Source organism: Ciconia boyciana, chromosome 4 (assembly GCF_034638445.1).
Source record: "Ciconia boyciana chromosome 4, ASM3463844v1, whole genome shotgun sequence".
NCBI classification, from domain to species: Eukaryota; Metazoa; Chordata; class Aves; order Ciconiiformes; family Ciconiidae; genus Ciconia; species Ciconia boyciana.
In genome coordinates this window covers 53,667,115-54,695,924 of record NC_132937.1, presented here as the reverse complement: position 1 = coordinate 54,695,924, position 1,028,810 = coordinate 53,667,115, and the positions used below count along the sequence as shown (strand labels likewise).

The 1,028,810-nt window shown below is 39.8% G+C and overlaps 8 protein-coding genes, 1 long non-coding RNA gene and 1 other non-coding gene across 22 annotated transcripts; 7 read left to right on the top strand and 3 right to left on the bottom strand.

The window, feature by feature from the left end:
* The first annotated feature begins 136,485 nt into the window (after window positions 1-136,485).
* SLC24A2 (solute carrier family 24 member 2) lies at window positions 136,486-253,729 on the top strand. 3 transcript variants are annotated; one of them, XM_072860230.1, is made up of 11 exons: window positions 136,486-136,614; window positions 138,522-139,599; window positions 194,606-194,644; window positions 195,723-195,831; window positions 212,946-212,996; window positions 219,138-219,233; window positions 220,927-221,015; window positions 236,966-237,094; window positions 243,770-243,859; window positions 244,306-244,472; window positions 246,559-253,729. In XM_072860230.1, the coding sequence occupies exons 2-11, from the start codon at window positions 138,664-138,666 to the stop codon at window positions 246,806-246,808; spliced, it is 1,956 nt and encodes a 651-aa protein (XP_072716331.1). In that variant the 5' UTR covers window positions 136,486-136,614; window positions 138,522-138,663; the 3' UTR covers window positions 246,809-253,729. The 3 variants fall into 3 exon arrangements, with proteins under 3 accessions (XP_072716331.1, XP_072716332.1, XP_072716333.1); XM_072860231.1 differs by lacking the exon at window positions 194,606-194,644; XM_072860232.1 differs by lacking the exon at window positions 212,946-212,996.
* Window positions 253,730-273,677: 19,948 nt separating this feature from the next.
* On the bottom strand, window positions 273,678-296,714 carry ACER2 (alkaline ceramidase 2). 4 transcript variants are annotated; one of them, XM_072858901.1, is made up of 7 exons: window positions 295,555-295,942; window positions 294,180-294,236; window positions 288,956-289,070; window positions 287,911-288,052; window positions 284,600-284,737; window positions 277,715-277,852; window positions 273,678-276,999 (listed from the first exon to the last, which is right to left on the bottom strand). In XM_072858901.1, the coding sequence occupies exons 1-7, from the start codon at window positions 295,660-295,662 to the stop codon at window positions 276,813-276,815; spliced, it is 885 nt and encodes a 294-aa protein (XP_072715002.1). In that variant the 5' UTR covers window positions 295,663-295,942; the 3' UTR covers window positions 273,678-276,812. The 4 variants fall into 4 exon arrangements, with proteins under 4 accessions (XP_072715002.1, XP_072715004.1, XP_072715006.1 ...); XM_072858903.1 differs by lacking the exon at window positions 295,555-295,942 and adding an exon at window positions 294,575-294,743; XM_072858905.1 differs by lacking the exons at window positions 294,180-294,236; window positions 295,555-295,942 and adding an exon at window positions 296,262-296,714.
* A 147-nt stretch (window positions 296,715-296,861) lies between these two features.
* RPS6 (ribosomal protein S6) lies at window positions 296,862-301,909 on the top strand. Its single transcript, XM_072858906.1, has 6 exons — window positions 296,862-297,018; window positions 297,840-297,971; window positions 298,896-299,106; window positions 299,478-299,624; window positions 300,825-300,982; window positions 301,767-301,909. Exons 1-6 carry the CDS (start codon window positions 297,013-297,015, stop codon window positions 301,860-301,862), a joined length of 750 nt encoding a protein of 249 aa, XP_072715007.1. The 5' UTR covers window positions 296,862-297,012; the 3' UTR covers window positions 301,863-301,909.
* A 4,289-nt stretch (window positions 301,910-306,198) lies between these two features.
* DENND4C (DENN domain containing 4C) lies at window positions 306,199-395,929 on the bottom strand. 8 transcript variants are annotated; one of them, XM_072858894.1, is made up of 34 exons: window positions 384,638-384,753; window positions 374,065-374,205; window positions 361,124-361,451; window positions 354,235-354,487; window positions 353,164-353,233; window positions 351,730-351,899; window positions 349,930-350,171; window positions 349,011-349,077; window positions 348,276-348,334; window positions 346,736-346,880; window positions 346,202-346,377; window positions 342,882-342,982; window positions 341,172-341,390; window positions 340,021-340,166; window positions 338,780-338,815; window positions 338,407-338,537; window positions 337,427-337,559; window positions 336,739-336,945; window positions 335,925-336,053; window positions 335,016-335,160; window positions 334,537-334,683; window positions 332,201-332,326; window positions 331,258-331,398; window positions 328,810-329,955; window positions 326,995-327,171; window positions 325,236-325,345; window positions 320,500-320,675; window positions 319,273-319,455; window positions 317,526-317,715; window positions 316,380-316,625; window positions 314,904-315,021; window positions 313,080-313,233; window positions 311,913-311,977; window positions 306,199-311,222 (listed from the first exon to the last, which is right to left on the bottom strand). In XM_072858894.1, exons 3-34 carry the CDS (start codon window positions 361,432-361,434, stop codon window positions 311,086-311,088), a joined length of 5,856 nt encoding a protein of 1,951 aa, XP_072714995.1. In that variant the 5' UTR covers window positions 361,435-361,451; window positions 374,065-374,205; window positions 384,638-384,753; the 3' UTR covers window positions 306,199-311,085. The 8 variants fall into 8 exon arrangements, with proteins under 8 accessions (XP_072714995.1, XP_072714997.1, XP_072714996.1 ...); XM_072858896.1 differs by lacking the exon at window positions 384,638-384,753 and adding an exon at window positions 384,113-384,199; XM_072858895.1 differs by lacking the exon at window positions 384,638-384,753 and adding an exon at window positions 377,647-377,677.
* Window positions 395,930-418,741: 22,812 nt separating this feature from the next.
* On the top strand, window positions 418,742-420,426 carry LOC140650506 (uncharacterized). Its single transcript, XR_012042022.1, has 3 exons — window positions 418,742-418,790; window positions 418,903-419,019; window positions 420,348-420,426. It is a non-coding gene; the product is annotated as an uncharacterized lncRNA (long non-coding RNA).
* Window positions 420,427-421,021: 595 nt separating this feature from the next.
* Window positions 421,022-434,991, top strand: PLIN2 (perilipin 2). The gene is made up of 9 exons (XM_072858879.1): window positions 421,022-421,122; window positions 423,389-423,445; window positions 423,527-423,722; window positions 424,385-424,467; window positions 424,969-425,254; window positions 425,574-425,758; window positions 426,505-426,636; window positions 427,310-427,600; window positions 434,007-434,991. The coding sequence occupies exons 2-9, from the start codon at window positions 423,416-423,418 to the stop codon at window positions 434,139-434,141; spliced, it is 1,338 nt and encodes a 445-aa protein (XP_072714980.1). The 5' UTR covers window positions 421,022-421,122; window positions 423,389-423,415; the 3' UTR covers window positions 434,142-434,991.
* Window positions 434,992-435,807: 816 nt separating this feature from the next.
* On the top strand, window positions 435,808-460,848 carry HAUS6 (HAUS augmin like complex subunit 6). Its single transcript, XM_072859374.1, has 17 exons — window positions 435,808-436,026; window positions 436,572-436,667; window positions 437,413-437,491; window positions 438,473-438,605; window positions 439,182-439,329; window positions 442,704-442,769; window positions 442,893-442,944; window positions 443,146-443,328; window positions 443,974-444,158; window positions 444,764-444,893; window positions 445,487-445,583; window positions 447,406-447,496; window positions 448,869-448,932; window positions 449,605-449,790; window positions 450,680-450,815; window positions 451,198-452,217; window positions 453,129-460,848. Exons 1-17 carry the CDS (start codon window positions 435,932-435,934, stop codon window positions 453,179-453,181), a joined length of 2,814 nt encoding a protein of 937 aa, XP_072715475.1. The 5' UTR covers window positions 435,808-435,931; the 3' UTR covers window positions 453,182-460,848.
* On the top strand, window positions 448,616-448,745 carry LOC140651524 (small Cajal body-specific RNA 8). The gene has a single exon (XR_012042419.1).
* A 22,150-nt stretch (window positions 460,849-482,998) lies between the features above and the next one.
* On the top strand, window positions 482,999-491,650 carry SAXO1 (stabilizer of axonemal microtubules 1). The gene is made up of 3 exons (XM_072859375.1): window positions 482,999-483,088; window positions 486,238-486,440; window positions 490,698-491,650. The coding sequence occupies exons 1-3, from the start codon at window positions 483,051-483,053 to the stop codon at window positions 491,648-491,650; spliced, it is 1,194 nt and encodes a 397-aa protein (XP_072715476.1). The 5' UTR covers window positions 482,999-483,050.
* Window positions 491,651-502,544: 10,894 nt separating this feature from the next.
* ADAMTSL1 (ADAMTS like 1) lies at window positions 502,545-970,979 on the bottom strand. Its single transcript, XM_072860932.1, is given in 31 exon segments — window positions 502,545-502,651; window positions 504,248-504,468; window positions 505,748-505,857; window positions 508,987-509,194; window positions 511,908-512,088; window positions 513,144-513,344; window positions 529,603-529,737; window positions 531,591-531,770; window positions 538,932-539,060; window positions 542,646-542,773; window positions 550,977-552,117; window positions 553,429-553,582; window positions 556,099-556,278; window positions 562,749-562,959; window positions 579,317-579,446; window positions 584,348-584,649; window positions 595,983-596,067; window positions 600,064-600,211; window positions 601,482-601,686; window positions 605,697-605,747; window positions 616,634-616,772; window positions 617,392-617,503; window positions 629,378-629,535; window positions 632,318-632,392; window positions 638,173-638,299; window positions 656,088-656,324; window positions 667,117-667,162; window positions 682,442-682,569; window positions 851,358-851,477; window positions 970,301-970,417; window positions 970,419-970,979. Coding segments are annotated over 31 exon segments (6,027 nt in total).
* Window positions 970,980-1,028,810: the final 57,831 nt, after the last annotated feature.

Sequence of the window (1,028,810 nt, the reverse complement as noted above, 5' to 3'; positions counted from 1 at the left end):
TATTGTATCAACACAGTGAGATATGGAGAATCAGGATGTTTGAAGTTAATGGCACAAAACACATTAATCTACCTATAGGCAGTTTGAATAGTGTGAGTAATTCTATGCCAGCAAGTGTCTTATGTTCCTGTGTTACTCCCTTTAGAGCAAGTGAGAGTTCACGGTCTTAGGTTTCCTAAAAAGGAATTAGATACCTAGAAGCCTGCAGTTTGTTTATGTTTCTCTTCAAACTAATGGAACGATGTGGTTGCATTCAATTAAACCTTTTCTTCCAGCCTTTGCAATCTTCGAAACAGCTTTGTGCTTTTTGATCTCCGTGTAGCTGCATTTATGCTAATTAGATTCAGCCCTGCACTGGGACGCTGGTGTCTAAATGCTAAAATAAGCAAAACAACCACTTGAATGTTGCCAGTTGCTGCTGCCCCCATGGCAATCCTGAAAGCAAGATAGTGCCACAGTTTTTTTGTGTATATATATGTGTAAACATCCATTATCTTTTGCTTGGTTACACGCTAATTTTCACCACAACCCCCTAAAAATAACGTGAGGTGAAAGAGTCTCCTATTTCTTGCTTAGAGGGGACTAAGAGGTTTAATATGTGAGACCACGGGGAGCATATAATTATTATACTACTGTTTATTTTAACTGCTTATGGTACTGAAATCGCTGTCAGGCTGAGGTGTTTATAGTCCAATGTCTTGTTTCTCACAGGAGGCACTGAAAATCCTTGAGAGGAAGGTAAAGAAAACTGCACAGCTGACAAATAAGGATTAACTAGTTTTTATGGGAAGTCTGTTGACCCCAGACTTTGGGACATAGTCTTTTTTTTTTTACTCTCTAGCCAAGGTGGTTGTTCTCCTCAACCATTAGCAATGCACAGGAATGGCTTGTTGACTAATTTGGGGAGTGGAGAATAAGACTAAAAGGAGGAAAAGAAGAGAAAGTGGGTCTGTCTTTATTTTCCTGTTGTAGTTATTGAACAAGATGGAGCGAGTAAAATGAACAGGGAAAACTTTCCACCTACTTGATTTCTGTTTTCCTTTATTGAAAGAGCTCTGTAAAGAGCAATGAAATATGCGATGCACACTAATGAAAAGTGGCTGTCACAGACCACTCTCGTGTCCAGAAGCTCGTGGGCCCCCATCTCTGCTGAAGGACTGGCTGATCAGTTTGCATGGGTCAGGCCCTCACTCCTGTAAAACCAAATGTCAAAGTTCTCAAGTTCTTGGCAATGTTCCCCATTAGATGCACCTGCACTGGATTGCTAGTTGTGTTCAGCATCTAGCTTCACATCTATTTATTTTTTCTGTTTTTAAAAGCAAAGGAATCTCTCTTGCTATGGATCATAATGCAAATAATTGGGTAAAATAGACATCTGCATGGTGAATAACATTGCTCAGATTTTAAATCCCCCTTGACATTCTCAGCTACCTCATATTTAATGGAAATGGAGGAAAAGATCGTGGACATCTGGACAGATGTCTAGACATGGCACAGACATCTGGACATTTCTTTTTTCCCAAAGAAATGTAGAGTTGATTTGCCTTTTCAAAACTTCACTTTTTTTTTTTTGTAGTAAAACTCCTTGAGGAGTGTGTTCACCTTGTTTGATTTATGAATATTTTACATGTCTAGTTTAGGAGGTTGGGAGGAGATGGGGATCCTGAAGATAAAACATTAACCAAAGTCTGACTTCTAAAGATTTTGGTTTTTTTTAAAAAAACATTCAAGGAGTTATTGACACGAAGATATGGGAATTGTGTGTCCTGAGTTTTAAATCCCACGTATTCAGAAGCAGTTCTTGTTTCAGAGCTAAAAGCAAATGTTTCTAGTGTTAGTGGCTAAGATCTAAAGAGATGCTTCATGGGTGGCTTAGGAGTCACGAGTTAGCTATGGATACGGAGGTTGCAGGACATCAGGGGAGAAGATGTTTCAAGGGGAACTCAACTTCCTTTTGTCAGTGGGAGTTTACACTACTAAATGAATATTAGGAACATTTATGGATCTGGCCACCTGCAACTGGCAATGCAGAAGAGCACTGGTCAATCATCCAAACAAAAGCTTAACTGGAGGCTGCAGCAGCCAATGCAATAGTGGATTTGCCCTGCAGAAAGCCTCTCTCATGTCTAAGGTAAGCTATGAGTTAGAGTCGAAGTCTTTCCTGGGGCATTTCCTTAATTCCTCTGGGAGTTCCCCACACTCAACCAGCCCTCACAGCCTCCCCATGGCCACAGGCAGAGGTGTCATACTTCAGCAGCTCTCTGCTTTCCTGAGCAGGGTCCCAGAAACGCCACCTTTCCACAGATGATTCCCGTCCCCCAGCAAGGTCTCAGATGTTACTCGTGCAGGAAGAGAGGCAGAGTATTTACACAGAAGGCATGATCATTTAGGCCCTTTTTCCCTAGGGCTGGTAAAAAGGCACAATGTAGGCTTGCATCAGACCCTGACAATGCACAGGTTTCTTAGCTAGTTTCTAGTTTACTCTGCTGTTTCATCAAATAACACATTTCATGTCAACTGACTTGTATGCTGCAGACACGCTGGTGAAACTTGCTCAAGATCTATGTAATACTTTTAAAAAATGCATTATTTATGTAGGTTATTTTACTAGCACTTTTTAATAGTGTCACCAAGAATTTTGGAAGTAGCATAAAAAAAAGAAAAGTTGCTTCATGACATTTTTGCTATAAGCAGAAGGGTACTGTAATCTGATGTGGCATGTTTTATGTTCCTCTACTTCCAGAAAGGCTGTGATACTCAACTGGGGCCACAGGGAAGTGATGCATCTTTCAGATACCAAGAGGAAAATGGTTACATGGTACATCACTTCTACAGTTTGTCATACTATGTGATGACAGCATTGCATGTAGAAACAAGAGCTAACCACGTTAGGTGGGTGTTTTTGCATTGATACATATATAATCGAAGACTAACAAATTAATCCATGGAACTCTGTTATAGCCACGTAATGAAATTTAGCTGAGACCATCATGGATCATCATCATGCCTTGTGAAATCACTGCACACTGAGGAGCATGCGATACAGTTAGACAATTGCTTGGCAATCATCACCACCAGCCCACAACAAAAATTCAAAAGCCTGTGAAAAACCCACCTAGAAACACCACAGAAAATGATCACCAAAGCAGCATGGAATTTTATGATTAATAAAACTCCTGTGAATAGTTTTGGTGGTTCTACTATAACTGTGGGCCTCAAAGCATTTGGTCATAAGCTCAGTGAAACTAATTACAGCATTTTCATGGCTTTCCATGTCTTTTGGATAGAGTACAAAGTACTGCTCAGCCCAAGGGATAGGTTTCATTACCTCAGTTTTAAACAGGTGCAAGCAACTGTGTAAGGTGTAATATTGTGTTAGAGCTAGATCTTCCAATGTTATTCATGAACTTAGAGAACATTTGACTTTGGTTGCTGTAGTAAATTTTCAGCATATCTGAAAATCAAGCTCTCATAGCCAATGTGTCTGTAAAAATAGCAGACTGAAGATTGTGTAGACAGGAAGCAGTGACAACAAAGAACAAAGCCAGGGACTTATGCCCCGTGGAGTATCTCCACCAGATCGGAGTGTGAAGAGTGTCTACTGTAAGCAGCTCTCTCAATACTTGGCTCATGAACTCACTGCCTTCTGATAAATCCATTCCCTGATAGACTTTTTCTATTTGCAAATAAATAAACCCATAAATATTTGTTGAAATGTAGGAACAGTCTGAATGGTTTATAATTTCATGCTATGAGACAGAATGTAATAAATCAAGGTTAGTAGGCACTAGCATGTGACTGTAGATGCTTTAAAGATAGTCTTGAAAGAGTGTTCACCTTGTCACCTAACACGTCTTTGGGGTTATTATTCATTGAGCTACTACCTTACGGTAAGCATGAAGTATGGATTCAGCAGGCCAAGTGGATATTATAATCGAACAATAATCAAAATGTAGATCAAAATTTGGAAGTGAGAGACAGTATTCTCCCAACCTCTTTTTTTTTCTGGTATCATAAAACCCGTTCTTTAAAGTTTGATTGCTTTTCTAAAGGAATAAATAGAAATGAACATTGTTTCTGTTGTGTTCTTATCCTAAGTATCTTGCAGACATTGCACCACAAGCTCTGGTTTAAAAAATACACCTTAAGCCACACTTCTTCAGTCTTTGCTCTGCAATGCAAAGATGATAAGGATGCCCTGGCCTTAAAACTTTTAAGGCCTGTGTAACATAATTTTCTTTTATTCAAGGGTGTTAAAAAGTGTTTGGACAGAGTCTTTCTGTCATCATTAAAGATTTCTATTTTTTGTGTGTTCCCGATGTAGTAAGCTACTTTCCAAATGACTTTCCAGATGATTGTTTGTGGTTGTAGTACAGATAGACACATTTCACAAGTTTAAAGTGATTCTTCTTTCTTCAACATGGCAACACCTTGTGGTGTCTAGAAATGACTCTCAGTATTTCAGTTAGTGCCCTCTCCTCAGTAGAGGTCTTGGATGCTAGCTGAATGGTTTGTCAGTCCATTTGTAGAACCAGAAGGAGTTACTAAATCACTGAGTCTGATCCCCGGGTGAACAGGGGATGAAAATTTTATCCAGTTAATCCTGAACTGAATCTAACAGAGAACCACATCTGCTGGCAAAGCACAGAGCTATCTTTCAACTTCTTGATTTGTGTTGATCTGTTTTAGAAGGTGAAAATGAAAAGCAAGAACATGCAATGTGCTCTACAAAATATGGATAAAGTGTGGTGAAATGATATGACCTTATAAATGCTTTCCTACTTTATATAAATACAGCCTGTTTTAAAAATAAGCACAAGCTTATTAATGAAACAAGTACTAGTGCTAAACTTGGGGATTTTCAGAAAGGCCTTTGATCATTTTTAAATCCTTGTTAATTTAGATCTTGGGGTTTTTTTCTGAAATCTTATCTCTTTTAAAGGTGACTTGTGAAATTACGTCATTGCCATTTGCTTCCTGCTTAGGTGCAGACTCTGTTGGCTGAAAGTGTTTCTATAAATGAGTGCACTGCATGTTATTTTCTTTAATGCGAGTGCAGTGCTTTCTTTGGCACAGCTACAAGACAGCAGTAACCTGCAAAATACCTTTTACTGCTTGAATTTCTGTCCATACATGTTTAATAGGATTAGTAGTATATGGTGCTGCTGCCACTGAAAGAATGCATCAGATACCATCCAATGACATGTGGAAATGGCCAGGCATGATGAGGCACCGTACCTTTACTTATCTCTGAACATCTTTTCCTACAAAAATAATCTACAAACTTATGCTTTTCCAGATGGCAATTCAGAATGGGTCTCTCTAGACATACTGGAAAAGTCCATACTTCCATCCAGCATGCACCGTCTCCACTCTGTGACATTTTTGACCCTTATGGATGCTGGATACCCTCTCTTCCTGGCAGAAGGCCCTGCAAGACTTCCCTCGGTCATCTTCTGCTGCTCACCCAGCCCACATGCATCCTGCAAATCAAACCCTTTACCTCTAATACCCTAGACAGTACAATCCAGCAATAAATTGGACATCCTCTTTCGCATGTGGAAAGTATAACCATCATGCAGCAATAACCCCTAGAACGGGCTATGCCAAATAACTGTAGTTTAACTACAGGCCACAAGCAAGTGCTGTTTTATTTACTTCTTGGTTTCTCATCATATACAGTCTGTGTAAACATATTCTTGCAGTTGCTGAGATGTGCAGTGAAACCTAGTCTTGGACATCTGTAATAATTGAAGGCTGCGTTTGGATCTTTCTGTCAAGTACCAGTGTCGGATAATCTATGTTCTGCCTATACAATTTCCTATCGTACTTCAAGGGGAAATGATATGCTATGCTTTTCTGTGATGCTGTGCACTGTTCAGCTGCTGAAATCCTGTATCCCAGACTTGGTCACGTTCAAATTCTGGATGAAATGACTCAAAACTCCTAAGCCAAAGCATACACACTAACGTGGCTGATACCCAGACAACAGCACATGAGTGCAATTCGTACTAGCATTTACTCAGATGTCTCCTGTGCCTTGGGAAAGGGGAGAAATTGGTGAGGCATTCTGAAACAGCTAGACCAGACTGAACAAATTGCCTACCAACTGGCACAGTGTAAGAGTCAGAGCACGACACGGGTAGGTTTAGCATGACTTGGTCATGGGCTGCATCAAACCTTGTGAGGCTGCTTGCTACCACTCTGTCTGTCAGCTACACACAGAGTTCTGGTTTTCATACTGGATATGCCAGTTCTGATTTTTCTTCAGCCTACAGCTTCCACAGGATGACTTCTGGGATCTCAACAGAACTGCGGTGAAGAAAATATTAGATTAAAAAACTACTGTGTGGGCCTACCGTGTTCAAATTGGGATTCAATAAGTAGCAATGTTTTTAGAATATCTTTTGAATATAATTGTTGTTTTAAGAAGCTGAGATTTTTCAATTAAAAATTTTAATCTAGGGGTAGTCTGTTAAAAGTAAAGACATTACAGTTCAGAGCACATCAGTATTATCCTTATTAAAAAAAGAGAAAGTATCATCTTTGTTTTCCAGTTACTGTTTGAAAAACTGATGATTATTATTATTACTTCTTAAAATAAGATTAAAAATTCAAAAGGTCAGACTTCAACCTTGTGATCTCTGGAATACTCCTCAGGACTCATGGTGGAAGGTCCTGACTGTTTGTTTTCATTTGATGAGCTTTTTCCTATAATACAAGTCTGTCTTAAAAAGTAGTCGTATGATTAAAGATGACATCATTTTTCCATAACGCACTTCCTGTAACTCCTGTGATAACAGGAGATGCAGAAATTCAGCAATTTATAAAAAGACATTGTATTAATTTTATCTACCCAGCTATCAGCATTACACTTAATAACATTCATGACCTATTGCATAATAAGCATGATGAACTGAATAAATGTTTTTAAAGAGCTGACAGCAGTCCATTGAAAACAGTCTGGGAACACTATCTGCTTTGCTGCAATGCTGCAATCTAATAATTTCTGACTTCCAGAACAGTTTTCCTCTCCACACTATGCCCTGGTTGTATTTCAAGTGGATGAAGCATGCAAGTCAGTCAAATCTTTGGGTCTATAAAAGTGAGAAGGGCTGTAAACTCAGCTCAGCTGTACAAGCAAACCTGCTGTCTGGCATCAATTCCACCTGGTGTAAGTAGGAAATCTGAAACAACTGCAGCCCTCATGGTAAAATATTCATGCAGAGGGGGCAATCGAATTCCCAGATTCTTTATTTAAACTGAAAACATTTTCATAGTGTTAACCAGCAGTGTTTTGCTTTTGAAAAAGGGATCCCCGATAACATGCTCATCTTCACACTGTAATCTAATAATTGTAAAGAATCTTACAGATCACATCTGTTAATTTAGCTGAAGAATTTTCTTTTGCTTTGTTGCCAGTGTTTTTGCTGTCCCAGCCTCCCGGTGTGGGGGGAGATGTCTTGACCTTGATATTGTGTTCTATCTCCTTAATCTATGGAAGAGCTTTGGTAAACCTCAGTAGAAAAGGTTATGACAGCCTTGAGAACATAGGTCTTCATTTTTTTCATGGAATGGTAAGCTGCTCTTGCTTGTCCCATCCTCTGGACTAGTGCTGAAGCACATATACATTTGTGCAGACCGTTTTACAAATGCAGGTGCATTTTGGGCTAAACTTTTGCTATGATCAGAATAAACTGAAGCGTAAGATATGTTCTAAGCTCTCTCTTCAAAATAACTGACAGGAAGCTTTATTTAAGTAACTGAAACAGCTGTGTGCCTCAGCAGCAGATGGGTATGCTTGGGATGTTACATAGCTGAAATCTCGTTTAATGTGCTTAGCTTAAAAGCGAGCCCATCAAAGTGTTGACACTAGTTTTAAATACTTAAATGTTGCATGTCAGAGTTTAGTCTCATACTATGTCACTGTCAAAAGTTACAAGAAAAAAAATGATCTCTGCCTTTTATTTCTGTGTGGAGCTGCCCTGAGCTGAAAATGCAACAGGGTTGGAAAGCCTAGGTTGGTTGTCATAACCCAAGCTTCTGCTGTATCAGAGGATGAAAGACAATGCATTATATTACCTTTTTCTTCACTGCAGAGGGCAGGGACAAATAGGCAGTTCCTCAAAAATATGGCAATAACAATGTGGAATGTTTTATTTTTTGTTGTTATGCCAAAGCCAATACAAACTATGTAGTAACAATAAATAAAAAATCCATGTAGAAACAGGGTACTGTTTCTTCTTTCAGGGTGAATTTAGAGCTTCTCTCACAGGCATGACTGAAATGCTTTCATCACCCATAGTTCAGTGAAGAATTAGTATCTCTAAATTTTTACTGATTAAGCAAGAGAACACAAAGAAAGAAAGTGGACTATCTCAACTCACCTCAATTCTTTCATCTCTTCCATGAGATCCTACTGACATAATCTAGCTTAAAATTTCCAGTTTAAACAGCTGGAAATCCCTTTGCTCCAGTATCTTGATTTCTATGTATTTTCCCAACTGGAAAAGGAGGATGACTGTTTTTAATCCACGTGTGATGCTTCTCTTCAGCCGCATCCTGGCAGGAACAGGCATGCTGAGAGAGATTTGTCTTGAGGAGCCATTAAACTGGCTACTGTTTTTTGAAATCATGTTGAAAAATATACTGGAAGAGATTACAGACCTATTTTAGTGCTGGTGTACCTGAACCCATAGAAACAATCCTCTCAGCCTAGTCTTTTGTGTTTGTCTCAAAAGTAGAGCTATATCATGCAAGTTCCGTGTAGTGGGGAAAACACATGGGCACTTTTCATGACCAAAGGGCAGAATCATCCCATGTCCCTGGCAGCTGGAGGTGACAGTGCCACAGTCATGTAGATGAGTCAGGCTCAGAAAGCAACAGCAGGTGAACACAGGGGCCTGTGCATGATACGTGCATATCTGTGATAGAAATAATGTAATTGTACTAGCTATCAGAGCTTTAGCGATTTTCTTTTTGTTTCATCATTGACAAAAAAAGGTTTTTTTGTCCGTTGGGGAAAAAAACAACCAAACAAACATCAAACTGCAGACCAGAAGAGCTATTCCAATAACAACAAAAAAGATTTTTGCTTCTGTGAGTTTTCTGTTACAAATTTTGAGAAAACTTACCACTGACTAACCACTGGAGGACATCTCTGCCACTACCTTGAGAGGCTGATCGTAACATGTACAGAAGGACAGAATAGTTGAGGCTGGAAGGGATCTCTCAAGATCATCTAGACCACCCCGCCCTGCTCAGAGCAGGTTTAACCACAGCAGATTGCTTGGGTCATTGTCCAGTCAGGTTTTGAGAATCTCCAAGGATGGAGACTTCACAACGTCACTGGGCAGCCTGGTCCAGTGCATGACCAACCTCGCCACAACAAAGTGTTTTCTGGTGTTTAGGTTGAATTTCCTGAAATCCAGTTCGTGCCCATTGCCCTTTGCCCTTTCGCTGAGAAGATTCTGTCTCTGTCTTCTTTACATCCTTTCATCAGATATTTATGCACATGAATAAGGTCCCCTCCAGCTTCCTCTCCCCCAGACTGAACAGTCACAGCACTCTCAGCCTCTCCTCGTATGAGATGCTCTGGTCCCTTAATCTTCTTCATGGCCTTCACTGGACTTGCTCCATTATGTCCATGTCTCACTTGTACTGGGGAGCCCAGAACTGGACCCAGCACCCAGATGTGTCTCACCAGTGCTGAGCAGCGGGGAAGGATCACCTCCCTCCACTTGCTCCACCTTTCTAATGCAGCACAGGAGACTGTTGGCCTTCTTTGCTGCAAGGGCACATTGCTGACTCGTGGTCAGATGTTGTCCACATAGACCCTCCAGGACCTTCTCTGAAGAGCTTCCTTCCAGCCAGTCAGCACCCAGCATATGCTGGTGCATGGGCTAATTCCTCTCCAGAGGCAGGGCTTGGCATTTTCTTGTGTCAAAATTAATGAGATTTCAGTCAGACCATTTCTCCAGCCTGTCCATGTCCCTCTGGATGGCTGAACCACCCAACTGGTCTAGCAACCACTGCTGCCAATTTTGTGTTATCTGCAAACGTGCTGAAGATGCCCTCTGTCCCATTGTTCAGGACATTCATGAAGATATTAAATAGTATTGGCCCCAGTATCCACCCCTCGGGCACATTGCTGGTGACTGGCCTGCAGCTGGACTTTGTGCCGCTGACCAAAACTCTTTACACCTGGCAGTTCAGCCAGTTTTCAGTACACTTCACTGTCCATTTATGTGACCTGAACTTCAATAGCTTGTCTACATGGTTGTTACAGGAGACTGTCAAAAGCTTTACTAAAGTCAACAGTAAACAAGATGTACTGATCTCCCTCATCCACTGAGCCAGTCACCTTGTAGAAGGCTATCAGTTTGGTTAAGCATGACTTTGCCTTCATAATGTTGGTCCTTACTGCATTACAGAGGAACATCTTCAAACCTTTGGAGGACCCGTATCTTGAAGTTAGTTATTATCTGTGAAAGTGGACTGGCAACCAACTCTCCTGAGTACAGAAAATGGCAAATTTAAAATTATTTGCTCCGGGTCATGTGAAAGGTCAGTGGCAGAAAAGGAACCAGGATGCAGGTTTCATGATGTCATGGTTTAGCTTCAGTCTGCAACTAAACACCACACAGCCACTTGCTCACCCTCTCTACCCCAGATGAGATGGGGGAGAGAATCTGAAGAGCACAAGTAAGAAAACTTGTGGGCTGAGACAAGAACAGTTTAATAATTGAAATAATAACAATAACAATAATAATAGTAATGAAAAGGAAAACAACAACGAGAGAGAGAGAGAAGAACAAAACCCAGGGGAAACCAAAAAAACCCCAAGATATGCAACCGCTCACCACCTGCCGACCAAGGCCCAGCCCATCCCCGAGCAGCGATCACTGCCCCCTGGGCAACTCCCCCCAGTTTCTATACTGAGCATGATGCCATATGGTATGGAATAGCCCTTGGCCACTTTGGGTCAGCTGTCCTGGCTGTGCCCCCTCCCAGCTTCTTGTGCACCTGGCAGAGCATGGGAAGCTGAAAAGTCCTTGACTGGTGTAAGCACTGCTTAGAAACAACTAAAACATCAGCGTGTTATCAACATTATTCTCATACTAAATCCAAAACACAGCGCTGTACAAGCTACTAAAAAGAAAATTAACTCTATCCCAGCTGAAACCAGGAGACATGACCAAGACTTTTTCAGTGCCATCTTTAGTGCTTCCTAAAACCAAGAAATGAATGAGAGTCACCATATTAAAGAAAAAAAACCCCAATAAACCCTGGAAACATTGATCTCAAGGTTTTTGCCTTTAAAATAGTTATAGAGGTTTGTTATTCATCTCTTCTTTTTAATTGCCTCAAACAGAGAAAATCATCATCCTTGTAAGCATCCCTTTGCTGTGTGTCTGTCTGTCTTTTTACATTCTATTGTCATGAGGTACCAATTTGGTATCAGGTCACTGAATGCTTGAAAGGTGATAATTTTGAGCCTTTGGCAATATATGGGATCCTTTCTGTTCATCTGCAGCCACTTGGGTTCTACCTCACAGCAGACTACTGCAGGTGCATGTGGCAAAGGCAGTGAGTCTGCATTGCGCCAGTCTCACACACAGCATTCTAGCAATAACTGTGATAGTTGTGTGTCTCTTGTGGGCCATATGCAGTCTGATTGCTGTATTCTTAATGCTACAGCAGTTGCAATGAGAGCATTAAAATAGTGCTGAGGGGAAGAAAAGGCATGGGCTGTGGAGAAAAATTGCAGCAGTTCAACAGGAGTGTGCCTCTCTCCAACTAGGAGAAGTGTCCTATGTTCTTGTTTGTTCATTGCTTAATTTTTTCATAGGAAGAGAAGACAAAACCCTTATCCATCATACCTGGTTCCACATTAGAATCAGCAACGGAAGTCTTGCACAACAGTAGGAGAGGGAAACAAAACCTTAGCAAGATCCTTCAGAACAGGCGAGTAGGGCAGTTGAAAGGAAAAGCATTGTGGGTGTTCAGGCTGACTAATAAGGCATTGTTGTATCATTCATATATTCCGATTTGAAAGTAGTGGATGACTACAGAAAATATGGAAGTAGGTAAATGCCACCTGTGCATTAACAAATATAATGGAAACACATTGTGAAGCGTGTAGGAGTCATGATTTAAAAAGGCATTTTCCAAGCTTTCTCAAACAGCAGCATCTGAGATAATGTTACTGGGAAATCAGAGACATGTCTTAGGTAACAAAGTTTACAAAACCCTTTGTAACTAGTGTGGTTAACACTGGTCTCTCTAAATCTATTTATGATTTTAATGAGTCACTCAGCTGTGTTAAGCCAATGGAGTTAGTTGGGGTCAACTGAGCAGAATTCAACACACATGATCTTTGCAATGACAGAGCTCAGAAGAGACGATTAGCTTGGTGCTTCTCTTTACAGAGCCTGGGGGGAAGTGAAAGGTCTACAAATCACCAACATAATGTGTGTGCACATTTAGAGACAGTGCTGTGGGCAGAGTCCTGGAATATAATGCCAAAAAAACAGGGGAAAAAAATGGTTGTGTCAACATTTCAGTTGTGGATGACTGCGATGTTGCCAACTAAGAAAAGGAGCAGAAATCTTAACAAAAGAAAAAAGTGTTCATAGAAGGAAGATATTCTTACCATCACTGTGAGCTGTTGAATAGCTGAGTGCAAGCATGCTTTTCACGGCATTTTGTCTAGAAAATAAAAGGTAGATTGCTTGTGACTTCTCTCCACCTTTAGCAGAGTAATACTCTGCATTTGCTCTTCAGCAATACTAACTATTCAAAGCAGCCTTTGTGTTTCCATTGTTGTTTTTCAGCACAGCACAGTGAGTGCTGAAGGAAGACATGCTGCGGCTGCCGACAGAACAGGTAGCCAGCAGTTCTGCTCCATCACTGGGAGGTCTGAGTATGGATCAAAAAGAAAAACACCCAAGACAACAACCCAAAATGTGTAGGCCTTGTCACCCTCAGTGTGCAGTAAGCTTTGATTCTAGGGAGCCTGGGGGAAGCACTGGCAAATGCTGTGACTTGAGGCATAGCGGGCTTGGAGCTGGTTCAGACATTGTGGACTCCCTGCTCCCTGGCGGGATGTGTGTACCACTGCTTTCTGTTGTTGTAGGTGAGAATGTAAAAGTGATTGCTCCCACCTATGGAAAACCACACTGAACAGCACCGCCAGACAGTCTCCTTCCTCCCTGTGATGTGACAGTACTTTATTCAATGCAGTTCATTGCACTGATGTCTGCGCAAGCTGAATGTTGGCTTTTCTGATCTTTCTGATCCTGAAAGACAGAAGGGAGCTGATAACACCTCACATTTCCTCTTCACTCTTTCCCTTGCTTCCATCACACACACAGAGTGAGTGTTGCCTATAAAGCCTACCACAAAGCCATGAAAAACTAGCAGTGGCATGCAGGCTGTGTTGGCTGCAATGTGTCATTGCTGCAGCTATCTGACATTGTAAAGAAGTGGGGGCAGAGACCAGTAGGCCAGGACACTGCAATAGGACCTTCTCCCCAGGGTACCTGAGGCAGGGAACCAATCCCCACTACCTTCACTGCACACTGCAGCTTGAAATCAGCTGCAATGCTAAAACTGAACTTGGAGCCCTGAACTCTTACTGTGGTTTGGTTCTGCTATCAGTGGAGCACAGGCTTAACTGATAGCAGGAGGTGCCAGCTGAAAATGGAGTTTGCCAGAGGCTTTCTCAAATTCAAGAGAAGAAGGAGTCCCAAGAGTTTAGGAGATCCTTACAAATGACTTGGCTGGCATGGCTGGGTTTCAGCAGAGTCACAATCAGAGACTAATAGTAACCTCTGCTGTAGGGTTCTGTATCTTGCCCTGGACAGCATCTGGTGCAAACTGTGCTTGCAGTCATCTTCAGACATACCATATATATACATACAATTCATGGTAACAAATTCTGACCTGGCAGAATCGCATCGACTTTAAAAAGTCACAGTATATCATAAAATGTAATTAAGCCATCTACTTTTGAGCCCAATTAGTCCCACAAAACTTTCTTTAATAAGTTAAAATGCACAGTAACTTCTTCTCCCTTTTAGTAGCCAGAACAACCTTTTGCACACCCATAGACCATAATATTTTCTTCTGGTGTGTTGTGGGGTTGCTGAGGGTTGAAGAACAACAGGTGCCAATTGCTACCACAACGGTACACCAGAGGCAATATTTTACCAACCGAGACTCCCTGATTCCTATCCATAAACCGATTCATCGACTGGAGAGCCAAGGAGTGATCACTGAGACTCGTTCACCTTTTAACAGTCCCACGTGGCCAGTGCGAAAGTCTAATGGAGAGTGGAGACTGACAGTAGACTATCGTGGCCTGAATGAAGTCACACCACCGCTGAGTGCTGCCATGCTGGACATGCGAGAACTTCAATATGAACTGGAGTCAAAGGCAGCCAAATGGTATGCTACAATTCATATTGCTAATGCATTTGTCTCAATCCCTTTGGCAGCAGAGTGCAGGCCACAGTTTGCTTTCACTTGGAGGGGCGTCCAGTACACCTGGAATGGACTGTCCCAGGGCTGGAACCACAGCCCTACCACTTGCCGTGGGCTGATCCAGACAGCACTGGAACAGGGTGAAGCTCCAGAACACCTGCAATACATTGATGACATCATCGTGTGGGGCAATACAGCAGAAGTTTTTGAGAAAGGGAAGAAAATAGTCCAAATCCCTCTGAAAGCCAGTTTTGCCATAAAACAAAGTAAGGTCAAGGGACCTGCACAGGAGATCCAGTTTTTAGGAATAAAATGGCAAGATGGGCATCGTCTGATCCCAGTGGATGTGATTAACAAAATAACAGCCATGTCTCCACCAGCTGGCAAAAAGGAAACACAAGCTTTCTTAGGTGTTGTGGGTTTTTGGAGAATGCATATTCCAAATTACAGTCTAATCGTAAGCCCTCTCTACCAAGTGACCTGGAAGAAGAACGATTTCAAATGAGCAACAACAAGCCTTTGAACAAATTAAACAGGAGACAGTTCATGCTGTAGCCCTTGGGCCAGTCCGGGCAGGGCAAGATGTAAAGAATGTGCTCTACACCGCAGCTGGGGAGAATGGCCCTACCTGGAGCCTCTGGCAGAAAGCACCAGGGGAGACTCAAGGTTGACCCTTAGGCTTTTGGAGTTGGGCATACAGAGGATCTGAGGCCCGCTATGCTCTAACTGAAAAAGACATATTGGCAGCATATGAAGGGGTTTGAGCTGCTTTGGAAGTGGTTGGTACTGAAGCACAGCTCCTCCTGGCACCCCGGCTGCCGGTGCTGGGCTGGATGTTCAAAGAGAAGGTCCCCTCTACACATCATGCAACCGATGCTACGTGGAGTAAGTGGGTCGCACTGATCACACAACGGGCTCAGACAGGAAACCCCAATGGCCCAGGAATCTTGGAAGTAATTATGGACTCGCCAGAAGGCAAAGATTTCAGAATATCGCCAGAGGAGGAGGTGAAGCGTGCTGAGGAGGCCCCAGTGTACAATAAATTGCCAGAAAATGAGAAGCAATACGCCCTGTTCACTGATGGGTCCTGTCATATTGTAGGAAAGCACTGGAGGTGGAAAGCTGCTGTATGGAGTCCTAGATGACAAGTTGTAGAAACTGCTGAAGAAGGTGAATCGAGTCAGTTTGCAGAGGTGGAAACCATCCAGCTGGCTTTAGATATTGCTTAATGAGAAGAGTGGCCAGTGCTCTATCTCTATACTGATTCATGGATGGTGGCAAACGCCCTGTGGGGGTGGTTACAGCAATGGAAGCAGAACAACTGGCAGCGCAGAAGCAAACCCATCTGGGCTGCTGAGTTATGGCAAGATATTGCTGCTCGGGTAGAGAACCTGGTTGTAAAAGTACGTCACGTAGATGCTCACGTACCCAAGAGTCAGGCCGCTGAAGAACATCAAAACAACCAGCAGGTGGATCAGGCTGCTAAGACTGGAATGTCTTAGGTGGATCTGGACTGGTAACATAAGGGTGAATTATTTATAGCTTGGTGGGCCCATGATACCTCAGGCCATCAAGGAAGAGATGCAACATATAGATGGGCTTGCAATCAAGGGGTGGACTTGACCATGGACACTATTGCACAGGTTATCCATGAATGTGACACATGCGCTGCAATCAAACAAGCCAAGCGGTTAAAGCCTCTGTGGTATGGAGGGCGATGGCTGAAATACAAATATGGGGAGGCCTGGCAGATCGATTATATCACACTCCCACAAACCCGCCAAGGCAAGCGCCATGTGCTCACAATGGTGGAAGCAACCACTGGATGGCTGGAAACATATCCCATGCCCCATGCCACCACCCGGAACACTATCCTGGGCCTTGAAAAGCAAGTCCTATGGCGACATGGCACCCCAGAAAGAATTGAGTCAGACAACGGGACTCATTTTTGAAACAACGTCATAGACACCTGGGCCAAAGAGCATGGCATTGAGTGCATATATCACATAAAAAACATGCTGGGGAAGACAGTCTGGGTTACTCCAGCGTCAGGCAAAGGCAAGCCTAGTCGTGGGATTGCTTTTGCTCAAGGACCTGGGTGCACTTGGTGGATAATGGCCAAAGGATGGGGAAGTGCGATGTGTATCTCAAAGAGATTTGATTTTGGGTGAGAATAGCCAATGAACTGAATGGTATGATGTTAATTGCTATATAGTACTGTATGTCATCACTACTATGGTTGCTACATGCCATCTTAACGGTATTTCAGTAATAATGACCCAGATTAATGAAGAATGAACTTTGATGAGACCAAGCAAAGCGCAGCAGTGATGGAACCAGAAGTGGCTTCAGCATGCAACAATCCAACTCCACACACCATCTCTCCTGCCCTGAAGGACTGTTATGACAGATGGAGCCCAAAGTCATGGACTAAATGAACTCAATGGACATTTTAGAGGGATGACCCATAGACTTAGGGAATGATATCTGTGTGTATACACCAAAAGACACAAAAAGTCGTGGTGATTAATTGGAATGTATTAGAAAGGGTAGAACCTGGGCATGACGTAAATGGTATAGAATAAGGGGTGGATACATTGGGTGCCAAAAAAGACTGTTGTGGTTTAGCCCCAGTCAGCAATTAAGCACCACACAGCTGCTCGCTCACCCTCCCCACCCCGGTGGGATGAGGGAGGGAATCGGAACAGCAAAAGTAAGAAAACTTGTGGGTTGAGATAAGAACAGTTTAATAATTGGAACAAAAAAATAATAATAAATTGTAATGAGAAGGAAAACAACAAGAGAGCGAGAGAGGAACAAAACCCAGGGAAAAAAAAAAAACCAAACAGTGATACAACGGCTCACCTCCCGCCAACTGATGCCCAGCCAGTCCCTGAGCAGCAATCACTGTCCCCCAGCCAACTCCCCCAGTTTCTATACTGAGCATGACGCCATATGGTATGGAATAGCCCTTTGGCCAGTTTGGGTCAGCTGTCCTGGCTGTGCCCCCTCCCAGCTTCTTGTGCACCTGGCAGAGCATGGGAAACTAAAAAGTCCTTGACCAGTGTAAACACCACTTATCAACAACTAAAACATCAGTGTATTATCAATATTATTCTCATACTAAATCCAAAACACAGCACTATACCAACTACTAGGAAGAAAATTAACTCTATCCCAGCCGAAACCAGGACATGGTGTGTACAATCACATCCTGCAAAAGAAATTCCATTATTCAGGAGAGTTCTCTTTTCTTGGCTTTTGGGGTCTAAGACTTGAAATAATTTTTTTAAATTAGTTGATCATAAGGAAAGGAATAAGTCTGTGCTGCATTCTTCCACTGTGAACTGTCAGTGTGCTCAGCACAGGAAGACAGGATCTTTTCAATGTCTGTATCTTTTGTTGGTCTGTATGTGTATAGGAACTGATTTGTTCCCCATTAATTTAAACCGAGTTATTTCTTATCTGTAAAGGCCTGCAGAGAACTGAATGCCTGGTTTGAGTGGTGGTGGGAAGGGAGGCAAAGCTGCACTAGCACCTGGAAACCTCTAGGTGAATAAGAAGTATGTGACACAGGCATACCCGATGACTGATGCACATATAGTGGGAAACTCCAGAGAGTGACCCAGGGCATGAGGGCAATTTGCAGCTCATTTCCATATGAATTCTTAAAACTGTTGTGCCTACCTATTATATGGGTACAGTCAGTTGTTACAGGCAAATGCTGGGCATGGCTGACTATTGTGCCTACTTCTTATCCTCCTGTGGGTAGTGCAGTTCAAACCGAAGGTTTTTTTGTGTGCTCTCACTCAGGTACTCTGTGCATGCAGTTTCAGCCAGACACTAAAATTGCTGCTTATATAAACATCTGTGCTCGTATGAGCACCCACATTACTCTTGAACTGAAAAACAGTCCCACCAAAGAAGGGAAGGGATGGTAATGACCTTTTGCAATGCAGATAGGATTACTAGTGGTTGAAATGTTGCCTTCCCACAGGGATATAGGGAACAATGCTGAACAGGGACCTATGGATACATCCAAGTTTCCTTTTCGGCTCTGAGTGTAGCCACAGCTCAGTGGGGTGGTCATCACCATATTTATATGGTTCTAAAGGCAACAAATGTTTACCTTTTGCATTGTTTGATAGCTGGAAATAAATAGCAGATGTATTGCATGGTAATGAAGGTGAAAGATGTTTGCAACATTCAGCTGTGTGCCTCCTGAACATTTTTGCCATCTTTCATTCTTCCTTCCTCAGGAGTGATTTCATGCTCAGTGAGCAGAGTGTGGGCATACGCCTGTGTACCCATGATATTCCTTACCTAGATTTCCCAGACAGCTGGGTCTTGAACCTAGTGAGATGACTCTCAGTTTTCATCCTGAGACAAACCATTAATTTCACCCTGACTGTGAAAGGAAAGTGGCTGTCTTCTGTGCTGCCTTAAATCCTCATTAGCTTCCCAAGTGGAAAAGGGAATATATGTGTGTTTCCAAGCTGTTTAATTAACTATAGCCATTGCATCTAATGGGTCTAGTGCTCTTTTTAAATCAAAAATAAAAATGGAGGTCAGAAGAGTGTAACTGATGGTGCGTGGAAATGAGACACTAAAGGAGCCAGAAGAAAGATGGAAGTGGCCTCATTCTGGGCTGTTCCTGGTCTGAAACCCAGCTGTAGGTAGCTCCTGAAGCATCTGCCTGGCAGGTACACATGGCCTCCTTGTTGTCAAGCAATAAGAAAAACCTGAGTGACACAAACACACAGATATTCATGTCGATTGGTTTTTCTGTTTGTTTTTTCTCTTCTTCACCAAGCTGTTTAGTGTGAGATCCTTATTACAGGGTGTGATGCGGTTCAACTGCCTTAAAAGCTGGTCTGGATTTCAGAGACCAGCATGCCTGGACTGAGGGCAGCTTATGCTCTAATACAGGCGCTGCCTCTTGGGCCATCTCTCACATAATTTTTACCTCTATTGCCGCCCTCCTCTCCCAGTCACAGTTTTATAATGTCCTCACGGCAACTACAGTAGCTATACATTTGATAAAAGATTATTCCTGTAAAGTCTTTTCAGTTGTGTTAGTGCTGAAGCAGGAAAATCCAGGACAGTCAGCATCAGGTGGACAGGCAAGTGTCTGCAAACCACAGTGAGTCCCATTCTGTGGATGGGAGAAACTCATGACTGATAGAAGGCTCTTTTTCCTGTGAATTTGCTGTTCCTGCCTGGGGACCTAGCTGTGACTGTGAAATGCAGCTGTTCTCCAGGTGTATACATGGGAAATATCTAGTCCTACAATGTGTGTGAGCAGCATCCAAGGTTTCAAGCAAGAAATTAAGATCTGCATACTGTGTTTTGCAACATGTTTCAGACCTGGCCAAAGCCTGCCCATTAAGCTTCTCTGGAATGATGAACCTTCTCTTTTATTCTTCTTTTTGCTTTTTAAACTCTCCAGGGTGTAAGGGTAGAGAGGTCAAGTCATTGCTTACCTGACTTTTTTTTTTGTGTGTGTGTTTTTCTGCTGAGAATTCTACATTTAACCATGTTAGGTTTCATCAATCATCTCTACAAAGTACGGACATAAATTGTGCATTCATTTTTCTCTTCCCTGTAGGAGCCAGTTTGAAATCCATTGGGCAATGTAGGAAACAAGACAGCAGTCATTGATTTTGGTGAAGTCTTCAGCAAAAATGCCATTTTACTTTTGAAGTTTATGTCTCTCTCAGATGTTGGACTTGCAGTTAGTTTCACATAAGAATAGCTGACTGACTGCATGATGATTATTAGTACCACAAAACTTCTGAGGGATTCCTGTGGGCTGTAGGAGAGGCACACCGAACCAGTGTGTTATTGTGGTGTGCGTTCTTTGGCGTGCTGCCACTGTCAGGGTGCCTATCCAGAATAGTGCAGGGCAGGACACTGGCTGCTGGTTTGGGTCTGAGGAAGGCTGGTGTTCAACACCAGTTTTGCTATGGACTCAGTGCGACCAGCTTTGTGCAAGTGGTTGAATCTTTGCTTGGTGTGGTGCTCTCTCTCCTGGTGAGGGATTGGAGAATGGCTGGGAGACTGAGAAAGATGAATCTTTTATAGTTTGTCAGCTTTTACTACCCATTTAATAATGTAGCTCAATAAACAAAAGTGACCTGTAAAATATGACACTATGTTTACAAATAATTGTTGAGGGCAACAGTAAAGAAACTTTGTTCATAATAAAGAGAGATGCCATAATTTACCTAAGATGGCCTAAGATAGCCGTTGCCTATCTCAGTTTTTTGAAATCAGCAGGATTTACGGAAAAAATATTACTTACTTATTTGAAAAGTCTTTCTGTAAAGATGTGTAAGAGCTTGACAATGTTTTGTATAGAATATTTTCTAATACAGCGCTCTGTTCTTTGCTCTCTCTAAGAAAAACCACAGACAATACAAATACACTTGGTAACTGCTGTTCACACATAAAAACCAGAACATTTTTTTGAGGTGATACTGTTCAAAAACAATAGATGCCGAACTAAATTCTGATACACTAAATATTATGTGATTTTTAACCTCCTGACATGTAATTCTCTGCACAAGGCATTAGGAATATTAAAAACCTCAATTTGAGAACTATTTGACTAAGCTCTGTTTGTGTGTGATTTTGCATACCCGCACAATCACTTATTTGAGTGGAGCATTTTATATAACTGTCTGGGAGGCTGAATCACGATTAGTTCGGAAAGCTCTGTCTGTGGATAATAGGTATACTCAGATACATGTTTTAACATGCTAGTTTCTAGTTGGCTTATTATCCTGAGGAACTGCCTCCCTAGAGCTGCGGCATCCCTCTGAGGGTTTTGAGTCTTAAAGGAAAAAAGCTACAGAAGAAATCTGCAGCCTAGTCTCACTGGATTAACTTAAGCTATCTTGTGTCACCGGCACGGCCGATGAAATGGAGTCTTTCACAGCCTGGGACACCAGCGGGACATCCTGTTTCAGTTTAGAAATTACCCCTGTGGCCCCCCCTCTCCCCACTAATAAAACAAAGGAACCCAAGGAATAATCTCTGCCTGAAGAGGCTGCTCAGGCACTGATTGTCACCCTGGCACCCAGCCAAGCCCAGCGTGACACAGAAACGGGCCCAGGAGGGGAGCGACGGGAAAGCAGTCAAAGAGCACCGAAAAGGGAAGTCATTAAACTACCACCACCAACAAAACTCTCATTTGTTCAGTTTTCCTTTCTTGTTCTCCCCCCGCTTTTTCTTTTCCTTTTTCTTTTACTTTTTTAAAATAATGGATTCAATACAAAACTTTCCTCCAGGCTGTAATGAAAGTCCAAATCCGCTTATTTCTATCGCCCCAGTGCTGCTGCTGTTGCTCTTTTGCTTTGGCCACATTTTTAATGAACTTTTGCATAACTTGACTTTCTTATTTAAAAAATAATAATAAATAATGACTAGACTGTGAGTTTCTCGCAGAATGAAAGGAAAGGTTTTGTGAGCAGCATGAGTCTTGTAAGTGCCTTTGTGATGATACCCTTACGGTTGCAGAATGGTTTATTTGTTCTCTTTTGGAATATAATGGAGAAAGGGGAGAATGAAATTTTTTACCATTCGAGGGTTGGATTCCTGCTGGGGGAACTGATGTCAATACACAGAAGAAACTGAAGTTAGGTTGATTTATTCTAGCTGAGAGTCTGTTCTTTAATTATTATTTTTTTAATTCATAAGAATGTAAATATTTTGGAGAAAGTAATGTTGAGCTGTAAATAAGTAGAGTGTGGGTACACTGGGAAATTGGAAGGGATACTATTATAATTAAGATTTCACCTCGTAAGATTAAGAAAGGGCTAGAAGATGTTAAAACCTGCACTCAACAGAGCTCTGTCTTTTCAGACAACAAAGAAAAAAATGACCAAAAAACCAGTAGTTTGTGTGGTGTGACTCAAAAAAAAAAAAAAAAAGTAAAAAACCACCCAGTCTTCTTAGCAAAATAAGTGACTTGCATATATATTTTAACAATAACCAGACCACATGATAGTAATGGCTAGACAGTGGGACCCTAATAAGCAAAACTAATGAAGCAAGTAATGAATGTTTTGGCAGATGATGTGATGGAGAGGGATGTTAGATAATGTTTACTTTTCCTAAATACTGTTTTTAATTAGCATCAGGATGCTTCCTCTGTAGCCATTTGGAGTGCAGCTTTGGGATGGCCTCTTTGATACAACACAGCACTTCGGGTGGGTTCACTTGTCACCACATGACATTGTGGAGGAAAGATGCAACTTGAGACATTTCCTAACATATGGCCCAAAAGGAAAAGCTTTCAGGGGAGGGGAAGAAACTGGGGGTGTAACTGATCAAAAGTATTGTAGTGGATCTAAAAATACCCTCTGAGAGCAGGCTTTCGCCTGGCTGGCACAAGCCACATTGTTTATGACAATCTGGTGAGTCTTCTGAACAGATGAGGAACAGCCATTCGGTGCAGCAAAACCTTGGGCTTTTTGAGAGTGGCTGTATTCTGTATGCAGTGCCTGAAGGGTGGGGAGAGGGGAGGAGGAGAGCAGGGGGGCTTTCCACATGAAGGGAAAACTATAGCTACCAACTGCAGGTGTGTACCTGAAGGGCCTCCTATGATCATAGGTTTTTGTGATTCGTGCTTTACTGTAGATGAGATTTTATACAGAAAGTGGAACTTTGCAACCTAAATGTGAACTTGCCTCTGCAGAGAATCCTTGTTTTTAATGCATTGGCTTGCTGGGTTCAAAAAACTTTATCTTAAGGTAAGGACCAATGCCAGGTTGAGCCATTTGAAAGAGAAAAGTATAGTTGATTGCAGTGCCCTTTTATTGAATTATTATCTTTGCACATGCAGAGAAATTTCTCACATGTGCTTCAGATCAGCTCTTTGGGCTTCTTGTTCCCTTCTTCCCACTCGCAGCCCTTCATATAACAATTTAGTAATAAATGCTCTCCTAACTAAATCTCTCAAAATGCATCTTATGCAAATTCATTAGCTGAATGTGTATGTTATGCATGAAAATGTATTGGGGTAAATGTATTGTGGACACCCAGCTTGCCACGCACACCCTTTTTTTTCCCCTATCCACTCTCATTTATCCACCTGCTGGTGTGCTATACACCTGTGGCTTTTTGTCAGCAAGTGGGGTCACTGTGTGAGTGACTGCAGTGGGGGCTTTAAAGAGCTCCCCTTGTTACCTTCACTGCAAACTTTCAAACTGGTCTCCTGCTGCTTGTAGCTATTTTGTGTATTTTTAATTGTTTCTGACATTTTGTGTATTTTTAATTGTTTCTGGATGTTTAACATGCTTAGTCATCAAAATAAGGGAGAATTAAGGCTATTGCCATTTAAAAAGAATATGTGTACAAGTCATATGGACATCAGTTCATGTGAGGAAACAGAGATTTGGTTTTTTGCAGACAGGTGTTCTTACAGACACATGCTTTCCAAAACGTTACGGTCCTATAGAACCTATTGACTTGAGCTGTAGCTGGAGAGCAGTGCTGCAAAAGTCTGGTCCACAACTGGCTTTTAAGGAGGCATGTAAGTCTCCTAGAAGAGGTACGAGCACAGGGCTTGCAACTGGGCACCCAAAAATCACCTTCAGGTTCAGTTTCGCAGTTGAGTGCAGCATTCCTTAACACATATATCTCCAAAAGGATTTGCAGGCCTGGATTTCAGATCCTTGTAAATAAATTTCTGGTTATAAAATCGGTGCATTTACAGGGATCACCTAGTAACACATACCACCAGGAATGGTGTGCCCTCAGACGCTGCTGGCATTTAGCCTTGTCTCCCAAGTGGAATCCTTTTGTGTCTTCATCAGTTTTATTTTTTACCACCCCTTTGGCAGAAAGCTCAGCCAGACTCTGTTCAGCTGTTGCACAAAGCAAGCAGTTCCTTTTGGAAAAAGCTGGGTTTGGTGGGCAAGGGTTAACCTGTGGCCAGGGGAGGTGGAGGTTACAACACTCAGAGCCTATAAGCGATGGCGTTGCAGCACACATCATTGTGCTCACGTATGATTCGATATTTACAGAGCCTGTCACCTCAAAATACAGTCCAGTTCCTTTGTGTTGCCTCAGCAGATCTGCCTCTGAGGATCGACAGCAGAGAGAGCTGACTGTAGGCAGTTACCTCTAGATACAATGACATAAGGTGTTTCCTACAGCAACTTTCTAAGCTTCAGTACTGTGAATATGGAAAGATGTAGCATGGAGTGTCTCCAGAATAGGCCATACAGCATGTGTGCTTAAAACTGATGGTGTCTAATCAGTCAAACACCATCGACTCTTGCACGTGTTGGTTAAGGTGGCTGGATGCAGCCCTCCTTGCAAAACCTCCATAGTTGCCATCAGCATCTGTTGACACCATACCACTGGTGGCCACTCCTGTCTACTTCGACTTCTCCCGTCTTCAGGACTTTGGGACAAGGCTAGGTGCAGAGGCCACCATAGATTAGTGTAGCTTCAGCTAAGCAAGCATATGGGGCTGCAGATAGTCAAGCAAATGAAAGGAGGCAATCCACAGTGTAGTCTGGAGTCAGCACGACAACTTTAGTGTCCTTGTAGAGCAACAAGTGAGAATGGAGAGGAGATTGAGGAACGAGGCATGTTTTTCTCCCAGTTATTTTTAGGCTAAGCCAGTAGACTCCTAACGCCTGTACTTTCTTCTGATCAGACCAGTACTCCCTATACGTGGCCTCCTTCTTTTCCCCACAACAATGAACAATGACATGCCTATCTGGTGGGCAACTCGCATGTGCAGATGAGAATTTTTAAGTCCAGTGTTCTTGACGTTGATCAAGCACTGGTAAGAGAACTGAAATTCTCTTTCTTAAAAAATGTCAGCCAGATTCATAATGAAACTTTTCTGGAAGAAATGAAAGAGAGAAGGCTAAAGGGCTAAGGACATGTCTGCAGTATGTAGACATGTGCTCAATGTCCTAAACACAGACAGGGCTTTATAGACCCAGACTCTCCTCTTAAAGCTATTCCACAAACTTCTACCCAAAAACCTGTCTTGGACTGGGAGAGTCTTCAACAGGAAAGTTTTTACAAACCAAGGCATGTCCACAAAATATTGCCATTTCTGAGGCCTGATATTTTTCCATATGAAACAACCTTGCTTGGTTTGTTCTGTTTTGTCATACCTTTCCGAATCACTCTTTGTTAGCTCTTAACCGTCAGAAGGACCTGAAAACATCCCAATTCTAACATCAGCAGCCCAAATGCTCTTGTGAGGCAGCTTAGAAAGACTGAAGCAGGAGATGAAACATTAGCTGGAGCAACATGAAATAAATGGAAGGGGCAGTGGTAGAGACAGGGGAAGGAGGGGGAAATAGCTCCCCAGCCTTTCCATCCGGTAGGAAACAGAAGACTGCTGAGTGCATGTTTGCTCTTCCCCTTGCTGCAGCTGCTTTTTCCTTGGCTTGCCGTGTTTCCTCACTCCCTAACCTTGCTCAGACTGCCTTTCTGTGAGTCAGAGGAATTTTCCCTCCATCTCCACTGCTCTCCAGGGCCATCTTTTGACTCTTTTTCAGGTCCTTTTTATCCTGCTCTTCTTGTGCCCCCTTGAGCCAGCACTGAAAGGACCAATGATAGGAGGAGCTCCCAGACAGGAGAAGGAGGGGAAGGGGAAGGAAGACAGGTTGTCTTGGTTGTGGCATCTCTGTTGGCTTTTCAGAAGATGGAGGTAAGGTGAGGCAATATGAATAAGGAAAATACATGTGAGAGCCTCCTGTTGTGCCTTTAAAAAAATTCCTTCTAGTGTACCTGCTTGAGGATTTATGATTTTTTTTTTTTAAAAAGCTATTTACCGTATCTATATTTAAAAGAAAATGTTAGGGGAGAAAGCTCAGCCCAGGTTTCTGGAGCCTAACAGACCCAAAGATCCACACTGCAGGTTGCCCAGAACACTTCAGGACATAGTTTACATGTCCCAGCAAAGTGTTGACTGAATAAGTGACTACAAGGACTCTTCAGGGGCAATATCTCTACTTGCACTATGTAAAAGCAAGGCTTGTGTCTTCCTAATGCATCTCAGCAACCCTAAGTCTCCTTCATGCAAGACTGACTGCTGCCATTCTGCCTGGGCAATGAGAAGTGCCAATAACAGCTACCTTAAACAAAAGTTCTCATCACTGTGAGTTAGATCTGCTTCCTTTTTTTTTTTTTCCTTCATGTCCTGTGTGGGGAGAAAACCTGTGCTTTCTTTGCTCTTTTTGCCTGTTTGCTGTAAGTTCTCACTTTAATGCTAAATTTTTATTGCTTCTGTTTGTTCTTCAAAGAAAAGCAACTTCTGGCATCATTATTTGTTGCAGATGCTTTTAGTTGTCAAGCTTTTCTATTCAAAAGAGTTGCCTTATTCTTCTAAGCTGACAAAGCAATGCAGCATTGGGAAACCCTGCTCCAAAAGAAATTGCTGGAAATAGTACCTTTCTCATTTTGTGCGATGCTTTTGGTCTGCACCTACCACTAGAGAAGAGTAGCCACAGACAAGTGAAAATGTTCTGTTCAAGGCCTCCTGCCAGGCCGATGGTAGAGCATCAACAATACCACAAGAGCTTTCTGAGTACCAGACCAGCCCTGTCCCCATGAATTCATGCTGCTTCAAGGTATTTTACAACTCGTCTTTTATCTAAGGACCTGTAAAGTCAGGGCACAACTAAAGTGAGACCCGATTTAACTCTAAAACTCATTACATTGCATGGAACAGTGACCTTCCTGGGAGATGTCTGAGGAGATCAGAATAGCACGCTAATATATGACTTAAATAATTATTATGTGCTAGACTAGGGTGCCTAAGTACATATTTCCCTATTGTCCAAGCAAATAACATCTTCATGTATGTGCCTAGATGTTTCCAGAAGTCTTCCAAGGTCATGCCTCTGTGCTTAAAAATCTGGTCCCCACTAACTGATTCTGACTCAGGTCTGTGATTGCCTTACACAGAGAGCTGTTATCTTGTCCTGTATCTAGTCATCCCTAATGGATACAACCAGAAGGTTATTGATGGCTGAATTGTACTTACTGCTCTCACATTGATGACAGTTCTTTTATTTGGTTTAGATATATTTTACCTACACAATATAATTAATTTGACTTCTAATTATCTTTCTGCTGCCATGAATTATTGTTTATTAGTTATCAAGAGGACAAATGCCAGTATTCACTACAAAGAGCCATGACTAACCTGGTGGGAAGACCCTGGACTGCTACACCCATAATAATCTGTAACTTCACTTCTTTAGTTAGAGTGCCCAAAGGGACACTGGGTGTCCTCACAATAACAGGCTTTGTGTCATCAGATGGACCATAAAAAAATGTGTACAAAGCCTTTCCCTTTCTAAGAGAATGAATGAGCTATTGAATTTATAGTAGCAACTTATAATCCAGGTATTTTTAATAAAAAGGCAGAGCATTTTACTGAGCAGCCTTATGCAGGCAATGTGTGACAGACAGCACCTTGGGCATCAGGGTCACCAGATGACCATGCATCTTAGGGGCATGCATGAAGCACTGAGGCTGTAATGCTGTGGCCAGCTGGAAGGAGGAACGCACAGGAAAGGGTGACTGCTGGGGTGAAAGATGCAGGGAACACTGTTTCCTCATGGCCTCTGGAGAAAGGAGGCAATGGTGGCATTTCCAAGCATCTGGCCTGACAGCAGCCCAGGTTCACGGGCATCAAGAGGCATGGTATAGTGGGCTGCAGTAATGAATCCAAACTTCAGGAAAGGGCAGGCTGAGGTGACCAGAACCAGTTGTGAGAGATGCTTGGGAACCCCAGTGGTGGCGAAACAAGCAGGCTGTCTTTGGGGAGGAGGCAAAAGGACTTCTACTGAGTCCTTGACTTTTGCAGAAAGACCACCAAGGGGGAAGCCAATTAGTGGTGAAAATGATTTATTGTGTGATCCCCTCACAGTTCCAGATAAATAGCACTCGTGTGTTGGAATCTAGCAAATGGATAATGTATGTCCTCCTTGTGCCAGCTGAAATCTGGAGCAACTGTAACTTTCCAGCAACTCTTTCTTTCCCTCCCTGAGTATTGGGCAATGAGGTGACAATCAGGAGTTGCAATCTATTTATTTTCTTGTAGTTTCTTACCATACTTTGCCTAAAGAAGCAGGTACTCCAGTTCTACATGGCATCATGTACCCATCAGGCAGCTCTAGCCCAAATGTATGTCCTCTACATTTGCTGGATTTTTCTTTTATTATGGTTACATTTACCCATATTCGCTTTTGGCCTCAGATATTCAGCAGTAGAAAGGAGCTTTCTTCTCAGCAGTTTCTTACTCTGGAAAATATTTGGCACTGTTCAGGATACTTCTCGGCTCACCTCCATAACAAGCTCATTTGCTTCTAGAAGGGAAGAGGCATATGGGAGTCTCATTCTAGTGTACACTGGCTTTGGACTAATAGACTAAACCTCTTGAACAATTTGTCAGATAATCCATCAGCTATTGCTGTGAGCTACCTCTAGCATTAGCCTTGCTATAGAGGAATAAAAGCTGAAGGAGACTAAATAAATGTTCTTCACAGTTTTTCACTACTTCATCGTCATCTTAATAGTAACAGTGGTTGGTCTTTCAAAGAGCAAACATTGGTCAGGTACGCATTTGGCAGATCTTTATAAACCAGCTGAACTGATTCCAAGACAGAATTTCTTCTAGCTTTGACCTTTTGTATTTGGTTTTCTGCCCAGACATCTGCAAGCAGCGAAGCTCTCCAATCATTATAGACATGCTCAGGACCTGCCCAGACACTGGTGCCTTCCACATTACAGTATACCTGCATGCTACAGTGCAGGAGCACAGTTGTTTGAAAGCTTGAATGCGAAGCACAACATCACTATCAAACGTAGTCACTTGCAATGAGAAGCTGGAGCCTGGCTATATTTTGCTATCAACCAAGCAGCTGAAAAAAGATTTACTAACAGAACCATGCCCACCACATGACCGGGGAGGTGCGCATAGCATTGGAAGTGACTTAGGCTGTAGTTTGATGATAGAGAGGTGTGATATTAACATAAAGATTTCCTTTCCTTTACTGGTGACTGCCCCCTCAGCTCTACCAGTGCAATGGGACACCTGCCCTGGATTTGAAGTTAAGAAATCTTTTGGTTAAGGTTTTATTTCAAGCCATCCCTTCCCTGATCTAGCTCACAATAGTGAGACTGGAGTTATCTGCAAGTGCATCACTGAGAGGATGCTGCTAGGGCAGGAGGAAGTGCAGGGGAGAGCAGCAACCAAGAGCACCACTGCATCACTGCTGCAAAGCTCATGCTACTGTAGCGGGCCTGTGGTATATCCGTGCAAGCTGCACGGTTCAGCATGGGCTTGCAAACAGCAGGAGCCAATGTGCAAATCATTTGAGCAATGCTACATCTCTGCTGATGAACCAGGTCAAGAAACGGCAAACAAGTTCAGGAATATCCCTTCAGTCTTCCACGTGAACCCATCTTGGCTGGACACATGCTGCTGCAGGACCACCTTTCCTGGCCTGGTGCATAAGGCAAGCAGCTGGACTCACCACCAACACAGCCCGTTCTGCTGAATTCATCTGCGTAACACACTTCGTGTGAGTACGCTGTGTGAGATCAAGATCCGTTTTGTTCAGACTGGAATGTGTGTTGTATGGCCTGCAAGTCCAATCTCAAGAAAGATCTTTAAATATGTGAAACAAACTGCCTGCAAATAGGCTGCATTTCAAAACTCTGTGTAAGTACGTGTGACTTATTGAAACATCTTCACATAACAATTACAATGGGGAAACCATTGTCTTATAGATGACACTTCAAAACAGGGAGAGACTGAATGAATATTGTTATGCATTAGTCACTTTGGTTTACTGCAGATACATACAATGGTTAGAAATAGAAGAGGCTGTGGCATGGCACACACAGAGCAGTATCTTGAAATAACTCTTGAAATAACACTTTAGCTTTGATGCTGTCAATATGAAACTTAACTCCAACTCATCTCCAGAAATATTGGGCAATGCATGACCTTGTTTATCCAAGCCATGCAACATACTTCTAATAAGTACTGTGGACAGCAAAGATAATTTAATCACAATTTACAGATATATAAACATTCTTCATGGCTTTAATCAAAGAAAATGGGGATGACTTATAGGGATACTTCCACGTGCCCTGTGTGTCAGCTTCATGTGTTAGCATATCAGTGACCTTTTTGGAGCCTTACCTAATGGTAGACAGAGACCACCTGAAATTCAGAGCAAGCAAACACTTCCCTGCCCTCTCGTGCTGCACTGAGTCAGTGCACAGCATTTTGCTTGCTTGTTTGCGGGGGTGTCGCGGTTTAACCCCAGGCGGCAACTAAGCCCCACGCAGCCGCTCGCTCACTCCCCCCCAGTGGGATGGGGGAGAGAATCGGAAGAGTAAAAGTGAGAAAACTCGTGGGCTGAGGGAAATAGAAGATATAATATAATAGGGAAAGCAAAAGCTGTGCATGCAAGCAAAGCAAAGCAAGGAATTCATTCACTCCTTCCCATGAGCAGGCAGGTGTTCAGCCATCTCCAGGAAAGCAGGGCTCCATCACGCGTAACGGTTACTTGGGAAGACAAACGCCATCACTCTGAACGTCCCCCGCTTCCTTCTGCTTCCCCAGCTTTATATACTGAGCATGATGCCATATGGTATGGGATATCCCTTTGGTCAGGTGGGGTCAGCTGTCCTAGCCGTGTCCCCTCCCAGCTTCTTGTGCACCCCCAGCCTCCTCGCTGGTGGGGTGGGGTGAGAGGCAGAAAAGGCCTTGACTCTGTGTCAGCACTGCTCAGCAGCAACTAAAACATCCCTGTGTTATCAACACTGTTTCCAGCACAAACCCAAAACATAGCCCCATGCTAACTACTGTGAAGAAAATTAACTCCATCCCAGCCAAAACCAGCACAGGGGGAAACCCTGACCTAATCACAAAGCACTAATCTTCAGAGTGTTGTGTTCTCACTGCAGCCTGGGCCCTGCCGCGAGATCCCTGCAGAGGCTGAATCTGAAACATTCCTACTTGGCAGCATCTTTGGGAGAGAATGTCATGAATATTGCCAAAGAAGTCTCTTTTCAAACATAACCTTGGGGGTATAGAAAGATACCCCCAAAGTATCTATATAGATATATAGATAGATATAGAGATAGATTTCAAAAATACCCTTGGGGGTATAGATGGATATAGAAGATAGAGGGGGCCCATGAATTCTGGAGAAGCATGCTAGCTTTAGAGATGCTACTAGATATATAAAAGATATAATGAGAGATTTTGAGCATGCAACATGGCCCATAATGCCTACTGAACTGGGCAACAAATACTGTTTTAAAACAGTTCTTCTTCTCAGTCAGGTCTGAAAAGCTCTATCACAGTAGGAACATTGGGAACTCATTAGTGCTAGCTATTTTCAGTGTTTTAATATCTGATAAATAAAAGGGTTCAACAAGAAATTTTATTGAGTGTCTTGTGATTCCTAGAATTTAAAAAAATAAAGCCAGTTGCAGAAAAAAGTCTGTTCTCACTTGAGCCCTTAATGCTTTTAATGATGCTGGAATAAGGAAAATTAGTTTTAAAACGATTGTAGAGCTAGTGAAACAAATTTTTTCATGAGCAGAAATACTTATCACTGAGCTGCTGAATGAGAAGTTCTGAAACACTATCAAGGACTTGAATAACACTTGTGACAATTTAGGGACTGTTCCTTCCTAGTTTAAACAAATTAAAAGCTAAATGCTTTTCTCTGAGTGAGCAAAGTCTGGCCTGTAAAGCAAGCCACTACTTTTAGATAAAGTGTGAAATGAGGAAATCATTATCTTTAATGCAAAAATATGTGGCTTATGTGTGCGAAGCTAGAAGGAAGCACCATATTTCCAGCAAAGTATTACACCTGTGGTGCTTTTTAGGAGTTCTGGATTCATGGTTTAGTGAAATCACTCTATGATAAAAGCAGAGGGAGGACGGAGGAGTCTTCTGGCCTCTGGGCAGCTGGACAACTACAGATGCTCTGCATCATCCATTTGAAGAAAAGATATACACAACCATTGCAAACACTATCTTCATCTGCCTTTTTCACGACATGACTTGAAGAAAATCTCTCTGCCACTATTGCTTTTCTTTAAAGCACGGAGAACTGAGCCAAAATCAGGCCTGAAACTAGACCTTAAACAGTGGAGGCTGAGGCAAAGTGGAAGGAGGACCACCACCATCTCTAGCTTGAGTTTGTGAACAAAGGCATGGCTGCCCCCTCCACTGTATTAGGTCTCATTTTGGCCCATAATAAATATTAGCTTGAGCCCTAAAGTATGAGTTTTAATATCCCTTCCAAAATACTTTCCACTGATTATAACTCTGGGTGTTGTTAGTATTTATTTATAAAAGTCCACTCTTTTTTTAAAGGCTAAATTAGATTCTTCTAGATGATTTCAAAACAAAATTCACAGTGATCATCTTAGAAGCAATTTCTTTTTAATTTTTTGTAACTTTTTAGCAAAATCCCCTAGATGGCCTTGACATGGGAGCAATAGCTAGTATTCCTGAAAACCTTTCTACTGTCTCCAGCAAGTTAAGTTTGAATCCAAATTATGGACTGCAGATAATACAAAACTGTAACAGCAAATCAGAGGGAACACAATTCTCGATAACACTGTAATGCAGACAGACTTCTAGGGCACATTTTGTTTTTGCTCTCAAGTCATAGCTTACTTTTTTGTTGGTTGGCTTTTCTGAGTTCCTGAGTGTTTCAGAGTTCTGCAGGGCTTTTTGGTTTCCTGTTGGTGGATACCATAGTGTGAAAAGTACAGAATAGTTTGAAAAGTACAAAACATTTAAGAAGAGTGTGATTTGTAGTTGGTTTTTGTCATTGTGGCTTTCTCCCTCCCTTTGCTCTGCCACCATGTTAGTGGTATGCTATTGTCAGGCATGTCCCCTAACATGTCGCCTAACATGTCCCCTAACATGTTCATCTCTCCCCTATTTGTATCTGCAATAACCTGGCAAAGCTGACAATTTGCTTTTCTTTCTTTTTCTTTCTTTCTTTCTTTTCTTTCTTTCTTTCTTTTCTTTCTTTCTTTCTTTCTTTCTTTCTCTTTCTTTCTTTCTTTCTTTCTTTCTTTCTTTCTTTCTTTCTTTCTTTCTTTCTTTCTTTCTTTCTTTTTCTTTTTCTTTCTTCCTTCCTTCCTTCCTTTCTTTCTTTCTTTTCTTTCCTTCTTTCTTTCTCTTTTCTCTTTTCTCTTTTCTCTTTTCTCTTTTCCTTTCTCTTTTCTTTTCTTTTCTTTCTTTTCTTTTCTTTTCTTTTCTTTTCTTTTCTTTTCTTTTCTTTTCTTTTCTTTTCTTTTCTTTTCTTTTCTTTTCTTTTCTTTTCTTTTCTTTTCTTTCCTTTCCTTTCCTTTCCTTTCCTTTCCTTTCCTTTCCTTTCCTTTCCTTTCCTTTCCTTTCCTTTCCTTTCCTTTCCTTTCCTTTCCTTTCCTTTCCTTTCCTTTCCTTTCCTTTCCTTTCCTTTCCTTTCCTTTCCTTTCCTTTCCTTTCCTTTCCTTTCCTTTCCTTTCCTTTCCTTTCCTTTCCTTTCCTTTCCTTTCCTTTCCTTTTTTTATTTTCTTTTTTTATTTTCTGCGTTCCTTCTAGCCCCAACTTTCCAACCACACAAGCTCACAAAATCAGTCTCTATCCCTACAGTAAATTAATTCTCCCTGCCAGTAAACTCCCATACAGAATTCTGGGTGGCAGGTTCTGGCCAGGGTTGCATACAAATTAGCTTGTGGAAAATGGCATCAAGTTAGGTAAAGAACAAAAGCAAACTGACTTCAAAGGGAACAAACCAAGTGGAATCTAGTTACTATACACCAGGGGTTTAACAGAGCCCATGTTAACAAAAAAAAGAAACCACCTACAAAACAAGCAGTAATCAGACCCTCTTTTCTTTCTTTCTGTGATACATAAGAATTGCTTTTAGAACAAATCACGATCAAAAAGTAGCTCTTTGATATGTATTTGGGTTGCAACCACTGCTAACAGCACTTTGTTCTTCCTGGTATTCCACAGCAATTCACTGCGACTCCCTGACTCACCATGTCTGGACCAGCTTACAGACACAGAGAGGGAGAGAGTCTCAGCTGGCAAATCTGAATTGGCTGGCTATAAATGAAGTCTGGCTAGCTTCCCAAAGATTAGACGCCTGGACGTGCTTCCTCTTGCTGGTTTTTTTTTTTTCTTTTCCCCTTTCTAGTCAGTCACTGATGTGTATATATCCAGCAAAGACAGAGTGAACTTGCAAACTGTCTAGCATGTTCTCATGCTTTTTCTCCTTATTTCTTTTTTTCCTTTCTTTTGGGAGGGTGCAAAGGAATTTCAAAAAAGAGGGGAGGTTAACAAGACTTTTAAAAAGTCTATTTTTTGCCCTCTTTTGCTCATCAGCTCAGCAGATTACAATAAGAAAAATCTTATTAAAACCATGTTTGCTCTGCTTTATGAGATGCCATGTATTAAAATGCCATTGCACTTTAATTAGGTCTGTCCACTTGTGGGTTTTCTTATAATTTATGAGATTTTCCCTTTTGAAAGCAAAATTATTTTACAGACCGGGATTCAGAGGCAGCCATTACTTGTGCTTGGGTCTTGCTGGCTATCTTTAACTAGAGAGGCCATGCACAACAAGTCTTAAACCTATGTCAGACAACAGGAAAGCCCCTACTTTTGCATACTGAAAGTTCCAGGAGGGAAGTAAGAGGAGATGGAGAAACAAAAGGGGATAGAAAGACAACTTATATCCTAAATATGGAAAGGAGTGAGTTTACAGTGTATACCTTAGCTCTGAAAAAGGCAACCATCCAGCAAGTTTGGACTTGAGCGCCTGAGCTATATCATAGTCACTTCATCTTATTTTACTTTTAGGCACTCTCCTGTGTGCAGGGTATGAAGCTAAATTGCTAATATGTTAGTCACAGCTTTTATAAGGTCATTTTAGGGGAACTTTTTTCCTCTCTCCCTCACTCCTTACTCCCCCCACAAAACCCATTAAAATAGTTGATTGTTCCTGACTTGTCAGGTGAAAAAGAAAGGAGTTGCATTGCTCCTGGAGATGAAAGTTGCTCGGTTGTTTGATGTGGGGCTCTGGGAGGGGTACCCCACTGTCTGCATGAGGTGCAAATACAGAACACTGTTCCCAAGTCAGGTTTAATATCCATTTTGTGCCCTGCATGCAGCAAATGACAGTTTTTTAGACTCCTGCTTGTAACATGGTGATGTAAGAGAGCATATGTGCACTGCAAAAATCCTCTTATATAAGTATGTAACCACAGGAATATCAAATAATTCCCTCTTTGTCCATAGACTGCCTTTTTCAGCTATCCCAGATGAGTCTGCTAGACCTGGCTTTGGGATACTTGTTAAAGAGTACAGAGTAAGCAGGGAGAAAAGATTAAAGGAAGAATACAATCTGTGTGAAACAGTGGCCCTGACTCTAAAGAAGCAGATGATCTAAGGGAAGGAAGAGCCTTCCCTTTAAACAAGAGACTCCGCATGCAATGCAAATGATCCCATATGCAGCTGCCACTGGCAGGCAGCCACCCGCCTACAGAAGAATAAAGTCAAAGCAACAATTCCCCTGAACCCTGAAGCTCAGTGACTTCAAACAAGAGAAAAAGAAAAAGTGACATTATTTTTTCCAGTGAACTCTTTCCATCTCTAAACTGTATTGATGACCTCATCAGCTACAGCTGTCAACTTGAAGCTTAGCTTCTTTCTGTCCAGTGGACAACATCTGGCACTATCTGAGTATTTGTACCTAGGATGGAAAACGTGGAGCGTGCTGCCTCAAAAATATGTAATGGGGGCCTTAAAAACAAACCTCAGCTTTCGCTCAGCAAGCGCATGCAAATCCATTAACTTAGTGGGAACTACATACAGAGGGGGACATTGACATAGATAATTTAGGAACTATTGTCTCATTAGGCAAATTTTACTGACAATCAGCTGTGACCATCTCAGCTTTAAGTACTTGTATGATCCCTACACACAGCCACAGTGATAAGCAGTCTCTCAATTACTAAGGTAAGCTTGCCATCTCTACTGGACTCATCTATCCTCTGAAGAAGGCTGAGGGTAAGTGCATTTAGATATTTTCATGCCACTGCTATCTTGTGCTCCTCGGAAGTGTGATCCTTGCCTTCCTTTGGAGGCAGATTTTCAAATCCAACAATGTTCTCCAGTTTGCCTTGTCTCTTACTCAGACAGGAAGATGCAGATGCTTGGAATGAGCTGGGACCATAGTACCTCTGGTGCTGGTAACATGGTAGGCTTCAGGGGACCTTCTCCCTACCATATACCAATCTACATTCAAATGTGTCATATTAGTCTTTATGAGTCCCCAGCGAATCTCTTCATTGTATGAAGTCATCATTGGGTTTCCACTTAGTTCCATGTGGCTGCTAAAGTATGAAAGTTGGCAGCTGCTGTCACTTAGATTGCTTTTCACTGAGTAGCACCTTAAAGTGTCCGTACAGGCTAAAGTCTTGGTGCTAAGTACTTTGCAAATGCATGGAAAGAGTGGTGCCTCCCCAGAAAACTTGCAGTGCAAGGCCCTCAAACAGCAAAACACATGTTTTGCTGTGCACTCACACACATGTGTGTCCGTGGTGGGGAGGAGGCCACTTGAGTGAGGATTAAGACCACAGTTTAAAGTCAACTGCAAGCTTCAGTGCATTGCTAAATCAAAGCTTACTGGGAGGCAAGGAAAAGGAACAAGACAGGGAAAGTGAGAAGCTATGTTGTGAATTTAAAAGCTGCTTGTGTGCTGTTTCTTGCTAATGTGCAGCTATAAAGCGCAATTCATGAGAGCTACCTGCTAGGTGCTTAGTTTTTATAGTATATGAGAATAGATTTAGTGGCAGAATTTGAGGAATGGAGAGTGGTAGAGATATGGACAGTTCAGGAAAAGTGCTCCCTGTGAGAGCAGCTGACAAGCTCACAGTTGTGACTGCTGCAAAGTGGAGGAGTAGAAATTGACTCCTGAAAATACAGAAGTGGATAAAAAAGGCACACAGAGAGCTGTGGAAGAAGCTTAGAAATGAAAAACACTCCTGTTTTTGTCTCTCCATCTGTTTTGGGAAATGTGCTGCCATCTTCCAGAGAAGTTGAGCCTTTGGAAGACTCTTTGCAAATGAGCTTTTAAACACTATCACATTAGTTAGTGTTTTTAGCTGTGAATGCTACACTATTTCCCTGCACCTGTCTTTTCAAACATCTGGATTTCATGCATTTCAGATGAATGAAGAATTAGCATTAAAAATAAGTGAGATGATAAACAATAGTGCAAAGTGAAGGGAGGACACCTGATAACTTTGTGGCTTCTTAATCTCAAAAATCTGTCAATTTAAGTGGAGAAAGGGACTTTCAATTGGTGAGGATGGGATTTGTTTGAAATGGTGAAAGCAGAATGGCTGAAAATGGTCACATCAAGTTTCGCTCATAGAAGAAGTTCTTCTCTATCATTTGTCCTGTATTGTGGAACATCTGTTATACCACTGAAAAAAGCAGAAACAGGAATAGATAAAACCACAACCCCAAAATCTCTAATAGTTATTCCTACTTACAAAGAATGAAGCTGAAATGTGAGTGCAGATCATCTCAGAGCTCCTGGGTTGCATTTTTGCTGACAGCCCTGCATTTGGACATCAACAAATTTCAGTGGGTATGGTTAGAAGCGCTTTCTATTGTCTATGAGACTATTTCACTGCTCTCCACAAACAGACCCAATGCATTGAGGCTGGGGGGTGAAGGGAATTCATGAATGCAGCTGAAGGCAGAATTTGGCCCAAAGGCCAAAAATTTAAGTCTGGAACCCATTTCTCTTAATCTTGTCCATTTTTAGATATTACAACTACAAGAAGAAAAGTAGGTGCCTCATATAAAGAAAAATTCAATGCCGATAACACCATTATCTGTTTGTGAACTTATTTATAAATTATGTATCTGGCCTTAAATTTTGCAAGATTTTAGTCTAGATGACAAATAGCTATGGTATAATGTTTCAGCTGAATTCAGCAGAACAGAACTAATCCTAGAAGTGTCTAAATTATAAGAAGTTCTGTAGAAAATTTTCCAATTTTTTCTTAGATTTCTAGGATTTTCTAGACATCCTAGAAGCAGGGGTAAGGTCACAGTTGCTACTCATGCAAACATGTTAAGTATGTCTTCTGTGCCATAGCTAAAACACTCCACTGATCTTTTTTTTAAGCAATGTAAGAGCTACTTAGCTTTGAAGTTGTTCAGTACAGGTATATGTTCTTGCCATTCTATGTAAATCCTGCCTGCCTAAATTAAATCTAAATAAGGTATCTGTATATGTTTGCAGTGTCAGAAAGTCATACACAAACACACATAATCACTGAGTATGATCTGCTTTTTATATACAAATGCAAGTTCCGTGCTTTTACTGTTATATATATGGTACACCTTGGGAAAGTGTGCAGTGATATTGTGAAATTTAGAATAATGACACTTACCATTTGCTCTCACAGCTTTGCCAAAAAACTCTCATAGCTTTGTCAAAGAGGAAATTTTAATTTTTCCATTAAATCTATGGCCAAGAGCTCAGCTTAAGTGTTTTTCAGGTGAAAATTACTAGCTTCCACTAGAATTGTGTGCTTATCATAGAGATTTGTGTTTAAAACATACAAATAAGCAGACATGCTAATATGTTTATCAAGAATGATGGGAATTGTTTTTGTCCAAATCTTCATACTTGCCTACAGTGCCTCAGTTGAAATGTCATCCTGCCCCTGCTATGCCTTTCTACTCATAGCATTGCCACAAAGCACCTGCTTTCTGGTGTGTCCGTAGATTTCCAGCTACGATTTTAGGTTCAATATTGGAAGTATATACCATAGGAGCTGTGTTTTCTAGAGGAACAGATGAGATTCAAAGACTATCTGCAGATGTGTGCCTCATTACAAATTGAGACAGCTGTGAGCAAGTTATGATCTGAGGTGAGAGGGGAAATGCGAAACCCAGATCTTTTTTTTTCCTTAGATGGGAAAGGATGTAGAGTTTGTTTTATCTTCTAAGAATGAACAGAAAGTTCAGATGTGAACAACAGCATTTCTTCCTTAGTGAATTTTTTACTGTAATCTGTGGGAAATTTGGCTGTATTTTATCCCAGCCTGATAGAGAAAATACAGTGTTAATCAACTACATGGGAAATGTCCCTCAAATTCCCTGCCAAGAAGAAAGCATTCTGCAAAAAGGAGCTAGAAATATGTATATGTAACTGCATATTACCAGGTAGTGATATAGCATAGTCTAGTTTCAAGCACCAGGCTTTTGAATTTCAAGAATGCTTTAGGAAGAAAGGGAACTATTCATTGAAATGTGAAAATAATTTTAATGATGCTGATTTGGTCAAAAGACATAAGTACTACTCTTTCCACAATGTGTGTCATGCCTCAGTGCTGTCTTGATGTAGACAATATCTTGACACAAAAGTTCTATAAATATTATTTTCTGTCATGTGAATTTATGAGCCAAGTTCATAGCTTTAGGGCTGACTTGTGCACTAGATTGTGCTATAGTCTTCCTTGAAATGTGCTTTTGGTTCACAGCAAAACAAACCAAGAGTCTAGTAGGCAATGTAATGGAGTGTAATCTCATAAAAATTCCCTAAATCACAAGAGAGCAAATAGCTTTTTCTTTCTGAAAACATCTTTGAGTTCCTGCCTGGATATTATTTATTGCCATATTTATTTGGTTTTATTTATTCTTCTGTTTATCAGGAAACGTCAATTCAGTTTTTCTTCATCCTTCCACAAGCTGATCAGTTGTTGTGTGCTACCAGTTAATTGCTTTTCTTCCTTCAGTGGAGATGCTCAGCAGATTGGGGAGACAGAGGATGGTAGCACACTGCATTTGGACACTGCAGTCTACACTGCCCCTCTGGACCAGCAACGTCAATTACATACACTGCTAGAAGACGATTTGTGTGATCATTCTTCTGGAGCAGTAAAACTATATTTTAACCCTTCTCTCTCTAGCTGTATGACCTGGTCATAACAATTGTAGAACTTGCAAGGCACACAAGTTCAATCTGGGTACATACTTAAGTGCTGTAACCAAGCTATAAAAACAAGGTGAAGTAAACTATTTATGAGCACCATGTGGTGACCAAAGCTCTTTCTGCTTCTCTGCGTGTGACCTCTGAATGGTAGCATGACGATGACGAAAGTTGTTGGCCAGTGTCATGCACCAAAGGAGAAAGGAATGGATTTTTATTTTTTCTTTTATTCTTTCTAGATTAAATGCCTACTATCCCACACTGTGGCAGTCACTCTGTGATTCAACAGAAGTTGCTCTAGGAGTTCTTCCTAATCTTGCTTCTCCTGCATGTTATCATGTTCATGCACATGAGCAGGAGGAGTTGGAAGCTATTGTACATCAGGAAAACTATGACATGGTTGCCATCATGGAAACATGGTGGGATGACTCACACAACTGGAGTGTGGCGATGGATGGCTATAAACTCTTCAGGAGGGACAGGGGAGGCAGGAGAGGTGGTGGGGTAGCCCTATACGTTAGGGAGTGTCTGGATAGTTTAGAGCTCGATGATGGCGACGATAGGGTGGAGTGTCTATGGGTAAGAATCAGGGGGAAGGCCAACAAGGCAGATATTTTGGTGGGAGTCTGTTACAGACCACCCAACCAGGATGAGGAGACTGATGAACTATTCTATAAGCAGCTGGGAGAAGCCTCATGATCGCTAGCCCTTGTTCTTGTGGGGGACTTCAACCTACCAGATGTCTGCTGGAAATACAATTCAGCAGAGAAGAAACAGTCTAGGAGGTTCCTGGAGTGCATGGCAGATAGCTTCCTGACACAGCTGGTGAGTGAGCCAACTAGGGAAGGTGCCCCGCCGGACTTCTTGTTCACGAACAGAGAAGGACTTGTGAGCCATGTGATGGTTGGAGGCCGTCTTGGGCAGAGTGATCACGAAATGATAGAGTTTTTGATACGTGGAGAAGCGGCGAGGGGGGTCAGCAAAACTGCCACCTTAGAATTCTGGAGGGCAGACTTTGGCCTGTTTAGGAGACTGGTCGAGAGAGTCCCCTGAGAGGCAGCCCTAAAGGCCAAAGGAGTCCAGGAAGGCTGGACATTCTTCAAGGAGGAAGTCCTAAAGGCACAAGAGTCCTAAAGGCACCTGGCTGTCCCCAGGTGCCAAAAGACAAGCCAGCGGGGAAGAAGACCGGCCTGGCTGAATAGAGAACTCTGGCTCGAACTCAGGAAAAAGAGGAGAGTCTATAGCCTCTGGAAGAAGGGGCAGGCAACTCAGGAGGACTACAAAGGTGTAGCAAGGCTGTGCAGGGAGAAAATTAGAAGGGCCAAAGCTGAGCTAGAGCTCAATCTGGCTGCTGCCGTAAAAGACAACAAAAAATACTTCTTCAAATACATGAGCAGCAAAAGGAGAGCTAAGGAGAATCTCCAGCCCCTAGTAGATGGGGGAGGGAACACAGTGACCAAGGATGAGGAAAAGGCTGAGGTACTTAATGCCTTCTTTGCCTCAGTCTTTAATAGCAGGGCCAATTGTTCTCTGGGTACCCAGACCCCTGAGTCGGAAGTTAGGGACAGGGACCAGAATGGAGCCCCCATAATCCAGAGGGAAATGGTTAGTGACCTGCTACACCACTTAGACACACACAAGTCTATGAGGCCTGATGAGATCCACCCAAGAGTACTGAAGGAACTGGCAGAAGTGCTCACCAAGCCCCTTTCCATCATTTACCAGCAGTCCTGGCTAACTGGGGAGGTCCCTGCTGACTGGAGATTAGCTAATGTGACACCCATCTTCAAGAAGGGCCGGAAGGAGGACCCGGGGAACTACAGGCCTGTCAGTCTGACCTCGGTACCAGGGAAGCTGATGGAGCAGATTATCCTGAGTGCCATCACATGGCATGTAGAGAATAACCAAGGGATCAAGGCCAGCCAGCATGGATTCAGGAAAGGCAGGTCCTACTTGATCAACCTGATCTCCTTCTACGACAAGGTGACCCGCCTAATGGAGGAGGGGAAGGCTGTGGATGTTGTCTATCTGGACTTCAGTAAAGCCTTTGACACGGTTTCCCACAGCATTCTCCTGGAGAAACTGGCTGCTCATGGCTTGGACGGGTGTACTCTTCACTGGGTAAAGAACTGGCTGGGTGGCCGGGCCCAAAGAGTGGTGCTGAATGGAGTTTACTCCACTTGGCGGCCGGTCACAAGTGGTGTTCCCCAGGGCTCTGTGTTGGGGCCAGTCCTGTTTAATATCTTTATCAATGATCTGGATGAAGGGATCGAGTGCACCCTCAGTCAGTTTACAGATGATACCAAGTTGTGCGGGAGTGTTGATGTGCTTGAGGGGAGGAAGGATCTGCAGAGGGACCTGGACAGGCTGGATCAATGGGCCGAGGCCAATTGTATGAGGTTCAACAAGGCCAAGTGCAAGGTCCTGCACTTGGGTCACAGCAACCCCATGCAATGCTACAGGCTTGGGGAAGAGTGGCTGGAAAGCTGCCCAGCAGAAAAGGACCTGGGGGTGTTGGTTGACAGCCGGCTGAATATGAGCCAGCAGTGTGCCCAGGTGGCCAAGAAAGCCAATGGCATCCTGGCTTGTGTCAAAAATAGTGTGGCCAGCAGGACTAGGGGAGTGATCGTGCCCCTGTACTCGGCACTGGTGAGGCCGCACCTCAAATACTGTGTTCAGTTTTGGGCCCCTCACTACCAGAGAGACATTGAGGGGCTGGAGTGTGTCCAGAGAAGGGCAACAAAGCTGGTGAAGGGTCTGGAGCACAAGTCTGATGAGGAGCAGCTGAGGGAGCTGGGGTTGTTTAGCCTGGAGAAAAGGAGGCTGAGGGGAGACCTTATCGCTCTCTACAACTGCCTGAAAGGAGGTTGTAGTGAGGTGGGGGTCGGTCTCTTCTCCCAAGTAACAAGTGACAGGACGAGAGGAAATGGCCTCAAGTTGCGCCAGGGGAGGTTTAGACTGGATATTAGGAAATTTGACTTCACTGAAAGGGTTATCAAGCATTGGAACAGGCTGCCCAGGGAAGTGGTTGAGTGACTGTCCCTGGAGGTATTTAAAAGACGTTTGGATGAGGTACTTAGGGACATGGTGTAGTGGTGGTCTTGGCAGTGTTAGGTTTATGGTTGGACTTGATGATCTTAAAGGTCTTTTCCAACCTATACGATTCTGTGATTCTGAGTGAGACTGACTCTAAGAAAGGTGGGGTCTGATTCTGATCTCCCCTAGTGTAAAGTGGAGTAATCGCACTCAAAAAACCCTGGAGTTAAAGCAGTGCAAGATGATGTGCCCACAGTGATGACTAGTGACACATAAGTTAATTTCATTCCCTGCATGAGATCTGATGCTGGATATACTGTGGTTTAGCGCAGCTGTGAGCCATCAGAAGATCTCACGGGAAGTTGTGTGGCTGTGAAATGAATTAACCTGTATCACTGCTGCACAGCAGGGCCTGTGATTAAGCTGTAATTCCTCCCAAATAGTTTCATAGTTCTCCTTTTGCAACCATCACTAATTCTAAACCGTAGCTCTTCTGACCTTAACCCTCTCCAGACCCATAGAGACTCCACTGGGTAGGACTGCCCATTTTGATAGTATTTTAAAGAACCCGACACTTTCTCCTTTTCCTGTTTAGGGTAAAACTGAGTTTTAAGAGCACAGGATTGCATCGAAAACTGAGAGGTTTTTAGGAGTTCGTCACTTGTATCAAAAGCTGAATTCTGCAGCAGCTTTACTTGGGAAGCTAAAAGAGGGTTTAGCTTTGGGTGCAAAAGAGCCTATCTAGTATTCAAACTCTTTAGGACTGTGGTCAAGGTCATTGTTAGCTATCCAGAGGAAGTACCATGCTATGCTAAATGTAAAGCCTTTAAAAGCTTTCCTTTTGATGAGGTCTTTCAAAATGGCTAACTCAAGCAATCCATAAGATTCATAATGTCAAATGGATTTCATGGTAGGGATAGATCTAACATTGCTTTTTAAGGCTTCCCCATAAACTAACACTAATGAAAAATTCTGAAGTTCTCATGGGAGGGCACTGACTGTTGTATTTTTAACTTTTTTTTTTTTCATTGAAAGCACTATTTTTTCAAACATTTCTGCCCTAGGATTTTTTTTTTCCCCTGGATTGCTATGACTGATTAGGCTTGTGGCCAAGATCCAGAAGCCTGAAACTGTTGATTTACTTCATTACAATAGATGACGTCTTCATTGTTGGTATGGGAGTTTTGGCCTTCACAGAATAACCAGGGTCTGAGAGAACAAAGATTGTCTTGAAAAGCATAAGCAATTCCCAAATAACAACATATTTTAAAAAAGAAATTAACCTTAAAGTTTAGAATAAGTGGTCTGTGCATTGCAAAATCTAGTTTAAGAACTTGAAGGATGAAATACTCAGGTTTTCCCTGTCTCATCATACCTCTCAAGTATTCTTGAATCTTTAAAGGTTGATAAATAGCTATAATTTTTGTAATCCACACATTTTCTTTCCTATTCTCTCTGAGTCCTCCTTCTCATTTATTTAGGTAACTAAAGGTCAGAAATTTCAGAAAAAGGCAGAAGAAATAAGCCTGATATGCCAGATGGAGGTACTTGTCTTCTAAAACTAGGCCCACAGTGTAATTACTGATAACTTGAAAAGTGTGGCTAAGCAGAACTTTTCTTCTTTCTAATGATTATATTTTTGATTTTTTTGTCCAGCAAATCCATATGAAACTGTACGTCACAATATTACCTCAGTGCTAGGCTGCTCAGAATTCTGCATGTAGGTGGACACATCAAAATTACTGCAGGTTCCAGTGATGACTCTGCATTTCGTCTTAAAATATGTGGAGGCAAGCACCCCTATTTGCTGCTTTTAATGAAAGAATAGATCTCTGAGACTTTTTCTACTTCTCTGTCTGTGCAATAGAAATTTTTCTGAGTGCTCAAAGGTTTTGTTCATGTCCTGCAGTATTCAGTTGGAAAGGGTAAAATATGTAAGTGGGTAGGAAGGCTGCAGTGCCAGCAGTGTCAGCATGCCAAGCCTACATTCAGCTGAATGCTGGCTGGTTTCACAAATAGCTTGCGATGGGACATGTCTGCTCTGACAACATCTCTGCTGTGTGCAAGCACAGTTACATCACTGTTATCACCAGGAAAGCTCCCTTTTTTTCTTCATGAGGAGGTCAAATGCTCATTAGGGTCTGATTATTTATGTTGATTGTCATCTAGGAGATCATTGAGTAGCTTCACACATTTGAACAGGTAGCAATTTATGCTTCTTTCTTTCTGTTGGTAAAGTAGGCATACAAAGCAGTCTGAATGCAAGTGTTAGTGTTCTCTGTAGCAGGTCTGAAGACAGCAGTATGCTTTCTGAAGTGGTGGATTACCAATATTTCCACAGCCTGGTTCACTGCAAATGATGCCAAAATTCAAACACCTGCTGCTCTCAAGCTGCTGTTTTTCACTGCAATAATCCAGACTACAGGATTAAATCCAGACTCAGTGAGAGGTTGTTTGTCACATGATTCCCAAAAGACAAGAACAGTTGCCTTGGTAAGGTAAGCATAGACATTTTTCAGTGGCATGAGTCTTGAGATCTATGTGTTCTTGAAACACTTTCTGATTTTACCTTCAAGTATCACTTCGCAAATCAACTGTTGTTCATGCACAGTGAAAGAGATGGTTTATTGCTCTACTAGGAATGAGAAGTCTTCCTTCAATGCCATGAGTCTTCAGACTTTCACAGGACGGTGGGCCATTTAACTAACCCTCAGAAACAAAGACAATCTGTCCCAGGGCAAGCCACACAGATAAATTTGCACTGGGAAATCTGTGAGACTAAGTACTAAAAAGTTACAGCTGGTGATTGTTTGTCTCTTTAAACTCTTTCCAGGTGCTGGGAGTCCAACAGGTGATGCTGGGAGCCTTGCGATGAGCTCACTGAAAAGAGAATGTGGTTAACTCTGATCTCTCCCTAGCACCTAGAAAAATCATGCTGTTCAAAGTAAGGTGAAGCCTGGCCCAGCTTCAGTAAATCACTGGATGCCAAGGACACAGGAATGAACAAATGAGGAAAAAGGAGAATTTATATTGTACGAACAATAATTAGCTAGGCTAAGCAGAGAAGTTTCTCCACAGTAAATATTGTTCATGTCTCACCTCTGTGTTCACTGGTTACCAAACTGTCCTCAATAATTTGCTGAAATTTTTGCCTCGGTATTTGCAATAAGAAAAGTCTTTTCAATGATATGAACACATATGTGGATTATTTAAACGTATTTGACATATTTTCAAGTTTTCAGTGAAGTGGAAAATTTCAGCTGGATATAAAAAAGTTTTGACTATTTTAGAGTCCAAACAAAACATTCAGACAGTGGGCAGAAGAAAAGAAAGGCATTCTTTAGCCTGTTTGGCAATAAGAAGCAAAAGTCTGCAGATGTCTCAGTGCAATGGAGAGACTAGAGAGGAAAACAGAAAGAGCTTTGGTACTCAGGGGTCGCAGGAAGCAGCTGAGACATCAGAGAAGTGTACAGAAACACAGTCCATGAAAACACCTGATGATGATAGGAGCTGAAAAAATTTAGATGCTTTTATAAAAATTACTGAACGTGTACAGGGGTACCTATATTTTGTTACAACACTATCTTGAAGTTTTACTCTGTAGCCCTATTCCAGATACCGTGCTGGAGAGAAAGGCAGTAGGATTCTTCCCTCTACCAAAAATAATCAGGAAAAAACTACTTGCTTTTCCATGAGAGAGAAGATTATATGGAGACAAACATTTCCAGGTTGCCAGCTAAGTCAATTTTATCCTGTGAATGAAATTCCTGTAAAGAGAATAGTGTCATCTCACAACTTACCTCTTGCACACTGGGTCTACCACACGTAAATCCAGCAGGGAGCATGTGTTGTGGATCTCTTTGTGGGGATTTAATATGGCAATGGTCACTGGGCAGGACCTCAAATTCAGAGTAAATTTTCTACAGGGTGCTTTGAGTTGTTCTGGAACCTGTTTTCAGAAGGCATTTGGGCTAAATTCTCTGGCCCCTTTATCTGTGTAAATAGAGTTAGGATTATTATATAGTCTCAGCTTTATCAAGCCGTATCAATAACACTTGCCTATTGTTTTTCCTGCAATTGCTTTTTGGTCTCAAATGGAAGAATTGACTTCCCCAAAGAACAAATTGTCTCTTCAAGACAGGGTGCTTTTCAGGCGCCTGTGCTTGGACTTGTGTAAGCACCAAAATTTGACTTCTGCTACCTGCCTGGGGTCTTTATGTGGAGGCAGTAAGACCAGTTCACACTGAGTTTCCTCAAACATTTCTACTGGCATAACTCAAGTGTGGTAACAGAAGGATCAGGTTAGTAGACAAGGAGGGGAAGGCAATGAAAGGGTGAGGGAGAAAACTTTTGTTCAATTTGCCATGAAAAGAAATGAACCTGAAACAGAGAATATAGGATCTGGGGAATCCTAATCCTATGCTCCATGCTTTTGACTGAATAATTTATCTGTTGAGCTCTTTCCCTTCTTTTTGTTTTCATGACATAAACTGTCAAACGGTGGTTTTAATGCAACTAATGCACCTACACTTAACATGTCTATTTGTACTCAGCTAGCAGCAGAGATTGTGGGGATTTCCTTTTTTTGCAAACTACAAATTAATAGCGTTTTGGTATTTCTGCTTTCTTTGCATCAAGTTTGTGGTGTTTTCATCAAACTATTTACTGACTGTAACAATAAAAATGCTATTGAAGTGTTTCCTGAAATGTGCAGCCATGTCTTCAGCCTAATTGAAATTTAATTTTCAATATGAAAATGTTTGATAACTTTCTTTAGAAGTGGAAAGTTTTCTATGTTCTGAAAGTGGAATCCAGGAAATGTAAGGGAAAAGTTTATCCCTTAGAAAATTATCCCTTTAGATAATTTCTTATTCTCCAGATTTCTTATTTGTCAGATTCTGTATGCAGCTGACACATTTGCTGACGTTTCTAACAATCACTAAGACTTACGTAGCCCCAGTGAGGGATGGGATATATTTGTAAATTGTGTTAGGCTAAAGAGAGCAGCAGTGGCCATTGTTGTTTTAATCCACGGTCATTTAAACCTGCTGAGTTCTGGCTTTTGTAATAAATACCCCTCCTGAGCATAACTGCAAATTACAGAAGTCTGGATTTCTTCTGTTTCCCACTTTTTGAATTTACTGTAGTTGGCTGGTAAATGAAAAGTCTGTTCTCCATGTTCTGGAGGTCCGGCAGAAATAGTCTTCTGTGACCCTTCTCTAATTCTTTTGTGTTTCTTTTACAGACAGATTTTAGAAACTGGATTATTATCTTTTTGTGTGTATGCTGGAAAGCTGCCAAAGCAAATAGGTGCAGGTGCAGTGTGATTGCATCACCAGGCCCCAGATGTCTATGTACCTGATTTGAAGGTGGAGTCAGACAATTAAATCACCATGTCACCTTAACTGTGTCCAGATATATCAGGGGATACCCTTGCTGGGTCAGGGGAGGGAATACCCATTACAGAGAATGGTTCTGTCATGGTTTAACCCTGACTGGCAGCTGAGTCCCACACAGCCGCTTGCTCCCTCCCCCCCAGTGAGATGAGAAACAGAATCAGAAGAGTAAAAGTGAAAAAACTCATGGGTTGAGATAAAGACAGTTAACACATAAAGCAAAAGCTGCGTATGCAAGCACAGCAAAACAAGGAATTCATTCACTACTTCCCATCGGCAGGCAGGTGTTCAGCCATCTCCAGGAAAGCAAAAAATCAACAAACCAAATGAAATGATTCCTGGTGCAAACACAAAAGTAGATCTATTTCTTGTCTGCACCATTAGTTTCATTGGGATTTGTAAGATACCTCAGATGGCTATTTCAGAGCAGCCATTCTCATAACATGAAACCATAACAAATACCCAAAATTATTACATGTGGGGAATAAATTACATTGTGTTTCTCACAAACACCCACTAAAGCAACAATAATTTATTGGTCAGGCAGACACACTGAATCTTACTAGAGGCAGCTAACTTAGCTCTTTGTTAGTGTGCTGCCTGTATTTGTTATGAATTTGTATTTCTGGCTAATGTGTGGGGTTTTTGTTTTTATAGGTGTGTGCATATATACACGTGTTTGCTAGAGAGGTCCATAGTAATATTCCATGACTAAAATGGAAAATGTTAATAGTCTGACTCGAATGACTCTGTACAGCCTGTGCTGTATCAGCAAAACCCTTGCGTGTTAGGGCTTTCAGTCTAAATACCATAGCAGGGTGAGGAAAGCTACCATATCCTTTCCGGGAAATCAGCACGACGGGGTGCCTGTCAGAAGTGCCCATACACGAACGCCGCAGCCTGGGGGACACAGAGGTGGAATTAGAGCTCTGTCTGCATCTGCAGGTTTATGGTCTCTCTGGGGTCACAGAGATGTGGTGGGGTAGTCCACATGACGGAGCACTGCCATGGGTGAATACAGGCTTTTTAGAGGGACAAGTCAGGAAGGAGAGGAGTCTGTGTGAGCCCTTTCTGCGAGAGAGCAGTGGGAATGGATGGAGCTCTGCCTTGGCATGGGCGATGAGCCAGCTCGTGGGTCAGGATTAGTGAGCACACCAACGTATGAGCTACGTTGTAGTGGGCATCTGCTGCAGGTTGCCTGACCAGGAAGTGTAAGCAGATCAGGCCTTCTCAGACACCTGCAAGAAGCCTCACATTCACAGGTCCTGGTCCTCAGAGAAGACTTCAGCCACTCTGGTAACTGCTGGAGGGACAACCCAACAGGGCACAAGCAATCCAGGCAGTCTCTGGAGTGCGTTGACGACAACTTCCTGACAGATGATCAAGGAGCGATGAAGGGAGGTCCTTTGCCTGGCAGCTGACCTTCTCCCTGTGTGCCCTTCCACCTCAACAACACACTGGTTATCATTGCCATTCTGCCTGGTGTACTGGCTCTTGCTAGGGACATCAGTGTCCAAATATTGGATTTTACCTGAAAACACACTTCTCAGTGTGGTGACTCTAAGTGCCACAGCTACAACATGCACAAAATAATTTCCTTACAGTCTTTCCTTTGCGGCCACTCATATTTTCTTCCTGTCCCACACCCTTTTACCCAGAGCAGGTGGTATTTTGTCTCATCACTTGAGGGGCCATCTTAGGATACTGACTTTCTAAGTAGCTGGAGTTCTCAACTGCCCATGATGAGTACCCTGCTGAGGTGATGACTGGTGTCATCTCAGGTCTGTCAGGAGTGGAGTGAGATCTTACTTCTTTTCTTCCAGAAGGTAGCAGGATAGAGACAGAATCACAGAATCACAGAATCGTATAGGTTGGAAAAGACCTTTAAGATCATCAAGTCCAACCATAAATTTAACACTGCCAAGACCACCACTACACCATGTCCCTAAGTACCTCATCCAAACGTCTTTTAAATTCTTCCAGAGATGGCAACTCAACCACTTCCCTGGGCAGCATGTTCCAATGTTGATAACCCTTTCACTGAAGTCAAATTTCCTAATATCCAGTCTAAACCTCCCCTGGTGCAACTTGAGGCCATTTCCTCTCATCCTGTCCCTTGTTACCTGGGAGAAGAGACCGACCCCCACCTCACTACAACCTCCTTTCAGGCAGTTGTAGAGAGCGATAAGGTCTCCCCTCAGCCTCCTTTTCTCCAGGCTAAACAACCCCAGCTCCCTCAGACGCTCCTCATCAGACTTGTTCTCCAGACCCTTCACCAGCTTCGTTGCCCTTCTCTGGACACACTCCAGCACCTCAATGTCTCTCTTGTAGTGAGGGGCCCAAAACTGAACACAGTATTTGAGGTGCGGCCTCACCAGTGCCGGGACGTAGTTGTGCAATAAGCCATTGCAATTTCTCTTCATCAGGCTTCATTATGCTTCCTCTGTAGTACAAGAGATTCAAAAATGCTTTAGTCAAAAGCCGAGAAGCATCCCTTTTCAATTCAAATCCATTTCTCATAACCATGTGTATATTTTCCAATTACCTGTGCACTTAAATTCACCTCTGTTTAATTTCCATGTAGTAGCTTCCACAGATGTTACTAGAAATCAATTTCTACTGGACTTAGTATTAGCTCACAAGACTCTCCAATAGGAGTCTCTGCATGGAAAGTAGATTTCTGTCTTACACTGCTTATAGAAATAAAGCTACAATGGATTATTCTCATTTCCTTTATAATGCTCTGCTGTGTATTATATGAAACAGATACAATATATGCAGAAACATTGGTTTTTTCTTTATTAAAAATTCTAGATTTCCATCTGAGCAGTGTATTTACACGCTGTTCTCCAGTCAGTCTCTACTGCTTAGCTGAGTTTAAAGGCTGGGTGTCTATCTCGTATTGTAAGCTGAATAATACTTCAGGTTTGCAAAATAAGGGTTCTCCCCTGTGCCTCGTTAAAATGAGGATACTGAATTAAAATGCTCAGTAAAGACATCACCTGGCTTTGCTAGTATGCTTCATATAATTCCTGTCGGGCCCTGTGAGTGGAAGTGGAAACTACACCCTCTAAGGTCTCCAACCTGCCAATACACACTGCTGTTCGTGGCACCATCCTGCTATATTATCTACATTATCTTTGGAGAAAGAATTCTGCCTATTGTATTTAAAAAGGAAAACAAAAAAACCCATCAAAATTGAAACTTAGGAAGGTTTTTAAGTATGCCAGGTAAGCACTGTAGGAAGAAAGATGTGCAGAGGAACAAGGTTTCAGGCTATGCTGATATTCACAGCACGGGAGGCTCTGTTCTGCCTGTCTCTGCTCAAGCAAACAGATTGCCTTATTTGTCTTGTTTTGACACTTCGTTATTTAGGATTTCTGTTCCGCATAATGTAAGACATAAAAATATTACTGAAAGTTTTAGTTCCCTGGGGAGCTGGATGCGTTCATTCTATGAAGCTGTTCGGAGGAAGGAGCTTTGGCAGCGTGTCTGTTGTGTTCAGTGTTTGATGAAAGGTGTCTTTAGAAGACAAACAAAAAAATGCCCTCATCCCCTCTGTTTGGGCTCTGTCCTGTGATGAGGTGGACTGATACAGATGGCTGTACTGAAGCATCGGCCAGGCTTGGAAAAGGCCCACGGGGGGTCTGCATTATTCCAGTATGTTTTATGGAAGGATGGATTCAGGTTGCTTGTGCCATAAGTCAGCACCACATTCAAAGCTTTGAGAGGCTGCTGGCTAGCTACCTGGAGGGCTTTGCTCAGGGATCTCAGCTATTCAGAGGGAGTTAATTATCTCCCTCATCTCCCTTCAGCACAGGCAAAAGTAGTAATAATGAACTTGAGTACAGTAACACAGAGGATTTCTTTCCTCAGCACTTTCCAAGTGCCTGCATTTCACTTGGTAGATAATGTGTGGGGCTGGCTGTGATTTCCAAGCCTGTGTTCAGGCATCATTTTAAACTTGCTTCCCTTTTTGATACCATGATTAGTTTTGGCCAATGTACGCTAGACTGGGGACAACAATAAAATTAATTTATTTAATATTTCTTAAATTAAGCTGGTGACAGATCCCTTGCTCAGACCAAAAGCATGTTGGAGTCTCCAGGGTGGTCACACTTCTAGCCTCCTGAACATCAGAGGCGTTTTAACTGCAAGGCCAGTCTCTTCTTGTCTCCCTTGGCTTCAGTTCTGCGTGAGATCCTGCAAGCCATCCCCCGAGATGCGCAGCATGGCCCGCAGGAGCAGAGCTAGCCTCGGGCATGCATGAGACTCCACCTCGGGGACTCCCAGTCTCCAGTGGGCAAAAGACCAGAACAGCAGCAGGCAAAATTGCCTCTTCTGGGCCTGGATTTTTACTGCCCTCTCTGAGGAGTACTGGTATGTAACCTTCAGTCAAATGCAACCAGTTGAACGAGCAGTTATTTCTGGAAAGCTCAAACTAATAGCTTCTCCCTAAAAAACCCCAGACTGAAATAAACCAAGCTGCCTTCAGGAGAGTCTAATGGTGAGAGCCGAGTCCCTGGACTGGGAGTCCTGAGCCTGCTGCGGGAAGGCTGTTGCAGGACAAAGCACCTGGGCACTACCTGCCCCTGCTGATGTGGGTGGACAGCCACGCGGGACGCAGCCGCTCCCCAGCAGCACAATGGGCCCCGGCGGGCATGGGCATGGTGGTGCACAGTGTGGCACCGCCTGCCCTCTGCATGTCCCAGCCCTCCGAGGGGACCGAGCATAGGGAGCCAGTGTGCTTTGGTGGGCTCCCAGCCTCTGCCCCGGGAGGTCTGGGCGGCAGGGAGCAGTGCGGAGACACAGGGAAGAGTGTTTTTCTTTAGAAGACCCCTGTGAGCCCATTTGTCGCTTCCATGCCTGGATAAAAAGTTTTCTGTCGCTGGGGTGGGGAAGGGTCTCACTGGCTTCAGAAACAGAAAATTTTCCATTCAGTGAAACGCTACACTTGTATTATTGCTTGGGTTTGCTTCATTTATTTGCTTTGGAACATTTTTCAGCTGGGACAGTTAATGAATATGAAAGAGATTGTATCTGTGTTGATTCAACTGGTCTCTTTTATAAAGTGCTCAAGTCAGCTTTAGTAGCTGAAAATGCAGCTGTTTCTCTTCAAATACAGATGGTATCATAGCTGATAAGTCAAATTAAGCCTGAACAAGCAACCCTAGACTACATTTCAGCTAGTTTAAGAATCAGTTTTAGAGATTTATAATACCACAGTGGGTACTGTTCTGTATTATCTCAATGTGCAATGATTTACACATTTACCAACTACTTACCGTTAATAACATAGACACAGAAAATCCCAGTCAGTGAAGTACAAAGTATGCTACTGAACAGAGTTCCCAGCAATGCCATGGGGCCTCTGCACAGAAAGGAAAGAAACTCTGAATAAACTGGTTATGCATGTCTATAACTCTGTGTACTGGCATTCATCCAGTGTGGTTGCTTTGACATTTTTTCTTTCTTTTAAAAATTTTTTTTAATATAATAGGTTTCTTGTATGGAGTCATTAGTATGAGGACAAGCATAGATAAACAGAATTTGCGTGTGTTTAATATGGGCAATGTCTCAGTTACTTCCATTCTACTGTTCACATCAGGAACATTACCATGTGAGCTTACCTGCTTTTCTAGCCTTGTCAGACTATTTTATTGCTTATGAGCACAAGAAAACTGTGTGTTTGATGCATTGATAAGCTGAAATTTAGGGAGTCTCAAGCTTTATTCATGATAAGTAGATGGCTATACAATGAGACACGTTTCTACAGGTAGTATGGTTAAGCTGCAAAAACCGTATGTTGCCTCAAGTCAAGGACTCTCCACGAATCTAAACCTGTCATTCTTTTTTTTCCCTGCCACTTTTGGTATGTTTTGCTGTCTGCCACATGTCTGGCCCTCACCACTGAAGTGTTTGTGAACATCATACACCTTAACTGGTCTGGAGTTGCCAGCTTCACTCCCAGCCCACACTTTTTCAAAGTCAGTTTCTCTCTCTCCTGTCTCAACACACCTCCTTGAACAGTAGCATTAGGGAGAGGAAGTGAATGCTTTCAAACTACATTTCTCTGTTTTCATGCTCATGAGAGGAAATACCTAACTTGGACAGGTCACAGAACACCTAAAAAAAAGGTGGTGGGGTTTGTGGTTTGCGTGCTGATAGCAGTCAGAAGCTTTGGCTTCCAAAAAGCTGGCAGCATGCAGTACACCCACAGCTTTGGTTTGAGTTGGAGGCTTGCGGCTGTGCTGGGGAGGCAGAGGTGGTGCCTGGGGTCACAGCTTGGTGCCTGGAGGCCTGCCTTCGCCTTCCAGCTCTGCCCCAGACCTCAGCCCTCTCCTTCCCCTTCATAAAACAACAATAACATCTCTCTGTCCATCAGCCTGTATTTACCTGGGTTGTGGGTCCTTTGGGGATTCATTATGTGTAAGCAGCATCTATTTTGGTCAATCCAAGGCCAGTAACTAACTTGAGCAGTGACAACCTAGAAGAAGCAGAGCAAAGCCTGAATGTGACAGAAATCTTACACAAGTCCATTCACTGCCCCAGCTGCTGCTGTAGCAGAAGCAGCCGCTCCTGTTCCCCGCTGTGAGAAAGACTGACTTACTGGGAGAGCTGCCTCAGGACGACCACCAGACATGCACAAACTCTCCATCACAGGGGAAACCCATCTGGGAATTTCGGAGCTCAATTCTTTGCATGACAAAGAGTTTGGAGAAAGAAAATAACTGCTATTCCCCTTGTTCTCTCCTTCCCTCCCACAAGTGAGCCTCAACATTTTTTGAAACTATTTAAAGAATTATTACCCTTGAATGAGGGGGAGGGGGAAGGGCTTTATTTTTTTATTGGTCACATTAATTGCATATTTTTATCTATTACTTGGTAGACTGGATGGCTATAACTTTCGAATTAGGTTTTTAGTACAAGTGCACTCTTTCATTTTCATAGTTTCCTTTCCAAATACTTTCTACAACTAATAAAAATTGCATCTATGACATAAATGTGTTCCCTATTATGCCATTATGCAGTTATTTACCGCAATCCTGTGAGACATAATCCATCAAAGATTTTAAGGGTTCTAAACTCAATTCCACAAGGACACAAAAGGAGAAGACCCCCCTGCCCATCCACCACCCCAACAATTTACAACACATAGGTGAGATGGAGAATGTTCACAGAGGACATCTGTGTACCCCACAGTGGAGCAGAGCACAGCAGGGCTTGAAGGGAGCTGGTGCAGCCACGTACTGCAGACGTGCTTGCCTGGGTCCTAACAGCATGAGAAGTGAATTAATGTGGGGTTTTGCCTGGGCTCGTTAGGCCTACCACTGATCAGCTCAGGTGCAACAGCACCTTGATAAGTTTATATGCTTTCTGTTTCTGGGGCTAGATAGTGTCTGTTCAACACCGTGTATTAGCAGTACATGGGAAGTCATTGCTGAAGGCAGATAGAGGCACAAGTAAAGATTTCTCATTTTTTGTCTGACAAAGGAGCTACACTGAAGTAAAATCTGATTATTATACCAGAGGCAGACAAGATAGACTGAGCTGTTAAACCTGCGTTTTATGCGACTTTTTAGCATACAGTTTCCTGAGCAGGTTGCACAAATATCTGAGAAAACAGTTGTAAGGATTTTCACCAGTGCTGTTCAGTACTTTTAAATCTACTGATTTGTATTAGTCTTACATTGTCTCTTCTTCCCCCAACACTGCCTATTCCAAAAGGTGTCATGACACTTGCTTTACAGACTCCTCTCCGACCCCAAGACCGCCCCTTGTGCAAAGAGGTTTTCAGCAGCTGGTGAAGTCCCCTGAACATGGAAGGAGTTGCAGGACACAGTGTGTAAGCCTAGCCATTAGCTAGGGCACCTTTCTTTCTCTCCAGGAGTCTGTTTGTGCTGTAGTCTTTCCCCTGGAAAATTTATGGTAATGTTACTTAACCACAGACCTAGTGGCCTGGGAATACTTAATAGGAGAGGTGGGAGCTCAATAGCAGTGATGCAACTCTTGGGCATGATCAGTTGCTTCTCCTTTAATGAGGATTCCAGAGAAATAAAATACTTTATCAATATGCAGAGATAGGCCAGTTTTACAAGGGATGTGTTCAACAAAGGCTGAACGCTAATATAAATAGCCCTAACCAGGGTCTTTTCTGGAACAAAATTGACCCTGCCATATACATTGTCATAAAGAGCTGGCTTTTTCAGGCCCCTTCTTCCTCATATCACTATTTTAGCTGGGGATATAGCTCCAGAGAATACTCCTGTTGTGATAATGTATTTCTAAACATAACAGTCTTTCACCCTGCAAATAACTGTAAAACCTAATAGCATGCTGTTCACAAACCAAACAACTGCATTGATTTACATAAAGGAATAAGGAATAAATGACACACTAGGGGCATGCAAATACCTTATATCATGCAAGACAGTCCACTGAGGGATTTCAACCCAGCATGGCACAGACATGGCAATTGTATCTAGCTTGTCCCTTTGCATTTTAATTCCTCTCTCATTTCTTCATCAATTGTAATGAGGAAAATAAAATGGAAGAAGTTGGTGGCTTGAGCTAGAGACAAAAGTATACTTGTCACACTAAGCTGTAACTAATTGCCTATTAAATACAAGCCATGTCTGGTCATGGTTATGAAACTGCTGTAGGCTTCTTTACAACAGGTTCTTGACATTATGGCTTATGCTAACTTAATGGCCTGCGAAGATCTGTAGTATCCATTCCTAAACGGTTCCAAACCATTCTAAGCCATTCCTGAATGGTTTGCTATATCTTCTGAAATTCAGTTTGAATTTCTTTCCACTGTTGTTTAATCCAAGCCCACAACGTTCCCCCTCTCGTCCTATACTTTTAACAACACTTTAGAAAATAACTGATCATTACCTTGATGCATTTATTTTATTATATACATGTGATTTCAGGATAACTTTTTAAATTGTCCATCAACAGAAATAGGCCTGCAGTGTTCCTTTGTCCTAGAGCAAGCTTGGGCTGTTCATTACCACTGAACATTAACAATCTTATTTATATGTTTTGTTTAAACTGTCAAGTCATAGAGAAATAAATGAGTTGGGCTGTTTCTTTACAAGCTGCTGTTCAGCAAAGCATGCAAGGCTTTTAGAGATCCTGTACTGCAAGTTCTAGTATGTGTGCTCTTTGTTCAAGCCCCACATTGAAAACTTGGTTAACTTACAATGAAAGGTGCTCGAGTACAGATCGGAGCAGTTGCTGTTAAAAAAAATTAAGTAACACGTGAGTGATTACAATGGCTTCTTTATCCGCTTACATTGACAGTCCTGAACTTCGCATCATGTGTGCCTTCCTCTGTAAATCTACGCCCTCTTACAGCCCACATACCTTTCTAATTGCCAGGACGAGAGCAATGAAGAGGATGGCCTCTTGGCATGTGAGATCAAGTAGATATCAAAGTGATGAGGTGAATTTTTATTAATTTTATGTAGCAGGGAAGAAGGAACAAAACCAGTTTTATTTCCAGACCTGGTGCCTGATTTTAAAAAGAAATCCTCTTACTCAGAGGTATGTTAATGTCACCTAGCTCTGTCTTAAAACCCCTATTTTTTGTAGATCTACCTAGTATATACCTAGTATAGTCCTTTTTCTTTCTCATACTTGCTGTTAGTTGTGGAAGGTGAATATTTTGATGAGATTAACCTCCTTTTTTTCCTTAGTAAACAGAAAGCTACAGAAACACGAATTTTTTCTTTTTTATAGAATTAATTAACTATTCCCTAACAATCACACAAAACCACATCAGAACAAACAAATGTAAGTATGCACACTGAAAATCCTTTCCAAACCTTTCTTCACTCAATTAAATTTGTAAACATTATTTTCTATTAGTCATACTCAAGCTCTGAATCAAACTTTTGAGCACTGAAGAAGGAAGAAAATGCTCCTTTTTATAGCAGTGTGCAAGGAAGTGAAGGAGGTGGGGAATAAGATGGGGAAAGTATAGCAGGAATATGAAATTAGAGACCTGAGAAAAGAAGAAATCAAATGAAAAACAATCTGCTCTTAATTTGTGTCAATTGGCAAGTAACAACCATGAAAGCTATTTTGGGGATGGATAGTCCCTCTATAACTCAAGTAACTGGAATCAATCCAGCACGCTTTTCCTTATCCTAAATTCTAAAAACATGTTGTACCTTGCGGGCAGAAGCACCGAGAAAGATTATTTTTCTCCCTTAGCTTTTTTCTCCTCCATTAAGGCCAAATTTAATTAGAAGAAAGACAACTTAAAAAAATGAAATCTGCCTTGTAGCTGTCCTTGCGAATAGGAGAAAAATGTGGTTGGTGGGACACAAAATTCCAAAATATTGGGTCTGATTCTGCTGGTGTGGCATGAACAGATGAAATCAGTGTCCTGACTGTAATAATGAGCATGGGTAGCCATACTATTATGACTGGCCTTTCCTGAATAAAGCCAATCTGTTTCATAAGTAAAGACAGACCTAGGCATTAGCCTAGATCAGTCAAAGTCTGTTCCCACTCACTGAATGAAACTGGGACAGTTTTATTCTTTAAATGCAAGAGAAAATTGTGCATTACTCTTTCAACTTAAAGAATCTTTTCAACTGAAGTATCCAACAGATCCTTAGTATAAAATGCTGTTTCATATTATCAGGTAAATCTTTGAGTTCAGGTGTGAAATGGAAAGTAATGCTTAATGAAAATCATTTAAAGAGAGTTGGTTATCATTTGGATGTGTGTTTTGGTGCAGTATAACCCAGCTTTGCTTGATGTCATTTCACTGAAAAGAAACAGTACAAGCAGCACCTCACGTACGTACCTGCTACAATATTAAAATGTAAAGAACATCAAATTTGAAATAAAATGAAATTGATAAATATAATTGGATTACACTTCAACATTTTCTGGCTATCAAAACAAAACCAAGATTAACGTGATATGAATACTTTATGGCACCCTTGAGTCCAGACAGTTTTAATAATGTCATTAAATTTCACAAACATTACTTAACTAGCTAAAAACCACTTTTACAAAATCTCATCTCTCAGTTTCTTCCTTTGCCCAACTAGCATAGTCAGCCTTTTCACATATTGGCAAGCAATAATAAATTTTTTATTAATTTCAGGTTGCTGAATGAGCATTTGTCACTTTATGTGTTAGTGACTGACAACATCAGACCTTAAAACAGTTATGACCTTAGCAAAATATCATGCTAACTGCATGTCATCAATGGCAAACTGTGCTTTGCTTAGTTGTAACAGCATCAGACAGGACTGCCTAGCCATCATAAAAGCCCGGTGGCTTGGGATCTGCTCTAGAGATGGGCATCTTGATACAGAGGATTCCCTGTGTTTCATGGTTTTTGCAATGTATATGGCTGTTACAGGCTGATGCTGGAAGCAATAATGACCCCTGCAACCTTAAAAAACAAACCCACAGGGCTGAAGAAGTAATGTCTGAGTAAAGGACAGTTGGTGTCAAAACCTGAAACTGGTTCCTTAGCCACAGTATGTTAACTGCCGTCCACTACAGGCTCAGCTACTGGGGTTCTCTTGATTGTGTCAAATGTGGGAAAAATGTCTTACTGCTCACTCCTGTGCATTACTGTCTCTTCTAGATCACCTCTTGGAAATACTTCGGATTCTCTGTATTGACATGACACTCAGCAAAAATAGCGGAGTCTGTCCAACAAGAAGCAGGCATTTCAAAGGAGTAGGTGCTTGTATTAACAGTCTGTTTACAGTTTCTTGTGAGAGCGCAATGGCCTCTCTTTTATTACACGCAATTTGGAAAAAACCCACTTCACTACTTGTGAGAAAGTGCAATGCAAGGTTTTTTTTTGGGGGAAATAACACTTGTATTTCAGTAACTACGAAAAATGAAACTTCTCTGCAGAAAGCCTTATGTCAGGACTCATTTGATCTGATACATGAAGAATACCATAATGCAATATTAATATTATATTACAAAGCACAGACAAACTGTAATATTTACTTGAGGGGAAAACGTACATTTCCTTTTTCAGGAAAACTTACTCAGAATTTTACAAGAGAGCAGACCCCCTCGCCCTGCCAAATGCACATTTTTATCTTGTATACACATACATGGTGACTATTTGCCTGACCAGCTAAGTTGGGATCTATCAAACCTTGGTTGACATCAAAGAAGCTGAATCTATTACTTGTCAGCGGGCATGTGTGTCAGAGTTGTTAGGTTGCCTCTTGCCTTACCGCAGTCTCTTCAAACGGCAGTACTGGTGGTCTGCATCAGAACTGCTGGTCACTGCACACAAGCAAATCGACAAGCTCCAGGCTTGCATTAATGCCAATATCTGCTGTGTGCTTAAAGGTTCAGAATAATTTTGATGTCATAACAGCTGGGGACCTCAGCTGAAGGCAGTGCTTTTGCAACAACAGCTTAGTCACATGAGCTTCCTTAAACTCACAAGCAATGGTTTTAATGAGCGTGGGTCGAGAAATACCTTGTCTTTTCTCCTGGGTAAAGGGGAAGGGAGAGTAACTTCTGTAGCGCAGCTGATACCTCAGTGTTATGAACTTGATTATCAGAGTTCGTGAAATCTGCTGTGTGCATCTGTTCATCTTCACTGACGCATTTAGTTCTTTAGAAAGCCCTTGTTTTCTTTTCTGCTCCCTATTATCCAGTGTGAGCCCCTGCGAAGGTAAACAGCATATGGTGGCACCAAGCCAGGCATCTTCCACTGTACACACATGTGCGCGTGTCAGATATACAGACGCACACAACACCCTTCACTGGCAACCACAGTTGCAGTGTTTCCTTTGTGATTTTGACAAAATAGCTTGCAAAGTCAGAGTGATTTCCAGCATGGATTTCAGAGGACAATTCACATCACTGCAGTTATGAGTGAATTCCTTCGGATACGGCTTTGTTTTTTGCTCAGTGTTGCTCTGGGCTGCAAGTGGGATGAGGAAGTATCAGTGCCTTACAGTAACTGTTGCTTCATGGCTGAAATTAACAATAATGCTACTAGCAATATGATTTTTGCTATAGCAACAGTAGACTACCTATTTTGCAAAGCACTTTGAGAGCTGACAGTGGCTATCTGGAATTACCAGGAGAAAAAATCAGTGCAGAAAGATGGCCTACAGCTGTCCTCTCTACTGCTTCAACTCAGACATTTCTTTCTAATCTAGAAAAGTTTGTGATATACTATTTCACAGGCATAAACATGAGCCCATGTGAATTGGTGATAATCAGCAAGTGCTGCTGGGCCAGGGAAGACAAGCAAGGCTTAAAAATGAAGTCTCCAACTGCCCCTGATCTGCCAGGGCTGCTGCTGTCTTGTAACCAGAGCCTCTGATGCCCTTGTAGCCTTGAGCTGAGACTGAGGGAATCCCGACTCTGATATCCTGTCTGAGCCCTGCTTGCTTGGTGTCCCCCTGGGTTTTCAGACTCCCAAACCAGTAAAGACCAGTAAAGGACAGCAGTTGTTCTGTTATTTCAATCCAAAATCTAATCCGATCTCACGACACTTCTGTCATTTTGTGCCACTTTCTCATGAGAGAAACTCAGCTTGGGTCAAATGTGGTACCTTGTCTTTCCATACATCTTGTCCTCATCTGCAACAAAGATCAAATTTTATTGTTTTGCCCACTTTTAAAACCTTGACTATCTGCTGATCCTGAACTCAGAATCTCAACTTTATTCATTGCCAAGACTTGGCAAAACATTTTTCTCTTTTGCTTTGATTTTTGCAGGTCTCTCTGCTTTTAGAGTCTTTTAATTTTTCTGCTTTTAATCAGGTTTGTGTGATCAAAATGATGTTCTGCCTGCTGGCCTGGATTTCTTTCCTAGGTCTGGTCTTCTGCAGAGCTGACAGGAGATAAAAAAGCTTAAATGATGTGTTGTTCATGGAAATTAAAGGAAATAGCATCAGGTTTTCCTGCATACAAAAAGCAACCTTCTGCTTTTTTCCCCCAAATGGTCTTTTAAAGGCAATTTCTTTGTTTTCCTTTAATCTAAAATAAGTTCCCACAAACCAGTTTAATATCTTTTTTTGTAGCTGACTGCATTAACCCAATTTCACAAAATGACAGCAGTCCTAGCTGCTGAACAGATTCTTTAGTACACAGAAACATAAAAGCCACATGTGTTTCAAACAGGTAAACATTTTGGAGGACATACCAACATAAGGGGCAATATAAACCACCCTCCCCTCCCTCTAATTAATTCAGATATAAACCATTAATGATTTTGTAAACCTGGGCCAAACTACATAACCTTTGTTCAGTAAAAACAAAGGTGATTTTAGTGGGAGAAGTGATTGAGTTTGAACTGCAAGATCTGGGGTGGAAGAGGACTTCCATAAGTTAGGAAGAATAGTTGTGGACTGCTCTCATGGTGGGCTGGCCAGCGAAAACATAGTCGATGGGACTGCTACAGTGAATTATATGTCTTTTCACAAACTCTCACTGGCTAGAATTATATGCGGGTAAGTTACAAGACACAGGAAGAGGAGACTTAGTTAGATCTCTTCAATCTGGTAGACAATTAAAATTAATGTAATATAGTAAGCCTAAAGCTGTCCAAATTAGACTTACCTCTTAATGAGTTGATCAAATACATGGTTAAGATGGAAAACAGAGCTTCCAGTAGTATCACGGACTGATGTGCTGCCAATATTTCAACAGTATTGGCTCTCATCTGTGCTGGCAGGATTTAACATGTTTCCTGTGGACAAGCGGGGAATGTCTTAACTTGTTTCCCTTTTGAAACAAAGGTGGTCTCGTAGGGACAGGGAAGGAGGCTTTGCCACTTAGCAAACAAACTTCTAGGAAGGAAGTCTGATGAGCAATGTTTGTCCTTTGCTCCTGAAAACTAGTGGTGGCTAGACCTGCACAGCTTGAAATGAGTAAGGGAGAGTGACCATGGCTGGGGAGCAGAGACGAGGGGACTAGCACTCAGAATTTGGGACTTCTGTTGCAGTTCGGGAAGTTCTGTCAATTAGCAAATCTTTGGTTTGAGTGTGAGTTTCTGTGAGTCACTGGGCCAGACTCCATTCAGTGAGCTGGCAATGGCTGGTGCAGTGCCGTGGGTATGACCTGGGGTGCTGGGAATGCCACTGCTATTGCCTCCTGTGGAGAAGAGGCCTTTCTGCCCACAGATGGCCTCTTCACCTCTCCACCTCTTACAGTGCAGGCTCAGCTGTAAGGGCTGCTGTTTCGCAAGCTCGTTGCCCTCACCCGGGTGTCAATAGGCAGGGATATCATAGTGCAGTCCCATGCAGGAATGAGGTGCATTCGCCTCTGGTGAATGCTCAGGTGACTGAGCATTCGCCTTCTGCGCTCCAACCCTTGTACTGGGTGAAGTCCACTGTGTTCATGTGAGACAGAAGAAAATTGTTTGTTACTCCTGGCTAGCTGGCTGAAAATGTTCCTGTTTATTCTTCTTAGGAAAAATCTTACCAGACTTTGCCTCAAGAACCAGGCAGATGATGAGTTAAAGATATCTGTATCTGGGACGCTTTGTACTTCTCATCCTCAGAAGTCAGCATACTTTAAAATCAGACTGTCTCAGCAAGGTATCTGTCATTAGACAGCCTGGTAAGGAAACATTTGTGTTTCAAGTTTCCCATCTATTACCACTGCTGAGGTCAAGTTCTACCTTTATGTCCTTGTACTCTCAAGAAATATATGTGGTGAAATCTTTCCTCACACTCACACTGGCATTTTGATGGTGCTCACTTTTGGTGCTGACACTCTTGTTAGCAATAAATTCTCTTGTGGAGCATAAATAATACATTTCTTAAAGGGAGATCTGAAACACTTCAACAGCAAGTGATAATTCTTATATTAGCTGGCAGCTTTTGAGAAAAATGATGTGTACTTCCAGCACCTTCATCAGTTTTGGGGACAGTGGGAGGATATTTGTTCTTGTAACTGAAGCACTGTATTATTTGGAGATGTGGGTTCAAAAGACTTTCTCTGTGACCTTGAATAGCCATTTGCCTTCTCTGTTCCTCGCTTCCATTCTGTAAATGGGTTGCAGACTGTATTCTCAACAATGTGTTATGGTTTTTCTAAAAAGCTACTTTTTTTAAAGCACAAACATTTACACCTATCATTTACAATCAAACGCTCAACAGAAAGAGTTTCAAGATGCTGGTCTTACTGGTTCTTTCTGATGAGAGAAAAAGAGGCAGAGGGACCTGAATCAAACACTTGATTTTCTATCTGAACATGCAGCTTTCTTTACCACTGCATTTCACAAAAGCTTTTGAAAAGTTTTACTTTGTGCCAATTAAGAAAAATAGCTTTTGAAACTTGGCGACTTACAAAGAACAAAATTGTCATCCTCTAAACCATTCTTATTATGGTATTTTTTCCCACTTAATCTGTGTTGATAATCTGGAATGGGAGCTCTTCTCCCTAAAACAGTCCCTGCCTTTTACTGTAGTCCAGATTCCGATAGTCAGCATGACCATTTCCGCTCCTCTTCCAGTAATCCCATTTCCTTCAACTTTCTCCTTACTTTTGGAGTCAGATTGTTTAACATGACTGAAAATGTTTGGAAATATGTATGGTGCGTATGGAGCATGTCAGTCTGAGGATAGTATTATAATAAAACTCATAAAATTTTAACAGTGTTTGAACAGAATTTGTTTTTAAACCTGATTGCTTTTCTTTGAAGCTGTAACTATATTTTTATACTGGTTTTAAAATTAATTTTATTTGTGTTCCAGCCTGCATTGTTATTTGCCAACACTTCTTCCTCTCTTTGTGTATGTTTACAAAACACACAGTCATTATGTTAGGTCATCTTTAATGCTTCCCTTTAAACTCCAGGAAAAATGAGGCAAAAATTAAAAACACATTTCTGAAAAAAAAACCAAAACCAACAACTGACTATTTTGAGAGCAGTATTTCTAGAGATTCAACATCTGTAAAGAATGCAAAGGAAAAGGAAGCAATAGAAGCCACATATGGTTTATGTTTGGAATTTGAAGAAAAGATGGTGTTGTGAGATAGATAGTGCCCTTTCCTTCTGATTTTTTATTAGAAAGCTATAAGAGAAAAACTGCTAGGAGTTTTCAGGTAAGAGACTGTGCAGGGTAGACGGACATTCTCTACATCCTCTTTGCTTGAAGTGGTACAGGTGGATATCTACATGAGGATGCAGAAACAGCGTAAGTGAAATAGCTCCTTTCTCTTATAGCCTGTTCACTTATCTGAAAAGGACTTTGAAATATAGGAGAAGCTACGAGTTGCAGAAACTGATTTGGATAGTAAGGGCTTTTTTCTCTGAAGTTTCTTGTGGGAAAAAAAAGAAGTAGAATTTGTCCACCTTGACCATCCAGATTGGAATGTATTTTCAGAACTACATGTTTCATTTTATTTTTAGAAATTGTTTTCCAAAGGTGGTTACTGAAATAATGTCTCTGAAATTTATCCATGTCTCTGTTCTGCAGATAAACAATAAAAGGGCACACATACACACAGAGATTTGTTTTAGAAAAAGACCTGGGGTGTTCTTGTTTCTCTGATGACTGGTGAAGTAATTTCTCTGAAGGGTCCTATTTGTCTGTGTTTCTGGAATATCCAGTGCACGTTCTGTGTGTGCCATGGTGCTTTTAGATCACACAAAAATTCTTTCTGTTTCTTCTTAATGGTAATGAATGACAATGCTTACACCATGTGCATGAAAACACTACTACCAGTTTAGATTCAGGGGTGCTGAAGGCCTGAAAGATTTAAATTGCTTAAAAACAGAGCCAGGGCTGAAAAATGGTCAAGCAGCTCCTCCGGATGATGGACTTGTCCTATACTTTAAAGGGGCCATGCAAAAATGCAAGCAGGGCTTGAGATCCACCTAGAAACATACATACATACATAACAGCAAAATCTCTTGAAATATCAGGGTGGGCTGTCAACTGGTATAAAGCTTATGTGCTAGCTCACAATCTGGCCAACTGCGTTTTTATGTTTGTGTGTGGTCAGGATGCGCTTTGAAATTATATATGCCACTAATTGATTGCAGTTGGAGGTGCTTTGCTCAGCACCTTTAAAAGTCAGATCACTTTTTTTCATGCCTAAACATAACCTTGAATGGCTGAGGCACCTGGGTTTTCACAAACTTTCCCAATTGTTTAAAATCATAAATAAGAGCTCAGACCATGTATATACTTCTGCCAGTGAAGATGGTGCTTTATACAGCATAACCCCTACCAAGAACCCTCATGATCTGATTTTGTTGAACACACACTACGGGTGACAATATTAGTGATGCATTCCTGACCAAATTGTCCTATTAACACATAAGTTTCAGTGGGAAAATGATTGCATTTCCAGCCTCAATTTTTGGACAAAAATTACTGTATAATGTTACTTGGTTAGAACCGTACTTCAAATCTAGTTTATTGCACTGTTAATGGGTATTTGAAGTATGGTGCTCTCCACTTGTGAAATTCTTGCACGGTGCAGTCTAGACATGTGAAATTCCTATCCTCTGTAACGCAGGCTTAGAAGAGCAGCTTTGCTGTTGGAGTGTAGCTTAAGGAAGTGTCAGGCTTTTCTGCTGAGGCCTTTTACTAATAATGGATTATAATACTGTGATTAAATCCATTTGCTTAGAAATAGCAAAATGATTCTCAGTTGCCAGTGAGGCAGCCTGCACTGGGAAGTGCTACCACTGTATTCACGGTTCCATATGAAGGGAGGGACCATAAAAGTAATAACACAAAGATGAGCTACTGTTTGGAACAAACTCAGATCTGTTACCAGGGGGGCTGAGAGAGAGAGATTTGTTTCCCATGTGCCTCACCCAGTCTATCTGTGGCCTATGCACTGGAAGAAACCTTGTTCAAAAAATTCCTGATGTACAGTGCAGAAGACGGGCTCAGAGAAGTGAGGCTGGAAATTCCCGAAGGATGTTTGCTGGCTCTCAATCTGGGAGCCAGCTGGCAGCTATAAAATTTCAGTGGAAGTGAATAATAAATAAATACAAACAAAATAAAAATAAACATAGATAAATAGGATAGTAAGTCCATGCTCTCCTTCAGCCTACTTGCATAGGCTGTTCATGATGTTGTGTAGTGAGCAACACATTTCAAACAGGGTGTGCAGGCTGTAAGTGCCCCAAGGAGCTTGCATTCAAAGGAGGGATGTGGAGACAGAATGGGAGAAGATGAATGCTAGCAGTAACAGGCAGCCACGACATATATTTGTGAGTTCAGCTGACTTCCAGGCTGTGTAGGCAGATGAGTTTGGTGGCAAATCTTGGGGATGAGAAGGAAAGACCTTCTGCTTTGTCTCAGGAACAGCATATCAGACTTAGAGGGTGAGTTGAGATAGACAGGAAGGTGATTGTGTGAGAAGGTGATGGAGAAGCAGGCAGTGCTGAGCACCATGCCCCACACCAGGGACCGGCACAAGCCTGCCTCAGCTGAATGTGGCTCTGAGGCTTACACAGCCTCCTCCTCTGCTCTTGCCCTTTCCCTCTCTTGGGGACGTAGGGGTGGAAAGAAGGGCTGATGGCCAGAGCGCTGCTGCTGGGCAGAAATTGCTTTTCCTCCCCATTCTGCCAAAAGATCATGATATCAGAGTTCAGAGAAAACCTCCACTGAAAGGGTAGCAGACATAGCACATCTCCCCCTTAACCAAAGGGAGCCATGTGGATGCAGCTCTCACTTAAAGATCTCAGGGCATAAGCGCGAGCCTCATGAGTGCTCAGCATGCACGCCCAGCACATCTGCTGGCAGTGTCCGGGGGATGCCAACAACTGCTGAAACCTGGTCTCATGTCCTCTCCACTGGCTGGTGAATAGAACAAAACCACACTGTAAAAATCCTCTGTGGTGCAAGGGGGAATTGCTATGGTCGAACCTGAGGTCCTCCAGCGTGGGACTTGGCAGTGCCATTTATACAGATTTGGGAGCCAATACACCATGAGAGTTGCTTTTATATAACCCTGACATTTTAATAAAGCTGAGGTTTTGCTTCCCATTGTAACACCATTTCTGCCAGAGGGGTGATTGGATGCATTTGCTCAGTATCAAGAAAATCAGATTGGAGATTCATTGTAACAGGGTTAACAGGTAGCTGAGAAAGAAAGTAAAATAATTCTGCATCATAGCAAATATTTGAATAGTGTCACTCTCCTTAAGGACTACAACCACCCATTACCATGTGTGAACAAAAACCTTCCCAGTCAAAGGGGACATAATGATAGTCTGAGCTACTCAATGTTCAGTTCTCCATAGAGTCCAAATTAGTGAGCACCAATTTATTTGATGCCTTCGTGCACAGCAAGATGCTCCTAAATGAAAAATTACTAAAGGAACAATCAGAAGCTTCATCTTTTGCAGAAGATTACTCTTCTTTCTTCACAAGTCTCTGCAAGTATGAGTTTAATAATAATTTGAATGGGTACCATGCTATCATAAAGCCATCAACATATTCCCAAATTACACTTAAAATGATTCCTAGACACTGGGAGACTTGAATTAATTACAATTTTGCTGTTAATGCATCTATAATCCTACATTAGAGAAGGAATAATTTCAAGAGCAGCCTAGAGCAAAGTCTTCTGGTAAGAAACAGTAAGTTTTCACTCTGTTCTTGCTGCTGTCATTTCCCAGAAGGGTTGTGATTTATGCTTTATGTCTCCTGACTGAAATTCTTATCTGTAAGTAGATTGACAGTAACTATGTGGTGGCAGCCTCTGGCTTACTCCCTCTATAGAGTCCTCTTCTGCTTATGAGTCATTAGCTACAGTTCTGAATGGTCATACTGTGTTTTCTGCGCCTGGCTAGGTTGTTGCTGAGAGTTCTACATGAAGGAATTGGTACGTACAGTCTTAATGGTGCCATTGGTTGAAAGCTGTGAAATCAGGAAGAAACTGCTTCTTAGGACATTTTTCCCCTGTACTCAAATAACTTAGCCAAAGTTTCACTAACATTAGCAAGCCTGATCTGACTTCAGACTTTCCTTTAGGCTCTACATACTAATGGTGACTCCCACCCTTTACACTGCCAGAACAGATAAAAAATGTGCAAGATGACCAGGGGGATAAAATGAAAAGAGATTTGACTGTTGATCCCAGCCTCTTTCTGCCATCACCACAACCCTTCTTCCTTTCTTTCTTCTTTCCTTCCCCATCTCTACGTACCAGGAACACTTGAGAAGCGACAGAGGTCAAACATTTGTATTCCAATTAGGAGCTGCATGCGAGGTCTCCGGAGGAAAGACTCTAAATCACCTGAACATCTAACAAATCCTTTGGCATGCCAGCAGTTAGTTCAAAGGCAAAGCCATCCAGCTCTGAGTAGCTATCCATTAAAGGGTTTGATGTTGTAGATGGATGAATATGTGAAAGGAAAATATCTCCGACACCCATCCCCTTTCTTGGGTTATGCTTCTTGATGAAGAGTGAAGTGCAAGGCAACAGAAGGATATGCACTGAAACCTGAATTATGTTGTCAGTGGTGCTTTCAATGCTGACAGAAAGAAGCCTGCAGCCTCTCACCTGAAATGTGTTCCTGGCTCCAGCACTCAGCTGCAGCTCCAGAGAAACCTCGCTGAGAAAATGAGCGGTGTAAATGCAAATGAACACCGGCAGCAAGGTGAGCAAGCCTAATGCATTCAGTTCTGGTCAGTCTGACTCTTTTCTCGTCGCAACTACTGAGTGTGACTTTCTTTCCTGTTCAGAGCGTTCTCCATACAGGAATTTCCTGGCTGATGGTCCTTCCAAGCAGTTGTGTCCTTTACAACTGCTTTTACATGCAATGCTGCCAAGAGAGATTGCAAAGCAATTGGTGCATTCTCAGCCCATATGACAGACAGTTGTTCACTGAGTGGATTTGCCATAGAATCTCTCTGATACTAAGCAACAGCCATTCACAGCTCATACATAATGAACTAGTTAGTTGCTGTAACGCTGATTAGGATGTGACAGGAACAGCGTGCTTAAAAAACCAACAGTGCTTGAAAAAGCTACTTTAGGGATTCATTCTTCTTCCTTTGAGAGATGGGTGGAAAATAAGTATTAGTCTTGGGGGAGAGCTCAGATCAAGCTCTGTTTGTAAGGCACACATCAAACATGTAGGAGCGGACTGCAGCTATGTATAATGACAGTCAGAAGGATAATTTCAGCCCTAACAGGCCCAGCTTTGCTTGTTTTTCTATAAGCAATGTGGATTGTGTAGCACCAGAGGCATCAGTGCAAGCTAGCAATATAAAGAACCACTCATAGTCTATAGCTGACTTGCATTGTCTTTGCTAAAGTTCATGCTGGTGTTCCTAGACCTCTTAACCAGACTAAAGTGAATCTGTGTGTTTCTATTCCTGCTGCAATCATACCTTTGATTGCGAAGCAGTCTTAATGACATGTCTCTAGGGACTTGGAGAGCCAGCCAGGAAAATATACATTTTGTTTTCAGCTCTGTCATGGGTTTATGTTGTGACTCGGGGCATACCACTAAATGTCTCTGTCTTTACTTCTGTGATTACGGGAATACTAAAACTACTTTCCTGATTCTTTGGAGTGCTGTAAGGTAAATGCTTGTGAGATTTGCTTGAGGGTGCATATAAATAAAATATAAACCAAAAGTTTGAGGGTGCATATAAATAAAATACAAATTATGTGCCAGTATGATCGTATGGAAATGCGGATTCCAAACAAAATTCCCTTTGAGAGTAAGTACCAAAGGAACAATGACGTGCTTGTAGTCAGTCCAAGCACTACTGAGGGAAGTTGATAGCTGAATAAAAGTGACATTGGTTATGACTATGCATTCAGAATCATTTTCCTAAGTGGAAGGATCATGTTGTATCTTATTATCAAGATAGGCACCCTGAGCAACCTCCATGTGCCAAAGAACTTATCTGTAGTTGGTATTCTTCCTCAGCTATATTGGTCAGTCCAATCAAAGATGCTACCTTTTGTCTGTAAACCATACCTCGCTATGCCAGAATATGTTATTTTAGCAGAAAGTCAAAAAGGCCTCCAGTGATCTTTTTGGTGTTAGAGTGCTTGGAAGAATCAAGGGAATTTTATACGCAAGAATATTGCATAGAACCTTTTTACAAGACAAACTTTGTGGGTGGTGGGGATGTGTTTTATTAGAATTAATAACTTCCATGGTTATTAGGCAAAAAAATAGGCAGCTTTGGAGCCACAATCTGAAGGAAGATTTTGAGGTCCACAAGCTGGAGAAGGACTTTTTTCAGTGATACCAGTTAGCCTAACAAAATACTTACCTACAAACCTGGTTTTGCATGTTTCTTTAGATCATTACAGCTACAGCACAGCTATCACTGAGGTTTATTCTTATTACTGATTAAACCATAGGCATTGAGTTAGTCAGTGTTAATTGTCACGACTGTCTTGGTTTTGTGTGCTGTAGTGACCAATTGAGGTAGGTGCAACAGGTAACCACCTACTGTAAGACGGAAGCTTGTTAATAATGCTATACCGCTCTACGTTCAATAGCATTTTGAGGCTTTCCTTAAGAAAATACTGAACTGGAATATCTCACCTGCCCTGACCTGGACTGCTGGATATACTACTTAAAGCATGAGTCACTTGAAACATAATGCCACAGACCGCTGAGGGAGCAGCAATCCTTCAGTGGAATGGATTCTTTCAGGACAAAGTAACTGGAGAAGGGTCTAAATGGCTGCACTGTCTTTTGAACACAAGCCTGTCCTTTCAGGGTGGAAAGCGCTTCCCTTTGCAGGGGCAAGCTTAAACAAAAGCGAGTGACTTGCACACCCAGTCCATCATCCAAGCTGACTTCAGTTAAGTCCTTAACACCATATAGCTGAATGTATTGCAAAGCCAGCAAGTCAAAGGTCACAAAAACCAAGCACAGGAGGTTGTAAACCAATTTCAGCTCAGGCGTGATCACCTCAAGTGCTGTCATTATCTGACACCAGAAGATTCTTTTATGAAAGTAGTAACAAGATGTACATATTTATTTTTTTCCATTGAAAGAGTAGGGTAAAACCTAAAGACTCTACATGAAAGATCGTACAATATAATAATTAAATTATATGCCTGTGTATGTTTCTGTGATGTTTTATGGCACTTCTGTGATTTCTTATCTGCCTATCTCATTAATACTTTGTCTAAGTTAGCATTCCCACCTAGCTATTAATTTTATATTGCAGTTTTTAAGCAGCTGACACCAGTTCCCCTGGAAGAAAGCAAGACAGGTGTAGGAGCTGGACACTGTGCCAGTCTGCCTATGGATACAGATAAATAAAAATGTATATTATTTTGCAGGATGATGTATGCTTTTTCATTTATATAAAATAAAACTCTTCTGAGGGTGGTGAAAAGTCTCTGGGTTTAGAGCCTTCTGAAGAGGTTATTTCTACTAGCAGCTGTGGAGCAGAGAAAGCACCCTTTAAAGGCACATTGTGAGTGTTTTTCCAGAACATTATCAAGAAGAATGTTATGTCTTAGTACAGCATCAGCACGCAACTGTGCTTGTGAGGTACAGCATGTAATACTGAAATGTTGCTGTCATCTGATCTCCAAAATAAGTAATTACATTTGAGAGATGTCTTTGTCTGTCAAGTGTGTTTTATCTGGATATCGCTACTGTGCTGAATATTTCCACGTTGCTATCCATGTGCCTATGAAATAATGTAATTCTAGCTGCAGTGAATAAACAGAAAGGTTTGTATTAGTTGGGCTCCACACAGAAATTTTCTCCTTCCCCACTAAAACTCATAGCTCCTTTTTCACTGTTCTATCCATCTGGAGCTTTTTTGCAATCATATTGGTCTCTTTCAGTATTATTGTGTGGGATGCTGAGCCAAAGTTAATTTAATTAGATAATTTTCAAAAATACTCAAAACTTATTTTGCGTGATTGCTTAGTTAGGGACTGGTTGCCAACAGAAAAGAAGCAAAATCATTCTACTGTTTCAGGCATGTAAATATGATCTCTTTATTCGTAGTATATTCAGATGAACCAAGCAAGACAAGGCAGCTCAAAATTGCACCAGTGTAACCTTATATTCCTCAAGAGAAAGAACAAAATTTGCATCCTATTTGTCCCTTTGTTCTTATATGCTGTGTTTGGATCCAAAAACCCTTCTGCTTTATATCTCCAAGAAACTTGCTCATCAAAGAACAAAATCAAATGTCTACTCTACAGATGCAGGCATAGAAGTGATTTATGGTTCTTAAATTTCTGAAAGTGATTTAGAAGGGAAAACTCTGTCCAAACCTACCATAAAGCTGCTCCGTGGAACTAGCTTAACTTAGAAATCCTTCAGTTTAGCAGTATCCACACAGGTAAACTGGAATGAAATGCTAACATTTCAGTGGCCTGAAAGTCTGCCTCTTGGGGAATGTCATCAGCAATTGTCCCATTCAGATAACAATCTTATCCCTTCCAGTGTTCTTTCTATGTACTTGCCAGGTATCTTAACATGCCTTTGTAGTTACATTACATGCTGACATTACAGACTTGTCACTCTTTATCCTGTTTTTGTTCTGGTCATATGTTCCTTAATGAATTTTGTTCATGTCATTCTTAAAGTCACATCTGGACATTGTGAATTCTTAGTCAGATTTTTGTCAATGTCTTTTAACCCCATTGAAATTATCTGACATGTTATTAGAATCTTGTCTTGCAAATGCTTATTTGCTTGGACAGATATAAAAAAGGGGATGTGCATGCAAAACTTGGAATGCCAGATTCCTCAGCTAGCTAAGGAAAAAACAGTATCTCTTATGTTATGAGGCATCATGTGAGCACCCCTGTTGACTTCAGAAGTACACCTTTAAGTGAACATAAGCTACCCACATGAATGTTGTGGGCCTGGGTCTTCAATATGGGGATGGCATTTGTAAATAATTTCTGCAAGTCTCCCAATGCTATCTTGAATTAACTACCGTGATGATGTTTTGAAGAAAGTACAGTCTCTGTGCCCAGTGCTGCTTCTTTCTTAAGTATTTATTTGGTGAGATCTCCTCTCTTCAGGGCCAAATCCAGGTCTGAGGTATGCAGAAAAATGTTTGTGCCCCTTCAGTTACTGCGCATCTAAGATTTACATTTCTTCTCTGTTGCATCCTGTATCACTCAGGTATAGGCTGATATCCTGCATTCTGACATCTTATACTAACCAGAGATGTACTTCCCTGAAACTTAGGCTGTATTGTTATACTGGACTCAGCTTTGTTGGAATAAATCCAACAGGCTTTCTTGTTCTATAGTTAAGGTTTATTTCTGAATTTAATACATCCCTCTTTTTTCCTTTTGCTTTGTTGTCCTGTGGTATGCGTTTCTGTAAGGTGTGTTTGTGTGTTCTTGACAGAGCACAAAGACTTTTATGAATTTTATTTACCCCTTTGTGGGGTTAGAACCTCTGACACTCTCAAAAATATTTGTTCAAAAGCCAAGAGCTAACTGTTTTTGAAATATCACTAGAGGCACCAATGATACCTCTTTCTCTGAGAAGAAAGGAAAATATACATAGGTTGACAGAATTCCCTCAAACTGCTTTTCGAAAGTGTAGGATTGTAGAGTGAAGAATAGTTGGAAGGTCAAGTGTCACAGCAAGTCTGTCAGCTGTTTAGCAGTTGAATACTTCAGAAGAAATATGCATGCACTTTATACAAACATCTTGATTTGCCTTTTTCCTTCTTTTATGTACTCTTTCCTTCTTGTCTTGCAAAACTCTTTATTCACTCCCTAGAAAAAGCCTTTCTTATAAAGATGAACTGGAAAGCAGGTAATCTTTCTTAGAGCTGTCAGCACCTGCAGCTCTGAAAACAGAGTTGAGAGATTCAAGCAGAATAGCAATGGAAACTACTGGAAGCCTAGAAACAATCTAATCTTAAATTATCTTGTTTCTTTAAAACTTGGTTGAGCAAAGTTGAAAACATCTTTTTTTTCTTTTTTCTTTTTTTTCCTCAGGACACCACAGTATTTCCAACTGTGATTCATACTTTATTTCTCACTGTACACAGGTTTATTTATTTCCATTTTCTTCAAGGATACATGCTCCATGTTTCTTCCTCCCTCACCTTCACCTGCAGTTCCACCCAGCTGGGAATAGCAGCCGGAGAGACACTGCAGCCTCCCTTACCCACTCGCTTACTAGCACCATCAACAAGAGTCTCAAAAGGCAAAGCAGTCATTGTTTTCAAGGCTACCTGTGCTAAGGCATTGTTTTTCCTTCTTCTCCTGGTCTCCTGGGGGTAATGTGTTAATTTGCAGAAGGATTTCTGCCCTGTGTATATTTATCAACCAACTTACAGCAGATAGCCAAGATGAGCTGTCACAAACGTGTTGTGTTACTGTGATGTGAGGGAGGAGGGGGCTGGATATCACAGTGTGCATCCGGACAGAGACACTGTCTCTGTCTCTGCCTCTCCCAGGTGTTGAGGAGGTGCTCCAATGTGTCATAAATATCACACAGGTCAGGTGAGAGCAGAGTGCTGAACACAGGCAGAATTTTGCGTACATTTATGGTTTGGTTGGATGAATCCATCCCAAATCTGGTTAGAGCTTTAGATGCTCTTATTTTTGGTCATGGCTCTCCTGGTACCTTTGAGATGCAGTGTGATCTTACCGTGATGACAGCTCACTGTGGCTTTTACTTAGAGGCTGAGCTACACAGGCCTGGTGGGCTTCCTGTGGCCTTTAAAGCAATGAAAAAAGGTATTTCCATCGTTTCTTTGGAAAGACTTACCTGATGTCCTCAATGGTTTTGCAGTATGGGGATGTTTTTTGTATTGCTCTCTTTGCAGGAAGAATCTTCTTAGGGAAGAATCCCCAAGGAGTCCTGAAGCTGGATGAACTCAGGGACAAACTGGCCTCAAAATATGACATAGGTAAGATAGGTGATGAAACACACCCTGATGGAAAAGTAAATCACTGAGACATATTATTGAGGGATTTAGTTGCATTTGCATTGGTTTTCTAGTCTTCAGTATGCATTGCACATGAAACAAATGGAACAGGCCAGAAAGCAAAGGTGCCCAAACTGACTGTGGCACTACAGTTTGTCATACAGCCTGTTTTAACAGATTTTTTTTTTCTACAGTGCTCCTATGTATGAATCTCTTGGTGTTTTAAAAGAGTGAAAACTGTTACCTGTCGAAGTTTTCTATAACCATTTCCTTGGAAGGGTCACAGTCCATTTTAGGAAATTGTGTTGAATGGATACGCTTTATATTAGGGACAAGAAGCATCCTAGTGAAGTCTACGTGAATGCACATTTACGTACATGCAAGCTCATACCACCACACATGAACAAACAATTCTGGGCATATCCATACCACACATGTTGGGACACCCTGCATATGCTTTCAAGACCTGACAGGACTGTGTTTGTTGGAACAGCACAAAACCATCCTGCTGTAGCACACAGGATACCAGTTGCCCAAGTACTCATACTGACAGAGTACTATGCTAGATGGGTCTTCTCTGCAAGCTCATATCAGCTTCAGAGGCTGCTCTTTCAAGACCATAGCAATGTATCTTCTGTGTCTGAGAAGAGCTTGTAATTAAGACTTCTCTTAGTGCATTCAATAGTATGCCCTGGTTCTTCCACGTGGTATTTCCCGCTATTTAAAGTGAGCCCAGGGATACGAGTATGTATTTAATACTGATATTGAGAAGACATGCATGGCTAAAAACATTTGAACTTTAAGCTAAACCTTTCTGTGGCAAGACTAGGCTATCTCACATATTTCTAAAAGATCTGTTTTTTTCACTGCTAGGCAGAAAAAACACTCTTTCAGCCTCTTGTTATTTTACTGGTAAAACAGCTGAAACTCTCTGTATGTGACTATTCTCTTGCTGACTTTGGAGGATTCCAGGAATAACAGTGCTGAAGTCAGAAAAGCTACAACTACAGTGTAAAATCAAGTCTTTTTTCTCTTCATTTCTGTAACACCTGCCACAGTACTGTTCCAGCCTTGGCATACTGTAATTAGGTATAGTTATTACTAAATATAAAAAGTACCAAGAACAGCACTTCACATCTCCCAGACTCATGCATTTAATTAGATTTATAGAAGAAAGAAAATACAGCTCCTCAAGCTCTTGCTATGTTGCTTGCCTTCCAACATACTGTTGAAGGCAAACATACTGTTTGGGCCAAACATACTGTTGAAACAACAAAGACGAATTCTTAAGTTTCAACATTTTGATAAAACTTGGTAGAATTCCATTGCAGGAAAGAAATCGTGTACTATCATGTGTGTTTGTTAAGTCAAAAGAAAAAAATTAAATGTTGATAAGCTTTAAAACTGTAGTCCAGTTCCGACTTTGTGACTCTTTTCCATTCACTTTGGCTGCATGGATATATGATGGTTTATACACCATCGTCTGGCTCCTGTGGGTCTGCTTTATGGCTTCGAGGACAGTAATTGATTGCTAATATTGTGGGTTGGAGAAAAAAGGGCGAAGGATTGCAGGCTACTTTACAGCTTTAAACAGAAATAGAGAATTCACTGACAACCTTCAAAACTGTCTCCAAATATGCACTGCATGCTTGCTACATTCCTAAGTGATGACGGTAAAAGGAAGAGGAGGGGAAGAACATTTATTAATTCTTTGGAACTGTATCATTCCTTTTTTTTAAATCCAGCTTTACATAATAACAGTGAGTGAGGGGCGAAGGACAGCACACAGAGCAACACTTTTCTTTTTTGCATGTCTGGACTCAGTGTCTGAACTACACACAAATGGGCTCAAAGAGCTTGGAAGAAGGCTATGTTGTACAACTGGGAATGTTGTTTTTCAGTTCGATTGTTGTGTTATTCTCAGCCAGTGTACACCGGATGGAAAATGCCCACATCTGTGCATGCCAACTTGATCTCCAAGTGTAGTTGGTGAGGTTTGTACTGCACACCCTATATATCCTCAGAAACTGCTTAAAACTGAGTACAGGTTTCAGGTGCAGTTATTTTATAGAGTGGTTTAACTTCAATTACTTCAGCACTAATGTCTATTTTTTACAGGTATGTAGGAAAGCAGAGCTGGTGCTCTCTTCTCTAACTCTTCATCTCTGCTCTCCTATGTAGGGGGGGAACAACACCCTTAGTAATCTCAAATGGATGTTTTAAGGCACAACTCGTACTTGCACCTTGCTCTAGGGTATTCTCTGGAGTTGTGATCAAGTGCCCTTTAAAACTAGCATTAATGTCCTTATCACTTGAGAACCAAGCAGGAAAAAGACAGCAAGAATCGAAAGGACTAATTTTCTGGTGTCCAGCCACAGACAAGGTGAGTGCAGCAAGAACTCTCCTTCTGGTTTTTAGCTGAGCAGTCTTTTGTTTTCATTGTCTAACATGCAAAGTATATAGCCCAATCCACCATTTTATATGAAAAAATCAGTCCATTAAAGGATGCTGAATGTGAGGAGATTAAAAGAAAAAAAAAGATTTTTTCAGGAAAAACAATCACTCAAAAAGCAATTTTATAACTCAAAACCACTGTTTAAGTTTCCTCTCTTGCCTTCACTCATGGTGTTTGTACATTGTGTGTCTTGGAAGCAACTGAGCCTGTGCCTACCTGCAAAACACCCGTGAGGAGGTCGACCTCGGCTTAGGTTTGGGTGAGCTGCAGTCCCACGGCCAAGTGCAGGAAGGCCAGTTCCCACCTCTTGGAATGGCATTGGCAAGCCTGGGGGGAAATGGGCACATCTTCTTCCTCCTCCAGTCTCGCCTAATCAGCAAACCATCTATCTTTGGGTTTTCCTTTAAGCATTCCCCATTATTCTGAAGAGCAATCTAATAAATTCCACTCTTCATTTTTGGTTTAGGTTTTGGGGGTTTTTTTGAGCTAATGCTTGGGTTGAAAATTTGCAATAACATAGGTTGAGAAATTGCAAAGGGAACTCTGTAAAGCTAAACAGCTATTTTACCCTCAGTTTTTCATTAAACAAACACTTCTGTCAATATTCAGCAACTGGATATCACTTCTATAGGTACTAAAATACGAATAAAAAAATTTCTGGTTTGCTTTATCTTCTCTCACACACAATTCTTCTAGATTTCAGTGGTTTTAATTGTTTATTTAAGACATAGTTTTTTTTTTCCTCTTGAAACTGAAACTGGGGTTTATTTCCTACTGATCCTGGAGGAAAGAAGGAAGGATTGCTTACATGTTCATTTGCTTCATTCTATACACAAATCAGGTTTCACTTCAGAGATGCAAGCTCACTGTATGTCTCTTTCTACTCTTGCTGTTTAAGAGGTGCGAAAATAATGGCAAACTTTCTCCCACAGTAAGAAATGAAAAACAATCCATGTCCTTAAACTTCTGTCCAGCACCCAGCAGTTAATGCAGTCCAAAGGCTACAATTATTCACCGAATTTTAATTGAGCCACATTGTTCTCACATCAAGTTTTTCTGTTTCTATTTACCTTCCTTTCTGTAAAGCCAGGTTTTCTATCGTGTTCTGCCAGTCAAGCGGTGCAAAGTGTTTGGAAAACAGCCAGTCATGATCTGGCGAGCTTTTATCCTAATCCCACTACCTGTACTTGGCCCCAGTGCAGGAGCAAGTTGTGGTACCATAGCCAGAGACAGCAACCTCCTCTCACCACACAGGGGCAATTACCAGTTGTGTGCAGCCATGCAATGTGCCAGGTAATGCAAAACGGCATGCAGGTGGCATAGGGGCTAGAATTTCCCAGCTGAAGCACAGAGTAAAATGCAGTAAAACTATGTTTAATGAAGCATGTGCTTTGTGGGTAGAGAGATGGCTCTTAACGTGTGACAGAAAATCAGGTTGTGCAGGGAACCTTTCAAGGAATTAGGAAATGTTTGCATTTTCCTAACTTTGTTCATTCCTTCTTTTAATTGGTATTCTGAGTTTATTGGGTGAAAATTCATATATGTGAATCTTTCCCACGTAGAGGATGTTCTTAAAGGAAGCCCCTTCAGAAGAGCCATATTGGGATTCCTTGTTGATTTGCTATTCCAGCTTTCCTGGGGTCCCCAGCAACCTACAGAGTTAATCGGAAAACTAGAACCTGCAACCCTGTTTTCTTTCTTGCCAGGTGTTTGGTTTCGGTAATATCAGAAGTCCTGCCAACCTCTCCTCAGACGTAGTCCACAAGGGGGGCTGCTGAGGGCCTGGGAGCACAGGAAACTCTGCTCTTGAAAGAAGACTGACAACTTGATTTCTAGCACCAGACAATGAACAAATAGCTGCAATGGAAATAGCCAGAAGATTTTCATACAGATTCTTGTCTATTACCACATATCTTTGGTAATGGCAGTGCTATCTTTTCCTGAGAGTGAAACACAATACGCTAACAGCTTTGTTCAGGCTCAAGACCATAGACTTCCTTTGTGTGTCTTGAGCAGCTGTTTCAAAGTGTTTTAAACCACAGGGCTGCTTCCAGACCTCAGTGTTTTTCTGGTTTCCAATACACTTTTTTCAAATTCTTATTTGGAAACTGTTTAATATACTTCTGCGAACAGCTCACCATGACCTTAGACCAGTGTTTTAGTGGAAATGTCGAACAGGAAAGGATTGTACTCTGTGCATCGCTGAATTGAAATGCTTTTGGTAAATAAAATAAATACCACAGAAACAAATTATTTGCATCACTGTCCCACTTATCCTTTGTAGGAAAGACAGACTGGATCACAGCTTGTTCTGTGTAACTGTGATAGTGGCAGCTGATTAACTTATTAAAATTAGTATGAATATTGCTGATTTACATGGGTGTGAAAACATCACTGATCACTGATGATGACTCACATGAACACATCACTGTGTGTTCCATGAGTTGCTCTAAAGTCTGTCCCCAGGGTATCCAGGACAATGACGAAATTTGAATGTGATGATGTGTTTTAACAAACAGCTTTTTAATGACTTTGTCCAAGAAAGCCAAGTGTCTAGCACCTGGGTGACCAGTATATTGCAGGAAGGCAGTGTCTTTAGAGACTCTCCACACTACTTCATGCTTTTTAAGAATATAGAAGAGTTCAGACTTGGTGGTTGTTCTCCTCCTGCAGGTAGTTAAAATCAAGAGCTCAATATCAGTTTTTCTTTGCAGATGCCTGAATTCATTAGTGAAGAGTGAAATACAAGAAGGCGTGGCATTTCAACTCTTACTGTTAACAGGGCCTGTGTTCCCAAGTCATTAGAAGTGAATCCTATTGGCACGTGCCCTGATCTGCTGAAAGAAAAGTGTCTACCTTATGTGTTGGAGCAGTCTGAGGTGTATTTTAGGTGGGAATGTTTAAAAACTGGCAGTAAAAGCAAGCAGGGCTAATTGCACAGTGAGGTTTGCCAAGGTTGCAGGGAAACTCCCAGCGCATGTTACAGCAAATACCATCAAGACAATTAATCAATGACTAGATCGCAAGCACAAATCGGGTAACATTGTGTTATGTTAGTAATGCCATTTGCTGGAAATAAAGTAGCCTGTCTGTTTGCTGCTCTTTGTTCCTGTGTAGAACACCTACACTGATTGTGGGAAACAGGAGGCAAACTTACACTATAAAGAAACAGAGGGCATTCACCACTGGTATGTTCATGTGCGATCCCTGCCATTCTTATTTCACTTTTTCAGCTTCTGCCTCTGTGCTTTCTGCTCCCCTTCCACTGTCTCCAGTGACTTAAAGAAATATACGTAGCCTTTGTCCTCCACACAGCTCTGTACGAAGTGCAAGTATGACATGTAACTGCTTTTCTGATAAAAAGAACAGAGTGTGAAAGCAGTTTAGGGAGGTAAATCAAAAAACTTGAAACAATCTCCATCCCTGACGGCTCTCTCAGAACGTGTGAGTTCAGCTTTGCAATCATTGGCAGGGATTGCAGCCCTGTGTAGAACAAAGTCCCTGAATTCTTTGCCCAGCTGAGTATGGGCAAGTCACTTGGTTTACCTTAGCCCGAGTTTCTCTCTCTGTAAAACTAACTCATGCAGTGGATGGGCAACACAATGAATCCTTTGGTCACTGTGACTGAGGGACAGTAGCTTCAAGTATAGAATCATAAAATCATAGAATCATTAAGGTTGGAAAAGACCTCTAGGATCATCTAGTCCAACTGTCAACCCAACACCTCCATGTCTACTAAATGATGAAGTAATGAATCATTCCTCCAGTGTTTACCTTAACCACTATGATAAATCAATGCAAATAGAAGCAGAAAAGCAATAAAAAAAAGTTAATTAAAAAAATGAAGACCAAGCAGATGTGCACTATCAAATAACCCTTGGTAATCCTGTCACTTGAATTATATTACCTTCAGGTCTTCTTCAATTTGTCATACTAGTTCTCTGTTGATGTCTTCCCTATGCCTCATTTGAATCTAACTGTAAAACGCGTCTGTCTCTCTTGTTTATCTGTGTACCATCATCTCTGGTGCTTCATGAAGAATAGTGTTGTTCAGCATTGTTTGTAGTTATATTATTTCCACTGATTAATGTTTTACTTTGCTTACAGATTAAACTAACTGTTTTGTCTTGTAGTTTCTGGGTTTGGAAGTCTGTACTATGTGTAATCCCTCTAATGTAAAGTGAACCAGAATAGCCTCATTCTATCTTTCCTAAGTGACAGACACAATGACTGAAGAGTAACCAGGTAATTATCATTTGAAATAACAAAAGCTGCTAATTTTTATCCTTTGTGATACTTACCACCAGGCCCCCTGACTTTCATTGTACCCCTTCTGTTCCCATAGAGACATACTCTAGAGTGGTAACAGAATTCTAAGAAAGGGAAAAGGGGGAAAAAGATAAAACCAGACAAAATTATGCTTAATGTCTTTATCTGTGCTATCCAATGATGCTGTATTTGACTTTTTTTCTGCAGCACCACCAAAGTTATCAAATGGATCGATTTCCGAGCCCCTAATCTCTGCCTTACATTGGTGTGACTTCTCAGAGTTTGAGAATCACGTACACTGTGGCATTTGGACTTGCATCAAGTATGAATGCCAGTCAATTGACTTTGTTCCATCTGATGGATATTTCCCCTGCTTAAGAGTATAAGATGAGTGTTTTCTCTTCAGTGAGAAGCTGCTTTCATCCAATTTTTGTTGTGGTCACTGTTGTAACATCTCCTATAATACTGTTTTCTCTTAGTGTTTTCTGTAAAGAACCTCCTTACTTGCAACCTATGATAGCTCAGACAGGCATTGAAGTCAATCCTGGTTTTGATGCAGTCAAGAGGGAACACAGAAGTTCTATTGACATCGCCAGATCTGTGATTGTACTGGAGCTGTTTACCACTGATTTCACTCAGAGGAAGACCTTGCCAAGGATCTCCAGCATATACTTTGCAGGTGTTTCTGGGGATGCCTAGAATTTCTGTTAAGTTGTTCTTGGCAGAAATTAAGGTGACTGGGAAACCAGCTTTTCAAGAAGAAAATTAAACTGAGTGTTTTTAAAAATAAATTGACAAATTAAGTGTGTCAGTCCCAAAAGAAATAGCTTGTATTGACCTCTTTGGAGACTGCTAGACAAGATCCAGAGCTGTGTCTGAGCAATACAAAGCATGGCTCAGCAACAGACCTCCCAAGGCAGCTCCCCCAGTTTTTGACAACAGGATTGCTTGTTCGTGGACAGCTGTACCATTCCAGGGCCAGACAGCTCTATTCACTTTGGACAGAGATAGCCACTCCAGTATGTGCTTTGGTGTAGCACATATTGAACACTACAGGTCTGATCACAAGCCAGCTGGAAATTGATGGAAAACCTCCCATTGATTTCCAGGGCTTTTGAACAAGTCATAGCAGGCAAGGGGGGAAAATGAACCTACTATACCTGCAGCTCTACCTCATTTCATCAGGAAGGGCAGGATTGTATTGGAGAGTGGAGTTTGTCTCTGACAGATAGCATCAACGCTGCAGCAATGTTTATTTTTCTATGTCAGTATAAATCTTATTGCTCCATTTAGAGAATGAAGTGGGCACTGCTTGATGACTGATTCAAAACCTACAGTTTTCCATCGCTTTTACATTGCATGGAGGACAGGGGCAAGCACATTTTATTACATCTCCCCATAGGCCCTGCTTAAAACAAGCAGTTGATTTAAGCTTTATCTTGAAGTCTTTCTCCAGGGCTTACAGACATGAAATAACTCATCTTTGTGGGACATTCTGTCTTGAGAAAAAACATTCAGTGCTCTTGTTCAATGGTGACAAATTGCCACTGAGTTTGATTAAAACCAAATGTCTTTTCACTGTAGTCAATGGACCAGCTGCATCTGTCTAAGTGTGAGAGAGTTCCTGGCTGTTATTAGACTGTTACAGTATTCCTGTATGTGTATAAGACAGTAGCAGAGACAAAACAGAGCATAAAATGTCTTCTGTTGCTTTTTCTGTGCTTGTGAAAGAGGCTGGTATCTGCGTAACGTCTGTGCTGATAGCACAATTTAATCCTTGAAAAAGGAGGGCTTTTTTCCACCCTCACTGATAAGGTATAATTAGCTTGTGTTACTCACTGCAGCAAGATATCACTAAAAGTAGGCACTTTAGTAGGATCCCAGAAGGATTAAAGGTTTCAGTGGATAATGAGAAAGTCTCTCATTTCAGAAGATAGGAAATGCATGCATGTATATATGTGTTAAGAGGGAGAGAGAAATTCCCCTGCTTTCATTGATAAATTTTAGAGAAAATGTTACCCATGAACAGGCTATGCTCCAAAGTGATTTCTGTCTGCCTCCAGGATAGCCGCTGCCACCTGTAATAAAAAATAGCGTATAAGAGAGTGAACATATGGTGTAGTCCTCTGTATTATGTCTAACACGAGAAATAAGAAAAAACTGTGGTCCTAATAAAATATGTCCAGAAAAAAGTGCTGTAAATACTTTATTATTTAGCACTATAACTATGCTAATTGTGGGCTAAATTAAACAGACTTAGCTTGCAGTTGACTCAGATAAGCTTCTTACAGAAAATCACAAAGCAGATATGACAACTGAGATAGAATCACAGCTCAATCAAACGAAGTCTCTAGAGAGAAGATACAATTACAGGAGATTCCTTTGCATACAGTATGAGGGTAAGTGACATGCAGTTCCACAGGCTGATACAGCTGAAGAAGAAACTGAGGCAGAGGAGACTGAAGAAGGAGAGGAATGTGAAATGGAAAAGAGGTGAGAATGGTGCAGGTGTCAGCATGACAAGAATAGCTTATAATGAGTGCGTGCGTGGAGGCAGAGAACAAGAGGATGTGTGATGATCCAAGCAAGGGTGAGCTTGAGAGCTGGATCATTCCTGACTGTTAAACACTGAGCCTCAGGTCAAAGTTATGAAGATTCATTTCCATCACCACTTCTTTCCCTTCACACCCCCCGTAATTGTATTGTTGGGCCACCTCTGCCATTGCCATACCTGAGTGCCAGACAGAAGGCTGTACTCATACAGACTGCTCACTCATTTTTATTGCTTCTGAAAAAATAGCTGTTGGCAGCACAGATTTTCTCCCTCCTCTTTCTTCCTTTTTAAATCACGGCCTTTAGGTAGAGGTATAGTTCTGCAAAAATGTGGAAATAGCCATATTCTCTCTACATGGTCTGTTTTAGCTCAGTTTTATTCACTTCTGTTTATCATTCTGGAGTTCAGAGGCTCCAGCTGGGAGTGGCTTATCTCTGACTCCTGTGAGCTTTACTCAGTCTGTGGAGCTATACATGACTAATGTCTTCAGGATCAAACCTTTGAAGGAGAAACCCCTTTGCCTCAGATGGCATAAACAAGACAAGACAAGCATGCCAAAAGCATGCTTCGAGATTTTTATTTCCTCTTATCAAGTATGGGACATAAAGATATCCTGGCACCAGTCTTGGGACATCAGGCCTGTACCATGGAGATGTCTGCCAGTGTAATTGGATCGACAAAGTCTGTTAGGGACAGCAGCATACTGATAGATCCTCTGCTCATCAACGTGGGACAAAGCTTTGCTCCTATTCTAAAAAGTCTCAGGAAAGCATCTCGTAAGTGATCTCTACCAGCCAGGATAAAGTTTCTGCAGGAATTCATGCTCATCCTTTCTTAGTTTGGAAGCTTTTATGGAGCAGACGTGTCAGTCAATATTACTGCTCATTTAACATTGCATGTAGGATGCAATGACAGCTAAGAACCTTCCTGTTAGGAGGAATTGCCCAGACATACAAATCTATTTAGACCACATCCTTCTCATATACAACCACCAGTTGATTTAGCCTTTTGTAGCTTGCTGCCAGTAAAATGAAATATGTAGTTTACCTTGACTTTTCTTCTCTGAAGTATTTATTATAAAGTATTAGTGTTGTGGTTTAACCCAGCAGGCAGCTAAACACCACACAGCTGTTCGCTCACTCCCCCACCCCGCAGTGGGATGGGGGAGAGAATTGGGAAGGGGGGGAGTAAGACTCGTGGGCTGAGATGAAGACAGTTTAATGGGACAGAAAAGGAAGGGAAAATAACAACAACAACAATAATAATAATAACAGCAGCAATAAAAATAATAATAACAATAATAGTAGGATATAGAAAATAAGTGATGCACAATGCAATTACTCACCACCCGCTGACCGATGCCCAGCCAGTTCCCAAGCAGCATCCCCCCGGCCAACTCCCTCCAGTTTACATACTGAGTATGATGCCATATGGTATGGAATAGCCCTTTGGCCAGTTTGGGTCAGCTGTCCTGGCTGTGCCCCCTCCCAGCTTCTTGTGCATCTCCAGCCTTCTCAGTCAGCAGAGCATGAGAAGCTGAAAAGTCCTTGGCTTAGTGTACGCACTACTTAGCAATAACTAAAACATCAGTGTGTTATCAACATTATTCTCACACTAAATCCAAAACACAGCACTATATCAGCTACCAGGAAGAAAATTAACTCTATCCCAGCTGAAACCAGGACAATTAGACACTGTGAGTCACTCTGTGTATATCAAATTATCACTACACAGCTCCCAGAGCTAACATAATTCTCTGGGCTGCCCTAAAAAGACATACCAATTGCCTAAGAATGTAATTACTACTGAATTCTCTTGCCTGTGCTTTTAATGTATAAAAAAATCATCCCTAAGAAGACCACAGACAACCAGTCAACAGATCAAAGATCGATCATGGCATTTCACATGAAAATCACAAACTGATATGGGCTGATTTTCAGGTTACAGATACCCCCATATTAGAGTGCTTCCTAAAAGCTCTGGGTCTGTAATGATCAGTGATACGTACCTAAGGGTGGCTGAACATCTAAAGATGGTGAGGGTGGCTTGCTTTGGGACAAGGGGTGGGGCATTTTATTGTTATTTATTTCTCTTTTTACCTTCAGCTGTTGTGAAGGACTACCTTTAACCACACCGGGCTCCCTGTTGCAGTTAATTGAATCCCTCTGTTGCTGGTGGTAGGTTACATGGCTAGCTATATGTTACAAATGTAATTTCTGAGGTCATGGAAGAGCAGTGCCATTACTGTTAAACAAAAATGGTAGTCAATCACTATTTAAAAGCAAATGTTTTCAGCTTGCCACCAACAAAGATCAAGAACATGCAATATGAATTCACAGTCAGAAAGTAACTGGAAAAGATCTGGGGGGCTTGGGGAGCTTTTCCTTCTGCCTGAAAATTAAGAGTGGAAATGAGGAAATAAGTGTAAATTATCTTTTAAATAAAGCACAAATGTTTTTAATCCTGTGTTCATAATATAGGCTGTATAATCTGATTTATAACAACTGGTCTTGCATGATATATCTGGCTATGTAATTTTCAAGACACCAGGAAAGATGGTGCATGATCAGATAGTTTAAAAATAACCTAATCTGTGCCATTTTTGGGCTACCAGCTAAGCAGATCAGTGGAATATTGTCCCCACAAGGCCCCAGCTAGGTAGGATATCACGTACTGTGAACATCAACCGAAAAGCTGGACAGAGATGGAGTGTAAAAATGCCACGTGTTAGCCTGCACCCATTGAGTCCGATGGGATTTTTGCCCTAAGTTCAAGGGAAACAGAACCTGCCACTCAGTATAAGGTTAACATCTATCTCTTCAGCGCCTTTGAGAGTTAAGACAAGCACTGAGAGCAATTAGAAAACATAATTTCATTTTATATTCGTATCAGCTTCCCCGATGATTATCTGCTGCCTTGGAAACCGGATGTGTATTTCACAGCTGCATGGAAATGTAGGCCTTTGCTAAACATTGTTTCAATGGGAAATTTGGGATGCAGAGGTTTAAACTTAGACCAGAAAACCGAGGCAACTTGACTGACTGGGAAACTATTTCTGGTCCCGGCGGCTTTACTGACATTAACTGTTTTCACATGGCTTTCCTCAAGTGCAAGTCTGTCAGTAACTGTGACCTGGAGGTGGCGAACAAAAGTGATGTCCCAGCTAACTGTATACTCTGAGTTCCCTAAGAGCAGAGAAGGATGGTCAAGTGACTAGGGCATTGGTGAGGGCTCTACACCTGCTTTCTGCTTGGTCAAAACCTTACATTCAGAAAATGTCACCAGAGCTCAGCTCTGGATTTCAGTGGGACTTACAGGTCCACTTCCTCGGATCTGAGCACTAGTCTCTCCAGTTCCCTTGCATAACACAGGTTAGTGTGGAGTTTTGCTGTGACTCTGTTTAAGCAATTAACTTCAAGAGAGATTTCTGGATGTACAGGTGAGGTACCAATGGCTGGATTCAGAGAACTCTGGAAAAAGTGCTTAAGTCCTAGTAGCAGAGAACATGGCCTCTTACCTTCAAATATACCCATAATGATTTTGTTTCAGTACAGGCACAGCAGAAAAGTACTAATAGGAGAAAATGTTTCTGCTGTGTTTCACAATTTAGCCCAGGCAGTGTCTCAGCTCCTTTTCCTTCAAAATATAGAAAATTTCAGTCTTTATTAAAATACCCAAATTTCATCTTTGAATGAGCCTGTGGGTAACCAAATGCCTTGATTTGCTCAGCCAAGTGCCTATTTAACTATCTTTGGATGTCTCAGTAACACGCAAATACATTTGGCCAGAGAATCACATAAAATGGGTTGTTTCATTCCCATTTCCCCCATATTTTACAACAGAACCTTACTGGCATTAAAAAGATCATCCTGAGCCCTGCAAAAAGTTGTTCTCAGGAACATTCATGGTAGCTAATACCATTACATCCTTTTTTAAACCACTCTTTCCCCCATCCCAGCTACCAATCTTGAGTAAAATGTGGCCCAGACCCAGGTCCATGCCTAGTATAATCTGGAGTTTGGAGTGCAGGGAAGCTGGGATTTTATTTTTGCCTGCAATGACAATCAGAGCTTTCTGAAAATGAGGATTAGAAAAGATGGTCAAAATTTTGAAACCTTGCCAGAGTTCAGGGGCTGAAGGGTCACTCCAGGAATTCAGCTTAGGCTCATCTTTAGAGAAAACTCAAGGCCTTTTAAGTATCATCAAAGTCTTCTTCAATCCATCCCTTACTCCTCATTCACTAAATGAGCGATTAAAAGCCCATTACCAATTGCTGTGGGGGACTGAACAAGAACTGAAGGGGAACTTAAAATTCAAATGAAAACAAAGTGTCATTGGATTGTGGAGAAAGCACCAAGAGCTCAACATGGCCAAGAGTTATGGGGAGAAAGAGAGGCGCTCCAGCTCCACCATGGAGCCTGCTGAGGAGGGGTACTGGCTTTTTTGTGCTGCTAATTGACTCTCCTCTGCAATTGTTGCAGCAACGTTTCCAAATTTGTACAAGCTGGCCCCTCCGTCAGAAAACAGAAGCCTTAACTAGCAGTTGCCTCTGCTTCTGCTGCACCCAGGCAGAGGCCTTTTCTCTGGTCCTGCTGACGCAGCGCTTGTAGAAGGCAGTTATCTTGTTTGAGTGTTTTTTTCCACTATGCAGCTTAAAGGTCTGCAAATTTTTTTAGAACTTTTCGGATGAGATCACTAAATTTGGAAGGGGCATGTTTGATATCTGAGGATGAAGAAGCTGAAATAGGGTTGACTGATATGTACGTACAGTTGACGTGTACGCATGATATGCACCTAACATCTGCTGTGTGCAGAAGTTGGAGGAGCACTTGTGGTCCCATTCAAAAAGGGTGACACACTAAAGAAAAAACAGATGTGCTTGGATTTCAAGGGAGTTTGCCAGACCAGAAAAACTGCCAAATGCCTTTGTTAAGGACCATACTAAATCACATTGAGGCATAGTAATGTTTTGTGGTATGTATTAGAACAACAGATATCTCACTGAGTGCAGGAAATCCCTTAAGTCTTTTCTGCACATAGAGCAACACTATCTGATTGTCACTCTCTGCGTACTAACATCGTGTTAGCAATAAAAAAGAGCCTAGACTGATACAATGTATCTGAAAAAGGAAAAGGCTTAATTGTTGCACTGTAAGTCATCATTTTTCTAGTATAACTAAATTCTTAGTAGGTATCGTCTGGGCACAACTATGCTAATCAAAGCAACTTGTTCTGTAAATGCTGGAATTAATGAATGCTGATTTTCAATGGATTGATATCCTACCACCCTACACCACGCTCGCCATGGTAAGTTTAGTCCCTTTGCAGGTTTCCTTTGACCTCACAGGTCCTGCTTCTCCCACTACGGCCAGTTCCTTTGCCTGTGTCCTCTGCTTTGAATGCTGAGTAAGTGCACTGACAGGCTGGGCCAGTGTGACAGCACTGCAGCCTTCCCCCCCTCGGTAGAGGCATTTAGTAGATTCTTTCTCATTTTACCAGCTGCTGATCTTCATGGTATTTGTAAATACTTCATATTCCTGAGCCTAGTAATGCTCTATCACGTTGGCTAATGGACTCATAAGAAGGAGAAAGCATAACCGTACATACCTCATTTTCTAAGGAAATTGGGTTGAAAAACCATACTTCACAGCAACAAAATGTTGAATTGTAGGCCAAGCCTTTGGAAGATTTCTTGGTACTACACTCTAATTTCTCATCAAGTACTTTTGGTGCATTCCATTTTTCCTAAACACTCACCATTATGTTGCCTGTTTTAATTTGGAACAGGGTGCTGTAAAAATGCTCCATTCCTGAAACAAAGGAACACATGTTGCCCTTTTTGTTTTTCCACCATTCTGATTTGGGGTTTTTCACACCTCCCCACCCCCACAGTAAATAAAATAAATACTGACAGGTAGCTAATGAGAATAAATTATTGTTTGGCACTACATATAAAGTGAAAATCTGCTTGTAATTAAAAGCACAGCATAAAACCTTTCAATATGATACTAGAAAAAACAATCTTATCTCTACTTGTGTAGTATCATTTCATATTCCTGTAACTGCAGCCCTCAGGTGCAGTTATTTAGTAATTCTCCTCCACAAGTGATCAAAGAATTTCACATAGTACAAAATATTATCCTTTTGTCCAGTGGTGGGAAGAAGTCACTAGAAGTTATGGAAAATTAACTACACTTTCAGAACTAACAACACTTCAGTTTTGATATTGCTGCAAAATATCTGTTTTTGAGCTTGATTCTTCCTTCCTTTCACTTTTCTCAACTTCAAGAGCATAAATTAAATGCAGATACCTATTTGTTTATGTAGTACTAAAGTTATCAAGTCAGAATGAGTGACAAAATAATGCAGGTGGACTTCCTACTAGTCTATGTCTGGTTTTAAAAGAAATATCTGTAAGATAGAGTTGTGCACAATCAAGCAAGTTAGTACTTCATAGTATATAGTACCTGTATTTCCTCTGCGGCAAGTTTATACCAAAACATTTCTTTTGTTTCTACATTTTGCGCAAGGGCAGAAAGGGGGAATTAATTTTGCTGTTATTGGCATGAATTAAAATATCCTAGAAGGCTTTAATCACTTTTCTCTTTCTCAGACCTTGTCTTGAGCATGTCAGCTTTCTTTCTTCATCTCCTCTCATATCACTTCCTATTCACATGTGATCTTCCCTCCCTTGTCTAGTCCTCAGTCAAGCATAACATGGCCAGCTGGTTTTATCCGTGCTGCAAACAATGGTACCAGGCTCTGCTAAATAATATTCTGCCAATGCCAGCCATGGTTCCCTGTGTCCTTAGTTGGTTTCAAGTTGTGGCCCACCTTTCTTCCCATATTTAAATACTGTGTTTATTGGGGATTAAAATCTGTGAATGAGTGTGGATGGGGGCGGTGGGGGGAGGAGGTCACTCTGGCTCCAAAGGGAATCAACATTGTCTCTTTGAAAGCGTCCATGTCTGCTTCCCAGACTGACCATCTGGGACACTGTGTGGCACTAAATCAGCTACAAAGACAAAAAGGGAAACGGAAAAGTAGTTAAATTAGAAAAAGGAAAACTTCTCCAGGAGCTGATGTCCAATGAACGTCATCAAAGAGAGAAAGTGGTGTGTATAGGTTTCAGGATAGTGAAAAAGGAGGACACTAACAGAACTCCACTCCCATCAGTAAACAAATATTCCCTGTAATGGTGAATGCACCTCTTCTTTCCTTTCTAATTACTGCTCTGTTTTAAAGCACTTCCCAATGGCCATGATGTCAAGAAGAAGAAATATGCCTACAAACACAGGAAGTAGTGGAAGTACACTGGGTTCAATACCTCTTCTTGAACTGCTGGCAAACCCTAACACTTGGGATGTGTTGGATAGTCATTTAAGAACATCAGGATTTTCTAGTCTGGTGTTTATCATGGCTGTGAGTGTAATGGCAGACTCACAGGATGAGTTGGCTGAGACACTCAGGTTTCAATCCATGTGGAATTCTGGGTTCTGCATTTGGAAACCATCTGGATGATATATTTGCTTCTTCAAGTGCCAATAAAATCCTTCCATTTACAGCACTAATCCAAGAGGATATTCAACAGCAGCTTCTGAAGTTAAACACTTTATATCTGCAGGAACTAACTGGTTTACTCCTATGAGTTTCAAAGGAATGTTGCTGAGGAGCTGTCTAATCCACTGAAGATGCAATATAATATGTCTTCAGTCATTAGGGAAGATTCAGAGAGTACAGCGGAAAAAAGCCAATGTCGCACCAGTATATATAATAGTTTTTAGGGTCTTGCATAAAATGATGAAAAACCTTAGACAGGACTCTGTCGGTAATTAATTTCCATTTTGTTCAATTACTGAAAGCAATAAAATGATTCCATGGAAAGTAGGTATTGTCTGGCAAACTTGAAAGTTTGGATGAGACTGCATTCTTGGTTGCAAAAGTAAGCTTGCTGTAGTGCATACACAAGATCATGTCATCTTACATGAGATTTATCAAAATAGAAGAACTATGACAAATGAATGTAGTATATGATATAGATTTTAAAAAATATCTATTGATAAATTTCAAAAATTAATTGCAAATGTTTTGTCATTTGTCATCCTTCTCATGGAAGAAAATGCAAAAAGTGTCACTTCTAAATCTTGAAGATCACACCAACATAAAGTTTGCTCTCATTAAGCCAATTCCCTGCAACTGCGGTTTCTTACTCCTTTCTTTTGTGTAAATTTATCAAGCTTCAGATGTAGATTAGTTAGGCTTTTGGTCTCCACAGCTCTAATGGGAAGACTGTTCCCGGAGGCTTGTTACTCTGATTATTAGGACTATTGTAATTCCCAGATGACATGCGGGAAATGACTGGCTCATAGCATTTTTTTCGCATGAGCTGAAGTTATCCCCTAGAAATAACTCTTCTGCTTTCCCTTGATTATATATAGACCAGCTATATCCCTCTCAGCCCTGCTCTGATATTCTTCCCTAGGTCTGTCAGAGCCCTCTTCTCTGAACCTTTTCCAGTGTGAGTTCCCCTCAGCAGACCCAGATTGCATATGAAATTCTAGATAAGGTTTTATCAATGCTTACCACTGTAAACTATGTCTCATGAACAACATATGCTGCAACACAACAAACACACCAAGGAGCAAGTTATTTTGTTATCGAAGTAAGGAGTGAATGCCAGCGGACTAAGGGATTGTTGGCATGCAATGAAGCAATGCAGCGTGGAGGCTCAGAGCAAAGACAGAGCCTCTGAATGCAGGAGCAGGAGGAGAGGCTACTCTGGTGAGAGCAGGAAGTGGCAGCATCTGGTGTAGCTCTTTTTTGGAATACTTCAAGGGTAGAGTTACGTTGACTAAACCAGGTGTGGGCTCAGGGGCTGCAAATTGTCAATTTCCTTGTAGATATTTGCCTTTGCTTAGGACTACACTGGTCATCTTGGATATAAGTAAGTTTGTAAAGCATGCTGTATAGTAGAAGCCTTTGCATTCCCCTTCTTTGCCCCCACCTTTTCCCTCCCACTCTCTTCCACTGAGTTTTGTATCAACAGAGGTGATGTCTGCCTCATGGCAGGGAGGCATATTGGTGGTAGTAGTAACAACAGTACTGCCTAGGTCTGGGTTTCATCCACTCAGTATTGATGGAAAATCCTGCCCTGGCTATACCATCTATGCTTAACATTAAAATCTGCCCCTCTCTCCATCTCTCTTCCAGCTTTCACAGTACCCTTCTGTATTTTTCACCCTGCCTGCTCTGTTTCATCCTAACTTTTCTTCCCTCTCTCTATCCCTTTTTACTGCAATTCATCCCAAGCAGAGGAACTCAGAAACATTTGAACCTAAGTCCATCTTTCCAATGCCTGATTTGTAAGAGGCTTTTCAAAATTAGACAAAGCAAACTCGTCTATCTTCAAGTACAATTACCAGCCGGAATAATCAGACCCATTTTCATAAACTATTGGCATCAGCAATGTGCCTGCAGGGTTTGAAAGAGAAGAGTTCTCCTCACAAATTATTAGGTAAACAGCAAAGCAAGCTCACAGGCTTTTTGTGTCAGGCTGAGAGTACAGTCTTGTTGCAGAGCATAGAGTGGAGAAGAAATGGCCTGGGGGGAAAGAGGGCCATCTCCGAGTAGAGGAACTCAGAGAAGAGACAGCTTGCTTCCTCCCCAGCTCCATCAACGTGTATCCCACCAGCACTTCCCAGGTGTGGAGGGCAGGCCAGATCACGTCAGGTAAGCCGGCTGGCTGGCAAGCTGCCCCACAGACAAATGCTTTACCTGCACACCTGGATATCAGCAAAGTGCTGACCTATAGCAAAATAAAATTATTATGAGTTTGTGCATTAAGGGATAGACTATACAATTTTTGAGGCTCTTGTTCCACTTTCAGCATCCTTTTTTCTGACATTACTGTCATGTCAATGTGGTGATCAATGCTCCTTGCTAGATTTTGTCAGAAAGGTAATCTTGGTAAAAACACAAAGAACCTTAGAATTTTGGGTCCTGTAGCTAACATTTCTAATGTCTGATTATCTCGGAAAATTCAGAGTTGAATGTCTCATTGAGTGAAAAACTTTCCCAACAGATGAATGACAGCTATATCTGTCCTTGCTGTTTTAAAAGTCTTGTTTCAGGTTGTGCTTATTTTGGTTTCCCAAATGACTTTTCATCATTTTAGCATGTTGCCCCTGCTGACTTCTTCCAATCGAGGACAGGAAACTTCATCCTCACTCCTTGAAAATGCTGAAAATAACTTGAATTGTTACATCCCTTTTTAAAAAAATCTAAATCTCATCTGTTTGCTGATGGCAAGCTTCCTCAGAAATTTCATTTTGAACAAGAATCTTTGCTGACAAAGAAGAAATGATGCAATATACTTCAAAACCAATTACAACTTTGGCCAGTGTTTTTCCTTTTGGCAACGTTATTAAGGAAACCAAAAAGGATACAAGGATACAAGGTACAAGGATAGGTGTTCTCCTTATGAACATGCAACTTTCCTGCATAGAACATGAATACAAATGCCTTGCTGAATCAGGCTAGAGAAACTCAATGCTCGTTTATTTCTGAGTATTTCATAGCCCTTACCTGTTTATCTTGCCTTTTAAATATCTACGTGAATGCTGGACTTGTCCTGTTATGAAACTGCAGATGGAGGAACCTGACATGAGAGCGCCCTGGAACAGAAAAGGTCCAGTTAACAAAAGCTATTGGATTTTTAAGAAAAACAAAATGAACTCACCAAGGGGCATCTCTGTTCCTCAAGGTTAACAGCAAAAAACACTGCTACTTATTGGGCTTGGAAGCACTTCAGAGGTGTAAAACATACAGGTTCATGAGTTTTGTTTTTCATGAGGTGGTCAAGCATCCCAGTTAATGCCAGATGGTCCAGGCTCATTGAAACAGAGCTATAACCAAAATGGCAAGACTTTAAAGGGATGCTGTCCATAGCAAGAAACTGATGCATAGCTGTCTATGTCTTACAGGGTTAGGCTTCCCCCAAGCACCAGGGCAGTCATGCCAGCCTCCAAAGCTCTTATCTCTCTCCTGCTTCTTTCCCCTATGCTTACCTTCCCTTTCCGATGGCAGGAATGCCCCAGCCTTTCTTTCTGGGACCAACAAATGTCAGTATTTCCTACACTGCTAAGAAGCCTGGAGTGGCCTGATTTCTTAAGTGGCCTGATTTTCTACTACCCAAAGGTAGTATTTCTGTTAGTTTTAAAGAGGAGGTAGTATCTTTGGTTTTTTCAGACAACCCTATAAATGTCCTCTTCACTTTCTATTTGGCTTCTATTAGTCAAGCTGAACACTGTAAAGCTCACACTGTACCTCCCTCAGCAACGCTAACTTGAATTCAAGTAGGAAAACTTTGTGTTTCACTAATACAGCTCAGCTATCATGGACAGCTCAGTCAGGGCTGGAATTTTTTTTTTTTAAACCTACAAATCTATTTGAAAACTCCCAGTCTGAGAAATACTGAAGTCTCTCCATCCCAATGTTGAACAATAGTGGCTGGTGAGGTGCCACATCTCATTATATCACTGTCTGTGAGGCACTTCAGTTGTGTGAGGATCTGGACTTTTACATGTTCTCGCCACCATTCTTCCATTTTCCTGGGTTTTCAGGAAATTGTTTCAGGAATTGTTCATCCTTAGAATCTATCCATGGCTGTTTTAATTTGTTTTTATTACAGGGAAGGGAGCAATTCTAACATGACCTTTTACAGTTTTACAGTGAGGGTATTAGACACCTCATAGAAAGGATTCTGCTAATACTTGGCCACCGAACCATCTGTAATGACATAGGATTTTAGGAAGAAACTGGTGACTGCCTAATTCAATATTATTTAAACTGTGCTCATTAAAATAGTTTCCATGTTTAATAATTGCAATACTAGTTGTCAAATCTCACAAATTTTACAGCTCTGGTTTCGGGGAATTATACTATAAAAATAAAAAACCCACAACAAATTGTGATGGGGTATTGTGATGAACTGTGCTTGAGAAGGAAATTGCAAGCTAAGGAGATTGGCAATAGTGCCATGCATCTTTTTATTTCTAGGTTTGAATCCACTCCAGAAAAGTTGCTGTGTTTTGACGCCTATAAAATTCCCTACACAAAAGCTGTTTGATCTCAGTCCCATTCCCAGCCAAAAAATATGTTTGTCACAAAAAAACACTACAAGTCTTACTAATTGGTGCCTTTGTTGCGAGTTCAGGAGAATGAACAGACTCGGAATGGACTAAGATGTTCTCCCCAGACCAGCACTGAAGTGAATTAAGACTGTGGAAACAAAGCCACTATTTCTGTGTGTATTTGATGCATAGGTGAAGTGAAACTCTGGGCCTATAAATTCAGTAGCTTTTATAGACACACTGAAAGTACATACAAATGGGAAGAAAATGTGATTTTCATTTTATGCCATTGCAGAGGCCCAATCTGCATTCTTTGTTCGGAAATAAGTCTTAGTACCATCAATATGAGTAATGAGGAAAGAAAGAATTCCAAGGAGCTCCGAGTTTGTAAAATTATTTTAAACGCATCTATCTCAGTAGATTTCCTTGCACATGATTTGTTATATATTCCCATACTATATCATTTGGCTTGATCATCTAAGGCAACTTGTATGTATCAGCCAATTACTAAAGAAAGGTTTGGGATAGATCACTGGTTAAGCCTCTGAGCAGGGACTCAAGAAAGCTCAGGCTGACTGCAGCATGACAAACATCCTGTGGTATGCTGGACAACACAGTTATGGTAGGATTAATGTTGCCTATTTTATGTGTTTGAAAGTGAAATGTCTGGTCTGAGTGAGCTCTGTTGGCTTGATTTTCAATGGAGGGAGAGTGAGAAGCAGCTTCAGAGGGGAGTTACTTCTACAGTACAAATGCTTCCTATCACTAGGATGAATTGCCATCTGAAAATGCTGGTGTCACTTTCACTCAAGCAGGACAACCCTAATTTTTGAACAGTTGATGTGATGTGCATCCTACCTTTAGTTCCACTCCCACATGAGAGTAAGACCTTTAGTTGGCTCCCAGGTGAGAATAAGAGTACATTGGTCACACGTGTGCTAAGAAGCATACCAAATACATAAATATGAGCCATATAGCTATGGCAGGCTGAGAATGATCATCTGAGTGCAAAACGGCTGGGCAAAGTGATGTATACATGCACAATATAAAACACTGCCCAGTAACTATTCATGGGATGTAGTTGGACCTATTACTGTTGAGATCGCAGCTCCCATTGTAGTGCATGCAAGTGCTTCCTCAGAACTGGACCCTAAACCACAGACTTTATGGTCCATGTCACTGCTTTTCTGCAGAGAGAGAGATCAGCCTCCATACTGCCTAGTATCCCTTCATGCACTAAATTCACAAAAGAATACCTTCCATGGAATAAATAGAACCCTCTAAAAAATAAATAAATAAAGTAAATGAGTAAGTAAGTTTAGGGGCCCAGATCCCTGTGTCACCACACATAATCCCATAGTTGCACTGTGGGAGTTTTGGGGGCTCTAGGTATTGAGGTAACGGGCAGTCCAGCAGCTGTCTGACATCCACATTGTATGTGACTGAATGCAGCAGCAGCGATACAGGATAAACTTGCTGCATTTCTTTTCCTGAACCTCTAGAAAGCGGAGCAAGTATCACTGGTTTGCAAGGGAAGCCTTAGTGATTGCCAGGGCAGCGGGTTTCATTTAAGCAGATGAAGTACCGTCCTCTGCTGGTAAAAGGAGGCAATATTTGTTTGGCTTTTTACGCAACACAATACGATGAAGAGCCTGGAAACAGTGGGAACCTTGTCTCCCCCATTTCTGATTCTATATATGCATAATCTCATGGTGAGATCACAAAGGAGAGTAGCTTTGCATAGCTAATTTTTGAAAGAAAATGCAAGCCACAATGCTTTGGGGGACAAAAGAGAAGTCCGAATGCAAGGATACCGGAGAATGTAATGGTTTCCACAGTTTTAATTCGCTTCAGTGCTGGTCTGGGGAGAACATCTAAGTCTACTCAGGGTCTGTTCAGTCTCCAGAAACTAGCCACAAAGGCACCAATTAATGAGACTTGTAGTGGGTTTTTTTCGTGACAAACATATTTGTCCACTGGGAATGGAACTGAGATCAGTGATATAGTTATCTCTGTGCAGCACGCCATTGCTAGTTTGTTTTGCATGTGTGCTTGCCTTGTTTAAAGTCAGAGTGGTACATGGGTTTTTGAGATATCTAACACCTACTGTCTTAATACAGAAGGGCTGGTACTGGGCTTTGCTTTGTTACCATGCCACACCAAGCCAAACCATTGTGGAAATCAGCTGGGCAAGTAGGGATCTGGAATATAGCCCTGCTAGTGCATCCTGGTGCACAGCTGGGTGAGGTACTGCTTTTTGCTGTTTTCTGTCCAAAATCATGAATCAGTCTCTCAGGCCCCCATGTTCTGTTTATATTTGCTCACCTGTTAAGTTACCCTGGCTGGAGTTTCTCATCTGTTAAAAATTCAGCAAGAGACAAGTGTTTGCTCGGGCTTACTTTGGCAGAAAATATCCCAACTGTGTTAGACTTCATGTGTTTATCAACAAAATAGCTGTCACATGTAAGTGCATGGTTGTATAGTGTGCATGCAGTCATCACAGTGAAGTATTTGGAAGTGTAGCCTCATGGGCTTTTTCTAGCAGAGAATACAAAATACTGTGTCAAAAACAAAGCTATGGCATTGTTTAACAGTATTTCTAATAACCATGCTTGCAGTATTCAGAGCCAGCACTATTGTATTTCAGCCCCCAACTTCAGGAGATAATTTATCAAAGACAGATGATGGAGCATTCAGACCTTGTGATGCAGCATGAGGTGCCTGTACAAGCATTGTGCACGTCAGTTCAGGACTATGCAGAGCTATGGGATTTTTATGGTGACCCTTACGTTTGCAGCCATGAATCCTGATGTTGGTATTGTTCAGGCTGAAAAAAATCCATCACTGGTGCCATCTTGTAGCATATGAATCTTCACTAGTTGTGGAAAAATGCCCATGCTTTTTAGAGTTCTTGGGCCACAGTCACAGGTAGATAGAGACAGACTTTGACACTGTTGACTGCCTTTCACCTTGCTTCCAGGCTTGCATTGGAAATTATACTTAGTTGTTTCTATCCCTGAATTTGAAACACTGATTTGAAATTAATGTTATGCTGAGTTAAAGAGAAACAAACAAACAAAAAAGCCATGTGGGACACTGTGTATGCTACAGTAGATCAATAAACTGCATTCTGTGTGGTTATGCACCTTACTGTCATGTTTCCCAGAGAGTGGGTGAACTGTTCACTTCTTGATGATTTTTCCAGTGCGCAAAAGTTATTTCCTAAAAACATGTCCCAGATACCAAGCCTCAGATCTTGACATAATTGTGCTGTGTTCTGGAAAACTGCATTTTTCAGTTTGTTGTGCAGCATCATTTGAAAGATGTATGTTGAAGCAAAAAGCCCTTTTTACATTTAATTATTCAATGTCTGGGTTATTCGTGTAGGTTGAGAAATAATTTAGAGTTGAGGAGGTGTGACAAAATGGTTTTTTACAAGTAGGCTGGATGGATCACCAGAAGTTGTTAATGGGGTTAATTTAGATTCATTCTAGAATTTAGGTTAATTTTATAGTTTAGATTTATTTTAGATTAGCAAATAGATTCTATGTAAGGGATCCACAAGCTAAAATGACTCACTAACACTGCAGATTCTCCTTACTTAAGCTCCTACTCTCTTTACAGAGGCATAATCCTTTAGATGAGAAATTTCATGAACAGGTGATAGGATCCTGGAAGAACTTAACATTCATGAAGCTTGGACATTACAAATTACCCAGTCACACTATGTTAGCAAACCTGTTCTAAAATTGCTTAAGGCCACCTTGGCACTCTACGAGGGTCCAAGACAGGAGAGAACAAATTTAATTCCATAGAGCTCAGATCCATCTTGTCCAGCCCTGGATATCTGCTTTCTAGTATGTCACCCCATACTCACTTCATAGACTTGAGAGAAACAGATGCCATTAAGGCATCATTTATCACCTATCAGAATAGTTAATGCAAAATAAGAAATAATAAAATAATACATTGTCTGCAAGAGTGCTTCTTTTCATCTACCTTTCTGTCTACCTTTTCAAATCAGGCAGCCTGAACTGTTTCAAGTGGAGATGTGTGCCATGCATGTTTGGTTGGGTCCATCCTACCTAGGGAAACTAGGTTACTATTACCTACAAGTTGAAGGTAACAGAAGAAAAGTGTAAACATCTTGAAGACAGAGAACTAAGAATCCTCCCTATAATTGAAATGCACGCAGATATTTCAGCTCTTCAAAGAGCAATGTAATGGATCATTCTTATTTTCTGACAACTCACTCTCACAGAAATACTGCTGTGCCTCACTCTCTGTATTTTTATTTTTGAAGAAAAAGTTTCCTTCCTTCTTTCCTTTTACAAAAGAAAAAATATTGTCACCTATTCAGAGAAATTGGAAGCAAAATTGTTCTGACCTTGCTTTGCAATTTGCTGTCCCTCCTGCTTGCTTCTGACAAATGCATACCCTACTGAACAAAATGTTTCTCTGGTGGTGTTCTGATTCTTCAACTCAAAGAAAAGTAGCTGGGGGAAAGGGCATTCAGCTGTATGCTCCCTTTCTCCAAAACACGGTTCTTTTTTATTGATGTCAAATTCACATCTGTAAATTATATTGCAAAAGCTCAGGGGAAACTGAATCAAGATATGCTGTGTCATTCTGTCTGTATTTTCTCTCTCATACACGTATTTGTGTCTAGGACATTTATCATTCTAAAATAGTTTATTTGTAAGATGTAACAAATGTGAAGATCCATATGTCTGTTCCTCACACTACTGTTCATTCTGACCCTGATTCTCTACTCCTTGTTTTTCCTCTTGGTTCTAACCCTCTACTGACATCCAAAACACATAGTGGTCTACCAACAGAAAATGATCCTCTGGGTTATTTACTCTAGCTAGATGTATAAGTAGTATGTAAATCAACCATTACTTCCCAGGGCGGGAAAAAGAGGCCTTCTCTTGGTCTGTGTCCCTACTTTTCTCTCCATTTAAAATGAGAAAGTTGGATAAGGTAGCAAATACTTTCAGTATTGACATAGCTTCCTTCCATCAGTGCTCCAAAAGTAGGCTCAAAGTTGTACTGGGAGCCAGTGGTATCCAAATAGTCTCACCCTGTGCCCTGTGCACACCCACAGAGCCAGGGGAAAAAAACCCCAAACATCGACCACTTCCAAATAGTCCTCATTTTTCCCAACAAAAAGTCTGCAAGAGCTATCTTAACCTACAGCAGATGAGTACCATGTGCATACACACTTTCCTTTTGCTTGGAAACTCCTCACCTGTGTCTCCCAGCAAGGTCCTGGAAACTACAGATCTTTTAAAGCGTGTCCCAAATTTTCCATCTGTCATTCTGTTGTTTGCCCTTTCTCACTCTTCATTCCCTCACTCTTGCTGCTTCTCTGCAGCCCATGCTTTACCTTGTCAGAGAGCAATCCCAAATATTTTAAAATGTTATGAGGCTGATCAGGAAGCAAGAAGCATTGGCTCTTGTATGTCTTGAGAAATGAACAAAAGAAACAAAGAAAAAATGACAAGTCAATAGATTTAACAAATATAAAATGGCTTGTACGCTCCCTTGTAGGAACATGTTCCTGTTATTGCTGAAGATGATGGAAACTTTACACTTATCAGCTCCCTAAAAAACCACAGAAAGTACAGATCAATGCAGTGCATTTTCTTGTAATGCTAAGCCTGGATCCTAGAAAAGATACTGAACAGGTCCCAAGATTTGTTGGATGCTTCTTTGACTGTTATTGATTATAAAGGATCTTTTTCATAAGACTGCAGGACTGGCTTATGAGCTCGTATTGACTTAAATGTTTTTTAAGGAGATCACAGGTATCACAGGAAAATAAAAAATTTCAAAATATGAGGCAATGTCTGGTGGGATTAAATTGTCTGGGAATCTGAAAACCTGAGTTCAATTTTCTATTCTGTGTATTGCTTAAGTTAGTTTTTGCAAGATCTAGTAGTTCTCTCTCGGACTCAGTTTCACTGTGAAAAATGGCAACAAAACTACTCTGGTGGCTAGTGCTTCAGGATATATGGATGAAAAGTGGATTGGGCATGTTCCAAAGCACAGCAAAGTATAAAAGAGGCTCTATATCTCCTTGCATGCAAAACATTTCTGTTTTCATTGCACTGCTTCATTGTATATATTCTTACATTTACATATAAAAATAAATTTTAAATATACAGTATTATTCCATATATAGGAAAAAGAGAGGGATATTTTATTCCTTGTATATCCAGCTGAGTTAGTTAAGATGTTTCATGGCCTGCCTTACTGTATTGCTATAGAAGAGAGTCCCAAAGAGTTTTCTGACAGGAATAGCTTTTATGAAACATAGAGAATAACCTAAGCTGCATTCATAGCTCATAAAATAGTACTTCTATTCCTAAGCAGAGTGAGAATACGCGTACTTCTTTGGGCCTGTGCCAACTTTGATTTGGAAGCAGAAAGTGAGAAACATCTGGAAAGGAGGGATGGTGGGAGTTTTCATCACTGTGTCAGTGACAAACCGCCGCTTCTGAAGATGTTGCATCAAAATAAGTGGTGACAAAAGAGGAAGAGGGGCAGAGGAAGAGGCTGAAAGAAAGCTTTAGCTTTTGCCTTGGTGCATCAGTTGTGTCCTAAGCATTAATTTCAAGTGCCCTTTTATGTGTCCCTGCAGTAAAATAAAACCTGGGTGGGCAAAATTCTTCCCCCATTGAGGAGACTGTATAGCCTCTTCAGGTTTTTATGGGACTTAATATTCTGTTCCCCTTTACAGAGTGGCATTTTATCTTTCCTCCTGCACAGGCAGAACATATCCAATCTCTAAATCTTCCTCCCTCACCTTTGAAAATTTATAGGGGCTTTCAGGCGGGCTTGCCTGAATGCCATTGACCTCTGTGGCCTATGTTATTGACCAGAAAACAGAATCTTCTGGCCACATAATATATGCCTCTTTGTATCCCTGAAAGAGAAGGAAACGACTCTTAGAATGACCAGGATCACAATAAAACCTGGAGCTAGTTTCCCAGTTTCCCTTGCATTGCTGGGCTTTGCAAGAAGTTAACATAAGGGATCAACATGCTTATAAAGGAGAGCTTTGAACTCCCTGATTAGATGGTCATTACTTTCCTGATGATCTGCTTCAATAATAACACTGGCAGTGTAGGCTACTTGCCTATTACAACAGTGAACAGTGCTCTTGAAGAATAAGCCATATCATAAAACTATTGTAGGCAGTAGTAATGTGCAGATCACCAAAAAAGTCCTTTGCAAGGTAAGATCTGCTATGGAGGTTTTCTAAAACAAGTTTGAAATAGATGGAGTCCTACATGCGCTACTACCTTTTCAGAACCACCAGCTAAAATGTTACCTGAAGGCTTCCATCTTCCCTTTCCCAAGCCTGATGTACATCTTTCAGAGCTGTCATCACCTGGTGTCTTCAAGAAGGAGCAGCTCTCGGTCAGTTTCAGCTTTCGTTCAGGAAATCAGTACCACTGAGAACAACTGATAACATAGATAGGCATAGTGAAATACACGTTGGGTGTTCTAAGCAATTGGCATGAAAGGATGGAGATAAATTAACCATGAATAGACTATTCATAAGTTATTTGGGAAAAATGTCTTTTAAGAATTTATTTGCTAGCATAACAGAAATCTGATTAGATCATGACTGCCTTGATGCCAAAGCAAAATTTGAAAGAGTGAGAAAAATCATTCAAAAGTATACAAAGGCAAAAAAAGATTATTGTACCACTGAAATCATGCAAAGGTTTGTACTGTCACATCAAATTATAAAGGATGAAGGCAAGAATCGTTTAGAGTGGAGCTGCTGAATCATTATTATCATGGCAATAGTTTTCAAGCAATGTGAAATATACATATTTCTATATCTTATTAACATGTAGTATGTATTTGTGGCCAAAGATATGTGTACATGTATTTCTGTACCTGTGTGTATGTATATGAATGTCTGTTTCCATTTTCATTTAAATCCAAAATCTCTCTTAAATCTCTGGTTTTAAAACATCTTAAAACTGGTGGGAGAGAGTCAGATCCTGTCTTTCAGTATCGTCAGGGATGTCGGTGCGTAAGTATAGATAGAGGAAGCTTAATTCTCTCTCTTCCTTTATGTATAAAACACAGGCATGCACAGAATGAAAACTGATACATGAGAAAGTGGTGAAATCACAATTTAAAAAACCCTATTTTTATTTAAAAAACACGAATTTTTAACTACTGCCAACATCCAGTTGACAGCAGAATGTGAAATTTTGAAGAAAATGTAGCAGATTTTTGTTCTTTTTTAAAATTTCAAAGTTGAAAGCATTATTAGTAATCGTACCAGGAATAAAGATCTGGTGTTTTGGGCCCAGTTGTGTGAACAGTGAGATGTTCAGGAACTGACAGTGGTAGGCACAATGGGTGCAATGTGCTATATCTCCTTTTGTTACTTCCATGTAAGAGATGAACTCTTAGTTTCGGGTTCATGGCTGTAATGGCATCAAGGGATTGTGCAGCTGCCTGCAACTTTTCTCCTGTCCTTTTCCTCTTCCCTGGAGAAGCCATTGCTCATTAGAGATTTTAACAGCCCTCTCTCCAGCCACTGTGGCCGCTCCCTACTGCTGGATCACACACCTCCTGTGAAAGCCCATTTTATGTACGTTTGTGTTAGCCTTGACACTTTCCCTGCAGACATCTGAAGAGAGTTATCTGAAGGTGCTCTGGCAGACGGGGTCTGGTGGCCTTATGACACTCGGATGGCTCACAACAGGAAGATATTCGCAAGTGCTTGTAAGGTAACAGGAGCTTTTTACCCTTCCTCTGGCAGAGATAAGGGGAGAGCCACACAGTGCCTAGCATGTGATCCAAGTCAAGCACAGCCTGAAGTGAATAACAAGCGTGGTGCTTAACTCGATTACAGCTGCTCTAATCAGCAGAACCGTTAACCTTTGCACTTTAGTCTAGCCTGGTCTGCATACCTCTGGGCAGTGCAGATCTGCTTTATGAGGCTTTCCAAAAGCGGCACGTTGTAATCAGAGTGCCTGCATCCCCCAGGCTGCGTGGGAGGAGATAGCACAGCTGTATTAATGGCAGCGGGCCTCAGCACCCAGCTATTCTGGCGACAGGCGTGTTTGAGGCAGATACCTCTGCCTTGCTCAGTTCTCACGCAGCAAACGTAGCACTGGAGCGTCTTAGCTGGCATTAACAGCTCAGCTTCTTATCCTGCCTCCTCCTTTCGTCCAGAATAGCCTGCTCTGGTGTCGACTGTCTTGCAGAGCCAGTAACAGCAACGTGGGACTCCTGTGTCACTTCTTATGTCTCCACTGTGCTACACAGTGCTTCCTGGTAGGGTGCACTGAAAAACATGAATAACACACATAACGTGCCTTTTGTCTTTAGTACGTTTCTTCTGTGCTATCAAGATCAAGGTTGATAAACTTCCTGCGCTGGGAGAGGAACTCAGTAAAAACCTACATAACCCCAGAGCAGTCAGTGGTACTGAGCAACCAGGGTTCACCGGCCCTACAGTAATCACTACCTGTGTGTGCTACGTGTTAGCTTCAGTCTCGGTGAAACAACAGTGTTAACAAATCTGTAGGGGTGAGTCCTTGGTTTACAGTGGAGTTCACTTCTTAACCCCCAGCTAGCCACTCTGAAAGTTCAGCCTGCCATTCACAGACCCCTGGAGATTTTGTTTGTGTCTTAGACAAGCAGAATCACATTTCAGGAGCCCCTTGAAGCCAAAGATGAGAACATTTATTATACAAAAAGTCCTAGGGGAAGACAGCACGGAGAAGGGAGGAGAGTTTTGAAATGCTTATAATGAACTTTCTTTAATGTCTTATTCTGGTTTATCTTTTGCCAGGTGCTGAGTGAAAAGCTCCAAACTAAATTACCTTTTAAATCTGTCAGGACGTACATTTGTTTGGCTGTGGACTCTCAGACAACATAAATGCTCCTTCCCCCTCCTTCCTCCTCCCCCCTCAAATGTGCCGAGTCTTCTCTAAACACTGGATAAGAGATGGAGCAGGAAAGTCACATAACACAATTGCACAGATACCTGCGCTCCTTTTGACATTCCTTTTATCCAGAGCCTGAGAAATAAGTCTCTTAACACCGTTCATTGTGAATCAAAAAAAGTGAAGTATACGCCTTGTCTCTACCGATAGTACCTTTACACAGAGTGGTCCATTTCAGTATAAGATGTTGCATTCTTTGAAAATCACTGTTCAACACAGAGAGTTACTGAGTTAAGCATGCAAGTGATACTACCCTAAATACATTTAGCTTATTTATCAATTGGATTAAATACATTTACATAGGTAATGGAATGAGGGCCAGAGTTCTCACACTCTCCAGGCTTGACTGCCTATGTGTATTTTATTGTTGTATGAGCATTAAATGGTTTTTACTTTATTAAGTCTCCCACCTTTCCATGTGACTAAGATAAATGCATTTTAGAGTTAGGAAGTCTGATCCTGGACATAAGAGATTAACTTACATTTTCAGAAGAGATCACTTTCAACTCCCTAATTTTTCCCTGCACCCACAGAGCTTGCAAAACAAATCTTTCTTTCCCAGGGCAGCAGCCAATGTTACAAATGCTACAAACACTGGCAGAAGTACCACCTTCTGGTTCTCCCCACACAGTGTGTGCCTTCTGTTCTCTGCTTCTGCTCCCTTGGCCACCCTAGAGCTCACAGCTCTTTGGCAGCATGGTCTCCTTCAAATAAACTTATTTCATTCAAGGGAATTCAGTGAAAAGACTGTGAGCCAAAGATACACAGGAATATCACTTTTCCATTCATATCTCTGTTCTTTTTTATACTGTATTTGTTTGGCAAAGAAAGACACCGTCCCACTCCTCTACCCCTATTTTTTTTATTTTAAATTACATTGACTTTTTTGCAAGATGAGAATACAGAGAATTTATTATCCTCTTTGTAAAATTGCTGGTAGTTGAAATTATGACCCTGGATATTAGATGTGAGCTAGTCTTGACCTTGCACATGATATTAAGGTCGTTTTATTGTCTAACTCATCTCTCCAATCCACTTCTACGAAATAGTTTTTTCTGGAAGGTACCATGTTTCTTGTCTGATGCAGTTTTGATCTGTTGCCTAGTTTTTATCTGTTTTCCCAGTGATGTTAGGTGCCCATTTTCTTCCACACTGCCTCAAATCCCATAGTTAGGAGAGTCATGTCTGCTCCTTCAAGCCTTTAATGCCTTACTTCAGACACATCCCCTTATTAACTCTCTGAGCTCAAGTATTTCCTTTCTGAGTGGCAGCTCTTGGTGGGATGTTTTGCATAATCCTGCAGGGAATAGTTCAATAGGACTTAAGAGAGGAAGCTAGTATTTTCTAGTATCAAATGTTTCTCAAGGGGGAGGAGAGGAGGGACAGTCTTGCTACTTGGACGTTTTTTAACAGCCTTCCTTAAAGTCCCCAGCTTTGCATGTACAACTGTAGGAATGAGGTCCTTCCCTTGCACTTGGCAACAGGGCAGGGATGGCACATTGCTTCCAAAAGGCTCAATTATGTTGTACAGCACTTATGAGTTGACAATATTAAGCAGGTTCCTGAAGCCAAAAGTAAGATGTATAAGGTGGCTCTCTTGAGTTATAGTCCAAGGGAATTACTTTTTTCCCTACATGGCAGAGGTCTACTTTTTCAGAACAGAGTATTGCTGTTTTAGCTGATGTTTCTTTCATTAAATAAAAGGAAGAAAATTAGTGAATGTAAGTGAAACTACCCCAGTAGTTTCAACTTTCAAAGTGTGATCTTGCTAGGTGCTTTGGTACTTGCCAAGAAGACAAAGAACCATCTTTGGAAACAGCTGACACTTACAGGGAAACGCTTTCAGTCTGTGCACAGAAAAACTTATCTCAGAACCATGGTGTCCCATTTAAAGCCAAAAATATGCCATGACAAGAAAGAAGCTTTGGACTCAGCTGTATAACAAATAAGTAACTCCTGTGTGCTTCACTGTTTGTAATCATCTTCTGTTGGATGTAGTAGGCCTGTGTCTATAAAGTAGCTTTATAGGTGTGCTAACCTGCTGCACCTGAAATGGTGCCACAATGCAGGCTTGAAACATAAAGACAGCACCCCAGAAAATAGTTTTCTTGTGTGTTTTATCTTCATATTTCAGCATAGAAACAATTGTAAAAAGCCTACCTGTATGCTATGTTTCTCTTACACTTATTTATGAATTGGAGGCTTTAAGCCACTTTTGTACCTTCCACATTTTAACTTCCCTTAGGTTGTGGTTTAATATCTGGAGTATTGGATTGCCCCCCACATGCCTCTTTTTTTGTTCTTAGCCCAGCACACTCCTCCGTAAAGGAATGGATTCCATTTGTTCCATGCAGTTCATTCATTCAGTCACAATCCTCATGAAATTTCTGGTCTGGTCCCACATGTCAGAAAAGGGTACAGGAGAGCTAGGAAAAGTAAAACAAAGTGTAGTAAGGTATATGTGTGTACCTAGGTATGATGGTTTCCACATGTGGAAAACTCTTTGCTTAGGTGCTTCACTCCATAAAGGGAAGGAAAACGGGAGTATAAAAGAAATCTATAACATCATCTGTGGCTGGAGAAGGAGCGTATTTAATGTCTCTTCTAATACCACAGCAGAGGAAGCATCACATGAAAACAGGAACTAAGGGCTTCAGAGCGAACAGGATACAATCAAACTGGAACCCCTTGACTCAGACAGCAATGGACATGAAGAGCGTACTCATGGCGGGGAAGAGAAGCTAAAGTACAGAGGGCTACAAAATGCCAACGCACCCCATCAAGTTCAGAGATCAGTAAGCCCCAAATCTGTGGAGTATGAGTGAGAATCCGGAAAAGTAGCAGTACATGCTTGCTTTGTTATAGTCCTCCTGAAGCATCTGCTATTGGTTACACTTGGAAACAGAATCACTAAACCGGATAGACCTTTGATCTGACGTGACATGACCATTCTTATTTTCCTTATGGTCCCCATATGCTGCTAGAACATCTGGCCAGTTGGATATCTGTTATCTTCATCTTAAGAAGCCAGGAGGAATCTGGCTAATACATCGGTTTTGTTACTGGGGCTACCAGGCTTTACGTACAGACCAGTGCAATGCCTTTGGTGCAGCCTACTGCATCTCTTGCTTTCAGAGTAGAGGTGTTTCAGTGAAAGGGCAGTGTTTTGTGCAGACTTAGGATTGTGGGAGCTGTGTGCAGGATGGCCCAAGCTCATCACTGATTTTCACTGTTTACTAGGGCAAGTGAGCAGCCACTTAGCTGTTGTGAGTGCCTTAACCACCAGAGAAGGATTGCAACCACTGAGAAAATACAGTCCTGTGTTTGCATTCAGTACACATGGCTTCCAGGTGGGACTGTTGCAGTAGCTTCCCATTTTTACAGCTTAGCCCAAGAAGAGGCTAGAGAATGAACAACTGGTAACAGAATTCAGTACTGAATAACTGAAAATTTCATAAATCTATCTCCAGGCCAATACACTGTATGCAGTTCCAAAGGCCAGTTATATTTCTACGAATAAGTGCATTAAAAAAAAAAAAACCAACCAAAACTTGCATCATCAGCTACTGCACATCAAAAAGGTATACGGGAAACTCACTTTTAAATATGGGCCCCATTGTTCTCTGAGTGCAAGTGTGTATGCCCCGTTAATATTAAGGGGAGCTATGCATGCCCCCGGCGGGATGAATACCCCCCCGGGTCCGTGGGAGGTGGGTCTGGGGAGGCACATCTGGCGGGCTGCGATTCGGGGCTTTCCCCCTGCTCCCCACTGGGTGGTGGTAAAAGGCTGCGGATTCCGCCGGTACCGCTGCCTGCGAGGCACAGCTGCCTCTCTACAGAAAGTAGCTCGCCAGGAGAAAACCTTTCAGGCTGTTTTAAATCCTAAAGGGTGGGTACATCTTTCCAGCCTGTAGTAACACCCTTAATCTGCTTATCTCCCTGGTGACTGAAGAACCTCGATGTCTACAATAGCTGTCTGCGCCGTACCCAGACAAACCCCTGTGGTGGACTCTTTTCAGACTTGTTGCAGCCTTCTTCAACGAAGTGAAGCTAGGAAATTGCCAGCACAGAAGGGATTTCCAGCTTGGCATGGCCTTCATCCCCGTGATCTACCCCAAAGCAGCCATGTGGTGGGTGCGCTGGCCCTTCATGTGGGAAGAAACGGCCCTTTGGTCATGCCAAGGGCTATACGTGCTGCCATCCTGCCTTCAAAGGAGACAGACACATCCGGGCAGTCTGTACACATGCAGAAATGGTGCAGCATTTGGAATGCTGCCTGGCAGAGGAGTCTACTGTCTCCTATCTCTATAGTTAAAGGATTAGATGAAGTATAGTGTGGGCTACATAATAACAAATTATTCAAATGCACAGTTTTAGTCTAACTCTTTATAGCTTTCAGGCCTGAAGATGGAGATGTGAACATAAGTTTCTCTAAAGTTTGAGAAGGTTAGATGGATAATTACCTAGATCTAGCTCAGACCGTGCAAAGATTATTTAACCTGTACTTCTCTTGACACAATGGGAATTTCTTGGCAATATTAACCAAAACCTTAAGCTTTAAAGATGTGTAAAACATAATTTTACTTTCTCCTTCCTCACCTGTTTCCCAAATTTTCATCACCCTGGATTCTGCAGATCTCCCTGGGAAGGTAAGCTTTCATACTATGACAAGAGATGGGTTGTTCAGTAGGAACTGGAGTATGAATACCATGCTTGTAATAAGTGCACACATCCTTGTACAAATGCACCAAGCCAAAAAAGCACACCAACAGCAATACTGCCTCTCTCTCTGAAAGTTACCATTTGTCCAAAGAAATAATGTTAGAAGCATGCAACATGTAAATGTATAGAGCCAGCAAGAAAGCACAGCAAATGTGCAGTCAAGATTTATGTTACAGCTATATTTTCTTATGAGACGCAAAGTACTTTTACTAAAGTTTCTGGGGAATGGACTATGGATTTTGTGCCTGAAATGTTACCATTTTAGCTGTAGACTTTCACAAGGCCCCAGTTTATTCCCTCTCCCAAGATGCAGGGTAGCTAAATGCTGATGGCAATTTTTGTTAGCAGCCTGGTTTGTTTCCTGGCTCGTAGCTGATAATTTGTTTGACAAAGAAGCACTTTTAAATGACATTTATGAGTTCAGTTGAGCCCAGAGGCCAGATTTGTGCTGCCTTTACCCAACGTAACTTGGTACTGTAAGTTAACTAATGTGCATGTTTTCTAACAGCTACATCAGTGCAAGACTGGCCATCACCTTGAGTGAGAGTACAAGGTCAAAGCTGAACCCTGCAACAGCTAAGTATCAGAAGAGGGAAGAAGAACATCAGAAGGAAAAATATCTAAGTGTCAGGACACACTGCAGGTCCCTGTGAGGTGGACCAGATGTTAAAGATTAAGCTTGTAAAGAAGAAGCTGGTCCTAGACCAAGAGCACTCTCTTCCCCATATGCTCAGATTGTTATTTATATCCCTGGGATAAAACGGCTTGTCCCTGTGTGGTAACTGACACTTCCAGATCAATAGCACAGACTGAATCATTGCCATCTGAAAGCAGTAGGGCCTGTGCTGTTGGAGAGGACAGGCCACGTCCTTGTTAACACCTCAGGAAGTGCAATCCCATCTGGCACTGTTTAGCTAAAGCATTACAGGAAAGAAACTGCCTTCTGGAGTTTGTCCTTTTGAAACAAGACTGAGGAAATACTGAGGAGAATTTTGTCTAGTATTCTCAATTTTATCCTCTCGTTGGATAAGGAGAAACTTTCCTTCTGGTAGGCTGTTGAAGGACTAGGGCATATCCTGTGCTTCAGCCTGAAAAAGATGAGTGGGGACACTGTGACAGAGCCTGCATCATTGTGGGTAATGTGAAAGGCAGGTATCTACTTCTCTTCTGTCAAAAGAAGCTGTGAAACAGGAGGCATAAAACTGAAACCTCACTTAGCAGTTTTTTCACCTGGCTCATGAATAAAGCTGTGGCGCTCACAGCCACAGGATGTTTTTTAATGAGCTTAAGGGGAGACTGCACCACCTCATGGAAGACAAACCTAGTCAGGTCCTTAAATGGGAAGGAACAAAAAACCACCTCTGCTTAAGTCCTTGAGCATGCAAACGTTGCCGTCTGGGACAACGTACTGGGGAAATGCTGCTGTGAGCTGACTCTTTCTTGGGCAGCCCCCTTCAGCTTCTGGGCTCAATGAACCTCTGATCTTTCATGCTGCGGTGGTTGTTTTCTTCCTGTGTCATGAGGGAATTCACTCTGGACCATCTTTGGAGACTTCTCAGTTGCCTCTCTGGCAAATTCGTGTGATTATTATTCTTAATATCCTGTGAACAACTTCCTTGCATTTATTGCCATTGGTGAAATGCAGGAGAACTTTGTAAGGTTTCTGAAGCTTAGAAGTGTAGCACAAGACTGAGATAAAATAGATGATGCTTCATCAGGCAAACCTAAGGTGCTGAATAAGATATAGAAGGTGGAGTGCTTGTAGCATTCATAATAATTTAAAAGCTTAGATGCAGTGTGTGCCACCTGCAATCATGTCTTTGCAGTATTACTTATTAACAATGATTATAAAAAAGTAACTGGCAAAATTTAAAGCATCGCATTATCTACTAGTGGAAGAGAACTAGGTCTTCTGAGTTCAGTTGCTTAGCACTGCAAAATGCTTTTCCTGCCAGTACTCTATTGGCAAACTTAGAAAAGGCACAGGCTGTAAACATCAACCTTCCACCTGCAAATATTTTACCCACTTGTATTTCTACAAGGAGTTTGTGAGTCAGCTGGGGAGAAAATCTACTAAAAAGTCTCTGCATTTTTCTGCATTTCTTTAACCTCAAGATTTTGGAAGGCTTTTGTGTATTTTGGATTGCTTCCTTGAAATCATGCACAGTGGTCACATTGCCAAAGGTCACCCCCCTGCACTGCATCTGTTCTACCTATTTCCTGCAAGATGCAAGGCTGCCTTACAAATATGTTGTATATGTATGTGCTGTTAGCTGTAGAGGCTTCAAGAGAGTTGAGCTGGTCTGACATTATTCTTTAGATGGCACTGGCACGAGTTTGTTCTGCACGGAATATATAGGTCCTACAGGAGTTAGAACTTCAGTGTAATCTGTCATGCGCTCCAACGCCTCGCAATTTCGCTTTCAGTAACTGACTCATCTACTGATTAAATGTTCTCCTGCAACTTTGCATGTCAGAGAGTGGAGCTTCATTTTCTCATGTCCCTGTGTTCAGAGGAGAGTGGCTGAAATGCCAGTCCAGGCCTCGTCAAGAAAGTAGGATGCTCTTTCACACACAGGATACACATCAGGCTAGCCCCAGAGTCTTCTTGATCTTCATGGCCTTTTGCATCCTGCATCTTGCACCATGTTTGTGCTGCTAGGGGTGTTTTGCTCTGTTATTTCCACTGAGCCAGTCCATAGCAGGTTGGAGGAAAAGACTGGTGCCAAGGAGACAAAAAATGATGTAAGTTACTTATTGGTTCCCCAGATGAGATGTGGTGTAAGTATTACCACTGGAGCACTGATCAGCTGGAATCAGCCTCTTGTGACAATGCCTGTGCTATTGTCAGCCTGTACAGAGGTACTACAGAAACGAGGCAAATCATATAGCAGCCTCTGTTCCCTGAGAATAAAAATGAGCATGGTTTCAACCTGATTCACCTTCATACACACTGAGTCAAAAGAGGATGTATGGATAGGGCCATCATCAATTGATTAATTAGTTTACTTTTTAATCAAGACCTGAGTAAACAGATTATGGTGTGTGTTGAAGGCTGAGCACTTTCATCAGAAATGTTCCACACAAAGAACTGCCTGACATGAAGGAGATAAGTTCCAGGCTGCTGTACTAATCACCTCCCAGGACTCACTGATGCACTTAAGAGTCCCAACTTCCTCCATTACCTCAGCTGTGAGAATGCAAGATGCCACTCGAGTGAGAAAGCAAGCAGTTAAATATACAGCTGTGGCATGAAATAATTGCTTCTCCAGTTCTCTTCTGCATATTCCCAGAGGGTATTCCAAGAAAGTAGATCAACCCCATTTTTAGCTCAGTCTTAAATTATTGAACATACTATATACCAGGCCATTAACCAACAGAAAAAGTGGTTAAGAAAAAGACTTGCACGTATAAAAGAACAGGATATTTTTTAGAAAAAGGAGGAAATATTTTCTCTTTTTTTGTGTGTGTGTAAGACAGTTATATTGGTATTTTAAAAATAAAAGCTTTTTAATCTTATGAGGATTCAGTTCTGAGTATGGGAAGAATCATTAATGGGATGGCAAATGCCATGAAAGTCAATTTCCTTTTTATAAGCTCTCTATCCTAAGAGGCTCTTCTAGAATGTAATGTTAATTCATGCAGTGCCTGCAAATGCTAACAACTCTAATGACTCTCACGCTAGAGGTACGCCTGCACTGCAGATCCAAGGCGTGACTGCTGTTTGCAGAAGTATCTGTCTCACTTGGAAAGCAGTAAAGCTACAGCAGAGCAAGATGCATTCCGTAAGTACCCAGGAGCTGAAACGTGTGGTACCGTAACTCTGCTGCTAGAGGTCTGCAAAACATTAGTAAATGTACATCTATACAAACTGCAAAAACATCTCTGCATACACTCTCACCAGTATTAGTGAACTAGCGATCTTAAGTCATACTGGGCTAAGAGAAGGGAAAACAGACCAAAACCTGTGCCCAGGAGTGTGCTAGCTATTCCATAGCACAGCATGGCCCAGCTGGCACAGGTGTATCCATGGTGCCACAGTAACTACAGCCTGGCATTTGCTCTGTCCTCCCTCCTGCCCCCTCTGCCTGCTCCATGATTCCCTGAAGGGCCCCAGCAGCTCCAAGGAGAATGGCAGGAAGTGGTGGGGCACAGGGAGAGGTACCTTCACTAGAGGGTAAACAGCAAAGATTGAAACACCAAGAATTAGGCTGCTTTAGAAGCAATCCAAACGCATGCAGTGGACATCTTTCCAAGTGGCTAACATTCAGCTAATGCCTGTAAAAAAAGCAATGAAACAGTGGAGTAAGACCTTAAAAAGCATAGCTACTTCACACCCCTGCTCGCTGTGCCGATCTGAAACCAGGTGAAGGTGGCTGGCAGCTCAAAATCCAGCCTGACCACCAAGACAATCAACCCACAGTAAATTCCACACCACTTGCAAAAATGCCATGTCACGTCAGTGCTGAGCTATGTGTATGAGAGGATGAATGAATAATACAGGGCTTTTTGAATGCATCTGTGCCATCAGTGAGGAGGAGTTACATAAAGCTCCTCTTCCTGATGAAGGGGAAAGTGTTTGTCTTTCTTCAGCACAGTTCACCCAAGGACAGGCTCCACACAGGAGAGCACTGACAGGCTCCCTTGTAAAAGACACTGAAAATAAGGTGACAGTTTTCTCTGCAATTCTCAAAAATTTTTCAGAAGGGTCAAATACTAGATCCTATGTTAAGCTTGAGTAAAACCACTTTTAGGCAAAGGATCTCAACAGGCATCGGAAAGCCTTCAAAAGCATTGTGGTTGCAGGTCTCCTGCAGGTTATGCAGTCATTGCTCCCTTTTGCAAAGAAGAGAGCCTAAAAAATAGACATAGGTACTTACAGATGCCCACTCCCGTAATTACATTCCCATTTCCACTCTGGTATCTTACGACCTTCTCTGGCATGCAGGAGTGGTGAGCTACAGCTCCTATATTAAGCACTCTTCAGGAGAACCATTTCTGTACTGCTGCCCACAGAGCTTCCTGCATTCACAAATGAAACAAAATCCGTCTGATGGCTTGCAGACACAGGAGGGTAAGCACACAAAAGCACCTTCAGTGCAAGAAGTGTTTCAGTGACTCCTTCACAGTGTACACTTCACAGGGCAGTTGCTGATACCTCATGGCTAGTAGTGGGGACAGACATTTTTTCCAGTTGCTTTAAGAAGCTATGAACAGATGGACAGAGAACTGGGAGTCCTCTCCTGAGACTTCTGCTTAGTATTTGGAGAAGAGGGGGAAGATGCCATTCCCAGAGATGCCAGTGGGAACAGGTTTATCTCGGAGTAAAGAAGAGTAGCTAAAGAAATTCCTATTCACACAGTGAACTGCAATAACTACATGCTATTTATTAGCATAGAACCCACAGTAAACCGTGCTAGCCCAGTGGAAGACTTTTTTTTTCCTCACTTCTGCAGTGGACAATTACCATAACTCAGCTACTTGTGGTGGCTTGATTTAGAAAATCACTTTGTATTTTCAGAAGCTAATCTGCAGTAAAAAAGTACTTTCTTCTTATATATGTGTGTGTGTGTGTACACTTTTTGTGATAGCTGTGTGACAAGAGACAACATGATCCAAAAATGTTCCAGGTACTAATTAGAAGGTTCCTACACAAAACCTCTGTTACTGCCACTGCTGTTTTCTGAATCCAGATCTTTGTTGTGACCCCTTTCTGTAGCTGAATGCTTGGTTAAACCTGTAACTCTTCTACTGTTTTCTGAATCAAGCTGTCAAGAAACCAGATTTCAGTGTTTATTTCCAGTGCTATTTAAAAATAAGAGATTCACTAGAGACGTCTCTGCTGCCTGTGTCTTGTTGCAGATGGACTCCAGCCAGTGATCAGAAGCCGATGGAGCAGCAGCACATGTGGACTGTAAAGCAGTCTATTCATATTTCATAACTGGGAAGATGCAGCTTTCTTCCTATGTGTTTGTAGCTTAGAAAGAAAGAGACAACAACAACAATAATAGTAACAGAAGTATCCTAGCATGGACCAGAGTCCTATTAAAAAAAAAAAAAAAGTGAAAATTTACCTCTGGCTCAGGCTTCTGTTTCTGTCTTGAATTCCTTGTTTCTTTTTGATATTTGTCTTTTTTGTCTATTTGTCTAAATATCTTTTTGATATTTGACATTTGATTATTAACTTGACAATCATTATCACAACAGTATCAAAACCCAACAAGAACCTAACTTCACAGAGAGCAATAAGAATCCAACCACTAGTAGTAGCTTTACTGGTTGTTTTTCATAATTCTGAAAAACTCTGGAGGGAAGAGAAACATCTCTCTGTGATGCTCCTTTTCCTCCTCATCTTTACCCTGCAGTCATTGACCGAGAGGATCCTAATCTGCAGAGCCTCCCGGCCCATTGCACTGCTGATAGAGATACAGTCAGCAGAGCCGTTCCCAACCGTAACAGAGCTAACACTGGCAGAGCAAGGGGCTTGTGCTGCGCACCCCCCGAGAGCAGGTGCCCCCCGAGGTAGGTACAAGGCCAAGTACCAAAGGCACTGGTCAGCGTGAAAAACACAGCTGTCAATGATGAAATACCATTCTGAAGAGGGCATCTGGAATAACAAGAAACCCATTGTAAGCTTTGAGCTTCTGAAAGGCTCAGAGAAGAACCAGAAGATTTGGATCATAATCGTAAGCTGTAGCTTATACCCCACCACTCCAGAGCAGACATGCTGAGGCTGGGACAGCTGCTAGCAGTTAAGCAGGAGATCACTGACATAAAATTGCAAGGCAGTGTGGCTACAGTCGGTTGAATAAGAGGTCAGACAGGTACGTGAGCAGGCAAGTAGATGAGCTGAAAAAATACTATCTATCTTGGGTGAGTGTCTTCAGAGATAGGAGGGTGAGAAAATTGTTTTAACGTACTAGGCTGATGGGACAAATGGGAAACCGTATTCCGGTTCACAGATATCCAAGTTACTTTTTTTTCCAATCAGTTTAGTCGCCCTTCTCTGTCTGTCTCTGCGTTGCTTTTTTGGTAGCAATACATCTCTCAAAGCTGTAATCACTGTAAACATTGGCTAATAGATTTGCATGTCCATGTGCAGAGACATCCTCAGTAAAACAAGTGAAAGGGACTCTAATGAAATCAGCAGCGCTGAAGGACTTGAAGACAGAGTAGGCCTGGCATTTTCTTATGCCTAAGCTTCTAGGAAAGCGCTCAAGACCTTACTGAAAAGATAAACACATGGAAAAGTCTTTAAGAGTAACACAGAACTTTAAAGGAGAAGGAGAAGGAGAAGGAGAAGGAGAAGGAGAAGGAGAAGGAGAAGGAGAAGGAAAAGGAAAAGGAAAAGGAAAAGGAAAAGGAAAAGGAAAAGGAAAAGGAAAAGGAAAAGGAGGGAAAGGAATCTGCCAGACAAGGAAGTTATGCCTGTGCAGTTAGGAATAAAATTAGGATTGCTAATATTCAACATAAATTTGAACTTTTAAAGGAAATTAAAGTTTGTAGTCACTAGTGCTACATGCAAAAAGAAAATAACAACAAAAAAGAGTTGGGACAATTCTCTGCAAGGCTGAAGTAAAGATTAAGGTGAATCTACATATGTTCCAAAATAAAATTAGTATTTTGACTTGATTTTTTTAATAAAGATGATGATGTTGAACATGGAAACAGAGAATGTGAATAAGAATATGGAAAGGGAAATTATAGCCCAAGTAGCAAGATTAGGGCTAAATACAGAGTATTTAATAAAAACTTTTTGAAGGTACTCACTATTTATTTACAAAATAAGCTTTTTGAGGTTGGTACCATGCAACTAGAAAATAGTACCAATAGTTCCTGTATTTAAAGAAAGGAAAATGCAGAACCAGCCACTAGGCTGTGGTTATATGATGATTAAGGTCACATTTACACAATAGCAGTTCATTTGGCAGAGGAAAGCTGAGCTGGACCAGAGGGAATGCATGATTCCTCTTTCTGTTGAATTAGCCAGCATATATGATACTGTGTTTATGTCAACTTTACACTGTCTGTAGGAAGACAGATAATACTTGATCTAGAATAAAATCTGCTGAGCTCCCTCCAAAAAAAAAGCTTAGAACAGTTTTGAACTGGTGGAGAGGTTTAAGACTAATTCAGTGCTTTGCTTTACACAGATAAGGTTTTGAACCAGTCCTTTGAAACTGGATTTACAGTAACATGACCACTGCCTAACATAACCTTAATATCACATAAGTTTTCAGAGCAAATTTTGAACAAGAGAACAGTTAAAAACTTGGATGCAAATGGGACAAAACAAAGACCAGTTGTACAAACTGTAAATGAAAGGAAAACATGGTAACTTTGTTTAACAGAGTACCTGAAGTTTCCTCTTTTCCAGACACGTAAAATCTCATAGAGCTCCTATGAGTAGACTTTTTCTGAAGCCTTTAATATACTGCCACATGCAAAATTAGGGGATATAGCAGGGTATTGGGCTATGTAACCTTGGGGATTATCCCCAGTCATAGGTAGCAGGTTTTGCAGCAGTGAAGATATAAATGATAACCAGACGGTGAGTGGCTGCTTCGGAGTATTTCTGCTGAACATCATGCTCAGTCTAGTGATTTTTAAAAAAGTGTCATCCCTTATGCAGTTTGTGTCTTTTACTGATCGTATTGTAAAGCTTTCACAAACTCTAAACACTTAGTCCCCTGTAGCTCCCACCTAGAGGTTTTTTTCCTCATCCTTTCTTAATACCTACAGAAAGTAAATTTTCTTCCTTAATGAGCAGCAAAATACTTGATAGAGAGAGGGGAGCTTACTGTAAACTGTATGCACTTCAGGACAATTTAGCAGTGCAGTGATTGCTGTACTTTTCTCTCTTGCTTTGTAGTACAAGGAAGTTTTACTTTGTTCCGGTATTGCTACCCACAATGCATCATTAGAAGCCCTGGTTGGTGGCAATTTATGTACACCTGATTACTTAGTAAGTCTGATCTCTGTGAGGTCAAGGCTAATCTGTTCTAAAATCCAGACCTTCTGCTTTTGTTTAATATAGCCCACTGAGATTAAAATGGGATTAGAGCTCATCTGATCGGGAGAATAACCTCTGCAGATGAACTCTTCTACTGTTCTTTGGCAAAAATCGCTAGGTGGAAATGGTGTCTTGCAGTGGCCCTGTGTCATATACATCAATATACATAAGGCATTTGTTGATTTTTTTTTTGTCCCTGTGACAGTTTTGAAACTAGACTTTGAGTATATTATTTCCTGGAGCTAGATCTGAATTGTTACTCTATATATGAAATACATGAATACGGATATCAGAATGGGTGGGGTTTTTCTCATTCATCTCCACGTATTTTCAATTTACTACAGCAATAAAACTAAAGCAAATTTTAATAACTGGAAACTGTCAAGCTGTACATTTAATTGAGTGTTTAAAATTTCACCTGTTTTATTACCAAAATTTCTTTTAAAGTGTTTTCTCTTCTTTAAACACGTGTGAGTGCTAATTGTGCAGAACTAAGATGTTTGCAATTCATCTTGGTTCAACATCTACATTATAGATATCACAGAAACAAGCATATCTACATGATCCAAAGGATATGCCTCAAACGTGATTTGTGATGAAGCCAAGCATAAGGATTACCAAAAACCAAATTAAACTGATAGTTTTTTTCCTAGTATTTTCAGTAAAGCCATTCTTCTGCAGTATTTTCAATCTCGACATAGTATTTTTATGTTAAAGTATAAGATTGTGATGTGAGCCTAAAAGTGAAAGTAAAAAGAGCAAATTTTTTGGTCAATGTGTTCTCATTATCCAGATTCCATTAAATGCAAAAATAATATAACTGTCAATGATGAGGATGATATAAAATATCACTGGTGGCACGCAGTGAAAAGCTCTACAGGGAGAGAGTTCTGAAAGTGCTGGTTTTGCACAGAGAGGCTGCTTGGCTGCTGTCCTGGATTTCACCCTGCTCTAGGTGAGGTCATGCTGTGGCTAAAGTAATTAACAAGGTCAATCTCACCAGTTCAGTATAAACCTGGAATAACTCTACTGAAGTGTAAAACTAGAACAACTGAGAAGAAAACCTGGGGTTTTGTCCTGGGTTGCAGTACTGCCCATGCTAGCAATGATACCAGGCTATGCTGCAAGTAGATTTCAGGACTTCTCAGCTTTGGGATGATCCTTGGGCATTTCACTCCACTGATGCAGGGGGTTATCTCTTGGGTGATGTTACTTCCTAGCAGCGGTCTGAGAATCATTCAACAACCAAGGTTAGATGCTTACCTTCTCTAGCAGTTAAGGTTTGTCTTTGGTCCCGTTTGGGTATCGGAGTGAAGGAAAACCCTCTTAAAAGACAAAAATGCACATTAAAGTGTTGATTGAGTTCTTAAAAATTTTTCAGTGGAAGCAACAGAAAGTACTTTTAGTGATACATGTAATTAGATTTTCTTAACCATATGGGATGAGCTCCCATAAGCTTTTTACTTGAAGAGACAATGTATCCATTGAAAGTATCAAATATCTCACTAAATGGGAATGTGTGAAGATATCAGTATCAGTCCATAAAATGTAAGATTTTTAATTTTATCAGCAAGTTTATCATTTATAATCTTAGAGTATACAACTGTATGAATACATGAAGATAAAAACCAGCATTATTGCAGTCATCAGCACATTATAATAATTTCCCATCTCTCTCTGAGAAGTTACCTTGCATTCCCACCTTATCAGAAAGCATGGTTAATTAATTTTTTTCAGGCTATAGTGCATGCAACGTTTTCCTTGAAGATTGTTTGTGTCACTTTAACTATTGAGAAATTTTGGCATGTAAATAATGTAGACATTTATTTTTCACTGGTTTTGAAAGGTCATAAGAACCTGCAAAGTTACTTTATTCACCATGTCATTATGGAAAAGATTTTCTACTACTCAGAAATATCACTTACTCCATTAGATTGAATCATACAACTACTGTGGTTAGTGTGATAATGGAAAGTATAGTTACTGAACAACAAACATTTTGATGTCTTGGTGCCCAGCTATGCTTATTTTGTAAAACATGATTTGTAGGCTACATAGCTAACATATTCCAATTTCTGCCTCACTGCAATTTAATATAATAATATGTTATTTTGAGTCCTAAGTTGCTTAGCAGAATGATTGTTTCTTGATTTATCTTAATGTCTGAAAACGGAGCTGTAACTTGTCAAGGTAATTTTTGTCGCTAAACTTTCATATTATCCAATTCATGCCACAGCTCTCATGGAATTCTTGACAAATATTCTTTCTGGTTTTCCCTTTAAATGCATATGACTCTGCAAATGGTAGGAAAATCCAGACTCACTTTCTTCCTGTTGTCTGTGATTCTTATGTAGGCATAAGCTTGCTTTCTTAATCATGAAGCCGGAAGAACACATGAGCATTGGACCTGCATAGGCATGTAGGAGAAATACTTTTTAAAAGGGCCAAAGCAGTAATCACCTTTACAATCAGGAGCTGAAGATGCATTCTGTGTTGAACATTGCCTCTGAAATTGTTTCCTAAATGTCACATCCCTTTCTTGATTCCTTCCTGTATGCTATATAATGCAATGCTGTTTTGTTGGTTAGGAGGAAAAAATAAACTTCCTGCTTTTCTAAGTTAGCAAATACAGTCTTGTTTTCTTTTCATACTCACAGAAAGAAACCTCTATTCTGCAACAGCAAGAGTTGACACACAGCTGATGTTGCACAACTACTACTGAAGTGAAAGGTCTCATCCAACAACTCTGTTTTCAACAAAAATGTTAAAATTTGTCCTGTGTGTCATAGGTACAGGCCAAGCCAACGCCAAAAATGTTTACATTGAATATTGTCCTGTTTTCAGCTGAGATAGAGTTAATTTTCTTTATAGTGGCTGGTATGGGGCTATGTTTTGGATTTGTGCTGAAAACAGTGTTGATAATACAGAGATGTTTTAGTTGTTGCTGTACCAGTCAAGGACTTTTCAGCTTCCCATGCTCTGCCAGGTGCAGAAGCTGGGAGGGGGCACAGCCAGGATAGTTGCTCCAAACTGACCACAGGGGTATTCCATACCATGTGATGTCATGCTCAGTATATAAAGCTGGGGAAGAAGAAAGGGGGGGATGTTCGGAGTGATGGCGTTTATTTTCCCAAGTAACCATTACGCATGAGGGAGCCCTGCTTTCCTGGAGATGGCTGAACACCTGCCTGCCCATGGGAAGCAGTGAATGAATTCCTTGCTTTGCTTTGCTTGTGTGCGCGGCTTTTGCTTTACCTATTAAACTGTTTTTATCTCAACCCTCAAGTTTTCTCACTTTTACTCTTCTGATTCTCTCCCCCATCCCACCGGGGGGAGTGAGCGAGCGGCTGGGTGGGGCTTAGTTGCTAGCTGGGGTTAAACCACGACAAATATCAAGAAAAATTTGGCCCCTTTACAGAACTTGGGTTTTGTTGACTGGGAATTGCATTAGTATTCTAACATCTCAGAGACTGCTTTCCTAGAAAGTAGATCACAGACCACTATGTGATTGTTTATCAAAGTCTTTCTTGCCAGATACTATACAACTGATGATGTCTGATGGTGGGATGTTGTATAATAGTCATCAGTTTAGGTAATTGCCACAGAAGATAGATTTTGTAATTGACAGACCCCTGAAACTAATTCAACAGGTTGGTGGAAAATGATATAAAAATAATAAAGCATCCAGCTAAAATGGCATTTGATGTCAGACTTTGAAGATAGTTAGTACTGTTAAATGGTAAGATAGCATCACTAAATCATGGTTTGCCACTACAGAGGTTTTTGGTGACAACAATTTGAAAATGGGAATGTGTTGTTAAACTGAGGGCTGGGATCTGATGACTCACAGAATTATGGAAAAAAGAGCAAAGCCGCACCCAAGAAAAAAAAAACTATTTGGAGTTACAGGAGCTGTCACATGTTCATATATTTATGATGGAAATTAATGGTTGGAAACCATAGGAATGTCACACAGACGGACCAAAAGAATAGCTGATACCTTTGCTTTCAGAAGGAAGAGGGAGAAGAGACATGAAGAGATATGCTATAGCATGTGGGAGAGCCCAAATTCAGCAACACCCACATCAACGTAGCCCAGGATATTACCTGCTACAGGAAAAAACAAAATTACCTCCTCCTGAAAGTCCCAGCAACTGAATGAGATACTTAGAGATCAAATGAAAAGGGTTAAAAAGCTTAATTAGTTGACTAACTATATGTATTTGACAGTGCATGTTATAAAATGTTTAAGTAGTAATATGCTTTGGAAAAAACAGGTATGATATTGGGAGCTGAAGCTTTAAGAAAATTAGGAAATCTCATGGAGGTCTGCTGTGGTGGTTGAACTGTTGCTTAGAAAAGCACGCATTCTTCCAGAGCTTTGGGACCTGCAAAAATTTGCGATCACTGATGTTTGAAAACATGCAGCCCCCCTCCGGGACTTCACAGCAGCAGGACGGGCAGTGAGAGCTGGGTTCCTCTGCATATGGTGGCCTCCAACATGCCGTGCAGCACCCATGGGCCAGGCAGCTCCTCCACACCTGTGAGGAGCAACCGCGGAGCAGGGCTCCTCTCCGCCTCATGCCTCCCCTCTGCCACGCACGCATCTGCGGGCTCCACCAAGCCACGGCCGCTCAGCCTCCCGTGTAGCATGCCTACATGAAGAAGAGTGTAACATGTCTGCACATTTAATGTTGATTTTTAAAATGTATTAATCAGCAGTTGTGACGGATGCACTCGACCTCTTAACCAAACTAGCAGTATTTTGGTACAGGCTCCAAAGGAGGCAAAGACCTGAGCCGTGGCCGGGCCAAGAACTCCTCTGGTTCCGATCTGTTCTCTGAGAACCCACTAAGGAGCAGTGACACAGTGAGCATCGATGCATATGAGCTTGGAACACCGATCATGCGATTGACACATGAATAGCGGGTGGCTTTTCCAAGACTCATTTATCAAGGAACAAAAAGTTGTGGGTACAAAGAGCCTCATGCATATCTTCCCTATCGCATCTAATTTGACTACAAGCCAACCACTTTATCTATAAATATGACAGCCAAAGTGAGCCTTTTTTGAGCTCTTCCCTGCTAGGTAGCGTGGCTGCATGGTGGTGATCTCCCTTTGAGCTGGGATGCCTCTCAAGTTGCTCCTCAAGGCAGAGAGACCTTTTACCAGCAACAGATCTTTGGTAAACGACTGATATTGCACATAACCTTGTAGTATGGTAACTTCGATTTTGTCTTGGTAACTTTGATTGCATGCTGAATTGATAAATTTTGCATATATAATCCCTTAGACATAAACTGTTGTCCAAGTCTGAGACTAAGATTGGACCTAGCCGCACCTAAGCTCCATCAGGAGTTTAGAAAGCAAGGGGGTCTATTCTGAATCTCATGATTCAACAGGAGGGTCCTCTGTACTCTTTTGTATCCCTGGTCTCTCTGCAAATCATTTTAAACTGAGAGTAACCCAATTTTCCTGTGTATGTTTCTTCCATGCAGTAATTAATAGAGTGAAGCTTGCCATTGAACTTTGTTAAGTCACACTTTTATAAATAATATTAAAACCACTCTGCCAATACCTTTGACGGTGATTTTTTAAGCGTTCTAAATCACTCATTTGCAACAGCAGTTTAACAAAATTACTGACAGAACATGTCTGATGTGAAAACAAATCCAATAAATAATTACACTTTCAGTTTCTATAGCCAGCAAAGTCCTTTATTTTGAAAGTAGCATCACAAGCAGCCAACCTCTCCCTCTCACTCCCCCAAAATAAAACATCAAGCTGGGATAAAACTGAGTTACAACTAGGTTGGCAGGATTTCAGACACCACACAAAACCTTGGCAATTCAGGTAAATCCCATAAATGATTCATCCAATTTGAACTCTTGGACTAACTAGGCCACAGATTAAATAAAACAAAACATATCTCCTGGACCCTCTAGGAGGTGGCAGAAATCACTCATGGAGGGAACAATTTTGCCAAAGTAGATCTGGCTTTTATGTTTTGCAAGCAAGCCCACACAAGCCACTTCAGTGGAGCTGGCTCTGTCCTGAAGGCACCTAAAACTCAAATGCTTTGTTTACTGTATAAACTCCTACACTGACCCAAGTGACTTTCAATCCTGCATGTGTCCAGCACCAGCTTACTTCCCACAGCTAGCATTCCTCCCCAAAATGTCCCTTTAGTAAGGTACAGCCTTTGCCAAATGATGTTTCTGCCAGTCCCAAACCTTTTTGCATTGGTGTACCTGTATATTGTACATTGGTACAATACAACAAACAGCCTGTATGCAGAGAATAAGGTTTGGAGAAGTAAATTCCATGCAAACCATGGAGCATCAATGCTCATGCTAGCAAAGGCCATGCACATCTCTTATCCACGTGTTGGGAAGTTACAAGTAATGACAGACCCAGTGCTTTATGCCTGAACTCCAGTGTTGAACTGCTTGACCCTGCAAGTTCTTGCTGTACATGAGTGAATGAGGATAACCGCTTAAAGGACAAAAGGAAGGAATTTGTCCAAAAAAGTAGATTCGCAATTCGCCCTTCTTTTGCCAAGAGGGATTTCCAGTCTTTCACTTGAGCTTAGACGTGCAAAATCTCAGCACACAGCCACCCTTTTCCCCAAATCATGCAAAACTGCCACTTAACATAATATTCTGTTCATTCACTGTTCTTCCAAGATGGTTTGACAGTAAACTAATTGCTGAAAAAAAATCACACTGTCATAGGCTGGCCTGCTTGATATTTGCTCAGTAGATGCATAACCATCAGCAACACTGTTCTTAAATAGTTGTGTATCACCATGCTGATTTCCAGGCCTGTTCTTCCTAAAGAGATGCTAAAACTGTGCGCATTATGAAAGGTAAGAAAACTTCAAGAAAGAGGTGCAGCTTTCACCTCAAAACATCCTGTGGTAGATCTGAACAAGTTCTTTCAGATTTTAGGTTGTTCTTTTCTTGCACTATGCCAGCAAGGTGACTAGAACCATCTTCAGGCCAGCAACAGGTTGGCAATCATTTGCTATGTGTGTTCAGGGAAAGCAGACAAGTTGTATGGACCCTCATTACCTGGGCCCTGCTGGAGGGACCCCCCAGTAGGTGGAGAGTACCACAAAGCACCACTTCCCTTTCCTGCCTGCCTGTTGCCCTACAGGCACAGTCTGAAGAGGCAGACTTCTTTCTCCGTGTGCAAGGGAAGAGATACTCTTAACTCTGAGCATCTGTGGCTCAAACTCTTTATAGAGCCCACATTAAGAAAAGCTTCTGTTTCAAACTTGAACCAGAGCTTCTGTGCGAAAAGTTGACTGTTGGTTTTGTGAAGAGTATCACCTTTCTCTTACTTTGTTGAAAGTTTGCCCTTGTAGCATCAGCTGCAGTATCACTACTGTCAAAAACCTGTAGCGGCACTCTCCTTTCTCCCACTGTGGTGTAGTCCTGGCCTGAACCTTACTTCCAGTGATTGCATTAATTAGTCCCACTTTCATCTCCTCAGAGTTTTTACAAGTTTAGCTAACATGATGGACCAAGGTTATTATAGTCCAGTATCAAGCTTAAAACTGTTCACTCACCTGAAGAAACATTCCATAGTCAATGTCATACCTGTTGATGATTGACGTCATACCTGTTTCTTACAAACTGGACTTCCACTTGCAGAAATGATCATGGATGTATGTGATAAAGATTTCGTATGCCACAAAAATGTCCTTAGTTTTCTTTCTCTTGCTAGTGCTCAAAAATAGAAATCTTGAGCACCAAGTTTAAAAAGGAACCAACCCGTATTTTATACCATACTTATAATGCTTGGTTTAATTTTAACTGTGTGTGTACATGGTAAATCTTCTCTGACCTGGGGCATGGTGCATACCATTTACTATTAGATATGAATACATCATAAAAGGGCTACTCTTTTCCAGCCATTACAGAAATCAGTGAAGATCTTTACTCATTCTTGACATTAAAATAGAGCTAAATGGAATATAATTTGTCACACACTAAGTATTTTAAAACATTATTTATATTTATATGTAATTTCATCTTTCTTAAACACAGATAAAGAGATAAAGCAAGCTGTCACAAGTCAGTAATAGTCAATGAAACAGTCCAAATTGGTCTGAAAGTAATGGAAAAACAAGTTTGAGCAGCACCTTCCCAGCCTTTTTGGCATCAAATATTGATCACTGGAGATTGCATTCGAGGTGGCACTGGCCGTTTGGTATTTGGAGGGAGACTTTCAGATTCTGCAGGAACTGATGCTGGTGATCCAGCTGGAGACAGCTGCAAAAGACAACATCTTTCAGTTCTGACATAGAGCAGAGGTTCTCAGAATTAAGGATCACATATCTGGAAAAGACCCAGATCAAGTACTTGCATCTGTCTTCTTAAATTGTTCTTAATGTAATGAACATGTTACAGTGGCCTTTAGAATGTCTAATGGGCAATGCATTTGAGCTTTTGGAATATTTAAGCCACCTTCCAAATTATGTCTCATTTGTTTATTCCGATCCTAGCCTGCGCATTAAACTGCATCATAATCAAGATGGATTTTAAAAAAATCAACAACCTCGCATGGTTAATTCCAGATCCCATTGTTGTATTTTCTCTTAAATCTCAACTGTAGAAATAATTCTTTGCTGCTTCTCTTGAACTGTTATGTTGGTCTGTTTCGTTTGTCTGATTCTTGAAAAAGCTACAGATTTTTCTATAGTACAGAAAAATACAAAATCTTTTTGCTGTACTTTTTCTGTAGTACAGAAAAAAGTACAGCAAAAAGATCGTTGCACTTCATCTGTGATCAGAATTATCCTACATAATACAAGTTTGTAAGCTTGTGAAATTTGGCTAGGTTTTGGGACGAACTTCTGTAAAAAGCTCTTAATGAATGCAGGTAGATTACACATACTTGAATTATTTAGTTTGTGATAGAGAGTCTTCTATTTAAAAAAAAACTGGTATCTTGTCTTCTGAAAGCTTCTCAAAACATCCATTTATTTTGGTTCCAACTTTCCTTTTATGTTCTGATTCCAGATTCTCTTATTAGTTTGAGAGGTCTGGGTTTTTTCAGTTGATGGGACTAACTTTGTAGTGCTGCTTTAAACCACTCTTTTGATCTTACTCTAAAATTCAATATAGCATGACTCAGTGCTGTGACCACTACCAAATACAAAGCCCAATACGTCAGCTATTCTTTGAAAGATTTTTGTTTCTATTGCAACCACTGAAAATTTTGAAACTTTGCTGATAGATGTGGTCTCTGGTCTATTGACCTGGGCGTGTTTTAGTTCATGGTATAAGCACTTTCCATGCACATGTGCAGGACTCTCTAACTGAGCAATGCTAATTGGTACTATGCACACAAGGACCTAGCAATGTAAAAGGGAAATAATCCCATGAGTTCCTTTCCTTTCATTGGAAATGGCAAGGGGTTAGCATTGACCTCAGTCCTAAAATGTTTTTGTCATCTTTTTCTCTTTCATTCTGCCTTCTCTGCACTCCAGGTCTGTGCATTGTTAGTTAATCAGCAGATTGTAATGCTTATTTCATAAATTCTCACCATTTCACATCTCACTATTTGAGGACAATTTTTACCTTATATTTATTTCCCTGAAACATTTCATGAGGGTGGAGGAGATTACTTGAAAACTAGATTATTGCAGAGATGAAGACTAATAGCTTGTAATTCATCAAGTGCAAGGAATACGAGAAGGCTGAACATAAGGATAGAGAAAAGGAAGAAAAAGGTAATTACTTTGTGATGGTATGGCAACGAAGAAAATTTAATTTGTGAGAGGAGTATGGTCAGTGGCAGACATTTCCCTCCAGCTCTGCCTGGACAATGGTTTAGTCAGAAATAAATTGTGTAAGAAATCCAAGTTGTAGCTAACATCAAGTCTGACCTCTACCCCTGAGGCACTCCTAAGTGTTGCAAGTCACAGGGAACAGAGGGTTTCAAGCTGAGGCTCCAAGCAACGGGATACGTGAAACTGGTGGGAAATTGGCAAGGACACTGGAGCTCATCCACCAAACCAACAATTGTTCCTAAGGCTGCTGACTTGCCAGCTTGCAGGTGTTCTTATAAATGAGGCTGGTAGGCCACAGATTATAGTGAAATAAGCACTCCCGTTGACTTCAGGGAAGCTCACTGGGGTTACATTACAGCACTTAGATACAAGGAGCTTCAGAGCAGCAAATTATCACATCTGAAAGAGAAAGTCATCTGAAAGAAAAAGTCATGTTGCTCCATCCTGCTGTTTTTTGAAAAGTGCAATTACCCTGTAAGTAAAAATAACCATCTGGATATAATATACCCAGATTTTTAAGTGGATTTCAATAATGATATCCCATACAGTATTTTTTTCTGTCATATCACTAGATGTTAGACTGTGGTGGTTTTGCTGTGATATGGACCTCTCAAGCCTAGATAAAGAGGAGGAAGGTTTGTACTTTCCTTGAAGGAGACTGGCATGCTATGATGACAACATTTACAATTGCCATATATCTCATTAGTATTTTAAACATTACATTAGAAAAACATGTTACTTAGCGTTCCACAAAAATGGCCAAAAGAGCTTTTGTCTTTTAAAGGTATATTCAATTTATATTTTCCTATCACTGTGTTCACTAGCAGAAACTGGAATCAAAAAAGCAGTTAGCTTTAGCCTCCTTAATAAAGGTGTTTACAGTGCTCATTGTAACTATGCAGAACACAGGTAAAGCACCCAGATTTCTCATCTTATATATTAAAAACAAAAAAGCCTCAAAAACTCTCAAAGCTTTTCAAATCAATCATTTGTTACAAAATGTAAATTTGCATTACAACTGATCATGACATATAGTAATGGTATCAAGACTGTTTCAAAAGGCATGTGTTAGCAAGTAGAATTTAACCCACTGCAAGTGAAACAGAAACATCAGATGATCTTTGAGGCTTATTAGTAAGCCAATGCTTACAGTTGAAGGTAAAGCACATCTTTTGCATCTTTTACAGCTAAAGCCCTATGTCTGGTCAGATCTTGGCGTGACAGCAAATTTGCAGTAGTTACACAGTAATACTGGTCTACATGCCATTTTACCTTACAATTTTGACTCTAGTGAGGACTCTGTGCCATTGTGTATATGTTCACCTTTTATTTCCCAATATATGGAGTGAAGATAAGAAATGTTCCTAACTTCAGGCGCTTGTAAGATTTACTCGTCACTGAGAATTTATAGTTTCTGAATATTAAGTTTTAATAGCCTCTTTAATGCGGGCTGCTGGAAACTTGTTATTGCAGTTAATTTAAAGAAGCCTGTTTAATTTTGCTCAATATATTCCTCAAGAATGTATTAGTCAGGTAATATAAACAGTTTCTGCCCCTCAGGCACTGTGATTTATATGCAATGTGTTTACTTATTACTACGAACAAGTAAATGATGTAACATACTTTAATGATAAAGACTTTATCAGTGTTTTAATTTAACTCCATGTTGTCATCTTTTTCACCCTCTTTCACTTGTTATGTATTGCAAAGTGTTGAAATAATTTTGATATTTCAAATGTCACCTGTTCCCAGATGCAATTAGCATTTAAAAGCTTAACATCAATTTTCATTCAAATATGCCGCCTCTGTAGTCATGGTAACCTCCTTGTCAGCTTTATCTTCCAGCTTTAGAAGGTACTGCTGTGGTACTTAGAGATGTTGTCATTCAGGATTTTTCATTTGGCTCCCTCCTCCTTCCTGCTCCTGCACAAAAGACACTTCTGTGCTTGCTTTTACCAAGTCTACGGTTTACAACAGCAAGAGAAGAGCCAAAATGGAAATACTATTAAAAAAATAAAGTTCTACTTCATGGAGCTTCCTGGAAATAGGAAGTGGTGAAGAAGAATGGCTTATGATTTCAGAGGGCTCATCACACATGGTGCAGTAAACTACATATAAGCTATTAAAAACTACATATTCAGCATATGTAAAAATGAAAGCCTAGTCATATATACAAATGTGTAGATGAAGAATCCAAGTACTTAGCAGATGTCTCTTCTCTCCTCACTTAAGAAGAGAAACATTGAACCAGATGTAAGCCAAAGACTGTTTCATTCAAATAATCTAATTATTCTGTATTTAACCAGGATATGCTCTGATGTTTAATTTTGTGAGGAAAAAAGTAATTTATTTTACTGTTAGTTATCCTCCTTATACTAATTTAACCATGCTTTTTTGTTTCTGTTATCATTATCATGCAGCATTTACGTGAGAACAGGTTGGCTTATTCAAAATGCTTAAGTTATTGGTAGAGATACCCATCTGTGAGCCACATCATTCTTCTTACAGATTTTATTGTCCTTGGCTTACAATACATGTTTATTGTTGGGAGAAAAATCGTTACAAGTACAGAAAAACAGATGGATATTACAATTCAGATACATGGACTTTTGGTTAGCAGCTAATGTAATTATAGGGGATATTATAACATAATTATAGGGGCTTTTCTACATATTCTCCCTGTGGTCATTCGTAAAACTCACCTGCTTACACTTTTATTTCAGAAATTGATAGAAGTTGGGGTACTACACACATATCCTAGCCTGCCTCTGGCCATCTGCAAAGCTGTGAAAACATCTTTTAAGTATCTTTTTCAAGTGGCCACTTCTCACAGACTGCAAGCCAACAATACAGCAGCCACAAGAAATCATACAAGCATGCTTACCCTTAATCCCTGTCATCAATGCATAGCAGGCACAGGCTGGATATTTGAGATGTAGCCACTTCATCTGTGTCTTGCATACGTGGATACAGACAGCAAATCTACATTTTAACTAATTCTTACCTATGTGGTGGCTCTAGGATGGTTAAAACAATTGCCACATGTCTCTCTGCATCATCCTGAGCCTGAACAATGCAAGTCTGGATAATCCACAGGCATCCTCTATCAGCTGCCAGCCACTACTGAGAACCTCCCAATGTGTAATGTGAAATAAATGTAAACCACCTGTGCAAACTCTGACTTTGAAGGGCACTTTGTATGTGTCAGTCAGCCATGGCTCTCACTGGAAATTGTTGAAATTCTGGAAATATCTTCTGAACCTTTTGCATCTCTTGAATGTCCACATAGTCTCTAAGATGCCTATTGTGTTTTGATGCATCTGGTTTTGCCATCTCCTATCCTTTTAGGAGATCTTAGGGGTTTCCAATCAATGCCAAGGCAACCCAAGCAGCCCAGGTGCTGCAAACTGCCAGTGTGGAGATGCAAATAGACTATGCACCCCAGGCCTACCTAGACAATCCTTATTTTTCATGTGATATCCTAACAATAACTTTGAAGATAGTTACAATGCCCATGTTTTATCATTTAATAAAAACTCTTACATTTTTGTATTCTTCATGAAGCACCATGAGTAACAGTTATTTTCCGTTTGCCACGTGATGAAATCAGAGTTCAAAATGAAGAAGGTCGAAGTTGTAAAAATCAAAGTTACTCTTTAGCCCAAAGAGACTGGGAGTTCACCATTTACAGTAAGCTTTTTCAGAATGTGAAAAGGATACCACTGAAAGCAGGGTAGTGCTAGTGAGCTGTTCACTGAACTCTTCCCAGTTCTCAGCCACTGTCACATCCACCCCACCTGAATCTCCCTGCTCTCTCTGGGGCTCGGCATTTTTCAAGGATTTCCACATGGAGGTCTTTCCCAGCTGCCCTGACCCAGTGAGGGTCTTCCTGGGGTGCTGGCCCGCCTGCACTAGATTACTTCAGGTTTATCCACAGATTGCTACATGGGTTTTCCGAACAATGGCATGGAGTAAGCGTGCAAGTGGTATTTCAAACGAGCAGCACCTGTATACTCTAGTGGATCTACAGGATGCAGCACCAGGAATTAGCTATGACAGAGCTGCATTGTAACAGTTCCATTGTATTTGAATCTTGAAGCAGTTACTTATCGAAGCACAATTTATTGGGGAAATACCTATGTTGGAAGATGGAGACCAAAATAGAAAGGGACAGTTCAGATTACGAACTTCCCCTGTTTTCTAGGGTGTTCAGTGCATCTTTATTGTTCTCTGTGAGAACTCTGAACTGCAGTTGGAAGAAATTTCTGTGCATGAGTAAATCAATGACGAATAGTAACTTTATAGTGGAGATGTTACCTTTCTTAAAATCAAACCCCCAATGCAACGTCCTTTTCTTTCGTTTCCCGATTTCCCTTCAGAAAACATTTGGAAAAACCTCTCCTTTTTAAAAGTACCCCGCTCCTCGAGGCTCTTTGTCTTTGCCTGAAGCGCTGGATTTTACCTCAGTTAATCTGCACCAGCTAACCCAAGACAAAGGGGAGGAAAAAAAAAAACAAAAACACGCTCGCCACCGGCTTCGCCACTAACCGAACTACCCCTGCGAGGGCGGAGGGGGGTGCTGCCCTGCGCAGTGACACCCCCCCAGCCCCGGGCGGGGGCGGGCTGCCGCCTGCGCCGCCTGCGCCGCCCGCCCCGCCTGCGCGGGGCGGCGCGGGGCGGCGCGGGGCGGTGCGGGGCGGTGCGCATCCCGCGGCCGCCGCCCGCCGCAGACGGCGCGGCGAGGGGCCGTGGCGGTGGCCGCCCATGCCCACGCCCGTGCCCGTTCCCTGCCCCTGCCGTGCGTCCGCGGGCCGGCGCGCAGCGCAGCGCGGCGCAGCGCGGCGCAGTGCGGCGCAGCGCACCTCCGGGTGAGCGTCGCCGGTTTGCGCGGGCGGGGGTTGGGCTGCGGCGGTGCAGGGTCTCCCCTCCCCAGATGCCCGCCCCCGTGGGTGGTACCCGGCTGCTGAGGGGTGCCCGGTGCCCCGAGCCAGCCGGTCAGTGCCTCCGCGGCTTTCCGCCCTTGGGGCTGGGACGCGCTGCGGGGCTGGACCCGCTCCCCCTTCGGAGAGGAAGAAAGTTTGTGCGGCGCGGAGGGGTGCGGAGCAGAGCGGTGCGAACTCGGGCGGAGTTAGGCGAGGCTCGGCGGCATCTCCGCGGGGGGACGGGGAAGATGGGGCTGCGCTCCGCGGCGGGCGGGCAGGGGAGGCGGTGTCGCCGTCGGGAGCGGTCTGGCTGGGCGCTGCTGTGCGAGTTTCGGAGCAGCGGGCAGCCCGGGCGCTTTCCCCGTTTCCCCTTCGCGTGATTTATCACGGCCCATCCGCCGTAAATTGCGCGCAGCAGCGGTAGTGCGGTTCCGATATCTTTCCTGCTTAATGTTTTTATGGCAGTCCGGTGAGCAGTAACTCTAAGGTGGAAAATAAAATATCTCCGCTGCGGTGCTGTGTCTTGCAGATGGAGTATGTCTCTGTGACATCTTCTTAGTATGGAAGCTGTTCACAAAAATCGGGAGAAACTGCACGTGACTTAATAACTTTTATGTAACTAACTGCATGTAATAGTTGTAATTCTGTCTTTGAGGGTACAAAATCAATATTCTGCTGATTAACAGATTGTTCAGTATTCAGCTATTACGACAAATGACTTGAATAACTGGTGTAACAAAGTAGTTTTTGCCTGTAATAGTAAGGACTAATAATCCATTTTATTTAGAAAGTATTTTATATTTTGTGTCACGTAAAATGCAACTTACTATGCGTAATGCACATGTAACTGATTTCTACATCATGTATATTCTTCAAATTCAGTAACCAAAGCACCTGTTCTTACATAGTGTTTTTTTCCTGTTTTAAAAGTGCTGTTGGTCTAATATGCTCAGCTCTGGCATACACGAATAGTTCTCACATAGTTTAATTTCTCACCAGTTCATTTGTTTCAGGATCAACTCTTGTGTAAATTTAAACTATTTTCTTCAGGATCTGCAAGAGGAGCACTTTTAAAAGATACTTACCATATAGGTATTCTTAGTAACTTCCTACATTTGTAGCTGAATGTGTGACATAAACCAAAGCAAAACCAGAGGTGAATGAAAATTTTGTCTTAGCTAGTCCAAGCTAGTGTCCTAGGTCTGATCAGAAGCAAGCTGAGTTCTCTGTGTAAACTTGAGTCGATTTTGCAAGGGGAGTTAAAGAAACTGTGGATGTGTTAGATCTTCATTTCGGTCCTGTTCCAGCGGCATAGTGTTTTACCTACATATCAATGACTGTTGCTCTATGCACGCATAACATTGCAATTAATACCGCCTCAGCTGCCTAAAGGTCTGATAAGATGTTTGTTAGCACTTTGATTGCTTTTTCATACGTTATTGCCCCTGCATTTGGGATTTGGATGTTACGTGATCATGGTGGAAAGTAATTACAGAAGGTAATAATCTTTGGTGTATCCATTAAAATAGTAGTTTCTTAATTTTTATGCAACACTTGGGGACAGTTTTTACCTTCCAGTAGGATTTTTTTGTTAGCAACTGAGGAGAGCAGTGGTTCAGAGGCATATGAGAGGCATAAAATGATCTGAGTATTGATAGACTGTTATCCCCAGGGTTACTGCTGAAACAAACATATTGTTGCTGTGTCTGATGGGATGTGACAGGGTTTTATGTTACAGTTGGTAATATTCTGCTTTAATTTCTAAATTTAACCCAGTCTGTAAAATGCTTTTTAGAAGCTTCTAATCACATGCTGTTTCACTAATATTAATAATACCTGTTTGTCCTTTTAAGACGAATGAAGAAAATACTTCTGATGAAGAGTAAAAGTACTTGATTCCGGGAAAACTCTTAAAGCACTTCTGACTTCAAAGCTGGAGAAAAGTATGAAGGAACAATCCATCTGACTCCCTCAGCGTCTCACGCAGAACACAAAATGGCTCTTCAGAAGAAAACTGTTGCTGGTGTCTTGGAGGAGTGGTGTTTGGAGGAACCGCTGTTCCCTAGCAGACAGCACCAGAATGTTAGGAAAAAACTGAGACCAATACGAATTATAGGGCTTCTTGTAAGTGTAGTGGCCATTAGTACTTTCTCTCTTTCAATTAGTGCCTTTTTCAAGATGGAACCACATAGCATGGCATTGGCCAGCAGCCTAGATAGCCAAAAGCTGGTGCATGGGCACCAAAGAACTCTGTTGGATTTCATGGAACAGAATGAAAATGGCACTCCAGACCCACACACTTCTATGAAATACGAAGCTGAGCACGACAATGCAACACGTGATCATGCTGAGGGAGAGTACCCCAAGGACCTTTTCTCTCTTGAGGAGAGAAGAAAGGGAGCAGTGATCCTCCATGTAATTGGAATGATTTACATGTTTATAGCCTTAGCCATAGTCTGCGATGAGTTCTTTGTTCCTTCTCTGACTGTCATCACTGAAAAACTGACCATATCTGATGATGTGGCAGGGGCAACCTTCATGGCTGCTGGTGGGTCAGCCCCAGAACTCTTCACTTCTTTAATAGGAGTGTTTATATCCCACAGCAATGTCGGCATTGGTACAATAGTGGGATCTGCCGTGTTCAATATCCTGTTTGTTATTGGAATGTGTGCTTTATTTTCTAGAGAGATCTTGAACCTTACTTGGTGGCCACTCTTTCGAGATGTGTCCTTCTACATCGTTGACTTGATCTTACTAATCATCTTTTTTCTGGATAACTTGATCAAGTGGTGGGAAAGCTTAACACTCCTGACAGCTTATTTTTGCTATGTGACTTTCATGAAGTTCAATGTTCAAGTAGAAGAATGGGTGAAGAAATTTTTAAACAGGAACAAGGTTGAGAAGGTAACAACAGCAGATGCTGAAGGAAAGGTTGGTCAATTTTTAATTAGCATATATATATAATGTCCTTTTAAGTGCTGAGCCCTTCTATATCATAAGGATTCTAATATAGTACAGTAAGCAATATAAAAAAGTTGAATGTTTTGCTAAAAGGTCTTTTTGTTTAATCAGTCTAATAGGATTGAAAATATAAAACATCTAGTAAATCAATAGCTTTTAACTCCAGAATGATCCTAGTCACACAGAAAGGAAGAAAAAATGCCAGCAAAAAGACATAAACATTTACTCAGCATTTTGGCACATTGATGAGGTCTGAGATATAGCTACTATTTTTTCCCGAAGCTTTTGGATTAAGCAGTAACAATATCTGGGGAGGATCTTGTGACAAAATTTGGCTTTTTAAAGACTTCTAATGCACTTTCTTCCTCAAAAAAGCAAATCACTTAGAACAGTATACAAAGGTATTTTTATACATGTTTTTCATCTACTGATGCTTATATACAGTATTAACTTCCAGTTGTAATTAGCGGCAGTTACACAAAAAAAATCTCTGGGAAAACAGTGACCACAATGGCAAAAGGCAGAGGTCCTCTGTTTAAGCAGGATGGTTTCCCATTCACGGTATTTGCAACTAAGCAAACTAATTTTTGGCCTAATACCTGGGCACACATAGAGAAGGGAATTTATGCACAGGGGGCTCAGTGGGTCTTCAGGAATTATTATCATCTTTTAAACAGCTCTCTTCTTAAAGCAAGCTATATTTAAGGGACTTGGGAAGCTGAACCCATAAATACTTATGTATGTAGCAGTACGTTAATTGGATGTTTAATACTGAAATTGAAATGTCTGGTTTTATATGACAACAGGGTTATTAATCAGATAAGGTTTTATTATCCAGTAATTATTCAGAGTATCAGGGAACTGTTCACTGTTTTGTTTCTTTCGTTTAACAGCCCTGTATGTGTGGTTCAGAAGAGACACAATCCACTCATACAAGTGTACAGGCATGTAAACAGGAGGATGGAGAGTTGGAGCACATGTAACTATAGAGAGGGGCTACCTGCCTGTGACTCACAGAAAACTGGTGATTCTGCCTATATGCCTAACTTTGAAGGGAGAGACTGATATTTTAGCAGTATGAACAGGTCCTGTCAGTTTTAGGACAAGCCATTAAAAAGTCCACCAAAAATAAAACCAGAAAATTATAAATTTTTTAATTTTGTAACCAAGTTTAACACCTATACACTTACTTGTAATTTTATATTTTCCTTTTTGTTCCATTCCTTTTCCAAAATCAGCATGGTCTCCTTCATCTTTCTCAGAATGCATAATAGGGTTTTTATACATAAATGAAAAGAAGGGTCAAGACCAACAAAGTATTTGCCCTAATGAATGAAGGGCTACTTTAGCTACCTATAGTCAGTTTCTAAATAATGTAATATTTCACAGTGCATTGCAAATACCTTGACAGTTTGTGCTAAATGTGTGTAATGATACAAAGAGACTATCGTATATGAAGCAACCGTTTAATGCACTTTCATCTGTCCGTATACTGGATTTGGAGGAGAATTGAATCTATAACTGGTCTTAAACAATAGTCAACATGGAAAGCAACTGCCTTGGGTTGGGTTGTCCAGGCTATAGGGTGGGGTAGCGTAGCTACATACCATGGTAAGCGCTCAATTATTTTCAGCTGGATAGAAAAATAAATCATTTGCGAGCCATATTGCACTTATAAATGCTTAGAGTACTCTAGGTGGACTTGCTTTTAAAAAGATACCTTTAGGAGCACTCATTTATTGTTTGATATATTAATTTTTCTTAGAGTTTATTCATATTATAGGTGCACAGAATTCAGATAGGGATGAAAAAAAGTCAGAAAATAGGCTACTGTTCCTAAAAACACAAGCTTTGCATCATATGTTTCATGAAGATATTTTTCACGAATTAACTTGAAGTTAATTAAAATGATAAAATAATGTATTTGTAAATCATTGAGGGGTAGAGGGGGATGAAAGAGATGCTCTAATTTGTTGCAGTTTAGCTAATATGTATTTTCTGCTTCCTGGGGAAAATAGCTTCTGAAGGTATCAGACCATGTATTTCTTCTATGAGCCATGCTGTAAAGACAGATTTTTAAAATATTCAGCTAATACTTTGAAATTACAACTCATTATGAATTATTTTACTATTCAGTTGAACAGCATTTAGCAGGATGAATGAACTGATTTTCTGATAGCAAGGATGTCACAGATTATGTTCTTTGGAAAGAATCTCACTGAAGTTATGTGTTCATTTATTTACTGTTATTAGATAATTGGTTTTGCTGCTTTTTAAATTAAAAAAAGAAAAAGAAAAAAGGAAAGACTATGACATGTATCCCCAAGCCTGATAGAAGTGCCTAGGTTTTCAGCTTGAAAGTTACTGCCTAAAGCAAAGGATAAAATGTTTTTGTAGTCTGAGATCTGGTGCCTAGTAGTGAATGCAATGGACATGGGTGCTTATTTCCTAACCAGTGGGGATTATAAGTATTGCAGAAGTGATAGTCTTGGCTTTTGGAGGCAAAGGATGCTTCATTTCTACAGCATTAGCTGTTAGCCTAGATTGCTTGCAGTCATCAAGAGTGCATGCAAAGAGTCAATGCAAATTAAAATTGTATATAATCAAATTAGTATATCAAAGGCAGAATTTGCTATCTCAGTTGTTTCTAATGGAAGCTTTTTCACTTCCCCCCCCCTCCCCTCCCCTCCCCAGCAGGGCAGAGAATTGCTAGGCAGCTTTCTGGAATTGGTGGGTTAGAGTGTCTTGAAAGAACTTTATTTCAGGAGTGTATAGAAAATTCTCCTCTTTCCTCTAACCAGTACTCCTTCTGCCTATCTGTTGTTGATTCTGCTGTTGCCAAACTGGCAAGTGCTCTGCTAAAAAAACGTACCTGCTGTATTTATCTTTAAGACTTTGTGTTGTAATCTGAAAGCAGCTCAACAAAGTTGAGAGGTCTAAATAAGGCATGATAAAGCTGGATAGTTGAAGGGTTAGGTGGCTTATTAGCAAACAAGTATCAAAGACTAAAAATCTGATCAAATGAAAAACGTCTTGAGATACTAAAATGTATTTTAATGTTAATTTCAGTACTTGTATTATCAGTTGTCTTGAATGGTTGAAGAAAGTTTTACATTCTCAAGAAGGACAGTATTTCCCATGAGAAAAAGGTCTTAGATATAAAATGATTTTTCTGCTTAGCTGCCATTTGCTCTAGAGGTATTCATTGGGTTGCTAGAATACATATGTATAGATGTCTTTTAGGTTCCTTTCTCTCTTCCCTGTTTTTAAGAAGTAAAGCACATTTTTGTGCTAGAAAACTGTGAATATTCAAAATTAACTACTTTTTCTGATCTCATTGTCTTTAATGTGCCAGTTACTTGTACAAATATGAATGCAGACAGAGTACTCGATATGAATTTCATTGTGCTCACTATTTTCCTTCACAAGCTTTCAAACCAATACAACAACAAATAAATGTGTTCTTAAACGGTACAGTTGAGAAAATCTGGTAACTTGAATTTTAGCAACAATTTGGTGACACTGATGAGAACAGACTACAAGCTTTTTACATTTAGAGTTCATGGGTGCATTGCCAAAGTCCTGTTTGAACTGTGGATAGTCTCATGCCCCATCTCACCTTCAAGGAAGCCTGATGGCAGTCTGATACTGATGAACTCCAGAGATCACTGTGATGAGGATGGAAGAAAGGAGGAAAGATGAAAAAGCAAGACAGTGTGAAAAGACAGAATAAAAACCAGATGGCTAAGTCCTACAATGTAGGGTGGCATATGACATACACAGACCAAGGTGGGTTCCTGCCAAGTGACACTGAGCCCTGTGGGCTGCCCTGAATGGGCCCTACAGTAGGTAGTATGATCCCACCACGAGATACCTCCAAAAGTCCCTTCCAGCCTAACTTATTCTGGGGCATGATTTTTAGGCTTTAGGTAGTTATCCTGCAAAGAACAGATGATTTGTAGGACTGGTGAAGAAACTTCAATATTAATTCTACATCTTCCTCAGGTGAATGACGATGTTTAAAAACAGAACCTTGAAATTTAGTATAACGGACAGGAAGAGGCAAATGCAGAAAGCTGATATACAAAGTTCTTAAAAATAAGAATTTTTTGACCTTCTGCTAAGGTTTCAGTCTTTTCTTCATAGTCGGTACTGGTGAAGACATGTTTAATATATTAGATGATGGTGAAACATCATGTGAAATTACATTTCAGTTTTTAAGTACTTTTTTTTCTTTAATGTAGCATGGAGATCATTGCAGAAATAGTTGAATCCGATCGCTCAGTAAATAACTCAAAACAGTTCTGTTTGGCAACTAGGAGAACAGAATGTGGGTGGCACAAGGATATTGTGCAATGACATCTGTTTCACTGACAGTACCATTTTAGATAAATAGCTTATGGTATATACAAGACAGTTACAGTTTTTCTACATTTACAGAGAACTGCATTTGGAAAATGAGCTATTTTTACCAACAAGACATACTTTGACATTATTTTATTGCCAATTTTGTTGTCTTAAGAAACTTGAATAGCTTGTGTGTGGTATTTTAAGATCTATACTGATCTCAAGTGTTGCCACATTGTATTTAATGGCAGTATTTGCATTCTAAAGGAAAGGTTGTGAACAGTATTTTTGGGTACTTCTCTACTTGGTGGCTGTATTAACACCACATACACACAGTCACTGTTATAATGTATGATCTAATATGTGTTTAAGTAAAACCACAAATTACCTGCATCTGTACAGGAAAAACTGGAATCTGCAAAAGGTCTGAGCCTGTAGTTGGTTTGAACTCCTGAACAGTTCTTTTTCAGGGCTTCTTCATGTTGAATCCACACACCCAGTAACTGTAACTCTATCTATAGAATAGCCTTTTTTCTCTTGCCACCAACAAAAGACATTTTAAAGCGGTGTTTCATAGTTCAAAGGGAGATTGGAGTCTTATTCTACAGACATTTCACAGTTGGTCTACTTGTGCAAGCATGTGTGTGACTATAGAGCTATGAGTATCTGGGTCTTGCATGCCACTGTATGCAAGATGGTTGCATTGTTTTAGGTATGTGTTTGGAATATGAGCATCATTACTGTCCTTGTACCATGTTTTGTTTTGATAAAAGCCCAGTTTTGTGTTACATTTTATACGCTTCTGTTATCTCAAACTTTCAAGTTACTTCTGTGTTAACTTAATGTTACTCCAGTAGCAGTAACTGTTAGTTAATTTGCCTTGAGTATTTAGCGTTGTTGATTCAATTTAGGGCTATTACTGACATACCCAAAGGCTGATACTTTATGTATGCAACCATTAGTACAGTGAAATGGATACTATTCTCAGTTTATTTTAGTGCCTCTCAGTAATTTATTGACTACAAAGCAATGATTATAGTGGTTTTCACCACTGGAGTCTCTTGGTTTTGTATATATGTGCCCTGGTAATGAGCAGAAAGTGACAGCATAGAACTTGAACGCTCTTAAATCATGGCCATCCACTACGAATCATTAGGCAACCCTTGCTAATTGTGCTGGGAAAAGGAAGGCTAAGACTCTGCCACCTTTAATTAACAGCAAGGAGACAACATATCCGTCAATATATTTAAAAATAAAAAGCACAAGTAATTAAAAAGAAGTCAGATGATACTTCTTAGAGGCTGCACAAAACCAGCTGTGTTGGCAAATATTCACCATGCTGTATTTCAGAAGAACTCCAGACATGATTAAATTCATTGTGCTAGAAGCTGTACATAGAGGAATATGCAGTCTCAAAGGTTGGAGACTTTATAAATGTTTTTCCTTCTGTCATCTCGGTCTTGGGCACTTTGGTCCAGATCCTCAACAGGATGTGGGATTTACAGGAGACTGTAGATGGAATTTCAATCCCCAGATCAGTATATCAGACCTCAAAATATCTGCCTCCTTGGGGGTACTCTGAAGGAGCTTCACTTTTAAATAGAGGAGATCTTTAAATGCCATAGTTTTGCTTCCAGGCTTGCTCAAGAAATGCCAGACCCAGCTGGAGGGGCATGGTACTGCTTTTCCATCTAACCCACATTCCTCTACTTTTTTTCCCAAGCTAGTTCTCCAAATTTACCTCCCAGACTAATATTTAACAAAATCCAGTGGCTTTTACAAGCTTTTCAGATTCTGGTGGTGAGAGTGCTCAACTTCTATGCAATTATATACAGATCTCCCACATTCACTGCTCACTTTATGTGGTGCCCCACTCATCATGTAAAAGTTTTGGGTGGCAAGGCACAGCCGACGCCCCTACTTTTACTGTGCTTGTTTTAAAAGGCTATAGTGAGCCCTCCGCACCATGTTTTTAAAGGGTAGGTGTAGGTACCTATCTTTTTTAAAGTGTGGGATGTGGGTGGTGGAAGCTGACCTATGTCAGTGCTTGTTGCAGCGTTGAGGGTGCCACAGTATAGTGGTGTTCTGGGCACTGCTGACTTTAGGGTGGCCTTTCTGAGTGGTGACACTCCCTAGGCAGACAGCACTACACCACCAAGGCCACATGCCAAAAAATTAGGTTTGATGAAGTGCTTCTGCCCTGTTAATGATCTGGGGTTTTGTTGGTTTTATTAGCAGGAGTCATTTTTCCACTGCTAACTGTAGAGGTAAGAAAACAGCCCCTTTTGGGTTCTTTCTCCTTCTGAAATTGTTTCCAAGAAGGAGAATTGTTTCCAATTGTTTCCAGGCATTTTGCTTTTTTAACTGTAGAAAAAGTTTATAACCAGTTTGAATTTGTTACTGCATAATGGATAGTACGTTCATACTGAAGAAAGTCCTATAACAAAAGTGATGTAGAAGTGGAAAATTAATGGTCAGGACAGTTCTTAAAAATAAGGCACGTGCCCATGCTTCTCTGGTGTTTGTTGAAAGCAGCCAGGCTTTTTAACCATAGAAATTAGAGACCTTCTGTGCAGAAAGCTTTTGAAAGGACTAAACCTAAAGTGGGCAGTCTGGGTTCCTATTCTCTGTCGCTTGTGGTTGGACATTTGTATATTTTACAAAGAAGGTGTAAGGCAATGTGCAATTTGGACATTTACTAACATTTTACTTCTTAGGTACAGAGAACAAACATACAAAACCAGTGAGTGCTTTCTGGTAAACAGCAATCAATACAGTTCCAGTATTTCAAAATTAAATCGGCTTCCCTTGATCCTTTCAACCAAAATTTAAAATCTCATTTTAGTCAGCAAGGCAAAGAAATATGTAGACAAAGGAAGTATGAAAGTTTACACTTTAAAAGATCTGTGTGGGATGAATGAGTATTAAAAGTGTTTTATACACAAAGTATAGAACAGATGGAAGGAGGTGTTAGAGATGAGTATAAGTAAGCAGCTGTAATACCTATAACGATTAAGACATCTCTTATCTATTTAGCAACCTTTTTTGCTATTTATAAAATAAACTTTAATGTAAAGAATAAGATTTCTTAATTTCTCCCCAGTCATCTACAGTGTTTTGCCTATCTGCAAACTATGACTAGTATGGTGTTACTAATTCTGTAGCATAAAAAATGGTGTTTCCTTCACCTTAACCTAGATTAGCCATATTCCATTGTATTTCAGCCAGCTCTTATTTAAATACCACTTTTTTTTATTTAACTTAATGGCTGGTTCCATTAATCTGTGCAGCAGTAAGTGTGCTATTGGCACAAACTAGAGATTCACATTCTTTCTTGGCACTGTCAGCTTTTTTTAGAACCTAAAATGACAAGATAGAGCAAAATCAGATAATTGTAATGGATTTATTATGCACAGATCAGTTGTTATGCATCATAAAGTGAGATACAGGTGGTTTAGAAGAAGAAAGGTGACTGGTTTTGTGATTTTAATCCAAAACCCCTCATTAAGTACTTCTCTTGAAAATCACTATCTTCCTTTATCAGTACAAAGCAAATACCTTAGCTGTGCATTTCAAAATTCTGGAAACTTGGGCTGTCAATGAGAACTCCTTCTTACAGAATGCTCTTGGCTCTGTATTGTTCTGTTTTAAGACAGACACAAATGTTTTAACTATTACTAATTTTCATACCAAAGTACCGAGATGATAATCCAGACTTCATCACACTAGGTGCTTAGATGACTGTATGAAATCACAGTTCCTCCCCTCAGTAGCTCATGGTAGAAAAAGATAAATGCCTTTCAGAGTACCTGGTAAGAAGAATATGATTAATCATGTATATAATTTTATGTACATTGATATATGCTTACCCTTCTATATAGTTAGCATACCATCAGTCTTTTCCTCATCATCTGAGCTGTCACTGAGTTGCTGATCATTTATTACACATAGATGTCCAGGAGGTAATTTCAAGAAATAGTTTATTTCTCTATATGATCTAGCAATAGATCTTTACAAGTATCAGTCGGTGATGCATCTAGTAGGAGAAGGCAGCATCTTTTGTATAATACGACCTAAGTCAAAATAGTAGTGTTGTTGCTCTATTTTGCTTTTTGGGAAAACAGGCAGATCAGATAATTTGGGTTTAGTTTGGTTTTGTTGTAAATTTGTGTGTCTGAAATTCTTGCAATTGTATTGTTAAGCGCAGGTCACTGTCGCAGGCAAACGGAAAATCCTGTTAGAGCAGCCTTAGGGCATACTTTTGGCAAACAAATTACATCTGACAGAAAATATATTGTAGTACATTATCACGTTTCATTATTTTGCAGGCAATACCTGTAACTTTGAGGAAATACAGTTGCTATTTGCTGTCATTGGTGGTTTGTTGGCTTATGTTTTTTCATTTCCTCTTTCCTATCTGAAAAGAGGAAATGGAAAAAAAAAAGCAGTCTTGGAAAAACAGCCATTGCCTTGCCGGCAGTAGAATTGAGTCTCATGGCTTGGGAGGGCAATGAGACCTTTAAGTGTTGATCGTGTCCTTGTTTCTACAGCAGGTGGAGGGTTCAGAGCTCACACTGCCTCCAAAGCAGCTTTATCTAGCGGTATAACTGCTGCTCTGCCTTTGTCAACAGTGGCTCACTTTGGGTAATTTTACTGTTCCTGTAAGATACAATTTCATCAGAGCAGTTCAAAGAATAGTTACTGCTCAGTTACTGTGTTTTGCACTATTCCATTACTATTCCACTCTCCTCCATATCATTGAAGTTGTATTCAGTTACATGAATAGCCATAAATAGCAATGATCTTGGATGACTTCTTTTAAGGTGAGTGTGTGAGCATAGGCTTAACGGTGTGTGTGCAATGATATTAACACCGCTATGAAGTGCTGCACTTAAGGGATGAATAGACTGGTGCAAAATAATTTCTTGTTCGAGGAAGAATAAAGATAGCAGGGAATTTGTACTGCATACTACACTGACAAATTAATCATAAATTTTCCTCAGGAATTAATCCTGCTTTATCACCTCTTAACTGCTTACTGCTGGGAGTCTAGTCTAAAGTCAGTGGTAATACCAGTGACATTTATTGCATAACCAGCTAGTGTAAACTTTTCACCCTCTCACATTGCTGTAAAACAGCTCTAGCGGATGTAGAGCACTAAGGAAAAGGCACGTGCGCTGTCACAGCCTGTGTTTGGTGACCTTCAGGGCATCGTTTGAGATCTGTCCAGTTATGTAGGCTTTTGCCCAAGGGAGAAGGTTGAAGTTCGCAGGTTTTGTAACACTAGAGGATGAGCACTTCTTTTGGGATTAATCAGATGTTAATTTTGTTGTTTAATTTGTGGTGCAAGCTTTTATCAAATTACTAAGTAAATCCCTTTTATTGCTACCAGGCACAATCACCAAGTTATCATTTAGGTAAAATTTATGGCAATCATATGTTTGAGTGGAAAAAAAACAGATTTTTGAACTCCAGAAATTGCTTTGTCCAGGAGTAGTTAGAAATAGTTCATATTATTAAGTTACTTACACATTTTTAAAGCAGTCATCTGAAGTAATTTGAAAGCATCATGCTGTCTAGCAGCTATTTTTTGTTCCTGTATAATTTTATTGCTATTTAAATATTCCTGGTTTTCTGCTTTATTCTTAATATTCTTTGTATTTATTTGCTATACTTTGTTTTAATTTAGAATGTTTCTGGGTGGAGGCATATCCTGTTTGAAGGCTTCATCTTGGTTGGATTTTTAAATGTTGCAGTGATATAAATAATTATGAAATACTCTGCAAAGTTTGGACAAGGAAGTGGTTATTACTTCCTCTCTATATTGAAAACCATGAAAAACAGTTAAGTTCCCCAGTTCAGAATGGATTTCTGACCTATATGTATCTTCGAAGCAGGCACAGCAATGCTAGTTTCTCTCCAGAAGTCACAGACAGAATACCTGGGGCTCCTCTCACTCAAAACCAACAGCAAAATTCCTCTAAGATTTAGTCAGAGAATGATCATGGACTAAATTTTGGAGGAATATTGCTGTTGGTTTTTGTGTTCAGTTTCTGAGATAAAATCACTACTTGCTACCACTCAGAATCCTACTCTACATATTATAATGAAGTGATTTTGTAAACTTTTAGTTGTTTTGTTCTCAGTCTGTACTGGAACCATTTACCACTTGTGTATGTGAGTATAGGCACACTTATGTATATGCATGCACACATAATCATGAGTCTGAAAGGTGCCATGTAGGCCATATAAAAGGTCAATGAGATACAGTGCAGATACACAGGATGGTAATTTGCATGCTTCCTACATCATTTCACCCGTCTTCTGCCTAGTAACCCATTTCCGTAAGACTTACTCAAATATTTAAAATTTCTGAGCAGCACATTTCTCATAGGTTTTTTCAGATTAGCTGTTCAGAGAAATATGTCTGTGTTTTCTCCTTAAATTTGGACTCCTTCCAAGCAACAAATCACTCCTGCGTGAGGCCAAGGACATGACGTACTGAGCTATTGGCATATTTTATTATACCTTAATATGTCATATTAGTAATTGCTGCTATCCTGTGCATCTACAGGGATAGAAACAGGAGGTCTGCATCACTGGAGAGGGATGATTTCTTGCTTTCCAGTGAGGTAATCAGGACTTGATTCTACATGGGAATGGCCCAGGGCACTATTCTTTACTATATGACATTTCATGCAGAGAAAAGGCCATTTCTTATTCAGAGGAAAGGCCAACAGCTGGAATTACCGTAACTAAAATTTGTTACATAAGCAAAAAACCGTGCACTAAGTTGGGATGGGAGTAAACTATTACTTTCTTCACTTAACATATCTACCTGGAAAGCATAAGTCTTCTTAAGCAGAGGAATAGAGAAGTCGCCAGACCCATTTCCTAATTATTTGCAAACATATTAGCACATACATTTGCAAATATATTAGTAATTATTTGCAAATATCAATATTGAAAATCAGTATTTTAAAATATATTAGTATTGAAATGACTTACTGAATTATTTGGATAACTTCCTTTGTTTGCTTGCAAGCAATTCTGTAAGGGTGTTTAGGATGTAATACATAGTATATATATTTAGCATCCAAAAACCTTGCAACCTCTTCTTTCATATTAAGGGCCATGGGAAATAAATGTTGATTTATAATCTCACACGAGGACATCCATAAAGAAATACAGAGTCTCATCTTAAAATAACAGCAATAGGCTCAGTAACAGGCATGGACTGAATTGCAAACTCATGCCTTCGTTTTGGATTTAAAGGTCGAGATGTGGTTCTCTTTCATTTAATCTTCTTAGAAACCCGTGGCTTTCAAGCCTTGTAGAACGTTGTACAGTGTGCTGTAGGAAGGTTTATTTCGGCTTGCTTTATTGGATTACTGTGTGCAAGAAAAACAATGGTCAGCATATTGATGGCAAAATGGTGTTGAGGCGAGGCAGAACATGTGGCATCTGAGAGAAAGGTGGTAGAAACAGCAGTGGTGAGGCTTGGTGGAAACTGACAAACAACGTATGAGACTCTCATTTAGTGGCATGCTATTTCTGAAGCATCTTGGTAAGCATAATCTTGTTAGCAGCCATTTTTGCCAGTTTTAAATGTTAGTAGATTCCCTGCTTAAGAATTCTTCCCATCATTAACATTGTTGTCCCTCCTTAAAAATATTAGGAGAAATATTAGGGGGAAAAAGTGAAAATGAACTTGAACAAACTTGTTGGTGTAGATTTTTATAATTCCAATAATTTATTTTTTTTTTGTAAGGGAAAGGGCTACACTGAATATAAGATAGGTTTGAAGATGATGGCAAGTTTTGCTGTTGATTTTGATGAAAGTGAAATTAAGCCCAAAAGTCAGGACATTGAGAATTATGATCTTGCTGCTTCTCTGGTCGCTCTGTGCCACTGTATAATTCCAAGCCTCTGAGCTGCTCTCCTTCCATATTAAATCACCCCTAGCAAACAAACAAAGCAATTTCTTTGGACTCAGAGCAAACAAAACAGGCTTTATCATCTTTCTGTGCCCTTGGACTTAAACTGGAAAAGGGCACTCAGTGTTTCACAGCCTGATCTGTCCTGTCATGTGGGTAGTTTTTGTATTAGTGATAAATCTCAAAGCAATTATTATATGGTGGGCCCATAATAGTCTTTTCTCAGACACCTCATCCCCAGAGACCACTGCTGCCTTCATTGTTTTTAGGGGTCCATCTCTTTAAGGAGAATATTGGGTATGTGTAAAGTCAGTTAATTACTTTCTGAAATGTAGGAAAAGCTAGTGCTCTACAATTAGTTAATTAGTACACATACAGGCACATTTTTGTGAGTGATACAGTGGAAGAGAAGTCGTCTCTATAAATAACCTGGTCTTCCTTTGGAAAAATAGTATGCAAAAATAAAAAGGCAGACTAACTAATTTTCAGGTTTAGTTGATCTGCATTCAAAATTGCCAATGAGAAGCTCAAGACTTAGGCAATTGCAGAATCCAACTCTTGGCCCCAGATTCATCTGGCCTAGCTGTGCTGCCTGACCTATGAATATAGTCTCCTCAGGTTACTTCTGTGATCAGAACAGAGAAATGGGCATTTTTAAAGTGTGACTTGGATCTTTATTATAAGGATTAATCCTCTCCTGACCTGAAATTGGGCAAAATTAATCTGGGCCATCACCTACAGCAATAGGTTGGTAAAATCTGAAAAGCCATCTCCTAAGCTTTTATTGCAATAGCCTGAATACATATCATAATGTTGCCTTTTCTAACACCTGGAATTGCATCAGGTTGTGGTGAGGTGACAACCTGATGTCATTTTGCACAGCATCACCTTTGAGATAGGCGTGATTCAAAATTACTGTTTTTCTCTGCCACTAAGCAAAATGAAATGTTTATTTAGGTGTTAATCAAGTCTGTGAACATTTCATTTGCTCCCTTGGTATTCAGGTCAGTATGTAGATATCACATGTGGTTCCAAAGAGGTGCATGTGGCAAATAAGCTATTAAGTGAGTCTTACTGTTATTTATAGAAAAGTCACTGGCACTGCAGCCACAGAGATTGTTAACATATATGATTCATAGCAGATTTTTCTGGATTATCTTTTTGATAAGATGAGGTATAATTTTAACTTTCAGAGAATTACAGTATTGGTTAACTAATTAACCCAGTCTTTAATTAATTAATTAAATTTTCATTAGCCTTCAATGTGGATGACTGAACATTTACAATGAATGAATTAAATTGTATATGGCTCCTAAAATAATGATAAAACCCTTGTTAGGATTCTCCAACTCCAGCTTCTAAAGGAAAAATGAGTGGTTAATTATGAAAATTCAGATTACATTGTTCTTGCTCCATCTGCTTTTCACTGCCTTTGGAAGTTTGTTCTTCACAATTAAATGCTAATTGTTGTTTTCAAATATTTTACAATAGAGTGAGGGAATAGAGCCTGCCATGAGGAAGCATATGTACACACAGTCCCTTAACAAAAGGAAATCAGGTTGCAGCCGTGGCTCATTCAAACTTGTTTGGGCAAGTAATTTCTCTCACTCTGTCTCAGATCCCCTCAGACTTGTGAAATTGTATGGCTTGCCTTACTCATTTGTGGAAAAAAAACCTGGGTGTCCTTGGATGTCACCCCATTAAAATAATCAGTGCTACAACGTCTGTGTGTAGCAAGAAGACAGTGGCATTTCACTCATGAAATATAGAGCGTTGTCTGCTCGTTCCTGTTGCAGTGTGTTCTAACCACCACCCTTTTTGACATCATCAATGAACTGTCAAAGTAGCGATTATTGCGTCATCTTATGTCAATATAAGGATAAAAGAGTAAGGCATAAGGATAGGAAATTGGTAATGACAAACAGGTATTTTTTAAAAGGCAAAATTCCTGCCATTATGTTAAGTATTTGATGCCATACCTCATTTTTAGGCATGTGTTATTTTATATTAACCACAGATTTTGAACCATACATACCATGGAAAACCTGAAATGCTGTGGAAAACCTGAAATTTACTGTCTTCCCTTTGCTGGGCACCCCTCTGAGACATGAGTACATTCTTCCTAAGTGTAGTGGATGGGGTGCGGAGGACTGGCCGATGCCAAGCCTCAGCCAGTGCTCCCTGGCCTCTTCTAGGGCCAACACTGGTTGCAATTTGTTCACCAAGCCTCTTGCAGCAAAGGGAGAATAAGGAAAACCAGCAGGTTTGGGGCAAGGGGCCGTGACCTACCTGTTTTCGTGATATCTTGACATTTCTATTCTGATGTGCCAGGTTTGCCAGATGCTGTCAGGGGCTGAGATTGTTGCGTCACTGTGGCCAGAAGTGTGGGCCAAGAAACCCTTTCTGGCAGCCTCTGAAATACCACATAGCAAAGTGCTTCCTGATGCCAAGAGCAGGAGAAGAATCTGTTCTTTCAGCTCCAAACATCAGCCAGGGATTGCGCATTGCAGAGAGCTGACTAGGTGCATGGGGCTGGCTTTCTGTTTGCAGTAGATGGATATCACCATTGTTGGTTTTAATGGGTTTTGGATAGATTCTGAGTGCTAGAAGAACTTTATATAATTGGAGCATACTCTGTGCAGAAAGCAATGACCATTAAGATGCTGCTTGGCAGCAAACATTGTGGAAAAGAGAAGCAGGATCTTCTAACTCTTGATGACATCTTGTACCTTGCTGACTTTTTCTGTTGAAAGGGAGCTATATTGTCCAATATTAACCCCCCTAGCAAGGAGAACTTTGCTGGAAATCTAGCTTTTCTAGGCTTGAGATATTACTATAGGATGTGTGCTACGCTGCTCATGTAAGAAGCTTACTTAAGTTCATGAAGCTACATGGGATGAATGTAAAGCTCAGTGTTGAGCAGAACTGCTCATTTCTGTGAGCAGAAATATATACAGAATGTATCTGTGTTTATGAATTTTACTTTTGGTAAAATGCAGCACCATTTCCTGTGAAAAAAATTTGCTGCCTTTTTTCAGTCTACTTCCAAAATATGGTGCTACTATAGACAAAGTTGTATGTCCGCTGGGTGAATTTATTCCTTGTAAAACACATAAAAGCTTAAAAAAGCAATATAGGAGAAATATTTTTCATGTAATTGAACTGTGTGTGGTGACTGCTGGAAGTGCTCCCCTGGGCCTGTGGTGGCAGTTCAGTTGGTTTTGGTTAGTTCCACTTGGGTATTTTTTGTCCAAGCCAGCATGAACCCTCCAAACTGGAATTTAGGGGAAAAAGTTTAATTGAGATCAGAAGGTAAGATTAGATGCAATACTGAAAAGTTAGGCTCCTTATCAGCAGAAACAGTTGTGTTTCTGAGTTCCAATCTTTTCCTTCAGCGAGGTTGCTAGCATCTCCAACGCAGCATGTATGCCAATGATACATTTGTCATGAAGTAAAATTCTTTTATTAATGCTGCTATCATGTAAATCCCAGGCAAGATATAGGAGCAGTGGCTGTGTTTTGTCAGAGGCAGATCCAGTCAACCATGTGTGGTTCAGGTCTTTTTGTGATAGTTGGCCATTTCCATCACATACTTAAAAGTTCATGGCCTAATTTTTTTCACTGTTTTACCAATTACATGTTTGTTGGAGTATAAGATATAGTTCACCAAAAAATTTATATAATGGGATTTGTGGAAAGCAAAATAATAATTTACTGAGACTATTTCTTTGTCCTATGAGTCAGGAAAAATCTGATATGCAGCTTATATAAGGTTTCAACAAAACCATATCAGAACAAAGCTAAAAGAGTCCTACAACCTTTAAGCACTAGCAAGTATAAATTACTATTCTAAATTACTCTTCTAGCACGCTATGGAATTAATCATGACTCATATATCAGTGGATCACAAATTAGTAGCCACAGAAATGAGCAATGGTTTGCTATTATAAAATATACATATCAAGAGTTGCTCAGGCCATTTGTAAGTGTCATGTCAATTAAGAGTCTTGAGGTTAATATTTCTGCTCCTGTTGTTAAAAGAAGAGCTGAGGACAATCAAGAGAGAGGTTCAAATGTCAGCTTTCCCTGTCATATATGCAGTGTTTTGCTGATAGGTGTGCAGATGCATTTTAATTGGGTCCAAGATGCAGCTTGGATATGCTGGCTCTCTGTCAGTATAATTGAGAAAAGTACATATTTACAGTATGCCTAGGGCATTTAATCTCTCTATAATGGCAGCAGAGGGTTTCTGCTTACCAAAGAGGAGAAATCAGCATAGCCAAATGTGTGTGCATTCCTGCTGTGATGTGTTCCCATTACAGATACATGCTAGTCCTTGAGCAGAGAGAGAGATAAATAACAGAAGAGCGGTCCCTTCCCTTTTTTTATGTCTGTATTTAAATCTGTGAAAGAGCATGTGGTTCTCAGAGGACAGCTCCTCTGGAAGAATTTAAGGTTGCAGAGATTAAAACAGAGATGCTACTCATCACACTTGCCCCAAATAAATGTAGTGCTACAGTAACGGTACTACCAGTTCTTCCACAATTAAAAACTTTTCGTGTGTATTAAGAGACTGAAATCAGAAAGGCAATGTGTAATAGTGCCATCTGGTGACCTTCTTTTGGATCGTGGAGTGAAAATATGTGATTCAACATAAGACATTTCACTGAGAAACACAAATTATTTCGATTCAAACTCCCTCAAAGTTCAGAGTTACCAAGAGAGGATATTGTTTCAGCCCATTAGAGATAGCTGAGGCTACGCTGTTTCAGCATGGGTACGAAATGCTGGAGGGTGTTTGTTTCTCTAGTGATACTGACATTGAAAAAATAGCACAATTTTTACATATCCTGATAGGCGTATGCAGCTTCTCACTTCAGCTAAGAACTGTGGTACCCAGACAGTTTGATGATGAAATCAGATTATTATTAAAACACTGTTTCTGCAGCAAGTGGGATGACACCTCCTGTAACAGGCCAGCCTCACTGTTGTTGATTAGAGCTGTTTCATCATGGCATTTGTCGTAGGGCTTGATCTCCTCTGGGAGCAGCAGATTCTCTGCACTGCTGCAAGCCACAGCATGCAGTCACTTGCTTGATCCTTAGCTAATGGTGCTTAAGATCCTGTTCAACTTCTCAGGTAAAAGAGCAACAATAAAATATAAATACAGGCTCCTAGCTTGTCAGGTGAATGGCTTGGAAATCTTGTCTTTGTGTCCCAGCTGGGCCTACTCAGAGGAAAGACAAGAAACCTCATAATGCATCTTGCTCAACAGCAGTTGAGATAATGAAGGATCATGTTAAATATTCTTTTTCTAAATATGTTTCCCATTTTGTCCACCTTCTTGGGTTTTTTTGGGGGGGAAAGGAGATACGGTTGTTTTGGTTTGAGACGTAAGTAATAGAAAACTAGTGCATGTACGCTGTAGTTATAATAAAATATGGTATCACATTTCCTTCCCAGTAATTATAGTCACTTGTAATAAGAAACACCCTTCGCCTGACTATGCAGATAGTTAGTTATCCAGACCTTGGGCAAGAAGGTAATAAATGCTGGCACAGATCAGTCATTGTGTGCATCACGTACAACAAATAAGTTGACGTAAAGGCCCAGATGTATGTGGGATGATTTTCGGTAAGTTATCAAAGTTGCAGATAAAAACATAAATACACAAATAAATAAGTACTTCTAACAGGCAGACTATAGTCACAAATAGTATGATTTTAGTTTCTGGCAGCAGTAAAAAGAAATACTGGAAGGCACACACCGCAAAAGTATGTTGCACTTCAGGACCTTAAATTCTGGAAGTCAGATGCCTGTGTTATATTTTGTGAGCTTGAAAGACAAGACTATCATAATTTCAGTTTTTAGCTTTTTTTTTATTGAAGGAACTTGATTGTATATATTGCTCCTCTGAGCACAGAGAACGTAAGCAAGCTTATTGAAATAAACAGCTTTCATTAAAGTACCTCTAATGAAGCTCTGCATTTAGAATCGCGCTAGGGCTGAGGCTGACGCTACCACTGGAGATTGTCCAGTCCCACCCTACCTCAGGCACACCTAGTTTGCACACGTTGCTCAGGGCCGTACCTAGTTGGATTTGGATATCTCCAAGGAGGGAGACTCCACACTGCCCCTGGGAAACCACTGTCTGACCACCCTCACAGTAAAAAAATATTTTCTTCCAAAGGTTAAGAAGAAATTTCTTGTATTTTGGTCTGTCCCATTGCTTCCTGTCCTTTCCCCGGGCACCACTGAGAAGGGTCTGACCCCTTTACACCCTCCTGTCAGGTATTTATGCACATACGTCAGCTCTCCCTGAGCCTTTTCTCCTCCAGACTGACCAGCCCCAGCTCTCTCAGCCTCTCCTCCTATGGCATGCTCTGGTCTGCATACTACCCTGAATACCTGGAATGGTAAATGGGCAATTATTTTTCTTTCTTATGGGCAAATTGAGGAATTCAGCCTCTTTTCTGAGACTCTTGGTATTTTAGGTTGTTATTTTCATATCTGATTATTAATTTTCTGTGGGTTGTCTGAGATTGCCATTAAAGTTATACAGACCCCCCTCACATTTGTTTCATGCATGAAATGAAAAGGAAGCAAGAAATTAAATTAAGCTGAGCCACAAATACAGTCCCTGCATCAAGTTAGCTAATTGTGCATCAGGCAAAATTCTTGTTAGTAACCTCAGGGTCCAGTTTTCAGCCACTTTGCAATAAGAATGGGCAATGTGTATTTGTATGCTGTGTATTATGTGTTACAGATACTTTTGTCCCAGATCAAGGTTTTAGATTTTGCAGATTAAATTATTTCTGATGTATTTCAGTTTAAATAACTGTTCAGAAAGGGAAACCTTGCTCTGCGCAGCACTAGGTTTGAGGGAATGATATGGAGAGTTGATTTAACATTGGTCTCCTGGAGTCCCTGCTGCCTATTTAAGATACCTTAGTGAAAACACACGAAAAAATGGGCACATGGAGAGGAGATAAAAGAATTCATTAACGGATGTCCATGAAGAGCATGATGTAAACCAAAGGAGAACAACCTGTCCTTCTGGTGCAGGTGGAATGAGAACGAGTGGGGAATGGGACACTTTTCTTATGGGGCTACAGAGTAAGAGATATGCCACTTTTTAATAGCACGAACCCGTTCTTACAGACAAGTTTGGCTGTCTTGCACAGGACAGCCCCATGGCTTCCTCTTGCTAGAGAAACTGAGTAGTGCAGAGCTGCCAGAAAAGATTCAGTCCAGGAGAACAAAAAGCAAGGTGTCCTAAAGCACCACTAATGCCAAGTTCTGGAGAGTTGGTGTACATTATAGAAATCCTTTAATCTCTCTGATTTCTGTTGGTGCATGAGCCTGGTGTGAAGTACCCTTGAGATTATGAAGAAACAAGGTTAACGGAGACAATACCTACTTTTATGTTATGTGTGATTATATCTAAACCAGGCAACCTAGTGTCAACTTTTCTGAAATTTTGCGTTCTTAATTGTAGACTCAGTTTTTACAGACTATTGACACAAGGGGAAAGTTTTTGAGAAGTTTTGGTAGCCATTCTTAGCAGGGCAGGTGCACTGTCCATCACAGTAGGAGCTTTGTGATCTGCCAGCAGAAACAGGCAGCTATATTCAGTCACCTGTCTTCTGGTAAGAACTTGGTTTTTGCAGTAGACACATGTAGTTTTGGCATATTGTTTTTGTTGTTCCTTGATTACTATGAAGCCTCTTGTGTGCAAGATAAAAGTAAAGCACATAAGATTTGTGTGTAAGTATAAACGTAAATAAATGAATTATTCCAGAAAGACATGAGGAAATACAGTTTTAATGATAATAAAATACAAACCATGTGAAAAATATTTACACCCAATACAAACAGTTAGTATTTTGCTTGTACCTGGCCAGCTATGGGAGAAAACAGATGAAACGATGTGACTGCATTCCAGGAATTACTTTAAGCAATTGTTTTTACCACTCTAAAGTCATATAGAGAAACACACCAATCTCTGCTGAACTTTTGTTCAGGCACAACATAAAGAAGATCAAAATGAGTTGTTTGATTGCTTTAGATTGCTATTATGAGCTGGCAACACTAACTTGTCGCAGTGGAAGCCAAATGCCTTCTCTGTGAGCAATCTCTGAAGTATTAACTAGGACTAACTGAATGGATCTGTTTACCATAGGAGTGACAGCTCATCGAGAACTTGGACTTCCAAGCAACTCTCAACAGCATTAAAATTCAGTTGTCTCCCCCATTTTTTGCCGAAATTACTAGTAACACAGCCTGTTTCTGAGCAACTGATATTTTTTTTTCTCATGAAATGAAAATAATTTATCACCTTTATTTTACCAGCTGCTTTTTTCTCAACACATTTATCCTGTGTACCTCACAATTTTTTGACATTTTTCCTCTTAGAATGAAAAAAACCCCCACCCTTATATTTGCTTACAGTTACAGCAGGATTTTCAATTTGGAGGGCAATAAAAATGCATGGAAGGTCACATCTGCTTGCTTGCATTTACAGCAAGGTGAGATTTGTCTGGCATAAGACTCCTCCAGTGGGTATTGTGATCTGATTCTCTTTATAGCCCACGAAGAGAAGTAGTATCCATCTACAGTGGATACCTAAGACAAAAATTCCTGCATTGCTCCCAAGAAATGCGTTTTTTCTCTATTATGTGCAGGGGGACACTATAGAACTCAATGAGCAGTAGACTGCTATATTTAGACAGATGCACCCCATCTCAGTCACCTGAAGAAACTTTTTTTTAAAATTCTCTACTCACTGTAAGGAATGAGGTTTCAGTCAACTTTAGGGCTAATTTCAGAGCATATTTGCTAGGAAAACATTTCTATTTAATTTTTTTTTGTTAGATTTGGTGGCTAAACCAAAAGAATCAATTAATTAAACAGTGTTAGCATCAGCTGCTTTCCTTCCAATTACTGGACCATGTCTGACAGTCTGTAAACGTGAAGATCTTTTTAAAAGAGACAAATAGCTGAGCAGGTATGAGAGACATGAGGTGAGGTGCAGTGGGGTGCTGCAACCCACCTTTTTGAGGTCCGCTTTGTTCACTACTCCAGCAAGACTCTTCACATACAGCAGCACAAACAGTCCTCAGAAGAGTGACCCAGGTTACTAATATGGGATTGATCTCAGTCTGGGACCCGTTAGCTAGCAACTGTGATAGGTAGGTAGGACATGGTTTTCCGCCTAATGTGTGGCAGGTTTTAGGAGGGCGTTGCCATGAAGCTTTAAATCAGACTGAATTTCAGCTATTGCAAGAAGCTGTTGAATACCTTCGGTATCCAAATCAGAGTCACAAGGATTTCAATTGCCACTCTCTTCGTTCCCCAGCAGAAAGCACATCACCACATCAGGAGGAGTAGAAAGTATTAAAACTATTGAATTGGAAAGAGTGACTGCCAAATGCACTGTGAATGATCAAGAGGGGGGAGAGCTGGTGGCATTGTAGCATTGCCATTTTCTATGCACCAATGATAGAAAAAAATGTCCTAAATCTTTATAAAAATAGAACTAGTTTACTGAAGAGTTAAACAAAATGAATGGCAGCTGTCAAGCAAAAGGGTTAATTGCAGTTTTTAATGAGTTGCTTAGGAATAGGCAGGAACAGGCAGTGGCTGCTGTGGGCTTGACTGAAATAGACACACACAACAGTTTACTTATTTCAGGTTTTTCTACTCATAGCTTTATGCCCATGTGCTAAACATAGAAGTATTTATAATAAATCCTCTTAAGATACACCAACGCTTAAACTTCCGTAGGAATCGCAGCACACTCTCTCACCGCTAGGACGTGGTGCAGAGGGCAGTGAAAGCTGTGGTTTGCTAATGTCTGTCGCACCAATATTCAGTGCACTGTAGTGGTTTCAGTTATCTGCAGGAGCTGCTGTGGCATTGCCGTGTTCTTTGCATTCAATAGTCAAGGGGCAATTTTAAAGCAGTTGTCTATTTCAAATGTGGTAAGATTTAAATTTTTCTTGCACGGAGATTTATCTGTGTAGGAGTCCTCACTGAATCCCAATTAACTAGGCACTCTGCATAAATTATGGTGGGACTAAGTAGGGCTGTGCAGGGTTGTTATTCAACAAGAGCAGCAGAAACATATCTGTTCTACCACATACTGTCATAATATGGACTGTGACGCAAGAGCACTTTGCGACTAGGCATACTTCCTGCTTGTAAGACCAATCCCTTCTACTCTGGTGGTTTGTACAGCCAAATGCAGGTTGCTTCATGCTGATAGGCAGTGTAAAGTCATTCAGTTAAACTTGCTGTAAACAGGCTTCTTGCTGTAGAAGCTTGTCTAAAAGCAGTGTGCATCTGAGGACACTTTGGCATTTTGTCTTTGTGTCTCACTATAAGATAAAGGCAATGGATGATGGTAATGGTGAGCTAAGACTATGTGATACTTGACTGAAAATGTTGGGGGAAAATGCATTCTTGGACAAGACCTAAATATTGCTGGGTCATGTGCTTATTTCTTCTTTCATTGACGTACTCAAAATATCTGGGAAGAAGGTTCTTATAAATCTAGCTGGCTATTTGATGGTTCTCTGGGTAGAAGATAATCTTTCTGTCCTCACAGGCGGAGAGTGGTCTTTCATCCTGTATACAGAATAGTGATAAGAAAACAGAGACATTCAAAGCAATACTACAAAACCTTCCATTTGTGACCCTGTCGCAGTCGCTCCTAGACTTTAATCTTTTTAGGTTCTTATAGGAGGCTATTAAGACTTGGGTATGATAGCTCAGGCATAGAATGAAGAGAAATATAACAGTGAAGACAACTTTATTTTAAAGGTCCTTAGGGAATCCTCCTCTCTTGGTACAAGAAAACAGTTTTCCATGGAGAAGGTATTTGAATCCTGAAATCGAGTGAACAAACAGCCAGGGCATGGAGCCCATGCACTTCCTCAGAGTCACATTCTCTAGTAAACAAGATGATAAATGAAGCAGGACTTCCTTTGCATATTAACAAAACAAAAGATTTCCTGGGATGCCAATTAATGTGTGAGAGTACGAATGGTTAATATTTGCAGAAGTTGTTCTGAAAAGCAGGTCACTAAGGCTGTGTGTTTAGAGAGGCAAGGTTAGACAAGGGAGCTGGAACCTCTGAGCTCATGTGAACAGTCTGTGCAAATTGCTGTGGGAACAAACCAAACAAATTATATTGTATGCATCCTTCGGAGCAAGGAAGAAATGGAGTAAGCCTATTTCTGAGTCAAAGGTACTTTTTTGATCAATAAGTTTTACTGAGTGGTGTGTAGTTCTTCCACAGTGCCAATGCTCAAAGTCTGTGGACACAGCCCAGTCCCAGATGTTTTAATCAGTCATCAGACCTTACATCATCTTATTCTGTGCAAAAATTTGTGAAACAATGGTGAATAATGGGCAATTAATTTTAAGGAAGCTAGCCACCAAGGATAATGCTTCTTCTGTCATATTAAAAGCTTAGAAAGCCTAGTAATTACTTCAAGTGAGTATCTATGTGACAGCTAGAAATTCAGAGCTGAATTGTTTTACTCACCAGGAGGTATCCACATATCTATCAGGTACCTGCTGGTTAATAAAACAGTTCAGCACTGTGAAGGGAGAGAAAATCGCATTTCACAGAATGCTCAATTCCAAGCAGGTCAGTGGGTCCTGGTAATTCAAAGCAAAGCTGTCTTTTAACAGACATGCCTGTGTCTTTCTGTAGAAACACCATTTCTTCCAGCCATCCTGCAGGAAGCAGAAATATTTGATTTAGTATCATTTTACTCTTTTCCTACTTTAAGCACTGCTCTTCACCTTACACAGACTTAGCATTTGGCAGCACTGTTATGTAAACTGTGTTATACCCCATTTTGTTGAGGGGAGCTTGGTTACACAGCTTGCAGCCACAGTTCCTGGTATGTGAACAAGGACAGCCTTGTGTCAGTTTAGCTTGGGATGGAATTGTTGCCACCGTGAGGAGTGGTTACCTGGTTTTTAAATGAAAGTCTATATTTAGCAGCACTGTTAATTGGCAAGGGTGATTCTTTGACAAAGTCAACCAACTGTTGAGTAACTACCGACTCTCTCAATAGAAACAATTAAGTTTTTAATTATTACCTTGCTGCATTACAATATCTGTCATCGCATTTGGGTACTGTGCCGATTTTAGCCATCAGATAAGCCAACAACAGCACTATGATTCCTTTATATTCATGAGTTGATTTTTCTGAAAACTTTAGTATCATTCGGTCGTTCTGAGGTGTCTTAATGTCTGTTGTTAGGAGAGTTATTTAGGTAGAAATAGCTGCATCCCATCAAATGGGGATTAGGTGCATACGTGTATAATTTTGATGATTTTGAAGATGTTTGCTAATCTTGGAAGGACCTAACACCAGTGTTCCTGAACTGTGGATCTGCACACGTGTGTAACTCTTCTCTATGGTAGCGTTCGATAGCTGAGCAGCTAGCTTGTACATCCATCAGCCTAGACATGGTGTGGAAACTCAGCCATCCCCTGACATAGTGCCTGAGGCGTCTCCTTATGGAAGACTTTTATGGGTCTGCCAACACACACACAAGGACTGGGCTTCTCACAAAATGAAGTAACTCAGAGGTTTTCGAGATCTGACTGGACACAGCCTGAGCACGTAGGACTGAATTCAGTGTTGCGTTTGGTTCGAGCACGGGCTTGACCTAGAGACCTCGCTAGGCCCCTTCCAGCCAAAATGACTCTATAACACCCTTGAAATTCAGTGTCCGCAACAAGCAAGTTGGAGATCTAACTTCACTTTAGCCTGTGGGAGATCAATGCTGTCGCCTGCCTCCCAGGAGAGTATTTTAACCATCAGGCTGTAGGCTTAAACCGTTGCGGCCACACTTCTGCTTCTTTGGGGGAAGGTCTGCCATTGATTTGCCAACCCAGGGATGAAGCATGAGGCAGTGTGGCTCTGGGCTTGCGGCCGGGAGCCTCTAGCATGACAGATGTCTTGGGCATTTCTGTGAAGAATATTTCAGAGACTTTTGAATTCTTCATTTTCATGGACCTGGATTGCTCTGTTTCTGGGCAAGGGGGAGGCAGAGGAGGGGGAGAACCAGTGAGGTGAATGCAAGATCAAGGGGCTATGCACGTATTTTTCCTGGGGACCTCAACAGCAGCGGCAGTGCTGGTTGTATGGTGCCTGTAAGCTCTAAAGTGGCTTGCCGTACCACAGTGTGGGCACTTCTCCACTGAAATGTGGGCAGCAGGAATAGAAGTGGCCTTTCAGCAGGCAGGAGCAACGTCTGCCCAGCTATCTCAGAGCAATTTCTGACATTCAGGAGCCAGCTATGAGCTGGGGCACATAAGCAAAAAGGTGCACCTTTCTGCCTCCTTGGTGTGAGGTACCAAAGCCTTCCTCTGTCTGTGTCCCCAGCCTCACCATGTCCTGCTGTCTGTCTCAGGAGGTTCCCTGCTCAGGGTCCTGGGCTGAGCAGAACCCCATTTTGAGGCACTCGTTTCATGCACTGAATGGGAAGCCTATGGGCCTCACTTAGGAATTCGGTTCAAGGTTCACGTACTTAAAATCTGTTCACTGGCCTGAAGACTTTTCTTGGAGCTGTCCCTAAGTCTATGTAGTCTCTGCTATGTTTTTGCTCAGCATATATTGGAATACAGCTCCCTTGCTATGCAGGGTCCTGCTAAGCAAGAAGTACTGACATGATGGTAAGGGAAGGTGTAGAAACAGGTTACTGAGGGTGACAGTACTTTCGGTAACTGATAAGCCTGCAGAGGAAGAGCCAAGTGAACAGAATTTTTTCGATTCCGTATTGATTTCAAATAGGATGGTTAAAGCAGGCTTCAAATAGCTCACAATGGCATTTTCTGCTATACAGCTGCTGGCAAATTAGTTCTGTGCAGGATAGTTTAATACTCCTGTTCCAAGAAATGAACAAGATGACATGTTTAATTCCAGAAGTTCTTCGCTCACTTGTGGGCTATGTTTTTAACTGAGGATTTTCCAAATTCCAAAAAGAATTAGCAGTACATGTATTTATGAGTAATTTCTGTATGTCCAAAGTATAAACAGAATTATTTGTAAGATGGGAAAAAAAGCTATGCTTGCATTGGATTTATTGTTGTAATTTATCTAATTTTATGATGTTTATTTTATTTCCTTGGTCTTTAATTTGTCACTTGTAATTAATGATCTCAAAATTGCAGTGAAAAGTTTTCAATTATCTAATGTTACTGTGTGCATACTCACTTTTTATCTACAGAATATTGTAGGTGTTAAGTAAATTTATTCAAGGTAAAATCATTTTGCCATAATAAGACACAGAATGCTTCATGTGATTTTCCAATTTCTATTCATTGTCTGCAGTAGATTTATGCAAGTAATGAATTTGGTCCTGCTATTGAAACACTTGCCATAAAATATTCTTCTATTAATAAGATTACAATCTATTATATTAGACAATAGGCTGCAACAATACAGCTGATTAGGGTTTGACTTCTTTTATAGACAACATTCTTAATTAAATATTTTAATATCATTATGGAAAATGGATTCTAAATGAGTCAGCTGCTCAAATTGTGTAAGCTGTTTAATTTTTGAAGATGAATTTATTATTTTTTAAAATTAAGTGTTCTTTCGGACCTGTTTACCAAGGGGATTAGTTTAAAAAGAATTAAAATTGATAAGATGACTTAAAAATGACAATACAGCAAACCTACAATAATCCACATAGTGCTAATCCACACAAAAATTGGCAGTCTCCCGTCTTCTCAGGAAAGATTTAACAGCAGGTTGCTGTAGCCAGGAATTCTAAGCCATTATTTTTTACAATGTCTGTTGCATACAGTTAGTGCATTCTGAGATGTTATCATAAATAAATAACATTCTGCTGCAATTGTGAAGTGAGCAAAGTACATTTTGAAGTGCTTTATTCCTCTGACTGCATGCTTTTAACCTACACATTAGTACTATCAAACAAATAATTCTCTGCAGCTGCAGAGGTCCACTCTGCTTTGCAGAGGCAAACGAAGTGGTACCGTCCCATAGGGACAGGATTGCCCAGGAGCGTGTAGCCCCTTGTGCCAGTGCTCTCCATGGCACCCCAGTGCACCTGGTGGACATAGTGAGCTGCCATTCACGACAGAGCTCCCCATTAACAGCTCTGCTGATGCACTGGTTCACTTTTTCTTCTAGAAATGTAAAATGCCATTTTTGCCAACAACTGAAATAATTTTTGAGTATCCACATGAAAGGATCCCTCCCCTTTCTGCTCACTTTGCATTATCTTTTTAGCACCCAGGCATTCATGCTGAGGATTACTTGAAGCCTTAGGCTTTGCAGCAAAATACTGATGCCATTCATGTTATGACCACAGGAGTGGAAATTAATTCCTGTGTGACTAAGCTGGGTCTGTGCAGTGGCACGTAGTGCTTGGAAATGATCATATTTTAACTCAATTCATGCTTTCTTACATTCTGATTCATCAATATGCAACAGTTTTCATTAGTGCATTTTATATCCCTTTTGTGAAATAACACTAATGAACAATTTGTTCCAGTGATGCAACATTCTAGTGGTTTCTGTGGAATAACAATATTAGGAGGTCACTGCAGATGGGATTGAGTCAGCAAAATGTCTCTTTGCCTGATCCCATGGAAGGTCCTGGAGGAAGGGAGCAGAGTAACCGTGATCAGAAGGCCATTGCACAATGGCTAACGTAGTTGTACCTGAAGCCTCTTGTAAAAGTCATGACATATGAAATCAGGATCTCTTTCTGCAGTCCTTGAAAAAGAATAATAGACATTCTAAACCATTATTTTTTTAAAGAAATGTTCATGGGCCATGATTTCTGCCTTGGGGATTTAATTCCTTCCTTCCCCTTGCTCTAGAGACAGGACTATTCACTGCTACAAGCTATTCTAGCTTTTTTCCCATCTCTATAATAGCTTTGATATGTGTTTTTTTTGGCATTTTGAAAGATGAAAGTGAAGGTCACAGTTCAGTTTTCTTGAAGTCCGTGTCTCTGGCTTAGCCAAAAATTTACTTAAGTTATCATACCACCATGTCACATTATCACATTGCAATGCTATTGCTGGAGAAAGAATCTAAAGGCAGAAGTAGTGAAAGAAGTAAATTGGCTATGCTTTTTTCCCAAGATTATATGTGTAAATTTTAAGCACAGATTTAGCTGCTATTCTTGCTTAAAGTAATTTTCAGTCAAAGATTAAAAAGTAATGAATTATACACTGAAATAACTCCACAGGAATGCTATGAACAAATGAGTAGATTCCATCATCAAAAAAGCTTTTTCACTAGCAAGTAACCTCCTTCTTCAAAAAACAAACCAAAAAAAAAAAAAAGAAAAGCGGTAGACACTGCTACACAGTGAAGCCTTGCAACAGCTAATCTCTGAGCTGCAGGGGTTGAACTTTTGCTCCCTCTGGAGGTGGGGAGGAGGAAGAGAAAAAAAAAGGAAAATTTTAGTCTTAGTTGAAGTTTTTCATGATAAAACTTCACCCTTAATTTTTTTGTCTGAGAGATAAGACCTAAGAGAACGGCCTCTGAAGAAGTGGACTGGGGAAAACGGGAGAGAAGAACATTTGGCCAGTGGAGGAGGGAATATTCTCTTCTGCAATTTAATATCACAAGTGCAGTTCTTCCCAAGCTACAGCTGCTTGAACTTTCATAGATGCCACTTCTAAAGGTTTAAACTTCTGCCTTATCAGAAGTTTGAGGGAAAATTGAGTCAGTTTTTTTTGGGAGATAGGTTTCTAAGTCAGTTTCCTGGCCTGTCTACATCTTAAATCATGAGCACCCTTGGATTAGACTGCATAAATGGCTGTGGAGAAGTTTAAGATATTTGCTACGCAAGGCAAAATGCCAGGGTACAATGGGCTTAAGGTGTCTTCAGCCACCCAGACTCCTTAAGGAACCCGAGCTATGTTTGAAGGTTAAAATGTCATCTGGTTTTCACAGCTTGATGCTTGCCAGACCCTGGTGCTATGACTCAGAATGGTGCATTGAATGCTCGCTTTGAAATAGAAAATCCAGGTTGGGGGGGGTGGTGGAGGGTTTTTTTAATGAAGGGGAAATTACAGAAATGATGACATCTCTATCTTCTAGTACTGTTTTAAGGTGCATTTTCTCAGTGTCACTCTAACTTAAATCTAAGCACCTTATGTTTAGTTAAGCATAAGGAGGTCCTTGCATACTTTAGCATTACTAGTTTTGAAGGATATTTTAAAAAATTAGATAAAATTAACTCATTAGAACTAAATGGGGTTTTATGGGTGGGGTTTTTTGGCTTTGCTGTCTCTTTTCAAAACCATGGACAGCAGTGTGCACACATGCGTGTGTGCACATGCATGTGTGTTAGGCCAAGGGAGGAGTAAGGGGTTGCTGTGTGAGACTTCCAGCTCTTAGAAGGGTTACTTAAATATTGTCGTGCTAATACGGGTATTCAAGGCAGTGTCTTCTCCTGTTCTTTTAGTAAAATGTTTTATATTTTATTTGCATTTGACGGTCATTATTTCATATCATATCACTGTTGTAATTTTGCATCCAAATTAATATCTGCATTCTTATTAACTATTACAGGAACTAAATTCCTTTATAAAATCCAAATTAAATAGTCTGGCTTTAAAGGGAAGCATTAGAGTAATATTTATTCGGACTTCCTGTCATATAATTTTTAGTTCTCCCATGTGGGATTATGACACCAAGTGTGCTAAATGGGTTTATTATGTGAACACAATAATTCAGTACTATGTTGTCAAAGTATAATTTTTTAAGTAAATATCAGATTTATTTTTTAATTTTTCATGTTATTTTGTAATATTTTATTAATATGGCTAAGTATTTTAAAGGCCATAGGTTCTGATAAATTAAATATACTATTACATTTACATACTAGACTTTGTCAACCACGTGATTTCCAAGGGAATTAATGCTGTTGCATTTGCCCTTAATTTTAAGTGCTATTATAGCAAAGTAAAGATGGCCTTTTACAATTGCTAGGATGGGAGGATTTAAAAGGCAGTGATGTAAGTGTAGTCCCCTGCTGAGTCCTTGTAGTTAGTTGCTATCTTCTGTGGCTTAAGCACAAAATATCCCATCTAGATACTAGCAGAATGAACAAGAATTTTATATAGCCATGAAACAGCATATAAGCTTGCATTAACTCTGATTGTCACTTCACGTGCGGTTCCAGTTCACTTGTAGTAGTTCTGACTATAGTCAAAACCTGCTTCAGGGCAGAGGTGTTTGTTTCAAAATTTTCATTTAGTGTACACAGAGAAAGCAGTTATATGAACCTTCTTGCTCTTCCATCCTGAAAATAAGCAGATTTCTCAAAGTGACACATACACATCACTGAGGTACAAAAATTTGCTCACTTTATATAGTTGGCATTTATTTTTGTAGAAGACTCTAAAGCTTTCCAAAGTATCCTTTCTGCCCAGAGTTCCTTCCTGGGAAACCATTTAACCCAGTTTGTCAATTTTCTCTTCCCCAATTCCACGTTCTAAGTGGGGAACAGAGATGATGAGATCCCGTCCTACCATGACTGCAGAAGTTTATCAACAACTGTTGAAGTGATGAATCACCAGTGAATCATGTTGGCTAGAAGGCAGTTCAGAAAAATAGGAGGTTTTGCTTATTAAAATAAAATGCCTAAATAAAGAAAAAACAAATCCTGCTTCATTCTAAAGTGGAGTATTTTCAAGGGTGGGGGGTGTATGTGTGCGTGTTGAATTTGCTACTATGAATATCAGCAGTTTCCATTCTATAATGAAGGAGAATTTGGTTACTTGCACATAATCACCAAATACATGAAATGCTTTTTTGATAAATCCTAATAAAAATTAGAATATCCTCCCAGATTTTCATCAGGATATGCTGCAAGTACTCATTGCAAAACCTGATAACATAGCACTGGGATGGACTTCCATGTCCTGTTGCTTGCCATCAGAGGTAATTATGGTATGCTATCCTTTGTATACACTTGTCAAAGCCCCAAGAAAAAGGCAGGTAGAAGTGCTGGTACTCAGAATTTCACCATTCCCACATATGGAAACCCTTCTCATTTCTAGACTAATTGTTTCCATGGCCGGTTTATATCCTTTTGTTCTGTCCTCGTTTCACTGATAAATTTTTAAAATGCCTGTGTGTCCCCACACTGCCATTTTTCCTATATGGAGGAATCAAGCTCTGAGGTCTCCTCTTGTCTCCTGTTCAGCTGTGTGTCCTTCCCAGCACCTGTCCTAGTCAGAACCCCTATTTCCTCTTGGCATATGACTAGAGCTGTTCACCATCTTGCAGTTGAGCCTTTTTCAGTGCCTTTTTGAAGGGCTGCCAATCTCTATTGGAAATACTTTTCTTGACACGTCCTAGCATTTAGCTTTTCCACAGTGAAAACATGTACATGGCTCATCAAGATCCTGTGACAGAATATGACCTTTCTCCTTTTCTGTCATTTCTTACTGATGAGCTCCTGCTGATAGAAGAAACTATGGAACAGTTATGTTATTACGTACTGAACTCTGATTCTCTAGGTTTTGACAAGTTCCACATAATGGAAGTAACAGAATGTCTTTATAAAACACCTTTCTGTGTATGGACATAATTGTAGAGACCTATGCAAAATATGCAAGCTATTCCTTACTTAGCAATGTAATTTTGGTGATTTTCACTGTTCAGTTATGGTAGGTGGCTTCTGAAAGCAGATGGATATCCTTGTTTTAACTGCAAGCTGGTGAAAGCAATTGAAGATCATCCATGGACGAAAAACTCATTAGAAGTCATGCTAAAGAATTCCATTATAATTTTGTTAAATTTGAACAATTTTTTAATAAGAATACTGAGTTTGTAGATTTGATTAGCCATCATGTTTGGCTTCATCAGTTCATCAGGGAGTAGAAATGCTTAGGAAGTGAGATAGGGACAATATACCTTGATTTGCAGCTTTCTGCCCCAGTAAGTGTCTAAGGGCAGATGGCATGCACAGAATGGTAGATTTTTTTTCCCCATTGTCTTCTCATAGGCTGTTGTTGCTGATGCGTATTTCTTAACCAACATGTACTTTTTGTAAGGTTGTAAATTAGGTCCTACGAAATGCTTTGAAAGCTTTACAAATGGTAAAAAAAAAAGCTGAACTCATCTGTTAACTCATTCGCTCCCTTTTTCATTAGGTCACAAAACAATTCAAGGGAAAAATACTAATGCCTGAGGATGTCTCTTTTAAGGCAACATTCAGTTGCTTTCTTTGACTTTTTCATGTCTGATGGGGAACATCTGCACTGTTTTCATCAAACAAGAACAGACTGCAGTCAGTATTGTCAGCCTGGCTGCCTTATCTGCACAGTAAGAGCCATATTATGACACACGCAGAGAAGGACGTGGACTGATTTCCAATGCCTCGTTAGTATAAAGAACTTTTCAGTCAAATGACTGATACTGCCAAACACAGTATTCAAGCCTCAACATTCTTCATGAAGTCCAACAAATCACGAGATGATAAAAGACAGGTGAAAAAAGCTGAAAACCAGCTTGCCTTACAGAATGCAGAAAATATGTACTCAAACAAAACAAACTAAAACAAAAATATACAACCCTCCATTCCCTTGCAATTGATGCAATGGAAGATGTTGCATCAATTAAAATTTCACCAAGTGGAATCGAGGAGAAGAACAGTGAATGGGAAGGCTATATAAAAATGACAAGAAAATGACCCTTTTGAACAAATCTTTCTCTGTGTGTTTGATAGAAAAAAGAAAATTCATGGAGTGTGTACATTAAGGCTTCATTTTTCCTTGCACTGTATTTTGAGCCTCCTTGAGCTGAAATCAGTAAATAAAGCCAAGAACCACTCGAACAATTGGAAGATGCACTATGCATGCATCTGTAAGTATAGCCATTTTCTGCAGAGCAAGAAACAGCTGTGGCGATGCACATGCATATTAGTCATTGAACAATAAACATAAATGCTGATACAGCAACATCAGATCTAGGAGAATGATTTAACTAAAGCAAGAACAGAACAGATCTTGAACTGAGATTGATAGAACCTGCTATTTTAACAGTCTAGCCTCATGTGTACAGCAACTAAGAAAATTTAAGCTATCCATGCCAAGGTTAATGCAATGTCAACATCCCTCACTCATATCTCATAATGCCTGCAACTTCTGTGAAAAGATAGGACCATGGAAGAACTGCTTATGTGTTGCTAATGCTATTGTTCTAATGACTAGAGGTACCTTAAAGCAGTGCATTTTTAGAACTCTGATGATGTCACACAGTTTCAATGATCACCACAGTGAAAACTGCGGGAGCGGAGTTAAACCAGGATATTTACTGTGGCTTCATTTCCCTGATTATCATTAACTGCATAAGCAACAAAGACCAAGACTTCTAAAGGAATTGATATGTGACTTCTACTAAATCTGAGATTTACAAAACTTCAAAAATGCTACATTGGCCCTCTTAGTCTGTTGAATGTCAGAACTCCTTCTTGTAGTTTGTCAGCAAGATTTAATTTGGAATTTATTCTTGTTTCATTCCGAGACTTCAGAAGCAGCACCAGTAAGTGCACACCCAAAGGACAGGATCCTGCTCTTCTGCAGGATTCTCAAAAGGCTACAGAGCAATATCAGTTTAGAGGTGTGTCCCTGTTGCAATCAGTAGATATTTTACCGGTGATTCCAGAGAAAACAAGTTCATGTCTTCATTTTGATTGGAAGGGCTTGCTCATTTCTTGATAGATTTTGCCATTATCCAAATAACAGTGTTCTGGCCAGGGATGGAATAAGAAAGTGTAGGAGCTAAGGACTCTCATGTAAACAGCATAAAGTGCCTGGCCTGGGTGACTGACAAAGCCTTGCTCACACAAGCACCCGTCTAGATCAGCGGAACAAAATACACCAGGGAAGAGTTTTCAGGTGGCCCTGATCCAGCTCATCAGCAGGCTTCCCTTTTGCTCTGCTGAGAAGATTCCTGCCTCCTAGAGAATTAACTGGGAATTCCCAGCAGCAGCAGAACCCTAGAAAATATGAAAGGAAGATTTTACCCATTTATTTCACCACTCTGCTGATGATTCTGCTTACATTGATTTGGTCCCTGCTTATAACAGGTTAACATGTTGGTACATGCTTATTGCTAGGCAGGCTTTCAGTACAGTGTTGAAAGGATGTTTTGTAAATTTCATAAAATCAAAAGTATTTATGTTATGTAGGATTTAGGGTTAGACTAAGATGTGCTTTGAATCTCGTTTGAATTTATATATGCATTTTAACAATAAAAAGCATTCTGAGCATCAGCCAGAAAGAGTAGCTCTTCAAATGTTTGTTTTCATCACCGACCAAAAACATTGCCCAAGATGCATGGGATTTAACTAGAAGCAGATGGAAACGGGAGTATCAATTGACAAGGGAATAGTGAAGGTACTGGATGATTGAACCAAATATTTAGCTCATTCATTGTATTTTCCATGTGTGACTGGCAAAGCACTTCACAAAAAGTCCGAATTATTATCTTAATTTTGCAGATGGGGAAACAAACAGCAATACAGTACATCAAAGGGAGAACCAAGAATACTTCTTAATCTTTTGACTGTTTGGTGTGAGTTAAGTAGTGCTTATTTGTAGGAATTTAAAACTCTGTAGTTTGTCCTAAATGTACAGCGATGGTGCAGCCCTCTCTAGAAGGGAGATCAACATGGAAAAAATAAATTTATGTCTTGGCAGGTTGCTTTTGCTATTTTCATATTTTCTGGCTAATCAAAAAGCCACAGTATTCACTGAGGACCTACTTCACAAAGGTTCTTAATCCCATTTTAGTGGGATCAAAGATACACTTTATCAGATTTTCAATTTCAGAATAGACCCTGCAGTTTTCAGCATCTGGAGAAATGCAGGCATTCTGCATGGCTGCAGAGCCTGCACAGGGGGAAAGGAATATGCCAGTTACAGGCAGAAAGTGGATTTGTTCTTAGCTTCAACTCACATTACCAGTATTACCTCAATCCTTATGTTTTACTGTCTTTTGCTAGATACGCTACAAGAAGCACTTGTAAGCATCTCTGTACTCTTTCCTCCTCCACCTTTGCTAGGAATGCCAAGGTCATCCAAGTCTTACCTGTCTTAATAAACAATAAAGCTCTCAATAAAGTGGAGATCCTTCTACTTTAGGTCACCATTATCCTTGAAAACATTTTTAAACCTGCCATTTATTGGCAAATAAAGAAGAGTTTAGATCAGCTCCTGCCTCACAGGAATATAAACATTGCTACACATTGTAATGCTCCTCATTGGATCAATAATGTTTTTCCTTTTGTATTTTAAATAATTAAATAAACTCATATACAAATTCTACATAGGTGTCTGCTTAGCTACTTCGAAACTGAAACATGGGAGCTTTCAGTAGCTTGTAGGACCATTTCCTGCCCCCAGCCTTGTAAGAGAAGTTCTGTCCCTGCCTTTGGTCACTGAGGTTCGGAAGTGATAGAATATATGGGATTCAGCAGCACTAGTTGGTGCCGTGTGGGTCTGTACCATCATTTAAACCAATAATTCATCAGCAGTATAAAAAAATGCAGTTCCATTTTCTGTCTGGAAACAGGAAAACTGGACTTAAATCTAGCTCAAGAGTCCTTCTTTGTTAGGACTCACATTTCTTTCTAGCTCTTCATTACAGTGCATAACTGAGACCGCTTACCTGTCCAAAATGGAGCAAATGCTAAAACTTTCAAAGATTGTGTCAGATCCTCTAGAGCTATTTGTATCCTATAAAGCACTGGTATGAAGTGCTACTTGCTGTACTCCTTGCAGCCTCCTTAGGGCTTTGTCTGGGCACTCCCCTAGGTGATAAATCCAGGACTCAGCCTTCACTTGGAAACAGCTCTGACTGAAATATATAGATTGGCACAGAAGTAACCCCTCTTTAAAGAAAATGTTAATAAGATATAGTGTACTGAGCCAGATTCTGTAACTATCACATGGGAAATCTGGAGCTGCTTTGCTGAGGTGAATGGAGTTCCTCTGGTGCCCAGTTTTCTGCTATCTAAGTAAACTTGGGAATTAACATTGTGTAAATAAAAATGTGGACATATTGAGCGGAAGAGACCTTTCTTATTATGGAGCTAGGATTAGACTCCCTTATCTTCCAGCAGCGCGGAAATCTAGATCCATAAGGCTGTAAGAAATTGATATGCTCACACTTAGTGTGGGAATAGCTTTTCCTCTTAAAAAAGTATGTGAAAGAGTTCTGAGGCTTTTAAGAGAAAAATGCTGGAGTACCCAGAGAGCTACATTAGTGCAAGCAAGAAGTGTCCAGGGATGAATGAAGTGCTTGTTCTTATAGAAGAAATGGAAGCAAGGACTTGTTCCCTCTCTCTTGCCAGGGAAAGTTATGTCCCAGCTCTGTCCCAACAGCTCACAGGGAGGAAGGAGATGCCACAAATTTGTCTGATCAAGTGCCAGATCCTGCTTATCCTTTCCATTTGCATAGGGGACAGCACAGCTGATCTAAGCTGACTATAAAGCACCTCTGGGAAGAGTGATTTGGATGGCCTAATGATCTTATATCTAAATGCGACTTATGCCCGCTACTAATTTTATTCCATTTGAAGCAAAGATATTTATGCAAAATTACTTAGAACTTATTTATCTAACTTGTCGGACACGGCAAATTCCAGATACAGATGGAAGTGAAATTTCATCAGTGTTTCTGTGGATCCTTCAAGGGACTGTAGGGACAGCTTGCAGTCTTCCCCACTAACCCTGCTCTTCCCCTTCGGTGCTTATCATCTGTGTGGGAGAAGCAGCAGGTCAGCATTTGCCCCATATCCCAGGGTAATCCACAGGGGACTGCCCTTGTTCTCACTTCAGTGGATTATAGTCAACTGCAGTACAAGTGCTTAAGCAAAATTTCTAATATGTTAGTCTAATCTGCTGATTAGTATATGCATTCATCGTATTAAGATGTAGGACAGGAGACAACCATGAGAAGTCCCCAGGAATGATGGGACTCCTGCCTTTGGTCGTGAGTAGCTGTACCAGGGTTGCTATGAGAAGCAGTACACAGCAAGGAAAGAACCTCTCTAATCACAGCGCGGAAGCGTTGGGCCTCCATTGAGATTTGGCTTAGCCTTTCTGGGATTGATATAAAAAGTCTTTTAATAATAAAGCATTGGAAGGAGCAGCTGCTGTTACGTGTTATCCAGAAAAAGGTTCTGGATGAGGAATACTGTAAAAAACATGTAGAGTACTTCATGAGCCACTTGACAGATGTGCGAAATGCAGGTGGAACTCAGCAGGCATGCGGCAATGTACTACAACAGTGTGTGGCAATGTAAATCAAAATGAAGAAAAATACTATGCTGTTCAATAAATATTTAGTATAGACCAAATAGCCCCTATCACCCAGTTTTCCTGAGTGGTTTCTTGGCCTCTCCCTGTCTCAAATTATTGTGTTGTTTTACAGTGAACTGTAGCTGCCTTTCAGCCAGAGATATTTCGGTGGAAAATAAAGTGATTTTCTTTGACGGACAGAGAGAACTACAGACATTAAAATCAGCAGAAGTTTGGTTTTAACACTTCAGGAGCAGGCCTAGTGTTTTTCAGTCTACTTTTTGAAAAATGCTTTGTAAAATAAATACACAATCATTACAGTTATTTACATGAGGCTTAGAATAAATGAAATGACTGAAATTTCAATGTTATAATCTTTCCTCCTGCAAGCCATCTGAGTGAACAAAGCAAAGGCTTGGTGTTGGGATAAGGGTACTTTATTTTAACTTACACTGTAAAAATATTTTTATTAATTTTGTGTTATTGAGACAAAACCCAGAGTACCTGTGTCTGAATATAGTGGAAGAAAAGGGTAAAAATCATCTAATTGCACCCTTAACAAGTACTTAGAATATTTTCTCTAGAAATCCAAGCTCACCATGCCCACTCATTCTGAATAGTGCTCAGTCATTCCAATTGTGAGCAATATTTGGTGAGAGTAAAAATTATAAACATGATGAAGGGAATATTTCTATGTCCTCTCAATTCATCCTCCAAATAAACTTTCTGAACCACCAGTTTTTGTCATCCAAGACTTTCTTACACATATGTTCATTTGACATGGTGTGTGGTAATCAAATATCACCTGGCATGAAAAAAGTAAAGGGGAAAAATAATAAAATCAGCATTACTTAAGAAGATCAGCTGTGGCCTGTTGTTGGACTCAGGCAGAAGATGTCTTCACTGCAGGTTCTGTTTATTGCTGCAGTGCCTGTGTCTAATATAGTAGTTACATTTTACCATGGAAACAGACTCATCTTTTTATTTCCTATCTTAATCAGTATTGTTTGGTTGGCTTATCTGTAAAGCCTTTCTAGTCTTTATTTTTGGATTATAATTGTACATAGTCTTGGAAGTAAAACTTTTCCAGGGCTGGAAAAGGAAAGAAAGTTAAAATTAAAGAAAATTTAAAGAAATAGTTTGCCAAAATGGGGACTTTGCAATTAAGTGAGAAACAGTACATTATCTTATTGAATGGCTTCAGTTTAACCACATTTACTTGAAAGACAAAATAATGGCATTTCTGTGACTCTGAAATAGTCAAGTTTTGGAGATGAGAAATACCAAACATTTCTGCAACTAGTATTGGATGAATTGGTGAATGCTGTTGCAGAGTGTGATTAATGCATTACCATTTTTCCTGTCATTTGATTATGATTATTTCATGATGCAGGTATGAAATCTCACGTCTGAGAATACAATTTCACAATTATAAAACCAAGACTGTAAACCACTTTCATTCTGAAGGATGAAAGCTTGTTTTACAACATAAATTAAATAGATTGCTGCTGAGGGTAGCAAATGTGCACCTATTTGCTTATGGCAGAAAAGCTAGGATCATTGCTTGTGATGTTAGCACATGGCACTCAATAAAAAAATTTAAGAAATATACTGTAAGCTAGCTATAGTGGTCTGTCTGGCCCTACTTGATGTACCAAAAGAATATAAAGTCTAAGGACCATACGACTTCACTGAGTTAAAAACAAAATAGTTAGGATGCAAAATGGCAACCTCCAAAGAACATTAGCTAAAAAGTTCCATTTAATTTAAGTTTTTTAGGTCATGAACTTGTGTGTTATGATCAGCACAGACATTTGTCTTTAAGCAGATTCTGAATTAAAGAGAAAAGAATGAAAAAGAAATAAATGCTTGTGGAGACCATCCAGCCAATAGTGTGGAGCAGTAGTGACAAGCAGTAAGTGGAGCGGAGATGGCCATGGGAGTAGTGTGGCTGACAGATTTTACAGCAGGTGAAACAGTGCAAACATGTAAAAATATAAATAGGCTGGAGGAACCAGTGTGTTTTATCCTTTGTCTTAAGGAATGAAAAATCCTTTTAACAGAGAAGACGTTTTCAAATATTGAAAGCATAACACTTACATAAGATGTTGTAAAAGTGGGAGAAGTTTCTGCGATTTATATTCTTTTATAACAGAAGCTGAAACATAGAAAATTGTCTTATGGAGAATGATTTCTTCAGCCTTCTTTGTATCACTAAGAGCTTCATGCTGAGCATTTAGATTGGAGACAGATCAAAATGCAGATGCTTTATTTGGTTACCTTAATAGCTTAATAGGCTTTATGGATTATTACTCTCACAAGCCTTTTTGAGCTTATAAAATCCTAATGTATTTGCTCTTAGAAATTATGAGCTCAGTCCCAAAAACTCTTACTTGTATGAGCCCCTTGGTGACTTGCCTGATTAAATGCCATTGATCTTTAAGGGTCTGCACAATCACCATCCTGTGCTTGCAAAAATACTGTAGAAGACGGGAAAATGCAAGAAATTCCCAAGGTGAACCAATTACTCTACAAAACAATCATGTTCCACTCCACTTGGTCTCTTCCCAAGGATTTTTGCCCCATTTGCATTCATGCTGTAGCTAACCAAAAAGCAAATGGATTGTGTGTGGTAGATGTTAATTGAAACCATATTTATTTAAGAACTGTGGGTTTGGGTGACATTGACAATAAAGAGGAGTTCTCACCTAGAGCAGGCACAGCACAGGAGTTAGTTCTCCTGTAGGACTGTCAGGCTACAAAGTCTGTTCGACTGCATTTGAATCCAGAAAACCAGCCCCTCACAAGCAGGCATGAATCTACTCGAAGATAAATCTCCCCTAGTTTGCCATGGTTTTCCCAGGGATTAAGTTACTATTCCCTAATTCTCCCACTGTTCCCTAAACTGCCAGGTGCCTGTCCCTTTGGGTATCACAAGGTTTTCTAGCCTTTGTTTTGCCTTGTGATGTTGATCTTTTCATATTAGACCAAGTCTCCTTGACCACTAAGCTGACATTAAGTCTGTCTTTATACTGTCATCCATGGTCCAAAATTGATGCTGATGGGAGTTTTGCCATATAACTACATTTCTGGCTGGAGCTACTATAGCTATAGCCCTGAAAACATCTGTGGAGTTACTTGAAAAGGTGTAATGAGGAGTTACTTATGAAAACTATACACAACCTGATGATTCCTCAGTGTCCAGGGTGCTCTAGTTGATGGGCTGCATGGTTTGTTTCTTTTTTAATACTGACAACTGTCTGTCATTTGGATATTTCTATAGGCTTTTCCTCCAGATGTTTCTTGCCTTCAGTGGTGTAGTTCGGGGAAGAGATAATGACCAACTATCGCTGCAAGCTTTTCTGGCTCAAGTAGCATAAATGTGTACATTTGGAGTGAACAGACAGGAGTCATAATTGCATCTCTCCATGACACTTACTCAAAACTGAGCCTGTTTCATCTGCAGCAGATGAATTCACTGTAACCAGTGGTTTTTTGAATAGTTCTGTCGATCTCTTGTGAAGAAGTGAGATTTGCACTGCATGGCATTTTCCACTCTGGCATTAAAAGTTCTGTCAGATATTTCTGACCACAGCAAAGGTCATATGTAACTTTTAGTCCTGAGGTCATTGACAAACCTTACAGAAAAACTGGAAGTTTTAAAGAAAAATGCAAGACAAGATAGTGAATATGTTAGTGGTGTAGACCTTATCAAAAGAAAAAAAAAAAGAGAAAGCAAGACTGATTCAGAAAGTGTTGAGGAAAAAACCCCACACTAAAATGGTCCTTCCTCTGAGAATATCGGTCTGAAGACCAGACTGGAACAAGACTAAGAATCCTGAATCAAACCTTTTCTGCAGGAGATTCTGAAACATTGTTCCTTAAGTGTGTGGAATGGGATTATTTCTATTTAACATCCTAAAATTGTAATTATCTTTAAAGGGCTTTAAAAAGGAATAGGAAAAGTTCATTTTTTGTTCATTTGCAAGAGTGATTCACCTACTACTTAAAGCTGAAGTTTCACTATGGAGAACGTAAGAAATGGCAGCTATCAAGAAGCTGATACCTTCTACCCATTATTTTTAAAGGAACCATTGATCTTGGTGCAGTTATTGCTGAAAATTTTTGCTGATGCCTTGGGGAGGATAAATAGAAAAATATGGGATATAATGTATAAGAAGAAGGTTTGCTTCTAACTGTGTGCTAGACTAGCTCTTGCACGTGACCACACCACCACTCTCAGCCTTTTAATGCAGAAATGAAGCTTGCTTGCTTTAACTTGTTTAATCCTAGTAAGTGGCTTATGTCAATCTACGTTTACAAGGTTGTCTTCACAAGGATAAAGCAGCAAAAATATCATCTTATAAACGAAACTGAGATTCATCTTCATGGTTTAGTTTCCTCCTGAAATCAGAAGAATTTATAGGTATTAGACACTATGCATTAGCTTGCATAAGTGATAAATTAGGCAAATTTAGAGGAGATAAATGACCTAGCAGATGAAATACTTTTTGTCATCAGCAAAAAGCAACTCATAGAATTTAGATCACAGAGCCAGATTTCTCGTCAACTAATGAAAGAAAGGAGCAAATGAATTAAGAAAAATTTAATGTATTTTTTCTAAAGAAGTCAGGCACACACACATCACAATAAACTGAGGTCCTAAATGACAGAAGACAAAGCGCAGAGATGATTCTAATTCTCTTTTCTGTATAGGAGTTCACATTATGAGAGATAAAATGCCTGAAATAATTAAACAAAATAGTGCTCCAGTTCCCAGTAGGAGGAATTACATGAAAATTGATGATGAAAGATTTGCTGCAAAGGCTTTAAATCACGCTGTTTCAATTCAATAGCAAGCAGGGTATTATTATAGGCAATTCATAGTGCACTGATGACAGTGAAGAAATTTGTCTTTCTAAATAAATTTTATGTAAGTAGAATCCAAATTGCCACATCAGGCTTTTGCAACTCTCTGTGTAACCCTACTTCTTTTTGTAGAACTTGTGATGCAAGTGATTGGATTTTGTTTGTTTGGGACATTGCTACTTATAGTCCTTTGTTGTTCTGATTTATTTAATTGTCGTTAGGTATAAGAGATGCAGTGTCTTTCTATTATTAGCTTTTTCACATTACTTTCATCGGAGACATATGAAAGTCCCTTCGTTGGGTATTCTTTCATGGTTCAAGAAGGCATAGTTAACTTACTCCACAGAAGTTTCATGATCACTATGATTTTCATACAAAAAAGTATAGTCTTAGATCTCAGGATTAATTTTTCCTGTCAAGTCACGGATGGAAAGATTTAGCCAACAGGTCTACATTTCCGTGGAAGATTTCTGTCCCATGTTTCCAAGAGCTAAATAACATAAATTCAGTGCCTTCCCCCCAAAAATGAATGGTTAGAATTCAGTCTGCCCCTGGGTCCGTGGCTGCTTCTTGGGCAGAAAAGAAAGGCTTTGTAAGACAGAATTTTCAGGCTGTCAGTATATGTCCTTATTTAATAAAAGGATAGATAAGAGAAAAGCACCCCTGCTTCTATGTGTAGAACACTTTCTTCATGGTCACAAAAATTTGTACTTTCTGTGTTTTGGCAGCATTTTTGTCTTTTTTAGTTTTATATCTCTTGACTTGTTTTCATCCAAGATACCTCATCATTCTCTGTGACTTGTTTTTATACAAGATATCTCGTCGTTCTCTGAGGTCTAAACCAAAGGGTGAGCCTTTTCTGTATTAATACAATTGTAAATAAGGCTTGTACAGTTGTGTTAACTAACGTATTTCCATCAGAGGAGTGAATGTATGTAGCTCTTCCACAGGACAGATAAGAGTCTGGAGACCAGTTTTTCCAAAGGCTGTGCAAAAACTTTGACTCTGTGCTGGCTTTTAGGTCCAAGGTCTTTGGTGAAATGACCAGCCTGTCCCCATGCAAATCTGTATTTTTCTTTTTTCCGGCTGTGCCCAGAAGATTGCTAGGCATTGGCAATGTTGCAATAGATTCTGTTAGTACACCAAAACCTGCTATCACCCGGGTCGATTCTGCAGTCCTTGTTTCACAGATAGCACTATTAATCCAGCAGACAGGAGTAGCTCTTGTTTATTCCCAACCTGAAGGAGCTTTCAGCTGGAAATGAGACGTGAAAGGGTTTGCATCCTGTTATAGTTCCCGCTTTGCCATCCCTTAATGAGCTCAGTGAGTAGTTTATAATGTTGTCCTTACTTGCCTGTGACTCTGAATGTGGTGGAGGCCAGGAGTGAAAGCAGTGAAGGGTGTTGGAGGGTGGCTGAGCCACAGTGTGACTGCCGTGGTGGTGTGTAGAGCTGCTCATGAGAGTGGCCAGGCAGTCCTTTAGCTGGGAGAAACAGTGGCACAACTGACCATAATTTGCCATAGCATTAAGAAAGCAATTTTAAGCATGTATTTTTTTTTAAAATGGCTATTGCTGTGAGAGCTGACTAACATAGGTGGGACATGAAGTTACTTAAATGCTTTTTCCAAAAATATTCTGACAATTGATATTGTTGGAGCGGTTGGACTCTCCAGATCCCCAGCCCAGACTGATCTTGCTTGTCAGGGTAAGCAACCGGATGTAGAGTCCCCAATCTTCTCAGCTCTGATCGTTGCAGTGTTTCGTAGCAGGGATATGTGACTTTAAACTACACCAAGGTCTCAAAATTTTTGCATCTGGCTATGTGCTGGGTGAGTCTCCAGGCTGAGCTGGCAAAGTCCTGACAATCCGCAGGGGTGGAGGAAGAGCCTGACTGTGTGACTGAAAAAGCCCTTGTCAGGCAAGGTCTGGGAGAAGGTGTGAAATAGGAGCACCTCCTGCAGATGAGCTTAGATAAAAACCACAGCTTAATAAGCAGGCAGTAACATCCAGAAAGAGAGACTTTTTATTTAGCAGCATATGTTAGCTAGTGCTTTAGTGATTCTTATAGCTGCAAATGCAGTAGGATCTGTTAGCCAGTAGACCCCTGAGGGTGGAAAATATTCATATTGCAAAATGCATCTTTTATTTTCACTGTATTTTGCTTTATATGTAACAAATTATGAGACTGATGCCTTCCTTCAGTGTGCTGTGGAATAAATATCACATCTCTTCCTGCATGCTTGACCAGATCCTGCTCTCAATTCATTTGGTTTTATGCTAATCCCATGGAATTAATTCGCAGTGGTGTGAAATCAGACTTTGAGCCAGTTTTTTTCTGTTCTTTTGATCTGTTGGAGGTTTTCCATTCCAGTGTCCCCTGTACTTGTTATTTCTTTATTTACATTAAGATCATGATTTTACCTGACCTTCTTAATGTTTGTCATGTAATTGCTAAATCTCTATGAACCAGAATGAGAAGGTTTTGATAATTCAGATTTAACTAGAATATTGAAAAATATGAATGGTTTGAGAGGACATTTCTATGATTGTATATAAAGGAGTTCAGTTTGGAAATAGAACACAGTTAAAAGGAATTGGACAGTAACAGTCCTAATGATTCTTTCCCATTCAATAAGCACAGTTTTGAATTAAAAGAAACAAAAAAGATTTTATTGTAAAAAGCGCTCCAGATATTGCCGTAGACATCCACAGCTGGACTGCAGGGATACTGTTTATGAAGCATATTAAAAATATATATGCACAGAGATATATACAGTAAAATTGCCAGTAAAACAAACATGAGGCAGACAGACTAAGGGGGTTTTAATCTGTGTTTCTTCTCATTCTGGACACACAGTGTTTTACAGAGGGAAAAATGATATTTCAAGAATCAAATACATTTGTTCTGTCTTCCTTGGTCAGCATTGTAAGCACAAAAGCTGGTTAACATAAAAGATCATGTATAGAACACAATATAATAAAAAGTGGCTTAAATTCATAAAATCCTGATTGGAGCCTCACAAACTTCCACATGAGAGAATCATGTTTACTGACAATTTAGCTTGATAGAGACTGCAGTTCCCAAAGTTCAAGTTAATATTGTGAAGAGAATCACATGTGCATTGTTTACTGAAGTTTTTACATGCTTGCAGAATGATTGCAGAGTCATGTCAAAACAGAAGCGTGTAGATTCATAGCAATGGGAATTTTCTACAGAACCAAAAACTAGTTTATGGATTACTTCCAGACCGCTTAAGACTGCAAAGTGCATAATGATTTCTGGCTTTTACCTTACCTTACAGTTTTCTTTATATGACTAATTTAGTTGTATTAAAAGTTTATCTTAGGGAACTAGGTTGCTCCCTGTTGGAATAAGCAGATTTTTGTAGATCCAGCAGTATGTGCATTACCTGAAAACAGAGATTTATATTGGGATGTCATTAAAGGCTAAAACATGCCAACCTAGAATGTAACCACAGGAACTGGATTTGGCTGGTAAATAATCAGCAAGTATTTATACTGAGGCTCAGAAAGTATTCTTATTTGTTTTAATGGAATTCACACCCAGTATATTTCATTATGAGGGCCTGGCATTGCTATGCAAGTCCCAGTCTTGTTTTCATATCCCCTCTGTCATAGTGACTTCACTTAATGCAAGGGCATACTTTTTGTTAAAGGCTTCCCCTGATCCTTCCGTTTCTTGTACTTTTTACACTGAAGAAAGCCTAGTGGAGCTGCGCAATATTGAAACCAGTGGAGTGTAACAGCCCTCTCCTTGGTAAATGCAGATAGTTGTGATTGCAGTTCTTAATGAAAGCAGATAGCTGAAACAGTAGGAGTATCCATCTCAGTTAAAGAGGTGTGCCAGTCCCTGGAATGGAGGTGTTCATGGTGGACTGGGTTTCCATGGGCGTTGTGTGATGTGCCTGCCAAAGCGATAGCATGAAAAAAGGCAGCAGGAAGTCCAAGACATGATGAAAGAAGCACAGGTTCTGGGACAAAAGTCATGAGAGGAAAAGATAGAGGCAGAGTGAGCATTTGAGGAGCAACTGTTGGCTAAAGGGAGGCTTACAGATGGGGGTAATGGCATGGTCTCCTGCTTGTGATTCCTGCAGTGCTTAGAGAAGCCAGACTTTAAGTTTTTTTGTAGTGGAATGGGATTACGTAAAAGATGGATGGAGTTACCATGAGTTTCTCTTTCTAAGAGAAAGACCTTGCAGATTGTGATTTTGGCTGGTGTCCAAAATAACGTATCTCAGCAAAAGTCTCTGAGAAATCTCATGGTTTGCAATGAAGCTCACCTGGCAGCTTGGAGGTAAAGAAATGCTTTTGTCCTAGGTTGTAAATGGGAAAGAGAGGTGGATGGCAGATATGAGCCTCAGCTGCTTGGGCTGCCACCTTCACTACTTCACCGTGAACTCTCTCATTCTTTCTTGTAGGTATGCTCTCCTACTACGCCCTTCCATGATTCAGTCCTCCCTAACTGCACGGCATCTGTTTCCCCTAATGCCTTATTCTCTTTTATCAGAGTCGGAATTCTCCTTGGAGCTGTAGGTTTACCTTAAATATTAGGAAGCTATTCTGGGAGGACCAAGCTTTGCAGAGAAGAGCAACAGAGCCACTGCTTCTGCATTATGTGTGGCAATGAGTTACCTGCAGGCATCTAGTTTGTAGCTGCAGAGACAAATCAATAGTATGAAAGGCAGTGTGAAACAGAGACTGATGAAGGAAGGTGAGCACAAAGGTTTTCTGTCTATCCTTTGCTATGCCATGTAGGACATAATTCCCCAGATAAGGTATCCAAACACTGAGAGCCAAAATGGGGGAGGTCTGATTTAAGTTCTTAATGTTGTAACTCTGCATTTAGAAACAGTGCCGTTCAGGTCTTTCTTCCTCAGTTTCATCTCTTGGCTCCAACGGAGTTAAAAGTAACCTGGCATGTACATGCTGCAAATTCTCCAGAATACATGCCCGCTAGTCTCCAGAATCCCAGCATACAGGGGTGCTCTTGATTTCAGAGCCACAGATCTTCTCTTTCATCTTAATGCAAAGCAGAACATTGTAGAAAAATTGTTAAAAGGCAGGAAGAATCAGAGTAAGACAGAAGCTGATGTGGTCCTTTTTTTTTCATCTAATGTGAAGAAAACAATTTGTTTTGCTTTATGGTTGTAGATGAAATTTGGAAATTCGGACTTGCTTTTCTGTACACAGCTCTGTCAGGCTCACTGGCAATACAGCACTGGTGTCTTATCTGCAGGTTGTTCTATAAAATTTCTTTTCTATTTCTTCGTAGCAGTTTTTCTCCCTACCATTTCTTACACCATCACCAGGTATAAGACAAACCCTTAGATGGCATTTGCATGTTTCAGGTGATCAGAAAGACCTATGAGGCAGTGGTGAAAACAGCTGAAAACCGTTATCTGAAGGGTGAATATGGATGGTGTTCAACGTCAGTTGTAAAGACACTGAGCTTAAAATACTGTTGAGTCAAATACGCAAAATTAAGGTATTTGCTTTTAGTAAGACTTTGTTTTGCCTCAGACTTAATGTCTAGTTTCCCATTTTAAAACTGAGAAAGTGTAATATAATCCAGTTAATGGGTGAATAAAAAATAAAACCAACATATTTTCATTGGTTTTCCTTTTACAATGTTGAAGAATCAGTCTAACATTCTATTGGATGTAAAAAGTAAAAGTGTTTTGTGCGCTTTGATTGCATTGATTGTCATATAATCTTGTAAACCCAGTCTCAAACCTGTTAGAGACATAAATAGTCAAAAAATAAAAAAAATCTTTGATGTTTGCTAGCTAACAAAACATTGCAAGAGGTAAATGTTGATCCTTTAGCTATTGGAGATGCTGCTCTCAGAGAAGTTCTGCTTTGTAGCTAATTGCAATGAACAGTTTGTTGTGCTCAGTAGAAGATGCAAAACCCAGAGAGCACAGTTAATTGCTGAAGAGAAGGCAGTCATATCTGGTAACCTGCCCCTGAAGCAATCAGCCCTCTTCATCAGAACAAAGTTCTTTACAAACAGTGTCTCTATTCCTAGTTTACAGATGGGGAAATGGAGGAACGGAAGCCAACTGCTGGATTTGGCCTATTAGACTGGCATAAAACTGACACCCGGAGTCCTGCAGCCTAGAGCTGGCAATGTGCTCCCAGTAAATTAGTATTTTACGTTTTGAAGCACAGTTATTTGGAATGTTTGTACCTTAAGCATCATCCTAACTGTTTTGGTGATGCTTTCCTTTCTCCTTGCCCCCTCCTTTTTAAAATGTGTGAGGTAGACCACTTTAAATGTTATTACTGTTTCATGGAAAAGGTAGTCCCACAGATTAGATACAGCGTGCCGAGGCTTTCCCTTTGTCTCATTTAAGGGCCAATGTTCTACCTTCTATTCTCTGTCCCCTTCTGACACTCTGGGAAACATCAGCTATTAGCAATGCCCAGCTAGCTTTCTCAATATCATTCATTATTTTATATGCCCCTCTGTCATTCGATTACATTCTTCTTGCAGTTTCTATCCTGAGAGCTAGATCAAGCGTGAGTCTCTGCCAGCTGACAATAAAGTCAGCAGAGATCCTGGTGACAAAAAGTCACCTGAAGGGGAAAGGCAGCTGTGAAATAAGACAGAGAGGTGAGCAGAGCTTGGTGGAAAGGGGATGTGACCAGGGCAGCTGAGGATGCACTGATTCAGCATTTTCTCCCTGCAGGCTGTGCAGGCTGGGTTCTTCTCTGCAGCTGGATCTGCCCACGTCCTTCAGGGTGTTGGAGGCGGACAGGCAGTGAAACTGCAGCCTTTTCGCCCTTGTGATGAATCCTCTGCAATGTGCAGCCAACTTAATGCAATGAGATTTATTCAGTAGTTGCAAATCGGCATAGCATCAGCAAGCACTAAGATTTCTCGAATACTTTCCTCTCTGGGAATTATTTTAAGGCAAACTCTAAAACCTCCATAATCCGTAGCAGATCCTTTGTGTATTTAGGTAAGCAAAAGTCCTAGGAAGTGCTTTTTTGCTGGCTTCTTACTAAGCCGTTCACGTTTGATTGAGTTGTAAGAAATGAAGAGCAGGCATCTCTTGTCAGTGGTCTCTGTGGTGTATTTGGAGCTCAGCTGAAGACCTTCCTAGCTCCCTGCCCAGAATTTGCAGCTTGTTTCATGGGTAATTTTAATTCAAGCATTTTTTAAATTTTGAGAACTTAATCTTGGAACACTCACTAATGCTTTCCCATGTAATATTGTTGATGAAGTAGCAGCATATTAAACACTTTAAATCCAGGTATTTTAAAGCTAGCCACATAAATCCATACTGAAGTACTTAAACTGTCACTTGTGAACAAATGTTTTGTGTGCATGAGTATCTAATGACTGCTGTATTTTTGGGGTTTTTTTTAAAGATTCTTTTGTCCCTCTGAATGTTACATAGACATACAGAGCTATGATGCTAATTTATATAATTTAAAAAATAGCAAAAGGTGACTTCATTGACAAGTCTTGAAATGAGGATAAGAGGACAACTTAAAAATGCATAATTACTTTTGACACTAAGGTGATTAAAAACTCATCAAGTCTTTAAGCTTGAGCTATTGCATTGCCATCCTAAGCCAAAGATACCTGACTTTAAGTAAGTTCAGAGAAGGTAAGAGACATGGGGCAGACTCTGACTTTCTTACACATGTTGAATAACTAAATATCATGATTGATCCTACAGGCTGACTGGAAGAGTCCTATTTCATATAATGGTATGCATAAAAATCTGCAATCAAATCCGTTGACCTAACATTAGCATGTGATTTAGCAACTGATACCTTAAACCATCCATTTGTCACTGCTCGAATCAGCTAAGACGCATCTCTTCTGAACATTTATGAGGATTCACTATGTATATGCACATTGGGTAATTGCATGAACAGACTGGCATAAAAGAGGCAACTGATCTGAACGAACAAAGCCATTCTGCTTTGCCCAGGGCTACAACTCTCACACTAGGTGCCTGTAAACAAGCAGTTGTAAATGCAACCAGGTATCCCAATTTGATGGTCCAGCTCAATGTCTTTGTAAGTTCAAACTTAATTTAATAAGTTCTTTATTTTGATGAGTCAAGCGAGCTTACAATCTGAATTTGATTTTGGGTATGGTTCTTGTGAATCATATTTATTTTCTCCAACAATACAGAAGTCCGCTTATTTAGGTAGAACTCCCTGCTTTACTTTACTTTTAGGAAAGAGGTGAAAGGAAGGAAGAAGGCAGGCAAAGTGAAAGGGAATTTTAGTTTATTTTTCTACAGTGTGCTTACTAAAGCTTTTTCCTCCTCTGTTTTAAGTAAGATCCAAGGTTCTGTACTCAATGTTAGTTCACAGTCTGGATTCAGGTAATGATCTACTAAGCAGTAATATGTAAGTTAAAATCCTTACCATCAGTTTACTATAGCTTAAATACAGAAATATTCCCCTACAGCCACTTGCAGCCTTTCTACATAATTGATCTAGAAAGTGAGGTAATGAGATGCATCACCTTCAGTTAGTAAGCTGTACTGGCCCCATTGCAGCACCTGACAGAGCTTCCATAGACTGTGGTGGTGATGTCAACTTTTATTTCTAGAATCATTTTAGTTTAATTATATTAAGACCAGTAGGACTTGCACTTTTCAGCTTCCTGCCAACCATATAAAGCCTACCCATCAAGTAGGCAGGGGTTATAACATGGGATTGTTTTGGAGACACACCTCACAGAAGGGAGTTCTAAGGGATTCTAATTTGCTAAAATCCAAAGTAGTAAGAGAACTAGGTAAAATAATACCTTACTTCATTTTTTTGTTCCTTCACTGAGCTCATTAGGCTTATTTCTGAAATCTGTCTAGCTGACTTTGTTGCTTTGGATTTAATTATGCATTAACCTAACTTATCATATAATTTCAAATAAATGCAGAACAATTCTATTCCAAGTACATTACTAGCACTCCTTAGGATACTGATTTTTAGAAATTATCTAGACCCTCTTAAGTTAAATAGATTGACTTCAGGGGCTGCCTTTGAAATGCATCTCATTTTTCTGCAGTTCAGCCTAACAAAAAAACCACAGACCTTAAGCGTAAGTGTCTTGCAAATATTAGAGAGTCCTGTGCACCAAGAAAACTATCACCTATAATCTACTTCAGGACTGACAAGCAGTGACTCACAGAGAGGTATAAAATTGCAGAGTCCAGGTGCCGCTTTTGAAAACAGATGTAAGAGAGAGTAGCAGAAGTCCTTCACTATAAAACATCTTGAGACAATTTAGCAAAACCCTATCTGGGCTCATATTCTGCAATAATGAACACAGCATATTGCATTCAGCACCTCACTTCCAGCCACCAAAAATCATGAACTTTCATTATTACCATAAAAGCTGATTAAGAAAAAATAGCTTTTTAGTTATTATAGTTGGAAAAGAAGGAAAGAGATGTGCACCCACACTGTAGAAAGGGTGTTGAAATCCAGTTACATTTTTACCTGCTGTTGTTTGACGGCCCACTTTTCTGGTGTTAGGAGAAGGGGGGTGGGCAGCCCAGTTTGCTAATTGTTTCAGGCTATTGATTCTATAACATGGAAACGTCAACTAGAGCAGCAACTCCTAGAGCTGCAGGCAGTCAGCTCTCAGATTCTGGTTTTGGAATACACAATCTAATAGATGCTTCCAGTGACTAGCCATCTTTTATTAACAAGGATATTCTGTATCAAATACCTAGAGCTTTTTATAGAACATGTAAATGCAAAATTCACTGTAAACAGTAGGAAAATAGTTTAATTTGCCATCCTAATGGGGACAAAATGCCATCAAATACATGATATAAAAAGCAACACCACAACTGAATTTTTCACTGCCATAGTTTAAAACACTATTTTAAGGTGTTATTATTGTTAATCCAGGAAATAATCCAGGCATTATAAGTATTTAGTATCACCAAAATGTCAAACCATTGTTTGCATTCCTGTTTTTAAAACTGTGGAGGCACTTCTGCCTTAAAATTCTATTTATATTCCAGTCTTGAACATCTCTTCTAGGATGTAACTTGACTGGCAAGTTAAGCTCAGAAACAATTGTGTTACTAATCATGTGTGGAAAAAACAATTTAAAAAATCTGTTTCACGGTGTTATATCCCATTCTGTACTGACGAAGAATTAAATTATTTCAGATGTGTTTTTTGCTTTTCTTTTATTTCCTTAATGTATATGCAAAATGTATTTCATTATTCTTTCTCTTTATAACATAATTATCTTCTACAAATTAAATTATCTGGTACAAATTATCATCTAGCTGTTTTTATACATTCATGCAGCTTCATCCCATTCTCTTTCAAGTAAATGACAGTGTTTCCTTCAACATGAATTTTTTTTTAGGAATGCCCTCATATTAAGCCTAGAGCATGCTCCGTATTTTTGAGGCATGCTGAATGCTCTCAAATCTTCTTGCCCATAAGGAAAGTGACATTCTTCATCCCTTTTTCAGGTAGAACACAACAAATTACTCAGATTTATCAAGTATATATTCTCATGTCGTTCAATATTAAAATTAAGAAACAAATTTCCTATCTTCAAAATTTCAAAGTTCCAAATAATTTTTTAAACTTTTATTAAAGTTCCAGTTCTGAACACTCATCCACATGTCACAAACTTTACTTCCCTAACTATACCCACTGATCTTTAGGACTTGACTGTCCTAAATTGCTTCTTCGGAGACAAGAAGAATTTTTCCTGGCATGTTCTTTTTTGCTTTCTTGCAAATTTTGCTGCAAGGTAAATTCCCCCCCCCCATGAAGGTCCCTCAAATTATGCACACATAAATAATGGATTTCCAAGTGTGTGTGTGGATTTGTATCTGAAAGAGCATGTGTATGTATACTATATATATATATACACACATTATGCAAAAATTTTCTAAGATGCATCCACTGTTTTAATGACATTTTAGAACACAGATTTTTTCTTTTTCTTTCCTTTTCTTTCCACTCCGTTAAAAGTTCTTTCTGTGATGGTGGCCTTCAATAAAGGCATAAATCTTCTTTTTTCTAACCATTTCTCACATGAGGGCAGTCTAATTTCAGAGGTGACAGGTAGTTTCTTTATCAGAACAAAGATCTTTTCTTTGCCTCATTATCTCTTCTTCAACTTCATATTCACAGCTGGGGGGGATACATTTTTGACAAAGAGTTCAGTTCTGGTTATTCTTTTACTTATTATGAAGAGAAGGGACCTGCTCCGTTATCAGTGTTTGCTCATAACTGCTTGCTTTCCACTTAACCTTCAAGGTTAATTCACTAACTCAAAAGCCATGTCCTGAAAGTTAGTGGTGATGTGTGTCCAAAAACTGGGTTTCACTGCACTGCGAGATTGTTCCATAGAACAGTTGCAACGTAATTTGTTTTCTATGTAATGCACCAAACAAGAGCCTTGAGATGGAGGAAGTTATTTATATGCCAGCTTGTGGGGAAAGGGTTACGATCAAATAAGAATGAACGTGAGATAGCTGGAGTTTGCACTGTGTCCTATTTTAATTAGCACTGGATGACTGGAGTTTCATATCTCATGTATGCTGGTGTTAACTTTCCTTCCTCATATTTTTAGAATGACTAAAAAAATAATATGACTTTATCACAGAACTTTCAAGATGTCATGGAAACATATTCCATGACAAAAGTTCTGGGTTCCTGTTTAACACAGGTGTTAATTCTATTAAAGAAACAAGCAAAACTCGGGACTACAAATCAGATAAAAAATTTTGCATTTGTTTGTTTTCAGTGCAAATTCCGTTCTCCCTCAGAAGTGTCTCCTGGTGATGTGCTCTGCTGCTGTTCTCCTAGGGATAGGACATAGGAATCACAAATCATCTCCAGGATACATCACTTACTTGAAAGCATTAATTGCCTTTAAAATCCATCCAGAGTCTCAATTTTCCTTCATGGCAGAGCAGTATGTGCCATGTTGCCTGCCCTTAACTAGAGCTGTCAGTTTGGCCTAAGTGGCCTTTTGCTGGGAATGATTAAACTGAAATACCTTTTTTTCATTTCTTTGCCTAGTCCCTTCCTGCAAAATACCAAGTTAATATTACTCCTTTTTAGGCTTTTCATTGAACAGTTTGTCAATCCTGAGTTTCTTACTGCTTTTAGTTTTTCAGTCCTCACTCTCTCAAACTAGTTGACGTACAGGGAGTTTGCCTCTCTGCGTAATTTGTGTGAAACGAACATTGTGATCTGCAGCCCAGCTGCTGTGTGCCAGGCCCTGAAATGACAACAGTTCCTGTCCAAGAAACTGGCAAGAATAAAAGACTCCTGCAACATTGCAGTGTGAATTTACTCTGATTTACTCGATCACTAGGATGCTTTAATTCGAGTGGTTCAAAAACCTATCATAACAGCATTCATAGGATCTGTGGTGTTCTACTGCCTTGCCATTCTATGCATGCTCCATCTGACACTTATTTTTGTTCTTTTTCCCATTCATGCAGTCACCTAATGCTGGCGACAAGGATGACCAAACACTGACGGTAGGCAGCAATTAGTATGTGTCTGAGCATTTATTTCTCAGGAGGGTGGTGAGACAAGCCTTACTTTGGTTTGGCACACATCAGCATTTTTCTAAATTACTGGGATTTCTTTCCCCCTCCTATGCTGCTATAGAAATTAAATAGTTTACTTCCAAAGATAAAGCAGTGAATTAATTTTCTTGTTCAGTTTCTATCATTTTTCATTTAGTATTTGTATGACACCAAAGATTAATCCATGTACCATGTATTACTGCAAAATACTGTTTTCTTCAGGGTTGTTTTTTTCCTATAATTGGATTTCAGGGTCTTCTTAGTCAGCAGTCTGTTGACTCTGATTATCCTTTTTATTGAAACAAGCAGACAGCCATCCACAAAGCAGTCTCACTCTATGGGATATATTAAATGCATTGATTATTGTACTAGACAATGGCATGGGGAAAAAAACCTCAGAATATGTTTTAAATTTCTTTACAAGCACGTAAAAGATGCTTGTATGTTAGCTCCATTGCTGTAGGTGTTTGCACTGCCTTACCACGCTCACAATCTATTTTTGCAATCAGTACTTAATGGATTGAACCAAAGTGAGGAGTGTGTTTCACTCTGACCAAGCTTTAGGATTTTGCCATTAAAAAAGGGTACTCTCTGCCCTTTTTTGCCATAATTTTGATAATATGCATATTTGCAATGTACCAAGGCAATAAAAATTAGAACTTACTTCAGGGATTCAACCACAAGGCTCTACAAAGAAACAAATTATGAATTCTTCCTGATGCAAGTATGAGGTTTTTGTTTTCTTAACGTTTTAAGAGTTTTCACAGAGAAGGATTCTTTTTTCCCTGTTCTTTTCCTGAGCCCTGGGGGACTAATGACTAATCTGATGATCCAGCCCCTCCAGAGAAATTGTCTATACATATGGCAATGTTTAATACAGTGTATAGTTTAATATAATCTGCTATAAGTGATGGTTGAAGATGTTTCACTGTGTAGTGAGATGTGAAATTAATTCGTAGTGTTTCAGACCTCTTTCCACACAAACAACAAAAAACCCCTAAATTCTTTGCCTTATTTTTCCACCTAGACCAAGCCACGGCTCCAGAGGGGAGGAAGCTCTGCGTCTCTCCACAACAGTCTAATGAGGAACAGCATCTTCCAGCTCATGATTCACACACTTGACCCACTTGCTGAAGGTATTCCTATTAATTTTTTTGGTTTTCTGTTGCAAAAGCAAACAAATACTTTCCTTTTCCCTTTTCCTCATGAAACTATTTTTTGCATTTCTGTTGCTTTCACCAGTCTTTTCTGAATGCGTCTGAATTTTCTGAGAGAGTTTTGCACTCTTATGGCATGGTATACATACTCCCACCAAGACTTGCAATTTAGGAAATCTGTTCATTGTGGTGCTAACTAAAAGTGATCACTTGGTTGATGTGTATCATAACTACTGTTTAGCTTCACCTCTGGCTTCAGCAGCAATTTAAAAGTTACAAAAGCTCTATCCTTTGGTACTTTTGTAGAGGTTTTTTTTTGTTTTCTTTCCTGGTTTTGATTTTAGTACATCAGGATAAAAAAGCCAAAATGGGTAATTTGTCATATGGAATATAGAAAAGAATGAGACTCTGATGGTTTGATTTTAAGTGGTTTAACGCTGACATTAGAAAAAATGCAACAAACATCCCTCTGTGTTACATGCATTTTAACAGTTTGCTTGCTTTATCCAAGCGTGGTGTAATTTTTTTTTTTTTTCGTTGGGAAGTTAACAGGAAGACCATGATAGCTTTGGTCTGAGAAGTTGGCAGGAAAACCATAATTGCTTTGCAGTTGTGGGGTGATTTGAATCTCAGCTTCTGGCAGACTTCCAAAAAATTTCAAGGCAAGGTGTTTATTTGGTGAATGTGTGTCTGTAGGACTTTTCTTGCTGTAGTAATAAATGTCTTGAGAAATAGCACTTGCAAAGGAATTGTCAGGGACTAAAGAGACCTAAAATATTACCTTCCAAACTTCAGTGATCAAAAAGTATATGTAGCACTTCCTTGCATTTAAGTTCCTTTGTGCTTCTCATTGCAAAATTGCGTACAGCTTTTAAAATTGTTCTGTATCTCTTGAACAAGGCAAATCTACTTTTCCATTTCTCTCTTCAAAAGCTGAAGCTGACACTCATTTTTTCAACACAAGGGCAATTTTAGCCCTTGCAATCTCCATGCCATTATTTCTACTCTGGTCATGAGTCACATCGCTTCTTCCTTTGGTTAATGCTGCACTATTCACTGCCAAAGTCTGTTGCCTGTTAGAGCAGAGTCATCAACACACTGTGCCCAATCTATTCCCATTCAATGCCGAAAAAGGACATAAGAAATTTATTGCAGTTATACATTTGGCTCCCTTTATTTGCATCGCTACAGCAGGTGAGCAGGCTTTCTAACTGCTGCACCCAGTAAGTCTCATCTTTACCCACTTGGTAGCCAAGCTTTTCACTCTGCTCAAAGAAGAAAAGACTTCCAATCTCAATTTTTCACTTTTTAATGAAAAATTATTTTTCAGTACAATCCTTTGCAGTCCTCTTTTCCCTTAAAGCAAAGCTCCTGGGCTGCGGATGCTTCTGTGGTGTCTCAAATAGTGCTAACACAAACAAAAATAACAATCATCTGAAGCAGTAAATAGACTTCATCAAAAATTTTTTAAAAACAAGAGAGAACCGAAGCAGGCTGGGAAGAGCTCATTAGCAGGGACAGAACCTTTATGACAGATTGAAGACCAGAGGACAACTAGAAATGTTAACTGGAGTTCAATTTGGACTTAATGAAGATTCAGAAATAAGATCAGCTCTCAGGTATTTTTCCATTTCTCAAGCTTATTTCACTTGTTTCCTAGACATAGCTTGTTCAGCATTCAGATCTTTTCTCACTACTTTTCCCCTGTAGCAAGCTTGCACCATGTAGTGTGATCCAGAGGCTTCCCCCTTCACAACAGCACAGGAAAAAAGGGGTTTGAAATCTGAAATCCATCTTGGGAGACAAAGAAGCCCAGCTCTTTCAAAAATTAGGTATTATAATTAAGTTTATCAGGTAACTCAATGCTGTTCTTCATTATGTCAGTAAAACACTTGAGATCAACGTTGATTGATAGAGATGGCTGCAATGGATAAATCTTATTTAAATTACTCCAGTCAAATTTTCTTCAGGGTTTCTTTGCTCATAATACTTTGCTGGTTTGGGGGATTTTTTTCCTCTCCAAACTCTTATATTTGTCCTGGAATTAATATTCTTCAAAAAATGGAATATGAAGGTCTCGTGGCCCTTAAATAAGTGCAAGGCAGTAACCACCTATACGTTTCATTAAAAATGACACACTGAGTTAAAATTTACAAAGGGAAAAAAATCTACCTGCATTTGCAATAAATACTGTATGTTAGTGCACAGCTTTCATGAAGAAATGGCCAAGAAGACACTGGAAAATAGCCTATGTGCATGCAGACATCTAAGTTGGTATTAATATCAAAGGAGCTAATATTTCAAATTTCCACTGACTTCACAAAATTCAAATTTTAATTAAGGAGAGCATGAAAGTGCCAATATAGGAGTGCAATTCAATAAATATTTTTGAATGTTTTTTACAAATATGCCCAGATGTGAAAAAAATCCACCCACTTTTCTGTCACACATTATGGTCATTAAGCTTTTCTGAGGCACCACCTCATTTGTAGGCAGACTTAGCTTTCGCGATCTTTTGCACTGCAGGTAGTTTGGAAGGCATATTGAAATATTGGATATCTCCGCTGAACGCTCATATTGTTTCCTCAGATTTTGAGCTTTTAAGTGTCCAAATTCACTATTCTGTATTGAGATAATTCTGCAAACCTCCATAAAAGAAAAGATATTTTAGTTTGATGTAAATATTGTGGCCAAGATAGGTAATACTAGTTAACTAATTTGGACAGCATTGGACTCGAATCTTACATTCAATTCAAAAATATGTGTGGTAACAGATATGGGTACCTGCTGTATACAGTATTGATTATCTCTTTGGCTCTGTATGAATTTTACCTACCAAACTCTCACCACGTTCTTGTGTTTTAATCTTCCTGTTTATAATGAACATTGAACAATCAGCTGGTGCATCATGTTTACTTTAACAGCCCTTTACCATGCTAGCTAAGTAACTTTTTAAGCTGATAGCATTTCATTGTTAAGAATTAAAAGAAGGGGTAGTATTTATCAGAAGCATCTGAGAAGTGCAGTCCTTTGCTCTATAAACCCATCATTTTGGGGGGGATGTAGAAATGTAAAGGATTGCCTGGTGCCTTTTCTGGCCCACATGGCTTTCTCTTCACACACCCTTTCCTACTACAAAAAAACAGACATAATGGAGAAATAAACGAGTGATTTGTGTTAGTTTTGAGTTTTGTGTAAGCAAAGAAGATTAGCTCTGTTGCACTCACATGATGAAAGATGACGGACCTGGTGCATGACCTGTGAGGTCAAAGGATTTCTTCCAAATCATTTAATGTGAGTATGGATCAGACTCAAAGGAATAGCAGAAAGAGGTTCTGAGTATTTTTCTGTCCCATTTTAGTCAGCTTATATCTCCTCAGTATTTCTGCCAGATGATGACTTAGTTCAATAGGTCAAAAACATTGTGTCATTAGCCGTATTTGTTGGATTTGCAGCAAAAGAATAGTGTATGAGAACATTACAAAGTGCCATTCTCAAAGGAAAAAAGTGTGAAAGGTGTAAATCAAAGCTGACACGTACACAGGTACTCTGGCACCCCCTGCACTGGGGCATACTCCTTCTGTCCTCCTCCCCCTCTTTCCCCATGTTGCTACTGTTTACTTCCTTTGCCTTTCCTCATACTGCATCTCACTCATCTGCACCCAGCTTTTATCAGCCTCTTCCCATAGGATGGCTTCCTCAGTGCTTGCTCTCCTTCTGGGCTGCAGCATTCATCAGTCAAAGCACTCCCCAGGCAGATGGCAGCAGGCTTGCAGCTGGCACAGCCAAGTGAACTTGGTTTTCAGTCTCTGGAAAAAAACTCGTAAAGTCTGGGAGCTCTGTGCTTGACTCTCCACAGCTTCCAGATCAAATGTTGCCATTAGAAGTAAAATCTGTAGTTGTTGCACCGCTGCTGGAAGGTCCAGCTTTTCTTTCTCTTTATGTCAATAATAAAGTTCACTGTTACATTCTCTTGAATAATTGCAAAGAAAATGGAGGCATGAAAAGGCACACTGCTCTGTCATTTGGACTTGTGTGGGCTTTGCAAGGCTGACAGAAAGGAAGTCCCATCTAAGTCCTCTTGATAGCATAAGCAGTATAGAATGTATAAACAGGCTGTGTGACTATTAAAGGTCAGCTTGACCTACAGAGGGTTATTGTTACCTTAACATGCAATGTATTTATAGAAAACCAGCTCATCATATTTACTCCTGAATAATTCATTTGCAAAGTCAGAACCAACCTCTACTTTAATTGAGAGCCTCTTAAAAATGCACTTCATTGTAAGTAGAAAAATACAAAATGAGAGAGAAATGACTTAAAGGAGTTTTTACTTTCCACAAAATGTAGATAAACAGAGTGATCCTGATACACGATTACACAGCTATGAACCTATCCTTCCTTTTACCTTTCCCCACAAATGTGGTTTTGCCATGGTGTGTGCCTGTCTTGTGAAAGCCAGCTTGTAAACTCTCTGGAATCAGTGGGCTTGCAAAGTGTTCAGCCCACCTCTGACAGATGAGTGACATCTGAGATGAGTGGGAGTTGCTGGACATTTGGCACTTTGCATTCAGGCAGGTGTGCGGCCATGCTGTGGATTTAACAGTCTAAGGCAAGGAAGGCTTCTCCTCTTCAAAATCTTGGTCTCAGCATAAAGCTTGTAAGATAAGAGTTCAGCCACTCTAACAGGTGAATGTGTAGGGTATTTGTTAATGGGATGTGAACTTTACATTACAGTTGAAATCTTGTTGTTCATTAAAAATACAAATATCTGTATGACATTAGGTTTTTGTTTGCTTTTATCTTCTTACAGAAATAATGACCTTGGTACAGATCATTTCCTGAGGATTAAGATTAATGACTGCCTGTGCATCAGGCTATCATCAACTCCCAGCCAGTGATTAATCCCCAGGAAATCCTGTGCCATATTTGCTTCTGCTTAAGTACTGGTCTGACAATCCTTTATTCACCGAGTACTGAGCTGGACTGTTCATAACAGCATTACCCATATGAATAAGGATCGCATCATCAGACCTGCTGTGGTCAGGCCCCAATCCAAAATCCAAGCAACTTGAACATAAATCATGGCAATCATTGATCATTTGTGGCTTTTTTTCTTCTGAGCCCTGTACCTCAGATACCTTTGTCCTAGTTTTGAAACAGGCATTCCTGGGTTATGAAAGTGTAGGATTTACAAAGATCTCTTTACATTTTTTAATAGAAGAGGGCTGTTGTTTCGCAGTGGGAGCAGGGGAAGGAAAAGTATGGGAAGTATTTTGTATGCAAGTGTCTGCCATGAATAGTGAGCCTACCTTGTCTTTACAAGCTGTAGGTTACCTTAAGGAGTGATTCCTTCAGGATTGGGGAGGGATGTTTTCCTCTCTGGAGGCTCCTACGGGTACTCTGTTGAAAAGGAAAGATACCAGTGTTGAAGTGCGGATTCAGAGCACCAGTGCAACCTGAGGCTACCTTGCTTTTCTTGCACAGCTTTAGCAGGGTACAGGAAAAATGAGATTTTTTCCTTATCATGCCACCCCTTTTCTGTCTGCTGATAAGGTGCCACAGGCCAACAAAACATCTTCTGCAAGCGACGCTTTAGCTAGATGCTGACTCCCTTGCTCCCATGTGACGAGGATATAACTCATATGCAAATAGCATCCTCTGCATGAAAATGGGTGTGATATAAATCTCTGTCATGGCTCAGTCCCCAGTCAGAAGGAGGTATCTTTGGCAATTCTCTCCTATTCCCATCTCTAGTCCTATTTCCAAAGTGGAAAACTACAGGATGTACTTCTGCAGAAAAGTTGTTGTTTATCTTATATGCTTTACTTTTTTTTAAACATAAATATGGTGCGTGTTATTGGTGAGAGAAGTAACCTTCTGTTACATAAAGCTGAGCTGACAATTCTGTCACTTCCTTCGCTGAATGCAGAAAAATGCAGTACTGTCACTTGCCTGCTTTGACAAAGAAAAAACAGAAACCTGCATTCATGCTTCTCAGAAAAATAATGATGTGATCCTCAAACTTTTTAACATAGTAGTGAATTATTTATAATTACTCACTAAATCCTGTTGTGTTCCTAGATCCTGATCTTGAGAATTTCCCAGCTTTTCCGTTCACCTCAAACTGTTTTGCTGAATTTGCTGCTGCTACTTGTGTTCTTTTCTGAGATGTTGTGAAAAATGTCAGCTTACCCCAAGGACAGCTGACCAAGGTTGGGTAACCTTCACCTGCTTGGACACTCAGCAGACTCCTAGCTTTGGTCTCATTTTGCAAAACCCTTGTGCTCTTGTTCTTCCCTTGGCCTAGGTAAGCTGCACCGTCATGTCTGTGCTCACTCCCATTGGGAACCTTTTTTGGCTGAAGCTGTTTATTTGTTATAGCCTCGGAGAAGTAAGGCCAGGCAGTTCAGCTTCACCAACGTGTGGGTAATGCTCAGCTCCTGCACTGCTGAAGTAACCTGAGCACTTCCACTTTCCTCAGTTCCAGTGTGGATCCTGCAGGACTTCAGTGCACTTCCTCGCACCGTGCCAGAGACGAAAGAAATAATTCTTAGTGCCTTATAAGCACAAGAGCCTATTATTTAACATGAGAAAATGTGCAAATCTAGACAAAATTAATAGAAGTAATTATGTATGCTCTAGATCCTTCATCATTCTTGAGTGTCCTTTAGGCATACCCATGGGCTTGCAAAGGAGCTCAGCATCCTTCTTCTTGCACACTTGTTCTTACCCAGTTTGTAACAGTTCTTGCTTCCTCTTCTGGCCCACCAGGGAAAAACAGCCCTCTGAGCAAGGTGCTCAGAGCATTCTGGCTTTCTCCTCTGCTGAAGGCTGAAATGTTTGCAGTAACCTGCCAGTAACTTCTGCCAGAGAAGATGGGGGCTCCCTGCCAGGCTCACATACAAATTAATAGCCATTAGTTATAATCTAGCGTCTTCCCTTTATCTCCATCCCATAGTATCTCAATCTGATATGAAGACAGGAAACCAATAAAAAGGGCAATTAGGCTTACCTTCAGAATGGAGTGTCATGTCTTACAAAGGTAGGTACTCATACCCTCTTTATGCAGCTAGCTTTCACAGAATTGTTTGGGTTTTTGTTCATGTAGGTTGGAAGGGACCTCTTGAATTACAGAATTCAGCTAGTCCAAACCCCTTCTCAAGCAGGATCAGCTAGAGCAGGTTGCCCAGGACTGCGTCCAGTCATGTTTTGAATATCTCCACAATGGAGACCCCACAGTCTTTCTGGGAAATGCATTCCAGTGTTTGACCATCATCACAGTAAAAGGTCTTTTCTTGTGTCCAGATGGAATTTTCTGGTTTTTAATTTGTGCCCATTCACTCTTCCCCTGTCAATGGGCACTTCTGAGAAGAGTCTCATTCCCTCTTCTTCTTTCCCTCCCATCAGGTATTTATACATGTGGATAAGATCTCTGTGAGCCTTCTCTCCTCCAGGCTGAACAGTCCTAGGTGTCTCAGCCTTTCCTCATATGAGAGATGCTCCAGTCCCTTTATGATCTTTGTGGCCCAGTGCTGGACTTGCTCCTCTATGTCCACAACTCTCCTGTACCGGTGAGACCAAGATTGGACCCAGCACCCAGATGTGTCTCACCAGCACTGGGTGGAGGCAAAGTATCACCTCCCTCAACCTGCGGGCAATGCTTTGCCTAATGGAGCCAAGGATGCTGTTGGCCACTCTTGCTGCAAGGGCACATTGCTAGCTCAGCTTTCAGTGGTGCGGTTCTCTGCACAGTCATTAGCAAGAAGAAAGCTAAAGGGAAGATTTTAAACAGTTAAATGAGATTGGTGAGGCAATGAGGCACATCACTCTCCAGTGAGGCCTTCTTTCCCCTTTCTTTACCTTTCAACTATGGTAGAGACCACAGAAATTGTGTTCCTAATTTAGATACCTCAGGTTGCATGGTTAATGTGGATGAGATGAATATTTTTAGAGATCTCTCCATCATCAAACTTGTAAGGTAGAGAAATTGTAGGTAGAACTCCTTACACTGCCAGAGTGAGCAACAGCATAGGTAGAGTAGAAACCGTGGGTTTTGTGCAGCTAAAGGCAGATCTATTTAAATAGGCAGAGATGGTATTTTAGATAGCCCTGTTAATATCTGCCAGAAAGTTGAGAGAGAGAGAAATTAAATAGCTGTTTCCCCCACTATTACTTAAGATTTCAAAGCCAAAAATGGATAGCAGTTGAATTTACAAACTTCCATGTAAGCACACATAAGATATAAATATCACTGTAACAGCTGTGGAACCTGAGATGTCTATAAAGATGTGTGCTTTTGGCATAGACAAAATGATATCTTAGGCTAATGAATAGAATTTTATAATGAAGTTTTGGTTCAGCTGCTTTATCTAAATGTCAATCACAAATATGTATCTACAACCGAAGAAGCAGACTTTTGAAGTCTGAATTATTTTACTGAGTGGGTTTATTTAGCATAGGTGCAGGGACCACTTCATTCTTGTCATATTTTGGGGACGCTGGTCTTGCTTTTTCTAAAGACAGTGGCTGCACTTCCATGACTGTAGGGTGAGTGGGCTTGCAACTTTTATCCTATCCACAGAATGTTTCTATACTTAGTGACATGTATCAAAAATCGGGTATGTTTTTGTCATACATAACTTGGGGTGCACAGAAACCCTTACAAATTTCTCTCAGAATGGGCAGTTCAATGGCAAAATGTAGCTCTTTGTTGTGATGCTCTCAAACTCTGCAGCAATAAATGTCAGGTCTGCTTAACTTCAGGTGGTCCCGAAATACAGAGAGAAGGCAGCAGTCATTGCTAGTTTCACTGGTAGAATTTCTAGCTACTTAAAAATTTAAGAACAAGTCTCCCTCTAAAATCAGTATTGCTCTTTGTAGGTAGCAAATTTTATATAATGGCAGTTTTCTGGTGCCTTTTTAAAATTTAGTTTTGAAAATCTGAAATTTAATCCTTGTGTTCATATTGTGGTAAATGTTAGTTTTTGCAACAATATATTTCTGCATGTCATGTTTTATTCTTTTAACTGGAATCTACTCAAGCTGCTCACTGCAGGCAAAATTCTTGTTCTTATCTCCACGTGATGCCCTGTTCTTCAGACAGCATATTCTTCTTGGGATTCCCTACAGAGTGTGCAAGGAAGACATGAATATTTAAATACAAGCATGATCCCAGAGCAGGGTACAGCTGTCCTGACTGTGCATGTCCATGCTTAACGGCTTTAGCTTCATTTTAAGTTTCTTCCTAACTCTGAATTTCCTTGTTAAAAACATTAACAACAAAGAACATGAATAATTTATAAACCTGTACAGATCAGGGAATAATAGTAGCTATGAGGGACTTTCTATTGAAGCTCAAGGTGAAAGATTTCCTTTAGTACAGTTTGCACATGGCAGATTACTTCATGCTCCACAGGTTGGTTGGATTTTATGACTGGATAGTGAAAGGAACATATGCTGCTCTTGCATTATTCGCCTGGGACATGCTGAAAACCAGAACAGCTAGAATTTATTGCGGTTGGAGTTGTATGTGTCCAGTACCCCACAGTGCCTGGCCCACACTTGGTGAAATCCTGACCCCATCAGAATCAGTAGTAAAGCTCCCAATGTCATTCAGTAGGACGAGGTTTTCACTTCTACATCTTGGAATTCCCATTTTCATTAATATTTGAAAATTCTTCAAAGATAAATACCCCCTTCAAAGTCAGCAGGAGTTGTGTTTGATCCAGGCAGAGGCAATTCTGTTAGATATCGGTTGTCTTTTGGTGTTACTACATTCTAGAGAATGTATGGCACCTGTCTTCAAGAGTTTGGTGGCAGATGGCACAAAGGTGACTTATGAGTGAAAGAAGATGGAAAAGGAAACAAAGCCCTCAGGAACAAGCAGCTTCAAGCTTTTCTTAAGTGAAGAAAAAAAAAATTAACTAAAAATATCAAAAGCAGACTATTATCACACATAATAGTCATTTAAATTACTTTCGTCTCTGTTGTGTATGTGTGTTAATAACATGCCATTGATCACCTCCTTAAAAATATATGCTCTTTAACCCATAGCAGTTAAAACTCTGTGGATCCTCTGAAAAATTTCCTTTTGTCAGGGCAAGAAGATTTGCTAGACAGCATGGACTGTAAGAACAGTGGGTTTTCAGTCTTAATTTTAAATGCTGCACTAAGAGCAAAGTAATAGGCAGATCTTGCTTTTGGGTGTTGTGACTATCCTGAGCTGCCTAGAACTCTATTGATATGGTTGTATAAATGTTTAATTGTATTTCTATTCACACTCCAATTTGATAAAATTGCAATAAACTAATTATAATAAAACCAGACAACTTTAATAAGATTAATATCAGGACAAAACCACCTACAATAAAAAAAATTGTAAGGACGCGTGAGGAGAGAGAACAGGAATAGAAGGCTTGCAATTTAAAGACAAGATGAAAGGTGAGCACGTGTGTTTTTAGAGCTCAGATGCACCGAGTATTACCTAATTTATTTACTCCCAAGGTACTGCCTACTGGTCAAGTATCTGAAAGCCTTAATTTATATGATTTTCTTTATTTGCTTAGGAGTGTTAATAAAGCAGTAACGGTAGTAGCATAATCCAAAAAGATGTAATTCTAAAATGCATGCACTATTATTATTTACTGTATTACTCAGATCTAAAAGAAGTCCCTCTGTATTTTCCACTGTGCAAGTTCAGTGGCAAAACCTCCATTTTGCAGGAACTGGCAGCTTGAAGGTCCACAAGTAAAAATGTGGGCTACAACATTTAATTATAACTTGCATAGTTTGGATTATCTGGATGTAGTAGGAGAAAAAAGTCTTTTGCTTTTTAAAACAACATTTGTTTTCTCTCCTCTGCATTCTGCAGTGATAATACATACAAACTCCCACAGCAGTCCCAGTCTATCCTAGATGAGATATAAGTACTCTATGAGAAAGTTAAGAGGTTTATGGAGTTCATAAAAAGTAGGATTCAAAATTAAGATGAGATTCACTGAAAGAAAATTATTTCAAAAGGATTTTTCCTTTTTAAAATTCACAATACCTGATGTCCTTCAGTTGGTGTGATTTTTTGTGTTTTGCCTCAAATAGTCTATGTACAAAGGCATTATCTTTTATTACAGATCTGCTAGAGGTTAGGACTGTCATTTTACACCTGTAAAGTTAATCTCCACTAGATTTTTCACAAGGTTTTAGCACCGAGAGTTTTTTGTTCCTAATCTAACATCATTGATGAAGCCAAATCAAGCTTTGATTCCAATTTAGATTGGATAGCCACTACAACTTATCTAGCAAGACTTTTGAAGTGTCCTCCTTTTTTTGTTTATGGAGGAGTCTGTGATCATCTAATTGAATTTTCTCAATACCAGGACACCTAGAAGAAATGACAGCAAAGATTAGGGAAAGACAACCTAAGTAACATCAAAGTCCTTGATGTTATAATATGAATTCCTCTAAGTCCTTTAGCCTAACTCCTCAGCCTTCTTTTAAAAAAATGCAAATTAAAAAAAGGGTTCCTGTCAAGCATGGTGACAACAGTAAGTGCAAATCAGAGGTCATATCAGAAAGATGTAAGGGGAAGGGCGGATTACCAAATTAATGTCATTGACTGTCAGGAACTTGCTAACTTTCAGAATTATGTGTGCAACCTCTTGCACAAAAATTCTCTTCTGTCTCCAATACTCAGTTAGGCTTCATGTTTACAATCTTTTTAATAATGATTTGCTTGCTTTTAAGTTGCAGTTCTTGACTGCATGCTCATTCTTAATTTCATTATCAGTTTTGAGCCCTTACTCTCTCAATTCACTTCTCCCTTATGTCTTACTTATTCAACCTTTTGGTAGGTTGAATTTATGGGTATGAAAATTCAGGAAAAATATATGTTCTCCATCTGCTTGTTCCAGAATGCCTCACAATTCCTTTTAAGCCAGGCTCCCACTGATGCTGATAAAGGTTTATGCCTTGATGCCTTCACAGCTGTGGAAGTCAAACAAGGAAGGTCAAGTAAATGCAATGGTGGAATTGCACTAAAAATTCAGGGATTGTCTTCAGTGATTTCTCTTTAGCAGTTTTGTTTTCAATAAAAGATATGTCAACTTTGAAGCTGTTTAATTACCTTGGAGAAGTGTGACATGAATTTTCATACAAATATGTTTTTTGTGCAAAGTGAAAATCTTATGCTTGTCGAAGAAACCCACAATGCATTAGTTTGTTTTGAGAGTCTGAGTTCGCATTTTTCATGAAGGGATACACACCTTTAGCAATGCAGGTTGCTATCTCTAAAATAGCTGTATGTCTTATGAGTATTTTGAGAAACTCTGAGCCAGGCTCATTTCTGACATAACTAGGGACAACTGCAGTCTGTATCTGAGATCTTCGTAGCAAGAGAACAATGAGAAATACTGACTATGCTTTCCTTCTATGGCAGCCTGGGGCACTACACTTACAAGGCAGAAATTAGTATTTCACCACAGACCGTACCTACAATACTTAGTGAGTGAACACTGAAAATAAACTGAGTAATTAGTTATATGATTCCATAGAATCATAGAATAGTTTGGGTTGGAAGGGACCTTTGAAGGTCATCTAGTCCAAGCCCCCTACAATGAGCAGGGACATTTTCAACTAGATCAGGTTGCTCAGAGCCCCATCCAATCTGACCTTGAATGTTTCCAGGGATGGGGCATCTACCGCCTCTCTGGGCAACCCGTTCCAGTGTTTCACCACCCTCATGGTAAAAAATGTCTTCCCTATATGTAGTCTGAATCTACCCTCTTTTAGTTTAAAACCATTACCCTTCGTCCTATTGCAACAGGCCCTACTAAAAAGTCTGTCCCCATCTTTCTTACAGTCCCCCTTTAAGTACTGAAAGGCCGCAATGAGGTCTCCCCAGAGCCTTCTCTTCTCCAAGCTGAACAACCCCAACTCTCTCAGCCTTTCTTCATAGGAGAGGTGTTCCAATCCCTCTGATCATTTTTGTGGCCCTCCTCTGGACCCGCTCCAACAGGTCCATGTCTTTCCTGTGCTGAGGGCTCCAGATCTGGATGCAGTACTCAGGCGGGGGTCTCACCAGAGCGGAGTAGAGGGGCAGAATCACCTCCCTCGACCTGCTGGCCACACTTCTTTTGATGCAGCCCAGGATACGGTTGGCTTTCTGGGCTGCGAGCGCACATTGCCAGCTCATGTCCAGCTTTTCATCCACCAGTACCCCCAAGTCCTTCTCTGTAGGGCTGCTCTCAATCCCTTCACCCCCCAGCCTGTATTGATACTGGGGGTTGCCCTGACCCAGGTGCAGGACCTTGCACTTGGCCTTGTTGAACCTCATGAGGTTCACATGGGCCCACTTCTTGAGCTTGTCCAGGTCCCTCTGGATGGCATCCTGTCCCTCAGGCGTGTCAACCGCACCACTCAGCTTGGTGTCATCTGCAAGCTTGCTGAGGGTGCACTCAATCCCACTATGTCATTGATGAAGATATTAAACAGTACTGGTACCAATATGGACCCCTGAGGGACACCACTCATCACTGATACCCATCTGGACATTGAGCCGTTGACCACTACCCTCTGGATGTGACCATCCAGCCAATTCCTCATCCACCGAACAGTCCATCCATCAAATCCATATGTCTCCAATTTAGAGAGAAGGATGTTGTGGGGGACCACGTCAAAGGCCTTGCAGAAGCCCAGATAGATGACATCCATAGCTTTTCCCTTCTCCACTGATGTAGTCCCTCCACCATAGAAGGCCACTAGGTTGGTCAGGCAAGACTTGCCCTTGGTGAAGCCATGCTGGCTGTCTCAAATGTAATTTGAAATTACAAATAATGTAGCACTGTTGACTAACAACATTATTCTTTTTGTTTACTTTGATATGGTGTGGCTCCTACATACACAGTAGAGAACAGCAGGTAATAAGGGAAGCGTTGTTTAATCCTTCAGGAATGTCAGACAGGATTACCAGGAACCCTTTGTTCTCTTCTGTTGTAAAAATATGCAGAAGGGAACAAATTAATTCAGTGACTCTGTCACTGCCGAGGATCAGCTGTTAAGCCACATCTCTGCATCCTCTTTGTTTCATGCAACCAGCAGGGATGCAGGTACTGGCTGTCAGCCAGTCTGTCTGCTATGACCTCCCCGTGGGAACCGCATAGCATGTTCATGAAACTGGAATTATCAAATTTTAATAGTGCTGGATCTGGGGGTATTTTTTTCAAGTACCCTTTATCACAGTATTTCAGATTTCCAATTCCATTTAAAATCAGTTTATTTTAAAAGCTGAGAGCTTTCTCCAATACAATATTTTTTTCAAAAACTACTTCAATTCAGTTTGAATTTACTTGGAGTCATATTGAACACAATCTTATTATAACAGGTAAATTCAAAAATAAATACCAAAGAGCAGATTTAGTCCAAATTTTACAGCAGAAGCCAGTGCAATATACTGGAGGCAGACTGTCTAGAGGCAGACCTTTCGTGTTGCTGAGCAGCACTGGCCCAAGTAGTCTTTAAATCCACAAAATAATTCATGTGAATACGTGCAGCTGACATTTTCTGGCATCATCGTTGTGCACTGCAGTCAGTGGGCTGGTGATTGTATAAAATGTTCTGCTCTGGGTATAGGACTATAAAAGCTTTGAGGAATGTAATCTCACCAGCAAGATTAGAGTTTTCCTGGAAATAATTTTGCTAACTGCAGGAATTAACCTAGTTTAATCCTTGGCGTGTTGAATTGCTGAAGTGCCCCAAACATGATTATAATCAGCATCATGCACTCTCATGTATCTCCTTTTTTCTTTTCTCCTCGGTCTCTGTAAGGTCAGAGTCTCCTTTTTTCTTTCCTGTTCGTCTTGTATCTCTCACTTCAGATGAGAGGCAAATAGATCTAAACCAGATTGCCTGTATGTCAAGTGCCCTGCCTTTCTGCTGCCACTTTTATTTCTTCTGGAGATTTAGCATAATTCACCATTGTTGTTGGCTTCCTGTGAAACCTCTTCGGCTTCATCCATTAAGTCAGAGGCCTCATGCTATCATTCTGTTAATTCTTAAGTTTGTTGCTATGGTACAACCTTCTTCTTCTCAACTTTGTCCTTCTGCACCCCCACTCTTTTTTCTCCACGAGTTTGTACAGCCCCTCTCTGGCAGTGTTGTCTCCTGCATGCAGTTCTATTTCTCTGATTACTCTTGGACTCCTTTTGGCATCTGTTTTCTACTCCTGTCCTTATCCTCCATTGGATGCCTCACCCCAGGTTCCAGCAAAGCAGACTCCAGACACATCAAGGCAGAGATCAGTGAGAATAAGTTTAAGCAAAGGTGGTGCCTGTACAGCCAGCAGACACTGAGCCCTCGTTAAACAGCACATGTGGTCCCAAATGCTGTATGTGGGGAAGTCCATATTGAAGTTATTGGGAGCTCTTCCCAGGTAAAGAATTCGAATCTTTAGGACTAAAATCAAGATGGTAGGACAATAGCTTCTTTTGTGTAAAGGCAGCTACAAAGATTATGTTTCAACACTGAGAACATTTTTAGAAAACAGTAGGTGCATTGTATATCATTATAAAACAATATATTAATTTCTGTCTTTAAATGACATCTGTCTTTGCTTTAAGAGAGACTTAGAGTAATGTCATATTCTGTTGGGCATGCTTATGTGCAAGTAAGACACTGCATTGTACAAGCAAGAGTATGTCAATATTTGTAACTGATTTTGGTAAAGTATGTCTATGAAAAAATCATTACAATCCAATCATAATTATTTTAAAAATTTAACAGTGATAATATCCTGTATTTTTTAGTTACATGGCATAAAGCTTTCTCTGTCTCTGGAAATGATGTAAGAAATGTTCATTTGAAAGATTCAGGTATCTGCAAATAGATTTAAAAAAAGGATCTTTCAAAGTATCAGATTTGCATATCATCACAGTATTTTACAGTTAAAAACTAATAGCCAGACCTCTATTGAAATTCACCTGTGTGGAAAAATATTGAAAGATCATGAGGTGCATCAGCTAAAAACAAAATAATTGGACAGCATTTGTAGATTTAATTGCTTAAACTGTTTCATAAACATGAAGAGAGAATATTTCCAAAGAAAACAGCACTACCAAACTGTTAAGTGTCCATTTTTTAATGATTACACTCTATCAAAGGTTGGATGTGCAGAAGCTCAGTTGTAAAACTTTACATAAAATTGATGAGTGAAATAATCCACAAATTCCTCAGACAAATCATTTACAAATTCCTCCTTGTGCTTAATTTTTCTCTGTCCTGTTTTGTAGACCTACATTAATTATTGTATTTATACATATATGCCAAACTTTAAGAAAAAAGCACTTTAAGAAATGAAGTGTAAAGCAACATCTGGAGAAAAAAGGTGATTTCATGCAAGATTGTATCACACAGAAAAATAATAGTAGCCCTAAAGATCTGGAGATCTCTGCATTCCATTCTTTTCTCTGCCCTGCTAGAATATAGTAAAGCAATGTATTCAGATCTATTTAATGATTTAATTAATTTAGGTCTCATACCAAATGATGAAGTGAGTAAATACCTTTTTTCTGATTTCACAAGTGACAAGAGAGTGGTTAAATGAAGTAACCCCTCTAAAGCAACATCAACACTGGTATCAAAACAATGTTTGTGGGACAGCATTATGAACAGTTCCTTAGGTTATATGTTTTGAGATTTTTTGTTTATGATTTTTTGTTTGGATGCATAAGTATTTGAATGTCTGACCTGGGAATGTTAAAAGAGCTTGGTTTCCAAAGCTCCTGCTGATTAGTTACTGTCAAGGTTTATTATGTTTTCCCAAATGTAAAGGCACCAAATTGTCAATCACCTTGAAAAGGCTGAATTTTAGATTTCAGTGCTTCTCCTACATCTCACTTTAGCAAGTTACTTATCTAAAGGCAGTGACTTGTGAAATTTCAGGGGGGGGGAAGGCACTGCCATTTCTGTAATCTGTTTTTGGCTGTCCTGCAGAATTTTTTGCATAATCACTGTTCGAGTTTATGAAGCACATGCAAAAACGTGTACATTTCTTGAATGTCTGCTGGTTCCTTATCTTTGTGTCTTTTACTGTGATGTTGTAGAGCTTGGATCATATGGAAACCTAAAATATTATGACACAATGACTGAAGAAGGTAAGAAATATTTTTAAATTGTTTGTATCAGCTTTTTTTGAAGCCCTTTAAGCGCCTTTTATGTGTTTACTCTTTCCTTCATTTTTCTCAGTCCTATTTTCAGTTTCTCCATTTTTGAATAACTCCTTTTTGCATGTCTTCATTGACGGTGCAATCAGTTGTGCCTCTTTTTTCAGGTTTTTGTTTTCAGCATTTCAGTTTTGCTATTTCAGATAAGGAAATACAATGGAATGCTTTTATTAAAGAACATACATGCAAAACCCACTCGCAAATTATACGGCACAGGATAACATAGATTGTAGATGTTTATTTTATGCCATTTTTTACAATGCGTTCAAGAAGGTGAATTAATTTATGGATGTTCAAATCACTCAGTTTCAGAACAATTATTAAGTGACTTCAGTTTACTCTATTATTCAAAAGTGATGAATAAACTTTAAAAACTAGGCATGACTATTCCTGGAGTATTAATTGTATGCTTAATTGCAATGCAAACATTATGCAATTTAAAATCCTGATTCTAGCAATACAAGAAGGAAGTAATTAGGGCCTGAACCAGGGCTCAGTGAAATCTCGTGAAATTTTTCTGCTGATTCAAAAGCGTTGCAGTTTATTATACTAATTCAGGAAAGCAGCTAACTGTGTAGTAAATTTCCAGCGCATGCTTTCAGCCCTAGTGCAGTCAGCATTTCTGTAATTTGGAAGTTTCCCTGAACTGAGACCTGATTGTCTGTAGGATCAAGGCCTCTTGTCCAGCTCTCTGATTATAATGCCAGACAGATGGTTTCATGAATGTTCAGTTTAGTAATTAGTGGCATGTTTGAGGATGGAGATAAGCTTGAGGCCTGTAGAAAAGTTAGCTGCCTATTCCTACTTATTTTTAATGTTGGGAATATAAGGCAAATAGCTTAATTCTCTGTTTTTAAAAACACAGTTATTTTCTATTTTAGATTAATCTTGAAGTTAAAAAGGTTTAAGAAAACCTTCATTATATGACTTACTCATTATCATTTCTCCAGGGGAAAAAATAAAGTGGTAACTTCTGACTGTTTCCCATTTTCTGTATCTGCTGTTGATTCTCAAATATAACTGTACTATTCTGGGGCTGGCTGTAGGAGGCAGTTCCTTCCACCTTTGTGCCTGATGTTGGAAGATGCTGTTTTCTTCTGTAGCAGGTGTGAGCTCATAGGGCAGTATTGCCGCACCGCCCTCCATTGCCCAGATTCGCTATCTGATTCACAGGGGTGGCACTGATATAAGAAGACATGTCTGAGAGGAGATTTTACTGGGCAGACAGTGGTATTTATGTTGTTTAAATACACTTTTCAAGCACCTGAAATGAGTTGTGAAGGCAGGCCATTCAGATACGGCTACCAGAGATAAAGCTTTTGCAGTATGTCTCATCTCAGTCTTCATTACAATCAAGATGCGAAGGTCATTTCTCATTGTAGCTTCAGAGCTGGGTATGTTAAGGTTTTTATTTTTTATACTGAAGTATTAAATCTACCATTTCAAAAGTAGTCACTACATTAGTAGCCTTCTGATAGTCATAAATACTCTATTGACAGTTAAATGTAGCTATTTGTGGGAAAATACCCATGCAAGTATGATACATACAATATATGTATATATTAATACTGTGCCTGTGCTGAAGTAATGCAGTTAATATTCAATGTCATCCCAGAAAGCACTCCTCATGAATAAATAATCCAGGACCATACTGTAGCAATAGCAAAAATCTTCCAGTAGCAAAAATAAGAAAGGAAGCTCTCTGTCTTTAGGAGTATTAACACTGACAAGAGTCTATGATACAGTTTACCTTCTCAGATACAACTGTCATCATCGTTTTCACGTCTTTCACAAAGCAAGTAATGAGTAGTGTATCCCAGAAGCTGTATTTAGATCCAAGCCTGCTGTATTTTGAACTTCCTGTTTGGATTTTCAAAAGTATAATCACTATCACTGCATCACAGTTATTTGCATTATCTGTTCTCCTCTTCCTCTTTCGACTGATCTTTTTATACATTTTGTAGAGAAAGTTAGTCATAGGAACATGTAAACCCAGTTACAAATCCATGGATTTTTTTCTAATATAGTACATCCTTATCTCCAGGTCCTCAAGCCCTGGGTGGAGATAGGTGACAAATCTTTCAGTCCTCCAGTGGAGAAGCACAGGCACATGTATTCTTGCTGGTACATCAGAACAATCAGAGACAAAAAGTAATAGGTCATAATACACAGTCAGATATAGCCTAATGGCCAGAGCGCCATTGTGCTCCAGGTCTTAGAAACTGATCTCTATTGTTTTGTTTGCTCCTATTTGGTCTGAAAGTGACTTTAAATTAATTGCAGATTAATCAGGCCCAACTGGGAGAGACAATATACCCTACCAGATGGGAAGAGTAGGGTATATTGCCTCACAGTAATCTTGTGCTGTCAAGGAACCTCCACCAACAGCCTACAACATGACAAAACTGCATATATTTTCATCTGATGCTTCTGCAGTGTTTTAAAGTTAAAGGAGAAAGCACACGAGGTGGATTTCTGGAAGGGATCAGTTGTGACCCACTAGTTGTGTTCCACAACTGGCCACGAGCAGGACTGGTAGGTAGAGTTCAGACTGCTTAACAGCCACGGATTTGACATCTTCAGACTCATGAAAGCTTGGCTATAGCTGCATGGATGTAGTAATTTGTATGTGATCAAGAGACTGAAAACTAGGCAAATGGTAGAGTCTTGAATTTTTTAAACAAGTGAATTTCTGAAGATAAACTATTTTTGTATCAAATCAAAGACTTTTCTGACCCAGGGAATCTGTAGTCTGCAATTTAGATTGTAGTCAAAGGATTGGCTTTGTAATATATCCTTGATCAGGAGGAGAATCTCAGCCAACTGATGCCAGCTGGAGTTACTCATGCAGATCAAGGCATATCTATATTATGCAATACTGATTTGTTTGCATATTTTCAAATAAAACCAATTTAGTTTTAAGCTGCCTTCTTTGCTAATCACCTGGCCTTGATCTCCTGTTCCTTCTACCCCATCCTCTGTAAACTAAAATGAGCTGTAAAATCTGAGTTCAGCTAATCTAGATTAATTAAGAATTTTCTGTAACAATCTATCCTATTTTGGGTCCATGGAATCAATTATTTTCATTGACCTAAACTCTCAGATGGTACCAGATGGTGTGAAAATGACTCTTAGGTAGTCAAACCCATAGTATATAGGACTGTTAAAGAGGAAACATAAGCTTCCACCTTCTCCTAGAAATAAGAACAGTAACATAAAATTTCTGTGGATTATTATAGCAAACTCACCTAAAGATGAGAAAAAAGGCATGAGAGAAGATCTGTGCCTAAGAGGAAACCTTGGGGGTTTCTGTAAATTTGAATGACTTAGAAATATCCTGAGCTGGTCCTTTTTCCTGGTAACTCTGTGCTTCCCCTTTGCTGAACAAGTTTTGATTTGGTTTGAGGGAGGAAAATGGCAGGGAAAGGGAGGGAGAAGGCATAGCTCTGCTGTCTTTTTACATCTCACTGTCTTCATGCAGGCTAGTACTACTGCTTTCCTCAGTTTCATGCTTTTGATAGTCGATATTATGTCTTTTAATCATTTCTTCACGCTGTTTGTTACCTACACTGAGTGAGTCAAATGGAAGGTTATGATGTAAAACAATGTAAGCTGAACCATGCATGTACTGAGAAATCAAAATAAACCAAAATACAGTTTCCATTTCAAATGTTGAGGTTAATTTCCATGACAGTGACTTATAACTGTGGAACAGTCTCCTGAATGAAGCAGTGTAACTTTAATGCTAAAAGTCAATGTAAGAAATTCTTCCTAAAGGTAGGAGGAGGCTTTTGGAAATGTGAAAAAAATTGAAGACAACTTCAGTTAAGCTAATCTAAAACAGTGTGAATCTCTGTGGAGACATTTTCTTTTCAGTTCAATAATGGCTCAAGTTTCTCTATTAAAAAAACTAAACAATTTCAAACAATCTCGGACAAAAGACTAGAGTATCCTTATAGAATTCTGTATCACTTTAATTAAACTTTTTAAATTGAACCTTAAATTAAAAGGTCCTACACCATTCTGGAATAGGTGGAGACATGGATGGTTCCACAGATACTTCTCAGAAAATGTCTCAGTTGCATCATTTGCATTGCTTGCAAAAAATGCATTTGTGTATTTGGGGCATCACAAGCCAAATTCTCAAACATATGAAGCTGAGTTGGAGTCTGAAACCTAAAGCAGTCCTTTAGCAAACTGACATACATGTTGTATGAAAATTATGCAGGCACCTTTCAGTACCTACACATGCTTCTGGATAAACACTTTTTAAATGCCCCTAGTGTTTCAAAATAAGTTAGGAACAGACTTGACTCTTAGCATTTCAGCTTAAAATATTTGGAAATATTATTTGCATTTTTTCCTCTATTTTTTTCTTTCTCTTATCTGATATCCCAAGCAATTCTCTTTCTCTCTCTCTCTCTTTTTCTTTCTTTAGCTCTTTGTTTCTTCTTCCCCTTCTAACTAAAATCTCTGCCACTGACTCTGTGCACTGAAATAATGAGATGGCTCTATATTTATGATTGCGTTCTACACTTAGATACTCTTCTGCAGGCAATTTTACTCTTGGTACCATGTTCCAACAAAGACAATCTTTGCAATATATTGTGAATGGCTAATTATTTTTTTGGAGCATGATGTGTTTGTGAAAAGATAGGGGCTGCTGAGAGGACGGTACTGGTTATTAAATCTTTGTGGTATTTTTATTACTTTCCAAGTTATTTGCTGTTGACAAATTAATTCCACTTCCCAGCAAATGATAGCTGCTAGTCTCTGTGGACTGTGCATATGCTTCTTCACATACAAAAGTGTTGGTACAGGGGTTTGAAGCTTCTGTTTGTGAGAAGGGAATAGAGGATTTCTTTCTTGACTAATGATTTCTTCTTGTGTGTCTTTTATTTGAGCTTGGAAACAGTGACTGTTATGCAGCTAACTGAGTTCATTCATGACTTCTCACTGTTACTTCCCACTGTTAATCAATTATGTGATTCCATTGAAATATCTTTCGGTCTTAAGCCTGCGCTGTTTTTGCTGCAGGGACACCAACAGTTTTCAATGGATTTTTTTAACTGGAGATGAAGAATTAAAACAGTCACAGGCCCTGTATGGTAATAATGTTCTGAATTAGAAAAGTACTGTACTATAGCCACCAGTTATACTTTTAAAAAAGATTTAAAAAGACTTAAAGAGCAATAGCAATGAGGATTAACAATAAAGGCAGGCAGATATATCATCTTTCTTCACGACATAGACTGTAATAAGCTGTCCAAAGAGTTCTTACATAGAAAGATCAGGCAATGTAGAGGAAGGATTAAATTAATTTCACTTAATATTTGCTTTCTTTGACATTGCCTAGTTTGAATGTGTCATTTGGACTCAGTGATCAATAAAGAGTGACAGGACCTGGGACCTCTCTTAGGACAGGATGAATTGTGCTGGAGGCAGTCTAGATGATGAGCTGCATGGTTAACCTCATGGGAGACAAAAACCACTTGGCAGGTTGAGAAGAAAATTTACCTTTGAGAAGCTGGTATGGAAATCATGTATTCTGGAGATTTCTTCTTCCCCTTCTGAAGTATCTGTAGAAGTTACAGGCACATAGCTGAGTGCAAAGTGACAAAGTTGACCACAGTCACCATGATGCAATATATGGGTTCGCCTGAAGTTCTGTGTTACTGTACTACTAATTGAGACCTGAAACTGTTTGTGTTTGTTTATAATAACTTTATTAATCTGTATTCATCTTCTGTTTAGGCTGAAATTCTACACCAGCACTTTTATAGGTAGAACTTTACTGACTGCTTCCAAAGAAAAATAATAGCTCTTGTTTTCAATTTCTTGTTCAATTTGTTGCTGAGTTCTCAGAATAGAAAGAAAAAATTACATTTTTATTTCTACTAAAGAGAAAAAAAAGTTTATATGAGAACATCAGATAGTGCTTAATAACATGTTTGGTGTTTGAGGAGGGATGGAAATGGATTATTGGCACTGATTTATGGAGCCTAAGCTATGGCAAAGAAACTTTGATTCTCAAAATGGCTACATTTTAATAATGACAATGCTTTCTTTTAGGAAAGTTCAAGGAAAGGGCCTCAATTCTGCATAAGATCGCCAAAAAGAAGTGCCAGGTGGAAGACAGTGAAAGGCAGAATGGAGCTGCTAATCATGGTGAGTGCAGCAATACGGATTTATCACTTGTTCCTGAGGGCCTTTTTCAGTGTTTTATTTTGCTTGAAAATCCTTACGGATTAATTTCTCCTTCTACTTCATTTATGCTATCTTAGTAAAAATATTCTGATTCCCTATGCGAAAGAGTATGAAACTTATGGATGGGACAGGAGTTAAGTGCAAGAAGCGAAAGTCAGTTAAGGCATTTAGAAAGCCTCCCGGCAGGCTTGAAAAGACAAAAGCAGTGCTCATTTTGGATATGTGTTGAAGCGACAGAAATAGAGAGACAAAACTTACTTGCAGTTTACATGTGAAAATTTAATGAATTTATTGAGCTGCTCTAGGAGAATATGTGTTTTATGTGGTATCATCCTTGTCGCAAAAAGAAACAACCTTCACATTTAAGATTTGATTTGTCTGTCTACTACTTGCTGAGAGTCATTTAGGCCCATCTGTGCTAATTGTGCAAAGTTAGCTTACTGTGGTTTTCCATTAAGGGTAAGAATTCATATTTTAGTTCAAAAGTTCCTATACTAAAAGAAAATCTGTACTACATCCTGTTTTCTCTACTTCACCTCAGCATGTTCTCTGCATTAGAAAACCAGATGCAAATATGTCTGATAAAAGCAGAATCATTTTATTAGTTGACACTTTTTTTGACCTTGTGTGATGTTTACATATTATTTGCTTCCAGAATCAAGCAGTTAGATGGGACAGTCTGTTAATAAACCATAATGCTGGCTGTGGGGTTAAGAGACAACACACATGCACTGAAATAATTACAGATAGTCTGGCACTCTGCTGTGGCTGTGATCTGAGATTTTTAATTTAGAAGACTCTCAGGATAGCAGTAATGTATCTAGACAGCTGTATTTACTTCTGTGCAGAAGAGCATACCATAAGGCATGTTGAACTTGAGTTAGACATTTCATATTGCTATTCCCCATAACTTTATATTGTCCAAGGGATTTTTTGCCATTGACATTTTTATCTAGTACATACTTAAAGAGATTGTTACTGTTTAGAGAATTCCAAGATAGTCAAAGTAAGAATAAATTTGAATATATTTGGCATCAGAAACAAAAGGCCCAATTTTATCCCTTTAATACCTGTAAAAGTTTAGCAAAAGGACTACAGGATTCTGTTTTAAAGATCATCCTCTGTTACTGGATGTTATTAGACCATCTGTTTACTCTTTTCCTACATTTTTGCATGAGAAAGAGCATGATTACAGCTCGGAAGTAACTTTACTAATTGCAGGGGTTAGTGTGTTATAAAAGTTGTATCTTGTTGAACATATCCCCTCACCTGTAAATGCAACATGTCGCATTCTTTAATGTCTGGGAAGAATGCTATATGTCACTTTTTACCTGAAGTATTAGGCTCAGGGAGTTTAGCATAAACAAAGAGCACTGAATACTGCAAAGAATGTAAATTTTTCTAGGACATGAGTACCAGTAGCATAGTTTCTTCAAATGCAAGCTCACTACTCATAAGAATTTTATTCAAAATGTGTACTGGTCAAATGGAAGACAGACTTTTTCTCTCTCTCTTTTAAAGGCAGATGTTGGTCCACCTTCAGTATTTGATGATTTACACAAACTGAATATATGACAGCAGTCTCAATAATAGATTTGTTACTTAATATTCTGTTCTGTTGTTTCCCCCCTCTTATTTATGGATGATGCCACAGGAAAAAGTGCAAAAGTGGAAGTTGCAGTAACACCACCGAGTGATGCAGGACCAGTGCAGAATGGAATTGCCCATAACATTGAAGAAGAGGTTAATGTCTTTTTTATTCTTCTTTTTTATTTTTATATTGGTAAAAATATTGCATGCTTGATTGTGCTTTTCACTGAAAGTATACATCTTAATAGCAAGAAGCTGTTAATATGTACTGTCTACAATATATTTCATCTTTATTTACAACTGAACCCAATGTATGGTTTGCCATATATAAAAGCTGTTCTCTTGTGCTCCTGAGCTTCACTGTAAGGTAAGATGGCAGTCTGGAATGTATTCTTTTAGGAAATGTATTTTTACTTATCAGATAAGATGTTCGCAGCCCTAAATATTGCTTATCGAAATTGCTTGTCTGATTATCATCACATTGACAAAACCTGTTCTCTTAAGAGGGTAGCCTGTCATGTTTTGTTTCATGGAATAGTTAAAAGTAGTTATAAAAGAGGAGTTGTACACAAACTTCTTGTCCATCCTGCCTTCTGTTATCTTGAGACAATAACAAATTAAGCTGAATGAGATACAATATACTAGTGTTTCTATGACTCTTATTGCATATGGTTAAAATCTGCAAAAGAAGTAAACACTTAAATGTATTTATTTTAACATATACCTTTTGTAGATAATAAGTTAACTGCATAACTATGTCTAACTTGCACAATGGCTACTGAAATAGCTATACAGTTGAGCTAGCTTCTTTCTTAAATGTTTTAATTCTCAAGAGTAGCTGACTGCAAAATTTGGCCCTGCCAGGCCCTTTTTTAATGTCTTTTGATTTTTTTAAAATTGTATTAATACCACCTGCATTCCAAGTAGAAACAAATGGAAAAATGCTGGTGAATTGACTTTGCTAAACTTGGGAACTGCTCTTTTAGACTGAGACAGCAAAACCTGCATAGAGAGAGAAAGTCTTGTTAAAAAATAATCCTTGACGCAGAAGCTTTTATAATGGTTTTGTTTGTACAGTTATCTTCTTCGCCTTCTCCTTAGGCTGTAGTGACACAAGAAAGGTACTGCAAGAGATGGCTGAGCAGTGGTCTATTCCATAATGTGAGCTTCCTCTTATTAAAAGTGGGATGAGTTGTGTTGCATTTACATACAGCAAAATCATGCAAAAAAGGCAGTGGCCATATTTTGTTTAGAATCATCCCAGCTTTTGGTTTTGATATTTTAGTTGCTTTTGTTTATTTATCATTTAACAAAATTGTTAGTCCAAGTCAGATATCATCTTGCCTTCTTCATGACCTGAGCATTATCACTGTAGGTGAAGTTCTTTCCTTGAAAGGTTCTGCAGGACACAGGAAAAATTAGAAGTGGTGTACAAGTAATGGAGTGTGTTTATGTCTGTTGGCTGCTTCAAAAACAGAATTATCCCTCACAAGGAGCATAATTTATACTGAAATATAACAGGGAGAGGTTGTCCAATTTTTTCTACAAGACTGGGAAAAAGACTGTGATGTGTAGTAGGGTATCTTTTGGGAAAATATTCTGTTTGCTTTACACAGCTGGAGGTGGAGAAATGACAAGATGATTCTGGCCAACTGGTGTGTTAGTGCACCAAATACTGACAGATAGCTTTAATTCTTCACTGTTTGCAGATAATTTGGTCTCTGGGAATAGAAATTGAGAATCAGAATCAAGGAACTAAAAGAGATGGGTCGTTTTTGATATCCTGAATGATCAGTAATGATAATGAGTCTCCTGTGGAAAGGAGAGCATAGTAGAACATTAAATTACCTTTCCTGTTAACCTAAGTTGTTCAGACTGACATGCCATGTAAAGATCCTTTTCAGCCCAACAAAGCATTACTCTTACATAAATGAGGTGAGTAAAATTTATGTAATAAAAAAATCTCAGCACCACACTTCAACACTCAACATTTTAAGGTAAGGAGAGATCAATTTTCAGATCCATTTGCATCCTGTTCTGAGAGTCCAACCTCATCGCTGCAGTGAAATATGCCTTTAGACTATTTTTTAACTTCAGCAAAAAAAAAAAACGAAAACCAAAGCAGAGCGTCTTTTAGACTTCTGTTCTCAAAGGTCAATAAGGGATGACATAGCCTGGTGTAACCTGTTAGGGTGTATGTAAATCAGTCTGTGAGATGTATGAAAACTCTAATAGACTCTAATAGAGTTCAGTGGCTTAAGAAAGAAACTGGTCTTGCTTTGTAAGATTTTTTTCCACTGAGATTGTTCAGTGAAAACAGTGAAGGAAAAGCAATCTTAAGCAATCACATCTCACAGCAATGTCCATATGCTATCATTTTGCATTGTAATGAAGCAGTTTCTAAGCTTGTTCAGAAATCTGCAAGGTCAAGCAGCCTCATCATTCAAGACAATGGTTTCAATTTCAAGCAACTGCAGGGTAAGGAGGGAAAATTATTGCAAGAGTATATCACTCAGCAATGTCTTCCTCTCATCTCCCTTTAGACATTTTAAACTTTCAGTGAGGCAGAGTTTGGAACTTTTATGTTAATTTCAGCAAGTATTAGGACATTCTGAAAAACTATTGTGCTGTATCAGAGGTGGGATACATTATTTATCCTTATCCAAATGACAAGATAGAGCAAGCAGGGAGGTTTGTAACTCATGGAGGAGTGATTCTGCAGATTTAGCTCCATCAATCTGAAAGAAAGGATTTTAGGCATCTGCTGTCACAATAAAAAATAGCAATCCCCTAATAAGATTTTGAGATGGCCCATGCTGGGTTCCTCCCCAGCAGCCTTCCTAATTTTGTCTTCTTCCATTGATAACCAGACAGCTGCTGCTATCTCAGGCTGCTTCAGTTATTGATATGCTGGAGCCTATTTTGTAATTTAAAAGCGTATATTGGAATTTTTGAAAAGTTGTAATAAAAATAGTCTACTCATCCATGTAACAAATAAATAGGTCTCTGTGATACTTAGGACCCTACTTTGCTGTGAGGTTCTCTGCCTGCTCTGTATTATACAGGGACCCTTTCTCAATGTATTGCCTAGTTTTCTGTGCACAGCTTCCCGATACACCGTCCCAAGCTATGGCATCACTCAAGCTAACACTGGGCTATTCAGTTTCCTTCTGCTTTGTATATTGACTTCATGGACACTAATAGGATTGCTCCTGATTTATAGAAGGGTAGGCAACGACAGAATCACACACACAGCATTCACATGACCGTTTTGTTTGATGAAGATTAGAATTTGAGGAAGGTAAATCGGTCATTGCCCTCCCAAGCCTTCTTTCTAGCTTTTGCAAACTTTATGCAGACACTACGTACCCCTAGGAAATAGTATATCTTCAAAGACAATGGTATCAGTTCTAAGAGCAGCTCCATCCAGGGAAGTAATACTGAAGGCACCAGATAGTATGCCAGCCAGTCCTCATCAATAGTTTCTCCTTCTTCCTTCTATTTCAAAAACTCGCTCATTAAAGCTGAGCGACAAGAACAAACTCATTACAGCTCAGTCTTGACCTACAAATGCTCTTGAATTTTGATCTTTTTGTGAACAAGTATTCTCCATTTTACACTGAGAACATCATTTGCTTCAGTTCCATGAGTAGAATTCAATCTGTCAGCTTGAATTTTTGGTGATTTTTCCTTACTCCAATGCAAAAGGAAGTGCTGTAGTACCAGAATTTGGAAATATAGTATCAAATGGCTTCTCTCCAATTTTCCACTTGTATATGTCCAAAGGTACGGTTTTGTGATCCATAAGCGCTGTTTAGAAAATTTCTTAAGAAAACTTGACATTAGTGCCTCCGTGTCACAGTGATGATCATTTAGAACTGAGAAAATTAGAGGCACTGTCCATCTTGAGGAACTGAGCTGCAAATATGTCTTTGGGGGAAAAAATGTTGTCGTGAAAACTGTGGGCTGGGAAATGGGTGCACTCACACAGAAGGTCATCAGGTATTCCTAAAAGGTGTTTGCAGTGAGGATACAGAAGATATGCATAGGAATCTAATTCTTTCTTCTCCATTGTCAAGTTCCACTATGGTCTTCATGCTTTTCCCTCTTGCAAAACAAGCATAGTCATATTTATGTTTTTTCTTACTTTTCACTGGTGCAGATTATGGTGCCTGGGTCTAAATCCCTAGACACAAGCATTTTAGTAATATGAAGTTCTGTATTGGAGTTAGAATTGTCTGAAAATAAGTACATTAAAAATTGTATGTTCCACTAGTACAAGACAATATGCAAATAAATCCATCTTACTTATAAAACCCCTTACTTACAAAAAAAAAATTATTTTAAAAGATGTTGAGCAAAGGACCCTTGTGAAAGGAAGGTCTCAGGCTAAGACTGCAAAAGGGGGAAAAATAGCTCTTATGTTGTATTTTAATTTTCATATATTTGTAAATTGAACTTCTTTTTAAAAAAGCATAATACTCCAAATGCCCTGATTTAGTTTTCCTTATACCTCTCCTTGTTTCTTTACAATTTTTTTGGTCATCTTTATATTTTTTCCAGACTCTTATTCTTTCCTCCTTTCCTTCTTTTTCAATTGCCTGAGGCTGAAACACTACGCAAGACAGAGTCGAGGAACACTGTCAGTTAATGACTTTCACAAAGTTTCATGAACTAGGTGAATTTCACTTTATTTCCTTTCCTTTTTTTTTCCTTCTAATTTCTTCATTTGTCTCTTCCAAACTCCACTGTCTTGCTTTTCCCTTTTTCCCAGGCCCTTAGCTCCATTCTTCTTACTCCAGTCTCCTCCAGGGAACCTCAGCTGTCCTCTTGCTAGGCCAACCCCTTGAGCAACAAGATAAACTCTGTCCTGATGCTGCTTGCAGAAATTCAAAAAGGCTTCCCAGAAAATGCCCCTAGCAACCCAGTCGTTTGTCCCAGACAGTAAGACTCATATAATCCCACTCCCACTGTAAGCAGCAGCAGACTTCCTACACTTTGATAAAACCGGGATCCTCAGCTGAGAAGGACAGATGGCTGTGGTCTCTGTCCCAGCCCCTAACCAGCACAGCAGGGAACAATACCTCCTCCCACCATACTGTCTGTAAGACGTTCCTGCTTTATTTGCAGCCAGAAATTGCCTTCCCTCCTGCTGGATATTGCATCTTCCTCGGGGATTTTGTTCTACTTATGGCATTCTGTCTCTTAACCTTTAGCAGGTTGCCACAAAGGGGAAGACTCTGTTATATAAAACTTCATTGAGTGGTACCAAGCTTGTATGAAAAAATGAAAGAAGTCTAAAAGGACACTGACTATCTCATTAAATGTTTTATAGGGTGCCCTTCAGAGAAGTGATCCTTCTGAGAAGTCTAGTTGTCTTCCCTCCCCCCCGCCACCTTCTTAAAAAGCATTTGATTAAGTGTGTTCAGTCATAGTCGTTTTAACCTGTGGCTTTCCTAAAAATAGCTTCCAATCTGAAGATAACACCTTTTCCTTCCACCTACACACACACACGCACACACGCACATACACGCACGCACACTTACACATGCGCACACTTTTACCTGTTTCCATGGAAACCCCACTGGAAAATGTTTACATGCCAACCATGTCAGAGAGAACTTTTCCATAATATAAGGCAACTTCTATGTCATAGGAAAATGCCACAAATGCTTTATTGTTTTCGTTGGATTTAATCTGCTTACCTGAGCAACGGTGTGGTAAAGCATGTTTTGCCTTCCCCATCAAAGAGCAGCAGCACAGTGAGCTGCGTTTCAGGACAGAGCCCCTGGTGGGGACAGATCTCCCGTGCCCTGGAGTACTCACTTTGCATCAAATTAGCATGATGTGAATCTGAGTAGCGTTGCATTCTCTGTCTCAGGCTTTGATTGTGGGCTATATTAAACATTTCTGTTTCGTAGAGAGAGGGTGGAGAGAGCAGCCTTTTTGTAAGGCCATGATATATTCCAGCATCCCTGGTATTTGTTTGACTGATCATTAAAAATACATTTTCCAAAACCCAAACTTTTTTTCAGTTGCCACACTCAGTCTAAAGTAAATGCCTGCATCTTGTTTGCTGGTATAGCTCTTTGTAACTTAATGAGAATGGCGCTGCCATCAAAAGGGATTGATCTTTATTTTCCCAAGGCTACTCAGTTGCCTATTCCACATTTTTTTCTGCTGTATACCAGTTTGACTTACTTGAAAACTAGGACAGTGAAAAATGGCGTGAAGACAAAGGCTTATTCTTCAGATGTATCTCCATCACACCATAGCTGTTACTTCTTTTGGTGGGCTGGCTGCAGTTTTGACTATTACATTCTGAGTATTTCTTTTCAAATTCCCCGAAGAGTGCTGGCAGTAACACGGGCATAAAAAACTGCATATAAGCTCTGGGAGCTGTGCTTTCAGGTATTTGTGCAAGAGCCCAAGAGGACACAAGCAGCAATAGCAGAATCGGGAGCAAATACCTACCTGAGCCTTGCTCCTTCCCATAGGCTCCACTCAAAAGGTAGCTGTTTTCAGTGAGTTCACAGTGCAGAGAGGATTAACATAAATTAACTGCCCTAAGAAGAGTATCCATATATACACAATGCATTCTGAAAACTCAGGGGTTTAATTTTACTCGCTGCTCGAATTTTACTCAAGAATTCATGAGGAAAGACGTTGTTTTCTGTCTTAGTTACCCCTCAGAAATTGCATACTACTGTACTAGCTTACTATCTCACCTTCTTTCATGGTTTTTTTTTTCCAAATGAGAGGTAGGAGAAGATAAATGAGCGATTCAAGTTACAGGTAAGAAACAGGAAGCAGAGACTTGAGACTGTTCACAGTAGGGCTCCAATTGCCTTTGTCCTCTGCCTTTCTAGTGAAATAAATTAATGTGAGATTTGCTATTCTAAATAAAAAAAATCAATCTCTATTCTGAAAATCAGTACTTATCTCTGAGACAGGTAACATTCTGAGACATCGTAATTTTTTCTTGACTCACTCATCGTGAGAAGTTGGGTTGTACAGAGCTCTTCACTTCCAAAGAAAAAAAAGCTCAGCAGTCTTTAGCAGCACTATCAGGCAAATAAATAAACTGCCTTTTCATAGGTGGTATAATATCTATACTTTAGCATAAACAAATTGAACTGCAAATAGTTCCTGTCTTCAGTTTCCTTTCTTCTTGAGTCCTAATGCTAATTCTGTACTGATTAATGATATCAGAAGCTGAAATGCACAAGAAATGTACAAGTATGAGAATTTGTAGCTCAGCTCTTCAGCTTTGTTGGGCTAACAGAATACTCCTCAGAATATAATATTTATAATTCATATGCTATAGCTGTTATACAATACAGACTAGTTGGTAAATAGTGGCAGATTCAGTATTTCAGATAAGTTTGAGGTGGTTCATTGTACTTGTTTTCCATTTTGTCCTACTGTCAGGAAAAAAGCATAAAAATGCAGTTTGATGTTGTGCCAGAAAAGCAACTTGTTTTTCCTAAGATAATATGAGCATAAGCATCCATGGAGGCAATGATTTTCTGATGTTTGCTAGAAGCAGTGACTACATTGTGACTTTGGCAGATGGAGTTTGCTATAAGCTGTTGTTTATAAACAAAATAGTTATTGATGAAATGTCACCATATGTTTGTATTGTTTATATAACGTGAAACACACCATCATTTCCTCTGTTTGTAAAAATTTTCTTGGGAGACTGGGAAAAGTTGTCAGACCAGTCTTGAGCAAACCAGTAAGAGATTTCTTCTGCGGGATTACAGAAAAGTATTAGATAGATGTTCTTGGATGAAGAACTTGTGAAAGATGAAACATCCAGACATTTGGTACCTTTTTCATTGTTTGTAATGAGTTACATAGAAGAAGAATTGAAGTAGCAAGAATAGGGTTATGAATATACATAGATTGGTTTAAACAAAAAGAATATTTGTTACAGATATATAAAAGAGAACACAGAGCAAAACAACACTTCTAATCTCATTTCTTGAAAATAGGGAAGCATAACCATATTTTTTGTAGTTTAAAGATGTACCTCATTAACCCTGGTAGAATATGCAAAGGGAGCATTTTCCTATTAGAGAATTAATTTGGTTATCATTATTGAGTAATATGTGCTAGAGTACCATGTCCATCCCATCTAGGCATGAGTATACATACAATATTCAGCACTGCAAAGGTATATGTAACAAAAAGACAGTCCCAAGCACAAGCAAGAAAAAATGAGGATACAATAAATAAAGAGTGTAAAGAATTATGACAGCTAATGAGAATTTCAAAGAAACACATTAATGACTATTATATATGAAGATCCAATGCAGCTTATGTCTAAACCTTTAATGACTGGTTTTGGGATCAGGAGCACAAGTAGTGTACTCCTCTATCCTTCCAGTTGCAGGGAATGATGAGGGAAGAAACAGGAAGACCCAGCAGATCAATAACTGGCTCCAACACTCGTGTCAGTGGCAGAATTTTGGGATTTTTGATCATGGCTTGGTCTACATGACACCAGGCCTGCTGGCAACAGACATGGTACACTTGTCTCAAAAAGGGAAAAGGATCTTTGCGCTGGAGTTAGCAGGGCTCATTGAAAGAGCTTTAAACTAGATTTGAAGGGGGAAAGAGGTAAAACTGGGCTCCCTAGAGATAAGCCTGGGAGTGGCACAATGATATTTGAGGGACGGTATGCTAGCAAGATCCTTCAGTCTACTCCATGATGTGCTGAGTACACTGGAGCACATTTGAAATGTCCCTGTACTAAATGCACACAGCACTTTCACCATCTCAGTGGAGGTAGGGGATAGAGATCCACACAGCAGCAAAGAGGTAAGGGTTGTCGATGGATTAGAAACCATGGAAGCACCTGAGAATAGTCACATAGGAATTAGGACTTCCCCCCCAAAAAAGGTGGCAGGATCAATAGCTCAAATGAAGTGCATCTACACCAATGCGCGCAGCATGGGACACAAACGGGGAGTTGGAAGCCATTGTGCAGCTGGAAAACGATGATGTAACTGCAATCATGTAAACATGGGTGGATGACTCAACACAACTGGAGTGCTGCAATGGATGGCCTTAAACTCTTCAGAAGGGATAGGCAAGGAAGGAGATGCAGTGAGGTAGCCCTGTGTGTTAGGGAGTATTTTGACTATCTAGAGCTTGACAATGGTGATGAAACGGTTGAGTGTTTATGGATAAGAAAGAGGGGAAAGGCCAATAAGGCAGATATCATGGTGTGAGTCTGTTATAGACAACCCAACCAGGATAAAGAGCCAGATTAAATATTCCCTAAGCAACTGGGAAGAAGTCTCATGATCGCTAGCCTTTGTTCTTAAGGGCGACTTCAACGTACCAGATGTCTGCTGGAAATACATTGCAACAAAGAAGAAACAGTCTAGGAGGTTCCTGAAGTGTGTGGAAGATAACTTCCTGACAGAGCTGGTGAGTGAGCCAACTAGGAAAGGCACCCTGCTGGACCTGCTGTTTGTGAACAGAGAAGGACTTGTGGGTGATGTGGTGGTTGGAAGTAATCTTGGGCACAGCGATCATGAAATGATAGTTTTCGATTCTCAGAGAAGTAAGGAGAGGGGTTAGCAGAACTGCCACCTTGGACTTCCGGAGGGCAGTCTTTGACCTGTTTAGGAGCCTGGCTGACAGAGTCCCTTGGGAGGCAGTCCTGAAGGGCAAAGGAGTCCAGGAAGGCTGGGCATTCTTCAAGAAGGAAATCTTAAAGGTGCAGGAGCAGGCTGTCGCTGTATGCCGAAAGACAAGCATGTGGGCAAGAAGGCCAGCCTGGTTGAACAGAGAGCTTTGGCTGGAACTCAGGAATAAAAAGAGAGTTTATGACCTTTGGAAGAAGGGGCAGGCAACTCAGGAGGACTACAAGGATGTCGTGAGGTTATGCAGGGAGAAAATTAGAAGGGCCAAAGCCCAGCTAGAACTAACTTTGACTACTGCAGTAAAAGACGAAAAAAAAATGTTTCTATAAATACCTTCACTACAAAAGGAGGGCTAAGGAGAACCTCCATCTTTTATTGGATGCAGGGTGAAACATAGTGACAAAGGATGAGGAAAAGGCTGAGGTACTTAATGCCTCCTTTGCCTCAGTCTTTAATAGTAAGACCAGTTGTTCTCCGTGTACCCAGCCCCCTGGGCTGGAAGACAGGGATGGGGAGCAGAATGGAGCCCCCATAATCCAAGGGGAAATGGTTAGTGACCTGGTACACCCCTTAGACACACACAAGTCTATGGGGCTGGATGGGATCCACCCAAGAGTACTGAGGGAGCTGGCAGAAGTGCTCACCAAGCCACTTTCAATCATTTATCAGCAGTCCTGGCTAACCAGGGAGGTCCCAGTTGACTGGAGGTTAGCAAATGTGACGCCCATCTACAAGAAGGGCTGGAAGGAGGATCTGGGGAACTGCAGGCCTGTCAGGCTGACCTCAGTACCAGGGAAGGTTATGGAGCAGATCATCGTGAGTGCCATCACATGGCACGTACAGGACAACCAGGTGATCAGGCCCAGTCAGCATCGGTGTATGAAAGCCCGGTCCTGCTTGACCAACCTGATCTCTTTCTATAACAAGATGACCCGCTTAGTGGATGAGGGGAAGGCTGTGGATGTTGTCTATCTGGACTTCAGTAAAGCCTTTGACACAGTTTCCCACAGCATTCTCCTGGAGAAACTGGCTGCTCATGGCTTGGACAGACGTACTCTTCACTGGATAAAGAACTGGCTGGATGGCCAGGCCCAAAGAGTGGTGGTGAATGGAGTTAAATCCAGTTGGTGGTCAGTCACAAGTGGTGTTCCCCAGGGCTCAGTATTGGGGCCAGTTCTGTTTAATATCTCTATCAATGATCTGGCCGAGGGGATCGAGTGCACCCTCAGTCAGTTTGCAGACCACACCAAGCTGGGTGCGAGTGTTGATCTGCTTGGGGGTAGAAAGGCAGGATCTGGTCAGGCTGGATCGATGGGCTGAGGCCAGTTGTATGAGGTTCAACAAGCCTAAATGCCACATCCTGCACTTGGGTGACAACAACTCCATGCAACGCTACAGGTTTGGGGAAGAGTGGCTGGAAAGCTGCCTGGCGGAAAAGGACCTGGGGGTGTTGGTCAATAGCTGGCTCAATATGAGCTGGCAGTGTGCCCAGGTGGCCAAGAAGGCAAATAGCATCCTGGCTTGTATCAGGAATAGAGTGGCCAGCAGGACTAGGGAAGTGATCGTGCCCCTGTACTCAGGACTGGCGAGACTGCACCTTGAATACTGTGTTCAGTTTTGGGCCCCTCACTACAAGAAAGACGTCGTCCCCATCCAAAGAGGGACAACGAAGCTGGTGAAGGAGGGTCTGGAGAACAAGTCTTATGAGGAGTGGCTGCGGAAATTGGGGTTGTTTAGTCTGGAAAAAAGGAAGCTGAGGGGAGACCTTATTGCTCTCTACAACTACCTGAAAGGAGGTTGTAGTGAGGTGGGGGTTGGTCTCTTATCCCAAGTAGCAAGCGATAGGACAAGAGGAAACAGCCTCAAGTTGTGCCAGGGGAGCTTGAGATTGGATATTAGGAAAAATTTCTTCACCGAAAGGGTTATCAAGCATTGGAACAGACTGCCCAGGGAAATGGTTGAGTCACCATCCCTGGAGGTATTTAAAAGACATGTAGATGTGGTGCTTAGGGACATGGTTTAGTGGTGGACTTGGCAGTGTTAGGTTTACAGTTGGACTCGATGATCTTAACAGTCTTTTCCAACCTAAATGATTCTATGATTCTATAAATTTGTGGAAGATTAAAAAATATGCCACATTCCAATACTTCTTCCCTGAGCGCCTATGTCTGACCATTGCCAGAAGCAAGATACTGGTGTTTTGGTCCGACTTAATATGACTGTTTCTATCATCTTAGTCCAGTCAATCTTACCATGTTATAAAAAACTGCAGACATTTTACACTACTTTATCCTCTACCACCTCCCCCAAATCACTTATTACCTACCAGACATCAGCCTTTAAATGCGGCCTGGGAAAAGGTCTTCAGATGATCATTCTGGTTAAGAGAAAGTGATACTGGTGCCAGTCATTTCTGCCAGGAACAGTACTGATGTGTTTAATGACTGTCTAGAACACTTAGAATTAATGCTATTTGTATCAGTATAAGTAAACTGTTCAGTTCTATGTTCATTAGCATATTCTGGAGAATCCTTTCACACAAGTCACACAAATGGACTTGGAAATGTAGGAGAACCATGATTGTCTGTACAGCTTCAGGTTTTACTTGGCTGTAATATGACCTGTGTTTTTGTGACAGCAGTTAAATTTAGGTTCACATGAAACTTTGTGTAGATATTGGATTATCATCAAAGTTCATGATGTCAACTAATGCAGCTTTCCCATATGTCCGTTCCAGTATCTTTAAAGCTAATTAGCGACAGAGTTATAGCAGGGAATGAGTTTTGGGGTAGGACTCATTTGCGCATAGATGGGTAGGTAGTACCACCTGAGCTGGCCTAGAGAAACATAGGGTATTTTTGCATAGTGTTGACAGGTATGTCATACCAAGCAGACTGTTCTCCCCTTCTGATGGAGCATGTGGAGGTCAAGTGACCAGAAGGTCACTAAGATACACCAGAAGGTATCTAAAATGGCACCATTTTCTGAATTCCAGTGTGTATATCATGTTATCATTATGTTTTTCTTCTTAGCGTTGCAGAAGAGAATCATACTGAACATTACAAGGACTCAGTTTTCATCATGCAGGCTAAAATAAATCAAAACTATAGTTTCAGTATTAGTTTCTACAAACTGTGAGAATGCATATTCAGTATATACATTGCAGATAGGCTGGAGCCACAGACAGTGCACGCAATCGCTGCCGTAAATCTGTGCTGAGTCATTTTATATCACTGCTGCTTAGTCCAGAGCATGACAGTCACATTTTCATGGTTTTATAGCTGCCAAAATTATTTCCCTTTCATGTCTTTAACCTCAGTGGATAGTTCAGCATTGCTATGAAATTCATAGAAGCTGGATTTACAAATACGTTGAACTTCCTTACTTCCACTGATTTTTGGAAAGTCAGCATTTGAAAATCAGATGCTGATTCCAATTTACAAAATAGGAAATGGAGATCCAGTCTGTAGCATCTGTAATGTATCCTGAAGTTAAACTAGCGAGAAAAAGGGGTTTTCCCTTTTGCACTGTGAGCTCAAGTTTGGCCTTATATTTTGGGGATAGTTGCCTTGTGGAGAGGGATTAGGCAATACAACCTGGAGGTGAACAGATCTCAAACAGATGGATCAAGATTTCTCAGGAGACATCTGGCAATCTCCATATGTAATTCTTTGTGGTCCTTTGCTACAGCCACTCATGTTGCCTGTGTGCTCATGCTAGCCCAATGCTGTTTGACACAGACATGAGACCAGAATGAGGCCCAGTGTTGAAGTACGGTGTGTACTGGTACAGCACTGCAGGAAGCAACTTAGGTATTAATTACCTTACATTTTGCAGACTCATGTGCAAACTCAGACTAATGCAAAACTTTTGTGGATAAATGCAGTTGTTAATCATGGCTAATCTCTAAAGATGGCAATTTAGGAAGTACTTTGTCACTCAGTGCTGTTTATGAAGCAGTCATTTATGGAGCTTTATTCCAGCTCAGTCTGCTGCTTGAATTATACACAGGCCACTCAGAAACTGAGTTACCTAGGCAACTCTTCAATTGGTCCTTTTGTGCTCAAATTTTACCTCAGTCGTCATATTTCAAAGCTGAGTGTCCATCTCAGATTGATTTTCCCACCCCAACAACATCTACCAGAATTGAAAAAGAATGGATTTGGTTTTTAGGAAGTAGCCCCACAAACTCTTGCACCAGCCCAGTCTCCCAAAAGTCAGGCTTCAGTAGATTGCAGCAGTGAAGTACAGATCATCTGCCCCCTTTGGTAAAGAGCTGAAAGCTTAAGGCCTCTTAAGCAGCTCAGGAGCCTCTTAAGTACTGTGTGGAGTGTGACAAATTGTGCCTATGTACATTTTCTAGATCTTTTACTGATTATACCTATTATGACCTGTTCACTTTACTGTTGTCTTACAGTCATGCAACTTGGGAGTTGGGTTTAACAAAATATTGTCTTCTGTTGACATCAACACATAACTGTCAAAGTAGCTGCAGCCTGTCAATGTATCAAGAGGTAAATAGGGATTTGCTTCCAGTCCATCCGTGTCAGGTGATACAGTCATGACGGAAGAGCCTGAGCTAAGAGTTGGGCTTGCTTCTGTAGGTACTGATCAGTTCAGGTAGCTGAGTAGCTGAACAATTCAGAAGTTCATAATAGTGGAACAATTAAGACTGGTTCTTCAATGAAAATTAGCAGTAAGTAGAAAATGTTATGAACGATACCAACATATGGTGACATTTCATCAATAACTCTTTTGCTTAGAAAAAAAAAAACTGGCATGGTCATTCAAATGACTACTTCTTATAGCATTGTCTTAAGGTTTATGTAAGCAATCTTAAGACAGGGCAATAACTGACAAGAAACCTGTATTATAAATCTATGGGAAGAGTAACTTGCACACTGCTGAGGGGACTGAATTCTCAATTATTGTCTTTTTGAAAAAGAAGAAAACAAGAATACTATATGAAGAAGTAGTTGTATACCTCTCATGCTCTCAAACAAACACAGTTTTCACCAGGTACTCTTTTTTGGACTTCTTTAGCTTTCACTGAGCTCTCTAGGAATCTTTCCACAGGCTTAACAGGGTTTGCATTACACACATCTATGTGAAAGAACCGTTTAGGCCATTTTTCTCTGTTGCCTTATTCTGTGCTATAAGTTAGATCCATGTGCAATTCTGGAGACATTGTCTACCTATGGTAAAAGTTAAAAAGTTATTTTAATACATACACCCAAAAGGCTGAATCATGCTCACTTTGCTTTCTTTCTGTGGCAGTCTGAGAGGGCTCCATTTTGTTAGCAGAAGCAGTCTAAGAAAAGAGAAGTGTGTGGCAGCCAAAAGGTTTTCTGTCATGGGAGAAGGTCCCTATACACCTGCTATGTAATAGAGATGACAGGTGAACAGCATACACGTAAAAGAAGACTAGAGATTGATGTGAAAATCAGCTACACAAATAGGAAAGGAATGTCCTTCCTTTACTTTTAACACCAAGCTGCAAAGAAGACTGCTGTGTAGTGGCTGGTCTAAACACAAGAGACTCCGGCTGGAGATAAGGAGAAGACTTTTCCCCACAAGGGCAGCCCAGTGGTAGAGCAGGGGCCCAGGGAGGTTGTGCCATCTCCATCCTTGGTGGTTTCACAGCTTGACTGGGCAGAGCCCTGAGCAGCCTGGTTGGACCTCCCCGGCCGAGCAGTGGAGCTCCCAAGGTCCCTGCCAGCCTGAATTACCCTGTGGTCCCATGAACAAGAAAATACATATGTGTATCTATTTATCTATCTCTATATATATCTTAAATAGGAACTTTTTAAGTTACTCACAAAAGGTTATAAAGTTAGATATATGTATACTTATATATATGCACATATATATATTTCTATTTATATGCATGTATGTTTGTGTGTGTGCGCACACACACATCTCTATCTCTGTCTCTGTTTCTCTCTCCCCCCCCCCCCCCCCCCCATCTCTACCTTTAGCTCTATGTCTGGCTCTGGCTCTAGCTCTAGCTCTAGCTCTGTCACTATCTCTATCTCTATCTATGTGGCCAGGCTTGATGCAGTCCAGACCAGTTCTGATCCCTGACTAGACTAGCCCACATCCCAAGGGAGAGCCTGTGGGAAGACGTATCAGAGGCACAAGGTTCCCCTCCAGGGAGAAGGCACGACACTGCTCTGTGCATCCCAAGGGACCAGCATCACTGTCAGCATAGCCGCAAACAAACATCCTCAGGCAGCATTTGCTGCAGGGATACCTCATAGTCTTGCCAAAATCTTTTTACTGTGTCCTAGCTAATGTTGTTAGGTAGGTGTGGTGTTAATGCCATGTTTGCAGACCCCATGGGTTCTCACTGAAACACAGCACAGTCCTCAGGACTCCTCTTTAAAGGGTCCCTAACCTCATTCATCCACTTCAATATTCTGCTCACTGAGGCTTTTCTTACAGAATGAAGAGGATGAGGACCAGCCTCTCAGCCTGGCCTGGCCTGACACCCCACGCAAGCAGCTCACCTACCTTCTTGTATTACCCATTGTTTTTCCACTGTGGGCTTCCCTCCCGGACGTCAGAAAACCTGTAAGTAACTGTTGTTGTAAGTCAGTGTGTTCTGCACAACAGAGTGGCTCTCTTGCTAAATGCTAAAAAGGGACTGTAGTGGATTTATGTAAAAATAGAGCTAATGATTTTTTCTAATAGTTTCTTCTTTGAAGAAGAGGTCAAAACATCAGTCTTCACATCTTCAAATGAGTGCTTATGGGCAACTGGTTGGTAATAGCTCTTTAAAGATTGCCATTTGTATTCAGTAATATTTTATGACACAAAGTGAAAGCTCTTAAAACTTCTTTGGGGTCTTCACATCTGAATTTCTAGACCTCCACTGAATATCACGTAAGTGCTGAGGAAGTCTGTCCCTCTGCAGTGCCCTAAAGGGTACGACTGGAAAGATTTTAAACTGTCTAAATTTTCTCTGTGGTTCAAAAATAAGGATATGCATTTCTCTTAAATATATGTTCTACTAGACTGTTGTCTTCTACTCATCATCTTTTAATTTGCATACTAGAACAAGATCCATAAGTCCTTCCATATGTAAAATACTTGCTAGCTTTGTCCCAAACACAGCTTGGAGTAATGTAAGACTGACTATTAATACAAATGACTTATTGTGACAAGTTATCAAGTCTTACCACTTTTAAATTCACATATACAAATAGACCCTACTGGGGAGGCTCCTGGAAAGTAAAAGAAAAAAAGTCAAGAGCTGAAAAAATCCTTTAGTATTGTTTCAATCTCTTTTCCTTTCTGGATCAAAAATAGATTTAAAACTGCTGCAAGAAAGGGATGCACAGCTCATAAGGTTATAAATCAACACCCTGAATTTTTTTTGCCTCATCACACACACTGAAAAACTTTCCTATCCCACACACTGAAAAACTGCAAATCAGTGCAAGAAACAAGCTAAAATAAGACCTCTGATTTGTTTTTAGATAAAGGTTTCTCAAAGGATATAAACTGACATTTTCCCTTCCAATCTTTAAGCTTTCTTTTCTTAAAGTTTTCAAACAACTCTGGTAAACACTTTTTGTTTGATAACACAGAGAGCATACTACATTAATTTCAAGATTGTTTATTTCTGTATTTATGCCCTCCTTTTATAATTCCAAAACATCTCTGTAATTTTTTAAATAATTTGGCCCAAAATGAGCAACTACTGTTACAAAATAAGTATGTGCATTATTTTGAATTTTGAAAATCTGAAGTTAAAATCAACAGACATGTAGCCATATCCAATATTCTGTACTGTATAAATGAGAACAGTTGTTACAATAATGGTTTTGCAAAGTGAATATCTCAAGAAGTTGCATGCAACTGTGTGATGCATGTGATTATTAACGCTAGTATTGTTCACAACAGAACTGGCATACTGACATTGTACAGCTAAAATACCCTGCTGTAACACAAAAGATGAGCACAATTTTATATGCCAGATATGTCAACGGGCAACAAAGTTTTAAAATTTCATTCACTGAAAGGAGTAGCTTTTTATACAAAAGTAAAAGAAATAAAGTTTGTAATTACATGTAGTAATAATGGAAGAGGTAACAGGCTGTATCAGTATGACAAGCTGCTTACTTTGAACATCGCTGTCAAAGAATTAACCAGATGGTTGCATAAACTGTCTAACTTTACAAGGACACTTCATTAGTGTGTTTGTCTCTAAAATAGTCTCACTTATGCCTGTGTGCTATCCCCACTATTCCCTTCCTAACAAAAACAAAACCCAGTATCACGGCTCAGCATGTGCATCAAAAAACAAAACAACTTTCCATGAAATCTGTGAGGCAAAATTTAAAACAAACCTAAAATAATACTTAAATAGATTTTGTAGGTAGACCTGCCGTCGGGACCTTGATTTGCAAGTGTGGTAATTTTATTCAGAAACCCAAATTCTGCATCAGGATGCTCAGATTAGTATGTGGATATATAAAATGAATGCTTGTGTGCTATATACTGATTTGAGAGACCTTATGGAGCCTTTGACATCCTCTGTGGGTGTCCACTTTTCAAAAATGAGTTCTCCTTTCCTTCTAGAGTTTCTTTTCTAAAGTATATTTTATCTCCACATAATGGAGATGTTTTGACTGCATTTACTTGTGCTATACTAAGCTATATTTAGCTCCATGACACCCAGCAGAAGCTCAAGAAAAATTATTTCATATGTAAGGTCTCTGGTTATAAAGTCAGCAAAATCCGTGCTGCTTTATAATGCTCTGGTGTATACGTATGAAGATCTTTATATACTTAGAGTAGATTATGCATTAGTTCATCTAACTCTCAGCTGATTCAATAGTTGACATGTTTTAATGTATGTTTAGTACCTTAATAATACCTGCTCACATTAAGCCAGTATATATTAAAATCCTTACTATAACATCAGTAATGTTGCTGGCAGTACACCAGAGGTAGGTGTGCCCTTGGGGAATTTTGTACCTGACTTTTTTTTCAGGTGTTTGGAATAATAACAGATATTTTTCCTCTACTAATACCTTATTTCCCCAGTGGCTCTGTAAAGGCCACAAACATAACTGTCCACCTCCTACAGTAAGGGATATTGGAAGATTGATATGAAAATTACGTGACCAAGGTGGCCCAGTGGTTCAGTGGCTGATATTGAACACCATCTCTTTTGTTACAGCCATACTGCACTGTCCATCCCTTTGTGTTACAGGCCAGAGAAATGGCTATCGGGGCTCCAGTCCTGCTGTCACTGGACCCGTATGGGGCAGTTCGTTGTACCTCTGCAAATCCTCATTACCAGCGAAGAGGTACAACTTACATGAACTCTTGTTGCCATACAGAGACGCACTGTTACCAAGGGGACAAGGACAAGATGTTCCTGCACAGATCCAGTTACAGGAGCAGGTTCTGAGTAATCAGATTTAAGCACTGTCAAGTATGAAAGGAAAATCAAAGCTTGCAATGCAGATAAATGTATGTACGAGACAAACATATGATTCATTCAGGTTAAAGGTAAAGTAAAGATGTTGGTAATAATAGTGGCTAAAATTAAGACAGATACTTTGCAAATTATTAAACACTCACTATCTTTCAGGACCAGGCTTTTAGAAGAAAAATCTTCATACTTGGATCATTCTTGCTACTTAAAGTCCTGTTTTTCAGACACTGGCATGAAATCAATACAGAAATGTACCAAGAAAAATGTTCTTAAGATTGCTGATAGACAGGAACAAAACCAATCCAACCAATCTACAGTAAAACTACAAAATTATTTCTCTTTTGTTAAAAGAAAATAGCATATAAACTGAATGAGCCATGGCTTTTCTCATTTGTCTGTTACCATGACCACAACAGAACCAATTGGTAATAAACTGGGCTCTCTGTCTTTACAAGGCAACCATCACAATAGCTACCAGAAAAGGTGGAGAGAAGTATTGCTGTCTGCTGTCTCTGACTAATTCTTCTAGGAAAATGCTTGGAACTGGCAGCTGTCTATATTTCCAAGAGCTAGGGAGTTGCAATGAGATAAATGTCAAAAGAATGCTGTCATTAGTTACAAAATAAGCATGATTATTGTTATACTCTGGAAATAAAATCGAGCATCCAAAAAAGAATCAGCACTCTCATTACTGCTTTTTAAAATTTTCATCTATATAGCAGCAAATTATATAGCAGCATCCATGGAGTCCATTCTTGATTTCATCACCTGTAGTATGTACAAGCTTTAAATTTTGCCCTTTTTGAGTTTAAATGTTCCCCCTTTTAAAATAGGTAATTAAACTGTTAAGCCTATTAAAGTACTCTTACTCTTTAACTGCTGCTTATTGGTTAATTTTACTGAGAGAAGATTGGCTAAGACAGGCTAGGAATACACATGCTGCGAAGTTACTGACTCGTAATTCTTAGCCATCCAAATTCTGTGGGTGTCTGAATCAGGCAATGTCTCGTTATTTTGCAAGAACCGTTTGGTATATATAATCACACTGACAAGAGAGCTATTGCTGGCCAGTACAGCTCTTGCTGCATTAGTTTCGCGTAAGCCAATGTATGCTTTATATCTTAAGTGTTGTATAGTGATTATTCATGCTATGAGGTGCTCTGTGTAGATTTTGTGAGCAGCTGCAACAAGCTTATTGCTTCATCATCTCATTCACCGTATGTGTTGCCAGAAAATCCCAGTTTTTACAAGGAAGACAAAAAATTTTGAAAGCTGAAAGAGTTGGCTACTAAGAATGGTGAAAAAGAAGTGCTAGCTATTTAGTTTAAAAGAAGGAAATTGCTGTTTAGATTCATTTATCCCTTCTGGGCTCAATTCTGCTCCCACTGGTGTCAGATCACAATTTTAACAGCCATCTTTGTGTTCCTTTCAAGTCGTGTTCCTTTTCAGACTAAGGTCTTCTGTCCCCCAATGCATGTAAAGTTTTGATTTTAGAAGTAAAAGTCCATCCGAGTAGGTCTAAACATTGGAAGCTCATTATCAGATTTTCTGATTTGATAAAAATTTAGAACTCTGTTTTGAAAAAGTAACTGCTCTGTAAAGAGTTAAGAAGCAGATCAACCAAAGTACCCTCAGCAGCTCTAGAAACAGTGCTCGTGACAGTAATGGAATTTATATGAAAAGGATGTTTCAAGGTGCCATTGTGGCTATTTATGCCTATATTTAAAGATAATTCATTTAAAACACCTACTGGAATGATTTTCTTACTCCAACAGAAGATCAGTTATTTATTTATGTATGAGGGGGTTTGGGAGTGTTGTTAAATCTCTACCATCTTTAATGTGTGCTCCTCTGTATATTCAATTGTGGCGTTGTATAGGTCGTGTTAGTCAATGTTTACGAGCTCAGTTTTCAGGAGGGCATTTAGCATTATGCCAAGCGCCCACAGGGAGTGAGTAAGTGTTCTGTAGCACAGCCTACAGCTGCACCTGCTGCTAGAGCAGATATGGACCTTTTAGTTGCACCATCCTGTAGATGACTGTGCACAATTGCCATTGCTGACTTTAGCTTTTTCCCATCAGTAATGACCTGATCTCATTCCATTTACATCAGCAGAAAGAGTCTACACAATTTCAATGAGCTGTGGATCAGCCTCTCTCTTCTCTGGTTCAGCTGACAAAAGGCAGTGTCATTCCCACATGACCAGCTCTAATGGCCAGCCCAATTCACTCAGCACCTCTTAGTCCACAGCCACCTGTGCTGGTCAATTCCTAAACACGAGGCTGTCCCGTATAAATGCTTCTTGCGTCTGTTATACAAGAAAAGCTGGCTGTGCAGCTCTGTAAACTCCCTAAAAAAGAGGGCTTTATCATGGCTTGGGCAAGCTGAATTGGCAAAATCCAAATAGTATTTTCTCTCCAAAAGTCATGTTCAGGGAAAGCCCTGCAGTCTTGTTCGTTGCCACAACACCTAGGAATGACCCACAGGCTAATCAGTCTCCTGGTGCAGCAGAGGCATGTCCTGCAGTGGAGAGGGGTGCAGGCACCTGCGCTGCCCAAAAATTCTGGAGGCCCCTGCAGACCAAAAAATTGAAGTGGATTTAGTGAGGACTTAACAGGAAAAGGTAGCACAGGATCGCGCAGCAGTTGGAACAAGTATTCAAAGTGGTGTAACTTCCTTCCACAAGGAGTCCTACTGGTTATTCATGAAAATTTATAGGACTCTGCTAGTGGCATGTCAGAAGTCAGCTGGGGTGAGGATCTGTGTTCAGGAGGTTAATGCCCATAAAGATTGTGGTTTCATTTAAGACTGGTAGCATTTGTTCACAGTACAAATTTCATTTTAAACACTAATTTGATTTAGACAGCGATTGCCTGGTACTGCACTGCACTTGTGTTTCCTTCCTTTAGTAGTTAACTTGATCTTTTTTTGTTACATAGATCTAGCTAGCCAATAGGAACTATGGGTGATGCAAAAGACTGGAAAGAACAGAAACCAAAATAAATCATTAATCTGAATATAACCCATTCACTGGCTGCAAGAATGCTATCTATTCAAAATTTGACATTAGTAAGGGAGACACTGAACATGAAAATGAAGTTACTTTGGTGTTATACAGATTTTTTAACTCATTGAAGGTCCTCGGAGTGTGTTTTATATGTGTTTATAACAAAATTCTCTACAAAACAAAGCATGGCAAATATGTGCTTATTGTATCTTCTGTTCTAATTGAGAAAGTAGGTTGTTTTCCCAAAAAAAGTAAATGCCCTAATAAATTTTAGATGTATATTTTTTTAGCTGTCATATGTCATATTTTTTAGCAGCCATTGTTATGTGAATGAAAGGTGTTGCACAAAGTTATTAATGTACAAATGAAAGGTATGGGTACCTGTTTTAGCAACTGAAAAACATTCTTTCTGAATAAGCATGAAGTTATTAATAAACTTAGAAGTCAAACCACCATTCAGCTAAACACTTATGCAAACTGCGGCAAAACAGAGTTATGATACAAATGACAACCCGAAACTTGCCATTCATCATACAAGTTGTTAGAAGGTGTTATTTTACAACTGAAGCGGTTGGAAAAATGAGGCATAGGTAAGTATATACCAGTATAGGGAGTCAGTTTCTTACTATTCTTGACATTTATTTTGATCATCTGATGATGATCAGAATAGTTGGTCAGAACAAGTGATCAGAAAAAATGAGAGGCCACTCTCATTTTGAGAAGCAATTAAGAGTACAGCACTTCAGCCTTCAACATAGGTGTTCACTGTTTCTCTTTGTTTCTGTTTCAGAGGTCAAGAAAATTTTTTCCTATCACATTTTTTGGCTCTATCAGCTGGATTGCATTTTTTTCTTACTTAATGGTCTGGTGGGCACATCAGGTAAGGAGGTGATACTGGTACAAAGTACAAGCCCTACATTGTGTTTTGCACTGTGAGAGATCATTGAGAATCAGAGTTCATCATCTATCTCATGCTGAGTAGTGCTTTATTTTAGGAGCTGCCACCATGGATGAAATAAATCACCACTCAGTAAATGGAAAGTATTTCAGAGGGCTGTGGTTGTACTGACCACAGGACTTGATCATTCTGGTAACATCAGAGCCATCACCAACCGCTTGTCAATACCTACTGGTTCTATTTGACAATCTTATCTTTCTCCTGAAACATGTTGAAATCTGTGAAAATGAGTAATTCTCCAATCTTGCCTGTATTCTCCAAGCTAGTTGGCAAGCTCCAGGATAATATTCCTGGTTAAACAGGCTTACAGCAGAAGGCATTTCTTCACCGCAGGATTTTTTTTGCTGTTTTTGCTTAAACCCTTTTAGGTTGGAGAAACCATTGGTATTAGCGAAGAAATCATGGGATTGACTATTCTAGCTGCTGGCACATCCATTCCTGACCTTATTACCAGTGTTATTGTAGCACGCAAAGGTCTGGGAGACATGGCTGTATCCAGTTCTGTTGGAAGCAACATATTTGACATCACAGTGGGGTAAGTTCTACAGCAAGAAAATTGTGTCTATTTTAAGAAGTCTTTTGTTCTTAGCATATTGCTATGGTTTTGTCAAGGTGTTGCCTATAACAATTTTCTGCCATTGATGCACAAAAAGGAGAGTTATACAAATATGCAACGCATGTTACTATTTCAAGTGCTCAGAAGTCTATAGATATTTGCCTGACAGAATTGTTAAAATTTGTTGCCTAATTCTGTCTTTGATACTTCACAGAGCTGCCTAGGCAAATGAATTGCACTTAAAAAAGTATGCACGAGCATTGTTCCAAGCAGGAATTTCTGAAGCTTTTTATGATTTTGTCAAGTTGCTCTTTTTGCTTATGTTACCACTCATTGTGCTTATACTAGAGCTTTCTTTATAAATGATGATCAGGAATAATTAATTGCCTCTGCAGTATTCAACATGTTTGCTGTAATAAAAACAAAATGTCATTGTCTTGTGTAGCTCGTTTAGGCTGTTGTTGACATGTGATTTTTTTATATACCTGGCAAGTCCCAAATTACAAACCAATTCTCTATTAACACAAAGGACCCTTTTTATAGCTCTGACAAAGGGAAGCAACATAAGGTAGTGCAGAAATGTGCTATTTACTGCTTCATGGCAGCTCTAGGATAATGATGTGTGGCATGTGATTGGAATTCAAATTCCCTTTCGACTTGTTGAGACCAAGCTAGATCAGGTCCAGAAATGTTGTAACCTATGCCTCAGTGTTTCAAATATGTGCAGGAAATATACAGACAAACTCTGTCTTTACTCCCACATTCCCATCTTCAACACAGGATAGAGGCACTGCGAATCATGTTGATACTCTTCAGTTTCTCCATCTTTGGTTGTTTCTTGCTATCACACACGCAGAAGAACAGGTCTAGTCATAGTCGTAGTCCTGAACAGCCTAGTTGTAGAACAGATAATGGTTTTCGCTGCTGAAAATGTACCAGCAACTGCACAGGTACAAAAAGGGATCCTGAAGTTAGAGTGGACAGTAAATGGCTTTTTTACTCCATCTGTTAGCTAATGGCAGTACCTTTGGACATAGCACAAAAACTGGGCCACTTTTTCCTATTAATCCAGAAGCATGAAGTGTTTGAAATAACATCTATAAGCAGCAGACCTGCAAAATATATGAAAACATTATTTACTACCATGTGCTTCAACTTAGAGCATGTAGAGCGCATTACAAAACTTTTCTCTTTTGCGATGCTTTCTTACTTTTCTTAAAATTCGTAGCCATTGGAATTTCCTGCCAATGGAAATGTTGTCCTGTACCAGTCTGCTAGACCTGGTGTATTTACAATAGAAATGGCACAGTTGAGCTGTAGGCTGGTGTAGTTAGTACTGAGTTAGTAATAAATTATTCTCCCTTGAGCTGCTTATTCAAAGTTTGAATGTTGTGAGCTTCTGACAGCTCTTTTCATGATTTCTAAGCCTACTAAGCTCCAATCAGTGGCTTAAATATTTATTTCAGCTTCACATCTTCCAGAGGGATATTGCCTCATTCTGCGGCATCAGAGATGAGAAATGCAATGACAGCAGATACAGAAATAGAAATTAAGCTGGAGTTCAGTTGAAGTTCACATTTTAACACAGGTTTATACAGTAAATGTGGATCAAGGCTTTTAAGGGCCAAACTTTGGGGGCAGTGCCTTACAGAGCTCTGGTTCTTCATGGCAAGGACATGTCTTTATGCAACCCACCCTCCTGTCATGCAGGCTCTTGGAAAGAGAGTGCAAGTAGATTCTTCCGCAGATGGTCTGAAATCCAGAAACAAATGAAAGGGGTCTTCCTGCTCACAGACAGGATGCAAAGGTGATTTGTCAGCCAAGGGACATATAATTCACCAATGTAACTGATGGAAGAGTGGGGAGCCTAAATCCCAGGTGTTCTTCCCAAGAACCACGAGCAAGCTGACAAATCAGATTTATGTACATATTAGAATGACACTCTTCCTACCTGACTTTATGCAGGAAGCCTCTGGTTGTATTTTGAAGTGCCTCCAGAAATTTTCTAGTGCCCCTTTCTGCACCTCTGCAATGTTTCCAATTTGTTTTTCTGTTTCTTTAACAGCCTTCCTCTTCCGTGGCTCCTGTATGCTGTGATTAACAGCTTTGCCCCAGTGACAGTCAGCAGCAATGGTCTGTTCTGTGCGATTGTCCTCCTCTTCATCATGCTGCTCTTCGTCATCCTCTCCATCGCTTTCTGCAAGTGGAGGATGAATAAAATCCTGGGCTTTCTCATGTTTGGGCTTTATTTTGTGTTCCTGATTGTCAGTGTCCTCCTGGAGGACAAAGTGATCCAGTGTCCTGTCTCCATCTAGTGGAAAGTGCTGTTTCTTGAGAAACCCACCCCCATATATTTATTCAAAAATACATATATATCAAAATGAAACAGCGAAAAACTACAATGGAAAGCTTCTATGAGAATAACCCATGGATTTGTAAATTTCCTCTCCCTCAATTTTAAAAGAAAGAAAGAAAAGGATACAAAGAGTGGATCTCAGAGCTGAAGAATGACCGCTGCTGGGCAGTGCAGTCACATGTGAAGGGCTGAGTCCAGCAGCACTGAGCTTTTCTTTGTCTGCTGCAGAACATCCTTGCCACTCAGTACTGGAGATGCTGCGCACGTGTGGAAATTGTGAAAGCTACTACTTCTCCTATGCCTATGGTACATATCCGCAGTCGTCTTCTTCTCTGTAGTAGTATACACAGACACACACAGACACACAGCGTGCTCAGTTCTTGAAGGTCTCATCTTCTAAGGGGAATGCTAATATTAGCTTTGTGGAGGCACCACCCCCCACATACCCTGGAATGGAATTTTCCTGATAATCTGCTGAAACTCCTGAGTGGAAAGCATACACCAAGCACATGAGTCACAGACAGGGAAGAGCTTGCACATCTCTTCATGTAAGTGGATTTATATGATGTGATTTTAGCAAAGCCAGGGAGTTCTTCAGTGTTTTGATCCTCTGCATCACAGGTCTGTAAAGGCAATCAGCAGGATGTTAATGGTGGTTTGTTACATCTTGCAAAACTCTTCAGATTCCAGGAACTCTGGCTCTCGCACTGAAGGGGCCATGCTGCCTGGCCATTTTGTAACTGGTGCAGATTTTCATTGCATTCACATGCAAAGACCAGAATGGGGATACTCTTTCTTCTCTAATAGCAACACAGCATGCAGAGAGATCATACAACTACTATGTGAACACACCATTTTTTCTAGTGCAGCAATACCAACAACAGTACTAATGGCTTTCAGATGCTGTTGTCATTATTAGTTTGCCTCTTCATGCCAGAAGAAAAAGGCTAATTTGCTTATGCATAGCATTTCATACAGAAAATAGAAGTAGTTGTAAAATGGCAGCCTAATTGCTGAAGTGGATATATGTTTTACAGGCTTTCACTATTACTTGGAGTGTAAGGACCTTCACAGCTACATATAGCCATTGCTGGAAGAGATCCCCAGCTGATGCACAAAGCTGGGGCAGTTCATATTTGCTCTTATAAATCTTGAAACTAGGTAGGAGAAACTAACAATTTAAATATAGTGGAGCTGCAGGAAACCTACATGAAAATTTTTCAGTATTGCTGGAAGTGTGAATGTCTAAAGAAGCCCAGGAAGGAGTGAAAATGCAATATTCTTTTACTGAAATCCTGAGAGAAGGAGAAGGTCCAAACCTAGAACAAAAAAATAAGAAGGGAGAAGGCAACAAAGTGTTCATCTTTCTGTAGTTTGGATAATTAAAAAAAAAAAAGGGAGGACTGGAATGTGTGTTAAGAAATTATTTCAGATAATCATTGTTTGCTTGTTCAAGTCATTTGTGCAGTTAGAGTTCATGAAATTTCAGCACATTTCTGTGACCTGTTTCAGCATTGTTTTGTATTCGTATTGTGCTCACAATGGCAACGCCATGCTCACAGCTGTGTAACAGAAGGCTCAGCACATTTTGTCTTGTCTGTTTTCCTGTGTTCCATGCTGTTCGCTTCTCACTCATCCCCTTTGTCCTTTACTGTTTTGCTGTTATGTGTGTTTGTATATAACAGTATCACGCTGGAGAGTAAGAACTTGACAGAAAACAATGGTAGAGAAAACAGTAAAAAATGCATATTAAAAATTACTAAAATGTTGATGTTATGTGAAATCATGAAGTAAAAAGTGAGATGCTAGTGAACAAAAGCAGGAAAACTAGGGGTTACATTGTCTGCTACTCACCTCTTGTCCTAAGGTATTAAGTCCTAGCTGCATTCTGAATCAGTATTTGATCTTAACCATACATTTGCAACATCTCTTGCTTCTTAGTGCTTTTTAGTGTCAGCTTCTCGCATTGTGAGCAAAAATTTGGCTGTGTATTTAAGATTCTTCACTGCTCCAGAATCGTTACCTGTCTTAACGATAGTGCTGCCCACCTCTTAACATTTGTTTCTACGGGTGTACACCATGGAAGGAAAGATAGGTATATACATACATACCTACAGTGCCCTCTACTGACAAGAACAGCAGTCTTGCAAAAGGAAGTCTATAACCCAAATTCTGAGCTCAAATGAAACAGGTGTCCCAAAATACAGAGCTGACTCCACAGTATAATTTGTCCCAGAGGGGTCACCAAATGCTTTTATTTCTGATGACAGTGCTCAAAACAGGCAATCCTTTCTCAAGTGAGCAGAGTAAGACAGAACGATCTAAAAGAGTGTGTGCAGGACCACGATAGGTCTGTGTATATGAGTGCTTATAATATACAAAGATGCCCAGATTCACTGGTCTGACATTGCAAATCAAGAAACCCAGGAAGGGCAAGAGTCTGATCTCTGTTCAGCACATTACTCCTTTTTTTTTCTTTTCCTTTTGTTTTTTTTTTTTTAATGACTTCATGGCCAGCATGGTGTAACTCCCACACTGGAAAGGAAAAAGCCCTGCCTGACCTTGGGAGCTGTGAGAGCACTCTGGTGCACTCTGCAAAGTGAGGGCAGCAGCAACAGAGACTACTGGCCCACTGAGGGCAGGTAGGGAGAAAACAGTAACCGATCAAAAGCCCTACACACTGGGAATATTTCAGTCCAAAGCTGGCACCAACAGCTTGAAGGAGGAATTTTATGTGTAGGGCTAAGGGCTGGTATCCTGTAATGGCATTTGTATACTGTCTTAAAATATATCTGACTAATTTCTTTCCTGTGACTGCTTGCCCCTATCAACATATTTATCTTGGAAGGTATTAAAAGTAATTTTTTCCCTTCAGGAATGAGACACCTCATGGCTCCCACTGCCTTGCATCTGCTGGACAGATCATTATTCAAATGGCTGAATAACTGTGTGGTCAGTGGCAGCTCAGCTCCAGAGGTAATAGGAGAGATTTCAGTTGTGCTGCTTTCTGTGGAGGCTGGCTGTGAAAGCTGGTTATACTTACCAAGGCAGCTTTCTGCATAACTGCTGGGGTAAACTGTTTCAGGATACTTGCACACTGATGTGCTCTTTGATTATAAGGCAATGGCTGTGCTGGTAAAGAGGGGAATGGGATGGAGGGAGAAGTGTGGCCCATTATCCCATGCAGGAGGAGTTTGAAAATCTTAAACTGGAGTGCTGAGAGAACAGCTGAGAGCTGCTGCAACCCAGTGACTGGATGTCCATAAGCTGTCCAGGCTCAACACTGCCAAAAATGCACGCCACTTGTTAGGACACTCCTATTTTACAATGATAGAAAATTTCCCAGTATAAAGTGTTTCTCATTGTTCATAACTGTTTCAGTGTGGGATCTATGAATGTTTGTCAACATTGTAGACCTAGAAGTCAAAATTAAATTTCTGTTTTCTTCAGTCAAAGTTCTGAATGACTTCACTAGGGATTTGGTCCTGCAAACTGCCCAAATTCTACAGAGCGTTAGTTGGTGTTGTAGACATCAATTTATTCAATTGATGCTGCTGTCCACATAATCCTTATGAAGCATAAATGAATAATTAATACAGAAGTTGGTGTTATGATCAAGATCCTGTTCTAGCTTAGTGTTTTCAGGACAACACCAGCTTGGCAACACAGTGAGTAAGATAAGAATGCAAATTCAGGTGAAATAGCCAACCCTCTGTGGTACCATCACACCTGAACAGAACCAATGTTGGACATGATTTTTGGAAGGGATTTCCAGATTTGAGTAGGATCATGGGTCAGACTGTAACCTGTTTTAAAGATTTTCTCCACTAACTTCATTGGAATTAAAAGAGAGAATGGCCCCATCAGTACAAAATACCATGGGAGTCTTACAAGTATTTGCTGTTTTCCACTTAAAAAAAAAAAAAAAAAAAAAGCCAGCATCCCCCTGTAGAAGCCACCGTGATCAAATCTGTAAGGTAAATGCTATACACGTGTGATAAAAAGTGTGATATGAGGATGATGTCCTCAAGAACTATAGGTAGGCATGGAAAAATCTTTCAGCAAAGCTCTCTATATTTTAAATTAACTATTTTACTGAAAGCTAGTGCTTTCTTGTAGTGCAGACAGGCTCTCTGTGTCTGTATGCCTCTGCTTATTTATTCAATTGATGTGGTTCTCTGCATAATCTTCATGAAGCATAAAGCACAGTGGGTGACAAAGAAGCTTACCTAGATGTCATTTGATGTTTGTAATGGCAATGAACCTACCATGTAATTTCCGCATATGCTACTCTGAAGTAGTTTATGTTCACTGTCACTCATGGTACTGTTGTGTGTGGATATGAAGGTCCACAAAGCGGTAGGTTAAACATGTGGTTAATCCAAGTACTGTAAAAAATAGATACTTAGAAATATTCTTAATGTTTGGGTGTTTTTTAAGGGATTATTTCTCTGGTTGTCTTTTACTTCATTACATATTTTGCAAAAAAGGGGATATACAATGTTTTTTAATTATTATTCTTGCAGCAGTAGTTCCTTAAAATAGCATCTTGTGGTCCATATAACTTATGTTCTGAATCAAATATGAGTCTGTATCAGGTGGATTTATTTAATTTATAACAAAGAAATAATCCCTTGTCCAACAACTGGCCCACTGAAATCCAGAAGATTTCTGCCATTAACTTGGGCAAGATGCAGATTTTTATCTTAGGATCCCGTATTTCATAAATGCACTTGCGTAACAAACATAATTGTCCTGGGAGCTATGTACAAAGAGAAAAATTGCATTCGCTTCTATTCTTGGAAATAACATTTTACCTCTTGTAAATAACAATGACACAGCTAACTGAGAAAGAGGCACGGTTAGTTCCTTTGAGCAGGTGATTCTTGTTTTCCTGCTATTCCTGGAAAGTCTGATACAAGAACTTGCAGCTGGAAACATATCTGCAGAAAGTGATTTTGAGATTAGCAAATGGGATAGTTTGCACTCATCAGTGTGGAGAAGAGTCCTGCTCCAGCCCTCCAACAGAAGTGGGTTTCACTCCTGGTTGATGTTAAAATGATCCTTCTTGGATCTGTTGCCATCAGTTACAGGAATATTAGTGTTGAGATATCTGACATTTCCATTGGGACTGGGGAGAGTAACTTCCAGATTGGAGTTATGCAATTCGGTGCACCCATCCGATACAGAAGTCGTATATGGATCACAGACCCGTAGTCCGGACAAGTCGTCCCGTAGATCTGCTGTGTGTTGCTAGTTGTCAGTGTGTGGCATCTCAGGACTTGTCTGCCTGGATGGGTGCAGCTAGTTTGCACATTCCCCTGCCCATGCTCCTGCCTGGCTGGACATAAGCCCTGTCTTCTCCAGAAGCCATGTAATCACATTAGCGTGGCACTGAACCCATGCTCCCAGCCAGCCAGATGCAGGTCAGCCCCAGCCTAGAAGCCATGTAACCACTTGGAGCATGGGTAGACCAGACACACAACTGGCCACATCGTTCCTATATGAGCCATAAGTGGCCCAGGACAAGACTGAGTAAGGAATAATGTAATTCGAGATTGGTAAATGAACTGTACATTCATGTAGATTTATGGTAAATTCATCACTCATCAAACACAAAACCAATCCAAACAATGAAATTTGTATGCATTTTGAAAGATCTTGCACTTTACTATTTTTTTTTACTTTTGTTTTATGTCACATAGTTGTCTTAATGCAAAAAGAAGCCATAAAAAAACCCAGAAGACTAGTATGGGGTTTCTAAGTAAGGGGATCGTTAATTTTAAAGTAAAGAATCCATTTCATGTCTCTGTTTAAGGTATAATGTAAAATACTGTCAAATAAATGTACAGTAAAGCAGGATCTGGTTTTGCCTTAGTGAAGCTGTGAGTAGGTCAGGGGCAGTTTGCTCATACTCTTGAGCTTCTCTGTGGGACTGTACAAAATGCTGCACACCGCCTTTGCAGCAGGGGCTCAATCCTGCCATCCTTGTTCACCCTCGAAGAAGGAATACAATGCTTGCAGAGTCAGGCCCAATGAAGCAATTAAATCATCCTGTTACTCTAATGCTTTCTCCCACTCAGATCACAGTAAAGAAAGCTCCTCATATTTTAGTAAGTTTATAAGAGATGAGTTACTTCTGTCACACCTGTTTTACAAAAGAGTTAAAGTTTTCAGGGTCAGGCTATCCAATAGAAATCAACCATTTCTTTTAATCCCCCATCAAAATTAAGTAATGCCAAAGGGATTTCACTTGGTTTTGTGTTCATTTCCATTATCAAGATCTCTGTTACACAGCTTTAATTTTGCAATCCTGGCTCTGGGGAGTTGACTCACATGAGTAGAAATTATTTCTGTCACTTAAGATGGCAAGATCAGGCCACTGTATTGTCATGTGAAAATAATAGTAGCGTGTTATAACTGACAATCAGATGCTATTTTTGTAATAAAGTTTTTTTAGCTTGTTTGTTTCACTTCGTAGTTTTCATACTCTTTCATCTCTCATTTTTAACTTACTGTAAGAAAAATTTGAAGAAGTCCCCCATCTTACTCATTTCAAACTTTAAAAAAAATACATTGCCATGGAAGTCAGTCCAGGCAACCCCCTGAAAATTCCAGTTTTTCTCATGTGTTTATGTGTATGGATCATTATTCACTAGCTGAAACTCTTGTATCTCTGAATCAGTATATTCTCTGTGAATATAAGTTTGTATATAGTATGAAAGTTACCTTTATTTGTACATAGGCTCTCGGAAATAATCCCTTCTATCAAAGGTCCTACTTCACTGAATGTTTCACTGTGGCGTGTACACTTTCTCACCTTATGATATCAATACAGAGCTCTTCATATAAATCACTTTATATAATTGAGTTGTCTAAGTGTGAATAACAATAAAAACAATAAATACTAATAAAAAGACTTAACAGTGTGTTATTTTGCTCAGTGTCATCTGTCTTAATTGTCTTGGACTTGCTATGGCTCTGAAAATAGTATTTTAACTACCTGCTCTGAGTTGAATGATGATCTGCAATGCTACTCTTCACCATAAGTGTTCAAGCAGCACTAACTGCCTCTTGCCACTGTGCTACCTGCTGTGCCTACACAGAGTAAGGAAAACATCTGTGTTCCACAAAGCTTAAAATTTAGTTAAACAAGGATTTTTCATCTACAGCCCAATGTGAGTCCACCAGATGACAACTTCCTGGAGTTGTGTGTGTCTGGAGCCCTGTGCTCCCGTTTGGGCCAAGTTTCCCTACATTCCTTTACTGACAAGTTTGCTCATAGGTTGTTTTGAATGCCATTCTTCAGTTTGACACCTTCTCGTTTAATCTTCAAGCTGAACAGTCTGTCGTCCTTGCCAGCTAGGATGTTTGGCTTTTTTTAAGTCTGTCATTGGATGAATGATACTTTTAAACAAAAGAACGATCTTAATTAAATAACAGCAAAAGAAAATAAGTAATGTTAAAAATTTCACCTAATCAACCAAATGTTCCATCTTCACAAGTTATATAAGGTTGCAATAGACATTATTACTTAGTATTTCTCCTGTAGTAGCCCGAGGAAGTCGTCCTCCACAGTGAATCAAGACATTTTTTATGAGGCATAGTGCCAGCCCTAAAGGTGTGAGCTCAGGATAGAGATTTTTTCATTCATCTTTAACCATACTAGAGGTTTAAAATTTTAGATTGGAAAAAACAAAAGACATTTGCAAATAGAACAAGAGTTGAGAATTATGATTGTCCCGAGACATTCCTGCCTGCCAGATGGGAAAAACAACAAGGTCAAGTACATTCTACAAAAAGCAAAGTTGGTGTGCGCTGCAAGTCACAGAGGAACATGTGCGATGCTTTGAAATTTAGGTTGGAGATGGGTCACTTTGAAAGAAAGACTGTGTTAAGCTTCATCTGAGAAGTGAATACGCATACACACAGAGAGGCATTCACAGCTGTGCTGTGTGGGTGTGTGTTGTCTTAGCCCACTGCTTGGTAACACTTGATCCCTGCCTCAACTTCAGCCACGTTTAAAAGGAAGTAGGGGATTTAAAATCCTTCATTACCACAGCAGGTCTGGATAGTATATGACTGGTGTGAGCAGGGGAAGGAGAAAAATATATTAAATATCCTCCTCAGTGCTGCCTGGGGGAATGATGGCAAGTTTCCTTGCCGCGTGTTTGCCCTTCCAGAAGCAAGTAGTTCACTGCCTTACCTGTAGTGCCTGAAAAAACAAACCTCTGTTCATTCACTATTACTTTTTCATTTACAAGTAGTTATATTTGGGGTGTTTATTGACAAGGAGAAAAGCCATGTGTGTTGTTAAAACTGAGTGTTTGATCCCTCCCCTGGAAAGACTTCAGAGCTTCCCTTTAAAACAGGGAATTCCCTTCCTGTCAACACATCTCTCAGAGAAATAAATATTTGTGCCAGATACTTGCAAAGAATACAGAGACAGACTACAGATTATAGCCCTGAGGAGATGTTTTATTCATCCCTTCATCTCCTATTTATGCAAATTTCCTAATCGCAGTTTGGATAACATATGTTTGTTGTGGGCAAGGGGTTTTTTGGGCAGGGTGATGAGGTACCAGTAATTTACAGACTAATCAGTCTGTAAATCTACAGTATTGCCTCTGAGGCCTCAAACCCAAACTGAACCATTTCTTGCATGCTAAATATGAGGGTCACAGGCAGAGAAGCTACCAGCATCCCCTAAGTTAAAGAGCACCAAATTGGATGCTTAAGCAACAGATTGATAAGGATCTTTGAATGAACAAGAGGTGTCCCGCAAAGCTTTGACTTACCTACAGCCACTATTCACCTGTCCACTAGCAATGCTGAGTAAATACCAGCCCTCCACTACAACTTTCCCCTAACTGCTGCCATTAATGTGTGAAACTGCACGTGCTGGCTCCTCCGTAATGGAGGATTGCCTGCAGCGGGGCTGGGCCAGAGCCGAAGAGGAGGTCTGGCTTGCCATCTGAGGCAGACGAGGAGGTGGGTGTGAGGGTGTGTTTGTGTGTACTGTCTTGCTAGGGAAAAATAAGCCACTTCACTGGACCTTGGGTTTGATGCTGTATTCCAGAGAGCAGGGCAGGAGGAGAAGACTATGAGGAAAACTGATAAGAAAACTGTCAGTTACAATTTATGTCTAAAGGACACTTAATAGACTGCTTTCCTTCCTGTCTCTCTGCAGCCCAGTTTAATTGTATTGTAAAATGAAGGAATGGTTTTGTGCACTGTTTCAATTTGGTGACAGTGAAAAAAACACTGCTCCCCGCTACTCCCCCCCCATTTCCTATTCTTGGTTGCTAACTAGGATGAAGGAAAAGGGAAACTACGCCCAGAATTTTCTGAGCCCCTGTGAAGATCGAGACCTACTCTTGTCATCATGTGCTGTCTGCTTTGATACCATGCCATATTGCTGGTCACCATTTACCTCCCACAGCAATGACCAACTCTTGCTAATTTAGTATCTGCATTTTATTGACTAAGGGATTGTAGCCTGATCCTTTGTACCTATAGGATACTGCTAGCCAAAACTAGCTCTGAAGAGCTTGACTTATGTGCCTCACAACATGCAAGACTATTCAAGAAAAATTAGTTTGGGTATTGGAAACATTAGCTCCTTCCATGCTAACATGCTGTATTGGTCAGCATTTATGCCTCTGTCAAAAGTGTCAGTAAACCCAATTTCTTTTATATTTTATAGCCTCTTTTTAAAAATTGTTTCCTAAAATCCAGTTTACTCCCCACTCAGAACAATGATTTTCAGTTTCGTACCAGAAACTGGATGAAAAGCAGAAATTCCTTAAGGTTCATTATTGTTAATAAACAATTTTTCCCCAAAAAAGAAGTTTCCTGGACAACCTCTCCCCAGCACCACCACCTGTCCTGCTAAAAACCTGTTTAAAACCTGCCAGGGTGTTGTCCTGAGAAGGGCAGGGGCAAGCACGGTGGAGCCAAACCTGCCCTGTCCTCAGCCCCGTTTTTACTGCCCGGGGCCGCTCCACACTGCTGTCCTCTCTGCTCCCCACACTGCCCAGCATCCAACATAAATGCTGTCACAAGGGGTGCCCCAGCAAGTGGCAGCAGGCGATGCTCAGAGCATGAAGGGCTCAGGCCTTTTTTACCCCTCAAAAGGCTTGGGCAGTGGGAAGGACCCCCATCTAGAAGTAAATGCAAAGCCCTGGCTAAATGGGCGTGAAACAGTCCTAGCATAACTCAGGTTCTCTGCTTGAAGTTTTGTTTTATTTATACCTGGGATTTTCACCCTCTTGCACCTTAATTAGTATCTCAGTAGGCTACTTGTGCTTTTGTAACCTGTGACACCCCTGAGAAGTGTGGGGTTTGCTTACAGAGAAGAGCAGCGTAAGGGACTGATGCCAATGCAATGCTCCTTCGGGTACGTTGCAGGCACTGCTGCCCTCCAGGCGAGGCCAGTTTGCTGCAGCTGGCAGCACACCTGATGCTACTTTTAGCTGTCTTTGGTATCACCGTGGCAAGGGTCAGCTCTGCAGGCACCCCCAGGCAGGACCAGAGACCCCCAGGAAGGAGCAGGCATCCCCAGGAAGGAGCAGAGAGCAACTGGCATAAGCAGGGTGTCCTCACTCGTTTCACAGTGGGTTTGTGGCAAAGTCTGGATACCAACAGAAAGGTGACGCTATGTACATGCACCCCCTGCTTCACCTGCCCTGCTGAGCTCTACCACTCCTGGCTTACAGAAGGGAAATAGAAACACTTTGTCAGCATAATGGTGCTTTGGTAGCTGCTCCAGCTTGTCTAGAGCAGCTAAAGTCACAGACCCCAAGATGCAGGCCTTGTGAGCAGACACTTCGGGAAGGGGCAAAAAAATTAAAATCTGCCAGCCAGCAGCTCTGCCACAAGCTGCATCAGGAAGAGGTGGGCACAGTGATCTCCCAGAGAAGCAGTAGTCTTGGGAAGTGCCAAGGGAGGTAGGTGAACTGCAACACAAACAGGTCATGTCCTCAGTGCACAGAAGGTGGCTTATCTGGATTAATAACTGGTGCCAGCATGGTTGCTGAAGCTCTCATTTTCTTGGAATTACATCGATACCACAGTGTCCAGCAGCAGGTGCGTTTGCGGACATTTGCAGGCAATCATCCCTGCTGACAACATGGAGATAATAATAAACCCCCTAAAGCGGGAGAGAGCAATGTGCAGCCAAGGCAAGCACAGTAAGCAGGGTGGTACACCTCCTTGTGTCCTTGTTCCAAATATATACTTCTCTTAGCGTTATGGCAGCTGTTCTCCTCCCCAGTCAAAATCCCTGCTGGCCTTTCTTGCGACAAAAGCATCATCCTCTGGGCTGATTTCAATTCTGAATGCTGCAGAATAAGGGCAGTGACAGAGATAATAGAGTGCAGTAAATACCAGCTACATCTGCCCATACAGGGTAGGTGCCTGAACAAAGCTCTGTGTTGCTCTAGGCTCATGCACCAGTCCCAGGTAAGTCAGACAGCAGCTGGGCTTACATGGATCATTGCCTTTCTTCGTCAGCCATGTAGGGAGTGGCTTCTCACTTAGACTCATGCCAGGTGAATTTCCTCAGCCCCACCACATGCCTGTGAAGAGCTGTGGGTGGTGTTTTCCTTCTACACTGAGAATTCAACAGATTTCCTTCTGTTCACTATGTGTCCCGATTGCATGCCAAGTAACGGAGTGTATCCCATCATTTCCTGAGGAAGGGACTGTGAAGGTCTCTATGCACCTGCAGAAAGGCTCTGGGTGAAAGCACACACCCGCTCAGCACCCAGAGCTACGTAAACTCACCATGCAACCTGCAACGTGCCAGCAGGCTACGGGGATTGATTTGTCCAGACTGATTGCATCTGAAGGCATAGGTCATGCTGATTTTTCTCTGTAGACCACCAAAGGGTCAGCAGCAGAGTGAAAAAGGCCTTGATGCCTTTCAGAAGCTGGGAAGGGGCTTATGTCAGCCTACACAGGACTAGAAACAGCAAGGGGAGGAGGCTCAGTGAACCCCTTTCTTTCTCCTAGGTTGGAGTCTTGTTTTAATCTCAGTTAATATGCAGCTAATTTGAATGAACTAGCAAACTATGAAAAGTCAAATTCATATAGGACAGCTCATTTTTCTAGCCAAAACTTCACTTCTTCCTGGACTTCCCGTTTACTGTGGGCAGAGTTAGTCTGAGAAGATAATACCTTTGTTTGGCTCCAGAAAAGGCTGTCTAACCAGAACTAGGAGAAATCAAGTGAGTGTGCTTGAACTGGAATTTCTGTGGAATTGGGAGACAGCATCTGGGCATGTGAGTTTGTTGCTAGGAAGGTATTCTTTGCATGCTAATGTGGAGGTGTTTGCTGTGGGATAAGGTAAATGCAATCCACTTTGTGATACCAAAATTGCAAACAAAACCAGTGCCAAGGATCTCAGACACTTGGAATAATTTAAATAGTGAAAATGTATGTTTATTTCCACCAGAATGACAATATCGGTATTAAAAATGTTTCTGTGCTTTATTGTATTTACTATCCTTCACTTGGAGTAAGCCTTGCCCTCATGTAACAGTGTCCCTTTAATTTACCCCCTCCCCTACCCCTGTCTCCTATGATATAAATGAAATAGAACATGCTGTAGTTACACGATGTCTGACAATTTGTTTCACATACACTGCTGGAATATAGCTTATGCTGCAATTTTCAGGCATTCAGTGTTTATGCATTGTTTCCTATGTATCACCTTCATCAGACTGCTGTAGACCTAAATGTTTTCCTGGTGTAACTGTCTTGCTTACCTATTTTTTTAAATGTGTGAGTAGTAGCACAGTGAGTTCCTGAGCCTACAGCTCCTCACCTGCTTCTGTCCTCCAGCCTATGAAATGGTTAATCACTTGTTTTGTTCTACTGAAAGTCATCCTGCAAAGATGCTCATCTTTATGAGTTGTGAGCATTTGCTTTAGGGCAAAAAGCTCCTCTGGCTTAAGGTGTCCACTCTCTCTGGACTATGACAAGAAGCGATACAGAAACCTATGTGAAAAATTGGTTCCCTTGTATTGGCAGGTGCTGTTATCTTTCTGCCCTTACACACTACTAACTGAGGTGTGGTAGCTAACACAGGATGAAAATCTAGCAGAAGAAACACATGTGTTTTTCATGTGCATTATTAGGCTGAGATAGTTTTTACACCTTAAAAATCAAACGCTGCTGGAAACCAGTGCATATCTCATTTTTCAGTGCAACATATGCTAAATAACAGAGCACCCTCTGCTAAAATATGTTTGAGGTAGGTGATACCTCTTGACTGTATCATTCCTGCTACTGACTTCTCTTTAATCTGATACCACACAGTCTAGTGTGCATTTCAGCTTTCTATTCACAGCAGCATGGTTGAGAACCCATGAGGAATGGTGGCAAATACAAAGCAATACTTTGTGCATTTCCGTAATTGCCAGTCTTTTTACATGACTGTGTCTGAAGGAAGGTATTTCTGTCATGGATAAACAATGTTCAGACCTCGGGGCTGAAAAAGAGCTGTGAGTTCCCCTAACCGTGGGACGTTATCTGGCCAAGGGCAATACTGGGAATCACAGGATTCACAGCAGGGGGGGAAAATGCCCCTTGAGTAGCTCTGAAGAACAATCTATTCATGTTACCTTCAGTGCCTTCGTCTGGAGGACAATGGGGAAAAGTTCAGGCAGGAGACCTCAATGACCGGGTTCTCTAAAGCCTTCAGATCAAAGCCACGGGCAGCACAGCTCTGCTACTTGAGTGATGATCATCTGGTAGTTACAGATGGAAGAGGTCAGGGAGAGCATACAAAAGGGAGAGAGATGTTCGACAGGAAAGGAAGGCGAGATGGGGGGCATTTCCATTTCTGCATGACACAGCCCCTTGTCTTGTTTCTGTCAGGTCTGTAGTTCTTTATCCCCTTTAACTGGTCTGCATTACTCCTACTGGAGTCTGTATCCTCTTTAATTTTCTAGTGCAGCCTGAGTTAACTATTAAGCTAGCTTGTTTCACAGTCTAAGCAGCCTCTACAGGCCTGGTCTTGCCCAGTGGTAGCAAAATCTCCATTGGCTTCACAGTGGGAGATGTAGCAGATGCATGAAGAGTGAGGCTAAAGGAGTGACTTTGTGCCTTAGTTGTTGGACTGCTGCTTTCAGAGATTGTATTAAGAGACAATCAACAAATTCATTGGTGAAGACAAAAGATTAAAAACACACACAGATGAGTACAGTTTGTGCAGTACTTCTTCATGAACCAAAGGGCTGGGGAGACAGCACATTGAGTTCAAATTCATTATATTGTTGTAGGCAAAAAAAAGATAAAATGCATCCTGTGGAACGGTAATTGCTGATTTTAGACAATTACCTCAGTCTTGCAAGGTGTAATGAAGAAATATCCTGAAAGTATGAAGTCTACTGCAGTCAAAATAATAGGGGATGAATAGCAAACACATTACCCAAATATGTCAGTTGTCCCTGTTTCCTTTAAAAATCTGATATGATTTCCTTAGGAAACACGGCAGGATGCCTGCCCCTATGCCTCTCCCAGTCAGGGTTTTTTCTTGTATTTTACCCATTGGCTAGTTTCACTCAGATTTGGCAGCAAGGTGAAGATCTCAAAGGCAATTCAGTTCCCATGAGCGTCATGGAAGCTGCCACCTTAGTGTGGAGGAAATAGTTGCTCTCAAGTGCCTCTACTTAAAGAGACATGAATGACCTTCTGCACTATTAGACATAGAGAAGCCATGGGAGGGAGAGCCAGAGACCTTATAAATACCTCAACGACATGAAGTCTCTCAATTTGTGTGTAAGACAGAGAACTGTAGTAAGTCCAACTTCATCAGTTTGTGGAGCTCCACATGTACTTTGCTTTCCTTGGCTGGCTGGCTGGCTTCTATAGTGACCAAAGCCACGATAGTGACTACAGCCACTTAGTCACTATAGTGACTTCTGTAGCAGCAGTCCTGCAACTAGTGTATGGGGTTAGGAAAACTGTAGAGCATTGGAGGGTGTGGATCTGAAGACACAGGTTGCCTGCTACAAGCTCCTGCCCAGACTCCCCAGGCAGGGGCTGAGGCAGACGCCACCCCGGCAGCAGTGCCAGCCATGGGCAGGCAGCACGGGGAGGAGGGTTGCTGGTTATCCCAGGTGGTCGTTCCCCAGCAGGGGTAACAGTTCAGCAGTGCTGTGTAAAATCAGTCTCCTGAGAGGAAGAAATGTAAGAACTTCTGAATAACAAGAAAAAACCAACCTGCATATCATGCTCCATTGCAGTGGGGTAACATTTGGGCCATTCCTCTACATGTATTACAGCACATACATCTCTGAGGTGTATCCTGACTGAATATGTTGTGGGGGTTTTTGAACACCATCAAAGGCTAGCATTTGTCAGAGACCTTTATTTGCTTAACATGGCAAGTATCTTCATCTGAGTGGACTGAGTGACTTCTTATATTTTAGAAAGTATTTCCACACTCTTTATTAAAAAGGCTATAGGGATTATATTAAGAAGGAAATTTGACATCTGATTTCTCCTGTTGAGGATATCTGAAAGGAAACATGCAGAAAGAAAAATGACCTTTTTATCTGAACTGCAGGCCTAATACTGATGGATGATGACGTTTTTGTAGAGTCTTCTTTCTTGGAAGGTTGCCTATTGGATTAACTCCTAGCCTTCTGAATAAAGTACGGCTTAGCATGTTTTGACAGAGAAAAAAGATGGATTCTCTCTCTCTAGTGATTAACTTCAAGAGAAATGTGGGGTAATCTGCCAGTACCCTTGGTTTTCTTATGGATCTCTAGCGGCAAAAGAATTAGACTCAAAAGGCGTTTATCACAGCCTGAGGCCCCACTCCAGTGCGGATTGAAAGCAGGAGAATCCTTGCAACAGGTCTTCCCCCTAGCATCCACTGAGCAATGGCCTGGTGAGTTTGCATCATAAATCCTCACCCATTGAGTTTTTATTTCTTTTAAAGCCCAGCACCTCTTGCAGCAAGGAATGAGTAATCTAGCTCACAGAGAAATTATCCTGCATGCCATCAACAAGACTGATTTTGACAATAGTGGCAACATGCCAGATGTAGCCTAAATAAACAGACTTCCTGTTTCCTAACTTGCCCTGGCAGAGCCTAACAGAATTTTCAGATTCTTTCCCATGATTCTGCTAATTGTAAATTTGGGTACGTCCTGGTGATGAAGGGAAGGTAAGAACACCAGTAACACTTAAAACCAGACGTCCTCAACCCTTTAAGGTAAAAATTACCACCATATAAAAGAACAAAACAGTCTCAATGGTGCTCAGAAAGTTATTGCTAGATGCAGCTAACCTCACAAACTATATCTTAGTAGTTCGCAAACTATATCTTAGTAGTTCACCACTCTTTTTCTAGAAGCAAGCCCATTGAAATCTTTCTTAAGTATCCCATTCAGCCAATTAGAGACAATCATACTGCTAGGTCTATTTATGGTTTTCAGGAAATACTACTGTCAAATATTTTTGTCCTGGATCACAAAATACAGCTGAGTCATTTGCAGGATGTGCCAACCAGACCATGAAAGAAAAATCATTGTTGTGAACTATTGCTTCATTTAAAAAACCTGTGTAACGGAGGCATAAAGAAAAGAGATTCTTTTAGCAGATCCTATTTGGTGCTGATAAGGTTCATGTGAAGTCAACAGAGACTCAAATGACAGAATATTTGGATGATTTGGATGGAACTGAGATGTCTGTCAGACCGCACCATTCCCTGTTCTTACTCTCTGAAGAACAGTAGCATCCAGATGACAGTCATATGGTTGATGACAAATCTAGTGCAGGTAAACTCATAGATGGTGCTAAAGAAGAGCCAAAAGTACCATAATGAACTCCCCACTGTTTGGATTTAACCCTCCAGTGATCATCTGCCATTTAGTCAGGAACCCAAACCATTACGGCCTCCACAGCCTGTCTCTATCACATGCAAGGTCAAGTTTCCAGGTTTGTCCGTTCTTTTCAGTGACATTTCATGGGACGGGAGCGACCCCTGCAAGATCACAACCTCAGAGAGCAACTCTCTTCCCCTGGAAATGTGGAGAGGAACAGTTCACACCCAGTGTTTTGGAAGAGGAGATGGAGTGGCTGGGCTATTCGTACAGTGCTCAGACCCAACAGCAATTAACAGCTATCAGTCCCATCCTTTCGCTCACCATACAGCTAATCCAAAATGAACAGCACCCCCCACTTCCTCTGGGGTCTGTAAGGTGAGATGTTGAAAGAAACACTTTTGAACATCTGCATCCTACATACCAAAGCAAGGTCCCTATCACTGGCTTTCCTACCTGAGTGATGAGAGGCACCAAGAAGTACTCCTGCTTTTAACAGAATGTAAAATCCTCCAGTTCTAAAACAAAACCCCAAGCCTCTGCTACAAGAAACAAGGAAGTATCTATGTTAGGTGATACAAATATCAGTTTCATCTTCTCTATCAGCATTTTGGTACTCAGATACTGTGGTATGTACAGAAAGCAATGTCTCACCCATTTTTCTGCATGCTTTGACCTTATGAGACCTTTTAAAGCAAGGTCCAGGGCTGTACAACCTTTTAAGATGCACATTTATACAGTCACAAATAATGCCATACATGCCTGCATTCACCTCAGGCAGTTTTCTGTTGTGTGGCGTCCTTTTCCTAGAATGAACATTTGGGGTCAGAGAAGGGAGGAGCAATGGGAACAGAGCAAAACCTGAGATCACTGTGGAATATTTCAAAGTTTTTTTCCATTAGGATGTCCATTCTTTCCTGCCAGTGTGGTTATTGCTAGGTACAGTTTAAGGGTGTCAATCACATATTCCATTATGCCAGTTCTGCATAAAAAAGGAGCAAAGAGATGGTTCCTCACAGGGAGAGCCCGATGTGACCTCTCATGGAGCACCTAAGCTGGCATTCAGCTGCGAACCTCTGTCAGTGATTTCAAAGCTGTTTCCACAGTCTAGGGATTTTTCCTATCTATTTTTTTCTCACTATCAAGATGCTATCACCCACCCATTCAAGTTAAATGATAACAAAAAACTACAGTTCTTACTGCATTTCTGTCCCTTCCATTTCTGAATCCAGCTGAGGTAATGGGTAAATGGGTAAATGGGCTGAAATTCCCAAGGTTGCAAGTACTTCTTAAGGGCTGTTTAGGTCCAACAAATAACATCACTAATGCAGCGTATGGGGTCTTTTCTATGATATAATACTTTAATCTGCCACAAATGCCAGCCAGGGCTGGCAGGTGGAAAGACTTTTGTGATTTTCCGCAGTCTGTCTTCCACTCTATGTTACATTTGTCATTGTCCTGCCTGTGCTATAGCTTTGATTGCTGCAGTGACCAGTGACACACACAGACAATGAATTATATTACAAATGCCATATCTAAGCTTCCCAAAAGGAAGTAGTAGTATTAACAGATAATACACTTCTCTAGTGGTAAATAAGCACGACATAAACTGTGGTTAATTAAAATTATAAGAATTATTTGCTTATCTAAATGCTCAGCTTTATTAGAAAAAAGCCATAGAGCCTTACAGCAAAACCTAATCCTTGCATCTAATTACTGACCAGGATAAAACATACATTTTTAAGTTATCTTAATTATTCTTCATTATCTTTGACAATTATCCACTATAAAACAGCATGTTACAGTCTGAGGATAGACAGATCTCAAGTTGTATTCCTCATTTTCCCCCCAGTATAAAAATAATTAATCAAAAGATTTAACACTTGTAAAAAGGAACAAACCCTCACACTTTACAATTAAACTCTGATGCTCATAGCTACAAAGTATATTCAAAGCCAGGCATGCATCACGGTTCAGTGGAGGACTGGCCTTTCATATAAATGACAGCAATGAGCAGCATTAAGATAACATAGTCCTTAAGCAGAAGCTGATCCTTCACTTTTCACTTTAGGCACAAGCAGAGCACTCGTTGTGGATAGGTCTTTATATTATGGCTTACAGTAAAATTTCTTATGCTTTGTATACTCAGGTCCAATGTATGTTAGTGTATATAGGCATTTCTATGCTGCTGAACACTGTGGCTACAAAATGCCACCAGTATTAGCAGGTTAGAAGATATTGTATAGCTTTCCTGTCTGTATTAGTTTTCAGTGCTGCAATCACTGGCAATGGTTGCGCAGACAAAGAATTAAAGATTGAATAACTGCTAGCACAGGTACTAGCTTGAAAGCCAGGACCCAGCAGTTTTATTTGCCGCAAAGAGCAAGAGAGAGAGGAAAAGAGGAGAAATTCAAAGAAATGTCAAATTGGACAACCACTCATCAGGGTAACAAGCAAAATAGATGAACAGCATGAGAAGATTTGAGGAAAAGCACCAAGCAGCAAGGCCGAAGGACAAGGCTGTTGGGCCACATGGTCTCTGATTGCCAAACACCATGAGCGCTCTCACCTACATCAGTTATGATACTGTGGGGTTTTTTCCTTTCCTATGCATTTTTCTCCTTGCAGCACTTCTCCCTTTCTGCAGACAAGCTAAAACTCGTATTGGCAACACATATCACAGCTCTTTTCTGACGTACTGGGCTTCTTCCCTCCCCAGGCTAATTACCCCTTTCCCTCAGTGGAAATACATAGCACTGTCCATCACAGTTTGGGAAGTGACACAAAATGAACACAGAGCATGAAGTAAGAAGTGAGCATTTGTTAGACAGACAGCAGACGTAGCCTCCCCTTTGCTGGGTGCCTCACGCTGTGCTTCTATGAGGCATTGCTCTGTGTCATTAACCCTCTTTCTCTCCCTTGTTTCTGTGGAGAAGACATGTGCCACTTACCCAGTCTGTTCCTCATGAGCTCAGCTGAGTGAAGACTTCCTGTGCTGGAAACCTGGTGCAAGGATCTTTATTTATCTTTAAACCTTTTATGAATGGACCTTATTTTGACAAAGGCGCAACCCTGCAGCGTGAAAAGAAACATGTACTCTCTGGGAACTGACATCATGCTGCAGGTCACTGGATGGAGGACAGGTCGCTCAAACTTCTTGATGATCTGCCTCAGTTCTGTGTATGGATTGTGATATCTGGTTCCATAGAAATAACATGGACTGGCGACTTCTGGCTCAAAGGCGTAGCTCTTATTTCAAAGCAAGGAATGGGGACATTGCATGTGTGTGTGAGCATTCAACACCAGAATGAAGTCTCACTTTTGTACAGTTTAAAATAGTGTAGTATTTTGACACAAACTTTTTCACAATCTTTTGGAAAGACTCACAATAACATATCTAGAGCCTGCCTGTCTTGCCTTCATACCTGGTCCTCAGATTTCTAACGCACAGGACAGTAACACTGAATTTGATGGGGATTTCCCTAATCACCTGTGAGCAGTGAGCCAGAGCCTTATTTGAGGGTAGCATATCAGCAAGACCCTGCAGGTATGGGGTATGGTTACAGTGGCATTTCAGGGGATTCACACAAACACATACATGAATATGCCAGAGCAGTCCCATTGGTGGTATGTTTTTAAAGGCATTGCAGCCCTCTGCCTGATTACATGCCACCAGAGGCAGGATTTACATCGACTTTCAAAGGTGAGAGAGTATTTTAACACAGCCACAAAAATCAATTCAGCAGTGATTCGTAAGACTGCAGCTTCATGAATACCAGGAAAACCACAAGTTAGGGCATTTGGAGATAGAGAGCTTGGGACACAGTGTACTAGCATCACAAGTTACAATGCTAAAGATTTCTGAAAAAATTCAGAAGCATTACATCCAGAGCATATACTGAGGGGCAAAGAGCAGGTCAGGGCGGGTTATGATCCTGCTCATGGGTTTAACATTTCATTCTTCCAGTGGCCCTAATAACTGCCAAGAGTTTACAGAAATCAAGATAAACCATCCCATTTTATAAAACTGTCAAGGGCAGGTTCTGGAAACAGATCACTTCAGTCTAAGTTTTGAATTAATCTACTCTTTACATCACTACCTCTTGATTTATTCCAAATACCATAATGGGACTTCAAAGATAGCTGCCATTATGTCCTCCCTTTTACTGGATCAGGGCTTATTCAGATTACAAAAGTAGATTAGTAAAACAATGTTGTGATTGCACCTATCTGTTTTTACAGGAAGATGCAATAGGCATCACTAATTTAGTGAGTCCCTTCTGCCATGTCTTGTTTTGTTTGGTTTGGGGTTTGGGGTTTTTTTTGATGGCTTAATTCAGAAGGTAAGGCAAAGTTAGAATCTTCACACCCTTTGCCTGACCCATCCCTTTCAGTGCAGCTCGCAGAGGTGGCAAATTAGCTGGTGCATTACTCAGGGTGCTTCGGTGCTGTTAAAGCTCTGGCCCAGCCAGACGTGTGAGTGCAGGGCCAGCAGAGAGGCCTTCCCCTGCGGCATCTTTCCTCATACCATACAAGTGTGCTGACAGTAAAAGGCTTGCAGCCTGGTTGTCCACCAGTCCCTTCTACTTCTGTGACTGGAGCCAAGGGAAAATGTGGGTATTGGAGCACTGGAAGTTTTGAAGAACAGGCTAGACAAAAATCTTCCTGGAATATTTTTGAAGGGCTGAGCCTGCTTTTGAGCTGCTGATGGTTTAGATGACTTCCTGAGAATGTTTCTAGCCCTGTTTTGCTATGACTTCTTGAGAGCAGACTTCATACATTGCTTTTGCTGCCTTGATCAACTTCTCTCCTTTTAGCAAAAGAGATTAGCAATTAACAAAGGTAGTCCAGGCACTGTGATCAGCAAGATAGACCACATCACACCTCTGTGGAGATACTGTGTGCAGCTGTGATGGTGTAATAATCAAACATAGAGTTATCTGTTTGCCTAGGACACTGTGATCATTGCTCTGTGCACTGTCAGCTGAGAAGCAGACACGTCCCTGTAGACAGAAGTATAAGGAGTGTATCACTCCAAAACGTTCCTGTGGAGAATCACATTGCAGTGCTGGATGGGTTTCTACAACAAAGGAGGTCATCTTCCCTTCTCTGCAGTCCTTTTACAATTCCCACTTTTCCTTTAAGGTTTTTCCCTTCACAGTCTTTCCCTTAACAGCTGTCTCCTTATTTTTCCGTCTTACCTACCAGTAAGGCTATCGCTCACAGCTTGCTTCCCAGTTCTCTTATGGGCAACTTAGCAGTTTCCTCTTGTCAGTGGAACATCTTCCCTGAAATGACAGTCGACTCCTTCACAGCCCTTTTATTCCCCCCACAGATGTCTAGCAAGGCACTTGTTTTGCATCCCAGCTTTTAAGTAATTTATCCAAGTAGTCATTAATGTCAATAATGGGTCTCACTTCTGTGCAAACACAATATCGAGCCTTGCGCAGATTTTGCCCTCTTGTTCATAGTTTAAATATGTACTCTTTTTTTTTTTTTCTCTCAGAAAACAGTTTCTTCCAGGCTATGTCACTCACTTGTCACTGTAAACTAGCATCTGCAAGGGCTTGTAGCTTCCTTTTTGTGGAGAAAGAGCACCTGACACAATGTGGATACAAATGACACATTTCAAACATAGTGAGGTCCTATAGCCAATAATGTAAATATTGAGTGTATTTGGTGTTTCAGAATACCTTTATCTTTTTACATTGAATGTCTAATTTTTTATCCATTTGTTTTTGCTTTCTTTTTGTACTTTTACAGTTACTGATTACGTTTCTTTTAACACTTTAATTTTCCATGTCCTGACTGTATTGCACTGTTCTTTCTTGACCGAAATATGTTTTACATTTTATCCAGTCCCATGAAAGTCATTCAAAAAGAACTTCCAGACTCTTTAGATTCCTTGAACTCTCCATATCCACACTGATACCAAGGTTATACAGAACATGAGCATCAAAACAGCTTGCTTAGAATTTTGTTCTTGCTTTCTTGAGTTGCAGATATTTTCCTTCTTCTTTAGTATTTATTAAGCTGATCACTTTGTAATTGTAAGAATGTTTCATATAGTCTACAAGATAAATTAAAAATAAATTTTACAGGATTATCTGACTTAGCAGAATCCATGCAACAAAATAAAGGTGCTATACTTACTTTGGCATTGAGGTAGGAACCCTGACATAAACAGATATTTGGGATAATGGGACTAGAGACAGAATGACAGCACTTCTCAATGTTTTATAAGAAGCTATGGAGGAAAAGTAGAGTAACTCCTTTGGTAACTTTTCAAAGATAATTGGGACTCAGTAGACTGTTCCAGGCCCTGGCAGAAGTAGATGTAAAAACCAATGAACCCAAAGAATGCTGTGTGGACTCTCTGCTCACTGGTTATCTCTTTTTTTTTTCTGGTCAAGCATATGAAGAAGAAATGCGAATAGTTAATAGTGATGTAGAGAAATTGCAAATTTGAGAGCTTCTTTTCGAATTCTAAAAACAATGCAGAGAAGTAAGCTAGATGCTTTAAAAAGGAGTCTGCATTTTGATGCTTTAAAAGCTGACAGCGAGTGCTTCAGCAAGTTAAATCCTGTAACTCTGGTAAGTCACAGATTGAACCAATTAATGTATGTGATAACATGACGCACGCAATCTGGTTTCTAAATTGGCAGTCAAGTACATTGTGGTCAAAGACAAGCTATGTCATTGCTTTCTCTTACTGCTGAGTCTCTTGGGGCAAATTCTCACAAATTAAATCGTGATCCAGGGGCCTGGGAACCTTTAAGACCCCAGAAATTATTAGAATATTGAGCGAAGGACTGTCAGGTCTCCTCAGCAGGGGAAAGCCCTTCAGTATGAGCAAGTATTGGCAGCTAATAAAAATGATGACCAGGGACAAACTTCTTACCAAAGCTAAGGTTCAGACAGCATCCAGAGGGTGCTGGATATACTACAGGGTCTGATACTTTGCCAGTCATATCCCTCTTGGGCTTCTAAAGAGAAATACACCCTATGTCAGGATCCCATGTACAAATCAGCTACTGAAAGCTTAAAAGACATAGTGTGCTTGAGGGTGAGCATAAGCAAGAAGATGCAGGTTTTTTTCTCCCTGTGCTTCGAGAAAGCCAAGCTTTGGGCAGCCTCTATGTAGACCTTTGCTTTGTTTGAACTAATTACTGCATCGGGAATGAAACGGTAAACTTTCCGGAAGACAAGGAAGACATACATTTTAAAAGAAAGGTACTTATGTTGGAGAAAGCTGGACACAAAGCAGGCAGTGTTTCTCGAGGCAAATTTCTGCATGCTGAGAGTAATAAAAGCAGCAAGGAGAGAGTGAGCCAGCCAGAATATGGGTTGGGAAGGTGATTAGATATGTGTGCTCCACAGTATACACACCACTGAATTTTCTCTGGGTTCCACCTTTCTGCCCTCCCAAAGGTCAGCATTGTGGGCATTACTGGAAACTAATTTCCATTGTGATTTGCTTGGACTCTTAAGTTAGGAGAGTCCAGGAACACGAAGGTCTAGCCTCCTTATGGGAAATAAGCTGGGACACTGACAATTTACAAAGCCCAATCTCTTTGGAGAGCACAGATGCTCTTATTTACAGTTCATATTTCCCTGCCAGGGCAATCAGGCCAAGTCCTCATCTCCAGCTCTGTCCACAATCCATTCTGTGTCCAGCCCATGTGCGTAAGCATAGAAATGAGAAGAAAAAAATTCAGTGCCTGAGTCACCAGATTGCCACCAACTACCCCACGTCCCTGTCCCAAGGCAGGATCAGCTATGCCCATGGCCTATATAAATGCCTATAGCTTCTCCAACTGCTCCGTAAATATCTATCTCCATGAAGAGATGGAGGTTCTGAGCCTCCACAGTGAGTCTACTCCTGTGCCTCCTGCACCTCACTTCTCCTAATGCCCTGTCTGAATCTTTGCACACTTCCTTCTACATGCTTACATCCGGTTAATGCCCATCTCACACTGCTTTTTAAGGCTGACTAAGCCTATTTCTCCACACAGGCCATTTTTTTTCCATTTTTTCCATTTCCATTTTTTTCAGCTGGTAATCCTTACTGCTATCCTTCTCTGAGGGAAAGGATTTCTTCCCGTCTTACAGATCTTTTTGTTTTCAGTATGATGTTGTCTTTTTTCTTTTTAATGCGGTGATGCCTTATTGTATTATATTTGGCTCCTGAGCCACACTAACACTTCAATTTCTTGTACGAAGAACTGCTCCTTGCCTAGTTATTCTGCATTCAATGTTGTCAGTGATGCCTATATATGTGTAATACTTTGCTGTTACTTAATTTTATTCTATTTTCTACAATTCAGCAAGCTACCTTTGGATTTTAGACCTGCTTTTCAAGGTATTCGTGAACCTTCCCAGACTTTAGTTTATCAATACCTTCCATGTGAGCACTGCTGAGCAAATAGACAGAAGGTGACCCAGGAGACTCCCTGCTGAACACCGCTTGACACCACCTTCTGGTTTTATAATGGACCACCCAGAACAGCTCAGAAGCAGCTATCCAAACAATTTCACACTAATCCACAGAATTTTTATCAAGCCCAGGTTTTCTAGCACTTTTATAATAATGTCCTGTCAGACAGTGCCAGAAATCTTACCAGTGTCAAAATCTAACAGCATACTGCTTCCTCAATAGCCACAGGGACAGCAAATACCTATTGTAGAAGAAAACTAAATTTTAGGTAGACACAAGTTGCTCTTGACAAACTCCTACTCACCTCCTCATATGCTGGGAGTTTACAAACAGTTTTTTATGCTTCCCGAGTTTGTGGGCACAGAATTCACCTCCTTCAAACTTCAGTCTTTCTCAGCTTGCGCTGTGTTTAACTGACAGCAAGGTGTATAGTGATACGAGATTTCCAACTGCCCCTCTTGGGGAAGTTTCTGCCTCATTCATTTGGAGAAAAAGGCAGGTTTGTATGTGTTATAGCGAAGTAATTCCTCCATCTCTGGAACAGAAGCCTGTGAAACTCCTTCCATGTGTAACTGGCTCCTGATGCTGTAGCTGGTATGAGCCGCAATCAAAGCCCATCGAGAACTTGAGCATTGCTTTGGTTTCCTTTCTGGTTAAGTTCTCTGTTATTTTAACAACATGGTTCTTGAGACAGCTTGTCTCAGAGGCCTGGCTTCTCTACCTGACCATCTGTCTTGCACAGCTTGTAGAAAATTATCTCTAAGGCTCTTGCCTCTGTCAGATTTGGTCAAAATCAGCTAGGAGCCCTGAAGTTATCAGAGAAATGCAGTGGTACAATGATGTTCCCCTAGTTTCCATGGGAAACCATGTCAATAATCTCCAGGTAGAGCAGGCTGAGTGACAGGACAATATACGAGCCAATCCACCAGCTGTTTTTGACATCTTGCCAACTACAGACATTAACTCTGAGTGAGTAACATTCTTAAATTATAGCTATGCTTTCACACAACAGTTCTTTCAAGCCCAATCACATTGGATTATTGGGATCTGCCAATGTCTCAAAGAAGGTCTTTTACATGGGGCAAGAGGAACTGGTAAAAGGGAAATAGGAGAGGAGGGGCAGGTGCAAGGCTACTATACAGCCATTATCTCCCTCTCTAAGTTGGGAGCACAATCTTGGGTAACAAATACTGAAGATTCACACTTTGTTCTCCCAGATGTACCCACTCTGACCCAGTTTTCTGGATTTGTGGAAATATAGGCCACCATTTTTAGACATTTCTTGCTACTTGTCCCTGTTGATTCATGGGCTTGCAGTTTTCCAAGTATTTGCTCTACTTGCAGAAAATCAGTTTGCTCAGCAAAGTAATCTCTACCTCATTAGTTAATGGTCTTCTATCTAATGCAGTCTGCCTCCTCCTCAAAGAGGCAGAACTGCTGTTACCTGTGTGAGGGAGAAGTTATCCTTACTATGCTTCAAGGCTTATACTGGCAGCTGCATTCTTCTCCACAAACACAATGTATGAAAAGGCAAACAATATTTATTCCAAATGCAATTTAATGTTGCAAAGTATTACATGTTTTCCACAAACATTCAGTATACAGGCTTCAACGGAGATGGGGAAAAAAAACCCAACACCGTTCCTTACATACTATTTATTGAGTTTTTAGCGACTGCGAATTGGGCAAGTGTTTGCCATCACTGAGAGCTAAACATCCTTTCCTAAATAACCTAAAGTTTAACATTCAAGGAATGATGAATACCACCCACCAATATACAGAATCTACATTATGTTCAATACACTATTGCATCCCACTAATTAAACTAAAATACTAATTGAACCTAAGGACTAGGAACCCACTCACTTCCTGCCAGCAAGGGAAGAAAGCATTCTGGGGCTTTAAAACCTGAGGGTGCATATACATCACTTTATACTCCAACATAATATGGCTACTTGTGCACATGTCTATTCTTCCGTATGATCAGGGCAGTGCACAAACCCCTCTGTACGCCAATCACATACTTCTTTGGGTACTAATGTTATGGTGAACTGGAGCCTTAGTCCGAAGTGAAATCTGTAAAGCTGTGAATCTGGTAAAAACCACATGTTTTTTCTTTTTTGAAACAAATGGAGCTTTTGTCAGAACATATAAGTTAATATTAATTTAATGTAAAGTGCACTAGCTACATCTAAAAGTGGTGGGCTGCTGTTACAGTGGAATACTCCCAACCAGTTCTACAGTGGACCTTTGAATATCAGATAGTGATCTTTGTTCACAGAATCTCCTATGAAGAGTACGAAGGCTAGAGGTAAGTTAATAAAAATACAGCAGATGATTCTTGGCCTGTACCTGCATTCATTCACCTCTGCAATATCTGAATGCACTACTGCCATCTTTTAAATTATAAAATTACTTCTTTGTGAGCAGTCAGACTCTGCAGAGCAGAAGACAGCAGCTGACAGCAGGTTGATTAGAGCCCTTTGAGTCAGAGGTTGCTTTCAAACAAAATATTAAGTAGGAAGGCTCCAGTCATTTTGATTAGTACATTATGTCTGAAGTTACTAATTACCCAAGCAATACTGAAAATAACTTATTTACCATAACATAATAATTTAGCAAACAATATCAAAAAATCTTACTCAAAGCAGGGCCATGTCAGACATCAGCAACTTTAGCTGGGTTCCAGCCAGCAAGCCTACCTGTATAAGGATCTAATCATATGACTTTTAATACCTGAGAAGTGTTTGCAACTGAGCATTTCATAATTAAGGAGAGAGGAAGGAAAAGGAAAAAGCAGCTGTGTTTCAAAGAGTAACAAACATTACTGTATGAATTTTTACAAACTAGTTTCGTACAAAAATTGTATGACTGTGTGTCCAAAAAACATGTTTCTCTCAGATAAATCTGCTAGCAAGTGGTATAAATCTGCATTGTTCCATTGGTCAGATTTTGCTGCTTTTATGATCTGTCAGTCAATCTTACAGTAGGCTACTTACCCGCTTTGAAGTTCTCAAGAAGATAGTCATATCTCCCACTAACAACTTTGCTTTAAGTGTAACAGCATACACCTTAGCTCTTGTTTTCTAAGCATAAATTTGAATACAGTTATCTGAAAGGTTGAACGTTTACAACGCTTGAAAGTTAATTTACCCCAAAGTTCTTGTTAAAAGCCACGTTCCTAAAGATGACACTGTATAGAGTACGTTTTCACATTGATAAAAAAAAAGTAGAACATGAGAGTTCTTAGCAAAGCACAGAGGAAATGGTATTTCTTGGTCTAATACTAAAAAAGGAGATATCACTTATTAATAAAAGTGTACATCCAAAGCCTTAACCCACTTACAGTTCTGATATTAGGTGGAATGTAAGCAGACCCTATTTTCTCCAAGAGTGCAGCTATTAGGAGCTACAATTGCTAAATATTTGAAAAACATGCCTGTGCTTTGCATCATTTTTTAAACAGACCTAGCATAAATTGCTTGCAAGAACCATTCCTGAACCTCAACCCCAAAGTATAACCTTAAAACTAAATGGATCTAGACATCCCTTATTTTTACAAAAAAGGCTGAAAACAAACAGAAAATTTGAATCTACTCTTCTTTTGTGAGAATGCAAGACTCTATGTCACATTTCATGGCTCACTGAAATCTAAGTCTTCAGCTTAGTTTTTAAGCAGTTATCTACTTTTCTCCTAAGTATAACTAGCAGAGCACTGGACTATTGTTCATGTCACTTTGCAATGCACTGGTGTGAAGTTAACTCTCAGATTCGACGTACAGCTAGGCACCTACGAGTTCTATAGTTTAATCACACTGTCAATCCATGCTGACCTGAGCTCTTACCGAAGTTAATGTTCACACTTCTGTGTGAGCTTCAACACCAAATTCAAGACCAAACATGTCTGCAGAGGTAGAGAGGGATTTCTGTGACATTTCTGTAAGAGGGAAATGCACAGCATACACATGTCCACAGGTCAGTGGAAATACAGAAAAATGCAAAACCATTGAACTCCTATTTAGTTTTAGGGACTGAATCTTCTGTCAGCTATTCCCACATTTACACTGCCTAACTGCACTGATCCAGATACCCAGTTGCAAACACTTTGCACTGGTCTCCTGTTGTACCCAGGGAAGCAACCACATACTCTGTGATCCAGAGTGATACACAGCCGGAGCCCCCATGTTACATGCCAGGCTGGGAAGAGCAAGTGCTTCGAGCACACTCTTGTGGCCATGTGCAACCACATCAACATCAGAGCTGAGAAGGACACAGGATGGCACGTAGGCATCTTGGACTGGCTTCTTTCGCAAAGGCCTTAAGCCAGAAGTTACAAAAGAAGTGAATCAAGCACAAGAGGTGACCTACTGCAGAAACATCATTCCTTGATCCTGGTATGTGGAAAGAGCTTTTATCAAGAGAAATGCTACACTGAAAACACAGTGCTAAACAGAGCCAACCAGACAAGCTAGTGGTTACTTTAGTGTTCAAGAGCCTCCGCCTTCCTGCTTCCCCTCTCCTCTCCAGTGAGAGGAAAGAACACATTTGCCTCCTCTTTCTATTACACCTGAAGTGCTGCATATCTTAGGAAGAAGATAAAATACAACCCTATTAATTTATCACTATTTAAATACTGTCTGTGCTGGTATGTAAGTTGAAACTCCATCCCCATTCCATGGCCAACTTCATGTGATCTTCACAGGTGATTTCTTGTGTGCACAGAGGAGGGTGACGTAGGGAACCCCAATGAACGCCCATCTTTCACTGGGCCAGAACTTTATGACAGGGCCCTGCTCAGGGATCTCAGAGGCAGCATCGAAGTAAGCAAAGCAGACACAGCCCAGGTACGCCGCGAGACAAATCAAAATGTGCCTGAGAATAGACACCCGTGTCCCCCCCCAGAAAAAGAAAAAATCAGTAATGGCACTTCAGTAAAGCAATCAAATATATCACCATGCTTTAAAATCAGTCTGTCCTTCACCTTCTTCCCCTGAGTCCCCCATAGGGTTGCTGTCTGCCCTTTGCATGCAGGCAAAGAATACAGAGAATAAGGAAAACTACAAAACCGTAGCTTACCCTTGTGGATAAGCTACAGGTCTAAACTGGCTGCAGCTTTTTGGCCTCTACACCTGACAGATTTGTGTAGAAATGCTGAGATACAGCACCATGAATAAGAGAGCACAATTTGCTGGGTGGTAAAAGAGAAGAGGCATCAAATCCCTTCACTGCTCCCCCACTTCACCCTCAGTTGTTTAACCCTCAGTAGGAGTTTAAGCTTTCACAGTCACTGTTTCAGTTGAGCAGTGCTGTGGGATTTTTAGTAACCAGTAGGGCAAGGAATTAGTTACAATTAACTGGTTACAAATCAGTTACAATTAATGAACTTAGTGTCTGAAGAATCTGATCAGGCCAAGGAGACTCCTAAATCTGCCACCTTGGATAGCATGAGACTTGCCCTGGGCTTATAATCTTACCAGTAATTCTATCTAGCACTAACCAGAAATAGCCACCAGGCAGCACAGAAGGGTAATGTGGTGAGGACATACCACATTTGAATCAAACCATGGAGTTTATACACAACACTTACCATACACAGTGCAAATAGGGGAAGTTAAATGAGGACCAGATCTCACAAAACGCTTTGTCACTGATCCAGCAGAAAAGTGCTAGCATCCACCAAAGACCTGAAAAGAGACCCAGTTTGTACACACGCAGGTTTTCACACCTGAGGAGAAAAACACAAAGAACTTGTTATAAAACCAAACAAAATTTGCTTTGTAATGGCAGCTTGATACTTTTTGGCTGTATGTATTTTAGGATAGGATTCACAGTGCCAGGCACACATCTTTAAAATAGCTCCACCACAAATGTCCTTAACTTTACTTAGAGTAAATATGTCTCTGATGCAAGGCAGTGGTGAGGTAACAGAACAAACCTTTCAATCAGTAGCTGTGTTTTGGGTATTGCCTTAAATACCAATGTGCAAATGGTGGGCAAACATCAAAGCATTCTCATACCTAGGGAGGGGTATCTAGGACAACTAGTGATTAGTTACACACACTGTCTGGGAACAACCAGCCATGAAGCAAGTGCTCAGATTTGTTCGTATTTGTCATTACATAAAGACTGGTAAAAAAAGGAACTGGATGAGGTTTTTTTTAATTGGTTAGTTGATTTTTTCCCCCCTACAGGTTAGGATTGTACAATGTAACAGTTCCAGAGAACTTCTAAGGTAGGAGCCTCTACCCAGAGGGCCCAAAGAAGCATGCTTTACTAGATAGCACAGGCATCCACATCTCAGACAGAATTCCTCATGTTGACGAAGCTGCAGTTCTCTCCCTCCACAAGAAACCTGACTTGTTCATATAGAGGTACACCCGCGAGAAAAAGAGCACAAAACATTTGCTGTGGTCACATGCGATGTGGTCTGCACTTGACCATCTGAATACAACAGCAGACGCCAGGATACCTGCATAGCATTACCTGTGTTGCAGGTCTACTCAAAAGCTCACGATTTTATTTCTCTATATGATGCTTTGTTCTTTTCCACATCTTGGAACTATCCTAACAACTGTGCAGCTTTGCTCAAAAGAGTAAAATCAGGAAAAAGGAGGCATCAATATAATCTTCAGGTTGCAAAATGCTATTAAAGTCAATAATTTGCTGTTTACCTACACTTGCTATTTTGGGGTTAGGCCTCTTGGTGCCAGTAGATGCAGCTCTGCTGTTACTGATATCTATAAAGCAAAGCTAGACCGGGACGTGACAAGCCCTGTGTGGCCAAGGGAAGACATGGCTCAGCTCCCGTGCCTTCTGCAAAAACAAAGCTATGATTTGGGATTTTCCTTCCTGCCTTTTTTTGTTCTTCTTGTTGTTAAACTGTTGGTGAATTTCCTAGGGATCCAAGAACCATTCAGTGCTCTTGGACAATTCTTGCTTCAATGAACCGCTCTTCTCAGGTCACCGATATGACCTCCCAAAGCACTCCCAAGCCTACTAATCAGACAACAAAGAATTTGTTTGAAGTGACTTGTTTGAGCTACATCTCAAGAGTAAACCAATAAGCCAACTCTCTAGTCAGTATAACAAGGAATAGTCAGCCTTCATCAGGGTTACAGGCCCCTGTCTTCTCCTTCTACGTCCTAGAAGGAAAACAAGTCAATGCCAAGCGCCCCACAATCCCCTCCTCTGTCCCAAGGTCTTCAAGAGGGGCTCCTCTAATCCACACTCATCTTCTATGTCTTACACGTCTGCCAAAAAAGTTATTGGGAATGTTTCCATGCCTCTTTCTCTGCAGCAGATCACCAGCCAACCTTTCTCTCTGCTCCAATCCAGTCACTCCAGTAGACTTGACCCTGAATCACCAGTCTTCTTTCACACAATTCTTGGGCTCGTTCACTGCATCAGGAAGGTGAGCAATGCCTGGCAAACAGGTCCTTTAGAGGGACACTTCACCTTGTGACACTCAGAAGCAATTAAAATGTGTAACCCTGGAGGAGGGAGCTAGAATAGGCAAACACAGCTTTACTGTGTGCACTGCAGTAGTATTGATGGTCCCTGATCTTCTTTATACATGACTGTGCTACAGTCATGTATGAATAAGATAAAATTTGTCACTACTTCCTCCCACACATGTGAGATGATCTCCAGCTACTCAGCTGGAGGAGGACAGGGGCAGAGAATGACTCCTGCCTCTCTGTGGTGGAAAAGCAGAACTGCCACTGGTACCTGAGCTTTGCTAAGGGAGCCTAGCTAAGCATTCTGAAAAATTAAAAACATACACAGAGTGCTCTGTCCAGGAACACTTTTCTGAATGTATTGCAGGAGCAGTAGTACACCTGTCTCTGGTGTATTGCAAGCTGAAGAATTAGTAGAGTTTTCCCTGTAGGATATTTTTTTCACTCTTGAAATGCTATTTCAGTTGACATTTTAACAGGCATTAGGGATTAAGAAACTCCTAAGGCTGAGCAGAAGGCACCTTTATAGCTACTGGATTAATGACAGAGAAGCTACCAACTGCCTAATCTTGTTGACAGGGGATTTTCTCCAGTGTTCTTTGCACAAGTTGGTTTTAGGATCTGGCATTTCTTTTTTAAGCCATCTATAAATAATGTTGCATTCAAAATCATCACACCTATCTTTATAATTCAAAAAAGTGCTTCAACTGGCTAAACTGTAATCTCCTCCACAAGAAAGATATCACAATAGTTGTTTTCGTAACAAAAACACCTACATAACTGCCACAAAAATTAATACTCCATATAGCATATAAACCAAAATGGTTTTTTTCTTAGGCCTGAATCCTCCAATCCATTTGGCAAACCACCAAGACACAGTCAGAGGAGACAGGGCTTGCCCAAGATGGCTTCCGGATTCTCTGTGCTGCATACAAAAAGGCTTGTTCCTCTGAAATAGTATCTTTATGTTTAAAAAGACTACAAGGAGCATGAAGAAACAAAAGGGTAAGGAGATTTTTGAGTTGCCTATAAAGTTCCAGGGTGCAGCTACATGAATTCTTCCTTACACTCTTTTATGAGACACCCCAGTAAGAAGCACATCCAAGATTTGTCACAGTTCTATCAGTAAAACTATACTGGTAAATCCTCCTCATTTTGGAGGATTCATGCTTCTACCAAATGGCTAGGCAGCATGGACCCCTTCATAAAAGAAGAAGGAAAATCGTTATTGGTCAAAAAACAATGCTGTATTAAGTACACCGGGCTTAATTCTCTCCCATTAATGCTAAGGCAGATTTACAGTCTTCAGTGAGACACACAACTGTTTACATGCTAAACGATGTACCTAAGCAGACACATGCATGGATCAATTTTGTACATTTGACAGATAAAACTAGACTGCTGCAATGGGTACTTGTGCATTCTGACAGAGGAAAGGGTGTGTGTACTGAGAACATGGAGGCTTTCCTGGACTTGTCTGAAGGACATAAACAAACACTTGCAACTGCATCCCATTTAAGATAAGAGGCTTGGCCTCAAACATCCAGCTCTTTTAGTCAGTGACCATGCCTGTCAATATATGACTAGTTTGAATACCAAGAAGAGAGGACAATTAACCTGCATGGTTCAAAGAGTTCAAGGCTGCAAAGGAAAACTGAAAGCTTACGTGAAGAAACTTTCCCAACTGAAGATTAGCCATAGAAATAGTACAGACTGTAATGACAGTTTTGTTCAGTACCACCATCAGGTACTGCAATTTATTTTTATAAACTTAAGACTAGATGCTGCAGGGTGTACTGCAAAAGACTACTCTTAACACAGAAAGAGTCAAGCACAATGAGAAGAGCAGAGTCTGCTGATCTGCACAATACTTATAGGTTTTCTGTGATCACCCATCATAGAGTATTCAGTACCTGCAGTGACTGTGCTTCAGATGGGCTGAAGACAAGCTTGCAGAGGAGACAGGGGACTGCAAAGCTTCCTATCTGCCACTGCTTTTACCACAACGAGAAGATGTAATGCAAATACCACCTGGACACTGGCAAGAGACATGGACCCAACCCATTTCTTTTATTTCTCAATAGACACAGGCACTGATCGTTCAAACTACCACTGAAACAGAACCTGTCAGCTGAGGGTCTAAAAGAGCTGTTCATGCTGTTGTGCGCAGATCTGTGACATGCTCCTACCCTACTCTAGTCTGAAAGAACTAGTCTGAAAGGACCCCACAAAGCTTGCATTTCAGACCTACTCTAGTCTGAAAGGACCCCACAAAGCTTGCATTTCCATTTGCACCTTTTGCCTGTACAATGCACAGTGTTCTCGGTTTAACACAAACAGCAGTTATTTAAATACCAGAGTTTCTGCAAACACTGGTGTGCCCCAGCCATTTGCTATCCGAGGGGCTGGGCTGGTACACACTTCCAGCAACTTTATCTTCCAGTGTCATGGCACCCCCAACAAAACATAACAGCTTTTCTTCAAACCAGTGCAAGTTGCTGGATGTCAATTAACTGCTTGATTCATTTTGACACAGGTATCTCCCTTTATACCCTAACGAATATTTTAAACTTTTAACTAGCTTAACCTTTTAGTCAAGGGAATAAGGGAACTGTGAGCAACCTGTGACAATGAAGCAGGGCTCCCCAGCAGCCAGATTTCTAGTAGGAGAATCAAATATGAACGGGCAGACCCAAAGCTAGGGTAAACTTGCTCAAGGCTCAGATGTCAGCTGAGCAACAATATTCTAGTATCTATCTGCACATGGAGATAGTTACATGCTTGATGATGACTCACTAAATCATACTAATTTGATGACATTGTAATCTCAATGGTCATTTGGCTTGGATCAGCAAACCACAGGATCCACATCCACTTTCTCCCTGATAACATCCCCCAAGAGAGCCTTTTTTTCTTTTTTTTAAATGAAATACATGAAGGGATTTGTTTGGACAGAAATGAGAATAAAGTTTTACAGTTTGTCTTTCAAGGCCAAGTATGCACTTAACTACCTTTTGCTCTTTTGATCATCTCCCACCCACAATACTTCCTGGCATACACTCTACCCTACCAGCTCCGCATTTAAGAACATAATGCTCTTTTGTGACAATATTATCTCTTCATCAAGGATGAACGAGAGGCAGAAAATACTCATTTGAAAGCACAGTGGCTCTGATTCAACCAGAATTCTGTACAAGATTGACACCAGCCTAGAACAGGAATAACAACAGGGAGTTTTGGTCTAACACATCACAAACTTCAGCATGGAACAGAAGAAACTACTCTGGAGGCTTTTCTCCTTCCTTTCCCAAATATGTGTTTCACAGATAAATTTCTGCTGCAGACTGACAGGACTCGGATATGTAGCCCCCTGCTGACTATGGCAGTAGCAAATGGGAGAATTGCAGGCATTTTAAATAATGCTTATTTTTTCTCCTGCAAAAAGGGATGAGATGACTCCTCTCCTCTGGGTTTACAAGAATACATCTCATTTAAATCTCCTAGGGATCTGCATAGTTTAAAATAAACCCTTTAATTATTTGCCTTTTACACTTAGGAATACATCAAAAAATATCATAGGTATTACATCATTCCAATGCACAATTAAGAGGGCTATATGTCACTTTAGGTCCCTTTTTAATCACCAATTCAAAGGAAGGTTTATCTGTGTCCTTAATTCTCTCTCAAAAAACAGACAGGGAAACTCCACACATTTTAGTAAGATATGACCTTTCAGGAGTTTTAAAAAGCAAATATCTGTAGGCATACCAATTCCTAGATTTGATGCAATAGTATTCCAACTTATGAGACACTAACTATTCGGCCTTTTAAGTTTCTCAGGAGCTCATGCCTGGAAAACTGATATGTAGAGAGTTTACATAAATTATTCAGTGCCACAACCAGATCTCCATTTTTCCTGTCAGTAGTTCTTGGTGCTTTCATCAAAATAAGACACCTCCACCAATATTCTTCAACTACTGACCTTCTTGTCTACAACTAACTTGTGCACTGTTTCCTGAGTTTCTTTGACCACAGAAATATGTGCTGCTCAGCAGGATGTCTAATGAGAAAAGACTCATGGATACCTTTACAAGACACTGTTAGCAGAGGCTTCCACTGTATGGAAAAGCAGCAGCAGAATAGGGTAAGGTAGCAAACAGGAGAATCTCTGTTCTAACGGGAGCAGTCAGAATGCAGACATTTAGTTCTACTCTTGTTTCTTTTGATGGACATTTATATATGCAATATGTAAGAGCCGACATAAGTTGTAAAAACCCTCTCAGACACTAGAGATGAGGGGGAAAGGACAAGTTTGTATGCTGGTACTCGTCTGGTCTTTTTTGCAGGGGGTAAAGAGATGCAAAAAAAGTCTCTGGACAGCTGCTGGTATTGCTATCATGGCAGGACTCTTTAAAATGTTAACATCAGTCTCAGGTTCTTTGCTATTTGCATTCTGGTTTTATAGTTTCTAGGGCCCTGACTGAAAGCTATCCTCTACAACCTAGTGATTAACCTTATCTTTGTCACTCTGACTCCACCATATTATCCATGTCAGAAGACAAAGTGATGTAAGACTCACAGTACAACTTTGAGAGCTGGAACATCTTTCACCCATGCTTGGGCCTTGCTCCACATTCCCTTTAGTGCCCAAACTGTGATCATGCGATCACCTCACCCTTACGCAGACTATATAGCAGAAATGCTGTCAGTAGAGTGAAACCCTTGCCCTGATTCCACAATAAACAAACAAATTTGAGTTAGGTCACGTTGCAGCAAGAGATATGTCGTAAGAAGACAGACAATATCTGATCTAGTATAATGGCCTAGGGAAAAAAAAAGATTCTTGCCAAAAATGTCTGAACTGGCAAAGCAAGTTTATACCAGATCTGTGCTTGCATGTGGGAGAAACATTTCTGATCTGCTATCACAAGCACGGAAGCCAGGTCGAGTATATCATCACACAGTGGCCTAAGGATCTCAGAAGGCAATGGTGCGTTCAGGAGAAATGTACTCACCTCTTCAACTCAGCAATGAGCAAAGCTGTGCAGGGAACACCCAGAGTCATTAGCGAGATGTTGTTGATGGCAGGCTTAATGAAGGCAAGGCAGGTAGTAACTCCAGACAGGACACCCACAGCAGCTTTAAATCGGCTCCTGAATAGGGTTTTTTGGGGAAGAAAAACTGCTTTTAATTCAAAAATTTCGATTACTAAAACCAGAAATCTTAAAATTACTTTAATAATGTAACAAAATTTAGGTTTCTCCAGGTGTGTTCAGGAGGTGCAATGACAATGTGAATAAAATGAATGTGGATCTTGCACAGATTTGCATGTGCATGCAGAGTTAATTATATACACAAATCTTTTCTGGACTGGTCTCCTGAAGCAGACATGTGTATGTATACATACGCATGCACACATACACACTAATCACTGGCTGCAACATCCAAAGGCCACACTCCGATCTTCCTCCTCCCACAGTAACTCAGGAACAAGTCCATCTCTACACACAGCACTGCATGTGCTCGTTTTGTCTGGGATAGAGTTAATTTTCTTCATAGTAGCTAGTATGGGGCTATGTTTTGGATTTGTGCTGGAAATAGTGTTGATAATACAGGGATGTTTTAGTTGTTGCTAAGTAGTGCTTATACTAAATCAAGGACTTTTCAGCTTCCCATGCTCTGCCAGGTGCACAAGAAGTTGGGAGGGGGCACAGCCAGGACAGCTGACCCCACCTGACCAAAGGGCTACTCCATACCATATGTCACCGTGCTCAGTATATAAAGCTGGGGGAAGAAGAAGAAAGGGGGGGACATTAGGAGTGATGGCGTTTGTCTTCCCAAGTAACCATTACGCATCATGGAGCCCTGCTTTCCTGGAGATGGCTGAACACTTCCTGCCAATGGGAAGTAGTGAATGAATTCCTTGTTTTGCTTTGCTTGCATGCTTGGCTTTTGCTTTACCTATTAAACTGTCTTTATCTCAACCCACGAGTGTTCTCACTTTTACTCTTCCAATTCTCTCCCCCATCCCATCAAGGAGGAGTGAGTGAGCAGCTGTGTGGGGCTTAGTTGCCAGCTAGAGTTAAACCACGACACTGTACTTCCTCAAAGCAGTGTTGTGTCATCATTCTTCATGCTTACAACATGGATTTTTAGGATATTTTGTTACCATTAATGCCCCAGCTTCTAGAGCCATGTTACAATCTGTTTTATTTTCCTTTATTTCTTTTAAGCCTTAAAGATAGTGAAAACTACAAGGGAAGTAAGACATTTAATCAAATTCAAAAGTGCATGAGCGATTCCCACACTTGTTAAAGATTACAGTTTGGTATATTCTCAGCATAAATGAAATCACAATTGGGCCCTATATAGACAGCCTGACAACTTTTAAATTAAATATATGTTAACTGTTGTTTAAACTTCAAGTCTGGAGTTTAAACAACTCATTTCCAGTCTGTGGCAGGACTATGGCAGACAGAGGATCATCACGCTGCCCTTCAACTAGTGGCCCATAGCTTTATAAAACTAGCTGCTGTCCAAGGATGGCTCTTCTGTCCTTAATTCTATGTCTGAAGTAGGGTCTCAGTATACTTGTGCAGCACCATTCTCTGGCCACAAGTGTCATCACCTTCACCTAGCTCATTTCATCTGCCTTTTGCTTTGAAGTTTTTCTTTCTGCAGGAAGGCAACAAGTTACTTTAGTAGGAAGTTCTGATCTGCCGTGAATACCTTAATGACTAAAGACACAACAAATTGGTCATTATAGATAATAACATTTGCAGCACTGAAAATCCAGAGTGTGATGAGGATTAAGAAAGTGAAGACCACAGCAGTCAGCACAGGACAGATATAATATTAGAGGATTAGCTATGCAAAGCAAAAACCCAAAAATATAAACCAAACCTGTTCTGGGTTAGGGTTTGTTGCCCACTATGTGTTTCTTCTGTACACTTCAGAAAGGAATCAAGACCTTAACATATAACTGCCTTGACAGATTCTCAGGAAGAAGTGTTCTGAGAAATTTAGGATAGGGGACATCCTTCACCTCATCTCAGTATTTTTATGAAACAGTTACAACCTGGGAGATTTATTATTTATAGTTTTAACACCAAGTTCAAGAGAAACAGGATTTCACCCAAAAAGTGTTACTATTCCTTTTAAAAAGGATACAGTTTAACCTCTTGGCCCATACTGTAAACCTACCCAGCACACTATCAGGAAATAGTGATAGATGACATATAACGATCCCCTTATGCTTCTGAGGAATAATTTACATGCAGCCACAGAAATTCTTCAAGACTCTGAAGTCTTCTTTACTTGAACTAAACGTCCAAAAGTCATGGTTTCGACCAAAACACCCCAGTAAAACCTGTTTGCTTGTTACGTTGATGGTGTCCTCTGATAGCACTGTGCTGCAATATGCAGAAGTACTAAATTCACACCAACATGACAAAGCCATTAGACTGCACACAGTAATTCAAGATACACTTTTCTCAGTACAAGCTATTTTAAGGAATGGTCAATCTAGGCACCAACCTTCTCTCCCCTCCCCCCCCAGCAACTTCCAATCGGGCACATCAAGGAAAAAAAACCACCCCCCTACCCCAGATAGTAACTGTATAAGAAGGCAAGAGGCAGCAGCCTTAGCAATCTTCAGGGAGAAGAACATTGGTGCTGCAATTCAAACCTCTCCATTACCTCAACTTCTTTACTGCATAAAAGAGCAATATGTACAAAGATTACAGCACAATTTTTTTACGGGGGGACAAACCACAACCAGATTCTTTAAACTGGCTACAACGCGCTTTTTTAATCCTGCAAGAAAAAAAAAATGCTTTTACAACAAAAATAGGCTTCTAAACAAACACTTAGCCTTTGAATACTTAAACACCATCCTTAACCACTGCCTTAAATATTCAGATGAAAATTCAGCTGACTTTCACAGGTCCACTTGTATGTACACTTTAGGATATACAAAAGGAAGAGGGAAAGAGGGTTTCTCTTACTTTACTTTAGCTGCAACTTATATAAACTACTCATGTAAAGGTCTCCCTAGAATCAAAAAGAACAAAATGAAGAATCAAGTCACTTCATCCCAAGATCTGAAGTTACAGGGCATAAATTCCACTGTCAGCAACTGCAGACTCAGGAATTCTGAACAAAATGGGCTGAGATACAAGCAACAGGAAGAGAATAGCGGTAAGAAAAGAGAGCGGTGACAGTGGTAAGGTTGGATGATAAGTCAGTGCCATTATGTGCAGGTTTAGGTGTTAGCATAAGAAGTTTCACGAAACATGAAAGTGTGCATGTATGATTGTATGACTACCTGTCATTCCGAAAAACTCTGGGCAGGTATCTCCTAGGGAACCACATGGCAAGAGCACACATCAGGACCCAGAGAATAGCCAGCTCATCCAGCATCTGGCCCAGGAAACTAAGGGTGGCGTGAAAGTAAACAGATCCAATTCCTGGAAGAATCAATCAAAAGACAATATGAAATAGTTGCAATACTGTATAGACTGAAACACACTGTTCATGTTCAGAACTTCATAGCAAATGGTGGATACCATTTGGCCTAGAAAAGGCTAGGAAAAAAAGAAAATCAGAAAAAAACCTGCCAACTTTCCTAAGAAGGCAATTCAAATCATCAGCACCTCATTAATTATGAAGCAAGCACATTACAAAAGCAGCAGCTAAAGATGCCAGCTTCTACTAGAAAAGTAGATGTGTGTGAAAAAACATCAGGTGGTAAAGTTAAATGCAAAACCAATTAAGAAATAAAAGCCAAATGCTGCTTCTGAATTTTCTCAATAGAGCAAGAATGGGTGAGACACAGATGAAAAGCAGCATCTGATGACTACTCCATGATACAGGTTTAGAGGTGGAAAGTGTCACACTGCCCCACAGGGCTCTGATTATCCCTTTAAACGTTCCCAGTGTCTCCAGGAATGAAAAAGCTTAAGAATCTCGCATCTACAAAATAGCTAAGCCGTTGGGCCTTCTCACTACAATGCAAAACCTGTTATCCTCTTCAGTTGTGCTGGGCACTTAAAGCTCTCATTTAAGCAACAACAACAGAGGAAGGAGGGTCAGCACTGCTGTAGAGTAAGCCCAGACATAAACAAAAGAAGTTATGCAAAGGAAGGATAGGAAGGGAACAGAACTAAGGCCAAAGTTCCACCAACCTCAAATTGCAAAAGGCATTTTCCTTTCAGAAACTACGGCTGCTTCGGCTTCAGGCAAGTACAAGCAAACGCCTTGGCAGACGTCAGGATCGCTTTGTTTTGCAAAACAATCAAGTACAAGCAGGAAAAACTTATTTCCTCTCTCAGTTCATGCATGAGCAGGCAAACAGAGACTAACCAACTTACCAACCACAACTAGCAGAGTCCATATTAAGTATATTCCACTGTTGAAGCAGGTTGCATATTGACGGAACAAGCACATACATATGGGTGGTAAAACAAAAAACAAGACGTTGCTTATCTAGGGGGAAAAAAAAAACAGTATCACAAGGACAGAAAATAAGCAAACCTTAAATATTCATAGGCTGCCTAAGACATCTATAAAAACATTGTGTCATCCAGTGAAGCCCCAGTTCAAACAAATTATGGCCCTCAGTTTCTGCCAAAGCTGAGCTGTTTTTGCAAAGCATCAACTTGTTTTGTTTAACATCCTTAAACTAATAACAGCATAAAAACTTTAAGCAATGTACTATGTGGCTAGTGAAATCTTTAAATTACCTTTCATGTCTATTCCCAGAGGAATTTTATTGAGAGTCTACAAATACCCAAGACTGTTGCAATTCAGGAAGCCTACAAAAGCAAGCAGCTGAGGAACAGCACGTCCTGGCAAGTGACCTGTCCTCTCAATGGCTGTCAAGCCTAGCATGGAAAAAGCACTGGAAGTACTGGCAGTAGACAAGGCTAGTTAAGCTTTGTGGAAGTCAAGTCACTAAGCAATAGCTATTGTCTGGAAGGTCTGAAAGACAAAGCTAAGTTAAATGAGTTAGAACCCTTTTCGTGCAGGGTAAAGAGAGCTTGAAGCTGTAAATCCTTTTACACTTCATTTTTGCTCTTGGTTCTCCATTACAGAAACAACTGAGTATGACTGAAACTAGTTACAGGAAGGTGAAAAGGCTGATAATTCAGACCTTTGCTAGCTTTTTTAAATTTGATATGTAAGAGTTGAACAGAGACATATTTTCTCTTGCTTACCAACAATCCAAAGCATGATTCTCTAGTTAAAGGCTGAAAACACTTTACTGGCAATTAGCAGGAGCTGTCACTGTATCGATCACTTGGTTCTCCCCGTAAGGAGCTGCCAGGGCTGAGGGCCAGCCATGGCACTACAACTGAGCAGTTATGGAAACACTCTACTGCTGCTTCACACTGTGACAGGGGACAGGATGAGTTCCCCAGCCTCAGCTTCCTCATGTTCCCCTGCCTAGCCCAAGCACAAGAGAAAATCATTCTTAGCAACATTCCCCTAAAGCGGATGTAGAAAACAACTCTGGGACAAGAGCACTCCTTTGGGACAGATCCCCTCTTCCCAGAGACTTACAAACTTGTACTGACATCAACAAAAATCTAGTGGAGAAAGGATTCAAGAACAACACACGAAGAAGGCATTTGTTGGTTCAGCTACTGTTGTCCACCACTCAACACGGTCTGAGAACAGAGCTTACAGTGATTAAAATGGACACATGTCATTTAACATTTGCAAGGCTCATCAAAACATACTCCTAGGCTGGCATTCAAAATGACAAGAATTACAGAAGCAGTTTCTCAGCACCATCTACTTCATGCCTGACACCTTCCCTCACGCTAAAGGTACATCCTCACAGACAAGCTGCGCTTCCTTCCAAAGTCTTGGCTGTTAGATTTCATTAAAATACTTAGAGAGAGCCATCACCCACGCAGTTTACAGCTGCAAATACTATGCAAATCTCTGCCAACAGTACCCTGGTAACAGCACACAGCCCAAGCAAAGACTTGCTAATGCAGAGGGCTCCTTGCAGTCAGGCCACAACACCAACCAGTCATGCCTGGGAAAGGTGCCAGAGAGCCACCTCCTGCTGGACTGCCCTTTCTGAACCGATGCAAGGGTTGAATCCTTTCACCAGTTACCAGCTCCTACGATGTGTTTGGCCACATAGGAGGCCAGCCTCATAAACCAGATGTGAAAAACCTGTGGGGGCACCAACTGGTTAACAGTGTCACAGACCAAGCACCTCTTCAGTAGGAATAAAAGGAGTCTTCTTACGGAAATCCTTTACCCCACCAAGGTGGCAAATTTTGCCTTTGTTGTTCCCAAATTAAGATGGTGTAAGGCTGACAACAGGGGCACCTGGCAATGTCAGAGTGCAGGATACTGCACAACCCTGGGGAGGCAAGGTAAAGACCAAAGAATTATTTATAAAGTAATACCCTTTTTTAACAGATTTTAAGAGGCAGATCAATTTGCTTAATATTATTAATTATATGGCTTAAAATTTGGTTGTTGTAAAACGACCTACACATTCAACCAAACACGCTCACTCAAGCTTCTTCCATTCATAAAAAAGACACCAGCTCTGTGCAGCAGAGACCGTTAGCAACATTGGGAATACAGCCATGGACTAGGATCCCAGTGTGTGACGTGCTGATAGCACAGAGCAGGAGAGCTCCCCTCACCCCAAACAGGTAGGAAGCATACACAGTCACTGGTAGCAGGGATGACGGAATATGACAAGTCCTCTGGGGATCTGGGAGTGCTCTACACATTTTAGGCTTTTAGCCACAGTTAGGCCAAAGAGACGTGTCAAAGGGAATAAAAGATGGTTATAAACAAAGTGCTGTGGAAGAAAACCTTTCTATCTCTACAGTTAGAACTGACCAACAAAGAAAATCAGACCAGGTAATCGCAGTATATAAAAATTTGGCTAGAAAGTCCTTATTCTGCCTAGGAACAGGATGAGAAAGGAAACACACCTACTTACATACCTGTAGCAATACAGGTTTATACTAGTGATTAGACAACAAGGGAGCGGTTCTGCCCTACAGTAGTGCTCTTCTGGCACTGAACTCCCGTTCATGCTAAGGTCCGGCCTGTAAATGCAAGAAAACCCTTGCAACCTGGAGCTTGGCCATGACTTGTACTCTTTGCGATGGCCAAAAGGAGAACTTCCTAACCGTAAAAGTTGAAATAATTTTAGTACTGAAATTCTTTTCTATTAAGTTTACAAAAAATGTGATAATCATGTATCTCTTTCATGGAATAGCTTAGTTCTGTCTTTCATATTCCACAAATAATATTTTCCACAAATTACATTCAAATCAGCATTCTGGAACATTTTCTGAAACACGGTGCTTAAGTTCTCTTAGTTTCAAGTTCAGCATCAACTAGATCACCACAAGAATTGACCTGCTGTTTTTCACTCTCTGATACGAGCATGCCTCCCTGCGAGGACCACACCCTTAGATATACTGCAACTATTAACACCACCCTTCCCAAGCATGTGAGGCACCTATCCATTTGGCTCTGGTTTCAGAAAGTATGTTGCACGTGCAATTTTTTGCATAATACACAACCGGCCTGCATAGTTTGATAATGTACAATTCAAATGCTGATACAGTTAAGATTAGTGCAAAAATTAATAACAGGAGTACAGAGAATTTCCTCTGGGATCTGCAAAAGGCAACGATTAAAAGTTACAGTTCTGGAAAAAAGGTAAGCAGCCCATGAATAACAGTCCATCCTCTGGCTTCATATAATTCTGGACCTTTAGTTTTAATTTCCAAATACTTAATTGTAAGAAAGCAACATAGGACATGGGCCACAGATGGAATGCCAGAGGCTTGCTCAGATTATGACCACATAATGTCACTCACATCTGGCCACAGTCCTGATACAGGATGTTGCCAGCAGTCCTACCAAAGCTCAAGTATTCTTTACTATCTGGTTCATCTCCCAGCCAGCAGCTGTAGCATTCAACCACCATGGCAACACTTACTGCACTAACTCTTTGTGAGGAGAAAGCAAAAATGGAGTAAGTACCTCTCTGTGAGTTCAGAGGGTTTGTATCTTCTCTATCCTGATCTATGAGCATGCCAGTCACATACAATGAAAGACTTTTGTAGGAAAAAAGGTGATGTAGAGAGAGTACGAGCATTCTCTCACACTCATACGACTATTTGATAGCTTTTTAAAACTTTTATCTCCATGCCACTAGGGAACAAAAGAAGAGGAATAAAAACACTGACTATTCCCTCTTTAAATGGAAATTTGGCAAGAAATAGGTATTACATGCACAACTGAATGCAACACACTGATCTGCAAAGTACTGACTTTACTAGCAACAGAAAAAAAAAGTTACTGTTTTCGCATGTTTAAAACACAACAGCTTTTTTTGTAAATACCTCTGCACAGGGTAAATTCTTTTGATCATGTGGAGGCATTTGTTTATGTTCTGGAGTAGGGTTACACTGCATCAGGACACAATACTTTATGCATTTCAGGAAAAAAAACCAAAACAAAACCAAAGAAAAAGCTAGTTTTCCTATAACCATTGTTTCAATTTGAGTTACAAAGTGTTTTGTGGCTTCTTTACTGAAAGAGTGTAAGACCTGAACACAAAATCACATCAATCTATCTCATGTGTGTTTTAAAAAATTAGTCTGATCAATTTGTAAAAAACCTCTGAACAGATATTCTCCTACTGATTTAATCCTGTTGAGCGCTTTGGTTTGCTTTTTAAGTAAATCAAGTTAAATTTATGCATAACAGACGAAGATTGAGTCCCACCAGAATAAATAAGTGATTTCTTAAAAATATGTTTTAGATAAGCTGTTCCAGTTTTGTGCTTACATGAATATTGCGTGAGACCTCAACTACAACTCTGACCTCAGCCATGACAGTTTAAAATGCGGATTAGCAAGGTTTTAATCTACAGCTTAAGGACCCAGATGCCAGATTCAGGTCTGCTGAAGAGTCCTCCCTGAAACTTCAAGAGGGTTTGAGTCAGACTCAGAACTGAACCATCTCAGAAGGATTAAAATTTAGACTCCACTTAAGGTGCCTGTTAGAGTAGGGCCAAAATTTCCCAACTGTCCTGTGAGCATCTGGCTTTTTGGGGACACAGTCACACAACTCCATCAATCCACTGTGAGTCACTGTCTTAATTTTCAGAAGTTGCTAACGCAGAAGTCAAACCCTTACAATGGCTTGTTACTACTGAAGAGAGGCTAAACATGACTACCCTCAATGGAGCCTCTTTTTTCCTCCCCTTTCGGTGTACAGCTCACCGATCTGTACACAGCTGCCACAGTACAGCGGGCTTCGGCGCAAACTTTTTGCCGTGTCTCTCTGTTAACCTGTCTGGAACCTCAGTTATTCATCCAGACATACCTGCAGCTCCTAGCATTTTGCAAGCTGCTATACCACTGCTAATCAGCTCAGTACAGTCAGAAGGATACCCATCCCCCTGCGTAGCTGGCTCCAGAACACACTTGCTGTCCTCAAGAAACTTGTTTATCCTGACCTTTTCCTCCCTTTGTTTTTGGTTCTTGAACAGTGACATCAGACACAAAGAAAGCAGAAGTTTCCCCCACACACCCTCAAAGTTGTCCAATGGCACAGACCAGCCACCACCCAGACGACTTTGGCAGCAAACTACAAGAAAAAACAACAGGTTAGCAATGTACACCATGTGCCGTGGAATTACTTGCTCTTATATGTGCAGCACCCTCCAGTGAGTGAACCCAGACACCTACTTCTTTCTTCCACTGGGTGTTAGCTGTCAAAGAAACAGCTTGAAAGGGAAAGACAGCTCAGACAAGGATGGAATTTGGGAGAAAAAACCTGAAAGAACATTTTAAAGTACAAAAGAGGCAAAGCAGAAGCCCCAGCTCCTCATTCGTGCGCATACCACCCACTATAGAACAGAAAATAGACAGGGCATTTGCAGGGTTCACTCCTGGACATGTGTTTTTCATGGAAAGGCAAACTACCAGAAAGCTCGATGCATTATCTCACTCCGGTGGACCAATTTGTCACTGCAATTCTTTACATCAACAGGATGTAAGGAGCATTGCTCCCCTTCCAAGATGCGTGGTCCAGAGCAGTCTGGCTCTGTGGTTGGGGCTATGTCTTCACAAGTTCTCTCCAGCAGCTGAGAGGTATTGGGATGGCGCGAGAGGACTCAGGGGTGAACCACGGCTTACTGGAAGGAAGCAGTAATTACATTAGTCCTCTTCCCTCTCCTTGCTCCCTTCAGCTACCTTCTTAAACAGACATCTCTTCTTCTCCCAAAAGTACATTGCTGACTTCATCCTGCAACCTCAAGGCAAATTGTTCTTGAAAGCTTTGCCTTCTTGGAGCCAAACCTACCTGGATGAAACCCAGTTTTGCCTCCAAACACTAAGGTGGTTTTTTTCTTGATCCATCACCGCCCTGCACGCCGTCAAGCGGCTGACACCTGTGCAAACGGGTACCGGACGCAGGCAATCCAGCGCCAGAAGTTCAGCACTCGGCCGCCACAAGGCTGGACGCAGACGAGGAGGGGGCCTCCTCCGCACTATTTACCGAACAGCTTGTCATGAGCCCTCTCTAAACATCCCGATTTTATAGCTACAACACCAAACCGCTCATTTTTCTTTAATTCTAGGCGTACCAGGGACTGGAGAAGGAAGAAGTAGGCAGCGACAGGAGGGCATTCTACACTCCCATGAAAGCCCTCTACGAGACGGGCTTTGGTAGGCAGGGCTTGGTAGGCAGCGGGACCCCCCAGGGCTCCAGCGGCACCACCCGCCTGCCGGCCCGCCACCGCACGCTCGCCCACCCGCCGCTCCGCAACCGCAGCAGCCGCCCAGCACGGCCGGCGCCGGTGCCCCGCCACGGAGAGCGCCCTGCCGGGCCGCCCCGCCCGCCGGCGCCGAGGCGGCCGCCGCTCCCGCACGGCCGGGCAGCCGCCGCCGCCACCGCCACGCACCGTGTTGTAGAACTCGGCGATGGCGGGCACGATGGTGTAGTTGTCCTCGCACCAGTCCACCTCCGAGCTGCCGGCCCGCAGCTGGTCCCACCACAGCAGCGCGCCCATGGCGCCCGCCCGCCGCTCCGGCCGCCCCTCCTCACTCTGCCGCCCGCCTCCCGCCGCGCCTCGGGCCTGCGTGAGAGGCGGGGCAGCCTCGCCGCTCCTGCTGCGCGGCCGGGGCGGCCCCTCGCCTGGCCGGGCTCGGCGGGGCTTGCCCCGCTGGCTGCCCGACCGTCGGGGCGGCAAATGGCAGTGACCGGGTTTTCGCAGGGAGCCAGACGTCTGCCCGGAGGGACCCCTGCAAGCCGGGCGGACTGAAGCGCTTCTTCCCTGTTCCCCCGGCGGCTTTGAGGAGCCAGCTTCCCCACACAGGTGGCCCGCCTGCCCGCCCCCCTCCCTCCCTCTCTCCCTCCCTCCTTTGTACGCCTTAAAAGTATTTGCTCAAACGGTTTGATGGAAACAAGCGGCAGCTTCTCGCGTTCTCCTGTACGGCAGGCGGCACGGGAGGGGGAGCGCCGCCATCACCGCCACTGCGCCTGTGCGCCGAAGGCGTTTTTAGGCAGGTTGCAAACACAGGGGTCGCGAAGGAGGCGGCCGGCTGCGCGGTTCACGCTCTGAGACATGCAAGAGGCTAATGCCGGCTGCGCTGTTACTTTGCTAAGTACCGCGGGTTTCTCTCCTGGGAAAAGGCGCTTTCCGGCGACCCCCGCTCTTCACCGGCCGGCCCAGCGCCTGGCAGCCACAGCCAGCGGTGGCCGGCGGGCTGCGCGTCCCGTCCCGTCCCGCCGCCACGGGAAGCACGGCCAGGTGGGAGCTGCTTGGGCTGCACAAACACCGGGTCTTCCCCCACAGCCCAGTGCGAGCAGTGCACGTACTGATGGCGTTTCCTACTTCAACAGTTCTAGGACGGGAACATCAGCCCAGTCAGTCCCTACGACTCTACTGTTCGTCCTTAAGTCACAGAGCACTTCCTTATTGCGAGCGAAATCGGCAGGAACAGTTTTCCCGCCAGACGCAGCCCCCCGGCCTGCTCCTCGGCGCGGGCGGCTGCCGCGACGCCCGGCCAGACTGGCTGGTACGAGCACCCAAGGTGCCGGCGCTGGTCACGGCTGCCTGCCGCGGCAGAGAGCGACAGGCAGGAGCTCCTTCCTTGCCCCGCCCCAGCGCAGCGCAGCCGGTGAGGGGCCTGCCCGGCGCCCGCCCGCGGCGGCCGCCACGGGGCGAAGCGCTCCGCCGCCAACCGACGGAGCCGGCTCCTCCCCGCCACGCCCCTCGGCTGGCGGAGCCTCGCTCGCCATTGGGTAGCCCCGGCCACGCGGGGAACGGGCGGCGCCGTTCTCGCGAGAGTTGGCGGGTCTATGTGCGCGCTGCGGGCGGAAGTGCGGCCTTTTCTTGCGGCGGCGCGGCTCGGCGAGGATGAAGGTGGGCCTGCGCGGGGGGCCGCGGCCGCGGCCGGGAGGGTTCGGGTTCCCCCGCCGCAGATGGCTCCGGCGCTGCGTGCGGGGCCGCTGGCGGAGGACGATGGTCCCCGGTGGCGGGGCTGGAGCGCCGCTGTGAGGCGGATGGGAGCGGATTGCTGGCAGGGCGACATGGCGGCCGCGCGGGCCCCGTTCCCCCAGTGGGGCCTCTCCTGCCACCGGGCCGTGGAGCTCCGGGTTCTGGTAGCGGTCGTTCCTCCGCTTAGAAGGCCTTTAGCGAGTGTGAGGCCTGCGCTGTCGGTGGCGGAGGCACCATGTGCGCTAGAGCCGGGTCTGTGCTGATAGCAGGCCGTGCTTGAGGGGGAAGTGCCGGGAGGCGTCCCCGAGGCTCTGGGCTTTGCACCAGCCCCCAAGAAGCACAGGTAATAATCAACGGCAAGCGTCGCTGCCTTTAGGTTGCTTATGCAGTTTTGTAATACAACGTGGGCTGCGAAGGGCTTGCAGAAGAAGAGGGAACAGGCTTTTGCTGCCTCACCTTGACTTGCTTGATTGCAGTCTGTTTGAAGGTGATCAAGCTCCAGCTATGGTAAAGCCCATTTTCTCTGTAACTGGACGAGTAGTAGAGCCCAGTGTGGCTAAGGACAGACCTGCCTGGCTTCTGAGCATGGTGGTGACAAGTTATGGCTAGTAAGCATTCATGTAAGCAGATGGGGAATTTCAGCTTTGAAATGCTAAGATGAAACCACCAGATAAATGCTAATTTTCTGTTAAAATGTCTCATGAGAAGCTTAAACCAAATCTGATTTTTTATTTTTCTTTTGTTAGCTGAACATCTCCTTCCCAGCCACTGGCTGCCAGAAACTCATTGAAGTGGATGATGAGCGCAAGCTGAGAACATTCTATGAGAAACGGATGGCCACGGAGGTTGCGGCTGATTCTCTTGGTGAGGAGTGGAAGGTAAGAAGCGTAAAATGATGTGTCAGAGCTGTATTTGAGGAGCTTAAATTACAAAATTCTCCGGTATGCAACTGTCACTAGAGTGCTTGTATGGTGTACATTTGGCAAGTATGTTGAAAGCTTCTTTTGCTATGTATACTGAATTTGGTGATTAGGCTAGCCTGTTCTGCTACTTTGATTTATCTAAGTGCCTTTTTTTTTAAGCCTTGTGTTTAGAGTTTCTTGCTGCTTTTTGTGGTAGTTTTCTGTTCTTCATTTGAGTGCTTTCATGGTATTCAAGACGAGCTAAATCTTTACCGTAAAACTGCTCATCCCTTCTTTACTGAACAAGTTCAAAATTGCCTTTATTGTGTTTAAAATGCTGTTAGTGCATGGGAGAAAGCGTGTTGGGCCTGGTGGATGGGCTTGAAATAGCTGAGTGTTAATATGGATGGTCCAGCCAAATTTGATCTTTTTTGCTGCCATGTTCACAAGGAAGGCAATAAAAGCTTTACTTTCCCTTTTTACCCACGTTTCCCTACTCCAGATGCTCTTGTGTTGTATGCAGATTTCCAGTTTGTGATGATAACAGGCTTTGGTTAGGTTTAGGATTAAAGAAAAGCTAGACAATGATGGACAAAATTCAGTCTGGTGTAGCTTAAACAAAACTTTGAATGGATAGGAATTTAATTTTTGAAAATGTATTTCAAGATAAGTAGAATAAATGAATTCTGGTACGCAGAGGTATTTTTCACATCTGCTAAGTAAAATGCCTGAACCGTTGGAGTGGTGTTGGTTGAAGAAGTTGTTTGCTTCAGCAGTGACTTTGATGAATGATGGACACAGTGCCCCATTGTTTTGAACAGTGTGTTGTGATATCCACCACTTCTCCTTGAAGTAATAGAGAAATGTGGGCAACTAAGAAGTGTATTTGTGTTTTCATAGGGCTATGTTGTCCGGATCAGTGGTGGCAATGACAAACAAGGCTTCCCCATGAAGCAAGGTGTCCTGACTCACGGACGTGTCCGCCTTCTGCTCAGCAAGGGCCACTCCTGCTATCGCCCCAGAAGAACTGGAGAGAGAAAACGCAAATCTGTTCGTGGTTGCATCGTTGATGCCAACTTGAGTGTTTTGAACTTGGTCATAGTGAAAAAGGGTAAGTCTGGATTAAGCAAGCAATAGGTAGAAGTAGGCACCTGAAAGGAGCCTGCTTGCTCGTGGCTGAGAAGTTCTGTAGAATGCACATGCAGTCCCAACTTTAGAGTGTGAATGTGTCTTGAAATTCCCTCTAAGCATTACATTCTTGTAACTTTAAAACTGGTCACTGAAACACTTTTATTGCTGCCAGCAATCTGATCACATTAAATTGGCAGTGTATCAGCAGTGCTATTGCAGGTGAACCCCAAGGATTATCTAGTATGATCTTGAATTTCTATGCATTTTAAACTTACTACTGAAATTCACTAATGAAGCAAGTGTTCAGTAGAGGCAGGATTAATTGGCATGTTTAAACTAATGTTCTTAAAGGTGAAAAGGATATTCCTGGGCTGACAGACACAACTGTGCCCCGTCGTCTTGGTCCCAAGAGGGCTAGCAGAATCCGCAAGCTGTTCAACCTGTCTAAGGAGGATGATGTTCGCCAGTATGTTGTGAGGAAGCCTCTGAACAAAGAGGGTAAGAATTCAAATTTTGCAGCTCTTTGGTTTCATGTAATTATCAGCAAAGAGGTGTCCAGCCTGGTGCAGTGAGTGAAGCCACTATAGTAGTAGATCCAGGAGTTGATTGTCACGGTATTTAAGCTTTGTCAGCTGTAACTTAGGGATAAGAAGTGCAGTTTCTTGGTTGTCCCATTTCTTTAACCCCTCTTCCCTTTTCATCTACTTTGGCACAATTAGTTTTTAAATGTTCGATAGAATCTGGAGTAATATTTACTAGTGGTTCTAAGAATAATCCAGAAATAATTGTTAAAAGAAGGTTAAATGTGAGGTGGAATGGTTTTGAAACATTTTTACAAGGTGGAGGAAAAAAGCGGTATATGGAGAAGATATTAAGATTTTTCCCCATTGCTTATGTGAGACATTGCTCATGTCTCGAAAATGAGCTTTTATTGGGAGCGCAGTGTTTTGCTTACCACTTCCCTCTTGCAGTGTAAGATTTTAATTTTGAGTTATTTTGCATTTGATCAGGGAACAGAAAGGGATTTTTAGCAGAAAGGACATGATAAAGCTTGGGCACTGTGAAAGCTTGTTGGGTAAAAGACTGCTATTTTCTGCATCATAGGAACTATTCTGTCCATTAAAGAATGTGACCCTGGTGGACATCAGACTGTTGCTTGCAGCTACTGAAGTTGGGCAGGATTGAGCAGTGAAATTTTAGATGTGTGTGGTGGTGGTTTGTTTGCTCATTATGGGCTATGTAGATACGTGGTTTTTGGAGATACATGGCAAGCTTATGTAGAATTGTAGAGAGCTTTTTAACACTGAAAACGTAATGGCTTGTTCTGAAAGTTAGATGATGAGTTTCCATATTCTTTAAACGCTTTAAGTCTAGGGGGAATTACTTAAGACAGGCCTGCTGAGAAGCTAGGAATTTTCACAAAAATGCAGGGAATTAGAGATGCATTACTTAATTGCTGATAAGAAATCATGAGCATTAAGACTATATTTTGTTAATGCTACATCTGACAGTAATTGATCATTTTTCCTGCAAAATCTGTCAAGAGGTTGAACTCTGTAAAAGTTGCTATAATATGTAGTACAGTAAATAATGTTACCATAACAGTAAATGGAACTTACTTTTAAGTTCACTAGATGAGGCCTGAGACCTCTTTGGAAGATAATCTGCCACTTCTACTGATCCGTAATGCTTTTTTAGGCAAGAAACCCAGAACCAAGGCTCCTAAGATCCAGCGACTAGTGACTCCTCGAGTTCTGCAACATAAGCGCAGACGTATTGCTCTGAAGAAGCAGCGCACTCAAAAGAATAAGGAGGAGGCAGCAGAATATGCGAAGCTCTTGGCCAAGAGAATGAAGGTGCGTTTCACCTTTTAACTCAGCTATATGGAATACCTCATACCCTAGAATCCAGGGATTTTATAAACTTGACTGTACACTTAGAGCTGCTCTGCACCTAGCTCATTTTGAATAGGAATGCCTGAATGTGAGTATAAACATTGCTGGTCAAACATTTTGTGAGCATTTCTATCCATTTTTGCCAGTCCTAGAATACTAAAATTAACCAGACCAATTAATTTAACTGAGAGCTGATTTTGAAGAAAGCAATGAAGAGTTATGGCCTGCGAAGATAAGTTTTGCAGTAGCAATTTTAGTTCGGATGAATTCTAGTTTAACTCAGATGCCCAGGCATTTGAGTGATTGTGTGGAGAAACAAGATCCAGCAGCTGACCTGGATGGAAGATAACTTGGCAAGAAGCTATTTGTTTGGATGAGTTTGCTGTTGTACCTAAAACAGCAGTGACTGCCAAAGCAATACTGTTGGCATATTTGGCACAGTACTCGAGTGTTTCATGACTTCCAGACTGAAACTGAGAGTAGATAGACCTCTAATATGTTGTGAACTCTGCATTAGTAATTTTGGACACTAGTTCATATTGTTTAAAGACATGAGTCTGTACAGGTTTGGATACTTATAGAATTCTTCTGATCTATGAAGAAGCGAAATGGTATTTTGCTTTATTGACTTAAGGAATCAATTCTTTCTGGTAGCTTCCTTCAAGTTGCATTTTCCCTAGTTTGTTCCTTTGTAGATGTTTTGAAGTGCTTGATTATATTCACTTGATTCTGCTTTGCTTTTCAGGAAGCCAAGGAGAAACGCCAGGAGCAGATTGCGAAGAGACGCCGGCTGTCTTCATTGAGAGCTTCTACATCTAAGTCTGAGTCAAGTCAGAAGTAAAGATGTACGTGATACTAAAAATAAACCCTTTTTGTGGTTAACTTTCAGTATGAGACTTTCCAGTGCGTATTGTTACTGGCCATCTCTTAAAATAAATAGTAGTCTAGACTACCTGCATCATGCAGACCAAACTGGAACCACAAACCTTGTTCTTGATTCAGTTCTCTTGTGAGAACTTACAATATATATTCGTATCTTTAGTGAGAAGTTCCAATTTATAATAACCTTGTGCATGCATGTTGATTTTTCTACAAGCAGGATTTACCTGTAAAGGCAAAATCCTGTGTGATGGTACAGCAGTGTCCGCAGGAGCTAAACTTAAGCTAATCTTTAGAAGCTGTGGGTAGAACTCACTTGGTACTGTTCGGTGGTTTGTTTGGGTTTTTTAATCTTAAGTACAGGATACTGTTTCCAGATGAGGAATCATGTCACTTGCCTTTGAAAATGAGTGTAAGATTGGTGAAACGTAGTCTTCAGCTGCTTCTTCGCAGAATTAAGTGCAATTAAGTCAGTCACTGGAACAGGCTCCCCAGGGAAGTGGTCACAGCACCAAGCCTGTCGGAGTTCAAGGAGCATCTGGACAATGCTCTTAGTCATATGGTTTAGTTTTAGGTAGTCCTTTGAGGGGCAAGGGAGTTGGACGTGTCCCTGCAGAGGTTGTTCTGGTGATTGATTGTTCTCACTGTAAAAAAAAAATTATTGCATTGAAATGAAACCTCTCGTGGTACAACTGGTATTTGTTGTTCCTTGTCTTCTCCATGTGGCTCCTTGCGAAGTGAGAGCCTCTCTTCTCTTTGTAGCTGCCCTTTAAGTATGTGATGAGGCCTCCCCTGAGTCTTCTCCAGGGTGAAAAGACCCAAGTCCTTCTGTCTTTCCTCATGGGGCAGGTTGTCCAGCCCTTTGATAATCTTTGTGGCCCTCCTTTGGACCCTCTCTGGCCTGCATCCTTCTTGAACTGTGGGACCCAGAACTGAATCCAGTACTCCAGGTGTGGCCTGACAAGCACTGAATAAAGTGGGATGATCATGTCTATCTCTGCTAGTAATGCCCCTGAGGATGCAGCTCAGGATCCAGTTTGCCTTGGTTGCTGCAGCGGCACGCTGCGGACTCACGTTCAGTTAATTGTCCACCGGGACCCCCAGGTCCTTCTCGGCATGGCTGCTCCCCAGCTACACAGATCCTAGCCTGTGCTGTCGCAGAGGCAGGACTTTGCACTTGTCTTTCTTTGTTGAACTTCACATGGTTCTTGCTAGCCCACTCTTGCAGCCTGTCCAGGTCTCTGAAAGATGGCTCTTCCTTCTGACGTGTCCACCTCACCAGCTAGTTTAGTGTCATCGGCAAACTTGGTGAGGGTGCTTTCAGTCGCATCATCCAGATCGTTTCTGAAGATGTTCAACAGTGTGGGGCCCAGTACTGATCCCTGGGGGACCCCACTTGTGACAGGCTGCCAGGCTGAGTAAAAACCATTGATCACCACCCTCTGAGTGCAGCCTGTGAGGCAGTTTCCTACCTGTTTTGCAGACCAACCATCCAATCTCTATCTTGTCAATTTGTCCAGGAGAACAGTGGGAAATGGTATCAAATGCTTTGCTGAAGTCTAGCTAAACAATGCTCACTACTCTGCCCTTGTTGACAGATGTTATTTTGTTGTAGCAGGTGATCAAGTTAGTCTGGCATGATTTGCCTTTGGTAAATCCATACTGGATTTTCCCAGTCACCTGCTTTCACCATGGCTTTATGTCATGGATGAATCAAATCTCCAACTCGGAAGAGGTTAATGAGGCAGTGCTCTCTCTCTACCCCTGTGCACTTCCTGACTTTACTACAGTAGGATCCGCAATAAAACTTTGCAAGGCCAGTAGCTGCAGAAGTCTCTTAACACCTTAACAGCAGTTCAAAACCTGTGATACAAATGTAATAAACAAGAAGTGCTATCTGGGAGCAGCAGCTTTTCCTTGAATTAAACAGCAGTTTTGGCAAGATTTCTGCTGTTCAAGTTTTCTGCTGTGAAGTTTTTCAGCAAGCCTGAGAAAAAGAGACAGAGACACCTTAAGCTTCAGGGCAAGTAACGGACTCTGGTCACAACCTGATAGGTTGGTATTTCATCTCTCCACAACTCAAGGAAACAGAACACACAACATCAACATATGAAATCAGTTTTAACAGGCAAGGACACTACAGAAAAAAATAGGGAAAAAAATGCCAAAGGAAAACAGCTTGAGGAAACCTAAACAAAAATGGTGGAACATCCCTCTAAACTGGTAACCAGGCAAAGCCAGCCTGTGCTCTGCTGAGCAGTTTCTGGCTGCTACCCATTCCCACAGAGCCACTGAGACTGGTGGGCAGCCCTGGAAGGCTGTAGTGCAAACCTCTGCTGAAGCACGGGGGTGTCCAGTCAGGTCTGAGCATTTTTTAAAGGATGGGAGACTCCACAACATTCCAGGCAACACATTTAAGTGGATTTTCCTGTAGTTCAAGTTTGTGCCCATTGCCTCTTCTGGCACAGGGCACCACTGAGAAGAGTCTGGCTCTGTCTTCTCTACTCCCCACCCACCCCATCAGGTATTTAGATACATGGATGAGATTCTCCCTCCCCCCAAGCTTTCTCCAGGCTGCACAGTGCCAGCTCTGTCAGCCTCACTGTGACATGCTCCAAGCCCTTCATCACCTTTGTGGCCTTTCACTGGAGTCATTCCAGGATGGCCAAGTGTTGCACTGATCAGCCCAGACTTGGACATAGCACCCAGACATGGTTGATCACCTTCCTCCATGTACTGGCAATGCTCTGCCTTCTTCACCCCAGGACACTGTTGGCTTGCTTTGCTGTGAGGGCACTCTGGTGGCTCATGGTCAGGTTGGTGTCCCCCAGGAACCCTAGGTCTTTTCCTGCCCATCTGCTCTCCAGCTGGTCTGCACTGGTGCATGAGGTTATTCCTACCCAGAGGTAGGACCTTTGTGTTTCCTTTTGGACCCCATCAGATTTTCTCCAGCCTGGCAAGTCAATGACTCTTCCTCTACTCCTCTTTGTAGACAGTAGTTTGTCTCCACAGAGGTGGGGAGAACTACCACTACTGAGCATTCTGATGGTAGCTCTGAACACAGGAGGGATCAGAGCTTCCTTAAGCCAGCTCCTGCTATTGCTTTCTACCATTACCTTCCCTCAAGTTTCCCACCTGATTTTGGCACAGGAGACAGCAGTTCCCCCTCCCCACAAACCAAAATCCTGTGTTCATGCTTCTTTGGGGATTCCTCAAATGCAAGCTTTTGTTCCTGTCTGTTACACCCTCCCTCCTTCAGCCTCCTCTCTCCATAGGCCACATTAAAGGCAGCGTATTAGGAAGGCAGTGTAAGATTTTTAGCAGGCAGCATTATTAAAAAGCAGTGACAAAGCAGTTGGATAAAACAAGCAAAGGCCTTGTGATGTTGACAATATTATAAAAGGAAAGTCCAAAAGACTGTTCCTGAGCTCCCTACCTAAAAACAGACCTGGAAAGATGAGTTTATTATGAATCTTCTCCACAAGCTACCAGTTTGTGCTATGCATATCAGTTTCTTCAGAGAAAAAAGTCTTTAGGGTCTGGTATTCTTATTTTTACTAACAAATTAATGAACTGACTGCCATACATGAGGGAGTTTGAAAGATACTCAGTGTGATGGCCTGAAGCACTTGACAGTAACTGGCAGTTTCTACTGCTTAAATTTCATCCTAGCCTCACTCCTCTCCCCCTCCCTGCCCCATTAAAAAAAAAATCTGGAAACTGCATGTAAACCTGCAAGTATGTTATGAGGCAGGAGGTCCACCAGTATCTCTTGCAAGCTAGGATGCATCACTGAAAGCATCACTCTGTGCCCCCACTACAAAGCCACTGAGAAACCAGAACTCCCAGGAAGTGTTCCGTCAAGTACACCAACCTGGTTCCCAACCACTGATTAATGATGCCTTTCCTGGTCAGCAGAGAGCAGCAGTTCTATCATCAAGAATCCAGGTCCACAACTTCCCTGCAAACAAGATTTTCATGGATTCTGCCTCCCTCAGCCTGTTGGTCAATTCTTACCTCTGCTAGTCCCTGTGGCTTGCTTAAGGTGCCACAGAGCCACCCTCTTTCATGAACCAAATCTCCAGGACTGAATCCCATCTTTTCCTTTCCCCCTGCCCCAACTGCTCCCACTCTTTCCCACCATTCAGAAGTCATTGAGGTACTATGAAACAATTCCCAAAAAAGGCAGTTGAAAGTCTCTGCTTTTGCCCAACTATAGGCTGAATTTGCATTTAAGATTAAATTCAGTCAAGTAGGTAAGTTCCAGTGGCAAAAAAGCTGAACAATTGAAATTTTTACACAGGATGCATACATATTTTATTTTGGGAAATACATTAAAAATTGTTTCTTAGTCTAGGATATTTATACAGAATTCAGAATATGCAGAGTGCCCTTTTAAACTCAAGAAACATTTGTCAAATGTACAAAAACATTACAGAGAAACACTTGTTAATCAAAGCACAGTAAATGGATGCCATTTTTCAACAGTTCAAAACAGTCTCTAAACCAGTGCAAATTTTATTGCATTAAAGAAAACTTCCCAGCTCACTTAATAAATTCATAATTAATTCACACTACATCCTTCCATCTTCATTACAATACAGTTTATTTTAAGCTCCTAAAAGGAGTTCAATGTGCTTCTAAAAACAGCAAACAATCCCTTTTATTTGCACCATTGACTGATGCAGACTGAAAGAACAAATAAAAACCCCATCCATTTCTCTCCTCGTATGCATCACAATATACAGCACAGTAGAATATAGAACTAGAGTCCAATTCAACCATTCAGTTTCACGACTTAAGTGTTACAAGGGTGTATGTTTGTTTTTTAAAAAGGTCCATAATGAAAAGCTGATATACAGAAGGCACCTTAAGGTTTTTATTAGTTAAAAGAAAAAAAAACCTTTGTTGAAAATGTACAGTTATGTGAATAAGATGACCTGCTTACCATTTATGAAATAAAGTTATCTGCATTGACATAATTGTTGAATTAAGAGTTTTAAAGAGAGAAAACTACTGAGTGGATTCTTCAGTTACTTACATTTTAACAATTTGCTTTAAAAATATAATTTCTATGATCTAATTTAATATACATTTTGAAAATATCCCCTATGTTGCAGTTATTCAAGGAAAGCAGTAAACTCTATGAAAGGTATATTCTTCTAGCTGCAGCAATACAAAAAGCCATTAATTCACAGTTAAAATGGAATAAAATTACTCATTCACAAGTGCAATGTAGCTTGAGCTTAACCAATGTGAAATTCCACTAGGAACAAGACTAAGTTACTTGCAAAACAAATTAATTTAGTTTGAAATACATATACTAAATAAAGTATTTTCCATTAAAATTGTATTGTCTAAAATTGAGTTACATAAAATGTGAAGACAGGATATGATTATAAGTAACATACAGATGCTTCTAGTAACGTGTAAAAGCTGGTACCTATTACTGTGCCAATACTGCAGCCACATCAGTCTCCTATACCTACGGGGTTTTGAAAGTTGTTGTGTCTCGGTAATGTGCCAGAATATATTTATAATTCATAAAGGAAAACTTTGTCACTTAAGAATCCTGATTTTAAACCTTTAAGACTGCATTTGTTGTTTTAATTCTACAAAAAATAGCTATTTTGATACGAGCACACAAGCTATATGTAACTTTCATAGCTGGGTGAAACGTGCAAGGCAGTATCTTCTCAGCATAAATGACTGCAGTTCAACATCCTTAGGGCAACAATTCAAGGAAGCTTCTCTGTGGTAATTATTATTCCAGCACAAACTTTCTAAATTCTTGGGCTTACCTGAAATTCATTAACAGTTTGCATCCACATATGTAATCAGTTTGGTTTACACCCTCATTTTGTGCACACATTGCAGGTTTTGAAGTTAATACTGATCTGCAACCATTTTCTTCACATTTATATGTGAGAATTCCAAAATACACACAGAAGAGCCATCTCCTCCTGAACACTGACTGTTGAGCTACTAGAAAGTATTTGGAGGCAAGAGTTTTGCAAGTGAGCAAAATGCCACTTTTTCTGCTTACACTGAGAGGAAAACAGAACCGAGATCAAAGCTTATCCACACCCCTCCTTCACAACACTTTGTCCAACTCATTCATGCATTATGGATTCAGATAAATTTGGATTACTAGGAGTGGGGTTTCACCCAGAAGCATTTGTAGGTAACTAAGTTGTTCCTATGTAGCCCAAGAAGTTCATGCTGTTACTAACTTGCAGAGAAAAACTTACTATGCCTTTAGTGCCTAATTTTCAGAAAGAAAAAAGTGTTCGCAATGCACTTACAAAAAGCTTTTGAAGACTTCTCCTGTTTATTTTTGACCAGATTTTCAACCATACAAGTATTGAGCCATGCTGAGCTATTTCATGCCATGCCCTTTTCTTATGCACGCTCACAGTTCTTTCAGCGTTCAAATTAGGGACACCTACATCTCAGAAAGTTTGTGTTGGAAAACCTGCAGTCTCTAGCTGTTTGTGGGAGGACACCTGAAAGTCAAAGGAAGAACAGGAAGTGCCATCATACATTTGAAAGGAAAGAAAGCAACTAGGAAAAAAACACTCAGTTCTGAATTCCTTTCAAATTTTTGTGAACTTGTTTTTTCCCCAAAAAAGCATCTCCTCAGATGAAAACTTAATAAACAAATTGCTTTCAGGGATCCCCCTTTTCATTTGAACTACAGATTTCATTCAAGAACCAGCTGATTAGTTACCTATTAAAAACTAGGCATTAAAAAACTCCAAATTAAAAAGAGTAAGCACTTACTTTTGTCATTCTATATTAAAGAATTAATTTCAATAGGCAGATTCAAGATTTCAAGTAATTACATGCAGGACTTCTACCACTCTGAAATCCAGGTACATACAACAGGAATAGAAGTTAATTTGTAATGTACAGAAATGCCAGGAGCAAATCAAAGCAAGTTCAGTCCTGCAGCTGTCCTTTTCCCCCTCAGGCTTTAGGGTTTTTTTTGTTTAGTGTATATACCAGGGGAATGTCTAACATCTAGCACTAGATGCTGTGACACAATCTGCTTTGCTGTTTCTACAACACTACCGCCTGATTAATCTATATTTTCAGCAACAGATGGGAAGGTTGTTTTGAAATGAAGGTGATCTGCTTGCAGACATTAGTTTTGTAATATTATTTACAATGGTTTAAAACAATTTGGATGTCACCAGTTACCTAAAACAGCACTCACCGGACAGATTTTCTTTGTAATTTAATGAGCTGGGAGAATTTAAGGATAACTAAAACTCGATTCCTTGCAAACTGCATCACATAATCATATGGTTTGTCCATCTAACACTCAAAAATTGTCTTTGTATAGCTGTATGTTTAAGATCAGTACAGAATTACACAGGAAAATTTGCTGTTTTAATTTGTTTAAGTTGTTTGGACGAATGCTTCTGAGAGACTTTTACTTTAAAACGATGGAAACACGCATGTCATTTGTGTAATAGAAGAAGAGAGGAAAATATGAAGAATCAAGCTCTACTCTTCCATTGTGATGTAGGTCAAATATCTGCAAGCAACCATGCATGAACCCAAAGAATAAGGAATGAAAAAAAAAAAAAGTCAGTGTGTGCTTTCTTGCTCTTAATTGTTGAGAAAGCAACATATTTTCATCAGGAGAGAATCTGTCCAGGCAATATCCCCATATTAACTTAGGATCAGCACTTTTAGACAAAATACAAGGGATCAGTCTATGATGCAAATGTATTTTGTCACAAATAGTGCTAATCCTTTGTTTTAGCCTCATGAAAAAACAAAAGTTGGTTTTGTCATTTCATGTAGAAGCTGTTCCAGACAGATCTTCATCCCTCATCATTTTCAAGAATGAAAATTTTTAAGAGAGAGAGTAGTATGAAGTAAATACATTCATACTCAGATGCAATTATAGTTTTAGCTATGCTCCTTTAACATGCTACAAATCTTACTCTTTTTTTCTCTAGGAATAATTCCATCAGAAAAGCTACACCATTAAATTTCAGCAAAAAACCTGGAATAAATCTTATCATATTCCTCAGGTAACAGAAATATTTAAACTGTTGACCAGTATCCAGGCTCTTCTTGCCAAGTGAGGTGAGGAAGTGTCTTACCTACTAGAAGCAATCCAAAAGATGGATTCATCTTTTCAGATCATACACTCAAGCACTTCATTTGTGCTAATATACACCTTGAAGACCACATTTATAAATACATCTTAATTGAAATATTGAATTTGGACTATCAGTGCAAAATAATTAACCCACAGGCTAGCGTGAAACCATGGGAGAGGGTGATAAAGAATTTAAGGAAAAGACACTTTTAAAGCATACATGCATACATACAGTATAAAGCATAATTTTTTCAGACAGTATCTGTTTGACAAACCTTATATGTATCCTAATGCCATTTAAGCTTCCCATGTAATTTTTAGGAAGCCATCCATTTCTGAGCTCCTTAGTGTAGAAGCCTATCATTCTTTTGGATAAAATGGCAGTACATGATTTGTCAGATAGAGAATACAGAAAAACTGAGTGTAAGTTTCTGGTTTTTACAACTGTAGACATACATTATGAAAAGGTCAGCCAAAGATAATTCAGAATCCTGGTTGGGACAAGATTCAGTAGAAGGGTAGCAATTCTAGGTACTGTGATCTGACAAAAGCAACTGCATTGCAACTTCCAATTCAAGGACTCAAATATTTACATTCATACATACATACTGCACACCAATAGAAAGATCCCTCATTAGGTAAAGGTCATTTTAAAGAAGTAGTGAAGAATCTAAGTATTCTGTGGAAGGAGAGGTATTTCATTAAAATCCACAAATATTGGTGGCCCTTAAGAAAGTCACCAACTATAGGCTGCTGTTTAATCATCACCTTTTTGAACAACTTGATATTGTGGGGGAAAGATTTGAGGAAGGAAAAGTATATACAGAAGAAAAAAAATCACTGAAACCTACTCACCCTATTAATACAGTTTTAAAACATTTTAACATACTTTACACTGTGTGTCACGAGATGAAAGACAAGAATATATGTGGTAGCTCAATGAAATTGCTTTGACAAATTGCTCAGTTATCACCTTTTGGGATTCAAAGTGTATATATCACCATGCTCCTTGTTTGTTCACCTATACTTTTGTCCCACTGAAGTTTAGCGTGTGTCTTCCTCATTTTTATATTAAAGGTGCTCCAAAGCACTTCCTACAACACTCAACCCTGCTGCTTGGTGGAGCATCTATTTTCTGCATCTTTTCAAGAACATCCTTTGGTAGATTTTTATGTGCAATTCTGTATTCATCATCAAAGACCTCTGAAATAGAAAAAGCATAGCTGAAGTTATTTAAGAAATCCTGTACAGTGCACACGACTGTTCCTATAAAACACTTTTGGTGATTTTTATATAATAACAAAATAATTATCTTAACTAGCCGCTGATTTTTTTTTCAAAACACATCCTCTCGGAGAACCTGAAAAGCATCTTGACGCTGGAGCATCACAATGCATCACAGTGGATGCCCATTACTTCTATCACAGTTCAGTTTGCCTGTTCCCAGGGTATTTCCCCCTGTCACATCCCATAAAGGAGTTCCTTTGCTTGCACAGTACTAAATAGGTCAGGGTAGAGGAGATGAGGAAGGGGTGGGCAATCAGGTGGCTAGATGACATAGGTCTAATATGTGGGTCAGAGAAAGATGGACAAGACTGGGAACAAGTTTTCAGACATGAGGAATTAAAGCTTCAAGCTAATAAACTTTGTTCAAAATAACTGATTACTGGTTTCAAAGAAAGTCAAAATTAATGGCCCCATCTGAATTACATTTTCACAAAAGCAACACCTACTTGAAAAGTGACAGCACAGTACTTTTCACTAACACACAGCATTTGAAAAGTTACTTAGAAACTCATGGATGAAAAGTCGATTTTATACACTAGTTTTCATATAAAGTATTCATATATTTCATACACAGGCACTATGCATTTCACAGTATTTTTTACTTACCAATGTCAATGTTCTCTCTTCCAAGAGACACCAGAGACAGGAAAAGAATTTCTCTGTAAAAACTCCTAGGAAATATTTTGAAGGGCAAGTCAATGAAAGCACCAACTATCCTAAGTCTAGCAAGTCAATGTTGAAGATGCTCATGTTCCATTATGTAGTTTCTGCAACTGTTCTGTTAATCTTGCTTCTGAAGAAAGTGACCAATCTACATGATTACTAGCTTAAGGTTTTCTCATGCCTGAATATTTTTCCTTAATGCATGAAGTTATATTATCTCTAAATCTCAGCAATTACATTGTCTATGAAAAATCCTTCTGCCAAACGTGCCATAAAAACTCCAGAAAAACAAGAAATACAAAATTAAGCATCAGTTATTTATTAACTCATTCCTGCCTGAGGGTAAAGTACAGGGAGCAGGCTTATTTCAGATCACCCATACTTTGTTTTTTGTTTCAGAATGTCACAACCTATGTCAGAACTGGGTATTACTAAACAATTAAATATTAATTATTTTCCTTGTGTAACTCATAAAGATTCTTCTCCAGGCAGATTAGTTCTTGTTTCTGTTTACTAACTACAAACCACAGAAGCAAAGATGACTTAGCATGACAGACTTCAAACACATCTTGTATCTGCTATAATTTACTTCAGAGGCTGTGCTTTTGTACGAAGCCCTCTTTGAATTGTAGTGCAGATGGCAAAATGTGTTATTTACATGTGTCCCTTTGTTTGTGGATCATGCTGTATCCACTTTTCTTAGCCAGTACTCCAGGTTGGTGGAATTTCAATAGGTATAACTAGGTAGTTTGGAGAATATTCCAGACACTGCAACAGGACGCTGCACACTTGTATTTATCAATTTGTTAGATCTGGAGTAACACCAAAATCTGCATAGTCAATGTCTGTGTTTTTCTTATTCATTTGTAAAATGTCCATTTTTATTAAACAATTACATTTATCCATTTGATGTGGATGAATCATGCATCTGGCTACAGAATGCATCTGTTTGTAAACATGGGCATAAACAAATATACACAGTGTTTGGTGGACACAAATGAAACTGAATATTCCTGAGACGTCCTTATGGAATTATCATTATGAAGTTTATACAGTCTGATCTTGTTTAAGTTTGAGTGGGGAGGAAGTAAGATGAGATTACCCCTTTACCTCTGTCGTTTCACATCTGGCTTAACTTTCTGTAGAAGGAGGTTGATTGGTTTAACTACGTTATTGCATTGAATACTTAGTTTGATGTTCTCCAACAAAGTGTTTATTGCCTGCTGATCTTCTGCCACTGTGGAGGGTCTCTTTTCAGAAGAATCTGGGAAATGCAACAGTATAGATTATTAAAACAGTAAAGATTTTTTTTTCACTTTAATAAGCAGAAGGTATTTCAGAAAGTGAGATATATACAGAACCTCTATTCAATCTACAAAAAATTGTTACAATGGAAGGGCTTTGTCTGCTTATAAGTCTTTATTCCACCACGAAAGTGACAGGATGCATCAAGTATCCATGTGCAAAAGCTCCCACATGACAGAGAAATACAAGAGACTGCAGAGTATCCAGCATCAGATGTTGCCTGTGATTGTCTGTTAGCTCAGATTTATTGCTGTACTTAAGTTTCAAAAATTAAGTTCACTCCAAGAAGGTTATTTTTTACACAAAGGAAAAGAAATAAAACAAAAGAAAACACTGTCAAGTTTCTTATCAAAGAAACTTTTCTTATCAAAGCCCTTCTTAAAAGCCATCTACAATTCATTGATAACTTTGGGCTACATATTGAAAGCGATAATGCACAGTTGCATCAAACAGAAAAGAAAATTATGAAGACATTTACCATCATGGTTTACATTGCCACTTCCAGAATAACACTGAACTATTATTCTTTGGAAAACAGTGACTTGTGAGGGAATAGTAAGTCCATTTACTGGCAAAAAAGTAAGGCTACAGATTAGGCAGCAAGCATGTGGCGTGTAAATGAAATGTAGACCAAGGCTAGTAATCATGATTAGACCAACCTGAAGTTTTCATAAAACTGACATATATGCTGGTTTACAAATGTAATTTCCTGTTTTCCAAATACTTTCTGACACTGCTGTAGAGCCTATCTACAATACTACTATTTTTCTTCCACATTTGAAATGGGCCTTTTGCTCCTTTGTTTACATAAATATATATATTTATGCATCTTCATTCATGTCTGCATGCTTTGGGGACGCTTTTCATGTATTATGCTCAAATCAATATGCTTTTGTAGAAGCTGAGGAAAACACATCTTGTTCTGTGCTCTTGACTGTAATTTTCTGATCAGTCTGTTTATTTTTAGGACACTTCTCAACAAACCCTTTTTTCTTCCTTAGAACCAGAATTAGCATGCTACATAGTTTTTAGAATAGTATTTAAAAGTTAAAACACAGACTGAGAAGTTTATGTCAACAAGGAGTTTTTTGCTGATCAGAAGTAATGAAATCCCAAAGTTCTCATAACCAGTCTGCCTGTTTTTTCTTCCTTCCAAATCAAATTATGGTAGACAACTTGGATCTTGCTTTTTGACAGTCAGGTAGGCTGCCAAATGTACATAAGAATGGGACTTGTGACCTTTCATTCATTTATAAAAACACAAGATACTTTTTGGTAATACCGTCTTCTTTTTCATGCCTGCATAGATATAACCAGATAATGCAGTGAAACATTCAAATCAGGTGAAGCTTATTTAGCACCACATCTAGAGCCAATCCTCCCACCCTATTTATAAGTGTATGATGTATAAAGCACAGATAACATATCTTTTCACACAGATCAGTAAGATCTTTTCACAAATAATTTGACACGAGACTCTGTTAAGTACCTAAGGGATTGCAGATGCTTCACACACTAAAAAAAGCTTTCCAACTTGATGGGCTGTGTACACTTCATACATTACAAAACAACTGTTTCTTTCCATAGCCTCTGCTCCCTCTGCTTTCCTGTAACATTTGTTTTACTTACTGAGATTTCTCCAAGCTATATACAGGGGCTCCCCGGGCTCTTGGTGAAGGTTGATATTGTCCCACAGAAGATGGATGTATACTAGCTTGCTATCTTGAGCAAGAGATGTCAAAGGAAGCTAAAAAACATGAGGAAAGGGCAAAAGTTTTAAAAACATCAGTACAGTCTTATAATTTAAAAAACTGCTCTTTTACTCATTTTGCAAACAAAAAAATCTTTACTTTATTTATCTTGAATCCAACAAACAGGAACAGTTGATGTTTTCTAGCGGAAACTGCACTCAACCAGAGCAAAGTCACAAGTACTGCAACATTTAATTGCCTTTTCTAGTTTAGCCTAATGTATGAAGGCCATTCAGTTTCCTACAGATATCTGAAGAAAATAATTATGAGGATTGTATCTCAAAATATTTTTTGAGCACCAAAGACGTTACTTGATTTGTACTACTTATCATGCCATACCGTAGTATCTGACCTGATTAAGATTTGGTATGCATGTCTATGTGTTGGTCTTCCCAACAAACAGAAAGAATTTGTATTTGCATACAAATATGAACCATTTATTTCCATTAAAAATATATGGCACTCAAAACAATAGTTCCATAATTATTTTATAAAATTACGTGCCTCTGGAATCACTAATACAATAAGAATTAGTGGGCAAGAAAAATTTAGCACTAGTGTGTCAATTTAAAGTAGTGATTACAAGATATTATGTCCTATCTTGTAGTTTTCCCTGCTAATGCATTGTATTTTTCCAGTATGCTTTAGATTTCATTAGTATTGGTTTTCAACTACATTTCTTGGAAAATTGTTGTTGGTTCTAGGTGGGTTTTTTTTTAAAATTGAGGGATAGAATTTTAAAATTAAAGTGCATACAATTAGATAGGAAAATACTACTTTTTCGTGTGCACCATATACAAATACCTATTGAATTTGGTACTTACATACACTAATCATACAGGTTTCAGACAAGCATCTGCTCCTTAAAATGGGAAAAGCAAAATACTTAAAAGATAGCATCCACTCTGCATTCTTTTGTTCTATTCATAGTAATGAAACTCAGTGGCATTTGAATAGCAGAAACTATCAGTGGAAAAGAACAAAAAGTATTGACCAATAACTTAAAAGGTTTATATAGTGAAGTATGTAACCCACACTATGTGGATTACGATGTATTGCAATTTGTGAGTTCTCCACAGACACATCCTTTTTCCTTCTGTATATCAGCCTTCTCTTTAATGAATCTTACTCTCTGGCTTTTTAAAAGAGAACAGCTTGACTAAAATTTGAATGTTGTTTTCATTCATCTTCCTTCAAGATTCCTTGCAGAAAACAAACCTACCTACTTGTAATTATAAAAAACAGGAACCTAGATCCAAGCTACTCAGAAATTACTTACCCTTTTTTTTTGAACCAAACTCTCAAATTTGGCTTACTCTCATATCTGCAGTTCTAATATGAGGAAGCCACTTACCTGCACTCCATCATTACAGTGTTCAGATGTTAGAATGAGACCAGGTAAGTTGCTAGGTAGATCCAACCGTCGGAAATACCAAACTAGGTTCCAGAAAATTATGGGGTGTTGATTGATGAATTTGGATCTATGAATTACTTGCTCTCCCTCATTTTCCAACAGTGATTCAAGCTCCTTACGCAGTACCAAAGGGCTCAAGTAGGGTACAGATACAGGGAGAGGGTTAGGTCTTTTTATTAAAGGATCCTAAAAAAAAAAAACAACACACAAAAGAAAAATTGGGGTTTTTACAAAATCAAAGATTTTTCTTCTAGAAATACTCTTCAGGATTACTTGCCCTGAAAATCCCCCATTGCACAGTCTCTTTTGATATCTGGAAGAAGCCTCTGGAAGTACTGAACACACAATAACTTTAACAGCATCAGCAGTTTTGACTGTTGAGGTGTTTCTTAACTTTAAAGAATAATCACCTAAGCTCATTCTATTATCTGAAAAAGAGAAAATGCTAATTTGTTATAACTTGTTCCTGATTGTGCAGTTTCAAGCTATCTAAGCCACTACTAAGCCAGTGGTGATGGAGATTGGAGAAAAATGTCAGTGATAAGATCAGCTGTGGAACTGAATCATGAGTTCACATGTTAAGACAGTTTATTGACAACAAAAAGCACCAGGAGAGAGGAGAAACACTTTGTTTCACATGCAAGAATAATGAAATAGTCTCAATACTGCCTCTTATCTTCTCCCATCCACTCAACAGGTAAGTCTAACAGAATATAGAGGAGGAGTGTAAGTAAATGCCTGGAAAAGGAACAAACTTTCGTTCTTGCAACAGTGCGTTGTTTGCACTATTGTGTTTAGTCTGCTGTAGAACTTGGGTTATTTTTAAAACAAACTTCCAGTTTTAGAAAGACAAAGACTAGCTTCATTCTGCTAGAGAGAACATTTCAAATCAAGCAGCACTGTTTGTAGAATGTACTGAAAAAGCAATTTTAGATTAACTGAACCAAGATTTTTTTTGTCATAAGGACATGAAAATATGGTTGGCCATTCCCTAAATGGACAAGAATGCTAGTAGAACATTATTCACTGTAAGCTCATTGCATTCAATATTTTGCTGTCAACTGAATGTGCAGCTTCTAGACTTACCACAACTTCTTGCAAACTATTTGGAAGGCTAACTGTTGAAATGCCATGAGATGGTCTCTGGGAAAGATCAATGTTTTGCAATGGACCTCCAACACTGTGGCTCCGAGTCAAGGACACTCCCCTTTTTGGTGGATTATTGGCAGATGTCTTCATGGTTCTGGGATCTTTACTCTGTTCTTCTGCCACACCACTGTTTGGATTTAAGAAGAGAATATGCTAATATGAAACTATTCAGCATTCCTATGGCAACAGGAAGGAAGCAGAGAAAGGCTGCCACGTAAGTATCCCAAACCAAGTGTGTCTATTAATAAAGAATCATATCTGCCCAGTTAGCTCCACAGTTTAGAGAAAACAAAACAAAATGCCTCTCAGAACAGTATAACCATTCCTCTAGAAAAGCAGCTAGGTATAACCTCAGACACAAATCTGAAAGCACTGCAGTTCTGTATGGGTACCATTGCTCTGGTACAGCTTTACCTTGCTTAGAAAAACAGCAATGTACAGTTTTGTCAACACGCAAAGATTATCTTGTTCTGACTATGCTCATTTTTACTTCCTCTTCCCTTTACGTTTACTTTCTCTAAGTGTCGTAAGCAGAGCAAAAATATTATAGAAAACGATTTGTAAGTTGCATGCCAAAATAACTGAAAAAACGAAATTGTAAGTGACAAACTCATCCAACAAGATAATTTAAGCAAACTTCTATTACAGGCTTGTCAAATTTAACCCATACAATCAAGCTGCTTGCAGATCTAGGAATATTCATTTTGTGCCCCTTATAACTGAAACAATGGATAAAACCAATTCAACTGTAATACAGAAGAAAAAACATCAAGTGAAACAGAAAGTGTCTGCTTCCAAATAATCTGCAAAGAGAGGGAAGAGATTAATTTAGAGGTGACCTTCACTCCTAAATGTGACTTTAGTTAAAAATATGACATCAAAGTTAAGAGATTAACATAAGCAATACCACCTTTCATTTTTAGAGTATTAAGACTAACTACTATCACATCAATTTAAATTTTAATAGTCTGACACAGGCATTAGCTCATTAGCTCACAGGCACTGATACTCAAAAATTCCAAACTGAATAACGATTAAAAAACCCCCTGTATTACAACAAAATGCTGGATTTCACAAATCCCAGCAAAAACGTCACAATTCATAGCAGCACTATTTCAGTTCTTCCCCCGTCCAACATGACACCTTCTCCTTAATGCTTCTTTCCTCAAACTGTTTCAAAAGCAGTACTGTTTTTCTGAGTTTCAGTTGTCATAAAATGCATGCTCACTACAAGTGTTGAGTGCTCTGAGAGCTTTCTCTCAAAAAGAGTGCTCCAGCAAATGGACTTACTTTTCCCCATAATGCAGTATCCTTCTTGTTAAATTCTAAACACAAGGAAAGGAAAAGTAATGCTTAAATTTCTGTGTGTCTTTAAAAGGTGAGTGTGTTCTAGCAATACCAAGTAGAAGTTTTACCTATTACTCAATAGCAGATGAACCTGAAGATTTATTTCTATAGCTGTATCTCTAAACCCCACTCATTTAGTGGAACCAGCTTACTTCAAATTGATAAAAGCACGCTTAAAACATGCATAAAGAATGAGAGGAAACAGACTATCGTCAAGTTACCATTGTACTTCTCCACCGTATTTGGTACATATGCCAACCTTCACTTTAGAAGTAGAGGAGAAATACTGGAAGTGTTGATACATTTCTGAAAGATCTAACAACGCTGTTTTACCTACCTCTGCTCAGCTGCAGAGCTATTTTCTTCAGCTATGGCATGGCTGGACTGTGGGTGATCTGAAAAACTGATCAAGTCAGCAACAGCTGGACTGGCCAACAGTTTCTGCTCCAGGGGTTCTGTGGTTAATGGAAGGGTACCACTCTGCAAACTATCACCTGAGGTACTTTGCTTCAGGAAAAAGCTAAGTTACAACATGAGTGGGAGGGGAGAGAAATACAAAGGTTAAGATGTAAGCAGAAAGTAATTTAAAAAGTTATTCTTTGCTACATTTACTTTCAAAAAGTAGCAAAAATAAGGAAACACAACATTAAAAAGCTTGACAACAGGACACAAACTTCATCCTACTCTCTCCACTGTAACTTATATAGGCAGAGTAAATTAACACATGCAGGGATTTGATCTGCAAAATAAGAAATCCTACACTAGACCTAAGACATTACAAGTGACCTTAGTTTGTCATGGTTCCCAATCAGCAACAATATATCAATAGCTGACACATCACCAAAAGTGGTTGGTTACAGTAAATGTGACATTACAGACTAGAAGACCATACACCATTATAGGCACAAGGTAACAGGAATGTGTCTTGCTTTGCTAAGGTTTTTTAAGTACACACTCTACAGATGTTCAGTTTCAGCATTAGACAACACTAATGGAAGCTCTGTTTCACAGCAATAACCACTACAGTGAGAATCCATTTTAAATTACCTTAAAATAAGTTCCAGCCTTCACAGTGCAATTAAGAGGTAAAAATAGTAAGTGGAGAAGGTTAAACTGGAGAACTACTGGAGAACAATAAGCTGGAGCATCTGTAACTAAAAGCTGTTAGTAAATTTAATTTGGGAGAATTCTTTGCTGACAGATTTAAAAAGTGCTTCATATGCTTTTAAAAAGTTCATGATCCCTTAGCTTTGTTTTAAAAGCTAAACAAAACAAAAAACAGACTTACGCCTTCTGTACAGTTATGCTTACAAAGAAAACATGGAAAGAAAAGGTGGTAAAAACGCAACCAGTTATTTGCTTTTTGGCTGTTTTACAATGAATTTCAATAGTTTACAGGACTTATAATTTCCATCAGTACAACCATGACCGTCGAACAGGCAGTGACATTCTTGTGAACAGCTAGACAAAAATACTGGGAGACATAACTAAGATCCTTTTGTGAAAAAATATAACTATGTACAAGTGCAAAGGCGGAAAGAGAGTATCTATAAAACCCACTAACCTTGCAGAACCACGTAGGTCTTTAAATTCAACATTAAGTAAAGGTAGGAAGGTACTTTTACAGAAAGGACAGGTAGTGTTCAAGTTTGAATCATCTGCTGTCCATCCAGCCATAATTTCTTCATCATAAACCAAAGCACCACAAGCTCTACACTGAGAACAACTTGACATCAATACCTAGAACAGCAAAGAATTAATATTATCAGTCTTGTTTCAGGGTTCTTTTATAATTGGCTTTACAGGCTTAGTATCCACAGGAGTTTAACAGGAATCAGAATGCAAGATGGAAGGCATGAGTTCATCACTACTTACTCACCACACTCAAGAGTTATCTTGTCCACATAACTTTTACCTACGAAATGAAAATGCTAATAGTTTATTTTTGTTAGGCATTTTGAGACCTGGAAGAAGCACTACCCTGAAATGCTACTAATTTAGCATTTGAAATTGCTCACTCCTATGAAGCCTTCAGCATATATGAATTGTTTTGAATTGTATAAGTAAATGCATGTCTACTTTCCCAAAAAAGAAAAAAAAAACCACAAAACCAAAACAAAACCCAAACCAACCAAACACAAAAGAAACCTTTATAGTGGTGTGGTGGGTTGACCCTGGCTGGATGCCAGATGCCCATCACCAAGCCACTCTATCACTCCCCCCTCCTCAGCTGGACAGGGGGAGAAAAGTACAACAAAAGGCTCGTGGGTCAAGATAAAGACAGGGTTCACTCAGCAATTACCATCACGGGCGAAACAGACTCGACTAGGGGAAATTAGTTTAATTTATTACCATTCAAAAGTCAGAGTAGGGTAATGAGAAATAAAAACCAAATCTTAAAACACCTTCCCCCTACCCCTCCCTTCTTCCCAGGCTCAACTTCACTCCTGACTTCTCCCGAGCAGTGCAGGGGGACAAGGAATGGGGGTTGGGGTCAGTTCATCACACATTGGCTCTGCCACTCCTTCCTCCTCATTCTCTTCCCCTGCTTCACTGTGGGTTCCCAGCCATGGGAGACAGTCTTCCATTAACTTCTCGAATGTGGGTCCTTCCCATGGGCTGCAGTTCTTCACGGACTGTTCCTGCATGGGTGCTTTCCATGTGTCCTTTCACAGAATCGTATAGGTTGGAAAAGACCTTTAAGATCATCCAAGTCCAACCATAAACCTAACACTACCAAGACCACCACTACACCATGTCCCCAAGCACCTCATCCAAACGTCTTTTAAATACCTCCAGGGATGGCGACTCAACCACTTCCCTGGGCAGCCTGTTCCAATGCTTGATAACCCTTTCAGTGAAGTCAAATTTCCTAATATCCAGTCTAAACCTCCCCTGGCACAACTTAAGGCCATATTCTCTCGTCCTGTCACTTGTTACCTGGGAGAAGAGACCGACCCTCACCTCACTACCACCTCCTTTCAGGCAGTTGTAGAGAGCAATAAGGTCTCCCCTCAGCCTCCATTTCTCCAGGCTAAACAACCCCAGCTCCCTCAGCCGCTCCTCATCAGACTTGTGCTCTAGACCCTTCACCAGCTTCGTTGCCCTTCTCTGGACACACTCCAGCCCCTCAATGTCTCTCTTGTAGTGAGGGGCACAAAACTGAACACAGTATTCAAGGTGCGGCCTCACCAGTGCCAAGTACAGGGGCACGATCACTTCCCTAGTCCTGCTGGCCACGCTATTCCTGATACAAGCCAGGATGCCATTGGCTTTCTTGGACACCTGGGCACACTGCTGGCTCATATTCAGCCGGCTGTCAACCAACACCCCCAGGTCCTTTTCTGCCAGGCAGCTTTCCAGCCACTCTTCCCCAAGCCTGTAGTGTTGCATGGGGTTGTTGTGACCCAAGTGCAGGACCTTGCACTTGGCCTTGTTGAACCTCACACAGTTGGCCTCAGCCCATCGATCCAGCCTGTCCAGGTCCCTCTGCAGAGCCTTCCTCCCCTCAAGCACATCAACACTCCCGCACAACTTGGTGTCGTCTGCAAACTGACTGAGGGTGCACTCAATCCCTTCATCCACATCATTGATAGAGATATTAAACAGAACTGGCCCCAACACAGAGCCCTGGGGGACACCACTTGTGACTGGCCGCCAACTGGATTTAACTCCATTCACCACCACTCTTTGGGCCCGGCCATCCAGCCAGTTCTTTACCCAGCGAAGAGTACATCTGCTCAAGCCATGAGCAGCCAGTTTCTCCAGGAGAATGCTGTGGGAAACCGTGTCAAAGGCTTTACTGAAGTCTAGATAGACAACATCCACAGCCTTCCCCTCATCCGTTAGGCAGGTCACCTTGTTATAGAAGGAGATCAGGTTGACCAAGCAGGACCTGCCTTTCCTAAACCCATGCTGTCTGGGCTTGATCCCTTGGTTATCCTCTACGTGCCGTGTGATGGCACTCAGGATGATCTGCTCCATCAGCTTTCCTGGTACTGAGGTCAGGCTGACAGGCATGTAGTTCCCCGGGTCCTCCTTCCAGCCCTTCTTGTAGATGGGTGTTACATTTGCTAATCTCCAGCCAACTGGGACCTGCCCGGTTAGCCAGGACTGCTGGTAAATGATGAAAAGGGGCTTGGTGAGCACTTCTGCCAATTCCTTCAGTACTCTCGGGTGGATCTCATCAGGCCCCATAGACTTGTGGATGTCTAAGTGGTGTAGCAGGTCACTAACCATTTCCCCCTGGATTATGGGGGCTCCATTCTGGACTCCGTCCCAAATGCACCCGTTTCCACGGGGTGCAGTCCTTCAGGAACAGACTGCTCCAGTGTGGGTCGCGCCCTAGGATCACAAGTCCTGCCACAAAACCTGCTCCAGCATGGGCTCCTCTCCACAGGGTCACAGCTTCCTTCAGGAGCATCCACCTGCTCTGGTGTGGGGTCCTCCACAGCCTGCAGGTGGATATCTGCTCTACTGTGGACCTCTGTGGGCTGCAAGGGGACAATCTTCTTCACCATGGTCTTCACCAGGGGTGGCAGCGGAATCATTGCTCCGGTACCTGGAGCACCTCCTCCCCTCCTTCTTCACTGACCTTGCTGTCTGCAGGGCTGTTTCTCTCACATATTCTCACTCCTCTCCCCCAGCTGCTGTTGCGCAGCAGTTCCTTCCCTCTTCTTAAGGACGTTATCACAGAGGCACTACCACCATCACCGAATGGCTCAGCTTTGGCCAGCAGTGGGTCCATCTTGGAGCCAGATGGCATTGGCTCCATCTGACATGGGGGAAGCTTCTGGCATCTTCTCACAGAAGGCACCCCTGTAGCCTCCCCACTACCAAAACATTGCCACATAAACCCAATACAAGTGGAAAAAAACAGAAAGTTGGTTTTTACCTAATAGAAGGCTCATCACTAAACTAGATTGAGAACTGTAGAAACAATGGTAAAAAATAATCCTGTACTAGCTGAAGAATGGTCTATAATCCTTATTTTTCAGGCTTCCTTTTACTTCATTGTTTCACTGTCACAGGAAACAAAACAAAAAAAACACCACCAAACACAGCATATGATGTATTTTAGATCAGCACAGCATATAATATATTTTAGATCTAATATATTTTAGATATTTGCCCAAAGGCAACATTTTTCTTTTACTATGCTATGCCCCTTATACAATGCAGTGCAGAAGTTTGACAAGCCTAGGTCTCCAGAAGATCAAACATAAAAGAAAATTACGAGACCTAGCAAAACAACACTACAGCTGAAAGAGAAGTGACCAAGGCAAATGCAGTGACCATTGCCTATGTATCTGAAGTCTGAAAGCATCTACAAGCAATAACTGACACAGAGAAGCATACTAAATCATTATTGTGCTGGGTTTGGCTAGGATAGAGTTAATTTTCTTCATAGCAGTCTTTATGGTGATGTGTTTTAGACTGGTGACCAACTCCGTGTTGATAACACATCAATGTTTTAGCTATTGCTCCACAGTGCCTTACACATGATCATGGCCTTTTCTTTCTCATTCTGTCCCCAACCCAGCGAGGAGGCTGAGGGTGGACAAGAGGCTGGGAGGGGACACAGCCAGGACAGCTGACCTCAGCTGACCAAAGAGAGACTTCTTTGGTCATCATCACGGTCAGCAATAAAACTTCAGCTAACATCACGCTCAGCAATAAAACTGGGTGTGTGGGGAGAAGTTTTTCCAAGGTAGCTGTTGCTTGGGGTGTCATGGTGCTGACTGATTGCCTTTGCACCACTTGTTTTTTGTTGTCCTCCCTCCAGTGTTTTTTTTCCCCCCAATTCACTTATTAAATTGTATTTATCTCGACCTTCAAGCTTTTTTTCTTGCTTCTGCCATTCCAATGCTCTCCCCGATCCTGACGAGGTGGATGTAAGCCAGTGCCTGGGTGAGGGCTTAGCTGCTGGCTGTGGTCAACCCACCACAATTATTCAGTAACAACACATAATTTTCATAAAGGGGGGGGGGGAAAAAAGCTTGCAAGGAAAAAAAAAATAATCTTGTTTCCTCTCTAATTTCTGTCTTACTTCAAGTTTTGACCCTTCCCTCAGTTGTCTCTTTTCTCTCTATATGAGATACACATAAAAGAAATGTAACACATTTTTCTTTTTTAAAGCTACTGTTACACCCTGGACTAAAAGTGTCAAGCATCTTTGCAGTAGAGACATGGAAAAAAATTGTTTTGAAAAATCCAACCACAATCCAACTAAACAGGTAATTAATGCATATAGTAATATTGAATAATTATATCTTTCATCTATGAGTTTATTAATCTTACCTCCATTGCATAGTTCTGGAAAATGCTGGATAAACTAGTATTATGTGAAGAGCTGTGCTCTGACTTCTCAGAATCCAGAACTTTCATACTTCTTGGGAATGAAACTTCACCTGTACAGAAGGAGTTATTTGGGTCTTGTATTCAAGGAAAGAAAAATTAATCCAATCCCAAAGAAAACAATTTCTGTTCAACCAAGGCAGAAAATTGTACCAGAAGATCTTCAAAGATATGTGTAGCTCTAACTTCACTAATATGATAATTACAATACAGATAAATACAATTTTTGTGATTAACATTTCAAAGTTATTTTTGTCTAACACAATATATCACAGACTGGTAAAAGAAAAAAAAGCATCAGTGAATAAAATCTGAAAATACAAAGAAAGAATAAAGAATGGCAAAGAACAGTAAGATTGCTCAATATATATACTCTAAAAAGTTGTTCAAGATTTCTTGAATGATACAGACATATATAAAGAGCAAACAGAAGGATAGTACCAGGCAAGACACATGATACCAAATATGCTACTACTGTGCTTAAGTTTTCCCTGGCTAACATTGCAGTAAAACAAATAATCTTTCTTTGGTAAGGCTGGGCTTTAGGGTTATAAGCTTTGCCCAGGAAAAGGGGAAAAGGAGTTGGAATATATTTACCAGAAAGAAATGGTTGGAATCAGTTTTAGGAAACAAAACTACCAGCATTACTTCCTCTGACAAGCCCAGTCAAACGCCCAGTCAAACTTTCCTATTCCAAAAATCACTACCAGAGTCCCGTCATCGTAAAGAAGGCTCCTCTGCTTCTTCAACTAAAGTTTATGTTTGTGAACAAATTTTACAAATCCTGTTGATGGCTGCCACTTTCTATAGTTAGTTCTTATAACCCTCCTAACTAACTAGAACTAGAAGATTTTGCTAGACTGGGCCAGCTTATGTTCAGTTCACAAGATAGTTGTTCTTCTCTTGATGCAGATGGCTTTACGATACTTGCATCGTTAAAGTACTGCAAAGAGAGCCAAACCAAACCCCCAGCTGGTTCAGCAACACATCTTTTTCTCAAAATAACAATCAAATCTAATTGAATAAAATCTGAACTGAATATTATTAGGTTTACTTCATCCAGTTTTAGAACAGGGGGGGGCAGGGACAGACAATTTAGCAATAAGCATATATTCATCAATTATTTACCTTCACAACTTCAAATCAACTATGCATCCAATATCTCCTATTCCACAGTAAACCTGATGCATTTTTTGTGTGTGTTGCTTTGGTTTTTTTGTGGGCTTTGTTTTGTTTACTTGTTTGCTTTTGGTTTGTGACACCGCCCCCCCCACCCCCCAAGATCTCCCTCTGTTAGTTATGCAGCTATTTGCAGTTCTTGAACACTGCTCTGCTTTTCTGTATTAATATTTCAAGAACTTTCAGTGTATTATGACTTTACATGAATGAGCAGGTGTTCCTGGCTATAACTAGTTAGGAATCTTCCTATCACTTACACAGAGGAAGTATTTTTACAGTTAAATCCCTGTATTTTGTATCGACTTTTTATACATTCAACAAGAGAGAAGCATTAGCTATTTGCTACTGCAAGTGAAGAGTATAGAATGGAAGTACAAATTTGCTTGTACTTATCTTAAGAGCTTGAAATAATTTCAGATTACCACAGCTTCCACTGTTATGAATTATTTCACCCATAATAGTTTTTCCTGTTTGTTATATTAAAAACAAGTTATGAGGGGGAAACAAAGAAAAAAAATCTCACCTGCACTGTAATGCTGTCTTCCTGCATCACCACTGCTACTGCTACTGCCAAGACTAGTAGTGCTTTGTGCAAGCTCATTTGTAATCAGCCCTGGGACTCCAGTTTTTGATGACAGACTATCTCCTAAAATATTATCTTCAAAACCAGCAGGGAAGTTAAAGTCTGGTCGATTGTTTTCTTCCTTTAATAGAAGAATAAGAATATTAGCATTTTTGCCTATTTCCAGATCCATTATCTGACTTCCATCTTTATCCTAATAAATAAATAATTAAAGTCTCAGATTAAGACGAAACCCTGACGTAAAAAATTTGAGATGTAAGATAAATCTACGCAACCTCAAAAAGAGCAGATATTGGACAAACCAGAAGGATACTGGAAAAGCGAAAGGCCTTAGCAGTGAAAATACTTAGCTGAGGATCAAACCGAGTAACAAAGCCACAGGGATACAAACTTATTCATTACAGGAGAAACAGAAAAAATTATGCAGAAATTGTGATTTGGCAGACATTACACAAATGAAGGAATTATCAGAAAAAAGGTCCAAGTTCAAGTTATATTTTCAGAATTGACAACTGGAATGAAACATACCAGTTGAAATGATGCAGCAATAACACAGTCACTAAGACACAGGATACGACAAAGTATAATAATTAGGATATTAAAAAAGGGAAGTTGCAGAAATTAAAGAGGAGATAATTAAAAGATCCTTGAAGGAAATTAAAATAAGTCACGTTAAGGGGATTATGACGTGCCATTAAACAAAATTAGATGGAATAGTTCACTATAATAGAAAGGCACACAGGAAAACCTAGGTCACAGGAAAAAAACTCAGGAAAGAAAGCAAACCAGTGATCTTTCACTGTCACAGGCAAAATCTGGTTAAAAAAAAAACAACCTAAGAAATTATTATTTTTTTTTTAATTTAATGGAAAGGACCCTATTAGTAATGTCAGTTAAATTTGTTACACGTAGAAATAAAGCCAGAGAGGTATCTTCCCCTTTCCCACCTTTTATGGAGTCTGGGGAAAGGAGGGAGAATTTGAAAAAGGAAACAAGAAGCTATCTTAACAGCCTGAAGAGGGGAGACAAAAGAACCTTAAAGTCAAACAACAGATTAAGGGGTTAACTGGATCAAGCAGAGGCCTTTCTAAGAGAGAAAACTATGTTTGGAGGCCCAATAACAAGACATATATGGAAAGGAGGAAGTTATAATATTCATCCCTCCATCTCCCCTTTAATTCGTGTCATTATAGTCCGAAATGTTTTACTCTGAAAAAGACTCTGTTAATCAAGTGTGCTCACACAAGAACCATAACATTTAGTTTCCAAATTCCCAATGAGTGAATTTACTAGATCTCAGGCTGTCCTTTACTCCTTTCAACTTTAATCCTCATCAACCTGACTTCTCAGGTTTGTGATTTGTTTTCACAACCTTTTCTTAATTTTTTAGATTAAGACAGGCAGTATGATATCATTTAAGATGACATAATTTTGTTCTTACTAGGGTGTCTTGGTGCAGTTTCTTTAAATATAAATAAAAAGATAAATAGATAAAGAAATAAATGGGGGGGAAATGTTGCAAACAAAAAGTCAAAAAGTTTAAGTTTATTGCATCAAGACCATTTAATTTGCTTTTGTCTGAAAGGTGTTTTTTTAATTACTGAGGAAAACTCCACCATACATAAAATACCATTTTTATTAGCTAATTAAAGTCAATACTTAATAAAAACCACCATCTTGTGAAGCAATCTTCCAGACATAGAATTTCCCCCTCTAACTTTGTCTCCCCAAATTTTTTTTCATATGGAAAAACACTTGCCTCATCACCTGGGTAACTATATGCTGAAGTTACAACTCCCCACATCTTACTGGCCACATTGGCAGCCTGCTTCATGCCTGACTTCAAAACATCCATTTTTGGTCCAGACAGTATATTGTCTAACTTCAGATTGGATAAAGTTGTTACGACAGATCCTAATGAGCCATGTGGAGAAGAACGACCCAGTCCTGTCAAAGATGAAGACCGCTCCTTTTGAACTCGTGGATGGGTTTGTTGCTTTGGTCGTCCAGTGAATGTTTTGGATCTGGAGACAGAAGGACTTCTCCGATTTTCATAAGACTCGGGGGATGGCAGGATGGAATCCAAAGGCAGGCTTGACCTCCTTTCTTGGGAGTGACCAAGTGTACCAGAGGCTTCTGCTTCCCTATCTGGCTTGTGCAGTTCCATGCTGGGAAACTTACTACCCAATGGGTTCTTCAGATTCATATAGCTCTCTATTTCATCTGCCAAATTACGTGCTGCAACTGGTGACACCAACTTTTCCTCAGGTTCTCGATGCCTTGGTTGTGTGCTGTCAGTAGCCAGCAAAGATAAAGGGTCCAAGCCTACTTCAACATCTTCCCTTTCAATAGGCTTAACCACTCCATAAAAGCTATTCCTTTTAGTAGTCACATCTTTGGATTCTGGTTTCTGGTTTTTGGACTCAGCTGACTGTTCAAGGTCTTCCATTGTGGTCATGTGTTCATCTCTTCCATTCTCAAGATGCTCCTGTCCTTCCCCAGGTTCTTCCAGCACTGGTGAAGACCTGTGCTCCAATTCCCAGTTACTCTCAGTGACACAACTCCAAGTGCCACTTATGCCAGAAACCTGCTGGTCAACGATACTTTCAAAGCTGTGGGATTTATTCATATGACAGGGCGAAGTTTTGGCCCCAGATAAAGCTGCTGTTAGGATCTTGGCATCTGCTCCCATCATTATTGCTATTTCTTTAGAATGCAATTCCAAGCTGCCTTTTTTCAGCAGCATTCCTGCTCTGCTTTCACTGCTGAAACTGCAGCTTCTCTCTGAAAACAGTTTCTGCCTCTTCTGTCCTTTTTCACTTGTTTTCTTAGGAGAAACATCACCAAAGACTACATCTTCAGCTGAATCCTGAGTTATGAACAGTGGGCTAGAACCAGTTTCTAAAAGAGAAAAGGCATTAATATGGTATCCGTAGCCACCAAAAATGTTTATTTCCTGAAATCATGTGAAATCTCCTTCTCTCCTCACCAGTGAGAAGACTGGGAGCACCACAATCTCAAGTTATCCATTAAGAAGTTACACTAGTATTAACAAGTTATTTTACTGGCTGCAAAGCCATCCTGCAGATCAAAAGTCATCTACTCTTTGACTCCTTGAAGTCAAAGCCTTTTATGGCTTCTACCTCCTTTCCCTGTGCCAACACCCTGCAGAGAGTAGGTACTACATCCAAGAACTAAAGGGAAGTACAATTATAAGTAAAGATTGCTCTATTTTTTTTTCCAGAGCTATATTCACAGATCTGTATATCAAACTCCATAGTTCATTCTGGTTCTGAAAAAAAAAAAAAAAAAAAAAGCCTATCATGTGTGTCTGCACAACACAGAAGCACTACTTCGTTTATGGCACAGCCACATGTAGAAAAAGCTAATTAAATTTAGCATGTGGGAGACAAACTAATCTTATAAATATTCCTCAGGGGAATTGGGAATATTTATTGCCTAGAAGGCTGTGTTAGCTAGGCAAAAACCTCCATAAGTATGAGAATTCTACTGTACTGGGATCCCAACAGAGGACCCAATGTACCATATCCATTGCTGGAGGATGTTTGAGTCTCACATTGATGCTGCTTCTTGACTAGTCATCAGCTCTCATAATTGCCAGAAAGGCTATGGGCAACTTCTTGCCCAAAACTCAATTCTTCGCTATCAAGCTACACTGAAGCTGGACTACATTGCCTTAGTCAAGGACAGGCACAGAGGCAGAAAAAAAGCGAGCCCAAGATTTGGCTTTTATATATCCATAAGTCTTCTTCGTCATAAAGATCCAGATATGTAAATAAATTTTGTATGGCACAAAGACAATATGCATTGTTTCCAGGTTATACATTGGCAATGTAAGCCACAGTAATAAAGAGACTCGTCCAAAGTCAGAGAGGTTTAGGTGACAAAATCAAGAGTACAGACCCTAATTCTCTTGGTTTTCTAGTACATTACTGAAACACTCTCAGTGCGGGACAGGGAAAACCTTGATTTCAATCTACTCAACAGTGATTTTCAACCTTAGAATCCACAGGTTCCTTCTAAAGTCACCTGCAAAGGATAATGGTGGAAAGCAAATGTTGTGCAAGATACCTGCACCTCGAATAGAAATTTTGTTTCTTTTCATAGCATGAAAAGATTGCAAAACACTATAGCACAACAAGATAAGGAATTTAGCAAGCTCTGTTTCACCCAGTGACTCACCACCACTGCTTTTCCTTCCACTGCTATCAAAAATGCCAGATGGAACTTTCACAATACTGTTACCCCAAGCAGGTGGGTCTGTTGGACTATGAGTTTCTATATTCAGCTGTTGCTTTTCATCAGATTTCTCAGTACAAACCTCTATAAGAAAGAGAATAGGAACTTTAGTTAATTTAACTAAATAATTTCATTTGCACTGTTATGGAAAATACAAACTCAAACACTGTTCCCTTATGTAGTTACAACCTAAAGGATCAGTCCTACTAGGTACTGAGCATTTCCTGGAAATAATACCCAGAGAGATGACAGTAGACAGTATTACTCAGAGAGTGCTTTGCTGTTCAGAAGGTTAGAGCATATGCCAATTTATTCCCTTGCTATTTTTTCAACTAACCAAAGTAGATCAGGAACAACAGTTCTCAGATTTTCATGAAGGGCTATTTGTCTAATGACAGCTTTAGAAGCCATAACTCAAATTAAGGATCTAGTAACACAGATATGAAACAGATTCAGTAATGAGAAAGAGAAAATACAGAAAAACTAAGGACAAAATCTGGATAGCAGACAGGAGATGACCATATTTTCTACAGCTGGAAAGAGTTTGTAGGAAAAAGTAGTGCCTTTTATTAGGCCAACTGGTACAGCTGAAAAAATGGTCAAGTTTTCAAATACACAAATGAGAGGAATGGAATACAAAATACTGTGTGCCCCAGCACTTGTCCAATTTTTCCATCTATATTAAATTAGTCTAATAAAAGGCTATTTCTACCTATATGTACTCCACTGCTATTATCTAGGGCATAGTAGTAGTCCACCAGATTTCATACAGTCCTATTTTGACCTTGGCAACATTATGAATTCAATATATTAAGTATTTGTGGTAGTCTAATGCATGAAGATTTATTACAAAAAGCCTTCATCAATGTAAACATGCATACTTAACCTCCTATTAGGTCTTCAGCTTTAGAAGAAATATCTTTCTCTATTTGTGTTTCAGTTGCATGAAGACTATACCCATCATCTCTTAAAAGTTCATCCTTGGGTCTGTAGCCCTGGTCTGACTGACCACCTGTTTGAAGGAATACAAAAACATGCCTCAGATTTGTTTTTCTTTGCTAAATTTGTTTTTCAATAAGAAAATAAAAGAACTTAAATTCATTTGTTTCACATTTTGTTTTGCCAGAAAGGTTCATAGTAAGATCACCAAAATGCGTAATCTGTGCACAGATCTACTTGGTGATGGTGACAGCAGAGATAAATAGGCTATACAATCCAAATTTACTTTTCTAATTATTATACTAAATACAAGTTATTCCCCCAGGAACACTATAGTGACTAACTACTTTTAACACACTGTATCTCATTACATCCCTTTCCCTTCTCATTAGCATGAAATATTTCATTGCTGGGCAAGCTAAACTCTCAAATGCATCTACAAAAGAAATTTAGACAAGCACAACAGTAATTGAGCAAGCTTCTAACAATGAATACATCCCTGAAAAGAACTGTACCATAAACTGTGCTACATCTTTGTGCTATAGTGCAAAGTATAAAATAAAATGTAAAAATCTAAACATTTTAAAAAATTCTGTTCCTCCATGATACCAGTTAAACTTGACAGCTGTAACTCATTCTTAAAAAAAAGTTTACAGTAGTCCAAAAAGTCTGCCATAGGAAACAATCCAGAAAGACACTCTTTTCTTTCTTATTTTTATCTGAAGTGCTGCTGTATATGCAAAAATACGAAAATACTATATGGGACATATCCCACAGCAACATGTTAAACAGGATTATTTACATGCCTTAGAGTACCTATTAGAATACATGACAGTATTTTAAAAGATCAAAGTGTAAGTTACTGAGTGTGAAAGGTATTAGGAAGCTCCATAAAACTTAAGTGACAGACATAATTTATCTACAATACATATTACCGCCATTTATTTTACCAAGAAAGCACGAACATGTAAAAAATAATTAAATTTAAAAGTTTGAGCAGCCATCAATTATTACATTTGGCTACTATATTAAAAAACTTTTATATAGAAAAGTAAGTTCTGACATTCTTTGGTCCTTATTTTCTCCCTATCATTTCAATAATGTTAGTATCCCTGCTTTGCACAGAAGTGAAAACGCCCTATCAATAAATGGGTGAATTACCTGCAGAAGTAACATTCAAGGGTAGAAATAATGCACACGTGCATCCAAGGCTTCACACCATATAAGTCTGCACCCCACACCGTGATAGCCAAGGACAAATGCAGCACCCAAGAGACAGCAAAGAGCAAAAAGCAGAGCAACAAAGAGCAGAGAGAAGGGAAATTCAGTAATCTAGGCAGGCATATCAGATGAAGCACAGGAATCAGATTAAAAGTTCTCTTTACAGAAAGGCTCAAGATATTAAAAACACGAAGAATGTGCAAGAACCATTTGTACATTAAGTTTTGAAGTACACACAGAAGGGAAGTTTAGTTGAGACTGTGCCCAGGTAGGATGTAATCAGTACTAAAGGAGATATGAAGAACCATGAATTTCATCTTGCCACCTCAAGTGATTAACTTCCTGTGCACTCTTTTGACTCCATTTTGTCTGGAAGAGTGCACACCATGCTTAAGACAGAGCTTTCTCCAGTTTATCACCTGTCTTTCCATTCCCAGGGTGTCTCAAAGACTGTATGACAAGGTTCTGATAATTTCTATATTTATTTCCAAGTTTAGCAACTATTATTAGGAAGCTTGAATATGGCCTTTAAAAGCATAGTGTACTATAACCAAACATAACATACTAATTCTAGGAATGCTAATTAGGCCTTTCTGGATTACCATCAAGGAGCAACGTTTTTAAAGTGTTAGCTTCTAATCACCTCAGCAACTTTCACTCCTTTCCTTTAATGCAGAGAAAGGTTTTACTCACCCAGACTATCATTTCTATTAATAAATGACAATATGCAAAAATTGAACAGACTCATGTCAGAGGCTTCATACCTTTTCTGCATATTGGCACAAAAAGCAAGGTTCATGAGACCACAGCAAGACATTTATTTTAACATAACAGTACTTCTGCTACAGTTCACTCTAAACTAAAGAAGAAGCATGATCTGCAGTAAAGGAGTAATATTCAACAACAGCGTATTTCTTTTTCTTTACATAGTTTAACTCCATGCTTCATTCTCTATAGCCTCAAGAGGGGAAGGTGGTGGTTGTGGAGGGGAAATCAGCAGGAAACTAGAAAATTTAGCCTTTTGTGGGACTGTTAGTAGTGAAACCCAGCAGAATCTAGTACCTGTGCTAGAGTGATTATCAATGGAATCAAGCCTGACTAAGTCACTGACGAAGAGAGTGTGCTCCCCACTGTTAACATCATTAGAACTATCCACGCTACCATGGCTCACCATGTCCCCATCACTTCCACCCGTGGTACTCCGCAGAGCTAAAGACATGAACAAGAGCTGGTTAGTAAGAGAGGATTTAACTTTTCAGGTTTTTAAATAAATCTAACCTCTTCAGACAACAGTAAACACTTTTGCTTGCACATATAAAATAAGAATATGAAATTCTAGCAAAAGAATTCAGACAATTAATTCTCCGGTGTACAAAAGACATTCTAAGACTGTTTCAAGCATGAAGTTGGCAATTATCAATTTTTATACACTTAAAGAAAAATTTTCCACTTGTAAAAGCCACAATGTTAGCTGCAATCCCTCAGAAAGCATGTCATGCTCTTGTTCAGCAAAAATAAATACATTTCAACTAACTTATTACCTGATATCACAGGTACTAGTGGGCTCTGCGTTGATTTCTTCAAGCACTGCCTAAATTGTGCTGTGCCACGAACTACATTTCGTACCTTTGTCCACAGGAATATGCCACTGCGGTTACTGCTAGGCCAAGGAGACTCTAAAACTGCCTACAGAAAGAGACAATACAATAACAAAAACAGTAAGAAAGTTACACTAAGAAACACAGTACAGTGAGAAGCTTTTCTCTCCATACTCAAAAAAGCCATTTCCTGTCAACCATGTGAAGAGGGACAAATATTTGAGTTTTTATGAGCTGTTCCCTTTTGAGCTGTTCCCTTTTATCCCACAACTCTGGATACAATAGCTGAATAGCAACAAACAATGGATCAAGATTTCTTTAAGCAAACAAGGTGGGTTTTGTTCTTATTTATATACTTTGGTGGCAACAAAAAGACCGTACTAGCACCTCTTTTCCTATTACTTTACATAGTTTACTTTACTAAGAAGTTTCATCAGCATATTACAGGAACCTGGAAGCAGGGAAAAGAGGGGGAGGCTACTTCAACGAGCCTAATTCCAGCCTTCTATCTTGGATCCTGCTACCTTTAAGGATACAACTAGGAACAGATGGTTTTGACGTGGAAGCACTAGACAGGTTCCAAAACTTGGAAATGGAAACACTATAAACATATATTTCAACAGAGTTTTTGCTTAGCCAAACAGCACAGGAATGTAAACTTAACAGTGTAAACTCATACAGTGTAGATCCAGTGAACCATAAGCATGTCCAAAATGATTGCTCTCCCAAGAGAACCAGCAAATCCAAGTGAAGAGCTGTAAGAAACAATCTTCAAAACATGCTACAGGACAAGGGGAGTAACAACAGCAAGAGAGACATTAGTCCAGTATCCCTCGTCAAGACTTCTCTTACCTTATTGTAATAACCATAGGTGATGGCATTTGGCTGTATTCCAGCGTTTTTCATTTCAAAGAGGACTCTCACAGCCTGAACAGGCTGACCCCACAGTCCACATAGCTGCATTACAACCCTGTAGCAGACCTGACAAGATACAGAAATGCATAAATGGGCTGATGACAAGGATATTGAAACAGCTTAAGCTCTTCCCTGATTTCCAACTTTTACACATGTAAAAGGCAAAGTCATGTAAGAGCAGCTACTCAGTACATAACACTTAACAGCCAGAAGAGGGAGCAAAAATTAAACAGGAAATCAAACGAGCTGAAATAACATCAGCAGTCACATTGTTGAGAATGCTGAATTTTTTTCCACTCGGCAAGTCTGTTTGCAAAATAAAACAGGGAAGGAAACACCCATGCAAAAAGCAGGATAACTTGCTGCTGTATGCCTGTGGATACTACTGAAAGAATGGTATGCTGCACACAAAACCCATTATCCCTTCAGTTCAATAAGGCTGCAAAGCATTAATTCAAAGTGCATTTAAAAAATAGGGATATTCAAGAACTTCCTTCTTGAAGAAATCTGGGAGAAGACTAGCAACACTAAGTTGGAGTACTTGACCCATCTGACGCTATGCTGGTGATGAAAAAGGAAACGAATTTCTAGTTGCCCTAGTTAAGCAGACTTCTTTGAGATCATTCCAAGGTGGGTTTGAAACAGGTCAAACTGCAAGTATGCTTAACCTGGTGGCAGTGGTGAAATACACTATATTTGCACCTTGTCTTCTATTCCATGTTTATGGTAACGTTTTTTTATTCACACTTGCCTCATCGAGTGGTTCCACATCAGTTTTCCTCATTTTAATTAGAACATCATATGCCTGCTGCAGTGCTTTGACTTTGGGATGTGCAACTCTGATGTAGGCTGGCAGACAAATAAACCATAGGCTGTAACTATGACTGAAGAGACACTTAGCCCACTGGGGGGGGCTTACATAATACTTCTTGGCTAATTTATGGGCTGTTTTTATCTCCTGTAAGGGTGAAACAAAACAAAGAAGCAGACAAAAGATATAACATCCTGAATCTAGAAGCCATTACTAACTCAGATACTGGCTTCTTAAAAGTAAGCATTTAATAATAATGGACAAACATTCAACTGAAAATCCCTTCTTGCCACTCTCTTATTAAGGTGCTCTGCAAGCAAAAACTAGCATCAGAATTAATCCTCTTTTTTCTTCTTCTCCATTCAAGCATTAATTTTAATTTCCTTTTCTTTTATATTACAGTCTAAAGCTTAAAAACAGGTTTGACAGTAAACTGTAATCTCAGATGCTAGTTTGTTTATTTGTTGCCTTCTGTTTCTTTCTTTTGCAAGTGTTGATTCTCAATAGTTACAAAGACCTAACCTCTACACAACATTAACTTATAGTATAAATAGGTAGTGGCAATTTTACCAAAAAAACTTCATATCTTTCAGTGTTCACACAGTGATTACAGTAAGACTCATCTGACCTGTTTTGTCCTCTTTGCCATGAGTGCTGGACTATTTGAAACGCTGCTTCCAGCTGGGTGTCTCCTGAAGGAGAGCTTGAGCTCCTGTGGCCTGTCAAAGAGCTTGAAATCGAGTCGTGGGAAGTTTTTATAGCTACATAGATGATTAAAAAAAAAAAACAACAAAAAACAGAAAAGAAAAGCTTTTCACATACCTGCTGATAGCAGGAAAGCCATACAAAGACAACTTGCGTGCAAAGAACTGATGAACAGGAGAATAAAGAACCAGGGCAGGGGGGGAAGAAGATAGCAAGATCCTTTAAGTCTTATTCACAAAGATATCACAAGAAGATGCCTTGGACATTAAATTTCTATAGACAATGGAAACAAGAACCAGACTGCCATCCATTATCATGAAGGTCAGGGAAGCACAGATGATGATTAACAAGGACAACCGTTGGAAACAGAACCTTCGTGACCTCCAAGAGAGACAGGAAGAAAAAAAATCATACCCAGAGTGTCTGAAACTCTGCACTTCCTACCCAGGGCTGAAAAACACTGAATGAAAGAAATCTGAAAAGTGGTGTGGGTGTTTTGTGGTTTTGGTTCATCAGCTGCAGGTCAATAGTACTGGGCAGATCCATTACCCACCCCCTGTCATTCCCATTGTGAAACAAAGTGTGCTGCAGTTGCTACAAAATACACATAAATGGTTCAAACAGGAAGAAAGACACTGAATACATGTAGAGAAGTATGACTATAAAGTTGGCAAGAAGTTACTGAAAAATTAAAACCAAAATCCACATGCCCTCAAACATACACACACACCATACATTGACTTCTAGAGCTTCAGAAACTTACCAGAATCCAGGCAGTTCGTACCTTTTTAAAGATTCTTTTGAACATTATATTAAGGCAAGTCTTGCACCAAGATGGAACATCTGCCCTGCTTAGCATCATAAGCATTCTAGTTTCACTACATGTGGCTGTTTAACTTGTACCTGTATTTTGGCACTCGGTCCTGTCCATCATCAGCAGGAGGTTCTGGTGGCATTATGAACACTGTGTGTTCACTTTTTTGTGATTCATCAAGCTCAATCAATCGTGCATCTTCAATGGAATCTACGTCAACCTGAAAACAGAGTTTGTATTCTAAGTACTGAGTTTGGCTTTGGGATAAAAATGTCCTTTTTGACATTCATTATGTTAGTATACGAAAAAATATATTTACTATATACTGTATTTGATTATATATATGTAATAAATAAAATAAATTATATTTGTTCTAATTACTCATATATCAAGTCCACAGCCTTGTCTTTCCATTTTTATTTCATGATCATGTATCCCTAAACATTTTGAAGGACAAAGTACCTTCTCTCCTTTTTCTGTTCCTTTATCCGGGAAGAGCTGGGAAAAGAGAAAAAGAAAAAAAATAAAAAAATCAGAGTTTCTTCTCAACTTAAAAAAAATCCTAAATAATTCTATTAAAGCCATGTCATTTACTGAAATAGTAAATAAGAAACACTAAGTTTTCATATTACTGTAGAAGGAATTAATCTCTTTTTCAAATGCTTCCTTTGCTGAAAGTAAGAAAATGCAGTAATCAGCGTGCTTTCAATCTGTTGACATTATCTACTAAATACACAAAATCCTAAATCTATCAAAGGAAAGTGCTTTCATTTAGTTTAATTGAAAGAAACTGCTGTTTTGTAGATATTTTCAATATGATGTTTTAAGTATGCAACACATTAACAACCTGCAATAATATAAAATTTCTAACAATATTAAATTAAGTATACTCCAGATGCATACTCTAGATGCATGCCCCATACTCAGCAGAAAGAAAAATAAAGGCAAAGAAACTTTTAAACACTTATTTTGTGGTCTGTTTACAAGTATTAATTTGATCAGAGTCAATACTGAATCAAAGACTCATTCTAAAAGAACCTGGTATGAAAATGAAGGTTCTGTCCAGGAAGAATCATATATATACACACCTTAAAAAAATACATATAATTCTCTAGCTCCTGATTTTTATATTGTGAGCTTGGCATTTTACAGATTAAGCTATAAACTCAATAACCAGACCAGAACCATGCTGAAGAGACTTTGTTTCAAAAAACGTGAATGGGTTACAGAAGTCTTTCTCACAGAAAATACAGGCAACAAAAGGCGATCTTATCTACATAAATCAGTTTTGACCACAAGTGGAGCACTAGGCATGTTTTGGTGTTTTAAGTTTAAATTGTGTAAAAAAGCGCAACAACACAGATGACCACTGATAGATAATTCCACTGTAGAGGGAGGGTAATTAACATTTAAAGGGAAGAGACGGATGGCATTGTGCTAAAGTGTCAGCTACTGGTATTTCTCACATTATCTTATAGCTTGATGTCCTACCGGGCTTTAATGAAAGCTTCCTGCATCAACACAGAAAAGGATGACCATGCAAGAAGATGAAGGAAGAAACTGACTCAGCAATAACCACCAAGAATTCTAATCCCTCAAAACACTTGCTGCAGAGGGTATCTACCTTTACAACTAAAAACCAGGACAATAACACAAAAGGAACAGAAGCATATGATTTAATAGTATTGCTACGTGGTTTTCACCTTTTCTATGCAGTCATCAAAAAATGCCAAGCCAGTATCCTTGTCACTCACAAAACTGCACTCTTCAATAAAGCGGCTGAATATCTGTGTTTTGGTGAGATGCGTGTAGAACTTTGAATAGGCACGGTCTCTGCTTTTTAAAAATCCTGGTTATAAAAAGGAACACACAACTAAATACCAGTTATGAGTTCCATAAGAAATTAACATATACAGTGTGAACATAAAATATTTAAAGTGCTAATACATAAAGTATTGGCTTTATCAATAAAAACAACTACTTATCACTACTTGCATTCAGAAGATTAAAATACAGCTTTTATTTAATAATTATTTTTCACCATAGTTAACAATACTTGACAAGCAATCACCCCCATGTAATCTGCTCACTGTGTCTGTTGACTTTTTGTGCAAGAAAAAGGAGATGATGACCTTGTACAAAAGCAGAAGTATCCAACAGTTAAAACAATACTAAAATAAAAATTATGTTATCCTAAGAGGTGATGAGCCTGAAAATATTAAGACTTTCTGAACCTTTGGCTAAAAATCTCTTCTCAAATCTCTCTTCCAGTAATTAAAAAAAAAAATCAACAACCCCAAACAAAAAAAACAACCCCAAAACACCACCACCACATACGAAACAAAAACACCTGTGACATTTTAGCTAGCATTCAACTCATGAACAGATCTGAAAAGTTAAGGGCATAAGATGAGGAAAATAAGATGACCTTTGCCAACAACTGTTTTGTTATGTTTCTGATCTCTGCCCCATTCTCTATTGTCTTCCCATTTATATCAAGAACATTACTTTGCTCTTCATTACCAGGCTTCTGGCATTTTTGCCCTGTACAAATTGAGAAATATTCTTTCATTCTCAAAAGCTGCCCTTCCAGAATATGCCACGCAGAGAGGGCATCATGCTACTGAAAGACAGCTTTTCTAATACCAGAGTTATTGCAAAATTGCAGTTCTATGTGCATATATCCGTGTTCTAATCAACTTTGAATAGTTTAACTTCATACAACTGCAATTTTAAATATTGCCAAGAATGGTATAGCCAAAGGGAACTTTGACCTTTTAAAGTTAAGCAGCTCCTCAACCCTAAAGTTGTAACACTGCCAATGCTATAAGCAGCTGGTTTGCCTCACCCTCACCTTGATGATCAAACAAGGAATCAGCAGCAGTTGCTTTATTTGAAGGCGCCTGCGTGATTGGTTTGAGGTATGTTCTGTAACCCTTTAAAATGGATGCCATGAAACGGATAAAAGCTTCCTGGATCTCCATCTCGAGTTCTATCATCTTCTTCTGCCAGGAAAAATCTGCCTCAATAGGAGTCATCTCCACTGCAGAGCCTTCTTGAGTTTTCCTGTGAACTAGCAATGAGCAACACATACAATCCTATATTAAAATTCAGTGCATTCAAATAGGTAACTTCTGATGCTGCAAGATGCTGAAGATGGATTTTTTTCTTTTTTCTACTTGCCCATATTCAGAAGTGACAAACATTAGAAATCCTGTGATTATTTTCCAATTGTACTGGCCCATATAAAAGGCAGGTTACCTCAAGAGTTGATTATGTGTTTTTCTAACTCATCCAGCCCTCTGGGAAATGAAACAACGAGGAAGATCTCAGCTGAGTTAATGTTACCACGTACCCAAATGAATGTAGTCTTTCAGTAATATATCAACACAAACACAAAGGACCATGTTTTCCCTGTTCTGAAGATTGCACATCGAGAAAGAAAGGGCCTAAAACTATTTTTCTAATCAAAATTCTAACATTTTAGAGCACCAAAGTGTAGAAACGAGTAGATGACATAGAGTTTACTCTTGCACTCTTAAAAAAAAACAGTAGCAGGTACACTGAAAATTATAGTTCCACGTTTTTTATTATAACAAAAATATCAATTAGCATCATATAAATATTTATATATAAATATAAATAAATATCATAACATATCTATTATAATATTGCCAAAATAGAAAAACTATCTATCTAAGAAAGACCACTGGTTTTGCTTGAGTTAAAATTAGGAAGTCGTTCTGTATTAGGTAGATTGCATGACATACCCTGCTGATACAAAAGAAAAGTTGAGGTTTTCTAACAGATGAAGTAAAGGCTATCTGAAAAAAAAAAAAAAATTATAGAAAATTGAGGCAAGAACACCTACCTCTTAATTAATGCACTTTTCTGTTTCCATAGTTTACCAATTTTATATATCTTGTATACCTATGAGGCTATCATTGTCTCCTTCTCCATAATGATGCAACTTAACATACTCTGAACCAGCTTACCTTAAAGAGCCTATCTACAGTCAGAAAGAAGCAATACCTGAAAACTGTTAGGTCAGCTACAACTTTGCTCTCACCTGTCCAAGTCATTAAGCTGAAGATGGTCATTTTTCTTTTTCTTTTGACAAAATACTTCGTCAAAATTTAGCTACTCAATTGTTTTTGTAGAAAAGTCATTACCTGAGATATTCAGCAGTATCTGCACAACAGTCAAGATATTCAACATTATTTTACCCATATCCCCATTTCCTCTATTATTTTTGATCAGAACTGTGAATATTGTTTTGACCCAAACGTGTTTTAGCTGAATCTTTGTTTAAATATAATTTAATCATGAGTAAAAGCTGAACAAAAACCTCTAATTTTAAGAAGTCACAGCAAAGAAAATAAAAGTCCATAAAAATAATTCACACCACATATGATAGAAGGAAATCCTTACATTTATATACTAATTATAATTAAGACTTGTAGGTGTGTATCAGAAAATTTAGTAGTTTTCTTTGAATATTTACTTTCCCTGCTTTAGGCAGTTTCTGTTCTTACCCCTTCCCATTTTATTTTATATATTTCACCTGCTGCCAGCTGTGGGTGCAGTTTCTTTAAGGTGCTGAGCAGACTTTTACACGGCTTCTTAGGGAACTGCTTCCAGTTGGTGCTCTTCTTATCATCTGATCTAAAACACAACGGAGGGATAAAAAGGGTATATAAAATACAGACCATATAAAAAAGAATAGCTTCTACAGCCCTAAGTTGCTTCATTTTCAGAATGTAGTAACTAAAAAAAAAGAAATTATTTTGAAAAGAAATCTTGCCAACTGTCCCTGTTTGTCAAAAATAAAAAAATGGGAGTGACATAACTCAGAATTTCATTTCCTCAGATACAGAACAGTATAAATTGAGTTATGAGTAGAGTTTTCTCATCTGTAAGGAGGATCTGCATAAGATTTGATTTAGCCTTTTTAGTTGAAGTTTCACTTAGCTGGTTTCCCTTTCAGAATTTTTATCAGTCTTGTTAATATAATTTAAGCACGCTAATCTGTATGTGGTTACTATGGAAAGTCTATACTACCATAAACCTGCCATACTGCTACTGATACAAATAAAGGCAGTTTGGAATACAACATGTACTTGTTACTGCAAAGTGCTGGAAGACCAGTCTGGTAGCTTTACGGTCATATGGTACACTGTAACATGTCTATGGTAATTTCAGTTCCAGCTCCAACCACAGGCTAGCAGGGTCTAGGAAGATTGGGAATTCAGTTCCCAGTTTGAAAATTATGTGGTTGATTAAGCAATGGGATAAATTGGCCTAAAGGGATGCTCATCTTTGTTAGAAGGACAATGGGTACAATGCCAGACCTTGTTTAAGCAGTTGGATATGAAGAGAGAGAGAGTAGGGAGTAAATCCTGAGAACTCCTACACCTCTTTCTGGAAGGCAGAAGGTGGAGGAGAATTGCTGTAACGGGGAGTACAACAAACCTTGTGGCCACAAGGCCTAATCAGTTATTACCATCCGAGCTGATGCTGTCACTGCTTGTTTTGCACTTTGCATCAGTGAAACGTGTGTTCAATTATTATTTGCTCAATTGTCATCAACACAGAACTATCTTAGGAAGGAAGCCAAGGTTTCAGGAGTTAAAGAAAAAAACGCATGCTTACGGATGCCTTTGCCCATTTTTTTCCCCACCATAATGGCATGCCTATAAACAATGTAAGTGGTACTGTTCCAAAAATGCAAGGAAAAAAGTCCTGCTATAAAAATAAAACAAACTCTCAAATCTTTGCCCTAAAAAGGCTACTTTCCTTAACCAGCTTTCAGTGTTACTTTCACAGAGATAGTTGAAAACATCCAAAAAAAGGCATTAAGGAAGATGCTGAATCAATAAAAGGCCTTCAGTATTTTTTGGCAGTAAATAAAGCTTCAGGCTATCATAAGGAAGATAGCAGCAAACTTGCTCTAAAAAGACACTAGACGGACAGACTGATGTACTAGAAAACATTGAATTTTTCAAATGTTATTCTATTATGCAGTCTTTCAAAGTTAGCAACAGTGCTGTTAAATGCTTTTACATCTAAAAAAAAAAAAGCATCATTGCCACAGAAATAAAGAGGGGCAGAAAGAGATGTGGATAAAATTAAATGGAACATTAAACCTTACTCACTAATAAAGTAGTATTTTAGAATTCTGTAGGATTTTCAACACAAAGTGCTTTACGGAGATTTGGTTTTACCAACACATCTCCAAAATTGAAAAATATCCTCATTTCCAGGTTAAAAAAGTTTTATAATGCAGGTACCACCATCTCACATTTACCTAACTCAAATGTTACAGATGTCAAATTCCTCTGGAAGTCAAATAAGTGGTACAGATGAGATATATGCAAAATGGGCAGCAAAAAAGAAAAACATCAGTTGACTATTGAAAGAGAAATGGACTTATAAGACAGTAAAAGAAAAGGTGCAAAAATCTTTCCACTTGAGTGCCTCATAAGAGGTCAGCCACTGGTAGATTTTCAGTTCAGTAACCAATCCAAGTAAGGTTGGTACTTGGTCTTTCTAGCAGTTATCCCAACAGAATCGTGACATCCTTATCTCCCTGCTAAATCCCCTGTTTATTTCCTTCATTTTTCTGCAACCCAGTCTTCAACTTCCATTCTACTTATCAACAAAAACATTCAGGTATTTTTCACTGCAAATATCTTCATATAAGCAAGTTATCTTCCTTGAGTTTCTTCAATACATTCTTCTTTCACAACACCTATTATAATTATTCTTTTGGTGGCATAATACTTTGATATACAGTGATGAAAATGCTTTTTGCAGGGTTTTTAATGGGGACCTAGGGGATGGAGAAAAAAAACAAATACAATCTACTCCACTGTGTACTATTTCCTTTGATACTACTAATAAAAGAGCATTTCAGTAATGTAAAAGAAACATTTGCTTCAGTAGAGGAAGGGTCCTTTTGACACAATGAAAATCAAGAAAGCATTCAACTGACACACAGATCAAATGACTACTTCTAACTCAAGTTAGTGAAAACAAAAGTCAAGAGTTTAAAAGTGACTTGAAATAAAGTAAAACTGTATTTTCACAGAGAAAAGATGTGCACTTTGTTTAGTGATGTTCACCCTCATCTTTAACTAGCTTAGATGCCTCTTTCCATTTATGATCTAATTAATTTAAAATGGAAAGGTAATTCATAAAGTTACTAAATTAAACACCTGAAACAACTGAATTTTCAATTCAGTTATTTGTACTCTCATTTACATATATTACAGAAAAACAGAAGAGTTACTCTAAATTAGCCTCTCCTCAAGAAGGTGCGAAGAAACTCTTCATGCAACACCTTCAATTCAAGAAAAGCATTAAAAACATATTATTAAGTGAGAATATTTTAGATTGAATGTAGTCAAGACACCAAATTTTGCTTGATTGATCTCACCAAAAATTTGGCCATCATAACTTGAGAAAAATTTATTTATTAACACTAACATAAAGTGACCCGAGTGCAAGACAGCATCAAAAGCTGTCATGAAGGGTCCTGAATTGCTCATGTTCATATCAATAGTCAGTGAACACAGGCCAAACAAAGCTTTTGTCCCATTTCCCTAATAAGCAGTACTAGAAGTGGAAAACCAAACCAGAATGCATTAGCATTGTTACTAAATTTATAGCAACATCTGCATCACATTTTTATAGGCAGTGCCAAATGCTGACCCTTAACTTAGTAAGTTTTAATTTGCTATGAAGCATTAGAAATGAGAAAAAGAACAAAGGACAGTAAGAAACTAACCACATTGGATAAAACAGTGTTTAATAGTTTTATCTCCTGAGCATTTCAGCAATCTCTCCATCTACAGATAGATGTAAAAACTCCATAGAACTTACATGTACACCATGTTTGTGTCTAAGTCAATGCACACAATATCCTGTGGTGGATCATACAGATCAAAGTATCGTGAATCAACTCCAACAATAAATGGAACAGGTGCACTGAGTACGGTGGCCAGAGACAAAGGACAGAGGGGGATATACGGACATTGCCACTGAAATGGAAATATCATCTGAAGGAAAAATTAAATGGAAACAATGCATTAAAACAAGGCAACAGACACTGTACAATAAAACTCAAGAAGTTACATGCAGCAAGTCGAAATGAAACTGCTAAAAGCCTTGTAACACTGTCAGAAAAGAGTCTTCACGTTTGACCACTTATTTACAGCATATCTCTTAGTTATCTATGCAAAAATGTTGATCATTCTAATAGTTATAATAATAAGACATGCTAGGGCACTTTAATTAAATGCTATCGCTGGGAAAAATGATCATTTAGTGCATCAATCATTTTAACTTTAAAAAGCCTTGTAACAACTGTGGAGTTTGAACTGATTTCTCTCACTGTACAGAACACTTTGTACTTACAGCTACTACAGCTTCAGCAACTCCTGTCAACACAGCTGGTCTAAGAGAATGGAGGAGGATCTTGCCTTCTAGTAATACAAAGAGTAACAGAGTGGCACAGTTTTCCGGTCCAAGATTCATGAGCAGAGTGCTAAAGTTTGCTCCACTAAGGGGTGGGTGGGAAGGAGGAAGAGAATAAGAATGTTACAGGATTTTAAAATTAAAAAAAAAAAAAAAAGTCACTACCATCAAAACTCCTGACAACTGTTTGGGACCAACTAGTTGAATGGTGCTAATATTACCACACATCAAAGATCTACCTATCTATCCAGTAGCTATCACCTCACTATTAGACTTGTACGGCCACAAAGAAACCTAAATTCAAATTCTGTTGGTAAAGAAACCTATGCTATACCATGCTACTGCTGAGTTTGTGTTGTTTATGGCACTCTCTGTCATATATGCAGAGGCACCTTGTCTTTGTAACAGTAAAACAGATCTAACTGGTTAACAACTAATCCTAGCACAAATAACGCCAGTAGTTTCATATGATGGGTTACCTCAGGCAAAAATAATGAACTAGAGTATCCATTTGATCTTAGAATCACAGCATCAAATTTTAATACTAGTCAAGTGAAATCAGTCCATCATTCTGATAGCAACATGCCTTTAGCTTCTACAATTTAGACTCCATTTCATTTGTTCGGACTGTAGGCATTTAGGAATTGTAATGACACCTGTAAGAGCACAGGGGTGTAAATACTGTCCTTAGAAAAGTGCTTTACATGTTACTTTGCAGTTTGGTGGCTGGCTGCAATTTTTCACTTAAGAGGCTGTGTAACAGATGTGATTAAACATGGGATCCTTCTGCATACAGAATATTATATGATGGGGGGAGGGGTAAAAAAAGGGAGAATATTTTGGTTTTTAACTTAAAAACAAACCGAAAATCAACAAAACCATCCAAACAAAACCCCATGTCACAATCATAGGGAGCTCCAGCCCAGAAGATGCAGGCAGTATCCACAAAAGACTGCATCAACCTTCAACCACAAACATGAATTTTCAGGTATAAGTTTGAATTTCCAAAATATTTGCACACTTGTGCATTGACTGATTTCACATAACTGTCTGATGTAAATGTCTCTCCTGTACCCGAAAAGGGAAAAAAACAAGATAACAAACAGTCTATATATGCTATTAAAAAAAAAAAAAATTCGCTTATTACACAGGTTCTGGAAATAGAAGATATTTAAACATTTATTTTTTTTTCCTCACAGCCTGCTGCTTCTTTCTTCAGAGTTCCTACAATAATATGGCAATTAATCTTTATTTCGGGATAATTAGTGATATTATTCTTCCACAAGGGACAGGTCTATGTCAAAAAGACAACACTGTACAATATTATAAATGCGTATTGAGCTTTCTGTTTATAAGATCCAATAATTACAGTTTCGACAATCTTCAGTAATGTTTGGCTTCCTTTTAAGACTCATTCCTATTTGCCTCAAGTAGCATACATTTTTCAAGTAGTATACATTTAAAGCATTAATAATGATACCTTAATGGCAACGGTGTAGAAACTGGCTGAGACAATATTAATGCATCATGGGCAGAAAGCTGAAACACATAAAGCAGTATTGGATTGATATGAACAACTCCAAAGTTAATACAATATAATATTCCAACCCAAACGCATATCCATAGTCTCATAAACTGCCTGGCAGACAGAGTCACAATGTCATGCAAGAGATGCAAATCAGAGACAATCTTTGGGACTTGTGTTCACTAGGTCAACAGAGCTTGTATTAGTCACTGAAACGATTCTCAGAAGTTACAGGAAATTGCCTGTGACTCAGTGTTGAACGTGTAACTGCTGCTAGGTGATTAAACAGAGAAGCACAAGAGGCAGTGCCCTGGGGGACTAAGCTTTGACCCACAGTAGTGGGTGGACACGTGGGAGAAAGAAAGAAGACAAACAACCCCCCCGCTGAGGTAATGCAAATAGTGCCTATGAAACGAAAGGGTAATATATGGCAGAAATTTCAAAAGTGCAAGCAGGACACTGCTGCCGTCCGCACCACCTGAAGTCTGAAATAGTTTCCTTTGCCAGGTTACCCCAGGTTTATATCAATGAAAGAGAAGGCCAACCCACCCATCTCCTCCCCTCTCCCTTCCAGCAGATGGGTATTCAAAGCTGAGTAAAAAGCCTAAAAGGAAGAAGACAGGTTTTCAAAAACAAGAAAGAGGGTTTGCCATTATTGTAACTAAAAGTGGAAGCAAATGTTTTGCTTACCTGCACAAGAATTCTTGGCCTTTGTGGTGAAGGGAAAGGTATATTGTGCATAAAATGGGATATGTGCCTGAAAAGAAGACAAGAAAGATATTAGAAAACCAGCACTGGGGACTAATCAGGGACTGAAAACAATGTTAATCACATTTTGGAATTACTATGGTACCATGTTTTAGAAAGACTGTTAAGATTTATTTACTGTTTTGATAAGTTTAAGAGCTTATTTATGCAAATGGAAACAAAGACGCTTCATTCACTCACATTTCATGCACTAATATTAATACTAGCAGCTTCAGATATGTATGCAAAAGATAAGAACACACTGGCATTTAGGCGAGCCACTTAAAATCCCAGGCAGCCTAACCGCATTCTACAGAGTTTCTAACAAGGCTTAGCTAAGAGAAACTATATACTTCACTGCCAGACGTCTAATACAGTTTTGAAGGTAACATCATATTTCAACAAACTTTTAGGACCATGAAAAGCATCCTCTACTGAGTTCACACACACACAAAATCTGCATTAGTTGCAGTGTTTGGAAACAGACACAGATATTTATTGCTAATGCACAGAGTCCCTGAGCTTATATTTATTAACCTAAAACGCAGGACTGCAAATGTTAGCAAGTATCTTATAGCTCAGCCATTTTCTGTGTTTCACGTAGTTAAGAGAAAAGTAAACAGGCGTGACATATTCTAACAGAAAAGCCACAGTAAAATCCAGCTCACTTTCCTGGCACTGCAAGAGCCACTACTATTAAACAGAAGCAGCAATAATTTCTATCAGTACAACATAAGCTACACAGTGCAAGCAAGACGATGGAGTAAATATACCAACTAAGTAAGTGTGACTTATAAATCACATGACTTCTTGAGCTGATATAACTACCTTCCCACATTAACTTGAAAAATGTTTTACATACTTTTCAATGGGAAGAGGATGAGGTCCAGAGACAGAGAGTTTGTAGATGAACATAAGAAATTTTCTAAATGCTTCAAAGAAAGGCCAGTGTGAGAGAAGGCAGATGCATTTGTTGGAATTGATGGACTTGGAAGTAACCACTTTCCTCTCTACAGCTGTCAGGAGACCCAGCTGCAATTGTTGTTTTTCTGTCAGCAGCTCCCGGGGATAAGGCTCATAAAACTGAATAGCAGCACCATAAACCTAAAAGATGAAGAAAAACAGCTGAGCAGACCCAGTATTTAACGGGAGATTGGGTTAGAACTTTCGAAGTGTCCTTAAGTCTTTGGTGTTTGCACACACACTATAGTGCTTTTGCTGGTAGCTTGTGAAATGACTTTTCATTTATGTTATACACAAAGTATCCTTATAAATGAAATGCTTTGGACTCTTGTGCCTCTCCTTCCCTTTTTCATTGCACTTTCCTCAATGAAATATTCATACTCAGTAAATTGAAAGGGAAGGAACCAAACTGCGTGCTCTAACAAAACCCTATCCATTAACCATTATGGTCAAAAAAGCCCCTCATGCAATACTTTTGTTCAGTAAATCCCCCTATCATTATCACACTAAACAATAAATTATTTTAGCTTTGACTTCACTCATTTTATCAAGCTGAACAGCTACCAACCTTTTCTAGTATTTCTTCCCTATTTGTCAGAGTTTCATAATTAACTAAATTATTCTGGCAAGTTTAGCAAAAGGAGAACAGGGAAAGATGGATACCATAGTATACGTTCTCTCTGAGAAAAATACTGGCAGCTACTGGATTCCTCCTTGCAAAAGAAGTATTAATATATTGGAGAAAGACTTTTTTTGTTGTTTGGAAATGGAGAAGTATATAAATTTCCCTGACAGGGGACTGAGGCAGAGTAGAAGTTGAGCTGTTATCACTAATAGAGCCAAACTGCTGTTTATTAGTCACAGAGCGCTAATCACACATTACAATCACTTATTCCCTCATGCAGTTCACACACACACACAGTTGGCAAGCTGAAGCAAGAGCTGGGAAACCAACCCCAAACAAGGGCTCCCTTGCTTCATGAGGTGTACCTATAATCCTGTATTCTCTGTCTGTGTATAGCAGACACTGCCTTCTCACATGTGGGCTGAGTTATGCAACACATTTTTTGGTGCCCCTGTGTGCTGGTGGCCTTACACAGATTCAGCAAATGGCTGGTGTTCTGAATTCACATGAAGTGATAGATTCAACAGGATCACTGGTCTCTGGAGCTCATCAGTTCTTCAGAGCCTTTCACATGCTACCTCTCAGCACACACTTTTCCTCTCCCGACCCTGCTGTTTTCTGATAACTATTTTCCTATTCACGCACATAGATACCTACAGAGCCCAATTACACAAATTCACACAGAAGTGTCTTTTAAGGTAACCATAGGAAAACCATAACAACTTAAACATTGCTAACACATGTGATAAGTGAACATCTCTTTAACATGTAGGCCACATTTCAATTCCCAGAAAGTTCTTACTTGAAAGAACGGGGAAATCCACGCGCTGTGAGTTTTGGTTTGAAGTGTATGGTTCAGCTTACACGTGACTAAACAGCATATACTCTCCCAGCTATTTCCTGTTTTGGTTTACTTCCATCTTATATGAAGGCCTAAGAAATACTATTTTATAAGGGAAGTATTTAACAATTTATTTTGTAGTATTTCTCAAATACAGAAGAAACAATGCCTATTTATCTCCATAGCAGCCATGTGAACTAAAAGCAAAAACTAGTCACTGTGTGGAGCCATACCTTTTCTGCAGAAGAGCAGGTCAGTACAAATGTTGAGAACACTGGTAGTGGGTATTTGGTTTGAGGGTCCCAGCACTCAATAGTAGCTCCCATAGGAAGGCAGAAGAGAGGTACAGATTCTGACAGTGGAAATGACTCATAGTTCTCTTGAGGATACCTGAAAATTAAGCCTTCAGAATGGGAGAAGGAAAAGTAAGTACATTTGCTCTGCACACCCTAAATAATGTAAGCAATATGTTTTCCACAATATACAGCAAAGTCTGTTGTTTATCTGGACTTTATAACTGAAGATTACACCTGCAGAAGAAGAAAGTCTCTCATGTGACAGTAAGACTAAGTCATCCAAGTAACAACCATTTAAAAATTGTGTATGAATACTGAAGCACTCCCTTTTGGTAACTGCTCAAAAACCAGTACATAGTAAAAACTAATTAGTGAAGATTTTTACTTTAAACCAGTTCGGAATTACCTGTGCTATTTAAATGTGCCATTTCTTTTATTACAGAGAAATTCCTATGAAGAAAGTGATAATTTATCTACTGTAAGAACAGCAGCAATACCTCCACTGAAAATAGGATGAACTAGCTGACTGTCCACATTTTCTGCTGATCAGTCAATATGTTCAATTTAAACAAATCGTTTATTCAGTTTTTAGAAATATATTTAACTCTTGCTGGTAGAAAATAGGCACACAAGCATTGGTTTACTATTGCTGTTCATCTAGTTTATTTTATGGTACACTGACTTCATTATCTATGCTTTCCACTTCTACTTGGTAGTTTACTCCTTTCAAAGGAAGTGGGTGCACTCAGTGCTCAGTAGAAACTCTTTCAAAAGTTTTTTTGGACTTCTTCAGAAAAAAAAATAAATCTGTAGCAACGCATTAAAAAACTTATAAAAGCCAGACTTAAAAGAAAAGACTTTTTGTCATTTATTGTTCAGAATATTTTTCACTCTCCTCAAATAAGAAACAAGTGAATAGTTGTGGAACTGAAGGGAAGAAAAACATTTAACTTTCAAATTAAATGGAAGATGTTGCATTAGCTGTGAGACATAAAAAGAAATCAGAAAGGATGAATGGAATTTTTAATTACTCCTTCTACATCATCACCAACACAAGAAATATGAAGTCTTTTGTTACATCTGAAATGCTTGCTAAGCTTTCCACTAAAGCTCCTAAGCTACCAAACCTGTCATGATAAGAACTAAATTAATACAGAACAATGCTATTCCTATTAAGGTGCTTTTTTTTTTGCCTGGGAAAAAGTGAGGCGAGCAAAGAAGGCATTATAGGAGTTGATTTCAACTGACATGCTCTAGGAACAGAATTCTGACAGACAGCACTTAAGCTTTTAAAATTATTATTTGATCTCAACAAGGCATTCAGATCCTTCTGTTAGCATGTTTAGAGTGTCTGCTTCTAAAATTACTTACCAGCTTTATATGCTAAAGAGTTAGAAGCTGGCACAGATTTCTTGTAACAAAGGTATACGCTGGAACCCCACTGGAAGACACAAGTTTCATCTTAGAACCAGCAAAGATGACAACAGGCAGCAGAGAAATCAAGTATAAGCATTTGAATATACTCCCACTTACAAACAAAGCAGACATTTAAATAAAAAGCATTACAGAATAAAATGACTGGTTGGCTGCTGAGTGCATGTAAATCATCAAATTGAGAATTCACCCTCCTCACATTTTTTAGAGATTATAGAATTTACATAAAATAATCACACCACCACACTACTCTAACTTACTCCAACAGAAGAACAGGGAAAAGTGAAGCAGATCATTCGCAGCTTCACATTTTCTTGGTTATTTAAAAGGAGACTCTTATGGGAACCTCATCAGTGGAAGTGAAATTCTAAACATCATCATTTGAAGCTCTTATCGTACTTCCATAAACTGGTTATTTACATAGTGTTTTTGCAGTTTGTCTAAATACACTCTACCATTCAAAAAAAAAAAATCACTTATTTCAGCCTGAGTAAACTAAATGCAAAACCGTCTAAATGAAAGCAAACTGACTGAAAAAAAAGTACATGAAGAAACTGTAAGCAAACTGTAAGCAGTAATTATCATTCTGACATGTCTTAGTAACATAGGCATTATTAATAGCTAAGAAAAAAGTGTTTGTGATTCATCCTGAGTGCCAGCATCGCCGGGGGCGTGGCGGTATAATAATAATTTAAAAAAAAAAAAAAAAAAAAAAGGCATTGCATTACTCCTAAATAGCACCTAGACATGAATACGCAAACTGAAGTAGTGAGCAATCAGTATGAAGAAGTAATTCCTAACACCAACAGGAATCAGAGCAACAAAACCTACAAAACTGAAGTCTCACACGTGGTCTATAGAATGAAAGAATTATGATATAGTGATAGAACACAATTATAATAGTGCTAAGAAAAGTTCAAAGAGCTACTCTTCTGGGTTTGTTTGTTGGATTTAAGCGGGGGGGAACCACAAAAAGAAAAAGAGAGACTCAAGCTTTTAAATACTTACCATACCACAATTTAAATTCTTATCAACTTTGCAGAACGTATGAGGAGGGGTTTCTCCTTTGCTGGTCACAATAACACAGATATCCGTCACTGCCAATGAATTTTGAGGTCGTATTGGAGGAGCCCTTCGATATGTGATAAAGATCCGTTGAGAAGAAGCTGAACTGTTGTTAACATTAGCGCAACGACCATAAGGAGTAGCCTGAATCACTTCGCAGCCTGCAATGATGCGTTCCTTCCCTTCATATAGAACTCTGCAGACAGGAAGGAAACAAAATATTATGCGCGTTCAAGTATATATGAATTTACTTAGACAAATTCATAGAAATTGTCCATCCGTTAGCACCTTACATCATCTTTGCAACATTCTAATGTGCATTTTATATACTGCCTTTTGTCATGCATGATTTGAGGCAAAGAAACTGTTCAGAAATATTTAAATATTACAGGAAATCTCTGTGGGAACAAATCATAGTTATGGAAAAATAAAATCAAGCCACACCGAAAAGCATTTAGTTATAGAATTAGTAGGAATCCTGCACTATCAATGAAAATTAAATGCAAAGAATGCTTTAAATTGCTTGCACACATGATACGTGATAATTTCTTAGAAATTATTTCTTAGAAATAGAAATAGAATTATTTCTTAGAATTAGAAGAATTTCTTAGAATTAGAAATAATTTCTTAGAAATTATTTCCATCTCTAAAATGTCTGCAAAGTCATTTCAAGCTTGCTTTTTTTTTTTTTTTTTTAAGAAATGTTGTTGGAAAAGAACAGAAGACAGAAGTCTGTTTCCTAGATGAATTTTTACAGAAAAAAAACCCAAACACAGTAATGATTTACATTCATAGTTTGAATAACATTCCTTAAGGGAGGGGGAAGACAAAATAATACTCCATTCCACAGAAAAAGAAGAAATAATAACTACAGTTGACTGTACTCCTAGAAAGCAGAATATATCTTACATGGCCATACAGCAATATTCACACAGTATCTGGAATTTTTAGCCAGATCACTAGTTTAGATCACCATATTCTTAGCAAAAAAAGCAAGATCCTTCGCAGCTTCACAGCAGCTAAATGAGCTACAACTTTACACTCCAATCTTTGCCAAACATAAAGCTATTAGGAAGTGACCACGTGAAGAAACGTGGAAGTCAAACCATAGATCACTGCATATTTTTAATGCATCGATGCTACAATAGGGCAAACTTTATCTCACATTCCACACCCAAATAAGCAATGGTTCCATTTGCTTGATTCTCTGCAGTATGTACAGAGTACTTGCTACCTTCAAATAAGTTTTCATCTTTACAATACCTGGTAAGATTTAGGATAAAGGTAACACATTAAAACTTCGTATTTTGGGACCTGAAGCTTCCCACATGTGGTCCACCACAACTTTATTTTAAAATAAAAAATAACCACGCAATATATCTTTCACTGTCTGAAAATACCCTTGGTTAAATGTTTGACAGACTACTAGTAAGTATGTATTTGAAAACTTCATAAAGTCATGTGTATAAGCTAAAAAAAAAAAAAAAAAAAAAGGTCTTTTTCCAGATCCAATAATTCTCAGAACTTTCAAAAAAACATATACCATTAAACTTCCCACATTAGTTAAATACTACTGTCCATCTTTAAACTGGAATATGCAAATATTACTGATTCCACAGAACAAACGTGCATCTTGTCATAGTATTGATGATATACGTGAACTACAGTCTTAGAATACTTTAATAAAGCAAAGAAATCACATGAGTTGGGGGTATATCGATGTAGCTACCAGGCTGCCATATAAATTTATTCAGCTAGTCGTGGAGGACAATACTCTTGCCTTCAATAATGGTTTCAGTTGTAAAGAGTCTGATCATCACACTTTTGCTACATTTAAAACAATGTGTAATCTCAGGTTCAAAACTGGCCTAATACCAGTATTTCCAAGTTGCAACATTAGTTTTAATATACTACTTACTGGTTGAAGTCACACATAGAGAAAGTACATGCTATTCAAATTACTTCTAAACTAGATAATCTTCTGGAATAACATGTATTTTGCTCTTTTTATTGGGTTACCTACTTCATAAATTTAAAATAAAAAAAAAAAAATACAAATACAAAAAAACAACCACAAAACCACCCAAACACAAAGCAAACAACTACCATGGCAGCAGCTGTCAGGCCACCTTCACTGTGCATAAAGAGTCTACATGAACTCTTCACATCACTGCCTTACATTAATCAGAAGAGAATATTAACAAAGCAGTCTCGAATGGAAGTTTCAGTTCAGTTTTATTTCAATTTCATGCATCTTAAGTAAAATCCAAGAATTTGAAGTTATTCCAGAAACATTTGTCAGCTGGCAGCTTTTGAGAAGGAAAACCATATTAATCAGACAATTCCAGCAGTTCAATTTAATATGTTTACAAGTATTCTCAGGAAGATATTTAAAGACTGAAGAATTTCTCAGTTGTGCAAATACTTCTAAGAGCTAAGGGGCTGACCAGTGTTCAAGACTGTAACAGTGGGGTCACATGCCATCAAAAGCAAAAAGGAAATGAAAGCAACTTTCACCCCTACATATATACCAGCAGAAGTATTATTAAAACCACACCATTTCCTGACCTCGTGCATAGTAGTGAATTTAAGAAAACAAGCAAACAGAAGAAAACCACCACCCATGGATCACTCAAATTAAACAATGATTTCAATGATTCAGACAAAAACATTCGGAAGTGATGCATGAAATATTTAACATGACACCCTGTATATACAAAGTCATCCCTGAGAGAATAAGTTTACTCCTACTTGTTTCAACTTCCCAGTGTCTGCCTTCGATTAATTAGTACTGATCAGGATAAGACTTGTTTCCTGCTTCTATGAGCTTATACTTTGGCCTCAATCCCAAGTACACGTATTTGCTACATTATTCTATCAACTTCAATAAAGTTTCATACCACGCAAAATGTAAACTACAGTTTTCTCTAGATGTTAGGTCCTTTCTTTGTAAGAAAGGCCAAAAAACCTTATCTCTTCGTAAGGCTGTTTCACATTGTACATGAAAGTTCTCTCATGACCAGTTTTACTGATTTAAAGGTATACTTCAATCCATCAGATAACAGAGTTCAGAAAAGATAAATACTACCATCTTGCAGCTGTTGAGTTAAAAACCTTAAACCACAGAAAACTCTGCTTCTGGAAAACCATTTCAAAGTAGGTGGGCTGTTGCAAATTGCATTGTGTGGGGCTGCTCTCCAGCTTGACTTCTCTAGGTCCAACCACATTTCTGCCTCTCCCTGTCCTTATGCAAAATAACTCTTTATAACAACTCTTCCTATCTCATTTAAGAGAAAGCAGTATGCAAGTATTGAATAACACAGGAACTAAAATAAATATACTAGGCACTAGGAAGGTCAGAGAAGAAGCGTTGGATCAAGCAGAGGGAAGAGACTGAATTCTCTTTTGTTTCTACTGCCACCACTATTATTATTTGTCTAAACATAGAAGTGATCAGTTTCATCATTATTACCCTAAGCTGTTCCAAACACCCAACTGCAGTTGTCACACTGGTGGGATTTAAGGAACAATGGAAGATGCTGGCTGTTAAGAACATCTTCCAGTTTCTATTATGCTTCTTCGAATTTGAGTTCATGTTCATTTTTTAAATACAACTCTAGTAAAGAAAAACATTTGTTCAATCAATACTCCTGCAGACAGTTTCAGAAACTAGGTATGCAGAATGAGATGGGTCCTTGGCACAGAACCACTAACCACACTAAAGCCTTCCATGCTAGTGAAAAAAAAATAAAATAAAAAATAAAAAAAATCAGAATTTCTTTACTTACACAATGCAAGTTACCTAACTTTTGCATTACTCAGTAATACAAGAACCTCTGCTTCAGACAAGAAGTCTGATATTCTTTCCTTGGTCCTTTCTACAGTAAGTGTTACAAATTGCAAAACCACTTACAGTTAAAAAGCATTTTTCTGTCAGGTTTTCTTCCATTTAAGAAACAAGTGCTAGAGCTCTCCCATATTCCTAACTCAAGTGTAAAACAAAGAGATGTGAGATCTCGTTTCAAAGTCTCACTGCACCTAAACCAAAACAAATCTCAAGTCTCAGTTCTTGTCTATTTCTGGAACATGAGCAAAAATATTGGTTAGGAAAGCAACAGAATGACTAGTAGCTGAGTTATTTATAGACATATAAGCTTAAGATACTAAATTTTACAGCTATATGTAGGAAAAGGACCTTGGAGATCTCTTGTCCTAGGATCAAACCTTTACTCTTCTAACTAAAAACAGCCACAGCAAATGCACCATCCAGAGGCACAGCACATGGCCTAACTATATGCAAGTGAGCACCTGCAGCAGGAAGTCACTCTAGCATGTTACAGACACTTCAACTTAAGAACCAGTGGAAGAATAGAAAGGAAAGAGGATGGAGGGCACAGAAATACAGAACACAAGGACAACGGCAGAGAATCAGTAGAGTGTACCCCCATCTCCCCCTTCCTCCAAACAGCATTTGTTTAATTAGTTTCCCTAAAAATAGCCCTGAAAGAAATACACACACACATACTTATCAAGAATCATCTGAATGCTCAGACTACAAGATAACTCAACTTTATATATGTATTAACAACCTTGACACAAGACTATGGATTTGACCCTTTCAAGGGGTATACTCTTCCTCTACCTACTAAGTCCACCCAGCATGTTAGATTGACTTAATGGATACTTAAGGCTCAAAGATAAAATATTCTTTCCCACTTGATTCTTTAATTAAAAGAGTAGAGATCAGCATAAATCAGCTTTCAGACTATAAAAACATCTCTTGCCCAAACTCTACTTTTATTTGAACGCACTGACATTCACACACACACAAAAAAAAAAAAAAAAAAAAAAAAAAAAAGCTTGCGCTAACCATCTCTTAAACATAGTTGCAAAACAGCAGGAACAGCAGGGGGAAAACATTCATATGCATCATTGCTCAGAGAGAAAAGCCTGCCATGATTTGTTAGGTTTGACACCCTAACTAGATCTGTGTAAAACAAAATATAGAAGAAATACTACTTGCCAAATACCATGGTTTTCCACCAATAGTTTTTAAAAGTGTCTCTGTTAGGGAAGCCCTTAGTCAGCCAACTATTCGCCTATTTTGCATATTGGGTATTCCCTATGAAATCTACCCAAGTATTCAATTTCTTCAAGTTGTGGGAGACATGAAAAGAAATGTGGTAGCAGAGTCGCTTCCATAAAGGCACATGCTGAAGACTGATGGTTTAGGAATCCCTCTGAGGAATCAGTCCCTCTAGAAATTCTTCCTTCTGCTAAAACTTACTGAGGTTTGACGTATCATTCAAAGAATGACTTCATACTGCACTTCTGCACAGTCAAATCCCATTGTAACAGTTATCTCATCTTGCAGTGTCAGTCACACACATGGGAAAAGACTATTATAAAAATCACAGTTTCATTATCATTTCATTATCAAACATCACTGAAGATTATTAGAACATAGTTTAGATGATCGAGATGAACTGAAATTAGAATGTACCAGGTTATTTATACAACTTGAACTATAATCCTTACAGCAGGTATCCTGCCATGTAACTGATTTCATCACTAAAATTTCACTACCAGTTTCTTCCTGACTGGACACTACTTGTCAGCTGGCACTGAAACTGTAGGTCAAAAGCAGGATATGTAGGCATTGTGCCTGATGTGCTTAAACTTATAAATGAAATTAACTGAACTTATTATAGCTTACATATAGATGCATGTTTTTGACTTTACTATTTATTTAATAACTAAATAAGGAAAAACACACACATTCCTTATTTTGCCATCACTGTAACAGTTCCCCCCACCCATGCTCCATTTTCTCTCTCTCATTACATCCCCAGTAATTCTACAACGTCCTTATCCAAGCCGGAGAAGTAGAAGTGCTATATAGAGCAATTTAGACAATACTGTGGTGCTGCATAAGTTATTACAGATTGAGCATTACCTCAATATGCTAGTAGCACAGACTATAATATTCACCACCTCAAGATCTTGGGGGATTTTGTGATCTTGGTCCTGAATACTTACATTAAACTCAGCATCCTATAAGTAACAAAATTAGTTCAGAGCTTCCCTTCCAGGTTGCCCCCTGTATTTATTAAGCATTGAACTTAAAGCATTGGCTATATCTAAGGTTTTCAAACACAGTACTAGTAACCCTTTAGGAACTTACACCTCAGACATCAAAAAGTGTGGGTTTTGAAATACAAGTATGATTAGAGTTACCAAGAGACTATATAATCCAGTCTTTGCAGCCAGTCATGTCAGAACTTGTAAGCAACCTCACAAATACTCAGATCCAACATAAGGCAGGGTACAAGATTCTAGGTAGGTGGATAATTTTAAGATCTTTGTTTCATTGTCCTACCATTTTTAAGCGGTATCTTTTACCTTAAGCATTAAAGCAAATTCCACAAAGTGATAATTTTTGTCTTCTGAAGTCATCACTTTCAGATTAAGCATGTTATATTTTTTTGATTTGCACTATACCATTTCTATAAATTAATTTTGTACTATTGTCTCACCTTTCATAAAACTGCAGCAGAGAACTTCATTTCTCATATTTGATTTGCTTCATCTATCTCAATATATCATCTTTTTAAGTTAAAACATTATCATTCATTTTAAAAAGACAAGTTCACTGGAAGACTGACGCTTTTTTCAACTTATTTCAGAAATAAAATACGACACATGATAAGCAATATAGATTCAAAGACAATATGTTTTTAAAAGTTTTCTCACATCTGTTTTCATCATCATCTATGAAGAGTAAGATTTGATCATTATTGAAGGAGGAACTGAATTGTTATAGAAATCTCACCCGATGTCAGTAAGAGGTGGTTTGTCCCGGCCCCTCTTGTAGCAAAGAAAAAGTTCAGGACTCTTTAGACTTCCATAGTTTAAGTTGGCTTGAAGGGCTGTAGGGGTGGCTTCAACACAGGTGTATCCCTCTGGGACAGTTTCACCAGCTGATTTAATTATCACAGCAATGTCAGTAATTGGAGCCTTTGGACCAGTTGACTTTGTTTCATGTCGGCTTATTTCTTGGTCCAGGAGGGTTGCAGTATCTGTATCAGTGAGCCCTGCCACTACAAAATAGTCAGCCACTCGTGGACCTTTGTCTTCTATCATGGTTATGTCAGTACTTCCTGCGGAAAATAAAGAGAGAGAAATCAAACACTGCTTTCAAGCTAAACCCCTTCCCTCAACAAGTACGGGGATTTAAAACCTTTAAAGAAATTTTTGCAAATAAAAAAATTGCTATATAGAGATTTCATGAAAATTCTAGGGAAACTCCAAAACAAACTTTGATTTCTGCTACTCAAAAAGATAGTATTGTCAATAATTGGATTTCCGTCCTAGCACCGTAACAGTCATGTTTTAGCACAAGGAAGTTTTAGTGAGATAAAGAAGAACTCAAAGCTCCTAACACAGCAGCTACACAGAAAATTGCTTGGCATGAGCTATTAGACCACTCAAGCTCTCTGCAGACTATAAATCAATGCAGGTACCTCTAACTACGAGCATCTATATTTTTCTGCCATTGCTTAGTGAGTAATTTGACTACAGAATCATGCTGCTTTTTTGTTTTTGAGAGAGAGAACAATTCCAAGCATAGGCTCTCTAGTTTATCTTCCACACATTTCATCCATTTTGTTTAATAATCTAGACGTAACAGTACAGTCTTGAGACATTCAGCTGGCAACTGTAACATCTGGAAGTCATTTACAAAAATCACACATCCAAACCCACATTTCATCAGCTGATCAGGCAGTACACATCACTGCTCAGCTGCACATTCCAGATCTGGAAAGAGTTGTTCTCCCAACACCAGCAATGTTCACTAAGCATACGATTTTAAAGTGGTGAAACGCAAGCTTCTATTAAGAGCAAAACTAGCTGACAGACTATGCTCAAATATCACAAGTACAATTTCAAGTACCTGATCTCATGAAATACCTATCTTTTTAAAAGTTGAGTGAGAAATCTTTAAACAGTAGTTGCCAAGCAATAAACCTGAATACTGTTATACCCCTTAAGGGAGCTAGGGACCACCTTCTTTTAGATCCCCTTGTTTTCATCACCAGATTTCTGGGTATCCCATCTAGAAAGCTAACCAAGAATGGAAGTCTGGTTCCCATCTTTGAAAACAAGACTGCCACAGCTGCCAAGGACCCACCTACCAAGGAGTGGTGGTCCATGGGTATTACCAAATAATAAGTGCACCAAAATTGAAAAGCTTCTTGTATTTAGAATGTCCTAGTCTGATAATTGCAGAAACATCGGCCTCTGCTAACAGAACGGTGGTTTGGCAGAGACAGTTTAATCCTGTTCCCTGCAACCTCGTTTCTCCTCCTGTTCTTATCCTGCTCTTTCTTACTGAAATTGTACTGAAAAGGTATGTTCCATCTTCACACTTTACAAGACTTCTAAAACTTGTTATCAAAAGTGTTCTGAGTACTCAGCTGAAGGAATAATCAGTTATTCATCCTGCATGCTTACTAAGAAATCTTAGCATGAGATTATGCAACTTAGGCACCAACCACTATATTGCAAGGTACTGCAGCACGAGATTTCCCAGGGAAGGGAAATAACTTCATGCAAATTTGTAGTACCTCTGTACTCCAACTAACACCATTTTTTATTTTCTAACACTGAAATGACAACTTTTCAAATCCTTTCAAATCTGAAAGAAGAGTACCTACACCCCTTAAGACAACTATCCTTTTCTGCCCATATTTTTCCACAATGCTTTTCACAACAGCACTTCAGTGTTCTCTAAACACTTTGGCTAACAGCTTTTGTAGGGCAATCCATAAACAGAGATCCTGGGAAGAGACACAGAAGTGTTTGGCTCCCCTGAAAAGGGAAAAGCCATGGGACAGCTACCTACATGCATGAGTTTTCAGGCCTAAAATATATGGATGCCGTATCAACAGGAACAATAAAAAGTTTATTCCGTTTGTCAGGTGTTCAGCACCTAGGTCTCCTGAAGAACAAGAAAATTACTCCAAAGCCATAGCTACTTGTGAAGCTACTGAATCACTTTCAGCTACAGAACTTGTAGCAATTTACCCTTTTCACTGTCACAAACAGCATGAAATTAGTGATAAAGCCCTTTACAGGTAAGAAGTCAGCATGAAATGCAGGGGTAATGGTTTCAACTTAATCTCATATAAATTGGTGCTTCTGTTAAAAGGTCCCTCCTCATACTACCACTGCTCATTCCCACCTTCACTTTTGTCCAGAACTATAGTTTGTGCAACCACATAAAGAACTGGAACAAGGAGTTGCTCTGGCGGAACACTAACCTGGCACAGACTGCTTAGTGTTCAACCAGAGCAGTTCTCCAACGATTCACTGTCAGCACAAAAGCAGCAGCAGTATGCCCCTTTCAGCAGCAGCACTGACTTGCACTGGACTAATCATAAAACTGTAAAGTCTAAGATGTTTCAGTTTGCCTCTTAGATCCTTGGACTTGTTCAAAGAATTATAAAAATAAGAAATAAATAAACCAACCTCTCCTGGATCCCCTTAAAAGAAAGGAAAGTCCTGAGCCAGAATATCTTGTAATCTGGAAAGTACTGTTTGCACTTGACATATGTGAAACCAAATTACTGGAACAAGCTGCTAAAAATAGCAAAATGGTTGGCATCATATAAATGTTTTTTTTTAAAAAAAAACAAAGCCTTTGTTAAATGATCCAGCCTTTTATTACCTGCTACGTGTTCACACAGCTCAGTATCATGTTCTCTCAATGTAACATTCAAATCATCACCACATTTACTTTTAGCCCACTGAGCAGGAAATAAAACAGTAACGATAACAGCATACAACGTCAAAAATCTCACAACAGTTTGTATTTTTAATCACAGCTGTAGTTCCTGGAATTGCACTAATGTTATCCTCGAATGTTTTTTAAAGTGAAAATTTAGCTTTCCTGGGCAAATGGAGGGAGAAAAATTTAAAAGGACCTGAAAAATTAAATACTAAGATTTGGAAGGTTAGAATGCAAATGAAGAGAATCCATTCCCAAATTTTTACCAGTGGGGATCAATAAAACTGTAGCAATTGGTTGCTAAGGAGCATACGCTTATATCTATGATTTTATATTTTTCTCTTAGCCATGGCTGCTTTACTTCACAGAAACTCTGTGTAATATGTGGCAGGCAAAAGTCAGAGTCACCAGACAATTCAGCTGAGAAACTTGGCACACAAGCCTCATATGTCAGCACAACATTTAGCAAGTTTTTCAAAATGTTCTGAGTCTCTCAAAATAGTTGTTTTCCTTTTCCACAAGGATAAGAGAAGTAAGGTTTCAAGTAAGCACTACAACTCAGCTCTTCAAGAATTTATTCTCCAATTTCAGAAAGATTTAAAGCAACAGCATCTCTCAAAACAGACCTTAAAGTAATAGCTCTTAAATAAGCCATGGTTCTCTTCTTTAATGCAATAGCTTTATAGATATAAATAGACACTAAATTATAAATTATCAGATAGCCACCAAAACAAATAAAAACAGCAGAATTCAGTTAGTCCAAGGACACTTTGCCTTCCGAACTGCAGGAAAAAATAAACATATGATTTGTGGGGGAACAAGATGAATCCACTGCCATTTTCCACTATTTTCGTGATACCTCACACAAGAATAAGTATGCACACTGCTCCTCTTAATAGACAAGGGAACAAACATTCTTCTAAGAGGCTTTCTATCATAAGTTTTATCATGGCAATTTTTCCCCATCATAATTTCAAGAGATACTGTCCTCTGTCAGTTTTCTATGAGTAGGTTTCTGTATCTCCCAAGACTAATAGGAAAACTCAACATTTAGAAAATATTGGGATTTTTATTGTAACAACCCATTCCCTTACAGGACAAAACTCAAATACAAAAAAAATCTAAAAATAAAACTATTACCTTGGTGTTGGATGATGAAAATGCAGGATATATTGAAAACAACCCCAACATACGAGTCCCACAAAAGATCTTTTTTTAAAGCCTACAAAGATATTTCCATTTCAGTCAAATAAACTGAAAACAAAAATTGGGAATTCTGTTTTAAGAACATTTGCAATACTTCTTGAGGAATTACAAACCTCCACGTCCACATAGATCCATAAGGACTATGGAGAAATTGTTCAAGTGAAGTTAGTTTTCCAATTCATTCATAGGCCACAATAGAAAAGTTTACTATGAGCAGTTTAGGACCAAAATTATTTTTTAAATAAAAGAAAAAAAAAAAAGAAAAAAGTCTTCAGAATAAAAGATGTACTTTTAAAATCCCTATGCTTTTCTAAATGGAATTCCCACTGGAAGTAATTGGTTTTATAGATGAAAAACAAAACCAGCCTGCACACACAACACTTAAAGGCACTCAGTACAACTACTCTAAGTCAAGAGATCCATTTAGCAAAAACATGCAGGAGCAAAAAAAAAATCAATTATTTTCACTGCTAAACACCAGAAATATGGCAAAGTGCTCCCCTCTCCCACAGTCCATTTAAGGTTAACCTCTCTAAAAAGACAACAGCCTTTCTCACAACCCCCATGTAATTTTACAACTCTTCCATAACATTCTATTAAAAATATAGCAACTCAACTATTACCTTCATACAGGCCATAGCCCTTTCTTAAGGAGAGTTTTCATTGTGAAATTGCCTTGGGGAAAAGGTTTCAATTCTAAAGATCACTTTTATGAATTTTGAACAATTATGAAAAAAATACCACTTTATTAGAAATTGCTTCAGTTTATTGACTGCTGTCTAAATACCAGTTAGATTTTTTTTCAATATAGCTAGACTGCAATTTCCTCTATTTACAATTAGCTGAACCACAACAAAGAGTTGTTCTTGCAAAGATATAAAAATTTGTGAGAGTAAGTTACAAGCAGCCACCATGAAGTAAAGATGACAATGTAAGTAAGTATTGTATTTGTATTTTAATTCATAGCTATGTTGCTTTTATCACAGTTACAAGCTTTTCAATTCCAAAATGGAGATCATTAATTTCACGTTCTCAATCTTCATTTACAGAGATTGCCACAGCTGAAGACCCCTATTCTTTAGATATTAAAAAAAGAGTTCTTCTGCATTACCTGCACAAAACAGAAAAAGGAGACTTCTCTAACACATATTCATGTGTTAAAGTCTGCTTCAGCTACCTGTCATACTCTGAGTAATAGCAAATATTTATCTTAACATTGTTAGATATACACTATTTTCCCAGGACCCCTCCATTTAAATTCATTAATGACATCATTTGCTTTACCACTGCACCAGCTGTTTGTAATAAAGTAACATTTGCTTAGAAGTCTCCATAATGTAAGTATGGTGAGCAGTATTTCGTTTCTCACGTGTGGAACGACAGGAAAGTGCTTGTCTGCTCATCTAAGGTAAAGACATAGATGCAGCAGAAAGGAATACTAGCAAAATTAGTATGCTAAAACCTTAATATCCTAGAAATTTTCATTTATTTTCTAATACTATTAAATGTTAGAAAGTTGCTATGAGATAATATGCATGACGTGCATTTTTTTTCTCTTTTTAGAAAGTCAGAGAGTACGATTTCAGCCTTTCATTTCAGTGTTTTATTTGAAGATAGTATTCACTGAAACAAAAATCTGTTCTGAAAATAGTATCTGAGATGCAAGATCCATTAACCTTGTCAAATGTTTAGGCCACCTCCTTCATTTTTGAAAAAGGCTCTTGGAAATGACACTAGGAGGGTGATCTAGCAGGCAGAGTGTGTAGTCTTAAAAGTTTTCAAGTATTTCAGAAAGCATTTTAAACACACTTTGGACATCAGCATAACTAATATGCCAAATAATATAGTGCAGAGCAGATGCAGCACCAACTCAGACACCACAAGCAATGTAGCCATGTAAATCCAACACGCTACTCCATCTACGGTCCCGTTTTTGGCCTATCAACAGAACTTTTGCAGCAATCTTATCTTCAGGACCAAACTGCTATCACTACACAACACTATCCCAATACCAAATGGGCCTACCACGTTGAATCAAAGAAACTTGGCCACTTCTGAACCAACATCTAACGCACAGTTTAGATCTGCTTAAAAAAAAGTAGTGGAGAAAATAAAACATTGTCCTCCACTTTCCAGGAACTTTCATCATGGTAGAGACAAGAAGCCATTTTCACAGAAGAGCTTTTCATTAAAGTCTTTCATTCGTAAAAAGTCATGGCATAATTTATGCTATCTCCCTGTGAACCTGTGATAAAATGACAGAAGTCTAGAATTCTAAGTACAGGTCTGTCTTAATGCTAAAAATATGTTAAATGTCAAATTATCCTTTAAAATTAGATCGGAAAGTCAGCATAAGTCTAGAAACAAATGGTACAGTTAAATGCAGTTTTTCGCAAGTAGACTTAAAGAAAAGGAAACATAAGCTTTATAAAACTGCATACAGCAGCAACCAAGGGAAAGGGTTTGTCACAAATGCCAATCTGATTATGCACATACAACTGCCGTACTTACACCTGACATTATTAAGAAGGTATTCTTGGAAACCTGTGTGTACGCACTCACTCCAGAGTTAGAATAACCACCCACAGAGTGGGTTCAGAGGTAGTTGTTTTTAAGACTTATGTGCAGGCAAAACCTTGAGTAATTGCTTGTTCAACTTCTGGAAAGAAGTGGCACAAATGCTGGTATCTCAATGTACACAAAGAATAAAATAAATTTATGTCAAGAGTGTGTGTGGATATCAAAGGTTTTTTTCAGTTCACTCCTAACTGGAGTGCTGATCTTAAATCTTCTCAAAAAAAATCAGCATAAGCCTCAGGAGGCCAACTAGCATAACTTTACCCAGAAAAATCAAGTTGGTCTTCAAAGCCTCTTACTTCCTCATCTCTGAGCACTCTACCACTTGCAAAGAAAACTCACTACATACTATACACAAACTGAATGTAAAAAGTTCTTCTCAAGTTTATTTTTCACATAGCAAAAGTCTGTGAAAGAGAGTTGAACTTTGTTTATAAAATTCTCACTAGTTTCAAAATTCTGCTCTAAGTGTCCGCTAGAAAGAAATGAAATCAGATCAGCAAAAGCCTAACATCAGAGAGATGGCAGCCAGTTTTATAGACAAAACACAATCTTCCTGCAACTGAAGAAACACACACTGCAGTAAGTAGCAGTGAAGTAACGGTATTATCTTATACAATGCTCCCTTAAAAAGCAGATGGCTTTTTAATAATGCTTTATAAGAAAGACCAACTCTTTCTTATAATCGGTGACCTTTTCCTTCACTACCCACATGAAGACTCAGAACTGATATATTCTTGACCCTAAATCACAAACAAAAACAAAGCCATTAAGAGCTTTTTCAGCCTATTTTTAATATAACCAAAGTCCAGAAATCTATTTAACTGAAAATACTGGTGAACTGATGGTCAAAGAACTGAAATTAGAAAGGTATTTTTGCAAGTGATTAATGGCTAACACATGACTTCGCAATTTATTAAACTCACTTGCCTCTTTTTTCAGATACTGATGGTGCCCAAAGACTACAACGTATGGAAACTACTACTTAGAAAGTACTTGCTGTGTGGAAGCCTACAGCATGCATACACAGATGACTTAAGAACTTAGACAAGATGGGATACTTCCCTCATAACTGAAAATATTGTTGTAACCAGACTGCATAGGAAATAAGTTTTATTCCAGACTGAAGAATAACTTTTTGTGGTCTGTGTCTGAAACATCTATTTTGTAAACAGCCTGCACAGTTAAGATTTTTAAGCAAGGTAGATGTTAAACACCACTCAGAACTTCAACAAATGCTTGGTCTTGCAAGTGAATTATACTTGGCTATTGGCAGTAAAGAAGTTAAAAGAAACACATATATACATTCTTCTCTGAGATTTATTCCTAAAATAAACTGGCCTAAAGATCAGGGAAACCACTGGATTTGCTAAACTAATTTAAAAGACGAAGAATCTACTGGATGGATACAAGACAGTGTGTCAGGAGGTCATCTGCAACACTTGGAAAATTTACTGGCTACAATCTGAGTAAGAGAAAAGCATTACTACATTTTTCAACCACTGTGCTAGGCAAAACTTCATAGACTACCAACACAAGGACTACCACAGGCACCTCAGTCCTCAATACAGAACTTAATAAGCTATGTGACCACGTCTTTATACAGGCAACTTCTCTATTATTTCCAATGAACTAATCAGAAAAGAGAAAGGGTAGGCAAAGTTTGTTTACCTTTCTGAAAATTCAGAAAGAAACTTTCCTTGCTGTGGTAGAGAAGGGAGAGATCTGATTCTTTATTCACATAGACCATACTTTTATCTTGCACTGCAATTAAATACTTTATTGGTGAAGGGATGGGAAGAACAATTGTTTCCCCTTTGCATAAAAGAATCTTCACTGGTGCTTGTTAAATCTTAATTTTATACCACAGCAACCAGTGCAGAATTTCTTTTGAGTGACTTTGGAAATGTCCCTGATTCACATTAAAAGCATTACATAACACACATACACATGTTAGACAGTTAAAATAAGTAACCAGCAAGATGGCATGCTTCTTGAGATAAAGCATATCAGCTATTCATTAAAACTGAAAATGGAAAGAAATTAAAACAAGATTTGTAAATGCCTTTAAAGACATGTTTGAAGACACTAAATCACTGTCATACACAGCAAAGAGATACAGCTAGGTTGCATTAAGCCTTCAGCTTGCCCCTCTTCTTTCTGCACACATTTCAAACACCAGAATCACAGAACAGTTTGGGTTGGAAGGGACATTTGAAGATCATCTACTCCAATGCCCCTGCCATGGGCAGGGACATCTTCAACTAGATCAGGTTGCCCAAAGCCCCGTCCAACCTGACCTTGAACACTTCCAGGGATGGGACATCCACAACTTCTCTGGGCACCCTGTTCCAGTGCCTCACCACCCTCACTGTAATAAATGTCTTCCTTATGTGCAATCTAAACCTACCCTCTTTCAGTTTAAAACTGTTGCCCCTTATCCTGTCACTACAGGACTCGGTAAAAAAAAAAAATATTTATGTAGAATTTCACAACAGTGGTAAAGATAAAGGCATGACAAAGTTGGTGTGAAGAAACTGATGACACTGATTAAAAAAGACTATTTTTTTCAGAAATAGGTGATCTTAAATCAGAACAATAAAGCTTAGTCACTTGGGACAGGAGAAGGTAGAACCTGAAGGCCTGAACTTAGCAAGTTTGACCAACAGTTAGGATTTGAACACTTCTAAGGACTGTTTATAAAAGTAAAATCTAAATACAAATGCTAAAGGACTGGAACTACTATTAGATATAATGGTTAGTACTAATACTATTAATACTATTTTTAAAACTTCACGTTAGTGGAAATGCATCAACAATAGTGCTCACTTTGGCTTCTTTTTTTTTTTTTTTACTATTTCCTAGTTATATTCCATAGCAACAGAAAGAACACAGTGAAGGTGGGTCTTAATGTTAACTGTATTCAATAAATCACAATGATTGCTTTTGTTCTAATTGCCTCAAATTTTGTCTTTGTTTAACTGGATTTCAAGACACGGAAGCTAATACTTGAAGTCACTTTGAAAACCAATGAGCAATGCAATCATGGACTATACCTGGCAATCGAAACTTCAGACTTTTTTTAAACACAAAATACAGATATTATTCTAGCACATGTATATACCCACGCAGGCTTAAATGTAAGCAGCACATTCAAAGGCAGTCACCAATATTACCATTTAACAACCAGAACATACTGGAGTACACACACAGGGTTCCCAAAGAGCTTGCACGAAGTTGCTTGTCCATTACAGCATATCTTCGCTGTTACTGCTCACATCGGTATGCATAGTCATAGTCACATAGTCATACCATAGTCACTTTTAAGCAAGCCCATTTCTACTCAAATAAGTGTGCAACTCCAGCTTATGCATTTCAGTTTGGTGCATGAGGGACAGCAGAAATCAGACCTTGCATATGTATCACAGATTATTTAAAATTACTACAGAATGGAACATTATAAACTAGACTATTCAACGTTAAATGAGCTCAGATGAACCAAAGAGGTTATCAAACACTTAAGATGTCATTAGAAACACATAGGGAAGTTACACGGACGTGTCTATATATGAGTCTTACAAAGCACATTTTACTCTGTGTAAGCATATACCGTGAATATATACACACACATATATATATACACACATACACACCCCACAACAAAAGACAAGGTAAGGCATCATTACTTCAAGCACATCATTAGCACTGAACAGGATTAAAACAGAAAAAAGAAGTAGTCCATAGATTATTAGCCACAGACAGTCAATAACAAGAGAAAAAGAATTCCCAGATGTGCATTTAAAGACTTTCTTTTCTGGAATGCATATCGCATTGTCATAAATTATGAAATGAAATAACAGTTACAGTCACTTGACTAAATCACACAAGTATTATAAAAACTAGAGTTGCAAAAATAACTTCACAGATTTGCAATGCCTACCTTCTACCTGTCTTAACACAACCGGCTGTGGAACAAGAATGGTTAGATGTCACCCGTGACTGGGTCTGAACATGCACATATAGAAATACAGGACCATTCCTTCGTAGCAGTTTTCAAGTAAACATTTCAGAATGCAATGGCTGAACAATTGAAATAGGTTACAAGCTACAAGCCGATTATCTTAGAGGCCTATAACAATGTGAAAAATAAACTCATGGACAAGGTGAAAGATAAAAGGCTTGCCAGTTCCATTTAATTAAGTATTCCTATAGGATAGCTTTTATCAGTTAATTGAACTTCATCCAGAAAACAAGTTGTATCAAGGTCTGGTACTGCAAATAAGCTAAACTGTTTTTTTGTGTCAGATAGCTAAATTGTTGCAAATTTGCACATATTCAAAGAAAAAATGTTGAGTCTGTACTAGCTGTTTATGTACGAGACTGTTATCCGACAGCATCCGAGCACAAAAATCAGGCATAAAATGAATGTAATCAGCTTGGTGGGAGAGTTTTCTAAAGCCTTCCAAATAGATCAGGGCACTACAGAAGGAAAGGAGCAGAAATAATGACATCAAATCACCTCAGGTAGGAAATTCCTATGGAAGCAAAGGCACCAAGCCTAGAAACAATTTGATGAAACAGTTGCCCGTTTTTTTCCCCCACCTCTACAAAAAACAGTTCTCAGAGCACTAGCATTCTGCAAACTGTGAATGTTTTGAGAACAAAATCACTTCTGCTTTAAACTCCTGAAATGTCAAACACAGCTCCACAGTTAATGCTGAAAAACAAACGGTATTTTATAAATTGATTAATAAAAAAAATCTTAACATCACATTAGCAGGCATACTTAAAACCCAAAGACCAAAGGCTAAAACACCACAGGTGGGAAATGAAAATATTTTTTTTCCACACTTTTAACTGTAACTTCTATGATGGCTAAAGACATCCATAATTCTTTAAAGATATTTGGTATCTCTCTTTGGGGATTTTTTACCGACATTTTCATGAGGGCCACTAACAAATACACCATTCATATAATGGGAAACAGGTGTCTGTATTCTTCCAATGTAGTTTGCCTCTCCAATTTCAAACCGTGGGCTTTGAAATGATGCAATAGTGTGCTTCATATGAAGGAGTGGTGAGGAAATGAACTGACTTTTGCTAATCCAATATTGTAATAAGTGATAATTACATAGCAGTAATTCTCCAGTTTTGTAAGGCATATACAGTTTGCTACTTAAGCATCAATTTTATTACTGAGAAATCTTACAGCTTTTCAGACCTGTTTTAGAAACAAATGGAGGACATTTTAAAATAATTTTGCTTTTAAACAAAATACATTACTGTTCTCCATTACCCTGAATTTTCTTTGCATTTTCTATATTTTCCTGTCCTGTATGCAATTCCTTGGATTGCTGGAGCAAAAATTATCACAGGAAGGGAGGAAACTAGTCACAAATTTTCAGCTTTATATTTAATAAACTGGAATTATTCAGAAAAGACACAAAAGCAAACTAATAACAATTTAAGATTCTGTCTTAGGAAGCAGAATTGTGCTTTTAATCTCATTTTTTTCTCATTGTCAGCAAAACCAGTTACCATTGCTACAAAACAGTGGGACAATGACATTATGATATAAATGCTTGTATCAAACATAACAAAGCTTTCAGGAGCAAAGTTTTGCAATAGCAATTTGAACAGCTACTTATGAATTATAAATGGCTGAGAATATCACTAGGTTAATGGACCCTGTGATCCAGGATGGTCAGGAGTATGAAAATGGCCCTACAAAAAACCCTAAGTGGAGAAAAAAAGAAAAGCGGGGGGGAGGGAAGAAAAAAGAAAAAGAAAAAACCCCGACTCCAGACTACCATATTCAACAGTTCAAGTTTTCCTATTGTACAATAATTTCAATTTGTCCAATGGTATAAAAACTGACCTATAGAGTCTAGAGGAGAAGCAGCTGGAATCAATGAAGGCAAGTTTGGTACCAGTAAATTAAGTTCTATTGCCAAGGACAGAAAACAGAAATGGAAAAGATGTGAGAAGGGAAGAATGATAATCAGCAAGCAGTCCAGCTACATTCATTTAATAAACCAGTTTAATCTTGTTTCATCAGTGTTGTATCCAAACTGTTCTTTCACATAACAGAAGATGGCAACTACTCCAGAGGCTGCAAAGAAAATAGTCCAAGAGAGAAAATTAAATAATAATAATAATAGTTCTCAGAGCAAGGGAAGTACTTTATAAAATGCACTTACTGCCCCAGTTGCAAGCTTTAAAGGTTAGCCATGCTCAGTATTATGTAATGAGTGAAACATCTGCAGCCCTGGAAACATTCTTTGTTAGAGAACTCTTGCTGTAATTGGAAACTCCATTGGAACAAAGCCAAATATAGTAGCCTGAAACAAAAATAAAACAGTGAAGAAAAAGTCAAGAGACAATAGTCCAGTGGTTAAGTGCCTTCTGGGAGCTCAAATCTCCTAGATTACTTTTCATAGGTTTTTTGGTGCCCTTTTTTGGTTGGGGTGAGGCTGGACTATGTTTTGGTTTTGAGAGGTCAAAGAAGAGAAGAAAAGATCTTGTTTCAAACCTACCTGAGATGTTACTCAAAGCAAGCTGTAAGAGCCTAAGATACTCTCTTTCTTGTTGCTCTCTCTACTAAGCATTGACATAATTAAATATTAGCATTGAAATTATTTTGCCAGAATCTCCTGTGACAGAGATTTACCAGATCACAGAATCATGCTTTGATTTCATTTTTGTTCGCTGCCTCCTATCCAATCAGCCATATACCACTTGAAATCGTCTCTCAAGGGCTCCACAAATCCAGAGTGGAAAACCCTGTCAGTGGTTTTGAGAAACATGATTTTCCTCATTTTTATCTTTTGGGAAGAAAAATGCTGCAGGAAGACATCGTTCTCTGTAGGTCTCTCCACTGACAGCTCTATCACATCAAACACAGCCTGCTTCATCGACACTTTCAGAGCCTCACAGCCTATCCCCACCCCACTGAACACCTTTCCTGGCCATCAGGAGGATGACTCCCATTTCTGGTTGGCCAGTGACACCAGCCTCAAATCACTCGGTTTCATGTCAGCATTTCCATTCTTTCTCGGCTGCTTTTCAAGCCTAGCAGGAGCTTATTAACACTTCAGAAGTCTGTCTTTTAATCCGCTTGCCAACTCCTCATTAAGAAACTCTCTTGTGCCAAGATGGCTTAAAAAAGTCCAAACCACACGCTTGACAGCAGTTAGAATATTCATGCTTTTGGTATTACGCTGCAGCAGTGAGAATCTTACAGGAGGAACTTTCTTTTTGCTCTTTATGCTGCACCAGGCATACCACGATCTTGATCTGCAGCACATTTTTTGCAGTGAGGGTTTGCATTAGCACATCTGCAGCAAATGTGGAAAGACTGTAGGCCAGGCCTCTGAGTAACCCCTCTACATCACTCACTTCGCAGGTCACCTCACAATGAAGTTACTACAAACATAAATCATGCATAAAAAGCTCAGGCAGGAGTATGGTTCCTGAAAACTTATGTCTTCAACTTTCATAAGTGTTTTCTGTATGTCAAATGTTTTAGCAAAACTTTCTAAAGACAAGCTCTTTGCTTAGTATCTAAGCTACTCTTCCCATTCCTAGATAAAGGCTAATAGAGAAATGGATCATAGCAATCTAAGAAAGTGCAGTAACTGCCAATGATTGCCTCCCATGTCTCTTCTAATTTATTTTAAAGAATATTCACAAGAGGACCCATACAACCACACTCCAGACCAGTCACAACTCCAAAAGCCTGAACAAAATGGACCAAAGCCACCTAAAGGATACTAAAGCTATCTTAATATTAAAAGTACGAAAAAGGAAAATCATTCACAAATAAAAGTCATCAAGTGGACTGTGCATCTGCGAAAGCATACACGTAAAGTGATACGAACTCTTCATTATGATTACAACTCTTGCTCCAGAATAAACATTAAAATATTGCTTAAGTTTGTACTGACAAACTTAATTTTTATCTACAAACAAGAAAATTCTGTCATTCTGTGGAAAATCTGACTTGTATTTTCTTGTTTCTTTTCTGTTAAAATTTTCAGTCACTTCTGAGACAACCAGAACATCTGATTTTTACACAGAAACTCATCACAAAACCAAGAAATCTTTTTCCCCCCTGAATTCTGCAATATGTGTAAAGAAACTTATGCTTCCACCCCTTAAAAGCCCTTGGTTATCAACCCTTGCTTCTTGCTGTGCTCACTTATATTCCTGAATATATATATTCAGGAGAACTGAGTATCTGAATCCATTAAAGCCCATATTTCAGTCTTCTGAATGTACAGCAAATATGAGATCATTAGAACATTAAAATGATGTTGTGTATTAGATGAACTTCTGAAGAAAATAATCCTGAAAGATAACACATAGGAAAGGTACTACTTACACAGGCAAATGCATCAATAAAGATTTTCCTCAAACACTAAAAAAAGCTGTCAAAGGATAGCAAGCCTGAGATTCTCTGCCACGAAGCCTTATCACTCACCAGATGGGAAGTAAATGTGGAGTTACATATTTGATCCTTCTCATAATATTATCATCTAACACGCAAAATATCTATACTGTATTACTCAACACACTGGTGGAGTTCTCAGACAAAACACTTACAGGAAACTTAATTTTCTGGGATGAACTATACAGCTTTTAAATAGTAAAAGAAGTGCTTAAGTCAGATCATTGCTAAGAGCATACCTGCTTAGTTACAATACAGAGAGAAGGGAAGAAAAAGTTGTCTTTTTAAAAATTTCAGCCAACATTACTAGCAGCCTCCAACATACTTTCCTAAAAATCTGGAGAGATATTCCTTCAGAGAGCCTAAAACTTACCTATGGTAGGATTCTGAAAGCAAATTTAAGTATTAAGTCATATTGTCTCTTGTGCAAAGAGAAAGCAATGCAAAAAGCAATGTCAATTTACTGTTTTATATTGTTGTTGCCCTTCATGTTATTACCCTTTATTATTTCCAGCATCCATTTCTGTCATAATTTAAAACATGCACTTGCCTTCCTATTTAAAATACTCTTCATGCGTGTTTTTATGTATTTTTTGATAGATAATGTTTTTATTGATTTAGTAATACATTAGAAATGAAAAATCTGGTTTCCTAAAGCAAGCTATGACTACTGGGGACATAATTCACAATTGTTAGCATTCCTATTTCAAATTTAACCATCTAGGAATGGATTAATTCAATTTACTTAAGAGGACTGCTCTCAGCTTTTTCCAAATTGTTTGGAAATTCAAACAGACATCCTTTCCCACGATTTGTTCCCACACAACTTACACAACAGCACAGTCCCGTCACTCTACCCAATGCTCAGTTGCTGTGGCAGGCACAAAAAGTTTGAGACCCCTACGTTCATTTCACTGCACAGGGTGGAGTGGAATTCACAATTTCTCCCTTTGCAAAAAAAAAAAAAAAAAAGTATCCCAGCCCTCACAATCTGCTCCCAAGTATACAGTAGTGGAACATCCTCATTCTCCTCCACTGATACTGCTCCATTATACACTTTAACATATTACTGGCTCTGGGAAGAGGCATGTGGGATGATAGTTACATAGTTAGAGGATTTACCTAAGAGGTAGGCTACCAGTATTTCAGTCCCAGCTCAAAAGAAAGGGCATCACATTACCCTCTAACAGAGTTTTAATGCTTTACACTCTTTTTTTTTTTTTCTTCTTCTTCCTCTGTCTTTTTTTAACAGGTCTAGGGCAGCATCAATACTCCATGCAGACAAAAAGAGTAGGGATACAAATGGAGTAATGTAAGATAATTTTGCACTTACCAACCTGGACAACTCAAATGCAAAGTATTTCAACTCAGACGTTCAATCCAGCAAGCATACCAGTTAAGGATGAGATTTTTAAAAAGGTACAAGAGACAATTAGGCACTTGAGGCTCAAAGCAGTTTCCCTTCTCAGATTTGTGCATCATCTGGCTATTAATATAGCCAGGAAAACAGTTTACAATTAGAGGAGTGACTTATTTAATAAAGACCTTTTTTCCCTAGTAAAATCAGTTAGATCAAAGACTAAGAAGGAGAGGTTTTGAGATTAACAGTGCATGCACTGCACATCTGAATCACACAGAAGAAAGAAGAAAAGCTATAAATGTCTTTGTGCAGGATTTGTTCTGTTTTCTTTAAAATAAACCGAAATGTCACATTAGTCATTACATTCACAGTGAATGAGTCATCATAACCCAAAGGAACTTAAGGCTTTCACATGTAATTATCTTAAAAGAAGATGCCTACAAAAAAAGTTCAAAGCAGAAATGCAACAAAGTATATACATCAGAGTTTGAAATGACACTGCCTTTTTAAGAAAGCATGGGTCACATACTGTGCCTTTTTTCAAAGGTAAACTTTCTACTTAGTCTACCCAATCCTGAACAACATACTCCTTTTTTTATTATTCGTAATGTAGGTTTGGTTTATTCCTAGAAGAACTGTACCAGCACAGCCAGGAGTGCACAAAAGAACTCTGCTTTTCAGAGACATATAGGTATTCTGGTATAAGCCCCTGTGTAAGTACACCACCACCAGCAAAACCAATTTTTCATTTGCAAAGTCTGTTCTGTTTATGACTTGTGATTTTCTTATACCAATACAACTTCAAGTTTGCCTACCTAGTTTATTAGTATTGGAAAACTTTAGTGATATGCTTACACTTTATCCACATAACAAAACATAAACAGCCTTATATAGGGAGAATTACTACTTGAAGCCTAAGGCATACCAAAAAAAAACAACCAAAAAACAAAAAAACCACTAAGTAAAGATGCATCCCCAAGGTTATGCAAGAATTTAAGGTAAGAAGAAATTCAGGTCTTTCACTGATGATTCCAACTGCAAGAATGCACTTCAAGTCAAGCAAACATTGTACAGGAAACTTGGTTTTTCTGGTTTCATCACAACTTAGAGAAAGCAGTAATATGTTGAGGCAGTTAGGAAGTTCTCTTTTATGTCCTGCTTATCCTATTCAGAACCTGGAGGTGACCAGTAAGAGGCATACTGCTCCCATTCATTAACAAACCACATCTATACATCACAGTGGTTCAAGACTTACAAAGCTTACAAGAAAATGACTTGTACTCTTCCTCCTTCTGCCAAATCCAAATTTTATTTGTAGATGCTTGTGCGACCTATTCAGAAAACTAAACTTAACCTCATATGGTTAGCTTTCCTAGGTTCCTTCTACAGGAAGTGGAAGAGGAGCTTCAAATGATAATTGAGGGCACCTAAAGTCAGGCTTTCATTGGGAATTACCCCCTAAAAAGTAAGTGATGGATAACAGAGGAAGAAGGGAGCCGAGAGAGATGGGTCTCCCTAGGCTAAAATTAACTTCTGTCAATGTCCCTCTTCAGTCACATCTTTGGTGGTTTCAGAAGCTTAATGGGTACGAGACAGGTTTTACATAAACATTTCTCAGGCTATCCACATCCTTGAAATTATTTCCTCTGGCAAACACACAGCTTATATTTTATGATTTGTTTTAAGGAATCCTGCAAAAGATATTGTCTATGCCTTCAAATAAAAAAAATACCTCAGTGTACTTAAGTTCGTATTACCTTCAAACACAACAATTTTCTGCCACTTACACCTAAATACCCAGCAGTTTATATTCTCATTAGGTTTTATGTTACTTAAAATGTTACCAAGAGAACTCAAGCATCAAGAAAGCAATGAAGGCATAGGTACAAATGACTCCCTAGTCTAGGCGAGCTGCTGCTGTTACTTCCAAGGATGGCTGGCTGATCAACTGTTGAGAACTGGCCACACCGGTTTTCATATTTTGCAATAGTCCCGTTCAATGATTAGAGTAACTGACTAAATAATCTGTTGCTGTGACTCAGCAGTTTACCTTATTTTTCCTTTCTATAACTTTCTCTTAGACCAAGATGGATATTCTGTAGAAGTTTCAAGGCTTAACTATATAGCTACAGATGCCTTGATTTCTTGCCTTTCCTGAAACACTAATTAAGTGCTTGAACTTCCTTTTCTTCATATGGTGCTCTGTAGTTGTGGTTCTCTTTCTCCCAACTTCAACCACACATTTATCCCTTCTTAAAGCAGAAAGATATAGTTTACACATTATAGAGACATGGCTGGAGGATATCTTACTCGCACAACTTCTACCTATGTCAGGTTTCTTATCTGGGTGAGAGTATAGTTTCTTCCCCAGATAATAACAAAGAAGGCTGGAGCCATGTTATGTGACACCAGGAATAGCAGCACTGAGTTGCCCAACAGGGGAAGGGAAAAAAAAAAATTTAAAAAAGTAAGAAAAAAAGTCTTGCTTTCACCAGCCACACAATGCCTCAACATGAAAGACTTGCGAAGGGGAAGAGGAGCACTGAAGAATGCAACAGTGGCTAGACTTCAGTTTAAGCATTACTGATCAAAGGCTGTAATTAATTATAAAGGCAAAAGGTATCACTGAAATGTGTAGGTTCTGAGAGAAAGCAAAAAGATGGGGTTCTTTGCCTCTCTGTTGAAAAATGGGTAAGTTTTGTAGTAGAGCTGCAATTTGTTCACAACTGGAAAACACTTTCATTTCAAAAGGAAGAAAGCTTCTACTACTCTGGAGACTCGTAATTGTAAACTCAGCTTTTGCTGCCAGAAGTGAACAACTTAATTTGCAAGTCAATCCCTGATTTACACTATTTTTAACATCTTTTAGACAGAAAAACACAGGCTCTTGGTTGATGCTTGAAAAGCATCAAGTCTCTTTAGAGAGGTTTTTGAGAGTAAAGGAAAGGAACTGAAGTGTCACAAAATGTGGAGATGAAAGCAGAATAAGGCAAAACTGGCTCACTGCATTTAACTGAAACAAAACAAATGGAATGTTTAATGACATGCAAGCCAACCTTTAGGCAAGAAATCATGGGTACATTTTTACTGTTCTCTGTACCAACAACCTTGAGTTTGCTGCTCTACAAGAGTCATATGCATAAACAGAGAACATCATTATAATCTTTGCTATTCTGAAAACTGTTTTCAAGTTTCCTGTCTGCCAAAGCAAACAGTAAGCATCAGGACCACATCTATACCCTTGAAGAGCCTCTAAGCAGAAAAAAAGGACTAAAGTGAGATATTAACCAAGACAAAACTTTCTGCTCTATTCCAGCTTGGAATGCATAGCACAGTGTAACTGTATTCCCGAAACTTTAGAATAAGTAAGTCTCTATGGGCGCATTTTGTGACAGATGCAGTCACAAGAATAACTGAACATGAAACAGTCACACTCCACCAGAAACTATGTTGTAGTCCAGAAAACAGTCTTGAACTAACTCACTTCGCTTCTAACAACCATTTGCACAGAGGTCAGAGCTGTAAGCCTTTACCTCCACAAATCTGCAGAAAGAAAGCACTCTCGTTATCATCATGGGCGTGGAGTATTTCCAACGACACTACTCTTTTATCCAACTGGAAAGAAGCAGCATCACATTTCTGCATAACCGAGGACAACAATTTTGGGAGAGGGATGATTTTTGTAGCAAGCCAGAAGCTCAAAAGGAGATAAAAAATCCAAAGACTTCAGTTTACAGTCTGAAGCACTACAGGAGGAAAGCAGGTCTCATGCTGCACAGTGCAGCAAACTGATTCTCCTTTTACAGATTTGAATAAGCAGTAATGGACAACTATCTGGCAAGTCACATGGGAAGCAATTTAATAACTATGACTATGATCCCCACTAATTATTTTAGAGGTCACCTACACCAAGATCTTCAGTATCTTGAATATTTTTCAAGAAAGCAGCATGCTGAAGTTGGTTAATCCATGCCTTGGGATGACTAGCAAGCACAGGGGAAAAAAAAAGTTCTACCAGATAGATTTCTACAGTGCAAGCCACCTTTAAACAAAAAGATGCCAGATTTAGAGGTTACAGGTGCTTTTTGTTGTTATTTCAGTCAGAAGGCTAAGTAAGTCAGAAAAGGAGACACTGCTACATGAAACCAGTAAGAAGACCACCAAACACACTCATCTTTACACATACTGCTCTATGCCTATGGCTGCCATTGAAATTTATCTGAAAGCTTAACAAATAAGACATCTAATCTTAATAACAGTCAAAACACTACCTTGCCTTCCTCTTACAACTTTGGCAATATACTTTTCCTACCTCATTCCACCGAGACTTTTTTCCTATTGTATTTTTAAGCAAACCCAGACATGTACATCAAGGGTAACACTGGAACTTATTTGTGCTTAAAGCACATCAAGGTTGAATTCCAAATTCAATTCTCCACTGGTCAAAGGCAGACCTGAGAAAGAACCAAGCTTAAAAAGATACCATTTCAAGCACTATATTTCAACAATACATAGCACTGCAACTCCAAATGAGAATTCATACATGTTGAGCCAGAGGGATGTTATCCATACCACCATTTGGATATCCCAATTTTGCTTGAGCTAGATGGTTTTTATCAAAAAATATACAAAAGTTGATCGGAAAGAAATCCCACATGCAATCTTCAAACAAGAAAACGAACATGTAAGACATGGTCCAAGAAGTTCTCATTACGTTAATACTTTGGGCTATAGAGAGCCCGTCCTTAACCTAAGAAGGAATAGCCAAATATAACATTACACTTACCCATAAGTATTTAAGAAAATGCCCATCTTAACTTATAATTTTTTTTAGAAAAAACAATTTTTCAGATTTTAGCAGTAATGGCTGTCTACGTGTGCTAGTAACTCTTTTAACATAGAAGTCAGAAGTCATGTAGGCAAGCCAATATTTATATTTCTTGTTTCTACTGAACTTTTTCATTGCACCACTCAAGACAGAACGCATTATTAGTATTTCATATCCACTGGAATAGTAAAAAGCAGCCTGTCAGCCAATTATTTTTAAAAATTCCTAAAAAAGACTTACAGTCACTTTTATAATAAAAGCATTCTCAAGCTATCTTACAGTTTTGATTTTTTTTTTTATTTTGTGTCCTTTGTGCCAAGCATTTGAAATATATATATGCTGCTCTGGTTAGTCACTGAAGTTTGGTCATGACTGCTTTTCACAAAAAAATACAAATAAAAATCCTTTCATTTTCCAAACAGGTATGAAGTAATTTGCGTTCCATCATTGTTTGTTTCCCCAAGAACACAGACAATGTTTACTGCCTTAACTTCTAACGCACTACCTTAAAAAGAGCGATGCAAAAACTTTCACTAACTTTGTGTTTAGTCTACAGAAGAAAAGAGCCAACAAAAGTAACTAAAAACAAATAATTTTCTTTTTACTAACATGTCCATGTACAGGCTCATATTTAGCTTGTTTAAAAACACCATAATAAGCCAAGAAAATACTACAGAAGTCACCAGAAGTCACACTAACACAGCTTATAGAAAAAAGAAAGATCAAGCGCCCTGTTTGTTTACAAACTAAGCCCTCATGCAGATCTAAAAGTTTAGCTACAGGCATTAAGTTTGAAATCAGCACAACAGTCCATGTTTGCAACATGCTTGGTCATAACAGCAAAAGAGAAAATTGCATTAAAAAGTTTTGTATAGAACAGGCATTTAATTTAGATTTAATATGACTTTGTTCAGTTTTTGCATCCTTTCCCAGACTGCAGCACCAACAACATGTTAAACTGTGCTCGGACACTTTGGAAGATCATGTCTGGCACTAACAGCACAGTTAATCAGCTAACATCACATTTAAAGCTTCTGACAGCTTCTGTAAATATTTTTTCCCTATTTGACATACGAAGGCCCTAGCATATCACCAGATCCTGTTGCTACACAGATTATCTGGTCATGCAGCAGACACATCAGATATCCCCAAATGATAGCACAGGTTGATTAAAAGTTAGGGCTCTAGCTTTTTTTTTTTAAATCTGCAGAACTAAACTCTAAAAGATCTCACTGATACGATCAGCTTCCAAAACATAGCATGACTATTAGTAATGGTGCCTTTATCACTGGGTTGCAGGGCGGGGAGGGGAGGGACGACCCCTGCTACTCAAACATTTTCCAACAGCCATGACACCGCTGCTCACGATCTCCATTTCGGCACAGATAAGAGTGAGCCCCGACAGCCCAGAAGCGCCAACACTTCACTGCAGGCACAGCGCGCTAAGCGCCCGGGGGCCTCGCTGCCGCCCGAGCGCTGCCCAGGAGCTCGCCTCGCCTCCGTCCCCCGCAAGGGTTAAATCCGCTGCCGCCGGAGCCTAGGGGAGGAGCCGGAGCGTGGAAAGGGAGAGAAAAATGGAGAAGTAAAGGAGGGAGCTGCCCGGGGACTCACCTGCAGCGGCGGCCACCTGCACCGCCCGCCGCCGGCGGCCGCGGCAGGCCGAGCACCGCCCGGAGAGCCTACAGCTCCCCGAGGAAAGGCCGCGGCGGACGGGAGCAGGGGATTTAACAATAATCATGATAATAATTAAAGTTTAAAAGCCCAGAAAGCGCCCCCGCCCTCCTGGCCCCGCGCGGTGCGGGGTAAGGGCCAGCCCCAGCGCGGAAGCTCTGCCGGGGCAGTGAAGGAAGGAGGAGAAACAGAAGCCCTTCCCAGGGACCGACTCGGCGACAGGGAAACACCCTGAACTTCCTTCCCTCTCCAGCGAGGAGGGAAGTTTCCTCCGGAGGTGGAAGAGGGGATGGAAGGCGCCGGGGAGCCGGGGGGAGGAGAGGGGTCCCCCCGCCGGAGTGCCGGCTTCCTGCCGCGCCCCGAGAAGAGGGCGGTGGAAGGCGGACGAGGGGCCAGGTCCAGCGCCCGCTCCCCGCCTGTCAGGCCCCCTCCCTCCCTCCCTCCCTCCCTCCCGCGGCCGCTCACCTGCCGCCGGCTTGCCCCCCGCCAGCCGCCACCGGGCGCCCCCCGTCCGCCCCAACGGCCGCGGCGCTCCCGGCCCGGAGCTGTTCCCCGCGCCCGCCGCCTCCTCAGCAGCCGCCGGACCCGCCGCTCCTGTTTGGGGAGGAAGCGGCCACCATGTTACTTTCTCCCCCGCAAACGCCCACAGGCGCGTCCAGGGCCCGCCCCGAAAGGAGGCGGTGGCGGCGGCGGCGGCCAGGCAGGGGAGCGGGAGCGGGAGCGGGAGCGGGCGCGGGCGCGGGCGCGCAGCGCGCCCGGAGTCGCTGCTGCAGGCAGGGGGCGGCCGCGGGCGGCGGCCGCCGCGAACCGTCGGGCCGGGTCGGGGGAGCCCGGCGCTCGGCAGCCTCCGCCGCCTTGACCCGCGGCCCGGACACGAGCGAGCCCGCCTAGGCCCCGCGGCGGAGAGGCGGAGGGTGTGCTTGAGGGAGAGTGGGCTAGCCCGGGGGCCTCCAGGCAGGCAGCGGGTGAAGGTTAAGGGCCTGTGGGGTGCCGTCCCCGGCTGGCGCTGGCCTGTGCCCTGGCCGGGCCTTCTGTGAGGTGTTGGTTTGTAGCAGAAAAAACGATGTCAGAAAGGGACCTAGGCAAGTCGTCTCAGCCATCTGCCCAGACAAGGCTGCTTGCTTCGTAGGTGATTCTCATTACCTGAATAGTGCTCGGCGCATTTTCTGTAAGGTGGGAAGCTGTAGCGGTACGGACGGGTTCAGAGGGGCATGCCTGGGCCCTGGATAGGCTGGGAGCACATTTCATTGAAGTTGTAAGAAAGCACTTGTGTGAGCTAAATGTCTGTAACTCCATGGGGCCTGATGGGATTCATCCCAGAGTACTGCAGGAGCGGACGACAACTTTGAGGAGCATGTCATCACACCATGTGCAGCATCATCAGTCGTCGGCTGCCAGGCAGGAGGAGCTCCTGGCCATCCAGCTGCCCACAGCCTCCATTGCCCTGCAGCAACACATCCACAGCCTGTGGGGCTGGTGCTCAGGGCTCCTCTGGGCGGCCTCCAGCCCAACGCCTGGGCATCCCTTTTCCGGGACCACCCAGCTCTCCTCTGGCTCCTTCTGACCTGGGTACGTCAGGAGCTGGGACTGGTCTTTGGGAACTGGTGTTCACGGGCAGCTATAGTGGAGGACCTCGTCATGTCCCTCCTGGTCCTCTTTGGGCTGCATGAAGAACTGTTGGTCCAGCTGCTGGGCACCTCCCTGCAAAACCGCACAGCGACTTTTGTGCACCAGCGTATTGATGTCGCTGTGCAGCGGTGCAGTGGGGAGGCCCACCGTCTGCTGTCCCTGGAGGATGGCCATGCTGCTGGGGGGCGGGAGGGCAGCCCTGTGCCTGCCCCTGGCCCCGCTACCTCCCGAGGAGGGTCTCCCACACCTGGCACGGCCCCCTCCTTCAGCCCTGAAGGAATCAATGCGGACAACCTCCCCAGCACAGCAGCAGCTGCCCTCTGTGGGGGTCCCAGAAGCCCTCCCTCTGTCCCCGTTGCTATCTCCAGGGAGCAAGAAGAGCCCCAGGAGGAGTCTGAGGAGACCACAGCACATCCATCTGCTTCCAGCCGGGCCAGTGAACGCTCCCCTGGGGAGCCGTGGCGACCCCCAAAGAGGAAGGCTGGCAGCCCCCACATGTCTTCTGCAGCCAAGAAGAAGCCACCTCACCGGCAACACTAGAAGAACGCCCCAGGCACTGCCAACAGCCAGGCTGGGCCAGCAGCTGGGGCATGCACCAGCCCGCAAGTGGTCCCGGCCTTCTAAGTCTAATTCTCAGGCAGTAAAAGAAAATAAAGGCCTGAAAACTGCATAAAAAGTCTCAGTGTTACTAACAGGTGGTGTTGCTATCCCCACCCGTGCTGCTTTCTCCCACTTTTCCTGGGGCTATGCCTACCGTTTCTTCTCATTGCCCATAGCAGAGCACCATGGGGCTTCCTCCCTCTGGTCTCGCACAGCCTCGTTGCCCTGCTTTGACTGTCGTGGGGCTGGACCTGTGCTCTTGGAGCACATCTCTCCCCAGAGCGCAGCGCCACGTGTCTTGGCCCTCTGCTCTTGCAGGGCCCCTTTCCCTTGAGCAAGGTGCCGTGGCGCCTGGCCCTGTGCTCTTGCAGGGGCTCTTTCCGCTGATTGCAGTGCCATGGGGCCTGGCCCGGTGGACCTGAAGGGCCTCTTTGTGCTGATCGGAGCGCCATTGTGTGGGGTTGTCTGGTCTTGCTGGGCCCTCTTTCCCCTCATTCAAGTGCTACGGGTCACGAGCCAAGAAAAATGGATGTGCTGCTGCTGTCGAGCACAGGCTTTCTTCCCGCTCCTCCAGATCCAGCCTTGGCGCTGGCATTTTTTCCCCTCCACTTGGAAAGGACCCCTCTGTGGCAGATGGGCACCATCAGTTCCCCAGAGCCCCTTGCCACCACCGCTCCCCCTTGCATGCTCTCTGCAGGACTTCCCCCAGCACAGCTCCTCTCTGCTGCCAGTCAACCGCGCAGAAAAGGCAGTGCATCTTCTCCATGCTCCCCAGGGCCCCTCGCCCTCCTCTCACACACCGCTCCATGACCCCTTCTGCAGCCAAGCTGGCCACACAAGATGAGGGGAGGGACAGAAGGTGGCTGCTGGGTTTGGCACCAAGAGCTGCTGCTGGGCCCCAAAAACAGACCCAGGTCCCAATGGCATGAAAGGCCAAAGCTCAACTCGAGTCGAAACTGGCCAGTGTTGTGTCAGACAAGGAAGGATTTTTTAAGTATGTTGATAGCAAGAGGAGGTCTAAGGAAAATATTGGGCTGATACTTGATGGTCACCTGGCAAATAGGGATGTGGAAAAAGCAGAGGCATTCAGTGCTTTTTTTGCCTCAGTCTTTAATCCTAATGATAGACCTCAGGCTGCCTGATCCTCAGAGTTAGAGGACCACAACTGTGGGAACAGTGACTTAACCATTTGCAGACCCAGAAATTGTAAGGGCCAGTTGTATCTGTTGAATGTTCGTAAGTCCATGGGGCCTGGCGGGATTCATCCCAGAGTACTGGCGGAGGTAGTGGATGTTACAGCAGGACCACTCTCAATCATCCACCAAAGGTGCTGGGAGTCTGGGCAAGTCCCTGCTGACCGGAAGCTAGCCAACGTTATTCCAATTCACCAGAAGGGTACAAGGGAAGACCCAGGAAACTACAGACCTGTTAGTCTAACCTTAGTACCTGGAAAAATTATGGAGGAGATCCTACTGGGTGCTACTGAAAGGCATCTCCAGGACAACGCAGCCATCAGGCACAGTCAACATGGGTTTGCAAAGGGAAAGCCCTGTCTAACTGATCTGCTACCCTTCTACAACAAGGTCACCTGCCTAGTGGTGAAGGGAAGGTGGTGGATGCAGCTTTTTTGGATTTTAGTAAGGCTTTTGATAATGTCCCTCACAGCATCCTTCTGGACAAGTAGTCCAACTGTGAGATGAGCAGGTGCACAGTGCGCTGGGTGAAGAACTGGCTGAATGGCAGGGCTCAAGAGTTTGTAGTCAAGAGGACTCTGGGCTTGTCTAGTTTGGAGAAAAGGAGGCTGAGGGGCAACCTCATTGCTCTCTACAGCTTCCTGAGGAGGGGAAGTGGAGAGGGAGGTGCTGATCTCTTCTCCCTGGGATCCAGTGATAGGACACGTGGGAATGGCTCAAATCTGCGCCACAGGAGGTTTAGACAAGGTGTTATCCAGTGAATGCCCTTGCCATATGTGCCTGGAGATGTCTGCCACGGCCAGAGCAACCCAACAGAGCCCTGGGAAGACACAGCGGCTGAGGCCTTGGTGACTGGCGTGAAGTAGTCCAACTGTGAGATGAGAAGGTGCACAGTGTGCTGGGTGAAGAACTGGCTGAAGGGCAGGGCTGAAGAGGTTGTAGTGAGTGGGGCTACATCTGGCTTGTGGCCAGACACCAGTGGTGTTCCTTGGGCCTCAGTTCTAAGACCAGTTCTCTTCAACATTTCTATCCATTATCTGTAGGCAGGGTTTGGATGCACCATTAGTAAGTTTGCTGATGATAACTGGGAGGTGCTGTTGACTCTCTCGAGCAACAAGAGGACTTGCTGAGGGATCTAGATAATTTGGAGCATTGGGCAATCTGCACATGGGATGGAGGAACACCGGACACAAGTATAGACTGGGAGAGGAGTGGCTGGAGAGCAGCCCTGCAGAAAGGGATGTGGGGGTGCTGGTCGACAGCAGGCTCAGTGTGAGTCAGCAGTGTGCCCTGGCAGCCGAGAGGGCAAACTGCATCCTGGGGAGCATCAATTATATTCTATTCTAAATAAGAAATATTCTATTCTATTCTATGCTGTAGAATACTATTCTATTCTTTTCTAAATAAGGACTTTGTCTTCCCTTCTTGCTGCTCATTTCCATCACCTCACAGCAGTTCTGACAACCACCAGACGTTCCACTAACTCAGTTCAATTCACTAACCAAATTCACTAGGAAACTGAAGGGGTCTTCTCACGGATTCATTTTTTTCTGAATTTGTGAGTTGAATAAGGTACCCTAAAAAGTCACTGAGCACCAGAACTGTCGCAAAAAGTGAGATGACCATCCTTTTGGTAGCAGTGAGTCACTATATTGCTCATGCCATCATTAAATTCCACCTACCCAAAGGAGAGAACGAAGTCAAGAGAAAGGAAGCTAATTTATGTCTTTTTGTAGCTCTCTGGCCCAGAGAGGTTAGCTCTGATCCTTGCACCTAAAATAATAGTTCTTTCTGGAACATCATGAGTTTCTTGATCCATCCTGCCCTTATTATCTTTTAACAGGAGCAGATAATCTAAGCATCAATGGTTTTTTTGTTGAAAAATAATACTCCATAGCACGCATGTGCTAGGCAGCTTGTGACTGATGCTGAAAACCTATAATTTAAGAATTTTACATTATAGCAAATCTTTCCATTTAATTTCCATCTGAGTAGCACCAAACAGCCCTGCTCAAGGTAGGTTCAGATAGTTTTGAAGAATTGTCTTGACTTTCATTTGCCACCAATTGTCAAATCTACAGCTCCAGGAAGGCCTGATCCTTTAGCCTCATTGGAGCAAATAATTTGTTTACTTTGGGTGCCTCTGACATGCATAGGTGAGGATTTATGCAGATTGAGTCTGTGATAAGCTTCCTTTGAGTCCTTGGGAATAAAAATACCTTCCCTTTACAGATTCTTGACTGAGCACTTGATAATTTCTTCATAACTGCTGGAAGATTTCATTCCTTAATCCTGTAGTTGCCTCCACAGTCATGTGGGTTATGGGCATGAGATCAGATACCACTTCATCTCCTCCGGCTTTTGGAATTGACATACGGAGTAGGAGTTTTGTCCAGAAAGTGGATAATGAAAATGAACAAAGGGATGGTTGCCTGCTGTCCCAAGGAGTTCTGCTAGTCACGATCTGTTAAAAATTGCTTGAAGTAATGCTTGTAGTATGTGGAAGATCCTGAACATTGTCTACTTCTGAATACCTGTATAAGACAGAAAGCTCTGAGTCCAAGTGTTTCATCTTATTGTACAGCTGGCTATGATTTCACAATTTATTCCCTTAGATGTATGATATGAGGTGGAAACTGAAGATTCACAAGCTCTTTCTGGCTTTAATCATTTAATCAGTGACAGCCAAAGACAGAAAAAACATACAGTCATTGTCATATATGGCTTCAGCTTAAAACATGTATCTGATTCACTTTAATTAAAAATGTAACTCTAATTGACAACTCTATTTCAGCAAACCCATCTATCTGAAAACCACCATTTTGTCTGAAAGTGTCAAAATTTCAATCCAGTCTTGTAAGTTTTCTCTAGTTGTCACTGTGTTATGAGATCAAAACCTAAGTTAAGACAGGCTCTTCTTGCTGGAAAGCTTTTCATAAATACCAGCAGGGCAGCAGAAGGATCCCTTTCTTTATACAGTCTTCTTTAATGAATTAACATATGCTGCTTAAAATACTGGCCTAAATTCAGGAATACTTTGAAATTATTCATTTAAAAAATCAAGTTATCTCGATCTTCTCTGCATAAAACATGGCAGGATTTTTTGAAATATTTATCTTCCTAAGGCTTTCTCTGTTTATTTTTCTGGAAACATTATGTTCCCTTTCTGTTTGAAAGCTTTCAGTTACAGTCTTTCTGTCTCCAGCTTAGAAGATAATGGGTCTTAGAATTGTTTTCAAAATGCTTATGAATCCCTTGAGTATTATTTCTTATATCAGTCTTCAGCAGATGAAAAAGAGAGGTTACTCCTGCTAAAAAGGATTGAGCATGGTACATCTTGGTTTTGGCAACCCATAGAAAATGGGGTTTTAAATAAGCAGAAGATTCTTCCAGTGTCTGTTTCTGCTAGGACTCTCCGTTGTCTGGTCTTCGCTGTTAGCTTTTGCTTTGTTTTTTTTTTAGCAGGTCCTGGGTTTGTTGTTACACAACAGCCACTTCTCTCTACTCAACTGAATGTTCTGTATGCTGCTGCATGTCAAACCTGACCGGTCAGCCCACACGAGTGAAAACGCACAAAAGACAGTTGTTTTGTAAGTGTGCTCAGATTTGTGATTTATGTGATTTTTGATCTACGTGTAATTCCTGAGATAATTGATCCTATCCTAATAGGAATATCTCTGAGCATAACTTTTGTTTTAAAGTCTGGGTCAGTTTATGCTGACTCGCTCTGTTCCTCGCCTATCTAACCTGACTTATGACCTGTAGGTACTTACCTAGGTCTTACTGGCTGTGTTTAGTAACATAATCTCATTTCTAATTTCCTTTGCAAGAAAACTCATTTCTCGTAACCAGTTCAGTACCATAGACCCTGAAATTCTCATTATCTTAAGTCTTCACTGTTTTTGTCATAATAGTCATCATGGATAACTATTTTTGTTCCATTTAGACTTTTACAATACAATGATGACAGCAAAGTGTCTGTGAACTTGATTTGGTTTCTCTTTCATTATATAATGTGTGTAACAGATATATAAAATAACAGTCAAGGTAAGGAGAATATCCTAGCTATTCATGCTAAACAGAAGATGTTGATAGTCTGCGGCAGAAATAGTTATCAGTCCTTGGGGTATAATCTGTTGCCAAGATATCTATTAGTATTTTATACTGAAAAGGGCAGTGGTAGAGAAAATACATATATAGTTTAGTTTAGAGATGCTATGATTTCAGCTGCATATATTGAAAATAACTGGAGGAGATGTCTTACAAAGAGACTAAAAGATCACAACTTGCTCAGTTTATCAAAAGATCTGGATTTACTTGATTAGAATAAATAAGTACCTTCACAAAGAGTAAATAGGACCTTTTAATTTAGAGAAAAGCAACAAGAAATAATGTCTGGAATATAATGCCATGCAAACTCAGATGTGAAATAAGACATAGTTCCTCACCATGTAATAATAACCGATAGAACCCACTGAAAAATGGTAGATAATTAATTTCTGGCTGCTTTTCTGGGAAGCATTCTTTACTCCTGTGTAGTGTCTAAAGAAGGCAATATGAGCTAATGATTTTTCTTGACTTCAACATCTATGATTAACTCCAACATTTAGCTCATTTATTTTTAAAAATAGAGCCTACCCAACTAGCCTTTCATTGGTCCTGTGAGGGCTGACTGGAAGTGCATAACACTGAGCAAAATTCATTTGTTATTTTATTTATCCTTAACAGAAAGATAAAAGGTAGATGCGGGAAGTTTTGTCAATATTAAAAGTATGTTCCTTGTTAAGTCTCACAGATACTGTTGGAAATGGGCATGGTCCTAGAAAACGGAACAAAACGGAAAAGGAAATGGAGGCAAGTAAACATAAACATTATCATTATATTGCTGTGTTCATTTAGGAATTAGAGGAGCAACAATTCTTACACTAAGGAAGTGCAAAATGCTTTCTGAGATGGGAGTGGGGAGGTGGCTGGGGACTAGAGCTATTGTGAGGGTCTTCGAGTATGAACCCAGGCATCTGGAAGCTGCATGGCATCAGCTACTCCTCACTGGGGGTGGGGGGGTTTCTCCCTGAGAGTTAACCACAGGCCTCTGCTGCTTGACTGTAGCTTTCTCACTACTTTTCTGTCCTCTGACTCTACCCCTCCTCTAGCCACTTCTTCCCTGTTACCCCCATTACCTAACCTCAGTGACAGCCACATATCCTCAGCCAACCCACTCTGTGAGGATACATACAAGGGGGAAAGCTTCCTATTAAGCAGTTCTCATGCTAGGATCTTGGCTACATACTAATGAAGACTAGGTTTAGTATGTCTGCAAAGACAGATGTCTTCATGCAATCTGAGACCCATTAACTCAGGTTGTGACTCCACAAACACTTCAAGCCAATGGAGGAGGCCTCCATCACATCCCAGTGCCTAGTTCTTAGTTCTCTTCTTACCTCTTTTATGCTGGCAAGACAGTTCATGTTCTTGTGGAGTGAATAAAGCCAGGCAACTAACATATTTTAAAAAAAAAAGCACAGGTTTAGTTTTCCTGTGGCTTCACAAGTGCCTTAGCTAGCAAAAGAAAGGCATCAGCAAGGGCATTCCTTTCCCAAGCTAGTCAGTCAGCTTAAGGATTCCTTCAGAAAGTACCTCTGAAAAGCGATTGCATACTCATAGCAGGTCTAGTTACTGTGGAAGCAGATAAGTACTGTTGGAGATATAGGACAGAAGGTAGAGCTGCCTCATCAAAACGGTTCAGACTTCTATAAAAAAACTTAACGATTTACATTTGGGGTAAGTGAACTTAGAAGCTAAGTGGACTTAGAAGATATGTCCACTGTTATGATTTTAATCCTGGAAGCACTTATCTGAGACCGTTCCCTCAAGGGAAAAAATAGTTACTGAGTGAGAATAATGACATTTGGTCCCATGTTCCAGAGCATATGTAAATACAGCAAATGGGTGTGTATGTGTTTGGGTTTTTTTTCCTTTCAGAGTTCCTTTTTCATTTACTAAGTGAGTTACAGGGAAAAGGGTGGGAAGTCAGATGCGAGAATACACTGGGTGCAGAGACTGGTTTGTATGTAGAAACAGAACATTTGATCCTGTTGGAGAGTGCAGAAGTGATTCTCTTTCAGGGCTCCACAGGTAAACAGCTAGATGAATGCTGCCTCGCCCTTTTATTTTCTCAGCTAATGGTGTTTTCATTTGAACACAAAGGACTGCAGCATTCCCAGAGGCCTCTCTGTTCAAGTTTTGTATCTCCTGCTTGAAAAAGCTGGGGGGAATGACCTTGTAACATATTTCTGGCATCAGATGAGTGAGGAATGAGGTAGGATATCTTCCTACCCAAGGTTTATGTCATTGGCTCAGGAATGACTCGGCCTTTCATCTTTCCGAAGTAAATAAATAGAGTTCTCTGCAGTTTACCATGGGTGGTGGTTTCAGTCATGACCTTAGAAGTTTGTGTTCTCTTTGCTCCACGTATTTCTCTTTGCTCTTTTCAGAAGAGTAACTGCTCATTGTGCTTTTCCACTGAATCTTTGCCACAGTTTTCCACTTCTTTCCTGATTTTGTTACATCTCATATAACTAAGAGACAGCCTAGGTATATGATCAAATCAGTTCTATTTGGTGGTAAAATGTGCAGATATGTTCCAGATGCATGCTGTTCATTTATATCTTTTCAGGAAACAGCAAAGTCTAGTAGGCAGAGCATGTCACAAAGGCACGAGAAATACACACAGCCACTGTATTTCTACTTCTTCCCCCGGGCTTTTAAACTAGCTTGTATAAATTCCTTAATCTCTCTATGCTAATTATAATATTGCATAAATAACATTTTCTGTAACATTGTGAGATATCAGGACAAAAACACATCAAAAGTGCAAAGTATTGTTATATTTTTACATTACTATTGACTAACTAGAAAACTTAGGACTCAAATAAAAAAATATTTATCTGCTAAAACAATGTTTTCAGACTTCATTTAACTGTTATATGAGTTTATACATGAAGCATTGCAAACACTTGCAAAGACTTTGTTTCAATCTGAGATAATCCAAACACATACAAACAACAGATTTTCCTTGAATTGTCCAACAGCAAATGTTATTTTACAAATAAAATTAGTAATAGCAAGAATAAATGTATGGTTAGCACTGGGTGAAATACACTGATATGAATTAGATCAGAAATAGTTGCCTGATAAGGTAGTCAGCCTTGCTTATGTGTTGCCCAAGTAACTTAGAGTAACTAGATTTAACTGAGCATGGACTGATGTCACATGCTCTAGGACATTCTGTGGGTATGTAACTTCTAAGGTACTTATTGCAGTACAGTGATATTCATGTGTTCTTTTTAATGTATATATGATGAGAGCTCAAACTGTATATGAATCTAGTATTCTTTGGCACTTCCAAAACATGAAAGGTATAAACCATTAATTGTACATTCATTTTTGTTATTCTGAGTACATTTAAAATGGTGGAGTGATTACTATTTGATAAAGAGCTTTATAGGTTCATAATTGGATATGGTTGTACACCAGCAGAAGCTGTTCCTTTGATGTTTTTTATTACAAGCATATATGGACAGTTTAATAAATGTATAGTAATCTTAACCAATTTCAGAATAGCTCTGTACTGTAGCTTGAAGTCTGAACTTACTTATTTGTACATTAAAATATGTACACTTCCAAAATAATAAGTTTTCCTATTTGCAAAACTCTAGAAATAGAAAGGTTCCTCATACTGTTAAAAAAGATGTGAAGAAGCTTTAGTGTGACTAGAATCTGGATCACTAAGTATCTTAATGAGAAACTGGTATTGTATATTCCATACTTTTATATGTTTCCATTATGAGTTTACTGGTTTTCTTTCAAAACCTACAAAATTTTGCAGAACAGCCTATCTTTAAAGCAATGTTAATGACAATGCATTCTAATAAAAAGTTAGTTGGAGTAGCTATGATTTAGGTACAGCAAGCTTCCTTCTCAATTCTGCACAAACTAAGAATTTTTGAAACATTATTTTCTATGTTTTTCCGGCTTATTAAAAGTATTTCTGTTAGCACATTGTCGTGGTTCAGCCCCAGCCGGCAACTAAGCCCCACGCAGCCGCTCGCTCACTCCCCCCGCGGTGGGATGGGGGAAGAGAATCGGAAGAGCAAAAGTAAGAAAACTCGTGGGTTGAGATAAAGACAGTTTAATAATTGTCATAAAATAAAATATAATATAATAATAATAATGAATTGTAATGAGAAGGAAAACAACAAGAGAGAGAGAGGAACAAAACCCAAGGGAGGAAAAAGAAGTGATACAACTGCTCACCACCCGCCGACCAACGCCCAGCCAGTCCCTGAGCAGCGACGGCTACCCCCGGCCAACTCCTCCCAGTTTATATACTGGGCATGACGTCATATGGTATGGAATAGCCCTTTGGTCAGTGTGGATCAACTATCCTGGCTGTGCCCCCTCCCATTTTCTTGTGCACCTGGCAGAGCATGGGGAGCTGAAAAAGTCCTTGACTGGTGTAAGCACTGCTTAGCAACACCCAAACCATCAGTGTGTTATCAACATCATTCTCATACTAAATCCAAAACACAGCACTATACCAGCTACTAGGAAGAAACTTAACTCTATCCCAGACGAAACCAGGACACACATGTTAATCTATTCCTAGGGTCTTCTCTTTCCTCCTGTCTATCTAATCCTGTTTTTCTCCTCTTGGTTTTTTATTCTGTTTTTAAATAGAAAGTGCACATAAATTCCCAAGAAAAGAAAGTAGTGGTATTTGCAGCTAGAATGAACACTAAACCATAATCCTATTTAACAGCATAGGGTATAAAATGCTTTTTGAAGTATCTTGTGGTATGTTACTAGTTGTTCTTGATATTCTCTTATTAGATAGCAGAGCAAGAGTGATCTTAATTGTGTCACCTATGTTCATCTCCCATCAAATTACCAAGTAGAGAAACATGGACAAGTTACCTGCTTTTGCATACAGTCTAGGACAGAATTACCCCTCCCTGGAGCAAATGACTAAACAAGTCAGATCACTTTTCAGCTGTATTTAGGTCCTTCATAGAAAATTTGTAACTAACCCAAATCTGTGCATTCTTGGTTACTTAGTACCTAGAGCCAGAGGCATGTTACAAGATGGAAGCTACTGTAATACTAAAAGGTTTTTCCATACAGATCTACCACTATTGAAGGTATTCTATTATCTTAGTAAAGATACAGTGCATATGGATTCAGATATTATATATGTGACAACAGCATTATTTTTTGGAAAAGGACAAAATATTTCAAACCTTCCTTAGTAATTTATGGCACTTTGGGAGAATATTTTTTCGCTTACATATTGCAGTGTACACAAGAATATTCAAACTGATTTACTTACTATAAGAATCCAACTTATGCAACCCTAGGTACCTTCCCATTGTTTTTCTCAAAACTTACAAGAAAGATGTTTTTCATTACATGCATTGGAGTAAATACAGAATTTGTGCACATCTGCATAAAAAAAGATCCACAGCATGCCACTGACTTGGTCTGATGGTCTACGCTCCCAGTTCATGCCTGGTGAAAAAAAGCACCTGCAAGGACGTAATGAATTAGTGCACAGATCTTTGAGTGGCATGCATGAAGGACTTTTTTTTTTTTTATCCAGAGAATGCATGTTACACAAGTAACTGGTACAATATGGAACAAAGCTTCAGCAAATAAAGCAGAACATAATGACCAGACCTTCACTAATATAAGTTCATGTAGTTCCCTCAAGTGCTATCAATCTTTGCCCACTAAGGATCTTTCCTATTATTTAATGTACAAATGCAGTAACAGTCAGCATGCCCTGTTCTTTGGAAACTGCCATGCTGAACTTTGATAATAGCTCCAAGGATAGCAAATATCCGTTAGCTGTTCATTGTATGAGGTAAAGTTGCTGGTGTTTCTTGGTTATTGTTGCTGTAAGTCCTACTCTTAATGTTATTTTGATATAATGATGTCTATTGCTTTGATGCACTCTATTCAGTTGTGTCTTCAAATAGTGATTATATAGCAAACAGGAGGCAGACGGGAAAATCTTTTCCTTTCTGACCATTAGGTGGAGCTAAAACTCCTGTAAATTGAAAAGTTGATTTCATTTCTTTCCATGAAGTTATCCCCGCTTCTATTTGGTTTTGATGTGCTTTGTTTTCCCTGATAGAGTGTGGCCTTTTTATATAAGCTGCTCTTAGGAAACTTCAGACAGTGAAATCGGTTTCTGTGTTACCTAAAAAGCTGAAAATGTTTTCAGAAGTTCAGCAATAAAATGGTAAGAATGAAGGCTTCTCTAATTACGGATGTCAAGCTGTATTTTCTACAGAACATGAAATGTGTATCACAGTGTTTTAATACTTTGTGCTAATCCTTAGTGAATCCTTACAACATGATGTTTTCTAAAAGGAGTGTAACACAGGGGCAGAGAGGATTTAAGCATGTTTGTACAGTAATGAAATCCCCTAAATCAATGTGTTTACCTATATTATTTAAGTTAAATGAATGTTTAAGCACTTTACTGGATTGGATCTTATGTATTCCTTATATGTCTGGATTGCTGCACTAAAATGTCTGTTGAGATAAACCTGCTTATCACATGGACCTTAATACCTATCTACCTACCTACCTTTCTGATGTAGATTTTTTAATTGTGAAAATAGGCTAAGATTGATGATCTGGGAGGTCTTGACACTTCAAATGAATTTAAATGTTTTGTGTCCCTTTGATGTTGCATCGGCTTTGTGTAGGCAGAGTGTTATTGCACACAGATACAGTTACAATAGCAGACTGTAATTTGAAATGCAAATGTCCTAGTTTTATTTGTAATTCATAGAATATACAACTGTACTGAAGCAGGGGAGGAAGGGGGGGATTTGTAGTTTACAGGATTTATTCTTCCATGTGGTGGTGGGAGGAAGCACAACACGCTCTAGATATGTTAGCAATAGTGTGATTTTTGTAGAAAAAGGGAAAATATTTCAAATTATAGCTATTCCTTCCAAAACTCTGTAAATATGTTTGTGATTATTATACATAGACAAAGCTGCTGTTTAAGTTTCTATTTTGTTCATATTCCATGGAGATAATTTGAAGAATTCTTGGCTGTTCCCTCCCACCATCCTTCATGCTATAGCCTTTTGTAAAGATTCTGGAATTTTTTAGTGACGTGTGTGGCATTCATAAGAAGGTATATAAATTCTGTTTAATTGTCTAAACTTTCCTTTCTGCTGTGACACATGCTTCTTTCCATATGTGACATACAAATGTAGAAGCCAGCATTCTTTTAATATGTTTAATTCATGTATTTTGTTTAAAAAAGCCTGTAAACTATAAGCCATAAAATATTGCGAATTGGCTAGATGACACTTGCAAAGCAGAAGCAAATCTTCCAACTGGTTTTATTGAGGAGAAAACTGTACTTCAGGAAAAAAACAATATTTCTGTTAACTAACTCATTATTCTGTGGTATTTGAGTGACAGAAACTGTAAATCATCATTTGCTGTAGTAGTGCCTAATACTGTTTTCTCTGAGATGATAATTACCACCTGCAGTGATTGTCACTGTTTTGGAGTCTGATTCAGAGAAAATTTTCTCCAGTGAAACTGTTCTGGTTAGTTGTCTCAGTTCATTGAAGGCTCTTACCCTCTAGAAAAGAATCTCTTCCTGCCCCTTGGCATGGTGAAATCTAGTCTGTTTGAGAGATCTTGAAAAGTCAGGAGGAATTTCATGTGGTTTAGGTTGATGTTGCTTGCCCTCTAAGAATGGAGCGTCACAGTAGCCATGTGACTAGAGCTGGCCATCCCTTAGTATTTTGTAGGAGTAATGAAGATTCTTAGAAGAGAACAAGTAAATAGGTACCCAGGGAAGGACAGACGTTTTTTAGAATTAGTATGGTTAGTTAATCTTACTGCTCAACACAGCTGTGTCAATATTAATGTAATGGGAACTAACTTTTCCCTTCAATGTTTATTTGTGTACTGAACTGGGCAGCACTTTTGTCATGCTAGTATGGTTAGAGGTTTCATATATGCATGTGTTACACAACATGGTATGCTTACTTCTGAATAGTTTCTTCTTGAACCATTGTTTCACTCTTGTACAAATAGTTTTTATGTTGATGTATGTGGAATTGCACAACAGAACTGTTACTTTCCTGTGAAACTGTTATCAGACTCATGATAGTGACAGGTTTTATGCTATGTATCTTCTGTAGACTTTAACCAAAGGATAAAGTACTAGAATTACTGGTAATGTCAGCTGTGTCACAGCATAACACCACGACAAATCTACGAAACCATTTTCAATCAAAAATTCCCTTAGAATTACAATTAAAGAAAGATAGGAATGTATACCTTTTCTTAGAAAAATGTAAAGGATACCACTGCAACCATGTGGATTCTGTATTATTTACTCAGCCTGCAAAGGAGTTTTTAAGCACTGCTGTCTGCAACAACATTCTTTCTAGAATTTTGAAGGCAAAATTTGACTCTTCGGTTTTAGTTTGTTTCATTAGTCTTGGATGAACTACCCAATAATTTCTGAATACAGTAGCTTAAATGAACATAAACATGACAACCTCCTGAATATGAGCTGGCAGTGTGCCCAGGTGGCCAAGAAGGCGAATAGCATCCTGGCTTGTATCAGAAATAGTGTGGCCAGCAGGACCAGGGAAGGGATCGTCCCCCTGTACTCAGCACTGGTGAGGCCACACCTCGAATACTGTGTTCAGTTTTGGGCCCCTCACTACAAGAGAGACATTGAGGGGCTGGAGTGTGTCCAGAGAAGGGCAACGAAGCTGGTGAAGGGTCTAGAGCACAAGTCTGATGAGGAGCAGCTGAGGGAACTGGGGTTGTTTAGCCTGGAGAAAAGGAGGCTGAGGGGAGACCTTATCGCTCTCTACAACTGCCTGAAAGGAGGTTGTAGTGAGGTGGGGGTCGGTCTCTTCTCCCAGGTAACAAGTGACAGGACGAGAGGAAATGGCCTCAAGTTGTGCCAGGGGAGGTTTAGATTGGATATTAGGAAAAATTTCTTCCCTGAAAGGGTTATCAAGCATTGGAACAGACTGCACAGGAAAGTGGTTGAGCCACCATCCCTGGACATATTTAAAAGATGTGTAGATGTGGTGCTTAGGGACATGGTTTAGGGTGGTCTTGGCAGTGTTAGGTTTATGGTTGGACTCAATGATCTTAAGGGTCTTTTCCAACCTAAATGATTCTATGATTCTATGAATTTTATTTTGCAAGGCAGGTTCAGGATCAGTCAGGTACAAATCCATGCAGAACACACTTATATCATGCCTTGATTAAGCAAGGATCAAAAGCAAGAGACTAAGTTTAAATACAGTTTAAATTCCAGTGGATGGAAACAAGTCATTAGGTATTGTAATTAGTATTGTCACAGTAATTAGTATTGTCACAAAAATCATATTGCCTATTATATTTCTTACTGTTATTTATGTATAACTTGCAGAATAGGCATGACTAGAATGTGCAGTACTCTTTTCAAGTGCAGATAATGTGCCATACAACTTACTAACCTAAGAGGAAAAAATGAGGTATTCACAATGAGCTATCATTTAGTAATCAACATGCAAATATTACAAAGAAGGCTAGGTGTATCTTCACTACCTTGTATTCATTCATTTTTTTCCTCAGAATACTTATTCTAGTTGATATCTGCAGTAAACTTTTTATTAACAACAGTGGGAACTGTAATGAACCAAAAAAAGTCATAATTTCTTGTAACTTCCATAGTTGCTGGAAAAGGAGAGAAAATATCAGTAAATCCACATGACTAAAATATATTATTTTAAATGTTATTACAAAATCATGTAGGAGTTGCAAGATGATATCAAAATTATATCTGGAAACTACCAGAAGATTAGTTTGTTACTATCTATATCTAAGATGTCAGTAAAGAGAAAAAGGAAATGGGTTTTCCTAAATAAATGATTGAAATTATTCTTAAAATCATACACCTGTGTAGCACTAACTTTTACACAAAAGTTAAAAGAAATAATATACTTAACATAAGAGCTTGTGAGCATGTAGAGCATATGTATGAGCATATTGTATGAGGTACCTATCATTCTAAGAAGTAGGTGAATTTATCTGACATTTGATTACCATTCACGATACTGTACCTTTCTTCTTACATAAAAAGAAACATTAGTTTTGTAAAAAATTTCAAGATTTTGAGTAGTTATTTTATGAATGGTTCATTTCACTGTGGAGCATTAAATGTAGTCTAGCTATGATACAGCTACAAAAGTTTCCACACTTCACTGATACTGATAAGCAATTTGTGGATATGCAAAGAATTTTAGTACCACATGGGTGGAGCTAAAATTTAGATGCTGTTATGAAACAATTAAAATAGATTTCCACACAATAATCCACATCAAAGAGCAAGAAAAAACATTTACTTATTTCAAGTTATTTATGTACTTTGATTGAAGCTTTGTGAGAAAAGCTAGGAAGATCAGTGCTGGGTTAAGGGTATTGGAAGAAAAATGCTGAAAAGCTTCTAAAGCCATAGTTGCTAAGAAGGAATAAGATTAGTAGGCTTATGAACTGTATACTTATTCACTGTAACAGTCCATAGGTCATGTCTACACATTTTTTGTTCAAATATAGCCTGCACTAGAGTTTGCCTGGAAGCCAACAGACTCGAGCAACTTCAGTAAGTTCATAAGGGTTGTCTTTTGAAAGAGGGATGTGAAAGTGAGCATGAAAGGCTAATCATTCTACAAAAGCAAATACAAGACTGTGAGGCTGTTTCACCTGGGGGAACAGAACCTTTGCATCAAAAGTATTCAATTATATGTACTTTCATGGTTTAAAATGGTGTCTCAGCTTACGAATACCAGCCATTTTACAGCACAATGCTTTATTCTTATGTTTTGATTCAGATCTAAATGAACCATTATCTGCCAATAACCTAAGAAAATACAACTTTTTCCTCAGAATAAGTGTCATAGAAGAGTGGCCTACAAATCCTGAGAGATTCACGCAATACCTGTTGGAATCTCTGCCTGCTCCTTGAGGGATGTTAGACAGATCACTTGGAGTATAATCTGAAGTTGAGTGAAGTTAAGAATTTTGCCAAGAATAAGTTTTTAATGTATTTTTTAAGTCTGAGAATTAGGACCATCAGAAGTGGAGTGGCTGTTTAAGAAAAAATGCTCTTCCACTCCTAATTAGGTGCAATTTATCAATGTATCAGTTATCGGTGCAAAATCATTCTGAGTATAGTTATTACTTAATGTTATTAGCATCATTTCCATGAGGATGTTTGCCGCTCCAAATAGTGTATACTACATTTTGAGAAGACCCTTGTGGTTTTGGAAAGTTAATATTTTTTCTTTGGAATGACATTTGCAGATGTCACTGTTAGTGGTTCCAAAATTTGAAAGTTCTTATGAAGCAATAGCACGGAGCTGGGTTTTTTTGCTTTGCTTTTCTTAGTTGCAGCTGTTCTGAGAAACATTACATGCCTGTAAAGGAAGCCATGATGTTTGTTTTCTGTCAGAAGCTCCATAATCTTCCAGCTTTATCAGAAAGAGAGCTTTGTAAGTAGGCCTCTCTGAAGGGATTTAGCAAAAAATGAAGTACTGACATTAATTATTTAGTGGAATGAATTATTGTATTTCTGCTACCTGACTAGTTCTGCCCTTAATATTTCTGTAAATGTAGTTACTGATCAGAGGGCTGATCGAGTAAAAAAGGATGAGGGAGAAGATAGATACCCTAATTTGTAAATCTGTTTCTTTTCCTTATTTTTAAAATCAAGAGTGTTGGTTTTGATACAAAAGACTAGGGAAGTACAAAACAAAAAAGAGAAACTAGGGGAAAGGTCAAAGATTAAGTATGAGGCAGTCCTGGTAAATATGTATATAGCAGTCTGGCAATGTGTGTCTGACACATCCTACCATATTACAGAATAGGGGGGAAATAGGGTCTGCTGACTTCACTCAGGAAGCTTGTTGTCTGCTGACTCACTGACTCACTATTACTTCACATCCGGAAAAAGTGGTTCCTCAGGAGAAGAGGACTTCAGAATTAGCTGAATAGTTCTGAGGAAAGTCAAGGAAAAAACCCTGAGGTTTTAAGCATAAGCAGTAGTAAAGGAATGGGTTTTAACTTTACATGATATGCAATCTTTTTTTTTTTAATGGCAGTTTAGCTATAACAGGATTATTTACTGAGCTAAAAGTATACCTGCAATAAAACCTGATTGTGACAAAAATAAGAAAAGCTGGGGAAGCCCGGGCTTTTGTTAGGGGTCAGGAAGACAGACTAGTGATATTCTTATAAGTAATGGTTAAAGATACTAAGATACTTAAGATACTAAGGGGAGATGCCTCCCAGATAGTATTTTGCAGATGTTCAGAAAACAGGTCTTCAGTAAGTAAGCCCCCTGGGATCCTCCCCTTGCTGGGGTAGGAAGGACATGGATATTCGAATGGATGTGTGCACTTGTAGGCTCAGTGCCTGCTTGCTGGGATTTGGGTGAAACATCACTCGCAGAGGATTCTGGGTGTTTGTTCCTATGTGATATTATCAGCAATTTCATCCATTAAATAATTGTTACTGGACATCTGCCTTAAGTCCTGTTTGAAAGACCAGTCACAACCTTAATGCTATTTACTTACCAAGCAGCTACACTGGGGTGAATGTCTGAATCTATTGGCCTAACTTCTTTAAGGAAAAGAAGAGGCATACTGTTACCTCTTTTTAGCTAGCATGTGGTAACTTAGTGCATTCCCTTCTGCTTCTCTTTTGTATCATCCTTCTGCTTTTAAGCTTAAGTACAGAAACCTTAGGTATCTGGCAGAAGAAGGAAAGAGCCAAAGAAGTCTGGAAGGAGCAAGAAGTTGGTTTGGCAGAATATGAGACGGGTTCTCAGGTCTTGAGTGAGTTTTTTTCTCCTCTCAGCAGCTGTTGGTTACTGGGGCTATGAAATACACTTGCTTTAAGGGCCCTGAGACCATCCCTCCTCCTGGAGGTTTGGCTGTCTGTGCTCAGGGCCAATTTAGTACAGTTGAGTACAGTTGAGTTGAGTACAGTTTAGTACTGCCCTCCCTCTGGTGACCTTGGAGAGATCCTTCCCAGAGACATCCCCTCTAGACAGCACTGCAGGAAGTCCTCAGCTTCCTATGGGAACTGATCTAAGGTGCTGCTCTAGTCCTTGGATCCCACCTCAGCTACAGCTGCCACTGCATCGCAGCCCTGCCTATGCCTGGGCCATCGGCCCGCTAATCCGGGCCCAGACCCTGACCCAAAGAATGACGTCCCAGCCTGACCTTGAACCTTCCTCATCACTATGGGCCTGTCTGGTGATCACTTGTTACCTTCACAGGGCCTGATCCTAACTCTGAATTGCTGACTTCACCTTGACCCTGTCTCATCACCTTGAACTTGCCTGATGTCTTGGGCTCTGGGCTGACTCTGGCTGCCTTTTCTGGTGTTGCGGTTTAACCCCATCAAGCAACTCAGCCCCACACAGCCGTTTGCTCATTCCCCTCCAATGGCACGAGGGAGAAAATCAGAAGGGTAAAAGTGAGAAAACTCATGGACTGAGATAAAGACAGTTTAAAGCAAAAGCTGCACGTGAAAGCAAAGCAAAAATAAGGAATTACTTCCTACTGGCAGGCAGCCATTGCCAGGAAAGCAGGGCTTCATCACACATAATGCTTACTTAGGAAGACAAACACCCTAACTCCAAAAGTTCCCTCTTCCTCACTCTTCCCCCAGCTTTTATTGCTAAGCGTGACGTCATATGGTGTGGAATATCCCTTTGGTCAGTTGTGGTCAGCTGTCCCAGCTGTGCCCCCTCCCACCTTCTTGCCCACCGCCTTGCTGGTAGGAGAGTGTGAGAAACAGAAAAGGCCTTGATGCTGTATTAGCACTGCTCAGCAGTAACTAAAACCTTGGTGTGCTATCAGTGATGTTTTGGTCACAAATCCAAGGCATAGCACTATATAGCTACTATGAAGAAAATTAACTCTATCCCAGCCAAAGCCATTACACCTGAGCAGGTCCTACTCATCTTGCTCAGAGGCTGTGAGACAGGTGTGGGGCTGGCAAGCTCTTGGGGTCTCCCTCAATTCCCAGCTCCGCTCCCTTAGGGAGTAGTCAGCCTGTGCTGCACGGTGACAGTTAGCTCAGGCCTTCTTGAGTCCTTAGCCTGGACAGCCAAACCCCTGGGAGGAGGGGTGCACTCACAGTACTTACATTTGCTAAGGGATAAGACTTTTCTGCTATCTTGCTTTACAGGATAAAGGTTTAAACAGAGTTCTTGCTAATTTTGTATATGTTAGTAGACATACATGCATAAAGGTTTGGCATTTATTTTGGTGTTTGAAGCAGTCATACTGCTAGGTATCCTGGGAGAAAACTGGACCTGTGAACATGCCTAACAGAGTCAGAACAATGAACAGTAACTGTCCAGACCCAGGAAATTAGGAGCTTAGAAACCAGAATTAAGTCTGCTAATAGAAAACTGCTGACCAAAGAGGGGAACTATGCCAGTCTGTAACAGGTACATATGATGCATATGCCTTCCAGGAGTATATCTGATGAAAATCTACAAACAAAATCCCATTGCAGCTTCAGCTGGTGTTGATGCACTCCCCAAAAGAGACTGATGGCCTTGAGCATTCCATTACATCCTTCCCTTTTGTAGTCAAGCTGCTCTGTTCCTTATGTGATCCACTGTATGACTGGAATATGCAGTTCCAACAAATGACCTTTGTTCTTGTTCTGTACATGTAATTCAAGTTGCTTTTACCTTTGACCTGAAACCTCTTATAAGCACAGTTTCACTGGCTTACTGTAGAGTTTTTCATAGGCTCAACATCTATTGTTCATTTGGTTACAGAATAGGGCTTTACAAATTGAGTATCAGGGTACTATGCCAAGCCCTCATTCAAACTGTTTCAAAGAGAAATCCTAGGAAAGACTACTCGCATATGAAATTTTACTTTGGTGAGAATGTAATTCTACCAAGTTTTGTTCTATTACGACCTTACTGCATTATTACAGTGTTGTACAGGGGAGACACAACTTCTTTCTGTTTTACCAATGCTGATGGAACAGATTATTATCCTTTACTAAGGGTTACCAGAGTTTCAGATCTAGCAGTTGAGCTGCTCATGTGAATTATTCATTCATTAACCCATGTAAGCCAATGTGAGATGAGTTAACAATGTTATTTAAGCTACCTGAAATAGCCAAGTTTATTCTGATGGACATGGGTTGGGGAATATTACACAACTGGCTCATTTGGCAGATCCGAGAGGTCATTGACATCTGATAATGGCACGGAATGGCAGATAGCTGGGAATAGGTTAGGGTAGCAATTTCTTCTCCATTTCTTTGTATCATTTTGTCTTTGCATTTAATCTGTTTGCAGGGGCATCAGAGAAATATGAACTTGGTGGCTTCATTGACTAAAATGTCTTTCAGCTGCTCTTCAGTGAATTCAGTACATGTTTCAGAATACTGGGACATAATATCCTGAAACAAATATGGTTGCTCCCCTCCATAACAAATGGGGGATTAATATAGTTGATCCATTAATTATGTGTGAACTTCATACCAATGGATACATTAAGATGGGTAATTACTGAGCTATCCAAAAAAACTGTGACGGTTCATGACCGATGGAATCCTGCCCTGGTGATATAGCCTGCCTAGCAAGGCATGTAGGAAAGAAGACCAGTTTCTTTCAGTCTTTAGAGTACACTTAACAAAATATAAAATATAAAGAGCTGAACTTCTTCCACTTTCAACTAAGTGAAAGAAATTCAGAAATTCAACTAAGCTTATGGAGATACTATTTTTTATTCTGTTGTAAGTGCATTTTCTTCTCCTTCTGGGCTCCATTTCAATTGCTGTTACAGGCTTGGACTGTCATGGACTTGATGTCTGTACTCCTGTTGCTTTAAGTGGAAACAGGAGCTGGCAAGAAACAACCTTCAGTGTCTGTTTTACTATCTTTCCTTGAACTTCAGGGGATAGAACATTGAGAAACATTCTCCCACAGTCTAATGCAAGTTGCTTGTTGTCTGCCTTGAACCTGTGTAAGCGAGCTTAGCTGATCTTGCCAGAATTAAGAAACACTCCCAGGAAGTCCTTTGCCAATAAATTTAAGGAAAAAGTAACTTCATACAGCAAAAGGAAGACAAGCAGCCTGGGAAAATAACCTTTTCCACTTGCAAAGGTGGATCTGGAAGAGAAGATGCTGGCTAAAGTCTCTTAGCCTTCTCTTAAAAAAAAAGTATCCTTAAATTAGCCGACTGAATGTACAATCAGTGAAGGTATAGGTTTCACACAAGCTAACAGATTAAGCGCCAGGCTTCCCACACTCTCCCACTGATATGAAACCTACAAACACTTTTCCTTCATTAGGATTAATTTTGATTTAGTTAGTTCAGATGAAGAATACTTTCTTGATCAGATTAAGAAAACTTTTTCCCCTCCTGTAGCAAAGACAAAGCTATAAGAATACTATATTAGATACAGATGCCTCTAAACCAGTAGGAGCTTTTCCACTGATTTCAGTAGGCATTGATTCAAATCCTAAGCACAGAGTTATTCGGATGTTTGCTGTGGATGAAATAAGGCCTCTTGTGATACGTTAAGAAACAAAAATGTAAACTCAGGAATGACCAACACGTCAAAAATCAATGTTATGTGCAAAGCTCTGTAACTCACCACCCACCAATACAGAAGTCCTTTACAACAGAGTCAATACAGTTCTAATGTCCAGAATAGCAACATTTCAGAGCATATACAGGTACTGTTAAGTCTGTCTGAAGGCTATCCATGGATGTCTTTGCACATGGAAGCTTTGTGTGTGATAGAATGACCATGGCAGCATCATTCACAAGCATTTTGAAGTACTTAAAAGTTGAACAGTACATTATTCAAGTGCAGAGATTAAACAGCCACTCCAAAGCAGCTCTTCTGCAATTCACTAGCCCGTCCCAACCCCACAAGAGCACAGCAGATGTTTGGATTGTATTCTGTGGGCAAGACTTCAATCAAAGAGAAATTTAGGACTTGGGGACTACTAAATCCTGGATTAAAATATTGAAGTGGAATTTAAAATAATTGCCAAAACAGCTGTTGTTTACTGTCCCTTAACAAACCAGATGACTTGAGAAAAACATTTTTTAACAAGCAGATTACAGGAAGTCCAGTACTCCTGTGACAGATATTTCAGGCAGCCCTAAGTTCGTACTCCAGCTGCACTGTTATATCGCTTGGCAGTCTGTGTGCGCTGTTCTTTACGCAAACCTATTACTCCTAATGTGCATATCCAGGAAATCCCATGGGAGAAAAAGGAATCAACATGGATGAGCCTCACAGTGATTAAACAGATCACTTCACAATAAATATGAGTCATTCTTGGATGAATCCTGTTTCTGCAGTCTGGAGAACTCATTGACGAGTTGCCTGTGGTTGGTAAGCCTAATGTTCAGCCCTGTTGGCTGCCAGTTGTCCACTTGTCCGCTTACTCCTCTACCTCTTTTCAGTCACTCCTGTTCCATCTGAGATGCTATCAAAGACAAGAATCCGGTTTATAAAGTCTTATTGATGTTCCCGAGCCTCTTGTTATGAATTTCTTGGACAGATATATCTATGTAGGACTGTAGATCAAAACTTCCCCAGAGAGTGAGGGTCACTGAGTGCATCTCATATTTATTTATTAATTACAAAGTGAAGTCAACATTTTTATTTTACAGTTGGGAAAATTGAAGCACTGAGAGCTAGAACTCAGGTTCTAAGGCAGCCTGATACTGAATGTCTGATTTGGGTAGGCCTTTCAGAGGCATTGAGTATTGGGGCACTCTAGTTGGAGCTGAGGAAAAGTTTGCCCTTGTGCAGTCTTGTTAGCTATCTGCCCAGAATTTCCAATTTGAAAAAGGACAACACTACATTATAAAGCACAGTAGGATATTAATCTAAAAACAGTTACATTAGCATTATTGGTTTATTAAGTTGGCTTTACTGCTGTTCTTGAGCACTGTGGGTGAGGGGCTCTGTTCCTGAATATGAGAAAAGCATTCAAAAGTAAACAACCAGTTAAATCTCACAGCATCCCTCTGGAGCATTTTTAGAGAAGATATGGAGAAACGAAGTAATCAGTTCCAAATTCTGTAAGTTAGGGTAGGGCAACACAGATGGATGCCAGTTCCACAGCTTTATGCTCCAGTCTGACTGGGAGACAAGCATCTGCAGTCTGGAAGCCATGTAACACTGTTAATGAAATGCGATGCCTAAGCTCTGCCTCTCAGTGCTCTGCCTCTCAATGGAGCTGATGAGTTTGAGAGGAATGGCATGCTAACATAGTGATAAAAACTTCTGGATCACCAGTTTTATGTTTAGTATGAAGTTTTATGTTTAGTAATGCCATCTGCATTACTAGGGGATTTCGAACCTTGATCTGCTGATTCTCACTCCCCTGCATCACTGACCAGAATACATCATCTTGTGTACACGTGGAATAATTCTGGCATCTTATGCCCACTCTGCACAGTACAGTTCAGTGAACATATAATAGCCTGTTTTGATAGTAATGTTTGATTTAGCAGGTGGGTGAACTCTGTACTACAGTAAAAGATGAGTCATTTTTATAGATTGTGGCAAAACAGCCAAGTGGAGTTTAAGCAGGGTTTGTTAACATTTCCATGCACTAGTTGCACACGAGTAGCTCATATTCAAAGCCAGTATCTTGTCAAAAGGTCACTGTCCAGTGCTCCCCAGGGGCACTAACAAGCTTCTAAGAGAAACCCATTTAGCCTTGTTTAAGAAAGAAGCCACAAAGGTGGGGACCTTGTGGAAACCTCAAAGTAGCAAGGAAGGACATATGTGAAGGAGCAAGAGCAAGGCTGCAGTGGAAGCCTCCTTGGGTTGCAAAAGAGTGTTTCTCACACTGTCAGACCTGAAACTCGATTCTGTCTCCAAAGGCTTTTGCAGCAAGATCTTTTGCAGCTAAGTCAGCATAGAACCTCTGAAGTCAGTAATGCTAAAATGATTTACAGTAGCTGTCTGTGTGGCCTTGTTTTCTCCTTCTCTATCAAGTAAAAGGAAATGTAAATAGAGAAAGCTTGAATGCTTTGTAGTGCACACCTCCTAGATTTCTATGTAATATACAAGAATAAATACCCTTCTGGTAAGGAACCTCTTTGAGCTTAATAAAGGAAATTCTCAGACCCAGATGAAAAAGGAGTAGTTAGTTGCTACTAAGCAGCTGGTTTCTAAAAGAAAAAAAAGAATGTTGTTTAGGTGGAGAATTACGGGAAGTATCTTAGCTTTTGTGGTGGGACAGTCTAGTATGACAGCCTATTGGAGAAGGGGGAAAAGTACTGCTCTAAATGGGAATGCTCTGGTAAAGGAGCTACCGTTATCTTTGAGGAAGAGTGGCTGATTGGGTTTCTGTGGAACACCTTTCTCCTAGGATCTTGAGAGACTGTTTAAGCCTTTTCTTAAAATTACCATCTTTGGCCAGTTAATGTTTTATTTAGGATTTAATCCTTTATGTATTAGAGACCTCTGGCAATTTTCTTCTTTCATAAGAAAAACAGGATAGAATAGTATTCTTCGTTACTGAGGGAAAACAAAAAGCTGTGAAAAGAATATACTGTTCACATATGGTATCAGCCAACAATCAATCCATCTTTCCTTACAGGTCTTTCCTTTACAAGTGCATGGGGCTTGCAAGTGAATGCGATAGGAGTGGCCGAATCCCATCTATGTCAATACCAAGACAGAGTACCCCATCTTGCTTTGTTGTTTGCTTTGGAATCCACAGTCAGGATTCAGCATAGCAATAATGGGACCTGTATCAGACTATAACAGAAGCTTTTCATCATCACTTAAAAACCAGACTGTACAATGGTGATAAATAAGGAAAATCAAACTAAAAGGATAGGGTCTCCTATGCTACAGCCAGAGAGATTGATTTAACTTTTTAAGGATTGCCTGTGAGAAGCTTATTTATGCTGTATTCTTGTGTGCTGCATGGCATAGATGTATGCTAGAAAGCTAAGTAAATATGCAGCACTCATATAGACTATACTTTTTGTGGTCAAGTTTAATATTTGTTTTAAAAAAAAGTGATCTGAAATGCTCTCTGAAAGTGAAAATTTCTAAGGGCAGTAGAGAGGGCTAAATCGGTGAAGAGATTCTTCTTGAATGTGTTCAGTCTTTTGTTGAACTTGAGGAGGTTGCAGAAGGTGGCACAGAAGGCACAGAAACAAAGACCCTCCTATTATTTTTTTATTTCAAGATAGCTGACTCATTGGTATGATTTCAAACTATGGAAGTGTTTCCATTAGTGAAGGCTTGGGTACTACTTGCCAAGTTGACACTATTAAATGTTTTACAGCTCGGTGAAGCAATGTGGGTTTTGGTGGAATTCAGTTCTCCTTTCAGTATTGCCAGTGATCTGCTGTATGATTCAAATAAGTTACTTCTACTTTCCATATCTCTCATAAATAATGACAGTAACCTCTTTCATTCCTGCATCCCGCCCAACTGTATGTGCATTACATAGCTTTGCACCTTGTTAAGCACTGTGGTCCTAGGGAATAGTTAGGTACTTGCAGTGCTACTGAACAACAAAAAAAGTTTTATTTTCTTTTAAGAAATAGGGTAGATAATGTAATGAGCAATCTCAGTCACACCTTGTCATGTTGCAAAGGTCAGGAGTTATATGATTAATAGTAACAGGTCTTAGGGAAAACCCCCGTAACTCATGGCACACTTATGAAGGGCATCTGAATGTTACTCTGTCTGTCTGAAGTATTATGTTACATTGACAGTCATCCTCCTGAAGCAAGGAAATATACTCCACTATAAATAACTTGAAACACGAAGGAAAGCATCAGATTTCAAAATGAACTTGACTCATTGGAGATATTGAAGATACGATCTAAATAAAAAGATGGGATGAAATTTACTAAAGTTGAATGCAGGATGTTGTCTGATATTGAAATATCTACACAGGCACTGGACAATGAACAATTTATCAGGCAGGTGTTCTTCAGGGAAGACTCTGAGAATTGTAACAGATTGCAGGCTAGCTCTACGTAGTCAACATTGCCTTAATACTAGGACAGAGGCCAATATTGTAGTGAGATCCTGGTAATACGGATTGACTAGGAGGGTTTCAGTTTGAGCATAGTGCTTCTACTTGCGAAGGAGCTGAGATAATTGATGAGAATGAGTATCATCAGGCTAACAAATGTGACCAAAGAAGAAGGGCTGGATGAACTAAGTTCTTCAGCCTAAAGAAGAGAAGAGGAATACTTGGTCTCTATCTTTGGAGGACAGAAGAGCCACCAATGTGCTTGAAATGTGTTGGGAAAGACTCAGCATAAACCTTAGGGAAACCTTATAAATGGTAGGACACAGACTGCCTGTGTGTGATGCAAAACTTTCATTGTCAGAGGGTCTTAAAAAGAGGTTGAACAAATTTCTGTCAGAAATGACAGATACTATTGCTCTTCCTTTCAGACAGGGGAGTAAAATAATGATCTATTAATGTGTCTCCTAGCCCTCTCTTTCTAGAATAACTGTCATCCTGTCAGCTCATCTAGAGTCATTATCATTACCTAGAAAGTGTGCGGAGGAAAATATACAAACCTCTGCATCCACAAGACTTCTTAAGGGTGCAAACTGCAACTTTATGTCAGGGCCATGACTGCATTTATAAGCCTTAATCACCTTAACTGGTCTCACCGGGGACCATCACCCACGCACCCTCTGCCCATGGCCCAGGAGTCCCATTTAAGTCCAGGCCTGAGCATCCTATCCTGGCCTGAGCTGTGTTGTACGTGTACCTTTCTTCATTCCTGTCTTCTATTGCTCCTGAATTGTTTGGATTTCCTGACTTCACCTAGAACCTGATGCATTACTTTGCCTTATCTGATGATTACTAGACTGTTGATGGGATATGTTATCATCACCAAGCTGAAGCTGACCCTGCTTGGATACCCTGTTCAGTCAGACCCTGTGGGACTATACCATGTCACTGAGGGCACTGCCTGTGCTGGGGTCACCCTTGACTCATGGCTTTTTTTCCCTTAAAGAGCAGTCTGACTCTTTTTGATCCCTGACACTTAAAGCCATTGCCTTCAGAGATATCCTAGTTCTCCACCAAAGTAATTTCTACCAATACCAAAATGAAATTCCATAGACCAGCAACCATACTTAATAAACTATTGTTCTGATTTATTAAAATTTCTCAGTGTTGCTTTTAGATAAGACAGGCTTCACCAATATGAGGGGTTTTGTGCAACTTCGTGAGCGAACGTGACGGTTGTTGAATGTTACTTGTGTTCCGCTACTATACCAGTTTTTTGTCAGACCACCAGTTGACAAGTAAACCACCGTACAGAAACAGATTTTTCGTATCTGTCTGTTGTCTAGAATGTACTAATTTTTAATATGAGAATGCATCTCTAGCAGAGCAATTGCCAACATTAAATTATTCTTCAACCCCTTATCCTTCCCAAGCTCACAGATGTCTACTGAAATGGTAGTGCACTCTTAAAAATAATGTCCACATTAGAATGCCTTGAAAACAACCAATAGAGTGTTCTCTGGTTATATGTTATAAATTCTGACTGAGAAGATCACCTTACATATAGCCAATGATGGTATTCATGGGCATAGCGTACGGAGTAAAACAAAGGCATTTTGGTGAAGTAGAAATGAGTGAAGGTATTGGAGTAGCTTAATAGACTGATAATGTCATCACAGAACAATCTGTTTAATGTCTTGTACCCAGTGTTCCTATGGCATCAGTCAAATGCAAATGGTAACTATTATTCTATGCAGCTTAGTAAATATATCACAATTTTATTGTCTGGGGAGGAGTCTGTGGTTTAGGTCTACTGTTGTAAATAAAAAACCCCTGACTAAATTTCCTGAAAATGAAGTCATATGAAACTCACCAGGCTAATACTGAAAGGACTGTTGTTACAGGAGAAGCCGCTGCCTGAGCACTCGCACACCATTTGGGGAGCGGCACACACACCGCCCGAGACTTCAACTGCTGGGACCAGAGTCCCTTCGCAGCGGCAGCTCCCCTGAGCTGGCGGGTGCCCCTTCCGACTCCTCGCTCACACACACGCTCACTCCCGGGCGCTTCCTCTCCCCTTGGCTCGACCCGAGGTTTCCCGAAGCAGAGTCTCCGATACGACGTACGCCAGACGAATTTATGGATTGGTACAGCGGTGAAAACAGCTCGAGCTGGGTGCCTCCGGAGAGGGACCCAGGACAAAGAAATCCCTGGGCAATTATACCCTTACAATCTGAATTCCCCTCCCGTCAGGAGACAGTGCGGGCCAATAGTAGTATTTGGGTCTGGGGTCTTCCCGTTCTTCACTGGGCCCTTTCCTTGTCTCTAGGCAGGCCGATTCCTCTCTTATCTCGAAGATCACAGCCTTTGCTAAGGTTGAAGCCTCCTTATCTTTCTGGTTTCTGCATGGTTTCGGGGGCCTTCCTTCATGTAGTCAAGTAAAAGTTCAGTGCATGGTCGGTGGATCTGGGTGAAAGTTCACAGCTTGCGGCCTAAGGCTTCAACAAGGCTTGATACTAATGCTAAGGTGACTACTACAACACTGTCTTCCAGTGACTCTTTGTATGCATCATGTTGAGAATTCTTGAATGTCACTGTTATCACTGATGATAACTATGAACTGCTATAGCACTGACTTAATGTTGATGGAACAGCATTACATTCTCAAAGAGGAATAAGCCATAACTTTACATAAATACACAGAAACATTTTTGGAATGCTGATTTCTTAAGAAAAGTGCAAAGCAGTCTGAAAACTGACAGCTGGGGTTTTTTCAGTAGCACAGACTTAGCAGTACTAACCATAATTCCCTTGCTCTATGCCCTCTTCTAAGCATGTGTGCTGCATGTGAAGAAGGCATGTCCTTGTCAGAAGTGCTTAAGAACAAAATTCTCTGGCCTCTGGTTAGCTGAATGGTTTCAGTTGCAGCTTTTAGGCAGCTATAAATTATTACTTCAGATATGTTCCCACAGACACCTCAGTTGGTGGCTTATGGTTTCATGTCTCTGCTCTCAGTTGCATTGAATATGATATTGCATAGTTTAAATCCTTGTAATTTGCTGTCCTTTATCCCCTAGCAATAAAAGAACTATTCCTTAGTTCTAGAACAGGGCCTGGATATTTTCATCCTGTGTTTGTGTTGTATCGACCATAACAAAATCCTCACCCATAACTTTGTCTCCTGGGTGTTAATGCAATACAATTAAACAATTATGGGATCATCTTAACATCAATACAGAACTCGCTGTATTGTTTAACTGATGGTACCTAGATAATTGCCAAATACCTAGGATATTAGTTTTTCTTTCTGCTGGTATGTCATTATGAAGTAATTTGTCTTTTAAAACAGACTGCCTTGTTGATAACTTCTGTCATGACCTCATCTAGTGTGTTTGACTATGTAAAGCCTGAAAAATACAGGGCTGTATGTGGGCTGATGGGACTTATATATGTCACATCAGACATGAAGGCCTGCTGTGATCTTTCTGAAGCTGCTGCCATAACAACAGGTTGCTGCCTAGCTTTCCAAGGACATCTGGCAGGGTTATAGATAACAGTGGCCGAATGAGTAAAAATTTCCTGTACAGTATGTAGATATGTGTAATTGACTCCCTGTCCCTCTCAAGCGAGTATGACTCAGGCCCTTTCCCTCTTCATCTGTCTTAATTAAACATGTCACATCTTTTGTGGGGGTGGTTCATACTCACTACAAGGGCAATAGCACCTGTCTGCCTGTAACTGACAGTACTTTTGCTTGCCTTTGCCTTTCTTCAAGTGTGCAGAGGAGAACTACCTTTTACCCAGTTCCTCTCTTTTGAATCAGATGTCAGATTAACTCAGTTACAGTTGAAGAGGTATGAGGTAATGATCTTTGGACAGCCAACAAAAGATAAGACACATCAGAAGATAAGTACATTCCAGAGGAAATGGCGCATGTAACAGAGAAAACCTGCAGATCATGCTGCTCAGAAACAGAAGGTGGGAGTGCTTTACTTTTGGGCAGAGCAGAATAAGGATGCTATTCTTTGTAAAGACAATTAGTGTGGACTCACAAAAGGAGGATAACGCCTCACAAATCCGATATCCTCTCCCAGAGAGGGAAAAACCAAGTGAGTCACAGCAGGGAAACTATTGATGTGATTAACCAAGACCAGGGGAAAGCTTTTCATACAGGAACATACAAAAGGCTTAACCCCAAAACCAAGGAGTAAGGTAGATATAGACAGTTTAAGCGGATAAGGAGTTAGTTGCAAGTCGAAAGACAGAATGGTGCAAGGCAGGATTACAAAGCCTAGAAATGGATTACTGTGGGATTGAAAAGAAAGGGGAAAAGTGAGAGAGCTGAGGGAAGACAGCCTTGACAGTTGTGTTATTTCACAGATAACACTCTCAGGGTGTCCAACACAAGTATGTTCATTCCCAGTTCAATACAATCACTTGCATCTCACATGACAAAGCAACTTTTATCAACATGGAAAAGAAAAATATGCTCTGAATATTAGAAATCTTTAAGGCCAGAGGAACTGTTATAAGCAATTGGCTTGATTATTTATGTTATGGACCCTGGACCACCTATCTTTCACAGCTCTGAACACCTTCTTTTTGTGTCCTTATGGCAACCCTGACTCCTGAGAACTACTGCAGTGCTGGTGCTACTGGTAAGAACTTGAGGCACAGAAGGCATGTCAGAGTTTTCTTGTGCTTCTAGCTCACCCCAGATAGCCTCAAGCTGTGGCTGGAGGCAGTCCTTTAAAGCCTTTCAGCTTCCTAAGGCTGTGACTGGACCTGCTTTCTTGACAACTCCAAAGGGCCACCCTTCTGTGCTCTCTGTTTTGCAGGACAGGAGTGTGGATAGTTTCTCCTAACGTGGTTAAGGGTATGTCACCACTTCACTGCTTTGAACAGTCATCCTAAAGACTGAGTAAAGACTCTGGTTAGCTATCTTGATGTGGAAGCAGTCCTACTTTTAAATAAAAGTGGCTTTAATCTGTTGGGAGAGGTCTCACTCCCCCATTTCTGACTCCCCAGGATATCCCTCCCTCCATCGGCTGTGAGGCCGAGCGAAGATCCTTGTATCAGATCTTGCCAATACACTAGCGCTCTAGCTGTCAGCTGGCTCTGGCTCAGCATATTAGACTATCCCTGTTCCTAAAGGAATAGTATCAGCCCGCTCAGGCCCCTACAGACGTTATCACTGCTCTCCCTTTTGGCCCTTCTGTCACCTTGTTAGCGAACAGCTGATACTCTGCTCTCATGAGGTTCACAGCTGAAGTGAAAGTACCTGCAACCAGCTGGAACTGTCTTTCGGGGCCCCGACGGCACTGACAGGGCCCAGCGGCCCTGCCCAGCCTCCCCCAGGCCTCCCCCACCCTGCCATGGCAGCCCCGGGGCCGGCAGCCCCTGCCCAGTGACGCCGCAGTAGGGCCGGTCTCCAGCTCCCCTCAGCCCTGCCGGGCCCCGGGCTGATGTCCCAGCCTGGCCTTGCCCACCCCGCTCCTCACCAGGTTCCCGATCCCCGGCTGCCCTGCTCCTGGCCGGGGCGGTGGGAGCCGGGCCCAGCCCTGCTGCCCCCACCGGGAGTCCCCAGGGCTCCCAGCTGCTGGGAAGCCACCAGCCCACACTGGGCCCTGACACTGTAGCAAGAGGAGCGCAGCCCCTCCGCTTCGCTGTACTAAAGTCGTAAGAAAAGCTGCAGGACCTGGATTCTATCTGTTGCTGCCATCTCTAGCAGAGACATGTTACAAAGCTTGTGAGGCTGAAACCTGAGCTATTCCCAGTCATGGAGGATATTACAATGAGTTTAGAAGAGACGCACCAGAGGATAGTTATGTTTATTGTCTGATCCATAATTTCATGCCTTTTAAATTTTTTTCTGAAGTTAAGGATAGGTAGTATACTTATTAGAACTATTTAGTAGTATCCTATTTAGAACTTCTGTTCTAAAATGTTGATTAAATGGACTTGGATGGATGAATATGCTAACGTGTTACTCAGATTGAAAGAATGAAACTTTTTTCATTAGATGCATTACATGACTTTAAACATCTGCCTTTGGCCAAGGAAGAGAAGGGTAAGGTATACTATTATTCCCTTCCTCTTCTAGCAATGGCTGGTAGGGCATGCTTTTGTCTTCCGTGTTACTACTGCTTTACTTGATGCTGTCCTGCCTTACTCTTCTTCAGTCTTGACTGGGACCACACCTATCTCTGTTTTAAGATATTTGAGGAATTTGGTCCATCCAAGAGATAACATCCCCTCCTCCTTCCCCCACCTTGCTACCAAGAAAAGGTTCTCAGGAGGTAAGTTCCTAGTTTTTCAGAATTTTGGATAAGCACCTCTGATTTATTGAATACAGAAGGGGACCTGGTTGTGAAGAAAAACATGTCCAGAATCTGAATTCTTAGCCTGCCAAGGACTGTTGTGGGGTTGATACTATCTCTAACTGTTGCATTCTGGCAGAGTGTGTCCCTGGGCTGCGTGAGTCACAGGTCTTCCTGTACTACAAACAATGGTGATACATACTTGTAACTAAAATCCCTGGAATACTATAGAATGTCCAGTACAGACACCCCTGACAAAAGGGGTCATTTTGTGCTTGTCATGGGTGCATTGAATGTTTTACACTTGAGAAGCCACATGGCTGTGAATGAGAAACAAATGAAGGTCTCACATAACAAAGTCAGGGAAACAGTGGAGTGCCTGTGAAGTGTTTGGTATGCACGCTAATAGAGGCGTAATAAAGCAGTTGAGAGAAGTGAAAATTCTTGTTTTATTCCAGAATAGTCTTCTATCTGTTCTGCTCTGGAACAAGAAGAGAGAAGTGATTTCTTTGCAGAAGCAAACTGAATGACCATTCTGGGAAGGTCTTCTTGAAATGGGCTGGGAAAAAAAGATGCCTTCTTCCCCACCCCAGGAAGATAGTGTTCTGTGGGAGCAAGGGTCAGATTCTCTCTAGCAGTAAGCAAATTACATTTTGTAATACTGTAACATGTGAATATACATAATAAGTAAATAATAAGAATAAATGGCTTGTATATTTTGCTACCAAGGCTTTGGTCTACCTTCCTTATAGGTAGACCTCAGACTCTTCTTGGTGGTCAGTCCATTGAGGAAAGGTGCCTTCTTCCCCTGTCCTGAGCAGATAATGATATTTCTTACTGTACTGCTCTGTATTGGTCGAATTTGTTGTCCTGTCACATTGTTGGGCAGAAAAAGAGGTCTATTTGTTTTAAGCAGTAGAAGTTCAAACAGAATCTGTACGGCTGACTTTTGTTTAGGGAGCAGAAACAGCATAAAGGAGTCTTTGTACTCTGTGGCTTAGAGATACGGTGGTTTGTTATCAATTTTAACCATTAGAACAATTAAAGTTTTCTGGGAAGGAAGTTAAAGTTTCCTTTAAGAAAAATATTTGTGCAAAAATGACTGGCCCAAGTAGAATTTGTTTGTACATGTTTGTAGCACTTGAATCTTTCTTGTCAGGCTCTTCACTTCTGACACCCTGTCACTACAACAACAACGAGCTGAATATGACTTTAATTGTAAATATGTATTTGGCCCTTTGCCCACAACCATTTTTCCCTGCTGGTTTGACATCCCTAACTGTGATGTGCATCTCATTTGTTTATAGGTTAAAAGTGAAGTGTACCTTTGGAGTTACGAAAGTTACAGCATACCAGATGCGTGTTTAAATCTGCTGAGATGATTATCTGTCAGCATGCTGAACTGAACCCGTCGTGCTGGAGAAGACTGGAGGCTAGTCTGCCTTTCCCAGCAGGAAGCTCACTTAGGGCTGCACGGTGGTCTCAGCGTCAGCTGACCCCAGTTTCAGTTCAACCGGTGTTCCAGCCCCACGTGGGACAAGCCCTGGTTAAGAAGTGCTGGCTGAAGGAAGAGAGGCGATTAATTTAAGACCACACCGCCAAATCTCTTGCCTCATTTTTTTTCCCCAACGAGATGAGCTGAAAGATTTGCATAAGAGAAGAGTGAGAGCATTTTGTTAGTAACCTATCTGTTCCTGGCCAGGCTACTTGTGGGCTTACGTACCTGGTCTGAAAGCCTGATCAACCACTCCTGCTGGTCCTGTGTTGCTATTAAAGTACCAGAACTGGCCTTCTGGAGGATCGGCCGAGCAGGACTTTCCCTTACTAACACTTCTTCCTCTGCATGCGGCTCTGTCCCCTGCCCAGACGCTGACTGGCGCTGGGTCGGTACCCTCCCACTCCCTGCCCTGCCCGGCCCTGCCCCCCCGCGGGCCACCCGCGCCCGGCGGCGGCGGTGACGCACGGCGGCGGTGACGCGCCCTGCTCTCGCGAGAGAGCGGGCGGCGCGCGGCCGCTCCCCATAAATAGCGGGGCGAGGCCAGGCCTACCTAGTCAGCGGCGGCGGCGGCTCTTCCCTCCCCGGTGAGTACCGCCGGCCCGGCTCTCGCCGGCCGCGGGGGCGATCGGGGCCCGCTCGCCCCGCGAGGCTGGCTCCGCAATATGGTGGAGCCCGGCGGCGGCGGAGCGGGCGGGGGCTGCGGCTCCGGCTCAGTCCGCGGCTCGCCGCGGGGCCGTCGCCTCCGTCATCGGCCCTGCGGTCCCCGCGCCCCAAATGCCGGTGCATTTCGGTAGGCTGCTTAAGGCGCTCCCGGGACCAGAAAGTCCCGAGACGCTCGCCAGCCCCCGGCAGAGGCACTGGACTGCCCGGCGCCTGGAGAGGGCCCTGGTGGCAGCTGCGAGCCGGGTCGCCGTGCTCCCTTGGGCACCGCAGTTAGCCGGGGCAAGCTTCTTTACTCTTCTGCGGGGCTCATCGTGCTGCTTTCTGGTCTTCAACCTCTTTCCGTAGCGAGGGAGGAAAGCAGCAATTAGATCTCTGACTTACTTTATTCGCTTCCCTGTTCAGGATCTTTTGCTGTCTCTGACATGCGCTTTTGCACTGTGGGCTTTGATTCAGGCATCTTGCTCACCCACTGCGGTGAAGTGGATCTGACTTTTGCCAGAGTGGAAACTACTTAAGGGATCTCCAAAACTGTGTAAGATCCTAGGTATCTTCCCTGTCTTTAAGAGCAGGAATAACTTACAGGCTAACTCTCCAATTTTAGTGACTAAAATTCAAATCCATGCCATGTGTGGCTGGATCTTTTGGGACACATTACAAATAAGAATCCTTAAAGTAAGGGCTCTTCTTCCTTCAGAGGCCAGATTCTGTGCTGTTGGCCTCTTCTGTTCTACAGCATGCTTTGCAGTTCAAAGTGGACTTCAGTTGTACTCTTAGTAATCTGACTTGTAATGCTATGTGAGAAACACAGCATGTTTCTGGGGGTACTTCAATACTTGATAAATGAAAGGCAAGCTGCTCTGTTACTGCTGTAACCTTTGTCTGTTACCTGCTTGTATGTTCCATGTACAGTGGTTAATCTCATTATGGGTGTTACCTTATGGCATGTGTGCATTAATATGTGCAAATATGCCTGTACAATGTTAACAGCACGCTTTTGTCCTTGTTCCCCACGATGTAACTGTGAAAAGTTTTACTTGACCCCAGGCAGAATATTAACACACTCCTTTTGATATTGTCATATGTATGAGAAAGAGCCAACAGTAGTTTTCTTTGACAAATCTAGCAGAAAGCCTTGAAAACCACAGTCCTTTTGAGGACTGACTTTCAGCTTGCCTTTCTGTTGCCTTCATATATGCAGGTTCTTCTGGAACTTGTGTGTCATATGAAACCATCAATGCAAAAAGTGCTGCTTGCAGATTCAGTTCAGCCTGCATGCTTGTACAGGATGACAGTGCACTTCTGCATGTTCTCCTTATGTGGTACTGCAATACTCCTCCCCTTTTATAGGGTTCATATGGGGAGAACTGTTAGTCTTTTCTCCGTGGGAATAAATGTTGGAAAATAATTGAGCAGCACAGGCTTGTTGAATGACTGGTATCAGCAGCCTGTTTCAATGTGGGATGGGTAATAATTAAGTCTCAGATAGCATAAAGGAGAGTTATTTTCTGCAGTGGGAAAGTACTATGCTCTGTGTGTTGTAGGAATGCTAACTTTTGAGCAAGCTGAGCAGGGGGAGCCCTACGTGGGCATCAGGCATGGCACTAGAGATAATGAACTCCTTGAGTTTAGTGGAATGACTTGTGAGAATTGAGCTGAGGTCACTGAAATGAGTACTTCACCTCAATCTTCCTTGTGTTTTCAAGATTTGGACAGCAGTGATGGCTAAAATTTCAAACTTGACTCCCTTATGCTAACAGAAGATATAATCTGATTAAAGATATTGGTGGTGGAGTCTTCATCTGACTTAGACATCCTAAACTAGAGTTTTAGTGACTTGTTGGCTGGCATTTCTTTGTCCTGGCTGAACAGATAAGCCCAAGTGTGACTATTTCTTCAAGAACAATAAATTAATCCGCCAGTTGGTAACTCTTTGGTAATTCTGCAATGAACTGCTGTACCTCAAAGCCTGTCTCTTGCATGTGCCCTACTTGTGTTGCCTAAACCAAAGTAATTAGGGAAACAAAGTTTTGGATTTCAATATCCTTACAAGAAAATGTAATACCTGTGTGCAAGAATGTGAACATCCTAATCCCCTTGATCAGTGGAGTTGATGACAAAAGGTTGTTGGTTTCAAAGTCTGATTAGATGAAGTGGATATGAGGATGCTCACATATGCTTCTTTCACAGGCTGTGTAAGATTCAAGACCTGAAAAAATGGCATTGGCAGCAATTGATCCACAGCAGGTATGTCTGAGTTAGCTCCATAGTTTTTTATGTCTAGCTCAGAAAAATAAGAGTCAACTAACCTCTTTCTCTTTTAAACAGAACATTGTATCAAGGGTTGTCAACCTTCCCTTGGTGAGCTCCACCTATGATATGGTGTCCACAGCTTATATCACCACAAAGGATAACCATCCTTATCTGAAGTCAGTGTGTGAGATAGCAGAGAAAGGAGTGAAGACGATTACTTCGGTAGCCATGACAAGTGCTATGCCTATCATCCAGAAACTGGAACCACAAAGTAAGGCAAAGATGGAGCTGTTGATAACTTGAATTCAACTGATTGCTTTATGTATCCAGATGGACTTACAGTTTAGCATGGTCATGCTGGTCTGGAGTGCTGTTTCACATAGCTGACTCAACCCGCTGCCTGACTTGTTGAGTAACTGATTACAGATGGGTATGATTTTACAAAAAAAAAATCCAGAGCCAAAGCAGATTCCAGCTTTTGCAATAGTAAACTGACTGACTCCTCTTGATACGTGAGATGGTTATGTAGTCTCTTGCTCAACACCATCCTTACCTTTCACCTGGTTTCAAATGCTGCTTTGTACTTTCTCTCACAGAGAACAACTTGTGGTTAAATTGGGCAACTGTGTCACAAGGCTGTTGTAACCAGGAGCCTGGTTTCAAAGTGGCAGAAGGCCAGGTGCTTCAGCTTGTTCTAACAGTTGCTTGTAAAGTATCAAATGGATTTTCTCTGCCTGCAAGTGAGCTTTTTCCTGGCACTGTAAACCTGCCTTGTTCTTGGGCTTTGCTGCCTCAAATCTCACTGAAAAGGGGAGAAAAATACTTTAAGAGCATTGTTGCATGACCTTAGTTTCAAGATAAATTCTCAATTGGAGTTAGTTATACTAAGGAAAAAACCAAAATGAAAACCAACTATTGTAATTTCTTTTATAGTTGTAGTTGCCAACAACTATGCATGCATAGGTCTAGACAAAATTGAAGAGAGACTGCCTATACTGAATCAACCCACTGACAAGGTAAGTTCTTTCCATGTACGTATGCTAAGCAGAAGCACTATACACCCTTCCTCTTTTCTATTATCACTAAAAATACAGGGAGACAGATTTCAATAAGCCATGCTTGAAGAGCAGCTTAGAAGCAATGAGGAAGTAAAAGGTGTTTCTGTAGAATTGTTTGTTGCCTTTGGGAGACGATTATCTCTTTTTAAATTTACCTACCATTTGACACATCTATCTATAGCTGCTGTTCACTGGTGGACATATTTTTTTAAAACTTGAGCCCTTGTCTCTTTCCTCCTCAGTTTGAAGCAAATAGTACCTGAAATACATTCACTGAAGTGTTTTGAGCTGAAGGCTGCATGGCAGTCATATTTTGTTTTGTCTTGTACATGTTTTCAGGGCAGAATTTCTCCCAGATAACCAATACTTGTACAAGCTTTAGCATAAATTTGTATTTCCTGGATTATGTAGCTCTCACTAGAAAATATTTCTAGTGAATCAACCTGTTTCCTGTGGTAGGTTGTCGCCAATGCCAAGGATGTAGTTGTTGGAGCCAGAGAAGCTGTAACAACCACTGTGACTGGTGCCAAGGAAACTGTTGCTCACACGATCACTGGAGTTGTGGGCAAGACTAAAGAAGCAATGCAAGACAGCGTAGAAATGACCAAATCAGTTGTCAATGGCAGCATTAACACTGTCCTGGGAAGTCGTGTGGTGCAAATGGTGAGCAGTGGAGTGGACAGTGCTCTCACTAAATCAGAGACCCTTGTAGACCAGTATCTCCCACTTACAGAAGCAGAACTAGGTAAGACCAATTCAAGGTTTGATTTTGTTGGAATGCTTGTACTGGGGAGAAGTAAGCAATCATCCATTTATTACTTACTCATAGTGGGGAGGGGTCACGTGCTTCCCAAACTGCCTTTTGCCTGGCTGGTTGTAATAGCATCTTCATAGGGAAGCAGAGTGAAAGTAAGGATTTCCATAATGGTGGTCTAGCAACCTACCCTGGTGCTAAAGGACTACTAAACAAGTCCAGTATTCCACTGTTACTAAGCAAATAAAATTGCCTCAGACCTCTTAAGTTTTCTTCCAGTGGCCAATTTGCTTCCTTTCTACATATCCAGAGAAAGAAGCTGCAAAAGTTGAAGGTTTTGAAGTTGGAGTTCAGAAGCCAAGCTACTACATTAGACTAGGATCCCTGTCTTCAAAGGTCCGCACACGTGCCTACCAACAAGCCTTAAACAAAGTTAGAGATGCTAAACAGAAAAGCCAGGAGACAATCTCTCAGCTCCACCACACTGTTAATCTGGTAAGTTTAAGCTTTCACTTGAGGTATAAAAAGCAAATGTTGGCATAGTTTTAGAGTACAGAAAACAGCCAAAAGAGGCGTAGGAAAACTGGAATTGCTGTCTGACTAAATGCATTTTCTAATATAAAGCATTTCCCATTCAGAGCTTTTCACCACCATTCAGGAGAGGTCCTAAATCAGGCTGAGCTGTAAACTAGCCAGCAATGGCTTGTAATTTTAAGCACTGCAGAAATAGAAGTGACGTGTTTAAAATGATACTCCTGTTTTAGAGTGCTGGGCTTGACAGACTTCATTCAGTGAAGAAAGTGTCTTGCAATTTAGAAATGCTTCAGTCCTTTTTGTTAATAAAATGTTGGATTCTTTATGGGCTTGCTTTTCTTGGTATGGGTCTCTGAGCATTTCTGGGTACTCCAGTAGTCTTATCCTAACAATGTACCTTTATGTACAGGATAAACTCTGCATAAAGAGTCATGGCCTTCTATACACTTTCAAATCCTTGTGTAGGATGCTAGTGGGGGGGAGGGGGAAATAGTTGAGGCAGAGGGATACACTATATAACATCTCAAAACTGCCTCCAGTTTTCTCTCCTTTGAAGAGAAGGAGAACATACTCTTATATTCCCTGAAGTTTTTCATACTGAACTTTTGAAGTATTTTAAAAGGAGCTTACAAAGCAGGTAAGGTAGGGTAGCCCTAACAGAACTGTCTGGACTCTTTGCTTTACTTCCTTATTTGGCTGTATTTCAGATCGAGTATGCCAGAAAGAACATGAATAGTGCCAATCAGAAACTTCTTGATGCTCAGGAAAAGCTTTATCAATCCTGGGTGGAATGGAAGAAAAATACAGGCCAAAATGATGATGAACCGCATAGTGCTGAGGTAAATAGATATAAATGTAAACCAGAAATAAATGGATTGTATACTGTCAAGGTAATGGCAAACTAATAGTCCCCAAAGTGTGCAGCATCTTAACAGTGCAGAAGCTTATGTGCAAATGTAGAATCTGAATGCTGAAGCTCAGGGCAGCTGACCAGTGACTACTATGAAAAGTAGGGGACACCCAAACTCTTAAATGAGCCTACTTCCTGCAAACACTCTGGGGTTCATTCTCCTTTCAAGAGAATGCTCACCCTATTTAGCATGTGAATCTGTGTTGGGATATCCATATCTAGATCAGCTAGGACTCACTTACCTGATATGTCCAGACTAGAAATAACACTTCCTCAGTATACAGCAGTCTTGGGCACAGACTCACTGAGTCTTGTATGTAGCTTTAAACTTATATAAGTATACTTACCTGCTGTGACTTCTTATCCAGAGTTGAAACAAGAGCTTGCTTACCTCTGTTGCTGGGTAGAAGCTACCAATGTTTCTGTTCCACAAAGTACTTGAGCATTGAAGAAATACCAAGTACTTTCAAGTCTCTGACTCTTCAGACTTAAGACCTGTTTTATTATCTGCTATACCTTTATTTACTACTTCATCTTGAGCAACATAAAGCTGCTACACTCATAAAAAGATACTAATGTACTGTTATGCTTTTTGTTTCCAGCACATTGAGTCAAGAACCCTAGCTATTGCACGGAGCCTCACTCAGCAGCTTCAGACCACCTGCCTCACACTAGTCTCAAGCCTACAGGGGTTGCCACAGAATGTGCAGGATCAGGTTTACAGTGTTGGGTCAATGGCAGGTGATGTCTACCAGAGCTTTCGGTCAGCATCCTCCTTCCAAGAGTTATCAGACAGCTTTCTTACCACTAGCAAAGGACAACTGAAGAAAATGAAGGAGTCTCTGGATGATGTGATGGATTATCTTGTTAACAACACGCCGCTCAACTGGCTGGTAGGTCCCTTTTACCCACAACTGCCTGGCATTCAGCATGCTGAGAGCAAAGGTGAAGGGGAGAAAAATTCCAGCCAGAAAGACAAACAGCCTGAACACACTACTGAATAAACTGCATAGCATGCATGTACTCTGCTGACTGACCAAACAAGTAGCCTTAGCAAGTGTAGCTGTTAAAGCCTTACAGAAAAATTCATAAACATGAGTGGGGGAATGATACAGAGAAAGGACATTCTCACACATGGGCTCTATTGTCCTGTGTAGTTAAGCCACTCTAAAATCAGAGACTGTCTCAAATGCTTAAATATTGGCAACTTAGAGTTGTCAAGATGCCTTGTTTGCAAAGTTAAGAAACCTCACTGTGCTTATTAATGGTATTAATACCACTAGTCTAAATGAAACCTACTGTAGCTAAAAGCATTTGGTTTGTTGCTTAATCTGTACCAGAATGATATAAAAGCCTTACATACTATGAAATGTATTTAAAAGCCCTGCAGTCTAGCTAGGTATGCTTAAATTCCATGTTCGCTGCAGATCATGCATTTGGTTGTTACAGATCTGACTCTCAAAATTGTACTGCTAAACCGTTCATGACAAAAGTTCTGTGACTGCAGAATTCCAAAGCTGAAAGTGGGGTTTCTGAATGAGTCAGCTGGAGTTACTTAAATGCTGTGACAGTGCTAACATTAACTATGTAAACTTAACTATTGTATAACACAGTAACCTGACCACAGCATCATAGAATATCTCAAGTTGGAAGGGACCCATAAGGATCGAGTCCAACTCCCTGCTCCTCGCAGGACTAACTAAAACTAAATCACATGACTAAGAGTATCATCCAGGTGCTCCTGGAACTGACAGGCTTGGTGCTGTGACCACTTCCCTGGGGAGCCTTTTCCAGTGACTGACCAAATCATTATCAATAAATTTTTTTTAATATGCAGTATAAAGACAAGATTCATGCTGTTTGTACCCAGGTGCCTGCTGTTGTGTGGGTTGTTGGCTTTTTGTAGCCATCTTTTTGTAATTCATTTTGTATGTTAGTAATAAATGCTTCAGTAGCCAAAGTCTGTCTCCATTTCAGTTGTGTTTAAAACAAGTGTAACTTGCTGTTCTGTGACTCCTTCAAACTGGGTCCAGCAGAAAGCAAGCCTGAAATGCAAATGAAGTAGACACGCATTGAAAATGTATTTGTGTGTGTATGTATAGATAGGTAAGATATTGCTGCAGCATTTCCTTCTTCCCTTTGAGTTCCTGTGCATCTTTCCATTCAGTCTTACCTTTACTGCTGCTTTTTTGGTGCTTGTCGTTGCCTACCTTTAATGATGACCTAAGCTGTGAGCTGATGGATGTTGTAATATTGAGAAGGATAGGGACCAAAAAACCCCCCCTGTCCTGCCTTCTCAGTAGATGTTCTGTGTGCATGAGACTGCCCGCTCCTGCTTTGGCTGCTGGCTCCCCATAAACAAGTATATACCCCTCAGCTGCAAACACCAGTTTTAATCTGTTTAACTTTATTTACCCTCTTTTGAACTTGAGTGACTAATTCATTAACACTCAGCTACTTGGGTGGAATTGTTCCTCAGTAAGTCCTGTGAATCCCTCTCCTGGAAGAGAATTACAGTCACTAAGAAATAAGCTTTCTTGGTTTAGGGCTGTCCAGGTAAGTTGTGTCTGTGTTCTTAATGCATGCCCTGTGCAACTTTGAGTTGCCATCATTTTCAAAGAGGTCACCAAATAGCGTGAAGCAAAAATGGAGTTCAAAGGAAGCTTGTCACCTAGTGACATGTTGCTACATCGAACAATGCCTCCACCTGCCACAATGTGGGCACTCAAGCAAATTACATGTAGTAAAGCCTTCTAGTGTGAGAGGGCTTGCTTAGCTGTTAAGTCAGGGTTGGCCTAGAAGTGTTTGGAAGACTGTTTTAAGCACAATATTAAACAAAATTGTAAGACCAGAGGATTACAGATAAAGATTCTGTAACTTCCAGCTTTAAACACTTGCTTTTTGTAAGGGGACTGTTTAACATGAAATTAACAAGGGATGTTGAGAGATTCCTTTCCAGCTAGGGCCTGAGTTAAGACTTCTGGAATTCTTTCAGCAATTAATTCTGTTTAAGTATTGAATGAGTCTAGCCAGAGAATATCCTTTTTTTATCTCAATTTGTAATAAAATTTGTAGAGTGCATCCACTGTTGTAGAAGTATCAGAAACAGAATGGGACTAATCAGGTCTGGGAGCAGCTGGCAGTTCAAAGGAGGGAATTCCCATTCTTGTAAGTGTTTTAAAATCTGAAGGCTGTGGGCCTTCATTCTGAGGTGATCAATCAAATAAGATACTAAAACTGTTCATTGTCTTTTGAGGACTGAGAAATAAATAGCACCATCTAGTATTAATGCAAGAGTAATACATCTCTCTGTTCTGCCTTAAGGTGCATTACTGTTCTGTAATCTTAGATGGCTGTCCAGCTTTACTAAAATGTCAGCAAGCAGATGAAGTAGAAAGCAAGGAAAAATGTTACCAGACTAGACCTTCAAATCATTTCTCCCTCACCATGCACTGTTGGGTGGCTTCTGTGTAAAAGTCACTGTGACTTCTGACAGCTGATCTACAACTGGTGGCCGCAAACAGAGAAATGCCTGATTAAATGCTTACCTAAGGGCTGGGCTAATAGCCCAGCCATACCAAACACTATATACATATATCATGCTGTTGTGGTGTGTGGTTGTTTTGTTGGATCCTGCCCACTGCTGAAAGTGTGCTAGTTTCTATTCCCCCCTCCCCCAAACAGAATTAGGAATCCTTCCTTGGAGGAAAAGAGAACTGAATAACAGCAAATCAGTATGTTCCTGGTTTATTATATTGACTAGAAGTCTCTGAGTTGCAATTATTAGACTCTCCTAATAAGGACAACACTGGATGTTTAAACGGAATTGCAACTGTAGCTTGCATGAGTATCTTCTTGCTGGTAATCTAGTACAGTGTATCCCTCGACTCTATTCTAATTGCAAGTCTGCAGACAAAACTGGGTATTTTTCTCTAGCACAGTTAGAGAGAGTGACTATTAAAATGCCCACTGCAGGCAAGAATTATGTGGACACCTTCCACAGCCATCTTTATTTTTTTTGCCACAGTGGACTGAAGCACATGCTAATAACTGCTGAAAACTCTCAAATAGAAGGAGGAAAACCTAAGATATTAACAGAGCAGAGCCTACTCATAAATTTTTCCTGCTATCTTACCTGTTTCTCTATAATTGCATGTATCAAACAGCTCAGGTACACTGCACAGAAACTTGCTCGCTCTTAGTCCAAAAACACTTTTGAGGATATAGCTTGGGCTAGAAAGCTGTGAAGTCTCTCTGGAACCTTTTAAAAATAAGACCAGATATGTTGAAAATTACAGGAAATAGCTGATCCTATTTGCAGCAAGGCAGATAAACTAGATGAAATGGAACAGTGTCAAAGGCTGCTAGTCACACAAAAACTGGGATGGTAAAGGTTAGAATACTAATGAAGTAATTATCACTGGTAAGGTTATTTAGGGTTTATTTAGAATTCAGAAAAATTACTGTTTCTCTTTAAGAGATCACTCAAAAATCATTCATGCTAGTTGAAACTTCCCCCTTCCAGGCTCATTTAACAGAGAATATGGTATAAAAGTCTTGCAAACATCGTATTTACAGCAGCATACACATTGGTCAAATCCAAATTAAAAGATTTGTGTAAGGCCTGGAGTTGCAGGGATATGGCTAGTTTGCCTCAAACTAAAGAAAGGTGGAAGGCTTTTGAAATCTCTTCCATTCCTTAAGATGACTTTTTTGCAATAATCTTTTCTACACTGCAACTTACAGTAATACTACATCGCTAATAAAATAGGTGAAAGGATTTGGAAACAGCTGATGAATTTTTCACTTTATTGAAAAAAAACCAAAAACGCACCCAAAAACTTATCTAAGCCATCTAATTAAAAAGAGAAAATGGAGCCGAATTTATTTTTGAAGCATGATCTGTTGGTCATTTGCATGATCAGAAAGTCTTATATGCAACAGCTTGCTGGAGGTATTGTGCACAGTGGTTTTTTGAATGTATTTCTTTTCACACTAAGATGAAAATTTTGTTTCTTTTGGATAATAGTCTCTGATGACTAAAAATAAGTGCTTGTTCTGAAAGTGCACAAAATAAGAACCACCTCTCAAACTGCTAGTGGCTCAGTTCTGAAAATATATTTAAAGTTAAGTTAGTCTTGACATTAACATTTGTATATGAAGACAGCAAAATACTGAAGTATGTTTTGCACTGTTCCATGCAAGGATTTTGCAAGTTTTGCACTGCTCTGTGTAAATGATCTAGCTGCATCTTATGGATAAATGGCATGAAGAAGAGTCTATATCTGACCTTATTCTTTGTTGCAAGAATTGACTTGTTTCAACTTCCTATCAACTGTGAAAAGTGATACAGAACTGAAGGTCCTTTACCTAAGCAAGCCCATAACACCAAGGACTTTGCATTATTTTAGTTAGACTGGTGCAGATGTGAGAATATGCTATTCTAATACAACTTAGCATGTTCAAAACTGAGATAAATGATATTGACATCAACCCTGTTTTACTCTGATGCTGAGAGATACAGTCCAATTTGAAATTCTTTCATGGCTTTGAAGATAGTACCTTAAAGGAGTCAGCTGCTTATAACGTGTGCATTAAGGAGATGAAGAAAGCACAAACCTAAATTCGAGTGATTATCCTGTTGTCAGTAAGAACAACATGGATGTAAGTAATACAAGTGTCTTAAACCTAGGATATAGTGAAAATTATCACTGGTCAGACACAGTTACTGAACATGGTCATGTGCCCTGCTCAGTATAAATACAGAATAAAACAACTTATTTAAACAATCCATTTGGGCACATTTTTAAATGAGTTTGCATATAGACTACTTGCCCATAGTCCTGTTAAGATATCCCCATTTGTACTGCAGTATGGAATACAGGGTCATGTGCTGATAATGGGAAAACTTGTTGATTTCTGTAAGTGCAGTAATTAGAGTTTTAGGTAAACTGCCATAAGCAGAAAATGCAAGATAATTCCTTCTGGTAGAAAGATGAGTTTCCCCCATTCCTACTGCCTTTTTATTTTTTAGGAGACAAAGATTACTGATCTCATTTTGACCAAGCTTAGGTTCTCAAAGTGTATTCACACTAGTGCCTGATAAGTGACAAGCTGCTTAAATTCTCCGGAAACTCAGTTTTAATTAATATTTATAAGTCCCTGGTGCCCTATGGCTACCTACGCTCTAAGGAACTGAGTGATTCATGTTCAGTGCTTCAGTGCTATCTACAACCTGATAGCTGAAACAGTAATCCCTTTATCCTTTGATGTGTTCTCTGTTCTTCTGACATGTCTTCATAGCAGGCAAAGCATAGATTTGCCTTGCATACTATCTTTCATAAAAGTAAGTCATAAGCAAGCTGTTTTGCAGTTAGGGAATGGATTAAAACTGCTTCTCCAGTCAGCACTGAGCTTAAGTTACGCAAATGCCTAGAAGCTTCTTCAAGTTGCTGCTTCTTTGTACATGCAGAACCAAAGTCCTGTCAGCATGCAGCAATTGTTATGTGCTGATACTGTGCCTGGCTCCAAGTATGTCACATCAGCAACATTAAAGCTAACCATGAATCAATCTATAGATATAAGTATTTTTCACTCGGGGCAAAAAACTTTTGATTATGAGTGAATTGCTTATTATATCCCATTTTTCAGAAGTGCCTAAGTAATCTAAGTCCTACTAAAGTGACTTAAGGGTTGGCACTTAAGCTCCTAAGTGTCTTAGCCAACATTTTTAGACATGTATAACATCCATGTATCCACTGATGTCTCTGGCAATTCCTGAAACCTGGTGCTGCTTAACAGTACAGAATGCTATGCGTGCAGTTAAAACAGAGGCCAAAGTGGGATTGCAGTTCCAGATACCTGTAACCTCAGGAAAGGTTTGATGTGGTAGGCAGGCAGAGCAGTACAGAGCAATCCGTATCAGGCTCCTGAGGGCAGGTTCCTTTGAATAGCCCATTGCTTCCAAGGAAAGAAGAAAGGCAAAATAAGTTTAAAAACTTCCTTTCTTAATTTTCCAGTCACCAGTTTCACTAAATACACTCCACTAAGTTCAGCTCTGTTCCACGTCTACTATAAAATTCTGTCTTCTAAGCAACGGATCTACATCTTGCATAGTATTTGGTCTGTCTTGATGCTATGTGTTTCATATATGACTGAGCATATTTCACTCTGTATTCAGTATTTTGTATCTCATTTCTAGAGATGCTGAGCATCTTTGTCTCCTGACTTCAGTGAGGAGTACTGCACAAATTTATTTAGTTTTACTTTTAAATTGATTGAAATTTCATTCCTACACAGGTTCCAGATTTCACTATTACAGACCTGTCTTCAGAGTCAGATGATATCCCAGACATTTTGGATTTGGATGAAGATGATCAACAAGACTTTTCACGCACAAACGGCCCTTACACTACAGGGCAAAGAGCTGAATAAAGAGAAGCATAAAAATGTATTTTTCATACAATGTACTTCTGCCATGTTTAACTTCTATTTCTCCTTTTTAAAGATGAACCTGCCTAGCTTAGGGATTTTGGGGATATTTTTTTTTAATCACTGCTGTTTCACTTAGCTGCATCAAAAGTCCGATTTTTTTCCACATAAGGAATGCATGCTAGGTTAATTAATTCATTAGCATGGGTGTCAAGCTCCCATTCTACAAGCCAGGTATAGCCTAACCAGTGTATCCAACTGACCTAATCTTTGTTAATGATTTGTTCTCCTGCTGGCAGCAGCCATGAGAACACACCAGTGCTTTGCATAAAGGGCTGCCAACAAATGGAGTTGATGAGGATTTGCCCACAAAATTTCCCCTTTCAGTCTACAGGAAAAGCGCTTCTGCATCTACCTCTTTGCTGCTGGAAGGGGTAAGACTTTGTCTGTCTCAGATTCCCTCCGGTTCTTTTTGTTAGGCTCTGTACCTAGACAGCTTAGAAGCTTAGAGCTTCCCTTTGGCAAGAGTGCTTTATGCACAGGACTCCCTTTCTCTCTACATGCCTTCTGTGTGCAAAAACTTTGGCCATCCTGATGCTATTGGTTGTGGGTCTGAGACTAGAAGAGGGTAAATGCTTAAAAAGGAAAGTTTCCCAAGAATAAGGATGACAGTTAAAAAAGAAAGGGGAAGAGGCTGTAAAAAGTAAGGAAAAACGGAGGGCAAAGAGGTACAAACAGATGTGGGACTAGAGAAAATTGCAAAAAAAGAAAGAGAATTGAAGGTAGGGATACTTCTGGTGACAGTGATGATCTTTTTATGTTTAAATAAAATCTCAATCAAATACTTGCTAAGGAATGTCGAATCCGCATTTGCTTGCACACAGTGACTTCTGTAGGAGTAGTGCTGAATGGGAACTGGACTGGAGGCAGGCTTGTGACTTTTTTTTCCGAAGACCACGCTGAACTCCTCCTGCAGAGATCTCCTCCCTGTCCCCGGGGTGACTGCAGCAAGTCTGGAGATGTTGCACGGTTCCGCTTTCGTACAGCCGCGGAAGCATGACTCGGCAGTCGGTACAGCCGCGAGGCTGGCACCTCGGCCCTCCTGTCATGTAACACTTGCTTGTTGGGAAAACTTTGAAGTCTAGTCACTGAAATGCCTTGGAATAAAAGTCTGAACGGCACAGCCTGCTGCCGGTGCGAGTTTTACTTGGTTTTCGCGTTAACTTTTGTCATCCGATTACGCCATAACTTAAAGGGCCCTCTGGAGGTCGTCTAGGCCAGCCGCTGCCCGAAGCGCGACGCCCTCCATGACCAGCGCAGCGCTGCTCGGGGCCACCTCGCGGCGGGTTTCGAGTGACAGGCCGGCCCCGCCGCTGCGGCCCGGCCTCTTGGGGCCCCTCAGCATGGCGGCGGCGACGGCGCCGCGCCAGCCGCCGCCGACACCCCGCGGCCTCCACCGGAGCGGCGGGCGGCCCTGGCGCTCGCCGGCCACCGTCGGCGCGCAGGCGCGCGGCCTCGCCGGTGGCGTACCGCCGCGCGGACTACACCTCCCGGCAGGCCGCAGCGCGCCCGCGTGGCGCCACGCCCCCGGCTTGCCTCGCGCGCCGTCGTGTCTGGTGGGCGGGGGCCGGCGGGAGGTCTCGCGGAGTCAGGGCCTGGTATGGGCGGGCCCGCGCGCGGGAGCTTTTGGCGGGCGGGGAAGGTGGCGGTGGCGTGGCGGCCGTTAGGCGGCCGTCAGGCGGCCCGTCTCCACCTGGTTTCGTCGGTGGGTGCTCCGTGACCTGCTTGGCACTATGGACGCCGGGTGGGAGAGCGACCATCTCTGGCTCTACCTGCTGGCCCTGGGCTTCGACCCGGAGGCTGGCGGCAGCGGCTTGGTATGGGGAACGTAAGTGCGAGGGAGAGCCGGGGAAGGGGGAGAAGGCGGAGGGGGGGCCCTTTTGCGGCCGCCAGCCCCCGAGCGGGGCCCTGGGTTTCACCCAGGAGCGCACACCTCAAGAGGAGGGGGGGTCTCGCAATGGCTGCCCAGGGGCCTGGTGCCCTTGGCGGTGCGTAACACAGAGGAAACGCCTGAATTGCTGTAGTGATCTGTGTTATCTATGTCTGAAGAAGTGAAACCCAGAAATCGCAATAACTCTTGCTCTCCGATTGATACATCCCGCGCAGCCATGTGAAGAAAGTGAGCTGATTGGCTCCGTACCTCTTGGTTTGAAAACTTCTGTGAGAGAAAATGCCCTCACGGAAATTATTTCAACGTTGCTAAATAGGCTGGAGGACATATATTCTTAACTATGCAGAAGATAAAGCGTTCAATTTATAACTTGTAACGCTTTAATATAAAGTAGTATTTTGTAATCTTAAGTGGCCGGTAAGAATGCTGTGTTAATTCAGCGTCCTAACTACTTCTGATGTAGCTGTTTATTTCTGTATTAGGGGGATGTTTGATAACCCAAACAACAGTGCATTTCATGTCTTTGCCCTCTTCTTGTTTGCTAAGCTGGATAAGTCCCGCGCAGCAGAAACTTTCGGGTAAGTATTTGGCTTGTGACGTTACTGCTGTGCACATAATCAAAAATCTGGTTTATGCAGTTGCTGAGGGGGGGAAAAAGTGCTCTCCTAGGGAATGCTCTGGGAAAAGAATGTACAGTCAGATAATTTGTTTCCTCTTGATCACAACTCTGTAATGTATCAGAAAATTTGCCTTAATTAATGTTGTTTCTGGTAGTATCTGTAGCTTGGCAAGTTTGGTGAAAACTTTCATAGCTGCCAAGTAATCTACCTTTCCCATTCATATCTCTGACCAAACAGCAAGTAATGTTTCCCAGTTATGGATTGCTGACAGGATCTTCAACATGGCAGGAACCCCATCTTCATTAATGTTTTAGCTTGTCTAGCTGGGCTGTTTTAGTTTACACATTAAAGAAGTGGCTGGAGGAATGCCAGTGATACGAAAATTGTCAGTGTTCTGGCCCTTTTTTTTTTTCCCTCTTCCCTTCTCCTGAATTAAAAAGAGCTGCAGACAAATTTGTCTCTGAAATAGTCTGTAATTAACTTACTATGGCAACAAAACCTTGTCATTTAACAAACTTTTAGCTATTCTTGGTCTAGGCTATATCCTCTCATCTTCTGGCTCCTCCAGGAGGCATCACTAAGAAATCTTTGTCTTATTAACCATTATAAGAACAAGACTTAAGTAACTGAATGTTTGAACATGTTTTGAAATTGGTTTTTCTTTTTTTCTTCTTCTTTTTCCCCATCCTTTTTAAACGGAAAGTGACTATTTCTTTACACTCGGAAACTTCACAGATCCTGAATTTAGGAAGCAGTGCTGTATATGGCTAAAAGATATTGCAGTGAGTATTATGAAGAGTGGAAACTGATGCTCTACTGGTTTCTGTGACCTCATTCTTTTTTTGAGAGAATATGTGGTGCTTTTAAATAAGAGTTTTAAATAAGGGTGTTTTACCAAAGAATTCAGTTTTACAGTGTCCTATGTCACATAGTTTATCTTAGACTTGTTTGAGGAAAAAATTGTGGCATGGTGGAATTTACATGACAGAGACTTAATCTTGCGTCTTAAAACTGCTGTGGCTTGATTCTGAATAATGGTATTGATTAAGCAGAAGTCTAGGGGGTTCCTCAGCTCTGGGTGAGAATAATTTTCTTCAACTTGAGAGATGTTTGCCTAAGTTGCCTGGGAAGGTGTTATTGTGAAAGTGGTTTCAGATGCATGAAAAACTTTAATGTTAGTCTTTCCTTATATATGGGGGAAGGGACTAAAGTTTAAGGCAAGCTTTCTAAAGGAAAAGAGACAAACCAAAATTCATTGCTTCAGGTATCATTGATTATTATGTTGTCTTCTCATGCTGCCTTTGTTTTAATGACCATTCTAGAAATCAGGTCTTTATGTACTGGAACACTTATTTTTTTAGTAGTAATGGACAAGGTGAAAGCCAACAGTTTAATATCTTTGAGTAAGATAAAAGCAGAACAAAGTACTGATTAATGACTTCAGTAGAAAATATGAAAAAAAAACTTGAATACTTTTTCAAAGGTAGGGATTACCAGTTAGGAGTGAGGAGGGCAGAGATTTCTAACATTTACCCAACACTGATTTCAGTCTTTGCATTGAAACTGTCTTTCGCGTATAGAACTAGGAGTGGTGGGTGGAACATTCAAAAAGTTGTAGTCTCTTCTGCTGACTAGACTAGATGTCAATGGTGGTGGCAAAGTAGTTTAGCTTTTTCTGGTACTCGGGTAAATATTTGATGGCTGTTGTATAGGCTTTATTTCTTAGATTAGTTTTGTGTTTAAAACCAATTTAACTTTTCTAGAATGAAGACCAAAACTGTCTTCCACAAATTACACCTTCTTCATTTCTTTCTCCTGCTGGTCCTAAATTTATTCACCTATTATATCGGTTTGCAAGACATGTAGTGGTTGAGGACATGAAAACGAACTCCGTAGGTAAGCTGTAATGGAACAATAAAAATGCTTTTTGTCATGTTTGACAGTGAATCTGTCAAGTCTTTAATATATGCCAAGAGCTTTAAGTAGTTCTGAGTTGGCTGCTCAGTTCAAAACCTTTCACAGGGTTCTGTGCACTGGCATAGAGCTACTGCTGATAGAACAGTGCAGATTGTTTTGCTTTCTGTTGCTTTATGGGTCTTGCTCCAAGGTTCATCTGTGTAATGCTGTACACCCGTTATCCACACAAGCAATGGTTTGGTCCAAAAGTATTGGACCACTATACCATAGTCTTTCTCACAGCTTGAGGAATTCTGAAGGATCAGAACTGTCTATTCTACGCGTCTTGTATTGTTTTGTTCACTTAAAGAATAGGGAAAGGGAGTGAGAGTGAGGGAATGAAAATGTATACAACAGAAAGAACTGGCAAAAAAGACAGTACACTGCATACTCTATTTCAGTCCAGGTAAAATGGGCATCTTGATTTGTGATTCTTTCAGTTCAAACTAGGTAGATTAGGAAGTTGTCTATTTGCTAAAAGTAAATAATGTAATCCAAACATTAACTTTCATTTAGGCACTGATATACCTTTTGCTGAAGCTGTAAAGTTGAGACCTAAGGATGTGTACATGGCAAATGCAAGATGTAGAGTTGCATACAATAAACTTCTGCAAATTTTTCAAAAGGAAGATTTTGTTATTCAAGAATATGAGAAAAAAGCACAGTAAGTAATGCATTTAAAGAAATGGAGTCTTTTCATAAAAGCTGACTTTTGTGTGTGTGTTTTTAAAAGGATTTGAGGAGGCTGCATCTACTTTACATCATGACTTCTGTTGAGCTTCTCCCCATTTTTTCCCTCTTCACCTCCTTTAATTGACAGTTCTACTGTTTGTAGGGTCTTTTGTGAAGCATAGTAGTCTAAAGAAATTAGTTCTTCAGTTAGGAGATGCTATATTTTGGAAGATATGGTTACTCGGGTGTTAAAAATGATCAGGGAATTCTGCATGTATAGCACTATGATTTCTTAACATTTGAAGGGTCATATCTTAGAATATAACTGTCTCTGGATGAAACATTTGGTCTTTGCTTAATCAGTGTGGGACACATTTTATTTACATAATCCTTAATTATTTCACCAAAATTATGCTGTTCTTTATTCTCGTGTATGGAAAACATTCCCAGTTTGAGAAACAAGAATAACTGGAACTTTCTGTGCAGGCATTGGAATTTACATAATTTGGGTGGGATAGTTTACATGACTGGAGCACTGTCATGGACAGTTGCAAGCTGTTCAGTAAATGACAGAAAAAGAGCAGTTGCACTGTATGTAAAAGAGCAGTTTGAGTGCATGTAGCATAGCTCCGTCTGTTTCATGCCTTTGGATCAAGATCAGAGGGTTTAGCATCAAGGGAGACCCCATGGTGGGTATCTACTATACACCTCTTCCTCTATACCAGGGAAGGTATTTGAAGCCTTCTTCATACGAATCAAACACACCTCAGACTGGCAGGCCTTGATTCTTATAAAGGACTTCAGCTGACCGTGGTATTTGCTGGGAAAGCAGTACAGTGGTGCATTAGCAATCTGGGAAACTGGAGTGCACTGATGATGGCTTTGTAATGCGATCACTGGGTATGCTGAGTGGGAGTGGTGCTCTTTTGAACTCACTGCTTACAAGTAAGAGAAACTTTTCTGGAGACGTAACTGCCAACAGGAGCCTTATGGTCACTGCAGCCATGGCTGTAGAACTTAAGATCCTAAGGAACATGAGGAAGACAAGTGGAAGAATAATGACACTGGACTTAAAAGAGTGAATTTCCACTTGCCCAGGAAACTGCTAGGAGGTGTCCTGTGGAAAGCAGAAGGGCTCAGGAGTGCTAGGTTATTTTCAGAGATCCTTGCTGAAGCTCAAGTGTGGTCTGTCCCCTTAAGTGGAAAAAGAAACAGGCATAACAAGAAACAAACCTGGTTAAAACAGTGAGCTAGTGATAGAGCTCAGAAACCAAAGCAGCAGCATATAGAAAATGGGACTGACTCCCAGACGTAAATACAGAAATATTTCTCAGGTGTGCAGTGATGTGGTTACGAAGGCCACAGTTCAGCTAAAGCTCCAAGAGCCTGGTAAGAGCCTGAAAAAAGGCTTCCATAGGTATGTTACTAGGAAGTGGATGTACACGAAGGATTTAGTTCTGCTTCTGAATGAAATAAGTTAAATTACAAGTGTCATAGGCTGAAATACCTAATGCCTTCTTTGCCTCAGTCTTCATGGGTAAGGTCAGTAGCGCAGTCTCTGTGCCAAGAAGCAGTGATGAAAGAAGCAACAGACCACTGATAGTAGGAGAAGGTAAAGAGGAGGTTTGTGTGTACAAACTGGACGTACACAAACCTTTGCTACCTGATAGAATGCATTCAAGGGTGCAGAGATACTTACCTGGCATTATTTCAGAACTACTCTGTCATCTTTGGAAAAAGAGAAGGCTAGCTGAAGGGGTGAGCCCAAACGGTGGTAGTGCTTCAAAGTCTAACTGGTAGCCTATCATGAGTGGAGTTCCTCTGGGGTTGATACTGGGTCTTATACTATTCCTTGTCTTCATAAGGGATATGGATGACAGGATTGAATGCAAATCCACCAAACTTGCAGATGATGCCAAACTGTGAGGAAAGGTAGATATACTGGAATGAAGAGCCATTACGCAGAGACCTTCCTGGGTTTGGAGGCTTGCCCAACAAGAATTGTGTGAGGTTTAACAAAGATAAGTGCGAAGAACAACCAAAGGTGAGAGTAGTGTTGGGGCACAAGGTGAGCACGAGTCAGCAGTGTGCCCTGGTAGCCAAGAAGACCAACAGCCTCCTAGGCTGTATGAAAAGGAGCACAGCCAGCAGATCAAGAGATGTATTTCACTCTGCCTGGCAATTCTAAGGCCACACCTGGAATACTGTGTTCAGTTTGGGTCCCCCCCAGTTGAGGAGGGAGATTGAAAGATGGGAGAGATTCTAGCAGAGGACCACAATGATAAGAGGGTTGGAGAGCTTGACACATATGAGTAAAAGCTGTAGAAATTGGGTTTGTTTAGCCTGAGGAAGACAAAGCTCAGGGGATTTAATCACAGTCTTCAATATCTAAAAAGCAGTTGTAGACAAGATGGAGGTACTGTCTTCACAAGGATTTATGGTCACAGGACAAGAGGCAACAGGCCCAAGGTTCGTAAGGGAAAACTCCATCTGGATGGAAAAAAAAATTAAAAAATGTCATGTGGAGTAGGTTACCCAGAAAAGTGGTAGAGTCTCCCTTGCTGGAAACATTCAAGACTTGGCTTGACAGGACCATGAGTAACATAATGGAAGGCTCAAGAATATAATTTCCAGAGGTCAGTGTCTCCTAAACTTCTCTGATTTCTATAATTCTGCATCTTCTCTAACTCTGCTTGGGAAGTGTTAGTGCTCTTGCTTACCTTGTGAGTGGTACCCTTCAAAAACTTAATTCTCTATAGCTTTTTGATTCTTAACAAGGCATCAGAACTCTGAAGATCCTTCAGAATTCAGCATGATTCAGGGGCACCCACTGTTTCTGAAAATCAGGCCACTGTGGTTTTTACATGCTTAAAAATTTAATAGAAGCGCTTTGGCTTTGGCAAAAGAACTTTGGTGGTCCAGCTGCTTGTACTCCAGTATTCTGTTCTCTAGTTTTTTGAAACTGAGGGATTTGGGTACTGTACAATTGCTGAATATATTTGGAGGTTTATGTTAATAAAGCTCATTTCTAGTAACTTCATTATTGTTCTTGGGTCTAATAAAAGCCGTACCATTGCAATAGAATAAGCCACAGCTTAATTGCTTAATTTACAGATATCTTAGTGGCTTTCCTGGCTGTCTTTCTGCACAAAGTCATGGTGAAGTCAAGGATAAGTTGGGGGGTGGGGTTTTTTTGGTTTTTTTTTTTGTTTTGGGGTTTTCTTGGCATCTTTCCAAAACTGTCTCAGTATGCAGATTTGGAAGGCATGAACATGACTGATTTGTGATTGTAAGGAAATCTGAGAATAGCAGAGTAGAAACTTGGATTCTTTAAAAATCTGTGGTAACTGTTAGCTTTTTTCCTAGGCTTTTAATTAAAGAAATAAAACAGATAAAGTCTGAATATGCAGTCCTGGAGATACAGTCTTGCAAGTAAGTGTTTTTCCTTATAGCTAAGTTAGCATATATAAAATCAGTTTCTTACTCAATTTTATGAAATATGAACTATAATTTCATTGTAGTCCACTTGAACTTTTGTTTTGCATGCACATATAGGATGAAACAAAATGACCAAAACAAAAATGGCAAAACTGAGAGAATTCAAAAGGTGAGCATTTTTTTTCTGCTGTGGCGGCGTACTGTATTTCTTCTTACATTTCTGCAACACTTACTCTCAGATACTCTTATTTCCACTTGTCTGCCTGTGATTATGCTAGCCCCTTAATCTGCCTTTATGCTGTTTTGATACTCTGTCATTATAAGTGGCAGACATTCTAACGTAGCGTTTTTGTCCTTCTTGCCTATTAAGGTCCGCAGTATGTGGACACTTATAGTGGAAATGCTTACATCTCTGAAAAAGGAAAAGGAAGTTGTGGATTCTGTACTTGATGTACTTGAAGATTGTGTTGGTCAGTGCATTTTAGATGGAACTAACATTGTTCTCAGGGTTCCACGGCTGTTGGCTCACAGAGTTGAAAGTGACATACACCAAGTAAGTAAATTTTGTCCTTCTTGCTAAACTGTATTTTTTTTATTATTATTTTTAGCCCCCAGGGGTGTAATTAGATACCTTTAAAAAAACCCAAACCTACTTCACAGATGATAAGACGTGGTTGCTCAAGGATGGAGAAAATATGTCTAATTTGTATATTAAAGTTTGTTATGATTATGCTGCAGTTTTGGATTAGTTATGTTTCAGCCATTAACTTTTAAAACTCAATAACTGCATTGGTAAGTCTGCCTGATTAGTACTTGATTTTTTTGTTGTTTAGACATTAAAACTAGGTTGACCAGCTTAACTATTGCTTTAACTAATGGGCTTTTGTTTCCAGTGTGTGGTGTATGGTGCTGTTTAGGCCTGTTGCATCTTTTGGGGCAGTGGTTAAACAGCATACCTCATTAGTTAAGGTTTTCTTAGTTCGTATTGCTTTATAGGCTGCTTTCAAGCAGCTGATTCTAGAAAAAAAACCTGAGGCTTAAATCTAGCGTGCATTTTTTTGAAAAATGAAACAATAAGGAACTGAATCAAAATACAAAGTGGAACTTTGTATGCCTGCTCTGACTGCAGAAGACATAACTTTCTGATACTGATGCTGTTCACTAATTCTTTTTTTTTCCTTGCTTGTTATACTTCAAGCGTTGTACAGGAAATGTATATAAAGCTGAAAAGCTGAATTTCTTAACAGTCGTTCAGTTATTAAATGAAGCCCTTAGGACATTGAGAGATGAACGTTGTCAATCTGAATTAAAAGAAGAAATTCAGGTCATTGAAAATAGGATTACACTCTGCAATAAAGTACTACAGGATTTTGAAGCAAAGAGGTAATTGTCTGGAAATTTTCTCTGGTTCCTTGTTCTTTAGTCTAAGCACCATGTCTTCCTACCTTGGAGTCTTTTCTAAAATAATATTTATAGTAAGAACATGTAGGTTCAATCTTTTTGCTTTGCCTCTGGGAAATTCACATTTGTCTTGATTATCTGTATAACTTTTACTGAGATTCTTCTCTAGGTAACTTCAGCTTTTTGCCCTTGCTTCAGTAATATTTTAGGCTTTGTTCCTGGGGACTTCGTTTGCTAGCTGATCTATTTTTTAATTTTTTTTTTCTTGTTATATTAGTCAATTCTGGGATTTTAAAACTTTACCTGAAATGGGCTTAGGGAAAGTTTAAGTGTGTATCTCATTGTGTGTATGTATTTTAGTATAGTTCTTCCAATTCTACTGTAAGAAACATGAAGACTACCTAGTGGCTGCTTTTTAGGTTGTGAATTTCAGTTAGTTCTTAGTGCATGCACAAATGCATGAATAAGTTAGTACATATCAAAGATTTTTCAGGATAAGCAGGCCACATAATACTCTCCGTCTATGCAGAATTGTTATCTCCACCAACAGACATGTTACACTCATTTTCCATGCTCATATGTTACAGGCTAAAAACTGAGCAACAGCATTGTGTGTCAACGGGTGAATATATTTCTAGAGAACAGGAAGACTGGAAAGTGAATTGGAAAAGCTTTCTTGGCCTGTGTCCTTTTAATTTAATCTTGGATCAGGATCCAGTAAGTAGTGTTCAATTTATCTGATTCTGGGGAAGAGAATGGGTAAAGGTGAGAGAGGATATACATCTAAGCTGGTGTGTTCTGTTGCAAACACTTAAGCTTTATATGTAAGGTTAGGGAATCAGATAGCACAATATAGCAGAAATTGCTTTATGAAGTAGTCTTTCTTAAAGAAGTTACATTTGACTTAATGACAGCTGGTGTTTGCATTTGAGGCGGGGGATGGAACCATCTTGTCAAGACAATAGATCAGCATAAGAGTGAGCTGATTGGTTTTGGTTTTGTCCATGTCCATTCCCCCTGTGGAAACTGAGCTTTCATGTGCTATCAATCTGAACAGCTGCTGAGTTCTGTTTTTCTGTTGTAAAGTGATCTGCTTGATGAATGAACAATAATTTCCATTCTGACACTGACATTTATACAGGGATCTGAGGTTATACCCCTTGCCGAGCTACCCAGCAGAGAGAGGAAAAGTTTCGTTTGAGTCTGACGGCTGGTTTGCAGAAAAGCTGTTGTAAATAATTGTCTATTAGTTGCTGTTGATATGCAGATTTTTTCAGCCTGCTTGTGTGACTTTTTCTTTTTTTTGAAAGGAACTTGATTTATTACGAGCTTTGCCACCCATTTCTTTTAATGAAGAAGAAGAGGAGGAGGATAGTGTCCTTTGTCAGCAACTGGTATCAGCTTTAGGTGGGTGAACAGGAGAAGCTTCTTTTCCTTCTCCCCCCCTGCCACAGTTGTTAGAAGTTACTTGGAGTCAAAAAGACTCCCTGCTTGCATTTGCAAGTATCTTTGATAGTCTCTGATAATGTGGTTCTGAATGACTCCTTGCCGCAATTGCCTTACGTTTTTCAACCTTGTTGTATCTCAAAGATTCTCTGATGCTTTTGATATGGCAAAAAAACAATGCTGGAGCTGTTTGGTATTTTGTTGTTCTTGCACGAAGGATGTTGAGACAGATTTCCAAGTATAAAGGTTAATTCATGGGTTCTAGAGCGTACATTAACAGTGAAAGTTGCTTCAGGTTGGAGGAGTAATAAGAAAGAGAGAAGGAAGATAAAACTTTTCCCATTGGCCAGATGGGAAAAGAAATTGAAGGTGTCCTCCCAGGTAAGCATCTTTCCCTGGTGCATTCTGAAATACTCCACAGTAACGGTGCCATTTGATCAGGACCTTACTTGATCTCTGTGTTGGTTGCTTTAAGTCTTTAGGTTAACAGTGCTGACCAGAGCTCACTTCCATCAGACCTGGATGTTGTACATGCTAATCGGCTGATGAACCAGTTGTATTTTACTGGGTAGTGCTTATTGATCAAGTATTGACTGTCCCTGATATAGAGTTATAAATTAGAAGCTACAAAGCAAGGGTGGAAAAGGAGGGGGAAGACAGCTTGAATCATATGTCATGTGCAGTCCCTTTTAGGAAAAATGACATAGCAGATGTGTTGGAATTTCAAGCTGTAAAGCAATAGGGAGAAGATCCTTTTGATTACAAAGGTGAAAGCACTACTCCAGCAGTCTGAGGGTATGTAGGTATAAGGCTAGAAGCTGCAAAGGAAAGGCTACAGAATTGCAAATGGAAGGTCATTTGCCTTAAAAATTCCAAAGATTAAAGCACCGTGCAATAATGCTGTGATCTTCTGGTAATATCAGAAAGCTTGAGACAAAGTGGTGTCTGTGGCATTCTCTCTACTCTGTGGTTAAGATGCTTGATCTGAGAATCCAGCCACTGAGAAAACTAACTTTCTGCCTGTTAACATGGTAAGCTTTAAAAAAAATGTTAACCTCACCTAACTTCTTGAAGTGAGTTTGGATGTTGGAGATGTTGTTGAGGTGAGTACAAAACAAAATGCCATTTATGTTTGCAGAAGCTGGAATTCAGGGTTAGTAGAGAACTACTGAGGTTAAACTGGCTGCTTATCCAAATGATGTGCCAAAATAGATATTTATTATTATGGAGAGACCTGAGCTGAGGTACATGTACCAATGTGCAAAACATTTCCTTATAGTGTGCCTTGCCTTGCTTGGATTGAGGCAGTGTTGAACAGAGGGATGAGTATGTCCACAGAGATACTTACTGATAAATGCAGGTGAAGATGGTGGGGAAAACGTGGGTGGAAATTTATTTTGTGGAATTGATGTGCCACTCAATTGATGTGTGTGTGGAGAGGAGGGGATGATGATGACATGTGGCTGGGATTGTAGTCTGGAGGAAGGTGGAATGTATGATTAATGTCTGCAGGGCAGCAGATAGAATCATGCCTCTCAAACATGCGTTCAGGAACAACACAAATAGGTGCTGGCTGCTAGTGGTATCTGTGGCTGCAGGTGGTACCTGAGCAAAAGGATTTATTTCATTGTCCTGCTTATGTATTAGTTTATTTTTCTTGAAGTTCTTATAAAGTCCATCCTGTGATTAGTCTACAGAAGTGGTCTGAGTCACTTGTGTCACCAGGGAAGCCTGAGCAAAAAAAAATGGAGGCAATAATAAAACTCTTGATTTGCTTTTCTAGATGTTTGTGACTCTGTTCATGAAGTACATTATGAGAAGGATGATGGGGCATTGGAAACTGTGACGGATAGGTCAACACCACCACAAAGATGGTATGATGTTATTGAGAAATTGATAAAAAAGCAGTGGGAAAAATAGAAATTTACTTGTTGGAGTTGACTGTATTGCATCTCTTGATCTTTAGAGGGATATTTCAGTAGCCCACTCCTTACATGTCACATCTACCTGATTTAGCAAGATAGTCCTAAAGTAATTGCCACTTTCTCCAGCTGGTGACCAATTGATCAACTGCTTGCAGCTAAATAGGATGTGCAGCAGCCAAGTTGCAAGGTTTTTAACTCACTTTGTAGCTACGTTCTGTCAAGTTTTAAGAGGTAGGTGGAGAAAACAGAATTCTGTTTCTTAGGCTGGGTTGAGGTAGGCATATATGTTCAGTATAGCCTGAGAATAAAGGAACAGGCATTCACAGGAGCCCTTCTTTTGTGTTAAAAAAAAAAAAAACAACAAAAAACCCACAAAAAACCAAAACAAAAAACCCCAACAACTAAAACCAAACCAAACCAAAAAACCCTGACTCCCAAGTACAACTACTGTGCTAAACCTTCTTGACAAGGCTTTTCTCATGAATTTTCACTTTGTTCTGTAACGTCTCTTATTGTAGTTCCAGCAAAGGATAGAACACAAAACAATGGTATTCTAAATTTGGCCTGTTTGTCATTTACTTAGTCCAGGGAGGTTTCATGACCTTTTGAATAACACTGTATTTCATAATATGACTTCTACAGATACTTGAAAGTTGCCTGCTAGGAGAGAAAGGGAGTTAGCAAAGGAAGGCTGTCCTATACTTAGACATCAGTAGATGTAGTTGCATATAAGTCTCAAAGGTTGTCCAAGTAGTTAATAATTAAAGCCTGGATTTCTCTCAGTGATTTCATACAGCATGGATTTTCATCTGCTTCTGATTCGAAAGACAGGTAACAGCAAATATTAACATTTTAAGGTGCGTTCTTCCTAACAAGTGAGGACTGTACCTAACATTTTTGAGAGCTGTGCAATTAGCACTACACTCATCAGAAGTGGTAAGACTCAAGTTTTTGGTAGCCAGGTGTTTTTGTTAAATATCAGTCAGTTCATATAGGAACAGACCTGTGGATGTCAGAGGTGATTCAGAGGAAGAACATCTAGGGAAAAGTTTCAGAATTTATTAATTTTGGGAGGCTGATACACAAGTAGGGCTAAATCTGCTCTAATTGTCACATGTTCTCCCTATAGTAAAATTGCCTTCTGATGACCGGGACGAATTGAGGGAAATCGTAACGGACAGATACGGGGCACACAATATGTAATGGCCTTCTACTAAGACTTGCATGCCACTTGCTTAATTTGTCTCTAAAACCTCTTTTGTCTTTTTTTCTTTGTTCGTTTTTTAACCTCCCTCCTGTCCTCCCTCCCACCCCCCCCAAGGATCTCTTCACTGCCTTTGGAGTTGTCAAAAGCATCTGAAAACAGAGACGTGTTAATTGAAAAGGTTATTCTTCAGTAATTTCCTACCTGTCAAAGTTAAGCTTACGATACTTGCTTTTTACATTGATTGAAGCCTAGAGTTAGTATTGGGGGGGGGGGAGGGTTGTGGGTTTTTGGTTTGTTTTTGTTTTTTTTTTAAAGTAGTAGTTTTACACATCTGAATCAGTCCTGTAAAACTGTAAAAGCTAACTGCCAGGGACTTCATTAAGCTTTAGGAAAGGACAGTAGGAAGTAGATGCACTTGCACCTGACTTCCAGTACAATGTACAGTGTGTCACTGATTCCCTGCTTGCTGACTCCTCGTCTTTTTGGTGTGACCAGTGGTCAGACTTTGGTGTTTCTTTAGGTTGTGTGTGAACTTAAGGGTTATAATGTGGCCTAAAAGTAACTTGGATGTATAGTTGTCCATTGCACAATTGTTCACTGTAGTGTGTTTGAGGTAGTTGCAGATGAGTCATCTGTGTTCTATCCAACACCCTATCCTAGCTACTACTTATGTCCTACTTTAAATACGATTGTAAAAATATTTTGTGTTTAGTTAGAATTTAAGACTGAAATATTTTTATTGACTAAACACTAAGGCCATTGCTGTTCAGAATTTGTACAGCAGTTTCTTCATGCTGATTTTCTGACACCTGGGTTTAAAACTTCTAATAATTCCTCTGTATTCCTCTAGAACTTGCATATTGAAACTTGCAAGGAGAAAAAAAACCCCGTGCCTCCAAAGATCTTAAAAAATGGAAAGGATGAGTCCGCCATTTCAGAAATGTGGGAGAATGCAGGTGATCATGTTATCCAGACAGAGTCTCCTGTCAAAAAAGAAGACCTTCTTAAGAAAGCCAGAGATGAACTGGCAGAACAGGTTAGGAAAAGTTATTTTTACTTTTTTTATTTATTTGTTTTTTTAAAAAAATGGTTTTTAAGTTCAGAGAACAAATTACTGATTATATCATAAAATGCCTCTTGTAATCCGCATATATCAAAAGTTACTTTTTTTTTTTCTGCTAGATAGTAATCAGTGTCACTAAGTTTTAGGGGTGACTGCCCAAAGAAGTACACCCTGAAAGCATGGAGCTTGTGCACTTATACTTATAAATCATGGTGAAGTGAATAGCACTTTCAGTAGAATCATGGTATGATTTTTATCACCTCTCATATTTTAATCTATGAACCACTTCATGTATTAAGAATTTGAGAGTCCTTTTTGTTTCTGAAGTTATACAGGTTAAATATTTAACAGGGGCGTGGGAATTTTAACCAGGAATTTAAGTATTTCCTTTTTTAGGTATTTAATTTAAGATTTAATTGAGGAATTCCTTCACAAGAGTTACTGTAAAATGTGCCACAGCTTAATTTGGAAAGTAAATTGCATCTTTCACTGAAATGGTATAGTTATTTTTCATCTGCTAAAATTTTTTTGCTAATGTAAATACAGCTCTAGTCTTCATGCTTATGCAGTTCTCAACTAGTGTCTTAAATATATTCTGAGCACATTTTCTTATTTTAAAGATGGTCTCATAGATGATGAGGGAACTTAGAATTGAATTCTGATTTCAGTCCCCTGTCTTCATTTTGTGTTTGTAGGACACTGTGGTTGTTGTGAGCCTAAGTAGTAAATGACAGAAGAGTCAGGAAATTCCAAACTCTTCAGATCATTTGGAGAATGGGATTTATTTTGAGCCATAACTGACAGAAATAAAGAGGTTATAATTTTGCTTTCTGAGGGTTTCCCCTTCTCTAACATTCTACAGGTTGCAGAAGCAGTGGTATCTGAGTCGCCTCGGGGTGGAGAAGGAAAAGGAATGTCATTAGAAGATCTCATTAGCTCACTGGCTTTTAACCCATTTTTAACAAGGAAACAAATTCCCCGAACTCCAGAAAATCTGCGTAAGTCTAAAACTCTGCTTTTATAATACTCACTGATTAGAAATGTGATTAGTTCATTGACATTGTACGTGTCACACAAGAAGAAAAAGATAATTATTTCAGTGAAGCTGCAAGTTATCCTAATGGCTCACTGTGTAACACAACATAGTAGGCCTAGTAAGATGTAGGCCTAATAAGATGTGGATACTGTGAATTTTATTTAACAGATTTTTTTCCTGTGTAGAATCCCCTTGGTGTTGAGTAAGAAAACTAAGCATAAATGATATAAAGCAGCTATACATCTTCCTTCTTGGATTGCTTATGTTACTGAAGGGACAGAATAAAAACACGTTGATTGAGAGTATGAAAGTACTAAAATTTTACCTTGGTTTGTTCCATTTAGTTACTGAAGTTAGAAGCTCATGGAGAAAAGCTGTTTGTACTGAGGGCTCATCAGACACAGAGCTGGCCCCAGCTGAAGTAATAATAGAAGAAGCTCTGACGGATGCTAGACCTATAATGCAGAAGGCGGCAGACTCTAGATCCGTGTGCTCTATCCCTGCGTCTGCTGTACCTGACTTTGATCCTCCCTTGTCAGAAAGGAAGTCCCAGTCAAGTTCTACAGAATTTAGACCTCCGGAGCAGATGAGGATAAGTCATAGCATGGAATCTCCAATTTTGGAAACATCTGGAATGCAAGAGAGTGAGAGAACTGAAGAACAGGAATTAAAATGTATTGTTTTGAACAAAAGTTCTGTAGAAGATCCAGAAGAACAGAGTTTTCAACATGTAAAGAAGAGCATGGATACACCAGATATTTGTTCAGAAAACAAAAGTAGAACAAATGTTCTACCTTCAGACCACTTTGATGGTTCCTTAATGGATGGGATGCTGCGCTGGAATGTTTCTCCATTGTTAAGTTCTATCAGTCATGAAGCTACCCACTTGGGGATATTGGATGAGACACTTCCAGAAGAACTTGATAACATAGATCCCAACAAATCTGCAAGCTCAGAATCTGATTTTACTGTAGTAGACAATGCATACATAACAGGTGGTTCAAAAAATAAGGGGGATAATCAAAAATCAAAGCTAGATCTACAGTCCCCGTTCAACACAAATAAAGTGCTGAAAAAGACTGCATCTAGAAGTGAACAGGAGCTGCATCAAACACATAATGGAGGTGAATCTGTAATTTGTAGATCAGACCTAAGTCTTGCACCAGAACAAAGAGAAAGAGATGAACTGTGCAGTCCTCAAGAACTCTTCTGCTTGGATGAAGAATTTACCAAGACACCATCGCCAGTATCTCTTAACGAAAGAAAATATTCCCTGTCATCTTTGCTGGTATCCTGTCTACATCTGGAGGAAATGGCATCAGTGGTACACGAAATCCCATTTGACTTAATAGATAAGTTGAAGGGTAAGTGTCCATGTACTTTAGCAACAAGATTTTGCCCATTCTGCCACTGGGTGTACTACCATAAATAACCTACTCTGAATAGCTGAACCCTGCTGTGGAAGTGTAGGGAGACAGATTATTTGTATTCTTATTCCTTATGGAAGATGAGACACAAAAACAAAGGAAACATGCTTCCTTTAGTTGCATCAGCATCTTGCAAGCAGGAGGAAAGGTGCTCATCTGACTTTCTGAGGTAATCTGCAGCTATTTAAAAAAAAAAAAAAGCCTTAAGGTGCATTAGCAATGGAGTAATCTGAAGTTAAATTTTGAGAATTCACAAAGTTAGTTTGAAACTGTGTGTTTACTCTGAGCAAATTTGGCTATTTAGAAATGTGTTGTAGGTAATTGGAACTTTTGTGAGGTCAGTCAGGTGTTCATAGTCTGTAATACTTTATTAATATACTTTTTATTATGAAATATCCTGCATTCCAGCCTGCCTGCCCCCTCACCCCATTTTGAACAGAAGTGTCAACTCTGTTTAACCAGTAGTGCAGTGTTTAGTTACATGAGGTCAATTTTTGAAATGCATTAATAAAAATGAGCCAGTAATTGTTATACAGAAGGCTTTCACCAGAACAGGTGGTATTTAATGGAGTACTGGTATTTAATGGAGTACTAGGAATTTAACACAAGCTAGTCTCAAGGAGTAGTGAGATTTATACTTTGTGCAAAGGCTTGTTGCAGTTTAGCTTTTGCTTAAAATTATGGCTGTACTGATAGCAGCTGATTTTACCTTACTTGGAACAGTTATCAGAATTACAAGTACTATTTCATATATACTTTTTTTAATATACACCAAACACTTTTGGAGCAGTATTTCTGTCAATTAGTTCAATATTGTAGAGTGCTAACTAATACACTTTTTCTTCCAGATAAAGAGCAGTTGAATGAGAAGCCAGACATGAAGGAACCATCATCAGGATAGAATTTGTAAAGCAGAAGCATAACCGTAGTAGCACAATTATGGTTCACTTGAGCGTGTAGCATCTTCTCCAAGCACTGCCTAGATGGAGAAGTTGCACTCCTTTCTATTTTTTCCAGAGTCTGTATTCCACTCTCCTTGTTTAAGAGTGTCAGTTGCCTGCTCTGGTTCTTCCAATTTCATGTCATCCATAGTAGCATTCTATGTACAGCCTGTCATTTATGTACAGAAGTATGTATTCCTTTTTAAGTATATTTTTAGAAATAGCAGATATTGAGTAGGTGGCATAACCTAGAAAATGGAAAAACAAAGTCTCAAATGAGAAATAGTGCAATCTTTGGTGTCTCTATCTTGCCCCTAATTTCCCCCCAGCCCCTCAAAAAAACCCAAAACAAAACAACCCAAATTTTATGTGATGCTCTACATTCATTGGATTCTTCTTTCTTATTGAGGCTTCTGGTCGATATTGCCGTCAGTTCTACCTGTTCATAGAGGCTGCTCTCCTTTTATAAACTTCCACTAAAGTGGCTATTTCTTTAGGCGTATTACAGAATAAATGCTTTACGCTGAATTTGTAAAAATTTATGACTTGTGGTAGTGCTAATGCCACTTTATTTTCAAATAGTTGATATACATTTATGACATTGTGGTGTAACTAACTGATAATACTGGTTGTGGTGGGGTGGGAATGTAAAAGTTGAGGTTCCGGCAGATGAACTTCCTATTGTAAAAGTACTGACCCCTAACCTGATGTGTTTACAGAGTTTTGAAGCATTGCTAAGTACATTTGTTCTTCTGTTCTGGTATATCTTTCTCTTCCTTTCTTCCAAAACAGTTGCAAATAGTTTTTAAGAAGAATCTCCATTTGTATTTGACGTCTTCCTTATAAAGCAGAATTTGACAAGCTTTATTGTTAAAGGAGAAGCCGCTGCCCGAGCACTCGCACACCATTCGGGAAGCGGCACACACACCGCCCGAGACTTCAACTGCTGGGACCAGAGTCCCTTCGCAGCGGCAGCTCCCCTGAGCTGGCGGGTGCCCCTTCCGACTCCTCGCTCACGTACACGCTCACTCCCGGGCGCTTCCTCTCCCCTTGGCTCGACCCGAGGTTTCCCGAAGCAGAGTCTCCGATACGACGTGCGCCAGACGAATTTATGGATTGGTACAGCGGTGAAAACAGCTCGAGCTGGGTGCCTCCGGAGAGGGACCCAGGACAAAGAAATCCCTGAGCAATTATACCCTTACAATCTGAATTCCCCTCCCGTCAGGAGACAGTGCGGGCCAATAGTAGTATTTGGGTCTGGGGTCTTCCCGTTCTTCACTGGGCCCTTTCCTTGTCTCTAGGCAGGCCGATTCTTCTCTTATCTCGAAGATCGCAGCCTCTGCTAAGGTTGAAGCCTCCTTATCTTTCTGGTTTGCACGGTTTCGGGGGCCTTCCTTCATGTAGCCAAGTAAAAGTTCAGTGCACGGTCGGTGGATCTGGGTGAAAGTTCTTGCGGCCTAAGGCTTCAACAAGGCTTGATACTAATGCTAAAGTGACTACTACAACATTATGAAAAGAGTTTATGGCTGGCTGCAGAAGCTATAATGTAGTTGCTAACATGTTAACAGCTAAGAGGGAAGTGCTTCTTAATAGCCCATTTACATGTTGATCTAATCATGGTCAAGCAGCTAGAGAATTGGAAGGTCTGACCTTAGCTATCGGCTGTCTGGAACAGGCCCAGCTTTGTTCCTTGCAGACCTGGGCTCTGGAGCTTGGTGTTGGTGACTTCACAAAGGTTCCCCAGGTGACTGTCAAGGCTTTCATGCCCTGCTCAGAAGAGGCTTGAAAGCAGGACTGCAGAGCTCTGGTTGGGATGTCACCAGAGGAACTTGGGCATGCTGCCCCAGGGAAGGAGCTGGTCAGCTGGGATGTGTAGTGCAGTCTGTACCAGTGTGGTGTGCCTGTCTCTGCTTCTGGAGGTTCCTCGATCTTCTTCTGACATAATTGTCTCCAGGGACTGCTGCTGAAGAGTGGTTGAGTTGGTTTTTTTTGTTCTGCTGTAGAGCATCTGCTGGGAAAGAACCTCAACTATAACTTTTTCCTAGCAAACATGTCTCCTGTATCACCTGTGCCTTTGCATGTAGTTCCATCCTTGAAGAAGTGCATTTGTCAGCTGTGCTCCTGTGGGTAGGTAAAAGAGACTGGGGGAAGGAGCTTGGAGTAGCGGTTACTTGGCTAGTGGGCTGCACTGCTCTTTAGGGCTTCACTGTTATTGACTGTTATAAGTTGCATATGAAAAACTACAAATAAAGGTATCTTAGAGCATCTTTAAAGCTTTAAAACAGGAAGCTTTTTCCCCCATTCTGCCTATTCAACCATGTGGTTCTTGTTTTTGTCATAGGAGTAAACAAATGGTGGGGAGGCTTCCCATTTTTTCTTATGTAGGTGGATTGCATCTCTAAGAGGAGAGCTTTCCACTTTTTGGCCAAAATCTTGCTTTCAAATGGGTGTTACTGGCTTTGAGTCTGTGTTTTAAAGTAATACAAAGTGATACTTCCTCTGTAAACATGCTAATTCTGGAAAAGAACAGGGATAGAGCTTTACAAATGGAAGAGACAAGTGAAAATACCAGGATTCATTAGCAGTTTTGTTAGTGTCAGTCTTTTGAAGGTATGTAAACTTTTATTGAAAGCAATGATTAGCTTTAGGCCCTTCGGCGTAAAGTCCGTTCTCCCATATTTGCAGGTTAAGAATAAAATTATTATTAGGGAAGAAAAAAACCTTTCTGACTAATTCAGATTACACGCCTTAGTTTGTTTTAAACCCACTAAATAATTATGAAGAGAGTTTAAAAGTACAAAATTCCCACCCAGAGTTTATATCAGGCTGGTATGCATTGTTGTTACTATTCATGAGTAACAAGCACATGCTCTCCAAAAAGGAAACCAATAGAAATGTTGATACCAAGCAGATTATAAACTGTATTTTGAGTACTTGTCATCAAACTTTTATTTGTAAGGTACAAGTGTATCTGCTCCCTCCATTCTTCATTCTGTATGTATCATTCCTTTTTTTTTTTAAATCAGTATTTGTATTTGACTTTGGGAAATGTGTTCCAGAGAGAAGTAACAGTGATTTGATTATTTTGTTAGAGGACTGTGCTATCAAGGACCTAAACATGGAGCACTGAGATCTGGATTGAGAAGGGTCCTCTGGTTCTAATGAAGTATAGGTCTCTCTTTGAGGCTTGCAGTTATCTTTCAGATGCTAGATGAGCTGGTAGGGTAGCTTAATCTAAGGATGTGGATAATACCTTGGTCATGGCCTGTCTTAAGTTAAACTGGATTTGGGGTTGCTACTACACTGACAGTTCTGGATTAAGAAGTGACAGCTAATAATTTTGAGTTTCCTGTGGAGATGTGGCCTCAGATTCAAAGTCATATATATATATAAAAGCAGAAATGATACACCTGTGCACCTTAGGGATCTTTACTGCTTGCAGGTAAGTGCAACACTATGGCTTTTCTTTTATAAGTAGTAGCTCACCTGTCCACTGGTTTGTGGTGGATACTTAGGAAATTTTGGTTAGGCTTGTATTAGAAGGCCATCATAATTATGTTGAACTTCAGGATAAAATCCTTCTCTTATAGAGCAGTGATTTACTGATTAGTGAGGGGGAGTTGGGAGAACAGGAGGGTATTAGCAGCAGCTACAAATACAACTTTATATATTTTTGTGACTTTAAAACCGGGTATTTGCTGAAGAGGAATATAGTACTCATAATGTACAGTGTTAAGTGTCTAAGATACCTATTCTGAAATACCATTCAGAATACATTTATGTGCATTCTGTACTGTCTGTGATGGTGTGGATTGAGAAAATACTTTTTTTTTATCAGCTGGGAGAGGCAGAAGAAGTAGAGGCTATGAAATATATGTTTTTTAAAATCAAGATTACTTGTTCCATCACAGCTTTGAGATGTTAGGGGAAGACTCTTTTGAACTAGCTGTTCTAGCTAATACTCTACATGAAACAGTGACCAGGCCACTGGAGTGTGAGTCCCATGTGAGAGCTACAAATTTTCTGATGATTCCAGGATGCTCAGTACTTCTCGGTATGGATGTTTACCACACAACTGCTAAATGATAAGTGACATTTATGGATGTGTCTGTATGGAGTCTGTCATTTATGGATTATGCATGTATGGAGAGATACAGAAATACATGCATCATTTCTTCTGGGGCAAATTCACACTAAATCTCTTTCATTCATGGATGGTGTGTGTGTGAGATGATGGATGGAGGCATGAGGGTAAGAATTCCAGTGTATTAGGGCAGCAATGCAAACTGGCTTTTTGTAGCAGCAGCTGTAGTGAGAAGGTGTTTGAGAACTGGTGAATTCCTAGCCATGTTTTCTTATTTCCCTTCCCATAATTTGTGTGGATCTACTGACTGAAGTATCTTAAATTAAGAATGTGTGAGGGTAAGAGCAACTGCAGGCAAGGGTTACTTATTTTCTTGCTCCTGCATCTTGTGCAAAACCCATTTATGCACAAGGAAGTAACATTGCACCTTTAGTAATTCCATAAACACACAGCTGAGGTTCTTGTAGTGCCTTGCGCAAGGGATGAGCAGTCTTCCACAGTGTCATGGGGACAGTTAAATAGAAGGAAGCAGATTTTTGTGGTGTATTTGAGATACATGTTGAAGTGATCGTATGCTTTTGCCTAATAACTCACAGCTTTCATTGTTTTGTGTGTAGAAGAGTGTATGTTCATCTTCAGTATAACTACAGAGAGGTTTCTCAGAGCTGAACTGGTAGATGATCTTGGTAGCTACTCATCAAACTTTTTGTTTTAGTGGAGATTGGGAGAGCATGGGATGAGTAGGGACTTAAAAGGGTATGAGTGCTCTAGTTTGAGTTTGGCCATGGGGTCCTTTAGCAAGCCTGAATTACATTCATGGGTTGATAGTTAGGGTTCAGTCTTCTGTGTTGCAACATTTGGAAGAACTTTGGCAGAAATTACTCTATGGCAGAACGTTGCATGAGAGCTCTATCTTACCATCTGCAATGCTTAACAACTTCAGCTGGGCTAACTTGTTAAGTGTGGCACCATTTGGAGGTAGCTCTTCCATATGAGAGTACTTTTCAGACCATCCTACGTGGTGACACCTATCTACACTCCAGTCTTATGTGAAGCTGTTCAGCTGTGTCTCTGATGCATTGTGTATGGGCTTACAGCTGGGGAACTCTTGTGTTTAATTGGTGTAAAGCACAACTGTGGAGAGTTTGAGTATCTTTCTATCCCTATGCTGGGCATTTTAACACTTCTGAATCATATATAACATCTGATGGTGTTTCTACGTGGCACCGACAGTGGTTTCTGATACATTTACACATAGGCAGAGTCATCCCAAGAGGTGGATCTAATCCATAGTCACTCATTTATGTACTTTCTATGTACTTTCTGTACAGCTTGACCATCTTTTCCAGCTGCATGTATTTTAGTAGTTTGCACTTAGGAATACCAGTCAGGGAAAGCTGCAAGAAGCTCTTTCATAGTAAACATAAAGTACCACAGGAGCCAGAGGCACAATCATTTCACTTGCATTTGTGTCAGGACATCTTTTGTTGCTTAAAGAGTTTATTTACACAGTATTTTTTTTAAGTAATTGAACAATGACAAATACAAGTAGAAACAGTCCTTGTCCCAGGAGCCTTTCAGACTAAAAGACAAAAATCTAGCCAAGAAGCCTGATTAGAGATGTGGAAGATGGATGTTTTTAATCAGAATAGGACTGGTGGTGTGTATGCTGTAGCTGCTGTGGAAAATACGTGTATGAAGGGAAATGGAGAACAGGACACAACTGGCACCTGTTGCAAGTCAAGGAGATGGCAGGTAAGGTAGCCTGTGGGAAAGAAAGTAAGTGGTAAGATGTGCGCTGTTAATGCGGTTCATCAGAATATAAGAGAAAACGTGTGTGCAGGAACTGTGCTGCACAGATCATCAAAGGCCATGAAATAAATTGTGTGAGAAATGTCTGGTTCTCTTGTCCTTGGAACAGGTTTACTGTAGCTATTCTGCTTCTCTCTTATGCAGTGCTCATACTGCATTCCATGCTGTCCTACAGGGTGGAAGTTGTGTTTGACTCTCAGGCAGTTTATGGCAATGGAAGGACAGAATGACCGAATCAAGATTCTTGACAGTAATTTTTATCAAAGGTGCTTGATCTGAATTTTGCAGTACATACCATCTCAGAGAAAGGTTAACTCAGTATGGGATTCACCAGTGTTGTCTGTATTCCTAACACACAGGGTTCTGATACTCAGTACTCCTATCTTTGAATTTTTGGGCAGTTCTTTTATTTCATGTCACTGGGGCCGAAATTTTTGTCAGTGGCTGTTTACCATTTTAAAAGATCAGATATTTTATTAGTATTTATAGGGAACAGTTGGGAGCATAGGCTTGGGCACTGCTTAAAAGCTTCATCCATCATGTAGTAAGGGTATTTTGTTAGTCAGTGAGGGTAATGAAAAAAAAAAGTCTGAACAGACTGAATACATACTTGATTACATAATTTTGCATAGACAGACATCTATGGTGAAAATACCGGTCCCTTTAACAAGCCATTTGTAACAAACTTTTCAACACTAAATGCCAGGTGCAGCTATACTGCAAGTATATTTTCACCTGACACTTTGTTATGCCAATTCTGGACACTTGGGTGCTTCTTTTCACTGATGGAGATAGTGATGTCATGTTGCTGAGTGATGTCATCTCCCAGTGCAAGGGGAGCTTTGCATTTTACTCTTGGCGATTTTTGTTTGGAAAGTGAGTTGGCCACTGGAGTCTGACTTCCCCCAATTTTTTTTTTCTTAATAAAATTGGTCTGTTTACATTGCAGCATGTTCTGCTCATCTCCATCTTGATATCCTGAAGTCTTCTTGATATCCTGAAAGCATCTGAAGATGCTTTAAAGGGGTTTTTGTTATTGCCTGTTGTAGTTCTTGCGAGGATTTCTCAGGGGTAAAGTGAAATAAAACACTCAGGTGCTGAGTGACTGCAGTGACAACTAGTTTCAGTGGGAGTTACTAAGGTTATTTTACCTCAGAACTGGTTTAAGAACTTGAGAGAGAGTTTGTCAGAATGGACCCATCTTCAAAACACAGCTTCTGTAAATGAAGTGCATGGCTATGGAAAGCACAGAAACTTCAGTAACTTGGAGAGTGGAAATATAATAGCCTGGAAGTGTCAAACTGTGGAAGTCTCCTGAGATGGGAAGTCCTACACAGCACTTTTGGGATCACTTTTCTTTCCACCAGTTTGTGATGTCATTTTCACAGTGTAGAGTGTTGGTTTTCACACAGACCAAACATTGCAAAACTCAGGAAAAATGAGCAAGAACTGAGTGAAATTCTTTCCATAGAGCTCTTTCTTTTATTAGTTTTAATGAAATTCTGGCTTTAAGTTTAAACCAACTTTTAAAAAACTGAGTGGGATTTCTTTTAGCAGATACTAAAGATGCTTAAGGCTTCATTGTTCTTGCTGTATTGGAAATAGTTTGTTAACGAACTGGCAAATGCATGTCTAGTAAGAGCTTTAGTAAAGGCCAGGGTTGGATTCAATTCAAGTAAAACAGTTCTTATAACTCTAACAGAAAATTTTTGTTCCTACAGAAGAACCAAAGTGATTCTAAAAATAAATACATAAATGCAAATGCTATGCTGGAGACTCTAAATTCTTTGACTTCAGTTCTGTTGATCCTCCTGATAGTGAGTGGCAATTTTCTACCTATTACTTTCACACATTACTGCGTATTACAATTACCTATTACCAGTTCAATCCATTGTTACTATGCATGAGTAAAGTGCAATAGAATTAAACCCCTATTATAAACATGATGGTCTTTTAGCATTGCAAGAACAGAGGTCCTTGTTTTTTCAAGACAATTTTTTTAACCCTCATTTTTCTGTTCCCTTCTTGTTCCATGCAGTATTCATAGCAAATGTGGTTTTTTTGTAAAATACTTTCAGTTGGGAAAAGGTAGTGTTTGGACTGATCTCATCTCCAAAATGCAGGAAGAGACCATGGCATCAGGTCATTAGGTGGCATTACTGCATTGGGTCTTTGCTGGTGTAAGTTGGCATATGTCACTGGCTATATGCCATTGACTCCAATATTCAGTCTATATAATGTCTAAATGATTGTAGGGGGTGAGTGGGGAATCAAAAGCAAGGTTTAGAAGTATCTTCTAGATTCCTGTGATATCCTTGAACATAGCAAATATTTAAAGTATACGTCACATTAAGTAGTCAAAGGAGAGACTTCAAAGGCAGGAAAAAAAAAAGTCTCTTAATGTACTTAACTCTCACTGGGCCCATGCAGAATGAGTCTTATCCTTTTATGAAACATCTTCCCTCAGCTTAAAGACTGTAAACTAAGCAGTTGTTTCTTCATGGTGTTGGGAAAGATGGCCTTGGCTTGAAGAATGAAAAAATTGGGCAGACATGGGCAGTAAAGGGTAGCTACAAATCCCATTTAAACCAATGGGAGTTGCAGATGTGAAACTACTTAAAAACTCAGACCTGGAGTGCTCAGAGTCCTTGTCTTCAGTACAGCACATAATTTATTTGGAAAAGGCATAAAACCAGCAAAAGTGTTATAACTTCCCAGTCCTACGTAACTCGTGCTTTTGTATCAATACAATTAAAAAAATATTGTAAAAGGAATCAATATGTAGAACAAAGAAGTCACTGTGGAGGATGGGGCATGGATACTGTCTATATTTTTGTGGGGTGGTGGTGTGGCAAGGGTTTGGATTACTTTTTACCTGCTTCTGTGGATGGCATACCTGTCCTGTCGCTGGGCACCATTGCGAAGAGCCTAACTCCCTCTTCTTTATGCCCAGCCCCACCAGCTATTTATACATATTGAGAAGATCTCTCTGAGCCTTCTCTCCTCTAAGCTTTCTCAGTCTCTCCTCCTATGAGAGATGTTCCAGTCCTTTAACATCCTTGTGGCACCTTGCTCCAGTATGTCCACGTCTCATATGGGAGGGTCCAGACCTGGACACAGCATTCAGATGCCTCTTCCTCAGTGCTGAGTAAAGGAGGGGTCACTTCCCTTGATAGGCTGGCAATGCTCTGTTCAATGCAATCCAGAGTGCTGCTGGCCTTCACCACAAGGACACCACTGGCTCTTGGCCAACTAGTCTACCAGGGCCACCATGGCCTTTTCTGACAATCTGCTTTCCAGCTGGTTGGACATCAGACTGTCCTGCTGCCTGGGGTTATTCCTCTCCAAATGCAGGACTTTGCATTTCCCTTTGTTGAATTTCATGACATTCCTGTTGAACCCTTTCTTCATCCTGTTGAGGTTCCTCTGCATGGCAACACAGTGGGTCTATCAACCACTTCTCCCAGTTTTGTATCATTTGCAAACCTGCTGATGGTGTCATCGGTCCCATTATCCACGTCATTCATAAAGATATTTAATAGTATTTACCCCATTATCCAGCTCTGGGGCACCCAGCTGGTGACTGGCTTCTGGCTGGACCTTGTGCCACTGATCACAACCCCTTTGAGTCCAGCAGCTCAGGCATTATTAAGTCTACCTCACTGTCTACTTATCTAGCCCATACTTCTATCAGTTTGTTGATGAGGATGTTATGGAAGACGCTGTCAAAAGCCTTACCAAAGTCAGGATAAGCAACATCTACTGGTCTCCCGTCATCTACTGAGCCAGTCTTCTCATGGTAGAAGGCTTTCAATTTGGTTTAAGCATGATTTCCCCTTCATAAATCCATGCTGACCACTCCAAATGACCTCTTCCATCCCTTTTGACAGCCAGTGTCTGGAATTGGTTTTCCAGGGTTATTTACTCTGTCATCTTCACAGGGATTGAGGCTGACTGGCCTGTAGTTCCCCAGATCCTCCTTCTTGCCTCTCTTGAAGACAGGAGTGACATTTACTTTCTTCCAGCCCTAAGGAACCTCCCCCGATTGTCACAACCTGTCAGTGGATAAAGAGAAAGGCTTTAAAATGACATGGGCCAGCTCCCTCAGTGCTTGTGGGTGTTCCGTGGACACTGTCCATGGGTATGCCGTTTGTTTCCTAACCTGCTCCTCATGGGTATGCCGTTTGTTTAAGTGTTTCCTAACCTGCTCCTCCTCCACCAAGGGTAAGTCTTCCTTGTCCCAGACTTTCCCACTGATCTTGGGGACCTGGGATTGCTGAAAGCTGGTCATACCAGTGAAGACCAGGGCTGAGACTGAGATTCAGAGGTCATGCCCTCACTCTTCAATATAATTAGGTGCTTAGGGAGCATGAACAGCTGGTTCTTGCAAATCAAAGCTGTTGATCTTGAAGAAAGATGCAAACCATTGGTGTGAGCCAAGAATAATTTCCTGGGGCTTGACCAGCTGTGCTGGCTTTCTTTTCAGGCAGATTTTCTTCAGTAGGAGGAACAATCTCTGTGGTAATGCTGGTCAGGAGAGTAAGCTTTACTCAACATTTGTCTCTAAGGCCTCTCCCTGCTGCTTAGCAGGTTTAGATTTGGAAGTCAGTATTAATCATCAGTTAATATTTCTTGCAACCATTGTTTCTCAAATAGTGTGGAGTGCTTAATGGTTAGAAAATCCTGACTTTATCAAGGACTTACAGTTTAATGCTTTGGCAGTATTTTCTTCCCTTATTGCATAGGTAGGAATGCAAAATTAGTATTTTTTAACATGTTATTTCAAAACTTCTATTTACTGAATTGTAATGCAAGTGGATTGAGAAGAGAGTTTTTGTGATGTCAGATGTTCTGATGTCAGAACATGAAATAAAACATTAAAACCTTAAACTATTAAAAAGGGGAAATTTGAATACATTATAAGGAAAAAACATCTGTTTTTAAAATAAAAAATATTTTCATTAAGTTGCCTAAAAATCAGCCTAATTTCATGGATTATTTCCATCAGTACCTTCTGATGTACAACAGCTGTCAAAAATGACTCTTTCTATTAAAACTTGGGTCAGTGTTACAATGGCACAGATAGCTGCTCTTGGCAGGGTTTTAAACATAGGTACTGGTATAGATGTTGGGTTTCTGAAGTCAGCTGGGAGCTTGTGACCTTCAATCCATTTTCAGTTTCCTTCCTAGAGTCTTTGCTTTTCAGGCTATGGTGAAGCTTATGTGCACCAGGAGGTCTGTATTTCCCGTCCCTAAGGAAAGGAATGACTGTACTGCATAAGAGTATTGTATTATTTTTTTTCAGCCTTGTGAAACATTCTGCAAATTGTGCATCTGACTTTTTGACGCTTGGTCTGCCAGAGTAATTTGCAGTGTTAACCTGCATGTTCACCCCTAGCGATGTTTGACACTCAGTTTAACTATGGCAGCACTGCCTTCTGAGTAATCTTACTGGGGGCATGTTCATCTAAATGTTTGAAAGTGTCTCTCTCAATAATAATTTTTCATGTGAGTCAGCCTCAGTTCATCAAGAGCTAGTTATGGTTGGATTAAATGGGCTAAAGGATAGAAAATTGCTGTCATCTTTCTGCTGGGTATTCTAAGCATCAAAACTAACACCACAGTGCATTTAAGATTATTTTCTCATCTGTGTTCCTTATCCTCACCATTAGTTTGGATATGTGGTGGTGAAGAATTTGTTGTTCTTCATTGCCATTATGGGAAGAAGTGACCTGGGTGCATGAATCCTGTATCTCCCCTTGGAATTATCATGTGCTGGTTTCTCAAGTCCCAGGATGTGTCACTCTGAGGAACATTTCCCAGCTGCACACACGTAGTGCAAAGAACAGGCAAGAGTCAAGACTAACTGGTAGGAGAAGTGAGTGGAGTGGCATCAGTTTATACTCTTGCAGTTCCAGCTTGGTTAACATAACCCTGTTTTGCCTAATTAGTGTCATATTCTGCCTTTCCTGACTTTTCTTGTGTAGTCTCTCCTATTTACAGTGCATGCAAATAGTTGGCTTCTGAAGTATATTTATTGTTGCCATGTTGGTGTATTTTTCCAAGTAAAATAATAGCTACTACATAATGCTGAAGCCACTTTGTTCCTCTGACAGTCACTACCCAGATTATTGAAGGTATGGTAAAGGGTCAGTGAAAGGGGATTTGTGAAAAGGATCCCTACTCCCTGTGAGATCACTAACCTGCTTGTTTCTCACTAAGTAATATTACTGCACAAGTAATATTGCATTGCCTTACTGTGAGATAAAAGCCCAAGATAATGGGAGCAAGCAAGAGTTGATTCTATTTGCGGTTGTTTAATGTCCTGAACTTTTCACCAGAAGATGGCGGTAGGCTGATGTTAGTCACAAATATTTCTGCTGCTTACTGTTGGATAAATGTGGAGATACTGTGCTAAATACTTTGAACCGAATAGATTACCATAGCCCACAGTGAGAAACCGGGCATTGCAAAGCATTGCATGTCAAGCAGTTTTGTGGGTTTGCAGGTCTGGCTGGCTGCTGGCCTGCAAGTCCTCTGCAAGTCCTGGCCATTGTTGTGATGTGCTTTCATTTGACAGTCTTTCAAGAGCATTTATTTTGGAAGAAAAATCAAAGCAGGTAGAGCTGTTGCTTAAATAAGTTTGCATTTGTTGCGTATTGCCTTTCAGTTCAGGAAAATGTTTCATTCTGTTCCTAGAATTAATTTTCCTGGCAATAAACTCCAGTTAAATGTGAATGCACGTTTTCTGTGACAGAGACAACAAAAGCAGAGAAAGGACTGGAACTGATACTGCAGAATGCAGAAAGAATTCTTGTTTTCGGTGAAAAGCCTGTGTAAATATTGATTAAAAAATGTGGAGTTCAGCAGCCCTTGCAGATGTTTTGTGGTATCTTTAATGGAAAATAAGCTATGTTAGCCAGAGAAACAAAGATGCTTTTTACCCTGTAGCCATAAATTAATCTGCACCGTAGTAAATGTTTAGCATGTTAACAAGCACAAAATGTCAGAGTTAGACACATTTATGATTTTTCTATTTTCAGTGCATTCAAATATTGCAGAATAACTTTACCATTGGCAAAAACCTCTTTCTGAAGAATGTAAGGAGAGGAAAACGCAGGTGTTTTTCTTAGACGAGAAGTAAAACACCAAACCCAGTCAGGGTGATCTGTTGCACTATGGCCTGATAAAACTTAAGGCCAAAGCTTCAGATTTCCCTATGTGCCTGAGGCTGAGTTCCTTTAAGGTGTTCTGTATGCACAGACACATAAGAAGAGGTCACCTGGCCTAAGGTCACTTGGGCTTGCCCAGACCCAGCTGTCAGCTAACACAGACAAACTACAGACTGAGTCCAAGATGCCACAATCTAAATATTGCGTGCTGTCACCACTTATTCCCACATGCTGATTCCTAATCCACATCCGTAACAGTGATGTGCCCGCAGCTGTTTTTAATGACCTGTTTACAGCAAAACATGCTAACAGTTCCAAAACAAACAAGCAAAAGTAAGAGATCCAAATTCTTTGAAACTGTGGCTCTCAAGTGAGTCTTTACCTGTGGAAAATTTGTTTGGTTGTGTGAGTTAGACTATACCATACTCACATTGACAACAGGGCTGGACTGGGCTGCTACAGGCAAGGCCAATTCCAGTGTGCCCCTTGCTTTTGAATGCTTCCGTTTGCACCTTTGGTTCCATTAACTGTTATAAGATCTAAGTATTATGAGTAGTGCTTAAGAGGAATACTACATCAGAAAACTTCAAATTCCATAATTTGAGAGCAGCCTTTCCGGGTGTATTTATGAAAATGTAATCACAATGTCATTATCAAAATAGTTCTTTCAATATGTAAGATGGCAGAAGCTCATTCGTGACATTTCATTAGCTTGAGATTTGCACTTGCATTCCCAGTAAACACCACTGGTGGGGCTTTCAAGTCTGTCTGATGACCAGCTTTGCACAAGCCAAAAGCCAGGAATGAAGGGTGTCAGATTCAAACATTCATGTATGTTTTTGTTATAAATCTTATTATGCACATTACTTAGCATTAAAAGGCTGCACACAGATGTACTTTCAATCTGTTATATTTGGTTTTTAAAGGGACTGAGTACCTCTGGCTAGCGAGCTATCATGAGTTAATGATAGCAAGTTAATGCAGTAGTATAAGGGGGCTTACCAAAGACACAGCGTATATTTTGCCAGGTTATTCTACAACTAGTACAAGTTGCCTAGTTATATAATTAAATTGATCACTAAAAGCAAAATCCAGATTTCCAAAGTGGCTGTTCTTGCTAGCACTTTGACACTACTTCTCCCTTCTCCTGCATTTCTTCCTTCCCACTTAAGCCCTGGGTATCCTTTTACCCCTGAGGGTTTTCCATAATTCCCTCCAATCCATCGATATCATTCTACACTGTCTGTCCTCTTGTCTAAGGCCAGACAGTGCCTTTATTGTCTTCCTGCGTGGTTTCTCCCCATCCTCCCTCTAAGCACATTTGCTCCTTCTAGTGTCAGGTGTTCCTCTTTGCTGCTTCCAGCCCCCAGCATCTTTCTCACATCTCTTTATACATCTCAGAGCATCTGCTTTCAGCTTGCAGCTTTTTTCCCTCTACATACCTGACTCCTGCAGAGACTTTTCTGATGGGAAACCTGCAGGAACTGTGTTTTCAATGTCAATGAACAAGATGTAGCCTCTGAGATCCTAGCTGGCTGTCAGAAGGGCTGGAGGAGGTCCTTACTGTGCTTACAAATTATTTACGTGCTCACAGCCTGCTTCTTCAAAATGGAAAAATCCTGGAGAAAAGCCCCTTCATGTTTCCTAGCATTTCCAGAAACTGCTTTGAAAATATCAGTGTGCTTTGTCAATTTAGTGTTTAGCAACAATGTGTATAAAGCATTGTGTCAATGAAAAGGTGTTATTCTACACTCTGGAATCAGCCTGGGGACTTGATCAGGAATGCACGTAAACTGCACTAAGACATCAGTGATTATATAAGACTTCCTGAATTTAAATTTCCAGAATAATTTGCATTTTTCTGCGTAGAAATGACCATATGGGAAGCAATTGTATAGATTAGGGAAAAGAAAAATGAAGCAATTAAAATTCCCATCAGTAGGGTATGCCAGCAATTTGGAAAGTTTGACATGCACGTAGAAATAAGAAAGAACACGAAATTGTATGACCATTTTAACATGATCTCATGCATTTCAGAAAGCTAGTCAATCTGCCTGTCAAGAGAAAATGAAAGGGCAGTGAGCGTGGCTTCACCTGGGTAGGCACAATCCAGCCGACTCACCAGTTTTAAGTAAAAAACATTGGTAATTTTTGGTAAAGGCAGCTGTCACAGGAGAATTGGGTGGGTTGGCTGCCAGGACAGAATTGCATTGCTCAATGACATATAATCTAGAACTGCTTTACCATGCAGGATAGGCGTAGCAGGTGGATACTGATTTCAGAGATTTCTCTTGCCTGGCACAGGCGTGCTTTGTACTGCACCCAAGGACCCCGTCCCTCCAGTCTGGTGCAGAGTGATGGCACAGGCCTCAGGGCAGGGGACACTCACTCTGATCTCCTGCTGAATTTGAGCCCTGGGTGGTGGCCTTGTGCACAACACAGGACGTCCATGGATGTGACATTTTACTGCTTCTTGAGGGGCTGTTCTCTTCACCGTGTTACCTTCTGTATTGGATTGTCTGCCGTGCTGCCAGTGGCCGTGGATAATCACAAGTCAACAGCTGTGACTTTCTCATAGGTGGTGCTGCTGCACCTGTGATTTCAACTTGCTCTGCGGTGGGGCATTTGCTAACTATTCTGGCCAAAATTGAATGCAGTGGTAGGTGCTGCTCTGACTTAACCACCTGGTGCTGGGTGCTCTGCCTTCAATGCTTTGGCTTCTGTTCTAGCTATATTGTGCTTATGCGTAACATAGTTTCCTAAAGAAAAAGCTTCACAAGTTAGTGCCTTGTAAGAAGTACACAAGTTGCAGGTTTCAGGAAAGAAAACCCAGAAAATATATGGCAGTTTTAATTAAAAGAAAGGTTTTTTTCCCTCTAAAACCTAACAGTGCTTGCTGAGTTAGTTAACCTGCTTGTAGTAAAAACTGGTATTTAGAAACCTACCTAAAGCTTATGAGAGTTGAATTCTATTTTTTATTCTTACAAATTCCTAGTTTACAAACTCTGAAGGCCTCATTTTTTGCTGCCAAAAGGGCTCTAGTATTCAGATCGTTACAGACGGCTGTTGATAAGTATCTGAAATTCACTCTGTGCAAATTTACCCTCATTAGAAGTTGTGTAATCTGGAAGTATCTTAGGTTTCTCTAAAGTTTTTCAGAAAGCAAGATGAGCAAAAGACCTTAATAAATTCTAGCACCCAGGTTTGCAAAATTTAGGCATCACACCATACCGGACAGAGTTGGCCAAGGGCAGAACTGGAAACTTTTAACTAAGTAAATGGCCCTTTAATAAAATTTTGGCTACAAGAGAAAGTATTTTAGGCAAATTTTATGGGCGGAATGTCACTGCTCCTTCCATAATTCTTACTACCCTTTATTTAAATGTTCAAACAACTGGTTCATGACTGAATAGTTTGACATGCTGCAGCCTGGTACAGGTTGGCAGAAAGAATAGTAGTAGTACTAGATAATAATAGAGTAGTGCCTTCGCTAGTACTGAAATAAGGCGAAGGGAGCATACTCTGGAGGCTGGTGTCCCTTGTGAACAAATGGTTGTGAACTATTTGCTAGTGCATTGGCACGTCTCTAAGAAATACACTGTCTTTTAAAAAGCTTCTAAATATTGAATGCAAATAATCTGTGGTAACAGATTTCAAAGGGAAGATAGGTATCTACATCCCTTAAGTAGCTCTGTAAATACCTTTCAAGCCTAGGAGGACACGTGATTACCTAGTGTGACCTCTTTCATAACGTATTGACTTTTGTGCGGTACCTGCATTAAATGCAATGGTTTATAATTGAAGAAGAACTCAGTGTCTTAATGCATTTAGTGAGTTCTAAACTTGCTGCCCTCCATTTCTAAGAAGGGAGAAAATGGTAGCTTGTATGCTAGCTAAATATCTTACCACAATAAATAGTTTTTCTTAAATTCCATATCCATTTCCATATTTGCTTTATGAGATACATGCAAAGAATTTCTGAAGTTCTGGTTGTTTACTGTGCCTCATGAAACATTTTATTAGTTGATTAATATTTAAAAAGACATCTCAGGGAGATTTATAGAGACGTTCATGATAAAGAGCATAGTAACAGTGACTATCAACTGTTATGTGTGCTTTTAGCATTAGAGCATAAATAGCCACATACAACAGTAACATAGATATGCAATGTAAACATCGTGGTAGAAACCAAGTCATATACTTATACACAAGGTTTATATGTCCCTATTTTTTTTCTCTTGCCATTCCCACACTTTTAAAAAAATCAAGTCAATGAAAACAAAGGAGATAGTAGCTACAACATTGTTTTGTTGTTGCTTAGAGGGCTCTGTGATGATTAATAGGTGCAGTTTGATGTCAAGTATGTGTATCTGTTTGCAGAAAGTGAGACTGCTCAAAAGTTTCACCAGAAATGTGTGCTTTTTCCACAGTTAACAGAACTCACCTGAGGTATAGACATGGTAGTTATTCTTGGTTAATGTTAGTTATTGTTTTCTTAGGATGAGAAAATGTTGCCCAAGAAAAGCTGTCGATAATTCAGGATCCAGTTCAAGCTTACAACTGGTGAAAGTCTGATAAAACAGAGATGAAAATACAAAAGGCATTTTACTACAGGGAAGGATGGACTAGGAAATTAATCTCTCCCCAGAAGGGCTGATTGTGTTCTTATTATATAACTCTGGAAATATGGAAGTCTATCACCTATCAGCAGTGAAAAATGACTGATGGTCCATTTTTCCATTTCCAGAAATGGAAAGCTGTTAAGAATTTCAGGATTTCTGACAGCTTCCTCATGGCTGAAATTCTTTTATACAGGGAATAGTTCAACAGGAAACTTGGATTTTTCCTGATGTATAACTTACTCCATTTGACTTTTTTCCCATCAAAAGGTTTTTTTATGGCTTAAGAGTTTCCATCCTGGCAAAGCAAGGTGACTGTCTCTTTTAAAAGTTAGCCAAAATTTGCCTGCAATTCTCTAAGCTAGATGGACTTCTAGAGCAGCTTATGATCTTTCCATGCTGTTTTATATTGTCATACTGTATTGCCATGTTGCTAACCAGACTTTTCCATAGCACTTCAGGTTGTAAATTTAATACAAAAGCAGTAGGAGTGGAAAACTGCCTTTCCTTTTGCATGGGGAGGGACAAATTTAATGTAGGAGTGAGGGAATTGTTTGTAAATCTCTTTTTTCCCCTCTTACCTTTCTTGGCTTGCATTATGTATTAGAAATGACAGAGATCACAGCAAGCAGATGTTGGAGACCTGGCAGAGTTTTATCAGCACTCATCTTATGCTTCCTGAAAGTTGGAGCAGTTGGTGAAAACATGCTTCTGGAAATTGTTTTGCAGAAGCCTTCATTTTTACTATGGCACCAGGCTCAGGTCCTGTTAAAAGAACACAGGACCTTATTTCCCTCTCAAGTACTCCTGTTGTACACCAGTTTAAATCTAATACTGCAGAGGAACAGCTCCTTATTTCACTGGTGTAAAATGAAATTACCTGTAGAAGGAATTGCTCCAGTTTCTCTGAATCTATAGCAGGTCTTAAAGTCCTCTTCAGCTGTCTCTTAAGCAAAATTACTGTTTTTTCCTAAAATCAATGGAAATCAGTTCCCATTTTTTATAGCAGAAATTAACTGGTGGAGTTATTTTACAAAAAATAAATATTCTAAGTCTTACTTGAATTTGAGGACACTGAGCTGTGGTCCGTATGTTTACAGATTGCACAGCATCCCACTGCTGTGTCAGGTGAATTGTCCAAGCTTACATAACATGCTAAAGCAGCAACAAATCTGAAGGAAAAGCAAGAGCATAGGCAAAGTAAGCAAACTGTGGAGTTGGATCTCCACTCCACCTGCCTTAGGGATTTACACCGGCTCCAGGCCAGGTTTGTGGAAGTGCACATGGCCTGCAGGTTTTGAGGCAAGGTTTGAAAAAACTGGTGAGACTCTGGGAAGAATCAGAGATTGATGGACAGAGAATTTCTCCTTTCTAAAGAAGAAGGTCACTGCGAGAGAGGAAAGAGTGGGATGTATGAGCAGAGGAAAGCAACTCAGACTACCTCCCTGATGTAGAGGAACTCCATGGAGTCATAGGATCATAGAATATCTCAAGTTGGAAGGGACCATTCTAACCATAGGTCCAATGGTATTCTAGAGGACCCAATGATATTCTCACTGAGTCCAACTCCGTGCTCCTCGCAGGACTACCTAAAACTAAACTATATGACTAAAAGCATTGTCCAGATGCTCCTTGAACTCTGACAGACTTTGTGCTGTCACCACTTCCCTGGGGAGCCTGTTGCAGTGACCAACCACCCTCTCAGTGAAGAACCTTTTCCTAATGTCCAGTCTGAACTTCCCCTGACACAGCTTCATTCCATCTCCTCGTGTCCTGTCGCTGGTCACCAGAGAGAGGAGATCAGCACCTCCCCTCCACTGCCCCCCTTGAGGAAGGTGTAGACTGCCATGAGGTCACCCCTCAGCCTTCTCTTCTCCAAGCTGAGCAAACCAAGTGACCTCAGCTGCTGCTCGTAAGTCTTGTCCTCCAGGCCTTTCACCATCTTGGTCGCCCTCCTCTGGACACACTCCAGTAGTTTGATGTCCTTCTTATACTGAGGTGCCCACAACTGCACAGAGTACTTGAGGTGGGGCCGCACCAGTGCAGTGCAGAGTGGGACAATCACCTCCCTGGACCGGCTGGCTATGCTGTGCTTGATGCACCCCAGGACACGGCTGGCCCTTTTGGCTGCCAGGGCACGCTGCTGACTCATATTCAACTTGCCACCAACCCAAACCCCCAGATCTCTTTCTGCAGGGCTGCTCTCCAGCCTCTTGTCCTGCAATTTGTATGTGTAACCAGGATTACCCCGTCCCAGGTGGAGAATCTTGCACTTGCTCTCGTTAAATTTCATACAGTTGGTGATTGCCCAGCTCTCTAGTCTATCCAGATTCCTCTGTAATGCCTCTTTACCCTCGAGGGAGTTCACAGCTCCTCCTAATTTAGTATTATCGGCAAACTTGCTTAATGTACACTCAACTCCTGTGTCCAGATAATTTATAAAAACATTAAAGAGCACTGGCCATAAAATTGAGCCCTGGGGTACCCCACTGGTGACTGGCCACCAGCCTGATGTAACGCCATTTACTGTAACTCTTTAAGCCCAGCTCGTCAGCCAGTTGCTCACCCATCATATTATGGACTTGTCTCGCTGTATGCTGGACATTTTGTCCAGAAGGATACTGTGACAGTAAGTATCAAAAGTTTTGCTAAGATCCAAAAAATCCATATCTGCTGGCTTTCTGTTGGTCAACTAGATTGGTGACCTTGTCATAAAAGCAAATTTAGTTAAACAGGACTTTCCCCTCGTGAACCTGTGCTGGCTACGACTAATGGCTGCATTGTCTCTCAAGTGTTTTTCAATAACTCCCAGAATAACCTTCTCCATAATTTTACCAGGTACTGAAGTGAGACTGACAGGCCTGTAATTACCAAGGTCTTCCTTGTTATTGTTCTTGAAAATTGGGATGTTTGTTTCTGCTTTGGTGCTGTTTTTTTCTCCAGCATCCAGAAGGATCATTTTTGGTGTTTTAATGGCAGTTGAGGTGTTGTGTATGTAGAAATAAATTTCTGCACCAATTCTGAGATTAGTTCTGGCAGTTCCAGTCCAAAACTGCAGTTCACAGTGATTTCTATCAATACATATCTTCAGATGAAAAGTTTGCAAAAACTGTTGCTTGTCTGTTATATCCTATTTGGTGTGGCAGCAACTGACAGTCTTTTATAAAATACAGAGTAGGTTTCCCACACTGGACTTGGAAGGCTCTAATATAGGTATCAAAGAAGTCTCCATGTGTAGTACAGTTTTCTTGTATTTGTAAAGAAACACTTGAAGATACAGTTCAGTGCAGACATCCTATTATTTCAGACATGGGATATCCAGTCTTCTGCTCAGAAAAGTTTTCTTCCTTCTCTGTGTCGTGGAACAGGGTAAAGTAGCCCTAATTCAAAGTGAGAAAAAGGCCATAAGCTTTCATAGAAAAACCTGTCTGAGAATCCTGCCTCTCATTTTGCAGAGGTTTCTGTCCTGGCTCTAACCTTTGAGAGAGATACCTGCCATTAAAGCACAGTTATACAGCATGATTTCTGGTTTAGAGTTGTGTGTCTTTCAAGTAGCAATGGCCACATCGTTTTTATGATTGGATTGATACCCATTCTGATTGGAAGGAGAACACAGCACTTCTTTAGCCAGTTTGGCGTCTGTCATTCACATCAGTGTCCTTTGCCTACTGAACAAATGGTAACTGAGCTTTTGGGTCCCTCTTACTGTACTCGGTTATTGGTAAAAAGTCTGTATTGCTGCACTCTTGTGGTGTAGTGCTAGGGCAAGAAGCACAACCTACAGGGCACATGGCCCAGATACCGACGGAGCCAGAATGCAGCAGCCAGTGGATTGAATAAGTCTCCTTTGGCAGCCTCTGCAGAGTCGCTTAGTCTTGTTTTTGCCTCCACTGGTAAGAATAAGACAATGCTAATTCTTCTTTTTTTTTTTGGGGGGGGGGGGAGGGTGTGTGTGAGATTCATTGGTGGAAAACCTGTGAGCAAAGATACAATATTTTCAGTTTTTTCCTCAAGAGGAACCTTGTTGAGCAGCTTGCACTTAGATACACAGGAGCTTCTCAAGATCAAATGGGAGGCATACTATTGCGGCTCTGAATAACACCTTCTGTTCTTGTTTTCCAGCATGCACCGTGTCAGTGGAAGTAAAGGCAACAGCTGTTAATTTAGCACAAAACCATGGGAAACTTCTTCTGTTTGAAATTGGTGAAGTCACATCTCAGAAACTATTAAAAAGCTTATTATTTAAGCATTCAATTTTACTCTCAAACCCTTCTCTGTCTGTTTTTCCTGAGTACTTCTATATCTATTTCACCATTGTCTTTAATGAGAGATGGGCTAATTTATGTCTAGTTTATGATAGTTTCTATGCTGCTGTCGTGCCTCAGATGGCTTTCTGGACTTACCTATGCTTTGCAATGGTGTGAAGGAGAGCAACTTTGGATCTCATTATTGAGAAACTTGTGCATTTTGGTGCACAACCTTAGGTTCCTTTCAGTTTTCACGGACGTTTCAGCTCTCTCCATTATTTCTCTACTTCTTTTTTCTCCCCATCACTCAGCTGGACTGTACTTTCCTTTCTCTGAGTATATACAGCAAACTATTAGCTTGTATAGGAGCAATTAGTAAAAGTCTTATCTGTTAATCTATTTTTATTATAAATATTATATTTATATTATAGTATAAATATCTATTTATCTATAAAAGATTTATTTATTTAGAACTGAAGTCATCAACATTTGAATTAAATCTAAATTTTCTTAAATCTTTGTGATGCTTAGGTAGCCAAGATTTTGCCTCAGCTCCCTATTATGTAGAGGCCTAACATGACATCTGTATCCAAAGTGAAAGTCCAGGGATGTTCAGAACTGGGGAGCTTGGATTGAGAGGTTTGCTTTTGCTTCACAAAGAACAATCTCTCCATTTAAGATCTCACATGTTTATGAGTACTGACACAGAATAAACTTTAGTTCAACAGCTCCTTCATGGGGATGCATGTTTTCCATTTTTTGGCATAGCATTGCTGTATCCTGGACCTTTGAACAAACAAGGAATGGGCAGCATAGGGGAATGGGTGCCTGTCTTTGTTTCCTGTCTGCAGCTGAAAAGCAATTAATTCACTCATATGTGTGTTACTCTTTACCATTGCTGACCTCAACGTGTGTGGGTGTACTTGATTTTTCTAACCCTCCATCCTCTGTGCAAGGACTGGTAGCCATCTGTCCAGAAGAACCTGATGATTGTTTTACACTAAATCATTCCTCACTCTAGATGTACTATATTACTGACACCTGAGATATATGATCAGTATATTTCAGAATGAGGAAGGATGGCACAATTAATCTATGTAATCCATTCCCTAGCATTTCAGCAGGTACACCAGCCATACCATGATGTCTTCAGTACTCATTCATTCCCTCATTCCTTTCTCTGATGCCCTTAATTGCAGTCTTTGTTTTGGCCACCAGCCTTGCAGCCTAGGCGGCATCTAAATCAACATGTTTTTCTGAATCTCTCCAAACTTCCAATGTAGTTATTTGCATGAAGTTTGTTCCTGTATAGGGTGAATGTGCAAACAGAAAACATAGCATCTAATGATGCCTGTCATCTGTACAATCAGCTCTTGATAGTCATCAGTCTAGAAGGGATGTTGCCTTCATTCGATGCCTCCCTATGGAATGACCATTCTTTTAAAGGTGTTGTTTTCCAGTCCGTAATAGCCCTGCAAGCCTTTCATGCGGCTGAGCCCTCCAGCACTACAGTGGATAAGTTGTCACTGTGTTATCTCTGGCCTCTTCATCGCAGTCAGGGTTTAGTGACCTTGTCTGCATCCCAAGCACAGGCAGAGCTTGTTGGCATCTGTCTGCAGTAACATTATTGACATTAAACATTCAAACACCTTGTTTCACATGCAGAAACAACATCGTCTACTCAAACTGGGTAATCTTTGTGGCTTACAGATGAATTCTCCAAGGACTGATATGTAAATCTCTTAGTTTTTTAGTTACCTGAAATACCTTTCTAGCTTTGTGTCTCAGATAAATATCAAGCATGCTCCTCTACTTGATCTATGGTAGTGCTATACAAGCTAGCATGTAAAAGAAATTGGTATTTGCTCCATCATTGCTGGGTAGGTGCAGAGGGTATGCACGCAAAAGGACAGACCTCACTAGGTCTTGCTTTAGTAAGTCACAAAATCCATCATAATTAGTTTGTGTAAAATGTGATCTGCAGTGATCATGTTAATGTGCTGAAATCTGAGAGCTCTCAGGCTTGCAGTGAGGATGGCATTATAGCACTTCATGACAGGTCTAATTACACTTTGACTGCTCTCTTGGGGAAGAGGAGTATGAAACTTTGTTCTCAGTTGGAGGGCACAGATAAATCACTGTATTCATTATGTGAAAGCTAAATCCATTACCATCCAAATTTATTATCCCTGGACATAGATAACTACCTGTTTCCTGTCAAAAGCATATTGCAGTTTCAAAGGATAGTGTTTCCACAAATAATTTACTAAAGTTATTGGACTGTTTGGACCTTCCTTTTGCTAATGTCTTGGGTCAGCTGCCAAAAATAATGCAGCCACAAATGTTTAGTGTGTGCTCTCTCCATGACTGCTCCTGGGACCCCTGAAACTGAGTTTTGGCATCAGTTTCTCCATTGTTTGCTGCATTTAGCTAGGGTGAGTGAACTCTGACAGCATAAAAAAGTTACTCCATCTGCAGGATTGCATTGTTTTGCACAGTTGTTGTTTGGGTTAATGACAGTTGGGATCTTTAGGACTTCCTGTCTACTTGCTATACTTTCTGTTTTAAATAAGTCAATACTAGTCTTTGCTCTACATTATTTCGAAGAGGACATGTATGAAAGAGGTAGAAAGATAGTATTTATTGCTGCAAATTATCTCTTGTGAACCTTCAGGTACTGAAGTACAGATAGGTCAACAAAGCCCTCTGAACTGTATTGGTAGTACCTAAAATAATATTAATGACAATGTGAAGAAACAGTACAATTCTTGTTTGTTGAGGGTTATTTGAGATGAGATTAGTAGGAAGATTATATCAAAGATTTTATTTTCTTGGTTGCATATGTGGAAAGCAAGATAAAAAGTGTGAATGAAGGTAAGAGCGGCCATGAGGAGTATAGTGAGCTTAATACAGAGCCTTGCTCAGAGTTCACTAGGTCTCTAAAAAAGGATGACCAGGATGACTTTGTGTACCTTTTGAAAGGGACACAACCACAACGACATCTAATAGGGAACCTCAGGGTTTTGTGCTCTTCCAGGGTACTGTCCTCCTTCCAGCTGCCCTGGATTCCCAGTGGTGGCATTCTGACAAGGGTGAATTTGGAAGACAGAGCAATTGTATATTTCATTCTTTTGGCACTGATGAGCACTATACATCTACAAATATATGTTTCCCTTTTGTTAAACTTTTGCCCGAAATCACAGTGAAGACTGTGTGCATGCAAATGTGTCAAACTTCTCTTTCTCCACTGCCACCTTTATTCATTTTGAGGTGATTACTGATCCATCTGTTCTAACATTTGGTGAATGTCTGTGTTGGGGAAAAAGTGAAGTTTGACATCCAGAGTTCAGTGTTCTGATATGACACAAAGAAAAACGCTTCTGAGCTGTGTGGGAATTACAGTTAACCTTCCAAAGGTTTCAGATTAATATATTTTGTACTGTTATGATCACAAGGACGTCAAAGTTCTGTCAAGGGATCTTTTGCTTTTATTGTGCATTTACTTTTTGTTTCAAAACCATTCACCGTCTAAAAGCAGAACCTTATACCTTCATTTTTCTGGTATTATTACCGTATTCAGTGGTATATTTATATGTGATATACTTTGATACTTTGCACATGGGTGCTTTTCTTCCCTTCACAAATGTCTAATCTGTCATCCATCCTTTTGTAAGTCAATCAGGTAGCTGGGCCTCTGATTGCATCTCCATTACTTGGAAGAGAAGAGATTTGCATAAATAAAGACTCACTTTCAGTGATTTTCTTTGCAGCCTGACCGCTGGCAATCAGTTCCTGCTATTAGAGCCTGCCCCAGTTCTTTGGCACATTTTTACATCCCTATCTTTCTTTGGACAGCATCATCGTTCCACCTAAACTAGAGATTTCTATAATATTGCCTTGATCTGACCGCTCATGGATATTAGAGATGGTACAAGAAGTAGGTTATGTGGTCAAGGAGATGTTGCTTTTCCCTGTGAGGGTTGGTCTGAGGATCAATGTTTTTTACAAGGGAAAACTAAATTCTGCTGGATGACAGTTCAGCCATTTCTGAGCCTCATGTTTTTTCTCTCAAGCAGTAATACCATGGCATCCATGACCTCTACGGACAGTAATTACCAATAGTAAGCCACATAACTGGGATAAATTAGGATTTTAATAGTACAACTTTCTTACCATTACACCTGCATTTTAAGCCCACTGTGATAATCTTTTATTATTCATCAGAGACATTTAAAAATCAAATAAGCCTGAGAGGCTCATCTTGAGAAATTCATAAATCTGACAGGATTCCTCCTCTTTCTCCTCTGGAGAAGGTTACATTTTATCTTTAGTTGGCAGAGAGCTGTGCTGGTTAGGGAGACTGTGGTGAATGCAGAAATTGAATTCAAACGTCCTGAATTCTGGTCCTGAGCTGTGGCTCCAGGTTGTCCTTCCTGGTTTAGACAAGTATTTAATGTAAGCTGATAAATTGTTAACGTGTTTCATCTTGGCTTCTGTTTAGATGAACCCAACTCCTTTGAAGGCAGGGGACCAGCATTCTTTTTACCCTCAAAGAGTCTGCTATTCTTCCATAATTTTTAGTAAAAAAACCCAACAAACTATGTGCTTCCTTGTTGTTATATTTTATTACTCATACTGACCAGGCTAACTTGACAGACCTCAATCAAATAAAGTGTAATTTGCACAAGTGAAAATGAGAATAGAATTAGCCAAAAAAACCCAATATCTAAGCAGGCAAGCGTAACAATGTCAAAATTTAGGTGTCATCAGTTTCTAGAAAATAGGGTACAGTTTGACAACTGCAATATCAAAACATTTATACAGTAATTTTAACTGTTTAGCTTTGACATTAATGTTCCGACTTGCTGCAGTCACATAGCAGTGACTTCAGTACTGAAGAATCATGTAGTTGTTTTATAAATCTTTATCATGCCAGAAGGAGTAGTAAAGTGTAGCAAGTATCGAAGTCTAGCATTGTTCCACTCCTTGTTGTTAAGAGTCTTGCTCTGTTATTTACATTAGTCTCCAGTAAAAAATATTTTCAGGAATATGTCTCTGGATGCAGAAGGAAAGCTTTTATAGTATCATATATTGGTGGTGAATTATCACTGATGATCATTTTGGCTCATAGTCTGTAATACAGTGAGTGTTACTGTAAAATCTGTGGGCATACATCATAATGTAGTGCAAAATAGTAGAAGATAAAACATTCAGGTTTACTTCTCTGCCCTGTCAGGAAGGATTTATTTGTGGGAAAGTGCTTTTCCCGAGAGCTAACTCTGAAATATCTCATTCTGTTGTTGTATGCTCTGAAGTTCAACAAAGAAAGCAGAATTGTACACATGAAGAGTGGGTGAATACTTGAGGTGTAAAGCCACCTGTGTTGCGAGATCACACTGAAGGCTTAACTTCATCCTAGGGCAAAGAGCTTGACAGCCTGGGGCTGCTGCTATCTGCAGGAGATGCTGGCCTTTTTCCCATCCTGGGCTGTTGAGAAGTCCCCCAGCATTCACACTCCCAGCAATATCTGCAAGGGGGAAGACGTAGGTTTCACAAGCTGTTGTTCCCTGCTTGCTCCTGTGGGGTCTTCAGAGGGGTACTTTGCATTACCCATCCTTGTCCTGCTGATCCGCAGGACCCCTCACCTTCCCCAGTGCCAACAGTGCTCATGGGCAGGTGCAGGACTCTGTCTTGCAAACATCCATCAGGATGCAGGATAACAGCATCTGTCCGCAGCAGAGACCCTGCCCGCTGTGGGCAGGGAGCTGCACAAGGCTTCTGCTCCGGACTGCTGGGGAAACCCCGTGTTGCAAGCGAGCCCCTCCAAACCCTGTGTGTGCAGCTGAGCTGTAATGGGATACTAACTGATGGTATTTGTGAACTGTCATTAGTTTGCTCCTGATCAGCCATTCCTTATTTGCAAAATGCTACTGCTGGCCAGTGTCTGCACGGTATGCAGGGCCATGATGAAGTAGGCAGTATAGCTATTTCCCCCAGTCTGGTCTGAGTGCAGTTTTACCATAAAAAGCTAACATAAGGGCCTCATCAACACACTCCAAAGCCAAGCTGAAGATTAGCTTGCTGCGTCATAGACTTTAAGAGAGTAGGGGGATGAAAGTGCACTTAGGGGTGGTGTGAAACCAGCAGATTTGAAGCAGAAAGAATAGGCAGATCATTTGCCCTTGGAGAATGAGGAATAATTCCTAGGAACGCTAGAAGTGTGGCCAGAAAGTGTCGGTGCAGCCTGTGTTTGGAATGTTTTTGTCACAAAATCCATTCCAGCTAGGTCACATGGACCAGCAAGAGTGAGCATATACATCTTTTTTTCATTTTCCTGTTTGCCTCTCCTCCAGTTACGTGAAAGCTGGAATTTTATAAGATTCCTAAGAAAGTGGGGCATCTCTGGTTTTTTTTTTTGAGATTTCCACCCTGACGTCGTCTTCTAATATTTTAACTGACAGGGATAGTCTGCCTTACTCCCTGTAAGGACTCTCTTTGGGTCTAAACTCAAAAGTTCTCTAAGGCAAAAATGAATCTAGTAGGACTCCTCCTGATTTATGATTTCACAGAAGGATTTGTAATCTGAGTGAGAAACTGGCTTGTGAAAAAGATGCTGAATTTTATTTGAGCCCTCTGGGCCCTTTTTCCCTTCTTGTGCTAGTTTGGAAAATGATTCAGTATATGAAGGTGTACCCTGGAATGTAGACCAGAGGTTCTGTATAAATTCAGGTAATCAGACATCTACTGATCCTAGATTGCTCAACATTTAATTTAATGGGGACTTCGTTAAGTGTTCTACCCTTTCAAATGAATAATTCAGCTCTGGACTACTCGTAGCACTGGAAATCATACATCCAGTAGGGAACACTCTGACTTTGGCAGGAATGATGTATGACACAAAAAACCAGAGGCCTCCTCCTCTCACTGTAATTCCTGTGTGCTGGTTCCTGAGGTCCTTAATCAGCAACCTTCACGTTGACTCTAGTGGGTTTGACTCAAACCAGAAAGGGATATAAACTGTTACGTCTCTGGGAAGAAATCTGAGGGTGGGATCCCAAACCTCTTCTTGACAGGTTGAGCCTTGCCCACCCTGCTCTGGCCCCGTCCCAATGTGGAAAGAAGGAGGTCACCAATGATGGACGATCCATGGTGGCGTTTTAGTTTCCGTCAGGAGGGAGCTTCCTCAGAAAATCAGTTCCTTCTCATTGTCCTCATTTTGGTGCACATTATGGAGAGGTCTTGCAGTGCCCAGACTGAATTGCTTTCAGGAAGAGAGATGGGCAGAGCAGTGCTGCCCAAGTGTGAGTGAATAGAGGCTCCCAAACTGTTACCCGTCTGCTCACTTGTCCACACAAGTGAGCTCAATATGCGGGCAAAGTAGGATAATAAATTTATGACAAATGGAACAAAAAGGACATTAAATAGGATTTCTAGTCCAGCACAATATAGCACACTTGGCTGTATCTCAGATTAACTTGCTTTTTTCTTCATCTAGGTGAACTTGATTTTCTTAGGCTGTTTTTGTTGGCTTCACAGACTTTTTTGACTGCAGACTATAGTAGTAGACAGAAACAACCCTTTCTTTGTGCAGGTTATGCTTTTGCACTTTAAAAATCAAGTGTGTAGCAGTCATTGCAATGATCACTTATCCACTATTTTGTAGTTGCAATCTGCAGCCAACTTATACAATGAGGTATTATTAATCAGCTACCTGTGAGTCACTAACTCCTGTGCTGTTTTTTTTCCCTTGCAGATGTCATCATTGTCCACACCTGCCCATCAGGCCCTATGAGAAAAGTGAGAAGCCATGCATGCTGTCAGAGTACATGAGGCGATACCCCCTTTATCCCATCAGTCTTCCCAGAGGCTCATTTAAGCCAAAGGAAGTGTACAAGATGGCTCAGATACCCATGGAAGGCATCTCAACTACCAAGTATGAAAAACAGTGAACGAGAGTGAGGACTGTGACTTAGATAATCTGTGCGTGAGAGACGGGTAACGGAGAAAAGAAAAATGATTGGTTTTCACAAGGGGAGCCTGAAAATAACAACGTTGTGGTTGTACAAACACTCATGAGGGCTCTGTGAAGGAGGGATGAAGGTCTGAGACCAGTTGTAGTGGAGGCAAGCAGCTATTTTTCTTGCATTTCCTGGAGGCTGAGGTGTGATCAGATCAGAGAATACATGGGCCATAGAAGCACAGTCATGGTCTTGGCTTTTGCTCACTTTCTGTTTTGGGAAGGGTTCTGGGAAACCAGCAGAAATGTTGTCTGGGAAAGTATGGATAATATTGGAAGACTATTTTTCTTTTGTTCTGTGTTTTGTGTGGCACTTTGTACACTGTAACATGAGTGACTGGTTTCCAAGGAGGTGTGAATATGGTAGAGCTTGATGATTGCAAAAGGGGTGTGGGTGTTTTCCTCAAGGCAGTCACTGTGGCTTGCTGGGCCGTTTCTGCTTCTCAGGTATGTTGTTGCCCAGTGTTGGTATTCAGCAGAAGTCCTCACACTTGCACTGTGCCCATTTCCCTCATGGAAGTAACTTCTGAGGCTCTTCCCTGCTGCTGGCAGAGTGATGTGCCAAGCGCTTGTCCACAAAAGAAACTCATAAAAAATAGTAAACTGATCCTTTAATATGAATCTGAGAGCTTCCCTTTCCTCAAACAGCAGCTGCTACCCCATCTGGATGTTTACTTCCTATATTATCACAGGCACAGTCATGAGCAACATCACTCTTGCCTTTGCTGAACCGAATTAGAGACCTAGAAGATGCCAATGGCTATTAATAAAGTCTTAACAGCTAACACTGCCCATTTGTTCTCATCCTGACATGGAAGCTCTACCAACTCCTTTCCCTACCTATGCCTTTTAAGAGTTGTCAGTTTAAATCACAAATGTGGCTGATGAAGTCTGAAGTGCCCGACTTACATTTGGGATGCCTCTGTCTACATGGGAGTTTTCAGCAACAACTGAAAGGATCAGACAGTTTCAAAGAGCAGACTTTACTTCTATACATGCCTTCCGTCTCCATCATGAGATGAAGCATCTAGACATCTTTGTGTCTGCCTGTTTCGTTATAACTAAATCCTGGGCTCACTGGTGTCCTTTTAAGGCAGGCGAGGAGGGGCAGGCACCATATGGGCTCTGTCAAGGAGTCCTTAGAAACTTCCCGTTCAATCAGCAAAACTATCCTTGCTCAGGCAAGGCTAGTGATTCCCACAGTAAGTGTTACTCCTGGAGTTTAGTACAACTTCTGAAAAACAGACTATTAAGAAAGCGCAGAAACTACTTATATTTGCTTCTTCAGAGCGTGCACTCTACAAAATACGTAAAGCTTGCCTGCCCTTGTAAGAGAAGAAAACACAGAACCTGAACGGTTAGACATTGATTGCAAGTCTTGCTGTCCTCTGGGCAACACTGGTAAGAAAATACACTCAGCATGAAAATACCAAGGCCTAGTGGAAAAGTGCCACCACCTATTAGAGGGCTGCTAAAAGCTCTGGTTCTGTGTGGCTAAATTCAAGAGAGAATGAATTGACGGAGTGTATGAGAATAACTGCAGCGACTGTGAGGCCAGCAAACACTGACTTGTCACCAGTCTTCTCTAGTAACACTTCGCTGAGTGTTAGGTGTCATACTGCAACAGCGAGCCCCCTTGATAACGTCTGGGAGTTGGAGGCAGTGCCATTTTTCAATGGCGTCTTGGATGCGGGTTGCCACTGATTTATCAGCAGATCAATCTCTCCTCTGTAATCTCCACTGCAGGTTCTGTTGTATCGCAATAGTTAGAGGGAGAAAAGGTACTCCCACTGCCAGAAAACCCTTGACCACACTGGTGGAGAGTTGCCTGCCTGTGATCTGTTACTTGCCTCTGGTACAGGCTTGGCTGTTTCAAACATGGGATTGTGCAGCGTACTGTGAGTGGCTTGGAAAGACCCTCTCTGTTACTGAGCCCTCCCTGCTACTGAGGATGCTATGTGCCTGTTGTATTCCTGCTTGTCTTTTCTTGGCTCCTCTTAAAAAACACATTGGCTTTAAATTGCTGACAAAAGTATGCCAAGGAGCTACAACGTGTGTGACATCTACGTAAGTACCTCTTGATGCTCTTGGATTTTTTTTTTTAGTTCTGCATTTCTTTTTTTACCCTTATACCTAATACTTTGCAATGTGAATTCTCTTCCCTTCTGCTCCACACAGACTTTTGAGAACCTTGTTTATTTGCTAAAATACATAACTAATACAATATATTCAGAGGCTCAGGCTCTTGCCCACCCAGCATCACTCCAGATGCAAAGCACAATATTAATATTAGAATAGCTCCTGTACTGACCGTTTCTCCTGGCTGGCTGCCAATGGTGTAAACAGATCTGCACACCAGTCAAAAAATGCTCTGACATTAGAGACTGAATTCACTGGTGCCAGGCAGCAGACTCTGCCGTGTACCAAAGGATGTAGGCAGTGAAACAGGTTCAGGTTAGTGAATGTCAGATGGTGATGTTATTTTCTTCTCCATCTTGTTTCTGTAATGTTTTGTTGCAGTTAAGTAACACTACTCCAGTATCTTAAAATACCTCTTTTACAGTGGTACCTGAGAAAAAGCTGTCTGACCATGCAGTTGTTTCTCTCCTCAACTAATGTTTTGCTGTAAAACTGTTTTGTTGTTATCTCCCCATCGTGGGCTGAACTGTACAGTGTATTGTCTGCGAAGGCTATTGTTGCCTCTCTCATGTTTCCCATACATACTAGGTAGCCTCCGATAATTATTGGGCTTTTAAAAGGAGTTATGTCTTCTGGTGTAACTCCACTGTAGAACAGAGATAGCTTTGTGTAAGGCCATTAACCTCACTGGGTGGAGAGAAGGGGGAACCTGGCCTGCCTGAGGCTGTCCAGAGCTGCCTCAGTTCCTTTTTCAAAGTCGAGGTTTCCAAATGTGAAAGGCTTGTGTGTTTCACTAACTGCTTTATCCTATCCAGACTTTCTTAGGCTGTGGAGATAAGAGGAAGTATTAATTTCTTTGTATGTCCAGAAAAAGGAACATAAGTTTTTCTTTAAGACAAAAGATACAATGAAATTATTCTTCACAGGAGAGATTACATAGCTCATGAAGTGTTGCCACAGAAACTTAAACCACCTGAAAAGCATGTCAAGAGTGATGAGAGTATGGATTTGACCTCCATTTATAAACAAGATTATAACTCCTACCCTATCTCTCGAGTACCTCCATGCCTCCCCCATGTGACGAGACACATCCCCAGTGCCAAGATGGATACAAGAACCACTTATGAAGGTATGTGCCCTTGCAGCTTCTTTCAGGACTTCACCAGTAGCTTCATTTTTTAAGAAGACAGATCAAAACAGTGTGCAGTTGTTATTCCTTCTGTCTATGTATGCCAACAAGCTGTGCAGGAACCACACAGACACGAATTGTTGGGAATACAGCCCCACATTAATGGTAGCATTGGGATCTCTCTGAATTCAACTCCTTTGCATGTCTGACAGGCCTACAGGCATCCTAGGTAGAAGCAGGGCCATGTGAACTCCTGCAAGTGGGTCCAGCAGCATCATCTTTAGCATATACTGAACAGACTCCTGGTGTACTGCAGGACTGGTCCACACATTCAGTGGATCAGACACATCTAATATGTAGAATTTGCTAGGCCTGGGCAGGTCATGAAGCATGGGACCCTTTTTGTGTGTGCTGCAGAGTTAATCTGTGAATGTGCAAGAGATGTATATGGGAATTAAGGACACAGAAGTTCCACACAAGCGTCCAAAGCACTCAAGCTCTATTGCTGTTAAAACAGGTGAACTGTGCATCTAACTATGCCCTTGTTTCTCAGTAGCAGTAACGTGGTGTAGGTGGTTGTAGGGGCTTTGTTCCTTCCTCTCCACCAGCACGAATTCTCTTCTGCATGCACTGGAAGAAAACTTTCCGTTGCACAGTTACAGTAACTGTGCTAGTTTAGGTAGTAAGTCATAAGTAGAAAATCAGAGGATTTTGCCTCCCCTCTGCACACCTTCCAGCTAGCTAATGTTGCTAGGCAGATAGCGAGCATTTGTGTATTTATTAAAATAATTTTTAATTATTTTATTGTATTTTATTTTAATTTTATTTTTATTATGCTGTGGAAATATAAAAGCTTATAATTGGTGCTGGCATTGAGATTTGTCCTAATGTACAGAAACAATTTTTTTCATAAAACTCAAAATGATAAAGAAGTAAGAAAATAAAAGGTATGTGAATGCAGTGCTAAGACTACCCAGCTGAAATGACTGAAAGTCAGACTTCAGTGCAGCTGCATGTTTGCAACGGCATAAACTGGAATTTTCACATTAAGCACACAGGAAATAATGTCCATTTAGAATGACTTGAGTCGTGAAGGCTATGACCCACAGGTGCAAAATACCCACGTTTACACAATTTTGAACACTTTGTTTTGCATAGGCAGTGTCACCAGATGGTATTCATTGGAATAGCTTCAGTGAAGCCAATAAAAAAAGGCTGCTTTGCGCAAGCGGAGGATCTTTCCTTCTGTGTTTAGATATCCTTAACTTCTCTATATCTGAACCAGATGTATATCTTTGTCTTTTATCAGTGTTTAGGTCAGCACCTTAACTGTTACTCCAGAGCTCTAATAAAATGTATCACAGTCACATTTGGTTATAATTTGCAGTATTTTTCAAAACACTGCAAATGGAAATCTTCGTCCAAACCCCCTCAAAGATCAAGTTGCATACTGAATGAATTCCCCTTTAAAGGCCCAGGTTCACAAAAAATACAAGTTTTCATTGTGCTATTCTCTAAGCATTTTGCTAGGTTTTACTGATTACTACTCAAGTGTGAAATTTTGAAACATGCTATTCAATTAATTATCATAATTCAAATATTTAAGCAGCATATAAAACAGTGCTGCATTGGTATTAAATTACCTTTCCTACTGTATTGTCATACTCCTTCACACTTAACACACCATATCCCAAATGGCACTGTAGGTTTAAGGTGATGCTATTGCACATCACAATTAATGTCAGATGACTTTGGAACTTAAGGTTTCAAAATTCTCATCTCCTCCAAGCTACACATGTAGCTGTTTCTATCCATCTGCAGGTACATAATCTAATTTTCATTTTTGTATTGCTTGGTTATAGTGAGATGTGCCTAACCCTGCAGTAACATATGGTTCATATCCTCCATTCCCTCCTGTACCCCCTAATGTTTTCAAGATTGTGCTACATGGGAAACTATTAATATCTATGGGAGAAGAATTAGAGGTACAATAAAATTGTAACATATTTGAAGGAATAGTAGCACTGCTGGCTTACACTAAGTAAAATAAATTCATAATGCCTATGAGGTCTCCAAATGTGTAGAGCTTGTAAATTTTTAAAATTGAAGACAGATGGACTTGCTTGTCATATTTTGAATATTTTGCAAAAGCTGTGGTTACGTCCAAAATGCACAGACTTTTTTCCAGAAAAGATGGTGGGAGAACCTAAAAAGTTTTTTGGTAACTCTTGGTTGGCATCTGAAATGTCAGATCTCTGAATGAGCCCTTGCTTAGAGATGGGCTGAATTTCATTAGCTTCTCGCTTTTTAACATTTTCTTAATACATTCCCTGTAATGACATGTGTCTGTATATGCTTGTGGTTCACCCTGCTGGACCATCTCTCCAGGAAAATGATGTACCCTAGGCACAGGCACAAGGTCAGCATCCCACCAGTCTGGTAGTGCCAGGACATCTCCTATTTCCCGAGAGAAACAGGAGCACCTGGGGCATTTAAGCACCCCTGGCACTAGCAGGGCATGCAGCTTGGGCTTCAGTGGCACCAACAGTGGCAAATGAATGTCTGCTGGTGCACACAGGCAGGTCCATGTTCTCAGCTGACGACATTAATTAGTGGCATGAGGGCAGCTCTATACCCAAGGGCCAGGGTGCTCACTGGAAGCAGCTCAGCGCCTGTGGCTGCTGCTTCCTCTCTTGTGCCAGGGCAGAGCAACTTGATTTGAACCAGAAGGACTTTAAACAGACACCTAATTGAGGCAAAAAGTTACTTTTATTTTGGTCAACTTCACATGGTAATGAACATATCCTTTGTGTAATTGTGTTTGTGCAGTACAATAGCCACTGCCATTCAAAAGGAATAACTCTGTTTGGATTGGAGGGTTCAAATATCCTGATACCTAATTGCATCATTTACTCTCTAGTACTTTGAAATCCAGACTTCCTTCCTGTGCAGAGTCAGCTGGAAGCTTATTTGCCTCATGACTCTCAATGTGGTTTGAAAGGAGGGAAAATAAAAAAAAAAAAGACTTGGGTTAGCTCCAAGACTATTTCATTTCAACTTCCTACCAGTAACCATAATGGTCCCTAGGGGAAGTTGCACAAGATTGCTAGGAAGGGAAAAGACAATGGTCTTGTGGCTGCAGTATTGGTCAGAGAGTTAGGCAGCTTTGCAATAGATTTCTAGTGTGACTGAGTGCAAATCTTTTTAAGTCCCAGTGCCCCATTTTTTTTCCTGGTATCCTGCCGAGGAAGGAAGGTATGAATGTCTCTAAAGTGCCACCTAAAATGTTTTCTTAGTTATGAATTTGGATAGCAAGATTTCTGGAGTATGGACCATCTCTGCAATATGATTCAATGCTTCAGATCAGGGTAGCCTTGGTCTGCAAAGTCCAGCACAGTTTTTCTAATAAGGAAGAACTGGAGACAGAGTTACAAGCTCCTTCTTGATTCCTGCTTGTACTGACAGCAGGAGTACCACAGAGAGCAAAGCCAAGAGCCAGGGAGATGCCACACAGCACAGCTTGCTGACACCAAGCTGAGCTGCAAACCCCTGAACTCGGCAAACAGTAGGCAGCATCACATCTGTGCAGCTGAGAAATCAGGTCCTCCCCAAATGAGAAGGTACAAAGAGGAAGGGTAGCTGTGTGACTTGGCCTTTAGAGTGGAATGGGGGACATCTGGTTCTCCTTGCCCCAGAGATATTGTGGGAGACACCTGAACAGCCTTCTGCAGATATAGGCATACTTTGCCTGTGCTCTGAGCCAGCCACAACATAGCTGCATGAAGGTAAATGAAGGGGGTCAAAGTCAGTGCCATGATACTCCACTTTCATGATTTCGGGTTGACTGAGCATGAGGACAGCACCCACTCAGTCATGTGCAGAAAATGCCTCTGCAAGACTGAGAATGTAATTTAATCTTCCCACATTCTATTTCACCATCTCTGTAGATATGGGTGGGTATAGGACTATTTTCATTCCATTTTCTGTGTAGATGCTAAGCATTTCCAGGAGTTAGCACACTAGTGTATGATGTGTTCTACAGCAGCTCTTTTAATAAGATTTGTCAATCATTACAACATCAACAAATATTTATTACAGTAAAAAATGTAATAATAAAACATAAAATAGTTTAATAAATAAAATAAATAAAAACAATAATATGATATATACAATAAATAAAAACATAATATGATATATGCCTAAACTCACCAAAGAACTTCAGTTGAACACTTACGTAGGATTCCTCTTACATTTCAGGTGACTATGTGCTATGGAATGAACCAAAGACAGAGCTGATCAGACCAAATGACAGGTTTCACCCATCAGAAGAAAAATTTGACCACAGAACAATTGTCCAGGATGACTATCTCTACAGGGGGCCGGTTGCCACTCAAAGCTGCAAACCTTTGAATCTGGTCCAGAAAAGCAAGGCTCCCTTTGAGAATGTAACCAATTATAGAGTGAATTATGTGCCACATCCTCTGGAGAAACGTTATGTCCATAAATATGAGAAATTCAAGGTCAATGAGGTCCCATTCGATAGCCTTACTACCCACAAAGTTTCTTACAAGGGGCTGGCTGGTCGGCCAGGCAAGCTGGCAAAACCATACCAGCCAAAGCTTCTCCATGATCTTCCATTTTCCTCTACAACTGAATTTCAAGAAAAATACCAAGCTTGGCCACAGCCTTCTGTATTCACCAAAAAACCTGGTGTATATCTTCCTCCTCTGGAGAAAATGGACCTTCACACTACTACTCAGATCCATTACAAGCACCCAAATGGCAAGCCAGCCAAGATGTGTCGATCTTTGGCCCAGTTTAAAAGAAGTACTGAGCCATTCAATAGCTCTTCTATAATGAAGGAAGACTATAAGCCTTGGCTGTGCAAGAGACTAAAACCTATCACTCATGCTCCAGAGCTGACTTTCCCAGCAAAACCAATGGATTACTTGACTACCTTTCAGACCCATTATGTGCCTCATCAGCTCACAGTTACGAAGAGCTATAAGCCTGTCTGGTCAGGCCCAAAGCATCACACGCTGCTAGATGCTAAAACCATCTACGCTACCAGCTACACACCAAAGGGCATCGTTAGATGCTTGGCCTCTTACAAAGACCCACCCGGTTACGTCTTTGAGGGAACGGATGCTGATGGTCACAATCTCTATCTCCCTGCTTCCAAGCGTGAGTGTCTGCAAGGTGGACACTGAAGGAAAAAGAGAGTGGAGGCAGCCTTCTTGGAAATTCATTCAAAGAGCAGGGCCTCAGTGAGCTACAGATGACAGCTTGATTTTGTTTGTAACCTTCTTTCAAACCAATCACTGATTTCATATTTGGAGAGCTCTACAATAAACTTAATTCCCAGGCATTGGCTTTTTCTGGCTCATTTGCACAAATGAAAAACATAAAATCCAGGGAAAAGACACATTGATCCTTGTTCCTCTGTATTTTTTTTTCTTTTTCCCACCTAATTCTTGCTCTTTAATTGAGAGAGATAACCTCCTCCTGAGACACTAAAAGAGAGATCTCGTAGTAACATACAATATTATTGGTGTAACAGGGGTTCAGCTGCGTCCATGATGACAGCCGTAGAACAGCCTCTTCAGATGAATTACATGCTGTGAGGTCACACTTAAAAGTCATGGCTGGATAACAAAGTCTGAGATCTGGCCTTATCATTTTTTTTCAGCACCATATCAAAAGGTGCAATTACTGGATAAATATTATTGAAGGTTGAGCCTTCATTAATTGTGTCACGGTGTTGCCCAGAGCTAGGCTATCAGATGTGAGGTGCCAAAGATGCCACCCTAGGCTGACAACTTGCAAGGGAAGCTTTTCAGTAAAAGCTCTTCGTGGCAGGATGCAGTGAGGGTACCAGCAACATCAAAGGGTTGAAATTGCCATGCGTTGCTACAGTTCAGCCAGCAGCTGGAGTTGTATTACCTTTTGGATGAGGCCACTATTAAGCTCCTGACTAGAACTGTTCATTTATGTGTCAAAGGTGCTTTTCTGTGGGCTTACGAGTGTTAAATTAGCACTATGAAGTTTACTGGCTTCTTAAGCGCATTCTACTTCCCTAAATCCTCCTCTCCCTTACTCATGGCAGCTGTGACTGTTTCCTGAGTGTTTAGCTCAAGTGCTAGGTAGAGCTGTTGCATGCTGGAGGAAAGGCTTGAGTCTCACCGTCAAAGTGGCTGCATTTAAGGAGGAAGTGGAAGACAATTTTCTGTATAAATGTATTTTGAAACTTTTGAAAAGCTTTGAAACCTGTTGGGGTAGAAGTCTTCTGTAATTGCTTGCAAGCTAAAGACAAACACATTCCATCTGGAAATGTCAATGCTTAACCCTGAGGTTGGGAAGCCACTGGAACAATCATCCTAGAGGCGCAGTGGTTCTGCATCACTTGAAGTCCTTAAAGTAGTCCTAGAGGCCTTTTCTAAACATATGCTCTAGTTCAATGAAAAATTATGTGCTTGCAGCAGGAACAACTAGGCAAATCTCTACAGATTATACTATACAAAAGGCCCAAACTATGTATTCATATGTAGTGTCATTAGAAAATCAACATAAGAGAAAATTATAATGTAGGGGAGAAATGAGGTGTTTAACACAGAAGATAAAGATGGGCTGCACTTCAGTACACAGGATTTTGTTACTCTTTTCATCCAGAATGAATTTATGGATATGGATGACCAGAAGTTAGTTTTACCTTATGTTTGTGCCAATTAAATTAACTTTTTCTTAGAGTGGTCGCAATCTCAGAAAGCAGGAAGCACAAGTACAAGTTAGAAGCCCTGAAAAAGAGCTTAAAAGGTCACTGAACTGCACCACAGGTTTGTGTAATTGTTTTTGAAGTTACATACAGGAGGAGGAGGAAAATGATACTATACTTGTGTGCATGGCAGAACTAGATGCTAGTGCTAGATGAACTAGCACTTGTTCAGAAACCTCTCAGATGCTCCATAGTGATCTTGCCTGTTTTGTGGGACAATAATGAGTGAAAAAAAGACTACCTGCCTCTGGCCGAGCTTCCAGTGTTGGGAGCAGCTTGAGGAGCTCATGAAACTTGCACTCATGATGCAGCACAAGACAACACTTCTCACTTAGTGAACAAATGGGTGGAAAGAGGGGAGTCAGCTGTAATCAACCTCCTACTTCATTCATTGGTACTTTTGAAGAATGGATAATGGCATGGATACCTCAACACTGGCCTAAGTACAAAGGCTACTATCGAAAAGTGTTTCAAAAGCCAAAATGCAATGATGAAAGCAAGGAGCTTTATCCTTGGCAGGGTTGAGAAAGGCATCCAGGGGACTTGTACTGTGAAGCATGCAAAAAAGAACAAGGAGGATTGTGCTAAGCAATAATAGATGAAAACTGTCACTGCCAGCGCAGGTTACTACACTGGTATCAATTACTGTAATCATTGCCAATAGACACCAGCTGCGCACAGGAGCATTCCCCTGTATGTACACTACAGAGCCTATTTGGAGGGATAGCGTCTTCTTGCGTCCCTGAAAACACAGAAGAGGAGAACTCACCAGTGCTACTGAACTCCAGGGCAAAGCACAATCTGTTAGGCAAGCTTAAGCATGAAAGCTGAATTAAGCAGACATGTCCAAACTAAATTTTAGAAGGGTAGCAGCTTCCTGGAAGGCCCTGAATGTCTGCTCAGCCAGGAGGCAGGCAGGACTGTGGTTCCTGCCTGTGGAAAGGCTGAGCAAAAATACTTAAGTCCCCTGTCCTCAGTGGAAAACAAAATAAAACAACCCCAAAAGAAACCAAGTTATCTGGAATAATGGGGGAGATAGATAACTAGTCAGATCAGTTTTGACTTGCATGATATCAGCCTTTCAAACCCCTGTGCCTGCAAGGACTGCAAACCCCAGTGCCTCACATCTGCAGTAGACAGTTACTCCATCTGGAGAAGATTTGCAATTGGTAATAGGTGAGAGGTCAAAAAAGTCAGTAAGTTATATACTTATGGTCTAGAAATATGAACAGGCAGCAAATTTGTGAAAAGTTTACCACTACAAACTCTAAAAAGGGCTTCACCCAATGCTATAGATTGCTAGAGAGAGCAAATTGTCAGCACCTCAAGTGTTTCAGAGCTATGAAGAAAGTGTTGAAAAATAAGTGGTATGTTTCAGCAAGGACTGAGGATGTTCATATCACAGAGGGAAGCATATTGCTGGGCATACTCCAGAGTACCTGGGCACGCTACTCTGGAGACAGGAGGCAAGTGAACTTAATGTAGGAAAAAGCAAACCCTTGCTTTGCAAGACAAAAAAAGGACTTTCTTGGAGCATGTATAGGATCTCCCCAAGGGAGCCATGTCATCTCATTTGGAAAGAGACATTTGGGCAGAGAACTGCGGTCTGGGTTCACTGGGATGGGAAACTTCCATAACTAATTTTCCGAGCAGAGTTTTTGCTGATCTCATTATAAATCCCTCTTCCTCTACTGTACTGTATGGTACTGTCTCTCTCTGCCTCTTTCCCACATTGGCAGGAGTAGTTTGATGATTTGTGCCTCTGTTCTTGCTTTTGTGGGGAAATACTGCTTTGGGGCAACCTGATTTTCACTTCTCCATCTAGTTGCATGTCTGTCCCACAGATGTTTTGGGTTGCATTCCGCAGGGAAGGAAAAGGGTAACTTAAAGAGGCAATGGTGTGTTTGGTTCTATATTTCGTCCTTCCACCTGCTCACTAGCACTGTGCTTGCTGGTGCAGAGAACTGTCCCCAGACAGGTGAGAGGGCTCATGCAGCACTGCCGAGTGCCATCACACGGGCTCGAGGGTCCTGCTTTCCTGGGCGAGCAGGCCCCTGCGCTGCTTTGCTCTCTGCTAAAAAAGGAAAGTGCCTGTGGGATCCTTCCTGCACAGCTGGATTTGATTTGCTGTGATTTGTATGTAGTAGGTTAACAGTGAGATTTTTCTTTTTTGGTAATAAAATCACTAGGTTGTATGCTATTAGTTGAAAACTGACTCCATCAGTGTTTCAGTAGGTGAAGTGTTTTAACAAGCATCCACCAACCTCATGGGCTATTTATTTAAAGCAATAATTTATGCTTTAAAAAAAAAAGCAGCATGTTGAAAAGGGTGGGGCGAAGTCTCCATATAGCCCAAACCAAATTACTCCTCAGCCCAACCATTAAGCACTTCCTTGAGAGAAAAGAAACCCGTCCTGGCTCCTCACTTGGAGAGCAAGCTGTTCGCGGCCTGTCTGGTGTGATCTTTCTGGTTCAGGTTTTATTATTGTGCTTTGCCACTGGGCCCTGGGGAGTTTGTAAATGAAATAGCCTCACACCTCATGCAAGACCTAGCAGCAGCAGGCTATAGTATTAAAGAGGGTAGTAGTAGGGAGTGGTTTCCCATGCCCATGACATCCTAAGCATGTGTGGATAACTATATGCTTACTATGCAATCATTCACATCCTGCTGCTGCTTAAGCAAACAGTATTTATATGTAGCCAGAGTACAACCCTGCGGTGTCCCCTTCCTTTTAGACATATTTATTTATATCTACAAAAATGTAAAGCTTTACTTTGCAAAGGGCTTAAAGGCTTAGGCAACACTCTTGTTTTTCCCTTTTTTTTCCCTCTCCTAAGAAGTAAGCAGTGTGTGAGCAGGACGGATAGACAACTGCAACCTGAACAAGCAGCACACCCTTTGTTCATTGTTTTGGTTTATAAGCCCTAGTTGTCGTCAGAGTTTCATAAACGCTATCCCTTGCCCAAGCGGGCTGCATTGCCTCCCTGCTCCTCCCTGGTTGCAGAGCACTTGCCCTGCTTGCAGAGAGGAGTCTCCTGCCTGGGCTCTGTTCAGCTGGGGCCTCGGCCAGTGCAGTCCTGCCTGCTGTGCTGCAGCCCTCCTATAGCCTCAGGGACTTAGCCAAATGCCTGGTCTTTCAGTCAGTACCTGGGAAATCTGTGTGTCTGGGCAAGCACGGAGGCACCCTGTGAGACAAGAATGTTGCCTTCGGTGAAAGATGAGCATTTTGTGGTACCAGGGTCGCTTTTGTTGTGTGATAGTGGTGGTGCTGCAGTAGGTTCACCAACATCCTGTGCAGAGGAATCTGGCCTTCAGAAACATGGTGCCCAACTTCCTCAAAAGCCGTTGCTCTTGCTGACAGAGGCAGTAGTTCTGAAGGACGTGTGGAAGGAGCATGGTAGGATGGAGTCTTTCCTTGGAAAAAAGTAATGTTTAGTAATTAGATTTAGTAATTAAATCAGCTGTCAGGGTCAAAGACCTGCAGAGCTATTTGGAGCTATGTAAGCAAGCGAGGAGGGAGTGGCGGCTCTGGGCTCTTGTCGCTGGCACAGTGAAGTGCCAAGGAGAAATGGGTGTGCGATGGGTGATGCAATGCTGCATCACTTCCTCCCATCTGCCACCCTTCATGGACAATCAACATGTGCAATTCAGAGCAGCCTGCGGCAGTATAACTTGCACGTGGTACAGATTGATACAGACTCAGAGAGGGGCATTAAAGACATTCCCACGCAATCCCCTGTTTCTGTGTGAAGTAAGCGTGTGCAAGTCTCCCAACGTGTGTGCTCATCAGTCACAGTGCCAAAGGCAGGCACCAGTGTAAAGCTGGTATGTGTGAAGGGCAAAGCATGTCCAGTGGCCTTCCTGCATTGAAAGCAAAACAAAAAGCACTGGCAAGAGTCTCATGAGAATGAATCACATCTGATTGTGGTTATAGCTGGTGATATTGGCAGCAAATATTTCAGCTTTCACACTTTTATTTATTACTTTATGCTGTCAGCTACTTTCCATGTCAGTGACAGGGTATATGCTTTGCCATCAGTATCTCTAGCAATAGTACTTACAAACTGATTTTGTTTCATCTTATTTTGGGGTTTTTTTGGTCGATTGTTTTTTATTGGTCAGAAGCCATTCTTTGCTGTGCTGACCTTGTTTCTCCCTGCGTAAAGCCTTCTTTATCTGAGCACGAGCTGGCATACAAACTCAAATCAGTGAGGAGCCACTGTTGATGATCCTGTTTTAAATGCATTTCGTGAGCTACTTTGTGCTCTGTTTTGTCAGTTTCTTTTTTTCATTTGAAAAAACTCTTCCAGATGGACCCTGCTGTGATACTTCTGTAATGCTAAGGCACTTGTATACTCTCAGCCTTGCTGCGTCAGCCACCCAAAATGCATTGGATGGCTCAGTATAGGCTGTTCCAGAATTTGTAGCCATTCTGGCAAAAAAGAAGGGCTGGAGTCTGTGATTTCATGGACTTCCTAGTCTCAGTCTTCATCAGTGATCACTGAATGAAAGATGAGGCTGAGCACCATATTTGCTTCTCAAAGAGACAGATGGAGAATGAAATGTATTGTTGTGTTCCTATCTTCATGTATGAAGCTGAGAATGGGAGCAAGTAAATTGTATCTATCTCAGTGAAAAGGCAGGGGAGGACAGAAATAAGTATTGTAATCAGAAGAGGAGATGCTGAGGCATGGCTTTTTCCCTTATAAATCTGGATAAATAACATGTTGGGTTGCATATTATTGAAATGTCTTAGTGAGAACTTTATATCAAAATTTGATTAAAATGACTATGACCAGGTTTTAGATTTGATTCTGCTTGACTGGAGGGGAGATGTTGGGTGGAGATGATGAAAAGCAATGTAGGTGGAAATAATTATTAACCAATATACTTTTAGCATGAGAAATGTGTCAGATCAGTAGAAAAAGGATGTCTGATTGTCCCTTCCCTTGATTTTTTGCAGACCAAAGTATTTGAGATCTTCTATGGTTTAGTTTCCGTAAATAAAAGCTGAGTGTGACAGTTAATACATAACATTATTGATAAATATACATACACCTTTAAACAAGAGGATGAAGGGAATGGTTAAATTGATGATTCCCAAACTGTGGTCTGCAGCTAATATGCAGAGCCATAGTTAGAATTAGCAGTTCTGAGCTTCCCATCTGTGTACACTGGTAGTCTGTGAGAAAAACGTGACATTCAAACAGTTTGAAAGCTTCTGTGTTAAAAGTTAGATAATTGAATGAATGAACTTAATTCATTCAATTACTAGCTGAAATGATCAGTGTCTCGCTGACAGCTGCCATTAAGAACTTATGAGGACTTCTACGGTCCAGAAAATCTGGAAGAGAGTAAGCACTTGGTTAACCTTTTTCTACAAATAGAGGTGTCAGCTTATGCTGATATAAAATAATCAAATTTATTTGTGAATCAGTGTTTGGACACCAAACAGATAGTAAGGTGATCATTAGCTTTCTGTTTGATAGGGGAACTGGCAAAAACAAACATAACTTAAAAAAAGCTTCAATTGCAGTCCATATGACTACGGCCAGATAATAGGAAAAAATTTTCCAGCTGAAGGTTACTTTTGAAAACTCTGCCTATGGCTTCTATGGTTTTAAGAGCATGTATGCAGACATACATGCCTGGAGTAGTTTAGCTGTGCTTACCTTGCAACATAACAGGGGGCAGGAATAGGTCTCTTGTGGGGAACCTTTCAGCACTGCATTTTTCTGCGTGTTGCAGAACTGTTTTTTTCCCTGAGGAAAATTAGTAGGGAGAACAAAACTGGAAGCTTGCTTTGAAGGTTTTGAAGGCTTTTTGACATGACTGGTAACTAGAGCCATATGCATGAAAAGAGAATAATTATCCTCTTGAGAACCTAAGCTGGCCTGCTCTTCATTTTACATCAACACCAGCTTCTATACTTGTTTTACTCAAAATAAATGACTGAATTCCCATTGTCTTCAGACTGTTGCTTGGAAGGCTTAGGCCTGGTCTTTGGCTTGCATCTCTGTGTCTGTTCATGTATGTGTGAGGTATTATTTACCTGCAGTGTAGGTGTCTAAAAAGCATATGCAGGAACATCATACTAGGGAAATTGTCAGTAAATCAGACCAAAATAACTGTTTCCTTTTAGAAGAGACATATCATTTGTTGGAAAAGGGCAACAGCAGAACCAGCTTAGTTTTCAAAACTTGATTTTTCTTTGTTAAGAGAAAATGCTTTTGCTTTATTAATTTTTTTTCTTCTTTCCCCTCCCCACCGTAATTCTGATCATTATCGGGGTTTCTTCTATGTATACACTTGATGCTTCAAGGAGTTGCAAGCTCCATTACTGAAGGCAGCAGCGACCTATAAGGAAAGACTGAAGTAATAGGGGTTGCTTCATGCCATAGGTTGCGGAGGAAAGTCACAAGATGTCTTTAAGCATTGCTGCATAGAAAAAAAAGGAGTACACTTTTACTGATTTCCATGATCCTAGGACCAGCAGTGATGGCTTTATACTTCTGCGAGAGCAATAGAGGCAAGACATTAGCAAAAAAGAATAAAGCAAGGCAAATGAAGACTTACAACAGATCTCCAAGACAGGGTGCAGAATCTTAATGGCTGGAGACTTTTAAAAACAAGTTGAGACATCCTCTTTCCCCAAGGTACGTAGATCATGTGTACTTTGTGTAACAGCTGTGTGATGTTATCATAATACAGAATAAGGACAGAGTACTCCAACAGCTTTGCTACTTTGTTTGGCTTTTGTTTTTAAGATTAATAAACAACACGTCAGACAGCAGTAGATAAATAAGTAACCTGCATTACTTGTACAAAAAGTTATATAAATACAAGTTTGCTGTTTTGTTTTCATTTTAGAGAAGGAAAGCGTCCTTTCATAAAATATCCAGCAATCCTTATCTTAACTGAGATGCTGCCAAGTCACAATTCAGAGGACAGATGTGAAATTAAATTCACACTGTGCAGAGACAACACGGTGCCCTCTCCAGATCTGATCCTTTGTGCTTATCCTATGCACAGTTACACAGCTACTATTCAACACGTGATCATCTGAATATGTTTTGCTATTAAACAAATGAAAATACTTCCCTGTACTGCTTTTTGTTAATTACTGTACTAGAAATATCCACCACATTGTCATCATCATAATCATCATTATTATTATTGTTGTTAAGGAATTGTCCTTCATTCCATGCATAATTATCATTTCACAAGTTAAAAACATCATCCCTCCCTCATGTCATAGTTTATAAAGCACTCTGTGCACAGTGAAGCAGATCCCCAATTAAATGCAAATACTATTAAAATTAAGAGTAATACACTATTACTGTTGATTTTAGAGGAACAAAATTCTGGGGAGATTAAAAAAAAACCCAAAATAGTTTTATCTGGACAAAATAATGTACAATTATTAATATTGCACTTTTTGTACAAGAAATCCTAATAAATATACAGAAAAGATATACATTTACATACATAGAAAGACATTCTTCTTTTTTTAAATAAAAAGTTACACTGATGCTTAGCAACACTATTTCTTGAAGACACATTTGTAGTAAGAGCATTCACTGCCAGATGTGTTTTGAAGTAACCCAACTTGAGACAGTTTAATGCCATGAACCTGGCACTGATCTCAAAAGTGGACTCCCAGTTTTGCTGAAATATCCATGTGTCATGGAAGCTGTAACACAGCAGTCCTTGAACAGCATTTCATTAATGTACTACAAGGCATGAGCCCTGCTAGGGGTGACAGGAGAGGCACAGCCAAGCCTTTAATTTAGAGATGGTCCTGAACCAAAGCCTCAGATCCAGATAGCACTCCTTTAAAGTTTCATGATGCTCAAACCCCCTACTTTGCAGATTTCGTCTAATTTTAGGGCCCTATTCTAAGCAGGGCAGAGAGTTCCCAGGAACTAAAAGGATGAAGCACTTCACTGGCTGAATAACCACTGCAGCTGGCCAGGGGGAGACTCACAAACAGCATGCAAAGTCATGCTGTGGGTGTGATGTTTGAGCCTCACTTTTTAGATCGTATCTTCAGGGTATTATATATGGGCTTAAAAGTGTGCTGCTTTATAGCACCTGTTTTGTTGTGGGAGGCAGCTGGAGAGGAGCAAGTTTGTTAAAAATTATTGACATTAGTCCTCTGGGGCTGATGCTGAATCCATTCTATTTCTACTGAGTAGGAATAACCACAAGAAATCAGTGGTTATTCCTCTGATTCCACTCTTTTCTACTACTTGTCCAACAGGCTTGGCTGCCAGGAGAGAGAAAGTTCATGTTAGCGGGACAGGAAAACCCACTTCCTCAAGTTCCTTTCCAAAACCCCAGGTCTGAAAGCACCTGAACTCTGGGAACTGGTACTCCTCTCTTTTCCAAATAAGTGTTAGTAGGATACAGTATGCTAAGTAGCTCCTGTTACTACAGACAATTGCTATCTTTCCTTCCTGTGATCTCTACAGGACAGCATTTGCAGGTTTGTACTACAGTCTGTCAATGGCAGATCATACTTTTTCTCCTTCTCCTGGATAATAATTAACATCATCACCTCACTTCTGTGCTGAGGACAACCCTCCTATCCCCAATCCTCCCTCACAAGCACAACCTGGGAACATTTTCAGGTGTATTTTAGACTCACTCTTGTTACACACCATTGTTCAACTTCCCCAGACACCAGATCCTCAAAGATCACGAGGACCTCCCCCGAAATCACTTGAAGGCCTGGCGTGGGAAGGAGAGAGAGATTTAGTGAGAAGAAAAGGAATCCAATCTTGGATGTAACAGGTTTATAAAGCAAAATCATATGCTTATATTCTCAAAGTAGTCTAAGATAGATGAAGTATCTGTTTACTGCATAGCTGAATTTTTAGTTTAGCCTTTTTTTTTCTCCAGTACCTCAACCTGTCAAGCTGTTTGATTATTTGCTTCATATCGTGGTGGTCCAATGAGATGCTAGGTTTTTACTCTGATCTGCTTCCCTGTCTGTCTGTTGGTGTATCCCCAGGCATGTACTTGGATTATGGGGCAGCCCCGCTCCTCTCAGGCCCATTGCTGGTGGCGTGGTGCACACTGACTCTTTGTGGTCTACCCTCATGACTGTGTTTTGCTGCATTCTGTCTCCCAGATTCATAGAAGGGAAAACTTGTCAAGTCCCTTTACAACAATTTGGTAAAAGGTTTTCTTTTTTTTTGAAAAGGGAAATAAATAAATAAAATGAAAAAAAAGAATTCCATTCCACTTAGATTTTCTGTAAAAGTCCTTGCCTCAGTGAAGCAAAGGCTGTGATCCCCTTGTTCCTCCATTTTCATTGCTTTTGTCTTCAAGCTTTTCCACAAGTCCCACAGCAGCGTGACTTGAACTGGGTGAGCTGGCAGAGTTTGAGCTGCTTCACTTTCTCACAGTACCTTGTAGTGTCTCTGCACTCCACTGCCAAAGGGGAAACAAAAAGGAGAAATGGTGATGAAGCAATGAAAGAAGGATTTCTTACCTGAGAACATTTCATGGGGTGGCCAAGAGGGGACCAAGACAGCTTTGTGTTGGGAGCTCTCACTAGGAGCATGAGCTTGACTTGCTGCAAAGACTGAGAGGGGACTTCCATCAGCCAAAGGCTCAAAGGAGAATGTGGTGGGCAGCCTTTGCTTTCAGAGCCTGGGGAGAGGGCTTCTGAGGCTGCTCCAACACTCTGCCAGTTTGTCATCTACCAGAATCTTAGGGAGGCTTTAGGAATTTCATAACAGTTGTTAAACCAAAGATGAAGTAGTAAATAAAACTGGTAACTTATTTTAACAGAGCAGCTCAAAAGCACTTTGGCCAATCTTTTGCATTTGAAGAGACAGTGTGTGGGAGTGCTACCCCAGCTGACCGGGTGTTGTGTAGTGCTTTTCACATGTGTGTTGCAGAATACAGCCCGGGGTGAAGATGTTAAGACACTTTTTGAACTCCCCTAGGACTTAGGTCCTGGTATCATTTGGACAGTTTTTAAGGCCCGCGGCCTCCTGCTTTTGAGCTCCAGATTGGAAAACGTTCCAGTATCCCTGCAAGACCTTGGCTGTGTAATTGCCTGAAGGAGTCCCACTTCCCATGCTAAGGCTGGAAAGAGGATCATCACAAAGCAGTTGTACAGCCCTCTCCCATAATGTCTGTGCCAAATAACTCCATTCTTGTCTAGATGTGGGATGTTTCTATGTAGCAGGAAGAGGCTGGAGGGACAGCAAAGGTCTTGCTTGGTACCTGTAAGCTTCCTCGGCCCTTCCACTTCCATTAGGGCACCCCAAATTCAGCTCATGGATTTGGACCTATGGAGTCTGCTTTGCCTCTACTGAGAGGGAGTGTCAGAGCTGGCATGGCCGTACGCAAGTGCAGGCAGGTTCTGCTGCTGCTTCTATGACGATTGCACAGCAACTGGCTTTCATGCAAGAGGATGGGATCTGTCCATCAAAATCAACACGTGAAGTGGGAGCTGGGGCAAATGAAAAGACGGTGATTTACACTTGTGCTGCCCTTTTTTTCCCAAGCAGACATTGCCATAGTGGGGCATCATTTCCAAAGAGGCACATCATCTTTTCTTTTTTTTTTTTTTTTTTTTTTTTTTAAATATTTGTAACTTTCCTAGTCCTTTGGCAGGCCCAATTAGTTGCTTGTCACCTGAAAGCAAGCGGCTTCCACTCCAGGAATTCCCATCATCAACCTACCCACTGGATTTAGACTTACTGTATTTTAACTATAGCCAGCAGTCTGTGATTCATGTTTTTCTTTCTGTCTGTACTACAAATGGAAAGTTAAGACTGCACACACTATTAGAAAGGGGATGCGATCCCAGCACTAACACCATCGCCAACAAACTGCAATGGGCACCATTCCCCCTGGGGCGCTGAGTTTTGGACACTGCATTTTGCACATGTTCAGGCTGGAGGTTCCCCAGGACAGCCAGCTGCAAGGTCCAATGCTGCATTTCTGAGAGATGGCTCTGCCTTCTTTCCCACCCCCGGGGCCACACTGCCTCCCCTCCCCTCAGCAACATACTGTTTTCACAGGGCATGATGTTGCAGCGCTGCCAGTTCGCCGGCCGCGGCCTCCAGGAGCAGTGATGCTCCAGCACAGGCTTGTTGGTACGGACGTGCACGCAGTCCACACGCCGGGACTGGAAGCCGTAGTTTCCGCATGTAGCCGTGCAGGCAGTCCACAGGCTGACCCTCCAGTGCACGCCGCAGACATCGGTCCAGCAGTTCTGGGTGCTCAAAGGCCTGTGGGCAGGAGGGAGGGAGGGGTGACCCGTCACCACGCTGCCCAGGGAGCAAGCACACACCACTCTGGGTGTCATGCAAGGTCTGGGGACAGCAAGCCTTGCATATTCCACACGTAATTTGCTCGGAGCACCGTATGGGTCAAGTCTTCAATGGGTGCAAGTTGGGGTAACTCCAGTGCACTGAAAGGCAGTTTGTAGCTGCACTCAAGGACCAGACCCTCAGTGGGCACACACTGGTATAGCACTACCAGAGCTAAATGACCATTTGAACTATTTGAGGATTTGGCCAAAATGCCCTCTCCATGAAGTGCCAAACCACAGAATCACAGAATCACAGAATCATATAGGTTGGAAAAGACCTTTAAGATCATCGAGTCCAACCGTAAACCTAACACTACCAAGACCACCACTACACCATGTCCCTAAGCACCTCATCCGAATGTCTTTTAAATACCTCCAGGGATGGTGACTCAACCACTTCCCTGGGCAGCCTGTTCCAATGCTTGATAACCCTTTCAGTGAAGTAAAATTTCCTAATATCCAGTCTAAACCTCCCCTGGTGCAACTTGAGGCCATTTCCTCTTGTCCTAGAGGTCCACTGACAAGAGGTCCGCTGACAAGATTCAGTGAGTGAAGTGGCAACCAGTAAGACCCAGCACGGCTTTGTAACTTTTTTATGGCTTTACAGCCAGTGGCAACAAAACTGATTCTCTGAAACCCTCCTTTTCCCTTCAATGCAGTCTCACAGAAGATGCATAGGCACACTTGGTTCCCACCTATGTGTCACACAGATAATGAAGATACATGAGCGGGAGCCAAAGAGCCAATTATATTAATTTTCAGTGATGATCAGGCATGATTTATATACCTAAGTCTCATGTAAAGTAAATATATCTTTACAATGTTGACAGTGGAGTTTATCTGCAGGAAAACAAAAGCCGTAGAACCCCTTTTTTCCCCCAGTTAGAGCTTTTGTTTAAATAAGACAGAAAGAGACTGGCAGTTTAAGAAGAGATAGCACAGCCTTTCAGTCAGGATTTGGCATGCCTAGAAGTCTTTCCAGTTATGGCCAACTAGTGTTTTTTTCTGGGGCTCCTAGGAACAAACAGTGAAGCCTGGGCTTAAGCCTGGTGAGATTTGTACCACGTAACTGTATGGGTTGCAGCATAACGTCTTTGTTACATAGGGGAAACCCAAAAGTTGTCAGTTAAGTCACTAGTCCATTCAACATCTCTGCAAAGGGTAGTGGTTTCAGACATAAGAGATTCCTGTCCTACCTTGGTAAGGCACTGCATTGATCCAATGGCACAGAAGTTCCATCTTTGGTCTGGCAAAATATCTGTCTGTGTTGTACAGCCAGTCGTGGTCCAATGCAAGGCCCATTACACTGTGAACACAGAAAAATCACTTATGGGAGGCAGGACATGTTCCCCTTTTATAAGACTGCTGGTGAAATGAAGTGCATACTGCCATGCAGTGACTGTTGAGCTTCCGAGCACTTCCTGCAGCTCTGCAGGCTTTGACGGCTGAGCGCACAGTCATCTTCTGCCCTACCTCACTCTCCTCCAGCAGCATTAAAACTGCATTTCTATACCTGCTGTGTAGATTCATTACCTCTCCTATTCAATAGTTCAATCTTAAATACATCTGTTTGTTAGGGCTAATAAAATGCTCTCATATCATTAGCCAAGAGCCTATGATCCATACAGGAAATCTCAATACATTCCTTTTATTGTGCATTTTACAGCTTGTACGATCACAATTTATGGGCAAATAGTTAGTAACCAAGAACACATTGAACCAAGAACATATTCCACTCCATTTAATAATTTAAAAGCATTGCAGGACAATAAACAAAGGCAGCAAGCATGACGAACACAGCAGATCTGCAAGCTTGCTCCAATACTGAGGTTACCCTAACCTATTCAAGCTTATCAATCACATGCTTGCTGTTTAAGTCTTCTAATCCTCTCCTTCGATTAAACTGTAATTAACTATAGGTATGAAGCATGTATTTGTGTTCTTTTAAAATTGTATCAACGGTTAGGAAACAGTTTGTTTTTCTAAGTATCTGGAAATTATATTCAAGAACAGACTGAAGGTTGAAGAAAGGGACCTTAACGTGAGGGAGGAATTTTTGCCAGGGGAGGGCTGCTGACCAATCCCTCTGCCCCCTTCACTCCCCCATCAGTAGGAGCCCTATTTCACGCTACCATGCACTCCTCACATAATACTCCCTTCCTACTGCTATTTCTTCCCTCCCTGACAAGTGGGACAGACAAGCAGCGATTGCCAGGTTTCCAGTTGCTGCCAGTCAACCCCCTTGCTAAGCAAGGTGGATGGAAATGTCATTTGTTGGAGTATGTGGAGCACTTCTGCGATATCTGCAGGGGCTAGCAGTCCTCATCACCAGCAAGCCCGAGTCACTAGTTTTAAAACACTATGGGATTACCTAGCGGAGATCAAAATGCCACTAATGTTAAATGAAGGAAAGGAATTCATTCTAGAGGTGGGGGTAGAGTAAGTAGTCTGTTTTTTTCTCTTTGAGTTGGGAAAGTTGGTCACTACACCTGGGCAACAGGGACCTGATACCCCATGATACTATGGAGAAGGTCATCGATCCACTGAGCCACTGAGCCATTGATATGTTCCTAGCTGTAATTAGATAACAGTCTTCTGGCTTGGAGACTGAGCTGTATAGAATCATGTGGGACTTGATTTTTTTCTTTAAGCTAGGTAGAAGAAATATTATGTTATAATGCACAGAGGTTAGGTCTAACAAATTAATTCAGACCTCTTTGATTGTCTCAGCTGAGTATGATGTCATGGGGAACAATATAGCCCATAATGATCTACAACATAAGGATGAGGTAATTGGCTTTTTGCAAGGCTAATCCAGTCCTTACCTGGAATTCCACAGGGAGTGCTTCTTTCATATAAAAGGATAATTCCAAGCTTTATTCATAAATGTAATACAATAACTCAATCACCTTTCATGAGACAGATTTCCAAAATACACAGGCAAGAGTTAAATGAAGTTGTTTTCAAGTAGTGAACAATAACAAGTTCTAGTAGCTGAAGACACTTTTTACTACCAACATAGTAAAAAAACCTGATACAGCGCAATGTATTGTGCATATAACCCCAAGCAAATACAGAATGCATGTGGTTATTAATAACAAACTATCATATTACTCTAACCTCTAATACAATGAGATAGCATTTGCCATTGCTTTCAAACTGACTTACCACACACTAATTAGAAAAAGAGGCAAAATATTTAATGGTAGCTCCCTATATGTCAAGACTGATAGTTATTACTCTGGGTAATTATTTTCTTAGCCTCTTCTTGCATGGTAAGAAGCCTCCCTTCTATACCTTTACCTGACTCATCATTTCAATTAGATGTATGACTAGTTTGGTTTGGTCAAACTGCTTTTTCTTTTTCCCTGTGAAAATGTTTATTTCACCAAAAGTGATGTTAAAGTAGTATTGGTATCTGGCTTTAACCTCTAGCAAAATTGGCTTCTGTGGTTTTAACCCTGTCTCTCATTCACACTGGAATGCTATACTCCTGTGTGAATCACCACTCTGGAGATGTTTGGGCTAAAATCTGTGAGTTTCTACCCCTAAGTCTGGACTGTAGTGGACTCATCAACCTTCACATATGGCTCAGTTAAGCTGGAGCGGAGAGAAAAGGGAGGAAAGCACATAGTAATGACTGGTCCCACGTTATAACTGACTACATATTGACAAGTGTATTTTCAGGAAATATCATAGCAAAGACAAAGACAAAACTCTTTGTCACAAAGACAAACTTTTTGTCACAAAGACAAAACTCTTCTGTGGATTCCCACAATAAAGCAATTTAATTCTAAATACTTGGAACATTTGGTATTTATGGAGTGAAGCTTTTTAACATCTGATCATTGTATGAAGCTGCAAGGAGAGAATTTGAAGATCTGCAAAACAGCATGAAGTAGTCTGTAAATGCTTTTAGCCCTCCATTCTACTTTTCATCATGAAGCAAATCAAGAAAGCTCCCACTTTTTGGCGTTCTCAGGCAACTTAAGTAGCTTTGTAAAACTGGGTTATTGTACAACTCCCCCACCCCAAACATATCACAATCATCAGTCCTGACTCCTGCCAGCCAAAACTGAAATACACTCACTGGGTGGTAAGGGGAATTAAGACTTGGAGAAGGCTGTTTCCCAGATGTGTCACCTGTCACTATAAAGAGGATCTGCACAACTTTCCACTGGGGACAATACAGGGGTCTGCAGTAAAAGTCCTGTTCACAAGCAGCATTTCTAGGGATTGTGGGAAACTACAGAAATCCAAGCATGCAGTGCATGAAACATGGAGTTGAAAGAGCTGAGCAAATCAGTTGCCTTCTCAAAAGCCTGCAGACCATAACCTAAAGATACCAGGGTGCAAAATCACTCCTCTCATTTTCCATCACTTTTTTCTAGCCCACACTATGAGGCTGTCCTTGGACTGCTGGCTTGTTCCTTACCTGGCCCCAGGAGGAGGCCACCCACTCAACACAGGGCTGCCTGTTACAGTTCTGTGTGTCCACAGGGCGCTTGGACACCTGGGCACAAGCCTCATTCGACATGGGGACAGAGCTGCCTTTTGCTGTCAGGCGCTGACATGTCACTCTCCGCATCTGGATGCCTCCACTGCAGCTCCGTGTGCAAGGAGACCACGATGTCACCATCCACCTGTGAGAGAAAGGCAAACAGGTCAGGGAGCAGATAGGTGCCACCATCTGCAGGATCATTGGTGTCAACAGGTCTTTATGTATCGGACCAAAGAAAGGCAACAATGGCTTGGTTCATTTAGTGTGTGATCCTGGAAGGTGCTGAGTGCTTCAGCCTCCCATAGTAGTCACTGAAAACTGCTCAGAGGATGAAAGCTGAGAAAAGAGCACATTTTTCATTAAATAATCTTTCTCAAGGCTCTTTGGGCCCAGAATTAATTTTCTAGCCCTTAAGGCTGTTTTTAAAGGCTTAGTAAATATTTCTAGCCCAGGCACAGGGGTTGGACATGACAGCTCTTACACAACTGTGCCACAGAGGCCTCGGTCACAGGCTACAGTCACAACGCCAGCAATGACTAGCCCATTTACACCCCTTAGTAGTGAAACTATCTCCGTGAAGTTGCTGGAGTAGCTTACAGGCCACTTTGAACTTGCTGCTGACAGAATAGCCAAAAGCCTGCTGGGTCCTGCTGGTGTCTGTCTGCTTTGTTATGCCCCTGACAGCTAGGATAATCCAGAAAAGCCTGAAGGTTGATCAGGTATAGGGCCTGCGCATAGTCAGCCCAGGGACAAAGGACACCTTTCTTCTTTCCTCTTGAGCTCAGACCATGCATTTGCCAGCTGAGGCTGAGGCTTTGAACCCCTGTATGCTGGGGTTTAAAAAATCCAGTCTAACTAGTAAAAAGCCTGTAAAAACAGAAAATAATAGTCAGGTCCAAACTCTTACCAAGATGGACAACACATTTTGTCTCTTTAAGGATCATTAAGTGAAACACTCTGTACAGTTGGGTTTGGGAAGGAGGTAGGTAGGAACAGGAAGGATGGGACTGAGTACTAGTTTCCTGAAGAGTTTTATGGTCAAGTCAGCAGTTTGCTTCATTAAATTTCAGGATACTCAGCAGGATTTGTGTGGTTTTGGGAGGAAAATAGTGCCTATCACGTCCCTCACCTGCAGTGTTTATGATTACTTTACAAAATAGGCAATAGGCGTTCTCCAGCCCCATGGAGAGGCATCCATTGCTATTCCCCAGTCTTTTGCGGGTGATTAACTCCTATGGTCACAGAAATCAGTATCTAAACAAACACACTCCCAACACAGAAAACAAAAACACTGCTACTTTTTTTCATGCAATTTGGTGAGGTTGAATCTGAAGTTTCCACACCCCTCGTAAAGCTCTGCTCTGCATTTCAATCAACTTTTATTTCCCAGCTTACATCTCAGCAGTTTCTCAGGAGCTGAGGGAGGATTGTGGGTTGCGTTACAGTTCAGGGAAGGTATAAAAAGACATAAAACATTCCCACGGAATTTACTGCCATCACCAAGGAAAACTGCTGCTAATGAGTATGTTTCATATTTCATTAAATCTCTTTTGGTTTCCTTCTTATGACTCAGCTGGCAAGTCAGAAAACATTTGCTTGCAAAGAGGGGTAGGAATAAATTTTAAAAGGTAATTAAACAGAACCTTGCCATATACCCAAGACACAGCAAGAGTGGTAAATCTGGCCGCTTACTTCTCATCAGATTGCTTAGCACCTCTCCTTGCCTCAACTTAGACTCTCTTTTTTAATACAAGTCCCAAATCACTGTTGAATGAGAGAAGCTGTACTAAATTTCTCTTGATATCCTGACTACTTTTAAGTGCTTGTATACTGAAACACACCATGTCCACAGTGGAAATAAGGGAGAGGAGGGAGTAAAAACCCAGAAAAATATGGAAAAGCATGTTTAAACATCTCAGCTAAGGAGCTACTGAATTGCAGAAGTAGGACATTTTTAACATGTAGCAACATGTAGCAATAACACGACATTGATTCTCTACATAGGCACTCAGGATGTACTCTTCTTTGCACCAAAGGGTGCCAAAGAAGGGAAGTGTTTTGTGTGGGGAGGAAGCGGCAGAGGAAGACCTAAGTGTAGTCAGAAGTCTTTCAAGCTGTCCTGGCTCCATTGTGTTTAACAGTAACTGAAAAACAGGGGATTACAGGGGCAGAGAGTTACAATCCCAAGGAAATCACAAGCTAGCGATCTCCAAAAGGAGGCAGAACTCAGACTGACCCCTCTTCATGCCCACTAGATCTGATGGGATGTGCCTATTTTACAAAAGACTTTTCCTCTCTGCTATGGGAATTCTCTGCAGCTGCAGCTACAGTGCTGCCTGTATTGATGTTCAGGCAACACAGGAACTCAGAATAAAACCCCAAAACAGCTGCTAAACCTATCTTCTTGTCTGTTATATTGTTGGGATAAACTGGTATGAAATCATATGGAACACAAAAAAGATACGACCCTACAGTTCTTGGGTGACAAAACTCCCATACATACAGAGCTCAGAACAGGCATGATATTTACATCCAACATAGGGTGGGGCTGGAATCACCCAAGACAACTCAAGCTGTGAACTTTGCTAGTAAAGAGTAGGCAATATACTCTCTATTATTTTCTAACCTAATTATTGAAGGAGTAAACTCTCTTTCTACCATGTACTGTCAATGTTTTCTACAAAGCTTGCTACAATTTCCAACTGTCTATGTTAAGCACTCATAAACTCCCTTTTAGCCATGACTTTTCTCCAGACAGGCACCAGAGAGGCTGCAATGGCATGATGTCCAGTGCAAAGAACTCTTCAAGCACATCTTAAAAGCATGTATGACATTATAACATGAAACAGACGAACCGTGAAGGGCAGTCTCTCCTGTTACATGCGATGGGCTGCAGGGCTGGCTTGGGCTTCTCTTTGCAGTGGGATATGTTGACTTCGGCCCCATCCAGTAAGCACCTCAGCTGGGGCAGCTGCACCCCTTTGTGGCCGCAGGAAGCCGAACAAGCCATCAGCTTGTCCACTGACCACCGGTATTCTGCCAAAAAGTGTGGGAGAGACACGTTAACACTCAAAAACTGCCAGCAGGAGACCCTCTGAAAAGAGAGTCAGAGGTGCTCTCCAGGATGAAATATTTGGACTCGGTGTCTCATGTGAACGGGAGCTACCTATGACTACAAGGCACCAGGCAATGAACAAAGGAGGAACAGGATTCCAGCTGGTGTAAGCCACTGACTGTCTTTGGTGTAACAAACCCATTTTTCTGGTACTTAGAAGCATCAGGCATGCAAAGTGAATGACGTGGTAGAGCAGTTAAGTGAAGCCAGGTGCCAGTGATGCAGGACATTGCATTTGTATTTTTAAAGGGATGTGATTTAGTGAAGATGTGGCTGACTGCGGTTACCAGCAGTATCTATGATTCTATGATCTTACAACAGCATGTTTCTCACCAGGTAGATCATGCAGATAATAATTCCTGAAGATAAATGGGGGAGTTGCAATACATTTAAAATTTTATGGCAAAATTTAAGGAAACGTTAAATTCTTCTCCACTCCATCTCTGACAATTGGAGCAATGAAAACTGCATATTCTTTCCCAACAGATCTGCATTGCTCTGTTCTGTGGCTTTATTACCTTCAGCTTATTTCTAGGGTAAATGTAACAGTTGCAGCATTTTTTTAAGTGAGGGATTTTTAAGCAAGAAGAGACTGTGAAACACTCACTTTAGCAGATTAACAAAGGGGCTTCTAATTTTAGGGGTTCAAACTGTGACACCTCTGTCTTGAATTTCTGGACAAGAAAATTGTCCAGACTCAACAAGCGTAAGTGTAGCTTGAATCAGTAAGATGTGTTTTATTCTCAGCTGGCCAGAAATATCAGGCATCATTTTGGTAAAGTAAAAACTAAAAACTGCAAGGTACCTGGTAGTCCTGCAAATCTATATCCATGGCAGTAAAACATCAAAACATCTATTTCCTGCTGTGCATGACAGTCCTGGCTTCATAGAGGAGAAATCCAGGATGAGAAAGGTAGTGCAGGGATGTCCATGGCAAGAGCTTCACAGGGCAGCAGGACTGAAACTGGAAAGTTACCTTGTATAGCCAGGGACGTTTTTTGCATGAGTGAGCCGGCCTCATTCTGAGCAAGGCAGCTGAATTCACCATCAGGAGCATCACTGACATTGAATATCTGAAGCACCCGGCCCGCTGCCAGGATGCGATGCTGCAGACTGAGAGGCTCGCCAGAGTAAAGCCAGGTGATGTTCGGGGTTGGATGACCATCCACAGCACAACCTAAAAAACCAGGGACATGAAAGAAACCTGCTGAGTACTGAACTTGCTGCAAAATTACATGCTTTGAAGTAGTCAAAATTAGGGGAAAAAGTTTATTCCATCCCATTTTCTCCTCATTTTCTCCTAATGAAAAATAGGAATACTGTGGTAACAAATACTTTCTCATCAGCTGAAAAAAAAATTATCCAAATTAGTTAATCAGCCATAAGAAAGTCTCAGATCAGTTTGGAAATACTTATATCAAGCCTTCTAAGTTTCCCATTATTTTGGTTCATCCTCATTTTAGTATTGAGGAAAGTGGGACAGTGAGGTTACACACCTAGCATAAGCTCAAGGAACATGCTTGAACAAGCAATACAAACAGAACTTGGTCTCCACACCTCCTATTTAAACCACAGGACCACCTTCCTCTCTTGTTTTTTATATTAAAAATCAGAAGTTTTTGTTACACCAAAGTTTACACAAGATTTTTGTTACACAAAAAACTGTTGAAAAAATGAAGAGATAAAATTGAGCCTTTAGAATTTTTTTGTCACAGCAACAGGCGATTCTCTAAGCAACAACCAACCAAAACCAGCAACTGAAAAAAACCTGCTGTTCTGAAGCATTGTACGGGTATGCCTGTGGATCATTGGCACGGCTGATGAGGTTTAGTTTCACAGTGAGGTCTTTGCCTGTTGAGCTGAGAGAGAGTATCTGTAAGACTGTTTCCTGTGGTCCCCATACCAGCTTGCACACTTTGCCAGTTTCATGATGAATTGCAGAAGATTTGTGAGACTTGCATGTTCTGGAAAGACAGCTAAGTTGCCTTACATATTTCCTGGGGAAAAAGAAAGAACTAGGCAATTTCAGTGGTGCAACCCATCCACACCAATTGCAGGGGTAGGGAGCCAGAAAAACCATACGCAAGGGATGGCATATATTACTTGGCCTGCGTGTGGCTTAGGCTAGTCCTGCACTTCCATGCATCGCACTGATAAATGAAAGGTCTGGGTAAGTTTCTGTGAATGCAATCTACACTGATTGTTAGTTTGTTATACTGCAGCTTTACTCTGTTTTGTTTATATTAGTATGTATGTATGTGTAATGAATGACTTTATTGTATACAAAATCCCTTCTGAAAGAAGTGTACTATACAAACAAACATAACATATATACATGAACATTCACACTAGCACTGTTCAAAAGGAATAGGATAAAAAAAGGAAGAGTACAAATTTAAAATACTAAAAGATGGAAAACTGTTCTAAGATTAAGAAATAACTCCATCAGCTGATACTTCTTCATTGTCATCTCCATGTCATTTAATTATTATCTATTATTCATTGAGACAAATAAGAATATGTATATGATGCCTTTGTAGCTGCATTACTCAATGAAGAGACATTGCAATGTGACATTTTTGTTCCTATTCTTCCTTTCATTCTTGTCTGTCCACCTGAGGAGATCCTCAACTAACATATACTGAGCAAGTACTGTTCCTACGAGAGAGATAAGATGACTTATAGTTGCTGCAATCAAGATTTTATTTAAATATACATTTTTTCCCTAAGAATTTACCTATACATTACTGAGGTGCCTATCACTGCAAGACTAAAAATATCATTTTCATTAATCTACCCAGGAAGGCTAACCAGTTTGATTTCCAACCATTGTCAAGACCAAATCCTTGAGGAGCACATTACTTTGTTTAGGAACCCTTGCTGACCTTCTTTTGACTTTTGTCACTCCCCTAAAGTAACACTAGGGACTGGGCTACTGTAGTCTTTACTTGTCTGCCTTTTACCACTAATCATACATCCAGTTACATTATTCCTATGGCAGAAGATGCTGCTTGGCCCATGACAATTGAAGCTTTCTTGCTGATACAAAGCAGAAGAACTCATACAAGATGGAAAAAGCCAGTGGTGACCCATGGCATGTCCCAGCTGTTTTCATGCTGACAGGTAGATCCAGGCACTGAGGAGACCCCATCTGCTGCTCGGGAGGATAAATACTGGGCCTCTCACTGGTGCAGTGGATACATGGATCTTTGCTGTGTCCCCTGTTGCTGGCAAGCCCTGCCTGCATCCACAGTGGGGAAAGGTGTGGGCTGGATAAAGCTCCCTTTGTGGCTGGTTCATTCTGTGCAAAATAGGTATTACAGAGTACAAGGGCTCCCCGGTGGAAGGTGAGTGATGCCCACAGGAGGCTCTGCAGTTCCAATGATAATGTTTCACTGGCAAAGAACTAGTTAATGCAGCTAAATATTAAAAAAGAAGAGAAAAAAAGGGAGAAAAAGGCAGAGTGAGAGAGTGCACACTGTTCACAGTGGTCTCCCTCCTTCTCTTTTTCCACTTTTATTTATAAGGGTAAAGAGTCTTTGCTATTTGTTTTAATTTCTTCGGCAAGGTCTAAGGCAGTTTTACCCTTAGCAGTTCTCTCCCCAGTGCTCACTTCCTGACTACAAAGACACAGATTTCTTTGCTGCTCAGTCCTTTTTCCTATTTCTGTAAGCTCTCTATTCCTGCTATGCTTCATTTTACATTATTCCTCTTGTGCTGACCACTGATGCGTTTTTTCCTATTCTTGTGCTGAAAAACAACTCATTCAATTTCCCAGATATTCATTCTCAAGTAAATGAGTGACATGAAAGATTTCAGCCTCACAGGTTTAAGGCTGCCTAAGTTAAAACCAATGGAAAAAAAGGAATATACAGGAAATGGACAAACTTAACAGTAAGTGGCTGTAGACTTTTGCCTATAGAATTCTAATTTTTTATAGTTTGCTTGCCTTTTAAGATAGTTGTAGGGATTTCCACAGGTCAGCATATAGCCATGACAACTGACAAAGACATGCTGTGAGTTTGGTTTTACTGTTTGCATTTGCAAACAGTCTGCACAGGATAAATGAAGAAAGCAGAAAGGTCAGTTTGATGTTAAACACAGCAGAACTGAAATTGACTTCAGTGTGCAAATGGTCCTAGTTTGTGCCTGGTTTTATTTAAAAATTTTATTGTCAGGCAAAAAAATATAGTCTTCCTACTGCTGAGTATTTTACTTGCTTTATATATTATTTCTTCTTCCAAAATGTATATATAAAATATTAGCTAAAGGACCAGCCAGTAAACAATAATATGGGGGGGAAACCCCAAATGCTATTCCCTAGATACATTCTACCAGTGAGTAATTACTACTTTTTTTCATATTTAACAATAAAACTTTACTAACACTTATAAGACTCATATGTAATGGATACTCCTCATTTGTTTATGCAGAACAAGCATCAGTCACATTTCACGAGTGAAATTTCCTATAAGTTTCCCACGTGTATGGATGCATAAGCTGTGGGATAACGTTTTATGCATATTAAGTGAGAATCAGAGTACAATAAAAAAACATGTTCCATTAATATCCCCTTCTCATCTCCCAGGAATAATTTATTACCATTTAATGCAGATTACCAACACCTATTCTCTATTTCCTCCCATCCCTGTGGACATTGACTGCTTTATCCTTCTAAAGCTCAACACTTGTCCCTGTAACACCTGAGAAGGAAAAACTGGCTTTGTTTCCAGACAGCACAGCTATTGCAGAGCTTTAGTTCATCAGAACCCTTGGGAAGGCGAAAAGGAAAGATTTTTTTTGGACTGTTTCTGAGCAGTGAAAGCTCTGGCATGAGAGGGCCCTTCTCCTTCAGTCCTCCTTAAGCACAGAAAGGAAATACTGCCTTCAGCCTCCCTTCCAAAGTTTACTGTGACTCTGAATTCATTCAAAGCCAGGATGAGTCACGGATGTGCAAAAGCTGGAAATACAAACAAAAATCTAATACAAATTATATCTTTTAGTAGGGAAAATGTTAATATTTCAAGGATAACAAGGGCATATTTGGAAAGGGAAGACCAATGTTTCACAACAATGCCAATAATTTATTGAGAGGAAAGAATAAATGTGCAGTGCAGGCCAAACTCAGCTCCCCATTATATCTCTGCAACACCTTCTGTGTGATTGTAGCTGCAGAAAGACTCTAGCCTACTGTGCTAATGCTAAGAGAACAAAATACAAAGCATGCATCACTCTCTCACTTGCAGACTTCAATGACAGAAAAAAACAAGTGCAAAGGCCGTTGATTTTAGGATTCCTTTTTTTAGCAGCCTGGTAGCTTAAATCAGCAGAACTGTATGGAAAACAATGGGAAAACATCAAACAAATTTTGCATGTACTTAATACAAGTAATTGTATTGTACATTACTTTTAATACAAACATTACTTGTAATACAATAAAAAAAATACAGCATTGCCTTTAAAAAAGATATCTACTCTTAAAATATATATTATTTTCATGCATTCATATTTGTCTAACAAATAGCTCTCTAATTTACTATCCCAGGCAATATTTCTAATATTTATTAAAGATGGAATCTGAGTGAAGTCTTCAGGTCAAGAGGAGGCAGTTTCTTTGAAATTTCTTTAAACAAAATAGTCCTACACTCTGAGCTCAACAAACTAACTTAGCTTTCCAGCTGCAGCCCTGAAGCTGCTGTGCTGTGGTAGGTAAGCTCACCTTTTCCATTCTCTTGGCAGCTAACCAAGGCACATGGAGGTGCATGCTGTCTTACCTGAGGCCAAGCCACGTGCCAGCAGTGGAGCTGGAAATCAAACTCTTGCTTTCTTAGTCTCAGGCCAATACTTTCATCTTTGGAAATTACTTCCTATTTAAGAGGTAGGTCTGGGTAGCATAGCCTGGATATAAACACACACTGTGGTATGCAGTTTGGATCCATTGGTATTAATGTTCAACTACATGCTTGTACCTTAAAATTCAGTTTTACACCCTTGCTATTCATCTGTGATCAGTCCTTGCAACATAGGCAAATGTTTGTGCTGCATTAGTTCAAAATACCTTGAATCAACAAAAAAAAGGCCAGATTTGAAAAAAGTAAGCATCCCAACTGGTTAGAGGCTGCATGTTTCAGGACATCACAAAGTACAACAAATGTAGCCCAGAAAGTTCACAGAAAACTTCAGCTAGACATACAAACCAGAAGGCCTATGCCCCTGCCTCTGCAAGTCACAGACATGTACTTATCCGAACATAAAATTGGGAGATGAAAGATGATTGCTGACTACTATCTGAAATGCCTGGCAAAGGAGGAGAGAAAGGATTTGGCACCAGAATTATTAATTATATTAAAACTGAAATAAAGCAAGCTAAAAAAAAGGATTTCTGCGATTCTGTATATATTTTACTAAGCTCTGACAGAAAAGTGTGGTATACCACAATACACTGTGTTAAAGCGATAAATATAATGCAGGTACAGGATTTGAAACATGACAGTATTTCCACTCTAATCTCTACATTCAAAGAGTTAAAGTATACTTGCAAAATAGAAACAAAATTAAGGATGAAATTAAGAACAAAATGGTTGGAATAAAATGTAGAGAAACCATAGATCAATCTGAATAGATACAAGCTTGGTGCTGAACTACTATGTCATAGTTCACACTGTACTACTGTGTTCACACTATGTACGTGAGTTCAGACTGGTACAGCGAAATACTTCATCAATTTCCTGTCATACCTGATTTTATCCTTAGGTGACTGAAATGAGAAGTGCATGTTAAACCTAAAACGGAGTTAAATTTAATTCCTTCCTGTATCTAACATAAGGAAGAAAATTTGGCAGGATGTAGACGACTTTTTAAAATGCTGTCACACCAAATGAAGGTAGGTAAGATCATGTCTGAAAGTCATATGTATGTAAAACCTGTTTTGCTGAAGTGGCAAAACTAAGAGACAAGTCTTTATAGTTTGTCTTATGGGGAAAGATTTTTCAATATAGTACAAAGTGTAAGTTTAAACAGACTCAGGGTGTTATGCAAATTACTTCTCAGTATGAAATAAAACTTATAAAAGGTAATGCGATCCTGAAAATCCCCAAAAGAAAGAATTAATGTTAATGCAAGTATAACCTTTATTTTTAATAGTTTAAAGGAGGTCAAATTAACATGAATTTATGCTAGACAAGGAAAGGTACGTATTTAGGAATTCTTGAAATAGACCAATTCAGCTGATGACAGTAGCATTTTAAAAAAGGAAGGTATTTAAAATAACTATTTATGGCTCCAAAGGAGCAGTTGAAACTTACTATACTAAACATATGACATGGTTTTTAAACAGTTCTCAAAACACCTAAACTGGTTACCCAATGCCACACATGTTGTTGTTATTAGATATCATTTACATAGCATTGTAAATTTACACCGTATTCAACAAAAATTGAGCAAGGCCCATTCCCTGCCCCACAGAGGTTGTAAAAACTGTTCCCAAATATACAGCCACATGGTGGGCCCATTAAAAAAGCCAGGGAATTTTCAAGCTCTGGTAGCAATATTGTTTTCTAAAATTGACTCTGACAATGGGAATCCTACACACCAAGAATCTTGTATTAATAAGGACTGGGCTTAAAACAATCACCAATGGCAAATCATGAAACCAAAGCCTACGAGAATGGATACAGCATGCTGAAATGACCTCCTGAGCTAACTCTGATGGGTTTATTCAGTGCATGACAAAGACAGAGAAGGAGTACCCTTCAGTATAAACTTCTCCACCATTGCGACAGCTCCAGGTTAACTATACAAATACATTTATGGGGGAAAAATAACACTTAAAAGAGGTGCATGGAGCCAGCACTGAACAACAGCACAGCACAAGGAGTTCAACAAAGGACAGAGTAAGAGCTAGCATGCAACGTGATTACCAGCCCAAGTTGCGAAGGTCGGTGCTGCTGTAGAAGCCTTTCTGTATTTCTTAAGCTGATATAAACTTGTTGCATCCTGAGACATCACCAGCTCAGGGAACTTCCTGTGGCACAAGGAAAATAACAAATGCAGAGCAGAGGAGGTGGAGGGCAGAAAGGTGCAGGAAAGCCAGTGCTGCTTGCTCCAGAGAGGCTGTAACTTGTGTCCTGTTCACAAAGTGCTTTAGCTCTTTGGGAGAGGTTTTGAGAACCGACACAGAGGAATAGGGTTCTTCAAAACTTAGAATGGATAAGTCCTTTAGTCAACAGGCCAGAAATCCCGCAGTGTTTGAAAACTCCATTAACACTTACTCTAGAGCAAAGCTTAAGTTGGGCAAGAGGCTAAAAGATCTTTCATGTGAAGGAGCTGGCAGAATGACAGGTCTCCAGACTGGGATAGCTGTGGCAAGTCTGATACCCCTCGTTTTTCACCAGAACTTGCCTCAGTGGAGCTCTGCATCATTTATATCTATGTTAGAACAGAATCTAGGCCAGAGATCCAGGAAAAGCTTAGAGACACAAGCTCAAGGGCTGCAGCTCTTACCACAAAACCAAAATTAAACAGCTGTTGCCCCAGAGGCCAGTGGTATTATTTTATGTGGCAGCATTTTGGACCACTGCTGTAGATCAGTGGTTCTCAGATTAGCTCATTCATGGCACCAAACAGCAGGCAGGAAAAAAACCCACGGCAGCAGATTGCCTTGAGGACCTTGCTCTTTTGACTCTGCTTTTAGAGCTTGGCAGCGGTGGGACTAGTGTCTGATTGCCTGAAAAACAAACACTATATCAGTGTGGTCAGTGTTCGACCAAACAGAGGTATCATCATGTACTGTATACATGGAAATGTACACAGTATGCATATGGAAATGTACACAGTATACATATGCAAATGAAAAGCCACACATTTCAATGAAATGCTATGGTGTAGTCTGATGTAGGAGGAAGATACTGCAATAGTGTATGAACTTTATACAATATTTAGAATGTAATCAATGTGATAGAGTCTGATTGGGGAATTAATTGCAATGATAATGACATACTCTTGATATTAATTTTAATTCTCATCGTTATAGAAATGTAACTTACATGTGAATTCTCGTAAATGGTGTGACAAGGCAGAATTTTTACCAAGGCAAAAATGGAAGGGAATGGAAAACACAGTTAACAGGACAGATTATCCCATGAATGCACCTGGTGCTTTATCCTCATTACAGTGGAAGTATTATCAGTGCAAAATAAAGTTGCTGAAAAATTATTCTTTAGCATTAAAACTACTTTTCAAACATGATGTGCAATTTGTTACAGAGAATGAGGAGGAAAAAAATGATGTTGTGCAAAATAACTTCTCAGATAGTCATGATTTTATCTGACTCCTACTGCACAACTTATGCAGCTGTCTTTTTCCTTAGGGGAGCACAGACACTGGTTTAATTGTAATTACTCATGAGTTTTCTCTTTGCTGACTCTGTGCAGATTGTAAATTATTTTGTATTTTGTATTTCTGCTTCCAATTTTAATGCAGCAGTAATTTCCAAAACCTAGGAAAATTTAGAGCAGGCTTAAGGTAGAGAGGGGAAGGGCAAAAGGGAGTAAAGGAAAACTTCTTATGTTTCAAGAAGGTATGTTCTTGCTCTTGAGTGTATCACCAAACATTGCAAGGCATTTGTACTGGTGAGATCAGTTGTGTTCATCTGGATCATTTATTGCTTTTCACACTGATTTTGAACAAGTATCAGTCCTAAGTTTACAGATGTTATGGCTCAAAAGCAAGATATATAGCAAGCAACTGCAGCACTAACTTCTCTGTCTCTGCTGAAAGAGTTTGGTCCTGATCCTGGCATCAGTCTATCTATATGATCTGTTTCTTCTCCTAAAGTAGTCAGTGGCACAGGATTTGACTCACTACAATGCACCCCAGAACATTCAAAAAGTTCTAGGTTAATTCTTCTGTTCAGTGCCACATCTAGATAACCCTTAAATCTGCAGGTAGGCAAATATTAGCCACAGACTTGAAGTGTTCCCCTCTGAAAAAAAAACAACCTGAAAACCCTCTTGAACTTCGGGCCTTGGCTCTAATGCAGTTGGCCCTTTCAGAATAAGTAATTTATTCATACTCAAAAGGCTGGCTATTGCAAGCAAGGTGGCTGCCATAATTATATTTTTCCATTCTGCTTTCTGAGGCCTCTTCTGGGCATCTAAGTGACTCTACTAGAAAACTAGAGGGATATACTATTGCCAGTAAAAGAAAAATGAGAGGGAAATACTGGGTTTGGTAAAGGGAATCCTTTGCATCTTTTAAGTAAATGGTTTTTGCTATTACTTTGTTTTAAAAACAGCTTAATCGCTAAATAGCATAGGTTTTTGCAGAACAGGAATTTGTAGTCCAGCTCTTCATCTTCTGAAGCAGCAGAGAAATTGGCAGCTAAGCTGCTCTAACTTTGTGGTCATTGGGGATAAAGTAAAAAAACAGAAAGAAATCTGCTTTCTAGGACTGTATTTGCAGTGCTGGCAGTTAGTAAAATCGTGTTCTGATTTGTGAAGTGAGTAAATTTGATATGGAAGTCATCAGGGAGAACACAGTAAATATGGAGCAGCAGTATTTCTTTTTTTCACAATTGACTGTACTTTTCTGGCCATAAAAAAGTACACTTTATCATCTAACTTTACAGTTATTTTCAGTATCTCCTACAAATAGGGACTTTTTTTGCTAAATACACAAAATTGGATAGATGTCCTAAGCTGGGGATGACAGCAGGTTCCCAGTGAACAAACTGGAGAATACGTAGTTCGAGAGATAAAAGGGGATGGGAACCAGATTCCAAATAACTGCCTAGGCTTTTCCCCATAGGTTCACTAATATCTTCAGATTCCCTAGAGTAACCATTACACTCCAGGATTTGCATTGCATTCATTTCATCCAAAGAATAAAAACAGAATAAAGGCCAAGAATTTACATAAAGATGGCATCTCCTCTTTCAATCAAAAAAATTGCTTCTATTTCTTTTTTGACAAAATGTGAACATTTCATCAGGATACAGTGAGCCTTAAAAATATACATTGCAGCTATACATGACAAGTAGACTAGCTATCATTATGTCAATATTTCATTTTTCTTGGATGTCTTCTCTTTTTAAAGACATTGCTTAAGCCTTGCACTGTGCCAAGTAAGAGCTAGATTTTCTGTTCATTTCAGATCCTAGCTATCTTAACTGTTTATGCTCCCATTTCTCTTTAAATTCATGAGCCTGTGCTGCATTCCAAAATAAAGACGCATCCCTTCCCTTGGCTGCCTCATAAATGCCATCCAATACCTTTATTTAATTATACACAATGTGCGATGCGGCAATCCCTCTTCCTTCAATATAAATATCCTCAAGTGCACATTATGTTTTCAGAAATCTTCACACATGATGAAGATTTCTGAAAAAACATGTGGGACATGAACCTGAAGCTTTGGGGAAAAATTTATCAAATGTCTTTACAGACATTTTCTGTGCAACTCAAAGAGCTCATCTGCAATAAAAAATTAAAACAAAATAAAATAAAAACAAAGCAACAGATGCCAAGAAACATTTTGCTGTTACAAGCAGTCAAAATACATTCTCCTTCAACCTTTTTTCCTTCACTGTGACATTTTATAGGTACACCTACATTTCTATATTTCTAGAAGTATTCATTTCTGACCTATCTTCCAAGAATCTTCACTTAAATATAATTCACATATATAAGTCAAAGTCATTAAAGCTTCAGCTTTCACTATGAGACATAACTGCAATAAATACAGTATTCTTCTGTGATAAGATAAGGAGACATTTTTATATAATATTTTGTATCTTTTGACAAGTCTGCTGAGGTTTCCAATAAGTTCACAATAAATTTGAGAAATTGTAGTGAATCCCCACCAGGATTTGTAAGATCCTCAGACTTTCTCACTGAAATGTCTTCAAATACAGGAAATAACAAGCTTGAACCCAAATGAAAACAAGTATTCCTGATAGGCCTAAAGCCTTTTCTGCAGGAGTGTTAGAATTCAGGAACACTGGGTCCTACAACTTCAGTTTTGCCAAAATTAACATTTACAAAGCTCAAGACCCATGTAAATGTGTCCAGGGAGTTCTGTAAAAAAATTCAGTGATACTGGTAGAATAGATAAGGAAACTCTACTGAAAATACATGAATTTAGGATGTTCCTTTAATTCAAAAAGATAGTTCCACAAAGTAATCAGGGCTTATAGAAGTCAAATGGTCATGAATATTGTTAAAAGCCAAAATTTCTTATCAGGTGACAAACAAAGGAATTTATTTCTGAGGAAAAGGGCAGAATTTCTTATAATACTTTAATTACCGACATTCAGGAAAACTGTATTCAGAATTTAAAAAGTCTCAAAGACAGAAACTTTAATAAGATTAAGATCTAACGTGAAAGCTTTCCAAAGAAATATAAATTGGTGTCACTTCAGAAATTTACTGTGTGTTCTATGTTTTGTGTAATACAAAGTCTTCTTGTGTGCTTGTCATGAACCAAGGGCATCAGAAAGTGCATGACAGTCTGTTGCTCATCACTGACTGTCATTTTGCACTACTGTAAAACCCAGAAATATTCCCAAGCTCATGGGTGCTCTAGCTTCTGCTTTGACGGAAGTCGTGCCCTTCAGATGTGTGATCTGCAGATAGCACAGAAGCATCTACTACACAACCTGCCAACAAATGTGAGGGCCAGGGAGGACTGCAGTACTCTAGACATAGTTCCAACAGTCATGAAGGAGCAGGATAAGCATCAATCTGTGTAAGCCACTATCTACATCATGCTCTCTAAAACAGATGATGAGTTGGGCCTAGAAAGCTTACTGAAATCTCAACCCTTTAGAAGTAAAAGTAAGAAGTACATAAGACAAAAATGTTCCTGTAAGCTCATGCAAAAAGGTATTTTACATTAGATCTTAATGGGAGGGTTGCTGACTCCACTGGGCAGGGCATGGGTCTTTAACAGATCTTTTCCTTTACTTCTATAATGAAGGCTCACAAATGACTGCTGAATGACCCTTAACAATGAGAAAGAAGACCTCCAAACCAGATATTTTTTTTATGGTCCTGACCTTTCCCTTCTGCAACCCCCCTGAAATTTATGTAGAAGAAACCTACAGGAGCTGACTCCAGAGGGCAAGTTCATAATTTCAAATGGTTGAAATGATGGAGGAAGCAATGCACAATTCCACTTCGTAAAAGCAAATGCATAGTGAGTATGATAATCTGAAGGCTCCAGTTCTCTCCTTTCGGCTCAGCTTGTTAATTGTTGTTATATTTTATATAGCTGTTAATTTCCAAACAAATTCTCATTTGCAACTTTAATCTTCTGTTGCTGTGCTAATATTTTCTGGTTTTTTTCAAGGCACCAAAACAGAGTTTAATGAAGTCTTGATTCCCATTTTTCTTAAACCCTGGCAAACCCATACCTGAATTTATCCAGGTTTCTAACACAGTTTTTCACTTTCGATGTCTTGTAACTCCTTTAAAATATAAAGTTTCCCTAAAGCTTACTTATCACTCCTTTTCTTCACACTTCACTCTGTTCCTTTGCACATGTCCTATACCCTTTGATTTCCAAATATGAGGTCTAATTCAATGCCTTCTGAGAGCCAAGAGATGCCAGTGCTTGTCAGCAGTAGCACAGACAAGGGACCCTATACATAGTAATTTATATACCTGAAGTTCTTATATGGGGCATTAAGAGCATGTAGAGCAAACACCCCAACATAATCAATGGTGAAAGACCTAAAAGGAATAAAGCCAACTGGTTGAGTGGCAGAATAGAAAGAATTAGTGGACAGCTTGTAGGGGATGTTGTGGACAGGGGACACAGACATGGGTCACAGGTTTACAAGTTCACAAGTTGTTGCCTAATTGGTGTTTGCAGCTGGTGCTTAGAAACATGCAGATTTTCTTTCCCATGTAGCAATATGTCAAGCAAAGGTTGATGATGAAAGTATCGCAGTAGTCCATGATAAACAGCCACTGCACTGGAAGACTGTGGGGAGACTAAATTTGGGAGTAAATTTAGAGTCTTTGATTGTAATCCATCCATACTGATATTAATGTACAGAGTAAACTAGATGTAGATTGCAAAAAAAATATCTGAGAAAATATCTGAGAGATGAGTCCTTTTTTTTTAGTAATGGGTATTCTCATAGTGGCTGAATCCAAATTCTTTGGTACAACTACAGACAACGTATTTAAGTGACCTACATGGAAGCTGAATGCTTTGTGTATTTTTCAGTGATACAACATGATGCAGCACACTGACTGTAGCTTTCTAGTTGATTGGATAGCCCATTCCATGTTGATTTTTCATTAAAAAATGTCTCAGAAGGTTTCCTTAGGTTTTAATAATACAGGCCTCAAATTCAGGTCAGTAAAACTTCAGTGAATTTGAGGGAATTGCCTCAAGAATGAAACTGATTTGCTATTTTGCTATTAAGATACGTGGAGTTTCCTTGCACCTGAAATGGAATGCCAGGGTACAGGGCAACATGGCCAAATGAAATTAATTTAGAGGTGGTTATATACAGGTAGCGCAGAACACCCTTTGTGATGCTTTCAAACAATAAAAAGTCCCTACCACTACTGAAGACCTCTTTTTGGAAACCTGAGAGGAAATAGATGAAACAGGAGTGTGACCCAGTCTTACAACAGTGAGTACAATAAAACCATACTCAAAATTATTTATTCAATGCTAATAAATACCTTCAGATATTCCCCCACCAAGGACTATTTCAGTGCAGTTTTTGTGCAAGCAGAAAGGCAATCCAGAGCTGCACACTAAAAGCACTGGGGAAAAGTAAACCATGCAAAACTAAAAACATAAATAGAAAGCCTCCACTGTGAAAATAAAATCTTAAAATTGCTACTAAATGTAAGCAAAGAATGTTTTGGAAGGTAGTAACAAGGCCATTAGAGAAGCTGTTTGCTTATCTGAGCCTGACAGTTAGTAGAGGCTCAAGATCAGTGTGAGAAATTGTCCTGGTTTCAGCTGAGATAGAGTTAATTTTCTTTATAGTGGCTGGTATGGGGCTATGTTTTGGATTTGTGCTGAAAACAGTGTTGATAATACAGAGATGTTTTAGTTGTTGCTGCACTAGTCAAGGACTTTTCAGCTTCCCATGCTCTGCCAGGTGCACAAGAAGCTGGGAGGGGGCACAGCCAGGATAGTTGATCCAAACTGACCACAGGGGTATTCCATACCATGTGACGTCATGCTCAGTATATAAAGCTGGGGAAGAAGAAGAAAGGGGGGGATGTTTGGAGTGATGGCATTTGTTTTCCCAAGTAACCATTACGCATGAGGGAGCCCTGCTTTCCTGGAGATGGCTGAACACCTGCCTGCCCATGGGAAGGAGTGAATGAATTCCTTGCTTTGCTTTGCTTGAGCATGCAGCTTTTGCTTTCCCTATTAAACTGTCTTTATCTCAACCCTCGAGTTTTCTCACTTTTACTCTTCTGATTGTCTCCCCCATCCCATCAGGGGGAAGTGAGCGAGCGGCTGTGTGGGGTTTAGTTGCTGACTGGGGCTAAACCATGACAGTCCTTTTTGGCGCCCAACATGGGGCTCGAAGGGTTCGAGATAACAACAGATTTGATTGGAATGTGCTAGATGACAGAATTTATAGCTGTTATTGCTGTTTAGCTATTAATCATCAGGCTTCTGTGCTTGCCATAGGCTTGCCTGCCTTACAGTATGTTAGAGTCTAGGGCTCGTTAGTGGCTGCTTTTTGCTTTCACTGCTTGCCGTGCTGCTGTACTGCTGATCATCTCACTGTGCTGTGCCTGGGAACATTTTGATAACAGCAATGGCCTTGCGCCTGGGCTGGCAGATGGCCAGGGCATCGCTGCTGTTTCTGTGCTGCTGTATTGGACAGGCTGGAACTCCGGTGTGAACTCGAGTCGAAGGGACTGTGACCTGTGGATGAATCCATGTGGGAGCAGGACACCCTGAAGTGTCTGTGCCCATGGATAAGCCCATGCCAGAGCAGGTATATCTTGAAACGTCTGTGGCCATGGTTATGTCTTTGCCACAGCAGGTATACCTCTGAAGGGACTGTAGCCCAAGGATAAGTCCACGCTGGATAAGGTGCACCTCGAGGCATCTGTGGCTGTGGATGAAGTCCATGCTGCAGCAGGTACACCTCGAAGCATCTGTGGCTGTGGATGAAGTCCATGCTGCAGCAGGTACACCTTGAAGCATCTGTGGCTGTGGATAAAGTCCATGCTGCAGCAGGTACACCTTGAAGCATCAGTGGCTGTGCATGAGGCCATGTTGGAGCAAGTTTACTTCTGAAGGGGCTACATTCTGTGGATAAGTCCAAGCTGGAGCAGGGGCAAGGGGAGGAGTTCATTGCAATGTTAAACCTGATGGTCTGGTCCAAAGGGACCAGGGGTAGAGATTGTAATGGAAATACCTTTAAATTGTTGTATCCCGGGATTTGAGTTGCATGTTGTGGGAATTACTATAGCAGGAACCCCTTGTTGCTAGCCAGGCTAGGGGCAAGGGGAGGAGTTCATTGCCATGTTAAACCCTATATCCTGGTGCAAAGGGACCAGGGGTGGAGATTGTAATGGATATACCTTTAAATTGTTGTAACCCATGATTTGAGTTGCATGTTATTGGAATTACTACAGCCGGAACCACCTGAACAAAATAAACAGAAATTTTAAAATAAACATACCCTGAACTTTAGAAAAGGATGAGATTCTCTTTGCAAACAAATCACACCCACAGATCTGAAAGGAGTTTACAGCGTATAACAGAACTTGTTGTGTAAAGAGGACAAAGCTATATGGAAGGCAGAAAAGGATGAAAAGAAGAAAAGCATTTCATTGGGGATTATTTCCTTATATGGCTTTGTGCAGACATTGGTTGTGTGATATAACAGAGAGGAATAAAAAGAACAGAATGAAACAGAGAGCTTGCAAGACAAAAACATGTCTAGAGGGATAGGCAAAACTCTAGAAAAGGGTCTGAAGAAGAATGATATATAATACGAATAGCAGACATATGGGAAGACTAGTACCCAAATGCAGAAGAAAAAGAAAAGCAGAACTAAAAGCGTTTCTTCTTTTAGATCATCTGGCACACCAGTTTGCCATGTCTTGTGTTGAATGAGGTTGCCAGCCCCTCAGAGCAGGGACTGCTTCTTGCAGGGTGTTATAAAGTGTGGCACAATGGAGCCCTTATTCTGCATGCTGCTTTGGGGCACTACACTAATAAGAGGACCTCCTTTTTTTAAATGAGTTTCTGAGTTCTCAGAACAATTTGGCAGTGATTATGACTGACAATGCACTGTCGGTTTGATGTGTCTTTTGTCCCAGTTCTCCATGGCTGGATAACTGGATACATTACTTTGATGGGTAACAGCATGGATAACGGTAATCTAAACTCTAACCCCTTTTTAATCTAAAAAAATCTTAAAGCGCTTGACTTACCTATGAGAGCAGAGCTCCCTGAACTGATGGCCATTTTTGTTCCTGAAGGAGAGGTCAGCACTGAATGAGTGCTGGTCCCAGCACTGGAAAGCACTGCTGCCAAGTCTTCTAGGTAAGGAAGAGGTCGTGGAGGCTCTGGTAACAGATTGGGAGACTGAAGTGATAAGCAACACTATAGCAGAAAACGTCTCAGGGACATCAAAAAACCCACCACCAGCTATTGCTGCATTATTTGCCATGCTGCAATATTACCATTTCAGAGGGACAGTCTAAGCAACTTTGGGCAACTACTAAAGGTGTGCTTTGCCTCATGTTAGGTAAGGCACTAGAGAAATTATTAAAATAACATGTGGATCAGTGTGACCACAAAATAAAAGAAATTCTGTCTGAAAGCTACCATAGCATTCTGGCTGACTCTCTTCATATGTGACAAAGGTACATGGTATCAGGAGATACAGCAGCTTGGATGAAAGAGCAAATTTATACAGCATAGAAGCTGAATCAAATGTCCATGGCAGTCAGTGGAAAACTTTTTAATGTCTGCTACAACCTGGATGAAGCCCTGATTCCATATGGTTATAACCCTGCCAAATCCTGTGGTATACTTAGGCAGAGCTCCAAAGGACTAAGAGTTCAGACCTCAAGAGGATCAGTCTATGCTAAGAACTGCAGGATTTAGTTCTTTACTAACTATAATGCTATTTTAAAAATCGGTTGTGTTGCCTGTCATTCCCAATTCTGTTTATCATGGAAATGATGGGATATTTGATTTAAGTGAATGGTGGATTCATCCCCTTTCAATTAGATCACGGCACACACTAAGCAAGTTTTCTATTGCTGATCACATTCAGCACCAGAAGTATAAGTCATGGATGCTTGAACTGTTTCTTTCCGTCAAGGAACTAAAAATGTGATTTGCCTACAAACATAAGCAGCTTGCATAACTCACAGTAACTTTCCATCTTTAAAAACTAGCCATTTATAAAGATCAGAAAAGGATTTAAAGATCATGTGGGAGATTTTATTTATAGGCTGAAACCCAGCTGATTTTTTTTTCCCAGATTTTTTAGACAGTTTCTAGAGCCAGTCTGGATTCACAGGGAAATCATGTGAACATTCATGAAAAGGTTTTACTGTTGTCTGTGAAACTGAGAAATCTCACTTCAAAACTTCCTCTGGAAGCTGCATCATCCATGGGACCTGTGCTCACTCTAGTCATGAAAGAGGAGAGCTGTAACGGATGCTTTAATGGTGTTGCATCAATAACAGGGACGAGGTTTCAAAATTTGACACTTCACTATCAAATGTACAGAAGCACTTACAAAGTCTGGCTGGATCATTCATCTGCCAGGCATGGAGAAATGATAGAAGATGAGTTATTAGGAAAGGAATCTCCTTTCTCACAAATCCAATTACCACCAAGTAACACTTCCACCCATACTTCACAGCTGACATTGTCTTTTCAAATCACCCAGATGGGCTTTCTGTCTGTTGTTTAGAAACCCAAGAAAAAGTAAACTTTGCCCTCCACTGAACTTGGGAACTACTTTTTAAAAGCACACTGGGTTTGCACCTGTTAGGTGTGAAACAGGTCAGTATCACACAGCCACGTATGGAACGGCTGCTCAGCAGAGGCAGAGCACTTCACAGGGAAAAAGTGGCATCATTCTCATTTCAAGAGAACCACTTTAAGAAATGGTTAATAAATGGTTTTCTTACCTAGTAAGCCTGAAAAAATGAAATCAAATATCTCAGGACTGGGAGGTGCAGTCCCTGTGCTTAGACATTTTCTCCTTATCCATCTTCCCTTTATCACCACCTTGTTTCAGGTGATGCTGCCCTGAGAACAAATGCAGACTGATTCCTTCCTTAGAATAGGGCTGCCTGTATGCCATTCCCTCTTCCCACATCCTTTGATTAGTTCTGCAGGCTAGATGTGCCAGCAGCCACATTACTATTGCTGCAGGTGCACAATATCCTGGACTTACCAAGAACCAACAGCTGGGAGCTTTCAGTTACCTCCCCACGAAGATTGGCTGCCTTGCAGGAGTACAACCCCTCATCTGACAGAGAAACATTTGCAATTAGCAGCAACCCATCATGCAGATGGTGAGCAGAGGACAGCTTGACCTTGTTCTTAAACCAAGTAACTTCTGCTTCAGGAACACCTGGAAAAACATTGACAAAACATAACACAAGTAAGATATAGTGATTGCTAAACAGTGTTATGGTTGCTACAGACGAAATTATTAAGACAGAACAATTAAAACAAGATTTTAATATGACTTCCAAGTGACATTTTTTGCAGTTCAGAAGTATTTAGTCAACTTGCCTGCCCTTATGTTTCTTAGATCCGTCTGAGACAGAGCAGAAGCGTTAAAACCAAATGGAAGTCTTCCCTTTAGTGTCCCAGAATTGTACAAGTGAACTGTGAACTCATCACTCTTAAAAGCAATCCTCTATTGGATCAGAACAAAGGTTAATCTATCCTAGTATCCTGTCTCTGGAAGAAGCCATAAGCTGATGCCTCTCCCAGCCTCCCACGAGTTTCAGCTCAGGAACTTTCTGAGCCAGAAGTAGTTTCTGTGCAGTTAGAAACCCTCCATGGACTTCTCTTCTATTAATTAATCCAATCTTCCTTACTGAAATTATGCAAACAATTGGCATTTACATCTTCACCTTCAGAAAAACAGTTTCACTGGTCTTGCCAGGAGTCTTCAGACAGATAACATATTCAGACAGTTACAGACTCATAAACCACTATAGGAAGAATTGCCTCCTTTTGTGTGCTTGGATCTAAGGTCCAGCTATCTCTGCTGGGTACCCTCTTGTAGGAATGGGTTCTGATGTGTAGCTGGCAAGACCTCTGGTCTTACAGTACATAGTATTTCCTTGGCATAGGGATTTCTACTTTGATTTAAATGCATACCAGATCAGGTAATTTAGTGTCACTGACTACTAAACAATTGGTTTATGTGAAACGGTATTGGAAGTCTCAGTAGATGGGATAGACCTATGGAGCTGTGCCTGGCAGGAAATGATACTGTGTGGACCCATGGCTGTAAGGAGTAGCACATCACTAATCCTGGTTACTGCTGGAGTTCATGCTCTCCCAGGTGTGGTACCTTCTGTATGTGGGAGGCAGTTAATCTCTTTCACATGAACATGGAGTTTCCTTGTGTCTGCTGTAGATTAAGGACATGCATACAGGCAGCTAAGTATCTGCTGCCCACCAAAATCCTTCCCTGCTTTATGTCACAGCAACGTGTTCCTCTGCCCATTGCCAGTACCTTTCTGGTTGTGCCTCCACGTCAAAAAACAAACCCCACTCTGTCAATTCTGTGCCCCTGGCATCAGAAATACCTCGCTCAGGCTGTGCTCACTGAGCACAACCACCCATTTGTCTGTATTCGTAGTGACCGCCTGATTGCAGGTGCCTCGCTAAGCATGTGCAGATGGAAGTGGAAAGGGAGATTTTCCCTGTTCTTCCACATCAAAGCACTGTGGCTTTTTTCCACCTCTCCCAGAGTCACCTGATGACTTTGCCAAGACATCTGGAATGAGTAAGTCTGAGCTTGGCAGCCAGGAAGGAAAGCTGAAGCCCTGTAAGGGCAGAGGGTCTTGTCCACTTTCAGAAAGTAGCGGGAAGCAGGCTGTAAAAGACTGCAGGGTTTTTCTCACCTTTGTCTGAGGGTAAATAGCATATGCTAATCTGGACCCTCCATGGCATACCCAGAGTACTAATCATTCCTGTCTGTGATGCTGTTTTCCAAAGGCTTACCCTTGTTTGTGTTGCTACAGCTCAGCTTTTTTAAAAAGGATGGGCTGTTGGCCTGTTTCTGACCCCCCCGCTGGGATAGGACCAGTACATAGCTCTCCATCTGGCTGCTACTCTTTGACCTATGTGGCATGGGTGGGCTGACCACCACTTAAAACCTCACTCTGATTTTTTCCAGAGCATCCAGGCAGAGTCCTCAGGGGAGTTCAGACAACCACTGGATAGCAGACAATCGCTGGATAGCAAACAACCCCAACCCTTGAATTTATTCAAGCCTGTGTGTTTATTGTGTTTCCATTGTGGGGAAAGGAAGTTTGAGAGTTGAGCTCTGGAGAGCAAAGGAGAGAAAATGGAGAGTCTTCCAGTTCTGCAGTCCCTGAGATGGAAACACACTCACATCTCAGCACTTGTCCTCCCAATGCCCACCTAGTGAAGGGATGATCCACTCTCTCTTGCAGTCTAAGCTACTTACAGTGCACAGGTTTTCACACTATGGCTATGGCTGAACTTGGGCATGGAAGTATCAAGAAATGTACCTCAGAAACAAACAATCACAAGACCATAAAATGATAAAGCTTTTTCCAATTCCAACCAGGGCTTATCCTCTTTCTTTGTTTTGAACACTAAAATTGGGTAGAGCTTACAAGTTTTTCTTGAAAATAAAGGAAGATAAGTGCAAATAGCAGGAGAAGAGGAAGGGATGAGGAGTGGTGAGAAGGGTAAAGAAGAAGGGACAGGGACAATGAGGATTTCATATGACCACAGTCCTCAAGAGCAGGGACTCAAATAAAAATAAATAAATAAATACAGAGAGACAAAGAAAACTAATTTGCTTCTTGCAGACAACTGCTCAGATAGTGTACACTTGTATACACTTCACTAGCAGAAGAAGCAGCAAGGGGTTAAAGTTAAGACCCTTTACTGTTGAGGTATTACTGTTGAGTTTAGGAAAGGTGCAGTGTACCTACAAAATGTCCAGCAGCTCCACAAAAACCTTCTGACTGCTACTCTACGAAGTGTGTTCTTCCTCTGTCTTTAATGTGAAGTTTCCACACTAACAGGAGATTATTTGAAATTAACCTGTACAGCTGTTCCTACAGTTTGGTTTAGGGAGGATAAGCAGTATTCGTCAGTGAGCAGCAGCTTCATTTTCCTTTGTGCTTCCACCTTTACTGACACATATAAGCCTCAAGACAGGAATAGGAGGCAGCCAGCACAGGGATGAGCAAACACATCATTGCGCAGCATTGCCGCAAGGGGTAGCAAGAGCATTTCAATCAGTTTTGTGTAACGGTGAATGACAGAGGACAGAGGGCTGAGTGTGTTTGCCTTGCAGAAACAATCACACAGACTGAAAGTCTGAGAGGTGCCAGCTGGAAACAAAACTCACTCTGCTGGGCAGGCAAGACTTCAGGTGGTGAATAGTTACCCAAATCTATCCTTCTTCAGCTTTCCCCTCCATTACTGTGCATATATCCAGCACAAAAAGGCTACCTGGGATATGCAGCAAGCAGAACTGTGGATGTCAATCAAGATAATTTTGCTAAACCAGGAGCTTTTGGGGAAAGGAAGCATAGCAATACAAGGATCTAGCAGTGGTGACTTGTTTCCAATGCCACAATATTCCAATGCCACTTGAAATAGTGACTTGCATGTCAGAATCTCGTATAGCTGATGAACAAATATGAGTCATAAAGCAAGGTAAGAACTAGAAAAATATAACCTCCAGCACATAGATGAAACACAGAGGAAAGGAATGTTTAGGAGAGTTGAAAAAGCTGCAAGCTGAAACATGAGAGAGAGAAGGATATACAGAGTGGGATGGTAAAATATTTTAAGTCACTCTTCCAAACCTGTTCTGACTCAACAGTGACTAATCGTACATGACATTTTGCAGGCAGGTGCCTCTGTTAGAAGTCTTATGGCCTGAAGGATACCATGGAGAAATGCCTTAAGAACGAGATTTTTTTAAATTGGTTCTTCCTTTCATGTCCAACTGTATTTTCAATAACAGCTTGGGCCAGATCGATTGAGGCTTCTGGTATGTGAATGAATATCTGCACAATTTAACTGCTGAAGTCAACAGAAAGCTTCCTAGTGATACTGATGTGATCCAAACTGCTCCCACATCCCATTTGGAAGTGAAATTGCCCACAGCAACAAATTGCCCACACCAGAAATGTTGCTGGCTTTCTGAAGATTGTAGAAAATCCTCCACTTGGCAGTCACAGGCATCTGCAAGACTCCTGAGTGACTTTTGGGTGGGAGTTCCCTTAGGATTAGTTTTGGAGAAGTGTGGGATTGCCCACCATCACCTAACTATGTTTAAAAAATGTTCTTTCACCTCTATAGACAAAGTGGCAAAGTTACGTCAAGTGAAATAAGGCTGATTTTCAAGCTTGAACAAAACCACACCATCACCTTTATGGTATAACCAAAATAGAGTTTCATCCTTACATAACTCATATCAGGGGCCAATTAAACTCTAAAGCATCCAGGAGGATTTTGTTTTCTCTTGTCTTACAGCTGATATCTATAGATTTCAGCTCAGAACACAAACTTTGACAGTGCTTGTGCCTTTCATAAGAAGTTAAAGAGCAATATAAAATTACTCCCGAGGCTCTGGTAATGTTCTCTTATCATTTATTTCCTGTTTTTAACAAACATTCTCCAGGCTTATCAACACCTGTCAGCAGCAAGTGTATATTTCTGTCCCTTTACAGCAACAGCAACTTTAGAAAATGTTGTAACCGATCCTTATACTTAATATTTCTCTTATAAATATTTTCTGCTGTCCTGCTGACTCTCAGTAAAGACATGTCCTTTTATGAGCCAAGACATCAAGATCCAATACATGCATGGTCCTATACTACAGACTATACAGCTCAGTGATAGCAACACAGCTTATAATGATGAGATTAGCAGGCACAAAATTCTGATCTGGACCTGAGCACTGAGTTGCTGTGCTGGTTCAGGGCATCCTGAAATGACCAGAGGGAAAGTAACAGAAGGAAAAAGGCTACAGTTTTACAAAGCTGTGTGAAAGAGTGTTTTCATCTAGATAAGTCTCCACATAATTTCTGGATATGTTAATTTGCTTTCTAATTATGTTCACTTCATTCTCGCACTCTAATTTATTTTTTATTATCAGATGTTATTGCATTAACCATTGCACATAAATTTACTATGATCTGATGGCCATTTCATTGTTAATGCCTTCTGGGGAACTTTGGCAAACTACATAGCTGTAAAGTTCATCTACTCTGAAGAACTCACTAGGATACGACACGTTTGCTGACTGAAGCAATAGTGCATGTTACTTTTCTCATCAGAATTGATTGTTCTAAGTAGAATGATCGAAAATATATTAAAAGGTTGGATAATCACAACGCTGATGCTAAAACAAAAAATTTGTGCTTACATTAGAAGGAAAACTATATTTATTGTCATGTTCTTTAACAGGCTTTATGAGATGGTGTATTTTTGAGGTATACATGAGACAGCTGATAGAAATCACTCTGTTCCTGGATCTCTTCCCATATGTAGCTTTTTAAAATTGCTGTTCAATTATTAACACTGTTTGTATGAAAATAGGATTCTAGTGCCTATAAAATATTTCTGCCCTCATTACTCACTCTCTTATTCCCTGTGTAACATCACAGCTTGTGGTTTATGACTTATCATAATTTCAACAGTATTAATCTCTGGTGTCAAACATAGTTGACATTTTCTGTGGAGGCAGTAGCAGAAGATAAACACCCATGAAGAAAATTATGGTTTAAGCAAATTTCTTCTGTATCACAGAAGAATCAAAAAAACCAGTAATGCTACTAGATAGCAAAAAGCTTTCTTCTGGGAGAGAAGGCAGTGATTCTGCTGTGACACTGCTAAAATTTTCCATTGTGAGCGTACATTGTCATAGTAGGTAGGCTTCATAAAATTGCTAGAGATTATTTTCCTCTCAGAAAAGGCACTGAATCTGTGCTCCTGACATGCTGTGCTCCCCTCTGGCTCCCTGATGCCAGAACAACTCTGGCACTTTCGTTCAGCCATGTCCTGCTCTTTTCATGATGTCTTTATATTGAAGAGAAATGGCTGCACTTCTTAAATCAGCAATCACTGTCTACATCTGTGGGGCCTCCCCATCTGCAGCTGAGAGAACCCAGAGAGAGAAATCCAAAATAATTTAGGCTTATATAATACTTAGTCTCTTTCACACACTATCAGTGCAGGTGGCCATGCAGGGGCCTGGGGAAAAAGAGTACACCTTTCATCTCCTTCTTCCTTGAAAGACACTAGACATCAGTCTGATTGCAAGGGATTGTCTAGTGTCTATGTTGAGAGGGCAACAGAATTACTAAATTTACTCCTTCATGAACCAGTAGGAAAAGTGATACTGTATTTCTCGTTCATTAATCCCACTGAGAGTCATTAATAAATTGGGGTCCCAGCCTAGTGTTTGCGCAGCTATTGGTCATCTGTCCTTTAGCAAAGCACCCACAAATAGTGAAACTTGAGCCAAATACCCTTTTTACTGAAGAATTTGCATAGGGGTGTGGTTGGCAGCACTTGAAGAAGGAAAACTGACAACCACTAAGTCCTTAAAGTGAGGAGGAAGCATAAAAAAAGCAGAACATTTGTATATTTGCAGTGCAGATGCTTATTTAGAGTAAACTGATGTAGCTGCTAGGGACAAGAAGCTAAAGCAAGGGTCTAAGGGACTTCATACAAGCCTCCACTGCAGATATTTGTGTAATACTCAGCATGGCTCACTTTGTGTTTTATAAGCTGCTCCCTTCCCCTCCTGTTCCCCCCTCATACTATGCATGAAAGTGTAATGAATCAAAGGCCTGGCCCTGGGTCTTTAGAGATTTCCCAGCTCTCTCTCTTTCCTCACCCCTCCTCCCCATACCAACACCATTCCCACCAACAGCCGTAGGACTGCAACATGCAGATAAGGTCAACCTTTTTTGGTCACCATTGGAAAGAGGCAAACATTTATTGTAAGACTGAGGGACATTCAGTCTCTGGAAAACAGTTTCAGGGAGAACCCTGTTTCAGCAGAATTCCTCTGAATTCCTGCACTACCAAGGTGAGAAAAGAAAAATAAGAAAAAGAGTGTGCTAACATGCCCTTAATTTGAAAAAACAGAGTTTGGCAGGAAAAGAAGGAACTAATGAGAGTGGACTTCGAAAACCCTGTCAATGAGGAAATGAGTCAGTCCATACTTGTATATTCTTACCAAACATCCCCAACAGGTAGGAATGTGTATCAGTTTTTTTGTATCCACATCACACCGTGTATCTCTAACAAAGGTGCCTGTTGTATTGTTCCAGACCAATTTTCTTAAGCCACTACACTTTCCTTGTTGGTATTGATAAAAGGAGGACAATTTCTATGCTAAGAATTAATGGAAGCAATGAAGTTTGCCTGAGTCCTAGGAAGACCTTGCAGTTTCACCCAGCTGCACCTGGAGACACCAATTTAGCAAAGAACCCCACAGAAATTTATAGCTGAAGGCACCTGCATGGGAGACCAAGTAATTTCTCACCTGCGACCTGGCAGCTAATGGTAACATTTGCTCTCTGGATTGTTTTCACTGTGCTTCCAATATCAACAGTGACAGCAGGCGATTCAGTGTTGATCACAGTAGCTCTTGATGCCTTTATCAATGGCTTTCCTGCATAAAAGAAGCACCACAGTTTATCAGACCAAGCACACTGGACTTGCATGGGACAGATATCCTGGGACACTCTGTGTGAAGGTACCTACACAGGACAGGTGGATAAGGGAAAATGCTGGAGTATGAGGCCACCTGTTCTTTATAATTTTACAGTGTCACCAAATTCCATGGGAAAAGCTGTCTTGGAAAAAGAAAAAGCATACTTAGAGCAGAGGCAGGATAGCATTAAAGCCATATGGACACACATGAGGACCAGCTGAATCAATAAACACCAGTACAATTGGAGCTGCAGCAAGATGTTTGCCTGGTACTGCAACCAAAATACCACCCTTTGCCAAAGGGCAAACAGGAAAAAGAAGCCTGAGTGATGGCTACAGGCACAGTAATAGTGCAAGAGGTTTAGAACAACATGCAAGCTGTTTCTACACCTTGATCATGTTTTCTTTAACCTACAGTGGAAACACTGGGATTGGGAAGACCAGACCATAACCAGAAAGTTTTCTCATAATGGCTAGCGTAAGAAGATGAGAGACATAAGCCCTTTTATGTCAGATAACCTGTTGTGTTTTATCTAAAGCCTGTAGGAACAGTGTTATGCATTAACATTGTTTATCTCTAACAAAGATACCTGCTTTGCCTGCAACAAACTTTTCAAATTGTTTTCAGTGTGCTTCCAACATCGGTTACAGCAAGCAAGTGGGTCAAGGTCTTCCCTTGCTATTGTGCCTGTCTATGTGGGATTAGCTATGGAGTTATCCACCACTGGGGGCTTGATGAGCCTTCTGCAACTCCTTTTGTAGGGGCACTGTAAAGGCATGTAAAGGCACTGTAAAGGCATGTGACACAAAACAGTTCAGAGATACTTGGACTTAGCTCTGAGAGAAGGGAGTGAAGCAGCAGAGCTGACAGCTGGGTTAAGGCAGCTCCCTGTCCCAGCCAAAATTGTCTGCAGGCAGGATGTTGGGAGGAGGGGCAGAATATGACAACATAACTTTAAATAGTATGGGACTTGGGAGTTTTTGACTCAGTGTTGTATTTTCAAACTCATCTTTATAAAAAAATCTATAAACACTTTTTTTCTCCCCTTTAAATAGATGGTCAGATACAAAACAGGTTCAGATACCATCATCTGCCTTCAGAAGCTGTAGTTTTAGGCTGATGTCTACCACTGGCTTCATTTGTGTGTTAATCTGGAGGTGACCAAGGAAGAAAAGATGGAGGTGAGAAAAAGAATTTGCTTTCACTGAGCTCATGGAGAGTCCTGAAAATTTAATTCAGCCCTAACTATAAATTGCTCCCTATAGCTATATTTCCAGGGCTTTTAAAAGATGCCCTTGATCTGGAATTCCTGTCATATCAGTTTGGGTTTTGGTTTTTGTTTTGTTTTGTTTTTTTAATTTTTCTTTTGGTGCTTTTAATGCCTAAGAATAGCAAAGTAAAAGATTACATTTTATTGTTGAAATATCTCCAAAAGTTTTGATGCTTTGTGGCAAAGCCTAAAGAAAAGAAAGAAAAATTCTTCAGCTATCCGTCATCCTTTTATTTTCCTGATTGGTTTCCACAATCTCATAAAAAGATTAAAAATCTATTAGCTGTTCAACCCATAAACGAGTAGCAAACCATTGAGAAAAATGGAAACATATTCCACTGTCTTTTTTTCCATGCATGTGTTAAACTAATCAGAAAATTCTTCAATGAAATAAGCTTTCGGCCTGACTCCTGATCCCTCTAAAGATCGTCTCAGCTTTCCAGTTTTTTTGGAGAAAGTACTTCCATTATGCCAAAAAGGTTGTTGCTTTGTTCCAAAAACTGCTCAGTATCTCATTTTGATATTTATGGCCTCATTATATAAGATGTTCAGCTCTTTGCCTTGGATGTGAGATGGAAATGTATACCGGTTCCTAAGCAGAGTTCAGTTTGAGTCTGGGATGCATGAATGTTAATTCATCTAAAAAGGTTAAACTACAGCCTTGATAATTAATGATAATAAAAAAGTGAATAGCTTTCCTGTGCCACATGTATACCTAATACTCAGTCTATTTTTCTATAGCTTCACACAAAATTGTCTCCACAAATTACGTTGTACAAAGACTATGACTTTTAAACTCACTGGAGCAATATGGACAGAATAGCAGTTTTGACTGATGATTTTTTAACCTCATGTTCAGCTTCTTACTGGTGCAACACAAGAGGTTTACTGTGGAGTTGGTCCTTATAAAACACTATACTGTCTTAGCAGCAACACCACTGCCCTGCTGCCTGGAATTCAGCAAAGATATTCCTGATCTGCAGTAGTGTAAAAAGGGTCAGTCTCTTTGTTTTTGCCTACATGTAATATGTAGCTTTGATGCAGATCTTCCTTTTGCACCCTGGGGTATTCAGCTGTTCTCCTTCTAAGGGACATACAAGGTCTCTTTCCAGTTGGTTTATGGATCATCAGAGCTTCACTGCTGGCCATTGCTTAGATTTGCTTTATCTGAAATTTCTCTGTGTTTGGTGTAAAAACCTCATTCTCATTAACAGCTATTCCTTCCTCTAATCATACATGGATACACTGGCAGCTGATGGTCACTGCCTGCACATTGGAGGCCTTCAGATGCTTCCACACTCTGGAACAGTGAAATGGAGAGGTCTGATAAATCAATAAGCTTTCTAACATTCCAAATGTGTTTCTTTTTGCCTTTGTGATAAATAGGATCCTCCTTCTCTAACACCTCTCTGCCTCATCACAGTCCTTAGCTGTCTCTTCTGTCTCTTCATCTTACTCAACAGGTCCTCATTCACATTTGCTGCTCTGTCCTTCCACTAGTCCTGACGTGGTTCTGAGCCTGCTGACGTTGCCTACCAATGAACCTTGAAGAAGCTGGATTCATGCACTACCTCCCATTTCCCTTGGCTTTTATTTGGGTGAGTTTTCTTTAGAACTGAAATCTAAACTAACAAAGGATATTTAGTCTGCTTTAGAACTCAACCGTTACTAGAGAAATATAAACAGAAGTTAATTTTTTGTGAACCTCTATTTGCCAGCAATTGAAACAGTGTCAGCCATGCTTGTGCCACAATGGATCAAATATGATACAGGGCTTGATCCCGCAAGGGGCTAGCTCTTTAGCTCTGGTATTTTTCAGGCTTGCCTAATGTACATCTGAATAAGTCCTTCAATCAGTCTGTTAGACTTGAAGAGACCAGTGATAGGTTTAAAATGAAGCATAGGAATTAGGAGGCTTGGACTGCACGGCCCAATACAGGCTGTGAATAATCAGGATGACCACTGTCTCGAGAGCACATCAGATGATTATCACGCTGCATTGATCAGCTAATCAATGCAGCACTGATTGTTCTGCATTGATCAGCTGCATTGATCTCTTGCAGAAATCCACAAATCTCATTAACTGTCTGTGAGAGTTGGACTATGCCTCAGGTTTTTCCAGAGCTCGCACCCTGTGTTTTCACCAGTGTACCTCTGTTGATCCACCTTGCCCACCCAGCATCCACAGCCACTTGTTCCCCCACAAACGATTTCTGTCCAGAATCACACAAGTGGCAGGGATCATCCTGCAATCACAGAGAGTGAACTGTTACCTGCTAGAGTGACAGCAATGGACACAGCGTCAGATCCCAGGGCATTGGACGCATTGCAGGCATAGAAACCCACATCAGCTTCCACGGGCGCTAGAATCTGCAAGGAGTCATCAGGCTGAAGTAGCATCCTGGAGTAAAGCAGAAAGAAAGGTGTAATAGTCTCTTAGTTTATGTGAGCATGAATATATTTACTGGGATTTTTTCAGGTTTAGGTAATTTTTTTCCAGTTCACGCCTTTAGGTTATATTTAAAAATCTATTAAGAAATTTAAAGTCTTACATTGAGACTTTGAGCTGTGAGCTGTGATTACTTAAATTTTAGTCTCATTCCCAGTTCTTCTACTGCTGATATGTGTATTAGAGGAAGATTGCTGAGTACTTAGGACATCTGCCCATGGTTTGTGAAACCTCCTCCTCTGCTGTGTCACTTCCTGTATGATGTTGAATGAGCTGCCCAGCCTCCCTGCCCCCCCAGTTCTGCAAAGCAGGAGTAGCAATAGTAAAGAAAAAGCCAAATTATTGCAAGGGAAAAATCATGAAACCTGCTGAAGTTAGGCAGAAAGAAATGAAGTGAACCACAGGCTCAGTGGAAAAGCCTGAAATAAGCTCCAAATTCTTTGATTGCTGGGCAGTTTTTACAAACTCAGCTGTTTTGTTGCTCCCCTAATAGTCAGTGAAGACAGAGAGGAATACTCAGCTCCTCCTTGGGCTGAACCAACTGCTTCTTTCCTCTGCCAGTAAGAGGAGCCTACTGTGATTTCAGTGTACTGCCCATGGTTAAATGGGATGAATATGGCCTTAGAGCTTTTATGAACTGCTTTTTTCACAGTCTGGTTTTGCAGTGGTATAACTCCATCAGGTCCTGATGTATACCTGTTTAAGCAAGAATTCAGTCCATGGGCTCTTGGCAATGCTTATGTTCCCTTATTTTCAGCACAGTATACTTCGTGATTATTGTTCCTTTCTCTTAATTTTTTGGCCGAAACTGTTGATAAAACCTAATGATAAATTACTTTTGCCATCAGCAACTTTCAGCAGCTGTTGTACGTAAACTCTTAGTTGAGGCAGTGATTGACAGTGACAAGGGTGAAAGTGGGGGAGAGATATGCCTGTAAAACACATGCAATAAAAGTCTGCTTGCAGATCCTGGAGATGATGGTTTCTTTCCACTCCCAACCCCACAATGAAAACTATTGTCTCATGGACCAAAAAGCAGCAGATACTTGATCTTGCGCAGCACTGTGGGTGGTAGATCTCTAAACCAAACCAGATTGGGGCCACCCATCAAAATCTATTACAGGAAAAAATCCAGAGTTAAAATTCTTTTTTGACCCTTTTTTGAATAATAATAATTATTATTAATAATAAAAGGAAAGAGCTGCCTTTTGTCAACCGTTTTGCAAGTGCTTAGAAAAATGCACATTTGCAAAACAAACATTAATCATTTTTAAATTGTATCTTTGTTTGCACAGCAAAAACCCCCAATGATTGAAAGAATTCCCTCCACACTTCTGCTTTCAAGGATCTTTTCTTTCTTACTACTTAGTCATAAACAGGGTAGATTTTTAGTTAGCCACTGCTAACAGTGCCAGCAACTAACAAATTTATTTACTTACAAAACTAGTGTTAGCATGCATCAGTATCTCATCTGTAAATTTTTTGTTTAACACTGACTGGTTCAATCTCTACATGTAATTCATTACAGCTTCAGAATTTGTCCCAAATTATATTAGCATATCACAGTTAAAAGTTGTGTGTGTTCTGCCTGCATGTGTGCAAATATAGTATGTAGGCTGATCAGTCAGTCCTACATCAAACTAACACGTACAACCTCCTAAAAAAAAGTTTTAACAAATGTTTCTATCACCTTCAGGTTGAGGAAAGAGCTTGCTTAATACTGCACCTTGTAAAACACAAGGGATCATATTTGTTTGTTGTTAATCAACTCTGCTCATGTAAATCTCTCTTTGTCAGTATAAGTCACCTCAAGATAGCACAAATATTTTTAGAAACAGAAGTAGGCCAGGTAGGTGCCTTTAAAAAAAATAAACTCCAATGCAGCTACGTCTTCCTATTTTTTCAACCCAAGTTTTAATGTCCTTCTCTGGAAACAAAGCTAATGTCCTCTTATTTTCAATAATTCTTTCTGTTATTTGTGTGTCACAATTTGGCATAGCTGCTTTTCTTGAAAGCAGATCTTTTATTATCCCTCTTTGTATAGAATGATTTTGGCTGTATTCCCTATTTGCTCGTAGATTGCTATTTTTGTTAGGTATTGAGTTGCTTGTCAGTGGTGAAAAAAATACCAGCTGTAGCAATTATTTCTGTCAGCAACATGTCTTCAGAATCTTGTTTATGGACTTAAAATAATACAGCTTAATGTTTAATCAGTCTCATCTCAGTTGCTCCACACTGCATTGTCTCTAAGACAAAAAATTATTTTACAGGACCTATATCAGTGACTAATTCAGACGGCACCTCGCAAACACCTAATTCTCTATCATGTACTCTTTACATTCTGCTTCATGTCCATTTATAAAATACATTTCTGTTTTAGCAAAGTTGAATTATCAAGTACCAACGGGTTCCCAGTGATGGAAATTACAGCATACTTGGAAGGCTTACTAAAAAATGCATAAATCCCTCAAAGATTTTTCACTTTTAAAATTGATTCCTAAGGAAGTTAATCTGAACTTTCTTTGAAATAAAACATTTTCCAACATTTACAGAAGTCTCCAGATGTTGGTATAGATGCTAGCAGGCTCTGAAACTGCACTCAGAACCCATGCTGGCGTTAACCTGACACTTTAACCTTAGGAGAGAGTATGGACGCTCATGTTAAATATGCACTCAGGCTGAATATGCAGACTCAAGTCAAGGATCTTTTACTGGAACCACACAGATATTTTCAACTGCTGCAGCTTTTTGTATCATATGTTTTCATTCTATTGAGTAACTGAAAACCAACGCTTTTTTGGGGCCTGTGTTATGTCTTTTTGTGACAGTACCTAGACTAAAGCTAAAGAAAGTAACTTTTGCAAGTGGAGCTATGTAGTAGGAGTCATAAACACGTTTAGGTGGATGGCACAGCTCATGGAAGGAGGCAATGGGAATAGAGCCTTTCGTTGCTACATCACTGGTCCAGACAAAATCCACGGCCACAGTGCATGAAAGTGAGTGCCTTTATCTCAGTATTTGGTAATACACAATAGAGATAGCTATCACCCAACCTAAAACCAGCAGCCTACACTCTAAAAATCACAATACAAACCAGACACAAACCAGAATCTCAGTATACTCAGTAGGGAATGAGCTGAGGGACTTCAGCACAACTCTCTGACCTTCCTCACCAGAAGTGTCTCTCTTTGATACTGGTACAGGAAGGCCCATCTATATTAATTTTCTTATTCCCATTAAGACAGAGGTGAGCTGGAAAACTGGTTTCTCTCCTCCATTCAGTGGCTGGCAAAGTATGAAGAAGACAAGCTGCAGAGCTGAAAGACAGCTCAAACTTACCAAACACCACTGTATGCAGATGGACTTGCAGTTTACAGCAGTACACTGTGAGACTGCTTAAACTGTGGCTTTAATTTACACAGCTGACTGGCAGCCAGCAAGAGCATTCTGAGCCAAAGCCAGAATACTGCTGTTAAGACCCCAGCAAAACATCCACAACCCAATTTTTATATGCACCATGATTTCTAAGCTTCCATTAGCTCCAAAGTTACAGATGCTGAGTATCTCTGAAGCCCAGAGCACTGCTCGTTTCCTCCTCCACCCACCAACCTGGAGGAACCATAAGTGATGAGTACAGAAGGAAGTTCATAAAGTGGAAACTGCCTCAACCTTTAAAGAAGAGTTGTCAATGAATGACGCTACTAACTGGCAAATAAACTGTACTTCCCTCAGTCTTTCTGATAGAAATTTTGAGCACACATGTTGCCTGAAAACTCAGAAATACAACACAGCATTTAATACTATTTCAGCCAAACTGAATGGGGAAAAAAAAAGGCTGAAAGGCGTTGTAAAATTAAAAAAAAAGAATCCAAACTAAAATTTCAGAAATCGTAAGACTCTTTTATTGTCAGTTAAATGAATCTGCCTGTTGCTACACCATGACTGCTTATATGGTGTGAAATAAACTTGTAATTTTCTCATGAGTGTAGTGTCCAGCATTAACCACATGTGGACTTTATGTAACCTCCATTCCCTTTCAAGCATACCACAGAAATCACAGTCATTTCAAGTAGAGAAAAAAAAAAATCCCTTAATGGCACAATTCCAACAGGATGTAACCACGGGCAATGAAAATCTATACATGAAACTTTTGGGGGGCCATGAAGATATTTTCACAGGAATATAGCCAAATAAAGAGATACTATGGGCCCAAGTCTTGATTAAGACTGCATGTGATTTCCACAAGAGATACATTCTTGCTCTTAGTATCTCCTCCCCCTGCAAAAGTTACTATTTTTTGTGTGAAACCTAATGTACTTACTAGCCTTCAGGCACAGAGAGAGAGACAAGAACCAGGAAATTCAGTACATTAGAGAAAATGACGATTTTGGAGTGATTCAGTTGCCAAAGTGAGCAGGAGCTAATAAACTAATTGTATAACTATGCAGAAGTAGCAATTGTACCTAAATCAAGACTTTACTGGATGATCCACAGGCACCACACTGGAAATTAATTTTTGCCTTGACTCCACCTTTTCCCATTTCCCAAGCTGACCTTAGGACTAAATACAGACGTCTTAACTGAGGTCAGAATCTTGTTCAGAAAAAGCTGCTTGCAGATCCCTGGACTGCTTTGTTGCACCATGTTGGTTAATGTAACTGCCTCTTAAACTCTCAGCCTATCCTTACATACCGCTTTCTCACAGAATAGAACCAAAACATAAAATCTCAAGTATACACATCAGCAAAATGTATGTTATCAACAGAGTTAATGTATAACTAGCATTGAAAATAATATCTTTTTGTGTGCTCTTGGACACAAATTAATAATATGGAGTGATAGGTAGGTAAAGGCTACCTGAAGGAAAAACAGCATCCTTTCTGTGGTACACTGATAAAAGCATTTTATTACTCAAGTTCTCAGGCTACACGTGGGGCCAGCACACTGGAGTTTGAACAGATGAGGATGCACCAACTCACATCAGAAGACTAATGCTTAGAGATCAGTGTGTTGAGATGATAGCATAGTTGCAAATAGCCATGAAGTATGGTTCCACCGTTTCCAGCCTCCACCGGAACATACACAGGGAATGGTGATTGTAATACCCCCTGAGCTTTATACTGGGGCAGTTTTACACACAGATACATGTGTGGAAGGCAGAAGCCTCACTTCCTCCATCTTCTATATTCTATAAGCAGCTGGGAGAAGCCTCACAATCGCTAGCCCTTGTTCTTGTGGGGGACTTCAACCTACCAGATGTCTGCTGGAAATACAATTCAGCAGAGAGGAAACAGTCTAGGAGGTTCCTGGAGTGTGCGGCAGATAACTTCGTGACACAGCTGGTGAGTGAGCCAACTAGGGAAGGTGCCCCGCTGGACCTCTTGTTCACGAACAGAGAAGGACTTGTGAGCGATGTGATGGTGGGAGGCCGTCTTGGGCAGAGTGATCATGAAATGATAGAGTTTTTGATAACTGGAGAAGCGATGAGGGGGTCACCTTAGACTTCCAGAGGGCAGACTTCGGCCTGTTTAGGAGACTGGTTGACAGAGTCCCCTGGGAGGCAGCCCTAATGGGCAAAGGAGTCCAGGAAGGCTGGACATTCTTTAAGGAGGAAGTCCTAAAGGCACAAGAGCGGGCTGTCCCCAGCTGCCGAAAGACGAGCCAGCGGGGAAGAAGACCGGCCTGGCTGAATAGAGAACTCTGTCTTGAACTCAGGAAAAAGAGGAGAGTCTACAACCTTTGGAGGAAGGGGCAGGCAACTCAGGAGGACTACAAAGGTGTAGCGAGGTTGTGCAGGGAGAAAATTAGAAAGGCCAAAGCCGAGCTAGAGCTCAATCTGGCTACTGCTGTAAAAGACAACAAAAAATACTTCTTCAAATACATGAGCAGCAAAAGGAGAGGTAAGGAGAATCTCCAGCCTCTAGTAGACGAGGGAGGGAACACAGTGACCAAGGATGAGGAAAAGGCTGAGGTACTTAATGCCTTCTTTGCCTCAGTCTTTAATAGCAGGGCCAATTGTTCTCTGGGTACCCAGCCCCCTGAGTCGGAAGATAGGGATGGGAACCAGAATGGAGCCCCCATAATCCAGGGGGAAATGGTTAGTGACCTGCTACACCACTTAGACATCCACAAGTCTATGGGGCCTGATGAGATGTGCCCGAGAGTACTGAAGGAACTGGCAGAAGTGCTCACCAAGCCCCTTTCCATCATTTACCAGCAGTCCTGGCTAACTGGGGAGGTCCCAGTTGACTGGAGGTTAGCAAATGTGACACCCATCTACAAGAAGGGCCGGAAGGAGGACCCAGGGAACTACAGGCCTGTCAGCCTGACCTCGGTACCTAGGAAGCTGATGGAGCAGATCATCTTGAGTGCCATCACACGGCACATAGAGGATAACCAAGGGATCAAGCCCAGACAGCATGGGTTTAGGAAAGGCAGGTCCTGCTTGACCAACCTGATCTCCTTCTATGACAAGGTGACCCGCCTAATGGATGAGGGGAAGGCTGTGGATGTTGTCTATCTAGACTTCAGTAAAGCCTTTGACACGGTTCCCTACAGCATTCTCCTGGAGAAACTGGCTGCTCATGGCTTGGACGGCTGTGCTCTTCGCTGGGTAAAGAACTGGCTGGATGGCCGGGCCCAAAGAGTGGTGGTGGATGGAGTTTACTCCATTGGCGGCCAGTCACAAGCAGTGTCCCCCAGGGCTCTGTGTTGGGGCCAGTCCTGTTTAATATTTTTATCAATGATCTGGACGAAGGGATTGAGTGCACCCTCAGTCAGTTTGCAGACAACACCAAGTTATGCGGGAGTGTTGATGTGCTTGAGGGGAGGAAGGCTCTGCAGAGGGATCTGGACAGGCTGGATTGATGGGCTGAGGCCAATTGTATGAGGTTCAACAAGGTTCAGTGCAAGGTCCTGCACTTGGGTCACAGCAACCCCATGCAACGCTACAGGTTTGGGGAAGAGTGGCTGGAAAGCTGCCTGGCAGAAAAGGACCTGGGGGTGTTGGTTGACAGCCGGCTGAATATGAGCCATCAGTGTGCCCAGGTGGCCAAGAAAGCCAATGGCATCCTGGCTTGTATCAGGAATAGTGTGGCCAGCAGGACTAGGGAAGTGATCGTGCCCCTGTACTCAGCACTGGTGAGGCTGCACCTCGAATACTGTGTTCAGTTTTGGGCCCCTCACTACAAGAGAGACATTGAGGGGCTGGAGCGTGTCCAGAGAAGGGCAACGAAGCTGGTGAAGGGTCTAGAGCAGAAGTCTTATGAGGAGCGGCTGAGGGAGCTGGGGTTGTTTAGCCTGGAGAAAAGGAGGCTGAGGGGAGACCTTATGGCTCTCTACAACTACCTGAAAGGAGGTCGTAGTGAGGTGGGGGTCGGTCTCTTCTCCCACGTAACAAGTGACAGGATGAGAGGAAATGGCCTCAAGTTGCGCCAGGAGAGGTTTAGACTGGATATTAGGAAATTTGACTTCACTGAAAGGGTTATCAAGCATTGGAACAGGCTGCCCAGGGATGTCGTTGAGTCGCTATCCCTGGAAGTATTTAAAAGACATTTGGATGAGGTGCTTAGGGACATGGTGTAGTGGTGGTCTTGTAGTGTTAGGTTTACAGTTGGACTTGATGATCTTAAAGGTCTTTTCCAACCTATACAATTCTGTGATTCTGTGGTTCTGCTACCGCAACCATGTCAGACAGACCCCGCTGGAGCATTGTGAGAAATGCAATTCATATCTCCATTAGAGGATAATAGTAATAATCAATAATCAATCTTCGTATCTCAAAACCAATCTTCATAGCAGAAACCTCCACCTTCAGATGGGAAAATACACTAAGGCTCCCAGTCTCCAGACATGGAGTGTTCTGTTGACTGCATTAGGCACTTATCTACTTTAGTACTTTACAAACTCTTCTTTTTACTTACTGAAACAGAAGTAAAGCCCCTGTTTGCCACACCAGACTGACCCAGCATCCAGACCTTGCTGAAGAGTTACAGTGCCCTGTTTACCACTTCACATATGTTAGCCCTTCTTTCTGCTATGAAATCAGACTACAGCAAAATATGGTTTTGTCCATGGGACTGACAGGCAGTAAAACATGGAAACTGAAGAGTCAAAATATCAATTATATTCTTAAAAGTTAAATAGTACGTTTTACCTATCATTGTATTTCACCTCCTCTCCATTCTTAGCCCAGGTGATGGTGGGCTTTGGGTTTCCCACCGCTTCGCAGTGAAGCAGCACGCTCAGTGTGCCACTAGCTAGGACCACTGTCTGTCCCAGGTGGGTAACAACCTCTGAAGCAGAAAGCTGTTGCGCTGCTGAAATCTTTCGGAGGATGGCAGGCTTTTGATGGGGTCTGCGCAAGCCATTTGCCAGGTCTACAGAGGTGGGAAGAAATGCTTCAGCAGATGATGTCCTCAGGGAGCTGGTAAATCCAGAAACATGCCTGTGGAGAGGATACTCCACCGAGGCTGAATCTACTCTTCGACTTGACGCTTTGAGGACAGATTCCTGGTGCTCCAAGTGGCTCTTGAAAACCTCGTGAGCCAGCTGCACAACAAGCTGCTCAGTGTAGACATCTTTAAGCTCCTCAGGCTGTTGAGACAAGTTCCTTATGATATCATCCAAACGTTTCTGCTCTGTGACCATAGTAAATGGCAGGTTATACTCCCGGCTCTGGTCCTCCTCTGAGGATGCATTTCTCTCCGTGGACTCCTGGGCTTCCCAGGACTCCAGATTTTCCCCTGGCCAGCCCCTGTGCTGTAGCAGCCTTGAGACAATATCGTCATACCAGCTGCTGGGGTCAGCAAGGTGCCCTCTCTTTTCAGCCTTGCTCCCATTGAAGAGAATCCCGTTGATGTGTTTCTCCTGTGCTCGCAAGGCTTCATTTAAGCTGGCCTTTCTCATGGACTCTTCCTCCCTAATACCAGTTGGCTGCCCAGCAATGATCTTCTTGTTGCTTCCAATTAGTTTAATTACAAAATGCTCCTGGGCTGGCCCTGCTGTGCAGGTGTATGTCCCAGTGTCTGAAGGCTTCAAACGATGGATTTTCATGTACCCATAGGGTGCAATGGTGATGTGAGCTGAACTGACAAGCCTCTTGTCATTCTTCTCCCAAGTGATCATTGATTTCCGGAACCTCCGTGTGGGGCATCGGAGAATAACGGAGGTTTTGGGCAGCAGGTAGGCATACCCACCCACAATGAAGTGTAGCTTCTTCTGCTTCCTTGTCTGGATGTAAACTTTCTTTATGGCCATAATGTGGGGGCTTTGTTTATGAGCTGGCCTGTTGTGCCCTGAAATATCATTAATATTATTAGTATGTGATAGCAATAAACAAAACAAGCAGTTTACATTGGTGCTGGCAGCATTCGACACATTAGACAGTAATGGGAGAAACTGGCCACCAACTGCTGAACATTAAGTTGGAGCAATCAAAATAAGAGGAATGACAGGGTGCACTTTAGGGATGCAAAAGTAGTCTCGACCAGGGTACATGCAGAAACCAAACAGCCAGGGATAAAAGCTTTGTGGGAGGGAGAAAACTTGAGTGGAAATGTAGTTCTTGTTAAAGTATTTAAATGAAGATTGTTGCTTAATAAATACATTGAAAAGACAAGTGTTTACCATCCAAACCCTCAAAGGCAACATGATCTTGCAGGTCACAGCGGTAAGGAAGAATGAAAGTGCTGCAACCTCAGGAAGTCATGTTGAACAGAACAAAACTGTCTGGACTAAGCTTAAAAACGTGGTAAATACTATTAAAATGCACTAGTTCAGTGTGTCCTTCCAGTTTCCAGATGTCTATGACAGAGATTTTTGTTATGAAGCACTAAATAAAGCAGCATAGGTATATTATTAGTAAATACCATGCAACATTTGGTCCCAGCCTTGGTTCTGAATGTCATATCTCCTTTTCTCCCTGACATACCCAACATTTAGCAGTTTCAAAGTTCATAGCTTTAAGCTGAAGCTAGGCTCACTTTCGAACTTTCACGTATCCAGTTGGCTTACCGCAAGTGAGCGAAGGGCATACAGAGAGACTACCGCTCTTGTGAAGGGCAACAACAAATGCATGAAATACCAACATAAAATACATCTAACTTATGTTGCGTGGGTCATTAGAAATCCCAGGTCATAGACAGTTCTGAATGTCATAATGAAATAATATGTTTTTAAATGATCTTCAACAAAATCCCTTATCAACCATTTTCTTTGCAGCTGTTCTAACAGAGAGTTTATTTGCAGCTGCCCTCAGGCTGCTGTGCTGTATCTCTGAGCCTCTACATTCCAGCTGTGAAATTTAGGTCTAGATTTGGGTCAGAATTTTGAGCCAGTTCTTCCAGAAACTGGTAGCTCCCTTCCAGGACATTGGCTTACACTCAGCTCCAACCGTAAAATTTACAGCTCTCATCCACTGTCTTGCCTTATTGCTAAACAAAGTGTACTTGTTCGCAGCAGAAAAACTCATCAGCAGCAGCCACTCTGCAAGACCGAGTAACACTAGCACAAGAGAAGGTTATGGAGCAGGTGACAGCATGGATTTCTCAGTGATGGACATCCAAGCCCCCTTTCCTCAGACACTCCCAAGCATCTTTTCCACTTACTTGCACAGGTGCCCAGTGCACAGGGCCTGATCAAGGATGAGAATGGCAAAGGTGGGCACAGTGAGGAATTGATGATGACAGAACCCCCGGTTTTCAGCATCTTTCTGCAAATAGCATTTCGACTCTGGGTGCCCTCTCCACAGCTCACTGAACACTAGGAACAGAATGCGAAACATTAGGAGCAAGGTGTATTAGAAACAAAAAGGTGCTCCTTGTCACACACCCCCCCTCACCTCCCATATCCACATTGCATACTCATACCATGATAAGATCAGTTACAGCTTTCAAAATATCGCAGTGGAACAAAGCAAAGCAACACCTGGCCATTCAGTTACGAACAGTGCAAGCACAGTAGGAAGATTAAATATCAGATATTTTCTGTCCTTTGAGGCTTTGAATCTTCCCACACTCCCTTTAGCACTTTTTTCTCTCAGATGGTGTCCCTTTTTTTAATGGTACTCTGTTACAGTACAAAGCTTGTCTTTGCACTTTGTTCCTATATGTCTGTGTCTGCTGGCTGGAGAAACTCCTGCTCATAGCCAAGAGCAGACCACATTGAGTTGCACTTCACAGATACATCCTGTTCTGCTAAAATCTGGCCTAAACTTACTCTTTGAGCTTTACTGTTGCAGATCTCTTAGAAATAATAAATGGATGAGTGTTTCAGATACCAATGAGTTACCTCAGCCTGGTAGTTACCACACATGGCTTACACAAAAGAGTATAAACCCCCTAATAGCAGACTGTGGTGCTCGATGCACTGGTGGGCATTGTTCAATGGAATTCAGCATGCCTATTTTACTTCATATTTATGTACATGGCATCACAGAAAGTGAGAATACAGGCAGTGCCATTGCACTGGGACCCAGGCAGCAGTCTGTAAAGGTGCTGGGAAGTGGGTTGAGCGCTGTAAAGTTGGTAGCACAAAGATACACAGGGAATTCTGTCACATGTAGGTGCACAAATGTGGTAATGGGAATTGGAGATGAAGTGAGGAGGAGAAAACTCACTAAGGGTAAGAAAAACAAAGCCTTCAAGTGAAATGGGGAGGAGAGATTGAAATCAGATTTGATTTTAATAAGTGCTAATACACAGAAGTGTGAGTTGTATGGATGTCAACATAAATGACGCAGCAACTTCTTGTGAAGGAGGACAGGCTGGGAATAGAATTACCATCTTCACTGCCAGAATTCAGTGGCAGCAGACTTCATGACAACATCCGCTTATTTGAGTAAAATGTCAAGATAGATCAACATAGGAAGGATGCAGGTGGGACAGCTCTGTGAGGTGACTGGTGCTTCTTTCACAGTTAAGGCAATTTCCACCTCCTTCCATGAAAAAGAACTGGGAGAGTGGTGGCAGAGACTGCAAGATTGGGAATGATTTTCATGCTTACTGCCATTAAAAGGTCAAATTACTTTTTCAGTTATACTGTCATAAATATAAAGGGGATTTTTCTTAAGCCATATGGGGCCAGAAAAGGAGCCTGGAGAGTTGCAAAACACTTCAGGAGAGTGAGTTTGTTTTGCAATCCCTAAACTGAAGGAAGGAAGTAGCTAGCTAACATTGCAAAAGCAGTGTCCTAGAATGAAAGAGCTTTGGTGTTGTGCTGGTTTTGGCCAGGATAGAGTTAATTTTCTTTATAGTAGCTGGTATGGAGCTATGTTTTCGATTTGTGCTGGAAAAAGTGTTGCTTGTACAGGGATGCTTTAGTTGTTGCTAAGTAGTGCTTATACTAAATCAAGGACTTTTCAGCTTCCCATGCTCTGCCAGGTGCACAAGAAGTTGGGAGGGGGCACAGCCAGGACAGCTGACCCAAAGTGGCCAAAGGGCTATTCCATACCATGTGACATCATGCTCAGTATATAAAGCTGGGGAAGAAGAAAGAAGGGGGGGACGTTCGGAGTGATGGCGTTTGTCTTCCCAGTAACCGTTACATGTGATGGAGCCCTGCTTTCCTGGAGATGGCTGAACACCTGCCTGCCCATGGGAAGGAGTGAAGGAATTCCTTGCTTTGCTTTGCTTGTGTGCATGGCTTTTGCTTTACCTTTTAAGCTGTCTTTATCTCCACCCACGAGTTTTCTCACTTTTACTCTCCTGATTCTCTCCCCCATCCCACCAGGGGGGAGTGAGTGAGCAGCTGTGTGGGGCTTAGTTGCCAGCTGGGGTTAAACTGTGACAGGTGTCTGTAATGATGTGACTACAGCAGACTGCAGGAATCCCTCCCTTCTCTTCTCTGCATCTTAGGGAAAGGTTGGAGTGGCCCCAAGAGGAAAAGACAATTGACATCAGAAGAGCCAGGCTTTGGGAATAAAAAGCATTTAGCCTGGGGGAGTAAAGATTACTCTTTGTTGATGCCTTGGATGAACATAAGCATAGGCATGGACAGAGGCAGGGATTTATTGTCTTGAAGATGGCTTGTGTTTATGCCAGAAGGGAGGTCTTAACGGTTTGGCTGGATGGCTAAACCACATCTGTGGAGGCAATCTCCAAAGAGGAACATTGAGCTAGTGATCACATCCCCTACCAGGATGATAAGGACAGATTACAGGACAAAACTGGGCATAACACGCTTTGTGCAGTCTGAGCTCATTTGGCTCCTTTAACCCAAGGGACCAAGGAACTTCATTGCCAAGAACAGCACAATACTCATGTATACAAAGAACATACCTGTGTCCAGTCAGACAGAAGCCACTCATTGGGACAATCCTCATTTTTGCAGCCTCGTTGGGTAACTGGCCTTGGCATGGAGCAGAAGGTTTCTGGCAGCTCTAACAAGCTTCCATCTGCCAGGTGCTGCTTACAAAGTATATCTCGATTCTGGACACCACCGCCACATGTCTGTGAACACTGTGGGAGATGAGAGTCAGCCACCTTACATCACACTTGCACCATGGCAACTTGCAGCAAAAATTACTTGTGTATTTGGGTAGAAATCAATGCTCAGTTTTGGCCAAATAGAAAATATATTAAAAAATTCAGAACATCAAAGCAGACTTCTTTTAAAATGTCAAAACTATTTTGGAAAGTGGAAGCAGCTTATTTTGATAATATTTAGAAAAACTGCTTCAGTATTTCTGAAATGAAAAACACAGAAACAATGGGTCAGAATTGCAGTATGGAGGTGGAAAAGTTGTCCTTTCCTGTAACCACCAACTGGAAAATGAAACACTTGCACATGATGTGGAGGATCTACATCCTTATGTCTCTGCCTGAGCTCTGACTGTTCTACTAACAGTGCCAGAGAGAGTGGAAAAGTCTTCTCCAGCAGTAGATGATTCAAGACCTTAATTTCCAGGATTTGATTACACATATTAGATAACAGTAGCTATGAACTAAATAGTTAGCTTGAACTAAATATTCAAATTTAGCATTAAAAAAAGGTTTGTATTAGCAAGAAAAACAACTGGAAATTTGAGAGTGTAATAAATAAAATTTTTCCCAGTTTATCACTTTGCTTTTTCTTCCTTTTGTAATTTTCTCATTTCTTGTTTCTGATCTGTATGAGGTCTATTGCTAGTACAGCTCAAAACTTAACTGTCCAGCCTAGAATTCCTGTCCTTGAAGACTTCTTGCATTACGGCATTTCTCTGACTTTTAATTCATGCAAAAGCTGTATATCAGCTGCGATCTGCTGTTAGTCTCAGTAATTGGTTTATAAGGTTAACATAATAAACCATTAAATATCCATGCAGCCCTTTTATATTTATGGCTGTCATGACAGCACTGTGTACTCTTTCCAAAAGGTAAGGAGGAAGGTTTATTTGAATCAAAGTAAATTGGGATGATTAATATCCAGAGAACCCACCTCCCCTCTCTCTTTAATGTAAATATCCCTCTCTGTACCCTTTTTCAGCCCAAGCAGGGCAGGAAATTTTGAACAAGCAGATTTAATAGCTTTCCTGAATCTTTTCTGTAAACTTGGTTGCTCAGCCCTTTTTTCTGAGGATCTTTTTCCTGAGGCTGGTAACAGGCTCCAGTTCTGCTCAGTCCAGTCAGCTCAACCCCTTTTCTCCCTTCTTGTAGCAAAGAAAGGGGAGCTTGCACTACTCTGACATGACCAGAAGTTGCTTATACCTTGCAACATGAAAATTATGCCTGAGAAGCAGAAAACTATATGAAGAAGTATTAAAACTTATACTCAAACAGTTAAAAAGGCACTGGTTTAGAAAATCTTGCAGTTGTGAAAGGTCCTTCTCTCTTAGAGAGCGCTGCATAAACTTTAATGCTAGCCTGATTATTTAGGATATGCATTTTCCTTGAAAGACAGAAAGGAAGTGCAGAAAGACATATTTATAGTCAGTTTGGTTTGCTCTATAATGAGTAAAAATAGCTTTTGTCCTACTTACTTAGAATGCTACAAAGCTCAAAGGCTTCCAAAAATTAAACAAGTAAAACAATACTTTAGTTTTCAACAAAAGAAAACATTTATCAACCTTTCATTTTAGGACAATTCATTCCTGAGGAGAGAGTAAATCAAGAAAAATATGATTAAAAGTATTATTTCAAGATTGCCTAAGGACTGTCATCGTATACCAGCGCCAAAATGGGTTAGGCACTGTATGAATACAACAAAAGCGTGTTCCTTCTGTCAATCAATCAAATCCCAGGAAGTCTCCCTGCCTTTCCATCACTACCAGATAAAAGAGTAAGACAAAACAGATTTTTTCTTGCTTTTTGCCCTTCAGTCACTTACATAGCTTTGTTCCATGAAGAATAACTTGCTACTCAACACTAAACTCTATTGCTAAGTGCCAGAGAGAGCCAAACACAGTAATGGGATTTCTCCTTGTCCATAGGAATGCTCTTCTAGGACAGTCCTGGATTACTGCACTGGAGCCGTGCCTGTACCTGTATTTCACCTCTGGAGCCTTCACTACTGTGGGGTCTTTGCTGATTTTTCTCTAGTGGAAGCTTCCAGCCCTCACATTTTTCCAGGAAAGGGGGTAATCAATGACAGCAACATCTGCTTGTATTTAAAGGCAATATGAAACAGTAGTTTTTAGAGGATCCTCCTTCAGACATATCCCATCTGAATAACATGTTAGCTCTCTGCTGTTCAGAAAGATCTCACAGCACTGTTACAACAGAGAAAGGTGCTTGTATTACAGGGTGGTTTCACCTCGCCCACCCATGTAGGTAAAGCGTGGCTAGTTGAACTACGTCTCCTGTATTGCTGCTCCTCGCAGCTTCTGAGCAGAGCCAAGCCTGATATCTCCTGACATTCCTTTACAGCAGATCTGGGACTTCGCGAGGGTACCAACATCCAGAGTGGCATCTCCCCACATTGCTGCCTGATTATGCCTAGTTCAGTAATTAGCTTAAGCAAACGTGAGGCAAGGCTGACACCAAAGAAGACAACCTATACACTCAATTCTGCCAGCCAGTCATTCCTGGGTTTGTGCTGCCTTTTCCCATATGCTGGCATAAGCATTCGTGTGGCTGCATAGTGAACTAGAGTGGAAAATTAATCTAGGCTAAAGCTAATTATATTTCTGGTTAGCTTTAATCAGGACCATTGCACGATTGCCCAGCACTTCTGGAGATATAAGGGAGTGGGTGCTATAAGGGCAAGAAAGAGATCCTTGCAGCACCTATTTCCTCCTTTGGTAGAAGTGCTGGCATATGTCATCCTAAACTGCTGGTGGAACTGTGGCCTTGGCCTCTCTCACAGCAGTCATTGCTCTGGTATCTGTTCTGCTCCTACAACAATCTGTAAACAATAATTAACACAAAGAATTGATGGTCACTGTTGAAAACAGAGAGGGAAAGTGGGCTGTCCCTCTGCCTCAGCACATGCCTGTGTGTATCTATGCACATGCATACAATGCACAGGATTCAGGCAAAACCACCATTTCCATTGTTTGGGAGGCAGGGAAACTGGTCTCCTATCAAGCTTGTGGAAAAAAAGCAGTTATTAATGAAAAATAAAGGGCTAGGCAACTGCCACTCAGCATCATAACTGTTACCGGTTCGGCACAGTAGATGAATTTTTGAAAGGATATAATTTTATGATCAGTTGTGCTTACAGGGACAGTTGAGGAAGGGCTTGTCCTACCCCTCAGCTCCCAGGTGGTATAATTTTGCACTGCCCTCTGCTCAAGGTGGTGGGACTACAGCAGTACATGTTTCAGCCTTACTCTCAAAAATGAATTCTCTGCTATGACTCTACAGTAAGATAAAGCATCTGCAAAGGGAGTAAATATTTTTCTCTCAGCAGGTCTTTCAGTTGCTTTCTAAGGCCTGAAACTTGAAGATTTAGAAAGGACTTTTTACAATATAGAGAAAAAATAGCTAGGAAAATATCTGAAAGTGTTGCCAGTTTTCCCATTCTGACTCTGTTGTCAAGGCATTGTTCTAATAATCTTTGGAGCAAGGATAGCACCAAGCAACTAAAAAAGAATGCTGGGACTGAGACTATGGTGCTTATTCAGTAATAAAACAAAGGAGGATGAAGATTTACTAATGGATGTCTCCCATTTGAGGTCTGCAGAGTAGATATTTATAGGGCCTTGTAAAAATGAAAGCTCATATCCACTTTTCTTCAGAAGCACACTACTGAAAACAAGATAAACATCCTAATGGATTTAGCTAAGAAACAGAACTATTTAAAAATAAATAGTCCTGAATCTGTAAAGAGATATTTAAAAAATCACTTGGAATGTTACCACACTGATAATTATTGTGTGTTTATCTGCCAGGAACACTGGGGCTTCTAATGGCATTTAATTCAGACAATCCTTCCTTAATGAGCATAAAAGGCCTTAGAAAAGAAAACATTGCTCATTAAAGTTTAAATCTTTTGCTTGTTTGTTTGCTTGAAACTATCGTGAGAGAGTGCTCTGAAAAGCATGACGAACTCCACAGATGAGACCAAAAAAATGGCGTCAAACCAGGCTGTGTGGAGAACAGATGTTACCCTCTAGTGTCAGTGAAGCTTTAAAGGACCCTCCTTAGGGAGAGGAAGGCACGTCCCCACAGGGCCCTCTGTCTTCCCATATGTGGGGAACCATCTCAGGGATTTGGGGAGAGGAGAGGTGTTGTAGGTCCCTTAATGCAAGGAAAGAAATCCTCCTGCAGTATTTCTTCTGCTGGAGGGCTCCATGGCAGCTCTGCTGCATGGCTGGAGCTCACGCCCAGGAGAAGTCTCAGCCACTCACATCCTGTCCAAATGTTCTTTTTCCTCACACATCCCAGGAGCCAACAGCTGTAATAATCCCTAAGTACCACGCACTGGCCTGATGGTGCAGGTTTTCACAGGGAGGTCATCGATGGGAAACCTGTGTGAGACTGAACTGTGAGGCCTGGCTTTCCTGCAGGGTGGAAATAACTGTACGGAGGTTGGTGGTGCAAAGAAGGAAGACAGATGTCTTTAAAAAATGAGAGAATAGGAATTCATTTTGACGGATTAGGCTTTTTTTTCTTGCACTATACTCAACTAAACAGAGGCAGAAGACTGTAGGTAGAGAAGTACATTTTTTGGCCTTGTTTTCTCCTGGTGAAAGGTAAGCATAGGAAATACTAAGTGCCCATGTAGTGAGGAGCTACGTACACAACTGGCCAGCCTGCAAAGCCTGTGGAAGGAAGCACAGAAGAGCTATAACGTGACCTCCCTTAAGCTGCAGCAATAAATTGCAGCACACATTTTCTGTCTCCACCCAGCCCAGAGAAGACAGCAGCTAACACAAAAGGTGTGAACTGAGCAGTTTGATTTAATTCCTGATTAATATGCTTGTTAAAGCCTTTGTATTTAATTAATAATTCCCTCCTCCTTAAGATCTGCTACACTTTTTAAAAAGACAGCATATTTGAGAGCCCCTGAGCAAATGCAAAAATGGCTAAAACATTAGACAGGCAGAAATATGTATGTTTACACTGTTGAGGAAGATGTTCAAATCTTGGAAAAAAACTGCTTGGAAATTGCTCTAGCGGAAACTATTTTGGTACCATTCTAGGGTGGCCTATAGCTAATGGTCATTGTTAGCAGAAAGTCAATTTTTCAGCATGCTGTATGGTATGTCTCTTCTGACTGTTCAAATGAACTTACAGAAAATTGCTTTCTGTAAGGACTGTGGCCAATTATAGGATTTTAATGAGCACAGGCACTCCTTCTAGCATATCCTAACTTTGAAATGCTTGACTTTATTACATTATGTGCTAGTAGAATACTATTTGCTGTTTACAAATATAGCATTTGTGTATGACTATAGCCTAGAAATATTCAAAAGTACAACTAAGCAAATACGTGTATGTGAATATCAGTAGACAAATTAAAACATGAAATGTCACGGAATTGTTTTAAACATAGGACTAATACCATAGGCTAGTTACCTAGCTTTGACAGAACATCAAGCTGGCATAAATTTTTGTTACTGGGATGGCTGCCCAAACCTAAAGCTCTCCCATGAAGTACAGCTTCACAGACTTACCAACTTCATTAGGTGAGTACATTAACATCTCCCTGGCTGTTAAGTAAAGAGCAGATTTTATAGATGGAGACTGGGTAGGCATAAGTAAGCACTGTGCCAAGTGCTCATAGTTTTCCACTAGGATGGAATGAATCCTTGCACCCAGCAGAATTGAAGAGGCCTTAAACAGGCCTTTTGCTTGCACCTCCACCACAGAGCAAACTTTTCCTTTACTCTTGGCAACAGGGCAGGATCCTTTCTTCCTGTGCAGTATTATATTCAGCAGAAGCATCTTTAAGTCTTTTGAAATACACAAGTGTTTTCATTTGCAACCAGATGGCAGCAAATAAATTCATTTCAGGTTGCTTTCCAAAGATGGAAAGCCTTGTACAGATCCATTGTGTAGACAGCAATTTTCATCGTTAGTATAATAAGGCATCCATCTCCCAAAGGGAAGTGCCTAACACTCACTTGTGACTCTGAAGGATGAGGAGTGTTTCTTGTCCTAAACTAAATTATTATTTGAGAATATACGGAATACCCAATGCTCTTTAAAGATTCTCTCCTCCTTGATCCTTATAGCTTTGTATTCCTAGAAACCTTGGCATTGCTAACCCAAATCCACTCACTGCAGCTGACCGTCATATTCCAGATATTTTTGTCTGGAGTCCATAGCCAGCTGTTAAGAGTTTCCAGTGACTTTGCATGACAAGTAGCTATAGTCATTATTTACCTCTGAAAACATTGATGCATTTTTTTAAAGAGCAAAAAGGCACATTTTTTCAGTTTTTTAATGGCTCTTCAGAATGATTAATGAATCCTCTTGATGGGCTAAAGCAAAATGATGCATTGATAATGCATGTAATGACTACTTTTAACAGTCATAAAATGATATTATGCATACATTCTTACCTCTTGCCATTCTGTAGGATACCAGGAGGGTGGGCAGTCAAAGCGATTACAGGCTTGCACGAGGGATGGCTTAGGTTTATAACACAATTCATCTGCCAAAATCACGGTCTCATTAGTCTCTCTTGATAGTAGATGAGAACAGAAGACATCTCGTGTCTGCAGTCCAACCCCACAGGTAAGACTGCAGGTGCTCCATTTCCCAATCTCCCATCTGTAAAGGGGTCAGGAGAGAAAACTTTAAGCACAGAATAAAGTCACCTGAATTTTTCTTTTTATGACAGATGGAGTGAAGAAGCAGTGAATGAAAGGGGATTCTCCTTCTCTGATCACTGTCATCCTTCTTGTAGCTGCAGGATGAGGTTAAGAAGAATATTTACTGTTCCTCTGCATTTTCAGTTCTTGTCAAAAGCTCTGGAACTTCAAGTCTTTGGGACTCCTGCAATATCATAGGAACAGTTTTGTGTCCTAAATTAAAAGTTTTTGGTGTGCAGGAGCCTGGCCAATGTATTTCAAGACTGAATGGATTTAATTAGCTCGTGTTTTTTCTGTCTTTAACAAAAAAAAAAGAAGATATTAACGAAGTCCATCAAAGGAATGTATCAGTGAATTGCTGAGCAGGAGTTTTTTCCAGAAGATCCAGTTGTGGTGTTCCTGACTGGCTTTTCCTTCTTGTGGAGGTAGGGAGTGCTAAGGCCTTGAGAGATGCAACGGGAGACCAGGGAGATCTTCTTCAACCCCTGGGTGAACAGCTGTCACTAAGCCAGCCCTTCTTTGCACTAGCTATGCAAATCCTGCATCAACAGGATTGTTGGTGACTGAATTTCAGTGTTCATCACATTAAAACCAGATTTCTGCTGTGGGAGCTGTACTGAATACAACCCCTAATTCTGTCAGCCATACACAGAAAATTGCTTAAAACAGTAGGTCTTCCACTCTTGTACTCTACTAGAAGGCACTTCAGAGATATGTAGAAATGTGTACACAAAAAAGTCCTATATTCAGAATAAGAATATAAGAAAACAGTCTTCCCATCAACTTTACACAAAACACTACACTGACCTGGACATACTCCCACGTCCAAAATGAAAGTATGAGAGCCAGATACTGCCACTTTTTCTAATCCTGAAGAATAGCTTCCTTTCCTGCATGACGTTATTGAAACTGATTGCTGGGGGAGTAAATTAAACTTTTAGAACAAGTAAGGCTCAGAGAACCTACCCTTGAAGAAATCAAAGCCAGGCAGAAACGAAAGAGACTGATTATGAAAAAAGACACCCTCAGGCTCCAAGCAGGATGGAGGCAGACAATGAAGGAAAGTTATGAAATATGTCAGCAGCATGAAGCAGAATTTGTGGAACAAGCAGAGGAAAAACACTCTGACAGTCTGAGATCAGCAGTCAATGGAAACTGCTCAGCATGTTTAAAATGCATCATGTTAGTAAACACATTATGGAAATAATCATTCAAGACTGTGCCATCCTACAGTCACAGAACAATTCTAACTTCTCTATTTATTTTATAAAGATGTTTTGAGCATTTTTTTCCTCACTGTCAGTAACACCCATAACAAATTGAAACAGCTAGTAGGCAAGAAATATTTTTTCCTCCCTAGATGAGAATGCTGATGGACCAAAAAACCACATTGCTCCCCTTCTGTGCTCCATCTGCTGATGACATTCTCTGATTTTATAACAGGGCAAGGTATGTCCTGAGCATCACCATAAGCACTGATGAGAGTAGTTCGCTTTTAGACAACAGCCTTGGTTCTGCTAGTAGCAATGACAAAAATGTGTTTAACCCTTTCTAACAATAAACACATCTTGCATACTGAGTAAGAAGTTGCCATGGTCACTTTCCAGGCTGTAATACACTGAAGGCCACCAAAGCCCGATACATATACTGGGAGCTATTTAGCAGTGGAAGAGGAGTGACATCTGGCAGCCAGTTAAGCTAATCTGGAGTATGTTCTCCATACGAATGATCTTGGGGGAGAGGTCTTTCCAGACTTTCCCATAAAATTGTAAGTCAGAATTAATGTGGATATCAGCTACCCTTCAGTTTTGGCACAACCTAAAATAAGATATTTGAGTAGGTGCTGAAAAGAAGGCATTTTCTTATTTCAGAATCTAGTTTGATACATGGTTAGTTGCCAGAGTTTCTTTTATTCAAGTGATGGTAATAGCTGTTACCTCCAGCAACTCGTTGTTTGTTATTGGTATAAGTGCACAATGTTTCTGTTGGCAGTTTTCATCTCAGTGGCTAGGAGGCCACATAAACTCTTTGGAGATCTTGGCTTCTGCAGAAGAGGGTGTCTGTTTCTTCTTCCAGAAAGAAATGCTGTGTTTCAGTAAAGAGAAAGGATTTGTTTTTCCAGTGTTTGAAATTTCTGTTGCAGGTTGCATCTGTTGCCCTACCCATAACATTGGTTTGTTCACAATTCTTTCCAGCTGCTTTAAACAGGAGATTCCTTAGAGGTGCTCAGGAAATATGAGGTCAAATTCTCTCTTACCCTTGTACTTTCATAGTCCCCAGTGACTTCTGTGGGCTTTCACAGATATAAAGTAAAGAATGTAGAGTAGAGCAGAGACGTGCAAAGTGGAGTAGGGATGTGCAAGTAACCAAAACCATAAATGATATGTATGATTGGAAGAATTTCGAAGTCCTAAAAAACATGGAGAAGATCAGTGATGACCTTATAGAATAGAATCACAGGGCTGTAAAATTATTTTATAATAGCCTAAAGGTGCTTGCAACACTTTGAACTAACATTATCCTATTAAATTTATAATTTAGTTTTTAAACTACTTGTACTGTTGGAGATAATAATCCCCCCCCCTTTTTTTTTTTAAATACTGCTTTTCTGCAGTAACACAGTTTTACCCTTACTGTAGAGTGTTATGTGATGCTTACTGAAATAATTCCTATCTTATTTTTTACGGTCCTTATCTGTGCATTCCTCTGTCTCTTTTTTCTTTTGGGTGCTTTGGCCATACTGAACTGACTCTTCCAATGCATATGGCATACAAAAAAGATTAATGCCATCATGTGGTGCATGCATCTCACAATACCAGAATTAAATTTCAAGTAGGAAATAATCCTATACTTAGAAAAATGAATACGGTAGTTACAGGATCAAGCTAAGGGAACCTTAGCAAGTGGAACTGACATCTTGGTGAGCTGACCATGGTCATTGTTAAGGTGCAGACTTTAGGAAAAATCTGCATACTTGCTAGTTTATAGCCCAGCTGAAAAGTCATCAGTTGAGCCTGGGGAAGAGATTGCATGGTTTTGGTCATAAACATTCTTTTTATCCCTCCTTCTTTCTCCTCCACTAGTGCCGAAAGCTATACTAATGTGTAGCAACAGAGAAACAATGTCTTTTTAGCCTTTTTTACAGGAACACTTTGGCACATCTGTGCCCCTAAACCCCCGGCTTGTCCTAACTCTAGGTCTATCAGTTCATCAGTTGTCTGTCTCCATCTCCTAAATACCTAAGTAGTGGTTATGTATTTAAGCACAAACTAGACTTTTAAAATATTTCAAATACTACTTCATAAAAAACAGAATTCAAAAGGTTTTCATCCTCTGCAGAGGCTAACATGCATACAATACGTTGAATATTTGAACTGATTGAAGGAAAACTGTATTAATACAAAACTACAGAGACATTTAGAGGTGGCTAACAGGGAGGAATGTAACAGTAAAAAGGCAATTCATAGGGCTGGATGTGTTGAAATGGATACGTGTATATTAGTGATACATATATTGGAATATACATATATGCACGTTTTCCAAATGAACATAAATGAAAACAAGTTTCCACAGGAAATGTATAGGGAGCAGAGGATGGTCCCAAAATACAGCTTATATCATCACAAACTCGAAATATGAAACTGATCACAGAAATCTTTCACTTTCTAAATGAACAATCTCTTGCTTCCAGCAGACTCTTGTGATGCCTTAGTAGTTTTTTTTAGAGTTGGTGAAGTATATGGAGACATAAAATGCACGTGAAGATAAGCAAACTAAGTAGTGAACCTGATCTGACTGCTCAAGGCAATGGTTTTCCTTTAGGTTTCCTTATACACAATGCTAAGGGTGTGGTCTAAAAACTGGACGTAAGTTCATAAAAAGCCCAACCAAGCAGAGCACTACATTTCTTGCACTTCCAGGAACTATAAATTAACACAGTGAACTAGTAATGGATAGATTTTGTGAACAGAAAAACACCCGTTAGGAAATCTAACAGTCAGTTCATATTATGAATCAGACTAATAATCTGTAATATACTATTAATTTTATGTATTAAAATTCTAATTTCTAAAGGGCTAATGAGAAACTATAATTTTCTGGAACATTCTCATTAAATAAATTAGGCTTGACTAAGCAGTGCTTATGCATGTGCTTAACTTAAGGTAAATGAGCAGTTTCCACAACTAATCATGATCAGTTTTAAAATGTGAATATTTACAGCTCCCTTGAATAAAAAAGAACAATTCTGAAGCTCCAGTTGCCAAAAAAGGCCCAATAATCTGCAAATCTTGATTTCAATCACAGCACAATTATTCTGTATCATTAATGTAAGTCTAAAAATGTTAGAGATTATCTCAAAAAACAGCTTAACCATGCTATTTCTAATAAGGGAAATTATCTTGACATAGTTAACAAAAATCTTGCCTGTGAACCCTAAATAAAACTTTATTGTGTTATACTTTAGTGAGTTTCAAGTTTTGTGAGGGCCCATATATTCAACTAGAATATAGCCTGGACATTTGTGATCAACTTCAAGTTGTTTAAAAGGAAAAGAAAAAAGCTTCTAACACATAACATGAGCCTGAACTTCTGAATAGTTCTATACATTTAATTTTAATTAGAAATGAACTTTCCTTCTTTCTTGTGACAGAAAAAAACCCATCAATGTGGTATTGTGCCCAAGCAGTTCAGGTGAAGAACTGAAGGATCAAGTGAGCAGGATGTTGTTCCTGGCTCTTCACTGAACTCCAGAGGTGACTGAGACCACAACTGCTGAAACATGGGCTAGCCCATGAGTATGTGAACATACCCTTTGAATCCAATGGGAAGACTCAAGTGCTGGGCTGGATCATACTCTTCTTCCATGTGTGTCTCGACTTCACGTTTGCAGAATTGTAACAATACCTTTCTTTCTGTTGAGCTTCGTCCTTGTGGTCTCCTTAGGTTGTGGTCCTACAGCAGGGATGATCTCTTACTCTGTCTTTATCTACTGCCTAGCACAATGAGACTCTCAGCTTGACAGAAGCCTCTATGCATTAGCGTGTTACGAATAACAACAGGGACAACAATGCACTGTTGCCTCAGTTTTGAAATGTCTCTCTCATTGCTACAAGAACTGGAGCCCACATAATAATTCTGCTAGCTAGGTAGACCAGAAAGTGGCACCAGCTAGTAAGCAGCTACTCATGGTAGGAGAAGCTGCTAGAATTACAGTTGTTGCCCCAGTGGAGCCATGAGCCTTCAGAACAAAGCACTCTCACACCCCTCTAGTCAGTCTGGGAAAAAGTAAATGATGTAGGTAGAACTTGAAAAATGTATAGTCTTGAGCCAAAGCACTATGGAGCCAGCAGCTTTGGATCAGTCCCTATATGCACAGTATATATGGTAAAAAACAAAGCATTCTAAGCTGTTAGGTGTTATAAGTAAAGAATATTTTCTAGAGATATATGATTTCATCCTGACAGAATCACTTCAAGTACTGCCAAGAAAATTGAACACTGCACAGGAAAAGTAAACACCCTTTTACACAAAGACCTCCCAAACTAGTTCTAAAAAAATGAAATTATTGTCATTTTTATGTGGTTAAACCATATGAAAGTGATACAAAAGAACTCTTCTTATTTCTAAAATAAACATTCATCAGTGTGGAGAGAGGTTTGCCTGGAAGAGTCTTACTTAACGTCTGACACCTGCCTGCATAGAGACATTCCTCAGTGCACAAGGGCTGGGTGGCAGCTGTGTATATGTGCATACAACAGACTAAGTAAATCACTTACTATGTCAATATTGGCTTCCCCTTGCCCTCTGTCAACCTGTGCATCCTCCATTGGACTCTGCAGACTGAGAAGTCTACTCGGAGCCCATACATCTCCTCCCTTCTTTTTCTGTTATCTATCTGGAGCTGTGCTTGTGGCAAACCTTCCTGTTTCATAGGTGTGAAAGGCTTTCTTGAGGTTCCTTTAGAAGATTTATCTTGGGTTGAGTCAGTATCCTCAGTGTCAGGTCTTAAATACCATCCAGAATGTGATCTTAAATTTTGGACAGCAGAGAGTTACTGTCAATAATGTTTGGACAGCATACTTTCCTGCAGTGAAGCTACAGGATTGAGATGAGGACTCCCAGGTCAGTTCCTGGCTTTAAAATCAAACTAGTCTAAAACAAAGGGGCATAAAAGGTAAGAATTTAACTACAACTAATTTTTCATTCAGCTGTTAAATCACTCACAGTAAAATCAGACTGCTCCTTTGAAATGAAGTGTGAGAGCTAAGACTTCCACCTAGGTGTTTAAACATAGATCTGAGTCTCTAGGAAGGGATCTCCCTACTGCTATGGTTCAGTTCATGTTAGAGAGAACATTACAAATACGCGTACAGTATACACACACCTCAGAAGAAAACTGAGATTTAACTAAGCTTTGAAAAAGTTAATACTCAATTAAGAAATAAAAGTGAATGGCAAAGTACTTTTAAATTAGCAGTTGCAGCAACAGAAAAATAATTCACGCTTAGCTGTTGTTCAGTGCCAGCCTGACAAAATCTGTTGTTCAGTATCACCAGCGTGACAAGGGAGCTGAACAGGCAGGGAAGGTTTCAGGGGATCATTGTGCACAAGGGAGAGTGAGGTGCTTTTCTTCAAAAAGCATCTTCCTTGCAAGTGAAGGGAATCCATTAAACAGATGCCTATGCAGCCAACACATGCCAGCAGATCAAAGTCTCAATGAGAGTGCTCTGGGAGCTGACAGAATTGGCCTGCATTCACTCTGTAGACCTATCTGTATCAATGAATATTGCAGCTCATGATAGCTGAACGTGGCGGGGAGCCAATATTTATATAACAGAGACAAATAGAGGAAAGTAGAGGAACTCAAAAGTCAGAGAAGAACAGAGGGTAAACGGAGTATGCAACAACTCTAGAAATGGCAATTTTGGTTGCTGGAGTAACCTTCTGACACGCTTCAAGCAATATATATAAGGTTCCTTACAGTAAAAAAGTCTTACTGCTGCTTGAGTTGAAGGCAGAGAACATCAGCCATTAGAGCAGGTAAGACAAGAGGGTTTGTGTTTTTCTGCCAACACTTTGAACAGTGAGAGATTGTCTAGTGGGTCTTTCAGGGGACTACTGCAGATGCAGAATGCATGAACCACAGAGAAACATGAAAAGACAACTTCAGGTAAGTGAATTGGTTTGGCAGAGAACTGGTTCGAGAGATTAGCATACACACTGGCTACTGAAAAGTACCTCACAAGAGACTTTTACTCTGTATGATAACTGCGTCATTGAGATAAATGATAGCAATGGCTGCCTTTGATATAGCTACAGAGATCAGATTAGGCTTGATAGACAAACAAATACCAGTTTTTGATAGACAACCAAGTACCAGTTTTTGTCTCAAGTTTAGATTTGGGCTCATGCTTAAAGTGGCAGCTTCTTACCAGGAGGTTGTCCAATATTTTATGCGAGACACAATGAAAATAGGTCCTTGGTAGTCCCTTTCAAAAATGAAGATAGGAAACAGTTGAGGAACAGAGTAAATTAGTGTAAAGGTGGAAAGCTGGTTAAGAAGTAATGTAAGGAGGTTTGAGGAATAGGACAGAAATCGCGTGAATTGCACTTGTAATGGCAGATGGCAGAAACTGAATGAGGAGTGCAGGGAGGAAAACAGAGTTTGGGAACTACAGTCAAGTGGAATAATACCCCTTGCCCTAAACCTGCATCGAAGTAATGAAAAAACACAAGAACTGCTAATTAATGAAATAAATTTTGCACATCAGTCTATGAGGCACTCTCATATGTTTTTTCTGCAAAGAAGCAGAGGGACAGTTTAACACCCTGCTGCCCATGACAGAGCTACTTTATGTCAAAGACTCCCTGGCCCTTTTCACACTGGTGCTCTCCATGCTGGACTGTCTCATAAGCCAACACCTTTTCTTAGGCCTAACTTTATACCATATGGAAAATGTTAAAAAACAGCTCTTCCTGAAGGAGAAATCAAAAAGCTTACAGACACCAGAAGACAAAGAAAGAAAAAGCTCAGCAGGTGAGAAAGATGTGCAATGAACTGATTATTTGTAATCTGAAATAACATCTAAAATAAAGCATTTTAAAAATTAGATAGTTGAAAACGCATGTAGATGGCACAGAAGAAATATACAAGAAGCCTGACTTCACAACCTAGAAGATCAATATTCATGAACATGTGATTTTGTCCCACCGACTAACAAGACTCTCGTAAAATCTAAGGATGTCTTTGCTGAAATGATCAGTGCAGGAAAGAAGTAAAGGAGATGATACTGGATTGAATGGACAAAGAAAGCAGATTCATAAATGAAACAGTGTTCAGATAACAGTGAGTGGGCTTAAATAATTCTCTAGGAAGTCCAAGTTTTATGAGCAGTACTGCCACAAAAACAGCAGATAACATGAGCTTCTTGCTGACCTGGCTGGAAGCATTACAGGGATAATATTTTCATTAGGATGAACTGTTCCTGAACTATTTTGCCAATGCAGACGGTACAAACAGGCTGTCTCTCAAAATCAGGCATACAAGGTTTTTCTCTAGTTTTTAGTAGGGGGAGGGCAGAACAGTTGAACTGAGATATAGATATCTATATGGTACTGTGACTGAACTCGGGAAACTACCAATGCCTGCTTACGTTTGAGTTCCCTTCAATGCCCTTCTTGCAACACACAGTTAGTAAGGCAGTGCAAGAATTTTGTTCCAAGGGCACATCCAGATCCGATATTTCCTTTTTACTTTCCCCTTTGAGATCCTGAAACTGTGACTGATAATCTATTTAGTAATTCATTCACTCTTCTGCAATAAAAGATGTTTTTCCTCACATTGACATACAGAGATCCAAACAGGCAGGAGCTCCTCACACAGAGTGAGGAGGCTCTGAACTCATGTTACACCCATAAATAACCAAAACAACCATGGTAAAGTATTCAGATTCATGGAAGTATCAACCAAGATCTGATTCTGACTCAAAAAATGCATGGAAGGAAAAGTTATTATATTCAAAGTCATGGTGTCACAAAAGTTAGTATGTATATAGGCAAACTTGTACTAAAACACTTCATATCTCCATTCAAATAGTTATATCAATATAGGTTTGTGTGCAGCATCCACAGACTACAGAATGGTGACTTAATACTCTTCTCACCTAACTTTCCCTGAATGAGAAACTGGCTTCTTCGATCTTGGAAAAAATAAAGACTTCAGACAATACAGTTTGCTTCCTCATGGGAAGGGGAATGAACTTGTCTGATGTATCTGAACACCTTTGTTCAGATCAGGAACCATGACAGTGTAACTATTATAATTAAAAAAAAACAAAACAAAAAACAAACCTCCATTCAATATAGTTATAACAATACAAATCTGTGGATCCATCAGGTGGTAATTAAATACATTGCTGTTCACCTCTACGTGAGTGGTTCAGGTCTTTCCCAAGGCTGTGAATGACTAAGATCTACTAACAGCTGGTTACAGTGTAGAATACGTCAGCTTAGTCACATTTCTAATGGGTCACTGCACACCACAAACTCTATTCCATCAGTGAGACCTTCAATGCTTAACAATGTTAGCAGAGAGGCCAGAGGAATGGAGATCACATAACTGAAATTTTCATGGACACAAATAGGATGACTTGCTGTGCTTCTGCAGATGTGACAGACCTACTTGGCAGATACAGCACTCTTTGTTTCATCAGTCTGGCTCCTTCTATAGGTACTTAATTCCCAGTTGAATGGAAATGAAGGCGCCTCCTCCATTTCCTTCACATGTGAATCTTTCTGATGTGTAAATATGGTACACAACTGAACAGTATATTTTGAGCAGTTAGGGCTATATTTTTATTCTCCTTTTACATCCCTTATCTTTTAATCTGTAAAGATTTATTGGTTTGAAAGTATTGGTATTCCTCAGACTACTGCTATAATAAGTTACTTCAGCACTACTGTAAATGGAAGATATAATGGTGCTCTTCATTTCACCCCTTTTTAAAGGAAGATGATGACACATAGTAAAATCGACCGTTTATAAGACCATGTCGCTTATTTTACAGGTTAATGCTGCAGTGAAAAAGCTAATCCTGGCCATTATGCTACAAAACATTTGACTAACTTAACTTCATATTTGGCACAAGAGCAAAGACATGCTCTTTATTGTCACTGTTCGGAAAGCTTTCTTTTGGGAGTGAAATTCTGCTGTTGAGGCAGTAAATTAATACTCAAGAAAATTGAGAATAAATCTAGAGAAAAAACTAAGAATTAGAATTTAGCATATGAAATGCTGAAGTGAGAGCATATTTGTTCAAAATACTGAAAAATATCAAGTGGCAGTGAATATTAAGTTCTGTTTAGCACAGACATTAGAGAAGGGTGGAGAGAAGTGGATTGTATTAAGGTGGCTAAAACCAGGAAATTAAGAGTGCCAGGAAAAAAAGAAGAGAAATTGTCTTCTGCAGAGGGACTCACTAGGACCCTACCATGACTTTAAGCTCATGCTCATCACAAACCAAGCTATAAAAAACCTGTGGTAGGGCATGGCGAGATTGTTTCAACACGAGGTTTGTACTAACTTGGCGAAACTTGTGACCTGGAGATTTGTGTAGAGGAAAATAATCTATCTAGGGATATAGGATTCTGAATAAGAAGTGTAATCACCATTCTTTGAAGTAAAAAGGAAATATAGTATAAATTATTAGAAAATTATTTACAATTGCACTTTAATATTTTATGAACATAGTAGTCTGAATGGAATATAAGATGAAATGGAGGAAAATATCTATGAGAGAAATCCTATCTAATGAAGGAACCGTCATATTATTTAAAAAAGCAAAATGGCTGGGGCCAAAAAGGCCTGAAAGTTTAAACTAGAAGAGCTGGAGGCAGACTGTGACAGAGACTCCAGAGCTGCTCCATTGACCCTGGCAACTTGTAAGGTGCTTTGCTTTACATTTAGATGCGATACATATGGCTGAAAAGGACCACTCCCTATGAGTCCCCTTCACTGTAACTGCTCTTGAGTAACAGATACGGAGGAGCATGCAGTTACTGCTCCACCACAGGCAACATATCCAGTGAGAAAGGGGAAGGGTGGGCTGTCAGACACATCTTGGACAATCTCTTAACAACTGGAGAGGGTACAAAGAGGGAGATCGTATTATAAAAATGAGGAGAGAAAAGATAAATATTTTTAGGTCACAGATTAATACATTTTAAGGCCAGAGAGGTATTATAGTAGTGCAGGGTAGGCATGCAGGTAATGCAGGTACAGCATAACAGAGCTGCCCACGGACAGCTGCCTGTTTAGACATCTTTGTACAGTCCTAGACAAAAAATGGAATTATGATTCTCTCACTGAGCCTGTTTGACTCCTGTTTAAGCTGTTTCTTGACCTAAAGGCTTCAAATAAGGATGAACACACTGTCTGACAGCATATTCCTTCTAATGTCTGATTCTCCAACCTACTCCATCAATGGTTCAAGCTACGGCCTGTCAAGTGTTGTGGGCTTGCGAGGTGTTGAAAATCTTTCTGTGGCACAAACAGACAGTAACACCATCATTGCCTCATTAATGCTAATTCTAACTCACACCTCTGCGAAAAGACTGCAAAAAAACAAGAGCTGGTATCTCCTGCCAGTAAGGCTATACTGCAGTATCTGTAGACGTAATGACTTGCAAATCTTTTAACCTTTTTCATGAACTAGACAGAGATGCTCTAATATTTCACCTGAGAGATGCAAAACACATATGCATTAACACCCTCCCCCACACAGAGGTCACCTTTAATGGATTAGAGAAAGCTCTGGCCCTTCCACACATGTTGAATTCATTTCAGATTGTCGATGGGAGCACATCTTAAACTAAGTCTAACCTACCAGCAACCTAATGCCTCACGTCTCCAAATACATCGAAAAACATTTTGGGTTTTTTCTCCTTTATAGTTTGACTTCATCTGGGAAATGAAATAGAGCAAAACAGATGGACAATACTGCATTCACCAAAAAAACATCAAAAATAATAACAGGTAATTTATTGCACAAACACAAAACAAGCAGACGCATGGGGAAAAAAGAAGAAAGGGAAGAGAAAAAGAAGATACTGTGCAATGAGCTGGAGCCTAGCTTAACGCAGGCTATCTTGACCCTTCAGTCAGGTATCAGGACCACTCAGATGGCTTCCTATCTTTTTTTTGCCAGCAACAGAGGCTTGAAGGAGTAAAGGGAAAGTGTTGGGGTGAAATTGTGTGCTGTTCCTAGAACTGTCTGCTTTTTCTTCACTGTTTTTTCTTTGGTTTGTAGCATTCAGCTGTTCTTTGTTGTACAGGAATAAAAGTTCAGTTTTGGAAATATGCAAGAACAAAGCTGTAGAAATTGCCTGGAATTTCCTCCATTTTCAGCCATCTGGCTTTCATTGCTTTGCTTCTCTCTCCACTCCTCTATACATGTTTACCAAATCTTTTCAAGACACATTGACCAAGCTATTGAGCAGTTATAATTAATAACACAGTTACAACATTCTCTTTCACCCCTTTGGTAGAGTTTGTTGGCTCACCACGAGGTGCTCATGCTGTTGCTGCTATAAACAACAGCCATTATATCTGATTAGATGATGACTGCCTCTGTATTTTGGGTTGTGGAGGCTGAGGAAGAGACAAATTTTGGATATGAGTCATTTTGTTGTTGAAAACAGTAAAGACAACATTGAAACAGGGTTCTTCCTGATTGTTTTTGGAGTAATTTAGAATACAAACATAACAATTAGCAAAACTGAGTGATGTGCCCTTTCATTTTTTGAGCTTAGAGAAGAAACTTCTAGACATTGAACAGCTATTCTGCGTTTATTTCTGAGAAGACTGTGCTCTGCTCAAGTACTGCTATATAATTCTGGAAGTGATACAGCTTGATTGACACAAATTAAGTAACTGAATGACTGAATGAAAACGGTCATGGTCTTCATTCCTCTCTTTCCTGGAGAAAGCATGCTGGGTCTCCCAGTACATCAAAACAGGCTATATCCTTTTTGCAGAAATATCAAACAAAGGTATATCAAGTTAATGATATGAAGTTTTACTCTGTACCTACTGTGCTGACAATCGGTTATTAGCTCCCAACTTGGCAATCAGCTCCACAGTGTTTCACTGTTTCTTAGTTCAGTGCAAAATGGGAAATTTTGTTACACTGTTTTCCAGGAGAAAAGGGACTGGGCTCTTTTTCTGCTATTGCCCTTGAAGCAATAAGAAAAAACTCTCAAAGTCTGAAACCTCAGGAAACTCAGCTGCTTTGGGATTTGAATATGGATGATATCTTCCAGTTTTTTGTGTGCAACTCTTCCTGGTTCTTCTGTTTTCTTCTATAAGAATTTTAAGCATGAAATTTTGCTGACTCCATACAGCTGTGAATATTTGAAGATGGATTTCTGTGGTTTAGTTTTTCTGTCTCTCTTCAGTGGACTCAGAATAGTAATGTGCTAAGATATTACGCCAGAATTTCAATGGAAATTATAAAGCTCTCTCAGCTGCTATACAAGCACCATGACCTTTCAGTGTTTTCATAAATCTGAAGTATTTTTGTATATTCTAGCTTGTACCATATTTTGTTCCAGGAGAGACCAGAGCAAATAGGAATTGAAGAAGATGATGATACCACAGACTAATTTCAACGTGAAGCATTAAGTGAGTAATGAAGTCTTCTAGTCTACTCATGTTTATTCTGAGTAGGGTGCAAAAAGAACAGCAACAATGAAGATCCCTTTAGTATCATTCTTCTTAAGTGTCCAAAAAGAATGATGAAACAAAACCAGAATGAAATTACTCTTCAGTGACTACTCCTGCAGTATCTGTCTTGAGGTGTATGCCTTCTGACCTCCAGAAAGCCTGACTAGATTCTGTCATTCAGTGCTTTTGTTTATCTGTATTAAACCAGCTAAACCAATTGTTGACCAGGAGAGGCTTACACGACTAACCGTTTGAGAGGCCATGGCAAATGCCACATGTAACCAAAAATGCCTGCAGCAGAAGCAACATTAAGCTTGGAAGTTCTAATTTTTAAATGTTCTCCCTCTCAAGCTAAACAAGGTCTTGAACTGTATTAATTTCTAGACATATGCATTAAATTCTAAGCATGCTGGGCTGTTTCGGTTCAAGAAACATCACTGGAATAATTTCTCTAAATATATTAGGAGGCAATTTTTGTTCTCTTGAGCAAGACTTCTTAGCTTTTTCTTCATGCTGTGGACAACATTCCCTTGTCTACTGAGGCATTCGTCACGGTTTCAGTTGCCTTTTCAGCAAACTGTCTCCTCTACCCACCACAGCTGCATACTCCAACAGTCACTTACACCAAGGACATTTTAGGAAAGTGTTTTTTACATTTTTAGCTTCTGTTAATGCACTTTAGCAGCTGGAAAACAGAGAGAAGAGCCAACAGTATGAGACCTCTCTCTATAAGGCATCAGCAAAAGCTCTGGGAAGTATCAGTGGTTCCCAGATTTTGGGAACTTCTGTAACAGGGATGTAAGTTCACAGCCACAGTGTATGGACTTGCCAGTCAACAGCAATGACTCCATCAGCATTCATAAGGACAGAATTTTACCCTAAATTTCCATCAGATTCCAGTGGTATGGATTATCACACAAACTAATTAAAAAAGTATCCACCCAGTTTCTCAGACTACTTTTGTAACGGAACTCACAAAAATACTGGCCTACATGAGTGTGCTTTATTTTTTCTTACTCAGTGAATATTGATTTTCCATGTTAGACTCGATCAGTGATCAATCTCCTACCATGCATTCTCAGCTCCAGCGATGCTGCTACCTATCAATTACAGCGAGATGTCCACCTACAAAGTTCTTTTCAAGCATCAATATAATATTTGTGTGTTATTTCCAGCAATACAGACAATTTAACAAAGTCAGGGTTGCAATATCCTCATAAGCAATTCTTGTAATGCTTTGGTGAAAAGTGTCAGCCTATTTGGCTCTGGTTGTCACAGACTCAAAATCCTGATCATCCAATCAAACCATTATTTCTGTCCTTATCATGCCTGGATGCTGGCCACATTTGATGCCATATTTGATTTTTAATGTGAACCTTCTCTGTGTACCCAAAATCTACTAATACTCATAACGATATACCTCTGTATAGCCTGCTGTCATATAAAGAATATATACACCTACCAATATATACTCTAAGGAATATCTACCACCTGGGCAGCACTGTTTTAAATAGTCCAAAAATTATAAATCAATGTATTTCAAATCTGCCGCACTACCAGAAGAGAGTAAAGGCACCTGTGTACAGCTGGGAATAAAGACAATATGTATACATTAAATCTTGAAGACTTGGCAGGCCCAGGTCTATTTAAATAAACCCCTGGAACCTCATGACAGCTATTTTCTTGTAAAGGGTACAGATGTGAATCTCTGCAGAGAAAGATCTGCTGTTTTTAGGGTCAGGATTGTGGAAGCTGCCTGAGAGCAGGGAGGAACCTGTTCTGCAAAACCTTTTGTAAGAGGGGAGCTTGGAGAAGTCTCCTTAAACTTGACACAAGTCTGGGTAAAGTTAAGCCAATCCATAAACTGGTTGCCTGCAGGACCTGAATAGGCAAGCAGTCTGAAGTTTGCCCTTTGGTTTTTACCACCGCTTTGTACTTCCCGGTCAATACAACTGTGGCGTGAAGAGGCTGTAAGCCCCTGAAGTCTGAGAAAGAGCATGTGTGAGGAAGCGCACGCCTCCAGACCAAAAGGCCATTGAGTCTGGGGTCACAAGTTATTTAAAATTCTTTTTTTCATACCGCTAGCGTTGTTTAAATGGCTCCGGGCAACCTACTGGACTACAATCACCCACACTTGTGTATTTGTTTTGCTTTCATCATGGATTCCTCAAAATCTGTTAAATGATGTCTGGACAAGACTGAAGAGCCCTGGCCCGGGTATCCCCACTTGCGATAACAACACCAACCCGGCTGTGCCGATCCACTACCTTATGCAGCAGCAGAGTTTTACTCACTCGCATCACCTCTGCTCACTTCACACCAGTTAAAAGGAGTTCCGGGGGATTGACACAGATCTGCTGAGCCCAGACAGCTGAGTCTGTGCTACTGCAGCCTGGGGAACCATCTTGGGCTCTCGTCTGTGTGTTTTACTTCAGGAGTCATTTCGGTAATTCCCAGATCCAAGCATCCCTGGCCCCAAACGTGTCAGATTCTTGCGGAGCTTGAAGATCAGTTTCTCAACTTTATCAGTGATCACATCTCTCTTAAATCTGGAAAAAAATGTATGCCTGGTGATAAGATATAAGAAGCCTACCTTGGGGGGCAGGGGTCCAGGCTACAAGCTTTCAGCAGCTGTGGAGGACGGCGGTTGGTTACACACAGCGTCTCGTCCGCAGTCTCCCTGGTTTGTTTGTTCAGGCAGGTCACCACAGCCTCCTGGACACCTGCACACAACGACACATGGTCACAGCCAGCTCTCCATCCCCGAAGGGGCAGCCGAGGGCGGAGACAGGCCCAGCAGGGCGGCACTGGGGCTGCTGCGTGTGGGGAAGCACAGCCTCACACCCAGGCTGCCAGCTCACGGGCTGCAGCCCCGGCTGCAGAGAGTGAGGAGGCTGCTTCCCGCACCTCGGCGAGGTGTTTGCTGTCCACATCCAAGCGCTCTGCCCCACGGTCTTTGAGGGGTATAGTATGAATGTCTACCAAAGGGGGATGTTTCTTGGCACAGTGTACCTGACTGAGTAGGGAAAATCGCAGTTCCTCTTCCCCCTTCTATTGGGAAAAGCCTTCATCTGCAACTCTTGCAATTTTCCAGACACAGTCATACATTGCTTACTGCACCTTTTGTATCCTGTTCCCCAGCTGGCTGGGAGATGACCTGATCAAAACACCACATGGGATGCTGGGCTTTTACTTGCCCTTGCTTTCAGTCTCACTAGGTGTCTCGATTGCAGTGAAAAGTCCCTAGGTTCATTCACAACTTACCTTCCCTAGACAGAAAATTGTCCAGCGCTCTCTAGTGACTCATCCTTTCACTATTAGTGCAATGAGGCTGTTTATTTGTCAGTCAAGCAGGCTAAGGTGTGAAGATGGCCTTGACTGTGGCATGCAATATTTTAAGCAAGAGTATGATTGCTATACATGCAAAAGTAAAGTAAAACAAGGTCAGACAATTCATCCGCTCTCAGTTACTCTTCTGCATCCACAGACCTGCACCTAAACTGAAGATGCAAACCTGCAGGGTGTATCTGAGAGCTGGGACAGAACAGGGGTAGCTGTTGGGACTAAGAGAGAAGCTGGAAGATTTGATGATTATGTTTTAACTCAGGAAATCCCTGGTGATACCAAATTCCATATGTACTCTTCAGCATACCAGTTACTCTGTCTCACTTTTCCTATGAGTAAGGTAGGAATATTACAGTTTTTTTGGATCACGAAGTTAGAAAGCTAGAAAATCTGGGATTGCAACACTGCATGCCATAGGAAAGACTACTTAGTGAGAGAGGAACTACTTCTTCCCCAGGGAGTCTGAGGATAATAATTGGCCTGAACTTCCTAAAAGTCTAATCCACAGTGGTTCAAGCAAAGTGGAAGTATGCTTTTTACATTCATCTCTACTTCCTGAGTTAGCGAAAGATCAGCTGAACTCATAACAATTGCATCATCTTCTCAAAACCAACAATTAGTTTTCCAAAATATCTCACAATCTTTTGAAGACACCAACGTTTAAAAAAAAAAAAAAAATAGTGTTGGAAGAGCTTGAACAGTTCCAAGAACAATGTAACAGAACTGACAATACCTTTTGCTGTTTCTAATGCCAGAATATATGTCGTTAGGCAAACAATGATATCATATTATTCAACAAGACCAAAGTGCTGCAACTCATCGTAGTTCCTGTACTGAAATTATTCATGGATCCATTCCCCTATTCTCAGTACAGGCTGAGGAGAGGCCCACAGCAAAGTGGCATGTTGAACAATTTATTGGTTCCTATGTATGCAAGCCTATGACTCAAGGATAGGCAGTGGCTTCACTGTACTCAAGGTGCTGAAGAGAAGAAATAAATTTGACAATTTTGGACATGGACATCAACATCGAAATTACCAAAGTCCTTGAATTCAGCCAACACTGTTGTGGGTTTCCTTCTTTACAAGGTGGCCCCATATTTTCTAGCCATTTTGCTATTCAAGTAATCTCCCAAAATTATTTAAAAAATTATAAAAAGGATAACCTATTGAAATAATAAAAAAAATGGTAGTGATTTATTTCTAGGAAAGGCAACCTATGAAATTTCTATACATAAACAATATGTTCTCTACCCTGTCATGTTCAGTATCTTTCCAGCTCAATCATTTTTCTGTTGAGCATGTTATAATATCGTGTACAGCAAAGAGAGGCATATGGATACCCCAGGACAGACTGCTCCTGGCTGCAGAACAGAGGTGATTCTCTACCTGATGGGAAACGGCACTGTGTTCATGTTACTGGTCTCTACTTTGCATCGATCACTTGTGCAGGCCTGACAGCAAGACCAATCTGATGAAGCCAGGAGAGAAGGACTGATAATCCAGAGGTATGGAAACCAGGAAAGTACTCCTCTTAACTCTGTGGAAAGAAACCACTAAGTCCTGTCACATGCTGGTGGCACCATTCTGTTTGCTAGGAATACAGCTCACTCACCATCTCCATGTGCTGGATGTTTTTCTTTTCAGATCAAAATTTTGTAAACTGAGTGTACTTCCACAGCTTCAATTTCTCCCCTTTGAAGTGTGTCACTAATGAGCTCTTGACCAATGATTATCAGTTACCGTAATGCTTTTGTATTGTCTGTTTCAGTGCTGACTATCCAAAAGTGATTGACTGTGAGGTCTTGAATTCAGCCTTGTCTCCGTTTCTCAGGCTGATGGTTTTGTTTTATGAAATTCATATAGCCAAACTCTGATACTACTGCTCTTCACTTTTCAGTATTCAACCTGCCCCAGACCTCCCAGTGAGTTCATTCCCCATGCTTACTCCTGTCACCTAAGTCATCTCTGATTGTATTTCCAATAATTTTAGTCTATCCTACCTATTCTACTCTGCTCATTATAATTTCCTTTCAGAGTTTCTTACAACTTTTTACCTTTTAAAGCTACCAGTAGGATCAGTAATCTTGCCTGACAGCATGGGTATTGAAGAAAAAGGCTCCTGCCTGAATTTAACCAGTCTGTGGTTGCTAGACTATGTATTGACAGAAGTTTCTGGCTCTAATACTTGTGCCAGTGACTAAAAAAAAAATCTGGCTTGCTCCAGCAGCAAACAAATTTGCTCAGCATCGCTTTCTTCAGCTTCTCCTTGAATCTCACCCTGAGTGTGTCTCAGCATACTGATAACATCTGTCCCTCTGTTTTTGATAAGTTAGTGTGGCAAATGGTTATAAGCTCTAAATCAAAGATGGATCATTGAACATTTGGAGAATATAAAGACCTTTGATTATCGGTCAGGAGTTCCGTGGTACAGAGATAATTTAAAAAAGTATATGAACTTTAGGAAGTTTATTTGCCAAGTAGCTGAATTCTAAACATTATTTACTACACAATATTACCAGAACAAAAAGCTGTCTACTTTAAAATTGCTTTCCCTGAAAAAAAGGAAATCAGTTCTCAATAGGAAATCACAATATAAATGGATGTAAGGGTGGGACCTGAATCTAGGCTGTTTAAGTTCACTTTCAAAATACCATCAAATGAGATTTTCTGTGTTTATATCTACCAGAATAGAATAATTGGTACATGGTATTTGATGACAGCTCTGGGAAATGCAGCTACTAACAGCAGATGAAATGACTAACTAATTCCTTCTGGTTGCTACTTCGGGGAGGTGAAAGGTTACTTCTGCATCTATCCAATTTTGCCTCTTGAGACTCCAAAACCAATAAAATTAGTCTGACCGGTCTTGCACCTATGGCTACAAAAATATCTGACTTAGCACCTGCTAACCTGGAAAATTTGGAGTTGACGTCAGACAAAAAGAAATCTTGTCTAAAAATCTTTGCTGACAATTGAAAGAGATTAAATTTATAAATCAAAATGTCTCTGTCATATCAGTCTTTGTGAGTTATATTTGAAAAATACACATGTAGTCACTATATTCAAATAAATGACTTCATTTCAAGAGGATATTTCTAGAAGCTATTCAGGTTTCAGTATTCACAGTGTAAGTGTGACAAATGGTTACTGCTCGCTAGTAGCCTTAATATATGACAGATACTCCTGTAAAGTCAGAATTTGTGACCACTTAGCAATACACTACTGTCACATTTTCTATGTAGGAAACAAAGCAATAGTGGCAATGGTCTAACAACTCTCTGTGAACTGCTCTAAACACTGACTACTGTCAGCAAACTAAAAGTAAGCATAGAAAACCTTTGCATTATTTTCTACTAACTGTGCTTTTTAAGTTTGTAACTGATTACTGGTGAATCTGTACAGATCACACTATTAACCATTCATAAAGTACTGAGTGGTTTCCAGTTCTACAGTACCTATTCTGTATTTATCTATAGTACTCCATTTTTAAGCAGCCTGAAACTTGTAATGTAAAAAGACGGCAGCTGGAGAAGTCTAGGTTTAATTTAAAAAATACCGGAGTGGACTTATTTCTCAGAACTAGCTAGGTAAAATGATGGGAAAAAAAGGATATCCAAGAACTGTGCATTAATAGTCTAAAACATGTGGAACCTGAGACCCTGATTAACTTTGAGAAACTCCAAGTGCCAAGCCTGCTAGCTTCAGACATCACACCATTAGTGCTTTTTTACCATGTGTTTTCTTTTGCACTGGGATCGGAGCTAATGTCATTTAGTGATAGGAGCTAGGTAACCGGCTAAGCCCTTAAAATAGCAATAATTTAATGCATCTGCTATGGGAGTACAATTTACTTCCACATGTTTATACTTGCACAGTACAAATCAAGAGATAAAAGCTAAAAATGACACGTGATTCTTAGCCTGTATCACCAGACCACTTTAACATTCAGCTTTTTTGTGAGTGCCTTTTGAATGATCAGCTGATACAAGGAAACAGAAACATGTGGTTGGTGACAGCCTGAGCATGGAGCCTGAAAGTCCTGGGCCAAAATATGTTGTGCACGTGGTTTTTTTCACAGTTCTCATCCACGCCTTTTCAAATATGGTTGGACTCAATCACTTTATGATTGGACTCAGTGGTCCTAAAGGTCTTTTCCAACCTAAATGATTCTATCATTCTAAATAGCAGTAGCAAAGCAGCATGTCCATGGGTGTTAGCTGCAAAGCACACACTTGAAGAGGGAAAGCAAACCCAGCACAGAAATGTTTTGCACTTACCTCCTCCACAGGACTCTGAACACTCCGTAAAGCCCTCATATTCCCAGTCATAGAGCTCATCAAACTCCTGCAAGCTGCCATACAGCAGCTCAGTTTCCTCTGGGGTATATTCGGTTGCCTCCCCACTGCAGGGACCACTGTAACAGGCTCTCTGAGACACAGGTTTGGGACCTTCGCATTCATCAATGGGCAAGTCAGCCACAGACTGGGAGAAAGAGAGGAGCACTTGACATTTCACAAGCCGCACCTGGCTGCCCACTCCACAGGTGACACTACAGGTGGACCAAGCCTCAGGAATAAACCTGTGAGAGAAAGAGAACAAGGCAAGTCATGTCCACAAACAGCCAGGCAACCAAAAGTAATATAGTCCTGTCCAGGCCAAATTCTATTTAATGAGAAACAAATGCTTCACCTCATCATAAGGCTATTATGAAATACACATAAAAGCCGTGACATATTGTTGACAACTCAATGGCCACAGTGGAAGGGCTCTCAAGTACTCATGTGGAGTGTCTCCTTATACCCAGGAAGAAAGATGTATGCTTAGAGCACCTGCCTTGATCCTAAAATGTCTCAGTGTAAGGCATCCTGCAATGTCCCAATGTGTGTCATGATCCCACTAGCTACTTTTTGCTAGTATTCAACCTAGATCACCTTTGCGTTATTTGATATCACGATTATGTCACTAGTAAGTATTGAACAAGCTGCTGTTATCACCTAGCTACAGTATTACAGGGAAAATAATTTCAAGCATTGTTTCTGTATTGCAGTAACCATTTTTAAGCCTTAATTTGAAGCTATAAAAAAGATAAAGAACCCACCATTTCTTTAGCTGCTTTTTTTTTCCCCCTAGCACATTTAATTTTCCTTCTCATTAAAAAAACAGTGTTCTATTTCTGTTCTGGATTTCTCTGGCTGTTGCTCTTGTCTAACTGATTAGGATCCCTTACGCGTTCCAAATTTTTGCCTCTGAAAGTCCATACATACTTTAATAAAAGCACCTTGCAGCCATCATTACAATAAGCAAACCAGACTGAATTCAATTTTTTTTGTTGTTTTCCTCAACAATGGAATAATTTCTCAATTTTTCTGTGTCGTCACCACTTTTTTGACATCTTAAAAAAAAATCAGTGCTGCAAATTAGCCTAGCATTTTACTCAAAGTAACATCAAGAAGAAGGGTCACATTCAAGTCCATATCACATAATCACCACCTTGTTTAAATGTAACACATGTTGTTTTGCTAAGCTTATGTTGATCTACGTTGATTCCTAAATCTTTCTGGAAACAACGGTTCTAGGGTACTCCATGACCTGCATTATTTATGCTTAGATATGTTGGTGGTATTAAAGCACTGCAGTAATGAATCCAGGTTACAGGGTGATTCAGATAGCTTTGTCTGACTGTCTTGTCTTCTCTATTGGCCATTCCACCAAACTTTCTGCCATGGGCAAATTCTAAGACAAGGGTTGTAGATATACTTCAAGGGTTGGAATAGAAGAGCAAGTAGTTGGGTCTGGCAGTGATCCCTTAAGAACCTCACAGGAAAGATCCCCATTAACACTCTCCCATTAATAGTAAGTGTTTGGGATCTCTCAGCTCCTTCAAACTCATCAAGTTTTCTTTTACTGATATTTTTAAGTGCTAATCTAATGAACCAAAAGCTTTTTGTGATAGGGTCAACTGCCTGACAGAAATGTAGGTCTTTCAACACCTAAACATATGCATTATCTAAATTTATCAAATAAATCAGAGTTTATGGGATGTATTTTTGATTAAAACATGGCTGTCACTGACAGTATTTCTCTCCTTTTGGTCTTTATTTAGATACGCCACACCAGACTTGGACAACTTTGCCAAGGGCTGAATGCAATACACGTCTGTCTCTTCTATGGTCTAGGGCTACTTGAGGCTATAGGAAACTCATTCCTCACCTTGAGAAGCCCATGAATAGTCTGATAAGAAGAAAAAGGAAATTCAGTTTTGTGATCAGCATCTTTGAAAGTATTTTTATGCATTTCTCTTTTTCACCTACTGCCTTTCTCTAGTGCACAAAAGGATTTTCCCTTCACTCTGGGGTTAAAAAAAGAATCCAAAACCAAGAAAGGAACTTGGTGCCCCTGCAGCATGTATGTACCAGGATCCCTGACTGGAACTGCATAGTTTCCTAGAGCAGAGAGTGTGCAACTCTTTACCCACTTTTTGTGGGTGTTTATAACACCTTGTTATAAACCTGATATCCACTGCTAGCACTATACACAGGAAGTAATAGAAAGGAAAGAAATGGATTGTATATATTATTGAAACATTTGAAACTGTTTATAATGCTGCTACAAAGACCTCAAGTTTTCTTTCTGGAGCAAAGCCTTTGAGAAACTAATGATGCAAAGGGATTCCATTTCCCTACACTGAGACATTTTATCTTAAAAGATCGCTCTTGTTCAAAGATGATATCCTTCATTTTGAAAGGATTATAGTCTTTAACAGTACAGGTGGGCCACACATCTTGTTTTCTCTAAGACTGTGCAATTGCTATTACACTATTTCGATGTGGAAAATCTCCTGCCACAGATTAAAAAGTCCATGTCAGCTACTGTGACTTAGATATTTTGATTAGTTTAAATGTATAGCTTCGTGACCTGACAAAGAGGTCAAGAGGTAGAAAGAAGTAAGAAATCCTAATCAGGTTACAAAAAAAGGGTATTCATCTTTATCAGAAGCCGTCTTCTTTATATTTTTTAACATTGTGAATTGCTGTGTAACTTTGCTTTGTTGAAGCACTGCTGTATTCCAAACCAAAAGGGATGATATTTTGCTAGGTATTAAAATTACTCATTTGGAAAACCAGAGATACTTCATATACTCACAATATTTACACATGATGTATATCACACATACAAACACAGGAACAAAACCGAGAGGACACAAAAGGGAAGTAAGAACATTACTAAAGCAGACTGGATCCTTTTTGAAATGAGGCTTGATCTATAAACGCCACATATTGTATTATTTTATCCTAGTCAGCAACTCATAATGAAAACACTGGAATATCTTCAGGAAATTATATTTTATTCAGCTTTCTAGGCCCAGTTTCTACTTTTTAAGTGATAAATTTGGAAGTGTAATTTAATTCTAATATAACTGTTGGCTGCTAAAGAGGGAATTGGTAGAATCAAGAGTTGAAAGCTGAAAAAAAGGGGGGAAAACGCACGAAAACCCTGCAAACAAAATCTCCATACAGGACTTGTCATTAGATACTGAACATTTTTGTAACATGAATGTATAATATAAATATCCAATGGTTCTGAGTTTTCTATCACCCTAAACCCAGGAAATTACAAAGCCTTTCAAATATCTTTGTGTGGTCATTAATGATAAATGTTGCCAAATGGAGAGACAAAACACAAAAAGTGTGTGAACAATAAGCAGTCAGTTCCATGGGTTTAAAGTTATTTGTTCTGCATATAGTGTACCTTCCACTGCACTGCATTGTGCTTTTCTGTATGCTAACATCTGGGTCTTTGAAAATAGAAGTAGTGGAATAGATTTACTGAGAAGTAGGTTTTTAGAAAACAGAAAATGATGGACGTGTTTCAGTTGTCATTGCATGTTGTTTAATTAAATCCCTCTGTAATAACAGTCCCTATAATAACAACCCTAATAAGACAAAGGCAATAACTAGTTCTAGTAATGTGGCAGTAGCAGCTGTCAGACAGAACCCAATTGTGCTAATAGCTGTACAAATGAAAAACAAAAAGCTGCCTCTTGCCTCAAAGAGATTACATTGAGTATTCCATAGCTCTTAGCGTACTTCTCAGTGATTAGCAAGTTGCCATTGCATCAAAGATCATCTTCCTTTATTCCTCTGCACAGCAGACATGACAATGCTTCTTCCCCAAAGGAAAAATACAGCAGTAAGTGTGTTCTGAGAGCTCTGATGAATATTTTACAAAGGAGTCTTTTGCTCCTATTTTAGAGGGATCACTACTAGGTAGAGAAGTGAAACCTGGAAGGAGGGAAAATCATGACCTTCCTTTGTTATCACTGACTTAACCGTGTCTGCTGCTACTCAACTGCTGGAGTTCTGAGTACATTACAGCACCCAGCCATGGGATGGCTGAAGGGTCCCTCTGCCTGTCACCCCCCTCAAATGGGCATCTCCATGGGCAGCAGTGCTCTCAAGCTGGAAAAGGAAAAGGGTTGGAATGAAAGGTGGAAAAGTCTCCAAAGAAAACTGGGGCTTAAAAATGGATAGTGCATGTACACAAATGTCTATACTTGTTTCCTTGACCTGTGGCACTTTTATGGTGATGGACTAGCAACCATTTTTCCCCCAAAACGGACTTTTCCCATTATATGAAGACCCTTGCAAGATAGTGAGTTCTGGATTTAAGAGAGGCATTGTATTTTTCAGTGTTTTTTGTTAGCTGTTGAGGTTTCACAGGTTTCAGACTGTGAAGATTGTGTTCAGCTGAAGGGACTATTGTTGCACAATTTGTCATATGCACATTAGCCTACACTGGGCCGCATAATGTGTTCTATGAATGGAGGAAAAGAAATGTAATGCCACTGACATCGATGGACTTCTGCAGGCGTCATTCAGGTGTGGTACTGAGCTGGTTTTGGCTCATTGCTTTTGTAGTGTACTACAATCACTGACAATTTTAATATGACAGCAAAACCAACTTACTATGTTTGTACGTAAAGCACTTAATACAAAATATTGATCAAACTGTGAAATGCATAGCAATCTAGCCTTCAGGCTGCACACCCAATGGACCTGCAAGGACAAGTGAATTGCAGTTGTCCACAGAATTTCATCCACACATGAACACTGGGTAGATACCGCTTGCCCAGCTCAATTTTGCAAGGACTATTTGCATTTGTAGATACTATTATTCACATTCACACATAAGAATGCCCTTTTCAGACAACAGCGTGTCTAGTGTTTTAAAAACAAAACTTCTTGTCTTTAAATTATATAAAGGGAATGTATTTAAAAATCCAGGTTTTGTAGACTAAAATGTGCTACGCAATGATCACATGCCTATAAAGGCAGCAAAAGTGATATCAAAATTTGAGAACAACGATGACAATGATAGTATAGTCTTGGGATAATGATATTTTTTCCTTCAAGCTCTGCGCACAGCTGAGGACTGGTGTGTATTCCCCTCCATATAGCAACATATACGTAACTGGGGAAGTCAGAAGAGAAACACAAAGACAAGAGACAATGCTCACTAATGGGATACCTTCCACAGTGGGTTCAGGGTGAGACCCATGGAGAGCCCTGCCAATTTTTGTGAAGACCTACAGAACACTTGATGTACATAGCCCCAGCCTCTTCTGTCTAGGACTTGGATTGCTACAATGTGTGTTATGAAGAAAATAAAGTGTGTATACAGACTGATGTCCTTTGAGCTATGGAGTAAAATATCTTACTTTCTTCACTGCTACTTAATTACATATTGCCCTTAATTTTTATTGCTTAATGCCTTTTTTTTTTAATTCATCGTTGGGTAAGTCCATGGTTCAGACAAAGTCCGAAGTTTTGAGAACTGCATATACCAGTAAGACTAAGTGTTCGAAGAGACGGACACCTATCTATTAAGGCATCTAAAATCAGATACTACTGGTGAAATAAAATGCTCAGTGGCTCGTTCAAAGGCTTACAAATTTTCTGTGACAGAACCAAGAACAGAGCTCAGACTTCCAGACTTTGTCTTGAGCTGAAATGCAAACCTGTCCTTCTTCTCCAGGAGAGGCCACCTTTCCATAGGTTTTAAGTTGTGGATAACACCACAGGATGCTCACACACAGCACTGGGTACCTGCTGGTGCCATTGTTCAGAGAAGTGAAACAGAGGTCATGACCACTTGTCAATAAAATCTCAGGGCCCCATCTGTAAGAGTAATGGCACTACAGCCAGCTGCATAGGTCCAATTCCAATCTGAGTGATTACAATCTGTCCCTCTACAGTTCCTCTTCAGTTTAGTTTGAATATGATCTTTTCCTTCAGCTTTGTGTCAAATCATTCTGTTGTGTTGGTGCTCTCCATAAATTCGCTGCTGCCTTTTTCCCCAGGGAAAGACAACTGCTTCTGCCCTTTATAGATATTATACATAAATCCTAAGTAGTGGTGACTGTCTAAAGGGGCTCCTTAAATGAATAGATAGAAATCATTACCTAATGGTACCTAATCAGGCTGCTGCACTGCTGATCTTCCCTATGACCGACCACGTATATAGTTTAATTCTTTTGCCATTAGATCTTAATATGGAGAATTTTCCCTAAACTTCCTTCTTCCTCTTCACTGCATGACACTGAAGTGGATAAGCAACAGGCTAGCAGTTGATAGTATCTGTGTATGTCTTCACTACTTTTTTTGGCAATCCAATAATCATAACATGCTTTATTTTTAAAGTAAAACATTTGTAGGAAGTTTTAAAATTACTTATTAACCTGTGAATCAGGTACAAACATCATGATGGAAACCATTTAACAGGGAAAACCAAAAGAAAATAGCTTACGTGTCTTTGGAAACATAAATACCTACTGAAAAGTAAGAAAGAGATATTGGGTGACTCTGCCACACTGGCCTCTCTGTCCATATCCAGTTCCCTGAGGGCTTTGTCCCCCCCACTGATGCATGTCAGGAATTTCCTTTTGTTTTTTACTGAAACTGCCCCATCATTACGATGGTGCCATCTGGCATCCAGATATTATTGTTTGCCCTCTTCCCCCTGCCCCTCACCCCCTTCTTTTTATGGGTAGCACCAGGGTTATTTATGGCAGTATGTTAAAAGCTGGGTATGGTGTTAACATACAAAAGCATTTTTCAAGAGTTAGAGACAGAAATCTTTTAAACAAGCCCTCCACCACCCATAAAACCAATCTCATTATATATAGAAAAACCCATACTTTTTTAATCATGACTGCTGCTCTTTCTGACTCCAGCTGTCTTGCTGTGCTGGTGTAATGAGCTCCAATGAAAGAGGTCAGACAGAAAGATACTGTGGCTTCTCCCTCAGATAACAAATTTCTAGGGCATGGGGAATGGTCATTTCAGAGATGGGCAGCAACAGGAGAACAATATGTACGACAACACAGGACAACAAGGACTTCTCACCTTAAACCTTTGTACTAACAAATATTACAATACTTTCTTACCAACCTAGAGTATTTCATAGTAGTTCTGTCAGCAATTAATATTTAATTGACCCCATCTAGGGGTGCAACAGGTCAGACAACACAAACATAACTATCCTCTCTAGCCTTCAAGTGGCTGAATTGGTTATAATTAATTCTTTGAGAAGCAGAACCGATGACGACCAATTTAACATGGATTTATATGTGAAGGCTGAGTGCCCAAGTGGGTTCTCTGGTATCTCTTAAGGACCGAACTCCTTTAGAAACCTTTCCTTCAACTGGGGGATTGTAGGGTGTCAGTTTTCTACCTAGTCATTTAGTTCACTGAAACGTGGAAAATACTACCACTGAATTTCCTGGTGAATATCAACCAAATTTGACAGAGGGGTAAAATTCTCTGTGATAACTTTATACCTCTGTCAAATTCAGTTAATAGGAATAAATTCAGACATTACTGATAGAAGAGAAAGGCAACTGACAGATAGACATATACAGACAAAATTAAACTGTAAGACTTGCTTCCTTTAGAAATTCCTGAAGAAATAAATAATGGAAGGCACTACACACAGATGGAATAAAAATGAGGCGTCTGCTGCTCTAGCAGCACATGTTAGAGAATGATCAAAAATTACAGGCAGAAGGACAAAGTAAAAAAAAAAGTGTAACTTTATAGCTCATACTATGCAATTTCATAACAAAAATTGTATTCAACAGAAAGTCACAAAAGTCACAAGACAGCAATACAGAGATTCACAAATATGAGAACTCAATGCATAGAAGAAATCTGCTGAAAATTTTCAGCTTTAGTTTTTAAACTTCCAATCAAAAATAAACTTTGAGAAGGACAATAGAATTGATTATAGATGGGGTTTGTTTTCTCTGCCTGAAGAAAGATAAGGAAAAAAGGGTGACAGTGGTAGGGGACAAATGGTCTGCTGGCTACAAGGAACGACCCTGTCTGTAGAGGAGAATGGGGGCAGTGACTTGGTGGCATAAGAAAGCTCGGGAAGAGCCTCAGATGAAGTGTAGGAAAAGAATGAATGACACCTGCCCAAGTGCGGTCATGAAATTTATAATTATTGCACCAATACAGAGCGAAAAGGAAAATCACACAAGCCTAGCTTGTCTGAAGAAACTTCCATTACTCCAACTTCAAGCAAACAAACACACTCATGAACACACAACGCTGCCTTTACACCACCTGGCTTACCGTGCCACTGGAGGCCATCTGCTGTTTCTCCTGCTCTACAACTGCTCCCCTTCCCCTCCACGCTGCCTCTCCTCTGCCCATTGCTCCCTCCCTGCTGAGTGGAGGAGTGGGGTCTCAAAGAAAGCCCATCTTGGCTGCCCAGCTCATCCTCCACACTCAAACCCAGCTCAGTCAGCTTCACTCTACCAAATCAGAGAAAAGAAATGGCTTCCTCAGAGGAGAGGAAGCAAGCAATTAAAATTGTTTTTGACAACCCCTGGTATGTTTTCTGAAAAGATTTGCAGCAAAGTAACACACTACAACACGCTTAGGCAAAATCCAGTAAGAAATTGATGATCATGTTCTAGTTACTCAAATTCACAGTCAGCAAAATAGCTGGCCACATCACACGCTGTCTTACACCAGCTAATGCTTGATCCAACTTTTAAAAACTCTTGACCATTCCGACCCTCAAATTAGCATGCACCTACACTCTGGACTGATCATTCATCAGCCAAAATATGTGGGTGACAGCCCAACGTCTGTCAGCATGGTAGGCCATGGAGTATTACATTCTGTCTCTGCATAGCTGCAGGCCAAAAGGTGCATTATCATGTAATACACCTTGCTTTTCAACTAATTCTTGTATTTGAAACCCCTACACAGCTGAATGAGGATAAGTGATGCTGTAAAACTGGCATCAAAGTTGATTGTTGATCGTATCTTGGTGAGTTCTGAATGTTTTGTTTCCTTTTTTATGTCATTACATACAGTTTTTCAATCTAATAACCAGGACCTAAAATGAATAACTGTTTAAAGTTAGGCATTAATGAAAAACACTATTAATAGTGAGGCACCCAAACCAATTTTATGTGGAAGTTCACCACTCAAGGTCGCTGTCAACAGATTAGATATTCTGGAACGATATGCAGATGGCTGTTACAGTTTACAGACAGGGATTGCATGGATGGCCCTTTCAGCACAAGTTTTCTAAATTTTTATTTGGTCTTTCTGTCTCATGCCTTATCACTAAAAATCATTCCAAACTAAACACAAGGCATGGATATCTCCAAGCTTTGAGAAAGTTTTCATAAAGACCCTGACTTTGTGCCCTTTATTTTAGCTGTTAGTCAACACGTATAGAAGTCCATACTTTAATTTAATTTAAAGCCATGTTGATTTCTCATCAGCCTAAAATAAAGTTTACACATGCTCCCAGAGTTTTGCTTTGCAGGGAGAAAAAAAGGTACAAAATTTCACCCCGTGGCAAGAATGAACTTAGTCTGGACTGTGCCCCACTGTATTGGTATGTTAGTATCCCACTGGTATCACAGAAGTGTTGCATGAGATGGGGTAAAGAGATTAGGATATCTTTGCAGAACAGGGCCTTTATTACAGCAAAGGAGTGAAACTATAAAGTAAGGAGGTATCATAGCCACACTTAAAACATTCTAAAGTTCTTAAACTCCTTTCTTTTTATATCTCTCAAGGTCTGTTTTAATATCACAAGTAATATACCCATAAGGTTTTCCAGAATATTTTATTAAAATCCATGTAATGATAAACAAAAGCCTCTTCATCTTTCCCTGCAGGTTATGCCTATTCTCTACAAACCCCTTCTTGTTAATATTTAAAGCTACATATAGTCACAGATATATTACTATACTCTTTTTCTACAGTACTGTCAACATTGTTCACAAAATTTATCTAAAAAAGTTCTTATTGTAACAAATTGTTCCAGATATGACCACATATCAGTATGATTCCTTTTGATAAACTTCCTGATAATACTTTTTTTTTAATGTATGCTTCCAGGGGTTATTTACAGTTTAATAAATGCACATTTAGTTAAGTGGTTTAGTATAGTCACAAGAAAAATCACAAGAAAATAAACTGCACTTTACAAATGAAAAATGAGTACATTCACAAATATTGAATTTTCTAGATATTGATGCTCAATGAATCAACCTACAAACTCTATGAAATTCTGGAAACAGTTAAACATCTAATTACATGCAATAGCTGCTACTAATATATATATATATACATAGAATATGTACATTTGTGTATGTGTGCATAAATATGTATGTGTATACATGTATGTGTATACATGTATGTGTGTATATGTATGTATTTATGTATACATATGGCAGCTAGATTAAAATAATTCTTATTTTGAGGGCTCTATTATATATGTCTCTATGTCTATTTCAATATTCCAGTTTCAAATGACTTCAGTTCAGATTAACCATGCCAAAACTGCAATTATATTGCATAACGAACAATGTTTTTTAGTCTAATACACAGCTGCAGTTGCAATAATAAGCGGGGTACATCAGCTCAGATTCATACAGTCAGACTTTTTTATTGATATATTAAAACGGCAGGTATCAACCCTAAGTGGAACTGTTCTTTTCCAGCTTTTTATTGTAATATTTTTTCCTTCAGCATTACCTGTAACTATTTTACACTCGGCACCTCTTTCTAACTCAATGGTAATTTTTTCACAAAACAGAAGACAAACGAATAGGAAAATGAAAAAGAAAAAGTTACAGTTAAGGGACATAATAAGTTAATTTTATGTATTTAGGAGAAAATGAACAGTTTCCATCATTTCAGGCAGCCCTAATGCGAGGGGACTGTACGCGTACTACGTATGTACGTAGGCCAACTTGCCATCCAAGAGGGTCTGCAACAGGACGAGGAGCTAGTAATGGGGTACAAGATGCTGACTGAGATCCATCCCTCAAAGGTAGCTGGGCAAAGACCATGAAGTGGCTGGAAAAGCAGGGAGGGAAAATCCCTGAAATGATGTGATGATAAGGCAATCCGAACCACAGGGCTGAGGTTTCTAGTTTATTTTCTGCTAAAGTTAATTCATTTTATTTGCTGCTACTACACTCTTCCTGGAGGGAGAGGTGAGGGGAAATCATCACTGTATTTTACCTCTTACTTCACAGGGATATTGTGAGAATAAATAAAGGTGCTGAGCTGCGGAGATACAGTGGTAGTGGGGAACATGTAACTACGTAGGTAGACAGACTCTCACTATATTATTGTAAATGACCTTAAATAAAACATGTATATTTTTGTTCAGATTAAATCTGCATTTGCCCTCTTGAATTCTGTCTCTTCATATCTAAGTGTGACACAGCCTTAAGCCCATTGATTTCCACAGTGCTGGGTTTAGCCTTCCACTCTAATGAAAGCCAAATACAATTTCAAGAGGCTGTGTTAGTTCAGCGCAAGCTGCAGATCCCCACATCATGAGAACAATAAGCAAATTTTTAAGACTTACGATGGTTCTTCAGACACCACTGCTCCTTCCTCCAGCTCTTGAGCCTGCTTATACCATGGCAACTTTGCTTCCACAGGGAGTTTCTCTATGGAACAAACATGAGCATTGAAAATAGGAAGCATGCAGTAAAGCTGCTACATGTGCCAGCCTCCTCTCTCTCGACGAGCATGCCTGTGATGCACATGTGCCTTCATCCACACGGAGGCTGAGCACAAAGAAGAAAGAGAGAGAAAGGAGAGCAGGAGAGAGAGAAAGAAACTTCTTCGTCACCTGGACTATAATGCTTACAAGGTTACATGGCCAGATAGTTCACTGCTGCAGCTAGAAGACCTATGGTGTTCTAAAGCCAAAAAAGCAAATTAAGTCACTTTTCAGACTATGCAACTGGGCTGTAAAAGTAGGCACTTTGGAAAGTATTTTTTGGAGAAAGTCTTGCAAGTGTAACAGGCCTCCATTGATACTACAAAGGCAAAACATATAAAATTCCTGCGTTTACCCTTAATTTTTAGAACTTCGGAAGACACATTAAGCTTGCTTTTGATAGATTACAAAAAGGAAGAAAACCCTGATTTGATGAGTGATACCACAAAAACAGAGAAACTGTAATAAAATGGTCCAGCTATACTTTTCAACTTTACCAGTTCATCAGCTACATGGATTTAAAAAAATGAGCTTGATACTTTTTCTGTCATTTATGATGGAAAACAGTAGAGCTGCTTTTCTTCCCCTCCAGGATGTGCACGCAGCATAATGAGCTGCTCTGCTCTGGGGAGCGCAGGGCCATGCCGCTTTGTGAGCCAAACTCCGCTTTCATGCAGTGTTAAAGTGGAGTATTTTAGCTGAAGGCAGTGGAGCTGTTTTAGCTCTACAGGGGTATATAGCAAAAGCAAATTTAGCACTATAATTTGAGAAGGAGCTCTGCCTTTCAACAAAACGTTCTGGGCGAGGATCAGGGGAAAAAACACAAACAAAAGGGAGCGAGACTCAGACCACTGAGGAGAACCAGGGCCAGACCTATTTGCCACTCACAAATCACCTAAGCCTTTTGGGTTTATATAATGCACAAGTTTGTACATGCCAACAGGAGCAGACTAATGTCATTCAGAATAGTTAGGAATTTTCTGTGACTGTTGTGCACAACAGTGAACCTTTCACATACACACACGAAATTTCCTGTCTGTCAGTTGTATCATAGAGGAACAACAACTTAGAACTTGATTTCACAGCTACTGCAACTTTAGTCAAGCAAATTTCCTTGGAGCAAGTTATTAAATGAGGAAAAAAGGGACAGTAATAGAGTTACTATGCCTCTCTCAGAAACAGCTTGACAACCTCTTACTGTAGCATATTTATTAGTGACATTTAAGGATGAATATTTGCCAGCACAGCTCTTAGTTTAATCTATATTTTACCGCATTTGCTATCCAAAATATGTAGGAGATATTTCTATTTATATGTTCTGCAGCTTGTTTTATGGGTTTTGGAAAGCCAAATCTTACTTCTGTGCTTTTTTGCTTGGATGCAAGTGCTTGTAAAAAGCAAAAGCTCTTGTGTACCGTTGCCTGTTATGTGACTTTTTAAATAACTTTTCTTTTTAAGAGGTGTAGTTAATTATCATCTACACTGTAAAATGAGTTAGAGGATTAGAAATGTTGATGTTGTACAGTGTGCTTTGACAAAAAAGAAAGAATAAAAAGCACTCCTAACATAAGCTAAGGAGGAATTTTTACCTTTGGAGATTAAAGTAAAATCTCTCCCTTTATAAAACAGTTCCAGTAAAAACACTTAAATCCCATATTATACAGAGAATTGTTTTAGATGAATACACCTTCTCTGTTAAAAATGAAAATCATTACTTAATCCAGGGATATACTATTTTTTTCCCATTATTGGTGTAAGATAAAGTGCCTCAGTGCTTGAATAAACTAAAATGAAATAAATTACATGAACTATTTGCGTTCTCTTTGTGTTTAGCACAGTGTATTAAAAGAAGAGGGAATTCCACATTTTTTGTCTTGCTGCTTCAGTCAGCTAGGAAGATTGTTTTTCTGCTTTCTGTTAATCCGGCTCCAGAAGGAAAAAGCAGCTAAGACTAAAACTTAGAGGAGAGGTACTTTGGTACCCCTACTGCTCTAAATTTCTAACTCTAGATTTGTGAAATAACAAGGATGAACTTCCAGCACATAAATAGAATAATCTGGATTGGAAGAGACCTCTGGATATCATCTGGTCCAACTCTCTTCTGAAAGCACGATTCAGCCTTCAGGTACATGGGTCTTCAAACATTACCACTTGCATTATGGAGGGAGAACTTTGAGAGCGTTGCAGAACCAAGATGAGGAGTACAATTAAACCCAAGCAAAACAGTATGCTTCGCGTAGGACTTTCCATCCCACAGGAAAAAATGGAAGAAAGAAATAACTGCCTACAATCAGAAATTAATCATGTATATACTGCAAAGCACAGCATAAGAGTTTATCCAGGGTAAAGATGCCACTGTGTTGCAAGGGTGGGCTTCCAACAAACAGCAATTTACTTTGTTCCCACACAAGTCCCATTGGAAGAGACTTCTTGACATCTGTCATCTTGCAGGCAAGCAAAGCTTTCCTAGCTGGTCCTGCACCCTTCTCAGGTTTCCTAAACAGAAGTCAGTTCTGGGTGGTTTGCAACACCTGATTATTTTGTGTCTCACTGCATTTTGCTTACACGGTATGCTGCAGGCAGACACGATCTTTCTTTACCTGTCCTCTGAACACCACAAACATATAAAGCCCCATAAAAGCAACTGACTGACAGAGCCCAAACCCACTGAATCTCTGTATGAAGCTCAGAGTCATGCTAACACAGTAACAAGGCCTTTTTTTTTCATCTTGGAAGGTGGATGGTGTGAGATCATGTTGGCCAGCAAAATGCAGTGCAAACATACCCATTGCTCCCCAGAGGCCCTGTGTCTGGGTTTTGCCACTTCGGTGGCTGGCAGACACAGTGAATTCTCATGGTCCAGATAAACTGGAATCTTTAAACTTGGCAAGTGCACGCATAATCGGCCACTGAGTGCAGAAATTAAAATTCCAAATTTCACTGTTCCATCTTTGATCAGCATGAGGTCACGGGTCACTCTTCTTTCACACAGCCTCATAATAAATGCTCTTAATATCTATCATGATAGAAATTCATTTTTTAAAAGGAATTGATTTCTTCTTATGCTGGGCTTTAAGTCTTCAGTTTAGGAAAATTAAGTTCACCTACATTGCTGTAGCCCAGAAGTTTCCATAAGTTAGTCAGCATACAGACACAGAGGTTGTATCAATAGAGCTGTATATGTACACAAACACATGCATGCTCTTATACCTGTGGAAACAGTCAAATATTTATGTCTGCTGCACCTGGCCACTGCCCATTACTCCAATCCAGTCTCCAGGACTTTTTCTAACATTCCCACCCCATAAGAACCCCCAAACAGCTGCGGAAATATTTTCTCCTTCTCTCAACAAAATGGGGTAAATGATTTACCCCAGTATTACTCTCTGTCCGAGGCCCAAGTCAAGAAACATTTCTATACAAATTGTGAGTACTCCTTGCTATAAGATGCTTCAAGTCTAACAGTCTGACAAATTTTGCAGCCTTGCTAGAGAGAGGAATGTCATGTTGGGATATGCAATGCTTGCTCCTGGCCTATTTCAAGTTCCAAGTTATGAACAGGCACTTTAAAATTATGGTTACAATTATCTGCCATAAATGTTATTTATATATTTAATTCCTTTTAAAATACAGGGCAAGTTTAGCCCAGACACAATCAGTGAGGTCAAACCTGCTTACACTATGGCCAAATTTACATTTATATTTCTTGGTCTGCTGGATCACAAATTAACAGTGAAAACCCAAGAGCTTGTAAGACAGAGGAAGGGGAGAGCATTCACTTCAAGTTGCCAGCAGGCAGACTGGAATAGAAACGGCAGGCCTTAAAGGTGCAAATTCACAACTCCGGTTGCAGGTGGAAACAGTGCTACCAGCAACAAAACAAAACTGCTCAACATGGAAGAGTTCTGAAAAATTTAGGAGAGTCCTTCTGCCTCATTACCTTTGGGCTTGTAGCAAGGAGTGGGTACGATGCATTCTTCTTTTATGTGTGGCTTTGTTTTAGGACTACAGCCTCCTGTATGCATCCCCCTGTGATCAATGCAAAGGACCACACGGTATCTGAGTCCTTGTCCACAGGTCACAGTGCACTGGGGAAAAAAAAAAGGAAAAAAAAAGGTCCATATGACATGTCACAGGAATGATAAATAAAAGGCGAATATGCAATAGAAGTATATGTACATCAGGGAGCAAAACATGATACAGAAACACCCAGCCCTCCTGAACAGAAATTATTCATAATATTTGGTAGTTATGGATAAGGTATAAAATTGGCTGAAATTTTTGCCTTTTCGCTTTGCACTTTTACTTGGTTTGGACATTTTGCCACTGGATTTCTCTTGCAGTGGCACCCTCTCAGCGTTGGCTACTTGGTTTGTGGCCATCCATCCCATATTGGACATGCTCAGTTACACCCTGTCAGTTTCATCTGGAGCCACTCCACTTTGCTTGGACAAAGTACTGGGGCTTATGGGTTAACAGGGGTGACACTCAGCTATTTTGGAACATGGCACCAAACAGAATGGGAAACTATTTGGGCTTTCTTCCCTCAGACAATTTCTTAAGTCTTTTTAAATTTATTTTTGGTAAGGTAGGTCAATTTTTCCCCCTGTACAGACTGTTTCAGAAGTGGTTGCATGGGAGAGGATCAAAACTACCAACCAGTGGCGAGGGCTATGGATACTACCAATATTACTTTGCTCTTGGATAGCAGCTTTCATCTGGAAATCACTAAACACTTTGCAATCAGTCAAGAACATCTCACCTGTGGGTAAGCTAGCTTAGCTTCTAAAACACATTTTACTTGTTGAGAAACTAGGGTGGTGAGAACTACATTCAAGATTCTTTATGTACAAAATCAAAGTACTTTTCTACTTTCGTAGAAAGACATTCCAAAGATATTTACTTTCGCAGAGGAGGAAAGGTGAGTCAGGAATAGACAACTACAAGCATCAAAGAGCAGAGTCATTTATGGCCTTATGTATTTCTGGAAATTTCTCAGCAATTCATGGTATTCAATTTACGGCTGAAACGTTTGTAATAAAGATATACCATTACATGCTTACTGGTTTTGTTTTGTGCATTTCATTTTTGTTCCCAGTCTATTAGTAGAAAGTCACTAAATAACATTACAGATCTGATTTATTTTTCCATCATTCTCCTTAATCATGTTAATTTTATTAATACATTATTCCTGAGTATTTACTTTGCAGTTAAACAAATAACATAATTTAAAACAGCGGTCATGGTAATAATGAAAGAAAGTAGTGAATGTTCCTACTTCCATAAGATCACTAAACTATAATTTAAGATATATTCCTGGTGCGGTAAATACAAAACCAACAAAGCTAAGCTGATTACCGGAGACCATTCCTGAGCAAGCCACTTTGGGCAGTCAAATATATTGCAAGGCTGGACAACGGGCATCTTTGGAGTATACATGCATTTCCATTCTTCCACGGGGCTGATATGCCCCTGAATGTCTTCTTCCACACATGAGACGCTGCGGCTTTGAATTCCCCCTCCACAGGATGAGGAACAGGCAGTCCAGGGTGTACTTTCCCATCTGGGGAAAAAAGAACGAAAACAGAGAGGCATCAGGAAAAGGAACCCTGCTGCCCCCACCCCCACCCCCATCCCCCAAATGCGTAAACTGCTGCCTGCAGGAGAGTTCTTTTTCTGAGTAATGTCAGTAAAAATAAATCATATTTTCATAAATGACCATGACAGCAAAGCACTCTCATGGCTGCTGTCTTTAAGTCACAGATTACTAATATGAAATATCTTCTCTCCCACTAACCAGGTGACTACTACCACGGAAACTCTAACTACATTTAACTTAATCCTTTTATTTAATTGATGGGATTATCATATCTTCACAATTGGTCATGTTCTGAGGAATCTTTGTCACAAATTACTGGAAGCTCAGTGTGCTCTGAAGCAGATGCTCCTTTTGCAAAAACATACAGGGAAACAGCAGTGTTTCTTTCTAGGGACACAACTGAGTTGAGGGGAAAAAAAGAAGATGGGAGGAAATTACCAAAAAGAAAACTTGACTATACTGATAGGATACATAGCCTCTGATGGACAAACCACATGGGCCTTGTTTCCTTACAGTTGAGGCAGTGAGAGGAACTGAGAAACTCGCTTTTCTCTAAAGGTACCATTTGCGAATGTAATGACAAATCCACAGAACAACGTGTATGTTCTGAAAAGCTATGCATACTTATGAGAATAATCCTTTTTTTACAGTGATGCATATACAACAATGTATGTATTATTTTATATGTGTACATGTCTGTCCACATAAAATAGTCTGGTATTTCCTCTCTTATATTCAAGCCATGGTCAAAGAGAGGATCCAGGACTGTTGTCATGATCCATTGTGGCTATTCCTGTATACTCCTGTGCATACCTGATGGTATAAAAGTGTGCATGCTGTATCTACCTGGGAACATTTCACAAAATCTTTTTTTTTTTCCCCCCAAAGGCCTTGATAAAGTCCTTTGGAAAAAGGTCTTTTGAAATAATGTTTAAAACAATGATTTTGGTCATAAGTTTCATTTTTTGACTTAAAAAAATTGTTTTTGAGGAAAAAAACCCACCTGTTTCCTCTTTCAGGCAAGAAGGAAAAAAAGTGAATGGTGAGGATTTTTTTCTCCCACTTGAAGCAAAGGAATTATTTCTATTAAGTAACACTTACAGGATCACCAAGATGGTTAAGCAACATGAAAAATGGTTATCTTTCCCTCTGATTTTTCATCATATCAACCCATCTTTTTCTCATCAGCTCCAGTTCATGGAAGCACTACCCACACTTGGCTACTGGCTGAAAGTGCCATAAAACTCGATGTGAAATGGCTTATGTTAATGGCTCTTTATGAATGGCAAACCCACTGATTAATTCTACGACTTATCACTAAGAAGTGCTGAAACAATGTTTACATCATGCCATATCCATCATCGTGTTCTCAGCATAAGCCACATATGTCACGAACAGGTAATTTTAGCAATGTTTTTAGTTCAAATGTGTTACCTGTGGCTCTGCTGAACAAGTTTCCCAGCATACAGCTAAGGTTTCTCACTTACACAAATCTAAATGAAGAGGCCTCAAACTGAAACTCATGAACAGCAGAAACTGCCGCAGCCAGCCTGAGCCAGCTCTTCCCAGGCATAAAAGCAACATGGCACCAGGGAATGCCCTGGAGTCTTTGGGACAAGTTTCCAGATGTCTTAGGCAACCTCAGCAATACCAAGCAGCTTAAATCTAGGCAAGCAGTTTGGTCCTCAGGTTTTGTACGAGTGTAAGGTAAGAAGGTGAAGTTTCTCTGTTGCACGTCTCTTAAAGCAGGTGTCACAGCTCCTTTTGAGGTACAAAGAGTGCAACATGGACTGAGAATTTGGGAAAGGAATTGGTGGTGCATTATAAGTAAGCACGATATCTGCTGAACTATACCTTTCCCTCTTCATGATAAAATTCAAGGCTGAGGGATTGCAGTAGGGAAATCTTGCAAGAATGCCTTCCCACATTTGGTCTCCACTTCTCCTGGAGTGTTTGTCACTCTCCTCTGTCCCTGGTATACTTGCCAGTCTCAGACACGTAATGCAATCAGGGCCTCTCTGGTTGATTGAGGGTTTTTTTGTTTGGGTTTTTTAAAAGGAGCAAAGACATTTTTCATCCCTCTGACTTGGCCCCGTCTCATGCCAGCCTCGTGGTCTGTTCAGTTTCTGCTGCCTCTGAGGTCTGGAGAAGAGACGTGTGGCTGTGTCTTCCCTCTTGGGGCAAGGGAGGAAGACTTGAGCCCCGTTCGTGGATTCATAGGAGCACATGTGGGAGTGGGGGAGAGGGAGAAGAGGGAGAGCAGCAGCGAAACCACAGAGGGAAAAACTGGGGCAGAGGTCCCAGCCACAGTTGCAGCCTGAGCAATTGATGGGGGGGTTAAAGGAGAATAGTGTGGCTGGGAGAGTGGATGTAAAGGGACTGTTACAGGGTGAGACCATAATCCATAACAGCTTGAGAAACAGTCTCAGCCTTTTGATCATTTTCAGGGAATGGTTTCTTTTTTGCTTTCAGTGTTACTGAAAGCCAAATACCTCAGGGCATTTTGATCCTGAATTTTGGATTTTCTTCAGCAGTAAAAAAGCCTCTGCCTAGCTGCCAGCTCAGGATGCTTTTTCCTTGAATACAGTCCCTCCACTGTTAAGTACTGCTGAATCATCCTCTGATATAAAATTGTTCTCCATCTTTTGTCAATGTACATGCCCTTTGTACACGATTGAAATAAAATCTTCTTTATTCAAAGCTGGAGTGTTAAAACCTGTATTAATATTCTAGCTTCTATATTTCTGACTAACAGAGGTTTAATATTCGAGGTTAGGAGGTATGTATGTGGGGTTTTTTTAAATAAAGAACAGATAAATGTATTTTCCAGAAAAAAGGAATTAGATGCAGGGACATATTTTATAAGTGTATCTCATGAATATTTGGTGGTACTGACTGTGTGTACAAAACCATAAGCATTTAGCTAGGAAGAGAAAAGCCTAATCCAAATGACACAGATCATTGATAAAGGGTGTCAACATGAATGGCAGCCACAATGCTTGGCAAGTAAGCTGCTCTCCTCCTGGTCTTCTTGCTCACAGTTTGGGGTGGGTCCATCATTTGGCTGGAGATTCTGTTGAACGTGAATGCACTGCACTTGCACATTTGATGCTGAAAGCTCTCTGCATTAGACCTCACGATGGTTTGAGGGAGGCCGTTTCCTCACCAGGGTGAGACTAACACATTGCCTAGGCCATTCTTTCTGTGATTTCATATTCCACGACACAATACATTACTGAAGAAGGAAACACAGCACAATGCTATTGCATGTCCAGGCAGTATTTCAAAACCAAAGGGTTATTATCGTTCAGCTACCAAACAGTTTTATCAGCACCAGTCTTATTCACTGCTTTAAGAGTAATTACTCATGTGATTATTTCCGTGAGAATCTCAAGTCTTACATTAAAGACATTTTAATGGTGAGATAATTAATAACACAAATAAGGCCTTGATCTTATTCCTGCCCCGATCTCTGATTTCTTAGAAAAGCCAATGGATTAATGCCTGTGGGGAAAGCCTTAACATGGGTTTGCAGGATCAGAACACAACACTAATACCGTTTAAACCCAAAATCTCACAACTTATAAGCACGCAAGAAGCAGCACTGCCAGAGAGAGAGAGAAAGTCTGATGGTTCATTACAATACCACAGGTTATAGTCTTGTTCAGAAATGAGTGAAGGGAAGAAAAAGGAAAGGTGTGGGAGGCGGGTAGCAAAAGACAGAAATGAAGGGATCACACACTTAATAAGTCTGCCTTGCTGTTTCAGCTAGAATATCGTTTCAGTTCTCCATCAGCAGAATTTATAGTAACAGGTTAGCACTTGCACATCTCTAAGTTAATCTGCAGGAGTTCAGAGCAAGAGAAAACAGCATCTGTTAACTTAGTTTGAGAGCAAAGCAGAAATGCAGAGAAGAGAAAAAAAGAAGTAAATGGATTTGTTAATCCTAGCATCTGGTTGACTGTTTTACGTACCGAGGAAGGGGATGGTAGAGGTCATAGGGCATGATCTGCTTGTATCCATCACTGTTAGGAACAATAATGCCAACCCTCTGAGTAGAAGGTACACATAATAAAATAAACACTAAATGATTACATTATACAGCTTTTATTACTCCATATTACAAAAAACCCCAAACAAACAAGATATTTTACCTAAGTTGCTATCACATTTAAAACAAAACTTATGCTCACATCCTACTGAGTTGTTCAAAGAATAAACCACCAATTACTACTTTATTCTTATGAATATATTACTGTTTGACTAAGAAGCAATCCACTACCACAAGTGATCCAAATGAGTTGTCCAAATATTATTTAAATTCATGAGGTTACTATCTGCCATTAAAAAAAAATAAAATAAAAAATCTATACTTAATACTTTCTTGGAGCTTGGATCCAAAGTCACTGAATACAATAAGGGAACTTCTATCTGCTTCAGAGACCTCTAGATCAAAGCCTTTTTTAAACTATTATATGGTTGTTTCTGCCCTTCGGATAAAACATCTGCTTTTACAGGTGCTGGGATTAGAAATTCGGGGAATCCCAGTGCAAGAATTCAAATCTGCAATTCTTGTCTCTCCACCTTAAATAAGTCCAATTTCATTCATCTTCAGAACCTGCCTCTTTGTTTGTGTTTTTCTGGAAGAAGGAAGGAGCTGGAGAGAAGACTAACATGTCAGGTTGTTTGTTTGTTTGTTTTTGGTGTTGTCATGGCTTGGTTTGCTGTAGTGTTATTGGTATAATATCTAAATAATATAACATTTAAAGGTTATAGAAGGCAATAGGGTAGATCAAAATTAGTAATTATCTGAACCATAATCATGCCAGTTATGTGTGAGATGGATGTCACTTGACTTGTTGGCAGCTACAGGGTCTCACTGAATTACTAGTCTGCAATTTCATCTTTTGTCTACACTTTTTATAGATTCTGACTCAGAGTAACTCTACCCATGTTGTCTCCCAATTATCACAAGTATCTATTAATGTCAAATAGATGATCCCAGAGCATCTCATCTACCGGTTTCATCAAAGCCACTGTGCACCAGCCGACTTGGATGGGGCAGCTGGGCAGAACCATCAATGAGTGAATGGCAGTTGCATTAAAATAAGAAGTGTGTCCCTACCCAAGTTATGGAGAGAGGAAACTGACTGAAAAGAATAAAGGTGGTTTTTGAGAGCCTTATACAGATGAGAAGTGTTAGGTATGCTTCTACAGATTTCTGCAAGGGGAAATGAGCAAAGAAGGGGGAAGGGAGAAAGTATTCTCCATCCTCAACACAGTTCACTGAAAAATGCTGTAAGCATTCAAAGAAGTCTTGTCATGCTAAGGCTAAAGGGGTCCATTCTCCTTTTAGTCAACAGGGTTTTTATGTGCATAAATTGTCCATGATAGGAGAATGGATCCCATTGTGTTTTCACAGTGAGGAGTCAGTGCCAGGTCACCATGCTGGAATTTTCCAGCTTAAGCGCAGGAAGATGCTGGAGCCCTGGGAGTGTGTGATGGGGACTAGACAGCTCCCTCTAAGATTAGCAGCCTCTGCAGTCACAGGACCCCTCTGCGTGAGTGTTCATATTTGCATCTTCGGAGAGCTGCCTGTCTCCACAAAAATCTAAACATCTAGGAGAGGCAGTTCTGGCACAGAAAAACTTTGGAAAAGGCAAATGGGTCAATGAACAAGGCTTTTCAGACTTAACTTGATGGGTAAATGCCTGGAGAAGTTTGAGAAATTGTGTACTAGTATTTTAAGAAGATGGAAGGGGACTTTTTCTGTGGTTTTTTGCTCATGCTTTTGGGAATCTCCGTTGTTTTCCTGACTCTTCTACCACTGCTGCTGAAGTTCCACTCTGAAGGCTTTTTCACTTTCCAGATCATCAGCTTGCTGAGGAGTGGTTGGAAAGAAGATTCATATAACAAGTTCAGAAATGAAATAATTATACTATAAAAGCATCTACTGCCTAAGAAAGAAACAGATTTCAAAACATTTCTCACTCATTGCAGTGAAAAATGTTTTCTTTCTAATAAACATGGTCTGTATGCATAATCCAGGTCTACATGCATTAGAATGCATAATATCCAAGGCCATTCCAATGGAAATAACCATACCACATCCAAATACTGTTGTGAAGATGAAATAACATTTACAAAGCACTAGATTAATATTGTCATTGGAAAGGTTTGACCCTCAAAGAATTTTGCATACATAAATTGCATTTCTGTAAATGGTATAGAGCTCCACAGAATTACTGACACTGTCCCTGTGCATATGTGAGGGGCTGCCAAAGGCTCTCTTTCTGTTACTGCAAGATAATGACACCCAGCAATGTAAGTGCCATGGACACAGTGGAGGAAAAAGACTCCCACAGTAATACACAATGGCTTATTTATGACTTTAAAAATCAGCTTAAAGATACAACAGAACAGCAGATGGTCATTGTACCATTAATGGCAACTGCATCTTAGCTAGTCTTGTGTGGTTTTTTTGAGTGTGTTCCACAAAAAAAACAAGCCTAAGTGAACTATTTAAGAAACATCTTAGAGATTACTTTGGTGAATCCTGTACTTTTTGACTGGACAATGTGGTTTAAATTCCATTAATCTATCAGTCCATCATACTCCTATAAAAAGATGGAAGAGATCTAGTTTATGGGCTTTGTTCACTACATATTCACTGTATATATATATATATATATACTCAGACAATGCAAAGGGGATGGCGTGCTAAATGAACAGAGCAGATAATAATTCCTCCACTACACCTAGAGCAAACCTGCTTTGGCAGGACCAGGAGCACAAAGCAAATTATTTTGAAGATCTGTTGTGTCTCATATGTCTGAAATCTCCAATGCCTTTCAGACCAACAAGTTGTGTTATATACTCTGCAGATTGGTTTGTTTTCCTCCTGAGTGCTGGCAGCTTCAGCACAGTTGCTCTTCCAAGGCACATGTCCAGCTGGAGCAGGAGCTGCACATGCCAGAGGTGGGTGTGCTGCACCCAGGTCTGCCATCTCTGCAAATGTTCAGCTTTCCCCTGGGACAGGTGCCTGCAGCCGCATTCCTTGAAAGTCATGTTCGGCGTTTTCTTCCCCAGTGGCTCCTTTCCTCCTTAAGCTACCCGCTTAGCACGACTGGCAGGCACGAATGCCTTTCTCCCGTAGCTCCCCAATGACTCCCTCTCTGACAAGGTGCCAGCCCTTCCCGCCTTCCTCTCCTGCATGCCCACAGCTCTTGGGTCAGGCACCTGCTGAGCCGAGCAGGGGCATGAGAGCTAGAGCTGGGAGAAGAGCCAGCAGAGAGAAAGGGCTTATCCCCCTCGAGGTGCCTCAGGTGTGACCTGCATGTGTGATGGGTGTGACCTGCAGGTGTGACCTGCATGGGGATGATGTGCCGAGGCTGGGAGTGGGTAGAGGCACCTGCTGGTCCTGTCCTGGTGCTCCTGCATCCTGCCGTGCCAGTGCCCAGATTCTGCAGGATGCTCACACGCCTCCGGCTCACAGCCTTCACTGCTGCTGTGGGCTCTGTTTCCTGGGGGTTTCCTACCTGCTGTGCTGCAGCCACAGGGCTGCCCACACTCCTGGGAAGCTGGAGCTGTCACACCTCTCTCCTGATGGGGACTCGCACAGTGAAGATTTAGGCCTTTGCTGAAATCTGTCGGACTTCAGAGTAAATGATCTGCCTTGGCAGGGACTATGTCATCTAAGCAATGGTTCAAAGTATGTCTAAGATATTAATAGCAATGGAGAAATAATAATAAAAAGTTGAAGTAGCTTAAGTTGGCTGTGGACAGCTAATTCATTAAGTGAAAGGAAACACTTGGAAGACCTGAAAAAGTTCATCACAAAAGACAAGAGTTTAGCATCTGAGCCAGCCTCTCCCTGAGAGCCATGATTATCACTGGACAGGTGACAAGCTTTGAAAAAGTCTCCAGTTTAATAGTACAAATCCTGACACTAAGGCAGTGTGTGGTACTGCACCCTCCCCTCACGGTCGTCTGTGAAGATGCCACAGTGCTATTATTATGTTATCACCTTGTGCTACAAGAACGCATTCTGCCCTGAGAAACAGGTATCGAGCCCCTCAGATAGACTGTACTGTTAATGTTTCCCATGTGTTACTCTAAAACTATCACTATTTCCATTCAGAGCTGGGGTAAATGACATTTACAGTAACACCACAGGTACAGGCAACATTGGCTTTTGAATGCCTACTTTTGCAGGTAGAGTATCGTGATTCTCAGTTACACTACCAGTATGAGTTACATTTCTGGTTTCTGGACCACCATGCTTAATCCTGAGATACAGATAGTATTGTGATTATCTTATCACATTACACTCTATCAGTGTGGAACGTGAAGAACTACCATGATTTTGTATTTGTGTATCCTTTTATATGGTCTTAGTACTTTATGGATTGGTAAAAGCCAATGTCCCCAGCCTAAACATTTTTAAATTGAATGTCGGCGGGTACTTAAATAACCTACTTAAAAAGGCAAAGACTGCTGAGAAAGCTATCCTTCTGTGTCAACCTCCAGAAAAATCTCATACTTTAGACATCATGTCTGTTCAGCACAACAGTACCTCACCTTTATAATAAATGACTTGTTCATGTTGTCCAAATTTCAAATTCTAAGAAACATATGGTTTACTTATTATTGCCATAGACTGCTAGAAACTAATCTCTTTACAGGGCTTGAAATGGGTGTCATCAATTTGAAGCAGCAAAAGTACTTCCTTCCTGTAGCATGACTGTAATGCTTCTAAAAAACGTATCCTTTTTTTACTCAGTTTCATATTTTATGGTGGTTTGGATGAGCAGTGTTTGATACAAAGATGGAAATTTGTTGTTATTTTCCACTACGAAACGTTAACAACTGAATATCCAGTGAAAATCTCTGTAAGTGACCATCTTACTACTTGTTGCAGTTTTGATCTCTTCTAGGACTTAAATAGACTACATTTCCCACAACTTCCTCTTGGACAAACAGATATCTGTATTTGATGCTCATAGCAGTACGAGAACTACTTTCCCACCTTACAGTTTGTTATCTGATGCATCCTAACAGCTCCTTTCTGCCTTTCTGTCTTTCTTTAATACGAACTATGTCCTTAGAGCTGAATTTGCTGTGCTAGTCACACCTTTTAACACTTTCACAAATGCTTCCTGGCACACCCTCCCTGCCTGTTCTGACAAAAGAGTTTTCTAGCTTAATTTAAATGCCTTCTACCCTGCCCAAAAAGTCAACGTTTTGTCTATTTGTCTTGAGAAGAAAATTGCCTCTTTAGGCATTAGGAGTATCTGCAGCTCATCTTTATCCTGCTCTTGAACTCAGGTGACACCGATTATGACTCCCAGAACATTGCCACTGCTGTCAGCTCCTTCTCCATCTACAACTCCTGTATCTGGAGGCATACGTACTGCCATTTCTACTCAAATGTAGCACTATTTCCAATTCAGCCTTCATGAAAACTTACCTGGTGGTTCCTTTCCTGCCACTCTGAATTGGTTTTGGCCTCCTAAACTTCTCCCCGCCTTTGTTCATGCATAATGCATCACTTTAGCTCATTTCTCCAGCAACCTTGGTAGTTCCTTGGTAAATTCTGAACTGTTCAAAAAATCACCCTCCATAAATATACAGTTGGAATGACTGATGTTTGTTGATTCTGCTCTCTCATTTGCAGGCAGCAAATTTAATTTGCAGTCTCACTTTTGCAGCACATGCAACTTCAAACATGCTGGTGCAAAAGGCTTGTTCTCCCTTCTGCTTTGATGGCTAAAACCTTCATGTCTCGTCTTCCCTAGAATGCCTATCTCTTGCTGTCTTTAGGATCATTCATATGCATATGATTGGCTGTGGAAATTGAGACCAGGCCCAGCAATCAGAGGCAACTAAGGTTCAGAGAGCACTGCAAGGCAGAAAGGCTTTGTCAACCCCCCTGTAACAAATTAAGAACTTAACTAAAAATGCAAATCCACAGAAATGACCATTTTCCCGAGGCAGAGATCAGGAAAGGGCGTTGTCATGACCAGCGTCCCACATTCATGCAAAAAGCTGGGGTGTTGTCAAAAAGCCCAGTATCTGTGGTAACTATGGGATCTTTTATGTGAAAGAGTATTCAAAACAAAGTTTAAATCTATTATATGTCCCAGTCGAGGGCAATAACAATAAGTGAGTCATTGTGTCTCAGACCCCTCTCATCACTGGAGATCTATAGCTGCTACTGTGTAAATCAGAAAGTGCAGCCCATCTTTTCAGGAACATACCAGCACTCCAGTTTTGTTCATCTTCCAGAAAGAATGTCGTGAAAATGGGAACACTGCACTACTGTGACACTTGGCTTATAACTGCTATCTAATATAACACCTTTAGGGAAGCTGATAACAAGCAAAAAAGTATGCATTTGGCAATTTCCTGCTTCAGCTGCCAATTTGTAATGAAGTGAGGAGACCTCTGTTACTGATTAGGAGAATACTCTATGTTGCCCTTTTAATCATGCATATTTACTCATTACTACCTTCTTTTCTTTTGAAGGAAATATATAAAAGTTATCATGCGCATGTCTTGCACTGTTGCCCTGGAAATTGTATATACTTTCACGTCACCACGTATATTGGGGAATTCTCACTACTCAGGGTTGCTCTGAACTGCCATAATATCCTAGCAGTCTTTTGTGTGCTTTTACTTAGCTAAAAATTAACAACTAGAAAGTACAATTTTATTTAAATTTAAATTTCTTTTTGCTGATGTCTGCCTCCGCCACCACCCAGTATGGATTTGATGAGTAGGAAGAGGAGTTTGCAATTTTGTTGGAGGAGTCCATAAACTGTAGATATCTGATAATTCCTTCAGGTGTCTGAGTGTTGAAAGTCTTCCTTGAACTAGAGATTTTTTCCCCAAACTTTCTACAGGTACTAAGATTATTTCTGGTGGCAGGCTCACAGATAATGCTCTAGACAAATTCCAGGATTTTTGCCTGTGCAGATCAGACTGGCATTACCGGCAAAGTGATAAAAACAAGCCCACATGTTAGAGGCTTGTTAATATGAAATTTTTGAGACAATTGTTGCATGAAGTTAGAATCTTTCCTGAAGATACCTTTAGAAATCCTTATACACCATTGAAATCTCCTAGTAAAAGCACCAGTAGAGCTTTTGTGACTCAGAAAACCCCACATTAACATGTAGCAGAGATAGGCAAAAAATAGAGGAGATTTGTAAAAATGCAGAACAGTGCAGCTGGGAATACCACTTAAAAGCTGAAGATGAAATCTAGAAGCAGCACTGATGTTGCTCCAGAGAGTATCCTGATGAGTCAGTGAATGATGAGTGGGATAAAAGCCTTCTTCATATTTGTAATAATTGCTTTTTGGAGGAATGCCTTTGAATTATGAAAAAAATAAATGGTATCTTCAGCTTGTAGCACCTCAGAGTTGTCCTAGGTAAGTGTTTAGCACACCCAGTTAAGTCAAATCTGAACAGACTTTTTCTCAAAGCAGAAAAAAATTCCATTCACCTTTCATTAGAGGATACCAGACAGGACGATACTGATGATAGCTAAAGAAACCTCCCATAAACCCTCCAGTTTGGATAGTTAAAAGATTTGAAATTAATTAAATATGTGAAATCTTAATGTTGGATTTTGCCACATAAAAGGAGAGTGGACTAGATGAACTGGGCGCTATTTACATCAGTAGACATTATATATGTATTTGCCAGTCAAGTATGGACTGTTGCAAAATCTTAGTGGACTATAAATAAATGGATCTTTTATTTCTGTCTTTCTAAGGCAGGAGCCAGATCTCAAACAAGGTCAATGAGAGAGGCTGGATGGGGCATTGATAGTACATAGGGACGAAAAGGGACTCGGTGTCATGATGCGTCATCTATCCTGCAAGACGCTAATTACCGGTCTTACTTAGGTGGATGGGCCACCTTTACTTAACCCAGAAAAGGAACACGTATAAACTATATCTGTTTGGTAAATAACCTTCCACACACTGCTTCTCCTGTGAGTATGTGAGGAGCTGGGTTTGCAGAAAGGAAAGTTGATTCATTTTCCACGTTTGTTCAGTCTAAACTTTTTTTGCTACTCATGATGCCAGCAATACTGGTAATTATTGCCATAATAAGCACAATAAAGTAAAACGTTTCTATGCACTAAGCCTAAAGAGGCAACTAATTGCAGGTCCACATGATACTCCTGGTATTAATTTAAGCTTTTCTTTCAGCCTGCCCTTTGCTGAAAAATTTAATGTAAGCTCTCCTACAGTAACCCCTCTCAGTTGCTTTATTCAGCGCCACTGTGGTCTTCCACGATTATTTTCTGTGGCATTCATTGACACACCATAGGAACAGTCAGCAACCACTAATCAGCTATGCCTCACTGGAACTGGGTTTGCCAGGAAAAATTAACATCTTCATTTTATACCGGCGGAGCAAAGCGGCTCCCACACAGCAAAGACACTGTAGAGGCAACACGCCCTCTTCGTTCACGCTCCTGACCCCGTAGTTCTGCTTCACCTACCCTCTTCCTGACCGTAAGAAAGCATCGGGATTCCAGAAGTTACCACAGATTTCCTCTGGTTTTCTGTCTGGGTTGTTGATTCTTGAATTCTTTACAAAGGCACTTTTGAAAATAATCATTTGCAATTTGGCATTCCGTGAGGATGTTTCCAAAAAGCCAAGTCCTCCCTGTTACTGCCTGTACCCTGGGACAGCATAGCTGTACTTCTAAATTACTCTCCCTCCCCTCAGGGTTTTTATATCAACAACTTTGCCTTGTTATGTCTTATATAAAACAAAAATTGCTTCCTGACATCTGCCCAGCTGTTATTGTTTTTTCTCTCTTTCCTCCCAAGTACCATGCAGTCGTCTGTCTTACCATTTGAGAATAAGTAATTTAAAATTATCGGGAAAAGTATGGAAAATATCCACAGTACAAATTCCAGAGGCAAATTACCTTTTTGACTCAGAACTGTATTTTAAAAAAATAGCAGCTTAGGCTTTAAAAAAAGAAAAGCAGCTACATAAAATTACTTTCTCATTGGTACTGTGAGAGGTGAATCTAAAAGACAGGTTCCATATCAATTCACACCTTTCAGAAATCCTTTTTCTGAGACGTTCATAATTAGGTCTCTTACCTTATCATACCTGGCCTCTACTTTACTGACATTTGTCTCAAACAATTCAAAGGAGAATTCAAAGAACCAATTTTTGATCTGAGAAAATCACTGAGGAAAAAATACAAGAACTTTATTATCGTAAGGTTTCTAGTTGCAACAGTTAACATATTTAAGTAACCTGAGAAATTAAATATATATATTTTTTGTGGAAAGTACTAGGACAAGAGAAGCCAGATACTGAACTTGACAGAATATTGTCAAAGGAAAAAATGGTCTTGTTGCATTGTGGGAAAGCAATCTCTAAGTTGAAGAATCACTTCTGAGTACACGCTCAACAGGAAATACTTTTCACAAAGCCCTAGTGAAGCTGCATTCTCAATATTATAACTTTAATACATCCTAATGAAACACGTGATAAAGTATGTAATTTAAAGAATGTACAATACAGCTGAGATAATGTTGGATTTTGAGATTTGATATTTCCACTTTTTAATTCTGGGAGATTTTAACTTAAAATTTAAAACTTTATGAGAACATTTCTGGCTTTTAATTATTTACAAACAGAATTACCATTAAAAATGTGTTTACTAGAACAAAGGAATATAAACTGCCATACACTCTGGCTAAATGTGTCTTCAGTGACGAAGAAACCTGAGTGTTAACTCCAGTTATGAAAAGTCAATGAATTTTAATGAAAACTATCTAGAAAAGGTAAAAACTATCTTGGGCTTGGAGTGATTTGTTCTGCTCTGATAATGCCTAGCTAATCTAAAGCTGGTATACCTGGTGTGGGAAGCAATCATCCTCAGTCAGGTGGATAACATAGTCCCATAGTTCCCTAAAGCATCCTTCTCCTCCTGGCTAGGACATCTTTTTTCTATAGCAACCTCCAGCCATCTGAAGAGCCATAGCAACTTTTTAGGTGACACTTGCTTGAACTCGCTTTATCAAACTTGGCACAAAACTAGTCCAGAAGGAAAGGAGCAGGTAAATAAATGCCTTTAGGGTATCCTTGCACGCATGCCTATTGGGCTGCGCTTAACCATCTCTTAGCAAAGCCACACAAGAGGACCAAAAGGTTTAGATTACACAAACAAATGCTTGCAGCTTATGAGCGGCTGCAGATTGACTTCCACTGAAATTCAGGGGAATCAGTACAACAAAGGACTGGTCCTTTTTTTTTTTTTTTTCTTTTTTTTCTTTTCTTTTCTTTTCTTAAACACAGGAAATCTGACTCTGTGATCTTACTACTTTTACTATTAATCTTCTGAGGAAGAATGCTTGGCAGGGGAGCAGACAGGAGTCTTTTGTGCGGGGCCAAAGGGTATTGATAATTAGAACAAATTCCTGCGTTACATTCTTACAAGCTGCCATGACGGCAAGTAAGCTTTTTATTAAGGAGAAAATGCAAAAAAACATAAAAATAATGCCTCTAATTGTGATGACAACCATTTTCCAACAACATTTTTACCCCAAGAGAATTTTTCCCGTCTCACTAACACTTAAGAGACGTGTTGATAATGGGATGGTATTATGGACAATTTGTTTTCTCACACTTTATAACATTTAATGAGGCAAAACACAATCTGAGGGGAAGAAACAACCATTTCAAATCAGTCCTTGCAATATGGAGGTGCTAAACAGAGGTCTGTTTCTACACGGTACATCCTCAGGATGAGAAGGAGGTTGAATTACATAGGCTAAATGACACTGTAAGCAATAGCAACAGAATATTTTCCTACTTTATTTTACTCCTTTAGAGCCCAGTATCTTTAAAAATTAGAGCTGACTGACCTTGCAGGACAAGGATCCAGATTACATTCTTGAAGTTTTGGCTTTGGCTTGATATTTTCAGGATAATAGTGACAGTATTGATCTGCTACTACCCGGTTGCTTCTCAGATCAAAACATTCAGCAGATGTCAGCTGATAACCTGTAATACACAGTGGAAGAAATAACATGTGATGTGGTGTTCTTCCTATCTCTTTCTGAAGTGCGTCTAAGTTCTGGTTTGGTAAAAAGCAAACTGAAAATATCAGCACTTTTGGACATAACAGCTGCTGTTTTCCAGACCAGATTGGAAACAACAACTTAAGTCACATGTAGTAGGAAACAAAAGATAACCAGTATGATCAAATAAAAATTCAGAAGCCTAGAGCAAAAAGAAAAAACAAAGGCTGAGGTTTCTTGGTCACTGAGACTCATACACTCCGTTTCAGTTCAGAGGGTAAAGCTGCTGGTGTGGGCAGGGGCAAATGGAGTCATCTTGTGATTCCAAAGTGGGCCCAAATCTCATCAGCCCTTATGTTTGACAGCTATAGCATTAAATGCAGTCATGTGGATATCAAAATGTACTTTATGTACAGAGCCTGGTATGATGCCAAAAAAATCTACAGGCTACTACCGCTGTTGCTACATCCCTCCTTTCATTTAGATGTAACTACTTTCATTTTCAGATTTTGCCCATTTTAAAGGTCCAAATTGCAGTGCAGCAGCTGGGACAGATCCTGTATGCAGATGACTGTTTCTGGAATACAGTGGTAATTCATTACCTCCTCCACAGGATGCTGAACAAGGAAAAAAATCAGTTTCCCTCCATCGGTGAACGATAGGCTGATAGAAGATAAACTGTACTGAACTGTCAGCAGCACCAGCATAGCGGATCTGAAAAAGATGTAATGCCAAAGAGTAACCTGACATAAATATCGGGAAGAAGCATTCTGCCACATGCATCTTGCAGCTTTGAGATGTCTTGCAGCTACATGAAATACCAGAGATACTTTGCAATAGGAAAATGAAATGCACAAAACAGATCATAGATTAGTGGCAAAATCTTGGCTGCAAAACACAGTCAAATAAATTTCTGGGCATAATCAGTGGCATTTCTGACCATTCTGAGACCATGTTCTGAAATAATGAATGCATAGTAAATGCACAGTTAGTGCTACTGAATAATTTTATGGAGACACAGTATATGGACTGATCTTTATTCCATTAGAAAATCACCTACCACTACTTGCTGTCCCTGCCACATTGACATGGATTTTAGATCTTTAATATTTCCCAAACACCTTCTGAGACCATGTATACTATATTAGATAGTTCAGAGTAAAAAATGGGAGGCTGTATTGTGAGAAATACAAAAATTAAAAAATTCTAATTTAGGATTTTTTTTTGTTTCTGAAATGAGGTCTATTTTTCATTCTTCTTTGTGGTCATGTCATTACTATAAGGCCATCCTTCTGCTTACTTTATTTTGGCTGCAAAAATGCTCCTTTCAGGTATTGATGTGGACTCTTGGCTGGAGCTAAGTGCATGTTCAGAAAACACTGTTTAGAGTCTACAAGTACTGCCAACTTTTAAGCCACCTAAGCTTCACTATGCTTCCAGTACTTTGTGTGCTGAATGGATTTTGCATATAAACAAGAGTATGTAGTGCAAGGAGTGCAATAAGAAAAGAGACCTTCACACTGCTAAAGCAGCACCATTTGCACCTGGCCCAGGAAAAAATCCTTCCTGTTTGATAGCTGTGCTGATTAATACAGTTATGGGGACTTCAAAATCTCTGCAAGGCAGCCCCTATCCTTACCTCTAAGCCTTTGATGAACAGCTGGCCAAGGAAGAACAATGCTGCTACTAAAAGCCTCTCCTAGTTGATTATTTGTCTTAGGACATAATGTATTGGAGTTGCTTGGGCATCTCTGCATCAGTGGCATGATGCTATCACAGAGAGAAAACTGCCAAATCACAACCAGAAAAGATGGACCCTTCTCCAAGTCAGTACTCCTGCTCTGAGGAGCAATCCTCCCTGTTCTTTTTTTCAGACAGCTTAAAATGTTTCAGCACTGCCTCCTTTTTCTTTTCCCACATTTTGAACAAGTTGCCCTGTTTTGGAAACACCATTTTTCAATCTGCCTTTCCTTTTCTCTCTTTCCAAACACCAGGAGACACCGTCAATGAGTAGACTGTGAAACAGAAGCAAAAATATGACAAATTGAGCTGAACAGTGTAATCTGGGTTGTTTGTTTTGTTTTCCCCTGTAGATGGACAGAAACATGAGTACAAATCAAAGTATATCTTGAAGAGAAGGAGGAAGGCAAAAATACTGCAGGATATGTTGATGGCTGTAAGAGATCTGGCCCACCGAGATTAAGGCTGCCCTTTTCTAATTAGAGTAAACAGTGACGTAAATTCCCAACAGGAAAAAAAAATACAGCTGTAGCAATACAGCTTCTTCAGCAAATGGGAGGCCTTTTGCACGGATTAATATCATTTGAGCCTGAGTGTCAGAAATAGGATATCTAATTTCTTGTGTGGGGATGGTGCATTAATCACACACTTCAGAAGGGTCTTTCTGGGCTCATGAAAGCCTCATGCACTCCTGGGAAAAATGTTCTATTGTGCTGGAAGCCATTCGGGGAGGTCTCTGATCTGAATGTACAGAAAAAGCATTCACTGGGGAGAATTCTGCTCTTAACTCTTTGTTTTTTAAGGATCATCAGCGATTCTTAAACTCAGAAGATCTACTCATAATTATGGTCGTCAGTGGATCATGAAGAACAGACCAAGAGCTCATACAGAGCCTACTATAAAAGGAAGGGGAGGAAAAAGAGTTCACATAAAAAAAAAAAGACAGAAGAGTTCCTCTCCCTGCAAACTATTCCTGTGTGTCTGCAGAATTATCTGTCTGTTTTGACACAAAGAAAAGACAGATGTACATCTTTTCCAGCCTAACATGGAAGTCACTCATACAGCCATGATAACAACATAGGTGGGAAAGAATTACAATGAGCCACAGCCATGAGTTAAAATTATACAAAACAAGCAAATGAAAGAAACAGGCATAGTATAATTTATTTTTTTAAGGAGTACTGTAAGCAGAAGAGGAACAATATAGGGTGATTCCACACAGCAAAAATTTCTTTTTGATTTTGTTTGACAGTTTGTTACAGCCAAGATCTTGATCCAGGAGAAAACATCAGTGGCTGATTGAGCCTTGCAAAACTCAAAGTGAGACTTGATAGCTAAATGCTTTAAGAAATGTCCTGGTTTTGCTGCACAGGGCCAACTTCCACACATTGAAATACTCAACTCTGGAGTATGGTGAAATTTTTTACCTTTGCAGTATTTGCAACACCCTGCTAGCTATGAGAAATGCCAGAGCTTCAAAAAGAGACAGTCAGTACTTGAGAATCTTTAGTTAGTCCTCTAACAGTGAGTTTTGCATCCTTAGGCCACTGAAGCAGAAAAAAAGGCAATTGTTCATTATGTTTGCAAATAAAATCCTATCTACATTTATTAATAGCAGACATCAGAAGTAGTCAGATCTTGCAAAGCACTCAGCCCTGCATTTGTGCATTGCAATTCCCTAGAGATCATCCTTGACTTCCTTTAGGTTTCCTGGGGAGTTTGGAGTATTCTGAACATCAGAGCAGCCCTCACCACTTTGTAAGACCCAAGAGGATATTACCAGTCTTATAAAGAGTTTGTTAAAATTAGAGCCCTCAGATTATCCACCAAAAATTAACTGTCTAGCCTATAGTCACTAGCAATAGAGATATCTTTTTTTCTGGTAGAAAGACCTTGAAAAAAATCATCGCTGGTACCCTGCTTTTTTAAATTGATTTTATACATGACTGTCTGCAATGGTGAAACAGAAGCACGAGCTGTTGCTTACGTGAAGTTTGGGATTGATAAAATGCAGTATTGATTTTGGGGATATCCATAGAAAGTTGAATGAAAACAACAGACCTCATAATTTGAATACAAAAGCAGCATAATCTTTTTGAATTATTCTGATCTGTCCTGTGACCAAGAGACTGCAATATCTGACTTCATGTTTGCATTGTGTTGTTTTTCCTATAATCCCCAAATTTGATTAGTTTGTATAAAAACAAACAAACAAGTAAAGTCCCCCAAAGCCCAACCCTTTCATGCTTGATTTTGGCAGCGTATGCCTGAACCATTTGTTTATGTTCACTGAAGAACACATGGCCTGGCCTGCAAAACTGCACTAAGTTTACTTGGGGTGTTGTTAAATTTAATCAACAGTTTATAACCAGCAGTGATAACCAAGGAATTATCAATGTTAATTGTAGGGTTAAATCATGAAAAGTGTATTCAATAAGATGTCCTCATTTTATGAAACGGTGTGTGTTGGGGGAGGAGGAAAGACACCATTTCTTTCATGTGCATGTGTGTGTGTGTCCCCAACCTGGGGACAGGGAAATGTAATTATTATTGCATCCCATCTTCTGTCTTACAAAATTTGATCTGGTATATTATGATCTAGCTCCATGTCACCATGCTTATTTAAAAAGTTCTAATGGATTTTTCCACATTATTATTACAAATGCTTTTTGCAAGTGCCAAATCCGAAATCATAGAGCTTGATTTATTAATGAAAAATTCAGTGTTGAAGTCTTCTAAGTCACATACAAAGAAACTGAGGATGAGGGTGTGGAGAACTATCCTCATGTGGCACATGTAATTTTGTGTTTTTCATGTCAGTAAAGCCAAAATTTTTGTATGAAGCTTTCCTTCCTCTACTTAGAGTGCTTTAATATTCCTGTTTGTATGTAGTAATACCTTACATTGAAAAAGAAGGAGGATGTGCAAGAGATGTTGCTGTTCATCATTTGTTCATGAAGCAGAAATACGAGCCAGACATTGTAATGGGAAAATAATTTTACAAGCTTGTTTAAAATGACATAAAAAGTACAAAAAATAGAGATCATCAGAAATGCTGAAGGCTTTCAAGCATACTGTCTAACACAGGACTACACCATGACTCCTTGCCTTTTAATTCCCTTGGAATGCTGAAGGGAGCTCTGCCTTTGAGGTCCAGGGAACATGTCTACTGTCCACTTCTGCATTCATGTCCTTTGATTGTGATAGTCCTGTGTTGGATCAGCTTGGTTTTGGGATCATCTTTATATGGAAGACAGCTCCCTCTGTTGCTTCTCAATTCAGCCAGAGAAATCACTGTGAAATTACATTATCACCAATTTACATGCTTTACAAAGCATCTCTGAATTGAACTTGCTCACCATGCCCCAATCTTGGATTAAGTTGTGTTCCTTTAGGTGATTAGGATGACTTTTAAAACGCCTTTAGTCTAAATCTCTCACAAATCCAAAACAGAAAGCTAGAAGGTTCAAATCTTTTCTCAAATTCCATTATTCTCCCCAAAGGAAGAACAAAATAGAAAATCAGTGCAAGGGACTGGCTAGGACAGCTGGCAGCAATGGAGCCTGCTGTATCAGCTATAACAGCTAAAATAATCTGTACAGAATCTACTATTATGTGCAACAAAAGCAGAAGCTTCTCAAATGAGAAGACCAAAGTTATTCCACAGAACCAACGACAACCCCAAATACACCAAAACCAGCCCTGCTGCATCTCTTGTGTGGATACTACCCATAACATCCCACTCATGTATGGAAAGACCATTTCACCACCACCAACATTCTCCCAGGGCAAGAGAATTCACCTTTGAGCAAGCCACCTTAATACCCACTGCAGAATATTTAACCTTAATTTAATCATGGCAATACCTAAGAAATTAATGTATAAAAATAGGATCCTATTGTGATAGATACTGTATAAAAATAAAATTAACAAAATAAAAAGGCAATGTTTGCCACAAAAAAAAAAAGGTTAAAATTATGAAAACTGAACAAGGTTGGCACCAAAGCTTCATAGTACTTAAAACTGACTGATTTCTGAAATAGGTAGACTTGGGGAATTTACACATGACACCGGAAAAAAGTTACAGAAAAAGGAAAAATTACAAAGAGCAATTTGTCATAGGAATAGAAAATAACGTCTATGATAGTAAGAAACTGTCTCTATTGCCTCAAATTAAAACCAGACAGTAGATTTCAGATCAGCAGCATTTTACAGAAGTATGTAAGATTAACAGTAACACATCTCCAGATCCAAACAGCATCCACCCAGTAGTTTCAAATCATGTACTCTTTGAAGAACACAGGAATGCAAATCACGTATGAACACGTTTAGCCTATTTTCATGAACAAGCTATTGTTTAAACCACAGGAAAATAAATAGAAAATTGTAACAACATTTTTTAGAAGGGGTTTCATGACTAATGCATGAAACCACAGACCAATAATCTCTACCTCTGTTATGGCATCAGTAGGTAGAATGAAAATAAAGAACTGAACTCAAAGATGATGCTTTGAGGTGGGTGATGCTTTCCGAGCATTGTGGTTTGCTTTGCCAAAGACACACAAGGGACACTGATAAAGGTACCTTAGGTACCAGTTTTCTTCTACATCCCTCACCAGAGGTCCTAGACAAAGTTCACATGAGTTAAGAAGATCTTCCCATGGACTGATGACTGGGTAACAGAGAACAGTCCTATAACCTGTTCTTGCAATGGACAAAGGACCTGTGGAATCCCTCAGTGATGTGTGCTAGGCTATGAGTTGTTAGCTGGACCCCCAGATGAACAGGATAAAGGGTTAACCATGAGCTGACCAAGTTTGACAATGAAAAAAATTATGAATGGTAGCTAAAAATGAAACTGTCTGTGAAAGCACTCGAAGCTTTGGCAGACTAAATTTAAGTTCAGTAAAAAAGAAATAATGCCTACAGGAGAAAACAATTAATTATATATGCTAATTATACATGAAAATGTCCTCCACATTAGCTACTACTATTCAGAATGGCAGTAGGGTTGTTATAGGCATTCCTCTGAAAATATTAACTCAGTATGCAGCAACAGTTAAAGAGATTAACCGAATATTACGGGGAGGAAGGAAAAATGAGAGAATGTTACACAGCCAAGTAGAATACCTTTGTGTTCTGATCATTATGTGTAGTTTATTCCTTCTCAACATACATATTTATATATCATATAATCAATCTATTTATATTAAATATTAAATAATTTTATTACATTTTATTAAACTACACATTTATTTATAGGAAATTTATATTTCCAAAATATACATGTATATATTTAAATACTAGTCACAAATTACATATTTATGTATATTATAAAAAATTATGAATATATAACCACAGTGGAACCAGAAAAAGGACAAAGAAGGGAATTAAGGATAGCATTTGTATGGACCACCTGTGATAAAAGTAAAGATTACATGGAGTAAGACACTAGGAAAGAGGCAAATGATTATGACAGAGGTCTCAAATACAGAAGTAATGGAGAAAAGGGGTAAACAGTAGTAATAATTTCTTGTTTCTCAGAGTGGGAAAACCTGAGAGAAGGAATCAGTGAAAATATTGCACCAAGGGTTTAAAAATGACACGTATTCCTTATTTTACACAGTGCATAGTTCATTGTGGAACTCATCCCATGAGCTAAATGTTGTCCAAAGGGCAAATATAGCACAAAAGGGCCTACAGAAATTCCTGAAGAATGGCTCATTTGAGACATGAAACACAATAGTCCAAATGCAACATGAGGGCCAAGAAGGAAGGTCTACAAGCAGAGGGTAACCTTGATCTGTTTCTTGCACTCTTTCTTTCAGTATCTGAAACCAGTTCCGCTCTGAAACAGAAACCTGAATGAAGCTGACTTTTTACTTGACCTAGTATGGCAGTTCCAATGTACTTATAGATGGAATATGTTGATTAGGAGAATGATCATGTTCTAAGAATTATTAATTGAAATAATTTATACTGAACAGAAAAAAAAAAAGGTAGATATGAAAGAGAATCTGTATATTGTTTTCAAAAAGACTGCTACATGGCTTTCCATAAATTTTATCACATTTGCCAAAATAGGAGAAAAAGGGTAGAATTTTTCTGAACTTGTCACAAGATCTAGTCAAGGCAAGTAAGACAAGTAATGATTAGGTGTCTTTTCAGGCTGGTCATTACTTGTGAGCTTGACCTAGAAATTATTACAATAATTGTATATTTTTTGGAAATCAGAATGGATGATTTTTATGACTATTGCTAAAAAATTACTGAATGCAAACATAGGTTGATAAAAGCCAGTGATACAGACCACATTACAGAATTGCTTCCAGCTAAATCCAATCTGCCCTCTACAGAAGTGACCTCAGGAAGATACATATCTCAAGAGGCAGTATTGTTTTATGATGAAGGGACTATATTACAACGGTCTCTTCTAGATTAAGCAAAGTGTTTCATTAATTTGACCTTGATAACACAAAACTTGACTCAGTCACAACTAAACTTTAACTCTTACTATTTCTATGTGCTCAGCCTTAACTCTATCTCACCTACTCCCAGGAGCACCATCCTAACCCCGATCTACCAGTGCTTCCAAGACTACATCCTTCACCACTTCCTGCCTGACCTGCAGCCTTCTCCCAAATACGAGGCACCATCTCCTCTGGAAACCTTTGCCAGCATCAGAACTGAATTACACAGAAGACCCTTACTGTCATCACCCCCAATCCTCATATGGTAATATCTCTAAAATCCAACAACAAGTTAGCCATAAACAGTAGGTCCTTGCTTCTAGAGCAGATTTGCATGTTTTGGCCTCTGCCTTAAAGTGAGTATTGAAGTAATTTCTTATTTCATTCCACAAGGTAAATCACTGTATGCTCCTCGTTCAAAAGTGATTATTTAATCCAGTCTTGGCCCTAGCCCGACAAAGCCCATCAACCTCTCTGCCAGCTGGCTGCCTGTACATGCATCATCTCCTGCATGCCCTTGCAAGTCCCAGGAAGTCTAGGCTAAACCCCAACCTTATTTTCTTTTGTTAACCTGGACTCTAATCAAATGCATTTCTCTCACCAGCAGTTTCTGCCAGTGCTAGATCACAACTGTGGTAAGAATTGTCTGGCTAGCTGTAGTGCTCTGCGCAACTCAGCATGCAGTTTTGAGCTTTATCTTATGACTTTTTGGACAATTGGTGGCCAAAATCCTAATCTCAGCAGGAACTCTACTCAAGGGAACCCAGTCCGCACCATTTCTAAATCAGCCAGCAGTACCCCGAGCCACCAGCACAAAAAAATAGCCAGGCATTCTCTTCTGGCAGCAGCCCTTAACCAAAGCCTGTCAGCCCTAGCACTACAAATGACAACGTCAATACAAATCCAATCCCAATACAAATACCTCTGACAGCCTCCAGACAAACATTCATCCGATCCAACACCATACATCCCTGATGCAAAGCTGTTGGTCCATGCAGGCCCTCTGAACAAACCTTCACCTTGATACCAGGGATTGAAAACCAACATAAACCTAGTCCAGTCTAGATCTAGGCTAACAGTGGTTTCTCCTCCAAACCAGCCCCAAGCCTGGACAACACCCTTTACTAGACCTTGTTTTAAACCCGCTGGTCTTTGCTGCTTCACACCTGAGGCACAGGGCTAGGGCCCCAGCTATGCGAAAACCACAGCCTGTAAAACAAATCCTAACAGGCTGTGCTTTGCCAGCCCTAACCCTTCCCCAGCAATTCCCACTGGCTGTTTCAGTAAACCTATAACTCAGGTGGTTCATAGTTGAGTGCTGATTGCTTTAAACAGTCAACCAGTGATGACTGTTAGCACTACAGTATGAGCTGTAGACCCCATCTGACAGTATTGACTCATCCTGCTCAAAGGAATGCAGATGTGTGACATGGAATAGTTACTCCAAGTTTCTCTATTTTGTGTCTGAAACAGACCATATCGACAGCAGAGACTTTTTAGCACAGACAGGTGAATATGTGACCTTGGCAACACAGCAGATCACTGTCAGCTCTGCCAATAAAGGACAAGTCCCCCATGTCATATTACTGCTCTGTTCTCTAGATCACAGTGTCAGCCAGAAAGGTTTCTAAGAGAAACTGACCTTCATTTCACCAGGATTTTATCAAACATGACACTATTTTCTTTTAGGAAAAAAGGCATTTCTATTCAGGTGAATAAGAATTTTGTATTAAAAACATCAAAACAGGGAAATCCTCAGAATTTAAGAACAAAATTCAAGTGGAATTTAAGTTTGCTGGCATCCTTTCCATGTCTTCTGCCTTTCAAACATTAAAAGTTTATAATGGAGATTTATAATTCTCAAACTATGAATATAAAAAATAAGAACATGAAAAATTCCAGTTCTCCCATTTTGTGACAACACCTTTATTTTCTAAGAGAGCTGTTTTACTGAATTATTTTTACCGTTTACATATCTTGTGAAAAAATTGCCAAGAGTTTAGTGCATGAGGAATGTACCACTGACTATTAGAAAGTCAAGAAATCTAGAAATTATACAATTCAGCTCCTACAGGAACAGCATGAAGTTTCTTCTTGCAATTTTAAAGCACTCCATGTCACCAATAAAGAAACTTAAATGTCAACTCCCACATTGAGTTTCTACTTCTGAATTATATCCAGGTGTCTAACTTGACCTCTCTGAATAAGAGCATTCAGGGTCAATTGAAAAGGACTCTAACAGTCATTCTGGAGACAATGATCCTAAAACTAGAGTTCTGCTACATCCACGAATTCATTTAGATCTGTTTGCATAAAAACTGCCGTGTCCCAGGTAAGTAAATCTCGGCACTCAAAGGGATACCACTTTGTAAGGAAAAATTGCTAGTATCACAGAGAAGCCTTTCATCTGATTTTTTAAAGAAAAGTACTTTACCTTCACAAGCTGAAGGCAAAATAATCATGGCTGTAGTAAGTATGGAAAGCAGTTGCCAAGTCTGACATAACTGAAAGGTATGCATGCATTCTGGTACTCCTGTATTAGCCTTATTTGTATGTACACTCCTATATCCAACAAAATCTAACAAATGAAATACTAGAAGCTAAAAAATTTTGTCAGAAAAATAATTAAATAATATAGAATAATATCCTGTTGCATGAAGTAATATCTAAAGTATCTTCTATATCTGTTTATTAAAAAACTAACTGTGATTCAAATGCAAGGAATTTTTAAGTGCCTGACCCAAGGCAAAATCTAATGCTAACCTTAGAAAAGATCCTACAACTGTGAACAAGGGTTTTGTTTGTGCATTTTTCTATAACCACTTAGGACAACAGATTTGTCAATTAACACCTACTGAGCCATGCTACTCTGACTTTCAAAAGGTATAAACACATAGGAGAACTATTAAAACAGTTTAATCTCAACTCAGCAGTGTGTATTCTGCCCATGCCTAGCCAGCTTTTACACTCATACTGGCCAGACAGTCGTCATACAAGTAGGGTACTGCCTTTGATTTAACCAGCGCTACTTACCTTGCTTTGATAGAGAAGGAAATACAAGCACCAAGGGATAAAGGTATTTTCCCTGTCTTAAAAGGTAACAGTGGAAATACCAGGAACACAATCCAACCTTCCTGTAAGCATTTCAGGGCCATTGGTCTGCAAGACCAGCTGTCCCCAACAGGTATGTTCTAACTAACCAGGCTGCCTTAAATCCATAGACAGCACAAATAATGCAAAATGAGCAATACTGTTCACACTGCACTGATGGTCATCATCTGGATATCATCTGTAATAGAGGTAAAAGTGTTTTAGACATTTTGCATTAAGGCATTTTCATTCTGACCTTCAAAGAGAAAGGAATGCATTCTTCAGCTCAGGCTTCTCCTTGTGAACCAGTCCTGATAATTTCAGCTTGCTTTCTGTGCTGCTAACATACCAAGATGAGTAGGGGACAGCCTACAGGGCTCTGCTACTTCCCAAGCTAACCCATTCCAGCCCAGCCCAGCCTAACCCAACCCAATCCTGTTCACTGTTCCAGTTCACTGTTCACTGTTCAAGCTTCTAGCTGCCATCAGCTCTAGGTTAAAGCAAATGTCATCTGCCTCTGGGGCACATGGTGAAAAATTTATATAGTCCTGGACATGATACTGGTTTTACAGTTTTACAGCTGAAATCCTCCAGGTTCCTTGGACCTACTGGAAAAGGATTTATTTTACTGTAATTCCCAAATGTTCATTTTTGTATGTGTGTTTTCCTACAGAATGTGTGCATTGCTTCCAGCAATGTGTTTTATATTACCTGGAAGAATAGAAATGTTCTAATGGGAGGAAACAATTTTATTCTTATTGCCAGTACAACACAAAGCAGAACTTCAAAATGACACCATGACTTCTCAAGCAAAGTCATCCCATTTATTTTGGAGCTTGGGGACCTCATTCTCCACTCCCTTACAGTCTTCTGTGCAATTACACTAGTATAAACCCCACAAATTACAGGCCAAAGACACACACTTTCTTTCTTTTTCTTGCCACAGGCGAAGCAAGCTGCATGTCTTTGATTTATACATACCTCAGCAGCACATACAGAAAGTAATCTGCCTTTTCTTGTGACGAGTTCATCTTTTCTCTTTAGGGCACACATTGGGTATGCCTTTCTTGGCATAAACTGAGTCTCTTTCCAGAGGAGTGTCCAATGAGGCTTTCATCAGATATTTAACTATAAAGGATTTCTTGTAGAGTTCAAGAACTAGCCTGGACTAGGCTTTGTGGTAAATGTCTACTGGAAAATTCAGATCTAGGAAAATCTCTCTCACCTTTGAATGCATCTTGTCTTACTTTATGTTGCTCTAAAGAGCTCAATGACCAATGACCCTCACCTTGATAGTGAAGTCTGCAGTGAGAGGCCCAGATATTCTTAATATCTCCTTGTCAGGAAACTTCTGGAAGTCAATGCTAGAATTGTCCACGAGGAAGGAGCCTGTGGAGCTGAGGCTGTTCTCACTCTTCACACCCTGGAGAGTTTTGGTTTCCAAATCTGACAAATACAAACAAATTAACAGGAAACTAGAACATTATAATTTGAAGTAAGAGTAAGTGAGAGCAGAAAAAGAAAACCAACACAAAACAGTGGTGGTGCAGATTTGCCTCCTAAATTAGTGATAATGCAACTTTTTTGTTCTTTTCCACAGTTTATTCAAATTTCCATACATTCCTTTTCTTTTTTCTCCTCCATCTGCTTTTTGGCTTTGTTCAACCCCTAGATTTCTAGCTCCGCATTCACTTGCTCACCCATAGGTCATGTTTTTACTCTCTTCCAGACATATTAATCCATTCCTAGTTAGGCATATTTGCTGTCGTTTAACTCACTCTCAGTAAGTCACGCTCCTATGTGGAGTATGACTCAGACCTTCCCCCATGAGTGCTGGCTTTGTTAAGTTGCTGTTCCCTCTTTCAGTTCAAAGGTGGGTCACTAACCACATGTTGCTGTGGTAGACAATTAACTGAAAGCAAGACATCCAGGAAAGAAAGATCAGTATGACAGCAATCCTGCCTCCTCTCCAGAAGTGGTCTGATCCATCCCAGTGGAGTACGAAGGGAAGGCAAGTGCTGAACCCTCCTGAGCTCTCCCTCTGGCTCTCTCTCCATTCACAGCTTCCAAAAAGTGGGCATTAATTCAGATACTGTTTGGTAGCAGTTACTTCTGATTGTTAAATCATAATAAACATATTAAATAATTTATTAATTGGAAATCAACAGTCAGAAAGTAGATCTGTTCCATCACCTAGCTAGCCTCCTCATAAATTCCAGATTATGCTTTACAACACATTCACCAGTAGACTGTTTGTTGTAGTTATTTCAAAGTGACAATGCGTTTCATCATGAAGGATTGCAAAGCTGTAATCCTTTCACATGTATTTGTGAAATTATGCACAAAATCTTCTCCCATACAGAGAGGCAGCTAAGGCAAAATCTGGATTAGATAGGGACATACTATTAATCTGTGCTGGAATCATATTTTCAGAGACAGTAAATGGGAGAGATGTTTTTAATAGCATGTAATAAGTTGTTAATTAGGGGGAAAAAAGATAATTGCAGTAATTAGACTGCTTTTCAAGATGGGTCATGGGAATTAATTTATGAAGGAAGTTGCTGAGGCAGTACACTAAGAGTTTGCTCTGTATTAATGAATTCCTTGGTTTTCAGTGAGACTAGTCACGTCCTTTGTGATGCACTCAGCCATATATTTATTTCTGGACAAGGCTGCATGCATCAGGGATAAAGACGGTTTTAAGACTTGTATATATATAATCGGCCTCCTGTTGACTTCTCCCCCAACCAAAGTTCACAGGGCAAAATACTCCCTCCCCCCCAACTGATTGTAGCTCATACACATATAAAATCCTTTGATGGGTGAACAGAAAGATTCATGGAGACATCTGAAACAAGAAAGAGGTGTATTTGGACTTATTTATGTTTACACGGAGCAGTTAATCTAAATCTCAACCAGGACTCAGGCAGACCTTGCTGATTCAAATCTTTTTCTCCTGAAATGTGATATGGCCTGAATGAAGACAACTTTAGATCAATCTCTCCTGCTAAAATCTCATTTCTCTCTAAGCTGTCTTATAGCTCAATTTCACTGAAAAAATAAAAGTATGAAATTTTTCTGCCTCAGAAGAGAACATCTATACTGGGAAAGAAGACAGGACAGAAATGAAGAGTGCAAATCATTTACTGGGAAAGTTATAACAACCATACTGGAGCAGCTCAGGAATACCCGAAGGGCCACTTAAAACTGAAGTACAGGCAGCATTTGAACTTTTAAGAAAAACATAATATATCTTCTCCTTAGTTTATAACCTGTAATTTTCTGGTCTTTATTCACAGCTCTAAATCTAAAGAACCATTAAAATGTTGTGGCATGCTCACTACTTTCTCAACACAAGCAGTGAGCTACAGAACAGGACTGATAAACCACCCCTTATTTTGCCACTCAGTATAAGTTCTTTGGGTGAAAGAAATCTGGAGAGAGTGGGAATGATCTGGTGTTTCACCTCCTTGCTGAGACTAATGTTTGTATTTACACTGACAAACATAGAAGACTCTAACTGGTCCATGCTGCAGGAAAGTCCTGTTATTTTGGAAAAGGAGAAGGGGAGCCCTACTTATAATAATTTATGTTTCTGAGAGGTTATTCAGTACAGTTTGTGTTTCTTCTGACAGTAAATCCCATTTACCAACATTCTAGTGTTCATCTGCTGCTGATGAAAAAAGGAGCAGCTTGTGAATAGCTACTACACTGGAAGGTAAGAGAGAAGGATGCAAGGAGTTGCTTCTGATCTTTAGACTGTGATTTTGTGCGTGTGTGCCTGCATATGTGTGTGTCCATCTACGGGAATGAGAGAGTTATCATAACAGAAACGTGTTGAAATCATGAGCAGCTTGATGGCTAAGCTCAGCTGTAGGGAAGCTTATACTTTACTGTCCTTAATATTTCTTCACTTAGTGGGATATATTTTATTAATTTTAAACAAAAGCACTTGGCACCAAGTGAGCCAGCCAAAGGATAAGCAAACAGAAATGACTGAAAAATTATGGAAGGGCAAAGGATTCTGCAATGTTGGCCAAGCTCTGGACTGAAAAGTGTGTGTACCACTGATGTAACTGTGTCCGAGGAGAGCTTCTGAGGGCAGGACTCATTCCTGTGCCGAAATCAGTGATCTGAGAGAGGGAAACCAGACACCACAGTGCAAACAGAGCACTGCGGGTTAGCAAGGCTTTCTTAATCAAATGTACACTAATTTTTTTCTACTTACATAAATGATCGGGTCCTTTCAGCACAAGGCGAACTTGCCTGCTTCCATAAGGAATAGCAACCACCGTATCATCCACTGAGGGAAGGCAAAAATGCATGGAGTAAATAAGCAAAGAAATTCCCATCTGTTTTCAAATAAATAGTGAAATAGGTGCTTACAAGACAGTCAAAAGAAAAGCTTTTGGACCAATTCAACAACCTATTAATTATGAGAGAACATTAAAAATCAGAAAAAAGAACTTGTTAAATGTGGTAACAACCTTCTACTTAGAAGAACCCAAACTTGTTGATTTTTTTATTCTCAACTCCTTCACAACCATTTCTGGATTTCAAGAGTAACTAATAGTTTTCTATTTCACCACGACTCCACTTAAACCTCTTCTGAGTCTTTTGAATTGGTGTTTGTGGTGACATAGAGAAGAACAAGCCCATTCTCATGTTTAACTAGAACACACCCATTCCTTCACTTGACTCTTTCCCAGTTGAACCTTACAGCTTCTCCATGACCCTGCCCATGCTATGTGATGATCTCCCACTGCCCTCAGGCATGCCTTCCCTTTCACACCTTTTATTTTAGTGACTAGAAGTGCTATAATTCCGCTTCCTCTCCACATCACTAACAGAAAGCCCCTGGAAAAACAGAAGCCCATTAGACTGTCATGTAAACAGGTCTTGGAGCAGGATCTTGCACCTATGAAGCCCTTGGGAGTTTTGCCAACTGGATTTAAACCGAGGTGTGAATTAGCATTTAGGCCACATGCTGCTGTGAAAGTTAGTTAGGTCAGCATTTCTAAAGAGGCAGCAACCTCAGTAATGTCCTGAAGGAAGACAGGAACGAAAGGCGTGGAAAGATGCTAGAAAATGCTCCCAACTCTATGCCTGGGCCATGGAGTGGGTGCCCAGAGAACACTGACCTGGACTAACCAGTATGCCCAGGTTCTTCATGTACCTTTCCCTGTACTTTCTGCCTCATTCTCCTATAACCAGAAGTCGGGAAAGAAAAAGTATGCATGCCTAACGGGATTTTTTTGGGGAGGTGGTAGACGTGAAAGGAGAGAAGTCCCTTTCACTATCTGCGCGTTAGAACTGCTCACATGTAATCCTTGCTAGCAAGAACTATAGCTCTGCTCTCAAAGCAATGTGTTGCTTTGTCAGGTAAGGCTAACTCAGCGAATAAAAGCCTTTTATCTTTCATCCAAACATATGAGCTGGGGCCTTAAGTTTCTGACCAGACCAAACTGGGAAAACTGTTCCAGCCCAGCTAAATGAGGATTCTCAGTTACCGGCATAATACTTACTAATGTTGTCGTTTTATGTCAAAAATTGAAGAGAGGCAACAGAAAGAGGGAAAATACAAGAAATAGGGACTTCTTTTAAACAACACATTCATTCATCCAAAACTATAATATCTCAAAAATGTGAACTAGAACCCTTTTAAATTTTAAATTCAGTCATATGTCTCAGGAATTTCTGACACTCTTATATCGGAGAGCTTTATGGGATGAAATATCCATACTTCTGTGGCCTCTTAATATCCCAGAAGTGAGGGGGCAAATGTAGGCAATCTGATAAATCTCTGAGTGTCACAAGAGTTGTGTGGAGATAAAGCCTGTTCATGTGCCCAGGCTCTTCTGAACCTTGTCTCCATTTTCAAAATCTGATTTGATAAGTTTCCTCAACCTATCCAGAAATTTCAGTGTCTCCTAAGACTTCTGTAGCACTGGGGTTAAACTCTATTCAGCACACACTCTGCTCATACACATCTCTGATATCACATTAATTAGCAAAGATAGACCTCTTTCATTTCTACACAGAATTCAAATTTTCTATTTGAAAAGACAAATATTCAAGACTTACAAAATTTATTAAATATAGATATTCTAATGCTGATTTTATTGGTACCATTCTGGCACTCATATTCAAGATACCCAGTAGGATACATTTTATCCATTTTGAGCAACAAAATCCATGAATATGACATATCATTTTGCTGTATATATATCTCACGTTTATTGGAATGAGTCTGGGAAAACAATAACCTCAATTTTTCAAAAAATGCTAATGGTCTTTTTACAAGTCTTATTTAAAGACAGTCCCATGTCATTATTATATTTGACAGCCTCTCAGTTATGAGCTCTGTGCTGGAGAGTTAACAACTCACTGATATGTCACAGAAAAATCAGACAGTTTAAAGATCATGCAAGCTTATATATCATATATTCTTAGCACGTCTCTTCTGCTCCAGGGTATTGCTAGGACTATATTTCACCTGATCTTGTCATTGCTCTCCATTAGAAATCCTAGCACACTTCATGTGAAATACAAAGCTCAGTGGGATTTATGCTTATCACAGTGCTTCCTGCTTTCACAAAGCAGAAGCAGTAGGGACTGAAGGATAATTTCCTGAGGTTAACAGTGACAAGAAGGAGACATTTCCTGTGAAGAGACATGTGAAAGTAAGCATGGTAATATTTAGTCACAGCTGCCTCCAACAATAAGCAGAGAGGCAGATTGTGGAGCAGCCATGTGGAGCACTCTGAAGAAAAGGCGGTTGGTTTCCTCCAGAGAAGATGCATAGGGAGGCAAGGGAGAGTCCCAGATAACTGAGAGGACAGTGGCCCAAGGCTGTGAAGAAAATGCAAGGTTTTAGGCAAAGGTTGTATGTCAGGTACATACAGCAGATTCCCGTGAGAGATCAGTCTCTTCTGGTTTTGGATTTTGAATTTGGATGTTGTCCAAATGGTCTGTCAGTTCTCATAATGAAAAATGGAGTTGTTTCTATTTCCCCATTACTACTGATATTCAACAAAAATCTGGAACTGCATTTATTTTTGACAACCATGGCAAGAGTAATCAGATAAATAGAAACAACAGCATAGACTGTTTAATAGAAACAACAGCATAGACTTTTTTCATAAAGTCTATGCTGCTTTTTTCATTAAAATGTAGGAGAGAATTCAATGTCACATTGCCTCCTACCCCGCTATGCTTCTGTTTCTGAGGCCACTGGGAGATGTATACTACCCCTAAAAATACTGAGGAAGCTGTTCTTGTAGGAAGTGCTAAGTGTTTAAAAGTTCTATTAATTTCTTTCTAGTACTATCCTTCTCCTTTGCCTTTGCATGATATAAACAGCATGGAGAAGGGAACCGGACACGAGCACCAAGAGAATATGAATTCAGTATGATGAGCTCAAGACTGTGTCTGAGGTGGTTTTGAGACATAAACAACTTCAGGAACTATTGGGACAGTGCTGGAATAAAGGTCACTGTCCAATTTCCCTAACACAGTCCTCAAAATTGAATGCTGTGCTCTGTTAGGCAAATACAAAACCCAAGTGAGCCCACAGAACACATCTGCTGATATCTGGTCACTGCTGCACATGCCCCTCTGAGTTTTCTTAAGTTGCATGGCAGTCTGGCTCCCATACGCTTTTAATGCTTTGTTTATACGAAGGACAAAATAGACATAATTCTTGAGAAACAAGGATTATTTTACAGACATAACTTGGAATTAAGCTACTGACTAGCCATATGTAATCCAGTCATTCCAGCAAATAAATCAGGCCCTGATCCCAGATATGCTTATATAGATACGTAACAAATAAGCAAGATGCTGACACAGACAAAGTGCCAAAGTGACAGGTATTTAAATAGCGCTGAGGAGGATAAATGGAGAAAGTAAACACAGAGTAGATTTTTAAAAGCTTTTCAATATTTAAAATCTCAAATTTTCACAGCATGTACATAAACTGTTTGGAAGTAAACCTCAAAAAGAATTCATATTAATTCACACATGTCAAGGAGATCCGTAAGTGTGCCTTTACAATTGTAAAAAGCCAATTTAAGGGAGCACTTACTTTTGATAGATTTGAAATTCATACTGTATTGCGTAATAACATGTGTGTCTACAGCAGGGGAGAGAATAATGCCATGTGCTTTAACAGGGTGCATACAAAATCTGATTATCTACTTCAGTTCTGTATAACAATTATTTGCATGCAAATGTGTCTGCACAATCCATTCTCTAACATTTTTTTCACATTTGTCTCACTCTAGGACTATGCTCTCTGCCATCTGCTCTTCTACCTATATAGCATTCTTTATATTTAATAGCAAACCATTGGAAGTAGGGACTCTATTTTATTAATGTTTTAGTACTGTGCATAATATATTAGTGCCTTTATCCTCAGTAGAAAAGAGAGGAGCACCTTTTTACCACAAAGCAACTGAAAAACAATGAATTATTTCTCCAGGAAAAGACATTTGCCAAAAAAGTTCACAAATACTATCATGTCTCAAGCAGTCTGGAGATTTCTGAATCTGTTCGTGCACATTGCAGAAACAGTAACAACAAGGTGAAATTCCATTCCTAAATCTTTGGGAATTATTTCCTTTGCCCTCTAATGTGCAGTTCTGCCTCAGCAATGGAATTCTTATGAGGATTATTCCCTTCCTTCCTTCTTACAAAATACTTTTTCTTTCTTCCTTCCTTTCTTTCCTTCTCTTTCTTCCTTCTTTCTTTCTTTCCTTCCTTTCTTTCCTTTTTTCTTTCCTTCCTTCCTTTCTCTTTTTTCTTTCTTTCCTTCTTTTTCTTTTTCTTTCTTTCTTTCTTTCTTTCTTTCTTTCTCTTTCTTTCTTTCTTTCTCTCCCTTTCTCTTTCTCTTTCCTTCCTCCTTCCTTCCTTCCTCCTTCCTTCCTTCCTTCCTTCCTTCTCTTTTTCTTTCTCCCACTCTCTCCCTCTCAGTTAGCAAACGCAGACCCAGAGGTGCACTGTGCTAACTACTGCTCTGTGTGCTGTGCTCCATACCCAAGCAGTTATTCTCTGGCTGAGAGAAGCTTTTATAAAAAGCACCTCTCACTGCTCCTCACAGAAACTGAACATTAATCTATATAGGAATCCACAAGTGTACACACACAATCTTCAGCAGATATTACACCGCTATTTGAATCTTTTAGGTCAAGTGCTATTCAGCACTGGAAGAAGTCCTCCAGAATGGTAGAGCTCATCTGATTAAACTCTAATGCCACTGAGTAGGGCTGGGGGCAGGTTTGCAGGCTAGCACACATGCTCCCTTAGGTGTGTCTACTAAGGCATGACAGTACACCTACCTCTTTACCCTTCCTTCAAACTGACCAGACATGCCCTATCTCTCATCTGAAAACTTCTACAGCTCCATCTATGGTGCTTTGAGCAGGCTGAAAAGCCTGCCTGGGGTCCAGGATAAACTAACCCTGTCACTGGGGCACACCAATGCTACTTTACCACTCTGAGTTGAAGCTGTCTCAGACAGTGTGTGGGAAAGCCTGTGTCTGTCTGTACCCATCCATGTAGGCACCTCCGGACAGCTCAGGCACCTCAGCTCCTCAGCTCAGTCCACCCTAGGACCGAGTCACCGTGCTCAGCATGCGGGCAGACATGCTGTGGGCGTAGGTCCGGGAGGCAGCACTGTGCCAGGCTGGCACCGCCACCCCCTCCCGGTTCCCCTCTGCTGGAGAGCAGCATAAACCACTCTGTTCTGAGCAGCGTGGCCTGAGTCCTATGCCTAGCCAGCTAATACAGCCAGCAGCAGGGGTAGAGCCAGCTCTTCTCGTTCTCCCGCTCCTCCCAAGCTACTAGCTAGCTGAGATGGGGAATATGCTGGTGACACCTTTCCACAATCTTCTGTCCACCCCCACAGCCAGAGCAGCAGTCTGAGCAAGCCTGATTTAACCCAAGAGGGAGGAGACTGTGGGGACAACCAGACTGACTATAATCATTCAACTGCCTGAGAAAGAGTGGGGTGAAATTTAGCTTGCAAGAAACGCACATTTCACTAAGAGGGAAGATGGCACTTCACCAGAAGGGACAGCTTACATTTATTTGCTGAAAGCTGGGACTTATACTGGCCTCGAACCAGCCGGCAGGTGGACCCATCGCCATTGCAGACCCCACAGTTATCTTCCTTGACAGCGCTTCCCAGCTGGCGGTCACAGCCAACGATCTGGCAAGAAAGAAAGATGTGCAGTTCAACATGAGCACCTACTGACTGACTGCGCGATCCATCTCTGCAACTAATTACCGCCAAATTTCTCTCTCAGCATCTCTAGAGGGCCGTAAAGTACCTTAGCAATGAAAGAAGCTGAGCAAACCTGGCTGGGAGTTTGAACTGAATTCAGACATGAGATAGTGAGCAGGTTAGTACTCAATGGCTTTTGCAGTCCAGGGAAAGAAAAGAGTATTGTTGGACGTTGTTTTTTTAGGGCATTGTGAACATTTCTTGGTCAGAGTCCTATCAGAAATTACACTTCTTAGAGTTTCAAAAAGAAAAATGCATTAAATAGATAAGAAAACAGATAGGAAGCAGACAGATAAAAGTAAAGAGCAGCACAGATAAATAGTAACATGGCTGAAATCTCAGTGAAATTTTACCTGCTATGCAGTTGGGAAAACCATGTGGTTTTAATTATGTTTGACAATAATCCCATTCACACTATCAACGTCTGTGTTCAGACATTGTTAAAGATCTGATAAAGAAGGAGGGAATGGTTAAAACAAAAGAACTGAGAGTCAGAAATGCAATTACCTGCTCTGAAACTGGCTTTATGCTTATGTGCAAATTGTTTGGTTCAAAATTTTAAAACTTTAATAGATAAACTAGACTTCTCAGTTTGCAAAAAAACTATAGTTCCCAGGAGAATCAAATATAAATTTATAATTACATACATTTAAAATTAAATAAATTGAATATAAATTTGTTTAGCACAGTGCTAATGTAGGCCTTTTGTTTGAACTTTGAATTCTGCATCCAAGTTATGAATTTTGCACATAAATAACTGAAATTCAATAAATTAAGCAAGTCCATACAGTATTATAATTATCTTTATACATACTAGAAAATGAAAGGTTTTCTAGCATTCTGGCATGCAAAGTAAGCAATGAAGAAATGTTTGTGTATAAATTCTACTTCTAAAGAGTTTGTGCTAAGACTCTTAGCCAAACAGGGAATATATATAAACACAGGGAATTTTAAATAAAGTGCTTATTTCAGCTTTAAATTTTCCTGCATCTGTGAGTTTCAGTTAAATCAGAGAGCTGGGTCCTAGAAACTGATGAAAGCAAATAGAGCACTTATCATCCAGGCTCATAAAAGCTGCATAGGTAACTTTCCCACTTAAACATTCAGACTAATATTCCTTATTTGTGCAAATCTATGTGTGCAGAATTGCAGAATCTCTGCTAGGGTGAGATGTACTTCTGGGTTTGACACTTTCTCTTCACTTGTCTGTGAAAATGCAGGCTTTGATTAATATCCAGTATTTACTTTTAGCAATTCAATTCCTATTTCTAACATCATTATTTTACTCGTGGCACAATAGCAGTTTCCTTGGTTATCTGTCATACTGATAGTATGATTAATTTAATCATCATACGTTTAGATTCAGGCTTGATGAAAGCTATCTTCAAATTCCTTTGACTTTACCTACTTCTACTGGGTCAGAACAGGGTCAGTCTCTTATGCTTCTGCATTATATTATGATGTCTCCAGGGGAATTAATGAGGGCTAATGGAGTAACAGTTGAGCATAAATGATACATTTCCCTGAAAACCTAGCCATACCAAGACTGCAAGAGACATTTTATCACACTAGAAACACCATGACAAATAATGGTTAGATAGCTGAAGCAAAGTTAAGATTATCTTGGCTGTGCTTACTCCATACAGAGCTTCCAAATACAGATGTATAAAGTATATCAGTGGTACCACATAAGATTTAGGTCTATTTTTTTCTGAATAAGAACATCCCTACAGGAGCTGAACCACCTTTGATATACACAGATTGGTTTGCTTTAACTTTCATGAATGTCTCTGTATAGACAAGATGTGAAAAAAATCACTTGGATGATCTGAAAACTGACATATGACATAATGCTTGCAAATCAAATGAATTTCCTTCAAATGCATTACAGCTCACTCATACCCGCAGTGAGAAGGGTCCTGCTGAGGAACCCAGATATCAGAGGAAAGGCCAGAATTCCCTTTCATATCTGCTCATAACATATTTTATATTCATTCAATGGTTCAGTCTAGAGTGGTATCCAAATCTACATGCCTTTTCCTATTTTGAAAAGAACATGCGAACTGCCTGGATGTGAAAAGGGCTGGATCTTAAATCCAGGTATGAGGCAACCAATTTCAAAACCAGCCTTTACTACTTTAAAGCCTTTTTAACTTTATGAATCATCAGCTCACACGTTGCCATGGGCTGTACTCTGATTAAAGTTAATTTACAAATTGAGCAATTTGGAGCTAGGTCACAACTTGTAGAGGAAACTGCCAGGAAAATCTCAAGTGTGAAAGGAAGTTATATTGAGGTTCGTTGCTCTTTTTGACATGGGCAGCCATTGCCAATGTACAGCATAAAAGTAATTCTTTTGTTGAAATGCTGCATTTCAAATGGAAGTATAAGCAAAATGGAGACCTCTTGTGCACACCAAGACTTACGTGGTATGTACAAAACGTGTATTAATCTTCCTGTACTTGGTAGTCTCTCAGATATTTTTATGCTATTAAAAATTTTTATGAAATTAAATAAATTTCCTTTTTCTCCCCAAGGTTTCTGCAGAGATTTGCTTTACTCTGTCAGATTATCTGTCTTAATAGATATACAGAGCTCTGGGAATATGCATGAAATTTTCATTAAAAACACTTATGAGTGATTAACTAATGCCTGAAATAAAGAATGTTCCCAAGTTAACTGCTTTTTTCTTTTTTTTTTCTCCCTTCACTACCTAGGGAAATCCTTCTTCCATCTTTTGGAGGTAATTACATTCAGTAAAAAGGGTGGTAGTGTTTGCAATGGAGTTACCGATGCTTTAAAATGAAAAACTCTACTCCAGATCTCTCATATTACTTTTTCTTAAGTAGATCTTACGTGAAAACATTATATAGGCTGGAGTCTTATGAAAGCAAAAGATCAGACAAGGAAACATTAAAGTGCTCCCCAAAAAATACACAGTTCATGAGAATAATAACTTTTGTCTCTATGAGCAGAAGAAACATAGGTTTGGCTGAGTTGAGATGACAATATGTCATTTCCATAACATTATTTTCACTCTCTGTCAAGGCTGCAGAGAACTCACTGCAAAAGATGAAGGTATGGGTGAAAATATGTCACCATCCCCCCAGAAATCTGCAGAGAGTTAGCAAGGAACAGGAAAGCAGAATTGTTTCTTTCAGCATCCACCTCTAACATGAACAAAACACAGAGGGGTGGTTTTGGAATGGCTGTTATCAGGGATGACAAAGATGTAACATACTAGGAGAGACCCAGCTATCAGGAAAAGTAGATTCACTTAGGCTGCAGAGCTAGAAAAGCCTGCCAAGACACTGACCTATGGGCATACTCATCTGACTAGGGGTGGCTGAGGACTCGTCATGAAAATAAGCATGAGAAAGATACTGCTTGATCAGCTTGGTAGGCAAAGGAATGAATAGGGATATTGTACCTCTAATCTACAGCTCAGAGTAATGGCTTGGTGGACACAGTTTGAAACAAAATACTGACATTTTTGAATCAGAGGTCTGGGGAATATTTCACTCTCTGAAAAGCTTTGAAATGTCAACTCCTCATCTTGGTTTGAAACTAGAACCAATGTTGAAATTCTGAAGTTTCTGTGGGATGGAAACTTCTTTTTCCAATGCATTCTAGTCCTGATCTTAATATATCCTGGGGGGTTTAGGGAGATGAAGTCTTTGTCAATCTATAAAGGGCTGGGAAGGAAGCCCCCACCAGGAACAAAAATGGATTACTGCAACAAGTTGTGCCTGAAAATGTTCTGAAGTAAGCAGTTTTCATACTTATTTCTATTACACGTTAAGCTTCCTCCCCTTAAAGCAGGGTAATGAGGCACAGACTTTCCACACTGAAATCTTTTGAGTTTCAAATTGCTGAAGTGTGGTCAGAGGCTTGAACTGTAGATTGTTACTGCACAAAATGTCAGAAGCAGCTCCATTCAGTTCACTGACTATCTAATCTAATCCCCATTAAAATCAAGAAAATGCACTTACAAGTTCAATAGGCTTTGGGTGACGCTCTTGGATATTTCTAAAGGTGTTCCTATGAAGCTCATTGCTATTGTGGTTAAATGCCTTTATAGCAGTAAAGACAGATCATGCAGAGCTCTGGAAGTCTCTCAGTATATGGAAGATATAAACCATGCAGTACCAGAGTAAGGAAATCACAAGTGAGTACCAACTCCCTGCCCAGTTCTTTACCACCTCTAAAGTGAGCTGATTTTTTTATTCTACTTATGGGTTTAACATAAAAAAGTTAGCAACAAAAAGCCGGAATAACAGCTAATTCCTAGTTGGCCGAGCCTGTATTGTTTTCTGGCATAAGATACCACAGTTCTGCTCAGAGGTAAAGATTCCATATTACGTTTTAGGCTGAAGTCCCATACTTCATGCTGAGTTTGATTCTCCCCCCACTCCCACTTTTACTCCACTGACAGCCAGTGAGTTGGCAAAATAGAAAAATAGGGATATTCCTGACTCTGAGATACATAAGCAAAAAAATTTTTACAGGACACTGCAAGAAAAAAGATGGTCATCAAGTTAGCAAAGCAACTGCTCATGTATAGTTTAAAGGCATCAGGCTGAAAGTCCAGCAACAGGAGTTGGAAATAACTCACTGAGTGCGTGCATGAATGTTATGTGTGTATGTGTTCCCCTTGTGGACTTGAACTCTAGCTCAGTTTAGCAGATTTTTCCAGAAATAAAACTGGACCAGCAATGACAGGTTCTGCTTCAGCCCTGCTAGTGTGGAAATGCCCTGAAGTAAGAAGTTTTCATAATAATTTCTATTCAGTATTAAGAAACTCTGGGCAGGAAATAATGTAATAAAGCAAGCTTGCAAATCTAGCCAATTATAAATAAATCTCTCCATTTTTCAAAGGGCATGTCTGCAGTTCAAACACAAGAAGTTCTGAGAATCCGAGAAAAACAAAGTTGCCCTTCACATGGATACTAATGTGGGGCTCAATCTGGGACTTGTGTTGATTGTCACTGCTCAGCTGAAGAAAGTTTTGGACCAGAGCCACTGTTGCAACTGGGTCCAAAATCCTGTTTTACAATCGGGATGAAGAGCTGTTGTACTCTTTAAATTATTGTGGAGAGAACAAGCTCCAGGCTGTACAGCAAACTGGAACTGGACTGGTGTCTGTGATACAGGGGCTCGCAACCCCTGCCAAAGTGGTATCTGCCCTTCAGTTCACTGACACCTTATGATGACAGTTCGCAGCCTCAGCATTTTTCTGGCAAAGGCTGCCGACATTATCCTGTGACAGGCAGCCTTGTGCAGCACCAAGCACCAGGCAGGGTCTTCCTATGTCCCAGGGAATTTAGGTGCAAGCACACCACAATCAGCAACTATAAGGGAAGACCATAAGAGGATTTCCACAACGGCAAGGCAATTTGTAACTGTGCTGGTAACAGCATGCCCAGTGACATGTGCAATCAACATACTCGCTTGGCACTTGAGCCAAACAGAACTTGCAACTGTTCAGGTGGTGTAAACAAACTTCAGTCACTGATCAGTAGCTAAATTGTTAAATATAACCACTGGAGTGACTGAGATCCACCTTCCAACACACTAGACATGTGGCTGTCCAGCTCAGTGATTTGTTGTTTCTTGTTGCCTTATCTACCACTGATCTACTGGAACTGATTTGCAGATCCTGCTTGGTATCTGCCCCATCAGCCGAGCATTCCCAGCTAGCCAGGGAATGTTTTTAAACACAGACCAAGACCCTCATGGAGCCTCACCCAACCAGTACCTCAGACGCAATACATTGAGAATCAGTGGTTCACCCAAAGCTCTAGAAGCAAAGAGCAAACACCCAGCAGCAGAAGGAACTCAAGAGAAATTCCTATTTCCCAGGTTTCCCTCAGGGAAAAGAATAAATGTGACCTCATTCTGAAACCACCCTTGATTTAAAAATTAAATCAATTTAAAAGCTACAACTTCTAAATGAGGATTTATAGAGGCATTAAAATCTTGGATGTGCGACAAAGGCAACTCCTGTCCTTATATGCAAATCTCATTAGAAGGAATCTTCCTACATAAAAAAGATTGAATTTTTCAGGTTCAGTCATACATAACCAACCAATTGTTTGTGTGGGCCAACATAGCAGAGCCCACAGATGTAGAAATGAAGACGTATCTAGTTCATTCTCTGATGATACAGAAATCCAGAGGCTGCCGTTCTGTAAGGAGCAATATTTAAACAGAATTAAGTTCCAAGAGTTTATAAACAGATGACAAGAGGACAAAAAGAGGCTTTTGTGATTATTCATATTCACTTATCCATTTCATTCACACTTTTCTTTGTTTTTGGCTGGATTTGGGTTCACATGTCCATATTCTGCCAGAGTAAGAATGAGTTTCTTCTTTACTCTTTCATGCTTGTGCTCTTATTGATGGAGGAGAACAAAAAACCCTACCTTTTTTCTAGTCAGCGCTCTGTAGCAGGTCATTATTGAAGTGCTTGATTTTCTCCAGAAGAATCTCACATATTGTCTGGATAGATAGTTTATTTAGCATTTCCAGGGAAAAGATCTGCCAGGTTTTGTGGAAGATGAAAATACTACAACAGAAGGTGATTGCAAAGGCCATTATAAGTCAAAACTCATCAAGGCAGCTCTCCTTCAGTTTCCTCAGAACAACGCGCTTGAGAAACCAAAAGTAAATTCAACTAAGTCTGCCCTCTGGACCTATTCTCTTCTCCTAGACTATGAAACGCTAAACTGTAAAAGCGTTTAATTGGCACTTGTAACACATTACATTTGACTGTGATCCTTTGTCAGCTCTGGCGGCTTCATGACATGCTTGATATTGCCACTCAGACCTCTTGTCTGTTGGGCGTACAAGCTTCCTTCTCTCAGTCGGGCTGCTTTTGGAGCCGGTCTTCTGTCGGCTGGATCAACGGGGACCCAGCTGCAGTGCCTTGCTACTAACAGTGCCAGCACAGACTTTCTGGTGCTTCAGGCAGTCATATAATCTGTGTTATCAAGGAACAGACTTCACCCACAGTTCAAGTACTTGAGAGAGACTGCATGTCCCCAAACCACTGCTGAAACCGCTTAGTACATATGGTATTCCCACCTGCTGCTCAGTGTGTAAAAGGAGTGCATGCAGGCTCTATGAGAAGACACTTGGGATGACAGAGGAAACTAGCTAAAATGCCTGCAGCCGCCCTGTCCAGGATCTTCACAGTAACTAGAAGCCTTGCTGGTCTTCAGTGAGAACCACACATCTGTTTTGGTGGGGATTCTCAAAACTGCCCAGCCAGCGTGGATGTCTTGCCATCTTCATACAGCACTAAACTTGCTACGCCACTCCACACACCTCAGGTTTTTAGGTGTGCTAAGGAAATACACGGACACAGATGACTTCCTGGTAACTGTAACAGAATTCTTAGGAGTCTCCAAACTGCTCTTTTGAATGTCTTCTTTTTGCTAAGCCCCCAAATTACAATGTGCTTCCCTCCCAGAAAAGGGAGGTGCTCTGTGTGCTGCTGGTCAAAGACATACCCACAGCAGACAGTTTGTCTATTTGGGAGTAACAGCAGGTATTTCTTCTGCTGAAAGACTAGAACAAAATATCTCTGCAGTGATGCCAACCTCTGTTGGACCATAAAGTGGAAAACTGATAGCTCAGGGCAGGGGAGTGGAGTGCTAATAATGCAAATGCAGATTCTTTCACACAATAAACATATCCCCATTTCCTTGCCACTCTCTGCCACAAAAATGTTGTTACCTGGCATGATGATAGCAATTTAACCATTTGGCTATTACACTTATGAGTCATTAGGTTCTCCACCACACTCCTTTCTGTGTGCTGGAAAGATGTCATGCTGGGGGAAAAGCTACTTCTTTCGCATCAGAACACTGATACCCATCAACAAGAAAACGAAATTAAGGTTTGTTATCCACAGAACATGAGGTAGATGAAGATGGAGAGCATTAGACAGAAAGTTCGCACAACAGTTCGTCTGTTCAGCCTGGCACAGTCCAAAAGCACCTGACCATCAGAAATCAATAATTCAGTACTTTCTGAAATGTTATCTCCCCAGAAGGCACCTAGGTTTAAATACACTAAAAAAAGATGGATTCGTTTTGAGCATTTAGGCCCAGGAGCTTGGTGCAGACATCAGAAACTGAAAAGCCATTATAATCATCATGCCAAAAGGCTGGGCTAAACTGAAAGACAGCTTAGAACTGATCCTGTTATAATGCCTTCTGCATGTCTGAGGAAAAATAGCCACACTCTTGCCTAAATAATACAGTTGTTATTATACTTTTTGCATTTTTTTTCTGGTGTTTTATAGCTCAGAAAAGAAGAAAAAAAAAAGACAGCTACAAACAGGAGCCAGAAATAGCTGAACTAGAGGAGACTGAAATCCCAGCAACATGTAAATACCTAGACTTTTTTTTCCCCAATGCTTTCCTTTGTTTTAACCTGACTTCTGTCATAGGCTTGGCAGAAGAAAAAGATCATTGCTGGAAGCTCTCATGGGGGACTGAATGCCTCTAAAAATGAATACACACTGGTAGAAACACAAATGATGCCTGTTTGTAAAGAATTAATGCAACAAAGGCCATTCATTTCTCTACTTTGCCATCACATGGGCAAATGACAGGCACTTGCAGTCCTCTTGTGTGAATGTAAAACAGCAACACAGGTAAAAATCTCTTTCTGGAAATTATTGTCTCTCAGAGTTTTCAGTTAGATAATATGGCAAATTAAAGTGCAGAAAAATGGGATTTTGTCAAAATAAGCACATGATCCCCAGTGTTACCGGTAGCAAGCATGGATGAGAATAGTCTCTAATACTAGAGCAATGAGTGTTGCAGGGTGCAAAAATGCAGGCCATTTTCTTCCAGGGCTTCAGACAGTGTGGGAAAGAGTCCTGGCCTTCTCCTTCCTCAAAACTGGAGTTGACTTGAAGGGTCTGAGGAGGGCATGCAAAGAAATCAGGTCCCAGGCTAAGGAATGACTAGGAAGGGCCATGGGCCCAGGTACCAATTTCTGCAGCAGTGCCCCAGGTACATCCCACAGGGGCAGTTGGGGCCCGAGGCAGTTTCATGAGCCTTCAAGAGCCTGCTGAGGTGACCACCTAATCTATGTTCTTTAAAATCCATTATTTTACCTGTATCAAGCACGTTTACTGTGCCAGTGAGTACAATATCCACACATCAAACACACTGAACACAGTGTTAAGTGACACTGTTATCCTGATTAGCCCCGCATTTTGGGCTGAGCTGGAAACAGGAAGGGATCCATGCACAACACTTTGTAGACAGAAGGGAGAGAGAGAAACTGTCCATCCTGAAATCATGATAGACAGGCAATATAACACAGTTACCTATTTAAAAGACAGCAGATTTTTCCACTCTTCTGACGCTATGCACGACACAGTGTAGCTTCTGTCTCTTCTGATGAAAAAAATTAGAAGCACACACATGTATATATATAGCCGTTTAAGTATGTGTATATATAGAACATAATAATTTGGTAACTCTACAGTGGGAAAAACTATTTAACAAAATTTATCTTCAGTGCAGAAAAGTCTGCAAAAAGTCTGTGAAGTAAGATATGGGAAAAGATCAGGTGTGTAGATTTCAAAGCCCTGTATAATGACAGATGTTCCCATTTATCACATTTTTGTATTTATGTGTTATTATTTCACCTATTAAATCTCCAAACCCTCTTGAACAAAGCAGCATATGACCATCCAGAAGGTAATTTTTCCCTTACATTAAAAATATTTTTAGAATTGGTGAATCTCAGTTTACAATTAATTTTTTTGTCTATCACAGATTTATAACAGCAAATAAGTAACATCAAAATAGTAAGCAACAGTACTTAATGCTAATATTTGAAACAAATATGTTGTATTTGTGCAGAAGCTGTATGAAACCATTCTCAATACACTTCTGGCAAAATATTCTTAACCCAGTACATTCACTGCCTTAGTTTGAGATGAACGATAGCTTTGGAAATTCAACTGGGTTTTGTTGGCTACAATTCTATTGCAATATTGACTTGAAAAATAAACAAGCCATAGCAAGCCATTGCACTTTGTTAAATCATCTTTTCTAATGTTTTTTAAATCTGTGGTTTTCAGCCTGTGTCCATAGTATACTGGGGTCCATAGACTGACCGCTTTTGTTACAGGTACTTTTCACTGTCTGTGAAAGGTAACTAAGGAAACTAGCTGTTGTCAGCTGACTTGAATTCACTATGCAGCTCAGCAGGAAAAGGTTTTAGGAATCAATAAATCAGAAAAGTCAAAAACTACCACTAGCAGTATTTGGAAATAGATCTGTAAAGAACAATTTAATACAGTCATAAATAGTAGACATTAAGATAAGCATTTCTGGGATGCACCTCTCTTTAACTAACAACCTGTAAAATTGAACAAATGTAATGGAGAAAGATGGGCAGTTTGGGGACAAGAAACAAAAGTGTCTTTTCCAATCCTGAACGGCCTTTTTGTAGTAACAAACTTACTTAAAGGCCTTCTTAGAAATGACCAGCTCTTTTATCATTGGATCTAATCCCGCTATTAGAGCTATCATATGATTCATTCTGTTATTCCACCACATACATGAAATAATTTCATGGTCTTTCATTAAAAAAACCAACAAAAATAATAGTAGTAATAATAATACTAATAATACTCATACAATTAGGATCAGAGTTGGTTTTTCAACAGCAGGACAGTCCGAGACTGCTGTAAAATTATTCCAGGTTTATGTTGAAATAACAGAAAGCAAAAGTAGACCTCTTTTATCTTGATTCTTCAGAGAAATTTAAAGGAGTCAATAGGTCTTATACACCTGCATGTATGAGAAACAGTTGGGGTTTAACACATCCCAGACACACATCTCATCAATTTCGTGGGCTAGTAAGACTGTTCTTGACTCTTTAACAGGCACCATTCAACTAAATGTTGCTATTAATTGTAGCATCATTCTTTTTTTCAGGTTTTTGCAATAAAATTTAGACTACCTTTCAGAGCCAGTGGCTACACTTTTTGCCTTTGATGGGAGGCCTTACATAGTTGCACCCTTTCAGCAGTTAGCTAAAAGGGACTATTCTGATTATGGACACTTTCAATGTCTAACCTTTCGATATGAAAACGACGTAGGCTTTGTAGAGGCTGTCATGATTTTTCACAGAGAAGGACTCCTGTTGTCCTGTGCTGTGGCTGAAATGTTTAAAGCAAGACCCCAAATTACACACTTTGTTGTGGATTGTATTGCAGGCCAAAAAGAAAAAAAAAGGAAAAGTACATGAAAAGAGTAAATGCCTGTGAGAACGGAGGGGAGGCAGTGATTCTGCGTGGACAGGGAAACAGACATATTTTCACTTTCCTGGTTCCTGTGAAGCTGGTATCCCTGGGCTGGGGAGGAGGAAAGGATAGCAGAAGTGGAGGGCCATTCCACATGTGTGAGTAAAAGAGATGATTGACCAGACTGCAAGCATCCTGTCCATGAATGTGACTTCAGGGAAGAAATACTCATTTACATCAGGTGAGGATCTGGCTATGGTATTGATGGGACTCACTTTTTGGAAACACTGTGCAGCATCTTACTGTTTGGCCACATATTTAATAAAAAACATAACAGTTATTTTAAAAAAATCCTGATCTGGTGCTATACAGCAACATGAAGATTCTGCCATTAGTACTGGAGACAGAAGAAGCCTTGGATAATCCTTGATCGCCCATCTGAGAAAGCAAAGGCTGATTTTCTTGTTCTTCCTTGCCAGAGTTAACAAAAGGAACATTTATGGAATTCACACAAGCAGAAGACAAAAATTAAATTGAGAGAGAACCAAGTATGAAGACTATGATAACAGGAAGAACAAGTGAATGGGATAAGGAAAATAGAAAAAAAAAAAAAGAAAATGGAATGTTTCCTCTGCAGCAGAAACAGAGAGAGAAAACCAAGGTTTTTTTATTGTGGCAGGGAAACTGGGTAACAAGAAGGAGATTTAGTTTTCGTTAGTAAAAGTCCCAGTAGGTTTCATGGATTATTGGTGTTTGGGGCACAGGCCTTTCAGAGCATGAGGGGCCATATTCCTCTACCCAGTGCTGCAACCTGGCTGGCATTTGTCTAGAACCCAAAGTGTGAAAGTGTGAGGGAAGAAAGAGCTGCACTAACAGGCAGCTGCTTGAGTGAACAAGCAAAGGAGAACACCCAGTTAGAGATATGGCAGGCAGTGATGGGGATATGTCAGGAAAGGTCACAGTCCGCAACCAAGTGAAGTCATCAGGTGAGAGAGGATAAAAAACATGTGGTGACAGAGAACAAAACAGATGAATTGGCAATCACAGAAATGGAGAAGACCACACATTTACCAAATTACAGTATGATTTTGGTGAGCACCATATAAGGCTGGTTCTTCATCAGAATGTTGTGTAATGAAATTAATGAAATATGACAGAAATTTTCTTCAGGTGAATTTCCAACAATCCACTGATAGCACTGTGGTCTGAAATAACCCCTCTGGAGCAGGAACCCCTTGGAAAACAGAGGGTGGTGGCAGCTGCCAGTCTATCTGACCCCTCAGATGACTGAGAAAGGGATGCTCCAGAAAGTAGACCAAATCCTTGTTAGAAGCAAGGGCATTCAATTTAACTATCGCATTTTTGCCTGAAAACATCCACCATATTTTAAACTTGCTAGAATTTTTAGTAGAGTTTATTAGAATGGAAATAAATTAGAGGGGGAAAAAAAATCTACTGCTACTCAGTTTAGTTCCTGTCAGCATGTGACAGCAATTTTCATTCTTTCTGAAGAGCCAGCCACTTCATTCTGCTTGTGCAGCCTTCTCACACACAAAAAAAAGGAAAAACCCATCACCTTTCAAACCTGAAAAAACAGAGACGAGAGATAGGACAGGTGCAAAAACTGCAGCTCTTTCAAGCTAACTAAGAAGAAAGAGGTAAAGAAAAAGAGAAAGAAATAGAGCAAGAAGGAGAGGAAAAAGGAGAGAAGGAAAGTAATAAAGGCAGAGAGAGAGAAAGAAAGAGAGAGAGAGAGAGAAAGAGAGAAAAAGAAAGAAAGAAAAAGAAAGAAAAAGACAGAAAGAAAAAGAATGAAAGAGTGAAAGAGTGAAAGAAAGAAAGAAAGAAAGAAAGAAAGAAAGAAAGAAAGAAAGAAAGGCAGGAAGGAGGAAAGGAGGAAAGAATGAAGGAAAAATCCAGAAAAGATCCATGTTGTTTCCTTTCCAGAGAGATTAAACATTAGGTGTGAGCTGCATGAAGCAGAGTGGAGAAATCAGTGTTCTATTACACATGCTCAGTGCAGATTCCCTCTTTTTATTGCCGTGATGATGTAAAGTGAGATGAGAAAGGACGACCTTGATTTCACATAAAAGCATAATAAGAAATGTTAAAAGAAATAGAACTGTCATTTTTTCTGACACAGAAATGCATCATTAAGGTAGCCAATGTGCAATACTATAAACAATGAATTTTTACTGCTAATAATGGAGACAGAAAGTTTTTAAAGCTCTTGTCCTCAGTGAATGTGAAGGTAAGCAGGAAACTCTTGTTTTCACTTCAGTGTGAACAGTCATTAGTGAGTTTGAAATGCTGCTTCCACAAAGTATAGACAATTTCTTCCGAGTTTCACAGGTGCAACCGAGGATCACTGGCCAAGTGAGACCAGTAACTCCAGCTTTGTAACTCCAACTGCCATATGCAGAAATTGCTTATACCCTCAAAAACCCAATAATGGATTTAAAGTACAGGAATTTATTTTAAAAACAAGGAAAATTAAACTAGAAATTAGAAGTTGTAAAATATGCTGTGCTCTGGATCACCGTTAATTCTACCTATATAGACATTTCCTAATGTGGAACATTAAAGCCCTATTTCTCTTAAAGAGCATTCTATTGACTTCAACATGGTGGTACGAGCTATTTGCATCATACCAATGGGGCATACTGTATCCTGAGGCAAACTCAAAACAAGACTCAAAGATTACATCTGAGAAGTAATCTGTATTTCTTTAAGAAAGGAGAAGGAAAAAGGGACCCAAATAGCACAGATATCCATAGAGAAAGGAATCTAAAATGGTTAGGAGGAACACGACAATTAGGAAGAAATAAAAGGCATTACAAAAAGAGTTTTTCATTTGAAAAATGGTGTTGCTCAATCTCTGTCACCTATGGATTTAAAAGTAAAACTCCAGAAAGAAAAAAAACAATGTTCAGAAATTAATTCCCATTAATTTCTTGGGTGTTTTACCCAAAGAACAATGGCAAGATATAGCCCATCTCTTCACAGAAGATGAATACTTTTATGTGTATGTAATATGGGGAGACACACACAGCTTGCATGATTCCTGAACTGGCACAGTCACGTGTATTGCCCTATGCCAGGAAGCGTGTCTGAATCAGCAACTGCATAACCTCTCCCATACCCTACCTCTGTCAATAAAAATAATTTAAACATATTTTTAAGAATGTCTAACCATACTCTTCATTGAATCAAAAATTTAGGGATACAGCTGGTTCTACATACAAAGGTGGCTTTGCTTGTCCTGAGTACAATCAGAAGTCTCTTCTGTCTTCTAAGTTTAACTGGTAGGTGGCCGGCACGTAAAACAAAAATTTCAGCTCAATAACTAGTCATTAAACAAAGACTCATAAATATGCCACTAAGCTACTGGTAATTCTAAACCTCCAAACAACATGGAAAATGAAGGGATAAATATGAGAGAGGGATCTTGTAATTCCAAATGTTGCATCTTGTGAACAAATGCATATTTGCCAACGAGAGTGAAAACCAGCACCTTTTAATCAGGAAAGAGTACTTGAGGCACACAGAAGGCAATACAACTAACTCTTCACTTCTGCCATTAATAACCTCAGGAACAGCTTGTGAACACATAACAGGCCACGGGCTGGCCCAAATCTCGCATGCTAAGAAATATCCCTTTGGTTAGTTCAGAGAGCTGACACAATTGTTTGATCCACTGGGAAAAATGCACTATGTCTACATAAGCATACACTGATCTTAACGTCACTTTTACTAATTCAGGATTCTTGCACAAACTGTAACTGAATAGGCATGTTTATATGTTTTACAAAATGGTCTAGCTGAAGAACATTCAATTCCTTCTTGGTTGCCAACTACAGTGTAAAAAATCATACCTAGGGGTGTAATCAGAACATAGTATGAAAGTCCATTTACTTCTCTGTAATAAAGACCCAGTCAAATAATACTTCGATCAATGCAAGCCCACTAGGATGGCAAACTTAAAGTTGCTTTCAGTAGTGTTGGTCTGAGCAATCCAGAAAATACACCTCTTCATCCCTGTAATTATTTCTTGCAAAGAACATGTTAACAAACATAATTCCACTTTTTAATCTTCAGGACCTCAGACTGAATACAAAACTCAGGAGACTGCATTTTTTGCAGTTGTGATAAACCATGCCTTCGTATTATTACAGCTGTCTGCTGCACTGCCCCAAATCACGCCATTCCAGAGACATCTCATGAAAACATTGTTGAACCCCCAGGATCATTATGAGCTCTCACAAACGACTGAGACCTGTGACTGTTATGAGCGGTAAGTGGTAGCCTGCAGCTACTACTGCAAATGCATAGAAATAACTTCTAAAATCATATTTTGTCTCCTCTGACATTTACATGCTCTGACATTACTATACTTACAGAAAAAAGCTTATTCACACAAATGTTACAGAGCAAGAATGCTCCACTTCGTTCTTCCATAATAGCACAGTTTCCCATTCTTGTAAAAGACCCTTTATAGAGGCCATGGAATAATGCTGCTTTCAAACAAGGTTGACCATTAATTCTGACAAATTTCATACTGTTTACCTTTCTGGACTGCTTAGGTAGTATTAGCTATTGCTGTGATAAATAGTAAAGCAGCTGCTGTCCTAAAGCAAACAATTAGGGCAAATCTGGTTATGAACTTTCTAATGCATTACCTCTACTGTCATAAAGATATGACTGGCTAGCAGGGATGCACTGTGACAAGAATACTTGGAGTTGCTTTAAATTTAACACACCCCAAAATATAAAATTATTCACTGTGAGGAATGCAGCATAAGCATTTGTATTTTAATATCTTTTTTGGGCTAAGAAATGATGCAGTAATTGTAAAGTATATGGAAAATGTTGATGAAGAAACTGAACGCTGAAGATCATGGAAAATATACAGTCACTGTGTTTATGCATTAAAAATTATTCTACCATTCTAGGGTATATAAGGAAAGGGTTAGTTTAACTGAAATTCCTCAGGGACACTAGTGCTAGTGTACTTGTCTATTTTCAAAATACTTACCTTAGCCACAGAGACAGTTAAGAAATAACATCAGTCTTCATAGTTGTAATAGTACAGCTACCTTCAGCCTTCCAGGAGTAAGAAGTGTCATGAGAATGCAAATGAGTTTGTTTTAGCAGTGGATGCTTATGAGCTCTGTTCCTAAGGGAAGGTCTTCTCAGAAGGGTATGCTTCATATTTAGACCAAAACAGAAATCAGCCTGGCACAGAGCCTGAATGCACTGCTCCTTATTTCCAGGCCACTATAGGCAGAATACTTTGAATCATTTTCTCATCCAGATTCCTGTGCCTCCAGTTAAGTTTTTAAAAGATTAAAAAACACAAAACAAGACTGAAATTAGTCTGTCTCATTAGGCAATCTGGAATTTTGAGAAACTTGTGCACTTGGCTGAGGTCAAGAGGTCTAGATGATTGCCTTCTTCAGATCACAAATGAGATTAGCTCAATAACTGCCTACTCTGTTTAATTTACTGCAGGACTGCTTCTGGCTCAGAGCAGAAAATCAAAGAGAAAGGAAACAGGGAGGAAAGCTTCCAAAGGCACATAAAGTGGCTGAAAATACACTAGAAACCCAACAACACATCAAGTCTACACAGATTTGAAGGAGACTGGACACTGAAACATGAATCTTGACTCGCCCTTTTCTGAGATTCAGGTGTGTTCAGTACTTAACAGAGATGGAGTGAATTTCTCCCCTCCATCAGCCTATAGCCTACATGTAGTTGAGGAGACTAAAGTCTGATGTAGATAGGTTCAAAAGAGTAGCAATATATAAGTAAAAGCACAAAGGTAATATAAAAACAAATTAGGATGCCAATAAATTGGTTGAATGACCAATAGATCTCCATGCACTGTGAAGTGAAGGGTTAAAAAGTCCCCATATCTCACTTTTAACAAACAGGGTAGCTGAGGCCCAAGGAGATGTAGCAGCTTGCTTAGTCCTGTAGCAAATCAATGGCAGATTTTCCAGTTTAGTACCTCATCTACTACTACATGGTTTGTGACTTACAGGGAGCAATAATCCTCAAAGATAATGTAATTTCATAGACTTGGAAAACTTTGTTATATCCAAATTAAAAGCTAAAACATTATTTTCTTATGGTGCTTTCAAATGAGATCTGCTACTGCAGCTAACTATACAAAACAGGTCAAAAACTGAGAATACATTCCTCCAAAAAAACCCAAGGAAACAGCATAAAGTGAGAAAATAACCTTTGAATTTGTACACCTCTTCCAAACAAGGTAGAAGGAGTCAACTTAAGAGGATGAAAACAGATGATTAAAATGAAGACCCTAAAATGACACAAGTATGGAGGAGGAGAGAGAGTGAGTGCGTGAGAGAGATCTGAAAGGAGGAGTCATGAGGAAAGGCGTTAGGGTAGGGCTTCTCTCCTTACTTGGCACAAGCCACTGATGCACATGTCCAGGGATTCAGTGTAGCACCGGGTCCCATCCAGAACCTTTGGTGCCAGCTCCACAACCAGAGCCGCTCCTCTGGCCTGGCACTTCAGCGAGCATGGGTTGTCAGGGTCGTTAGGGACGGGAAGCCACTCATAAAACTGTCCCTGGTACTTGACATCGTTGTGAGCAGAGCACTGCTGGGCACGAAAATCACCTGCTTCTGGCGGGCAGTCCTGCAGAAAAGAAAGAGGAAAAGGTCAGCAGGTCTGCTGGGGGCAGTGAGTCGCAGTATCATGCAGCCGGCTGAGCTCCACAGCTGCCAGATGTAGACAGCTTGTTTAGACAAAGAAGACTGATTGAAATAGCTACAGCTACACATAATTCAACTGGATAATTATACCTTTCTTTCTTCTTTCTGCAAAAGTATTGAAAGAACATCAAGACCATGTGTAAATATGCTTGGGACATAAGAAATGCACTGTACGGGTCTTAACCACAGCCCTGAAATGCTCTTGCTGAATCTCTTTGCACTTGGGCACATATGTGGAGAAGTGTGTGTGCATAGCCACTCTCTTCCAGCCAAATTTTCCTCTTTGTTTGAAGAGAAAGAAAAAAGAATTATGTGATTTAATTGTTTGTTTATTTAAGCTCTCCTCACTAGCTTTTTTTTTTTTGCCTCAGTGACCTAAATCAGCTGGTAGGGCAACAAGAATCAAAAAAATGTGATACATATTTGCATTTCTTTAACCTAAGATTTCATAACTCACATAATTAGAGACTTACTATTATTTTATGGGAAGACCTTTGAAAAGCCCCTTTGTTAATCCTTCAGGAGGTTTGTGAGACATATAAACCCTACTCTGAAGCCAGTACACCTGATATAAAAAACAAGACCACTCATACTACTTAAAGTCTCTTGTTGATGAGAACATGAAGCTTTTCTTACCCACATATACTTTCTTGCCATCACTCAGCACTGAAAACCAAGAGTCAAGTTCTCAAGAGAGCAAGAAGAGCTTCAAGGCAAAATAAACATAAGTTCTTTTTGTTTCCTTTCCAGTTTTTGATCCTTGAAGAATGATATTTCAAGTGTTCCTGTGCAAGCAACCACAAAGGCTAGAGATGCATTGTTTTTTTTAGAAGTAACCTGAATTTCTTGCATAATTACGGGAATACAGGAGTTAAGCTTTAGCAAAAACATTAAACATCATAAGAACTGTGACAAAAAAGCAAATGTTGGCAATATGTCTGCCTCAGATTATTAAGGTCCCATAGTCCTCCACCTTGCTGCTGTAAAGAAATCTGCTCCTCAATGATACCTGGTCAAATACCAGGTGAAATGAATACTTGTTATACCCTTTGCTTGAGGACTGTAACATTTTTTTATAGAGAATCATAAATGTCAATTATAGACTTGATAGGGAAGGATTTTGATGTACATACAACCACATAACTAGACAATATCCTTGTAAGATGCCTGTATTCTCTGTTTGTCCTCAGACTACTTCATCCTATAGAGTGAGAGAGAATTCAAGTATCATTAATGACAACCTTATTCACAGACTTCTTATCCTCCCAGCTAGGAAAGTCTTGCTGCTATTGATGCAAAATATATCTTCTGAGGTTTAAATAACCACCTCTGTTTCTCAGATCTTTTTCTACATCTTAGTTCACTAACTCTTTTCTGCTTCTTTTAAATAGGGCAGATTATTACAGCTTTCAATATGAATGGCATGGGGGCTGCATGTCACTTTATGACATTAAAGGATCATTGTTTAGTATTAAGGTCTAAAATAAAACCTGTCTTAAAAATCATGCTTTCAAGTCTCCTCTTGAAGCAAATTGGCAGAATCTTGGCTATAAATTTGTCATTTGTATACACTTGGCTCAAACCCAGGATAACCAATCTGGCCTCTCATTCACTGTGTAGCGGCAATGTGGCTATGCCCATTTTGTTTAAATGTTGAATGATGTTGGATCACACCACTCCAAACATTTCTTACAGTGAGCTATACACACATATAAGCCATGGCCTTAAGCCACAGATCTTCAGCTAATTTGCTCTGTACCATGAGAGCAAATTTTCAGTTAATTTGCTTTGTATTTGAGTGTGATGCAGCCCAAAAGTAATGGGTCAAGCTCCAGTCAAAAGTTCTGCTGTCTAAGTACAAGGGAATAGTGTTCCTGCTACAAAAGGTTAAATGGTTTAAGGAGTAAGAGAAAAAAAGGACTTGGGCTAAATGGTGCTCTAGAAAAATATGTATCAAAGAGCAATAATCCAGAGCTCATTCATCCTTTTTGAAACTGGAGGTTCAAAGTCCAAGCTCGTAACTGTAATTTTACTGCTGGAGGACTTAGACAGCAGACAGTTTTTCTATTCATATGTTATGGAAGATTAAAAAAAAAAGTAAAATGTTGGAAGTGTTTCAGTTTGATTTTAAAATCTCCAGAAAGAGGCAATCAGGCCCTTTTTGTGATCTGGGCAAACTGTTGGTACAGGACAAAGTCTGGACAGCAGCACAGAGTAAAGAGAGCAGAAAAATATGTGGGAAATTCATTATTCCTCTTTAGCTGTGTAATGAGAGAAAAAGTGGTCTTTATGTTCTGCTTTTAAACAGAGGATGAACAAGACAGTTACAGTTTGATCCAAGATCTGGTTTAGCTCTATTTTCAAAAAGAGAAGAGACAAGCAAAGAGGAACACTGTGGCCTTATTTCCTGCCACAAAATCTTCTGGTGCATACCCTTCTCCGAATTTTTCTGTCCATAAATGAATACAGTCAGGTCTATTGGCTTGGCTTAGGCTTGTTGCAGAGACCCAAGCCAGCTCTCTTGTTTGGTTCAAGCTTGGCTCTACCTTCGAAACTTCCTGGCTTGCAATAGCTTTATTTTTATAAAGACAGAAAGGCCCAATAAAGCACATGACATACAGAGTTCATAATCCTGCTTTGTACAGTATTCAATACTATGTTTGTTGTGTTGGATTTTATTTTTAAATCAAAGAAAGAAAAAATGTACAGTCAACATAACAAGCTTTCAGGACACGGCAGGTGACCAGGACCAATGTTAAATACTTCCAGTCTTTGATATCATGATCAAAATAAAACAATGGATTTAAATAGTAGAGCTTGTGTTTAAAAAAGTTTTCATGAGAAACTTGAAGCCATTCAAAGAATACATTCAAGCAGTCAGAAACGCAGACATGCATACTTATCTTGGCACACAGATATGAAAAAGGGTCACAGTCCAGCCCACCACTCTTCTCCTACTGAAATCCTGAATCCTAAATCTACCTGAAGGCCTTGAAGATCCCTTTCCCTCAGGAAGGAACTTTTCTTCTAGTTAGGAAAGCACAGGTACTTGCACCTACACACATACACCTGCATAACCTGTGTAATGTTTTTTTAAACCAAAACGGACAATGTTAAGAAAAGCAATGGTCCGAATATTGCCCATCATGAGACACAGAGACTGAAAAAGTAGGAACTGTACAGAACTTGGCACTGCTTATTAATCTCTTGTCCATGTATTTTTTCGCTTTTTAAACTTACTATTTATTGTTTGTATTATATGTCAGTGGGGATCAGAGCGTCTTCGTGCTGGGCTTTGTGCAATCATATAATGAAAGACAGATATAAGCTCACAGCTTATAAATTAATGTTTTAGTTGCTGAAATAACAGATAAGGCAAAGCCAGTGTTTTGCTGCATATTTGTTCAAGCAGTAAATTGCTATTTTCTTTTAAACACTTTGCACACCTTTAGATAAGAGCGTTTGCCGTTTTGAGGCAGTCTTCCTGTGCCTCATTTCTGCAGTGCTGGCTCCGGGACAGGAGAAACTATAGACTCTGACTCCACAAAGTCTTTTCCCATTTTAAAAAAATCAGCCTGCTTTCAGTATGTGCATGGGGGCTTGGTGGAAGGGGATCCTCTACAGCTGCCAGCTAACACTGCTTCATTGGGCTGAGTGACGTTACGTTTTACTCCACCTAAGAGTCTGATCCTGGAAGCTGTCTAACAGTATGCAGTTTGTCTATGTGCACAACAGATTGACAGATAAGGGTGTCCCCACACTTTGAGACAGCCAGAAGTCACAGGCCAAGTCAGTGTAGCAGTGAATCCAAGGTAACATATCTTTGCATGGGTTATGTAGTTCTGCAAGGTATTTTGCTAACCACATCCGCATGGCCTGTGTTTGGCTTGGAGCATGCAGCAGCACTGGTATCTGGCCACAAAAGCAGTACAGTCCTGCTTCAGGTTACTCCAGCTTTGGTGCTGTATTCAAATCTTACTGGTTTTGTTTTCTCTTGGAAATTATTTGTGGGCCCCTGCAGACATGAGGAACCGCTGCCATTGTACTCCTCGAAGAATCAGAAAGAACTAATAAACTTGAAAGTCTCATCTAAGTCCATTTATCTTCAAGCTTCCTATTCATTAAGACTTTGTAGGGAAGAAAATTTCCAGTGAATAGGAAACAACTGTTCCTCCTCTAACTCTATGAGTCCTAGATGGCTGTTTCATGACCTTTAGCTTGTGAAGGCTCATGAGATATTCCTGAAACTCTGAGCCTGTGCTGGATATGTATAATCACCATTTATCCTATCAGGTCAAGATTTCCTCCACTCCAATGAAAATATATATAATTTTAAAGATGATCAGAAACCCCTTTGATGTATGAAACCTATTTTAAAGTAAACACAGTAGTTTCATCTTCACCTCTTAGGCACCTAATGCTGGCCATATTATTATGGCTTCATTTGCTTCCTTACATCCAATTTTTTTTTTTTTAATTTGACCTCCTATTTGACCCTATTGTAATTCATAAGGTCCATGGAGTTTTGCCATGTTTGAATCCCATTCAAAACAATTTCTATAAATCAACAAACCAGTGGAAAAGATAAGATGAATCCCAGATGTCCCTTGATGGTGATAGGTAGATCAGATTTCATGGGACAAAAAGGGTCAGGCTTTTTAAAGTTTACTTAGTGCGTGAAATGTGGAAGATCATATCTAAGCTGCGATAGGTGGAAACAGTTGAGGAACCTTAAAACAGTTTACAATATATGTGCTTGTATATTTGCAGAGGCCAAGAATGATTTACTATACCTGGAGCTTTTCCTCTGTGCAAAAAATTACTAACAACTGGACTACTCTGTGCAGTATCTGACAGAACAGCTTATTGAACCAGTTCCACGGCGTTTCAGCCACATCAATTTCCCTACTGAGAAAGAAAGCCTGAGGTCCTCAAGTAGGGGCTTGCACAAGACTAAATAAGAACTTTCGATAAAAGAACAAAGATTTAGGAGATCTAGGGATTTAACGGAAACTCCACTCAGCCTTGAAGCCTTGTTGAGTGCACTGCTTGAATTAAGTTTCTTGCAGCCAGATTTTTCACTCGTCAACTCCTGTGAACTTCTAAATAGGTTAGGATCACACTTAGCTGCTTAGATCAAGAGGGGCTCATACTATCGCTTTCTCTGACAACCCCAAGACACTGCAATATATGACAGGGATACACATGAGAGAAATAATATGAACAAAGTAAATGGGGGAATATCAGCAGATGCTTCTACTCTGTATTAAATAAACATGGAGTCGAGATGAGGGCTAAAACAGTCAGTGAAGTATCAATCTAAACCTCCATGAATATTTGCCATTAGAAATATTTATAAAATAAATTTTTGACAAAAAAATCGTTCTTTTTTTAAAGTATGTTCTGATTTTTGCCAAATGATTCAATATGCAGCTTTTCATGCAATTTTAAAATTTTTGTTTGCTCATACCTTTTAAATATTAAAGTCAAGTGTTTAAATTAGATACAGTAACTTGTATTTCAGCTTGAAAAACTTCTAAATATTTCAGTCAAAAACTAATACAAGTACATAATATCAGAGTACACTTTCCTAAAAGTGCCACATTGGCAGATCAAAAAGAGATATTAAAATTAAAAAAAATTATTATTATCAAAAATATTGAATTTAAATCTATGAATCATCCAGAGTCCTGAAGAGTCCTGAACAGAGTCCTGAAATGCTACTGTCATGGAAGTGATCCAGGTTGTTTGGTCTATAAGGATTCTTGATGCATTTACATAGAATGGCAGCAAGGGGGGGAGGGGGAGGGATGTGTTCTGTTTTTTAATAGTCAGAGATTCACAGGTCTGCTTGCTGAGAAGATAGCAAATCCAGAAGTCAAAGCTGCTACCATTAGCAACATACTAAAAGCCCTTGTTTCCAAGTACAAAGAAATAATTCCTAGATGACACACTGAGATTTTAAAATGCACCCATTTAGAAATAAGATGGTAGTTATTAAAAAACAGCATTTTGAAGAACAGACTGTAGTAACAATAAATGATCTGAGTTTGGAAGAATTTCCACTTAAAAAGTAAACTGACATTAAGTAAATCTGGTGTTAGTAAGGAGATATGTGTAGTGCTTATACTTTTTTTTTTAAACATTTTTTTTTTATTTTACTGCAAAATACAAACTGGGAGGTTTGATTGCAAAAGACTTCACATGGCACTTTTAGCCACCAGAGGGTAGAAAAATTAAATCCTGTTCATCATTTTTGTAGCTCTGAAAAAATTCTACCTGGTGATGAGGTTTCTCATAGACACAAGCCAATGCTTCTGAGAACTACACGGAAGTTTGAGTTTGACACTTTCCAACAGGCTGGGCTTTGGTGCATGGAAAGAAGATAGTGTCATTTTGTTGAAAGTAAGATGGGCAATATCGGTGCTGGTGTGTACAAAATGCAGCATGAGCTGATAAGAAACAGGGATGGAAGTAGCTTGTCTGAATGCAAGCCAAAAAATGGGGGATGTCATTACCATTGGTATTTCAGCCAAGTGAAGAAAGTGAAGTAAATATAAAAAAGAGCTGCAGGTGGTGTTTACAAGTTTTAGTGGTCTGATTAATGCGATCTACCATCTACAAATTTTATCTTAGGCTTAATGGAACTGCTCTAAACCTTGTCAAAAGAGCTAGTAACGTTGTGCAGTTTCCAGCATTGTCTATTTTCATGTCAAACAGCAAAATCTCAAGAGCGGCTTTATATGTAGTGTTCATCATCATGCTGGTGCGTATAAGCAAGTAAATATGAAAAGCAAAGTCCTTTGGGAATGAAGTGCCAGTCGCAAGCACATAATTTTTTTTCTGATCTGATTCAGAAAGCAGTGCAATAAAAGGAAAAATATCAGGGAAAATATAAATGTTTTCAATCATGAAAAGGGATTTGATAATTGAGGAGAATGAAGACAGAAGACATGAAGACAGTACACATTCCAACAAACACCCTGCAGACAGATTTTCATGTAAATGGGGGAAGAGAAAGCAAAAAACAGCATAGTGGCAGAAGGACTGAAAAAGAGAAAGGGCAAATGAGGTGGCATGATAACGTGGGACAAAAGCTGGAGAGAACCTGGCAACTACGAACGTGTCTAGAAGAAGGAACAGAGACTGTGCTAGCTTGGGGGGAAAAAAAAAAGAACTAGTAAAAAAATCCTACTTACAGTTTGGAAATAGTTTTGTTTGTTTTGCATAATGTTTAGTATAACAACCCAGCTAGATAGAAAAACATGTTTTCATTGCATTCAGAGTAATTTTCTAAAGAAAAACAAATGAATCCCTCTCTTCCCCCATGATTATATTCTAAAATGGCTGGAAACATACTTGGAATCAATATGAATAGTAAAAAGAAAAAAAGCGGATGCAATTCAACTCTAAATCATCTTCAGATTCTCTCATTCCTTCTTTTACTATTTACACATGTGGCTTCATACCCATAATCTTTCCAGTTTCTGATCAACACCAGGCAATGCAAGTGGTGAACATGCTGGACTGGATTTGTTCTTTTAAGGACTGCTCAGAAGCTTTGTAGACAGCAGTATCAATCTCTCTCACAGCCTATACTATGCAAAATGGTTCAGCATCCCTAGAATAATACAGGTCACTGAAGAAAGAGACGTGCCACTCTCTCCCCTTGCCTCTCTTTTTCTTTATCTCATTCTTTTTTTCCCTCTATAATTTAATTTCTGGATGAATTAAAACCAGCTGTAGCAAAATCTTGAAAACGATAGTGCCTATGAAAACGTGTTCATTGCCAGACTCCAAGTAGTATTCTTCCCATTCTCCAATTTCACCTTTGAAATAAAGAGTTTGCTTTTAGTATATGTGACTACCCAACCTTTCCTGTAAGAAGACAGTCATATAAACAAAAACATGTCAGTTCACAGAAAGACAGTTTGCAGAAAATAAAAAGACTGGTTATTTTATGAACAATAACATCAGTCCTCAAGTTATGCACAACCTAATGGTAATGAAAGCTTGTATTCCAAGACTCGCTGATTTCCACAAGAATCAAAAAGGAATTTTCCACAATGCATGATAGCTAGCTTCATTTGCAGGGGTGGAATGGGGGGATTTGCTCTCATTTTCCTTTAAAGCAACAGAATGTCACCTAACAGATGAAAATGTACGTCTTGAATTGAGCCTGGAATTTCCGTCCTCCTCATTTTTCAGTGTCTTTGTGGATTAAATCTTAAAAGGCAAAGTCTAAGTCAACAAAAATACATACAATATTGTATGCCTTTTCCAGCACAGAATTCCACGACAAGCCATGGGGTTAATGAATCATTTCGAAGACCCAGTTTGTGTGTACGTATTCTTGGATTTTGGAGAAAAAGACAGTAGACGTCATTAAAGAGAAAATATATGGGTTTTTTTACTATTCTGAAAGAGACAGTATTTCAGTGGTACAGCTACATAATTCAGTAACAGAATGGATTTCAGCACAGAGAGGCACGTCCAGGGTTCCCAAACTGCTTTAGGTTTCCACTGGTGCTGTACAAGCTATTTCAAAGTGGTACCTAGCCCCAGAAACATGGGGCTGAGGACCACCATGGCTGTGGCAAGATCCTACCACAAGTTCTGATGCTGATCATGGTGGCAGTGCCCTTGCAATGACTGATGTTGTGAATACTGGTGCACAGTATCTCCAATTAGTAAAGACGATAAGTGGAGAGGCATAACATCTGAATCAAAGACTCAACATACTTTAAAAATAGAAAATACTTTCCCCTGAAATCAAATGTCTGCAAAATGAATACAGCCAAGTACTCGCCTTATGACATAAAGCCATATTTGGAAGGCCTGGCCAAAGTATGATGCAGTCAGAAGCTTAAGAATAGTTTGATTTATTGCTAGTTTTGCGAGTTTACAAAAAAACAAACAAATGATAACTCATTTAATCCTTTTATTAAGGAAAAGAGCAATGTAGCACAATCCATTCTTTACCCTCTCCGAAATAAGGGGTTAAAATCATAAAAGCAGTCCTGGGTCTTCATAATTCAGTGGCAAAACTGTCACTGATTTCAGCATAGTAAAGAACTTTGAAAGTTTCAGTTTGGATTATTTGGTATGAAATAATTAAGTGAGTTCTGCTATGTTGGAAAGTCTGGAGCCAGTATTGCCAGTATTACAAGGCATGTAAAGGAATTGCCTGACAAAACCATGCGAGGTTTTATTTTGAAGGAAAACTGTTCAGGTGCACATTTCCAAAACAGAACCTAAGCTAAAAATAACATTTAAAAAATTATTCCTTATCTTGGAAAGTTAAGCTCAATGATTCCAAAATAAGGGTTGCGGCACGGCTAAAACCCCAGCCTCTCATCAGGGTGATCCAGGAACAGCGAATGGCAGCAGAGCGCGATGCTAGTTTGTCTCACTGCTGTTAGCATGCACGAGGGCAGGTCAAAAGGGGAAGGGGACTGTCACGATGTGCACGCATTCACAAACCAAAACAAAGCTGATGGGTCTAATTGTAGTCCAATTAGCCTTTGACAGTATTTCCTTTTTTTTCTTTTATTTTTGTGTCATATTCCACAGAGCTACAGCGTGCAGCTTGACTGGCACAAATCAACCTTCCTGTTCCCTCCACAGTTGTGCCTCAGAGTAGAAACCGGACTGTTAATCAGCCAGCAGACGTATTTATTGACTACTCTAGTTGTTGTCAGTTAGTGAAGCAGACATCTAGACTGATGAGAGATTTCAGGAACCCAAAGGATACACCCAGAATAAATTTCAGAGGAAGAAGTGTGAGAAATCTTACTGCACTGGAGACTACAACTTAGATAGAAGCAATTTCTTTCATTATGAACTGTGGTCTATTGAAGAAAATATAAGCTAAATATGAGGGAACATATTCATTTTTTTAACTTAAACTTTTAAACTTTTTTACACAAAGCACCTATTGAAACGTTTCTGAATATGTCCCTATCAGGCATGAGAAAGCTTGGCCCAATGCACGTTTGATTTCATTTTCCATCTTTACTGGTAAAACTGACATTTCTCCATGTAATTTGAGAGCTTTTACTATTCTTGGCACCCAATAAAACTTTCCATATGAAAGTCTTTATTTCCATTTTCACCAGTGAAAACACACTTTCACTTTGGTGAGCACAGAAGTTGAAGTTTCTTATTTTATTGTATTGAAAACTATACTCACCATATATAAAAAACAAGCAAGAGCCTTTGGAAAGGCCAAAACACTGGTGCAGGCTATCTAAAACTGCTTTTCTAAGACATGCAACAGAATTCCAATGCTGGGAGGGCACAGGTGAACAGAAACATATATGTCTTACCAATTTGTCTTCAGTCCTTAACAGCTTAATCCTCCAGCCTGACGGACTGCCCAATGTGAACCAGCTGGTTACCAAAGTAGTACTGGGAACACGAGTGGTCTTGCTTCTGCCAGGGGGGTTGTAAAGAGCAACTCTGAAGTTTCACTGACACTTTATTTGGAAAGGCTGTGACTGCAGTCCCTTCTAAACAGTTTTAGCATCATGCTATGCCATAATTTCTCCAGCTTTTCAAGAAACTGACAAAGGTTTGCCTGCAGTCCTGTGGTATGAAGGCAGTTTAGATAGCTACAGTATTCTCACTATCACATTACCAAACTATTTTATGTAATATGAACGTGACCGTTGTATGTGATGATTCGTATCATATCAAAGCTATACTTCACTTACCACATTGCTGCACGTCCTGTACCGGATGTTTCGCCCTTCACAGGTCCTGTGTCCAAAAATTAAAAACAAACCCAAAAACATTAATAGCTGAATATAAAAAGCAAACACATGATGTTTACTATGTCAGCATCTTTCCTACAAAGATCTCTAATCACTTAATCCCCCAGCAACCCTCTTCCCCAAAGTAAAGGGCTCTCTGTCCCTATACGGGTATTGAGGTATGAATTCTACAGCTCCTCAGTTTTCAACCTTTGCTTTAAAAATGAGTTTCTAGAAGGTGGCATCAGTTTATAAATGAAGTTGGAGGTCAGAGTACAGAACTTAACTTAGCTGGAAATCAACATCTGAATCACATTAATAACGTCCTGTGTCTCCCAGCTATCCACAATGATTTCACAAGGGCACAGCTCTGCGTCTACCCAGGCGCAGACCTTAGTACTGACAGTCTGAGTACCCAGGCTTTGTCTGCTGGGGAGCAACCTGTGCACTGGGAGGAAGGAAGCCTGCCTGCAGCGGTGTGAAAGGACAGGCTAGCTGGACAGGGCTTTTTCCCAATTTGATTATGAGGGGAGAAGGAGGGCATAAAACTTCCTCCCCCCGATCCACCAGCCTCTCACTACTCCCAGATCCCTGCTGCAGAACAGCATCCAAAGAGCAGCTGGGCCCAGCTGAGGTCAAGGAGAGCACGTGCCCTGATGTGTGCTCTCCATGGCTCTCCTCCTTGTCCCGCACAGCAGACCCATACCAGCCCTGATGCTGGCGGGGCTCCCAGAGGAGAGGTCAACACCCAGATATCTTTTTAGCACTCAGCAGCGTGTATTCTGAGTATTTGACCTTAGGTGAAGATTCATGTGTTTTATGAGTTCAGACAGCATACTCTGTGGAGGTCCTCAGTACAAATCAGAATGCAGGGTTTGGCTTTTAAAGATTATCCTTCAACAGAGTAGAATTCCTTACATTTTTAATTTCTTAATTTCATGACTTTTTTTTTCCTTTTCTTTTATTTTTTTTGGCCAGGATTTAACAAGCATACATTCCTTGAGGACTAAATGCCTGCCAAGACTGAAGTTTTAAATCCAAACCATTTTGAACTATCTAAGAGAAAGGACAGCATCTGCATGCATTTTTGTCGTTCTTTTTTCCTTCATTTTTTTAAAAACAGAAAAACTTTTTCCATACTGAGTTAACTCTAAAATAAACTGTACAGATCTCCTTTAAATTATTGAAGTCATCCTTCCTCCCACCTTTCTCCACAAGACTTAATTGTGAAATTCCTCCGGTAGTCATTTACACCTATGTGAGTACAAAATCAGGGCAACACACAGTTTTGCAAATGTATCACAGTGGTGTAAATGATCCCAAGAGAAGATCAACAAGTAAATAAACCATATCACTTTTTCAGAAGAATTGTAAGCAGAAAGATAACATATTCTGTTGTGTAGCATTTGGCGTATAAAGAATGCTATTAAAAGCATAATAGAAATACCACTAATGCAATGATTTTGTAATATTAAATAATTAATTCAAGTAAATTTTGATCATTGCAGGCATACACAGAAGTGAAAAGTGTGCACAGAGTATCTAGCACTAGAAAAAACAATTTTAGCAGTACAATAATAAAAATTACATTCACAATAAGCTATGAACTAAAAAAATGAAAAACCCTCAAACAATACCCCCACTATCCCAGTTATTCCTGAGCAGTATAAACAAGCTGGTAGAGACAAGGTGGTGCAGGCCAAACCTGTTTACACTCCACTACATTCAGGAGAGGTACTCTTGATTAACACTGGTAGGTAGCAAAGAAAAAAGTATATTATGCAGCATGCAGGCAGTCCTAGTGCAGGCCTGGTACACCACACTGAATAGCTTGTCCAGCAAGCTTGATACATGCCCCATCTGTCTCTCAGAAATGCCATACAACCCATCAGACATCTCTTTGTTTCACACAGACCTGCTGTTACAACAATTTCAATTACCGTAATTTATTAACCTCAGAACCATTGAACTGCCACGGAAAGTTAAACTTCCTTTCTACCAGCTGCCTCACAGTTTCTTCTTCTTTTCACAGTTTCTTAATATTGTCTGTTTTGAAATGAAAACCCACTTATTTTTCACTTATTCTTTGCATTAAGGAAAAGAATAGGTACTTTCATTAGATATATGCCACAGAACTCTTCAGATTTTTCTTCCAATTTGCCTCCTTTGGCTCATGGCCAGGGTTGTTCAGAAAAATTGTGCAATTCTGGATGCAGCTAGTGCTGTGATGATTCATGAATACTAGGAACCATTCTTGCAAAACTCCACTTGTCCCCTCTCCAAGACCAGACTTTGGGGTTTTGTTGTTTAAGCTCATTAGTTTCCCAGTTATCGCCCAACAACCAAAAGCAGGCAAACTGCTTTAAGTCTGAGCTGATATATTTTCACAATAGATTTGCAGAGTAGCTTGTATTTCAGATCTATGCTGCTTTAGGACAGTATTCCAGATTCTCTTAATGTCATGTATCTATTTTTGGATTCAAAATCATAGGATTTGTAGGAAAAAATAGACGGTTATAAAGACTCTGAAAAAAAAAATTAAATAGCAGCTTTTCGGGGGCATAAATTTTGATTTTTTTAAAAGTAAATTCTGTTTCTGACCCTGTCTGTGCTTAAAATAGGGAAGCTGAAACCATCTAGTGAACGTAATCATAATCCTGATAGAGTGAGATACACAGCCTCTTGCATGACACCAGGCCAGACTAGGTTTTCTCCTTTAGGCAGGGTTTGAATTAATGGTACAGGTCCCATATCTCAGCATGGATGCTTTGCAGAATGCCACAGCACAGAGCATTTAACATACAAGGAAGGACCACAGCAGATTAGCGAGACCATGTTACGAGACACAGTCACCACACACCCTCTGACCTTTGCAGGGTATAAATGAGAACTCACATCAACAAGGAGTACACATAGACACTTGGAAAAGCCAGAAGTCACCCAAAATAGCAAGTTCATCTTGGAGAGTACACAAAGAGTGGGAGCAGTAAGAGATACTTCTACAGTCTTCTCTGTTATCTGCAAAATCCCCACTGCAGGGGATTTTGCAGAGGAAAAAGGTAGCTGAGGGTTTGGCTTGACAGGCAATTATTATCATACGAATATGAAAGAAAAGCAAGCTATGGGGAATCATGTTTCATTCTTCAAACCTAGTCACTTGTTTCCAGTAAAGTTCCTGAAAGAGGTTAACAACTTTTAATATATTAAAATATTCACTTCTCTTATGTAAACAACCCAAAACCCTGGTATTTATTTCTCCAGGCTCCAGTTTGTAGAGGGACTTAGTTCAAGTCCCCCCCGTCCATCCCCCCCCAAGGTCTAAAGTAGATGTGTATTTGTGCTTAGTTGGAGTTGGAAGCCTTGCAATAATCCATGCCAGAAAGAATAGCAACCCCATGCCAAAGTCGCCTTTATCTGTAATTACCAAAGACGATGAAAGAGGTTTGTAGAGGAGGACCTCATCAACTCCTGCCACTCTCAGCAGTCATCAAAGTTTGAAATGCTTTTCTTAAGAAACAAGTCTCCACATAAGCAAGCAACTATGAGCCAGAGGTGGGTTATTTTTGTGGATGTGAATTTTGATGCAACTTTTCACTACAGGGGTTTGAAAGTTGATGTAATGTTGGACAATCTTCACTCTCCTTTATTTTCACACCCCTTGATAACCACTCTTCTGGGACAGATTCTACTTTCTGCACTATACCAGTGAGAAAAGTATGCTGTGGGCCTTTCTGCTCCCATGAGATCTTAGGCAGGCTGTGTAAGCCCTCTTCTTCCTCTGGTGCCAGCAGGCATGAGGACACACACACACAGTAACACCATCTTGCATCTCTCTTGCCTCATCCTGTTGCTCTTACCTCTTTCCCAGATGTTGCACAGTGTTATGACCCCCTCTCACCCTCAATACAATTTCTGTGTTTGTCCTTGTCTGAGGAAGAGTTTCTTTTATTCTTTCAGCATATACCTTTTCCCAAAAAGGAAATGTGAGGGAAGGCCATGGACACCAAATAGTTATGAAAAAGAAAGACGAATCAGGACTGCATTGACTTTATAAGTTCACTTTTTCAAACTGCCTGGTCGGGTCTGCCCAAATTCATGTCCAAATCATTCAATTGACAATAAACTGAAAAGGTGTGTAAAAATTTTTCCATATCCTTTTGTTAATAAGCACCTTGCCTGCTGCAGATGCACTGGTATGCTTTGCCATGCAGCTTGGTGTTGCAGCTGTAAAAATCTTCCATTCTTTATGTTTAGGAGACTGTCTCCTACAGACTTCTGCACCTTGTTGAATAGTGAAATACCAGAAATGTTACAAGAATAGTTAAGTTTGAGACAAGAAAAGTGGGCACAGATAGACAAGCCAACTTTCCCTGGCAAATTTAATTGCAGATCTTATGAGTATTCTTTTTGCAGGAGTAAAAAAATAAACAAGAGGAGGCAAAATATCAACTTGGGTCACTACAAGCAGGAAGCTGCCTAGGCAAATAATGGGTACTGATCTGTGGCTACCAAAGGCCTACTTTTTGCATAAATAATGTTTTCCACAATCTTGTTATTAGGGAATCAATTATTCTGATGTAAATAATGCATCATACCTAGCATGAATGGGCCCACGTGAACCTCATGAAGTTCAACAAGGTCAAGCACAAGGTCCTGCACCTGGGCCGGGGCAATCTGCAATATCAATGCAGACTGAGTGATGAATTAACTGAGAGCAGTCCTGCAGAAAAGAACTTGGGGATACTGGTGGATGAGAAATTAGATATGAGCCGGCAACATGCATTTGCAACCCAGAAAGCCAATTATATCCTGGGCTGCATAAAAAGCAGTGTGGCTAGCAGGTTGAGGGAGGTGATTCTCCCCCTCTACTCCACTCTGGTGAGACCCCACCTGGAGTACTGCATCCAGCTCTGGGATCCGCAGTACAAGACAGACATGGACCTGTTACAGCAGGTCCAGAGGAGGGCCACAAAAATGATCAGAGGGCTGGAACATCTCCCCTGTGAAGAAAGGTTGAGAGAGTTCGGGTTGCAGATGGGTTCATGAGGGGAAAGTCCTGTTTAACTTAATTTCCTTTTCTGACACAGTCACCAATCTAGTTGACCAAGGGAAGTCAGTAGATGTGGTATTTTTTTAGTTTAGCAAAGCTTTTGATCCTGTCTCTCACAGTATCCTTCTGGACAAAATGTCCAGTGTACAGCGAGACAAGTCCATAATACAACGGGTGAGCAATTGGCTGACAGGTCAGGCTCAAAGAGTTATAGTAAATGGGGTCATATCAGGCTGTAGCCAGTCACTAGTGGGGTTCACCAGGGCTCAGTTTTAGGGCCAGTGCTCTTTAATACTTTTATAAATGATCTGAACGCAGGAGTTGAATGTACATTAAGTAAGTTTGATGATGATACTAAACTAGGAGGAGCTGTGGAGTCCCTCAAGGGCAGAGAGGCCTTACAGAGAGATCCGGATAGACTAGAGAGCTGGGCAATCACCAACTGTATGAACCTTAACAAGAGCAAGTGCAAGATTCTCCACCTGGGACAGGGTAATCCTGGTTATACATACAAATTGCAGGACAAGAGGCTGGAGAGCAGCCCTGCGGAAAGAGATCTGGGGGTTTGGGTTGGTGGCAAGTTGAATATGAGTCAGCAGCATGCCCTGGCAGCCAAAAGGGCCAGCCGTGTCCTGGGGTGCATCACGCACAGCATAGCCAGCCGGTCCAGGGAGGTGATTGTCCCACTCTGCACTGCACTGGTGCGGCCCCACCTTGAGCACTGTGCACAGTTTTGGGTGCCACAATATAAGAAGGACATCAAACTGCTAGAGTGTGTCCAGGGGAGGGCGACCAAGATGGTGAAAGGCCTGGAGGACAAGACTTACGAGCAGCAGCTGAGGTCACTTGGTTTGCTCAGCTTGGAGAAGAGAAGGCTGAGGGGTGACCTCATGGCAGTCTACACCTTCCTCAAGGGGGGCAGTGGAGGGGAGGTGCTGATCTCCTCGCTCTGGACACGAGGAAACGGAATGGAGCTGTGTCAGGGGAAGTTCAGATTGGGCATTAGGAAAAGGTTCTTCACTGAGGGGGTGGTCAGTCAGTGGAACAGGCTCCCCAGGGAAGTGGTCACGGCACCAAGCCTGTCAGGGTTCAGGGAGCATCTGGACAATGCTCTTAGTCATATGGCTTAGTTTTAGGTAGTCCTGCGAGGAGCAGGGAGTTGGGCTCAATGATCCTTATGGGTCCTTTCCAACTCGAGGTATTCTGTGATTCTATGATCCTATGTTTGGCCTGGAGAAAAGAAAGCTCCAGAGGACCTTACTGCAGCCTTTTAGTATATAAAGGGGGCTTATATGAAAGATAGAGAAAGACTTTTTACCAAGGCCTGTACTGACAGAACAAGGGATAATGATCTTAAACTGAAAGAGGATAGATTTAGATTGGACATAAGGAAGAATTTTTTTATGATGCAGGTGTTGAGACACTGGAACAGGTTGCCCAGAGAAGCTGTGGATGCCCGATCATTGGAAGTGTTCAAGGTTAGGCTGGACAGGGTTTTGAGCAACCTGATCTAGTGAAAGATATCCCTGCCCATGGCAGGGGGGTTGGACTATATGGTCTGTAAAGGTCCTTTCCAAACAAAACCATTCTATGATTCTATGATTAAATACACATTGACCCTTGTTGCGGTTTAGCTTTAGTTGGCAACTAAGCACCACGCAGCCACTTGCTCACCCTCCCCCCCGGTGGGATAGGGGAGAGAATCTGAAGAGTAAAAGTGAGAGAGGGGAGAGAGGAAAAAAAAAGAGGGGGGAGAGAGAGGAGCAAAACCCAGGAAAAACAAAAAAACAAGTGATGCAACCACTCACCACCTGCTGACCGACGCCCAGCCCGTCCCTGAGCAGCAATCGCTGTCCCCCGGCCAACTCCCCCCAGTTTCTATACTGAGCATGACGTCATATGGTATGGAATAGCCCTTTGGCCACTTTGGGTCAGCTGTCCTGGCTGTGCCCCCTCCCAGCTTCTTGTGCACCTGGCAGAGCATGGGAAGCTGAAAAGTCCTTGACCAGTGTAAACACTGCTTAGTAACTACTAACATCAGTGTGTTATCAACATTAGTCTCATACTAAATCCAAAACACAGCACTATACCAGCTACTAGGAAGAAAACCAACTCTGTCCCAGTTGAAATCAGGACACCCTCATGTACATGAAGGGGATGAGTATGGAACTAACAAAAAAGCCATCATACTGGGCTTTACTCTGTGCAACTGTGCTGTACATCTAGAGTAAATTCACTGGAATCAAAAGAATGGAATATGGCTATACACATATGGAATATGACAACACATTATATCAAAGACATGGCGTTAGAAAAAAGAAAAAAGGTAAAAAATGCCTTTATTTAATACTTAGCCTGAACCAAAACCTGGCTGACTGTTTAGGAATTTGAAGGACAAGTAAATAGTGTTTCTCAAAGACGAAGTCCCTTTCACAGTGACATTAGTGCAAAACAACTACTTGTTTCTGGCTACTTGATGTTTATTGAAGTTGTGTTGAATGCTCCCTACAGAATGCCATCTGATCTCTTCTAAAGTTTTGTTTATACTGTAGGTTATAGTGCAAGAAATAACCAAAGTAATCTAAAGGTAGCTAACCTAGCTACTGATATACCAAGTTGACTATTTCTAGCAGTCTGGCCAAAATAGCATAGAGATTAGAAGAGAAAGCTAATCTATCTGTTGGTCTCGCAGAGATATAAGCCTTTCCTTCTAAAGGTTTGATTAGGTTCGTGTCACAATCTCATTTTAAATTCTGGAAGTTTGATGAGGGGAACAGTTCAGATTGGAGAATTTTGTTGGGGATGTTATACAAACAATGATCAGCTGCAGCTCCAACAGTGCTCCAAGCCACACAACGCTCTTACTCCTGGTAGCTTCTGCTACCCTTGGAGTTTAAGGTTGGTGTTATATTTACTCAAAAGTAAGGCAGACCTTGGACTTTTGCTGCACAAATTGCTGAACAGAATAGAATTTATTCCAACTTTTACTTTCAAATTCTTCTTTGCATTATTCAGAGACATGGAATGTTATTTTCTAAGTAGCAGCTGGCATTAAATGACACTTACTTTCTAAACTCTCAGTAAAATATGACTGGCTAGTCCAATTAAAATAACAAAAATCAAATTTGAGAAAAATAAAGGAAAAGAAGGAGAAAAAATTGTCAGAGTGCTTTCAGACTACTGTTTATTTTCTTGCATTTAGTCTCTCACGTTTGTTTGTCAATGCAGTATCTTTTATTTTCTTAAGGATCTTTTAAAAGTGTCTTTAGCTTTAGATTTGCACATACAACACATATTGCAGATATACAGAAAGAAATTACAGTTGCAAATGTTTTTCAGTTGCTCACTAGCCAAGAAAGGCAGAAAAAAAGCAAGAATTGAAGAAGTGCCTTTCAGCAAAACAATGGGAAGAGGTCTCTTCACAGTCCAAGCGGAAAGAAAATACAATACTAAATCTCACCTGGCGTGCTGTATCACAAAGATAGCATCTAAAACATATTGCAGGCCCAAAAGTACTAACACCCCAAATCTGAGCATGCCTAAGCTCAGATCTGGATCCAAGTTTTGCAGCTGGTCTTTACAAAACAGATGTGCTGAACAGGAACCCAAGTTCCCCATGCTTTGAGGAAGTTTGAACCTGGCTCTGAATCACGTGTGTTAGAGCAGCTCCACTGAGATGCTCATGCTTTCTCATGTACAATCTATTGCTTGGAACTTTAAAGAATCACATCAACTTCTTTTTTATAGGTAGTAAGGCATACAAAAACTCCACATCATGCAAAGGCCTGGCTGATTTAATTCTTTTTCATTTAAATCCCAGAACAGATTTATTGAAAGAATTATGAATATGCAAGACCTCTTTCAATGAACCTGGATTTATGAACAGTATTTCATTCAAGTGAAGGCTTCACAGACATTTTTGTTAGGTAGGCTACTTCTCAACAGAGAGACAGATTTATGAATACAATATCCATCACTCATCTGTAGGTACAATGCTGACTACCGTTCATTCTAACACAGATCAGTTTCTCACCCAAAACACCGACATACAACATCCCTGTGGCAACTCTAGTGATGGATTACATGGGAAAACAACACTAGGAAAGCATTTTGTACATTTTTAGCTACTTCACTGAGGTGCAGAAGCCAGAAATTAGAACAGCCAGCACAATGTGACTAACTGTTTCTCCAAAGACCACCAGCAATCACTCCACAGATTACAGCACTGATCTAGATCGTGTGAAATTTGCAGCTTTTTATAGTATTGACTCAAATTTGAGATTGTCATTTGCTGCTTCTGCTATCAGGAAGAGTTAGAACTGTAATCTTTCTCAAAAAATGGAAACGCTTCTCCATCAAATGAAAGCAGGAAATACTCTCATAATTACAGATTTGACTAACCCCAGAGTAAATAGAATAAAATTTTACTTTTTAAAATGCTGCTAGATGGCACAGCTTTACCAGAAGCATCTACAAACTAGATATACTCGAAATTTCTTCCAAATGTTTAAAATCACCCAATATATCTTGGAGGATGTCCTTTATAGAGTAAACCAGCTACAGTTATCAACTGAAGCAGAAAACAAGCCAGCTATTGAGGTATCCTGAATGTCATTTGCAGGAAGTAATACACTAAGCTAACATACAGATATAGTTTTGATCAGGGTAATGAGAACCATCCTCCAAAATAATTTGGTAGCACAGGTGACCGAAGAATTTTATGACATTGACTGTACTGCCATTGAGTGACATGGTACACTTCATCAGAATGCTATTTACTTTTGTGGATGTATTCAGCAATTATGATAGCATTTGTGCAAAAATGTTTTGCTCTTTATTCTACAGACCTTAAGATAGCAAAGGGCTTATTCTAGAAGTCATAAAAAACCACCTTATTTAAAATGATCATTCTGACCAGCATAGGAACATTTCATAAAGTGGCATAATTTGCCTTATTTAGTAGCTGGATTAGAGCAGGACTGCATTTATATTATTGCACAATAGTTACAGTAATTTATGTTAGCTTCTATCTGATAAAGAAGCAACCCAAAACCAAGAATAACTGTTCCATTGTAATTTTAACTCAGAAAGTGTAAAGGACCTTTTATCAATGTTAGATGTGAAAAACTTCAGATTCTCTTACAATCTAAGCCCTTGAGACAGATGAGCGTGTAAGTGTAGCCTGAAACTAGGGGCCACAGCCACATGCTTGGACTAAATTTTAAACTCAGTTGTGAAGCAGCAACACTACAGTAGACAATGTTTTGCTATCAAAGGTATATACAGCTGAAACTTTAAACAGTATTTTTTAAATACATAGTATTTATTTGATGTATCCCCTTTTCAGTGCTAGGCAGTGGTGTTGTAATGGGTTCTTATTCTATTATTTAACTTTAAACTAATATGAATAACATGCATCTATTCCATCATCATCTGACAGGCACCAAACCATTTGGTGCTTGATTTGTGAACTGATAACCTGTGTGATCAAAATGAGAAAGTATTACTCCTGAATGAAATAAATCCAATTTATTTTGGGCTGCTTCTGTCTTATGAAAAATGTCACACAGCATAAAATCAACCTTATTTTATCTAATTTAGCTAGTTTATTAAACCTACCATCCAAAGGTATGTCTCGGTGGCTATTTTACTGATCAACTGAGTCAAACAGCAATAAAACTAAGAGCAATTTATGCAGATCTACTGTTTTCATCCTGCAGAATGCAATGGCGGTGGGCTGAACAACCAAACTAGTGAATCACTTACTTCAGCTAATTTAGCAAGCAGAAAGGGTGTTTCATACTGAAAGTTTGCTTGCATTACCAAAAAGACAGCCATCAGCTGAAGGAAGGAAGGGAGGTATTTGAAAAGGGGAAAAGAGTATATTCCAGCAAGTAACAGAGCCAGTATGAAGCATCTAAACAAAACTGGGATTGTGACTCTCTCATGTGTGTTCCCTCTTTTTTTTTGTTTTCCTTTTTTTTTTTTTTCCTAAATCTCTGCCACTTTTATTACTGAGGGAAACCTGTCAGTAAGGTGTTAATGTTGACTTTCCTCTGCTACTAAACATACATCCCTCATCTAATGGTGGAAAACCTCCACTCTATTCAGCAGTTTACACATGATTTCCCAGAGGTAGGAGTGACGATCTCAAATTTTGAGCCCTTAAACCCAGATTCAGTATCCACGGGACTCCATAACTAGCTTAGCACTCTGCTATACACTCACACAAACTATACCCTGCTTCATGCTTTAGCCAGAAACAGCAGCAACAGTAACAGGTAGGGTTTCTGAGCAGATTGAGAAAAAGACTACTTCTCTATTATCTGCTAAAATAATTCCCCAAACTCTAGGACATCCTGCTTTTCTGCTACCTACAACCTTACTTTACTAGAAAGTGATGATGAGTTTGGAAGATGATAGGAAAAAAATCACAATTATCTTCCTGCCAAGCCTAGAAACAGTAAAACACTATTGATATTACTGCAGTACTTGTCAGTATGTAAAGTACAATTCCAGAACACACAGAATACTTTTAGGACCAGGATGGGTGAACTTAGCATAAGAGAATTTGTAATTTCTTTTACAATTTGAAAATGTATTCTAATACAAGGAAATGAAATAAATGCACATGAATTTCAGGTATCTAAAGAACATTCAGCCATTTACTACTCTGTTTGAGTTTGCTTGAATCAACATGCACGCTTATTAATACCTGGATTGAAGGTATGTGAGTACTGTCAATCACTATGCTGGATGACAAACTCCAGCTGTGCTGTGCAATAGAAATACTGCAACAAGTAACAGCCAGATTCCTAGGAAGAGGGCAAAGACCATATTGCAGTGTCTCTCCACCTGCTCTGCCTATGTATTTCTAGCATCCCTGTAGTGAAAGTATCCAATAGCTAATAAAACTTGGTTCTCTGTAGAAGCACAACAGTTGCTAGTTTGGCCCTCAAGAAAAACAGGAGTGGTCTGTGCTTCTCCTCTCTACAGGTTTTGACCAGCAGTGCTGAATGACAGTTCATGATGGAGAGGACACAATGAGGAGTTTCTCCTGAGTTTTGTATTAAAAAAAAAAACAACAACCAAAAACAACAAAGAGAGAGATACTGAAACAGAAGGACAAAACACTCCAGAATGATAAAAATAAATACTTCACCCAATATATAATTAGGCTGGGAGGTTCACTTTCAAGTAAGTTGAGGCAAACAACTGTAACATTTAAAGGGGGTCTGCCCTTTTGTGTAAATAACAAGAATATCTGAAGTTATAAAGAGTTAATGCCAACAAAGAGCATGGAAGGTGTCATGCTTTGAGGTTTAGCCCAGTGTTTAACTATAATTATCAAAATTTTATTTTCCTGGGCCTTATTCTGCCACCAGAATGACCCAGTGTTACTCGCTGTCAGTGCAGGATACAAGGACGCATGGTTGACTTGGGCTGACATCTCCTGTCTGCTTGTGTGACTGGCATATTTATTTGTACCACTATCATACTAAATGTCCTTAACATAATCAGGACCAGTTGTTCTAATGAAATGTACTGTTAAACAGCCCCTACCCTGAAATGTTTGCCATCTAAAACACTAGAAAATAGAATTTCTCACTAACACTTTCCATTCTTTCATCACAGCTGTGAAGGCCTAACACAAAACATGTTCCCAAAACAAACAACACATGCACTAACATAACTTTGGCAAACAAAAGCTGGAAATAAAACTGGTTTCCTTTATTTAGCTGCATATACTAACAGTGTTTAGGAATGGGCAATTAGTCTTTGCATTTCTTCAAAGCCAATGCACTGCGCTCTCTTTTCATGTACTGCTCTGAACGTCACCTCATACAGAACTAAAAGACGTAAGGCATTGTGAACATTCCTCCCAGGATGAGAAATATTTAGGACTGATTTGTTCCAAAACATCTAAATGTGTTGCCAGTTTTCATTTGCCAGAAATATCTAGCATCTTCCTTCATGCTGCCATGAAATTACACACAGCAAATACATGAGATAAACTGTACCAACCAAGAAATTGTCCCAGAGAGGTGGACATTTTGTTCTAGCTTTGCCTGGTTTGAAATACTCATGCACACAGGCTTATTTCCAAACCTTCAAAGTCTGGATGAGGGAGTTTCCTCTGCTCCCTCTCTGCTTTTTTCTTAGTGACTTAAAATGCTTGTCTAGCACAAAAATTAATCATTTAAACCCTTTATTTCATTAGTAGTTGCACACAGACCATGAAAAAGGAAAAACTGTCACACATTTGATACTGTGTTAATTCCAGGTCAAATTTTACTATTTATGTTTTATTGCTACTAGCTAGCAAAAGTTGTGCACCTAATTAAACCCCTGCATCCTATCCTGGAAACAGGGGCCTTCCACGTCTGAATGGGCCAAAGTTTGTAGTTGGTTTCTTAAGGCAGGAAGCATCACTTATGTACTGATGGGACAGTAGTAAGGTATTGTATGAAAAACAAGTACTATGTGATTTATGAGTTTATTCCCTGTTCCACTGGGGTGGCTTCAGGGACAACCCAAATAGCACAATAATCAAAGAGGAGCAGATGGGGAGACCCTGCCCAGAAGGAGTGGTTTATACGCACATAATACAGAGCACTATGACTACTGCCACTGCTACAGTGGAGCTCCAAGACTTTTCCCCTCTAGAAACTACTGATGCAGTTCTCAGTGAGGGAGCAGAGACGTAGTCAGCAAGCCCTTGTACGACTCAGATCCGCCAGATCTCCTGATATGCCTGGATTAATGTTTAAAGGAACATATAGAAGATCACTTATTTTCCTAAGTTTGAAAAGGATACCCTGTGACTGAAAATAAGTTCCTATCTATCTCTGTAATTCCCCATTTTGAGGTGTTTGCAGAACTGCTATTTGCTACACAACTAACAAGAGATGAGAATTTTGCCCCACGTTTGAAAACCAAATTATTCTAATTTTTTTTCCGTGGGAATGGAATAGAAAAATAATCTTTCCATTGGTTTGAGTAGATGTCTTTGCCTATCTTTTCTCCTTCCAGCAGACTTTTGCACACTGTCAACTCAATAATTGCTGGAACTAAGAGACCAAACTGTCCACAGATAAAGCTAAAATACACAATATTCTCTTCGGATCTTATGGTTCAATGCTTTGTGCTGTTTCTTGTCCTCACTAAATAGCATAATGTATTAAAATGTCAGATGTAGGAATCAATTTGGAGTGTATTGTCACAGTTTGTTTTATTAACATCAGCTTTATAAGCAGATGAAAGAAAATACAAAAGAAACATATGCAGGATGGAAAATTGTATTACATTTTTTATACTACAATATATAAGGTATCAGAGATGGCAGTATGGCACAAAGTTTGGGTCTGGAGTTTTCCTTCATATCCTTGATCAGAAATCTGTTAATATTTATCACATATACCAAGTTTACTGCAGGTAAACTTCTTCGTAAAGTAGATAGATATAATATTTGCTAGAAGTATTTTGCAGGTAAAACTTACATATACTATAGAGTGGAAATTATGTCAAATGACTTGTCCATGTTCCATTGCAAGCTAGTAACTGGGAAGGAATAAAATCTCAGATGCCTGACTGTGTACCCAGACTTCACCTTCGCACTGGGCCATTCTACTTCTGCCTGTTAGGGAGGGTTTGCTGGTATGGAAGACTTCCTACCTGAACTTTAATTCATAAGATGTCCTCAGCAGAATTATTCTTTCTCATATATATATATATATATACTCTCTCTCATATATATATATATATATACTCTCATATACATATATATATATACTCATATATATATATACTCTTTCTCATATTCTTTCTCATGACGTGCTGGGTCAATATGATGCTTTTATAGTCTCAGTATGGCTAAGACTGTGGGGCACTAAACCTAGTGAATTAGCTGTAGTCTGGTACAAGTGCGTGAAAAGTCTTACCACTTAAATGGTGAAAGTGTAGGGAGGTTTCACTTTTCAGTAGCTGGAAGCCTTGCAAGCTGTCCGGACAGCTTTTGCATCTCCATAGGTTCTCACTATATTTTAAAAGGGTGTTGCCTTATCAAACATGTTGGCTGCTTGCCTGAATTAGAAAAACACACCACCATAATTTTTTGACACTGAGTTGGAAATTTCAGCAAAGTTCAAGACCTCTACTGATTACTTCTTATGGTCTGACACATATGAGTAGGTTGAATTCTCCCGTCAGTAAAGTAAAAAGCATTCACCCACTTACTTGCTGCTCAGGCAGCGTCTCAGTGAATACGAAGCTCCTCCTCCACAAGTGCGTGAACATTCGCTCCACGAGCCCCAGGCATCCCACAGTGAGTCTCGATCTTCCTCCGAGCGAGCTGTTCTGGAGCTCTGAGGAGAGGGAGAAGGAAAAACTTCAGGAAAAATAATTTAAAGGACAAAAAATATTGTTGCTAACTTAACCTTTCTTTTTACTGGATATCATCTTGGTCATTGAAAGCACTGAATAAATCTGTTACTGTCTGACATTCCTACTGATTGGCAGCCAGTTCTTGTAGTGGGTGTTGCTGTATAAACTTGCTTTCATCCTTTGAGTATCATACTCTGTCTCAATTTGAGACTGCTGATGACTATTACAAAAGAGCACTTTGGACAATAGTGAGGCAAGGGATTTTTCCTGATTAAAAGGAAGAGGTGGAGTATTGTAGACATTAGAAATTGTGCTTTGAAGTTTTGTTGCTGTGTTAGAAACTATGAAGGCCCATGCAAAAGGGCCTTCCAAGATGCTCTTGAGGAAAAAAAGAGTCACAACATAATGAATCATCATGATACAAAGACATTCAACGCAATGATTTTCATGCACTCACCATAAGGAACCGGAACTATCGTTACTTCTTCTCTGTCCAAAGATCTCCCATAAAACTTTCTGGACAAAGATTCCCTAACTGTTTTATCCCTACTATTTGCTAACTTAAAAAAAGAAAGTGCACACTACTTGAAGAGCTGGAGTTCTCCAATGCCAGGCACAGACCCAGGCAGTGCTATTGTTAATGCCAGTGGTTGGGCGCAAAAAACTTTCTACAGAAGCAGCACTGGTGGACTCAGAAATGCTCAGCTCTTCTAGGATTAACTCATAAATGTACAGCAGTACCTGCCTCAAATAATGCAGTCATGCACATATCCAGCATTTCATTTTCATTCATACAAATGCACCTCAGAAGCACAGATCTGTAGGGACACAAATAATTTAACCATTTAGATAGATATTGTCCCTCATGGACAGTGTGATTTTGCTGGAAGATCAACCTACAGAAGCATGCAAAGGTGCATGGAAAATGACTGTGTCTGATGGAGACCAGGCAGTGCTCTCCTTCAAAGCTTGGCTTGTGCTGTGGGCCAACACCTGGTGAATAGCATTTCTAACTGTATTTGGAATAAATGAGAAGGCAAGACAATTATACGAGGGAGACTTTGATGGTACACCTTCAACAAAGAAACATCAGCAAGCATCATTGCTAACCCATGTTAGAAGAATCAGCTTCAGCTTTCAACATTGAGGGATTATTTGAGACACAGGTAGCTCAACACTGAAATTGTTTTACCTTCAGTGAAACTGTGTAAAAGTTTTGTCATGAAATCTGAAACCTGGTGAAATATACCAGTCTTGAATATTGTTATGCACAGGCAAAAAAGAAAACGTTGGCGATGGTTTAGAGCTGTGAACAGTTTCAATATACATCTCTTTAAGGGAGATACTGAATTTATCACACATGACCGAGATCCTAAACTGAACAGTCTGTGTCTGTAGAGCAAAGGACTAAGTCTGGCATGTTAGGATATGAAATGTGTGTTAACTGGGATTTATCAAGGTAAGAAGTTAACTATTCAGCACACTTTAAGGAGCCAGGAATGCATTCTATATGCTAACCATTAATAATGATAGAATTTTCCAATATGGAAACCATTTAGTCCTATAAAATTCTGCAAGGGGATTGCAGTTCACCCACTAGTGTTGTCTATGATGCTGAATAAACAGCCAGGCATAAGATTAGCTGAAGTGAAAGCCCATGTCTTTTATTAGCTGTCTCTATACTCAGCTCAGTAATAAGGCCAAAGTCTTGCACTGAACTCTCTTCTCCTGAAAACAGAAAGCCTCTAATCTCAGTGTTGTATACATTTCCACCCTCTGATAGTCATTAGCTCCATGCATCTGAAGGATGAAAACATTGCCAGTGCTGTTCCCATGGTCCCACAGGAGTCCTCCTGCCCTGAAGCAAGTCATTAACTTATGGATCAGTACTTAGCTTACTCAGGTTGACAGAGTAATTGTATTGTTATACTCCTTCCAAAAGCCTGATACTACTCTGAGATACACTGGCCCAATAAATTAGTGGTAACTAAACGACCGTTGGTCGTGTTAAACCTATTCAAGTGAGCTCAGACTGTATGCCAAATTGGCAAACTTCTATGGAGATATTGTTTAAAGGGAAAAAAAAAAGATTCACAGGACACCTGTCTAGCCATTTTCTCTTCTTTCCCTCTCTTCCCATTATTGCTTTTACCAAGGTAGAGTCCAAATCTGATCTTGAAGAATGAGTTAGTCAGCTTGGGCAGAATGGGTTAAAAAAGAAAGAATTTTCCTCTCTGCAAACACACCAAATATGGTTATTTCTTTTGAAAGGAAGAGCTCAGTGAGCAGCAAGGGTCAGGTGCAGGACCAGTGCACAGCAACGCACCAGACTGCCCACCCAGCCACAGCTCCCCGGCATTTCACAGTGGTCACCTGCTGCATGCCTTGTGCTGCTGCTCACAGACCCTTCAAGGGCACAAGTGCTCCTTTTTTTAAACCAGAGTATTTTAAAAGGCAAATACACAAATGCCACTTAGAGTTGAGTCTATTTGGCCTTCTGACACAAAGAAGGCCAGCCTTTTTGAAAGACCTTTAGGATCTGGTCCAAAGCATTCTGAGGTCAAATGAAAACTCCATCGAGTTAAAGGGGTTCAAGGGAACATTAAAAGACAGGCTGAAAAGGGGACCCAACACAATTTGTAAAGATTATTTTTTTTTAATTAATCAGATAAATCTTGTGAATGAGAAGGAAGCTAAACCAAGCAGGCAGGAGGCAAGCTTTCTTCAAACAGCTCTGCTGAAGCACTTCCATTCTGATCCTGCTGCTCTATCTTAGCACTTTTGCCAAGTAGAGGTTGCCAACTATGCCAAATGAAATGATTATTCTATGTTGTGTCCAACCTCCATTTTCAATTTGCTTCATGGTGCACAGTTTGTAATGGCATTTTAAATACATGTAGCACTTCCTTCTGCAGAACAGCTTTTGGAAGATAGTTTAAATGGGTAAATTAATCAGTTTTTTGTGGCTGTAACATTCAGTGTGATGTAATTTTGTTTCGGATCTACTGAAGGGAAAAAAAAGGTAAATTAATTTAGTCTGTGAGAGATGATACTGGATTTGCCTAATGAGTGTATAACAACTATTTGATACTTTCAGTTTATCTTACCTTTATTAAAATGCACAAGGATTTAATTTCAACACAATAATTGCAAGGGTAAATGTAAAAATTAAAGTAACATAAGTGATCAAATTCTGACTATGGCCAGATGTGATCCATCCTCTAGATACAATCTCATGAACATTTACACATGAGATAAGAGGAGTGACACGCCAATTTACTGAGGTTATTTCAGCTGACTGCTTTCTGAATGGTATTTTTTATAAAATGAAAATGTGTGTTTGTGCCTTTAGCCTGCTAAAAAGAAAATGTGTATCTGTGCTTTTAACCTACAAGGAAAGAAATATCTTCAAACTGCAAATGGGTGCTTGTCCTGATCATTCACCACTGGTTGAAAGCCCAAAGACATAATTAAAAAGGATTGCAAGGTAAAGTCACGTGAACCAAGTACTCTTACCTCATCACAAATTATAAGCATCAGCACAGCTAGACATTCTAAGGGTCCAAATTTTTCTGAAATAAATTGTACTCCCACCCAGAGGAGAGCCATGTGCCTGTTATTTGCATTCCAAGATTTGTTATAAGACCTATATATTCCCAGAAAGCATGTGATCTCAAGCTGGAACAGGCTCCAAGTTTTCTTTTAGCAAGTGGAATAAACATAATTCATTTCAACTCCATCCATGTTTAATGTTAAAGAAAGTAGAGTCGTTTTCCCTGCTGTGTATTACACTGTTAAGATTGAGCTTGAAATTCTAGCAATGCCTGAAAAGCCATTTTAAACCTGAAGAAGATTGTCTATTGCAGCTTCCAAGGATATATACCATTACTAGCTAAGAATTCACTGTTTAGCACAAATTTCTCAAAAGTAGCTTATACCACTAATCAATAATTTCTACCCACTTTCAACAAAGTTAACTAAACTGAAGAACCTACATTAAAATACCCCTGATAACAGTCAAGAACATTGCAGTGTTCTGCAATACAAGAACTCCTACATCACTCCTTTAAAGCCCTGAAGTTCCTGCCATAGAGTAAACAGGAAAAAAAAAAAAGAAAAAAGCAGAGGAGGGTGCATGCCTTTAAAGCTGCAAGGAGTAAAGCTGCTACCACTTAAAGCTTCCTTTAAGTAACACTCCACTCCTAGAAAAAGTCTTTTATCTCTGCCAGAAGTACCCCAGGGTGGTGCTTCTCAAAATGCCAGTGTATACCAAAGACGCAAAATGCAGACAGTCTTCAAGGCTCATTATGCCCCGCTGCTGATATCAGAAGAGCTTCCTTCCCCCTTCTGTCCATTCTAGGTGGATCTCAGCCTCAGCTTTCCAGGAAACACCCACTGCTTTGTCCACACAAACTCACGATGTACTGACATCTACAGCACCAATGGCAGAAACATCACCTGCAAGCAATTTGCTTATCAATGACCTACATAAAACAAGTAAGTCTGCTAGCATTAATCAAAATCAGGTCTTTCTTTATCCCTCATTACCCTAATACACACTTAACCTAACGGTGATCCTGCAGCTACCACCCAACACAGCAGCTCCAGAAGAAACAGGCATGAGGACTCCCAAAGAGTTCTCTAATGAGAAAGAGAAGGAATGTCTTGTGCTTTTGGACAAGAAAGCAAGAAGGATCATGTGTACAAAATAAAATTACTGTGAGTGGATAGGGCACTCAGGTGAAGATACTCACAAAAGAAAAAAAAAGGCTTTAAACTACGAGCTGAACAATGGATTTCCTATAATATAAACAAAAATAATCTGACATAATCAAGTAAGACTAAAAGAGCTAGGTATCTAATTTTATTCTTCAAAAAAATCCAGCTTCAGTGTTTAACAGTTTAATAGTTTCTGAATTTATTAAAGAGTTGTCAGGCATTCATGTTATATTCAGACTGTGAGATTAATAACATGTCTTTCCTACCCTCTCCACTAACACACAGTACACAAAAACCACTTAAACTATCTGGAATAGTATGAAAAAACACAACTTGTGTCACCCGTCCTTAAATTGCAACAGCTGCCTGGCCATCCAGGAGCTGCATCCCTGATGAGAGAACCATGTTTCTTCTAAGAGCATGTGCGTACCCACGCGTGTGGGTGCACAGAGGGAGAAACATGAAAAGTAGGAAGACCTCTGTTCATATCCTGAGACCTATAAAAGGAGATCGGCCTTAAGAAAATAAATCTTAGTCACATACTAGAATTGAATTTAAAATTTTGTTTGGAACTTCGCTATCCCTACGAATCCAACTATTTGTCAGTGTCACACAGAAAAGTGTGTGTATAAATGAAGATTGTGTTGTTTAATTGCTCCTCAGTTTCCAAGGGTTCCAGTCTTCCTCCTCGTTCAGTAAAAAGCTGCTAAAGTAATATTTTTCAAGCACCCAGTGTGTTCCCTAGATTAAACAGCAATATAGATAGTGAAAAATGCAGTTAACCTCTTGTTGGACTAATGCACTGATACAGACTTTAAGCCAGAGTTATTTCCCAGATGATATGCACTGCTGGGTTTGGTTAGGAAATTTAAATCATCTGGTTCTTATCATATCCCCACTGTTCAGGGGTATGATGAACTGTCAGTGACAACATGCAAGGGTCCTCTGAGGCCATTGCCTAAACTTGTCTTTTGCTACTGAGAAAATGATATTGGGGACAGAAAACCAGTGTTTTTCCCTATTATATGGTCTTTCTGCCCTCCTTTTTCAGATACGTCCAAGCGCATCCCTATATGAATTCTTGCCAAGCCATACATTCTCCCTCTTTGAGTAATCCTTGATCATCCTTTGATGTTAGTTTGTCACTGAGGTCAAATATGTACTTCACACAGTACTGAAATGCTGCCTGTAGTGAACCAGGAAGAAACTGCTCTAAGCACTTATCTAGGTGTGTAACAGCAGGAGACAAGGCCAGTGACCTCATCTCTCTTTAAGAAAAATATATTTCAAAACTTCAACCAATGTAAATATATGGTTCATAAGATTTCATTTGGACAATGTTGTGTATCTTTGTTGCATCCCATCCAAGGTAACAGCTGGATTACAGCTCAGATGGGAAACTGCTTGGAAATCTCTGGCTTTTGAAGGAAGGCAAGGCAGAACAAAATCACAGCCAGTTGAATTAATATTGGTAATTACTGTTAAACAAAATGTTAACATGCAAGGCATTCCTGATTAGCTGTTGAAACTTTTCAGAGTGATTATCTTGGAAACATCATAAGTAAAATATTCTGACACATCCAGTTTGCAATGCACAAAAAACATGTTTAATTTATCTAGGCAAAGAGTTGCACATCATTTTAAACAGTACTGTATGACTGAAGCACATCCACTCTTCCAGAATAACTGTAACATACTGAAGAAAGGGCTTATTAAAGTAATCCTGATTCTTGTGAGGAGCATAATTCCCTGGAAGCACTAGGATTCTCCATGACAATAGTTGTCCTCCAGCTCCAAGCAGATATCTGTCCTTTTCATGCACCTCATGAAAGCAGAGGTCCTCAAGCCACGCTTCGCAATATATCCAAGGACTTAATGGGAATAAACGCCAACCTATTTTCTCTTCCCAAGCGGTCAGCTTCAGGGTCAGGATGGATGAACACTGTTTAGCTGCTGTAGTACATAGCTTGTCTTCCCATTATCCTGACTGTATCCCATGTACAGACAAAGAGAGGACTTCAGCCACCTGACCTGCCACCCAGCAACCCTCCAGAAGGACCACACAAGCCAGAAAAACCTGCCTACCTGGCATTCTTACCAAAGTAATGGGAGTTCCGCTCTCACAGAAGTTAAAAGAAGATCAAGAGAGAAAACGCCCTTGTGCCCAAGATGCCAGGGCTGTTTACTGCACTTGAGATGCTGAGCAACCACAAGTGCAATTGCTCTCGTGATTAACTGCATGCTGTTCCATATCGCAAAATCAAAAGGGTGCTTACAGAACTGTTCAAACTACTGCTAAAACACTGTTTTCTCTGGCAAACAACCTGGAAAGAAAAGTAGTTGCAATAAGCATCAGATGTCTTGAGGTGGAAGTGGCTATACCTTGTACACTGGCTCCCCTGCTCCCCAGAGAGCCGCAGTTCCCTCCTACTGGGTGTGGGGCTGTGAGCTGAACAGTACCAGCCCACTTGCCCCAGGCTTCCACAGTCTTGGAAATTAACTGAGGAATTTTTGCCTCCTTTGCACTTGCAAGACCAGGCAAAAGGCCTTCGAGGGGATCAAGAGAGTATTTCCTATGGAAAATCCCTGGTACAGGGAACCCTTGATCTGAGCAACTCCACGCCCCAAGGAAGGCACTGGCGCAGGAGCACACACGTGTGAGGGTATATACTGTACTTTGGGTAATTACTTTATGCTCAGACTTTGCTAGTGCAGATAAATGGGCCAGGATTTATTTTTTCATTTCAGCCTCTTAAAAAGGAATAAACAAAAAAGTCCAAATCTCCTTCTGCGTAGTTTTTAATTTATTCTTTCTTCAGGATGAAAATCATCCATCACTTAGAAGAAACAAGGGAAGACACCTTGATGAGAAGGAGAGAAGAGGAAATCTCACTGAGATCCTCTTGCAGTTTTTCAACACTTACTCTGCTCCTGTGAACACAGGCAAGGGGAAGAGCAATAGGTGGACAGTTTTTATTTACCCTGAAGGAAGACACCTGATACACATACAGCTAGCTCCGTTCCCAGGGACATAAGTAAAAATTTGCTGTGGCAGTCCTTTCCAGTGCTGCGTTCCTTTTTGTTGTCTTTTACTCTTAGCAGCACAGTCATGCAAGGCAGGCTCATTACTAAGCGAACAGAAAAAGGGAAATTACGGCATCTTTTCCTTTTGCACAGGAAAGCAAAAGTTCATGGAGGGGGAAATAACCCCTCCCCCCTTCCTAGCCATATATGACCTGATATGGTTATTGCACAAGTAATAAGGACAAAGTGTCACACTGAACTCTGTCATCCTGAAAACAGAATGTCTGCAATCTCAGTATTGTACACATTTGCACCCTCTGTCATTAGCTCCACACACCAAGTGCTCTCTGAAGGATAAAAACATTGCCAGTGCTGTCTCCATAGTCCCATGGGATTCTTCCTGCCCTGATGGAAGCCATATAGCTGTACAAATGCAGTCTCTTAAAACTTATAATAGGGAGTACACAGCTTCTAGGCTGCAACAAAACAGGGAAGAAATGATAAACAGCCACCTCAGGACTTTAGGAGCTAAACAGCCATTCCCAAACCTGGACTGGAAGATGTATCCCAGGAGAAATGTGCCAAATGTGAGCTCATTTCTTCTCCTAAAAGGGCAGCAGCCAGCTGGGGGGGATTGCTGGCAGAGGATGGAGCTGACACCATATCGCTTCAACACACTGCATGCTGCACTCCCCATAACATTTTATAACAGCGCCTTATAAAACTCAGATCAGTCCTATCTCTCACTCCACTTACCCATATGAAAATATACACCAGGAGAGCAATGTGAATACAAGAGCTTTCTTTCTTGCTCTCACAGACCCAAGTTACAACACCCTGTTGTATTTAAATCCTGCCGTGCTGGTGTAAACACCAGGCATGGGTGATCCAATACAGAGCAGGTCCAAGCTGGCTCAGCCTCAGACTTGTCGCCTAATTGACTCAGAAGGGTTTTCAAGGCTAGGACTGGTTCAGATGCAGGATGGGTGAAATCACTTTCCAGAATTCGGAACCCACCCAACAGCATGGGTTCAAAAGTGCATCTTGCATTTGAGGACTTTGGGTTTGCCTTCCACGTAGCAGGAACTGTGGGTGGGGAAAGAGCCCACAGAGGCACACAGAAAGGAAAAGAGAGAAAAGTAAAATTGTTATCTGTGACAAGACCTATTGCATGCCAAGTGTTTTCTAAGTGGCAAGAAGTGAAAGCTGTGTGCTGGCTGGGCTGTGTTCATCAGGTTCAAGAAAAAATGGCCAACATATGTCTGACAGTCGGAGCTCCACAGGTGAACCACTGTCTCCCCCAAAGAGGCAGGGCCATACACTGAAGAAGTGTATATTAACCATTTTCCCTTGCTTTAGCAAACTGACCTGAAGCTTCAGATCTTCACCCAGCCTAACTCTCTGTACAGGTCATGACATCCAACAGTGAGTCCTGTTATGTGCACCAAACCCCATGTGGACTGGATTTAGAAACTCTGGTTCTGAAAGTCTGAGCTGGAAGACTTTGTCACATCAGCATAGATTTTAATGGGCTCGTCAGCCCTAGGATGGCTCAGCCTCCTCTAGAACAGGTCAGAGCATAATGCTTTGGTGACAAGGTGCCATAGGTTGCAAGAGGAAGAAGGCACTCTCTGGTCAGGAGGCATTTCAGAGAAGGGAGGAGAGCTCTCCAAAGATTCGTGTAATTTCAGATAAACACTCGCAATCATGAGGTTTATTCAAAATAAATGAAGCCTCCTATTCTTCTGATGGTCTGCCATCTCCCTCAGTTACCTCACGGAGCTGTGTATGTGTTTATTTTAACAACAAGGGGCCGTATAAAGGGTTGAAACATTAAGCCTTGATGGAGGCAGGAAAACTGAAAGGGAAATATTTATGTTAAAAAATAGGGAGGGAAGAGAGAGAAAGAGGGGAAGCGAGGAAGAGAGAAAGGGAGGGAGGGAGGAAGGAAGGAAGAAAGAAAGGAAGGAAGAAAGAGGGAGAAGTAAAGAAAGAAATAAATAATGGAGAAAGCTCAAGATCCCATGCCGTAACAAAAAATAAAGGGAAGACAGGAAAAAAAAAAATGCTCATGGGTTCCTTAGGAATTAACTATAAACCTCAGAGTTTATCTAACATAGTTATTCCCCCCTTAATTACCAAGTAATTTATCTCAAATTAATGAACACGTTTCTTTAAAGGAAAATACACTCAACTGTTGGGAGTTTGCAGTACCAAGATGGAGGAGTTTTCTAGGAGTACCAGATTATTTTTTTTTCATGATTCTACATTGAATAACAAAGATGGAAAGACCTAAACACAGTCAGGATATAAGCTGCTGCTACTCTCATGCTGCCCTCTAATATCACACATGATGAAAATATTTATGTTTCCATCGCTCTCACCAAATAAAGGAAAAGACACATCCACACTTCGGAGCCAGTATGCTGCACAGAAAGGGTATGCATTCCTCTCCATGCCAGTCTTCAAGGCTGGTAAGATGTGATAATGCACTCCCACTTGCCCTGGTGCTCATCAGTACTGATGGGTAGTGAGCCCATCAGAGAATGATAAGACCGCTAAAGTTTGGATTAGCAAAGCCAAGTCTTACAATTCAAGATGTGGCAACTCAAGTTTTTAGTTTCAGAGGTTTCTATTGAATTACTTCCCTTTCCCCTTCAGCTAATTCAGATCTTTCATCTTTAAAACATGGCCCTGGCTAGACCTTTAAGGAACGTATCGGCGATACCACAGTAACTTGAAAATCCCCCACTCTCCCTTTTAAAAGTTACAGGAACTATGAAAATGTCATATCCAAAGCACATTTACAATCATAATCCATCCACATACCAAAATGAAAAAAAAAAAGGCAGCCCTGGGCTTGTTAAGGGCAGTTATATTTGCCCTCGACAACAGATGCTTTTAACAGTCCAGGCTGAAAGAAATATGGGGATTTAAATAAGCCAGTAAGTAAGTAAATAAATAAATAATCTACCAATCTGATGCCAGCACCAGAACAGTAGGAGACCTTATTGCTTCCTTTATTCCCTTTCATTTCTGGGTCTGTTGATATAGTGCAGGATCTGAACAATACACTAGCAAACTTCAAACAGGGACTGAGATTATATTCAACAAAAGCTAGAAGGGGAAATTCGACACCCCTACAGTACATTCATATGGAAACAAAATGAGTTATATTTATTTTATGGGACAGTTTGAATTTATTATAAGTTGCATATAATTTCCTGTCTCATTTCTTGAGCACTCTTGGAATTTATTTCAGGATGTCCTACGTTATCACACACCCCCTTCCCTCCACCCTGATACTCTCTCTGTTGAACTTGCTCTGCAAGAAGTCCATCAAAGGCAGAAATCCCAGGGCAACCTCAAAAGGGTTGAAGGTTTGGAAAAAATTCCATAAAGGCAGTGAAGATGAAAATGGAAACAATGTGAAAATTAATGTACTGTAGAATCAGTGAACATACCACTTATTTCTCTACACAACTAGAAGAAGGACTGCTCCTATAAGCAGTGTCCAAATAATTCACAGGTGGCAAAACTATTAAGATTTCTATGTATGCTTGCCTTGGAAGCAGATTAAATCTCACAAGTGCACACATTGCTTTCCCTCCCCCAGTCACCTGTCTGTATTGCCTTCCAATTTCACCACAACTTTAGCTACTTTTATAAGAAATTTGGAAAAGTTGGGTTCTGGCAGCAAAAAGAAAAAAAATGCTCATCTGTGAAATGAAATTCTAATCAGGGTACTTAAAGGGAGGAAAAAAAAAAAAGCTGGAAAAGCACCTGGAGTCAGTAATCTCTGATGTGGTAACAACTCACTGTTAGTGAAGCAGAGAGAAGGTCCTGGCCTACAGTAGTCTTCAATGTGCACACTCAGATTCAGGCCATAACAAACCCACAACAACCCAGCAAAGGTGTTCTGTTGAAAATAAGATAAATTGGCCACTCAGAGGTTTCACAAAAAGATATTAACGACCAATGCTTTTCGGAGGTATTTTAGTTGCTCCTACGCATAACATCTAAATACCACATGTAAAAGCTCAAAGTAAAAACAGTTATTAAATGAAAAGACTTTAGTACAAAGTCTAAGCAGGTGGAATTCAATATAGCTGTATTGCAGTTAACAGAGGCAAATCAATTTATCTAGATGAGAGGCTTGCTCTCAAATCTCAGCTAATACTATGCTTATGAACCATTATATTTGTATTAAGAGTTAGTATTCTGAGAATCTTATTTGCCACCTCCAAAAAGAAGGGTAAAAACTTTAAAGGCTGATGACCCTATGTGGGAGAGCCTTCAACAGAGACATACTGCATACAATTATCTTGAAAGACAAACAAAACATTTGATAATGGCATCTTTAAAACCATGATACCAACCTTTAAATCTTTCAAGTATCTATAATCACCAATAGATAACCCTCTCCCTTTGTCCCTTTAGGATAAGGAAAAATTTTGGCTGATTAAAAAAATAGGTCTGAACATGTACAGTGAGTCTTAGCATGCATGGTAGCTAATCTCAGACCTATGATGAAACTTTTTACTATTTCCTGAGATAGAAGGACATCTAAATGATCAGATTGCACTAAGCATTGACTATTATTGGTCTGTGTTCAACACTACACAGGGTTAAGGACCTAGAGAAGATTTTCCATCACTCCATGAAACGTATGTCTCTTGCTTACTTCCCCCGTCTTGCCTGAACATACATTTAAGGGCTAGGGGATGTTATAAGACCTTGAATATCCAAAGCTGGTCAGCCATCAGTTAAGACGAGCCTACTGTCCCTGTGCTGATATGAAAAGATGGAGATGCCAAAACCAAAAGTTAGCCATTCCTGTACATCAGTTAGGAAGAAGTTGTGGTTCATAGCAGAGTATGACATTCTGGTGCAATTCAATGTTTCATGCCAGCTTTTGATTAGTTGCTGTCCACCACATGAAAAGATTTCTTTCATAACTGTCCTTGGCTGGGGCTGGAACAAGTAATTTCTTTCTTCTTTTCCAGCTCCTCATCCTGATACCATAGCACCTGGTGGTTGATGTGTTTTCACTGGTTTTTCACTACCTTCAGCTTTCTGATTGTTTCTATAAGGATGATCTTATTATTCTGCTTTCCTTCCTCATACGAGAGAACACATGCCTCTGTGGCAACAGACTGCAATTTCCCTTTTTTTTTCCATGTAATTGTTGCCCATACAGCTCTGACTTTTCTTACAAGCTTAAGAAAATAGCTATGAAAAGCAATAGAAACAACAGTGCTGCCTGCAGATTTGACAAGACAACACTGTAACAGAAACCATGAGGTTATATTTGGATGGCTAACACCACAGTTATAAGGGATTCAGTTTTTGTTTGCTTCAGTGAAAATTCAGTCATGAATAGATTGATAGCCCTCTCCTAAAGAATTATTTGTCTGGGCATGTGGACTACTCAGGTTTTACATTAACTCATGAGCCTTCTGAGCATATGAATTTGTCCAGCTGACAGATCCATGACTACAGGTGACCATATTCCAATCTTCACACTCTCCACAGCATTCAATTTCATAGTTTCTTTTATTATTCTTTGCCAGACCTATGAATCTAGCAAAAGTCATTAAAACAAAATGTGTTTAAATTTACTGACACTGGTGAAGCAGACCAATAGCTCAACAGCCTACACCAAGTACTGGCTCCCATTCACTGAAGACCAAAAGAAAAAAATTCCATCACACAGCCTTAGTTCAGCTCATGCAAGCCTTTGCACTTGGTAGAAAAAGAGTAAGTAAATTATATACTTAAAAAAAAATCTGAAGGAAGAGGTCAATAAAATAAGTCCAAAACCAAAATTCTAGAGTAATGTAGAAAGAAAGTGGTGAGTATACACACTTAGTACCATCTAGACCTTCACATAATAAATTGTTTTGTTTTATAAACATGAGACATTCAGAGTACAGAAGCACTGGCCACAAACCACAATGGTGAGAAATTTTGCACTCCTTTACATGAATAAATCTTCGCTTTGTATAGCTGAACCCTATTTCAGCGCATCCTTACCCAACTAGTGTGATCAAATGGCAGTCTGTACATACACATGACTACGCATGAAAGGATATGTGTGCACTTCGGACTCTGTAGTGGAAAAATCCCTCTCTATACAGCTACAGTTGCAGAAACAGAGGAGCAGACATACAACAGTAGGTACACCTATCTACACATGAAAGGAAAAGCTGTCAAGCTTTGTACATTCAGATGTAAACAAGAAACATTATATTCATTCCACTGGCTAATTGTGCTTGTGGTCATCCAAGACAGACCCAGTTAGATAATAGGGGAATGTAATGCCAAAGAGCCTGGAAGGAATGGACTATTGTATTTGACTATTTTCCATGTACAAATTAGCACAGCAAAAGAAATAAATCCTGCAGAAAAACACATGTACTTTATTACAGTTCCTAGTGTTACTTCTGTAAGTACCACAACAGCAACAAAGAGAGCTAAAAAAAGCTGCTGAAAAGATGCAAACAACAAATGCAAATGTGATTAACTGCCCTTCTGACGTGAAGTGATTTGACTTCATGTTGGGATGAACACATGTCAGTGCCTGGTTATGGTTTTGGCCACATTTCCTTTGAGTTAGACAACTGTGATTTACTTGTGTTAGGCTTTTATTTTTAAACCAATAGGAAGGGAAATCTTCAGAACAGAATGCCTGCTTTTTTGTGTTTCTTAAAAGTGGTGTGCTAATATTTCCTTAGCATGCAAAAGTTCACAGAGCAATGAGCAAAATTCTCCAAATACCTGGTCTTAGTCTGGAAAGAGAGAAACTGTCTTTTCAAGTTACTTTCAGCCTGATGTTACTTTTTCAAGACAGGCATCTAGTGTTATGGCTCAGATTCTTAAAAATATCTATGAAAGTACCCAACTCCCATTTATGCCAAGGAGACTGGATGTCTGAGTATGGAGCAAGTTCTAGGGCAGTTAACAAATAAACTACTGACCCCCACAGACCTTACTCAAGGACCACTCAAAGGAAATTGAATATAATTTCTTCTGAAGGGAGTAGTGAGCTACACTCACTACCGGTCTGCCCTGAAGTAGACTATATCTGCTGGCTAACGAGGGAAACAGGAGAGGTTATTGCTGGTACCATCAGTGGGCTTGTCCATCCCCTCAGCATCATCTGTGCATGGGCTGTGCATGTGTCTGGGCTATGCAACCTCCTTACTGAGGCAAGGATGCCGAACAAAGACTTCAGGTGCTATTTTGCTCTACAGTGTCTTACTGAAAATATAGGAACATATGACAAATTATTGTAAGACTAACCCTGTAAGCATTTGTTACCTAGACTTAGTGCTCTACAACTGTGAACTTCTGCTGATGTTACTACGTGCTACGTGACTAGAGGCTGCTCGTGTTGCTCAGTGTGAGCAAGACAGGCGTTTTAGATACAAGGTGACACACATAAATCCAAATGCTGATTGTCATAGTTTTCAAACTCATTCCACCTACTTGACTAAAGATTAGTACCTATGAGGCTAATAGCCAGGTCACAGGCCTGATCCAATGCCTCTTTTTTTCTCAAAAACAACCATGAGCTATCTACCATGCCCTGTGTGAACTCATGCTGCAATAAACTACAGTAGTAACATGTATACCAAGGTATCCAACAACTTATCTCTATCTCTATTGAAGCTATAAGTCAAATTCTTGCATGTTTACCTATCTTCTGCTGAAAGCAAGTGAGAGATTTTCCTGAGTATGGAAGGAGCAAAAGAATGGCCTGATTCAAAAAAGAAAGTTAAGCTTGCTTCACATCACTATCCTTAAAGCACAAAGAGATTTGGTGGGAGGTGGGGGAGAAACCTCTTGAGGCAGGGTAAGTCATACAAATACAAACTAGTATAGTATGCAATATAATGCATAATAGCTGGCAGCAGAATGTACTATTTATTTTCATGAATTAGGGACTGAGAACTTAATTCACAAGCAGCAGAGTGCAGTACAAATGTTATGAGTATGAGCTTAACATGGGGCCAAATCCTACAGTCGTTACACAGCCTTGTTGAGTCATATCTCCTGTTGATCCTCCCTAAATTAGTACTGCAGGATTGGCTCATAATATATTACAATCATCAAGTTATAAACTTCTCATTTTCATGAATGAAAGAGAATCTATGCTGACTTTATGTCATTTTGTGTGATTTCAGTATTTTAAATTCAAAATAGACCTTTAAACAAAATAAGACTTTTAAATCAGTCCAGATAGTATTATTATTTCTAGTGATTAATTAGTATTTAGGGATTCTATATCCAAAAAGCTTTTTTTTAAAATCATACAATAATTTTTAATAAGCATTTCAAATGGGGTTATCGCACTATTTAGGTCCCCATGTGGCTACTAAAAAATGTGTTAAGATTAGTTTACAATGATTACCATAGATTATTTTATACAGAAAAATAACAAGATGGAAGCTGCTATAAAGTTCATATATTTCTTTAAGATTCTTTGCTATTTGAATGACTACATTCAGTCAAATCTTCAGAAAAAGACAACATATACGTACACCAAGACAACTACGGTATCAAAAGTGTGTGCATATTAATATTCTTACTGTTGATTTTCTGATAGCAAATATACATCTCATAAAATTAAGCATGAGTCAAAATGGAACATTTGATCTCAATCAAACAGCAGAGCTACAGTGCTCAGCTGTAGAGCATCCTATCAGGATAATCAGGGGAAGTATGCAAGAAAATAATATAGTAACAATCAGCTTTACAGCCCTGAAGTATACCAGATATCACATAACATATCTTCCAAAAGTTGGTATAAACTTGTATAAACTGGCTGCAGGAAAAAGTTCAGTACATGCTGTACCTGGTTTCTCTGCATGTGCACAACTGAAAAATATTTTTTCTTTTCTGTTTTTTTAGGAAGGAAGAAAATTCCAGGAACATTACAGCGTTATATAGTTTGATTTAAAGAGGGGAGAAACAGCTCTTCTCTAAATCCCAAGCAGTTAAATCACCATTCACAGGTCATTGCTCCCCAAGTTTATAAAAATGATGCCAACATCAACTTCTTGGTTCTACCTGCAGCAACCCACAATACCAAGGCTCCAAGCCTGCAATACTTTAGAGAGGAGATTTACATGATGTGTTCAAAACAAACTCTAACTGCAACCTTAAAGATTAAAAGCATACCCACCCACACATACACACGCAGAACACAGTATCAGCTACAAGTGGTACATATTTGCAGGAAAGAAATGGCATTTACCAGGAAGAGGGAAGCCAGAAGCAGGGTGCCAGCAGTCGTCCAGCGGCAGCCCTCCATGGTCGGGTCCGTGCCGGACCTGGGGTCGGGCACTGCACAAGCTGCGAAGCGCTCGGCTGGCTGCTGTCACATCCAGCGCTGGTGTGAACCCTCAGCCCTGCTTCTCCGCCTCCATCAGCCCTGCTCACATTTCCTGACCCAGGCGTGGGTGGGTGGGTTGGGGTGAGCTGCGGGGAAGCGCTCCCTGAGCCGGCAAGCAGCCAATCCTCCTCCTGCTAGCCGGTCATGCAGCACAACAAAGCCAAGGGGTCTAGGGAAAGTGTAACAGTGAAAGACAGAGGGGAAGAAAACAGAGAGAGAGAGGAGGAGAAGGAGGAGGAGAGAGGCAGAATGGCACAGCTGAAGGGAGTGCTCTGCCTTCCGCTAGCCGTCCTCCAGGAGCTGTGCTCCACCACTTGCCATGAGCTGTTCACGCTTATTGCTAGGTCAGTAGCTCTCCTCCTGAGCGTGCATTGTTCCAGACAGGAGGGAAACTTAATCTGTGTCAATACATAACGTATGCCATAAAAGGCACCAATCAGAAAATGCTGAAATCCTCCAGGGAGAATGTACGTTTTACTAAAGCCTTGTATTCTCTACAGAAAAATGCTCTCTGGAACCCTTTTACACCATTTGTTCAGCAATAAAGGAGTCTGACCCTGCTCTCAAATGGTACAGCATGAATGTTTCTAACAGGACTGAGTGACAGTCTTTCTGTCACTACTTTTTTCTTTTGGGGGGAAATTTAAAAACTACCCTGTGCTTATGGGAGGAAGAACTTTGCACAGAAAGGCAAAGATCCACACACCTCAGGAAAGCCGGAACTCTGCCTTTTAAGTATTAATTAGATAGGAGTTTCAAATCACTGCTTTCACTCTGTTCAGGATTCATCTAGTTTGCATGCCCGTGCCCCTGCATTGCCTGAAGTCTCCAGCTCTTTTTTTTTTTTTTTGTCTGTCTGTTTGTTTTATTTTCTGAAGCAGAAATTGCAAATTGGATCCAAGAACTCTTTCTCAACGCAGTAGGCATTCTCCCACATGGGGTTGAGCTGGACGTCTCTTGCAGTCACAACATTATGGTGCTGCAGGGCATGCTACATCCAGATGGGCATGTAGAAAGCCCCGTCCTCCCTAAGCTCTTGACTGTGGTACCTCAGTAAACTCAGACAATGAAGGAGAAAAGTAAGGAACATGTGTGTTAGGGGTGGAGAACAGTATGCTAGCAATGATCCTGAAAAGTGACTGAAGTCAGAAGCTAGCAGAGGAAAGGGAAACTCTGCCAAAGGCACCAGGACTGGGGACAGAAAGGAAAAAGGAGCAAGTGTAGATGACAGACCATTTAAGAGAACTGCGTATCAGTAGAAATGAAAAACAGCCTGGAGGAAAAGCTGGATGAGCAGACAGAGAATGATACAGAGTTTGCAAGAGGGAAGGAACTGAGGGGGGAAAAAAAAGAGTTACAGATGTTGAGAAGTCAAACAGGAGGAAAGAAGAAGGTCTGGCTTGGTATAACAAGAACAGGAACATAAATGGTGGAGACATCTGAAGGCCAAAATAGAAAAGAGATAAACGAGACAGAGCTGGGCTTGGGAAGTTAGGCTGAAAAGAAAAATTTGGAACAAGAAATGAAAGTAATTAAGAACAGCGGGAGAAACAGATTTCAGCTTGCACTGGCCAGCAGTAGCTTGGTTGGGGACCTTTGGACTTGGCAAGCAAGGAAACAGGGCCAGGAAGACTGAAAAGGTTCAGTGGGAAGGGGTTATGATGGAAAACCAGCTAGGTGGACTGAACATAGCAGGGGTGAGAAAAGGCCTAAATGGGTACTAAGATTTCTCTACCACCAGCGAGAGGAGAGGAGAGGAGAGGAGAGGAGAGGAGAGGAGAGGAGAGGAGAGGAGAGGAGAGGAGAGGAGAGGAGAGGAGAGGAAAGGAGAGGAGAGGAGAGGAGAGGAGGGGAGAGGAGGGAGGGGAGAGGAGGGGAGGGAGGGGAGGAGGAGGGAGGGGAGAGAGGGGGAGGAGGAGGGAGGGAGGGGAGGGGAGGGGAGGGAGGGGAGAGGAGAGGGAGGGGAGAGGAGAGGAGGAGAGGAGAGGAGAGGAGAGGAGAGGAGAGGAGAGGAGAGGAGAGGAGAGGAGAGGAGAGGAGAGGAGAGGAGAGGAGAGGAGAGGAGAGGAGAGGAGAGGAGAGGAGAGGAGAGGAGAGGAGAGGAGAGGAGAGGAGAGGAGAGGAGAGGAGAGGAGAGGGACCCCTTTGCCACCCTCTGGCTCAGAAGCGGGGAAACCACTGTAGGATGACACCATGGCAGAATTTACAACTTCTCATATTGCCCTTGAAAACTCAGGAAACTAAACATATAAATCTAATAAAAGTCTAGGGTACCTTTTATAAATAACGACACCACCACCACCACACAAAGCCCCCAAATCCTTTGCTTCACCAGCAGTGTCAACACACACCTGAGAGCTGCACAAAAGGATTTTTTCCACACATCTCCTGGCCACTCCCTGTCTGTTTTCTCCTGTACTCTGTTCCTTTGTCCCAAGAAAACTAACATAATAGAAGAAGTACTTACAGATAGCTCCTGGAATTCCTGTACATGAAATTCTCAAGGTCAAATTTTTATGGTAAACAGCAAGGTTTGTAATATTGAATAGATGAAATGATGACTGCTTTGTTTTTAAGAACCAGACTGCTGCAATTATGATTACATGGCTTACAGTGGATGAAACAACTGAGAAGGACCATTTCATAACCATATGCTTTTCTTTTTCTTTTTTTTTTATTTCTCTTAGCCCAACTTTAAACTGGAGATGTTGCACTAAACACTACATAACCCCATTTCATAATTCCTGATTTTGGATATTTCTTGTTCAACTTTGGAAAAGGTGGGATTTTTAAAAGGAAGTTTCGGAGATTCTTCTTATCAGTATAGAAGTCTCAATAGGCAACTAAATCATGTAAGCTGGAATAACTGGATTATACTTGGATTCCATGTATCCTGCCTTTGTTCTGCTCATGGACCTCCCATTGCAGCTGATGGGAATTTCGCATGGAGAATGATGGCAAGAGAAGGAATTTAATCATAGAATAGAGTCATAGAATCATAGACTCATTTAGGTTGGAAAAGACCCTTAAGATCATCAAGTCCAACTGTAAACCTAACACTGCCAAGTCCACCACTAAACCATGTCCCTGAGCACCATGTCTACACGTCTTTTAAATACCTCCAGGGGTGGTCACTCAACCACTTCCCTGGGCAGCCTCTTCCAATGCTTGATAACCCCTTTGGTGAAGAAATTTTTCCTAATATCCAATCTAAACCTCCACTGGCGCAACTTGAGGCCGTTTCCTCTCGTCCTATGGCTTGTTACTTGGCAGAAGAGACCAACCCCCACCTCATTACAACCTCCTTTCAGGTTGTTGTAGAGAGTGAGTCTCCCCTGAGCCTCCTTTTCTCCAGGCTAAGCAACCCCAGTTCCCTCAGCTGCTCCTCACAGGACTTGTTCTATAGACCTTTCAGCAGCTTCATTGCTCTTCTTTGGATGCACGCCAGCACCTCAATGTCTTTCTTGTAGTTAGTTGAAGATCTTGTAGTAATGTTACCAAATTATGTGGCCTGCAATGTTCGGACATGTTGAAAAGGTGATTTAGCTGTGAAGAGCTTTGTTTATTCAAGATATGTGTTTAATCAGCAGCAAGATGTTCATTGTAAATGGTATGAAATTCACCAGACCTGATATTTTGTTGCACATTTCAGATTCAGACCAGATTCTAAAATGCAGCTTGAATTTTTTTTTCACAACAAACTCATGCAAACCCCATAATTTTTTCATGAAACCACAAGAATATCATACTTCCAACAGTTTGGCTTTCAGTTTTCTGCACATATTTGAACCTAGAAATCAAAGCAAAATTCAAGGAATGGAAACTCACATGAATCAAGTCCAAAGGAAAGGTCTACTCAAATTCTTGCACACAGCTTTAATGAGGAGTCATGCCCAGTATCTGCCAATTTCTACAGAGCAGTGCTGCAGCTACCTAAAGGCTCATTTGAATTATTCCTAACCAGAAAAAAAAATGAACTGAAAAAGAAGTGTAGATTCACTGAAAAATGACTTTAAGCCATGAAGTGCCTGGAAGTGTTCTGGAGCTGAATGTCTCCATATTCTGCTGTTCAGGTCCGGTTTTGTTATACTGCATATATGCATTTTGTATGGAGTTCCATACAGTTTATTTATCTTGCTGAAAGGTAATTCTAGATATGGAACACTAGTTTGGGGGTGGGGGTATTTCTTTTTGGGTTGCATATATACTAAAATATAAAGCCTATGGTAAGAAGGAAAATATGCCCTAAACAAAGTAACATTGCCTGAAAGGTGCAAAGCCTCAGGCCCTGTTGATCTCCAAACACTCTCTGTCATGCACCCCAAATGAATGCAAGAATTCAGAGCCATAAAAGACTTCTACCTGCTGCAGAAGTAATAGCTGAAACCTCAAGGGATGTGTCAGCCAATGTGGATGGTGCCTACTGTGCCCAGCACTTGGTTTCATCACTAAGACAGAGCTTGTTCTCAGCAAAATCTTAATCCTACCGATGAAGTCCTGACTCCTTTAAGATCATTGGCAGAATTGATACTGGAGATTGGTGAGTCCGGGATTGCATTCAGTATCACTTTCTGAGTATACATATGCAAATATGTCACCTCCAAACCCTCATATCACAAACGTAAGTCCTTCACTGTCTTACGGGAGAGTGAATGCACACATACAAGCTACTCCATGTCCTGAAAATTACCCCTTCCACTTTCTGAACTGGTCATTAGTTCCAGTTCTCCTTCACCTCTGCCAGGTGTTTAAATTAAATTGGTTTGCATCTGTTTATGAGAAGCAGAGCTGGTTATCGGCACTGTACACCTATGACAGATTATATGAAATGGAAGTAGAAGCAAAGGAGGGTGTCTGAAGCAGTATTTTAAGCTCTACAGATTTAACAATACTTAATTTGAAAAACACACATGCAGGCAGAAGAAAACTGTTAACATCAATACGCTTTATAGCAGGAAAGAGTGAACTCAACTTTGGAGCTGATCTCCCTGGGGAGAATATGTTACCGTTTTCACTCAGAAGCCACCTGTCTCTTCCTGGAGGTTGGACCTCTTTTTTGCCATCAGGTCTGTAGCAACCAGGATTTTTTATTTCTTTTTACTTTTTCAGTTAACAGTTATTCTTAGATTTTTTCTCTTATAAGCCTGGATTGATTTCTGGGAACCTGGAAGCTTGCACAAATATGGAAAGCGAGAAGTGGGAGGGAACCAGTGCTGTATAAGGATCTTTAGATAGGATTTGCATTTACATGTGTGTGTGCCTGTGTGTGCCTTCAGTAGATGTGAAAGAAACTAGAACAAAAGTTATAAGAACTGCAATATTCTGGACTCCCTAGGTGAGGCTTACCCCGATGTACATGACCTGTGATTACAAAAGCACCTTCCTCAAAGGTTAAGGTGCTAGTGCATACAAAACCTCTACACAGATCTCCAACTTGAGATAAAATTCAAATATACAATAGCAGGAATAATATAGCTCTGAGGAGTATGAACATCCTCATTCACACCTAGCAGGGCAATACACAGATAGTTCAGCCTTCAGACTCATCCTGTCTTCCCTGTATGAGAGACTGGTTGAGCACTGGGGTGCAAAGAGGTCAGCTCAGAACCGGTGTGCTGTGACCTCTCTGTCTTCTGCACCCACATGAACCTCTACATCTAACGTGAGGAGAAGTCTCGAGAAAGAGATGCTATGTAACATTGCTTAATCAATTTTGTTTAACTGGACAGAAATCAGACTGATGGGATGGTTTCGTATGAAATATTTTGAGCTTTCAACATTGAAGCAGAACAGTTGCTTCCTCCTCGGGAATTGTGGGAACAGGTGGAGTGAATTCATATGTGAGGACTGCTTCTTTCTAGAAATTTAACTGCACTCATTGAAGTGATGAGCTACAAAGATCTCCCCCCCTTCCTATGTTAGATTGTCGTAATTTACCTTATGAATTAAGATACCTGTTGCGCTTCAGTAACAGACCTTAACCTTTGGCAGCAGAAAAAACTAAACCAAAATCTCACCAAAATATCTAAAAGTTTATAGGCTCTTGCAGTGTTTTTCACAGCAATTTAACACATTTTTGCATTGGAAGGGTGTGGTAATTTAGTGGATGAGCCAAACATCTTGAACTGACATGCTTGAGATCTGAGTTACAACAGCAAAATAGGGGAATTCTGCAACAGCAGATGCAAAGTTGTTTCCTCCTCCTGTTTTGACGGAGAATCCCAGGTAAGACAGACAAGCAGGTATCCATCATTCTTCCAACATTGTTTCTCTCTCAGGCTTATTCCTTTCCCACGGTTCCACTTACATACCCTTAATATCTCTCCTCAACTTTTGGACATGTTCCTTGTGGGCAGACTAAAATGGATTCCTGTTTTTACAGTCATCCCGGTGCCTGTCTGTGAGTGGGCTCACACACGACTCCGGGCCACTCACACTCTCCTTCTGGAAATTGAGCCTCTACCTTCCAATTTTTTTTCTGCACACAAGACTGTTTCCCCTGTTATTGCGCTGCTGCATGCTCCTTTTCAAGCCTACTTTCAGAAGCCTGTGCAATTTATTTATCTCCAGTCTTTCCATGCCTCTTGTCTCCTAGCTAGCACTGTATCTCAGCTTGCTCTAAGAGTTGTTTACACGCCATACTCTCTGAACAGCCCACAAAATACAGGAAATACTGTTTTTATGTTTTACAAACAGAGCACTGTAGGTTCAGGGAGATTAACTAGCTTGCTGATGATTTTACATTAAGTCACTGACAGGGCACAGAATTATACAAGATCTATGAAGATGCAAACTAGCAGCCTTAGCTACATGGACCGATAATGTTGGTTAGTTCCATGAGAAATCACATTGAAGCAAATCTCATTTAACTAGATATGGCAATAAGAAATACACTGTGAGCAGTATGTCAGTAAATTGACATTAAATGCAGAGCACTTCCATTACCTTACAGAACACATCCGGAACTTGCAACGAACTCCAAGCAAGTAAGAGATCTGTTCTATGCTGGCAACTCTTTACAAATCCATGACCAGTTTCATAGTCATTACTGGGTTTTTAACTCACAGGCCCAGCTTCAGATGTCAGGTCAATATATGAGTTTCACTTTTCATAGAAGTTTCTAAGCTCACTGTTGGCAAAAAATAACCAGAAAACATGATCTTTAAAGGCTCAGATACCAACAGCAGATACAAACAAGTTTGTATGCAATTATTAGAAGTCTTATCATTCGAGCTATCAAACTTGTGATTTTAGAGATATTACACAGCAGCACTTGGGGTTGATTATATTCCTTTTGAATATTGTAGGAACAAAGCCTATATTTTTGTAAACCACCCCAGCTGGAAGTCAGTTGGAGCTTTATGAGTTATAAATTACTTTACTGAAGAAACCAAACCAAACCAAACAAAAAACCTACACACTTTTTAACCTCTTTGGAGTTCTAATTTACAAGGCTTTTGTCTTGTCTTATTTTCCTTCTATGGCAGTAGAGCACAGGTAATTCTTTATATGGCTTTTAGCTTTTGTAATGCAAATGGGATTAGATTCCTCTTTCCTTTTCTTCTTAACAAAATACAGATTCTACAGGCAGGCTGAGACCATCGTGAGAAAAACCTAAAATTAATCAGGTGAAACTGCCAAAGTATAATCAAGGAAAGAATATGCAAGTTTTAAGAATCTTACAAAGAAACAAGGAAGAAAAGAAGACTAGGGAGTACATTTTGGATCAGGATTTGGAAAACCCCTAAGGTGGGGGAGGTGGGATTGGGGTTTGGCCAGTTACCCAGCTCTGTGTCTGGATTCAGCTTTCCAAATTTTCCAAAAGATGAGGGGTGTGGAGGAAGGACAGGAGTTGGATTCAAAGTTTTTGGGTTTTGGCCCATCTCTTGTGCTAGCAATTAATGAGAATGCCTGGACAGCACAAAGCATACTTTGAAATGTTGAGCCAGCAAGACATTTAAGCAGTGGAGAAACCCTTCTTTCTTAGCAAGAGAGTTTTGAATATCAAAACACTAGTAAAGATGCCACGTGGATGGAACACCCACTCAGTCACAATGGGGTTCTCCATGCAAAAGACACAGAATACTTACCCCCAAGTTGACCAAGTTTATAAAGATTAACAATGCAGACAAACAGCAAGGATTATAGCACAAAATCACCTAATTATCTGTTTAAAAGCTGGAATCAATATTGTTCTTGTGACAATCACAGAGATGGAGAAGAATTGAGGGTCAGTGTTGAGGAAACAAGTCTTCAGTTTAGAGCACAAAGTACATTTTAAAATATAGAAAGATAAAGAATGTGTCATAAAACATGAGGGTAAATGGTAGGATTTTGAAACAGCACAGGGCTCAAATGGCTACAACACATGCACAGAAGTGGAAAAAGGTATTCAGTGAAATATTTGAAACATATGGTTTTTGTTTATGTTTCTTGCAAATATTTGAGAAAAGTGAACAACTCCTACCTGTATACAATCGTGAGCATGAATGCACTATTATGTTGTAACAAAAATGTATTTATAAGCAACCAGTAAAATACTGGAAGAAATTATAATGTTAATAACTAGGAGACTATCGTGTTCCATATTAAATTTCTCAGCACTTCAGCTCACTATGCAAAGAGCAGCAGTTTCTACTTGATGGATTAAACAGTTTCAAAATGGTAGAAATACAGGAAGCAGTGAAACAAGACAGATAGTATTCTCCTTTTGAGCTAAGCAGAAAATATTCTCACTATCAGAGAAACAGGTGAAAAAATGAAATAATTTTTATTTCCCGTGTTTACATCTGGTGGGATCTACTGACCTTCTAGTTTGAATTCATGAAGGTTGGCAACTCAAAATTCAAATCCATATGTAGACTGAATCTTCACAGAAAAGGCTCTTTTTAAAAACATTTAAAGAACAATTGTGTCTGGTAAATATATGAGTAGCTTGCACTGAGCCAGGCATGTGGTTAGATGATATAATCTTAGGGAGTCTAATCCTTCTCTCATTCACGGAAGAAATGGGAATAATGAAAGTGAACTCAGTAGGGTCTTTTGCAAACTAAAACTGGTGAAAATTGGAGCAAAATCTTTTGTATGACATTTAGTCTGCATTATAATTTGTTTTATTATGTAATTCAATGTGTGCTCATATAATCTGAACTTCAAAAATAAAAGCCTTTCATGTGGCAAAGATAAAGATGACCATGGCACTAAATGTGACAAATATTCACCGAGGAACTGAAGAAAACTATTTGACTAGGGACATTAAAACTTCCCCTCAAATGAGAATGATGTGATTCTCCAGTCAAATCAATTGCTCCAGTAGACACAAATTTCTGAGCAATGGAAGATAAGGAGCACTCACAAATAAACCTCACCAGCTTTAATCAGTAAAAACTAAACCCCTCAGTCATACAAGAATTTAGTATCTGTCCCTAAACTCCATGCACAGTCTGTTTTGATCGAACTGTCAATATATATTATCAAAACATATTAAAGCACCCATTGAGAGGAGAGCAGATAATGCTGTATGGGTAAGCACACACGACTTGGTTGGCTGGAGTAACTCAGAGTCAGAAGCCAAATGATTTGGTTCTATTGCACTTCTGATTTCCAGTAACTTTGTCAGCAAATAAGGGAACAATTGTTCTTTAACTGAATTTCAGGACCAGATTATTTAGAACCATCATTTATTCACATACTCAGTGGTTCAAAGTCTGCTGTGCCAACATTTTTTCATGGGAAAAGCACATAAGACTGAATCCTGCATCCTACTATAATTCAGAGCTTTAACCTCAAAGGCCAATTACCAGATGAATTCTCATGAGAATCTACTATCATCAGGTATCTTGTTGCATCGTGCATGTCTCAATCCTGAAGCACAAAAGAATTATGAGCAATGTAAAAGAACAAAAGGACTTCCTTTATCTGTGCAAGAGAAGCTTATAGTCCCATCATCTTTGTATGTCACAGATTCTCTGAGAGTTTTTTACTATCTCTTTTTAGCTACTTCATAAGACAGTCTATGACAGACTGGCCTTTTATTTTTGCAACATCTAGCATCTTGCCTGAAGTCATAGCTATAACAAAAATGTCTTCATATATCTTTAAAAAAACCTCTTGGAACCATCATTATAATTTGTCTGTAACATGTGCCATTTGCTTTATTTAAGCAGTTTATCCACTGAAATGGATATTGTATTTCATGCATACTTGTTTCCAAAAGCTACTTCTTCGTGATGCACCGCATAATCTGTTCTACATTTAACTTTATAAAGACTTTTATGGAGCTATCTTAATGCAGGTTTTGGCTTTATCTTCTTTCTTTTATTTGAGTCCTGATTTATAAAATTTGCTTTTATGTATCTTTGACATTAACAATTGTTCTGACCACTTAGGTTTGTAATTTTATTTGCCTGCACAACAGCATTGAAGTTGATAAGAAATACCCTTGTGCTGGAGTATGTCTTTGTTCAGCAAAACAGTATAACAGGACTACTGGCTAAAAGTCATTATTCTGCAAAAACCTTTGATGTAAGAAAGTAAGAAAGAACTGTATCTAAATCGTGAAAGACTATGGAGCAGATTACCTAGGCAATCATAATTGCTTTCTGTGGTTTTACAGCATTGTTTATATGTAAAGATTTGCATTTCACAGCTATGTGTTACTTCTGCCTTCGCCGCTCTCCCCTCCTGGCTTTGACCGCACATGTATGGACTTGTTCTTCTGTCGAAGTTCAGAGTAAAAGATAAAGCAGAACAGACATGTTTGTATTGCAGGTCTGCATTGTATCTTCTCTGTGAATTGTGAGGGGGGTTGGTTTCTTTTGTTGGTAAATCTTTAACATTTATGAGCTCAGACCTTCAGTACACAGAGAGAGAAAGAGTAAATGACATGTCACTGCATCATAAAATACTGTCAGCTTGTCAATAACTTCCTGCGATGGCATCATCAGTTGAAAAGCTAAAGCAGCTAAGCTGGAAGAAGCTAGAGATTAAATAACAGCTTTCATATTGGCACAGCAATACAGCATTATATGCTTAATAGAGTATACTATAACATATATTTCCTTATCTGTATGAAGTACATCAAAGGCTCAGCTTTCTAAAACCTGTATGTAGCTGGACATTCAGAAAGATACATGCTAACTAAAAACCTCTGTCTGGTGGGGAGAGGAAAACTACTCAGAAATGTCGTACAACAGGAATGGGTAAGGTTAAAGAATCGTAGTTTTGTAGTATCACTTAGCAGCAGAGGCTAAAACACCAGGAGTTTTATGTGTCTTTAATACATCTCCTACAGTGCCACTTATAATCATTAGGCTTTACATTTCTATGGCCTCTCTGTCCAACAGAGCTTTGTTTCCATTAACTGGCAGGTAGTCTTTTCTTGGAGTCTTTAAAACGCAGGCTGAGAAGCTAGCTGTATGCCACTAATCCCACTGTCCCACTAATATTCAGGGTTAGGGGCAGCCCTTCCAAAGAAACATCCACATCAATGCAAAAGATGCCACATACAAATGAGGCTCACCTGGTGAATATAATGCATATTTTAGGATCACTGTGCCAAATGTCTGACAAACTACAAAATTAGCCAGTTTCTTCAGTGTGAGTCCCATTAAACTGAAGTTTTGCAAATAGGTATGCCTATTCGTTAGCATAGTTACCACCATGTGATTAAGAAGTATCTTTTATTTTCCACGTTCAGATGTGAGAATATGAGATACAGGCAAGTGAGGTGCATGGTATGCTTAAAATCACCTGAAGATTCTCTAGAAGTGTCAAGACCCTGGTCAATGATCACCAAACCACTCTCTGCCTAATTGGTTTAGCGGTAAATAAAGAAAATTCTTTTAAGCATATGCCCAGATGTCACGTGCTTTGTGTTTGAAGTAATGCTGCTCAAGGCTACTTTAATTAAACCACAGCTTTGATTATCTATGATCTGATACCCAGGAAGGTAAAATCCACCATACCACCCTCTACAGTGATTGGGTGGGGTGGGATAAAATAAAACAAATTAATTTTAAATGTGTGTAACATCAAGATACAATTTTTGCTGTTGAAGAGGTACCCAGAGCCCCCTTTAGGAAGCTGGTGCACCCATCCAAGGACAGCATTTGATAAAACGCTAGTTAAGTTACTGGTTTGAATTTTCTCGGCCTTGTCTTTATTTTCCTCTCCTGAAGCATGAATATAGCAGTAGCTCCACCACTTAAGTTGTGGGAGCAACAGAGCTGAGTTAAGGCTCCCCTCTGCATTTTAATGTTTTAAAAAGAGTTAAAAAGAAAAAAGAAGTACTTTTTACTGCATAATAAAAGATAGCAGCTCCCTCTGGCCTGACAAATAGCCCAGTGATTCCAGTAAGAATGGAGTGGGTGTCGGTCAGGGCAGAGTCAAATTCTGCAGCTGAGATTCAGTACTTGAGGCAAAAGACATCCTTTTCCACTTATATTTTTCTTCTGCTCATTGTATGTTTTCTTTTATTCTTCTGGGAAATGCTGAGTCTGAATGTTTTACTATGGCATCACCATGTAACATGTAGACTGTACTGCCACTGTTCTGCAAAACACTGGGGTGGACCTGCACAGACAGAGAGCTTACCATTTCCCCAGTTTATATACTCCTGCACCACACGTGAAAAAATCTTATATGTGGTTCAACGCTATTGCCAGAAGGGAAAGCAATTAAAGTGAAGCTTCATTAGGGAGAAATAATTATAAGTTTAATTAAACAGCATATATTTGGATTCCAAATAATATTTTGCACAGAGTTTTAATATTTTTATTTCCCATATCTTAAAATTTCTTTCTGTTTCCATTACAGTGAGCATTTTCCAAACAGTGGTTCTTACTGAATCTATGGTTCAGGAACATGGATGGTTGACTGCATTTCAGAGAATCATTTCTTGATCCTTAGTAAGAACAAGACATAAGGCTCTATGTCAAGGATAATCAACAGAAAACAGCAGTTCAAGTAATGTTGACTGACCTATTCTTGATATCAGTAGTCTCACAAAGATGACACAGGCAGCAGAGCAGTATGGAGAGGATTCAGTTGCATCTACTTGGCAACCCCATAAAACAATGCATCTTGGAATAAATAGTGCCAGATTTTGCAGCATTAGACACACAGTTACTGGCTTCTACATCACAAGATTTTTGAAGTGCCTTGTGTGACTGAAAACTTTTCATTATTTTTTTGAAAGCACATGAATACAATGTGTGTGTCATCATCGCTTGCTGTGATTTATCCTGCTTCCTTCCTGTGTATCATAACTGGAGCAACTAATATAGTTTCAGGGAACATAATAAGCCGTATTCCCCAAAAAGGTCCTGAGCCAAAGATATCAGGCATTCAGGTAACTAATGACATGTATTGGTGCCTGACCCAGAGGATTTGCAGAGGTATATTCATTGGCATTGGAGTGCTTCTGTGGAAAGTGGATTTTTTAAGAGGTGGTGGCCTGTGTTTGCATAGTTCATTCTTTGCATTGACCTGACATGTCTGCCTAAAAGCCTGAGATACTGAACGCTTCTGAAAACCCACTGAACAGCATAGGATCAGGCTTTATATGCTTGCTATACCCCTGCTAAGTAGTTCCAGTTATAAGCTTCTGTGGAAAGAGTGCCTCATCTTCAAAATACAGCCCCAGAGATTAATGAAAAATGCTTTCATAAACAGGATAAACTAAGCATGTGGATGACAAAAGATTTACAACCACAACAACCAGTAATCTGCAAACCAAATCATCAGTATTTTTAGTGCTATCAAGTCTGGATATTAAGTTCTGTGGGCAGAACTGTTTAAACACAGCCAGGATATTTAATGGCATGCCTGTAAGAAACAACATTCCTCATTGACAGTGAGGGGCCCGGAGCATGGGGCAGAGTTGTAGCAAGGAGTCATCACGGCGATTGCTTTCATACTTTTTACAGTATTTGTTCCATTTGTTAGCTAGGAAATACTGTTGGAGCCCCATGTAATGTTAATGCATGTTCTCTCATACAGACTGTGCACACTTTTAGGCATGATCACTCATTTATAAGGAGCAGTTTATGTGTAAATTTTGAATGATGAAGTCACTGTGCTTTGTCTTACACCCTCTCATTTCCGAAATGGTGCTGAAACGGGCCACTAGAAGCCAGCCGGGGATGAATACTGCACCTCTGCGTGCAGGTGTATGTATGAAGTGTGTGCCAGAGGAAAGAGCAAGAGTCTGACAATGCTGATGGACTGGCTCAGTACCCAGGTTAGCAGCCCACCGCTGCAGAGGCCAGCTGTGCGGCAGCCCCCTCTAGGGTGTGCTGAAAAGATCAGGCAGAGAACAGGAGCAAGACAGGAAACAAACTGGAGAGGATGGCAGGGAGAAGAACTAAAGGACCAGCCAAGAATGAACCCCCAAAGTCCTACTGGACAGAAAGAAAGACTCACCCCTGTGAAGGGGTGCACCCCCAGGCACGTTGGCAGTCAAGCTCCACCACCACCCTCAAACGTCCCCTTGGTACCCCAGGAAGGGCCAGGGTTGTTACAGAGTGAAAATGAGATCTCCTCCAGGTTAGAGAGCAGAAAGACAACAGGCAGTAGATGAGAGTATCCCTGCCATCAAGAATGTGAAAATAGCTTTATTAATTTAATTTTACTCAACTGGGTTAGTCCCAGCTCTTTGAAATGAGTAGCACCCTGCTGTGTGAGCCCAGGTGGCTTTCCCTGTAAGGTTAGCACATTTGTTTCCCCAGGTGAAAACAGCAGAAGTGCGCTCAAGTTACAAAGTGGACAGTAAAACTGTTCTAATGGGCTCCTTAATGAGCCCTTTTCTCCCATCCTTGTCCATTGTCAAAGAATTCAGGAATCCAAAGGAGGTGGTGAAATACCCTGGAAATGACATCTGTCCTTTTCTCTGAGAGAGTAGCAAAAATAGCAGCTGGGAGCGTATAATTTTCAATGGCAATTTTCAGTGCTCAGATTAGCCTGTGTTTCACATGGCTGCTGCTTTCTGAGCAGCACTGAGCAACAGAAATATCACATGGTCCTCTGGTATTTATTAACATGCCTCTCATTGCATTGTTAGGTCAGTGGATGTGTTTCTAATTAAAAGATTGCTTCTGTGAATAACAATGAGAAATACTACTACGTGCCACCTTACTAACCTTTCAATATAGGCTATTCATTTTTGTTCACAAAACTTGTCAGTATCCAGGGAAAAAAATAACTGGGTCAGATTCTCAGTATAGCCCTACTGATAACATGTCTTCAGTTGGATGATACTTGAATTCAGTTCGCTTTTAAAAACTGAATAAAAGCAAGACGCTCACACAAAGTCATATCAGTACAAGTGAAAGAACTTATTTAGATGTCCTTTAAATTTATTCAAAGGGTGTATAGGAGAGATATTAAAACTGTCATCCTTCATCAAGTTAATGCTGTTTAATGCTGTAATATGCAATGGGCCAGATTTTGCCTTCAGATGAACCAAAATGAAGTCAATAGGCATAGGAACCCTATACACTGATTTTGTCCTAGTCAACAGAAGGGGTTTTACTGCTTAGACATCCTCCTTTGTGGAACACCTAAGAGTTTGAACATGGTTGTAGAAGCAGGAAAAACCTTTCTCACAAGCATTTTGTCAACTCTGATGCCTTACGTACTGCAATTCACTTGAGAGCTGAGCACTGCGTATCAAAAGCTGTCTGGAGCAGAGCACATTTTGTTCTCTGCCTGCAATGCCAAGCACAGAGATGGCAAGTTTACAGATTGTAGGCATTAACTGCAAGCAATAATTATACTGATATAGTTTCGTTTGAAAGTTCAACTAAAAGGTCTTTTGATTTCTCTCATGCTTTTTCTTTTCCTTCACAAAAAAACTTCACAGCTAATTACGAAATAAAGCCAATCCACAGGAATATTATTATAAGATAATGGTTTCCTGCTGCTTGATTCGTGTTGTAGTAGGACAGAGATGTTTGCACCGAAGAAGACAACGGTCTTGTGATGGTGATGAATTAAAGTAACACTGTTTTTCTTTTATCATACAACAGATGCAGATAAGCCATTCTTGTCAGGTGTTGTTAGTGTTGATACTGCAGAGAGAGTAATTTTTACTACGAGTCGTTTCTGATCGCCTTCAGGATCATGCAGTACACACGTGGGTGACAGGCAGGTAGGCAGAAGAAGCAGATGAGGACTGAGAGGAAGCTCACCCCTGGGTGCACAGGGAAGGCACCTGCAAGGGGCAAGGGGAACACTGATAAAACCATGACTTCGGCCAGGTCCCTCTGTTTCCACCAGTATTCTCTTTTGCCCTATTTTTCAGCCACAGGGGTCAGATGCCTTATCTAGATCAGCAAAATCCCACAGCTGAGGCTGTCTAGAATCTCTTTTTGTGTTTAGTACAACGCTTGTTTCGATACATAGTTTATAAACACATTTTCGTGTTTATCCTAATAATTCCTGAGACCAAATCAAATTTGCACTGTAAACACCAGCTCGATTGCTTTATTATCTGGAAAGAAAAGACATTTTGCATCTCAGATTTTATAATACTTACTTTTATATTTTATTTTATTTATAATATCATTTTTATAATTTCAAAAAATTAAAATCTCATGTGGTACTAAATGATCAATCAGACATAACAGAGCTACAAAAATAAATACACTGAAAATTTAATTTGATAATATTTGTACAGAAAGTGTGCAAACACTTTTTAACAAAAATTTTGACATTTTGACAAAAATTTTTTTAACAGTTACTGGCAATGCCCATTTTTAACCATGAAAAATTTTGTCCCTGGGTCTTATTCCATCTTCCTTAGTTATTTCTGTTATTGTGCTTAAGGCTTACAATTTTTTCTACTCGCAAACCAAATCAGAAATTTTCTAATGCCCTTTGTTTTTTTTATGTGAAGGGAGGAGGAAAAGCAGGAGAGGAGAGTCAGTGGCATCTTAATTCTCTAATGACAACTTAGAAACAATAGATTAAATGGTAGTAAGAAATAGAAGAATTATGCTGTGTATACTCTTTTTCTGAAAGAAGAAATCCTTTCTATAGCTTTAGTCTTATATATTTTTTCAGAATATAATATCAGTTCAAACCAAAAGGTCATATGGGAAAAATAACTTTATTTTAATTTAGTGCCTTTTAAATTTATAATACAGGCAACTGATTCAAAATGATTTTTGCTGTCTACATAAGTGACTGACAGTTGTTCAATATGTAGCTATGTGGTGAAAACCAGAAACTACTTAAAAAATTAGTAATTTTAAAATTCATTCATACAAGGTAGTAGCTTTGCAGAAACAAAACGGTTCTTATTTCATCAAAATATCCTGGAATCACTAGTCCAAACTCACAAGATTTTCCATGATGACGTATAGTCAATGATACCACCATTTCTCACTATCTCTAAATGAAGAGGAACATCACGCCGTTTGGGGGAGGAAAAAAAATTTCCAAAGATCATCTTTTGTGGTGTTGACAATGATACTCAATTACAACAAAAAGAAAACAAAGATAAAGTTCAAATTGCCATTTGTTATTTTTATTTGCCCTATTTTTGTTTGCTAGCTTGCAGTAGAACACGTGCGTGCTTCATAGGTTTTATTGTTTTTACGGATCAGTTTGCCATGTCTTACAAATATGCATTGCACAATATTCCCGTAACACTGGTGATGGAGATTTCACATTTTATGGCTTTTTTTCATAAGCACAGGAAAGTTTGCTTCAGCATCCCAGCACAACTCCATCTCCTGTCATAATCTCAAACCACCTCTGCAGTGGAATCATTTCAATACAACGTGGCAAGCTGATCTTTTTCAATGGCCCTAAATAGAAACAAGATCCTCACCAGTGTCAGAGACCATAGAAGACATACCTGGTCTCTAGCTACTGAATACACAAATCTGTGTCAGCTTTGGGAACTAACCTGGAGTCTCTGGCCTAAAAAGTTGACTAAAAGAATTTCATCTACCAAGGTACTAAAGTATACACATGTAGGAGATTCTCATGCTTCTCTGTAATATTACGTTCAGCAAAATGGCTATGTCACACTGCTCACACTGCTTTTTTAAAGTATAAAATCCAAAGAACAGTCCCTGTCAAACATTGGAGGACATTTGTGGCTATCATGGTCCCAGTATCTTTAGAAGGTGAATCTATTATCGCAAAACAGCATATAGCTACTGATTATTTATTTTACTGGTAGGAAGAAGAACATGGCTTGCACTCTTTGAAGAGTCATATGCCTTTTCTCTATCCCTAAATACACTCTCCTATGCCTTGCTTTTTCTTTGAGTCTTTCTTTGCACGCTTCAGCTCTTTCAGTCTTCCTTGCAATTCTCCTCTTCTTTTCTGCTTTTTTTATTCTTTTCCTCCAAAGACAGTGACACAGAACAGCAGAAAGCCAGGGATACAAGACAGAAACAAAAGCATGACATTGGATCATCTGAGTCACCGGAATCCAATGTTGCATAATAGTTGCAGGCCTGTCACAGGTTCAAACCACAGATTCACAGAATACCTACCTCACATGCTTCCAAATAATAGAAGCAATAAAGTAAAAAACAAAAACCAAGAACCCCAGACCTCAGAATGAGAGGTCAAAGGCATTGCTAGTATCTTAACGCTTTGCAAATGTAGGTCATCTGTTGGCAAGCAAATGGTGATAAGTAAAATTTTCAGAAGATAGGACTTTGCCTAGTCTCGCTGTTTCAACAGATTGATACCACTTGAATTGGCTCTTCACTCCTCCCCACTGCCCTCTAGACAGATATGCAAGGTGGAAGTGATGGAGCAAGGAGGCCCAGTGAACACCAGAGACCATCATCTGGCTGGAGAGGACTAGAAAGAGGGCTCTGCTGCAAGACCTCTCCATAGAAGACAAAACAGCCTGCAGTGAAGAAGGCTGGCCTCTCACAATCAAAGAAAATACGGCTGATGATAAACATTAAAAGCCAGAGACTAAGCAGCAGGCGAAATGGGAATTACAGCACAAAGCAGGCGGCCTGAGGCTCCAGTCTAAAGGCAAAGGTTACAATGATTTTTGTAAGCAGCAACCAGAGACCAAGGGTCTCTTACCTAGTTTCTAATGGCTTCTAATGGTCATGCTGTTACAGACAAACTCAGCTGAAGTCCCAGAGAAAACAATACTTGGCAATGAAAAATTAATGACTAAAAAAATCACCACAAAAACATGGGAAACTGACAGAAGATCCCTCAGTTTTCAATAACTGGATAGCTAGATACAGATGGTTTGCCTGCTGCTGCTGCTTAGATCAAAGCAGAGATTTTCAAAAAAGAAATAAGTAGTGTAAACTTATTGCAAATATTATTCTACTTTTCTGCATATTTTGTTAAGTTCACAAGACCCTCAAAGAAAGAGCCTGATTCTCCTCTTGGCTGACATTGACATAAATTCATCGGCTCCTGCAGAATCCAATGGGAGCCTGGGGAGCCGGTGCGGCTCATCGGCCGGCAAAACGGAACTCTGAGAGTCTGCGCTTAGGAAATGAGATCCTATTCACAGTATACAACTGGTTTTAATAGAAATGAGATATTTACTGCTCACAGGATCTGCAGTTCCTGGGTGTATTCTTCATTTTTAAGTGTACAAAATATCGGTTTATGGGATATGCCTCTTCTTTATTGTGCTTTCAATGTATACCACACAACAGTGGGGGTGCCAACCTACCTATTGTATAAAATAATCTATGAGGTTCTTGTGCTCTTTACAACTATGAGGAAAGAGCAAAAATTAAATTCATCATCTGTCATGATGGACAAATGTTAACCTTACCAGAGTGGCTGGTAACAGGTAGGGACAATGGGATATTCTTATACCTCTATTAGATTAACATTAATTTAATAGTCTAGATACTATAATTCCTGTTCACTGGTTCAAAGTTAGCTGAAAATATTTTACAGATTATTAGTCGGGTGTTAACCAAAGCAGCAGGTCTCTCCAAAGCAATCGTCACATTTCTCCAGACTTTCATTTTGTCTTCCTGCGGAGCCCGAGGAAGGAAAAAAGAAAAACAAGGAGGAAAAGAATTAAAACTCAGAGTGGAGAGACAGGTAAGCCTTTTTTTTTTTCTGCTTCTGCATGAATGCAATTCTTTTCAATCCTAGTACTTTCCAGCTGTTTCAAAGACATCTCTTGGTGATGTATTGCCCCCTTCAATGGAGTTAAAAGTTGGCAGTGCCGTTCAGAAGCCAGTTTGCTATGGTCTTGCTCTGGAGATCTGGTGGGAATTAGTGTATGCATAGCCTCTTTAAATGAATAGGAACTTTCCCATCTCATGACTGCTCATATCCTATAGTTTCAGATTTATTTTAAATGACAATTGATGTGTTGAACTGGCATGATATGCACCTCAAGGAATATTCATAATTTAATGCCTGTCGCCTTCTAAAGGAAAATTCTGCTTGACGGCATACTTATGAGAAAGTTTTGTGGGAATCTTCCTAAAAGTCTCAAAATGTCAGTTACAAAGATATTATTGCAAAACATGTATCTTAATAAAAGCAAACAAGGGACATGTATTCCGACTGTCTAAACAATTTGGCATTGAACAGTATGAGAAAAAATGTGAACATACCATCCAGACAAAACGTTAAAAAATTAAAGAATGTCCATGACTTCAGTGATGTGCAAGTCATCAATAGTATCAATTTATGACTGCTACACAGCAGGACTATGAGATCATAACTCCAATATTTTTGTTTGAATACAGATTTTAAGGTGATTATCATTTCTCAATGCCTGCAGGTTTTCCCCTCTTGTGACCATTCAAAAGAAATGTCCAAAGCTAGATTATCTGTATTTTTTTCCCTTTGACACAATTCCACAGATTCCCTCACTGGTCTTCTGAAAAAAAATTTTAAAAAAGAAAAAAATTTTATTATTTAATAAATGTATCTATTTATCATTAGATGGCTTTTCTTATGACTTTACTTTCCTTACACCTTTTACTGCATCTCAAGTTATAGAGATTTTCTATCTTTTTTTTTTCCAAATACAGCAGAATCAAGGGGTTTGAGAAGGGAGGAGTGTTGCAGCTGGGGGAGGGTGTGAGGAGGAGAGAGAAAAAGGGAGACAGGAAGGCATGACCGGACCCATTGACCCTTTGCAGCCCCTTGCCCCTGACTGACCCGGGCTGGCTCTCCTCCTCCTCTTGCCTCTTCCAGAAACCACTCAGCTGCCATGAGATAATCAAATTTTGCTGACCTACAAATGAGAATAAAGTCATTCTGCCTTTAACCATGAGGGATAGGGGGAGGGAAGGTAGGGTTTCGCTTTCACTGCTGAGAAGTCTGGAGCTGGCTCTGGAAATAGTCACAAAATTTATAAAACACCAGTACAATGCATGCATTCCTGCATATTTGAAAGAGAGGGAAAAACGTGAAAAGCAAGGGGTTTGACTCTCCAGGTCCTCCATATGTGGAATTTCCATCCACATCAGTTGGAGTTCAGTATATGAAAGGCTCACAGAAGCAAATCCAAAAGGATATGTAAAACCAGTAAAGATTTTTTTTTTTCATGTGAAACCTGAAGCATTTAGCTTACTTCACAGAACAGAGAGAGCTACCCTGAAGGCTTCTGTAAGTGTGATTCAACTTTAATCAAAATAGTGGCTAGAGAACTAGGAAAGCAGAAATGTCATTTAATTTAAATACAGCACCCCCCCATCCAAAATTCATTTTTCCTACCCCAACCACATAAAAATTCCTCCCAAGGAAGAACATAAAGTGCTTTTTTGAAGACAGTAGAGATTTCTGTTATACTACAATGCAGTCATTTATTAAGCAAGGAAAACAAAGTTTTTGCAAAAAGTAATACAATATGTGGTGGAAGCTGCAAAAGATATTAAGTCAAATTTAGAAAGTCTAAACTTACGAATTCCAAGCACAGTTGTGTAATATTGCCCAAAATAGTTCCGGCACTCTAGCAGGCATGGACACAAAATTTATTTACTTACACACAAATAGAAAATTTCTTTCAGTAAACTTCTATGCAATTTTAAGAGATCAGAACTCGATCAGTGCAACATATTCCAGGGAAAAAAAATTTGCAAACCACTAAAATCAGTACATTGCTTTTGATTTATTGTGACAGAGTTTTAAGACTCAAAGAAATGCATATTACAGAGCTAACAGAAAAAGCAGTAGTTGAACTATGAATTCTTTGAACTAGTGTAGCTATGTTTTCAGTTGTATTTGGAGGACTAACAGCAGGCACTGTGAGATTTCACATACTATATGCAACTAAGTCCAAGAAAACAGATCTAAATATAATCCAGCATAATACAAAATAACATGCTGTTATAAAGGATCCTACAATGCTGGGGTGGGAAGGAATGCATATAGTGATATATGGAAATATATCAGTAAGAAAACACAGGAATGTATCAATAAAATTTATCTTCACCAGAAATGTTGTGCACAGTCATTCCAATAACGGCCAGCTGAAACTTTGGTTCTGCCAGCGTATCTCATGGACTGGTCAGGAGCTTGGACTCCTAAAATTTTGCCTTAGAGAGAGTCCTGCCATCCAGACCTGAGCACTGAAGACTGTAGGTTTGTGAAAACCGGATGTTCCAGGGCAGCCCTACCATGTACGCTGCCCCCAGATGGGGACTTCTCATCTGCCCCAAAGTGGCCTGCAGGCTTCTGCCTGTGTGCCAGCAGCCCCAGCAGCCCAGGGTAACAAAAAGTTAGGTGAAAAAGTTAGAGTTTCCTGAGGATGTTCTAATTACTTCATCACGTAATTCTGAACAGCAGTGTACTCAGACGTGGTGCTGAGGGAAAAGACTATTGCCTAATAATTTTGGCAAATTATTCTCCCTTGATACACAATTTTGTGGATGCCACTTACTTCATTGTAACATATCATCTCTAATATGGAGGTTACATGCAAGACATGCCCTAACATTTGGGAAATTCATCACCTACTTTCAATAAGTAAATCCCTTCCTACACTTTTTGCCCACACGTGGTGCTGTAGAATCATAAATAGAAAACAGCACCCTTTCTGCTCTTCCTGAAAGCATTAAAAGATTATGACAGATTAAGGGTCATGAATATTTCTTAGTTTATGTCTGCTTTGAAATGCCTTTTATCACTTGAAATATAGAAGTGCTTGTCTTTTGAGGAAAATGGTTTTCTTCGACATAATAAGACCAAGTTATATCTGTCACAGAGGAAAATGCTCTATTCCTGTCTCCGGGTAATCCATTCACATTCATAGGTCTAAAGTCCTCCAAGGAGTGTCACAAATCTAGATAATGCTTCTGCATGCTGTGTTTCATGTTTGTTCCCATGATTCAGCTTATAGATGTGACAGGGCAAACAACTGACTCTTATATACACATATGCTGATTAATTCAGGTTATTTTTTCACATTTATATTAGTCCGGCCATTAATTTGAGATCATGTTTTCTCTTGCAAATACTATAATGGAGTTTGATGTGCTTTCTTCCATACTAGTCCCATCTACTTCAGTAATCCTTGTCTATCCTGACCTGAAGCTCCACTGATATGAACATCAAAAACCATTGAGATGCAGGATAGTGGGAGACCCCATAAGTGCATGATATTGTGTATCCAATCATCTACCTATAGGGAGAAAAAGAAGCAAATATTGTACTGACAGAAGACTGTTACCCACTTCTTTTTGAAGAAATTAAACTAATTTAATTTCTCTGCATTCAAATGCTAGTGTTCCTTTTGTTTTTTCTGGTTCCCTTAAGTTATAAATGCCTACCTGGTTCTGTAACAGTTATAATGTTTGCTTTAAAATGTCTGTCTTATGTAGTTGAACATTTTTTTAAAGATATGTTCATTCACTGCATATTTAAAAATAACTTAGCTGCACAGGCAAAACAATTTTAAAATGAGCATACTCTGCTTGAAAAGCACAGCAGGTTTGTGCTCATGTATTATAGACAGGTACAGTTTCCACAGCCCCAAATGCTAAAAAGCAACTCACAGAGAAGTATTGTGTGATTCTGAACTTTACTTGCCATTGGTTAAACATGATCCTACTGAAACCTTCTGAACTGGGCCCAAAGTTTCTGAAACAGCTAGGCTGATGTAGATTTTTTGTTATCCTCTATTTCGCACTAGTTCTAGAAGAAAAAGTTAGAAAAAAAAAATATTATGTACTCAGAGGAGACTCAAATGCTACATGCCCTGCAAGGGAGACAATAAAACAGGGCAACAAGGATTAGTCCTTGACAGCCAGGGGATCCACAGGTTTTAGTAAAATTACAAAATTTTAACTAAACATTTATTTGTAAGATAAGATAATCATAGAATCATAGAATCATTTAGGTTGGAAAAGACCCTTAAGATCATCGAGTCCAACTGTAAACCTAACACTGCCAAGTCCACCACTAAACCATGTCCCTAAGCGCCACATCTACACATCCTTTAAATACCTCCAGGGACAGTCACTCAACCACTTCCCTGCGCAGCCTCTTCCAATGGTCGACAAGCCTTTCAGTGAAGAAGTTTTTCCTAATATCCAGTCTAAACTTCCCCTGGCACAACTTGAGGCCATTTCCTCTTGTCCTATCACTTGTTACCTGGGAGAAGAGACCAATACCCACCTCTCTACAACCTCCTTTCAGGCAGTTGTAGAGAGCGATAAGGTCTCCCCTCAGCCTCCATTCCTCCAGACTAAACAACCCCAGCTCCCTCAGCCGCTCCTCATCAGACTTGTGCTCTAGACCCTTCACCAGCTTCGTTGCCCTTCTCTGGACACGCTCCAGCCCCTCAATGTCCCTCTTGTAGTGAGGGGCCCAAAACTGAACATAGTAGTCAAGGTGTGGCCTTACCAGTGCCGAGTACAGGGGGACGATCACTTCCCTAGTCCTGCTGGCCACACTATTTTTGATACAAGCCAGGATGCTATTGGCTTTCTTGGCCACCTGGGCACACTGCTGGCTCATATTCAGCCGGCTGTTGATGAACACCCCCAGGCTGTTTTCCACAAGGCAGCTTTCCAGCTGCTCTTTCCCAAGAACATGCTAAACCCTGAGTTATAACAATTTTATTAAACTGCTAGGTAGGGTAGCAGGAAACTGTGGAAAGATGAAAGTCACAAATGATATGATGACTGTACAGGTATGTAATAGTTACACAGACAGAACAATACAGTGGTGCATTGAGTTACTTCAGAGGTCCCAAATGCTGTCCCTTCACAGGCTTGTGAAGCCTTTTCCTGTGGAGCTAGCCTTTCCCCAGCAAAGTCAGCTGGTAAGTTGCCTGCCTAGGCAATGCTTTGCTACCCTTCTTCTGTAGCTTTTCCCCGTGTCCCCATTCTGTACACTACATTTGGCATTGTAGCTCTGTCACAAGTTCCCTGCTTAACCAAGCTTGTCTCCCGATACATCTGCATACTGTGACAGAATGTTCTTATGCTTGCAGGAGGCTGTCCTTAAATCTCTGCCAGCTTTCCTGAGAGCTGCTTTCCATGGGAACCCACCTTGCTTCCAGAGTGAGTCCAGATCTGCTCCCCTTGAGTGCAGGATCCATATCCTACTTGTCTTTCTTACCTGTCATGGGATCCACTCCTGCATGTCTGCTGCAACCAAAGCCACATCGCACTCCTGCACATCTTCAACTGTGTTCCTGGGCAGCAAATTCTGATCACCCTGATGGGCTCACCTCACCCACAGTCTGTGACCTGCAGACTTCCTCAGGTTACTTCAAGAAGATTTTGCTGACTTCCTCACCCCAACCAGGAGCTCTATAGCATATCCCCACCACCAGGTCATCTTTACTGTGCCTGGGGATCCTGTGGTATTCAGGCTGCCTGTGAAGAGGATGGTTTTCTCCTGGAATTCAGGCATGCACACAGAGTACTATCTTTTTCTTTCTTTTTTTTTCGACTGTGACTTATTTTGGAACTGCTTTCTGCTTTTAATAAATGTTATTATAAGGAAGCTCTTCAGTTGTGGATTATCACTGTCATTAAGCTGGAGGCAGAGGAAACATAGGGCTCTTGACGCTAACACAGACCAGCTAAGATGATACTAATTATACAGGGAGACTGCAATCCACATTTTACTGGGAAAATCACTGTTCTATTTAGAGTGGCAGCTAAAAGCAGGACAGTTAACATGGGTGTATGGAGAGAGAGCTGGAAGAAGGAAGCAAAGCCCTACATTTTTCTGCCGTCACACCAACACGCCTCGTCAAATGACAGATCAGGATGTGAAGAAAGATGAATCAAAATTACCCCCAAAGGGTCAAGATGGTCCAGTTTGAAAGCATTTTGTCTTTTTGCCTCGGCTGTAATCTTGCTTTGACATCCTGATCACCCTTCTCCAAAGGGGAGGAAGAGCATCCCCAGGCTTGAGGGCTGCTAAAGAAAAGGATCAGACTAAAAGGGAGGATAAGACCAGAGAAGCATGTCACTGACTCCACTTTGGTTGTTATTTAAAAGCTTTTCTTTCTTTGTTATTAATCTTTCTTGTCCAGAACCAAAGCAGAAATGTGAATTCCCATTTAAATTGAGCAGAAAGTAATTTCTCTCTATGAAGCAATAAAAACACCATGAGAATTGGGTGTGTGGCCAGATTTGTTCCACAATATGAAACCCCTGTGGGGCTTCAGGACACCAATGAAACACCCTGGAAAAATTGGTAAAAGTGGGTTTCAGGAAGAACTTAGGAGCTGATACATTTAGCCACCACAAAATGAGAGAGTTCATGTACAAGCATCTTACAAGCGTGACATGCTAGAGTCTGGCAAGAAAGCTGGATAGTTCATTAACCCTTATACCATACAAGCAGTAGTGTAACCAGATGACAGCTAGCATAACTTCTACCTATCCTTCAGCACAGCTTTCTTCCTCTAAAATGCTTCCTGTCTTTTCTCAAAGGAAACATTAAAATTACTTTACCGACAATAAAAAAATGAAGCCACTCATTTTTGCAAATCACTGTATTTTCTGTGAGTCAGATGGTAATAAGAAACTATTCAATACTTCTGGATTCTGCTAGGCCTTTTTTCCTCTTCTGTATAGGAAAGATTTCAAAATATTTAAGGGTTAAAATATTTCTCCAATACAAAGGGTACTTATTTCAAACTGGGTTTTATATGTACACTTTATCTATAACAATATTATATAATAATATTATTTATTTCCTGTAACTTTATTTTATGTGAAGAATAGGAAGAATAGTCTTACTCTAGTTACTGAAATGTGAGAGCAGCAGTGGGTAAGGAGATCAGATGCTATATTTGAGCAGGCAAATCAATAACTGTGTAACAATAACATATATGTTACAGGGGCATTTCCTTTCAGTAGAGGAGGACAGAAATTTACAAAATATTTACTTGTCTACCAGTAGTATTTTCCCCTTCTGGGAAGTGTGATACACAGAAAACTAGCCATGGGTACATGATACATATCTCACAGTTGATGTTCCCTTTCAGTTTACACAGACTAGTAACTGAGATAACACTTTTTTTCATTTTTAATATCAGGAAATTATTGTACTCTTCCAGTTACTCACTAGTAACTATGAGAAAATTACTTTTAACTATGACTAATTTAAGATAGTTTATAAATCAAAAGTCAAAACAGATCTTTCCCTTGAATAAATAAAGAGAACTGCATGAACACATAGGAGCTTTGAGAGGTTGTGCTTTAGTTAGGCTATAATAACAAAACATGACTTACAGTATGTTAGAGATGAACCTAGCAGAGCTACAAACTATAAGCTGCAATTCACTGATTATCTTCTAGAACAGTCCAGAACTCTTGAGGGCATTTTTTCTGAAAGTACATTTAATCATGCAGAATAGCAACTCATCAGACCATTTGCAATATGATAACACACACACGTGTGCATGAGCATTTGTTTGCCCGTCTTTACCTTCAAAATATAATTGCCAAATTTAAAAAAAAAAGAAGTCTGCTTAGACATACAATATTTTCTCAGCAGATTTGTTCCTGTAGGAACATATTAAAAGATGTGCTGGGTCAGAACAAAGGTCTTCTTCACTATCCTGCCTCCAAAAGTTGCCAATAGCTGATGTCTAGGAAGGAAGATAAACACAAGAACAAATGTATGGATTCTTTACCCAAGCATGATATGAATATAATCAGTACTCATAATCAATACAGATTATGAGTATCAGTCTTTTAATTTTTCAGCAATAATTTAATTTTCCATATTGTCCTCAGCAACACAAAATTAAAACACACTAAAAATGTGTTTAAGCAGTCACTTTTCCAGACGAGATCTGATCTAGAGAATAGACACGGAGCTTGGTGGAAGACTCAAATTTGGGACTTTTTGAAGAGACAGCAAAAACTAGAATATTTTCCAGTTTGAACACATCCACTATAGACATGACCAACTCATTTGGTTTGTTTTGAATCAGAATTTTCTGACATTTGGCATCTGATATTCTGGTGTCTGCTTCTCTATATTTTTAATTTATTCCTTCAGATGTTACAACCCAGAAGAGTTCTCAAAGCGCCTATGCAAATGCCAGTAACCATATAACAATGCAAAAGTTGAAATAAACACAAAAAAGAATTTGCACATTTTAAATTAGACATTTAATTAGATGTTTGACAGTGTTGTCCCATTTTAATATAGTTCCTATGGGTGCGGTTTATGAAAGAAATGCAGATTTTATTTCTCAGCATAAAGCAAAGTGTTGAAAGCTTCTAATCACCATATAGCTTTACTTATAAGGGGAAGCAACTCCTAAATGGCAGCTGCAAACCTGTTTAAGGGCTGAGCTATAGCTAAGTTTTAGGGGAAAACGAGTCTATTGTGTTTTAAGTGGCCCGAGGCTCAAACAATGTAACTGTAAAAGAGAACCTCAAGGCCTGACTTTCAGCTGATGTAAATCAGTCTAGTTGCTCTGCAAACGGATGCAGGATTACACCAGCTGAACACTGACTCTCGTTCTTCCTCATTAATTACTGTCTGCTCCATGAGACAAAGTTACATTTGAAGCAGGCTTGTTAGGAGACAAAGTACAGCATTTTTATTAACCACAAGACTGCACAGATCAACTGGTCTTTGCTTATGCTGACATGAGCACATCATTATAGAGTGCAAGCAAGAAGTTTAACACCATACTAATATTAAATCCACCTTACTCCAACACATAAATCTTCCTGTCAAAACATGGGTAACTAATGTCCATCAGCTCTGAGTGGGGTATGCTCTTAAGTGCCAAAGTGACTTGAGACTTTTGGGTAGCCCAGGGTATGCAGCAGCATTGTTCAATTTACAGTGGCAGCAATTTCATGCTCCCTTTTCTGAACTCTTTTTCTGCTTTTGTATGACCTACTAATCTACAACATGCTTCAATATAGATTGGTGACCAACAAATCCTACCTACTAATGAAACCCTTGAGGATTTAGTCAGTTGAGATGCCCATACCAATGCCAATTTGCATGCCAAGAACAAACACGGAGTCACCTCCAAAATTCAGGGGGCAAGCGGCAGCTGCAGAAACTCTCGTATTTTCAAGTTCGAGCCGCATATTTCAAGCATGAAACACAGTGGTTAGAAAATGAGTAGCAGACAGTTTCAAAGACAGATAGAAAGTAGGAGGGTTTCTGTTAGTTTTTTTCACTTAAAAGTTTGTTAGCAATTACAAACATACTTCTCAATAATCAGAAGATTTGCTATTTCTTGAAGTATTGTTGCTTGTCTCCCAAAATCTGTGTATTACAGAGTTTCAGTCCCCATTTTTTAAGACAATTTAGTATTACTGAGCAGTGACACATTCACAACCCAGGGCACCAAAGTTGTCTGAATATAAAACAAATGTGGCTCAAGTATAAAGACATTCTTCTCTGCCATATAGCTTTCACCTGAAGAGAGGATGGATCAAGTCTTGCCTTCTTAGTCCTAAACAAAAAGTGCCACTGACTTTACTGTCTGTAGGATTTCATTGCATGTTGGGCTGCAGTCAAACTTGTTGGTTGTTGGCCTGCTTTCAAGGATTTCAAATCTCAGTTTTACTTCACTAAGAACTACTTGTGTATGTGGAAACAATCCATAATATGTCATGGAAAATGTTTTCTTTTTTCCTATCTTTTAAAAAATGTTCTGTTCTATATTTGAGGAAGAATCCTAAATGAAAGCTCAGTCAAATTACAGACTGAATTAATTCCTTACCGAATAATTCAGATACTTAATATAAATTCTGTTGAAACCTACTAGTGTAATGCCTTTCATTTTATATTTTTCATTTTCTTCTTAGCATTTTGTAGTGGAAGGCCATCGTCAACTTGTTTCTCATGAGCCACTGAACTACTATAAATGCTGACTTTTAACCACTATCAGTCAGTAATTAGTTGTGTAAACCTTTAATCTTCTTCTGCAAATTATTGCATTTAATTAAACAGGATCACTGTACTATACACACTCTAGTGAGTCCAAGGTTCTCTGATCAGTTTTCACCCTGTGTCTGAGAGGTAAATTATTCTGCTTGATAACACAGGAATAATCCTCACATTTCCTTACTAATTCCATATTTAGAATGAAGGGGACACCAGGATTTTGGGGAACAAATGAAAGGTGCAGATAGACAACTGACCAAATGGATGCAAATTGTAATGTATTTTTCAGTATTTTTCAGTAATTTTCAGTCAGTGTTTAATATGTTGGATGCCTTTTAAAGGCTCTAGCATGTAACTCATGGAGTTTATTGTATTAGTTAAGAATATGTCAATTTTGGAATATATTCAAAGTGAATCCTGTGTGTAGGGGGAGTAACATAAGATTCCCTGGTTTGATTTATATAGCATCTGAACAATTGTGGCCATTGTCTTAAGTTGGGGAAAATGAAGGAAACTTAAAAGGTAACAGTAGCTTCTAAATGTTAATATGAACAAAAAAGGCCACCTCTGAAAGAAAACAAGACAATTCCAACTTGTCCAAAAATCTCCCTCTATTACATAAAAGTTGCCAGCCAAATGGAGTACAAATGCATCCTTCAGTCTCAGGAACAGGGAACAAGAGCTCTTACATAAAATGCAGGGACTTTATGAGAAAAAGAGATGTGCCAACAACCAGCTTTTGCATAATAACATTAAAGAATGTGATCAAAATCAGTGGTAACTCCTCCACTGGAAGGTCAAGAGACTCATGCTGGCTGAAATTTGATGATGTGTGATGTTGCTAGTAGTTAATCTGTAATGGTTCCTACAACCATCAGCAAGACTAAGGAGTGAACAATCTTGAATACATAATTATCCTCTTAAATCTCAGAAATGGAGCACATGAGTGCTCTTGTTTGACTTCTTATGTTCTTTGACTTTTCTCCAAATATGAAAAGGTATTTTCCTCAAGGATCATCAGAAACACAGATCAAGTTTAATATTACATAAAATATAACATGCAGATTAGTATAAGCAGTGTGAAAGGCACTGAGCCTCTAGTCTGAAGAAAAGGGTAGCATTCCTGGCTTTTCAGCTGATATATTACATCAAACCATGTAATCTCTCCATCAAATAATCTCTCTTCAGTTTCTCTTTTTACAAACAGTAATGAAGTTACTCATCTTCTTTTGTGAGGAGTTAAAATATTTGTCTATCAATTCAAGTGTCCAGAGCAACAAATATGGATGAACTTGAATTCTCATGTAGAACAGAAAGAATATATTAGAAGAATAACATGATGCAAGATGAAACAGTAGACATGTAAAGGAACTAGAGATGTAAGTTATTTAAGATTGGGAGAAATAAGGGCAGAGGCAATGAGGCCAGCACTGCCTGCTGGAAGGGTGCTTCTGCCTGATGTTTTCTAGCACATGGCTGTTCTGTGGACCTTTTTTCATTAGATATCTTCTGTTCAGTTGCCCACAAATACATGGGATGAGACTGACAGCTCCAGTGATTATTCTAGACCCTGGTTCCAAATGTACACTAACTCTATGTTTTGAATATCCAAGATCAGGAAAAAAAATATGAGCCGGCATCCACACTGCCTGGCCTTAAGGAAAGCATTCAACCATAACATGTACACTGTAAGAACTGGAAAGATTATTTCTGTTGAATCAGATAATGTTTAACAGATATTGCCTTGCTTATGAATTTTCAGTCATTCCTGACTTCCTTTCTTTTTTTACTCACTTAAAATATGCAGATGCTGGTTACTAGTTTTAGGAAAATGAATAATGAGGAAAGAAAAGAAAAACCTGTTGTAACAGCAATGCAGGAGTAGTTCTTTACATGCCCTTGAGTGTTTGATTTGAAGTGTGATTGCTTTTATTTGAAACATGTGAACAAAGTCCCATTATAAATGGGATCCTTTAAGAGCTTTCCAAAATACAAAAAGATATGTGGTTGTGTCTTCTGTATATATGGGGAGATACATGAGTTTAGGTACTTTATAGCACCTTCATATGTAAATCTATAAGAACTATGCAAAGTTTTGAGCAATCTACTGCTGAAGAAGAATTTTCTGGGTTTTGGCAAATGTCCTTTTCCTTCTACATCAAGCTATCTGTCTTACTAGGCATAAATTGTAACTGCTCTTTTTAAAATGCAAGATGGTTACTTCCACTGCTTGCTTTGTCCTTTCTCAACAGTCAAACCAAGCCAATCCAATGCTGTCATATGCTAAGCACCAAACTGTCATGAACTCCCAGCAGGCAGAGACACTCATTCAATGTCACAAGGACTGAGCTCTGCAAAAGTTCACTGGTTTACAAAACCATCTCTGAAATGACAGAAAAAACTATACCTCCCAAATGTGACAGCAGTGTGATTGATTTTATGCTGCTAAAGGTGTACCCACAGGGTACTCATAAACACACTAATAGCTTGCATATGTGAGGAATAACATCGGTTTCTTTAATTCCTTTGGGAAAGAGAGGGGAAGATTGTATTTTACATGTGTAGACTATTGCTGTACGATTTCCTTTTGTGCCAGATGCTAATATGTTGTGCTTACAGAATGCCTAAAAGGTAACATCCAAAAATTTATAAACATTAAAAATAAACATTTATTTGAAAGGTTAGACATAAATACTATATGTATACTTCTTTTACCTATACTCAAATGATGTGATATCACTGCTTCAGCAAAAACAATTCCTTCAGCTATTTCAAAGTTTGTATTTATGGTTCCTCTCACCTCTGTTACAGCATGCCTTCCTAGGATGATCATACACTCTCTGATCTATGTAGAAGCATTGATCATTTTAGCAAATTCACTCCAAATTCTTGTGCATTTCTACTCCAAGGCTACAACAAACTTCATAGATGTGTTTTCAGGGAGACAGTTCTCTTAAAAGATGACTTGCAAAACAGAGGGAAACTATGCAAAGAAATGTATGCTACTGAAGTCAGAAAGAAGTTAGTCTTCACGGCTTTGGCCATTTGTTTTTTATGGTATCTTGGTCCAGACCTCTCATGGCCTCAATGTTTTCTTTTTAGTGCATAAAGTCTGTACCAAGGTGCCAAAGGTCAGATCCTCAGCTGGGGTAAATCAGTAGTAAGTTCCACTAATTTATCAAAATTATGCCAGTAATACTGCTGAAGGTCTTTCTCATTATCATTTAATTGCCATAGAAAATCAAGCACGCTTTTTGCTTAGCGTAAGCATATCAAAATAATACTACAGTAGAAGCACTTTTGGGTTAAACTTCATTTTCTGTGTGAGTCTCTGAAGGCAAATGTTGGCTCTAATGGGACTGATATACAATTTTCCTACTCATTCAGCCTCCTTGGGGCAAAGCAGACTTGGGAAGGTCCAAACAAACTTACATAGTAAGCTCTAGAACAGATTTATATTAATCCTATGTAAATTCATGCAGACTTAATGTGAACTATCTTTTGAAACCAGCTTCACAGGACAGTATTTCTTATTTTCCATGATGTAATTTATCTTGGATGAAATAATACTAAACCTGGAAAAAGCTCAGAAAAAGAGTAAGGGAGAAAGCCAACTGACAAAACCATTCAGGGAATTGCTTGAGCTGTTTACAAAATCTGAAACTCAAACCTCCCAGAACACGTAGCTCTAGCTAAACCTACATTTTCTAATATTAACGTTCAGGCAGCTCTTTGTATCTTAGACTAGCATACAGAAGAACCATGGAGAGTATATTCAGCATTACAACACTTCAGTTTCCCTTTATATTTTTCTTCTATTGTAGTTTTTATAACAAGTATAATGGGAAGCTTTCTTTTGGCAAAGAAGCTGATTAAGTGTTCCATTTAATAACATGATGCAAAGAATGCTTTCTTCAAACAAGGCCCCTGTTCCTTTTCTGACCAAATACAGTTCTGTCAAGTCTTTTTTTTTTGTACATGTACAACCTGTATTGAATCAAATTGAATAATGTAATTACTCTACACAGAGGTAAGCTTTTCGGTCATTAATATTATAAGATCCAAACATCTTACCTGCTGTCTTCTTCCAGCTTTACCATCCCCTATTTCCCAGAAACCACTGCCACAGTGATCACATTGTTTTAAATTCAATTTCTTTTGAAACCCATGTTTGCCTCCACAGAAAGCAGCCAAGGAAACAAAGACCAAGGTGACTGAGAGCCTGAGATACCTGAATCAACATCCAGATACCATGCATATTTTCATCCTCATATGATGCAGTGTGGGTACAGCTAGTGTCAGAGCATGTAGAGCCATTTGAACACTGAACTTTATGTTGCAGAGTCACAAAAAATGTGAAATCGTAAAAATAAAGAAGAAGGATCTAACTCTAGGTACAGGGTCCATCTATTGGTATTAAAACTGAAAACTATTAGCTTTATTCCAAATACATAGTTGTCAGAGTGTTGTAACAGAGTTAGACAGTTATGTGGTGGTGCTGGAGATGTTGTTAGAAGCGATGGTCTAATCAGAAGGACAAATTTCACCCTCAGGAGCTAATAGGCTCTCTGTAACAGGTGAACTATAGGATAGTTGTACAACTCTTGTCCTGTGCAGCTGAAGATGGCTGTGTCCAAGTGTGCTAGCCTAGCACATCAAACACTGTACATAATTTGGAAAAGGCAACCAAAGTTATCTGGAAATGTTGAGCAAATCACTCCTGAGAAACTTGTGCCTTGACACCAGCTCTGTCATGCTAGGGGCAACCGAGTTTTCTTGTTCAGTAGATCTTGACACTAGCTGAATAAAACAAAGTTACTGAGCCAGTAATCCTACAAAGAGAGGCTTGAGCATAGAAATCAAAGTGACATGCTGGAAATGCTGAGCCAGTAACACCGCAGGAGTCTGGGCTCTCACACAAAACCAGGCAGCTTGAGCAGACAAGGCAGTAATCCCACTCCCGACACACACACTCACACACGCACACGCACACGCACACACCCCCCACCCAAAGAAAAAAGACAGAAGTCCTCTCATAGCATTTCACTAAGCTCATTTTTAAGATGGGAACCTGTATAGCAGTTTGGCCATTGACACTAAACCAGCATACCAGTGCAAAACCAGTCCCCATGCTTACATGACGTGTCCCTTGACATCAAACTACTAAAAAAGAGGCTCTGATGATCCAATGAGTGAAAGAGGTTGTAACACCAGCCAAAACTTCCTAAAGCAGAGCCTGTGCCTTGGTGTCAAACCCACAAGACAGAGACATTGGTTCAAAAACATTCTAACTTGGACATTGACCTCAGACAAACAAGACGGCATTTCTGAGCCAAGAATTTAAAAGGGGTTTATGCCTTAGCATTATCACAGCAAGGTCGCTGTTTTTACAGAATAACCAAACAAAAAGCCTGTACCTTGGCATCAGCCCAGCAATTGAGAACTGCTAAGTCAATGAGCTCAGAGAGGCCTGTTATTTGTCCATCCAGGAATGCTCAGCAGTAGCAATGTGAAGAAAATGGAGAGACTAAAGCTCTCCATCCACCCTCTAACACTGGGGATAGCATAGCTTTTTTAAAACACTCCCAGATCTTCACTGACCACTGAAATAAAGATTCATGAAGGTTCAAGGTAAAAGAATTTCAGGTGGGAACAGAAGAAGAAGCAGGTGCTTGATTTCAGGTTTACCCAAACTGCAGAGCCTTTTATTAGTAAAGGGAACATGACTATCTGATGGAAAGTTTGTTCAGGCTGGAAATCCTCTAATTGTTGTCTTTCATGGGAAGTTTTCCTTCTCATATTCCTACTTACCTCCAGCTCCTTCTTCTCTCCTAGATAAGACAAGAAAACCTGTCATTACCTTAAATTAGTTGGGGAGAGGATGGATTTTTCAGTTTTCTATATTCATTCGCAATCGCATAGTAAATTGCTGACAGAAATGAGGGTGGTGAATATACAAGTAAATCAGAAATATTTACCTGTTCCACTCCACCTTCTGCACAAGCCACACAGCAAGCATACACATGCACGCACGTACACACACACGTGTAGATTTTCTTGTCTCTCCATCCTCATACTATGAATCCTGCCCACACACATGCTATGATGCAGTGCACTACAGCACCTTACACAAAGTAATATTTACTGACCACTCCTTCTCTGCTTGATTTAACAAACTCCAGAAATCCTGCAACACTCAATTATTTTCTGACTTCCATGTAATCTGTACATTCACTGACCCAGCTTTTACACAGGGGTTTACTGGCTTTGGAATCCAAGAAAATAGGTAGCATGGCTAACCTCTCAGTGACAGAAGTGATGATCAGTTTGCCTATAAAGTCACAAAGTTATATAACTAGTATGCAGGTGCTGTTATCCCTTAACTTCTACCATGTTAACTTCAAAACAGGGCATGATGTATTTTCATTTTGAGAACGGGGATTTGTGTGTAACTAAAGCTATATTTCAAAGATTTTTTTAGTATAATGTTTTGGTTTCTATTTCAACAACACTAACAGTGTAAACAAATGAAGGAAAAAAACAAAGTTTGAGAATCATTAGTGCAATTGAGAACATAACTTTTAAAAATGAGTTGGTGCTCTTTGTTGTCATGGTGCTACCTCGCTCAGCATATGGTTTTAAAAAACAGGTTAAGTAGGAATAATCAGTATGTTATATATTTAAATCACCTCAAGATTGCACTTTCTTTGCCTCCAACTTGTAGAAAAAGGAACTAATATTTAATAGCAACCCATCCTAAAGTAATTAAGTCCATGCCTAAGAAAACATGTAGAGTCTTAAATAGAAAATGTATTTTTATACTCCAGACCCACCAGTAGGGAGACCTCTTCTGACTTAACTGATACCACATAGATATCACCCAGTCAAGGATCCTAGGAACAACTGTAGTTCAACACATGTCTTTGAGGGAAATACAGTAGAACCCTTTAGAGGGTTTACTGCAAAAAATGCTTTCTTGTAGACACTGAAAGGCTGACACACTCCAGAAAAATATTTACTTTTTCATCTTGCAAAAGAAGTCTGAAGGACAGGAACTTGGTGAATGCCTTCTTTTGCCAAAGTAACGCACAGTAATTACACACTCATCTTCTGTCTAACACTTAGTCATCCCAAATGTGTGTATCGTCCCTCCAGCACAGCTAAGAAAAATGATGTCTAAGAATAACTGTATGGTATATTTACCATGCTGATAATAAATTCCAGTGTCTCCTGTCAAAACTTAGAAGAGGACAGTACTACAGCAAGGAGGTGGCAGCACTACTGAAATGGCAATAAAACTACTTTTTTCAAGCAAAGGCACATCCATCATATCTGAATCTGTATGACTAGTGATAATTTCTTCAGGCTGATATTGCAGACCTTCATTCTGGGTTCATTCTTATTAGTCCCAGCACTGCAATCAGATTGATTCAGATCTACCACGTCCATATGAGGTGAGGCTTCATATAGGTATCAGTTCTCCCCTGGACTAGGAAGCAGGTCTATTACCTCATTAAGAATGGGGAACTGTATTAGTGTTCTGGTATTTTATGCAAGTATACCAATTTGTAACTCATCAGAGAATACTAGTGCCTTTATTTCAGCATGGAAGTATGCGCATCTGTGGGAGAGAGGAAGATGTGGGAGGACCCACAGAAAATGTTAAGGTCAAAGGTAAGTGAAGTGACAGACATTCCCAAATGATTAAGACAAAGGCCCTGCCATTGTTTTCTTAGGACTCCTCTCTCATGCCATGTGTTGCTAGCTAGCAGCTCTGAATGTGGCAAGCATCAGAAAAAGAGAAATGCCAGCCAAGTTCTGCTTATTGGTAAAATCAAAACAAGAGCCAAAATGGCATTCTTAGAAGCTAGGAAACTTTTTTTTGCTTGTTTGTTTGTTTTAAATGTAATTAATAGTTTTCTGCTTACTGCAAGAACTGCAGCCAGTGATTAAAAAAAAGTTATACTTCTTTAAAAGGACTGACAACCCTAGATACATTTTCATTACAATCATTTGTTAGCAGTTCATCCTTGCTCCTGAAGTATCCTGAGGTGCTTCAGTAAAGAAGCTGTTATACATACAGAATGGTATTATGTCTCTCTCTCTTTTAGTATACTAAAAACTGGAGCAAAGTCTATAAGGGCTAATCTTCTGGCTTTTACTCAGGCAAAATTGCTCCTGCCACCCACAAAAGACTTATTTTCTGGATATGGCTTATGCAACACCTATTAATTTCATTAAGAAAACTAAGAGTCTGATCTTGGGTTTAGAGGATTGAATGACTTCATTCTGTTAAAACTGGAACAGGGGTAACATCAAGTTCTTTACATAATACAAGATCAAACTCTCCAAATGAGCTTAAAGGCCTCTAAAAATTGCACCTGCTATTTTCTGCAATATTTAAAACCTGGTATAGTATGTATGAAATACATAGGTGGTAAAAAAATTGTGTCTAAGTTGCAAACAAGCTTGGACCTTGACAAGCATGGGGTATAACCATAATGATAATTACAAACACATAGTATAAATGCAGGTCAGCATGAAAGTTACTAAAAACACCACTTCAAAACACCACTTGAAATTGCCATCCAAAAAACAGAAATAAAAAATGTTTAAAAATTTCCCTATGGTACTTATTAAAAAATCAGTTTCAATAATCCCATTCAATCAACGAAATTATGCTTTTGCCTAACATAACATGATACTGTTCTAGCATAATCAGGACCACAGAACAAGATGTGCTCTGTTACACTGTAAGGTCCTTCCTCCTGGGTATTGGTTCAAATACTCCTTCCCAACCATTGCTACCAAGATGACGTCAGACACTGATTTTTTTAAGAGATCCTATGTTATCCATGCCAAAACAAAAAAGTAAGTAAAAAAAAAAGCAGAAGAGCAAGAGGAACTCATACAAGGAGAAAAAGAGATTTAAAAGTTTCAGGTTTATTAATTCTGTTTTGTTTTGTTGAAATTGTTTATGTGGTTCATCTGTTAAAAATATATCATAAGTTTGAACTTGATATGAGGACACTCATTTGTTCTAATTTCCATTCTAAACTGTTCTTCTTGATCTTAACTCCATAATAGATACATACAGTACAAGAATGTTTGGACTTAAAGCATTTTCATAAATATGAAGCAAAACTGTTCTCACTAAAACATTGATTCAGAAGTGCCATAAATTACCCTTTTGTTACACAGGATATATTGACCAAAGAAAATTACTGGTCCTCTGATATAAAAGAAGGGTCATGTGCTCTGGGACTTCATCTTGCATCCATTCAAAGCAGTGAAACAGTTGTCATTGATTACAGTACTGTAAAGGTTCCACATGTGCTCTAGATTGTCTCTTATTTTTATACATATTCTGATTCATTTTTTTTCTGTGTGAGTGGAAACAAAGAGGCAGGCTTGCATTCAAAGAGTCAGACTTGCATTCATAAATGAGCCTTCTCCTGCAAAAAAAACACAGCAACATCTGCCTAATATGTTTGTGTTGACTTTAAAAAAAAAATCACAAGTAGTATGCCGAATCTGTTTTAGTCAAGAAACAATGGAGCTGTAAGTGCCCAGGGGTAAGTAAAGATAGAATAATTCAGATCTGGTGTGAATTTTGGGTGGAGATCCCATTCCACTCCCACCCCTAAGCTGGAATTTAGATTTCCAAATTGATGCTAATCTTGAAAAGAATTGTGGGGAGAGAGTAATGAAGGGATTGTGTGTTCAATGTAGTGTGTAGCAATGGATTTGTCAAATGGAAATGTTAATACCTCATACTTCAGGACGATTGTTTTCTTTATTCAGCCTTTAAGCAGTCACATGTCTCTAATCACTGGCCCTTCTTTACACCCACGATAACCCAGAAAACATTCCCATAGCCACAACAGATCCTGTGGCTTTTAAAAGTAGCACTGATCAGCTCTTGAGTCTTGGCAGCAAACAGAGCTGCTGAATGCCAGACTTTTCAATAACCCCCACTCACTCCTATGGTGAAGAACAAACTCTTTGACACCTGCCAATGGTGAAGAAAGCTCGGAGCTCACTATCAGCAATTACCCACATTAGAATTTAAAGAAAAGAAAAGGGCAGAGAAAGGAGGTGCACACGCTACCAAAAAAATAGTACAATAAGCCACACTTCATTAGCATATATAGTGTATAACTAGTAGCTGAGGGGAGAGAGCCTACAATGACAGCATAATTCCTATTTGCAAGGCATCATACAGTTCTGAGAAAGCTGAGAGAAAGTCAGCTCCAAAGAGAACAAATGGGTTAAAATCAGCCAGAAAGCTTATTCCTGTATTGGTTTGAAAGGTGAAAATGCTTCAAAGAATGGGACAATATATGGACAATATTTGAGCACTCCCATCTGTCAGAGTAAGGTGAAACCTTTGCTCTGTTTCAGTCACTACCAAATTTATAGAAGTAGAGTGAAAAATCATTGCTCTTTTGTCCCATCATTTTTGCTACAAAATTTCACCTTCACCCTGTCGCAAAGTCCCATTAAATCATCTTCCAGAGCCTTCTCCAAGGAAGTTAACTTACCAAGTTGGAGGTACTCAGACCACAACTGCAGGCAGTTGACATAGGCTAAGGCTATGTATACTATGCTTTCCCAGCCCAATGTATTCCATAAAAGACCAGTGAACAGCGATACTAAATAATCAGCTTATAAGCACCATTCATGTCTTCACAGCAAAGTATAGCAAAGTCAAAGTGGAGAGAGAGATTGAGCCATCATCTCTGAAGGATGTTCTGACTCATCCCCAAAATAGACATGTTTAAAACAGAAAGTTCTCTCTACAATGTGTCCCATACAGGTTCTTGCTGTATCTGTTTATAATACAGGACCTTCAGCAAATAGTAGGCTTTAAAATAGATGGAAAATACTAAATGTAGTAGGTGATAATGCAAATTATAATATAAAAAATTGTACATATTGAATTCTCTCTTCACTGCCGATTCCATAAGATACAACATTCTACAGATCAGTCTGCACTCCTGTAAAACTCTCATGCGGCAACTTCTATTAATCCCAAAGGATGGCAGAGCAGGACTGTCAGTGCATTAAAACCTGCTTAAAATAGAAAGGAAATCTTCATACAGCTTCCAACAGTGTGCAAAACATTGTCTTTGACTACACACACACAGAGCTTGGGGAAGAAACAATTTGTAATTCCCACTACACCCCTGAGCCACATACTTCTCATCATTGATTTCATGTTATATCCTTGCTTTCACTTGATTTTCCTTCTTTTATGGAGCACAGGACAAAAGAGGTAGAGACCTAGAACTTGTATCTCAAGCAAACCTACACTGAAAAGCAGCAGTTGAATAATAAATACTGTAAGAAGTGTAATTTCTGCCGTGCAACACAACTGTAGTGAGTGTGATTCCATGCATGGGAGGTTGCACATGTTTTTACTAAAAGAATCCTACGTTATACTTCTGGCTTGGGGAATCGGTTGAGCAGTAAATTCTCATCTGATGTTTTCCCTACACTTATTTCAGCCTAAACTCACATGAAAAATAGAACACTTTAGACACTTGGAATTTCCTGTACAAAATGAAATGGAAAGGTAATATTCTGAAACATATGACCCATGTACAAGCTCAGGCATGGTAGCTCTCAGAAATCTTTGCCTGTGAAGCCATCAGCAACCACTCAGCAAAAAGGAAAATGTGCAGTGCACCTTGAGCTGAAGTAGAGTATCAGGAGAAAACAAGACATAGGTATCACACTCCTTAAGCATCAGCAACAGTGAAATGCATAGTAAGGAGAGATATCCCCTCATCTGCCCTCCAAAACTTCCCCTGCTCTTTTTGTTGCCTCTCCCCTCATATCTTCACAGAATCCCCAGGCTCTGTTCCCTTGATCCCCTAGGTACACCATAACTCTGGTATACTGCTTTCAAAGAAATAAAAAGTATCGTACTTGCTACAGCTGGCTCGGTTCTAAGAATCCACTTCAAAAAACAGTGACAACAAGATAGCTTTCCTGAGATCAAGCCACAGCTGTGTGACATCTTGAGGAAGCCCATAGGCTGACATATTTCCTACCCTAAAACCCTTTTTTTTTTGCTACTGTCAAAAATTATGAAAGCTAAACTGTTCTTTTCTCTCCTATAAAGGACAGCTTTTTTCAAACTCAGGATAAAACTGAGACCACTCCATTAGCCCCTCAGGAGAAAGCTGCTTTTGGCACAGAATCTTTTAAATGGTAATACTTTTAAGGGTAATATACTATTTTTTTAATGCAAAAAGGGTATTTGGGCTCTAACAGAGACTGGACTGATCTGTGGCATTTCAGTAGACCTTGGAGAAGTTTCCGAAGCTCAGTTTGTTCAGACTGACATTTCTGTTGATTAACCAGGACATTAGGAGAGAATCTTCACTGAGACAAATTTTATGTAAAATGTAAGTGACATTTTAAAGAAATGGATTTCTTTTTTTTCATTACAAATCTTTACAGGGAAATCACTACATATTTAGGAGTGATTTCTGTGTCTGCAGATCAGGCTGAAAGCTAATGAACATGCAGTCTTCCTAACTAGCCCAACAAAAACAAAGAGAGTTTCAACTTTCAGACCCAGGTACACTTAATATGCTGTCATCCAAATGCCTAGAAATTATCTCCATGTCTAATTTATTTTAAAAAGCAGTGGTGCCTTCACAGCTGTTTTGAAACAGAAGTGGAATAGTAGCTAGAAAAGTCCACTTAAACATGTCAGGAGCAATTTTAGCTTTAAATAGTGAAGTGTGTTTTGTCAGGTCCTCATGGAAAAAAACCACCAAAAATACTCAGGTAAACTCCCTTTCAAGTGTAGGTGTGATTTTATTGCTGTTCTCAGTCTTTAGGTTTTATCCATGTATTCTAACACCAACCAACCAATGAAAATTTACCTGAAGCTGAGCATATACATTATTTTTGTCCTGACAAATTCAGTCTTAATGCTAAGCAAATCTGTTCTGACAAATATATCTCAAACACAAAAGGATGTTTTCTTCACCTGTGATAAGCAATTTTTCATCACAAATTAGCATGGACTTCTGTAATATTGAATCTGACATATAGTAAAGAAAATAGATTGTGGATTTTAACCATGATGTATAAAAACTTATATGTATTCTGTTCTTATTTATTGTTTTGTATCCAAACACAGATGTAATTTGCAGATTTGTTGAAACACATCAAGTCAAGAATGCTTTGCTTTAACAAGTGTATACTAATAAACAAAAATACAAAACAAACTTAAGATTATATGAACAACTAAAATACCCATTTCTTCTACAAAATAAATTGTGTAGTAGCTGTAGTTTGCATTTAACGTTTGGTGTAGTAAGTTGTTTGCAACATGATATAAACTACAGATGCATGCCACCCTTGTTAAAACACCACCTTCAGGAAACAGGCATTTTTGAGATATATTTTTCTAATGATGGTATGTATGGTAGGTGCACTGGAGCTTTACACCAAACAGCATACTCCAACAGAGACTGCTTCACAATGAAGGAATAGTGTGTATCTGTGAGAGATTATACAAACCCTTAACTTGTAAATGAGCTTTATCTGAAAACTGAAAAGAACTGAGTACAAAATGATGGGAAAGTTATTATTTTAAAACAAACAAACAAACAAACAAACAAACCCAAAAAACCTTCCAGACTGTGGATTTTCCATCTTTTTAGAATTTTTTTGACAAAACTATCCGATCCTTCTATTTCCTTAGCTTTAGGAGTATTAAAAATAAAAATCATAGTTCATCACAATAGACATGAATTTCTGAAAATTACAAGATGCTCAGCTACAGATCCAATCTTGTCTGACTTTTGTTAACAAGCTCTGTTTCAGCCTGTCTTCCACCACAGAATCAGGTATCTCAGAGCATAAATAAGCTTTGCAGAAATAGCCAGAGAAAGCTGAATTCAGCGTGTACCAAAATGATGCAACACAGAAAGGAAAATTTTTGAGTAGTACCCACTCACCCTTTTCCTAGATTTGTCCAGCTGTGGTGGAGATACTGTGCAAACCAGAAACTATTAAAATGGTAGGAAGTATACAGATAACCCATAAAATAATCCATGACAGATGAAGCAAGAAGGATCTTACACTCCTAAGTAGCAAACATTAGTAAAGAAATTTTTTCCATGGGCTGTGAACCAGGCAAATATATAATCTGTTTTGAAAATTGGAGACCGTTAGAGAATGACAGGCCATTATATCTGAACTGTTTTCAGTTGATATATGTTAGGTAAAAAAATCAAGTTATTATGATAACTTTAAAGACAAGCTAAGCTACCTTATGGGAAAGAGAGGACTCAGCAGAGGAGTCTAACACCAATCTGAGTTTTGGCAGAAGTCATGCATAGTGTGGCTTCACATGCTAGGAGATACATGATCATGTCTTTTTTTGTGCAACGAACCAACAAGCAGTTCTGGTAAACAGCTATGTTTCACTTGCTCTGGGTTCTCCTGTCTTCACTGCATATCAGAGACTTGCCCAGTCCAAAGACTGGGCAATATGGGGACATAAATGACAGCAACATGGCTGAAGCCTAGGTTGATGTGATTACAGTGTGTGAGACACTGTAATCCTTGATATCCTACCAGGTTTTCCCACGACTACTATTTGTGAAAAGATTTCAAACTAGATAGATTATTAGCCACCAAAGAAAATAAATCAATTTTTTACAGCAACAGCATGTGATAATCTTTCTCTGGACAGAAACAGCCATATTGTAGCTATCCGGGGTAGCCGGCAGCAATGCAGTTTGCATCCACTCAGAAAACAAATACTGTAAGTAGCAGAGCACATTATTAGCATGTAATTTTTGGGAGAGTATTTTCTAGTACTTAATTATGTTTATTTAAAAGTTAAGTTCTCTGGTATGCCACATGTGATAAACTCTTCCCCAACAGCCCACAGCCTTTTCATGCTCATATCATGGCTTCTTTCAGTAGAGAGGAAAGGGGTTGAGAGCATGGCATTCTCCTGGAGAAACTCTTGTCCTTGCATCTGGCAATCTCCTTTCACTCTTGTCCTGCAATACATGAACTTGTTGACTGCCCAAACCCATTGCAACGCTTACTGCACTGAACACATAGCCAGATTTAGGGCTTGACATATACCAAGAGGTGTATTTTTCCACCAGCTGGCCAAAATATGGGGAAGGGAAGTGAAAACCTCCAGTGCTAATGAGGTACAAGTTAGCTAAAAGCTGTTATGAACTCCCAGTACATCAAGCTTGACCACAGGTTTGTACCAAACCAGGTGTTCCTTAGGATAGCTGTGTAATGGGGAAAATTGTAAGCTTTTGAAGAGTATTTTCTTGCTTCTGATCACATGCACAGTGAATGAATTTACTGCTGTTCTGTTTTCTTATGATTTTATCATTTGTGAATAGTATTGTTAATTGATCACTGGGAAAAACGATAAATAATGAAGCAAATTACAATAATCGGAATGAATTCATTCTGCTTTCAAGAAGAGATTGCATACAGAAGAAGTGCAGTTAAAGTCAGTCTTTTCATCCTCCCCTTAGCCTTACTTGACCTGCAATGTTTCTCTGTTCACTTTGAAACTGATGTGTCTTTGGACCAAAGCTGCTCCTGCTTTAGAAAACATCTAAAACATTTCATTTAAATTCTGCAGCCAAGATTAACTCTGGCTCCAAAATTTAAAGGGGAGAAAATAAAGCGCTAAAAGATTATTTTCTTCATCCCTAAAATGCATCAGTTTTAAAGCAAGTGGGAAAACATCATGGCTCAAACTGGGCCTGGTCATGGATCAAAGAAGCAACACTACTCACCCCCAAAATGCAAACATCTCTTAAAATATGCTTAAGTCAACAACAAACCATACTACATAAACAAGGAGCTTATTTTTATGCATTAATATATTTTTATTAAGGTAAGAGCCAAGTGTATCAGTCAAATCAAAACCTGCCTGAATAAATAAAAAAAAAAATATTGCTTTTAGTATACAAACAACATACCAAAGCAGAAACTCTACTTTTTTACTGTGCTGGATATACTATGGAAGTATGAGATGAAATGGCAAAGTAATACCAAACCAGAGCTCCATGAAATATGCAAGAAGCAAAGGGCCAGTGTTATTACAGAAAACAGAACAGGATACTAGTTGCAGTTCCCAAAGAGGAAATAATGAGGTTCAGCATGCTGATTACAATACCGTTTTTTAACATAACATGTGTACTTATGAAGTCTTCTCCCTTTTTACAAATGTTTCACATAGGATAAAGCCACAGATAAAAGGCATTTAAAAGCTCTGGGTTTGGCCAGGAAAGATTACTCCCAGTTTAAACATCAGGAATAGCCTAAAAGTTTTTCATTAACTTTTACACAAGGGGTGTGCCACATAAATTGGAGGAGATCATCCTGGGAGAGAGACTGCAGGATATACATAGCTAACACAGTTTCATCACTCCACACATGATCCAGAATCAGGAGGCACAAAATTATTAAATTCATCCTTACCTTCCCTGACACTGGGCCATGAGTCTCATGTTTCAGCAGATCAGGAGAGACTTTCCCCTCCCTTCAACGGAAGGGCACCAGCTCAAATCCTAGTGGCTGCACAAATAACCAATACCAAAATTATATGGGGGAACTGATAATGGTTGTAGTACTTCAACATCAGATCTTGCATCTTTCCTTACTCTCTTACTTATCCAATGCTATAAGCCTGAGCCATGAAGATAAATACAACACAAATGTCAAAATAAAAAATAAAACAGAACCTAAGGATCTGACTCATTATTTTAAAAGTCTAACTGGGCACGGGAGCCTGGTCAAGGATTTTGAGAGTCTTGCCTTGTTATTCAGTAGAAGGCAAGACTGCACAGAAAAGTTATGCATGGCATAGTAGTAACTGCACACTCAGAAGTAGGAGAAGAAAATAAAAACTAGAAAAAAAAAATCTGAAAATGGAATTTCTTTTAATAGGATGCTGGTGTGTTGTGTTGTACTGTACCCCAAAAACTGGACATTTGGCCAAACCGTGTCATTATAGCTCAGCCAATGGAACAACAAACAGCAAATAAACTGCTCACAAAATGTTTGCTCACATCCTTCTTGCTGATCATTGCACAACTTTCTGTTACCGCATGGTTATTGAAACTCCCTGGCTTTAACAAACCCGAAGTAAAGGATAGTTTGGTAAATTTCATCTATCTCTTTGTACCCCTTGATCTGATGAAAGGTGTTTTTTTTTTCTTTTGGACAGCTCACGTTTCCTGCTCATGCATAGCCTGTCAATTCTCATCTACCTTTTAATGTTCTTCCTGTATTTAAAAATAGATACTTCATCGCATTGCAGACCAAATTCCTCAGAGATTTTACCAGAAGCCTTGCCAGACAGACCTGCTGTGCAAGGCTAAACCTGGCTTTTGCAAAGTTGTGTTGATTTCCTTCATAAAGGCTATGACTTAACGGGCAGTGCATGTTTAACGAAGTACAATTGTTAGGTTTAGAATTACAAGCACATCCTCTAGATATAATAAAGAATATTAAACCTTCATAGTAAGAAAAGGCTCTGAACTGATTGAACAGGATGATCTAAAGGATTTGCTTGATAGGATATTAAATGTACATTGTTCAGCCTTCTGCCTTACTTCACCATCTTTTATTAAATAATTACCACTGTGATTTAAAATAAACCCCAAACAGTACCCACAAAATAAGAGATAATTGTTTGCAATGATCTTCAGTATTAGTTACATGAAAACAAATGACAGGGGCTTAGTTTGCTTCTCTTTTATGCCTGGTGTTGCCGAATAGTTCTGGCTTGAACGTCCTGTTTTGGTTCAGAGTAGAAACATGGTAGAGGCATATTTAGTGTGCAGTTACTGGCTTTTACTGCACATAACTGGTCAGACTCACTGTTGGAACACATTTTTTCTCCTATTGGGAATTTTTTATTTGTAATGACAATGGCAAATTAACATTAATCATGTACAAAGACTATCACCATCACGTTTTATGTGTGTGCAGACATCAGTCACAATCTGGAAAGCAGTGTCAATGTTTCACAGCAATGGACCTGGCAGAAGCAGGATGCTGCCAAACCCTTGCACTGACCTGATGATTTCCAACCCACCAACAATAATTTTGTAGCTGCTCTGCAAGCCACTGGAGTGCTAGAACACGGGAGCCTTACCTGCTGGAGTCCTCCCTTCTGCCACATCTTCCATTGATTCTTCCAGCTATACTTGAGGTAACCTCACATTGTTCATTTGATCTTGTTGCACCATAAGCAGGTGCACAGTGCCTCTTGCTTTTTGTTGGCTTGATGTTTGAAGCCTCTAAAGCCTGTCTTTTCCTGGATCAGGCACGTTATGGAGTGTCCTGTTCCAACAACTATGTTCTCAAATTCCCTCTGAATGGATTCTTATGGTGGCTCAATTTTTACAGCTGACATGACAACAAGCTTGAGGGAGCTTGAGTGGAGCAAGTAAATGAGTTCGCTTGTGTCTCTCAAACTACAAAATGGCAATGCAGAAGTGACTACAGCACAGATGTGCTACATACATCTTTAGAGGACTCATAAATATTCACATGATAAATCCCTCACCTACTGATACTTGTAAGCCTATCACAAGCTATTGCAAGGTCTCCTACTACCTGTCAGGAGTTAAACTTAGCAGTTGTCCTGGTTTCAGCTGGGATAGATGTAATTTTCTTCCTAGTGGCTGGTATAGTGCTGTGTGTTGGATTTAATATGAGAATGATGTTGATAACACATTGACGTTTTAGTTGCTGCTAAGTAGTGTTGACACTAATCCAGGACTTTTCAGCTTCCCATGCTCTGCCAGGTGCACAAGAAGCTGGGAGGGGGCACAGCCAGGACAGCTGACCCAAACTGGCCAAAGGACTATTCCATACCATATGACATCATGCTCAGTATATAAACTGGGGGGAGTTGGCTGGGGAGGAGCAATAGCTGCTCAGGGACAGGCTGGGCATCAGTCAGCAGGTGGTGAGCAATTACATTGTGCATCACTTGTTTTGTACATTCTTTAATCATTATTATTATTATTATTATTATTGTTATTGTTGTTGTTGTTGTTATTGTTATTATTATAATTATTATTATTATTATTTCTCTTCCTCTGCTGTTCTGTTAAACTGTTTTTATCTCAACCCATGGGTTTTACTTCTTTTTTTTTCCGATTGTCTCCCCCATCCCACTGCAGGGGGTGGGGGAGGGTAAACGAGCAGCTGTGTGGTGCTTAGCTGCCGACTGGACTGGGGTTAAACCACGACAGCAGTACAGCAACATCAAAGCTGCTGTTTAAGACTTGAGCTGTGCTACATCCAGGAGCCTCTGGTTGTACCCTGGCCTTGATTCATCCCCTTGCCATGCCTGGGATGTTGATGGACCCTGTTATCAGCACCCAGCTGCCCACTGTGGTCAGACCCTGCAGGACTGTACCTGTCAATGTAAGCGTGGCCTGTGCTGGAGTTGCCATCAGCTCCCAGCTCAGATTCCCTCATTGGAGCACCGCTTGCTGCTTTCTGACAGTGTCTATTCATATTTATGCCTTATCACAGTACACTTCTGTTGTTAATTACACACCATGGAAAAGAAGTATTTATTAGAGCCTTGAAACACATTTACAACTGATGGAGTTTTATTTGAAAGTCTAGTAAGAAATAGTAAATTAACCTAATCTACTTTCTTCAGCATATTTTTATGGCAGCCACTTTACAGCCTTTTTCCACTTCCTCTCTAATTTTTCTGCTACAACATTAAACAGTTCAAATTTCTTTGGTCTCATTATATAAGTCTTGCTATTCCTCTGTGATTTGTCATCACATGTTTCTGATGCTCTTATATTTATCTGCTTTCAGACCTCCTAATCCTGTTGGGCAGAGCAATGCACTTTCTAAATACTAAGCAGACCTAACACATTCAGGAGAGGAGAATGCACTGGGCTGCACACACAGAAGGTAGACAAGTACAGTTCATGTGACATACAGCACAAAGTGAAAACAAAGAAATTACACAAGCATGCCATTCAAAAAGCCTATTCAGGGACAGAAAAACATAAACTTCTGAGATATCTTAATGTTTTGTGATGCAGGAATTCCTAGTTCTTTTGATGACCACATCTACTATAGCACTACAACAATATGCATTCCTTTAAGTAACAGAGAGGCAGTCAATAACTTAAAGCTGCAGAAAAGAGTGAGGTAGGATACAAAGGAAATCCTAGTACAGTGATTTGGCCTCTTATTTCATGACATGAAGACAGTTTTTATTGGTGCAGTGAAAGATACCATGGGGAGCCTTCAGAAGAATTTTGTCAGCCAGGATGCAATAGCATGTTTGGGTTGACAGCATGGTCAGCCCAGGGCACTTTAAAGATGCATTTTGTCTTTCTCAGTACAAAGCCTTCTCATCCTTAGAAGTGTTGCAATAAAAAACAAAGTAGAAACAGGAGGAATGAGGCAGTTTGGTTTCCAAAGCATGCAGAATTTTTTAGTGCTTTTATAAGTTAATAAATGCACTCATGGTTAATAATATATTTCAACATATTTTTCTCATATCTACATGTATCATACATTCTAAAGAGGATCTTGTCAATAATTATATTCATGTTTTGCATATCTACATTAGACTGGTACTTCCTGAAACATACAGTAGCTTGAAGATCTGACTGCAAGTTTACCATCCTCTCTCTTCTTTGTGGGCATAACTGTAAATGTGTAAACAAGCTATGGTTTTCCAAGCTTGCTGCTATCTGCAGCTCTGCAAGTAACCAGAGAAGAGTGCCCTGGATTTCAAGGAGTAACAATGTAAAGCTTGAACAAAATACAATGAACCTGCATGGAATAGCAATACAGCTAAAAAGGCATAGAAAATGACTTAGCAAGAACCAGGCTACACATAAGCCTCAAATTTGTGGGCTTATCTTCTCTAAAAGGATTATTCAAAATTCAGTGGACTTATTTCACTCAGGAACTTATTCTATTGTCTTATCTCTTAAAGCTTATTACATTTATAGAGCATTAAAGGAGCTCAGAGGACAGACTTCACAAGATACCCTCTATTCATAAAATAAGAATTTAATGTTCAAAGAATTAAAGTTGAAATTCTGTTTCAGCTGAGTACACCCAGCTTCCTGAGATAATATCACATTTATCTTGAAGAAAGAATGATATACTTATATCTTTCCAAAGCCTTAAAGTTCCCTGAGTCCTGGTCTTCACAGGGAATGCCAACCAATGCCAACTTTAACTTCACTTTATTGTGGCTGCTACATGGGGAGTTTTAAACATTAAGGCTAAGAGCCTAAAGGATTTTCATTGACATTTAGACACCTAATTGCCCTTCACTCCTCTGAAAACTCCAATCTAGAAATGTCAAAGATGTGAAGGACGATGTATATATATGCATACATCTTAAACATAAGCTCTTAGGACTACATCTGGGCATTACAGACAGCCATTAAAGGCAAGAAAATGTGCCTGCTGTGAGGAACCTACTCTGATTCTTGAATATCCCCACAGACTTTCTGCCCATGGTCCAGCATGAGGGTTGGTTGGTGAGGATTTGACAGCAGTGCCTGTATTCATGATACGCCCTTGAGCAAGGAGTAATGCTCCCATTAGGTATGGGAAGTAACTCAGTCTCTTGTGTAGCTCAGTATAAAGGGCCTCTAAGCAGGAGCTGGCAGTTGCACCAAATTACATATAATTGTTCATGATGAATTTGCAGTGCAGGCTAGAGTTTGCTAGGAATTCAGCTGAGACCACCATACTTATTTAAGTTTGGTTTGGCTTGTGTCCAGTACTTTACTCACTAAACTACAAACTCTTTGGAGACTTTTTTTTTTCCCCCCACTCTCAAAATATCTGAATCCCAAACCAGAACCTGCCACATAATGAACGGAATCAGTTTTATGCTTCTGGCTTTGTCTCTCCCGTTTGGGGCACTCAGTGGGACAAGGCTTTGTGATATGCTGTGAAATCACACCATCCCCTGTCTGGCTAACATGAACTGCTACATGCCTCTAAAATTGTTTTGAAGAAGAAAGAAAACCAAAATAACCTATTACTTAATTCAACAATAATTACAGACTTGTGTTTCTTTTTCCCTTTATCTTCATGCCACAGTAGCAATTATTAAGTAATTGATAATTTTTTTTTTAGAAAAGAATCCTGGGAAAAAATAAAACAAACTGTATTTTTAATTCTCATTTTATTTTTGCTTAATTTATACTGAACACTACATCATCGAAAATAAAAATGCAGGATAATTCAACTAGGTTGCTATCAGAAAAGAAGCAACAAGAGCCTAAACAGCAAGGCTTCAGGCTGAAGGTTGTTCAAATGTAAAATATTGCTTTCCAATACCCATTTGGCCTCTTTATGGTATGTTTCTCTATGTCTGCTTGTTTTGTAGGGTAACAGCCCAAGTCTGCCAGGTTAGCTACTGCCTTTGATACCACTGTCACCTTTGCATTCTGGAGCACTAGCAGTCTCAGTAAGTTTCTCTGAAGTTATTAGATACGGCAACAACCCGATTATCTAGGGTGCATAGCTCTTTCTGAGATCATGCAGCAGGAATGACTGAGTATCACAAAAACAGTGAGGCTGTGAACAGGGCAGCAAGGAGTACAAGGGCAGGTGAGGAAACGTCAGTCAGATGTTTAATGGAAATATCAATCTGTTAAGAAAGGACTAACACATCCTCTACTCTGACGGACTGACTGGTGATGAGGAGGTAGGAGGAGGGTTACCACTGGTGCAGACTTGTAAAACAGCTAGATTAACACACAGAATTTCCCCAGACCTCCTGGGACTTCCTATAGCCACTGAAAGCCTTTACACTGCTTTGCCATGGACTCATGTTTCAGTGCCAGAGTCCGATGCTTGTCATAGTCTGATGGCAAAACCAGGTAAAATGGTGCTCTCTCTGCCCTGGCTCCAGCTGTTTCCTTCTCCCTCCACTTGGCCCAGTAAATAATGCAGGCCATGCCACTTCAGAGGGCACAAACATGGGAAAATGGAGGTCAGATCCACCAGGATTGAGAGACATGACCTCAGCTTGCCCAAGGCTCTGTGGAATGCAGGCAAAAACCTTGTACTGTCCTCAGTGCCTGTACCTCAGTCCTGGGAGAAAAGTAGCAGTGCTTTTTAAATCCTACTGAGAGAGTGGCTGATCAGCACTCTATCCACTTCTTGCACAATTCCCAGGCCTTTCTTCACTCTGCAAGGGCAGAAAGTCCTCAGTCATATATTCTCTCAGTATAATACTTAAACCAAATTTTAAAACTGGATCCTTAAACTGCATAAACACTGGGGCATGTACCTTCCTCTGTGACCACTTCAGTGCTAGGAATAGCAATGATACAAAATCAGAAGCAACTCTCTTAAGCTTTCTCCTAACATATTTTTTCTCCTAGACAAATTCTAAAAATGAAAATTGGAATTTCCAACATTACCAGTCTCCATATTCTAATTCTTATTTTTAAACAAAACAAAAGTTGGCTGATACTCGTCAGTGCAGAAAAGACTAAAACTGAATGCTAAGTTTACTTTGCAGAGAATAATACACAAGTGTCTGATCCTGACTTGCACCCACACCCTGAGCTGCACAGAGAACTGATGCTGACAGCAGTGAAGTGATCACCTGAAAATACCCTGCAAATGAATCAGGAGCTGGCTGGGAAAAAAACCAAAACCAACCAGCAAAAAACCCCGAAGGAGATTATGGTTTAAAAAACAAACCAGAAGGTTTTGACAAGCTAAGGATTCCTAAGTTCTTCCTGTGAGTTAAAGAATAAAAGGAGACACAAAGCAGAACGCAATATGGAAAAGGAGAAAAAAATCCTTTCAGAAACCATATGTAACTCCAGTGTAACCTCCTAAAACCTTGACTCATATATATTATGTTTGTGCTATTTAATGGGGAGTTTCTCCTGGATCTGTTATAAAGACAATTCAAAATATCCACTTATATGAACTTCTAGGCTTCTAGTCTTCCTCCCTCAAGCCGATTCAGCAGCATAAGCAATTAAAAATTACAAGTATAATCAATTAAAAAATGCAAAGACAGAAAAGAAAATACAGGATTCTTTTACACAAGAATCACACTGATGACAGCAAACAGGCTGGGAAGGCTGTTCCCTTTCCTCTCCCCCTGTTCGTCCCCCTGTCCCCTTGCTAATCCTTAAAAAAAAAAGACTGGCAAACCTTGTTTCTACGTCACTTCAGGGACAGATTCCAACCACATTTGCTCCACAAAGCACAAGAGTCAGTTTCATCAGGCACTTTATTTCACACTATAATGCATCTGTCTTGGAGTCCAAAGGGTATACGAAATGAATGCAAACAGTGCTATATCAATGACTGATCTTTTCTGCAGCAGGCCTTTCTGTAGTCAAAAGTATCTTGTGAATTGGATACTAATATCCAGAGAATTACAGTCATGCCAGACATGTTACAATTAAGAATTCTAATGCTGATTTAGGTCCTTCATTTTAATTTCATTAATACTTCTTTTCTTTTTGTCCCCCCATCCCCCCCAACATATTTATTAAAAGTACTTAAGAATGATGAAAGGTTGGCAACCCCAAAACATCCAAATTGATGGCATGACTCAGCAGAAACAAAATACAGGTTCAATCAGGAAGTTGGGTTTTCTTGGGGTGGGGTTTTTTTTTTGTTTTGGTTTGTTTTGGTTTTTCACTTAGAACAACTGTAGTGGAAGACCTTTTTTCTGGTTGTTTCAGGTTACCTGCTTTGTGAACACAGAACAGTCACTTAACTGGTCTATGCCTAAATAATACTTAGTCTTTTTGGAAAGTGCTTTGTGATCTGCAGAAGGAAAACATTTGATAATGTTGCCTAGGCTTTCTGCTAAATTGGCAAGGCAAAAATCAGCCTGCTCATGCAAAGCTACCACAGCTTTCAGTGGATGAAGTCCACCATTGACAAGACCATCCCAAAAGATGAAATTCTGGCCCTGCCAAGGTCAGTAAGAGTTCTCCCAGCAGCTTCCAGCAGGCCAGAGTTTTGCTCCTGATGTTTGGTGCTCAGTGACAATGTAGGAAGCGTGCACTGTTCCTGGGTTCTTAATTGATTTCACAGCTGAACCCTTGCTTTGGTATTTCCACTACACATATTCTGCTTACATGACTAGTAACTAAACACCTGAATGAGAACAATAGCTTCTTAAAGCGACTCCCCACTTTCTGTCATCTTTTACACATCACAAGGAAAAAAAAATAAAAAGAACAAATGAACTTTCTCATTTTTACAATACATGTTAAAGCCAAGATGAAAATGTCTACAAGTAACATCATGTGGCAGAACATAGTGCCAGTGGAACACTGTAAGCGTGTCCAGGGAAGTCCATTCATACTGAAAATAAGTGTTTTCTATTAACAGCCATCCTGATACCACTAAGAAATGCACACCGTTCTCTTTACAGCATGACAATATACGCCAACAAAATACACCCCTTTAGGAGGCTGTTACCACACCTTGTCTTTTGACCCTTTTTCCAAATCATTATGAGACATGGAAGTTCTCTGTACAAAAAAGAAAGGGGGGAAAGTAAAAGCTGATGCAAGCAATTACTCCACTGAAAACAGATAAAGCCTTCACTTGCTACAATCATATGACACTGAATGATAATATATGACTTTTTCACACAAGAAGTCATTCTGCCACCAACAGCTCTGGGTTTTGTCTGCAAGATGAGTTTATTAGGCAGCAAACCATAATGTGAATGTAGAGCGCATAAGCTGCTCTCCCAACAACTGATTTGCCCATTTTTAGAGAAGGGTGCACTGACTTGTGCTCAGCATCTGCCAGCATTCAGAAACAGAACAGTACTGTTACTTCAGTAACAGGAGTTAGGAATCAAGTTTTAAATACAGCTAACAGTTTTTCCTTTCTATAAGGAAGATAGATTGACAGTCTGGAGCTCACATGCCTATCTGCACAGAGAGGAGCCCATGTTCAGTTATATGGATGGGGAATATGACCACTAAATAAAACTGTATAGAGTAGTCTTGGGAAACAAAACAAAACACAAAAAGAATTCCTTCAATGTCTCTTGTCAAAGAAACACATGGAAAACCAAAAACGTATGAAAAACTCCTCAAAGACATAAAAGAAAGGTGCATATAAAATACTGAAAACACTTTGTGACAACAGAATAGTATGGTACTATTTCAAGCACACATTCCCCTAAAAGTATGTTTTCAATAATAACAAAAATAATTTTCCTACTTAAACTGCAATTCACAGTCAGAATTAAAAAGCACAGTTTCTGAGATTCTAATTTTACTTTTTTCCCCCTCAAATAAAAGTACTTAATGGACTACAGAGAATCAAATTGCTGAAATGTCCTTATTAAAAATGTCAGAAAACATCGATATGTCAAGTGTCTTGTTTATGTTCAGTCATAATGACTACATAAGAGGCAAAAATAAAGAAAACAAATATGGTCTTTACCTTTTTTTCTCCTTTTAAACACAGGTAATAGCATAAGAGATCTGCAAAAAATGGTTAATTTACTAGTCAGCCATGGAGTGGTTTTGGTAGAACTTACAAAGTACCTGAATGATTACCTCTTATATGAGGTGAAATGCTTCCATGTTGAAGAGAACTGTGGAGGGCTTCTGAAGCATGTCATTAGCTTCAGGGTAGGCAGATGATGGTCACCTCGGTCCAGCAGAAGATACATATTGCACAGGACAGTGGTAAAAAAGGGACTTTCATTTTAAGTAAAGGGTATTCTGGAGTACTTCTCCTGTATTCTTTTATCCTTTCTCCTCGCACAAATTAACAGTATTTGTAAATATTTCTAGCTTTTTGCTCCATTTTTTTGTGATTTATTAACTGTATTCTCAGTTTTGTAGTATTTAATTTATTTTTCTGAAGCATTTTATCCTAGAACTGTGTAAAAGAACAGAGAAGAATATAAGAAAGGATCATTTCCTACTTAGTAAAATATCTGGATCTGGCAGATTTCTTCAAGTCCTACAGTGAGAAAGCAGCTAGGAAAGATTTTGTGTGAAAGAATACAAAGGCAACAGCACTTCTAGGGTCATGCATTAACCTTCCTCTGAATAACTTCATTAATATTCATCCATATTTGGAAGAAAGTAAGCACGGAGGTTTCTTAATTTCATGAAGAAACACAGACCAATTCTTCTTACCATCATGCTCTTGGTTTTCTAATTTTTAATTGAGGGATCAGCACAAATGCTGGTTAATGACACTTTAAAATTGCACAGGGATTGCCTTCACCTGAAATTTCCAGTGCAGGCCTCAGCTTTGAGGAAGATCATACTTGGATCCAGCTCTGTGTTTAGCTCTTGCTCTAGCTGAAGTATTGTAAAAGGACTCCTTTAACATGGTTCTTTACCTAAATACCAGATGTCAGCAGCAGTGTATCAAATTCAAGGGCTGAGGTCTGGTATTGCTGCTGGCACCACTGCTGCTTGTGATGTACTTGCTCTGTGGCAGGCTCCCCAGGTTGCAGAGCAGCCAGGCTGGCCTTTTGGGTAGAACTATATTAATTAATAGCTATTATATTATATTGTATTACATTATTATATTATATTATGTTGTATTGTGTTATGTTATTAGCTCCAGAGAGTTATATTCATATATGGGATTATTAAAAATATAATATAATATTAATATAATTACTATATAGGATTATATTAATTAATATAATTTGCATAAAAGGCAACATTTTTCAAAATTAAAATTCACTCTTCCTTGCTGAGAGAACAGTGACCCTGATGAACGCTAGTTTTGCCAGTACCTGAAGTATTTTCTCATTGGTAATTTAGTAAACAGCTTCTTCTTCAGAAAGAGCAAAACAACTGGTGCATAAAAAGCAAAAATGCTTTTAGCCAAGTTGCCATGTAACATCCATCACAGCTTTTTACTCCATAGAAAACAAAAGCTGAGCTTGGCTCCATCCACAACCTGCACGGTGTTGTTTTCCTACTGCTGCACATGACTACAATTCAAGCTTGCATCTCTACCTATTTTTCCCTCCCTTTTGTAAGTTAAGGGAGAAAACCTTGGGGGAAGATGAACAGCTGAAATTCAAACACATGCACTGAAAATGACAAAAATATTCTCTGGGAGTAATCAGTCAGGATTATGTATTTCTCTGGTTTGCCAAGGGAGGTTGACCTGAAGCCAAACTGGCTCCTGTTGGGCTACAACTTACAATTAATGCTCACTTCATTTATCATTGCTCAGGCAGGGATCTCGGAAAAGGAAATATCGTTTCAAGTAATGTAATTGGGGGCAGGGGAGAGAGCAAATTAAGGATAGTGAGAGAAGAATGGTTCTTAAATCTAACAAAATAACTTAAAGAAAGGGGATTGGAGTGGAATAAGGCTCCGAAAGATGCATTCATGCCGCATATTAAGCTGAACCTAAGCCCTCTAAAGCAGTTCGTAGTTCCAACCCATTGCTTGCTCAGTATGCCAAATTGAAAGACTTTATTTGAGAAACTTCAAACTACAGTGTTGGTCCTATATCCTCTAATTTGAATATTTTTCTTGTTTCTGTGCTTATTTCTGTCTTATACCACTTACGATCTATTCCACGATTAAATTAAACAGTCTTGCTTGTATGCTTTTCTCCTTTCTTCATCAACAGCAAGGGCACTTGATAATAAGGGGAAAACAAGCAGGAGGTTATTTGTGGCTATTACTTACTTTTCCATAAAATGAATTTATAATTCCAGCATCAGATTAACCCTTCCAGGGTTAATATGAACTATTGGAAACAATGAAGGTTAATAACTGTCAAAATTCAAAGTATGATGTTAATGTATTCACTTCTGTCTTTGGCTTAATGTTTGGCTTCATCTTTCTGTAGCTAATAGATCTTTAGATCATATCACATTTCTTCATGACTCCTTCGCCAAGACTTTTTTGATCACCTGTCCCCTGCAATTCCTTGAATGCTTCACTTTGGGCTTTTTTGCTACATTTGGATTTGATTTCCTGAAATACTGCCTTAAAGAAGTCTTAATCCAACAGTACTTTGTAGCATCTCAGTTGTTATCCATTCAGATCCCTTGACAGCTAAACTCTGAGGTTATCACTGATTCATGAAGACCGGAATTCCTTTCATAATACTATTTCCTCAGTTGCTACTTTTTATAACAGAACTAGCTTCATATTTGTACACTAAAGATTTGTGCTCCTATATGCTTTTGTTTCCACTCTCTAATTAACTTCAGGACAACAAATACGTCTTTCACTTTTTAATTTCTAGGGTATGATGGTTGTCTTCCTCCATGTCAATGAACCAGCTCATAAAGCTTCCAAGGTAAGTGCAACTTCCTGCAGATATTCAACACAGCAACAGTTTTTGTCATGGCTTATTTTTTTTTTCTCTCAAAGATTTTGTTCAACTTGGCTTTTATTTCACTCCTTCTGCCTTGTTTGAAAATCTTGAAAATTAAGAATAAGCATATTTATTAAAAAGATCAGATTCTCTTTCATATTTCTAGGTGTTTTTCTTCAACTCTCAGACACAGTGAGACATATTCTATCAGATGATAGAAGCAATCCAGTGAAATACTTCAAACCAGTCAAAATTGGATACAAAACGGAAAAACAGTTTAAAAGATTATTACTATGACCACATCCTAGACAAAGATACTTGAACACAGGTATTAGTGAAAGTAATATTCATGTCATTAAAGTCAATAAAGCAATTATGTATGAAACTGAATGATTGTATAACAATTTTTATAATGTACTGTGCAAATTTTGTCTGAATAGTAAAAAGGCAAATTGAATTTACATGGATAGATTCAGATACAAATGTGCATTCATAAATCACTTACACATGTACTCATTTATAGCACTAATTTTCTTTGCACACTTCCAGTAAACATGGTTCTACACTCTGTATAGGAAACTAATTAAAATTGTTGGTATGTAACAAGGACCAGCAGAAGAGAGAACAAGGAAAATCCTGCACCATTTGATACAAAAAGGAAAACAAACCTCAGATTTACATTTTGCAAATGACTGAACTGCCTCTACATGGGCTTGCCCATGGAACAGTGAAAAAAGGACAGTTTCTATAGTTTAATTGCTTACCCCTATCAAATAACAATTGCCCCTGTCATTCAGTCCAATAGTATATATTACCTTATGTGCTAAGAGCCATAAACTCATCCACAGGATGTGAATGTAGATAAGAAAAGGATGCACCTGAAGTAAGGGATGTATGGAAATTGTTAGCTCACCCCCGATTCAAGGTAAGGGCTACATAACTTTTAAACAATCACCCCAATTGGTTTGGGCCATGGTGCATGAAATTGTAAAGTTGTGCTATAAGATGCTTAACTTGAAGAAACTACAGATCAGTCAAATGGATATTCATATACAACTAGCTACGTTAAACATATAGAAAGCTTTGGTACTTTCCTATAAAGCATGCTTAACCACCCACAAGTCTTGGGTAAAAGGGAAATAACACCCAAAAGTTTTGTTCAAAGATTAAGCCAAACAAACTTCTTCAAAAATCCTAAACACTTTGTTCATGTTTCATTACTTTGGCACACTTCTGCAGTTCCTAGTTTTGGTTAAGGTGAGAGACAAAAAAATTTAATATTACAGAACAGCTTTGGAATAAGCGGCATCCAGCTGCCACAGCAAAATATGCTGACATACGTGTGAGACAGAACTTGGAGTACTGCTCTGCAGGCTGCCCACAGACAGATACTAGAAATGTGTCTAAACTCTGCTAGACTCCTGAAAATGCTCTGGTGCTACATGTCATGCCAGGTAATAGTCTAAGGTGAAAAGTATAGTTGCCATTCAATAGTTGTTTAATCAAAAATTTCTTGATTGTTTGGATAACAGTTTGGAGACAAGCATCTGAGAATTTGGTTGCTTAACCAAGCTAAACCCAATGGCAAAACATTCATAGTCTTCATCACAAGTCAACCTCAGTGAGTGCAAGCAACTTTTCAAGCACTCTGCTTTGGCAAATGAAATACATATTCAGCTGCCAAGCACTGTGTGCATACTCAGGTTCTTAAAATGATTTTAAAAACAGGAGTGCTGTTAGACCTACAGTTATGAGATTTTTTGAAGTAGTTATACCAGTCCAATCCTCACCATGGCCACGGTTCTGCAGGTTTGCATGTGTCTTATACCATGTGGCCTACATGGGAATATAGCAGATGCATACTGGCATATTTTCATTCATATAAAGATCATGAGCTAGGTTACACTTCTGACTGAATCTGCATGTTAAAGCAGGAGAAGCTGCATAAAGAAAATTTTAATAGATAGCCTACATGTCAGAAGTGCTGAAAATCATAATTTTAATTAAATTTTCTTATGTTACTTAGATGAAGATTTAGGTGTATAGCTTCAGTCACTAATTTGAAAATGTGTTGTAATATGGATTTAGTCCATAGGATTAGCATGGAAAGACCACAGAATCGTAGAATCATAGAATGGTTGAGGTTGGAAGGGACCTCCTGAGATCATCTAGTGTAGCCTTGAAGCCTCTGCGCAAGCAGGGTCAGCTAGAGCAGATTGATCAGTATTGTGTACATTTGGGTTTGAGAATCTCCATGGGTGGAGACTCCACAGCCTCTCTGGGCAGCCTATGGCAGTGTTCAACCACCCTCACAGGAAAAAAATGTTTTCCTACATTCAGATGGAATTTCATGTGTTTCAATTTGTGCCCATGTGCTATCATCTCACCCTTTGCTGGACTTGCTTTAGTATATCCATGTCTCTCCTGCACTGAGGAGCCCAGAAACAGATCCAGCACACTGATGTGTCTCACCAGGGCTAAGTACAGGGGAAGGATCATCTCCATTGCCCTACTGGCAACACTCCACTAATGACACCCAGGAGGCTGTTGTCCTTTCTTGCTGCAAGAGTGCATTGCTTGATTAAAAATCTAGAAAAAAGCACAACCTTTTTACACATAGCATTAAACGACTTCTTAAAATAGAAGTCTTTAAATGTGTTCCTTAGGCTTCCTACTAAAACCAAAATACCACCAAAACCCTTTTCTTCCCTGATGTTTTCAAATCAGTCAAAAACAGAAGAGGCTCAAATTATTAGGTTTTGTGATGTGTTTAGCTGCCAGATTGGAGCCTGTGGAGATATTTTTATTTAAATTGCTAAGTTTCTGTATGTTTTTCTGAAACAAAGTCTTGGTGAAGCTTAAAATACTACCATATACTGGAAAATCAAACTTCAGTCCTGGGAAACTATCAATCAATCCCCACAGTGCAACAAAAATGAGCAGACCTGTTGACAAATTCAGAACCATATAACCTTCCTTTTAGCAACAAATTAAGATTTCTTACCTACAGTTACTGTTATTACAGAATGATCAACATAATTAGTAAGAGGCTGTCCAATCTCAGACTGAATTTTTAGGGTTGGCAGAGCTCTCAATACTGGGCATTAAAATCACCCACAAGGTTGAAAGTAGCATACAGTGAACAGCTCATGCTATGGCAGCAGTGACAACTTCTCTACCTTTCTGTATTTGCCAACTTTACTAACCCAGAGAAAGTTTCTTTGAGGGTAAAACTGTTGTGATATATTCTGTAGATCTAAGCAGGAGGCTCATCAGCCCAGAGCAAACACTTGGATCAATCACTTTATTATGGCCTCCAAATATATTAAAATATTTTCATCTTCGACTGTACCACCATTTAAAGGAAGTCAACCAAATCAACAACTGTGCTGGCACTGTATTCAATTGAAAGTGCAAATCCCTGAATAAGACATTAAAAGCAATATCCACGATGTCACTAAAACTTCTGACTTAAACAGATTCTGATAAAAAGTTACTGGCTCTACTGTATTATCTCAATAGTCAATATTCAAATCTATCAATATTCAAATCTCAAATATCTCAATTATCTAATAGTAAGTACTATTATTTTAAAAGAAAACCAATTACCCAACCAGTCTTTTAATAACGTCTAACTAGTATGATAAAATATATTTAAATTTAAATTTTCACAGAAAATTCTGAAAATCATCAATGATTTGCTGAATGAATAACCTAACACATGGCTTGCATCTTATCTGAACCACACAGGATAAAAAGTGGATAGCATAATCAAGAACACAATGCAAAACTCTTCCCAAAGTCTCTTCGACAAAGTATCATCTTTTCAATTTCAGGAACAACACTTTATAAAGACAGCTAAAACTTAGAGCAAATATATCAAGTGCGTAAAATGAAACACAGATGAACCACCTCTCAGGAAAAAAATCCCTCTGTGCTGGTTTTGGCTGGGATAGAATTAATTTTCTTCACAGTAGCTAGTATGGGCCTATGTTTTGGATTTGTGCTGGAAACAGTGTTGATAACGCAGGGATGTTTTAGTTACTGCTGAGCAGTGCTGACACACAGTCAAGGCCTTTTCTGCTTCTCACCCCCCCACACCAGAGAGGAGGCTGGGGGTGCACAAGAAGCTGGGAGGGGACACGGCTGGGACAGCTGACCCCAACTGACCAAAGGGATATCCCATACCATATGGCGTCATGCTCAGTATATAAAGCCAGGGAAGAAGAAGGAAGAGGGGGACATTCAGAGTGATGGTGTTTGTCTTCCCAAGGAACCATTATGCATGATGGAGCCCTGCTTTCCTGGAGATGGCTGAACACCTGCCTGCCCATGGGAAGCAGTGAATGAATTCCTTGTTTTGCTTTGCTTGCGCGTGCAGCTTTTGCTTTCCTTATTAAACTGTCTTTACCTTAACCCACGAGTCTTCTCACTTTTCCAATTCTATCCCCCATCCCACCAGGGGGGAGAGAGTGACTGGCTGTGTGGTCCTTAGTTGCTGGCTGGGGTTAAACCATGATACCCTCCTTTGTTGTTTTCTGTCTCATTCTCTTTTTTTCTTTAAATCTCACCTTTTCCCACTGATCTCCAGCTATCTTCTGTACGTCAGAGACTCTGGTTACATCCTATAAAATACGCTTCTAGATTTCAGTCATTTGTAGTCAGTTTGCCAGGGAGTCCACACAGTCTTTACAATAACCATTTTGGGACAAAGCTGTGGCAGATGGAGCTAAATAGGAAACCCAGTTTTGTACAAACAAAAAAACCTAAGCAAACAAGAAAGACAACATACTACTAATAATTCAGACAAGCAGGACAGAGATGTACTGTAAGATCTATGCTTTCAGAGTCCACATTTAACTGGTGATCCAATGGAGACAGTATACAGACTGTTTTCTTTTAACATGAATTCATCAGTGTGACTTAATGCAATTCATTTAACTTTAATTTTTTACGCTTACAAGCTGAATATACTTGGCTATTATCAGAAAAATGAAAGTATTGCCTTTCTGCACTGAAATTATTGATCAACATACTTTTTATCCAGAGCCCCAGGCAATGAAATGCATATCTTTAAGAATTCATTATCCAGATATTACAATTCTTGCTGGTCATTCATAGCACATTATAAGACTTTACTGAATGTACAAACATCACTCATTGCCACCAGATCAGTAATAGTGTTTCCAATGTAAATGAACTCCAGCAAATATGGAGAAAAAAATAAAATAAAAAAGCACAACAAAGAGAGGAACTCTTTTGCTTTTTGTCTGCAAAGATTTCTACAATTTAGTGATGGTTTCATTGATTGTAAGCATACAATCTCACTAAGCAGGTGGTGATTAAACATCAGTAGTTTCCCTCCTATATTATTAGTGAGATTGTTTCACTGATTGTAAGCATACAATCTCACTATAATTGAAATTTTAATTGATGCTTCTTCAGAAATCAAAGCGGAGTTTTAGTTCAAACCCCATCTACATAAAGGGCCTGCCGATAAACCCTTCAAGTAACAGGTGATTTTTTCTGAACACTAGACCCAAAAACTAAATCAAGCTTTTAGCAGCTAGCAGTAGACAAGTCTATAGAGAGGTAAATACCCATCCAGGTAGCATTGCAAAACAAGCCTTTTTAGGTGACTGGAGGAATACATGGCAGTTGGTATCGTGTTGGTGCCTGGATGAAAATCTCATGTCCCTTTCTAGGAAAGCAATGTTCCCACTTTCCATAAGGAGGCGATTGCTAAGCTTTTATTCTGAGCATGGATAGTATTACCATCTGTTGCCGCTCCTCAGATCTCCCTTTACACTAGAAAAGGCTGTAGGGCAGGTCTACTACATTCTGGTGTCTAGTATGTTATGTAGACTATAATTAATGCCATTAGACTGTACAGATGCTACCTGCTCTCAGGCAGTATGGACTGGATTTAATGGAATCAGGTGATGTTTTTTAATTTTGGGGAAGTGTCTTCAAGTGCTGATGGATGACTGAACTTCTTCTGTATGCAATATTTTATTTAGGGTCCTTTAAAATAAATGCAGTGTTCAATGCTGTTGCAACTTGTGTCTTGTGGAGTGGCTCTTGCAGACAACATGCTATACGCTTCTGAAGGCTAAGCACTGCCTCCAAGCAAGTGAGGATACAAGCTTTATAACTTCAGAAGTTGTACATTTTGAGAATTCTTTGCTTCAGAAGTCATTCTTCCACATGAAAACATGAAACAGTTGAGATCAGATGAACCACATCAGCTAACTGTCCCTCTTGCTGAAAAGGAAGCTGTTGGCAGAGTACTGCAGAGATGCATCCCGTGCTCTGTAAGTTATATATTCCAGTGATTTGCTAGATACTGAAGGTGTTAATGACTACAACATATGGTAAATCTCTCTGTGCTCATGCGCTGCTTTGGGAGAAGTGATCAATAATTGTATTTAACAGTACAATTTTCTTTCTTACTGGATGATTTTATTTTGGGATATTAAATGTCATCACTGCAAAGTCCCAAAAAATTAACAGAAGAAAGGTGAATTTTATTGACTTCAGGTAGAAAAATGAAATGAATGTGTGTCTGCAGCAGTGAGGAAAAGATACTGGTCATACATGCATGCATATGTAGAAGATAGCCCAGTTTGTAAAGCCATATAATATATTAACTTCTGGTTTGCTCTAGAGGTTCCTTGCCTCCCGCTCCTGAATTTACAACAGCTGCCAAACACTTTCAAACCTCCTATCACAATTCCAACACACAAGAAATTCCACAGTGCTGGCAGATCAGATTTCGCATCAATATTTTGTTGGGCTGCTTGCCAATGTCTTATAAAAAATATAATTACAGGCAAGACTATTGCAAGTTGATGCTAATATATGCTCCCCTTCTGTCTACGCAACTAATATAATAAAAGTGTTATGAGATATGAAATCTTTAATCTTATTTTCATTTCAGTTCAACTGGTGAATTGCTGAAGGCTCCAGGTGATGCTGGGGCTACTGACACTCAACTGCTTTAGCACAAAGCCATCGGACTTAGTAATATTTAGTTGTATATTTTACACACCTAATGAACTAAAATGTCCTGTAAAGGAAGCTGTTTTTGTCACAAACCTGTTACATAGGACAGCTACAGAGGCCCTGCAGTTAATTTCGCCTTTGTATTTCCTTCTTCCTCCTCCTATTTGTATTCCAAGGCCCTGTAGTGATCAGTTCAAAATGTGACTATAAAAAGATTTTAATTCTATTTCCCATGAAAGCCGTAACTGATCATAAACAATTCCACAGTATGGTTAATGTTGCAAGGGACCGCTGGAGGTCATCTTGTCTAAGTCTCCTGTTCAAGCAGGGTCACCTAGATCTGGTTGCTCCAAGGATGGAGACTCCACAACCTCGCTGGGCAACCTGTGCCGGTGCTCAGTCACCCTCACAGTGAAAAAGTGTTTCATGCTGTTCAGAAGGAACCTCCTGTGTTTCAGTTTGTGCCCATTGCCTCTGGTCCTGTCACTGAAAAGAGCCTGGCTCTGTCCTCTTTGGACCATCCCTTCAGGTATTTACATACATTGATAAGATCCCCCTGAGCCTGCTTTTCTCCAGGCTGAACAGTCCCAGCTCTCTCAGTGTTTCTTCATAGGAGAGATACATTGTGCTCCTTGCACTTTATATTATAAATTACCTGTATTATGCACATAGAAAGGGGCATTAGCATTTGACATATTTTGGTAGCTGGAGTCTATTGTCTTTCACTACAAGACACATAGATACAGCCCAATACTCTTATTAAATACCCCTATTAGTAGCTGTAATGTAAGAAAATATCCAGCAGCTACTGTGATTTAACTATGCTTTTTGTCCTGCTATAGCATTGGTAAAATTATTTCAGGTGCAACCATATGTAAAGGTCCAATTCTAACAGCTGAAGGTGTATGGGAGTTGAGCTGTGAACTAGAGTGGAGAGAAGTACAAATGAAAGCAGGTCCCATGGCTACTTCAACACTAGCTGAAAGATAGTTTTATACTGATCTTTTTCTAAGGTAAAAGAAAAAATAACTTTATTCTAGCTGCAAGGTACTATAAAGAGCTATAACAGTCAAAAAAGACTACAGTATTTTTTACAGCCTTTCTTTGTGGGTATGAAGCAGATGGTCAAAACAATTACATTACTGCTAGTCTTGAAATACTGTGTAGAGCAAGAATATTTCCCTCTTTCCCTCCCTGGTTTCACTGTTCAACATTTGCAGATATGCACATGTCTCTATGTTTCTTAAAACTTTAATCAGTGTTTCTGGATGTGAAGTGCTCACTCAGAGATACATGATTTCTGCAGAGGGGACAACTGGGCACATTTCTTGTAAATAACGGCAGAATTGAATGTGTCTCTCTGTGCATACTTGCTTGTAGCTTATTAAGCTGGCATTGTCATTTACCGAGGGCTTTCCAAGGAGTGTAGGAATATTACAGCCCTTTGATACCACAGCTCTTGCCTTCCATCCGAGTATTTCTAGAGGCAAGGAGAGGCCTTTGTCCTTTCATATTCAAATACGAAAAGGGAATATTTCATCTCTATTAAAAGATATGCAGTGTTGCCATAAGCACATTTGTATGTTTCTGAAATCTGTAAACAAACATGCAAAGGAAATATTTACTAAAATTTCTGGGGAACTTGCAGAAATAATTGCTCTGCCGTAGGTAATGGCACCCCATCCTCCCATCAAGAGAGGCATCTCTCATTGCTTGCAATGGGAATTGTAAGCACATAATAATGAGGGAATAGACCTCAATAGTACTATGTTTCCATTAATACGGCTGAGTTGTCTCACTGGTTTGCTGAAAGAACTGGATATCTGACATTGGTTCACAGTTGCACATAGTTGTAACTACTGTGTTATCTATTATTTCATGTATGTTAGAACTTGTCTGTGTTAAAGTTAAGTATAGACACAACTTCTCTTGCTTCATATCTAAAGCTGATGATAGTCATGCTTGCATTAGAAGATTTTCAGTGGTTTTCATTTGCAATCATTCAATGTCCAATGCAGTAAAAGAAATCACATTGCCAAATGATTTCTGTTTGCTTTACATTTTACAGCACAGTTTAAGTAAAAGAAATAAATTATGTAAGTTTATATACACAGAAAATGAACAAAAGGCAGATATGAATTACAGTGATGTAATATCACTTCAGGATTCTGATGCCTCCATAACCAACAAGAATCACATTGAAACAGTTTATGCAGGCACAAGGATGTTGACATGAAATTGCTGACTCACAGCTGAATGACTTCTATTTTATTCAGAGTATGAAATATATGGTTCAGGATTTATTATGCTCAATTTAAGCTACAACTCTCTTCCTGTTGTCTCTCCCTCAATTCTTTAACTTTTCCAAACAATTTGTAAACAAACAATTGTTTGTATTCCAAACAATTCAATTTGTAAAAAGTATGTTTACATCTCACCTATTACTAAATAAATTTGAATAATGCCCAAATGTTTCTCAAGCATTTTCCTCTCCAGCAGCATGTGTGCAAATTTGATGGGTGAAAAGGATACTTTTTCAGTTTCACAACTATGAAGTCCTCTTGAGTTCCAGAAGCCAAATTATTTAACTGTGTAATAAACTTGACAACAGGGAGTAGAGCGCGGTTTATAGTGCGGGCATGACCAGAAATTGCCTTTATTGAGCAGGTTTTTTACCTAACATTGCCACTATTCTGACAGCCCTGTGTTGCTGCTGTCAGATGAGAATGAACGCTCCATTCTGAATTTCTCTGTTGGAGCTATGCTCAACCCAGGGACAAATGTGCTAAAAAGGACTAGACTGGAGGCTTACCAAGACTATTTTTTAAACCAAGCCTGTTGGACAATGCCACCCTATTCTATTCTCTCATCCTCAATCTGTTTTTGTGCTCTTCATGATAATTGAAGTCCACACTATTCAGATTTAGAATCTAAACAAGATCTCTGCATGGTATGTGCGTGACCTGTTTTTTTACCTGTCTTTCATGTATGGTAACAGAAGTGGCAGCAAGGAGGAAGCATATGAGGAAGTAAATTTTCTTCCACCTCTCCTTTTCTATTGTGCTTCTATTGTTTTCTCTAGTGGTAGGAAATGCTAGGAATCTCACATTTCCTTCTAATCAACAGTTCTTCCTTCAGGGCTCACTTCAGACTAGCAGTGCCATGCCATATATTCAGCATAGTGGCATTTGCTCAATAGAGAAGAAAATCATAATATTTAGTAAAATATGAAAAAACAAGATCATATTTTGTTTACAAAGTGACGGGCAGCTCCATTTTGCAGGTAGTAAGTGAAAGTTCATGATTTGGAAGGTGAAGAAGGGAAAGACTTGGAAGAATTTGGAAGAGAAAGACATTTTAATCATAGAAATTGCAGTGCTCTCTACAGTGGAGTACAACTACTGATAATCATTCAGATTTCAGATGAAAAGATGGAAATAATTAAAGAAAATGGCAAAAATAAACTGTTTTGCAAAGTTTTCTTTTTAAATTACTGTATATTCAATGCTACTTGACTATTTAAAAATTTATTGAAAGTTCTCAGGGCCTGCTCAGCCATCCAGAACAGCTGAGGAGCTGTTGGAAAGCAAGTCTTTCCCCTGAGTGTGTGCTCTACAAGATGAGGAAACACTGAACAGACGAAGTGTGGAAAGGAAACTATTTTGATGATGGCAATTATTAATGATGCCTGTGACTCTGTCTGGCATTCAAATACCACTACGATGGGCAATAAGTGGTTTAGAACAGCAGAAGTGTGAGGGGAGCACATTGGGCTGCTCTTGGGATTTCTCAGGAAGGGTTCATGGGTTAGAAATTAAGAACAATCGGAAGAGAAGAGAAAACATAACTTAGGAGGCTTAGGAAAAGGGGACTTTCTTCAAAGATACAGCAATATTTTCCAAAGAGCTAGTCCAGATCATATTTCCCTTCTAACTTTTCATAATAACTATCATCCCTATATTTACTTTATCCCTACAGGAGCAAGAATTTCCCGTTCTCTCTTCTCCTTTTTGCCTCAGTATTACAGCCTGCCCTTTTCTCAGTCAACCAGGGGACAATAAAACACAAAATAAGGCAAAGAAGGGGAGGAAAATCAAGAGCTCGGACAAAGGGTACCAGATTCAAGCCATTTGTCTTACCCTATAACCTACAGTATGAGACAAAAATATATGAAAGGAAAAACTGAGTTAAGACATCCTGGATTTCTTCCTCCACTGATGTTGTGAAACATTTCTAGCACCTTATACAGTACACTTGGGTTGAACCTGGCTATTAAAATATGGGGTTAGGAAATTTAAAGTTGCTATGAAATTTAATGGTAAAACGAGTCCCATGAATAAAATGCACAGGCTATACCATTGTGAATAAGTATAAAACTAAACATGTACTGTATTCATCTCACCTCTACTGTGATAGTAGGGGGTACATTACCGAAAAGTGCCTCACAGCATGAGCAAGCAATTACTTCTTATGCAGTAAATACCCTCACATTGCAAACATAACATAGCTCTCTAGCCAGAGATTACTGCTTTAGGCCTCCAGCTAACAAAGAAAATAATTTTTGTAAAACAAAAGTTACATTAATTTGTACTTGTTCCCTTTAATCATCAACTCCACAGTAACACCTAGTTGCTAGCTTACTACAGATGCCTTGGTTAGAATAAATCTTATAATTTCTTCTTGATTTCTAAATTGATACAGATGTCAGTTCCATTATACAAAACACCTAGCTGAGTACAAACCCATTGTTTTCAGCCTTCAAGCTCTAGTAGTCTAGCCTCAATTTAGGCTCCTAGGTCTTATAAACAAATTAGCATAGTAATCCAGATATATGCTAATTTGGGCTAAACTGCATTTTATAGGGCTCTTTAGAATAGCTTACTCCAAAATCAAATTCCTAAATAACAAAGATGCACGGGCTAGTAGAGTTCTTTGTACACACTGTCACATCTCTTAATTCTTACCCTGCTTGAGAGTTAAAGTCATATTGATATTATTTTGAGTCTATTTATAAGAAATTCAACATTGACCGCTTCATGGAAGGAATGTACCACAGAATTATATTTTATTATAATTCACTTAGTTGTTACTTGATTCCCCAGTCTTCAAAAGGACACTTATTTATACTATTCTGTGGTAAATTGTCAAGACAATCTCTGAGGCTGTTAGCTTCTGAAAAAGTTATTCTAAGCCTTTTAGTTTCTTAATTAAGATGACAAAGAGCAGAGTAAAAAGTGTATGAAAATTATGGTGTGGAAGGCTATTAGAAACCAATTGCACAATAAACTTCGAAGAACAACATATAAAAAATATTTTTTGAAAACCTGGTTTATGAAGAAAATTGCATACACAGGATGGATATCCTTTCCACATTTGATATATTGTTACTCAGAAAAGAGCTGACCATTACTCATGACCCTAATCAAAAAGAACTGCATTTTTCAAATTCTTGACAACACCAGCTTCCTTCTTCCAGCAGCCTCTCTTCTTTTCTCCTTCAGCTAAACTGAAGCACAGATGATTCCTTGTTATTATGTTAGGCATAGATCATTTATAGGAGTAATATGGGTGTACGCTTAAAGCACAGGGCTGAGAATCCTGACATAGGAGTCCTGTTCCCTCTTCCTGTCCCTGCAACCTTTGGTAAATCACTTACTTCACTTTGTCTCAGTATTCACCTTTATGTAAAGTCAACAGTAGTACAGCAGTCTCCCTGAACAAGGTACTGCAAATCATCAAATCCTTTGTCAGTGAATACCACAGAAATGTCAGTGAAAAAACCTCTCATTAAGCATTTGGCCAAGCTTGCTACACCAGGAATATGCAGAGGTAGTTTTAAAAAAAACAGAAAGACTGTATCTGATTGGACATTACAATTATTTGAATCAAAACATATAAAAGGACTTCGTACTGGAGTTAACATCTGAAACCTGGTAAAACAAAAAAAACAAAAAGCTCCAAATGCAGCGTATTTTGACTTATGGTTTGCATTTTTCAAATGAGAACACTCCGTTCTCATTTGAAAGAACTTAGAGCCAACTTTCAGGAGCTTCAAATGGAAAACCTAAATCCCTCATACAACCTGATTTAGTAGAGACATGAATGGTATTAACAAATGTAGGGGTCTTTATTGATAGAAGAAGGCCTCACAGAGAGCAGCTGACAGAGACAGATGGCTCTGAATGCATGATTATAAATGAATAGGACTGTAAAAACAAACTAGAATAGGTTTTTTGAGATGCATTTATTTATTTACTGTGTGATCATAGATTTGCAGCAATGTTGAGTCATATCACTACCCTCTGTAACTAATTAAGTTCTGAGTTATAAGTTTTCCACAAAACACCTTAAAAAGGCAAATACTTGTTTGCTGAGAGTGTGTTTGTGAATAACCACAAAGTAATGCATATTGCATGTTGTATATACACAGTAGCATGGTGTGCTATAGGCAGAATGCTGTGCAGGACTTCATTAATATTATTTTTAAAAGTTGCTTTCTTTACTTTGTGTTTCATCATTGAGTCATTATCAGGAAATAAATATTTTCAGATGAAATTATATGAGCACGCAGAACCTTGCATAACAATTGGCAACATGCAGCTCTTGAAATAACAGAAGTATTTTAAATAGAACTTTGCATACTTAACAAACAGCAAATCCTATCTTTTAAATTTTTAAAAGATTTATGTTGCTTTCTATATTTCAAACAATTCAGCAGAAGCTGAGTTTGGTACCTCACAGAGTAAGTGCACATGAAACATAGATCTAGATAATCTAAGACACTGGAAAGAAAGTCTTCAGATGCCTTTTAATTTATCTCTTAATTTTTAATGCATAATTTTGAGAAGTAACAAAATTGAAGTAACAAAATCATGCTCCTTATTGTTTCTGGTAAGAAGTATTTTGCAATTCAATGAAACAGTCCTTGGGCAAATGCAGAAAAGCATACAGCATTGCTGAAGGACTATAAGGATTCTGCCCAACATCTATGCTATAGATCTCACCAGCTTCAGTGCGTTTTGCAGCTACAGTTGTTCCAATAAGAAAGTCACAGCAAGCAAGTTAAACTTGGTTGGTTTATCAAGCATACATAGCTATTATGAAGCATTAATGACAACTGAGCACAGAGAGAATTGTGAATACATGGGAATTCTGAAATCATAAAATCTTCAGAATGCCATTTTCTCTCACATTCCTTTAACTCCCTTCAAGAAAACCCATAACCAGTGTGCAAATACATATCCTTCGTGGGTTTCTGAAGTGCAGAATATCCCACAAAACCTAAATACAATTATGTAATTGCTATTTTCATGCAGCACATCACACTACATAAGAAATGGTTGATTGAATTAATCTCTTTCTTTAGTAATTTTTTAAAAATTACTCCAAAATTTATCCATTTAATTAAAGCAATTTTGGCTTTTCAATATCCTTCTACGATTTAAAAGCAGATGTCTTATCTGTCTTTAAAGGACAAGTTCCCTAGAATAATGTTCAGACACTTGCAGTTTCAGGATAGCAGTATTCATGGGCTTTCACTTTTTAAGTTTTGTAAAAGTCTGTTTAAAGTTCTTCAAAGAACAACATCTTTCACTAAGACAAAACTCCAATTTTTCTTTCTCTGTGACAGATCACAGAATCACAGAATCATATAGGTTGGAAAAGACCTTTAAGATCATTGAGTCCAACTGTAAACCTAACACTACCAAGACCACCACTACACCATGTCCCTAAGCACCTCATCCGAATGTCTTTTAAATACTTCCAGGGATGGCGACTCAACCACTTCCCTGGGCAGCCTGTTCCAATGCTTGACAACCCTTTCAGTGAAGTCAAATTTCCTAATATCCAGTCTAAACCTCCCCTGGCGCAACTTGAGGTCATTTCCTCTCGTCCTATCACTTGTTACCTGGGAGAAGAGACCGACCCCCACCTCACTACAACCTCCTTTCACAGAGTTGTAGAGAGCCATAAGGTCTCCCCTCAGCCTCCTTTTCTTCAGGCTAAACAACCCCAGCTCCCTCAGCCGCTCCTCATAAGACTTCTGCTCTAGACCCTTCACCAGCTTCGTTGCCCTTCTCTGGACACGCTCCAGCACCTCAATGTCTCTCTTGTAGTGGGGGGCACAAAACTGAACACAGTATTTGAGGTGCGGCCTCACCAGTGCCAAGTACAGGGGCACGATCACTTCCCTAGTCCTGCTGGCCACACTATTCCTGATACAAGCCAGGATGCCATTGGCTTTCTTGGCCACCTGGGAACACTGCTGGCTCATATTCAGCCAGCTGTCAACTAACACTCCCAGGTCCTTTTCTGCCAGGCAGCTTTCCAGCCACTCTTCCCCAAGCCTGTAGTGTTGCATGGGGTTGTTGTGACCCAAGTGCAGGACCTTGCACTTGGCCTTGTTGAACCTCATACGATTGGCCCCAGCCCATTGATCCAGCCTGTCCAGGTCCCTCTGCAGAGCCTTCCTCCCCTCAAGCACATCAACACTCCCGCACAGCTTGGTGTCATCTGCAAACTGACTGAGGGTGCACTCGATCCCCTCATCCAGATCATTGATAAAGATATTAACTAGAACTGGCCCCAACACAGAGCCCTGGGGGACACCACTTGCGACCGGCCGCCAACTGAAGTAAACTCCATTCACCACCACTCTTTGGGCCCGGCCATCCAGCCAGTTCTTAACCCAGTGAAGAGCACACCCGTCCATGCCATGAGCAGCCAGTTTCTCCAGGAGAATGCTGTGGGAAACCTTGTCAAAGGCGTTACTGAAGTCTAGATAGACAACATCCACAGCCTTCCCCTCATTCATTATGCAGGTCACCTTGTCGTAGAAGGAGATCAGGTTGGTCAAGCAGGACCTGCCTTTCCTAAACCCATGCTGGCTGGGCTTGATCCCTTGGTTATCCTAGATGATGTCTGATTTACTCCCAGTGAAATGAGCAAAACCAGCCTCTATGCACATCAGTAGAATTGGGGATTACATTTCATTATAAAATAAAATTTTATTTATTTAGTTAATTATTCAGTAAATACATTACTGAGTACAAAATAAAAGGTCAAGGAATAAACACATTGAGAATAAACAAATAAACACTCTTGCAATAAATAAATACAGTTCCATATTCATATGCAGTGCAAGTAAAGGCAAACTTTCTACTATCAGTAAAGCCTTTGGCCAACCATTTTACTTGTACATAGCACAGAATTTACACTAATGTGTTTCTAAAATGTTTAACAAGTTTTCAGGACCACAGAGAGATACAACACAGACATTTCTTTATTCTCTATAGTTAGAGCAATCTAACTTTCTAGTCCAAAGACAGTATTTCTTGCCTGCATCTAAAAATATATCTGTGTAATATCAAAAAATTATTATTCCTCATTGTTACAATATGCTTAAATGCAAAAAAGTTATAATTTCACTGTGATGCTATATTATTATAGCATATACAATGGTCCAAGCCTAAAAGAAAGCCGCAGTGTTTGAGAGACATCAGTATAGTTCTTCAAACACTGGTCTTAGAATGGGTAACATTTATTGTCTTTGTTAGTAAACTTCATATAAGAAGTCACATTGTTCCAAAAAAAATTGCTGACTGCACATGAAATTTTAAAATTACTTAGAACAGTAGAAAATATCAATTTTTTTTTAGATCTCAGTAACTCCACCTGATGATAGAATGCCTCTGTTTGAAAATCTTCCTCCAATATTTTGCAGGGTTTGCACAGACCATTTACAGAAACTTTCCTGGTTGACAGAAATTATCTGCAAAGAACTAGAAACCCCTTTTAATCTTTCTCCATTATTTTAAAAATATTCCACTTAATAAACACCTAGTCTCCATTTCTAAGATATCTTTTCCAGAGTTTCTCAGGATTAATGTGAAAGAAATAGGAATGCAGAAAACCAGCCAAAATTGCTATTTTTGGTATATCAAACTAGTTACTTAGCTTCTCTCATATTGGACAAAACCTGACCCTGATTTCTCTTGCACTAATTTTACATCACTTCTTGGACATTTTACTTCGCAGTTCATCCCACAGGAGCAAAATCACCATTGGACCTTATGACTGTACAGTGCAGCTTACTTCAGAACATACTTTGAGTAGGAGATGCATGTCATTTTTTGTTCATTATAAGGATGAGCTCACTAACTTAATTCAAATAAAAGATTTTTATTATTACTACTTATTGGCTCCAGGACTGAAATACTCTTAAGTATTCCATGATAGTTCCATTTAACAGAAAAGCCCTGTTAGAGGGAGGGAAAATGTCTCAGGCTTTAGTTTTTACGATATGTACTTCACTGACTTGTCCACTGTGGAAATGAGTTCATCAAACAGGACTGAAATCCTGACACGCAGATCAGGTAACTGATAAAATTAACAGATTTTCATCTCTTCAAGCACAGGCACTCAACCCCTTGGTGCTTTTTAAAAAGAAACGCTTTATGGGAATGGTGCCACATTTTTCTTCTTACTTCTGGATTAAAATTGCTCTGTGATCCTAGATGAACTGCTGTCCCCTTTCTTTCCACCTTTCCCGGCTTACTCCTTCATTTCTCCCTCTTGCAACGCCTACATCTCTGCAGGCCAGCATCACTAACCGTATTGCCCATCAAGAAGAGCAAAATACCTTTACATTGGAGAATCAGTGTGTGTTCATTTAAAAGAAACTGGCAAAAACAAGGGTTCAGTATGAATGCCATCAAATTCAGCACAAAGGGAGGGATGAAAATTACCTGTCTGTGGTCAGTGTCTTCTCCTGCTTTAAAATGAAAACTGCCAGTGGAGTCATGAGAAGAGAAGGTTGTCTGAAGTCAAGTATGATTACCTCTGCTGCATGAGGACCACATTGGTATCAGCAAGACATCCCCACACAGGACAGAAGGAATGGGTCTGAAACCAACTGTGTGTGCGGACAGACATTGTTGCTGGAAAGACAGGCACTGAGCATACCATAGAGCACCACAACCTTGCGACCTAGGAGCTCAGTGACTCCTCTGACTATCCAGACTTTTAGATTCTAAAGTCATTAGAGAAAAACATTGAAGTGTTCCTTGGAGGAAGACTCCAGCTTCCCTCTGTGCTAAATAAGCGCTAAGGAGTCCTGTCCCCATTTTCTGCACTGAAGCACAACAGAACTTGGAAGTGTCTCTACTCTGAATAAGGTGACACTTCAATATTTGTAATGTTCATTTGGGTGGCAGGCAAGGGAGGCTCAAATTCCTTTGAATTCCCCAGTTATAAAAGAAAAAATACTGGGCTTTCCTCAGCTCCTTAAAAGAAGGCCATAGGCACTTGTCTTTAGGAATGGGATATATAAACAGTGTCTTGAATGGATGGGAGTTTCTCACAGCAGCCTGTCATGGAGGCAAGATTGAAGACACATCCTTTTGTCATTGTATGCGGTTAGTAACAGATATTCCAAACGTTAATTTTAAGCCTTTAGCCTAGGGGGATGCCTATCCCCTTGGTTGGTAAACTCATAATTTTTGGGTCCCAGATGGATCTTTCATGTAGAGGGTAGGCAGTGCAGCTCTGTAATTTAAAATTCTGTTTAAGGCAAGCGAATCCCGTGTCCTTTGCTGGATCTGGTTTACAGTCTCTCTGCGCCTTTTGGGTATCTGCAGAATGTGAAGTCTCACATAAGCTGAGGTGAGAATGCTTTAAATAAATATTGGCAAATACTTCAGATGGTGCAATTTAAATGTTAACATTCTGGGTGTTATACAACACACAGATAGTTAGAGACATACTCTAGGAAAGAACTGAGTCAATGTGCAGTGCTGGAAAAGATGCTTGGATGCTTCACATCTCAGAAAGCACAGCTGAGTAAACCAGCAATATCTTCAGTATTTTTCAGTAAGAAAGCAAGAAACTAATGATTGCATGGAAAAAATCAAGAATCTGTTGAATATTAATTTCTTTTAGTTATAACAGCAAAGTGAATATTGCCTCAAATCCTAAATAAATACCAAAACATAAAAGACAAGTTTAAAAAAAACCCCATGAAATTGCACATGAGATAAGACTATCAAAAGAAAAGAATCACCCTGGGCACCACTCATTACAGAAATCTGCTGGATTCTACTTCTGAAATAATTCTGAATGAGAATTTAAATGCACATTTACTATTTCCTTATACACAGGCTTTCACACTTGCCTGTTTTAAATTCCGAAGTCCCATGGCAGAAAGTGAGCAAGATGAATTACGTATAAATTCTGATTCTCACAAAAATGCCATTTGAAACAGAAATTGGTCTATTCCTCTGAACTTTTGTTGTTATAAAAAAACCTTTACCTTTCCTTATTTTTCAGCTTCGGGATTAGCACTGGAAGTTGGTTCTGACAGTTCTCATTTTGCTGTAACTTCCACCATCACAGCACCACGTAGACACCTTGAAATTGCAGAAACAAAGCCACTACAGACGTGTGCTCTGCTCTGTACCACATGCTGTAATCGGTGAGTAAACAGCTCTGCAAATCTAATTCAGTACATGCAGACCCTGCCAGTATGGCATTTTGGGTTGTAAAAATCATGTAATGTTTTAATGCTTGGTCTACTATGATTTCTATGCAGTAATAATACCTAACATTTCATATGCAGAAGCATAAGATTCATTACTGCACAATTAGATGACTGAAGGCTTTCACATTTCATATTGCAATACAATATTAGTCCAACTTAAAGGCCACCAAAGGTGTTCTACATCCCACAGATTTTCAGTATATTGAGTGGAATATATCAGTATTCTCATCAAATCATGGAATCACAGAACCACAGCGTGGCTGAGGCTGGTCAGCATCTCTGGAGATTGGCCTGTCCCACCTCTGCTCGAGCAAGGTCAGCTGCAGCAGGTTGCTCAGGGCCATGACCAGGCTGGTTTCAGTATCTCCAAGGAGGGAGATTCCACAGCCTCTCTGGGCAGCCTGTGTCAGTGTTTGATCACACTCACAGTAGCAATGTTTTTGGTTTTTTTTTTTCCTATGTTTAAATGGAATTTCCAGTATTTCCACTTGTGCCCATTGCCTGCTGTCCTGCAGCTGGGCACCACCAAGAAGAGTCTGCCTCTGTCTTCTTTCCACACACCCCCACATGATATTAACAAACACTGGTAAAATCCTTCTGAGCCTTCTCTTCTTTAGGTTAAAAACTCTGCCTAATGCAGCCCAGGAGGCTGTTGGCATTCTTTGCCACAGGGCCATATGACTGGCTTATGGTCAACATAGAGTCCACCAGGATCCCCAGCACATTTTCTGACATACTGCTTTCTAGCCTGTCAGCCCCAGACAGGGCTTATTCCTCCCCAGGAGAACGGCTTGCCACTTCCCTTTTGTTGAACTTCTTGAAGTGCCTGTTGGCCCATTTCTCCAGCCTGTCCAGGTCCCTCTGGATGGCAGCAAATCTGTCTGGTGTATCAACCACTTCTCCCAATTTTGTATCACCTGCAAACTTGCTGAGAGTGCACTCTGGCCCACCATCTAGGTCATTCAGGAAGATATTAAATACTGTTCGCGCCAGTATCCACCCCTGGATACTGCACTGCATACTGGCCTCCACCTAGACTTTGTGGTGCTGATCACAACCATTTGAGCACGGTAGTTCAACCTCACAGTATTCAGTCCACCTCACTGACCAATTATCTAGGACGTACTTCATCAGCTTGTAAATGAGAGACTGTGCAAAGCCTTACTAAAGTTGACCTAACAACCTCCATTGTTCTCCCCTCATCCACTGAGTCAGTTGTTTCATCGTAGAAAGCTATCATATGGTCAGGCATTACTTCCTCCTTTGTAAATCCACGTCTGCTCCCAGTCACCTTCTTATCCTTCATGTCTTAGGAAATGGTTTCCAGGATTATTTGCTCCGTCACCTTCTCAGGGGCTGAGGTGAGGCTGACCTGCCTCTAGTTGTCCAGATCCTCCTTCTTGCACTTCTTCAAGAAAGGAATGACATTTGCTACCTCAATTGCTATGACCACTCAAAGATAACCAAGAGTAGCTTCACAATGATGTGGGACAGCTCCCTCAGCACTTATGGGTGTATCCCATCAGGCCAAATGGACCTGGTTGTACCCAGTTTGTTTAAATATTTCCTAACCTGATCCTCCTCCAGCAAGTGTAAATATTCCTTGCTCTGGACTTTCACAGTGGTAGCAGGGGCTGGGGCGTTCCTGGAAGTTGGTGTAAAGTAAAGACTGATCTGAAGAAGGCATTGAGTACCTTGCCCTTCCCAGGGGCCCACCAGGGCACCTGCCCTATTCAGCACCAGGTCTAATGTTTCTTAGTCTTAGTTTTGCAGCTGAGGTACTTGTAGAAACCTTTCTTATTTTCCTCCACCTCCCTCACTAGATCCAACTCCATGTGGGATTTGGCTTTCCTAGCCCCATCCCTGCATGCCCAGAGAGTGTCTCTATATTATTCCTGGGTCACCTGTCCTTGCTTCTTCCATTTTCATTCCTTTTTATTAGGAACATATTTGTGAAAGAAAAACCCACATCACTGCTAGCATGTATCACAAGTCGCACTCATGCTTCATTTCTCTAAGGAAACACATTCAGGTTCACACCAAGTAAGTTTTATGCTGTTGTTCCTGCCATGCTTGCTGTGTCACTAGAAAAAGATTCTACTATTCTTTATACAGTTCATTAAAACTCACTGAATTATTTGGTCTTCAGAAATGCAATTTTAATTATCTGTAACTGCTGATTTAAAACTGGTTACAGAATATGTGCATTTTAATAGGCTTTCTTATTAGCACTTATTTTCTCAGGCAAGTTTTCTATGTCCAGGAGAACATTCAGTTCAAGAAGGGGTGCATTTTTTTATCCACACTTACCAAAGCATTTGAACACTTTTTTTGGTGATAACTGCTTAAATACTTTGTTGAATCACTTTGACAAAATTCTGGGGAAGATACAGCTGTAGCTTTTAATAAATCCATTAACTTCCTTGGTTTGCAAAGCTGGGAAGTAGCATCCAGAAGAGACATAACTCTAAGCAATAAAGCATATTCTGCAATGTCGCTGCCACTTGCAAAAGAGTTTCGCAAGTCACAAGATAGGGATGTAACATAGACCATGTGAAAATAGAATGAGGTAAATATATAGTTGGGTTGCATAATAAAAGACTAAGAAAAAGAGGAAATTATCTCTCAGTGGAGTTTCCTACTTTGGTTTGTGGTAACAACTCAGCTTATTTCAAGTTCTGGGAAAGGTTTAGAGGGCCTGGGTTTTGAAAGAAGCCCAACCCAAATTTTCAGAGCCTTGTCTATACTCTTATTCATAGAGATGGTGTTTGTACAGCTTATTACTCTTTGAAGCTGATTGATTGGTTGTAAACTGAAATAGGTTTGTACATGGGTACAACTAGCTGAAGATGAAAATTGCACTCCTGTTATTCAATGATCACATACAATGAAACAAAGCATTGTAAGACTCCCAGAATTTTTTATCAGCAACTCACAACTCCTAATTTTGAAACTGGCTACCATTCTAATTAATTAAGGTCAGTCTACTCACAGTTCTATTTATCATGCCCTATTCCGTCACGCGATGATTGCCTTTACCTATACCCATTAGAGTTGAACAAGCTAACACAGCGCTGGGAAAACAGCCAACCCTTATCCCCATAGCATGCTATGATATTATTTAGCTTGTTTCACTTGACTGGCATTTCCTTCATAGAATGGGCAGCTAGATGATCCTGCTTTATGCACACTTTCCCAATAAATCAAATGTTATACAGTCCTTATAAACTTACTGCCCTACATACGAAAATGTAGGTATCAGAAGAAAGCAAGCTGTCAGATTTGCCCGATTCCTGCATGTACTACACCAAGGCAAGGAAGATTTCCAGAGGAAAGACTGCATGCAGAATACTTTGTAAAGCTGATGCATCCTTGGGCTTTCTCTCCTAATATAGTCAATGAACATTGCCAGTCATTCACTTTCATAGTTGCAGAAATCATGGCTTAGGGAAGAGCATGTTGCCTCTCTCTCTCTCTTTTTGTTTCTCTTTTGGTCAGGCCACTCTCTCGAACGAAGGAAAAATTAATTCCCAACAGTGCCGAGGCATGAATAGAGGCATTGTTCTCACAGGGGCCTGAATACCTCTGAAATATATCAGAGAATTAGCTTGTCATTTTTTTCTGCTTCCTCCTTAAAGTGTTTTGAAATGACTAATACATTACCAAGAAGCGGCTTCTTACATCTCATGCAGACTAATTCCCCAGGGCTCCCATTATGTCGGCAACCTAAAATGATCAGTTAACAGAGCGCGTTAGCAGCAGTGAGGGGCTGAATAAAGCACTGAGAGAAGGGAAAGTAGTGTTCTGTGGCTTGCCTCCCTCCTCTTTTAGTAGCATGTCAAACATAATTATGCTCCTGTCATCTGCACCTACGAGACAGGATTTTAGTTATGATATCTTGCCTGGCACGTAGCTGCTGTTGACAGGCCCCTGTGACCCTGTTCCAAGCAGTCTGACTCTACAGATGACAGGACCCTGGCCTAGATGCAAGAATTAACCTTCCTAGGCAGAAAAGACTTTACCAAGGGAAGAAGATAAAATGCCAGAGAAAGGCAGGTCACCTTGTGGCCTGGTTGGTTCTCAATAAGCAGTTGCAAAAGACTTGACTTTGCACATTGCACATGAACTGCCTAGAAAACCGCTGCTGCCTGTGGACTAGGGCATGCCTTGAGGCACCAGGCTAGACAGCTTTGTGCTTCCCACACCCTTCTACCCAGGTAAGCTGTTCTGTGAAACACACATAAGATGCCAGGCAACTGACAGACCTTCCCAGGAGCATGAGCAGATCATAGCGGTAAAGCTGCAGACATGAGTTATGTTACTCAGCCAGGGTGGAAGAAAGATAGTAAGTTAACAGAGAGATGTCATTATTCAAAGAAAGTTGTCCATTTCCCTCCCAGTATTCCTAAGCTTTTAGGCAAAAAAAGGACTGAAAAATTCACCAAAATTTAAAAATGTTTTTGTGCCTTCTGGAAAAGGAAAAACATAGATTACTACATCTACACTGAAACAATGCTGTCTACGTAATACTATTTCCCCAGTGCCCTGCTACACTTACCATTGGTTTTTTAATTAAGCAAAACATTCATTCAGATGGGATAGAGACCTCCAATGCCTTGAGAAAAGTATTTTTAGCCTTGAACGTTTGGTTTTGGGGTTGGAGAGCAAATTTGGCTCCTAAGCAGGAACATTTCTGGGTTTAAAGAGACTGATATTTTGCAAGTCACACACTTAAGCATGGAAAAACCTGATGTTTTTCAGGCATGTTAAAATTCCCTGACGTTTGCCTTGTTTTTACTGATGGCATGTGCATTTCTATTAAGAAGCTTGCAGTACAGCAATACAAATTTTATTTTGTATTCTGTATTATTGTATTATTTTGACTCACTTTACAAACCTGTCTTCTGAGTATTTGAGGCCTCTAAGGATCAATGTCAATGAAGAGCTGCCTTCCAGAGGACACCCTTGAAACTGTGTTCAGTGATCTGCCAGTTTACAGCACACCATAAACTGAGGAAAAGCAAAATCCTGCGGGAATGCCTCAGACCTAGAGTTACCCACAAGGTCATGAAAACATACCTGATGGAAAGCTTGCCTGAGAGCTACGCTCGAAATTCATACAGCTCAGCTCAGGTCAGCATGCAAGAGACTGAGGAGCAGCTGGGACATCAGATAACAGACACTGGATGAGATCAGAAGCATGTTCTGAGATAATGTTTCAAGTTCATCAGAGTTAGATAGCTCTCCCTGGAGAAGCTATTGACACTAATTCATGGCAGTTAGGCAACCACATAAAGCAATGGGTCAGATTTTCTTTGGCAGGTTCATTATACAAGAGTATAAAATACCAAAAATAAATATTACAGAGAGGCACATGATGGCACAGCATGAGTTGGAAAAGCCCACAAGAACTCCCAAAAGTCAAGTCATGAGCTGACTGTGCAGTTGATCCCAAAGAAGCAACAATAAAATCTTTATGCATTGCTATCATTTGTTCTTTACAAGACATGTCATACAGGAAAATAATTCAGGCATAGTTTAGAATTTATCAAATAAGAATGAATGAGATTATCTTGCATATTGCTCTGTTTCTAATATCAAATTTAATATGTTATTCAAAAGACTTGAAATATAAGAGTTCCAGTGCTTCCTTAACAGACCTTTAAATAGCATTTTAATATGCAAATGTTGCAATTCTAAAGGTAATTTAGGTTAACTCAATCCACGTATTACTATAATTGCAAGGGCAAATCTCACATTGTAATTTTAAGGAAGAAAATATTTCTCTGGTCATTTTGAAATATTATAGTGCCTTTTACAATGGGAACCTGATATCCTTAGCATTCTCATAAGAAAGAATAACAAATATTAATAAGATTAGAGCACTCAGGGAGACTGATTAACGTGCTCATTACAGATTAAGTAGCCAAACACATGCAATTGAATTACAAACCCTATGTGAAGGGCAAAGACTCATTAGAAGTCTTATTATCCTGTGTCTTTGAAATTATCCTGTATGGAAGCATGGAAAACCTGAAAGCCAGGAAAACACATGAGCTGAGTCTTGGAAGGCAGAGGACAGAGCTTCCAGTCACTTAAAGGAAGCTGGAAACTACAGAAGTAAACTCAAAGTCAAAGGAGGACGGGGTTAGTAGGGTGGCTAAAATTATAGAGCTTCTAAAAATTGGGAAATATGGAGGGCTCTGCATCCATTGTATAGAGAAGGCCAAGGTGGTCCAGTATGGTCACCATGAAGAATTATAGTAGTTTGGAAGATATTGATGACTGATATCAAAAAGTCTTTCTGCTTACAGACAAGACTAGCCTTCATAACAGACAGGTGTGCTTTCCTTCTTTCTCCCTGGCTACATAAATGAGCAAACACAGTCTCTTTGAGGAACAAGGCATCTGGTGATCCATAGAAGCTTCTGTGTAATACAACTGACCATGAAGTAAGTTCTTATCAGGCACTAAAGGCTGGTGGTGGACTGCAAACATGGAGGGACTGTTTGATAAATGAAGCACGTATATGTTCATGCATCTCTTTTGTCTTTACAGACTGGAACACTTACTCTGGTTTTACCACAGTCGACTATAATCCACGCATTGGCCTCAGAGAGGCATCAGTGTCCTCTGGTAATTTTCCATCTGCTTTCCACACCCTGGAGGATCCAACAGTCTTAAATACAACTGATTAGTACTGAAACATCACCCCCCCCCCAGTGCCAGAGCCTCTATTTCTTAGAATCTTATCTATCTTACCCAAACTGCATATGAAAGACTGTACAGAAGATCCCAAAATAAGTTGTGCAGATGGTCTGACCTCTCAGACCTGTGGTTGCCCTTTGATATGAATGCAATAAAGAACACATTTGGCATTGGTGTTCTTGCAAGTCATGTATCTACAAGAGCATCACCACATGGATAAGAAAAGATGAGAAACACATTCAAATAGGATGGTAAATAGTCCCAGGAAAAAAAATCTTAGCCACAAGGATGCTAACCACTTGACTAGGGCATTTTGCCACGAAGTTTAATAAACCATATATTATTTTTATTATTGAAGTACTCTTCTAATCTTCAGTAAGGTTTTTCATTGAACATCACAATGTAAATGCTTAACAACCAGCTGGGTTTGATAGATGTGCAACTGCCTTATAATAAGTATATAAAGTAATGTAAATTTCTAGGCATAAGCAAGTGTCCTTAAGCTGAGTGCTCTGTGCTCAGAATATAGTTTCATAAGAGTGTAAGACAGCAAAAAGGACTCCTTAAAGATGGTCTGCGCACAAATACTCCACTGGTTACAAGGCTACATTGAGTTTCAAAATAAAGTCCTTGCCTTTTCAGAGGTATATCAGATCACCTAAGCACAATGACATACCTTAGCTTTCACTTATTTTCCATACACACATTAAAAGCTTAATACAAACTAATACAGACTAATAAATTAATGTAAACACTGTGCAGATGTTTGATAATCAGGGGCCAGGAGTACCCATTATTAGGAAAAAAATGCTTTTGAAGTAGTGTAATACAGCTCTGCAGCTATCTTCTCTTTTTTCCTCATGTACAACATCAGTAAAAGACAGTTCTGATACTAAGAGAGGAGGAAGAGAAAATGGGAGGACAGTGTCAAGATTCACTGAATGTCAGGCCTTCAAACCAGATGTCAGGAGGAGAAAAATTAATAAAGTTGAAAACACTTTTTAGCTTTGTTCCAGGCCATAAAGTTCAAAAGAATTTTTGCTTTTAAAATACCAATTCAACCATATGAAAACTAGGAAATATTAAGAGTAAATCAATAAATCATACAATCTGATTGCTCCAATAGACAGTGTAGGAGACTGACTAGAGAAGTGTTATACACTTCCTCCAAAAGGAATGCAATTGATATAACTAAGCCCTTTAGCTCTTTGAAATAGAATTTCCCTAATAAAAGTAAATAGAATGGTATATCCTTTATTTTATTGTCTGTCAGTTCAAGGTTTTTTTTTCTTCTTCAAGAATAAGCAAATGTTATGTGACATCATTAATCAAAGTGAGATTTGTATGTTCAGAACAAATTTTATCCCATAGTTTTAACTGTTCACTATAAAATAACACTATGCTGAAATAGCATCATTAATTTTTTCTGATCTCAACATTCTTAACGTATTATCTTAATGATTTCAAAGTGCTGTTAGCATTAGCAGCAGTATGTATCCTAAACCAAGTAATTTACAAGCTTCATAGCTTAGGTCATAGGTACAGAAAAAGCATTTAGCTTAGAATAAACCAGCCAGTCCCTTGCTCAAAAGGAAATGTAGGATGAATAATGACTTTTTATACATACATGTAAAATTAATTTGTTGATAACTTCCAGCTCACTTAGACAATTCATAATGGTTATTCTCTGGAGATTAGCTGGGCTAAAGTTACTAAGGAGTAGGGCTATGCATTACCGCATTTCTTTGCTATGTTTTAAGGAGTTATTGGTAGGCAAACTGCATCCCAGCCCTCTATCTCTCGCTCCTGTTGCTGCCTAAAAGCAGTAGAAAGTAATTTGTTAGAGGAACAAATCTTCATTGATTTGGATGTGTAGCTGCGGAAAGAACAAATTTGAGGAAATGTGAGCTGATAAGAAAATCGTACTTCATACATCAGCTGTTTTAATTTGATTTCTTTCATTGGTTCAGACTCACAACTGCTTGCTGGAACTGTCTTGCTCTTATTTTTCTTCTGGTAATACATAGTCTACAAGTCTGTAAAATGTGAATGGCCTGAGGCATCTTTTTCCAGAATGTTAATTTTTTAATTGTCTAATGGACACTTTTTCTTAACCTGTGTTGCTTTTAAAGTTTCTATCACCTATTTGTTGCTGTCATCTTTCAAAACTGCAGCCATCACTGATACATTTGGCATGCTACTTAGCCAGTATTCAGTTTACAGTGGATGCCATTATCACACTAAATGTAGTAATGTTTTCCAACACAGCAAATTTTATCACAAACCTGACAGCTTATTACTTTTCCTAGGTTAAAAAAGCTTATCTTTTTAGTTTACAGCTTATTACTGCCTTTGCTTTCCCTTGCTATCTATGTAATTCTGATGTCATTGGAAGGGTCAGTCTCTCACAAACTCATTGAATTAAAGAGACTTAATGATATAAAAAACAGCCTGTAAGCCTTATACAGTTTCTAGATCTCTCAGGTTTCTGAACTGAATTAGAGACAGCTGAGGGCCAAGAACCTAGTCAGGAAGCTAGAAAGGACAGAAATTACAGACTTGAGGTTGTAATGTCTCAGCTTCCTAACAAAACCCTTACTGAACAATAACAAAATGTGTTTTATAACAAATAGTTTATTAGTTTTATTTTGCTAGAATATTATATATTTATTATACTATAAATTATATTATAAATTATGTTATAAATTATTTAATTATATAAAATTATTTATTTTGCTATTATAGAAATATAATAAATTTCTAGTATAAATCGAACCTTCAAGTAAAAATAAACTCCTTATAACATAATATTATTCTGGAGCTTTCAAAAGTCATATAATTCTAGTAGTTAAGAAAATATTTATCTTTTAAAATGTCCATGATTTTTTAAAACAAGAAAAGCAATTCCAGGCCCTACTCCAGAAAGATTCAAGAATCTAGCTTCCTTTTAAGCCAAAATTTATTGATCATTAAACATAAGATGAAATGAGTAAACTACATCTAAGTCTTGAATTATATAGCACTGATGAAATCCTGTGCACCAGATTTGTCCACCATTATTTTTTCAATAACAATTATTTGAGGTGAATTTAGTACTTTCTTTTTTCCTTTTCTGTTCACCGCTAGTTTAACAGCAGTCCTAGTCACAGACTAATCTTCATCAATTTCTTTTATTTTAAATTACTCAATGCTGATAAAGGTGCAGTATTGGTGACCTTGCTATCTTGATACCAGACCTCTGTACATTCTCCAATGGTGAAACATAAATACCATACAATGGATTTTATCAACACACTATGCTAACTTTTTCTTGACCCCTTCAATAGTGTTTGCTTCTGTGTCTATTGAGTGTCTCAATAAATTTTCATTTATCATGGTACTACAAGAGTACATGGTGTATGGGAATATCTAGATACTGTAGGCTAATATTTTTTATTTGTTAGAATAAGAAAGACATTGGTAATTTAAAAAAAATAAATTAAACTAGGCCCAAATGTTATGAAATATCCAAGAGTGCTGCTGGTACACATATTTTTCTGCCAGAGTTCTTTATGACCAACAAAATCAGATAATGAATCATGACACTCTTTGGTATTACTCAACTGTGTCACACTTAGCATAGCATCTGTTCCTCTTTATTCAATATGTGAGGGGAAAAAAAAAATCCATTACACATGCATTCAAAAGACAAACAGAAATAAATTATTCTGATTAACCTATTACATAAATATGATAAATTATTTGCTTATCTCATGTTTCCTTGTTAAGATAACCGGAAGATTTGAGAAGACTGTAAAATATTTCCTTTCTTGTCCTACAACCAGACTTGCTGATATAAAATAATTTCACAGTATTACAAGAAACAATGTTGATTCATTGTAATCGAAGGCATTCCTTTTGCCATAGCTGTTTCAATACTTCTGTCTTGAAAATCAAGATTACTTTAGTAACCATATTTGGAGTTAAACTAAAGTAATCTTTTGGTGCTGGATATCTAGCATGCTATATGAGACCAGTATAAACCTATCTTTCTGTGGATTGCTGTCAATTAACAGAAATGTCTCACTGCAGTCTGACTGACAATGTATTGCAAGCTGAGCAGAACGACTGAAGAGAAAATGGAGACAGACTCTGAGTTGTCCTCACCTGGCCAAGAGTATTTTATACCTGTCATGTGAGAGGATGACTTAGCCTTTATGACTGTGAATCTTGAATAGCAAGAACAAGGCCTTTAACTGACTAGATATTTAATGATGAGCCTGAGTATCTCTTGATAGAGCAAGCCATGTGAGTGAGAATCTAGCACTTTTGGGGGATTTAGAGCATGGGTGCTGAGAGTCAGGACTCTGGTCTCACACAACCAGTTTTGATGTTGGGAAAGCCACACCTTCCTTGACCACCCATTGTTGAGATGTGTATCTTATTAGGGAGATACTGTATGCAAATAGCATCAAAATCTTGAAAGGAACATTAATTTAACATACGAAGAAATATCTTAACCAGCACTGTTTAGCTTTCATTGTCCACTGTGGTGTATAGTCACTTGCTAGAGATAGAATGTCAAAAATAAGTTTAAGTAGCCTCGCTTTAGTTGATTTAAGACAGCTCCTAAATATTATTTAAACAGCGTTTCACATTTAATAAGAAACACATTCTACTTTCTTAGGACACAAAAAGAATAAAAAATAAAAGGTCTTAAGTAGAACAGCAGAATCTCTCCATTTTACCTATGCACAGCTTGCTAAACAGAGAGTTGAAAATAGCTAGAGCTGAGAGGGAGAAAATTGAAGAGTATTTTAACAGTGAAGTAAAACCACAACTAATGACTTTAGGAGACAGGAGCTAGGTGGACAAGCAAAGCATTACAGTTTTAAATATATGATATTTGGCTTCACCTCCCAAATAAGAGGGCTGGCACTGATTCAAAAAGGCTGGTCTGGCATGCTTGTGCCTCTGAGAGGGACCACACTGCCTGATGGAAACAACCACAAAAGCCACAGCGAGAGCACAGCCTTCCAAAAGCAACAAGAAAGCAACCAGGCTGGCAATTAGACCATGCCAGCGCTTGGCCTCGGTGAAGAGAAGGCAGGCATCTGAAATGGCTCATCTGTCCACAGAAGAGATGGGCCCAGTGACCAGCAGATGGGACAAAGTAAAGCAGCCATCAGATAACAGAGGGAAGCATTTTGAGCATGGATGACCTCCTCCCCTAGCACCAACACAACAAACATGATAAGAGGTTTACACATACTTCTACATCTTGAAAATAATATTTTTACAGTGTTCTTTGAAACCTAAGACAGCTGTGCGAAACATCTTTGCATGTGAAATGTAAGGCAGCGTATGGATTTTTATGTCTATTCAGTCTGTATCCTGGAAGCTATTTTGCCATACATGGAATCCTCTTTTCATCTCACTGGTTGCCAAACAACTCATATTTTAAGCATTTTCCCTTGTGCCATGTGATAAACTGCACTGTAGGCTGGATTTCTTTGTTGCAGATATCTCTGGAGCCTACAGGCACTGTGGCTTCCATAAACATCTGTTTTAAAATACTGCTTTTCCCATTTTAGGGTGAGTTTTCTTACTCTTCTGTTGGCTTGCTGTTTCAGTCCAATAATTTAAGAAAAGAAAATGAACAACTGTGGATGAAACAAGCGGTTAAGAAGGATCAAGAGCTTTGTTGGAAACTGAAAATTTATCCAAACTTAACTGGTCATCTTTTACATATTTTCTATATCAAAGAACATGGGAGTGTCAATTTCTTGGATAGTACAGAAATTAGACTGCTGTATTAGCAGGTTCAGAGTTTTAAATTGTTTCTAGCTTGCATGTTTCAGAAGATGGTGCTAAAATAGATGATATAAAGCACAGTCTCATCAAGTTTACAGCAAAACATATCACTACCAGCAGCATGAAGCCTCTCTTTAATTCAGTCACATTCTTCTCCTAGAACAACCTCATAGAAAAAAAAGATGAACTATGGGCTAGATCAATGGACAGTGAGGTGAACCGAAAGCTACTAAATTGCTGGGCTCAGAAGGGTTATGATCAGTACCACAAAGTCCAGCTAGAGTCTGGAGTCTGCAGTGCAGTATCTAGGGGTGAATACTGGGGCGAACAGTATTTAATATCTTCCTGAACGATCTGGATGGTGGGCCAGAGAGCACTCTCAGCAAGTTTGCAGGTGGTACAAAATTGGGAGGAGTGGTTGATACACCAGACAGATTTGCTGCCATCCAGAGGGATCTGGATGGGCCGGAGTGATCGACCAACAGGCACTTCAAGAAGTTCAACAAAAGGGAAGTGGCAAGCCGTTCTCCTGGGGAATAATAAGCCCATGCACAGCACAGGCTGGAGGCTGACTGGCTGGAGAGCACCTTGTCAGAAAATGTGCTGGGGATGCAAGCTGACCATGAACCAGCAAAGCACCCCTGTGGCAAGAAGACCAACAGCCTCCTGGGCTGCACTAGGCAGAGCATTGCCAGCAGGCCAAGAGAGGTGATCCTTCCCCTCCACTCAGCACTGGTGAGACCTACCTGGCTGCTGGGTCCAGTTACTGGTGTCCCCAGTACAGGATAGGCATGGACATACCGGACAGCACCACTGGACAAAAGGCAAAGGGCCATGAAGATGATGAAGGGCTTGGAGCATCTGTCATAAAAGGAGGGGGTGAAAGTGCTGAGAGTGTTTGTCTGCAAGAAGAGAAGGCTCAGAGGGACTTTACCAGTGTTTGTTAATATCATATGCATGTGGAATATCATATGTGTGTGGGAAGAAGACAGAGGCAGACTCTTCTTGGTGGTGCCCAGCTGCAGGACAGCAGGCAATGGGCACAAACTGAAATACTGGAAATTCCACTTAAACATAAGGAAATAAAAAAAGAAAAACATTACTACTGTGAGTGTGATCAAACAGTGGCACAGGTTGCCCAGAGAGGTTGTGGAGTCTCCCTCTTTGGAGATACTAAAACCAGCCTGGTCATGGCCCTGAGCAGCCTGCTACAGCTGACCTTGCTCGAGCAGAGGTGGGACTAGGAGACCTCCAGAGGTGCCTGCCAGCTTCAGCCACCCTGTGGTTCTGTGACTTTGTGAACATGGTGGTGACCCATCAATAAACACACTGCTGTCATTCTTTCTGACTGATGCTGAATGAAAGAATTGTGCAATGCTTATTTGCTACTACATCCAACTTTTCTGGATACCACCAGTTACCACCAGGGCACGCACCACTTAGGTGCATGCAGGTACAGAGCTGTTAACACAGGTTCAATTTTGTTTTAATCTTTCATTAAATGAGCATGGAATCCTGGTGAATATAAGATATCTTGTCCCACAATGACTACTGCAGAATAAGACATTCTTAATCTTTTCTAAAAGAAAGCTGAAATATAGTGTGAACAGGGCTGCAAGAGAAAGTTGCAGGCGTATATTCCATAGGTAGGCAAATAAACTCTAGGAAGACTGCAAGCTGACCAGTTTATTTATTTGTTTCTGCCTTATAGAGGTAGCATTTATATGCATGTTTCCAGTTTGTACCTTACTGGGTAAATTTTTATTCATGTGATATCTTTGTGAATAAGCCCTCATACTAAATTATATGCTTACTAACTGTTTTTTTCACTTCATCCTTCACAATGTTATCTTTGTCATCTGAATATCCCATTCATTTCTTCAAAGATGGATCTTTAGTTGGCTTTAAAAGATGAACAGCAACTAGAATACACATTTTTCTGCTAAAGTTTTTCTAACTTCACTAAAGTTTTTGAGGGCACTACTTAAGATGCCTTGAAGAAACTTGATTTTCAGATAGTAAATCCAGACTCCTTGAGGAGAAAACTAAGCATGAGCCCAAACACAAAAACCATTGTCTTAGAAGTTGAGCAACCAAAACCTGAGCCACTAGTCACCTCTGAAACTGCCACTGAAATCACTCTTCCCTCTGGCCACAATTATTGTCTGGTAGGACCTACTTTCTTCTTTACTGTCCAGCTTGACATATGTGGCAATATGACGAGCATACCTGCAGTACAGAATGCCTTCAGAAGCTTTGTTTCCTTTGGCTGGAAGTCCCATGCTCATCACTGCAAAACTTGGTGGGAGAGATAAAATACAAGAGCAGAAGCAGACTGGAGCTGTGAGGTCATCAGACTGGGCTTCAGTACCTTATTAAATCATTCCTTGGTACAAACACACAATTTTTCCTTTTTAAAACTGGCATAGAAAATGGATGTCAGTTTGAAATTCTGAGTTAATCACATGAATGGTTATTTAAGTTCAAAGGAGTGGCAAGACATATTTATTTTAGTTAGAGAATTCCAAGTCAGATGCAAGCTGGAAAAGCTATATGTAATTTGTGATTCACTGTCAGTTTTAGAATCGGGGCCAGGATTTCCTGAAGGGGCAGAAAAGGAGGAGGCAGTAAGAATGCTCTGATGATCAATTACTACATACGTTGTATGTAGCATTCCCTTTTCAGAGAGGTGGTAAATTCAAACCCAAGAATGGTTCTGCAGAACAAAACCTGACTCACTTTGGGTGAAGCCAAAATCCCATGATGTATTGTTAGCTAGGGAATGTGATTAATGTAAAGAACATCAAAATAGGGAAAACATGTGCCTTTTTGAGCTTTAGCACTTAAATATGAAACACAAAATATGTGCTGCTTCTACTAAAATGTATCCAATACCTGTCATACTAAATTCCTGTACTGTAGTTTATTTCACCTGACTAATCCTGTTACTCATAGGTTTATGCATTTACCTTAATGAGTGTTGGAGCTGTGCAAAACACAAAAACAATTTGGCCATGCTATTTTTCAAGAAAAAGGTATTTTCATATTATTTCTGACAAAATTTGTCAATATACTTTTCTCCCATGATTTAACAGAAGTACTTAATATACATGAGGGATAATCTTCTTTAGTTTGCTGAAATTTTTGAAGTCTATTTAAGTTAGCTACAACCACTCCAATCACATGCTCCACCACAATCTGACACGTATTTTCAGAGACTTGATTCTACATTGGTTTTATGTATTGATAATCAAAGCTTTCCTCCACGGCCTGTTTAGTTGGTTGTTTTTAAAGTGAATTTAGATTGGCGATCCCCATTTCATATACTTTTGCCCTGTTATTATATACAGGCAGTTTTGGATTTCTAGTGTGAGCACATCCCGTTCATCATGTTATAGCGGGGCGCTACTTAGCCTTTTTTGTTTGCCGAGTATCTTCATCACTACCATGACACTGCTGCACAGCTGAAAGCAACTATGATTTTCCTCACTCTGTGCTAATCAAGATTTACATACTAGATCCAAAAAGTTTACCTGATTGTACTTCATGTTGTCTTTTTTGACTTGGAGATAAACTTGTAGAGATGCTAAATTAGCGTAAGTGCAGTGGCATGTGTGCGTGTGTATGTGTCTGTGCAGGCAAGAGACAGATCGCACACAAAGAATGTGAAACAGCACCCCTTAGTGTCCAGTTGGATCAGTTGCACCAAAACCATTAAAAAAAAGAAACATTAAAAAATGAGTAATTTTGAATTTACCAAAGCCTCTGAAAACAGACTTCCTTTAAAATCAATGCTATCATAGAAAAAAAGAGTAGGAAAGCATGAACTTTTCAACTCTACCTACTAGACCTACATAACACACAAAGAATAATGCTGTTGTCTATAAAATGTTAAGAAAAATATAATTGGACTATATAAAGGGCGGTAGCATCAAAGGACAATGTAAAAGATTCTCAAAGGAGATAGATGATGGTGAAGGTTCTTTTCTTACAATTTAGGCTAACATCAAAGAAAACTTCTCTCAGAGAAGCTCCACCTACTTGTGGACTAATTCCCAAAGAGGGATGGTAGGAAGACCAAATCTTAGCATCATGGACATCAGTTTTAAGTATGTTCCTGACCGGGATGCTTAGTTAGCAGATGACTTTATTTTCTATGAACTGCATTCTCAAAGTGGTGAATAAAATCAGTTTCCTCTGCCCTCAGCAAGAATATCAGATTGGCATATGATACCTATGTTTTTGAAGATCAAGATTTAGATATTTTCAGACTAATTTCTGTTCAGAAAAAATATTTAATTTAATATTTAGTAAGCATAAGAGGCAACAAAGTGTTAAAAATAAGCTTACAAACATGAAAAAGAACATTTTCAAGGACCTTTCCTGAATTCTGGTTATTCTGGGCTGACAAACGAGGTTGTTTTTTTAAACAGGATCTTTTCATAAATGTAGGCTGCAAACCTAAAGCATAGAAAAGTCTAGTCAAATGCTTTTTCCTGAGAATCAGAGAAGTGTGTCAGAATTAGTGTAGTAACACTAGGCCAAAGGAACATATAAATGCAGGAATAACTTGCACAAAACAGAGTTTGTGAGCAGAATTGCTACCTGATTTTTCTAATGGCCAAAACTGAGAACCATCCAACATAGAAATCTGTTGCCTGCCTATTGGCAAATGTTCCTTTCCCATGGGCTCCTCCACAATGTGTCTTTGAGGCTACCAGGCCTCCAACCTTCCTAGCGTATACCTTTTGAACAGAGCACTTAAGATGCACAAACCATACGCTAACAGTAACTGTTAATCTAGATCTTAAAAATATAACACTTAAAACTTACTTCTTCAGCATCTTCTTTAGGCCACTGAAGTTAAAATTTATGCAGTAGGGAACGGAAACAGAACTACGAGGAAATGAAGGGACATGAGTAGGTATTGTGTAGCCTGAAAAAGAAGTTCTGATTCTTCCATCATGCCACTCAGATTAGTCCCAGCCTGAAGAGCAGCAAGCCATTGCAGCCCAAGCATGACAGTAGCCCACAGATGCACATGAAAGTGTCTGTCTCTTTGTCCAAACTGAACAAAATACATCAGCTAGGAAGAGCAACAGAGGGGCTAGAAGAACACATCAGGGTGAGAATATATCATCCCATCAAACACTTTCCCAGAATCCATACAATTGTGTTGAGAAGGAGGCATGCTGGGCTCCTTGTTATGTAGGAAATGGTTTCATTTCCTACATTTCAAAGAGCTTCCCATTCTCAGCTAACCTTTGTTCTACCATAGCTTTCAGCTAAAATGTATACAGAAAAACACTAGATAATAATAGTCAAGCTCAGAAACAGTCCATCTTGGATGATATTTCTGGGGTTTGTTTTGGTTTTGTTGGGGTTTTTTTCATACAAAAGACCATATTTAATGTTCTCAGAAGTACCAAACTGAGAACAGGGATAATAAATTACATTCTCTTACTACACTTAGCATCTCCCTCCTACAATTTGTCACCATCACCTGTAACATTTGAAAAACATAGCTGTTCTCTTAACACCAGCTAGCACAATGCAGTTCTGCAACGTTCACTGCCTTCAGAAGGTAATGCAATACTGACTTGTAGCATATGTAAGCCTGTATATATCCCAAGATACTGAGAATAGTCATTCCCTTATTTCAGATGGCCTAAAACCATACAGAAGTCAGAGTTTCAATACCCCTCAAAACATAATTACTGAGATTGCTAAACTACTGAACTAAACTTTTGCATCAAATTCTGTAAGTCTTTATTCATCAAAAAGGTTGAAGTATTTCTTGATAAAATTCTAATGAATAGGCTTTTTTCCAAAGAATTTTTATCATCTGATTCAGGATGCAAAAACAAATACACAGACAAATCTACATAAAAGCTTTTCAGTTCTGAGAAGAAAAGGGGTCAAGTTTAATCCCTCATATTTCTGGAATCTAGTGGTATGTGTGACCCTTCATTCCCATCTCTATTCTGTATGTCTTGCAAGATAAGCTCTAACAAATATATCAACAATATTGCACTGTTATATAACTCAACTTTTTTTTATTTCTTTCAGAATTTATTCTCACCAAATAAAAATATGAAATGAAGGAAGTAACTGCCTAAATTACAAACTAATTAAGGTAACAAGAGCATTTTACTCCATGAACTGCATCTCTTTTTTTTTTCCTGGCCTAGAAAAAAAACAGATCATTTACTCTCAAACTCAAAATGAGATACTGCAAAACAAAATACATACTCAAACAATGGGTACACAGCAGCTCTGCTTTAAAAGCAATGCTATAGTGTACTTAGCTTTTTTTTTTTTCTTTTTCATCCTAAACAGTGCTAGTCTTGTAACTGGTCTCTAGACAGATTAAAGAACTCTCATTGGAAACATCATGAGAGCTATTATTCAGTCTCAGACAGATATATATTATGATCAGCTCTGAACCTAATTGATATAATATAGACTCTAAACTGCAAGTTCAGAGAATTTTCTCAATATTTCAGTCAGACATGCAAACATGCTTTGTCCCCCCAGAATCTACAACTCAGAGTGATATGGTTATACCTCCCATGTAGAAAGGTTGTGTTGTGCCTCCAGCTATTACAGAGAAGAAAGTGGTTCCTGCAGAAAATATTTTTATTTCTGAGCTCCCAGTTCAGTGTTGAAGCTCAGAGAAAAAGATTACAACCTGAAAAACATGTAGAATTATTTTTCCTATTTCAAGGCAGCAGAATATCCTTCTCCCTGATTTAAAAATTCATTTAATAAGAACCAAAGACAGCATTTGTTGGCAGCAGAGTTCACAAACTTTACTAATGCTAGACTTTGCCAAATGTGTTTTGACATGTTGATCTTCCTCACTTATTTGAAAAACTATTAGATAAACAGGAAATGTCCTAAAACTTCAAATTAAACCTTTTCAATTTGATTTATTTAGTTCCTTAAAAATTAATTCATTTTGAATTGATGTAAAAAAACTAGAGAAAATATGACGAAAGCTGTGATCACCAAACCGCTGAAAGCACACGCCCACATTTTCCATGAACACTAATGGGGAGGAGCCCAGATCACAGCTGATAGCTAAAGGTCCTCAAGCAACAGTCATAACTTGTACCTGTACACTAAGGCTTTCAAAGATGGATATATAAACCTGTAAACCTGTATCATGGACCATCTGGAATTGTGACTGAATTTTCAGAAGTGCTGGCTACCCATTATCCTCCATCGTCTTCACTTTGCTCTTGTGGGGGGTTTTTTTAATCTTTCATGGACCAAACTTTCAGGCTATTTGCTATACTTCCATTTGCAACTTGAAACCATAAATAATTATGGGCTTGCTTTCCTCCCTCACATTTCAGGCAGTTAACATTGCTAAAATGAGACAGGTCAACATAACTCATTCATTAATACTTCAGTAGTTAAATGACTTATATGCTAGAGATAAAGATTTATAGATGCAGTATACTGTCATCTGTGTGTCTTTTTTGCACCTGAAAATATACAGGGCAGGAAATTTGGCAAGTTGGAACCCTTAGAGCCCTCTATAATCTTATTTAATTAATATTTTTAAAAATATCTGTGAAATATATTGCAATAGTAATTTTAAAAGCTTAATTTACCAGTATTTCCAGAGATTAACATCTGGTCGGTACTGTGGTAACAAACAACAGATGCTATAGAAGTTTCAAGGAAGCAAAACTGTTTATTTCAACTGTTTATTTCAAATGTTTATTTCTCATACTTAGAGAATAATAGGAAAATAGTACTGTATACACAGCCTGAAATTGGAAGCACAGCTGAAGACAAAGAATGGTGATGAAAGAATGCTGAAAATTGAACTAGATAATACAAGTCTGTCCTTATCACATACAAACCGCAGATTGTCTGTTAGTATGCTTATTCTCCTGGGCAGAAAAAATTTACAGAGTTTATCTTAACAGAGAGAAGTTACACCCTTGAATTTGATCGTTTGAGGCTTTGAGGTTCTGCTGCTAAGGTTTTGCCACGTGAAACCTAGATTTAGTGTAAAACATTAGGGTTCTTATGTATTTTGAAACAGCTTTCTCATTTTTCAGCCAGTTCTACTGAAAAACCTTCAGTGAAAAATCCTTACTAAGTCTTCCAGTAGGAACATTGTATCCTGACCATGGAAATTTCAAGTTAGAGATAATAATTTCCCATTTTCTTTCTTTCAAGAAATTCAGTCTCTAAATCTTGCAGACTTTACAATATCCTCTCTCCCACTCCAGTGCCTGAAAGTTTTGGCAACTAAATGGTAAACGCTTACTTTACAAGAACTACATTCACAAATCAAACAAAAAAAATTCATTTCTTCATATAATCAATATTCAGTAACAATGACATTTCCAAAAGATATGGACAATTGAGCAAGTATAAGTCCTAGAGCTGCATTATAGACCATAAAAAGTAATAAAAGTGGAATTTTGCCTTTCCACAGGAAAAGTGATGTAATGCTCTAACTACCTTAAGAATTACAGGGCTCGAACAAAAGCTTATTGCAGTTAGCTAGCAGAATCCTATTCAGAGCAGTCTGCATCAAGCTAAAAGAAAATATAATCTTCTAATCCTCAGATTATTTCCAAGGCACGTTCCAGGTGAAAGTTTTCATTGAAGTAGTTTTATGGATAAAATATTTATCCTGATTGCAATTCTCCCTGTTGAAACATAGACATTACAGTCATAGAACGTAACTCTTAGAAAAGGGTTTTGTTTTACTAATAATATATAAAATAATTATCTAGTTACAATACAAGTTATAAGAACAATTATTTCTTATTGAACTTCTCTTAAGTACCATAATTCTTCTAAACACAGAGAAGATAAGAACTAATTTGAATATCACGAATTACTTGACAATGGTCTACTTCTAGTGAAACCATGGCACAAATTCAAAATGTATCTATATTGTATAAATTTACCTTGCATTATGTGAATTCTGCAGTCCTTTGATTGCAAAAATAGAATCCATTTTTAAGTCACAGCAGAAACATTTTATAATACCATATTAGCATTCCCAAAGGAAGTAAATATGTTATAGAGAATGAGAGATCACTAGGTGTGTCAAGAGTGCCGTTTTGCAAAAACTCAAGACTATATTACATAATGAAGAGAAGGGCATTCCAGGGCATGAAATAAATGTAGAAATACAGATTATAAAACTCAAAGAAAGGACCATAAAGTTATGACAGTAATATGGAGATGTGATACGAAGTTTACAGTCTCAAAGACATGCTGAACAACAACTTGTGCTAGAAGGAAGTAAACAACTACACTAAAACAAAAGAAAAATTTCATAATTTATGATTACCCATAACTACTTTGAATTTAGATCTGTATTGTGTCACTTCGCTACATTGGTTTCTAATGTGTGTGTGCTTCTTCACATCTGCCCTCACATATTATAACCAAAATACCAATGTTCATCCCAGATACTTAACCTGCACTTTAATGGTCATTTTCACAATTTTACCAGTGGTACCATATTCTGCTTAAACTGATGTTATGGGACCCTCTAACGGAGAACCTTGTGATCTGCAGCAGTATAGCTAAGAATTTGCCGGAGTACTAATTCTTCTGGCAGAATTTTTTGGCACACAAGTTCATGGAAAAAGATCATAAATAGCTGATTTAAAAAAAAAAAAATTAATTAGGTTTTCAAAACAACTATAAATTTAGTACTCTGTGTGGTGGTTTTGCTATCTTATAAATCTTATACGTTAATAAATGAAATCTGGAAAATAGTTGAGGAAGCAGCATGAGTAACATACAGCAAACCACCATCTGACTCTCATCTTCTTGTCAGCAAGTTCACACAACTTTTAGCAGGAAAAAACACCTCAAGTTGAATGCAAGCGCTTAATAACTGTATGACACAAAATCCACTTCCTAGGTCTTGCCATAATAAGATCTGTTTAGAGATAGGATGATGGTGCAAAATTTGTATCTGGAGTCAACCCTCCTTTAAGCCTGGGGGACCAATACTATGTATTGTGTGCCTCAGCTTATTGGATCTCTCAGCATTTTAGAATAGTGGTGTAAATGGGTTTAAGAGGACTAGCATGAGCATGCCTTGAGATGCTAAGAAGTGAATAATGTGTTCTTTTAACAATTCTTGCAAAAACCCATCAGCCTGTTTTGCAATATGTGTAGAAAATTATTGCAACAGAATGTGTGACTTGGATCACATTCCTGCTTTTACAAAAGAATAACTTCACACTTGCTTAAAATGTCTTCTTCATTGAGTGTTTTCCAGATCCTATCAAAAGGTATTGTTTTGCTAATAGGTCCCATTAAGGAAATCACAATAGATTGAAAGATACTGGAGTTGTCGAAAAGCTGGTAGTGGCATCTGATGGATAGAGAAGACATGAAATATTGTCTTTTGGTGCCTGAATGTTTTTACAGTCTCACATAATCACTGCTGTTAGAGAGTATGCATTATCTGCAGCAGTTTTTCCCCGTATCTCCTGGAAATTTTTACTTCAGAAATTGTTCCATTTTATAGTTGGAGAACAACACAGGGCTTTCTCCAGGTTGCAGAATATATACATTTGGATGATAAACCTGCAACAAAAATTAAGCTTCTTTCTAATTCTACACTTATAACCTCTTCAATAACATAAAAAGATCAAGCAGCACGTATCTTCTACAAGTTCTTCTTCTCCTTCCCTTCTTTTTCTATCATGTCTTTACTATTCCAGGTGCTTTTTGACAAAAACCTGTTCAAGTCTCTGAAATTAATGATTTGAATTTTGTAGCAACATGAATCTTCACCAAGAAAGATGAAGAATGAAAATGTGAAGAATTTGTCATTTCTCTGAGATTGCCAAGAAAAGGTCATGATAAATAAACTTTCATGCCCATTTAGCCAGTGCTTCTCACTACCATATTTGGGGTTTTTTTTTTACTGAAAGAAGATGGTGCTTTGTCCTTTAGTAATACTGTGGCAGAGTATGTTTTTTTCATTTCCCAGCTGAAAAGTAGGTTGCTACTTCATCTGCTGCATTACCCATCCATCTAGAGAAGAGTCTTGTTTAATTGATTAAAATCAATTTCTAAAGAGGAGTGAAGCATGGGAAGTGGAGAAATAAGAGATACAATGCAGAATTCATCTGATGATTTCCAGTCACAAACTGAGTAAATCACCTAATCCAAACTCAAAAAGAAAATGGGAAAAAAAAAAAAAAAAAAGAAACAAACCTATCCTAAAATCGATTTGCATAAGGATGGGCAAGTAGAAGGTCTAATTCAATACTTAACATCTCTGTTTAAACAAAGTGTGGAATAATTGTTCTACTTCTCGGTTGCTCCGCATCAAGATTTCATTTCTTAAACTTTCCTTCTGCACTTGTGCCTCTTCTCCCAGAGGGATTAATAATACAGAAAGCTACAGCATAACTCTAGTTTGCATTTATGCTTGCACAAAGACAATGAGAGCAATGAATTTAATCATTCTGTTAACTTTCAAGTAGCTCCTTTAAAAAAGGGAAAAAAGAGAAAGTCCATCCTGCAGTGTACATGAATACTCCCTATACTTGAATACTCCTTAAGATTAGCTAGCCTTTCATCTGGAGACTGACAACAAAAATCTAGTCCAGCATAGCAGTGATCAAAATAATTTCTTCATCAGAATTTCCAGTGCTTAATATCAAAAGGATTTATTAATATTGCTCTGGTCTTCTGGTCCTTTGTGAAGACTGGATAAGATCTTTGCAGAATTTATGCCTCTATGAAGTTGGGCAGGTCTTCTAACTGTGCTTCACCTGTGAGTTTCCTCTACTCAGCTGCTTGCTCCTTTTCAGAAAGCAAAGAGAACTAGATATGAGGAATAGTGTTCCACAGCTGTCACACATGTTATTTAACCAGTAAGAAGGCACTACCACAGGGGATATTACATGCCACATGTATGGCCCATATCATAAATGATCATAAATGAATTGGCCACCTGTCCTCTCCGCCCGGAGGGGGGCCCAGTTCAGCACTGAAGAGCATTGGCAGATGGGTGTGAAGATGCTTGCACTCCTGCTGGTCATACAGCATTAGTTTCATGAATGAAACTGAAGACATGAAGACTACTTCACATTTTATGTTTGTTAATCAGACACAAATATTAAATTTAGTTAAAAAACATATGCCGATATAAATCATCCTGATCCTTACCAATACGTTGCTACAATCACATCTACAGTCTATTATGAGCTCTCCACTGTCTTTTAATTCATGAGCTTTTAAACTATATGGAAATTTTCAAAAGGGAAAAATACTAGGAAAAAAAGAAAATAACAACAACAACAATAATAATAATGTTTATGGTGCTTAAGTAGACAAATAATTGAAGCTGGAAGTAACAAAAAGTCCAATTTTCTAGTTACGTAAACCTCTGAGAAGTACGTCACTTAGGGATGTAAGTCCCACACCTGAAAAGCAATTTAAGAGCTGTAGCCCCCAGTCACACTTGGGCCTTTAGCCCCAGGTGTAGTGCAAGGTCCTGCACTTGGGCCACAACAACCCCATGCAACGCTACAGGCTTGGGGAAGAGTGGCTGGAAAGCTGCCCAGCAGAAAAGGACCTAGGAGTGTTGGTTGACAGCCACCTGAATATGAGCTGGCAGTGTGCCCAGGTAGCCAAGAAAGCCAATGGCATCCTGGCTTGTATCAGGAATAGCGTGGCCAGCAGGACTAGGGAAGTGATCGTGCCCCTGTACTCAGCACTGGTGAGGCCGCACCTCGAATACTGTGTTCAGTTTTGGGCCCCTCACTACAAGAGAGACATTGAGGTGCTGGAGTGTGTCCAGAGAAGGGCAACGAAGCTGGTGAAGGGTCTGGAGCAGAAGTCCTATGAGGAGCGGCTGAGGGAACTGGGGTTGTTTAGCCTGGAGAAAAGGAGGCTGAGGGGAGACCTTATCGCTCTCTACAACTGCCTGAAAGGAGGTTGTAGTGAGGTGGGGGTCGGTCTCTTCTCCCAGGTAACAAGAGACAGGATGAAGGGAAATGGCCTCAAGTTGCACCAGGGGAGGTTTAGACTGGATATTAGGAAATTTGATTTCACTGAAAGGGTTGTCAAGCATTGGAACAGGCTGCCCAGGGAAGTGGTTGAGTCGCCATCCCTGGAGGTATTTAAAAGACGTTTGGATGAGGTGCTTAGGGACATGGTGTAGTGGTGGTCTTGGTAGTGTTAGGTTTACGGTTGGACTCGTTGATCTTAAAGGTCTTTTCCAACCTATATGATTCTGTGATTCTGTGATTCTTTTCCAGGTGTGAATCCTTCTCTATAAAGTGTCTGGACTAATTTTTAAATGAGAGTTAGATTCCCAGGTTACTTAGAGCCTTCTGATTATTCCTAGCTTCTATGCTTCAAGCTAGTTTTCATACAACTGGCTGGACTTTCAAAAGTGATGATTGACTTTGAGTGTCCAACTTTAAATGCAATGAAAAAAGACCTGAATGATACAGCTATTTGATCTTCCTCTGAAAAGTGGACATTTGAAAATCATTATTGTAAACATGTAAGTATCCCTACTCACTTTCTTAAATCATTATTTTAGATTCTGAAAGCTCTAAGATTGACAGTGTTGGAGGAACTGACAGGGAAATAGTTTTCATCAGTGGAAAATCCAGGAAATTTTAAGAGGTAAATGTGTTGGCCACTGTTTCAGATGCCAAATTGCTCATTCTTTACCTGTCCCTGAGATGGTTATGAAATGTAAGGTTAAGCTGGATTGAGTTTATATTCAACTTTGAAAGGAGAGGAATGTACAGTATAAATGGAAAAAGAACATATTATTTGCTTTCTAGCCTTTGTTAAAAATTAAAGAAAAGGTGTAAACAGTTACATCGTTTGCCATTCTGTGTTATTCAAGTACAGTGACATCAATTTTGTCACAGACAAGTCACATGTATCCTTCAGTCAACATCAGAATAAACACAAAAAAACCTGAAATCCAGATATGACATGTTAGCTGCTGCAGCCCTGCCAGTGAAGTAGCATAGCACAAGGCATTTCCCAAATGGCTCTGTTTCATTGCACAGTGCTCAAACAATAAGGGATGTGTTATTTTGGTATACTCTTCCCATTCCCCCGTCCTACTTTTTGGACAACACTCATGCCTTGGCACACAAGGAGCATCAGCCCATTTGCCTAACATGACCTATCCAAAAATAAACTGCAGACAACTGATCTTCTCTAGTATTTTCAGCAGATGGCAAAAGAGGTTCATACTGAATGGCATGAACTTGCTAAAGCTGAGCACAGCAGCAGCCGACACCAATTAGACTAAAGGGAAACATCCCTTCTTTTGTTACAGTAACAAAATTGTCCAGAGCTGGTATCTGACAGTATTAGAAGAAACATACTCTTTCCATAATTTTACACTGAAACCAGAGCCTTAAACAAAAAACATTGTTAATGACACAAAAGTCTTTCTTTCTGTTTTTCCCTGACAGCCCCTCTTCTCTACGGTGTATTTTTTGCCAGCCTTTTCTGATTTCATTCTCTCTGTGGATTTAGGGAAGCAGTACAAGTGACACTAGCTCTGTAATGACTGCCTGGATGATCTACACAACGGCTCGTATGATTTATATGTTTTCTGAATCTCTGACCCTTGTAGTTTTGTTTCTGTGTGAATTACTCTTTTCATCAAGACAGTGACCTAATTTACAACAAATTATAATCCAGAAAAGAAATAAATACGCAGTAAGAATTGCTGACATTGATGCCAGTACTTTGTATTAATCCCTGTGCTCATTAATCCCTTCCCAACACATGAGCACTCCCATTCATCACCAGGTCCTCTATTTAAAAAAAAAAGCCAAAACAACCACCACCTGAATGATACACTTCCTGTGTCATGAATTCTCACAAAGGTGTGGTACTAGCTGAATTAGCTCCCAAACCCCTAAGAATAGCAATAGCTGCAAAAGCTGAGATATGCATGGGAAGAATCATAGGTCAGACTTTTTGGAGCAAGGATTCTTGATATCTTTGTTACTTAAAATCTAAAAGCCAGTAAATAACTGACATTTTCTCTTTCATCGTCTAACCACAACAACATGAAGTAGATGTTTTCTATGCTATTCACTGCTGTGAAGAATTAATCTTTGTTTGTAATGGATTCTTGATTTTGTGCAGCATCAGTACTTTTTCAGTGGAGTTGCAAGGAAAAAGCACCAGATGGCTCTATGGTGACATTTGTCTGGGATAGAGTGTCGATCACATGCTCAGAGTGTATGTAATACCTCATTCTGTGCAAACATAATTGGAATATCTATTTTAAAATTCTGGATAAATACCTTTACCTTTTAATGTCTTAAGTTTGATAGCGTGAGCAGGACAGAGAGAGTGTCTGAGAAAAAGGCAGATAATAATATTTCAATTCAGAACTTTGACTATGAAGCAAAATCAAAATAAACTTGAGTCAAGATAGGCCAGAATGGATACCCAAGACAGGTTGTAATCAGATTTCAAGATGTGGTTCTTGACTTATGCCTTGGGTGCTGCAAACCTGTAAGGCAATTCAACCAGAATTATGTACTATATGAGAATGCCTACTCATCTGTGGACAACCGAAAATGGCTAATCAATTTTCCTTACCATTACAGGCATTTTTTTGAATCTTGATGTCTCATTCTCAGCCTTTTGTACAAAGTTTAGCCTCTTAAGGCAGGAAGGGTTCAAGTCTTAACAAAAGGCTTTGGGCTTAAAAAGGGGTTTTGAATTAATTCAGCTTTTCATTTGGAAGTGAGGAACTAGAGAATTTTGGAGCTGTGTTTTGCTGGGCATAGCACTTTTTGCAATGCAAGAGGAGCAAATGCAGCCTGACATGCAAATGATAGGGGAATCTAGGGCTAGTAATACATCCCATGCTTTGCAGGGCTGCTGCAGGATGGGGATGAGACAGGTCATTAGCTGGTTTTGGAGGAACCTGGAGAGGGGTAGCTCTGAGCCGCAGTCAAGAGTGAGGAGCTGCTGGTGGCACAGCAAGTGATTGTATAAGGGGGCAAATGGAGGGCAAAGAGCCCTCTTCAGCTTTCCCAACCAGACCATAATTTATAAATTTCCATTTCACTGAGAGTTTCAACTGAGTAAAAAGATTAATTTGAGAAAAAAATAGTTCTATGAAATCTTTAATGTTTTTAAGGAGAAGATCAAAACAGTATTGAGAAAGCTGTTTAGTCTTTTTCAAAGAACATTGTCTAATCTGTTCATTATGTTTTTCAAGTTTTACAGAGAAACCTAGGTATATATTGGTCATCAGGGTGAAAAAGTAGCAAATAGCAATACAGAAAATTCAGTATTTTTCACTTAATCAGTATTCAACTAATAAAAGTACAATAAAGAAATCAGAAAGATTGTTCATAATTGAGAATTACCAGCAACACTTATATTACCCAGAATCTGACTCTACTGACATTTTTGTAATAGCAAGTGATGCACAAGTATCATTTACTCTTTAAGATCAGTTCCTTAAATCATCACTGAAAGAGAAGCCAGAGTTTTTTTCCTTTTAAGTCCTCTTTGTAAAAGCATTACGCAAAGTAAAAAACAGCTAAACTAGAGTACTACAAAAATATTTCATTATATGTACAACCACTATAGAAAGCATAAGGAATATTTCAAAAATTAAAGAACTTTAAAAATCAATGAAAAGCATCAGTATCTGCACAAAATTTCCAAGATTTTATGCTACTTGTATTACAACATAAATAAACATAATAGCAAAAATCTGATTCTTTAATATTTATATATAAAAATTCATAGTTCTATTTCAGAAAAATTCTCCAGGTATAATGTGACCAAAATGTATGCTGTCATTTGGCTTCCTCAGCTATTTTTCAGTCAACATTTAGAAACTGCCACCCAAATGAAGCCCGGTGGCCCTCTCTGTCTTTCTACGTTTCAAACCACCAATAGTTGACTAAGCCCTGTAAAACTGAACTCTGTTGACTGTAACCAAAATGGTAGAATCATAAAATTGGAAAAGACTAAAAGATGTCTTCCAGTCTTTTCACCTTTCTCATATGGAACAGTTACAATTTTAACATTTTTGACAGACCTTTGTCTAACATATTCATAAAGACGTTCGGTGATACAGCTTTCATAGACTTGCCAGACATATCAACTACTTCTCTGTCCTTATTGGGATGAATTTTTTCCTTGATATGCAGCCTGGATCTTGCTTGCTATAATTTAAACCCACTACTTCTTGTCTTATGGACACAGAGTACAAACTGTTCTCCCTGTTTCTACAGCAGTTGTTTACAAATTTGAAGACCATGTACCCTTCCCTTTATCTTCTTACGAACACACAGTCCGATACGTGCTTAATGACGGTAAGCATTAGTCAGACATAATTTACAATGGTGGGCAGTAACAGGTTTCTTTACCTGCCCTCTACTCTGCAGCCTGAGAGCCACTGTTTTCATGATAGTGCTCTCTGCCAGTCACAGTTGGCACAGCAGAAATTTTCTATATAATACCTCTTTATTTAATTCTAACTGTACTGTCCTGCTCTAATCACAACATATTCTGTTCCAACAAATCTGTGTCCCATCAGGAGTACTTTTTCTTCCTCTTTCTGACAATAAAAAAGCAGGGGGAGGTGGTGGTGAAATAAGGAGAAAAAGGAGGCCAGTATAATGCACCTCTACTGAAAGCAAACCTTTCATTAAACTCACTGAAGGGTTTGTCTGAGATGGCTCTGAAGGGATGACACAGAAACAGGGCTGTTTAGCTCACCGTCGAATAGTTGGACAATGCTTCTCTGAGTCAATAAGAGTACACTTAAACTGGTATGCTTCCCTTTAGTCAGTGCAGCACTTGAGAAATAGAGAGGAAAGAGCAAGGGAATACAATGAGTTTATTTCCCTCTTTCATTAATTTTAAGTCTTCTCAGACACTCTTTGAAAGTCTTCTTAACAGAGACAATAGATCTCCCACTTGCTTGCTGTAATTAAGCTTTTATTTTGAAATTAAATATAGGAATAAAGTTCAGCTTGCTTATTGTATTTGCTAATTCAGCTACTATATTTGATTTTTGAAACTGTTATGATTGAGTCATCCCGCCTAATACTGTTACAAGATACCCAGGGTAATATATGTGTCCCATTAATTTTACTCTCTTGGAGGAGGATGGATATCATTAAAATGCCAGTATTACTCAAGAGAGATGACAAACAGCAGGCTCTGAATGGGAAAAGGATCTCTGTGGAAGTGTTGTTATTTTCCCACAGTCCTAGAAAACATCACGTTCAGCTCCTGCCACCATTACAACTAACAGGACCCCTTACATTGACAAGATTTTATCAATTCAGTTATACTATGTAGAGCTGTCCAATTATTCTACTTTCTGTCTCACAAGGAAAAAATGATGTTGCTAATGGCCTACTGAGTCAGACAAATGCTGGTACATGCCTGAATCCAACCACAATTTCATTTTGTGTCATAATTACAGTGAGTACAAACTACTCTATGAAGTCATTGAGGGGAGTCAACTGACAGAGGCAAGCTGGAATTTATGTCAAGAAAAATCTATTCCCATCTTTTTGACAGAAGAAAGCAGAGAAGAAGGCAAGACTAGGTAAGAAGATAAAAAAGGAAGTATCTGGGGAGCAGAACAGGACTCTTGGAGACAGAGTTTTCTGTACAGTATTTTGTAACTTTTCCACAGATCTTTCTTTTGTATTTTGACTGCCAGCAAAGAACAGCTGTTTAAGAAGTTCCTTTAAAGAGTTTTCCTGACTCTTTGTTTCACTGCTACTTGGGAAGAAAATACTGCTGTTCTGCACTTGGTCACCACACAAAAATATGAAATGGCTCCGTGATGTCTGTGGCACTCAGGCAACACAAAAAAATGCAAGTGAGTGCCATATGGAGATACAGGCATCAACTGAGCAAAACCGTGGGAACTAATCACTCTTTGAACAGGGTTGTAGGCAGCTGGACCGTGGAGGCCTATCTCATACTAAGGGCTGCTTGGCGGGTGACCTACACAGGTGTTGGGGGGATCTGGACTATCCAATCCTGCCTAGCCCAACTGCAAACATAATGTACAAATGTGATAGTGAGGCTCGTATATCAGAAAGGCAATCCAGATCATCCCATTTCCTCCATCAGGGAACTCGGGAGGGATTTTGCAAAGATTCCTGCACTATTTGTGAAGTGCCAAATTTCCCTTTTGATGTTCAAGACTTTCTAAAAGTATCAGGTAGGTAAGGAAATAAAGGTCTTGTCTTATCTCTGTTCCTGCTATCACGAGCCGCAGAGTTTTCCAAATGACCAGCTGTTATTGAGCATCCTGACAGGAATGGTAATAACCCAGTAAAGGGCAACCAAAGCAAACAAAAACCAAATTCCCGAGCAGCTGTTTAGATGGAGAATGGTAAAAGCTGCATGCTAGCAGAATGGAAAAGTAAGCAGTAAGGTGTTAATTCTTTCTCGTTTGTGAGACTGCTTAGTGAAAATATCTGAAAGATTGTGCAGGCACTCTGCTAATCACGTGTGGAAGGTGCCAAAACAGGAGGAGAGTCATGCTATAACAACACCATATTCTGCCAATTGCCTAACAGCATCAGGAGAAGGATTCTGTTCTAAATCCCTTTCACTGACCTAAATTAAATCTAGAGTTATTAAGATGACTAATGAAAACTTACACTTGTTCCATAGTGCATTTTGAGACCAGTCCTGCTCCTATCTGGATAGAACTCCTAGGTCAAAAGCCTACTGACTTGCTGACCAGAAGAGAAGACAACCATACCCATTTCAATACACATTTCTCATTGAAACAGTGCATAGAATAAGAACAGCAAATAAATGTAGCTGAGAAATCTTATCCTCTCCTTTTTAATCTTCTGCAAATAGAGAGATAGCAGTGTATGGTGTAAATGTTATTAAAGAAGTGGAAAAATGAAGGCAGGCAAGTGTTAATAGGGCTACTTAGAGAGAACTGGCACTAAAAATTGGTGGATGTCCCAGATCTCCCTGGATTTAACAGAACTGCACATACTGAAGAGCGGGGTCAGATCTCATGCTGGTACACTTCAGTTCCCATCACTTGTGATAGGAAATAAAATTCTCTTTAGCATTCAACAGCCATAGTGTATGTTGTAGCACTTAAATAAAGTTATCATGCTCTGTGCAAATCTTACTTCTTGGGGTAACAGTAAACCATGCTGCTCTCAGCAGAAAGTGAAAAATCTAGCAGAAAAATACAAAACCCAATGGCAACCTCTAGCTGGGAGTCTTGATTAACAATGAGGGAATATTCGAATGAACGCCTGTAGCATTAGGAGCGAAACCTAATAATAAAGCAGGATGCAACACCATATGAATTATATTCCCCATTGCAGCATATCATCACTGTGACACATGATGTCTAAACTTCCAATGCTTTCAGCTCTGCTTAAAATGGTGACACAACCACAAATCAAGGGAACTGTTGATAGATGAGGAATGCAATTGAGGCATTTCTCACGCGCACATGTACAATCTCAGTCATGAGAAAAATCTGTCTATTAGAAAATCAAAATCTCACTCCTGGCTATGACAAGGGACAGATCTAATGGGAGAAGAGGGAGGGAAAAATGTTTTGGAAGTTGTTCAACATTTACTCAGTGTCTCAAGACAGAAAAGGAGGGGAGAAAAGATGGAGAAGGAGAAGAGGAAAAACGCTTGCTTTTAGGGAAAGAAATACCTAATGGCATGCTGTACTGTCAAAGCAAGATGAAGCCAACGTGTTGCTGCTGTACACCTGGATTAATTATATAACCCATAACCTGTAACTGCAGAAATTGAAGGATTTCTTTCCAGTAGCTCTAAGGCCTCACTTGTCAGAGGCACATGTTGATGTTGTTAATGCTCAAAAATTGATGTATATTAGCTGCAGACATATTTGTGTCAAATCCCGTTACATTTCATGCTCTTTTTTCTTTGTCATGAATAAATCACTACAAATGTAAGACAATTACACTTGACAAAACCTGGTAGATAAATTGCAGTAAGTAGGTGAAACTTCTGTTCTTCACTGCTCAAAGAACACACAAGGAATTTTCTTGCTAATAATCACTGACATTATCCCAATTTCTATTGATTTAATCTCCAAGAGAGAAAAATAAAAGTGGCCTACGGGCTAGCACAGACATTAGGCTAGTGCAGCATTGTTTTGAGGGAGGATTCAACTAAGGCACACCGGACAGTGACAGAAACAGTATGGACTAGCAAGCTGAAAATGATGCTGACTGTTTTTTTCTCCCAAATTTGCCACCGGCTCACCCTGTCATAAAGGGTAAGTAAAGATAAAGTTACATGTGATGTAACTCAATCACTGTGAAGTGCTCTGAGGTGTACAAATGAAAGGCTATACACTAATGATTATTATTCATCACATCCATCCAGCAGACATATCTGAAGAGGTTCCTTCACACCCTCTAGTGACAATGGGAACTTTCCAACCCCATCGAAATAACAAGGAAAGCCAGGCAGCAATAACATCACCTGCTCTCCTGCAGGGTGAATCCCTCTGGTAAACTATACATTTGTTTCTCTAAAGCTCTCCTCATCTCTGAAGTGCTAAAACTTCACTTAACCAATAATCTGAACAACTACCCCCAAATTCTACAATTGAACAATGAAATCCATTTAACCCAGGCTTTAGAAAAAGTCCAATGTGACATGAGCACTAATGAAAGCGTACCCATAAGAACGGAGTTTAAAAAGTGCTATTTGTTTAAATAAGTTTTTTTAATTGTATCAAACATTTGATTTTTGTTGTAGGTTAGCAATCTGCATTAAAGGTTGTATTTTATTGAGTGAGAGAACAGTTAAAGTCAGCCCTGTGACTCAGAGGCACATCTGAGCCCCACTCTTCTCCCTCATGGAGGCTGCTACTAATGCCATGAACAAGGTGGCCTTCATTATAGACTGCACATTTTAATGGGGAATTTAATGTTGGCCTGCTTTGTTTACTTGTTTGTTTGTTTGTTTGAAGCACAAAAGTACTGTTTGTTGGGTTTGACTAAGTTGCAATTGTCATCTGGTCAGCTGAGTTCAGGAGTAAAGACAAACAGGTAGAAATGTGGTTCACACCATTCTCACAATGAACGGGTAATCAGACATGCTTTCCCCCCGCCCCCAGCAATTCCAGTAGACACATGACTGTTTCTTCTGGTCTTGCTGTAGGGACAGAGTATAAAATGAACAACATACATTCCTTCCGCTTTACAAGTACAGTTAAGGTATTTTCTGCAAAAATTGCATTAAGTTGGTGCTCTGTAATTACAGGCTTTTAAAACCCTAATCGGCAAAGATTTAATCTGTCCATCAGGATGTATCAGTCATTGGTCAGACAATCCTTGAGATTTGAATATACTCCTATTTGACAAAACTCCTTAAGTACTGCATATAATTGGCAAACTGTATTTTCAGTTTTGAAACTTATAGCACAGACATTAAATTCCCCTGAGAACTCATATCATATATTTATACAAAACTAATACTTGAGACATTAGACTAAATTTAAAAAGAAAACAAAAAACTCTTAAATGTAACAATAGCTATCAGCACAAATATTTAAGAAAATGAGTATGAGTATTTATTGATTTGATCTTTGCCACCAGTTTATGCAAATTTATCTAGCACTATCTGATGAAAGGCAGTAAAAAAAGTACTTATTGGGAAAACAATTAGCATACATGATAGAATAATTTCATTTAGCAGAAAGTTAACTCTCAAGACAGAAGTATCTGTAATCTTTTTGTTTTCCTTTAAATGTAATTCTAAGTTGCCTTCATAGTAACACAACTTGTCAAGCCTTAACAACTCATCAAACTTGTCAAACAAATGGCCAATGGACTTTCACTGGAGAAGTATGAATGATTCCTATGCACTGCATTTTATGAAATCATGCCCCTTTCCTTGTGCTGGTGCTGGCACTTTTCTGACCTTGCAATAACACTCCAGGCAAGACAAGTGTCTGTCCAGCACGGCTGCCTGAATCAGAGCCCTGTGCTGGCCAGGGAGAGTGTGGGACATCAGCCGCCAGTGCAGCATGGACAGTGGAATCTCAGCAACCTACACTTAGGTCAGTGCTTCCATGGGAGAGTTCATGCCCAAGTGGGCAGGTAGTATTCCTTCAGTTGTCATTCAGGACAGAGTAAATTTCACCTGAGGAAAATAAGTTGATTCATAAAAGAGGTAATTGCTGCTCAAAACCAAATGCTGTTAGGAATAACTCAGTGAATGGGAGACAGGAAGGCAAGGATACCACAATATGTACTTTACAACTTCATTCCTTGTGAATAAAATTAGTATAAAGGCAAAAGAGAAAATCCAGGATTGCTTCAAATCAGAAAAGGGTTAACTGCATTTGGTTTCCCTATCCAAGAATCCACAGCAATAGCGGCAGGCAATGAAGCTAAAACAAGGCCAAACAAATGGGGTTAAGTAATGCGCTACTGGCTGGAGCCAGTCATATTCAGAGTTCACTTCTAACTTCTAGCAAATTACTGAGGCATAACTGAAAGAACTGTCATTCTGTGGCTTTTACAGAATATCATGACTGCTATTAATACTGTACTTCAGGTAATTTAGTTGTCAGGATGTGACGAGAGTATTCAGAAAGCCTATAATATCACACTGCAAAAACGCAGTATAAGATTTATCAAGATAATTGTGTTGCCTGACAATATCTAAGACACTTGATGGTAATCAGTAGTTTACTGGATTTCTCTTATAGGTCTTGACCCTCCTCCCACCACCAGATGTTTATGAGTTGGTGCGCTAAGGAGTATTGTATTAGTTTCAAAGGAACGCTCTGACCATCTCTGCCAATAGCCATACTAATATGGACAGGCTTTGAAAATTACCCTCTGCAACCACTATTAACAGTAATGATGATGGACCTTGAAAGGCAGGAGGCATGAGTAGCATGGGCAGGACAGCGTGGCGGAAAGAGAATTCCTCTCTCTGGTATTCAGAAAGTGCCAGTCATCTGAATATCTGCCTAAAAATAAAACATCAGCCACAAATGCAGCTCATACCATGACTGTCCACTGCAAAGCCAGACACCTCATGCATTAGGCCTAGCAGACAGTTTGGTCAGGAAGGCCAAGAACCACAGGACCAAATATGGGAACTAAAAGACACTCAAACATTTTAATGCTGTTATTTAAAATTCACATTCAAATATAGTCATTATTTACTACCCCTAGCAGTAATCTGCCATTGATGGAGCTGTCCCACAATATTTGTAACTCTCGGTAAAATATTATTCTAATCTGATCGTTGTAAATACTAAGGTCCCTGAGTGGAAAGTTTAACTATACTTTCACCTTAATTCTACTGGGAATTGTAGTTTCAACAAAACCCCCCATTAAGTTTTGCTGTCTACATTTTTTGTCTCAACAAGGTTAAGGGCTCCATGGAAGAAGATAAAATCAGTCTCCCACCTCAGCAGAGGACTGACGCTTCCCATCTAGCCTGCAGCACTGGAACAAGAGGAGAAAAGGTTTGCCCTTTTTCTGGCTGCACGCAGATTAGCAGAAGGGCGGTCAGTTCTCTTCCATGCACCAACACATGACCCAGGCTGAACGGTTAAACCTTATTTAATTTTTTTAGTGCTTATTAAAGTTGTAATCATATGAATACCTGCACAGTGCACATCTACACCAGAAATAATGCCCAGTGAAAACAGATATGCCCATATTGTGCGGAAAATAACACACATACTTTATATATGTTCTAAGTCTCTTAACACTGTCATCCGCTTCTTCACTTTTCTAAAGGAATATAGACTACCTGAAGGTAGTCTACTGGTCTTATGCTATCTCAGTCCCAGACCAAGGAGCACGCTATTAATTTTCTGTTGATTGCAGCTTGGTTTCTAGTATCCTTTCGTGTCTTGGTGAGTCCCTTGGAATTGAATGGGGGCAGAATATGGCCCCAGCATCTTCCCATGGCAGTGATAGTTCATACTACCACTTTCTGATGTGGTTTTTCTGGTGACTAATAACACTTCAGACCAGCCTGTAGACTTTTCTTGAGTAGGGACAGGAACTGGGTCTTTTTCTGCTACATATGTGCTTTCTTAGAAAATCAACCTGGGATTTGAAACTCAGAACACTTGAGCTACACATTCATTATTCTGCCTGTTCCTGATCTCTAAAATTTAATCTCCCTGCTCGCTACAGGGTTTGCTGTGGAACAAACTTGTAATGCAGTGCAAAGGGGAGACACCAAAACACATCTGTTTCTCTAAAGTCTATTAGTAGACTAAGTAGTAGACTAAAATATTAGTTGTCTAAGCAGTAAAAGTGCATGCCCTCTTTTTTTACTTTTTTTTTTAAGGTTTATGGGGAAATGTTCACCTCTCATCACCCACACAGTGGCAGTATTGCTGCCTTCTCCTTGTTATTTCTGTGCCTTTTCATTGCATAATTCTGCACCATCATCTCTACTTATTGAACTTATTGCACACCACCCAGTGCAGCCATGTAATTTTCATAATCGTTGCTTTTCCACTTAGTAGCTTCATCTGTGGAAATTCTCAGTAAGAACTAGTGAGAAGAGAAAAAGATATTTATCTTGTCCTCAGGAAACATTAGTACACAGGAACCACACCTGCTAATTCAGCTATTTCTTGTTTCAGGAAAAGGAAAAAGGTGGCAGCTTGGACTAATGAAAAGGGTTAAATTGGCAGCGTCAGCACAATCAAAATTTCCACCACCCATTGTTTCCTCTACTAGTTCCAGACAGAGGATTGTGTCCTGAGGTGAGCTGGTAACCTGGAACCAAGCCTGTCCCCTAAAACAACTGCGAGCAGCATTCACTGGTGCTGAATCCAGTCAAACCAGAGCAAAGCAAACTACCCCTGAGCTTCACTGAAACCAGAATAATTCCCTGTTGCATTGCCACCTCACAACAAATGGGTCACTGGGTGCTGTTGCTCAGTGCTAGCACAGTTACACGGAGCAGAGGTGTGGCTGCTGGCACCCCAGGGAAAATAGCAATGCCTCCTCTTACTTGCAGCTCCTCAAGGGTGGAGCAACCACACCAGGAGGATGGACACGTGTAGCCGTGCTACCTCCAGCTACAGGCCACCTCAGCCTGCTGTCCTTCCTAAGAGACCCGCATCAAGTGTGTTTGCTTTTCCTCGGTTACTTGTAGCTCAGAGGAACTCACAGCTGGGCATAAATGTGATCTGTGAAGTATGGAAGACTTGGACCTGAGAAATGTGGCATTTTAGCTTAGTCCCGGACAAAAACAATGCCTGGAATTCAGTTCCTCCTCATGCCTGAGACAGACCTGGTGGCCTTGGGCAAGTCATTTACTGTAACTTCACCCACATGCCTCTCAACACAGATAACCTGCATCCTTTTGCAGTACTGTTCTTTGAAAATAAATCCCCATTTACTTATTTTAAAAAAAAGTAAGAGAAACAAGCATCAAGGGAACTAAGTGTAATTAGAGATAGTTAACAGGTAAAAGCGAAATTTAGGGTAAACCTCTTTTGTGTTACATGCACATGTGTACAGCCAGTTCTGCTACCTCAAGAGTGTTTTGTTTTGTTTTTGTGAATAAACAACCAGGGACACACCTGAAAGAAGGTAATCTGCCTTTTTCAACTGCAAAATGATGCTGATGACTCTCCTGTTCTCTACTTTTGTTTGTCCATGGAGCTTAGAAGCCATATAAGCAGGATGATCTCAGCGCAAACTTTGTATGAAACAGCTCTGACCAGCCTTGTCTGTGACACCAACCAGTTACTATGATTTAAACCTGCTGATCGGCAATACGACCATCTTAGCAAACAGTGAGGCATATCCAGTATCTGTGCCATGACAGCCTATTAAGAAATTATTTCCTGTAGCTGTGTTAACTGAGATTAAAAGGAAAAGACCTCTCCTTGCCCCAAAATATGCTTCTTTCTTGAATGCTGGGTTGAATGCTGATCCAACCCAGAAGCCGAGAGAAATGAGAGAATACAGCATGTAGATAGAAGCCTCTTTAGTGTGGAATTTTTCCCTCTGGTCATACCTTTCAATGCATTTCTCCCCAGTGCAAAGTCTTTGCCAGTATATCTGACATCCAGTTACATCTGGAAACCTTTTTGGTGGTCAGGTTTTACATTATCATCTAAGCCACATCTAACTGATATTTCAAAAGGCTGTTCAATATCAAGAATCAAAAAGATTTCACTACAACAAAATCTCAACATTCAGGTCTCTATGCAGAGCAGACACTTTGTTACAAAAGGTATAAAAAGTAAACAGTATAAGACCTAAATTATAATTTGCAGATGTCTGAATCTGCCTATTCCTTATCTAAGCTTACATGCTGAATGTACTTTCTTTTAGTTCTTCCAACTCTACTTGGCCTATTGTCATGCCTACCCAAAGATCTGATACGTGCAATTAAGAATATTTTTAATTTCTTTGGTATCAATGTATCATAACACTATAATTCAATGCACTGAAGATATAGCTAATAAATTTAGTTAACATTTTTTCCCACAAACTTGAGCTACTTCCAGCTCTCCAGAGTATCAGTGCAGAATCATTTAAATAAATTAATTTAACTTTTCATCTATCAAGAAGTTTGTTCTGTATTGATTCATGCACTCTGGATAATGAACACTCACTTGTTCTTATGAAGAGTATTTTAAAATTAAGCAATTTAGTAAAACCTGCATTTTGGCTATTTGACTAGCAAATGTCTATTTGCATTGCTAGGATTATTCAGCAAGAGAACGATTTTGCACTATGATGTGTCTAGTCCTTGGTAATAAAAGAGAGGAGAGTAAAAACAGAAGTTTAAGAATATATGGCATGTTTTATTCAGTAAGCCCCCTAATTTACTCATTAAACTAAAAAGGTAATATTTTCTTCTAGCTTTGTGAGATCCTAAAGAATAAGGTCTCTCTACTCCTGTTTGTTCAGAATAAGAATGACATCCAACATGAGTTTCAGGCACTGCGACCACAGGACAAGTTGTTCAGCTGTCTACATGTAAAACCGAGAAAAGTCACCTCTGCACACACTCCCTCCTGTACAAAGAATCTGGTGTATTTTATAATGTGCACCGTATCATTTTCAGGCCTGAGGTAATCCACTCATGATGACACAAAGAGTTCAATCAGTAAGCAAGAAATCCCCATGCCTGGCAGGCAACAAGGGTTTAATGCAGAGGTGACCGACATCCATGGAATACCAAGTGCCCTGCATCAGGCCTTTGGAAGGTAGTAACGGTACAATTTCCAGGTAGACAAATACAACCCTTTCAATGACACTTTGTCATGCCTAATGAAATGAGCTGGTGCTGCCTGCAGGAACCGCCACTGGAGCAGCAGTGGACAGGCAGAGCTGCCCAGGGGTGACTGAGTGCTCCCTCAGCTGCACTCCTGCTGCGAGCCAGATCCCTGTGGAGGGATCTGGCTACCAGTGCCACTGTTGTTATGGCTTCCTCAGCGAGTTTCAGTGCCTTACCTTGCATCACTGATGTTCAGCTCACATCAGCGCAGCACCTGTTAAGCACCGGCCAGAGCCTAGTGTGTTGTTGCCTCTGGGCTGGGCACTGTTGCATTTACGCCTGTTCTGTGGAGGGGAGGTTTTCATCCTGGAGCTACCCTGCCAGCTGAGACCAGGGTTCCACGCACTTCCAGATTCTCTGCAGGGATGCCATGAGACCCGCCCTCCAGAATCCCTGGGACTGGAAGTCATTGCTCAAAATGTGGATATAAAATGCCCAGGGACTGAGGTGAGAAACTGCCTCGCCTTGATCCTGGACACTTTTATTTTAAAAAAAGACAGTTCTTACTGGCAAAGGTCTGCAACTTGAGGTCCAGTGTTAGTGGGACTATTTTGGACAGAGCACTTGAATAAAGCGCGCTCCTGCATCCACTGTGTGAATGACTTACCTGGCCTGCAGGCATAAGCTTAAAAAAGGCCAAAACCAGGTTTAATAAATGTATCTACCCAAAAAGCAAATCTCATTTTCAAATGAACTGCACTAATACTTAGCACAGAACTAAACAATTCATGATATTGCTAATGACTTGCTGAGATTTTCACCTATAGCTTAAACAATGTGATGATAGAGTAGTTTAATGGAGGTGAAAAGTTATTCTCTTTGAAAGATGTTGTGGTGTCTAAGGAAAGTTAAAACAGAAGACTCTTTGTACTGAACAGATCAATTTCATATTTTTCTTGTTATTCTTTTATATCCACCTAGTTATTTTTCAGTCAGGATTTATATTATGATAAACATGAAACTTCTCCACTAACATGTAAATCAGATTTACTATATATGAGTAAAGTGTAGGTAAACCTGCACAGCTAGAAATATACAGCATATCTTCTCTACGAGATGTCAGCAAGGAGTAATACTTGGAAATAAAGCCTAAAATGTATAGGTATTACAGTTCAAAGATATTAGAAGAGAAAGCTCAATAACTAAAATTCACAACATTTTCAAAGCCAAGTTTAATTTCCAGCTGTCATCAACCTCATCCCATATCTGAGTGGGAAACAGAAATAGACATTGAAAATAATTTTTAAGTATTTTAATTAATTGTGGGTAGAAGTTATTAAATATAATATATAAATATAATAATTATTTTGTTGTATGTTTTTTTCTTTCATGTGCAGAGTATTTCTCAGTTCCTTTTGCTTATATTTAAATTTTTCAGCCTTCAAGGGAACAGCTTTCCACCATCACCAGAAAATTGAATAGTAAACCAATAAAACTGGCAAAACCAAGTGAGCAGTGGGACTGGATATTTGGCTTTGTAAAGCTGATTGATTGGCTAAAGATTTTTTCATTCTTTTTACTGGGGAAGAGCTTCACTTGGATCTGAAGGCAGACAGACATTCCTCCTTGTAAAATCCAGATCACACACAAAGAAAAAGGGAGACGGCCTTATACACTTTTCTTTCCATTTTATAGCAATTTTAATCTACCCTAAAATGCACTGAAAAGCACTGGGAGGCCCCACAATCCTTTGGTTCCCTCAAACCGTCTGTTTCAGCTTCAGCCCTAGCCACGGTGTCTGCTGTTTGAAGCCTTTGAAGTATCTACAGATTGGGCTGACACTGCCCTCAGCAACTCAAGGGAGGAACCAGTGGTTTGAAAGAGAAAAAAATCCTCTGCTCACAGCCAAGTTTTGACTTATCCGTCAGCTTTGGTCCAATCCAAAGCTACTTCAAAAGGCTTCAAAGTACAGACACAGTGGCTGGGACTGAAGTTGACTTTGGAGATTTTAGGATCCAGGACTCAATAACATTTTACAAAATTAAATTGTAAATGGATTAAAATGAAGTCATATAATTAAATATATACTCCAACTCCTTTTATATGCCTTTGCAATCTACTGATAAAATGTGCTGTAGACGAGGTAGACATTTGACAACTAACAATTGTTTAATTGTGTTTCAGTTTAATTTAATAATCTCTGTTCTATCTGTGAAACAACATGAAAGGTTATTAAAAGATAACTGCTTGCCTCAGGTGCTGAGTAAAGCTGGCCTTGCGCCCCACTGCTGAGCTCAAGGTGAGCCACTGCTTTCTCGTATTGTTACACAGAGATCTTCAATGTATTTAAAACCTACATTCAGATTTATGAATAACTCTGGCTCATGATTCCACTCATATTTCTCAGGCTTTTTTCACTACCAGAACACACAGCAGCATTTTAAAACAATACTTCATCAAAATATACTAATTTAAGTAAATCTAATAAATGTATAATCCCAAGGTCTTCCTACTAAACACCAGTGGCATTCTTAAAGCTAGGTATTTTCCCAGAATCTCTTTTTTTGGGAGAGGAGAACAAGCATGGGAACAGGGTGTTTTGGGGAAGGCCATTTTGGACGCCCATTGAATCTCTGTTCTGCCTGATCGACAGCAAGAACTGGAACTCTGGCTGTCATACCCTAACAAGGCACCATAGCCCATTAAGGTCACTGGAGAAGAGAAAATTCTCTCACTGTGTCTTCCTTTTTGAAGTTGCTTGTCCTTACATTAAGCAAATAAATATTTCTTTGTCCAGGAAAAGGGAAACTGATTTTGCATTAAGATAGCTCTGTAAAAATATGGGAAGGTCAGGTAGTATTTCTCTGTTCCTGTGACTGTACACTTTTTGTACAAGGTTAAACTAGTTCAGGAAGAGAGATTAAAAACTCAAGTCTAGGATACTGCAAAACTTGCTGATTAGTTAGTCTTCTGAAATGTGGAAGCAAGTAGATGTCTCAGGTAGGTGGATCCAGGGGGAAGAAAGGAGCTCTCCCTTTGTGTCCAATGGTTTTGTGACCTCTCAGAGCCTGACTACCCTGTAGACTGGCAAAGAGGTACTCACAACAGCTTTCGGCTGTGTCATTCAGGCACAGAAGCTGTCTAGCTGTGGAAAAACATGAAGGTGTGTGCTGGCTTCTCTGCTTTTTACTGCCTGTGGGTTTTGTTGAGCTGTGGGGCACCCAGATGTTGCTGGGACCTGCTCTGCAGGTTTTGCCCACTTTGGTTGCTGGGAAGAGAAGCAGTAAGAGCTGTTACAGATTATTTTTGTTTTAGTGAGGTAGCCAAACCTGGATGATTCTTGCAAAACTTGCTGAAGAGCTGAAAAGTGTTTGCTCTTAAGGACAGAAGTGTTTTTCTCACTTCTCATCAAAAAGGCTTTTGTCATAGGCCTAGAATTTATTCAGAGTGGTCTCAGTTATTACTACCCAAGTCTAGAAAAATCTGGTACAGAAGGGAAACAGCCAAAGGATGTCCTTCTTTACATGCTTCTTGACATGCTTCTCATCAGGGAAGGAGGACTGTCACATGAAAGAATCCAGTCAGTTCAATTCACATGGTATAGTATAAGGTTGTAATCCAAGACATATAATGCATTTCAAAAGAGCTGCGAGAGCATGTTCATACAGTGCAAAAGGAAAAGTTTATTTATTTATAACATGCTGGGAATCCTGACTGGTGATCTGTAGCCAGTCTAATACTTGGCATCAACATTTGTCGTTAAATATATTAATGCAACTGTCTAATTAGATAAAGCACTGTAGAACTGCCTTCAGATACACAACTTAATTAAGCAGAATACTGTCATTTAATTTTCCCCACACAGCTACTTCCTGTAGCACAGGACATTTCCACTGATACACGGTCATGCTTAATACCACTTGGAAATTTAATAAAAGAGCTTAGGGCAAGAAGCAGAAGTAAATGCTTCACATAGCTGAAAATTAATTTGGGTAAGTAGAGCAAAATCACCCTTATATGGCTAACTCTCCAACTGAATGAGTGAAATTGGTTCAGATTTCTTTAAATTCCAGTGGTGAACACATGATCTCTTTCTCTTTCTCTGTGAGAAAGATGCTGACTTGTGCCTTCGTGCTTTTCAGCCTGCAGGTGCCTCTCTACGAGCAATTTAATAAAACAGAGCAATTTCCGTATTGTACTGAGTCTGGCTAGGATGGAGTTAACTTTCTTCACAGCAGCTCACATGGTGTGGTGCTTTGCTTTTGTGGATAAAACAGTGTTGATAACACACCAGTGTTTTCGCTATGGATGAGCAACGCTCACAGAGCATCAAGGATTTCTCTCCAACCACCTGCAATCCCCCAAAGGCCAGCAGACTGGGGGTGGGTCAAAGGTTGGGAGGGGACATGGCTGGGACAGCTGACCCAAACTGACCAAAGGAGTATTCTGAGTTTCTTTTCTGCCTTTGGGGTGGGAAAATATACAGTTAAAAAAACCTTGGACTTTTCTGAATGAAGTCTTTTTGTCCAGACAATGCCTCAAAAGTTTTAAAGGCTCAGGCTGAAGAAAGAGTCACTCTTTCTCACTGCTTTCTGAAGGCAGAGGTTTGGGCGATATCCCTCTAAAAGAAAGAGATTAATTGGCTTCCTTAATGATTTTGCTGCCCCAAAGCTGAGAATGAAGAAACTGTAATTGCCTGAATTTTTGTGTTATATTGGTAAAAGAGATAACAGTGTGGAGAGAAATGAAAAAAAACCAAAGATGTAACTGAATTAAGTCAGAAAAGCCGAAACTCAAAAAATCCCTGAACAGTAAACATCTATCTAAAATTTTAGAAGTCTTTCCAACTAGAAATCAGGAATACCTCCTTGGTATTTCTATATTGTTTAAAAAGGCAGTCATCAAACTAATTTTAAATTTAAAGAATGTTCTCATCAGAAAAAATCTTAAGTTTTGTATTCACATTTAAAACATAAGGAATAGAGAAAAGCAAATACTCAATTTGGAGGCAAAGGAAAGACATATCTTAAAGACTGTCCATTTTTTTAATCAGAACATCACTTTTAGCCGTAAATTAAATCTTTAACCAGAATTACCTTTCTGCAGATAGCAATTTTCCATGCAAATATGATTAGGTCCAGAAATTTCCTTATTCAAAGTAGATGTGATATTTTTCTTCTTGTACTTCTCTCCTACCAGAAGAAACTTCTTCTCTCAGATACAGAAAAACTTTTCTAAATTGTAATTTTTGAGACAGAGGAGGATATTTTGAGAATAATCCAATAAGTATCGCTGCTGAGTTTTCTGGAGTCAAAACCAGAAATATTTCCAAATAGCACACTACTCTTACGGGAATGAAAAGTTTGACCAAGATACAAGAACACATAAATGAAAGAGAAATAACACAATCTGATACCGTTCTATACCAAACTTCAACTTGTAGGTATTTATAACTGTAGCTTTAAATAACAAAAGGAGAAGATAAGCCTGTATTCTTCAGCATCCAGCATCTCACTATCCTAGCCCTACACCCACCTGTTTTAAAAAAACATTGCAAAGCACCTACACAAGAATTAAAAGGAAAAGGAATAGAAAAATAAAATAGGAAAAGGAGATTCTTCAGGGCACAAGAGTGTTATAACTATGCCTCAACTTGTTTCAGGCTCTGAATCAAAGTACAACATTTTGTAGGATAGCCATAAGTAAATAAGTTATTTTATCTGAGCAATCAATTTAAAATTGTTTCACATCCTGCAACTTGTAAGCACTTTTACTTATTGTTTATTTTGCATGTACCGTGATTTTTAAAAGCTGACTTTTTTCCCCTGCAGATAAAGCATACCAAAGAGTAGGCAGAAATACCCATTGCCCTACAGCTATTAAAGTCAAAGTATGTTCTAATTAAGAAGTTAGGATGACTCGTAATATAATCCACAGTATTCCTAAATGATGGGATTAAATGTGGATAAGGTTTTCAGAGCAAGGTGTATGTAGAGATTTTAGCCCTAGAGGAGGTTACCAGAGCCAAGAACTCTATGATTTACCAAATGGATTTGCACTCTTTACAGTCTGGTTAGAACTCTTCTCACTAACTTTTGGAGATGTAGCATGTTCTTTCTTATAAGCATTTCATAACTTTCATTAGCTTTTGTTAACTACCAGGACAATGCTTCTTTGTTGGAAATCCTTCTAGTTAATTATCCTTTTAAGCCAACGTCCTTTGCTTTACAGTTAAATTTCAGCTGTGTTTTGTTGAAGTCCACGGGAGAATAAAATTACAGAGTGAAGCAAGGACATGGCACAGAGGCATTAAAAAATTATTTTTCCCAAGCATAAAATTCAGAAGGGATTTGAGGAGGAAGACCATTTTATTTTGCTTTCAGCAGGTTGCTCAAATTCAGTTCATTCCAAAATGAAATTCTAAGATGGACTGAAGAAACCAAGATTTGTTTTCATATTATAGCCATTATTCATTTATAGGAAACAAGGTTTAGAAATCACAAATTAAAATCAGACTGGTCCAGTATACTACAATTCACAGTTTAATGCAATGTCAAATTAAATAAATATCTATTTATGCTTAGAATAAAAAGTGAAAATTTGAGGGGTTTTGTATTAGAACAAAAAATTTTAAATGTAGTTGTTAAGACAAGTATGCTTTTCAACACAATGCTAAAAAGTACCACAAAGGGGAAAAAACCCCAGTATTTATTTCTGCTGGGTGAGAATACTGCCACTCTCTTCATCTCATATTATCTTGAAATATTCTATTTGACCTTGGGGATCTGTTTGGAGAGACAAGACTTCCTTAAGATTTTTGGCAGAAGGCAGGTCAGAGGATACAAATAAAGAAGCATCTGAGCAAACTAATCGTAATAACGCTGAAGTCAGCATACTTTTTGAGAGATGATAGTGCAAACATTTGGCAAGTAATGGGGAGAACATTTGAAGGAGTTCATGACTACTGCAATTACTGAATATATTTGATTCCTCTTCACAAGCCTGAAACAGTCTCTAGTGGTAGCAGTAGATGGATGCTAGCACCGTGAATGATGAAAAACACAAGGTATAGCAAAACATCTTTAAGCATTTATATTTATATTTACATTTATATATTATTTATAGGAACTTACTTAGATCACATTAGGCTTCAGGCTCCTTTATGGGCTCGGATGAGCAGTTGGAAAACAGAAGTTCTATTCTCAGCTCTGTCTGACCTGAAGGTGTCTTTCAACTCACTGCGTCAATATTCCTCTTCTTGATTTACTTTGGATTGCCAGCTCCCTGAGGCAAGGACTGTCTTTGATTTCTGTGCATGTAAACAGCTGTTAGCACAGAGCAGTTTCAGGCTCAGCTGAAGTGTTTAGGGTTATGTTATGTATTTGCAGGTTTGTCTGTAACCAAAAACTTAATTCAATTTCTAATGAGTCTCATCAGTTTTACAAACTTGCAAGTCCTCCTAATTTCCACTAGTTTTTGAACATTTTATTGATTGCTCTCCCAAATCTTGGTCAGGAATTTCGAAGAGGTAAACCATCCACTCCCTTTCCACATTCTCCCTGAAAACATAAGCAGTGTAACAACTCTTCCTCTTTCTCCAGAAATTCAAATGCTACCTGCAGCTGGATATAAATCTCAAATATTCTACACTGTCTGGAGAAAAAGATGGCAAGGCAAAAGTCCAGTCTCAGGTAAATGTTACAGAACTGTGGGTAAGCATTAGCAGGTATGACAGATTTATGGAGATGTATTTGATGGGTAATTCAGGTAAATACAAAATCACGTAGACTGTGTTGAAAAGTCTGGGAATTGTTTCAAGTAATATCTGTGTTCAAGCCATCCTTGAAGAAAAATGTGAAGTAAAGACAACACTAAGTATTTTTTAATCATAAGCAGAGGAAAAGCTCCTATAAGGACTTAAACAGAAAGGACAACAGAAGGCCTTATAATTATCACAGCTTTTTTTGCTGTTAACACATCATTCAATCTGCCAGTGAAACTTTAGAAGCCAGGGACCTTATAGCATGGAGAAGGAGCATTGCTGCTCTGTGATCCAGTGTTCCTACACCTGTGGCTTTGGAAAAAAACCAACCCAAAACACTACATTAACTTGCAATGGGACAGCTATATTTCATAAGCAGTGTAAAAGGCAAGCCTTAAAAGATTAAGGCTTTAAAAAAATCTCATGAGAATTGGCAGTCCTGTGAAACCACTATCATGTTATTGCTTTTTCACTTTTCCCCCCTTCCTCTCGGACTTCATTCAGGTTTGGATGTTTAGTGTACTGAGCAGTATACAATGACCTGGAAGAAATGGTCTAGCTGCAGATCATTGTGCAGAACGTGTGATGGCAGAGGCAGGTAAATCCCCTTTTCCCTGAAACTCCTGGGAAGAAAAGAAAAAGGGGAAAAAGAAAAAAAAAGCTATATGGGGAAATTTCAAGGGAAGTCAGATGAAGGAGTTTGGTAATATATCCCACAACACTGAGCAGGAAGACATGCCGGTGTAACAAGGCTTCTCTAAAAAAAGTAAGAGGGATCCTATTCCATGAACTCTTTTTCCAAACATGAAAAAGCTGTCTCATTCTGATAAATGAGGTAGAAAGGGAGAGCAGAGAAAGGTGCGTTTTTCAGCCACATAGTCTAGGTGACTTGTACACAAGCATTGTAGTTCCACATGCAAGTCTACTGCCAAATCTCATGACCAGAGAGTTAGGGGCCTGGAAGTCTGTTAAAAGACTTTTTACTGACCCTGATAATAATAGCACTGCTGTTGCCACTATTGAATAAGCCACTTAGTCACTCTCACTTAGTCTTCGAGGATCTTGGTACAGAGGGCTTACTGCAGAGGCAGACTTAGCTCATGAAACTAAGTACAACCTTCTTAAAAGCCCAGAAGTTAGACATGGTTTGAAATTTGTGAGAGAAAATTCACATACAGAGGAAAACCAAACTAGCTTAAAAATGTTTTTCATGAATAACCAACAGCTATACTAGTTACAAACAAGATGTGTAGCAAATGATACTGCTGGTATATAATGTTCCCTAACCTCATAAATTCACCACAAGCCTAATCACCCACTGTTATGTGGCCTGTGAGCTTTTTAGGCAAAAAACATTAAAAATTGCACTTTGTCTCAGAATCACTTGATATGCAGAGGACAGACAGTTTTTCTCAGAGTAACCAGAGGGATGTATTTAACCAATATTTCACCATTAATACCTGTACGAATATACGCAAGCCACTTTAACTTATGTCAGTTTAGGGAACAAAAAATTGAAAAAGTTAGTTTTGTTCCACATAACATGTACAGAGTCCTCAAAGAAGTATGAAGCTTCTTGATCTAGTATATATTAGAGTTGTCCTCAGCACAAGTATCCAATTCAGCATTCAGGGGAAAATAATTTAGATGCTAGGATCAATTTTTATTCCCTTCCTTGAATTCTGTGAATTTAACAACTGAGGGTTGAATGCAAAGAAGTATCACGGCTTGAATACATCAAGGCTTTCTGACACTTCCCAAACCCAAGTCATATTAAGCTACTTCAATTTTTTAAAATACCAACAATAGTAATTATTTTTAATACGAGAATAATTTACAAAAAAAAATTCTATCCACTCCTTCTAGATATAAAGTCTAGATTCACTCCCCACAACTAACCAATTAACCATGCACAGTTTAATTTCATTTGTATGGACAGACACACTAGACCTTATAAGAAAGTCCAGTATCACACAAAACAATTGAATATGCCCACGTTAATCTGCAATAGGTTTAAAGTGCCTGGCAGTAAAGCATACAGGTAACCAAACATTACAAAAAGTATTTAGCTCACACAATAAATGTTTAGCACACATCTCAGATAAGGAATTCAACTTGGCATTCAAGTGATAATTTCACAGAAAGCCCATACCATCTTTTTTCCACCAGCCACTCATTGTTTTGGGGTATTGGTTTATGTATGTATGTATTTATTTATTTGTATATCTTTATAACAAAAACATTCAAAAGCTTCTTTTTCCCAACTCTTTACTTCCTGCCCACCAGAAAAAATCCACACAGGCTCATGGGTGGGCTCTGTAGACAATATCATATGCACCTGAGGCAAAGCCATTTATTTACAGAAATGTAAAGCATTTAAGTGTTTAAAGATGTTTGGCCTGAGGTATGACATAACCGTAATATGACACATTGAAACTCACTAGAGAATTAGACAAGCTAAGAGATAATTAGGAATAGCCACTATAAACTGTTCAGTTATGTCTTAGCAGTACATCTGTAATTAGGTAACCCAAGAAGATAGAAAGCTGCCTTTTCAGATCTGTGCCATAATTTTTTAATAGTTTGGTACATGTTGTCCAGTTGTCTGTCTTGGAGAAATTTCTTGCCATGCAACTTGAGAATGAACACACCCCTTAGGAAATACGGATTTGTAAGCTGAAAAATGTACACTATTTGTTTTACCATGCTTAGAAGCCGAAGCCAACATGTAGAAAACAGTTATTTAAACCGATTCCAAAACGCACATTTATACATTTTAACAAGCAACTTGTGAAATAAGTCAAAAAACCTACACCACCTTTGTATAACTGCTTAAAAGTCTAAAAAGAGAAAGTTTTGCCTTTCAGTGACAGCCACAGGCACCCTTAGCTATCACAGAAAAATAATTCTGACTCTGTTAAGCCAGAAAATGAAGAAAAACTAATTTGCAATTCCTGTCTGCCACAGAACTCCTTTCAGCAACTGGATTGGTGGCTGAAGTATGTGGGTGGTAGGAAAAGCAGTGAACTCGTGTATGACCAAGGCCAAAGGCAATGGTACTCCACAAAAAGAAACTATCCCATCCTTGGGGTTTCAGTAGCAGACAGAGTTGCTCAACTGCTGCATTATATCACAGGCTGTTGATTCATTATTTGTTCAGAAAGAATATTCCCATCATCAGCATATGCTCGGTGAAGAACAAGGAGGATAAGCTTGAATACAGAAATATTAAAAAAAGTCATATGAAATAACCAGTTTTCATGGAAACTGACATATTTTTAAGCAGGACTTTAAATATAAATGCAATAAAATATTAAGCATAGCATGTGGTGTTCAAACTATGGCAATACTCTTTCATCTTACTTGGAGTTGGATTTCAAACTGAGTCCTGCAATATATCATAATCTGTTTCAACAGTTCCATTTTAAGCACTGCCATCAGTTGGATATGACCTTCCCACAAACAACCTGCAAATTATTTATAGCTATAAAATTAAAAATATAAAATACATCAAACTTGCAAAGTTCCTGAGAGTATTACTTGCCTGGCATTTTATTTCTTCACTATATAAGTTAATGTAGTAATCAAGACTCATGCCAACTCATTAGACAATTCGATAGGTCAACTGATAGTTTATCAGCTCTGTATTGGTGAATAGTATAAGCACAGAGTTATGGATGGGTTCCAGATAGAGCTTACAATAACACTTGCAAAACTACAATGAACAAATATTCTGTACTGTGTAGATGGGGACAAAGAAAACAAAGCTGAAAAAAAGCCAGAAGGACAAGATAACCTATCCAAATAAAATCAATGTTAGCAAAATAAAACAAATAAAGAGAAGAGAAAGGAAAAGAAGATAGTATTCTCTAAAGTTTGCAAACTCACATTATGCAGTAAAAAGAGGAAGGAAACATGACCAAAAGAACAAATAATTAATGAACTTTTAGAAATTACAACTAAATTCTGCAGTTATTCAGTAACAGGGTTGGTTGGTTGGGTTTTTTTTCAGATAAATTACATCTGCAGAAATTCAGAGAAATTCATCTGAAGGACAAAAGTAGGAATTGAGAGGTTCCCTATGAAACCGAACAGCAATCAGTGCTTAAGATGGAGGGAATGTTAATGACTGGAAGACATGCGAAAACACCATTAAGAGTCTGAGCTAATGCACCCTGATGGAAGAAGGAACTCAGATGAACTCCAGTTAAACAAAAAAGGAGTGTGCTTTTAAGAAAGACCGATTTATCTTTACCTCCTAAGGCCTTTACATAAATCCTCTCCCTGCACATAAAGACCAGTGGTGCCAGTTTTGGATTTTAAGAGTCATGCTTGGTGTTGTTTGGTTTGGTGAGTCAGCTGATAACTGATCTGATAAAACAGGGAGAGAGGGGATGCTCCTGAAAAAAGATACATTTGGGTGGATTCACAGGAAATTTTCCTTTGTTAAGGGCTCTCTTCTGAAATGAAAGAAAGGTAATGCTGGAGAAGAGAGATAGTTGTTGCACATAAGTACACAGCAAAAACAACCTCATAAAATTTAGACTTACTAAATTCAGTAAAGTTGTAAGAAGTAACACATTAACCTACCATGGTAAATTCAGCTGATGTTAACAGAGCTGTATGAGGAACAAATTTGGCCTACCATGTTTAATATGTAAAGGACATAAACATGATAAATCAAAAATGGGGGCAATATTCCTGGAAGAAACATCATTTTATCCCTCAAAAAAAAAGTGAAATACTTTCTACACTCAACCTGAGCTTTTATATAATAAACACCTTGTAAGAATAGTTCATGTAATTGGTTTATGACATCCATTTAAAATCAGATATCTTGCAAATGCTGCAAAACAGAAATCCTTGAATTGTTCATAATAACATCTTTTTCTACCTATAAGTAAACTTAATATTTCATCCCTGTATTTTTATTCCTAAGCACAAAATTTAAGTAATCAAAATTTAATTCTACAGACAATGACACCAACAGATGCCACAATCCAATGTAATTTTTCTAATGAGAAATTTGGTGTATTGTGTCTTTAGAGAAAAAGGATAATATTCAGACTACCTCTGTTTACTGTGTAGATTCCAGCTGATTACATCAAGCTAAATCAAATGGAATTTTTTGGAAGAACAAATGGAAAAATAATAGTCAAAACAACTATGGAGAAATAATTAAAAGTTGAGGAATGGTGATTAAGATGCTTATGGGGAAGATGCTATTTTTAGATGTCATCCAGAGGTTGCAAAAGGGATTTTCCAATGTCACAATCCAAAGAAAACAAAAAAGGTATTTCTTGAGAAAAGAACTGAGATGGTAGGAGAAAAAGGTTGAATGAGCATCCAGTACTCTAGGTGAAACAGCAGTGAGCTATTTGGGAAGAAACCTGGTAGCTAGGCTCAGTCATGGTATATGATGATACTTCTGGGTAAGACCCAACTGTATATACTTTTAATTACTTTCTCTTTCACTTATGCATTTGGGGGAAAAAAAAGGTGTTTAAGACATTTCATACCAGCTAGTCTTGGATGTTTGGTATGAGTAAAACATAAATCAGCCTGTCTAAGAGTACTCATGCAAAAAAAAGACTGCAAAGGCAAATGCAGGAGAAAAAATAAGGTGTCCAGTTATCTTCATTGTAGAGGAAAAAAAAAATCTAAATCTGAATAAATAAATATGTAAAATACCTTTGCTCCAGATAATGTCATGGTCCCATTCCAACAAAAGAAGTGTTATGACACTTTTATGACACTGTGTTATTTTACAAGAGTTAAGCAGATTGTATCTGTGCACATGTAAATGGTCTTCTTCAAGAACTACAAATTTATAGATGATGTGAAAGTTCTGGGACACGCTATTTTGGTCTATTAAATTAAAGGAACCTCTAGATCTCAAGCCAGTTAGAACCATTCCTGTTATCCTCAAGCAATTCTTCTGGAGAATCTGTTCCTAAATGAAGGGCCACAGTATAGCTAGGTGGCCAATGCATTTATGCTAGACGTAATCTCACCAGCTGGCTCCACTGGAATCACTGTTCTCTCAGGCTCTGAAAATGGAAAATTCAGCTCTAGTGAGGAGTTACCACAGGAGAGATTGCTCTTGTCCTTTTCACAGAGAGTGAGATAGGGCACAAAGAAAAGAGTTGCTAAAGTTTTTGATATGGTCTTTCCATACAAAGTCATATATTGGCTATGGAGAATACATGCCACCTTTTTCTTCATTTATCCTGCAATTATTCTAGTCCATAAAAGCAAGTGGATCTATGAAGATCACATTCTGTGGTTTCTTCACAAAAGCATATTCTGGGAGCAATTCTTATTTCTGCAGGCTGAGAACACAATTGCACAAGCATGCATGTGTTCCCCAAGACTGAAAGTTCAAGTTCCATCAAGACTCCTTTCTGGGCTGGCTTCTGAACTGCAGGTTGCAAATAACATTCTCTGCTAGCTTTTAAATTCATTACTGAGGGGTCTGATTTCATGCATTAGCATGTTCACACTCCTTTATCACCAGCCTAATCATTCGGCACATTTACACAGTATTCATTGCTCCTTATCCAGTTATTCCTTCAGGGCATTGACCACCTTTTGGAATTTCATCATTTGTGCTTAAGTTCCACATAAATCAGCCAGAAAAATATCAAGGAATTTCCCATATCCATTGTTTAAGCCATTTAAAACTAGGCTGGGTAAAACATTTGACAGTATGCTGAATAAAGAACTGAAGAATTTCATTTCCTGCTGTGGAAGTGGGAGTGATAAGATAATCTAATGTAGCATCTCCCTGTCCAATATCCATAGTTTCTTGATCACTAGTGCTTTAAAAAAATCATTCCATAAGGCAGCTGCTTCTCAGCATTGTTTTTTTCTTTTCTTTTTTTTTTTCTTTTTAACATTAAGACTATTCATTTCTCAGTTTGATGGCACATTTTTAAAATACTTCTATTAACAGCAGTCTTTTTTGCTGCATCTATCTTCATCAATCTCCATTATTATCCAGTTATATGTCTCTAAAGCACTCAGCTCCTCTGCAGCTCAGAGCGCAATTCACACCATATATCATTTCACACAGTCAATTATGACATTGCATTTCTCAGGAGAGGAAGAAAGGGAAAAAGATTCCTGCAGTGAGATTTTCACTTGTAGTCCTTCCTGAATATGCAACAGCAACCAGCAGACAGTAAATCCAGTATCTGGGAGTCAGATTTCTTTGCACAGTCTGTATTCACAAATGCATATTTTTTTGTATAAAACAAACAAAAAACCCCAACAAAGATAATAAAATTACAGTTGAAAACAAAACCAGTGTCATATAATCTTTTAAAAAGACACCTGATGTTAAATGGATTGGTCATTTTAGTTTTGAAACTTTGAAAAAATTAACATTCTCTTTTAAAGATTACTCTAAAACTTTCTTCAAGCATGGTTCTGCAACCTCCAAACCTGCTTTTCCATTGAATCTTTAATGTTAAATATCTTCCATCATTTTATGTATAACACTACTCATTAGGAAAAATGCATATACTCTTGATAAAGTTGTAAAGACAATGTCTTTTAGACAACAGAAACCATACTTTTTGATCTTGTGATGTGTTTTGTGTTTTCTGAAAAAGCCTACTGAACATTGCAGATGGCAATTGATAGGTGTTATTGTTTAAGAAATTATGCACTTGAATTGATTTCAATCATGAATGTTGTGCTGTTAACTCTCTTCTTTATAAAATCACCTGACAAGTTACTGTAATAAACATTGTGAACCTGACAAATTATTGTAATAAACACTGTGAACAACATGAACCAGGTTGATTTTATTGCATTGTTTATCCTAAAGATGACACAAGTGGAAAAACAAACATAGTTACTCAGAACTGGATCAACATAATCTTGTGTTTGCAATATGACTTTAGAGGTTGAAATAAGTCTTCAGGATTTTTTCCTGCTTTCTGATTTCTGCTCCTTCCATTAAGCCAAGCATTTCCACTGCAGGGGTAGAATCTGTGTGCTGGACTGATATATAGTGTTGGTCACGTTATTCTGGTCCTCATCACAAGGCAAATCAGCCATCAGATCTAGGGATAAGCTCTATGATGACGTGGGACATTTGACACACATGTTCCTCACCTGACTATGGTACAGAGGAGGATAAAGGAAATAAATAGGCAAATGGCAACACAATAATGGACAAAGAATAACAAGGAATAAAAGTGTACCAATACGGGTGGGAGCAGAAGTCACATAACCACGTAAGACTGTAACCTGGATGTGGAACGAGGAAACATGCACTTAAGCAAGGATCCCAGGCAGCACAATAGATAGGATATAATTTCTGATGCACAAGAAAAACAGATTTTTAAGGGTGGAGGAATCTCGAATCCCTAAAATTGGAGGGTCCCACCCTGGGGACTTGCAATTCTGACTAGAATATAGCTGCTGAAAAGTATTATACATGCTGCAAAGACAAGAACAAAAGCAAAGGTGTTGACACAATACATCAATGATATCCAACTGCCTTCTCCCACTTTCAGGTCACTGTCGTCTACCAATCTTATACTGGAACACTTCCTTTTGCTAAAATTTGTTCAAATTGGTCAAAATTGTTCACCCATTACATCACTTGGTCATGATAGCCTATAAAAGAATAAGAAGGGACACAGTATCTTAAAGAAGACATTAGCTCAGATCAAAATGTTCTCAGGTAGGGACACTCAGGGATTGGGTTTGGATATGGAGTTCTGTAACACTACTGGAGGAACTGATATTAATAGGTATTGTGTCACTACGGGAGGCTATCTTTCCAAACATGGATATTTACTAACAACAGGATACTGAGATTTCTGGATGCAGCAGCTCAGAGAGTTCTTCACCAATGAGTCACTAAACCTGTAAGAGGAAGTGCTATTTTAAATCTGGTAAATTAGACAGACAAATAATAGAACTTGTCATAGAAAACAGTCTGATGAAAAAATAGACAATTGTGCCCTTCCCATTAGGCTTTGTGAAGAAAATTTGAAGAGGTTCTTCAGCCTATAACTAATAAATATAATGTGAATAAATACAATTAAATAGACAAAAAAAAAAAAAAAAAGGCAGTTCTGCAGTGAGGAGGGAATTGAGGAGAAAGAATGGTTATATACAGCTGGGAAATGACATCATACAGATTTTTTTCTCCCATAAAGAAAGGTGATATAGAATATGAGGACAAAGTTAAAACTGGAAACAGGACTCATGACACGGAAAGGAAAGCTACCATGTAAGGAAGAAGTCAGTAGTTTAAGGCACTCAAGTCAGAAGGCAGAAAGCTATCCATCCATCCCACAACACCAAGAAGTTGAAAAAATATAAAAAAAAAAAAAATCCTGGCAGGATAGACTTATCAGGTTTCTTTTGTAAGATAAATGTAAAACACAACATAAGCAAAGTTGGAAATAATATTTCTAACTATCAAAGCAATGAGGCTTTGAAATAACCTTGCACTAAAAGCATCAGAGCAAACAACTTAAACAGAATTTTGATGAGTCCTGAGAGGTTTATAAACTGAATTAGAGGATGATGTTTCCTGCCACAGGGGGTATATTCCATTCATATATTTATTTTTGTCTTTCCCCATTGTTATCTTCATGCACTCAATTTGAAGATAGCTTGCTCAAAAGGAAGTGAAAGGTACTTTTGGCATGCAAAAGCCTCACAGATTATACTCAAATATCCTTAACTTTACTTGGGTCCTATAGAGAGTTTTCAGAGATGAACTATAGGACTGGCATTTCAGAAATAAAATTTTATGCAGAAATGATTGAAAAAAACAGATGTGGAAACTGGCAAGACTTGGTTAACACAGATCCCACTTTATTTATGCCCCACAGAACTAGACGATCTCTAAAGAAGGGAAAGAGAAGAAACAGCAGACAAAGAGTCCAGGCACACCCAGAGGAAAAAAAAGGATAAAATAATTTGAAATTTTTAAGAAGGACTTAAGAATTGGGGTAAAATAAGGAAGAAGAAATGATTGATAGAGAGGTAAAGAATAACAAAATGCTTGTTTTTCTTTACTGTTTATTTACTTCAACCTGTTTCTAACTAATATCAATATAAAAAAATCAAGAGGGAATAATTTCTATGTATATTCACAATACTTTAGTATTATTACTCATGTAATGATTAGGAACAATATGTTCATAACCATCCCTTTATACAGAATTTCACAAGAGAGTAAGATAGCTTTTATTTTCTGCAGAACTCAGGTAAAAGACAAGGACAAATGCCTCTTCCTCAAACACATCTCTTAACTGGAATGATGTCAGCCTGATGGTGCTCTGTAACCTTTACCAACCAATGGGCAATGTATTTTACTGTAGGCCTAAATGAGGGCAGTATCAGAAGCACTTCTTCTTATCATAGGCAATGTCTTTCAGCTAAAATAATATCAAAGATCCACAAGCTGCTTATCTACACCTATAAAAATTACAACAAAAAGAAAGCAAAAGATTGCTCGTAAATATTACTGTAATCTTCTGATTTTTAGTTGGTTAATGAGGGCAAAAAATATTGCAGGTGGCTAATCTTTACTGATATGTGAGGTCATTTTCCATTGCAGATCTTAATCCATGTTTTAAAATATGGCATACTGTAGAATCCATAATGCTAAGTTCCAGGACACCTATTAATTGCTTAATGTAATAGACATGTGCTTTTGGAATTTTTTTTTAATTTGGAATTTGCTTCACTAAGCCACTAGTACGTTCTAACTCCATATTATTATCTCTAGCTGAAAGATAAGCACACTTAAAATTTATCCGAAAACACAGATTAAGGATAGATAATTATAATATTTATCTTTATATTACATTTGTGTCTAGCAGTATAAACACATATTTACTGCTATATAAATTTAAGTCTGTATAGAGATACTTAAAATCAACAAATATAAATATGATTATTTATATCTATGATTTTAAACTGTTAGTTTAACCATTTGGGAAATTTAAAATTACTCTCTTCTTTGTAAATTTAATATAACCAACATTATGAAGAAACATAAAATAAATGAAAGAGCTAAGAACAATTAAAAGCATGTATTTACATTACATATCTCAAAGAAAATGCATAGCTAAGTAGATAGAAGTATTTCTCTTCCAACTTCCACCTTTTTCTATTAAAAAAAAAAATCAAACCCATACCTCTAGCTGTTCAAACAGAAGGCTATGACCACACAGCTATATAGGAGATTATCTGTGTGGAACAGAAGACAGAAAGATATGAACCATAACTATCAAATTACACTTAAATTTGATATTGGGAATGTGGCTTTAGATGTCAGCACTATATCTTCTAATTAAGACCAATGGCACATCTTCCTAGTGGCATGTAGTTCTTGTCTCTAAGAAACAACATCCCTCATCCCCAAAGCTAAAAACAATAAAAGGCTTCAGCATGTGCCTCTACTTCTGCTATCCTATGCAGCCCAATGTGTATTTTGTATTAATTCTATAAGGCAATTTGTTGGAATTTAGTATGCTCTGATTTAGCCTACAGATTACATTCTGCAGTAGAAAAATTAGCATCAGATAAAGACCTCAATACCAGAAGTAAAACCAGAAAGCTTAGCTTTATTTTTCACAAAAAAATTTAAAGCAAAAAAGAAAAGTAAAAAAAGAAAAAAAAAACCCAAAAAATAACACCACCATTGGGCCCTAAACAAAGAAACAGAAATGAAAAAGAAAGTCCAGTTTCTGTACAGAAATCAGCAATGCAGGAGAGGGTCACATTTGTTAATTAGCTGTTCTTTTAATGATCCATTAATATAACAAGATACATATTTAGTGTTGATGCTAAGGTAATGTTCCCTGGGTTTATGCATATTCATGGTCAAAATGCCTCTTTATCTAAACCATTTGCTCCCCGATTCTGGAGTCCCTACTTTATATGTATTTGTCATTTCTGCATGCAATAGGTGTTAGCACTTCTACCAGTAAGTTAGTATGAGCCACTGCCAGTGATTCCTTTTGCTTATATTGCAACTCTCCTAAAATACTAATATACTGAAGTCTTCAGTTTGTAGCTACTGATGAACACAGAATGACAGCCTTTAAGACTGACTAAATTCATGATGCAATCTTGTGATTTTAAGCCATTTATAACTAGACAATTAATTATCTGTTATTCCTGCCTATACTTTCATACTTGTTCCTATTGGACCTTCTGTGGACAGCAAAGTTATGTTCATATAACTATCTTGGACACTGTTATTTATATTCCAAAACCATTTTGTTTGAACAGCATATATTCTTGAGGGCATCACTGCCATCCCGGGGTACCTTGACAGAAATTTGCCAACAGGAACAGCCAGGGAAGAGATTGTCCCCTCTACACTGTTCATCAGACCACATCAGGAATATCACCCTGCATGCAGGAAAGACATCAACAAAGTGGCTGGAGGTGAGAGGAAGCCACCAAGGTAGTGGGGCTGGAGTCCTTGCCCTGCGAGGAGAGGCTGCAGGACCAGGGCTGGTTCAGCCGGGAGGAGGGATGACTTCAGGGGCACCCAACATCATCTCTGGCACCAACGGGAGGGGATGGAGGAGAGATGCAGCTGGGCTCTTCACAGCAGTTCGTGGAGGGAGGATGAGTGGCAGTGGCACAAGCTGAAACAGGAGAGGCTCAGGCTGGAGATATGGAGAAGCCTTTTCCCCAGGAGGACAGCCCAGCAGTGGAGCTGGGGCCCGGGGAAGTTGGGATGTCTCCTGCCTGTGGAGTTTCACACCCCTACTGTGTGAAGACCTGAGCAGCCTGGTTTGACCCTCTGGCTAAGCCTGCTCTGGGCAGGGGCTGGGACTGGAGACCTCCCCAGGTCCCTGCCAGCCTTTGTGAGTACATGGGTCTGTGATTCTTGTTGAGAACAAACAGTAATTAGGCTTGCTTTGGGTTGGTTATAGCACCTAGAGTTAGCGTGATCCTGCCCCTCTGTATCTTTACTGAGGTACTTGTCCACTTTCCTCATGCAGCAGAATTTGCCTTGATGTGAGTGTCTGCCCCAAATCCTCACATCCTCATATTTTTTTTGTAGTATCAGACTTACTGCTTCTTTCTGCTCAATCCTTAATGCCTTTCCATTCATCAGTTCATCAGTTCAATCAATTTATGCCTTGTTTCTTATTTCCTGTTACAAAAAACATTGCCTGCTCCCTACACCTTCCCAATCTCCTCTCTCTTTTTATTATTTCCCATGACTACCTAATTTCCTAATGCCCATATATCATCACATAGACTGAGAAAAACATAGAAAATGAAGACCCAGAAGGTGCTGCCAAAGACACCTGAACATGACGTCAATTTCTAATATATAATTATTAATATCTACACCACCAAGTGAATACAAATTGAGCAACTACAAACTATCATAAAGTTAATTTTACACTCATGAAACAGTCTATAAGGATTTAACCACACAATTTTCCCTCTGTTAGGAACTGTGCGAAGTCAGTGGAGCTTGCTAAAGTGATTTTTCTTCCATTCTGTGTGATTTTTCTTCCATTCTGTATGCCAAGGCTGATACAAAGGATATGGTATAAAATAATTTCCCTAACATTATTTTGCATAGTTTCTCACGGACATTTAAGCACACAGAGATACTGAAGGAAACTAAATGACTGAGATATATCTGCACATGATAATAGTGGGAATTTCCATCAGTATGTTGAAATGTGGATTTGATTACATACAACACCAAGCAAGCTTATTTGTTAACACAATTAAAACAGTTTTTTGGGAAAAAAGAAGTAAATGTCTGCATAAGTCAGCAAAGACATATTCCTATACTGTAATTTAATAATTTTTGTTAAAGTAGCAATTTAATTTAAAATGCAGCTCTGATTTCTGAAGTTCAAAAAAGCCTATGCTATGCACTAAGCTTAGCAGACTATCAGTTCTGAACCAAGGGGACAGAACAAGTACCTGCCCAATATACACTATTTTGCCTTTACAATTTTTCTTTCTCTCTTCCTTCATTGCTCCTTTTGAAGCAATTTCATCAAAGCAGACCACTAATTCACCTTGTTGGATTTTGAAACCACAAAAAGCAAGTGGTTTTGAATTAATCATTAAAAATTCACTCACTATTACTGACAATACTATACCTAAGTTCTATTCGGATATCAGGCTTCCAACAAATCCACCAGCTTAAGACAAAAAGGTAGAACAGGCTGATTTTTTTTTGGGGGGGAAGGGGAATGGAGAAATAAAATGCTCATAGAGCTGCTTCTGGAATAAATCACTCCCATATTTTCTTCTCTGTAGGTTAAAACCAAAGAGAGAAAAATTCATACACACATATTCCAGACTCTGTGGATCCAACTTCACTGTAGAAAAACTGTAGTTTCTAAATAGACACAGAGTATCCAATATACCTTGCAGGTCCTTAGGCACATTTCTTAATATATTTTAAAAATAATCTATTTGATTGTTTTAGATTCATATATGGAAGCCAGAGTGCTTCACCAAGATTAATGTAAAAAGGTGAAAAATCCTTCTATAACCTATTTTATCACAATTCTGGTTTAAATCATAGAGAACTGAGGCCCAAAAAAGTTTATCTATGATAAAGATAACACAACTGGTCAGCAATGCATGCAGGAATAAAAGTCACATCATACCTTTCTTGCAATCTAAAAATGCAACAGAATTTTTTTTCCACAGGATGGGAAAGAAGTAAACATTCTCATTATGTAGAAGAATGCGTCTAGAATTTTCAGAGGCAAGTGGAGGAACTGGCTCTGAGTACTTAGACCATATTAAACCCATGTTTTGCTCCCCATAAATTCTCAATAAATTTCTTGTCCAGGTCTTAGTCTAGAAGCTGCATGATGGGCAAGGTATGCAGCATCTGAAAACTGAATTCAGTACACAGGGAGTGGTCAACAGATTTATTTCTGTGATCCATTACAGCATAGGGAACACTCACCTCTGCATAAAAAGAACTTTCTTAAGGGTGAGTACTATACCAAAAAATGAATTCCTGGAGGGATGATACCCCACCCTTCCTTCTTGTCCAAACCTCACTATCTTTTGGTTCTAATGCAGATTCATTTCCATCTTCATCATAAATAGGAATTGTAATAAATACCTACCATAGTACATTCATATTCAAAAAATAAGATTGTTGCAGTGCCCACACTATTCCACCTGAGGAAGAGGGAAGAACGAATATCGTTGCTACTGAAGGAGATCAGGTAAGAATGACACAGAGCAAACAGAACAGAAATAAGCTTCCCATTCAAATAGTAATATCTCTGTAGAAAGATAACTAGTACTCTTTGGATAAGGCATTGTAGGCATAAAAGATTGTACAAGATGATGCAAAAATTCAATACATTTATTTTGAAAGCACACTCCAGCAACAGTCTCTGTGTAGCAGAAAAAGTGTTACAGTGGATTGTCATTTCAAGGCTAGATTTATGTCCTATATCTTGTAGCAGAACTTGTCGGATAAACTCACTGTTTAGACTCTACCAATAATCTTTTGTTGCTTGCTTTCCCAAAAGTCTGCAAAAAATCTGGTATGATCAGACTGACAAACATCTTGTTATAAGGCATAATGGAGTACAGCCAACATATTTGGATACAGGCCTGCACTACTAATCTGAAAGCTACAAGTAAGGAAGAGAAGCCATGGAAAGCGTACAAGAATAAAACTGAAGCTGACTTGAATGTAATCTTCAAATAAGGATTTAATAAGACAATTATGGAATGTTAATTAAAAATGCCAACAGATTAAACACATTCATCATGATTTAACAATTCAGCATGTGGCAACTGATTATTGAAACCACATTGTGCTTAATGGTACTGCAATTGAGGATGAGCAATTTAGGATTTATTCTGATTCTGTGGTCATCCATTCATATCTTTTCAAGTAATTGCCATTCTAAATCTAGATATTAGGAGCACAGTAAATGCTACAAAGCTGTTCTGCAAGCAGCTGCTTAATTCTGACCATATACAGGCTTTAGCCAGGTCTACAAACCCACTTGATAATTTCTTTATCTGAACATGGAAACGTATGCATTTTGTCTATAGGTGTGCTTGTATAAAGTAACTTCTAAAAGTTTATGCTCTTCAATACCATCACTGTAAGCTTTATGGCAACCATGAGATGAGGATCACATCAACATTCTTAAAAAAATCAAAAACAAAAAAAAAGAAAAGGAAAGGAAAGAGACCTAGGGAAAGGGAAACAGACTTTCTGGCACTGGCAGTGAAAATGCTAGAACTCAAGCCTTCTGATCATTGGTGTAAACTGTATACTCATCCACCAGTACTTTTTGCTGATACTGAAATTGGCAGTGTCCTACTTAACACAGTTCAGGAGCAGGAGTTTCCAAAACCCTTCGTCAGTGTCCTAGACCAGAGGCAACCCAATGAACCAGGCCAGGACATGACAGCTAGGAAATATGCAGGCATACAGACTTACTTTTAGGTCAGAAAACTAAATTTAGACTCTGAACCCTGCCAGTGATTTTTCAGTAGTATAATTTTTCTAGGAATAATGCCCTGGCATAGCTTAGTGTGACCCAAAAAGGAAAAAGTTTAAGCATTTCTAACATTCTCTAATCCCTCCGATGTGCTACCTTTCCCTTAGATAGTCAAAGCTCCCTACACTGGATTCTCCAACCCTCATCCTCAGGAGGCAGCCTGGACCCGTGTGAACAGGGAATGGAAAAAAAAAATCCCTCTTTCATTTGCAGTGATGCTGAGAGGCATTGACCAAGGCTGGAGGACTGCGGACAGATATTAACTGTAAGAGGCAGTGTTGATCCCAAAGTCTCTATGCCTATATTCAGTGCAGCTAAGAAAGCTCTGTACGACTGGGAAGCAAGGGAAGCGTTCTTGAAAAGCCTGTGTTCCTAAAGCATCACAGGCCATAGTTCAGAACTCTCTTCATAACTACTGGAAAAGCAAAACTGAAAGAATAAGCTGTGACTTGTTCCTCTAGTCTGTTTCAGACAACTTAGTAGTGAGCATTTGCTAAAATGTCTACATTACTTCAGACTTATGAGACTCATGTTGCAAATCTGGCATCTAGATAGGCATATGCACATTATAAAGGGGTATGTGTGTGTACCTATATCTGCAATTAGCTATATATGGCACGTATGTATTACATATACACATACAAAGAAAGAAGGAAAACTAACAGAACTTCAAAGATATGCCAGCCTAACACAGAAATATGAAGGTATGAGGAATGGTAAACTTGCAAGCAGCTAAAGCTATGCAACTGCATTTTTTACTAGCGTGATCAGTTAATATTTATAAAATAGAAAATTAGCAAACATTTGCCTAGCAGTAGAAAAACGTATTCTTAGTCAAGGATGTAATCTAATTTCAACAAAAACGAGTACTTTCCTCCAAAATGTTTAAATGAGCTACTAATTTCATCATCACTAGTTTTTAAAAGATCATAGTTCTTTTCACTCATGCTTTGCCTCCTATAGAACAATTCGAGGTGAAATTCATGACCTCAGGTAGAAGAGGAAGTTTGGAATACCTCAGGTCAGTATCCTGTCTTCCTTGCTAGAGACCTTTTATATTATTCTTTCATCTACTTGATCCTTACCCTTCACCCAGTGTACCTTAATTAATAAATAAAAAAAAATTATATAAATTTTGCCAATGATATAAAAAAGATGAATTGCTCATTTTAATGAAGTAAGACCTTATAAAACAGTGATGTTGAGTGTTTGCTTTGAAAAGCTAGAACTATATGTATTTTGAGTGTAATAACTCTTCTTAACTAATTTCCTGCATGAACTACTTATACTGCAGTTGCAATTTACAGTTTCAAAAGACCTTTATTAAAATGCACAGAAGCAAGACTTGCACACATGAAGAGCATCCCCATATTGTATTACTGCAAAATAAGCTACTAGATATTTGAATTAAGCTAATGTAAGGTGGAAACAGTGTAATGAAAAAAGTTTCCTGTACTTCAGTGAAGCAAACAGAAAAGCTACTTAATCTGATGGAAACTAGGGAAATTTTCAGTTGTAGGGAAGAGGTATCTGGAACAGATATTAATAAGTTTAACTCTATTTAAGTACTGTGGTAGACCAAACAGTGTTCTATATCATTACACAAACAATGGCTTAGTTGTGTTTCAATTTTTCATTTTCCTAATGTGGGCAAGGCTAATAACTCAGTCTTTCTAAAAACAGCCTCCTTTCCTCCTGCGTCAACTCCAGCACTAGATACAGTCACAGGACAGTTTTGGCAGCTGTGGGACCTAGATTCAAAGCTTTGGAATGTAATCTTTTTTTCCTGAGCAGTAGTGTCTTGATTGGCTTTCTAACAGAAAAAGAAAAATATAGGAACAGTTAGGGATCCAAAACATTCAACGGTCATGCTTCTATTTTTAAAGGGATGCAAATAATATAATTAAGAGGCAATGAGAAAAATGGACAAGAAAGCGTTAGAACCTTTTGGTATCTGAGTACTTGTAGACATTTAGAATTAAGGCAAGTGGGAAATGCCAATGGTCCATCCTATTTTTTGTTTTCGATGATTCACAGATCTCTAAACATATTTAATACTTTCCCTTTTTAAAGCAGGTGAACCTTTAAGATAAAAACCTTGATCAACTTAGAGAAATTTAGTCTGGAGGAAACAAGTAACAATTTTTTAAAGTATAGACTGAAAACCATTTCAAAACATTTGTGGCAGGAAATGATTTTCACTGAAAACAGTCCATACTCAAAACAGCAAGTGGATAAGGAGCAGTCATGAATGTGGGTTGAATCATGAGACAGAACTTTAACAAAACAATTTTTTTAAAGATTACTATCATGTATTAAAGAACCTGAGAATTATCAGTTGTGAGAAGAGTAACACAAAGGATGATGTTACTCAGAAAAATCAGAACATAATTTATCAGCTGGTGGCCAAGTGATTTTTCTGAACTGATGAAACAGCTGAGCAAGGTTATATGGAAGAAGAGAATCCCACTATCTGCAGTCAAGTTTCCATTTCACTGAACAAACTGAAAAGGCTGCTCTCATCTCTAAAGATATGAGATTCTCCCACAGCAATGATGTTTAACCTGTGGCCTAGGGGCATCCTGTTGTTCTAAAGAAACCAAATGGTTATGGCATGAAAGTGAGCTTCACAAACCATGTTCTGCCATGCCATGCAGCTGCTACAGGTGGCCTACGAGAAGTCTGTGCCCTAATTGTTTCCCACTGCTTTCCTCACCACCCCAGACAAAGCCCCAGTTTGATTTGCATCTCTCTGAGGGCATTATTTTCCAGATAACTCTTAAACAATTCCTGGTCTCTAGGTGCAAGTAGAAATTCAGGCAGCTCTGCTTTACACCCCAAAATATTGACGTCAATCTCATGGTTTTGCCAGGACAGACTCATGATTTTCAAATAATTGGGTTGGCAGCAACATACATAGGACTGTCTTAACTTGCACCAGGGAGATCTGTTCTCTACAAAGAGCAAATACAAGGTATGGCTAGTCAGAGAAGAGTCCCTCCTATCATGAAACCATTTTTCTTTATCTGTCATGTCAGCAGTTGCATGGGGCAAGCCCTGTAATTCCTGCGGTCTGGTGATTTCTTATCCCTAAGGAGATCAAAGCTGGATTCTGAAGCACTGTTTTATAACCATTTATAAATATGTGATCTTTAGCTGAGAAGCTTGGAAATTCCTTAGTCAACAGGCTGAGCATCCTCTACTGTTACACATCAAATAATTCAGAGCACTCCCGATACTTAAATTCTGAAAACTATCCCCTCCATCTGAAATGCATAAGCGATACACTGTAAATACCAGAATCAACTGTTACACAGGAAAAAAACCAAAGTTTAGACACACATCTTAGATCTTCTTCACTGTGTACAGGGTTTGCTTTCATTCTTACTTCATAATGATGTAGAGAAATTCTAGTCAGTAACTTCATTTCAGAATCAGACCTCAGCACAGAAAACTGGATTTTTATCTAAGTTTTTAAGTAATTTCTCAGTACAACAGTTATTTCTTATAGAGTTGCCTCAGGATTCATGAATCCCAAATAGTATTATCCCTGAGTTTCAGGAACACATAAATAGGAACTTTCAGAAAATTGTAGGAGAATAATCTTTGGGATGTTCTTTAAACTACAAATTCCTTACCCTTAAGTTTTGTTTCTACTAAATATTCTAAATCCATGTGCTCATTATATTTTAATTATTTTGTCCTAGTTCTTAAATTATTTTCAATATTTTTTCCAGAAAAAGAAAGAAAAACAACGTAATTTAGGAATTGAGAGTTTCATACCACAGTGGCTTCCTTTGAATAATTTTGTTAGTGTAATCTCGGCTACTGGCTTTGCACAAGACAGAAAATGATAAAAATACAAATCTTCCTCTGGCTTCTAGTAATTTCCGCCCCCTGAAGTTAATGATGGTAGAGCTACACCAATAGGCTTAGGTTTTAGTGCTTATATTGAAACGGAAACTCTAAGACCTAATGGCTACAGTATTAAGATGCTAAATCACATTGTTTGCAAGGACGGAAATATAATTGAAAGATAAGGAAAGCATCTCTATGAGCCATTTCAATGACCAAGCTAAAGCCTACAGATTCCAGAAACAGGGCATCCGCTATGGTACAGCAAAAAAGGTGACATACTGTTCTGTATTCTTCACTGGACATTGAGTATCGCAAGCTAAGGTATTTGGGCTAACATACTTTTTAACACACAAGCTTGCAAACAATTGCTTAAAACTGCCTCGCAAGCAGGTTGTGTGAGTATTTCCTCATTCACCATGTTTGCTGTAGTAACTGTTTACAAAAAACAAAAGCTCTTTTGATCTCTCCAACTTCTGCTGAGAATTGCAAGGTATTATTTTAACACCACTGCTAACATCTTTAAGGCATAAGCCCTATGCCTTAGCTATACACACCTGCTCTCTGACTGTGACCGTTGTCTCGTTTACACCATAAAAGACTTATCTGGCACCTCTGGAAACGCATCTCTTCTCCCAAATGGTTATGGAGTTATGAGGATATTACTTTTCAACATCAAAAGTGAATCACCCTTTTCAGATGCTCTCAGGTACCCACAGAAATAGTCACACATGGTCTTTTTTTGGAGAGTGAAGACACATTCTTCAGACAGTAACTTCTAAATGTGGTTCACCGGCCTGAATTTTCCCAGAAAGCATCAAATCAGCTCACGTCATCATCAGGGGAAAATACAAAGGTTAAAGATTTTTATAAATGATAATTAAGACACTAGCTGCACAGCTTTCATTAAGGCTCTGTGTGCACACTGATTTTGAAAAGATGCAAACAGATAAGCCTACCCTATGTTAGTCATAGGACTCCTAAAAAGAACCAAAGTGGGATATTTATTGGGGAAGTATGATCAAAGAGGCTGTTTCCTCCCTGTCTCATTTGTTAGAAAAACATCTTTGCAGTAGATTTTTTCATTAGATGCACCATGATCACAGTGGAAATTACAGGAAAAAAAGGATCGGTCCTATCGATTGAGAAAGATTGGTCCTAAAATATAGCTTGTGCTTTCTGTTCTGGAAAACTATACTCCATATCTCTGCCTCTGCGACACTTTTTGTATCACTCTAGCCAAGCCACTTGTAGCATTTTTTCTGATACGTTAGTAATCACGTACCCGTTGTTCTTGTAGATGCCTTATCTGTTATCTTCAGCTTGATAGACAAAGATGCTGAGCACTCATGACTGCATCCGAGGTCAATAGTTCCCCTCTGAACTTATTGCAATGTCAGGTGAGGTGAATTGAAAAAAATGGATCCTTGTGTCTCAGACAGAGCACTCAAGAAAAGTAGATACTTTTGATGTTAAAGTCTGTGAGGCTTTGAGTCTACATCTCTAAAATAGGAACAATATCCTGTCTCTGCCACAGAAATTTAGGAAAACAAATTCACTAATATTTAAGAAACAGAAATTTAGAATAAGTGACAGAGAAAAGCCCTTGTTGAAATTAATGCTTGTCTTTGAAATAAAGTCTGCATAGCACACAGTCAACAAGTCATGAGACCACACATACATTTAAAATATTTCAGGCAAAATATAGAAAAGTTACTTCAAGCTCTTCCATACTACCTGTTCCCTACTGAATCAGTCACGCAGAAAAAACTGTGTGTCCTTCTGTAGTTGAAGATGGTATCACAAAGACATTAGGTTGGAATAGAAGTTCCTTAAGTCATACCTAAATGAAGATTGCAAAGTCATATTTTCTCTGCAATATTCTTTCAGTGTAGCTGTGTTTTCATACATACCTAGCTACACAGAAAGAAGATCAGAGGAATGACACAGCATCCTTGTGAAACAGTAATAAAAAAAGAACACTACCTTGAAGTCAAATCTATGAATAATATGCAGAGCACTTTCTGCTTGTGTGAACACAATCACAATACACTTATAAACAGGCATAAGATCAGCACAACTCAGAAAAACAATAAATCAGTTCACTGGTACCGACAAAACGGTAATAAAATGTTGCTTGATTCTCTGGACCACAGAGAATAAATGTTTTTATTGAATAATAATTTCAGCCATACCTCCTCAATGAATGGATGGGGGTAGAAGAAGATTGGCATTCTCTGTTCAATGAATGTTAATTGTCCTGGCCGTAAAGTGGTTGCTTGATACAATCCTGAACTGCCATAAAATTACCCACAGTGGTAGAACAAAGTGCTGGTTTTGCCTGATCTGAAATCTCTTTTAGCAGTTGCAAAGCACTAAGGATAACTTGTCTGAGAGCAGATGGGTTAACACAAACATGGTGGGTTGTTTAATGCCTTCACTCCTTTTGTTAACTGGATTCTTTGACCTGAGCAACAAAACTTATCAAAAGACATCCACCCCATCCTCCCAAAGTCCTAGCTCTACATGCTCCCATCAATGATAACTGGCTAACATTCACTCATATGCTAAGAAAGGCAACTTCAGGCATTGCCCTCTGAGGCTATGAGAAAAAGTTGATTTAAAAGGCGCTAAGCATGGCTGTGCCAACACTTAATTATTCTAGAATCACTTTCCTTTTCTTTCCTGTCCTATAGAGTCTTTATTTTGAACTTTAATCCCTAAAATACGTCACCAGTTCATGGTAATATCAGAAAGTAATGCACCACCACTTCTGTTAAACGACAATGTGTTGGACATCATAATATATCAGCCCTTGAAAATACCAGACCTATAAATTTACTGCAGTTTAAAATCAGCTGGCTTGCTTTACTTCATATTAAAGCATGATTAAGCATGACTCCCAAGTTTTTTACTTCCATTCTTTTCTTCAAAAAAATCAGAGAATTAGCTGCTAGACAGACATGAAGTTGTTCAGACCTGGAACAAATATCTTGCCAGGCATATACAGAAGAGAGTGAAAATATATTTTTCATAAAACTGTTTTCCCTGTTTGTTACATTCCTTGGTGTATTTTATAAAATTATTCTTTTCAAAGCATTATTTATTTTCACATAACCTGTGAATTTAACTTTACTTACTCATATTTAATAAAAAATAAACTCCCTTTGCATGTGCAAGTCAAACAATGGCAGCAAATTAGACTGACAAAATTCTGAATGAGAAAAATTTTCATTAGAAAGCAAAAAACCAATCTGTGCTTCTTTTGAAAAAGTCTGTCCTTAAAATAATAAAACCTCATATGCATTTGACACCCATCCTATGAACAAGTCTTTATTTACATGGAATTTCCAATATTTTTAGGGTGACATTTTTATATAGCGAATCTGATTTTGTAACTTTCCATAAATTGATGAAGCAGAATGAAAGACCTATCACAAAAACCTGTATTTCTGCAAGCATTTCTGATCAAATATTTTAGAATAGTAGAAGATTCCTACCGGATCTTCTGTTTTGTGGTTATTCAGCAAATCAGATAGGAAATCATCATGAAGACTTTCTCTCCGAATCAATGTAAATTCACGTAGGAAAACTGCTCCTTGATTTTGGTCTCCACAGACCTAGAAGAAAAACATGGTATTAGGAAAAGCAAAATTTTAATTCCATCATAGCCACAATCATAATATCCAGATAAATCAGACTGGAAGAATAAAATGTCCATTAATGGTCCTTTGCTTTCCCTTACTAAAATCATTCTAACTGGTCAGCATTGCCATTAATGAAAACAAAGACATGCATTTAAAGAAAGTTAGTAAGTTAATGAATAACTGCCATTTACATGAGATTCTGTTGTAAAATAAGTTTTTCTATTTTGTTACTTACAGCTGTGGTCTATAAGGCAGTTAACAGTTAAAACCTCTTTTGTGAAATGAATTAATATTTAGACAGTATTTTTACTTTTTGGAACAGATCATGTTTGTCCAGCATTTTACTGCTCTATCATAAGAAGTTAGAGCTTAAAACTTCTGAGGGCCAGAAAAAAATTTGGCTAGCAAACTTAAATAAGCACATATATTCAAAATAATTTAAACTAACTTTACACCTATTGTTTTCAAGTTCAGGAAGATATGTAAGCTACTTGAGAAAGAGGTTGCTTCTTTAGTAAGTGTCTGACCAATAGCTATCAAAATGTCCTAGGTACTATTATGGTATTGTTATCATTTTTGGAAATAAATAATGAAAACAAATCCACATCATCATTCATGCTCCCACATCCTTTTTTTCTTTGGTTATCCAAGCCAAAGAATGATTATTTTTTTTTGGTATAAAGTAAATTTTAAATGTTGGAAACTGGTGAAATATCAGGGAGGGTTTTTTACATATTAATGGAATATGTTGCTTTTCATTAGACTGACTATAAAGAATTCCACTACAGGTGAAATATCCATAAAGGTTGTTAACAACCAGAAATAGGGAGTATATTATCAACTGGAAATCTAGTAGATTTTTCAGTTTTCAGCACTTCACAACATATTTTGAAGGTGACTCAGCTTGAGAGAATAGTATGTTTTATCAAAAAGGCTAAGTAAGAATATTTTGTACTTTAGTATTTGATAACAGACTGCAACTCTAGTATGAATTAGACAAGTGTAACAATCTTAAAAAATGTATTTATATTAGATACTAGTTTATCTTCCTATAAAGGTATGTGAGATACATGTGCATGGTAATTGTGGACTTTGGAGTTTCTGGTTATCTTGTTCTGTTTCTCCATCTGAAGAACAAGATACTATAATCAGGAATGGTAGATGAGGTATTTCTTCATGTATTTAAGATAAGCACAGGACTTATAAATAGACTGTGGTTATTACTTACAAGTGCTGTATTACCAAATTTATTTTACTTAAAAGAAAGTCCATGCTCTGCTGCTTTTATTATGACTATTTCTTGTATTCATCCTTCTGCATAGCCAGATGCCATAGTTATCCTGGCTCTACTTATCCTAGCTGAGAAGTTCAGAGTAAAAGAAGGGCCTGGGAGTACCATGAATATGATGTGTAGTGTCCAAGGGGAGGATGAAGTATAGATTTGCCTTGCCACTCCCTACAAGTGAGTTGGTATTGCTGTTTGGGAGGAGGCAGTCCTCCCTGCCAGCTGGGAAGTGAGATCAGAGCTGCTGTAAAGCTAGTGCAGCTATAATGGGGTGACTAGAAGGAGATGAGCTAATAAAATTGAAGTGGGGGATGGGAATCTTAATATGAAGTGGGTAATAGGAAGAAGTAAGAGTCCCTGAATTCAAACTTTATGCTGGTTAACATAGCAGACTTTTTCTTTGACGTAAGCCTCTTGTTTCTAGTAGTAAAACACAGCACACCTAACTCTTTTGGTTGTTTTGAGCTCCTCTGCTGTAAATTTTAAGTTAAAAAAAAAAAAAAAAGAAAAAAGAACACTTTCCATAAAAGAAACAGAGTTTTACAAGCGTGGGATTTTAAAATTTATACTTAGCTTCCCATCTTGTGGATAATGTTGAGAGATACACCCATTGATATTACTCCTATATTATTGAGTCATGGCAATGAAGAATTCTCAGGGGTGTCAGAGGAAGAAACGTGCATGTGTCCAAAAGAAAAAGAAGCCCTGCTACTGACACATATTCTTTTTGTAATAAAAATTATGGACAAATGATTATCTTACAAACAAAAATGTCCCTGAAATAGATCATAGTTCATAAAAATGTTTCATCCTAGGAGTGGGAAAAAAAGTTCAACAATAAAGGTTATTTCAAGAAAGGAAATCTGTATTTTTATTTTACTTTTAAGTAACAGTCTCTACTTGTGATTTTAAGCACTTATGGTCAGCAAATGTAATGATAAAATTATGATTAATTTGGTTGTCTTACAATTTTGTGCTTCTAATTTCAGAAGTCAAATTACAAACCATGTAAAAAAGTCACTTCCTCACCAATTAGTCACCTTCCTATTTCACCTATTTTGCCACAACACAAATATACCCAGATTCTGCAAAATCTTTTCCTTATAAGAGCAGTCAGTTTCCTGTTATTACAGTTTCTAACTGGCTTTCAAAAAGAAAGCAAACCTACTGAAGTACTGTTATCTTCCTAAGTTATCAAAAGTTAAAGACTTCATAAAGTCTTCATTTGCAGTATCAATAATCTCAATGAAGTATTGCTAACCTTCAAAACTTAACTATTTACTATATCAATATTAATGCTTTAACTGCTGATAATTACATAGGAGGGAAGTAGATGCCAGAGGCACTATTCAGGAAGAACAGACAGACCAAGAGAGTCAAAAAAAGACACTGGGAAACTGAGGATGAAGGAAGAAGATGAGAAATAAAAAACAAGAAAAGAGTAAGGAAAGCATGCATTTTTTTTTACTCAGAAAATCTGAATGATAAAGTCCTGAAAAAAGGAGAGAACTGAAAAGCATGCAGTCATCTAAAAAAGCTTATTCTCCTCTTGATTTATATCATACACTTTTCTGCTTTGAGCAGTAGTTCCTCCTGGGTTCACAGTAATTTATACATCTGCTGATGAAACTTAGTCCTAGTAGAGTATGGCCATCCTTACTGAGAGCTGGAATCAATCCATTTAAGATGAGTGTCAGTAAATTGGACTAATATCCGGAAAGACTGTTTTCCATTTTTCAAGTTTCCTTAAAGTCTTGGCTACATATAGATCACCATTTCATTCTCTCAGTAAAGCTATTACCATTGTAACACAGCCACCACATCGCTCACCTCTGTTCCTTCAGTTTAAGATTAGACAAGCTTAGAAAACAATCTCCAAAAATAAGGCAACTGAACCCTTCTTAAGCAGTAAGCAAATCATACAAAGAAAGAGTGGCCTGGCAGAAATCTGACCCTTACCAGCAGCAATCACCTGCAGCAATATGCGGCTTTTCAAGAACCTGCAAACAACATTGGAAATGAGGTTTTGCTAATGCATACATGAAGATCAACAGCATAGCACCAAAGTTTCTCAGCATGAGGAAGCTATCTGGGTATTCAGATGTCCAACTGACATTACAAAGGAGCGTTTTATGAAATTGAGGTGAGACAAAATTCCAGCAAGTATCTAAGCAATAATGTTTTTCTCGTTTTAGCTCAGCTCCTCTCTCTCTTAGATCAATGTAAAAAATGAGTTGTTCCATTAGACCCAGTGGTGTGAGTCCATGAGGCAGAAATGTTTGAGGAGTCAGGCAGACAAATACAGAATTAGGAAATAAAAGACACAACACAAACCAGAGGGTGGAAGGATGCATCCCAGCCAACAGAGTCTAAGTTTCCCTGCACTTGAGTACTGTCCCACTGTGGAAGTAGCTTCATTAATTTTGCTGTGACCAGCAATAAAGTAAACTACTAATAAATCTTTGTTAGCAAGGTGTAATAGTGATACTTTGCTGAACTCAAGTGGCACAGAAATAACAATGCAGGCCAGGAATCTGATGCAAATAATCATGGTACCTTTGATAGAACCTTTCTCAGCACAGAGGCCAAGGGATTCTAAAGTATTTCACTCACAAAGCAGAAATATCAAATGTGGCCTCACATATTTATAATTACCTATTTGGGCACATCCCAGGAGTAGTTTTCAGGCAACAGTGGCTCAGTCAAAGCTTTTCTTATTTTGGATAATCAAAGCCCAAAGCACCCAGAAAATTATTACTAACATCAAAACTTGAGGTAAAAAAAATATGTACTGGTTTATTAAAAATGCTTCTTCTGACAAAATGATTTTTAAAATCAAGTTCTTTAAGCTTACTGGTTTTTTTGAGAGGCCTAGAGTGTCTTGACAATGATAAGAAGGATTACTTTTCCTTATTAGTATCATTCTTAGACATGGCATGAATCTCTTGGATTTTATGACAGAAACAAATCAGAACGTGAAGCATATGACAGAAATTAAGGTATTAAATACCAGAAAGGTAACAATGACATTTATAGTAAGGAATGAAGAATGCAGGCTTTTAACAAGCGAAGTTATTGTGCAACACCCTTATTGGTTTAAACTCCACTCTAAACAGCATAGCAACTTGCGCATGTATTTCAGCTCTGAATTACTCTCAATAAAAGCTAACAATGACATTCCACTTTATTGCCTGCACATTTCCAAGTGAAAGAATGCCACACTTTTATATGGGTGACGAGCTTTACTGCATCCCTCAATCCTTCAAGACACAATCATGGAAGAAGGAAAGGCATCCTAGAAGACTCACAGGTGTGTCTAAGCAGCTGCTAGGTGCCAAATGAACTTGATTAGTACCACTGGTGCCTCAAGCAAATGTTTAGCAAAATCTCATTGGGAGTTCTGAAATAAGAAAATGATTATCATTGCCTTTAATATTCCATGGCTTTGTGCTGCAATTTTGATCCAACTTTTCTTTTTCTTTATTCTCCAAAATGGAATTAGGATGGGTAGAGAAGGGGTACAAGCCCAATACCAGGTCCCAAATTTAGAAGCAATTATAGCCTGGCTCCAAATCTGAATTCTGAAAGCTGTTTGTCTTTACCAAAGTCCATGTAAGAACTGAAAATACACACAGATTTTACAGCCTGATTCTGCCACTGTTAATCATTCTAAACACTTTTCATTCCTCCATGGAGAGCCAGAAAGCTATGCACAATTTAAAATCTATTCTGTATGTTTCCTTCTGGGAATTTCTCGGGTATTAGCACACTATGTTTTTCAGAGGAACACATGCAAAAGGAGCTACTACCCTATTTAATTAAGGACATAATTCTCCAAATGCTATTTTTCTGTATTACACATTAATACACTGGTCCTTCAGAAATGTTCAAAATTTTCCAAACAGATTTTCTAGATCCGCATAGGGAAATATGCAGGCCCAGGTAATCAGAGAGGCTGTGTCAATACATTTGTAATAGGGTCGATAATTTGAAGGCTTTACTGTCATGAAGTCAGCTCTTGCTTTAAACCAAAGACTAGAAGAATCCATGTCTAACGTGAATTGTGAGATACGCTAAACACCAAAACAAAAAATCTGATTTTTAGGCAGAGGTAGTAATACCTCCAGCTTAAGATTTTTCTTTCTTTTTTACCATTGCATTCTCACAGATTGAACTAGGGCTGTGAAGATGACTGTTCGCCCCACGAAAACTCCTTTCCCTTCTGTAAAATTTAATTCTGTTTGGATTCAGTCCAAATAAATTGTTTTCTTGCCAAAACAACAACAACAAAACAAAAAAACTTTTTTTCTTTCATTTTTTTGAGGTCAGACAAGATGATTTGTTTCATTTCTAGGCCACTGTAACAAAATTAAAGGAACCTGTGGGCTATTGTAATAAATCTGCCACAGGTTATGAGGTTAAATTCCCAGTGACCCCATAGCCCAATGACAAATGTGTTCATGTGGTTGCAGAGAGCTTTCACATGAGCATCTCCATTACTGGCATGCTGGACAGTCACCTACTGCAGTGGTATCACTATATAGAAAATATTTAACATCATGTGAGAAGGCAGGAGAAAACTCAGGTGATTGCAGACGTGACTCTCATGAAGTCACAGCAAGCAGAAAGCTTATAAGAAAGCAGTCAGATTCTCAGGATGTTCTCTGTGTTTTCCTCTCACCTTCAATTCTTTATTACCCTTGGAAGAAGTTCAGGATCTCTACTGAAGGCAGAAGAGACTGTTCCAGGTCTAAGCTAACTGCTATCAGCAGGATTTCTTCCTATCTTTCCTGTTAGTCTGGTTTGAAGGGGAGTTCTCTTTGCTGATGAAAAATTTTTTTTGAAGGTAACCTTTAGAGGTTAGATTCCCAGCTTTCCTTGGCATGGATAGTTAGTAGCTATTTCTTGCCTTACAACCCTTACATTTTATGGCTTTGATTCTCAGCTTGTTAACTTTCTTTTAAATGGAAGAAAGGGTTGTCTAGATTTAGAAATTAAATCAGCCCTAAGCTAGCATTTTCCACTACTGCAATACCTGCTCCTGGTGTCTCAAAATAGGATTGCTTGTCCTGGGAAGGATAAGTTACATGACAGAAACAAACAAACAAACAAATCTTTATTCCTGTGGAAAACAAATTTTTCCTGAGACCTGAATATCAACGATACTGCTTTTTTATTCCAGTCTTTCCAAACAGTGATGATATTATTGTTTCTGAATTAACAGCCTGTCTCTTAGGAAACTGGCTACTGTTTATAGTGGTTTTGTAGGTTTAGAATTTTTAAAGAGAGAAGGAGGGTCTTACTTGGCTTCTCTGAAGGTACTTACAAAGTGCCTCAAAATACAAACCCAAATAGCAATTTATTTCCCAGGGGAATGTTTTATTCAACGGTGAAGTGTTCCCACCAGAAATCTTTTTGCTCGTCTTGAAATATATTTAATCTTTTTTCTTTCCTCCCTGCCTTTCCACAGAGACTGAATTCATGATTATCTTAATGGTAATGCCCTGACTTCTTTTAAAGCTCTGTGAAGGAAATGTGGCTTTGTGCTAATTATTTTCAGTTCTTAAACAGCCACAATAGAAGAGTCTGGTTAATGTATTCATTGAAGGAATTACTTAAGCTCCATTTCAGTCTCTCATTATAAATGAACAAAAGAAACAAAAAGTGATTTGCACTCAAGAATTACAGCATGAAGTGTCCCTCAAACAAAACCACCAGCTACTAACATCTTGGACAGACATTAGCAATGATGGGGATAAATTTGTAAAGCACACACACGCCTACACTTGACCCACAGTGTACCAACAAGGGAGAAAGCCAATATGGCCCCATTAAATGGAGTAGCAAAAATGCAGAATGCACAAAACCGCAGCAATTCTCCTGCTGCCAAGCAACCTTGGCGAAAAAAGAAGGCAGGAGGGGGGAAGCGGAGAAAGAGCAAGAAAAAAAAGAAAAAAAAAAAAAAGAACAGACTGTAGGGGAAAAAGATGACGTCACATAGAAGCAAACAAATCATAGTTATACAATTCCTTTTAAATCCTGCTGATCAGAACCTTCTTTCCAGCTGTAGTTAACACAAAATGCACAGATCTTAGAAAGCTTCATGAATAAGAGCTGGAATTATATTTGAGAGCATTATCATCTAGTTTCTCGTTTACTGGATACACAAGAGATATATAGATGGGTATGACTTGTGTTCCTCAAGCAAGTTATTTTTTAAAAAAATTAAAAAAAACTATCGTGGTTTGAGCAAGATTGTGTCTGAATTCAAGCCAGATTTGCTTTCCAAAACATGCCAAACAAATACCGTTGTTCAAAATACTTGAAAGCAGAGACACAAATTGCTATGTGACACACAATTAAAGGAAACCAAGCCATATAGTCTGGAGAACTCATTTTCTACCACTTGTTTCATTGCCTCAGTTGGTTGACCATCAACAGGTAAGGAATGGTTAACTCCACTGTCATTTTTCAAAAGATTAATCAATTTTAAAATGGTCAGAATCAGTATGTATCATGTGACAAAGTGGAGCAAGTAACAGCTTCAGAAATCATTCTGCAAGCTTCAGTATGTTCATTTATCAATGCACCTTGTCACTGACCTGCAATATCCTAAAGGCCAGACTAGACAACAAACTATGCCAAACTGCATGAACAAATATTCATCTGCGATTAGCAAGACCTGTCATTTCCAAATGTTATCTAATCAGCAGTACCTGATTTCAAATTATTATTAGCATGACAGCAAGCAGAAAACAAAACTTACCATTGATTTGCAAGATATATCATAATTAGCTGTACTTGTGCTATCACAATTTATTGCACTTGGTATTTTTGTGCTTGTTAGAAAAAATACTACTAATACAACTTTCCTGTAGTAAGGAAATAACAAATGACAAATGTGCATCCAGGAAAATAATTAAATTAGATAATCTAATTTAATCTACGGACCAAATAATATAAAGAAGTCGTTACTGTTCTTCATTGAATCCCATTGCTCAGAGGTTTTTTATTTCAGCTGAACTACAGAATCCTCTAGGTTTCCTTCTTCAATTTTGACTGAGTTTTGGAAGAGGAAACTGGCAAGTTCTCCAGAATCACTTTACCAATCTTCCTGGGCACTCTGAGCACAGTATTTTCCGCATGAAAATAAAATTTCACAATAATAATCTTCACATTTTGTTCAGTAGTTGAATCTTGGGCTTTTGTGACCCAGGACCAAAGAACACCAAAGAACTTTTAAGCAAAGGAATCAAACTACTCATTCTGCTTCTTTTTTACTGTTAAACTTTATTATGTTACAGAATAATGAACTCTGTAGAAAATTCATTGAGCTGACATTATGGACTTTGGCTCAAACCCTAGTTACACAGAGTTCAAGTACTGGTGGTGGAAGGTTCTGTTTATTTTATTATATCTCTATCATATTAATGCAAAATAAGGCAATTACCACAACATAATTCTTCGCAAAGTGGGCTTCTTTTATGCAAACCATAGTTTGTTCATTACACTCTTGTCATATTGTTGGGCCTCTGACCATGTCTCTGCTTTATTAAAGACTAGAACTTCAGGAATGTCCTCGCAGACCGCTGATGGGTATTTATTACATTTATACTATTTTCTGCTAATCAAATTACACAGTATTTACAGCAAGCTAGATACTTCAAATAGCCAATACAGACATTAGAAAACAGTAGTAACACTATCTTTATGACCTGCAATTCAATCAGATAGGTTTCAGTTACCTGATCTCTTTATAATAAAGCATTGCAAATTCTATTCAGTCCAGGTGAGTACGTTTTTTCTTGGCTGGGTAGCTAAACTACCATTGTTTCCATCAATACAATGATTGGCTTTGTTTGTATTTTGTGATAAGATTGATAAGTTTTTGTTACAGCTAGCACAATGCTGAAATAGAAGCCAGGATTTTCTCATGCTTGTGAAATATTAAGACATCCAGTAAGAAAAGTATCAGAATGAGAAGCTTCATGGCATGAGATCTTGTGTAAATCTTTCCACTGTGGTTGTCCTTATATTAGAAGACTTGATTCATAGACTCTGAGGAATCTTTTTCTTCACATTCGATTTTATGTCCTGTATTTTAGTTTAAAAATACATTTGATGGGATTTGTAATGCTTTCTGCCAATGGTAAGACTGGTTTTAATAACTTTAGAGTCCTTTTAATTCTGAACAGTATGTGGAAATAGGAGTTGGGCTTTTTTTTTTCCCTTGGGAAGAAAAAAAAAAGAAGCTTTGTCTTTATTGGGTTGGAGGTTTCCTTTTTTATCTCTCCATATTTAGTATACCAAACCTCTGTCACATGTGTTATCAATGCAGTCACTTGGGTCAGACTCTTGCAATCAGAATTTCTAACTTCTCTCAGATCTTTATGCTCTAAATAAGGAGCTGAATGGTTTCTGGAGATGATGATAGCACAAACTAGCAAGTAACAGACCAGATATCCAGCTGGAGTAAATTAGCACAGCTTCATTTAAGCTATTGATTTATACCAGCTGAAGAATTATACCTGCTTTAACAAAAATACTTTTTTTTTTTTTAAATCACAGCAGGACTTTCTAATTATTTATTCATCTTTCCATTCATCTTTCTGGCTGTACTGCTTAGCAAGATACTATGTCTCTAATTCACTTTTCAGAATATTTGAGTCCGTGTTGTCCCAGTGCGGTGGGCAGTGATGCCACAGCTGCCCAGCGCTATAAGCTGGTGCATCCAGCCAGAGAACAACTTGCCCACACCCTTCCCAGCTCATGATAAACCCCAGTGCCCTCTCCCGAGCACAACCAAGGTCCCCTTCACCACCTGTATTACAGGGTGTCTCCCTATCTGCGCATACAACAGAGTACCCCTTTTACACTGTGTTGTGTTCTTACAGCCAGTAATGAGAGAATTTCCTAGAACGTGAGTCATCTACCTTTTGTGGCAAAGTTATCTGAAGCTTGTTTTGTGCTAGATAACGCCTTAGTCTCATCAGGTGGAGTTTTACAGCATTTTCAGAGTTTCATAGTATTGAAGGCCAGAAGCCACATCCATTATCAGGCTATACAGTTTCAGACCTATAATTCCTGCATTAAGCAATCCATGTACTCTGCATTACTCATCAATAGCCTTTGGATGAAGGAAAATACATCTTTTAGAAGAAGCATCCAGTCTCAAAATGCATCTCATCACTTGATGGTTAGGGAGCATGAAATAATATCCTCTACTAGCATAAGTACATTGTACAAGAGAGAGAGTCATTACAGCTGAATTCCCTCCTAAAATGCTTTTCAGTGAAGTTTGTCATATCTTTCTGTTTAAAACATGGTACAGCTTAACTAAAAAACAATCATGGTATATGCGAGTACAAGAAATACCAACTATAGAAAGTATAACATCCAGCAGCTACTCAGAGCTGCTAGAAGATTACTGCATGTATTTAATGTTGAGGCATAGACAGAGGCAGAATCCAGCAGCCAAGAGAGTCTGCACAGAAGCAGACAGAGCAGAGAACCGAACAGCCTCTCAGTAAGCTCCCAAATGCCTGCCATGAGGCTGCTCGGAGGGCCTGCTTGGCTTTGAGGAATTTGAAATTGACTCTTTCCCAGCCTGAAGCTACTGGCATTGATATGACATCCATGTAAAATAGGAAAACTTATCCTGTCTGTTCAGGGCTTGATTTGTATCCCAGAGTAAAATACCTTGATCTGGGATTCTAAAACATGATTTTTACTTTCAACTCTTTCCTGTTTATCACAGGAGTAACCCAGAGTAAATGGCAGTAATGGCAGAGTAAATGGCAGAATGGCAGAGTAAATGGCAACCCAGAGTAAAATGCAGCAGTCTCTGCAGGGATTAACTCTAAAAGAAACAAAAGATGCACAGGAGTTTCCAGATAAAAAGCCTACAATGCATCAAAAATCCAGATGGAAAGAATCTTCCAGTTGATCTAAACCTCTTGACAGCTTTCACTAGCAGTCCTTACTGCTGCACTTTTTAGACAAACCACCTTCTTAAGATCTTAATTCTGGATTTTTTTACCAGTTTAAGGGAATATCCTACTAGTGTACAAGTAACTGAGCATCCTGCCAAACTTGGTGTCTCATTTCATCAGTACTGTGGGTCTATGAACTCAGAATTCACATGCCACTGTCCAATACTCCAAGCTGCCCAGAAGCTGTACAGCTGAAACAGGGTGGTGGTGTGATCACACTCACTGAAGATAACTGAGCTGTGGAACTTACTAGCAAAGGACAAACTGAATATAGTAGGATGGAAATCGAAATAGATTAGAACAGAACCAGACATGTAAGTTAATATGAAGAGTATATAGGGTTACGACAGTAAATGATAACACACACTGGAATGTGCAGTACCTGTTAGGTTTCAGGAAACAAGAATATCAGACACGTCTATATGTTCCATTTGAAAAAGGCAGATTATACTATGTCTGCTCACTGCATCTGTACTTTTGACTGAAGTCACTAATTTCTCAAACTGGATATGTACCACAGGACCACATGAACACCAGTCTGATTCAGGATGTCAGTGCTAGTGTACTAGAAAATAAGCTTTTGATGATACCTGATATTCCTATTGCAATACATTCTAGAGAATTTATTGTGTACTTTTCTAAATTAGAACTTATTATTTCTATTCAGTCTATTGACTGGACCTTGTTTCACAGAAAAGTGACATATTTCCTAAAAAGAAACTGATTTGTCTCTCCACAACCATCTGGTACATCAACAAGAATTCTGAACTTCAAGCAGATAATTTTTTGGGTTTTAATCTGTAAGTTTTACAGTTATATTAGCAAAACAAGGAAACAGAAACTAGACTGACTTTATTCAGAAATAAGTTTTTATATAGAATATCTTCCTTTAAGAATGCAACAAAGTAATGTATTCATGATCTTCATCATGAAGGTCCGGAAGACCCCATCACTAAGCAGAAGTGGATAAAGCCATGAAGTTAAAAGCTCCTGGATTTTCAAATTTGAGTTTTAAACAGGAAGAATTTCCTCTGTTAACAGGTGGAGTACATTCTTTTCCATATTTGTTTGTTCACACTCAGCTGTAGACCTCCTGAAGATAGCTATGAAATAACTTAAATGTTGTAATTGCAGATCAATATTCAGTGCCAATTTGTAGTAGAATATCTGGCACAAAATAACAGTATACAAAACACGACATTGCCTCCTGTCCAGAAGCTCAGATCCAAGCCATTACAAGGAGTGAAGGAAGATTCTCTTTCTCAAATCTCCAACAGAGTGCATTGAGTCACAGTATATTCAAAGAAAGGTTGGAAAGAAAAATTAGGTACTGTTTCAACAACTGTGAAACAGCCACCATCATAAAAAGAACAAAAATGTCTTTACATGTTACATGCTTTACACCACTGGATTTAATCATGCCAAGCCACCATGATCCTGGAAGACAGCATCAAGCTATGGTTTCCAAGAAATGATGCAGGAATCTATTTTTTGCTAGCAATCAGTAAGATTATTTAAAACTAACTTTAGAGTCTGCTGACAGGCTGAAATATGATTTATCACCTGCCCTGATACCTTTAGTAGCAAAATAAACCCTCTGAGGTGAACTTACTTTTTTCTACACAGCCTGCGATTCTTCTCACATCTCAAGAATGGAAACAGGACTGTGTTTTCTGGCTCCCACAAGACAGTTTCTTACACCCTTCTCATAGTTTTCAAGTCTAGAAAGAAAAATATTTATGGGCATCTTGAACGTCTACAGCCCACAGAAAACTGAAATGCTTCACAAAGAAGTTCAGGAGTATCTCCTGTAGTTATTTCATTCACAGGCACTTCTTGATGCAGGACTTCAAATTCCATGTAAATAATTCCTGGGATAAAGAAGTTTTGTGCTGCTACGTTTACTCTCCAGAAAAAGGCAGATGATGTTATGAATGGCCATGAAAAATTTGGTAAGAGCTAATATACTCCAAATCTTAGAGCAGCAAATTGAGACACTATGCATAATAGCTGCCAAAGAGCTCGCACTACTTCCTTAGTCTAATGCCACTATCATTCATCTCTTTGGCACTCTGGTAACACACAGCAGCATGGAAAGCAGGAAAAGTGAACTCTCACACAATGGCAGTGGAAATGATGGATGAGAACACATGGGTAAGTGATTCCCACAGGAGTTCAGAAGCATACTCTTCTTCTGGTCTCAGAATCCAGAACTTTTGAAACAGATCAGAAGTCAGAATATACAACGAATTCAAATGAAGTTACTGCAAGTATCTAAGAAATTACCAGTACAGTTCTACAATTTTTTCAAACACAAGAAAGACAAGTAGAATCTATGTACTCAGAAAAACAGTATTTACTTTATGACATAGGTGCCATATATCAAGAGAATAAGGAAAAAGAGGGACAGGAAGGCAGTAAGAGGAAGTAAACAGTATTATTGGAGGATATTGTTACAGTCAATAGATTTGGAAAAGAAGAATACAACATGCATCACACTGAATTAAACATAACAGTGTATTTCAGTGGTAGAAAATGAATAACAGGCAGTGCTAATCAAAAATTTTGATTCACTGTCTTGATGACATAGGAAAAAAGTCCTTTAAAAGTCTAATACACCACTCTGTTTTTCCCATTTGGCCTGAATGCTACATACAACATTATTTGTTCAAAAATGTATCTCTTTATGCTCTGTTGCTGATTTCCCAGTTTGACATCTTCTTACTTTTTTACATGTTTATGGCTTCTTCTTTGTCAGTAAACTTAAAAGAAACAAAGCCATCTGCCACGAGGTACACACAGCTGCCTCCCACCCAAACTGGTGCTAGGCTAAAAATATCTTTAATTAACAATCTGCACAAATGCTTATCATAAAAGCTGTAGATAAAGCACAGAGTAGGCAGAGAATTTACAAGAGACCACTTACTAAGTTCAAAATTGCTCCCAGTTTTTTACTCATCTGCTCATTTAATAGAAGAACCACTTTTTCCCACTTAATGAAACCCAGTGCAAAACTTAATTTATATTAAATTATTGACTGGCTCAAAGGGTTGATAACAATTCCATTTTTACATTGCCTATTGAAATGCAGTTGACTGGTAGTTATAACAGCTGAGCAAACACTCAAAATATGTTCCCTAAAATAAATTCTGCCAATTTGATTTTATATCCTCTTAGCTTACAAATAAACAATCCTGTTTATTCTAACTCTACTAGCATTCATAGTGGTGCATTATTATTATTTAAAGTTAATTAAGAAAAGTCTTTCTATAAACTCCCAGTGGCCATGTACAAGCCTTTGCTTTCTTCTTCCAAGTAAGTTCAACTTAGTTCTAACAATCTGGTAACAGTCTTTAAAAACCTCTAAATATAGATCAGTCAAACTTTGAGTTCAGTCTTGTTCCTCAATACCTTGTAAATCAGTAAATCAAGAGGCAAAATCACCAAGCGTGAGACTCTGTGGTGACACAGGGAACAATTAAAAAGCTGGATGACATTCTGTGAACAGATCTGCTTATGGATAACCTGCAAACAGACAGCTAAACAGATTTAATGAATCATTTACTGGACAAAAACTTACTCAGCAATGATAGTTTCTAAAATACAATTAAGCAGCTTGTGTAAATGAAGTAATTGTCTCACTGCAGTTTCTAAAAAACAGGGGTACTAATCATAAAAATTACCTTCGTATTTGGTTCACTGGTGAGTAAGACTAAGGCTAAGTGGCACTAGAGATAGAGCAGTACTTCCTCACAGAGTCCATTTGTTTAGATACTTCTCTGAGTCACAGATGGAGATGTTTGAATGTGTATAGTAGTATTAGACATAATTATTTTGCATTTTTAACTATTATAAAATAAAGTCACCTTTGCTCTTATGATTAGAATTGCAAATTATAAGGAGCTGGGGTTTTACACTGAAACTTCACTAATATAAGCTTAAGTAGAAGAGTGGTCATGGTAAGTCATTTAAAGCTGTCTATTCAGTACATAAATAGACATCTGCCCAAATAGAAAATCCAGACATGATATGGAAATTAATATGTACCCTAGATTTCAATTGTCCTTTCCTCTTTTATTTCTACGTATTATTACCTTCCATTATACATTAAGTATTGATATCTTTCTTACTTCTCAAAGTTGGTCATACTTTGTGCAACACAATGCATAACCTATTGATATTTGCTTCTGTTTCATTTGAGTGTACGTTGTGTTAAAGATATAAACCAATTCCATTCTAGTAGGAAATCATGGAATTGAAAAAACAGTTCTTGTCTTGACACATGAAGTTATGTTTCACACTCCTAGTTTAGTATCAGATGAGGATTATTCTGAAACAGCTTCTCTATGTGCATACTGGTGGCAAAAAAAAAAAATAAATTAAAAAATGGAACCTAAAAATCAACCCGTAAAAAAATGAGGGTGTGTACAATGTTGGTGATGGGACTAAATGGTCCTGGAAATTCCTCCTAGCTCTATTTTCATATGTAGAAAAATTGATTCACACAGCAGAAAAAAAAATATTTATTTTTCAACACCTATTCTGGGGCACTTCCTCCTTCTGATAAAAGTACCTCAGCATACAAGCCACATTTATTTGAGAAAAAAAGGGCAAAACACTCTGTCTTTTACTAAACACGAGGCCTTGAAATTGCCTTGGTTCAGACATACTTTTTTCTTCTTCAGGTAAAAGTTTTAATCAGACATAAGCAGAAGTCACTTCAAATGTACAGTTTATTATATATTACATTCCTTTAGTATTCATTTTGAAGAACAGGACTACTCACAAAACATTTTGGCAAACTTTAGAAAAGGATTATTTAAGGATAATTAAAAAAAAAAAAATCTTGGCCTGCTTCAGGCATCTTATCCAGCACATGAATATTAATGGTACCTCCTTATAATCCCTAAAATGTGTTTCTATGAAGTATTCTTATCTAAACTATAGCAGGAATTTACAGAATATCATGAACAAGGGAAATCATCACTTGACTCATCTCAGATAATCGTAAGTCCTCCTTACAGTATGTATTTTCTCAGCTATTACACACTCTCAGCCATCTGTGAGCACTCTTCCAGGATTTAGCAGAACTAAAGAGGGCTCTCTTCCTATAACTTTAATTTTACAAAATGGGAAATGTGATCACTAGAGTATATTCATATTATTGAAATAATGGAAGAAACAGGTGTTTTCCAATAAGAACTCAGTTCCCAGTTGCACTGTTCCATTAAACAGATTTCCCTACTTCTCTCTTGCCTGATGGTGACCCAGTTCGAGAGCTGTTATATTTATTCATGTGACAGCAGGAAAAGTTTTAAAGGTTGTTCAACTGTTCACTTAATGTTTAGTTCTCAAGAAAATGGATCACTTCAGTTTTATTCAAATAACTTAAATCTATATTACTGTAGCACTTATATAATCTAAACACCACAATGTGTGGCTAAGAAGGGAGCAACTAATGGTCATTGGTTTGATGAACTTTTTATGGGCTTGTAAATTGCTTCAGAAAAATAAATGTGTGCCTCCACCTACAAAAAGCTTCATATTTCTAAAACCAAAACCACAAATGGTTTTGAAGTTGCTCAGATATTTGGTTTCCTGTTTTTCCCATCAGTTTCATTTCTCCCAGGAGAGAAAAGTGCTAAAACTCCATTAAGACAGACCAACTGCTCTTACAGCCATCCCAGATCAAGAAGGGGCAGGAAACACTAGCAGTCTTACTCTAAATTTTCACGCAATTTCCAGTGAAATTTTGCAGATTCTGGTGGCTCAGACAAAATTTGAGGTAAATGTTAAAAATCTTTAAGGGATTTAGGCAAACTAAATCAAGTATCCTTATCTTCCAAGATTTTCTCCTTACCCATGTAAACATAACCAGCCAGGGCTCATTGAATGAAGACCATGCAGCTTTTTGTAGAATTAACTTCCTAGATAAAATACAGACAGAGGCTGTATTAATTTTATCTTCAGTACGATTGTAATTTTCTTTTAGAAATAGGCTTATTTAATTAAATCCTGTCTAAGACTGTCTAATACCATGCAGAAAACTGCTATGAATGTGGTTGAACAAAAATAAACTGAAACCAATACAAAACAAAACCATCTATTTTATTTCAAGCTATCACCTTTCATGTTTTACTCCACTTGAAACACATTGGAATTTTGAAAAAAATTCTACTTATCCATGGATTTCCTCTCCCTATTTAATTTGCAAATGTAATTCTACCAAAATACATAAGGAAATGATGTCATAGAAGCAGTTACTACTGGATAAAAATTTGTAGATGTCCAGTTGGGTAGCCATTTTCAAAAGTAAAGCAGGTGGATAGATCTTCATCTACTATACTTCAAAACAAATAAGCACAGATTATTAAGGACTTGCATCACTTTTTAAACACACAACATAGATGCAGCTGCTATTAGTTATCTTTCAAATAAGAACATGTCAGATTTGATGCTTTTCAGTGCCTTTTGAATTTTCAAAGCCTGTTTTATTTTCACAGTCATAAATATCTCTGTGGAATAGAAAATTGCAAAGTTGGATTCAAATATTAAATGCAGTTTTAGTGACAGGAAAAATCATCTGTATAAAGTAATTTATGCAAAACTATATACTACTAACTAGCATCAGGCTACCTATCATATGTAATTATCCTGCCTGCCTAACACCTCGTATTTACCCTTCACTGTAGGGTAAGAGACTCTGAGAGACCCTGCTTCAGATTAAAAAATCTTTTGCCCTGGAGAATTTCTTTGCTTCTGTGTTAAGAGGTCATTACATCAGATTAGCTGTGATTGCAGATAAATGCCACTCAGAAGTGGCTTGACTTTTCAACAGCTTTTTTCTGACTATATTGAATACTACTTTATTTGCAGGGAATTAACAAGTAGTTTTTGCTGGTCTGACATCCAACAGCAAGCCATTGTTCAGCTACTTTTTGTTTGATCCATCATTCGGTTTCTAATCTGAAAGTAAAACCACATTCTAACTGAGGGCAGCCTGACAGATCACATCATAGGAGCAGATCTCAGATCAGCAAGACAGAGAGAGGAAGTGTTTGCTTACCACAGTGCACATCACTCCTTTTGAGACTTAACGTATAAAACACAGATGATAAGAAAAAGAGACATGCAGTCATCTTTTAATAAGAACCAAAAGGATGTCATGCAAGAAGTATGGGAATTCATCTTCAGCACTTTCCCTCAAGCATTCTGCATGAAGAGGGTTATCTTTTTAGGTAATATAATAACCTAGTAGCACAGAAGGAAAAACCCAAAACAAAAAAGCACTGTTGCCAAAAGGACAACACAATTCCAAAACAGCAAGGAGACGCTTGTTGTAATCCATCCTCTTTTCCCTGAATTTCTGCCATAGGGATCTCAAACACTGGGTCTCCAAGGAGGAAGAGATGCCAACTGTGCTCCTCTTGAGCAGCCCCTAGCCGCTAATTCATGAAGTGTCAATGAAAGGCCGCCTGTTCGCCGCGTCCCTCCGGCCGGCTGTCTGCAGCAGTGGGTGGTGACTAGTGGGATGATGTAACCCAAAGTGGCCGTCGGCAGTAGGTCACGGTTCATCTGCTTCCACTAAGGAATTGCAGCTGTGCAATCTACAGCCTTTACTTGGGAGAAGACTGGCCACATGCACGAAAGCATCCTGTAGCTGTTAACTTCTATCTTCCCCAAAGAAGACACAGGAAAGGAGGAGATTACAGAGAACCACAATGGGTCGCTGGTATGGCTGACATCCAGCCTCAATGAGACAAGGGCCATTAAACAAAGCAATCCCAAAGTATTAAGACATGCAGGTGAAAACTTAAGGAATAGAGGTGCTAAAATTGCAAAATATTTGAAAGCGCTGTTCAAAGCCTCCAGCCTCCAGGTACCAATCCATTTTCTGAGCAGTGATACAAACAGATTACTCTGTAAAATCAAGCATAAAGTCTGCAAAAAGGGACAACGTTAGTCCTTCAAAAGAAAGGGCTAGCAATTCAGAAAAACAAGATACCACAAATAAGTGGAAAAGATGCTGGAAAAATAGTGTTAGGAAATTGCTGGCTGGCTCCCCTCATTTCATAGGAAAGCTAGTGGACTTCTCATTTCAATGTGTGTCCTTTGCCTCTCATTATCCTGAGGGACATTCTACTGAAGATCAAACCAAGGACTTTTTCAAGAACAAAAATAAACTAAGGAAAAGTCAATTAAATTTGAAAAGAAAACATAAACTCATGTTTTCTGTCACCCTAGGCATAATCACTCCTTCTCATTCCTTTCTCCCTCTGAATTTAAGACTGTACTTCTCCTACACCTTTGTATCCCCACTCTGAAAGTTAACAGAGTGATGACTCTTTTATGCAATGCAACCACCTATGCCTCTTGTTTCTCTGATTCTCATCAATGAAGATTCTTATCTTCGATTCTAATGTTCTCCATGTCCTTTCAGTTCATCTGGAAATGAAAAGGCAAGACATTCTGAAACCCAGGACTGCTAAAAACCTTGCAAAAGTTGGCAACTGGTATTTTTTCCTCTTCTTCAGTGGTGTAATAGTAATATGGCTTCAACAAATTCTCGCTCTGAAGTTGTAAACTTCAGCATGCAGCAAAGTTTCCTTATTAGATGCAAAGCTCTCTCTTCTTTGAATGGTTATCTGCTAGAAGTTAATTATGTCTGAATTCTTTCCAAAATGAACTCATGGAAAAAATGACAGCTGACAAGAAATACATTAGGCAATCAGATGAATTTGAAGATAGGATAGAGGAAGTTGCACAGAAATTGAGATTTCAGAAACCTGCACAACAAAAGGGTAGTGTAGCAAGAGCTACAGAACTTAGCTAATAGCTGAGATATGAGGATGAAATTCAAGTTTGTCCTATAGCTATAAATGTGGTCTAGTCTAGTATCAGGAATGTGCTCTGTGTGCACCCAGTGAACTTAAGTCATAAATTCCCTGCATGATCCAGGAACTCCCCAGACAGCCATCTGCATAGGTGAGAAAATGGATTGATTCGAAACAGTGAGTTGACTATGACAAAGATGATTCACTGAAGTCCTAGCCATCCTTAGAACAAAGTGTCTGGCTACTTGGTCCAGGAGTGCTTCAGGTGGGAATTTTGGACTGAAGATGCCTCCTGAAAGGTGGTCAAAGTGCATTGACCAGTTTGTATGTTTCAATATGGTGATTAACATCCTGGGTGGCGGAATCCCACCCTTCCTTGCAGATACTCCCTAGGAGATTCCTCTGCAGAACTGAGTAAAGAGTGTAGAAATATGACAGTTATAAAAAGTCGGTAGAAACTCTTCTTGCAGGTGCAGACATGGTCACGTACAACAGTCCTTTGTACATGGTTAATATGATTATGAGATATTTTATATGTAATCCAAGCCAACCAATAACAAAGGATCATGCATGTTCTGGAGTGGTCATGCAGGACCAGCTGAGTGTAAGAAGTGGTTCAGAGAGTTTAATCTGATCCTGCTGAAGACAGCAAGGACCCTTGCTATCACTATTTGGACAGTAACCAATCATCCTGTCTGAAAGAATTCATGAGAGCTCTATCCTATGACACAATCCAAATAAATTGGGTCTTTTTTTAAAAAAATCTTTCTGCTTATGAATGTCTGTGCAGGGCACTAGCTGAAGAAAGTGACCATCAAAGTATATAGCCACAATCACAGACAATCCAAGAAGCAAGCTTCTGGAGAACAGAAATACATAAAATGTTTCACAAATACATACATTTCATGTGCAAAAGAAAGGGAAAGATCTGACTTTCAAATCAGTAACAAAAAAAAAAGAACAGAGAGGAGAGGAGAGGAGAGGAGAGGAGAGGAGAGGAGAGGAGAGGAGAGGAGAGGAGAGGAGAGGAGAGGAGAGGAGAGAATAGAATAGAATAGAATAGAATAGAATAGAATAGAATAGAATAGTTGGAAGGGACCTACAATGATCATCTAGTCCAACTACCTAAATAACTAGGTAACTCAGGGCCTTTGCAGAGAGGGTCCGTGCTTGACACCAAAGAGACCAAAGGCAGAATATCCATCTATCTGCCAAAATAATGCTACAAAGTGCACTCTAAATGCTGAAAAGTATCGTAAAGTGGTGGTGGTGGGAGATTGTCATTGATCAGCCTAAGCCATCCTTGAGAAAGGATCCTTCCAGGCAAATTATAAATCTGCCACATTGGGGAAGAAGTTTCACAGAAACAGACATTCAGGTGGCTTGTAATGGAATTCTTTTGCTTATTAGAAAAGGTGAATTACATAATGACAAAAGTCAAGAACTGGTGCTCTAGACTGCCTTTAGCTGTCAGAAGGCAGAAATGGAAAAAGGACTCTGAATGTTTGTAGTTCAAAAATGTAAAATAATAGCTTTCTCAGGTCAGGGCCAGTGGGAGGCGGAAGGGAGTTAAACATAGAGAGAAGAAAGGCTTGTTTTCATAAGTCTACGTCACAGAACTTAGAAAATCAGGTAAAATACAATTTAAAAATATATTTTAAAAATCCATGGAAAAGTTAGGGAAAATACAAAAATGGGAGAAAACATCAATAAGTGGAGAGCAAAAATAAAGTAGGAAATACAGAGGGGGAAAAGGTGACAAACTTGGCTTGGAAAATTAATAAAGTCAATGAGAAATAAGCAAGATTTTCATAGAATTATGTAAGAAGGCTGATCAACACACTGAACAAACTAGAGTGACCTGTGTAAGACATAAAGCTAACTGTAGCATAAAAACCAAAAACTTCTGAATACAGGTACTGTGAGGAAAGAATTGTTAAAGAAGAGTGGAAATAAAACTGTTGGGTAAGCATTCAAGTATTTAAAAATTATCTGGGAGAAAATTATTTTGCGAAATAATTATTAAAAAAAATATTCTAATGCGACTGTAGAATAAGTCTGCCAGTCACAACTACAGTCCCATTTGGATATATGCAAAGATCTCAGTATTATTATTGGAGAGGAAACTACTGGCAAGAATTGTGTAATTATGGAAAACTAATATCCCAAACGTACTTTGGAAAACAAAGGACTACTAACAATGGTACACCCAGTAATTTCTAGATGCAGTAGCTAGGAGAACTTGAAAAATAAATGAAAAACATTTAATCAACTAACCAGAAAAAAAAAGGAACTATTTCAGACCTAGTTTTGGTAAGTAAGAATGAAATAATCGAAAATATACTTGGATGAAGTAGCTGTATGTTTATTTATTTAAATAAACAGATAGAAAGATAAAAAATAAGTTGGTAGAATAGGCTTTTATTGCAAAAATGTCAGTCTGTGAAGAATTAAGGCCTCTGGTAAGCAAATTCAGTCAAACTAAAGAGTTCAAAGTCTGAAACAGTATAGAGGCTTAAAATTTCCCCAAGTCAAAACTACATAAAAGCCCTACTTGGAACACAGATCCCAAACAAGTAAGAAAAGCATCCAGAACTAATGTAATGAATCATTGTATATAAAAGCATATCAGTAATAATATGTGTGCCTGCAAAAAATGAAGAAAAAAAAAAGAGACTGAACTTCAAAGAAAGCTGGGATTTAGCACTGTGAGAATAAAACAACATTCACTAAAAGCCAAACTGGATATAACCCCAAGGAAGAAAATAATAAAGATGATGAGATGGGAAAAAAGGAGAAAAGGTACTGGGTGAAACTGGAATCAAGCTCAAAGATAGGGAATTTCAGCCTAGAAAAACAAGTGACGTTTTGATATAAATTTTAAATAAGGTTAGTTGCATTGACCATATGGGCAAAGGCATAGAATGAGTATTATGAAATAAAAACATGTAAATGTAACTGCCATAGCTAATGTTGAAATGCAATTCAAAAACTTACAATATTGTAAGGGGAAGGTAAGGAAGGGAAGAGACAGTAAATAAGCTCCAATGTGAAGATAAGAACAAGCTGGTATTTATCAGACCAAATGTCTGGCATTTGATAGTTCTGTGCAGCAAATGGTGAAAAAACAGCAAATTAAGACAGGATGACAGAGGACAGGAATACAAGTAGGCTTTTAAGGGCCTCATATTCAATATTTTATGATATTTTACTCATGACTTTGGCACAAAAAGCAAAATGTGATGATGACATATGGTCAACACAAAGAAGCATTATGTCACCTTGAGAAACAAAGGGATAGAAAAGAAATGACATTGGGTAGTATGAAGTGAAAAATCACACACAGGTATCCTATTCCACAAAATTCACAATGTAGAATCCTATTTATGAAAACTTCTGACCCTACAAAGAAGACAGCTAATACAGAACCCTAGACTTCATAGATATAGTAGAAAAGGGATATTTAAATCGGATCCTTATTATCCTGACAAACCTTCAAAACCCAAGACCTTTAAATCAGGCCCAAAACACTGATGACTGGTTTAAAAATCATGAGCTACAGAAGTGCTATAAAAAACTGTCAGGTTTGTTTTCATTTAACTTCTCAGATATTTTTATGTTGTTACCTCTGGGGCAACTGCTCTCTCCCAGTCCAATTTGCAAGCATCCTATGGCAAAAACCTAGGGCTGGCTAAACAAATTTAATTCCATTTCATTAAAACCTTAAAAATAAGCTTTACTGTAGTTTCCTATGTAATTTGCACTGAATTCAACTTCTGATTAACCCTAGACTCAGTACAGTAACTAACACTGTATATAAAACAGCTCTGTGGAAAAGAGACAACCTAGATCCAAGACCTTTCTTTGCTGATTTAACACCTTACCTACAGAAGATATGCATCTTCAGCTCATGCTCTTGCGTCATGCTCATTTTTTCTCCCATTTCTTCCATAGTCCTCTATCACTCATCTTTTTTTGTCAGTAGAAACAAATGGGTCTCCTATTCTCCAGTTTTCCCCACTTTTCAGGCCTAACAAATCTCATGCAAAAAAATGCAAAGCTCCCACCCCTCAGCACCTGAGAGCCTCTAATACAGGCTTCAACATGCAGGAGTACTGCTCAGCACAGGTCCCTGGGAGACAAGGCAAATGCTACTGCACAATGGGTAAAGTCTCAGGACAGGGAAAGGTCATGGGATCCCTTTGGTGATTAAGAAGTATGTGATTGAAAATTTTGGGCATGTAGCATAGTCCTTTTTGCAGGAATCACTGCAGTCTCGTGTCTCTTTCTTGGCCTTTGACACAATAACATTTCCATAGGAAAGTCAGGTAATAATTCTTCAAAGCCAGAGGTTGGTTGCTTTGGTAAAGATAAGTAGATGAGGAGGTCCATGCACAACTCCTGGATGCCGTTACTAAAAAGGAGTCTTTACTGAAAAGAGTAGGGAGGTAGTACTCATTTTGATTTAGGGCAACATTTCATAAAAATGCATAAATCAGAAATATTTAAGAATTTTAAAGAAAGGCCAGCCCCAAAAATATTTAAAGGTTCACAGTAAAACTATAATTCCTGTAGCTGAGTTGCACAAAAATTCCTTTGCCACAATGTTCTAGAAAATTTCCTCAAAGGTCAGACCCATAACAACATCACACAGCTTTTCACTTTACGTTTTCACAAAAGAGAGATCATGTGCTGATGGACAGGATGTCCCATTTCTCTGACATGATGAAAATTATTTCAATTCATTTAATTAAGGTTAATAATATATATAAGCAAGAAGGCATTTTTTGCTGTGCCAGATTTAATGTGATTTATGACGATAAATGATTTATGACAAAAATATTTTGGAATACAAACAGACATTTTGTATGTATGCAAGATGAAAATAAAACAATCCATCTTCTGAAAAGATTTTTTGAGCAAACTGTGTAAGACTTCTCCTTTTTACAAAACTGTCTTTTGTGATATAAATAGAATGAAATTATTACTTCATCAGTTGCTACCATAAGCCACCTTCTTTTAATGCTATGTACTTTTTCTTGCAAAATTAAAGAAGGCATCACATGTGATAATGGCCTAAATTTAACACAATAAAATTAAAACTTCAAAGAATTTTAAATCTGCAAATACCAGGAAATGCCAATACTAATTTCTTCCACAGGCTTTATAATGGTTTTTAATATTGTGAGGCCTGACTAGAAAATTGGAATTTCAACATTTCCTTTTGTCTCTTGTTAAGAACACTGTAAAAAAAATCAAAGTACTGGGAAACAAACAAAGAGAAAAATTCTGATAGGCTTTGACATTTCAAGTTACAACTACAATTGAAAGCAAGTATTTTAAAATTATTTGTATGTCTTAAAAAAAGCTCTAGCCTCCATTCTTCGATAATAATTGAGTCACTCTACAGACTACATGCCCCACATTGCCTCGTATACTTCAGACACTTATTGAGACGCAGTCCATCAAGGAATTGTAATTTACAGAGAAATCAGACATCAAAGAGGTTGTGTTATTTTAGGAAGGAGTAGTGTCAAACTGACTTGAAACCAATAAATTGTAATAATAATTGCACAAGTCAGAACCTGAAATATCAACATATGAGTCCAATAGATCAGGGTAACTTTTAAGGGTTAAAAACTAGGTTTTTTGCCTCTGCTCCATTACAAGACCTAAATTCCAGTCTCAAACGCCCGCATCTGTACTTGCCTTCTCCTTGCTGCTCGGATAAAGGCTCTGTTACCCCCTCCTTAAGACAGATTTGTGTCTGTCTTCATGGACAGGTCTGCGCTTTTCACTTACAAGCTTTTGCCCTGAATCATGGAACAAATGTGCTGGAACAAATATATATTTTTAACAGCAAATTCTGCTTTACCAAACTATTCCTTTATTCAGAACTAAATATTTGAATGTAACATATTTTTATAAAGTCTGAATTTGTGTTTAAATAAAAATTTCCAGAAAAATCAACATTTCCCCTGTACAAGCATTTGCTTACTTTCAGTCAAAATCACATTTTCGTGAGAAATTTGCCCAGATATATCTTACAATTTCTTATACTTCTTAGTTTCTGAGCTGAGGGGAGAGTAGGGAAATGGCTTCATTTCTTCTGTTACTGAATTGCTATTCACTTATAACTTTACCTTTTTTACTGGTTCTGCATCAAGCAAGTACAGTAAAACTGCACTGTTTTAGAGACAGAAGAAAATCATTGGAAATTTTGTTCTACAAAGTCAAAATCCAAGTAGTAAAAAAAAATATCTATTGATATAACAGTCCTTTTTTCTTTTCCTCTTCCTTTTCTCTTTCCCTTTTGATAAATAATCAGTCTTATTTGAAACCTCACAGTTTATCTTCTTTGAAGACAAAAAATTCTCTGCACCTGTATATTGCTAGCTCTGTTATAAAAAGAGACATCTGACATCCAGAAACTTAGATCTAGAAAAACTTGTTTGGGTGAAGGTTCACAGAAATTATAGAGACATTGATTCTCCCCTCATCCTTTCCTTTTTGCAGTTATCTCTACTACCTGAATCCCTGCTCTGAAAAGAACACATTTAGCACAGCACTGAAGTATTCTGATTTCTTTTTTAAAACTGGTATCACACAGCTTTTCAGTTTTACAAACTAAATTGCTTTTTTTGGAGTTCTTGCAAGGCTTTTGATTCTTGTGCAATTATGATGCAAAGTAAGTGACATATACAGCATCCAACTAACATTTAGCAGGTTTCAAATGTATTTCTGACATGGTGGGTATCTGCCAGCACTGACCTCTCTTCCCTTCCTGCTTCCTCTACAGCTGACCTACATTCCCAGCCCCACCATCTGGGCAATGCCTTTCACGTACAACTATGGAGGACTTCTCAAATTGTGGCTGGGAGGCAACATAAAAACCTTCTTGTCTGAGGGAACCATCTGAGCAGAGCACAAATTCTGTGTCCAGCATGGACATTTGTGCTACCAAAAACCCTGCATGTTTCTCGTTGCTCTAGGAGCATTGAACAGGGCTCCAGAAAGAGCATGTTTCCTCCTGGCTGCTTCCTGCTAATAATCTGAAGTCTGCCAAAGTAGCTCGAACCTCTCCCCTCTCCACACCCAATCCCTAGGTCACTAACCTTCCCAGCGCTGACAACAACAACTCTCTGAAAAAGAATGACAAAATCTAAACCATCTTTCCATACACAGGGAATGGCTTGCCAGGGATTTGATCTGTGGCAAAAATCAGCCCTTCTGAGCCTACCATTATTTTTAAAAGCCTTTTGGTTATGGGGCATATTAGGATTTTACACTCTGCAATGAGAGAAAAAAAAGCCAACAACAAATCTCCAACAGTTTATTCAACTTGCCCTCAATTCCCCTACTCCTTTCTCCCCCACACACCCACACACATTTTATATCTTTATTACATCAGAGAATGCTGTCTCAATGATGTAGTACAGTATAGTACAGTACATCTGGTGGCTTAGGTAATAAATCACAGGACTATTTTTCTAAGCTTTTAAATAAAATTGTTTTATCATCTGCTTCTTCCTACTAACAACGCCATCGGTCCAAATGGCTGCTTGGCTTTGCGAGCTTTCCCACTAGCTCACCAGGCCTGGCACAAAAATTTCACAGCTGTGCCATATGCTTGACGGCGTTAACAATGAGTCCCTGGTTACACAATGAAATTTCATTTTGCACTCCTCAAGTCTCCACTCCCCACATTCTATGAGGATGACAGACAGTTTGGGAGACCAGCCCTGCCCCCTTGTCTGGCAACAGAGGTATTAGCGAAAAATAAAAACCAACCTTCTTCTTTGGGAACTCCCAAGATCTTTTCAAAACACGGCTATAACAAACTCCAAAGCACTAAGGACCTTTAGCCTCAGGTTCCCTCTCCCCACCCCACTCTTCCCCCATCCCAAGTCAGGCTTGTGAATTACAAACACAACACCCACTCATGTAGATTTAACTACTTGGTTATTGAAACTGTGCAAATAAGACAAACATTCATATAGACACCATTTGCCTAAAGGTTAGAGTATTCCTTGGTATTTCAGGACACCTCTACCAGTGGTGTGTTAAAATACGTTTTTTAAGATTTAAGTTTACTCAAACTTTCATTCTACTTCTTGCTGTTGTCAGAACAGCCTGTTATTTGGTTGCTTAAAATCCTGCATATACTGCAGGCCAACTAAGGAAAATGCTGAGCAGCAACTTCAGCTGAGCCCAAGCAGTATCAGCTGACAGCTGTGTACCCAGAACATCTGCCACTGGCTACGAGGATGTGCTTGTCCTCTAGTGCACCTTCAGATAATCCCACAGAGGAGGTAATGGCCCAGATTTTAGAGGAAAATCACTTTTAAAAAACACACAAAATATTTAGTTGTCATAATACCAATGCATTTTGTAGATCAAATGCATTGGTTGGAGCATCTACTTGAAAAACATCAGTACACTGAAGCTACATGTTATTAGCTCAAAGTTTCAGTGTACTTAATTCAGCAGTCACAGTAGCATTCCAAAGTAGATGCACTCCATTTTATCAAGTTCCTTCTCCCGCAGATAAGTTTTACTATTTCCTTTGTTTAACAATAAAAATCAGCAGCGTGTTGGGTAAATATTAAAGAAGCCCCAAACCTGATGATTCATGCACATAGCTGGTTCCATTACATATAACAAACACAGAAACACTGGGTATATGTAATTAACAAACAACAAAACATTATATTCCTTTATTAATACATTATCAAAATAATAATTCTTCACTTCCTACAGTTATACGTAGTTATTTACTTTTCATAAAACTAGGGCCATCTCTGTCTTTGTCTTGTAATTCCCATGAGGATGGGCAGGGAGATCAAAATATCCACTTAAATGTCATGAGTCAAGGCTGAGAATCTCTAGTGCACTGAAATCAAACCAGGAAGTAAAAACACTGCAAAATGAAGTATTCTTCATCTTTAAAACTTACATTTACAATGAATGAGAGTGATAACACAGTATTTGAGAATAACAGTTTATTCAAATACTACTTAATGCCAAGTGCAAGAAGAAATTTTACTTTCACAGGAAACTGTCTTCATACACTCCAGAGGGTTAAGGTTACTTTAAAGTATAGTGGTACTCTCTTCACTGTATCAGCTCAATACTCAAGCCCCTCAGCTCAAGCTCTAGGTGTTTAGTATGCTGAAAACAATCATGTAGGAAACTCAGCATTATATGGCAAATCAAAACACTATGGTACCTAGTAGAAGAGAATTTGTATGTCTTCAGAGGAAATTAGGATAGCTGGCAGGTTCCTAATGCTGCTTTTTAAAGCTTCATGTAGAAGCAATCAGACTTGCCTAAACACAGTTCATATTCTGAAGATTATCGTCAAACTAATGAGAACTGAGATTTAAAGTCACATTTTCAGAGTGTGTAAAACCACACATTTCACCCTGACCTTTCATGCTTGTACTTGGTCAGAAGCCTAGCTTACTGGGCAAACTGTACCACCTCCCAGTGGAGACTCTCCTGATATCTGGACCAGGCTCACCACTAATATGGTATTTTACTCAAACCACCTCATCTCAGCTTCAACTCAGTTAAAAGTACATGAATCAAAGATAAGCAATTCAAGCTACAACAATATGGCATAGAAAACCTGAAATGTTCGCCTTTATACAGTCGTATACACATAAGAACAACTATATTATGTCAGGCCAAAGTGTTGCGGTCCACTTGGTAATCTAAAATAGTGGCCACTTAGGGAAGCGTAGAAAAAGGACAAACATCCTTCTCCGAGCATACAACCCTTAATAGGACAGCATAGATGTATGCCTATATTCACAATAAATTTAGTATTTCACAAATTCATGGTCATTATATCAGAAATTCAGATCTGAATCTCTAATAACAGCTAGGGAATTTATGGAAGTTACTCATTCTTTCAATAACAGCAGGTAGCATTGAGTAGAAACAACGATTTTGCTTGTAATCATCTCACAGCAGAATTATGAGCCACTCACCACCAGAAAAGACACTGCTAAAAAATAAATTATTTTTAAAAGGACTCCCTCAAGATATGCCTGCACTAGTGCTACCACAAAAATAAGAGCAAAATGAGTTCAAGACTTTGGAAGACATTTTGTTTCTGTTTTCTGAAAACAGTAGCTAAGCAGCAGACAAGGACTATTTATTCCTCCTCTCTTTGCGAGACTGTGGAACATCTAATGCTAAATCTATGCTGTCTAATTATCACTGTGCAGAAGGATGCACATTCTATCCCCAAAATACAGCAGTGCCAACTTCTGCAGCTCTCCCTATTAGCATAGTTTGTACAATAGTTAGAAGGCAGCCTGTGATAATTTGCTGTTCAACTCTTTCTTTATTCTGAGTAACAAATACACAAGAATGAGAAAAAGATATTTGATTATCCAGTTGAAAACAGTCCAACTCATTTGAACCTGAAACTATTACACTTTGGAATACACTCGGTTTTCAGAAGCCCCATCTATTCCTAAGCGTTGAGTGTAGCTGGATCAAATCATCATGTCCCCATTATGTGATTAAAACAGCCCCTGACCATGCTGTTTCTATGTTTGTCTCTGTTTTCGACTTCCGTGGCTCCACAGTATCCCCCTTCGCCCCCATTAAAGGTGATCACAGATTGGGAGTTGGCAGCTTTGCCTTTTTATACATACCACTTGGATCATGAGTAATGAGGGGCATTTCATTTAGGGGTGTTCCTAACAACGGGACCCTGTCCAACTGCCATGTGTCTGTTAACTGAATGTTAAAACAAGGTAGGTTAATGTTAGGCAAGGCTCCTTGGAAAGTTATTAGCACAAGAGACTGTTTATTGCTAAAACATTCTTAAGCAAAAATAGAAATATATTTAACACTGTGTCCTAGATTTCCAACGCATATGTCCAAAGAGAGTGTTTTAATCATTTTGCACTGTCTTTGTTCTCCTCAATAATAGCTGCTAGCTGGTCTGATAAACCCTCTTGCTCTTTCATTCCAGCTTCAACAAGAATAGCAAATAGCAGCATTATAACACCAAAAGAAAGTTCCAAGATTTTCCAAGTCTATGAGATTTCTCAAATTACCAGAAACAATAAGGCTATTAATTTTAAAAACAACTTAATCCTAGCATTCTTAGGATTAATGAATATTAAATTCTCCTCAAAACCCTCCTCTGGGGCAAGCAAGAAAGTTTCCCAAGGAATGAGTTAATCAATATGTGAAGCAATGGCAAAATCACATCACTGCTTTAAACTAGCCTGATAAAGGGAGTTGAGGGGAAAAAAAAAAAAGAAAGAAAAAAACCACATAAAAATTAATCAGGGCAAAAACAATAGACAGCTTGCTTTTCCAAATTTTCACTTATGATGTCTGTAGCTCACAAGTTCACAAACTGAATGGATGAAGCCAAGGTAAACACCCTAAGCTAAACATTATGTGTTTTATATAATCAACTTACTTATTTTCATTTTTGATACCCTAACATATATCCCTGAATTAGAAGCAGTTAAGAAATAGATGTTATGGCATTTTGAGCTCACAAACATTGCTATTTTCTACTTTTCACTTATATGCCTTTCAAAAATTACAAGCAATATCCTAGGAAAGCAACAAAATTTGATGGAGGAGTGGTCACCACAGTTTGGAGTCATCTGCAGACCTGACAAGTATACCCTCCTCCATCCCCTCCTCCCGATTGCCGAGAGAGACAGGAAACAGAACAGGTCCCAGGACAGACCCTGTTGAATGCCCCCTTGTTACTGGCCTCCAGGCAGAGTACAACCCTCTCAACATGACCATCCAAACAGCATTTTACTCATCCACCTACCCAAGCTTCATTGTCCTAAAAGGAATACAAGAATATTGTGGTAGACAATGTCCAAAGCTTTGCTACAGACAATGTAAATGACATCCAGTTGCCCTCACATTATTCACAAATCCAGCCTTTTTACCCTTCATAAAAGGCAGTCAAGTGGCTCAGGCAGACCATACTGCAGAAGACTGAGGCAAAGAAGGCACTGAGTACCTCTGTTTCATCCATGTCCACTTGAAGATCTTTCTAAGCTTGTATTATTTTGAAAAGAAAAAGTAAGGAAGATCCCCCAGAGGAAAAAAATTATTTCTCCTTCTCATGGAGAGAGGCTAACTATGCTAAAAGACAAGAAAGTCTGAGAGATGGCATGGTATCTCTGAGGTGGTAGAAAGAAGCATTTCCTTGGAACCAGGGAGAAATGTATGAGTTTGCTACCACTGAGTTGGCTGGAAGCAAGACCTGTAAGGACTGAAATAACAGAGAAAGAACTGCTATTATAAATCTTCTGTTGGTTTCTATTCTTACTGAAGTATTTTGTACTAAATTGTCTTTTTCTCCCTTTAAGAAGCTCAATTTATTGGTTTTATTTTTTAATTGCTTTTTTTAAGTTTAAAAAGCCTTTTGGGGAATTCATTATAGGAGAAAATTTAAGCACATCCACTTCAAAGCTCTCACTGAATCCACATCTCATTACGGCCATTTAATTGTTTCTTCATTAGTCCTGTTCTTTCTCACTTTAATGGAAAAAATAGATGTTTGTTATTTTCTTTAATCAGGGAAACAGACAGCTTCAATCACCTCAAACAATACTTTCTCTGCACTGCATTTTATATAATTAAAATTATTTCTGTTATCTCCAATTATCTAGCAAAGACACGCCTTAAAAACCCTTAGGTATCTATGCATGGGCCAACATGAAAGCTTCATCATCATCTAATGCAGTTAAATTCATTTTCTATATGTAAAATGAAAATTATTTTCCAAAACAAGTTAACACTTAAATTTTAAAAAGCACTGCTGAGCTTCAGTTGCATTTAAGTCCTACACTTGAATTTACAGAAAACAATGAGAATTATTTACTTAGGCTTCTTGTTTTGCTTTCTGTGTGCACATAAATATAATACTTCAACAAGTATTATTATAAAGAATAAATTCAGCTCTTTCATGAAACTGGAACAGCTTTTTGTATGTACCCGTTACAGAGGAAAATGTTAGTTTAGGCTTCATGCCAGCTTAATCCTTGGCATTTGTTCTTAAACACCCAGCAACATGAGTTTCAATTAGTATTAGATGTAGGAATGTTGTTTTTGTAATAGACATACCTGTTTGGTGTGAAACGGGTTGAATCCAACAACCTGTTTTACACACGCTACATGATAATCTCATGGAGTCATAATTCCTCTCTTTCCATCATCCCTTACTGATGATATGCTTTAAAAAAAAAAAGTTATTTGAAAATACTTTGGGATCAGTAAATATAAGAAAAAATAGTGTTCTCTGAGTTCATTCGGAATCAATATTATAGTGGTATACCATCTTCTTGCTTTGACGCCAAGAGACCGCCTAAAGGAAAATAGCTGGATGCTTTCCAGGACTTCAAAACACAGCCAAGTAAGCTTTAGTGTATATTTCATCACCTTGACAGCAGTTTAAAATACCACTGAAATAATGCAAAAAATATCTCAAATAAGGCTTCATGAACAACCAGAACTCTGGCTGAAATAAAAAAATAAAAAAAAAAAAAAGTTCTAATGTCTTTAAACAGAGTGAAATCTGTTCAGGAGTTTCCAACAATTCAAAGTTCAGTTTTTGTAAACTATTAGATATCTTTCTTTTTACTGAAGAACTGAAACTTAAAAAATAATCAATAAAAGAAAACCCTTCACAATGCCACGGACTCTATCAATATAAATTTATTTTAGAGCTTACAAGGGGTCTCTTCTCTTTTAAACCAGGTAAAACCTGCTTTTTTTTTTTAAGAGAAGACCAATTTATTCAATACCCAGTGTTTTTAATTTTCTTATTAAAAAAATAATTCATGTTAATACCACATCATTCTTCCTGGAGCACTCAAAAAACTGTTGGAGATGGCTGTGTCATTTTAACCAGGAGTGCCTCTTTCACCAAATACAAAATTGAGTGGGGAAATTTCCCTCTGGTCATTTACTTCTCTCTGGAAAATAAGTATTTTCCTTATCTAGAACTTTTTTTGCAATTTACTGTTTATGTGGGGGTAATCTTTAGTGTCCTTGAACCATTATGTGGTATGCAAACCAAAACCAAGAGACTGATCTTCCTCTAAGAAATTTACAAGTATAAAAAAGACCCAAACTGAAAAATTCAGATCATTGCATCCTGTGAGGCTGAGTTTGAATAACTCATGCCTTTTTGTATGGACTTGCCAAAAACAGACCAAGAACTTTGACGACACACTTATGTTTCTCCTCTGACTGACTCATTATGTTATTCTGTAGCAATGATAGACTGCAGCTTATTACAGGGAGTAAACTCAGGCAAGGGAGAACACAGTATTATTAGCTCAAGTAACCTGAATATTGAACTAATTGAAGATGAAATATTTCCTTGAGTAATTTCTCTAATGTACTGGAATGGCTTTAACCAAACTAAAGCATATTGTCCTCTGTTTAAAAACAGAAGGGAGTGCAAAAAATATTATTGTGCTTAATCTAAACAATAAAAAGATTCAGACCATAGCTTGGGAGGCTAGTTACTGCACTATATCCTTTATTTAGCATAGTGCTTTGTTACTTTGGACAAGCCATAGCCTGTGGCATCACAGTCTAAGAAATACAAAAAATTGTTAGTGAACACGCCATCTTTACCCCTGGTTTTATGTTACCAAGTTCAGTGAACGCAGGTCATAAGTACTATCACTCTAAATTATTTTGCAGCAGTACATAACCCTGGATTAAGACATTCTGCTTCTTCAAAGAACACTAAAATAAAGTAAAATAAATTATACTATATGATCGGCAGCTGTGAGAACCTCAGTTTTTTAAAGGTGAGGCAAGACATATTGCAGTGTCTCCCAATGCCATCCCTGAGTAATGACTACAGCTAATAATGTATATTGGTTTAAGATAGTCTCATACTGGAAAATTCAAAGTTGCAAGACTTTGTCAAACCCAAAGCTGCAAAAAAACTTCAGTTCAGAAAAATTCTCCAGACTAATCTTTCCCCTAACCAATTGTTCTTTGGAACAGTGCAAAACAATTTTTTTCCTCAAATTTCTGTTTGTGAAAAGAAAAATGAAAAAAATACCAGAATATTTCAACTTATATCCAAAGCATTTTGACAGATTTACTACTATGTTTTGTGAAGATATGAAATTTTACCTTTTACCAAAACTCAAATTCTTACAAAATGAAAGGTTATTTTTCTACCCAACCTGACTGGCTTTAATTTATAATAGATAAAAGAATGCAGACCAATGAGTACATGCAGCTTTTTATGCAACATACTAATTTTTTAGGAAATTTCTCACTTTATGTAGTGACAAATTAACACTTTTAAACTTGTGAGCTGTGATAGTATCAAAATATGGTTGTAAATATACTGAGGAAGTAAGAAGCATGAACTATATTTGTCAAAATATTTTAATCTTCAACGTTTATAACTTGTTTCACTTCTAACATTGATAATAGTAGACCTAGGACTAGCAACAGTCTCCAGATAATCAGGAGTTTCCATACTTCTGTTCCGACTGGCACTCTGTGCGATGGCCTTTGCCATCTTTTTTTGGTTTTTTGTAGGAAAAATCTCACATTAAGGCTCAATATTTCTCAGAGAAAGATAAGATAAATCTCACATTAAGGCTCAATATTTCTCAGAGAAAGATAAGAGAGAATGGCAAACAGGTAGACCAGGAATAGGAAAAAATGCTTTAAAAGTCAATAGCAGAGAAACATCATGCTCTCCTCTTACTATTCCACCAGTCTAGCCCTCACACGGACAATTCTCTCTTTAACATTTCGAAGGAAAGTTGAAAAGTATGTTTTTTATAGTTCATTATGGGTTTTTTCCATCCATCCCACCACTTTTTTTTTTTTTTTTTTTTAGCAAATCATTATACATATAGCATGCTTCACTAGTAGAAAATCTTATTACAGGCCTTTGCTTCACAGCCTATTGTTTACAAAATTTGGGCAAGTGCTGGTACCACAAAACACAGCATAAAATATCAAGCAGCAAAGCTCTACATCTGTGCAAAGTCAAGGTTCTCCATTAAATACGACTTACTTTATTTGCCAAAAATTTTTTGAGGTGGTCCAGAACTTATAAACAAATAGCCTACTCTGCTTTTTGAAAAATGCGGATGATGTAAAAGATGGCTGACATTTCTTCTATAAGCATATTACACTTACTATGCCAAATATTTCCTATTCTTTCCCTTTATTAAATGCAAACCCTAACATTTTGCTTTTATTTATGAGAGGTACTACATGTAGTGAGGTAAAATGAGCTTTGCCAGAGCACAGCATTGTATTTTCAGTTAGGAAAGTTTACTTCTGCAAATTTAAAACTTCATCAGAAAATTCAAATACATGGATATCATTTAATTTCTATGCATGTGTATGCATATGTATTTAAAATGTTTAGTACACAAAACTGATATTCATTTCTATAAACTCTACCATTTCTATCAAGTCTACCTTACAGCAATCCTCAATTATCCTGACAGTACTATCAAAATGCTGTTATATTATCTGAAGGAAGTATTCGGATTTTATGCCTAGCAATTGCTCAATTACATTAGATACAATTTGTAAATTCCCTGTTTGCCACAGATATGACTCTATTTTGCACTGAGTCAGTAAAATCAATTTACAAGCTATACTAAATTTTAGAACAATCAAAATTATACTGTATTGGATCAACATTTTTGTCCTGAATTGCCACCTAAAAGTTACCTGTGTTTTCAAATTTATATCACAGTGTACGCTTAAGGTTATCACACTTCTGTGAAGTACTCCAATATAAAAAAATAATCACTGCAGTAATTAGCATCATATTAATCAATAGATTCCTAAGTTTCACATTCCAACTGCTTGCATGGAATATGCATTGTTTCCCTGAGAGTGATACTGTTAAAAGGCTGAACTATTGTTTCCACTGTTATAAAGAACATTGTTCACGCTCTTGCAGCGAATGATGTGCCTCTTAAAAGATAAGGGCTGCATTTATATGATATTGAATGACTGCAACTATAATTAAAACCTCAGAATTTAAAAGATAGTCTGCATCACACAAAAACATGACCCTCTAACAGGAGTGAATTTACAGTTCAATTCTACATAAACCATTGTGCTCATTTCTTGAATAATTATGAAGAATTATTGGGGCATTTACAAGCATTGCTCCATTGTGATAAGAAAATAAATGTAGGATACAAAGGAAAAACATAAAGAAGAGGGGAACCTAAAGGTTTTATTTTATTTACTGTTTTACTGGCAATGAAAAAAGAGTTTTTCTCACCATGAGTTATTTCTTAAAAGCCAAGCATTTTCTCTGTGCCATTCTTGTAGTGTGCAGAGCCACAGGAGTTAAGAGCTAGCCAATTCTGTCAAAACCTGCCATTCATGTAACTATCTCCACAACCAAAATTACCACTGTGAGTATGCACTGATTATGCATCTCACTTTTGTACTCTCAAAAACATCAGAGCAAACCCTATTGGTCAGTTTTAAAAATGGCTCAGCTGCAAAGTTAATGTCAGTTGTGATTCAGCCCTAATTTTGCCTGTCAACAGTCTTGTTCAACTTCCCAGATATTCCAGCTTGTTGCCAAGACCATTTTGTAAACGAAATCTCTCTTTTGAAAATCACCATATGAATATGTCAACAGGTCATGAAATATTTTCATTACAAACCTTGAAGAAAATCTAAGCTCTAAAGCAACAGTTAGAAAAATGTCTATTTCATTAGGCATGAGTGTGAAATCTTGCTGGAAAACATTTATTTTGGCAACTCCCTATTCTGTTGGTGGCCCAAAAGTATTCTGACTAGACTATCCTGGTGGGAGGCAGCACCAGCTCCAGCGAGGAAGCTGTAGCACATGAGCTAATCACTACAAGGATCACCCTAGAGCATGAATTTGCAGTGTGTGAGTACCTAAGCAGCTGCAAGGTCAGACAGAAATAGAAATTCACATGTTACTTCAAAGTAAAAGGCTGAAAACTTTTATTCATTTATCCAAGGACCAAAAAGAGCGTTAGAAAACCCACAAGAGAGATTACTTTTTTCTCATGCTAATAGTGGGAATAGATGTTAGCTCACATACTGGGGACAGGGTTCCTTCAACCTCTTCATAACCTTTTAAAAGTTCTGTGGTAATTTTAACTAAGATCCTCTAGTTACCTGTCAGATCTAGTTAGCATCCGTCTTTAATCTCACTGTCTCCTACAGTGCACAAAAATCTGTGATTTGAAAGCTGAAAACCGTGTTCAAGGCATAAGCCATAGTCAATTACTTGATGCACAAAGAGACTGCTTCCCAAATAAGAAACAGGTAGGTGTGTATAGGGCACATCACGTGTGTTTGCACGGGTGTAAGGAAGAGGATGTGTGATGAACCCTAATCCATGAAATATAGGAAGAAAGGCATTGGAAGCCCCAGTACAAATCTTGAAGTCTCTCCTTGGGGAGAAGATTTTCTCACAGTCATCAACATCTTACCCTCTCTCAACCTCCCACCTCCAAAATTTCCAGAGATTCATACTATTCCTACATCTGTGAAGGTTTCCAGAGCCACCTCCAACACAACTCAGGAGGACTGCATAGAGAAAAAAAGTCTGCTGGTTAAAAGATCCCTCTTGAGGTGTGCAAAAGGAAAGCATCTACAGTATCTTGCCATAGCCATTTTCTTCCAAGGAGGACTTAACCTCCATGAAACTCAGAGGGTTTTATCCTAAAACTGAAATTTAAGATTTGTGAATCTAATCTGCTTGAATCTCCTGCATGACTGTATTTGAGACAGATTTTTTTTTTCTTAGACAAATGCAATAAATTCCAAAAACATTATTTACCCGAGGAAGAGATCTTTAACAATAAAGCACACAGCTGAGTGTCAAGATACCTAAGTTCTGCCAGAGATTTCCCATGCACTCCATCCCAAAAAAGAAATACTTATCTCACTTGTGAATTTCACATCAATTTGATGTCTGTAAAGTATCCAGAATCTTCAAATACACTATGAATTATAAGTCTACTCAGTGTTACATGAAAAAAAAAAAAATCACTAAAAATAATAGTGCAAAGCTCTTAGTTTCAATTCTTTATTTGTAAATGTTTTTACATACAAGACTTCTTAAGTAGCTCTTTGCAAACCGAGTAAGTCCATACACTCCTATCAAAATTAAAAAACATGATTTGAAGGGGATTTTTTGAGTTTTGGGGAATTTTGGTTTAAGTCAAACAGATCAAATGCATGACTAAACAAAACAATCTGGCAAAGTGTGAAATACAATACTCCTTCCCTTCTCTGTAACAAATCACTGTACTACCAAAAGGATTAAGTGGTTTTATGTTAAAATTGAGAAGGAAAAGACAGCTTTCCTACTTCTTTGCGATGAATTTGGAGAGTTCCTTCAGCATTCAAATGTGAAATTACAGAACTGCTGGCCAAGGTATGTAACCTACCATTATAAACAGCTACCGTGCCAGTGGACTGGCAGGTTGCCATTATAACTCCCATCTACAAAAAGGGCTCCAGAGTGAATCCTGCAAACTACAGACCAGTGAGCCTGATTGCTCCCATGCATAGGAAGATGGCAATCTGTCTTTAAAAAAGAAAAAAGAAAAGGAAAAAAAAAAGGGGGGGAGAGAAAGAAAAGATTACTTAACACACACACAGATGAATACAGTTTTGTTGGGCAGGCATCAGTGTGGCTCCTGTAAAGGGAAATCCTGCTTCATGAACCTGTTGGAATTGCAGAAGGGTAACAATAACCATGTGGATAAAATCTGACCTGGGTTTTCAAATGTCCTTTGACAAGGCTCCACATGAAATGTTATAAAGAAATTCCATTGCTGCAGGAATGGAGAAGAGGTCCTTACAGCAACAGGTCCTTTCAGCCAGTTAAAGCAGAGGAAACAAAAGGTAGTGCTTAGGTGTTGCTTTCAGGATGGAAAAATGCCAAGATTAGGGTCCCTCCCTCATGGGTTGGTGCTGGGAACAGCTTTATTTCACCTCCCTTTCAGTGATCTGGAAAGGAGAGGCAACTGTGAAACCTCCAAGCTTGTAGGTGATACTGAGCTTTTTATGGGTACTCCAATGCTGTGCCCATGGCAAGGAACTATAGAAAGGCCTCAGGGATGTGGTAGGTGAGCATCAGTGTAAGGTCATGCTGAGGAGAAACAACTCAGAACTGGCAGTTTCAACTCAGGAACAAGATCTCGGGGTCAACCGTGGCAGGTCTCTGAATCATCAGCTCAGTGTGCAAGGGCACCTGAGAAGCCAAAAAAATGTTTGGCTTCATCACGAAGGTCACTGAGGACAAGGTCATCTGTTGGTTCCTGTAACAAACACTGATGCGCCCACATCTTGAGTGCTGTGTGTCATTCCACTCTTTGCATCTCAAAGGGAAGGTAGGAGAATTAGAGAACATAAAAAGAAAAGCAGCTAAAATGAACCAGGAGGTGGACTGGCTGCGTTACAAGCAGAGGTTTAAAAGGAGGAGTAGTTCTTCAGTTTGGAGAGGAAAAGGCTGAAGAGGGCTATGACTGAGATTTGTAAATTCCTGAAGGCAGCAGGTAAGCTGAATGTGAGACTGTGCCTCACCAGATGCCATGGTATGAGTGTAAGGGTCACTTGGTGAAAGTAGCAGGAGATCAGGTTAAAACAAATAAAGCCATGTATGGTGTCATGTGGTGGCTTGTGAACTTCTTGAATTTGCTTCCATCAGGCTGTGGAGGCAGGCAGTGTCCGTGGGTACAAAAAGGGGTCAGATAGATTCATAGACAGGAAATATGTAAGCAGCTACTGAAGAGAAGTAAGGAGGGATGTCCGCTGCCACCTTGTGCTCTCCTCTTCCAGAGGCTGGAGGAGTACAAGGGGATCAGACTGCAGAAACTGTTAGGTTTGTGCACTCTCCTGAAGCAGCATCTGCTTTTGCCTCTGCTGGAGACAGATCACTGTTGGTGGATGTACGCAGAGCTGGTCTAATCCAGTTGATTAATGTTCTCATATGTTTTTCCTCGTCAAGATAGACTGTAAGAAGGATATTTACCTACTGCTTCTGACACACTAGGTCCATGACTAATTGTGCTGCACAGATTAATTTCAGGACAGTAAAGAACAAGATGCAAATAGTCAGACTGAAAATGGAGGGGAAATCTCTGAGACTCCTCCCTGAAAGACAATTCCTTCCCGAAATTTAATATGGTGTCCCTAATCACATATTATTCATACTGAAGAATGATTTTTTCTCCATATTGAATAGCTTCTTCCTAAGCAACAGTTACTCAGCTCAATGCACTGGTGTGATATTTACATTTCTTGGGCAATCCGGGAGAATCCAAAAATCTTTGTACTAGATACAGAGAAATTTACATTCATAATATAAGCACTTTATGCTTAATTAATGCTTGTCATCCTATGTACTAATTAGCAGTTTTCACTCTATTTCATTTCCAGCTGAAGAAACTCAAAAAGCATTTGTTTGTTTCAGTGTTAGGAGGCTAACGCATCGCCATCCTCAGCTTACGTCAGAAGAATTTTAACCACAAAGCTAAAACTCAGTGTCTTCATGGTACTTACGGGTACTTTCAATTTTAGATGCTTGAATCAGACAGAGCTACTTTTCATGGAGAAGTATCACATCTGACCAAGAATGGAGAGGAACTGCAGGCAATTCTCAGCATCACTTGTTTTGCCTGAATTCACACCGAAACCTGCCCATAAGAGACACAAACTCTCTTTTTAAAAATACCTCACTTATTTCTTGGCACAAGGCCAACAACTGAAGTACTGTAAGAACTAAACCATGTCTGTTTAAAAGGAAACTTCTGTACACTAAAAGCTTAAGAATAGTAATATCAGGGGGGGGAACACAGCCATGAAAAGTTCACATTAGTACTTAAAATCACACACACTTGCCAACGCACAGGTCTTCGTTATTCATAACTGTACCAGATTGATGTAATGCATGTCACAAACATACGTTTCAGAGAGAGTTTTATGGATGAACCAGCAGGGCAATTGCTTGGGACCCAAGGAACCAGAAGAAAGCACCCCAGGAAGCCAAGCTAATTAATAGTGCAAGTCATCTAATGTATGGGTGGGAGCAGGGAGAGGACCATGCTTCAGCCTGTCTGGAGCCTTGGTGTATCTAAAGCCAGTTTCAATTCTCTCACCCTCTTCTTCACGTGTATCAGGATAGCTGTGCTGCTGCTGTAAACAAAAAAAACCTATCCAACATAAATTTTACACACTGCAATGGTACAGTGTTAGTCTACTGGAAATAATCAGCATTTTCTGAAAACCAGAAGGAAAGATTGCTAACACACTAATAGCAGATTAGCACGCTACAGAACCAAAACAAATAGTCAGCTGGAAGGATTTGCCACCCTAGCGTCACAGTCTGCAACTAGCCTTGGTTGCTTCTGATCTAGCATTTTCCTTAACTAATAAAGGATTTTGTTTTAAATTTGACTGTGTAAGAGTTACACACTATAGCATTTACAATTCAGAAGATGGATCTGCGTATTTAAAAAATATAATCATTTGTTTTACAGGTTAGGTTTTTTTCTCAATCAGAAGCATAGCTAACAGTTTACTGTTAAGACTGCTATGTGTTCTCTGTAAAGGATTTTGAAAAGCTGAATAAATAGAAAATGATTCAAAGACAGTTTATGTCTTAGGATTCGCATATTCTTTTATCTTTTATCAAGATTTAAGAATTAGGTGAGAAAAGACACACTCAAACTTCTTGCACTTTCTTGTTGATCTTGTTGATCCAAGTTATTACAAGTGATCATGACGGAACGGCGTGCAACATATCACAGTATAAAATACACTGTATTTTAAAGATCTTTCACCATAATCCACCTGCATGCAATTTTTGTAAGACTTGTTAAATATTTAATAGAACTTTGGAGCGCCATGATATATAAAGTCAGTTGTAGGTTTGTTAACTGCTTCTAAAGATTGAGAACATTTTATAAAGCAAGAGTAACAGAAGGCAGTGGACACAATGAGATGGCCTTACTTAAATATCACATGTTTGGGCCTGACTCTCTCTTTCTCTCAAACAAAGATACAAATGCTAAAAATGAAAATACAAATCACTCAGCAACTCTGAACATCTTACTGGGATGCAGGCCCCCAGTCTGACTGATATTTACACCCTTGATGTTTTGCTCATCCTTGCAAGAACAACTTTTTAAATCCAAAAAGGCCCACTTTCCTAGTTCTGCACATGTTAAAGATCGTAATTTTATGTTGTGTGTCTGACTGATCCACAAAGAACCACCAGCATGTTCAGATGGTTTTGAGCAGTTAGGGACAAGACGACCCTGTCCACTCTACTTAATTGCATGCTTATGCTGCTGTGAGTCTTCCAAGGGTGGGGTTGCCCAATTAGGCATTTCAGTAGAAATCTTTGACAAAAAAAAAAAAAAAAACAGCTGCAAAGACTCTTCCAGTTAGACTTTTTAGGTAGTTTAGAAACAATTTAGTCTTAAATTAAGACTACTGCCATACTTGTGTTTCAGCCTCTGCAAACAGAATTCCTGCTGACAGGAAAAGGAAAGTATATTAAACATCAAAAAGTTGTGCTTTAAACATTCACTATAATTCTGCAGTGAAAGTTTGAATGGGAATATTCCATAAAGGCTATAAGTAGAGAAGTAGTTCCTGAACTAAATGGGTAACATCTTGGAAATTCAGTCTGTATATGGAATTTAGGATCAATAACTCATCAGACTACCATTGAGCAAAATGTTAATTTGGACAAAGATAACGTCTATAATGTCTCTAGTTCAGGTTGAAACAGGAACTTTTGCCAGAAGTACTTTAGGTGGTTGTTACCCTGATGATCAAATCTTGACTGATCTGATTAAATCTCTGGCATGCCTCTTACTTCCTCAGGAGTTAAGATTAGTTTGGTTTTCCACATTATGTCCTTGAAACACTTGTTCAACTATATGGTGCAGGAATGATCCTTTTGCCTGAAGATACCATACACGGGATAAATACACTTTTCCTGTCCTACAATTAGAACAGTTCAATTAAGTAATTTTATTGTCCAAATGTCACAAGCTGTGACTCCCTGTATTGCATGAAAATTTTGCTCCATTCAAGCCCTGTGTTCATTCTGCATAAAGCTAATATCTACAGCCAATATACCAGCATTTATAAATCAACTTTTTTTTTGTTAGACAAAAAAAATTATCCCCTACCATAACAACCTATGTAGTGTTTTAAATCTTGTGATTCAAAATATATCAAAGAGTAAAGCTTCAATATCAGTATTATTATCCTAAAATTTCAAACAGATTTCAGTTCTTCTCCAACAAGACATCTGAAAAATTCTCAGACCAGGGACCTGATATTTATATTCTCCCAGCACTCACCCCACAAGAATCCATTACCAAGGACACTAAGAAACTCGTCTCTGTTTGCTCCCAGTGCTTCTGAGTGCTTAGGGACTCTGAATGGCTTGCTTAAATTATCAGGTCTCTCTTGTACTTTAAGTTACCCTAAGGTTTCATCAGAACCTGAGAGCCAGAGAGTTATGGCCAACTTCTCTCTCAAACTGAGCATATTTTGGGACGGGAGAAGATTTCTCCCATAGATTTCTACAAATGCAAATATTCCTGTCAAATATATGTCAGCTGGAAAATAATCAACTACAAAAACAGAATCTAAAGTAGCAGACAGACACCAGTGATTTACAGGGGAAATCCCATTAACTTTAGTTAAATGAGAAGCACATAAGGAAGACAACAAGGTAAAAAAAGAAAATATTTAAAATAAAAGCAATGGAAGTAAACTGCACCAAACATGTAACCTTTATCTGGAATGATATATTTATAGTGTAATGAGATGTTCAAGACTATGCTAGATGGTTTTTTTCCTGGATTGACAGCTGTGCCTTGCTGGTAAACAGCTGAACTGTTTTGACACCGCCTTTCTATATCTGGAACCTCAAAAAAAAATGAAAGCTAGGTTAGACACCTGAAAAAAAGGCATATTTTCTGGAGGCACCAGATGCAGAACCTTCAACAATGAAAACTGCCTTCCCTTATAGCAGAAAAGATTTTTAATGCTCTGCTGGTTTCTCCATGTTGTCTTTCTCATCCCTTTACCAATGTTACCAGTCCACTGATTATCACCATATGTCAGTGCTGTATGCGTCCTCTTACTGTGTTTTTGAACAGGCTGGTTTTTGCTTTATAGCAGGTGTGTGCCTCTACTCCACTTTTTTCAACATCTTTTCCTATGCCTCACCCAATTCAGACAGAAGGTGATCCCTTCAGTTCATCACCTGTTACCATCTTTTGTTCCCACATCGTCTCACAGCATGAACCTCCATTTCCCTTGTGGAGTCTTAAGGGAAAGCACATCAGCTGAATGCAGACTCTCCCTTGGATAGTAATCATCCACCTTTCCTTCCTATTTTGGAAGCTAAGATCATAGCAAAATCACACACAATAAATAGTGCATGCTTCCTATGTTGTAATAAAGATTATATCAGTATTTCTAAGTTTCCATGTAACTGCTGATTTTTGTGATTTCCACTGTGATAACAACACCTTTATTTTAGCAGCTCTGAAATAATTCCTTTTAGAATTATTGATGACTCTCCTCCAGGATAAGTATTGGCCTCATTTTGATAGTTATGCTTTTCCTGAGTTCTCCTTTCTATCTCTCCCTCAGCCTTGCTTTCAAAGCTCCTGTTTCCATGGATTTCAGTATTACTTTTGGGGAACTCACAGTACTAAGCACAAGGCAAAACATGGACACAAGATCTTTGCTGTATGGAGCTGGTAGTGCAGCCCTAAGAGAAGACGAAACAGGTATTTGTGCCAAATGGGACTAATTCATTCACCTTTTACAGCAGCACCAACTGCATCTGGTCAAAATAAGTAGGTCTGAACTCAGCATGTGAACACAATACACATACATTTCTGTCTAGCAATGGCTAAGCAAAAGGTAATTTTTTTAAAAAAGTTTGAAATCCTGTTTCTCTATATCTTTCCTCCATCACTTTCCTGTTGATAGGAATAATCAGTACTTAAAATTGGTGGATTAACACAAGTAGGCCAAAGTGGTCAAAGAGGTTGAGGGTTAGCACCTTGAACAGCTCCAGGACGTTAATCAGCTCCCTTTGAAATCCATAGCATCAGTCAACAGATTTGCTGTCAAGAATGAAGGAAAAGCCTGAGCTCTCTCTGTTTGCCAGGAGGCATCCAAACATGTTGAAAACAGAGCTCGCTAGGTCCTGACACTTTAAATCACTTATGCAGCTGTCAAACTTAATTTATCTGTGCAATTTAGAAATGGCAAGGGGGGTCAGAGAAGCATCCAGCTCACTGCATTCAAGATGTTTACAGAGGGTTGGTCTAACAACATACACCTCTAGCAGAGCAGCAGGATGTATAAAGCATCCTGGGCTTATTCTGCAGAAGTTTTAATTTTGTCAGGTCTATTATCTTCAAGTTCGAACGACTACGTTTCAAGTTCCACTCGGAGGAAGAGAGTTAGTAAGGAGAATCTAGTAATTTTACTTATGCAGTAATGATGGGGAATTGGATAACATTATTGTCATGAAAGGCTGTGGATATCATACTCTAAAACTATCATTTGTTGTATCAAAAGTCCAGATGAGTAACTCCTAGATATCAATGCAATTCAATTTTATTCCTGGGACAAATTAATCCCTCAAGTCATCCTTCAACTTTCAGAGAGTTTCACAGGAGGTTAATGTAGACCAATCTGTCCTAAGAAAGTGGGAAAATGAGGTCATGAAACCCAAATATGTCATGTTTTCTTCTTCTGAAAAATAAATGTAGAAAAGTCAGGAGTGAAGTTGAGCCTGGGAAGAAAGGAGGGGTGGGGAGAAGGTGTTTTTAGTTTTTTTCTTATTTCTCACTATCCTACTCTGTTACAATTAATTGGCAATAAATTAAATTAATTTCCTCAAGTTGAGTCTGTTTTGTCCATGATGGTAATTGGTAAGTAATCTCCCTGTCCTTATCTCAACCCATGAGGTTTTCGTCTTATTTTCTCTCCCTGTCCTGTTGACAGAGGGGGAGTGATAGAGCATCTTGGTGGGCACCTGGCAGCCAGCCAAGGTCAACCCACCACACTGATGTTCTTTTCCACTGATAAACATGAGACTAAAGCCAGATTTGACTTCATCACTCAGGTATAGTTTAAGGGATTCCATAATGTCATTTAGGTTCATTCTACTCCTAATGAAAATACAACTTGGCCTCTAGTAAATAAATCACATATTTATTACAGTTTTAGGTAATAGTTAAGTTTAATATAGATTCTTTACATTTTAACATTATTAAAAAATGACAGACTAGCATGGAATTTCATTTTTCAGGTCAAGGAGCAGCAACCATTTTGCAAATGGAAGATCAGAAAATAATTAGCCATAGGAAAAGTTTAGCTCAACATTCATCTGTGGTTTGGTGACATTGATAAAAAGGGCTTACGTGCTGTTCAAGTAATTACTGATGGCAAGTGTTACACAGGCAATTATATATTGAAGAATGGAATGGAATGGAATGGAATGGAATAGAATACAATACAATACAATACAATACTTTCAGCTGGAAGGAACCTACAACGATCTAGTCCAACTGCCTGACCACTTCAGGGCTGACCAAAACTTAAAGCACGTTATTAAGGACATTGTCCAAATGCCTCTTAAACACTGACAGGCATGAGGCATCAACCACCTCTCTAGGAAGCCTGTTTCAGTGTTTGACCACCCTCTTGGTAAGGAAATGCTTCCTAATGCCAAGTCTGAACCTCCCCTGAGGCAGCTTTGAACCATTTCCACACGTCCTGTCACCAGATACCAGGGAGTGGTATTAACGTGTTACTAAAGTGCAATTGTCTATTTGTATTTTCATATAGGTGACCAGTGATGAGCACATACCATGTTCAATTTATCGAAGTGACTGATTGTGCCTGTTCAATATAATTTAGGTCTATAAACGTGGTCCATCTTTCTCAATGCTAAAAATGATGCAAGTATTGCAAACAAAGTTCCTTGATTATAATGGTAGTAGAAAAATCAATTGATTGTAAGTCCAGAAAGTGTAACCAGGTAATCTCACATCCTAAAAAACAGGTCATACTATTTCAGTCAGTGTTTATACCTATGTGCGCTGGATAAAATGTGAGACTAACATCAACTAAAATATTCAGTCCCCATTTTAAAAGGTTTACAAAAATACCATGGTAAACAATTAAAATAGAATAAGTTATGCAACCCTTAAAATTAAACAGGACTTTTATAAATTACTCCATAGGAAAGCGAAAAGCAGCCCCACATGTCCCAACAATTTGCAGTGGTGTTATGTTGCTCTTTCCGCCTAGGGGGAAAAAAAGAAATCTACCTAAAAAAAACACGAAAGGGGAGAGGGCAGGCTGCAGGGGATGTTTGTTCCCCAACATATTCTTTTTTTGTGCCATTTGAAGGACACTTATTTTAACATAAGGCAAACTAATATGAAGTGTCAAAAACTGTCAAAGAAACTGAAAAGGTATAGAATCTACGTTACTTTTTTTAATAGCCTTTCCTTACTAGATTCCAGGTTGAAGAGCAAGAAAAAGTTTCTAACTGCTTACGTGACTTAGGAAATTCAGAACTGTGATCTATTACCCTTAGGGCAACTCCAGTGCTATACTCACACTCAAGCTGGTCTGGTAACCAGGGCAGCACAGTGATCCAGCCTAACAATTTACAGTCTTAGTTGTTTCAGTCACCTTCATTTCGCGTATCAGCTGCTTGTGTAAATATACTTTAAGTCACGTAAGCAAGTTCAGAAATTCTGCTACTGCTACCGCTGACATAAACACCTATGAACCCTGACATATACAAATTACACTCTGAATGTGCATGGAACTCACTGACGGATCAAGACTGTGTTTTTACATGACTCAAAAGGCATTTAAAGAGCTTTTGACCACATGAAACTGAGAAATAAGACTCAGACCAAAGTCTCACACTAGACACTGGGAACCTCTTTAAGAACTTCAATAGGCTTTAAATCTGTTACTAAGCAACTAGTAGCCAAATAGAAAAAAATGTTATTTTTCTACTTTTAAATTTCCAGCAAGATTAATAAAAAGGTGGGGAAAACAATCACAAGGATTTAGCAGTGCTTTCTGGCAGTGAGTTAGCTTGCTTTATCATTTAGTAACAGAACAACTTTCCCAGCTTTTAGTTTTATGTATTTCTTGTAATGTCCTATTTTTGCTTTCTTTTACTATATTTATCACTTTTTTTTTCCCCAGCCAGTAGGAGCTGAGCTTTAGTTTAGTTAATCTAGTTCTACTGAAGTGAGCCCTTCCCTCCAGGTATTCCAAGTACATCGTGTAAGCAGGTAAAATTATAACTAGTTGCCAATCAAAACTGGTGTCATTCTGATCAATTGGCAAGGTCTTCAGTGAACGACTGTTCTAGCTTTTGTCACCCCATCACTTAAACAAGCAGTCTTTTCTGGTGCGTTTAGTGTAGGTCTGCTAAACAAATTCAAAACCGCAGGCCTCTGCACTGACAAGACACCTTGCTGGGTTTTTTTAAAATTACATATTCTAGAGCAAAGGCTTAGCACCAAAAGCTTTATCCCAGTGAATACTATTCATACTAAATGCTTCAGCTAGTTCATTGCCACAGTAAAGTTCAGCCATCCCACAACTACAATTTTTCATCATTCCTGCCCTGAGTATGCACCACAAATGCCCAGTAATTATAACTAGTTGAAGACCAACTACCTGGAATGAGCCACACTCAGCCCAGTACAGGCGACCCTCTGCTGAGCTGACAGCATTTATTGTCTTGCCATGGCATTCAGCTGGTAGGTTTAACCTTTTCTCTCCGTGGCCTAGAAGTGACCAGATGACACGTAGGATGAGGATAGGTTACACAGGCTCCACATAACAAACTATTCTACAGAAGCCCAGCTTACTTGAAACAATACGCTGCACACTTGTTGGAAAGCGTGATCACAGACTGATTATAAGCACATGATGGATGTTATTGATATATTTGAGCAGTGACCTGAAAGGAATTATGCACAATCTGGGAGAATAAAAATAGCTGGGAGATTTCCTATATTTTTAGGGTTTGGCTCAGTGACTGACAGACTGGAGAATGTTCCCACCAACCAGGTCAGCTAGTAAAGCGATAGGACCAGTGAAGACTATTGAGTCTAAAGGACTGTTCAACTATTATTTTCTTAAGCACAGATTCTTTGTTTCTTGGCATTTTCTTTACTTCTCTCCCTCTGTCTTACAAAGTCATAGTTTTGATATAAATGAAGTTATGCAGTATGTTAGTGATTGTTACCTAGGTAGCAAAAAATAGAAATACTTTAAATTTTAAATTTAAAAAAAAGGGTTGTTGCCTGTGTGTTTTTTCCTTATACATCATGCATTTCTTTCAGCTTGGATATTGTAAAAATAAACTTTTAATTTATGCTTTTGTTTACATTTGTTTCTAGCTAGTATGCTGAAAGGAACAATATCTGTATTTTCAAGATAAAGTCCTTTACCCGCTAAAATATAGTGTCCAACCACTTTTGTTTTCATAAGGTCTCTTGAATATTTGGGGATCAATGAGTGGTTATACATCATTTATGATATCAGTTATGTATAACATACAGTATTTTTATTTTTATGGCCTTGTGGAAAGTTATAGCTAAAGACACAGTATGTCCCATTTCCATTACCGATTCCTGTTTCAAACTCAGAAGTAAACTTTTCCTGCTGTTGGCTTCGTATCTCAGTCTGGAAAGACTTTTCTTCTTTTTAAAGAAAATATATTATTGATTTTAAAATTTTGCACAAAAAATAACAATACACATTCCCCAGATCCTGACTGCCTTTTTTAAAATTTACATTTAAGATTATTAATGACACAACAATTTGAAAATATTAATCTCAGAATAAAATTATTCCTGATGCAGAGAGCTTGTGCCAGGACATTAAAATTACTGTTTCAGTTCTACTACCACTCTGAACCCTATACATTTATTTGCTTATCCCAAACATTCCCGTGCTTAACCCAAATAAGATCACATGTAGCTGCAGGAGCCTCTGGAGCTGTGACTGTAGACCTTCAGCTGCCAACAGTCTGGTCTTGCAGAAGTAAAGCAGTGAAGACCAATTTCCTAGAAGCTACAGAACACCTTAGCTGTACATAAACTTCTTCAAAACACCTGCTGTTTGAACTAGCTTCTATGGAGACATCAGCTTAAAGTTAATTTCTTTGAAGTTCAGATCTTGGCAAGTATTAATTTTACCCAAAAGTCCACAGGAAAATGATGAGCAGATATCACTGTTACTTTGGCTTATACGATATACAAAGGACAACAAAATCAGGAGGGCAACTGTACTCGCTTAAATCACACTTCCATTGACCCCTATCTTGTCTCCAACAGATCATGCCCATAGATACTTTCCCTACAATACTGTCACTGATTCCAACAATTTGTACTGAACGAACTTCCCTGGCCAAAAATGGCATTTTTACAGGGTTCTTTAAATAGCCTCCACTGGACTTCTTTTTCCATGAGAATATCCAGTTTTCTTACTATCCACACAAAATTTTAGTGTCCACATCAGCCTGCAACAATGAACTCCATAGCTCTGCTACACACTGAGTGATGAACAATCTCTTTTGGTTTGCTTTGCCATGGGCTAGTTTTATGTGATGCCCCCTAGTTCTTATATTGGGTGGAAAAAGAAGAAACCGTTTTCTATACGTCCTCCCTTTGTAACTGGTGGTTTTATAGATATAGATCTATGCTATTCATTCTTCCTGAGGGAAGCCATTCCTAGTTTTGATTTCCCAGTTCTGGGCTCTCCAGTACAAGACAGACATGGACATACTGGAGAGAGTCCAATGAAGCGCCACTAAGATCATGAAGGAACTGGAGCATCTCTCCTCTGAGGAAAGGCTGAGAGAGCTGGGACTGTTCAGCCTGGAGAAGAGAAGACTCGGGGGGGATCTCATCAGTGTATATAAATACCTGAAGGAAGGGTGCAAAGCGGACAGAACCAGGCTCTTTTTAGTGGCACCCAGTTACAGGACAAGAGGCAGTGGGCACAAACTGAAACATAGGAGGATCCCTCTGAATGTAAGGAGACACTTTTTACTGTGAGGGTGACTGAGCACTGGCACAGGTTGCCCACAGTGGTTGTAGAGTCTCCTTCCCTGGAGATATTCTAAAGCCATATGGACACGGTCCTGGGCAACCAGCTCTAGGTGACAGGGGCATTGGACCAGGTGACCTCCAGAGGTCCCTTCCAACCTCAGCCACTCTGTGATTCTGTGATTCTGTGATATCAACCATTCTGTGTCCACATGCTTGGATAGAAAGTGGAGTTCTCTCAAAGAACTCCAACAAGTTTCAGAGACACTATATTTTCTTCATCTCAGGCTATTTTACAATGAAGAAAAGTTTTTTCAAAATGATTTTGAGCCCACGATTTTTAAGAATTGTAAAAAAGTCTTTTAAGAGAGCCATGACAACACATTTTAAAAAGCAACTACTTCATACATTAATGCCTTCCCAGAAGAATTCCACAAGGTCTGCAAATAGCCAAGTTAATTGGTTACACAACAGATTTAATTGTCCCCCAAAAAAACAGTATGCTCCTTCATTTTCAAATACACTAATAAAAATAATAATAAAAAGCAAACTCTATACAGTCCTAAAATTATAGATTAGAAGACAAACCACTTTTTAGTTTACCAACTGACATCTCTTTTTCCTCCTTTTTCTCAGTTTTTATTACAGATTATGTATACAAACTTGGGACAATTTAAAATGATCTAAGTTTCCCTTGCATCAGTTCCAGAGTACTAAGTGAACAATTCTCTAGAGGAAGTCTGAACTGAACATCTGCAAACTGTTGCAAAAATAGCCCATACTAGAAAGACCTCTGAGAAACTTACTTTAAAAAAATGCATGTAGTTTGTCTGGGCTGTGGTTTTGCTACCTGAAAGACACAAAGACTGCACAACTCTTCCAGGGGCCTTCAGAAACTCTCCCTCAAATGGGTGTTGTAATTTGGAGGTGTGTCTATGACTTACAGTCTCTCACTTCTGAACCCATTCTATGACCTCCTGTGTCATCTCCCTTAAGATGATTTTGCAGATGTACAACTTCTATCACCTTCTTTCTCCATGACAGACAGATTGGCTAGACAACTCCTTTCCAGACCTGTCACATGAGAAGATAAAATAAATAACCATAACAGTAGTTTATGTGAAAATGCACATTCTTCATTAAAAGGTGCCTTCCCCAGTATCATGTTCCAATACATCAGAAAACCTGACTGTTAATCAGCAGCTCTGGTTGTAGGTTACTGATGAATACAAAACTGCTCTTTGCTTGGAGATAGTCATCAAAATCAAAAGGGGTTATTTTATTTTGTTTTGGTTTTCATATGACCTCAGAATTGCTAACTCCCCTGAGGAAAAGCAAATGAGCTTGACCATATGTTTAAGTTCACAATCAATATCAGCCAAACTTACCGAATTTCATACAGCAAAAACATTCTTATGTCCTCACTGAAGAGTGGTTAAGATGTTTGAAGGCATGAAAATCATGTGTGCAGAGTCAACTCTGCAAGCACTCGAATAAAATGTCAAAGAACCAGACCAATTTGAGCTAACTGAATGTTCATTTCAACTTCACAAGTGTGTGATGTCACAAGTGCCTCATCAGATTTACGCCTTTTTCCCTTCTTACACAAGAATTCTCTGGTAAAATGGTGAACAGAAACATAATCCTTTGCCTCTCACTCCAGTGTTGAAGCCACTAGATCAAGCTTCCAGTTCAAAGGATTCAGCAACGTCTGTGGAAAACATTACGTGTATTCAACAGGTCATACTCTCCCACATTCCCAACAGACTTTGAAAGACAGGAATATGAAATAGGGAAGTAGTTGGAAGCCATTGTATAAAAATTGTTCAAGGAATCCTTGTCCCCAACAGTCACAGCTGTACAACATGGATCACGTAGATGACAGTGGCTGTTCTTTGACCATATGAATGCAATTATGGGTATTTTACCAGTAAATCAAGAGAACAAAGTCCAAATCAGTAGTGCAGTAAGAATTACAATGCTGCACAGAAATCCATTTTTGAAGACCAACATCTGATAAAAAGTGATTCTGAAGGTCTGTTTTCTCTTAATTATTCAGACTGAACAGTACCATTGATGAGATTATTTGTGGGGTGAAAAAAAAATTGGCATGTATAAAGGTGAAGGAGTTTGGCTGTAATTGTACCATTAGGAGGACTTTATAATCCTCAATTCTGCATTTCTTACTTGTTGCATGTTTTAATCAAGGCATAAACATTTGTGACTCTCAAAAGTAAGCTGAACTAGAGTAAGTCAATCTCTGTTAGTGTAAAGACTCAATGAGTCTCAGTGACAATTCATGAGACAGCTAATGCAGTATAGCTGTTTGCAACAGAGTATCCTAGACAAATATTCCATTTCCAAATATCACCTAATCCCCTAATCCTTTTTTTCTAATGCCACAAGCATACAATCTTTGGTTTACTCAAAAGCATTCACTTCTATCTCTCTACTCTTTTACCTCTGAAATATGGAAGACCCTTCTTGCAGATCCAATTCCTTTTGCATCAGTTTCTATATCAGAGCATTTGCTATACAAAACTGAACTTCCTATTCTAAACCTGGATAATCTTATTTCAAACACTGTAAATGTTAACTGGGAGTGAAAGATGACCTTTTAATGGCAACCACTGCAACAACATTGAAAAGGAGAGCTGGTTTAAAAGTAACTTTTGAGCCCTATAAGAAAAAAAAAAAAAAAAAAAGGCATTCAGGTAAAACTGGACATGAGCAAAGGTCACAGAAACATGGGCCCAGAGCCAAACTGCCTTGCCAAGTGTCAACAGAATTCTTACTCAGCTGGGGATAACTTTCTGTTCCAAAAGGGGTTTCAAAGCAGAAAGATTTGAATTAATCACAAGAGCAGGAAAAGTTTAATGAGCCAGACATTTGTGCTACCTCCACATTTGTGTTAGATACCCAAACCTCATTTTTTAGTCCAGATTTGCAGTTTACATGTGCTTACCAGTCAAGGAACAGAAAATATTCTAGGAAACTAAGCTAAAGCAAAACTCCATTTTCTCTACTATTCCAAACGAATACAAAGTTTCAGGTATCCTTGCAGCAATTTTTCTAAACTGTAACGGGATTATGGGCATGCAGAGATATTTGAATTTCATTGCCTATCTCCTAGGATAGTAAGGGGATATAAAGGGTTGTTTCAACTATCTGGGTTAAATTTACGGCCTTGAAGCTCAAAACACAAAAGGTGGCACCAGCCAGCCCTTAGAGCACTTCACCACTAGATTCTCTGCCCCCTTGTTGTTCTGGTGGTACAGAGAGCACTAAAACTGTGTTACAGTAAATTAACCCATCCTTGTTTGTTCCAGAAGAACTTATCCTCAAAGGATTTACCTGTAATATAAAATTAACATGGGGGAACTATTAACTTGTTCAGCTGTGTCATTTCAACAATACCCTGGGAAATTACTTCTCTGCAGCCAACTCCAGTTCTATTGGAGCTCCCATTTCACAGATGAAAATTAGCACTGAGGAGGCTGCCTCTCCCTCCAGATTGATTAGTGAAACAGAGAGGAGGAAAATACACCCTTGGCTGCCATCTTCAAAGGCCTGCTTGGCTAGAACATGTAGCAGACAAGACAAACTTTTCCTTCAACCTGCGCTCTTTTAAATGCACAAGTCACAGAGGGTAAAATGTGATACTCACTTCCAGAAGTAAAAGCACCAGACTACCACTACTACAAGATGATCTCATACAAATCAGCAAGAAAGCTGGCTTTAGCAGATTAAATCAAGTTCACGGATAAAGACCACTTTGTTTTTCATAGTGATTATTACAGAAAAAAGAGATGAGCTGAATGTGTTTCTTGCCAAAGGCAATAATAAGGTGTATTTTCTACAAAGCAGTATAATAATTCAAATAACAACTGAAAAAGCTCCTGGTCTGTTTTGCAGAGAAAGCATGCTTAAAGGGAAAGTAGGTGCATGAGTGCAGCCTGCATGATTCAGCACCTTCCCTTTTGGGGGTTAAACTGGGAAGTTAGTTTTACATGTAGTTGCTTTTCCAGCTGTTGAAAAGCACTGTTTTGATATATTCCTCCTTCCACCACCAAAGTATTGAGCCACTCCAAACACATTTAATAATATTTCATTTTTTCTCCGACATGAATGCTTGCTGCAGAAATTGTTTATAATTCACTCACGAAGCCAGGTGTGAAAGTCAAAGCCAGCTCAGCACAGCCACAAGATTCTCCCATCAACTAGTAGTAACCTTTATACCTTATAGAAGCTAATTTCAGCCAAAGGCCACAAGCCCTTCACGTAAGTCTCCCTAGAGCAACGCACAGCTTCTTCTAACTGCTAAAGAGAGAAAAGAGCTAAAAGTACAGGAAATAATAAAGGAAAGTGGTATGACCATTCATATGCACAGAAAGGGCAGATGGAAGTAGTCTATACATGGTAATTGTCCCCAGAGGACAAATCTTACTGTATTGGTGCTGATCAGAAATCACTGAGTTAATTTACCTGATTTTCTTATGCTGAATAAGAGCATTCATGAGCAAGTCTTCACCAGGGATGGACAAAGAACAATATTGTAAATCTTTGAGTTAGATTTTTAGAATTGCACCAAAATTATTATTCCCCAAGAAGAGGGGTTTTTTTCAATAAAAATGATATAATATGTGGTAGCATAACAGCATCACCAAACAAATCAGACCCAGTTATCATCCAAAACCTCATCTGAAATTTGTTAAAAGGAACAAATTCACAAAGGCCTTAAATCCATGGAGACTATTGAGATTGGCTTGTGATGAGTTACGTTGTCTGCAATGAAATAAGGATCCACAGATCTGCCTCTTGAAAAGAATGTGGCAGTCAGTTCACTTTTCTCCTCATTTCTCTTTGCTTTTAAGAAAGCGAAGTTTTGTATCCAGCTGCACAGCCCCAAGAACATGGAGATCGATATAGTTGGTTTTTTTTTCCTACAGTTTACCTAGCATACAATGGAAAAGGACATTTTTCTAGACACAGACTGTGAATGTGGTGCTTGTACATAATACCTATGTCATTTTATTTTTAAAAAGCCAACAAAATTGGGAAAACAAAAATAATTAAAAAACAAAACAAAACAAAAAACCCCAAACAAATAAAAGCAAAAACCCAGGAGATACCGTAACAGAAGTGTATGTGAATAGTTTGGTTTTGCCTTTCAGAACCTGGACGGAAATTAGAGTAGAGCCTGGCTCATACTCAGAACACCCACTTGACAAAAGAGGTTTACAACGGCCAAACAATCCGCCTAACAGCAAGAGGCACGTTGTAAAAGAGGAGTTTGTGTTATGTGACAGCCAAGCTTTTCAGCAAAACAGCTTTTTAACAAGGGCACATGCTGGAGAGGATTCTAAAGTATCTTTTCTCTAAGAGGCTAAAAAACTTCTAAAGATATTAAAACAGTTTTAATTAAAAATATTAACATGCATTTCCCAAAGTAAAATTTATTTAATTTTAGGTATATAAAAGATGAAACAAATTAAAATCACTCACCTTCCTGAATTTGTTTATGTCGGGGTAAAAACACATGCAATCTAGGTAAAATAACCAGGCAAGTATACAGACAAGCATACCCTGTCAAAAAACACTGATGAGTAGAGCACACGGTCTGCAGAGAGAGTTTTCCCTTTCTGTGAGTAAATTACAACACAAAATTAATTGTAAAGCAGTACTCAGATACAACTGATGCTAAAAGAAGTCCTTAGAGCTAGTTAATACCGACATGACATCTTGCCAGGCTCTCCAGTGGTATTAAAACAGTGGAAACAACAAGTAGTCTTTGAGGATTTGGCCCAACAGCTCTACAATAATACCTCCATTGAAAAGCTTCCTATTAAAATATTCTCTACCACACATCAGACATTAACCCTGTACTTCAGTACAGTACAGCAAAGAAATGTGATATTTCTCTTTTCTGGGCAAATGTTATATTAACGTGTAGTTGATACCTCACTTTGTCACCTCTCCCGAGCTAACATACAAATGTCTGTTTACTACTGTTTACTCCCATTAGCCTTGAGAAGGTGGAAAGGAAATAGACTCTTGCTTCTTTCATATCCTGAAAGAAAACAACTTGCTAATTTTCCCTTAGGGAATAAATACTGACATTCCAGGTAACACCACTACACAAATGTTACTGAAGGCAACCACCAGGCATACAAGACCTTTATTGCTAGCAATTAAGTGTCATTGAGATTAACTTTGAAACTCAGTACCTTGTACAGATGGTGATAAGAAATGGCATTTTTTACATTTTACACCAGACACCTAACCATTGAAGGTTATAGAGGCACTTGAACAATTCAATATACAACGGCACACAAAAACCATTTTTGGACCAGAACAGCAGCTCCTGCTAGGTGAACTTTTAATATCAACTATTTCCAACTGCAAGGAGAGATCTACAGAGAGATCAGGTAAAATGCCAGTGGTACATCTCTCTACACTTCAGTTACGCACATTTGAAGTACCAGCTTTAACTGTTCCTCTAAATTTTACTTCCATATTCATCTTTCACAGTTACACTTTTAATAATTTCTTTAACATCAGTTGAAACCACTCAGGATCCACACTGGGATCATGGAGTTTATGACAAAGAGCTGGGGGGAGAGGCATTCTCTCTACATGTGTCGGGGGGAGTCTGGAAGCCTGCACAACCCAAGGAAATCAGTGTTCCTGCTCAATCCTTTATGTATTCCAGAAACAGCAGCAGACACATGCTATCTTTTTTAATAGCAGGGAATAAAAATGCAAATGAATAGTCAGCACTGAAACAGCAGTGTAAGTGGGCTCAAATGTCAGACAGAGATTTACAAGCAGGGCTGCAGCCACTGCACAAACTCCTAATCTAGGTATTTAGCTACTAAAGATTTCCATGGTGGCATGTGCAGGCAGGATAGGAGAGAGATTTAGAATATCAAGAGATTCAGACGGCTTAGATTATTCTGTAGGGCAGCGAGATATCTTCCTTTCTGCTCCCTCTATTTCTGCCAACTTTGCTAACACTGGGATTATTCCATTTAGACTACTGTTTCCTTCAGGTTAATGTAGTGTAGAGCTTGCAAGCCAAATCCTTTCAGGTAGGTTTCATGCTACATTTCATTATATTTGACAGTAATATAGAAATGCAAGGGTGAAGCCTACTTCATATTTGGAATAACAGAAGAGCAGGACATGGAAAAAATCCATCTGAAGGAGATATTTTAAATTGTGATCCTCAAAATGAAAGGAAGAAGTACAGAAATGCAAAATAAAAATGAAAAACTTTTGAGTCCAAGACAAGCAAATAATCCAAACAACTAAAACACAGGCATCCCCATTAAATTTCAGTGCAACAGAGATTTTCAATTACAAAGCTCACATGGGACTGGCAGAGTAATTTGTTAGAAACTTAAGACTGGCAGTTACATCTGTGATTTTTCCTGCTGGAGTTTTTCTTGCAAAAAAATTGTGAGATACAAACATTCTTCCCTCACTTATTCAGAAAAACAAAACACCACAAATACCATAGATGTACAGGCAAACCTGTCTGGGGTTTATCTGGGTTGGGTTTTTTAAAATTTATTTGTGTACAGATGAACATCTGTACACAATTTGTTCTTTAAAAATTAAGAACTAGTCAACTTTGGTAAATACTAATGTTTCACTTAAATGAGTCTTCTCCTTAGTGATTCTACACTGTTTTCAAAAACAGGTGCTGTACAAAATCTAAGATAATAATTTTAGAATATTCATACAAGGCTCAGTCAGGCAAGACCAGTATTGAAATGTTTTCTGGTTATGATTATGCTAGTTTAAAACTGATCCATCAGGAAAGGACATGTTTGCCTGCAGGGTTTTTTTTTTAACTTTTCTCTCTCAATAGAAATTCATATTTTTCTTTTTCACATAGAGAATTTATATTGATTTCAAGGAAACTGTCTAGCAGCACCCAGCCTCCACCATGGCCAAATCAGTCACTTAAGAGAGAGTATAAGAACAGAGCAAGTATAAGCCCATTTTCATCTCAGCTATGATATCAGCTCTTTGATTCTGTGCCTTCTTATGGCTTAATTACATACATTTTGAAAAAATATGGTCTTTTTTTTCTTTTAATTTAACATCTATTGCTGTAATTTGAGGATCTCCAATTCTTGGATTGGAAGGGATAGTAACTAACTCTTCTCTATTCATGTGCTCTCCATTCCATTCATGATTTCATCAACTTCATCAGCCTCTCAGAGGATACAACCTACAACACCCCACCTTCTCACCAAAAAAACCCACCCCAAAATATGTTGCCACTGCCTTTCTTAGCGGTTGATCAGTTCTAACAGGTTTTTTTAATTGCACAAACTGTGATTGGTCATTTTGCTACATCTGCATGCTTCGTTTGACAGTTATCTTATACTGCAGGACATTTATTTCTCATTGGGAAGAATAAAGCCAAACCTGTAACAACGATATCAAAGTCCCTCTTCAGGCAGGTGCCAGCATCACAAACCAATTCATGTGCACAGAATAGCCAAAAGGTATACTCCCTCAAAATCTTCCAACATGGAATGACTTAATGAGCATGTTTCTTCCCATTTTACAATGACAACAGCAATTTACCACCATCCCAGGTGCCCTTCTCGTCATGCATTTTCTTCTGCATCTGTAACTTAAACGACAGAAGCCCAGGTTTTGAAAAGTTTCTGCCCCTCCAGATGTGGCTTTCTTACCTTTTTCTTACTCCTGCTCTCTTTCTTTCTTACTCATCACACCTTACTCCTTGTAATTATTAGAAGCAAAGGCAAAAGGAGTTGAGCTCTCCTGAACTCCTCCACTTTTTCCCTCTACGTGTACTTGGCTGCATGTAGTTTTTTTCTGCTGTCAGCCACCAGAGAGAACACACAGGGAATGCCGGCCCTCTGTCTGAATGGAGAGCTAAGAAGTGCTAGGGTGGGCACACACTTCAAGCGCACAGTGCTGAGGAACTGTTATCGGACATCTTTATGTACATCACAGCTCTCAGTTAGGGATACAAAGCTCTCAGTTAGGCATACAGGAAGGGAGAGGTCAGAAGATGGAGAACAGACACTGTGATGAATAAAAGCATCCACCTTTCCCAGAGGTTCCCTTTCAGATTGTGCTTTCTGACTCAGCTGAAAAAAATCAGAATGAAGATAATGAGCTAGCTCCCTGAAAATCTTTTCTACTTCACTTTAAGACACCTCTATTTATGAAATGAAATCTTATCATCAGCTGCACTAAGAAGTATGCCAGGTATTTTAAGCTGTCTATACCTTTTGATCATTCTAAAAATTGAGGAAGAGAGTCATGTCTTTCAGATCACCTTATACCACCAGAAGAGCTTTTCTCTTCTGTTATTCCACAAGCCTTCCAAACCAAATCTATCAGCAGGGTGTGACACCACAATCTATCAGACATTCTTCATACAAATAGTATTCCTTAGAAAAACCTGCAAAAGCAGGCACACACATACACAAAACAATACGGGATTGCCACAAGGTTGTATGCTTGTGCCATTTTTATTTATGCCTGATGTGAGAAAGGTAGGTATCTAATAATGCTATACACTGCTTTGAGAGACTATACTGCTAAAGTATTAGCAATAAGCATTAGCAGATGCATTGACTTATTGAGAGCAATCTGTATGTTTGCCTGGACATGCAGAGTGGTCAGGCAGAATGAGGATGTAGAGGCATCCCCTGCAAGGAATACTTTGCAACTGTTGGCCAACTGAAAGCAAAAGTGGCTTCCAAGCTGGGACTACAAATTGCACCGCAGCATGTTCCTCACTTTGGAAAAACATAGTTACAGTAGGAGGACACAAGAAGAACATAATGAATGCAACAGGAGCCCTTACAGATAATTTCCAGTGGCTTCTGCCAGTTCCAAGAAAACAGAGTTAAAGTTATGTGCTCGTATACCTAACTCTTCATTTCCTCATCAAGCATTTGCTGAACTCATTATCCTGGGAAATCACATGGTATTAACCCATAGCCTTAAACATTTTCATTTATGCAAAGTTTTAGTTAAGTTTACAGTTATTAAGTGTAAGTGTACAAAAATACACTTTTTCATCAAGAATCAAATGTCTTTTCAGTGCGATTTTTTGCTGTATAGGGAACAAGGTGTCAAGACACAAAGGGCAGAACTTCACTGGAAAGGTGAGTACTTTATACTTGTTCACGTGAACAATTAAGCAACATACAATAAACCTGTTTCTTCTTTATGAAGGTAAGTATTAGAATTTTTTATTTTTGCCCTTTAAAGTTATTGTATATTTCCACATGCAGGAATGCAACTTTTGGACAAATCTGTTGAAATTGTTTGAACTATCAATGGAAAGAAGTTATTTTTAAAAAACACTGTAGGTTTTCATATATAAAAAACCTCCCATTAATCAGTGTTTTAAATCTCAGTCTTTCTGGACACTTAGTGTCAGAGAAGACATATGGAGATAGCAAAACAGAAGAAATGACTCAAAACAAAGAACTTGCAAATGATTGACTATGAAATGCTGTCGTATGTTTTTTCTTTACTATTGTGTATTAACCATACATTCATGCAAGTGTCACATATCCAAGCATGAACAAAACTCTCTGGTGATTTCCACTGTGCCTACATGGTCCAAAATTACCATGCCTATATAGTAATTATTATTCAATAGTAGACCCCTTTTGAGAGTAGTGTATCACTTCACATACTTCTTTGCTCCCATTTAATCTCATTTAAAATATTTTTTCATATCAATGGTAATTTTCTTCCCTCTCATGGAACACAAATTCATTGTCAGATTTTTTACATTTTCAATGTCGACAGTCTTAGCATTTTTAATGAAAAGACTTCTCTCATGCCTGGAAATTTCACTACTTGAGAAAAAAACTGAAGCTGATGAGTGAACATGCCATCTTGTCCTTTTACTTATTTGGAGAAGAACACTCATCATCCAGCCACAGAGGCTGCATACTGTTTTCCATAGTGAGACAAATACTTTGCCAACAAATACTTCTCTAGGTTCTCTAAGAATTATATGCCCTCTGAGACTTTAATTCCTCTGATTTCTCTGTGCTAGAGATAGTTCAAACAGCAGTTCTGAAAACAAGATTCTCTCACTTTGCACTACATATTTTTGTTTAAATTGACTTGCTACCATTCATATGAAGAAGAAATATGTTGTTTTGTGCATTTCCATCCACTTATGTTTGGCCCTGCCTCAAATTTAGAGAGTTTCAATAGCTGTTTTTAATATAGTTTTGGAAAAAAATATGATTACTTACACATATAGCCCAGCTTGAAAACACACAAACGTAGATCCCAGCGGGCATTTCAGCAGGATTTAGGACTAACTAGAGAAGAAAGAGGGACAAGGCTTCAACTGTTGATCTTAATTGTAGACTAAATAGAAACAACACCCTTACATGCTGTTTCATTCCTTATTTTTTTCTTGAAGAATGTGAGATCATTTGCCCAATGTATTTCTTTATTAAGACATCACAATATCAGCTCATTGATTTCCATTTCTTAGGTACACTGAACAGATGATAGAACTGCTCAGATCATACTGCAAATCAATGTGAAGTCTCAGTCCTGGAGTCTAAGTGCCATGGCAACAGATCTAGTTCCTCTGCTCATTGGTCTAAAAGGCATGTGATTTAAACATCACTTTTTTTTTTTTTTTTTTAAATCCATTCCCTGCCCTATGTGTACCTACAAGCAGAACATAAAATTTTGCAGAGGAATCTCTTTCTCTGTCAGTTGCATACCTGATCCTACAAATAATGCATTTCCCATAATGGAGTGATATAGGTAGAAAAATGTGGGAAATTATATACTTCAACTGTATCCGCTGGTAGGATATGGGAGAACAATGCTGAGTTTCCTTTCCCTGAAGGGGAGGTAAGAGTGACAGTCAAGGGAAGCGCCTCCAGCTTCCTCTTTTGAGGGATCCTCCTTTAGCTGTCGTAACTCCGGTATTTCTCAGTTTTTCTAAATGGTCTTGGTAACCATATCACTCTTAACATTGTCATCAGAATAACAGCAGTAACACACAGACACAGTTGGTAGCATAGCATCCAATTCAAGTTATTTCCCTATCATTAATGTCCTTATTACCAACCCTATTATTTATTTATTTCTTCCCACCCACCCCACCCCCTAGATGAGAAAGAATTCAAATAAGAGTAAATGACCGATTTTAGTACATAGCTTCTATTTTTCATAGAAGAGAAATGGAACAAAACATTAAAATATTTGTGTGCAAAGCTGTAGTGTCTTTTAAGGTACCTAAGTAGGATTGGTCAAAAACTGTCCATTGAAATTTCAAAGAAAAAGAAAAATACTTTAAAGTAAAGCTTTTTGGAACATGCTTACAATTACTTTGGACGTTTGAGTTTGGCTCAAACCCATACATTATCAAGTAAGAGTTTTCAATTTGCTTTTGCAAAAAGTAAGAACACAGTCTCCAGTTCTTTCTTTTATCCAGGACACATATCCAAAACTGGCTAGCCACATTTCAGGTTAGCCATTTATCACTATTTATCCCATTTGCTGAGATATGACTGTACCAAATTTAACATAAAAGTATGTAAGAGTAAATATTTCTTCTTTAACAAATTAACAGAAATTTACTACTTGGAGGACAATTTTACACCAAGTAAATGTGTGGAAATCTAGCTGTTGTCTTTGATAGAAGAGGTTTCAGATAAACTGCATATGTTTATGCCATATGCTGTAATGCCACCTCTAACAGCTGAGGTAAGAAATATTTTTTCAACCAGATTGTTCAATATCAGCAGCTCCCATCCTCCTACAGTGTACTTCCATATACACACACACACTTCCCAGAAAGGTGCCTGCCAGCCCTGTCTTCTGCGTAGGAAAGTCCTTCCAAGCTCATCTCTGATTGTGAGCACTGTGAAAGAGTTAAATCCAAAGACTCATTTTCTGTAAAATTCAACAGCTGTGATCCCTACAATAGTATTATTCACTTGGCACTTATTCACACACCATAACTATGTACTGACAGTGATTCTACTGTTAGGCTATGAAATCTGGGCCAGCCTGCTTAGTTGTTTATGCATAAGACCTTGTAGACCACAGTAAGCAGACCAAGAAGGAATTTTGGTGAAAGATGAAATCACAAAAGATATGGGAAGAAATTCTATACAACTTTCTTCTTTTCGTAATGCAGAGGATATAGGGAAATCTAAATAAAGGTCAGGTAAGTCAGGAAGAAAAGCTGTAAGACAGACAAAAAAGACTTATTTATCAATTTGTGTCATACCATTCATGGCGCTTTCCTACAAAATGAGCCCCAAAACCAAATACCACTAAAAAAACAAAACCAAAACAAACAAAAGAAAAAACCCTCAAAACTAAACTTTGACTCTATTCCAGAACAGGTAAACTGGACTTCGACTGTTTATTTAACAGTTAGTAAAAATACATCCTATATTTAGGTATGGTTCATTAACGCTGTAGCAGTCAGGTAACTCTTGTAGTAAAGCAAGAGTTTAATTGCAATTAATACTTGAATAGAAATATATTGCAGTGTCAACTGAGTTAATGATTTATACAACACTTAAATCATGGCTTATGAGAGGGACCACGACAGACTGGAGAAATGGGCTGACAGGAACTTCATTAAATTTAACAAATGGAAGTCCAAAGACCTGCACCTGGGGAGGAATAATCCCATGCATCAGTGTATGCCAGAGAATGACTGGCTGGAGACCAGCTTTGCAGAAAAGGACATGTAGGTCCTGGTGGACACCAGGTTAAACACAGGCCAGTAAAGTGCCCTTCCGGCAAATAAGGCAAGTGGTGTCCTAGGCTACATTAGGAGGAGTGTTGCCAGCAACCAAGGGAAGTGAACCTTCCCCTCTACTCAGGACTGATGAGGCCACACCTGGAGTACTGTGTCCAGTTCCGGTTACAAAAGTGATATGGACGTACTGAAGACAGTCCAATGATGGGCCACTAAGATGATGAAGAGACTGGAGGAAAGGCTGAGAGAGCTGGAACTGTTCAGTCTGGAGAACAGAAGGCTCATGGGGGATCTCATCAATGTCTATAAATACCTGAAGGGAAGCTCTTTCCCATGGGGCCCAGTGACAGGACCAGAGGCAACAGGCACAAACTGAAACAGAAGAGGCTCTGTTTGAACATCAGGAAACACTTTCTCATTGTGAGCACAACTGAGCACTGGCACAGGTGCACAAGGTTGTGGAATCTCCATCTTTGGAGATATGCAAAAGCCATTTGGACATGGTCCTGCATAACAAGCTCTAGGTGACCCTGCTTGAGCAGGGTGGGGTTGGACAAGATGACCTCCAGAGGTCCCTTCCAACTTCAACCATTCTGTGACTCTGTAATTCTGTGATAATGGTTCAGCCAATTCAAAGTGGTGACATTCACACAATAACAAAGCTATGCACTCAGTTCTCTGATGACACGGTATGCCAACCTTATCCTAATACTAGGCAGCTTAAGTATGAATATACCCATTCCTGAATTGCAACTGAAAAATTCCAGTTAATTGATACAATACTTATGGATGAAGATGTTTTGAGGAAGCTGACCAAGTACCAACATTTTCTGAAACAACAATCAAAGATTTTCAACTGAACCATGGAGGAAATACAAACAACATTCAGGGTGTTATTCATGTATTCATGTAGACCTACGTATTAGGCTAGTAAGGCTCATCTCTTGTGAAGCATCTCACTGTGCAAAAACACTAAGAAGTACACGAGAAGCTTGGTCCACCATAGATCTATCACTGCTATACCGGTAAAGAGGAAAAAAAATCATAAAGGTATCTAATTATCAGCATCTAAACTAATGAAATATTTTGAGAAGTGGGCTAATAAGATAGTAGGATGAACTGATAGGTCAAAATTTTTAAGATAAATTTTAAAATGCATACCTTTGCCTATTGGTACCACTGCAGGAGAAAATATGTCTTTGTTTTTCCTGGTCCCTTTCAGGCACAAGTCTTCTGAGTTTTGCTCAGGGTTGGCAGTTGGTTCCACCACTCATACTGGGTCTCTACCCATTGGCAGCAACGCCATCTCTGACTTTGCCATTGGGGTTGATTTGAGAATAGCAACATTTTTTGACACTCATCTATGCTTTCATTCCTGCGACCTTTGATTAAAGCAAGCTATAAAAAAAGTCTCAAAAAATAAATCATACTATTAATTTCCATAAACGCACAAAGTCAGTTGAGCCAAGGATAAAATCACCATTCAGACACTATGCATGTGTTCTGTTCAGTCCTTAATTTCTAAGCCAGCTTCTGTAAATTCCCATTGACCCTTCCCTGGCTGAAGTAAAAATATCCTGCCTGCAGTACAAATTCTGCCTTTGTGCAGAATAGCTCCCTAGCAGCTTTCAGTAATGCCAAACATATCCCTTATTTAGGCTAGGAGGGGAAGAGGGGATGACAGTTGTCTCCTGGCTTGGTGTTCCCTCTTATCTTCATCTTCAAGCTTGGTCAAAGAGCACCAGTGCCAAGCTGTTGTTTCTCCACAGCTACAAACCTGGCTGTCACGCTTAAGCTCAAGGAAATTCAACCTGATTGACATGGGATTATTTTTGACCACCACCTCAGAGGTAATTACACAACAAACAAGTTACACTGGTATGCACAAGGCTCATAAGAAGAAGACGTATTTCCACGCGAACAAAATTGTCCAGTGAACATTTGCAGGTTAGTAAATGTTACATGCTGAAAAATCTCATATTCTTACAGCACTAGGTACTTTGTGAACATTTCTAATTTTCTACGGTAAAGAGTTCTCTGCACTGGGGAGAAATACTGCGTATGTACAGACGAGTCAGGAGAGCAAAGCTGCATTTAGCCACCACCCAGTAAAACAGGTCAAAGCTCAAACTTCATCCAGTAGATACATGCTTTTCTTATTACACATGTTCCTCCATTTTTTTTTCCCTTTTTTTTTAAAGTATCATTCAGATCTACTAACACACATTTTAACTCCATGCAGACCATGAGACAAGAAAGGTCCTGTCAGCTGAACTGAGAGCTCAGTATTTCAGGGCAGCAGACTACAAACAACTTTTGCCACCTTTAACTGAAAAGAGACCTATGACCACAGAATAATTTTGATACTGCGAAGAATTTATGGTACTATCCAAAGGATGTCACAAAACCTGTGAAATTAATTAATGGCTCCACCCCACTAGCACAGCAATTTAAATAAAATAAATAATTTCATTATTTTATTCTATCTTTGCTCACATTTAACAGAAAATTTCCACAGCTCCAGATTCCATCCTTGCATGAGAGCTGAATTATGGTGTTCTCCAGGAAGGAACACCAGGAAAGGAAAGACTAGGAGATAAATCAGCTTCATAATTAAGCAGTTTATTCAGCAGTTTCTTTACTAATCTGGCCCTGAAAAAGTCACCATTAATTCACTGGGAACTGTGTAAAACCCTCAGCAGATATCACATCATATTTGTACCAAACAGTGTAGTTAAAAGTATACAGCAGATGAAACATACCCCAACAGAACAGCAGCCACAAGCTATGATGGGTTAGAATGGTCACTGGCCTATTAAATTTGCCATAGATCTCATCCGGCAGAGTTTCAAATGCTGAACAAATGTAGTTACCTTAAGTTGTACTTGAACTGCATTGTGTATGTACAGGTATATATTACAGCTCATCAGCAGTGATCTAAAGAAATAACATTATTTAATGCATGCAGTCAGCATCATTCAAACTAAAGAAACACCCAATCTCAGTACTAGCTTAAACCTCTACTGACATTTAGACTGTATCCCACAATAGTGAATGTCTACAAGTACAAAAGCTAATGTATTTTTCAAATGCTACTCAACTTACGCATATTTTACCTACCAGACAAAATAAGTTCTTCACATCCATAAGCAGTTGAAGGGATTTTGTTCTCTAGTTAAGAGGTTTTATATATGTGGATATATGCCCCGCTGGACCTCTTGTTCATGAACAGAGAAGGACTTGTGAGCGATGTGATGGTGGGAGGCCGTCTTGGGCAGAGTGATCATGAAATGATAGAGTTTTCGATTCTTGGAGAAGTGAGGAGGGGGGTCAGCAGAACTGCCACCTTAGAGTTCCAGAGGGCAGACTTTGGCCTGTTTAGGAGACTGGTTGACAGAGTCCCCTGGGAGGCAGCCCTAATGGGCAAAGGAGTCCAGGAAGGCTGGACATTCTTTAAGGAGGAAGTCCTAAAGGCACAAGAGTGGGCTGTCCCCAGATGCCAAAAGACGAGCCAGTGGGGAAGACGACCGGCCTGGCTGACTAGAGAGCTCTGGCTTGAACTCAGGAAAAAGAGGAGAGTCTACAACCTTTGGAGGAAGGGGCAGGCAAGTCGGGAGGACTACAAAGGTGTAGCAAGGTTGTGCAGGGAGAAAATTAGAAAGGCCAAAGCTGAGCTAGAGCTCAATCTGGCTACTGCCATAAAAAAAAATTAAAAATACTTCTTCAAATACATTAACAGCAAAAGGAGAGCTAAGGAGAATCTCCAGCCTCTAGTAGACGTGGGAGGAAACATAGTGATAAAGGATGAGGAAAAGGCTGAGGTACTTAATGCCTTCTTCGCCTCAGTCTTTAACAGTAGGGCCAATTGTTCTCTGGGTACCCAGCCCCCTGAGTCAGAAGATAGAGATGGGAACCAGAATGGAGCCCCCATAATCCAGGGGGAAATGGTTAGGGGAAATGGGGAACTGCTGCACCACTTAAACATTCACAAGTCTATGGGGCCTGATGAGATCCACCCAAGAGTACTGAAGGAACTGGCAGATGTGCTCACCAAGCCCCTTTCCATCATTTACCAGCAGTTCTGGCTAACTGGGGAGGTCCAAGATAGCAAATGTGACACCCAGTTAGCAAATTAGAGATTAGCAAATGTGACACCCATCTACAAGAAGGGCCGGAAAGAGGATCAGGGGAACTACAGGCTTGTCAGCCTGACCTTGGTACCTGGGAAGCTGATGGAGCAGATCATCCTGAGTGCCATCACATGGCACGTAGAGGATAACCAAGGGATCAAGCCCAGACAGCATGGGTTTAGGAAAGGCAGGTCCTGCTTGACCAACCTGATCTCCTTCTACGACAAGGTGACCTGCATAATGAATGAGGGGAAGGCTGTGGATGTTGTCTACCTAGACTTCAGTAAAGCCTTTGACACTGTTTCCCACAGCATTCTCCTGGAGAAACTGGCTGCTCATGGCTTGGGCAGATATACTCTTCGCTGGGTAAAGAACTGGCCGGATGGCTGGGCCCAAAGAGTGGTGGTGAATTGAGTTTACTTCAGTTGGCGGCCAGTCGCAAGTGGTGTCCCCCAGGGCTCTGTGGTGGGCCTAGTTCTAGTTAATATCTTTATCAATGATCTGGATGAGGGGATCAAGTGCACCCTCAGTCAGTTTGCAGACAACACCAAGTTGTGTGGGAGTGTTGATCTGCTTGAGGGTAGGAAGGCTCTGCAGAGGGACCTGGTCAGGCTGGATTGATGGGCTGAGGCCAATTGTATGAGGTTCAACAAGGCTCAGTGCAAGGTCCTGCACTTGGGTCACAACAACCCCATGCAACGCTACAGGCTTGGGGAAGAGTGGCTGGAAAGCTGCCTGGCAGAAAAGGACCTGGGGGTGTTGGTTGACAGCTGGCTGAACATGAGCTGGCAGTGTGCCCAGGTGGCCAAGAAAGCCAATGGCATCCTGGCTTGTATCAGGAATAGCGTGGCCAGCAGGATGAGTGAAGTGATCGTGCCCCTGTACTCGGCACTGGTGAGGCCACACCTCGACTACTGTGTTCAGTTTTGGGCCCCTCACTACAAGAGAGACATTGAGGGGCTGGAGTGTGTCCAGAGAAGGGCAACGAAGCTGGTGAAGGGTCTGGAGCACAAGTGTGATGAGGAGCAGCTGAGGGAACTGGGGTTGTTTAGCCTGGAGAAAAGGAGGCTGAGGGGAGACCTTATCGCTCTCTACAACTGCCTGAAAGGAGGTTGTAGTGAGGTGGGGGTTGGTCTCTTCTCCTAGGTAACAAGAGACAGGACGAGAGGAAATGGCCTCAAGTTGCGCCAGGGGAGGTTTAGACTGGATATTAGGAAATTTGACTTTACTGAAAGGGTTGTGAAGTGTTGGAACAGGCTGCCCAGGGAAGTGGTTGAGTTGCCATCCCTGGAGGTATTTAAAAGACGTTTGGATGAGGTGCTTAGGGACATGGTATAGTGGTGGTCTTGGTAGTGTTAGGTTTATGGTTGGACTTGATGATCTTAAAGGTCTTTTCCAACCTATACAATTCTGTGATTTTGTCACCATTAGTATTACTTGTGAATTGTTAACCATGATGTTTGCATACATACATACTCCTTTCCATTTTAAATGTACTAGAAATACGAAATCCGCCTTCCCCTGCTGGAGGATGTCTTAACAGTTCAGAGACGTTTGTTGTAATATCACACATTTAGAGCACTGATGAGACCACTCAACTCAGTTTTGGCATCTGTACTTCAAAATAGATATGGAAAATTAAAAAAATATTCTGAATTAATTGCAAAAATAACATGAGGAATTAAGGAAACATTCTGCCTCATGGCAAATGCTTTCAGAAACTTAGTTTAATAAGTGAACTAAAAATAGATTGTTTAAATTCAATTATAAATGTCTGCCTAGGTTTCAATAGTAGGCAGCGCTCTCAACTAACAACCGAAGTCATAACTATATCTAATACCCATAAACAGAAGCCTGGCCACTGTGGACTGGAACTTACCAGAGAATATTCATTATTATTTTATAAATCTAATTGATTATTATAATTTATTACCTAAGTATGTAACATAGTGAATAGTTTTTAAAAATAAGTTTGAGGTTATCACTTTTCATTACTATGAAGTCAAAATATTTAATTTTAATTTTCATTTTAATTTTGTTAATTTTTTATAACTGATGTTTCAAAACAAAATGCTGTTGTAAAAGAGAACAATCACATTTGTTCTGAAAATTTTGAAATATGCTTAGAACTTGGTAAAAAATTTATAGAAACTGAGTTTTTCTTCGTTCAGTTTTGATGAATCTGCATTTTCTCACAAGAAAAAAAAAAAGCACCATATATACTGTTCAGCAATTCCAAAGCAGTTATAACCATGACCACCCAAAAGGAGAAAACATGACACTTTCTGGTGATAAGCATCTGAAAAAGACATTCAGAAGAAAAGATTCTGTTTTCTTTCCTGCAAGCCAGGCAGAAACAAGACAAAAGCATCAGCTCAGCAATGACTCCCCTGGCTGGGCCACACCACTGAACTCTAAGGTGCTTATAATATGGAAGAAAATTCTCCATTGACAGAAACATCTGAGCATACTCAAGCATGCTTTATACCAGTATTACCTCACGGCTGCACTCCAGAGCGAAAAGGTTTTGCCCATCAGAGCATAACTGTGAGTAACTCTGTATGAGGCTTCTGTAGTATTTTATGCAAATGTGTTAGAAATCTATTACAGTAGTCTGGTTTTATCTCTCACAATTGCTACAGAATTGATGGAAGAAGAGGAAGTGCCTGATGAGAAGGAATTGCCTTGGTTGAGCGACACTTTTAACAGCAAGAGGTAACCCTCTGCCTGGAGCTGTGCCTCCAGCTGAAGAAAGCATTGTTCCACGGATTAACAGTCAGTCATTACAGCTTTAATCTAGCTAACTAAATTGGAATAGCCATAAAATTTTCAGAAAAACTTAAACGCAGTGTCTAGATGTTCACTAGACATTCTGGGTATTTTACCTCAATTTCTATTTCATGAAAACAACCCTCAACATTACTATATCTTTCCTATGACTGTTGTCCATCCTGACTATGAAACGTAGCAGAGATCTGCCCACACATTTTACACAGAGAAATGTCTGTAATGCTTCACACAAAAGTCAATGTTCACAGAAGCATCCTGTTCAATTTCCAATGTAGGTAGATGCAACAAATCAGATCTCAGTATTGGTCACCCCAAGTCTTCCAAAAGTACATTCCAGGTCTTCAGGAGTGATGATGTAAAATTATTATGCAATTCTTTTTTATTTGCTTACCTTAATTGAAATCACTGGAATTCACATATTCAATATTTTCTCTATAGTCAGAACAACTGGAAACCATTTTTTTCCAGGTGGAAGGTGAGAATCTCACATTCACACACTTCCACAAGGAGGGGCTTAAAAAAACAACAACAACAACAAATCCCAGGAGAATTGTGACAAAAATCATGATAACTGGAAATACTGCTCTAGTTTCAGGATGACAGATTACCTCCTTATTGTTTGCAGTATCATGACTACCTACTGTTAAACAGATATCGCTATCCACAGAGCAGACAGATGATGAATTTCTTATATAAAAAGCAGAAGAAAAATTCCAAAACTTCGAGTGTTTGCATCTATCCTGCCCTTGAGGTCATTAAAGGAACATATCCATATAAACTAAAAACAAAAATTCACATAGTTTCAGATAGAGAATTATCAGATGTTTTCTAAGATATTCTCTTACAATGCCATAAATAACAGTAATTCTTTTCACTAATGCTGCATTATCACTAGCAGATGATGTAATCATTAATTCTTCCTTCCTCACCAAATGCCTTGCACTGAGGTCATTATCATTTTTTTAAACCATTACCTCATTTTATTTTCCTTCCTGAGAGGACTGCATGGAGACTACCAGTGATCCACCTATCCCACATGAAAAAACCTACATGAAACAAACATTAAAATTATGCTATCAAGCTTTCAAGAGTCAGAGATGTACCAAAGCTAAGACTCCTACAGTCTTAATTATGCTTCCTAATAAATACATATTCATATATAAAAGACCACATTACAGCCTTTAGCTTTATGCATTTAACTTGCGCTTTCTTAAAATCCTAAACTACAGCACTATGTATGACCATGCATGGTCCCATATATGTGAAATACAGGAGCCCACAGAGAGCACTTCTATAAACAGGACATGCTATTTATACAGAAGATGCTATGTAAACTGTGGTTTCACTTTCTGGAACTTCAAAGCACTTCCAAAAAAGCTGACAAAAATATATGTAAATTCCATTTCTGCATCTCTGTGCCCAGACCAAACTAGAATTGCCAGTCCTCTTGTAAAACTTCCTATTTTGAAGTTACAGCCCAGCCCAGCCTAGGTCTATATTGCCAATGACAGCAAAACTGGCACCCTGAGCATCTTGACAGCATTTACTTTACTCTGACCTGTGCAGATAAAAATATGCTAACATAACTTTGATACTATCCCTGTCGATTAGGTGCAAATTTGTGTCGGTATGCTTACAACTGAAGTGTAACTATAACATAACAACAATGAAATAACACAATAACATATAAGGCAGCAGCCTTAAAACTGCATGAAGATTTAAGAAAAGGTAATTTTTTTAATTCATTTTCTGGTTTAAGTATCAAATTCCTTTATGTTAGTCATACAACCAAGTATCCATGGTGCTTGGGTAGAATTAAAAACACTTAATGGCTTGCGTTGACAATTACTTCACCATCACTCAATCTTCTCATTTCAGAGGTCTCATCCACCTCTGCCAGTACTGTCCCATACCATTCCCCCACACTAATATTGCAGGCAGAGCAAGCAAGAAGCCCTAACATAATCAATTTCAGTAAGAGACCAAATTCTGCTCCCAGTGTAGCTGTGTAGGAGAAAAATATAGCTCGCTTTTTTTTTTTCTTTACCCTTTAATTCCTGTAAATGTCCCTGATTTTCTCTAAAAGCCTTATGCGGAACAAACTGTAAATGATCAATGTATTGCTTATAATAAATGGCCCTCCACACCTTTGGTGTGATTGTTCCTGTGTTTGTGTGAGCCATGTGTAAGCTGCTCTGTGAGTTCAAGTTTTGGAGAGTGCTTCCTTTGCTGGTTGTTTTGGAGGGTGAGGCAGGGAGGCTGGCTACAGACCAGCTGAAGCTTCTAGGAATGATTTTAAGAGTTTCTAACACATCTTGGAAGCTTCCAAGGGAACTACACACTGAAGACTGACTATAGAGAATATCTATTCTCAAGAAACAAATGCACGTATATATGTGCACATGTATTTTGCTTTTACTTTACCCATAACTAAAAATGCTGCTACCACCACTGCAGAGATGCTACGGATGTCAAACTCACAAATGGATTCAAAGAATTGTTAGTCATATTCATAAGATAATTCATCAGTAAGGGACATGGAACTCCATAGCCACAATGTGCTAGAAGCCTTATAGTGAAAAACATCATTGTATACTTACATTGCATGCCTGAAATATCTTGGCACTAATTATTGCCTAATGTCAGAGATCAAAACTCTGGGTTTGGTGGATTGTTGTTTTCAAAAGTCTCTAAATTCTTACGTCCTAGCAAGATGGCACCCTGACTGAAAGTCTACTCTCACTCAAATTGTCAAGGATTTTGTCATAAATGTTGATGGGATCAGGATGTCACACGCACCAATCAGCCAAAAACAACACACAAAAAAAGGAAAAATGAAAATCTTGAATGTGTTGCTGCAGAATATATACGTGATTTAAAATTTTTTGTTAAGAGAATTCAGTTTTCAGGGTGATTCATAACTCATGAAGCCATTGGCCGTTCTTTCTCTCAGCACAAATTCTTCTGAGTCGTAATGGGGTTTTTTAAGTGTTTTTTCTTTCATGGTTATTTCCAGGTTTCAGAATTACTACATTAAGATGGTGACTTTCTCATACAATCAGGATTCTGTTGTGCTTTCCACTGTACATACACACAACAGAGGTCAGAAAGCCAAGCTCTTTTTTAAATACCAACCTGATTTTACAGATGGAGAAATGGCAGAACAAAGGGAAAGACAAAGAAGCCTAAGCTGTGTGGAAAGTCTCTGTTAGAGATAAGAATGGACTCTCACTTCCATTCTGATGCCAGGATTTTAAACAATAAAACCCCTATCTCCACCTATATATTTTCCTTTAATACCAGCTTACATAGATTAGTAGGCTTTTATAGCCTCCCTGAAATTGTAATTTATCTCACAATGTATGATTTTTTTCTTCAAAAACAGATAGTTTAAAAAATGTGTGGCTGGTGACCATATACTTGAGGAATTCTATAATGCTTTTGGTATTTTGGTATTTTAAAAGTACACAACACTGAATTTTTTCAAGTGACAGTGAAAATGGCATCACAAAGTTTTTACCTCAAGGACCACATCAAGTCTACCAACTTTACAGTCGAGAAGATCATTATTCTAACTATCACTACTATTTCTGAAAACCAAGATGCTCGTTAATATGATCTATTCTGTCATGCTACTTTTATAATTCCACTGTCCTAACCATGAAAGGTGAGAGTCCTCAACAGGTTAGAGTACCACACCATTTCTATTTAGGCTACTTAGCTTTAAGCACTTAAGTGTCATACCCTAGACATGGAAATGTTACAATTGGCCAACTTTCTAACACTTCTCACTGAAGCAGAACACTTTAAATTCATTCTAGACATATTTTGAATTGGCGTGGGGGGAAGGAGTGTGGAACTGAAAGGAAAAATAGCTGTAACAATAACGCTAGGTATTGGGATAATTCTCCATGTTTAAATAATTCAGCTACTTGGATGAAAAATGTATTAAAATAAATTAAAATAAAATAATAATTTAAAAAATAAACCTTAACAAACATGTTCCAGAATGCGGATGTTGAAAAAATTAAATCAATACAATGTGATCTACAACTGAATCTCAGAAATTACAGCAGTTCATCTTACTAATTGTTGCTAAATTAGGAAAATGCAAAGCAAGCCTCTAAGATTCAAGAGAGCCTATTGCTGGCATTCTCAAAAAGTCTGCTTCTCAAGTACCTGAATCCTTCTTTCTGCTTTTGTACCCTCCTGGCTTGGCAAGCAAGGAAGTCCACAGTTTAGTAGGCTAACTGTGGCCGTTAATACAACAACTTTGTTCATCAACATCTGCTGCAAATAAACCTGAACAGGTTATCAGCCAACAGGTGTTCTTAATCTACCACTTATACAGACAAAGTGACACCTATCCACATAGCAACACCAGCCTGTACCAGCTTTCCACACGTTGTATAGGTGGCGTGAAATACAGTGATGGTGTGCACATACAATGAGCACAGTGGGACTTCAACCATGTCATGACATTGCATGTAATGAAACAAGGAGAATTACAGTTGACTTAGTCAAAGATACTATCAATTTATTGGCAGATGCTGTCACACACATTATGAAAGTGTTTTTTCTTTCATGGTTATTTCCAAGTTTGAGAATTACTACATTAAGATGCTGTACCATTGTATCATCACAGCATAAAAGGATTAGCTCAACTCTGCGTTAGCACTTGAAAATGACAGCTTACTTCTTTTCATCCTTTCTGCACTCCCCATAAGCATTATTTTTAGATGGTATTGGTATTTACATTGGGATTTGACAGCAAGCCTCTACCTTGGTGGTAATTATTCAAAAACAAAACCAAGATGTTTAAATTGTGATGGACTGTACTGCAAAGATGAACTATCTCAAGACAGAACTAATATTTTACATTTGTAGGATACATTTGGGCTACGTTCTCCTGAAAACTTTGCAAAACCAAAGGGCCACACTCTGTACTTAGCCTAAGAAAGTCTCTGGTCATAAGCTAAGACCCAGCACAGACTGTGTCTGGCCACAGCCTCACGAATCGGGAAATCAGGTCACTCAAAACTTAGAGTAGCCAATGCATTCTTAACCTGTGACTTTGTGAGAATTCATTAAGATGCAGTCTTTAGTTAGACTGCGTGCTTATCCACAGGATACTTGCCTCATTCACTACACTGACAAACAGCCCCAGAAGCAACTTTGTCTATAACTAGCCTCTACACCTATGTGACCAAATGAGAACATCACAGTGGGCTTAGAAGACTGTGGGCAGTACCAGGGGAGCTAAATCTCTGAAAAATCAAGATTCAGATCTGCTAATATCCCTGATCACGAGCATATTTCACACATTTTGCTCAAATTTTCAACAAATTTAAAGCAAAATATGGACCTTATATAGAAAGTCACTGTCAGCACAATTTAAAACAATCATATGCCTTACTCTCATACTATTGTGGATAAGGCTATCACGAAAATGGTGGAGGAACCTTAGTAGGTGGATTGCTGTTGATAAACGTACAGGAGCATATAAATTCTCTCTTCTCGGAAAAGAGATGAATATGATCAGAATAACTCTGGACAACAATAATAAACTGTTAAAATCTAGTCTTTCTAGACCACTGCCTTGTGCTATAGAAAGAAGAGGACCTTATAGAGGCAAGATATTAAAGTGAAAGGCACTGCTTGGGAAAAAGAGTGGAGACAAGAGAACCCATTAATTCACAGAGAAGTTCAAACCCTCAGGGCTTATTTGTTTTCAGAAAGGAACTAGATTTTTCTACTCTGTAAATCTGGTGGAGACCCGATTCTGAGTATCAAAACAGTGGAGCTAATACTGAAATGCATTCCAGCATGTAAGTTACTGAGTCTGGTTTTAATTGCCACATGTGCTATCCATTACCACCTAGCTGCTCATATTCTTATATTCGCTCTAGAACCAGTTTTCTCAAAACCAGTAACTGTTTACAGTGGAATAGATTTGAAATAATATTAAAACTTTTCAGAATTAGACATAGAATTTTTAAATTGAGCTTTCAACACTTTTGCTTGAAGAGGGAATATTTCTATGTTTTATACTTTTGAGAAGTATGCTTGGAGGATATAACTAAACCAGGAAGCAAGACTATGGTCAACTACTTTCTGAAAGATACATAGAAGATGACAAGTGTATATGAACTGATAAAATTATTTCTTCAGGGCTACTAAGCTTGTCGTTACTTTTTACAGGGGAATTTCAGGCAGATGTCTTCTGGTTTCTCTATCCATCTGACTTCAAAAATGTTAACATGGATTGCAATGATGAAAGCCCAGTAAGATTTCTCTACCTTAAAGAGGTCATTATGTATGTAAAGGGAATATGAAGTGTCTAAATATGCTTTGCTTTGTGTTGCAAGGGTGAGCTACATCGGCAGACTTGAAAAATGCTTCACCACTGTGCACAGCCCATTTGTTCACACCATCATTCTCCCTCATCAACATCTCAGTTATGGCTGGATTATAATTCAGCACTTCAGGAGGTAACTGAAAATACTGACTACAGGGAATGTACATTGGACGTCAGTGTAGTTAGTTCCTTGAAAATAAAAGTTTTAATAGGGGTCTGGTAGCAGATCTGATGGGACTCTCACTTTCAGATGTTTTATCACATTGTGACCTTTCTTTGATGTCCCACGGCATGTCTGAGAGATGTATTTCAGCAATGACATTCAGGATATTTCAGATTAATCTTGCTCTTCATGATAGGATCATAGGGCAGAAGAAGGGCCATCTGTAAGACCCAGCTTTGCAAAAAAAAGTGGAAAAGAGATAAGTGAACTCCACTGAGGCTACAGGGGCTGTCAGGATGAAATTCCACACCTCCTGTGCAGCACTGGTGTCAGCCTCGCTACACATTGCAGTGGTAGCACAGGTAAAACTGAAAGCAGAAAAGTTTTTACATCAATTTGATTTCTCTGTGGTCAGAGCTTCCTTTTTTAACTAAATCTTAGTTTCATTTGTCCAGTCACAGGACTGAGAAAACAAACTCCAGCTTTTAAATTAACAAGTGAAAAGAAGCCAGAGGTATCTGTTCAAAAGTCTCAAAGTATTAATATTACAGAAACTTACAGGGAGCTAATAGAAAAATCCCCACCTAAAACCAAAGAAAACAGGTTTTACTTAAAATATTTTCTTGTGGTTTAAAGGCTGAAACAGAAATGTTTACAGGTATAATTGACATACCAGATAGACAAAGCCCGTTGCAGTACAGTAAGCAAATATAGAATTTCTTACAAGTAGCAAGGGGCCTATAACATACTTCATGTGGTGGTACAGTTGTGTGTTGCAGGCAGAGTGTTTTTACTGAGTCCACCTAGTGATCAAGGTTACATCCTGCAATGTGGGTACTGTCCTTTAATGGTACCTTTACAGTTTCGAAACCCACCTACTCGAGTGTTTCCTGTGAAACACCTACTTCTTGTTGGCAAATTTTACTATCCATTTAGTGTGTCCTCCTGTATCACTGAATCCTATAATTTTGCCAGTAGCAGAGTTACCAGATTACTTTAGCCTAGCCTTTCCTGAGCACTTACAGTCTGACCTTTCTACCCCGTCACCCATTCCCAACAGTGCGAGGATAAGGTCCCTGCAGCATTTGGTGGTGGACCCTGAGCGCAGTGGCACTTCCAGGAGCCAGGTCCTACTCAAGAGAGACATTTTCAATGGTCAGCCATGTCTACAGACAAAGGTGCAACTTCATCAGCCTTTTAGGAGTTTTAAGGTAAGACCCATTCCTAAAAAGTCAGTACTACTCTACTTCCAACATGGTTACAACACCATATTTGCATCTTAATTCAAAGACTAGAGATTATGAGACCTCGGGCTTCAATGAGGTTGGGCAGCCACGCTTTTGCGCTGAGTTAGGTTGCTCATCTCAGCATAGCAATGTCCGAATCCACCCACCCACAGCCTGCTTCAGCTGTTGTTCCTCCTGGCCCTGCTTGTCTCGCTAAAGGACTGCGTGTTTCTCAGGTAAATGCTTCCACCAAACTTCTGTTGTGAGGTGTTGCTGTGTTGGGTACAACATTGCCACCTCTGACGCTTTACACAGCCATGTTACTGAAGCACCTGATAATTTTAGGCCTCCGTATTTACCCAAGGGAAAAAGTCTGTAATATGAATATGGAGTAACTGTCCAGTAAAGCAAAAACTGCAGGGGGAAAAAGCTATTAACCTTTACTATACTCTTCAGATTTGAAGGTTTTTTTCTTTAAAAAAGGTCAAGCATAAAGTGTCACCTTAGCACTACCGCAGTATATACGATAGATCATAAACATATTATTTTCTCACAATAAGTTATAACAAGGATAATGCCACGTGTTCTACTAGCTTTTCTTAAACACTTATGATCAGAAAATAAAAAAGGTATTTTAAGATGGCAATTTGCTCCCAAAGTGCTAGGGCTGTTCAAGCACAAGTATGCCTCAGTTCAAAGCAAAATCCATAAAATAATTACATGTGAATTTGGATGGTTTAAATGGACATGCTAAGACATGTGCAGCAAAGGCAATTAACTGCAAAGGGTATATCCTTTACTCTCTTCTCTGCTTATATAATTCCAAAGTAACGCTAATAGTAGCACGTAGAAGGTAGACAATTTAATATAAGATAGTATATTTATATTTACATGGTCGCTTCACTGGAGATTGAAAATATAAAAATTTACAGTATCAGTTTGTATATTTATGTAATATAAATTAATCACTTTTCACTCACTTATTTTGTATGTATAAATATAAGAAAATTCTGTAGACATTATGGGGTCTTATTTATATTTGGATACAGGAGCCACTAAAGGATGCAGAAACCAGAGGTCATTTCTAAAAAGGAAAAAATGGTCTCAAAATTGAGATTAATAGGTTATGAATTAGGGGACTTAATCTCAGTTCTTGAATTAATACATTTTCCTCTGTATCACTGGGATCTCTCTACAGATGAGGAATCATTAAACAGCAGCTGGTCAGAGGTAATGGAAGTGTTAAACATTCTGCTGAGCAAAAATAAACCCATAATAATAATGTAAGGACAGAATTCCTTATGTATAGTCATGGCATTTTTTTTTAAATGCTAGTGCTAGAACTAGCATTTCCTTATATTCCTTTATTAAAGGAATTAAAGCCCAAGTTATAAATTACTCTGAAGCTAAATCTTAAATAGCTCATTTAGATACTTAGTATACTCCTCCTAAAAGCAAATGTTAAACTAGTCTTAAAAATTCCAAAAAGGAACAAATTTTAATTTTCAATAATCTGTTCAATAATTCTTTTCCTTACCTACGTTTACATTAATCTTCTCAAAAAAGCTGAAATCTCTCTTGTATAAAATTTCAAATTTATGAGTTTCAAGTTTTCAAATTTTTTCAAGTTTTTTTCAAGTTTTCAATATCTCAAATTTCAAGTTTACCTAACTAGAAGGACATAATAAATGCATACATTCTGGAGGCACGGACTTAGAAGCTGAATCCATTTCTTACTACCAGATGCCTATGAGTTACTATTTGGTTGAAAAATGTAATTCAATTTTAAAAGCCCTGTTGTTATTAGTTATAGAGAACTAGCTGTACACAGCAAATTATGGAGCCGATCAGAACTGTGCTCTACATCTAAAACTAAATGCTTCATCGAAGACTGACTGTATTTTTTGCAGCTAGTGAAATGAACCACTTTTTAACATGTCCTACATGATTTTCTAGTTTTGAGTGTAATCCAGTTATTGACGAATATACCACCAAGACGTGTAAATGACAGTTCTCTGGCACCATATCTCCTACAGTCTAATCAGTTTTACTCTTTTCCTCTGTCATTTTTTACCATATCGCTAAAATATGTACAGATTAATTTTAAGATGGAACATGAAAGTAAAGCTTTCAAATGGTACAGAAACGATGTAATATCAAATACAATATAGTCCTCCTGCTTCCTGATCGACTGAGCATAACCAGGGAAGAAGTGCTACAGGTAGGGCTTTCACGTGTTTCACTCATTCCCAAATTCCTTACTAGGTCTCTGGAGCAAATGGCAGCCAGCCAGCTTCACAGCAGCTTGCTGTGATTTATACTGCAAACTCCACTGGTACAGAATGGGTTCAGACCTGGCAAAATCAACGTTACTGTTTGACTGCCCACCAGCTCCTTTCATCTAGGAGCTCCTTGGAAATGAGCAAAGATGCAGTCCAATCCCCAATGTATTCCATTATGAAATGAGAGTTAACTTTTTTAAAACTCTAGCATGTGTGATTCTCTTGGTGACAGAGAAAGGTAAAAGGTTACTCCTGAAGCTTGGGAATATCATATCATAATTGAACAACAGGGCGTGTGATACAGTTTAAAATTGTAAAAGAATGGGGAAAAGAATAAGAAACAGGATCTGCTTTTTTTGTTGGTCATGAAAACATATCTTCTGTTTGCCATAGGTTTCATTTTTAGTCCTATTTCACAATGGATGAATGGTATTTTAAGCTGTGAATATTGCCCCTTTATAAGCATGTAATGACTAGATCTTGGCACTAATGTTACTAGTCACAACACTGACTAAGAAGAAATCACAAAGCCAATGAAACAAAGCTTTTTCTAAAAGAAAAACAATGAAAACCCACAGCTCTCATTTTAAAAATAACAGTTAGTATTACTTAGCTTTTTGAAGAAAAATCTTTGCAGGATCCTCTGTTTCATGCTACATTTCCTAGTTTCTATATTAGTTATTCTTTGCAATTTTCATGATCCACACGGGTAATCAAGCAAAGTGCCTTTTCAGCTGATACTTCGGACATAGTCTTTTTCAAGTCTTGTGAAGGGAATTAGTCCATGGAATTTATCAGATGTAGCATGCAACCTGTCACTGTCAATACTTACCAAAAAACCCCGAAAAACAAAACAGCTAATTTATGAAGTTTGTAATGCTTCCACAAACTATCTGACTTTGTTCCAAACTATCTCATTCTGGAGAGTTTTCTGCATATGTTATCAAAGTAAAGGTCTGAAAGAAAGCTGAATTCACAGGATGCACGCTCTGTCCTACAGCATTTGACAAATAGCACATCCCACTGATCTGTGTCCCAAGAGGAAGAAGGACAAAGGGAGCAAGAGGAGATATCGCCAAACCATCACTCCCATCTGACTATTGAAGAATTTGCTCTCACTAATGCCTTCCCAGTCCCCAAGTATTTTCCATTCTGCTTGTTCCATTCCTATAAATTATTTTGCTAAATATAAGGATCCTCATCTACAGAGCAGGGAGACAGAAATCAAAGTAGTTTTTTACCATACTTGCTAGCAGTTTTACCCAGAAACATTTTATCCTGCAAAGACTACAATGTTTCTGAACCTTAACATTGTTTTCAGTCCATAGCTGGAGACAGATCTTGATGAAAATTAAAAGGTGCATAAAAACAAAAAGGAAAGGAGAACACATACATCAAAACAACAAGACGTCAACCTGGGACTTGTCCTGTCTACTGCCCTAAATTAACAACAGCATCTTTCCTTTGAGTAAGTACCAGAGTTTGACAAGCCCACGGTGAAGTATAGAGCTTAAGAACTGAAGCAGTGTACTCAGGTCACACAGAACAGAGATCAGACTTCTGTAAGATGCAGCCAATTAAGAGAAATTAATTAAGAGCTTGCTTTTGGCAGGCTAGTATCTTTTAAATATATATTCCTGTTTCAATGTCTACTTGAGTTTGAGTTATACTCTAACCTGATTGGGACAAATCCAGTGCCACATCATACCCTTTAATACCCATTAGGAACTAAAGGCACTTGAATGCATCAGTGTGCTGGGAACCTCTCTATCAATAGCTCAAAGTTAAACAAACTGCCTGTATAAATGGAAGTCCTTTTCCTCTGCATCTGAAAGGGAAATAAGTTTAATTAAGAATGCAGTTATCTCCAGTCAAAAGGAAATACTTTTATTTTTATGATAAGTAGTGTGACATTCGTGACTCTGGTAGATTATGTTAGAAAAAACAAAACAGTCACACCTTACCATTGCCAGTAAGCACTCTGCCACATTATTTTTGGTTAGCTACTGAACTGAATGGGACAAGGTGGGTGTAATATGAGTAAAAGTTAAGGAAATGCTGGATTGAGAAGGACTTTGGCATGGTTCAGTGGAATAGCTGATGAGTTTCTAAAGAAAAAATAAAAAAGTGGGATTAGTCTGAAAAAAATATTTGCACTATATAAACGATTCAGACTCCTATCCATATTGCTTTAAAGTCCTTAACCTAACCAAAAAGTTGTTTTGTAAAATGCTCACATACACCTATGCTCCCAGATCTCATTGATTCTTAGTAAGACATTTTCACCTCTGAAATTAAAATTTTTGTATTTTGCAAATTTTAAATATTTTCCAAGTTTTTGTCTTATCCATGTATCCCAAGCCTATTCTGGCTTACCCTATTGCTTATGTGGGGTATTAATTGCAGTTTGTAAGGTAGCTTGTTACAGAACTTATGTTGGAGGTCAAATTCTATTTAGGTCTTCAAAACAGTCAGGCTTCTTCAGAGCTTAGATCAAATCCCTGAGGAAAAAACACTCTTACATTGCTATTTTGTGATTTCATTGTGTACATGGGTGTTAAAAAAGTTCTACATAAAAAAGTAAAAGATCTGTGCTTAATTAACTTTTGCTTCCACTTTCAACAAAAGACACGCATGCAGACAAAGACAATTGGAACCTCTGTCAAAATATTGCAACAAATGGTTAATTACCTCAGGTAAGAAAACACAATATGTATTATTACTACTCTGTGTTAAAAGATCACTGCATTCTTAACTTTCTGACTCCTGCTTGTACTGGCTTGTCTCTCTTTTGCCAACATAGATTACATGCTCTGTTCATTTGAAGTGCAACACACAGTACACCTTACATGCCACAGAAGGCTAGGGCATCTGAATTGTTTTTCCACTATCAGCAATAAGTACTATTTGTGCTTCATATAGTAAGAACTTTCAATCAAGTACCAAATTAAAAAATCAAAGAGTAACACAACAAACATTCTATTTTATAGGCCCAGTTTTGCACTTGCAGTGGATTACACGGATGCTCCATTCACATTTCACCTAACAGCTAATTGCTAGCAGAAAGCTGAGGGCATAGTTCTGATCTGAATAACAAATTTTGTCAGCTTGTATTATCAGTCCTTTGCTTTTTTTCTCTTTTGCAAAAAAAAAATTTTTTTTTTTTGAGAACCTTATTCTTAAGTTCCTCATGTCCATTATTACATTTTAGTTGTCTTTTATGAAAGCCATTTTATGTACAGAACTTATTGTAAGCAGAATACAACTATGTCACTGATAACTTGTTGCAGTGCATGCTTTGTACTATGATCTAATGTGAACTGTGTATTCTTAATCCTGTGTCAATGATTAAACCAAGTCCTTTTTCTCTGCAATTTTTTCCATGATGTTAAGCTTCCTGTTGTCTGTTGTGTTACCTCCCTGAAAGAATATTTATCCAATTAGGCAAACAAATGGAAAGGCTGCTACATTGCTAGCCAAGACTCACAACAGTACTTCAGTGGGCCCCCAAGCGTAATTTCAAAGTGTTTCTCCCACCTACAGACAGCTTTGAAATTAGTTTTCTGGAGTGATATAGTTACATTGCATGGATTTGCTCACCATATGGGCAATCATGCTTCTTGATGAAAAATGGCATATGTTAGCTATGTAATCAAAAAGGAGCTGTACAGATCCCAAAGGATAAGGAAACTTTAGCATTTGATTTGACTGAACCATACATTCATCACCGTAAGAGATATTTGTCCTGCCAGTTTGAAGTTGCTTCTCCACATAAAGCCAAAACACAATCCCCAGCTATAGCCAGGCTTTTCAGAGAAGAGATTTAACAGACCTACCCTACTCTCGGGAAACCAGTAACAAAACTCAGGGAACTACACTTCCATTCATATCAGGTAACAGTTAACTGGCTCCTGGGTGTCTCACTGAAGAAACAGCATTTCAGTCAGTAACACTGAACTACCCAGTAGCTGAAGTTGCTGCAATTTATTGTGTCCTGCAAATAACTGGAAAAGCCTGATAATTACTTAAACTGCCTGTGACCTGTCTTTGCCAAGCTTCCCTTGTCCTCTAAGTCCTGCCAGAGTTAGCTGACTTGCTAATGAAGAGAAAAATATCTTCATACATCTGTCAGACCTATTTCCACATTTAGAGGCTCCTGATTACCTTTTGGTGCTTCCCATCAGGTTTGAAATCTCTTAGACATGGTCTACACACCATGTTTTTATGAACTGCTACTGTACTTGGAATTTCTTTCCCTCTGGTGTAATTAAGCTCCTGCCATGGTCAGTAATCTTAGCACACACAAGCTCAGTCATATACTCCGTTGTCCAAAATAGCTCAGCCCACGGAATGTGGTTTCTATCAGCGTAAAATGCAATTATATAGCTATAACCATACATGCTCTTGTTAGAGTAGGCAACAAACTACTTCAGCTATTACCAACCTGAGTGTAAGCAAGACCTTGAGAAAATAAGAATAGTCTTCTCCTCCTGAGGCTGAAAAATGAATATGAGCATTAACACAGATATCCTTCTACGTAAATGGACTACTGAAACGGTCAGTCTCCTGATGATAATCTCAAAACTGATTTCTTCTCTTCGGAGAATGATCTTCTCAGAGGGTGGAGAGGGCAAAGAAAAGGAAGAAAAGGAAGAGGTCCATACTTCATTTGAATGTAACTTTTCTAAAAAAAAAAAAAGAATTTAAAATATCAAGATTATCTTGACCCAGTTCTGCTTACCCACTGTTTAAGCCATAGTAAGTGGATTTTATGAAGAATGCAACATTTCACTGTTGCCCAGACCAAAGTAACCAAAAGGGTAGGCTCTTTAGACAGGCCTTTAAAAATTAATATTTTTGATAATATAATTTTAACAGGTAAAAATACTATCTTAAATAAGCATTAGTGAGAACTGATTATTATTCAGAACATAGACACAGTAATTTTTTTCTTTTTTAATGACTAGACCTGATTTGAGCCTTCAAAGGGTGTGAGAGTAAAGAACCTTTCATTTCTAAGGAATTAAGACAACAGGTAAAATGTATTCATGATTATAACTCATGCCAATGGTTATCTCAAAATTTTCAGAATATTTTTTTTTTTTTCCTATCGGGGGAAAAAAAATCATTTGAAATTTAAGCACAGCAAATTGAGACAAAGCACATGGGAATGAGTACTCAGATTCAGATTCCTGTGACTCTTATAAAGCATCTCAGTGCCCTCTCCATCAGGCTGCGGCCTCCCAGGCTGTCACTAGGCCATAGCTTTAGAGTTGGTTAATCACCAAGATACCAGAAGTTAACCTACATGTGCTAAATTAGGAAGGCAGTCTTCCTAAGCTTACCGTATACTGAAGAGAGAAAAACAGGCACTTTCAGAAAACAATTCACATCTTCCAGAAGGTGCATAAACCTGCCTGCTTTTGACAGAACAGGGAGCCTAAAAAAATTTTTCCCATTTGAGAATTCAGCAGAGTGAATGACTTTTCCACCCCAGCTTCCTTCTTCAACAACAACGATCCATACCATAAGACTTAGTAGTAATTAGTATCAGTGACAGCTTACAAATGAAGCGCAGGAGAAACAGATTGAAACCCCTGACTGCGCTACTTTCTGGCTACTCTGTAATGGGTGCTCTTCTTTTTCTTTTTCTTACTGTGAAACAAGAGAACCATGCTGGATTTGGAAAACCCTCAGAACAAAAGTCTTGGTAAATTGAAATTGTTAAATTTCTACAAATTGTTTTGACAAAAAAAAATTAGGTAACAATTGAAAATATGTTAGACAGGAACCTCTTGTCTAACTCGTTTTTAGGAAGAATATGTAAACAAAGATGCATTTTTTTTAACTGATAAGTTCTTACATACAAATCCCTAACCCTTTATAATCAAGGTTAGGCATGTATATCAACCTTTTAATAAGGGCTGAAAATCCATTTGAACAAAGAAAACCTATCACACAAGCACAAGTAAGGCTGAAATTCACCCTAGCCTCACACAGCACATGATGCTAATGATAGCCTTAAGAAGACATTTTTTACTGTGAAATAAGGAAAATAGTATTGTGTTTATGTTATACACCGTGAGGCATAAGATGGCATTAATTAAATTAATGACTTTAATTCCTTTTGAAATGGATTTTCTTTCTAAAAACACATGTGCACACACACTCCTTGGGGCTTAAATTAATCAGTACTTGATCTGAAGATCTCTGAACAGTAACCAGGCGTATGGATAATTAAGCCAATCAAAGTGATGTCTTACTTTACGCATTCATAATAAATAGAAGAAGAAGAGTAAATACACGACATGAATTATTAAGAAACCCCTCTCTATTCCCTCTTGCCCAGCACCACATTCAGAGTTTTCCTATTATCTAGACTCTACATAAATTTTAAACATTTTACAGGTAAGCAATTAAAGTGTAGCGTACATTATGCATATATAAATGCAGTGACAAGCAGTATATTTTTCTGTAAACCGAAAATACCCTTTCACTGTGGACTGGGAGTGGTAACACCCTTTTATTGACGTCAGTAAAAAGGGAAAGTTAAATCATTAACAGACATTAAAAATCAATTTGGCTACTTCTGGCAGGTGAAGTCAGATATTTTATTATAAAAATGATGAATCTTTTGGCTCTTTCTTTCAATAAATTGATTTTATGAAATAAGGAGTGATAAGGGAGTTTTATGAAGTATAAACAGTATGTATTATAAATAATAACACATGGCCCTAGAGCAAATGCTCTTGTGATTGATCACAGCAGCAGAATCCCTCGAGTGGCTTACAGCATAGTCACATTGGGATCATCTATTGTACGATCCATATGTTAACTAGATAACTGCCTAGTGTGGAAAATTTATAAAGGCTAATGAAACCGGTTTTGTTTGCTAGATTTATTTTTCACTGCAGAGATGATGTAAATGGATAGCAGGACATGGCATGTCTTCAAGGGAGCAAACCCTACCTAATTCAGAGACATAACTCTTTAAAAGCAAAGAATAGTTTTGATTTCACCTTCAGAATGTAATCAGGAGAAATAAAATACAAGCCAGAAAGCACTCACACTTTGCCTGCACCTGCCAGGTCATAGTTATATCAGCACAGTTCCCAGAAGTGAACACCACCACATTTCAGAGCAAAGGTATACAGTGATTAACACCAGACAATACAGATTCAAAAACACACAAATAAGTGAATGGGCTTAGCAAGAGTTACCGCTCCAGTGTCTCAAAACAGTTTGTGCAGCCCATGTAATTCAAGCAATGATGCAAAAGCACAACACCAGATGCCCATATGGAAATGTCAATAAAAAACAAACTTAAAGGACCCTCCCAACTATCATAGCGGCTATTTCCACGCAAACCTGTTATGGGAACAACCTGGTTCCAACTCCCTGTGGCTGAGTCAGCACTTTGTTTTCACTTTTCAACAGTGAGTTTATGGATCTTGACTCTGCTGACCTTTGTTTCAGAGAGGAAAAGGAAAACTGGTCCATAAAGTTCCCAGCGGCTGAAAAGCAAAACCAGGAATGCTTGTGAGAAAATTGAAAGCAGATTGCTGGGTGGACTCAACTACCAGGGATCTTGGAGCTGGCAGGCCCCTCTCTTACCAGGTGTTACTACAGAAGTTACCCTAAACATAGCTTGCTACTAGCTCACTAGCAGCTCACAGGTAATTAGGCCTGAGAAAACAGGAAGAAAGTGGCAGCCTGGTATGCTAGTACGCAAAATGACAGCATGACCACCTTGTTACCCTTCCTCAAGCATGATAAATAAGACTGCCTATCATCACCGAAGAAGAAATTGTTCTTTCAAATGGTGAGAGATGTCCAGTCATACCTTATCCAGCAAGCATCACCTGTTTCCATACACAAAATAGTGAAATAAACTACTCTCAGACAGACAATCTATGCTGCATTAATGGAAAAATTATGAATTTTGGATGGAGGAAACAATATTATTTTCCTTTTCACATTTTAGCACATTACTATTTTATTTTATAATCTTTCCAGTTGTGTTGGTGCCAAATATGTTATGAGGTAATGTTTGCCCCAGACAAGTCTTCAATTCCAGTCATCTGTCAAAGGGAAAAGTCAAATAGTGACGCTGCTTCCACACCTGTTCCTTGAACAAATCCATTGTACTGTATCTTTATGACAACCTACGAATGAATTATCGTTTGCTTGCATTGGAAAAGCAATGGAGGAGATCTCATTGAAAAGCCTTCTATTCATCTTTGTCAAGAGACAGACTTGAATACAAACCTGAAGATACTAAAATAGCTCTTCTTCACCATTTTATCTACACCAAAGGCATTCCTCATCAACCTGTCTTATGGTTCACTGAACTCTCCACAAATATGTGGAAAGAATTTACATGTGCTCAACTGACACCACCACACCTCTCTCACCTCTCCTTATGTTCAGCTGGATAGTGACTTTCAATTGATGTCTGGCAGTTTTTAACCATTATTCCTTCCTTCTGCCAACTCCAGTCACATGTCCTCTATCTATGTGCATTGGAAAAATAATTCTATTTTCCTACTATTTTGTATTTAGACAGCATTTAGTTCACATGAGGTCAGGAAGGCCTTTTGGATTCTTCAACAGAAGCAGTCCAGAGCACGTGTAGAACAAATTCAGGAAAATCTAGTATTACAAAAACCATCCTATCCACCATTGTTTTAGCAGCCCTATCCTTTTAGGAATATAGGATATATGAAAAATAAATAGCCTTGATACACCTCTTAGATTGTCTCTGTAATGTCCCAAAGAAGAAAATATCAGAATCACATATTGTTACTGCCCGAATGATTAAAAGCACTGCTTACCAGTTTCAAATAAAACTGTATTTCCTTAGTCCGTAAGTCTTCCAAAAAAGTGACTGCTGGCCACCATATTATTAACTAGTATTAAAATGAGTACTTATACAGTGTTAGACAACTTTTAGACTTTGAAATTACGATTTAGTTTAACATTTTTAAATGGTCAATTAATTATATCATTTATTTCCCCAGCTAGAGACAGGAAAACAAGTTTTATCTAAAAATTATTAAGAAAAATGCTTATTCCTTTTTATAACCAAGCTTTATTTTGCATATCCTTCAGTATCAAGCTATTTTTGATAGAAATAAAATGGTTAGTTCTGTCTAAGTTTGCACACCAGATATATAAACTTACATTAAAAAGATTCCTAAGACTTACTCTGTCCTTATCTGAATTTGTATATACATATAAATTTACATACATATATATATATATATGCGCACATTCCTTTAAAGTGTGTTGTTATGAGGGGTGTGTAGTTTGTTTTATTTATTTTACCTGAAAAAGGCATCTGTGCTAAATTCTGAACCAGTAAGATCATGGAACAGGCAGTACATGCTGCTCAGGAACTGAACGTACCCACCATACCATACATGGTGATTTTGGCATGTTGGCTCAGTCAGCTCTTAGAAAAGCAAAGGCTAATGGTCGTTGCTCCCAGCTAACATTCCAATAAATAGAAAACCTTTTCACAAAAAATGAAACTAAGCATGCTCAAAGCATTAAAGAAAAACTAAAAAAAATGCAAATAATAAAGTCTTACAGTGGTTATACTCACTCCAGGTCTAATCTAGCCTACTACTGTTCAAATTATTCAGTGCTCTTCAATTTCGTGCAGCACAGTGTCAGCTAAAAACAGAAGAGTAATTCTGCAGCACTGGATTCAAAAGTCTCAATTTCCTTGAATGATGTAATGACCTTACTAAATATTGTTATCTCCTGGACTATCAGATCTAAACAGTGTTCCTGTACAATACAGGATGGTTCCCAAGCAGAAGTAACATGTGCAAACCTGCTTTTCTGCTTTCCCACCTACTTAAAATGGCATCACATACCTTACAGAGTCAAAATATGCATCTTTGGCTAATTGCCTGCATTCTGGAATGTGTGCTTCATTAGTTCTATCGAATTTATCCCTTTGTGGTTAAATTTATCTCCTGCTGATACAGACCATCATACAAATGGCACTACAGAATTCCTTATACGCTCACACACCTAACGGATGGGCAATCAACATATGGTTTTTAGCTACATGTGGCTTATGAACAACTCTCTTGTAGTGCTACCAGCTAATTCACATGAGCAGCAGAAGACCTCTGCTAACATGGGGGCTACTATATAATTCAAATTCCCAGATAGGGTAGAAGGATCTGCAAAGAAACCCCAGGATCCAGCAGGCTCCCAGTCCCAGAATTGTCCCAGGACAGGGTCCCTGAGGACTCACACACACCCTTGCCTCTGAGCTTTGCTCAACAAGGTGTCTGGGATGTGTGTGTGGCTCATAGCGACAAGAACAGTTTACCATACAACCCTGAGTTAGTGAGGCTGCCAGTTCCATCTCCCAGTTCAAATAACCTTATTGTACAACAAAAAACATCTCTTGTACCAAGTCAAACTGTTGTGCCTCCTGTAAGGGGCAGACAGTATTGGTTTTGAACAACAATGCTATTACTATGCAATTAAAAATAAATAATTTTGAGTCACTATATCGGTATCTTGCATAGCTAACTTTTAAATTTCAACACAAGTCACTGTCTAGCTACAGATTCTTTGGGTAAAATTCTATGGTGTAGATAAAGCAGAAGGTGAGATTAAGATAATAAAAAAACAGTGTGGCTCCTAATTACAGAGTCCCATTTTCATTATATATAGCAATTGTCTACAAAAGCATGTTTGTAGTTCTGACTGGTATTAATATCACTTTCATTTATTTTGCCTCAGACATGCAAAAAAACCCACAAAAACCCCACTAGTCACACAGTATCACTTTGGTTATAATTTTTTCCCCTCTCTTGTTCTCTGCCTCTCTAGATTTTCTGTGTTTATGGCTCACTTACATGCCATTTTACTGTATCTACTCCACTCTACTATCACATTTCCTCATCACTGCTCCTTTCATATACAGGTATATATCTATGTTTCCCTCGCTAGTGCTTACATGCTGGTGACTTTGATCCACAACATGCTTCTTTTCCTCTTCTAGTCACAGGACTTCAAAGATAGACAAGCCACCACCTTGTAATTTTTAGGTCTTCAGGGCAGGACACTGTATTAAAAACAAAAAAACACTCTCCTAAACTTTTATGTGAAATTGTGCCAGTGCATGTGCAGAATTTGGGGTGAGGGTGGGGATGGTAAGAACAGGAAAAAACGTCAGCAGAGAAAATAATGTCAGCATTACAGAGTTTGAGTTTTTAATTGAACAGTGCCTATGCATTATTGCATTAAAATGCCACTGAATTCATACCTGGATAAATCAAGGATAAATGTGGTTCTTAGCTCTTCAGTGCCAATTAATTTATTCCAGGTTATGATTATTAATCCTGTTGTCTTTAGATATTTTGTATTATCTAGCTTCTAACACACTAAGAAAACAATGAAATCCTTGAACAGCACTATGACAGTTCCTGATGAAAAGAACAAAAATATTTTTTCAAATATAAATGCATGCACTGGCAATCTGCTTTGATTAGAAAACAAAAGTTTAATGGACGATTCAAAGGATTAATTTTCTGTTAATACATTTTTGTTATGTTTCTTTGTATTTAACAAAATATAGCTAGAGAGAACACAGGTCTAATTATCCAAACCATTCTAAAGAAAATGAAAAAGACTGATTAACAGGATTAATCATGGTGTGAAATTTTATTACCATACTAATAAGACAGGCAGTTTGGAGAGCCCATGACAATGGATAATAGAAAAGCTGATAATGAATTATTTACAAAAAGCAATTACATGACAGAGAGAAGAGATGCGCTTGGGGGTACTTTTTTTTCTAGGGCTATGAGAACTGGGCCAGATAGAATCACGTGGGTCACTAATTTCACATAAGAAGCCAATTCAGAAAGCTCCATAGCATGCTTACCACACACATACAACCAAACGCCCCTGGGAATGACGGTTAGACACATCTCTCTTGTACAAAGTACCTAAGGTCACAAATCAGTGTACTTCACAAGGAAGGGAAAAATCGAACACATCATTGGCACTCCTACAACAAAAAATTTGCTAAATGAAACTTCCCAGATGACCTTGAGAAAAGCACAGGGATGCTGACCTAAAAATCTGGCAAGTGGTTTAAGAGTGAGCAAAATGACACAACCAAGCATCAGGGAAGTTTCTCAAGTAAACAGCAACACTTGCACATGCAGCTCAACATCCTTTGAGCCATGGCAAACATCCAGTGGTTCAGAGGAATGTGGGTGGGGGAAGAAGAGGAGGGAGAAACAAATAATCTGCATCAAGAGAGGATGTAAATAATTCTTCCAAGATTCTGGAGATAACTAGCATGTCATCCTGTTATTTAAGGTTAAGAAGGAACAAAGTTCTGTTTCTATTATCACTGGTTTTGTATAATTAATATCATTAAATCTTTGTATTAAACTTTGCTTTCAACAAGACATGGTATGTTATTGTGGGGAGAACTGTTTGGTTTTGCTGGTAGACTTGAAGAGGTAGGAGAGGAAGAAGAGAGAGAAACATGAGCCATGTGTCCATACAAAATGCAATGGTTGTAGCAATTTTGTGAAAATAAGCTACTGCCAATATTAAATCAATCACTTTTCCTTCCTTCTTTCTTTTTAAATTTGATGGATGAACTGTCATCCAAGAGAAGTCCAAGCCTAAAGAATGCATCAAAATAAATAAATGTTTAGTTAAAGGCTTGTTAAAAAAGGAAATACCTACCCAAAAAGACTAAGGAATACCAGAAGGAGTTATTTAAGTGTTTATGATAATGAAGATCTTGTTACCGTCTCAGTTAACTGTTTCTGTCCATACTTTCCTCTAAACCCTTTTCCAATGTGCAATGTATTATTGCATATAACTATTCAAAACACTTCCAGTGAGATTCCTGTACCTGCTCATGAATGTTGCTAGAGGAATTCATTAAGTGAAAATCCAGGGTCATCTTCTATTCTGTTTTCATAACTTCCTCTGAACCACCTCTTTTCTCATTTTTAGAATTTTCTCTTTCTTTGAAATGAAACAGTATTTTCCAAAGTACTCTGGTCTCAAGATAACCTTGCTGGATCCCTAGTTTTACAAGCATTTATAATTCGTAGTGGTATGACAAAAATCATGGCATAATGTGAAGAAGATGCCATATTTAAGGAAACTGTTTCAAAGCAGTACCTACACACCCTAATCACAAAATGGCATAGAATAACTTTTATTTTGTTTGCTTTCTTTGTTCTCATAGTGCTCAAACAGAAAAGAACAATGCTGTTTCAGTTTTGTTAAGTAGTTTACCACTGGAGCTAAGAATAATAAACACATACTATCTATGTTCATTTAATCCTGTGAATTATCTAAATAAGCTTTCCAAAGGCAAATCTATCCTTTTGACCAACTACTTAAAAATAGTAATTGTATGGTTAATCATTATAACCCGAGAAGTCAAACTACTTGTTGCTACTAAAGGCAAACACAATCTCAAATTTCATATTGTTTGACTACATTGTACTTAATTATTTAAAAATACTTTCAAATTAATTCTGCCTAAAAATTCATACTTCCTTCTTTTGTAACTCAATGACTTTTATTCTTGCATCCAATAACCCACAGCAAACGCACTGTAAGCCCTCACCTTTCAATGCCCTGCAGTGATTTCCTAGTTTCCAGATTGTGTTAAAAGATGAAAAACACGTTCCTTCAGCTCAACTATGAAAAAGTTAAAGGAGATCTTCTACCTGCTGTTGACCTCAGTAAGATCAGTGACACGCTCATCTAAACCAATTGGACACAACTGGAAAGGAATAGTTCCACTCACTTACTGTTTGAGGCTCCATAGATGGTTACCCCCTTTATTTAAAAAAAAAAAAACAAACAACCACCCTGACATGAACACATCTCTTGCTGCACTCCTCAGTGACATGAAACCAGCTGAAGTGATTTGAAACTACAATCCCAGTAATTTCATTCTCTACCTGTTGCTATAGGGGAGAATCCTTAGACTTTCTGAACCTAATGATCTGTGATTCCTAAGAATCAAGTCATACTGAGAACATAAGGGCAAGGCTCACCTCTGAAGCACTGAAAAAAAAGCTCTAGTTAAGTTCCTAGCCTCAAAAGAGTTTTTCAGATCTCTCTTGCTCTTTCACAAATTTGAAAATTTAGCATCAAGTGAAGAAGCTGCTGTTAAACATGAACCAAAAAAACCCATTTTCATAATTTGACAATCAGCTCGACACATACACCAATATGCAGAATTGTAGATGGAATTTTTCATGAAGGTGGTCCCTCCAGAGGAAAGGATATACTGTCAGATCTTTGGCTTCTCTCTCCTGTATTTCAGCTATGCTAGAAAGCGTTGGCAAAAGCATTAAAGCACAGCTTTAAAAAAGAAGAAATTTCTTCCTAATTCTTTTACAAATTGTTTTCCAGACCATGATTTTACCCAATATTACAGACAAATTTATCAGCAGCTGTAATCCTGGAAAAAGCTGGATATCATGACTAAAGCAGGGATAGTGATGGAAAGAGCACTGAGAAGCAGTTTGAAGGATATGTGCTCATGACTGATTCTTTACACAATGCAGACTTTGGGGAGGAGACATGTAATCTTGTTATTACAAGTAAGAAAAATTCTCCCAGCAGATCCTAAGCTGAATTTCAGAGCTGACACATGCAAAAATCTAACTTCAACTATTTTAAACATCATTTTCAGGTGTTAATCCTGTAATCCAAAAACATGCAGCTAGCAAGAATGCAGCTAGCAAAGGTTCTGCCATTAAAGCCTGTGGTTTTCACAGTTGTTATTTAAATTGCAATGTTTGCTGAAGAGCATTGCAAAGAACTAGGTTGAGTTGTGCTGTGCACTGCCTAAAGAACATACAAATCCTTGCTTTGAAACCAACCAAAAATATAAAAGACACAAGAAAGTATAAATTCTCATCTCTGTTTTACAACTGAAAAAGTTGTATAGAGTGAAATACAGGGTACTTAAGAGATGTTAGAAATTCAAGACCTCAGCTTGATCCTGTGGCAGGATCTATGAACAAAGCATCACCCTCTGAGTACAGAGTTGTATGGGGGGCGCAGGAAGAAAAGTTGAAGGTAAAATGTTTTTAAGAGGCTCCAGTTCACAACCCAAAGCAAAACACTAGTAAGATGTAGGTCCAACATCCTCCTTGTGTTCTCACGTTTCTCCATTCACTAGTGTTTAAGGGGTATGCAAAAGAGAAGCAGCAATTGTTTTTCCTGTCTTGCTGTCAAAAGGGTTTCCCCCTCCTGACACAGAAATGGGTAATATACAGAATGCCATCTTGTTCATCAGACAGACAAACATTTGAAGTTGAAGATAAAATTTTAATGTGATATCAGAGCTTAAGTTTATGAAAACAATCAAAAAAATCCTGCCTCTTTTCTTTGAGATGTAAATACACATACTGTATTCCTTTTCCCTTATATTATTTTATTCTTTGAGGGTAACACTAATCCATTTCCTCTTTTCAGCCACATTCAACTTGTTTTGGTACTTGTATCCTTTTCTAAATAGTCCATATCAACCCTGTCTCCTTGTTGCAGGATATAGCACTCAAAGAAGTGAACCTTCGCCTCCTATCCCATTTGCCTAAAAACAACAGAGTGAGATTTTTCTGCAAGCGCCTATCTCTTCTCATCCCCCCAAAAATCAAACAACCAGTTCAAATGGAAAATTCATCTTTCCCCTACTACACAAGTTACGGAACTGTGTGCCTCGCTCCATCCTCATTATCAAACACGGACACACACAAAACATTGAACTCTGGCCTTTCAAGAACAACTTTAAAAGACAATTTACTAATATATCTATACAATACAAGGAGAATTTTCACGTAAATTGGAAACTCACAGACCTGTTTGTTTCTGGTGTAGCAGCCAGTAGGTCTATTCTGTAGCTTGACTATGCAACAGCTATATCAAAATTTCATTAGTACATTTTTATTACATACTTATCTTACTGTTATTCAAAATATTTTGTCTATATTTCAGCAACACTGCCAGTAAGTATAATAATTTAAAAACTTGGTGCTGTCTTTGCAGTTAACTTTTAAATTTTGTTTAAAAACAACTAGACACCTCAGTGCTCCAGGACAACTTTGTTTCTAGGAGGAAAAACATGAAATGAATTTCATCTGCTCCCTCACAATTGATCAGAGGAAAAAACACCCAAATTACATCAACAGTTTGGGATTCCTGCCTCCCCAGGTAATTGCCTGCATAAGCATCCTTTCATTACATCTTCTTTATTAAGGAAGAAATAATGGCTGAGAAACTGTACACCACCCGAAAGAAGCAGCTTTGTTTGAAATACTGGCAGTACCATCCTCCCAGGTCCCTCCAACTCTTCATCTCCATAACACTGCTCAATCACTGATGCTTCTGTGATAAAATAATCCTTCAAATGCCAGTGTGCCCTTCAAAAATGTATTTTATTTCTAACAATCAGAGAATTTAAAAAGAAAGGACTTTTCATTTTCAATACGCTTTACAAACCTGTTCCTTCTCTTAACCCTCTTTTTCCTCAAGTAGGTGAAGTATAATCACCATGAGACAATTACAGTCCTAAAATGGCCTAGCCAAAGGCTGTGGAGGCTTTGTGCTGAAGCTGGCAATGAATTCCAGACTCTGTTACTCATCCTTTAATGGGTAAATAACCAGGACTTTATCTCTTCCTCTCTATATTAGTCTGCAGATTGCATTCAGCATTTTAGTTTAATATAAATGTCATTCCTTCCTTCTCAGACACACATTGTCTTTTTTTTTTCATAGACCTACTGTTTTATTTTAGTGGACCCTTTCCTGGGGTAACCCTGAACTAGTCAGAGACATGTAAATTTATACTAATTAATGACTTACCTACAGTGGATTAACATCCTTTGAATAAACATTGGTCTTGACTGCAAAGACAAATCAGCAATAAATACACCTACTGTAAAATACAGTTGTAGTAGATAATAGATGTTGTTATCACAAATAGACATGTCATCTGTAAAACTTTGAGTCCCAATGCGTGAATGGGAATCCACTATGTATAGAAACACAAATATACCTTGTAAAGGACAGATGGAAAGAAGTAGCATACATTGAAATGCACTTTTATACATGCTATACTCCTATACACACAAACAGTTACAGAACAAACCTGGAACAGGACAATCTACAGGAGAAATCGCTTTGTAAGTAATCTGTTTACACATACCTGATCTATCCACAGCTGATTTCAATTTACATCTTACCGTATCTGACTTGGCAAAACCTGTGGACCCTTAATCATGAAGCAAACTGATTTCATAAGGCTCTCATGTTACACCATTACCTATCTTCAGAAAATACCTGCTTTTCTTTTTCAAGTTATCCTGTACAAACCAAACAGTAGATGAAAGGAACATGTCAAATTATCAAAACTCAGTTCAGAAACTCAAAGATCTCCTCAACTACAGTTCTCTCAGCTTCTTTTAAAAAAATCTTGAAACAAAATAAAAAAAAACAACTTGTAGCAAAATCTACATATACTGCACTATTGCATTCATACAGGTGAAAAAAGGAAAATGTTTCTCTCTTCTACTTTTGCAGTTTCACTGATGATGAACCGATTGCAGTGATATCTTCAGAAATATTTTTCAGGTCTGATGTGCAGAATTGAGCTGCAATAAGATGTGTCAGCAGTAGCACGCTTCTCTTAGTGGCTGATTCTACTTGTTTCAACATATATCGCTTCCTTCCTAACAAGAAAAATTCCTTCAAACAACATACTGAATTAATCACACTAGACTCTTTCAGCACTCACAAAATCAGCTTTTTAATCCTCCCTGTTCTCAAGCCATTCTGAAACACAAATCCTAGACCCAGTGATACCTGGTCAGCTCTATCTGCTGCTAAACCCCACACCAATATCTTCCATTCAGTGCAGCCCCTAGCCCCCTGTCTCCACTTACATCTGGAAAAAGCCTATGAATCAGATGATTAGTCCAGTTACCTCCACTTTCCCTAAACTAATTGCAACTTGAGGCCTGGCATGACCAGAGCACCTGAGAAACAGAGCAGTAAAGAAACAGGCACATGTGGGTCGCAAACCAGGCCTTGCCCGAACTCTCAACTGTAGAGATCAAGTAATGAAATCAGCTCTTCCTGCCCCAGTTACCTGAGCCCAAACTGGATACCCAGCCCAGACTTAGCCTTGGTGAATGAGCCTAGGTCAGCTCATTAGTTGCATTCAGTTTCTTCCCACTTGGGCCTTTGTTTTTAAATCCAGTCCATCAAATTGACTTAGTTAACTAAGTGGAGTTAACTAGAGTTCTTAGGCAATTTTCAGGTTTACTTAACTTATAATTTCAAAGACGTATTTTTATTCTATACTTTACGGAAGAAAAACTAAAACAAATTAAAGCAGTGATTCGTTATGAAGCCTCTATTAGCTATAATTGCCCTTATAGTATTGTGATGCAGTTTCCTTGGGAGCCAGGAACTCTTACAAATCTGTTTAGTTTTCAAGTATAGCTATTGCTCAGTTGCGGGCCACAAGTGTTGTACAAACTTCTATATGGAGCTTTAGCATTCTATCTTTATCTATGGACCCTTTTAAAAAAAAAGATGCTTTGAATAAAATTCGGATAACTTTTTCGTCTGTTTAGCATTTCCTTCTCTCTGAAATTGCAGGTTTTGAATCTGTGTCCTCCAGAGGTTATTTTTTTCCTTCTGTAAAGACAATAATTGTAAGGAGCCCTGAAAAACCTACTTGTTTTTCTTGTGTTCACAGCATACAGCAGTTCATCAGCTATGTTTATAGATTCCTGCATGTACACAATATTTAACAGTGTTCATGCGTGTATCTGGCCCAGAGGATCTGGGTCAACATGTTCAAAACCCATTCATCCATATGAATGATTCTTTTTCTTTTGGATATTTAATTCTAAATTGTTTGATTATTTTTCAAGTCAAAAAACCAATTTTATTTTCACAGGTGTATTTTTTATATTAGTGGGAGTATAAACTGCCAGTCAACACCACTCTTACAATACAAAATACCCATGAAAACTTGAACAAAGTTACATTTGACAGGATGTAATGCTAAGTTACATTAAATTATCTTCTCTTCCTCAAAATCTAGGCTATATCATAATAAAAGGTAAGGAAAATCAGGTAACTGTGTGGAGGACTTTCAAAATAGTAAATGTGGGGGTTTATACTGGGTAAAACTCACTGACTGAAAATATAATTGCCTTCCTGTATCACAATCTGAAAAAAAGCATTCAAACATCTGATTCTAAGAACAGGCTTCCTCCAGCCCAGCAAACATATTTAAACTAATATATTTGGTTACCTGCTTTGCTGTTTCCTGCTTTTCATGAACATTTGAAAATCCTGGATATTTTTACCATTTAAATATACAATTGTCCCTTTCTCTGAACTGCAGGAAACTGATTTCCATCCAAGAACCTATGGGCATTTGGAAAATATCTATTCATGCACATATAAACCTGATGCAATAAATAATATTTATACACTCATGCACATTTTGCCAAAAACTTAAAAATTTTCAACTCAAACTTTTCAACGCATTTTAGATATTTAAAAATCTGTTTAGCAAAAATTTTTGTGTGCTTCTCCATAAGCAAAAACTGTAATTGCACCTGGTGCTCTATATGAGTCAGAGTTATGCTGGAGTATCAGGAGGGTGAAAGATAGCCATGCCTCTTCCCCCTACACTGGAAGGAGCTGGGTCACTTTTCCAAGCTGCCGAAGTGAAGACTCATCAGGGGATAAAAGCTAAGGAAAAAGCAAATGACATCTGGCTGAAGGCTTTCTGCAATGTCTCACCTTTTCTACCAGGAAATAAAGCAATAACAGCACCCAGTGGAGGGGAAGGGGAGCATTAGGACAAAGTAAGAGTTTTCTGTTCAGTTTTTCTCCTATTATTAAGATGCCTGAGGAGCGGGGAAAAAGCCTGTCACTTTGTCTTCCAGAATGTGCATTCAAGCAGTTCATCCCATCCAAACAGGACTTTATGTTATTGCATTACCCACTGTCCTTATCACAATCCAACCTTCACAACTCAGGAAGTTGAAGCAAGTATTTGGAAATGTTTTAGTCTCCTCTTTTCAGTCTGGTTTGCATCCATATACAACCTCCATCCAGGTTAGATCTAACCAATGCCATTTACTAGAGGAATGGGAACACTAAGAAAGGACTATATGCTGCAGAGATTTACGTGGATGACAAAATGGATTCATTAGGTACAATTTGGGAGGCTCTATCTGCTTCTCTTTTCAGAAACAGACAATATCTTCCTCATAGGGCAACCACCAAAATTCATGTAATACCTTAGGACAGAATGAAGCATGTTGGGAGACCATTGTAGTTGCTTACGTATAAGCAAAAATTCAGGGCACCTTTAACCCCTTCTTTTATTTAACACATTGTCTGGGAAGGAAACAGACTGGAACAACTGGTGTACCATTTCTTTTGCTATTATCCTTACCCTTGAGAGGTCAGGTGAGCTTTTTCCACACCAGGATTCACAGAATCACAGGATCGTATAGGTTGGAAAAGACCTTTAAGATCATCAAGTCCAACCATAAACCTAACACTACCAAGACCACCACTATACCATGTCCCTAAGTACCTCATCCAAACGTCTTTTAAATACCTCCAGGGATGGCGACTCAACCACTTCCCTGGGCAGCCTGTTCCAATGCTTGATAACCCTTTCAGTGAAGTCAAATTTCCTAATATCCAGTCTAAACCTCCCCTGGTGCAACTTGAGGCCATTTCCTCTCGTCCTATCACTTGTTACATGGGAGAAGAGACCGACCCCCACCTCACTATGACCTCCTTTCAGGCAGTTGTAGAGAGCAATAAGGTCTCCCCTCAGCCTCCATTTCTCCAGGCTAAACAACCCCAGTTCCCTCAGCTGCTCCTCATCAGACTTGTGCTCCAGACCCTTCCCCAGCTTCGTTGCCCTTCTCTGGACACGCTCCAGCACCTCAATGTCCCTCTTGTAGTGAAGGGCCCAAAACTGAACACAGTATTCGAGGTGCGGCCTCACCAGTGCCAAGTACAGGGGCACGATCACTTCCCTGGTCCTGCTGGCCACACTATTCCTGATACAAGCCAGGATGCCATTGGCTTTCTTGGCCACCTGGGCACACTGCCAGCTCATATTCAGGCAGCTGTCAACCAACACTCCCAGGTCCTTCTCTGCCAGGCAGCTTTCCAGCCACTCTTCCCCAAGCCTGTAGCGTTGCATGGGGTTGCTGTGACCCAAGTGCAGGACCTTGCACTGAACCTTGTTGAACCTCATACAATTGGCCTCAGCCCATCAATCCAGCCTGACCAGGTCCCTCTGCAGAGCCATCCTACACTCAAAGCACATCAACACTCCCACACAACTTGGTGTCATCTGCAAACTGACTGAGGGTGCACTCAATCCCCTCGTTCAGATCATTGATAGAGATATTAAACAGAACTGGCCCCAACACAGAGCCCTGGGGAACACCGCTTGTGACCGGCTGCCAACTGGATTTAACTCCGTTCACCACCACTCTTTGGGCCCGGCCATCCAGCCAGTTCTTTACCCAGCGAAGAGTACACCCGTCCAAGCCATGAGCAGCCAGTTTCTCCAGGAAAATGCTGTGGGAAACCGTGTCAAAGGCTTTACTGAAATCCAGATAGACAACATCCACAGCCTTCCCCTCATCCATTAGGCGGGTCACCTTGTCATAGAAGGAGATCAGGTTGGTCAAGCAGGACCTGCCTTTCCTAAACCCATGCTGGCTGGGCTTGATCCCTTGGTTATCCTCTACGTGCCGTGCGATGGCACTCAGGATGATCTGCTCCATCAGCTTCCCAGGTACCAAGGTCAGGCTGACAGGCCTGTAGTTCCCCGGGTCCTCCTTCCAGCCCTTCTTGTAGATGGGTGTCACATTTGCTAATCTCCGGGCAGCAGGGACCTCCCCAGTTAGCCAGGACTGCTGTTAAGTGATGGAAAGGGGCTTGGTGAGCACTTCTGCCAGTTCCTTCAGTACTCTTGGGTGGATCTCATCAGGCCCCATTGACTTGTGAGTGTATAAATGGTGCAGCAGGTCACTAACCATTTACCTCTGGATTATGGGGGTTCCATTCTGGTTCCCATCCCTATCTTCCGACTCAGGGGGCTGGGTACCCAGAGAACAATTGGCCCTGCTATTAAAGACTGAGGCAAAGAAGGCATTAAGTACCTCAGCCTTTTCCTCATCCTTGGTCACTGTGTAATCACACCAGGATTCAATACTGTGGGATAACAGAGAATTTTGCCTCTTATGAGAGTGGAGAGGGTTAAAATTCAGGAAATGAAAAAATAATCACACCAAATTAGACTGATGGTTCTCCCCCTCTTCTTATTTTTCCTTAAACCATCCTGAAATTCCATGTGAATCCCCAGCAATGCTGTAATCTGAACAAACTCAGCATAAAAAATAAGTGCACAAAATACTTTACCTTAATTGAGTACTTAATCTGTTACACATAATTTAAATAAACAAACAAAATATCGCTCAGCAGGATTGAAAGCACTTATTAAGGCATTTTCCTTTGAGTTACCAATGACAAAGCAAAGTATAACAGTCTTCATTTCACAAGCAGTCATGGACAACATGAAGGACTAAATAGGCAGCTCCCATAGAATCATAGAACGGTTTGAGTTGGAAGGGACCTTAAAGATCATCTATTCCCACGCCCCTGCCAAGGGCAGGGATATCTTCCACTAGATCAGGTTGCTCAAAGTCTCATCCCACCTGGCCTTGAACACTTCCAGGGAGCGGACATCCACTTCTCTGGGCAACCTGTTCCAGTGTCTCACCACCCTCACAGTAAAGAATTTCTTCCTAATATCTAACCTAAATCTATGCTCTTTCAGTTTAAAACTGCTACCCCTCATCCTATCACTACACTCCCTGATAAAGAGTCCCTCCCCATATTTCTTGTAGGCCCCCTTCAGGTACTAGAAGGCCACCATAAGGTCTCCTGGAACCTTCTCTTCTCCAGGCTAAACAACCCCAACTCTCTCAGCCTGTCCTCATACAGGAGGTGCTCCAGCCCTCTGATAATCTTAGTGGCCCTCCTCTGGACCCACTCGAGCAGGTCCATGTCTTTCCTGTGCTGGGGACCCCAGAGCTGAACACAGTACTCCAGGTGGGGTCTCACCAGAGCAGCGCAGAAGGGCAGAATCACCTTCCTCAACCTGCTGGCCACACTTCTTTTGATGCAGCCCAGGATATGATTGGCATTCTGAGCTGCAAGTGCACATTGCTGGCTCTTACTCAGTTTTGCATCCACCAATACCCCCAGGTCCTTCTCTGCAGGGCTGCTCTCAATCCACTCATTGCCCAGCCTGTATTTGTGCTCGGTATTGCCCTGACCCAGGTGCAGGACCTTGCACTTGACCTTGTTGAACTTCATGAGGTTCACATGGGCCCACCTCTCTAGCCCATCAAGCTCCCTCTGGATAGCATCCCTTCCCTCTAGAGTATCTATCACACCACTCAGCTTAGTGTCATTTGCAAACTTGCTGAGGGTGCACTCAATCCCACTATGTCCCTGACAAAGATGTTAAATAATAGTGGTCCCAATATGGACCCCTGAGGGACTCCACTCGTCACTGGTCTCCACCTGGACATTGAGCCATTGACCACAACTCTTTGAGTGTGACCATCCAGCCTATTTCTTATCCACTGAGTGGTCCACCCATCAAATCCATGTCTCTCCATTTTAGAGACAAGGATGTTGTGCAGGACAGTATCAAATGCTTTGCACAAGTCCAGGTAAATGACATCAGTCGCTCTTCCCTTATCCACTGATGCTGTAACCCCATCGTAGAAGGCCACGACTGCAAGACTTACAAGAGGAATGAAACATACAAACCTCAACTTTCAGCTGCATGATCACAGGGACATCTTCATAACAGAGTATTAAATAAGGTTGGTTTCATAAGATGCAAAAATATTTTAACTCCCGCATTAATCCCAAGAGCTCTTTTCAAAAAAAAACCCAAAACCCACAACCAACAAACAAAGCAAAAAATAGAACAGTAGCTATGCCAGTAGTACTTTTTTACTTGTACTTTTATTAGCCACTGGGGTCAGATAATCTTATCTGCTGCAATCTTAAAGTCATTTACATCTTAAAGTCATCATTACATGATGAAATATTTTTGGATCATATGGATTGCTGACTAACCATCTACTTAACTATGTTTTTTTTCTGAATAGGTTGATGAACCTATTGCATTTTATCATATTACGTGCCCACAGTGACCCTGTGATGTGTCAGCTTTCTTCTGTAGCTATAGTCACTGTTTCAGAACATGTTCTATTACAGTTAAAATCCCATAAGGCTATTACAGGAGCCTGACAAGGCTCTAAATACACTTTTATAAAAAGCTTGGGGAGCAGCTTTATACTTAGCCTTCTTCCATGTTTTCATCTTGGCTTGAGTTTTTAAGGGGGACTAGGAAGATCCAAGCTCTCAGGTTTACAAAGCCAGAATCTGATCTGCACTAAAGCAGACACAGAACAGCACTGAAACCCTGTATGGAACTATATCTAAGTCAAACCAATGTTTCATATGGAAACAGACCACTTTGGCTTTGTATAGATAGGAGAGAGGTAAGCTTTCAAAAATACAACAACACATCAGCAGTAAAATCCAACACAGGCAGCATTTAATTCCAAATCACTAGCATAAAGTACATATGTAAGGGTTCTAACACGTTTTTTAAAATACATGTTTTCCTCCTCGTACTCAAATAGTCTCAATACAGTGCCAAATTATATTAAGGATGGAATCAGCTACAGAGGAATATTCCTTTTATAACAAAACTAGCCCATCCTTTACTGCACAGGTTCTTTCCTTTGTTGTTCTCATATAAACGATTCAAATTATTTTAATGAACTCTTGGGTTTTCCTCTATATTCTCACCTTGTTGGAGGTCTGATGTCACATAAATGGCATAGCTTATAGTTGTAATATTTTTCTTGGTAGTAAACCAGTTTGAAAGGGACCCAGTAAATACTCATTTTAACTGCACTCCAACATCCAGAATTCTTTATGTGTGATCTGACATGAAAACATGCAGTCTCCAAGAGCAGGAAAAGGGTTGTTCTGCAACCCAGAACATTTCAGGGATCTTGTTAAAATATCATTTCTTCTTCCTTTTAGTCAGCAACCAATTAATAGCAGTATGCCAGTGCTAGACATGTGGCAAGACTCTGGAATTACAGTTATTCATTACAGTTGAAGATAGTTTTGATGCTGTATAAGCCTCTCTTCATTTTCCCCAGACTACTGCTTTATGATTGACATACTGAATAAAACTTGTTCTAGGTAAAAATTTCTCCTGAAAGTTAAGGTTTAAGTTTAAGGAAATTAAAATTAAAAGCACTGCCACCAAAAAAAAAAAAAAAAAAAAAAGATCTCTGTTATGATTTCTTGAAAAATATTTCAGATTCAATACAAAAATTTAATTTACATCAACATGTTCAAAGACTGCTCCATCACCTTAATGTCAGGAGAGAGGGACATAAGGACATGGTACAAGCTAATTTTAGCATTTTAAGCCTGAGCAGAAATCCATGTTCCTCTCTTACAGAAATTTGAGATATCAGAAATGTTCCTGCTACAGTTTAAGAAGAAAAAAGAAAAGAAAAAAAAAATCACTGACCCCTGCCCTCCAAGAAATCTTATAAATCTGGAGAGAAAACAACTAAACACCACCCACCTCCCGCCAAAACCCTCTGAACAGCTTGCAGGTTTCACTAGTTAAACTAATTTCAGAACAGTCCACTTTGACTAGGCATGAAGTACAAAGTTTCAGATAATTACAGAAAAAAAAAATTAAGCCTGACAAAGTCAAAATTTTTTACTTCAAATATAATACAAATAAAGCTTTTAGAAAACATAAGAATAGTTTCTAAAATTTCATAAAGCTCTAGAAGTAATCTTTTCCTAAGAAGAATTTTTTTCTGATGAGTAGACATTTCTTTAAAAAATGTTCAACTATAGCTTTAAAATCCTTTTCCAAAATTATCTTTTAGTAACAAGTCTAATAATTTTGTGGAGTTCATTTTCATACACATCTAGTAAGGCCATTTTCCCACTATCAGGGTGCAGTCACTTTTATATTACCTATCTGAAATGTTAAGCACATCACTTATCTTTGCTGTCCCATCTCAAAGAAAATCACAGCTTGCTGTCCCCTGACTGCCACAGGTCAGTCAGTCAAGGGAAATGCAGAAACTACCACCTGTCTGATGAATTCTGTTGTATTTCTCCCTCTGAACAGAAACCAAGCATCAAGTTTTCCTGTTTCTCTCCCTTATGTGTCTTTTCTAGCAGACAAAAATATTCTTCATTGTGTGGCTGTTCAGTGTCTAGTAGATTCTTCAGTTATCATAATAAAAAGAATAAGTTAGGTTTCCAAATTGTATTAAAAGTTAATGGCAGTCAGGTAACCCCTACGCTCAACCCCCTTGAAAAAGCCAGTCATCAAATAATAAACCCTTTCTACACTACAACCTCACTATGATTAACCCAGGGCAGTTATGTTTAAAATTTGCCATTGAAGATGCGTATGTTCTACAACGACACTGTTTCAAACCACTTTAAATCAGGAAAATTGACTAAATAAAACAATGCAAAGATAAAGCCATTTCCTGGTCTTTGATTCAAAACCCAAAACTACATAGTCCTCGTTTCAGTATGCTCATTTACTCTTAAATGCAAAACATCATAACAATGTTATGACACTGTTGCCAAAAGCATCAGAGACTGAATACAGAACAGAGAGGACAGAAACAGTTTTCTAATAAAAATGTTAATACAGTACAAGTGTCTAGGTTAAAAGAAAAACTGACTTCTTTCCTTTCTGTGTGCAACTTGTATTTGTTCTGTATCTTAGTTTTGCTTACTACAAATTAAGCATACTTTTGGTAGTGCGTAAGTCATATTCAAAATCACCCGTTAAAACATCTTCTCTCTACCCCCTGTAACTGGATGCTAAGGTAATGAGGGCAAGTAGCTTTCAAATGTAGAAGGGATCTTTTTTTAATGACTTTGCCCCACATAAGCATATGCAGGTATATAGGTGCAAGACTGTAATAACAGCTTATTCTTGTAAGGGACTACAGGGTAAGGATACATATTGTTAGCAAATTAAAATGCTTAAGCATTTATGAACTATCCAACATGAAAATATAGAATTTAGAAAACAAATGGAGAGCTCAATTGCTCATAAAATGAACTTCAGTAGGAACCTAAATACCAACATAAATATTCCATTGAAAGCCAAAGGTTCTGACCCATCTAGCAACTGCTTTTTAATCTTCTGAAATACTCCTTCATAAAGACTCAGCAAAGGTAGGTTAGCATCTCATAGAATTTAACCTTAAACAGGACAGTTTCTACAAAAACATATTTGTAGACGGGTCATTAAATATAATGCTGACTCATACCTGAAAAGCATCTCTTAAAAAAAAAGGTTATATTCAAAGTTTGAAAATCACTCACCTCCAGGATAAACACTGCCTTCAATTAATCACTGCAGTGCAGCACAGAAACTTGTAGGTACTTTATTTAAACTCCAAGTGGATTTCAAGAGTTTACCTCTTGACAGCAGTCTTCCACTAAACAGAATTTGAAAAGCCACTGTACAAATCACAGATGAAGCATTATGCTTCAGTGACAGTGCTCATAATAAGCCTTTGGATGCAATATCCGGTGCCATTATCTGTGAGTTAAAGGTTAGAAGTAAAAGGCAATGGGGGAGAACATACCAAACATAGAGGTCTTGTTGCCTTTCTAAGGACTGTTCAGACACAGTCTCCAAATCTGCAAATACCTAAGTTGATTCATATGACTGATTTCACAGGTTCACCGGGATCACTTACAACCGAAGTTACAAATGCACAACACATTCACTTTTTAGCAGGAGCACAGCTGTAGCAAGAGGATTCAGAAAGCCAGGTAGAAGTAAGGGGGGAAGAGGAAAAAATATTTGGAAATTAATTTCTGTCTTTTACATTGGCATACCCTTTTTTCTTTGAGAGATTTTGCAAAGGCAGCTTTTTCTCATTGAAACATACAGGTGTTTAAAATGTCAGATACCAAAAGGAGAATTTTCTAATAAAAGTTCAGAGAAAAACTAAACTGTTTTCACTTCATAATGGTCCCATGCACCACTCTATGCACCAGTCTACCATAGTAAATTGCCATGAAATTATTGTCACCGCCTATTACAATGAAGCAGTTATTCTTTCCTCGAAAAAAAAGTTTTATAAATGTGTCATTTTTCCAAACATTAGTTAAGCAAAATGATCACTAAGACATTCAGCTCTGAACTTTGCTGCCTCCTTAATTCTCCAGCCAACTGAAAAATTTTAAACACTTAAAGATAAAATTTTCTGAAACTGAAAGGAAAGCTTGAAATGTCATTCATCTGTTAAAAAAATCTTCCCTTCTTCATTTCGCCTTCTGTACCACGACATAGCTCAGCCAAGCCCATGGCAAAAAGGAAGGGGTGTTTTATAGTGCAGCAGTTGGTCAGTCATTTCTTCCTGAGTTAGCGTAAGTCAGGATGAGTCTTGCTCCCCTCCATTTCCTCTAAATAAACACTGAGAGAAATAAAATAAAATAAAATAAAACATGCAGCCGCACAGGACTAGTTTTTTGGCTATTATATTACATAGTAATGTCATTCTTATACATGAAGTCTTTCTTTCATATCAGCTTTTCATAGAATCAAAAAACATGTGCAGCCCAAAGAAAAACTGGTTCATGCAGCCCACCTGAGCTACACGGAGAGTGGCAGTATTATTATAACTACGTCAAAATCCACAAGCAGGTCTTTCCGTTCAATGCAATACATATGCCTGTTTAATCGTCAAGTCAAAACAGAACTAAATTAAACAATTACTGGCAGTTTTGTGTAAATCCACTCTTCCATTATTAAATGCCCCATTGAAAGAACTGACATACATGGGGTCAGTTTAAAAAAATATATTTGTACAGACAAAAATTCTGGAAACACTTGATTGAGTCAAAAGTAACAGTATCAAACAACACTCCACAAGCCATATCTGGGACTGATGTAACACAGTCATTATTTATGGCACCTAGCCATATAGGACTATGAACAAATGGAAGCATGGATGCAAGAACAGGCTTTGTTTAATTCCTCTAATGAATATTATTGGCTGAGATGGGACAGTCCTGCTAGATCAACCACTCCATTCCCACACCAGTCCTGAACTGGTGTGTAAGCACCACATATAATAGTGTTCTTGTCCACTCAGTAGAACAACATGCTTAAAGAACCAGGCTTTCTTTTATCCAGCAGAACCCATTGTTATACTCTGATTTCCCCTGTATGTTCAGTCCAAACTATGCAATTTCTTTTTTTCTCTCCTTTCTTTTTTTCTCCTATTTGTAGAAAATGTAGCTGCATGTCAAACAACACTAGTGATCTATTCATCACACAATTTATTCCAAGGTACCTAGTGCAGCTCCATTTAATATATTTACCAAAGGCCTTGAACTGTCTCCTTTCTTTCCATTTCTCCCCCTCTTGGTAACTTTCCTTGCACATACATGTTCAACAACTATGCTGACTGCACGTTTCTCTCAAAAGGCATACAAAATACATACCCTTAAGACTGAAAAGGGTCTAAAGAGTTTAATTAAATTTAATAGGGGCATGACTCAGATGCACATGGCATTATTCACCAAGTCTTGTAAACAACATGTTACATTGCTGTTACATCACTTACTAAAACAGAAACGTCTTGTTTACAGCTGGGACACAACTGCATTTTTAGGCTGCAAAGTGCCTTAAGGTGCACCATAGTAACATGTACCCATGTACTTGAGCTGTTATGGGAAGATTTAAAATACAGGAGCAGAAGCATACAGGGAATACTGTGGCTGCTAAATCCAGCTAATGACTTGCTAGTCTACTCACCATACATCATCACATTAGCAGACTTCATCATGTTTGATCATCTTATCTTATACATGCTTATCTAATAGCCACACAGAATTCCTTAATCCTTGGGACACCTAGCAGCAATAATTTACATCCTCTGATGTTTCCATAAAGCTCTAGTAAAGTCTACTTTGTGCACCCAATGTGAACTTCTACACCAAGGCCAGAGATGCATGTTAATGCACAGGTTACATTTTTATTAAGAGAAGTAATTTACAGGGACATGAGACTGGAACATGATACTAGTAATCTAACCTAGATTATCAAAAATTATAACTCCACTTTTTGAACCATACGTTCATTAATCCATTCTGCTGTCACTCATTGATGATAAGATAATAGAGCATTCCATATCCGTACCTAACTGTATGATTGCATTATCAACCCAATTACTGCTGGAAAGACTCACGAACAGGGCAATATTTTTAAATCTGTGAATTTTGGCATACAGCTCTAAAAGAGGAATGAGATAAAATTTCAAATCAGATAGACGCCATAAAAGTATAGTTTGATTCCCTCTTTTCCCTTCATCTTAAGGACACAAAAGCTATTCCAGAAGAGTTGTTTACTGGGGTCACACAAGAAAGCAACAAGTAATATTGTCAGAGATCATATAACTTGTCAGAAGCTGTACAATCAGACCAGTGCTAAAATATTCCTATTCCCTGTGTTTATCTCTTGACCTGTTGTAGCTCGTTTCATCTGCATTTGTATCTCACAAATCCTTCATTCACCCCACCTTTGCGCAACACGTCCAGATGAAAAGATGACTGTAGGATCCAGATGTAATATCAGTTTGTGAATAATCTGACTTTGCCTGGTGCAACAGGAGAACAGGAAGTACAGCTTCTTTCCCCGACATATGCACATATTCACATATGGCCTGTGAAAACGTGTGAAAATGCTGACAGCCTAAATCTCTAGTGAGATGCAGGCTACGAATGCTCAGAGACCTGTAACTTAAGCAAATTTAGTCTCACTTTCACAATTTTAGCAATAGACAACTCCAGTGCAAGGTCTTCCTCTTGCTAAATTTTCAACCCTTCTTCACAAAGAAACTAAGGGAGCTTAAGGCTTTCATGAAAGAAAGGTCATTAGAACTGCTTCAAATTACATTTTTCCCCATACACCTGAATTCTCAGAAATGGCTCTACAATTGTGCATGAAACTTTCCTAAAAACATTTGGCTGAAGTCAGGTGCCTGCCATGGTAAAAAGCTAGCCCAAAGTCTTCTCTTCACCAAATTTGTAAGTAAACAGCAGCTCTGCAGAAAAGGATGGGGCAGGGCCAGACCTGGTAGATACAAAGTTGACCATGAGCCAGCAGTGTGCCCTTGTGGTAAAGAAGGCAAATGGTATCCCGGGCTGTATTAGACAAAATATTGCCAGCAGGTCCACGGAGGTGATCCTTCCCCTCTACTCAGAACTGATGAGGCCACGCCCGGAGTCCTGTGTCCAGTTTTGGGCTCCTCAGTACAAGAGAGACATGGATGCACTGGAGAGAGTCCAATGAACGACCGCAAAGATGATGAGGGGACTGGATCATCTCTCATACGAGGAAAGGCTGAGAGAGACTGTTCAGCCTGGAGAAAAAGCAGGCTCAGGGAGATCTTATTAATGTATATGAATACCTGAAGGGAGCGTGCAAAGAAGACAAAGCCAGGCTCTTCTTAGTGGTGCCCAGGGACAGGACCAGAGGCAATGGGTGCAAACTGAAACACAGGAGGTGCCCTCTGAACATCAGGAAACAATGTAAGAGTGTTTTTTTTACTGTAAGAGTGACTGAGCCCTGGCACAGGTTGCCCAGAGAAATGATGGAGTCTCTATCCCTGCAGATATTCAAAAGCCATCTGGATGTAGTCCTGGGCAACTGGCTGTAGGTGACCCTACTTAAGCAGGAGGGATTGGACAAGATGACCTCCAGAGGTCCCTGCCAACCTCTACCAGTCTGTGATTCTGTAATTCTAATTAGAAGGGGAGAGGGAATCTTACTATTTGAAACAACAGGAACTTCAATGATATGACAGATGATGATGCAAAAAGAACATACCTTCCTGCGGCTTCATGCCTTCAGCTGACAATATAACCATTAACCCATTTTATCTACTACAAAGCTCAAACACCAACTCCAATCGTTAAAGTAGCAGAAGTTTATTTAAGCCTTCCACAACAAGGTGAAATTTATTTGAGTTTCCTCAACTTTAACATTACCAGCCATAATTATGTTCATCAATATAATTTTGGTCACAATACTACCAAGATCCTTAAGAAACACACTACAAAATTATTTTGATGGGTACAAACTGCTTTCAGGATGATTCTACATGAAACAAGTAGGGGTATGGTGATATTTCAGTGGCTGACTAGGTGAAGTATATAAATTTACTACTTACATTCTAGTTTTTTGTCCTCGTCTCATTTTTTTCTACAGTCTCATCTAAAATGCTTCCAGACTGACTTATTTTGACCTGTAATATGGTCAGTTTTTCAAACGCAGGGATTGTGAGTGTATTCCTATTTTCAGTAGCTTTGACCAGCTTTGTTTCTGACTTTATTCAATGGAAGAGAAAGTTACAGTCTTCTCTGGACAGTGGAACAAAACTCAGTGGATTTTTTCTTGGTAAGTATTTTGTTGGAGAAAAGGTAAAGGTAGATGCTTAATATAATTTACTATTCTGTCACTACATGCAAGTATTTTAGAAGGATGCTTTCTTCTCCATATGACCTATTTCCTAATACACAAAATACTCCCACTTCACTTCCTCCCACCCTGTAACACGTGTCGTGGACATACAAAAGGAACACTGTAGCAACCACACTATTTAAATATAAAAATATAATAGGATATAGCAAATATGAGACATGAGTAGTCTAGGAATACAATGACAAGCATGAAAATTCAATTTACCAATGGTCTACATTTCCCTACACCCCTTCCAGATCTAAACCTGCTCATATGCAGTCAGTCCATAAAACACATGTGAAAATGCCTGCACTTATTCACGAAGCTCATACATGAAGTCTTAAGTGCAGCTAAAAGCTGAGTCTACTACAATAACTATTATGTCACAATGAAATTTAAAAAGCCAGTTTAGGTTCTTTTGTTGGGGTATCTACTATAACCTCTTCCACATTTTTTTCAATTTGCAACAGCAAATTAAAAAAAAATCACTGTGAGAAGAATCACTCTAAGAAGAGAATTTACACTAAAACCCAGTATATAGGTTTATAGATTGAAAGGCAGACAAAGTTATAAAAAATGGTGATAGCCATTCCCTGTCAAAATTATGCAAAAAGAAGAGGAAACTGAAATTCTACAGGAACACTGAACTGAGGACGCAGTAGGAATGCATGCCATTCACAGAAAACTAGCACTTAATTCCAAAATACAGCTTGAAAATAGATTTCAAACCTATAATTATTAATGAAGCCTATTTATAACTAATTAAAAGATCCAATATGGTCTAGTTCCTGAAAGACTTATAAAATAGTAATAAAAACAACACATAATTTGAAGACTCAGTTTACTTCTCCTTCCAAAAAAAGGTAAAGGGTTTTGTATGCTCCTTTTTATCATAATACAGTATGGCAATATCATCCAAATCCTACATTCATGGTCATACTTAGTACATGAGAACAATCATTTTTCATCTTAATTTAATCTAAAATTTAGATTAATGCAATGCAGTGTGACAGAATTACAGTCATTCTTAATATCTTCTTTGTGATACATGCACATACCTGTGACTGCTTAGTAAAGCATAACTTTAATCCCCACTTATTCCACTATCTCACATTACAAATGCTAGAAAAACAACAGGAGGCTTCCCGGGTTGATTATGTTCTTGGCCCTAGGAAATGCTGTCCATGAGGACAACTGATTTTATTCACACTATCACTGTGTAAATTTGAGACTAGAGGCAGGAGGCAGCGCCAAACTCTGCTATTTCAAGAGTAACACTATCTCAGTAACTGTAAAATGAAATTCATGTATCAAGTATCATGTATCACGTATTCAAGTATCCAATATAAAAGCCAAAGGAAACTAAACTGCTGTCTGTTCCAGCTCCCAGGCCACTGCACTGCATCTCACTTGCTCCACACTTTTTCAAAAGTAAGCCTGAATATTCTGTATTTGTATGTAAAAAAGAAGCAAGGAGCTATTTTAATTCCCCACAAAGAGAAGCTGCTTGCAAGAAAGAGGGCAAGCAGGTGCACAGGGCCAGGATAAGCAGGGATGGAGCCAAGTGCCAGGGGAGATCAGCTCAATCTCAGTCCTGGGAAAAGAGCTGGTGGCAGGGTTAAAGGATGTGACAGATGAGGTTTCCATTGCAGGATCACAGCTATTATGGCTCTAGTGGCCTTTATCAGAAACAGATACCAGATCCCATCAGACATTGGTCTCTACAGGCCAGTCTGGTCGCTCCTGAGGCACACCAGTGCTACAGATGCACCCTGCAGCCTTTTGTCAACAACTTTTCCAGTTTACAGTCATGATCCAGTCCTGACCACACGCCTGCAGGTGTAGGCTGGCACCACACCTCATCCCCCACGGCCCCCCGCTGTGCTTTTGAATCATCTCCTTTGCATGGGATCCAGAAGCGGCGCAACGACAGAAGGCAGAGTAGTCTAACATAAAAGCTTCTCTATCAAAATTAAGAACTTTACTCAGATCACTAGGCTAGCCTGCTCATGGACGTACAGTTACCACACAGGTTCAAGGGAGGAGAAAATGCGTGGTGCGGAGCACAGGAGGAGACCAGAAATGTCCTGTTCAGCAGCAGCGTGAAGTTATAGGGAGAATAAAGTTTCTACTTCAAGTGACCCTGTGCTTTTTTTTAAAGTATTTTTTTCTTGAGAGGGTTAAATTAAGCTAATGCCCTAAACGCAACAAGATCATCATCTTTACTGCAAATGTGCTACTACTTATTTAAAACTCATCTTCAGAATTTAAGAACAAAACCAAAAGGGGATGATTTAGGAGAGCCATGTTCACACTTGCTTTTCTTTAGGGCACATACAAAACTGAAAGTGAGTTCATTTATATTCTCCAGAGGCCTGACTGGGGCATCATCAGAGAGGCTATTTTTTTTCTTTCTTTCTGTCTTTTTTTGTCTTGGCTAGAGTCTGAAGTAAAAGCTGGGCAATGGCAAATTGATGACTAAGCAAAGCAAACTACCTGTAGAGCATGTTAGAGGATGTAAATTAAACCCAAGGGAAATGCAGTGACACGGCCCAGCTCAGCGCTCTGCTTTCAGAAGGAAATACCCGCCTGAGAAACGCAGGCGGGGGACTCCCAAAATTGCTCTGCGTCTTGGACAGTATTTCCCCCCCCCGCCCCCCGAAGGAGGCTGAGAACCTCATCCCCCGACACTCGGCGAGGCTCAGCAGTCCCGTAACTTTCTGTAATAAAGACACTCCCATCCTCCCTTCCAGAGAGCTGTAAAACCAGCCTGGCGCAGACTCCCGGAGACGTCCGCTCGGCAAACACAGCTGCAGGCAGAGCCTCCCGCCAGCCCTCCGTGCGGGGCAGTGGCTGCGGACAGCCGCGGCAGCTACCTGCCGGCTGAGGAGGAGCCCCGCCGCCGGCCGGGGCAGCGCTCCCCCAGCGCGGGGACCGGAGCATCCCGGCGGCCGCAGGTGCGGAGCGCGCCGCCGCGCCCCGCGAAGCTCCCGCCGCCACCCCGCAGCAGGGCAGCCCCGGCCCGGCGCTGCCCCCCGGGGAGGCGGGCGAGTCCCCGGACCCCCTTACCTGCGCGGCGGCGAGGAGCCCCAGGGCGAGGACGAGCAGGGAGGCGGCAGCGCCCCGGCGCTGCCCCGCCGCCGCGGCCATCCTGCTCCCGCGGCGCTCCGGCGTGGTGCACCGGGGGGCCGCCCGCTCCGCCGCTCCGCGCCTGCCTCGCGGCCGCCCCTGCGCGCCTCTGCGAGCGGCGCGGGGTACGCGGCGCCTCCGGGCCCCGCAGGGCAGGGAGGTGCGCGGGGGCGCGGCCCCCCGCTGCCGGACGGCGGGGAGGGAGGCGGGGAGCCGCTGCCGCCACCGCCGCCGGTCCGCCCCCGCCCGCCGCCGCCGCCGCCGCCGCCGCCTCCCCCGAGGCTCCCCGCGGGCTCGGGCGGAGCGGGCACCGCGCAGGGTGCGCGGCGGGCGCGGGCCGCGCCCGGACGGGCGCACGGGCAGGGACGGGGCGCGCGGGACGGCGCCGCAGGCAAGGACGGGGCGCGCAGGCAGCGGTGGGGCGCGCAGAGAGGGGCGGCGTGCAGGCGAGGATGCGGCGTGTGGGGAGGGATGGGGCGTGCAGGCAGGTATGGGGCACGCCGGCAGGCACGGGGCGTGCAGGCGGGGATGGGCCTTCCAGGGGGAGGCAGACACGGCTGGGGCGCGCAGGCAGGGATGGGGCACGCGGGTAGGGGTGGGTGAAGCAGGGACAGGGCATGTTGGCGAGGGTGGGGCTCAGTGGCAAGCACGAGGCGGGCAGGCGTAGCCAGTCATGCAGGCAGATGCAGCCATGTGCTGACCCGGCGACGGGCCCCCTCCTGCAGTGGTGCACTGGTCTTGCTTTCTTCGACGCGCTTGCCGACAGCGCCTGTGAGCATCTCTAGGACACGTAGGCTGAAATGCTGGTGCTGCTCACGCCTGCCTGGAGGTGCAGGCTGCAGGTGCTTGGCCTGGGGAGCAAAGCCCCTTCATTCTCAGCTGCCTTCAAGCCTTCACTTGAAGGTGTTGGCTAGTACCTGCAACTCCTGCATCTGCTAACAGAACAGCCAAAACACGAGCTGTGGCAATCAAATGAGAGCATCAACCTGGCCAAATTTGTGTTGGCCGCTTGTGAAAGGTTCGTGGCAGCTCCTATAAGTCTCTTGCAAAACTACAAGAAAATGTATTGTTATTACACTCGTTTCTAAAGCTCCCACCATGAGCCTATTCGAATGCTCCCATAGCATCTGGGCACATGTATTTACATACTTGGATTGTCCCTGGAAAATGCACACCTCATTGAAGAGCCAAATAAATCATATGGGAATCCTAAATAAAACTATGTTGATGAAGCAGCATGTGCATGGACTAAAGACTGCCACATTTCTCTTCATCTTTTATGTGTTATGTCAGCCATTGTTGAGAAAGTCTTTGCCCTGTGCAGAGAAGGCATGTTGGGTTTAAGGCTCAGATCTGCACATGAAATCATAACAGCTCTTTTACGTTGAGATTTATAACCTATTTCATCTGATAACTCTCTACAACCTGTTATTTATACAACAAACAGAAGTGCTATGGTTAACATTTTAGAAATGCTCTTTCAAGTACAGCTACATAAAGCACAGTAGCTTAATTTGAAAAGTGCTTGCTTATTCAAGTACACCCAGGAATAATCTATGAATATGCATGACAGATGAACTTCTGGAATTTTTGTTTTCTTTCTAAAGACATACGGTTGGGCAAAGATGTAAACATTCTGCAGTTCTTGTTTTTATTAGCATGTAATTATAGAGGTTAAAGCTCCTGTATGCATGGAGTAGTGTGGTCTAAAATATGTCATAAATGCTGCATGATCCAAGAAACGCAATTTGGCTGAACAAAACATGACATCCAATTTGTCAGGAATGAGCTGTTTACAAGTTTCATGTTGCAAACTATGCTTATCTTTTAAGAAATGAGGAGGACATTTCCTGGCATTTACAACTGTCTGAAGGGCCTGAGGGTTCAAGGTAAAACCAAACTATATGTTAATTGTCAGGAAATGTTTTATTGACAATTGTTACTGTTTGTGTTATGAATTCTGTATTATTAGCATATAAAATGTAAGATTTCTCTATTCTCACACTGACTTTCTAGCTACAGGTGATTTTACACTCCTTTGATATTGAAAGTGTACCATTGTTGTCTAACAGTGATGTAACAAAAAAAAAGTTATTTTTCTTACAGTTGTGTCTAGAAGAACAGTTGAGTTATGCATTAATGACTGGGGGGGGGGGGGGGGGAAGAGCTTTCTGAAAGTGTCTTCCCAATTAAATTGACATGTAGACATTTGCCAATACTATTTTTAACCAGAGAAGAACTTAATAGAACTTACAGAGGTATGCTTCGTGAGGCTCACGAAGAGAGCCTCACAACAATATTGTGAGACCCACAACAATATTGCCAGGCACAAGATAGCAAATCTACAGTGTCATCAGCCCAGAGATCTGAGAAGACTTAGGAAGATTTAAGATCTTTTAAGATCTAAGAAAAGATCAAGGCTTCATGTGTAGGGCAGGAATGTACATAAGGAGATTTCCTAAGGAATGACTTTCCTTCTTCAGAAAAAGAGATGGGTGACAACTTTGAAGTCATTTTTAGCGTTAGCCAGAAGAAGGCAAATAATATGCCTAGCAAGGATATTTTCTCCACATTTAGAATGCAGGCAGGGTATGCTCTTAGAAAACCTAACTTTTTCCTCCCAGCAACATTGCCTTGGTATTACAAGATAGGATTGCTCTGTGTCTCTTTCTGTTTCCTATATAACTTCTGTATTTCCTGCAGAAATGGCAATGCATTTTTAAACACAGAGTTGGAGCTCTAAATTCAGGTAGAGCCTCCGAACAGGCATAATACATGGTAGGTTGATTTTAAATTAAACATCTGAGGCTTAGGCATTTTCCTACATCGTTCTCAGAATTACACAGCATGTTTGGCCAAAATGTTCCTCTGTGCTACAATAGTGATGTCCCACTGCTCCCAGTATTTCTGCAGGATTAATTCCAGGGGCCCAGGTTTTCCAGTGGCTTAGAAGCTACGAAGGGGGCCGCATTTCCATTTAGATATTCACAGTTTCCACTTAGGTGCTTGCATAAATAGAACTTGCATCAGTGAGCAGCAGCTTGTGTTGTAAGTACACAATCCTTTCGCAAATGTAGAAAGTTGTGATACTTTGGTCCTGCTTAGATGGTTGGGGGTTCTGAACATGGGAGAGCTCAGGTGTCTCACAGGGTAGGTAGGCCCTTCATTCCTGTATGTCACCTGCTGCTCAGTGTAGGCAATTAAGACCCCTAGCACTTTTCCAATAATATAGAAAATGTGTGATAAGTTTTCCCTTCTTTTCCTCCACTGCTTGCCACTGATACAACGATTTTCAGCTTGTTTGACGGTTTCCATTCCATAGGTAGAGTTAGCTCAGGTACAGCATGGATGAAGTACATTGTATAAGTATCTTCAGATTCCTTTTCTTCTGCATTCTTAACTACACATTATTCAAAGCCAGTAATAAGTAGCAAACATGATTTTTCTTTATAGTTAATATCTGGCATGACTTTGACTTGAACCTTAGAAGTCAAATAAATTATAACCAGTGGAGGAAGCATTTTATGCAGAAAACAGCAATGTTGGAAATATTAAATTTTTTATTGAGCTAAAAGTCTCATTCTTGAAAAGTTAATCATTTTCCTTAGAACATACAGTTTTGATAGTGTAGTTCCATCCCAGATGGTGAAGCTGAAGGGGATTCAACCTCTAGAAATATGTCTTACTACCAATTATAAGAACGGTGAAGCAGAACATCTACAACTCTGCTCCCCTGCTATGCTATCTCCTCTCCTCTCCTCTCCTCTCCTCTCCTCTCCTCTCCTCTCCTCTCCTCTCCTCTCCTCTCCTCTCCTCTCCTCTCCTCTCCTCTCCTCTCCTCTCCTCTCCTCTCCTCTCCTCTCCTCTCCTCTCCTCTCTCCCTCTCCTCTCCTCTCTCCTCCTCTCTCCTCTCCTCCCTCCTCCCTCCTCTCCCCTGCCTCTCCTCCCCTCCCCTCCTCTCCATTTTTCCTTTGCCATTTTCCATTTCCAAAGCTAGCATTTTGCTGGCTATGTGCATGCATCAATTGGATTTCACCTGCTGGCATATGAGCAGGCAATCACCTTTTAAGTCTAGCTGCTCTGCTTCTCATTGTGATCTGTCTTTGGAGACACTCAGCCAGCAAACACCTGATTATTCCAGAGGTGGTCTTTCAGAGTCTTCAGAATCAGGCCCCTTCAGAATCTGTTTCAGAGTAACAGAAAATAGTGAATTAGTAAAAAAAGTAACAGAAATTCAGGAATCAGCATAAAAAAAGAATGAAGAATTCATATGCAAATTTAACCATTAAAACTACTTTGTATGAAAAGCAGCATTATATCTGTACAGTAGTAGAAGCTTATCAATGGGTTTATCTTTCTATATTCAAATCCACAGTATTGGAAGCAGTTCAGAGATAGAGAAGCCAGACTGAACTAACTAATTGGATGAAATGTTTAAGTGTTTGGAACACTTAATCGCTTGATTTTGGCTTGTTCAAAACTCAGAATGTGACAGCATTTGTTTTTCTTAACTTATTAAAAAATGACATCACAAACTGTTAAGAAGTTAAACAATACAGCACAACTTCAGGATTTTTTGGGGGGAGTGTGTGTGTGTTTTGAATACTTGCTTGTTTCATGGAAGAAAACCTGTTCTTTATATAAGAGCTCCCAGCAGAGACTGCATCTAAAACACTTAACATTCCAAAGTATAATAACACATATAAACTCTGCTGGGTGAGGCTTTCTGGGTGAGGCTTAACTAGCTATACAAGATCTAGGATTAATAACAATAAAAAGCTGTTGAAATTGTCACAGAGTGTTTAAAGACCTTCCCACATCACTTACCATCTGCTGTTCCCCAAGGATATACAGGAGATACTTAAAATACTAAGATACATAACATTTGTGGAAGAGGCAGACTGATGCAGAAGTTATTTCTGATTCCCTTAGCACCTTATCTGTAGCTTAGAAGTCTCTATACTTGCAACGTAATCAAGAAACAGTCACATATAATGTACTGAATTTAGTTTCAGACTACATTTAGTAAGACTGTGATTTTTCAGGGATCTATGGGTTTTTTTTTTAAGATACTTCCTTTATCCAAATAAGGAAGCCCCAGAAGTGGAAGTCAACAATGCTGCCAAAATATGTGGTCATGTCTACGGTAAGAAGTGCATCGATTCAGGGCAGTGGTGCGACAGCCTCCTCTAGCAGTTCTCCATCGTCATTTAGGGAAAAGGGATGACAATAGCGGGAAAAAAAAAATGCAACTCCCTTGACCTGTGAATGCAGTCTGTGATGTCAGACAGCATATAAACCCAAACTGGTAGACAGAATCCAGCAGGTCTCAAAGTTACTTGCTAGTATCCTTTTACATAGGGCAGGAGAGATCCATCCCAGGAAAAGTGCTGCAACATCTCAGGGAAGGAAGCCTCTCTCAGATCTGTTTAAAAGCTGTTATCTGTTAGGATGAATCCTGTTCTTCATCCTGCACCTGCAGTCCTTGGTCTCCTCTCAAGTGCTGGAGGAAGAGACAGGTGGTAGCAAAACTCTGTCATCTCCTTCCTCTTCCTCAACTCTTCTCAAGCGATTTAATCACTCAGAAAAGGGGATGGGAGCAGAATACACTCATCAGCATTTGAATATGCTATGTAAGGAGCTGTGGAAAAAGAGACTCACCTTCTTGTTGACCTGTAAGCGACGATTTGTGATGTAGACTTCAGTATTTTAGCACGGTGCATTTACCACCTACTGGGAGATGGAGTGGCTTGGGAAACGTTCTGTTGATACAGGAGCTGTCAGGGAGTTACACATTCCAGCCCCAGAAACCATTTTCTGCTGCAGTAGAATGGCACTCTCTGACATGGCTGAAGTATTTGTTTGCATATTTTGATGCTTTTTTTCCTTCATTAAAACATCACGCTAGCATAGAACCAGGGCATTTTTTTGTTACTTTTGTGTACTTATAGCATACCTGGAAAACTCTTTCCTGAGGTGTGGTATTTATTCCAAAACAAATAATGGCAATTCCTACATTCTGTCATAATGTTTTTGCAATACGACTTTTGGATTTTATTAAATATTTCCTATTAGTCTTATCTGATAATAAAAATAAGCAGTCTTATTTGCCTCCTAAGGAACTTTTCAGCACTATAAGCTTTTGCTCATGATGCTCTCACCCTTAGTGAGATTGATTGTAATAAAGATAAAACTGGGCTTTCTCCCTCTAAATTAGATTGTCATCCACAGACTTCTTCTGCAGTACCAAACATGCCAATGGCTTCTATTAATGTGCTCCTTTGGCCCTATTTTAGAACAAAATCCAGCCTTTTGTGACATACAATCTAACAGATAGATTTATAACAGCAGGCATGAAAATGCAAGAAGCAAACATCCAAGCCCTTTGAATTCCAATGTCTTGATTAAAAAAAAATAAAACCATAAGCAATTTCATAAAATTATTTAATTTCCACTGTTCGGATACTGGTAAATTGCCATCTGATTACCTTTCCAAAGCACTATGTTACTGAAATTTTAATACAGTACCTATTGTTGTACTTGAATCCAAACCTGGTTGCTAGCTCCTGCATCACTTCAAACACTTAACTCTCCAGGACAAAAATATTTCTGAGCTAATATCATTCAGTGTTTGGTACAGAGCACAAAACATGTTGTAGTGAATAAGTTGACTGGACAACACTGTCACTGCAATTCTCAGTTGTGAAACGCTACTTATTTCACATCAGATGATAAACTGCAGGTTGGAGCCACGTGCCACTTTCACTGTGTCAACCTGAAAGCTAGCAACCTGAAGCAATTCTGTATTTAAAGATCTGCTCTAAAACTTTATTTTCAGAGATTGAAAGGCAAAAGGCACCATTTTGATCACCTATGCTGCCTTACTGTGTAAGACAGGCCATAGGACTTCCTGAACTGATGCAAACTACAGCCTTATCAATTTTATCCTCTGACAAACTTAAGTAGATTTGATTCCCTAAGTCTTTCCTTAATCATTCATTTGTCTCTTCTCAGAGCCTTCTCTAGTTTAGCATCCTGCATGAGTTATGGATGTAAAAAAATGATCAGCAATAGTTGCATCTGTGCTAAATATACTGGTAATATCAGCTATTCACCACTAGTTAGTTTTCAGTTTTTACACATCCAATGGTTGCATAAAACCTTTTGGCCACTGTATACTGGCTCATAGTATCAACTATAACCTACAAATCTTTTCCAGAGTGTCTATTTCCTAGGTAGATTCTTCTATCCCATAATATAAGTTGTGTTTCTTTGGATTTACAGGTAGGAACACATTTGATTTAACAAAATATACACAGTCCATTCCTGCCTACCCCACTTAGCAAAAAGTCCAAATCATTCTCTATTACTCAGAATGATCACAGTCTATTATTACATAAATCAAATCAGTATAATCCCCAGTATTTTGGGGTCATCTGCATGTTTTTATTGAATGATCAAGTTCCTTCATGACATGTTGACTTTGGGTAGATAGAGTAGCAGGCATTTTGGAAAGGTTGTTCCTCTTTTCATCGTGTATTCCTTCCTTCTCTACAGAAGATGGATCAATTTTCCACAAAAGCAGAACTATTTACCTTATTCCTTGTCAGCTCTTTATAGCCATAATCTGGCTTCATTTGCTTACAGCACAGGAAGATTTTTTCAAGAGGGTAACAATCTTTTTCCTCTTGCATCCTCCCAACATCCCAGAAGTTATTTGTAAGATCTAAGGTATTCTGTGCACCATTGTCTTTTGACAGAGTTATTGAAAACCAAAATGTTTTAGTGACATAAACCATCCATTTCCAGCAGGTTTTTTTTTTTCATTTTATTCCAACTTGCTCTCTCCCAATACTGAATTAACTTTCATACATCAGTCTGAGGTATAGGGGAGCAGACCACCCACAATTCCTCAAGTTAAAAGGCCACATAAACAATCCACTTTTTTGAAAATTGGGCCCATGAGAACTACTCATGAACCCAAATATTCTTTTCTGCCAGAACAATTTGACCAATTTTTGCAGATTTACATTTGAACAGCAGTTGGGTGAAAGCAGAGTCAGGCCCAAAATCTCTGATGAGCCTAGGCTGTCTGTGTGGAAGGAAGGCAACTGTTGTATGGAAAAATTGCCAGCAGAGAATATCTTATTTTAGCCTAACATATACAGTGTATGCATAGTAAAAACATTTACATTCACCAGTGGCATGCACAGATAACCAAACAACTTTTCTCCTTCCTAGTAATGATGAGAGAACAGCCCATGTGCTCATAAAGACAAAGCAACGTGAAAAGTTTAGGCAGTCTTAAATATCCTCTTCTTTGGCACCAAGAAACACGTCACATCTCAGTGTTAAAGTGCAATGGTAAAATAAAATAGAAATCCTGTTATCGCTTTGTGTTCTGTACAAAACGGAAGCAGTAGCCAACAATAATGCACATTTCAGTTTGAAGCAGAACATTATGAAATTCGGCAGGTGCACATTGGACTTACTGGAACAGTGCATGGAAAAAAATGATCTCTCCTTTTTAGAGTAACAGCAATAACTCCACACCAGTGATCCAGAGATGATTCAGTGAAGAATAAGCTATGAGCCAGGCATTTGGTCAGCAGCTTAGCCATAATGCAAATCTACCTCCCTTTCTACTGACTGATACTCATTTATCTGATATTTTGTTTCATGAACAAGTAATTGAAGTGTGAAGTATTTTAAAACTTCACAGTTTAAAAGCTCACCTTTCTTTTGGTTTTAGGACAGCTGTTTCTTTTGGATTGCATTCTCTTTCCCTATATAGCCTAAAGCAAGGGTCCTCCCACCTAGGATGAGTCAGCAAATGCCCTTGAAGCCTATTGATAAGCTATGGATCAGAAGTCAGAGAAGTTCAGTCCTACTGGTGGGGAAGTAATCAGAGCCTGACGAGAAAGCCAGCAATACCCTTTTATCTAAGATATAAAAAGTCATGCCCAACTGTGATGCGTCCTAGCTTGTGTTAATTTTTTCATGTATATCTGTGTAAATCTCTTACCATGTTTCATTCCATTTTACCACAGGCTAAAACTCATTATAAAACCCCAGATAATGTTTTTATTTAAAGACTTTTATTCAACTTGTTGGTACTCAGGGAGCAAGTCTACAGCTCCGTATCACTAAGAATTTTCTTCTTCACCTTCTCTCACAAAGTGTTCAAAGTGGAACTCTTACAAGATGAAAAAATGTACTTTTTGAAAATTGAAAGATGAACATGTTACAGCCACAAGATGTCACTGAGGCTAAAAAATCACTAGGAGGCAAAGTGGGCTAGACATATTGCAAGGAAAATAACTGTGGTTGTAAAATATGGTGTACGGAAAGTATCAGGGACAGGTTACATGTGTCAGTCTCCAGCTATCTGATGAGGACCAGGCAGAAACATGCACTGTCTTGGCACACAGTTGACGACATTCTAGCATGCATGGCCACAATCTGTCCAACGCTGACAGACAGAGCCTCAGCCAAGCAGGCTACTGATTTCGCCTAGTATGGCAGCTCCTGCATAAATAGTTAAAAACAAGGAGCAGGAAAGATGAGCTTAGCTGTAGGTTTTCCTAGGGCTCTGCAGATTTGTATTCCAGTAACTCTGGAGACTAACTCCTGGCCTGGAGAAAATATACAGCAGACCAGGCTTCCTCCTCCTCTGCTACAGGAGTCCTGTCAGTCAGGATAAGATCTCACAGTATCAAGGAAGGTGAGAACTCACCTTCCAGTCCTACTTATGCCTTTTTTGAAATATCTTTTTAGAAGACACCCATGCACAACATCTAAACAGTTGGCATCAGTTTCAACACTGCAGCCTGCTCCATAACTCACCAGGGACTCCCTAAGGGATTGATAGCTACTCTACAGGCTGCAGAGCCTGCTGCTCTCATGAGCACTACAGGACTAGACTGCTAGCTGCATGTACAAATGTTTCACAAACTTTTTTCCTTTCTTGACCAGGAAAATAGAAAAGAAAAATATATTTCTAGAATGTATGTTCCTTTTAAGACTTACACTTTACAAACTATACTCTGCCCTATCAATCATTTCCAGGCACTTCCATTACATACTATTTTGAATTTTGTCTTTTGCCTTAGAATTTTGCAAGATATCTTTGATGTTATGCAAATCGGAGCATCAACAGTTACTCCAAAATGGCTCCACAGGTGATTTTTGTTCATTCATGTGTAACAAAGAGGAGAGCAGAAATGAAGAGCAGAACATGAGGAATACACAATCCAATATAGCTTTTGGCTACTACGTGCTATCAAACTAGATTTTTTAATAAAGATGAAGAGCTACTAGTAGTCAAATCTGATTACTGATTTATCATCTTGTATTAATGTTTAACTAAATTTTATGTCTTTTAATAAAACCCTTCAAGCTTTGGGAAACCCAGTGCATCAAAAGTCTATAGGAAGTTAAACATTTGTTTAAAAAGAAAAAAAAAAAAAAAAAAGAAAGAATCTCCAGTGTTTATGGTAAATATATCCTGGTTACCTTGGCGCAAATCACAGCTGACTACAGACTAAAATCATGCTTCCAAGAACTCCCAGATTTTAGTGATTTGCATTCAGTTTTAGTGGACCTGAACATAGGTGCTAGCATCTGTTGTATTCTCTATCAAAATATAAACCCAAATCACCCATTTTAGGGAAGGTGTGTCTCTAGATCTGTATTTTGCAGGTTCTATCCTTTTTTCCAGCTTGCAGTTAAAAAATGAGAGAAAGAATAACTAACTATAAAAAGTCTTCACACATCACTAATAAAATAAAATTGCTGCCAGTTTTCAGAGCTCTATTTTGAGCCGTTTTGAGCCTAAAAGGATTCACATTACATAAGCTGTCTCTGCCACTGTTTAAGATCTCAATAAAAATGCCAAGGAATCAGTACACTAAGGAGCAGTAGTGTACTCCTCTTTCATTCCCTTCCAGGCCAAGGTGAAAATACATTGTGGGGGACCATGGCACGACCTATTCTCGATCTGCAGATTGTCATATAGCACAGTCCACAAACACATACGTCTGAACATCATTTAAAACAGCTTAGGAAACATTCCCATTTTCACTGAAGTAAATACTCAAAGACCTGACACTGCAGAAAATCAGATTCCAAATCTGATTCCAAAATCAGATTTCAAAATGGAAATCCCTAATTTTGTTACATAAAATCTTTACTTAATGATCTGTATGTACGTTTTGAATACTGCTTCACAGACAAATTAAAAACTGTCTTAAAACCTGTTCAAAATTTCAAATAAAAATAAATTAATTTGATTAGACTTCAAAGAAATCAAATAATTACAACTTATCACCTTCCTTTGAGGTAGTATCTACACAGCTATCTACTCCTTTATCATGCCTGTCTGGAGGACAGAAGCATAGATAGAGTTAGGCTGCATCATAGTGCCATTGCCAGTTTCTTAAAGGAGAGTTTTAATCAGTTCTTCACTAGAAATTAGAGATGTTTCATCATCCTTGCATTCTACATGACATTCATTCTTTTAAGTAATAACAGAAAGGGTTATCAAACATTAAAAAGCTGTTATATACTATAATGCTGATTTCTACATGAGAGGTTTTTTTGTTGGTTTTATTTTGCTTTGTTTATATAGCAGTAAAATGCTTTGTAATTTGAACCGTAAAGTAAAGTGTGGATACTGCTAGTATTCAGTTTTACATAAGAAATGCCTTCTGCTGGAGAAAGAAAGTAGCCTTTTGCCTCTTGATTAAGATCATTTTGTCATAGTGTCAGTCTCTTTAATGTAGATATTTGCCCATTTGGAACAAGATCTGCACCAGGAATCCATGTCATAAGAGCATTAAGGTTAGCATGAATAATGGCAGGCACGTGAACATTTTAACCTTAACCATGATTATAAATTAGTTCCTTTGCCTTTAGAAACAACCTGTGGACTTCCAGAATGCTCACATCAGACTTCTTTTGTGAAGCAAGAGTGAACATGGACCTTACACAGGGAAAAGAGGAACTCTGCCTTTTTTAAGCAGAAAGAAAAAATCACACATGTTCAATAACTACACACACACACACACACACACACACACACCCCCAATTCAAACTCTTGGATGACAAGTCAAGATGTTATATACTAAATTTAGGGCACTTTCAGACAGTGGACCAATAGGACAATGAATGATTTGGTCCTTTTTGCTTTCTTCTGCTCTTGGTGATATCACTTCCAACCTACAATGCTGCCATCTAACTGCTGCTATCTAACAAGAATTGCCGAAGAGAACCAATGAGAGTTGCATTTGGAAAGCAAGCTCTTTCTAGAGCTGGAATTGGCCAATGCTTTGCAGTTTCCTATTCACAAATATGCCATATAGAAAACTGCAACTTCATGTACAAAGATATATATAAAAGCCATGGACAATTTATTGACACATGCAATGGATCTGCAAAAGTTACCCTGTAAAACTCTGTGCATCAGCACAAGATATAAATCTTTGTATGTGAATACATTGGTAGGTAATGAAACTGGACACTGAACCTTATTTGCAAAATTCTGTTAGCTTTGCAAATTAAAATTGTTTCATAGAAAATTTACCTGAGATAATTTACATTTATTCACAAAGCTAACATGCTCTTAAAACAAGTGTTTCACACTTGAATACAATGGAACTATCATCCACCTTAAGTGAATTCCATATTTTATTGGTGGGGAGATGAGAGCAGAGTTTGCTTGGAGGGTTAATATAAAGAGATAAGGAATCTTTGTGACTCTACTTGTTTGTGCAGCATTCCACACTTTCCTGAGAAAGGCTACGAATATTGCAAAAGGTGCATAACTTCTTCCTGAACTGATCCCTTCAGGGCTAAACCAAAATTAGCATTCAGACTGAGTGAATCAAGAAAGACATGTTTAATTATATTGCCAAGCAATATTAACTTCAAAATATATTAAAAGCCTACAGCCCATCTGTCTAAATGAAACCAATTTGAAAGCCTCAGTTGTCTTTTTCTCTTTAGGCTTTATCAATTATGGCTAACTTATTTGCCAGAAATTGTATTTTTTACACATAAGGCAACAAAGAGAGTCTTATGTGTTTGGGCTGTATTGGGTATTACATATTCACCAATATTTATTTGATATCCCCAGGAATTTGAATTTCTTACAGAAAAAATATTAAGAAGATTTTTCCAATAGTAAAAAATGCGAAGAAAGGGAAAAATGCAGTCAATCCTGTTTATTCCTGAAGTGTCTTCCAGATACAACTCAAATGCAGAACACAAGATTTCAAACTATCACAGCACTAGTCGGTTTTAGTTAATTTTTATTCAAAGCTAGGCTTTGGGGAAGAAAAAAGACTATAGATATAATAGTTGGGGTTTTTGTTGGTTTTTTTTTTTTTGTCATTTACTATTCAACAGTTTCACTCCAGAAAAGTACAGAAATATTTCACCACTGATGTAATACCAGGAAGCTAAACTATTCTAATATACTACTCTGACTTCAGTCTCTACTTCTGAAACATCAGAAGACCATGTTTAAATCTGTCCAGCATGGAATACATTAGCAATTCACAGCTGCACAGTAGGCCATTCTTTTAAACAGTTTGGGACAGTTTTAGGAGAATAGTGTCTACTAGAACAAAAAAGTTTAATATGAACCATCTCTCTCTGATAGTCTTAGAAAAGACTAAGTAGGAACAGAGGCCTAGGCAGATGAGCTGTTTTGAGGATGCTCGTGCGTGTCTATCAGGTTTGGTTCAAGAACTGTATGGTTGTAGGCACTGCTTCCACCCATTCTTCTGTGGATGCAGTATCTTCCAGTGCTGTTGAAGTGCCATCTGCCATGAACAGTATTCAATATTCTTAAGTCTGGCTGTTCATATTATGATGAGGAAAATAACTTGACCCAATCAATTCATAAGCTTCCTTCAAAAATAAGCAGAAAAAGAGCAGGTAATATGATAAGCATTTGTTAATAGTGATTTGGCAATAGTCAGATGCTGTAAAAAAAAAGTGTGAAAAATGCATTCGTATGGATCAAAACCCAAATATTGTTTTAGGCACTGTTCTTCCATTAGTAATTTTCAACATGCTTTGCAAACCAAAGTATAAATATCTCTGTTTCACAGATTGGGAAAGAAAGGCACACAGAGATATGGTAACTTGCTCATAAGGTGGAAACTGTCACAAATAGTAGGGTTAGGGGAGATGAACACCAGCCAGTGTAAAATGGAGCACTGCTACCTGTAAGACCAGATCCTGTCTGTTGCAAAGGTTTCATTCCAGTCACACTACAATAGTTTTACCTCTGGAGGGCGTGGATTCTATTTTGAAATTTTGGAACAGTGGTTTTAGAATACAGCAAACGAGTTAAAATTTTTATTTTGTTTTGGTTTCAGCAAGTCAGATCTAATTATTAGAAAAAAATTACTTTTAAGCCACATGACAAGTATGTTTCAGCTGTGATATGCATTCTTCTAAAGCATAAGTACATTTGCTCAGACAAATAATTCTTCTATAATGTATAGTCAAGTGGGACTGGAACTACCTTCATCTAAGGCACAGCTAAGATTTCAGTACATGTGTGTGATACAGAAAGTCAGAATCTAGTCAAAATGAAGACCTGTGATACATAATGATCATTCAGATATGAATTATATCTCCTCCTTATATTGTCATTGGTAGTAACTAATCCATAGAGGTCAGAATGAAGAATTAAATTCATTGCCTAAAAAGGTGACTGCTACACTCATACTGAAGGCTGCTATGTGTTATGGGCAAGCTTACAGCCATTTTATGATCTCTATGACAAGAAAGATGTTCTTGTTTTAAGAGGCTCTGTATGGGATTTGGTATTATATATATGGCATTTACCCTACCTTAGATGGGATTATAAATTCACATATATTAAACTACTTGAATGGGCAAAAGCAGTTTTTGCTGTTTGCTTTTTCTAGTAAACAGTGAACATTTTCATGTCTAGCTTTTGGGCCAAAAAATGCTGTAAAAATGCCACTACCTTTTGTGGGCAGTAAGTACCATTTCCTTAATGCCTTGAAAAAGACTCACCATAGATTTAAAGATATATATATAATTTTGCAGTTTCCTATCAGAATTTTTGAATAACCACCTATTTTTCCTGGATTTTAAAGTCCCAAAGTAGTACCTTTTCCCCACAGTCTATTTTATGAGCAAGTGTTGTATTATAGATAAAAATTTCAGGCAGAGTGGAGTAGCACCGAGGCTCTGATTGTGCTGAAAACATTCTTACCAATTCCAATAATTTGTTGCAAGCTAAACGGGTTTTCAGTTTTGATGGGATGAAAACTACAGCAAAACTAGAACAAACCACTTGGTTCATTTATAGTAGTTGCAGCAGAAGGGACATAGCGGACAACCTGTCCAGTTCAGGGCTCAGATACGCTTGTGGTGAACCTTGCAGTACTGCTTTTTGTATTGTACCTGCTGTAGGATTAAGCAAAGTCTAAAGTCCCTCAAGTTTAAAGAACAAAATCTCATGGAATAGATGACTTCTTTCTCTTGTTCACAAAACATTCATATTTTGATACCCCAACCACAACAATCATATTTGTTGGAAGCAATAAGGAGTGGCTTCCTTGTACGTTAGATTTAGGAAGGACAAGGAAGATGGTAAACTACAGAGGTAGCAGAGAACTTTACCAATATTGATAATTTGGGGTATCAAAATACTTGTTTGAGATAAAAGAAGTTATATGTCATTCAGCCTAAGAACTTTTCCTATGTATTCAACATCAGCTGTGAGCTTAAATTGTGTGTTGCATAAAATCTCTCAAACTAACGTTTATCAAATAGGTCCCTAGTAGGGCTGTTTTGCACTTCCAGAGACTCAGGGGAACAGAACTGTGGAGCACAACGCCCATGCAGTACAGGAATAGGAATAGGAATTGTCAGTCCTCTATATGAAAACAGTACATGTTAACAGTGAAATTGAAAAAACATAACTGTGCAAAAAAAATTCCTTTTTGGTCAGCCTTTCCTTTTGGTCAGTGCTTTTTGATTTTTTTTTTCTCTTTATGATCAGTCAAAATGAGGTGATATTATGAGACGTTTGAAAAAAAAAAAACAACAACCAAACTTGCTTCTGTTTGAAGTGTGAATTCTAAACCCCTAATTTTAAGATTTGGATTCAGGCTTACTGGTTTCAGGATGATGATATGTCCACTGAATTAAGACATTTTCCTGGATCAGGGTCTCAATTTCTGTTGCAGTGTCCCGTCATCCTGAGCCTTTCTAAACAACTCAGAATTACTCTCCCAACCAAAAGCTCCAAAGAGCCTCTTAGGCAACCAGATTGTCAGGCGTACAGGAGAGGCAGGCACAAACCTACCTGCACTGAGGCATGCTATAGGGGAATGCTGGCTTTTTACAGGAAAAATAAACGAATAACAGAAAAGACAGAGAGAAAGAAAGGAGAGAAGGGGAGAGAAAAAGAGAGGAAGGGAGGGAGGAAGGAAGGAAGGAAGGAAGGAAAGGAGGGAGGAAGGGAGGAAAAGGACCTGGGGGTGTTGGTTGACAGCCGCCTGAATATGAGCTAGCAGTGTGCCCAAGTGGCCAAGAAAGCCAATGGCATCCTGGCTTGTATCAGGAATAGTGTGGCCAGCAGGACTAGGGAAGTGATCGTGCCGCTGTACTCGGCACTGGTGAGGCCGCACCTTGAATACTGTGTTCAGTTTTGGGCCCCTCACTACAAGAGAGACATTGAGGGGCTGGAGTGTGTCCAGAGAAGGGCAACGAAGCTGGTGAAGGGTCTGGAGCACAAGTCTGATGAGGAGCAGCTGAGGGAGCTGGGGTTGTTTAGTCTGGAGAAAAGGAGGCTGAGGGGAGACCTTATCGCTCTCTACAACTGCCTGAAAGGAGGTTGTAGTGCGGTGGGGGTCGGTCTCTTTTCCCAGGTAACAAGTGACAGGATGAAAGGAAATGGCCTCAAGTTGCGCCAGGGGAGGTTTAGACTGGATATTAGGAAAAATGTCTTCATGGAAAGGGTTATCAAGCATTGGAACAGGCTGCCCAGGGAAGTGGTTGAGTCGCCATCCCTGGAGGTATTTAAAAGACATTTGGATGAGGTGCTTGGGGACATGGTTTAGCAGTGGAGTTGGCAGTGTTAGGTTTATGGTTGGACTTGATGATCTTAAGGGTCTTTTCCAACCTAAATGATTCTATGATTCTAAGGAAGGAAGGAAGGAAGAGGGAGGGAGGGAGAGAAGGAGAAAGGGATGAAAAGAAAAAAATCTACTGTGTTTTCAGTGGTTTGGAAATCAGCTTTACAATAGCAGAAAAAGGGAACAGAAGTGCCCTCCAAGATTGTCATGGCTGGTGTTGCAGGCTGTTTTAAAAGCATGTGCTGTACAGTAAAGAGCATTCAAACCCCACCAGTGAAAAGAAAAAGCCACCATATTTAAACATTTGAAGTGTGTGTGGAGTATTCAGGAGCCTCACAGAGGAGATGAGGAATAACAAAGGAAAACTTTTAAATTGAAAGCAACTTGCTTTAAGAGCATATCCTGAGCACTAGCTGCAGAACGTGCCCGCATACCTTGTGTATGCAATTTCAGAGAAATGTTGACAGTGAAAAGTGACCATCTGCCAGAAAAAATGACTGTGAAGTGGCTGACAACCTCAGCTGTAGCCATTTCCCATTTACTTAGCATTATAAACATATCAAAAGATTTCAACTATTTCCTGTGCTTCATGGTATGGCCTCCCACACCCGAACTACTTTACATCATCCTGCTAGAATGTCCTATGGGGAATATCCACTATTCAACAAGGAACAGTTTTATTTAAGCACAACTGCATGGGCTTTTTTAGGAAGTGTCTCCCTGCATTCATTTTACATTCAGATGTTCTTTAAAGCTGCTGTGCTTCACTGCTTCCCCATTTATAGTCTGATTTTCAAACGTACAGAAACACCTGCTGCTCTTGCTCTAAGTAGCTTGGCTAGCCCTACATCTCTGATAATCAACTAATTAATTCATCACTGTTTCACTGCTGTTACTTTTTAAATCTCTCACATTATTTTGGTACATAGACTTAAAGCACGATATTGATTGCCTGGAAGATACAGTTTACTACAGGTCTATCTTTGTGGTAGCACACAAGCTAAGCTCAGGGTTTGAAGGCAAGCCAGGCTGGGGTTTGAATGTGCCAGGCCCTATAGCACTTCAAGGTCTGTTTGGAGACCGATTGTAGAATAGCAGATGGCACAGTGTAGGACTTGCCACAGTATTTATGTTCCCCCTCACAGATAGTCCCTAGATCATCTGTAATTAATAAACAGTTGCAGTCCCCATTCTCCAGCATTTTAGGGAAGCCGAGAAACCAGGCAGTCATGTAAAATGGTTGCAATATTTAGTAAAGTAGATTCTCCGTATGTTAAAAAGTAGTTTGGTGCCTTAATCTCCCAGAATCAGAAAACAGGAGCAACATGTGCCTTCAAAGTAAATACTACTGTTAGCATAAATGCAGGAAGTAAAATCATCACATTTAAATAGATGTTATATTAAACTATAAGGTTAACAAACGCAGCAGTAAGAAATCTAGCAGGGAATATAAAAATTTAATAAATGAGAAAAATCCAATTGACTATAACCAAAATGAAACATCCATAGGTCCAAAATTTAATTCAGGCATGCCTGGGTAGTGAAACAATAGAATCAAAAAATCTGAGAGGAAATTCCAGGTGGGGCTATCAGGTTTTCACTGTTTGTGTTAACTCTCACATAATATATGGGGTTTGTTAGCTTTTATTAGCTCACAGACTAATTCAGAAAGTGTGACTAACTTATATATCATTGCTCTCCCAATCTGTATTCCTGATAGTATCTCAAAGGAAAAAAAAGTGATGGAAATGTATTTTGGAATATTTATTTGGATGTCATTGTTTTGGAAAATGAACGTACCAGTTTCCCTATTCCTCTTACAATAGCTCTACAGCATATTTTTTAGCAAAAGGTTCCCCTCTCAAACTGTAACAATAATTATGTTTTCCATTTTCTCACAATTTCAGAAAGCCCTTGTTTATCCCTGAGCTGCCCATATAGTAAGAACTACAGAAACTACCTAGAAAACAACCCAAAAGGTGGACAAAAGGTGGGTCGAGTGTACACGGCCACTCACAACACATCATGCGTATTTTACCCCCCCCCCCCCCGGTGCCTGTTGGATCCTGGGATGTAAGGAAAAGAAAAGTTTTCCACCCCCCTCTGAAGGCTTGAAGCTGACGGCTGCGCAGGGAGGGCAGAGCCGCCTGTGCCCCCCGCTCCCAGGGAGGGCAGAGCCGCCTGCCCCCGCCTGCCCCCCGCTCCCGCTCCCAGGCGCGGAGCGGCAGTTTCCATGCTCTCTGCTGGCGGGTGCGGTGCAGAGCAGGCGGGGGCCCCGCGATATTCCCTCCGCCCTGTGGGGGATTTGAGCTGTTCGTTCTGGAGCATTGCTAATCCTCAGGGACTGTGGTTATTGCTGATCTGCAGAGCGTGAGCGCAGGGGCAATATCCTTGTACGTTCCCTCTCTGGCACAATTGTGTGGGTTGTGACCCAGCCCAAAGTGATTTTACTTCTCTCCATTCCCCCGTTCTTGATCAGAAATAATATTTTTTGTTAGACAGAATCCACCGCCATCACGGCCACAATAACTTCATTTGTTGTTCGGAGGACGGGAGCGGGGAGGAAAGGGTGAGAAAGAGAGAGAGGAGACCTGCATGCTTGATGTTGAAGAAAAGCCTGTTTGTGCTTAATACATTGGAGAAATTGTTCAATAACAGTTCATCCATGTGGAAAACATAACCCCTACATGGCTGCCAAATTCAGTAAGGCCTAGTATGATCAGTTATGTAAGTGCCAATCCTAAAACCTGAAGATGCCTGGGGGCAGTTTCAACCTCCACATCCCATTTTTTTCTAAGGGTGTAGAACATTTGAAAGAGATGTTACTTGCTTGTTCAGGTCAGCTCCTTACCTTTTTTCCTGCTTGTTCCAAACTTAAAAGAAAACCAAAAGATAAATTCTTGGGGGGGGAAAAAAAAAAAAGGTGAGGACATCTGTGCATCTGGCAAGTTCCACAAAATCAACACCTAATTCAGGGAGCTGGGATATGGACACCACGTAGCGTAAAGGGACCTGACAGTACCGGAACAGTTACAGGAAAATCATGTTTTCATTCATTTTATGGCACCTTTAGTTAAACACAGTAACCCACGTGTTTTCGTACTGTACTAGGATTGGCTGATGGCCATTTCTTGACAACATACCCACATGTTCTCAGGAAGGCCTGTGACTGGCTGCCTGTGTCCTTTGGGCCAGGAGGAGCTCAGATATGAAAATGTATATATTTATATCCAATACATATGTATATAGAAATATATATGTATAAAGGAGTGTAAAAATATGTGTGTATATATATTTTTATATACACAGATACAGTATTTATATATAAAAATTATATATATGTGCACATTTATAAAAATGTAGAAATTAAATATATATAATCCATGAAAGCATAGTTATAAAATGGATAAAGCATTATTTAATAAGAGCTAATTGGATGACTAATTAAAGTTTAAATGTGAATAGAAAGCAACTAAACAGTAGTTGGGGCCGGGTTGGGGTCCCCCACTTCACCAGGCTGCAGAACAAGCCCGACACATTGAGGAAGGATGACTTCAGGAGGGCTGAGGGGTGCCAAAAGGGTGGGGGAACATCGGCAAGGGCTATAGGAGGCCAGAGCAAAATGCCAACTTCAGAAGAACATGCACGTGGGGGCAATAAAGAGAAGACCCAAAGTGGGTCCCAAAAAAGACCAGGTGAACCAAAAGAACTGGCCAATGGGCCCATGAACCGCAAACTGAATTTCAAAGTCAAACTGGATTTCAAAGTCCATTCACACAGAGAGGATGGGTAGTGGCGGGAAGCTCCCTTTCCCTGTGTTTGTGGGGGATCTTACAGCTACCTGTAACACCATTACGGGGTGCAGGTTGGTGCTATATGTCTCCATATCCTTAGGTTGATGCTGAAGATAGGTGGAGGATTGAGCATGCCATCAAGACTGTCCTATTAGAACATTCTGATAACTGCAAAAGCAGCAAGACCCAGGCTTTGGGGCACAGACTGCAGCCTCATGCTCTCAGAGAACATTAGCAGGATGCTGCTGATAAAAGGGCAGGCGATGGTGCTATGACAGAGGCTGAAGAAGTCAGGAGGATTGTCATACAAGTGCTAGCTGTGCTGATAAAGCTGTGGCTATTCACAGGACATCAAAGCAAAACACAGTGTTACAAACAAGGCCATTAATGAGTACAGCTAAGCCAGATTTTTGGGAGTGCAACAATAAACAGAAAGGTTTTAGCACTCACAAACCGTGATTATTTATTTTCAAGCACAGAGAAGTAGCAAGCAGTTTTGTGGTGATAAAAAGGCTGGTGGGGCTGTTAGTTCTGGGGCCTTGGCTTACAGTCCAGCAAAACAGAAAAAAAATGTTAGAATGAAGACTGCTAATTAGGAAAGTCAAATGGATTTTGCATCCCTGCAAGTGTCTTATTGGCAAGGGGGAACCACCAGAGCCCTTAGGTGCAAACTGCTTTTCTGAACATGTGGGCCAGTGAACAAGTCTCTCACTAGGGTAGAAGACGACCCCCTGGAAGGGACTTACCAGTTATTGCAGCAGAGGTGGAGGAGGCAGAATTCCGCCCTGTGGCTCCCATGGAGCATGTTAGGCAGAGGGACTGGCCAATGCAGAGGTTCGGAGCTAGGTGATATGTAGAAGAATACAGAATTGTTACTTTAGATCCAGTATTTCTACTTGAAGCTTATGAAATGTTTGTTCAGGGTGTAGACCAAATTTTTCATCATTTATGCCAGCTGTTTGAACCTGCAGATTATGCTTAGTTCCATCTTGAAGCTGTCAGCATACATGACTCTTTATATTCTCCCACTATTAATTTAAATAATGTGAATGCAACAGAATTTTTAGATTGGGTCAGTACTCTCCTGCAAAGTAAGAGAGAGCTGGTTTTTGATCAAACTTTCATTCTGGCTGTCATTATTGCGCAGGGTTTGCAGAACCCTGCAGCCTATCCCCTAATTCAAAATTACAGACAAAAAGCGAACTATTTAATTGTTCTGAGTAAAAGTGACAATCATCTCTGTTTTGCTGCGAATCTTGCAGCACTCACAGCCAAGAGGGGCCTGACAGATGCAGAACTGTTAAGCAGAGCAAAAGAGCTACATGACAAACTGTGGTGGTCTGTGCATGGAAAGGGTCATGTCGAGCATGCTAATCTGCTACATGCTAATATACGTATCATCCTCCTATCTGAGGGGTTAAAAGGTTGGGGGATTTTTAAGCCAAACGACAGTCGTAAATACCCAAAGACCTGTTTCTTCTTTTACATGATGAGTATTATTATGGTGTTAAGGAGGTCAGGAAGATATTTAGGGTGAGAAACTTTTGTGAGCTTTGTCATATATTGTATAACCATGGCCATAGCTGTTATTATTATTGCTGGCTCTGCTTGTCTCGTGACCATGCATTTGTCTTGGGGAAAAGTATAAGGTGCCCCAACTGCAGCCTAGTGTGCAGTTCTGGGGAATGCTTACAGAGAGGCACAAAGCTCTCGCTATTAAAAAAAATAATTTATTGTTCGGCTATGATTTTTTGTGAAAAGTGTAATGTCTATGTAGAAAACCAGCATGAATGTAAAAGCTCGAAGTGCCTAATGTGCGATACACGTTTCATGCCCATGATCAAAAATCCAGGAGAAGGTCAAGCCTGTGTTATCTATGACAGGGAATACATGCAGGAGACTGCAACACATATCCCAAACTACATTTTTGCCATGGAGTTATCACCGGATGCCCCTTGGGATGAAGAAGAAGGGGCAGAAAGGAAAACTGAAGGAGAATGGGAATTTAAAGGGGAAACATCTTGTGGACTTTATTCAGTTGTTTATGGACACAAACTTTTGGGGCTACACTTCCCTAGCACATAATGCCAAAGGCTATGATGGCTACTTCATTGTTAGTCAGCTTCTAAGTGAAAAAATGCATGTGCAATTAATCACCCAAGGTGGTAAACTTGTATGCATAGAAGTACCCAGCCTGAGTATACATTTCATAGAGTCTTCAAATTTTTTACCCATGAAACTAAGCAGCCTTCCCCAAGCTTTGAGTATCAAGATCTGCAAAAGTGATTTCCCCTATTTTTTCTAGCACTGCTGAAAATCAAAGTTATGTGGGCCCTCCTCCACCCCTGGAATATTATGGGGTGGACAGTGTGATGCTTGAAGAAAAAAATCAGTTCTTGGCATGGCACAAAAATAATCAGATTTTTGACTTGCAAAATGAACATCTATTGCCAACAAGATGTAAAAATGTTGAGGGAGGCCTGCAGATCATACAAGAATGAGATTATAGCAATGACCCATCACACCTTCTCACAAAAAGGACAGTGAAAAGGTGAAGCTTTATTGCTGTAGAGATCCCTTGCAGTACATTACACTGGTGTCTACTTGCATGTCCATGTACCAGTTTATGTTCCTTAAACCTAGCACAGTTACACTCCTCCCTCCAGACAGCTATCACCAGAGGAAAAACAGATATTCAACCCTTTCTATTCAATGGCTTATGTATGTGGCCAAAAATGAAAACGGTCAGATCTGTCATGTGTTACAAGATGGTGAATATCAAGTAGGATCATACTCCTTAGATGGCCATGCAGTCATTGATAGGATGCCAACGGCTTTTTAATTTAATGGGTGCTTTTTCCATGGCTGTATCGAATGCTAGCATGAAAATGACTGGAACCTTCTGGCAGGGGCCAGCTTTGGATATGTGTATTACACAACACAACAGAAGATGGACCACTGGAAGACAGCAGTTTTTAACATCAGATCTAAACAGGTGCATGAGTGGGTCACTATGACAAAATCAGACATGGAGCTTGCAGACAAACTGCTCACACTGCTGGTCCTGAGACGTGCTTTTTATTGGCAGGACAAATGCCATTTGTGAGTATTACAAACCAGCCACTGATAGAAAAACACATTAGTATGATTTTGCTAGCCTCTATCCCTTCATCAACAAAAAAAAACCATTACACTCTTGGACACCCTGGAGTTATTTTTGAGAGTTTTGACACCCTGACTTTGGGATGTTCAAAGTAAAGGTCTACCCATCTCATGGGCTCTTTCTGCCTGTGCTTCCCATGAGGGTAAATGACAAGCTACTGTTTCCCTTGTGCCGTGCTTGTGCAGAAAACTCCCAGGCCCTCTCTATCCACAGCAACAAAGAAGGAGTCCTTGTGGGTACCTGGTATTCCCTGGAACTGAACAAGGCTCTGGAGAAGGGCCACAGGGTCTGTGAAATTTATGAGGTTTGACATTTTGAACAGGGGTTATGAGTCTTTTGCCAGATAATATAAAACTCCACCTCCGCCAGTAGCAGGAAGCTTCAAGCTACCCAGCCTGATGCACAGATGATGACAAAAAAGCTAATATGTTGAAGAGTACAGACAGAAAGAACATGTCATTTTGTGGCCTGAACATATTAAGAAAAACCCTACCAAATGCCAAATTGCAAAACCGTTTTTAAATTCCCCATGGGGAGAATTGAGACAGAGATCCGACCTACCCAACACCACCATTGTAAGAGAACCAGATGAGTTTTAGGGTTACCTCTTTTCTCTGGCTCATGATGTGTCCTCCTGTGATTGTATCAGTAAGGTTGTGGCTGCTGTCTCATGGAAGCATGCCAAAGGATGAGTGACCCTGGAGTGTGACAGCAACATTTTCACAGTGTGCTTCACCATGGCATACCCGAGCCTCAAGCTTTACAATCTCTTTCATGCCCTGCAAGACCGTTGCCTTTATCATGACACAGACTCTGTGACATTTGTGAGTCATCCCAGGGACTGGATGCCACTGCTCAGGGACTATTTAGGTGACTTGACAGGCCATTTGCCGCCTGATTGTGTCCTCAGGCCCCAAATCCTATGGCTACTTGCAGTCTGGAGGCAAGTGTGGTTTAAAGGTTAAAGGTATCACTCTAAATGCAACAAACAGAGAAAATACCAATTTTGAGGCACTGAGGGGTCTTGTTTTGGACTGTATCGTAAATCCAGCCAGTGATGACCTTAAGACAAGCATGATAGAGCAGTGCTGTATCATCAGGAATGAGGACAAGTGGGCAATAGAAACCAGGACTCGTCAGAAGATGCAGAAGGTAGCCTATGACAAAGAGCACTGACCAGAATTTTAAAAGCCTTCCCTACAGTTTTTGATCACGGGCATGTGCTGGAAGCACCCCTCTTCTGCTATTCAGGCATGGCCTAGCAACTGTGGGAAAGTTTATTTTATAAAAAGAAGTCTTTTGCAGAACGCCAACCACTACCTCTCTGTTATGCCTGAGAATAATGTGTGGTCTGACTGTTGTTGGCAGGAACTGCTCTGTAAATATTCTTTTATCAAATTTGTGGAGGACTCATCTGAAAGTCTTAGTGATAACCATTTCTTTTCCCCTAATAAAGTAATTACAGTTGTGATCAGTGATTTGATGAACTCTGTGAGAGCAATGAAACTGAGAAAGCTTTTACTAAGTATGTACATCACAGGAATTACAGTGTCCAGAAAGTTTTTTGCCAGGGTAGAAAGAGCTGCACAGTCACTCCCAACGCAAAATATATGGTGTTATTTGAGAATCCCAGAGACAACCTCTAGGTTGCATCCCTAGCCAGGCAGATATATCCTGCAAGGTCCTGTTCTTTTTAGAAGCATTTGAAGAAGTTACAGAGGTAGCACATGGATATCTGGTTGCCGACTGAAATGCTTCTACCCCAGAGGCTTTTACTCTAAGAACTGGTCTTTTCCAGCCAGAGCAGCTGGCTCTTTAAACATTGAAAATAAAGAAGACTGGTGTTCAACAGTAAATAGAGAGGACCTGGACCGGCATCTTGCGTTGCTATCAGTGCAGACTTAGGAACACGATGTCCCAGTGTCTGTCCCTCCTGGAGCTGTTGGTCAGTCCTCCCCCTGGCAGAGGAAAGCAATATTCTGCACTGCTTTTGATGACCTGATAAAGGCCATTTCTGAAATTGCCCAGAATACTTTGAAGGGGAGCATTGCATTAACACACCAGGAGATACACATGCTGGAAAAGGTTTGCAGATTCACTAAAAACCTGAGTAGTAAAAACGTGTCCTTCAAACTCCTGTTCCCTGCAAGGCTACCATAGGCATGTCTCTATCCAAGTCTACGCATCACGACAGTGCCTGCTGAAAAGAGAGCACCGGATAAGGCATTTCCACCTTCATCCAAATTGGAGTAAAGCCTACAGTCTATCAACCCTCAAGCTGAAATCAGAAAGGAAGGTTTAGTTTGATAGGCTGGGTGGATTCTGGATAGGTTGAATGGACGCAAAGTGCTTTGTAGCAAAGCATCCTTTCAATACATTGCCATTTTGGCATCATTGCATCATTTTGGCATAATAAGGTAGATAGAAAGCACTATGGACTTACAATTTGTCTTTCTTCCCCACACTCCCTAGAAGCAAAAGTTTTTTCTTAAACCTGCTGAAGAACCAGCAAAACACTTTTTCCTATAATAAATAAATACTAGTCATATCAAAATGGCATAGGCATACAATTAGGCAGGATAAGGATCAGACCAGATCAACTGGGATGCTATCTCTGCAGGGCACTTCCACCTATTTCTACTGGTGTTGGTGGCAAGATTTCTCTTAATTTCTTAAATGCAGTGATCCCGCCCAGACTAAAGGGAAACAGACAGAAGAGTCAAGCCCATTCAGATCCCAAACCTGGAGTTAAAGATATTCTAATACGCTTGTAAAAATTGTGTGCTGCCTCTGCCTGCATAATGCACCGAATCACACTTAGCTCTTTCCCTTTGGGGTTTCAAGCAATGTTCTGCCTGGGCCGACTCAACCAAATTCCTATGGGCGTTGTGGATAGATGGGGGTCATAGACCAGCAGGTTTATGCTGGCTTAATTTTTATTTCTGACTAAATCTCATCACATTTTGTTCACCTGATGACAGCACCTTTCATTCCTGGCTGAAAAGTTCTCCACTGCAATTGCTAGTAAGTCTTGATAATTCCCTCAAGCCTTGCAAAGGAGCTAGCAAGAAGAACAAATGAATTGTGAATTGCTGCTAGGCATGTGAAATGTGGAGGTCTGAAAGTGCGAGGTTAGATGATCTCCCAGGGTACATCTTAAGCCCACATATGAGCCTATTATTTATTGGAATGAAGCTGGTGGAAGCAGAGGGAAGAAAGAGAGAGGGAAGAGAGATTTAGCTGTTTAAGTAGTAAGTAGTAAGGGAGAAGGACCACAAAAAAACCCAAAGGGAGTTTGCATGCAGTTAGAATGCTCGTTCCTTGTTTTTATGCCCTTAGCTGTGTCAAGCATATTCATTAAAAAAGTAAAGATTTAGTTCAATGCAATTCTCTTTGGCAGTACCCGATTTGAAAAAAATCACACAGCCTCATGAGACGCAGGTAGGACAAAGACTGCTATGAGGGTCAACAAACACCACACATTGGGGGTTAAAGAAAGCATGCCACAGTTTGCTTTTTCTCATTCAGACTTGCATCATAGTGGGAGAAAAAAAAAACACAACACAAACCCCCCCCCCTCCTGGAAAACCAAGTACTCACACAGTCCTCTGCTTCATGGGGATTAATGATCCCTGTTCTAAACTGTGCTACATTCAGAGTAGCAGGGAAGACTATATCCTTTGTTGGCATGAAAGGGTGGGTCTCCTTTGACTTCAGCAGAGTCTGGCTTATTTATGATAGAGAGAATTTGGCCCTGAAATTATTAGTTGCATTATAAGTACCTTCCTCTGCCAGAGCAGGATTATTCCCTCATTCAATGCATTTTGCAGTCTAACGTTAAACATGAAATGTTAAGCATTCCATATGACAGGGTTTTCCCTATGCCTCTTGGGATGCTAACTCATTAAGAACTTTTTCTGATTGCTCAGCCTATGCTGATTTCTCTTTATTACCATCTGACTCCAGTACTCCCAGCTCTACTCCATGGTACCACCCAAAGCAATTCTCCGTCCTTTCTTTGTGCGTAACTATCATGTTTCAAGAAAAGGAAGGATCTTTTCATAGCACTTTCATAGCACTTTTAGGCATATCTGATTGTTCTGCAAAATGTTCAACATTTATTATGACAAGAGTTAAAAGTTAATTTAAGAAATAAGCAAAATGTCACCTTTGATCTTGCTTATGTGCTAAAAGGAGTACAAAAATTCTTATTGAGCAGGTTGCCAGGAAAAAGTACGTGAAGAAGTACAACATGCTTCTGCCCCTACATGTAGGTGAATGGAGATTGCCAGATGCACTAGAGGCACTCTTTAAAGAGGAACCATAAAGAAAGCAAAGGAGGAGCCTCCTACTTCTCCTCTGGTGCTGGAAGTACACTCTGTACACTCCCTGACACTGTTGCTAAATGCCAGAGACTGAGCCCTGCTTGTTGAGATGTATTAGATGAGCAGAGCTCTAAAAAAAGGCCAGCAATTCCTTGGCCCACTGTAAGGCCACTTGCTTTGGATTCCCCAAGATTGTAAAGGTAGCTCTGCTTCATGATCTAATTTTGCTTTTTTTATACATTTTAAACAGTAACTTACCATCCAAGTATTCCCTCAGAGATCAATAAGGCTACTTACGAAATAAAATAGTATTCCATTGCCAGTAAAGATGGCACACAAAATAGCTCCTGAGCCTTCCTTTTAAAATTCTTGCTATTAGACAGCTCAGTAGGAGCTTAGCCAGTATACATACTTTCAGACTATTCTGAGTTGCAGAAGCTGGAAGTCCTGCTTAGCTCCTGATACAGTAATTTTGTCATTCGTTTTCAAACAGAAATACACATCTTGTGCTGTCTTTGTAAGTAAATATTTACACCTTTGCAGGGTGCTGCAAGTAGTTCCTCCTAATACACTGTGAAGTAGGTTAAACTGAGCAGAGATTGATGCCTAATATAAAACTGGTCTCTATAAAGTAAGAAGTCAGAGCATTGTGATTTTGGCTGCAGAGCCTCACCGGACTCGAGTAGCTAAACTGCTGGAGCCCAAGTGTAATTCTGATGCCAAACATTTGTCTGCACACTGTTCCTGCGCAGCTCAGGCTCAGCTTTGTCAACATCCCTGTGACTTAGAAGGCACTGCTCCTCCTTGCCTCACATGTGGAAACTGTCCCCTGTTAATGAAGTCATACTGACTGAACGTAGCATGCTCCAAGTGAACACTGATCGTAGGGCACGGGAGACACACAAAGAATGGCCCTGCCCTCCCCGCCCCAACACGCACCATTTTATAGCCCTTCGCTTTCTAGCATGGAGAGAATGCAGAAGGGTCACATCTTCCAGCTCTGTTGAGAGGTGCTCCCAGCTTTGCCTTCAGATGGTCACCACCTGCAGTACACTTCTGCAGAACAGAAGTATGTTCATGAGGCAGGGAGTTCATTTTCTCTTTTTGTCTAGATGCCACAGAACAAATTATTTTCAAATACAGCCCCTCCTAGATGAAGGTTTGCATGCTGCACAGCCTACAATACAGAGTTAGTAGAATATTCACTCCTTTTAGGGAAAGGTACTTACCATCACAGTGTACTTGTTTTCTAAATTAGGTAAGTTGACCTAGAAAGCAAAACCAAGTTTCTTGAAGTGTAGTCTGCTATGGTTAAGGTACTTACTTCAGTGATATCATTAGCTTAAATCATAAAGAATTACCTTTCCAGGTTCATTTCCATGAACAATTCAGAGAAGGTATGGTCATTCAAGAACAATGGCACTTTTCAACTCATTTGAATGACTATCACATGTAAAGGTAGCAACAAATCAGTAACAAATGGGGAGTGGAGCTGACATGTTGGAGTTAAGCAATTCCAAAAGGAGGAACAAAAACTTCATAACAATAAATGAAAATGCTAGATCTGCCAGTGTATTACAAACTGTGTGGTCTTCATTATCTGTACAGTTCTGCTTTTGCAAACAACTTATCTTGGATTTTTTAAATGCAAATTATGTCTTTTTAAGTGAGTATGAACATGACATAATTGTGTTAGTGAGATAAACCTTTTAATTGAAAACTCACATTTGAAAAGTATTTTTGCTCCATTTTTTAAATTTGCAATGGTTAGCTTAACTGGTCTTACAAGGTAGTATCACTGTCTTGAAGTTTTCCAGCCCCTGAATTGATACATTGGATCACTCCAAAACCGATTTCAAGATAGTGGCCAGTAGTAGAATCCCACAATGAATTAATGCAGAATAGTCTCTATACAGTATCATTATCCTCTGTTTCTATTGCATTAAAAAAAACAGGATTAAAGGGATTTCAGTGTTCCAAATACAGTCAGCATAAAGCTTACTGTCTCAAAAGATACATGTCAGATATAAGAAGAAAATAAAAATGTAAGAATATAAAAAAGGCAAGACAAAACCCAAACAAGATAGAATGGCCCAAGCAAGCAACACTCCCCACCAAACATCTGCACACTGCAAACTCTGAGGAAGTTACTGTGTCAGAATCGATTTCGCAGCTGTTTTGTAATGAGCTGAACCAAAACCTTGGATCTGATCATATCTGAGTTTTAAAGATGTTTGGATTTGAACTTAGTTTGTAGCTCCGGCCCAGTTACTATACATGCATTTTAGATATTTCTGAGCCACTAAAATGATTGCACTTTGTAAAAACCAAAACATTTTGAAATATATGCTGAGAGATGCTTTACCATATTAAGAAACTGGATTAATTAATTTTAAATTTTCTTATTTAGAACTTATTCACATATTCACTTAGGTAAAATTTTAACTGTGCACACTCTACTAGTCCCACAGAATGTATGTACATTATGTGTCCATAAGTTACACCTTTTACATTACAAAGAAGTGCTGGACATTTAAGAGGCGACTAAATGCTCTTTATTGGTTTTGTTTGCATACAGTATTACTTTGCCTGGCAAGCACAAAGCACTGTCTATTGAACTGCTCACTTCTTTACAGCATGGTTTCTCAAATATCAGTTGGAATTCTTAACATTTTTCATAGGTCATTTAGAAATCTTGAAGATCTTTGGTATTCACCAGAACATTTTCTCTTGCAAGATAAGACGCTTTTTTTGTTCGAATAGAAATACGAGTAAATAACACTTCCTTATTTCCTTGTTTGCCATCACACAGATTAATTCATTTTGTACCACAGAGAGATGAATTATCTTCTTCAAATGCTATTGCTTTTAAAGATAGCTATTTTAATTATTTCACATATATCATGTGAGAGAGAAATATTTACACAAAAAGCACCTGACAGCAGTTTTTCAGAGAATAACTATTCCGAGCTAGAAATATATGAAGTCTGAGCCCCACTACGTTAAATGTGGTACCTATAGATGCACACAGTTAAAAGAGTTGACCTAAATACCTGGCCAAGAAAATGACTGTTTGAAAAGGTTAAGCTTTTGCCACAAAACAGGGCTCAGCATCTGCCGATACTAGTAGTTGCTGTTTCTCTCCCTGTTTCCTTCCCTGCCCCCACCCCTGGAGAATTCTGCCTGACTTATCCATTCCCTGCTACAGTCTTTCTGTAAAGAAAAAAAGTCTGTCAAAACCCAGGGATCTGCCAAGTGCTTCTGCTATCTGGAAGATGCTTGGTACTCCCCTGGGCTGCAGGGGCCCTGTCCTCTTTCCTTAGGTACTGCTCACATTGTACAAGCACCTCACCTCAGCCAGAAGTTGGGTTTCAGAAGTAGTATGCCTGAAAGCCTAGCAGAAATAGAAGTGAAACTGCGCCTTTATCTGTGGCTCTGAAGAGGACTGAATTATACGTTCACTGAGGAGATCGATTGCAAAGACTAGTCAGCTGCAGTTAAAATCCCAGGGCACCTGTGTTTTTACAGAGTTCTTCACCCAGAAGGCTAAAACAGCAGCAGGATAACAAAACTGTGTTTCAAACACAGAAAAAAGTTTTTCTCTCAGTGGAGAATTTGAGGAAGTAGAATTTCCTTTTCTTTCAGGATATATTTTTGTCTTTTGTGACTTCTCAGAGACATGTATCAAACTGCACTTCTAACACCATGAAGATTACAGTCACAACTGCCATTCAAAAATGGAAGGTTCTTAAAAATAATTATATTCAAGTTGTCATAAATGCCCTTTTTAGCTGTCCCCATTTTTTTCTCAGAGTCTAGAAAGCATTTGGAAATTTTGTAAATATTTTTATCTATCAGAGCATAGAAACATACTTAAAAGGTTTCTTATGTATCCAGTTATGTGTACATGTCACAGCTTTTTAAATAAAACTGGAGATATTGCAAGAAATACTTATAATGAACTTTGCTTTTTGACTGCACTGGTCAAGAGAGCTACAAGTGCCATGTAATGAGCCATGAATATAATTTAGTTCTTGTTTTCACTCCTCTGTGTCTACTATCAGAATAATTACACAGAGATCAAGTATTGACCAGCAATTCAAAACAGGATCCTAAACACACTACTGCCTTCTCCACCTTTATATACCCTTCCTCACCCACTTGTGAGTTATATTTAAAAACAGCACTAAGGAGTTCTGTATGAACACAGACTTCTTCTTATGTAGACTGAAGTTTTGGTGTGACCCAAGGTGAGTAAATGAAATCGCAGTCCTGGGACTTAAGAAAGAGCAATGAACCAGCTATTTAGCTTCCAAGGATTTTCAGTCAGTCAGTACAAAGAGACTGGATGATATCCACACTGAAATGGAAATGGGACATCACCTGCACTTACTGCTCTGAAGCTTTAGTTAGATAAGTGAAATCCAGATCATCAGTAATCATGATCATAGTAAGAGGACAGCAGGCATCTACACTGGCAGGGATCACCTCTCATTTGCCCACTGAGGCAGTAGGTAAAACAGATAGTTACCGTGCTATAACTAGCGGTTAAATTGCCCTACAATTCTACCTAGCTTTACTTCATGGGAGACACAGGAAGGAGAAGGATGGTGAGAACCTGGATGTCTCTCATTTCTGCAGCCATTTAATTTACAAGAGGAATAAATGCTATTGAAATGAATTGCAGGAAACCTTTAAGAAAGCAGCAGGAATAAAGTCTTCAATTCATGTCAAATGTAAGACTCAAATCTCACAGGCCTGGCAATAAGATGCAGTGCTTTCTATAGCTAAACAAAAGTGCTGTTCTGAAGCTATTATAACAATCAAAATTAATCAACAGTCTTACTGGAAATTTAAGATGAGTACCTGAGGATTTAATGATACTCTTAGGTATAACCCTAGAGTCTGTGGTTGCAGCAATTCAGTAAGACAATAATAAGTCTGTTTTAGAAAAATAAGGTTGGAGAGGATCAGAGGGATAGCCAAGTCCAGTTCCTGCAATGAAAAAAGCACTGTAAAAAAGGCTCAGCTTAGATAACTGTCTATAGGATTTTTATTCTGTGTGTCATCATAGAACCCACAGCACTTCTCAATAGCCTACAGAAAAGTTCAAGCCAAATGAAGAAAATCCACAACTATAAAGAAACATAGGAAGTGAGCAGAAAGGACGGAAGGTCTCACAAATCTCATAGCTTCCTGATCTAGCAGGGACCCCCTTTGATGGAAACAGGAAACCGTGCCTTACATTACTGAAGAGAAAGAAAAAAATTTCTAATTTTTCTTCCAATTTGATCTAAAGGAAAATTACTTCTTTATCCCAAACCCAGTAGCTGGTTAAATCCTGAGCATATTAATTGGTTACATCAGTCAGACACCAGATAAAAATTACTATCAGTAATCACACTTTATCTATATTTACTTTATTTTCAGTCCAGTGCTTCAGAGAAAGATGACAATGCCCAGCAGGCAATCTTTTAAGTGCTCACTGAGGGGGACAAGGGAGGGAGGAAGAGTGGGAGGGAGGAGAAGAGTCTTCTTTCCTTGGCAAGGAAATAAGCCTCCATAGCAACTAGCAGAGACTCAAAGCGCATATTAATACAGCAAAGCCAGACTGCAAACAAACAGTAATCCAGGCTCTTCTAAAACTCCTTTTGGAATATGATGTACTCACATATCCAAAACTTCATTCCTGATCTCCGAGGAATGATCTTATTTTAAACATAAAACCCTGCTCCTAAGTTTTTCAAGCTTCATATTAAAACAATTTGAATTTATTGACTATTTATCTTATTTCAAAGAATATTACAGGACTTCTCCTTTGATGGTTGGAAATACTATTGTAACAGTATTTGGTTTAGTATTTTGGTGTTCAGTTATGATTAATTTCTCCATAACTAATGTACAACCATTTGGATATGCACTCTTGTTATCCTTTAACTTAAAAAGCGTTTCATGTTCCTTAGATACTCTATTTTGCAAATCTTCGTAGTAGCCCTTCTATGCACCTGTTCCAATTTCAGTTAATCTTTCTTCAACATACCTGATGACAACTGTATGATATAAAATACTCCTGGTGCTTTCCTGACTTTATAAACATATCTATTGATAGAATTGTGAGGGGTTTTGCAGCTATGATACATTGGCCTCTCAAAAGCAAGTTCCTATTGACCAGAACACTGTCAATTCTTCTTCCACTGTCTCCAGTTATTGGGTTTCCCACTTACATTATATCATTATTTCTAGCATCTGATTCCATGGTTATACACTTGCACTAATAAATCTTATTCTATGCCACTCTCATCGCTGTCAACAGAAGCAATTAACATCTTCTAGTCTATGCTGGGGCACAAATACCACAAGCACTGTGGTTGTTAGACATTTGCCCTACCAAACATAAAAGAATGAGAAAAAGTAATCAAAATGCAATTCCAGAGGGAAACCCAAGGTCAGCTCTCATTCAGGTATTTCAGTCAGCTTGATCATAGAGCTCGACTGAGTAGGGCTTGGAGATGGGGCTCTAGTCTCTGCCCTTCCACCAGACTGCTGACAGTTTTGGTACGTCAAACCCCAGAATGAATGTCCAGTTCCCCATCTGAACCTCTGCTCTCTCTCTGGGAAGCCATTGACGTTTGACTAATGGAAAAGCAACTGTATAAACAACATGTAAAAGTCACTTAGATTTTCATGTGCACCCAGCAGCACCCGACCAGCATGCTAGATGTGATGATATACAAGTGTTGCGTTGTTCAAAGCTGGTACGAAACATTTATTATATTATTTAATATTTCTTATTTAGTTATTTAACACACTTGTGCAGCGCTACCCGAATTGTACATGAAAATCTAAAAGGTAGCTTTACGCAACCTGTGTGCATTCCAGAGCTAGGTGCCCCCTGCTGAGTTAATGAAGACAATTTTAGGCTTTGTCTGAGGTTGTTTATCACTTCAAGGGACAGCTTCAGCAATTGGCCATAGTCAAGAGTATAAAAACCTATGCCATATGCCCATGCTAGCTGCTGTGAAGAGGAGTGTTAGATATAGAGGGGTCTTGCAGAAATCAGTAAACATTTGTACTGACCTAGGAGGAACACAAGGAAGTTTATGATAAATTCTCATGTATACTAATTAAAATATCTTCTTTACCACACCAACTCAGCAGAGTGGAAACCTGAGTGACCTAAAGATTGGGTATAGAACTTTGCAGTGATTTAAAATAGTGACCTTAGTTCATACACTGTAAGCTGAAAACTAAGAAAGATATTAAAACACAGTTCTTAGTAGAAAACTGCCTTTGAAATAAACCATGGAATCACAGACTGGTTGAGGTTGGAAAGGAGCTCTAGGAGGTCATCTGGTCCAACACCCTGGTCAAGCATGGTCACCTAGAGCTGGTTGTCCAGGACTATGTCCAGGCTTTTGAATATGTCCAGGGATGGAGACTCCACAACATCCCTGGGCAACCTGTGTCAGTGCTCAGTCACCCTCACAGTGAAAAAGTGTTTCCTGATGTTCAGACAGAGCCTCCTGTGTTTCAGTTTGTGCCCATTGCCTCTGGTCCAGTCACTGGGCACCACTGAAAAGAGCCTGGCTCTGTCCTCTTTGCATCCTCACTTCAAGTATTTACAAACATTAATAAGATCCCCCCCCGTGCCTTCTCTTCTCCAGGCTGAACAGTCCCAGCTCTCTCAGCCTTTCCTCGTATGAGAGATGCTCCAGTCCCTTCACCATCTTACTGGAAAGAGCCCATCGCTGGACTCTTTCCAGTAGCTCCGCATCTCTCTTGTACTGGGGAGCCCAGAACTGGACACAGTACTCCAGGTGTGGCAGGAGTCCTGTTAAACAAGACTGGACCCACTACTCACCATCGCACCCCAGGAAGGCGTAGGATGTGCTCAGCTGTGTTTTGTGGTGCGTCTGTTGGAGCTGGCTGGGACCGGCCATGTCTGGCACAGGGCAGCCACGGCCTCTCCTCACAGAAGCTCCCTCGGCAGTCCCCCTGCTGCCAACACCTGGGCATAGACACCCGATACACCAATACACTGGGTGAGGGTGTCTGGAGCAGTGCAGGTGCCTGGGCAAGGACAGGCAGCAGACTAGGGGGAGGGACTGTGGCCGGTGCAGGAGCTGCGGCAGGGACATCTGCTGAGAGACTTTCCAAGGCCTGTCTTCTGGCCAGGGTGTCCGCATTGGCGGCCCCCCCCCCTCTTTGCTCGCATGGCATGGAGACAGTTCACAGCAGGGCTCTGTCTTTATCCTCCCATAGGTGCTCACTCTCGTCACAACCCAGCAAGGCCCTGCAAGCTGGCTCATCCCAGAAGGAGCCATTGCGGTGTCCTGGGTGCTCGTGTGTCTTGTTGAGGATGGAGGCACACAGCAGCCCGTTGGCACGTGGCTGGGGCCACTTTGGTGGCTGAAACTCCCCATGACAATGTAGGGGCCAAAGCCCCATGCAGCCCCAGCCCCTGTCACCTAGAGCCAGTGCCCCCCCTCCTTGCCCCATGAGACTGGGGGAAGGCAGGGGGCCATGCTCGGTACCCCCTGTGCTGCCATCCTGCCACGCCAGATGCCCGGTGCCCTCAGGGCACCTTGTGGCCCCACACAGGAACCTTCCTGGTCCACCGGGAGACTATAAAGCACACAGTGAACACCCTCCTTTCTCTAAACAGGCCGTGGTGGGTTGACCCCAGCAGACTGATGCCCAGCCAGTCCCCAGGTAATGGTTACTTTGGAAAAACTGAAGGCCCAGGCATGGGCGGAGCATTGTCATTGCAGAGCATGACATTGCATGGCATGGAATACCTCTTTGGTCAATTTGGGTTGGCTGTCCCAGCTGTGTCCCCTCCCAGCCCCTCGCCCAGTCTCAGCCTGCTCACCTGGGGACACGCAGAGACAAACAGGGGAAGGCTTGGCACTCTGCAAGCACTGTTCATCAGCAGCTAAAACACTGGTGTGTTTTCAACACTGTCTAGTCACAAATGCAAAACACAGCACCAAGTGCTGCGGGGTCTGTCTCCAGCCCCCTTCCTGTCCCCCCCGTCTGCCCCCTGAGCGTGTCACAGCCATGACCTCACACCATGTGGGTCCAGGCCTGTGTCAGGTCAGGCACTGTGGGCCATAAGCTGTGGGCCTGGAAGGAGCTCGCAGTGTGCTGGTGGCTGTGTGCCTGTGGCAGGCGTTCTCCTTCCGGATATCTCCAGGAGGAGATCTGCCCGGACAGGCAATACTTCTGTGGCTGAAGGAGGGCACATAAGCTTGCAGAAAAGCTTCATTTCTCACCAGGATGAGGAGGGGAAAGGCTCCTCCAAGAGCACAAGGGGCTGCCCTGCCAAGGAGAGAAGCCAGCAGCAGCCTGGCAAGATCTCAGGAGGCCTGGGGCAATAGACGGCAAGGACCTGCACGCTGCAGTGCTGCAGAAAATGAGGGTTAGTTAAGTGCTGCCTTTCACCCCATGTTTGCATCAAGCCTGCCTGGCTTGGCCGGGCCCAGCAGCCCTGCAGAACCAACGTCATCCTGCCATGAGGGAGGCCCGGGGCCACCTTGGCTACGTGACCATGATGGAGCTGGCTACCATGCCCATGTCTTTGTGGGATGCTGTAGTAACTATGGGGTAGCCCCTAGGACTCATGTCACCCTCCTTCCCCAGGCAGGCTGTCAGTGCTCTGCCTGTGAGGGGATCCTTCCCCACCCTCCACCCCCCGCTGCCAGCTGCCCCCCTCTACAGGGCATAACCATGGCCCTGCCCCAGGGAGAGAGTGCATAGGACCAGCGCCCGCCTCCCTGCAGGGATCTAGCATGCACTGGACCGGTGACCTCAAGAAGGGTCCACAGGCTTTTCTCTGGTTTCTTTGTCCAGGGTTGGTCTTCAGTGTGGCAATGGCCGTGGTCTCCCTCCAGAGATGCCTCAGCCCAGGCATCTCCACCATGTGAGTGCAACACATCCACTATTGACACAGAGATGAGGGGTCCTGGTGGGTCCAGGCGAGCACGGGGAGGCTGGTGGTGCTCTCCAAGAGGAGACCCTGGCTCCTCCAAAGTTGCTGCTCCTCAGCTTATAAAAGAAAATTCTTCATCCGCAGTGCTCTGCCCTTGAGCACTGCTAACACCAGGACTCCCTCTTTTTCAGAAAAGATATCATCACCTTGAAAAAGAAAAGGCTCTTCACAATTGTCACAGATGGCATGAGAGTGCACTTCACTCATAAGAGAGAAGCAAAAATATACTTTATTGATATAGAACAGGGAGTTAACAAAGTTCAATGCAACAGTGGTTTAACAAGATTTGATGGCAAGGTACACTTGATTATTTACTGCATAGAGGACAGGGTCAGACAGAACTGTCAGGGAGACCCTCCCGTTGAGTCATGAGGTTCAGAAAAGGACTCCCTTGCTTTCTAAACTCCTTCTCAGAGAGGAGTCTAGGTGTGGCTAGATCCAATCCTAGTCACAGACTTGGTCAACGGTTTGTGTCTAAAGGATTACATATGCACAATCAATCCTTTATATCACTTAGATAAGATTTCAAAGTTTAGCATGCTATTAGTCACTTACCGAGGATCTGTTGCAGCAAGGAATCTCTCAACCTCGAGGAGTAACCTTGAGAGACATCCCTACTCAAGGGGAGATCCTGGTGTGCAGCCCGCTGCTGTGCAGGAGAGCTCAAAGGGCTCTTGGGCTGCTCACTATTTATGGAGGTAAGATGATTGACTCATAGTCATATTTGCATACCGACCACAGATTGTAGTTTCTTCAGTGTGGTTAGGTGGGTGTATTGCACAATAGCCCTTGGCTATTGTGTTGTTATCTGTCTCCCGAATCCACTTTGAGCCGGATGGAGCCATCATTACCAGATGCATCCATTATGACCATCACTGGTAGTTATCACCTGAGCAGGGTTATGGGAGATAAAGTTTGGGGGCAGGGGAAGCACACCGTCACACACCACCCCGTGACTATAGTCAATTCATCTTATTCTCACAGAGTGGTGTATGGTCACCTCTTGCCTCTGTGCCATAAATAGTATAATTGATCATTTATGCACTTACAGATCCATGGTAACTAGATAGTGAAGTATTTCTATTTGCTATGTATTAGTTTGTATGTTTTGGGTGGTTGAAGTTGTGTCATTTGCTTTATCATGTACCAAACCTTTATATACAATATGATTATAAGCAATAGACATATTAAAGTTAGAGTTAGTAAAATCACAACTGGGTGAAGCATGAAATTAAAAACTCCCATTGCTGTCATGACCATCCACGAAGAGTTTCCCACCAATGGTGTTCTCCATCCTTCTTCAGTCTTTCCAAGACATGTTGTATCTCTTCTGTATCATGATGAATGGTGATCAGAGTTTTGTATCCGTTGTTTCGGACGCGTTCTAGAAGTTGACACAGGTCATCGTGTTGTTGTAGTTTCTTCACGAATGTAAGATTCATTTCGATGGGGGTAGGCAATAAATCTTGACTCAGTGTATAATTAGATCATAACAGTTCATAAGACATAACAGGAGCTGAATAATTGAAGTCACATCCTATACTGTAACTTTTGTAAAGCTAACAAACACAAATATTTGAGCGATTGCTTATATCTACAGTAATGTTATCTACAAGTATAAAATCACAAAGGGTTCTCATACAAACACATCCTTTTCCAATACATACAAGTACAGTTTCAGGGGTTTCATCGGGATGTATTTCAAAATGACAAACATTTTGTTCAGTGTCAAGACAAATGTTTTGGGCTTTGATGGTGTTACTCTCACAAATAAATCCTTGTTGTTGCCGTACAACTCATGCGTTAATGTCAACAGTTTGTTACGGTTTGCAATAGTAACACAAACACAGCATTTCCATTTGCCATCCTGTGGTGTGCTGTAAGGGAAAAGAGACTCGTTTCAGTGGGGAGAGTTTGAACAGGTTACCCCATTAAGAAGGAAAAATCCATCGTGCACTAATTCTGTGTTTTGCACCACTGCTATTGGTAGCTTCCCAGGCAAGTGGGCCTCAAGGTTTAATTAAAGTCATAGGCTCAGTACCGATGGATGGTGAGTTGACCATCACAGGCTGTCCTGGCTGTAATGTCATCGGATATTCTCTTTTCCTAGTAGGTGGAGTGCTAAGCTCAGTTTTTACAAAGAATGCTTGGCTTATAGGGCTTCCAATAGGCCCATATCAATTATTTAATTGATAGAGTACTTTGGGAAGTCTCATATGCCATTGAGCTTCATGTGGCTTGAGATTCCTTTTCAATAAGCCATTAGCTCTTTCTACCATCCCATTTGATTGAGGGTAGTATGGGGTGTGGAATACCCATTTAATTCCCTCTTGTTTTGCCCAACCTTGCACTTCCTTACACGAAAAGAGTGAACCATTATTGCTTTGGATAACATCAGGAGCAGGTAGATTTGAGAACCAAAATGATAGCCCTTGCACTGTATTTTGCCTATCGGCTTTCCAACACTGAGTTGCCGTATAGCAAGCCGGAGACTATTTCTACTCCTGTGAGGATGTATCAATATCCTGCAGAGGATTTGAATGGTCTGATATAATCAATTTGCCATGTAGACCATAAAGCTTTCCCTTCATTGAAATGTAGAGATGGTGCTTTAGCAGGATGATCTGCTTGTAGTTTCAATCTACACTGGGGACATTCTGTAAGAACAGTTTCACAAGTTTTTCTGTTTATAGGCCAGCCTTTACTCTGTGCAGCAAAGTGGTTCTTTACCTGTGTGGCCTAGGTTTTGATGCAACCATTCTCCCAATCAATACCACTCAGGACTGAAGGTGATTTTCCTAATTTTTGGTCATCTACCTTTTGATTCCACTTTGCAGCTGGTTGATTATCCTTAGCATGAACTTTTACCCATCCCATCTTGAGAGGTGTTTTCCTGGCTATATCTAGTAATAATTGCCAGTCTTTGTTTCTCCAAACTGGGGATCTGTTTACTTCCCAATTCAAGGTTTCCCATTGACAGAGCCACTGTGTGGCACTGGCCCACACAGCATAGGAGTCTACATATATGATTTTTGCTCCATTTTGTGCTGCCAAAACAACTGCTCTTGTTTCTCCTACTTGTGCACTAACTTCACCTTCTTCTACTACTTCTTTGCCAGTGTTAATATCTAATGCAATGGCATTATATTGCCATTTACCATTTACCCTTTTTGCTGAGGCATCCGTGAACCAAATGTTTTCTGTTGGTGTACCCTCGGTGAGGGGTAGTGCATCCAGAATGGGTGAAGGTTTAAAAGGTGGTTGTAATGCTAAAGGGTCTGTGTTTATAGGCACCTGCAATTTGGAAACCTTAGTGTGTCCTTCAGTTAATTTCATATTTTCTGCAACTCCTGTTAGGTAGGCATACCATTTTTGGACAGTGGGTTTTTGTGCAACTCCTTCTGGGGGAGCAGTCCCCTTTAAGATTGCTTCTAGTAAATTAAATGGTCCTCTAGTTTGCACAGGTTGTCCCTGATATATTTTCTCAACTTGTTTAACTGCTCAGACTAAAGAGAAAAGTCCCTTTTCCCATTCAGAGTATTGTTGTTCTGTTTCTTTAAATGCTGTTGAGCTAAACAATAAAGGTCTTTTTGGCCCATTGGGGCCAGTTTGGAACAGGTTACAGTAAGTAGCATGTTTGGCGAAACCCCCTTCAGCTATAATAGAGTTGCAGGGGTGTACTGGTCCTAGTGATTGATATGTCTTCTATTCTTCAGTTAGAGTTTTGACTGCCTCTTTATGTTCTAATTTCCACTCCCAGGGTTTGCCTTTCCGTAAGAGTGAGTATAATGGGCGGGAAATGATAGAAAATCCAGGTGCATGCATCCAATATCCTAAAGTTCCCATTAATTGTTGTAACTCCTTCCTTGATTGGGGCATTTGCAGCTCTTTGGTTTTTCTTAAGGTATCTGGAGGAAGCACTGCACTGCCTGCTATCTGCTAAGTACCTAAAAATTTTACTTCTTTACTTGGTCCCTGACATTCTCCAGGTGGAATATCAATTTCTGCTTTATTTAGTGCTTGCCATACTGCTGCTGCTGCTTCCTCAACCTTTTCAGGGGAAGTTCCTCCATTCAGAATATCATCTATATATTGGTACAGTTTCACTTCTTGGGGGAGTGAGACTGTCCGTAAAAGTTCAGCAAAGGTGGCATGAGCAATTGTGGGTGAATGTTTATACCCCTGTGGGAGTCCATTAAAGGTATATTGTATTCCGTCTCAAGTGAAAGCAAACTACTCTTTATCCTCCTCCTTTAAGTCAACCATAAAGAACATATCTTTTACATCTAGCACTGCCATCCATGGGTGTGCAGCTGCTTGCAAAGTAGCTGTTAAGTTTGCAATGTTTGGCACAGCAGCTGTGAGCAGGGAGAGGATCAACGATCCTCTTCTTGATGAGCCTAGGTGCTCTCGGTGCAAGCGGAGGCACGGAGGCACAGAGTGCAAGCTTCAGCGTGAGGGAGAGGTGCTGGTGGGGCCCCTCCAACCTCCCATGTCTGCAGCTCAGGGAGCTCCCGAGATGCTCACTATACACAGAGTCCACCTGGCCCCAGAGCCAACAGAGGAAATGAGTGCGCAGCCTGTGGAGCCTGGTGTTGGTTCTTACCACAGCAGGGAGGGGAAACGGGGTGTAGCTGTGGGGTGCCAGGCATGCCCGGAAACCAGGGCTGTGTAGAGCCCTGAGGCGTGTGGAGAGGGTCCCCGTTTGGAGCTGCAACCTCTCTCTGCACCCCTTCCCCATATCCTCAGCCAATCTCTTGCTACCCTGATGTGGGAGGAGACCGCATGACTACAGGGATCATTAGAAACCCTAATAAAATAACTCTCTCTCAGTGATGTGAATTACAGCTGGTGCCTGCTGCAGGACCTTGATACTGATGTGGATGCTGTGGACAAAGGATGTGCCACAGGTCAGTGACTGCTGTTGTGGGACAGCAAAGTCGCACAAAGGAGCACTGCTGGAGGTGGGTGGGTAAATCGCCCAGTCCGTCCAGTTCTAGGCAGTGACCCAGAGAATCAGCAGCAGCTTCTGCCATGCCTTCCTAGAATCGCCAGCTCTGGAAAGCCCTGGCAGCTCTGGGACTCAAACAGAGAGCCTTTCCCTTTCAGGTGCTGCTGGGGCAGCCTGCAGCTGACCTGAGGTGCCTGCAGTAAGAGCCCTCTCCTTCTCTCCTGACCTGCAGCCCATTTGGTGGGGTAGCGGCAGAGGGCATAGCGCCCAGGGCTTGTGCCTTTTGCTCCTGCCTGTGCCTTTTGCTAAACCTGGAGGGGAAGGGAAGCATTTGCAAACTGGGGGGAAAAAAGGGGGACTCAAGCATCTCTGTCTCTGCTCCTCACGAGCCTGGAGGCTCCGGAAGGGCCTGGGCAGCTCTCTGACAAGATCTGCTTTCGGGGTAACTGCAGGAACATGCTCACTCTGTAGGGGAAACAATCGCAAGAGATGCAACAGCTGAGAGATGAGATGGCGAGCCTAGCTGCAGAGATCGGCACTGTGAAAAAGGGGATCCTGCACTTTGGGAAAGAGGGCTGGGACAAGCAGAGCCCTGCACAAAGCACTTCCTGGGCCAGTTGGTGGGCGTTCCCTGCTCAGCCCACACACCCGTCCCTTGCCAGGGGCTGCTGGTTGAGCTTCTCCACTGTAAAGACCATTCCCCTGGCCAGGTCTGACATGGTTGTTTTCCCTGTTCATTTGTGTCTTTCCCAGGAAGTTCAGCAAATGAGAGGGGCAGTGTCTGCAACCACAGGGATGTCTGACTGGGCTCTGAAAAGCACAGGTACAGACGGACACAGGCAGGCAATGCTGTCATCACACTGGGCTCCTGCTTAGTGCTCCCAAAAGGAGGCTGCGCAGCAGACTGCTCTCTGAGGCGCAGGGATGTGGGATGAAACCATGGTGCCCAAGAACATGACTGTGGCTGAGTGGCTCCCTTGGGCTCACCCCAGCCCTGCCATCAGACCCCTTGCTGGTGCCCTTGCCATGCCCCTGACAGCATTTCTGCCCTCTCCCACTCCACAGAACTTTCCTGGGGAACGAAAACAAGTGGCTGGGTTGTCCTTTGCTGTCCATGCAGCAGGGCCTTGGTTTGAGTCTGCTGCCCTTCCCATGTGGGCTTGCTGCCTCCCAGCACCCGCAGACCTTCTTTTTGTGTGGCTGGGAGAGAAACACTGTCACTGGGCACAGGGATCCCCTCCTTTTCCTGGGGCACCTCCAAGGGTGCAGTGCCGCGTGTGGGGCTGGCAGGCAGCCTTAGAAATAGCCTGCAGCCACCAGGTCCTCTGAGCCTGGGGCCTCTTGCAGTTAGCTTCTCTATTCTCCCTTCAGGGGCTGCCATCAATCTGCAGAGATCATCCAGCAGCTCTGTATGGCTCTGCAGGGTTTTGTGTTTTGGTTGCTGTGTGCTCCACCCCTTCTGGATACCTTTGTGCAGGTAGAGTAGCAGAAGCTGTCAGTGCTGCTTCTCTTGCCTCTTATAAAGTTGGGGGCAAGCCCTGGGGCATCTCCCCTCAGGCCAGTGGTATTGCTGAAGGCCACGGCACCAGTCCGGTGCCTGACACCTGAGATCTCACACAGGGCTTGGCTCCCTACAAAAGGCTAGTTGCCCTCAGGAGAGGGCTGAGCTGAGCCAAGCTTCCTGCCCACCACCGCTTGTCACTGCTGGGTGAAGGAGCTTCTCCTTATTTCCCTGCCACAGCTCTGATTGTCCCTCTCCCGATAGGGCAGTGGAGGGCAGGGGGAGGCTGTAGAGCTGCTGGGCAAAAAGAGAGGTTTCTTTAAAGTCTTGACTCAGGTGCAGTGTATCAGATGTTTCCCACTGGCTGGCTATTTTCCTCTTTCCCAGACCGGGAAGATGTCCAGGCACTTCTGTCAGCTTCCCAACATGCCGTTCATTTCTAGCACAAGCACAGCCCACAGGCGCAGTGCCACCTGTGCTTCTGACTGGATGGGAGCACAGCAGGCCCCATCACGCCCTCGTGTTCATTGCTCTTGCCCTCTGCCTTCAGCCGGATGTTTCCCCGGGATACTGCTGGCCTTTCCAAGGGTCTCGGAGTGAGGTGCTAATCCGGTTGCTCACACAAATATGACCAACTGCCATCACCCTACAGTGCACCTCAAAGATAGCCTCTCTGCTGGGGACGGTCAGTAGTGCCCCCTGAGACTTCACTGTCTCTATAAGTCTCTGCCGGGCACAGGGGGCTGGGACCTGGCTGTGGGGAAAAGCTGTAATGAGGACTTGCTGCTCTCTGCGCATCTGCTGAGATTTGTGTGCTCCCAAGCACTGCTGTTCCATGAGGGGACATTTCAAGGGACATGCAGGGTGGTGTCACCCCTCCTAAGACTTGCTTAGCGTATTTTGGCCCAGCACCTCCAGGCCCTTGAGCAACATACAAGGAGGAGCCTCAGGCCCACGGCATCCTGCACCAGACTGTGCTGGAGCTGCAGGAGCTGGGTGGGGATCACAGGCCCAGATCTGGCATGAATGTTTCTTTGTGGTCACATTGAGCCTGACCTGCTCCCCTGTTCTTTATCTCCAAGGGACTGGATGGGAACGGTGAGAACGAAACTCTGCTGGGGACATTCACCTACGCTGTGCAGAAAGAGCTGACCCAGACCTTACCTCTGCAGGTGCAGTGAGTGCGTGTGCAGAAGAGGCCAGGGCAGAAACGCCACTTTGCCAGCAGATCTGTTGCAGAAGGAGTGTGGATGGTCCCTGCCAGGGCAGGGACCTGACCCTGTCTGAGAGAAACATTGGCAGGATCGGGAGGGACAGTGGCATCTGGCAGGGTGGCAAAACCAGAACAAAGGCTGTGTTGGCCCCACAGCTCTCTGGATCCCCAGAGCTACCTGGCTGCACCCGCCAGGAAGGTGATGGCAGGGAGGATGCCCAGCACCTTGCCCTGGCAACAGGACTTTCCCCAGACCCCATTTCCCTGGGACCAGCGAGCCTCAGGTTTCCACAGCTGCCCACCATGCTCTCTGAGGCCGGGTGTTTGCTCTGCAGAGGCACAGGGGTCCTTTGCCGCCTGGGTGGGAGAAGGGAAGGAGGGAGAAGCTACTGCTTCAGCCATGGTCCCGGAGCAGGGGCCGGGCTGGCAGAGGAAGATGCGCAGGGCCTGCTGTTGCTCTTTACACCCCAGGAGTGACACTGCTTTTTGCTATGGTTTCTTTGCAGAATTGGATCCCCAGAGCCTTTCGGTTTTTGAAGCTTGTCATACAGAGCAACTGGGGAAAACCAGGATACACCTGCATTTATCAAGTGCAGGTGTATGGGAAGATCATGGGAACGAATGCCATTGGCCAGACACATGTGGAGACCTTCCCTCAATAAGAATTAAAGAGGAAAATTAAGAAACAGACCAGAGGGATGTGGCTGTTAGCCTGGTGCACAGCAATGTCGTTTCAGAGGCTGTCTCAAAGCTGCCAACTTTTTGCAGGCTGAGGCCTTCCTCAGGCTTTCCGCTTTCTTTCCACCATGGGGATGTTTCCTAGCCGAGCAAAAGGAGACAACGCTCCTGTAGTCTTTCCTTGCCTAAGCTCCTTGACAAAGTCCTTTAGCATGAGGGACACTCCCCCATCTCACCCCAGGAAGGAGTCGTCAGAGCCTGGTAGCATTTGCGGGTCATGATCCCCAAAGCACTGGCCCATTCCATTCAGATGGCACCTTGGCTCTGGGGACAGGGTGTAGTGGGAGCCCATGTGGGGTGCAGCCATGTCTGGGACCCTTGAGAGGTGTCTGAAGTGTGTGAGGAGGCCTGAGCAGCCTGACTGCTGGGGAGGGGGCAGATCCTGGCTCAGCTCTGCTGTGCCCATGTGCACTCCCAGGCACAGCCTTCCACTTCTGCCTTCTGCCTTTTGCTTGTCTTTAAAAGAGCTACTGTTCTCCCCCCTGAAGTGCCAAAACACAGTCAGCTCCCAACTGGATCCTGTACACACAAACACTTGTCTTTGTCATGGGGACATTTGCCCAGTTCAGCTCTTGTCCTGGTTTCGGCTGGGATAGAGTTAATTTTCTTCCTAGTAGGTAATATAGTGCTGTGTTGTGGATTTACTATGAGAATGATGTTGATAACACACTGATGTTTTAGTTGTTGCTAAGCAGTGTTTACACTGGTCAAGGACTTTTCAGCTTCCCATGCTCTGCCAGGTGCACAAGAAGCTGGGAGGGGGCACAGCCAGGACAGCTGACCCAAACTGGCCAAAGGACTATTCCATACCATATGATGTCATGCTCAGTATATAAACTGGGGAGAGTTGGCTGGGGAACAGTGATCGCTGCTCGGGCACTGGCTGGGCATTGGTCAGCAGGTGGTGAGCAGTTGTATCACTTGGGTTTTTGTTTTTTCCCTGAGTTTTGTGTTTTGTTCCTCTCTCTCTCTCGTTATTTTCTTTTATTATTATTATTATTATTATTATTATTATTATTATTATTATTATTTCAATTATTAAACTGTTCTTAACCCACAAGTTTTCTCACTTTCACCCTTCCAATTCTCTCCCCCATCCCACCAGAAGGGGGGAGGGTGAGCGAGCGGCTGCATGGTGCTTCGTTGCCGACTGGGGTTAAACCGTGACAGCTCTACATCTTCAACAGCAAGTACATAAGGGTATGGACCTACACCCATTCATCTTGGACTGATATAATCTCCGAAGCCTAAAGTCAATAGTTCCACCTTGATCCCTGCTACTCTGCTAAGTACAGGCGGCCTGAAAACCAATGTAATCTTCTCACTCCAGTGGGTGCAGCTTCGCAGGGAAAGCTTGGGCACTTCTGCTCTTCGTCCACATTGCTTTCCTCATTTGCCTTTGAATTTAATGTGGGAATAGACAAGTTCAGGTGGACAACTGGACTGTCATCAAGCTAATTCACAGATCAGGATGGGAGAGGTTGGTGGGGTGCTGCTCAAGAGTTCCACTGCTACTGTAGTCTATTGGCAGGGAAATGAGACCACATTGGTGCAAGTTTCATTTTCCATGGAAGACTCTGTCAGAAATGCTTGGGAGAAAAGCATCTGATCAACTGTCTGCAAGAGGATGGCAGTAAGCTTAGAATCAGATTGACTGAGGTTGGAAGGGACCTCTGCAGGTCATCTGGTCCAACACCCCTGCTTGAGCAGGGCTACCCAGAGCTGGTTGTTCAGGACCATGTCCAGACAGCTTTTGAATATCTCCAAGGTGGGAGACTCTACAACCTCCCTGGGCAACCTGTGCCAGGGCTCAGTCACTCTTACAGTAAAAAAGTGTTTCCTGATGTTCAGAGGGCACCTCCTGTGTTTCAGTCTGCACCCATTGCCTCTGGTCCTGTCCCTGGGCACCACTAAGAAAAGCCTGGCTTTGTCTTCTTTGTACGCTCCCTTCAGGTATTCATATACATTAATAAGATCCCCCTGAGCCTGCTTTTCTCCAGGTTGAACAGTCTCTCTCAGCCTTTCCTCGTATGAGAGATGATCCAGCCCCCTCATCATCTTTGCAGTCCTTCATTGGACTCTCTCCAGTGCATCCATGTGCCCCTTATACTGAGGAGCCCAGAAATGGACACAGGACTTCAGGCATGGCCTCATCAGTTCTGAGTAGAGGGAAAGGATCGCCTCCCTCAACCTGCTGGCAATCTTTTGTTTAATGCCACCCGGGATGCCATTTGTTTTCTTTACCGCAAGGGCACATTGCTGGTTCATGGTCAAGTTGGGACCCCTAAGGTCCTTTTCTGACAAGCTGCTTTCCAGCTGGGTGGCCCCCAGCATATATTGGTGCCTGGGGCTTTTCCTGCCCAGGTGCAGGACTGTGCACTTCTCATTGTTGAACTTCATGAGGTGCCTGTCAGCCCATTTCTCCAGGATGTTGAGATCCATCTGGATGGCAGCATGACCCGCTGGTGCATCTGCCACTTTTCCCAGTTCTGTGTACCCTTGCTGAGGGTACACTCTGCCCCATCATCCAGATCACTAATGAAGATGTTAAACAGGACTGGACTCAGTATTGACCCCTGGGGTACACTGCTGGTTACTGGCCTCCAAATAGACTGCACATGGAGGACAGGGAGGTGATTCGAGACAGCCGGCATGACTTCACCTAGGGCAAGTCTTGCCTGACCAACCTAGTGGCCTTCTATGGTGGAATGACTACATCAGTGGAGAAGGGAAGAGCTACAGATATCATCTATCTGGGCTTCTGCAAGGCCTTTGACACAGTCTCTCACAACATCCTTCTCTCTAAATTGGAGAGATATGGATTTGATGGATGCCCTGTTTGTTGGATAAGGACTTGGCTGGATGGTTGCATCCAGAGAGTAGTGGTCAATGGCTCAATGTCCGGATGGAGATCAGTGAAGAGTGGTGACCCTCAGGGGTCCATGTTGGGACCAGTACTGTTTAATATCTTCATCAATGACATAGACAGTGAGATCGAGTGCACCCTCAGCAAATTTGCAGATGACACCAAGCTGAGTGGTGCAGTTGACACGCCTGAGGGACAGGATGCCATCCAGAGGGACCTGGACAAGCTCAAGAAGTGGGCCTATGTGAATCTCATGAGGTTCAACAAGGCCAAGTGCAAGGTCCTGCACCTGGGTCAAGGCAACCCCCAGTATCAATACAGGCTGGGGGGGTGAAGGGATTGGGAGCAGCCCTGTGGAGCAGGACTTGGGGGTACTGGTGGATGAAAAGCTGGACATGAGCTGGCAATGTGCGCTCGCAGCCCAGAAAGCCAACCGTATCCTGGGCTGCATCAAAAGAAGTGTGGCCAGCAGGTCGAGGGAGGTGATTCTGCCCCTCTACTCTGCTCTGGTGAGACCCCACTTGGAGTACTGCGTCCAGCCCTGGAGTCCTCAGTGCAGGAAAGACATGGACCTGTTGGAGCAGGTCCAGAGGAGGGCCATGAAGATGATCAGAGGGATGGAACACCTCTCCTGTGAGGAAAGGCTGAGAGAGTTGGGGTTGTTTATCCTGGAGAAGAGAAGGCTCCAGTCTTTCAATACTTAAAAGGGGCTTATAAGAAAGATGGGGACAGACTTTTTAGTAGGGCCTGTTGTGATAGGACAAGGGTAATGGTTTTAAACTAAAAGAGGGTAGATTCAGACCAGATACAAGGAAGAAATTTTTTTATGATGAGGGTGGTGAAACACTGGAACTGATTTCCCAGAGAGGCTATAGATGCCTCATCCCTGGAAACATTCAAGGTCAGGTTGGACAGGGCTCTGAGCAACCTGATCTAGTTGAAAATATGCCTGCTCATTGCAGGGGGCTTGGACTGGATGACCTTTAAAGGTCCCTTCCAACCCAAGCCATTCTATGATTCTGTGATTCTATCAAGAGACAAATTATTTGTCAAGAACAGTCAGAAAATTCCCACTGGAAGTCTTCCTGTTAAAGCGTTTTTCACACCAAGACCCTTTAATAGAATATAATAACGTTTGTACCAAGGATCCCATTTCCAGCAGGAAACTTCCTGCCTTTAGTGACACTTTAAAACATCCCTAAATTTTCTAATACAATTTTATTTGACCTCTGATTAAAACAACCAGTGCTAGGCAACCAATTTTTGCTGATCTCTTGAGTAGCCTCTGAGGACTGATTATTTTATATTTCCATGCAGAACAACTTAGTTGGCCCACCGTTTTCTACATTTCCTTTGCTATTTATTTTCTGGCATATTTGTGCTTGGATAAGAATAGTTTTGCTGACAGCCATAATCCTGTATTTGTGACTTAGCATTTTGTTGCTGTAGAAATGAACACAGTGTCACAAACCTCGCGTTATTATGACTTACAGTGCAGGATCAAATTGGAGGATGCTATAAACTGGAAAAGAACAAAGCTTTTTAAGTGCAGTAATAGGTGAGTAGGGCAAGAACTCTTTCAAGAAATGTTTGGCAATGTTGTACATATATTTGTCCTTGAACTTTAAAAATTTGTAAGTTGGGTACTATTCCTCCTGTTTTACAGACTTCATCCCATGGCACAAACTCCTAATGATTTTAAAAAGGCAGAATCCAGACCAAGAAGAAGAAAAGTTCAAAACCTAAAATGAAAAAGGGGTTGAAAAGGAGGCAAACAGTAGGGTAACCACTGGCAGCGCATTAAACAAGACCTTTTCTTAGAAATTGATCTGTTTATTTCAGAAGCAGTTAGCTTGATAGTGTATCTGTGTTGAAAATTACCCAGATATCTCTCATGCATCCTTAGTGAATCAACCCAGAACCTAATACCTAGGGGGCAGAAGCTTGGCAAGAAGCCTTATAGGCTTTCTAAGTCATTTCCAGACTGAATTGATAGTGAATCCTATGGAATATTACTTTGCAGTAAATTTTCTATTCCTGCCCCTCCAGGAGTTACAATCAAAAGTGCCATGAAAAAGAGAAATTGACATATTATGAATTGTGACCTTTTTTGAGCGGTTGGACTCCGACAGTGGATTCTTGGAGCCCAGGGACCCAGAAATCCTACCACGTTTGGGCATGTATGGTCTCCTGGGGGTGCGGGTATGCACCTGAACGAATGTGGGACTCCTAGGGAGGGAGCACGACTGTGCAGCTGTTAGATGAGTGAAAGAAATCCAAAGTGAAAAACATAAAGTAGCCAGACTGAAAGAGTGCTAGAGTTGAAAACATTTACATTTTGCTAGATTTGAAGGAAGAACATAGGAACCAAAAAATAGAGGGGCAGAAAAAAACCACTTCATTTTTAGGGGATATGAAGGGAAAACAGAAATAGAAATAGTCCAGTCCCTTATTAGGGACTGAGCTTTGCTGTCGTTACAGTGAACAAGTGGCATATTATTTTCTGAATAATTCTATTCAAATCCATAAGAAAATTTACAAGGTAGGGCATTTTCAGCATGACTACAAGTAACACAGAGTTTTCTAAAATAAAAGCTGTTTGTCTTTTGCTTGTAGTACTCTAGTATGGAACAAATTGAGGATATCCTTTCATTGAACCATGTATTAATATCTCTATCCCATTGCTAAAAAAATGTCTGGTAAACATGCTACTGAACTTCTGGAAGAAAGTTTTACCCCATCATGTGCTCTGCAGTCCATAATCACTTCTGAAATAATTATAGTATGTTGAGATATTTTTCTAACTGTTACTAGCCAGGGTTAGTGAAAGGTGTTTACATCTAGGAATTCATACCAAGAGCATTTCCTGTTTGCCAAAATGTGTGTTAATTTGAAATGCACTAATTCTTACGTGGTGATGGCCTGATATTAGATGTGGGTTAAAAGGATCTGAAACATCGCATGAACATTAGCTAAGTGTGCAAAGTCATACCAACAAATAATCAGTTATATCCTAATGACTTATGAAAAACAAATTAATGAGATATATTTACACACTCACACATATACAAAGCATGGGAAGTATCTATATAAGTGTGAGATTTGCCGTAAATATTTTGCAAGACTTTGCATCACTAGATGCAATACTCCTCATTGAAACACTCCCCATTGATTTCAGGAGCTTTTCTGAAAATCTTTGGAATGAACTGACCTTCTTTTAACCGAAGGAAGTCGCATACCAGAGCACTGAGACTGTTAGTATCAGTCTAGTTTGTCTTATCTTTCCTGCATTTACCTTGCTGTTTCTCACTCCAGGAAAGCCTTGCAAATGAAGCTTCTTTCTCAGGGCAATATCTGAAGTACAGTTCCTGCCTTGCTTTTTTCAAACTGTCCTACACACCCCACAACCCTCCAAAAATACGTATTTTTCATGTGATATTTTCATTTATATTGGTGGAGACATGGGAAGCACAAAAAAAGTGATTATTAGGAAGTGAGCCCACTCACTAGGTGTAGTACACATTTATTATTGCCTAGGAACAAGCACATTTGGTGAGGTGGCACTTTCCATCCTTGGGTCTCAGAGCATTTTATGTATGAGCAGTTTTATTAGTAATCTTGTGCTAAAGCTGAAAAGCAGTGATCTATGCATAGGTACCTCCCAGGCCACAGGAAAAGTTAGGAAAAAAAAAGACTCTCAACCCATGTATTTATCCACTATTATACAATCTTGCTGAAAGGCAGTTTGAAATTATGAGAAGGGGAAAAATAGGAGAAAAATACTGGTCCCTTGATAAGAAGAGGACTGCAAGAACCCAGGATTTCATTCTGCAGTATTTCAAGGACAGTTTCACTCAGTGAATGACTGTTAACCTGATCAGATACATTTCTAGTCTGTAGTTCTGACAGTAGCTAAAACTGCATTGTTTTTGCCGCTGCCTCTCTGTTTTGCACGTGCTCCTGCAAGCTCTTTAACTCAACACACGATAGGACAAATTTACCAAAAATGAAGTGAAGACTGTCTACAAGCTAAACTATTTGCAGAGGGTTGTAAAATCTTAGGCTGAAGATGAGCAGCAGAAATAAATATTAAAAGAACTTCATAACCTATCATCTACTGAAATACAACAGCCAGGAAGAATTTTTCTATCAGGTCAGAACAGAAACACAGAAAGTAAAAAGTTTTTTCCTCATTATGTTGGCTGAAGCATGTGGCATTTTACTTCACTTATTTGTGCTTGTGCCTAACCAGGATGAAAGACTATAAGCAGATTAAAGAGGATTTTGACTGGCAGAGATTATTTTTCAGGTGTTGTTTCAAGTACTTCACTATTAGTACACAATTCTTCCTGTTAAAGCTTCTGGAGGTGGAAGAGGTCATCAATTCGGTCACTACAGGATTTTGGTCCTAATACAAAGCCCATTGAACCAAGTAGAACACTACATTAGGTTTCAGTTTAGGTGATGCCAGTATAAATATATATATATATTTGCCTTAAATAGTGCAAATTCACTGCTTATTATCCAAATGAATAAATCAGTGCACACTGTAACAGATTCTGTAGTTTTGCAGCCACTGAAAATAATTTTATTCACAGCGCAGCAAACGGGTACTTAGAGCAATGTCAATAAATGCTACAGTAACTATGACATAGGCAGCAGTTTTTTACCAGGTTGGGTAATATTAATGATATTTGATTAGCAAGTGCTATTGAGGTATGCAGAGAGTACACATTTTGCTCAGGTGCACAAAGTGAATCAGATCAAATCTGAGTACAAATCACAAATCTTCTGCCTCATAAATTATCAAATAATTGGGCCAAATAGAAAGGCAATGTTCAGTACTTTGTAGAAGTGAACTGTGCTAGAATCACTAAGATAAAGAAGACATCGATTTTACTTTAAAAGAAACTTAAACCATAAAAGTACCAGGAAGTTTGGATTTTTACTGTTTACTATCCATGCAGTTGAATAATAATTCTGATTTTAAGATGCATAGAACACATGGGAAAACTTAAGTCTTTCAAGGAGATAGACAATAAAGAAAGTTTGAATAATCAGATGCCAGATACTGTAATGTAGGCTCTAGGAGAGAGTTTGGTGCAGCCATTAAATCAGACAAAAGATTCTGGACATTATTTTCCTCCTCAACTCTATCAGTGGCTCTCTACCTCCAACCTTTATGACTCAAATTTACCTTTTCATGAGCCACTTTTGAGGCGCTTGGAAGAGAAGCACTGAGTTCAATGTATTAATGATCAAGTAAACAAAACTCCATAATAGGTGCTTTCTGAGAACAAACAAAAAAATGAAGTAACCTATTGAACACTTCCAAATGCAAACAGCATTTCCCTCTTCATCACCAAGATTCTTCTCAGTTTGCCTGCAATCCTTTCTCCCTGCATTAAAGGTACTGGCAGGTATCCATTTCATTCTGTCTTGGCCTGGTGCCGATTGCTCAAAGTTATTGAAGAGCTGGAAGTAAGACAAAGCCTTCCTAGTTTTGCATGAAAAAGAGCCCACAGATCATTTGTTAAAAGATTTGTTCTTGTCATCTATCAGCTTGTCTTGTGTATCTCTAACTAAAAGCCTGTGTGAGCCTTACGTGATATACTTTACCCACTTATGGTATCTGAAGAAGTTGTTTGCCATATTTCAAAGGCTACTCAATTATTACTATATTTTTCACTGTACAAGGAATTTATTTCTTTCCCTAGTTACATAAAAAAAGAACTAGGACAATGCAGCTTCTTTTGTAAAATGAAAATATGCAGGGAATCCAGAGGTGTGCTAATAATGCTTGATTTAGGAATGTTTTCCATAACAGAAAACAGAAAAGAAAAAGCACTTGTATGCCAGCTAGGCAGAGATTTTAAATGTGATAACACTTCTGTTGCACTGTGCAGTTCTAGCATGCAGTTACAAGTACCCAAATACAGTAGAAGAACATTCTTCAGGTCTAGCTAGGGCTAGACCTGAAGACCCATTAAAAACTTTAAAATCACCTATCATGAATATAAATTGCCTTGCTCTTCATGTACCATAGAAACATACATATGCCATTAAACTAAAATGGATGCAGTCAGGTAAATTTTCAGTACAGGGATTATGGAGGTGAAATGCTGAAGGGTTTGACTCCATGATGCCAAGTGAAACGATTTACATAGCTGTCCATGTTAGAAAGATCCTTGTGTTATATTCTCTTTTTAAAATACAGAAGTGTGAATCTTCGGCTTTGAAGAATGCTAGAAAAGGCCAAGTATGAGCGAGGAGGAACTGGCTGTAAATTTTCAAAGAAAAATAGTGCCTGAATACAAATATTTCTGTTTTATCTTGTGTGAAAGTTAGCTTTTATTTTTTCAAATTTTTTTATTTATTTAAATCACAACAAAGTTCTCTCAGATCATGAATGTTGCATAATTACTACAAGATATAAAAAAATTTAGTTTAAGTATTAACAACAGCTCAGTCATTCTCCAAAGCTCTTCCCTTGTTTGAAACATTTGAGTAAAAACTGCTGGTCATAGGCAATTGTGTCATACTAAATCATACTGAGAAACTATGTAGTTAAAAAACCCACTACATGCCTATTTTTTCTGACACTTTTTTGACCCAGAATTGCAATTTACAGTAATACATTAAATATTGTCACATTTTTGTGAGTTCCATAGTGCATTCTTTCCATATACCATATTTTCTCTGGACTTCATCGCTGTTAAAGACTAGCTACCATAATGAAAGATTATGATATTTAGCTTCTTTTTGACAGCATACCAGAGAGATAAAATATGAGGTTTTCAGATCCTATTAAGCCATTAAACGGAGGCTACACTGTTGGTCTGACTTGTTGGCAGTCAGGGACAGTGACCCATTCAGCATCCTTTGAAGAAAATACAGAAGAATTTAGAGAGGAAGCCTTGAGTAATGTATCACTTAAAACATTATTCACATATTCCAAACAAAAATTATTATTCATAAACCATCAGTGCTGTTCATTTAATCAAGGCAAAGTCATTACTGTGGTGTTGTTCTACCTTCCTGTTATCTACCTCTTCTACTTTGATGGCATGTACATTTCTTCCTCTACCCTCCAATTCCCTTGGTTTCTTCACTATCAACTTCTTGGCTTTCAGACTGGCAGGGGCTATTAAACATAGACAAATTTATTCAAGCCACAGAATTTCATTCAATTGCCATTTAGTAACTACATCTATAAACTGTGCCTTATTATGCTCTGCATTCTGGAAGGGACCCAGTCACTAACAGACTGTGGATGCATCTCTTCCCTTCATATTTTGGCCAACAGCCTTTCTTTACTATATTTATGAGCTTTAGTAGAATCAGTATGTTCTCTATTTTATCCCATTTATACCAATAAATATATTTTTCTACCAAAATTAAGTTATCTCCGTTTCTTATTAAGCTACACAAGGATTGGGTCTTGGCAGGGTGTTTCCCTAGCCTTCAAACAATTAGCAAGCATTTTCCCACATTTTCATTTTTCAGTTCTTTGTAAATGTTGATGTTAGAGCTGTATGTAGTGTTCTGGCATCAGTTTCACAAAAATCGCCTCTCTACATCTACTGATTACTACCCTATTTCAGAAAGTTAGTGGCATTGTTGTTAGAATGGAAGTGTAGTAGTTATTTTGAATTGCTGGAAGCAGCTGTAAAGGTAGAAAATTCATAGCAAATATGTGAACAAGTCAATATTTACAGCCCAGGCTTTATTTTGAACACTTCTCCCCAGTGATGCTTAATGAGGATGTTGCACCTAACACCAATTCTGTTTCTCACCATGTCGTCTTTTGTAAAAGTTTGTGACCTTTGTTTTTATGCCTGTATCTCAGTACTAATACCCATGTTGTCACCTGACACTGTGTTGTAGTTTAGCCCCAGCTGGCAACTAAGCCCCACGCAGCCGCTCACTCACTCCCCTCTGGTGGGATGGGGGAGAGAATCGGAAGAGTAAAAGTAAGAAAACTCGTAGGTTGAGATAAAGACAGTTTAATATCAAAAGCAAAAGCCACGCACGCAAGAAAAGCAAAACAAGGAATTCATTCACTGCTTCCCATGGGCAGGCAGGTGTTCAGCCATCTCCAGGAAAGCAGGGCTCCATCACGCGTAGTGGTTACTTGGGAAGACAAACACCATCACTCCGAATGTCCCCCCCTTCCTTCTTCTTCCCCAGCTTTATATACTGAGCATGACATCACATGGTATGGAATAGCCCTTTGGCCAGTTTGGATCAGCTCTCCTGGCTGTGCCCCCTCCCAGCTTCTTGTGCACCTGGCAGAGCACGGGAAGCTGAAAAGTCCTGGACTAGTGCAGCAACAACTAAAACATCTCTGTATTATCAACACTGTTTTCAGCACAAATCCAAAACATAGCCACATACCAGCCACTATAAAGAAAATTAACTCTATCTCAGCTGAAACCAGGACACACTGATTTTTATGATCTTTGTTTATCCGCCTCTAACAGCAGCCCAGAATGAAAACCAGTTTTGAATGGGGCAAACTCCTCAGCTCTGTTCATGCACCAACAGACTGTAGAGGTGAAGAGAGAGCATAGACATTAAAAGATGGGGGAAGAAAAACCTCAGAAATCTTCAGACCTTTCTGATAGCCTAAGCAGGTATGAGGAATGGAATTTTGATCACTTCTTAAAGAACAACCATAGGCTGTCAGTATTAATTCCTCTAAATGTCAGCTCACCTGCACAGAATGATCAGGAAAGATTTCTGGATTTATGCAGCTGTACCCTAAGAGAAGCTGGTC

Bases quoted from the DNA above. Each gene is read 5' to 3' on its own strand.
- SLC24A2 (XM_072860230.1), top strand. From the start codon at position 138,664: ATGGCTCTTCAGAAGAAAACTGTTGCTGGTGTCTTGGAGGAGTGGTGT. The intron at 194,645-195,722 runs GTAGGCAGCAAT...TTTTCCACCTAG, and splicing joins AGGATGACCAAACACTGACG to ACCAAGCCACGGCTCCAGAG. The intron at 244,473-246,558 runs GTAAGTTCTACA...TTTCTTTAACAG, and splicing joins ATATTTGACATCACAGTGGG to CCTTCCTCTTCCGTGGCTCC.
- ACER2 (XM_072858901.1), bottom strand. From the start codon at position 295,662: ATGGGCGCGCTGCTGTGGTGGGACCAGCTGCGGGCCGGCAGCTCGGAG. The intron at 277,853-284,599 runs GTGAGTACATTT...TTTTCTCCTCAG, and splicing joins CTCATTGCTGAGTTGAAGAG to GTGTGAAAACCTGCGTGTGT. The intron at 277,000-277,714 runs GTAAGTGTTGTG...GTCTATTCTCAG, and splicing joins CCCTATTTGCACTGTGTATG to GCACATTTTGATTTGTCTCG.
- RPS6 (XM_072858906.1), top strand. The intron at 297,972-298,895 runs GTAAGAAGCGTA...GTGTTTTCATAG, and splicing joins CTCTTGGTGAGGAGTGGAAG to GGCTATGTTGTCCGGATCAG. The intron at 299,625-300,824 runs GTAAGAATTCAA...ATGCTTTTTTAG, and splicing joins GAAGCCTCTGAACAAAGAGG to GCAAGAAACCCAGAACCAAG.
- DENND4C (XM_072858893.1), bottom strand. From the start codon at position 384,239: ATGATTATTGTTAAATCCCCTGCTCCCGTCCGCCGCGGCCTTTCCTCG. The intron at 325,346-326,994 runs GTGAGATTTTTT...CCTTCTGTACAG, and splicing joins AAGACAGCATTACAGTGCAG to GTGAAGTTTCATTCCCAAGA. The intron at 320,676-325,235 runs GTAAGATTAATA...TTGCTGTTCTAG, and splicing joins TCCAGAACTATGCAATGGAG to GTATTGATGTCAAGTTGTTC.
- PLIN2 (XM_072858879.1), top strand. From the start codon at position 423,416: ATGGCATTGGCAGCAATTGATCCACAGCAG. The intron at 425,255-425,573 runs GTAAGACCAATT...CTACATATCCAG, and splicing joins ACTTACAGAAGCAGAACTAG to AGAAAGAAGCTGCAAAAGTT. The intron at 427,601-434,006 runs GTAGGTCCCTTT...ATTCCTACACAG, and splicing joins ACACGCCGCTCAACTGGCTG to GTTCCAGATTTCACTATTAC.
- HAUS6 (XM_072859374.1), top strand. From the start codon at position 435,932: ATGGACGCCGGGTGGGAGAGCGACCATCTCTGGCTCTACCTGCTGGCC. The intron at 442,945-443,145 runs GTGAGCATTTTT...TTGCCTATTAAG, and splicing joins AAACTGAGAGAATTCAAAAG to GTCCGCAGTATGTGGACACT. The intron at 444,894-445,486 runs GTAAGTAGTGTT...TTTTTTTGAAAG, and splicing joins TAATCTTGGATCAGGATCCA to GAACTTGATTTATTACGAGC.
- SAXO1 (XM_072859375.1), top strand. From the start codon at position 483,051: ATGGCTCAGATACCCATGGAAGGCATCTCAACTACCAA. The intron at 483,089-486,237 runs GTATGAAAAACA...TATTCTTCACAG, and splicing joins GAAGGCATCTCAACTACCAA to GAGAGATTACATAGCTCATG. The intron at 486,441-490,697 runs GTATGTGCCCTT...CTTACATTTCAG, and splicing joins TACAAGAACCACTTATGAAG to GTGACTATGTGCTATGGAAT.